The sequence below is a fragment of the Dermochelys coriacea genome, chromosome 7, assembly GCF_009764565.3.
Source record: "Dermochelys coriacea isolate rDerCor1 chromosome 7, rDerCor1.pri.v4, whole genome shotgun sequence".
NCBI lineage: Eukaryota > Metazoa > Chordata > Testudines > Dermochelyidae > Dermochelys > Dermochelys coriacea.
Genome location: NC_050074.1, coordinates 13,932,658 through 15,086,090, shown reverse-complemented (window position 1 = coordinate 15,086,090; position 1,153,433 = coordinate 13,932,658). Strand labels below are relative to the sequence as shown.

Below are 1,153,433 nucleotides of genomic sequence, written 5' to 3'. Positions count from 1 at the left end.
TAAGGTTTTCATTCCATTTCCTACAGTTATCAAAAAGTAATGTGTGCCCTAGCTTCAGCAAACTTGTGCTGTCATGCTAAACTTCAAAGAGTGTGTGAGATCACTGTTATCAATTATATCAACAGATCAGCACATCACTGCTACGCATTCAGGGAGTTATTCTGCCTTAACGCTGCTTAGTTCATTGCAATTTTACATTTGGGACTAATTTCTCAAAGGAGTTCTGAAATTATAGAGCTAATTGTGGGTGTAAATGTGACAGCCACCATCTTGTCTGACACACCAATGATTGAACTGGGGACTTCTAGAGCTAAAACCATGAGCTGCTGGAGCTTCAGATAAAGAGCCAGCTTTCTGTAGCTTGGGTCTAAGAGCTCATGTCCTTTGTGGATCAGCAGGAGACCTGTAATCCACACTCACCAGTGGGTTAAACAAACCCACATTTATACATGCAAACAGGCATTTGTATGCTCAGCAGATCAATATTTGTATATGTAACTACCAGACTGGTATATGCAAATGCCAGGCTGTATGAGGAAATGTGGATTTTGTGCACACAATTGGATGTACTTGCAAATTTTGCATATGCAGATTTCACAGACTCTGCAATTTTACAGTCAATGCATTGTACCTGCTGTGTGTGTGTGCACGCAATAATTTTGGTGAAGTAATAAGACTATAGAAAGTAATGTTCTACCTTTTTGTTTAAATATTCCAACATCTGACATAGCTGGAACACTCTATTTATTATTAATAGATCACTGAAGGCCAGATCTTTTAATCTAAGGGTTTTTTCCATTGCGGGGGGGGGGGAGACACCCTATAAAAGCAGCAGGCAAAGTGTACAGTATTATTTGCTTTCCCTTGTTGAAGGACAGATATTGATGGCCTCCTAAGATGTGAAAATGGAGACCCCGGGCAGTACTGCTCCACACAGAGCATCAGTGTTGCACAATCAGGGATCCCATGTAGTATCTGAAAAAGCTAGTGTTTCCCATACATCAGTAATGTGGACAAGAAAGCATTACCTCTTCAGTTTAAAAAGCTAGCGCTCTCTCTCTCTCTGTGTATAAATACATTTTTAGTCTACAGATGTTTAGGAAAAGTGTTTGTCTGATTTGAATTTAGAAAGCGCATAGGTATATTTAACTCACTTGAACTCTATTTGGGGAAAAAATGGCAAATGGCTTTGAGTAACCAAGAGACTTGTCAATTACACTAGATATTACAGTATGAGCGAGAGGATAGTCTTGTGGTTGACACATGGAACGGGACTCAGGAGAGCTTAGGACTTGATCCTGCAGGAGGAACTTCTATGCGATTAGAGGGCAGTCAGTACTTCATCGGATCAGGTCTGTAGTTTGTAACAAGGATGCTCTACAGCAACAAATATCTGCATAAAGTACAGAATTATTGCTGAGATTTAACTGGTGTTACATAAACACAAGCACTGACACACAATTGTCGGGGTGGAGACAATTGGTTGATTGCTCATCAATGATGGTGCCCCGATGCGGTTATGGGAGTGATGATGACATTGACATAAACAGCACCGTAACAGGTAAGGGACATCCTGTGAGGTTCCAGCCTCTATCATTCAGAGTCGCACCTTAGAGACTAACAAATTTATTTGAGCATAAGCTTTCGTGAGCTACAGCGCACTTCATTGTGCATCCGATGAAGTGAGCTGTAGCTCATGAAAGCTTATGCTCAAATAAATTTGTTAGTCTTTAAGGTGCCACAAGTACTCCTTTTCTTTTTTGCAAATACAGACTAACATGGCTGCTACTCTGAAACCATTCAGTGTCTGATCACTCAAGGTGCTGAGGACAGTGGCAGCAGAGGATACTTTGCAAATCATGCCCTCATCAGCTGTGACCCTGCTGTGACTCTTCAAGTCCCCCTGATTTAGCTGGGATTTGAGGGCTCTGGCATCTTGCAGGATTGGGTCCTACATCATTGGATTATTACTATTTTATATTTATATTATAGTAGGAACTAGAGGTGCCCCAACTGAGATCCATTGTGCTAGGCACTATACAAACATTTTGTAAGGAGTAGTACTTACCTCATAGAGCTTCCATTGTCTGTAGAATAAATTGTGTTGGAGAGGAAATGGAGGCACAGAGAGGTGAAGTGACTTGCCCAAGATCATGCAGCAGGGCAGTGTAGATGGGGGCATTGACCCCAGGTCTCTTCACTCTCAGTCCAGTGCTCCATTTGCTACCTCTCCAAAAGGCCAATGGTAACTTTCTGTTTCCTTAGGAATCATTTATCTGTGCATGTGAGTGCACCATAGAGTAACTTGTATCATGTATAATCATAATTTTATTATATATATAAATAAAAATTATGGGGGGTGTGTGTGTATGTATATATAAGTGGTGCACTATATATACACACACACACTCATGCAGATATGAAGTGATGTTACATTTTTAAAAAATTGCATTGTCCTTGAGAGTTCCAAGAATTCTCCCATATGGTAGATTCCAAGGCTCACCTCAGATCTTAAGCAGTAAATGCTAGTAGAATTAATGAACTGCTGATAACTGGTGGTTCTCTGGTGATGGGCAGTTCAGAGCTGCAATGAACGGTAGTGCTGGGGCTACCAGCTAAAATTCTAAACATCATTATGTAGGGCAGAATTGATTTTTTTTTCCTTGTCTAAATTATTTGCAAGCTTAGTCATTACTTTTGTAGTTGATAATTTCAGGGAGGCCTGAGACCTGCTATATTAAGATTTATAAAAGTTTAACTATCAGTGAATTCTTAGGCAATAAATCACTGCATTGTAAGTTTTTTCTCAAAAACTGGTTGAAGATGATTACATGGAGGAAGTAGCAGAAGAAACCTGAAGAGCTACAGCTCACAGTATCTAGTGCTGAAAAATTCCAGCAAGTCTCAAAATTCATGACGTGATCAAGCAAAGCATTTAAGCATGGACTTAACTTTAAGCTTGCCCCGACTGAAGTCACATGCTTCGGTACTTTCCCTGAAGCCTTAGTTTCCAAATGATCTAGCAGCTAGTTTGTGGCAAGTCTGCCTTCCTCAGATGCCAAGAGTTTACTGTAAGCATCATGTGTGTTTCTTTTTCCTTCTCTCTTTTTTTTAAGTGTGAATGTTTGATTCATTAGACTTTTTTGCTTGCTTGTTGCATGGCTTCACTCTGTTTTTCAAGCAACAACAGCTGCAACTATTGTTTCAACCCAAAGTGCAAATGTGTGTGGGTTCCACCCTCCCCCCTGCCCCATTATTGCTGTTCTGTCAGGAGAATTCTTCTCTTTTACAACCAGGTCATTGATTACGGTGGCCTGCTTACAGCAAGCAAAGTGCTCACTTATCAAAGTCACCACTTTGTTTTCTCTAGGTCACAAGGGCAACCTTTCCCACGGGAAGATGGAAAAGCTTCTTGTTCACTTTCTGTGGGTAAGGTAGCATCAATACTAATGGCCAAAAGGACGGTAGCAGCAAGGTGATGTTTATTGACTGACTGCTACAGGGTGCATTATCATAGTACAGCATTGCATTTGTTTTGCTACAGTTAAAGGATAACTCTTCTTTGTAGCAGAAATGTTTGTTTTCCCTTTATCGGGGCTTTGACAGAATGGTGATGTTAAATCACAGATGGTTGGCATGCAAGGTCCCAGTGGGGTGGTTGTATATCTATTAAAAATAGCTACATTGATTATGATGGATTTTTTTTTAGTTCCAGAGATGCCAAAAATAATTATATATTTGCTTTGGATATGAAAACTTACTTTTGATTTGTATTCTAACCAGGTATCAGCTTTGGGGTGAAGAGGTGGGGATACAGTACAGATACGGGCATGTATGAGGGCTATATTGCCCTGCTAGCATGTATTTTACAGTGTGAAGGACTAATTCTGCAGCTTCTCCATCTACTGACATCAAAGGGAGCTTGACAAGTGAAACATGCACAAAATTGAGCTCCTACAAGATGCACCAAAGTAGTTAAACAAATTAGACTGCATCAAAAGAGTAAGATTAATACTGTGCTCTGAAAGACAATGCTTTCACCCTCTTGGGAGTGATCCCTTTACTCAACAATAATCTGTCGGTAATCTTGCAAGGGGAAATGAGGTAGGCAGAAGCTCCAGATGCAGTTTCGCCAGGGTGCTGGAGCCTACGCCCCAGTGCTTAGGAAAAGAGCAGTTGGATCTTTGAATGTGGGCCCAGTACAAATTTAATTGAAGACAATGAAAATACTCTCACTGAGTTGAATGGGAATTGAATCAGGCTATATGTAGTCGAGACCTTGGTTTCCTGTCTCCTCCAAAAGACAGAAGAATGCCTCCTAATACCACACTGGAACCAGTTGTGTAGATACCAAATCACTGATGCTACTTTCTGCAGCACCCTTGGTTTTCCTTGGAGGTCTTCCATCCAAGAATTGGTCAGGCTTCTTTTGCTTAGGTGATGAGATCATGGCCCAAGGTGGCTCACCTACAGAATTTAGCGCTGCTTTTCATGGAGACATTATACAATTATTTCCGTAGTAACAGATGCATCTGTTTTCATTTGTGTGAACTCAGGAGGTAAAGTCAAAATCTGCATTTAAATGGAGGCACTTTGAAACTTTGTGGAATTTTGAAGCCTAAAGGTATTTTTCATAGCAGGCTGCCTGTTAAATGTTTGACGCTACATGGTATAGCAGGTAAATCTCGTTCTCACAGCAGATGCTTTAGATACAGCTTTGGTAAAGCTCTTATATTTGTTTGCATTGTTTACTGATGACATGAGTTTTGAAATGAGGAAAAACAAGCCTTTAATGCATGAAGGTATATTTCAACCAAACCCAGGGATTACGTTTTCTCTTAACATTAACAATACATCAGTGCCTTTTGCCAGAATGCAATGACATCATCTTGTAGTGAGTCTCTGCGTTTGGTATGATATGGTGAGGTTGCTGAAAGAGCAAAAGTGCATATCTGCCTCCTCTGTGATATGTGTGTAATAAACTATGAAAAAAGCAGCATAGTCAACAGAGGTGCGTTCAGGGAAGCTTATGTTTTTATGAAATCCATATTTGGTTTAATTTCTGCTTTGCAATTCTGAAAGCAATGTATTTCCTTGCGGGAAAGAACTCTGAAATGATCATAATGTTTGAGACAGCAGAGAAGCTTAGACTGGTCTATAAGTAATATATTGTTAAGGACCTTTTGATATGTAATGCCAGTGACTTAATTTTTTTAAATTGCTCACCCCATTCTAAAGCAAATAGTTCCTTTTAATTTTAGCAGTTGAAATAGGCTTTAAATAATGGTCACAATGGATAAGGTTCCATATCAGTTCTATTTTGAGTGAAAAACCATGTTCGTGATCAGAAGTCTCTGAAACAGTTTTTGTTTGGCACCACTGTAAGCTGGCTATATCGATTTTGACACTACGTTCTACAGATCTCACTTCAAATGTCATTATTCTAGTTGACAGCAAAATGGAAATGTAAAAATTCAGAGAACTAAATAGGTTTCTCTTGAATTTAGCAGAGGCAAAACCATAAATCTAGCATATAGGTTCACCACTAAATATGTATAACCCCCGCTGTCTTCAATGAAATTTGGGCTGGGCCCACATTCAACTGCTCTTTTCCTAATAGTTCCTTTAGTATCTAAATCTCAAAAGATGTTCCATATCTATCTTAGTAAATTAGATTTCTTTAGGGTATTTATTTCACTCATGAGGAAAGCTAGGATTATGAGCCTTGATTACACACGCTTTGCAATTTTCTATTAACCTACTTGTCCATGGTGAGTAGAAGGATTTTTTTTGTTTTGTTTTAGGAATTGGGAAAATCAGAGGAGTAAAATATATAATTAATCCACATTGCAAAGGTCTGGCAAATAGGTTTTAAGATTGGGCTAGTAAATGTTCTTGACAATTTTGCAAGCTGGAGTGTGTCAAAATTACTTTGGAAGCAGCAAAATTACTGTTTTATATCAAAAGACAGTTGATCTGAGATCAGTGCTGTGGAGAATGAACCTTGCTTGTATGTGATAAGAAATTATAAGAGGACATTGTTAAATTTCTTCAGGGGAAACTACAATACTGTGTGACAAAAATCACCCTGGTTGTTTTTTCATAATGCACGTGATACTTGCCTTCCTTTGTACTGTGATCCGTGGATGAAGAGTGCTATATCTGAGCTAACTATCCCTGTTACTATATAGGGGTCATGTGCTGCAGGATCTTATTCAGATAAAACTTCCCTTTACTTAAATGGCAGTTTTACCGGAGTAACCAATGCAGAATTCACCATATACAAAGGGGTGGGGGAGGGAAGTATTCATTTTTTCACTTTGAGTAATTGGCTCAATCTCTCCCTGAACTGCCCTCTGGATGCGGTTCCCATAGTTTAATTTTTCTTCTGGCTGTTATTGTTTGTTAGGCCTTTCAGGGTTTTCTTGTTCACCCATAGGTGCTCAGGGGCTGGAGCACCCATGGGGGAAAAATAGTGGGTGCTCAGCAGCCTCGTGGATCAGCACCTCCCAGGGTGGTCAGGTAGCAAGTGTGAATAATCGGGACAGGTGGTGGGGGGTAATAGGTGCTTATATAAGACAAAGCCCTGAATATTGGGACTGACCCTATAAAATCAGGACATCTGTTCACCCTAGTGCCTCCTGTCCATCACAATCAGCTGTTCAGCGGCATTCAGGAGGTGCTAGCGGGGTGGGAGAGAAGCAGGGGCAGGAAGAGGCGGCATGGGGGTGGGAAGAGGAGGGGCAGGGGTAGAGTAGGGGTGGGGCCTAGGGCGGAGTGGGGGGGTCAAGTACCCCCCAGGAACTGAGGAAGTTGGGACCTATGCGCTCACCCATATCTGCCTTCTGTCCCTGAAGGTGGCCTTGGTTACATCCGTAAGACCAATCTATAAAACTGCAAGTCTGCATTTAAACATCTTGATGATCATACCCTGCCAATACCTGCTGAAAGCTGCTAATGTTTCAAAACCTCCAGACTTTACTGAGCAATTTTCTTTGTGTAGTATGTTCTGTTGGATCCTTAAGGAGAGCATTGATTTATACTAGCATATGGCTATTTGGAAAGAAACATTTTAATCATCGGAGTCTTAAATTGGATACTGGTGGAGAAATTTCTACTGTACTAATACTGGCACACGTGCATAACTGCAAGCAGTTCCAAGTCTAGGGTGGGCTGAATAGAAAATATTGCACAAATACCATTTATAACATTAGCTGAATCAATCTTCATCTGAGCTATATATAAACTGTGTTCTGACTTTCACACACAGTTACATCTTAAAAGAGAATGAGACCAGGGCTAAGAAGGTGCTGAATAAGTGGGATGATAAACTGGCTGTTTGTTATATTTACACATAATAAACTTATACATAATACACTGTATGCATAATCAACTGTAGATGTTAAAATTTTTATCATTATGACCAAAGTAATCAAACAATGGAAAGTGCCATATGATATGATCTACATTAATGCGATATGACACAAAGTATCTAGAGGAAATGATGATGATGAAAAAATAATGATGCACTTGAATGGGATCATCTGAGTGCCAGTGGAGAGGAAAACATAGCAGCAGCTTATAACTACACATTAGGAAATTTCCATTAGTTACAAGATCCTCTTTGGAATTAGGTTTTCCCACCTTTTCTTCAGTCCATATTATGTCAGACAATTGTTGGGGTGGAGGAATCTACCACTACTCTTTTGCTGTGCCTGGCACAAAACCAAGAATATTATTGTGTGTAATAATATATGTCAAGGTCTGTTTAAAACCCCATCATCTCACAACAATAGCAAGAGTCAGCCATGTGTAGCAAGCTGATGAGGAGCACAATGAAATGTAACAGGCTAGGTGTCCCTAGCCTCTCTTTGCCAGAAGCTGGGATTAGGTGACAGGGCATGGATCACTTGATAAACTGTCTGTTCATTCCCTTTGGGGCACCTGCCATTGGCCACTGTCAGAGGACAGGATACTGGGCTTGATGGACCTTTGGTCTGACCCAGTATGGCCAGTCTTATGTAACAATGAATTCTACGCAGGCCTCTTGGTGGTATTGCTACCCTTACTTCTGTGCTACTGCCTGCAGAGTTGGGCCCTCAGACAGCAGCCACCATGCTCCATCCATTTTCCAAGAAGGTGCTTGGGGCGGCAATCTGCAAGGGGCGGCAGTCCATGTGCTGTTAAAGCATTTCCGCGGCAGCTTCTATCTTCAGTTGTCCGCGGCGGTAATTCGGTGGCAGCTTCTATCTTCAGCCGCTCGCGGCGGTGGCAGTTCAGCGCGCTGCTTAGGGCGGCAGAAACAGTAGAGCCGGCCCTGCCGTCCACCTAGCTCTGAAGACAGCTATGCAGAAGTAAGGTGGCATGGTATGGTATTGCCACCCTTCTGCACTGCTGCTGGTAGGGCGCTGCCATCAGACCTCGGCATCTAGCCGACAGCCGCCGCTCTCCAGCTGCCCAGCTCTGAAGGCAGCGAAGAAGTAAGGGGGGCAATACCGTGACCCCCTCTAAAATAGCCTTGTGACCCTTGCAACTCCCTTTTGGGCCATGACCCCCAATTTGAGAAACTCTGGTCTCCCCCATGAAATTGGTATAGTAGAAGGTAAAAGCACACAAGACCAGATTTCACAAGTGGAGAACCGATTTCATGGTTTTTGATGCATTTTTCACGGCTGTGAATTTGGGAGGGCCCTAGCTGTGATTTTACCCCATCCAGCTATGTGCCTTTTGGGTTATGGAGTGTCTCCTTCTGTATTCGCCTGCCCCCTTGCTCCAGGAGTGCAAGCACCTGCTTCTTGTCTGCTGTTTGTGGGGTGCCAGAGTATGATCCTGTGTTGTGATATTGTACAGTTAAGGATGGAGTGGCAGGTCTAATTAATATTTTCCTATTTTAACACATTGCTCTCCATTGTGAACCCTGTGCCAAATATTGAAATTTTTATGATTAAAACATGTCTGTCTCAGTTCTGGCACATGAACATTCTCTCGCTTGCTGACTATTGAAAAAGCAGAGAAAGAGACCCTTCCAGATTTGGGCCTGAACCCAAACTTTGTATCTGAACTCCTTCCAACTTCAGGAGTTTCCAAAATCTACACTCACATTTTTCAGCTTTAGCCCCTCTCTCTTTCTCTTTTATTTTCATGTTTTTAATACAGTGCCATTATACAGCATCCAAGATGCTAATGAACGAAGTGGGCAGATTTCAGAGTAGCAGCCGTGTTAGTCTGTATTTGCAAAAAGAAAAGGAGTACTTGTGGCACCTTAGAGACTAACAAATTTATTAGAGCATAAGCTTTCGTGAGCTACAGCTCACTTCATCGGATGCATTTGGTGGAAAAAACAGAGGAGAGATTTATATACACACACACAGAGAACATGAAACAATGGGTTTATCATACACACTGTAAGGAGAGTGATCACTTAAGATAAGTCATCACCAACAGCGGGGGGGGGGGGGAAGGAGGAAAACCTTTCATGGTGACAAGCAGGTAGGCTAATTCCAGCAGTTAACAAGAATATCAGAGGAACAGTGGGGGGTGGGGTGGGAGGGAGAAATACCATGGGGAAATAGTTTTACTTTGTGTAATGACTCATCCATTCCCAGTCTCTATTCAAGCCTAAGTTAATTGTATCCAGTTTGCAAATTAATTCCAATTCAGCAGTCTCTCGTTGGAGTCTGTTTTTGAAGCTTTTTTGTTGAAGTATAGCCACTCTTAGGTCTGTGATCGAGTGACCAGAGAGATTGAAGTGTTCTCCAACTGGTTTTTGAATGTTATAATTCTTGACGTCTGATTTGTGTCCATTCATTCTTTTACGTAGAGACTGTCCAGTTTGGCCAATGTACATGGCAGAGGGGCATTGCTGGCACATGATGGCATATATCACATTGGTAGATGCGCAGGTGAACGAGCCTCTGATAGTGTGGCTGATGTGATTAGGCCCTATGATGGTATCCCCTGAATAGATGTGTGGACAGAGTTGGCAACGGGCTTTGTTGCAAGGATAGGTTCCTGGGTTAGTGGTTCTGTTGTGTGGTGTGTGGTTGCTGGTGAGTATTTGCTTCAGATTGGGGGGCTGTCTGTAAGCAAGGACTGGTCTGTCTCCCAAGATCTGAGAGAGCGATGGCTCGTCCTTCAGGATAGGTTGTAGATCCTTGATGATGCGTTGGAGAGGTTTTAGTTGGGGGCTGAAGGTGATGGCTAGTGGCGTTCTGTTGTTTTCTTTGTTGGGCCTGTCCTGTAGTAGGTGACTTCTGGGTACTCTTCTGGCTCTGTCAATCTGTTTCTTCACTTCAGCAGGTGGGTATTGTAGTTGTAGGAATGCATGATAGAGATCTTGTAGGTGTTTGTCTCTGTCTGAGGGGTTGGAGCAAATGCGGTTATATCGTAGCGCTTGGCTGTAGACAATGGATCGAGTGGTATGATCTGGATGAAAGCTAGAGGCATGTAGGTAGGAATAGCGGTCAGTAGGTTTCCGATATAGGGTGGTGTTTATGTGACCATCGCTTATTAGCACTGTAGTGTCCAGGAAGTGGATCTCTTGTGTGGACTGGTCCAGGCTGAGGTTGATGGTGGGATGGAAATTGTTGAAATCATGGTGGAATTCCTCAAGAGCTTCTTTTCCATGGGTCCAGATGATGAAGATGTCATCAATGTAGCGCAAGTAGAGTAGGCAGAAGTAGAAGTGGGCAGAATGGCTCTTTGCATGTGTAACAGAAAGGGAGCATGTAACCATTTAAAACTGGCTTATGCTGGAGGCATTTAATGCTACTAGTGTTCTGTGCCTTATCTTGCAGTATCACAGTCATCATAAGATAATGCCTGAGGTTTATTTTATAGTTTAACAAGGAGGCATTGGTAGTGATAAGTTAAAGTGTACACTAAAATTAAATGGCACAGGAATAATCATGTGTGTTTCCAGACAGCTCCTTCCACTGAGGAGTTTTGAGAACAAAATTTCTGTTAACATTAAAGATGGCCAAGATTCTCTAATGAGGCTGTTAAGTATACTTGCTGCATGCTTGATTTAGCTCTGCTCATTAGGCTCAGTTGGACATGTCCTGTTACTGTGTTTCTTTTAAATCAGTCTGGGCTTCTAATCAATAGATGTATGGTCACCCAAGCTGTTTATGCCTCTGTTCTTTTAGAGCTGGGACATCATGAGATCAAGATGTGGGCAACTAAGCACACCTGGGAAATCTGGGTGAATTAATTGCCAACATTAGCAAACAGAGTTATGAAACTGTACTAATGAAACTCCTGGCTCAGGCCACAAGCTGATTGCCTAAGAAGGTCAGCAAGAAATGTGTTTACCCATATGTTGTATTGCTCAATTGACTGTCTCTAGTTGTGCTGCAAGGTGTGTAGATATATTTCAGACATTGGGCTGTAGAGGTTAAAATGCCACAATGGCATCTGAGGTTATTAGTGAATTTGTATGTAGTGTATATTAGATCTCCACATTCCCTCTTGCTTTTTCTTCCATTGTCATTTGAGAGCTCTGCAGCACATGGACGCTTCTCATCATGTTGGTTACTGTTCTCTGATGAATAGTGGATGTCTCTAATAACCTAAATGGATGGCATTAGAATCATGTAATCACGATGCATGCGACACATGACAGAACAGTCGTGTGTGTATGTGTAAAATATATATATAGGTATTTCTGGCAAAGATTCTGAATGAACATACTCAGATAAATCTGTTCTTTGTGTAACATACCTATCATTGGTATTCGTTTAAATATGAATGAAATGGGACTAAGTGCAATAAAAGGGAAACCTAATAGATAGCTGTAACCTCTCTATCAGGAAAAGATAGTCCTTTAGGTTTACAGATTCTATCACTGTTTGTGTTTTGCCCTGTAAATTATCCACTCGATCATCTTCATGTATTAGAACATAGTGGATTTGGTAAACGTTTAAAAAGAAAATTAACTGCTAAGGACATGGGCATCTCTAGGAGAGGAGTGGATCAGGAAAAAGCTACTACTACCCTTAGAGAACGACTGCAACTATCATTCCTGTGTGGATGTTCATCATTCACAAGACTGGCCTATGATTCCTATATCCATCCTCTGCTTTTTATGCCTGCCTCCTAATGGAGAATATATATATATCAGCTCAAATATAGAGTGTTCTACTCCCTTTACATTATAGTCAAAAATCTTATTTCCTTTGATGCCAGACCTATGTCGGAAAACAGAAACAAGCCTCAGTACTTCAGAAGAGAGAGACCTATTTCTCCTCATAACCCATGGATCCAGCTGTAGAAGCTGGAAGTGGGCAATGACTCTTCCATGGACTTACCCTGATTGTATATCTTTTGTAGCCTTTGTGCATGTTCAGTTTCTTTAAATCTGTACATTAAGCCAACTTGAGGAACGTTCATGGCAGAAACGCTACCAAACAACATCAGGGATAATTCAGTTTCCCTTTCGCTAATAAAGTTTCTTTTTCAGTCTAAGAGGAAAGTGGCTCTTTCTGTGCCTTTTTTTTTTCAACCCACTGTCTCCTATAACTGTGTGTCTCCATGTCGCATACCTCCTAGTCAGAGGTCACATTCTGTTAGCTTTGATCCCTGTCTTTTACTTAAGACAAATGCTAGAACAGACAGCCCCTCCCTTTTGGCTGACCTTTTTTGATTGCAAGCCAACCAATCTTTTATGGTTTCTCTTCCTGGCCTGAAGATAGGGGATGTTTCGTTCCCAGGAACGTGTGAGCAATAGCTGTCAAAATCCAATCATTCAAAACCAATCCTAACTAATGTTACAGTAAAATGTGTGGCTTATTTAAAAAAGAGGAAAGAGACGAGACAAAAATAAAAATAAAAAGCTTTTGCTCTTAATCTCATGTAGATGCAGCTAGAGGAAGCTGTGCTAGGTTGAGCAGGGAAACATAACTTACAAAGGTCAAAGGTTAACCTTACATGACAGTGTTAAAGTCTGCATAGTGCTCTCTTTCTTTCCATGATTTCTGGTCTCCCCAAATGCCTGTGTCTTCCCAGCAAAAGACTCGTGTATACTAGCCAAGCCCAGATCTTTTCCCTGGGAGCAGGTCAGGAAGAAGATGTTTCCCAGAGATTTTTATAAGGTTAAATGGCAGTGATCTAGGAGATTGTGGACCTTTTGAACTAAGAGCAGTTCTGGCACACCACTGAAGTTTCTTGTTCATATCAATGGCAGAGGAAAGATGGTCCAGTACATAGGGTGCTAGCTTGGATATCAGGAAACTCGGGTTCAATTTTCTGCTCTATGTAGCTATTTTATTTCTCTATTTTGTCCTGACGTTATGAGGGGATTTTCTTCTCCCAGCCCTCCAGTTCCTTTATATATCATCAAGATCTCTGTGGACAGTTGAGACCTTCTTCAATAACAGATATGAACTTGTGAAGTCTAGTTTAATATGCCAGCATGCCACAATACTGTTTGAGGAAGTCAATATTTAAAATCTTGTTTGCATGCTTAGTGTTTTTGGTAGACTTGGGTCTATGAAGTTGGGATCCAGATTTTGCACTTTCATAAAGTTCACTGTGCTTAGATCCAGCTGGGTAAGGGTGTGGTTTAGATTCTGAGTTTTGATTCTGGCCCATCTCTAAATTGTAGGTGGCTGAACTAAAGATCTGAATGTGCTAAACAAGGTTTTAAAGTGCCTAGCTGTGTGTGTGCCTTTATATATCTTTATTATATTTAATTTCAGCATGCAGGCCCTCCTGTTTATGGGGTTTTGAAACATTGCCAAAAAGTCATGGTTATGAGTACGTCTACAGTATGTATATCTGCACACATGTATATGTGCCTATGCAACTATGGTTTATTGCAGCTCCCCAGACCAGTTCCACATACAGAAGAATCTGCTACAAAAATACCCTAAGTACAAACAGGTGTCCCTTTTCAAACTGAAGTTTCCTATTACTCCTACCAGCACTAACAAAGTCTCTTTAAAAAAACAACAACAAAAACAAACAAAAAAAACAAAAAACCAAGATTCTGGACCATTTGCAGGAGGTTTACACAGATCCTCTAAGCCAACCTCCAGTATTGTTCTCCTCATCGCTCTTATTTATGAAAGTGTCCTTCATCTCAAGTTTGGAACCAACTTCCCTCAGCTAGATCAGTCTCTGGAAAGCTCAAAAGCCAGTTGAGGGTTTCTAAGGAAGCCCACCATTTCAAAAGCAGAAATCTAATGTTTTCCAGATGGGAAGAAAGCCTCAGCAGCCACCACTCCTCCACCATCTATATATTATCTTTCTGGAAGATTATTCTTGTACCAGTTTTCTCTTTCTCCCCTTTTCCTAGAAAAGGAAAAAACCCTAGCAACTGTTAGGCTGCCAGAACAATAGAGCTGGTCTGTTAGCTTTGTTCACCTATATTTACTCAACATCGCATCTGCAATCCTCACTAGATCAAACATCAAAACATTTTAGCGCACACATTATTTGATAGGACACAGTGCCTCATTGTATATCTTGGCCACAGTTGGGTATTCCTTCCATCATTTCATCTTCCACTTGAGAGAAGTCTTTTGAAATAGTCTTATACTGTTTTAAATCTTTGCAGCATGCAAACTTCAGTTATTGATCCCAATATCTTTATCTCCCCCCACCCTTACTGGATTAGGTAACAGCACTGAAAAATGTTAAACTGATGCAGTGCTTAAGGATGTATTGCAGAAGTAATCTGGTGTCTGCAGCTCTTGGAATTGTTCCAGGCTCCTTCCATGTGATTGAGAATATGCTGTTCTATATGGAGCAGCCTGGCTCATGCTGTCATTAGTGAAGGTGAGTCATCCTTCATTGTGGCCTGCCCAAATCTGAGGTGTACATTTGAGGCTTAAGAACACATAGGTGAAAGTTTTCAGCAATGTCAAAAGCAGAATGTACATATTGTGGCTGTTAATATACATGCTTTTAGTGCACAACCTGGCATTTGTAAAAAGGGAGTTGTGCCTGACAATTGATAGTTTCACAACAGCACATGGAACCATATATAGGCTTTAGCATGCTTAATTTGTATGCACTATTATGGCATTTGATAGTCTGCTGCCCATCTGGTATCTACCATAACTCACTGCAATGTGTAGAATGTACATTGGGTATGAAAAGGAGCATATCAAATTTTGTTTAAAATAATACTGATTTATTTTCTCAGAATGATTCTTTGTTTTCCTTCTGTTAGGCAGCGCTTTTGAGCTACAAGATAAGACTTGTGTCATTCACAGGTTTAGATATGTCTTTGTTGCAATTAATTATAGCAGAATTTTAATTGCCTTATTGGGGGAGGGGCTAATTGACAACATGTTCCTGCAGTACCATCTCCGTGAGGGAGATTTAGGTTTGAATTTGTCTTAGGTCAGAAGATGATCTCATTCCAGTCTCTAGGGAACATTTGTTAACTTCACAAAATGGCCACACCATTTGCAGTCTCTGCTCTATTCACAAAAGCAGCGGGACCAGAACATCAGGCTTGTTAACAGGTTAAGTCTGGATTGGTGGGTGTTTGTCAGAACTGTGGTGATAGGAAAGTTTCCAAAATGCCTATAAGCAGTAGAATCTGTCTCAAGCAGGTCCTCACTTTACAAAACACCGAACCCACACAATTGTTAAAAACAATTGTTGTATATGCATATAATTATAGACATATAACTGAAAACTGATTTCAATCATTCAGTTTGGTGAAATACAAAGGCAATGGTTTACAATATGGATGTATTTCTCATAATATTTAGATGGCAAAGGAATCTGAAATGTGTGTTTCCATACCTTTTCACAATATTTAGCTGCACACACCAAGTGGAAAGTCATTCCTTCGTTATAGTGGCATGCCTTTTGAACGTTAAAAAATCAACAACACTTGTGAAATGTTACTGAGCCAATAAATTACATCTATTTCTATCCAGGGTCACTAGGTAGGACATTTGTGCAAGTATGCTCTTTTTCTGATGTTTTCCTTTATCAGGAAAACACATATAGAATCATTGAAGTGCAAGGAGAAAATCCAGCAAAATTATGAGTGTGGCATTTTGCTACCAGTCAGAAAGGGCTGAAAAAGTAGGGTTATGAACTAGAAAATAAAAGATGGATAAACTTACCACACACAGAGGATGAAATACACAAATGACTGAAGTTTCAAGTCTGAGCACCACTGTTCAAAGGAGAAGCATATCATATTTTCAGAAAAGAAATGAAAATGTGAATGTATGTAATATTGTATTGTAATATTGTAATACTGATCAATCCCTAACAGCTAGCAGTAATATTCAGAATGGACATGTTGCAGCAAAGATCATTTTTATATCCCCCTCCCCCCCACCACCCCAGTTTTTGGGGGGGGCATGAATTCATACTGAGTTTAACAAAGGAGGGTTTCTGACATCTGTTTATGCTGCTTCCCAACAAGAATTGTCACTATGGTTATTATTCATAGAAGTCAAATAGTAGGAAGAAAAATGTGCGTAAAGTCCAATTTAATGCTACCTCTATCACTGAGGAGGAAAAAATAGAAACTTGTTGATAAATGAGTTAATACCATTTGCATAAACAATGCTGAATTAAATGCAGCTATTGCTTACAGATTTTAAGATTAGACAGACGATCAAAACATCTTTGAAGTTATTTAGAATCGCTGAAGGGAAAAAGAAAAGGAGGACTTGTGGCACCTTAGACTAACAAATTTACTTGAGCATAAATTTCGTGAGCTACAGCCCTCTTCATTGGATACATTCAGTGGAAAATACAGTGGGGAGATTTATATGCATAGAGAACATGAAACAATGGGTGTTACCATACACACTGTAACGAGAGTGATCACTTAAGATGAGCTATTACCAGCAGGAGAGCGGGGGCGAGGGGAGGGGAAGGGAATGGGAAAAAACCTTTTGTAGTGATAATCAAGGTGGGCCATTTCCAGCAGTTGACAAGAATGTCTGAGGAACGGTGGAGGGGCGGGAAATAAACATGGGGATATAGTTTTACTTTGTGTAATGACTCATCCACTCCCAGTCTTTATTCAAGCCTAAGTCAATTGTATCCAGTTTGCAAATTAATTCCAATTCAGCAGTCTCTCGTTGGAGTCTGTTTTTGAAGTTTTTTTGTTGAAGAATTGCAACTCTTAGTTCTGTAATCGAGTGACCAAAGAGATTGAAGTGTTCTCCGACTGTTTTTTAAATGTTATAATTCTTGACGTCTGATTTGTGTCCATTTATTCTTTTACGTAGAGACTATCCAGTTTGGTCAAAGTACATGGCAGAGGGGCATTGCTGGCACATGATGGCATATATCACATTGGTAGATGTGAAGATGAATGAGCCTCTGATAGTGTGGCTGATGTGATTAGGCCCTATGATGGTGTTCATCATCTTTCAAAGTGCACTGCACTTTATTCATAGATACTAAGGTCAGAAGGGACCATTCTGATCATCTAGTCCGACCTCCTGCACAGCGCAGGCCACAGAATCTCACCCACCCAATCCACTTGAATGGCCAAGTTCTAAAAATGGGGGAACAAAGGAATAAAACAAAAACCTCAAAACTTCTCCTCCCTCGCCTCCCCAAAATCTGACCACAACTGGAAAGAAGTGAATGCACTCACTTGTGTTACATGTTTAAATGGTAGGCTAGTCCTGCTCCTTGATGATGATATTGATTGATTATTTTTGCCATAGAATTCATGAGGAGCGAGAGCAGGCCGAGAGTTTTTTTTTGCATAGTCCCAAAAGAAACATAAGGCATAATTTCAGCATGTCATAGCAAGTCCTGCTCAACCAAGTGTGAGAAGGGAAAATAGCATGGTAGAAAATGTGCTAGTTATCACGTTTCACTTGTGACTAAATATATGATCAATGTGTCATCATTATTATGGGCTTGATATTTCAATATGAAGAGCCACCCTGGGAAGTGCTGAGTACCCCTCAAATCCTATTGAAATCATTGACGGCTGAATGTGCTCTGCACTTCCAGGAGTTGTGCAACTCTTGCACAATCAGGCCATATGATCCATGGCCTCCATCCTTATACTTTAATGGTCATTACTGCCTCTGAATGTTAAGACTTAGCAATGTATGTAATTGGTTTCAGTCATGGGAGGGAAAAACGAGTGCAGATTACACTTTACAATCTTTTTATTTTTAGAATGCCTTAAAGTAGTAATGTGTGGTTTATTTATCATCTCAATCTTTGTATCTGTCTTTTTACAATATACCTATGTGTACTTCCATAATGGAGGTTATGGATAAGCGAAATGTATTTCAAGTTTCTGCTGGGGCAGTCAAATCTTTTGAAGTTAAGATACAAGGTACTTTTTAGGAAGAAATTTTTTTTTAAATGCAGTGGAAAACCTATTACAAGCAATATTCTAGATCTAAAACTCTACTGGAGATGAATTTGTTTTATTTATTTATATTTAGAACGCATACTCACTACTGGTGCATTTGTTTTTCCTCTGTAGCTCTCATCTGGATGTTGGGGGTGGGAGAGATTATTTCCACATTTCTAACCTTGAATATGCCATGTAACAACTGTGAACATCTATACAACTATATCTAGGCTTCCAGCCATTTGGAGTCTCAGCAATCATTGCACTAGAAACATAGTTGCTATAAATAATCATTTCTCTCTTACTTACTGGCATTAAATTGGTTGCCATCCCAGAATAATAATTCAGAATAAATGATCTGTGTCACAATAAATCTTTTCCACAATAAAATTCCAAAGGGAAGGATTTTGATAGAATTTCCTTATCATAGAAAGAGGTAGAACAAAATACATTGTCTGTGTAATGTCAGGATCTATTCCCTACTTCTTACATTTTTCAAACATTCCCATTTGTGCTTTCTCCCATGCTTCCCACATGCCTGAAAGGAGCTTCTTGCAAACATCTGCAAAACTATTCTCCTTCAACCTCTCCCCGACCCCTCCCCTCCCCTCCCTCCGACGCTCCATGCATTAAAAATCTCCTTTTTCATGATTCCTACAAAAAACAGTTCAGCATTCGCAGTTTGGGAGTTCAGTTGAAATGGCATCATTGCCAGCACCAAATGTTCAAAAATCCTGAATCAGACCCTCCAAAATCATGGGATTTTTTAAAAATACTACTTTTGGGGAGGTTCAATGTAATAGCCTTCTGGTTGTCTTTAGGGGACATGTTTTCAAGCTTTTCTTCACAATCATGAGGGTGAGTTGTGGGGTGTGTTTTTTGTTTTGTTTAAAGGAAGGATAAAAATGAGACTCTGAGATAATCACATGAATCCAGGAACTGGGGCTTTAAGAAAACCACCTGAAATCATGAGACTCCACAATAAAATTGAGAGTGGGCAACATAGAAAGAGTTTCAGTTTCCATGTCCCCAGCTGCTTTTCCTCTGGTACTGCTGGATATATTCACAATGCTGTCCACAGTGGAAATATGCATTGTCAATTTTATTTTCATGTGGTTTGATTACTCCTCTCCCCTCCAAAAAACAACCTAAGGCGTTTGCAATGAATATTGTATATGCTGCCATGAAGGTGGTAGCCAATGTCTTGCTGACTTCTGTATTGCTGGAGATCTACCACTGATGGGCTGAGCCAGTAAGAATAGGCAAGCAGCAGGTAAATGGGCAAATGGCTGGCTGGTCAAAACTATGAGATGCCAATATTTATCTGTTTATTTAACACTTTAAAATGTGCTCATACATAGCTCTGGGAAACGTATACACACACAAAAATAAACTCCTCCTGCAATTGGTAGTATATTGTCAAACTACTATGCTTGCCCAGTGGCCTGCTGACCAGTACTACTTCAGAGGGGCACAGTAATTACCTCCCATACACTGACAGTTGCAGGATCAAGGCCAAAGTCTATAACAACCCAATTAAAAAAATGAACTTTCCTTAGTGCAACTCCCTATGAACCTAATAGATATTCACCCCCAGGGCTTAGATTGAACAACCTACAGCTGCACACTACAGCTGTAACAACCTTCATGTAATACTGACTTTTTTCTTTCTGGGGGCTTGGGACATACCCTGGTTCTGTTTTCCCACACTTCTTGCGCTTTCTTTCTGCCTTTTGTCTCATTTTCAAGAGTATACACTTTGGACCACTATGTCTACATTCTCGTTTGGTCTCTGTTCTGCTTCCTGCATTCCTTTTAGCTTGGCCTTGCATCCTTGTTCTGCACTAACAGCTGCTATTGTTATGATCCTTCATCTGGACAGTTCAGCCGCCCTTGCTATTTGGAGTCATTTCTCTAGGTTTAGAGCTGTTTTCTTTAAATCAGTTTCTCCTGTAAGTTGGAATCACATGCTCCACAAATGAACCTCTCTCTAATGAGGAAATCTCTAATGTCTCCAAAGTTGCATGTTTTCTGATCTGTACTGTATCTATTCCGTCTTCTGCTTTTGTTTTGGGTAACACAGTATCTTTTTACAGTCTCATTCTGCCTGGGGTCATGGTTCCTATCAAACATTTTTATCATGTCTTCCAGTGTTTCTGGCATCAACCTTGGCAACAGCATCTCACTTGCTTCTTGTCTTCCTCCCTTCCCCCCGCCATATGATGGTAAAATAGCTTTAATTTCATTTTCTCATCTTTCTCCCCCACCCCATCCTCTGCTCTGTATATAGACTCAATTCTTGCTTCCATGCTTGTGCAAAGTTTGTCTCAAAATCCAGCATTCCCAGTGGTCTGAGACAGTGTTTCCTCTAATATTTTATGTCCATGTTACGCTCACCAATATGGAAGTGATGTGGGGCAGGGGTGAGGCCTAAGGGCTTGGAGTGTGGGAAAGGGATCGGGGCTGGGGCAGAGAGTTGGGGTGAAGGCTCTGGGGTGGAGCCGTGGATGAGGAGTTTGGATGTGGGGTGTGTGTGAGGGCTCTGGTTGGAGGGTGAGGGCTCTGGGGTACAGGCTGCCCTGGGGCAGTGGCAAGGAGAGAGAACTCTTCCCCCCCCCCCCAGCCCTCTTAGGTCCGAGACCCTTCTTGCTTCCCATTTGCTCTATTTCTGGGTGCTGCTTTGTTTGTGTGTTTAGTCACATTCTCTTCTTTGCTGTAGACTGAGTGCCACCACCCCCTTGTTTCATGTACCATATGCTGGGAAATAACATCAGAGAACTCTGTTTCTAAAACTAAATGGACTCTTTTTATGAAGAGAATTATTTACAGGAATGATGCAGCTAGCATTCTAGCCATGTGCATGCGGACTGGCTTCCTGGTGCTTTTTCCATCCTGTTTCCTCCTGCAACCTGCTCCCTCTGAGTTCCATGTAGGGTGCTATAAATGCCATTATTTATTCCCACCATTCTGATCTCCGCCCCAAACACATGTACACCATCTCAAACCTAGCCTCTTCTCAAAAGGTTGGGGGAAAGGACAGACCTTGCAGCATGCCCAGATATGGAATCTAGCTGTACCCCTGCAAATATACTGAATGTGACTATAGCTATTTCAGCAGTACTTCTTGGTAATAACCTGCTATCTGGAAATGTACACAGGAAATCTAGTAGTCCATGAAGCTAGTCTGAACTTTCACTGTATGTCCAAATCCTATTCTTTAATCCTGTAAAGAGTTGCATACAAATGCAGGGATCTACTTTCATGAAGCTGCTTGAAAGTTTGGGGTCATGGTGAAGGTTTCTCTAGAGACTGACATGTGTTGTGTCATTTTGATATGAGAGTGGCTGAAGATTAGCAGCTTTTAGCTGGTTTTCATCTGCTTAATGTAACTTCCTACCTCTTTCCTCACCCTGCTTTCGGAGATTTACATAATGTTACAGATAGTCACATACTAAAAATAACTGTGGCAGAAATATTTCATTGTCGCAAGTTGACAAGCAGTTTCTTGTGTTTATGAATGAGTTGAGTTGATGCTTTAGTGAGAAAAATGGTCTGTTAAACAAACATATAAAATATTTTTTGTTTTGTTTTTTTTGACCTGTGGAATATCAATATAACTGCAATCTCATGTCAGAGTCATCCAGTTCCTCTTGCATGCCGTCCTAGTTATTCATCTTGTTTGTGTTTCTATTAATTCAGGTATTAGGAAAACAAGCCAACCAGAAATTCAGTATGTTTTCTTTCCTGAATGCAGATAATCTGCAGATGTCCAGAGTTAAAATGAGCATGGTTGCAGCCTAAGGTTCCTTAGTTGCTTCAGATATGAGTATCCCTGATTAGCTAGTCAGTGTAACTAGCCAACAACCCCAGCTCTAATTGTGATACTAACCTTTTCGCAGTGAATTCTTTACAGCAAGTGGACAGAGCTTCATGTGCCTCCTGGAACAACATTTTGATAGAATCCATTGAAATAAACTCGGAGCATTTCAAAGAGGCCTGCTTTTAAATTGTGGCTTGATGATATAATGTGATTTGTGTCAGCTAATTAAAAGAAGGATTTTTGTAAATTAAGTTTCCTCATATGCTGTGGCTGTAAGTCACAGGGCAATTAAGATAGTTAAAACAATATTACGAGAAATTGATATTTTCATTCCAGTGACAATCTTGTGAAATGAATCAACAAATTTAAAGCATAATTATGTCATTATTGCAGCTGAGTGTGCATGGTCAGCTTTCAGGCCATGTGGTGTGGTCCGAATGTGAAGTCCCTTAAACAGCAGTTGATTTTTACAACAATTCAGTCAAAAAGGTCAGTTATTTGCTATCACATTTCAACTGGAAATGAGTGCTCCTTCAACTGGAAGGGAGTGAATGACTCTCTCTCACCCTCCTCCCATACCCCTCTTCAAGAACTTCTATATAGAAAGCATAGGTGCAATTAACCATTGATTAAAAGTCATTTGAGAGGGGTTGGAAGAGACAGCAAAAGGACTGTTGGTTTTCCAGAGCAAATTTAAAAATTGTTCATGAAACAGACCAACGTTTCATGAAACAGTCCAACATAAAAACTTCCCAGTTCCTTTAATATGCCTCAGACTAGACTAAAAACCATTCCAGGACTTAGATGATGATATACAAAGTCATGAAAATTTTTTTGGCAAGTTAAAAGCAAATACATTAAAACCTTAATGGAACAGAGCCTAAGAAGGGAAGGAACATTCATGTCCATTTTAGCTACACATACATCAACCGTGGCTCACACAGGTCTTGTATGTGAAGCTGGGGTGGACCTTAACATTCCCTGATGTGAAGTGGTAGGGGTAGGGATATGACCCCTCATGCCACATGGAATGTTGAAGGGGAAGGCTGAAAGGAGTTTGTAAGTCAATAAAACTATTGCATAGAAAATAATTCATCTGCATTAGTTCTCAACTATATAATGCCTGGTAGCAGCAAAAGCACCCACTTGTTTGGTATTGCACTCTGTGATGCAGCTCGTAGGATCAGTGACGACACAGTGTAATAATCCTAAATATACAGCAAGCACCATAAAATTAATAGGTTGTCAGTGTTTTATATTCATGTGCACCAACCACTATAGAGTTCCTTACAGGCCTCCAAACTACAGGGCCAGGTAAAGCACAGTACACCACAGTTACTGTGGCTTGCTGTTAAAGTGCTCTTTGTAAAGCTTCCCTGAGCCGTATAGTTCCACACCGAGCTCTTCTGATAGACCTTGTGTCTGGCTGTTCAAACTCAGCAGACAGCTGCTCCACTTCAGTGGTAACTTTTCCACTATTCTTCACAGATGATGTTGTTCAGGACACAGCAAGCAGCTCTAACTATTGGGATATTTTTGTCATTGAGACCCAGTCTGGTACGAAAACAATGCCAGTGACCCTTCAATCTACCAAGCCCACTTTCAGCTGTCATTCTGTCCCCTGAGCCAGTCGTTGAATTTTCCCTTTGTGGTGTTGAGGTGGCTGGTGTACAGCTTTGTGAGTAAGAGTTAGGTTGGGTGCCCCAGGATCACTACTGGCATTTCAACATCACCAACCATAGTCTGCCTATCAGGAAAAAAATCCCTGCTTGTAGCTCTCTAGCCAGTCCTGTGTTCTTAAAGATGCGAGCATCTTACACCTTCCCTGGCCAGCCAACATTGATGTTGGTGAAGTGTCCCTGGTGATCCATTCGTGCCTGCATAACTGTAGAAAAGTAGCCCTTTCTGTTGATATAATCTCTGGCAAGGTGGCCTGGTGCCAAAATAGGGATATATGTTTATGCCATCTACTATTCTGCTGCAATTCAGGATTCCCATTGCTGAAAATCCATCCATTATGTCCTGCATGTTGCTAAGAGTCACAGTCTTGCATAGCAGGTCACCACTACTGGCCCTGCACACTGGCATGGCAATGGCCCTCACAGTAGATTTTTTTTTTCCAACTTCAAAATGATTTCCAACTGACTGGCAGCAATCTGGTGTCACAAGTAGGGTGATCAGCTGTCCCGATTTTATAGGGACAGTCCCGATTTTGGGGTCTTTTTCTTTTATATAGGCTCCTATTAACCCCCTGGCTGTCCCCACCCCTGTCCTGATTTTTCACATTTGCTGTCTGGTCACCCTAGTTGCAAGTTTCCATAGTGTGATCACTTCTTCACTGTCAGTGCAGCTTTTCTTTCGGTGTCCCTGTGCTGGAAGAGTGGGCCGAGCTCCGCACACAGATCCAGGAATGTGGCCTGGCACCTCTAAAAATTCTGCATCCCAAGCCTGCATTACGATGCAATCCAATCAGTTTTCCTCCTTTTAGTCCCAGAACTGTCTCCTCACCATTTACAGCTGCTCTGTGAACACCACCAGCAATCTTGAATTGGTTCTTGCTACGTCCCACAGCAATTTGCACTCCAGGAAATCATATTCCCCACAGCTCTTCTTGTAGCTCTGCAAATACCAGAGGATTAAGTGTCCTGTACTTACAAAACTCATGACAATAATGCAAAACTATGTATGCTCCATGCTTCTGTCAGAGATTGCAGAGAGCAACAAGCCCCATGTGGGTTCATCGGATTTTCAAAATAGACATGAAAATTATGGCATTATGTGATGGGAACTTGAGCTCACAGTCCCACTCACCCTGCACGACTCATTTCTGCCTCACCATGCATTGCCAAAACTTCCCAACAGACAGTGTGCTGGATGATGGTGAATTGCACTCTGGGATACCTACCCATGGAGCACCACACTGTGCATCAAAACAAGTATTCCTAGTGAGTATACACAGCGCTGATGTAAGGAGCCAAATATGAACACGTACTAACTTTGGCAGCTTTATGTTGCCACAACTTGCTTTGGCAAAAGTTTGTAGTATAGACATGCCCTTAGGCTCTGAAATTCTAACTAGATTTTTTTTCCCCCAAAAGCATCTCCCCATGAATCAATTGTTTACACAAGCTCCCTTGTCACTGAATGGTTCATCAATAAGGTGCAATAGATCTAAAAACCTGTGCAGATGCTCTTGTTCCACACACCTGCAGAGATGTGTTTTTTAACTCATACAGAGAAGAAAATGAATGACTTGGTTGACTGATCACAGCTGAAACTTCCATGGTCCTCTAAGGCACAAGTTTCTCACAGTGCGTTAAGCAGTGCACAAAAAGTTCAAGGGCTGGTTCCTGATAATCCATAGGTGGTTCTCTGTTGTTCAAGGTTTGCACCCCAAGCCCAGCCTGTTTCAAGACTTCTCCCTCAGGCACAGTTCACTTTAAGTTTTTAAAGGAAATTTCATTCCTTAGAAGACAGGATCAGCAGAAGGACTTTGGGAATCTCACTGAGCCACGCAGATCACATGGGGGGCCAAAAGTGCCTGAAGTCTCCGAGGGTCTTGTGTGTCTGAAGTGCCTTCCTCTGAGTCTGTTCTAGATTATGAGATCTTCATGGCAAGAATTATTTGTACACAGACACACAGAGGTAGTGCTCAATAAATAAATAGTTTTTCATTTTAGCTGGTGGATAACGAATGGCCACTTATGCAGAGTTGGAGACAAGTGCTTATGAACTACACTAGTCCCTTGTCTGGTGAGACATTGCATGCATAGGCTTGAATGAGATCTGTGACCTTGCCTGCCCTGTCATGCACAAGAGTTGGAGCACAGAAAACAGGACCTTTCTTGTTTAGAACAATCATAGTCATATGAGCACTTAAATGACAGTAAAAGGCTCCTGGGGTCTCTTTCTATCAATACTAGGATCTATTGTTCTATATTCTTATCTTGTCTAATTTTGATTGGGCAAAGCTGTAGCCTTTTGACCCCTTTCTAAAGCAATGTATTTCCATTCTTATGATTCCTGCTCTCAACCATCACAGTGTCAAATGAATGTTGATAATAGGTGAATTTTTTAAAAAATCCACAAACATTTGGTTGAATTTTTAAATGGCTTTGCTTTGCACAGTCTTGTATACCCATTCAAGCTTGTTTCCCCATGAGCAGGTAGGTGAGAGTTCTTCTGGCTGAAATATTTGTGGACAGATAGCTACAAATTAGCACACACAAGTAGATTGATCTAGAAGAGCTAGTGTGCCCCTCCAGTCAAGGAACAGATGAACTACCAGGTGATTTATCTGGCAAAACAAAACTCAGAAATACAGCTTTAATTCTGAATATTCACAATACATCTTGTATTTAAAAAGGAAAATATATTAACTGAATTAAGTCAAGTAACAAAAAAAAATCATAAGGAGATTGCAATTTCCTAGAACATTGTGTGAGCAGAAAAAGAAGCTATGTTTGTTTGAATTATTCGCTCAGCTGTTGATGGTAAAAATTTACAATTTCCTGCCTTCTTCTGTGTGTTTCTTTGCTTAGTAAGATAGCCACATAAGAAACTGCTATTGTAGTAAAATCTTCATATACAGTAAACATGGTTCCTTATTGCAGGCATCTATCTTAAAAGCGTAAGTTTTTAAAAAAGAAAATGCACTATGAAGAGTGATACTTTGTTTTATTGAGTTTATACTAGCAGACTTGAGAAGAATTGAAATGGGATCTCATTTATCATCTGACTTGGTCACATCTTTAAATAACATCTCCATTTTTACCAAAGTAATTCCCAACATAACTTACGTAAGCAGGAATTTAATTCATTGAACTAATTTTTTTGCATTGAATCTATCTTTTCTCTGATTTAATATTTTAATAACTAAACCATATCTGTTACTGAACTAGACATGTGACACCACCTCCATGCAATCTGCTTAGGGGGAAAAATTTCTGTGGGCAACTAGTATCTCAGTTTTCAAGGATATTTTTAAGCTGCCTTTTCATCTTTGAAATCACTATACAATAGTTGAAACAACCTTGAACTAACAAACGTAAATTAGTGTTTGAAATCACTCTTCCTATACATCTTATGAACTACTATAAAGAAAAACATTTTCAGAGGAAGACAAAGTTGTTAATTTTTTTAGCTTTGTGAAAGTTTTACCAAATGCTGTACTGTGATTTTGAAATCAAATATTAGCATTCAAAATGTAGCAAATGTAACATGGGTAAGGCCCAGAATCAGCAAGGTATGTAAGCATGTCTCTAACTTTAAACTTGTTAGTAGTACCATTGCCTTCAATGGAAGCAGTGATGTGTTTAAAGTTAGGCCCCTACTTAAGCCAAGAATGATCTTATTTTAGAGAGGACAATAAAAAAAAAATAAAGTTTCCAAGAGAGCAACCAGATTGCTATGTTGCCTATCTCTGCAGACTGAGAATCCTTGAAGATTTAATGGTGAAGAACTCAGGAAAAAAAAGAGCTACACCAGAGGATGAAACCACCTATAGCTAAAGTTTCAAAAAAACCCAAACAGAACTTTTTTGGAGGTTCTGTAGAATCTGAATAATTTTGTTTTCATAATTTATTTCTGCATGCCTCTGTACTTTCAAATTCCACTGGACATGCCTTCTAAATAGCACTTAATACTGTGCATAGATACCAGCCTCATGTTTTACAAATATCTAAGACATACAGACAGAATACAACTTGAGAGAGTTTTCTTGTGGTAATTTTGTCTGGCATGTGTTCGTGAGCCCTTTTATGGATGCTGTCTTAAATTGAATGTCCTTGAATTTTATAGTGACACAGGGGCATTGGGGTAAATTTCAACCTGGCTACTCTCTGATATCCACATATGTATGATGAAAATAACATGCACATACACGTGCATCTGCTCTTTGCAGATACAAATACTAATGAGTTCCCTATAAACAACCTGACATTTAAGTACATGTGTAACTATGTCAAGTGCATGTAATCATGTCTCCCTTTAGTGCTTGGCCCTGGAACAACCATACAGTGTGCCAGATAACTTGCAGCTAAAGCGGAGGCCTGTGCTTTAGCACTGACTGTCCAAGTTCTGATCCAGGATATGGGTGGGGGAATCGTTGCACATACAAGCATTAGGATTTGCATCCCTAAACGCATTTTATCATTGTTTTTTCTGATGCATATGTTAAAATTTGCATGCAAGCACTATACTATTTATAGATCATGTAAAAGCATTAGTGCATGGACAGGTGCTGGCACGTGCAAAGTGCAGGCATAAGTGTGCGCAATTTTGCATTCATAAGTGAAAGCCATCAGCTGAAAATCTGGCCTGTAAAGGATGAAAAATGCTGGACTTGCAGACAAAGTCTGTAGTTCTCAGCTTTTCATGTTAGTGCATATTATATTTTGTGAGAGCTGAAAATGCAAAGCAGTCTGCTTTATATCAGCTGAAACAATAATTCTATCCTTTACATGCATGAATGAACCTTTGAGCAACAGGAATCTATTAATGACTTTGTGCTGCTTCAGAAAGGTTTTGGGAGAGAATCAGTCTGCTTCAAACACTTGCTCACCTAGATCTTATGGCGCTTGTATCCTTTCCCCATGAAGCCAATATTAGTTAACCCATCCCTTTTATTTCCATATTTAAGAATAAAACATGACGTATGCAAGAGCACTATGAAGTCATCAGAAACAGGATGTTGAATTTGGCCATTAGCTTCTTTGTTAGATGCTATAACCAACACCCCCCCCCCACAAATCTAAATCACATTTTGAATACCACATGATTAATGTCCCCAGCTACTGCATTTGCTTTCCAGAATGATCTCCTCTCTGCTGGATGGTGTAAGTTCTTTGCAGAGATCGAAAGAAAGATATGGTAGTATACGATAAGAGAGATGCATGCTACTGCTGGGGCAGCTATGTAAGCTTCTTGTTCTTCTCTTACCAAGGAACGCGTGGGTTTTTGAATGGCATTTTAATTCCTTACCCTTCTAAAATATTTTTTAAACTCATTTTCTTTCATTCTTAAGATTTCCAACAACTTAAATTTCCCTCCTATGTCCAGATTGCTGGTGGGTCAACATTTTTCCCATCTGAGTTCCCAAATACCTACAAAGAGTTAACTGGACAGCTTTGGATGGTTTTGAATGGCAGTTTAATCCCAGACAGCTACCTTACAGATTTAGGGAGCTACCCAGAGATGATTATGGAAAAACAACTGGTTTAAGATTGGATGACCTGCCAGTTTCCAACACAGAGGATCTGGGCTTTGTTCAAAGAATTGTAGCCACATTTCCAAGTTGATCAGAAAACTGGAGCCTTGTTACCTACTCTATTCTTCTGCAAATTCTAGGTTCATCCAAAACCTTATGACTGTGTGCTTATTAATTATATTTGTTTAAGCTCTTTGGATGCTAATGCTGCTATGTTTGTACCTCCATTTTAAACATTGATTAAGTTGGCAAGAAAGTCAAATTTGCTGGTTTTGTGTAATATGTAGCTGTTCCCCCCCCCCACACCAATGCACACACAGTTCACCTTGAATGTACTCTGATAATGTTTAAACAACTTTATTCTTTCCCTTTATTGTTAGTGTACTCTCCTGGACAGTTTGCAGGTGGGTATAAATATTTGGATAGAGTCTGAATAAAGCAGTGGTCTGAAATGTCTGGGAATGACGAACCTTCAGCTAAAGGAAAATAAAATAAATTAAAATCCAGACAAACACCATGTTGGGCATTGATTTCTGTCAACAAGTGAATAGAGCATTGGTTTTGATTCCTTTAATTCCCTCTTCACTCCTCCATTTCATTGATTTCCCCTTCCTCTCTGCTGTTAGGCAGCATCTTCTTTCAGCCCTGAAAGGCAAGTGAATTGCTTCTACATTCTAGTTCCTGCTTGTCTGGAAGCAAATACCCTTGCCAGGGTGACAGATTCCATTATCTTCCAGTCGCTAAATGCATCACCTCTGAGACCTGCTCAGTTTCCTCTATTCAGTGACTAAGTAACAGGCACCCTTTCTCTTAGCATATGCCATGCATAGGTCAGCTGCAGAAATCCTATCATAATTTGCTTTCATAAATCAACTAAGGGGCCCCAAAAGGGGTGATAATTTCACAATTTAGTCTGATGACATACGAAGTATGCAGTTTGGTACTTGGATCAAGTCCTAATAGATGAGAGTAGTTCTGCTTAAACAATGGCAGAACTAGTGAGCTATTCCTTGAAAGAGCTGAAGAATAACTGGCAGTTAAATGCAAATGAAAAACAAATGCAAAGCTTTATGTTCCTGATGGTGAAAAGTCAATATAATTAGATTGGAGCCCTACAGACTCTGGGCAGATGCTCTGTAAACACTGGGGTGAAATTCTGAGCTGCGAAGTGATTAAACTTCCTTCTGAGTGAAGCAGTTATATGATGGCTTTATCAAGTGGACTAGTTTCCAGGTTAAGATCAGGTATATTTCTTTTTTACTTGTGACTTCAGTCCAGGTAAGGCCTCAGCACCTGAGTTTATCTCTCTTAGCACTGCAGAGCTGCTGGAGAGATTTCAAATGCAGCTGTCATTTCTTGCCACAAGGGTCAATGTTGTGTAGTAGTGAGGCAACCTGTTAGCACTGTGCCTCTTTTGTTTTTTTTTTCCTGTAAGCCAGGGGATGAAAAGTCCCAAAGCAAATAAGTCAGGGCTGAGTTAGATCCCTGAGCTGTCCTAGCAGGCTCTGGCCCCAAAGAACTTGCATCACTATCTGTCGTCCTTCTTATTGACCCAGCTGAGACTAGAGACGCTACTGCCTTTGCTGGGCCTAAAGCCATGTTATGTTAAGCAGACATTGTAAGTGTTAGAAAGAGGTGGTAGGTTATTACACTGAACTTTCCAGCACCGCCTAGCTCCTGTCAATACAGTAAACGTATTCAGGATACCTGTGGGTAATGGTGATGATTACTTCAGACTTGTGCTGTGTAGTTGTTTTTAAAAAATGATGCAGAAGAGGGGGGAAAAGTGTGCATGTTTTCATGACAAAGTGATTGGGGTATAGTGCTGATCCCAAGAAAGGAGAAAAAAAATAGTTATGCAATATTATTAAGCATTTTGATTTTTTCTCCAGCAGAGGATTAAAACCCATCATATATGGATACTGTCCATTAAAGTAATTGAATAGAATTCCTCTCTCTGATCTCTGGACATGATTATGTTCCCATGTACACTGGATTTATGTATCAGAGTAGCAGCCGTGTTAGTCTGTATTCGCAAAAAGAAAAGGAGTACTTGTGGCACCTTAGAGACTAACAAATTTATTAGAGCATAAGCTTTCGTGAGCTACAGCTCACTTCATCGGATGCATTTGGTGGAAAAAACAGAGGAGAGATTTATATACACACACACACAGAGAACATGAAACAATGGGTTTATCATACACACTGTAAGGAGAGTGATCACTTAAGATAAGCCATCACCAGCAGCAGGGGGGGGAAAGGAGGAAAACCTTTCATGGTGACAAACAAGGTAGCCTAATTCCAGCAGTTAACAAGAATATCAGAGGAACGTGGGGGGTGGGGTGGGAGGGAGAAATACCATGGGGAAATAGTTTTACTTTGTGTAATGACTCATCCATTCCCAGTCTCTATTCAAGCCTAAGTTAATTGTATCCAGTTTGCAAATTAATTCCAATTCAGCAGTCTCTCCTTGGAGTCTGTTTTTGAAGCTTTTTTGTTGAAGTATAGCCACTCTTAGGTCTGTGATCGAGTGACCAGAGAGATTGAAGTGTTCTCCAACTGGTTTTTGAATGTTATAATTCTTGACGTCTGATTTGTGTCCATTCATTCTTTTACGTAGAGACTGTCCAGTTTGGCCAATGTACACGGCAGAGGGGCATTGCTGGCACATGATGGCATATATCACATTGGTAGATGCGCAGGTGAACGAGCCTCTGATAGTGTGGCTGATGTGATTAGGCCCTATGATGGTGTCCCCTGAATAGATATGTGGACAGAGTTGGCAACGGATTTATGTAGTGAGATTCCATTAACTTCATTGGAATTATTTCTGATTTTAAGCATGTAAAAGAAAACAGAATCAGGCCCTCTCCCTGCTATATAGTCTCTGAGCAGTACCAGTGCCATTAATTACACCAATGCACTGTACATAACTTTGTTTTTTCATGTGGTTAAATTCTAGAAGTAGGGCTTTGCTTCATTACAATGGTGGGATTGTGCTCAGAGTACATGTCGGAGGGTTTTTTTAACTCCATGGTGATGTAACCTGTAATAACATGGCGGTAGGGGGGTGAGGTCGAGGATGGTACAAATGAAGGGATATCCAGGTAAATTGTCAGAGCTGCATGACTGTTAGATACTCGACCCCCCCCGTCCCCCACTCACACTGAATAGTACCTTCCTCCACTCTGAGGCCCACTGAGCCCAGAGGGGCTTATCACAGAGTAAGGTGAAGCAGAAGTAAGAGTGTCATCGTCGTCATCATCTGGCCCTCTATGAGAACATAAGAACGGCCATGGTGGGTCAGACCAAAGGTCCATCTAGCCCAGTATCCTGTCTTCCAACAGTGGCCAATGCCAGATGCCCAAGAGGGAATGATAATTACTTGTTTTGTTCAAGTGATCCATCCCCATCGCTCATTCCCAGGTTCTGGCAAACGGAGGCTAGGGACACCATCCTTGCCCATCCTGGCTAATAGCCATTGATGGACCTATCCTCCATGAATTTATCTAGTTTTTTGAACCCTGTTATGGTCTTGGCCTTCACAACATCCTCTGGCAAGGAGTTCCACAGGTTGACTGTGCATTGTGTGAAGAAATACTTCCTTTTTATTTGTTTTAAACCTGCTGCCTATTAATTTCATTTGGTGACTCCTAGTTCTTGTGTTATGAGAAGTAGTAAACAACACTTCCTTACCTACTTTCTCTACACCAGTCCTGATTTTATAGACCTTAATCACATCTCCCCTTATCTGTCTCTTTTCCAAGCTGAAAAGTCCCAATCTTATTAATCTGTCCTCAGAGGAAGACGTTCCATTCCCCTAATCATTTTTATTGCCCTTTTCTGACTCTTTTCCAGTTCAAATATATCTTTTTTTGAGATGGGGCGACCTGCATGAAGATGTGTATTCAAGATATGGGTGTACCATGGATTTATATAGAGGCAACAGGATATTTTCTCTCCTATTATCTATCCCTTTCTTAATGATTCCCAGCATTCTGTTCGCTTTTTTTTGACTGCGGCGGCACAGTGACTCCAAGATCTCTTTCTTGAGTGGTAATCACTAATTTAGACCCCATCATTTTATATGTATAGTTGGGATTATGTTTTCCAATGTGCATTACTTTGCATTTATCAACATTTGAATTTCATCTGCCATTTTGTTGCCCAGTCACCCAGTTTTGAGAAACCCTTTTATAGCTCTTCTCAGTCTATCTGGGACTTAAGTATCTTGAGTAGTTTTATATCATCTCCAAATTTTGCCTCCTCACTGTTTTGTCCTTTTCCAGATCATTTATGAATATATTGAATAGAACTGGTCCCAGAACAGACCGCTGGGGGACACCACCATGTACCTCTTTTCATTCTGAAAACTGACCATTTATTCCGACCCTTTGTTTCCTATCTTTTAACCAGTTACCAATGAGAGCACCTTCCCTCTTATCCTGTGGCAGTTTACTGTGCGTAAGAGCCTTTGGAGAGGGCCCTTGTCAAAGGCTTTCTGAAAATCTAAGTACACTATATCCACTGGATCCCCTTGATCCACATGCTTGTTGACCCCCTCAAAGAATTCTAGCAGATTGGTGAGGCATGATTTCCCTTTACTAAAACCATGCTGACGCTTCTTCAACAAATTATATTCATCTATATGTCTGACAATATTATTCATTATAGTTTCAACCAGTTTGCCCAGTGCTGAAATCAAGCTTAGAGGCCTGTAATTGCCAGGATCACCTCTGGAGCCCTTTTCAAAAATTGGCATCACATTAGCTATCCTCCAGTCATTTGGTACAGAAGCTGATTTAAATGATAGGTTACAGACTACAGTTAGTAGTTTGTGCAGTTTCACATTTGAGTTCCTTCAGAACTCTTGGGTGAATACCATTTGGTCCTGGTGACTTATTACTGTTTAGTTTATCAATTTGTTCCAAAACCTCCTCTAATGATACCTCAATCTGGGATAGTTCCTCAGATCTGTCACCTAAAAAGAATGGCTCAAGTTTGGGAATCTCCTTCACGTCCTCAGCCGTGAAGACTGATGCAAAGAATTCATTTAGTTTCTCTGCAATGGCCTTATCGTCCTAGAGTGCTCCTTTAGCCCCACTGGTTGTTTAGCAGGCTTCCTGCTTCTGATGTACTTAAAAAGATTCAGCCAAAGACTCAAAGTAATAGCAAACTGTTCCTCAAATTCTTTTTTGGCCTTCCTAATTGTATTTTTACACTTCATTTGCCAGTATTTATGCTCCTTTCTATTTTTCTCACTAGGATTTAACTTCCACTTTTTAAAGGATGCCTTTTCTCACTGATTTTTACTTTGTTGTTTAGCCATGGTGGCTCTTTTTTGGTTCTCTTACTATGCTTTTTATTTTGGGGTATACATTTACGTTGAGCCTTTATTATGGTGTCTTTAAAAAGTTTCCACACAGCTTGCAGAGATTTCATTTTTGGCACTGTACCCTTTAATTTCTGTTTAACTAACCTCCTCATTTTTGTGTAGTTCCCCTTTCTGAAATTAAATGCTACAGTGTTGGGCCACTGTGGTGTTCTTCCTGCCACAGGGATGTTAAATTTAATTATGTAATGGTCACTATTACCAAGCGGTCCACCTATAGTCACCTCTTGGACCAGATCCTGTGGTCCACTTAGGATTAAATCAAGAATTGCCTCTCCTCTGGTGGGTTCCAGGACCAGCTGCTCCAAGAAGCAGTCATTTAATGTGTCAAGAAACTTTATCTCAGCATCCCAGCCTGAGGTGACATGTACCCAGTCAATATGGGGCTAATTGAGTTTTTTTTATTTTAATCGCCTCTCTAACCTCCCTGAGCATTTCACAGTCACTATCACCATCCTGATCAGACTGTTGGTAAATATATCCCTACTGCTATATTCTTATTATGAGAGCATGGAACTTCCATCCATAGAGATTCTATGGTACAGTTTGATTCATTTACGATTTTTACTTCATTTGATTCTATGCTTTCTTTCACATATAATGCCATTCCCCACCAGCATGACCTGTTCTGTCCTTCTGATGTATTTTGTATCCTGGTATTACTGTATCCCATTGATTATCTTCATTCCACTAAGTTTCTGTGATGTCTATTATATCAATATCCTCATTTAATACTAGGCACTCTAGTTCACCCATTTTATTATTTAGACTTCTAGCACTGGTATATAAACACTTGTCTCCTTTTAGCTGTCTGCCATTACATGATGTAATTGAGTAGGACCCTTTTTTTTTTAATTTGACTGTTTCTGGTCAGACCCTGCCTGTATATTATCATTTTTCATCCTCTCATCCTCACTAGGACATAGAGACTCTCACTGAGGAGAATGAGGAGATTATAGTGCTTTGAATTGCTAATCACATACCTTCCTGAGCAGATTCTTCACTCTCACATGCTATCTCGCACCCACACTGGACACATTAAGGCTAAGACCAAATGGGAGGGAAAGACAGAAGTTAAAAAGTTGCATGTATCCTCTGAGCGCAGGTCACAAGGGGGTGGATAAGGAGATCCTGAGTTTGATTTCTTCACTTTTAATATTTTTCCTCTCCCCACTTTAATCTAATTTAGTTTAGTGTTAATTTTAATTTTGGAAAGCTATTTAGTGCATTGGTAACATTGACAGCCCTGGCGACTGACCTATCCACAGAACATCCACAGCAGTGCTACTTCCCCATAATACTTTGTGTCATAAATATAAAGGAAAAGGTAAACACCTTTAAAATCCCTCCTGACCAGAGGAAAAACCCTTTCACCTGTAAGGGGTTAAGAAGCTAGGTTAACCTCGCTGGCATCTGACCAAAATGACCAATGAGGAGACGAGATACTTTCAAAAGCTGGAGGGGGGGAGAAACAAAGTCTCTACTCTGTCTGTATGATGCTTTTGCTGGGGACAGAACAGGAATGGAGTCTTAGAATTTAGTAAGTAATCTAGCTACATATGCCTTAGATTCTGATTTCTTTAAATGGCTGAGAAAATAAGCTGTGCTGAATGGAATGTAGATTCCTGTTTTTGTGTCTTTTTGTAATGTAAGGTTTTTCTTAGAGGGATTCTCTGTGTTTTGAATCTAATTACCCTGTAAGGTATTTACCATCCTGATTTTACAGAGGTGATTCTTTTTACTTTTTCTTCTATTAAAATTCTTCTTTTAAGAATCTGATTGCTTTTTCATTGTTCTTAAGATCCAAGGGTTTGGGTCTCTGCTCACCTATGCAAATTGGTGAGGATTTTTATCAAGCCTTCCCCAGGAAAGGGGGTGTAAGGCTTGGGAGGATTTTGGGGGGGAAGACGTTTCCAAACGGACTCTTTCCCAGTAATATATCGGTTAGACGTTTGGTGGTGGCAGCAATAAAGTAGAAGGGCAAAAGGTAAAACAGTTTGTACCTTGGGGAAGTTTTAACCTAAACTGGTAAAAGTAAGCTTAGGAGGTTTTCATGCAGGTCCCCACATCTGTACCCTAGAATTCAGAGTGGGGCAGGAACCTTGACACCTTGCAATGCTGAACTGTTAGAGAGACGAATGCTCTAGACAGCCCAGATAGATGGACAGAGGGAGACCTGAATTCTGGTCTGAGGGGGCATTTCAACCAGTGCGAGGTAGTTCAGTCTGCATGTCCAGCCAGGTGTGGTCCTGCAGTATGCTGATAAATGTGTCTGGCAAAGAGTTTACTCAATTCCTGGGCTACCCTATTCTGATTTTACACTGGTGTAAAGTAGGAGTGAACACCAGTGAAATCAGTGGAGTTACTCTGATCTAAAATGAATAAAAGTGAGATAACAATCAGAACCAGCTGTGTTTATTCCATTTCCTTTGGGACTGATGCCGCTTCTGAGGTAGGACTAGAAAGGAACATCTACATATATGGAAAATAGACTAGCACACAAGTGAAATTAAACCTCCCAGGATCTTGCAGACTACTAGCAGCTGGCAGCACTGCATACTCTATTTTAGCATACTGAGGAACGCACGCTACTTTTCTTTAAAAAGAACTGGTCCAAGAATCCTAGGACAGGTGAATAATATTATTTATGAATTAAATAGCTAAATGAGATGTCTATTCATGGAAAGCTGAATATAAACTCTGAGTGAGGGGAAAAATGCAAGCTTAAAAATAGGGAAATCTAACACTCTCTATATTTATCAAGGCTAGCATTCCTTAAATGGATTCTAAATCCCATGATCTATGAAGTTCTTGGAGAAGTTATCAATAATCCATTACAATAGTGACACAGACTCTTAACCTAATTTCCAGCAACACAGTAGTGGAGTCTACCTAATGAGTTATAAGTATTATTTGGGCTTGGTGAAAGTATATGGAGTTAATATCCTCTTGTTTGCACGTGTGTGCGCACGCGCATGCGCTCTCTCTCTCTCTCTCTCTCTCTCTCTCTCTCTCTCTCCAGCCCACTCTTACTGTTGATTTCTCAACTCCTACAGAGCTCATGCTAGGAAGGATCCTAATTAGACCTCTTGTCTTTTTCCAACCTCTAACTGCGATTGCAGTTTCTATTGTTCAGATGCCTGAGTGAAAGTCCATTTTTCTGGAATGAAAAAAAAAAAAAGCACTTTCTTTAATGCCATGGTGAAATTTCCAAAACCTGCTTCTTTTTCATCTTTATTAAAGGGCTTACGTGTACTATATACTTTTTTTTTTTTATTAAAGAGCCCATTGCTGTAGTACCTTTTTGCTCTTGTATTAAAGCATGTATGTCTTAGCAGCTAGAATGCAGAAGTCTTATTTATGAGCCTGATCTAACGCCCACTGAAAACATGAACAGGCTCTTATTGGTTTTAGTGGAGTGGGCTTTGAGACTGGCCACTCCACTGTCTAAATTGGTGGGCAACCACGGGCCACACATGGCCGGTCAGGGTAATCCGCTGGCAGGCTGCAAGATGGTTTGTTTACATTGACTGTCTGCAGTGCCTAGTGACTGTGGTTTGTTGTTCCCGGCCAATGGGACCTGCAGGAACTGGCGTGGGCCGCAAGGGCATGCTGGCAGCTGCTTCCTGCAGCTCCCGTTGGCCAGGAACGGCAAACCGTGGCCACTGGGAGCTGCAGGCAGCTGTGCCTGCAGATGGTCAATGTAAACTAACTGTCTCTTGGCCTGCCAGCGGATTATCCTGGCGGGCTGCAGGTTGCCTATCACTGGAATAATTGATCTCCGCAATAGAAAAATATTCTTTTCATTTTGCTTATATTTTTCTTTCCTGTATTTCCTCCTCTTACTTACACTATCTCGTACTACTCTAAACAACTCTTTCCCCCCCATCCCCCTTTCCTTCCTAAGTAAGTTCTTGCTAAGCAAGAGCATAGATTTTGTGGATAGCCATCTCAACAGAGCTAACCACTAAGGGATACAAGCACAGACTTGCAAGAAAAACTATAAATGTAGATGTTCTAAGTGGCCCCAGCATTTCTATGTTGATAATTGGTGCGTGTGATGTCTACTTATATATGTGTTGACTTTTAATTATTTCAGACCATGTTGCCAGAGTTTGGTGCTCTCAAATGGATCAAAACCTTTTGCAGCAATCAGTGGTGAACAATTACTTATTTGCTTTTACCCAGGAACGCGGTGTAGAATTACAACTTTAAATCATCAGTGGCATTCTAACTATAAACAGCTCCTTCTCCAACATGAGTGCAAGAGGACTGGTTATATTAGGAAAGATGACAGTGTAATGACTGATAAGTACTAAATTTTCTGTTTCTTCTAGTAAGGAATTTCTCTGCACTAGTTATCTCAGTAACCAACTAACCATATGTGGACAAATGCTGATAAATGAATGTTTAGTAAAAAAATAAGTGTTGCAAATTAAAGATTTCAGCTAGGGCTGAATGACCCATAGCACTGGAATTCAGTGAGGAGGCGGCAATCCAGAGAAGAGTGGGAGAATGGTACAGAATGGGGGTAAGGGTTGTGCATTTACTACAGACAATACGTTTTCAATAAAAATGCTTTGTTATAGTTCTCTGAAAGCCAGCACGCAGTCTAAGAATGCTGTGTAATGACCAGACAGTTATAGCATAATGCCCTTTGGATGTGAGACTCCATCCCAGCTGACTGTCACCAGTCATAAGTGCATGGCAGAGAGGTGGGAGATGCTTGCTTTGGAAGTTTGTGTAATCACACCTTTGGGCTCTGGCACTAGGATCTGTTCTGCCAAGGCAAGGACCTCTAGGGAAAGGAAAGAAAGAGCAGATTCTAATGGTGGTCTGGTAAATAGTGCCCTGGTAAACAGTGCCCTGTACTATATCTCTCATCCATCGGTGATTTATAAGGATCAAGCGCAAGGAGATCCTCTCTTCTCCCTCTAGATGGCAACAATAGTACTGCCCCTTTGTGATGTAGTGCTCTGACTGGCCTTGCTTCCTGGCCTGCCGTGTGTGCTGCCAAGCTACCATTTGCTGGTGTTTGTGCTACTGCTAGGTCAGGCTCAGACTTCACTGCATGCCCCAACAGGTTGTTCAAACTGCAAGCATAAGAGGCAAAGGAGGGTAGTCAGTTGTGTATCCCCTGACTTTCCAAATCCTTCTCCTTCTGGTTCTACTGAGGTCAGCGTCATCCTTTTGGAAATGTGCACACCAGGACTGTATGTAGTATTCTAGTATCAGTCTCCCTGATGCCACATACAGAGGTAAAATCCCCTCCTCACTGCTATTCCCTGTCTATACATCCAGAGATTGCATTCACCCTTCTTGCTACAACATCTCACTGAGAGCTCAGGAGGAGCTGTTTGCCCATTATTACCCCTCAATCCCTTTCAAAGTCACTACTTTCCAGGGGACAGTCTCCTATTCAGCAGGGGTGGTTGGCATTCCTTGTTCCCATTCGTACAAATTTACATTTTGGCTGTATTTAAACCCATTTTGTTTGAATGGGTCCAGCTTACCGAGCAATCCATATTGCTCAGTCTGACTGTCCTGTCCTCATCATTACTTACCACTCCCCCAATCTTTTTCACCTGCAAATTTTGTCTGTAGTGAATTTATACTTCTAGATCCTTGATAAAAGTTCTGAATAGCATCCATGCAGACCCCACTAGAAACACCGCCATTTGATGATGATTCCCCATTGACAACCATTATTGAGATCTATCACTCGGACAGTTCTTCATCTATTTAATGTCTGCAGGAATAGATTGGGCGTAGGGCTGCAAACTGAAATCTTATGGGAAATTCCTTTGTAGAACAGTCTGATGTTAGTGCCTGGAACAATAAGCAAAGTATGTGAGCCTGTCATGCAAACTAACCCTATGCTGCATGGTGCTGACTTTCTGCTGTATTAAAACTCCTGAGCATCATTTGGCTACGAATGTAGTAAATACTGTTAAAGAAAAGAGAAACTACACGTTGTTTAAAAGTACAGTTTCCAGCTTGCTTTAAAATTCCGCTCCAGTTGCCCTGTTTCTGTCTTTGACATTGAGTTTGTTCTTGGTTTAATTTTTTAATTTAAGGCGGTTGCCTTTACTGATTGAGGGCAGAGCCTGTCACAGCCAGAGGAATATTCAAATATCAGTAGCTTTTTTGTTAGATAATATTTTATATTTAGCATTTTTTAAATAGTCTTTTTTTAGGAGACTCCTATGAAAGATTTAATGAGTCACTGAAGCTTTTCTGTAGAAGGTAACAGTGGTCCATATTCTCAATACAAGTTCTATCCCCTTGGTGCTGCCTGAATGGTGCAAAGAGGAAGGAATCTTGTTGCTGCTGAACCTCCATTTTCTACTGGTGCAGACTCCTATGCCATCTGGCTTCCCCTGAGGTAGGATAGAGGAGATAAGGAGTATTACATTCATAGGGGAGCTCTAGTAACCTAATTCTTATGTGGCACGTGACTGTAGCCAGCTGTCATAAATTAGAGCAGCCTCTAGGGTTCTGTAACTGTCATGCCTGGGACAGGTCAGCTGGAGACATAACTAATTCCCAGATTCTCCCCCTCCCCCAGCTTCCTCCCCGGGGTCCTGCACCAAATGTATATTAGCACAGGAAAGAATCTGGCCCAGAGTTTCTGTAGCGTATGTATTGCAGAAACAACTCCCAGTGGTTTCCCTTTGCCTTTCATTTTGTTTATCTGGTAACTAGTGGGCTATTGTGAGATGGAAACTGGCACTTGAGCACATAAGAATGGCCATATTGGGTCAGACCAATGGTCTACCTAGCCCACTATCCTGTCTTCTGACAGTGGCTGATGCCACTGAGAGAGAATGAACAGAACAGGGTAATTATGGAGTGATCCATCCACTGTTGTCCAGTCCCAGCTTCTGGCAGTCAGGGATTTAGGGGCACCCAGAGCATGGGATTGCATCCATGACCATCTTGGCTAATAGCCATTGATGGACCAAATCCTCCATAAACTTAGCTTATTATTTCTTGAATCCAGATATACTTTTGGTCTTCACATCATCGCCAGGCAATGAGTTCCACAGGTTGACTTGTGCCTTGTGTGAAGTTGTACGTTTTGTTAGTTTCAAACCTGCTGCCTGGAAAGTTCTTGTTATGCTAAGGGGTAAATAACACTTTCCTGTTTACTTTCTCTACACCATTCATAATTTTATAGGCCTCTCTCATATCTCCCCTTAGTCATCTCTTTTCTAAGATGAACAGTCCCAATCTTTTTAATCTCTGCATATATGGAGGTTGTTACATATCCCTGATCATTTTTGTTACACTTTTCTATATTGTTTCCAAATCTAATGCATCTTTTTTGAGATTGGGTGACCAGAACTGCATGTAGTATTCGAGGTGTGGCTGTACCATGGATGGAGTTAGAAAATATCATAATGCACTGTCTTATTTTTTATCCCTTTCATAATGGTTTGTAGCACTCTTAATTTTTTTTGACTGCTGTTGTACATTGAGCAGATGTTTTCAGAGAACTATCTGTGATGACTCTCTCTCTGCGATGAGATCTCTTTCTTGAGTAGGAACACCTAAATTGTACCCATTTTGTATGGCTAGTTGGGATTATTTCCCAGTATGCATGACTCTGCATTTACCAACATTGAATTTCATTGGCCTTCTTGTTGCCCAGTCACCCAGTTTTGTGAGACCCCTTTTATACTCTTCACAGTTAAGGTCAAAGCTGACTGTCTTGAGTCATTTTGTATCCGCCACAAACTTTGCCATCTCGCTGTTTACCCCTTTTTCAGATTATTTATGAATATGTGGAACAGCACAGGTCCCAGTACAGATCCTTAGGCAACCCCACTATTTACCTCTCTACATTTTAAAAACTGACCATTTATTCCTACCTTTTGTTTCCTATCTTTTAACAGTTTACTGATCCACGAGAGCCTTACCTCTTATCTCATGATTGATCGCTTTACTTTAGAGCCTTTGGTGAGGAACCTTGTCAAAGGCTTTCTGAAAATCTAAGTACACTGTATGCACTGGATCCCCCTTGTCCACATGCTTATTGACCCCCTCAGAGAATTCTGTTAGGTTGGTGAGGCATGATTTCCCTTTTCAAATGCCATGCTGACTCTTCCCCAAGGTATCATGTTCATCTATGTCTGATAATTCTGTTCTTTACTATAGTGTCAACCAATTTACCTAGTACTGAAGTCAGACTTACCAGCCAGCAATTGTCAGGACCTTTTTTAAAAAATTGGCAATAGCTTAACTATCCTCCAATCATCTGGTTTAACAGAGAGCATACCTACCACAGTTAGTTCTGAAAATTCTCAAAAAAACTCAAATATGAAATTCTAGAACTACTTTTAGGTGAATACCATCTGGTCCTGGTGACTTATTGCTGTTTAATTTATCAATTTGTTCCAAAACCACCTCTCCTGACATCTCAATCTGGGACAGTTCCTAAGATTTGTCACCTAAAAAGAATGGCTCAGGTCTGGGAATCTTCCTCACATCCTCTGCAGAGAAGACCAATGCAAAGTATTCATTTAGCTTCTCTGCAATGGCCTTGTCTTCCTGGAGTGCTTCTTTAGCACCCGAATCGTCCAGTGATTGTTTGGCAGGCTTCTTGCTTCTGATGTTATTTTTTAAAAGTAGTGTTAGTTTTTGTGTCTTCAAATTCTTTTTTGGCCTGCCCAATTATATGTTTACACTTGATTTGCCAGAGTTGATGTTTTTCCTCAATTGGATTTTACTTCCAATTTTTAAGGGATTTCTTTTTGCCTCTAACTGCCTCTTTTACTCTGTTTAGCCATGGTGGTATTTTTTTGGTCCTCTTACTGTTTTATTTTTTGTTTGGTGTATACATTTAGTTTGAGCCTCTATTATGGTGCTTTTAAATAGACTCAATGCAGCTTGCAGGCATTTTACTCTTGTAGCTGTTCATTTTAATTTCCATTTAACTAGCTTCCTCACTTTTGTCTAGTTCCCCTTTTTGAAATTAAATGTTACTGGGGTGGGTTGCTTTAGTATTTTCCTTCCTACAATTAAATTTTGGTCGTTATTACAGAGTGGTTCAGCTATATTCACCTCTTGGACCAGATTGTGTGTGCCACTTAAGACTAAATCAAGAATTGCTTCTCCCCTTGTGGGTTCCAGGACTAGCTGCTCCAAGAAGCAGTCATTAGCAGTGTATAGAAATTTTATGTCTGCATCCCATCCTGAGGTGACTTGTAGCCAGTCAATATGGATATTGAAATCCCCCATTATTATTGGTCTTTTAATTTCTATAGCCTCTCTATTCTCCCTCAGCATTTCACAATTGCTGTCACCATCCTGGTCAGCAGTGTGTTTCTGACTGTTGTACTTTTATTATTCAAGCATAAATATCTTATTTTTTTATTTTAAATACATTATTAGTTTTCCATCTAATTTATTTAGTGGCTTTATGTCTCAATAAAGAGTTTAAACTCTCCCACTCTCATACAGACGCACAAATACACAGGAAAGGCCATAATAGGGACAGTAAGGTGCAGTTTTTAAAAGTAGGATTTAACTGTATATTTGATTTCTGTAATGCTAGTTTGTTTCTCTTTAATAACTAGTCATCCCAATTTTTTTAGCCTTACTCACTATGAGTTTTTTAACAAGTGAGTAGTTCCAATGAAATCAGTGGGATCACTCACATAATAAGTAACTCTGCAGAGTGAGTTAACAGTGGCAGAATAGGATGCAAAATGACTTACAGCCCTGAGATTTAAGCAAGTGGATTAATTATAAAGCAAATGACTAACATTATTTTGATGGTGGAATTCTACACTGGAGTAGGTTACTGTTCTATTTAAGGCAGTATTCTCTATGAGACACTCAGTAATTGGCTTGAGGTGATCAGTAGGTAGAGAATATACACATACATATATACACACAGGCTTATTTATCTGCGTCATTGAAATGACAACTAATGAACTTTTAACAAAATAACTTCACAAATCATTATAGGAAAGCTTCTTCAATGTATCTATTTATACTGAGGAATTGCAGGGCATATATTTAAAAAACCAAAAACAATCCACCCAGTTTTAGCTAACAAAGCTGAATTTGGTTTCTAAGGTTCATTAATCAATACAATGGCTTAGTTAGAAAGAACGCTGCAGAAGGGAAATTTATCTTTGTCAGCTCCCCAGGGTTCAGTTCGTTTGAAGGTCAAAATAGGAGGTAAGAATAAAACTGTCTGCCTAATTTTGACCTATGATTTCTTTCAGACTTTATGGTTAGGGAATTTTCTAACGCTAACATCAGAAGACAGCCAGTGAAACCTAGCAAGTACCAGTGTTCACCATAATTTGTCAGAGGCTGGGAAATGCTGGGGTAGTTTACACATTTTAAACAAAAGACAAATGTGTGAGGAGAATTTTAAAGAAACAGGAGTTATATGCCACACTCCCATTGATAATCAATGGGAACTGGGTACTGAACTACAAATCTCCATGATCATAAGAGCACCATTGCATTTGGGCTATATTAGATGATTTGTTAGAAATGTGGGTTCATTCTGTTATAGTGGGGCATTTAGAAATATGGTCCTGACCCCAAGTCCACAAGAGTCAGTAGAAAAAGTCCCATTACCTTCAGTGGGCTTTGGATCTGGCCTTATTTAATAAAAGCTTCTGTAAGGACTGTTTGCATGTGCTTGGACTACTTTGTTGTGAGGACAGAGCACATTCTACTGGGAATGTAAAAGTTAGCCACGCTTCCATCATGAAGGCTGATTCTTAAGAAGCTATCCCAATGATGTTAATTTACCAGTAGTGCTTTTCATCCCAAAGGATCCCAAAACATATGGCAAATAATATGTTGGTCTACTGGGCGGAGGGATAGTTCAGTGGTTTGAGCATTGGCCTGCTCAACCCAGGTTTGTGAGTTCAATCCCTGAGGGGGCCATTTAGGGATCTGGGCCAAAAATTGGGGATTGGTCCTGCTTTGAGCAGGGGGTTGGACTAAATGACCCTCCTGAGGTCCCTTCCAACCCTGATATTCTATGATTATATTAAATGCAAAAACAGCAAAAACTAATGCAGTGTTAAGGTTGCCAAGGTAAAGTCACAAGGTCAGGGAATGCCTGAATTCAGGTTCCAGCAATAATGCTAACTTGGTCACATTGTGCTCCCTTTGTTTTATGGCACATTCTTGGGGTTAAATTGTCCTATTACTTGGGAGCCCTCAGTAGGTTATGATTGTTTTCTGGATCAAAACCTATCCATGTGAATTAAAACTAGTATCTGCATATGATCCCCGATTTGAAAAGGCCTATTTTCCCTTTAGATGCAGCTAAAATCTTGACAGACTAGGCATTTTTTGTGAGCTAGACGAAATCTCTTTACTCTACTCTAAGAAAAAGAATTCATGAGAAGGCTAGACCTTGCAAAGGTAAATAAGATCTTAGATGTTCTTATATATAATAATTTATCTCACCCCTATATATAGCCTCAACTTTATCTAGATATTGTTCTGGACACCATCTTCTATGCCCATTCCTGGCTCTCCTAATTTGTTTTAAAACATACATTTGAGTTGTTTCCTCTTTTGTAGTTTCTGCATGTACTGATTTCTGATCTGTGTATCTGGCATGTTGTGACCCTATTTAAACAAGGGCCTTTTGACCTTACCATTATAATGAGAAGGGTTACAAACAGAATTCTGTATATGGTATGTGGCGCTTGTTCGTATCATATTGTCAGCCTGAAATTTATGATTAATATTTATTTTTACATTGCTCATTAAAAATGAAATGTATCCATACTGTCAAGTATATAACGCACACAAATTTCCTGGTTAACAAGGTACTTTTTCTTTGTTTCATACAAATGCTCTCTTCTTTCTACTTTGAAGGCTAAAACTGTCAGCAAACAGCTGCAGTGACTGCAGCACGAAGTAGAGAAGAAACAAACCAATTTGCTAAGCTGCCCTAATTCTGAAAAGTGAGGTTGGTTGGAAGCCCTTGGGGAGACCAGGGACAGTAATTAAAACTGACTAACTGTCACAGTGGTGGCTGTTGCCATCTTGAATTATATTTGTTAGTCTCTTGAATTATTGTGTGTTACTGTCACAGAATTACTCACCAAAGTGGTGTTGCCAACTTTTGAGAGTGTTTTCTGTTTTTGTTTTTTTTAAATCACAAGTCTCAGGAAATTTGGTGTTTTCTCTTAAAGCCCCAGCTCCTGGGATCATGTGAATAAGTGAGAATCTCTTTTTTTCATTTTAAAAAAAGCAGCAGGTTTTTAGTCCCCATGGCTGCAGAGAGAGGCTAGAAAACATGACCTGAATGCATCCCAAAGGATTAAAAATGTAAATGGAAGTTGAATTATGGGCTGCAGAACTAGTGTCATAATTTTAACTACCTCGAATGTGTTAGAGATGAGAGAAACTATGAGCTAATTTTGGTTTAGTAAAATCTTGTGGACCAGGATTAGGTTTTATCTCTTTGGCTTCGCCAACTTGGCCAGTGTAGTTCTTGCTCTGAACCCTGGATCAGGCTTCCATTAAGTGCAGAGGCTGGGGGTCATTAAAGGGGAATAGTGTCATGGAGGCAGCTAAGCACACCCTCCTGGTGAAAATAGGGAGATACTCCTCCAAGCATAGATCTAAGGGACTAGATTTGGTCCAATGTGACTGAAGTTGCATTGAAGGATTTCAGAAGTGTCTGAGATAAATGAGGAAAAAGACCTAGACAGCTGGATTAAAAATAAGTGCCCAAGATACAGTTTTCCATGTTAACTGCCCTCTGGGTCACAATGACTCTGATAGGCTTTTGGGGGCAGAATGCCTGTAAGTGGTGGGTTTTTTCTTTCTTTTTCCTTTTTTTTCTGAAAATGAAAATGAAGTAAAAGGTATGACCTAGACTGTTAAAGATCAATAATGGTATTTTCAGATTCCTTACCAAATCCTCTCCATGGAAGAGAGAGACCCTGAGACACCTGTTTTTAAGAAAAGTATTTTTAAATGTCCAATACAATGTACATGGTTTTTAATAATCCAGAAAAAAGAAGGAACCCTTCCTTTGTTTCCCCAATGTGCTAGCTTTCACAAAGCAATAATTCATTATCTGGAATATAGCATTATTCTGTTTCTATCTTTTCGTTTTCTGAATTTCATTTGTTCTTATACATTAAAGAACAAGAATGTTAAGTGAGGGTTTCAACAAGTGTAGAAAATCCAGGGCAACTGAATAGTATCCGAGCAAAATAAGTAAATGAGAGACATAAAGGGAAAATGACATAGTTTAACAGATCAGTCCCCTCAACAAGCAGCCATTAAACTATTCCAGAAGCAAAGCTCTTTGTTCTAAAAACCAGCTAAGGTTGCTAAGTGAGAAAAGTATACTTGTCTATCACATTACTTATTAAAGCAAAGTACTTAAAAGCAAAGAAATGAATAGTTAAAGGCATCATAAAACTTCCGCTAACCGCATAAATGCATTATTGTTACCAAATATAAAGAGAGAGAGATTTATATTTCAACACACATAATGGGCCATATTTTCATCTGTGTCCAAGGAGCATCTGATGCAGTTGATGAGGTAGGGTATAATGGTTTGAGGCCTTAGATTCTGATACCCAGTCTGGAAAATGGACATGTTGAATATTTTCCTCCAGGCCAATGGAGCAGTTTGATGTGGAATGCCGAAAAATGACTCGGGACACCAGATCTTGGTGTTTCCCTTTTACTGTTGAAAAGTAACTGTCTGGTCTGGGAGAATAAAGTCCAGATCAGCTGGGAGGAAGATTTAATCAGAAAAACATGAAGGATAATTGGGTTTTTTTAAGGACAGCTAACTAGATGCATTAGAAGCCAGAATCGAGGGAGAAGGCTGTACTGGTTAAAAAAACAGACCTGGTTTAAAGAGAATTGAAGACCTGTGTGTGTGTATGCGTGCACGCACACACGTGTGTGTGTGTGTGTGTGTGTATATATATAATATATAAAATCTAGTAGAGAAAAGTATAATATAATATGGCTGGAAGTTGAAGAGGAATTCAAATGGGAAATAAGGTGTAAATGTTTAACTGTGAGAGTAATTAACCACTGGAAGAATTTACCAAGTGTCGTGGTGGATTCTCATCACTGACAATTTTTACCTCGATTGGATGTTTTTCTGAAAGATACCTGCCCTAGGAATTATTTTGGGAAAGTTCTTTGGCCTCTGTTATGCCAGAGGTCAGACTAGATGATCACAATGGTACCTTCTGGTCTTGGAATCTATAGTTCAGAGATTGATGACAAAAATATTCCCCAAAACCATGTTGTTTTTCCCCCCCATCAGTATGATTCACAGAGAATCATATATAGTTTATAAATAATGGCATTTCTTAAAGATTTTACTCTTTCTGCCTGTAAAGTGCTTCTTAAAATCTCAAACTCTAGCTATGTTCCAGCTTTTGTGGTATAATTTGATTATGGTTGGGAGGTAGGACACACTTTTCAGAAAGTGCAAACATTTCAAAAAAATTGAATTTGAAAGGCTTTAAACCTACAGCTGGTGCAAATCGAGCCTAGTCTGATTGGTTTAGAATCTGGCCAAAAAAAAAAAAATACTCAGTGATAAACTGTAGCCCAGGCCATGCTCCTGTGCCAGCTACTAACATCATAGGTAGCAGCATTAGGTTACAGGCTCCACAGAGCAGCTACGTCTCCTCCCGGCTCTATTGAGCAGGAGTGAGCGGAACCTTAGTTCTGGCCCCACAGTGTGCCCAGTAATGCAGATATGCCACGGCCTAGGGGAGTATACACTAAGCCAACTATAGACCCAGAATATTACCTCTCTGGAGGGAGATTGACTCCCCAAGTCACAATCTCTCTCTGGGGTGGCTCCAGCAGCACTCAGCAGGCTGCTGCCCTTAACACGGGCCTTGTGGCAAAGCCATGACTGAGGCCTCTATTTAGTTAAAACTTTTTAGAAAACATCCTACTTGTCAATAAGTTTTTAACCCTCATAACCTGAAAGCTTCTTTCTCTCTTTCTGGAATTATAAGAGACAGTAAAATCAACCTTAAAGGGGAATTTAGTTCACCCTTACTGTGCTCATCGTACATCATCCAAAACTGCCAGACCGATCCGAAATCACAGGCCTCTACCACTTGAGGTATAGCAAGACCACTGTTAGCAACCCTCCTGTTCTTCCTGTAGTGCAGCCAGCCACTGGACAGCAATATTTGCGCACGCACAAAAGTTAATGGAAAATTTCCTAAGGAAACCTATGAAAGCAGGATTGGGCCCAAAAATAGCCTTAGAAAGTCCTTAATAATGTTGCTTAATTACAAGCTTTAGTTGTTATATGAAGCAGGTACCTGAGATTTCAATGACCTGTGACAATATGGAAAATCTGAAAGGGGAATGTCAAGCCATTACTGAGGGGACAGAGACATTGAAGTAAAACATTCAAAAATAGGTTAATTTTTGTTAGACTGTAACTCAAAAACTGTTGGGCAAAATCTGGGCAAACTGTTTCCCTATGCCTTCAAAATAAATGCAGGGAAATCAATTTTAATGCTCCATATTTAATTTGCTTTATTCAGGTTTTAAGCCTCCTGTTACAGCTCTGTGATGGGTTGCACCCCCACACAAGGGCTGACTAGGTAACAAGGGCCAATTAACCTTGTGACCAGCTGCCCCTGGCAGAGAGTCAGGGCTGATGAGAAAGGAAGGAACTCTGCAGCCACCCCTACAGACAAGGGGGAGTAAGCCCTGAGATCCTGCCTTGGGATACAGACTCTAGCAAGAACCCGAGAATGGTGAGACAGCCATAGGGAGCACAGGAAGCTCTACTGGTAACACAGAGGTAGGCCAGAAGAGAGGGACAAAAGGTGGGAAGGACCCTAGGCAAACAGCAACAAGGTCAGAGCTTGAGCAGACTGTACTTGCTGGGCATAGCGACGCTGGGCTGGAGCCCAGAGTAGTGAGTGGGCCTGGATTCTCCTACCAGCCACTGGGGAAGTGGCACAGACTGGACAGTGGAGCAGAAGACTGCTTGAAACAATTTGTCAATTGGAGGGGAGAATTGTAATGACCTGACTGCAGGGCCAAGCCATGAAGAAGGAACACCCTGAATGATGAAGACCTGACTCCAGAGAGAGAGAGAGACCATGAAGGCAAGAAATCGAAGGAGGGGATGTCAGACTGGTCATGAGCAAATCCTCAGATGGGGCACAAGGAGGCATCAGGCCAGTCAGGAGTGAAGCCTGTGACTCACTCACATCAGGAGTATATTTTTACACTCTTCATTAGGTTCTCTGTCTCAGAAACATGCAAAATTGCATGGTCTTGGCAGCTTGGTAGCAGTTGGATTCTTCTGGGTCAGTTCCCTCAAGTTTAAAGAGTTTGTTGTTGGCACATAGTCCTGAAAGAATAGATAAAATGTTTGAAAGCTATGAAAGATATTTCCTGCTCATAAGTCTGCTCTTTAAATTGACATAGCTATTACAGAGGTCAAGTTTTGCATTAAAGAGTTTGAATTTGATTATGTGGGTTGTTATAACTAATTCTCTTTTAAAACAAACAAAAAAACCCCCAGAACCCCTTCTTTTATAACATACATGTATAGATCTGTTCATTGCAATTCAGCTGCCAAAACCTTGAGAGAAAAATACAGTCATATAAAGGATAACAAAAATGTTAACCTATGCTGAAAAGATAGCTGGAGCTGTAAGCGATTTTACTGCTTCAAATCCATATGCTAAAGACAATGGAAAGTTTCAAGATGTCCTGAGGCCTATTCAGAAACAATAGGAAGTGAATTATAACTTTAAATAATAAAGGTATTATAGTTATCATGTGTAATCTATTGTGCTGCACCTGATGTGGTAATGACTATCATTACAGAGCATTTTAGTTTCAATAATGAGTTAAATTTAGTACATCTATTGAAAGCTCCTGAATTAAGTGAAGCAATATTATATATGCACAGATACTCATTTTATTAGTGCTGTTCTGGCTTTGTGTTTAGCTGTCAATAGAAAACACTTGCTCTCAAAACTGTTACTTAGCCCCAAGATTTGTTTTAAAATATCAATTGAGATTATCCCAGAATTATGTTAAAATATGGTTGTTTTTTTACCGTAGGTTCTTCATTTTCCAGTTACAGAGGTTCTAGCACCAGAATTCTTTCATTTCAGGAAATTTCTCTCTAATAATAAGACAATGGGTCAGAGAAAATGTTTGATCTAATAATACTGGGAGTTGAGAATGACAACGCTGCAAATTTAAGCATGGAATAGTGGAAATATATTTTTAAGCATGTGAGATCAAAAATAACATGAGTCTTTAAAGGAGACGTTGAAGAACAGGAGTGTAAACAGTATTTCACAGGTTATGTAATTATGTAAGAATAGTCTTCTCCAGAAACTCTTGGCCCTTTTTGTTTTCCAGCCAAACAACGAAGTAGAAAATAAACCAAAATTAAATATTTTAGATCTTCTAGGAAAGACCCTGAAATATCTTTCCCCTCTAGCTTTGGATATTTAGGCTGAGCCTTGAGTTGGACCTTTTTTAAAATGTTCAACATAAGCATGAAATGCCAATTACGAGGTTAATTGTAAAGTTCTTTACAATCCCATGACTGGACCTAGTAATTTAGTCCTTGTTCTTCCCAGTTTAAGGATTCACAATGCAGAATCTTTATAAAATCTCAATTAATCAGGATTCTCTTTTTCAGATTCCTCTCTTTATTGCATGTATTGTAAAACAATGACATTATGTAAAATGCCTGTTTTATTGTTTGATCACTTTTGTCTTGGTCCTGGGCTATTGATCAACCTGTTGCAAGCTGCTTCAGTTTTTCATCCCACACACAGACCATTCTTGAAAATGAATCATCACAAAAAAATAAAGGACCTTGAAAGATGTAGCACATTGTTCCACAGGCTTAACTAATCAGCACGGAAAACTGCACTTGAAAGCAAATGTGTTTTGGAATCTAGATGAGAAACGGCCCACTGAACTTCAAATACAATCTGGGGATGTTCAGAGGCCCATGGGAAGTTGGACTATATGCCCACTCACTGCTGTCAGCTTCAGTTGTTCTCAGAAGATTTTAGCTTAATAACATTTATAGTGTTTTGTAGGTGTTAGTTTGAGAAACTTGACTGAGATGAGTGTCCCTTTGTGCCAACAGGCACATGCTGTTTCAAATCAGGACAATGTAATTAACAACAGAATCATGGCTAGGTGGTTGACAGCCTTTGGGAGACAAAACCATGGGGAAAAATGAGCTGCCTTTCTACTTCAAAGAATTTTAACAACTGGGATTCTCCCAACCTTCGACCTGTGGAGCAGCAATATGACATTCACCAATAAGCTCAAGAAATCTTTTGTTGTGGTTTGCTTCAAGATAACAAGTAAATGAAGTGGGAATAGTTTGGATGTGCCACTAAAAGAAGGGTGGGAATGGACATCAATACATAATAATGCAGATGCAGCAAGCACAGCTATTGGTGCAGATGGGAAGATGAACTAAAGCTAAAACTTTGGCACAGGCACGTCCAAGGTCATGCAATACATCATCAAGTTCACAGAAAGAATCAGTGATAGAGCTGGTAATAGAACTCAGTTCTCTTAATTTCCACTCCTTTGGTCTAATTTCTAGACTATGCTCCTCTCCTTATGAAATCCTATACAAAACGTGTAATCTTTGCCAATGCTGAGCTCTGTTATATATATGGTGGTGACACGTACATTGATCTAGCTTGTTGCCAAACTCAATGTCATGGAAACTTCCAGTGTGACAACTGCAGTTATAAGGTGTACTAGCATTGTAACCTGTATACTTCTAATTGAGCTGTTACAATGTGCGCAAATTATATATTCGTTGAACCTTCTGTAGGCTCTTAGACTTGGATATTAGGTTTCCATGGTTGTTTTAAGAGCATATCCATAGATATTGCCCCTGTTTCTTTAGTCTCTAAGATCAAATTCAGGCAAGTGGCTAGGAGCAGTCAGTCTTTCTTCTTTGAAATCAATATTTGGTCTTATAGAGGAAATACTGATATTTTTTAAAATCAGCTTTGTAGTTAAGGGCCAACTATTCAGCCATCCCAAATCAGCCTCTTCTGCATATTTACTGTTGCATATTAGAAAATTGTTCTGCAAAAATGGATATGCATCCATGGTACACAAGGAAATATACATTCGCACATGAAAAAGTCTGGTAGTTGGTCACCCGCCTGCCTGCCTGCCTGACTTGCACAGGGAAACAAACACTGTACTGGAGAGCACCAAAAAAGTGCATTACAATGAATTGTGTGCGCAAAGTGGAGACACAGAAATGGAGTTTGATTGAAAATGTGATTTTTTTTTTTAAATCATGATGAATAGCATCCTAATGTGGGTGGTAGGAATTTAGAGAACTCTATTTTCAAGAAATGTTTGAAAGAGGACATTCTCTGAGGAAGGAACAAAGCATGAATGTGGCACTGTCTTGGTTCTGTCTCCCTCTATGCTAACACACAGGATGTAATTTTTAGAAGTGAATAGTCTCCTGCAGGTACATGAAATTTAGAAATTAAGAATATTGCAAAAAAGAAACAGAGAAAACAATGACAGCATACCAGATTCCTGTCTCCAAGCTCATGGAGTTTAAAGAGGATGCATTTTGCAGTTTTTAGATCACAATGGGAAAACTACAGAATTATAATGGAGCTGAATAAAAAGGAAAACCTAATGAGAGAGCACTCTATTAGCTGTAATGGCCAAAGGCTGTCATATGCTCCAAGAGCATCTGGATAGGTCAGCAGCAGACCGGGAGATCCATGTAAAATACCAGAAGTGTTTCAACCCATGAAATATGTCATACACCCAAGGTAACTCTTCACAAGTGTAATACAAATGTGGAGGAACAATAGAACAGTATATTCTCAAACTGTGCAAAACAGCTGAGTCATGTGATTATCAAAAGATAAACTAGTTTGTGATAGATTAGTAACAGCGAAGCAAAAGTTCGAATGAGAATGCTGAGAGTCCACACTAACTCTGCCAGGAGTTATGGACAAGTGCACAGCGAGTGAACAAATCCACATCCAAATGCAGAGGATAAGTAGATTTATCATTGATACTTTGTTTTTGAAGGATGACGATGTGTTCCAGGCATGTTACACCTGGATAAAGACACAACAATTCAGCTGGTACAGCACCTGCCTCACAGCGCACCCATTACATTGAGAGGAAAAAACAATGGGAGCAGTAAAGCAAAAGGGAAAAGAAGGCATTGTTGTTAACGTCGCAGAAATCACAAATTGGTATCCGTTGAGAAGCCGGGCCAACTGCACATCTTCATAGACCCAAGCCACCTAAACAAATTCACTCAAAAGAGCTCATTACCAAAGGCCAACAATCGAAGAATAGTACTTGACTTGACAAAAGCAAAAAATATTCTCAGAACTTGAGGTCAAAGAAAAATACTGGCAAGTGCAACTGAATAACGAAAGCTGCTGCCTCCCCACATTCTGAACACGAGCAGATAGATACAGGAAGCTGAGGGTGTTGTTTGGGATCAAACCGACAGTAGAAGAATATCCGTGCCACCAGCAAGATGTACAATAGTACTTGCAGAGATCAATGTCATAGATTGACATTCTGGTGTCCAGACGTGGAAGCTGTGGCAGATCACAGCCACAACCTCATCTGTCTGCTAGAAGGAGCCAGAAAGTAAATCTAAAACTGAATAAAAGAACATAAGAGCGGCCATACTGGGTCAGACCAAAGATCCATCTAGCCCGGTATCCTGTCTTCTGACAGTGGCCAATGCCAGGTGCCCCAGAAGGAATGAACAGAACAGATAATGACCAAGTGATCCATCTCCTGTTGCCCATTTCCAGCTTCTGTCAAACAGAGGCTAGGGACAGCATCCCTGCCCATCCTGGCTAATAGCCATTGATGGACCTGTTCTCCATGAATTTATCTAGTTCTTTTTTAACCCTTTTGTAGTCTTAGCCTTCACAACATCCTCTGGCAAGGAGTTCCGCAAGTTGACTGTGTGTTGTGTGAAAAAATACGTTTGTTTGTTTTAAAGCTGCTGCCTATTAATTTCATTTGGTGTCCCCCATGTGATGCCGTGTAGTTCTTGTGCTATGAGGAGTAAATAACACTTCCTTATTCACTTTCTCCACACCAGTCATGATTTTATAGACCTCTCTCATATCCCCCCTTAGTTGTCTCTTTTCCAAACTGAAAATTCCCAGTCTTATTAATCTCTTCTTACATGGCAGCAATTCCATCCTAATCATTTTTGTTGCCCTTTTCTGAACTTTTTCCAATTCCAATATATCTTTTCTGAGACAGGGCGACCACATCTGTATGCAGTATTCAAGATGTGGGCATACCATGGATTTATACAGAGGCAATATATTTTCTGTCTTATTATCTATCTCTTTCTTAATGATTTCCAACATTGTTTGCTTTTTTGAGTACCGCTGCACATTGAGTGGATATTTTCAGAGAACTCTCCACAGTGACTCCAAGATCTCTTTCTTGACTGGTAATCGCTAATTTAGACGCCATCATTTTATATGTATAATTAGGATTATGTTTTCCAATGTGCATTACGTTGCATTTATCAACATTTGAATTTCATCTGCCATTTTGTTTTCCAGTCACCCAGTTTTGAGAGATCCTTTTGTAGCTCTTCACAGTCTGCCTGGGAGTTAACTATCTTGAGTAGTTTTTGTATCATCTGCAAATTTTGCTGCCTCACTGTTTATCCCCTTTTTTCCAGATCATTTATGAATTATGTTTAATAGGACTGGGCCCAGTACAGACCCCTGGGGGACACCACTATGTACCTCTTTTCATTCTGAAAACTGACCATTTATTCCGACCCTTTGTGTCCTATCTTTTAACCAGTTAACAATCCATGAGAGGACCTTCCGTCTTATCCTGTGACTGCTTACTTTGCTTAGGAGCCTTTGGTGAAGGACCTTGTCAAAGGCTTTTTGAAAATCGAAATATATTCTATCCACTGGATCACCCTTGGTCCACATGCTTGTTGACCACCTCAAAGAATTCTAGTAGATTGGCGAGGCATGATTTCCTTTTACAAAAACCATATTGACTCTTTCCTAACAAATTATGTTCATCTATGTGTCTGACAATTTTCTTCTTTACTGTAGTACCAACCAATTTGCCCGGTACTGAAGTCAGGCTTACTGGCCTATAATCGTCGGGGTCACCTCTGGAGCCCTTTTTAAAAATTGGCATCACATTAGCTATTTTCCAGTCATTTGGTACAGAAGCTGATTTAAATGATTAGGTTACAGACTATAGTTAGTAGTCTTGCATTTTTCACATTTGACTTCCTTCAGAGCTCTTGGGTGAATACCATTTGGTCCTGGTGACTTATTACTGTTTAGTTTATCAATTTGTTCCAAAACCTCCTCTAGTGGCACTTCAGTTTGGTACAGTTCCTCAGATTTTTCACCTAAAATGAATGACTCGAGTTTGGGAACCTCCCTCAAATCCTCAACCGTGAAGACTGATGCAAAGCATTAATTTAGTTTTTCCACATTGGCCTTATCGTCCTTGAGTGCTCCTTTAGCATCTCAATCATCCAGTGGCCCCACTGGTTGTTTAGCAGGTTTCCTGCTTCTGCTGTACTTAATTTTTTTTCTTTGCTATTACTTTTTGAACTAGCTGTTCTTAAAATTCTTTTTTGACCTTCCTAATTATATTTTTACACTTCATTTGCCAGAGTTTTTGCTCCTTTCTATTTTCCTCTCTTGGATATAACTTCCACTTTTTAAAGGACACCTTTTTGCCTCTCACTGCTACTCTTACTTTGTTGTTTAGTCACAGTGGCTCTTCTTTGATTCTCTTTCTTTTCTTTTTCATTTAAGTTGAGCCTCTATTATGATGTCTTTGAAAAGATTCCATGCAGCTTGTAGAGATTTTACTTTTGGCGCTGTACCTTTTTAATTTCTGTTTAACTAACCACCTCATTTTTATGTAGTTCCCCTTTCTGAAAAATACTATGGTATTGGGCTGCTGTGGTGTTTTCCCCACCATGAAATTGTGACTGACTGCAGTACACCATACATGGGACACCTGTTGATCTCTCAAGGACTATAACCTGACCCTGAAAAAACAAAAAGAATATAGCAGATGCCCACACCTAAAAATATTAAATCAGTTCCGATAGATACTAGTATTTGTAAACTAGCTAACTAAATTTCTTCCAAGCTTCTCAGATGTGTGTGAATCCCTGAAGCAACTGCTGGATAATGCCACAGTATTGACCTCAACCTGATGTAGCAATCGTATGTATTGTGATAGACCCGGCCAATTGGGTACAGCAGAGTAGTCAAAGGCAGATAAACTGGCCCCTGGATAAGCAGTTTTCTGTTCCTTGACTGACCAGAGCAGGGGCTGCCCAGGCTAGTGTGGACACATGACTCCAATTAGCCTGCAAAGAGTCAGTTGAAGCTGTTAAGCTTATGTGAACACCTGACTCTAATTAAGGCCCCTCTGATACTGTAAAAGGGCTAACTCCAGTCAGTCAGGGGAGAGCCAGGGAGCCAGAGGAGAGGAAGTGTGGCTGAAGGGCTGGGTAATGAAAACACCCTCAAGCCACTGGAAAGGGAGCCCCAAGGTAAGGGTGAAGGGGAGGGGGAGAGAGAGAGAGCGCGCAAGCGCACTGTGGGGAAGTGGCCCAGGGAAACGTGGCAACTCTGCCAGTGAAAGGTCGGTTGCCAACAGCTGCTGCCATTAGGGTCCCTGGGCTGGAACCCAGAGTAGAGAGCACGCCCGGGTTCCCCCCAACTTGCCATATAGAAACACCTCCTGGGAAGGGAAGACAGGCCCCTGTCAGGACAGGAGGCTAAACTGTTCTGGAATAAGCCCGTAGGGACCAAAAAAGACTGTGGGAGTTCTCTCACCAACCTCCTTGCTCACTTATGATGAAAATGGCTTAGTAGCTGTGACCCTTGTCTCTAGAGGGAGAAGGGCTATGTAGAAGGTCACAGTGAGCCTCTGAGGCTTCTTCCAGGAATCTTCCTGGAAATGCGGGACCCACTGAGACAAGGTCAGAGCTCTGCCACGGTATCAAAGAGCTGGTACTTGTTCTGAAATACTATGATGTGAATGAAGAGGCAACCATACAATGGGAAACCAGTGAGACAGGCCTTGGGGCATCACTCCTACAAAAGTGAAAGCCAGTAACTTTTGCATCAAGATTAATGTCACTAATGGAACAAAGATACACCCAAATTGAAAAGAAATGTCTTACAATAGTGTTAACAATTGTTGACACAACTGCTGCAAATCCTACCTGGATGCCTCAACGTGACACAGCGGTGACCCTGGCTGTTTGACAGCGATGGTAGCAGAGTGTATTCTCCGGCAGGTCTAACCATGCTATCAAGGTGACAGACTGTCAGCCCAGCAAGAGGGTTGCTTCCTCTGTGGAGGGATGTATAATCCCTCTTTCTGAGGCTGTAAACTAGCTAAGTTGATGAGGTAAACTCGCCACTGACAGCCCAGACAGCGGGTGGTAGAAAACAATGGCTAAAACAACATGGAAAACCAAGACTCGGTTCTCTGCACATTCCTCGATTTCCCCACTCTGGAGGTAGTGAGGCATTCAAATGACGAGAGGCTGCAAAGAATCTCAGATGCCAGGTCGCCAAAAGGAAACCAGACAACTTTCTCTCATTGTGCACTTATAACTGCAGAACACTGATGAGGGAGGCATCGATAAACCATCTCATGGATGGAAAAAGGCAAAAACAGCCTGTGCTGTGGCAGGTGTTCGTGTAACATGATGAAAGAAGGAGATGGAGGTCAGCTGGAGGGATGGAAACATGGTCATTCTAGGAAAAGAAGGCAGCACGAGGACAGTTGGAGGAGTCGGATTCATCATAAACAAGGAATGGTCTTTGAAAATTGTCTCATGCCATTTGAAGTCATCGTGCATGGGATGCTTTACCTCACATTGAACCGAAATAGTACCCTCCCACAAGTGCATGCAAAGATGAAGATGTTTAAGGATTCTATCAGGAACTGGAAGAAACCCTCGCTCAGAGTTCCACATATACAATTGTGATGGGAGATTTTAACGCCAAGGTTGGAAGAGGGAGAGAGCGCAAAAAGTTCATAGGAAGGTACAGTATAGGAGAACGACTAGTTATATTGGTAGAGACGAGGAGAATGTTCATTGTTAACACCTGGTTCCAAAAGCAGGCCAACAGAAGATGTACCTGGATTGCACCAAACGTGAAGACAAAAAATGAAATTGATTTACTTTCTGATCGATGACACATCGTGACATCATTCAATATCAATAGTGATCATCACCTACTGAGAGCCAGACTCACGTTCACTGTGAAGGTGGAGAAAAAGGTGTTGTATATGGCAAACAGAAGGCACCAACCGGTAGCTTTCGATGAGGCAATCTTGAAAGAAAACATTTCTAGGGAAGATTGGAGCCTCCTGGATGACTGCAACGATTATTATGAGAACTTCAGTAAGAGACTGAAACAGTGTGTGAAATCAGCTGAGTGTGAAAGACCAAGAAGAGCTAGTGGAAGAATCTTGGAGAATACAAAGACTTTATTGGAGAAAAGGAGGAAAATGAAAAGAAATGGCAGGGGCAGGCTTGAGTACTCCCTTTTCTACAAACTTGTATGAATTAATTTGAAAGAAGACTTCGAGAAATTTCGAACCGAAAAGCTCCGAAAGGCTGATGAAGATCGTAAAAGTCTCAAAAAATGCAAATGGGAACTGGCGTTGTACAGGTCATCATTATCGGCTTTGAAGAACAGGGACAGTGAATCAGTAACTGATCGAACAGAGAGGGAGGCAATCTCCAAATATGAGCCTCAGGAGGATACAGGATGGGTTGAAGAGGATTATAAGGGAAAATAGGAATGGAAAGAACTTGCAGCCAGAGGGAACAGGGGAGAGACTGGAGAATAGGACTGTCACCAAGAAAAGGCAGGTCTATGTGATAGGGGACTCTTTATTGAGAAGAATAGACAGGCCTGTAACTAGAGCTGATCCAGAGAATAGAAGGGTGTGCTGTCTTCCAGGTGCTAAGATACGGGATGTAGACCTGAGGTTGAAAAGGATCCTAAAGGGAGCGGGAAAGAATCCCCTGATTATCCTTCATGTGGGAACAAATGATACGGCTAGATTCTCACTGGAAAGTATTAAGGGAGACTATGCTAGGCTGGGGAAGACACTTAAGGAAATCGAGGCTCAGGTGATCTTTAGTGGGATCCTGCCTGTTCCTAGAGAAGGGCAACAAAGGTGTGACAAGATTATGACTGTCAACAGATGGCTTAGGCAGTGGTGCTATAAGGAGGGCTTTGGGATTTATGGCCACTGGGAGGCATTCATGGACAGAGGACAGATCTCTTGGGATGGACTTCATCTGAGTAGGGAGGGAAATAGACTCCTAGGATGGAGGCTGGTATAACTGATTAAGAGAGCTTTAAACTAGGAATTTGGGGGGGAGATGGTTGGGAGATGTCCAGGTAATCTCCATGCCAGATTTTAGCATTGAGAGGGAAGAAGATGAAGTAAGAAAGGATACAGCCGTGGGTAGGAGAATATATATAAGGAGCGAGGGCAGTGTGGATACCAGTCTAATAGGTTATGCTGGCTGTAGAATGACTGCGCCTAATAAGGTACAAAATGTGAGTGAGGCCAAACAGCAAAAATTAAGATGTTTGTACACCAATGCGAGGAGCCTAGATAACAAAATGAAGGAACTAGAGCTACTGGTGCAGGAAGTGAAACCAGATATTATAGGGATAACAGAAACATGGTGGAATAATGGTCATAACTGGACTACAGGTATTGAAGGGTATGTGCTGTTTAGGAAAGACAGAAATGAAGGCAAAGGTGGTGGAGTAGCATTGTATATCAATGATGAGGTAGAATGTAAAGAAATAAGAAGCGATGCAATGGATAAGACAGAGTCCGTCTGGGCAAAAATTACATTGGGGAAGATAACTAGTAGAGCCTCTCCTACAATAGTGCTTGGGGTGTGCTATAGACTGAGGGATCTAATTTGGATATGGATAGATCCCTTTTTAATGTTTTTAATAAAGTAAATATTAATGGAAACTGCGTGATCATGAGAGACTTTAACTTCCCAGATATAGGCTGGAGGACCAGTGCTAGTAATAATAATAGGGCTCAGATTTTCCTACATGCGATAGCTGATGGATTCCTTCATCAAGTAGTTGCTGAACCGACTAGAGGGGATGCCATTTTAGATTTAATTTTGGTGAGTAGCGAGGACCTCCTAGAAGAAATGGTTGTAGGGGATAATCTTGGTTCAAGTGATCATGAGCTAATTCAGTTCAAACTGAACGGAAGAATTAACAAAAATAAATCTGCAACTAGAGTTTTTGATTTCAAAAGGGCTGACTTTCAAAAATTAAGGAAATTAGTTAGGGAAGTGGATTGGACTGAAGAATTTATGGATCTAAAGGTAGAGGAGGCCTGGGATTACTTTAAATCAAAGCTGCAGAAGCTATCGGAAGCCTGTATCCCAAGAAAGGGGAAAAAATTCATAGACAGGAGTTGTAGACCAAGCTGAATGAGCAAGCATCTTAAAGAGGTGATTAAGAAGAAGCAGAAAGCATACAGGGAGTAGAAGATGGGAGGGATCAGCAAGGAAAGCTACCTAATTGAGGTCAGAACATGTAGGGATAAAGTGAGACAGGCTGAAAGTCGAGTAGAGTTGGACCTTGCAAAAGGAATTAAAACCAATAGTAAAATGTTCTATAGCCATATAAATAAGAAGAAAACTAAGAAAGAAGAAGTGGGGCCGCTAAAAACTGAGGATGGAGTGGAGGTTAAAGATAATCTAGTCATGGCCCAATATCTAAACAAATACTTTGCCTCAGTCTTTAATAAGGCTAAAGAGGATCTTAGGGATAATGGTAGCATGATAAATGGGAATGAGGATATGGAGGTAGATATTCCCATATATGAGGTAGAAGCAAAACTCAAACAGCTTAATGGGACTAAATCGGGGGGCCCAGATAATCTTCATCCAAGAATATTAAAGGAATTGGCACCTGAAATTGCAAGCCCATTAGCAAGAATTTTTAATGAATCTGTAAACTCAGGAGTAGTACCGAATGATTGGAGAATTGCTAATATAGTTCCTATTTTTAAGAAAGGAAAAAAAAGTGATCCGGGTAACTACAGGCCAGTTAGTTTGACATCTGTAGTATGCAAGGTCCTGGAAAAAATTTTGAAGGAGAAATTAGTTAAGGACATTGAAGTCAATGGGAAATGGGACAAAATACAACATGGTTTTACAAAAGGTAGATCGTGCCAACCAACCTGATCTCCTTCTTTGAGAAAGTAACAGATTTTTTCGATAAAGGAAACGCAGTGGATCTAATTTACCTAGATTTCAGTAAGGCGTTTGATACTATGCCACATGGGGAATTATTAGTTAAATTGGAGAAGATGGGGATCAATATGAACATCAAAAGGTGGATAAGGAATTGGTTAAAGGGGAGACTGCAACGAGTCCTACTGAAAGGCAAACTGTCAGGCTGGAGGGAGGTTACCAGTGGAGTTCCTCAGGGATCGGTTTTGGGACCAATCTTATTTAATCTTTTTATTACTGACCTTGGCACAAAAAGTGGGAGTGTGCTAATAAAGTCTGCAGATGATACAAAGCTGGGAGGTATTGCCAATTCAGAGAAGGATCGGGATATTATACAGGAGGATCTGGATGACCTTGTAAACTGGAGTAATAGTAATAGGATGAAATTTAATAGTGAGAAGTGTAAGGTTATGCATTTAGGGATTATAACAAGAATTTTAGTTATAAGCTGGGGACGCATCAATTAGAAGTAACGGAAGAGGAGAAGGACCTTGGAGTATTGGTTGATCATAGGATGACTATGAGCTGCCAATGTGATATGGCTGTGAAAAAAGCTAATGCAGTTTTGGGATGCATCAGGAGAGGTATTTCCAGTAGGAGGATAAGGAGGTTTTAGTACCATTATACAAGGCACTGATGAGACCTCACCTGGAATACTGTGTGAAGTTCTGGTCTCCCATGTTTAAAAAGGATGAATTCAAACTGGAGCAGGTACAGAGAAGGGCTACTAGGATGATCCGAGGAATGGAAAACTTGTCTTATGAAAGGAGACTTAAGGAGCTTGGCTTGTTTAACCTAACTAAAAGAAGGTTGAGGGGAGATATGATTGCTCTCTATAAATATATCAGAGGGATAAATACAGGAGAGGGAGAGGAATTATTTAAGCTCAGCACCAATGTGGACACAAGAACAAATGGGTATAAACTGGCCACTAGGAAGTTTAGACTTGAAATTAGATGAAGGTTTCTAACCATCAGAGGAGTGAAGTTTTGGAATAGCCTTTCAGGGGAAGAAGTGGGGGCAAAAGATCTATCTGGCTTTAAGATTCTACTCAATAAGTTTATGGAGGAGATGGTATGATGGGATAATGTGATTTTGGTAATTAATTGATCTTTAAATATTCAGGGTAAATAGGCCAAATCCCCTGAGATGGGATATTAGATGGATGGGATCTGAGTTACCCAGGAAAGAATTTTCTGTAGTATCTGGCTGGTGAATCTTGCCCATATGCTCAGGGTTTAGCTGATTGCCATATTTGGGGTCAGGAGGGAATTTCTTTCAGGGCAGATTGGAAGAGGCCCTGGAGGTTTTTCGCCTTCCTCTGTAGCTTGGGGCACAGGTCACTTGAGGGAGGATTCTCTGCTCCTTGAAGTCTTTAAACCACGATTTTAGGACTTCAATAGCTCAGACATAGGTGAGGTTTTTCGTAGGAGTGGGTGGGTGAGATTCTGTGGCCTGTGTTGTGCAGGAGGTCGGACTAGATGATTAGAGTGATCCCTTCTGACCTTAGTATCTATCTATGAATCTATGTAGGGATTTCTACACCCAGTTATTTGCAGCCTTATAGACATCCCAATGCCATCACTTCAACAAACCAATGGACACATACTCCCAGTTCTCATCAGCGTAGTCCATCAAATGAAAGAGGGGAAGGCTCCAGGCAAGGACGGTCTGACAGCAGAAGTGCTTAAGGCGGGTGGTCAGGAACTTTGGAAAACTCTTACCCAAAGGTTCAGCCGCTACCTGGAATTCCAGAAGATATCGTCCACTTGGAAAAAGTCTAATACCATCTTGCTGCATAAGAAAGGTGATCAAGAAAATCTAAAGAACTATCGCCTGATCTGCCTGCTTTTGCATATCCTATAAATTGTTCACTAAATAATAACAAATTGACCGTCACAAAATCTGGATGAACAGCAACCTAAAGAGCAAGCCAGCTTTCGAAGCAATTACAGCACAATAGACCACATCTTCACTCTAAACCAATTACTGGAGCGTTCAAGGGAATACAGGCTCCCTTTGTGCATTGCCTTTGTGGACTACGAGAAGGCATTCCACAGCATATAGACTAACGCCGTTCTTGAAGCTCTTCCAGAACAGGGTATCAGTGCGAAATATATCACATTACTAAAGGATGCGAACTCTGGCTGCAACACGGACATATCACTGTTTGATACTACCCTCCAAATCCCCACTGAGAAAGGTGTGAAACAAGGAGATACAGTTTCACCAAAATTATTTACAGCCTGTCTTGAATTGGTTTTGCGACGAGCAGACTTGAAAGGCAGGATTAATATCAATGGCGAGCAGCTAAACCATCTCAGGTTTGCAGACGATATAGTGCTGATAGCCGAAAATACAGCTTGAGAGAATGCTTAAAGAACTGAAAGCATAAAGTAGTCAAGTCAGAGTAAAAATGAACTGGTCAAAAAATGAAATACATGAGATCAGATGTTCTGCCAAGAACCCAAATAACTCTTGGAGGAGAGCAGATCTAAGAAGCTGATAAAGCCGTTTATTTGGGCCAGAAAGTCAACATGCGCCATGATCAGAAAGGTGAACTATCACGCAGAAAAAAAGCTGGATGGCACACATTCAGTGCCATCAAGGACATTCTCCAAGGAAAGATCAGCAAAACAACTTGGGTGAATCTTTTTAACTCGACCGTGTTTCCCGTGATGTTGTATGGCAATGAAACGTGGTCGCTGACAAAGATTGAAGAACATCAACTGTCTGTCACATGGAGGGCGATGGAATGAAGATTTTTGGGCATTTTGCTCCGCGATCACATCCCCAATGAAATAATTAGGCAGCAGTCTGGAGTGCGAGACATTGTTGAAAGCAAGCTCAGCAAAATGCCGTGGGTGGGACATGTGGCCTGACTCAGCAACAACAGATGGACCACAGCTATATCCGAATGCTAGCCGCAAGAACAGAAACGGCCACACAGTCAGCCTCCAAAGAGGTGGGATGATTTCCTAACAAGGAGATATGGACAAGCATGGCGAAGTATAGCCAGAGCAAGAGAAGACTGGAAGACGTGATTGGCCCAGTCTCAACTGATGAAGGACCGACAGTCTACGCAGTGTTAACATGGAAAATTTGATCAGTATGTTGTTCAAGGACAGGAAACCTCTTGAGCAGAAAGTGACCATAAGCCACTGGAGAGCATTTTTTTAAAAGCCATTGCTAGTTGGCCCAAAATGTGTTCAGCCCATGTTACTGAAACTGTAACTTTGAGTGAATTTTCCTTATTGCCCACAGCTTCTCCAAGAGCTAAGAAAAGCAGGGGTCGTTCTCCCCCCATGAAATTACATAATGATTAAGGCTGTGAGTGTTTCACAGAGCTCATGTAAGTCACGGATTCTGTGACTTTCCAGGACCTCCGTGGATTCCGCAGCTGCAGCGGATGGTGTGTCTGGCTTCAGGGCCACCCGAGCAGCTGGGGTGGACCTGGGGCCAGATGCACTGGTTGCTGCTCCAGCGGCCCCAGGCAACTACTCTTGGGAGCTGCACCGGAGCAGCAGTCTAGGAGCAGCAGTTTCACCCCAGGCCACGCTTCAGCTGAAGGAGCGGCGGCAGCCACCAGAACACCCCCCACCCTGGCTTTCCCCCTTGCCCTGCCCCCGCAGCACCTAAGATTTAGTTAGGGGTATTTTTAGTAAATGTCACGGACAGGTCACTGTCCATGACTTTTTGGTTATTGCCCATGACCTGTCCGTGACTTTTACTAAAAATAGCCATGACTAAATCGTAGCCTTAACAATTGTACATAAATGTAATACAGTAAGATGCCCCAGAGAGATTGCAGGAAATGGCCATATCAGTCACACCTACTCTGACAGTCAAGCTAAAGACCTCCCAGAACGACAATCCAGAGATCCTATCAGGATCAGATTATTTCCTCAGGATAAATCATCTACTTGGAAGCATGCTATGTGTGTCGAACAGATCTTCATTCATATAATGTAGAAGTTGATGGGCATATATTTCACTAAAACCACAAATAAATTTGCCCACTAACTACACAAAACAAAAACATGGATGTGGAGGACCATGAAATATGCACATTGCTCAGACTTAACTAGCAGGACATGGAAGGAACACAGGCCAACAAGTGACCAATAAATATAGAGCAGGCTCTCAGAACACTACCCCATGAGAAGTGTGTGGCAATGTCCTATCATCACAAGAAAGACTTGCTCTTGCTCCAACATGAAAAACCTGCAAAATGTACTCGGACTTTTCACAATAGTAAAATGTGAAAGAACAAGCCTCCCAAACACAGAGGAAAATACCTTAGTTGCCAAACAAGTTAAGTTCATTACCTTGAAAACAAAAGGACTTGATAAATTATATATCGACTTTATGATGTATAATAGAATAAGTGTGTAAGCAGGTTATGGTATTCACGTTTAATTTTGCTATCTCAAACAACTGTGACAAAGGGGATGTTAGAATAGTTTCCAAATAGGGGTTGTTCTAGTTTGATTGCGAACAGGAACTTAGACTATGGCTGGCTACAGTTGGAGCCAGGGGTGTAATTCCTAGCTCATGTGCACATACTCACACTAGCCCTCATTGAGCTAACTAGTTGTGCTAGCACAGATAGTGGCAAGTGGCAACATGGGTTAGCCACCCCCAAGTACGTACCCATGGGGTTCAGGTGGGTTTGGACATGGGAGCAGCTAGCTTTTCCATTGCTGCTGTTGCCTATGTTACCATAGCTACTAGTTGGAAGACATTTAGAGCAAGCTTGCCTAGGTGTAGATGCAGCAACAGAGAACTTGACTTTCACAAAATGCTCAGTGAGAGAGGACTCTTTGTGTGGAGGAAGGGATAAAGTCTGAGTGTTGCACTGTTTTGGTCCTCTCTCTTACTGCTCAAACAGAGAACAATGATGATAATTCTGACACACAATGCAGATAAGCAGTACTTTAGTCTACAGCATGTTATTTATTGGTGGCTCATTGCATGGACATGAGAAACAATTTTGCAGAGCAGATAATCCAGCTTTTGCACTTTCATTTTTGGCTACATGGAATTGCTACCTGGTCAGAAACTCACCAGGTACAATGCTGAAGAAGCCTTTAAAGTTCTTTTCTCTGATGTTCAGTTTGTGATTTGGAAACTGAAGAACAAAAATATACATGACTAGATTAAGAACCTGGCAATTAAACTACAAGTCCTCTCAGAAGCACTAAAACAAAATCAGTCCTTTAAAATGTTCCTGAAAACCATGAGTTTCTTTGCCAGGAAATTATCCTATAAGATGAGCAAAAGGATGTTATCTCTTCTTGTGAAATCTATGACTACATCCTGTGTCTCCATGTATTTATTATAGAGGAAAATATACGTAATTCAGGAGTAGCAATGGGTCCATTCTGTGAAATTCAAGTCCAAAACATTAGTGTCAGTTTGATTCAGGTCCATCTCTATTCAAGTAAAGTGTAGAGAGAGAATATTGAATGAATTCCTTTTTTCTTGTGCATCTTTCTCTGTTTCAGTATGAACAAAGGATTCTTTCATACTTTAATGAAGTATTGGTGTTTGTCTACTCTCTCCTTCACATTTCATAGTAGAATATGCCTGATGGATATTGTTTCTGTGAGTCTAAAGCTTTACATTGTTAGAAAGTTTAACTTTCACACTGAGTCGAACTTAAAAATGAAAAGTGAATAGTTAAAGCAGTTGATCAGTTCTGTTTTCTCACAACACTCCTCTGAGGTAGTAAAGTTTTTTAGATGGAGAATATGAGCCACAGAGGTTAAAGGACTTCATGTCAGAGAGACAATTAGCATTCAGGGGTATCTGGGTCTGAATCATGTGCTTAGACTACTAAGTCATTATTCTTGACCCTAATGTAAAGTAATAGGGCCAGATTCTCATTTAAGCTAAGGCTCCTTGGCAGTAAAGGGGCCTTAAAATGCATGCAACAGAGTGGTGTAAATGAGAACCAGGTCCAGGGTAGTGAAGCTGATTCTGGCATTAAACATGGGAATAACAATAACCTTTTTACTTTTGTAGAATAGCTTTTCTACATATATACAGATCACATCACCCACTGCTGAAAACAAATCAGCACCCCAATGAGTAACATGGCAGAGGTTCTGTACCTCAACATTTTACTGCAGGTTTCAGAGTAGCAGCCGTGTTAGTCTGTATTCGCAAAAAGAAAAGGAGTACTTTTCTTTTCAGAAAAGGAGTACATCGGATGCATCCGATGAAGTGAGCTGTAGCTCACGAAAGCTTATGCTCTAATAAATTTGTTAGTCTCTAAGGTGCCACAAGTACTCCTTTTCATTTTACTGCAGTTCCTAATAGGGGAAGGAATGCACATAGAGGGAACGAACTGTAATTACTCAACAAGGACTTTGGCCATGACATCGGCATTAATGTAATCTATAAAGGTCATTAGTTGTCAGGACCCTGATTTTTGCACCTCATCTGAAAAACAGCAACCCGAAAATTACCTACCGATCTAAAAGCTGTGGACAGTGCACTTCACACCATGAAAAGGTAACCATCGCCACACATTCCTAACCTGTCAGCTTGCAGGTAGTCGTGTCTTGTTTGAAATGCACTTGGATTTATCCTATCCTAACCATTCCAATCCCCAATCTATCCAATCATATATAGTGTCATCTAATCCATCCTACTCTATCTAGTCCTGTCCAGTTTAATGTTATGTAATCTAATCCACTAATTCAGAATGTGGCACATATCCTTTCTGTATTTAAATTAAGAGATTAAAAAAACCCTCTCCTATCCTTGTGCCCTAACCCTGTAGTGTCTACACTGCACAGGGTTGCAGTACAGAGTTCAAAATTGCCAGGGTCCGAGATACGGACCTAGCTTCATTGTGCCTTCATGTGGCAAATTGTTCTGTTGTTACAGCCTCTAATTTGCTTCCCAGACCCTCCATGTCAAACTATGCTGGTTTGTGGTATCTTGAGAAATGCTTTGAGGTGCTTTGAAGTGAACCAGACCTCTCAGTACTGCAATGCATTTTCAAAGCAATACACTGCTAATTAACACTTAGACATCTTGCAACCGTTAGTAAAACAAAGTGGTATTTTCTTCTCTTGATTCACAGGCATGGCTTATGCTAATTATGAGCCCTACAGTAGGGGCCTATTTCCATGAGCAAAAACAAAGCAAATTTTTATATGTACATTGGGGTATTTGCAAATGTGACTGGTTAAACCTATGGATCAAGGGAAAAAAATAAGATGGATTGTGTGAAATCCCAATGTAAAATCTTCAATGTGATTGAAGAAGCCATTATAATCAGACTATCTGGTGGTTATCTTTATTAGGAATTGGTGAAATGGTTCAGGCAAAATTAAAAACCAACCATGCTTTTGCCCTTGTCCAAACTCAAATATATTTGAGATTGGAAAAGATTTGCTAAAGTTATCCTTTCCTCCTTCCCACTCTAAACTAAGCAAAAGACTTGCACCAAGTACAAGGTCATTGGACACAATTAGGCCCCTCATTCTCCCTCACCCAGATGTTCATCATAGTTACAGTTGCTTGGAAGCCCACTTTTTCTCTCTTCCCTCTTCCAGGACGGATGGTGAGATCTATTAACTGTGCGGTGGATCTTATCATCGCGACCCCATTTGTACTCCTGTGCTCCTAGTTCTCCTGTTGTTTATGCCCAGCAAGCACCAGGCTTATTAAACACTAGTACTCGGGAGATTTTGTTTTGCAAGACACTTGTAGCAAACATGAACATTCCCACTTCTAGCAGCTACTTCCCTGTTTCAAGCTATAAATGAATGAGCCATGATTTCAGAGGGGGGAGTGATCACGGTTATGTTCTGATAGTGTCAGGGTTATCATTCTGTAGAATTATGAAGACTGTTTCTCCAACTAGGTGCACAGGGCTGCTTTGACCGATGTAGCTTGTGTGGCAGAGCTGTAATGCTATCTTCTAGTCTGAAAGCATATATAGGACTATAAGTTAATCAAACCTGCACCTGGTTACATAGGGATCTTCCAGGGCTTGCTAGCTTCAGCTGATCAGCCAACTATATCTGCCTGACAGTTAGCAGATTTTGGCTATGTACGAAGGTAAACTGAGGCGATATAAGGTACTTCACCCTGTTGTTAGGGCCCTATCCTAGGATGTGGCAGAGTCCCCTTGTTCCCAGGCAGTGATTGCTTCAATCTAGAGTCTACAATGGTACCAGCATCCTGGAGATAACCCTGCATATGGGGTTACACTCTTTCAAAGCATGTAGCTTCAGTGCTGTATAGTTACAATATCATTACATATGTTCTATATTCCAATCTGTATGAAAGGGAAAAGTTGCTGCCTGTGGGATGTAGCTACGAACAGAACATAGTATATAGCTTTGACATTTTGATTAAACTAATACCAATATGGCCTGTGCATAAGCAAAGGCTAGTTGAATGCAAAATTCTACTCAGTTTTCCTTTTAGCATTGGCTAGAATAAGGTATAACTGAAAGACACCGGAATCCCCTCACCTGAGTTTCCAATCACCACCCCAGAAAATCTTCTAGTTTTTAGTTTGCTGTCTTTTGATTTGGGCAAAATGGAATGACATTGCTTCCTGGCTGAGGGTTTTCAGGCACAGCTTCAACACAGAATGAATATTAACATCTGAGGAGCAGTATTAACCCCTCATCACAATAGGACTACTAACAGTGCCATAATCATAGTGGTGTTGTCATATAGAACTATAATTAAAGCCACATGGGGTTAGCCAACATCAGTTGACTACAGGCATGTACATTCTGTAAGGGCTTCTAATTCCTTCTTTCTTTTTTGTCACCCACACTAGCATTTAAAATGATTTTGCTTTTCTGCTTCCATCTCCATGGTCTAAATATTCCAAGAAACCCTCAAAAAAGCACCAAGGAAGTTGCAAATACACTTGTTTATGTGTAAAAATCTGCATTTGTTTATGGAATTAGATACTTGATGAAGGCCTAAAATGACCTACTTTACACTCCTACATACCTTTTAAAGAGATGAATTCACAAATGTTATAGTTGTAATACTAACAAGAGTAATAGGCTCTTGCACTAAGCTCCAGAAGCCCCAGGTTCAATTCCGCCTGCCAATGACCAGGATCTGTCAGTGTTACATTTCTGTTCCCCTTCTTTGTCTTGGCTATTTATCCTGTAACTTCTTCATAGAGGGATTGTCTCTTGCTGTGTATCTGAATAGTGCCCTGAACAACAAGGTCCATTTGGTTGGGGGTCTCTATGCACTACTAGAACTAAATAAAGATACATTCCTGAAGGCAAGTTATAGTAGAGGAGTTTATATGTTAGAGCTGGGTGGGGATATTTCTTGCATTGTCCACACTTAGTTTGCTTGAAGAATAAACAGGATGAATGGAAGTCATGCATGCTTAATTTATTTTAAATAGACCTTCTGTGTCCTTGAGGACACTAATCTTCTCTAATGCTACCGAGGGATAAGAGATCTCTGATCTGCTGTACCACAGGTTGAAGCTGCCTGGGGTCTTGTTTAACTTCATTTTTTCAAAATTTCAGAAAAATCTTGGAGTGGATAGCTGCTCCTGGGGCCACTTGTTTCTCTCTCCTATCTCCTCTTTCTTTTGGACAAGCACAGCTCCTCCTCTATGTGCTGAGTCCCTATGCTGCACACCAGAGTCCATGCAAACACCAACCTTGTGAATGTTGAATGAATGTGTCTTATAATCCCCAAAACTAAAGGGAAATCAGATGTAAGTGGAATACAAATCAGGGCATAACTTCAGCTTCTTTTAAATAGGACAGAGCAAGTTGTATTTATATTACACGATGTGTGCTTGACTAAAACATTTTAAAGCTACTGTACAGACCTGCTAAAATCTCTACTTAAACTTGATAAATTGTGCAGTATCATACTTGATCTTTTGATTGTCAGAAGGAGGAAAATTACATTTCCATAACAATAGCATTTAATGACCTGAGTGGATGAAAATTCAAGGTCTAATTTTACATCTGGAAATAAAGATACAACTTTTCTGCAGGAATATTTGAAACTTGTTTGAAGGAAGATGTTGGTAGTAAACAGATGGCCGACTACCGCCATACATATTCATGAGTGCATTTATTTCATTATGTCTTCCCCTGGGAAACTCGATGCTTCAGCTTTTATAAGTTTGTATGCTATCAATTGAGCAGTCAGAAGCCCTCTGTCAAAAGCTGTGTTGCTGAGAAATTGAAGGAAACAATGTGAAAAGCTTTCACACTTTTGTCTTGACTTTATCACAGAACACCTGTTATTTTGAGATCTAAGATGGGAATTTTATCAGGAATAATAAATGTTATGTTTTGATAGTTAAAGTGACATGTTCATTTTATCTAAATTACATTTACCTTAAATTTCTGACATCTCTAGCATCACTATTTAATAACTTCATAAAAGAATGAGAATAAATCTTGGTTGTTTTACATGGTTAAGAGCTTTTCAATGCAACCAAAGGTGTCAAAAATTGCATTTGTTTGTTTATTTTTTTAATCATGTGACTTTGATGTCAGTGATGCACTATAATTCTGGGATTAGTTATTTAAGATATTCCCTTCTCAGGATAGCAAGCAAGTTTTTATATATAACAGTAATTTAAAATAGTTATAAAGAAACCAAACTTAAAAATACAAAGCAAATCCAGCAGAAACTAAGTCTGATGTAACCTTTATCAGTTAGGAAGGCACATTGCTAAGAAATTGTAATCATGGTTAAAAATGCCATAACGATTATTTGTAAATATACTTTTTTAAAATATTCCAAGTAGAGCTGATCCAACAACTTCAAATTTTTAAAATTTTCACCAAGAAAGGACACATTTTTCATCTGACATTTTCATGAAAAAGGTGTCCCTTTTTTCAACTAGCTCTAATTTCAAGTTTGTTAGATGCCACATTTCTTAAAAAGGACATTGCAGTACAGATTCATTCATTCCTACAACCTATGACAGACACCCTGAACCTTATTGGAACACAGATACTGCCCATCAGGGCAAGATATGTCTGTTTTACCCAACCCCTATTTATCTATGGTTTTATGATTTGTTTGTTTGTTTGTTTTTCCTTAATGTCCACAAGGTTTGATCCTATAGAGATTACTTGAAGTCAGTGGGATTTAGGCTACTTTCATGAATACATTTTCCAGGCCTTTATTTTGTACTCAATGGGACATAACAATGCAGAATTTTAGATATTTTTTTGTTGTCAAACCTAACAGGCTAGGCTTGCCTTGCCTTGCCTTGCCTTGCCTTGCCTTAGCAGGCGGATTCCAGATGAATGCTTGCATCCAGCATTCAGTGGTGGTGCAGAGTAATATCTGTGGTGGAATGGTACGTAAAAGTCCAGTCCTTGAAGAAACATTAGTTATCCTTTAATATCTCTGAGAATATATCTCGCTGCTGCTTCAGGGCAAGACATAACCTCATAGAGCTTTGCTTTAGTAATGAGTCCAAGGGGTAGGCCCAAGTACTGGGTAGTATTTGCTCAATTACTAAAGAATTGCATAGTTCATTTCTTATGTAGGCTGATCTGACAGAGGCTGAGATGGAACAGACAGAGAAATACCATTGAGTTGAGTGTTAGGCCTCTCTTCATTAGACTAATAATAAGCTATTTTCTGGGCATGCACTATAAATTGAACTCCATGCAGACTAGTTAAATAGCAGTAAGCGAAGGATGATCTTGCAATGAACCTGTATGAAGTCCTGCTGAAGTCAATGGTATTACTTGGGATTTATACCAAGGTAACTGAGAGTAGAAATTGACCCAGATTTGATGGGGACCTACTCCTATGCGGGTTTGGGATTTAAGGTCTCTCAGTGCCTCATAGAACTGGTAGGAAGGCCACTGAATGCATCATTTTTTCTTAAGCTGTACTCACTGCCTCTCTTTCTTTTTAAGAGTTGTTGGCAGAATTCAAGCCAGCCCAAGGTTTAGTTCTAGTGGCTTGGCCAAGTCAGAGTAGAGTTTGTACCTTGATATTTCTTCGTTAGTTCTTCTGTTCATTTTTTATTATTTCTTCCTGGCAGTAAGGCTTTTTCTGTGTTTGCCAGAACAGCACGCTCATAGAGGCAGCAGACCCATTAAATTAAACATCCATTTTAAATTAAACCCACTACCAAAGCTGAATGAGGGACACTAGAAAAAACTGTTTGACTTTAAGAAATTTCTTGCTCAGAGGCTAATCTGACATGAACTGGAAAAAATATTGAAAATGTTCTTTTTGGAAAGCTTTACTTAAACTGGGTCTAATCACAGCCAACACAACATGATAATTAAATTTGTCAGCTGTTTGAAACTGGATGAAATTTTGCACTTGGCAGTAAACACTTGTCATAAAAAAGGTGTTTTATTATTCTATTCCATTTACTTTGTTTAAAATAAGATAAAATAAAATAAAATAAAAAGTTAATGTTCCACCATTTAGATTAATGGACAGAGTGCAATTTAATTAAATACAATGTGGACAGCTATGGTTTGTTTTTGTTTTTGTTTTTACAGCATTATGGAATGTCAACCAAGTGTGCATTTCCCAAAGCGTGCTCAAAGGTTCATTTAATTTTAAAATGATTGTAGCCTTGGAATAACTTTAAAAGGCAGTAATACATTTAATCAAAGGATGTAACTCCTAATATTAAAAATTAATCATTTGCACATGCAAATAGTAAAGTGTATAAAGCCTGCATCGAAAACATTTAGGGCTAAATTCTTTCCTCAAACACCTTTCTGTCAATTTCATTGAGGTGAATGGGAGTTATGCATATAGTCCAGGCCAGAATTTGTCTGCGTGTGAGCTTGTGCTTGACTTTGCAACCTGCATAATGTCTTCAGTGGAGTTTTTTAAATGTAATTTCCCAAGTGTATCTTAGAAGGAAAAATGTAAAAGCCAGTTTTATTTGCAACTGTCAAAATGCCCTAATTATGTATCAGCACCAGGGCTTGGATCCTGAATCTTACCTTACATTGCTACCACTTGTAGCTAATACTGTAGCTCATTAGCTAGCATCAGGAAAAGGTTGTTACCCCAAACTGGGGAGATATGCTGTCATGACCATGTCCTATGTGTCTGGATGGTGATCCTTATTGAAGGGTGAGGTCTATAATCAATATTTTACAATTTGATATTCAAATTGTTTGTTTGGTAATCTGTTTTATCCTTAATTTAAAGGAAGTCCTGGGCTCCCTGCTATGGTTGACGAGAAACTTCCTGGAGCTCTGATGGCTTTTTTTTCATGCTATAGTCTCTTCATCATTAAGAATGACTGATGGCCTAATTTGGTAACTCATTAGTTTTGAAGGTATGGATTTTTCCCCCCATCTATACTTCTCAGCTTTCTTTTGTTATTATTTCTGCCTTTCTGGTTAGTGCTCTCACTTGAAGAGCTGTATTTTGAACTAGAATGCTACTTGACTCAATTGTAAATTAAAGTTCTCCATAGGTGTGAAAGCACTCCAGTAATTTTTCCATTATTGTATTTTGTAGATGAGTTATAATTATAGCATCATTTCAAATTCCTATAAGAACTTGAATTTTGAAATGATTGGGGTGATGAGGTTCTGAGAAGGCAACATAGAATTCTTGGAGAAGTGCAGGTTTTCTTTTTTTAAAAAAAATTCAATACGTGTCATTGGAAATTATACACATTTACAGCAATTTCGCAAGAACAATTTTGGACTTTGAATATTCTGCTATTTAGAAGGGCCTCTATCTACTTATCTGAAGTGCAATTAGAAATGGGAAGCTTTCAAACAATTGTAAATCTCTTGACCAAGCAGGTGCCTTTTTGCTTTGGGTTATTTATATTTTCATTTCTAATCTGTGAAATCTTATTTGAAACATGTCAGTGTGAGAATATAAATCTCTACAAGAAGTCTTGGGGGACAAATACTACTTAGTCCATGCAGTACGCTTTTTATTATTGTGATTTTACAGTAGAGAAGAAATGGAGAGAGTTTATACTATCCGTATTATAATTATCATATGCAAGGTGCTGAGTGCCTTCAACTCCTGTAGACCTCAATGGGAATTGAGGGCTCCTATCACTTTGCAGGATGTGGCCAATGGCTTCCAGATATGCTTAACTTTACACATTTGAGTAGTCCCTTTGACTTCTATAGGATTATTCACAAGGGTAAGCATGTACCTAAATCTTCCCAGGATTGGCCCCTATGTTCTCACACACATTCAGAATGACAGTGTTTAGTATTAGTATATAGTATTCCTTGTGTTTAGTATATTTTACATTTGGCAACTGAAAATGATAGATAAAAGTATATGAATAGCACCATCATATTTCAGTCTTCATACTGTGTGTAATGGAAATGACTATGATCTTAAAATATTGCTTCAACCACCTTAAATCTTATGTTTTATCTATTTTTGAAAGAGACGTGAGGACTTAAAATAACATGGCACAATTTTTTATTCTTAAATCATTATTATAATCTTCCTTCTGAAGTCTGATATCTGGGTTCTTGAAGCTTCTTGACTGTTCCTTGGTTTTTCAGACAATTGAAATGATTGATAAATATGTGTTTCTCACAATTTTAAATGCTAAACAAAGTTTTTTTATTTTAATCTTTTCCCTCGCTATAGAAAGATAAATGATTTAGGACTGAAGACTTTACCACCATAAATCAAAATATGACTAACTTCCGGTAAGTTAATACACAGCGTTGGCTGTATAAAATAGAATTGCCAAGCCCCAAAAGAACATGACAACATTCATATCTCTTGCAGACAAAATTACAAGTACAAAAGCACCATGGCAATAGGTTTGGGGGTTAGTTAACTAATTACCCTGATTCTGTGAGGTTCTGACTACCTCCTACAAAAGCACCACATGACATCAATGTACATAGAGTACAATGAGAGTTGAGGGTGCTTGCTGCTTTCAGGGTTGTGTATCGTTGTAGGTGTCTGTATATTTACTGAGTTCATTGTTTCCGTCATTCAAGAAGCATATAGCTCATGGTAAATATGTGTAATTTTATGTAGGATTAAATTCACAGAGTTTAAGTGGTGCAGATCACTAGAGTGGTTGGGCAAAAAGTTGGACTGTGGGTGGAGCAGCCACGCAGTGAGACCTCTGCACCCTTGTGTCACAAAAAATGTGTGTGTGGGGTGGGAGGAGGGAAGGGATCCAGTGGCTATAAATCCCCAGAAAGGGAGAGCAGAGTGACTAAAGCCTAATACAGACTCCAGTGGGCAACTGTACCAAATTCCATTCCCACATCCCAGCTAAGGGTTTTATCCAAAGCCCATGGCATTCAATGGAAAGAGTCCAATCGACTTCAGTGAGGTTTAGACCATGGTGAAATCCTAGCCCACTGAAGTCAATGACAAAAGAGCCATTGATTTCAGTGGGGTCAGGATTTCACCCCAGGCCTCTAGTTCCCTTCATAGAACTCAATTACTCAAACTTAGCGTAGGAACAGTGAATTTCATCTATAGTCTGAAATCACATCCATTGGTAAGGAAAAAAATTCCTACTGTCTTGCCACTTTCACTGACGTACCTTTCTTTCTGACAGCCAGTTTCTGATGGCTTTTTTTTTTTTTTTAAACTGACAGTCAGGAAATGTAGTGATTGGCAGCTTGGTGAACACCTGTATTCCTATACTTTTCAAAATGATCATGTTAAGTATGTAGAAATAGAGATAAAGGAACTAATTTGATGACAAATGGTAATGAGACAGATGTACTAATTTGCCTTCTTGATTTTGATTCCTCTGGCTGTTGTATATTTATTAAATGGGGTGTCAGTTTTTTTTATTGGTTTAACTCGGAGTCAACCCTGTCATAACATTCTTACACATTATGTCATTATGTGGTACCTTCCCTTCTTTGAATGAAGTTATTACGTTAAGTCAAAGGTTCTGAGCGTGATTTAATGAAAAATGAATATCAAGGGAAAAATGCTGGTGGGTCATAAATATGAGAGAGTTTCCATCTGTTTGTGATACATGCCTCCGTGATCGATTCAGACACATGAGTAAAGGGTGGATAACTTAAAAATCATGACAGAAAGAGCCTTTTAGTTAGTTTTGGGAGTGGCAGTTCTGCAGCGAGGCCAAGGTCATTTAGAATTCCGTATAGTACCAATTTGCTAGAAGTGACATTTTAGTAACACAACTCTACCTTTGAGTATATTAATGGGGATGATTAAGACCTGAGGGAAAAACCCCCAGAGGCCTAAAATACATACTCCTCAAATAAAATGGAAACGAAAGATTTTGACATTCCATTAGTGCTGCTGCTGGGAAGTTGGTTTTAATTTATCTTGATGCGTATATACAGTACCTTTTTCCTCGGACTTTCATTTGTTAAGGTCGTTATGTGCAGGGGACTTGGAAATCTGCACCGAAACAAAGATTCCCACTCCTGCAATGTCTAGAATTGGGAAAAACAATTCAAATGCTTAGTCTTTATTTTTTTTTTTTAAGAAAATTCAGAGGAGGTTTTGTTTTGTTTGTTTTTCGGGGGGGGTTTTGCAGCTCAAAAGTCAGAAGCAAGATAAATCGGGAGTTTTCACTTGTAATTTTTTTGCCTGAGCTGCCTTGGAAAAAACATGGTGTCACTCATATTGATTTGAAATGTTCCTATAGAAACAAAATGGATACCAGTCTATATTTATTTCTATTGCATCTAATATCAAGTACACTTTTATTGGCTTGAGTCTGTGTATGGTGAGTTGTTTTGATTTATTAATGTACTTTCAACAGGGTTCCAGCAGTCATTTTGAGTACAAATTAAGATAGAAAACCTTTTCTGGTGTAATGTAGGATTAAAAATAAAACACATGTATATTCACTACAACTGCTGCATAGAATTCATTTTTGGTAAAAAAACCCCTCAAAGTGTGGGAGATGTTACTGATATTTTGAATCGGATGGTTTGAACTTCATTGGTCTCCAAAATAGAAATGTTGAATGACCAAGCTTGGTCTCTGGACCTGATCCTGTCATGCCTAGCAGGCAGAGACTGTGAGAACGCTGCTGAACCTGTGCATTTTGGCCCTAGGGGAGGTAAAGCTTTGTGTCATTCTTGTGAGCTTCCTTCCTGCCCCCGAGCCCAGGGAGTGATGGTGTTAGGCAGAGAAGAGAGGTAATTTCAGCTCTTCAGTTGTTGAAAAGGTTGTAATGAGTTGGGGCCTTTGAAGATAAGTTAGTGAGGGGTTCATCAGAGCTCTGAGACAGGCTCCAAAGGGCTCTTGAGGGGGAAAAACTGTAATTCTTCTCAGGCAGGAAATTAAACTTTTCCAGCAGAGATGCTGACCTGTAAAGTGATATCTACAAGGGTTTAGCTCTGAATGCCATTTCTTTGGTTAGGCAAATTTGACTGACACTGACCTTATTAGAGAGACTCAGAGAGAAAGGGAGGAGAGATTGGGAGTCTGGGGACTGAGACATTTTTAAAGTAGTATGCCAGAATAATAGTCTTTTAAAGAGAACTCTTTATTTGGGGCCTAACTTGTCATGACCTGTATCCAAAAGATGCTATTAAAATTATTTGTTCAGATAAGTTCTAGCAATAATGATGCAAGGATCCAACACTCTGGGTGAAATCTGGGCCCCATTGAAGTCACTGGGAGTTTTGTGATTTTGAAGTCATTTTGACTTCAGTGGGGCCAGGCTTTCAGCCTCTGGCTTTAGTGTATAATGTTGTACAGGTTTCAGAGTAGCAGCTGTGTTAGTCTGTATTCGCAAAAAAGAAAAGGAGTACTTGTGGCACCTTAGAGACTAAATACATTTGTTAGTCTCTAAGGTGCCACAAGTACTCCTTTTTTTAATGTGTACAGTGAATTAAGCCTTGTGAGGTGCAGTGCAATGTCTTAAAAATAAGGTTTGTTTCATATTTGTATGCAATTGCCCTTATTTCAGTAGATGGTCTCACTATTCCACAACCACAAATAATTGTACACGTCATATTTTTATTTGTTTTGTAATGTCCATAATACCACTAGGATATGAGTTAGTTATATTCATCACAGACTAGCCACCATGCTTAACTAAGGCCTGTTGCACTCATGATCACAGCCATCTTTAATATCATTTTCAAACATAGTTTTGTCTTCTGTGATTGTAACAGAATTTGCATCCATATTCAACATGCTTCTAAAAGCAGGGGCCCAGTTCGGTGAAGTGCTGAGTGTCCTCAACACCAATGAGTTGAGAATACAGAGCACCTTATCAGTTCCTATTGTATAATGTGCTAAAAAACCATGCTTTTATCTTTTAGTGGGTAGCCTAGAGTGTGATTTTGGCCAGTCTGTGACAGATTTATGTTACCAATCTGCCTGGGGCGTCAGGTGATCAGGCTGAGGTCGCAGGATCTTTAGAGAGGAGATGACGGAACACACCACGTAACTGAGTTTTAAAGCTTATTGATAAAATTAATAAATAACAGCAGAGAGTGATGGGTGCTGCCCATGTCACTCAGAGGAAGGAGGAAAGCCCCAAGCCCTAACCCACTTTCATACTCACACTCGCATTACCCGAGGCTGGCCAGGCCTGGGTGTAACGTAAGAAGAGGGGGAGGGGTGGACGTGAGTTCTGTCCTGTGCGCACAGGTCATCCAAGGTTTGCTGTAAACCTCCGAGTTGCTCCAGCTCTCAGGATGGTTTTAAATTCTGGGCTCCTCTGGGAGTATTCCATTCTGCGACCTCTGTTCATGGTGCTCTTTGTGTCAGTCCAAACCAGCTTTCTGTGGTTGTCTTCATTTTCCTAAAACACAGCAGCTCCAAGGACCTGTGTTTTGCATCTTGTCTGAAAGACAGCACCTCCAAGAGGAGTGTTGTACATACCAACATGCTGGACTATATTTCAGTATTACTCAGAAGTAAGCGAACGCATATGAGTAGAGCCCTACCAAATTCATGGTCTATTTTGCTCAATTTCATGGTCATTTAAAAATAATAAATTTCATGGTTTCAGGTATTTAAATCTCAAATTTCATGGTGTTGTAATTGTAGGGGTCCTAACCCAAAAAAAGGAGTTTGCAGGAAAGAGGGGGTCAGAAAGTTATTGTAGAGGGGGTGCGGTACTGCTGCCCTTACTTCTGAACTGCTGCTGGCGGTAGCGCTGCTTTCAGAGCTGGGCAACTGGAAAGTGGCGGCTGCTGGCTGGGATCCCAGCTCTGAAGGAAGAGCTGCCACCAGCAGCAGCACAGAATTAAGAATGGCATGGTATGGTATTGCCACCCTTACTTCTGCACTGCTGCCTGCAGAGCTGGGCCCTCAGTCAGCAGCCACCACTCTCCAGCTGCCCAGCTTGGAAGGCAGCAGCACAGAAGTAAGGATTGCATAGTATGGTATTGGCACCCTTCTGCACTGCTGCCTTCAGAGCTGGGTGCCCGGCCAGCAGCCGTCACTCTCTGGTCACCCAGCTCTGAAAGCAGCACAAAAATAAGGATGGCAATACTGCCATCCCCATAAAATAACCTTGTAACCTCCCAGCAATTCCCTTTTGGGTCAGGACCCCCAATTTGAGAAACGCTGCTCTCCCCCATTAAATTTGCATAATATAAGGTAAGAGCACACAAAAGACCAGATTTTACAGTCTGCGTGTTTTTTTTTTCATGCTGTGAATTTGGTAGGGCCCTACATATGAGAGAGGGGCCAGCATTACTACTTGGAGCACCTAGATGTTCCTTGGAGATTCTCATCCAAATATTATCTAGATTCAACCTGTTTAGCCTGTGAGACCTGAGGAGGAAAACAGCCCAAGATAATGTGTACAAGCTAATTGGTGAGCTGGGGAATTATACATGTAGCTTAAATACTATTTAATTTTTCTAACTTGTAATTATACAATTAGTTTAGCTTTTCTTAGTCTTTCTATTGAATATACTTTCCAATGAAAGATGAATTGTAATGTATCTATGTATACATGCATGAAAACAATATGTGAATATTTTATACGTACGTACGTACGTACATGTGTGTGTGTGTGTAATATGTATATATTTAAAGATTGTGAGGTGCTGAGATATTATGGTTATGGGGGCTATATAGGGTTGCCAGGCATCTGGTTATCGACCGGAAGACCCATTTGAAAAGGGACCCTGGCAGCTCTGGTCAGCACCGCTGACCAGGCTGTTAAGTCTGGTCGGTGGCACAGCAGGGCTAAGACAGGCTCTCAGCTTGCCCTGGCTCCACGCAACTCCCCAGAAGTGGCCAGCATGTTTGGTCCCTAGCCACAGGAGCAATCAGGGAAGCCCCGCTTGCTGACCCGGCACCGACTCTGCAGTGAGTGAGGGTGGGGGAGAGTGAGCGACAGAGGAAGTGGGGCTGGAGTGAGTGGGAGGCAGGGCCTCAGAAGGTGAGGGGTAGGGGCGTGGCTTCAGAGAAGGGGCAGGGCAAGGGTGTTTGGTTTGTGCAGTTAGAAAGTTGGCAACCCTAGGGCTATGTAAATACCTAAAATAGAAAATGTGGACCCACTGATGCTCTCTCCTTTCTCAGAAAGCAATTTAATATATATATGTTTAAAATAGAAAGTGATAGAACATCCTCAGAGGCAAGACACAGTTCGGTATCTCATGTTTTTAAGTACATAGCAGTTGGTTTAATCAGAAAGTAATTTCACAGGTAGAAATTGTGTAATTCAGCAGCAGAGCTTAATAAAGTTATCTCCTGTGTATCCAGGATCCTGCATCCCTTTCTCAGATGTTGTTATAAAATATTAAGGCAACTCTTTTTACTTCAAATCTGATCTAAGTAATGAGCCTAAAGTGCTGTTTTGGGTGAGCAGTTACCTTTTATAGCTTTTGCAATAAGTGAATGGTTTAAATTTGCAGTAAAAGGGACAAAAGCATGTTCCAAAAGAATAGACCAAACAGAATGCAAGACAGCAAGTCTTTTGCTCACTTTTATTATTTCATCTCCAGATTATTAGAAAATGAGCATTAAATGGAAGAGAACTGTTCTTAAAGTTAGCGGGTGCCACTAAAAACTCAACATTTGTCTCTCCTTAGCGATTGTAGCACTGTGGTGCCTCTTAAATATAGGAAGATATCACACTTCCAGGTCTGGGAAATGTACGCTGAGTGTCACAGCTAAATACAAGATGGAACAAATTGTTTAGCATAAGTGGTTTAACATGTTGTAAGAGGCAATTCAAGATGAAGTGGGCAGTTAACACTTCTTCAGTCACAGGATAAAGGAGGGTTAGTAGTTTACAGATTATTGTAATGAGCCATAAATCCAGTGTTTTAAGACCATGATTTTTAGTCTAAGAAAATTATGAATTTAAGCTCCCAGGCTCATCTTTTGAAGATATTGTGATAGTTTCCTTTGAGGAGGCGGACTGAGAGAGAAGATATGGAGAAATTATTTTGTGAAAAGTGTTCACCCATGGGTGATAGTTTTCAGAGTAGCAGCCGTGTTAGTCTGTATTCGCAAAAAGAAAAGGAGTACCTGTGGCACCTTAGAGGCTAACAAATTTATTAGAGCATAAGCTTTCGTGAGCTACAGCTCTCTTCATGAAGTGAGCTGTAGCTCACGAAAGCTTATGCTCTAATAAATTTGTTAGTCTCTAAGGTGCCACGGGTACTCCTTTTCTTTATGGGTGATAGTGTTTTTGTCTTTTATCATTTCCCTGTATGAGTTCATTCAAGAATGTAGTGATTGTGTGGTTTCACCTATGTAGTGGTTTTGGGGTATTTAGCACACTGGATGAGGTATACCACATATTGTGATAAGCATGTGTAAGACTCTTGGACCTTGAAAGGTGTGTTGGGGGAAGGGGGGGTTGATCATTGTAGCAGTGGAGATATGTCTGCAAATTTTGCATCTGTTACGATATGATCTGATGCTGCTTTGAGTTGGTGGGTCCTGGTCTGATGGGACCTTGCTTCTCATGATGAGCTTGATGAGGTAGGGACGGGGTATTTTTTGAAAGCCAAAACAAGGGGTTCAGGAAAGATGGGTTATGAGTTGTAATGTGTAGTGATAACCCTTATGGGTTCCAGTGTGGGGTGATAGGTGACTATTAGAGGTGTGTGATCAGAGGGGTTTTCCCCCCGTATTGAAGCAGGTTTTCTTGAGGTATTTGGGTGACCCGTTCGATGTGATCTACTTCTCTGGTGCAACAACAAGGAGTCCGGTGGCTCCTTGTTGTTTTTGTGAATACAGACTAACACACCTACTCCCTGATACTTCTCTGGTGAGTGGTCTTGTTTGGTGAAGGTAGTTTTGAGTGTGTTAAGGTGTGTATCCTGGACTTCCTTCTCGGTGCATATTCTGTGATATCTGAGTGACTGGCTGCAGATAAGATTTTCTTGGCGTGTTTGGGGTGATTACTGGACCCATGAAAGAAAGTGTGGCAATCCATGGGTTTCTTTATATATAGTTATCTGTAGAGTTCCATTGCTGAAGCTGATCACGGTGTCCAGGAAACTGCTGCTAGTGTGGTACTGTTCTAGAAAGAGTTTGATTGATAGGTGGTAGTTGAAGTTGTAGTGGAAATCTGAGGGAGTTTGTCTGATGTCCAGAGAATAAAAATGCCATTGTATCTCAGGAATATCGTTGATTTCATGGTGCATTTGTCCAGAAATTCTTCTTCAAGGTGGCCCCTGAAAAAGTTGGTATAATGAGGAGCCAGCATAATGGGGAAGAAGCCTAGTACCATGGTTGTTCCCATGGTTTGGACCAAATGCTTGTTGCTGAATGTAAAGTTGTTTATGGCTAAGGATGAAATGAATGCGTTTGGCGATGTTTGGAGTGGGTATCTTAGTGTTGTCCATTGTCCTGTAGATATCTGAGGCATTCAAATGTAAGAGCTAACCACTGCTACAGATCATGGGTCTCTCACCAGCATTAAAATACTCCTATAAATTAAAGTTTTTTTCTCAGTTAGGGACTGATCCCATATCACTAGAATCAAGTAAGACTTTCATTGACTTAAATGGGTGTTGCAGATGAGAACATAGAGCAGTGGTGGGCAACCTGCGGCCCATCAGGGTAATTAGTTGGCGGGGCACCAGACAGTTGGTTTTTGCATGGCCGCTCGCAGCTCCCAGTGGCTGTGATTCCCAGGGAGCTGCGGGTGGCCATGCAAATGTAAACAACTGTCTGGCGGCCCACTAGTGGATTACCCTGATGAGCTGCAGGATGCCCACCACTGCCCTAGAGGGAACTGGGTATTGGTGTAGAGATTCACTACATATCTGAGAAGTGTAGTTCTGTGCTTTGTTTGCCTGTCTTCCACTTTGTTGGTTTTGGCGTCCTTCCTGATACCTAGAAAGTAGGCTTATGCATTATTGGAAATGTTGTGAAGCTTAACTAATTCTTCATGAAGTTTCCTAGGGTCCTCAGAAGAGAAGTATAGAAATGCAAGAATTACAAATTTGAAATCAAGGATCTCCATGGATAAACTCAGCTTCTCCTCATTCTAGGAAGCAATCACAGTAAACTAGCAACTGATGAAGATCATCTTCAGGTCAGTAAAAGTTTTAAAGCAAAACTATTAATTGATGCTATACAGAGGGTGAGACACTGGGAATATCTTCCTGCTGGCTTCATTACCCAGTCATTGCAATTCTGGCACAATAAAGACAAAAGTACACTATCATTGTCAGAGCCTCATTTAAGGGATGATAAATTATAAGGAAAAAAAGCAATGACTCAGAAAGAATATAAAAGTACAAAGAAGCCAACTACCTTTTTTTAATGTGTGTCTATCAATCGGAGTTTATTGGAAAGGCAGTAAACAAAAATGCAGAGAAATTATGTTCTGGCAAATAAAATGAAAATAATGGACATAAAATGGGTTGATGTAGCTGAAATTTCTTAGTTGTGGCACTCGGCCTTCTGCAGGAACAACACCCTATCAGTAGAAAAAATTCTGAAGGAACTTGTTATCTCACCGTATTGCTTTTTTATTCTTCAAATTAATTGACTTTTGGTAATCCAACTGTGTTTAACTTTACCCACACATTTCATACCACAGCTGAAGGGGGATTTTTATGGAGCACTGTGAAACACATACATTTTTCATATCAGTTCAGTTTAATTTTCTAACTAGAGGTCTCTGCAGACTTACAAGCACTAGTGGAAACACTGTTGTTCCTGAAAGATCCTAGTGCTTCTGCTCGGGTGGGTAAACAGTTTATGAAAAATGAGGGAATTGCTGCTGGCAGATTTAAATTCTGCTTACACTAATGCTGCTATTGTATGTTGCCTTCATTTAGGATAGGAATGAAATAAAACCACCATTGGGCACTTTGTAGATGCTGCTGCTAATCACATAACAAAATCTGCATCTAGGAGGTATTCTAAGGCTGAGATATAAAGGTCTGCAGAATGTGGGTGCAGTCTTGCATTGATATATAGACACACTTCACTGATGGAGAAGTGGAAGGGACATCCAAAAAATGATTGAATGCGCTGGAAGGTGAAATTCTTGTTTCGGTGATCCTCTGACCATAGGGACAAACCTTGCCCCTTCCGTCATGTGTGTGGAAGGCTCCACATGCAGCAGATCTGGTGCAGTTCTGTTGCAATAGGAGGAGGTTGGCAGGAACTGCAGGAGTTCTTGGTGCTACCCTAGTGGAGAGGATATGGTGGACCAGAAACATAGGTACCAAGGAGTCTAGGCCTCAGTGTAGTGTAGTGGCCATGGAATGGCTTGGCTGCTGCTGCTCCATAGTCTAGAAAAGGAGGTTCTTTGCTTCACATGTCCTCATTTTCCAGTTACTTTGTTAGATGCTGATAAAAAGGGACCTGAATCAGTTTCTGTCAAATTCAATGGGATTTTTGCTAATGATATCAACTAGAGCAGGCTTAATAGCCTGATCTTAAAGTTCTGTGGAAAAAAAATTTTCTGGAAGAGAATCAGAGTGTACTGATACATGCATACCTTTGCTTTCAAATGATAAAAACCTGGTCTCTCAAATTAAACCCTGTTAACAGCAAGGCCAAATACAATTACAATTGATTATATTTTTGTATTGCAATAGTGCCTCAGAACCCCATTGCACTAGGTGCCATATGAATATAGAACAAACACTGGTGAAATAATAGCATGCATGTATGTTTGTGGGTTGTCTAATTAAATGATCCAGGAGTCAGAACCCTACATTATAATTCATTTCAGACCAGTATCAAATAACGGGACAATCCACATAATTTTTAAAGTATTTTGCTTCAAGTAGGAGTGGGAGAACATGTTAGAAAATAAATACTGAAATGGAAAGACTAATCTTCTTTTCATGAAAGGCCTATTTTAGAACTTATTTTAGACACTGGAGAGCTAGACTATATAAACGACTTGCAATCTTTTTTTCACTCCCCTTTGCTATACTTTCCATGACCTGATATGACATCTTGCATAAAGTGTGTGCAAGTGGGAGGAGGCAATAGAAACAACACTTTATAACCCTTTCAGAGATTTGACTAGAGCAGGTTGGGAATTTTCTGACAAAACATGTTTTCATTGACAAATGTGATTCATCGAAACTGAAACGGTTTGTGAGAGAGGCTTGGTTTCAACAACTCTGCCAATTCAACATTTCTTGGGGGGAAAAAAGTGTTTTGAAATTGTGACTTTGTGATATTTTTGAAACAAAATGTTTAGTTTTCCAATTCAAAAGAACTTTTGTTCCTAATTTTTATTTAATTTAGTTCTTTTTAAAAAAAAGTGAGACATTTCAAAATTATTGAAACAAATATTTCAACAGACCCTCTCTTTTTTTTTTTTTTTAAATCAGCAGTTTGGGAAAATGTTTAAGATTTTGACTTTGGGACAGGAAAAAAAATCAAAATCTTCAACTCTTATGGGCAAATTGTTTCGCGGTCAGCTCTGACCTCTGAATTTCAACAGCCCATTGTGTGTGGGGTTGTGGTCTGCTTGGTGTACAAAGCAATACCCAGCCAAGAGATGCAAACAAACATCCTATTACTGGGCTGGATTGCAGGAAGATTTTTCAGGCATAAAAAAAAACAACAAAAGCATGAAGGTTAGTGCTATGGTATCTTATATGAACTTTATCTTCTAGTTTTGACTTTAATGGCTCGGATGTACATTTCAAAATTAGGTATGCATGATTGGGCAGCTAATTTGTGCGTCCCATTTCTCTAATTGCCTATGTACATTTTAAAGAGAAAATGGTCAGCTATATATCTAACTAGCATTTAAACATGCAAATATCAAATTTGCGTACACCGTTGGAGGTATTATACAAGAAAATAAGGCATGCAATGGATTTTTGTTAAAGCGTTTGCCTGTCAGAATCAGGGTACCAGACTAGATGGACACTTGGCCTGTTCTAACATGACGAATCCTACATTCTTTCTTTCCTGTTTAAGCTTTCTTGATCTAAGCATCAAAGTGGTATCATGCAAAATACATTGTTGTATTTATAAATTATTTGCTTGTGTGATTCATTGTTGATAAGAGGTTATATTAAAACTGTGGAAAAGCTCTGTTTGTCTGAATCGTGCAGAATGGTTGTCTGAGCTGACTAATACTGCCTTAGTGGAAAAACTCTCATTTAATGGGAGATATAACAGGAAAATGCATGATTAAAATCTGAAGCTTTTTATGATAAGCTTATTGAAGGAATTATGCGAGCACTTACATTTTTAAACTCTCTCTCTCACTGATACTAGAACATTGACCTATTAAATTTATATTTGTACATATGAGTGACTTTTACAGTATTTTTTCCTCTTATTTGTGCTGTTATAAAGCAAATCCAAAGTATTTTGTTCTGTTATATATGGTCATTTTTCATTTATTCCAGTTTTTCTGTTCCATGGTATTTAAACAAAAAGTACTTTAAAAAGAAGATGAGATATTTTAACTCAGAAAGGATCTTGAAAAATCCTATTGGCCAAATCTTGGCAGAGCCCTGCAAGTAGATGCATGACTATATCCATTAGGGACAGTATGGTATGGAAGTTGTCTGCCCCAGTTTTGGATTACCTGCTTCCTAATACCAGATCTCTAGCCCCTGTGTATGGGCATTCTAGTTTGGCTCATAGGAGTGGGAAGAAAGGGCAGTAAGAAGGTGGGGAATGGAAGGACCATAACCCTATCCACTGATCCACTCAATGGGGCTGATACACCATAGTGGGAGCATTCTTCTGCATATATTCTCCTAATATATGGTGCATCCCTCTGGTCACATGAGTTCTTTATACTGGTATTCGTTAGAAACAGTACAGTACAGTCACAGATCTTCTGAAGTTTTCCCATTTCCCATAATCATTTATTTATTAATTTCACTTTGTAACTGGTGCTATGTTGCTGAAATTATCTTTTGCCTGCTTGCTGATAAAGAGACTAGCAATATATTGTGCTTCTTTGCTTTCTGTCTACCTTCTAGCAGTGTACAAGTGATCATTATTTTGTGCTTGCTCTCTGAATCTTCTTTATTCATCTTTGCCACTTTTGTCTGGCTTGTCCTTGTCCATCCCTCCACGAGCTCAAGTCGACGCCACACCATTCTATTTTGTTACTAGCATGTTCTTTCCATTTCTGACCAAAGAGTTTTGTCATGAGATCAGCCCAGCGTGTTTTCGGTCTGTCCAGTGATCACTTGTGGTCTCTGGGGATCCAGTCACTGATGCGGGTTGTCCACCTGTTGGCTTGCCTGCAGACTACATGACCCGCCCATCTTCGCTTTGCATTGTACATCGCCTGCACTATGTTGGTCATCTCTGTATGCCTCCTGATCTCCTCATTCGGTATATGATCACGGAGTGATGTCTTGCACATTCGCTTTTCCATTTTTCTCTGGGTGACAGTGAATTTTTCTTCCTCCACTTTTGTTGTTGACCAGCTTTCTGCTCTGTATATCATTACTGGCAGAACAGTGGAGTTCAACAGTTCTTTCCTTTTCTTCATGGGCAGCTCATCATCCATTAGAGACATCTTTATTTTGTTGAAACTTGCCCACCCTGCCTTTCGCCTCCTCCTGCATTCCTTTGAATGAGTTGTCTCTGCACAGCTGCTGACCCAGGTAAATATATTTGTTGACCTCCTTGTTCCTTCCCCATTTACAGTGATGATTTTTTCTGCACAATGCTCATTCTGCATCCATTTAGTCTTCGAAGTGTTCACTTCCAACCCAATACCATGCAAACCTGTTTGCCAGTTGCTGCAGATATAAACTAACACAACCTAAGCAATGATATTCAGTGTGACTTTGGATTCTAATCTTTTTGGAGTACTGAATTCAAATCCATTTAACATTCATCGATTCCTCTTTTTTTTTCTCCTATTTCTATACTATCGTGAAAACAAAATGTCATGGTTACCTTGGCCTTGGCTTCCATGTTGTTTTATCGCAGCACATCAGTGAGCAGATGCAGGGATGCTTCCCATGTAGGGGAATGGGTTTGAAGACTTCAGTTATGCCTGAGGCCTGAGGGCATCCCGTAGGGTTTTACAAATGAGCACAGAAGACACTTCAGAACTCTTTAGACACTCCAAGGAAAGTAATGTTAAGGAAGTCCAGAAGGAACGCTAAAGCTTGATCCAGAGCTCAGCTTGTCGTTGATAGGCTTTGCAGTCCTGACTCTCCAGTCCGCACCTGGGCAAAGTGCATGTTAAATGCTGCTATTTTTATATATTTGCATTTCCACTCAGTTTTGCATGGGTATAAATGACTATGCAAAGTAATAGCCAGTGGAGACACGGGCCTTTAAGATCACGTGATATGCTGAGAGTGATGGAAAATGCATCAACCACATACAACAAAGTCCAATAGGGGCAGTTGCTGCTTCCTACTGAACATCATATATATTGTGGCCTTATTCTGCCATCAGTGACATTCTTTGAAATTAGTAGACCTGGTCAAAACCTCGAAAACCAGCTTCATGGGAAATTTCTAACTGTTTCCACTTGCAGGATTCATCCTTGACCCATTTTCTGGGGGGAGATTGTGACCGTTTCTGTGATATTTTTATTGAAATTTTCATTGAAATCAGGTTCAAATAGCTATTGGTAAATAAAAAATGTGATAAAAGTTTCAAACATAATTTTGATTTAAAAATATTGATAATGGCTGGGGAAGTTTTTTTTGAAATAAATTGAATATTTCAAAGATGTTGGTAGTTATTTCAGGGGGAAAAAGTTCCACTGACCAGAAAATGGTGTGAAAATGTTTTACCAGCTCTAGAAATTAGTGTTAATAACTATGGCTTTATATGAGAAAATCATAAAAATTAGTACCTTATTACCTATAGGCCATTACTCTGTTCCCTGCTTATTTCTGGTTCACAATGAGGACCACATACTAATAGGTTCTTTTTGCTGCATACCTCTGTGCTCTTATCATGATCATGCTTTCTGTAGCAGTTGCTAGGAGAGTATAAAAAGTGTGACATGGATTGAAGGCCAGATTCTGATGTTTCTTATATGGATGTAAATTGGGATTAACTTCATTAAAGTCAACGGAGTTACACCAGTGCAAAACCAGTGTGAGATCAAAACCAGTCCCTGATATTGGGAGCCAGCCATTAGTAATTAATTCCTTAAAGTACTATAAAGTTATAAATGAGCAGAGAAGTGCACCCTGACAAGGATTTTAGATGTATATGTGGAGAATATCCTTTGATTATAGCAGGCAGCAAAGGGCCTGATTTTAGCCAACACATACACAGATAATTGGGGTACCTGTGCAATTATACAGCTACTCTTTTTACAAACTTCCCTTGGTGGGGGTGCCTGCAAATCAGGGGGTGCATGAGCACGTGGCTGGATAGGTGCTTAATTAATCATATGCCTGTCCTGCTCCGTCCCAAATTGTGCATGCATAATACTAGAGAGCTGTGAAAAGTAAGCATGCAGTTGCATGCCTGCAGATGCACACGGATTTCACTGTTTTTTTCTAAAGCCTGCAAGGCATATTAACCATGTACTTATTTTTCAAACAAACCAGGTTGCACAACCTACTGAGCTGCAGTTTTTCAGGAATATTTTGTCTCCATCATGCACATATCGGATTTGGAGCGTGAAATCTGAAACAAACCCCCTTTCTCAGGTTTGTGCAATTAAGGCAACAAAGGACTCATGAAATGACACGCACTTGAAGAAATATTGCGTGGAGTAATCTCTTTGTTTAAAATATTACAAGATGAAATGAAGTGAATTTTTGTTGTCCTCTGTAGCCTTTATTGAGACCTAGTTTTACATTAATCTACTGTAGTGTAATATTTCATATGGGTGACAAATGAATGTCTTGGTGGAGATGAACACAATGTATGTAATGACCTTGAATTTTCCTGGAGCATCTACCAGACAGAAAGGACTAATGGTATGATCCCGTATTGACAAAGCCTGTGCTCCTGTGACCTGTTCTTTGGATACCTGTCCAACTGAACTGCTCATGCAATAGCTCATGTCATTAATTAAAGTGACAGAGTGCTAAGTGCTTCTACAGTGATTTGGACAGATGATCCTCTATGCAGGTTAATCCATGGGCTCAGGAGTTCCACTTTGGACAAAAATTTTCATGTCTAGAGAAGATGACTTTACAAATTCTGGCTATATCAGGGGTGGGCAAACTTTTTGGCCTCTGGGCCACATTGAGGTATGGAAATTGTATGGCGGACATGAATGCTCATGAAATTGGGAGTAGGGGTGTGGGTGGGGGTAAGGGCTCGGCTGGGGGTGTGGGCTCTGGGGTGGGGCCAGGGATGAGGGATTTAGGGTACAAGAGGGGACTCTGGGCTCAGATCAAGGGGTTTGGAGGGTGGGAGGGAATCAGGGCTGTGGCAGGGGATTGGGGCTCGGGATACAGGCTCCGGAGTTTACCGCAAGCAGCTCCTGGAAGCTTGTCCCCCTTTCCAGTTCCTACATAGTACGCAGATGCGTGGCCAGACAGCTCTGCACACTGCCCTGTCCACAGGCGGCACCCCCGCAGCTCCTATTGGCCAGGAACCGCGGCCAATGGGAGCTGCGGCGGGCAGTGCCTGCAGATGGGGCAGTGCACAGAGCCACCTGGCCATGTCTCCGTGTACTACATAGGAGCTGGAGGGGGGGTCATGCCGGCTGCTTCTTGGGAGCTGCGCGGAGTGGGTCAAGCCCCCGACCCTGCTTCCCAGCTGGAGCGCTGGAGTGGGGTAAGCCCCCGACCCCACTCCCCGATGGGAGCTGAGGGCCGGATCAAAAGGTCTGATGGGCCGGATGTGGCCCACGGACTGTAGTTTGCCCACCCCTGGGCTACACAGTCCTGGTCATAGACACTGAGTGCACTCAGTAAGAACTGGTTTCAGAGCAGCAGCCATGTTAGTCTGTATCCGCAAAAAGAAAAGGAGGACTTGTAGCACCTTGGAGATTAATAAATTTGTTAGTCTCTAAAATGTAACAAGTACTCCTTTTCTTTTTTCAGTAAGAACTGTAATGATATGCCCCTTCATGCTGAACCAGGTCCTCATGCAGCTTTGATTCTGCTTGATCTATCAGCAGCACTATATTGCTTCAGCCACCATGTGATATGTCACCCTTATAGCATTCTGTGGGTCTTCTACGTTCCTTTGTAACTTAATCTTCTCAACACTAAAAATATTCTGTCTCCTTACCTGTTGTAAATACACAGATCAATCCTGGGCCTCTTGCATTAAGTACATATGTTTAATAGGTTATTGCTATTCTGTAGGTGATTTCCATGTTTTATCTGCTGCTCTCTTCTGCCTAATTTGATACCACCTCAGAGCCAATATGGGCTACCTATATGAAAATCCAGATTATGTTTTCTGAGTGTCCAAATGTAGCAAGAGATATTGCCAAACTATTTTTTTTCTCAGCTAGGTGCTGAGACTAGCTCAGAAACATGCCAAAAGCAGCAGTCAAGAAGAACAGCTGGCTCTGCACTTATTTCTCTGCGATTTATAAAATAATGTACTCTGTGAAACTGTGAATATTATCCTCTTGCCTACTCATCATTGTATCAGCATGCACACTGTAAACAGTAAATGCTATTGGTTCATTTCCAGTGCTCTTTCTTTTAAGGCTTGGATGATGATTACGAACATTTGTTTCAGTGTTTCTGTGTGGGTTTTTACTTCATTTATACAGAGAAGAATAACGATTTGTTATATACACTTACTGCAAAATGGCAGATTACAAAAACGATATGCAGTAATTTGTTATAGAATACATACATTGGATTTGAGTAAAATCCAGCACAATGATTAACTATTCTAATTTATGGCAGGCTTCAGAGTAGCAACCGTGTAGTCTGTATTCGCAAAAAGAAAAGGAGTACTTGTGGCACCTTAGAGACTAACAAATTTATTTGAGCATAAGCTTTTGTGAGCTACAGCTCACTTCATCGGATGCATTATGCTCAAATAAATTTGTTAGTCTCTAAGGTGCCACCAGTACTCATTTTCTTATTCTAACTTATGTGATGGCCATATTTCTTCATGCTTCCAGGCCCTGTATTGTTGCTACAAAAGTAATAAATTCTGCCTTGGGAATAGTGTGACGACTACTTTGTCATTCTAATTGTGACAATGTCACTTTCTTTTTTAAAAGAGACATGGTAAAGATACAAATTTAGATATATATTTTAATATCCTTATCCATGATAACATCTTATGCTATCAAAAATGAAATCTTTTTCTAAAAGCAAATTTTAATTCCATCATGTATGCTGGCTGTTTGTTTTTGTACCTTGCTCACAGACAGTGGATGTTTATAGTCAGTTTCACTTTCTGGTCTCATGCAGATTTAGCTTGAGTTTCCAGTACAGTAGAGGGAAATGTTGATTTTTCAAACAAAATACATATTTTAATTTAAATAAAACAATTCATGAGAAAGTTTCTATAATATTAGGGCTGGATTCTTCCAATCTGACTCTCACTGATTGTAATGGTATTCTGAGTTGCTCCACTGACTTTAATAAAACTTCAAATGAAGTAAGGTATTACTCAATGTGAGTAACGGGAGCAAAATCTGGCCAATAAAATGATGCTTAATCTTTTTTATTCACTGCCTGAAGCTAGGTTTTGTTTGTATTGCAATGCCATGTTGACTGTATGTGGAATGATTAAGAAACCAAAAGTAAAATATTAGTCCTAAACTTGGCAATGTCCCTTTGCTGTGTTGCCAACTCTCGCCATTTTATCTTGAATCTTGTGATATTTAATGTTTTTCTCAAGTCCCAGCTACTGAAATCAATTTACTTCATGAGAATCTCTGCTTCAAAAAAATTTAAAAAGTTGTTCTGGCCCTCATGGTTGCAGAGAAATGTGAGTGCACCCTGCAGGCTCAGAAGGCAAATACCTTCTCCCACCCCTTTTTTAAAAAAATTCTTATGTTGATTAAGGAAATCTCATGATTTTGGGTGAGGGAGCCTGACTCTTGATTTTTTGAATGCTTGGGGTTGGCAATACTGCTTTTGGGATTTATTTTTAAAAGAGGGGTCTGTGGACTATGTATATTTTTTTCAGTATACATTGTGGGTGTAATTGTTTGTAGCTATTTGGGCTCTCTTTTGTGGAAGTCCTATTATTTACTACTGTGTAAAGGGGATTGGCATACCAGTATCTATTTCTTTGTATTTATATGTTTTATTTTTGTCTTTATAAAAAAAAGTTTGACTCCACTTTTTGCGGCACTGACAAGTCTTTCAAATGGAATGTACACTGGTCACTATTAAAAGTCATCACTTACCATGTGTTTCTACACCGCAGTATTTTAGACTTTCATATTTCCTGGATATATTTTGATTAACAAGGTATCTGATGCATCTGTTTGAAAATGTTGGACATTTAAAAATCTTCCACTGTACTTACAACCTGAATGTTTTTTTCACTGCAAATGTAAAGTACAGATGAGAATTTGTAGCATGTCTTATGCGTTTGAACCCTGTCTTTGAATATACCTTTCCTTAGAAAACACAGGTTTGTGAACTGTTGTTAATTTCATTTCCAATCACAAGGAATGAATCAAGCTTACTTCAAGGTTATACTGAAGAGCCCACTTCATGTGCAAAAAACGTTGAATGTATTCTTGGGCTGAAACAAAGCCTTCTAAAACGCTTTGGGTTATCAAGGGGTACTTAGGGCTTTAGGTACTGAAAACCAGAAACAGAACTTGCCCACATCTGATAGTCACCAGGGCATGATGCAGGGCCTGTATATTATTCCTGTTTGGAGTGAGGGAGAATTCTGAGCGTTGTAATGGGAGGATCAATGTGTAATGTTGATGTGGTTTTTGCTTTGCCTGTTCAGGTTGCGGAAGGTGGTGGTGTGAATTGCATAAACAATATGTTTGTATATTCTTTGTATATTGTAAAAGTTGTCAAGGGCATTTACGTCAATGGGCAAGGAAATCTTTTATTCCTTTATCTGTGAATAGAAATAAATACATCTTACTCTTTCTATGCACTGGACCAAATTCTGTCCTTAAGCCTCATGGGCATAAATCCGTGAAGGCCAGTGAGTTACTCTGGAGTTTCACTGCTGAAGCTGAGATAAGACTCTAGCCCAGTAAGTACCTACTGTGTAATATGACTATTTGCACATCATGAACACACACAAGCATGGTGCTTGCCATGGATTTGATAGGACTGGAGCAGGATAGGATATATTTTGCTGCAATATTTGCTAGCTGATATATTAACTCTTCTCATTGTATTATGCTGCTGAGTTTAAGTGAGTATAAGTTTACTTGTTGCTAGGGTTGTGTATAGGCTTTTCAACATATGTTATACCTAATCAGTATTTTTTTTAAAATAAGCACTTTAAATCTTTGTAGACTTTGAAAAGATTTATCAATAATCCCCTATGAGCTAGGTGAGCAAATACCTCAATTTTTGCGGGATTGGGAAAATGATATACAGAGAGACTGAATGATTGGGAAAGGTCCTGTCATAAATATAAAGGGAAGGTTAAACACCTTTAAAATCGCTCCTGGCCAGAGGAAAAAGCCTTTCACCTGTAAAGGGTTAGAAGCTAGGATAACCTCACTGGCACCTGACCACAATGACCAATGAGGAGACAAGATACTTTCAAAGCTGGAGTGGGGGAGAAACAAAGGGTCTGGGTAAGCTGTGCTGAATGGAATGGATATTCCTGGTTTTGTCTTTTGTAACTTAAGGTTTTGCCTAGAGGGATTCTCTATGTTTTGAATCTAATTACCCTGTAAGGTATTACCATCCTGATTTTACAGAGGTGATTCTTTTTACTTTTCCTTCTATTAAAATTCTTCTTTTAAGAAACTGAATGCTTTTTCATTGTTCTTAAGATCCAAGGGTTTGGGTCTGTGGTCACCTTTGCAATTGGTGAGGATTTTTATCAAGCCTTCCCAGGAAAGGGGGTGCAAAGGTAAGGAGGATTTTGGGTGGAAAGACATTTCCAAATGGGCTCTTTCCTAATAATAATAAATACCGGTTAGACATTTGGTGGTGGCAGCGAAAGTCCAAGGGCAAAAGGTAAATAGTTTGCATCTTGGGGAAGTTTTAACCTAAACTGGTAAAAGTAAGCTTAGGAGGTTTCATGCAGGTCCCCACATCTGTATCCTAGCGTTCAGAGTGGGGAAGGAACCTTGACAGGTCCATACAAAGGCCTGTTAGAAAATGGAGTTTCCAGTCCCATGGTCACAACCCTAGACTCACTTCTCTTGTGGTTACAGCTTTGCAGTAAACTATCTTCCACACTTATCATAATCCTCCTCCAATAAAAAAGTCTTCCTTTTTCACGACAGTCCTCCTTACTGGCCTGCTCCAGATCCCTCTGAAGTCAGTGAAAAGGTTCCCACTGCCTTCAATCAGCTTTGGATCACTCCATAATAGGTAACAAATGTGGGTTGGTTTGCTTTGTTGAGGGGAAATAAAAACCCAAATTCTCTCTTTAAAGTTTGTCCCTGACATGTGTGATTTATTCAAGGTCTACCTAGTTCTGTTCCTCATGCCATGCAAAGATTAATTCCTACAGTCTCAGTGTTGGAATATTTTCCAGTGCTCATTTTTACTATATACTTTCACATCATGGAAGACCCAAACTGTTTTTTTAAATCTGGTGCAAAAAAAAAAGTTTCCAGCATTATTTTAGTGACATTGTTTGTTTTTAATCATACTGTGGGCCAGATCTTCAGCTGGTGTAAATTGGCATTGCTCCTTTGAAGTGAAAGATCTATGATGATTTACCCCAGCTGAGGATCTGGCTCATAGTTTTTTAATGTATATCTTTGTTTGAATGTAACTAGAAGGTTTACATAGCATGGGAAACCATCATAATCTTATCAATCATATACTGAGTTTCAGGTACAACTCAATTAATGCGCTGCTAATTTATCATCCAATCAGGGATTGCTGGAAAGGTTTGATAACCTAATTCTCATCATGCTTATTTTCTGTGTGATTCACACAAAAACACTTTAGAAAACCTGTGTGTCAATGAATATAGTTGCCTGTACAGGAATATTTAATTACCAAGAAAAAAAAATTGGAACAGGATACTTAATTAATCAAAACACATTCAGATTGAATGATTAGAAGTTCTCAGATAAGCACCAGAAAGAAAACTAATTAATTACAATTCAGCTTTTATGGGGGCTTTGGGGATAGTATGCTAAAATAGGTTCCTTCAATCATTTTCCCATAGATGGGGACAGGCATATTCAAGGTTAGCAATGATAAATGCAGTTTTCTTGCTCCCTTTCCCAATTATATGTAACGGATATCTTATGCTTTGTCACCTTACACCAATACCGATGGATGCTGGTAACAGGAAGCCATGGTGAAGAAAGCTCAGTAGGCAGATACACAAAGGAAAGACAAAAATTAGCATTAAATCAAGTTTTATAAGAATCCTCTTTTCATTGTTTAAATTTCGGACAGTATTTCCCCTTCACTCATAAGGTAAATCTTGGATATGAGAAGGTATGTAGGCAATTTCATTTAATACAGTCTTTATAACTGCCAAGATACAGCAGAATGGCTCTGTTCCAGAAAAAGCACTTACGCATATACTAAAGTTGTGAGTAATCCCACTGATTCCAGTGGAGCTACTTTCAAACTTAAAAGAGAAGCACTTGCTTAAATTCTTCACTGGATCAGGGCCTATATTATTTAAATTTAGTATGCAGACATAAAATTCGCTGTAAACAGAGAAAGTGGAAAAAACCGTCTGACTTTTTCCCCCGAATACATACAGAATCTCTGTAATGAGACAGCAAACCTTGTCTTTCAAGCTGCTAGCTTGAAAGTCTTTTTTATAAATCTTTTTTTTTTAAGAGGACATTTGTTTTGTTTTTTGGAGATGGAGAGCCTCGTTTAGATTGGTCAGGTCAGTGTGCACAAGAATCAACTCTTCTTCCCCAGTAAAACTGTCTGTCTTTAGATTATTAGCACACAGACCTTATCCATTTTTTTTAAAACCCTACACCCCTTCAGTTATTTTGATTTGAAAGGAAATGTTACCTACCTAGGGCACAGTTAAAAGGGTTGCCAGGTGTCTGGTTTTCGACCCAAACGCCCGGTCAAAAAGGGACCCTGGCGGCTCCGGTCTGCACCACTGACCGGGCCGTTAAAAGTCTGGTTGGCAGGGGGCTCCACATGCTATCCCCGCTGCAAGCGCTGGCTCTGCAGCTCCCATTGGCCAGGAACCAGGCCCAATGGGAGCTGGGGGGGGTCCTTTGGATTGGGCAGCATGCAGAGCTGTCTGGCTGTGTGTCCATGTAGGAGCCAGAGGGGGGACATGCCACTGCTTCTGAGAGCTGCTTGAGGTAAGGATCTCCTGGAACCTGCACTCCTGATGCCCTCCTACACCCTGAGGCTCTCCTGCACCCCTGCCCCAGCTCTGATCCCCCTCCCACCCTCCAAACCCCTTGGTCCCATCCCAGAGCACCCTCCTACACCCCTAACCCCTCATCCCCACCCCCAACTCAGTCTGTACCCCCCAACCAGAGTCCACAGCCTCCCAAGCCCCTACTCCTGCCCAGAGCCCCTTCCTGCACTCTGAATACCTCAGCCTAGAGGCCCCTTCTACTCCACAAATCCCTCATCCTCAGCCCCACACCAGAGCCCACACCCCTAGCCGGAGCCCTCATCCAGGCCCCTGCACTCCAACCCCCTGCCTCAACCCAGTGAAAATGAGGAGAGTGAGTGAGAGTGAGGAGAGCGAGTGACAGAAGGAGGGGGATGGAGTGAGTGGGGGCGGTGCCTCAGAGAAGGGGCATGGCAGGGGTGGGGCCTCGGAAGAGGGGCAGGGCAGGGCAAGGGTGTTCACTTTTGTGTGAGTAGAAAGCTGCCAACCCTAACGGTTAACCTTGGTGATAAAAGAACTATCCAAGTGACTATTGATGGAGTAATAAAGTTTTTAATTATGCAGTATAATTGGATCATCCCAATTAGCATATCACAATAGAAGCAAAAATGTGCCTATTAAGCAACCATCCCAATTTGAGAATGTGGTTGTGTATGTTCCTTTTTATTTCAATGAATAGCATTAAAACTAAGATGTATACAAAGCATTGAAACCTTTAATTTTCATATTTTTCAGTGCTTTGTATATATTAGTTTTAATGCAGTTCATTAAATTAAAAGGAACATCCAACATTGTTGTTCTTGTGAGCTACAGATAACCTCTTTAGCCATCATAATAATATTAAGCATATACTGTACAGTGTCCAAAAGTTTGGAAGGAATGTAAATCTTCATGCTTCATGGCATAAACCAACCTCTAACTACTGGGGGTAGAAGAAACTTTCTGGTTATTCAATAGTTGGTCATGTTAGGGTTTCTGGCACCTACCTCTGAACTTCTCGCTCTGGCCACTCTTGGAGACTAGATGGGTGTCTGGTGAGCTTGTTAATTCCTGGATTGCTAGTGTACAGAGCTTTATGTCATCTAAGCTTAATAAAAGCATTAATTCTCCTCACAATGTCTCTCTGCAGTAGCGTATTATTTCCATTTTACAGATAGAGAACTCAGACCATGACACGAGAACATTTCCCCCCAAACATAAAAGGAAATTCTGTAGTGCTTTAACAGGAAAAATTAAGGAAAGCGTTTTTCTGGTACTCTTATTGAAGTGTTGAGTTTTCTATTTCAAGCTGACTTGACTAGAAAGAAATGAAAACGGTGGAATTTTAGAAGTATGAAAATCCCTATGATGATTGGAAGACACAGGTGGGAGAAAGTTTGTATAGATTTGTTCTCCTGGGGGTCAGAGATAATACAGAGTTCATATAATTCCGCATTAGATGGCATCCTATTGATTGAGTAGAGAGTGATACATCTTAGCTTATTTTGGAAAGACGGTGCTTAATATTTTTGTGTTCTGAAAAAAACTATTATGTACTCACAAGTGTAACAAAAGATCCTGGTGATATGTCTTTTGTTCAGCAAAAAGAGGATTTTTCAAAAGAATAAAATCAATCAAATCCTTTTGCTTTCTTTCCTGGCTTTTTAATGTCTGCAGCTAAGGTCTTTGACATCTAGAACTTCCTTGAAAAGTTAAGAAAAAAAATGCAGCTGCAAGATTTCAAAGCAAGCCACAATCAATTCAAAATAATCTGACTTCAAAATCTCAGGTCTTTTCTTTTACTCTCAGTTGTTTCCCATGTATTTTCTGATAGCTGAGGACAATGTGTTTTAAAAAGACATAAAGCAATTCTGTCGTCTTGTGACGCTTGTGCAACCCCATTTAGAAGAAGAATTGGCACTTAAACAGGCCTTTTTATATGATCAATACACTGTAGAAACATTTGGTAATTAACCCTCAGAGCAGCTTTGCATGTGATTTGGTGGTTATCTTGAAGCCTCCAATTGCTGGGATTGTGTTATTACCAGAGCATCTCAGCTTTCACTTAAAATAAAACACTAAGTTTCTAGCTCTCTTGGATGCAAGAAAAGCACGAAAACAGGAGCCCTAAAATCTCTAACTGCAGAAGACCAACAAAAAGAATGCTGCTACTATTGTAATCTTACAATTTTAAGCCATTCTTGTGATTTTTTTTTTGAGTTTTCACTTGAATTTATGAATGCTTGGGGTTGGTAATACTGACCCTTGTGAGAAAGTAAATATGATCTCTTTTTCTTTAAATAAGGATACTTGAGTAGAGAGATTAAATGACTTCCTCAAAGACCACATGCAGCAAATCAATGGTAAAACTGGGATTAGAATTCAGGATTTCCTCATGCCTTGCACCTTGTGTAGTCATCTACACCTGTACAAAATGGGTGTCAAATGCTGCCATTTTGACTTGCTAACATTTAACACGCTCTTCGCATAGACATAAACAATGCCATAAAAGAGTGGAAAACCAGGTTCTCTGTGCTTGTTTCTCCAGGCTTTGGTGTCACTCTGTTCCTTGGACCTTGGCATAAGAAGGGTATGGTGTTCAGCAGCATATTTGTTTTTTGTCTCAGAAAAGTAGGTTAAGGAAATTGTTGTGACGATCAGTGAAGCCATTTTAAACACCTCTTATATCTCCTATAGCTGGGCCATAGAATCTACTCAATACACTTCTCTTTTGTTACCAAAACAAAGTTAATTGCCAAACTCTGCTCTCAGACCCTCTGCAATCTCATTGGCTGCAATGGGGTTTCACAGGGTATGAGTGCAAAATATATTCCACAGTTCTCATCTTCTCACTGTAATCTAATAATGGGGAGGGGGAATATAATCAATTCAATAACAATTCTGACTTTGGTCGGTGCTTTTGGCCTGTCTGTAGTTTGATGAGTACATCGCTGCTTGCAGTTGCATTCATATATCTCAAGGTGGAATTGGACTTGCATAGGAAGCTAAACTTCAGGGGTTACTTATTTTGCAAAGGATTTGAGGCCAGTCTTCTGTTGTACTGCTGCTGTTCTCTTAGCTATCCTCTCTCCGAGAGAGTAGCTGGCATTCCTCACCCCATGCTGCCATTACCCAAGTTTATTTGCAATGTGATCCCATTTCCAAACAGAGCCCTAGAATGATTCCGCACACAGAAATACCTCAAAGAAGGAAGGTCCCTCAGAGATTTCCCCTAAATTCTTCCATGGGGGCAGCTGTTGCTTCTCCTAAAGAAGCAGGCAGATACAGCCATCAAAGCTCCCAAGAGCTATGTGAATCTCAGGACTTATGGAAAGGACAGAATTATCATAATGCAGACCTTATACCTCTCTATTAGCTCCTGATGCTTTCCTTGGTTCTCTGTTAGGTTTCCACAGCCAGTAACTGCCCCCAAAGTCCCACTTAAAATGAAGTTATGCAACAATTAGGGGCTCTAATCAAAACTGTCTCCAGTCTAAGGCTGATCAACTTCTTAGCAGACTTGCCACAGGGCACTGGGGGATGAAGTTTATCAGTCTCTGGCCCCTGCCCAGGTCTTCCTCTTTCAATTGTGTGGATTCCTGGACCTCTGTGGATCTAGAGACTGTGTCCAGGAGTCAGCTCTATGGGGTTTGGGGGAGGGGGACACAAGACCTTGGCACAACCCGTGAGATCAGCAGGGACCTTGGCACAACCCATGAGATCTGGTGGTCCTTAGAACTGAAGCCTCTAGGATTGATGAGAAAGCCTCTTCATTTTGATCACAGTGGTAGCTGTGTTAATCTTTATCAGCAAAAATAATGAGATGTCCTTGCGGCACCTTAGAGACTAACACATTTATTTGGGCATAAGCTTCCCTGAGCTAGAACCCACTTCATTTGAAGGCCCTTGTCTCTGAAGCTCACTGGCCTCTGTGGTCCACTGTAGCCTGACTTTGCAGAGCTTTGCAGCATGGTGCAAGTTAGCATTTGGGTGATTTTTTTTTTTTAGGTGAACCTTTGAGGTTCAGTTTTGGTTTTCTTTTGTCAACACTTTTATATTTCATCTAGTTAGCAGTGGGGATTAAGCTACCTGTTTATGGGTTTTCTAGTTGACGTGTGTTGGAGGAGGTTTTTTGCCTTTATTATAAGGTGTTTAAATGGCTATTGGTTATTGATTATTTCTATTTGTGTTGTGGCATCACCTAGGAACCCCCAGTCATAGGCCAGGAGCCATTGTACGGAGACAGAATAAAATGGCAATCCCTGCCCCAAGCAGTTTAAATTAAATTAATAGCTGTTGGATTTTGTCATATTTCACATCTGATGGGGGGAAGAGGGGAAGAAAAGAAGAAGAAACCCAAAAGCATTTGAAAGGATAAAGCTAAATAATCCTGGAGACTGAAATCGTGGGGGCTGTAAAACAGACTCTCTCAAGTTAGCCTCCTATTTCATTTCTGTGTTCTGACTTTTATGTGTAATATTGGTCACTGCCAGGGATACTGGACCAATGCTTATATCCAAAATAACATGCTCGATGTTTGGTGTGTTCTTATTCCTTGATACCAATTTTAGAGTCAAATCAATAGCTGAATTGCAGTATGGCTAAATGTCTGCTGATTTTTACAGTTGCCTGCCATTGTAACTATGAAGGTGACATCTTGCATTTTGGGCTTTTGGTCATATATTAATTTGTTATGGTTTTTCAGAATCTGTTAATATCATTACAATCATGTCTGATTTGGAATAATGAACAATATGCAGTATTCGGAGCTAGCTGGTACAACTGTTGTCCCCAAAAAATTATAGTACAATCTAGTGATAGAGTATTGTTGTTAAAGATTGCACTGTTAATTATTTTCATTATGAGACATGCAGCCAAATTTTCCAAAGCCCACATGTGAGCTCAGTGCTTATGTAAACCCTGAGTTGTGTGAGTGCATTGGAGTATTTGTGTGGGCCCAAGCAGCTGTGTGTGCATGCACAGATAGGAAAACTTGGCCTTCAGTTAAATTTAAAAACTTAATTCAAGGTTTAAGTTATTTAGTAGTTGGTATGACAGACAGAAAAGATTCGATGCAAGCCATGACTGACAAAGCACTTTTTTCCATTTTCACCTAATTAGATCAGTTAGCACAGTTTATATATTTTAGCTCTGGGGTAGAAGGGGCAACCCCCAGGACTATTATTAATTATAGGGTTGCTGTTTCCTGGATTCTGCAGCCTCTTGCAGACAGAGGTACCAGCTCAGATTGAGCCAAGACAGTATCATTCTGATCTTTTCAAGGTGTCCACCAAACACAAGATTCTGTGTGTGCTTTAAATGGCAATTTAGGGTCTCCTGGTCTCCTTTCCAGTTGACCCTAAATTGCCAGTTAAGAACTAACAATCCTAGTTATTGCCCTAAGGAAATCACCCTATCTCGCTTAAAATTTTCAGAGTGAAGGAAACCCCCATTGAACTGCAGACTGTTTTAGAAGCACACTGAAGGAAGGTTTGATTGTTCAGGATTAACAAGGGAGTTTCCATGTTAATTAATTAGGAAAGTTATTAATAGTAAGTAATTGTACTCACCTTTCCTGAAATAATTTGAGCTGGTTAAATAAAATCCAGCTACAAGGAGATAAGGAGCAAAATTTTCAAAAATGCCTAAATTCCATCTTCAAAAATGACTGAGGCTCAGACACCCAAAGGTATTTAGGTGCCGAACTCCCATTGAAATCACCTTTGAGGATATGAGACTTAGCCGAAGTCTCATTGGAAGTCAATGGGAAGGCTCCTAAATCACTCAAATGCTTTTGGAATTTGTACCCCATATATGAGTGAAAGTTGTTAAAGTCCCAGGACTAGTTTAAGATACTCCTATTGTACTACATTCATTAATCCTGAGGGAGGGGGGAACCCCAAAGAGGTCAATATTTCTACTTCTTTAAAGGAATCTGATCATTTGGTTTTGCTGTAGAATAATTTTATGTAGAGAGCTGGATGATGAGATAATTTTGAGACATAAGAGTAGTTCATTAGAACAAGTATTGTAAACTGTAATACTTTTGCTAAAAGATACAAAAAAGCACGTTGTTACCTAACGTAAGTAACCACTCATAATTGTGCTTTGAACCTTCTGGAAGAAAGCCAAAGATTTTCTGTCTAGGTTCTGTCTAGGTTCTTTTAAGGAATATTCATATTCCTATCCTGGAAAGGGAACTAGTGGTGATCCAGACTTCACAGTTCTTTTGGGCCCAGATCGTCAAAGGTATTTAAGTGCCTAACTTCCATTTATTTCAATGGGAGTTAGGCACCTAAATACCTTTGACAATCTGGTATTGGCCTTAGTTGCTAAGAACTTTGGTGGTGGCTGTTGTTTTTATTTCAGTAGTGTGTAGATGCCCTAGCAGAGATCAGGATGGCAATGTGTTAGGCACTGTACAAATGTGGTAAGAGACTTTCCCTGCTCCAAAGCGTTTACAGTGTAAACTAGTGGTGGGCAATCTGCTGGCTGCATGCGGCCCATCAGGGTAATCTGATTGTGGGCTGCACAACATTTTGCTGACATTGACCATCCACAGGCACGGACCCCTCAGTTCCCAGTGGCCACGGTTCGCCGTTCCTGGCCAATGGGAGTTGCGGGAAGCGGCAGCCAGCACGTCCCTGTGGCTAGCCAGTTCATGCAGCTCCTGTTGTCTGGGAAAGGCAAACTGCAGCCACTGGGAGTTGCGGGGGGGCTATGCCTGCGGATGGTCAATGTCGGCAAAATATCTCGCAGCCTGCGATCAGATTACCCTGATGGGCCGCATGCAGGCCGCAGGTTGCCAATCACTGATATAAACAGACAGGACAAAGGGTGGGCGAGGGGAAGTATTATTATCCTCATTTTATATGTGAGAAATATCTGTCCAAAAGGATGTATTAATGAAAACACGCTTCTACAGATCTTACTATCACAGACTGGGTAATAATTATCTTCTGGATTTTGATCTAAACTAATGACTCTCTGCTGAATTTGTAGAGCTAACTTTAGTACACAGTAAGCAGCCAATACCAGGAGTCTAATGCAGTGGTTGTCTCTTCTTTAAAAATAAGATTAATTCCTAGACAGGTGTTTATAAAAAAACAGGAATTTTCAGGTTTTAGAGTAGCAGCAGTAGGATTTTCAATGTCTGTACCCAAATGAACAATTATAAAACTAAGTTAAATAAAGGTACAGGGATCTGTCAAAGGAATCACAATTCCTCAGATGCCTGAATCCTCACTATCCTTTGTGAATTTGTTCCTTGCCTTTGTATGGAGGCGATGCTGATACCAAATGGCTGTATCGTGTTGCAGAGGGTTATTATAATAAAAATATTTCCTCCTCTTCCTCCTTTTGCCTTTTTCCAGTAAAAATAAGAGATGATGCTGTGAATGCAGCTGTACAGTCTAATGATTTTGCTCCTTCTGCCTAGCAAATGCCCTTCTGGAGCAAGAGAAGGGGTAATAAAAGGCCCTTGACGAGTCATAAAAGGCTAACATCTAAAGTCTATAAAAATGATTCTTAGTGGGTACTATTATAAAACCAAATACGGGTCTTTGAAAGATCAATATGATCAATTGATGAAAGAAGCCAAAAACATTATGAAAGGGGCTTTTATGCCATTGAATTGGATAGAAATTCTAGGTGTGCTACAGAAAGAAAAGCCAAATCGGAAGTGTTAAAATATGAATATTCTCAGAAATGTTTTATATGTCTAGTCAATAGTGCATGAGCAATATGAGATTTCCAAAGCGAGAGCTATTTCAGACTTACATCAGAGACTTGCCCAGAATCTTTGAAGTAGCAAGTGAGGGCAGCATTAACTAAAATACTGAAAAGCTGCAGCCAAGTAATGTATTTGTGGCTTTATTATCTGGTCTTTTGAGCTTTCTTGGCTTTTCTTGCTGCATATCTGATTGAGCTGAATGTTGTGTGTGTACGTGATATAGAAAGTAACACCGCACAGCCATTGTCCCAGTCCTGCAGCCAAATGCCACAGATTATTAAACAGGTTTAATCTAAAATTGTGTCTCAAGCTGAAGGAAAGAGGAAACGTTACAAAAGAGTCTGCTGGCCACAGTCACTCCTGCGGGACCTTCGGTTCATCAGTCCAATCTGAAAGTTTCCATGGAAGAGTGTACCAAGCCTGATAACAAACTCCTGCTAAACAACAGGAGTGTGGGAGTACCAGCTGCCAACCTGATGAAATGAGTCATACTGCTGAACACCACTGAATGCAGTGGACTGCAGCCCCTCTTCTTCCACTGAAGAAGCTGTTAAAAGATAAGATGAGCGGCTGTAGAGATCAGAGCTTTGGAGTAAAAAAACAAGCAAGCATTATATGTGGTGCTGCCCAATATAGGCTGTCCTCAGGTTCAGGTTCTTAATAATGGAAGCACATAGAGTTTGGCCCTGCAACAGTAGCTATGGTGTATAAACCCATATACTGAGAGCTTACCACTGAGATAAACTTGATGTGCAAGTGATCTTTCAGGCACACCTCCTAGTAGTAACCTCCACACAAAAAATGTAATAGGATCTGAATTGTGGATTTTGGCTAAGGTTTTTCAACAGTGACTAGTGAATCTGGGTGCTCAGCATGAAACGTTAAGAAGACTAATTTATGGGGGGAGGGGTATGTGCTCTGCACTTAGGAATTTGGGGTTCTTTATAGGATGTCAAGTTGGGCACCCATGAAATTCACTGGTCATGCAGGTATGGTTAAAGCCTGCTTAGTATTTTGTAAAGCAACTTTCAGCAGTAATAAGATTGGAATTCTTACTGGCACATATACAAACTCAGTAATAACTACAAAGAGTGCACTCACTCATAACAGGGAATAGCTTCATAGCCAATCTATGGAAACTGAGATTCTAAAACTACCATTGTTCTGACTGTGGAGTAGAACTGGTCTAAAATTTTTGAACAAAAATTTGTTATTGAAAAATGGCATCTTCAAAATATGGAAAAAAATGAACACTTTTTTCTTTCAAATTTTTGTTTTTATTTTTTTAACCAAAATGGGAATTCTGTTTCCAATTTTTCCTTTTCCCCTGGTTTCAATGACAATTTTTTTAAAAGGGTGAAAATACGGGTACAAAAAGAAACCCCCAAAATTTAAATGTTCTCTGTACACTTTTTCTTGCATGTTTTGAATAAATGAAAAATCATTTTTCCCTAAAACTGCAGAATGAAAATTTAGAAACTTCCAGTTTTCTCACAAACAAGCCTTACCATTTTGTCATCTGCTCTGCTGAGGAAGCACTTGATAGAAGGCCAGGGATAGAGAATAAGAAGACACTAGATAGGTTAGGGAACAAGTAATGTAACTGGGAACAGAAAGCAGCTTTTTACCACCCGAACAGTGTTTCAAATTTAAAGCAGATGGGCAATGACAAAGAATTGTTACTGTCCTGTGACTGTTCAATGCCTTATGTGATGATGATGATGATGATATGTTGGTGCGATAAGTCTAGTTTCTAGTACACAAATGTTGGTATCCACCTCATTATCACAACTGATGAAATGGATGCTCCATTCTAGATTGACTCTATCTAGAGAGGCCAAGGATTGAGATTTCACAAAGAGCACCCAGCCAGAGTAGCCCTTGTAACTCAGGAGCAAGGCAATGTTCAAAAGCTTGCACCACTCTGCTGATGCTGCCTATACCATATGTGCCCTGTGAATACATCAGGGGCTTCAGTTTCCCCGGCAGTTAATCCCATGCCTTTCACAAACAGTAAATTGAAGTACAAAACGTGAAAAGAGAGCGTGGAGGATGGAAGCTGGGAAAGGAAAAAGAATATTGGCTCTAGTACAAGCACTAATCCTGTTGTGGAAAAAAAATATAGGTAAATCTAATGCCAATGGTCCCCTTGCTTTGTATGCAACAGCTGTGGGTGTTGGCTGTCTTGCTATACAAACTAAGACAGCTGTGTGCCGTTTTATCACAGCCGTAGTTATCCTACCATGTGCTCATCTATAGAATATGCTATGTTGTATGGCTGCTTTCAGTCACTCCCTTTTAGCTGTTGTTCTAATATTTCCTTTCAGCGGTGTGGAATGCTATCTCTTCCATTAACTTGTCTGGGGTGCTACTCCATTGTCTGAAATTCCTCAAGTTTTTCTCCAAGAAACATGTGACACAATTGTTTAGACACACTGAACAATTCAATTACTTTGCTATCCCAGTGTTGTATTTGCTACTAATTTTAAAGTAGGGTTAGTATTATTTTAAATGTCAAATAGAGTGATGGTCACACAGCAAGAGGTAGTAGCATCAGCAGCTTTTTGTTCATTGTGTTTGATGAGCAGTCTCAGAGTAGCTCTGCAATAAATTTCTTGTGTAACCTTGGACTAATACTTTAAGAGCTCTGTGACTAGTTTCCCCTCTGTAAAATGGGGATAATACTCTCTGTCTATGTTATCTTAGTTTCCCACCCTGCAAACATTTACACACTTGCTTACCTTTATACATTTGAGTAGTCCCATTGACTAGAATGGGTTTACTCACACATATAACATTAAACATATGTAAGTGTGTGTAGAATTGGGATTTTAGACTGTAAACTCTTTGTGGTAAGAGACTGTCTCTTGCTTTGTGATGCTATAGTGGTAGCATGATGACGCTCTAATGTCAACTGGGGCTATAGAAGTACATATAATTAAACAATCATTTTAAAACATGGTATGTTAACCCTGCAGATTTGGGGAGGTAGGGGTGAACAGACAAAGGGCTCGCCTTTACTACTGGGGAGATGGACACTGCTGCAGTCGATGCAGCGGGTGTCGATTTTAGCAGGTCTAGGGAAGAAAGACCCACTAAATCAATGGCAGAGTGCTCTGCGGTTCTCCTCTCCCCAAGAAGAGTAAGGTAAATTGACCAGAGAGCATCTCCTGTCTCCCCGGTGTCTTCACTGCACTGCGTCAAGTCAATCTAAGCTACATCGACTCCAGCTATGTTGTTCATGTAGCTGGAGTAGTGTACCTTAGGCCGACTTACCCTGGTAGTGAAAACAAGCCCAAAGTATGGACTTTCTTGAGGTAGCTGGAAAAAAAGGCAACGAATCCAAATTTTAGACCTCTAGTTCTGCTTGGGGCCTTGGAAGGCCCCAAATCCACTGGTGCCCTAGTATAGTGGAATGTGCCAGAGTATCCTTGCAGATTGTAGATGGTCTAAGACAGCATTGTAATGCATGGCATAAACCAGTGTCTATTGCATTCTTAGTAAGACTTTTGAAAATTGTGTTTAAATAAAGATAATTGAGGCTTCAGGCAGCCTGTGAGCTGAGATATATTCCAAGTGGGAAATATCATAAAATGCATTTTGTATTCTCTACATCTTTATTACTAAATGATCCAAAATATAGCTTTTCAGGATTAGCCAAATATATCTAAACACTAATTTGCTAATATATAAAATCCAATTGCACAGAACATTTAAAACATTGGTCTTTCTAAAAAATGGTTTTATGATTTGGACACAACACAGATGAACTATAGTCAAGGTTCATCCATTTTATGGAATAAATTATGTGTTAGGTTACACATTTCTTTTAAAATTAATCTTTCCCATATGAAAGATAATACAGCCTCATAAACTTTTATTTCCATTAGGTCTAAAAAAGTTTATCATATTTGCTAACAGTCTACTGGGTAATATTCTTTGCCTGAGGTTAAAAATCAGATGTGATAAAGAAACATCTATAGTGTATAAACAATACGCTGCTAGCACTTAGATTTTTCCATTCTGATATTGATAATGTACTAAAACACACCTGTGAACAAAGTGCCAATATTAGATCACGAGGTTAAAATTTACTGATATATTTCATTACTGTTTGTTTGCACAGTTGCATAGATATGTACATAGCTTAACAGATGGATGGAAGAGTGGAGTCCTGCTTCAAGGGCCTTACAGCCTAAACTGAGCATAAGCACATAAAGGATGACAAATAATACCTGAGATAAGGGTGATGTATAAAAGTTCCATGTAAAAAACTGCATGAGGAAGCCATTTGCTGTGCACAAGAAGAAGTTTTAGTGGTCCTACAAAACCTGGGGACTGTGCTACATACTCTTCAGTACCATCTATTAACTATTCACATATGTATAGATATCTCTCCTAATGGTAATGGCAATTTGAGAATTCAATGAGAGATGCTTTTGGTATTTACGATACATATCTGTTGTTGTTTTTATTTGGGTGTGGGTGGCTTGTGTGCGTGCATACAGGCCCTGATTCTAACCTCTTCTGCAACTTCAGCGACATAATTCCTGATTTACCGCTGTAAATATAATCAGAAGCAGGAGCATAGTTTTACACAAAGTAGGTTTTTTTTTAATTAACTTCCTTAGCCTGTATGATAAGAGGGTAGGTGTGGTGAAGTGGAGGGCTGCATGAGAAGAGGCATGCAATTATTGACGGAAGAAGATACGAGGGGAACAATATTGATTTGGCAGAGAGTGGGAGCACAAGCAAGGGAACAAGGAAGGAAAGAGATATAGAAGAGCTGTGAAGAGCCTTGAAGGTGAGGATGAGGAGTTGTCTTTATGTGCAAAAACATCAAAAGCTGATGCAAAGAATGAGAGTGATGTTACTGAAAGAAATGAGCTGGCTACAGCATATTGGCCAGATTTGAGAAGTAGGGAGGATCAGAGAACCTAGAGGACAAAGCAGTGGTGAATTTGAGATGACCCAAGTCCATTTTAGCTGTAGTTATGGAGAAAGTGTACAATTCATACTGTGTTCAGTTCAGTATTATTTATTTATAATATAATATGGTAGCACCTGTAGGGCCCAGTTGGGTTTAGGACCCTATTAAACAAGGCATGTTACAAATATAGTGTGTGACATTTTCCACCTCAAAGAGCTTACAGTCCATATTCAAAAAGAAAAGGAGTACTTGTTGCACCTTAGAGACTAACAAATTTATTAGAGCATAAGCTTTCGTGAGCTACAGCTCACTTCATCGGATGCATCTAATAAATTTGTTAGTCTCTAAGGTGCCACAAGTACTCCTTTTCTTTTTTGCAAATACAGACTAACACGGCTGCTACTCTGAAACCAGTCCATATGCAGTTATTGCAATCTACTTTTAGAGCCAAACTATATATGAGTGACTGAACAAATATTGATACTTGGTTGCACTCTTTGCAGATTGCGTCTAGACTGACACATTCTAATTTTCAGCCTGTTATTTAAAAATGATGATGAGTTGTCCCCTGAACGCTGGTGTTTTATTAAGAAAAAACCAGACAAACCTTCAACGATGACATAGTGGGAACCATTTCAATTGTTTCCTTATTCAGAGAATGGTATTTGTGAGGGACTAAAACTATTTTTAAAACAACTTCTACTTCACAAAAGCCAGTTCAAATCCCTCAAAACATGTATATTAAAACCTAGCCTGTTTTACCGGAGGAATGTAAATGCATAGAAGCAGTAAACAGGCGATCTGCTTCACTATCTTTCTGCACTATTAGAGTTGTCATGTTTTGCAATGAAAAATATTAGCAAGCTGTGAAATTGGAATTTAATTGTGTGAAGTCTTTCTCAACAAATGATTCACTTAAATGTGGATAACCTGAAAATTATTCTTCTTGCAATTGCTTTTATTTAGTTAAAAGCAATTACACACGTTCCCAAAGTGCAGTACAATAAGAACAAGTGAATTTGTTTAAAAGATGGTTGGTGGGTGGGTGGGGGTGGGGGTGGGGGGGTGTGCGCACACGCGCTCACCTGGAGGATGAGAGAAAAATTCCTTCCTATTGTCTCTCTGCTAACTAATGGCTGGATACCATTGTGGATTTCATCAGTCAGCAACATTTCCTGACATTGGGCAAGATTAAAACAGTTTAGTTGCACACTATTTCTAGTATGATGCCCTGGTACATTTCCCCTTAGCTCCTCTGGAAATCAGTTAAGACCTTCCCATTAACTTCAACGGGCTTTGAATCAGGCCCTTGGGCTCTAATTTGATTTATTATACATCTTCCAAATACACTGAAAAATGCTGTGTATTGCACTGATTCCCCCCCACCCCCGTAATATGTTCTAGATACATAAACTGAACAAGCAAACAACCAACCACACACACAAAAAAGACTTTCAGGTAGTCACCTGTGTGTTGTAATACAGAAACTGTCAGGAGTTGAGGTCAACAGAGAGTGATGGTAAAGTATAAAAGAATAGCGGAGGTGGTATCAGTGCTTTAGTTAGGATTTTTGGAAGAGCTGTTGCGGTCATTCTTTGTCCCTCCTCCCTCACCTGCTACAAATGTAACTGAACTGTAACATTTAAATAGGTGGTTCTCTCTCTCTGTTTTCCCCATTGGATACTCCCACCCAGAATCTCCTTCTCATCTAGCGGGGATCTAGCCAGGACTCCTCTCCTGCTCAGCACTGCGGGAAGAGCAGAGTAATTGTGTCCCCATGACACTTGTCCATAATCCCCAGATTGAGAACCTGTGTGTAATCTAGTTGTCTCCCCTTGTGAGGAGAACTGGAGAGCAAGAGGCAGCTGCAGGCCAGTCCCAGCGGAAAAGGGAGGTGGGCATCCAAATGCTGGGCATCCATCTTCAGCAAAATGGTGAATTCCATAGTATAATCGCTTGGTTCAGTGTAGGATGACCACCTGTTCCTTATTCTAAAGAACCATCCCTTATGACATTGATTTGTGCTTTAGAGTGCCCATCCTTTATTTTAAGATGATTGAAATGTTTTAAAACCGATAATAAGCTTCAATTTGATTTTAAAATGGTACTTATGATGATTGCATTGTATGCTTGAGGGCTGTAGAAATGGACATTTGAGAGGAAAAATATATTATATGCTAAGGGAACTTGTGTTTTCCCCCAAATGTCCCTTAGAATAAAGCATTGTTCCTTATTTTTCATGTGGCTTTTCCTTATTTCTATCCAACAAAGATAGTCACTCTAGTTCATCAGCATATTAGAAAAATACCAAATTTAATCAGTGGCCATAGGGCCCTGACTGAGATGAAGACAGAAATTTTCAAAGGCATGAATAGGAGTACATAGAATATGTCTGTCGATGTATCATTAGTACTAGTGACATGAATTATCAGTTTGTGAGGGGATATAAAACTAGTGCCCTTGCTTAGCTAAGCGAATGAGTACTGATTGTATGGTGTGTTTATGGGCCAGATACTCAGCAGGTGTAAATTAGCATAGCTCTACTGATGTCAGTAGGATCATGCCAATTTATATCTTCTGAGGATTTGGCCCTGTGCACTTTGCCTATTCTAAAGAGCTTAATTGAAATAGAAAAACATGGCACAGTTCAAATATGTAAATCATGAGTGAATCCAAGGATATAACTAAAAAAGTATCAGTCTAGAAATTCATAATAATTATAATTTAATTTCAGAAAGCCAGCTTGAGAGAAGACTTTCAACAAATTGCACATTTTGAATCTGTATATTCTACTTAAGAAAATCAATTTAGCTGTGATAGACATGTATAGTTTAAAGTAAAACTGTGTCTCTTCTGAACAGTGCAACTCTTTGAAAGTAAGAAGCCCATCAAATATATGAACTAGGGATTGTATTGGAAAGTCATATTCGGTATTTTTGAGCATCCTGCTGGAAGCAATCATCTTGCTGAAAAGTGGGGTCGTTTGCAATGGTGATAGTGTGGGGAGCCCAGTGCAAAGTGATGCTATAAAAGACTCCACATCCTGCAGTAGTAATATATGAGCATCTCCAAACGATTACAAGTGCTTAAAAATGGTGGTTCAGATTCTGGAATTACGTAAATGGCTGCTGAAAGCAGAAGCAGGAAGGAACATGAAGGTGTGGCTGTACTCTTCCTAACAACAGCCCCACACACCAGATTACTCCTTCCACAAACAGAAATAATTTGTTGTGGGACTATGAATGGAGGGCATTGCCATTCTGAAGGTCAGAGGTGGGGCAAAAGTACATGCCCCATCAATGCTTAGATGGTCTCTAAAATACATCTCTTCAACTCCGGGAGTTGTTTCAAGCCTTTGCAGGTGAGCCAATATAATGCCAACCAATTTCTGCCCCTGGTTCCTACCATGAGCATGGCTTTTCTGGTGAGAATCTATATAGAATGTCTGCTAGAACTAAGCCTTGCAGGTTTTATTTACATATTTCATTACAAAACCACCACTAAAAGGATGTTAAGATTCCCCAGTCAAGTACTCAGAATTTAGGAAATGCCAGAATTAATATTTCATTTTCAACCTTAATTTGGTCCCCTTGTGTGGTGCCACTTGGAATTGGGGTACCACTGAGCCCACCTGACGTACCAGCCTGGGCTCCCTTCACACTGTACTGCTGTGACAAGCAGCAGATCCGCTCCCACTCTCACACTTTCACCAGCACACATACAGGTAGGGACACACCCAGCTGTTGTAACATACAAACAGGCTTTCTGCCTAGCCCCTGCATGAGAAGGCATCAGCTAAGGAATTGCCCAGATACTCAAGTGAACACCCCACTTTGGAGTGCAAACCCAAAATTCTACCATCTTGCACTGCACAGAGAACTATACAGCATAAGCTTATGAAATTCACTCCCTTCCTCAATGTGGAGACACATATGCAACAGCTTTTTGCCCCCCAGTTATGAATTCCACACACTGGGTTTTAAATCAAACAAAAGCAAGTTTATTAATTACAAAACATAGATTATAGGGGATAACAAACAGAACAAAGCAGATTACCCAGAAAATTAAAAAAAAGACACAATCTAATCTTAAAATACTAAGGAAAATGATTACAAGTAGTAATTTCTTACCCTGAATGTTGTTTTAGGCAGATTGCAGAAATGCTTGAAGGGCAGCTGCACTTGCCTGCAGCTTCAGATCTTTCATTCATAGGCTAGACAACCTTCCAGGCTAGGCTCAGACCTTCTCCCCTCATTCAGTCTTTGTTTCTTAGATTTTTACAGCAGTCATCTTGGGCGGGGATGCAGTGAAGAATGAACCACGATGAACCCCTACCTTAAATAGTTTTTGCATGTGGTGGGAATCCTTTGTCTCCCAGTGTGGAAAAATACTACTATTATCATGGAGTTCGGTACCAGGTGACTTGGTCACATGACCCTGTAGCCATAACTCCGAGGCTGTTTGTAGCATCCCCAGGAAGACTTCTCAGTGGGTGATTAGCATCTTTAAAGACCTATTGTTTTCCCTACTGGCTCTTCCCAGTGAGACATCTAGATTGATTGCATTCTGTCTGGTGGGCATTCCCCAGGTGTAAACACACTTGTAATAGATACATATTCCTAATATTCCTAACTTCAGATACAGAAACGATACATGCATACAAATAGGATAATCATATTCAGTAAATCATAACCTTTCCAGTGATATCTCACATGTCTTATCTTGCACAAAATATACCATAATTATGCTATACTCATATAATATCTCTATGAAGAATATGGGGGCACAGTGTCACAACTTTCATTACATTTGCATTTGTGTCAGGTTATTTCATCTTTCTCCCCCTCACTACACTGGCATCGGCAGCAGGAACACTGAGAGCTCAAGAGAGACAGTATCTCTGCTCTCAGTTCTGATGCGTATCAGCCTGGCTGCTGGAAGGAATAATTTTAGGTACTGTACAATTCAGCCCTTGCAGCCCTGCAGTGGAGCATGCTCAGTCACTTTGGGGCTAGGTCTTTTTATAGGTCTATATGCTCCATTATGTCTTCCAGTGTTTGCCTTCACCAGACTTTGCAGGATATAATATAATATAATTATATAATGTTCTGTTTGCTGAAACAATTCCCCCCTCACCCAACCCCATTTTTTTCTGAAATGATGCCCCAGTTCAAAGGCGTATAGTTTGGCCAAATCTGGGCAGACTGGCACAAGGATAGCAAAAGGTATGTTTACACCAAGGTAACTGCCCTACCAAATTTTAAGTCACTGTTCCAGATCATGGATTCTTCTACTTTCATCATAAATATACAGGCACCAGAATTACCAGGCAGAATAAATTGTTCAGGTCAAATCATTCCCTTTGGTGGAAGAAAAGAATCTCTCCTACTGTCAAATAGTGCTGGGCTGTGAAGTTTAGATACAGTTTCAACTTCTCCAAAGTTCAGGATGTTTGGAATCAGAGTTTTGGTTTGTGCTCATCCCTCCTAATGATGATGACAAAGGTGGAAGGAAGCAAAGGAAGATGATTAAAACTCATTGTCTAAGGGGAGAGGTTTAACCACCTCCATCCTGGGTTTTATTATAAGGTAGAATAACAAGAAAAGCAAATTAAATTAACAGGATGAAATTACAGATTTCTTTTCCCTCCCATGCCCATGAGGGCAAACCTTATTGTCCACATGACTTTCTTTTTCTATTTCACTCCTCCTCGCTTCTCTGAATTTCTTCTAGTACCAAACTCTAGTTCTAATCTCTCTAGAGTCCCGATGTTCTTAATATTGATGAGTAACATCCATTTATTTCCCCTTAAACCTGCCGCAGGTGCAGACAAAAAAATCTCTCCCTTACCATATGTCTTGTCCATATGTTTATCCATTGACACTCCATCCGTCCTTCCACTAATGATTTCCTAAGATAATTTCACTCGGATAAAAGCTTACTGACCAGATCTATGGAGAACAATTTTTCGAAGTATCGCTTAGCTTCAAGCCGCCCCTGCTTCTGCAGCTGCTTTTTCCCTACGCCGCTCAACTGACTCCAGCTTCAGAGCTCTCATTGACTTGACGTAACAGTGGGAGGGAGGGTTTCCCAGGCAAGCAAGTAAATAGACAAAGGGGCAATCTATTCAGGGGACTGGCTGAAGAATATCTGGCCTGACCCATGGCAGCTCTTTGGATAGAGGATTTCACCACTAAATCCTGCTGATTTTCCTGTTCTGCTTACATTTCCTGAACTGAAGGGCCTTTTGCTGACAACATAAGAACCTCAAACCAAGGCCCACATTCAAAAGTGGAGGGACGATTTCCTTCTGCATTGGTATGAACATGCCATCTTCTGGAGAGTGATCTGAATTGTCCCCTCCAGATGCAAAAAGGGCTTGAACTAAAGTCCACTGTAGTCAGTGGGAGTTATTACACCTATTTCAGGGGACTTTGGATCCGACCTAGTTTAACCACAAGGGATCATGCTAAAAGTCTGCACATAGATAATACTAAATCCAGCTCAGGTCTTCTTTAGGAACAAACACTGTTAATTTAGGACCTGATCTGAGCCCATTTTAGTTAATGGAAAGTCTCCTATAAGCCTTTTGTTGATGCTCCTAGGATTCGGGGTCAGACCCTTAGCAACAGGTTCTGGGTTTGATTTTAAGATATTGGCTTTCATCTGCAAAGACGTGATCTGGAAGCTGCTTATTTATCAGACAACCTCTATCCCCATGCTATTTGCCACAGCTGTTGTCAGCAGAGATGCCTATGCTGGAGTTCTGTCTTTATAAAAAAGAAAGGACAGCTGGCAGGGAATTATCTGTTAGGACCCTGGGCCTTTGGAATTCACTTCCCCTGCATAGTGCATATCAGCATGAGCTTGTTAGCCTTTGGGGCATGTGGCATGACCCATTCTTTCTCACTTGTCTGGAAGGATATGGGTGTTGGAGAGGGCTGGGTAGTGGCAGGGTGGGACTCTGGTTGCAATTGTGTGGGTAAGTTTATTTTTTGTTATATTTATGTTGTCCCAAGTGTATTGGGTTTGATCTTGAGATAATTGGTGTGTTTTTAATAGAGTGTCAAGAGCATGTTCTGTGTGGGTATGGAGCATGCTCAGTGCAGATAGAATAGTTAGACAATGTAGCTTCTTGCCTCTAATAGACCTTTACAGAGCATGTGCAAAATGAGATTTTTCAGAGTATGTTGTATGAGTATGTTGGATAAATTTGGGCAGACTTTCACAGGGACAGTAAAAGGCACATCCTGGACAACGTGGTGACCCCTTTGCCAGATTCAAGTGTTCACGCCAAAACAGTTGTTAGAGCTTCTCACCAAAATGGCTGTACACGTTTTTTTAATGTGGGCAAAAGAAGATTTCTCAAGGCCTTCATAGTTAGAGAGGGATTTTAACTTGTGCACTTTGACACTGATGAACTGAAGAACTGTCTGCAGTTTTCCTGAATGCGAAGTCATCTGTAAGCAGTACTCCATCAATAGCAAACCAGATTTCAGTCTTCATTATGATTACAGATTTTGTAATGTACTATTCCTTCATAATTAGTTAATACATTCCAAAGATTGTTTGGTTAGGAAACATAGGTCCATTCTCCTTGAAAGCACTTAGCACATGCATAACTTTGCTCCCCTGAGCAGTCCCACTGGCTTCAATTAAAGTGCCCATGTGAGCATCAGTTTGGAAACTATACATATGGTAGCACATTCAATTTGCTCATTTGTACTTTTTTTGGATTTTTGATGATAGTAAATATCTCAGTAACTTCTCACTTATATTGACCTTTCCTTGGCTCCGTTTTCCTTGCTGCAGAATGTAATAATGCAGCGTACCACACTATAGCCCCAGAACATGTCATGGGAAAGCACTTTTGTCATGTAAAGGATGTGTTTAGGAAGCTGTGACAGATCTGCAGGCAGCTTTCAGATGAACAGAAGAGTACAGTAGTGTGTGTGTGTGTGTGTATATATATATATATATATATATATATATATATATATATATATATATATATATATTAGCTTTCAGAGTATGCAATTTGCTATTTATACCCTGCCACCTCCGGATCTCATTTTTGAATTCACTTTAGCTTAAATGGAATCTGCCATATGTAAATAAGTTCAGATACATGTGTTTGGATTCTTGGCCAATATTTAATTATAAGAAGTCATAAATTTGCAGATTAGGTTATCGAGATATATTTTTAAAAGAAGCAAAATCATGGAAATATGTTCTTTGAGACCGGTACTGAGAACAGCTTGTGGCTTCATAGGTAACAAGTGCATAATACATCCTGTATGCTGTCAGAATTTCCCTCTCAGTGTTCTAATGTTAGATGGTCTTTTGCAAGCACAAATGAGTGCCACGTGCATTCTGAGAGCACCTGTGGTAGCAGGTAATCTGTAAAGAACTGCAGCAACATCATCAGAAGCAGAGAGAGAAGGCTGCAGCTATTGTCTGCAGATACTAGGCACAGCAATTGCTGAAAATGTCAGTATAGTTGCAATAAGAAGCCTCAGTCATGGTAAATTCTATGACAAACACCCTCTCTTCCTTTAATGAGTACAATGCTGAATATTTGAGAATGCTTCCGTTCACATTCTGTAAAGAAAAATGCTAATTGAATTGTTGCCACCCTTATAAAGCAGAAGGGCTGGGTGTGACTATGTGAAACAGTGTTTGATAGATTTCAAGGTCAAAAATGTATGTCTTATATATTTATTTATTATTTATTAAATTATAAATAATTCCAAGGGCCTCTCAGTGGACCAGAAAGCCACAAACACACTGTCATGTTGTATGTGCTGTGAAACATCATTAGAAGTATATGAACATATTTATACCCTAAAGTGAATCTGGCAAAGTATTCGCCTATGGCGAGTTTTACTGTCATGCAATTTGTGACATTTCATTCAAGATTTTCACAGTATTGAAGGCAATTTCAGAAAAAATGCTTTTTGCTCTTGCCCTATAATATTGCACACACACATACCTTTAAAAGCACGACAGCATGTGAACCAGAAGACTTAGGTCCAAGTCTGAAAATAAATTCAAAATAAAACTTCTCTGGAGGATCTCATGCACCTCAATGGGTGTCATGTCACCCTAACACAGTTGATAACCAGATCTAACACAAGAGTAGACTGATGTGGCTTGTAGGCCATCAGCTGGTGGGATTGTCACATGTGAACCCCACTGTCTCACCAAAAGATTAGTCTTGCCAAATAGCTAAAATTGAAACTAGGATTAGAAGAGTACCCAGAAAAAGGACATTTTTTTAAGGTTTCTTTAGCCCAGATTTCTCACTTTTCTATTGGTCACAGAGAGGTGAGTGTGAGGAATGATGCTTTTCATAGTGAAACTGCATAGTGTTGCTATACTCTGATAGGATTAGCCACAATACGTTTTTATGAGTAATGACGCACAGCTTTAATAAAATAAGCAAAAATATCATGATGACTAAGCCCTAAGAAAATGATAACTTTACTCTTGTACACCTGAGATCACAGGAGGAAAACTAATTTCAGTTCTGCTATGGTTTAATGATATTTAAATGACTCAAATAGTTTCAGTAAATGAATACATTACAAGGTTCATGTTGAAGAAAGTGCAATAAACCATAATGGACTTCACAGTTTATTAGTTTAATAAATGTCACCTTGTTATTAACAATACAGGTAAAGGTAATTTTACTAGAGATTCCATTATCATATGGGCAACAAAATACTGCATTGTCTGAGTAGTATATTTAGAAATGCTCTTTTTAATCTGATGCACTCTTAAATTACTTCTACAGCATGAAGGCATGAGCCAAAATATTATTCCTGCAGTTCTCAAACTGTGGTGAGTGGAGTGCTTGCTGGTGGTACATGGATAGCTGGCTGGTCACTTGGTGCTGGTTTCCCCTCTATATTTTCAGCTGCCGTGTGACATTAAAGTGTAGCTGAAAACACATTACATATTCTTTTCCTTCTTGAAAGATAAAGGATTTCTGTAGTTAACACAGGGACATCACATAATTACAAGTTGGCAGAGAGGTGGTGGTCCAATTTCTGCATTCAGATGTTCACACTGTAGAAAAGTTTGAGGATTTTTGTACCGTTATGTTTTATATGCAGATGGAATTTGAATGTAGGGGATTGAAATACAACTGTATTATAAGGAATAGGTGAGCCTGGAACAATTAAATAGATTATTTGGAACACTGCGATGTTAGCAACAAAATATCAGTGATGTCAGAGGGTGAGGAACTAGTCTTGAAGGTTAGTCTGTGCATCCAGGGCTTGCTCTGGCTTCCATTAAAGTCAGTGGCAAAACTCATGTTGAATGCATTGGCAGGAGAATCAAGTCATTTGAGGCCCAGTTCACAGTACACGCCTAAACCAAAACTTAGGGAAATTCAATGGAAAGGCGTCCACATGGACTCCACTGGGGTTGGATCTGGCTCTAGGTGCAGTGCTGAGACACACCTCTGCACTGGGAGTCCTTGAGATCATTGTGTCTCCAGGGTCTGGTCTATGCCTGGGGGATGGGGGGGGATGAGCTAAGTCAGTCTAAGTTAGGCGACCTCAGCTACGAAAATAGCGTAGCTGAAGTCAACGTACTTAGAGCTACTTATCGCGGTGTCTTCACTGAGGTAGGTTGACTGCTGACACTCCCCCTTCAATTCCACCTGTGCCTCTCGCTCCAGTGGAGTACCAGAGTCGATGGGAGAGCTCTTGGCAGTCGGTTTATCACATCTTCATAGGCCTGATAAATCGACCCCGCTGGATTGATCGCTAGCAGAGGGAGCACAGCAGCTGCACCAGCCTTTGAAAGGGTATGACAGCTACTCCTCTCTGCTGCAGCTGAGGCAGATGAAGGGCTAAAGACATGACCCCAGTATTGCCTTGCGCCATTGAGGAGGCTATTGCTGCTGTAGGTGCTTGCGTGAAGCAATCCTTGTGCTCCAGGGACCGCACTTATGCCTGGCTCCTGTGCCAAGCACTTGTAGCTTCTCTCTTCCTTGCATCCTTACACTGGGTTAAGCTTTAGTTGGAGTATTGAACAGGAGACCCTTGAAATATCAGGAGTGGTTAAATGAATTAGTTAATGTATGCAAAGCACTCTGAAGAGGAAAAGCCCTAAACAAATACTTAGCATTAATCTAATTTTTCATAAATGTGAAAAGCATGATCCATAATAAAAGCCAACACAATGCAATTTGTTTCATTGTGAATTATTTCCCAAGTCTCTTAAAGAACAGACAGACTCCGTGAATTTAGCTTTCATTTCCAGATTAATTTTTGGGTACTGTCAGTAGTTCACATCTTTATCTCCCTGAAAAATTAGGTTAAAAAATCGTACACAACCATTTTTAAACCTTATTTTTCAGGAAGATGAGGAAGTCCAAGATGTCAATAATATCCATCATGTACCTTTGTCTTAGATATATGATGGGGCTGGAAGCACGTTCAAACAACTGCTCTGTCACTTTATTGAAATTCTGTCAGACTTCCTTAGAATAAGATACAAAAGTGGATAAAGAAATCTGGATCACAGAGATAAATCTGTGAAACAAAGACTGGTCACAAGAGAGTGAAAGTAGGTAAACGTTTAAATAATCCCAGCATGTTGTTTTAATTGAAAATTAAAATGTAGTTAAAGTCTAGATTGTGACCTGGACTTCATACCTGTGAGGGGAATAAGAGGGTGTCAGAAGCCCCCTCCCCCTCTACCATTGACCTCAGTGGAGCCAGCATTTCATCCCTTGGGTCTGGACATGTTGGAGTAATTGGGGGCAACATACCCACCTACTCCCTCCCTGAAGCAAGGGGGTGGGGAGTGGCTCCATTCTCCACAACTGAGCAAATGAGGGGTAAGGAGAGTAATCTATCAATGGCAGTGTTTTTGTCTTCAAGCAAGTGAGTGAGGTACACATCAGGAAGGAGACTTGTGAGTCTGAGTGACGGTGCCTCTCAGGGCTACTCCTGGGTGATGCAGCAGCATACTTCTTGCCCAAGGCACCGAATGAAGTCACAATGTAGCCATTAGATTAAAAAAAAAAGTTTTGTATGTATCTGCTGAAATGCAGCATCTCTGACAATGAATGCTGTAGCTTCTGATTGCAATCTGATCTTGCATGTGATTATTAGACATAATGAAGAATAAAGAATTCATGTGGCGCGTGTGTGTGTGTATGTGTGATCGTTAGAGCTGGCCTGCAAATGGGAAAGTGTTTCTGAGAATATGTTTGAAGGTATTGAACTAATTTTTGTTCTACAGATTTCAAAAAGGACACCTCTTTTTAGTTCAGATACTTTTTGTAAAAATGTTTATCAGAATTTTTTTGTTTTTTTCCATTTTGCCTTTTTCTTCCCTGGCTCTTCCTTTATTATATTTTCATTGTATTTATTAACCCTTTATATCACCAAAAATGGGGTGGGGCAGAGAAAAAAATTAGAAAAAAATCGGAAAACTTTTTGCTTTCAGGGTTCATGAAAAATTTTGAAAAAAAAAACCCCCACACACAAAAATCAGTTAAAAACTTTTGTGAACAAAAAATTGTTTGAAAAACTCTGGAAAGCTCTAGAATATATGTGGTTTGATATTGTTCTATTTTGTTGTATCACCATGTTGATGGCTGGTGGCTGGTTCAAGATATGTTCTGGTTAAACAATTTCATTGCTTTAACTGTCTTTACGTTTTGTCCTTTTGATACTTTTTTTTTTTACAGTGGTCTATTGCTTCTGCATCTGTCCAGATGACTGAAAAAGAACCACATTCAAAAAAAAATGGTGAGGGTAAATCAGGCCACTGGTACTTTTCTTAGTAGATGCCATAATGTTCTTTAAAAAGGAATTGGGGGAATGGCAGGTTCCCTTTGATCTTTCCTAGTAATTGTGCCTATGTGCTCTGGGACTATGTACAGTTCCAATAGAATTCAATTATTGCTGAATATAGTTCCCTGAGACAGGAAGTAACTGCTGCTTCATGATTCATTTGACATCCATTGTGAACAGTTGAATAACCTTGCACAGTGCTAATCCGAGAATCGTAGTTAAATCAGAGGTCATCCTTCTGAAAGTTGTGCACTTTAAGTAGCAGCAGATATGACTTGAAAAATCAAACAAATGGCTATTACTATCACATATAGCATCCAAAATTATAGTTGTTTAATATATTGTTGTATCATGCTCCATAAATTCAGTAAGGTGACCCATGAGTGTTCATTAGAATTGATTTTAGCCTCACTTATTATCACTTAACAGACTAAACAAGAACCGATGGCTCTTCAAGCAGTAATAGTAAATTATAGTTATGGTGAACACAAATGCCTCATTACATCTAGTCAAGGTCTATTTGCCTTTTATAGCAATAACTGTAGAAAAGCATTGTTTTTAATTTATGAATGGGGATGCACAGGAATCTTAGCTCTCCTATTTATATAAACATGATAGACCATTAATCTTAAAGTAAGTAGAATGGTATTTGGAAAATACTGACTCCTTCTGAAGCACATTCCAAAATGCCTATTGGGCTTTTACATCACAGTGTGTTTTTAACAGTCATCTATTACATAGATACAAATATAAACAGAAGGGAAATAGACAGTATTCTTTTTTTACCTAATTTTATGCTTTGTGATTTCTTCAACTAAAATTGAAGTGTGGAATTCTATAATGCCTACTGATTCTCAGAGTCCTTTATAAATATTAAGTCTCACACTATCCTCTGTTGTACTGCATCAGTGGGGTAGCCATGTTAGTCTGTATCTGTAAAAGCGGCAAACAGTCCTGTGGCACCTTATAGACAAACAGATGTCCATTAGGTGCCACAGGACTCTTTGCCTGTTGCACTGCAGTAAGTGTTCATTTTACAGATAGGCAAACTGAGAAACAAAGGTTAAGTAACTTGTCTGAGCTTGCATAGCATGATAGTGGCAGAACCAGGAATAGAATCCAACAGTTTTGACGTTATTCTCTTACTCTAATTACTTAACAAAAATTGCCTCCCTGATTTGGCTAATTTCCTTTTTCAGTAAATACCAATTACAAAATTCTACATAGAATTTCTACATAGCCTGCTGCACATTCTACAAATGGAACTCCCATTGATATTAGCCTTTATATTCCACTTACCTGGAATGAGTTTAGACTATGTAAAGAGATTCATAGTGCAGCTACTAAGTGAGAGAAGAAAAAGTCTCTTCCTTAAAGGAATGTCATCATGCCCATCCTATGCATATATTTATTTCTATAACAGTTAACTCCATAGTGCTCGAGGGCCAGATTATTAAAGGTATGTAGGCAGCTAAAAATGCGGGTAAGTGCATAGGTGGTTTTGAAAATCCCCCTGGTCCCTAACTCCTATGATCAGTGCTTTAAATTAGGTACATCTTTACATACCTCATATGTGTGTGTGTTTGTAACATACAGAGAGAGAAAGTGGAATGGCATTTTCTTTCATTCTTAAATTAGATTTCAAATTGAGGATGTTGCATATTACAGGCTCTTATTTCCAATGGAAATAAAATCTCACCTTAGCCAGTGTCACCACCCTTCATTTTCCTTGGGGATTTAATGCTTAGGAACAGCACAGAGCAAACAGAACTGTCACTGTATAGTGAAAGCTCACAGCAGCAATGTAGCCATACTGTATGCATCAGTCAAAGCAGCTGGTTTGTAACCTTTGTTGTAATAAAGCTTTATGCTTTAATCGAAAGGTACAAGTAGCAAATTCATCAGTAGGGTTTCCTGTGGTTCAGAACTCGACTGTTAAACTAAACTAAACTAAAAATTCCATCCCAAAAGACATGATTATAATTACCAATTCTAAATTTACTACATTGGATTCATGTCAAATACAAATCTTATTGCTCATATTGAAAGTGCTAGAAAATAGAGATGGAAAAATCTCAAAAGGTTTCCAGTCAAGCTAGAGAAGGCCTCCAAGTCTGATCTGAAGCCTATCTGATTTTTCTTAATTGTTTTAAGATTTTCTCCCTCTCTCTTCTTCTCTCTGCACCCTCTTTGTTCCTTTTCTTGCCTCTTTCCACATCAGTCACCAGATCCCTCTCCTTTCCCTTTCCCCCATGACTGACCAAGTAAAATCATCTGTCTAGCTTATTCCCTGTCCAGTAAGTAGTAGTTAATAAGGAACTCGGTGGAATTGCTTCACTCCAAATAAAAGAATTACATGCAATAACTTACTGAGCAAACCAACTGATGCAAAGAAAACCAACAAACATCTAAAATGGTGTTTAAAACAAATCTCTGCTTTCTTCTTTAGTGTTAAAACAAAACAGGAAGGTAGGATGACCATCACTGGAGTAGTATTAGTTTGGGGTTTGCAAACCTTGTTGATCTGATTTTTTTTTTTTTTGTTCTGCAAAACCAAAGTTAGCAGTTGTTTGGGTCTGGATCCTACTTTTAACTGAGTCAGCAAAATGTGTAGAAGTTCAGATAAATCACTCCCTTTTTGAGCATGCCTAGTTTAAAATGCAACAGAAAGGCCTTTTTCTTATTCCTAAATGTCTTAATTCTTAGTCACCAAACCACACATTAATTGTAGTTCCATGTCAGTTTACATCTATTCTGAACAGATTGTACATAATGTGCCAACCTCCTATGCAAAAAAATCAAGTAAATGATGCCCCATGTCCTTTGGTTACCAGCAAGTAATGCAAGGAACACTCATTCTGATAACTTCTGCTGAGATTCAACAATATTGTCTCCATTCTGCAAAGTACTTCAACTTGCTTATAATTATTCTAATCATCATGGCAGATCCCAAAGGGACACAGCTTTCTTGCAGCAGATTGAGCGCCACCTAGATCAGTCTCTAGCTAGGTCCTTAAAATAAACTGAATATCCAGCCAGACTATGTCAACCACTGGCTATCTTTATACCACTTGTTGGGGACACCGGGCATGGCCACTAGGTAACTCAAGGGGATGGAAGACCACGAGTGTCGATGAAGCCCCCTCGCTCTAGGCCCAGATGGCCCCCCCTTCCCTTTTCTGCCTGGAGATACTCACAGCAGTCACGCTGAGGAGTTTGCAACTGTTTGTTGCAGGCGCAGACTGGCTGAAGCAAGATTAGGACAAGCAGGACAGAACTGTTAGATAATGCTGAACAAACAACTCCATATATGGTGGAATAGATAAGAGGAAAAGGGGGAACTGGCTGGTATACCGGATTGGCTATATGGATACTCAGGGCAGCTTGCTATTGGATAAGTATGCTAAAGAAGGAATCTATAAAAATATGTGTAACTGCTTGCACTGGTTTCAGAGTAGCAGCTGTGTTAGTCTGTATTCGCAAAAAGAAAAGGAGTACTTGTGGCACCTTAGAGACTAACAAATTTATTTGAGCATAAGCTTTCGTGAGCTACAGTTCACTTCATCGGATGCATTTGGTGGAAAATACAGTGGGGAGATTTATATACACACACAGATTGTTGTCTCCCTGTACCGCTTGAAGCTTCAAATAAACTTTTCTACTTCTCCACCCCGTTGTGGTTATTGGGAAACGCACACCGGGCAACGAATCCATCTGTTGCTTGCCTCGGGCACTCTGTGCCGGCAATACACTGAAACTTTTGGTGACTGTGATTGACGACGTGTAGCAGCATCCCTTGATAAACGCATTTTGTAATTCTTTGGTGTTCTAGCCGAATACAACTGTACCAAGCCTGTGCCTAAGTTCCATTGAAAAATAGTGCTTAAAGTTAAGTGGCCTCTGGACCGGCCAATCAGGGCCCAGCTGGCCCAAATGAAAGGAAGCAGCAAACCAGAGCGACTGAGTCTGCTGCAGGGAGCCCTAGGGAGAAGACTGGCTTCCTCGAGGGCTACAGAGAGACCACCACTTGAGGAATGGCAGGTGCTAGCAGGGACTGGAGGAGCTAGGGTGAGCTCCTGACAGGCTGCCAGAACTTGCAGGCTCGAGACCCTGGAAGAGGGCAAAGGAGCTGGAGCCAGAGGCAGGAGCAGAAAGAACTGAGGCTGTGGGGAAGTGGCCCAGGGAATAGAAACAGTGAGCTGGAAGGAAGAGGCAGCAGGAAGCTGCTGTTTGCAGGGTCTCTGGGCCAGGGCCAGGAGTAGTGGGCGGGCCTGCCTCCCCACTAGCCGCTGAAGTAGCTGCCTGGCTGTGGACTGCCAAGCCACTGCGAGGAGAGGCTGGACTCTTGTTGGAGGAGTCCGCCAGAACGGGAGGAAACCTGATGGTGACATGGCCGGAGGGCTGTGCCATGAAGCAGACACTGAGAGAAAGGAGCCGTAATGGGTCTGCAGGTGGAGGCAAGGATAGGAGAACCACCACCACCCAAAGGCGCACCTGCTGGGACTGAGCTAATTCCTGAAACGCCCAGCAGGAGATGCCAGTGTGGTAAATGACTCTGTGACACTGGGTTTGAACAAATATTTTCTGTGGGTTTGATCCCATAAAGTTTGCACCCTTGAGTTTATTTTGACATTAGGTGGGCAAGTTCTGACAAGAAGAGAAAATAAATTCTTCCTTTCTCCTGACCCTTCATGAACATAAATAGTACCTTACTCCAAAATTAGTCCCATTAAAACAAGTAAAAACAACAAGGAGTCCTTGTGGCACCTTAAAGACAGAAACCTATTAAAATAAGTGTGACTGCTCATAGAATAAGGGACTCCATAATATGAAAAGGGGGTATCACAATCTGGCCTTAAATTCTAAATTTAGGACCAAATCCTGTCCTCACTGATACCTCAACAACCATAAAGAAGAAACTGAGAATTTGGCCTCCAAAATCTTTACTTATACTAATGCATAAGTAAGAGAGAACCTGGAGTGATTTTCAGCTCCTAGGGTAATAAAATATTTCAAGGCTGACCGGGAAAAAATGGATATATCCTTGTAAATTGAGTAAATTTGGACTGGAAATCATTGAAAAATAATAATAAACACAGAACCCCAAGATTTCATTATTATAGAACCATGTTGAAGAGCATGAATGCACTTTAAGAAGACAACATTTTTTCAAGACATTTCATTGTCTTGAAGTTGACTTTCTTCTAAAGCTCTCTGTTTTTGAGTAGTTATTTTCAGAGCTTTAGCTTGATCCTACCCTCCAACATTTCAAATTATTTTATTGTTGTGAAGAAAGTCAAAGTCTGAGTACTTCCGTTACAAAAAAAAATGTTTTTTTTTAATGACTTTGTTTATGGTGCACTTGATCTTTTCCCTTTCCAGGACTTTCAAGAGCAGTAACTTAATATTTCTGTCAGTACAAAGACATTTCTGTGGGATGTATTTACTTTCAAACATGTTGCTGAGCTACTCTTTTCACTGACATTATTCTATCTCCTTGCCTTTTACCTGATCCAAAAAAGTACTGGAATATTGGCTTTATGGATGTATTTATGGGTTGGCTCATCCCAATGTATGAGAAGCTACCTTGAGAGCTGCTTCTCTATGTTAACATGAACATGCCAGTGATTTGACATAGTGATCACCAATATAAGGTCAATATTTTTAAAATATTTAACAGCAGTAACCGAGATACTATAGTTCAGTCAAAATGTAGGATACCATTGTGTGATAGTTGCTGATAAATACAGAGTTTTTAATAGTAACCACTGTTTTCAAATGCCTACCAGAAGTGTAAACACCTATAACTTTACATAAATAAGCTAATTATTGAAGGACACAGCCAGTTATCCTAAAATTACAGTCAGTTATCAAATGTGGGATCAGCAACAAGAAGCACAAAACTTGCTTTGAGTTGCTCAAACTGTCCATTTCAAACCTATTTTCTGCTAGAGCTGAGATATTAATTAATAGGCATTTTTGAAAATTTTACCAAACTCCTATCTTCAAAGGTGAGATAGGCACTTTGAGAACCTACATCTCGTTGAAGTCAATAAGACTTTTATGCACTTTTGAAAATGGGACTTGGGCACTTTTGAAAATTGTACTCAATAGCTTTACAGCTTGATGGGATTATCACTGAAGTCAATAAGAGTTGTGCTATAGTTTTCCATTAGAGAAAACTGAGTCCTCAGAATGGAACAACTGATCTTGCCTGTTTTCCCCAAGATTTCTGCACATCAGGCCACTTCTATGACATAATTATTATTCAGTACTTTGCAGATTTAGTTGAGATGTACTTACTCTCACCAGTTGTAGCATGAATTAAAAGGACACTGCCAATCTGTTTTTATTTTAGTTATTGATTAATTTTTAAACATTCCCATTTATGATAAAATACTCTTTTAAACAGTATGTCCTAATTTAAAAAAAATCATTAAAACATCTGAGTGTTTTTTCTGTTGATCTTTACAAGGGGGTCTTTTTAATCAAAAGAGAAACTGAGGGTGTGGTTTTAAAATTTCTCAGCGTTAAACTAACTCAACTCCAGTTAAAATTAATAGTAAAACTCCGATTGATTCAGTGTGAGCAGAGTTAAGCAAATGCTGAGCACTTTTGAAAGTCTTACCCTAACGTGCTGTATAGAGGAAACAGTGAAACTAATGAAATATAAAGAGCTATTGAATGCACTACATACACAAAGCTTAAAACGTATAGATTTTTGGTGAACTTATTTTAGTTACTAGTCACCTTAGATGTTAGGTGTAGCCACAATAAACACGAAAGTGTCGGACAAAAGTCACTTTCATGCAAATAAAATGTTTGCCAAGAAGTAAATATTGAATATGGTAAATCTTTTGTATCCATGTCCTTGAAGAGGTTTTACAAAATCCATAAATATCCCAAGTTGCTGTATTTATTTAAAGCCAGACTGAGCTGCTATTTTTTCATCTTAAAAATTAAATTAATGTAAATGGTTGTAGTCTTCTTAATAACTGCAAATAATTCCAGTTAATTCGGAGTATCCTAATTCACCCTGCTTCATGCAGATCCCTACAGACTGTACAGAATTCATTACATGCCAGAGCTTTGACCCTCGTATTGATTGAGTCTTCACAATGGACCTTAAAACTCCATTACGGAAGAAGTTAGAAGATGTGAATTAATTTTAAATGCTTTGTTGGTATGTGCAGGCTGAAAAAAGTATTTGTAAATCCATTAATCATACCTCAAAATACATCACTAACTTTAAAATAAATTTTAAAGAAAACTAGAGAACAAATGCAAGTAGGGTATTTTTATTTGCTACTTCCTCAGTGCAAGGTGGACTTGGAAGTTTTATATAGTGTTATGGAGTATATCACCTAAATATTTCCATTTACATTATTCTGATGGAACTATCTTGTCACACAGCCATCTATGCCAAAATGAAAAAGTAGATGATTATTTAATTGATTAGATATCTCACTGGTTTATAGGATTACGAAAGGCAAAACCAATAAACCTTGAAATCTATTGCCAGGTGACACCATTAATCAGGCAAATTTTAATTTAGAACATACAAAAAACCCTCCCTCTGAAAACTTAACCCATTATTAATTATTAAAATTAATTTTGTTCTGAAAGGTTTATACACCCACTGCTCCCAAGAACATCTCCATCTTAAAAATTAAGTTACAGACACTTTAAATTAAAACTGAAATAGAATAGAAGTGATGCATGAAGAGCAAGATGATCTGAAGTAGAAAAGGAGAAAGCAGAAGGGTGAAAAACGGAATTGAGGGAATAACTGCAGATTTTATATATATACTTCATATTTATTATACCATACAACTAGATCTATGTATTTATGTATAATGCAGCTAGGGATTTGGATTTATATGGGGTATTAACTCAACAAAAATTGAACAGATAGTAGTAAAACATACTGCACCAAATCCTGTACTCACGCTAGCCATCCTGTTCGTTTACATATTGATGATCTGAATTATGCTTGCATTTTCTCTGATTCATTGTATTACCAAACACTGTATTTAAGCTTTATGGTGTGTTTTCTGCTTTATATGAATTTAAACCAGCTGCATTCTTCATTACTGACTTCAGTGGGGCTACCCACACGAGTAAGGCAAGCATGATTAGACTCATTCTATATAGATGATCTCTAAAAGCAACTACAAGAATATGGTGCCATGTAAAGTTTCTTGAAGCTTCATCTTAATGACACTTGCTATCTGCAATATTTGCAGATATCCGAATAGTTCATAGTAGATGATGTTAAATCTGCATTGAGAGAACTATTGGTAATTTGAATCCTTCCTGTCTATTTACGCGCAGGTGTGGCAGTGCTAGTACATCTGCTTTTTCTACGTATACTTTCTTTTTGTAAAAGAAGCCCAAGAGAGGTAGGGTGAAATACCAGCTCTGCTGAAGTCAATGGCAGAGCTCCCATTGACTTCAGTGGAGCCAGGATTTCATCCAAGATGCCCATTCTTATTTAGCTGGACACTGAACTCCTTTGAAATCCCAGTCTACTATTCCCAGCTGCTTCATTCCCATTTTATGCAGCTAACTAATGAGATGTTTGTGCCATACTAAACCAGAGAGGTGGCAGATTACCAATTGTATTTGTGGGTCACTGAAAGCCCTCTACTCATTGCTGCTTAATTTAATGGCCTGTAATTTGGCACTGTTTAAAGCTTGGCTACATTCTCTTGGTAACTTTTCATTGTGTTTCTCGTAATTCTCTCCCTTGTTTGCATTGTTCATGTAGCTGCTGCTGCTGCTGCTGCTTCTCTATGTATATAGCAAGATGATATTGCTAAAAGCAAGATCCTAGCATAGCTAGTAGAGTTTTATAAATCGCCTGAATTCAGGGGAGTGACTTACAGAAAAACAGGGCCTGTCAATCTCTTATTACAAGTAGCAATCTCTCCTTCTAATGTAGTCAGTCCATATGACCAAACTTTTGCTTCCAGAGACGTATGATGGGTCATTTTGAGCTGCCTTTGTCACTAGAGCTCTGGTTGGGATAGCAGAAAACTGAGTTGTGATTTACCATATGGAACAGAGGAGAGATAGTTGGTCCTAAATCTCAACAAGCAAAATCAGAAACTACAGGCTTATTTGTAAAACTAGATGCTGAACTTGGGGGGAAAAACTACAGAAAATATTTTGATCATTCCCCAGAGATCCCATGTATAGTAAATTGCTAAGTAATCAAAATGAAGCCAGTGAGCTGTGTAATAATTAATCCTAGTACAGCCTGAGAATTTATTATACCTGAGAACCATTCTTATTTGAAAAGTATAACACAGGGATGCAAATTCATTGTCATGTGGTTACTAAATTCCATTAATACTTTATCCAGGTCTGATTATGAAATTGTACATGAATTAAAAAGTGGTGCTTCATAAAATAGAGTGTAGTGTCCATTGCACGATAGGGGCTGGATTACTCAAAGTGCTGAGGAGTCTCATGTCTATGGGACATGAGAATGCTCAGCACTTACAGGATTGGGGCTTGTGGTAGAGGTGTTAAGGAGCCACTCAACCCTATTTACTTGAATGGTGTGATCCTACAGACATTGTGAGAACTTCTGAATAACATCTGAGAGTAGCATCACTTGCTCGGTCTGAGCATGATACTCAATTTGTTCTTGTGGTCCTTTCCATGCAACTCAAGCACTCATGCAACAAAACCAATACAGGAGACACCATTGGAAACTGTTATTAAAATATGCAATTTCTGCATTAAGAATGGTGCTAGCTAATGTGCCTTTGGAAACTGGGGCCTGATCCTTATTTCATTTACCCCACTTGTATGCTGATGTAACTCCACATAATTTAATGGAGTTACTCCTTATTTACTTTTGTTTGAATGACAAGAGAATTGGGTCATGATGTTGGTGTAAATTATATTTCTGTGAATGAGTGTAAACAGGGGTAACTCACAATCTGAAGGGGCAAAAGGGGAGGCGGGTGTATCAAGAAAAACTATTCTCTATACTATTCCATTCAGGTTCTTGTACCTCGCTTGTCACCATATTGTCTAAGTGCCTTCACTCAGCTACTACCAATAAAGTGTACGGGAATGCAGGTTCCTTCTCATACCAACTTGTTGGTACGTAACCTCCACCACCAGTACAGACTCTTCTGAATCAGGCTCCAAGTATCCATGATCAGACTGAAATAATGGATTTTTTTGCTTCAGTAGTTTGTGTTCTGTGGACTTCATCCAAAGGCTTCCATTGATTTGAATGGGCATTGGATCAGCCCCTGTAAGAACACATAGTTTACCATGACTAATAGAGTTCATAAAGTTTTATGTAGTGGTGACAGCTCAGAATTCCATTAGTTTCATTGCTTGGCATAGCATGTTGTATTTATTTATTGCAATCAATAAAACTAAGGAGAATGAAATATTTTAAATTACATTCTGTGTAACATCTCAAGTACTGGTTTTTCTATCTGTGACCTTTTTACTACCACATTTTGTTGTTTTGTTCTGGAAAATATTTAACAAATCTTAATGAAGATTGATCACCGTACTGGAGGGGATTGCAGAATAGTCCCACAGACAGGTGAATTCCAAAAATATGTAGGTGTTAAGTCATAATTTTTTTTCAAAGGGATAGGCTTCTCTTAGCTTGCATAACCAAAAATATTATTTGTTTAAAAAATTGTTCAACCCTTTCAGATATCCAGCTATAATATAGACATTTAATGACTTCCTGTAGCAGTCAGTTCCTCATAATGATAACCTATTTTATGCAGCTTGCTCTATTTATTTGTTCTAAATGTATTTATCTTATATTACTGCGTGGTCTTTCTTCTCTTTTCATAATCTTAACCTATTCAATTGAAAAACAATTATGTCTTGCTCTTTAATGTATGGTGTGGAATCTGGTATACATGTTGATCTCATAGCTGATAGACTAAATTTCCATAAGTAGAGATTTGATTTAAAACATGAAAATGAGTTGGATGACCAACTTCTTGCTCATTCATCCATATCATTAAACCATGACTCAGTTTTGCTTGTCTGCTCAGGAAGAGCTCAGGACTGAAATCTCAGAGGTGGTGAATAGATAGATTAGGATTATGATACAATGTACAGAGATTTTCACAGCACCCAGGCACACTGTATCTTTCTTTAAATTACAGTTGTTAATACTATCCTTTCATGAAATTCACAAAAGATATTAAAATGGAAAAAATATAAGGATTATTATAAATACCGTACAGGAGATGAATTTTACAGCTCTTTACCTACGCTGAGCAGAAAATGAAACTTGAAATGTGAAAGGTTGTCTTCTGCTCATTTCATAGACTACTATGCTACTTCAACTTTTCTTATTATACAGGTTGAACCTCTCCAATCCAGCACTCCCTGGTCCGGCAACATCCGTGGTCCGGCATAGGCATCGACTCTGTGGGTACTCTGGGGCTGGGTCACCCATGGGGAAAAATTAGTGGGCGCGGCACATCCACCAGCACCAACCTCCCCTCTCTTCCCTCTTTCCCCCCACTCCTCTTGTGCACCAGTGGCCCCATGCTTACCAACTCCTTCTCCACCCTCTCAGCACTTGCAGAGCTCTGTGAACAGCTAATTTGTGGCATTCAAGCTCTGGGAGGGAGCGGGAGGACCTGGCACCTGGGGCCAGCATTGGAGCCCCTCGGCGAGGGGCTGGTGCCCAGAACCCCAGGTGGCAGCAGGACCCCGGGTGGGAGGTCACACTGGGCATAAAGCTTGAGGGGCCCCCTGCAGCACTACTTCCTGCTCCTATGGAAACCCACTGGCACTCTGCATTAACCTCTCGTGGTTCGGCAAATTCTCTGGTTCAGCACAGGTCAGTCCCGAGAGTGCTGGACTAAAGAGGTTCAACCTGTACTAGTAAATATCTTAGAGATGATGTACAGACAATATAGTCCTCCAGTTAGTCACATGGTTGCTATTTACATTTGTTTTCAAACTATGTCCCTAAAGTGAAAAGGAATCTTTCCATTGACTGCAATTGGTTTAGGATGAGGCCCTGAAAACATAACATTCTTAGGCATTCTTTCATTAGCCATGTCAAAAAATGGTAGATTTGCCCTTTTCACGTGATTGTCATTGAAGTGCATTGGGGATAATGATGCTTACCTCCTTTGCAAAGAGCTTTGAGATCTTCTGCTGAAAAAGCACTATATAAGAGATAGATGGTATTACTATCATCACTGGTGTATACTGAGGCAAAGACCAAAACAGTTTGTCAGCACTGGGGAAAGTCTAAACATGAGTTGCAAGCTATAGCCTCCATCTGTTCCTCCTGTAGAGCTGTTGAGTGTAATAGGAGTTTGCAGCCACTGTTAGGTCTTGTCTACACTTGTGCTGGCATGCAGGGTACATATAGCTACATGCCACTGTGAAAAGCAGGCTACGTCCATATTAAGATCGACCTACAAGTGCCAGTGAAAGGCTCCGGCAGCGGGGTGGCGGCAGGGAAAGTCTCCAGCAAAGGGGGAATGCAAGAACCTTTCCCTGCTGCCTCCCCACTGCCTGAGTGTTTCCCCACTGTCAGAGCCTTTACTGTGGTGGGGACAGGCTGTAGCAATGGGGAAGCAGTGGGATATTACACTGCTAAAAATAGCAGTGTAAACAATGGAAGCATGGCTTGGGCAAGTAGAGAGCCGTGTAAGGTATAGATCCTAAGGTTCTGGTGTGTCTGTATTCTACTCACCTAAGCAGTGCCTCGCCATCTACACTGCTATTTATATCCACACTAGCTGGGCATGCAGTGTCTATTCTCTACATGTCCTGTAAGTGTAGACCGGGGTGGCCAACCTGTGGCTCTGGAGCCACACACATCTCTTTAAAAGTTAATATGCGGCTTCTTGTATAGGCCCCGATTCCAGGGCTGGAGTTACAGGTGCCAACTTTCCAATGTGCCGGGGGGTGCTCACTGCTCAACCCCAGCTCTGCCAGAGGCCCTGCCCCCACTCCACCCTTTCCCGCCCCCTCCCCTGAGCCTGCTATGCCCTCGCACCTCCCCCTCCAAGCCTCCTGCACACCACGAAACAGCTGATCAGGAGGTGCGGGGAGGAAGGAGGGGAAGGTGCTGATTGGCAAGGCTACCAGTAGGCGGGAGGCACTGGGAGCGGGGTGGAGCTGATGCAGGGTTCCTGATGTATTACTGGTTTCAGAGTAGCAGCCGTGTTAGTCTGTATTCACAAAAGAAAAGGAGTACTTGTGGCACCTTAGAGACTAACAAATTTATTAGAGCATAAGCTTTCGTGAGCTACAGCTCACTTCATCGGATGCATTCTTTGGCAATGTACATTGGTAAAATTCTGTCTCCTTCTCAGGTTCAGGTTGGCCACCCCTGGTGTAGATGTACCTTTAGTGAGGATAATGATTGAAGGAACTATGATCTGGAAACAATGGGCTATTAGACTTTTGAAATTACTGAAGACTTGAGTGGGGCAAATGGTTTTTAGAGTAATTAATTTGCTTGATAAATGTTGTTCCTTTTTGTGCATTGTGTTTCAGAAGATGTCGATTTTCTCCAGTGTATTTTTAATTTGACAATATTCCTAGACTATTGCCTGTGACTAATTCTTGGGCATTATATATCTGTCATATCAACCCACATGTGCAGATCCACTTGCAGACTAAGGGTCTAAATCTGTATATTGTCCCAAAGCAGGATTTTTGAACTTTTAGCTACATTATACATTGACTGGTCAGAAGTCAGCTGCCAATATCTGTTTTGGGCTGGCTATCTGGCAAAGTTATACTGCATTGGTTAGATCAAACTAACACCGTAGTAAGTAATGGCATTTGTCCTTATCAATATTTTGTGTGGTGTATTCATCCCTAGCAAGTGAGGACAGAGCAAATCCAGTGGCCAATATTATCAGCCATGCCTATCCAGAAGACAAGAAAGCTCTGTGAATGTATGTATGTGTTCTCATGCACACATGTCAGTATATATGCATGTGTAATATGTGTGTGTTTGTGTATTTTTTTTTCAGCTGTGAGAGTTTCTTACTCTTAAAAACCTGGTGGTTATACAACAGCTGCATTGCAGTATGCTGCAAAAGCTCCAGCAGGAGCACCTGCCAGCAATACCTTTGTAGTGTCCTCTAACAACATTCCAGTTACTTGAACAGTTGAATCTCAATGCACTAAATAAAATACCTGATAAGAGGTGGATACATCTTCTGTAACTTTTTTCAGCGGGTTAATACTATGTGTTTTACTTGGCTCTCAACAGTATCCTTAATTTTTAATACAAATGTTTTTAGATGTGATTTAAGACAGGAGTGACCTGATTTTTGTCTTTCCAGGGTACCTTTGATGCTTTGTGAATTCCTGCTGTGTATCCTTAGTGTGCCCAAATCCAAAAATTTCTTCCCCAGCATATGCTCTCAAGTGTTGCTGTCTACTTCCCTTTGTTAATGGCTGTGCAGTACTTCCCTCACCTTTTTTTGTTTACTAGTTCCAAATCAAAAGCTAGAGACACTTTATCAACATCGCAAAAAGAAAAGGAGTACCCGTGGCACCTTAGAGACTAACAAATTTATTAGAGCATAAGCTTTCGTGAGCTACAGCTCACTTCATCGGATGCATTTGGTGGAAAAAGCAGAGGAGAGATTTATATACACACACACACACAGAGAACATGAAACAATGGGTTTATCATACACACTGTAAGGAGAGTGATCACTTAAGATAAGCCATCACCCGCAGCGGGGGGGGGGGGGGGGGGGAGGAGGAAAACCTTTCATGGTGACAAGCAAGGTAGGCTAATTCCAGCAGTTAACAAGAATATCAGAGGAACAGTGGGGGGTGGGGTGGGAGGGAGAAATACCATGGGGAAATAGTTTTACTTTGTGTAATGACTCATCCATTCCCAGTCTCTATTCAAGCCTAAGTTAATTGTATCCAGTTTGTACAAAACACACTTTGCTTCTCTACAAAAGAAAAAGGACACTAAGCTATCTAAACTACTATATGCCACAAGGGGCCACAACAATGGTTCCCGTAACCCACCCAGCAATATTGTTAATCTATCCAACTATACTCTTAGCCCAGCAGAAGAATCTGTCCTATCTCGGGGCCTCTCCTTTTGCCCCTCCACCCCCACGAACATGATACAGTTCCGTGGTGACCTAGAATCCTATTTTCGACGTCTCCGACTCAAGGAATATTTCCAACACACCTCTGACCAACATATTAACCCACAGAGACCTTCCTGCCAACACTACAAAAAGAAGGATTCTGGGTGGACTCCTCCTGAAGGTCGAAACAGCAGCCTGGATTTCTACATAGAGTGCTTCCGCCGACGTGCACGAGCTGAAATTGTGGAAAAGCAGCATCGCTTACCCCATAACCTCAGCCATGCAGAACACAGTGCCATCCACAGCCTCAGAAACAACTCTGACATCATAATCAAAAAGGCTGACAAAGGAGGTGCTGTCGTCATCATGAATAGGTCGGAGTATGAACAAGAGGCTACTAGGCAGCTCTCCAATACCACTTTCTACAAGCCATTACCCTCTGATCCAACTGAGAGTTACCAAAAGAAACTACAGCATTTGCTCAAGAAACTCCCTGAAAAAGCACAAGAACAAATCCGCACAGACACACCCCTGGAGCCCCGACCTGGGGTATTCTATCTGCTACCCAAGATCCATAAACCTGGAAATCCTGGACGCCCCATCATCTCAGGCATTGGCACCCTGACAGCTGGATTGTCTGGCTATGTAGACTCACTCCTCAGGCCCTTCGTTACCAGCACTCCCAGCTATCTTCGAGACACCACTGACTTCCTGAGGAAACTACAGTCCATTGGTGATCTTCCTAAAAACACCATCCTAGCCACTATGGATGTAGAAGCCCTCTACACCAACATTCCACACAAAGATGGACTACAAGCCGTCAGGAACAGTATCCCCGATACTGTCACGGCTAACCTGGTGGCTGAACTTTGTGACTTTGTCCTGACCCATAACTATTTCACATTTGGTGACAATGTATACCTTCAAATCAGCGGCACTGCGATGGGTACCCGCATGGCCCCACAGTATGCCAACATTTTTATGGCTGACTTAGAACAACGCTTCCTCAGCTCTCGTCCCCTAATGCCCCTACTCTACTTGCGCTACATCGATGACATCTTCATCATCTGGAAAAGAAGCTCTTGAGGAATTCCACCATGATTTCAACAATTTCCATCCCACCATCAACCTCAGCTTGGACCAGTCCACACAAGAGATCCACTTCCTGGACACTACGGTGCTAATAAGCGATGGTCACATAAACACCACCCTATATCGGAAACCTACTGACCGCTATTCCTACCTACATGCCTCTAGCTTTCATCCAGATCATACCACTCGATCCATTGTCTACAGCCAAACGCTACGATATAACCGCATTTGCTCCAACCCCTCAGACAGAGACAAACACCTACAAGATCTCTATCATGCATTCCTACAACTACAATATCCACCTGCTGAAGTGAAGAAACAGATTGACAGAGCCAGAAGAGTACCCAGAAGTCACCTACTACAGAACAGGCCCAACAAAGAAAACAACAGAACGCCACTAGCCATCACCTTCAGCCCCCAACTAAAACCTCTCCAACGCATCATCAAGGATCTACAACCTATCCTGAAGGACGACCCATCACTCTCACAGATCTTGGGAGACAGACCAGTCCTTGCTTACAGACAGCCCCCCAATCTGAAGCAAATACTCACCAGCAACCATACACCACACAACAGAACCACTAATCCAGAAATCTATCCTTGCAACAAAGCCCGTTGCCAACTCTGTCCACATATCTATTCAGGGGATACCATCATAGGGCCTAATCACATCAGCCACACTATCAGAGGCTCGTTCACCTGTGCATCTACCAATGTGATATATGCCATCATGTGCCAGCAATGCCCCTCTGCCATGTACATTGGCCAAACTGGACAGTCTCTATGTAAAAGAATGAATGGACACAAATCAGACGTCAAGAATTATAACATTCAAAAACCAGTTGGAGAACACTTCAATCTCTCTGGTCACTCGATCACAGACCTAAGAGTGGCTATACTTCAACAAAAAAGCTTCAAAAACAGACTCCAACGAGAGACTGCTGAATTGGAATTAATTTGCAAACTGGATACAATTAACTTAGGCTTGAATAGAGACTGGGAATGGATGAGTCATTACACAAAGTAAAACTATTTCCCCATGGTATTTCTCCCTCCCACCCCACCCCCCACTGTTCCTCTGATATTCTTGTTAACTGCTGGAATTAGCCTACCTTGCTTGTCACCATGAAAGGTTTTCCTCCTTTCCCCCCCCTGCTGCTGGTGATGGCTTATCTTAAGTGATCACTCTCCTTACAGTGTGTATGATAAACCCATTGTTTCATGTTCTCTGTATGTGTGTGTGTGTGTATAAATCTCTCCTCTGCTTTTTCCACCAAATGCATCCGATGAAGTGAGCTGTAGCTCACGAAAGCTTATGCTCTAATAAATTTGTTAGTCTCTAAGGTGCCACGGGTACTCCTTTTCTTTTTGCGAATACAGACTAACATGGCTGCTACTCTGAAATTTATCAACATCCAAAGTGTACACAGACTATATAGATTTGGTAGTTTAAAATGTCTATGTTCAAACACTTCCACTGTGACTTTTAAAACTTCAGCCTTGCTACTCTGCCCATTCTCCTGGGAAACACTCTTCCATTAAACTACATAGCTGTTATTTATAGTGAGCTCTTTGTAGTCTTTTAATAAAATCTGCATGTCTTTAGTTCTGGGAGTATTTAAAAGCACCTACATGTGGAGCAAAATTTGCTTTCTGTTTTTAAATCTCACCCAGTTCTAATTAAGTCATTATGATCTAGATTTTCACAAGAGCTCAGCAGATCAGGCTGTGGAGTGTAAGCTACTGATGTGTGCTCACAAAGGGTATAAGCTTCTTGCAACCCCCAGTCAGCCACCCTGAACTTTTTAGCCCAAGATCATAGAATATCAGGGTTGGAAGGGACCTCAGGAGGTCATCTAGTCCAACCCCCTGCTCAAAGCAGGACCAATCCCCAATTTTTGCCCCAGATCCGTAAATGGCCCTTTCAAGGATTGAACTCACAACCCAGGGTTTTGCAGAACAATGCTCAAACCACTGAGCAATCCCCCCCCATGTGTTAACTCAGTTCAATTGCCAGTGTGTCAGCTAAAATAGTGGCCTCGCGTAAGCTCTTTTGAAAATCTGGCCTGTCTTTCAGTTGCTGATCACTTTCAATTCTGGCCCCAGTAAGTGCTTGAAATTCAATGATAGAGCAGCCTTTCAACTGTGAACGGATGGTCCCCTGTACTATTGAGGCCATGTAGAGCAAATGGCTCTTAACTAACATTCCCCATTAAAGCAACATAGACTTCTGCAGTTTGCTAGAAACCCGACTCCTGAAGAACATAAGAATGACCATACTGGGTCAGACCAAAGGTCCATCCAGCCCAGTATCCTGTCTACCGACAGTGGGCAATACCAGGTGCCCCATGGGGAGTGAACCTAACAGGTAATGATCTAGTGATCTCTCTCCTGCCATCCATCTCCACCCTCTGACAAACAGAGGCTAGGGACACCATTCCTTACCCATCCTGGCTAATAGCCATTAATGGACTTAACATCCATGAATTTATCCAGTTCTCTTTTAAACCCTGTTATAGTCCTAGCCTTCACAACCTCCTCAGGCAAGGAGTTCCACAAGTTGACTGTGCGCTGAGTGAAGAAGAACTTCCTTTTATTTATTTTAAACCTGCTACCCATTAATTTCATTTGGTGGACCCTATAAATAATATATTTATCTATCAAAAACAACAGCATTAGTGTCCTCTTGAATCATAGAAGATTAAGCTTGGAAGAGACCTCAGGAGACTCAGGAGAACAGCCTAGTTCCATCCTCTTTGGAACCTCCCTTCAGATAGTTCAAGGCTGCTATCAAATCCCACCTCATTCTTCTCTTCTGCAGACTAAATAAGCGCAGTTCCCTCAGCTTCTCCTCATAAGTCATGTGCCCCAGCCCCTTAATCATATTCGTTGCCCTCTGCTGGGCTCTCTCCAAATTGTTCACATCCTTTCTGTCGTGGGGGACCCAAAACTGGATGCAGTACTCCAGATCTGGCACCACCAGTGTTGAATAGAGGGGAATAATCACTTCCCTCGATCTGCTGGCAGTGCTCCTGTTAATGCAGCTCAATATACCATTAGCCTTCTTGGCAACAAGGGCACACTGTTGACTCATTTCAGCTTCTCGGATCCACAGGTCCTTTTCTAGTCCACTGTAATCCACAGGTCCTTTTCTGCATAACTGTCACTTAGTCAGTTGGTCCCCAGCCTGTAGCGGTGCATGGGATTCTTCCGTCCTAAGTGCAGGACTCTGCACTTGTCCTTGTTGAAGCTCATCAGATTTCTTGTGGCCCAATCCTCCAATTTGTCTAGGTCACTCTGGACCCTATCCCTACCCTTTAGCATATCTATCTCTGCTCCCAGTTTAGAGTCATCTGCAAACTTGCTGAGGGTTCAATCCATCCATCATCCAGATCATTAATGAAGATGTTGAACAAAACTGGCCGCAGGACCAACCCATGGGGAACTCCGCTTGATACTGGCTGCCAACTAGACATCGAGTTGTTGATCACTACCCGTTGAGCCTGATGATCTTGCGAGATTTCTAGCCACCTTATAGTCCATTCTTCCAATCCATACTTCTTTAACTTGCTGGCAAGAATACTATGGGAGACGGTATCAAAAGGTTTGCTAAAGTCAAGGTATATCATGTCCACCACTTTCCCCATATCCACAGAGCCAGTTTTCTCATCACAGAAGGCAATCAGGTTGGTCAGGCATGACTTGCCCTTGGTGAATCCATGTTGACTGTTCTTGATCACCTTCTTCTCCTCCAAGTGCTTCAAAATGGATTCCTTGAGGACCTGCTTCATGATTATGTTTTGAAAACCACTCCTCTCAAAAAACGGCTACAAGGAAGTATCTCGATAGAGTGTGTGTGTGCAAAACACAATCTTTAATAAACCTATTTGCTAATCCTAATCTACCTTGAGTAAAGCAACTAGGCTGTAGCATGTGCAGCAGGTTGTTCTGAGGTACCGTGCTCCAAGGTGCAGCTGCAGATATCTAGCACACTGCTTAACTTGCCAGCTAGCCAGGTATTGGGGGTGGAGATGTCACACACCATTGTCAACAAACTCAGAGTTGTCCTCAACAACAGGCACTAACTACCAATATAGTCATCTGGAGTAATGACTCGGTGGCAGAGCTAGAGCCAATGTTGTCGCTTCCCTCCCCTGACTTGGGGACAGTGAGATTCTTTCTTTTCAGTGCAGATCTTTGTCTCTTCTCATACTTTTTAGGTGCTGGTTACATCTCTTCACCACCCTATTTTTGGTATGGTCTAGAGGAGGGACCTACAATTACATAGTTGTGTTGGAACAGGCACAGACCATAGGCCCATCATGTCTATTATGTTTTAATGACAAAACAGTCTTCCTGATCTCTGGCTGACTATAGCAGGTGAAAGCAGAAACATTTCTTTACCAAGCCACAAACCCCTCCCCTCCACATCCAGTGTGAGATGATCCAATGTGAGCTACTCCATTTCCCCCTCCCTCTGTTGCTCGCTCTCCCCACTCTCCCTCGCTTGCTCGTTTTCACCAGGCTGGGGAAGGGGGTTGGAATGCTGGGGGGTGAGGGCTCTGGTTGGGGGGTGGGCTTTGATGTGGGGCCAAGGATGAGGGATTTGGGATACAGGGGGGGCTCCAGGCAATGGCTGAAGTTCGGCGTGTGTGGGGGGCTCTGGGCTGGGGCAGGGGGATTGGGGTACAAGGAGGTGTGAGGGCTCTGATTGAGGGTGCAGACTCTAGTGTGGGGCTGGGATGAGGGGTTCAGAGGGTGGGAGGGTGCTCTGGGCTGGGACGGAGGGGTTCGGAGAGTGGTGCTCTGGGATGGGATCGAGGGTTTGGGGCATGAGGGGGGATCAGGACTGGGGTAAGGGGTTGGGGTGTCAGGGCATGAGGGCTCTAACTGGGGGTGCAGGCTGTGGGGTGGGCTGGGGATAAGGGGTTTGGGGTGCAGGAGGGGGTTCCAGTTTGGGATTAAGGGGTTCAGAGGACAGGAAAGGGATCAGGGCTGGGGCAGGGGGTTGGGGCATGGGAAGGGGTGCAGGTTCCAGGAGGTGCTTACCTCAAGCAGCTCCCAGAAGAAGAAGCATGTCCCGCCTCTGGCTCCTATGCGAAGGTGCAGCCAGGCAGCTCCATGCGCTGCTTCATCCGTAGCTGCCGCCCCCACAACTCCCATTGGCCATGGTTCCTGGCCAATGGAAGCTGCAGAGCCGGCGCTTGGGGCGTGGGCAGCGTGCAGAGCCCTCTGGCTGCCCCTATGCTTAGGAGCCAGAGGGAGAACATGCTGCTGCTTCCAGGAGCTGCGTGGAGCTACAGCAGACAGAGAGCCTGCCTTAGCCCCACTGCACCACCGACCAGACTTGTAACGGCCTGGTCAGCAGTGCTGACTGGAGCTGCCAGGGTCCTTTTTGACCAGCCTTTCTGGTCGAAAACTGGACACCTGGCAATCCTAATAACAATAATAATCCCTAAGGGTATGAATGAGCAGTTTAGGAACACATTAGGAGTGCAAGACATCACAATCAGTGACTGCCTGAAGACAGCACTCTTAGGCATGAGAATTTTAGGGAAAGTCAAAGGAGAGTGAATGCATTTGAGCATCTAAAATGCAGAAATTCTGTGGAGGGTTTAACAAAACTCCTGACTATGACTACTAACCTTTTAATTTATTAAATTCCATCTAGTTATCCAAATTTTGCTTAAAAACATTGGCACACCTTGACCGCACAACCCTGATCCGAAACTCATTCCACCATGCTCTCACAACCACATAGAATTAATTCAAACCTGCATTCCCTCCCTCTGAAATGAAAACACTGTTTCTCAATCAGATGCTCAGTCAATTTGTTAATAAACAGATTGAGTTAAAACTGCTGCAAATGTACTGGCTGTTCACTCATTGTCTGACTGGCACAGTAATGAGACTATGTGTCCACTATTCTAAAAACCAGTGATCCCTGAGGAGGGAGTCCAACATTCAGCCTGCTGCTCTATGCTATTTTTATTTTTTGAAAGAAATGGTATTTTTTAGGTGTGCTCTAACACCCAGAATTGGGGAAGTTGGTAAATTAAGGGTTCCCTATTTATAAAGCTGCTTCCCCATCCTCAGAACCAAACAACTGGGCAAGTTAGAAATGCCTATAACTGGTGAGAAATAACAGTTAATTGCCATTACCGTTAACTCAACTTCAACCAACATATGGCTGCCACATGCTGTGAGCCACAAAACAAGGAGAAAGTAGAAGTGGAAAAACAAGTGCCAGAGCTTTTTTGTTGCCTGGAGAAGCTGGTAAGAGTAGATACACTGGCTGTGCTTCCAAACTAGGGACTATACCTCCTGAGTTTGATTCTCTCACATTTGTATTTAACCCAGGAACTGGATTTAGTGCTAAGTCAGGAACCTACAGATAGTTGAGGTTGCATATATGACTTAATGGTTTTTAAAAAGTCCATTTCCTTTTGGGTGCTCCCACAGTGAATGCAGGCTGCTAATCATCTGAACCAATTTCTGTTACAATAGCTCATTCTTCTAATATTGAGTAACAACTTGTTAGAAGCAACAGCCTCAGTGAATTCAGCTGTACGGTTTCCTAGAAGTAACCAAGGACTGGGGATCTGTCGTTCTCAATATACGAATGCTCCTGCTAGGGTGAATGGTTTAAGAGCCTGTCCTCCACTCTTTGTGTTATCTCTCACAGAGAAAGGTATAGGTGATTATTAGTAATCCAGAGAGACCCAAAGAAAAAAGGCTGTCCATTTGAGAAATAGATGTTTAAGGACAAGATGTAGATCCCCATTAATGATTTCATTGGGAAGAAGATAAGTTAGTGGACTGCTTCTAATGATGGTTTATGTCTGTCTGCTGTCACTGTCATTGAAACCACATGCATTCAAATGAGGAGATGTCTCCATCCCATCTCTGGTTAGTTCAGAATCAAATGAAGGTCCAAGGATTCCTACCTAATAATTCTATGAATAATAATTTTAGCTTCTCTTCACTCTTTCCTGTGCACTGCAGAACAACACTTTAGACTGATAGCTCTCTGTGTATTACATTAATTGGCAGGAGCAACAGTCATCACTGTCCCTGGACTCCTCCTATTACTTCCATTGTGCATCAGAAGTCCCACAGCTCGTGGACTGAGAAACTTGATGTTTCTTGTACAACATGCAGGAAACTGGTGTCTCCAAATTTTTATTCATATCTTTTCTTTAGATTTAAAAAAAGATAAAACAAGAGTTGTTATGGTTATTATGCTTGGTGGTTTGATGGTTTCCATTAAAAACCAGAATTCACTAAAAAGAAGGAAAAATGCATATGAAATTGAACAAAACAACTTGACTGACTGTACTGTGTGCATTACCAGTTTAGAATCCATTTCACATTGATTTTCTTGGGAATTCTCCAAGTATGATAGAGACACATGTACGTAAATGTCCAGACATAAAACACAGGGACACACACACACATATCAGTACTGTGCCCTTGCATGTATTATTCACTCAGTCTTACAACTGCCAGAAGGAACTATGAAATACTGGACAGAGAGCTGCTCCCTATGTAATCTGCTTTCAAGGAGTGGCGACACTCTGTGATGGGGGCTTGACACCCAGTGCAAGTCTTTGCCAACCATAAAAATCTTGCGTATTCCTTGAATGCTCAGACCCTGAACCAAACATGGCTCCAGTGGGCATTATTCTTCTTCTGATTTACCACCCTGGAACCACATTATCTGCAGAAGCCCTGTAACTCAGTTAATGCTGCAATCTGCCTTGACAACGCTCCTTCAGACAGCTGCTCAGGAAGACCCCTCTGCTAGGAAAGCTCCACCTGATGAAGGAATTCCATACAGGATGGGGTGACATATGTCAACTGGAGCTTATACATTCTGCCAAGGTGCTCCCTGTTAGAGGCACTACACTTATGCCACAACACCATGCTCATGGGCCACGTTGGTTGCCTCCAGACTTTTTGCACCTTCGCTCATTTCTTCTGCTCGTGGAAGTCTCAGCCTATGTAGTTTCCTGTACCACATGTGCTTGTACTAAGATGCCTTGCATGAGACCCTTTGCTACTCTAATGTCCTGGAGACTCCAACCAGGTCCTGGATCTCAATCACTCTGGACTTCATTGTGGAGCTCCCAAACTCTGAGGGCCACACCTTAATTCTAACTATCATAGACTGACTGACTAAAATGGCCTAATTCATTCCCTGTGACCACCTACCTTTAGCAGAAATGACAGCCCAGCTGCTGGTGATGCACATTGTCTGCCCCCATGCTCCCAGACCAAATAATCTGTGATTGAAGGCCTCAATTTGTCTCGCTTCTGGCAGGAGACACTCCACCAAATGGATGTTAGTGTATCCACTTCCACAGCATATCACCCCCAGACCCATGGGCAGCTGGAGAGGATTAATCAGGTATTGGAACTTATTTGCTGTGCTTTATTAACTTCCATCAGGGCAACTTGGTTTTCCTGTTACCATAGGCCGGATTATCTTCAATAATGCCAATCAAGTCTCTACTGGGCAGAGTCCCTTCTTTTCAAATTGTGGATATCATCCCCGTTTCCACCCTGTATTACCCACATACTTCCCAAACCTGGTGGCTGTTGACTGGGTCCAGTGAATTCACCATAGATCCAAGATCAGTTCTGAAGTCACGTGGAGAGTCTAAAAAAGCCTACACACAATTTGTGGACTGGCGATGGCAAGAATGTCGGGTATTTATGGTGGGCCAGAAGGTCTGACTCAACATAAAACATCTCAGTAGGAGCAGGGCTTCTCAAAAGTTAGACTGTCAGTTCCTTGGTCCCTTCCAAATCTGCAAACAGGCCAGCCCAGTTGCATTTAAGTTGCAAAATTTCCCCAATGACCTCCACATCCACCCTGAATTTCACACATCACTTTGCAAGCCCTACTTAGGGAATCTTTTTTCTGGGTCAGTCTAAACAACTCCCTCCACCAGCCTGAGATTCAGGAGCATAATTATATAGTGCACCAATTCCGTGACTCCGATATGTGGAAAGGTGGCCTCTAATACTTCATAGACTGGGAAGCTTACAGTCCCAAGAAATAATCCTGGGAACCTGTGGCCCATGTCCAAACCCTTGAGCGTGTTAAAAAATGTCACCTGGATCATTCTGATAAACCAGGCCCTGAATCTCCCTGGAGGGGAGCGCACCTGAAGGGAGTGGTGGTGTAAGGGTGCGCGTCCTCAGTTTTGGTGTGTCTAGAATCTGCAGCCATGGGGGCCCTGGGTCTCTGACACTCCCTTATTGCCACCAGAGGGGACAGACAAAATAGCATCTTACCAATTCTGGGAGGTCAGGCCCCACAGGCAGTCCCATCAGAATGCCCAAGGCTTGCGGACACTTGATTGGGTCGCACCCATTACTTAAGCCAGGAAGTGACCCAACTGGGATGTCTGAGCAACTGCACAGATTCTATTGCTGCCACATCGGACCCCACTCTTATCCGTCTCCTGCAATCTGCATCTAACTCCTGTTCCTAGCTCCTGCTCCACTCCTATGCTGTTCCTGGTCTTGCCTCTCTCCCTATCTTGCTCCTGCTCCATGCCTGATCTGTGCCTCATCTCTGGCTCCCACCCAATGCTCCACTCCTGACTATTGTCCTGGCTGCAACCCCTGTTCATCTTTTGGCTTTTAGCTCAATTGCTGGCTCTCGCCCTTGGCTTATGTCCAGACTCTGGCTCCTGATCATTAGGTCTGACTGTCTCCCCCAGATTCCTAACACTTGACATTGTGACAAATTGGAGAGGTTTCTTGGACATTTGTTTTGATTACTGGTGGAACTTCATCTTTTATATAGGTGAGTACTGTGAATATAATATTATTTCATTCTGCTGTGATAACATCTTCAAAGAAAAACTGTGAAATCAAAGTGTTAGAATTTGGACCTTATCATATGTACATCTTCACTTATCCCTGGGCATTGCCCATATGGCTAGAATACCACAGTTACTGTTGATTAAGGTGAGACATAATTTATTGTTTCACAACTCTGTAGCCAAATCTTTAAGCAATTAAGAGATGAAAATAACCTTCACTCTCCAGTGATGAAAAATTGAAGAAACAGCCAGTGGGCAGTCATTAATATTTCTTCAGAAAAGATAATCTTTCTTGGTAAATAGGCTAAATTCTGACTATCATTGTCTGAGCCTTTCATTTAGAAGAGGTCACTTTTATGTCACATAAATAAACTGGAATATGGAACATCTATGTACCTCAGAAGGTAAAGCAGTAACGTTACAGATGTATTTGACTTTTTTTTTTAAAAAGTTGAAAGGTTCTTTTTCTTGCTTTACTAAGAATAACTAAGCCTTAGTCATTCCATTTTCTCCATTACCATTATGGCCACTTTACGAAAGTGCCTTTTAATTTCTCATAACGCTCTTACAGTGCCTTGTATAAAATATAAGGTGACTGATACCTCTGTGCACTGTACATGTGTTATGCTTGGAGACACTCAGTTCTGGCATTTTGGAGTGGTGCTTTCTTCTAGTGCCACTGCTTACCCAGTTACAAAGTTGTGACTGAGTTAGTTAAACACCTGAGTCAGAGAAGTAATGACTATACCTCAGAGGCACTAAAAACTGAAGTACTTGTGGCTACTTGCTGTTCCCTTTGCACGGAGTAAGGAGCTCAAGACCCATAAATCTGTATGCTTTTGCTTCATCAGTTCATCTCTTTTAAGAGGGTCTATCATTTCACACACTGTTGTCTTGAAAATGCATTAGTGTTTGCAATGTATTTGGTTGGAAAATGCTCACACCTTATAAGTCTGTAATAGGGCCCTACATTAGTGTTTCCTTCACCGGTTCAGCTATTTTAGTCCAACTATCATTTTACACACTGTTGTGTTGAAAGTGCAATAGAGTTCGCAATAGTTGACTCTGTATGACATGTACTCCTGGCCTTACCATCTAGTAGGACACCAGCTGAGATTACTGTGTTCACTTTCTTTCTGTCTCTGGCGGACATGTAAAGCGATTTTAAAAAAATGTTTAATGCCTCATGGACAAAATCTAGTGTGTCTGCTACAATGATGACATCGTTTTCATCTTCTTTGAGACCGAGGGCAAGTGAACAATCACACAAAATCCCCCCAAAGTCACTCTGGATATTTGTCATTCTCTGTGAACTGGAAATGAAGGGAAGTTTAGCTTTTATGTCTTTTGTGTATAATCTGCTATTGATCCACAGTAAATGGCTGCCAACAGATGTAGGCACAGTGCTTCACTGTCCCCAACTTTCTAGTTCTTTACTGTTTTATACAGTCTGATCCAAAATAGTTCATATGTTCCAAATTAGGAAAAGATAATTTCAGCTTTATGAAAATGTAGGGTCAACCTTATCTCTGAAGCATGCGCAAATGTCACGGAAATCAATACACCTTTTATCCACTTAAACCAGATTTGAATTTAGCATGTGATGTTTAGAAAAGCAGCCATATTAGAAAATTGGTTAAATGGTCAAGTTAAAGAGTAGGAATGATCCCCCAAAAATAACTGGAAAAACTGACAGACTTTCGTTGTAAAGCCCTGATCTGGGTTCATCATGGCAAGAACATTCCATTGCACAACTACATTTGAGAGTGAATTTCTGAAGTTTGAGATCCTATTTCTTGACTTCTCCATCCTCTTCAGTTGCTATGAGGCAATAGGCAAATTTAGAGGTTCTTCTAGCCCCCTTAGTGCTCTGTTTCTTATACTATATACCCCCAAATTGGTCTGTTGCTAGAGAGGGTGGAGCCAGAAGGCGTTTCAAAGCATTTTTAGTATTTTAAAATCCATATCTTGATTCAGGCTCAGAGTTCTGCTTGAAGCTGCTTCATCCTCTGCTTGGAGCTGCTTTGAGTCATCTCCATAGTTTGGAAGAATATTGCCCAGGCAGTCAGTATTTGTAATGGGTCGAACCAACTCTACCTGGCCCTGCTGAGAAAAACCTGAATTTTGGGATCTGGATATTTTGACTTGAGGCAATCTCTATGTGGAATAAATGGGTGCTGGGGAAGGAAGGTGCATCAGAAGCCATTTGTAGGTGCTGTAGTTGCAGAGGAGTGAGCAGAAACATTCTGGGCTGTTATGGGTTATCTGCAGTAAGGGTGAGATCTGTGTCTGTGTAGTGGAGGGGCCTTCTCCCCTGCCAACACTTGCAAATTCACTTATGATTCAGGTAGAATTGTAATCCCTACTCTCTGGGAGCACAGGGACTTCCCCTTCTCTACTCCCCTGGGAATGCATGGTGCCCCAAAGAGGATAGGGAGGATGTAGGGCTCTGCCTCTGCCCTCTCTGTACTGCAGAATTCGACTAGCATAGTGATGGAGTAAGCTGTGCCCCCTCAAGGTAGTTGTATTAATGTGTTCTTGGACTTGAAGAGAAAGGACTTTAAGGGCATTCTGCTTTTCAGAGGCAGAATTCAGACCTGCTCCCAGTGCTTCCTCTGTGATGCTGCTGTTCTGCACTATCCGTTACCATGGCTGTTCCTTAAAGTCACGATCTAATCTTGAGAGAATTGAATCAAAACAACAACAAAAAAGTTTTTTTTCCTTCATTTTAATAGAATATCTGTGATGCGGCCTGGGAAGGTCAGGCCTATCTAACACTGCAAGAATGCTGGTATTCCTGGAACGAATGTCATAATGCAGTGACAAATTGTGTTTGTGAACATGCAAAGTCATTTTACCTCGTATCTTAGTACGTGGAATTACCTTTTGGAAAATTGGCTATTAAGCCTAGTGACTCTAGTTAGCTATCGTGATTTATAGATTCAGTTTAATATCACAGGCCAAAAGAAGGATATCAAGCCCTCAGGACTTCCATTGTATGATCAAAAAAGATCCTAGTCAATGGATCACTTATAATGAGATGCACAAGGACAGATGAGATGGAAGTGAGAGACTAATCATGAAAAACTGCTCTGACTGGCAGTGCTTGAAATGGAAAAATAAACCTGCTTGTATGCTCCACACCCACCTAAGGCTGTGATCAGCCCATAGATTCTCTCCTTTTCCACCCCAGTACATTAATGCATAAACTGAGCCTTTTCTTAGTCTCTTGCTTTTCATTCCATTATTCCCTTCCATTTCTTTCCTGTCAACTTTATCATCTCATCTTCTTTGTTTCTCTATTCTCTCTTTCTTTCTATTGTTTTTTCTTTCCCTCTCCTTCTTGATTACCAAACTGCCTTTTTCCTCCATTCATGCCCCATTTTCCAAGAATCTGATCCAAAGCTCACTGACATCAGTGAAACTCTTTCCATTGTCTGTGATGGGTTTTGTATCAGATCCTGTGCTTCTTTCTAGCATCTACCCTCTAAAAGTGTTTTGTTCTTTGTCACAGGTCCAGACGAGCACCACCTCTTGGCCACTCACCAGGCTGCTAAAAGGTGATCTAGCCACCGAATCCCATGTATTTTAAGCCTCTGGAGTTTGAAAAGAGCTGAGGCATTGTCCCTGTATTGGAGTTCTAGGCACACTCTCAAGGTGCAGATTCTCTAGCCAGAACCACCTCCTAAGCCTTGCAACCATGTGATTCGGCTGCCCAGCCCCTGGACTCTCTGACCCCTCAGACTCTCAATGTAGTCATGTGGTGTTCTGGTCCACAGTTTACTTTTTTCAAGGGGCAAATGAATAGTGTAACACAGAGACACTTTTTGCATAGGATTCTAAAATCATTGCTCTTTACTTAATCACACAAGAAATGCACAAATCTATGCAAAAATAATAAACCTTTACATGTATTTTCCTGCCTTGGTTTCCTCACTACTCCAGAACATTCTTTGGGCTGGGGTCAGAATTGTCTGGGGATATCTAGTTCTTCTGCAGTATGCATTGCTTATGTTCTGAAAAATTGAGTCTCCCTCCTGAGTTCACTTCTGATCTTGGCTAGCCTGTCCCCTTTCCTCCTTCTGCTTCAAACTTCCAGTATGGCTTCCTGGGTCTTCCCCTCTTAGTCCTCTAGAAAGGCTAGCATCATCACCGTAGTGTCTTTGATCTGCTGCTGGTAACTTTCTAATCTTCAAACTGAGGGAAGTTGGAGAGAACTGGTTTCCCTATGCACGCAAGTTCTTTTGCATCCCTATTGTCCATTAAAGTCTAACGACCCACTATTGTACCTGGTCTGGCAGAGATGTGGTGCAGACCTGCCATCCCATGGTGGCTTCTGCGGGATTCAGTGATACAAGTTTTTATAATAACAACTTCATCACTCACCATTTCATAAGCTGTATTGCTGGACACCTCCCAAGTCATCAAATCCCTGTTGTAGGCCTGGACATATTTGACTGACACTGCTTTCTTCTCCAGCTGCCGGCACTCCAGCACGTTCTGATTTTCTGTTTTGGAGCCATGTGTGTCCTCTCTCTTTATGTGGTAGCCCTTAGAATCATGGGGACAAGTTTGGGGGTGAAGCAAGAGATTTTTGAGGGAGTTCCAAGAGCAGGCATGTTAGGACTGTGGTAATGAGCACAGAGTGATCTATTGCATGTAGCCTAATTAGCTGAGGTAAAAATGCACTTGGGTGCCAAGGCAGTTAGCATTATTAAAGCTATAATAATAAAGAAGTGTAGTATTAAGTGCTCTGAGAAGGGAGAGAGCTATATATATGTGGAGCAGTTTTTGCCTCTAATTTCCTACCGACATTTTTTCACCTGCCTTCAAATATGGGTAGAAAAATTCAGCTCAAAATTACAACTCTCTCTTAATGATGTGGCTCAGCAAGTACTTAAATATTGTTACTATTAAAATCAATCTCTTTTATAGCATAGTACTTGCTCTCATTATGTAGTAAGCAGGTATGACCAAAATCTAATCTGATCACATAAATAGGGTCCCAGTCTGTGCGATGATAGGACTACAGAGATGTGATTTGGAATTTTTTTCTAAAGCATGGAATCAATCATTCCACTTTCCAAGTGGGATAACATACAACATGGCGTACAGCCATTAGAGAGACCTTCACTCCTAAACAGTTGGATCTAGTCCACCTTCACCTCAAGATTTACTACATTCCATAGGTATGAAGTTATCACAAATCTGAGCAACAATAGGGAGCTGTAGAAATAGGCCAGATTAGAAATTTGCTAATGATGAAAGTAGAGCTCTATACTTGGACATAAGAGAAAATTCCTAAGGGTTCAAATTTTATTTTTAAAAAGAAATCCATTGCAATAAAATAAAATTGAAATTTAATAATCTTGAAAAATATATGGCACACAGCTGGTTGCAGAAAATGCTTACAATTACTAAAAGGAAACTGTGGAAAGTTTCATTAAAAGTTACATCTCCAAATTCAGTCTAAACGTAATAAGAGATGTCTTCAGCTTCTTAAAATTTAATTTGGTAGTTTATGAAGGAAATAATGAGAACATTGTGGCATTGGTCACTTTTATTTTATAGAGTATATGTAAAAATGTATAATTCATAGAGCAGTAAGCGTTTTAATTGGCATGCAAGTTTCCTTGATGCTTTTCGACACAACACTCATTAATCTAAAGTAAATAGGGAGTGGGGAGAAATTGATTTTTTTTTAAATAAAGGTTAATCATGACGAGGGCCCTACCAAATTCACAGTCCATTTTGGTCAATTTCATGGTCATAGGATTTTAAAAATTGTAAATTTCATGATTTCAGCTATTTAAATCTATAATTTCATCTATTTAAATCTGTAATTGTAGGGGTCCTGACCCCAAAAGAAGATGTGGGGAGGTAGCACGGTTATTGGGGGCGGGGGTGTTTGCGGTACTGCTATCCTTACTTCTGCGCTGCTGCTGGCAGTGGCGCTGCCTTCAGAGCTGGGCAGCTCAAGAGTGGCGGCTGCTGTCTGGGAGCCCAGCTCTGAAGGCAGAGCCACTGCCAGCAGCAGCTCAAAAGTAAGGGTGGCATGGTATGGTATTGCCACCCTTACTTCTACACTGCTACTGGTGGGGTGCCACCTTCAGAACTGGGCACCCGGCCAACAGCCGCCACTCTCCAGCTACCCAGCCCTGAAGTAAGGGTGGCAATACTGCGACCCCCCTAAAATAACCTTGCAACCCCCCTGCAACTCCCTTTTGGGTCAGGACTCCAAATTGGATAAACGTTGGTCTTCTTGTGAAATCCTTATGGGGTAAAAGCGCACAAGAGACAAGATTTCACAGTCTATGATGCATTTTTCATGGCTGTGAATTTGGTAGGGTTCTAATCATGACCCTGTGGGCTATATAAAATGAGAGACTGCTCAAATCTCAGAAAAAATTCAGCCTCTTGGGGAAAGAGAATGTTTCCAGCATCTGATAATAGCCTTGGTGCTACCGTTCTCCTGATTAAGGCAATCAAAGATAACTTGTAAGGCTTCTAAGGACAGCTTGTGGTGCTCTTACTTTACTTTACTCCACAAATAGTCCCACTGAAGTCAATGGAACTATTAGTGGAGTAAGATACCACTCAGTGCAACTAAAGGCATCACGCTATGACCACTAGTTAATAGGACATTCTGCTCTCAGTAACAGCTGGCTTCAGTGAACTTGTATGGATGAAACTGAGAGCAAATTGTAGTCCAATATCCGTTCTTAAGAGATTTCAGTGCCTAATTCGGGATTATTAAAAGTTAGTCTCTGGGCCAAACTGTTTGCTGGTGCAACTCCATTAACTTGAGTAGAGTTACACCAGCAAAATATTTAGTCCTCAATAATTAGTAAGTCTATGAAATGGCTAGCGAGTCAGTGTGAGTACAGGTATCTGTTATAATGTACATGTCAGGAGTGGGTTGTTTTTTTAATGGTGTTTTTTGAAAGGGGGAGTTGATTTCAGGGAGGCTTCTGCATTTAATTTGGTTGTATTTGTTGCTGTATTTTTAATGTATGATAAAGGCACCTAGCACCCTGGAAAGGCACTTTTTTATGTTTCCGCAAATCTAACTGAATTTCAGTAATAATTTGGTAACAGTTTTTCTTACCTGAGATCCTGAAAGAGCTTTTGAGTCCAGCTATGAGACAATACAATAACTCACTGCAGTATGTCAATTTTCCCTGAAAACAATTACTTACTCTCTCTCCTAATAGAATTTCCTTCTTCAGAGTTTCCAGCAGCTTTCTCTCTCTTCATCCATTGGACAGGCCCAAATTGGTAAATCCGATTTGCTGGAGGAACCTGCGACAGTGTTTATGCAGCAGTGCCTGTCACAGCCTGCTCTGTCATTGCCTGTTACGTTCCCTCTGAACATCCCACACACCTTTTCCATGACACATTGGTCTTGACCAGTCTGTTTTTTGATGGAGTTTAGTTCCTGTACTAAGGTGCCCAGTGCCCCTACAACATATGGCAAAAAAAGACATACAGATCCCCTGAACATGTGCTTTTAATGCTTACATGTAAATTAAACTATCAAAGTTAGAGAGCTGAACCATGCTTCCTGCCAATTACATTTTAGGCTAAAGTCAGTCTCTGTCCTACTGTACAGTGGCTTTTGCTAACTTCATTTTATTTTGGGGGACAAGTGAGGAAAAAAACCCTTTCCTGTTGTTCCATTTTGTTTGGAACCTTTTTCCAAACGGGAACCTTTTTCTTCACATAAAGCTGATTCTAGCTCATCCCATGTCTGTTTCTATTTGACTGGACATGTGGGTATTCTAAACTGTTTATGCTCTGAGCTAAGATAATAGGGTTCAACAAGTTGTTGGCGGATTTTACTTGCCCCTTGAATGGTTTTAACCAAACTTGCTTTCTTCTATTCTGTCAATTGGTTGCAGCATCTGACCTCTGGAAAAACTACCAGTTAGCCTCTTTAGGGATAAAAGCATTTTTGGTCTAAAGCTGGGCAGAAAACTGTTCTGACTGGATAAAGCCATTCCACATACATACTATCCAAAAATGAAATGAAAACAAAGCTATTTTACATGCACTTCTAAATGTGCACTGGAAACCCCAGAAGAGGAGAAAACCCCTTGTTGGACATTTCATTCTGTCTTCTCAACTATTGCCTTGAACCAAGGAAGTAAGTATCGCTAACGTGCCTAAGGGCTTGCCTACACTAACTGGGGGAATCAGCAATCGATGCATCGGTGGTCGATTCAGCGGGTCCAGTGAAGATTCGCTAAATCAACCGCAGATTGCTCTTCTGTCGGCTCCTGAACTCTACCAGATTGAGAAGAGTAGGGGGAGTTGACGGGAGAGCATCTCCCATCAACATCACGTAGCGTGGACCCCACGGTAAGTAGATCTAAGCTACGTTGATTTGAGTTACGCTATTCACGTAGGTCAAATTGCATAGCTTGGATCGAATTTCCCCGTAGTGTAGACAAGGACTAAGACAGATAGGTCTCAAGACTCTAATACAAGCACCAATTTGGAATTCTGCCGCCCTTCCATCTGAGAACTTCAAACTGCTTTACAAACAATAATGATTAAGCCTCATGGCACCTCTTTGAGGTGGGTTATTATCCCCATTTTACTGACAAGGAAACTGAGAGCCTGAGAGGTCAGGTGTCTGCCTGCTCAGGTGCAGAGCTCCTGAAACCCCAGATGGTGTAAAGGGGAGCTGTGGGAGCTTACTACTTCTGAAAGTTAAGCACTTTTACAGAGTTGACCAAGGTCACACAATATATTGGTGGCAGAGCCAGAAAAAGAATCCATCTGACTGCCAGTGCTATGCTTTAGCTACTAGATAGGCATTGTCAGTTGGATGCTCTGCCATTCTCACTGTACATGCATTTTTTTTCTTTGGTGTCTGCATATTTGAAATCTTGATTTTGATCTTGAACTTAATGTCTTAAAGAAACGGGATTAAAAGCTGGCCTGTTCAGGTTTTTATAAACAACCCTGACTTTAATATTAAAAAAAAAAATCAGATGTATCATATCTATGCCCATTCACTGACACAAATTATGTTTAATCTCTATGTGGTGTGTGTCTCAATATTGAGCAGCAGCATAAGTATGAATTATGGCATAAGTATACTTAGTGAAATTATGTCTGGGTTCTCTTCCTTGTTAATACTAGTGTGGAATGAATCATGTGAAAGAGATAATCAACAAATTACCATGAAATCTCATAGTATTCTATAATGGGCATGAGTGTCTTTCATTAAAGAGTTCCTTAGCTCCATATTTTCATAATTACTTTTCAAAATGAATCCGCTCTGGAGTTGGGTATTAATTGTATTCGAGTTGAGGTATGTGAGAATCACTTCTGTGAAAAATCTAAGCTTCCCTTAACTTTGGAAATCTTTAAAACCAAGTAAATCAGAGCTTAGCAACGAAGCTCTGCTCAGTTCTGATGAGTTCAGTTGGGTATTGAAAACAGAATACCGAGGATTGCTTTCTCTCATTCCCCACATGCTGCAGTGCCTGCTGTGGCACCTGAAACTAAAAAAGACATTAATCTTTTTCTTTTTAGTAAGCCATACAACCAGAGGTGAAAGTAAGCCGGTACACCCCAGTACGGCGTACCAGTAAGAGCCGGTGCACTGTACCAGGACCGGCTTGCTGAGAGGGCAATTTAAAGCCCTGGAGTAGTGGCGGTGGCGGTAGCAGTAGCGGCAGCTAGAGCTCTGGGGCCCTTTAAATCTCCGCCAGAGCCCCACCACCGCTATCCCAGGGCTCGGGTAGCAGGGCTCAGGTTGGGATTTAAAGGGTTCGGGGCTCCAGCAGCTGCTACCACAGCGGAGACCCAGGTCCTTTAAAGCTCTGCCAGAGCCCAGAGTCCTGGGGTAGCGGTGGCAGCCAGGAGCCCCCAGGGCTCCTCAGTGATTTAAAGGGCCTGGGGATTTAAGGCCCTGCCTCTTCCGATTGAGGCCACGCCCCCTGCTCAGGACTCCGGCATACCGGTAAATCCTCTAACTTACTTTCACCCCTGCATACAACAAACTGACACCATGCAGCAGGCTGTGATCAAAGCGTGGCACAGTAATGAATGTGCCTAAAGGGAGAGGGATTGCTTAAGCTTTGGGAGAATTGTGCATGTGCTATGAATGAATTAATACTTCTGAGACTGAGGTTTGAATCAGGCAGAGTGGGCCAAATTCAAACAAACACAGAGCCTGTCATGGGGGCTTGGTGCGGCATGCTTTGAGGGCTGAACTAACTTGCACCTTTGCTAGCATGGCCCCTTTGCTTCACCCCTGTGCTATCATGTCAACCCCTTATGCTTAACAATGGACCCACCTTGTATTTAGCTTAGATGCTCTGGTTACCTTCTCCAGACCTGAGAAAGAACTCTGTGAACCTCAAAAGCTTGTCCCTTCCACCAACAGAAGTTGGATCAGTAAACGATATTACCTCACCTACCTTGTTCTTTCTTTCATATCTTGGGACCAACATGGCTACAACAACATTGCCTGGCTCCTATGGACATATGATAGCTGGGCAATAGCCGGCATTTAAGATTGCAGCAGATGTGACTCCTCCCTCCCAGGGCCTGCTCCCTCCCACCTTTGACACATGCCCTGCACCAAGGGTTCCTGCTATGGGAGGGAGTGCAGAGCTGAAATCTGCACCAAAGGATTCTTAACTACTTTGTGGTGCCATGAAGTGACCACTGCACACCAATGAATCAGGTCCAGTATAAGCGAACAAAGTATTTCCTGTCCACCATTAAGGTAGACAGGACCTGTAATGATCCCACTGCCACTGTGCCTTTGAGTAGATGTGGGCAGTTGTGCTGAATTATGTGGTGGTTATGCAGGGTGCTCTAGGGACTAGGGTGAGATCATTGAGCTTATTCTCACCTGTTTACCTAAGTTAGCTGATGACTCAAGTCAGCTGTCTTTGGTTTAAAAACACACTGAATTACCTCATTGTGCCACCTACTCTGGATTTTACACTGTTCAGTTTAATTAGAGATGAGGTAATTGTACTGGGAAAATTGCAATGCCAGCCTCATGATTAGGTTCGTGAGACGGGTTTAATTGGAAAAGCAAAAAAACGCAGAGAAGCACATAAAATACATAAAATAAGAATGAAACTGTAGTCCTCATTACTATCAGTGGAAATGTGAGTGTGTGCAGTGAAAGGGATGAAGGATCTGATCCGTCCTCATTACAGGTAAAATGTTAAAGCAACTCAGCAGTATGGTATGTGGTTCATGATTTTAAAAAATTGGATCGCATTAAATATTACAGAACAACAGTGACCTGATTGTTAGAAACAATATTTTTATTTTCTTCTGATTAGATCCAAGGGTGAGATTCTCATCCTTGCTCTGGCCCATTTGAGCCAGGATAAAGGCATCAGAGTGGTGAAAGAGGCCCTAAAAGCCCCAGTTCTAGGTGGAGAGAATTCCCCTGGCACAGTAATTTATCTATTACTTATTTTTAAATTGTATGATGCTGTTTATGTGCTTCCCACAACAGATACCTCTTTTCCTTTTTATAGATAGAACTCCCTATATTGGTCATGGCAACCTTTTAGATTTCTGTTAACATTTTCGCTTTCATTTGCTTAACTAGTTTTTCTTATGTTTAAATGGTATGTTTGGTATATAATGAAGCTCATCTGTAGTATTTAAACGTAGAAATCAGAACCTGCAACAGTGTTTAACTATGGCGTGCTTCCAATCCCTCTTCTTAGTCACACTTTAGGGGCTTGATCCTTCTCCCCATGAAGTAAATAGGGGGAGTGTCACTGACTTCAGTAGGAGTGAGACCAGGCTCTAGAGTTTGCTATTACGCGCCCTCTGTGGATTGGACACACAAAATACGTGGACCAGTGGTTTACACAACACTGAGACCCACGGGTGGGGGAGGCTGGGGCAGGCTGTGCCTCCCCAGACAGCCAGGCATGGTCCCACCCACACTCTGCCCCCAGGGCCCCACTTCAGCAGTGTCACTGGGCTCCAAGGGCTGGGGCTATGTGTGGGCTCCAGTGGCATCACGCGCTCTCCCTCCTGACGCTCTGGGGCTGGGAAGGCCACAGTGTCACTGCTGTGCACTCTCCCTTCTGGGGTTGGGAGGGCTGCGGCAGTGCCTTACGCTCTCCCTCCTGGTGCTCCAGGGCTAGTGGTTGGGGGGGCTACGGGCACAAGCCAGCCTGGGGCAGGGGCTGGCAGCTGCGGGGTGTGTATGTGTGGGGGGGACCTCTGGGTTTTGGGGTGCAGAAGGGGCAGGGCCTTGGGTGGAAGGGGCGAGGCTGGGGGCTAGCCTCCCTCAGCTAGCAGTTCACACACTACCCATGCTGAGGCCTATGAGTAAGTGACGTTGTCACTACTCATGGGCCCAACCAAAAGCTCATTGAAATCAATGGGACTCTTTCTTTTGACTTGAGTGAGTTTTGGATCAGGCCCCATGTTAGGAAATAGTTACAACCTGGGATATTTCTGTTTAGAATATTTATTTGGTGGTCATGCTGAGTTATACCATTAGTCTTCCATTTTTGCTCAGACAGTAGCAGTATAAAGCAACACAAATGTGAATAATCAAAGTGTTATGTGGAAGACTTACTTTCTTTCCTCCCATCCATAACCTTGGGGGCGTCTTAATTTCCTTCCATTTTTCTATAGTGTTTGATTAATGGAAAACGTGAGGAAGAAAATTAGCCACCCACATGCTGCTTCCAACACAATTGTATCTATTTGAAAAAATAAAGAATTAAATGGTATTAGACTGCATGCTTGACCAAGGTGTCTATAATAATAGCAGATTCTTACATTGCAACTATCATAGTGCAACTTGATAAAGTAATAAAAAGGAAAAGCCTGACTACTTGAATATAAGGAAATTGCCATTGAAAAGAAGTAAACACATCTTCCTCATATTCACTCTTTGGATTGTTACCTCCCAACCAGTACATTTATATACTGTTTAAACAGCTGAAATGTTATTAGTTTTCCATTAATTTAGTATTCTAATAAAAGTAATATTGTGTGTCATTCTTGCATCATTATGTTGAAAACCTGAAACAGTTATCTCCAGGGCTGTCAATTAATTGCCGTCAACTCACGCGATTAACTCAAAAAATTAACTGCGATTAAACAATAAAATACCAATTGAAATGTATTAAATATTTTTGGATGTTTCTCTACATTTTCAAATATATTGATTTCAATTACAAAACTGAATACAAAGTATACACTGCTCACTTTATATTATTTTTATTACAAATATTTGCTCTTTTAAAATAAGAGTTTTTCAATTCACCTCATACAAGTACTGTAGAGCAGTCTCTATCGTGAAAGTGTAACTTACAAATGTAGATTTTTTTGTTACATAACTTCACTGAAAAACAAAACAATGTAAAACTTTAGACTTCCAAGTCTACTCAGTCCTACTTCTTGTTCAGCCAATCGCTAAGACAAACACGTTCGTTTACATTTACGGGAACTACTGCTTCCTGCTTCTTATTTACAATGTCACCTGAAAGTGAGAACAGGCATTCACATGACACTTTTGTAGCCAGCATTGCAAGGTATTTATGTGCCAGATATGCTAAACATTTGTTTACCCCTTCATGCTTCCGCCACCATTCCAGAGGACGTGCTAATGACATTTGTTTAAAAAAAAGTGTTAATTAAATTTGTGACTGAACTCCTTGGGGGAGAATTTTATGTCCCCTGCTCTATTTTACCCACATTCTCCCATATATTTCATGTTATAGCGGTCTCAGATGAGCTAGCACATGTTGTTTGATTTACAAACACGGTCACTGCAGATTTGACAAAATGCATAGAAGCTACCAATGTGAAATTTCTAAAAATAGCTACAGCATTTGACCCAAGGTTTAAGAATCTGAAGTGCCCTCCAAAATCTGAGGGGGTGAGGTGTGGAGCATGCTTTCAGAAGTCTTTGAAGAGCAACACTCAAATATGGGAACGATCTGAACCACCAAAAAAGAATCAACCTTCTGCTGGTGGCATCTGACTCAGATGATGAAAATGAACATGTCAGTCCGCTATGCTTTAGAACATTATCGAGCAGAACCCATCATCAGCATGGATGCATATCCTCTGGAATGGTGGTTGAAGCATGAAGAGACATATTAATCTTTAGTGCATCTGGCATGTAAATATCTTGCGATGCCAGTTACAACAGTGCCATGAGAACACCTCTTCTCACTTTCAGGTGACATTGTAAACAAGAAGCGGGCAGCATTATCTCCTGCAAATGTAACCAAACTTGTTTGTCCGAGTGATTGGCTGAAGTAGGACTGAGTATACTTGTAGAAGCAAAAGTTTTACATTGTTTTATATTTGAATGTAGTTATTTTTGAACATAATTTGACATTTGTAAGTTCAACTTTCATGATAGAGATTGCACTACAGTACTTATATTCAATGAATTGAAAATACTATTTCTTTTGGTTTTTTACAGTGCTACTATTTGTAATCAAAAATAAAGTGGGCACTGTACACTTTGTATTCTGTGTTGAAATTGAAATCAATATATTTGAAAATGTAGAAAACACCCAAAATATTTAAATAAATGGTATTCTATTATTGTTTAACAGTGCGATTAATTGTGATTAACTTTTTTAATCGCTTGACAGCCCTAGTTATCTCCATTATCTCACTTAATAGAAGCGGTTGAGTCAGAAGCTCTAGAATTTGTTACAGTTTGCCATCCATTTGAGATGGTCTAGACAATCAGAGTACTGCACAAGTGCACCCATGCACACACAAAGGCTACAGGCTGAAGTAAATGACCACTAAATGCCCTACCACTTCTGTGATTAAATTGCACGATCAAATAAATTGTTTTATTTATTCATTATCTTATACTAACACTTGGTGTGTCATTGTGTTAGGCACAGTTGTATATTCACATTGTAAGAGACTAAAAGAAAAAGGAGTACTTGTGGCACCTTAGAGACTAACAAATTTATTTGAGCATAAGCTTTTGTGAGCTACAGCTCACTTCATCGGGTGCATGCAGTGGAAAATACAGTAGGGAGATTTATATGCACAGAGAACATGAAACAATAGGTGTTACCATGCACTCGGTAACAAGAATGATCAGGTAAGGTGAGCTATTAACAGCAGGAGAGTGGGGGGGACCTTTTGTAGTGTTAATCAAGGTGGGCCATTTCCAGCAGTTGACAAGAATGTGTGAGGAACAGGGGGGATAAACATGGGGAAATAGTTTTACTTTGTGTAATGACCATCCACTCCCAGTCTTTATTAATTGTATCCAATTTGCAAATTAATTCCAATTCAGCAGTCTCTTGTTGGAGTCTGTTTTTGAAGTTTTTTTGTTGAAGAATTGCCACTTTTAGGTCTGTAATCAAATGACCAAAGAGATTGAAGTGCTCTCCGACTGGTTTTTGAATGTTATAATTCTTGACATCTGATTTGTGTCCATTTATTCTTTTACGTAGAGACTGTCCAGTTTGGCCAATGTACATGGCAGAGGGGCATTGCTGGTACATGATGGCATATATCACATTGGTAGATATGCAGGCGAACGAGCCTCTGATAGTGTGGCTGATGTGATTAGGCCCTATGATGGTGTCCCCTGAATAGATATGTGGACAGAGTTGGCAACGGGCTTTGTTGCAAGGATAGGTTCCTGGATTAGTAGTTCTGTTGTGTGGTGTGTGGTTGCTGGTGAGTATTTGCTTCAGGTTGGGGGGCTGTCTGTAAGCAAGGACTGGCCTGTCTCCCAAGATCTGTTAGAGTGATGGGTCGTCCTTCAGGATAGGTTGTAGATCCTTGATGTTGCATTGGAGAGGTTTTAGTTGGGGGCTGAAGGTGATGGTTAGTGGCGTTCTATTATTTTCTTTGTTGGGCCTGTCCTGTAGTAGGTAACTTCTGAGAACTCTTCTGGCTCTGTCAATCTGTTTCTTCACTTCAGCAGGTGGGTATTGTAGTTGTAAGAATGCTTGATAGAGATCTTGTAGGTGTTTGTCTCTGTCTGAGGGTTTGGAGCAAATGCAGTTGTATTGAAGAGCTTGGCTGTAGACAATGGATCATGTGGTGTGGTCTGGATGAAATCTGGAGGCATGTAGCGGTCAGTAGGTTTCTGGTATAGGGTGGCGTTTATGTGACCATCACTTATTATCACCGTAGTGTCCATGAAGTGGATCTCTTGTGTGGACTGGTCCAGGCTGAGGTTGATGGTGGGATGGAAATTGTTGAAATCATGGTGGAATTCCTCAAGGGTTTCCCCCCAATCCTCCAAGGAGATGATGATGCAAAGAAATAAAACAAAGGGTGGGAGAAAGGAAATATCTCAATTTTATGGATAGGAATGGAGGTACAAAGAGATTAAGGGCCTGAGTCAAAGACTATTGAAGTCATTGTTCCTAGCCGACATGTCCTTGGACACATAACAAGGCTGTACTGAATGGGAACTGTACCGAGATTTTCCAAGACCCACTCCAGGGCCTCTACCACAATGCCACATCAGTATTCAGATGCGTTAAAAATAAAAGATTAGATAATTTAGTTGGTTTGCCTAGTTTTGCACTCACTTGAAAACGATGTGCACTAATGTGGGTCTGATCGTGCAAAAGTGCAGGTGCTTAATTTGTAAATGGAGGATATAGCTAGGGTTAGGTTCTGCTGGTATCTTCTTCCTTGGGTAATTGATGTATATTGCTGTGTGGATAAGTCAAAGAATATTTCATTTTGATGAACTTCTCCTCCCTTGTGTTTATGTCTGTACAGATAGTATGATTTTCTCAGATTTATTTGTTTTCAAATTATTTGCTGAATAATTCCTGTAAATAATACCTGCTCATAGTTCATTTTTAAGCAGCCAACATGAAAGGTTTTTGCTCCCTGATTGACTGAGCGTAATTCTAAGAATCAGATTTCTGATGTGAATACTCATGAATTCAAAATTCACTTCCCATGAATATTTTCTAACATCTACTATTATTGGATATGGTAATAGCTATATGAATAGCTAATATAAATGAATATACTTGCCTAAAACTTTGTTTTGATGAATGTTCCTGCCAGTGAAGTTCTTCTAGAATATTCATGGAAAGTAACCACACAGGGGATGCAAACAGTTAAAGTGTGTTAATTTGCAAATGTGAATTAATATTCAGGAAAATTCTTTATAATATTCACCCATAGCTACTTATGTGTATATAGCCATGTCAGTTTTAGGTTCGAGTATGGCTGTGGAAAACAGCAATTCATTTTATTATTATCACAAAACAGTATGTAGGAAAAACTATGAAACAAGTTTCTATATTGTTTTGTTTCACTTTGGCAAAGCAAAGTGCTATCTATGTCCTAAGCACTATATATCTTTTTGCTAATCCCTGCAACACCTCTCTCAGGTAAAGTAAGTGTTGTAATCCCCATTTTACTGATAGGGAAAATTGACACACCTAATAGATAAATTACTTACTCAAGAACACAGTGAGTCAGTGGTGGAGAAGAGATTATTTTAAAGTGTTCCTGGTGTCTGGATGTTTGCTCAGTTTGCTAAGGCACACTGCTTTCAGGTGTAGGCCAATAATTTGTAATTTAGCACAAGACAACATAAACCAAAATTTGGCATGTGGCAGCTATTCTAGTTCCCAAATCCCAATAACAATCTCCTAAACCAGCCAGTCACCTTGACATGAAAAATTGGATGGTATTTTGGATTATTAGAGAACTTTTCAAACAACGTATGGGACATGTTGGACATGTGGCACTGAACAGCTACCTGTTCTCAAAACATTTGATGTGCAGTGCATAGAATAAGAGATGTCACCCATTGGTCTGTTGTCTAATATGTGTATACACCATGCAAAGGATCCCTGCTATCTAAGAAAGGAAATATATGTATGTATTAAATAAAAGCAAATAATATTTAACAAATAACTTATTAAACACGTTTCAGAACTCTTTTGCTGCAAACCAAGAAGACTGAAATCCTCAGGTGAATTTATTTTGAAATTATTCATAAATGTATGATTTTTTTTATGTTTTTGCATGTATGAAGAGTTCATAAATAGTTTGTTGGGAATATTCAATATTTAAAATGTTTGCTTTCTTGGCATCAGTCCCATAATTGAATCCTCCAAGACTCACCTTTCCACCCATACAGCGATCCAGTGACTTGGGACAGCATATAGGTGCAAGACTTGGCCTGAGCAAACCCAATTGCAAGAACAGGACCTTGAGTAGTTATAAAGACAGTGCCAAGTGATTTATATAACTTGATTGAATGATTTGAGTAATTTACCAACAGAGCATTAATAATGAATATTAAAATAAATATACAAACCAAAATTCATTTTTGTGGGAGATTTTTCAAAGGCACAAAGGACAGTATAGATTCCTGACTTCTACTGAAACTCAGTGGGAGTTGGGCACCTATCCTATATTTTGTGCCTTTGAAAATCTCCCCACTGATGAAAAGTGAATTTTAAAGCTCAGCTAGTCAACAGTGTTTGCACTGGCAAAACTCAGCCCTTGTAACGTTAGAGGAAACAACTATGGGTTTGTCTACACTTACCAGGGGTTCGATGCGCAGTGATCGATGCATTGGCAGTCGATTTTAGCAGGTCTAGTGAAGACCCGCTAAATCGACCGCAGATCATTCTCCCATCAACTCCTGTACTCCACCTGAATGAGAAATGCAAGGAGAGTTGATGGGAGAGCATCTCCAGTTGACATTGCGTGGTGTGGACCCCGTGGTAAGTAGATCTAAGTACGTCAACTTCAGCTACCTAACTTAGATCGATCTCCACCTGTAGTGTAGACAAGGCCTTAAAGTCGCATTCTAATGCACACCTGTGTGTTGCACATTAACTGAGCCATGTGTATTCTTCTGTCACACACACTAAAAGTCCCCTAGTGCACATTCACATAGTACTCTTTGAAACAGGGCTAAATTAACATGTACTTGGGAACTTTTAGTCCACACAAGCTGGGTCCAAACAGACCAGTTAGTGCACAACACACTGGTGTACATTAGAATTTACATGCCAACTAGTCTGGACCAAGGTACTATATAGACAAGTCCAAGGGAAGAGTTGCAGATGCAGTCAAAATGAAATTCGTTTTCAAATTTAAACAAATACTTGTGAAAAATATTCACTCTGCTCAGTGAACAGCACTAACCAGTTTACTTTATTTGTAGTTTAACTCTCATTGGCTCTTCAAGTTGCCAAATCTTACTATTTATGTGGAAATTTCCTCCTACACTTTAAACATTTTCCCCTTACTGATATGTGATAATGCTTAATATCAGCAAAGATTACTTCATCTCAGGACTGGCAAACATTGTTTCTGACCTGACAGGTTATTTGGAATACATTTGAAAAAAATGTAAGACACATGCTGACAACATTTAAAACAAATCATGAGGGATTAAAGAAAAGGAAGAAATGTTTTTATCTCCCACATAGTAGCTGGGAAAAGAGAGAATTCCTACACTGATTATCTTTGGGTTGTGTAATTTTTCTCAGTATACCTGGTGATAAAGCAGTTATCTCAAAAGAGTGAATGTTACAGTCCAATGGATTCCCAAGGTCACTGTAATTGGCAGATGGAAGAAGTTCTATCCTATCAACTTTCAGAATGGCACAGACTGTCTGCTTGCTTGACAGAACAGTAGAATAGATGAATTCTGCTTATACTGAGAGTGGGCTGCATAGCAATCAGCCAAATCCGTCAAACTGTATTCTTTTTACACACAGTATGCTTTTCTTCCTGTAAAGCACAAGCTTGCCTTTGTTTTCTCATAGAAAAAGTATATGCATCTCTCCTCTCCTTTGAAATGTCCTCTCAGCTCTTTGCTGCAATTCCAGATTGCATGAGCACCTCCAACGCTAACTCATGTCTTTCTGCTCCTGCAGACTGTTTGAACTGGTGCAATAATCTGGCCACCATGGATGTAGAAGCTCTTTACACCAGTATTCCACATGAGGATGGACTACAAGTTGTCAAGAACTGTATCCCTGATGAGGCCACGGCACACCTGGTGGCTGAGCTTTGTGACTTTGTCCTCACTGACAACCATTTCAGATTTGGGGACAACTTATACCTTCAAATCAGCAGCACGGCTATGGGTACCCACAGGGCCCCACAGTAAGCCAATATTTTTATGGGTGACTTAGAACAACGCTTCCTCAGCTCTTGTCCCCCTAGTACCCCTCCTTTACTTGCGCTACATTGATGACATCATCATATGGACCCATGAGAAGGAAGCCCTTGAAGAATTCCACCTGGATTTCAACAATTTACACCCCACCATCAACCTCAACCTGGACTAGTCCACACAAGAGATCCATTTCCAGGACACTACAGTGCAAATAAGTAATGGTCACATAAACACCACCCTATACCAGAAACCGACTGACTGCTATACTTACCTACATGCCTCCAGCTTCCATCCAGGACACATCACATGATCCATTGTCTACAGCCAAGCTCTGAAATGCAACTGAATTTGCTCCAATCCTTCAGACAAACACCTACAAGATCTTTATCAAGTATTCTTAAAACTACAATACGCACCTGGGGAAGTGAGGAAACGGATTGACAGAGGGAGATGGGTACCCAGAAGTCGCCTACTACAGGACAGGCGCAAAAAGGAAAATAACAGAACACCACTGGCCATCACATACAGCCCCCAGCTAAAACCTCTCCAGCACATCATCACTGATCTATAACCTATCCTGGAAAATGATCCCTCCCTCTCCCAGTTCTCGCTTACAGACAGCCCCCCAACCTGAAGCAAATACTTACCAGCAACTATACACCACACCACACCACAGAAACACTAACCCAGGAACCAATCCCTATAACAAACCTTGTTGCCTACTCTGTCCCTATATCTACTCTAGCAACACCATCAGAGGACCCAACCACATCAGTCACACCATCAGGGACTCATTCTACTAATGTGATATATGCTATCATGTGCCAGCAATGCCCCTCTGCTATGTACATTGGCCAAACCGGACAGTCTCTACGTTAAAGAATAAATGAACACAAATCGGACATCAGGAATGGTAACATACAAAAGCCAGTAGGAGAACACTTCAATCTTTCTGGACATTCTATAACAGATTTAAAAGTAGCCATACCTGAACAAAAAAAAACTTCAGAAACAGACTTCGAAGAGAAACTGCAGAACTAAAATTCATTTGCAAATTTAACACCATTAATTTGGGCTTGAATAGGAATTGGGAGTGGTTGGCTCTTTACAAAAGCAACTTTCCCTCTCCTGGAATTGACACTTCCTCATCAATTATTGGGAGTGGACTACATCCACCCTGATTGAATTGGCCCTGTCAACACTGGTTCTCCACTTGTGAGGTAACTTCCTTCTCTTCATGTGTCAGTATGACAATGCCTGCATCTGTAATTTTCACTCCATGCATCTGAAGAAGTGGGGTTTTTACCCATGAAAGCTTATACTCAAATAAATCTGTTAAGTCTTTTTAAGGTGCCACTGGACTCCTTGTTGTTTTTGTGGATACAGACTAACATGGCTACCCCCTAATAATTTTTTGTATCTCAAAGACCTACAGTACGAATAGCTGACATCGGCCCTTTCAAACCTTATCTAGATCTGAACCTACTTACAGAAAATTCTTTTGTGGATGTTAAAAATAGTACTGGTAGAATAATGTGCATGTTTGCAATGGTTTACACAGGTCTCAATTAAAAAGCCTCTTCCTGTTTGAAAGATTTGATGCAACACTTCAGGGGCCTAATGCAACTCTCATTTGGGACAATGGAAAGAAGCTACCTCATTTACCTGAATGGGAGTTCAATTCAGACCCAAAATGGTAAATACCAGTATTAGCGGTAATAGCTTTCAAACCAGCAGAAAATTTTTAAATTAACCCACTTTAATCAAGTTCTTCTGTATTATAAGGGGAATAAAAGTGTATTTTTGTACAGTTAAGGAAATAACATTAAGGGTCACAATGCAAAATACATTTAGCAGAATCCTTTTGCTTTACTATTTATATATCCCTTATTTTGGTATTGAAGGATGGGAGAACATAAAATTAACTATCTTGATTCTGCTTTGAGGATATCACACCTTGAAACAACAACCTTCCTTTAAAAATGAGTAATTTATTAGCTGCTTCATCATCAGGAATCCTCAAGGAATCCTCAACAGTGTATTATTTTGTTTACTGCACAATTATGTCCATGGCCCCCAAATTCTATAAGTTCTAGCAGAACAGAAATCCAGTGGAATGTTTCACTATTAATTCATCTGCACTGAGAAAATAGAGCAAAAGGAGCAAAAAAGGTAGACTCCACAAATTTAGTATTGCAATTATGAGAAATAATAATGTTCTGTGCAAAACAGCAAATTATCCTTAAGTTGAAAAAAGAAGGGAGTGAAAAGCCAAGATTATTAAAATTGTTTAGTGATTTTTCAGTGCCCAACTTTGGATACCTTAAAAGAGGTCTAATTTTCAAACAGTGTAAGTACCTACCCTCTGAAATGAGGTCCTTTAAAGCCTTTCAAATTGGGCACCGAAAAATTGTTATCCCAATTGTTATCCCAACTCTAAACACTAATCACTAATCACATTTGAAAATCTTGGCCCAAATACTCTAAGCACTAGAGAGGAAGTGTGATTTAAGAATAAGGCTGACCAACTTGGTATCATTAAAATAAGAACCGACCCCAAACTGATGTTTAAAGAAGTTGACACAATTTTTCCCTCTTTCCCATTTTTGTACTGTCACAGACCAGAGTAGAATACCTTCTTGCAGTCTTAATCTGTACAAAAGATTTTGCAATAAAACCAGATTAAAAAACCAAATTCTCCATTGTTTAGGATTTTCTTACTAACCTATAACTGGTAAATGGACCAAAATGTTCACTGAAGTAATGTAAATGTCAATGAACCTAAGCAGCATTACAGCTGAAACTCAAATGAGTTTCCCCATATTGAATAATTCCCATTCCCATAACAGCCCCCCCCCCATAAACACCAATGTATATGTCCATATCTTCTAGTTGTTAGCCTCGGTGGCTTGTTACCAAGACCCTATATACTCAGGGGCAAGTTAGACCTAAACTCTGTAGTAAAATCCTTAGTTTTTCTAGCTTTCTAGTGCAGTGGTTCCCAAACTAGGGGTGTCGCTTGTTCAGGGAAAGCCCTGGCAGGCCAGGCTGGTTTGTTTACCTGCCGCGTCTGCAAGTTCGGCCCATTGCAACTCCCAGTGGCTGTGGTTCGCCGCTCTCAGCCAATGGGAGCTGCAGGAGGCAGCGCGGACTGAAGGACACCCGGGGCTTCCCCTGAACAAGTAGTGCCCATAGTTTGGGAACCACTGTTCTAGTGCAATAGAATGGAAATTCTGTGGCAGCATCATGTACATTTTAAAAATAGAGGAAGTTTTGTTTGTGTATGTGTGTGTGTGTGAGTGTGTACGTGGATTAATTATGAAAATTAACAATGCAGTCAGTATAGTCACCTCTGTTGTATACATTTTGTTAATCAATTCAATGTATTTGAGGCTGTCCTGCATTTTCATTTTCAGTGTGCTGCAGAAGATTGCATTGACCATGCATCACTGGCTCATGGAAGTTGTCAGGGGAGAAGCTGTAGGTTTTGGCACTTCTGGAGGCCTGGGAAGTGGTTTGAGATTGTGGGATTCTTGGCTAAAACTATCAGCAGTGAAGTAGTTTGTGTTATCTGCAAAACAGACATTGATTTCTACAGATTTATTCATTGTTTGCAATTTTTTAAGATAGTATATTTATGCTAAGATATGTTAGCTGATAGGTTGTTTGCAATCTATAAATTTTGAGCATATCTTTGCTGATTAATTATTTTTTATATGAGATTAGTTGGTTAAGGCACCTGGTATTGCTACTGCTGCTTTGAGTGACTCTAATGAGGCAAGCACTTGCAATGCAAGTAGGGTACATCCTTATACGTATGTGTGTGTGCGTGTGTGTGTGTGTGTGTGTGTGCGCGCATGCATAAAGGTGTTTGCATAAAGAACGGATCTTTTCCCAACACTCAGGTGAACAAACATCCATCCACACAAATGCTCATGACCTAATTACAAAATAATTCCAAATTAGAGTTAATGTTTGTGAAGGCTCTTAAGCAAAGAAAACAGTCATAGGATAAGACGGAAGGTCCTCTCATGGATCAGTTACTGGTTAAAGGGTAGGAATAAATGATCAGTTTTCAGAATGGAGAGAAGTGTCAGTTTCCCCCAGCGTTCTGTACTTGGACCAGTGCTGTTCAACATATTCATAAATGATCTGAAAAAAGGGGTAAACAGTGAGGTGGCAAAATTTGCAGATGATACAAAACTACTCAGGATGGGTAAGTCCAAAGCAGATTGTGAAGAGTTACAAAGGGATCTCACAAAACTGGGCAACAAAATGGCAGATGAAATTCAATGTTGATAAATGCAAAGTAATTCACATTGGGAAACATAATCCCCACTATACATATAAAATGATGGGGTCTAAATTAGCTGTTATCACTTAAGAAAGAGCTCTCTGAGTCATTGTGGATAGTTCTCTGAAAACATCCACTCAATGTGCAGCGGCAGTCAAAAAAGCTAAAGAATGTTGGAAATCATTATGAAAGGGATAGATAATAAGACAGAAAATATCATATTGCCTCTATATAAATCCATGGTACGCCCACATCTTGAATAGTGCATGCACATCTGGTCACCCCCATCTCAAAAAAGACATATTGGAATTGGAAAAGGTACAGAACAGGGCAAAAAAAATGCTTAGGGGTATGGAAGAGCTTCGATATGAAGAGAGATTACTAAAACTGAGACTGTTCAGATTGGAAAAGCGATGACTAAGAGGAGAGGTGAGATCTATAAAATCATGACTGGTATGCCGAAAGTAATTAAGGAATTATTTACTCCTTCTCATAACACACAGGGGTCATCAAATGAAATTAATAGGCAGCAGGTTTAAAACAAATAAAAAGAAGTATTTCTTCACACAATACACAGTCAACCTGTGGAATACTTTGTGAGAGTATGCTGTGTTCAAAAAAGACTATAACAGGGTTCAAAAAAGAGCTAAGTAAGTTCATGGAGGATAGGTCCATCAATAGCTATTAGCCAGGATGGGCAGGGATGCAAAACCATGCTCTGAAGTGTCCCTAGCCAGAAGCTGGGAATGGGTGACAGGACGGATCACTTTGGTTACCTGGTCTGTTCATTCCCTCTGAAGCATCGGGCATTGGCTGCTGTCAGAAGACAGGATACTGGGCTGGATGGACTGTTGGTCTGACCCAGTATGACCTTTATGTTCTTTTGATTTTGCCCTTCTAAATAGCAATGAATGACTAGGAAAATTTGAAATCGCTAGAGTAGATGAATTAGCAAATAAGAGGAAAAACCACAAAGAAGGAATAACAACGTCTTTTAATTTTAATGATTTATTATGATACTTAATAGTACAATAGTAAATAGTATTAAATGTTTTGTAAGACTTTTCTGAAAATAATGTAATCTTAGTAATATAAGACCACATTATAGCCTCTGATGGCACACTTTTTGACAAGAGGTGGGGAGATACCACTTTTTTTTTTAAATATAAAATGTGGAAAATAAATGAAGTTCTAAGGTAATATATCACCAGATCAACAGATTTCTGATTCGATATTGTATAGCTGAATTGTGGGATCAGTGCCATTTTCTGAAGTTGTTAATTACCAGACTAAAGGCCAGCACATAGTGCTACATAAAACTGGCAATAAATCACCACTAGAGGCTTGCTTTTTATATTTTATTACACAAAAAGCTATTGTTTTAAATTAAGAAATTAATTGAAGGAAAGAAATGGAAGTAAGATTTAAAAAATGGTGGTTCATATGCTAGGCAGCTCTGTATTTATAAGTCTCAAGAACTTTTAAAATATATATTAAAATGTACTTGAAGTTTTTTATTTTTAGCACATGCAATTATCTATATTTTAAGAATATTTATGAGAATTATTACATAGATAGTGACAATGTGCAATTATAGGAAGAATAAAGTGAGGGTCTTGTAGTCTGTGACAGTCTAGGCCCCTAGGGTCAGGGCACCGTGGCCTAGCGGCCAGAGTCTCTAGAGGTGGGGTGCCCACCAAGGGGTGTTGCAGCCCCTGTAGGGGGGCCTGGGCCCACCTGACTCCACTGGGCCCTGACCCAGGGACCTAACAGTGGCATAGCAACTTGCCACTGACTCAGTGCGGGGGTCCTACCAAAACACGCTGAGGTTTCCTGGCTGGGAGGTACCACTCCATCACCCTCCCTGGGTCACTTCCTACCAGTGTCTACATTAGGGTCTCCCATGAGACATCAGGTTCTCTGTGGTCAGCTGGGTCGGTCGACTCCAGTGGCTCCTCCAGTCGCCGGGGTGCAGGTGGGCCTAGGGAGGCTCTGATTCCGGGTGCAGTCAGGGGCTGTGGCTGGCCCTCCACAGGAGCTTGCCAGCCAGGTCCTTCCCCTGCGGCTTCCAGCCCAGAATGAGCTGGGCTTCCTCCCTTTATACTGCTAGAGCATTTGGATCATGTCCCATCCTGTTGGGGAGGCAGGACTTCCACTGTCAATAATATGGCCTTAACCCTGCCTGGGCTAGTGCGGCGTCAGCAGATCCCATCACATAGTCCTATATATATACAACTCTCAAACTAGATGTAAACCTGTGGATCCAGCTTACTGAAGATCCCATGGTACTTTTTGCAACACTATTGGTAACAGTTGTGGTGATCTGACCAAATCCTAAAATAGACAATTCTGTTATGTTTATCTGAAATCCACCAGAAGTTTCAATTGTATACAGCCTCCTTAACTCCTGCTGCTCAAGAGTCTGAACCAAAGCCCAATTGACTTCAGAGGTTGGGTCAGGTTCCTATTGTGTAATGTTTAAACAGTTCTGTTCCACCCGGAAAGTTGTTGCATTTCAGAGCTGGGTGAAGTGATTCCAGTAATAGTTCCTATGGTCCCATTCAGAGTAAAGAGGTTTGATCCAACACCCATTGAATTAAAGTGAGAGATTACCAATGTCTTCAATGGGCACTGGATCTAATGTTACCCTAATAAAAATGATACCAACAGGATCTTGTAAGAGGGACAAGGCAAACTGCCACGTCTATTGTAAATACAACCAAATATTCCTATATGTAATTTCTATATAGATCCATTCACACACACAGACATTCACACACAGGTTCTACATAAAGGTTGTTATAGTTACCAGCCAGATGTTGCTTGTGCCAAGTCACTGTCCAGGTGGCCTGGACACAAGAGTGGAGCTGAGTCATTGTCAGATGCACATCCGATGCTCCTGGAGGGTGGTCGTAGAACCAGACTCAAAGAACACAGTCCCTGGATCCACTTTTTATAGGTCTCTGGTTCATACAAGTCTATGGAAGTTGCTTATTCATGCTGAATTTACAATTGAGATGACCATCAATCAGCTCAGTCAACAGGTGGTACATCCATGACAGCTCCATGATGACTAGGTGTTATCTTCTTCTTCTTCCTTGATGCATTTTGGGTGGATTCTGGTTCACCCTCCGGGGGTCATCCGGTTATCTCCACTTTGCATATTCTTCAGCCCATGAATATCAAGGTTGAAATTCTTAGGATTAGGCTGGCACCATTTACTAACCAATTGTTTCCCTGCTTCAGGCTCTCAATTGCATGCACTCATCATTCATTCTTTTACTTAACAACGCAATCTTTGACTCTTGATTCATTTACCAAGTTTTATCCCACTGTCTATTTTTCCCTCTTTGGATACCAAGATTTACATAGGCATGACAAGGGGCCCCTGCGCGGGAAGAGCATCAGGGTGTTGTTTTAAAGAACTTGTGGCACCTTAGAGACTAACAAATTTATTAGAGCATAAGCTTTTGTGAGCTACAGCTCAATACAGACTAACACGGCTGCTACTCTGAAACCTGTTTTAAAGAACAGCATTGTTTCCTCAAAGTTCTTACCACTTTCCAGCACAGACTCTTTGTCCTGTACTGGCCTGAAATAATTAGCACTTTGGCCTTGCATTTGTTACAGAGTGAAATTCAACTGATGTTCATATCTTTTTACAATACCTATATACTCTTTTGTCTATCTTTACTTCTACTACTATATAATCATAATTCTATCATACTTGTATAACTTTGAGGGCGACCCAACACTAATCCAAAATGAATAGGCCAGGGGTATTTACTCCAAAACCTGGATAGTTTTGTGTCATCTCCACTATGTCATCTCATCTTCATGCAAGGCCTGCAGAAGGGCCTGAAAGTGGGGCCTAAACTGGCAGAGCAAACCAGTGAACTACGGAAAGCACTGCTAACAGTCTGCAGATCCCTGACTGGACACACAAATGGCATTTCTCTCCTTGATCCTTTCAGGCTTCCATCTTAAATGTGGCAGCAAAGCAGGCCTGGATGCCCCACTGCTCCTGGCTCCTGTGCCCTGTGTATAATGGGAGTAATGAAAGAAAAGTTAGCATGGCTGCTCGCAGCATTAACTAATCCTCTTTGGTGTAGAAAATGGATTATGTAGAAAAGGGAACAAGCCGTTGAAGGTCAGGGTAGGGTGGGGGGGAGGGGCAGTTCCCTAATTTCTCCTTTGTGTTGTCTGGCCAATAAGATTCTTTTTTCCTGTTCAGTTCGTTTCCTCTGTGGTTAATTGAGGCAGGAAGGTAGAGGTTGGCAGAGAAATTATTAGAGCCACATTTCCTTTCATATCAGCTCCAAGGCCTATTTCCATTGGATTTCCAAGATTTGTTTCCTCCTGTAATGTGACATTTGGTACAGGAACCTTTGTCTGCAAAGTGCTTTGGGATCCTTTGAGTGCAAGAGGATATGTAAATGCCAGATGTTAAATTAAGAAATGCACACCGAAGGCCTCATTCTCATCCCATTGATGTAACTGAGAACTTTGCCATTGACTTAAATAGGAATAGAGTCAGGTCCCAAGCTGACGGGCCTGATTCACCTCCAGCTTGCACGCTTCATAGTCATTTAGGCCCTGATTCAGCAAGGTATTTTTGCACATAGCTTTAAGTATGTGAGTAGTTTTGCTATCTTTAATTACATGTGGTTTGATATCCTCCTGAAATGAGGCCCTATGCCTGTGTAAGGGGAATGCAAAATGCTACTAAACTGGATTTTTCCATTCACACTAATAGCACCATCCCCCACCTCCATATCACGGCTTTAAACGACCACATAAGATGCAGAGAGTGGAAACTCTGGCCCATTGGTTTTTATTCTGAGATACCAGTGCAGTGGATGTAGTGGATATGAACAGCAATTTCTGAATCCAGATGGCTTATATTCCAATATTAGTAATGTAATATCGTAACCAATATTCAAGTTCAGCCCTTTTTATCCTTTAAGAAATGCTGTACCAAGGCTCATAGAACATAATTTGATATCCTCTGACTTAGTGCTAACATATTACAACCATCAGATCCCCTGAGTCCTGAAGTTTGCAAAGATCATTTCTTTTTTAGATTAGACCAAATTTCTGTAGAAGACATTCTATTGTTCAGAGTAATAATTGTTTCATATAAAATATAATAACACAAGGGTCCTAAATTAATAAGGAGGCTTACGGAATACTTGATGGTGTAATGTATCTCAGCACATCATATGATAAAAATTGTGGTTTTGCTAGAGACTTTGTAAGGCACCAATACACATCCTTTTTTACGTCAGTATCATTTAGAATTGTCATGGATTACACACACTTCTCACTTGGGGAAAAAGCATTTTTTCAGTCAACCAAGGTTTATGTATCAAGTTAATACATGATTTTTCTGAGAGTGCAAAGCTAACCTTCTATGTTTTGTTTCATGAAAATTCTCATGATGAAACTAGAAACAGTTATGACATACTTGTGAATTTTTCCAAATGCAGTAGTTTTTACCTAGCATTATTATTAGTATTTATTCATATGTATTAATGTAGCACCTAGAGATCCCAATCAGGAATCAGGACCCCACTGAATTCGGTGCTGTACAGCATGAAATCGAAAAGCCATCCCTACCCCACAGAACCACTTTTGCAAGTTTATCCTCACTTTAGACAACGTATTGTCATTGCTTAGGGATGATTATGTGTCTCCAACATGTTATGTATATTGCTTACTGTGATGGGTATACAAACCCCACACTGGACAATAAGAGGTAACGGAGCTGCTCTGGGCTCAGCAGACTCTGCCCCATCACACCTGCAAGGCATGCACAGGCTTGAGGAGGAGCTTAAAAGGAGACCAGAACAGCTCACTTATCAGCAGATTAGGAAGGAGAGCAGACATTTAACTTTCAGCTCCTGAGAAAAGGACAGAGGGAAGACTTCCCAGACAGCCACTGCCTGAAGGTCAATGAGTTGACCCCTCCACACTTGCATTTCATGAAACTCCTTCAGCACAATTTTTATACATTAAAAGCCATTCTACCATCAGATAGGCATGTGTCACTCCCACAGATTCCAATAGGGGATGCATAAACAGATCAAAGGGCTTAATTTGACCCTATTTGAACCTGAGGGTTGTAGGGGGGTTTTATGTGAGATAACAGAAGGAAAGAAGATACCTTTCTCTAATGATGTCAGTCATATTCCTATATAAGTCTACATTAGATTATTATGTGTTTGCTTTTCATGTTTAATCATTAGCAGTACAGCCAGGATAAGGAAAGAAAACATCTGTGTATCCTAAAGGAAAATTAACTTCTTTTGAAAGGTCAGCATAATTTAACTGCATAGTCCTCATTCCAACATCAGATATCTTAACCTTGATAAGAGACGTTTTCAGGATTGTGAGACGGTGTTTATATATATATATATATATATATATATATATATATATATATATATATAAATTTCTAATATGAAATTAGTTTTTAAATGATATAACTATAAAATTAGTTTTAGCATAGTGAGGAAACTGTTACAAAAGAAATAAGATGAGGATGACACCATTCCAGTGTAGCCCATAGCAACAAAATTAACAATTTCTTAACTGATGCGGTACAGCATATATAATATATGTGCTATCAATGGAGTCCACAGGAAGGTGGCACATTGTACCATATGTGGGAGTTAATGAATTTATTTTCAATATTTTGCAGAAGTGCCTTACAGATTGTGCACCATGAAAGAGAATGTAATAAATGTACAAAAGATGCATTATAATTACTGCACCTCTATTTCTGGGACAGAAAAAGATACACCATCAGTTGCTCTCTCATAATAGCCAGATCTGCACACCTAGTTCACCTGCCCAAATATTCTGTACAAGAAGCTAACTCCAGCCTAGAAGTTTAGGGGGCAAATTCAATACAGTATTTAAGCACATGCTTAAGTCTCATTGAAATGTAGGTGTGGTAATGGCATGATGACCATCAGAAGTTGCTGAAGAGGAATGAAAGTGCAATTTGATTGTAAATCAGAAGATAGGTGAAAGGAAATACATTCAGGACATAAGATGAAGCAGAGAGTAAAATTATATTTATTGCAAGTGGTTAAATGGTGAAGTTAGATTGTGTACCCCTGTTCCCCCCTGACTTTCCTTTGGATTTGTGTGCCTCATTCCCTAGTGTCTTTTGAGAAGGTTTTTTGGGCGGGGGGGGGGGATGAAGACTAAGAGCTTCCTAGAATTTATCTCCCCGACTTTGTCCAAGAGATTAGGATATATGCAATGTCCTTTTTCATTGTCAGACTTTTCTTGCTGTGAGTAATTCGGCTTGCTTGTCAGACAAGGTTATTATTTTATAATAATAATTTTATATAATTGTGACCAGGGTTGTAAGGGGGCCATTCTGAAATTGCTCAGTCAGGGCACACTGCAAAGAATGGGGCAGACAATTTCCAAAACTGGTGGTTATTTCTAATACTTAGAGTCAACAAACCAGCAACCAGACAGCTTTTACAATACTTTTACTGGTTACCCAGAAGCCAGAAATACAGTTCCATTAAAGCAACCCAGTCTTGGGCTCCCACCCAGACAGCCAAGTCAAATATGAGGAAGATTACTGAAAATCTTGTTCATCATATAAAAAGTTCTACCAATCTAGAAGGACTGGACACTTACCAACCAGATTAATGAATATCTCTGATGTTACCCAAATATACGCTTACAGCCAATTCTTATTAACTAAACTAAGATTTATTGCAAAAGAAGAGAGAGAGTATTGGTTAAAAGGTCATTATACATAAAGATATAAATAGAGTTCTTAGGTCAGTTTCATAGTAGAGATGGTGAGCTTTAGAGTTGCAAAGAGTTCTTTCAGAATTAGTTCATCAGGTTAGTCCAGTGTTCAATATCAGGGCGATCCAGAATGAAACTGGAGACCTCGGTCTTGCAACTCAGACTTCCCCTGATGAAGCTTAAGTAGATCTAAGATACAGGATCAGTGTCCTAGAGTTTTTTTTATAGATTCCTGACAGGCTGTTGACAACCTCTTGAGAACAGATGTTCCTTGGGTGAAACATTGTGGCTTTGAAATAAAAACCTTCTATTTCCTAAGCACTGGTAATTAGCTGCTAGGTAGTTTACTATAAACTTCAAAGAGAAATCAAACAATGATATTACTACATTCACAGTTCATCTAAATGTTAACATCTCCTTTTGATCTCTGAATTAACAGAATACAGTGACAGACAGGAACCATTCAGTTACACTGGCAACCTCTAGCAATATATATGTAAACACACTATAGAGAGGCGGTGTAGCATCCCTCCGAGCCAGAGAGGGAGGGACCACTCTCTGCCCAGCTGGGCAGAGTCTGGCCAGGTCCACCCCCCTCCATCGGAAGTTGAGAAGTGGGGCAGGAAGTACAAAAGGTGGAGCTCCTAGCCCAGTGGAGGCTGAGCCAGGAAAGGAGACAAGATGCACCCTGCTTGCTGCTGCCCACCGAACTTGCTGCTGAGCCAGGCGGCGGCCCAGACCTGGAGAAGCCCGAGGCTGAGGAGGAGCTGGTGGGATTTCTGGCGGCCAAATACTCTGACGAACCGGAGTCGGATGTGGAACTTTGGTAGGAAGTTTAGTTTGATGATGTTGTGGCTTAACAGCTGGTCAGCAAGTTACGGGAGGATCTCTGCTGACCCAGTGGTGGGACACCCGCTGCTGTTAGGCCCCTGGGCTGGAATGCAGTGTAGCCGGGTGGGCCTGTGTTCCCCTACCCCTGGCACCCACCTCTCGGGTGGCAGCCTCCCCACCATTGGCCACATGGCCACTGCTTGCCAGTGTCCCCTGCCTACGGGTTAGTGCTATAGACTGCTTAATTGCTCTACCCTGCCTAGGGGCCTCGGGCCTCTTGACCATTGGGAAGTAACCCTGGTACAAAGGCTGGGACGCTGCACCTACTCTGCTAATTCCCCCAATAGTAGGCCGCTATCCTGGTGATGTACTGAGGCGGGGTGGCGTCCCTCCAAGCCAGAGTAGGAGGGACAACTGCTTCCATACTACACACACACAAACCACAATTATCATCTACTAATATGTCCCTAAAAGCTGAATCTGGGTCAGTTAGCCTGCTAGTTGTATAACCCTTTCTGACCTTGTCATAAATATAAAGGGAAGGGTAAACACCTTTAAATCCCTCCTGGCCAGAGGAAAAACCCTTTCACCTGTAAAGGTTAAGAAGCTAGGATAACCTCGCTGGCACCTGACCAAAATGACCAATGAGGAGACAAGATACTTTCAAAGCTGGAGGCAGGGAGAGAAACAAAGGTTCTCTGTCTGTGTGAGGCTTTTGCCAGGAACAACAAAGGAATGGAGTCTTAGAACTTAGTAAGTAATCTAGCTAGATATGCCTTAGATTCTGTTTTGTTTAAATGGCTGATAAAAGAAGCTGTGCCGAATGGAATGGATATTCCTGTTTTTGTGTCTTTTTGTAACTTAAGGTTTTGCCTAGAGGGATTCTCTGTTTTGAATCTGATTACCTTGTAAGGTATTTACCATCCTGATTTTACAGAGGTGATTCTTTTACTTTTTCTTCAATTAAAATTCTTCTTTTAAGAACCTGATTGCTTTTTCATTGTTCTTAAGATCCAAGGGTTTAGGTCTGTGTTCACCGAGGTAAATTGGTGAGGATTTTTATCAAGCCTTCCCCAGGAAAGGGGGTGTAGGGTTTGGGAGGATTTTACGGGGAAAGACGTTTCCAAGCAGGCTCTTTCCCTGTTACATATTTGTTAGATGCTTGGTGGTGGCAGCAATAAAGTCCAAGGGCAAAAGGTAAAATAGTTTGTACCTTGGGGAAGTTTTAACCTAAGCTGCTAAAAATAAGCTTAGGGGGTTTTTCATGCAGGTCCTCACATCTGTACCCTAGAGTTCAGAGTGGGGAAGGAATCTTGACAGGCTCTGTGTCACAATAATAATATAACTTCTTTCTTTCAATGTATTTACTGTCCCGGTCCCCAACTCTAGATGCAATGGCATAATGGGGTGGCCTTGGGGAGCACAGCTAAGCTGACATACTATGATATTGATTTTCTAAGTGTTATATATTTTTTTTGCCACGTTCAGCCTTGGGATAAGTGATTTTTAAATAAATCTAAATAAAAGGTGGGAAGAAAAAGAACACTTCCCTTTCTAGCAAAGGGGAAACAAGTAGGAGGTGCTTTTTAATGTGCTCAGAGAGCAGCCTGTCCAGGAGGAAAGTAAAGGCAACTAAATTGAGAGAGACAACCTAGATTGCCTCAAGAGTCCTCAGTCCCTAAATATTACATAGTTGGGCAGAAAGATGGTATCTCGAAACATCTGGTACCATGAAGTAACCAGCTATTCAGATTAAGTACTGGAAACATATTTACTTCAGGAATATGAATTGAGAGGAAAAGGGAATCTAACCCCTCAAAGCGTAATCACAAATCACACACGTCTCTGAAACAATCACAAACTTCCTTCATTCTACTTCCCTGTAAAATGGAGTGTCACCATATGTAACATCAGGCTTGATGCAGCTCCCACTGCAGTCAATGACAGGTTTGGCATTGACTTAAAAATGAGGCGATCCTAACCCTGTCTGGTATATGTGTTCCACTGTATGCTGTAATGTATTCATTTTAGCAGAACTGGTGGAATGATTCTTAGCAGTGACTATCTATGTAAAAAGAAAAGGAGTACTTGTGGCACCTTAGAGACTAACAAATTTATTAGAGCATAAGCTTTCGTGAGCTACAGCTCACTTCATCGGATGCATTTGGTGGAAAAAACAGAGGAGAGATTTATATACACACACACAGAGAACATGAAACAATGGGTTTATCATACACACTGTAAGGAGAGTGATCACTTAAGATAAGCCATCACCCACAGCAGGGGGGGGAAAGGAGGAAAACCTTCCATGGTGACAAGCAGGTAGGCTAATTCCAGCAGTTAACAAGAATATCAGAGGAACAGTGGGGGGTGGGGTGGGGGGGAGAAATACCATGGGGAAATAGTTTTACTTTGTGTAATGACTCATCCATTCCCAGTCTCTATTCAAGCCTAAGTTAATTGTATCCAGTTTGCAAATTAATTCCAATTCAGCAGTCTCTCGTTGGAGTCTGTTTTTGAAGCTTTTTTGTTGAAGTATAGCCACTCTTAGGTCTGTGATCGAGTGACCAGAGAGATTGAAGTGTTCTCCAACTGGTTTTTGAATGTTATAATTCTTGACGTCTGATTTGTGTCCATTCATTCTTTTACGTAGAGACTGTCCAGTTTGGCCAATGTACATGGCAGAGGGGCATTGCTGGCACATGATGGCATATATCACATTGGTAGATGCGCAGGTGAACGAGCCTCTGATAGTGTGGCTGATGTGATTAGGCCCTATGATGGTATCCCCTGAATAGATATGTGGACAGAGTTGGCAACGGGCTTTGTTGCAAGGATAGGTTCCTGGGTTAGTGGTTCTGTTGTGTGGTGTGTGGCGTGTGGTTGCTGGTGAGTATTTGTTAGTCTCTAAGGTGCCACAAGTACTCCTTTTCTTTTTGCGAATACAGACTAACACGGCTGCTACTCTGAAACCTGTCATTATGCAAGGCACTGAATTTAGCCGTATAGAGTGGAAATCTGTCAACTTCATGAAAAAACTCGCACAGATACAGACAGACATCATCTTCCTCTCCAAATGCAAACAGATGGACATCACACCGAAAGGACTGAAGGTAAAAAATCCATTACAATCTACATACCACACAGACTATGCTGACAGCTTGTGCCACACACTCTCAAGGAAACTGCGGAACCACCTGATTAACATCCTCTACAGCAAACAGGGAAAGATTAAGAATGAGCTCTCAAAACTGGATACTCTCATAAAGAACCAACCTTCCACACAAACTTCCTTGTGGCTGGACTTTACAAAAACTAGACAAGCCATTTACAAAACACACTTTGATTCTCTACAAAAGAAAAAGGACACTAAGCTATCTAAACTACTATATGCCACAAGGGGCCACAACAATAGTTCCCGTAACCCACCGAGCAATATTGTTAATCTATCCAACTATACTCTTAGCCCAGCGGAAGAATCTGTCCTATCTCGGGGCCTCTCCTTTTGCCCCTCCACCCCCACGAACATGATACAGTTCTGTGGTGACCTAGAATCCTATTTTCGACGTCTCAGACTCAAGGAATATTTCCAACACACCTCTGACCAACATATTAACCCACAGAGACCTTCCTGCCAATACTACAAAAAGAAGGATTCTGGGTGGACTCCTCCTGAAGGTCGAAACAGCAGCCTGGATTTCTACATAGACTGCTTCCGCCGACGTGCACGAGCTGAAATTGTGGAAAAGCAGCATCGCTTACCCCATAACCTCAGCCATGCAGAACACAGTGCCATCCACAGCCTCAGAAACAACTCTGACATCATAATCAAAAAGGCTGACAAAGGAGGTGCTGTCGTCATCATGAATAGGTCGGAGTATGAACAAGAGGCTACTAGGCAGCTCTCCAACACCACTTTCTACAAGCCATTACCCTCTGATCCCACTGAGAGTTACCAAAAGAAACTACAGCATTTGCTCAAGAAACTCCCTGAAAAAGCACAAGAACAAATCCGCACAGACACAGCCCTGGAGCCCCGACCTGGGGTATTCTATCTGCTACCCAAGATCCATAAACCTGGAAATCCTGGACGCCCCATCATCTCAGGCATTGGCACCCTGACAGCAGGATTGTCTGGCTATGTAGACTCCCTCCTCAGGCCCTTCGTTACCAGCACTCCCAGCTATCTTCGAGACACCACCGATTTCCTGAGGAAACTACAGTCCATTGGTGATCTTCCTAAAAACACCATCCTAGCCACTATGGATGTAGAAGCCTCTACACCAACATTCCACACAAAGATGGACTACAAGCCGTCAGGAACAGTATCCCCGATACTGTCACGGCTAACCTGGTGGCAGAACTTTGTGACTTTGTCCTGACCCATAACTATTTCACATTTGGTGACAATGTATACCTTCAAATCAGCGGCACTGCGATGGGTACCCGCATGGCCCCACAGTATGCCAACATTTTTATGGCTGACTTAGAACAACGCTTCCTCAGCTCTCGTCCCCTAATGCCCCTACTCTACTTGCGCTACATTGATGACATCTTCATCATCTGGACCCATGGAAAAGAAGCTCTTGAGGAATTCCACCATGATTTCAACAATTTCCATCCCACCATCAACCTCAGCCTGGACCAGTCCACACAAGAGATCCACTTCCTGGACACTACGGTGCTAATAAGCGATGGTCACATAAACACCACCCTATATCGGAAACCTACTGACCGCTATTCCTACCTACATGCCTCTAGCTTTCATCCAGATCATACCACTCGATCCATTGTCTACAGCCAAGCGCTAAGATATAACCGCATTTGCTCCAACCCCTCAGACAGAGACAAACACCTACAAGATCTCTATCATGCATTACTACAACTACAATACCCACCTGCTGAAGTGAAGAAACAGATTGACAGAGCCAGAAGAGTACCCAGAAGTCACCTACTACAGGACAGGCCCAACAAAGAAAACAACAGAACGCCACTAGCCATCACCTTCAGCCCCCAACTAAAACCTCTCCAACGCATCATCAAGGATCTACAACCTATCCTGAAGGACGAGCCATCACTCTCTCAGATCTTGGGAGATAGACCAGTCCTTGCTTACAGACAGCCCCCCAATCTGAAGCAAATACTCACCAGCAACCACACACCACACAACAGAACCACTAACCCAGGAACCTATCCTTGCAACAAAGCCCGTTGCCAACTCTGTCCACATATCTATTCAGGGGATACCATCATAGGGCCTAATCACATCAGCCACACTATCAGAGGCTCGTTCACCTGCGCATCTACCAATGTGATATATGCCATCATGTGCCAGCAATGCCCCTCTGCCATGTACATTGGCCAAACTGGACAGTCTCTACGTAAAAGAATGAATGGACACAAATCAGACGTCAAGAATTATAACACACTTCAATCTCTCTGGTCACTCGATCACAGACCTAAGAGTGGCTATACTTCAACAAAAAAGCTTCAAAAACAGACTCCAACGAGAGACTGCTGAATTGGAATTAATTTGCAAACTGGATACAATTAACTTAGGCTTGAATAGAGACTGGGAATGGATGAGTCATTACACAAAGTAAAACTATTTCCCCATGGTATTTCTCCCCCCCACCCCACCCCCCACTGTTCCTCTGATATTCTTGTTAACTGCTGGAATTAGCCTACCTGCTTGTCACCATGGAAGGTTTTCCTCCTTTCCCCCCCCCTGCTGTGGGTGATGGCTTATCTTAAGTGATCACTCTCCTTACAGTGTGTATGATAAACCCATTGTTTCATGTTCTCTGTGTGTGTGTATATAAATCTCTCCTCTGTTTTTTCCACCAAATGCATCCGATGAAGTGAGCTGTAGCTCACGAAAGCTTATGCTCTAATAAATTTGTTAGTCTCTAAGGTGCCACAAGTACTCCTTTTCTTTTTGCGAATACAGACTAACACGGCTGCTACTCTGAAAACTATCTATGTAGACAGCGTGGATTAGCATACTGAAGGTAGCATATAAATAGAAATGAAGATTTTGTGGTTCATAAATATTTGCTGCTCCAAGATCAGGAATATACCAGTGGCTCTTATCCTGGAATCTTTCAAATACTTCACAATGATTCATTTGCTTTATATATGTGTGTGACACAGAGAGCTTCAGAGAGGCAATGAGAACAAATACTTGTTTTTTTTCACTATTTCAGTAATATTAAAAACCTGGAAACAAGCAGAGTTGTCACCAATAAAAAGTTGTCATTTACTAGCCATTACCACACCATGCAAGGGTATTTCCCTATAGAACAAACAGGAAATAACTTCTGCATTTTGGAGACTATGGTACAGTAACTGCTGGTAAAAGTTGATTTTATGACAACCACTGCACCTTAAATTTACAGCTGCTTCTACCTGCCTTTCCATTTTGAGGAGGCTAAGGGTTGATCCCTGCTTACCTGCTGAAGGTCAGCGCAGATGGATAATTTCATTTAGTTTTGGTCTCTTTATATTCAGGCAGTAAATCTTTCCTTTTCTAATGCTTCCCATATTCCTGGCTGCCCTTTGCTGTGACTACTGCATCTGTGTGAGACCTTATGTGCTACGTGATACTTACCTGGATGCTGAATTTTGTCATTTTTGTTTAGTCTCTGTGAACAACAGAGCTCAGCTGAAACTGTAGTTCAGCATCCTGACGTACCAGTTTAATTTTTACCAACATTTAAAAATAAAAAAAACCCTGACAAACTTACAGCTTTACATCTGCAATAATGATGGTGAGGAATCATTTCTCATGAGATAATCCTATCTTTGCAGTATTAGAGAGAGTTCCCCTCTGGCACTGTTAAACATGAGGCTCAAGAGCTATCTTGCTCTTATGAAAAAAGAAAAGGAGTACTTGTGGCACCTTAGAGACAAGTACTCCTTTTCTTTTTGCGAATACAGACTAACACGGCTGCTACTCTGAAATCTTGCTCTTATGAATTGAACTATATTTTAAAAATCCCCTCCCCCCAATAGATTATTAAAATAGAGTTCCATATTAGTTCTCCAGACTAACACTGTACAGTGGAACAGGCTTTCCTTCATGGACCTTGAGGATTGTTATTACCTTAGTTGAGCTAATTCAACAAAGATGGGCTCCTTGACTTAATTAAAAAGTGCAGCCTTGGTTCCTTTGTGTACACACACTTCATATTACTGTGCCTGAACTTGTCATGATCTAAGGGGATTTGATTATTAAGTAAGAAGGTGGAAAGGCAACCTGCAGGTTTGATTAAGGGACTTTTGTTTATCAAACCAGGAGAGGTAGGAGGAAAACACTAGGAAAGAACATAGGGGGAGATTTTCAAAGGGAAATAATCATTAGACACCTAATTCCCACTGACCTTCAATTCAAACTTGGTGCCTAACTGCCATCTGTGCCTCTAAAAATTTTCCCCAGGCTCACCACTTTAAAGGAATAGATTTCATCACTGTAGATGATCTTAATTCAATCTAGGCTGTTCTTCTCCCAAAGTAAAAGTCCTATGAATACTATGGGTGGTGAGAATTATAAATTCCAGTGCTGATTCTGCCTGACCCTCAAGACACAGTACCTAGTTCCTACGTACATGCATGCCAGTTAGCAGTTTTACCCTGGACAACCTTCAGGATTCCAAAGAATGACAGCTGGAGGCTGCACATGTCACTTCAGGGGGATGACCATCACAGCCTGATGTAATATGCATCTACTCCCAAGCTCTTACCTCCAGCCCACTCTCCTTCTCAGGCCAGACTGAAACTGATGGCCTCAGGATGGCAATGTGGCATATCTTAATCCATCATGTTTCTTCAGAAAGGGTAGCAGCTCTATTACTGTGGCCTGCCAATTGCCATGACCTTCTGTGCTATAATGTTTGTGCTGCCCTACGTCTCCATTTTGTCATTAAAATATCTCAAATTATTAACTTTCCAAAAATTGAATAAACATGCAGAGAACTGTCCAGTGACAAGCAATCAACTGGTCACAACCTATTTAATATTTCAAAACTACCATTTTCATTTGCACAGCAGTTACAACATTTAAATCAATACCCACAGAATAAAAATGCTTTGATTCATAAGCCTTTGTGCTGGGGTCATCAATAGTTCATTAGTCTTGCTTTGCATCTGTCAATAAATGGAGCAATTGAGAGAGAGAGAGCCCCAGGAAAGAAGTAAGCAAAATCCATATTGGGAAGCAGACATCTTCCAAACCATTGCTTTGCTTCTTATTCCTCCCCTTTCATTTTTAGAACCCATGATATGATTATAATACAGATGTTGGCTCTGATCCTGCAGAGAGTGTCTCATGGAGCCCTATTGAGGTCAGCGGGACTCTTCAAGGGCTCGGTGGGGCTTTACACAAGCACAGCTCTTGCATGATCGAGATCAGAAATATTTTTGAAATGCTGGCTTTTATAATCATCCTTGCCGAAGGAATGAGTTGCATATGAAGGATTTTTTTTATAAATATATCAGGGAGGAAAGTAGTACTAGAGAGAAAGCAGGCCTACTAATAAATAAGCAGGGGAATGAAACTGAATGATTAAAAACTACCGAGTTACTGATCTCACTTTCAAATTTGATATTTTTTAACAATTAAAATAAAGGAAAAGTTTAGACAACTGGGTAGTAATGAATATCTTGTTAAAATAGCAATTGTTTAAAGATCAAGTAAGGGAATCCATGGAAAATCTGAATATATGCAAATCAACTTGTCCAGTGAGATGCTAGTTTTCACAACAAAAGTGTAGTTCTACTCTTCATAAGTTACTAAAGTGGTGTCATATTTACTAACCCAACATCTTGTGTCTGTTCAGTTACATCTGCTTTCTTAGTACAGAATGAGACTCCAACCCCGCAAACATGTATGTGAGAAACTTTATGCACATGGCAGGAGAGGAAAAACAGAATCTTGCCTTCCATTTGATGGAGGGGCAAGGAGGTATGGGGCTATTGCCTTTCATAGTAACATGAGAGCCATTCTGCTGGCCTAGAGCCAGGATGGGTCCAGGAGGGCAAGAAGAAAGAGTTCTGCCCTGTGCATTTTACATTTCCTTTACAAAAGGAGTAGCATGCATCCCTAGCTTACGTGTGCTGCAAATGACAGCATATATTCTAGGTAGTAGGGTCCTGGTTCAGTACTTTCGTTGGATAAAAACATCCCTTTGAGACATGGCTAGGAATCCAGGCTCCATAGTTTTTCAGTTGACACCGGTGGGGTCAGAATTTCACTCCAGGTCCCCTCCAGCACTCTCCTGAGGGTTAAGTGGAGCTCCTGAACTGTTGCTTTGACAGAAAGAAGCTTCCTGTGTAACCTTGTAAGGCACTCATACAGCACAGGGCAGGGCAGGGGATTTGCTCCAAAATAATAACCATACTACTTTTTATAATGCTTTTATCTTAAGGTATAAGGTGGCTTACACTCACAAGGTGTTTTTCATCTCTGAGGATCCCAAAGTGCCTTAAATTCTTAGCTGTATATTGAGATCATTTCACACACCTATGAAATGCACACGTGTGAAAATAGTAGGTTGTGTGTTAAAAACAAAAAAAAACCCACAGCAACACTGTGCAACACTTTAAAGCAGGGTGTATAGAATTCTGTATTTAGTTGAAACAGCACTGTGGACTTAGGCAGGTATAGCGGCCTAGACTTTCAAACTCCATGCAATCTGTGCGTCTAAAATCCAGCCTGTGTCGTTAACCAGAGTTGTTGTTTTGGCCAGAAGATAAGGCATACCTCCTACTTTTGAGGGGGAAACATGCAATAGGACGTCTAATGATTATAGTTATGACTTTGATTTTTACCATTAATCTATAAGATAGCAGATCAAGCAAATCAATGCTCCCAGGTTGGGACATTGGCTTGCTATTGATTCTGAAGATAGTATTCTGCCTACTGAATAATGAGTAACACTTCCGGGAGCATCTAGGTGTTCCTTGAAGGCCTCCAATCCAAGTAATTACTCAATCTTGTGTAGCTTGATTTGTGAGATTTGATGTTATATCAGCATAAGGTGCTGGGGCTGCAGATCATGCTAACTAACTACTATAATGTAGCAAAAATTATATTAATAACAATTCATTACCTGGTCCCTATCAATCTGCACCACCAAATTTTACAGATAAACTGTTTCTTGTAGCAGGTTCAAATCAAAGTTGACTTACTGGTTCAACAAAATTTAAGAACATGTTTGGTAATTTCAGTTTTTATCAATTAATTAGAACTTTGCATAGTATGATTAGAAGGTCAAGAACTAAATTGTATCATTAATTAGATATTAAATCATTAGCCTGGTCGGCTTCTGGGAGTCTATATGACTGCTATCATCTTGATCTTGACATATTTGTACCAAGAGTTACTAAGCATCTGAATATAGTATATGCTCAAAACCCACCATACTACATAGATGCTGGAGTCAGAGTGTTGAAACAAAACATCCTATCATCAATAGCTGTTTGAAATTCTCAGCCTTCCCATAGTGAATTGAAAAAAATAACCAAACAACTAGCAGGCAGGAACTTGATTCTGTATTAATAAGAGCTCTGTGGTAGGGGCACCAAGATGTTCCTGGTCTAATAGTGGGAGGGACGTCGAAGAACGAAGTACCCCACTAAGATGATGCAACAACTTTGCACACTCTGCTGTGTAGCATTCGAAGACTTGCAGTTCAAGGCTAACGTGGGTTTCTACCAACCCACTGTGTTACAATTATTTTGCAAAGTTTGAGTGGTATATTGTGGACTGTGTTGGAATTGCAAGTGGGGGCAGAGGTGGTTCTGGGTCCTGCTTTAAACTGGGGTCTCTGTAATCGGTAGCGAACCATGTAATCTGGGAACAGCAGTCAGGAGTGCAACCAGCCATAGTTGCACTATAGTAAGGTGGGGTGAGTTTTAGGGAGCAGCCTGCTTTATCACTCTGTTTTTTTATTCTTGCGTGCACTGTTACATTGCAATCTTCCAGCACGATTATTTGTTTTTAATCTAACTTCTCTGTGTGTATGTCATGAACATAAGAGTTAGGGTCCATACTTCTATTCAGCACATTTAAGTGAAGAATAGTGTTGTTTAAATGGTCTAATAAAGAGATGGTAAAGACAAGAAATAATATGTGTAGTTTACTCTAAGAAAGCTACAAACTCTTGGGAGTTCTAACACTGGAAACAAGTTATTTGCCATAATGGTATTTATTAGGGCTATCAAGTGATTTAAAAAATTAATTGTGATTAATTGCACTGTTAAACAATAATAAATGGTATCAAATTAAATTTTTAGAATGTTTTCTACATTTTCAAATATATTTATTTCAATAACAACACAGAATACAAAGTGTACAGTGCTCACTTTATATTTATTTTGGATGACAAATATTTGCACTGTAAAAAAACAAAAGAAATAGAATTTTTCAGTTCACCCAATACAAGTACTGTAGTGCATTCTCTTTATCATGAAAGTTGAACTTAAAAATGTAGAATAATGTAAAAAAAAACCCCTGCATTCAAAAATAAAACAATGTAAAATTTTAGAGCCTGCAAGTCTACTCAGTCCTACTTCTTGTTCAGCCAATCACTCAGATAAACAAGTTTGTTTACATTTGCAGGAGATAATGCTGCCCACTTCTTGTTTACAATGTCACCTGAAAGTGAAAAGAGGAATTCTCATGGCATTGTTGTAGCCGGCGTCGCAAGATATTTACGTGTCAGATGCACTTAAGATTCATATGTCCCTTCATGCTTCAACCACTATTCAAGGGGACATGTGTCCATGCTGATGATGGGTTCTGGTCGATAACAATCCAAAGCAGTGCGGACCAATGCATGTTCATTTTCATTATCTGAGTCAGATGCCACCAGCAGAAGGTTGATTTTCTTTTTTGGTGGTTCAGGTTCCGTAGTTTCTGCATAAGAGTGTTGCTCTTTTAAGACTTCTGAAAGCATGCTACACATCTCGTCCCTCTCCGATTTTGGAAAGCATTTCAGATTCTTAAACCTTGGGTCGAGTGCTATAGCTATCTTTAGAAATCTCACATTGGTACCTTCTTTGCTTCTTCTAAAATCTGCAGTGAATGTGTTCTTAAAATGAATATGTGCTGGGTCATCATCCGAGACTGCTATAACATGAAATATATGGCAGAATGCGGGTAAAACAGAGCAGAGGACATACAATTCTCCCCCAAGGAGTTCAATCACAAATTTAATTAATGCACTATTTTTTTAACGAGCATCATCAGCATGGAAGCATGTCCTCTGGAATGGTGGCCGAAGCATTAAGGTACATATGAACGTTTAGCATATCTGGCACATAAATACTTTGCAATGCCAGCTACACAAGTGCCATGCAAATGCCTATTCTCACTTTATGATGACATTGTAAATAAGAAGAGGGCAGCATTATCTCCAGTAAATGTAAACAAACTTGTTTCTCTTAGCGATTGGCTGAACAAGAAGTAGGACTGAATGGACTTGTAGGCTCTGAAGTCTTACATTGTTTTGTTTTTGAGTGCAGTTATGTAACAAAAAAATCTACATTTGCAAGTTACACTTTCATGACAAAGAGATTGCACTACAGTACTTGTATCAGGTGAATTGAAAAATACTATTTTTGTGTATCATTTTTACAGTGCAAATATTTGTTGTTGAATTCAAAGTGTATATTATTTTTATTACAACACATAATACAATATATATGAAAATGTAAAAAAAATCCAAATATTTAATACATTTGAGTTGGTATTCTATGGTTTAACAGTGCAATTAGACTGCAATTAATCGCGATTGATTTTTTTTAATAGCAATTAATTTTCGAGCTAATCACATGAGTTAACTGCGATTAATCAACAACCCTAGTGTTTATATATGGTACTGCAGTGTTGTTGTAGCTGTGTTGGTCCCAGGATACTAGAAAGGTAAGGTGGGTGAGGTAATATATTTTATTTAACCAACTTCTGTTGGTGAAAGAGAGAAACTTTTGAACTTAGAGCTCTTACATAAGGACATAAGAATGGCCATACTGGGTCAGACCAATGATCCAGCTAGCCCAATATCCTGTCTTCTGACAGGGTCCAGTGCCAGATGTATCAGAGGGAGTGAACATAACAGGAGAATTATTGAGTGATCCATTCATCCTGTTATCTAGTCCCAACTTCTAGTAGTACATGGTGAAATATATTGTTATATCAAATTCTTGGTTAAAATCAATGAGATCTCTTGTACTGTTATTAGAAGTGTTAGAAGAAGCTTGGGTTACTACTACTCAGTTATCCGAATCAAACCAATTGGCAGAGCTCATATTTTCACTGTTATACTTACAGTAACTGGATCATTAGATCCTGGTGTGTAAATTGATTTGATTTTTGGTATTACGTTAGATTTTCTGATCCCCACTAGATTCTAAGAGTGATATCTTGGCAAAAATAGCACTGTATGCGATTATAAAGTAATATGTTATTGGTGAAAAGACCTTCAGTCTTTTCAGTTCACACATACTTTGGGTGACAAGTTAGTGCAGATGAAAACAGACTATATAGAACCAAGGAGAAGAACACAGCGTAAACTGCAGCAGAACCGGCAACACCCACAGCAGCAATAAAGAATGAGTGTGGTACAGCACCTGTGTAGAAAGCCTGAGGCCAGACTGGTAGGTGGCAGAAAGATTGCAATAGGAAATGGTCATGGGGAGTGCCATATGCACTGAACACTGAAAAGCTGAAAACAGCATTTTAATGCGGTGAAAAAACTTGTGACCTTGAATAAGGACAAGAATAGAGAGGAATAGATGAAGTTGTGAAGGTTGGCCCATGCAGTTTGCCGAATTTAAGCATATAAATATCCAATCGATACATGAAAGTCAGGTACTGTATTTGCATGTGGCCAGTTAGGCAATCAACTGTGTGTGTGTGTGTGTGTGTGTGTGTGTGTGTGTGTGTGTGCACATGTGTGTGCGCACACACGCTTGTACACATAAGTAGTGAGTTGTGTACATATATTAGGTATTTGGACCGTTTTTTAAAGGTTTCCTCCCACAGTAAGAAAATAAAATGGTGCCTTTCCATGTGCTTGGAGTTAAGCATGAGTTTAAGAGTTCTGCTGAAAAAAGGACTTACAAATAAGTCTTTAAAGATCTTTTTACTGACCATCGTGAAATATTTTGCATGGGGCTCCTTACCTGCTTGCTATGTATAATTACATGGAGTGCAGTTAACTAAGCTTTAGTTCAGAAGGATCCTGCTTAATATTTTTTGATGTACATGGCTTGCACACCAGGCAAGCCAATATCTGGAATGGAACTTATCATAGAGAAAAAGAAATACACGGGATTTTTTCCCACTAGAGTAAAATTTCTCATTTTCAAAACACAATACAAATAAATTGGATGTCCTCCTTACAAGTAGCTGCAATTTACTGCAATTTAGGTGTCCTACCGGTCACTATTCCATGGTGCTTAGAAAAAAAAGATCAATGTCAACAGCCAAGCTTTGTAAAGGTTATTCGTTCTATTAAAAGCAAGCATGTTTTATATTTTTTTAAAATATACACACCCATGTTTTGAAAGTACTTTACACATAGCTTTATCTAAATAAAGCATCAAAAAGTGGAAAATCTAATCTGACAGCATTCATTCTAGTGATCCCTAATTTCCAGTCACTCTGCCATTTCTTCCAGGTTTGTATTTAATTAATTAGTGTGGGAGGTAGTAGATTAAAGACCTGAGTGCCTTTGCACTGACTTCACATTATCTTGAGTTATTGTGATCGCTTTACTCCAAATTCTTTTTCAGTCTAATTTAGTTCCTGCAGCATAAATGTCATTATTAATATCACATTTAGAAGACCAACCTCCTTCAGCCTCCTGATAACTGCAGAATAACCACCTTTCTTTCTGGTTGATATTTGAAAAGTGTGGCCTGGAGTAAGAAGAATAGCTTTAGGCTTAGCATAGATGAAATACATTGGTGGAATTTGGTTTAAAAAAGAACTGCCCAATAGTTATACTATTACATTAGTTTAGAGAATAGCACTTCAAAACTAATTTTAGACTTTGCTTTTTATCTTGGGACTCTCTATGTAGATTGCAAGAATTGCAAGAATTCCAAGTTTTATACAGCAGAGATATTTTCCTCAAATCATTCATTGTTTATGCAAGAGGATGGGAACCTGATTGGAGGAATATGGTGATAATGGCAGAAAGGGAGCTGTGATCCTCATCCTTTTATTTGACCCCATGGAACCTCCTCTGTGGGTTTTCTTTAGGGAGTGCGGGACATGAAGTCGTATGGTGAAGGCTCGGGATAGGATTGCTGGGGGACTGCCCTGTCCTCCACATTGTTCCTTCACCCCGTATTGTGCAAATGTTCATAAACAAACATACAGTGCACTCCATTCCACCTCCATCCCAAAGGAGTTGACTGAAAGAGAAGCCATGGCCGCATGACTCGAGAACCATGCTTCCATGGAATATGGAGTGGTGGGCCACAAAGCAGTGTAGAGTCATAGGCCATTGACACATATAGCCATGTAGGTCTTGTGGAATGCATGGATTTTAAAGGTCTGAATACCCTAGCAGTCCTGTATTGCTGGAGAAACTTCAACCCTGAAGGAGCGATGAGACTGAAGGTTGGTGACTGGCACTTTATGGAGTGCCCTGTCTTGTGAGTTTGTCCCAGATAGGTAATGACTTGGCCCATCGTATTTATAATTATGGTCAAAGCACATACATATTCTTAGTATTAAAAATGAGTAATTATATTATGTACTCTATAGTAGATGTGTTTGGGTTTTTTTAAATCATTACAATGAAAAGAGGAAGTATTCAAAATTTGTGGTTCTTCAGATATCATTGCACACTCAGATTAAATTTTAGAACATATGGACCCATTTACCAGGGAGAACTGGCCACTTTTAGAACTTAAAGTGTCACTTTAAAAAAACAAACATAGCATTTATATCATAAACATGAAGCATCAAGGGGTTGCAAAACCATTCAAAAATGAAACATCAAACATTTCAAACAAAAAAGTGAATATTTCACAGCTCTACTGGGTAGGTCAAATGGAATTACCTTGATATTTCCTTATTGGTGGCTTTAGGAGTGATCCTCTATCTCTGTAGCCATGAATCAATGGTCTAAGGATTTTCTGGAGGATGCAGGCAACAGTGAAATAACCTCTCTTGGTAGGTCAGCTAAGGTTAAATAATCAAATTGATTCTTGGTCAAGAAAATGAATAAAGTTAGACAGAGCTGTGATCTTTTGTCAATATTGGTGGTATTAGGAAGCTGCATAGATGGGAAAGTACAGAACATCCAGCTAATTTTGTAAGGAAAGAGTCTGAGATCCATTAATACAGTCGTCTAAGGCTAAGATTTGTTTGTAGATATAATTAACTCAGGGCCAGATTCTGATACCCTTACACTACAAAAATGGCTTCATTGGCTTCAGTGGAACTACATGGTGGAGTAAGATGCTACTCAGGAGGAGTAAGGGTGTCTGAATCTGGCCCTGCTACAACAATCCCAAATTTTTGCATAGCCTTGCTGTATTTATTCATGCTTTAGGAAATCTCCTTGATGCTATCCATTGCATATCAGCTAATGTGGAAGTCATAATGCACTGTAATTCAATCTGATTTAGTTAGGATGCATAGATCAGCCAATAAAGAAGTCATAATGCACAGTAGCTTCACTGTCCTTGTTAGGATCACATACTTTTCAGTAGTGATGATTTCTATAATCTTGGAAGTGATGCACAGAGTAGAAATTTGGTGTCAGCTAAATACTGTTAGATTTCCTTTCAGACACTGGTAGTCACATTTGCAAATGTCCATTCATTGAGCAAACCTTTAAGCTTTTATGTATGGTGTCATCCTAAATCTGCTGGGTAGAGCCCTGCGTATGCATAAGCAGCCTGCATAATGGTCAACAGAAAAGCTCTTCAAAACAAAATTTATTAAATTGACAAATGTACTTTAGTAGCTAAATTAGTCAAATATCTGCTACACTATATAAACTTACTTTCTCTCATGTTCTTCCTCCCATTTTAGGCCATTCCTGAAGAAGGTCTCAAGGTCAAAACTTGCTTTGTATTTCATGAATTTATCATAAACCCGTTTGTTTCTCTGTAGCCATTACCATGAGATCAAATGAGAAAGGGAAGGAGGAGTGTTTCAAATACTCTTAGAAGTTTCAGTTCTGCCCATTAGAGTTTCTGAAGTAAAAAATATAGCAAAGTATTGCAGAGCATTCAGTGTGCTAAGAGATCTTCATTGCTGATTTCAAATTTAATGCATTACTTGGGCTGCTAAGCAAAATCTAAGTGATAAATGTTTATATTTTGATGAAATCTATATCTTGGGATTTTATATAAGAAAAGCCACTGTTGCCATTTTAATTTATTAGGGGACAGTTATGTGCAGATGGTATGTACAGAGTCATTTCCTGACTGTAGTCCAGAGTAAGTTGATTTGTGGTTTAATGATTTTTATCAAAATGAAATAAGCGTTTGATCTTTGGATTTGATCTGACTATATCTGCAGCTGCTACTCCACTACAGCAATTACTTCCAAACTGGGCGTTATGCCCAGGCAAATGGAGTTTGTCCTTGTTTCATGTCTCATTGACTGTCCTGATAATACACATAGTAACAGTCTAAGCTCTTCCTTCTTATAAATTTGTTAGCTGTGAAAACGAGTAATATGATTTTTCTCCCCTAATCAAAGACGAGTGCTGTGCTAGAATAAAGCATTTGATGGGACCGGTTAATTTTATTAATATAAAACTTGAAGACACTTCTAAATAAAATTTAGTATGAATGCATGTAATTTTCTCTACATAATCCTGCCATAACCCTTTTTATAGGAAAACAAGAAACTCATCTATACATTCTAAATCTAGACCCTTACTGGTAATCTTCACATCTATCTATTTTAAGAATTGTCCTGTGGAGATTTTTATATATATACTGGAGCAAATCTATTCTTTTTGTAACTCCCTTGAAGTCAATTGAGTTGTACCAGAGATGAATTTGGCCCATTATAACATCATATGAAATATGTGACTCTATATTTGCTAACCTTTGCTTAAAGCATGAACTAGGCTAATTTTAATGCTAGCTCATATATTCTAGGCATGAAATATCTTTCCTATCTTTCCAAAGCAATATTTTTTCTTTACTTACCCCTAAGGGTCAGCAAAAGTGTTCAGCATCCAGCAGCTAATAGTTAAGCTTCATCGTAGGGCAAACCCTGCAAACTGTTGTTCACGTGAATAGTCCTGACCCATGTCAGTTGCCCCATTGACTGCAGTGTACTAGACAGTAAAGTAGTGTGAAATAGTATGGGCTACTCATATGAGTAGTATCAACCCTCTAGTTAGTAGCATGCAGTTTGTTCTTTGAATGGAATGGTATTATTTTTTTCTACTGTTTAGTGCTAAACTATCTTTCATGCATCTAACAGAGCTCAAGTCTTCAGATTTGTAGCATTAAATAGGTTCAGTTGCACAAAATTACAAAACAGACCAAGGATCTATATTTCCCCCTATTTACAGTCACATGGAAAAATGCATGACACCTTAACTCTGTAGCACTTACATTTTAAATAGTCATTTTTGGCAGAATAGTGTGAGTACGGATCCATATTTGATAAAAATGGAAATAACTGGAGAGCAATGGGATTGAGCTGACTATGGATTTACATTCCTACCAGAAACTGACATAAAAGTCATGAGTATACCAAAAGGATTTCATATGCCAGAGTTGCTACTCTGTCTTTAGCAGATCAGACCACATGTACTCTGTTCACTTCTTAATCCAGGAAAATTAAAACCACCAGTGATAGCTTCATTGTCTTGCCATCTGCTGCTCCAGGTGCTCCCGTGCTTTATCAGAGATGGAGCAATTTGACCTAGAATTCTATTGCATAGTTGGGATTGTTCCCAGAAGTCCTGAGTTTCAATCTCATAACATTGAAATAAAGTAAACATTAAGAATTGATGCGAGAACATATGTCCGTTGTATACCTCATTGGAAGTCTATTGTGGAGCTATTTTTAGACATTTACCAACTTGCAGTCACCAGAATATCAAGCATAGTGTAATGTTCAGAAAAATGTACGGCTACCTCTCTAAAGATGCAAACAAATTTAGTTCAGTTGTGGGGGGATGGCTTATGATTGTGGAAGTGTTGGGACCCAATTCTGCAGCCCTGTAGGATGTCCTAAATTTGAATTAATTTATCTGAGATGGAAATGATTGAAAACTGCAAAACTGTGTTCCTTTTCCATATAATGCTGCTAATAAACAACCATAAGCTTGGAGGACATGATTCTTATCTTACATCTATTTCCCACTTGTGTAATTCCCTTGAATTAAATGGTTGAATCCTGATGTCCAAATATGGGGAAGTGATGAAAATGATTATCTTCTGTTTTCAAGTTATCCACTAAATATTCATACTACTCAACAGGCTGAGCAAACTATTAGCCTAGCCAGTCTGGGTAAAGTGTTACAACTCATTCTCTTGTGGCACCAAGAAGATTTAAAATGCATTCAGCTTGTAGAACACTTGGGACATTCATGTGTTTTCAGATGAAGCAGTCTCTATCACTCTTTTCTCTGCCTTGTTTCACCTGACAAACATGGTATGAGCAAAGCACTTGATGGTCATTTTGCTGTAAGAAATTAAAAACAATATATGAGAGGAAATGAAAAGAGGAGCTATTCTGAGAGCTTTTTCATCTCATTCATTGCTAGGAAATTGCTACCATGAGTGCACCACATTTCATGTTCTCAACAGCTGCCTAATTTGTACTGCAGAATTGAGGGCTATTTACAGAGGAAACTTTCACAAGAGAAGGGGAAAAATGTAAATGTGGTTATTTCTCCCTTTCATTGCTTTCATAGGACCTGATTAATTTTGGAACAAATCTAAAAATGTATGGAAACCAACTGTACTAATGACAGTAAGAGCCAAGGCCTCAAGGTTTAAGTGATTTCCCCATGGGCAGATACCAGTACTTGTGTGGTGCTACAGTGACTTCAGTGAGGCTCAGTGCAGATGTAGAAATCCACTTGCATGGATCTCATTGTAGGCTTGAGACTCTAAGGAATAGATCTACAAAAGGATTGAGGCACCTAACTCTCGTGGGGCCCCTAAGACAATATTTAGATCCTCAAAACCCCTGCTTGGCCGTCACCTAACCCTCTTTTTGCCTAAAGTCCCCATGTACCTATATTCCTGCTGCTAGGTAGGACTTAGGAGGCTTTGTGCATGATCCTGTCTTAGCTCCTGCATGATTATCAAACTAGACATTCCCTGCTTCTTGCTTATAAGGCAGGAGTGCACCTATTGGAATAGACAGCAGAGGAGCAGAGGATGGTGCTCACCTCTCGCTTTAGGCCCAAAGCACTCACCCGGAATGTAGAAGACCCGACTCTGCCTGATTTGGGGCAGCTCTTGAACCCAGCTCTCCCAGGAGAGTGCCCTAGCTATGAGACTATAGTGTAACCTAGATGGGTCTCTCAATCTCTCCTGTTGAATCTGTTTCACTTTCCATGAAATACTTAAATAGTCATTTGGCCTGAGAGAGAGAGAGTGACTCTACAGCCCAGTGGTTAGTGCACTCTCCTGCAAAACCCCAGTTCCAGTCCCTGCTGCAGTAGATAGTTAAATTTTTTTTATACAAAGTGGAACAGCTTTAACAGGAGAGATTGCAAAACCCACCCCAGAAGAGCCAATAGCGCAGTAGTTGTAGAATCATAGACTTTAAAATCAGAAGAGACCATTATGATCGTCTAGTCTGACCTCCTGCACAATGCAAGCCACAGAATCTCACCCACCCACTCCTGTAACAAACCCCTAACCTATGTCTGAGCTATTGAAGTCCTCGAATTGTGGTTTAAAGACTTCAAGGTGCAGAGAATCCTCCAGCAAATGATCCATGCCCCACACTGCAGAGGAAGGCGAAAAACCCCCAGGGCCTCTGCCAATCTGCCCGGGAGGAAAATTCCTTCCCGACTCCAAATATGGTGATCAGCTAAACCCTGAGCATGTGGGCAAGACTCACCAGCCAGACATCCAGAAAAGAATTCTCTGCAGTAACTCAAATCCCACTCCATCTAACATCCCATCACAGGCCATTGGGTATATTTGCCGCTAATAGTCAAAGTTCAATTAATTGCCAGAATTTGGCTATCCCATCATACCATCCCCTCCATAAACTTATCAAACCTAGTCTTGAAGCCAGATATGTCCCCCACTGCTCCCCTTGGAAGGCTGTTCCAGAACTTCACTCTACTGATGGTTAGAAACCTTCATCTAATTTCAAGTCTAAACTTCCTAATGGCCAGTTTATATCCATTTGTTCTAGTGTCTGCATTGGTCCTGAGCTTAAATAATTCCTTTCCCTCCTTGGTATTTATCCCTCTGATATATTTATAGAGAGCAATCACACTCATATGCAGTGTGGGAGGCCTGGGGTTTGAATGTGGGTCTCCATGTCTTGGGTGAGAGCTCTAACCACTGGTGTGTGGGATTGTGGCGGTGGGTGGTGCCACTATGACCTCCTCTGTTTTTGGTGAGAAAGGGCTTAAGCAGCTATCTCCAGAGGGGAATTCACAGCTGTGAATCCTGAGTGGAGGGAGGCGCTTCCTCCAGCCTGGAGTTAGTCACCTATGTCCCGCTGAGAGGCGGGGCTTAGGCCAAACCGCTCTCCCTCAGCATTTCCTACTGGCTCCCTCAGGTGGCTGCCTGTTCAGTGTGCTGGCTTCTGTAAATCCCATTCTTAGGCACCTAACTCTCCCACTGATTGTGTAAGGAGCCTGGGTGCCAAATTCAGGTTGGCAGGGTGCCTAGAGGTTAAGTCCTGCAACACTGAGCCTCAGTGCCTTTTGTGGATCTAGCCCAAAAGGCCTAATGCTTATCTACAATAACATCTCTTTGCCCTGTTCTTAGGGCTCCTTCATGTTGCCAAAGGGTGTAAGATGCCTTAGTGTAAATGAGAATTGGCCCTAAGAGTTTAAAGATGGTAGAAGTGTTGGAGTGAAAAACAACTTTTGAAACCAGCTAAATTCCCTGCCATGAACACAATATCAGATTGACTTCTGCTATCAGCTAGTCAGGGTTCAGAGAGATGAGTGCAGCTTTGCCATTTAACTCTCTGCGAATTAATCCCCACTGATACCAAAGCTATGTAGCATGGGTTTATGGAGGATTCTCCCTAGAGGGAATTAGTGTCTTCCTGTATAAAAAACAATGGGTGGAAAATGGGTAAATATGAATCCCTTTTTCCTTTTCTGTTTGTTGTTTTGTTATGCCTTCCTTATTTACTATGTACAATTACATATTTCTTTTCATGCATTATTCATTTTTCCGAAATTTCTTTCTCTACTTTTGTCTTCTTATAACCTCACTGTCTCACCTTGCCTCACTGGAGCTGGGGGCCTCGAACTGTTAACCCCACATTATTGCCATATTTCCTCCTGGCCGTTCCCTCAGAATTCCCCACTTGTGACTATGAGCAAAGTTTCAGGAGAGAAGCCAAATGTCAGGTCCCCTCAAATTACCATACCGTATAAATAGACTAACAGATGCAAACAGTATGTTAGAATAGCTCTGTTCAGCAAAAATGAATACTTACAGGAGCTGTCCTCAACTTGTCCCAAAGGCAGGCCAGATGGTCACTGTTAGCATGGCCCGCCAACTCTAAGGCGTGCAGCCAACTTGCTGTCTCCCACATGTGTCCCAGGCACCCCCACTTAATTTCTTTGCACCAATGTTGCACAGAGTGGTCTGCAATTCTGAAGTTCTTATTTTTAAAGGTCTGGGAGTTGTTTGCAAAGATTGACCCAGATTAAATGGCACTAAAGACTCAGTGCCTGGCTGTGTAATGAAACTGTCATTGTGGTTTGTTCAGAATAGAAGTGGTTGGTCGTCCTGCATGTCCTCTTTGCGTACGTCACCCATGAATGTCTATAGGCTCAGGATATTTCCTGTGCACTTTTCCATTATGATTCAGTGAAAAGTGATAACTCCAAGAGAAACTCAGCAGCTTTCCTGGGCTTCCAAGGGGCTTATTTGTATTGTCTGAGTGTATCCAGAAAAGCTCATTCTACACCAGCCAATAGGTTACAAAGCCTATGTAGAGTCTCGGAGCCCTTTTTCATCCTTTTTTAAATTATTATTATTATTAATTATTATTTTATTTATTATCCTGTGCATTATCAATCAAGGAGGTCTCAGACCCAACTGCTACACTGAAGCAAGAGGATAATGACAGGTTAGTTTATGTGAGCTGAACTATTTTGGGGAGAACACATTGTGGAATAGTATCTGTAGAATGGATGAGCACTTTGAAGAACAAAAAGCATTTAATGAAATAATGCTACTTCAGTTTCTCTGGCAGACTCTCTCAGCGTAATGCATGCCCAGAGAGCCTGATCCTGAAAGGTGCTGAGTACTTTCACTTCAAATTGTATTCTGGGGGCACACAGCACATCACAGGATGAGGCCCTACTAGAGTATTGGCTGGTTCACATGGCTTGCATGCGCTATGAAACATTAATTACTTTGCTGTGTTTGCTTTTCATTTTATACTGTCATATATTGCATCTTCCCACACAGGCAGTGTAACAAAGCAAATTGCTTCATTACAGATTGAAGAAAAGCACCAGATAAGAGCTGATGTGCAACTTAAAAATCTTGTTTGTGACAAACCGTGAGTAACCCATCAAGCAACACTAGGTTTGCAAGTAATCTGAAATCCTTGTGTGTGGGTTCTGCACGGAGCTGTACCATACTGTGGCTCAGTGCAGTCCAGTGATAAGGGGTGTTTCAGGAACAGGCTGGGAGAAGAAGAGGCAGGGCTCAGGAGAGCAGCTACTATACATATACACTGGCCCTTCCCCACAAGGAGAGGGGTTAGTGAAAGTCATAGACTGCTCCCAGCCAATGCTGGGTTAAGGCAATCTGGGGCCAAGGGCACATAAGGACACAGAGCTGCCTGTCTCTAACCCTACATGGAGCCGTGGTGGTATAGAGCCTTCCTCACTTCACAGCAAATCGGGGTCTGTGGCATATGATCCCCGTCTCCTCGGGAGCAACAAAGGCAGCTATGGGTATCCTCTGCGCCCCATAAAACGGGTGGCAACATTGAGTCCTCAGTATTTACCCCAGCAGCCAGATTATATATATATATATATATATATATATATATATATATAGGTGAATAGGCCAGACCCACCTGACTCTTCTCTTCCTGCCATACACCCAGGCCCCTGGAAGTGGAAGGACTTCCCAAGGCAAAGGGCCTGGTCTAAACACCCCATTTAGATGCATGAAGCCATCTACACCTCTGAGCTATTGTTCCAGGCACTCTGCAAACTCAGGCAGACATTGCTGCCTCTTACACTTCATTTGTTTTCAACTTTCTCTTCATGGTTATGGGGGGGCTAGAGGCTTCATAGATTCATAGATATTAAGGTCAGAAGGGACCATTATGATCATCTAGTCTGACCCCCCACACAACGCAGGCTACAGAATCTCACCCACCTACTCCTGCGAAAAACCTCTCACCTATGCCTGAGCTATTGAAGTCCTCAAATCGTGGTTTAAAGACTTCAAGGAGCAGAGAATCCTCCAGCAAGTGATCCGTGCCCCATGCTACAGAGGAAGGCGAAAAACCTCAGGTCCTCTTCCAATCTGCCCTGGAGGAAAATTCCTTCCCAACCCCAAATATGGCGATCAGCTAAACCTGAGCATATGGGCAAGATCTTTAAATGAAAGCTGAGATTCTAGCACATGATTCCAACAGCTACGGCCCTTGGCACACATCGTATGGTGCCTATGCCTTTATTCAGCATGCATCCCAACCCCGTGGACCCACCCAGAGCATAACTACTCAGGCTGTATGCTAGAGACAAGATTTAGCCCTTGGTGGCAAAGTTCTTCAGATACTATACTAAGCAGCATTAAACATCTGAGGAGAATATTCTTCCAATTTTAACCTCTTACATACAATGACAAAGTTATTATGGTGAGATGTTGGGGGGAAGAATTGCACTCAGGTCCCATCCTCTGCTTAGTCCAGAAAATAGAGAATGATGGCAAATATGCACACAGTAGTATCTGTAAAGTTGACATCATTTAAGTATCACTTCTACATGATTGCCTTTTCTGAGAAGAAATTAAGGTAAATAACTTTTCAAACCCTGTAATATGTCATTCCCATAAAAATTGTCTTTGGAAGTAGGTCCTTCTAGGAATGACATCCCATATATACTCAAGGCCTTGGGCAAGTCACGTCACCTCTCTGCCTCAGTTTCCCCATTTGTAAAAGGGGCTAATAATATGGACTTCCTTTTTGAAGCATTTTGATATCGGTTGATAAAGTGTTATGTAAGAGCTAGCTATTTTTGTTACCTGAACACCAGTAGGTAACTCCCCAAATGGGAATTATCAAAATTGCTATACATTTTAAAAAAAACAAACATCTGTATGACCTTTCTACGTTGATCTAAGTGAAGCATGTAGCAACATTCTTTAGAGAAAAGGAGTACTTGTGGAATCCACCCCCAACCCCCACTGTTCCTCAGACATTCTTGTCAACTGCTGGAAATGGCCCACCTTGATTATCACTACAAAAGGTACCCCCCCATTCTCCTGCTGGTAATCTCTCACCTTTAAGTGATCACTCTCGTTACAGTGTGTATGGTAACACCTATTGTTTCATGTTCTCTATGTATATAAATCTCCCCACTGTGTTTTCCACTGAATGCATCTGATGAAGTGAGCTGTAGCTCACGAAAGCTTATGCTCAAATAAATTTGTTAGTCTTTAAGGTGCCACAAGTCCTCCTTTTCTTTTTGCGAATACAGACTAACATGGCTGCTACTCTGAAACCATTCTTTAGAGAGTTCTACAGGGAATCCCAATGATGTATCCCTTTTTCACACAAGCATGACACACATTGATGTTACTAATAGCAGGCAAAGGCATCAACTTCCAAAAATTTCTAGCTGTTGCGCCTTGAATGACGAAGATGCCCTACTGACCACAGACTTCCAGAGTGGGGTTGGAGGGGCTATTTACAATAGATAGCTGATGGATCAAATAGAGCTACTTCCTGATTCCTGATTAGCTCAAGAAGGGGTGAATTCACTCTTCCATTCTAAGCAGAAAAGACATGGCAGTGCAGGGTCCTGAGAGTTAGAAGGTTAAAATCATGAGGTGACGGACAGAATGTCAGTAGTGATGACAAGAGAGCAGTACAGCCAATAGCGGTATATAAACTCTGCACCAGGCTGCCAGAAAGCACGAATTTCAAAGGCAGAAGATTGTGCATAAAGCAGTTCCCACAATTTAACAAACAGAAGATTATGATTATAATAGGCCCACAAGCAGCAATGTGAAGTATAATGCTTTAAATTCAAGTCACACTGGTAAGAATAACAAATAAAGAGATTAGAGAGGCTGTTGGGAGGAAGGGGGATATTTTAAAAGATGTTAAACAGAAGTTAATCTGCTTTTATATAATTTGTTTTCCTATTCTTCCTGAGCTGGCTTGCTTTGGAGACAGCTGCTTTCAGGGTTTACAACCATGCATATGGTTAGGAAGGATAGAATTGGCAGCCAATCAAGTGATAGAATAATGACTAACTAGTAAAACAGCTGAGTATATAGTTTACAGATGATTTGACCACATCAAATCAGTGAAATGTGAACTATTCATTTTTACTATCTCCAGCTTGCTGTCTGTTGTGAACTGTCCCATTTACAAGTCTGATTGCCGCCCAATAGATCTACTAGCCATGCATACGCTCCTGATAGTGGAAGGCTTTACTTTCTGCAGCCCTCAGCATGCTGGCATGACATAGGCTGGTGATTCCTACACCTTTACAGTGAGTTGGACACACAAAAGCCAATTTAAATTCCATACCAGGTACAAAATAGAGAGAGACCTGAATCAAAACCTGGTCACTGGATCAGCACATCTCCTGAACTGTGGGACATTCCAAGTATCTGTAACCCCACCTTCAAAATACAGGACATGCTCAGGATCCATATGCCACCTCTATTATAGAAAATTCAGATCTTATAGTTGTCCCATCTCTATGTCAGAGCCAGACCAGAAACCCTGGGTCTGCATATTCCCAGATTTGGGAGAAGTATGGCACTGGACCAAAACTTTGTGAACTAGATCAATCAGTAACATGGAAACAAAATTGGTAGTGGAGCAGTGAGAACAAAGACTAAAGTTACATTTTTCAGAGTAGCAGCCGTGTTAGTCTGTATTCGCAAAAAGAAAAGGAGTACTTGTGGCACCTTAGAGACTAACAAATTTATTTGAGCATAAGCTTTCGTGAGCTACAGCTCACTTCACATTAAAATTGTTTAACTCTTTTAAGCAGCACTCTCTCCTCCTCCTCCCCCAGCTCATCAAATTCTGTAGGAGAACTCCTCTTCTGAAAATTTTCAGCAGAAATTTTTTAGGGTTTCTAAAGGTATTTTTTCTTTTAATCTAAACATACATTTTCATTCACACTTTATTTTTTTATTACTTGGAAAAGGGGAAAGGGAGTAATGCAGGAAGTATATGTGTGTGTGTGGGGGGGGTGCACGGAACACAAAACTCTAAAAATGGAAAACTGAAGTTTTTCAGTTTTCAAGAAGCCCAACAACATTTGAAGGTGAAATAAAATTAAAAATTTTGTTTTGTTTCTAAATGTCAGTTTGAAATGAAATTTTTCATTTCAGGTTTTCTAATTGGAAAAGTAAAACATTGAGTCACAATCAACACTTTTGTACACACACACAATTCAATGATGACAAAACCAATGTGAATTTTTTTGTACAAAAAATTTTGACCATCTCTAACAAAGGTATTTGGCTGTTGTTCGTGGCACTAGGCGAACAATAATGTAAAGTTTTAGGTGACCTTGTATTGTCTATCTTCTATCACATCCTAGAGTATATTCAAATCATTGTTGTTTTACAGGAATTTATGAATAGAGCTATTTGTAATATGGGATATTTTTCTGCAGAAAATGATGAAATTGAAAAAGATACATTTTTATTGAAACCCCAGAAATGTTCAGTTTTACAACAGAAAGTTGCAACATTTCTACCTTTCCCCTTTGCCTTAGTGAAGCTTGCACTCCTTGGGGCACCAGAATAGAAATGTTCCTATGCCCTCCTGAATATCAGGGCTGTCACTGTACGTGCTGTTTCATGGAGGCACAAGGAGAGGTGTGCTTCTCCTCTTGTACACCCATGCAATGGCCAGCCCCAATCTAGCCCATAACGCCACACCCATTGGAGAATCAAATGTTTCTTTTAATCAGATGCCTGTATAAACTGTGTTCCTCCTCTGTGCTTATATTTTTTAATCACTCAGAACTCTTCAGCTCATCTTCACATTAGAATTCTGTTCATTATCCCCTGATTCAGGGAATTCAACTGGCCAGCATGAACCGTCTTGATTCCTTCATGTTGCAAATTTGTTGGTCTGCTAGGCAAGCAGTACATTTTGTTTGCAATGTATTTTACATATGTTTGAGAGGGTCAGGTCACCACTCAATGAAACTGTCGGAAGAGTCCAAACAGCCACAGTACTTCATGGAGTGCAGATAATATTGATTTTTCCAGCGTTATTGTATTACGGAGAGAAGTCGTTCATCAAAGGATATTATTCTAGCAGTTGTAGCAAATGTAATTTAACAGCTGAAGTACCAGAATTTTATATGGTGAAGTCCAACTCTTTCAAAATTCTACAGGAGGATACTTAAACTGACAATTTTGTTCACACCTCGTATGGAGAGAGTCTTCCCCATTAGGTTTATTGTAAGGCACCATTAAACCCAGGGGCTTAGTACAGACCAATTACTACTTTTGGCTCATGAACAAAGTGGGTTATTGTGAATTTACACAAGGCCACATATTTGTGTCTTCAAAATGAGTGATTTGCTGTCAGAGTTTCTTAAAAGTCCATGTGTGCCCATGATGAACAGCTTGAGACAACTGCGGCATCCCTATGTGATGAAATATGTCTGCAGTAGCAGATGATAATAGTGTAGAAGTTCCACAGAGTCTCTAAGCATCTTGAAGGTGGTCCAGAGGACATAGGATTATGAAACTCTGCAGCTATCATCATAGGAAAAGTCTTCATCTTTGTTAGTCTGTCTGTCATTCCTGCCAAAGCCCACCAGTATCCTTAAGACAAGGTCCGTGAACACTTGAGGGGTAAGAGGGGAGGAATGTTTGGTGCCATAGGCCAACTCATTTCTTTTTCCTAACTCACATTGTCTTCTGGCTGCAGTCTCAGCTTGACAGCTCTCATGAATTGGTATCTGCCCCCTGTTGTGCACTTCAGTTTGTTTGCTTTGCACCTCTTGAAAAAAACATGTGTAGAGATTATCAGGAAAGCATTGCTCTTCAGGACAGTAGTTAAGCATGTGCTTAAGTTCCACTTAATTAAAATATATGTTTAAATGCTTTCCTGAAGTGAGATCTAGAGGACTGATCCAAAATCAGTTGAGGTCAATGGGAGGTTTTTTTTTCCCCCCTTGCCTTCGGTTCAGGCTTGGAGTGGGGGGTCATACAGTGCGAGAGTCCTGGTATAGTTTATGCCTCCTTGGCCACTTATTAGTTCAGTGTATCCATTCTCCTGATCCTTCCAGGCAGTGGAATGGTTAGAGTGGTCTGCCCCCGGAGTTAAACCAGGAAGTCAGAAGAACTGACAGATATGGGGCATTCAGCTCAAAATTTTGTTCTCTGCATTGCATTTTCTGGGGTTCCACTGGGACATTGTGCAGAGTTGGTGAAATTGCTAAACTGAGTTCCTCAGTTTTGTGCAGGAACCAGGATGTGCATTCTGAAATGCCCATAATTTTGCCATACTCTTCAGCTGATGATGCCGTTCAGAGTAGCATACTTTAGCCGATATTTATGAGGCATGATTTATTTTTAAAAATTGCAGTGTTGCAACACAATATTCATTCATCCTACTTTCTTCTGAAAGGAAATATATTTTGCAGGCAATTTTTTAGGATTTGAAGAGGGAAATAAAATAATATTGTGGCCAGTATAGTAGAGTAGGCTTAGTGCACTTGGCTTCTCTCGGCTGGAGACACTTACAGTCAATGAGACCATAATGACTTCTCTACCATTGGTATCATCTTTTGAGTGATAAGTTGAGTAGGTAAACTTTTGTACTGGGTTGGCAACTGGGTTGACATAGAAGTCTATGGAAACTCCAGGCATATATTAGAGGATGGAATTTGGCCCATTTTTATTGTCATATATATTGGAAATAGGCATGATTCTGGTCCCAAACCCAGTTTCACCCTGGAGTAATTTCCTTGACTTTAATGGAATTACACCTATTTTCCACCAGAGGCAGCATTGGCTAGTGGATGGGGCACTGGACTGTGACCCAGGAGACCTGGCTTCTCATTCCCAGCCTGCAGCAACTGACCTTTTTTGTGACTTTGGACAAGCCATTCCACTTCTCTCTCTTTCTGTTTCCCTTCCCATCCTTTGTCTGTCTTGTCTATTTAAACTGTAAACTCTTTGAGGCACAAATTGTCTCGTACTCTGGTTTATACAGTGCCTATCAAAATGGAGTCCAAATCTCAGCTGGCCATTAAATGCTACGTTAATACAACTAATAATGCACTAGCATGAATCAGATCAGAATCAATCTCCATATATTGAAAGTTTAATAGTTTCCCAAAGCAGCACTACATCATGGGCCAATTATCTACTAAATCACACTTTTCTAAAAAATCAAAACCAATTTTGGGCACACAAGTTCCAAAGTGTGTTTTGAGAAGTTTCCTGCTAGGTTAATCATAACCTTTTTTTGCCAAGCTGCAGCACAACACACATTTTCAGGGCTGAGTTATAAACCCCCTGAACAAAATGGGATTTATAATGGAATGTTGATGCTTCACTATTGATTTTATACTTCACGGCTGTAGAATGGCACTAGTGGGAGCTGCCATAATAAAACTCTTCGAAACCTACAGATTATACAGGCCCCAAGGTTCCTACCTCTCCTTCCCCTCTCTAAATGGTGCCTTACCAAAACTGCACCTCAGTTTCTTCTAGGTCTGACATTGTTCCTCTTTGCGTTTTCAGAATATTTGTGTAAGTTATTTATCATTAATTTCTTAATTAATTAATTAATTAAGTTTTATCTCTACAGGTGATATTTTTTCCCAAAATAACTACTCACGTTCAGAATTAATCAGACTATACAAAACTCTTAAATCTACAGTCAACATTATCTCTGTGTAGTGGAGCAACCCATTAAAGGAATGGGTTTACTAAGAATACCCAAATCAACATATCAAGGCTGTAGTTCAAAGTCCAAATATTACCTTTTGAATGATACATACCCTGACCTCCCAGCCTTATATTCTGACACCACAATGAATAAAGAACCTTTCCTGGGGCCTGAGTCACAGTTGCCCAGTGGTGTCTTTGAACCATCACAGCCACCTGTTGTATTCATTTAGATGGAATAAACGGGTCAAAGACGTTAACATAAGTCAGTCACTGTCCAACATTTAATGGTGTTAAACAAGGCCTGGGGTTTGGTGTACAGAGACTGCAGCCTGCTCAGTAACATGGGAAACACCATTAAAAATCCCTTTTAACCTTTTATTAAAGATGCATAAAAGAAAGAAAAACAGTTGAAGTTTTTCGAATTTATTGAATAGGGCTTTCATTTTAACAACATCTCTAGTTCCCCTTTCCCTTTTGCTGAAGAAGTTTTTAGAAGGAAAAAACCCTTGTTTGACAGACTCTTAGATGGTATCAAAGATGGTAATAACTGTTCTTTAGGGGAAAAGACAAGAAATTGGTTGAGATGGTTGGAGCTGTTGTTGAAGTATGATCCTTTTTCATCTCTGGTGGTATCTGAAATTCAGCTAGAGCTGGTAAAAGTGATGATGTCATCTGGGTCCCTTTCTCTAACTCAATTTAGTCAGGACTGCTTCTCAAGATGAGGTTGAAGGTCTGGAGTCCCAGAAGTTGGTGGGGGTGGCAGACATGATGGTGTTGTTCACACAAATAGCCAGTTTCTCTCCCCAGAGTCTTTTTTCAAGGACCCAAAAGGCAGTGATGGGTAGACTAGCCCATCCCCTCATTACTTTGCCTACCAAACAGGCCTAATATCTAACATACAAATTTTGGTTCATTAATTTCTGGACACGGATTTTCTTGTTGGCCAAGAATGATTTTAACACTGTTCTTGAGTTATATGAGCAGGCGTTCTTGTTTAGACTAATTCAGTCCTTCTGTCTCCTCTAAATACTTTTTCCCATCAACATTTGTGGTTATAGGTTATTGTGATGGAGTGTTCCAGGCCCTTTTAGGCCCCCTGCTGGAGGCCTTGTGGTCCTACCATACCCCAGCCCAGGAAAAGGAGCAGTGAAGTTGAGTCCTCCAGGCCTGCCTAGAAAAGCTGAAGGGAAGCAGCCAAACAGAGCTCTGCAGGCTCAGTTAAAAGGCGCTATAGGGCCTAAGCAGGGTAGTTGCTGGCTAGAACCAGAAGGGTAAAGGAGTGGGAGGCTGTGAGACTCCCCAGGTAAAGAGACTGGGAAGAAGCCCTGTTCAAGCAGGATTAGGACGTAAAGCTTTCCAGATGTAGAGGCCTAGGAGGGTGAACCATGGCTAAAAGGGGGAAGAGACTGTTACAAGCTCTCCAGGCAAAGAGGCCTGAGATAACATCCTGAGAAACCAGGACAGAGACTGAGAAGCTCTCCAGGCAAGGAGAAGCCAAGAAGGTGGTGGGACAGAGTGTGAAGAAGCCCAAGGAATGCAGCAATAGCAGCTAGTAAAGAAAGCAGCATGTGACTGCTACTTGTAGGGTCCCTGAGTTGGGATCCGGAGTAGTGGGCAGGCGTGGGTCTCTCCACTGGTGGAGTGCCCAAAGCCCTGAAAAGAGAACAACTTCCATTTTGGAGCCCAAGAAAGGGGCTAGAGTTTAAACAGGCCCAGAGCAAGGGCTGAAGACCCTGGAGATAGCCAACCATTTGTTGGACTGTGTTACCCCGGAAGGGGTTCCTTCATGTGTTTTTAAACTATTTGTGACTTAGCCTGAGGGCTGAGCCATTGAAGACCTGCCTGATGATTACAATCACCAACAAGGGGTGCCAGGAACAGAAATAGGAAAGAGTGCATGATTTCACCCAGCTGACAGGAAATGCTCATGAGAGGCTAGTGTCTGCCCCCACTATAGTCATCTTGTGAATTTTCACACACTTTTCACAGTTGAGCTCACAATTACTATAAATTTATAGGCCCAATTATCATAACCCTCCCATCCCAGAGGATATCCTTAGAGCAGAAGGCCTGTCCCAACAAGTCTGCCACATCTCCACCACAAGAGCCTCAGCACTGGTATTTCTGGGTGTGTCAAGGATAAAGGGGAAAGGTGGGGAGTGGCTGGCTTGGTCCTGCATGCCTGTTTATTCCTTGGCTGCTGCATGCCCCATTGGAGCTTTGGGAAGGTGGTTAAAAGCCTGGTGGGCAGCCCCCAACAAGGCACTTCCTTCCTGTGACTTCACCAAGCTGTGTAGCATCTCAGGGACAAACTCTTTGTCTGCACTGGCTGAAGAGGGAACGCTCCCCCTCTGCTCCATTTCCCCTGGTTCTTTTGGTTATAGATATTATCTTCAGGTCACCAAATTGCTAATTTTCTTTTCATCCCTTCAGCAGCTGATTCTGGAGCACTTCTAGTTGGGCAGGATTTTACTGACAGCACCAAGCAACGTGCATCAGATATTTTGGCACATTCCCTTTGTGTTTCATGCTGAAAGGGTCAGGTTCAGATTTATATTGAGTTTAGCTCCTGTCATTGGGAGCACAAGCAGACCAGTTGGAACAGTGCTGCGTATGTGCTCAGCATGGGACATAAACACTTTCCTTGCCAAATATGCTGGCATGTCATTTGTATTTACCCTAATATTTATGCCAGTTTCTTGCAAATATGCTTTTATGATCTTTTCCAAACAGCCCCTTCTATGGGAGGTAGATGCATTTAAAGGGACTGAATTTTCATCTTTCAAGCTAAAACTAACCCTTTGCCTGCTCTGGCCGTATAAAGAGGTCTTAGTATAAGTAAGAATCTGAGCCAGCATTAGGAAATGCAGCTTCTTCTTCAGCTGTGAGTAGCTAAAAATGTAGGCTGTCAGCAGTTGAGTGGGAAAGCAAATGCTTGTTTAGATGTACTGTTGGATAAGGCACTTGCAAAACCAAAATGGAATGCTTTTTTCCCCTGCACAAACTTATTAATTGTCCTTTATTCATTATTCAATATTGTGGATCAAGACCCCATTCTGCAAGGTGCTGTACAAACAGAGATGTGTTGTTATTTACACCGCATATTCTTCATAGAAATATTGTTCTGATATGAATATGGCATAACTAAGATATTTTATGCAAAATGGGTCATGTGAGGTATCATTGGAAAGGTGATGATTTACTGAACATATTTATCCAATTTGTATGCATGTATCATTTCTGTATCTAAAGTGAGAAATATTGTCTATGTAACAATTACTACTGTGTTGGTATGTGCTTGGGGAAATTCCCACCACACAGTAAGCAATCAGCCTTAAAGACAATGAGTCTTCAAAAGGTGTGGATCCCCCATCTTCCCAGGAGTTCCTTCCTGTAGACCTTGCAAATAAACCTTGTCTCGTGGTTGCCCTGACACTGCAAGGTGATATGATGATGTCACCTTGTACAAAATACCACCTTGGACACTGCTGGTACTTTTCCACTGGAAATGAAGGCTTCCTGCCTTATGTAAATTCTATTTAAGGCTGGGAAGGAAGGCATTTAGGACTCTCCTCCATTGTCTGCCCAGGAAGGAAGATGACTAAAAACGCCTGAAGGAAAAGGCAGGGTTGAGTCCAAGCTGAGATAGGGCTCCAGTCTGTAAAGAGAAATAACTGGAATTGATGATACAGAAACTCTGCAACCTGCCTAAAACAACATTTAGGGTGATAAATTACATTTTTAACCTGTTTCTTGAGTGTATTAAACTTAGTTTGCGTGTTTTGGCTTTTTGCTCAGTAATCTGCTTTGTACTGTTTGCTATCCCTTATCACTTAAAATGTACCTTTTGTAGTTAATAAACTTATTTCTTGTTTATAACATAACCCAGTTAGTTCAATTCATATCCTGGGGAGGGGCAAGAAGCTGTGCATATCTCTCTCCACATTGAGGGAGAGGGTGATTTTTATGAGTTTGCGCTATGCAGATTTTTCTATATAGTACAAGACAATATTATTTTGGTTTACTCCCTAAAGGGGGTGTGCACATGTGTGCTGGGTGAATCTCCGAGCTGAATCCTCTCACAGAGCTGACTTCAGTCAGGGTCTGCAGCTGGGTGTGGCCTTACCTGTGTTTGTGTGCTAGAGAAGGCCCTGGTGGCCTGGCACAGCATAGGCATGGTTAGTAAGCCCAGGTTGGTGGAACGGACGGGCTCAGTGAGACCCCAGCACATCAGGTGACACCCCCAGATGGGGGTGGGGTCTAACCTGTCACTGCTATCATAAACGAAAGGAGATATTCCCATTGAATTCAGTGGGTATTGGATCAGGCTTGTACATTGTTGTCTTTTTAAACTGTAAGCTCTTTGGGGGCACGGCTTGTATATTCCTATAAACAGACCAAAGTCCTGGCTGTTTGGATGGGTGGGGTAATGGAAGGACTAGCAGCCCCTACACATGCATAAATTTCCTGTTGCCTCCTTCTGGCCTTTGGGGTGGGGACTTTAGTGAAGACATCTCACAGTGCAGGCCTCACACTAAGCTGCAGAGCAATGTGTCCTTGTTGTATTTATTGTCGTTTATGAACAGTAAGTAGCTCCAAATGCAGCCATTGCTTTTACTGTTTACCTAACAGTAGCTGCTGAATATCCCTTAGAAAGAATCATGCATCTTGTTAACTTGGCAGAATGGTAGCAAACCTTGATATCCTCTTGTTGTAATCTGGCTCATGGGCTTATAATGATTTACTTACTTCATTTACTGTAGGTTCTATAGTATGTTAAGCCTCTGCATTTCGCCATAAATAAGATAGTGTATGCCTGTTGTGATCTTATGTATCACAAACACAATACACACTGTCTCAAGAAAATAATAAAAAAGCAAACCTAATGTCACTGAACTGCATACATCTTTGGTATCTGACTGGTTCTCTTAGTTATCATATGCAAAATTAGCAGCAATAGGTTACATATCAGTTAACATCCTTATTAAATGTCAAGGAATATTGACTGATCATTTCCTGTGACTACCCCACTTAGTACCAGTTCCATCCTGAAACCTGTCTTTGCAAGCTTAATATATGGAAAATAATGCTTATGCATTACCAACTTATGTAACCTAAAATTAATTACATGGCAACTAGAGTTATCTGTTATGGTCAAAATTTCAGAAAATGGATGCCTAAAATATGGCTTCAAAACCCACAAGGGAGCTGTTGGGTACTCTGCATTTTTGAAAATCAAGTCACTTAAGTCTGTTCTAAATACCTTATTATGAACCTAACCTTCAGCACCTCTTGAAAACAAAATTTCCCTATATATTACTACTTAACCATAGCAGCTATTCTTTAATTATGAGCTCACTTGGGTGAGGGGAAATATCACCAAAAGACTTAACTTGCTCCTCATCCTATATATACTGCCAAAACACTTGTTGCTCACTGAGCGACCCTCCCCAGTCTTGTACTTAGGAATATGTGAATTGAGTATTTCTTATCCACAAAAAATCTCCCTGTAATCCTTCCCTCTATTAGTTCCAAAGGAAACTCATAAATGCCAAATCATTATTTCATGGCTATAACTCAAGTTCATTTGTTACAACTGTTCTTGTTATAAATGACCAGGCAGATCTCTCCAGGATTGCCCCATCTTTCTCATGGCAATTGTGTTGTAGGAAGAAAGTGACAGAAATCAGGAGGATAGCATCGCACCATTTTGTATCACAACTGAAGCCCCAAAACATTTGGGTGAGTGGGATGAGCTTATTTAAGAAAATCAGCATTTTGGTTGCTGAAAATATATGGTTGATTACTTTCTACTGCCAACACCACAGCTTCTATTTATTAAGGTTGCATTGAGGTTAATCTGGACCAAGGTCAACCAAAATATCTGCTTCCCTGTCCACTTCCTCTGCTGCACCACCAAAAGAAAACCTTGGCATCTCCCAAATAAGTCACCTTTTCTTCCTTCAATTTTAAGATGAATAAAACAAGAAGGGCTGAGAGGTTCTGAATATTACAATATGACTTGTTTGATGGCTCAATAAAACTCTGAACAAAGTTAAGAGGTTTTGGAAAGATAATTAAAAATCATTAATTGATTTTTCCTTTATTGTTGTAATATTTATTTTCCATCAACATCATCTGCTGCATGATGGTTTTGGAATATTCTCCAGAAACATTGGACATTAGGATATTCTTATGCATGAAAGATTCTTAAACTCTTTAAGGAACCTGAGGATTATTTAGACAACTCTTAGCTCAGCAATTTGATTCCATCCATATGTTAATTGTTTGAATTGGGTAGGGTGAATTGGAGTGGGGAGTGGAAGATAGTCACAAAGTACAATATGAAGAGATTGGATAAATTATCATTAGACGAGATTTACCAGTAAATTTAAGGTATTGAATGCTATGCAAAACTAGGGTTACTATAGTAACTACAAAAAGAAAAGGAGTACTTGTGGCACCTTAGAGACTAACAAATTTATTAGAGCATAAGCTTTCGTGAGCTACAGCTCACTTCATCGGATGCATTTGGTGGAAAATACAGAGGAGAGATTTATATACACACACACAGAGAACATGAAACAATGGGTTTATCATACACACTGTTCTCTGTGTGTGTGTATATAAATCTCTCCTCTGTTTTTTCCACCAAATGCATCCGATGAAGTGAGCTGTAGCTCACGAAAGCTTATGCTCTAATAAATTTGTTAGTCTCTAAGGTGCCACAAGTACTCCTTTTCTTTTTGCGAATACAGACTAACACGGCTGCTACTCTGAAACCTATAGTAACTACTTGTAGCAAACTCCTCTGTGCAGTAATTGCTCTATGTGTAAGGAAGACTTTCCCTGGAGCATTCTTCCTTTACTATATATGAAGCTTTTACCTAGGGTTTGTTTTCTCTTTAATAAATTCCTTCTTCCTTTCATATGTTTCACTCTTCCTTTTTAGATTTAGCTGCCATTTAGGCATATGGTTTAATCTCTCAGCCTGCCTCTATTCTGGAATTGCAAGTAAATACAGTGAAACCCAACCAGTTGGGATGTATCCCTCCATGTAACAGAATATGGAATAATAGAAACATAGGGTTAGAAGGGACCTCAAGGATCATCTAGTCTAACATTCTGCCAAGATGCAGGGTTTGTTGTGTTTAACCCATCCAAGACAAATGTCTATCCAGTCTCCTTTTTGAAAACCTCCAGCAAAGGAGCTTCCACAACCTCCAGAGGCAGTCTGTTCCATTGTCCTACTGTTCTTAGTAAGGAAGTTTTTCCTGAGATTTAAGCTAAATCTTCTGGGTTCTAGTTTGAACCCACTGCCTCTTGTCCTGCCCTCCCTGGCAAGAGAGAACAGCTTTTCTCCATCTTTTTTTTTTAATGTAGCCTTTCAAATATCTGAAGACCACTATCATGGTCTCCTCTCTTCCAAACTAAACCTACCCACTTCAGCCTTTGCTCATATGGCTTGCATTCCATCCCTTTAATCATCTTTGTTGCTCACCTCTGGATCCTTTCTATATGATGGTGACCAAAATTGGACACATTATTTAGTACCTAACCAGTGCCAAGTAAGTGGTACTATCAGTTCCCGGGACTTGATGCTATGCCTCTGTTAATGCAACCTAAAATTGTATTTGCTTTTTTTGCAACAGCATCACATTGCTGATTCATGCTGATGCTGTGATCCACCACAACTCCCAGATTCTTCTCTGCATTGCTGCTGCGAAGACAGTTATCCCCCATTCTGTATTTGTGCATTTGGTTCTTCTTCCCTCAGTGTAGCATATTACAGTTGTCTTTGTTGAATTTCAATTCTGTTGGCTAGAGCCCAATTCTCCAATTTATCAAGATCCCTCCAAACTTTAGCTCTATCCTCCAAAGTGTTGGCAACCCCTCTATCCCCCAGCTTTGTGTCATCTGCAAACTTGATCAGTGTGTTCTCTATTCCTGCATCTAGGTCATTAATAAACATGTTAAACAGTGGGTAATGGGCAGTGGGTAGTTCCACATTTTTCCGACTTACTTATCTGCTTATATATAACTGCTTCATCTTTATTTGGAGACCCACGTCAGTTACGTAACCAGTTTTGGTTGGTGCATTGAGGCAGTTACCTCAGACTGGTTTCGTAGTCCTGTGTGAATCGGTGGTTCTGACATTCCTGAGAGTACAAACTGGACTGAACGGGGGTGTCTCCTTAACTCTCTAACCTGGGGTGCCTTTTATACTGCTTTGCTATCAGAACAGTCACCCCTGGTCTGATCACACAGCCTTTGGCGTATAAATCCACTCCCAGCTAAATACATGAGCACTTTGACCATGAGCACTCTGAATTACATACAGGGCGACCCCTGCAAATTCTTAGTTCCTCCAGAAATGTGTGTCTCATACTGTCTAGCACACTACTGAACAATGCACCCTCATAGAAAGTCTGTCATTTCATCATGGGAAGATGATGTATGTACCAGTCTTGCTTAACCCAAATGGAGTTTCCCACACACTTTAGGCTGAACACACTGCTTAAGATAAAAAATAAGATAGATTTTAAGTGATTAGAAATATTGATGCGTAAAAGTCAGGATTGGTTGCAAAATAAAAGAAATACACAAGCTATTACCTAACTTAACAAGCTATGTAGCCTTGAAAGCAAAGATTTTTGTCTCACCATACTGCTGTAAATTTCACAGGCTGGGTCTTCTTCTAGCCTGGGACCCATTCCCCCATTAGTTTAGCTCTTTGAGAGTTATTGATGTCATAAGCAGAGAGACAGGAGGAGAAGAGGGTGAGTTGGAGGTTACTGTCTCTCATATTTATATCCCTCTCCCTTCTTTGAGGATCACCAGCTGGGGTGTAGGCAAAAAGCAGTCTCTTGAGGATGTGAGGTTTCAAACATTCCTGTGACGCAATGTAAAGTTCTTGTTTACAACTTCCCATTGCTGGAGAATGGCTGCTTACATAGGTGATGGCCATTTAACACCTGTCTGGTGTGTTAGTGTGTCGTGTCTGAGAAACTGGTTTGTAGGTGTTACCTAGAATTACAACATGTTTCAGTAACAGTCTTAAAGTTTCATAGTAGCAGCCGTGTTAGTCTGTATCTGCAAAAAGAATAGGAGTACTTGTGGCACCTTAGAGACTAACAAATAACCTTATAACTTTACATATAACGTTGATACACATATTTTACCAGGACAATGATATCCAGCAGATTTTGACTTTTAAAATACCACCTCACAAGGCATACTTTGTACAAAATTTATCAGAGTCTTGTAAAAGTGGTGACCATTATAGTATAGACTGTCACAGTGGTGTATCATCCCTCTTTTGTTATATAATAAAACAAGCCCTCCTGTGGCATCTCATGGCAACCAGGATCACCATAGCACATGATCACCACCAGCAGACAGTTGTGGTTTTCTTGTATGACTACGCAAGTAATTTAATGGCTAGGGAGGGAGTTGGTGGCTGATTATTTCTGCATTTTTTACCAAAGATAGCATGGAGAATGATGTGGGCTGAGCAGTCAGTTCTTGCATGTTAATTTCAGAGCGTGGAAGCTCATCACTCAGTATGTGCAGCCTGTTTCTGAATCTGGTTTTGGAATGTATGTGTCACTCCAATGGTTGGAGCTTGTGATGGTATAACGAAATGATGACCTGTGGCACAATTCTCTGCACAGTGTTAGGGGATTCCTGGGTGCATCCCAGTGCCCAGATATTTGCAAAGTTGGCTGAGGAAATGGACAAATGCAGGGCCAGCAAATCCACCTCCTAGCCATTGTTCACACATGGAGGGGGTACAAGACTGCTTCAGACCTGAGTCTGAATCTATTTATAATATGTATTACGGTAGTGTCTAGGGGCCCCAAATGAGACTGTACCCCACGGTGCTGTGCAGTGTACAGACATACAATAAGAGGTAGTGCCTATCCCAAAGAGCTTACTCTCTAAACAGAGAAGACAGAGAAAGGATGGAAAGGGAAACAGAAGCACTGAGAGGTGAAGTGACTTGTCTAAGGTCACACAGCAGGTGAGTAGAAGAAATGGAAATAGAAGTCCAGGTCACCTGGGTTCCAGTCCTGTGCCTTATCCCCTAGACCATACTGGTTCTCACTGATTTCCTTTTCTCTAGCTGGCCCTCTGCTCCTTCCTGACAGTTAGCTCAATGTAGTTTGCTGAAGAGACAATCCTCCCTCTGTAAACCATACCATCAAATCCGCTTCCCCTCCCCTGCCACTAGTTTACATTTTGTGATTTAAAAAAATTTTTTTTTACCATTTTAGCAAGATTGCAAATTTGGGACCATCTCTTCCCACCCAAATCTGGTGCCACAGCTGCTAAATGTCACTATCTCACTGTCAGAGGCAAACTGCAATGACTTGAGACAATCACAAAGAGATTCCATCAAAGTGAATGGTTTCTAAGGCTAAGGGAAGATTTCACTCCAGCTGAAATACCTCTAGGGCTTGTCAGGACAAATCAGACAGGAACCTGACCCACTGGCATGAAGATAAGGTACAAAATACATGCATATACACACAGCTACTCCTCATATACCTGAACTTTTCCCAACATAGTCATTTCCCCTCTTTACACTATAATAGCTTTTAATTTTATATACAATACCAGTAATCGTTTTGTCTCCTTTTGCCTGGCTCATCTAAATTGCTTTAAACCCATCTGCAAAGCAACTGCTTCAAATTAAATTTTGTGATAAAAACAAATGAAGCATAATTGAGAACAGACAAAAGACGCTTGCCTTGAGAAAAGAATGATAAGAAATGTATTGAGACAACGGTGTTCTTAGGTATATATTTTTACTCTACAGTAGGCCAAATGTTCCTGCAATCTGTGAGATGCTTACTACATTATAATTATGCCAGATTGGTGCTGTTATTGTAAACATTAAACGGTCTATTTTCCCCATCTATGTTGTACAACCCTCCACAAAATTTAACTATCATACTAATTGAAGAATAGGTCTAGATTAAACACAGATGCAAAAACACCTGTATTTTCAGAAGCCTTGTGTAAAGAAAGTATATTTATTCTATAAAGAATTACAAAGATGCTTTAAGAAAAGGAGTACTTGTGGCACCTTAGAGATTAATTTGTTAGTCTCTAAGGTGCCACAAGTACTCCTTTTCTTTTTGCGAATACAGACTAACACAGCTGCTACTCTGAAATCTGTCAAAGATGCTTTATACTTTTGTCCATGCTGCAGGCAGGAGCATTGGAAAACATGCAGCTTGTCTCTAGTGGGGTTGCTTTACCATGGAATTGTTCATGCAAATATGGAACTATTGTTTCTTGTGTTAATTAATAAGCCAGCAGCTAAGGTTGCTAGAGGAAATTGAGAGGTACAATAGGCTGTTAGCAGAGAACAATCAGAAACCAGCTTCTTGGAATGTGTGGTTTAATGTTCTTTGTGATAATTAAGCTGCTGCAGAAAAGACTCCAAGGTGTGTGTAAACTTAATAAGGGAGCTGCTCAAGTAACATCCTAGCTAGTATGTCTTGGGGCAGATCTGCATGGAGACTTCCAGGAAGATTGATCCAAAATAACTAACGGTGCAAATTTGAAGTCAGACAGTTAAATGACAGTAAGTCTTTGTGTGGACTCTTATTCAGAATTAAATGGGCCTTAATTTGATTTAGCTTAATTCTCATTGGAATTAAGTGGAGGGCTCAGAGGTTGGACTGTGCCCATCACTAACCTGCAGAGGGACAGTCGGGTCTGCATAGGCCTAGAGGGGAGTGCTGGTATTGCCCGTGGCTGGTGGTGTTGGGAGCTGACACCTGGCAGGCACAGCCAAAGCTTCATCACTCTAAGGGCAGATCGTAGCAAGGTGCCTCACAACCCTGGGGATCCCGGGAAGTGTCACAAAAGGCATCTTCTGCCCCCTCATCAGATATCTGAACCTCATAAACAAACATGTCTCTCACTTATCATTCTCAAGAGAGGATCTAACCAAAAGTGTCAAATGTATTTTCTAATGGCTGATTACCACAGGAAGCTGCTATGGCTTAAGTCAGACATTGCTGCAGTTTGCATTCATTGGAACAAGTGCCTAGAGAAATTCATAGCACTCCAATGATTAGCACAGAGCAGAAATGCCAAGAGAAGACATTGCTGGGAATGGAACATGGAACTGTATAATTGAGTAACATTACAGTGGCATTGCTCATTGTAAGTTCAGGCATGCACAGGATTAATTGCTAGCAGGTACCAAAGATAAGCAATTTCCCTTTGAGCTGGGGAGGGAGGTAGCTTTGTGCATTTCTTTTTATTGCTCCATTTTTACCAACATATATTTGAGCATAAAATGAGCCTTCATTTTAGGAAATGTGATAAATAATGTTGCTACCTTGGAGAAAAACACTTTAATACAAAAGCAATTTCCTTGTGTGAGCCTTCAAAGAGCAGAGTGTGTTAATTAGGAAATTACTACATGGGGGAAAAAAAATTTGGGGAGGGGGGCAGCCCTTCATTCTTATGGGTGAAGCCGTTACTTTATAACCTGCCCTGAGTGAGGGTGTAGCACCCACTGTCACAAGAGGAGACACAAGAATGAATTGGGACTCGGAGAGTCCAACATCCTCCTTCGTTGCTCTAAGGGGATTCTAGTTGGCACGTGGCAGGTGCGGAGCTAGGGAACTTCCCCCTCTTCACCCCTGCCCAGCCCCGATGCTCACTGGAGAGTGTATCAAGCAAATCGCCCTGTTCTCCCCATCCCGAGAGCCAGAGTCCCAATCTGAGCAATGGAGTAAGGCAATGACTACTGTGTGTCTTGAGTAAGGAATGTAACAATCTAGCCCTTATGTGAGAGAGGATTTGCTCACATGAGGTAAGATTTGCAGAATCAGGCTCAGTATCACAATAAAAAGGACTGAGGTTGAAGGGAATGACTTAAAATTCAGATGTTCTCTCAGCTTCTCAAAATACTTACTAAATACATCATTTTAATCAATATATATCAAAGAAAAGCCATGGGACCCATTAAAATCATGGGAATGCAAATAGAACAGTCAAAATAAGTAACCATATGATAATTCCCATCTTTGCCTGACTGGTCTGCTTCAACAGCAGTTCCTTTGTTTACTATAATATTGCCAATTAATTAGAATTGTGAAAGCTATGGAGAGTAGCCTATTCCTATTGCAGCCAATATGGGTTTTGCAATCTTCTTCAATGGAAGCCAAACCTGAGTCACACACGTTAGTAGGCAACTTTTATGCACCATTTTATATGGATGGAAAAAGAGAATTGTGCACTGAGCTCAAGAGTCGTTGGTTTATATGGGCTCTAGGAACATAAGGATTCCAATTCATGTGCGCACACAAAAACAAAAAATATCCTACCCAAATCTTTATTTTTAAATTGGCAAAAGAGCCATAGCCAATCACTAGTCAAAGGAAAAAATAAAAATATAGTGATCCAAGTTTCTCCTCCTCCCAGCTCTGAACAGACATTTTCCAGCTGCTTATCAGAAACAAATGCTTGTGAAGAAGGATATTCAGCCATTGCCGAAAAATGATTTGTCTCACAGGCATCTTCTAAAATATAAGTTTTGCCTAAGTATTCCATTTCTCAATGGAACTGAACATTCTTTCAAGATCTTTGTTAAAGGAGGAGGGCAGATCTTTGAGTGGCAAGTTTAGGAAATAGAAGAAATCTTACAACATTGTATTTTAAAGTGCTTCCTGGATTTTCTTTTTTTTTTCCTTCCATATTATCTTTTACAAGTATTTGAGATGCAACTTGCAATGAATTTTGCCTGCCCGAAAACACAAAAGGCCAGATTTTAATACCCTTCTTCACAATGGAATAGCACCTACCTCCATGAGGCGTCCCAGTGAAATCAGTTCATTCAAATGTCAATATTAGAGTGATCAAATATGAATTAAAAGCTCAGTTCAACAAGATTTTCTATTGACTAGTCATGCTCTAAAAGAGTGATATCTAGATGAGAGAGCCACTTCCTTTTAGGTATTTTGAATCATACTTCATTCCCATTAAACAGCACAAAGACCTTAAAACCTGTCTATGAAAAGTGCTAATAAATGCTAAACAAATTTCACCACTACACCCTATGGATACCTCTATCCACAGCAGAATGGTTCACTGCACTCATTAGGGCTTCTGGCTGTGAGACAATGATATACAGAATACAAAGAAAATCTGAATCACTGGTATGATATGGAAATGAATAATTAGAACGCAAATGAAACATTATCCTGTAGAGTGTCTGTTACACAAATATCATAAAGTTGCAATGGGAAAAATAAGTAATAAGTTAAAGGTTGACTAATGTAAGTCCTAGTGGGTAAATTTGTAGATATTTAACGGTATTACCAATTTCGGCAATTTTATTGAGCATTTTATGGTATCTGGTGTTTTTCTTAATGCCTTAGTTCCTGTAGTCATGGGATTAGGTGAGAATTTCAACCTTCATTTAAATTAAAACAAGTTTCTAGCTCTCATGGTTGCAGAGAAAAGTTTGAAAAGGTGACCCAAGGGCACCCCACAAGCTCAAAAACAAAAGACAAAAAAGAACCTGATGTATATTATTGTAAAATAATTACATGATTTTGAAGCCAATCTCATGATTTTTTGACAGGTTTCAGAGTAGCAGCCGTGTTAGTCTGTATTCGCAAAAAGAAAAGGAGTACTTGTGGCTAGAGACTAACAAATTTATTAGAGCATAAGCTTTCGTGAGCTACAGCTCACTTCATTGGATGCATTTTTTGAGAGGGTGATTTTTGAATCCTTGAGGTTGGCAGTATTGATTAAAGTCTGTTTTCAACAAAACAGACCAAACCATTTTCATAATTTGGCATGAAGATTGCAAAGCTACACATTACTTAGGAAGAAAAGACCCTTAAGTGAGAATTTTATTTCTTTCTAAAACATACTCAATTCACCTGATCACTGCTAGTTAAGATCACCCGAACAGCACGCTGCCTCAGCTCCTGATTTTCCACATTGCCACACCTGACAAGTAAAATGGAGACATTGAAGTGAAGGAGATTTTAATAAGGGTATCAAGAATTTCCCAGCCTATCTGGGAAATTCTGGAGTCTAGACTCAAGGTTTCCATCCATTCATCAACTTTCATTCTCAATTGCTTACTTGTCTGTCCCTTCCATTCTGATCAGCAGTTGTCTTTGAGCAAGGCAACTATAGTCATGCTGGGTGGGAGGCGGTTACAGAAACATTGCATGGCATCTGGAGTCCCCATGAGAAATTCTGGCTTCTGGGAGTAAGAGGTGCACATATGAGAGTGGTAGGTTTATCACATTTGCACAGAGTACACCATGTTCAGCCAGCTTTGTCTACTCATTTTCCCTTTCAAACAGCTACCAGCATGTGAACACTATGAGGCACTAGCGAACACTAGCAAGGAGCAACAATGGTGTTCCCCAACAGGATTTTGCACAGCCCCTGTGCGGGAGTATGGATCAGGGAGATGTACTGTACTTCTTGCACCCCGTCTTCCCTACCTCCTTGTGCACCAGTGCCAGAATGCAGCCCTCTATTTGTATTTATATCCACATTTGTCTTGTGAAATGTGCAAATGGATGCCTCAGATGGGCAATGTGGCCCGGTTAACTTTTCTGTTAGAACTTCATTTCCTAGCTTTGTGGGTGGCCAAAGATAGGCCACCCAACGTTGTGTGAATGTGTAGACATACTCCCATGCATTGGATTGCATTTATTGTTTGGCAATTTAGAGGCATGAGCGCTCAAGCAATTTTATCCGATATAAAAACAATCGTTCAGAGAATGAGAGAGAGAGACTGTGGAACTGGTTATTCTGACCACCAAACCAAATCAAATCATGAAATTAAACCATTTGCGCTTACGGGGAAAATGCAAAAGCCATCCTATATCTTGTTTCGATGGCTGGCTCAGCGCAGCACCCGACTGGCATTGTATGCAGTAATGGATGAGGAATGACAAAATACTGCAGCAGTATTGAGTGAACAATCTCTGTTGAGAGACACCCACCTTTATACCCTTATCTATGTTTAGGTAAACCTGGGAAATTAAAATGTTTTATCCTATTAGGGCTTTTGTATTTTGAGGGCGGTCTCATCATACTGCAAAATAATTTGTATGTGCCATACTAATTATGTATGTTGCTGTTCTCACAAGTGATAGTGTATAGGGATAGTTACAATTTCTTTTTGCCATTGCAGTGCCTACATCCAGCCTGAAGCATATCAGCTTATATGAGCAAAATGAGGTTAAAAACAAATATAAGTATCTGAAGCACAAAGTAAGATATACTGGGCAGATCTCACGTTTTGACAGCACTCTCCCAGCTGCCTTTGACATAACATGCTCATCAAGCATTTCCCAACGTATAAAGTGATTGTTCTCTCTCTCTCTCTGGTGAAAATTTTGCAGCGCTCATTTTCTTGAACGAAAAAAGAACTATGTTTGTGTCATGCACCAGCTGTTTTCCTTTCTGAAGGAAGATGTGCCGGGGCTAGAGTGAAAGCTGAAGTCAGTGACAGAAAATAAGGCAGCCAGATCAGATGAAACACACAGGAAGGAACCGTAGGAGACTTTGCAAGTAGAAACAATTAATGGAATAGTGGTAAAGGAACAAGTGAAGAGGTGGGAGGATGTGGAACTTGAAAGGCTAGTAAGATGAGTAGAGGATAAATGTCCAATGTGTCTCTCAACCTAGTCACCAACAATATGTTCTGATTGTGAGCGGGTAGCCTGAGAAAAGGCACGGACTGACAGTATCCTAACCACTGACCAGAATCAAAGACGTGTGAAGGGGTATACAGACTCCATACTGGTCAAGAAGGGATTAATGACAGCCTGTGGGCTCAATCAGCACTGCCCCACTACACCTGTGAGAGGTATGAAGCCTGGAGGGAGGGGTTAAAAGGGAGAAAGCCCACCTCAGTTGTGGCTGATTGGGAGAGGAAGTAGAATCTTTGTGCTGGTTCCTTGAAAGATGGTTTGGCTGGGCCAGGGCCTTTCTAGAAACTGCCTAAAGAAAGGCTAGGCTAGGGCCAGGGGATATTTAGAGACTCCTGAAAGAAGTCCAAAGACTGCTAGATGCCAGAGATTCCTTGGGGCAGGTAGGCCTGGTGCAGGACTTTTATCTTTGCTTTGTTTTCCACAGCTAATGTGCTGTCTTTTTGGTCCTGGGAGACTGAACCTTTACTGTAGCAAAGATACCACTTCTTTATAAAAAAAAGACTGTATCACAGCTGACAGCAAGCATTTCTCCAAGAGCTAACTGATATACAGTCAGATAAGCATAAATTACAAGACTCTGATGGTGCCAGCTGGTGACTACCAGGAAATCTAACTGTAATGGAGTATGCTGGCAAAAATATCTCTCCATCCATCTAGACATTTTTGCACAACAATCACTGAAATATTTGAATACATCTCGTACCCAGAAAAAGTAAACTGGATGGTATGCTACCATCCAGCACGTGGATCAGCCATATCAAAGTAACCTAAAATGTACTGGGGTTTCCTAATGATGATAATCCATGTGAAATAAATGATGCCAACTAAGAAGGAGTCAATATAGCCATGAATAGCTTTATTGATCTGGGAAGATAAATAAACATGGTAGTGATGCAGGTAATCTCTCAATGGCCCTTCCAATGCAGAGTACAAGGGAAGAAAGAGAGAGAGTAATACTGGAGACCCATTGATAGAGGCAATGTAGGTGATGTAGGAAGGTGTGGTGTGTGAGGTTCCAGGACCATTTGAATGCCTTTAGTAATGGTGACCTATTTCAATAAGAAGGTCCTCAGTTAAAAAGAAAAACCAAGTTCCTAGAGAAGCTTTCATTTAACTCAGATGACTGAGTTTGTGCTTTTGGCGTACAAAGGAGAAGATAGAAGGATTCAAAGAAGAATAGAACATAAATGGAGCAATGTTTGTACAATTGAAAGAAGCTTGGGGAAAAGCCAGAAGAATTAGGTGTAATACTATATTCTGGAGATTTTGATCTCCTGGAGATAGTGAAATCTGGGGGGACAATTTTCATAAGAGTAAGTCAGAAAATGGCAATACTTTGTTTTTGTAGGCTATCTGAATTGCTTAGTGTCAGATACTCACTTACGTAGTGTCTTAGGGCCACTTTAAGTGCCTAAAGTTGCAGATAGGAGCCTCAGGGGATTTTCAGGAGTGCAGAGGCACCTAACACCCATTGAAATCAATAGGCTGGATTAAAATCCCATTGAAATCAATAGAAGTTAAGCACCTAGACATTTCTGAAAATCTCACTAGGTGCCTAAATATCTTTAAAAATCTGGCCCTTATTCCTCAAGTAGTCACACACTGACCTGGGACTTGAGAGACTGAGTTCTTTTCCTAGCTCTGCCACTGGACTGCTGGATCACCTTGGGCAAGTCACTTCCCCTCTTTGTGCCTCAGTCTCCTCACCTGTAAAATGGGGATAATAATACTGAGCTCTTACGTACAGGGCTTTGCAATCTGCTAGATATTTTTAAGATTATTATTATTATTTAATGGAATATGCATGGAATAAGATAGTTCTCAGGTGATTAAGCATATTACAATCTGCCCTATAATGAAATGATATAATGTAATGAACCATTGGTGGACTTTGGAAAGGCCATTTAAGTAAAATGAAAGACTAGTTAGATAAATGTCACTCACCAGAATTACACTGGGAAACACCCGAGCGGGTTCTGACACTTCCAAAATCTCTTTTGGGACAGTAGTCAGCTGTGTACCTATTGATGGTAATAATTTAAATGCCATCTCTATTCTTTCTTGCAGTATATTTAAATGGAGCTTCCTTTTCCTTCCCCAGTCCAGATACTTTTGACTAGAATTGAAATATCACAGAAGGCTAACTGAAATCCTGTCTCTACCTTCTTGCTTATAAATTAAAGGTGTAGGGTCAAGATTTCAATTCAGATTGTCAAAGCAGCTTCAGCCTGGCCTCTAACTTGCAAGCTAAATCAACTGCAGGTGCAAAAGTAGAGAGTGTTTGAAAATATGGTCTGTAGGGTTACATTTGCTTTGTGTTTGCTGACCTTCCGAAGTGTATTGTTAGCTTTTTAATCTACACTAAAGCCCATGGAGTGCATAATTGTTGTAGGCAGTTAGGAGATGTGCTTAGATACAGTCCTTATGGGCACTTTAAAAACATCTAAGATCGGCAGATAGATGTTTGAAGACATGATTTCCAGCCCCAAATAATTTTCAGCCTGTTTTCCTATTCCCTACGTCTCGGAGGTGTATGAGGATTATTCCTATTTTACAGGGCAGAAAGATAAGGTGACTTGCTCAAGACCACACAGCAAGTAAGTAGCAGAGACGAGGATAGACCCTGGCAGTCTTGACATCCAGCCTCCTGCTCTAACCAGAAGTAATGCTTCTTCTTGGGCCAGTTTTCTATTACTAGTATTGTTTTTATTGTTTGTTATGGTAGTGCACAATGAACCAAATCGGGATTATTTATTTTTCAAAGCACCAAAATGTGCTGGGCACCTTATGGGAAGGCAAGAGGAGAAAGGAGGCTGCAGAGCCCAGTTTACTTGTTGGGTTGCTCTAATAGGGTGGGGAAAGGGGCTTGTGAGACTTGACTTACCCCTTGTGTCCTCATCATAGCTAGTCCTGACTGCTTCGGGGAAAGAATTTGAGGGGCAGGGGGTGATCTGATGGTGAATTGCTGCTGTGGTGATTGAGTTGTGATTAACACTTTTCTTTATGTCCTTAAACTTTTCTCATTAACCTTTTTGTCTGTGTCTCTGTGTGTGTGTTAATTTAAAAAATGGTCAGAGAGTATGGCCATGCACAGTGCATAAATTAGAGCAATTACCACTCATTTCATTTTTTTCAAAGCAGAGCATTGAGTGTGACATACTCTGTGTCCTGTGGGACCCATTCTAATACCCAGCTTCATGTTGAATAGCTCTGCAGTCCCTGGGCATTTCCAGTGAAATCCACAAGACTCCCTGAAGAGCAAAGTGCTCTTCAATGCGACTAAGAGTATCAGATTCTGGCACTATAATTACTTCATTTTTTCATCTTAATGTCATTGCATTTAATTGCTGTAAGAAGACATTAATAGAAAGTACAGTACAATATACATCAGATAGAAGTACTGTCATTTAAACCAATGGGATCATATTTTGGTTTATTCTTAGCATGTTCTCAACATAGTCTCAATTAAGTGTGTGTGTGTGTGTGTGTGTGTGTGTGTGTGTGTATTTTATTTTTCCCTCCTAAAGTTTGTAATCCGTGTTTACCAGAAATTATAGGCAGGTTGATTTTCCAACACCGCTGTACTCCAGGTCAGTTTGATAATATGGGAAATGGCAGTTTAACACCAATTAACATGGTCCACCTTATAATGGATTAGCATTCTGTTCAATTGATAATTTCAGTAATTAACTCTGAGTTTGCATGCACTTTTGAACAGAAATTAGGTACTTTTATCAGTGCTGAAAAAGGAAATGCACAGAACGGACATGGCTCATTGAAAATATTATAATCGGTAATGATCATGGGTTTATTAAACTTGAGCTTGCTTGTGAAAACAGAACTAGCTGTATAGATCACTATGTGTGTGTAAGCTAAGGACAGCTGCAGGTGGAGATGGAGTGCTTGTTCTGAAAAACGAATGTGTTCATCCTGCCTTCAGGATCCCCAGGCTTCCAAATTGCTGACTTGCCATATGCTTGGGCCAGATGGTCAAGTGCTCAGCACCCACATTCAGAGCCAAATTTTCAAAACAGCTGAGTTCCCATTTAGACAATTAAATAAGGGCCAGATTTTCAGATTTTGCTTATCTGCATTTGTCCAATTTGTCCATTTTATGATCCCTTACAAATCATTGTCAAAAATCAATGATGTGATATACCTGGTTCTACCAATGGGATAGCAATGGTCTTAAATCATTCTTAATCTTTAATCAACAGCATAGTGTCACGAAGAATTTGATTCTGCCAATGGGAGTTTTATTATTGATTTTTGAGGTAGAAGGAGCCAGATATAAATTGAAAATCTGCTTCTCCTACGCCTAGAGAAGGGGTTTTGTTTGTTTTGTCATGCCAGGCTGTCAGCAATAGAATAATTGGATGTGTGCATTGTGTAGCAACCAGTCTCCCATCTGACTGGGTAACAGCATTTATAAGGGTTTGTCATGCAGCTAAGCAAGAAGCTTTAAAACTTTGGCTCTAGTTAAAAATTAAAATATTCATTTACCCCAGCAGAACTCATGTCACCATTCTTGACATTTCATGAAATTGCCACATACTCAGTGAAGACATAGATGGAATATTCTTGGTTTATTTGAGAACCATTTAACTCAACAATAATGGAGTTAATTCAGAAACCTAAGTAATGTTAACAATACCATGGCGTTCATATAAAAGCCTTGACTCTTTACATTAGTTGCTCACTGGAATTTAAGAGTTACATGGGAGAGTGCCCACTGGATGCCTCTTGTACTGGTTCTGCATGTGGGGAATTCCCTGTGATATCAATACACTGAAAAGATCAAGTAGTCCTAAATGCTGCCATCAGACATACATGTGCAACCAATTTGGTGGGGTGCTCTGTTATCCTCTAGTGGTGGGTGGGCTACAAACAGACGTGATGAACCTGCTTCATCCTTGCTTTAAGATGGGGTACTATCTGGTGTCTGCTACAGATCATCAAATCACACTAGATAACAGGATGACTGGTTCCTTAAGCACGTGCCTATAATGTGCAGGTGTGGGGGAACCATGTTATCATGGAGGACCTCAAACTGAGGCCTGGTCTACACTACTCAGGTCACTATAAGGCAGCTAATTATGTCAGTGTCTACCCTATAGCCTCATGCTGCCAATGTAAGTACCCTACTATACTGACATAATAACTCCACATCCACGAGAGGTATAGGGCTTATGTCACGTAGTTAGGGTAACACAGTGTCTGTATAGACACTGTGTTACTTACATTGGCGGCTAGCTCTCTTGTCAGTTTCACTGCCCTCAGCACCCTTGGAGGGCTGGGCAGCTGGACCCCGTTCTCGGTGAGGAGCTGGTGCGAAAATGAACCCCACTCCCAGCAGGGAGCCTGGGCAAGAAGCTTGGCCACTCCCAGTGGGGAGCATTGGCTCTCTTGTCAATTTCACAGCTCCATGCTAGAGCCTTGAAATTGACAAGGCTGCCTGGCTCCTGGTGATGACCAGGCATGGGGGGAAGGAATGAAAAGCTGGGACAGCTGGACCCCCCTCCCAACGGGGAAGCAAGAAGCTGGGGCAGCTGGATCCCAGCCCTGATGGGGAATGGTGAGGTAAGAAGCCAAGTGCAGCTTTCCCCCCACTTCTGGTGGGGAATGAGAAGTGGGGGGCAGCTCGCTGGAAGCCTATGAGGCAGCCGGGCTCCCGGCAGGGAGCTCCCAGTGGAGCTGAGAGAGCAGGTTCTCAGCTCCCCACACTGCCCCTCTTAAGTTTATAGAAGCGCTCTTGGTGAGGACATGCACCACCAATCCCAAGAGGGTAGCCCGGACATGTACCACCGCAGTAATTACTGCAGTGGTACAAGTCAAACTAGTATAGGTTTACTTAGGTTTTTATTGTAGACATACCCTGAATGACATGCTGGAGTCTCGTGCTGTCAGTCCTAAAACATCCTCTGAATTTCTAAAAGTTATAGTTTACAATTTCTTAATTCAAAAAGTGTTTGTTTAATCCAACATGGGGTGATTCTATATTAGATCTCATATTGACAAATAAAGAGGAATTGATCTCAGAACTGAAAATGACTGGTTGCTTAGGTGCAAATGATTGTGGCTTGATTACATTTGTTGTGTACAAACAGAATAAAGTCCAAACCACTGTTATATATACTTGGTACTTTTAAAAGGGCCAAATTCACAAAGCTAAAAACAATTATCCAAATCAGCTGAGAGTAAAATGTGAAAGATAATTGGGAACTGCTAAAGAATATTTTACTAAATGTTCCCAAATCCACAATCTCATAACTGAGAAAAGACTGTTCTGATTTTAAAAACAACCTGTCTTAAAGGGGTAGCGAAAGTAGCTATAATTTTTTAAAAATTCTATGGGAAAAGTGGAAGTTGATAGTAATGAATATAAATTAGAAGCTAGGAATTATAGAATATTGATAAGAGAAGCAAAATCACACAAGGAGAACCAAATGGCTAGCAGAGTTAAGGACAATAAGAATGAGTTATTTTAAAGTATATTAAGAACAAAAAGGATGCTAACATCGGTATTAGACTATTACTATGTGTAATGGTAGAATAGTCAATAATAATTAGGCTTGGTAGAATTTGTAATTTCGACAAATAATATTGGTGTTTGTTTTTAAGCATTTTTTTCCATTTTTAGCATTTCAAATTTTCAGAGTTGCAAGAAATTATGAGGGTAGTTAATCACTATTTAATGACAGGAGATGTGGAGCTTCAAAGTGTTAGAGCTTTGTACTGTTAAAACACAAACTGTCAACATCACATGTCAAAATAAACAAATTAAATATCCTTAAATCAAACTCTATTAAGTCCTAAAGCAACATTTTTCTTATTTTGCCAATCTGTACATTTAGATTATTGTCAATGGAAATATTTCTTTGTCAGTTTGTGTGTGTATGGTGAAACCAACGTATACTGACATTTACTGATGAAAATCTAATCTTTCCGAGCCTAATAATAATGAAGAAAAGGCTAAAGTGTTCATTATGTAGTTTTGTTCTGTATTTGGGGGGAAAATCAATGACTATTGATATCATATGATGCTGTTGGAATGGAAATTATTTCACCGGTAACTCAGGAGGATATTAAATAGCAGCTACTAAAGTTAGACTTTTTAAAATTAGTATGCTTTGATAACTTGCATCTGAGAGAGTTAAAAGAAATGGCCAAGTAGCTCTCTGGAGCATTAATGTTGATTTTCAATAAGTGTTGGAATACTGGGAAATTTCCAGAGGACTATGAAAAACTCTTGGGAGCCATTGTGAATAATCAGCTGAAGATGAGCTCCCAGTCAAAGGGCTCATGCTATCCTTGAACATCTCAACAGTGGAATACAAAGTAGGAGTAGGGAGATTACCTTTGTATTTGGCACCTACATGTCCACTACTGTATACTGTATCCAGTTCTGGTGTCCACAATTCAAGAAGGATGTCAGAAAAATTGGATGGGGTTTAGAGAAGAGCCATGTAAATGACAAAAGATTTGAAAAACAGGCCTTCCAGTGATAGACTCAAGGAACTCAATCTATTTAGGGATTAAAAAAAAGGATAAGATGTGGCTTGATCGTAGTCTAAGTACCTACATGGGCAGCAGAAATTTGATGATGGAGGGCTTTTCAATTTAGCAGATGAAGCATAACAAAGTCCATATCTGGAAGCTGATGCTATACAAATTCAGATGTAAAACATAGTGAAAATTACAGGGTAATTAACCAGTAGAATAATTTATCAAGACTTGGGGTGAAGTCTCCATCACAGGAAATTTCTAAATATAGAGTGGCTGTTTTGCTAAAAGATATGCTCTAGTTCAAACAGGAATTAATTCAGGGATGTCTTATGGCCTGTGTTGGGGAGAAAGTGGTCACAATGCTGCCTTCTGGCTTTATAAGTGAAGATGATCTAGAAGGTCACAGGTTTGCTTCTCAGTGCTGACAACTCACACATGCTCTCCCTCTTAACTTTAGTGGGGAAAGCTTTGAAGCTGTAGGGGGGAGACATTTGTGTTTAAGACACAGATTATTCTAAGAAGAAATGGTCAAATAGAGAAATAATGGGAAGAAGTTGGATATCTGATCTTTTATAGAATTAGAAATTTGTTTCTGTTTTAAATTGTTAAGGAGAAGTTGATTCAAATTTTCTGCATATGGGCAGGATATTTACTTTCTATGCTTGCTGTTCAACCTAAGGTAAACACTCAGCTGATCCACATAAGATATAAATAAGTAGTTTAATGCACTGTGTGGTGCATAAAACAGATGTTGAAAGCACATCTGTTAGATCAGGTTTTTTTAGTCACCTTCAGTTTTTTATAATCTGATCTCCTTCTACAGTTGTATTAAAGACTATTTTCAGCTGTAAATGTGCACCGGGCCATCTTAAGGATGGAGTGTTTAGGAATCTGCAGTCAATCTAGGTCTGATTCCTAGCCCTGGCGTTCATGCCACCGGGCCAGAAGAGGCTGAGACCACTCCAGAGAAAGTGTACACAGCCCCTGGGGCGAGGGAGCACCTTGTATTCTTTGGCTTTGTCTGTCTAGCTGCTTAAGGAGTCAGGTTGATGGACTGTAAAGGGAGCCACATTCTGTCATCTTCAGCTAGAAGGATGTGGCAGCTGCAGTGCAGGGGATAAAACTGTTAATGAAATGACGGGATCTTCCAAGAAAAGCAGAGATCCTTCTCCTACCAGAGAAAACTATCAGTTGATGTAAATCGAAGACAATGGAGCTATGCTGATTTGGCCTAATACCTCTCTAACACACTGCTGCAAGAACCCTACTGGCCTGCTTTCATACTTCAGCAATGTGTTCTTTGTTACCTTGTGCATGGTTTATTTCAAACATTGCAATTGATTTAAGATTTTGTGTATTAAGTACAAAAAGAAGCCTAGCTTTCAGACCACTTGTGGAAGGAATCCCTTCACTGATTCAAAGCCTGGAGATAGGCCTGCATTTCCAACAAATGTCTTCATAATACTTAATATTCAATAGAATAAGAGGAGAATAATGAGCACTGCCGTATCCCAGGTTAGTAATTACCTCTGTCATTATTAATTTTCTAAAGCAATCCAGTCAAATGAGTCATTATTATTTCAATTCCTTAGCTAGGACTGATTTGATTCTTACTCCCTATTGTGCCTAATTTCATGTAATGTCTGACTACAATACAGAGCTAAGAATCCTGTGCAATTCTAATATAGAATCATTGTAAATAGCCTGATTCTTTGATTATAGCCTGAATGGATCTGATGCTTTATATTACTTTATTGAAATAAATTAATCACTTTTGAATGAAATGGCAACATTTTCTAAATGTGGCTACAACTATATCATAAGCAAAAAATAACACACTTATCTGAGCAGATTTATTTGAACATGCATTACATAAATATATTTATGGCTTGCCTTCATTTAAATCTTCTAAATAAAATTATCTATTCAGTGCAATGTATGTTGAATCAAATTAGTCCCAACAATTGTGTTATTTTTCACAGATGACACATTCAGTGTGAAAGTAAATGTTTCTATTCATTTTGGACGTGACATAATACGCTACCCAGGCTATTCTGCTGATTGATGAGTTCATCCCAATTGTATCCAATCGGCAGGCTGACCACTAAGAAATGCAGGTGGAACTATTACCTCACCTGATTAAGATGAAACCTCTGGGACTCATTGCTAGGGGATGTTGTGAAGGCCAAAACTATAACGGGTTACAAAAAAGAATTCGAGAAGTTCATGGAGGATAGGTCCATCAATGGCTATTAGCCAAGATGGTCAGGCATACAATCCCATGCTCTGGGTGTCTCTGGCCTTTGCCTGCTAAAAGCTGGGAGTGGACGAGAGAGGATGGATCACTCGATGATTGCCTGTTCTGTTCATTCCCACTGAAGCCTCTGGCGTCGGCCACTGTCAGAAGACAGGATACTGGGCTGGATGGACCGTTGGTCTGACCCAGCATGGCTGTTCTTATGTTCTTAACTCCCATGGATTTCACTGAGAACAGAGTTAGACAAATAATTAGCATTAAAATCCCACCCTAAACTCTTTGTGGCAAGGACTGTCTTTATTTTTGTGTATTGTACAGCATGAAGCACATTGGTGCCAAAGAAACAATCATTATAGTTAAGAATCCAACACTGTACATTTCCGGGGGGGTTTATTTTAAAATGTTGCCTCCTGTAGTTTATGCTCCTATTTATATTTTCATTTCTGTAACCTGGAAGAATGCTTGATGGCTTAGTTTAGGACGGGGTGGCCAACCTGTGGCTCAGGAGCCACATGCGGCTCTTCAGAAGTTAATATGCAGCTCCTTGTATAGGCACCGACTCCGGGGCTGGAGCTATAGGTGCCAACTTCCCACTGTGCTGGGGGGTGCTCGCTGCTCAACCCCTGGCTCTGCCAGAGCCCCTGCCCCCCTACACCCTCTCTCCTGAACCTGCCTTGCCCTCGCTCCTCCCTCCTACCCCCCAGAACCTCCTACATGCCACAAAACAGCTGATTGGGAGATGCGGGGAGAGAGGGGGAGGCACTGATTGTTGGGGCTGCTGGTGGGCGGGAGGCGCTGGGAAGCTGATGGCGGGGATGTGGGGGCTGCTGTTGTATTCCTGGGGCTCTTTGGCAATGTACATTGGTAAATTCTGGCTCCTTCTCAGGCTCAGGTTGGCTACTCCTGGTGTAGGATATTTAACCTATTCATCCAGCAGTATAATAAAAATGCATTAGTGAGCTAAGCCAAAGCCTATTGAAGTCAATGGGAATCTTTCCACTGACTGACTTTAATGGACTTTTGAATCAGGCCTTAAGTGTATTTAATAATTACATTATAATAATCAAGCATGAACATGTATAATCCATATTGATTTTGGGGGCCAAGTAGCCACTGATTTATGATAGTTTCTATCACAAATAGTGGTAGAGGAGCCTGGAGCAGAAATTTGGAGAAGCCCCAGTTTGCTTTGCACTACCCAGTTCAATTAATATGATCTCCTCTAACAAGACTGTAGAGGATACAGAGCTATCTCTGCTTCCTCTCCTCACATAATTACAGTGTATATCATGTCATAGTCCTCAAGACATACAGTGTAAAAGCTATAAAATTTATATTCAAGTTTTATGATTTCCAGATTTTACTAGGAATACTTCATAATATAGTGCCTTCTTCTTGGAAAGATTTCACTCCTGCAAATCTTTGCTTTTTCTGATGTTTCTCTCCCAGCCATATGATGGGTTTAATCAGTGAATAAAAGTTAAAAATGGTATTGGCTTTAAATCCTGTTTCCCTTTAGTTATGATAAATATTCAACTTTGAAATCAGGTCTGAGATGCTGAAGCTACAGCAAAGGTCTGATCCTGAAAAACTTCACTCAGTTGAACAGTCCTTACTTGCATACAGACTTCTTGAAGACAATGGGACTACTTCATATAGTGTGAAATTTGCCCCTTTGCAGATGATCCACGCATAGGGTGACCAGATGTCCTGATTTTATAGGGACAGTCCCGATATTTGGAGCTTTTTCCTATATAGGTTCCTATTACCCCCTATCCCCATCCCGATTTTTCACACATGCTATCTGGTCACCCTATCCACACAAGGCCTGTGTCAGTCAAGTATGCAAAATAAGCCTTAAATTGTGTCTATGTCATGTGCCATAAGGACCATGTGTCTGAGTAAGTGTTGCCTGGCTAGCCCTTGAACTTGGATATTTTGGTAAAAGCAAATACTGGAGGAAAAGAAGTGCCATAGCTGACAAAGAAGAGTCAATGCTTATTCTAAATTGGCAAAATGGAGAGCTGCCAAATGTCTGTCTATTCTCCACCCCCACCCCCAAAAAGCCATCTAACGAACGAGGAACACGGTGGCAAAGTTCCTCTCACATCTGGAAATTTGGCAGGAATATAAATGTTAATGGAAGTTACATGTGAGAACAATAGAGTCCTCCAAGTAAAAACAGAAAACACCTATTAGGTCATACACCCATCCCCCTTCTAGGGAGAATTATTCTTACAGTACATCTTCTAATGCTTCAATCTAGTATTACATGTCTCCTGTGATGGCCAATCTGGTGAGATCCGTACCCTTCAGACTCTGTCTCTTTACATTTTCATCCTCATTTAGTGATGCATAATAATGAGATAATAGGCCTGACCCTACTCCATGGTAGCAGTCCCATTAATTACAATGAGAGCACCATGAGGCCAAAAAAAGTATAGGATAAAATACTGCTTTTACTTAAGCAAAACTCCCACTGCCATTCAATCGGCCTGTTGCCTGAGTATGGTCTGCAAGATTTGGGACCTGTTCCAGCCAAGCACTTAAGCGTGTGTGTGAATTTAAACACACGAGTAATCCAATTACACACCTGCTTAAAATGAAGCAACTGCTTAGGTGCTCAGCTGGGTCAGGGCCTGGCCCATAGAAATGGACAAAATTTTGGTACTATAGCAAAAAGCTGAATGAGTGAAAGTAAATGAAACTTCTTACATATAACAACTTAGCTGAGCTTTGCCATGAATCTCCGTGTTTTTCATAGTAAATGTTACTTTATGACAGTTGCCATGTTACTTCAATCCTCTTTTGAGTATAAATTAGAAGCGTGTATATCCTAAAATGGTTTGTTCTTTATGTCACGTAATGCTACCTTTCCTTCCATTCATGATTAATTTTTTTAATGGTTCCCTTTAGAACTTAAAAAAAAAAATGAATGAATCCTCTGCAGTGGCAGTAAAGCAGTGAGCATATTGCATCCTAGCTCTGCTCCCAAGTCTGATCAAAGGAAAGTGTGGTGCTGGGAAGTTATAATGTTTTGTATTTAGCATTCTGACCACCAATGGAGACCAAATGTTGACTTGGGGGATAGTAATGAATTAGAGTTTTCACTATTTCACAAGAACTATACAGAGATGGTAGAATTAACATGAGTAAACGTGGAGTTTATTTCCTACTGGAGTCATCTTTGATGCTTATTCCCTACTGGAAGATAACATTATGCAGAAGATTTTACAATGGTCACAGGTATCTTTCCTCTGCTATCTTCCTTTCTCAATATTTCACATTAGACCTGGCTAACCTATTTCAAACAATAGTTGTGAAGACTCTACCCCTCTTTTATTTAAATGTATGCTTTACTTACCATCCTAAAGCTTTATTTTTTTCATATTTTGCTAATGCACTCAGTCTTCTAAGCCTATGCATGTGTTTCTGTCAGTTTTTAGAATTTCTTTTAAACCATTCTGGTTCACTGTTAAATATTAATATTTATCTGAAAATAATGTAAACAAGTGGATTTGCAGCCCATTATATCTGCCATTCCTCAGATTGTCTACAAAGGCTTTGAAATGAGCTTGAGGTGGGTAATTGACAACTGAGTGCCTGGTGGGGGTGAAAGTGTCATTACTGCAAGAAGCAACCTTCAAAGCTCCAATTCAGTCGGGGACCAGCGAGGGCTGGCTCAAGTAATACAGTCCTTTGGGACTGGTGAAAAACAAGCTCTCTAAGCAGGCTCATGGGGCTTTGCAAGCTGTCAGCTACTTTTTTATTTTTTTTTAAACAAAGAAGATTTGCTTGAATTCAATGGGTGTTTAACATGTGCAGACTGCAAGTTTAAACCCTATGTGGGCTTCCCAAATTGAGCACAATCCCATGGGAGTGCTTGCTGGAACATTTATAAGTTCTAGACAGAAGGAACGTTGGGTTTATGGTTCATATTAGGAGGATACTGAAAATGCAAACCATAACACGGGTAAAAATTGATAGCTGTTGCAATAGCCCTGAGGAGATGTACTTTAGGTCCGATTCTGCCACCTTTACTCACACTTAGTAGCACCTTACTCTGTGAGCAATCATGTTGAAATCAGTAGGACTACTCCTGTTGCCAAGTACTGTTTTTAAATGAGTACGATGGCACTATCAGGCCCTTAGAGTATATCGCCACTACAAATATCATAACAAAATTTCACCAGGTGTAGCTCCACCAGTGGTAGCAACTGTGAAAACTGTAGTGTAGATAGGCCTCAGTTGCTTTTACCCCCATCAGGTTGTCTATGGGCAACAGTGCTGATAAAAACACCTGACTGCTGTCTGCACTCAGCTTCCTCTGTTGTACCTCTGGTGGAGATGCAGCCACGAAGCATTCAGTGTAGCACATTGTTGAGCTATAAAGAAGCCACTAGTGCTATCTCGTTTGCCCATGGAGCACTAGACTATTCACCGGTTTAGATTCAAGCAGCCTAAAGGCTGTGCAAACTGTGCTGGTGGCCAAAAAGGGGCCATTCCAGCAGCCAGGGATGCTTGTCATGGGTCAGACTAAAAGTTCATTCACCTGAAACACATTTCCTGACATTTTGAGATTTTGCCCTTTTTTTTAAAAAATGGCCATTTTCTAAATGAAAACATTTTGAAATAAGTCAAAACATGTTGAGATAATTCTGATCTTTTTCACCTATTTATTTTTAGCCAAAACTATACTCTGAATTTGACCCAAATTCGCAAATAGATTCAGTGGCCCCCAAACGGCACTTTTTGGTGAATGTATTAATTTATTTTTTAAAATCCTTGGCTCTATTTGCTAGATCACTAGGATGTCACAGCCATGCTGCCTGTGTTAGGAACTGGAAGGACACACTAGGAATTGCTAGGGTGGTTCTATCATGCCTGGGGGGCTGGGTGAACTAGCTTTAGAAGAGCTGAGTGCTGCTAGAATAAGGCACAGCTGTCATAACAGGGCTCAGTGCATGCAGTGCTCTCCCTTTGAGAACTAATTTGCAGCTTCTCAAAATGGAGTTTTGCAGCAAGCCTAGGAGAGCAAAAAAGTTTGTAGTTATGAGGGAGTTTGCTCTAAATACTTCTGAGATTTCTCCTTCAAGATATTTGTTGGGGGTGGGGATGTATACATGCACATATATACATATTAGATTTCAGAGTAACAGCTGTGTTAGTTGGTATTCGCAAAAAGAAAAGGAGTACTTGTGGCACCTTAGAGACTAACAAATTTATTAGAGCATAAGCTTTCGTGAGCTACAGCTCACTTCATCGGATGCATTTGGTGGAAAATACAGAGGGGAGATTGATATACACACAGAGAACATGAAACAATGGGTTTATCATACACACTGTAAGGAGAGTGATCACTTAAGATAAGCCATCACCAGCAGCAGGGGGCGGAAAGGAGGAAAACCTTTCATGGTGACAAGCAAGGTAGGCTATTTCCAGCAGTTAACAAGAATATCTGAGGAACAGTGGGGGGTGGGGTGGGGTGGGGGGAGAAATAACATGGGGAAATAGTTTTACTTTGTGTAATGACTCATCCATTCCCAGTCTCTATTCAAGCCTAAGTTAATTGTATCCAGTTTGCAAATTAATTCCAATTCAGCAGTCTCTCATTGGAGTCTGTTTTTGAAGCTTTTTTGTTGAAGTATAGCCACTCTTAGGTCTGTGATCGAGTGACCAGAGAGATTGAAGTGTTCTCCAACTGGTTTTTGAATGTTATAATTCTTGACGTCTGATTTGTGTCCATTCATTCTTTTACGTAGAGACTGTCCAGTTTGGCCAATGTACATGGCAGGGGGGCATTGCTGGCACATGATGGCATATATCACATTGGTAGATGCACAGGTGAACGAGCCTCTGATAGTGTGGCTGATGTGATTAGGCCCTATGATGGTGTCCCCTGAATAGATATGTGGACAGAGTTGGCAACGGGCTTTGTTGCAAGGATAGGTTCCTGGGTTAGTGGTTCTGTTGTGTGGTATGTGGTTGCTGGTGAGTATTTGCTTCAGATTGGGTTCTGTCTGTAAGCAAGCACTGGCCTGTCTCCCAAGATCTGTGAGAGTGATGGGTCGTCCTTCAGGATAGATTGTAGATCCTTGATGATGCGTTGGAGAGGTTTTAGTTGGGGGCTGAAGGTGATGGCTAGTGACATTCTGTTATTTTCTTTGTTGGGCCTGTCCTGTAGTAGGTGACTTCTGGGTACTCTTCTGGCTCTGTCAATCTGTTTCTTCATTTCAGCAAGTGGGTATTGTAGTTGTAGGAATGCATGATAGAGATCTTGTAGGTGTTTGTCTCTGTCTGAGGGGTTGGAGCAAATGCGGTTATATCGTAGAGCTTGGCTGTAGACAATGGATCGTGTCGTATGATCTGGATGAAAGCTAGAGGCATGTAGGTAGGAATAGCGGTCAGTAGGTTTCCGATATAGGGTGGTGTTTATGTGACCATCGCTTATTAGCACCGTAGTGTCCAGGAAATGGATCTCTTGTGTGGACTGGTCCAGGCTGAGGTTGATGGTGGGATGGAAACTGTTGAAATCCTGGTGGAATTCCTCAAGGGCTTCTTTTCCATGGGTCCAGATGATGAAGATGTCATCAATGTAGCGCAAGTAGAGTAGGGGCATTAGGAGACGAGAGCTGAGGAAGCGTTGTTCTAAGTCAGCCATAAAAATGTTGGCATACTGTGGGGCCATGCGGGTACCCATCGCAGTGCCGCTGATTTGAAGGTATACATTGTCCCCCAATGTGAAATAGTTATGGGTGAGGACAAAGTCATAAAGTTCAGCCACCAGGTTAGCCGTGACATTATCAGGGATACTATTCCTGACGGTTTCTAGTCCATCTTTGTGTGGAATGTTGGTGTAGAGGGCTTCTACATCCATAGTGGCTAGGATGGTGTTTTTAGGAAGATCACCAATGGACTGTAGTTTCCTCAGGAAGTCAGTGGTGTCTCGAAGATAGCTGGGAGTGCTGGTAACGAAGGGCCTGAGGAGGGAGTCTACATAGCCAGACAATCCTGCTGTCAGGGTGCCAATGCCTGAGATGATGGGGCGTCCAGGATTTCCAGGTTTATGGATCTTGGGTAGCAGATAGAATACCCCAGGTCGGGGCTCCAGGGGTGTGTCTGTGCGGATTTGTTCTTGTGCTTTTTCAGGGAGTTTCTTGAGCAAATGCTGTAGTTTCTTTTGGTAACTCTCAGTGGGATCAGAGGGTAATGGCTTGTAGAAAGTGGTGTTGGAGAGCTGCCTAGTAGCCTCTTGTTCATACTCCGACCTATTCATGATGACGACAGCACCTCCTTTGTCAGCCTTTTTGATTATGATGTCAGAGTTGTTTCTGAGGCTGTGGATGGCACTGTGTTCTGCATGGCTGAGGTTATGGGGCAAGTGATGCTGCTTTTCCACAATTTCAGCTTGTGCACTTCGGCAGAAGCACTCTATGTAGAAGTCCAGGCTGCTGTTTCGACCTTCAGGAGGAGTCCACCCAGAATCCTTCTTTTTGTAGTGTTGGTAGGATGGTCTCTGTGGGTTAATATGTTGGTCAGAGGTGTGTTGGAAATATTCCTTGAGTCGGAGACGTCGAAAATAGGATTCTAGGTCACCACAGAACTGTATCATGTTCGTGGGGGTGGAGGGGCAAAAGGAGAGGCCTCGAGATAGGGCAGATTCTTCTGCTGGGCTAAGAGTATAGTTGGATAGATTAACAATATTGCTGGGTGGGTTACGGGAATCACTGTTGTGGCCCCCGGTGGCATCTTAGAGGTTGGGCTCCCTGTGTGTGTGTGTACTGTACTGTACTAAGGGTATTTTGGTAGTTTCCTATTATACATTGCATTATTCTAGTCAGTGGACTTTACCGGGAGCCCTGTTCATGGATCTGAGGCCAAAATTTGGTCCTTTGTTTGGATGTTTTGTTTATTTCTATGTTTCTTGTTGATTTCATTAAGAGCTCATCTCTTTGAAAATCAGGCAGGTGCCTTCAGATGGATTCAGAAGACTCATTTTAAGCTCCTGTTTTAATAAAATCTTAAAGCAGTATCTTGCTCTGCAAATAGCCCCACTGATTTCCATGGGAATCCAAGCAGTAAGGTATTTCTCAAAATGAGTAAGGATGACAGAATCTGAACCTTTATTGTTGGTTTATCTGGACTGTGATTTCAGTTACTATTTGTTAGAAAATATGTCTGCATGTCGGCTATTGCTTCTTTTTTTTCTCCCCTTGGAACCAATTAATAAACCATTTCAAAATGAAAAAGTATGTTTTTTCCCAAAGCTGCACTACTCTACTTTTATCTGGCTTGTACAGCAAGTCAGTTTAAACATTAAAAACTTGTCTGAACAGAAATGAACCAAATTAAGGCCCAAAAGAGGAAGGATGTTGCTGTGGTTGAGACCTCAAGAGGGGTTTAAATTCTTGGCTCTGACATGGACTTCCTGTGTGATCTTGGACAGTCAGTTAGGCGGACCTGTTACCTATCTCCCACCCTTTGTCTATCTTGTGTAATTAAATTGTAAGCTCTTCAGAGCAGGAACTGTAACTTAGAAGTTGGGTATTATATATGTACCTGGTAAGTGCTAATACAAATAAATAATAAAAAATATCTTAAAGGAAAAAAATCTCAGAACTATTTAGTGCAAAGTCTCTCATAACTGTAAACTTTTCTCCATCTTGTACAGTTGTACAGTATCATGAGTTAAAGTGAACCAAATCTAAACTGCTGTGGCATATAAAAACTGCAAACAAAGGAAGGCAGTTTTTTTCCCTAATGCCCTGAGATTTATTCTGATAGTTTGCAACAAGATGAAATGGATAATGGAAGTCCCTTGTCACAATAACTCAGTTTAAATGTATTGTCAGATTAATAGACTTGGTTATCCACTCTTCCAGGGAGAAAAATGACTCATAGTTTCAAATCATCCCTCACTCATAATATCCAATCAAATTAACTGAACATTCCAAATTTAGATTACCAGCAGCAACCAGACATTTTATGCTTTTTGTAATAATCCTTTTTTAAAAATATATTTTTAGTGCTAGCCAAATGATTTCCAATTGCCACAGCAACATCTGTTGGTGACTGAGCAGCTGATCATTAGAATGAAATTCTATCACTAAACTCTCTGTAAACTCCCATTGGTTTGTACTGTGCTTAGAGTATGTATCAAAAGATTATTGTGCTGTTCTGGTGATAGGTAACTCAACTGCCCAGGTACAGATGGCAGAGCATTGGTAATATCCTTGTTTAAGGAAATCTATCTTCACACCCATCTGGAATGGACATTTAGACCCAAATCTGCAAGCAAGATGCTTATTTGAGTGCCTAACATGAGCCTGTGAGTTGTCTTGTTGAATGCCACACTGAACTGGGGACAAAATAGGGTGCTAGACATCACTGTAAAAGCCTGTCAGGCCAAATTCTCCGCTGATGTAAAGTGACACAGCTCCACTGAAATCAATAGAGTTGTGTTAATTTACACCAGTAGAGAAGTTGGTCCACTGAATGTAGATCCTTCTATAGAATTTTTAACCCATCCTACAGGATTTCATAGGTCGATTTAAAAATTCTATAGAAAGGATTTCACTGTTAAATTCAATAGAAAAGGCATATTCGCTTCTTTTTCTTTTTCTTTTTCTTTTATTATTTATTATCACATATAAAGGTAGTTGAGGGTAATTAGTGTGCTCAGGGTTATACAAAATAGGCATAACAGGACTATATATTTGTCAAAGCAGGATTTATTAAATGCAGAGATTATGGTAAATTATTTATGGAAAGGCAAACAAGTTGAGTAAAAACCAGACAAATCTTTTCCCATCCCTTGAACTGAATGAAAAGCAGTCATTTTTCAGTAGTTTGGGGTAGTTCAGTTATGGCCTGATCCAGCATATTGACTTCCATGGGACCACTCACATGCTTAAAGTTAAGCATGTGCTTAAGTGGATCAGGGCCTTAATCTTATACCCCTGGCTCTCATTACTAGTCTGTCATTTTGTGGCAGTGGGAATTTGGGCAGCATTGCAACTGGTTTCTAGGATTTCTTCAGCAGTGATGTCCCCAAGGTCATGATGTAAGTTCATTAGTTCACTTGATGACACAGAATTTGGCTATTAACTAGCTGATGTAGGGCTGCTGGGACCTTTTTATAATTGTTAGGCAGAATACTTTATGTAATTCTGAAAGTCTTTTCATATGCTGTTTTGTATGTAATTACAAAGAAAAAAATTCTGAATTTCCATGCCATCACATGTGGTGTAGCCTTCAAAGAGCAGCTTCATTCATGAATGCATGGGGAGTGAGTTATCCTGGTTTGCATCTGGATAGTGGCAAATTGCTAGCTTTAATAGTTCTGAGCATCTCTGATCTGCAGTCACTGTCTAGCAGATTTTTTGATCTGACACTGTATTGTGGGGAGTATTGCAAGGATCGTTCTTCGACCTCTCTCGGGGAATCCTGCTGTCAGGCAGCAAACCTATGAAACGTGAGATGTGTCGTTTTAGTCTAAACTTCTTCTAATTCAAGATGCTTATAGGCACCACTTTTAAAGTTCTCCTCCTGTGTGTGCTCGTCCATCTCTTTTGATGTGTACTTCATGCCTATCTCTCTCTCTCCTTTGCATCACTAGGATTTTTTTAGCAGTGAGTGTCATAAGGTTTACTTTCAAAAATGTCATCTTCTCTCTTAATTAGGCATTTTCCTACAATGAACCATATGAGAATCAATTAGGAAGATGATTTTTTGTCTTTCCAGGATGAACACATGCAGCAGACTAGCTAAGTGTTTAATGATTGATAAAATTGGCAGAAGGGTAGATGATTGGCTTTGAAGATTGGGCTTTTCACAGGGGAAGGTTTTTTTAAAACTCACCAGACAAATAAGGAAAGGAACCCAATAGGAAAATCGAAGTGCAGCATGTCTCTTCTCTACATAGCCAAAGGCTGCTTCTGTCACTGGGGACTCCACTTCAGTGTTTCCCTCTCTCTCTCTCTGATTCTCCAAGCCTGTTTTTGCTATCACCAGCTGCCACTTTACACCCACAAAGTGGCTGCATTTCAATTGCAACTCCTGCTGTGGCAGAACAATTCCTGGATGGTTCCCTGACATGGCTTCAAAATCAATTCATCACCATTGTTTTATTTTAAAAAATCTGTTTCCTCTGGGAATGCTATAAAATATGAGACCATGAATCATATGAAATGAACTCACTTGACATTTTTGTCTTAGATCACAACCTATCCTATTTCCCATCCCTAATTGCTTTGTTGAGCCCTGTCCCCTATACTCTTGCTTTCCTCCTGTCTGGGATAGTTATCAATGCCTATTAGCCAGGATGAGCAGGAATTGTGTTCCTTGCTTCTATTTGCCAGAAGCTGGGAATGGGTGACAGTGGATGGGTCACCTGATTATTTGTTCTATTCATTCCCTCTGAAGTACCTGGCATTGACCACTGTCGGAAGACAGGATACTGGGCTAGATGGACTTTTGGTCTGACCCAGTATGGTCGTTCTTATGGGATCCATTTGCACTTGTTGTTTCCCTTTTCTGTTCTTTTTCCTTTTACCCATTCCTCTCTCACCCATATATTTTCCATCTCCTACTCATCCTCTTCATATCCCTTCTCCTCCCTTCCCATTCCTGTCCTCTGTCAAGCTCCCATTCCCTTTTTTCATGTTTTTCTTTCTCCCCATCTTCCCTACATTTTCTTGTAGAAAATAACTGTTGCATAGATATTTTGGATCTTTCCACAGAATTGAATAGAGAATTACAGCCTTGCATAGAATCCCATAGAATGGGTTAAAAAAGCTTTAGGCATTGATTCAGAAAATCACTTAAGCATATGCTTGACTTTTGAGCATGTGCTTAAGTGCTGTCCTGAACAGGACTAGAGCACAGATCCCATCTTCTATTAAAAGGCATAGGTTTTTTAACTCATTTCCATAGAACCCTATTAAATGTTTCTGCTTCTCTAGGTCTTTGCCATAAGTGAAACTCCACTTGATGGGATGGAAGTCCAAACTAGTGGGGGGTAAACACTGAAGAAAATGTTTGTATGTCCTGAGTAGCAAATTTGCTGTACAACGCACAGCCCCATCACACATTGGAACACGTCTTCTTTAAACTATAAACGCAAAGTGGAAAAAACAGCCCAGACGAAGAAGATTCCCATGCCCTTTTCTTGTTGCTGTTAAAGTGCAAAAATGGAAACGCCTACTGCTTGGTGCCTTACTAAATAAGTCTCTTTTATTTTTATAAATCACCAGAGTAGAATTTGAATAATTTAGTTTATAAACCTGGGGCAATGTTAATTTCCATTCTCCAGGTTTTTGTAACTTGTGCATTAACTCTCGAGACTCTGGCCACCCTTTCCTGAGTAGGGTGTCACCACCTCGGAACTGCAGGGGCTTCATGAATTACAAAAGCAAACTGAAATGTCAGCTACATGCAGCCTTTCTGCAACAGCTAAATTATGGATCCAATGTACTACAGCAAACATTTTAGAAATTATTCAGTCAAAATAGTTGTGGGACTCTGGGTTTGTAAAAACACTAGCAAAACCCGAAACTTGTGCTTTTGTAATCTATGGGGTGGTTGTTGTACATGCTTATGAGTAATATTATCTGGGGAGTGTATGTGTGTGTGTATGTGTGTGTATATAACTCATTTTTTAAAAAATTAGGCACTTCAATCAGAGTTTCATTCTACTGTAAACCCAATTAGCTTCAGTCTGCCAAGTCAGCTTGGCTGTTCACAGGAGTGTGTGTAAGGCTATGAATAATTCCTAAACTCGGTTTTCCCTCTAAGAAATGTCATGTGGCTTTTGTTGCTGCTAGATAACCTTCTGCACTTGTCTCTGAGGTCCCACATCCTAATAAACTGAAGATATCTGTTTAAAAATCATAAATATGTATTTAAATGCCGGGGCAGCTTTAGCCAGGATACATGGGTGCAACTGCACATACAGAAATCAGGCTGGATTAACCAGTGGGTACTGGGTGCACTTGAACAGGGCCCCTATCTCAGGTCTGTCAGGGGTAGTCAAGGTTTACTTGGTCCTGCCTCAGTGCTGGGGGCTGCACTTGATGACTTCTCAAGGTCCCTTCCAGCCCTACATTTCTATAATTCTGTGATGGTGGGATGGCTGGACCAAATTTGAGTGAGTGGCATTGTGATGCCATGTGTCAGGTCACAATTCCTAGAGTGGGCAGCTGGGCCCAACCCCATGGGAGAGGAGCTGCCATTGTGGTGTGAGTGCAGGGCAGGCTGAGGGAGAGGGGGGATTAGGGCTGTAGTGCCAAGGCAGAGTGTGCTGCTGTGGATAGTCGATGCCCCCTCAGCAGTTTTGTGTAGTGCAATCCAGTGAATGAGGAGGCCACATCTGTCTAGTATGAGCATTAATATTAGTATTCAGCGCATGAGGACATTCAATAAAAACATATGCCTGGCTTCTTTTCCTGGTCTCATCAAAATGAATGAGGGTTTTGCCATTAAGTTTCAGTGGGAGCAGGATTGAGATACTACTATTCTTAACCAAGACCTCAAGACGTTGTTACCCATAAAAACTTTATAGATTATAAACTCTGAAAGAGACCATCTTTCAGTTGAGTGTTTGTAGAATGCTTAGCATAATGGGGTCCTGATCTCGAGGCACTTCTGCAATTTAAATTAATAATAATAATATAGCTGCCACTGACAAGTAGATAACATTGCCACACTATTCCCTATACACCTAGACTATAGAGTGTCTAGATGGACAAAGCTGTTCAGTTCCAAAAACAACTGAAAAGTTCTGAAGGTGTATAATGAAGCTCCAGCAAATACAAATGAAAGCAGTTGAAAGTTGAAAGATTCTCATTAACTTCAGTGGGAATTGGACTGGGTCCTCTTTCATCACCAATCTGTGCTTGCCATATCCAAATGCCAGTCTTGTAGCTACTCACATGTTTTCCTTCAATCACTTTTATTTTGTTCACATAAGCTGATACAGTGTATTTATTTCAGTCTTACTTACTATAGACCAAGGTTCAGAAAGAGCTAACGTACTTGAGCCAGACTGTCTGATGTTGAATGTAGAGCTATTTTGGAAAATTTCAAATTTTGAAATTTTAGAAAAAGGGCCACTTTTTTTCAAATTTTGTTAAAAGAAAAATTAAATTCCAAATCTTGAATTTGTAAAATGTGGAACTTGCACAAAAAAGTGCTCCTTTTTTCAGCCAGCTCTAATCAATACAAAGTTTGTGGTGTTAGCTAGCTATGCCACTTTTAAATATCTTAATACATTTGTCCTGGGTGATATCTGCAGTATATTTTATTATTGCTTCACCAGTGCAAATTTTACATTTGAAAATATTGCTGACGCTACAGTGGGAGGTCAGTTTTAACATCATCCTGACTGATTTTAATATGAGGTACAAAACTGAGTCTCTTTTAACAACTGTGAACTAAGTTGCATACAATAGAAATGACAATGATTATAGCATAAGTCCATCTATTGTACTGGTATGTCAAAGCTCCTTTGTTGATTCAGCACATGAATGACAATCAGTGCCGAACTTTTTTGAACATACTGATATATCAAAAACTGTTTTCTCAGTTACTTAGAAGTAGGGTTGGGGGAAGGAAGTGGAACAGGTAACATGATGGATAAATTCTCAACAGAAGGATAATTTATTTTTTCTTTTCATCAATTTCCATATATTTGTAAGGCACTGTGGCACCTTCATGTAAAACTTCATCTCAGTTCTTTGTGTGAGATTATTTAAATCCACATGTATGTCTCACTTCTAATCCATCACTATGAATAATGTATTGACAAAATGATGACTAGTGCACCTGTACTAGTAGAAAGGACAATGCAGAGAACCCAGCAAGTATATGTGGTGTTCTCTGAAGATTTTCACTGCAGTGAAAAGCATTCCATTGTGTATAAATAGTTGTGAGCCCTCTAATGGCACCCAACATCTTCTCTTTTAGCAGATGCCAGGAACTGATCAGAGCAGCAGTATGTGTATAGCTTGGCCTTGCATGTTTGTATGCAAATACAATTATCTGGCAACCAGCTCTGACCATGTGGCTTCTTCACTTTCTTGTTTTTGTGTAAAGACTAAGAGCAAAAGACACAACACATCCAGCCTGCAGAGAAGGGGGCACTGCCTCTTCCCTGAAGTTCCTGTGGACTCTAAGGTAAGGCTGATAACCTTAATGTGCATATAGTTACGTTCTCTAATATAACAGTGATGCAGTATTGCTAAGGATGTCCACACCCTTATCTCCCCACTGCGCCATATCTTGGAATATTTTCTTAATTCTTACTCAGGCAAAACTCCCATTGAGTTTTGGGATCTTGATTTGATCCTCTAAGTGTGCCTGCAGTATAAATAATACATCATAATAATTAGAGCAGTTTCTGTGCATTGAGGAGTGCCCACAGATATACAGGTGTTTCATAGAAATTATGTGGTGAAAGAGGATATTTTACATCTAAAGGGCAAAGGTATTGTCCAACTGGCAAAGCTAAAGCTTTAAGAATTATAGGCTAGCGGGTCTTGAATCGTGTTCATGTTTCCCCCTTCCCATTACATTTGTAACCCTTTTCGTGCATTTATTACCTAAGGACATTCTTACAAATTGTTTTTGTACTATATTACTCATTGTCTAAAATGTTATAGATAATAGGTAAAGCAGCTGGGAAATTAAGGAGTTATTTCAATTTCTGTTAATGAACTACAGCTTGCATAGCTGATAGTCTTCAGGGAAAGGAGAGAGAAAAAGTTCTTGGAAATCCACAGACTCTGTGCTTGCACTGAGTTGTGTTGTTGTACGTTTCAAGGGACAAACTTGAGAACATACAAGACTGTTATGAGTTCTGGGCAGAGAGTTACACAGGAAGGTTTTTGCAGTTCACAATACCAAGTTTTATGGCACCTATCAAATCCATGAACAATGCTACATATTCTTGAGCTCCATCTATTGCCACTTCATCTATTAACTATTTGCATAAATATAGAAATAAAGTATTCTTGTAACATAGTTTTTATAAATCCCACATAGGATTTCTAACAGATGAAGAGCCAAATTCTGTCCTCAGATACTTGTGCACAAAGACCACTGAAGTCAGCAGGACTGACACACAAGTTTTTGAAAGCAGAATTTAGCCCATATCAGCATTTTCTAAATTTAAAGGACTATTGGAAAGGCAGAACATGTGGCGGTTATTTTAGAAGATGGAATATATGGGAGCAACTTGGAAGAAGCTTGAAATCCAATTAGGGAAACTCAGTTAAAGATTTTACATTAGTTCATTAAAGGATGGCAGATGTAGGAGGTCTTCAAAGCAAAGAAATGTCTGTTAAATGAGGAAAGGCTGCATAGCTGTGTTTTTTGTGGTCATGTCTAAGAATCGGAATATTCTGGGACACAGTTAAAGATAGACAGGCTCCTGAAATGAATCCCAGAAATTTGTTTTGGGGGATTAGATAGCCTCATATTTAATACAGCTGTCTTGAGCATCCGGTTATTTGTAGCTCAAGAAACAATTCTGATTTACTGGTCGCACAATGTGCCCGTAATTTGGGCCCATCTACAGGAGTTTTGGTGAGAATGCTGCCAATGTGACAGTGGCAGGCTGGGATTGAAAGTGAGGATATTTCACTGCATTTTAACATTCAAAGGTTCCTTTTAATTTGGGGGCTTATATAAACAGGCTATAGAGGGAGACAGAGGCATTGCAAACTCTTCTGCACGCCTCTCAAGTCTGATCTGCAATGTCTATGCTGTTCCTGCAGGGCTGAACCCACACACTTTGCAATCACATCAATGGTCATACAGCCCAGTAAGCCAAATTCAGGGCTGCTACTATGAGATCAATGGGGTTAAATCTAATCTGGCCCCTCACATTTCTTCACTGAGCTCAGCTTGGCCTCTGCCCACAATGTTTATTGAATGTTATGAATCCTACCTATAGCTTATATTGCCCTTGCATGACTCCCATTTGTTTCAAATGAGGGGAGAAAGTATCCCTTAGATTCTATACGTGCCCTTTTATTAGAGGTTGATCAGGAATTATTACCTTAAAAAAAAAAAGCTATTTTTAGCACTGATGTGTGCATTTAGACAAATACAGTCCTTTTAAATCTCCTTGCTATAGTGAACAATAGATTGTCTTAAAGGGAAAAATGGAGAGTGTGTATCATTAGAAGCGTCATTAATGATCTTTTGTGTTTATTTTGCCAATAAGCAGAAGTAGATTGAAAAATGAAATGCACAAATTAACTGGATGACTGTGCCATAATTGTCATCTGCCTCTATCTCTCTCTCTCTCTCAAGTTAGGGGAAGCAGTCACGCTGTCAATGTGACAGGCATAAGTAATAGCATGCAGCTCTGCCACCAAGTTTCTTATTGCCCACGCCAACCAGAGGATGAGAGAATTCCGACTAGGCCTTGCACTTTTCAAAAACTGTGAAGGGAATAAGCAAGACAATTAAACTAGTGTCAGAATGAAACCTGGCCCAACTGAAGTCAGTGGGAGTGTTTTTCCATTGACTTCAATGGGGCAGGTATTTCATCCCTGGGACCTTTCTGAGAAGGAGCACTATTTCCATTTCAGTCTTGGGAGCCCAGTCTCACAATTCTTCCACGGGAGTTTTGCCTGAGTAAGGATGGCAGAATCAGATCTTTTTACCTCTGTGCTAAACTCCAACTGACCTCAGCAGGAGTTTTGAATGTGGATCAAGCGTGGTTTATGGCACTTCATCTACAAAGCTTATAAATGCAACTGAAGATCATTTGTCATTTAATGAGCATGGAGCTCCAATTTAAAACAATGGGAGCTCACACATGGAATGAGTATGGCATCAGGAGACAAACAGGTAATCCATATGTTTGCTGATATGGCCCCTGACCTGCCAGTGACTCTTGTGCACAGCCTCAGAGAGAATTTATTCAGGCATCTGGCAAGAGTAATCTGCCCTGAGATGTTGGAGGGAAGAAAGGAGGAAATATAAAGAGGGAGTGCAGGATGTGGAACTGGTGTCTATAAAGAGGGAGTGCAGGATGTGGAACTGGTGTCAGCCAAAATCTGAACACATGTTACTGCAGCTTTTGCAGCATGAATGTTTGCTCCTATGGGTAGTGGGGATGCCACTGTCTCAGGGCCAGTGTTAGGGAAAATAGCACCCTGAGACAGTGGCAAACTTGTATTTTGGCACCCCTGTTGCTGCTCCCTTCCGCGACCTCGCACCCCGGGCCCGCCCCGCTCCTTGCCTCTCAATTATAGTGCCCCCGTGACCACGACACCCTGAATGGTCACCCATGTCGACCACTCATAAGGCCAGCCCTGCACTTTCTCCTGCCCAAAGTTGGCCCCATGCTATTAAGACTACTTAAATGAGTTACTCTGCTGAAGCTGCTTAAATCTAGAATATTGGTTAAATCCACAAGCTCTGTGATTCCTTTGACAGATTTGTGATTCATCTTTAAAAGATATTCCCATGGAACCTCAAACGGCATTGAGACAAGAATGTTTATCTAATTAAAGAGTTTAATGAACAAAAATGAAAAGTGTTCTGCTTTGCTAATGGATTTTTCATTTGAAGAATGCAGTGATATGGAGAGGTGGTAGCCACTCCAGAGTTAAGGTTACAGCTGACTTTTCATTATAAGTCCAACTGCAGCATCCCCTTCTGAAATCAGTGGTCTCCAAAGTGATATATTACTTCTGGGGTCTAGGTAGAATTTGTCTAAAAAATTTGATGTGACTTGGACAAGGGCTTTACAAATTATGATGCCCTAAGTATCCACACACATTTAATTTTTCAATAGAAAATAGAAAAAAGACAGACAAAACCTTGTTTCCAGGATGCCCTAACTGAGATTTAGAGCCCAAATGGGGTTAGGGCTGTAGCTTAGCGGATAGTGATCTGGGAGGCCTCTTAGACCGTCCAAAGGCTCTGGATTTGGTCCACTACATTGCTAAAGCCGAAAGAGGAGAAGCGGGGAGGTCTGTGGACCAAAAAGGTTTGCCAATTGGATTGCTGGATTTACCCACACAGAACTCTATTCCTGTGTACATCTGGTTTCCACAGAAAACAGGCTGTCCTTCTAAGGATCTTAAGAGATGTTCGTTAGTGAGGTACCTCTCCCACATTCATCAGGAATACCCCCTCCTCCAGCCTCCTTCAAATTCCAGTCCAATTTGGGACAATTTAAAAGCAAATAAGGAAATCCTCACACAAAGTTGTTTTATTTTAAAGTGAAATAAAGTTGCAGAAATATATTGGAGAACTCGGAGTGTACTTTTAAAAAATAACATTAGACTTAAAAAAAATTAGAAATGTAGGAAATTCAGACTTCCGGCTAAAGCTTAAAAACCCCAGACTGTTGAAAGCAAGGAAATTCACACTTCAGGTAGCTCAACTACCTTAACTCGGCTCCCTGCAGATCCCAGCATACCATCTGTTGTTCTTTGTGTGCAGAGTATTGAAAATGTGCACCACAGAACATTAATTTTATAATTTGCTTCCTACATCTCTGGGCTTATTAGGTTTGTACATGGAGTAATATTAGTTCTGTGTCTAATGACACTATAATAATTGGCAGCCATAGAGAATCAGATGATCTGATAGTATACTGTTTAATCAGAGGGTTGTAAAATTCTTGAATGTGTATTGTATATAACCATAAAACAGGTCATAAGGCAAGGTAGTGTGACTTTCCAGTGGTTTCAGGGCATTGCTGGGGGGGAGGGGCAATGTGAATTCCCATACTTTCAAAGGTTTGGCTTTCTTGTTACCTTAACTCTGAATTTCCTAGGGTTCTAACATACATTTTTAAAAGGAACTCTACTATTCTTGCAAACTAACACACACACAATTATGTGCCTGCAACCTTCAATTCACCTTCAGTTTCATGTGGAAATTCCATACACTTATTAAGACATCCAGCAGGAAAAATACCATTAAACGCAGTCTTTTTAGCCCCTCTTAGTTTGCCTTTAATATATTAAATAGCTGTCTTTGAATTTGGTAATGTGTGGTATCCACTATTAGCACAACGGATAAATTCTCCTCTTTTCCCTAGTAATGTGTTTTAGGCTCTTTGCAAATAGTTTATAGCAAAAGGGTGGATGCATCTGTGGTACATCTTTAAGTGAAAGGCAGAACTTGCATTTCATCCTCTTGTGTCCATAAAATGATTTAGTGTTAACGTAATTATTAGCATTCTCATTAAAAACAGTTTAGCTAAAAACCAAGACACATAAAGACACAGTGACTTCATCAAAGCAACTCAAATCCAGATAAAGCTAGCTTTCGAATTTGACTTCTGTGCTTTGAAATAAATCCTCAGAGCATCTATTATGGTATCGCCTGTAAAGCAATTACTATCAGCCTCCATTGCTTTCCTTTACACATTTTAATTGAATTATTATTTCTACTTTAAAATGTAGGGTAAGGAGTTTTACAGTCCAAAAAAAGAACTAAAGCAGGCAACAAAGAAATTCAATATAAAAACAGAAATTGCTTTCTTTCAGAACCAGGTTGATTAGACTTGTGTATAACCACACACACACACAGCAGGTGGAAGGAAGATTAACATTTCACTAATTCCTAGTGATCATTACAGCAAGGAAATTTAATCCAGAGTTCACAAGAACTGCAATTGCATGCTGGTATGTCTGATTTAAGAGAACGCAAAAATCACACAATTTTTATATTTCGATATCTGGTTTCATTTGAATCTTTTCTGGCCTGGAGGCAGTACCTGTACACCCAGCATCCTCTATTTAAATGAAAAATTCATTTTACTTATCATGGACATTTAACAAACACATTCACAATCTGCTTCTGCTTCCAGTGGTAGTGGAATCAGACCCTCAGCTAATGAAGCCTGTCAATAGGAAAAGTGTTTGTAGAGCAAGGATATTATTAATCCACCAGGAAGTCACTGATTCAGATCTCTGCTATATCAGATTTCAGAGTAGCAGCCATGTTAGTCTGTATTCGCAAAAAGAAAAGGAGTACTTGTGGCAACTTAGAGACTAACAAATTTATTAGAGCATAAGCTTTCGTGAGCTACAGCTCACTTCATCGGATGCCTCCGATGAAGTGAGCTGTAGCTCACGAAAGCTTATGCTCTAATAAATTTGTTAGTCTCTAAGTTGCCACAAGTACTCCTTTTCTTTTTGCTATATCAGAGTAAATTCAGAGGAACTCCATTGATTTACATGGGTCCAAATGAGATCAGATTCTGGCCCACTGCTTCATAATCTGGCAAATAAATGAATAAATCCAACAACTAAAATCAAACACAAAAGGCATGAGAGTTCAGCTGGGGTCATCCACTGTCTCTACCAGAATTTCTAAACTCTGTGCCTCCTATCTCCACTTTTTATGAGCTACAGGCCGCACACCAATGAATCACTGGCTCTAAGTTGGTCCCAGGGTCCCTTGACAGCCAGGACTCAGACACATAGATCAATGGGATCAGTGCCTAAGCTGCAAATGGTTGCTAGGGTGTTGAATGCTCCCAGAAATTTTCCTTGTAGTTCTTTGGGCCAGCCTGAGCCTAGTTTTCCATTTCCCAGAGGCAAGACAAGAGGGAAGTGAAAGAATAGGAAGAAAAACATTGCTATCTCTAGAACTTACTGCGGAATGCTACTGAAGATGAGATGGGGGTATAGCCAGCAGCACTCTGCAAAATAAATTGCATACTGTTCACTTCACCTAGAACCAGATGTCCTGCTGCTGCATCTGCCTTAGAGACCTTTGGTATAGACGCATCAAAAAGATGAGCTACAAGGAGCTGTGTTGGCAGGAAACATTAGTTAAGACATTATAAGAAAGCCATTGCTCTTGGCTATGCACACGGTATCATATTTACAAAAAGAAAAGGAGTACTTGTGGCACCTTAGAGACTAACAAATTTATTAGAGCATAAGCTTTCGTGAGCTACAGCTAATGCATCCCATGAAGTGAGCTGTAGCTCACGAAAGCTTATGCTCTAATTAATTTGTTACTCTCTAAGGTGCCACAAGTACTCCTTTTCTTTTTGCGAATACAGACTAACACGGCTGCTACTCTGAAACCTGGTATCATATTTGTAACTAGTATGATGTGATCTTATAATGCAGCAGTGACCCTTCCTGTGTCAGTTTCATGGTTCTTCTGAAGAAAAAAAACAGAAGCTAAGGACCAAATCCATCATCTTTCACACCAGTTGCAGAAAGAAGGCCCCTGTACAGCAGGACTATCTGCAAAGAAGGGTTTCTGCCCCCTTCTCCAGCATCTAATCCACTTACTCAGCCAGGTGCTGAGACCTACATGGTACCTCCCTCTGAGGTATGATTTGGGAACAGTGAGGTTTCCATTAAAATACCTTGGCATTTTGCTTTGCTTGGTGTTGGTGTTGGGTTTTTTAATTAATACTTTTAAAACATTTAAAATAGAAAACAAAATGTGGGTAAAGATATTATGACTGGTATGTCATGGGGAAATTATGTTACAATAGCACGACAATAAGCCCAATTCTCTCCCTCCTGAAATCAGCAGGAGTTTGTCACTAAGCTCAGTGGGAACAGAATTGGGCTCAATACTAGTGTAGCCCATGTTACAACATCAGTGTAAGTCTACAGAAATGTTGTTACAATACTAAGATGAAAGCACAACAAAGAAATCAAAATCCACTACTCAGGTGTATACATTAAAAAGTTAAATATGCTTTTACATGGATTATCTTCTCTCAGAAGGTCATGAATTAAAGAAAGTCTCATCCCAACCACTAACTGAAGGGGTCAGGAAGACATTTCCCCTAGGAACACATTATTCCAGAACTGTCCATTTCAAAAGTTTCTTGCATCGTCCTCTGAAGCATCTGAGGTATTGTCCACATATGGAGAAGGGACTACTTGGACCACCACTCTAATCCAATTTGGCAATTCCTGTCTTCCTAGATTCCAGTGAGCTCTTAGACATGAGAGTCAGGGTGCTACACAGGTGTTTTCATCCCTTCCTTTCCATACCATGATAAATAAACTTTAAGATGTCTTAGGCATCATCTTTCCAAAATAAGCATACCATTAGATGGCTGTTCCATAGATGCAGCTGTCCATTGGGCTGTTCATACTCTGCAGAATGGTTTCAGAATTATGGCTTTTTGTCTATTGCTGGAGCCTGCTACAGTGTCCAAAATCCAAACATGTTGCCTCATAACACTCCTCTCTCGATTTTGTCACCCCGAGGTTGGAGCTGCTGCAGCCACTTATTCTTCTTTGAACTGGAACCAAAGTGCACCAAGACACGAATGGGTGATTTGCTTTGGTCTTGGTCCAAGTATTAGGCCGGATCCTGTTTCCATTGATGTGAAATGGCATTAACTTTAATAGGTTTAGAATTGAGACCATTAGTTGATTTTCTTTTTTAATACTCTTAAGGCCAATAATTCGTTCCTCTGGGCTATAAAATACATACACACAAAAATTGTTTTAAAAATAAACAGAAGCAACTAAATTGCAACTAAATTATGTTTGTATTAGAATAATTGAAGAACAAATATATCCCTGCAAAGAAAACAACTGACTATCAGACATATGTTTTACCTGTGTTTTATTAAGCAACAGGGGTTATTTACTAGAATAATTATTATAGTAATGACAGTGATATATGCTGTCTGTATTCAGACAAATACTCTCACTGGGACTGATCCTCAGCTGGTGTAAATTGGCATAGCTTTCTCAAAATCAATGGAGCTAAGCAGCTTTGTGCCCTTTGACTTGCATGAGTCGAGACTGGAAAATTGCTCCTGAAATGTGAGAGTCAGACCCCAGGGGAAAATTGTGCAGATCCCATCGCTTTCTGTTTTCCTAGGCTGCCTGTGCCATAAAGAAGCTATTTTACCCCACTAATGGTCGATAAAATTGGTGGCTGAGATGAAATTATGGCTCCTGCCTGCCCGACTAATGAGGATGGAATAGAAGACTTGTGGCGTTCCATGAAGGAACTTGTGAGAAACTACAGAGCAAGATATCAGAGCCTGTCACTAGCTAAGATAAATACACAAAGAAAATTAAACAATAAACAAAGAGGTAAGTTGTTGGATTTTTTTAAAATGTGTAGGAGTAAATGACAACAAATCACTGGAGAACTGGTGCTTTAACGATTATATTTTCAGAAATGTGGCCTCGAGCTATTTCAGACCACCAATACTGACTTTTGGCTGACGATAACTGTTTAAATTCAAGAAACAAAATTTATAGCATGCAAACTAAATGAAACAGTCCTTAGGACAAGAAAAAATGGATTGCAGGTGCAAATAAGCATGAAATGAAATTCTGCTAATGAGTTTCTATTAGTAGCTAAATACATAATCAAATCATTTTTTACCCAACATACAACAGTGAGAAAATCAATTTATTCATCATAAGCATTATTGTGTGTATTGACACTTTCAATATGGGTCTATAACTAGCTATGCTGAGCGAACACTTCAATTTCAGTTAGGGTGCAGCTGGCATCAGCATATAAACCTTTCTCAGTGCAGAGACTGTAGGGTTCTGTGATTGGTCATCAGCTGAAAACTAACAAAATGGTTTATTTTAAAACCACAAACAATTAAAGTTAAGATTACAAAATACATGGTATGTTTCAGGATAATTGTATGTGAAATCAAAAGAAATAAAAAGGGTGGTTTTGGCCTCATTAAATCTAGATTCTACTTACAAATGTCTCCGTGTGGTAAGTGGGTTAGTTTTTATTTTTATTTTTCTCTCCTATAATTTATTTAGTCCTTTTGTTAAATGTCTTCCTTGATTTCCTCTCTCCTGCCTTGATGAAAAACTTTGGACCGGACTTACCTGACTTCTTGGGACTTTATTTATCTGTGGCTTGTATTTCTGTTACAGATATCAACATTTTGGGATTAGAGGAGAGTGTCCTGGGGTTAAGGTACTAATCTGGGATTTAGGATACTCAGATTTGATTCGTTTTTCTATCACTGACTTCCTGTGCAAGCTTGGGTAAGTCTGAGTCTCTGTCTCTTAGTTCCCCATTTGTAAAAGAAAGATAATAGCACTTTCACATCACATAGGGTTGCTGTGAGGATAAATACATTAAAGAATGTGAGGCACTCCAATTCTAAGTTTATTGGGGGCCACAGAAGTACCTAAGATTGATAACTAGGAATAAATGTCGGGTAGGAAATGTCCATGGTGAACTATATTCAGTAATGATTAAATAACAGAAGGCATATTTTAGAGTTAAAGGGCCAAATGTTTAGTATGGTGCATGTAGCTAGCACAGTTAGATGCACAGTTGCAGTAAATGTACAACACAGCTGGGCAAAAAAAAAAAATTGCCCAAAATGCAGTTTCCAGGTGACCAATTTGGTTTGAATTCAGCAAGTTGTTTGGTTGAATAAAAAATAAAAAATAAATAAATAAATAAATAAAAGTCGAAACCATGTGTTTTGAAATTTTCAGCACTCAACATTTCAATTTTTCATTTTGAAACTATATTTTGTTTAGAAATTTAGCTAGACTTTTTTTTATTAAAAAATGTAAATGATAAAAAAATAAAACAAGCAAAAACCTAAAAAAATGAAACAAACTGGGGGGAAAAATGTTTCAGGTCATTGAAAATGTTTCATTGATTTTCAATGGGGCTGTTTGTGGAGTAAAATACTATTCAATGGAAGCAAAATTGGCAGAATCTGGTTCTAATTCAGTGTTATTTTAAAATACAGTAAATGAGCTGGATCACTGCATTATCCCATTAAAGAAAACAGCACTAACAGCTGGTGACTTTTAGTTACCAAAAAGCCCAAGACAGCTCTTCTTTTGATGCTGACACTCAATACCTTTGAGGACCAGGAGCTTTGAAGTCAGTGGGAGTTTTGCCTGGGTAAGGACTTTAGGAATAGCCAATAATCAGTCCATTACAGTCCACTGTATTATGTGCATTAGCATCTAGAAAGGCACATGTTTTTCAACCTCATAGAAATCCAAAGTAGAATAAATCTTGGGGCGGGGGAGGGGAGGCTCATATTGACCTTTCTTTCAAGTAAGAACTCATTTTGACAGCTGAATGCAGTTATTAAATTTTCAAAACTCTCTCACTGACTGATGACATTGGGACAGTATACCAGCCATGCCTAGCTGATAAAAAGAGGATTTAGTGGACATTATTTCTCAGTGGATCTTATAGATGGAAGTTGAAGTGTGTATTAAGTGCACCACTGAAAAGCAAATGAGATTGCTTGGACACATAATACTTCTAGAGAAGCTTTGAACAAATGTATGGTTGGGTGTAAACCTTCTATTGTGGCATGAAAAAATGCCTTTTTTGCTCATAGTAGAAATTTCAGCAAACTTGGAAATGAAATTTTCTTCCTGTCTCATGTCCAAAATCATGAAGAGGCAGGAGCTCAATTATACTAATTGTCATTGATAAATGTTTATAGTTATAGATTTTGATTCCTATTCACATGATGAGAAGCATCTTACTTCATGAGTGGCTGTGTTGATTTCTGTGGGATAATATTTTGCAATTACATGGTGTTTTTCATTCCATAGGATCCCAAAAGTATTTACAAATTTGGTAAACTGGAATACAGCCTCCTCTTGTGTGAAAAGCATATGGTTCTGCTAGACAACTATTTAAGCTTGGAAATAATGAAATACCTTACAGTTAAAACTACAATGGGCAATTTAGCCAGGCACAATGTAAGGACCTGACTTGGCAATTGCTGTGTTCCAGAGGGCAAGGTCTGAATTTCATACTGGGTGTGGTGATTCCTGTATGTGCATTATAGAAGCAAAATACTAAACACATTCCAAAATGCTTTGTTTTTCAAGTTCATAATTTTTTTTTGCATCAGTGAAATTTTCATCTAAAGGGGACATAAAATATTGTGTGCTGTTTGTACTTCCACTATGCTTCTGAGGCAGCTGTCCACAGAGTATTCTCAAAGCATGTGGACAGTGTTTCTTTGAATTTCCAGTGGAGATTGGTTACTACTTGGTAGAAGTGGAATAGGTGAAGTCACAAGGCATTTCTTCTCGTCTCTTGATTGGCCCAGCCTACCTCAGGAGAAGCAATTTGACTTGTTTTCTCAGAGCGAATGCCAGCATTTGGTGCCTGATGTAAAATAATTGACTCCATTGGGCATTGGATCAGACTCTTTGTGTGCTCTTTTCAGGTAAATCAAAAAACAAAGTAATTACTTTTCCAGGGGCCTGAACCCTGGAATTTCTTTGAGCTATTCACAAGGGTTCAAGAGTTCTCTGTGTGCCTGTAGCAGCTGGAAGCATCTGTTTATTGCTCCCAGCAGCAGTGAAGGAAGAGGGGACTGCTTTTGTCCATCATCATCCTGGACTGAGGAGGAGGACTTCTATCCACCAATGTCACCACCAATGTCACCAGAGGAGCTGAAAGCCCTTCGCCTCAGAAGACCAAGTAGTACTGGTGAGGTTTGTCAGGACTTGTCTTCCATGGAGGGAAAAGAAAATGTGTGGGACAGAAAGAAATGAAAATATTTGCACAACTTATTGTAATATAGTTCAGCAAGTGCATTAGGCTTCTCAGACACTCTAGAAATGCACAGCATTCTTGTTGTTTATTATTTTTCAATAGTGTCTCAGAGCCTCAGGCATGGCTCAGGATCCCATTGTGGTGTACAAACAACAACAAAAAATCCCGGCCGCAAAGAGCTTACAGTCTAAGGCCTTGTATTCACTATACAATTAAGTCAACCTATGTTAGGTCAATATACAGCCATTGCAGTAATTACTGTGGTTTTTCATATCCACACTACCCTCCCCATACCGGTGGTGCGTGTCCTCACCAAGAGCGCTTAGAATAGAATCATAGAATATCAGGGTTGGAAGGGACCTCAGGAGGTCATCTAGCGAGTCCAACCCCCTGCTCAAAGCAGGACCAATCCTCAACTAAATCATCCCAGCCAGGGCTTTGTCAAGCCTGACCTTAAAAACCTCTAAGGAAGATGTTTCAGAGTAGCAGCCGTGTTAATCTGTATTCGCAAAAAGAAAAGGAGTACTTGTGGCACCTTAGAGACTAACAAATTTATTTGAGCATAAGTTTTCGTGAGCTACAGCTCACTTCATTGGATGCATTCCGATGAAGTGAGCTGTAGCTCACGAAAGGTTATGCTCAGATAAATTTGTTAGTCTCTAAGGTGCCACAAGTATTCCTTTTCTTTTTAAGGAAGGAGATTCCACCACCTCCCTTGGTAACCCATTCCAGTGCTTCACCACCCTCCTAGTGAAAAAGCTTTTCCTACTATCCAACCTAAACTCCCCCACTGCAACTTGAGACCATTACTCCTCCTTCTGTCATCTGCTACCACTGAGAACAGTCTAGATCCATCTTCTTTGGAACCCCCTTTCAAATAGTTGAAAGCAGCTATCAAATCCCCCCTCATTCTTCTCTTCCGCAGACTAAATAATCCAAATTCCCTCAGCCTCTCCTCATAAATCATGTACTCCAGCACCCTAATCATTTTTGTTGACCTCTGCTGGACTCTTTCCAATTTTTCCACATCCTTCTTGTAGTGTGGGGCCCAACTTAAGTGGAGCAGTGTGGGGGGCTGACAGCAGCCTCTCAGAGAAATGCAGTGCTGACAGGCTATGTAAGTAATGCAGTGTTGAAGCAGGGTGGTCACCCGCTCCTGCCTGGAAGGGCTTAAAACAGCCCTCGGAGATGGCTGGGGAAGGGGAAAAGTGGGGCTGATTGGGGTGTGCCACAGCTGAGGCTGCCTCCCAAACAGACCAGCTGGCCTTATAAAAGCCAATGAAGCCAGGAGCAGAAGAACTCTCTCTCTAGCCTGTTGAGAGGGAGGGACCTGGTTGCTGGAAGCATACTAAAGTACCTGAAGTGGAGCAGGGCTGGGAGAAGGCCAGAGGTGCTGGGGAGCTCTGGCCTGGAAACCCCCCAGACTGCAGGCCTAGTGGAAGGGCAAATAGGTACTGGGGTTGCAGAGGGCAGCCCAAGGGTTAGGCAGAGGCAGCAGGTCCAACCCCCCTTGCCTATGATGAGTGGCACTTACATTGCAGTTGGCCCCAGAGAACGGGGGCTAGGTGATGACTGGCAGTGGCCAATAGACTGAGGCGAGGTGGGGGTAAAAGGTTGGGGGTTCCCTGGGGAGGGGAGACCCAGATCTATGCAAGATACTGCAGGTGGCAGTACCCTGGCATGAAAGGGGACACTGGGGGCCAGAAGAGACTCGGGGCCCAGCAGCAAGCGGGACACTCGCCTGTAGAGGGCACTCTGGAAGCTGGAATGCTAATTCCCTGGACAACCAGCAGGAGGCGCCGCAGAGGTGAGTCTCACTCCGCTACAAGTATCTACACGGACACTGTGCCACCCTAACTACATCGACCTAAGCACTATGCCTCTCATGGAGTGGAGTTATTAGGTCAGTGTAGTGGGGGACTTATATCGGTGGGAGCAGTGTATGTAGACATCTACAAAGTTAGGTCAACATAAGCTGCCTTACGTCAACCTAACTCTGTAGTGTAGACCTGGTCTAAGTATAAGACAAGAGACAACAGTAGGAAACAGACAGACAGGGGAACACCAGGAAACAATATCAGTCTGCTCACCAGCTGTGTAAGCATTAGAACTTTCTACATATTCTCTGGGAGAGCTGACTCAAGGATGTCCTGCTTCCTCACCTTCCCTTGGACTTGTAAATGAGAAACAAATAAAATGTATGTAGATACTACTTCTACTCTACGCATCAGGAAACACCCTTTATCTCACACCAGCTGGATATCTTCATTGCCCTTCATCACCAGACACATTCATCAAACATGACAAATGCCTCCAAAATGCTAAATCACTCCTCTCCATCTCAATGGCAGCATGATAGTTATCATACCCCCGTCAGTTTTAAAATATGTACATGCCAAACTGAAATACCTACAGCTCTTACCAGGGATACGAGAACAGGGGAAGAAAACTATGAGTTCCAAATGAATTTTAATTTTTTTCACTTGCTCAAAAAATAAAGTTGAGATAAACTCATGAATTGTTCTGGGACTTCCAGACATTTTCCTGCTAATTAAGCTAGACCTGTGCAGTGTGAAATGAAAATGCCAATTCTTACAAATGCAGTTTCATTGATCTAGTGGAATGCTCAGTTCCATGGCCTTTGCTACATAGTTAGCTTGGACAGCTTCAATTATCCGGTTATGTGAAAACTACAGGGTTTGGATTACAAGGGGTTGTAAGTGAACAAATGCCTTCATGCTTCCTTGGAGGAGAGAAGCGTACAAAGCATGGCCTCTGGCGCTGGGCGGTGGGGGCTGGGTCCGCGCACACACATGTGCAGAGGAGGGGCTGCCTGGGGCCCTGCCGCCGAATGCATTTTTTCAGTATTTTGTCTTAGTCTAGAATTCTTTCAATTTCTGTAATCTGGCGCTATGCAAAGTTTTTTTTTGTTTGGTTGGTTGGTTGGTTTTTTTTGGAGGGATAGCTCAGAGGTTTGAGCATTGGTCTGCTAAACCCAGGGTTGTGAGTTCAATCCCTGAAGGGGCCATTTAGGGATCTGGGGCAAAAATTGGGGATTGGGCCTGCTTTGAGCAGGCGGTTGGACTAGATGACCTCCTGAGGTCCCTTCCAACCCTGATAGTCTATGATTCTATGAAAAACGTTGAGAGGTTTTTTGGGGGGAGGGATAGCTCAGTGGTTTGAGCATTGGCTTGCTAAATTCAAGGTTGTGAGTTCAATCCTTGAGGGGGCCATTTAGGTATTTGGGGCAAAAATTGGGGATTGATCCTGTTTGGAGCAGGGGGCTGGACTAGATGACCTCCTGAGGTCCCTTCCAACCCTGATATTCTATGAAAGCCTCCAAAGAAGCACCCAACTGCTTCCTTACTTTTCTCTCCCCAAGCTGTTCTCTATCTTACTTCCCGCAGGGACCCATGCCACTCTTCCTGTCTCTGGGAAAACTGGTGACCATCTGGTACTTTGTGATGCTTCTTGAGCTGGGATGGGCCACTTCCTGGGTCTTTTGGGAGTAGCCAGGTGGTTGGTGTCGTACAGTTTCTTGCAATATCCTGGACAAAGCTTATTGAATTAAGTTCCTGTATCATTGTGGGCCATGGGGGCGGAGGACCATAGCCCTCTAGGAACTAAGAATAGTAGTGGGTAGTTAGGCAAATTCACTCAGGTTATAACACCTACAGAGAGCTAACACCACTTGGAGAGAGGCTCCCATGTACTGGTTCAAACTGGACTCTCCAGTGACCAATAGACAAAGAAAGGACTTTTGGTTAAATAGCCTGAGTTAAAACAGACTCAGAGCCTTCTTTCTGATCCAGCAGCAATCAGGACCTTCTATCCAAGGATGGCCTCAGGCCTTCCTAGTAAGGGTTGGATGGACATGACCCAGTCCATGTGCTTGTTCTGAACTAACAGCTATTATGAACTTATGACCACAGGAAAAAAATGGTTGGTAGGATTTGAAGGATAGTTGACTGGCCAGAGTGATCTCTAGGACGCTTATTAGCATGTGTGTAGGTTCTTTTATCGTTTGAATATGTTGTTGCTGTAATGCTTTTACCTTAAGAATAAATGCACTTTCTTAGAACTTAGTGGTAACTTAACTGTGGCAATTACATTGTTCAGTTCTCTGAGAAAAAAAGTGAACAAGCCTGCTGAGGCAATCTGACTTTGCTGGGGAATACACAGTTTAGCTAGGGAGCTGTGCAGCCTGGAAATACTCCTGTTGGGAGGTAGAGAAAGATGCATGTCTCTGTCTGAGAGAGGTGATGGCTGGGGATCCAGGAACCTAAGATTAGGTGCCCTTGCTAGACCACACAGAGGCAATACAGGTGCAGTTGTCCTGAACTGTCACATTCACCATAAGGCTTAGTAAGGCAAAGTAACTTAGGAATCCAAAGGCATCTCTAGCAGCTACATTCCAGAAAGAGAAGCCCCAAAATCTTCAATTTCCAGTAAGCACACTAGGATGCTCCCTGGTTTTAATTTAGCAGTCACTGCATTGGAAGAGGATGTTTCCCTCTCGTTCTGCTCTCTGTATTTGTGGAAGGGAAGGAGGTTAAGTAGAAGAAAGGAGCTTGAGACTACATCCAGGCCTCCTCCTAGAAAATCCAGCAAATTTGGAGTGGGTAGTGGTCCCAACTGGCTGGCTCCCCAAAATACACAAGTAAGAACACACGAATGGTCATTCAGAAGCTCACTGGATTTACTGAGAAAGGGGGAGGTGGGAAGGGACTCTGGCTAGCAGGGGGATGTTTTCAGAGGGGTTTTAGCTGTTTTCCATCATATAAACATTCTCTACACATTTGTAAAAATGTATCAAAATCAGGCTGAGTTGTGAAGGCTTCAATGAGTATCGCTCAGAGCTCTACCTATAATAACTGCTCCCAGGGAATTGAGTTCTATTCCCATCTGTGTCACTATAGAAAAGTCCCATAAATTGGGTGAGCTTCCCTTTGGAAAGGAGCTTTTATGAGGCTTAAATGAGGTTTGTAAAACACTTTGATGTCCTTAGATGAAAGGTACCGTGGAAATGCTAAACGATATTAAAAACAAAATACTAAAACATCACATTTACTGTTGCAGCTAATATCCTTTGTGCTTAATGGGTTTGAAGGTGTTGCACTGTATATTCCATTGTTGTTTTACAATCAGGTTAGTGTGTAAATCTGCCTCTTTTTATTACGTAACAGGTTACTTGTTTTCTGCTGAATTGCCAAGGAAATATGCTGGGTTCATCTTGTGGAGTGTTTTCATGTTGTTTTCCCTTAATGTTGGTAAGTGAAGTTTCCTGTTTCTTATTATATATATATTCCTTTATTCTCATCCTCTTCAGTGTATTGGATGTGTCTATAGGCATTAAAATTCTATTCTTTCTGTATGGGGGATTTAATGTTTGAAAGACACTGAAAGGAAGCTTTGAGATCATCATGGCCCAAAACATTGGAGTTATTTTAAAGAAGAAAACTTACAAAAATCTAAAATTGAAACCAGTGCTTTATGAATTTTAAAGGGTTTTAACAACTGAAAGACACTGAAAAGGAAACTATCAAGATATCTAGGCCCCAAAATTAGGTTTTATTACAATATATATTTTTGCAAAATCCGGAATTTAAAATCAGTGTTTGCAGATTTTTCTAAAACAACCTCAGTGACAACTGTATAATTGTTTTGTAAATTTAAGCATTCCTTCTTTGGTGTTCTGCAACCCAAATACAAGAACCTTGTGTTCATACATAAAAACCAGAAACTGACAAGGAGAGAAGAGGGGAATTTTTTATTTATATTCAGTTGATACGTGATTCCAGAATCCTGAAAGCATTGAAATACATTCTCCTATGGAGCAAAATACTGATTGATGCATTTGCTTAGATCTATGTGGAGCAGTTAGTATTTGTTCCATTTTGTAGCTGTGCAAAGGAGAGTTTTTAGTTTTCGTTTTTAACATTTTTTGCAACACAATTTTCATTAAAGCTGAATGCTGAATTTGTGCTGCACAAAAAAGTGCTAATGTTGCAAATGTCATAGAATGCAAAACCCACCTTGAAGTCGATGGGAATTCTGCATCTGGAGTGCTTAAAGAGTATGGCCACAAATGGAAGGATGATCCAGTGATTAGGGTGCTAGCTTGGAATTTGGGAAATCTGTGTTTAATTCCTTGCTGTTCTACAGACTTCCTGTGTAACCCTGGGGAAGTCATTTCGTCTTGCTGTGCCTCAGTTCCCCATCTGTTTAAATGGGGCAGGAAAAGGGATATTGTAGGGCACTCAGATACTAAACTAATGGGGCCCATATAACTCATGATTTCAAAAATTTCCATCCCATCATCAACCTCAGCCTGGACCAGTCCACACAAGAGATCCACTTCCTGGACACTATGGTGTTAATAAGGGATGGTCACATAAACACCACCCTATTCCGGAAATCTACTGACTGCTATGCCTACCTACATGCCTCCAGCTTTCATCGAGACCACACCACACGATCCATTGTCTACAGCCAAGCTCTACGATACAACTGCATTTGCTCCAACCCCTCAGACAGAGACAAACACCTACAAGATCTCTATCATGCATTCTTACAACTACAATACCCACCTGCTGAAGTGAAGAAACAGATTGACAGAGCCAGAAGAGTACCCAGAAGTTACCTACTACAGGACAGGCCCAACAAAGAAAATAACAGAATGCTACCACCTTCAGCCCCCAACTAAAACCTCTCCAACGCATCATCAAGGATCTAAAGCCTATCCTGAAGGATGACCTATCACTCTCACAGATCTTGGGAGACAGGCCAGTCCTTGCTTACAGACAGCCCCCCAACCTGAGGCAAATACTCACCAGCAACCACACAACAGAACCACTAACCCCGGAACCTATCCTTGCAACAAAGCCCATTGCCAACAGTGTCCACATATCTATTTGGGGACACCATCAGAGGGCCTAATCACATCAGCCACACTATCAGAAGTTCGTTCACCTGCACATCTACTAATGTGATATATGCCATCATGTGCCAGCAATGCCCCTCTGCCATGTACATTGGCCAAACTGGACAGTCTCTACGTAAAAGAATAAATGGACACAAATCAGATGTCAAGTTATAACATTCAAAAACCAGTTGGAGAACACTTCAATCTCTTTGGTCACTTGATTATAGACCTAAAAGTGGCAATTCTTCAACAAAAAATCTTCAAAAACAGACTCCAACGAGAGACTGCTGAATTGGAATTAATTTGCAAACTGGATACAATTAACTTAGGCTTGAATAAAGACTGGGAGTGGATGTGTCATTACACAAAGTAAAACTATTTCCCCATGTTTATTCCTCCCCCTCCCCCGGCATTGTTCCTCAGTTGGAACTGGCCCCCCTTGATTATCACTACAAAAGGTTTTCCCGCCCCGTCCTGCTCTCCTGCTGGTAATAACTCACCTTACCTGATCACTCTCGTTACAGTGTGTATGGTAACACCCATTGTTTCATGTTCTCTGTGTATATAAATCTCCCCACTGTATTTTCCACTGAATGCATCCAATGAAGTGAGCTGTAGCTCACGAAAGCTTATGCTCAAATAAATTTTTTAGTCTCTAAGATGCCACAAGTCCTCCTTTTCTTTTTTCATGGATATAGATAGTTCTCACAAATTATTATTCTGTTCCAAACAGAAACCTTTAACCAAAAATTAATGTTAAAAGTGTATTTCAGTGGAGTCCCACTACCATACAAAAAGCATTTACAAAATAAAAAAGCAAATGTTAGGAAGTCTGGATATGAACAGTTAAGGTATTTGGCTAGTTTCCCCATTCCTCCTTCGCTCCCATTCCCACCAGATAGGTTTAGGCACCCAAATGCCATTGAAATTCAATGGGAGTAGGGCATCTAACTTTGCCTTCCCTTATTTGTCTCCATGGGTATGTCTGCACAAGGATAAACAACCTGCAGCTGGCTCGGGTCAGCTTACTGAGGGAAGCTGGGGTTGGGCTCCAGAGTTGAAAATCGCCATGTAGATGTTCAGGCTTGGTCTCGAGCCCAAACTCTGGGATTCTGTGAGGGTTTTCAGACCAAGCCTGAACAGTGATTTTTCAACCCTGGAGCCCACGCTCCGCACATCTGAGTGGGCTGACCCGGGCCAGCCATGGCAGTGCCCCAGGTCTTTTATCCCTGTGTAGATATCCTATCTCCCTCCCTGGCCCTGCACCCATTACAAGGTCGTGCACATTATTTTAATCTCTTAGGATAAAATTTCAAAAGGGCCTAAGGGTAATGGTTCTAAAAGGGCCTAAATCATTCAGGAGCCTAAATACCTTTGAAAGCCAATGCAAGTTAAGTCACTTAGGAGTCTAAGTCCCTTTGGGACTTTTTGAAACTTTCCCTCCGGTATTAATTCACAGGCTGCCCTTTATAGAGTGGCTGAATTAATTCAAGTGTTTTCAATGGTGAAAGGCTGCAGTTTCTCAGGTATCATCCTTTCCTTCCTTACTGCCAGGGAGGAGGTTGCTGCCAAGTTCAGTCTGTGGTAGCCATTTATTGGAACTGCCGAGGCAGCTTATAAGCAGGGCTGGTTGGGGGGAAAAATGTGGGAAATCTTGACCAAAAAATTTTAAAAATATATTTTTAATCAAAAACATCCTGGGAAAATTTTGACTTTTCATTAAAAAACTGAAAAAATTCCAAAACTTTGGTTGGAAGGTTTTTGATGAACATGTGGCATTTCTTATGTAAAGCACACTTTAAAACGTTAGTGTTTTGAAAATCTAATATTCCAGCAAAAAACAGCTAGAGACCTAGTGGGGATTACAGATTATTCACATGCATGGTCCCACGTTCAGCCATTGTAAACTGCTACTGTTTGACCTACACCCAAATGGTGAAGAAAGGACATTTGTCACATGCCTGCTGACAAGAACAAAGTGGTCTCATGATGCTGCCCAAGCTCAATGAGATTCATATAGCACAAATGGTTGCATGGAAGCGACATTCTCTTAAATTCAATTTAATAATCCAAGGTGTTAACACAGTTGAGGGGAAAATATTTGAAGATTGATTTTTTTTTCCCTATAGTAAAGATTCTCTAAGTGGTGACTCTTAGAAGCTAAATACCTTATGAAATATATCTATTTTCTACCTAGCATTTGATACAAGTTTATCTGTCAAAATGAGGAGGGATGTCAAAAAGTTGAAACCTGTTTGCAAGGAACCTATTTGGTGTGAAAACCTGTTGGGCTCCCGGCAGGAGAGGATTTCCCTAGCTGAGAATTACAAAAGAATATCTTCATTTAAAAGATGAGTTTAAAAGTAAGCAAGTAAAGTCAACTTAGGGTATTATTGGTATTAGCAAAAAGCCTCACCCAGAGTTAGAAAGCCTGCTGCTAGCATCCTTAACTAGTAACGGCTTTATTACCTGAAAGGTGAGATCAGATGGAAAGTCAGCATTGTTGGGGGCAGGGTGGGAATGAGCTAGTAGGTTTGGGAAGAAATCTTGCACAGCTGTTCATCTTGCTGCTGCCCTTGAACTGTACCCCGGGTGAAATTTCGTTTATTGCAGGGGGACTGAGCATGTGATAATGCAGATGTCATTGGCATTTTCGTACTTAATGGTTCCCTGTAGCTACAATGCCATCAGAAGTAGCCATGTCTCAGTCCTGATTCATTTCACTTGCAGAACATCCACTGGGTCAAAGGAAGGAGGAACACCATCCAGTGTGCGCCTCACTCTTTTCTGGCTCTCACAGAGGAAGGAATTAACCTTCTGTGGAGAGAGATCACTTCACCCGCCACTGAAATGCAGCCACCGTTGGGGTGGAATGTAGTTATTATTTAACAGTGGCCAGGCACCACATGATCATTTTGGGAGCGAGGGAAATGGAAGACTTTAGACCAACATTCTGTAAGTCTAATGACCTCAACTCCATTTGACTTCTGGCCCTATAATTGTAAGTCCAAATCCCTATGTGTTGTCAAGACCTCCAATGTACCCATCTGAAAGATGGTATTTTTAAGAAAACACTGCCCCTTTAACACGATGTTAGGAATTGGCTCAGTACACAGCTCAGAAGGAAGAGGGCCATATCCTGAATTATCAAACCCTGTTGGAAGTTCACGCTGGATGTTATACATATATATACACATAAACATGTTCTGGACAGGCCCTCACACAGCTTAGCTTGTCAGAAATGCTGAAACTGCAAGCCAAGTTGGTATAATTGCAGCCTATAATGAATCCTATGTGTTTCCTGTTAAAACCCCACCAAACAGCTCTCTTGTTCTTGTCTGAAATATGAACCTTTTTTTTTTTTGGTAATTTAATATGTAATTTCCATCCATAAACAGGTTAACCTCATTGAAGAAAGCTGCTTCCCACACTGGCTGCCAGCCAATCCAGATGCAGTTTGCAAGTGAAAAACTGTCATTTATGTGATATTACATATGAACTATAGTTTTGTATCGAGATAGGTAGCAAGAGTACCTTCCGTTGGCAGGTGTCAGATAATATATTTTGGATGTGTTTGCTCCATAATTTACTTTGATTGTGGCAGTATAAGATACTGTAATTGTGTAAAAAAGTTGCTTTATTCCATTATTTTTCTAAAAAATCTAATGTGGACTTTAATAAATCACAGCTTTATTTTAGCATCTGCCTAGTTTTAATAAAATTCTGTTTTAGCAATAATTTTACTGTGTGAAAGTCTAATAGTTTTAGCTTCATTTTGTCCAGGGGAATATCTCTTGGTGAGAAAATTTTATATCAATGTTTAATGCACGTTCCAAGTCCACTTTTGGAAGATCTGTATTTGATCAGCAGTTGATGCAATGCACTTTTCACCAAAGCAAAATGGGTTATATCTTCCATGCAATAGCTGCAAGATTAGATTTTATTCCCTTAAGTAAAATGATTGTGGAATCAAAAGTTTCAGTTTCAGCACCAGTTAAAGTTATAGTTTAATTCCTGCAACTATTTAAACTCTCTCTGCCTTTCTATCAAAAATATTTATTTGAGCACAACGCCCCACCCCCATTTAAAATGACTGATCAGAATTTTTCATCATCCATCTTTCTATTGTTGTCAGCAGCAATCTGATCATCTGACACCCCCTCAGTCTCACCCTGGTTAAGAAGAAAGGTGGAAGACGAGAGCATTCAGTGAACATACAATTTTCCCAATTGCTTGAAGGCTTACACTTGGTGATATACAATGGTATGAAAGGTTTTGGAGAAATGTGCATTCAGTGTAATCCTCTAAATCCATTGTGCAATGTACTCTTCCAGAATGCCCACTTATCTGAATGATTTGAGAAAAGTTAAACATTAGAATGGCACCCAATTAGTCTTTAAGATCAATATATGTGATTCCCTTTATACTAAAAAGAAAAGGAGTACCTGTGGCACCTTAGAGACTAACAAATTTATTTGAGCATAAGCTTTCGTGAGCTACAGCTCACTTCATCGGATGCATTTCGTGAGCTGTAGCTCACGAAAGCTTATGCTCAAATAAATTTGTTAGTCTCTAAGGTGCCACAAGTACTCCTTTTCTTTTTGCAAATACAGACTAACACGGCTGCTACTCTGAAACCTCCCTTTATACTGTAAAGTCTCAGGGCTTGCCCTACAAGGTGCTGGCCACTCTGGCCATAATCCAGAAAAGCACTTAAGTACATGCTTAACTTTAAGCATAGGACTTGAAAGCCATGAGTGCTACTGGATGTTGAGCACTTTTGTAAAACTGGGTCCCCAGAAATAGTGATACTCAGCACTTTTCATCCACAGGTGGGTAAGCATTCTTATCCCCATTTTATAGATGGGGAAACTGAGGTCCAGGGAGGTGAAGTGACTTGCCCAAATTAACACAGCCAGTCAGGGAAATTTTAGGAATTGCAACTCAGGTCTCCTAATTCCCAACTTTATGCTCGATCCACTAGACAACAGCTGATCAGGAATGGTCTAGATAATACTTAGTCCTGGCATGGGTTCAGGAGACTGGACTAGATGACCTCTTGTGGTCCTTTCCAGTCCTATGATTCTATGATGCAGCCATTGTAATGTGTATGCAGTAATGTTATAACCGTGTTGGTCCCAGGATACTACAGAGAGAGGTGAGGTAATATCTTTTATTGGACCAGCTTTTGTTAGTAAGAGAGACAAGCTTTCATTGTAATGCATAATTTGTTATATCTGCCCCATGAACTAAAGCACTATTCACATGTGCACAACAGGGTGATTTTACTGAGTTACTGTATGGTATTGATGTACAAAAATCTACAGTGTCATAGTTCAATTCAGAGGCTGGGTCTTCAGATTTGCCCAGCTGATCATATTAGAATAGACTTTCTCACAATATTTTGGGGCTTTTTTCATCTTATTTGGAATCTGGAAATGTCAAACTACACAAAAATGAGAAGTAATAGAAGGTACAAATATGAATGGACATTTTCAAACATCCAAGTAAGAATCAGTTGTATCTAAAAATGGGCAAAGGTGCAGGAATTGATGGAGGAGTTCTTGAATTTTCTAAGCCATTTCAATCCTTAGTGTACATACTAATTTCTGAGATAATTGTTACACAATTTGCTGAACATAATCAAGTGTTATCTGTTCCCTGTAAAATGAAGCCACGGCTAACATTTCGACTAAACGCAGGGATGATTTAACAGTTACATTGAAATGAGAATAAAGACTTGTTAATGATCTTTAAAGATCACGTCATGTACTTCTGTGCTGTTTGTAGTTAAGCCAAACCAGCCACAAAGGGGTACATGTTCCTTTCAGTGCATGCATGCATGCAACTTCTGTTAATACTAATGATAGATGCATACCCATTGAGAAACGTCAATCCCCCTAAACCAGACTTATTACCCTGGTGTGACAGCATCAGGAAGCACTATGATGGAGGAGGAGAGAATTTTCTATTTTAATTGCACAACTCTAAAATTCAATGTGATGAAAATAGTTTAAGGGCCCGATCCTGCAGGCTGTTGAGCATTTCCTGAATGGTGCTAAGAAACCTTGCCGCCCATTTAGCTTTCCTAAACAAAGAACATATTAATATGTTCTAAAGAATAAAAACATTACAGGCCAGATTTTCAAAGTGCTCAGCACTTGCAACTGGGTCTGATTTTTCAAAAGAGCTCTGTTCTCATTTAGATACCTAAATTCAGTGGTCAGATTTTCAAAAGTGCTCAGCAACTAGCAGCTCCCATGAAGAACAATGGGAAATGCTGAGTGCTTTGATGCATTTTGGAAATCTGGCCTTGCAAAGTCATTATGGCAACATAGGAAGAACCCAGGAGACACTGTCCAAGGTATTTCCCATTGGCTCCAGTTCTCTTGTTTACAGCAACATTCCAATCAACTCCTACAACAGCTCATACTTATGCACAACTAATGGTATCAGTGGGCAATTCGCATAAAAGTAATGGTGAGTGATGATAGAATCAATTCATAGATTATATATGATGGCACTGGGTATTCACTGCATACCACTAGTACAATACAGAACATCTAAATTTTCACATGAACGATAGTGACTCAGAATTTACTTCCAACTTAATTTGCTGTATAAAGAGCTTAAACTGCCAACAAACAAGTAATTACTATTTTATCTCACACTTTTTTTCTTATCTTAAAAGGCAGATAAAGGCAATTCTCAGCAAAGGGCCAGTAATTGGGAGAAAATGGTCCATATTTTTTCTAACAAATTTATTAAAGCATAAGCTTTCGTGAGCTACAGCTCACTGCATCCGATGAAGTGAGCTGTAGCTCACGAAAGCTTATGCTCTAATAAATTTGTTAGTCTCTAAGGTGCCACAAGTACTCCTTTTCTTTTTGCGAATACAGACTAACACGGCTGCTACTCTGAAACCTGTCATATTTTTTCTGTGACGTTCGTATTAATTAAAGTTGCAGAGACTATTTTTCCAATCCATAACTCTCAAGCATGAAAAGTGTGTCAAATTATTCCCTTTGTATATCTACTGCAACTCTGGATGAAATGGAAGCTTAGGTCCCAATTTTCCACCTTGTTATACCTGTTTTACACTGGAGTGGCCATGGCATAAAACTGGTTTTAAAGGGTGGAGGATTAGGACCTCAGTTTTAGTGTTTTCTTGAATACAAATTCTCCCAGTGTCATTAACCAAAATTGTAAGGGCTTGATGACTTACAGATACATATATATTTCTTGTTTTGTAAGTCTGAAATTTGGGTAACTTTGAGCTTATATAACATAGTTTATTAAAGGCTTTACAGTGCTTTACAAAGTATCATTTATTAAATCTCATACTAAGACTGTTAAATGTAAGAATTATATGTATGTGTTTAGTTAGTACAAGGAATGGGTTATATAGTAAATCCTATGTTAGAAATGTACACTGATTTTTATCAGTGAGACAAAGGATGGTCCAGTAATTTCAGTGATAGCCTGTGGCTTGAAAAACCTGTGTTCAAATCCCTGCTCTGTTGTAGACTTCTATATGACCTTGAGAAGTCACAAAGCAACTTTGGCACCTAACTGACACTTCAGGTACCTCAGTCCCAGATTCAGGTGCCACCTGTATTCATCCCATGAATTGTGTTCAGCTGCCACCAAACCCTGTAGGCACCTAAAATCACTTGGCACCTAAATTTGTGCTGTGAAAGTTCCCAAGGCACTTGTGTGTCTGGCTCTGGGCATGCACACTGCTGTCTCACACTAGGTGTTTGGATGCCTAAGCCCCAGTATGATGCAAGAACTCTTGCCTAATTCACCTGCAGGACCCAATACAATAAGCATTCTCTGAGTAGCCTACCTCCTCACATAACAGCTGAGTGGGAGGGAGGTTAGAGTCAGAGAAAGCATGAAAATGACTTGATAGCCTTGTGGTTAGAATACTTACCCAGGCTATGGGAGACCCAAGATCCAGGCCCCTTCCTTCACTTACGTTCATCCATAGTGTAACAGCACCAACAAGAGAGAATGAGGGAGCCGCACATCAGAATATCTGACCCCAGTGGTTAAGACGCACAGGTGGCAGATCCCTGTTCAAATCCTTTCTCCTCATCAGGGAGGAGGACTTGAACCAGGGATCTGTTACATCTCACCACAGGGCTAGAAGTTTTGAAGGACTCCTTCCTCCTCTGCTTAATGCAAGAAACACCTTAGACGTCTACCTCCAGGAGAGGGTTCACAGCTGAGAATCTCAAACAGGGATAGGCATCTCCCTCTAGCCTGGACTTAAGCATGAAACTCCCTGACAGAGGTGGGACTTAGGACACATCCCTTTCCTTGGCATTTCCCACTGGCTAATGTAGGTGGCTCTCCACTCAGCATGCTGGCTTTTGTGACTCCCATTTTTAGGCACCTGTCTTCCTCCAAATTGCTGTGTACACATTTGTGCTCAGGCTGGAGCCCGAGCTCTGAAACCCTCCACCAAATGTCTACACAGCAATTTTTCAGCCCTGGAGCCTGAGCCTAAGTCAGCTGACCAAGGCTAGCAGTGCTATTTTTATCCCTGTGTAGACATAGTCTAAGTGCCTGTCACTTTTGGAAATGGTACTTAGTTACTTAGCTACTTCTGAAAATTTTACCCCTGCACTAGTCCAACCAGAAATTGTGAGTTTGATGCAGGAGTTACTGGGTGAAAGTCTCTGGCCTGTCTTATGCAGAAAGTCACCTTAGATGACCATAATGAGACCTTCTGGATTTAAAAAACATTAATCTTTTCCAATGTGTGATAGGGTGTTCACTCCACACCAAAAAGGAAGGGGTTGAATGTAGCCTAGGGAGGCTGTGCAGAAAGCAGCCAATTGGAGAGCGGCTGCACGGAGCATCCAATCAGGGCCCAGCAGATTAACATTAAAGGGAGCTAAAGGGCCACAGATAGTCAGTGGCTGCAGGGACCCAAGGAGAGAGGACTGTGTTCTTAGCGGGAAGGTAGCACCTTGGACAGAGCAGTTGCTGGCAGGGACCAGAGGTGCAAGAGGGAGCTCCTGACTGGCTGCTGGGACTTGTGGGCTGGAGGCTCTGAGAAGAGGGTGAAGAAGGTGCTGGGGCATTGGGGAAAGTGAAGCAGTATTGGCGGAGAAGTTAAGGAGAGGCAGCAGGAGGCTTCTATCTACAGCGTCCCTGGGCCAAGACCCAGAGTAGTGGGTGGGCCCGGATCCCCTCCACTCACACTGGGGAGATTCTTAACCTCCCCGGAAAGGGGGAAGACACAGATGGTGACATGGCCAGAGGACTGAGTCATGAAAAGGACACTGCAGTTCCTGGACTGAGATGGGTCTACAGGCATAGAAAGTGGATAGAGAGCCACCACAAGGAGAGGACATGCCAGTTGAGAGCTAATCCCTGAGACAACCAGCAGGTGGAGCTGCTCAGGTGAGTGAAGCCCATCACACAGTGTCACAGTAGCTCACTATGATATTGCTTACACTGGTCTACAAACGATTCTGAATAGATCTAGATTGTATGGTATTATTAAGGTACGCATTTTGCCATGGAATGAAATCCTGGCCCATTAAACTCAATGGCAAAATTCTTATTGCCTTTAATAGGGCCAGAATTTCACCCCAGTTTCACCCTAGAAGTTTCAAAGATGTTATGTTATTAGTATGTGTATTTCTTTCACTGAAATATACATCCCAGAATTTGTGGTTCAGTTTTACTCTCTGCCAGGTGCCAAAATATTAAGTCTAGTTGCATTTTCCCCTACCTTATTTTATTTGACCTTCAGGTGTTACCTAGAGTCCCATAAGTATTCATGGCACCTTGCAAAACACACAAAAAGACAAAGTCCATGAGGACATTACAGTATAATACAACTACGAGGCATAGGGCATTGGTTTAGATGCAAGAGGTGGAAAGGAGAGACAAGTCCTGATACTGCACTGCCTTGTGCCAGGTGTAACACCACCAGATCAGAATTTATCACTCTTCAGTCAGATTGCATAGGTGTGAATGACATCATGAGGTACCAAGGGGAAGAGAGTCAAACTCATAACTAACAAGAGCAGAACAAGAAAACTCTGCAAGAGAAATGGGTTTGAAGGTGGGGTTTGATGGAGACAGAGTTGACAGGGTGCATGGGAGGTTGTTCTAAGCATCATGGAGGCAAAGGGAGCATTTATGAGAGAGGATACATAGGAACAAGAAAGCTATAGGATGAAATGAGAGCGGAGGTGCAGGTGAGGGTGGAGTTGTTCAGGGTCTTTGACACCTGAAGGGCCCTAAGGGGAGAAGTCTGAAACTTATATGTTTTCTCTATTATCAGTGACATAAAGGGAAACCTGACATTGTGTGTCATAGGGGGTCTGCACTCTTCTGTGAAACCTTTTCAGGACTGCCTATAATTTAGGAAGGCCTGTTCTGACGTTCTGAAGTTAAGTTCAGGAATGGGTTGTGTCGACTGGCAATGAGCTTCATGAAACTGCTGAGCTGTACTGAGTTGAGTGCTACCAAACTATACAGTAGAAATCTTTTTTTTAAAGTCTCACATGCCTCAAGTTTCTGTCCTAATCGACCCCTGTTTTTAACATTCCCCTGCGCCAGACAACTGGAGCATTTCTAGTTTGGTTTGATTGACACTTCTTTCAAAATACCCTTTGGAATGTGCTTTGGGTCTGGATTACCCACAGAAACCTCAATACATCCAAACATTATAATAACCTCTGTCTTGGAACTGTTTCTCTGCAGTGTGGCACCTCGGGGACAAGCCTGCAGTCAACAGTCAAAGTACAAAGTACATTGCAGATTGAAATGTAGCTAAAATAGCAAAATGTATAGGTCAAACAGGTATTTAGATGTCTAGATTTGTTAACGATTCATTTAAGGCTCTGAGCTAAAATAAATATTTTTCATCCATTTTTAAATGAATGTTTGTTTCTGATTTCTACATAGTCTTTTACGTCAATCCTTTGGATATTTTTATCCACTACACTGTATCCCGTAGATATGGCTATATGAGTATGCATACACCTGTCATGCCACCATAAACTAGAATTTGCACAAACATATTTGGCAAATGCATGGCCACAAAGGCTAAGCATGCAGATATGTAGTTTGCGCATGTAAATTGCACTTTGCATGTTCAACTGCAGAACCCTCTTTTGAAAATCTGGCTTTTTACATCTGGTAGCAATTGACATTATACAAAGTTGGCATGGAATATCAGACCTACTCATGTAAATGTGTACCATTGCTTTCTAGTGGCTGGATTCTAATATGTATGCACTCATACTACTGCAGCTAATGGAGGATTCTTCTCTTGTTCAAATGGTAGGTGCTGGTCTCATGAGGCAGAACATTCTAGTTCTGTCCCTCTTGACATAAATAGTTCTTGCAGCCACATTTGTAACTGCCCTAGGGGCTTTTTATCAGCAGGACAGTTTACAGCATCTGACACTAGAGAAAAACCTAGTGCTGAGCCACCCAAAGGTGGCCAAAAACTTGCTTTGCTCCCACCTCCTGACCTTGTGTTGATGACTACAGATCCAGAGAATGTGGATGCAGCTGTAGAAACATCAGAGAAAAAATGAGTTATACCTGATAAATACTCTTGGTATTTGTGGTGGAATATGCTCCTACACACTACTGTAATAATCTTTGTAAGAAGTATGCCTAGTTAAGATATCATTTGAAAACTCATAAATTGCTGGTCAGTATTGTCCTGGTAAAATGTGTGGCAGCATTGTATGTGAAGTTATAAGATTCCCCTTTATGATGTTATTAATGCATGTTCCAAACCACACAGCTTGGGCCAGACAGAAGTCAGGTCTGTCTTAAACAAAGGAAGGAATGTGTGCTTGCCTTGATTTGCATTTAAGCCATAAACGGAGTCATCAACCAGGAAGGGAAAACAAAGGAAGTTCAAACAGGTGAAAAAACCCAGCAGGGAATATCCTTCCACATAGACTCTTTGTCTCCTGGGTCTCAGCTGGAAATGTTTTTCAAGAGGGGGACTGAAACTATAAAAAGGAAGGACAAACATCCCTAGGCATTCCCCTCCTGTCCTTCCCACTTCATTCTCCACACCTGAGAAGACAAAAGGAAACAGCCATTGGACGCTGGGGGAAGGACCTGACCTGAAGAGTTTGGTCAGTAACCTTGCTGGAAACGTGGTGAGAAAATTTCCTTTGCGACTAAGTTAGCTTCTTAAGTAGATGCTAGTAAGCATTCTATATTATTTTTCTTGGTAACCATTTCTGACTTTTATGGCTCCTTACTTATACTCATTTACAATCTATCTCTTTGTAGTTAATAAACTTGTTTTACTGTTTTACCTAATCCAGTGTGTTTAAATTGAAGTGTCTGGATAACTGTTTAAGGTAATAAGCTGTCATATTATTTCCTGAAATAAATAATGAATTTAATATATTTGTACTGGCCAGGAGAGGGCTGGGAATTACAGGACATAAATTTCTTGGAGAAGATTCCAGGACTGGTGTCACCCTGAAGTATAACCAAAGCTGGTGAAAGCCACAGTGCAGCTGGCCAGCTGCAGTTACACACACATACGCAGGGTGCGGCTTGCATGCTGGAATGCTGTTTGTGAACATCCCAGTGGGAGTTACAATAGCAAGGCATTGTAAGGCACCCGAGGTTGCAGGGCAGGGGTGACACAGCCTCTCCCCTTCCCCCAGTCTGGATTGTGCCCTGGTATGTCACAATAGTGCAGACTTTTTTCACATGGGCCTTGCAGTCAAAGAAGACATCAACAAAGAAGGTACATTTGTATAAGTGTCAGGGATATTTTGCAATCTCAAAGCACAGAAGCAGTGGATTCACTGTAAATATTGAAACAGAGTCCTGACCTGCTCTGTGCTGAGTTGGATAACAATAAAGGTTGTCAGCTATTTTCTCATTTAAATAGCCCTAATTCTGAAAAAAGCAGCTGAAATGACTTCTCATATGTAGTTGTGTTTTTAATAACCTGTGCGTGACATACAACTGCTACCTGCCTCATTAAGATGCTAGTTCACTGCATTAGTATAAACTATTTTGATTTTAAAATTGAATAGGGATGGTGAGATGGTATCAACAGAGAGTACTGAATCATTAACATATTTATAATTGTGTTCCTCCTCCCATATTTTTGACCCCTCTTTGAAGTCTGTTCTGTAGTAACAGAGTCAGAACCTTTACATGGCTTTGGTGGACAATGACAGAGTTTTGCTTTCTGGCTGGAAATGTCCCACAGAATTGAATTGAAACTGGGATTTTTTTTTTATAGTTTTGGGGGGAGAAGGGGTTGGACCATCTTATAGAATTTGATAGAGAATGGTATCCCTGCTCTGGGATGGTGCAAAACATCTACTGAAGGGTTATAATTCTTCATAAAAGGCTTTGTTTTTTTTACAATAAGTTCTGAATTGCCCTATTGACATTGTCCCTATTCTATTTATTCTGACTTTTCTACAAACTTTATTTTCATTTATTTTCTGTATTACTATAGCACTTGGGAGTCCTAGTTATGGACCAGGACCCCATTGTGGTAGGTAACTTTTTGGTTTTCTTTTACTCACTCAAGAACAGTCATTGGCTCTTCATAAAAAAAAAAAAGAGAGCGAGAGACTCTTTTATTGAATATTTTTGAGTAGCTGAATCAGAGAAGTAAAGAGGCCTTTGAGCTGAGGTGGAACTTTGCAGAGTCAGATACATGCCCCGTTCTGGCTCTTGTTCTTGTCTGCCGTGCTGCACAGCCCACAGTGAAAGAGCTGTCTTGCTGTACGTAAGCATGAGAATCCTAAAGCTGTGAAGCTTCATGTTTCTGGTTTCAGGGCTGGTCGTGCTGTGTCTGATTACACAAAAACTGATGGTTTTGTTATGGTTTTTGTTTCCCCCTAGGGACTGTACCTGAAAGAACAACCAGCCACCTGCATTGTTTCAAATGACAGCAGACAGGCTGAGAACCTGTGTGTCCCAGGGACCATCCCCCCACCTGGCCTGACACATGCATACACTCTGCCTTTCCCCTATAGGTCCCCCAGTGAGCCTACTCTGCATGAGTCCTTGAGCTAGTCTTACCCTCCACGTAGTCACATGGAGTTAGTTACTCCAGGCAATGCTATAAGTGGCAAGGTAACAGTCAGCTGAGCTGCACATCCAACAGATACAGGGGCTACTCATCTATACTGAGCTGGCATCCATGATTCTCCTCACTTCTAGGTTGTGGCAGAGTATTGGAGGGCAAAAGAGAGCCTGCCTCTAGGAAATAGATTGTGGGGACGTGAGACAAAGGAAGATTGAGAGTGAACGGAGTGTCAGAAAGAGAAGAGAGAGATCAGTTGACAAATGTGGGTGATGGTTTTGTCTCTAGGTTAACATGCCAATTGTTTGTGTTCAAAGGGGTCCTAACTGTATTTGAAGTTAAATGAGGACACAGTGCCTACTACCTTCTGGAGGTTAGATGAGGATATCATGGCTTACTATCCTGTTTCCCTTCACAATGTCTCCATCTGCTGTCACATAGGAACTACATACAAACATCTGAATGTGGTAGAGGAGAGACTTACACTGTATAGCCTAATTCGGGAGACACGTATTCACAATTTATTATGAGTACATATTGACTGGGACCACTCTGTCATTTTGCTTTTATGCTGAACAATCCAACTTGGACAATTGAGAGCTGTCACGAGCAGAATCATTTAGCAGAGCAAATTGAAAAGAAAAGAGCTATAAATTGCAAGGAACTTACTTCATGGATAACAGCCATCATACTTTTCCATGCTGTGAGAAACAAGATTATACAGCAACTGTCCTTTCATACAAAGCAAAATGTGTTGAGTGACAAACTATCCTGCAAGATCCTAATTTCCCATTTAGTATTTCTTAAAACTGGCATGATTTAACAGGCAAATACATATTTGCCCTAAGCGGTGTACTGATAAAATGTATTACAGGATTAATTAGAAGTATAGAGATGGGTTTGTAGTGCCTTACTGCTTTTTATTTTCTATATAGTGCTATATTTTAGGATAGAAAAACTGCACTTATTGAAAACATGGTATTTTGTATACGCATTCTTATTTCCTTTCTTGAATATGTAGAGTGCCTGAAAAGCAAGTAAAACTGTTCTTCCAAGGCACAAATACAGGGGTTGTCAACATTTAGTTCATGTTAAATAACACTTTCTTCTTCTTATTTCCTTATTTTATAAAACAAATGACTAATGTAACTATTGAGAGACATATATTGTGGGTTAGTTGATCAGCAGCTAAGCTTCCCAATATCAGTAAAATGAGGGGCCCAAAGCAGGTTCTAACATGTATGCTATTGGAGGTAAATAAGAAGGGAATAGATTTAGTCCATCTCGAAGCTTGTACAGTGACTATTCCAGATGACAACTCTGTCACAGTGACAGGGCTGACTGCAACTCTGACCCTTCTAGGTCTTTTTCAATGCACTCCCCTCATGTGTTGAGCCTCAAGCCATCCTTCCTTTCTTGAGGTGTAATCGCACAGTTCTGCCACTTTCAGACTGAGCCTTGGTCTACAATGCCCAGGTACTAACTATGATTGTCTCAATAGGTCAGACTTAGGCTCAGACTCTGCAGTTCTGTTCCCTATGGGGGCAGTAACCAGTGGTCAGTACAGTTACCAAATAGCTTAAAGCAAAGTATTATTTCTTTAGAACAGAAGCATTTAAGAGAAAACAGGTCTTAAAATAATAAAACAGCCTATATACATGTCTAGCTTACCATGTTACCCATCTTCCACACAGCAATCCTGGTAGGTCTACACTTCCCATATATCCCCCATCAAGACCGCCAAGGTGTAGACAATACAATCTGGCCTCATAACTCAGTTCATTCTTCTCTGCTTCAGAGAGCGTTCTTTAAAGCTGCTTAGTCCTTCTGATCACCCACCTTCTGTTTTTAACTGTTTGTAGCCTTTTGTTCTGTTGTTTGCCAGTACTGGCAAACAAGTCTTTTGACTTGATGGAGACAGCATATAGGATTATCGAAGTTAAAAGGTTTCCCCATTGTCTTTCAAGCGTGTGCCTTGGTATTCTTATCAAGAGCCAATGTGTTGCCTTCCGGATTTGTTTTTCCAACAGTACCCTTCCTAGATCAATACATTCATAAAGGAAAGGCTAATATACCATAACTACCTCACTGATCTTCTTACATACAGGATTCATGAAAATTATTACATAGCAGCTCTGCATCTGCCACAAGCTCCAGGAGGTGGAATTGGGGAGTTTATAGCCAAACAGAAACCCCTATGTACACTACCTCCACACAGATAACCACTGTTTCTGTTTGAATGTCTTACACAGGACTGGCAACAAGTTACTCTTTAGCTCTCTCTAGTGGATTATTATCCTACAAAGTTCCGTGAAGTGTTTCCTTTAGCGTCTTGCATTCAGATTCCAATTACCAGCTATCATTCGCATTAGTGCACACATTTTGGTTGCCTTATAGTAACAGTTTGAAGAGAAATTAAGGATTTTAAAGGCAGTGGCTGAGGATTCTTAGATCTTGCTATATACTTTCAGGGCAGCTAAAGGAGGCAGATTGGCAAGCATTTTTGTAGGTAAAATGATGCCCGTAAGAAGGATGGAATGTATGGAGGTTATTTATAATTCCTCAGCTATTGACTGAGAACAAGTATTCAAATAGTTATGAGGGGATGTTTACAGTAACAAGGCCACCTTTCACTGTGTGTGTTTATTAACACATTTAGCATAGTTATAAGCTATTTCAAATTTCCTGCTTGGCAGTGAACCAACCATAAATAAATAAGCTTACAGTGTCATTAAACCTGCAGTGCTAATGGGAGTGAGTGCTAGACAAAAGCTCACAAATACTAACTTTAGTGAATGGAGTTTAAATGCTTTAGATATTATTTCAAGAGTCCTCCAGATCCCAGTAGAACCTTTACTTCCTTTTTACTTCCTCCCAATCTTTGAGTTCCTATACTTTACACCCATCATTTTTACTAGAGAGGACGTGAATCCATATAAGACTCTCCTTGATCAGCTGGGACACAGTACAGTTCAATGAAATTCTTTCCAGTGTCTTTAATGAGAGTTGGACTGAGCACTTGCAGGGGATACTTAAATAATTCAGTGTGATAATTTCTCTTTCTTTCAGTGGCTGCGGGCATTGGCACTACACCAGATTAAGCCACTTGCAAACCCTAGTAACCAAAAACAACTGGCTGAACCAGTCTCTTGCACACTGTAAATGCATTACCAGTATAGGTGGTAGAAATTTGAGGGTACAGTGTGGTGTCTTGAAAAATTTGAGCAGGTGAGATCATGAATAATTTCAAAAGAAAACAAACAATTTTGCTTCCTTTGAAATTTTTCACTTTTTGTTTTTCCAGTGAAAAATTTATAAATGAATTTTTAATGAAAAGACCATTTTTCAAACTTCCTGTTTTTTCCCCCTTCCTCTTATTAAATAAAAAAAGAGAAAGTGTTACTTCTCTCACTTTTAACATTCTTTTAAACTTGTTTCATGAGAAATATGCAGTTAAGTGTGAGAAAATGCTTTTTCACTCTCTTTTTTTCATGCTTTCCACTGTGGGGGAAAAAAGAGGAAAAGGAAATAAAAATGGAGAGAGGATTTGGACTTTTACAACAATTTAAACCAAAACATTTCAAAAATACAGAAAAAAAGTCAGGCTTTTTATTTTTAATTTCAAATTTTAAACCCCAAACCATTACAATTGAAATTTTTCATGATTTTTTTTCTTTCAAAATACCCAATTTTTCACTGAAAAAAAATTATAAAAAAATTTTGAGGACTCTAATTTCTAGTAGTTTAGCTGGCTAGTGCTGCTCTAAAAGTGCATCCACCTCTCAGAACTTCACAGTCAGAACTTAGATATCCATGGACATCAGTGGAAGCGCCACACTTGTAAGGAAAGTAGAATGCTGGAATTGAGAGACTTTTTGCCCTTAATTATTTCTACTGGAATTTTATACTATGTGGAAGATCAACTGGGGAATACAGGAAAAGGGGGGGGGGTTAACTCAAATGGATGGAACGGCTTCAATGGAACTTCATCCTGGTCCATTTTTCACCAAGAAAGGGCAACAGAAGCAATATGTTTAAACTGGACTATAAAGGTAGGGTGACCAGATGTCCCAGTTTTATAGGGACAGTCCCGATATTTGGGGCTTTTTCTTATATAGGCTCCTAATACCCCCCCATCCCGATTTTTCACACTTGCTATCTGGTCACCCTATATAAAGGAGAACAAGCAAAAGGTAAGAGGCATTTAGGAAAACAATAAACAGTCTTCTGGGGAGAATGATTAAAAGATCGGTGAGTGAGAAGGAGAATGAAGATGAGAAAAAAAAGGAGCAGAAAATAAAATAATGACAGGGTCAGGTCCTCAGCTAGTATAAATCAGCTTTGCTTCCTTGAAGTCAGTTTACACCAGCTGAGAATCTGTCCCTGAATGGCAAATTGCAGAGAGTATTTACAAAAAGAACAGGAGTACTTGTGGCACCTTAGAGACTAACAAATTTATTAGAGCATAAGCTTTCGTGGGCTACAATCCACTTCATCGGATGCAAGTATTTACGTACCATCAAAGAATTTTCAAAACTAGTTGCAGAAAACGGAAGTAAAAGTGAAAATAAGTCCATTGACTCATGCTGGTGGGGAGAAGGAGATGAAGAAATGGCAGGATTTTTTGTCTGTTACCAGCCAGCTACCTCCTGCCTTTAGAGAGGAGGATAAGGATGGAAAACTGCTGAGGACAAAAGATTATATTTCCTGGTGTGATGCAACGGGGGAATCGGATAGACTCTAGATAACAACAAAAATGAGATTAGATGCTTTCACAGTAAATGAAGTCAAGAGAATTTAGCCCCACACTAAAATGTAATGTAGTCTTTGGAAGAGAGTTCAGATTCCTGATGGCTGCAAAGTACAGTAGTTAGCACCATTGTTTTAAAATACATAGCTACTAAGACATATCATAAGCAATGGCACTGAATGCATCCGATGAAGTGAGCTGTAACTCACGAAAGCTTATGCTCAATTAAATTCGTTAGTCTCTAAGGTGCCACAAGTACTCCTTTTCTTTTTGCGAATACAGACTAACACGGCTGCTACTCTGGAAAATGGCAGAGCAGTGATTCTACAGCAACACTATTTTATTTTTTTGCTTTTTTTATTATTCTTACTCTCCACTGTTTGAAATACTCTTAGGATATTGAAAATAAATAACATTTCTTCCCCTAACAGCTTTCATTTCTCCTCTCCTGTTTACCATTCTAATTTACTTAACTTTTCTAAAAGAAAGCCAAACATCTATCCATATCAGTACAGAGGCTCCCACCAACCAGGCCAAGTGCCATCTGCACCATCTGGTGGCTGAGTGCTTTACGTGCATTGGATTTGTATTTCTCAGGCTTTGCAGCCTTGCTGAATATTAAGATTGAAAACAATGCATCCTTCTCCCATTGACTTTAGTCTTTATTTTTAATGGCACAAATTTTGCTCTCAGTTATTTACAATGTAACTCAATCTTAAGCTTTGCATTGTGTTCATTGGAGTCCACTAGCTTCAATGGAGTTACTCACGTCACTCAGAGAATTTGGATCCCTTTCTGTTACTTGTATGTATTTTAGGGTACAAGTATGCAGACAGTTTTTCAATATGCTTCTATAACAAAAAATTTGACTGCACTAATGATTTAAAAAGAAATACATTCTAAGAATGTCATGCTGATTCTCTGAAATAATGGTGTTGACGTTTCCTATGTAAATCATCATAATTACTATACATGTTTCAAAAAGTAAAGGTTGGACTCTTAGCTAGGTATGACACTGACAAATGGATGTAAATGTGTACAAAGGACAAAAGGGCTAGGCTGGCTTTAAGCTAGGACCTGCATTGTGGGTATGACTGAAAATGCAGCAAAATTCCCAGGAGCAATTCTGGCTGACTCAATTCTTTCTGTGGATTTGGGGAGAGTTTTCTAGCGAGGCAACTCCATCATACTTTGGAAGGGCACAGTGTGTACTCCTGCCTTACAATCTCTCCTGATTCTTGCGCACCCACGTAATTCAAGCTGTGCTCTGGCCCTAAGTACTAGGGGTCCAATTCTGCCTCCCTTACTCATGCAGAGTTGTGCTTTCCTCAGATGGTACCATTTAAAGCAGGGAGATGCCCAAGGGAGGCAGAATCAGACACAGAAAATTGCAGTGATGTATCTGATTGCCCACTTTTGACACTTCTCAACAAGTAGGTAGTGGTAACAGCCAGACCTAACTTAGTAAAGGGCTTTTCAGTGCACAGGAGTTCCTTCCTAAATGTTCTGAGAGGGCCAGGTTTTCCCCCCAAACACTGGCAAAACTGGCAGTTGGTTAAGTCCCGTAAACCTGCAATGACTGCCTTCATCACTCCCTGAATGATCTCACTCTGACATTCTGGACTGTATCAACTGGCTTCAGGCCCGCCCAGCAGTGCAGAGGTTATGTGGCTTGTACCACTCTTATCCCCTCCTGAAGGAGTTTCCGCTATGGTGAAAATCAGTGGAACCCAGGCACTGACTCAGATACTTTTTCTTTTATCCGCCCCATTTGGTTTGCTGGTTAGAATTGCTACAATATAAACTCCTACACAACAGGGGCAAATCCTGCATTCCTTATCATCCAAGCAAAGTTCCCACTGAAGTTTGTTATGTAAGTTTTTCTGATGTAAGAACTGCAGGATTTAGTTTCATGTAGGATGCACAGATAGAGTCTTCTGAGGCCAATATCAATGCCATCTCTGAGACTAGATTCTCCCACCTCCATCCTCCTCATCTTCATATTATCCAATAGTATGACTTTGAGTATCTCCTGGTATCTCCTGCCTGGGACATAAAAGTCCTCAAAGCTATTCCAGTTTCTACTTCCATGTATTGATTTAGAAATGTTCAAACACAACTCAGTATATTATTATGAATGTGATTTGGTCACCTTATTTAAAATATCCTTAGATGACATTTAAATATGTAAGACTCAGCAAAGTGAGTTGTGATCAACCTCTTTCAATGAGCCAAAAGCAAACTCATTTACAAAAGTACTTTAAGAATTAAAATAGAATGTAACTGTGGAAAATGGAAATTTTGATTCTAGTTGTCATTAATTTACTTGGAAACACATTTGGTATTTCAAACTTTAGTAAATCATTGTGTCTTCCAATTAATTCTCACACCCCAGACAATATAATATGACTAATTTAATTTAACTCTAAAAAGAAAAGGAGTACTTGTGGCACTGTATTGTGACTGCTGAATTGGAATTAATTGCATACTGGTTACAATTAACTTAGACTTGAATAGAAACTGGGAGTGGATGGGTGACTTTTACACAAAGTAAAACTATTTCCCCATGTTATTTCTTCCCCCCCCCCCCCAACCTCCCACTGTTCCTCAAACGTTCTTGTTAACTGCTGGAACTGGCCCACCTTGATTATCATCATAAAAGGTTTTCCTCCTTCCCCCCACCCTCCCCTCCTGCTGGTAATAGCTCATCTTAAGTGATCACTCTCCTTACAGCGTGTATGATAAAATCCATTGTTTCATGTTCTCTGTGTGTGTATATAAATCTCCCCTCGGTATTTTCCACCGAATGCATCCGATGAAGTGAGCTGTAGCTCACGAAACCTTATGCTCAAATAAATTTGTTAGTCTCTAAGGTGCCTCCTTTTCTTTTTGCGAATACAGACTAACACAGCTGCTACTCTGAAACCAGACAATACTATGTGACTTACCTGACTAATCACAGGTGAGCAGCGCCGCTTGAAATTTGAATATCTGTGATCCTGCCATAGAGTAGAGAATTTGAAAAGATGATTGCTGAATAAATTCACATGATGAAGAAATCTGAGGACAGTGTGATTCGCTTGCAGTTATTTCATGAGCAGAAAATCAAAAATACTAGATTCCCTGAATAAATTTTCCATTGCAAATTATTTGCTCAGCTCTAATTGTGGTCACATGCATCCAAAACATGCTTGCTAAAATGCCACTCCTTTTTTTTCCCCCCACAAAAATCTATATTTGAGCTTCACAAGCAAGTCTCTTTACACCCAATTTGTGGGTATAAATGTGAGTTTTAGCACATGGAACAGCACAGCTGAAAATGTATAGGCCACTTTTGAAAATGTGGCCCATATTATACAGTGCTTTTATTACTCTAGTGTTATTTTCAAATATATATGTTTGCAGATCCATTAAAAGCCAATGTTTTAAGCACTATTCCTTTTGTGCTCTATTCTGCAAAGAGGTGGCTACCCTGACAACTTCTTAGAAAAGCAGTTTATAGCATTTGGGCCACTTTCTCTCCTGGCTTTTAGTGACTGACCAGCAGTGATCTCCACAATGATTCTGGAGCTTCCAAGAAAGAGATGTTAATCTGAACAATGTTGAGTACCAAGGGCAATGTGATGGTATATGTTTGTGTGCATCAAATTCATATAGCATCATCTGTGACTAGAATGAAAACTTCCCAGTTAATGATGGCTAAAAATCTTTACTACATAATAGACTCAAGCATGGCCAAGATTTTCGGAAATGACTAGTGACTTTAGGTGCCTTGAGACAGCCTAACTTTCAGAGGGCAGGAGCTCAGCACTTTCTGAAAATCAGGCCCCGGAAGGTGTCTCAAGTTGAGCATCTCAAATTGGGCACCCAGAATCCCTGAACCATTTTGAAAATCTTGGTCATGGGGGTCTGATTCTCCTTTTAACTTCATTGGGGTTATTTCTTCTTTTGTTGCATCTTCAGGTACTAGAATACAAGTAGTAGTAATAATAATACCAGCAAGAGGGGAAGTCAGGATTACAGGAAAAATGGAAACCCATGCAGATTTTGGATAATGCAAAAATACATTCTGTTTTCTTCTTTTCTTTTCTTGGCTTTATGGGGGGGAAAACCCCAGTGGATAGCCTAGTCAAAGTAAGAATAGCTGAACCAGGGCTGGTTCATTATACTTCATCCAACCATTGGATGGCGTATAATGAAAACATTATGGGCCAGATACACATGTGGAACCTTCAGGCCTTTGGCAGCAGAAAGTGGACCAAAAATGGAGTCAGAAGGGTGTGCATTTCCCACAATCACCATTCCAGCTGCTGACCCAGAATTGGCTGATGTAGCCCACAAAATGCTGGCCTATCCTGGGTCCAACTGAGTGTGAGAGTTACTGACTCACTACCTCACCTGAGCAGCCTCCAAAGATAGATCTCTAATCCTGCTTTTAGAGGGGCACATTCTGATATCTTTTCTCTGAATAGCATGTTACTGCACAAGTAGTCCCATTGAATCTGGCTAAGAGGGTAGACCTTGTGGAGGATGCAGTGTTCTCTGCTTTTATTTCATGGAAGACAAACAAGCCTTAATGCTTGATACTTTCATGTTTGGGCTAGTACTAACCAGTGAAGCATTGCAGATACATTTCAATGTTTTAAAAATATAAGCAATCTCTAAAGATCTGTGACTAATGTGATTAGATTGACTGAAAACATTTTGCTGCAATGGATCTTAAGAAATTCACAGTTCATTTCCAGTGATTAAAAAAAAATAATTAAATGCTATGTTGTAAGTTTACCACGAAGTGATTAAAGCCAAGCTTTACATTAACTATTCTACTAAGGTCTAAGTCCTGCAAAATCCCAGTTTTACTCATGTGGTCCCATTGCCTTAATGGGGCTTCTCATACAAATAAAATTACTTTCGTGAATAAATGTCTGTAGGTTTGGGTCATAAGTCATTATAACAAAGGTAGATATTATTCAGGTAATCAAGAATAGTCCTAAGAGTTACTGGAGTAAAGAGCAATTTAAGTATAGATGATCTTTTTTTTTAATTTATATTATACCCTTCTATATCAGCCTTACAATTTAAAGGGACTTTTTGTAAATGTAATTTACGCTCACTTTGAGATCCCTTTACATTGCCAAAGGGATGTAAAAGAATCTTTGTGTAAATCAGTCTGGCCCATATAGATATAATATTTCAATTATTTCCTCTTAATCAATTAAAAAATCTCAACTGATTTTCTCTTATTACATTTTTAAAACAACCCCTGCCTCCCCCTCCCTCCCACCCCCCAAAAAACAACAACCCTATTCTCATAATTCTGGTGTTAGGTGGCAACGTCTTGTGATGAGGTTGGCATTTGTCGAACGTGGCTCTGAAAGGGATTGTATGGTTCAGGGGAGTTCTGATGGCATGCAGAACCTGTTATGTCTGTGTTAGGAGATTGAATTCAGGCCAGGCGGGAGGTGCTGAAAGGTCTAGACAACACACAATTTTTCTATAAATGGTAGGGGTGTGATATTTTACAGAAATGCTTAAATCAATATAATCTCTATTGTGGATGTAGTTATAAAAGTGCCTTATAGTGGTATAACTTATTCCCTTTCCCATAAAAAACCCACTGCGAGGGGCAGGGCCTGTACCACTTTAATTATAGTGGTACAATTCAGTGGTATACTGAAAGTGGTACAATTCGTGTGCAGACAAACTCCAAGTCATTGCTAGCTCATGGCTGTTCTGTGACTTGTGTAAAATGAGTTATGGGCTCAAGCCAATTCACAGTGGATGCCCTTGCACTTGGGCCTTGTGTTGAAGGTCTTAGTGCAGGGACCAAGAGTTAACAGGGCACCAAAACTGATTCTCTGATCTCTTGTGTTTTTCTCTGTACAGAAAGACTGAAGTGGGTGGAGAGCTAAGGCTAGAACTTATTATGCCAAACCTTACTTGTATTGTTAGCACATTTTTCCAACCCTTCCACCCCATTCCTCTTCTCTGATTGATCCAAGTGTTTGTGTTTAGTCACAAAGCTGACTGTGAACTATTTGTTAGCTGATTGTGCTAGGCATTGTACAATGGGGCCCTAATCTTTGGTTGGAGCCTCTCAACATTAATAGTGTAAGACTGGATAAGAAAACTTCAGATAGCCTCTGCTATGATGTGCCAGTGCAGAAGACAGAAGGCATACGTCTCTGTGGCTGCTGTTCTGAAACCTGTAACAAAACTACATTCCCTTAATTAAAAATGGTATTTGGATCGGCTTAGAATGCAACATAGTGCCAGTGACATCAGACTTTCTGAGCAGATTACATTTTTGTTTTGCCTGATATCCTCAAAGCTAACTATCCAATTATTTATTAGTTGCAGGGCAGCCAGGAAAATCTCCTTCTTTACATTGCTTCCATCTCTAAACATGCAATCATTTCTCTGCCAATAATTAATCTATCCACTTCTGTTCAATATATTTTCTGTGGTTTGTACTATCATTTCATAAATGTACAATTACCACAGCTGGTTGAAAAATTGTCATCTAAATACTTTTGATGGAAAGTTAGGTTTTTTTATTCAACTGACATTTTTGAGAAAAAAATCCATTTTCATCAATTAGGGGTTTTCACTGAAAAATCAAAAATCCCCCAAATGACATTTTGAGCGGGAAGGTTGTTTTTTAAAAGGGAAACCCTAAAAATTTCAAAGAAAATATCATTTCCCAGTGTGCTTTAATAATTATTTATTCTTTACCTGGGTCTGCAGCTTTGAGAACCTTGGGGTGGGTTTCCTTTCACTACCCTTTTGACTGTAGTTTTCTGATCAATATCTGGTTATTGGAGTATTGCAGGTGTTTAGAGACCATGCTATCTGGGTGTGATGGACAAGACATTTAGGGGCAATCAGCCATGACTATCAACAAGACCTTTGGACTCTGAATATGTTATAATGAGGACACTGTCAATAATTATTACTGAACTAAAGTTTCCACTGAAAATAACTTTAACAGATTATGCAATGAATAATAATAAATAATAATAATAGTAATAATAATAATAATAATTATAAAATACTATTTAAAAAGCACATGCTTATAGAACTAAATAAATCCATAAACTGAATGCAAGGCTTATCCATTTCTAAATAGCTCTAAAACCAATAAAGATGCACCTTTTGAATTATGATTGCTCTTACCTCTGCTTAACAAAGCTGTGATCAAGTATAACACCAGCTGCAGATTCAAATAAGTATGTGATATACTTCAACTCTAAGACCCTTAACAGAAAATACACCTGGATTTACTGTAAAATTCCATGGAGCAGTAGAGCAAATGGTAGGTAAGTACTAAGTCAACAGGTATTGGGTTACTTGGAGCTTTTAAAGTAATCAATACTTTCCAGTCATATTAGCTCATAAGAAGATGGAAGATGACATTAATATCTGTCTCTTTTTCCTCTCTATACTTACTCATACTCTTGTTTTAATTAATTATGCTGGAATAAATAATATAGAAAACAACACTGTTGTTTAAAAATAACACATTTGATCCGTATTGACTGGTTTGTTGTAGCTAATTTATATGGTGTTTGATTGGAGTAAATAATTATTTTCTTTTTTTATCTCTAAATGGAAAATTCATACCCCTGAAAACTCTGGGGTAGCATGTGCTATTCCCCATCGTGGTATTTGTTCTGAATAAACAGTACAATAATACTACAATATCCATTTTAGTAAAATCTTGTAGGGTAGTTTCAAATAATAATATTTAGCATTTATGTACTATATTATGATTTAAAAGCAGGGTACAGACATTAACTAAAGTTAATTAACATTAACTGTTCAATGAATCAGCTCTGCACTAGTATACATTCAGAGTTACCTGAAATAATTTCACTCTCTGATTGAAGGAACTGATTCTTTGCCTTTGATTCTGTATCAGAGAAATGGAGCAATGCTTCCAATATATTGTCATTGGGTCCAATACTGCATTCCTTACCCAGGCAAGTCAAGATTAGAGTTGGTCAGAAAACAGACATTCCACAGGAAATTCTGACATTTCGAAGTTTGTTTTTGTTCCAAATTGGAATTAAAAGTTTTGAAATTTCTCACAAAACAGTTCTTCATTGACGATCAAATAAGTACAACAATCCCTTTTGACGTCATGTCATGATACCTAAGTGAATTTACATGAGCCTGATCTCAATAGACCTTTGTGGATCCAATACTCACTGATAAAGTGTTCTTGGAGTTGTAAGGAAGTAACTTTTGATTTGCAGTGTGCCCATCCATCTGTTCTTCAATATAGACACTATAAAGTCCAAATATACCCCCTTCCTGGGAGTCTGGTATTATTACACAAATTGAGAATAATATTGCATAAAGTTCAGCTCATACCTTCTTGGTTGGACCTAGGGTTCCTATATCAGGACCACTCCTGATCATCTCACCGCCACCACCAATCCCACCTCCTTCACAGCTGAGTGATTTAATGAGACACCTGTCTCTTAAAAAAAGCTGCTGAAGTGAAGAAACAGATTGACAGAGCCAGAAGAGTACCCAGAAGTCACCTACTACAGGACAGGCCCAACAAAGAAAATAATAGAACGCCACTAGCCATCACCTTCAGCCCCCAACTAAAACCTCTCCAACGCATCATCAAGGATCTACAACCTATCCTGAAGGACGACCCATCACTCTCACAGATCTTGGGAGACAGGCCAGTCCTTGCTTACAGACAGACCCCCAATCTGAAGCAAATTCTCACCAGCAACCACACACCACACAACAGAACCACCAACCCAGGAACCTATCCTTGCAACAAAGCCCGTTGCCAACTCTGTCCACATATCTATTCAGGGGACACCATCATAGGGCCTAATCACATCAGCCACTCTATCAGAGGCTCGTTCACCTGCGCATCTACCAATGTGATATATGCCATCATGTGCCAGCAATGCCCCTCTGCCATGTACATTGGTCAAACTGGACAGTCTCTACGTAAAAGAATGAATGGACACAAATCAGACGTCAAGAATTATAACATTCAAAAACCAGTTGGAGAACACTTCAATCTCTCTGGTCACTCGATTACAGACCTAAGAGTGGCTATCCTTCAACAAAAAAGCTTCAAAAACAGACTCCAACGAGAGACTGCTGAATTGGAATTAATTTGCAAACTGGATAAAATTAACTTAGGCTTGAATAGAGACTGGAAATGGATGAGTCATTACACAAAGTAAAACTATTTCCCCATGTTATTTCTCCACCCCACCCCACCCCACCCCCCACTGTTCCTCAGATATTCTTGTTAACTGCTGGAAATAACCTACCTTGCTTGTCACCATGAAAGGTTTTCCTCCTTCACCCCCCCCCCCCCCGCTGCTGGTGATGGCTTATCTTAAGTGATCACTCTCCTTACAGTGTGTATGATAAACCCATTGTTTCATGTTCTCTGTGTGTGTATATCAATCTCCCCTCTGTTTTTTCCACCAAATGCATCCGATGAAGTAAGCTGTAGCTCACGAAAGCTTATGCTCTAATAAATTTGTTAGTCTCTAAGGTGCCACAAGTACTCCTTTTCTTTTTGCGAATACAGACTAACATGGTTGCTACTCTGAAACCTGTCTCTTAGTCAGCAGAACTCACTTTGCTCATTCTCAGTATGACTACCGCCTGCTGACAAGGTGGGTTGTTTTTTTTTTCAGGAAAACATTACCAGATGGGTATATACCTCTACCCAGAGCCATGCCCAGGGCATGCTGTCTGGCTTCCTATCCCATGCATAACCCCTTTAGGCTGCAGCTGAGTGGCACACAGTGCATCTCAAGAGAAGGAGGTGTAAAGGTGGCATTCAGTCCTTTCTAGTCCTCAGCCCTAGGTTTGGAGGTTGCTTTAATTTGTAGAGGGTGCCATTTGGTCCAAGGGCCCGTTACAACAGCCAAGAATCATAAGGGCATAGGGAAGCTTAGGCCACATCTCCTTCCTCCAGCCACACTCCCTCTCCTGGCAGCCAGGAGAGGAATGGCATAGGAGCAGCTACAATGACTCTCCACCACTGGGAAGATGCTTTCAGGACTGGCTACACTAGCTGAGAAGCTCTTTTGCATTAGCAGCACAACACATCCCTCATGCAGAATAGAATGTGATCCTATGTGTCCATCTCTATTACTGTTACTGGGATGAAGATCATAATGGTGAATTATAGAACATGGGTTAATCTTCAGAAGCATATGAACACTTTTGCTTTAATCTGTATTCTATCAAAACACAGACACTTTTGGAATTTTTTTGTGGGGAGGGGAAAGCATTTGATATTGTGTTTCAATTGGTTTCCCATTTATGCCAGCTGTTTTTGATCTCTCACGTTCCTATTTTGTACATTCTTTCCATTGGCTGGGCTGTTGAATGAACAAATATCACTCTCAGAGTGACGTTAAATGCCAGGATGATGGCGTATGTAATGTAGTTGTAGTTGAGTCGGTACCAGGATAATAGAGAGATAAGGTGGTTGAGGTAATATCTTTTATTGGACCATGTCATGGGGCGGGACTCACCCCTGCAGCACCTCCTGCTGGTCTCTCAGGGAATTAGCTCTTCCAGCCTCCAGAGCGCCCTCTGCCGGCTGGTGTCCCACTTGCCACTGGCCCCATGTCTCTTCCGGACCCCGGTGCCCCTTTTACTCAGGGTGCTCCCCCTGGCAGTACCCCTACAGCCTCTGGGTCTCCCCACCCTGGGGAACCTCCACCCACTATCCCCACCTCACCTCAGTCTTTAGCTACTGCCAGTCACCATTGTGCCCCCACACTGGGGCAGACTGCAGTGTATAAACCAATCATCACAGGCAAGGGGGGTTTGGACCTGCTGCCTCTGGCGACCAGTGGGCTGCCCCTGCAACTCCAGTACCCCTTTTAGCCTTACACTAGGCCTGCAGCCTGGGGGCGTTTCCAGCTCCTCTGGCCTTCCCCCAGCCCTGCTCCACCTTGGTATCCAGGTATACTCCCCTGCAGCCAGGCCCTTCTCCCTATAAAGGCAGAGAGAGGGTGTCTGCTCCTGGCCCACTTCCCTCTTATAAGGGCCAGCTAGGCCTGAATGGGGCATGGCCACAGCTGAGTCTGCTTCTCCCAATCAGCCTGGGAACTGCTTGCTCCCAGCCATAACCCTCTCCTGGGCTAATGTCAAGCCCTTCAGGGCAGGAGCGGGTGACCACCCCGCTACAGACCAATTTCTGTTGGTGAGAGAAACAAGCTTTCAAGCCACAGAGAGCTCTTCTTCAGGTCTGGGAAAGCTACTCTGAGCATCCAAATGCTCAAATAAATTTGTTAGTCTCTAAGGTGCCACAAGTACTCCTTTTCTTATTGGTATAATGTTCATCTTTGGATATCAGGGAATTTATCATTGAACTGGGGCAGGGGGAGCAGTTCTCACTTCACTGGTCTTGCAGGCCTCAAAACTGTTGATTTTGTACAGATCTAAGAGCTTCAATGAATCCAACAAAACAATCACTAACCTAGAGCAAAAAGAAAAGGAGTACTTGTTGCACCTTAGAGACTAACAAATTTATTTGAGCATAAGCTTTTGTGAGCTACAGCTCACTTCATCGGATGCATTTGGTGGAAAATACAGAGGGGAGATTTATATACACACACAGAGAACATGAAACAATGGGTTTTATCATACAAACCGTAAGGAGAGTGATCACTTAAGATGAGCTTCCGGCTTCCAAATGTTACAATTCCCGACGTCTGACCCGTGTCCATTCATTCCCCTACGTAGAGACTGTCCAGCCCGACCAACGCCTCCAATCAGGCGACCAATGAGCCTCTCCGGCGCATCATCGGGGATCTGCGGCCTGTCCTGGGGGGCGGCCCATCGCTCTCGCAGAACTTGGGGAGCAGGCCGGTCCTTGCTTGCAGACGGCCCCCAGTCTGAAGCAAATGCTCGCCGGTGGCCACGCACCGCGCTGTGGGGCCACTGGCCCAGGAGCCTATCCTTGCGGCGGGGCCCATTGCCAACTCTGTCCACGTGTCTGATCGGGGGACGCCATCATAGGACCTGGTCACATCGGCCGCGCTGTCGGGGGCTCGTTCACCTGCGCATCTACCAATGTGATGTGTGCCGTCGTGTGCCGGCGATGCCCCTCTGCCACGTGCGTTGGTCGGGCTGGACAGTCTCTACGTAGGGGAATGAATGGACACGGGTCAGACGTCGGGAATTGTAACATTCGGAAGCCAGTTGGAGGGCGCTTCGGTCTCTCCGGTCGCTCGATTGCAGGCCTGGGGGTGGCTGTCCTTCAACGGAAGGGCTTCAGGAACGGACTCCAACGAGAGACTGCTGAATTGGAATTAATTTGCAAACTGGATGCAATTAACTTAGGCTTGAGTGGAGACTAGGAATGAATGAGTCATTACACAAAGTAAAACTATTTCCCCATGTTATTTCTCCCCCCCACCCCACCCCCCACTGTTCCTCAGATGTTCTTGTTAACTGCTGGAAATAGCCTACCTTGCTTGTCACCATGAAAGGTTTTCCTCCTTTCCCCCCCCTGCTGCTGGTGATGGCTCATCTTAAGTGATCACTCTCCTTACAGTGTGTATGATAAAACCCATTGTTTCGTGTTCTCTGTGTGTGTATATAAATCTCCCCACTGTATTTTCCACCAAATGCATCCGATGAAGTGAGCTGTAGCTCACGAAAGCTTATGCTCAAATAAATTTGTTAGTCTCTAAGGTGCCACAAGTACTCCTTTTCTTTTTGCGAATACAGACTAACACGGCTGCTACTATGTAACCTAGAGCAATCATGCATGGGCTGTGATCTTGCCAAGTCTCACAAATTAAGCAAGGTGGACCTAGTAAGTACTTAAAATGGAAATTTACAAGGTAAAAAGGAATTTGTGTATCATTAGGGCACCAGACTGCACCTGCTGTTCCATCATCTGACAAATTATACCACATTAACTAATGGAAAATAACTGATATTTCTATAACCTTTACTGCCTAGATGCAGCATTCTGAATTGTGTTGAATGATCATATAGTTAAAGACCCTTTTGTAATACGGAAGCAGAAGAGGACTGTGTTGACATTGATATGGGAAGTTATATGCTATTAAAACTTCTGGACCACATTTTCAGCCAGTCTGAAAGTTGGTCTCTGTAATTGCTCCCTCAAGTTTTGTGCACAGCAAGAGTTGTGTGTAATGTGTACAAAAGCGTACTTGTGTGTTGTGTGTTGGGGGGAGGGGACGGACTGAATAATGAGAAATCTAATTGCCAAGGATGACTGAAATGCATCTCTCCATGAACATTGTCTTCTTTATGGAAAGTAAAGTTTGCCTAACAGCTTGGAAGAACTTGACTGTGGAAATGCATTGCAATAATTTAAATTAATGTCTCTGTTGAATGATGTTCTTTTATAATTAACTAAATCATAAACATGGCCATCTAATCTACTCAAGAAAAGAATGGCTTGCAAATCAGTTATGTAGTTATGGACAATAAGCATCAGGGATTCCTTATGTCTGAAAATACAATCTGCTAGCATCAGGTCTGTTTAACATAGCAAATTTTTTTTCTTGTTTGAACAAACATGACTTGTGCAAACTATTGTTTCTAAGTACAGAGTTAATTTGCAAGCAGTGATTGCTAGATTTCTAAGTAAATGAAAATGAATGATGAAAGAATGTGTTTAGCTATTTGTTGAATTCGCTCATTTATTAGTGTTAGATTCAAAAGATACTGGGCCAGATTCTCTGGCTTGTTTCCATCCCTTTTGCACCATCTGAGATGTATAGAGGACCAGAATATGGCTGTAGCTACCTAGCTGAAAATTGTCTTGGTGGAAGGCGGGATAGCTCTCAGCTGCTGTAAAGCCAGCAGAGCTTGTATCTATGACAATGGCCCTCAGCCTAAGACAGTTTTTAGGGGTTGGGAAGCATGGGGTAGGACACAGCTTTGCTTCGTCAGTTCACAGTTGGTATTGGCCCTTAGGAACTGTAATAAGCTGTTGTAAGTTTAAAGCAATCCCCTCTAGCTACCCTTAGCTTCCTGGGTGCCTAACTCTAGTTGTGCCTTTGAAAAATCTGCCCCAATTTATAACCTTTATATATGCTTGCTATAACAGAGGGTGGTTGTAACAACAATACTAAGTTTGAGGATGCAGTATCCTTATAAAGACAGTAAATAGGATTTTCTATTCTGCTTTGATTTTCTAAGAGTACATTTTTATACTTAACTATCTTTCTTGTAAGATTAATTGAATAATTCAATTTATAGAACTTTAGGTCAAGCTTTTCAGAACTGACCTCCATTTCTGTGGATGCCTAAAAAAATGATGGCACCCATAAAACAGGATCTTTGCAAATGTTAGTAGTTCGACATTTGAATACCTGTTTGTATTAGCAGCTCAGGTACTTAGATGCATAGCTATTATAGGCACATGCAATTTACTACATCTGTGAAAAGAGAGGTACAATTATTTGTGAGCAGAAATTTGCACAGACAGAGAGTAGGTATATCTACAGTGCAATTAAAAACACACAGCTGGCCCATGTCAGCAGACTTGGGCTTGCAGGGCTCAGGTTAAGGGGCTGTTTAATTGCGGTGCAGTCGTTAAGGCTCGCACCAGAGCCCAGGCTCTAGGACCCTGCGAGGTGGGAGGGTCCCAGAGCTCAGGCTGCAGCTCAAGCTCCAATGTCTCTATACAATAGCTGAATAGCCCGTTAGCCCAAGCCCTGAGAATCTGAATTCGCTGTCTCAGCCAAGCCCTTGGTGTCTAATTGCAGTTTAGACATACCCATAGAGACACCTGACGATCTGGCCTAGGGACTTTACTAGTCTGTGTTTTGGCATTGTGTTGTTATGCTATTCAAATTATCCTTTCAGAACATTATATCATTAAATGAAGGTCAATTCATTGTGGAAGAATTTTTGTTGACTTTTCCATGGCCTTAAAACTTGTGAACCATAAAATTCTTCTTCATGAATCTGGCGGATTTTTGGATTGGTTCCATTGGTTAGAATTTGTTCAGGGATCATATGAGCAATTGAGCAGAGCCAGTTGCAAACCATTGTAGGATTCTGTTTCACTACCAATTAAACTAAAGGTTCCACTGGGATACATCACAGCTCCTCAGCTGTTTTTCTTATGTCTGTGTGAAAGTCTTTATGTCTCTTTGTAGAAGATCTCTGTTTCCTTTCACTGCAGTGATGCTTATTTTCAAGTGCCCTTTAACAGGCTTTTAATAACATCTTTTCAAATACTGGTGAAGGGGAATAAAATCATCCAAAATGCAATATAAAATCAATGCCAAATTTCAAGATGATCTAGGAGTTTCTCAGATTTACCATTTTAGAAAGTTGTCGTTTGAAACATGGAATGAAATTCACCCCTGTGCAGACAGACAGCACAACACTGCCTGTGTATCATTTCAAATCCACTTTGCCCTCAAAGCAGTTGAAGAAAATAGAGCTAAAGAGTCTGAAGTGATGCATAGGCCTTTAACTGTGGTCAATTTTTCATTCCTGCTACATAGTGGTATTAAATCCTATTAACCTTAGTATTTACAGGTAATTATCTCCATGAATTAGCTATGATTATGTCAAAACATCTGTTTCCTTTGAGCATCAGCCTATATTTACTCTTTGCCAAGGTGAAAGGTGTTGGCTTGGTACCCCTGAAGAACTGAATTTGTTTTTCTGCAGAACATGTACAGCCCAAAAAGTGATCGTATAAACTTGACTACACTGACCTGAACATCTGTTCAAGAGTATTTTAAAATATATAATTAATGTGTTTTTATATTTAATTGTGTCCTTTTTTAGAATATCTTATTTTCTGGTACAAAGGACCTCGTCAGACTGGAAATTTAGGGATTGAACAAATCAGATGGTTAACATATATAACACTTTTAGACATATTGCATCATTATTTCAACAATGAAATATTTCAACTCAGAAATCCATTTAATGAGATTTTCCTTATCTGCTTCCTTGTTTGGGAATCTATCTGTATCTGACTAAATTTTCAACCACAGCCTCAGTTTTTGCATCCACAAAAAAAGTCTGAATTATGCTTAGATTGTAAGCCCCTGGGGCAGGGATTGCCTTTTTATTTCCTTATTATTCATGCATTTGTACAGCACCCAGCACAATGGGGTCTTGGTATGTGACGGGGGCTCCTAGGCATTACGATAATAAAAATATAATAACAAGCTAACTGAGTTGAATACACAAATGTCAAGGCACAAATGATTTTTCATGCCTACTCTTGGGAGTTTAAAACTGAAGAATGAATAATTAATAAAGTCTGGGTACCTGGGTTAATGATAGTCAAATGCTCACTATTTCTAAATCAAGCCATGCAATTTGCAGATTTAAAAAAAATCTCCATTTACTGAAAACGCTTAGAACATACCCTCTTTTAATCAACACACTTGCAGAGATTTTCACATCATTTTGTTTCAAGTTCCTTTAAAGGCTGTTAAGTTAGGATTTCATTTGGAGGCTATTAAATATAGTGGAATTTTCTTTATGTGAAGGATATTTTAGTAAAGGAAAAATATTGAGGAGTTTCCAATATAAGAGTTTTTCTGACAAAAGATCCTTTTCTTTTCACCCTAGCAGTTGTTGGTAGGGTCTTTCTTCACCTTCTGCAGTGGCAACTGGATAGGATGTGTGTGTGTGTGTGTGTGTATAAATATAAAAAAATCTAAAAACATATACTAGGCCAGAGTTTCCCGAACTTGGGACGTTGCTTGTTCAGGTAAAGCCCCTGGTGGGCCGGGCCGGTTTGTTTACCTGCCATGTCTGCAGGTTTGGCCAATCACGGCTCCCACTGGCTGTGGTTTGCCGCTGCAGGCCAATGGGGGCTGCGGGAAGCGGCACGGGCCGAGGGACGTACTTTAAATATACTAGCCTTTTATCCAGAGTACTCTGTTTTTCATCTAATAGTTATGGACCTGATTCTGATCTCCCTTATACCTGTGGAGTTAGTTCAGATATACACTGGTGTAACCAAGAGCAAAATTAGCCCAATATCCAATTTATTTTATTAGAAAACTTTATGATGAGTCTGCCTGCTGTAGCCCATAGGGCTAGCTTGCCTTTACTATATTCACTTCCTTGCCTTGTTATATTTAGCTGCTTTCATTATAATCAGCTGAAATAGAAGAAACCTACAGTATCCTGTATCCTCAAAGACATTAGCTGAAGCATAAGTTAGCATAAGCGTGGTTAAGTAGGCTGTAACCCTTGATATAGATCAATGGTTGGTTACCTTTAGATTTGAGGAACTAAGGTGAGCTTGCTTAATGGTAGGAGTCAGAATGTTCCTGTAAGAGCTACCGCAAGAAAAATAAATTTATTAGAGCATAAGCTTTCGTGAGCTACAGCTCACTTCATCGGATGCATTTGGTGGAAAAAACAGAGGAGAGATTTATATACACACACACAGAGAACATGAAACAATGGGTTTATCGTACACACTGTAAGGAGAGTGATCAGTTAAGATAAGCCATCACCAACAGCAGGGGGGGGGAAGGAGGAAAACCTTTCATGGTGACAAGCAGGTAGGCTAATTCCAGCAGTTAACAAGAATATCAGAGGAACAGTGGGGGGTGGGGTGGGAGGGAGAAATACCATGGGGAAATAGTTTTACTTTGTGTAATGACTCATCCATTTCCAGTCTCTATTCAAGCCTAAGTTAATTGTATCCAGTTTGCAAATTAATTCCAATTCAGCAGTCTCTCGTTGGAGTCTGTTTTTGAAGCTTTTTTGTTGAAGTATAGCCACTCTTAGGTCTGTGATCGAGTGACCAGAGAGATTGAAGTGTTCTCCAACTGGTTTTTGAATGTTATAATTCTTGACGTCTGATTTGTGTCCATTCATTCTTTTACGTAGAGACTGTCCAGTTTGGCCAATGTACATGGCAGAGGGGCATTGCTGGCACATGATGGCATATATCACATTGGTAGATGCACAGGTGAACGAGCCTCTGATGGTGTGGCTGATGTGATTAGGCCCTATGATGGTATCCCCTGAATAGATATGTGGACAGAGTTGGCAACGGGCTTTGTTGCAAGGATAGGTTCCTGGGTTAGTGGTTCTGTTGTGTGGTGTGTGGTTGCTGGTGAGTATTTGCTTCAGATTGGGGGGCTGTCTGTAAGCAAGGACTGGTCTGTCTCCCAAGATCTGAGAGAGCGATGGCTCGTCCTTCAGGATAGGTTGTAGATCCTTGATGATGCGTTGGAGGGGTTTTAGTTGGGGACTGAAGGTGATGGCTAGTGGCGTTCTGTTGTTTTCTTTGTTGGGCCTGTCCTGTAGTAGGTGACTTCTGGGTACTCTTCTGGCTCTGTCAATCTGTTTCTTCACTTCAGCAGGTGGGTACTGTAGTTGTAGGAATGCATGATAGAGATCTTGTAGGTGTTTGTCTCTGTCTGAGGGGTTGGAGCAAATGCGGTTATATCGTAGCGCTTGGCTGTAGACAATGGATCGAGTGGTATGATCTGGATGAAAGCTAGAGGCATGTAGGTAGGAATAGCGGTCAGTAGGTTTCCGATATAGGGTGGTGTTTATGTGACCATCGCTTATTAGCACTGTAGTGTCCAGGAAGTGGATCTCTTGTGTGGACTGGTCCAGGCTGAGGTTGATGGTGGGATGGAAATTGTTGAAATCATGGTGGAATTCCTCAAGAGCTTCTTTTCCATGGGTCCAGATGATGAAGATGTCATCAATGTAGCGCAAGTAGAGTAGGGGCATTAGGGAACGAGAGCTGAGGAAGCGTTGTTCTAAGTCAGCCATAAAAATGTTGGCATACTGTGGGGCCATGCGGGTACCCATCGCAGTGCCGCTGATTTGAAGGTATACATTGTCACCAAATGTGAAATAGTTATGGGTCAGGACAAAGTCACAAAGTTCTGCCACCAGGTTAGCCGTGACAGTATCGGGGATACTGTTCCTGACGGCTTGTAGTCCATCTTTGTGTGGAATGTTGGTGTAGAGGGCTTCTACATCCATAGTGGCTAGGATGGTGTTTTTAGGAAGATCACCAATGGACTGTAGTTTCCTCAGGAAATCGGTGGTGTCTCGAAGATAGCTGGGAGTGCTGGTAACGAAGGGCCTGAGGAGGGAGTCTACATAGCCAGACAATCCTGCTGTAGACTCCCTCCTCAGGCCCTTCGTTACCAGCACTCCCAGCTATCTTCGAGACACCACCGATTTCCTGAGGAAACTACAGTCCATTGGTGATCTTCCTAAAAACACCATCCTAGCCACTATGGATGTAGAAGCCCTCTACACCAACATTCCACACAAAGATGGACTACAAGCCGTCAGGAACAGTATCCCCGATACTGTCACGGCTAACCTGGTGGCAGAACTTTGTGACTTTGTCCTGACCCATAACTATTTCACATTTGGTGACAATGTATACCTTCAAATCAGCGGCACTGCGATGGGTACCCGCATGGCCCCACAGTATGCCAACATTTTTATGGCTGACTTAGAACAACGCTTCCTCAGCTCTCGTTCCCTAATGCCCCTACTCTACTTGCGCTACATTGATGACATCTTCATCATCTGGACCCATGGAAAAGAAGCTCTTGAGGAATTCCACCATGATTTCAACAATTTCCATCCCACCATCAACCTCAGCCTGGACCAGTCCACACAAGAGATCCACTTCCTGGACACTACGGTGCTAATAAGCGATGGTCACATAAACACCACCCTATATCGGAAACCTACTGACCGCTATTCCTACCTACATGCCTCTAGCTTTCATCCAGATCATACCACTCGATCCATTGTCTACAGCCAAGCGCTACGATATAACCGCATTTGCTCCAACCCCTCAGACAGAGACAAACACCTACAAGATCTCTATCATGCATTCCTACAACTACAGTACCCACCTGCTGAAGTGAAGAAACAGATTGACAGAGCCAGAAGAGTACCCAGAAGTCACCTACTACAGGACAGGCCCAACAAAGAAAACAACAGAACGCCACTAGCCATCACCTTCAGTCCCCAACTAAAACCCCTCCAACGCATCATCAAGGATCTACAACCTATCCTGAAGGACGAGCCATCGCTCTCTCAGATCTTGGGAGACAGACCAGTCCTTGCTTACAGACAGCCCCCCAATCTGAAGCAAATACTCACCAGCAACCACACACCACACAACAGAACCACTAACCCAGGAACCTATCCTTGCAACAAAGCCCGTTGCCAACTCTGTCCACATATCTATTCAGGGGATACCATCATAGGGCCTAATCACATCAGCCACACCATCAGAGGCTCGTTCACCTGTGCATCTACCAATGTGATATATGCCATCATGTGCCAGCAATGCCCCTCTGCCATGTACATTGGCCAAACTGGACAGTCTCTACGTAAAAGAATGAATGGACACAAATCAGACGTCAAGAATTATAACATTCAAAAACCAGTTGGAGAACACTTCAATCTCTCTGGTCACTCGATCACAGACCTAAGAGTGGCTATACTTCAACAAAAAAGCTTCAGAAACAGACTCCAACGAGAGACTGCTGAATTGGAATTAATTTGCAAACTGGATACAATTAACTTAGGCTTGAATAGAGACTGGGAATGGATGAGTCATTACACAAAGTAAAACTATTTCCCCATGGTATTTCTCCCTCCCACCCCACCCCCCACTGTTCCTCTGATATTCTTGTTAACTGCTGGAATTAGCCTACCTGCTTGTCACCATGAAAGGTTTTCCTCCTTCCCCCCCCCTGCTGTTGGTGATGGCTTATCTTAACTGATCACTCTCCTTACAGTGTGTACGATAAACCCATTGTTTCATGTTCTCTGTGTGTGTGTATATAAATCTCTCCTCTGTTTTTTCCACCAAATGCATCCGATGAAGTAAGCTGTAGCTCACGAAAGCTTATGCTCTAATAAATTTGTTAGTCTCTAAGGTGCCACAAGTACTCCTTTTCTTTTTGCGAATACAGACTAACACGGCTGCTACTCTAAAACGCAAGAAAAATGGAAGCAATAACCACAAATCCACTTAAGCAAGGGGTGATGGGTATGATCATGAGCTGAAATGTATTAGTATACTAACCTATAGAAGAAGGACACTTCAACTTTAATCAGATGAGGAAATACAAATAAGGAAAAGGGGGGAAACCCCTACTGAATATGCATTAGATATATTGGTGTCAGTGTAACATATTATAAAAGTTGCACCCCAGCCTGTGGGCAGTAGGGGAGAGATACGTAGCCCTTGGAAGGGGCCAGAATGATGGCCACTGGTGATGGTGATGTGGAAGATACTGGCTAACAGTTCAGGTCATCCCGCAAGGGACAGTGTGAGTGTGCAGATGTACATTTTGTAGTCTCTCTATCTTCCTTATTGAGTTACAGTGTTTGACTTTGCTAGATGTATTAATAAACTATTTGGGAATATAGAAGAGTTCCTATAGTGTGAGTTTCAGAGTAGCAGCCGTGTTAGTCTGTATTCGCAAAAAGAAAAGGAGTACTTGTGGCACCTTAGAGACTAACAAATTTATTAGAGCATAAGCTTTCGTGAGCTACAGCTCACTTCAATGCATCCGATGAAGTGAGCTGAAGCTCACGAAAGCTTATGCTCTAACAAATTTGTTAGTCTCTAAGGTGCCACAAGTACTCCTTTTCTTATTGTGTGAGTGTTGCACTTGTGCATACTGGGGTTTCTTGCTGTATAGTTATTTTTATAATACTGGGCCTGATCTTGGAACAAGAACCTATCTACCTTCAAAGTGATAACTGGAAATTCTTAAGAAATCTATATAATTATTACATAATCTACAGATTGGGCTACACTGCTGGCCCAGTGATAGGGCTGTGGATGGTTATCCAGGAGCACTGAGTTCATTTTCCAGTTTTTCACTCCCTGGGCTGTCAAGTGCAAGGAATGTTGTGTACATGGTATGTCCAAATCCAGAGGGACTGATTGCCTTATACTATCCATAATATAAGAACAAAAGAACGGCCATACTGGGTCAGATCAAAGATCCATCTAGCCCAGTACCCTGTCTTCCGACAATGGCCAATGCTAGGTGCCCCAGAGGGCACGAACAGAACAGATAATCATCAAGTGATCCATCCCCTGTCACCCATTCCCAGCTTCTGGCAAACAGTCACTAGGGACACCATCCCTGCCCATCCTGGCTAATAGCCCTTGGCGGATCTATCCTTCATGAATTTATCTAGCTCTTTTTTAATATAATATACCTCCGGACACTGAAGAAGCAGTGTACATGAATTCTATGTAGTGAATGGGACATAGGCAGTCGTGCATAATGGTTAGAGTCAGAAGCCTGGAACTGGAGCCAGGGTCAGAGTCAGAGATCGGGTGTAGGAGCAGGGACCTGGTCTGAGGCAGTAAAGCAGGAATCAGGAGCAGACAAGGGTCTAGGATGAGAAGGGCAGGAACCAGGAGTCAGGCAAGTAGGCTGGGTCCATAGTAGCAGCCAACCAGGTATTCACCTAATTGCTCAGATGGGGATTGGCCTGTGCCTCTTCTGGCTTAAGAAGTGCATCCCAGCCAAACAGTAGGGCTAGACATCTCTCCCAATCAGGAGCTTCATAGGCAAGACGCTTTTTGAGCTAGTTGTGCCCCAGGGGAGAGCAGGAGGAAGAATAATCTTATCACAAATCTCCTAAATCTAGAACATAAGAAAGATTAAAATATAGAACTGTCTTGTCTTGCACAGAACAGAAATTCTGCTATCAGCAACATAGCTCAATCTCACAATAAAGATAATAAAAGTTGCACTCATGAAACTAGAAAAGGAGTACTTGTGGCACCTTAGAGACTAACAAATTTATTAGAGCATAAGCTTTCGTGAGCTACAGCTCACTTCATCGGATGCATTTGGTGGAAAAAACAGAGGGGAGATTGATATACACACACAGAGAACATGAAACAATGGGTTTATCATACACACTGTAAGGAGAGGTTTCAGAGTAGCAGCCGTGTTAGTCTGTATTCACCAAAAGAAAAGGAGTACTTGTGGCACCTTAGAGACTAACAAATTTATTAGAGCATAAGCTTTCGTGAGCTACAGCTCACTTCATTGGATGCATCCGATGAAGTGAGCTATAGCTCACGAAAGCTTATGCTTTAATAAATTTGTTAGTCTCTAAGGTGCCACAAGTACTGTAAGGAGAGTGATCACTTAAGATAAGCCATTACCAGCAGCGGGGGGGGGGGGAGAAGGAGGAAAACCTTTCATGGTGACAAGGAAGGTAGCTATTTCCAGCAGTTAACAAGAATATCTGAGGAACAGTGGGGGGTGGGGTGGGGGGGAGAAATACGATGGGGAAATAGTTTTACTTTGTGTAATGACTCATCCATTTCCAGTCTCTATTCAAGCCTAAGTTAATTTTATCCAGTTTGCAAATTAATTCCAATTCAGCAGTCTCTCGTTGGAGTCTGTTTTTGAAGCTTTTTTGTTGAAGGATAGCCACTCTTAGGTCTGTAATCGAGTGACCAGAGAGATTGAAGTGTTCTCCAACTGGTTTTTGAATGTTATAATTCTTGACGTCTGATTTGTGTCCATTCATTCTTTTACGTAGAGACTGTCCAGTTTGACCAATGTACATGGCAGAGGGGCATTGCTGGCACATGATGGCATATATCATATTGGTAGATGCGCAGGTGAACGAGCCTCTGATAGAGTGGCTGATGTGATTAGGCCCTATGATGGTGTCCCCTGAATAGATATGTGGACAGAGTTGGCAACGGGCTTTGTTGCAAGGATAGGTTTCTGGGTTGGTGGTTCTGTTGTGTGGTGTGATAACATGCAGATAACATGCATTTGCATGCTGTGCTCCACAGACTCAGGGAGAAAAGTATGTAAAGTGTATTCTCATGTCCCAGTGTTCTAAAACACAGTACTCCTGAAATAATAAAATGCAAATTAACTGCAGCTGTCTCTGTATGTCTCCAATAGACAGATGCAAAGGAAAAATGAAGAAAGAGAGATAAGGGCCCCTTCAAATGCATTGACTTAGTTTAAAATTACAGGTTTCAGAGTAGCAGCCGTGTTAGTCTGTATTCGCAAAAAGAAAAGGAGTACTTGTTTTTTTGTTAGTCTCTAAGGTGCCACAAGTACTCCTTTTTTTTTAAAAATTACAATAATTTAAACTGTTCACAGACAGACTGGCACTAACCAGATTAACTAAAATAGCCTGGGATATACATTCACACTCACTGGCTCAGACCAGATTAACTAAAATAGTTTGAGTTTTTTATAGTACCTTTCTGGTCTCTGATAACCCATCCTCTTGTTGCTGCTTGCCCTCCTCTATCAGAATCCAGGTTAGTACAACAGTAAGTGTACAAATTAAATTGACTTCTGTTAACTCTGATATGAACTCTGGAGCAGCCTAATCTCTGCTGGGATGGATTAAAGAATGATATCACAAGGTTTCAGACCTTTCAGCCTAGTGATTGCCTGATGTGGTACAAAAGCCGATATTAATCTATCAATTTAAAACCCTGTTAGAAATTATATTTAACAATGTTCAAAAATTGAATAAAAATATAACTTAGCAAAAATAAGAACAAAATAAATAACAATGCTCCTTAACATAATATAACTGCAGACAGAGCCACTGTGCAGAAGGCTGGTAGAAATTATCATCCATATTTTACAAAGCGAGAAACTGAGTCAGAGGTTAAGGCCTAAATTTTAAATGGTCTAATTCTGGGTTTCTAATCTTAGACACCAACTGGAGTTATGGATGCTCAGCACCTTCGTAAATAGGTCTTAGGAGCGTCTAATGACTTATCCAAGCCACAGGAGGAGTCCGTATCAAAGGCAGGATTAGAACTCAAGAGTTCTTGTCTCCCAGTCTGTGTTCTCAGCGCTCACAATTTTATCATGAGCCAAACAATATTTAGTGATTTTCTTAATATCCCAGCTCCTTGAGTTGAGATCTCAGCTTTCATTTAAAAATAATATTTCTAGTTTTGTCTTTGCTTTCTATACAATATTAATTTTTTTTGGAAAACTACAATAGCATGGTTGGATTTCAAAAAACTATGTTTATTAATTAAATACAAATATACAAGCCATAGCTACTTATGTGCACTGCTGCTCCATCAGGATTCTGAATGGCTTCTAAACAAAAGACATAGAGGTCAACTAAAAGGCTCCCAAATGGTTTAAATGGTTCCTGTACACTAGCCCTAATGACTGAGGAGAAAAACTGAACATGTGACCCAAGCATGCATGTACCCAAGATGCAAAAACCGAAATGCAAAAAAACAAACAAACTCAGCATGCATTTTTTTTAAATATCTTGAGTTTTTAAGCCAAACTTATGATTTTTGTGGGTGCTAAGTCATGACTTTTGAATGCTTGACGTTGGCAATACCAGTACACTCACGTTGATTTGATTTTTTTTTTTTTGTAGTATGTAACAAACATATATCTGGGTCCAAAATGCAGACTGTTCCACATTATGGATCACTGGAAAGGTATTTGATGATACCAACAGATGCCCATTAAAATAAACTGCCTTTTTGTTATTATTGATTCTGAAAAATCTTTTAGCAGTACTGGGAAACACTTTGGGCTACATCATACTCTTTTGTCAGTGAATTGAATTGTAAGTGAATTTAAAAGTGAATTGAAAATATCTATTCTGTGAGGGCTGCCAAACTTCGTTTCAGATTCTACTACTTCAAAAACACATATCCTGGGATGAGGATCTAGGTTTTGAACAAGTTTGAAGAATGTTATTTCTAAAGTATTTGTCAGTGTTCATACAGCAATGAGCATCATATCTGGAGCTGCATTAAGAGTGCTGAGTGGAGATCCTTATATTGAAAAATTTGGATTAAAAAAACAGATTTCAAATGAGGTGTTAAGATCTGCATTTTGGAGTTGGCCCATTATAAAGTATGGGCCATTTGTAGGACCAGATATTCGACTTGTGTAAATCAATATAGATACACTAAAGCCAATATGTTTAGACCATCTGAGAATTTGGCCCACAAAATACTAATCTGGGTTCACTTTTCAAACATCCCCAACCTCAGGTAGGGTTAGCATGTTCATGTCTGGGGTTTCAGTTTAGTTCCATCTCTAGTTTTTTAAGATCTGGCCTCAAAGCACAGTGGGCTCCCTAATAAGTTTCTCCCTTGAAAGTACATGAATCCTGTTACTAATGACAAATATCATTATCCAAAGCACAGTTTTTTGTATAAAAGACCAGAGTTTTGTTTTGTTCCATGATGGATTAACTTAGTCATGCATTTGACCAAAAGGTCCCGTATTACAAATATGAGCCAACAGTATTTCTTGAGAGCACAGTTTTGTGTACATAGGCCATTAGATACTGTAATCCCATCTCATATTTTGGAAGATAATTCTCACTGGTGTTTTCTCACAGAGTGTTTTTTAAAAAATTAAAGCATTGTATTGTAAATAAATATGTTCTTGACGGGAAGGGAAGGCACATTAAACATAAGGGTCAGCATGGAATAAAGTGCAAATGTACTTGTGGAAGTAGACAAATGGGTGATCAAGGCTGATATCCTTGGTTAAGTGTGTGTGTAGAGGAGCAACATGATTAAACACCAGAGCAAGTAAGGAGGAAGGGGTTAGGGCCTTAAAGAAAAGAACAAGATATTTGTATTTGATGCAGTAAGGGAAAGTCAGGGGAAGAAACCAAAGCAGCAGTGATATGGTAGCCTGAAGGGTCAGGAAGATTTAATAGCAGCATTCGGATGAACCCAAAGTGGGAAGCCTGACACATATTGCAACCATGTGCGGTATTATTGGAGACCATATTGTGTTTTATGTTGAAAGCATGAAAAGCTCAAAAAGCCACTATACTGACTGGGCCAGACAGTATGAGCTATAGAGTATTCATAGCTCTTGCTAGAATGCAAGTGATGTTTATCTGTGTGTTCTGGCAATCACTAGGGGGTGACTAATGCAAAATCACAAGGCTGGCTTTGAAGCTTGACCACCTGGGGCTATGGGACTAGGGCTATCTGTTTTCAAGAGGCTGGGAGACAAAGCAAGACTTTTTGTATAAAAGGGTGAGTTTAACAACTCAGGTTTCAGAGTAGCAGCCGTGTTATTCGCAAAAAGAAAAGGAGTACTTGTGGCACCTTATTTGTTAGTCTCTAAGGTGCCACAAGTACTCCTTTTCTTTTAACAACTCAGGGTCTTCTTTTTGAGTCAGCAAATAGGCCCTTTTTTTGGTCCTAAGGTGACCTCAACCCTGGATGGTATAAGGACTTTGGCCTGTGAGGGCCCCATAAGACCAGTGGGCAATTTCTGATACATTTAATGAGCATATAGGACTTTTGTTTTCTCTGTATGGTTTTCTCTCCTGGATAAATTACTCTGCTGAGAAAGAAAGAGCTCTGTGGTAATTTATAACTGCTGGCATTTGCTGGTCATAGTCCTGGGACAGGAAGTACAGCACATCACAAATTGGCTTGTGGGAGATATTTCAGTGTATGGCAGGGAACTATGGAGCCTTAAAACCCCTGCTCAGAAGGGAGTGGGACACAGGTCCCTGAACAGAGACAGTTGACAGCTAGAGGCCTGAGACTTGACTGGGGACTCCAGGAGTGGACTGCAAAGGGATGATACAAGTTCAGTTACCCATCTCCCTGCCACAATTTCAGGGTATCCAAAGGACTAAAAGAAGGAGGTGATGGAAATCAAGATCGGAGATGAGAGTTTTAGCTGTGGAGAGACAAAGGGGCTTATTTTGGAACATTACAAAGAATTAGCAGGCCAGCATGGCTTCCCCCACTTTCACTTTTCTCCCCGCAGTTTGTTTGCTTCAGGCCTTGTGCTCAGCTAGAACAGTAATTTGTATTACTACAATGCCTGGAGGCCAGCTAGGACTGGGGCTCCAGAGTGCAAAATAACAAACAGTCCCTGCCCTGAGGAATTTACAATCAAAAGCGCCAGGAGTGAGGAAGGGTAGGAGAGGGGGATCTACGGTGACCAGATGTCCCAATTTTATAGGGACACTCCCAATTTGTGGGTCTTTTTCTTATAGAGGCTCTTATTATCCCCTACCCCCGTCCTGATTTTTCACATTTGCTGTGTGGTCACCCTAGAGGGATCTAACATACAGAGATGGGTTGCCCAACTCTTATTATTCTCCCCATGGGGTTGGTGGTGGATGGTGTTTTTGCAAAGAGTGGATTAGCTAAGTGGAAAGCCAAAGCAAGGAAGAGGGACACTGAAGGGAGGGAAGTAAGGGGGCGAGGGAAGGCAGCAGACAGAGTGAAGCCACGATAACGAGACTGAGGGGAAGGGCTGGCTGGGGTTGAAGCAAATAACCCCTCAGCGCCGAGGAGAGACTCTCCATCGTGGAAGCTCCAGCAACCAGTTGCTGCCAAAAGCAGCGGTGCTCGCTGCAGCTGCCTTTGACTGGCTCCGTCCGTCTCCGCTCCCAAGTCCAGGCTGCTGGGGGGTGGGGGGGGGCGACGAGGGGCGGGTCACAGGGAACCTGCAGCCCTGGCGGGAGCGATCAGCTTCCCCCCTGCGCGGTGCTGCCGCTGTTTGCTGCCTGCAGCGCGCCCGGCCAGGCGGCATGGACCTCCCCGGCCCGGCTGCCGGGACGTGGCGCCGGCGGCCACGCGCTCTGAACGGGATCCTCGCGCCGGACCCATTTTAACCCCGCCGCTGCCGGCCGCGCGAGGAAGGGCCCCGGCGCGGGGCGGCCCGGCCCCGCTGAGCGCTAGGGGTCGCTGCGCCGCGGCGGGTCGGAGAGATCCTGCGGCGGCGGCTTCCCAGGCTGCTCTGCGGGTAAACAGCGATGGCCGCCGAGGAAGGAGGCGGAGAGCCCGACAACAACATGGGGAATCACCTGCAGCTCCTACCCGGTAGTGGCCGCTGCCGCCGCCGCCCCGGGCCGGCTCCCTGCGCGGGGGGGGAGAGAGAGAGCGAGGGACGGGCTGGGAGAGGGGGGGGAGAAGAGCAGCTGGGCTGGAGGGGGGCGCGAGGGGCAGGGGACTGCGGGGCGGGGCAGGGCCCCGTGGGATGGGGGGCGCGAGGGGTTGCGCGGGGGGGGGCAGGGCCCCGTGGGATTGGGAGGGCGAGGGGCTGCGGGGGGGGGCAGGGCCCCGTGGGATGGGGGAGCGAGGGGTTGCGCGGGGGGGGGGCAGGGCCCCGTGGGATTGGGAGGGCGAGGGGCTGCGGGGGGGGGGCAGGGCCCCGTGGGATGGGGGGAGCGAGGGGTTGCGCGGGGGGGGGGCAGGGCCCCGTGGGATTGGGAGGGTGAGGGGCTGCGGGGGGGGGGCAGGGCCCCGTGGGATGGGGGGAGCGAGGGGCTGCGGGGGGGGGCAGGGCCCCGTGGGATGGGGGGAGCGAGGGGTTGCGCGGGGGGGGGCAGGGCCCCGTGGGATTGGGAGGGTGAGGGGCTGCGGGGTGGGGCAGGGCCCCGTGGGATGGGGGGAGCGAGGGGTGGCGCGGGGGGGGGGCAGGGCCCCGTGGGATTGGGAGGGTGAGGGGCTGCGGGGTGGGGCAGGGCCCCGTGGGATGGGGGGAGCGAGGGGCTGCGGGGGGGGGCAGGGCCCCGTGGGATGGGGGGAGCGAGGGGTTGCGCGGGGGGGGGGCAGGGCCCCGTGGGATTGGGAGGGTGAGGGGCTGCGGGGTGGGGCAGGGCCCCGTGGGATGGGGGGAGCGAGGGGTGGCGCGGGGGGGGGGCAGGGCCCCGTGGGATTGGGAGGGTGAGGGGCTGCGGGGTGGGGCAGGGCCCCGTGGGATGGGGGGAGCGAGGGGCTGCGGGGGGGGGCAGGGCCCCGTGGGATGGGGGGAGCGAGGGGTTGCGCGGGGGGGGGCAGGGCCCCGTGGGATTGGGAGGGTGAGGGGCTGCGGGGTGGGGCAGGGCCCCGTGGGATGGGGGGAGCGAGGGGCTGCGGGGGGGGGCAGGGCCCCGTGGGATGGGGCGCGAGGGGTTGCGCGGGGGGGGGCAGGGCCCCGTGGGATTGGGAGGGTGAGGGGCTGCGCGGTGGGGCAGGGCCCCGTGGGATGGGGGGAGCGAGGGGCAGGGCCCCGTGGGATGGGGGGCAGGGAACTGTGGCATGAGGCTGTGGCGGGGGGTAGGGGCCTGTGGCATGAGGGACCCCAGGGGCTTGCAATGGGGGGCAGGGGCCTGTGGGAGGTTTCAGGAGCCTGTGGTACAGGGGGAAAGGGGGGCATGGTGGGGGGGGCAGGAGTCTATGGCATGGTGGGATATGGAGCTGCAATGAGGAGCAGGGGGCAGGAGCGCAGGGAGGGGAAGAATAAAGGGGGGTACCGTTTGTTTTGGGCCTCTGAAAACGTCACCGAGGTCCAGAAGCCTGGGACAACATTGGGGAATAGAGAGCGGGGCTGGGTAGTGGAATACTACAGCACTGGTATGGTGGGGAAACAAGTGAGAGATCTAGGGAAGGGTCTTGGACTCCTGGAGCAGAGGAGGGAGAACTGGGAAGGGAACCTGAGGACTTAGGCAGTGGAGGAGGGATTGCTGTGTATTGGACTTAGGATAGTATACAAATAATAATAATTAATAATTAATAGAGGGACATGATATTAAAAAAGGTATTTTTCAGTGGGGGACCAGGCATGATCAGATTAGGGGGAAAGTAGGAGAGAACAGGTCCTTTGGTGGAGGGTGAGGTGTGGAGGCAGGGAAGGAAGAAGGCTGTGTTAGGATGTGGTGTTATGAATGGTTATGTACTGCCATCCCTCCTGCTTTCAGGGGTGCTCTGAATCTGCCTCCAGGAGAATAGCCCCAGCAGCGGGCTGCTCTTGGGCAGAAGAAGGAGCAGCAGCAGCATCTACTACTGTTTTCACTTTTACTTTTGTGTGTGTGTATTGAGGAAGCTTAGACAGAAATGGGAGGCATTCTCTGATTTTTTTTTTTTAATTGCTGCTCATGTAGTTGCAATCAGTATTTAAGCAGGGAGTAAGATAGCAGAGGAAACAATGTTTTACAAATGAAGCTGCAATTTTTAAGCCTTCATATATCATGTACTTGTCTAGTATTGGCTTGCTGCTTGCTTACAGCAGGGACTGTGCAGAAGGTAAACATCAGCTGGGCAGCACAGAAGGGCAAAATAATTAAATATTGAATGTGTGTTAGAAGTTAGGAATGGAAACTTTATCTTTTAGATCAAGTCCATACCCATGTAAAAGGAGAATCAGATATTCAATGTATGATTTATGTAAATCATAAATATGATTTACAGGGGTGCTGAGCACTGATTCAAGGAGAACTGCAAGTACCTTTATCAGTAGCTCAAGAGTTACTGTATTAGTTTGAAGGCCAAGAAGAAACTTTCAGTTTGAACACTGTAAATCCCACTAATAAGTAGGGAAGCTGGGATGGTCTGTGGTTAAAGCACTGAACTCAAGAGATCTAGAGTCAATTCCTCCTCCTGCCACAGACTTTCTGTGTGACCTTGACCCACTCAAGATAGGAATTTTAAAGCAGCCTAAGGGCTTGTCTACATGGGGTAATTTGCGAACATAAGGAAACCATTATAATTATACTGCTATAATTCCCCATGTGGGAAGAAAAGGAGTACTTGTGGCACCATGTGGGGACACACATTTTGGAATGTATGCCTTTCACCATGTTAAAAGGAAAGGAGTACTTGTGGCACCTCAGAGACTAACAAATTTATTTGAGCATAAGCTTTTGTGAGCTACAGCTCACTTCATCGGATGCATTCAGTGGAAAATACAGTGGGGAGATTTATATACACAGAGAACATGAAACAATGGGTGTTACCGTACATACTTCAGGTAAGAGTGATCACTTCAGGTGAGCTATTACCAGCAGGAGAGCGGGGAGCGGTAGGGGGGAGGAACCTTTTGTAGTGATAATCAAGGTGGACCATTTCCAGCAGTTGACAAGAATATCTGAGGAACAGTGGAGAGTGAGGGGGGCAATAAACATGTGGAAATAGTTTTTGTGTAATGACCCATCCACTCCCAGTCTCTATTCAAGCCTAAGTTAATTGTATCCAGTTTGCAAATTAATTCCAATTCATCAGTCTCTCGTTGGAGTCTGGTTTTGAAGTTTTTTTTGTTGAAGAATTGCAACTTTTAGGTCTGTAATCGAGTGACCAAAGAGATTGAAGTGTTCTCCAACTGGTTTTTGAATGTTATAATTCTTGACGTCTGATCTGTGTCCATTTATTCTTGTTTCATATTCTCTGTGTATATAAATCTCCCCACTGTATTTTCCACTGCATGCATCCGATGAAGTGAGCTGTAGCTCACGAAAGCTTATGCTCAAATAAATTTGTTAGTCTCTATGGTGCCACGAGTACTCCTTTTCTTTTTGTGGATACATACTAACGTGGCTGCTACTTTGAAACCTTTCTCTATTAGTTTATGTTGGTTTGGAAGTGGTATAAATTAATCTAGAGAAAGGCATTCCATATGGGGAGCCAGACTGATATAGTTATAATAGTAAATTTCCTATTGTGGATAAGCCCAGAGAATTAGGTGCTTAATTGCCATTTAAATTCAGTGAGTGGGGTGCCTTACTCCTCCTAAGACGCCTGCCTTAATCTTTTCCCTGCACCTCCTTTTCCCAACTATAAAGTGAGGTACTTTCTTACCTCACAAAGGCATTGAGAGTAAATTCATTAAGATTTGTGATTGATGAGCTACGTTTGAGTACCTAGGCTGGTGATCTGCCTTCTACCAAGTAACTGTAAGCTCTGTCATATGGTTTGAATGTTATCTTGGGTGCTTGCCCTGACTTTTAGTGTATTAAAACTATGCCAAGGTCACATTTTACTTTCAACTGAAAAATTAAATAGTTTCTTTTAGGTAAGAGAAGGCAAGATGTGCTCTTTCTGCCTTCCCTCTCATTTTTTTTTGTGATAAAATTTTTTAGAAAAGTAAAGACACTGATGCTCTTTCAATGTTCACATTGTGCTACTGCAGTAAAATGAGTCATCATTCCTCACAGGCTTCCAGGCTCGTTCGGCCAGCACACCGCAGCTAATACATATTTTGGCAATGCTATGCAAAACTTTGCAGGGCACAACTGATTTTTAATCTACAAATGTTGCTTTCTACTTCTGTTTCAAACAAACAAAGCATCTCCTCCTTTTCTCCCTGCCTCTTTTATAATAAAAAACAAAACAAAACACAAAAACCCATTACTTAGTTATATAACTGAATGAGAGTTCATTTAAACCAGAATATCATTTTTAGATGGAAGGCATCTACTAGCAAAAATCTTTCGGGTATGAAGTTTAAAAAAAGGTGGGCCTAATGCTGACTTGAATACAATTGATTTTATAACATATACAAGACTTCTCCCTGGAGACAGTGGGAGACAACTTTAAGTAGAAATTAAATGTGGTAGACATCTTCCCAGTTATTGTTCAAAGTGTTTAGAGCTCCAAAATATAGTTAAAACAATATAGGAAATGAGATTAGGGGGTTGTCAGAACTGGTCATTTCCTATTAGTATGCATTCTGCACCTAGAATTGAGCCAGCATGTTAAAATATTCATATGAGAGGAAGAAATGTGATATGTGCAAGGTTCATAACACAGACAAATCAGATCATGTCCTCCTATGTGGAAAGTTATGTAAAATATATTTAGCACAACGTTTTCAAATGTAATTTACTCCTGGGGGAATTCTGCACCAAAAAAATGAAAATTCTGCCCGTCTCCTGACCTGGCCTGACCAGTGCTGTAAAGAAGGCAGGCTCTTTCTCTTCTCTAGCTGGCCGGGAGCTGCTGCTGTGATCTATCGCCACAGCACCCTCAGGTGGGCAAAAGGCAGAACTGTGGAAGTTATTTTCTGCTGGGAGCTGCTGCTGTTCTAGTGCCCCGTGGTAAGCAACAGGAGGAACTGCAGCAAAATTTCAGCAGAAGCTTTTTCTCTGTATAAAAAAATAAAAGTATATGTGGTTCATTAATTATGCGCACACATAGTAGCGTAGATTTCCCCCAGGAGTAGTAATTGTCCAGTGGAACATATAGAAAACTATCAACCAAGCACTTGGAAAAGCTTGCATCTGTGGTATTCACTTGTAATGGGTGAAGAGGAGAATTAGAGAAATGCCATGTTCAGTGTTTTGCAATCTGTTCAGTATTTACCTTATGTTAAGATCATTTACAGACACATATCTTAAAAGACATAAGGGTGTCATGCATCATCAGAGTCCTGGAAAGGCTGTTGGTTTCTTTCCAATTGTGCCCCTTTACCTCTACTTTTGAAAACAATAGGGTCTTTGGTAAGGGAAGGTTTATGTAGCCTGCACTTCCATTGCTGAGAATATAATTGTTCATCCTGAGATACCTTACTTTTATAAGTCTGACCTCTTATTGCGATTTCGAAATAAGATGCAGTTGCTGATCTTTGTCAATATTTGTGGTTTGTATTTGTTACTTGGTTTTGTTTTCTTTGTTTATTTTAAAGAAAATATCAATTATAAAGAAGAAAGATGAGCAAGAAAAATCTGTCATAATCCTTATTTAGGTCCTTTGTGTTATACAGTGTTGCGTTTCAAGATCTAAGTGATGAATTTCAGCACCATTGCAATAGATTCACTACTCAGCATTTATTGCTAGAATCTTGCAAATCTGTTTTAGAAAGCTTACATGAAAGCTAGGCATGACTGTATCATGTAAAGGTCATTTTCATTTTCATTTCTGAAGAAAAAGTCTGAGTGTCATGCAAATAAAAGAGAAGTGTTGTGTAATTAGCTCATTGCACTATATGGATATAAACTAACAGTAGCCATTATGTAGTCAGTGGTCATGCCTAGAATGATCACTAGTTGGCAGTTTATAGAGACATTTATTACTTTGATTTTCTCCACTGTAATCTCTTACATTTAATACAGTAGAAAAATATTTAAATTTTTAAACACGTTTTCTATGTAAGTGAAGTAGCTATTCTGAGCATTGAATCACTAAATACTTTTCTTATAAAGGAGATGTATTCACTGCATATAAATTATGGAAGTGAAGGATTAAAAAGGACATTGCAAACTTAAAAGTCACACTTTTGTCTGAAAATATTTTTAGAAGTAACATCTTATAATTACTGTAATGCAAGAGATTACTATTTTCCTCCAGTTTTACATGTTTACTGTTGTATGTGACAGCAATTTCTAAAGAATCAGGTTAATTGCTTCCCTTCATAGTAACTTAGTTTTGCTTGCTGATTTGTGTGGGTGTTTCACACAATGATGAGAGAGGTTAACAACAACAAAAAAACTTGGCCAGAAATATTGTCTGAGGGCTTCAAATGGGTGTAGTACTTGGTATTTCTTTTAACTCATTTTGTGTAGATACTACTACTAACTTTTATTGTGCAATTGTCTAAATTTCAAAGTACTATAAATGTAATAAAATATTTAACATCTTGCCAGATAGCCTAGTTTTGTAGGTCTATTTCAATTAATTTCCTTACATAATGTGAGTAAAAATTTGGAATTAAAGTGAAGTACTACTTTGTATTATAGTTGGACATCTTTGATGACAATATTGGTTCATAAAAAGAAAAGGAGTACTTGTGGCACCTTAGAAACTAACAAATTTATTAGAGCATAAGCTTTCGTGAGCTACAGCTCACTTCATCGAAAGCTTATGCTCTAATAAATTTTAGTCTCTAAGGTGCCACAAGTACTCCTTTTCTTTTTGCGAATACAGACTAACACGGCTGCTACTCTGAAACCTGAATATTGGTTCATGTAATAATTGCTGTGCCTTTTTCTATTTGGCACCTTAAAAACATATTACCAGCACTTGACTGTTTCTGTGAAAATGTGATTCTGTGCAACAGCAGGAAAATAGTTTTCCATAAAAGTAAAATACATTTGTTTTTCACCAATTTATAAATATGAAGACTATTTGCCTACGGAAGGATATATTCGAGGGATGTTATGTATCCTCTTTTTCCTAATGCTTTGAGTTTTTGAGGCAGCTTAACACTTGTTGGATGATATTTCTTCTTGACATTCTGTTTCCTGCTTGCTAGCAGAGAGTGAGGAAGATGATGACCTTGAAATGGAAGTTGAAGATCAAGATAGTAAAGAAGCTGAAAAGCCAAATATTAATTTTGACACCAGTCTGCCAACATCACATATGGTATGTGGTTTTTCTATGTGCCTTCCACAGCATCTTAAGCATCCTTGTGAAGAGGTTTTGATCCAGTTGTATGTAAATGTATGGGCTTGGATTTAAATAAAGGCTCTGAATAGATGCAGTGGCATTCCTAGTGTTGTCAGGATACATAGATTATTCTTTCAAATATTGTCCTAGAAATCCCTCCTTTTAGTTATAGTAGTAATGGAATAGAAGCTGGAGGTACATATGACGAACTTGAACTTCTAGAAGAAACAAATGGTGGGTATTCAATTTACTGCAGTTCCAGTCGGTGATCTCCATCATATACTTAGTGGATCAGGGATTATATCCTAAGAATGGCCGCAGTTGTCGCCCTTATTTTCAGCATAGAATCGAATGTATACTTGAAGCCACCACCTTCTCATGTATAAGTGGGTCTTCCAGAGTAAGGTTGAGGCATTTTGACAAACCGGTAAGAGTAAGTGTTTATAGCTGTAGCTTCTGGTGTGCCAGTTCTGTCTGAAAATAACAGACTTAACACATCTAGCAAAAGTATATCAGAGTCTTAGAACTAATTGAAAAATCTTCAGTTTAAATATAGTTCAAAGTTTTTACATGCTAAAAAAGGGCCAGTCGTTTTAAAAAAAAAAAAAATCAAACATAGTAAAAACTCAAGTTTTCATAAACTTGAACAGGCACCATCTCTAGATAGCAAAATGCAAAATTATGTTTATTGTAAGGCCAGCAGAACAACCTGTAAAATATTCCTTTGATGTTAAAATGTTACAGGATTCCTGCACTGTTGTCCTTTATAGGTGCTTGATCATGTAAATGTTAATTACTGAGTATAGGGCTTTAATACCATGGATAGTCCCTAAGTACCCTTTAGGCCTTGTCTAGACTAAGGAAAAAGGTGCTTTTAAAAAAGAAACGTGTTAGTCAACTGATTTTAAATGTTACTTAGCATCTTGGTGCTGACTGTGTTTAATACTTTTAAAACGTATTAACTGATTGTAAAAAGAAAAGGAGTACTTGTGGCACCTTAGAGACTAACACATTTATTTGAGCATAAGCTTTCTTGAGCTACAGCTCAAGATCATCGGATGAAGTGAGCTGTAGCTCACGAAAGCTTATGCTCAAATAAATGTGTTAGTCTCTAAGGTGCCACTAGTACTCCTTTTCTTTTTGCGAATACAGACTACTCTGTACGGCTGTTACTCTGAAACCTATCATTAACTGATTGTGGATGTCAATAGTCTGGGGTTGACAAAACCAGTGAAGTTTTTAAAGGTATTAAACCAGTCTACACTAAGTGCTAAGTGAAGTTTAAAATCATAGCAGCTAACATGGTTTACATATATTATTCCTATCCCTTCCACTTGTCTTAGCATGTTACTAAATCCATGGGCATTTTTGTAATTTAAATTTAGTTTACAAGTCAGAAGTTCCTTATGGAGTGCTTGCTGATGAGCTGCAAGGAACTGACTGATCATTTGGCAGTGGTTCTCTTGCTCATTTCTAGCTGGTAAACATTATATATTTTCCTAATATTACTTTTCCATTTAAGCAATTGGTATAGTTACCACAGGAATGTTCCATGATCTCAAATGTAAGATAGGTATACATGATTGTGAGTGTGAGGGAAGGTGCCCTATTAATATTAAGATGCAGTCCACGAAGACCCCCTGTATTAGTATATTAGAACCAGTTTTTTCATAATCTTTATTCCTTCATTGTTCAATATTTTTAGAAACTTTTCAAATACTATTATGTTTTCATCTCCTCAGGCTAGACATTTAGTCTTGCTTTATACCTACTAAGTGCCATAACTTCTTGTAGCTCTCAGAAGTAATATGCTGTGATATTTATTTTTTGCTTTACAGTATTTGGGTTCTGATATGGAAGAGTTTCACGGGAGAACGGTGCATGATGATGACAGCTGTCAAGTGATTCCAGTGTTGCCCCATGTGGTGGTGATGTTGATTCCTGGACAAACATTGCCTCTTCAGCTTTTTCGCCCTCAAGAGGTTAGCATGGTGCGGAATTTAATTCAGAAAGACAGAACCTTTGCTGTTCTTGCATACAGGTAAAATACTCAGTAGTTACTCATGCTGTGAAGCTTATGTTTTATCACTGATTTCTTTGGGCAGAATAGTAAAAACAGATGGCTGAAACACTTCTGCAATATATTACATGCTTTAATGGCTTATAAAGTTGTGTGTTAGAAAACCAAGTTTGCCTAATTATGTAAAAATTGAATTGGTTTGTTTCATGACATCATCACAAACATAATCCCCTTTAAATAGGGGGGAAATACATTTTGGGGGTTTTTTATGTGAATATTTTATTGATTTCATTAGATGTTTGAATGCAGTGCCCCTCTTTGCTTAAAATAAAAAGTCTCAGGGTCTGGAACATAAGGACACATACCAGAGATGAGCTTCTTATTTTCTAGAACTTTATTTATTTAAAAGTGTGTTTTGCCTGTGTAATCGAAAGAATGTATTTGATTCTCTTTTCCTCCAAACTAAGTATTGCATAACTTATATGTAACATATTTAGACATATGATTCAAATAAAGCTACGGCAAATGAGGAGATATTGGAGCTACTATGTGGGTGGGTGGGTGGGTGTGGGTGTGTAAAAGAGAGAAAGAAGCTTACTGTGACTGCTAAGATGTCAGGCTTTTCTCACTGCTTTGGTTCTTAGCTGTCTCTTGTCTTTTTCCCTCCCTTACTTCTAACTGGCTCCTCATCAGTTTCTCCCTTGTTTCCCCTTCCCTTGTCATAGGCAGTGTTCCCTAAAGAGATGCTCTCCTTGCCACATGCCCCACCTCCATTTAAAAGCTGAGGGAGTCCCCATGAGTCCTAGTTAAAACAGTCAAATTGCAATCACTCCTCCTTCCTTTCCTCTTTCACCCCCACCTGCACCAGCCAAAGAGATGTTCCACAAGGGAGTAGAAAGGATTAGAAGTATGGTTTGCTTTCTGTACAGTAGCTGATGTGGGGAGAAGCCACTGCAGCCCCTCAGTATCTAAAGGTCTTCTCCAACTCCAGCCATCTTGGTTAGATCTTGGTAGTGTTAACCAAGGTTCCTCACTTCAGAATCAAGTCCTTCTTTCTCTTTCACCATGTGGTATCCCTTCCTAGGGATTGTCCAGACTGGTTAAGAATGTGCAGGTTTTCCGCCCCCCCCATCCACTAGAGATGTTACTAGATCATACTGTGGGCAAGAGAAGCTATTTTCAGAACCATACAGTCTTAAGAATTTGTTAGTATGTTCATTAGCAAAAATTTAAACACAGAATTGTTTTTGTTTTCTTACAATTATGTGATGGAGGAATCATTCTCGTAGATCAGCTGTGTGCGGAGTCTGAAGGGGTTTTTGCTAAGTAATTTTTGAATCATTGGTAAACTCACAATAAACAAAAACAGACTTTATTTTTTCAAATGAAAACAAATATTGCTTCCCCTTTGTAATAATTCAGATAGTTGAAAAGATTTTCCTCCTCAAAGTTAAGAACAAACAAAACAATTTTAGGTTTCAGAGTAGCAGCCGTGTTATGAAGTGAGCTGTAGCTCACAAAAGCTTATGCTCAAATAAATTTGTTAGTCTCTAAGGTGCCACGAAAACAATTTTAGGCTAAGACGAAGCATGGATAATTTCAACCCTAAAGGAGACTTTTTCAGAAAGTGATGAATGAGTGAAAAATGGAAGTGGGAGGGTTAAGTTGAGTGAACACTGTAATTTGTATGGTAGGTATCTTATATAGTATCTTATACTATTTTTTTAGCAATATACGTGAAAGAGAAGCACATTTTGGAACAACAGCTGAAATATATGCCTACCGAGAAGAACACGAGTTTGGAATTGAAACAGTCAAAGTGAAAGCAGTAGGAAGACAGAGGTTCAAGGTGCTTGAAATAAGAACTCAGTCAGATGGGTAAGAAAATAGATAATGTATACATCTCTGTGTTCAGCAGAACTAGTGACTTCCAGCACTTTTTGTACTTGGTTGGTAAAATATGACTCTGAAGAAATTTTCCCTCTGAAGAAAATTTGCTCTTCCCAATGCAACACTTTAACTGTAGTGCGGGGAAATCATGCCTCTCAGGGCCACTGAACTGATCAGTCATTATGGATCAGGCTGTATTTTTAAGGTTGTCTGACGCTGCCTGTTATAAGACCCTGTTTTCAGTAGACTAGAACTCTACAAAATGTTTACCACAAAATGATTCATCCATTTCTGAAATGAGGCTAAGGAAAAATATATTGATTTGCTGTGTTAACATTTTTTGGCAACTTCTTCTTTTAAAAGATTTACCCGCCACTGCTTTGGAACAGGGACTTGAAATTTGGCCAAGGACATGGCCTTTGTGTCAGGAATGTGCTTTTTGCCATCCCCATGAAAACACACCCAGATTTGGTCAAGTTATGAGCCCCTGAAAAATCTCAGTTCTCACTTATTCAGTAGCGATTTCTTAGATTTTAGCAGCTAAATTCCATCTCTGCACATATCCCCATATGTTATAAAATAGTATGTGATAATGTAATTATAGAGTATTTTTTCCAGAGGACCCCTGCCTCTTTCAGTGCAGAGAATGGGACTGCGTTGAGGGTGAATCAAGGTTGTATAGTGAAGGACACTATTGCCTGTAGGACCTCTGCTTTGTTGCAGATGTTTGAAGATTTATAGTGAATGAGGCAGGGCATTGCAAGAAGAAAAAGAATACCATGATTAAGTCAGCTGAGTGTTGCCCTGGAGAATTGGTTTCTATCCCTGCCTCTGACAGAGTTTGTGTGATGCTACTCAAGTCACTTAAACCAAACTTGGTTACTAATTGTGAGTTCCTCATTGTCCTCCTGACTAAGTCTCTGGGGTCTGATTTGCAGAAGGTGCTGAGGACTCTTAGCTACAACTGATGTTAATGGGGGCCCATGTTTTGAACATATGAAGTGCTATATAATGGTAAATACTCTGGAAAAAAAATCAGGTCTGAGGCGTCTCAAATGGGGCACCCAAAAATTAGTGGATACTATTGATCTTAATCTCTGTGTCTGTTTCTCCATTTGTAAAATGTTGATGATGATATGCCTTCATCTCACACAGGTATTGAGGAAATAGATTCATTAATGTTTATGAAGCACTTACACACTATAATGATGAGCTCCATAGAAAAGCCATTGAGGAAGTTAATTCTGTCTTCAGAGCAGGGAGGAATTAGTGTGCAATAAATAAGGCCTGGGGCTACTCGTTGAACAGTGAGGAGAAAATAAAATGTTGAATAGCTGCTCAATAAGTGAGCACATCCATCCTGTGCACTGAATTAGGCAGAGGTTCTGTGGAAAAAGTACTACAGGAGAGTTGCATCATACATGCATTTAACTTATGCAAATTTAACTATACGCACTTGGCAAAAAAAAAAAAAAAAAAAACAAGATACCTGTAAATAGTGTGGGCAATTCCGCCCACCATTCCACTCAATGAGCTTATGCCCCGGAGTGAGCGTGAGATGGGAGACGTGAATCTATTGTTCCCTCAGTCAGTCTCAGTTCCTGCGTGCCTCTCATAGTGTGAGCATCTCGCCGTGCTGAGTGTGATTCTCATGTTTAAAGATACTGTATGTATTTTTTGTACAACATGGCCTCTCAGTGCAAGCCAACTACTTCATCTGGTGCTCAACTGAAGAAACAGTGATCTGTTCCAACACTGGAGGAAAAACTGGCTGTGTTGGACTTATTGAGAGACGGTACGTCGGTCTCCAACGTGGCGCGTAAATATGGCCGCAACAAATCTAGCATCTTTGCCATCAAGATTTGAGAGAGAGAAATTTGTCAAGCCATGGCATCAAGTACCCCAATAACTGCTAAGGTGACAAGCCAGGTGCGTGATAAGACTTTAGTGAAGACTGAAAAGGCATTAAACTTATGGCTGGAGGACATGAACCGTAAATATGTGCCTATCGATGGCAACACGTTGTGAGAAAAGGCTCTTAGCCTCTACACGCTGTTCAAACTTCCCGCTGAAGAGGGACTGCGTTCTGGTGAGAAGGAATTCAAAGCCAGCCAAGGTTGGCTTAACAGTTTTAGGAACCGCTTCAACCTCAAAAATGTGCAGACTACTGGTGAAGCTGCATCTGCCAACGAAGAGGCAGCAAAAGCCTACCCCGCACAATTAAAGAAAATCATAGAAGAGAAGGGCTATCTTCTGGATCAAGTGTTTAATGCTGACGAGACTGGGCTCTTCTGGAAAAAAAAATGCCCAACCGCACTTAGATTTCGAAATCAAAAAGACAAACCCCTGTCTTCAAAGCAGCTAAAGACCATGTGACTGTGTTGTTTTGTGGCAATGCGGCTGGGCATTTAATAAAGCGGGGCTTGCTCTACAGGGCTGCAAATCCCCATGCTCTAAAAGGCAAGACCAAAAATCTCCTGCCTGTGTTCTGGCAATCAAATAAAAAGGCTTGGGTGATGGCAGCATCATTTCTGGATTGATTCCACAAGTGTTTCATTCCAGAGCTCAAGCGGTACCTCGAAGAGAAAGGACTTGACTTTAAATTGTTGCTGATCGTAGACAATGCTCCTGGCCACCCTGCGGCACTCCGGTTTGCGCATAATGACATTGAAGTAGTCTTTCTCCTGCCCAATACTACCTCCAACCTCTCGACCAAGACGTGATTTGCTGTTTCAAGGCCACGTACATGAGGCTTACGGTCTCACGGATACGTAGCGCAATGGATGCTGAGCCCAATCTTAATGTGATGGAGTGTTGGAAGTCCTTCAACATTGCCGATTGCATCACTTATATTAAACAGGCAATGGATGCAATCAAGCCTGAAACAGTCAATGCATGTTGGCAAAATCTATGGAAAGAATGTGTGAATGATTTTAAGGGTTTCCCAACCATTGACAAAGAAGTGAAACGCATTGTTCGGGTGGCCAGGCAAGTTGGTGGTGATGGCTTCGTCGACATCCTTGAGGAAGAAATTGAAGAATTAATTGAGAGCCATAGAGAAACATTGACTAACGAAGAGTTAAAGGAACTGATAAAATCGTCTACAGAAGATGATGAACAAGAAGAGCCAGCAAGTTGGAATCTTCAAAAATTTGCTGAAGTGTTCCAAGCAGTGAAACATTTGAATGATTTAATTTCTGAATACGATCCGTCTATGGAACGAAGCCTCAAAATCACACGTAGTATTACGGACAATTTGAGATCTTATCAAGAAATGTTTGAGCAGCTCAAGAGACAACAGCAACAGCTGCCGATCACCATGTTTTTCAAGGAAAAACAACCGGCAGCAGATGAGCCTACGCAATCAACTTCTCGAGCTGAACCAGAGCCAACCACTTCATCTACAACATGCTCTCCATCACCCAAGCCCTCCGTCACCTCCGTCTCCTGGATTGACATCAAGCCCTGACAACCCCCCTGTAATTACCCCTTGTAATTAAAAATACAGAATTGTAAAATTATATTTTGCATATGTACTCTTTATTATATACGGTACCTTACTGTATACATTTATACATGTTTACTGTACAGGTTGTATACACAAAACCATATACAGTGTACTGTACTTTATGGGCGATTTAAGAGATTTTTAATGGTAATTTTGACTATACGCGATTTTTGCCTTACACGCTGACTTTAGAACCTAACCCCCGCTTAAGATGCTACTCTACTGTATGTGATAATGTAATTAAAGATTGTATCTCATACTCTCAAGAAAAATTAAAATTGCACAGGCGACCTTCATTCTGTCATTTCCTAACTTTTGAGTGCTTGACTTTGCAACCTTAATGTTGATTTAATGTTGTTTTTTATGTATCTACATAATTTTTCTAATAATTTTTGTTTTTTCTCATTTGCGTTTTAAATGTTTTTAAAATTTTGTGCTAACGTATGATTTTTGAAATGGTGGGGTTATTTTTCTGACCAGTAACTCTGCAAAATCACATCTCTGGCACGTTGGCTAATATCAAAAACAAACATTCTCCATTCAGAATTTACTGATCGGTTTTGTTTCACTCCGATAGCAGTCCAGAGCCAATACAGCCAACAGGAGTGAAAAGTAGTAAAAAAGTTGTTTTTAGCATTAAAGTAAGCCCATATTATTTGGCATATTCACAGGCTCAGATTGGTTGAGTAAGAAGGTGAAATATTTATAGTGATCTTTTTTTAAACCATAGCTACAATTTTTAAGTTAGGGACACATGGCCTAAATTCCTGCATAGATTTCCACCACAACTTTAACAACCACTACTGTCCATTAAATTCTCTCTGGAACACTCCCACACTAGCATCAACTTCCTGGACACCACAGTCAGCTTTAACAATGGAGCCCTACAACCAACCAGATACAAGAAACCCATGGATCACCACACCTATCATCATAGATCCACCCCAAACACGCCAGGATATCTGTTATCTACAGCCAGGCACTCGGATACCACAGATTATGCTCAGAGGAGAAAGTCCGGGACATGCACCTTAACACACTAAAACCGCCTTCACCAAACAAGGACACTCCACCAGAGAAGTAGATTGCGTCACAGAACAGCCCACCCAAATACCCTGAGAGAACCTGCTTCAATACAGAAATAAAACCCTCTCTGATCGCACACCCCTAGGTGTCACCTACCACCAGACACTGGAACCCATACCATTCAGGGTATCATCAAACAGTTACAACCCATACTTGATGGAGACCTCATCCTGAAAGGAATCCTTCCTGAACTTCCATTTCTGGCCTTCAAACAATCCTCAGCTTCTGTAAGCTCATCAACAGAAGCAAGCTCCCCACAGAGCAGGACACAATAACTCGAAGCGGCATCAGACCCTGCCAGAACAACAGATGCAAAATCTGCAGACATATCTCCACTGCTCAATGATCAATATCCCGGTTGACTCCGGTTCTGGCCTCCAGGTGTCCATTGAGTCCAGTGCTGATGAGGGAGATGTTAGTATCAGCTGTTCCACATTGGTGGTGAATCCAGCAGGTACATACCTCCTCTGCCTTTTGGTCCAGGACTCTGTCAGGGCCGTGTCAACAATAGCCCTGGAGATTGAATGAGCCGCTGTATGTTAGCGCTGCACCCCAGTGTTCCCCTTCCACAGGTTCTGGAAGCAGGGCCAGTACAGGTATCGGTACAAGGGGCCTTGGTACCGCTTAAGTTGGCACCACAAATGCTATCATGGTGACTTTCACCATCCTCCGTGTCGGTACTGTCAGACAGTACAGTACCATTGTTCACTTCGGGACCAACACCGGTATGCTTGATACTAATAGTACCACTTGCATTGGCAGCATCGCTTTGTTCTGGGTGATGGATGAGTCAGACAGCCTACTCGCTCCCTCTGGTCTCCGTTCGTCCTTATCTCTGGGGTCTGCAGGCTCCTCTGCATCTGAGTCGGGGTCATCATCCTCCCTCTCTCCAGTGTCTGACCTGCATCGAGGGCAGTTGATGGACCATTATGGGTACTAGGATTGGTGCCCATCTTGCAATCGGGATGGAGGTGCCTGGCCCAGCACCTACTGGCCACCAATGCCTTATCCATGTCAGTGACCTCTGTGGAATCCATGGGATGCTCGGTTGTGGAGGTCTCATTTTTCATCCTGCTTAAAGGGGAGATTATCTGACAGATCTGTGGTGGTGATCATCAGTCCGCCACAGGCAAAGGCACTGACAGTCCTTCTCCATGTAGAACCAAGTCGTCCTGTTTGGGTCCATCACCCCGTAACGGGATTTGGCATTGGCTTGTCTGTCTCTGCATGATGCTGTGCCACCTGACTTATCCTTACCTTCAGTACCAGAGGATTTTAAGGAGTACCAAGACCCTTTGTGGCAAGGAGCTGCTTCCCTTAGTATACAGGCAGAGTTCTTGCAAGAAAAAAAACACAAATTGGTGGACATCCTATAGTTGTCTGCCTCTGGGAGAGTCCCTATCAACAATGTGATCTTTGAACAGGCTACGTCCCTCTGGAAACGCTGGCTTCATTATCATCTGAAGCTAAGTGCATGGACAAGCACTGATTCATTTCCATGCAGGGATTTGAGGGTTTTACTCCCATCTGACCCCAAATTCCCTAGCTGTAACTGGGGTGAATGACAGAGCCTGACAGGGCAGGTATAAGTCCACCTCCAAGGCTAAGGACTCTAAACAATTGGATCTCTTAGGCAGGAAGATTTACACTTCCTCTGAAAACATCCAGTCAGTGTGCAGCGGCAGTCAAAAAAGTGAACAGAATGTTGGGAATCCTTAAGAAAGGGATAGATAATAAGACAGAAAATATCATATCTCCTCTATATAAAACCATGAGATGCCCTCATCTTGAATACCGTGTGAAGATATGGTCGCCCCATCTCAAAAAAGATGTATTGGAATTGGAGAAGGTTCAGAAAAGGTTAACAAAAATGATTACGGGTATGGAATTACTTCCATATAAGGAGAGATTAATAAAACTGAGACCTTTCAGCTTAGAAAAGAGACAAATAAGAGGGGATATGATAGAGGTCTATAAAATCATGGTGTGGAGAAAGTAAATAAGGAAATGTTATTTACTCCTCCTCATAACACAAGAACTAGGGGTTACCAAATGAAATTAATAGGCAGCAGGTAAAAACAAAATAAAATTTTTCACAAAATGCACAGTCAACCTGTGGAACTCTTTGCCAGAGGATGTTGTGAAGGCCAAGACTATAACAGAAGAGAACTAATAGGTTCATGAAGGATAGAAGTTAGAAGTTTTTAAGGTCAGGCTTGACAAAGCCCTGGCTGGGATGATTCAGTTGGGGATTGGTCCTGCTTTGAGCAGGGGGTTGGACTAGCTGACCTCCTGAGATCCCTTCCAACCCTGATATTCTATGATAGGTTCATCAATAGCTATTAGCCTGGATGGACAGGGATGATGTCCCTAACCTCTGTTTGCCAGAGGCTGGGAATGGGCGACAGGGGATGGATCACTTGATGATTACCTGTTCTGTTCATTCCCTCTGGGGCACCTGGCATTGGCCATTGTCAGAAGACAGGATACTGGGCTAGATGAACCTTTGGTCTGACCAAGTATGACCATTCTTATGTTCAACACTGGCTTCTATCCAGAACATCTTGGAGTACCTGCTATGCCTTCAGTCGTTAGGGCTTGCACTTAGTTTGCTGAAAGTGCATCAGGCAGTGATTATTGGCATTTCATCTCCCTGTTCAGGGAAGATCAGTCTTCTCCAGTGCCATGGGAACAAGATTCTTAAAAGGGATCCTTTGTCTACAACCTCTCATCCAAGAGCGTGTTCTCCTGACTCCTTAACACAGTCCTAACAACTCTGATGGGTCCTTCTTTCGAGCCCCTAGCATCTTGTCCCTTTCCACTCTTGTGTTAGAAAACTACTTTTCTGGTAGCAATTAAATCCACAAAGGAGATTGTGTGAGTAGCAGGCTCAAATGGAAGATCCTTTTTATGCACAGTTCTCCAAAGACAAGGTGACTTTATGACCACACCCAATTTTTTTTGTCTAAAGTGGTTTCTCAGTTTCATTTGAGCTAGTCAGTATACTTACCTGTTTTTGTTTTGTTTTTGATTTTTTTCCTAAACTGCATTCAGCTCCAGAGGAGCAGTGTCTCCATACCTTAGATGTCAGGCAATGTTTATAGCCTTTTATCTTGACAGGACTAAACCATTTAGTGCTTTGCATCATTAATATGTGTCATATGCAGACCACATGAGGGTTCAAGCAGTATCTTCGCAGACCATCTCCAAATGGATAACATCCTGCATCAAGATGGCATACGTTTCCTCAGTGGGTGCGAGCTCATTCTAGGAGGACTCAAGTAATGTCCATAGCGTTCCTCAGTGACATTTCCATATTGGACATATGCAAGGGTACTATATGATCATTGATACATTCGTTCATGAACCATTACCCCATAACCTCATATTTCTCAGCGGATGCAAGCTTTGGTAGTGAAGTCCTGCAATCTGAATTTAGGTAGACTCTGAGCCCTGCCTGCTGCAGCTGGGGGGCATGGCACTTCTGCTTGTGTCACCTAATTGGAATACACAGCTGCATCTACTCAAAGAAGAAACGGGTATTTGTTGTAACTGTGGATCTTACAGATGTGATGCAGACTGTATTTCATGACCCACCCTGCATCCCCTCTGCATCGGAGTCTCATTTCTCGGCATTCAGTGTGAAATTACTCCGTTGGCGCCTCCTTCTCCATTGCATCAAACACTAACTTCTGTTCCTTTACTTCACCAGTTCACAGTTTAGCTTTCCCAGAACTTAATCCATTTCTTATCTTATCTCACTGCTTTGTGATCCATCTCCTTCACTCCACCAATCATGTCAGCCTTTTACCAGCTTGTCATTTCTCCCATAATCACTTCTCACCTTTTTCCATGCTGCCCATTATGCATTAAATACTATTCCCTAATTAATTTGCAAAGAAGTTCTCTGTCCTCTATTATGATGCCTATGGTAAACTACATAATGATATTGGCTAGATTGGTGGCCTATAGGTGATTCATTAAGACCTCTTGTCTGCTTATTTAAAAAAAAAATTAGACACTTCTAAATTGTACACTCAATTGAGAATATATGCAACCTCGTATTCCACCTACTGTAACCCATGTATTTCTCCTCCTATCAGGGATGCTGGAACAATTTGTATAGTGGGGGTGCTGAGAGCCATTGAACCAAACTATAAACCCTGTGTACAGTGGAAACCACTTCAAGCCAGAGGGTGCAGCAGCACCCCCACACCACTAGTTCCAGCACTTATGTCTCCTGTTATGTTCTACACCTTGTTGGAGCTTGTCTCTATTTAAAATGTAACCACTCTGGGTTAGAGACTGTATTTTGCTATATATTTGTACAGAGTGCTGCACAGTCCCTACTGAGGACTGTGCCTGGTAGCAAAATACAAATAATATTTTCATTAAAAAATTTACATTTAGAGATGAGATTTCCTGTCCACCCACTTAAAAGGAACAACATAAATTTATGCATTCATTGTTCAGCACAGCAACATTCTTTTTAAAAAGAGGCATTAGAATATCAGCTAATTGAGCAATCTGATTAACTAATCATTCTGTTACTTTACAGTAACCTTAAGTAAAAGATTAAATAATGTGTTGCCGATTACAAAGGCCAGTACTGCTCTGCTGTTCCTAACCATCTAATTTTTTTGCTTCTGTCACTGATCATTTCAGTTTTGAAACAAAGTTATTGTTTGAACACAAGATGGCAGTACATAGTTTATAAAGGTAGCAATCGCATCTGTTATGAAAATAGAATATCTGGAGATGGCAAAGATACAGCTGTTTTGTTCTGCTGCTAGAATATTTTACTATGGCAATTAAATTCTACATGTGATTTAGAAAGTTCATTATCGCACAGCAAAATATTAATCAAGAAAATGTGAAATCTTAAGGAACTTGTTTTTTAGGTTTTTAGAACTAACTCAAGGTAGGGTTGAAAAATTATTTAAAAACAAGATATTGTTTAACTTTTTAAAGATTAAATGTATTGGAGTGTTTCAGATCTTGTAATATCGTCTCCAACATATGTTCAGCTTTATTACATGGTTCGGGAGGCATTCTCATATTTGAAACTGTTGCCTGCATTTACAGCTTGTACAACATAGTTAATAACTCCAGTGTGCTGTATTAAACTTCCCTAGTGTGACCTTTGAACCACAGTTAAAAATCAACGGTTACCTATGTATATTTATGTTGAACCTTTTTAAACCTTTCTATTACTGTATTTAAGTCACATGAAGTGACTATCATAAACTAAAGGGTGCCATTCTTTTTTTATTTTTTATTGCTCACTTTCATCCTATTATTTATCTTCGGTAAATATTAAAATATCACTTTACAATGTGATCTGCATTTGTGGGTCAGGGCAGCACTTACTCCTAAAAATATGCGATGAGAAAGTACTCATTAAATATACCAGAAAAAGAAGCAGAAATCTAAGTCTGATGCTTTTTTTTGTTGAATTAAAACAACATGTGGAATCACACACTTTCAAGCTGACATTCATTTTAGTATTTTAGCATTCTTGGTGCGTTATACTGTTAAGAGAACGGAACATATAAAATACTTTCCTACTAAACAGTACTCCTGGTAGGTGGGTTTTTTTTAATACAGCGGCCTTTTTGGGGAGTAGGTGACCTGGTGTATAAGTGGGGTACTAAAAGATGATTACCGTCTGTATCCTATTTCTGCTGATTTTGAACTCTAGCTAATCACGTAACGTTTAGGGTTTAAAGAAAGCAAACTGCTTTTCAGCTAAACTTCCTTTCTGAGAGTTTGATATGTATTATCTGACAGTTATTTTAATACCAAAAATAACTTGAGGAGACAAAAATCTAAAAATATAATGCTGAGATGGTAGAATGTTCTGCTGTGACTCTACTTCCAACCTGACTTCAGTTCTGATAACAATTCTGATACATAAACTATACCCTTAAAAAAGTAGATGACACTTATTTTCTATCCCATGGTAAAGGAAGCTAACTCGGAAAGGAAGAAAGTAACCATGCTGACAGTTTTAGGTGGTAGTTTCCACATTCCTGCATAAAAAGATGTGTTAAAGGAATATTCATTAAGTTTAAAGAAAAATAAAAAATAGAGATTAAGAAATCTAACTATTCTTAAACAGTAATACTTTATTCAGGATGTTTTGAAAATGTCAGATGCACTCAGCACCTGAAAGCGCTTCTGGTGGTTTGTTTTATAACTGGAATAAGTTTCAGTGGACCACACTTCTTGAAAATAGCAAAGATGTAAGATACCCTAATCTGTGTTCTGTTTGCTTTCAAATACAGTAACTCCTCTCTTAATGTCCTCCCACTTAATGTTATTTCGAAGTTACGTCGCTGCTCCATTAGGGAACATGCTCATTTAAAGTTGTTGCAATGCTCCCTTATAACGTCGTTTGGCTGCCTGCTCTGTCCACTGCTTGTAAGATTCTGTGGAAGAGCAGTGACTTTACAAGGGAGCATTGCACAAGTTCCTCTTCGCCGCCGCCTCCTCTCCCTCCCTCCCAGAGCTTTCCCCGCCACCAAACAGCTGTTTGACCGCGCTTAGGACTTTCTGGGAGGGAGGGGGAGGAGCGGGAAAGTGCCACATCTCCTTTTCTCCCTCTCCCTCCCAGAATGTCCTAAGCACCGCCAAACAGCTGTTTGGTGGCAGGGAAGCGCTGAGAGGGAGGGGGAGAAGCGGGGATGCAGCGTGCTCCGGAGAGGAGGTAGAGTGGAGGTGGGAAGAAGTGGGCCTGGAGTGGAGCGGGGACAGAAAGAGGTGGGCCTGGAGCATCCCCTGGCAAAGTTGGCACCTGTTCTTCAGGGGGGAAGCTGCTGCTGCTGTACAAAGTGCTTCCTAGCGTCCTTGCCTGCAGTGGGGTAAGCCAGGGGCACCTCCCAACCACAGTACAGTACTGTACTGTACAGTGTATATAATATATATATGTATATAATGCCTTTTTGTCTGCCGCCAAAAAATTTCCTTGGAACCTAACCCTCCCCCCCCCCCCGCATTTACATTAAATCTTATGGGAAAATTGGATTCGTTTAATATCGTTTCACTTAAAGTTGCTTTTTTCAGGAACATAACTACAGTGTTAAGTGAGGAGTTACTGTACATAAGTTCTATCCTATGTAGTCACAATAGTTCAATTTGTACAAGTGAGACTTAAGTAACTTTAAAAATCTAATGAGATGGCTTCATGTTTGAAGTTTTACATTGCTGCATCGAGGTTGGTTCTTCTGCACATATTTACATAGGCGGTGGAATCCAAACTGTTGCTCTTCTAAATTTTTTATATATATATATATATATATTTTTTTTTTCTTTATCAGAATCCAGCAGGCTAAAGTACAAATCCTTCCTGAGCGAGTGCTGCCTTCAACTATGTCAGCAGTACAGCTGGAATCCCTCAACAGATGCCACATATTTCCTTCTTCCAAACCCACAGTGTGGCAGGACCAACATATACATCAGTGGTGGCAGAAATATCAAAAGGTCAGAAGCTAATTGTTTTTTTTATTTTATTTTTGATGGCATTTCAAAAATCAATAAGTTCTATCTGTGTGTCTTTAAAGAAAAATGCACAAACTGGGACCCTATATGTCAACCTTCTGCTGTTGCTTCAGATTGTGTGGGTTATCAGCAAACAGCAGTGGGCAGATACATATTTTGTATTAGACTAGTTATGTCTTATTTTAATTACCATGTCATTGCTTTGGGGGAAGTAATGTTGTATGTGTATATCTTGCTAAATTGCTGGGAAGGTATAATGATTGCCTACACCTGGATATTCACCAGCAAAACTATACTATTACAGTTATTCTGCTATAATTCTACTGCATAACTCTCCATATGGACACTCTTATTTAGGCATAAGAGTGGGGTTTTTTTTTTTTGCATAGCTTATGTGGCTAAGTCCATATGAAATCTATTAATGTTTATAGTGGTACAAACATTTTTTTTAAAAGGTTTAAGCTAAGAATCCCTGGCTCCCAAGACATATTTACAAATGCATTCTATTTATTGGGATGGTCAGTGTTAGGAGATTGTGGTGATTGCTACATAATGAGAATTAAATATAAGGGCTTGATTTCTATTTCCCCTCTCTAACATTTTACTTTTTTTTTTTCTCATGTCAGTTCCTTTCATCCATCAGTTTCTTTCCTCTTTCATTATGACCCTGACTTCCAGTACTTCAGGTGAATTCTAGACCAGTCAGCCTAACTTAGATACCTGGAAAGGTACTGAAACAAATTATTGAACAATCAGTTTGTAAGCACCTAGAGCATAATAGGGCTAAACAAAATAGCCAGTATGGATTTGTCAAGAAAAACCATGTCAAACCAACCTAGTTTCCTTCTTTGACAGGATTACTAGCCTACTGGTTGGGGGGAAGCAGTACCTATGATGTATCTTGATTTTAGTAACGCTTTAGAAACGATCCCACATGAAATTAACATAAGCAAACTAGCAAATGTTTATGTTCTGCATTGTTTTTCTGGCCATTTCTGTAAGTGTACCTGGTTGGTTTTTTTTAAACTGGACTTCTTTATCATTTACGTAATTGAACCTCACTAATCTAACACTGATTAGTGAGGTTTGTAGAATACTGAGAGCTGGGGATAGGACCAGCAAGTTGATATGATGTTCTTTGTGGGCACATAGAAGGGCTTCTTGACATGCCCTGGGTTTAGCTTTGACTTGAAAACTATTGGCCATCAGTGCTGCTACTACTGCCTCTGCTTCTGTTCCTGTCTTGGCTGCTGCCATGGCTTTGGTTTGGCTGTAGGAGAGAAGAGGTAGCTGATTTGTAGTGGAAAATTTTAGAGTGCCATCATTTCCTGTCTTTTCTCTGTGGCTGGGTAAATTTAGTTGAAGGGCAGAGATGGCTTTTTTTGATGGCTTTATTGATCTATGGGAGCACTGAGAACGTGCACCAATGGAAGAGCAGGAGGAGCATCTGCTCGTGGTCTAATCTTCTTCCAGGCATTTGATATGTGGGTGAGAGGTAATCCATGGGTGACACTGTGTTCCTGTAGTTATCCACAGGGAGACGACTTCCCCAACATCAGAACCTCTGTGTTTGTTTCCTCACTGAACAGCAAATTTAGAAGTCTACTTTCCCTTTGCAGCTGTGCAGTTTAACAAAGTGCAAATCAGTGAGATTCCATTGTGCTTAATTTTTTGTACTTAAATACATAGTTGTTCAGCTCATGTTAGGAGTGGTGATCCTAGACCAGGGATCGGCAACCTTTGGCATGCAGTCCGCCAGGGTAAGCCCCCTGGTGGGCCGGGCCAGTTTTTTACCTGCTGTATCCGCAGATTCAGCTGATCGCAGCGCCCACTGGCCACGGTTTGCCATTCCAGGCCAGTGGGGGCTGCGGGAAGCAGCGGCCAGCAGGTCCCTCGGTGTGCACCACTTCCCGCAGCCCCCTGTGGCCTGGAGTGGCAAACCATGGCCAGTGGTAGCTGCAATGGGCCGAACCTGCGGACACTACAGGTAAACAACCTGGCCCGGCCTGCCAGGGGGCTTATCCTGGCGGACTGCGTGCCGAAGGTTGCCAATCCCTGTCATAGACCATAGATGACAATCTCATAGGCTAGATGCATTTTACTGGCTTCTACTAAATACTGTAAAGGAAATTTTATAAATGAGGTTAATTCACAGGCTGAATATATAATACAAGAAATAAAAGTTTCTTGGTCTTTTTAAATAAATTGAGAGTGTCATGTTTTAAGATCAGAGACCTCTAAGTGTTAATCCAATACAAATGATGATAATATGCCCCTTGCTGAATAACTCAAGAATCCTGACAGGTTTCTGAGTACCAGCCGTGTTAATCTCTATTCGCAAAAAGAAAAGGAGTACTTGTGGCACCTTGGAGACTAACAAATTTACTTGAGCATAAGCTTTCGTGAGCATGCATCCGATGAAGTGAGCTGTAGCTCACGAAAGCTTATGCTCAAATAAATTTTAGTCTCTAAGGTGCCACAAGTCCTCCTTTTCTTTTTTCAAGAATCCTGAATATCCCAAACTGATATTTGCTTAACGCCTTTTAGCGTAAATATAATCCTGTTTCGCTTTCGGTATTGAAATGAATCAGAAAGAAGGCAGGGCATAGCTGATTGCAAGTCCCACCCTCCCTCCCTCCATATGCTAATCAGGTTGCCCCACACTTTTACAGTGAAAAAATGTGCTTTATGGCCAGAGTTCATCACCTGGAGAAAGTAACTCATCAACAGAAAATGCAAATCCAGACTTTCTGATGACCAAACCTCTGCAGGAATCAAAAGAAATCAGGTGTGTAGTGCTCCTAAGATTCCTTGCATCTCAATTCTCCCACTTGAGAAGTTGGTAGTTAAACCTAAGAAGCTGAAATATAGCATGTTCATGTTGTAATTACATATCTCTTCATATGTTCTCAATATGATACCCATGTCTGTAATTATATACAAAATATTTCCGCATACTTCAGTGCCTAATAACCTGCCCAGTAAGTTATGTCTACCAGAGAACTGTATTTAACCCATTTGTTTTGGAGAAACTGTATATATTTTTAATGCGACTTCATTATTTCTGGCATATGTTCAACACAAATATTTCATTTTCAGAAGAGCTAGTATATAATTTTTGATTACGTATTTTGAAATTTAAATTTAGAAAATTAATTTGATTTAATGCAACATTAAGGTTACATATTTAAAAGTCAGGAGATGCAAAACGTAAAGTTAACAGGCAAATAAAGGTTTCTGTGTTGCATATGCTCTATTTGTAAGTTCTAATAACTAGTGAAAGAAAGCATAATATATATGAATTAGTGTTTTTATGAGAATCTTAACTATTTTATTTCCTTCTCTTCTTTTTAAAGATACACCTTTATGCTGCTGTAATGTAGCTTTTAGAATTTAATTCACTTTTTTAAAAAAAGAGGAGAGGAGAAACTGCTATTGCACTTTAATAAAGTGTTGGTCTTGACTGACAGGAATTTAACTTCAATTTCACTCATTTCCCCAGAGTATGCTCCACTGGGGAAAATCCTGTCTCCTGCCCTGTGCTGCATAGTTGCACCATTGCAGTTTTGCCAGTGGCTGAAATTGGGGATAATCTACAATGTAAACATTTCAAAAGAACCTAACATTTCAGTTTGTGACTCAAGTATTGCCACTAACTCGTTTCCCATCCACCTACAAAAACCTCTACCTTAAATTAAGAGGTGTTTTAAGATCAACCTAGCTGGCCTATCAGGGAAGTGAGCTGAAGCTTGAGTGATGCTGGTGCTCAAGCTAATAATGCAAGAGCTCAAGTTACAGTAGCTAATCCAATCACTTTGCTAATCCAATCAGTCTGTGCTGTTGCTGCATGTTTGAATTTAATAACCATTTGAGATTGTCAAATAACATGCTCAAATGGAATTATTTGATTAAAGATTTAATCAGAGATTAGTTCAACACCATCCAAAAAGAAAAGATATATTACCACCCTTGGTGTAAGTTAAAGAGCTGGCCCTTGTGTCTCTCCCCGGTGTAACTGGTGTGTTGATGGCAGATTTCATTTCCCTACCTAATTCCCAATATGTCTGTCTTTTCTATGGGGTACGAAACAAAGAGAAACCCCTTTTGTGGATGGAAAAAATATTTTCCTATGATTGATTTTTTGCCATATGTTATGTTTTTTAATGTTTTTGTTTACCTCGTTACTTATGGAATTTCCTTTATGGCATCTGTAGGCTACATGATGGATAAGCAAAAAGGGAATTCTAACCAAATCACTATTCCTAACAACTGGCAATCCCCAAGACCTCTTTTAATGGATCCCCATTTCATCATTGCAGAAAGTATCTGCAATAATAATTGTTCTTTACCAAACAGTCCTGCTTATATCTCTGTAGACTCTATTGGTAGTTTGAGGGGGTCTTTTTCCTGGACATCTGTTTTCTCACAGAGTTGGATGGCTTATAGTCTAAGGGTATGGCTACACTTGCAGATGTAGAGCGCTTTGAGTTAACCAGCCTTCATAGAACGCAGTAGGGAAAGCACAGCAGTGTGTCCACTTTGACAGCTTCAAGCGCACTGTCATGGGCACATTAGCAGCTCTTGCAATGGCCACAGAGAGCAGTGCATTGTGGTAGCTATCCCAGCATGCAAGGGCTGCAATGTGCTTTTCAAATGGGGAGGGTGGGGTGGAGTGTGACAGGGAGTATGTTGTATGTATGTGGGGGGTGAGAGAGTGGGTTTTGGGGGGGCTGAGAGCATGTCAGCATGCTGTCTTGTAAGTTCACACAGCAACAGACTCCCACTCCCCCCCGCGCCTCTCTCTCTCTCACACAGCATTCCACGGTAACGGCTTGCTTTCTCTCGGAGCAGATAAGCAGCCGGCTGTCAGAAAGAAACGGAACTTTCAAAGGGCATATCCGCATTCCTACAGCGAGTTAAAAACAATGAGAAGAGTGGCCACTTGACGTAAGGGGATTATGGGATGTTTCCAGAGGCTGATCAGAGCACAGTAATGCAACACCTCATTCACACTGGCGCCGCGGCACTCCAGCGGGGGGCAGCAAATATTATTCTACTCGCCGAGGTGGAGTACCAGCAGCGCTGTAGCCGCGGAGTCAGAGCGCTCTACGTGCCTTGTCAGTGTGGACGGGTCATGAGCTAGTGCGCTTTGGGGCTCCTTTATTGCGCTGTAACTCGCAAGTGTAGCCAAGCCCTAACTCAATCATAAGAAATTCCTGCATATAAGTCACTCACAGATTATGGACCAATACTCTGGCCTTACTAGTCACATGCACTTTGCTAACACTATAAAAAAATGTGGGAGAATATATAAATTTAATATACGGTAGAACTTCAGACACCTCAGGAAAGGAGTTTGTTCATAACTGTGAATAAAACATTGTGGTTGTTCTTTCAAAAGTTTACAACTGAACATTGACTTAGTAAACTTTCAAAGCTGTATTATGGAGAAGAAAAATGCTGCTTATAACCATCTTAATTTAAATGAAACAAGCACAGAAACAGTTTCCTTACCTTGTCAAATCTTTTTTTAATTTTCCCTTTATTCTTTTTAGTAGTTTACGTTTAACACAGCACTGTACTGAATTTTCTTTGTGTCTGCTACTGCCTGACTGCATATGTCCAGTTCCAAAAGAGGCATGTGGCTGACCAGTCAGTTTGTAACTCTGAAGTTCTACTGTACATTCTTATAAAAATAATATGTATTTTGAGCAAAAATAACACATTGGTGACCTGGTCTGGTCCCCAGCTGCGAGGCTGTCAGTTCTTAGCTAATGCCTGCAGCCTAGGCAAGAACTAGTGTCTGGCCTGCTAGCATCATGCGTACATCTCAGTATTAGCACTTTACAATATTGGCTGTCAAACAATTACAGACAAGGTATGGACACGGTGAATCAAAAGCTTTCCATTCTAAAGAAAATGCTAATATCTTTAAATTGGTGAACTCAGTCTTGCAACATCCTTGCTGTTCAGGCTTCCTGTTCCATTTATAACAAGTGCTACAGATGCATGTAACATAAAATGGGGTGTTCACTGCAGGTTCACAGTGTGGAGATGTTGCAGTTCTCCTTAGATAGAATTACATATATACCTTCTAAAGCTCAGCACCATTCATTGGACATTACGAGCATCTTTTATTCATCTCCAGCACAAAGTTGTCCATGTAATTATGGAAACATCACTGCAATGCTTTATATAAACAAGCAGAGCTTTTCCGTTTTACTCATCTTTGCAGGGAAGCAATGGCTTTGTGGGAATGGTGCATTCTCTCTTATAGACGTCCAGTTATGCATCTATCAGGGAAGAACAAGAATCTGATGGACTAGCTATGCAAATCACAGTAGATATCAATGAGTGGTTACTGAAAACATCAGTGATACTGGAAATCTCCACACCCTAGGGACACCCCCACCTTTTTACAGCCAAATAGAATGCAAAATGTCAAAAGCTTTGTTTGAAAGCAGTGAGACATATTTTAGATGCATTCCTCATGTCCTGGAGCCAGTGTCTCTTCTGTACCTTTTCTCCTATAAACCTAATATGCTGGATTCAAAGGGGGGGGGGGAAAAACAGGACAAGGCAAAGATCATTTTTAATGGCTCCCACATGTCCCATACAGCAATGGCTCACAGACCTTCTGTGCTTTTCAGCAGGGATCTATGAGAGACTACCTCTTGTTCCAGATTTGCTGACTCTAAAAGATGATCGAGTCTGTCATCCAGATCTGAGCTCTCACCACCAGAGCGTTAGAACAATGGGTTTTTAACTGACCTCGAACTATCTTGTTCCACTGCTGTTCAGAGTGTGTTAGAGAGCTCTAGGAAAGGATCTACTAGAAAATGTTATAATTAAAAATGGAAAAGGTTCACAATGTGCACAGATAATACTGTAATAATAACAATGTCCCCTACAATGGCCTCAATCCATTGTATACTCGCTTACTCCGGCTCAAAATGTCATACCTATCACTTTTTTTAAATTATGGTCCATTTATCAGTCAGATTAATGAAAACTCTATTGATGGGGGCACCATCACTGTAATAGGAAATAAATTTACATAATTACCGGAGATTCCTTCCACTACCTTAGGCTCTCCCATGCCTGACTACCGTAACTAACTGGATGTCGGTAGAATCTCAGAGGCTTGCGGCATAGCTCGACTCCACCCTCCCACCCGCAGTTGCAAGTCCCCCATCTTTATTCTTGCTGTTCATGTCAGGGGACTGTGATTTGGGCTCCTAAAAGGTATCCACAGTGGTGTGCGGGGTGGTGGTGGGGTCTCCGCCAATATGGTATACAGTTCTTTGTAAAAGCAGCAGGTCTGTAGCTCATACTGGATTGACTGTTGGCCTCTTCTGATATGCCTGCCACAGTTTCTTTGTTTTTCATGCGGCACTGGTACTGATCTCAGTTGTACTCCTTCTCCCGCATCCCCCTGCAATCTGCTTGAAGATGTCCATGTTACTATAGCTGTGTTTGCACAGCCTCTTTGCCCAGGAGGCCCATATGTCGTGTCTACTCCAAGCTGGAGAATGTCTGGAACATGTCGCTGGCATGGTCATCCGGGCAGCTGCACGGAACAACAGGTAGCTGCTAGATGTGCTCGCCACGATGGACAATCAGGAAAAGGCATTTCAAAAATTTGTGTAGTTTTAAAGGGGGTTTTGTCTGCTGTTCTTCATGACCCCTAGACAGTGAAGTTCACAGTTGTGACCAGAGTGGTTAGTGTCTGGGATTGTGGGACAGCTGCTGGAAGGACTGTCAGGGTCAGCGTGGGCAACGCAGTGTCTACACTCATGCTGCATCGACCTCAGTACGTTGACCATGGCTCAATACTGCTCGGGCAGGTGGTGTTACTGTGTTGGCTTAATGGAGAGCATATGTTAATGGGAGACAAATTGAAATGTAAACATGCAGAGCGAGGTAGATGCAAAGTGGCTTATGTAGACGAGGCCAAAGGTACTAGTTAGGACTGGTTGTGGTGTTTGTTTTTTGGAGTGTAAACCTCTGTCTGTTAGCAAATGGACAGAGACCCACTGTCCTCATTTCTCATATGCTAGTGAACAATATAAAGTTTTCAAATTATTAGAATAAAAACGAACAAGGAATTCTTGCGTTGATACCTTCATATGCAAAGATTTCTGAAGGAAGATTATTTGACCTAGTAATATCCGGGAAAATAAGGGCTTATAATTAAATGCTGACAGATTTTTAGCTAGACCATTGCAGTATGTGCAACTGTTAAGACACCCACACTAGTTTCTTTAAATAAAGAAATAAAATAAAATGCCAATCTTGTGTACTTGAGTTCAGTATCTCAATAAAAGATCCCTAAGTGTGTAATGACCAAAGCATTTTCCCTGCAGAAATCAGTCATAATAGATGTCCTTGTTTTGTGTTGGGGCATCAGCCTTCATAGAGAATCATTAATTCCCAGGAAGTAGCCTGTGTCTTCCTCATTATTGCTAATATCTTAATCGCTCTCATTCTCTTGTTAATTCTTTGAAACAAGCGTTCACTGCAGAGATTTGATTTTTTGAACAACTGAAAAAACAGTGTGTTACTGTTGGACAGGTTGAACATAGAGAGATGATGTTGCTGAGCCTTTTCCCTTTCAATCTGTTTCTCTGAATCCACTCTGTATGTCATGTCATAGTGCTGTTTCTTTAGAGCAGAAATCAAGTGATCATGTTACTCGTTTTCATATTTGAGGACAATTCAGCTAACTGAGGTCACTCTTGACAGCTCTAATAAATTTGTTAGTCGCTAAGGTGTCACAAGTACTCCTTTTCTTTTTGTAGAATTTTACTGTAATCATTATGGTTAGGATTTGTTCTACATCTCAAACTGTGTGTGTGTGTGTGTGTGTGTGTGTGTGTGTGTAGACACATACATCTATTAAATAGAGTAAATTCTGTTCTATTTCTCCTGCTGATAATAGCCCACCTTAATTAATTGATCTCGTTACAGTTGGTATGGCAACACCCATTTTTTCATTGTGTGTGTGTGTCTTCCTACAGCAGTGGTTCCCAAACTTGTTCTGCCGTTTGTGCGGGGAAAGCCCCTGGCGGGCCGGGCTGGTTTGTTTACTTGCAGCGTCCGCAGGTTCGGCCAATCGCGGCTCCCAGTGGCTGCGGTTCGCTGCTCCAGGCCAATGGGAGCCGCTGGAAGCAGCGGCCAGTACGTCCCTCAGCCCGCGCCACTTCCAGCAGCTCCCATTGGCCTGGAGCAGCGAACCGCGGCCACTGGGAGCCGCGATCGGCCGAACCTGCGGACGCAGCAGGTAAACAAACTGGCCCGGCTCGCCAGGGGCTTTCCCCATACAAGCGGAGGCACAAGTTTGGGAACCACTGTCCTACTGTATTTTCTACTGCACGCATCCGATGAAGTGGGTTTTAGCCCACCAAAGCTTATGCCCAAATAAATTTGTTAGTCTTTAAGGTGCCACTCTTCGGTACTCTTCGGTTTTTTTTGCTGATACCACTCTGAAACCTGTATTCTATTTGTTTTTTAGGGTCTTGTACCACACTCATGGTATCAATAATGCAACTATTACTTGATTTTAAAAAAGGCACTTCAGTAATGTTACTCATTATACCTTCAGTGAATACATTCCCAGTGCTTTTATTTTAAGTTTTCCTCATCTTCTTTTGACACATCTTTCTCATTCCACTCCATTTGAACCTGAATTGTCATTTACAGGACACTGTTAAGCAGATGTGGTATAAGTATTTTTATGCCATACTTAATATATCTAAATTGAAACAATAAGTGCCTATGTTGTTTAAGTAGGCTTCTGATAGATTGGGAAAAAGCACTGATATTTGGTAAGCATTCTTGAAAACGTTTAGCACTGACAATCGCCACATCACAATATTTTTACCTTTCAATTAGTGTTTAGATAGCAATGGACTTGTGACTTGACCACAGTTTTGTATTTAATATGAAATGTCCTTACTCAACAACTGTTTTACTCTGAGGAAGCACTCTTTGGATCTACTTACTAGACTACTACAGGGCCGAGACTCAGGTGATCTGGATTCTGTTTCTGGCTTGTCCATAGATATTTTTTGTGTGTGTTTTAACTTGTCATTTGGGGACACTGGCAACTTAAAAATCAAACATCTGTGTGAGTACTTTTACCTGCCGTTTTTACAAGCAACACTTACCATTGCTAATTCTTTAAAAAGTATTCTTTTGAAGTAAGGGAGACCGTTTACACCAGCTAATTATCTGGTCCATTGTTCTCAATTTTTTTTAGTTTGCATGTGCATTTGGTTATAATAATTTCATTGTTTACCCTGTGTAGTCAGTCAGTTTCCCCTCCTACCCCGCATTGCTGGAGGGGATCATTCATATACAACAGGAGAGGGATAAATATGTTTAAACTACAAAAAAGTGATTGTAAACCCACAAAAATTAACAGTGCGCTAATGGACAGGCAAACTACCTGAAACTACTGATAACTTTTTATAAAACTGACTAGATTTGAAGGTGATTATGTACCTTTAAAGACCACGTCTGCTTGTTGATTATTTGTCATTAAATGAGATTTAATCTGTTTGTTTGTAAATCTACAACGTGGGTACTGTGTATCGTAATGCATTTGCAAAATATTTTGAGATTTTTTAGATTGAATGTGCTAACAAGTCCCCAATGGTGTTATGTTGATTGACAATTCATGGCATTTTTAAATAAGTAGATGTCTTTCCAGATAATTTTCTCCTCTCCCTCCCCCATATCTGTTTGAACAAGATCTACAGAAATGTTATGATTCAAAAGTAAATGATATGTTTTCTGTTTCAGCGGAAGTTTCACTGTGCTAGTTTGACTTCTTGGCCTCCGTGGCTCTACTCCTTATATGATGCTGTAAGTATAAACCAGATCTTACCCAGGTATCTGTAGTCAATTTTATGTGTTTGAGTATTTCATTATTAAGTAACACAAAACCATATAATCTATTTTTTATTTTGTGTTTTTAAGTACTGACTGTGGCATTATCAAAACATTAGCCAAAATGACCCACATTTTAAAATATTTTCAACAAACTTACACTTATTTGCTGCAAAAATATTCAACACAATAACAATTTTTGTTTTTATTTCCAAATCAGTAGCTTGGATTTTTATTTGCTACCTTATAGTCTGTGCACATGACTTTAGTAGAAACCATGAATCCCCACCAAATATGACCTACCCTAATAGTTGATCCAGTACTGAAAGGTTCAGCGTAGTTTAAAAAAAAATACACATTTAGAATCGTTAATCAGCACTAAATTAATCAGATGTTCCCCTCCCTCCCAATAAAGGCTGCTCAATCTTTACCACAATCATTATAAACAAACCAGAATATGCATCCTGTGAAGAACTTTAGCAGTACCAGCCCTGGCTGTTAGTGTATTACCTCATCTGTGAAATCTTGTGGTCCCACTGAAGTCAGTAGAAGTTTTGAAACTGACTCCAGTGAGGCCAGGATTTCACTCCTTGTGTCTTGTGGAGGGAAAGTGGACTATGCGTCTGGTCACAAGGGGAGCGAGGGGGGCAGTTCTGCTACCAACCACCCTGATACTACCATAATCCTGTAAAAAGGATCCTTTAAAGTAAGAAATCCCATAAGGCGTTTGATACCGTGCCACATGGGGAATTATTAGTTAAATTGGAGAAGATGGGGATCAGTATGAAAATCAAAAGGTGGATAAGGAATTGGTTAAAGGGGAGACTGCAACGGGTCCTACTGAAAGGCGAACTGTCAGGCTGGAGGGAGGTTACCAGTGGAGTTCCTCAGGGATCGGTTTTGGGACCAATCTTATTTAATCTTTTTATTACTGACCTTGGCACAAAAAGTGGGAGTGTGCTAATAAAGTTTGCAGATGATACAAAACTGGGAGATATTGCCAATTCAGAGATGGATTGGGATATTATACAGGAGGATCTGGATGACCTTGTAAACTGGAGTAATAGTAATAGGATGAAATTTAATAGTGAGAAGTGTAAGGTTATGCATTTAGGAATTAATAACAAGAATTTTAGTTATAAGTTGGGGATGCATCAATTAGAAGTAATGGAAGAGGAGAAGGACCTTGGAGTATTGGTTGATCATAGGATGACTATGAGCTCCAATGTGATATGGCTGTGAAAAAAGCTAATGTGGTTTTGGGATGCATCAGGAGAGGCATTTCCAGTAGGGATAAGGAGGTTTTAGTACCATTATACAAGGCACTGGTGAGACCTGACCTAGAATACTGTGTGCAGTTCTGGTCTCCCATGTTTAAAAAGGATGAATTCAAACTGGAGCAGGTACAGAGAAGGGCTACTAGGATGATCCAAGGAATGGAAAACTTGTCTTATGAAAGGAGACTTAAGGAGCTTGGCTTGTTTAGCCTAATTAAAAGAAGGTTGAGGGGAGATATGATTGCTCTCTATAAATATATCAGAGGGATAAATACAGGAGAGGGAGAGGAATTATTTAAGCTCAGCACCAATGTGGACACAAGAACAAATGGGTATAAACTGGCCTTCAGGAAGTTTAGACTTGAAATTAGACGAAGGTTTCTAACCATCAGAGGAGTGAAGTTTTGGAATAGCCTTCCAAGGGAAGCAGTGGGGGCAAAAGATCTATCTGGCTTTAAGATTCTACTCAATAAGTTTATGGAGGAGATGGTATGATGGGATAATGTGATTTTTGGTAATTAATTGATCTTTAAATATTCAGGGTAAATAGGCCTAATCCCCGAGATGGGATATTGGATTGATGGGATCTGAGTTACCCAGGAAAGAATTTTCTGTAGTATCTGGCTGGTGAATCTTGCCCATATGCTCAGGGTTTAGCTGATCGCCATATTTGGGGTCGGGAAGGAATTTTCCTCCAGGGCAGATTGGAGAGGCCCTGGAGGTTTTTCGCCTTCCTTTGTAGCATGGGGCACAGGTCACTTGAGGGAGGATTCTCTGCTCCTTGAAGTCTTTAAACCACGATTTGAGGACTTCAATAGCTCAGACATAGGTGAGTTTTTTCGTAGGAGTGGGTGGGTGAGATTCTGTGGCCTGCGTTGTGCAGGAGGTCGGACTAGATGATCAGAATGGTCCCTTCTGACCTTAGTATCTATGAAAGGTAGTTAATTTATTTTCCAAAACTGATCAGATCTCTTGTTTCTGAGAAGTATCCCCACCTTGCCTGAGGGGAAACCTAGGCTGATTTTTAATTTTATTAGCTTAAAATATGTAGACGTGTAGATAAACTGTCTTTGTGCTAAGCTTTTTAAAAGCTAATGTCCACTAGAGGCCAATAGCTCACTCCCCATTTTGCTTTTATTTTAAAGGGGAAAAAATGTGTATTTAAATTACGCTTTTCTTCTAATGAAAGGAAACCTTAATGGAAAGAGTCAAGAGGCAACTACATGAGTGGGATGAAAATCTTAAAGATGAATCTCTTCCATCAAATCCAATAGGTATTGTAAAATTATGTTGCTTGGTTTTCAGCAAATTTGTATTTTCACCTCTCGTATTTTGTTAAAGGTAATGATCAATTTTTTTTTCTTGCTGGCTAGCCCACAACTACTACTGGGAAGAGATTATGTGTACTGAAAGCACATACTGGTCCATTAACAAAGCACCTTTACCAAAAATTTTCCAACACACTTTTAGCACTTGATTCCTGACCTGCTAGAAATTATTGTTTTAAAGCTGGAAGGTCCAGCTTTTGAATTTTCTGACTGATCATGAAATGGGACTGTAGTAGTATAACAGGCCTGTGCTTGTCCTGTGGTCTAACGGTGCTTTAGATGACATAAGGACAAGAATGAATACAGTAAAGTCCATTACCTTATGACAGCATAAATTCCAAGGTCAGGTTAAAGGAAGTTGTTTTTTATATAATTTTTTAAAAATAAAACTCAATTGAGTATATCAAAACTGAAACGTGTGACTGTTGTTGAGTATGTTTTTGTTCTGTTTACAAATCTGGTGGGGGGGGACCTACGGAAATGAATGCACACAGAAAATGCTTATCCTTCCCATGATATAACACTTAAGCAAATGTTGGTATTAGAGCCAACATTGCCACTTGGATACAGTGTGTGAAAAGTATATATTTTTGCTAGTACAATCTTGTTTAGAAAAGCATTGTGCAGATATAGAGAACTGAATAAAAGGCATCTGTATTTTATTTTTTTATTTCTTACATTGTAACAGGCATGGTGCTTTTCTCCAGATTTTTCTTACAGAGTTGCTGCTTGCCTGCCAATTGATGATTCATTACGTATTCAGCTGCTTAAAATAGGGAGCGCTATTCAGCGACTGCGGTGTGAATTAGATATTATGAACAAAGTAAGTATCTTATTTATGTTTAATTTATGGTACTTTGATTTAGTGTCACCAGGCAATAAGAGTAGAGTTTGTATAATCTATAACAAAATATAACTTGGAAATGGCAGAATTTTTTTTTAAGAGGTGGTATTTTTTAGAACTTTTTTTATTTTTCCTATTTATTTTTAACTTTGATAGAGTATGTGCTCCATTGATAGTGGCTGGCCCATTATATTTAGCAGCAGACTCACAGTGCATTTTATCCTTTTTTTCGCTAGCGCTAAAGTACTTGCTGGCTTTTTTTCATCTTGAAAGAATGACAATCATATTTTTAAAATGATGTTCCAACACTTCATTGTACTGTGTCAGCCAAGAGATGGTGCTAGAAGCCTGATGCAGTTAGTACCATTCTTTCAAAAATCAGAACGCAATTACAGTAAAACATACGTTAATGAAATATTGCTGTGCCATGATAAGTGGATTTTGGTGCTTTTTAAAGTGTGATATATCCCTACAATGATAAAACTATATAAATATTGGACTAAAAGGATTTTTACATTCAAACATCTACTACCCTGATAAGCAGCAGGATTCCAAGATGATTTAAAACTTGTCTTTTGTTGCCCTTTTACATGGGTTTTCTGGAACTAAAAATTAACCAAGACTATCTAATGCAGGAATTACAATAGCTGTGTGTTCAGATGGGCTGTCAATTGAGTGTACATGCACTAACTTCACATGAAAGAGCTATGAGAAATGCACAGAGAGGAGCATTTGAGAGTTAATAACAGATGACAGAAAGCGAGGTATTTTAAGGCCTATTTTGTTTCAGTCTTCACTAAAGAGGTTAATGAGATCAGATGCTTAACACAGTCAATATTAACAAGGGGGAAGGAACACAAACCAGAATAGGGAAAGAATTAGTTAAAGAATGTTTAGATGTTAGAGATATTCAATGCAGCAGGCTAGGATACTTAATTCACGCTAGGGTACTTAAGGAACTAACTGAAGCAATTTCGGAGCCATTAGTAATTATCTTTGAGAACTCATGGAAGATGGGTGAGGTCCGAGAGGACTGCAGAAAGGCGCACACAGTACCTATCTTTTAAAATGGCAACAAAAAGGACCTGGAAAATTATACACCAACCAGCCTAACTTAGAAAGTGTAACAAATTACTAAACAATCAAATTGTAAGCAACTAGGGAAAATAGGGTAATAAGTAATAGCTAACATGGATTTGTCACGAACAAATCATGCCAGACCAACCTAATTTTCTTCTTTGACAGGGTTACTGGTGGGGAAGCAGTAGCTGTAGTATATCTTGATTTTCAGTAAGACTCTTGACATGGTTCAACATGGCATTCTCATAAGCAAACTAGGGAAATATGATATAGATGAAATTACTATAAGGTGAGTGCACAACTGGTTGAAGGACCATACTCAAAGGGTAGTTATCAGTAGTTCTCTGTGAAACTGGGGGGCCGCGCCTAGTGGAGTCCCACAGGGCTCTGTCCTGGGGCCAGTATTATTCAATATTTTTATTAATGACTTGGATGATGGGGTGGAAAGTAGGCTTATAAATTTGGGGCTGACGCTAAATTCGGAGGTGGTTGAAAGCACTTTGGAGAAGACCATTAGAATTTGAAATGACCTTGACAAATTGGTTTGAAATCAAGATGAATCAGTAAAGACAAGTGCAAAGTATTTCCCTTGTGAGGGAAAAATCACAACTACAATATGGGGAATAACTGGCTATGCAGTAATACTTCAGAAAAAGGATCTGAGGGTTATAGTGGATCACAAACTGAATATGTGCCAATAATGTGCTGCAGTTGCGTAAACTGCCAATATCATTCTGGGGCATATTAAGAGTAGTATCATATGTAAGACAAGTGAGGTAATTTTTCTCTCTACCTGGCACTGGTGAGGCCTCAGGTGAAGTATTGTGACCAATTCTGGGTGCCACAGTTTAGGAAAGATGTGGACAAATTGGAGACGGCAACAAAAATGATAAAAGCTTTAAAAAACTGACTTATGAGGAAAGATTAACAAAAAACTGGGTATGTTTAATCTTGAGGAGGAAGACTGAGAGGGACCTGATAAGTTTTCAAATATGTTAAGTCAACGTTCCCTTGAGCCCATGGCTCATCGGGGTGTCATAAAGAGGACGGTGATCAATTGTTCTCCATGACCACTAAAGATAGGACAAGAAGTAATGGGCTTAATCTGCAGCGAGGCAGATTTAGGTTAAATATTAGGAAAAACTTTTTAACTATAATAATAGTTAAATACTGGAATAGGTTATGTTCTTAAAAAAACCTCCAGTGATGGGGATTCCACAAACAGGGATGGTCTAGGCATTCTTGGTCTGCCACAACATGGGAGGATTGACTAGATCATCTCCCATGATTCCTTCCAGCCCTACATTTCTGTGATTTTAGGGCTGCATTGGGAACATTTTCAGATGGGATTTCTCTAATCATTTAGGAGATTAGCCACCCCTTTCCTGTTGCTGAAATTATAAAATGTTCTAATGTTAACACTCATCCAATTCCAAGAACTGCTCATCTACAGCATTAGGTACATCTTTTTATAAATCCTGAAAGAGACTAGGAGACCTGAACTGCCCTTATGAAATATATAGCATTGACTTTAGTCTATAGTCTTTCCTTGCCCAACAATATAGGACACAAGTGTACTTGTGAAGATCCAGCTGTAAAAATATATTATATAAATCTCTCTAACTGTTGGAGTAATATATAATATAAGGCCACTAAATTGATTACATACAGAATCGGCCAAATTCTGATTTATTTTTGACTTAGAGTTGTAACTGAGGTCAGAATCTGGCCTGTTGCCTTAATGCATGTGAAATATATAGCATTAGTAATGCGTTTTGTGCATAAAATTTGCACGGCTCTTGCAATAAACAGTTTATTAATATTTAATATTTATATAGAGCTAAAAATGTGCATAGCACTATACAGAAATAATACATACATGATTCCTTCCCCAGAGAGTTTACATTATAAATCAGACAGTCCTAGTGATTGAAACACCAGATAAAGAAGGGAAGGATGGACAAAGGATAAAATAAAATGGAGAATATGGGTGATGTTTGATGCTTAAATTCTGATAATTTTAAATTAAGTGCAGTAGAATGAAAGAACAATAGAAGATGGCACACAGGAATGGGTCAGTGGTGGGGAAGTAAGGCAAAAAGAAGTGAGTATTGAGGGACAGGAAGGAAAGTAATGACAGTTGGCACATTATTAGAGGGAAGTCATTCAGGGTATAGTGTGCATCACCAAAAAGTCCCCAAAAGGCATAAGTAAGAGGAAACAAAAGGAGCAACATGCTGAAGTGAGCAGGACATGAGGAATAGGAGTCAGAACTTAGCTGGAACCAAAAGTACAAACTGTGATTTACATAAATTGGTTTCAGTGAATATTGTTAAAACAACATTTTGTTTCATAAACTTCTTAAATTGTTTCACTGACAATTTCAAAAGTATTATTCTTTTTTTAAAAAAGGTAGGAAATATTTTACATCCCAAAAATTTATACTGGAATAAAGTATTATTATGAACTGGTTTTTACAGGTTTAGTTTCTGGGAAAGGTCAGTAATTTGTTCTGTTCCAGCTTACTTCCTAGTAATTTTAAGTGGTAGATTAATCTGTTATAGTACTTTAGAGGGGGTAATAAGAAGAAGGGTGGTGAGGGAATCAATCCATTTAATTTTAAAAATATTTTTTCTTGAAGAAGTTAAAAGCACTCTCTCCCAGTATTTCAGAACTTAATACATTTTGCCGAAATTAAAAGCTCATGTTTATACGTGTCCTCCTTTTCTGTTATATATTAAATAGCAACATCTTTTTATTTCTCTAGAAGTATTAGTTTTTCAAAAGCTCTTGAAAGAATAGACCTTTTCCTAATTTATTACATAGTCAGAGACCTTTTCTTTTCAAAAACAAAAACAAAAAACTTGATTGTTACTTTGATGACAAATATGCAGAAGTGAGTAAAGTTGTCCTAATGATAGTGTATTTGTTTTTCTTTTGAAGTGTACATCTCTTTGTTGTAAGCAATGTCAAGACACAGAAATAACAACTAAGAATGAAATATTCAGGTGAGTTTTTAATTAGATTAGTCTCTTCTTTGGAAGACATGCAATTCCTGTGTTTTGTCAACATTACAATAAATGAAAATTGGATATGTATTAATAGTCTTGCTCTTCCTACAACTCTCATTTTCTCTTTGCATTTTATTCTTCTGAGATTGTTCTGAGCTGATCAATAAATATTCACAGGAAATTCTCTGTGTAAAACGAAATAGATAAAATAAACTCAAGACATCATCCAGTCCGCAGACATCTAACAAAAGGGTTATTTATGATGACTTTAGAATAATAGAAGTTGGAGTTTGAAAGTCCATGTTATATTATCTGGCCCAGCACCCAGCCACTATAGGGTTGTACTCCTTTGGTGAATTTTGGAGTCTAAATTTTTGTATATCACTGTAATATTTTGGATCTGATTAACCTAATTCAGAAGTAATAGGGGAAAAAAATCTCAGTTGTGCATAATACTTCCACATTTTAACAAGCACTGATTTCAGATTACTGTATGTGATTTGAGTATCATAGATGTGCTATTACTATGTTGTGATGCAAGGAAGACATGTATCATTGGATATGACGTGATGTCAAACAGTCTAAAAATCATTCTAAGAGTTGTAGTAGGCAATTCATTCTTATATGCATGGCCTATCCATTGTCCTTATTAATAGGTATGTCAGTATAGTATTTCTTGAAAACAGTTACCATTGCTGGTGGCCTTGTCTCCAGCTTCACCCAGGATAACTAATATCTGTCTATCACCTATGATAATTTGAAGATTAAAAGATTGCTTGGCTTAACAAAAGTTCTTCGTAGTGGTTTTTTTGTTTTGTTTTGTCCGTGTGATAAGCAACTGTAGTAATTATCTAAATGATAGATTGTGGAACTCTTAGTTGCTACTGTGTTCATTTGTGGGATGTCTTTTTTTAACTACTTTTTTGAAATTGAGATATTAGTATGGTAAATGCTCATTTTTGCTGACTGCTCAATTTTAAAGGCAGAATTAAGAGGATGAGTAGTGTTGCTATTTGTTTTTATTGTAAGTTTTTACTCAGTGGAGGCAAGTAAAGTTCTCTCATGTAATAAAGGTGCACATACCTATTTTTATTCCATCTTTTAATACTGTAACTCAATTAATTTTGTTTACAAGCATATTAGACTGCTTTTTATGCAAAATATTTTTAAGCATTTGGCAATTTCCTTCCTCTATTCATTTTCTAATTTGAGTTGTTTTAATTTTATGAACACTTTTCAGCCCTGTTTTCCTTTTTGATATATGTCTTGGGAAACTATCAAAGTACATAACTGGCTCTTATTTATTCATTGTAGTTTATCCCTGTGTGGACCCATGGCAGCATATGTGAATCCTCATGGATATGTCCATGAGACCCTTACAGTGTACAAAGCCTGCAACTTGAGTCTGAATGGCCGACCTTCTACAGAGCACAGTTGGTTTCCTGGGTAAAACAGTATTTCTTTCTACTAATAATGTACTCCAGTATTACAAAATACAGTTCAGAAATCTTATTAGCAAATAATAGAAATTTATAATTCTGATTTAAATGCATTCTGGCCTACAAACACTGAGAAGCAGACATTACATTATTTTCTAAATTCTTAAAAATGATCATTTAACTACTGTAAATGAAGAAAAAAGTAAATTTAGTATTCCTTCTTAATCTAAAATAAATTGGACAAGTTAGACAAAACGTATCGAAAATTCTCTTATACCTTTAAAATTGTGCCTACATTTTGCCACATTTTAAAAGTTGTTTTTGAATAATTCTCTTTTAGTTACCCAACCAGCATCTTGATAAATAACTACATATAATAGGGAGTGTTATAATTTTATTGTAGTAGTACCAAATGACCCCAGTCAGGTATCAGGGCCTCATTGTAAAATAGACACTCTGTCCCCAAAGGGCTTACAGTCTTTCACGCAGATGGTGAAAGAACCAGCAGCTAAAGTGTCAGGTGTCATTAACTATCATCTTAAAATCTGTTAGCTATAGGACCATGTCTTTCATTCTTTTTTAAAAACATTTCAGTCTCCAGAATAATACTACTGTTACTTCCCTCCCTCACTCCCTCCATCTTCAGTATGTAATCTCCAACCCTAGAACTTTCCACATAGTAAACTGTGAATGTCTCTCATTATGACTAGAGATTTACAAATCTGAGGAACTTGTTTTTTAAACTATTTTGGTTGTTTATACTGCTTATGGTTGGGAATTCTGTCTTTCATGGACTAAAACTGTATAGATTTGTATTTATTTTATTCATATTAGAAACTTTAAGTAGTGCACACTTTAATCCTGACTACTGATTCCTCACTATCAAATATATGATAGATCACTGAAAAGGATTAAGTGTAATTTACTTCTGTTCTCCCTCAATCTCCTCCGTTTATCTTTGATGCTCCACCACCACCCTTCCTACAAGTGTAGTTGATGCAAAATGCCAAGCAGAATATTTAGCGTATTGATAATTTCAGACCATGTCATGTTACTCATTTTGTCTAAAAAAAAAAAAAAAAATTATGAGGAAAATCTCATATATAAACCATATAACTGGATTAGTAGCTTCTTAAGTAGGTTGGAGATTTTGAATACCTAGCTTTTAAAATAAAATAGAAAACTTTAAATAATATATTTAAACACAATCCAGCTTCTGGAGCAGATAAGTGGGATATTTATTTTTTAAGAGTTTCTCTGTCTATGACATAGACAAGTTTATGGAAAACATATTATAATTATTTCTGTAGCGACCAGTCTTGTCCCTACAAAAAACATAGAAACAGAAGATTGTAATTTTAAACGGGGAATTGTACAGCATAAACAGATGAATTCTGAAAAAAGCTATATTGTTTCTCTGCAGATATCTTTGGTGACAAAAAATTTAGAGGCAAATACAGAAAACGTGATGCATAAGTGGAATTGTTCCTATATAGAATATTTAGAAAAATCCACGAACTGTCAGCTATGCTTTAATAATAATCGAAAAATAGAAATATTACCTTATCTGATTTAAATGTGCAGTGATATAATTCTGCTGTTTGAGGAAGTAAGGTACTTACTTTTCAAAATAACAAAGGTGTTTTTTCCTGAACCCTTTTTTAAATAAACTCTCTAGCACCTGTAGCACTGCTGGAATAATAACCTAATTTTGAAGCTATTTGAGTTATGAACATTTAAAAAGTGTGTACGCTTCAGCAGGTGAAAGATGAGAATAAATCCTGTTTTTCTAACTTGAAGGAGATAGAGGGTAAGGAGAACAAAATGTACAGGTGCAGGAACTATCTCAGATCCTGCCAGGAATCAAAGGGGAAACTGAACAAATTTAGAGCAGTCAGAGTTGTTCATGGTTTATCCATGGACTTTTATTTTCAAAAGGTTATTCCACAGAGCAAGTCTTGGTAAGGTAAAGTGATACAGATCAATTTCTCAAATAAAATTACAGTAATGAATTCTTTTAGATAGTGCACATGTTTGAAAGGTTGATCTCAGCTTCTGCAACCAATAAGAGTTGCATCTGAGTAATTGGATTCCTACATCAAAGGATTCCCCACATTACCCGCAGTTTTGTCCTGAGCTCTCCCCTATAAAACCTCGGGATTTTGGGTGTGGTGCGATTTTTGGGTTTTTTTTCTGTCCTTTATCTGTTATTTTCTTAAGCAACCACTATGATCCTTTCTTCCAACGGAAGTTTAGGTTCCCTTAAAGTTGCCGCCCATCCCTCCCAGAACAATTTAAGGTTTTGGTTTGAATAGACAAGCATATTTTAGAATAATTTAAAAAAAACAAAACAACAACTTGCACTTGTAAGCTTGTCATAATTCACATATGATATGAAATGTAGGTTGTGTTCTACAACTCTGTCCTTAATTTTAATTCATAAATCGTTTTCTGCCTCTTCCTTTCTGTACCATACTATCAGAAATAATTTGCTCATCAAATTTAACTCACCTTAAACCAGTCTGTCTCTCTATGGTAATCTGTTGTCTCCTAAAGGAATTGGATCCTGTTTTTGCATTCACTTGTTGACTTAAACAAATGCATAGCTACCACAATAGCCATTCTAGGGTACTTGACTAATTTGCACACATTTAAATTTGCCATTTCTCACCTTGTTGCCTGCTTCTCCTTTGAACACAAGTCCACCTGTCAGCGGTGAGTGATGTAGATGGGCGGTCATCAGGAGATATGGAAAAACCAGTTCACTGACTGATCTGTCAGACCAGTGGTTCTCAACCAGGGGTCAAGGTCTCCCTGGGGGGCCATGAGCAGGTTTCAGGGGTCCTCCAAGCATGATCAGCATTAGACTTGCTGGGGCCCAGGGCAGAAAGCCAAAGCCCCACAGCATAGGGCTGAAGCCCAGGGCCCTGAGCCCCATCACCCGGGGCTGAAGCCTGAGCAATGTAGCTTTGCGGGGGGCCTTGTGGCATGGAGCCCTAGGCAGTTGTCCTGCTTGCTACCCCCTAACACTGGCCCTGGCTTTTATATGCAGAAAACCAGTTATTATGGCATAGGTGGGCCGGGGAGTTTTTATAGCATGTTGGGGAGGCCTCAGAAAGAAAGAAAAGGAGTACTTGTGGCACCTTAGAGACTAACAAATTTATTAGAGCATAAGCTTTCGTGAGCTACAGCTCACTTCATCGGATGCATTTGGTGGAAAAAACAGAGGAGAGATTTATATACACACACACAGAGAACATGAAACAATGGGTTTATCATACACACTGTAAGGAGAGTGATCACTTAAAATAAGCCATCACCAACAGCAGGGGGGGGAAGGAGGAAAACCTTTCATGGTGACAAGCAGGTAGGCTAATTCCAGCAGTTAACAAGAATATCAGAGGAACAGTGGGGGGTGGGGTGGGAGGGAGAAATACCATGGGGAAATAGTTTTACTTTGTGTAATGACTCATCCATTCCCAGTCTCTATTCAAGCCTAAGTTAATTGTATCCAGTTTGCAAATTAATTCCAATTCAGCAGTCTCTCGTTGGAGTCTGTTTTTGAAGCTTTTTTGTTGAAGGATAGCCACTCTTAGGTCTGTAATCGAGTGACCAGAGAGATTGAAGTGTTCTCCAACTGGTTTTTGAATGTTATAATTCTTGACGTCTGATTTGTGTCCATTCATTCTTTTACGTAGAGACTGTCCAGTTTGGCCAATGTACATAGCAGAGGGGCATTGCTGGCACATGATGGCATATATCACATTGGTAGATGCGCAGGTGAACGAGCCTCTGATAGTGTGGCTGATGTGATTAGGCCCTATGATGGTATCCCCTGAATAGATATGTGGACAGAGTTGACAACGGGCTTTGTTGCAAGGATAGGTTCCTGGGTTAGTGGTTCTGTTGTGTGGTGTGTGGTTGCTGGTGAGTATTTGCTTCAGATTGGGGGGCTGTCTGTAAGCAAGGACTGGTCTGTCTCCCAACATCTGAGAGAGCGATGGCTCGTCCTTCAGGATAGGTTGTAGATCCTTGATGATGCGTTGGAGGGGTTTTAGTTGGGGGCTGAAGGTGATGGCTAGTGGCGTTCTGTTGTTTTCTTTGTTGGACCTGTCCTGTAGTAGGTGACTTCTGGGTACTCTTCTGGCTCTGTCAATCTGTTTCTTCACTTCAGCAGGTGGGTACTGTAGTTGTAGGAATGCATGATAGAGATCTTGTAGGTGTTTGTCTCTGTCTGAGGGGTTGGAGCAAATGCGGTTATATCGTAGCGCTTGGCTGTAGACAATGGATCGAGTGGTATGATCTGGATGAAAGCTAGAGGCATGTAGGTAGGAATAGCGGTCAGTAGGTTTCCGATATAGGGTGGTGGTTATGTGACCATCGCTTATTAGCACCGTAGTGTCCAGGAAGTGGATCTCTTGTGTGGACTGGTCCAGGCTGAGGTTGATGGTGGGATGGAAATTGTTGAAATCATGGTGGAATTCCTCAAGAGCTTCTTTTCCATGGGTCCAGATGATGAAGATGTCATCAATGTAGCGCAAGTAGAGTAGGGGCATTAGGGGACGAGAGCTGAGGAAGCGTTGTTCTAAGACACCACCGATTTCCTGAGGAAACTACAGTCCATTGGTGATCTTCCTAAAAACACCATCCTAGCCACTATGGATGTAGAAGCCCTCTACACCAACATTCCACACAAAGATGGACTACAAGCCGTCAGGAACAGTATCCCCGATACTGTCACGGCTAACCTGGTGGCTGAACTTTGTGACTTTGTCCTGACCCATAACTATTTCACATTGGGGGACAATGTATACCTTCAAATCAGCGGCACTGCGATGGGTACCCGCATGGCCCCACAGTATGCCAACATTTTTATGGCTGACTTAGAACAACGCTTCCTCAGCTCTCGTCCCCTAATGCCCCTACTCTACTTGCGCTACATTGATGACATCTTCATCATCTGGACCCATGGAAAAGAAGCTCTTGAGGAATTCCACCATGATTTCAACAATTTCCATCCCACCATCAACCTCAGCCTGGACCAGTCCACACAAGAGATCCACTTCCTGGACACTACGGTGCTAATAAGCGATGGTCACATAAACACCACCCTATATCGGAAACCTACTGACCGCTATTCCTACCTACATGCCTCTAGCTTTCATCCAGATCATACCACTCGATCCATTGTCTACAGCCAAGCGCTACGATATAACCGCATTTGCTCCAACCCCTCAGACAGAGACAAACACCTACAAGATCTCTATCATGCATTCCTACAACTACAGTACCCACCTGCTGAAGTGAAGAAACAGATTGACAGAGCCAGAAGAGTACCCAGAAGTCACCTACTACAGGACAGGCCCAACAAAGAAAACAACAGAACGCCACTAGCCATCACCTTCAGCCCCCAACTAAAACCCCTCCAACGCATCATCAAGGATCTACAACCTATCCTGAAGGACGAGCCATCGCTCTCTCAGATGTTGGGAGACAGACCAGTCCTTGCTTACAGACAGCCCCCCAATCTGAAGCAAATACTCACCAGCAACCACACACCACACAACAGAACCACTAACCCAGGAACCTATCCTTGCAACAAAGCCCGTTGTCAACTCTGTCCACATATCTATTCAGGGGATACCATCATAGGGCCTAATCACATCAGCCACACTATCAGAGGCTCGTTCACCTGCGCATCTACCAATGTGATATATGCCATCATGTGCCAGCAATGCCCCTCTGCTATGTACATTGGCCAAACTGGACAGTCTCTACGTAAAAGAATGAATGGACACAAATCAGACGTCAAGAATTATAACATTCAAAAACCAGTTGGAGAACACTTCAATCTCTCTGGTCACTCGATTACAGACCTAAGAGTGGCTATCCTTCAACAAAAAAGCTTCAAAAACAGACTCCAACGAGAGACTGCTGAATTGGAATTAATTTGCAAACTGGATACAATTAACTTAGGCTTGAATAGAGACTGGGAATGGATGAGTCATTACACAAAGTAAAACTATTTCCCCATGGTATTTCTCCCTCCCACCCCACCCCCCACTGTTCCTCTGATATTCTTGTTAACTGCTGGAATTAGCCTACCTTGCTTGTCACCATGAAAGGTTTTCCTCCTTCCCCCCCCTGCTGTTGGTGATGGCTTATTTTAAGTGATCACTCTCCTTACAGTGTGTATGATAAACCCATTGTTTCATGTTCTCTGTGTGTGTGTGTATATAAATCTCTCCTCTGTTTTTTCCACCAAATGCATCCGATGAAGTGAGCTGTAGCTCACGAAAGCTTATGCTCTAATAAATTTGTTAGTCTCTAAGGTGCCACAAGTACTCCTTTTCTTTTTGCGAATACAGACTAACACGGCTGCTACTCTGAAACCTCAGAAAGAAAGAGGTTGAGAACCCCTATCTCAGAGGATCTTTTTTCTTTCATGCATTCATCACAGAAGGCATCTGGTGACTCACATTATCTGTTCTGAAGTTAGTCCTTACTTCTCACTCTCAGATGTTTCCTCTGTCCCTTTCTCCTCTGGAGGCAGCGGAATTTTGGTTTTCTTCCTTTTGAAGCTATTAAAAAGAGAGATTCCATTGCTCTATCAAGCTAGATGCCTCATTCTTTATTAAATCCATCAGCAACCCAAAAAAAGTTCTCCTTTTAAATATATCCTTAAAACCATCCCTTATGTCTTAAGTTTATTATGATAAGCATTTTGATACTCCTGTATTGGCACACAATAATTAATCATATTACTGAAATAAAATGCTTTTATTATTGTACTTTTGTGGACAATGTAATAATCTTAAAGGCTGAGATTTTCAACGAGACCTAGGGAGTTTGGTGCCCAAGTCCTATTGAAAAATCAATGAGAATTGGGTGCCTGAATCCCTTAAAACCATTTGAAAATCCCAAACTAAAACTGATATTTTCTTCTTACTGAGTTATTTAACTGTGTTCCAGTTCCATTAAAATGTTCTCATGAACGATGTGACTCTTGCCAAAACGCTTTCTTTTTTTTTTTTTTTTTTAGGTATGCATGGACTATAGCCCAGTGCAGAATTTGTGGGAATCACATGGGGTGGAAGTTCACAGCTGCTAAAAAAGATCTGTCTCCTCAAAAATTCTGGGGATTGACCCGATCTGCTCTCCTGCCTAGAATTCCAGAAGATGGATCAGGCCACGATAGAACACCATTACTTTGCCTGTAATCTAGTAAACCTGTTTTTGGAATGAATAAGCAGCCGCCAGTATCTCTCAATTGAACATGGTCGTGCTGCTTCTGATGCTTGCTTAAATTCGTTTTTTTTTTTTTTTTTTTTTTAATGAAAGCAAAGAAAAAGACAAGCATCATTACATTTTGGGTTTGGTGCACAGACAAGGTACTGTTGTTTCCAGATATACTGGGAATTGAAGGTTGTCTTAAAATTTGACAACTGGGAAGAGAAGTACAGTGAGAGACCAGAAAATGCATCTGATTCTAGGAACGTCAGATAAATGCTGAAACAGATTACTCAAATTTGCCACTGTATAATTTAAGAAGATGTTTACTGCTATTGAAGTACGGTAAAAGATATGCAAAAAAAAATACTATTAAACAGTATTTGATTCATACAATTTATGTATGATGGTAAATATCAAATTTTGTTTGTGGGATATTGACTACTAGTATACTTCAAGTATATTTTGCTGAGAAATCCTTGTTTCCAATTATATGAAATACTCCACGTTCACACAGGTTTTTTTCAAATGTTTGCCTAAACAAGTATCAAAGAGTGTGTCAGGTCCAAATCTCTGTACTGATTGATGTTGCATTGGTTAATGTCATCCTTGTAGCGATGCTGTAAATGGTAGAAGCCAAGCACTTACTGATATCTGCTGCTAAAGCAACTACTGTATAAAATTCCTTTTTAAAGGAATCCTGTATTAATTGTTTTGTCCTTATCAGTTATTTCATATACTTAGCATGTTTGACCTGTTGATTAGCAATAGTTTAAAAACTAAATTATGAATATAAAATGTACAAGTTGATTCCAGTGCATAAAATACATTGTCATTTGTTTCCATAATACATTAGTAAATTTCAGTCAATAAAATTAAATAGTTTTACATTTTTTTAAACAATTTCCCTCTGAAATTTAATTTACCTTGTATATATGCCTAAAGTTTGGTGAAGTAATCTGTGAAATACTTCACACTGGAAATTGCTCACATCCTTATTTTGACTAGGGAGAGGCAGCATACCTCTATTGCTTTTTATGTTTGCATATCATAAGTGAAAGGCTGTGCATTTATCATCATTCTTTCTTGATAAAGGAGTAATGTTTCTAAATAAAGCAGAAATCAAAGGCAGGTTTGTTTTTATGAGACACCATGCTACAGAAAAGGATGCCAAAAAGGGTGCAGCTTTTGCTGTTTTTTCAGAATGCACTTTGATGGTTGAATCTGAAGTTGACAGATTTCTCCTATAAATATATATATATTTTTCCCCTCTTCTGTTCACTCTTTATTTGTTCAAAGTAAATCTTAGAGATCCTGTATATGTGGTTACTTGTATTGTTAAAGAAAAATTATACTAAAATGTTTAAGATTATATTTATAAAATGCTTCATCCATCCCCACATACCATGTTTGTTCATTGTATGTAGCATTAATATGTTACTCCAGTAAAGGAATAAGGACAAATATCTTTAGGAGATAAGCCACTGACTTTACTGATGATGCCATGGTGTGTGTTGTACTGAAGCCAAAACAAGATTTTCAAGTAATACAAGATGTTATATGCTGAAAGGGTATTAGAAAAGTTTGTTAGGATATCTAGAGAGTAATGATGGTGTAACTCAGGTTTAATTCCTTGAAGCCTTCTACCTCTGTGCTTCTATCATGTTTTTTGTTATCCCATATACATCTGTAAAATCAAATTTCACTTTATTCTGCAACATTCTTAACTTATCAGTGAGCGGTGAAAAGCAATATTAGTTTAAACATAATTCTGAACAAATAGAGGGTGAAAGATGATTCATTTTCTTAAAGCATTCTCGTGTGAAAGGAGCAAGAGTCTGTGAATTATCTGTACTATAGTCATTCAAATTATATTGAGGGTGTTTTTTCTAACTTAGTTTGATTTTTTTTTTTCCTAAGGTACTAAGCACCTGAAGTTCCTATTGACATTACTGAGCTTTGTGGATGCCTAGCACTTTTGAAAATCATGTCATTCACTGTTAATATTCACTGAATTGTGGTGAGTGATTTTTTCAAAAAGGATGTTGTCTTCGGCTATCATCAAACCTAATAGTGTGCTTTTATTTTTGGCTAGGTCTGTATAAGTTTGCCTCAACTAAAAAGATCAGAATAACACAGTGAGACAATATTTTAGCATGAAATAGGCATATTTTTGGTATTGTGCATATATAAAAATGTAAAACTAATATAATCGAGTGAGTTCACTAAGAAGTTAATTTAGCAGTAACTTAATGTTTTTGTTTTTCACTCTGCCTAAAATTCTGTGTGATGTTTGCCATTACAAAATTCATGACATTTTCTAAGTTGAAAACGTGTGATTCAGGTTAATTGCAAAGAAGATAAACTCTGTTGTGGGACACCTAGCCATTAAAAAACTACAGCTGTAGGAATCGTTAATATGTACAGTAGGCCTTTTATAATATGGATATAGAATTGTAAAAGGTTCTGTACATTAGTTAGAATTTTCTATGCTTAGAAAAATGGGTTTTCTTTTCTGAGGAAAAACTACAACAATGTTAGGATTGTCAGCTGTTATCAGTAAGTTATTCAAATACAGAGATTACATACTTCTGAGAACCAAGTACTAAACAAATCAGTAAACATCATGAAAACAGTTGTTTCAGCTTCATTCAGTTGCGTCTTTTAAAGTCATTATTGCGGTATCACTAAGACACCACATTGATCTGAAAGTCCATTTCACTAACAAATATCAAGATTTCAAAATAATTTCTGTTAAATTTAGATGCATAAACAGAACCATAATATGTTTTCTGTTGCATGTAGCTATTTCTGTTCTAGAGTGTTTTGGAGTTCTATATCTTTTTATTTTATTTTATTTTATAATGCTATTTTTGTACATGAAACATTTTGTTCATCCACCTGTTTTCCACCTGACTCTTAAAACTTCTTTGTAAAGTTGCAGGTAGGGTAACACGCTCTGCTTTAACTGTTCCTTTGTCTGCCTTTTTAAACAAGTTTTCAGAAAATCTCATTGCTTGCAAACATTTGAGAAAAATAAAACTCTTTCAAATATATTTCAAAACAAATGCCTAGGATCATGTTTTTGGGTGGTGCTTGGCAGCAAAGGAAAGATAGTATTTGGTTTTGTATTATTGTTTAGATTGTGGTGTTATCCAAAATGCCCTAGGTGTGTTTCAAAATACGGAAGACACTGTTTCCACTTCAAAGAGAATGCAGACTGGAAAGGCAAAGAAGGACAAAAGGTGTAAGATAGTCACACAATATATAAGCAAAATGGTACACACATGGCTCAGTAATTCTACTGGGGTTTGTTTTGTTTGGTTGGTTTTGTTTTTGAAGAGAGGGCTAAATGAAACACCAAAGTCCCTCCTCCCTTCCCCTCCCCCATCAGCCCTTTTAGGGTGATCTCCCATCCTGAATTGGGTGGGACAGTTATGAAATGCAGAGTTCAAGTCCTGGTCCTGGGCTGAATGACTCCAGACAGCATTTGGCCCAGATTCCCTCCAGTGCCTGCCTGAGGCTCAGGGGTGGCACCAGCCTCTTCCCCGCGGCCTTAACCCCTCTCGAGATGAGGCCCTGCCCTTGCTCCTCCACCCCTGACAAAGGCAAAAGCCGGAGCTGGGCAGTAGCAAGAGCCTTCCAGGTCACTTTGGGGAGCCCCGGACCCTCTACCTGCCCTGGGCGGTGCTCTCTAAGGGGCAGGGACACAGGCATCTCGAGCATGCCAGAGCTCTGCCCAGGGGAGATGGAGGGTCCAGGGCTTTCCACAGTGGCCCAGGTTCCTGGGCAGCTCTTACCATTGCCTGGTTCTGGCTTCTGGCCTGGTCAGGGGGCAGGGCCTCAAGAGGAAAGGAGAGGCAGGAGATTGGGGGAAGAGGTGGGGCCTTGGGGGCAGACCACAGTGGGTGCAAGGCTCCTACATGTGTCCCACTTTTGCCTTTTTGAAAAGATGGTCCCTCTAAACCCTTTACATCCACCCACCCAAGCAATCCTAGCTTCAATTCCAATCTTTATCTCCCTCTCTTCTAGCATTCCACTGTTTATCTTCATTTAAATGAGTAAATCCTTCATTAACAGAGGTTTAGATAAATAAGTAGATAACTTAGGCAGCTAGTTTTTGAAAGGCATCATGGAAGAAGTGAGTTTTGAGGAGAGGGTAGCTATGAGAAGTTCAGGAAAAGTGTGCCATCCTCGGGGAGTTGTGTGGAAAAAGGCTCAGAGACAAATACGGGAGAGGCAGACAAATGGTATGTTGAGCCTGGCAGAATTAGCAGAGAGGAGGGGAATGAGGATGTGATAAGACCAGAGAAGATGAGGCAAAATTATGTTGGGCATAGTGGTTCTCAAACTGTGGGTCGAGACCCTGTTTAATGACGTCATCAGGGCTGGCTTAGACTTTCTGGGGCCAAAGCCTGAGCCCCACTGCCTAGGGCCAAAGCTGAAACCTGAGCCCAACTTCCCTGGCGCCAGAGACGAAACCCAACAGCTTCAGTCCTGGGCATCAGGGCTCAGGTTACAAGCTGAAGCCCTTGGGTTTTGGCTTTGCGTCCCTCCCCTGCCTGGGACGGTAGAGCTCGGGCTTTGGGCCTCCCCAGCCCCGACCCCAGCGCAGCAGGGCTTGGGCAAGCTCAGTTCCCCCTCCTGGGGCTGTGTAGTAATTTTTGTTGTCAGAGTGGGGGTCTCAGTGCAATAAAGTTTGATAAATCCCAACGTAGAGCCTTAAAAACTGTTACAAGCATCTTGAATGTCTAAGATAAGCACAGGGACTAGCCAGCTCCAGGATGGGGAGAAATATAAAAATGATGGGTTTCAGAGTAGCAGCCGTGTTAGTCTGTATTCGCAAAAAGAAAAGGAGTACTTGTGGCACCTTAGAGACTAACAAATTTATTAGAGCATAAGCTTTCGTGAGCTACAGCTCACTTCATCGGATGCATTCGATGAAGTGAGCTGTAGCTCACGAAAGCTTATGCTCTAATAAATTTGTTAGTCTCTAAGGTGCCACAAGTACTCCTTTTCTTTTTATAAAAATGATGTAAAGCCACCATCGCTCCACCTCTTGCTCAAGTCCTGCATCAAGTGCAATTGAGCCAGAGCAAAGACTCAGCTTAGATATGAACCCACCAATATGCTCATAAACGTGTGCTATCACATGAACCAGGAGCATTTGGACCTTGTCTAATCTGAGCTTTTTCACCTCTAATGTTCTATCCTCTGGGCTGGGTTACCTAAAGAAATAGAGTAACTTGGTTTAGCTGTTGACATTTTTGTTCTAAGTACAGCCCAGGAACTAATTTTCTGTCAGACTCCCAAGCCCCACTGCTGAACCAACTGTGCAGTAATGAAGGTGGGAGGGGAGACAGGAAATGTTTGGGCACCACTGAGCTAAGGGCTTAAGTCGCTTGAAAATGACTCTTAGGCATGTATCTTGCTTAGGCACTTCTGAAAATTTTATCCCTAGACTTGATGTAAAGTGGGAAGAGTTTTCTCCAGTTACCTGGCAAGAATTATAATGGAGGGTAGTTAGTATTACTGCCAAATACCAGTAAGTCTGAAATGTAAATCTTGCCCTGTTCCTGTTTGTTAATGTTTTACCAATGCTGGTGTATGACTAAGTTTCTGCAGAGGCTTTTCAGGTCATACTTTGAATGTAGACTGAAAGCGTTTGCTATTTTTAGTATATTCCAGCAGTTTAAAATCTGCTGGAATATACATAGACATGGCTGAAAAGCTATTCAGTGCTACATATTATTTGCATTTCTAACTTCTCCCTTCCCACACAAGATCTAGCAAGCAAGAAAACCCATACATGCATTTCCTCATAAACAAGCTGCCGTTGATTGGCTTACCAGATGCTTGACTCCATACAAATGTAAGATGTCTGCCCCTCTTCCTTGGGAGAGCCCACGGTTTTCAGCATTGTGCAAATCCGCTAGGGGCTAGTGACAAATGCATAGCTATTATGTTGGGCATGGGTTGATAGATTCTGCATAGAAATGTAAGCATGTACTATATGAAGAGGACAGATCCTGAGCTTGTTGTCTAAAGATATTATGACTAAATGAGGCTGTACAATTTGTACTTAAGGTTATATGCAGGTAGAGGAGCATGTTGAATTGAATTTCAGACTTTCAAAGAGCTATTGTGTTATGAAGAAATTACCTAAAATGTCAAGACTTTTAAATCCTTGTTCTTTTACATTGATAATGAAGGGCACTGATAGCTCCTTTAGCACTAACATTCTGTTAAAGCAACAATCTTTACTACCCCATTGAAATTCAAAGAGGATTTTGTGGGGAGGGGGAGGAAGAGAGGGAAGAATTATTAGACTATAACCAGTCATGCTTCACTGTATTCTATAGGATTTGCTGATTTATTGAAGCTCATAAGAAAGGTCAACTACCTGAATAAAATCAGTGATAAAATACTAGATAAGGATAAAGATATTATCACAGGCTTTACTTAATCCACAGAGAAATTACAAAGGGTTTGGAACGGCAGCATGTTATATAACTTCTTTAAAGTTTGTGTGAATTTTTAAAAAAATAAATATGACTTTTAGAGGACTAAGAGGACAAACTGATTGAAAAGCTTCATCTATGTCTGAATACGGTAGCACTTGTCTATAAAGGGCTGCAATCTGTATTTTATTCTCTGTGCACATTTTCTTCACCTATTAGTAATTCCATTTGTAATATATATACGAACAAAAAGGTTAGTATTGTCATAAAAACTATCAACTGAGACTGTGAGAGTCCCCAGAAGTTAATGAGCCTTCATGTCTATACCAGATGGGCAAGTAAAATAAGGATAATGTTCTGCCTTCACATTCAGCCAAATGGATCCCAATGCACAAACATTGGTTGTGCAAGCTATAGAGGAATCACTCTTGCTCCAAATTGAAGTACAACAGCGTATGAGGTGAAACACAACAAACTCTAACAGAGCACAGCAGGACTTCACAAAAGTTTAGGAAGTAAAGAATAATTTGCAGAAATGAAAGCATGTGGGAGATTTTAATACTCAGTGATGTAGTGTTTATTCAGGTGTAGACCTCTATCTGCTTTTAAAACACGGCTAATGTATCATTATTTCCTTTTGATGGATGGGGAAATGGGAAGTGACTTACATAAAGTAGTCGAATGATTCAGTAAGAAACTAGGATTAGCACTCAGGGCCCAGGACAGAATCAAGAGACCTGTCTATGAGCTATTTGGCATACCTAAATAGGAAAAGTATAATTACCCAAGATAAAAAGAGGGATTAGCCCTTCTGTGAAAATGTTCATGGCATCTGCACTGACCATAAATAATGAGGGCCATGTTCTATATTTCATCCAAAAGACAATGGGTAAAATTTTCCAAAAGTGCTCAAGTTATTGAGGAGCCAAATCCCATAGACTTTCAATTAAAAAAAAAATACAAAAAGTAAATAAAAGAATACAACTAAGTGGACAAATAGGGCCAGAGCCTGAGATCCTGTAAATTGATAAATCTCCGCTGAAATTGATGGAGCTACAGCAATGTATACCAGCTGAAGATCTGACCGATAGCATTTAAAAATACAGTTCAAAAATCTGAGCTCTGAGGCAAACGTAAGTGTTGTGCATTCATTATATTGTTTGTTTGCAGTGGAATGCAGCCATAGGTAAGAAAAACCCCATAGAAACTACCTTGCAGTGAGGGAGGCTGTCTGTCACACAATGAGCAATAATCAATACCAAATTTGCAAACTGCGTCTTTATTTTCATTCACTGAGCGTAACAATCAGTACCATGACCTTGATTCTCCAGCTGTGCTTGGGATGCAGAGGAGAGTGGCCGTTGCAGAGAGTCGTTTGTAGCCTTCTCATTCTTTGACACCTGGCTCTGGTGGATGTTAGAACAAGAAGGTGGGCCTACTGTAGCTGAGTCAGTGGCGTAAGGTCCATAATGGACCACCACAGTCCACTGTTCTCCCTCCTGCCCTTGCGAATACCTGACAATCCACACACCCCATATTAGCTCTGGTTACCCTACAGAAGGGAAATTCTCTACTAGCCATTTTAAAACCATCTTGTGCAAAATGGCTTCAGCAGACCAGCAAATCCAACTATACTCATCTCGCTAAGAACAAATACTGGGAGAAAAGTGAGTAACCATCACATGCCTGCCAATTGTAACTTGCCTTCATCGGATACTTTGTATTCATGTATTGAGCTGTAATGCACTGGGGCCATATTGGCACAGTCTCAGGAAGTTTGAATATGTACGCTGTGGTCCTTTTGATAAAATAAACTACAATTGCATTAGCAATGTATTTGTTGTAAAATGATTCTGCCCAATACCTGGGGAATACTATTCGCTTTCAGTGAGCATGAAGTTTGAATAAAACTTTTGTCATAAAATAAAATGAAGTTTAAATAATCATTTTCTCATGTAGGAGCAACAGATTTGTCTTTGTCTTTAAAAAGAAACCATCATCTTATTGCAAATGCAGCATAAGTCCCTTCATAAATCAAATTGTGTCTGTTCATTGCTGAAGTCTATGCTTGGAATAGAGATAAGACTTTGAAGAGTAGGGGGAAAATTAAAATGCTGCTTTTGTCACTAGCCTGCAGTCTGGGTAGCTGCAAACATACCTTATTAATCCAAAATCATAATGATTTAACCCTTGATGACGTAGAGTACGTTTTTCTTCAAAAGAACATTTGCAATTTAGGAAGCCAAACAATACAGTCATAATATTATTCTTATTTGTCTTACAATAGCACCTGGGATCTGTAGTAATGGACCAGGACCCTATTGTGCTAGGTCTTGTACAAACATACTACAACAAAAGATGGTTGCTACCCTAAAAGACTTTACCTTGCACTTCTATTGCACCATATGCCATAGAATCTCAAGATATTCAAAGCAATAAAGCTACAACACTCCTGAAAGCAAGATAGGTATTATGTGATGTGAGTCAGGTGAACTGAGGCAAAGCAATGTGACATGATTTGAGGAAGGTCACGGAGTGAGTCAATGGCAGAGTCAGGAATAGTACGCAGGAGGCTTTCCCCTTTCGTCATCCACATGCTGAGAGGAATAAGTTTCTAACCCCAGTCTGTTAGATACCCTGAGACAATGACAGATGTGTGAACTCACCCCAACTCATTGGAATGTCAACCCTGGAGCCCAATGATGTTATTATCTGCACTATATATATGTATACATTTGCATTAAGCACCAATAACATTAAGCCCAAATAATGTAATGGTGATACAGCCTAAACTGGTCTATATCATAATCCTGTTCACTCATGCTAAGTATCCCATAACACCTTGTATTTGCTGAAGTAAGCACATGACACAGGCAGATAGGAAACCTGTCAAAATCAAGATACATTCATTCTATGTCTTAGTACAAGCTAGGGAAGGATCCTCACAGATGGAATGCTAGTATCCAAAACAAAAATAAGGAAGGAACAGAACAACAGATTACAGAACTGGAACAAACTGATTGGTTGGATTTTAGTGACGTGTAAAGAAATGTGTAACTTGTAAAACCATATAATACCAGCTGAAAGGTGTAACTTGGGGAGCACACCTTCTGCGTAGGGGGAATGTAACATTGCTGCACGAGTCTGCTCTTCAGAGAATGGTATTATAGAACCATTTTCCTGTACCATATTAATAAATCAGACTGGCTTTGGTTATTTGGTCTCTTACATATATTTCATAACGAACTAACAAACCAAGCTCTGGTCAAGCAATTGACTCTACAGTTTATCAACAATACCAGCACTAACTATTTAATTGCTTAGTATTTTAGCGGATAGCCTGGGGCAAGGGGAATTGCTGCAGTGAAAGCAGTGCAACAGTGAAAAAGGTTGAGAGAAAGAGAGCAAGGGAGAAGAGCAGAGAACAGAAGATGGTGGGGAAAGAGAAATAGCAATGGTCCTAAAGTGGAATAGATTTTCTCTCTGGTAAGTGATACTGTAACTATAGGGTACTGAACACACAAATAATGGTAGTAACTAAAGTCAATTCACCACACACGTTCTATCCTTGATCTTTGCACTAACTTCCCATTGCCAGCGGCAGGAGATGTTTTGTGGGCTGAGGGCAATCTGAAGTCCTAAATTTATATCCCAGCCTGTAAACTATATTAAAAATGGAATTCAGTCTCCTCAACGAATGAGTTTAACATCTTATTCTAGGTACATGTTAGGCCATCCCATTGCCATGGTGTCAGTGAGTGTGAAAGGCATTTATTTTCCCAACTCCTCTGCATGGTAGGGAAGTGTAGGGGCAAGGTTGCTGAAGATTGGTGAGGAGCTAAGTGGTGGACTGAGTATGTGACTGGATGTAAGCGAAGGATGCAGGCAGTTTCAATTAACTTTGTCCGACAGATCCTGCCAAAAGACGTAGCATAGCTCAGCATATTTTTGCCTGTAAATGAGTCAGTTTATGTAATAAGCATAAATCAAGCATATAAGAATGTAGCCAGCTGTTGACCCCATGTAACCCTGAGATAAGTGTGGAGAATATAGTGCTGCGGAGGACTCCCCACCGTCGGAGTCCTGCCTGGTCAGCTGTCCCGATCGGCCAGAGTCCCCTGCAGCCCCTCCACGCATCCTAGGGGCTCCCTGCACAGATTGGAGCATAAGTTCTTCCGTCCTTCAATAAAGCATAGTTTACTATTCTTAGGCCTGAGTGTCCACCTAGTGATGACATCACATGACTCAATAGCGTTCTTTGGTCCCGGCATATCAAGATGGGCAGAAAATTTTCTTTCCCATTAACTACACAGAATAAAGGATTGGATGACGTTGGCTGAGATTGTCTACCCGAAATACTTGGGCCGTAGTGCCAGGTGGCATTTATCACCACGTGGGAGTCTTCATGACTATGGCCCCTCTCTTGGAGTCAATCACCCATTCCTTGCAAGAAACGGGGCTGCGTACAGCTACCTCCTTACAAAGTGGGGTGATCTTCCTGAGAACCCCACCATTCGGTAGTGTACACACAGAACATGGGTGAGCCTGCTTTAAATTTGCCCTCTGCCTGACGTAAGAAGGGCTTTGAATATAGGTCTCTCACTATGCCAGTGAGTGCCAAACCACTGGCCTATTCTGAGGTGGGTCACTGGTACTGAAGTTGTTGTACAAATAATTATTTGGGCTGGAGAGTTCCTGAGAATGCAGCTGTATTCATGTGAGACGTGGGCAACCCAATTTCAAATCCCTTCTCACTAGGCAAAGGGAGAATTGAACGGGCAGGAGCCCCCATCCCACTTAAGTGCCCTAATTACTGGGCCAAACAGTTATAAGAGGAAACCATTCTGCCCCAGGCTGTTTTGTGTGACATTAGGCATGCTCTGTGCACACCTACCAGTAGAGATGATGTGTTTGGGGGGGGGGCGGCAGTGGGGCGCCCACGCTGAGATGTGGCCCCTCCTCCCCCAATTTTTGCCAGGGTTTACACCGGATCATCAGACCCATCTAGTGAGAGCTGCTGCCCTTGTTCCCTTTGTCCTGCCCTGAAGCTGCCCCTGGCCTGTGTCTTTGCAGCCTTCATCCCTTCCCTGCTTCTTCTCCATGCTGCAGCTGGAAGCAGCTCCTGCCCCTTCCCATGCCTCACAGTACCAAAAGGCAGCTACCACCTCCAGGTTGTTGCTGGCCATGGATATAGCCCAGCTGCCTGCAGCATGGCCAAGAAGGGGTTAAGCCATAATGAGGCATTGTGCACCAGGGACCTGGCTGCACAGCCAAGCAAAAGGTGACTCAGTGGGGAAGGCACCACCTGCAGGAGGAGCCACACCTTACATGGCTTCGGGTGCAAAGCCTAGGGGCTGGAGCAGCCCCTCTGGGCCTGGGGGGGGGGAGGGGAGGCTCAACCTCCCCACCCCACCACTTCTCCCAAGTGGCCGCCCCACCCCCCCCGAGTGTGCCCTGTCCTTGTTCCTCCCCACGCCTCTAAGAGCCTCCTGCATGCTGCGAAACAGCTGATTGTAGTGAGCAGTACTGCTGGGGGGGTGGGAGCTGGCTGCCAGTGGGCATCGATGCCTATGCTCAGGCTGAGCAGGGCGGCAGAGGGGTGAAGCCCCTGCCTGGGGCACTGCCACACAGCCTGAAAAATTCGGGGTGGCTCTGGACTGGAAATGACATCTCTCTCTCACTGGGAGAGGGGTGTGCCCCGCTGAAGGTTTATGGAGCAGCAGCAGGGCTGGGTATGTGTGTGTGTGGAGGGGCAAAGCAGGGAGGGGCCAGAGAGAGGAGGCACTGAGGGAGGAGGCAGCAAGGCTGGCCGATGAGTGGGCAGCAGAGATGACACATGAGGCAGTCACGTACCCCCCCCCTTTATATTGTGGGCCCCCCCCCCCATCGACAGTTATGCGTTGCCTCTGCATACCAGATCACACTCATATAAGAATCCTGTTGGGGCTTAGGCAGAAACATAGGCATAAAGGACTTTTAGTGCCAAAAGTTGGGAGCTTTGGGAAGGCAGGCACCACCAGCGTTTGGAAGCAGCTGTGTAGGAAGGCTGGGGGTGCCTAAATGTTGGATTTAGGCATCTAGAGAGGGAGTCAGTCACCTTGTTGTAGCTCATTAGCACTGGCAGAGAAGAATACCAGATTAGATGGCTCGTGAGTGCATTCCTGCTTGGCAATTCCTGTGCTATAGTCTTTTGCACATTGGGTAACCGGTGTATACTGCAAATTACCCAAGCTGATATTGTCAGCATTATATGGTCAAGCTCTGCATAATGCTATCCATTTGGGGCTGTTATAAGAGGAACAAGCATTCCTTCAACAGCAGGAAGGCAGGCAGGTGCAATGACAATGAAGAACACATTTATTGTGGCACATTCAAGGGAAATCCTGCTGGTTATTGTAAATTTGAAGTCCTTGCCATAAATGCCAAGTTTATTTTAGAGCTTCCCCGATGAAACACAACCTTAACTCCAGGTCTAACAGTCACCACTGTTATCTTGCTAGATGCACACTCTCATAGAATTTGCTTTTGACTGAGAATTTAGTGTTTGAGAACGTTGCAATCCAATCCAATTTCCTCTGTTACCCACATCACGGGCAATGGCATTTTGAGGCCCACTTAAATGTATCCATCTTATTGCTAAATGATAAACACTTGTAACTACGCTATAGCAGACAATAGTTATTTTATCAATACCCTTCCAGTGTTTCTTAAACATTTATATGTGAAAGACAAAATTCTTAATTGTCCAAACCATTACTTGTCAGCTAGCTGAGGTGGTGGGAATAATTCCCAAATGTAAGCATAGCACAACCACAGCAGATGTGCCTAACTTACAAACTATTGCCCTGACCTTGCTGTAGGAACCATGAAAGTAGCTTTCTATGCCTGTTCCAAGCACCAATGAAATCCATATCCGGCGCTAAACCGATGTGGAGAAATGGTGTCTGTGAATACCCAATGGTAGCACTGGACCCTATAATGCTAATAACTTGCATGTAAGGCTCTGCGAGTAGGTTTTCAAAAGCAAAACCAGCACCCAACTCCGACTGACTTTAAGTGGCAGTTTGGCATTTGTGCCTTTGAAATATATCCCCTAGTTTAATGAAGCCTATTTTAGCACTAGACCAGGGATCAGCAACTTTTGGCAAATGGCCCACCAGGGTAGAGGCCCCTGGACAGTTGGGCTGGTTTGTTTACCCTGCCACGATAGCTCAGTGGTTTGAGCATTAGCTTGCTAAACCCAGGGTTGTGAGTTCAATCCCTGAGGGGGCCATTTGGGGCAAAAATTGGGGATTGGCCCTGCTTTGAGCAGGGGGTTGGACTAGATGATCTCCTGAGGTCCCTTCCAACCCTGATATTCTATGATTCTATCGCGGCTCCCACGGTTCGCCGTTCCAGGCCAATGGGGGGCTGCAGGAAGCAGCGGCCTGCACATCCCTTGGCCCACACCGCTTCCTGCAGCCCCCATTGGCCTGGAGCAGCAAACCGCGGCCAGTAGGAGCCGCGATCGGCCAAACCTGCAGATGGGGCAGGTAAACAAACCCAGGCTTTCCCTAGCGGGCCATGGGCCAAAGGTGGCTGATCCCCCCACTAGACTTTAAGAACAACATGGGCTGTTTGAACTAAAATGAAACTTGGTAAGGGGAAAAAAAAGTATCTGAGTTTTTTTCAAATGCCACAGCTCTAAAACTCAAACACGATTTGAACAATATGTTCTTGATTTTAAAAAAAAAAATCTGGCCTCAGATTACAAATATTAAGGTGAAAGTTTGGAAAACTGGTTTTATGGGCTGATGTTAGCCTTATGTGTAAAACTTCAGCTCCAATTGGAAGCTCCCAGAGTTGAGCAGGTCATTTTGATGTCAGGATTTAGAGGTGTGAATTACATGGGTTGTTAACAGGCAATTTAGCAAGTCTGAAATGTTTAGCTAATGTCTGTACAGCACTTTGAAATGTAAAACCCTATATAAGTGAGCTGTAGCTCATGAAAGCTTATGCTCAAATAAATTTGTTAGTCTCTAAGGTGCCACAAGTACTCCTTTTCTTTTTGTGAATACAGACTAACATGGCCGCTACTCTGAAACCTATATAAGTGGTAAGTATTGCTATAAAGTGAACAAGAAACAGGGGGGAAGACAACACAAGAATGCCCTGGAAGTGGGGGTTGCCAAGCCTCCAGGACTGTCCTGGAGTCAGCAGGAATTAAAGATGAATCTTTAATTAAAGATTATGTCATGTGATGAAATCTCTAGGAATACTGCCAACCAAACTTGGCAACGCTACCTGGAAGCCACTCATGCATACTTGTGAACACTCCCACTCAAGCCAGGCCTCAGCTGCCCTGCTCATCACTGATGTCAAAGTGGCTTGAGTGCTGGACTCAACCAATGATACCTGGCTCTCAACGTGCTATGTGTTTTCTAAAGACATCAAACCCTACATTCTATGTACTCCAAGAGGCCTCAGGCCCTTACAGTTATTTTCCTACTAACCTCCCTCCAGTAAGCCTTTACATTTAGAGTTCTCAGGGGGCATAAAAAGCCCCAATGTAGTGATAATACTGCTCCCAGCCTGCTGGCTCTGCCCTTTCCTTTTGAGATGCATTCAGGCCCATTTGGGACATTAATGATATTGACACAAAGCACAGTAAATACATTCATTAAACCTCACAACTCACCTTGGTGGTACGAAATTAGTATTATTCTCCATTTTGCCCTCCTCAGGCGGTTCCTTATCTGAGGTGGTGGCATATAGGTAGTCTTTTCTTGTCCCTTGGGGGTGTTGGGAGAACAGGTATCTGGAGAAGATGGGGGGCAAATGAGCTGCTTGCTGAAGGCAGGAGCCCCCTTGAAGTTCTGCACCAAGCGAGGCTGAATCCATCTTGTTGTACTGTGCTATGGATCCTGACTGAAAGAACTCCCTTCTCCCTGGGATGATGGTTGCTACCTCAGCATGGTATCCTTAGTAACACATTCTAAATATTAGTCCTTTTCTAAGCATCCCATTAATGGACATCCCGGGATGGTTAGTCTGGAAGACTACAGAAGCAGAGTGGCATTGCCTTGTTTATAGCTACTCCCACCCCTGTTTAAGCCTGGCAGCACTGACTCTTTGCAAGAAAAAACAGAAGGGACAGAAAGCAGAAAGAGACAGGGGAAGGGCACTTTCAACTCTTCCTCCTGGTTTTCTCCATGAGGAATCTTCCTCTGCTGCTTGGTGGTTGGGAGCTCTTTTGAAGGATAAAAGAAATATGGTGTATCAGAATAGAATCATCAGTCGCTTTCAGTGACACAGGACAACAAATGAGGAAGCCTGTCTGCACACCATGGGGGGGACGGGTATGAAAAATCTGAGGACGTCTACACTACAAAATTACCTTGCCTTAACTTGCATTGGCAGACGGCCCCTGCAGTTATTAAATTGCTTGTGTGTATGCACACTTGGCTCCTTATGAAAGCAGTGTGTCCCCTCACCAGGAGCACTTGTATCATCAGAGTGGGGAATTGTGGGATGGCTTCTGAAGGCCAGTAACAGTCAACATAATTAACAGTGTGTACACTGACAGCGTGTTGACCAAATTAGATAGACTGACTCTAGGCTGCTCAGAGAGGTGGTGTTACAATAGGCTTAGAGAGGCACTTACGTCGGTAGGAGCCAAATGTAAGTGAAGACACTGCCTCAACTAGATTGACACAAGGCCGTTTGTCACGCTAACCATGTAGCATAGACCAGGCCTGAATTTGCTTAGTTACTCCAACTTTACAGAAACACGAGAAATAATCCATTCAACCATCATGCTGGCAGCCACCTCAGAGAAAGGGGCACAGTATTTAGAAACAGGGATGTCCTACAGCCCACCAAACCCAATTTAATGCAACTTATATGGAACTTTACAAATTAATACAAATTATGAATACAATAATATATAACTTAATTAAGCCACTATTATAGAATGCACTACTTAAAGTAAATTTGATCATCATCTCTGCAACAGCTTTGTTGCTTAATTATGAAATTGAAAAAATTAAATTTCATACTGAATTAGAAAAGAGCTATTAACAGCAGCTTTTAATGTTTTTTAGAATTTAATAGAATACAGTTTGTTTAAAATGTTAGTCATTTACAGATATGAAAATTGATGTCTCACATCTTTTAATTTCTTCCAAATTCTGTGAAACAGTAATGTTGAGTATTCAATGAACCTGAGGTAGGGACCATGAATTTAAGAAGAATTTTAATTGGGCTATTTGATCTGAGATGCTAATCAGGTTGCAATAAAAACAGAGTGATTGTATTTAATCACACTACTTTCAAAGCAACTTGCTTCTCCATCTGCTGACAGTGTGAAGTTTAAGGATGGAAAAGTCAAAGATGCCAAACCCGCCCTCAGAGTTTCACCCTGAAAAGAGAATTTTCAAAGCTGCCGCATTGAGTTGCTACCTCAAGGGGCTGCTTTAAGGATTAATTTTAAGTTTGTAAAGTGTTATAAGTTCCTTAGAAGGAAGAATCTACTTCAGTGCTAAATTGTATCCTGTTTTCCCAGGCAAAATTAAAAAAAAAATACTTTAACAAATTGTAAAAGGTAGAATGCTGTGACAAGAATATCAACAGACTAACAAAATACAACCATGCTCTTATTAGTATGAAAATACAGTACTCAAGGATTTATGTTTTCTCCTCAGTTTCTGATCATTGGCCCTAAATATCTACAGAACAATATATCATGCCTTGACTGTGTAAGTAACTGGAATTCCAACCCGCCCCGTAATTAGCTACATGAAAGCACACAAATACACGTCCTGCTGTAAAACTGCTCTGATTTTACTACTATCTAATGTTAGAGTCATTGTCTTTTTTCCTGAACTAATCCCACTAATTTAAATTCAACTATTCATTGAATGACACTAAACATAAGTAAGGGTAGCAGGAACTAGACCCTAAGTCAGTTATTTTGAGAGGTGTGGGGGGGATTATGGTAGTAAATATATTTTTACAATTAGTTTCTTATCCCCTCAAATGCTAGACATTTTTTTACATATACACCCCTGTACATGATTCAGGTTCACTTTGCCTTCAAGCAAACACACCCTAACCCTTTTACTCCCTTTGATATCTGTGACTGTAGGGAAAGGTAAGAAGGGAATTACTTCTAGTCAGTAAGGAGAATAGGAAGTGGTTCTCTTTTACTATGACAAAATGTGATTACCTGACACTAGGAGGAGAAATCTGGACTAGCTGCTCTGGATCTTCTTTAGTTTTCAGTGGTTACATGTTACACTTTAATATTCCTCATTTCATGTATAAAAATTAAAATATACTTTAAGAAAAAAGACAGAGGGACTCCAAAAATTTGTATACTTGTAAAATGAGAAACAAATGGTTGAAAAATCATAAGACATAAAAAGTACTTATACCCAAGTAGATATTTATGGTATCGATTTAGACTAGTCATCCGTTTAATCTAAAGTTGATTTTGGAATTAAGATAAAAACTAAAACCTTTAGGAAAACAGGGTTGTTTCACATGATAAGATATCATTTGTTTGGGAACTGCTGAAGTGAACCTTTCAAGCTGATACTCAGCTTTGACTATAAAAAAATATTTAGATCTCATTAGTCTAGGAGCATTAGACTCCCCCAGGCAAAAATAATGCATTAAAGAGGTTTTTATCTGGAGCACAGAAGTCATCCACCTTGTCTGTAGCTAAATCAGAATATCAAAAATCCTTATGTCACCTCTACTTGCCATTAGGAACACTGGAGATAAAAACCCCCCAGGTATTCTTTATGTACCATTTAAACATAAACAGAGGTAGAGTTTTCAGTCAGATTGGCAGAAATAAAGCCCCATGTTACTGCAGAGCTGAACTCCTGCATTCAAAGCATAGTATGAATTTTGAACATGAAACAATTCTGCGCCTAAAAGTCTTGAACTCAAATGCAATATTGGCTGGTAGTAGCATTATATTTACAAATATTTTGATTCTTCCTGTAACAAGGTAAATACAATTATGTGTATTACTAAATCATCATCAAACCCTACTACTCGTACATTTTACACCTTCTTTACACAACTTAAGAGTTCTTCTTTATCCATTTGGTAACCACTCTTCTTCCACTGATCCCTTAACTGCTGTAACATTGTTCCAATTTCCTTTCCAGAAGAAATTCCCATTTTTCTTAAATCATGGCCACTGACAGGAAAAGAAGGGACAGACCACTCTTGCATTTCCTTTAGAAGATGCTCCTCTCCTTGGTATTTTAGAAGCTCACAGATCCTGGAGTTCATATCAGGTTCCCTAGACTTAAAAACAAAAACACACAACAACTATTAAGTGTCAGAAAACAGCTTAGTCTCAGATCAGCTGATGTTGTTCCTCCTCAACATCACAAACACACACCACAACTGGCACTCTTGACAGCCTGTAAGGCCCGAATGGGCAAGTTAATATATACATAACATCTCCATTTTGACTGTGCAGTTGATTAGGTTTCCCTAACATCTAACCAAGATTGGCACTTGCAAGAGAGCCACTGTAGCTACCAGACTGACTCAGATAAGTAGTTGGATTTAGCATTTTGGGGAAGGTGGAACAAAATCGGAAGATATTTTTCATCCCAAGTGAGTGAGCCTGTCTTTTATTACTTAGGTTTGCAACTCGGGGATTTTGGCAGATCCTTGGAGGCTTCTGGAAACCCAGATAGTAGTAGCAGTAGTGGCCATTATTTCTGGTATTATAATTGGCAAAGAGGTTATTACCAGAGTAATCCATGCCTTGCTCACCTCCAGCTTAGAGTACTGAGTGTACTCAACATGGGGCTACATTTGAAAATTATTCAAGCTTCAGCTGGTGCAGAATGGGACTGGCTGCCTACTTAATAGTACTTCTCATAAGGAACATATTATACCTGTGTTTCAGAGACTACACTAGCTTCCAGTTCATTTTATGCACAATTCAAATGGTAGAATTTGATCTATAAAGCTCTTTATGGTTATGGTCCCTTGAGATCAACCTTTTTTCTTCTGTGTTAATACAGCAGAAGAGATCAGCTGGGACAGCCAGAGCCAAACTAACAAACCATTCCCCAGATATGTTTACAAGGAATTGTGTAGCACTGACTCAAACTTTTGTTTCAGATGTTTAACTCCAACATTTCAAACCTAGCTGCCTTAAAATTAGACCGATAGACCCATGCAAAAGCTGCCACCTTACGGAGTTGGGGCAGCTCAGCACTGCTAAAAATGATATTACTTCTAAGAAGGTGCATACATATGGATTTTAGGAGCCTAACACAAACCATCAAATTTGAAAATTTTGGCTTTTTTAGGTATCAAAGTGTGATACAGGTGCCCATGCGAATGGCAGCTTTGAAGGGGGCCTCAAAATATCAAACCTTGGTGTTTTATGTTGCAAGTGATAGATTTATTATAGTAATTAACTTCCTGACAACCCCTCCTCTGACCCCCAAACCTCCCCACCTCAGTTCCATACTTCTCCCACCCACACGCAACAACCCTCTAGGTTCACTCCCAGGCTCCTTCCCTCTCCTTCAGCTCCTCCGTTGCCCTGACTCCCCCAAGCCGTTGCACGGCTTCTGAGGGGTATGAGAAATATGTTTCTGAATTGTAGTTTAAATGAATTACTCAAAGTTCTGTATTAATTTGTCTAGTAAGGAATCTTTTTATCAAAAAACATTTCCTGAATTATTATTTTTTTGGCTGTATTATTACTGTCATACTTGCTGACAGGTATTTTGAAACAAATTACCAAAATAACTGAAACTGGTGTAATTGTAATGGTGTTATTTTGACAAATAAAATATGCAGAATTTTAAAATATTATGTGCAGAATTTTTAGATACAGAATTCCCCCATGAGTAAACTATAGTTAACTCTGTATAGCACTTTTCATCCACAAACCTCAAAGTACTTTTGAAAGGAAGGAAAGTATCATGATCCCTATATTACAGGTGGGGAAACTTTGGTGTATAGAGGTGAAGTAACTAACCCAAAATTACAAAGCAGGTCAGTAAAATGTCTGGGAATAGAACGCAAGAGTCCTGATACCCTGTCCAGGGTCCTCTGCGTTGGACGATGCTGCCTCTTTTCCTGTCTGTCTTAAGTGAGAGCTTTGAGTTTAATATAAGAAATAAAACAGACAGTGATGTGAAATGCACTTACATCTATAATGAAGTCTTGGTATGGTTTAAGTGGTTCTGGATTATCTGTAGCTTTGATTAAGTCTCTTCTATGCTTCACTATAAAAAGGCCAAGGTTTTTCTCTTCTTTTGAGATTTTCAGCCTCAGATCGAGTTTTATGACATCATCCTGCACCTTGAACAGTGATGTTAGAACGGTCATTGGTTTTGGAAACAGATTCTGAACATTTTTACTGACTTTGTCAAATTCCTCTAAACTCCCATTAACAGGTAATCCTGAGGGGGAACACACAAAAAGCATCATGAAATAGTGTTACAAAAGAACTAGCAAATCAGGAGAAGAAATGCTCTAATCAAGTACTGCACAATAACACAAATGACTATGGAGACTACTGCCATCTTAATATGCTGATCTGCAGTTATTTGTGTTATACAGTTCTTACGTAACCCTCGTACTTTACCTATATAATGGGCAACATCAAGCTCATACATAAGCCGAACCAAATGATTTATGTGGTTTCCAACGAGAATTTTTTTCAGTTCCACCCAAATCCTCTCTCCTGATATTCCAGCCAAACCTTTGGCATTTTTCTTAATTGCTTCCAGAGTATTAGGTTCATGGTCACCAGGCTTTTCTGCTACTCTTCCATAAAACCTACAAAATAAGAATTCTAAATCTTATTACTTCTCTTAAGAAAATTACCTCAGGGCAATATTAACTGTCCTAATCTTAAAGTATTCATGGAGTATTAAAGTACAACTGAACTTACATAATTAGAACTTCTAGAGTGCTTTATATATCCACAGATGTCAAAGCACACCATCCTTTCAAAGGCATCATCACTTCATTCTACAGATGAAACTGAGGTGCAGTTTCAAAAGGTCTTACAGAAAGTTGGTGGCAGATCTTGGGACAGAACTGAAGTCTCTTAGGGTCAGATTTTCAAAGATATTTAGGTGTCTAGTGGGTTTTTCAAAAGCACCTAAACAGATTAGGTACCTAACAAGAGTCAGGCACCTAATCTGTTTAGGCACTTTTGAAATTCCACTAGGTGCCTGTTTGCATCTTTACATGGCTAAATAAATACCTTTGAAAAGCTGGCTGTTGACTGCTATGACCTACTCCCAATGAACCAAGCAGTTTCTAAAACTTGTAATGATTATCCAATTTTTGTGACTTCAGAATGCCTCTTTCCTTTTCTCTCTGCGTGTTCTCAGATAACGTGTCATTCATAAACCATTCCTGAGAGCGTAATGCTATGTTGGCTCTATTCTTACTTCCCCTGTAACAGATGGCAACACTCCCCATTCCTCAACAGAAGAATCATATTACACACCCACTAACCTTCCCAGCCACTGTAGTGAACTTGGTAGCAGATGTCCAGACTCAGAGGCGATCACAAAAAAAAAGCTGATTGATCACTGAAAATTTCTAGGCATGGTAACGTTAGATCCATTGAGGGTCAGAGTAACCAGTAAATTGAGCTTCATGTTATCAATTAACTCCACAGTTCTAAAGCTGACTTAGTCTTGTTTCTCCATCTCCATGTTTTGTTAATAACTGGGACATGAGGTTGCAGAAACAAGTGTGGTAAGACCCATCACCCTATTTATCACTGCAGAAGGAAAATCATTACCAAAATTACATTTGAGTCCTTATTTTCAGCATCTTACTGAGGACAAGGCACTATATGAGTTTGGCTTGTGTGTTTTTCATGACACACTAAGCTTCCATTTATCCAACTGGCTGTGGAATATAACACTCTTGTGAAGATTTTGTTTGAAAATAACTATAATGTAATTCATTTCTTTATTTAGAAAAGCAAAATATTACCTGAAATATCTCAGTATTCGTAAATAATCCTCTTGTATTCTCTGGCTTGCATGTCCTACAAATCTTACTTTCTTGTTTTTTAAGTCTTCGTAACCCCTGAAATAATCAAAAAGCGTGCCATCTAAACCTAGTAAAGAAAAAATGTTTTTAAAAGGTGTACTTAAGTAAATGTAAAAGCAGTCTATAATTTAGTTGATTTAAAGCTGCAGAGATTATACACTTAGTTTTAACCCAATACTCTATTACTGGGTAAATGATTAAATTGCAGCAAGAGAGGTTAAGGTTGGACTTTAGGAAAAACTTCCTAACTGTCAGGGTGGTTAAGCACTGGAATAAATTGCACAAGGAGGTTGTGGAATCTCCATCATTGGAGATTTTTAAGAGCAGGTTAGACAAACACCTGTCAGGAATGGTCTAGATAATACTGAGTCCTACCATGAGTGCAGGGGACTGGACTAGATGACCTCAAGGTCCCTTCCTGTCCTATGATTCTATGAAGAAAACGTTCACGTCAGAAGACACGAAAGCCAAGATATCCTCTGATCTGTCAGACCTTCCCCATTTGTGCAGCCCTCAATTTAGCTATGGAGGCAAATTCTGGCTTTGGGCAAAGGCCTAGATGAAACATTGCCTTCAACATGAAGACAGAAACTGTATTTTATTTTTGGAAGAAGTTACCTAAAAACATAGAGTTGATTGTAAGATCTCTTCTTTCAGCATCTTTTTCCCAGTCAGTTGTGAATTCCACCTCTGCATGTCGTCCATCAGTGACAACATCAATTCTAAGTGTGGTAATTTCAAAGTTCTGTTCGTGGAGCTGCAATTCACACAATATTGTTGTTTTATCTTCAAACACAATAGGGAAAAGGAATCAATGTACAAGAGTTAAACTTTCTTTGTGCATATAGTTTCTATACAAACGTACAATGAACAGAAAAATCAGAATACGTTCATTGCCATTAGGTAAGGTTTCATTTTTAATTTTCTCATGCTACTTGGGGTGCTATATTTTTGTTCAGAAAACGGAAGCCAAATAATTATACAAATCTTGGAGGAAATAATCGCAATGATACTTTGGCTAAGATCAAGCATAGTATCAGTTTACTATTGGATAAGCCCTGTATTGGGGAAAATATATCCTGCTTTTATATGGGGATGGACTATCTAACAGATTTTTTCTAACTACTAAGAGCCTACATGATTCATAAACTTAGCTTGTGATTACCCTGGCAGTAATGGTTCCATGTTTTTCTCCTTTGTTATTGATCATACGAACACCAGCAGACTGGAACATTTCCTTCATCTGAGTAGGTGTAGCAATGGTGGCAAAGTCCACATCTTGTGGTTTCATTCCATTTAATAAATCTCTGACAGCACCTCCAGCTATTCTTAATTCATACTTTTCCTTTTCAAATAACTCTGGGAGGGGAAAAAATCATGGTAAGAATATTTTCTTTTAAAAATGTAATATCCATCTTTAACCAGCTGTAGATTAGGCTCATGCATATTGGGGCAGATTTTCAAAGATGTTGCAAATGTTAAATACACACAAATACCAGGATTGCATATAAAAAACAAACAAAAAAAAACCCCCAAAACCACTAGTCATGTGCACATACAACCAAGCCAGCTGATTGCCTAACTGGCCATGTATGGATGCCAATATGTTTGCATTCATGACATTGCATGCACACATTTGAAAAATCTAGCCCAGAACATCACGTTAACAGAGGCTTGTTTTGCATAAAAGACAAAGACAGACAATATAGGCCTTGTGCATTCAACAAATAAATATTTAGCTTACTGAAATTTGCATAAGGTTATACTTGCTATAAAGTTTGAATAGCACCACAAGAGGACCTAAACAAGAATCATTGTGCAAAGGCCTGAACATGCACACTTCTACCATTGGGTCCAAGTGAAATTAAAACATGCGAACAACAGTTTAAAGCAGCGATACTCAGATCTCAGTGGTTCAGAACCCAAATTAGCAATCAACATTACCCAAAAGAGCTACAGTAGTATGAATTCATTGTCTCACAGCAAAATGAGAGCTGCAGGAGACACATTAAAGAGCCACTTCTGACTTGCGAGACTCAGTCAGTATCACTGGTTTAAAGATTACTGCTAGTAATGGTTCAGTAGTGACTTCTGTTGTCACTGGACACAGAAATGTCTCTATGATCTTGAAGAACTAAAAAAGTTAATCTGATGCCTTCAGCAGCTTCTTGACAAATTATGAGGAGCACTGTCTTCTTTGGAATTTATACAAACGACTGTCATATTTGAAATTGGTAAAAAGAATATACGGCAAAGTACAGATCTCCCTACGGTCTTAATATTTTACCAAAAAGGGGGCAACTCTTCAATTAATTTAGAAAAGTGGTTCCTGCAAGCCTTGCAATACACTGAAATAAAAGTATCTGCAAGATTTGTCAGTTAGAAACCAAATATTTATTTTCTTTCAGGCAATATGTTAATTTTACTAGAATTGAAAATATTTTTTGAAGTAATGTTTCAAAAGACACCCTCTTTAAAGTTGAGAGGCATGGTCAGTACATTACTACCACACTCCAGCAAATGACACATTAAAATTTATGTAAGTAGTATTACAGTGCAGTTTTCCCAATCTCCCATGTTTTCTTGACAGATTTACTGATGCAGTAACCTCAAAATGTGATACATCGCAATTCAAGGTCAGAGGTGTAACTGCAATACCATATTTATTCAGTGGTGCCAAAATCAGTTGTTCCACCCCAAGTTTAAAAGAAAGTCAGACTCAAGAAGTGAGATTTGTTTTCAACTAAAAAGAAAAGAGACACACACAAAGAGCATATTATACATAAAAATGTGTTCAAAATGTCCAAGTTTGCTAAAGTGAGGCAGGGTTTTTTTTAGATCTCTTCATTGTAAAATGAAGACAGAAGAAACAAGAATACATACTAATTTAGGAACAAAATTGTTGATTTTTTCATTGTTTATAAACCTACTGTGAATAAAAACGTTTTCATTTATTATTTCAATTAAAAGAGTTTTGAGGATAAACATTCCCTTGTAGTGTTGAAATCCTTAACAATACCCGCACATGAGAACCAAAAAGTCAAATAGACTAAAAACTGACTGAAATGGCTTTGACCAATGTGCCAATTATACTGTCCTAGCTAAATGAAATGCAAACAAGGAAACAACATACAGTAACTCCTCACTTAAAGTTATCCTGGTTAACACTGTTTTGTTGCTGATCAATTAGAGAACATGCACGTTTAAAGTTGCACAATGCTCCCTTATCAAGTTGTTTGGCAGCTGTCTGCTTTGTCCACTGCTTGCAGGAAGAGTAGCCCGTTGGGAACTAGCTGGTGGGGGCTTGGAACCAGGGCAGACCAGCAGCCCCCCATGCAGCTCCCCGCTCCCCTAAGTGCCCTATGCTGCAGCCACCCAGCAGGCTACCAATTGCCAGAAGTTCAGGTGTCCCTCCCTCCACGGCCGTGTGCTGCTCCTGCCCTCTGCCTGGGAGCTGCTCCCGGGAGCCTCCTGATTGCTGTGGAAGGGGAGGGCGGGGGGGGCTAATGTCAGGGTGTCTCCCTCCCCCCTGCTCCTGCCCCCCGCTTACCCCATCTCCATGGCGGGGAGCAAGGGGGGATGTGACATGACAGGGCTCAGGATGGGGGGAGCTTGCTAGCAGCAGCTGTTGTCTCAACTTGCTGATCTACTTAAAAAGACAATGTACTTAGAGTGAGGTCAGTGTACTTAAAGGGGCAATGCACATCTCTCTCTCACACACACACACACACACACACACACACACACACACACAGGGTCTCTGTCTCTCATGCTGTCTCCCCACCCCCCATTTGTGCTGCCTTGTAGAGTGTGAGGCTACATTAATAACAATGAATTAACCCTTGAGGGCTCAGCTGAGTGCTAGTTCATCATTTAGCAGTAAGGCATTCCCTGGGAAATATTCCACCCTCTGACTTCATCACCTCAACCAAGCTTCACAATCATCATTGCTGCGTGCAGTATTAAATTGTTTGTTTAAAACATATACTGCTTATGTGTGAGTATATATATATATATACACATATACATATATATATATTAGCCTTTTGTCTAGTGAAAAAAAATTTCCCTGGAACCTAACTCCCCCTATTTACATTAATTCTTATGGAGAAAATGGATTCGCTTAACATCATTTCGCTTAAAGTCGCATTTTTCAGGAATGTACAACGTTAAGCGATGAGTTACTGTACATGGGAAAAAACAGCTGTTTAAAACTTTCAGTTTCAATAATGTTCAAAAAATTTTCGGCATTTTAGTATCAGCCATATTAAAATGTTCTTTTTTTCTTGGAAGTGTCCCCTTAAAAAGTTAGAATAAAATGTTATATGAAGCCACTTTAATGTATTCATTCATTCATTTTACAAAGTGATTTAATAATATTTGAAACTTATATAGTACTATCCTGAAAGATCCCAAACACTTCACACATTACACAAAACAACCCAACTTTTGGAAGGGACAGCAAACAAATGGCACACAAAGTCACTGAGATTTTGTCTAAGACACTACTGCAAATCCAAATTCAATATATGTACCATCGTATCTTTAATAGCTAACAGGATCTCTGAGTTTAGAATGCAGTTCTACCCTCAGGAAATGAATCTCTAAAAATGTCACAGTGGGACTCCATATACACTGTCTCACTGATTTGCATTTCAAATTTGCTCACTTTGGAAGTGAAAAGATTTGTTTTCTAAATGCCATCACCTACAAACTCACCCTGAATGAAACTTTTCCACTGAATGCATCTGATGAAGTGAGCTGTAGCTCACGAAAGCTTATGCTCAAATAAATTTGTTAGTCTCTAAGGTGCCACAAGTACTCCTTTTCTTTTTGCGAATACAGACTAACACGGCTGCTACTCTGAAACTCAACCTGGACTCCTACTTCTCTCCATTTCATAAATCACCACCAGTAACAGAGGTTCTCTGAGTGAAATGTAACTTCATGCCTGCGGCCCCATAAACTTCAGATTTTGTGACACTATCAGCCTGAGGTAACTTTGCACAGGTGTTACCTATAATCTGAAGACAGAGGGGTTGCCAAGGTGCAATTTGGCAGATACCTATGAGCAAAATAAAAGAATCCAGCTTGACTGCAAGAGCACCAGGGTTTGCGCAGACGACACGTGAAAAAAATACATTTTTTTTTTTTTACTTGCAAACTGGGCGTATCTGAAATGTGAATCATAGAAACACAGGACTGGAAGGAAGCTCAAGAGATCATCTAATCCAGTCCCCTGCACTGAGGCAGGACTAAGTATTATCTAGATCATTTCTGACAGGTGTCTAACTTTTTCTTAAAAACCTCCCATGACAGAGATCCCGCAACCTCCCTAGATAATTTGTTCCAGTGCTTAACTACCCTGACAATTAGCAAGTTTTTTCTAATGTCTAACTAATTCTCCCTTGCTACAATTTAAGCCCATTTATCACTCTCCTCTTTATTACAACCTTTTATGCACTTGAAGACTGGTACGTCCCCCCTCAGTCTTCTTTTCTCCAGACTGAACAAACCCAGATTTTTCTATCTTTCCTTACAGGTCATGTTTTCTAGACCTTTAATCATTTTAGTTGCTCTCTTCTGGACTCTCCCAAATATGTCCACTCCTTTTCCCAACTTCCAAGTGTGGTGCCCAGAACTGGACGCAATACTCCAGTTAAGGCTTCCACAGTGTTGAAGAGAGTGGAAGAATTACTGGTCATTTCATGATAAATCCAACAATAGAACTCACAACCAATTTGGGGCTTGTGCCCTGCGTTTTGACAGTGTGCCCTGAGGTTGGTACTCACACTCTTGTGGTTCTGCAAGACAACTTGACTCAGAGAACAATATCTGCACATTGGATGATACGGTTTCACATTTTATTTTCTCAGTTCATAAGTGGAGTAAGAGTCAATGAATATGGAAACATTTACACAAAATCACGTTTGCAGGAAGAATTGAATTTTACAGTTAAACAAAAGCATACATGTTCTAGCCTGCACCACTACCTAGCCCCTCCTACATACAGGCCTAGATAAAGGCCATGTGTACATCTGATGGAGATATCCTTTCACTGGTGAGAAATGCACTTGTGTCCACACTCAAATTTGTTCCAATATATATTTCTCTAACCATTAATCAATGCATGCTGTGCCAACACAAAGTTGAAGTAAACTTCCCTCTATTAGCTTCATCAATTGAGTGGCAGCCTGGACCCCTTCAAATTCCAATCAGTGCTAACAGTGGTCTGAGCTACTATAATCTGGTCACTTTTCTGAACTCCACTGCCAGGGGTTTGCTTGACCAGAAGTCACCTCTGAGGATGGAAGTATAAGCTGGTTTCAGAGTAGCAACTGTGTTAGTCTATATTCGCAAAAAGAACAGGAGGACTTGTGGCACCTTAGAGACTAACACATTTATTTGAGCATAAGCTTTCGTGAGCTACAGCTCACTTCATCGGATGAAGTGAGCTGTAGCTCACGAAAGCTTATGCTCAAATAAATGTGTTAGTCTCTACGGTGCCACAAGTCCTCCTGTTCTTTTTGGAAGCATAAGCATCTCTCACCTGCCACACTCTTCAGCCCTGGGGTGAAGAGAGACTGGAATTCCGGAGACTCCAGCTTCATGGTGACCAAGTGCCGTCCCTGGACCCGGACCCCTCTCTGGGTGAGGGGGAAGAGGTGGAGACCCGCCCTGCAGCGCTGCAGGAACAGCTGGCACCACATCTAAAGAGAAGGAACGGACCCAGTGTAAGTTGGGACGGAGTCCATAGCCGAGGGGGGGAAAAGCCAAGTTCCCTTTCTCTGCAGCTTCTCCACAAGGTGGGAAGGGGCAAAGGACTGATCTTGACATGAATACGCCCCTCAATCGCCACAGCGCCGGAGCACCTCCAGAGCTTCAAGGCATGTCTGCTCAGGGGGAGATCAGGAAGCATCACCCCCTTTGTTTTACCAATGGGAAACTCAGTGACGCTCAGGCCAGACGAACCTCGCTCCGGGTTAGCTCAACCAAAGGGTGTTTCCAGAACTAGAGCGTCCACACACATACACACACCCAGAGCGACTCCGGACTCCGGCCCGGCGCGCAGTGCGGGCGGGCGCTCTCCTTGCACCCCAAGACCCCCCTGAGCCCGGCGTTCCGGACCCCCCCCCACCCCGGCGCAGCCCCCCGGCCCGGCCCGGCCCGCCCCAGGCAGGACTCCGAGGGGGCCGGCTGCCCACAGGCCGCACTGGCTGCCCCAGCTCGGGTCTGCGACCCCCGCGCGGGGCCGGCCCTGCAGCGGGGCAGCAGCGAGCGAAAGGCTCGGCCCGGTGCAAACGGCGCCGGGATCTGCCTCCCCAGGCCGAGGCGCGGCAGGAGCCCGGGCAGCCGCTGCCCGCCCCCCCCCCCGCGGGGCCCATCGCCCCGCCCCTGCCCGGTGCCCGCCGCAAGGTGGGGGGGTGTCGTTGGGCCCGGGGCAGGCGCCGCGGGGTCCGGCCTGAAGGGAGCGGCCCCAACACGGCGAGCGCTCGGATCGCGGGGGCGGGGGCGGCCCTACCCAGCCTGCGGCCTCCGTGCCGAGCTCCCAGCCAAGGCCGCCTCTTCCGGGAAAGGCGCGTGAGCGGGGAGCAGCCAGTCGCGAGGCGGGAGGATGGCAGGCCCTGCGCCCCCTGCCGGCCCCTGGGGGGAGGTGCGGGGCCCTGCGCCCCCTGCCGGCCCCTGGGGGGAGGTGCGGGGCCCTGCGCCTCCTGCCGGCCCCTGGGGGAGGTGCGGGGCCCTGCGCCCCCTGCCGGCCCCTGGGGGAGGTGCGGGGCCCTGCGTCCCCTGCCGGCCCCTGGGGGAGGTGCGGGGCCCTGCGCCCCCTGCCGGCCCCTGGGAGAGGTGCGGGGCCCTGCGCCCCCTGCCGGCCCCTGGGGGAGGTGCGGGGCCCTGCGCCCCCTGCAGGCCCCTGGGAGAGGTGCGGGGCCCTGCGCCCCCTGCCGGCCCCTGGGGGAGGTGCGGGGCCCTGCGCCCCCTGCCGGCCCCTGGGGGAGGTGCGGGGCCCAGCGCCCCCTGCCGGCCCCTGGGGGGAGGTGCGGGGCCCTGCGTCCCCTGCCGGCCCCTGGGGGAGGTGCGGGCTGCGGGGCCCTGCGCCCCCTGCCGGCCCCTCGGGGAGGTGCGGGGCCCTGCGCCCCCTGCCGGCCCCTGGGGGGAGGTGCGGGGCCCTGCGCCCCCTGCCGGCCCCTGGGGGAGGTGCGGGGCCCTGCGCCCCCTGCCGGCGCCTGGGGGGAGGTGCGGGGACCTGCGCCCCCTGCCGGCCCCTGGGGGAGGTGCGGGGCCCTGCGCCTCCTGCCGGCCCCTGGGGGAGGTGCGGGGCCCTGCGCCCCCTGCCGGCCCCTGGGGGAGGTGCGGGGCCCTGCGTCCCCTGCCGGCCCCTGGGGGAGGTGCGGGGCCCTGCGCCCCCTGCCGGCCCCTGGGAGAGGTGCGGGGCCCTGCGCCCCCTGCCGGCCCCTGGGGGAGGTGCGGGGCCCTGCGCCCCCTGCAGGCCCCTGGGAGAGGTGCGGGGCCCTGCGCCCCCTGCCGGCCCCTGGGGGAGGTGCGGGGCCCTGCGCCCCCTGCCGGCCCCTGGGGGAGGTGCGGGGCCCAGCGCCCCCTGCCGGCCCCTGGGGGGAGGTGCGGGGCCCTGCGTCCCCTGCCGGCCCCTGGGGGAGGTGCGGGCTGCGGGGCCCTGCGCCCCCTGCCGGCCCCTCGGGGAGGTGCGGGGCCCTGCGCCCCCTGCCGGCCCCTGGGGGGAGGTGTGGGGACCTGCGCCCCCTGCCGGCCCCTCGGGGAGGTGCGGGGCCCTGCGCCCCCTGCCGGCCCCTGGGGGAGGTGCGGGGCCCTGCGCCCCCTGCCGGCCCCTGGGGGAGGTGCGGGCTGCGGGGCCCTGCGTCCCCTGCCGGCCCCTGGGGGAGGTGCGGGGCCCTGCGTCCCCTGCCGGCCCCTGGGGGAGGTGCGGGGCCCTGCGCCCCCTGCCGGCCCCTGGGGGGAGGTGCGGGGACCTGCGCCCCCTGCCGGCCCCTGGGGAGAGGTGCGGGGCCCTGCGCCCCCTGCCGGCCCCTGGGGGAGGTGCGGGGCCCTGCGCCCCCTGCCGGCCCCTGGGGGAGGATCCCTGTTGTGGGTGAAACAAATCCCCATGCAAAAGTGCCCCCGGGCGAGTCTGAGGGGCCCCACAGCTGGTCACGTGCCCTATTCACCCCTTGTAGGGCACCTTGACTGATCCTGTCACTAACCCACAGACAGTGCTTCTGTTTTTTGGCATTTATTAATTTCATTTGGGGGTGGGGTTATTTTCAGCAGTGTTTGAGTTTTATGTAGCTGTCCAACACGGGGGAGGGGAGGTTGTGGCTTTCTCATTAGACATTCACTGATTTCATTTTTTTTAATTAGGGTATTCATCAGTTGCACTAGAAAATCAGAGTAGCATGAGAACCTCCATACACACTTGGGTAAGGTGGGCAGAAGAAACATACAGTGTGGTGCTCTGCTCTATCCAATGTTGATAACAGTTGGCTGCATGCGTGTGTGTTCTCCCTGGGTGCTGTCCCGGCTCTTCGCAGATAGCGGGCACAACAGATCTCGAGAAGAACCGCCCAGTGACCACAGACTCAGACTCAGATAAGGTACGAAGGCTCCCAGCCAAGTTTATTGCCAAACAAAACACAGTCTCTAGCTCCCCGGATCAGATGTCTATAGTTCTGCTAGTACATATGTGCTCCCTGACATGCCTGGGAATGTTAGGCCCGGGACCATGACTGAGACATGTAGTATTATGATTGAGTGTTAGAGGCACTCCCAAATAATTAATATATGTGAATAATATGGATATGGTGTATATATTTGTAGTTTCAGAGTAGCAGCCGTGTTAGTCTGTATTCGCAAAAAGAAAAGGAGTACTTGTGGCACCTTAGAGACTAACAAATTTATTAGAGCATAAGCTTTCGTGAGCTACAGCTCACTTCATCGGATGCATTTGGTGGTGGTTTTTTCCACCAAATGCATCCGATGAAGTGAGCTGTAGCTCACGAAAGCTTATGCTCTAATAAATTTGTTAGTCTCCAAGGTGCCACAAGTACTCCTTTTATATTTGTAGTGTATATGGGCATATATGTATGTATATGTACATATAACAGCAGTTTATATCCAAGCATAACAATTCTTTTCCAATCTGGTGTTGTAATTTGGCCCTTGTGGTACTGCAAATAGCAACCCACTTTTATATTGGCAATTACAGTTACCATTTGTATCATTATCGGTAGTTGGCTGAGTGTTTTGAAATACTGGGATAGGGATTGTGATGTGTCCCACAGTCCCTCATGTATATGAGAAGTAAAACTGAAATTTGGAGTAGTGACACTACCACTGAGGCCTTTCTATATAAATATGTTGTAATTAGTTACTACACCGTAGTAGTAACTGTAGCTCACGAAAGCTTATGCTCAAATAAATTTGTTAGTCTCTAAGGTGCCACAAGTCCTCCTTTTCTTTTTGCAGATACAGACTAACACAACTGCCTCTCTGAAACCTGTACACAGTATTGTCCATCCTTGTTATAGATTACCCTTACTACTGGTTGTCACCCTTTGGTAAGCTTCACTGGGCAGGAAACAGAAGTGGCCAACTTCTCTGTTCCATTGGTTGAACTGCTCTGTGATACACCAGTACTTGACATAGATCCACTTGTTTCTTGTGGATGCTGTCTTCCAGATAAGCTACTGAAGTGACAGTAACCAATTTATCAAATATTGCTGTGTCGGGATGTAATATTGATATCCAAACACTGAATAAGATTGTTTTGAATAACATGTGCCTTAGGATGCAGTGTCAGTAACCCAAATTATGACTGGTACTAACAGGGAATTTGTTTACCCAATTTGTAGTTACTGTGTAACTTAATTTCTTTACCAATTTGTTTTTTCCTTGCCTTCATGTTGTTTGCTGCCATTCATTTGATGATTTTTACCTGTGTGTTGGGTTAAGCAGTTTAGCAAGGTTATGCACATTGTAAATGTTGTACAGCAATAATACAACAGTACAACGATAATACAGTAGTACAGCAATAATACAGTTGTTTTTACACAGTAACCAAGTTGAAATTAAATGACAGTTTATCCTGGTCCAGCTAGTGCTTTTTAGCTGATTGTTAACTTGATTGTCCATATATGGTAGATAGAGGTGAATTTGACCAGTCTCTTATTTATAAAGCACTTCATTTTTCTTTTCTTGATGCTTGGGGGTTTCTTCACTGTATACTGATATTTTCTGGTATCTTCAGGGTGTGATATTTTCTGGTTTCTTTGGTCTGTGGGATGCAACTTAAACAACTTTTGTTAGTTAACATAGTAAAGATTTTTGTTTGTTTTCAGTAACTCAAACTTAGTTAAATTTTGTATTAAGTTTGTTTACAATGTAATAGTAAGGTGCCTCCTCTCACCTTGTATGTGTTGGTTCGAACAAAACAACGAACTCTATCCATCATATTACCCTTTTGCCCATCTTTAGGATGGGTCAGCCTGTTCCTTGTTATCTGTGTGGAATGTGCAAGTATTGAAGTATTCTGGTACCTTTTAGGTATGTGTATTTTTGCAATATCAGCCCTTTTCTTGCCAGCGTCTGTGAGCAGGGTCTGCCTCTGGCTCACAGTTTAGCTTTCAATCACTTCAATCTCTCTGGTAACTCGCTTACAGACCTGAGAGTGGCTATTCTTCAACAAAAAAACTTCAGAAACAGACTCCAACGAGAGACTGCTGAATTGGAAATAATTTGCAAACTGGATACAATTAAATTAGGCTTGAATAGAGACTGGGAGTGGATGGGTCATTACACAAAGTAAAACTATTTCCCCATGTTATTTCCCCCTCCCCATCCCCCACTGTTCCTCAGACGTTCTTATCAACTGCTGGAAATGGCCCACCTCGATTATCACCACAAAAAGTTTTCTTGCTCCCTCCCTCCCCCCATTCCTGCTGGTGATGGCTTATCTGAAGTGATCACTCTCCTTACAGTGTGTATGGTAACACCCATTGTTTCATGTTCTCTGTGTATATAAATCTCCCCACTGTATTTTCCACTGAATGCATCCGATGAAGTGAGCTGTAGCTCACGAAAGCTTATGCTCAAATAAATTTGTTAGTCTCTAAGGTGCCACAAGTCCTCCTTTAGTTTAGCTTTGCTTTATGTTAACAAAGTCTTGATCATTACTTGAGTTCAGGCCTTCGGCCTCATACTGTGCCTCTGATACAAGGGTTTATGTTTCAGAGCCTCACCTTACTAAGTATGTTGCCAAACAGAGAAATGTAGTGGCTGGAGGGGACTTCATGAGGTCTAGTCCATCATCCTGCCTCATCGTCCTGGGCCATCCCTGGCTCTGACAGATGCTTGTCCAACCCATTCTTAAAAACTTCCCGTGAGGGACTCCAAACCGTCTTTTCATTCATACAGATGCACTGTTGCCCACCCCTAGAGTTCAAAGATCATGACTTAGGCCCAGCAAACTCATGACTGGCTGTCTTAGAAATAATGAGATTAAAAAAAAATGTGTTTATTTGCCTTGGACTTTCTGAACCTTTAGGGTGCTTTACTATGCAACTATGAGGGCTAGAAATTTACATTTAAAAAAAATCTCAAAGCTGAGATTCACATACAATCCCCTGATTCCAGCAGCCTGAACTTTAAGAAAAAGTACTGCAAGTCTCACAATAATATCACCAGAGCTGGCCACGCTGCTGATGAGCTGTAAACATGAGGAGTATTCTGTGGTAAAGTTTTAGGATTAGAATCCCAGCTAGATTGGCCTGGTTACAGCTGCTTACCTTTGGCAGAGCCCTGCCTGGATGTAGAGATGTATGCAGATGGATCAAATTTCCGATGTCTTTAGTCCTTAGATTTCATTATAGAGAGCCCAAGCAGAACAGAGGTCCTGTGTGCAGCATGCATGGATGCATTATGGATAGAAATAATGCAGAACATAGTTTACCTGTTAATTGTAAGCTCTTTGGGACAAGGACTATCTCCTACTATATGTGCGTAGCAAAATGGAACTTCAATCTCATTTGGAGCCTCTAGGTACTGAACATATTTTTTATGTGACATATAGAAGTTATATAAAAACATAAAGTACTATTGCTGGAAAGTTGCAGCGTAACACTACTTTATTTCTTAGAATTCAGAACAATATACACAAAAACTTAAAAACAGAGAGACACAAAATGGGTGATTCCCTAAAACAGAGAGACACAACTCACTTAAAGCTGGCTTTCTGCAGACTGTCTTCTGAGAAAGACCCGGATCACATGCTTCCCTATAGAGCCCTCAAACCTGCAAGCAGAACCAGTAAACCCCTTACAAATTACAATGATAGTATCTTAGTTTAATACAGCTTTCAATTCACCACAAATACAAATAATAAAATAGCACATTCCCATTTGGAATATTGTTTTCAGTTTTGGTATCTCAATTTGAAGATATAGCTGAGATTCAAAAGGTTCAGTGAAGGACAGTAAAGATGGTTAGAAGTCTTTTATGAGGATATGTGAATAGAAAGAGACTGAAAAGTGATAGAACAGTAAACTACAAAACATAACAAGCTAGTACTCTGAACACAGGATGGGAAGCCAGGAGCTCCCCGAGTTCTAATCTCAGCTCTGTTTGTAACTCATTGTTTGCCTTGGCAAGTCGCCTAACCTTGCTGCCTCAGTTTCTTCATCTGCATATTACCTACCAAATGATATAGTTTTGATGATTAATTACTATTTGAACAAAACTTTGAAAATGTAAACACTGTAACAGCTTTGAGTGTCATATCATAGCCTAGACTGTGGGGACGGGTACATTAAAAATACTGTGAAAGATATATACGCATTTAATTGAGGTATTTAAAATTAAAAATCAGTCCTGTTTTTTTTAATGTGGTCCCTTATAAAAGAACATAAGGCATCTGGCCCTGTCAGTTCAGAGTCCACAAATTCATGGATTCATTTCCTGTTGTTAGCTAAGCAGCTTTCCAGTGTACTCCTTACCTTTGATCTCGAGAGCAAGGGGTCACTTGAAATTAACGGCTGGTACTTTTAATATAAAACAAAATAATTCTTCACAGTGTGTTTAGTTAGTGAGCTGAATTCACTAATACAGGAGGTCAGAACATTATATGCTGTAACTGGCTTTAATAATGGCTTGGATAATTCTGTGACCAGAAAAACAAATTTATAGCTACAAAGGCAGTGTTAGAGCACATTGAATTTGATACTCCAGGTATTAAATGCTAGACCCAGGGTCAGAATAATCTCTTTCCCATGAAAAGCATTTCACAATTTCTGAGGTGCATTAGGTGGTGGACATTCTGCTTTCTTGTGAAATAATGACAGTAGTTAGGATACTGGTCCTAGTATTGCAAACCTGATGGTCCTATGTTTTCCAGTGCAGAAGGCATTATACCTCACTTAAACCTTTAAGGTTTTAAGATGGAATATACTGGTGTAGTGGGACCTTGTTTGGTCCATTGACAAATTTTGTCGTTAAGCCATAATCAACTTGGGAAGATGCTGGTGTTGGTCCATCCTTTGGTGCATTTAAGACAATCACAAAGAAAAGTACCGCAGAGGTTTGCTTCCTACCTACCCTGGCCCTGCCTGTTTCTTATTCACTGAACCATCATAATGCAAATGTTCTGATTTCTGGCAAATGTAGCATGTGACGTCCCTCTTAAAGTTACAAAAGAATAAATTTATAATTGTGTTCAGAAAAATTTCCTCATTAAATACAAGTTCATACTAATCTTCAGGCCGCTTTAATATTAATAGAACTCTATCTGAAATGTAACTAATGTTTACTATTCTGAAATATTTTACAAACATAGGCCCCAATTCTGCAAAATGTGTCCACCCACACAGAACCTTGTGGGGTCTATATAGACCTTAATGGGTTTATAACTGATACATCAACTACAGAGATCACTTCAAGTACGGAACTGGAGCCACTTCTGGTGTTAAACTTGAGAGCTGTTCAACAATGATCTGTGACATTGCATAATAGTTTGGGTATTTGATATACCTTTATTGAGAGGGAATGGTTCAAAAATGGCTAAATTTCCTCTTAGAAAGTTAGAAGGACACTACTGACTGAGGTAAAGGGACAAATTTGGCTCATTAGAACATGAAGGCAGGCTGGGGTTTTCAAGGAGCCTGAAGGAGTTACACACCCAAATTTCATTGAAAGTCATTGGGAGATGGGTGCCTGACTTCCTTTGCCTCCTTGGAAACTCCAAGCCTGAATAAAGCTCAGTCTCAGCAACAAGTGTATTGAAATGTTCATTGCAAATGGGAGGCAATGTTATACATAAATGGAATCTTTTGTCTCACATTTTAAGCAAAGTAAGCTGACACATTAGCATTTTGCTGTGGAAATATTTTCCTGGCATTGAACACTTAAAAGACATTGCAAGAGTGAATGCCTGCAAGTATAAATGAACTCTTCAAAAAAATCTGATATATATAATGGCCTTCAGTCAAACTTGTGTAAGATGGTAAGAATACTAAGCATCTGTCCCTGAGTGGCGATAGCTAGGTTGATGAAAGGATTCTGTCATCGACCTATCCAATCCACGTTTACACCTGGGATAGGTTAGCATAATTACAGGCTACAGCTCTCGGGCATGAATTTGTCACACCCCTGAGTGCCATAGTTATACCAACCTAACTTTTAAGTGTAGACCAGGCTGATGTGGCAAGCTATGAAGAAGTTTTTTCTGCCAATGCACGAACACCACCTGCTCAAATAATTTTCCACCAAATTTTCCACCAAATGCATCCGATGAAGTGAGCTGTAGCTCACGAAAGCTTATGCTCTAATAAATTTGTTAGTCTCTAAGGTGCCACAAGTACTTCTTTTCTTTTTGCGAATACAGACTAACACGGCTGCTACTCTGAAACCTGCTCAAATAATATTAGCTTTGGCAACAGAAGGACTCTACTGTTGGTGTAGCTGCATCTATACTGGGTGGGTTTGTCAACATAGCTATTCCAGTATAAGTTTTAAGTGTAGACCAAGCCTAAAACTAGCTTCCTTTTTACTCCTTTACAGAAACTTTCCATTGATAATGACAGAGTTGCCTTCCCTATAAATCAGTTCTTTACATGTTTTTTCCTTTGCTTCTTAATTTCTCATTTCCTCTGCTATCACTTTTAATTGTAACTTTGTGCCAGAATTCTTTAACCCCACAGAACATTTGGGGATGCAGTTTGTATGAAAGACAAAAATCATTGTGGTATGTTATATCATATTGCTATATGCCAAATTATTTATAGACCCACTATATTATGGTATATGATTAAGCCAACACAGGTAGAAGTAAAGCCATTTCATTGCTTAAGAAAGCTCTTCATTCTGTGGTTATATGCACAGTTCCCTTTTTTTCTGCACGGTCTCCTAATTAATCATCCGTCATCATTTCTAACGTACGTCTCAGAGTTGCATTTAAACACAGAGCAGAGTTATAAAAGAAACACGGAGAGAGCTGCCCAGAGGCCAGTTTTCAGAAACAGAGCAAAGAATCTGAAAGGAACCCTTAGGATTCTGCTGGGAACCTCAAGGAACATTTTTTGGAGGAGCGAATGGGTATCCCTTTTACAGATTGCCTTGTCTTTTGTGCACTGGGAAATGAAAGTCTGGAACCTGCTCCCAGTCAGTAAACTCTTGGCAGTGGATTAGACTGCACCTGTGCTAATAAGTAAGAAAAACCTTAACTTCTAGCAGATGTTTTCTACAACCGTGGCTTTTTGCTGTCTTTTAAGATGGAAGATATTATTTCTCATTTTGTACAGTATTTATTTTATACCATTCATAATCAAAATTTGCTTGCCTCTTATTTCAGTGTGAATATTTATGCTTATTAGTGAATAGGCTGTTAATGCTATTGTGGATATCTAATCACCTTGTCTAATTATTTAAAATGTCACTTTTGTTTGATCAGAGAGACAAGGTGGGTGAGGTAATATCTTTTATTGGACCAACTTCTGCTGGTGAGCGAGAAAAGCTTTGGAGGCACACAGAGCTCTTCTTCAGGTCTGGGAAAGGTACTTCCAATATCATAGCAAAATGCAATGTGGAATGGATTGCTTAGCATAAATAGAAAAGGAGTACTTGTGGCACCTTAGAGACTAACAAATTTATTTAAGCATAAGCTTTCATGAGCTATAGCTCACTTCATCGGATGCATGCGGTGGAAAATACAGTGAGGAGATTTATATACATAAATGAAACAATGGGTGTTACCATACACATTGTACCAAGAGAGTGATCACTTAAGGTGAGCTATTACCAGCAGCAGAGCGGGGTGGGGGAGGAAGGGAACCTTTTGCAGTGATAATCAAGGTGGGCCATTTCCAGCAGTTGACAAGAACATCTGAGGAACAGTGGGGGTGTTGAGGGGAGAATAAACATGGGGAAATAGTTTATAGCTCACCTTAAATGATCACTCTCTTGTTACAGTGTGTATGGTAACACCCATTGTTTCATGTTCTCTATGTTTATAAATCTCCCTACTGTATTTTCCACTGAATGCATCTGATAAATAAATTTGTTAGTCTCTAAGGTGCCACAAGTACTCCTTTTCTTTTTGCGAATACAAACTAACAGGGCTGCTACTCTGAAACTTAGCATAAATAGTTAGCACATAGTATAAGGGACCATTCATGGTAGAGTGGCTTGTTAACACCAATAGAAGATTTTACCTCACTTACCCTGTCTGAAATGTCCTGGGACCAACAGGGCTACAACTACACTGCATACATTTTCGTTTGATTACATTTTCAGTAATTTCACATACATACCCACCAGTAAATGATGAAGTACAATGGTGAATATATCTGAAAAGTTTGTAGTATCACGTGAGTATGGAAATGCCTCTTTAAAGAGTTAATTTTTATGTACTGGGGTGATGGAAAAAAGAAGTATAAAATAAAAAGAAATGAGGAAGGAAAAGATTTGGAGTTAAAATAACAAGGATTCAAGAATAAAACAACATAAGATTCAGTCAAAGTAAACTGATCTGCATTAGTATAATATTTTTCTCCCATTTTTCAAATGGGGAAATTGAGGGTCCAGGAATCTTAGGGCAGGTCTACACTTAAAACGCTGCTTGGCACAGCTGCACCAATGCAACTGCACCGCTGAAGCCCTTTTAATGAAAACACTCTAAACCGATGGGAGAAAACTCCCGTCGGCTTAGTTAATCCACCTCTGGGAGAGGCGGTAGCTATGTTGGTGGGAGAAGCTCTCCAGCTGACATAGTGCTGTCTAACCAGTGCTTAGGTCAGTATAACTACATTGTTCAGGGTGTGGATTATGCATACTCCTGAGTGATGTACTTATACTGAAGTAATTCTGTATTGTAGACCAGGACCTAGTGTCCTTCCACGGTCCCAGGGAAAGTATGTGTTGGAAGAAGAATTAGAAATCAGATCTCTTGACTCCAAAGTAAAAATTTACAAACTTGGATGTTAGGCACCCAAATCCATCTTTCAGCTACTAAATAGATGGCTTGATTTGCAGGCGTGCTAAGTACCAGCAGCCTCCGTCCAAGTCAATGTTCTGAAATTATTGAAGTCAGTACAAGAGGTGGGTCTTCAGCACATCTGAAAAGCTGGGCATTTTAGAAACCTAGAGGTGAACTCAGGTGCCTAACTTTAGGCACCTACGGTTGAAAAATTTGATCGCCAGTGTTGTGCTCCCCATTTACTCAGAGAAATATAAAGCTCTCTTTAAAACATTACATAAGGTACTGCTGCAGCTATGAAGGAATAATAAAGCACCTCCCATAGCTAAAAAGTTTAATCATAAGTGAAATCCAGTTCAATACTCTGATTACATCGGCTTTAATAATACCAGAACTAAACGGTAAGTACTGTTGCATTGCCTCTGGGAGGCTCAGACCTCCCTATTAGGATTTGTATGTGTTTAGTCCAATTTTTCAGTAATTTGAATGCGTTTGAGCAGAAATATGATCTAGCCATTTTCTGTAGATTTTTGTATCTTTAGTAATGTTTATGGAAGAAGAAAAACTGAAAATCTGTATGAGGCTTGCCAATGGAATTTTAAAGAAATGCTATATTTCATATTTTTGCAAGACCCACTGGGTCTTTTCTTACATAAAGACTTTTTTATTGGTATGATTTCTGTGTCTTTACATACAGATTAGGCAACAATTAAATAGCCCATTTTAGGGCATGTCTACACTATAGCCCTAAGTCAACCTATGTTAGGTTGACTTACAGCCACCACAGTAATTACAGCCAAGGGTGAAATCCACAGGCGCATGGCTTTTCAGGAGCTATACTGCCATCAAGGGCAAGTGGTCGTGGAGATATTGTGCAGGCATGTGGATGGCCATGGCATGATTCTTTGAAATTCCCATGGATCTCAGAAGGGCATCAAGTATCAGGCCAAATCTGCTTTCAACTCCATAGTAGCAGATGGAGGCCAAGCTTGGCTCCCCTGAGACTGATCAGTTTGAAATGTCACAGGTCCAACCAGACTCATTAACTTTTCTGACCAGCAAATAACTAGCTCCCCACAGGATATAAACATAGAGAATGGAATGGGACTTGGATGTTACACAACACCTTGTTTTCATGAACTCAACATTAAAAATAGCTACTCTGCAGCAGAAGTTTCCAAACCTGCACTTGCTGGATCACTGGGGATCTGCAGAGTACTTGCTGATGGGTCATGGAAAACTGATAGGTCACAGGATGCTAGCTCTTTTCATTTCCAGCTGCTAAATCACTTTACAGAAGCTAAAATACACTGAATACTTTCACAGTGTTATTTTTCCATGTAAGGAATTGCTGTAGTTGCCATAGACAAATTATGTGAGTCGGACTGGGAGGGAATGCAATCATGCCTGAGGATGTTCTTAGTGAGATAGTCTCTCTCTTAAGATGCAGTCCATCATATGAAAGTTTGGGAACCTGCTCGTCAGTACTGCCTTGTTGTTTACTGGGTTATATGTGAATGATCAGTAGAACAGATTTTCTGTACTTCACACACAAAAAACCTAGTTTAACCTCAGTACACTATGCTGTTTATTAAACATTAAAAGTAATCACTCTTTCAGTCTAATACAAACAAAAATGGCTTCTCTTACACCCAGTAATAAACACAGACATGTAGGTCCCTGGAGAATGGAACCTTTAGGGCTAGCCTGGTAGCTTGTTTTATTATAAACCGCAAGAACATGGAAAAAAGAAAAGGAGGACTTGTGGCACCTTAGAGACTAACAAATTTATTTGAGCATAAGCTTTCGTGAGCTACAGCTCACTTTATCGGATGCATCATGGAAGTAATGGTTCAGGCACATTTAGCAATAACAGTGTTGATGGGTAAGTTAGTAAAATAGTGTACGTGGAAGGGAAGGAGGGTAGAATGAAGGTTGTGGTGTGTGCAGAGAAAACCTTTACCCTCAGTCTCCCACTCCGGAAAGCAGCAGCCCCTCCCTAAGCTTCCAGATTTTGCCCCTGCCTCTCCCCGTGGGGTGCAGCTCGCAGCACACTGACGCCGGCAGCTGCTGTACAGGGAAGGGGGACAGAAATTTAGTAATGGCAAGATGTGTACCTGCAGGCAGGGCCATCCCTAGCCATTTTGGTGCCCTACGCAGCCCCCCTGCAGGGGGGGGCCTGTGTGGGGCCCCAGGCCTCCTTGGGGGGGCAGGAGCAGGTTTGGGGGCAGGGGGGAACCTTCCCCCCAGCACAAGCCAGCGGAATGGAGCGGTTGGGGCTGGGTCGCTAAACTTTCTGCCACCCGGGGAGTGCAGGGCGTGCCTGACCCCTGCTGCAGTCCTCAGGAGAAGGGGTGGCATGGGGGTGGGGTTGGGGAAGAGCAGGGGGCGGGAAGATGCAGGGCGGGGCCTTTGGGGAAGGCATGGAGTGGGGGCAGAGCAGGGGGGCATGGGGAAGAGGCGGAGCAGGGGCTGGAGCAGCCCGCAGCTGCGTATTTTGTATATGGGTAGGGACGGCCCTGCCTGCAGGGGAAGGAGTGGAGGATAGGCATTGTAAAGTGACAACTTAATTTCCTTAATTTTGTTTATTTGCATGTAGCCACCTCAGATGTTACACTACAAACTTCGTGTGTATTAATTTGTAGGTAAGGGGCTACATCTTGTATGATAACTAACCATTATCACTTATTACCAAAAAGATATGGCCATCCTGGTGAGCATTTTTCCAGTTCTCCTTTGGACAATGATGGCATTTCAGGCAGACTTATTGCAAGCTAAAGGAAGTAAGTAATTTTCTCCTAGTGATACCTGAAGCTTTTGTTCTTTTGCCATTTATATGCTTACATTTTTCTCCCATCATGATTTGTTCTTTCGGGGTCTCTGTCACCTTGTCCTTCTAAATTGTCAGTCCCATCTTTCTTCTATCTCTGCTAATATTTATGCCTTATTTCCTTGTTCAGCATAAATATGTTCCCCCCATATATGTAGGCTTGGCAGAATTCAATTTTTTTTATTTCTTCAGTGGATAATACCAATCTTTATTTTAAGCCTTTTTCCAATTTTTATTGATTCTAATTTTCACAGTTGGGCAAAATTATGGATGTGTGTATCAGACAATTATTTAATGACAGCAGGTATTGTTATTAAAGTTAAAGCTTTATACCATTAAAACACTAACTGTCAACATCACATGTCAAAATATACAAAGTAAATATCCTTAAACCAAACAAGAATAAGTTCTCAAGCAGCATTTCTCTTACTTTGCCTATTTGTAAATTTTGATTACCGATGGAAATATTTTTCATCGGTTTGCGTTTGTGCGTACGGTGAAAGCGGAGTATACGGACATTTATCAATAAAAATCTACTCCTGGAAAGCCTATACATATAAATTCTTGTGTTTTAAATTAAATCTCTCTGTATGCTTTAATATACATTTTTCCCAGGGACAAAACTCAATTCTATCTTGTTTGTAAGGCCCTGATTGTGCAAACTGATCTGTGGGTGATAGCCCTGGACCAACACAAATGGACCTCAGAGATCCATCCATGTAAATCAACCCGAAGGATCCCAAACTATTTTTTTAAACAAACTAGCTGTGATAGTAGGTTACTCAACTTTCTGAATTTAAAGTAATCTGGTTTTCATAATAACTTTAGCTTGGTTAGGTTTTAATTAAATTCCTATTCAATAATCTATTTGCTCCTAACTCTCAGCCTTTTGCCCATGTATAAGAAACATGTTTTATAAGAAGCTATTGAATGAATAAAGTCTAACATTTAAGTGAAGTCTGTAACCATTTTCCTGTATTGATAGTTATTTGTAAGTAGCTATTGCTCTGAACTATTCACTATTCACTATTTTTAGTTTATTCATTAGTATATCATTAATTATTTTGTTTTTTCCCTTAATCAACAGTTCAGGTTCTCTCACCTGTTAACTTCACTCTCACAGTCTCTGCACTAGCAGAAGTACTTTTGCAATGGAAACCAAACCCTGATCAAGAAGAAAAGAACTACACTGTTAGATATGATGTGGAAATTATGACTCCTGAGTGGGAAGTGGTAAGTGTAAAGTATTGCTAATACATGTTGGATTAAATGTGCTATATTAAATTAAAACCCAAGATTTACTGATTAAGATATGACTTTCAGATACATTGGCTCATCAGATTTACTTTTGGTTTTGTGTCATAAACAAATATATTAACTGTTGACCAGATCCATCTCTCTCTCTGTCTAAGGGAACAACTCTGTTGCAAGGGAGATTAACCCCAGGAAATAGCAGGTGTCAGTACTGCTGTCACGATTCCCAAGGAATTCTACAAAGTGAGGGTAGTTTTAATTTTTGGCTCACTGGAGGCTGTCCGGGAGAGGTGTTGAATCAGCACTTCTCCTGGATGGTATAGTCCACCACTGATGTTACTGCATTTATTGCAGATTGACGCCAGTATATAGATAGTATTTGGATCCATGTTTCACCAAAATTCTGTACCTGGAAACCTTCATTTAACCCATTTCCAGTAGGCAATCCCCCATCTTAAGCAACACATTTGAAGTACCTTCAAATACCATATGATTTGAACTTTAGTAAAAGATCAGCTTTGTTAGGAGATCTACCTTTGCTGGTCCCCTGAGTGAGAACCTAGGTCAGGTTTCATTGCACTTGATACTAATAAATTGTTTATTTTTCAAGTATGATACGAAGAAAACTTGCAGTACCCGTATGGCTGTGCTTCATAATGGTTTTTCTGCACGTATTCGGACATTGCTTCTCTATAACAACTCGCAAATAAAAAGTAACTGGGCTACAGCTAAACTCCAAGCCCCACCAGGTAAGATGTGTTATGAACATAATTTTATGTTATGTTGTAGTCTGTAGACAAGAAAGCATGAAAAGGATGATAGGTTTAAAACCTTAGAAGGAAGACACATCTCCTGCTCTACATGGCATTGTTCTTATACAATAGTTTTGGTCCAGATTCCAGTATCATTTTTCACACTGAATAGCATCTTACTCCTGATTATAACTCCATGACTTCATTTTGTCAGCGGCACTTCTTGTGGAGCAAGATGCTATTCGATCTGAGAATGGGTATCAGAATTTGGTCCTCAGGAGGGACAACACATAAATTCCCAAGGAGCAGAAGATGGCTGAGATTTAGGGTATCAGTTAAGATAGGTCTGGTTTGGCCAATATAATTGATAAAGAGGAGGTGGAGTAGTGGTTTTGTTAGAGCAGGGAGTGGGCAGAGATATCATGAGAATGTGTAAGATCCTGAAATGAAAAGAACAGAAAGATGCCTATCCTGGAAGACTCATTGGCTCAGGGGACTGGTAACAGAATAACAGCCTTTTTCACCTGGAGGTTACTGGTTGACTTTAAACTACTACTTAAAAACTGCGTGAAATAAGTTGGGGAACCCTGTTTGGTTTCTAGTAGAGTTAATTCCTCATCACAGTTTTAACTAATTGTCTATCTATGCTGACAGGACTGAATGGAGATGGGCACTATTTCTCAGCCTTAGAAATGATCCCTATGGGTCAAGGTAGAGGCACTTTAGGTGGTAGGGATGCATGTAGAAGGTTACACTGCTGTTGTAAGATTTGATCCTGTAAATGGACTCGCATTCTTCTAAATCAAATCTAACCATCCACCCTTTGTTTTAGAAAACATACTCCTGTTTTAGGATTTTGAATTCTCCATTAGACAAGTCTGTAGTACTCATCTCCTACAGGTTTTTCATTTTCCCAATTGTCCTCATCTCTATCCTGCATTGTTTTCATTGTTGGCCTGGTATCTAGCAATATCAGCAATCAGAGCCTTGTGTTACAAAAAAGCTAAGCAAACAGGCCCCAGAGAATCATAGTTATCTCCATTGCTTCTTTCATCTCCTTTCAAATCTGTATCTGATTTCAATCTCTCTGAAGCTCTTGTCATCTCCGTGCTAGCCAGACTCACTCTTGGAAGCCCCCAAGCCTGGAATATGTTCTGCAGCTATATAACTTTGATAATCCTTACAACAGAGTTCTTGAAAGACAGTAGCTGACATCATCTAATCCCCTCTTATTTAATAATTTAGTTCACTTCTGCTCTAGAGACAGTTTAGGACAGCTCAAGTCTAAATGTGCCGATTACATCATAAAGCCTAAAGGGCAGTGTTGTGTCTGTTCTAGTCTCACTTTCTTTATGCAAACAGGTTCAACCAATTCTGGGAAAGAATAAAATGGAAGTGATTTTAAGAAGCTTTTGATTTTTGAAATGTTTATTTAGAGAGAGATAGGTCTGTTTACATATGTATGTATTGTCAGACATCATGCAAACTGCCTGAGAAAGCCTTATACTATTGGGGCCTGATTCAAAGCCCTTACAAGTCAATGGGACTACTGAGAGGCTTAAAATTATGCATGTGTGTAGTAATAATTGGGCCTACAAATTTACCCTAATTGTGAGCTCAATTGTAAGAAGTGAGTGAAAGTTCAGAAAATGTCACAGTAGCCTATAACAATAAATGTTGATGGGGAAAGGTATAAAAGGGGGACAGAATTAGTTAAAAAGCCTACTGTTATAACTCAAGCACTATGTTAAGATCATGCCTGGTAAAGTCAGGGACCAGAACTCAGTGTACCAAAATTGGTGTTTTGGAAATTAGGCCTAATTGGCAAACAAAATAATGAGAAAATGGGCTATTCTGCCCATCATTCCCTTTTGGGCGCCTTAAAAGAAAAGACTTTAGGAGGAAAAAAAATCAAGCAACAGCTGTTTGCCAACAACCGGTGACTGAAAGATGGGAGAACAGGAACAAGCAAACTTCACTACCATGGCTTTCCTCCCTCCCCCGCTACTGGAACTCTGGGATCCAGCATAGGTCTTCGTCATCCTACTACCAAGAGATGTTCTGAACAGACTTGGCCAAAGGGAAGGACCCAGATAATATCACTACCCCCACTGGCTCTGGCTAAATCCTGGACACCGTCTGGAGTCTGAGACTGTGTTGTTTTCTTCCCCACCTGTGTATCTTTTCCCCACCTTATTTCTTCCCTTTCCTATCCCTCTCTGTTTGCCTTCTGTTTAATAGACGTCAGGCTTAGCCAGCCAACACTTCATATTTTTTCAATATGTCTGTGAGCCTGTGCCCAGAAAGGCAGATAAAAGCAATGCCTAAATAGTCCAACTCTGGTACACGTTTGTCAAGTCTTGGAGTGGCTGATAAGACTGCTATGCCTGTGTTTCTCCAGCAGTAATGTTGCAAATGAGAGTTAACACCAGAGACAAAAGCTGCATTTTCTCTCTTTCCTGTTCTTTTCTCTCCCCTTATGTGTATATGTCTTGTTTTGCCTTCTAGGAAATGGGATCAGACTTTAAAAAGAACAGCAACAGCAGCTCCAGCCCTTCTCAACTAACTTTTTCTCTTTTCCCCCAAAAGGACCATTTAAGAGACTATCAAACAAAGATTGTTTTCTTTCTAAAAAGAAAAGGAGTACTTGTGGCACCCTAGAAACTAACAAATTTATTTGAGCATAAGCTTTTGTGAGCTACATTTGGTGGAATGCATCCAATGAAGTGAGCTGTAGCTCACGAAAGCTTATGCTCAAATAAATTTGTTAGTCTCTAAGGTGCCACAAGTACTCCTTTTCTTTTTGCGAATACAGACTAACACAGTTGCTACTCTGAAACCTTTCCTTCTAAAGACTCTCTATAGGTAAACGAAAAGGGAACAAGGGATGCTGTTAAAATGAAAGTCTTGCTTAATACCTTACATTTTAAATGCTTTAACTGTTTTCCCTTTTTTCTATCTTTAATAACAGGTTAAAAGGTTTTTTTAATGATGTATTTGCCATGGTACTAAGCAGGCTGAACTCTTTGTTTACCAAATGTTAAAGGTTGTTTAAAACTGTTTCATGTTGGAAAGTTACAGGGTCATGTTAACACCTTTAACTCTTTAGGCTGGTATATAAGGCCCTTCTTGAATTGTGGGACGAACTTTAAATAATTGTGGCTGAGTTGCGAACAAGAAATGGAAAATCGTGGAAAAGTAATAATGGACCTTTATTAATAGCAGTAATTTGGAAAAGCCAGAGTAGACCTATTTGTTTATGAAAAAATTACTGGACCGATATAAACATTGAAGTATTATGTTATGCCTGCTAATTGTTTTGATAACAACCATTTTTGCTGCAACTATATGACATTCATTTTAAAACAGTGACATGTACAATATAAAATTCAGAAGACTAAAAGTCTTAACACAACTGCTGTAGAAATTGAGTGCAGTCACTTTAGCCTTTTACAGGCATTGAATGTTAATGCAGTACTAATTGCATAATCAAAATGTATGCAAAATTGTGGACTGTGCAAAGTAAGCCAATTAAAATAAAAATTGTAGTGGAAGCTGCAAGATCTACAATTTCTGTAATATCACAAATGAAGTAGGGCTGTACTCACAGAGACCATTAAATGTAGTATAACATGTGCTTAAGTGTTTTGCTGAAATGGGGTTTAAAGAAATTGCTTCAAGTGAATGGGACTAAGAGAAAATATTTTAAAACTTTCTAAAACTTTTCTAAACATTGTTTCCTGTAATTGAGGGGCATACACAGAATACGTGGTGATATCCTGTGGTATAAAAATAACATTTGTAATGTTTGGGATGAACTGCTTCACCACTCATGAAAGAGATTCGATATATAGACAGAGAAATATTTGATATATAGACAGATTAGATAGAATATATACATATACAAGAAACCAAAGACTGTAATCAATTGTATTTTATGTTATTTTATAATCATGAGTAATAAGAACATGCTAGTAAATATTTAGCACTTATTACCTTACAAATGCAACGTTGTATGTATTGCTGGTGCTATAGGTGCTGTTGAGACATCAGTCACTAACTTGTCCTGTGTGATTTACACTGCCATTAATAATACTGCATCTCTTCACTGCACCTGGTTTGCTGGCAAAGCGGCGCCAGAAGATACAAAATACTTTCTATTTTACAGGTAAGTGCCTGCTTCTATTTCTTCTTGTAGGTTTCTTTAAGATAATAATGTCTTACAAACTAATCTAATTTAGGTATAACAACTACACTGAAGAATGCCAAGAATATAGTAAAGACAAATGGGAGAGAAATATTGGTTGCCGATTTTCAAACACTTACATAAAGACTAGTGAAACTGACAAACGCATCGTAATACACATTAATGGGTCAAGCAATGGCACTGCAATCAAACCTTTTGAACAGATATTTAATCAAAATGCCATTCGTGAGTAAATATTTTTATTTTTTACACATTAAAATATCAGTATAGCTTCTTAGATCATGGTGAAATGTTTGCAGTGAAATCTTAAAAAAAATCTGGTGTAAAACTCAAACGTGCTCTGCATTTTGGTTTAAAGATTTGCTGAAGTTCATTGGTGGTTTGAATGATACATGGTCCAGTTTAAGATATGGGCTAGTTTAAGGTTTCGCATGGATATTTTCTGAAACTGGAGGTGTTAGTGTGGAACTAGGGGAAATATGATGATTTTAACAGTGTGATTTTAACAGTTAGGTTTAAATTTAAGGACAATAAAAAATAAAAGATAGAAATAACCTATTAGTTCCCCTAATTTATCTGTCTGCCAAATCTCTCATCCCCCAACGCCCCTACTCTACTTGCACTACATTGATGACATCTTTATCATCTGGACCATGGAAAAGAAGCCCTTGAGGAATTCCATCATGATTTCAACAATTTCCATCCCACCTTCAACCTGAGCCTAGACCAATCCACACAAGCGGTCCATTTCCTGGACCCTACTGTGCTAATAAGCAATGGTCACATAAACACCACCCTATATCGGAAACCTACTGACCACTATACTTGCCTACATGCCTCCAGCTTCCATTCAGGACACACCACAGGATCCGTTGACTACAGCCAAGCTCTAAGATACAACCGCATTTGCTCCAATCCCTCAGATGGAGACAAACATCTACAAGTTCTCTATCAAGCATTCTTAAAACTAGAATACTCACCTGCTGAAGTGAAAAAACAGAGTGACAGAGCCAGAAGAGTACCCAGAAGTCACCTACTACAAGACAGGCCCAACAAAGAAAATAACAGAACGCCACTAACTGTCACCTTCAGCCCCCCACTAAAACCTTTCCAGCGCATCATCAAAGATCTACAACCTATCCTGAAAAATGATCCCTCACTCTCACAGATCTTGGGAGACAGACCAGTCCTCGCTTACAGACAGCCCCCCAACCTGAAGCAAATACTCTTCAGCAACCACACACCACACAACAAAAACACTACCCCAAGAACCTATCCTTGCAACAAAGCCCGATGCCAACTGTGTCCACATATTTATTCAAGTGACACCATCATAGAACAGGTTTCAGAGTAGCAGCCGTGTTAGTCTGTATTCGCAAAAAGAAAAGGAGTACTTGTGGCACCTTAGAGACTAACAAATTTATTAGAGCATAAGCTTTCGTGAGCTACAGCTCACTTCATCGGATGCATTTGGTGGAAAAAAAAAAAAACTCATCATCATAGAACATAATCACATTAGCCACACGGTCAGAGGTTCGTTCACCTACTCATCTACCAATGTGATATATGCCATCATGTGCCAACAATGCCCCTCTGCCATGTACATTGGCCAAACCGGACAGTCTCTACACAAAAGAATAAATGGACACAAATCTGACATCAGGAATCATAACATTCAAAAACTGGTAGGAGAACACTTCAACCTCTCTGGCCACTCAGTAAAAGATTTAAGGGTGGCAATTTTGCAATAGAAAAGCTTCAAAAATACAGCGTGTATGATAAAACCCATTGTTTCATGTTCTCTGTGTGTGTTTATAAATCTCCCCACTGTATTTTCCACCAAATGCATCCGATGAAGTGAGCTGTAGCTCACAAAACCTTATGCTCAAATAAATTTGTTAGTCTCTAAGGTGCCACAAGTACTCCTTCTCTTTTTGCAAATACAGACTAACACAGCTGCTACTCTGAAACCTTTCAAAAATAGACTCCACCAAGAAACTGCTGAGCTTGAATTAATATGCAAACTAGATACCATTAACTTGGGTTTGAATAGAGACTGGGAGTGGCTGGGTCATTACACATGTTGAATCTATTTCCCTAAGTTAAGTATCCTCACTCCTTCTTGTCAACTGTCTAAATGGGCCATCTTGAGTATCACTATAAAAGTTTTTTTTCTCTTGATGATAATAGCTCATCTTAATTAATTAGCCTCTTACAGCTTGTATGGCAACTTCCACCTTCTCTGTATGTATATATATTTATCTTCTTACAATGTGTTCCATTCTATTCACCCGACGAAAGCTTATGCTCTAATAAATTTGTTAGTCTCTAAGGTGCCACAAGTACTCCTGTTCTTTTTGCTGATACAGACTAACATGGCTGCTACTCTGAAACCTGCCAAAGTACGGTTTCCCACAGTATTTTTTTATTGCTTTATCCAGTCTAGCTTTAAATGTCCCAAGCAATGCAGCTTTTACCAGTTTTTATTATACAGTTTAACACATTTCATTGGAAGGAAGCTTTTCCTGATAGGTTATTTTTCCTTTTCTTAATGTCATCCCTTTACTCTAGTTTATACTTCCCTGGATCCTCTTATATAATTCCCTTCCCATCTTAGTTTGTACAACCTTCACTTATTTATAGACTTATCACATCTCCTTTCATATGTTGCTTAACTAAGAGAAACATATTGAACTTTTTAAACTTACTTCTTAGAGGTATCCACATACCTCTTCTCTGAACTTCTTGCAATTTTTCTGAAACTTTATGTCAGCATGGTGCCTGGAATACACTGAAGTATTGTATTCCAGTCACCATATTATCAAAAGGTTGTTGAAAAACAGGAAGGTCTTACAACGTAGATGGACTCAACAGGACATATAGAAACACCTTTGGCACAGTAGAGGCAAGATTTGCGTGTGGAGGGCAGCCTCCATATACACAATTCTAGGGGGCATCATCCAACCCCTAAAATAAGGCAACATGAAATTATGTATGGTGACAAAAGCTGATGGAGGCTAAGGAGAAGAGGGGGAAAAGGTTATAGCAACAAGACCTATTTTGCATGAAAAAAATCTCCTTACCTTCTCTTTGTCAATAATAAAAGGAGTACTTGTGGCACCTTAGAGACTAACAAATTTATTAGAGCATAAGCTTTCGTGAGCTACAGCTCACTTCATCGGATGCATTTGGTGGAAAAAACAGAGGAGAGATTTATACACACACACACAGAGAACATGAAACAATGGGTTTATCATACACACTGTAAGGAGAGTGATCACATAAGATAAGCCATCACTAGCAGCAGGGGGGGTGGAAAGGAGGAAAACCTTTCATGGTGACAAGCAAGGTAGGCTAATTCCAGCAGTTAACAAGAATATCAGAGGAACAGTGGGGGGTGGGGTGGGAGGGAGAAATACCATGGGGAAATAGTTTTACTTTGTGTAATGACTCATCCATTCCCAGTCTCTACTCTCATTCTAGAAGTCACCTACTACAGGACAGGCCCAACAAAGAAAACAACAGAACGCCACTAGCCATCACCTTCAGCCCCCAACTAAAACCTCTCCAACCATCATCAAGGATCTACAACCTATCCTGAAGGACGACCCAGCACTCTCACAGATCTTGGGAGACAGACCAGTCCTTGCTTACAGACAGCCCCCAAATCTGAAGCAAATATTCACCAGCAACCACACACCACACAACAGAACCACTAACCCAGGAACCTATCCTTGCAACAAAGCCCGTTGCCAACTCTGTCCACATATCTATTCAGGGGATACCATCATAGGGCCTAATCACATCAGCCACACTATCAGAGGCTCGTTCACCTGCGCATCTACCAATGTGATATATGCCATCATGTGCCAGCAATGCCCCTCTGCCATGTACATTGGCCAAACTGGACAGTCTCTACGTAAAAGAATGAATGGACACAAATCAGACGTCAAGAATTATAACATTCAAAAACCAGTTGGAGAACACTTCAATCTCTCTGGTCACTCGATCACAGACCTAAGAGTGGCTATACTTCAACAAAAAAGCTTCAAAAACAGACTCCAACGAGAGACTGCTGAATTGGAATTAATTTGCAAACTGGATACAATTAACTTAGGCTTGAATAGAGACTGGGAATGGATGAGTCATTACACAAAGTAAAACTATTTCCCCATGGTATTTCTCCCTCCCACCCCACCCCCCACTGTTCCTCTGATATTCTTGTTAACTGCTGGAATTAGCCTACCTTGCTTGTCACCATGAAAGGTTTTCCTCCTTTCCCCCACCTGCTGCTGGTGATGGCTTATCTTAAGTGATCACTCTCCTTACAGTGTGTATGATAAACCCATTGTTTCATGTTCTCTGTGTGTGTGTATATAAATCTCTCCTCTGTTTTTTCCACCAAATGCATCCGATGAAGTGAGCTGTAGCTCACGAAAGCTTATGCTCTAATAAATTTGTTAGTCTCTAAGGTGCCACAAGTACTCCTTTTCTTTTTGCGAATACAGACTAACACGGCTGCTACTCTGAAACCTTTGTCAATAATGAATCTTACAAGGTATGAAATAATTGAAAGTTGTTGTTTTTTAAAATCTTGTAAAGGATTTTAATAAAGGAGGTCAGTTACTCAGTAATAGTTAATATATCAGTGGCTTTACCAACTTTTCAGTGTTTGTTTTTCCACTGATATATTCAGTTCTCTTAAACCCCTTCTTATCATACAATAAACTCAAAGTGAAATTCATGGGCTGTAAATTCAACCAGATCCAAATCATACCCAACTTTTGAAAAACCTCCTTCCAAGAGAATTGCTTTATGGGTAATACATTGGTATCTTATTCATTTTCTAGAGAAAGTGAATCCTCCTAGAAATGTCACCGTGTCTTTAAAACAAAACAACCTTCTGGTCAAGTGGGAAATGCCAGCTTCTTCTTTCCTAAAGGAATGTTTTAAATATGAACTTAACATCTACAACTGGAAGATGGGTTACAAACAGGTAACTGCTTGTTAAAAGTTGAGGTATTCTATATAGAACTTACCTATGAATTGTCTTTCTTATATGTCTGGAATATGTGTCATATGTAATCTAGCGAAAAAGTCTTCTGGTTCATGGACATCTTTTGAGTTTCAAATTATGCATGTAACCAGAACTCCAACTACCATCCTCTAAAATCTACAGATCTAGCGTCAAATCTTAGTCCCACTGAAATCAATGGCAAAACTCCCACTGACTTTAATGGGGCTAGGATTTCACCCCTAATTTTTAAATCAGCTTTCTTTTACAGAGCACTTTTTTTTTTTTTTTTTGCCTATAATGAATTATACCAACATTTTAGCTTGGAAAACACCAATGGAACAATTTAAAATGTACATCAGTTTTAGATGTTCATCTTGACGCAGCCAGGTCCATTCTGTCAAAGCTGCAGGTGCTCAGCAACTCTGAAAATCCAAGAGTAAGAGTCTTAAACTGGACCCCCCAAAACCAGTGACTACTTTTGAAAATTTTGGCCTGAATGAATTGCAGGGGGAAAATGGTGGATGTAATTAATTGTGGGTGCAAAATTGTGCCCACAAATATGGAGGTTTTGTGTGAAAATCATGTCTTTGGCATCAACCTCTAGGCTATTAAAACTAATTTAAAAGAAGAACAAACACAATAATCAATTTGTAACAATGCTTATATCTATGCCTAAAGCAAATATTGTAAATTTATTTCCGAAGTTTAGTAACTGGAGCAATTTAAGTGTTGCTGTCTTGACCTTATTAGTTTTAAGAAATCTATGACAGAGTTATGTTGTTTTTAACAGATATTGGAAACCGAGTTAAATAGTTTCAGTTTAAGGATTGATGACACCTGCAGATACTCCATACAGATTAGAGCTAATCATCAATCATGGTGTAGGGAAGGATTTTGGAGTGATTGGACCGAACCTCTTTATATTGGTAAGAATCAAAATGTCTTTGTTGTCTAATAGTTACTTTAATACATATGTTATTGAAGGCCAAATTCTGTTTAATTATGCGCATGTAAGCTACCATTAACTTTAATGGAAGCCATGCAAGTGTATCTGAGGACGTACATTGACCCTTTAATTGTTGCTACTACTTGCTACCTCTGGATAGTCCAGAATATGGGTTCCATTCATAAAGAAATTTATGGATAAATGAAAAATTTGTTTGAAAGAACACTTGAAAATAGTTTAGATCCCAAATTCAGGTTTTAATTAAAAGAATCAATAAAAACAGCTTACTAAAAATAAACATGATGCAGTGAACACAAATGCAACTGTAGTGAAACTGACTGGTTCAAATTTTAGAGCTGGTTGAAAAGGATTCATTGAACTACACCCACAACTCTCTTTGAAGTCAATGAGGGCTATGTATGCTTGGCACCTCTGAAATCATGGTCCCAGGGGAGTGTATAGTGCTCCTTCCTGCTTACTGATACAATGTTGGAGCATTGGTTATGCCTACACTTGCAGAGTTTTTGCACTGTCAGTTTCAATGGTGATAGTGAACCAGTGAAAGAAAAGCACTGGTTTGTGTACTCACTTACTTCCACAGGTGTCAGAGAGTTTTTATATTTGCAGCACTTCCATCACAGATCAGGGCAGTTATCCCACAGTGCAGCTCTCTCCATTTTGATGATGGGACTTGTGGGAAGGGTGGGGGGTGATCACGGGCATTCTGGGTCCCTGCACAGCCTCCTCTCCCCAAATACTGATCAGCTCCAGTAGCTCAGCATTGCTTCAAGCAGGGGATCGTTTGCTCAGTGGAGCAGGCATTGTCACCTGTCCAGAAGATAAGTGAGCACTTGCAATAAACAGGAAGGGGAGTTTCAAAGTTCCCGGGGCTTTATAGGGGAAGGGGTGGATGTATGTTTACTTGGCATCACAGCAGCAGAGCTGCTGCCACAGTGGTCACCTAGCATTGTGGGATATCCTGCGGAGGCTAAAAGCTCTGTAAACAGGAAGAAGGTGTCTTCACTTGCACATCACTGCAAAAGCATCACCAGTAAGAGCTGTATGCCTCTCTTGGAGATGGTTTTCTCTTTGCGGTGAAATTTCTGATTTTTACTGCAAAAAATCATTGGCAAGTATAGATGCTCCCATGGTTTTTGCACAAAAAAGGGACTTTTTCTGCTTTAAATGGCAAGTGTAGACATGATTGGTGCAATACTATTTCAGAGAAATGAATGCCACCTCCTGAATCTACCTGTTGTAGTAACCTGCAGTTTCCTTAGGTGTCTCCATATAATTACTAGCCTGGGGCAATTTTGCTCTCCATGTGAAATATGACAATATCGTAGCCTGAGCTGGCACAGCTGGGTCTGACATGCATCACACGTGACGAAATCAGCATGTCCTGCTAGCTGTTTACTTCTTTAAATTTGACACATACCTGCCTTCTCCTCCTCCCCCCGCCCCCGCCCAGTGATGTGGGTGCTGGTGTGCTAATGCCAAAAGTCAAAGCGAATGGTGAGGTCAGGTACTCCTTATTAGAAGTTACCTGAACTCCCATGGGGGTCTGTGAAGGTTAGTATCTTTGGAAGGCATTAATTTGCCTAGATCTGATCCACTTGATACTGCATTTCCTGATTGCTGAACATGTTCTCATAGAAGTAGCAGTTATCATATCATAACACATTATTGACTGTTTGTTCTCAGCCATCCTTTCTCTCTCTCTCTCTCTCTCTCTCTTATCTTTGGAGTTATATTTCTTTACTTCCTGATTTTCTTTTTTAAAAAATGTTCTTCACTTTGCTCTCTCCTGTTTACCAAACTCTTCAATGCCCTTACACCTATTATCTAATGAACATTAATGTGTTAATCTGCCTACTTGACTCTAATGAATTCGCTGGGTACCTTCACCCAGCTCCTGATAACAGAGCTCTATGTATATAAATCTCCCCACTGTATTTTCCACTGAATGCATCTGATGAAGTGAGCTGTAGCTCACGAAAGCTTATGCTCAAATAAATTTGTTAGTCTCTAAGGTGCCACAAGTCCTCCTTTTCTTTTTGCGAATACAGACTAACACGGCAGCTACTCTGAAACCTGATAACAGAGTGTCCTTCAGAAATGGGGCCACAGCAGTGCTATGCAACTACAATTCATGCTCTGGTGCTGACCAAGCTGTGCTCACAAAATGAAGGAAGTCAGTATAGGGAAGCTTACATCAGCCCTAATCTGTTTTCATTCTGGGGCCCAGCCCTTTGTGACTCATTTATCGGTCCTATAAGCCAATGGTTCTTAAACTTATTTGATTGCACCCCCTATTCTTTGTGTCTGTAGTAGTTTACAAACCCCCTACCCACACCCTGTTCCTGGCCCACAAATACATATATGGCCACCCTAGCTCTTAAGACAGAGCGGGGAGCAGTGGCTGCTGGTGGGGCATCCAGCTATGAAGGCAGCACCACCACCAGCAGCAGAGCAGAAGTAAGGATGGCAATACTACACCATGTTACCCTTATTTCTGCACTGCTTTCAGAGCTGGATGCCCAGCCGCTGCTCTCCTAAAACTGCTCCCTGCCCCCACCGAATACATTCCACACCCTCCCAGTTTGAGAGCCTACCGGAGCAAGGGTCAAAATTGGCCCTACTATTTGCCACATGCACAGTATCTGCCACGGTTAAGGCCCTGTGTTAAGTTCTTTCAGCTGCCATTAGCTGGGCCCTTACTTCTTATCTGAAGTATGAGGAAATACTGCCTTGTCTCAGGTAGCACACTGGTAACTTTGGCAAATGTTGGATCTGCAGAGAATAACTGGGTAAATTTTAGTCTGCTTGTCTGTGGAGAACTTATTAGACATGATCTAGCTTACGACAATGAACTATTTATGCGCCAAGTGAGTCAGCGGAGAACTGGTTTCACATGTTTTTTGCAGAACTTGAACTTGCAACCTCATGTGTTGCATCACTAATTAATTGCAAACATGAAACATATTCAAACTGATGAAAAAACTAAAAATGTACCTAGATGTCTCACCAGGATTATTCATTTGAAACCTAAAAAAAAACAAGGAAATTCCCCAAAACAAACTTAATTCAGTTTCTGTTAAGGTTGCTAGGTTTCTCTTTTCAGAGTAGCAGCCGTGTTAGTCTGTATTCGCAAAAAGAAAAGGAGTACTTGTGGCACCTTAGAGACTAATAGTCTCTAAGGTGCCACAAGTACTCCTTTTCTTTTTAGGTTTCTCTTGTTTACAAACAGAAATTTGTATTCCTGATTCCTGCTTTATCTTATGAATCTTTAGGATCATAGGCAGCCAAAAAAAAAAAGACACAGAAGCTTCAGGACTACTCTACTTTGTGCCGGGAACCAGGAGTAGCTCACTCCAGTTTTAGGACTAAGAAAATGTAAATGCATCTTAGTGCCACTTTCCACCTCACCCTCCCAGACTTGCACCGAGCAAGTGCAAGCTTGGCCTTAGACCTCATTTTCTTGGGAGTATAATTGTATAATTGTATAATTATAATTACAATTTTAAAAAAACCTATTTAAATCAATGGCAGTAATTAATATGCACAATGTTTGCCCAGGTCGCCAAGCTGCAATGGCACAGGACCCAATCCTGCAATCGTTTCTCATGCGAGCACTCCATACCCACAAAAGTAGTCCCAATGACTACAGGGTGACTACTCCCATAAAATCTGCAGGCTTAGACACTTAGGCCTTCATTGCACAGAAAAGAATCTGTTCCAAAGGTGAATATTATTTCTTCTTGAAACCTGAGTGCTGTTGACCAATTTATATCCTTTCAATTATTCAGTGACAGTCATTCTGTCACCTTGATATAGGCTGCGTGCAGTTCTCATAGACATACTGGGAGTGGACAGACTTTAAAATCTAAATGTTCAAATGTAAATGTTTTCTTTATATAGCTCAGAGTGGTGAAATGTGACATTAGGAACACCTTTGTCAAATAGGAACATTGTCCTTAATACAATAGGTGTTTCTGCCCCCAGGTAGTTGGAGCAGTGACATTCTTCCTGAGGGAGGATAAACAACAGACTTCAAAGAAAGATTGGTGGTCTCTCTGCATGTTTTATTGGCCACGGCTATTAAGCCAGGAAAATCCAACTCCTGGCTTGAAAGGATTAATATAAATAACTGAAGGGTGGTTTAACGGAAAACAAGTTCTTTGTGACCACGATTATAAGCAAACTGTCTCTTTAGTGCAGACTCAGACATATTTGCCTGTTGTGTGGAATTGCACAACTCAGTATGTTAACCAAGCAGGCTGCACTGCACTGATAATGATTGTGGCCCTGATTCATGCCAGTTCTTAGCTTGCTTGCTTTCTTCTATGCATAAATTGAAACCTAGCTATGTGGAAGAAGTTCTTATTGCTTAATTTGCAACAGATTGTTCCCCAGTCATAGGGGATAAAAGATTTTATATGGAGAGATATAAATTGTGATCTCAGATACATCCATGTAAACCCACTGAATGAAAGAAAAGGAGTACTTGTGGCACCTTAGAGACTAACAAATTTATTAGAGCATAAGCTTTCGTGAGCTACAGCTCACTTCATCGGATGGTTCCAAGGGCTTATCTACTGGAAGAATTTTTCCCAATGTGTTTTCTTCAAAGGGAAAAAATCTCATCCTTCTTTTTTCTTTTTTTTTTTTTTAAATCTAGGAAAAAACCAGCCAAGGACTCCTGTAGACTCCAAGACCTACGCGGTTCTCATTGCGCTTATAGTATCCATATGTTCCATGGCATTGCTTATTGCTATAATATGCAGAAAGTAAGTATTTTTGCTTAGGCAATAACTAATTCGCCTAGATTACATTTGTACGAGGAATCATTAAATGCATTATTTGGTACTCAAAGGGCTTTTATTTTGGTATTAAACATGATTAATACATATCAAGAATATTGATTAAATAATAACAGTTGTTCAGTGAATTTGAGGAAGTTTAGGAGAATGATCAATTTAATCTCAAATTCCAAAGCCCTGTGTTGAAAGAGGGACTGAAACTGTCTCAGTGTGAGATGGACTTTCAGGAAGCTACCTTATCTACTTTGCTCAGTCCTCACTAAGATGGACCCTGGTGGCCATTTATCTCCATAGAAGAATGCCACCTTGAGACCCAACAAAAGCTGCTCAGAGAAACCATCTTTCATGGTAAAAGACAAAGGCCAGTATTTTCAAACTTGTGGTCAAAAACCAGGCACCTGAAATCCATATTTAGGCACCTGTACATGTGGCCTGATTTTCACTGACTTTGCTGGGAGGCAAAGGTGCTCAGCACCACCAGAAAACCAAGCCAGTATTGACTTACACCCATTGGCATTTACCTACTCTCTAGGACTGGTTTGGCAAGTATTTTATAGCAGCTTCTTTTTAATATTAGGGCCCATGGATGCCCTTGTAGTCAACCTTCCAAAGACATTGTGTGAACAAAGCCAGAAATAGTTTGGATTTCAGTGGCAGTATCCAGAAATCAAGGAGGAGAATCATAAATCAATGATGAAGTCAGTTCATCAATGATAATTCAAAGAATCAATAATGTAATTACAAACTCTTCTCCCTAAGAGATATATCAAGCAGCAACCATTAGGTTCACAATAAAAATGCTCCTAGTAATTCAAGTACTGTCCTTGAATCCACTAACTGCCTGTTAATTTCTTTAATGGCTCCTAAATTAGTTGCTCACCTGATGAGTCTTCAGCTGATTTCCTTCCCCCAAAGTTTCTTTTGTCAAACTAAAAGCATAGGTTGTAAAAAGAATCACTTTGGGTATGTCTACACAGCCGATGTTAAAGCGCTGCCATAGCAGCTCCAGTGCTGGGAAAGAGCCCAGTGCTGTAAAAAAGCCACTTCCATGAGGGGAATAGCTCCCAACACTGGGAGCGCGGGTCCAGCTCTGTAGCACTGTCTACTCTGCCACTTTATAGTGCTGAAACTTGGACCGCTCAGGGGGATGTTTTTTCATCGTGTATATTCCCAGTACAGAGTTAACTTGGGAGTTGGCCCTAATTGCCCTCCCATCCACACACAAAACCCTCCAATCCAAATTTCATGGGGACTTAAACCTGGGCTAGCTGGTATGGTTAGAGGTGTGGGTTAGAATTCCAGTTCCACTTTCACCCAGGCTGGTAATCCACCCACTCTCCAATATGGACACAGGCTCACTCATTTGAATGCTGATAGTCCTCCACTACCTTCCCACAATTCCCCTTTTGTGTCCAGGACAAACATGTTCTCTCATAATTCACTGGGGAGGAATTATAGAGCAGGTCAGCTTACTTCAGCTCAGTGAACATGAGATAGATCTCTGAAGTCCTAACCACATACATGCATGAGTGCAGCACCAGTGAGGTATGTCTACGCTGTGATAAAAAAAACCCATGGTGCCGAGTGTCAGAGTCCAGGTCAGTTGAAAAATAGCATGTTTGAGCTTGGGCTGGAGCCCAGGTTCTGAGACCCCCCCATGAGGTGGGAGGGTTAAGCCTGAGCCCCAACATCTACACTGCAAATTTTATAGCCTGCAGCCTAAGTCAAACCATCCAGGCCAGCTGTGGCTGTGCTACGGGTCTTTTATTGCAATGTAGACATACCCAGGAACTAGGGTGGGGGCTTTGCAGCATGGCTACTCACACCTGGACTGGGACAACATAAGTGCTCAGGCCTGCTGCCAATCTCCCGAGTTAACTGTGCTGTAACGATATTCCCTTTGTGGTACAAGTGACTCACCCGCCAAGAGCTGAAATGATAGCAGCATGTATAGCAGTACTATCTCCAGTCAGCTGTATCCCATTCCTTAGCTGGATCCCCAGCTGCAGCTGCCCCCCTGCCCCCAAGTGACTCCAGCTGAGCCACACTTCAGGGGTTGACATGCACATTCCAAATCATTTTGTGACGCCGTGTTCAAAATTCGTTGCAGAATGTTCCATCTTTTCTCCTTGGTAAGGAAGAGGAAGTGCCTAGGTCCCCTTAGAAATCTCTTAGGAAACCCTCTTTCTCCCACATTCCCAGTGATTCCTTGGCCACACATCTCAGGAATAAAGTTAGAGCCTGTAGAACAGTGAAAAGACTTCATTGTGTTTTCAATATTCCAACTCTTCCCTTTTGTGACTTGTAATTTTCATCATCACATCACAAAATAATTAGCTAAGCACAAATATGTGTTGTAACATTTACCTACTGAGGCAGTAGCCGTTTTAGCCAAGGCATGTCTACCAACTACAATACTGCATGATAGTCATGCAAGACTTTGAAGGAGCTATCTGTGGGGTATAACTAAGTGCCCAAGTGGGCGACATGAAAGGGAATAAGTTAATAGCAGGAATTTACTGTAGATAATGTGCTCAGAAGGAATAATGGGATAATAAGAGCTTGGCAGGAACCAAAGAGGCTTTTGAAAAGGGCAAAGTGATGGTCATAGAAGAGTTCAACCAACCAGATGAATTGAGACAGTGGTGATAAAATAAAACGATCAGTAGCTTAGTGGGAATGGTACAGGACTGCCTCTTCCTTAAGCAGCACATAACAGAGTGAAACAGAAACAGATAGTTCACACCTTGACCCCAGTCAACACAGATGAAAGTGGTGCAGATGTAATGCTAACTGAGCATCTACTCAACAGAGACTACACTAATTGTTGCACTGGTTTTAAACCAATGTCATTTCACTTAAATCATATCAGCATGTGATGGAACGGATAATTAGATCATGTATATTAAGGATATAATTTTGTCACGGAGATCACAGGATCATGTCTGTCCTGGGCAGAAAAGGGTAATTGTGGGAAGGTAGTAGAGGACTATCAGCACTCAAATGAGTGAACCTGTGTCCATATTGCAGAGTGGGTGGATTACCAGCCTGGGTGAAAGTGGAACTCTGAGCCTCAGCATCAAAGTTGGGTGTAAGGATCTTGATATTGTTCCATAGTGGGTTGCGGGATTTTAATCTCATCTTTGGCGGGCTCTGCAAGTCATAGTGCAGTGGGATCCTCTTATTTGATTAGGAAAGCAAGATAGTGCTTTTTTCTCAGCAGACACTATAGATTTTCATTTTGGTGATCAAAGACTGTAACAGAGTCTCTGATAAACTCAACCTAAGCTTTTGAGTTACTGCTCACTGTGTTTCTGTGGGGACTGACCTGTTTAGCCTTACTTTGTTTTATTTATGTTTGTGTATAACTGTGAAGATTAAAGTAGCCTTGTTATAATGCAGAAATTGTTCTTCATATGTTGCTTTATCAATAAGATTATATAAAGTTAGTACTTGAGAATTAAGTTCATTCCTTTTAGACTTGGTTTGGGGAGGTTGACCCTGTGCAAGCCTTGCTGAAAATCTTCAGCAACTGAATTCTAGGTCTCCATAAGCTTTCCTAGGGGAGATGGGTTTTTTAAGGCACTGGAGAAGGGAAGTGAAGTCCACCCAAAGGGTACACGGCATACAGGCCACATGGGCTTTTGCAAAGCAGAAGCCCTGACTACTTACCCGCAATGGAGTCCAGCTATAAGGAACCTACTGAGCATGCCCCAAACTACACCCAATTCCAGGAACTTCTGGGTATGGCTTGCTAATTTTGCATTTACCAAGCACCAATGACCCAGTTATTCCTAAACCCCCACCCCATCCCCCCTCCTCTATAGATCTCTTAAAGAGATCTCTGTCTATTAGGCACATGAGTTACTGTGGCACCATCCCAGCAACACCTCAGAGAACAGATTATGGCACCGAGTCACATTCCCTCCCCTTTGCCCTGGGGAAAACGTAAGTTATTGCATTCTTTCCACTGCGTGGCACTTCACTACCCACGGCGTGCTAGGCCAGCTGCTCTGGCCAGTCGTTAGGGGTGAGTGGAGTCTCCTCCCTCAGTGATCTGGCCTCAGCCATTTACTAGCAGGTGAGTAGCCCCCCTGCTCTCCTCCCTGGGGCAGGAGTCACAATCTGAGTAGGAGTTGGGGCAGGCGAGTTGAATGTATGTGGCAATAGAGTCCCTGGGAATCAAACCATTGTTAATCATGCTAGAATGAAGAAACCAACTGATTTCTTTCATAAACCTGCTTTACTGTTTCCACAGGTATCATGTATGGAGCAGACTATTTCCACCAATTCCAACACCCCAAAACAGTTTAAAAAATCTGTTTTTAACTAAAAGCTATCAGGTAAAAGAAATGTATTTATGTTATTTGCACAGAGGAGACAATTAACAGTCTTTGGCTGCTGCCCCTTTCCTAGACATATGTTAAGTATGTCTTTCTTTTGTATTGTCCTCCTGGAGAGCAACTAACATTGCTCTGATTAAGAACTCCCTTCCTGCTGTTCATAACTTCCCATGTAAATATTACTTGTGAGCCACATTTCCAGACTAGTGCATGCAGAAGTGTGTTCACATAATTTGTGTGTGCAATTAATGCAATAACTCAGACAATCCTAACTGCAAGCCCAAAAAGCCGAGCTAGAAACTGAACGAGCCATTTGCACCTGCAGTTGGGTGTGCCATTATGGCAACTGTGGCCAGACTCTCAAACTGGTTTAAATTAGCAAAGATCTGTTGACTTTAGAGAAGACTTTGGACCGAGCCCTGTTTGTGCATTGTATATTTGTGTGAAATCCTAAAGGGTGGCCCTATGTATTACCTAGCTCTACTATATTAAATACACACTAAAAATAAGCCACAAAGTTAAAGGTATAAGGCCAAATCCTGGTAAAAGAACCATGCCTGGGTAGAAGACTTTGCTTGAAGAAATATCTGTAGCTAGACTAAGGCTGGCTGCAGTTGTGTATGTGTGTGTGTGTGAGGGGAAGAGTATGGGGGGGGTGAAGAGCAGTGGATGTAGCCTGCTACTACCTTCTAATGTGAGGCATGATAATGTCCTGCCATGCCTGTAGCTTGCCCACTGTGCTGCAGCATGGAAATCTGCTGCAGTGTCTCCTTCTGGGTAGCACAGGGGAAGCCATATACATTCCTTCCGGATTTGGGAGAAATAGCCAGATTTTCAAGGGTGACCAGATAAATGTGCACCCAAATCACACATTTGCTCAGGCAAACAGGCACTTAGATGCCTAGCAAGCTACCCATTGGAAGGCCAGAGCGCCAGCTTTCCTAGTCAGCTATAGGATTTGCACTTACGATTTAGAATTCGCTTTTGGAAGCTGTGCCCACAAAGTCCATTTACTGTGTTCCAAAGTGAGCCCAGATTGCTACAGATAATGCCATGGCTTCAGTGGGGGAAAGGAGCTGTCTCCTAAACAGTGAAATGGAGTTTGAGTCCAGAGGTATTTAATGGCAGATTTGTTCAGGATAGTACAAGTGATGTAACTAGGACACTGATGAAATGAAGAAAGGGAAAACCTAGGTAGATTTATCTGGAAACATTTGCCGACAGCAAGATGTATGTGGTGGAGGAATGGTGTGAAGTGCTGGAAAAGTCCATCCCATAGGAAACTTAAAACCTGAATGGACAAAGCACTAAAGAATGTATTCTAGGTAACATTCTCGGGAGGAAGGATGATCCAGTGGTTATGGTACTAGCTGGGAACTCTAGGTTCAATTGACTGCTCTGCCACTGACTTCTTGGACAAGTCAAACAGAGCACTGCAATCGGAGGTGTGAGCTTAGTACGTTACATGCCTGAATAGCTTTAATCTAGCCAGCGTGGGTATTAATGGCAGTGAACCATTAGTACTAGTGGCAGCGTGGACTGCAAGTAGGTACCCAGGGTTCTGGGCCTGGGCTGCAACCTGCCGTTGGTACCCAAGCTAGCCAGAGTAAAGCTAGTTCAGATACGTCTCTTCCAGCTGCAGTCAAACCCCTGATTGCAATGAACATACCCTTAGTCTCTCTGCGTTTCAGTTCCCCACCTGTAAAATAGGGCGAATGGCCTCTCAAGGATGTTGTGAGAATAAGTACATTATAGATTGTGAGCACTCAGATATTACACTAATGTGGGATATGGAAGTACCATAGGTAGATAGCCCTGTGTTGGCATGGTTGCAAACACCATGTAACTTCTGTCTTCTGACCTGATTTACTTTGTGAAAACTGATGAGAGATCTTTTGGACTTAATATTAAGAGGTTTTATGCCTTCTTATGTTTGCTATTTCTGAAAAAATATAATTGCCTTATAGATAAGATGTAACTTGGCCTTGGCTTTTCATGGAGAATTCTGTATAGTAACTTGCTTCTGATTTCCCCCCACCCTCTGAAAAGTTTTCCTTTGTTATTCCACAGTCTGATCAAGGAAACAGGCTTAAGAGATTATTGTATAAGCTTTCAGTTCATTTTTAATTAAAGTAAAGTCAACTGTGGAAAATAACATGACTGGGTATGACAAACTGATTTTAGAATAAGAGAAATAGCAAATATTAACATAGCAGCTAAGCAATCTTTAGAAAAAGTGTACTGAGACAAAGAGCATTTTACATTACTGAGAGCAGCATTGGGTTTTATTTAGCAATCTTTTTATTTAAAGTACTTTTAATGCAGGTGAACGAAACCAGATTGACAGCCCTAGAGGCAGAAGGCCTGTGTTTAGCAATAGACTACAATACAACCTGAGCAGCTAGCAGTGCAAATTTCCCCCACTCCACTGATATTCCTTAGTTTGTTCTGATGGGACCACTTCTGTGCCAGATCAATTTTGGTGTCTCTGCTGAGATTGCCAGAATGGGTGCAATTATAATGTTGCCCCTCAGTTCTTAAGTATTTAACATTAGGGTGTGGTTCAACTCAGAAAGGGGTCTGTGTAAAAATGGCAATTCACAGTTTCCATATTTATTGTTTCAATGACTCCAAGGCAACTTTGTTCAACTTACAAATAAACAGATATTTTATCTCTCTGCCAGCCCTATAAACTTAGCTTGGGATCATGAAGGTCCAACTGTGTTCTTTCTGGTTCATGTATCAAGGTTCTGAAGGCCACATTCTATCCATAATTACACCAGTGAAAGCCGATTTGGGGTTCAGAGGTCAGAATTTGGCACCACCATTCTTATATAGAGAATTCTTAAATAATGGATAGCTCGCTCACTCTCTCCTAATACTATTCATCATGCTTTTACTCCATAGATCTCAATGCATTTTACCAAGGAGGGAAAGTATCGTCACTTTACAAAAGGGTGAAAATCTGGTCCCACTGAAGTTATGGCAAAATCCCCACTGAAGTCAGTGAGACCAGGATTGTACAGGACTTGTCCAAGGTTACGGCAGGCCAGTGGCCAAGCCAGGAATAGAACCCCAAGTCTTTTGTATGTTGGTACGGTGCACCACACTGCTCCTCTCGGAGCCTTATTAGCTCTGCAGTGCTAACAGGACAGAGTTAAAAAAGGTAATCAAGCATTGATTTTGCAACGAAAATAATTAGGTAGGACACCAAATACACCTGGGGCAGATCTGTGGAGTAAGATAGTGCCATTTTCTCCACAGCCAGTGCTTTAGCATTTTTCTTCTGCCAGTTAAGGCAATATTATACAAAGCTGGATTTGTGACCTTTGTCAATGGATCTCACATTGCCAGTGACAAAAGTGACATGCGTCAGCAAAATGGCCACAACCAGCAACGGGGTTAATTGTAATATAAACTTTTGCACAATTTATCCCCTGCTGAGCCATACTTTGCACCCTGCAAAATTTCATACTGCTTGGATGAGTTAATGGGTGCACTGCTCCTGGAATACACCAGTTTCAGAGGTTAAATCTCAAGCAAAAATATATATTTTTGAATTGTGTGTTTTTAATCATAGTGAACTTTGAACTGTCATGTACTGGAGCTCAAAAGCATTTTCACCTACCATTTGGTAACTAAAAGCAGTGTTTGTGTTTCAGAGAGCACGTACCTATACCAGTGAAACGGAAACAGAAGTCGGAAGTTGCTTTGAAGATCTTGGAAGTTATATTGAAGACCTTTATTCCGATGTCCTCGAAGATTCATAATCTGAAATATTACTCCATTCATGATCTTGAAATTAACAGGAGTGTTACTGCACGTGACAACAGCTTAGTTGGATAAACCTTCAGGTCATACCATCATCAGTGCTTCAAAGACAGAAAAATGTGTTGCTTCCAAGAGGTTAAATTGCTTAATTACAAACTAACACATATGAATGTCACTTTTTAAGAAAAAAGTGAGTACATTCTGTGATGCTCTGTGCCTCGGGTGGACACCCTACACCCACATGTTCATCTTTATAAAACAATTGTGTGGTATCCAGTGCAAAGTTTGTCATGTTGGGTATCTTCAGAAGCCTCCTAATGCACTGAAGATGGTTGTTATAGTGATGTTATAGGTTATAATTTTATGTATATAGTTATGAGGCTGAAAATGTATCCTTATGGCTTAAAGCAAGCCCGCGTAAAATCTCTCCAAGAACAGGGAGGCAGTTCACACCGCATCAGGGCATGGATGGGACAGCCCAGCCTCACAGGAATAATGGACACTGGCTCAAGCAGCAACAAAAGAATCTGTTAGACCCTTGAGGGAGTCAACCCCTTCTTTGGGCAGTTTGGGACTGCAATGAGATAATGATCACCTGACTCTGAAGGGGGGATGGGCAGGCAAAGCCAAGAGGAAAGAAAGGACACGATAAAAGGGAGAGATTTTGTGCCACGTTTTCTCTCTTCCACCTACATCTACAGACACCAACATCACCAACCGACTGAAACGCTGATCAAAGGGGAGAGCCTGACTGAAAAGCCAGCCTGTGGTGAGAAGCATCTAAGTTTTTAAGGACACTGAAAGTGTTAAGATCAGCTTAGAATGTGTTGCTTTTATTTCATTTGACCAAATCTGACTTGTTATGCTTTGACTTATAATCACTTAAATCTAACTTTATAGTTAATAAATCTGTTTGTTTATTCTACCTGAAGCAGTGCATTTGGTTTGCAGTGTGTCAGAGACTCTCCTTGGCCAAATGGAACTACTCCTGTAAGAGTGGGCTGAAGAACTCGTCTCTATTGCTGCTTTTGTTCTCCGATAACTGGCATATTTTTGTTCCTAGGACCATATGTTCTGAGGAAGGGGTTAGGGAGCTATCACACTGATACAAATCACATTTGAGACTTTGCTCTTTATGAGCTCAGGTGGGACAGGAGCAGAAAGACTCAACAATCAAAATACAGTGAAAGAACTTTTTCAAGAGGTGATGGCTCGATCTGTGTTTTGTTATGCAAGTCCCTTGCCCTCCACTCCCTTTTTAGAAACTCACCTTTTCCCAGACAAACAACCCCCCACATGGAACTAAATGATGATACATCCTTTGTTGCCGTAGCTGTTCCAATATCTGGTACTATGAACTCCTCCCTCCAGCCTTCCCTTTTTTAATATTAATTCCCTTAGCATCCTATGTTTGTTGAACTCATCTTCAGTTGTAAGCTTCTAAGTTTGCAAGACCTGTGTCTTAATATCTGTAAAGTGTAATTGATATCAGTGGAAGTATAAACAAATACTAACAAGTTATGGATAAGGGAGCATCCGAACTACCTAATTAGGCAAACTACCCAGAGATTTAATTTAAAATGTGGATTTTCTTCCTTTGGGGGGGGGGATTAGAACTGCTTTAATGGTGTGTGAGATTTGATGTGCAGAACTCTGTTTCATAGTATTTAACCAGAGGTCAAACATGAGGGCCTGATTCTCCATTACCTTGTGCAGTTAGTTACAGTACTGCAAAATGGCTGTAAAACTTTGTATTTGCATTCTTTTTGCACTGCTGTAATTGATTAAACAGGTGCAGAATAATGGCAGCTCAGGCTGAGACTGAACAAGGTGCAGGATATGGCAGCTCAGGCTCATCTGGTCTTCTTAAATTACAATTGCAAGAGTTTGTAAACTGGGAGGTCACGAGAGACTGATTTTGAAGAGGTTAGTTACCTTCTGTGGCATCCAAAATAGGCTGCTTACTTTGCATATGCAATTGATAACTGCACGTGCAAATTAGCTTTTTGCATGCACAACTAGTCAGACTTATAAGCGATCATTAGCATTCAGATAATTCATTGCTTCTGCAATCAATGCGACCTCGGATGTTATGCATCAGGATTATAGCTTTGTGCTCTGCAATGCTATCAGTGTGCCAAATTCAAACACTGAGTGAATTCAAGCATTTAGGGCAACATCTATAAAGTTCAACAGAAAACTAACAAAAGTCACACATTCACACGTAAACAGGAAGCCAACAAATTCTTGGTAGCCTTTCAAACATTATGAAATGATTAGTCTATCAGCATCAAGCCCATCTGTACTACGTGCCGTCTACAGACAGGGCCGAGCGCATTGTCAGCACTTAAATCGTCAGAATTACTTTGAAAATCCTGCTTGTGAAAATATGGGAGTTGCATAGAAATTCCAGCGCAGAGAAATATTATTGCTCTTGGCTGGGATTTCTGAACAAGCCAAAAGGAGTTAGGCCCCCAACTCCCCATTAATTTCAGCTCCCTTAGGATCCTTGAGAATTCCAGCCTTAATCAATTGGATGTTCTGGTATTGCCTACATTGTACACTACACATTTCAGCTCTCAGTTGCACCAGTCCAACCCCAATGAAGCAGAGTTTAAACCAGTGTTTCTTCTTTTAGTTTACTCTTGTTGCCTCCCTTGCAATCTGTATGCTTGCCTTGTGTAATCCACAGCGCACACTGTAAAATAAACCTGCATCTCAGAACCATGCAGGCAATTTTGTCTTGAAAGGGAACTTGTTTTGCTGATGCTCATGAGATGCGGTGACTTGTGCAGAGTTTCTCCTAATATTGTCAGGAAGTTAGTGCCACGACTGTCTAGTCCTGTTGTTAAAAGGTGCCTGGTAAGGCAACTCCCATATTTTCATATGCTGTGTATTTATACCTCTCTACTGTATTTTCCTCTCCATGCATCTGATGAAGTGGATTGTAGCCCACAAAAGCTTATGCCCAAATAAATTTGTTAGTCTCTAAGGTGCCACAAGGATTCCTCATTTTTTTTACTTTAATTAGCCAGTTCCCAAACTGGTGTAAATTGGTATGACTCCTTTGAATTTTTGTGCCTAAAAATCTCCCTTCGGGTGATTTTAGTGGATCTGAGGAGCCAAGATATAACAGCTTAAAAGCAGAGTGTATTAGATCAACAGAAGCTTAAAATGGAAACAGAGGAGAATACATTTGCTATTGACGTATTTTATTTGTTTTATGCCATCAACTATCCTAATATATAAGAATGCTAAATCTAGTTCTCTCTCATTTATTAAGCCCTTTCTAACAGCAGGCTACAGCAGGGATTATGCACTATATTTAAATAATTTTTGCATTGTATTACTATAGGTTCAGTGATTAGAAACTGTCTGGAATGCTCAGAATTTACCAGCCAAGCTAATGATGTAGCCACAAATTGTGATCAAACATAAAAGACAGGTATATTTGGCTGGCGTACTTGGACAAATATTTGTGTTTCTGATTAATGTCTCAAATAAAAATGAAAGACAATCTTTCAAGTTTTAGTATTATTGACAAGAGCCAGATGGATGGTGCATGAGGAAATTACACAAACATTTGGAAAGATTTGATGAAAACATATGAGAATGTGTACAGATTTTCATAAAGCCAGAAAGAATGCTCCAGATGCTTAGTACTTCTAGAAATGACTCACTTGCTCAAGAGGGGCCAGACTGCAAAAACCTTACTCACAACACTAGTTGTGGTGCAAGGTATTATGCAGTGTGAGTAAGGGTATCATAATCTATCCCATAGAATACAAATGCTGTGTGGGGACAACAGCCATTGCCTTGCTCTTGGAAAAATGCACTTAAATAAAATATAGCATGAAAGATATATGTCCAGCAACAAACTGTTAGGGTCTGGCATCTAGATTTGTTCGTTCTGCCCATAGGTGAGCAATACTGCATATCCATGTATCTACACTGGTATGCGCTCTTCTGAAATCCAGGTACCCCATCTCTAGAGAAAGAACGAGGAGTACTTGTGGCACCTTAGAGACTAACAAATTTATTTGAGCATAAGCTTTTGTGGGCTAAAACCCGCTTCATTGGATGCATGCAGTGGAAAATACAGCAGGAAGATATATACACACAGAGAACATGAAACAATGGGTGTTTTGATCACTGTTATTATAGTGTGTATGGCAACACCCATTGTTTCATGTTCTCTGTGTATATATATATATCTTCCTCCTGTATTTTCCATGCATGCATCCAATGAAGTGGGTTTTAGCTCATGAAAGCTTATGCTCAAATAAATTTGTTAGTCTCTAAGGTGCCACAAGTTGTCCTTGTTCTTTCTCTAGAGATGGGGTACCTGGATTTCAGAAGAGCGCATACCAGTGTAGATACATGGATATGCAGTATTGCTCACCAGTATTTACCAGCTGAGGATCTAGCCCATTGTATTTGCCGTGGTTGACATTACAGTACTGCCTATCTCATGCAGATGTAAATTGGGAAGCTTTGCTTATGGCTTAAAGGGACTAGCTATTTATTTAAAAAGAACAATAAAACAACTCTCTAGCAAGTCATTCCTTACTGTCTTTTAGCAATTTAAGCCACAGGACAGTAATCTGAGTCACTGAAAAATTTCTAATACACTCACAACACTCATGGTTAATTGAACTATCATCATTTAGTGATTATTGCCTCGTTACAGTGTAATGTGGCAGAGATGATGGGCCAAATTTACCAGTGGCATGGTGGCTGCAACTGTGCTGAAGCAAAAAGAAAAGGAGTACTTGTGGCACCTTAGAGACTAACAAATTTATTAGAGCATAAGCTTTCGTGAGCTACAGCTCACTTCATCGGATGCATTTGGAAAAAACAGAGGAGAGATTTATATACACACACACAGAGTTCTCTGTGTGTGTGTATATAAATCTCTCCTCTGTTTTTTCCACCAAATGCATCCGATGAAGTGAGCTGTAGCTCACGAAAGCTTATGCTCTAATAAATTTGTTAGTCTCTAAGGTGCCACAAGTACTCCTTTTCTTTTTGCGAATACAGACTAACACGGCTGCTACTCTGAAACCTGTGCTGAAGCAAATATTGGGCCTGTTTATACCAGTGTTTTTAGATCTGAATTACAAATAGGTTCAGTACATTTGTGCTAGACACCCAAGTGAATACTTCACACAGATTTTGCCTTCAGTTAGGATACACAAACCCAATACATCAACACAAAAATATCTGAGATAACATCAGGTGGAGAGTCAGCATAGGGAATGCCTACCACTAAATACTGACCTTGACTGAATATTGCAAATTTAAAATTGAGTTACCAGGCCATTTGATTTTTAAGCTCCCTTGATCACAAAGTGAAGTCTGGCTCCTTTGAAAATATACAGCGTCATTGGACTGCTATAATTATATTGCCTTCACACACTGGTGCACCCGAAATTCAATGTTAGAAATGTAATACAGCAGGATATTCATACCCCACACCATTCTGCTGGAAATATGTGATGGTGGGAAGCTTGTGCATATCGATTTCTCCTTGCTTGCTTGTTCACTGAGCACTGGAAAGTCGGAGTCTGTAAGAAGAGCTATGTTAGACTGAGTGGCAAACCAGCTAGCACCAAACTGGAAAGATCTGCCTGGAAATCTTGCACCTTTGCTTACATAGCCTGCTGCTCTGCCACTTGCTTGGTCCGTTCAATAGCGACTCCTCTTTAAATCCACATAAGGGCTGAAATTAACTCCCCTCCACACCCTTTGGAGGAGCATCTGTTTACTAGTAAATTTAGCACACAGCATCCGGTGAGAGCACATATCCAGATCCAGAGATCATGTTCACAAGCAGAACACTGAGTTTATGAAACCGCAGTATGGACCATATAAAAGCCAACTCATGACTTTAATGCCATTTTCAATTTACCATGACCATAAATCCAGCAGCACTGACAAACTGAGGATACTACTGATATCAAAGAAACTGTTAGTTTCTCTAGTGTTGAATCGAAGAGAACACTACCTCACAGTACAAATGATGATATATACATTCTAGACACTCTGCGCATCAAATTCAGGGGTAGTCAATTATTTTTTGTCAAGGTACAAATTTCTCGGGAAAGGTACAGTCAAGGTCCAGGGGAAAAAAAGAATAATGATAATAATAAGTAAATAAAAAGATTTTAGGGTCTGTTCAAAAGCAGATTTGGCCCGCAGTCCGCCTATTGACTACCCTGATGTACATTATAAACCACAAGCAACAGCCTTCCTGGTGAAGGTTCACTGGAATTGTGTATAACTTACAACTGGATGAACGTTTAGAAGAAAATTTCATCAGTAATACCAAGAGTCAGCAGGAATCTTGATCAAGGTTATATATCCGTATGTGCAGAATTAATATTCCCACAGGCACCAGAAGAAAGGTCCTCTCATCCTCTGGACTGTATTTGTGCTATCTGCAAACGTTATCAGCAAATTGGGCACCTGTACTTGTTCTGACTGCAGTTCCTTCCTACCTGCTGAACTTTTGTAGCTTGTGTCCTTCCTCCAAAACTGTCAGAAGTGTTAAATGGGTTTGTGAAGATAAACATTTCATCTGTTTCTTTTCTCCATATCTAAATGAGATGCTAACTGAGGTTCTCCATCAGTAAAGACTCTATGATATTAGTTCACATAAGCTTTGAAAGGTCACAGAGCAACACAAGAGTTTGGAATCATCCAAAATTCATCAGATACTCTTTTTTATAGAGTAGGAAGCAGAATAAGCCTAGAGACTTCATGTAATTTGATTTCTCTGCCTCCCCTTAGTTCTGGGTTGGACTGCTTCCCACTTTTAAATCAGTGGCAATCCGAGATAACCAGTGCTGAAGTTTGTCTCAAATTATTAACAGGTATTTAGGAAAAATGCTCCTGAAAGACCAGTATCTTTACAAATGACAGAATATTTATTACCAATACCTTTAAAAAAAGATTACATCTGCTAGATCACTGATAAATATCATTTACACTGGGGAGAAAACTACACAGGCTTTTTTTTTGTTTCATTTTCTTGTTTTTGTGGGTTTTTTTGTTTTTGTGTTTACATAGAAGTAACCATATCAAACTAAGAAAGGAACACAGCTTGAAATATTGACAATATTTCTCTGGTTAACACCCCTGACTTTTACACAAGTGGAATCCCAATTATGAGTTACTGAATAAATATATTTAGAAGGTTTAAAAGTTAACTTGTAGTATTTTGTAAGCAAAAAAGACAAGTTACAGGCAAATTTAAGCTATCAGGAAAAAAATAAAGCACTGCAGCGCATTTAAACTTGAAAATTTTTATAGAAAATTCCATTGCCTTTTTACCAGCATTGATCCATCTGAGTGGACTTACAAAATTCTCCCATAGTAACAAACAGTCCTTTTCTCAAGAAGAGTTATTTTTCTGTTGATATTGTCATTTTACAATATGATTCTACTTAGACTTTATATTTGTATGACGAGTTTGTAAAGAAACAAAGACTTCCTAGCACAGAACTGTTGAGGGACCATACACACAAAGATTCTTTGCAAATTAATATGAAAATTATACTTTAGAGAGTTATTCACAAGAAACATGATACATCTGTTAGATTCAGTTTATGATCTACACTCAAAAGAGATTATAAAAACAAACATAACTTTGTTATTAAATTATGAAGATTTATGAATTACATTTAAAATGTATGCTGAAAAGAAATGCATATTCAGACAGTGGAACCCAGAATTAGTTTTAAATCTTAAATACATGCATATTATGATTATAATTTCCTTGGTGTAAATCCAGAGTAAAATAATTGATTTAAACTGGCATTACTTTGGATTTACACCAAGATAACTAAGGTCAGAATCTGATCCTTCTTTTGCTGCAGCAACTTTTGGTCTATGTTACTATAGGAAGAGATTACGACTAAGTAATATCAACTTTAATGTTCAATTTAATGTTAATTATGATCAAGACAGAGCTACTTAAATACAATAAAATGAAAGCTAATATATGATGTTAAATTATTGGCTAGGAACAAAAATCTGTATACTTATTTTGAAGATCGTAGCTGTTCTTGAAGGTTAGCTCAGGTTTATCTTGTTTACTCATCTGATCCAAAATGAATAAATATCATAAGCACTTGATTTAACATAGGAACCATCATAACTGTCGTTTAAATACAGCTGCCTTGAGTTACGAACCAAGTCCTAAACAGTTCTCCCAATGTGTACCCTTGTAAAACTGTACAATCAATTTGTAACCAATTTACTAAGAACAACTTTGAACTCTCAGTTCTAAAGGAAAAAATTCCAAACAATATTTTTTATGATAGTGTTATCTGTAGCACTTTATAGCAGAGGAAAAATTAATATCTACATCATATGTTAACTTTAAAAAATTCTATAAAACACTAAATATATAATAAAAATATGCATATAAGGACATATGTAAACTGCTTTGGTAACATCATATTACAGATGTTTTCAGTGCATTGCAGAGTTTCCAAGGAAACTTCAAACAAAGCTATATTTGCTTTGAGGAAGTACTGTATAATGCCATTTCTAAAGAAGCATAAAACATTTTTTTTCCAGTAGTAAGATGTACTTGAACAACAATATTACTTAGTACTGGGTGTCTTCAAAACAACTAGCTAAATGTTGCTTATATTATAAACAGGAAGTCCTTTATGTAATTTTTGTCATAAACTTGATCTAGCTGTGAGGGATATCATTATTGTGCTGATGGCTGACAACGTACATGCATTTGAAGTAGAAGTACCAGATCCTCTCGCATATGCATCTGAGAAAAGGAGAGAGAAAAGTAACAATAAGGAGAGCAGGATTCACCCCACAGCCATTAAATCCTGCCATGATGAGCCCAAAATGCATTTGACAGCAAAATGGGTAACAAACCACAAACGAGGAGGTGATGACCCAAGGAGGTCCAGAGTTCAAAGTAAATTGGGCTACGGACCCAAGAGTTCCTTCAAAGTTTAGCCAAACCGTATGTTTGCAGCTTGGGCGAGGAATCTTACTACAACAGCCTTCTGATGAGACATCATAGGCATAGGCACAGGGCTGGGCAAACTCCCAAAGAAATCAATCCAAGCACATTGAATGCCCAAGATTTGTAAATCTCACAGTCCCAGTCTGAGAACACAGGGGGAAGACGGTATGGAATTTCTCTTTCTTGGACCTAACCAACCTCTTCTCCCTTTCTAGCTTCTGTTTGTTTAGTGGGACCTACTCCTTGCATTATGGAGTGTACTTGAATTCCCCCAGCCTTTTGTATTCCAGGTACATTCAAAATTCTATTACTTTAGGGAATATATCTCTTGAGAATAGAACAAAGTTCAAGTTACCAAACACTATACCAACACGGCATGATGGCCAGATCCTCATGTAACTATCTGATTTATACCAGCTTGGAATCTGGTCTAATATATTTTGTGACTCCATGTTTGATCAGAGAAAAATAGCATGCATGTTACTGGCTTTTGATCTTATGATTTTCTGTGACCGACACTTAGATTCCCGACTTGTTTGTATGAGTAAGGTACATAGCTACATAGGTAAGATCGGAATCATAGCCTATTACCTTTTACACTGCTGTAACTCTACTGACTGCAGTGGAATTACTCTGTAAGTAAGGGCAAAATCAGGCCCTTAGAATGGCTTAGAATGAGTATAGTATAGCATCCAGAACTCTGAGAAATATTAAAGATTCCCAGTAAAACCACCAATCTGGATTTAAATTAAAACCTAGTCAAACACCGCAGGCAAAAGTGACACAGCCTTCAAAATTCCCTTCAGAACATCCATAAACACACTCCCCTCTGACAAATTTATGCCAGGGTCAGGCTTGAAGAACCTGCAAAACAGTCAGTCTAGCAACACCTCCCTAAACTTTCAGCTTGATGTCTTGCCCTATCAGCTCTGATCCTGCTTGGAGAATTTCAGCCATCTCAGGTGGATTGGAGCTTTTTTCCTGACTTTCCCATGGTATGTGTCAAATCCTGCCATCCCTATTTCAGTGGGGGTTTTGACTGAGTAATGATGTCAGGATTTGGCCCATGGCCGTAAACTCCTCCAGCCACCTGATTAAATCAGTTTGCCAACTGCAGCATCACTCATGGAAATCACTTGGTAAGGCAGAACATAGTTATTTTATGAGACCAGTGCAATGTAATAACTACTCCTTTCTCTACTTAAAATGAAAATATCAGCTTCTGCATGGAGATAAAGCCTCATTTCCCTAAATAAGTAAATATGCACACAACATACAGTGAAATACTGAAATAAGGTGACAGTATAAATTAATACATTTTTGCACATCATACTGGACACTTTCTGATCATAAATTGCAGTGAAACAACAGATTCAATATATTGATATTGAAGAGACTATCAAAACCTGTAATAACAAATGAAAAAAACATGAGCGTATCAGTCTAGAAACACTCAGTAAAATATAACCCTTTTTACTATGCTGTTGCATATAGTTTATTCTTGAGTGGGAGCCAAATCTTGGGTTTGAATGCCCCCAAATTCTGGGAAAGTTCAGGTTTGAATATGAGTGCTGTAGCTCAGTCTCCTCTCTGGTTTATTGTTTCTCAGCATACCTATCTGCGTACGTGTAGAATTGGGCAAATTTGAAGCCTGCCTTCATTATGATTGAACGCTCCAGTTTGCTTGCACAAAACCTTTCTTTGTGGCTGCAGCTGATAATCTGCATATGCAAAGTGGGCCACAGTGCCCGCAAGAACTCAATTTTAGCGTGCAAACAACGGGATGCCATCTGAAAATCTGGGCCCTTGATCCATTAAGAATCCATGCTCCATGGTCAGGAAACACAAGCACAAACCCCAAAACGACAACATTCTTACTTGATATCTTTGGAATTCGGATTTGTTCGCTGCTGCTACCATCACCTCCATCACTAAATGGCTTTATTTCTATGATGTAGTCTTCATTAAAAGGCAAAGAAAGCTCAACAGATGTTTTATTAGTTTCGATAACAGATGTGCTACTCTGTCTGTTCCATCTGTATAAAACCTGCAAAACATTGGAGCGGAAAATGGGGGCGGGAGAGGGAAAGAGAAATAGCAGAACTGATCATCTCCATAACAACCTGAAGATTTACTATTGCTCTTTCCCTTCCTAGAGTAACACAGAACTGTCTCTATTATCACCAGAAGCATGGCAGATTTCACAGATGTGTTGATCTGAACCTGATGGGTGCTTTAGGAAGCAACGTTTGTGAATGCTTGACTTCATGCTGATGTGAAGCCACTGGGCACTGAGGGCTAACTACGGAGGGAGCTTGCAGAACGCGGTTCTTGCTGGAATTCTGATGTGTAGCCCTGTCATAATGCCACATGACATGCAGCAGAGGCCCTTGTCACTGGCAGAGCACCTCTGCCTCTCAGCTTGATTAAACTTCATTTTCCCATCAGCTGGAGCAATTTCAGAAGCTCTCCAGCACAACCAGCTTTAGCCAGGTGGGTGTGCTTCAAAAGCGCAATCTAATTTATGGGTCAGCCATCAGAAATTGTTCTGAACAGGTGCTGCTGGGCTCTTTATTCACTAGGTTGTTGGGAAGAACACTTCAACTGGAAAATAAAAAACAAAAGCGATTCTGCTGTGGCTCGTGATCAGATAAGCCTGGTATAAATCACCCTTCCATTCAAAGAGCTAACCAGGCACATATCAACTTTATTCAGAATCACTGAGTTCCTCTGCAGATACTTCCTTCCCTCTCCTCTAATGTAGCATTTGGACACCTTAATTTATACTTTGTAAATGCAAGGAGCTGAATATGATTTTCCTTAAATTAGAAAGATCCCTAAGCCTCCTTTCTAAATTCTGGGCATCAGAGACATCAAATTCAGTATCACCTTAGTCCTTACTAAGGATCAAACTAAAATAAATCCTTTGGCTTATTTAGAGATGTCATAACATCTTATTATAGCGCTTCAGAAAACTGGACTGGCGTATTTGATGTAATGTCACAAGCCGCTTCACAGAATAAATTGCTTCTTTGATTTACCTTCTGTCTTTTCCTAAGATCTGGAAATTCTACTTATTTAGAATATAAACCCTGCCACAAAATAGCATATTTCCAGAAAAAAAGAAGTGTTTTTGCTCTCTGCACATAAGTGCAATAATGTGGCTGTACAACTGTAACACAAAAGAAAAAGAGGAGCTACAAAAAAGACACTACTAGATGACAGGTTTCAGAGTAGCAGCCATGTTGTTTTTGAATGTTATAATTCTTGATGTCTGATTTGTGTCCATTTATTCTTTTACGTAGAGACTGTCCAGTTTGACCAATATACATGGCAGAGGGGCATTGCTGGCACATGATGGCATATATCACATTGGTAGATGCACAGGTGAATGAGCCTCTGATAGTGTGGCTGATGTGATTAGGCCCTATGATTGTGTCTCTTGAATAGATATGTGGACAGAGTTGGCAACGGGCTTTGTTGCAAGGATAGGTTCCTGGGTTAGTGGTTCTGTTGTGTGGTGTGTGGTTGCTGGTGAGTATTTGCTTCAGATTGGGGGGCTGTCTGGAAGCAAGGACTGGCCTGTCTCCCAAGATCTGTGAGAGTGATGGGTCGTCCTTCAGGATAGGTTGTAGATCCTTGATGATGCGTCGGAGAGGTTTTAGTTGGGGGCTGAAGGTGATGGCTAGTGGCATTCTGTTATTTTCTTTGTTGGGCCTGTCCTGTAGTAGGTGACTTCTGGGTACTCTTCTGGCTTCTCCCCCTCCTTTCTGCTAGTAATAGCTCATCTTAAGTGGATCACTCTCTTTATAGTGTGTATGATAAAACCCATTGTTTCATGTTCTCTGTGTGTGTATATAAATCTCCCCACTGTATTTTCCACTGAATGCGATGAAGTGAACTGTAGCTCACGAAAGCTTATGCTCAAATAAGTGTTAGTCTCTAAGGTGCCACAAGTACTCCTTTTCTTTTTTACTACTAGATGAGACGGCTTTGGAAAGGTCACGAGGGCCTCTCTTCCACCATTTCAGGCTGCCTTTTGAACTCAAAAATGTGGCCAAAACTGCTGAGATTTGCCTGGGTTTGGATGGAAATGAGTTTTGCCCATATAAAAATGTGGGTAGATTGGGTCAAATATCAGCACAGACATGCATGAAACTTGGCGCAGGTTCATGAAGGTAAGTGAATCTGTCTTGAGTTTCATGTTCCTAAAAAAACCTGAAACTTTGTAAAATTTTCCGTAGTTTCAGGTTCCATTGCAAAAGGTTTGCAGAGCTTGAAACTCAATGTAACTTGCTGCTTTCCTTAGGCCAAAGTAAGGTCTCGTGTAGCATGGCATATTTCCAGTACTGAATTCTACCCAAGATTTTTCTCCTTATAATTTGTACCGGACCAAAATTGCTACTAACTCGTATATCATGCCCTCCTTCCTTCTGCTTTATGAACAAAGCTGAACCAAGCAAACAAGCACTTTAATTTTGTCTGCTGCAATTAGTGGGCTTATTTCAGCCACCGGTAGGGCCCAGTAAACAAGTCTGTCAAGGGCAGAGGTACAGTGGTGCAAGCTACCTACAATCCCTGATTGGTATGTCGGCTTTGGCCAGTACAGCCCAGAAAATTCACCACTTCTGCCAGAGTGGCTCCCATAGAGCCTTGGCTAGAGTTTAAATCACTTTCCTTCTGGCACAGATAGGAATCTCTGGAGGTGAATGCCCTTTACTAATTACAGAACAAGCCCACTACGTGTTGATTTCGTATCTATTTCTGAATGTCCCTACATAGTTATAATGGGCTATGTAACTGTGTACAGCGTTGTTCCTGCTTGGGTCAGGATAGCTGTGTAAATAACACAAAAGTCTCTTGGCTAGGGTGACCATATTTCCCAAAAGCGAAAAAGGGACACTGCCTGGGGCTAGCCCAAAGTGCTCTCCCCATCCCGATGGGGCTGGCCTGATCCCTGCCCCCACCTCTATGTGGGGCTGGCATCAGGCACTTGGCCCAACTCCCCACACGGGCCATGAGCCGCCAACTCACGCTGCTCACCCCTCAGCCTGCGCCGTTGACTCCCCCAGCCCTGCCGAGCCTGTCACCCCCCTCCTCCAGCTCATGCAGGGCCAACCTGAGCTGCTTGCCCACTCAGGGCTGGCCTGCACTGCTCACCCCCCTCAGCCCTCATCTGAGCCACTCCCCGCCTGTGTGGGGCTGGCCTGGCTGGAGCCGCTCACCCAGGACATCAGAGCTGGATGTTCCTCCGTGCCTCACTAGTAGTCATACCCCACCTTTTTTTTTTTTTGCAAAACTGGGTATTTGTCTCCTTTGCTCTTGCCAACTGATGATCAGGACAGGGTTTAAAAAAGGGACTGTTCCGGTCAAACTGGGACATATGTTCACCCTACTCTTGAGTTCTGATTTTATTCCAAACTCTAAATTTAGCTCCGGATTCATGGATAGGTTCACTTTAACCCAAAAGTCAATGTGAAAATCCCAGGGGAGTTGAATCTGATGAGTTCTTCACAGGCCTACTGTCAAGAGGCAGTTAATACTGATAAATAACCAGTCTTATGTACCCATGCCCAGGAGTTACCCACTTTGTATCCTTTCACTTCTGATTCATTATCCAGTGCTTTAACTTGATCCCAGTTCAGTATAATCTTGGAGTCAGATGAATTCCATATGATGTTTCCAGGGGGTTGACTCGGTGCTATATTAAAATATAAAAAGTATTATATGGTTATGTAGCAATGTTTTCTGGCTTAATCCATCTAAATACTTCTATGGCTTCCATCACCACAATAGCTGAAATCCACAAAACCCTAGTGCTCTGGTAAGTTAATGTGCTGTTGCAGCAAGGTATGTGTTCTAGGTCAGAGCAGATCTTACACAACACAGTGGTATAAATGAAAAGGGATCAGTTGCTTGCTCGACATGAGTATGACCAGAAGAGAGAGCACCACCTTGAGTGATGATATAAGTTTAGCTTTCTTGCACAGCAATGATTTCAGAAGCATTGTTTAAAAAAAACCCAAACCACCACCTCAACCCCACAAAGCTCTTGTAGGAAGAAGATAGCTACAGAAAAAAATCTCACAGCACCTTCAAACTAGAGAGAGTCCTGGAAAATGCCAACAAGAAAAGTGCTTGTTGGCATCCTAGTGTTAGATCATGATCTATCACAATGAATACTCACGGGGCTTTTTGGTAGTGACATTGACTGGAGCACTGGAGGGTCCTGTCCCTGCAGTGTTGTATGCCTTGACGGCTAAGTGATATAATGCATTGCCTTTCAAATTAGTGATTTTTGTAGATGTTCGATTACCAAGAGTCCTGATTTTTCTAGCATTTTCTTCCTTATCTTCATGTCTCCAACATCTAACCTGAAAAAACAGAACAAGTACATTTACCTAATTAAGTCAGCATAATTGAGCCTATCCATGTCTTAATTCTCCATAGCCATGGTACTGCAGTAAGTGAAATCCCAAAATTAATAATGTAAAATTTATCTCTATGGTTAACATGCCCTTAACTACTGTCCAATGGAACAGGGCCATTCACCATCCTGAAAGTGAGAATCATATTAAGACAGTGTTCCAGCTCCACTCTGTAAATCTTGCCATTCTCTCCATCTTAGAGAAGACCACAACTGGAAATGTTCATAAACCAAGAGGTCAGTGCTTCTGACCTGCTGTGGACTCTGAGATGGAGAAAATGAAACAATTTATAGATCTCAGTTTTCAACTGAACAGCACTTACTGCGGGCTTTTGTAGTCTCCACAAGTTCCTAGAAAAGACAGGTCCCTGCCCCCCACCCTGCAACAGACTGCTACTCATTTTCATCATGGATTACATATATATTTTTCTTTGTACCTTAAAAGGAGACATCCCAGTGTACAGGGGGAAAACAGTGAGCAAGCACTGCTTTGGGTCATCATCAGCCAGCAGATGCCCATGTAAGAAGCAGTGTTTAGGTGACCTTCAATTATATATTGTTATGATCTCCTCATTGAACAGTATTAAGTCTGTTCCAGCTTGATATCATATTTTATTCTCATACCTCATAACCCTGTATCCTTCCTTTACTCTGATTCTCACGTGGAGAGGCCCAATAAATTTCAATGTCTGAAGCAGAAAGGCTTTTGGCAAAGACGCTGGCTGGAGCTCTGGTGGGTTCTATATGTATAGATGGGGGAAAAAACAAAGATCTCAATGTAGGTTCTATCCTTAACTTTGCTACAAATTTCAGGATTTACTCCACTAACTAGAAGAGAGTGGGGTTAAGCAGCCGAAAAGAATGTTTCAAATTCAAAATGGTGACCCATCAGACCTAGGAATGAATTCATTATGCCAATGTATGGGATAATGTCATTGGGGCACTTAAACCAGGACACGACATATTGGTATTAGGACAAGAGAAGCATTTTCTAACCAGTGGATATTAATTCCTGTTAAATCTCAGTTGAATTCTTTCAAGATTACATATTACATTCCCATTAATATCAAAAGATTTCACTGTGACTAATGTTATTTTAATGACTATCAAAAGAATTAGTTGTCACTCACCATTTATAATAAATCAGAGCAAGGATTTGAAATCAATGGATGTGTCCACTTGGGATACTAAACCCTTTCAAAAACAGTTAGCAGCATGCCTCATGCATTGGATTTCAAGACAGTGCAAGGAAAGGAAGTGCAGTGCGCAACATACTGTACCTTCTTCTGCAGAATATACAACTGTCACAGGGCTAAAAGAACCTTCCCCTTTATTGTTGTACACTCCCACTTTAACTTCATAGGGAGTGAACGGCGGCAAGCTCTCATTTCGAAACACGTATCTGGAGGCATCAGAAGAAGCTACTACAGTCTGCATCCAGCTTACTGTGCCCAAGGGTCGGAATGCCACCACGTAACCAAAGCCACCTCCATTCTGTAATTCTTCAGGCACTGTCTATAGGAGGGCAGATCATACACAGAATAATCAGTAGTGTCAGGTATTGCCTGGATTTATTTCTCCTTCTCGCATGCTTTCCATTCTCAGTTTGCTCCCTTTAAGAAACCCTCTCATAAATGGCATATTCAGAACAGGAAACAATTGTAGTTCTACAGTAGGTGCAGCAAATAATTACACCAGAGCATCTTTTTGCCAAAGATCTGCAAGGCAGCTCCTCAAATTCATATAGAAATTCCTGTATAAAACATTCTGAGACACATCATACCTGCAGACACAACTGTCTACCCATCTTAGGACTGTCTACAGTCCGGTGATAGCACCTATTTCTGTAGCATATCCCAGGTAAATTAAATCTGCAGATCAGCTCCCGTTTGTTTCCAGTGAGTTTCTCATCTGCATATCTAAGTTAACATGTGGCTCCATTGTTTATACAAACTGACATCAACCATGTATATTTATTATTCAGTTCTCTGACTTTATAATCATCAAAGCCTTTAGCTTGTATGCTCTTCTGGCTACTCTGTGTGCAGTTTCCAAATCCCTGGTCATGGTATGTAGCTTGTTTTCAGGCAAAGAACATCACGTGAAGTATCCTAATAGCTGTAAGATAGCAGTGAGTGACATGTCACAAAAGTGATGAAGACTGGCAGGCAAATGATGTATCACATAAGAAGAAGAGATTTGTCCCCTTCAGGTCACTTTTGTACGTGCTGCAATTGCCTAGCTTCATATTTTTAGACTTAGAAAAGGAACATAAGCAATAAAAGCCCCAAGTCAGTAAAAGCATTCCGATACAGGACAGTACTCAATTACGTGCTTTAGTCTCACTAAAGTCAATGGATCTTAAGTGTGCGTTTATGTGATTTTTCTGAGTATCAGAGTAAAAATAAAACAACTTGAAGTGAGTGTTCCATAATCAGTGTTACATGGATTTTTAAAAAAAGAAAAGAAAATGACTGTGTGTTGATCATTTTAGAGGAGCCTAAACTAAGATACTTTCAAAGCATGATTCAAAGTCATGGATGATGGTTTTGATATCTCTCTAATATTTTTTTAAAAAAAACGTATATTGAGTGTCTTTAAGGGATTCAGTGAAACTAATTAGTCCAAGAGAAGATAAGGTTCAACACACTGAGCCATGCAGTGAGGATAAAAACACATTTGCAGATTTTTTATAATCTTCAAAAATACTTCTGGTGACTCTCAGCTGCCAGGTTGCTCAAAAGAAGTGCTGAGTGTGGGCAGTATCAAATCTAGTGACATTAATGGCTAGTTTAACTCACTCCATCACATCCCAATATGAAAATAAGAGCAGTCAAAACAATGAATATTTCACCCTCAATTGCCTTCAACAATTTTTCATCTGTGCTTTCTTCTTCTCTAGGCTTTGTGATAGACTGAAATCAACCGCTAATGCAAGTTTTGTATGATGCACTATCATTAGAGCCACCTTCAGAACATTTACTGTTATACAACAAAAATAGCCTGGCACTAATCACCTACAACTCATCAAGCAAATCAGCACCTCTCAGGATTTGGCCTCTTGAAACTTATTTTATACACCAAGGTTAATCCTCTGTGCAGTGGCTGGCCTGAGTAACCAGATCAGATGATGGGCAGGTGTGCAGAGGAACAAGAGTGGAGGAATCCTGCCCCCCCTTCCCAGGCCACGGAGCTGCTTCCTGGGATGGGGGACAAAAGGATTCTTTCACTCTCTCCACCCCTAGCCCAGCCCATCTATGTTCTGCCATTGTCTGTGCTGATATGCAGGGATCATCGTGGAGCTCACTGACAGACTGTAGTGCACACATCCTGCACCGCCGACCCACAGCCAGCTCCACCCCCCTTGCACAAAAAATATGCATTAGTTCCATTGCTTGGAGAGCCTCCATGGGCATGGAAGAACAGGCTGGATTTTAGTTTAATTGAATCAAAGGCAGGAACCTTTTCAATAAATGTGGTCTTGTGCTCACATACACAGGTGTAAATCAGCAGTATCTCCACTGGAGAATGGAAATACAATTGGATAAAATCGGTGTGAGCAGATCATCATCAGTCATGTGCTGCACACTATATAAGAATGGCCCTACTGGGTCAGACCAAGGGTCCATCTAGCCCAGTATCCTGTCTTCTGATAGTGGCCAGTGCCCGGTGCCCCAGAGGGAATGAACAGAATAGGTAATCATCATCAAGTGATCCATCCTCTGTCGCTCATTCCCAGCTTCTGGCATTCCCACCATTCTTGCCCATCCTGGCTAATAGCCATTGATGGACCTATCCTCCATGAATTTATCTAATTCTTTTTGAACCCTGTTATAGTCTTGGCCTTCACAACATCCGCTGGTAAGGAGTTCCACAGGTTGACTGTGCGTTGTGTGAAGAAATACTTCCTTTTATTTGTTTTAAACCTGCTGCCTATTAATTTAATTTGGTGACCCATAGTTCTTGTGTTATGAGAAGTAGTAAGCAACACTTCCTTATCTACTTTCTCTATACCAATCATGATTTTATAGACCTCAATCATATCTCTCCTTAGCCTGTCTCTTTTCCAAGCTGAAAAGTCCCAGCCTTATTAATCTCTCCTCATAAGGAAGCCGTTCCATACTCCTAATAATTTTGTTGCCCTGTTCTGAACCTTTTCCAATTCCAATATATCTTTTTTGAGATGGGGCGACCACATCGGCACACAGTATTCCAGATGTGGGCATACCATGGATTTATATAGAGGCAACATGATATTTTCGGTCCTATTATCTATCCCTTTCTAAATTATTCCCAGCATTCTGTTTGCTTTTTTGACTGCCGCTGCACATTGAGTGGATGTTTTCAGAGAACTATCCACAATGACTCCAAGATCTCTTTCTTGAGTGGTAACAGCCAATTTAGAGCCCATCATTTTATATGTATAATTGGAATTATGTTTTCCAATTACTTTTCATTTATCAACATTAAACTTCATCTGCCGTTTTGTTGCCCAGTCACCCAGTTTTGAGAGATCCTTTTGTAGCTCTTTGCAGTCTGTCTGGGTTTTAACGATCTTTAGTAATTTTGTATCATCTGCAAATTTTGCCACCTCACCCCTTTTTCCAGATAATTTATGAACACGTTGAATAGGACTTGTCCCAGAACAGACCACTGGGGGACACCACTATTTATCTCTCTCCATTTTGCAAACTGACCATTTATACCTACCCTTTTGTTTCCTATCTTTAAACCAGTTACCAATCCATGAAAGCACCTGCCCTCTTATCCTGTGGCAGTTTACTTTGCATAAGAGCCTTTGGTGAAGGACCTTGTCAAAGGCTTTCTTAAAATCTAAGTACACTATATCCACTAGATCTCCTTGGTCCACATGATTGTTGACCTCCTCAAAGAATTCTAGTAGATTGTTGAGGCATGATTTCCCTTTACTAAAACTGTGTTGACTCTTTCTCAACAAATTATGTTCATCTATATGTCTGACAATATTGTTCTTTATTATAGTTTCAACCAGTTTGCCTGGTACTGAAGTCAGGTTTACAGGCCTGTAATTGCCGGGATCACCTCTGGAACCCTTTTTAAAAATTGGCATCACATTAGCTATCCTTCAGTCATCTGGTACAGAAGCTGATTTAAATGACAGGTTACAGACTACAGTTAGTGGTTCTGCAATTTCACATTTGAGTTCCTTCAGCACTCTTGGGTGAATACCATCTGATCCTGGTGACTTATTGCTGTTTAATTTATTAATTTGTTCCAAAACCTCCTCTAATGATACCTCAATCTGGGACAGTTCCTCAGATCTGTCACCTAAAAGGAATGGCTCAGGTTTGGGAATCTCCCTCATATCCTCAGCCGTGAAGACTGATGCAAAGAATTCGTTTAGTTTCTCCGCAATGGCCTTATTGTCCTTGAGTGCTCCTTTAGCAACTCGATCGTCCAGCCTTATAAAACAGATGCATTAATTCTCCCATTGATTTATACTTCATTTACCTCCCAGGTAATGACCAGCTCCGACTTGCTCCCTCCACCTCCACTGACGTTAGCCGGGGTGATCTCAGGAACTGTGTAAAAGAAATGTTACAGGAGGTGGCACGGAAAGCACAAAAGATTTATTTTGAAGCTAGAAGTTTGATTCATTTTAAACAGAGAAAGAAAGAGGCACATGTAGTACTGGCATCTTGTGACTTTTCCCTTTTGGGACCATGAGCCTGACTATCGAAAGGAGCACAGGGAACAGATACTTTTAGCTTTTTGGACTATTATCCATGTATCTAGTTGCTAATTACTTGTTTTAAATATTTATTTTCCATATAACAAGGTCCATTTATTTTCACAATATTGATTCCTGCTTTTCAATTTAGAGCCAAATCCTGCAGTCAGTAGGAATTTTTCCTGAGTTAAGACAGAGCAAGAACTACAAGATTGGATGCATAATGAACAGGCCTGGTGATAATTGCCTGGGGTGATATCTCCAACCCTGCTCCAAGACCTTTAGGGCAGGTCAAAGGGCCAGAGCGGCATAAACAGGCTCTGGAAGCCCCTTGGCGCAGACACTGCAGAAGACGGCTATAAGGCTGCCTTTTAAGGCTCTCCTCATGAGCACTAGTTTTAAAGGTGTCAGGGAGTGTGGCTTGTCAGGAACAAGGTCATAGCACATAGTGCTGCAGAGATTATGGGCAGTGTTGTGGCACAGAGGACAATCCAGAAAGTCTGCAATAACTAAGACCGGTTGAAATTTTTTTGACAAAAATTATTTCTGTTGGAAATGCCATATGGTCTAACCCAGAATGTTTCATGGAAATATATTGGTTTCAGTGAGAATTTCAAGACAGATCCACCCCAGAGTAGCCAAAAGCCTAGTGGTGAAAGTTGTCTCCTAAGATGAGGGAGACTCAGGTTTAAGTCTTTGTTCTACCATATCCCAGGTGAGTGCCCTAACCACCAGCCCATTGGCTATTCTGACATGCATGGACAGCTCTCTGTCTCTTGTGTTTTTTTGTGAAAAACATTTCAAAAGGTCTAATTTTTGTTCCACATCAAAATGAACACAAACCTTGAAATTTTTTGCAAAACGGAATTGATTTTTTCTGGCCAGCCCTCACTATAACTCTCACAGATGCCCCAGAGCTGTCTGAACATGGAGTGGCCCAGGACCAAGAAGGCCTCAGGATGACTTAAAGCTACCTTAGTCTCTCCTCTGTCTCTGCACTGTAAATTCTGTGCTCTGCCTCTTAAACTACATCTACACTGCATACCACTAGTGACAGTGTGTAGAGTTAGCGTAGCTACACAGCACAGTAAAAACCAAGCTGCCTCCACATTCCAGTGGGGAAAAGCTCCAGCAGTGGGGAGCTGTCAGAGCCTTTCCTGGCTGCCTTCCCCCCACTGCCAGAGCCTTTCCATGTTGCTAGAGCCTTTCCCTATGACAGGGAAAGACTCTGGCAGTGGGACACGACACTGCTGGGAGAGGCATTGCTTGGATGTGTACAGTGCTGTATAGATTACATACCCTAATGTAAGAGTTCAGGGTGCCTCAGTATATACTGCCATTTATACCCATGCTGGAAGGGTGTGAAATGTATGTCTTCTACACTCCACCATAAGGAGTGTGAAGTGTAGATGTACCTGAGAGGAGTAGACCAGAAACTCACCTCTGATCTGTAGAAAAAAGTAATCATACTATACTCTACTAGAGTTTCCTCAGCACAAATGTGGGACAACGCAGGAATTACTAGACTGGTTCACATCATTGATCCGTCGTATCTTCAGAGGAAGCTGAATTCACCTCTCTTCAAATGCCCTTTGTCAGCTGGGCTATACAGGATATGGGGGGAATTGGGTGAAGTCTTCCCAGTCATGTACTTCTAGAAGGCATGGAATAAAGCCCATCTTGGGCCTCATTTTTTCTATTATTTCTATTCTACTCTATTTATGTGTGCTCTTTGTGAATGTTATACCATGAGGCAGAGGAGAAACTAGATAATATAGCTTATAGAAACTGTCATATAGAAAATACTTCTTAACCTTGTTCCAGGTAACCTACTGCTTATGACAAGGTGCTTTTTAAAAAAGACTTTATTGGGCTTCCTTTCTACTACTTACGAGCTTCTTCAGTTCTTCTTTTTTCTGAGGGTCTGCTTGGTTCCCCAATCCCAATGAGGTTGGCTGCAACTGCTCGGAATTCATACTCAACCCAAGGGTTTAAACCCACCACGGTTGCAGTGAATGTCTTGCCATCAATGATATCTGGAACTGAAATATACCTCCAGGTTAGGATAGAGAGAGTTGGATATTAAGAGCAATTACACTTATTCAGTCATTGAATAACAGTATCCTCTTGATCTATAGGCGCAGTCTTGAAACTATTAAACAATGGAAGATCACCTTGAGAGCAGAACAGTTAAGGACTATGAATATGGGCCCTTAGTGTGTTTTCCCATTTTATTCTTTTGTCAATGCTTAGTATGGGGAAGCAAAGCAGGATGTATACAAACAATATGCAGGCATTAAGGAAATCTATGCTTTAGAAATTGACTTTTCATCCTCACAGAAATACCACCGTATCCTTATATAGTCTCACTAAAAGGTAACACAACTTAGTCCTGATCTACACACAGTTTTTGTACCATATGATTATTTTGTTTAGGTGTCAGAACAGCAGCCATGTTAGTCTGTATTCGCAACAAAGAAAAGGAGTACTTGTGGCACCTTAGAGACTAACAAATTTATTTGAGCATAAGCTTTCGTGAGCTACAGCTCACTTCATCGGAATGCATCCGATGAAGTGAGCTGTAGCTCACGAAAGCTTATGCTCAAATAAATTTATTAGTCTCTAAGGTGCCACAAGTACTTCTTTTCTTTTTTGTTTAGGTGGTTATTCGTTTAACTAATAGAGATATATGGATACAAACCCTAGTGTGGATGCAGTTCCACAGGTAAGAAGGTGCCTTATAGCATTATAGCTTATTTCCCTTCCCATGCAGGAATAGGTATACTGGTATAAGCATATTTATATCAGTGTAACTATGTTCATTCTGTGTTCACTCTATATGGGATTGGTTAAAACAGTACAACTTTCATGTGTAGAGAAGGCTTTCCATACATACTGTAGCATTCTGAACTTTTTGCTTACAACAGTTGAAACAATTATTATAAATTGTGTCTTTCACAAGAATTTGCTGAATCAAATAAACATATTTAAGAATGAGCAAATATACAGTGGAAGTTTGTTCTTCCTCTGCTGGGAAAGTGATTCTGCCAAAAGAGACGGTACTCTGGATGACACCTGAAAGATGTCTGTCACCTGAAAGATGTCTTTAGAGTAGCATTGTTGTCGTCATGATTATACATCACCAGCGTAGCACTGTGTAATATATGAAATAATGGAAAGAAATCTTTCCCTGAAAATACAATACATAAAAACTGATGAGAAAAACTGGTTGAATAATACCACTGCAAGGTTGGCAAATCATGGAAAGGATTAAGAAAGACCGAATGTATTGCTATTAGAGCTGGACAGGAAGTGGTTTTCCCATTCCTTGAAACTTTTTGAGATTTCAGCCATTTTTCCCATTCCACCTTGAGACAAACCCGAGATCTTCTGAAGTTTTTCTGTGAAAAATGAGAGAGACACTACCTCATAATAGCCAGGTGGTCAGGGTACTCACCTAGGATGTGGGAGACCCAGGTTAGAATTCCTGATTCAGGCCAGGAACTTGAACTTGTATCTTCCATATCTCAGGCAAGTGCCCTAACCATCAGGCTATTGGCTATCCTGGAGCAGGTAGGTGGGTCTGTATCTGTCTGTTTCTCTCTGCCTCCCAGACTTGAGGAACCTTTCCTGACAAAAGTTTTATCTAAACGGATAGGTTCCTGGAAAAAGTTTCAGTTTCACTGAATTGGCGTTTTCAGACAAAAACAGTTTTGGTGAAAAATTCCCAAATAGTTGTAATCACTGTGCTGGAGGCATGAGTTATTCTGGCTGCATAGCTAACTTTACTCATCCTGTATGTTTGTGTAATGATGGATCAGTTTTTACATGTACAGAATTCTTTCGTGGCCAACTTTAGTTACTACTGAGTGCTGCATTTACCTGTGTTCACTCCTTGCCATCCCACAGAAAATGGGGTCCTTGCTTGAATGACATACATAGTAATGGGGCTGTGATTATCTGCTCCTGGCCTCCAGGATAATTGAGCTGTAGTGTCAGTGATTTCATCTATTGTCACGGCTTCAGGTGGGCCTGGTGGACCTGTTATAAAATACATACAAAACAGTTCAGCTGAAATCATTGAGATGACATAATATAGGATGTGAAAGAAGGAATGTTCTATTCTTCATTTAAGATTCAGAAACAGAAAGCTCAGCCTTAGAATGGAATGGCTCTGTGGTTTTTGCCTCTAGCACATAGATCTAGGAGCAGCCCTAGCTGTTTTGCCACCCAGGGTGAAAAATGTGTTTGGCACATACCCATTTGCAGAGGTATAGCAAAAAAACTCCCACAACAGCAAAACAACTGTCCAATCAGCAGAGCAAAACAAAGGCTGGCCAATCAGAGCAGAGCAAAAACAGCTGGCTAATCAGAGTGGAGCAAAAACAGTCTGTCAGAGCAGAGGGGAAAAGAAGCACCCAGTGGCATGGTGGAGCCCCAAGGAAGTTGGTGCCCAGGGCTACCACCCAGTTTGTCCAGCCCGAGAACCAGCCCCACCCAGACCTGCCAATGACCTTAGTGGCAGACCAGTAGTGCAGCCCATATAGAAGAGAATTGCTACAGTTGAAGTAGACTTTACAGCAGAGAATTTAATTAGAAAAACACATAAGAATGTGCTTAAGTGCTTTCTAGACAACTTAAACTCATGCTTAAATGATTTGCAGAATCAGGGTTTTAAAGCGATGGTATATCTAGTTCAGTCACTACACTGTAGTAATAATCCAATGCAATTAGTTTAGAATTTGTACAGCGCTCTGTGTGAAACAGCTATTATCACAAAGTATTCAATAGCAATGGCCTGAAAAGAATTAACCTATAGAACCAAATGTCCAAAAGAAGAAATACAAAAGTTTGGTCTCCTAATTCCAAGAAGTCAGACTCCTCCTCTCTACTAACTACTGAAGTTGAAAAATCTTTGCTTGATAACCATTTGGGTTTCCTCTGGTAATAAAACAGACAGCTTTCCTGCAAACTCAAGCCATGATTTGGATAGGCCGAGAGTGTATGTGCACAGGAAAGGACAAAGACCCCAAACTTCTGATTTCCTTCTATAAAGAAGGAATGTATGATTCAGATAAAGACCTATTTAAAACCTGGTTAAGAGAAGACTTTACTAGAGCTGGTTTAAATTTTTAAAAATTCAATGACATTTCAAAATTCTAAAATAAAAAAAAATACTACATTTTCACAATCCTCTTCCCTCTCTCCCACCTCATTTTTGCCGACTTGTAAGATTGGTGAATGTGTTTCAAATTTCAAAATTCCAAAGGAAAAAAAATTCAAAAGTATTTTTGCAAAATTTAGCAGAAATCAAATTACAAGATAATCCAGATTTTAAATCTAGATGATTTAGACCAACACTGCACAGATTCAGGCCTCTCACCTCGTACCTTACTCAAATACCCAATATAATATCACTTTCGATTACCTGCTGTAAGACTTGCTTCTTTTGCAACCAGCCTGGTCAAGTGTCTTACAAATTAGACAACAAACCCTCCCCAATAACACAAACTTTAAAGCAACTGCTGTGGTACTTTTTACTTCCAAGACTCTGGGAAAATACAGTTCTCCTTACACAAGATAGTTTGATAACATTGTAGAAGTTCTTCTATGTTATACTAATTAAATCTATTGAAAACTAGAGACACAGCTGGGAGAGAAGGGAGAGAAGAGAAAATGAAATGAAGATATTGATCCACCATCACTTCAGCAATGTATGCCTGTTTTAGCTGCCAGCATGCACAGACAAGAGACACTATCATTACATGGCTTCAGAATAAATGGAACTCTAAGCCTGTGATGGGTGGCTTATTTGTTATTTATACAATGCCATGGGTATGCTTGTTCAGTATTATCTTGTCAGTTTTTCTTGTTTTGTATCCTCTGACATAAGGTACCTAATTTATTTGAATTCTAGATGTGAATAACACACCATATCTAATCTGTGTTATTAATATAACCTAATTTGAACAGCTATATTGTACATTTATTAAAACTTTATTTCTTTGCATTTATTAACACACTGTTATGGGATGTATTCTCTTTCTCCATGCCTATCCCCACAGTATCTTAGTGGTTTTCTCCACAGGGAAAATTTTTGTATGCCCCAGCAAAGGGGGAGAGGGAAGAACAGAAAAATTTATCTTATGTTTTTATACTCTCACCCACGATCATAGTATCTGAGTGTCTTGCTTGAAAATTGGTAGCTCTAAGTCCTTAGTAGGCTTCATGAAGTCTCTGGCTCACCTCCTTTTTGGGGCTCTAACTATGGTTTGGTGTTTTTTGTTTTATTTGTTTGTTATAGGTTTTTATATTTTATTTTTATTTTTGGGAGGTATAGGGCGGCGTCTGTGTGGTAAGTGTCATTCTACCTATTATGTAAAGGAAAAAAATATCAACAAAATGTCAGTGTAGTGAGAAGGAAACTCATCTAGACAAAGCACAGACCATGTGAGCATTGAAGGAGGTTTTGAAAGAGCCAGCATTCTTGCCCATGCAGGGCTGCGGTCGTTTTGGGAGGTAGCCTCTCCAGCATAAGTATGGAAGGGTGGAAAGTAACAGAGCCATGACCCTCCTGCTGTTACGAGAGCATAGACCATAACCTTCCAAAGGATGACTCCCCTCTTCTGAAAGATATATAGATCTTTAACAGCATGAGGGCTTGAACATGGGCCTACAGGTCCCCACGTAGTGCCCAGACTGCAGTGGCCTTCTGGCAGCTTACTGAAACCAGTGTAGAAGAGGACTAGCGGAGCTTTAGCTCACTCAGGGTCATGCCCACAAAATCTACTGATCGGGCGAGATGTCTGGCCCCACAGATTAGCTCAGATGCACAATTTAAGCCATCAGGAGGCCCCGGAAGTTATCTGAGCAACTAGGTGAATCCCTGGCTGGCTGCCACTTTGGACCCTGCCTAATTCCTGGTTCCCTGTCCTCCTTATCCCAGATCTTCCTCTGCTCTCAATTTCTGTTTTCCTACCTTGCTCCAGCTTCCTGCTCTTTTGCTCTACCTACTGTAGTAAGATGAGGCCCTGAAACCTAAACCCCTGGTATCAGAGGCTTGGTATGAGAACTGAGGCCTGAAGTAAAGTAATGGTCAAGACTTTGCTAACATAAAGCAAAGTTAAGCTGTGAGCCAAAGGCAGGCTCTGCTCACAAAAGTTGGCAAGAAGAAGGCAGTTAATTGGACGTATACACATATCTAAAGGGTATCAAGTACTAATAGGATAAACAGGTGCCAGGATGGCGCCAGAACAGTCTGGTATGAACATATTCCACAGAGATAATAAGGAACAGACTGACCCATCCTAAAAGACAGGGTCAAAAGGGTAATATGATGGATAGAATTGCTTGTTTGAACCAACATGTACCAGGAGAGAGGCAGCACCCCAATATGTAGAGGGGTTGTACCTTGATGTGTCAGGAGTGATGTGTAACTTGTTTGTACCTGTGTATAAGAATGCATCCCTGAGTGGATGTCTTTGTCTGGCCTAGGGGGCTGTGGACAGTTCTCTCAGGATCTGCTGTGTCAACTATCTGCGCAGAGCCGGGCCAGTACACAGAGGGAACACGCACACAGCCAACTGTTATCATCATTGAACAGAGCAGAACACCATACCGGTGTTGTCTGACAACACCTATGATTCTGATCCTGGCTTTGAATCAGGCAGTTTGACCACCTATGCCCCAGTCATCACAAACAGCTTCCTCTGTGGTGGTGTGACTCCACATAAACCTCTAGTAAGTAGAGATTGGCAAATAACTGATTCGTCAGTTTGGTGGCAGTTCAAGAAAAAAAAACCCAAAATATTTTTCGTTTGGGTTGAACTGAATCAGAAATATTTTAGTGAATAAAAAGAAAGTCTATTTCAGGCCAGGGATTTGAACCCAAATCCCAGGTGTGTGCCCTAACCACTGGGCTAATGGTTGTCAGGAGGGGAATAGCATCACCTCCACCTCCTCCTCCTTCTCTGTCTGTTTGGGAATAGCCAAAACTATGCCAATAGTTTATGAATAGTTACAGGTCAAGCTGAAACAGTTTTTTTTTTGTGGTCTAATAAACTATTAGTCTGAGAAAGTTTCGCCAGATCTACTAGTAAGGACGGCCCTCAGTATGGCCTCACAATGGTGCAATAGATATTTTTCAGCCTAATAATGGATATGGAAGCTGAGGACATAAATGACTACTCATACGGGTCAGTGGCAGAATCAAAAGTGAAGCTCGGGAGCTATGGCTCCTAGTCGCACACCCTAATGTTTCGTCAATACATTTATCTGCCTTTGTGGTATGCATAAACCCTTATCAATAAGTTACCTGCTTTCTGTTTCCTCACCAATCCTGACACAGAATGTTCCCATAGTTTCCCTGGCCTTTTTTCCCCCTTCAGTTACGTTTGAATGATTTTTTTATTTTGGTAAGATCAGTACAATTAGCAACAAAAATAGCACTACTTTTCAACTGAGGAGGCAGAATCAACAAGAGTGTGTGTAGTTGTCATGGGACAACAATCTTTTAGGGAAAGGTTCAGACTAGGCTGACCAGATAGCAAGTGTCAAAAATTGGGACAGGAGGTGGGGGGTAATAGATGCCTATGTGAGAAAAAGACCCCAAAATCAGGACTGTCCCTATAAAATCAGGACATCTGGTCACCCTAGTTCAGACTGGTGTTTTTTGTAGTGGCAAGGTCACTATTTCTGCTATCATTGTGGTCATTTTGTTGTAAGAATCATGTTCTTGTTGACTGCTTACAGAGCTGGTTTACGGGAAGTTACCTAACTCATGTTCCCATCAGACTGTTTTGAAATGTTTATGCAAAAATATTTATCTGAAACAATAAAGACAAAAAATATGAAACAGCAATGTAACTGTAGTACCTGAGCTCTCTGGGGATACGGGGTAGAAGCTTTCCTTATGGGACAGGGGATGTTGGGTATAGCAATTAATGAGTTTTTGCTTCACACATGCCCTCACAAACAATGATTTGATGATCTGGCACATGCCATTTCATCAACAGCATTCATCAGCATGTGTTGATAGATTCATGAGGAGAAAATATGAATGTTAGAGTCATTCCTCCCATAGGTGTAGCTTTTCTCAACTATTTTGCTAATCGAATAAAGAGAAATTCAGAGTTAGGAATAAAAGACCTAAATCATTCATTGTGTTCACTGGGCTTTTTAGAATACGTTTTCTTCTAAGAATGGTGTTGACAAATTCCTAGCAGAATTTAATGTTATTTCCTGTAAAATGAAGTATGCAATATCACTTAAGAATTTCACATACTACTAATCTAAATACTTAGTAGTTTAATTTATTGGCATTTAAGTGCTGATCTGAGCACCATCCTCATTAAATGGAGAAAACATTCAGAACAGCAACAGTGTCTTTTATCCTACCAGGGAAGGACTGAAAAACCATGGTTGTCTTCTTAAATGGACAGTAATAACTTCTCCTCTGCTAGACTCTGACAGCTTGCCTGTAGTTAAGAACTTCAGCATTCACCTCCTAAAGTAGTAAACATATTTAAACTCATAAAATAGGATGTTGATTTCAGGAATTCCCATCTATACACAGGGGTGCATTTGTGATGGTTGGTTTATGGCCTAATCTTGTATGTTTTACTCTGACAAAACTGCCACTGCGGATAGATGAGGGGTGCAGGATTTAGCCCTTGCTACATAGTTTTCTCTTTTTCCTTTTGGAGTGAAATGAAAGCTTGTGAAGTACATTGGGTAGACAGCAATAAAAACTGAAGTCTTCCATTGGCAGATAAGAATGCAAGCTTCTCCTCAGACTGCCCAAAATGTATGTGCCTTTATCTTGACCCAGAGGGACATCTTCAGTGGGATGAGAGTCCAATTTGATCTCAATTCCAATCCCATTCATAACTGCTTTGCTGAGGCAACCTAACAAAGTCAACTAGAGCAAGTTGCAGGTCTGGGTTTTGGGACAGTGTCCTTTCCTATGAGGAACTGAGCATCCTCAACTTCCGCTGAAATTGGTAGGAACTGAGATTGCTCAGCACCTTGCAGGAGCAGAATGGGCATTTTAGGGACTGGTTTGGTTGAAACTAACAATTATTTTTCCCCACACACAACTGTACACTGAATCCAGGCTATATTCATGCCAATGACCCAGAATGGAAATTTAATACATTCAAATTAAAGGCCAGATTCACAGATCATCTAAGCACACTAAGGATTTGATCTCAAAGTTAACCATGATGGTGGTTTTACTAGATCACGATTAATCTGGAGAAGCAATGCAGTATTGCTAGCAACAAATTTAGTGAATTAACATTACAGTATTTCAGCTGCAGAAGTAACTCAATACAAAATCTTGTTTCTGCAAGTTATGAAAGTTTTGTGATGGTTTTATACACACACATAGAAGGATTTTTGTGTGCAGTATTTGGAAAATGTACTGTGTGGTACCTCGTAGCTTATTTCTTACAATAATGATAAGGTGTTGGGAATTTCTCTGAGACCATGCATTGTATTACTAAGAACAGCAGACAGTGTAAAAAGTAGTTTTACAACAACAACAAAATTCAAATACCTCTTACAATCAGGTCTGCAGTAGCCAATAGCTTGTCCACAGTTGTTTGCACCATGCAGACGTATTTCCCAGCATGCTTCAGCTGGATGCTTCTGATCATCAAATCACCAGCTGAATCCTGCTGATAAAGTAGGGAAAAGTGGTTACAATTACTTTTTAATGAGCTCTAAACATCATTACCACATGAAGGACACTGTGACTAATGGATTTATTTTACACCGGCTGATGAAAACATTAGTAATGGAAGCTGTGTGGCCTATTACAAATATGTGAACCTGCCTTAAAGATAAGAGCAGTAGCATTTCTAAAATTATAGTTTCTATAAAGGATGGGGGAGTCTGGTTTGGGTCAGGTAGACAGTTTACCATTAAAATGATATGACAAAACTTATGTGAGGCAGGTTCTCTATGATTCCTTATTTATCTCTCCAGCCATCCAATTTATAGACTTAATTGGTATTCAGATACCTATGTTCTGCCCACAGCCATTTCATAGGTGAAAACCAGCCCAAATTAGGAGGCATATAGTTTGACAACCTTGTCTTAGAGCCAGCATTTTGATTGTCCACCACTTATATATTAAAGATCATGAGAACAGCACTATCTAAAGAAATCTTGCTTCACCTAGTGTGGAACAACACTAATGCATGTCTGATTAACAGTTGAATAGAACTAATTATGTTTATGTATGTATACGTATCTCAATATTTCTATACTCTTCACCAGACACAATGCTTTCAGTACATTAGAAATCTCAATTTAAGATTGTGATTATGGCATCTTCAGTGAAGAATATTAATAAAAAGTTTGCAATTTTGTAGCCCTATCAAGTGTAATCACTAGAAACAGCTGTCTCTGTTGCTGTGCACCCTAGAATGCAGATCTTTGAGTGATATGTTGCATCTTCAAATTCATTTTGTTCACCCCCCTTCAAAATGATAACAACGAGGCTCATAAATTGCATTTGCTTTTCCCTGCAGCTCTAAATTTCACACCTGACAAATGTAAATGGAGACCATTACTCTGTTTAAAGTCTAGAAGAGGCTCTAACTTTGTGAAATGTCCATGAAAGCCACATGTGGAAACCTTTTTCTTTCCCTCCACTATTTCTAGTGAATACATATTTGGTTTCTTCCATCTTTTCTGTTAGCTACATTGAATGCAAGCAGACCAGGGGAAAAAATGAAATTAAATATTTTTTTCTGTTGCAACTAGGTTAGATTAAACCCTCAACAGACCCACATAAAATGGAGTGGGTACAACTAGATGAAATAGGAAATGTAAAAAATAGCATAGAATTTCCAAACAAAAGCAAACTTTCCATCGATGCTATGAGCATAACCTATATGACAGCTAATGCTTTTTTTTTAAAACATTGTTCTTTTTAATCACACATCATATTTCATCTTTTCTGCCACAGTTGGGTATATAAGCATGTACTATGATAAAATACATGGATTTCATCTCTGTATGAAATACTGCACTGTACCTTCACACAACCTAGTTCTCAAATTTTTTATTCAAATGAAACATGAGTGAACCTAAACCTTATATTTTCAGTGAACTGCGAGAGATTTTGGTCCTGTGGGCCCAAGTGACCTCAAAAGAAGTCACACAGAACAACTCAACCCATGCTCTACCCCTCTGAAAATTTAAGAGGTGAAAACTTTTCATCTGTGTTATCAATTCTTTTCAATAAGAATAACAACATCCAAAAGTTTGGTTGGTTGTGGGGAGAGACTCATGGATCTGTTATTCCTATTTTAAACCTCCTTTATAATGACTTAATCCAGGGCTGTCCCTAGGATATGGTGAATCGGAGCGACCATTCCGGGCACCATGCTTTGGTGGGGCCCCGTGGGCTGGTGTGATTGGCCAGTGCGGTCAGTCCTGGAAATGATGTGTCAGTCCCGGAAGTGATGGGTCAGTCCCGAAAGTGATGGATTTGTCACTTCCGCCCCAGGCCCCGCTCCTCCCTAGGGACGGCACTGACTTAATCACATACATTTTATAGCACCCAATCTGTAAGACTACCAGAGATGGTTGGTATTACAAAAAAGTGTGAAAATTAAAACAATTACAGGTGAAAACACATTAAACCAGCGAGTGTATTATTCATATTTCAAACTACTGACAATAGTGCCTTAGATTGCCTCAAATGACTGTTAAGAACTTAGATGTTAAGGTGCATTGGATGACTCAGGGGCTCTTTTCACCTCTAGGTCAACAGGTTTGATCCTCACTAGTGACTGAAAGTTATTACCTCAGGATGGCTGTTCATGAGTCCACGTATAATGAGATCTCATTCTAATTGGGTGTGGTTTCACATTACTAAATCCCCTTCCAAATGAGATATTTATGTCAATAATCTCAGTAGAGAGGCCAAGTACTGATGTGATTAATGAAATGGACTCTGTTCCTGCCTTACTCCCTTGTTTTCTTTTCAAAGGCATCTCTAGGACTTTGTACTGAAGTAGTAAGCACTTTTCTTTCCTACATGAGGAAACCTGCTTGTGACCACTGCAGGAACACCAAAAGCACCATGAGGTTGTCATCTTCATACAGAGGACCTTGACTGCAAAGGTATATTTACAGCTTTAGCCTTTGAGAAATGACTTCAACTTAGTGGCTTTGACAATTATTATATTCACTGCAGATGGGATCTTCAAAAGGATCCATCCCTAAACAGCACCCGACTTCCATTGAATGGATGCATTAACTCCTTTAGGTTCCTTTGAAAATACCAACCTACATCTATTAAGTTAAACCTCAAACATACTGACAGAGACAAGGTACCATGCAGAAAGATTGGCTGCCTCATGGTGTTCTTCCTGCTGCACTGTCTGCTATGCAGTGGATCCTTGAAAAGAAAAGACAATATGACCCGTTAATACTATAAAAATGGCCAAATCTTGATTCCATTCAACTAAATGTGAAAATTCCCATTGATTTCAATGGGAGCAGAAATGGGCCCAACGTCTTTTGTTTTAAAAACAAAAGAAAATGATAAGGTTAAGGCATGGAGGTCTTTTCAGTGAGTTTAATGGCCACAAGGGTACTAGATTCACAGCCATGGAGACAGAAGCCTTCTACTGACAGACAGAAGAGGTTTGGCACAGGTAGCAGTTGGGCAAACTTCCCCACACTGTCACACCAATTTACCACACCTCAGCAGACGGGAGAGGGTGGTTCATGCCCATTTAGCTTGAAGACTCTCCATGGAGGCTGCTAACAAAAGTGTTAATTAGTGCAGATTACAGCAGTTGTTTTCTGATGTCCTTCAAACAACTCTGTGCTAGGCAGTGATCAGAGAGTAACAATTTTGGGAGCTGCATTTGACTACTGACCTAGAGGTGAAAGGTGTGGAGTCACTAGTTAAGTGAATCTGAAATGAAATAATGTAACTCACAAGGCAGAGAGAATTTTTATGGATGCTTTCCTAATCCCATAGTCTATTCTGTAATGAGATACTTTACATTTTTAATGTGAACAAATGGTTAAAAAACTCTTATCAAACCTGCTCTTTTACTCAATACCATGTTTTCATGGACACAATCTTTCTAACCTACGAGTATCATATTCTTTGGTCACTGAAAATATTTGCATTATCTGGTGTCATAGTTTAGATTTCAGATAAACAAAGTAGTATTAAGTGGTGCTAATACCAGCCAGCCATATCACACAAACAGAAAAATCAGATGGTAAAACATTGAAGGAAAACCTGATCCCAGAGGCAACACTGTTATAGTTTGCAGAAGAGGGGGATACTTATTTTGCAGATGTAAACTGGCACAAGGGTGAGTAAACATTGATTTATGAGGGCACAGAAATATACTGACAATGACAAAGACTAATCAAACAGGTTACAGAGCTCCAGAAAAGTGCGTTCCCCAAATTCTTTCTACTTTTCATGTGAATACAGAGTTTTACAATTCCATTCAATTTATACTTTGCTGCTTCAGCAAGGAGGAGAACATTAAGGAATTTATTCACTTTGGGGCAAATTAAGAAATCTATTCTACGCAAAGGGAATTGCCAACGTATTGTAGGGCTCTTTAGCATTAGTGGGATTTATTGGCATAAAATATGTCCCTCAAGAATCCACAGAAAAATAGACCTTGAGAAATACCAGTCATATTGGGCTATATATGAATTACTACAAACTGGGATACAGTACCTATTTAATGCTTTGCTTAGTAGTCAGTAAAACACAAGATACAGTTCTCACTATTAGCAGGGATATATCACTATTTTATCTTTCCCTTTAAATTTAATTCTGTGTAGACAGTCCTTTTCTTAGTTATCCATGGTCATTACTGAGTCTCAGTATAACATATGAATGGCTTTTGGGGGTAGTTAATATTAATACTTACCCCTCCAACTCTTTCAAAGTGATCCCCGTCTTTCTCAAAGTCTATCAGGTGTCCATTAAATGACCAAGTAAACATAATATCTAGCGAGTGATCATGAGATACCTGGCAAGGCAGGACAATACTTTCTCCAACAGTGACATCTGTGCTGGAAGGTGGTACCACAACCCGCGTTGGATCTGTACACAACAAATAGAGAATACACAAAAGAAGAATGACTCCCTTCTCCTTTAGAAATACACAGATTTCAAGAGCTGATTACAACACTAGGCAGCTTGTTGCAACCTCTTTATTGGTGACTGAACTTTTAAAAAGTTAAGAGGTTCAATTAGGAGAAGAACTTAAGAGTTAGGAGGATGCTTAAAGGAACAATTGAACTATTAAGTTTGTAAAAGTGGGCTGGGAATTTTGTAAGAACAAGCCCTTGAGCCCTCTAATTTCAGATGAGTTGAAAATACCACCTGCAAATCTTTCAGGATGTCTGCTTCCATCTGCAGCCTGGAAGTGTAGGGAGAGGTGTATGAAAATAAAAAGGTAATGACCAGATGTGGAGAGAGGGTGGGGAGAAGGGGTATCAAATATGAAAGGCTTGATTCAAATTTAGGGGAGGGGCCAAAGATCAGAGAATATTTCATCAGAACCCGTTTATCTTCCCTTTATTATAACCGTTGTCAGTTGATCACTTTCTTTTTATCTGGGAATACATGCTGCAAGGTTTATCAGCCAATGTATTGGTTCACTAGTGTTATCAAAAAAAGTTGTGAGTATTGCCCAGACTGAGCACTACCTCGCTACCATTCATTCATGGACTAACGTGCACTTCTTGTCTGAATCATACAGAGTGCTAAAGCAGCAGCAATCAAAGTGAAGCAAGAACATACTAAAATTAAACTAAATACATTCAGAATCTCCTTTATTCGTGGCTCTTATTGCAAACTGTGTATTTGTTTGGTACACCTGTTTACCATCTTCCAAATTCTGATGCTTTTAAGTCCATTCATTTTGGGTGAAATTCCCTGTTTTGAAGAGGACCCACACAAGTTCTATGCACCACATTCCTCTTAAATGGGAGAGTTTAAGTGATGCATAAGCCATATGCTGGCTCCTTGCACAAGGATGAATTTTACCATTATTAAAATTTCAAAGCTTATACTGTAGCTCTCAACAGATACTTCCTCTCAACCCGCCCTTGATTTACATGCCTTTGAAGCTAAAAAAATTATTTTGGCTTTAAAATAGCAGTGACTCTTCCTCCCAAACCGCTCTTTATGAAGGATTTCTCATTCTGTCTTGAGATATCAGATGTTTCAATACTCAGGCAACAGAATCCAAGAGGTATTCCTAGAGATACAACAAAGCAAATATTCCACCATCTACCTAATTGCCAAAGACTAAATAATCACTAATGTAATGATATTAAGGAATATTTCTCATCATGGCATTGACGCAAACATTATGCATAAACACTGCTGAACATTTTACAACTTGTTAAAAGACAAGGCCAGGGACAAGGGCCTGAATGTACAAAAGAAGTTATGCATCTGTCTGTTTTAGGCATCTAAGTCCCAGTTTCAGGGATTGCTGGGATGCAAAAAACTTCCACTGAAACCCTGTAGATGCCTAAACTTACTCGGCACCTAAGTTTTTGCAGTAAATGTTCGCAAGTTGCTTTTGCTTCTGTCTTTGAGCATGCACACTGCTGGCCTACTGTGGGCGTCTGGGTGCTCATCTGCTTATGCCCCAAAGTGATTCACAAGCTAGGGAAAATAGGCATCTGGCCACCTAACTCACCTGAGGAGCCCAGTCTAATAGGGTCTGAGAGCACTGTAGCTTGGCAGATTGCTGGGATAACTGGGTTGGCCTCCCGCAGTAGGATGATAAAATTATTGTTTAGGCATCTCCTACATGATGCATCTAATCCAAAGGTAAATGTTTAAAACCTGGGCATTTAGGGCTTGATTCAAACCCCACTGATGTCAAGAGAAAAAGAGTCCCACTGACTTTGTTAGGGTTTGGATCATGTTTTCAAACCATATGGACTTTAGAATGAAGTTGGACTCTTGTTGGTTCACTAACTACATAAATACAAAGAATAGAAGACTTGGGTAATACAGATTTCCACAATGTGTAGCAGGAAAATTAGCAGAACAGGTAAGGAAATACAGTACGGTGCCTCCCAACTCAGGTATAGTATTACCATAAGTAGGCCTACAACATCTGTACCGACTATTGTGTTTCATTATAAATGTTATATATTAGCTAGAAGTTCAGAGTCTAAAGGATTGAGTACATTGGTTTCCACCCAACCCCCTGGAATGGATTAAGACACACTTGATTCAAGCTACTCTTTACAGCAGTCAAGCATGTTACTCTAAGGTTTGTACCAATGAGGGTTACATTGGTGTTGTTACGCTCATGCAAAATTCCCTGTGGGCCTGATCCTATGAAATAAAGTTAATGGAAATTGAGGGCACTTAGCATTTCAAAGGAAATCTTAATTTACCATTTCTGTCCACCCATCCCCCGAATAATTTCAAATAATAATAAATAATAATAATAATAATAAAACCACCTATCAAAGGCTCTACATGTCCTAATCATTATTGCATCATTAATGCTACAATAAAATCCTAGCAGAATTACAATAATCATTTAGAGAGGAACTCCCTCAGCCCTCTCCAAAAATCCTATAAAATGTTTAAGGGTGTGATCCTGAGAAGAAATGAGTGTCTCCTACAGGTTTATGAGCAGAGTTGGGCAAATTTTTTTTGCACTAACCTTTTTACTTAGTTTAAAAAATGCAGTTTTGGTGACACCAAACTATGTCTTGAATTCGTGTTGATTTTGCTGAATTTTCTTATTTTGGAAAAAAGTCAATAAAATTTTCCAAAAATGTTGAAATGGCCAGTTTCAACATTTTCAAGATAAAATGATTAGTTTTTCAGTTAGAAACATATTTTCATTTCAAAGTTTCCAGTAATTTTATTTTAAAAAATCTAAAAGGTTTAAAATGCTCAAAATCAAAATAAAATGTTTGCTTTGTCAAAACAAAATATTTCAGTGGACCTGAACTGTTTTTGTTTTGTTTTTTTAACTTTTTGGAATTGCTAACATCCGATGAAGTGGGCTGTAGCCCACGAAAGCTTATGCTCTAATAAATTTGTTAGTCTCTAATGTGCCACAAGTACTCCTGTTCTTTTAACAAACTGAAAAATCTCTTTTGTCCACCCAGCTTTTGTCCTGATCACCTTCAGCTTCTACTAGAGTCCTAAAATTTATCTTGCAGGATTGGGCCCTACACAAGTATTAGTGGCTAGTTTTTGCTGAGTCTAGTCTGCACTTCCCTGTGACATCCTGCAAAAATGCAAGAGGTCATCACTACAAAAGGGAAGGGAAGGGCACTGACTCGTTGCTGATACACACACACACACACACACACGCTTTCAGAGATGCTAAGCATAATCCCAGTGGAAATCGATAAGAGCTACAGGTGCTCTTGCCTCAGGTTCCTAATCCCTTAGTCTCGAGAAGCACAGTGATGTTATATTTTAACATACTGTTTTTCACTGAACGGCTGATACAGCCTGATGACAAATGACACCTGAATGGAATACAGGCAAGACTTTGACCCTAGTCATATTTAGCATGAATGTGAGCCCTCTGTGATGCAATTTACAAATCACTCTGGGGAGAATGCTTACCAATCTGTGTTCAAGGACTGGAGAAGTAAAAAAAATTCCATTTAATAGTCCTAGTTGCAGCAGCAAATGGAAAGTGTTATGCACAAGCCAGTTGAGGACAGTCAAGTGGCAGACCTTGGCAATATGAGGCCAAATGGTAATCAAAGTTATTTGATTTACATTGTTAAAAGTCATAGTTTGAAGCAGCTATTTAATCAAAGAGAGTGCTTCAACGACACCAAACTTGTTCTGGGAAGCCTCCATATTTCAAAGTTAGCTACAACAAGGATTTTTATGAGCTAGTCAAAATTTGCTATGAAATAACTATTTATTTATTCATTCTCTATTGCTCTTAGTTACTATTCAAGAAAGACGAATGAACCATTTTCCTATATACTACAGCAGAGTGGGGTTTTTTGGTTCTTCCACCATGATGTTCTCCTAAATACAGATTATTTTTCTCAGCTATCTTTTTAAGTAACCTTTACACAGAGGAAGATTTCCAAGGGCAGCTAATTGTTTTTAAAAAGTGGTCAAACTGAAAGGTTTTTTTATATGCAATTCAAGTGAACATTTGCTTTTGGAAGCCTTCTTGTGCACTTTGGTATGGCTTTAAAAATAAGAGCAATTAAAATTGTTGAATGGGAGTTCTGAGAAAGTTCAGCTAGCATTACTGCATGGATACCATTGGAAATACAGCCGCATATTAAATTGAAAAAGGTAATGTTCAGTTTCTCTAGAGGTTTTTATTTGCTTCAAACACCAAATGGCTAAAAAAAATCCCCACTTTCCAGTTTTGAAAAGGAACTAATGACAGATTAAGAAAAAAGGGAAACTGAGTGAAATAGCATGTTTTGTAAGTATATATCATAGATTAATATACATAGGGCCAAATGCAGCCTTGGCATACAATGAAAGAGTTCAATTCCCATTGCAGAGGGATGGAGTTCAACCATAATTAATAAAAAGGCTTTCCTAGATAAGTATTGAGAGGACAGGCAGAAAATGATGAGATTTACAGTTTGATCTGACTCACTGCTACAAATACTGTCAATGAGTAGTTAACACTCTTGTCTGTAGGTGTCACTGAAAGCTCAGTAGAATAGGAAAGCTGCTTTTTTCTTTTCTTCAAGTCAGCAATTTTCAGGACCACAGTTTTAGTGCTTATCATGTAAAGGAAACTTCATTTTCTTATTTTACATACAATATTTCTTTGCATGCCAACTATATCTGAGAGATCATTTATGTTTCCAGTGTGTTTTGAAAGCTTAGGTCATTTGAGAAGAGAATATGCTTACAGGGTCAGATCCTTAACTAGTGTAAATCAGCACGATTCCACTGATTTCAGTGAAGCTATGACAATTGACACCAGCTAAGGATCTGGCCCATAATATGTACAAAAGAACCCTCAGAGAGTATTCAAGCTTTCCTGACCTATCTTTTGATCTGCATTGTTTCTCTTAGTTTTACTGTTGATTGCAGGCTACCAGAATCTGCTGTATTTCTCATTAGTTTAGTTTGCTTATGTTGGACTATAGTTTTAGCAAGAATTTACCTGTTAACCTTCAAAGTGAGAAGATGTGGGTAGCATTTGTCATCAATGTGCCTGCTGTAACTGTTGCTTTTGTCATTTGTATTCTACCAGAAGAAAATCTTCTCTGGCTGTTTGCATTATTTGGTTTTCATGTCTCATTTCGGGAAGTTGCTACACATTTTATAGTTACAAACTGCCTAGCTGTATGTATCACTGATATTTGAGGGGGACAAATTATCCAATTTGAAAAGAAATCAGCTTGCCCTGATTTTTTTTAATGATTCTGTGTCCATTAGGAGGGATTGTTTGTTTAGAATAAACAGCTCCATATTGCCATATTTGCTTGTTGTAGATCACGCAGTGCTGTGTCGTGTCATGTTGATCTAGAATACATAACACAGTGAGACACAATCTGCTGTGGCACAAAATAAGCAACATAAATAAATCAGAGGCAGACAGTCAGAGACGGATGCATTTTTTTTAAAGGCAGTGCCCGATGTGAGAATGTCAGCTGCTGAATGAAACGAGTGAGCAACAACAGAGTACTGAATGACACCACAGTGGATAACAGTTTATCCCTAGTGACCAAAAAGACTTCAAATGAATTGGGGATTTCTAACTAGAGCTAGGCTGGTTTGCTGGTCCATTGCATTGCACTGCCACACAGGGTCCGATTTCAAGTGTGTTCACTTCCAACCTGGCAATGTTGTGTGCTCAGACTGTGAAGGGATGGGAATGCTATAATGTTAATAACCATAATGCCTTTCATTCAAGGACATCAAAGTGCTTAGCAAACAAAGGATGAAGCATCCTAAGTCCTGAATGAGGTGGGAAGATAGAGTATTTTAAACCCCAAAAGGCTGAATACTGTTTGCAATGTGCTCAGGACTTGAGACGAACAAAAAGAGTTGTGATTCAGTGGTAGTTGAGCATCTCAAATGATTGGTCCCAAAGAGACGTAAGGCCAATGTTTTCATATGTGGATCTCTAAAGTTAGGGACCGAAATATGTATTTAGTCATCTAAACAAGTGATCTGATTTTCAGAGGTACTGGGCTGAAGAAGACAAGCCTTGTGATATTGACACAGGACTGGGGCCTGTGAGCTGTGGGTTCAGTTCCTGGCTTTGTTACAAACTCCCTGCAACACCTTGGACAAATCAGTCTCTGTGTGCCTCAGTTCCACATCTGTAAAATGGGGATAATAGCACTTCCCTTTCCCTACCCTTGTCTATTTGGATTGTAAACTCTTCAGGGTGGGAACTCTCACTCTCTCCTCTGTATGTTGTGTGCATTATACGAACGTCCCCCATCATAACGACAGGCACCTACCATTTCCATTGCTTTAGCACCTCGAGCACCAGACAGCTTATTTAGGTGCCTGTACAAATACAGATGTAAATGCTTAGCTTTAAGTTCCTACATTTACATTTTTTGCCAAAAATTTCTCAAGGTTACACAAGTCACTGGAAGTGCTCAACAGAAAAACAACCCAGGATCCATGGCCCCCCTTCCTATATTGTAATCACTAGATCAGGGGTTCTCAAACTTCATTGTACCGCGACCCCCTTTGGACAACAAAAATCACTACATGACCCCAGGAGTGGGGAACAGAAGCCTGAGCCCACCTGAGTCCTCACTGCACTGGGTGGGTGGGGGGCAAAAGCAAAGCCCAAGCCCCACTGTCCTGGGTGGGGCGGGGGGAAAAGGGAATGGGCAAAGCCAAAGCCCAGCAGCTTCAGCCCCAGGAAGGGGACCTATAACATGAGCCCCACTGCCCAGGGCTGAAGCCCTCGGGCTTTGGCCCTGGGAAGCGGGGCTTGGGCTTCAGCCCTAGATGGTGGGTTTCGGGCTTCGGCCCCGGGCCACAGCAAGTCTAAGCCAGTCCTGGCAACCCCATTAAAACAGGTCCTGACCCACAGTTTGAGAACAACGCTGCACTTGATCACAGGCTCTCATCATACAGCCCCGTTGGACTGATATAAAGAATGGCACAGACAGAGTTCATAAGGAGCCTGGTCTCTGTCTGCTCCCCACTATTATTAAACATCTCCAGAAGAATAGCATTATGCTTAGCACTGTATAAGCATATTTGAAGACCCAGATCCCCAAAATGCTTCATAGAGTCAGAGTTTAGACCAGAAAGGACCACCAGATCATCTAGCCTGACCTTCTACATATCACATGCCATCAACACCACCCAGCATCCATACACTAAACCCAATACCCAAACTTAGATCAAAGTATTACAGCCTTCAGGATACTAGACTATTATCACAGAATGAAAGGCCAGAAAGGACCTTGAGAGGTCTTCAAGTCCATCCCCCTGTGCTGAGGCAGGACCAAGTATACCTAGACCTTCCCTGACAGGTGTTCGTTTAAGCTGTTCTTTAAAACCTGCAGTGTTGGGGATTCCACAGCTTTCCTTGGAAGCCTATTGCTGTGCTTAATTACCCTTACAGTTAGAGAGCTTGTATTTTGCCTCTTAAAACTCTCCAGTTTGTACCCGTGTTTCTTAGAGTGGACTGGACACAGTACTGCAGCTGAGGCCTCACCAGGGCCAAACAGAGTGGGACAGTTAACTCCTGTGTTTTACATACATAAGAACTGAAGCTAGCTCATGGAGGGAGAACAAACCTGGTCTGGCTCTTTACCTGGAAGAAAGAAAGTGAGTCTTTGCTCAGGTAACTCATGCACATTTTCTTCAAGCTCCTTGGTACCATTTGGTACCCACATATTAGCAATAGACTTGGAGGCAATGCCTGAGTTAGAGAGCCTGAGCAGCTCTGGTAGAGAATGGCCAAAGTGGCTGCAGGAGAATGCAATGAAGAAGATTTTGCAATGAAGAAGAGCTGGAAAGAAGGATGCCGTATAGGCCAAGGCCATTTCAGCACCCAAGGTGCTGACTTCCGATACTGTGTTTAATGAAAGCCAATGTGGATGACAAGGTAATTTCAGGTTCAAGTACAAATGCTTAAGTGCAGGGGTTTATGTTCAATTACCAGATGCTTCAAACAAGCTGCTAAGACAAAGGAAAGCAATGCCAAGCACAAAGGATCAAGTCCAACACTATTGAAAATGGACAGAATGTTGCCTTTGCTGTTGATGTACAGTAATCAGATAAGACACAACAGGGTTAGGTAAAAGGTTCACTAAAGTTTTAACATCCTTTGTGTGTGTCAGGGGATTCATGCCGTAGCTATAAATTTGAGGTCAGCCATTCTATGGCCTCAGGTATTTAACAATGTTAGGAACACCTCCCCTCCCTTCCCCCGTGCAAATAGGAAGAATAATAGACCACAGTTTTTACTAAAAGCCACCCAAATGCATAAAGTTATCACTTTTGATTGTGCATTCATGGTTGATTCTGGAGGAATTTACTTTGATTAACAATACTGAAAGGCTGGTTCAGGAAATTATACTGAGTCATTTTTGTGCCCCAATTGACCCTGATGTGCATACAAGATGCCCCCATAGAAAAAGCAGATATAGGGCTATATTATTTCTGTGGCCTCCATTCCGCATCCATTTTTGTAGATACAAATGATTGTGCTAGCAATTGTGGACCTGGAATGATTTTCAAGTGCAAATATTAGTCCCCACTCATTTAATTACCTGATTTTGTGATGCAAACATCAGAGTTAACTTTCAAAGTTTTGGCCATATATCTTTTATTTTATGCATAGGCACTCATACAACTTTACAAGGATTTAGATTTAAATTCAATTTTTAAAAGATAAATTATAACCCCAGAATTTTGGGGATAATTTTTGAAATATTTTTGTTTGATTTATTTATTTTTGCCGTAAGTAGCTGTTCAAAGATCTCCATTACTTAGTTTCAATTTTATCTGAGCATAAGCTTTCGTGAGCTTATGCTCAAATAAATTTGTTAGTCTCTAAGGTGCCACAAGTACTCCTTTTCTTTTTTGCGAATACAGACTAACACGGCTGCTACTCTGAAACCTGTTATTAGTTTCAATTGGCAAGGACCAGTGATTAGATGGATATAGCAGAAACTGCTCCCAGGCAATTCATTTTGGCCTTGGATGTGTGTGACTTTGGAAATCCATTATGAAAGGAGATAATGGGCAGCATACCAAAGCAGTATGCCCTAGATTTTGCCCTGCATTGTAGAGCATTATGTTGGTTTCAAGTAAGACTGAGTCTTATCTTCCATTGTGTAAGCCGCAGAATTTTAAAGTGTTCCTAGCATTTGTATCTCACCTGAGTGAGTAGATGTTCTCACCTTCAGATTTAGGTCATTCTGGCATTGTTGTTGAAATTTTGCTTGCTGACTTTTGGCTTCAACATCAGGGGTTAAGAAGTTAGGTTGTCTTGTAAGGGTAACAAAATACCAGTAAGATAAGAGATGATCTCACCATTTTCCAGGAATATTTTAATGGCATAATATTGGTACTAAACCACACTTGGTGCCTGAATGTAAGTTTAACAGAAAACCTAACATGAAGGGTGTGGTGTGATTTCAAAACATATTATCAAGGTTTGTTCTAGGCAAAAAAGGAAGTCAGAATTTTTCAAAAAAGGACAAGAGGATTACAAAACTGTAACAGCTTGGGTACACCTCTACCTGAGTTCTGGATTGTAGAATAAAGGAGGAAAAGAGAGAAAATGAAAATATTTGGAGTCAGTGATGACCTATTTTATAGTGGTGTTTATGGTCATTCTTGGTTTGTGACTAAATTATTGCATATGTAAATAATTCAGTGGCCTTTTCCCTTGCCATGTTAGGGCTGACTAATTCTCTTGAAAAGGATTATTTGGGTGTCTGCCAGTGTTTAGATATAAATTAGCTAGGATATAAATTAAATAATGTCTTCTGCTGTTTCTATAGATGATAATGTGATGGAACCAGAAGTACTTGCAGTTGTAGTTTGGTCAAGAAGCAGGATGCTGGTGACAAAAGGGCATATTGACAAACAAGGAGAGAGATTAAGCAGATGGGGAACCACATGAAGTGGTTGGAAAAGCCTCCAGAAGCAGACCGATAACAGTCAGCACCATGACAGCAAAGAGAGAGTAAAAAGACACACTGATTTGTTTTTTTAAACATGCACAAGTAGGTGACATTTTTGCCTGTGCAGACAGTGAAGATCGAATGCCACACTGTTGTTTTTGATCAGGAAGAAAAAAAGCTTGGGTTATCATGGAAATATGCTCAACAATAGTCTTGGTGTCATCATAAAATTTGACAGATTTCAGAATAGCAGCTGCGTTAGTCTGTATTCACAAAAAGAAAAGGAGGACTTGTGGCACCTTAGAGACTAACAAATTTATTTGAGCATAAGCTTTCGTGAGCTACAGCTCACTTCATCAGATGCATTTGGTGGAAAATACAGAGGGGCTCTGTATTTTCCACCAAATACATCTGATGAAGTGAGCTGTGAGCTGTAGCTCACAAAAGCTTATGCTCAAATAAATTTGTTAGTCTCTAAGGTGCCACAAGTCCTCCTTTTCTTTTTATCATAAAATTTGTCAGACTTTTAAAGAAAATAATGACTGCCTTAAGAGTGGCAATGTGAGACAGTAGATACAGATTAAACTGAAGTATTAAAAGCCTAAGGCATCCATGTAATGCAGGCAGAATACCTACCCATTCAGGTAAATAGGACCAGGATAATGACACAATGAAAACACAATGAAAGTGTAAATTCCAATGATTGAACAAATTCACCCATTTACAACGAAGAGGTGACATGTAAACTTATGCTGTCATTTATTTTACCTCTGAATTTGGCCCTAAATATCTATAAGCATCATCCAGTCTCCTAGCATATGCCTGCATCCCACAAAGACATAACTAAATGCAAATTCTCAACAGCTCGGATAATTAACCATTGGAACAGTTTAGCAAGGGATGTGGTATGTGCTCCATTATTTAGAGTCTTTAAATCAAGATTGGATGATTTTCTACAATAGAATGTTCTAGCTCAACCAAGAATTACTGGACATAATGCAGGTCTCTTAATGGGCGACATTTTATCGTCTGTGTTATGTATGAGGTCAGACTAGATGGTCATAATGGTCTCTTCTAGCCCTACAATCTATGAAAGACCTTGCAGGACAAGATCTATATTATATTAGAGACAATATAAATCAACAGTAGCATTTAAATCACTCTGCTTTTGATATTTGATCAAAGATTAGAAATCACCCATAGGATTACACTAAATATTCAGACAAGCTGCAACATTTCCCCCCTTTTTGTATTTGCTAATGCAACATTTATACAAGAACTGAAAATTGACTTGAAGTCAAAAGCATCTGAAGCTTAGTGACTATCAAACTTCTGGGACCTCTTAACATTCTAGACATCTTCAGACACTGTGAAAAATGCTGAAGACAGGATAATGTGACCCTGAACTTAGAAGATTAATAACCGATGAATAGTTAAACTAACATGTGGTAGTTTGCTATGCTAATTTCTACAGCTATGCTAATGGATTATTTGAGTAGTTTATGGGGCATGGCCAAAATTAATTTTAGTAAGGAACAGGGAAAGGTCAGAGCAAAGGTGAGTGGTTAAACAAAATCTTCCGCTTTACAATATCACAGCATCCACCTGCATTGCTTTCACTTATATGCTGTCAATCATACAGGAAGGCAACAGCACATAATGGTCCACATATAATCAGTAAGACTCAGGCCGGCTCTTTTCATATACCAGTATATGTTTACATGTGTTCTGTACAATGAACCACTGTACGTGTGTATTCACAAGCAAAGGAATTGATTTGTAAGGCATGTCCGTATAAGAAAAGTATAGCATTTTACTGTATTGATTATTTTCTGCAGTAGTATGATATTGCTAGATATAGAGTAAAATTTCTCATGACAAGTCAGTGGGACTTAACCTCCTAAGTGCCTGAGTCACTTTTGAAAATAGGACTTAGGTGCTTTTGAAAAGTTAACCCATAGTGTTGCTATATACTCCTGCCATACTTTTCAGTAATAAGGGATGTCAGTGATTTATAGCTATGTACATAATTGGGAGTGAGGCTTGGAGGCGGAGAAATGCGGTCTTTCCTGAAGGAGCAAAGGTCCTAATTCAGCAATTCATCTCCAATTCAGCAATTAAACACATGGTTAAATGCTTTCCTGAGAGGGGTCCTCATGATTACAACCCTGGCAACTTAACATGTTTAGTCTTTGCTACATTAGAACCACATTTTATAAAGGGAGAGCTTGTATACTTTTTAGGTATATGTTACAGTGTCTCCTGAGCCATTTTTTGTTAGGAAGCATCCATTTTAATGTGGGCAATTTTTCCTTTTTAAGTAAAATGTGAGCAAAATACTGTTCCATTGCTTTTCCTACTAAGCTGTCCATCTGTTCACTTTTAAAAGTGGCAGTTTTCTTCTTAGCTCCATTCATACCTGAACGGCAGTTTTGGTACAACATATTAACGCATTTCTTAAAATGACATTGAGAAAAAGTTTCCCATAGATTGAAAACTGTCTAAACATGATGTCAGAGTCCCCCTCCTAGGAATTAACAACTCCCATCCCAGGAAAGGAACAAGGCAGTCAATCAGCAGACAAGCATTTCTGCATACTGAAATACACACTCTTTGTGTGGCTGAATAGTAAATGAAGGTTAATTTAAATTTGAAAACAAATTAAAAATGGAATTGGATCAAAGAATACCGGGAAGGGGTGCACCATTATAGCACTATGAAGACAAAATAAATGAAAATATATCAGGTCCAGAAAGAGAGCACAAAGTAAGAACAGGGAACAATACTTCATTTTAACCTCCATTTTATCCTGTGCAATGCTATCTTATTAAATCAAGCTCTCTCCGTACAAATGTGACAAAGAAAATCTTATGTAATGGGGTCTGGAAATGACAATCAAATCTGTCACTCAGAGAAATTTTTACTTGCTTTTTTATAGCAGTCAGCATTGGTGCCTGATTACAATAGGAAAACAAAGCATACATTTTGCTATACATGTATCGCTTTGTATTTTGTACTAAAATAAAAGGCACTTCACTTCAGAAGTACCTTATATGAAATCGCTTTATTTGACAAATGATTGTACCATTTGTGACAGACTTTATAGATAATCCAGTGAATTCAAAGTGTCACCTTTTGTGGGCTATTGATTAATACTAGCTGATATCCATCTTTGCAAGTATGGAATAATCTACTGTCATTAAAAAAATGATGGCCATCTTACAAGGAAGGTTAATCAGATACAGGCGCAATCATATCTGGTCTTTGATAAATTACAAGTCACTCAAAGATCAATCATCGGTCCCCCCTGCAACAAGCCATTGTTACTGCAGAAATGTGATGACATGCAGTATGTTCTACTGTCATATGCACAGCATCCAAAAGAATTTTGCCATTTTGAACAATGTAGCCTGCTGAGATTGTTGATTTGTGGCGTTTTAAAATATGTTTCGAATGATAATGATCATAAATGTAGAAAAGTGCTGGCTTAAATTTTCAAGGCGCTACAGGCGAGCAATAAAAAATAACTAATATGTCTGCACTCAAACACATCAGCTATAAGGTGATATAGTTTGTGCATTTGTATGGAGCTGTATGTATTCTTACATTTCTCTACATGCCCATCACGCCCCAACATTTATCTCTGCTCCGCTACCTCCATACCCAGGATGCAGGCCAAGAAGTTATTCTAAAACTCAGGATTTAGTGAACATGCAACAGTAACATCAAAATAAACCATTTTTAAAGTCTAATAACTCCAGGGTCACCAAAGCTAGAAAATACCATTAGACAACAATGGAAAACCAGGATTTCCAATGAACATGGTATAGCATCAGTTTCTAATCCTTAGTATCATGGATGCCATACCATGAATTGGTCATTGGTCCAAAGGGATAGGCAAATATCTAGGCCTTCCAGGACATTTACTGTACAGACTATGGTACTTTTAGCCACTTATGACCACTATCCTTTTGTCTGATGACCACTCCCCAGAAAGCTGAAGTTGCTGGAATCAATCACTATATATATTGCTATACCAATAATCTCAAAAGAAGTTGGCGAATTTATTATTACTTATTATTTGTATTGTGGTAGCCACAGAGGGCCCCAGTCATAGACTGGAGCCCCACTCTGCTTGGCGCTGTAAAAACAGAACAGACATCCATGGCCTCATGGAGCTTACAGTCTAAGGATTAGGGCAGCTAGATACTTTAAATGCTGCAGCTGCACCCCTGTAGTGCTTCAGTGAAGACAGTACCTATGCCGACAGAAAGGCTTCTCCTGTTGGTCTAGGCACTCCACCTCCCCGAGAGGAGGTAGCTGTGTCAATGGAGACTTCTCCTAGCGCTGTTTGCATCAGGTCAGTTTAACTGTGTCACTCAGGGGTTGGGTGTGTGTGGATTTTTCACAATCCCGAGCAACGTAGCTATATCGACCTAATTTCCGAGTGCAGACCTGGTCTTAGACAAGATGTAGATATGACTGGGGAGGGGGAGAGGGCACAAGATAATAATGAGACAAAACAGGATGCCCCTCTCTTCTGCTTTTTCCCTATTCAGTTCTTTTGTATCTCCCTTTCCCCATCTTCTCTCACTCATTTCCTTCTCTACCTGCTCAGATGTTGTGCTATGTTAATCTGATGTAAAATATTAACCGTTGTACCTGGCTCCTTGAAATGGATAAAAACCTCGACCTGTGCTTTGTGTCAGTTTTATTCATTAAGACAAAACTCTTAGGTATTATATTTTGTAATGAAGTTTCTTTATAAATCTGTACTTTGTATTATTTTGTAAGACATGATATAATTACTAATGTAATTTTTAGTATAGGGGTAGGCAAACATTTTGGCCCAAGGGCCGCATCGGGGTATGAATCTGTATGGAGGGCCAGGTAGGGAAGGCTGTGCCCCCCCAAACAATCTGGCCCCCGCCCCCATCTGCCCCTCCCACTTCCCACCCCCTGACTGCCCCCTCATAACCCCCAACCCATCCAACCCCCCCTGCTCCTTGTCCCCTGACCCCCCCAACCTCCCCTGGAATCCCACCCCCTATCCACCGCCCCATCCCCTGACAGGTCCCCCAAGACTCCCATCCAATCCCCCTGTTCCCCGTCCCCAACCGTCCCAGAACCTCTGCCCCATCCAACCATTTCCTGTTCCCTGACTGCTCCCCCAGAACCCCCTACCCAACCCCCCCACTGCTGCATGCCGCTACCACCCCCTTACCATGTTGCTCAGAGCGGCAGGAGCTTGCAGTCCTGCTGCCCATGTGGCAGCGTACCTGCAGAGGAGGGGGGACAGCAGGGGAGGGGTTGGGGGCAAGCTGGATGTGGCCCGCAGGCCGTAGTTTGCCCACCTCTGTTTTAGTAGATGGGGAGCGGGTGGGGAGCATTATCCCAGTTTTTAGCTGCCCAAATCCGGGTACCATTATTTTGATTGTACATGTCTTAGGGGGTGACAACAGGGGATTATACTCAATGGACAAGTATTTTGTCTCTCAGATGTTATAGTAAAAAATATAAAGGCCACACACCTGCCTTTTAGATCTTAATTCATGTTGCAAATAAAGCCACAGGAAAACATCTCCTTTTTCTTCCATTTGGCTAAGAGTCAAGTCCTAATGTTTATTTCACAAAAATTCATGTTTTGCCCCAGAATAACACAATTACTGGTCATAACATTTCATTTGAATTTTACTGGGTTACTGAAGGACACCTGTAGCACATTTAAAAAAAAATTCCTGATTTCATGCAATTTGTTGCAAGTTTTACAAACTTTTTCAAGGTGTGAAAGACAAAATTCTATCTATTGTCCTCTGTTGGGCAGAAGCAGATATCAGGGACTTGAAGTTTGGTTTCCTGGTGGAGGAGAAATCAATGATGTGGAGTCTAGATATAGTCTTAGTGCAATTTTTTAATTTTACACTAGATACATCAGTCCTTGAACAGTCATGGTCACAAACAGCACACAAGCAATCCACTTTCAGGCATCTCACTCTGAACACCAATGTCTAGCTCCCAAGGAGCAACTCTGCCACAAGAATTGACCCTAACTAGCAAGATTAAGGGAGAGAGCAGCTCTATCTTATTGCTTGCCGTAGGTCCCACAAGAAGAAACTACATAACAATAATACAATCATTTTTTCCAAGACTGAATAGTGCTTGCACACTAAGAAAAAGAACATCCAGGACTATGTAACAGTGCCACCTGCTGACATACCTAAATACAGTTACATATTGTCTTTCATTTACAGGGGTGATTAGTAATTCTTAATGCCTCACTTTTTTGGGTACCCCACTGGAAGTACCAATGAGGGACCTGATTTTCAAAGGGTGTCTTATCATCCCTTTCTAAAATCTAGACCCCTAGGCAATGTCACAAGCTAGGCACCCAAGATCACCAGGCACTTTTGAAAGTCTTGGCCATAGTATATGCATCAAGGGAATATGCTGAAAATGTCCAGCAGAAATTCAGTGTCGTAAATGTCTGAGGGTAAAATTAGCTAATGCTGCCCTCAATTCAGCAACCTGAGGATGAAGGGGATGAAGAAAAACTTTCCAAAAATAAAGAACAGTAAGTGTTTTCATACTAGTTAAACAATTTTAATTTATTTTCTCTATCTGTGATTCCCTCAGTGATGCAGAGTACTGAATGACACAAAGCATTAATTTTTTTAAACAGAACTATCACTGGGGTGGACTCCCAGTCTTAATTTATTCTATTTAGCAAGTTGAACAAAACTAATAGCCCTACACTGAAACTAAAAACACAGACAGGCAGATTTTCAGCTGGTGTAAATTGACTTAGCTTCTTCGACTTCAACAGAGCTACACTGCTTAGCTCTAGCTGAAAATCAAAGATTTTATCTCTCCGTTGATGCGCAATTTCCCTCTCCTTCCCTCATCCTCATCTTTGTGTATGAAAAGCCCTGTTCCCACCTTAAAATGGTTTTGGACAGGAAGTGGACCATCAGAGCTTATTGATGTTACTGGAAACCAAATTCTCTCTATTATCATATATTGGAATCTGTGAAGGAACACAAAGGACAGTGTAAAAGAAGAACAAAGCAAAGAGTTTCACACTGGGACCTACAGTTATTTCTCCGGAAAAATGACCACCTCAGTTTTCAGCAATGAGTGGCAACAGCTTGTAGTTATTGCAATGGTTTCTCTACAGGTTGGGTTGTTGAGTCAATCCCGCAGATGACTTCAACCAAAGTATTCCTCTAAACAGCATCTGCTGCCATTATTTTATAATTAGAAGAAAATTAGTAGAAGTGTTAGCAAATAGCTTCCTGAGAGAAATGATTCTTCAACACAAGTGTCAAGTCTAAGACCCTTAAGCTTTTTAGAAACCACACTAAAAAGAGAAAATAACTAGGCTGTGCTTTTGCAGTAAAATAAAGAGACAAACTAGACTGCAGGATATATTAACTTACTGTTATATATGCAGAAGTGTAGGTCATAACACAACCTGTGGCTGTTACAACTCACTTTGTTTAGTTCCAACCCAATATATTTTGGACTTGCACAAAAAGATAAGAAGTGTGGGATCAGGCCTTCCATGTAAAGTTAAATTCTGCCTGTATATGGACCAAGCAGAGAATGGCAAGCAGGCCCTGAGACATGACTGCGTAATAGAGGGAAATACCATCATATAAATGTAGATAATTCTTATTTTGAAATACATCTTTATCCTATATCCTGTTGATTCTTTGCCCTATTACTGCACCCAACACAGAAGACAAAACACATCTTTCTGAAAGAACCAAATGCCAAGAATTGAAAGACGCCCAACCAAACAAAATCCTCCAAAACAAACCTCTTTTAAAAAAATTCCATACTCAGAAGAGACTAATTTCTTTTCTGGTGAAGACGATAACCTCTTCTCAATTTACTTGGGAATCCTGCAAGGTACTGATTCATGTTTCCTTGTCCCATTGACAGATCTTGAGACAGCAAACTTTTATTTTGATAGCTGAGCTTTTCTTCTATTACTGATAACTTCCTGGCATTGATACGAGAGAAAAGTGGAAGGATCAATGAAGAATCATGTGTAGAATAAAAAACTCTCAAGATCATCCCTTCTTCAGAGGTTGCAGAAAATCTCTGGTTCCCACTCCTGACTAATAGTACAATATGAAGCATTATTAGAAAGCATCTCTAATGTTGCTCCCCTTTCACAGATTTTTTACGCCAAATCAATCACAGGTTTCCTTATGTAGATCACTTCATAATGTGACTCAAGAGCTAACTTATAAAGATATACAAAGAGAGAGAAACATATAGTGTGCCAACATGTAAAATAATTTTCGTATTTCAAACTTTATTTTCAAGATTTTTTTAAATGATTAAATTTAAGAGTGGGTTTAGTGTTCATAAAAGTGAGAAACTAAAGGCACTAGGTTTGGCTGAAACTACTTATTATTTGCATTGGGTATATATAATAATAAGGGATCTGAGCTCAGCCGTGCTAGGCACTGTATAAATATATAAAGAGAAGATGGCACCTGCTCCAAGACATACTGGGGCATTCATCTCGACTTCAATGCAGTTAAACCATGGATGAATTTGGCCCAGTGCTGATAGCTACCATAGTAGCTATCCTACCTAACCCTGCTGATGTCCTTTAATCATTATCTGCAGCACCACTCCTTGCTATTCACATTCATGGTGTTCTTGAGAGGAGAAGATCAGTCATCTTGAAATATATCAGACAGTTTGGTTATCCAGACAACTTATGTCTAGCCTTAAATCATTAAGATCACTTTCTATTGTAACCTAAGCCAGGATATTAATTCAGGCCTCCAGTGTTGAGATGTGAGTGAATCACTATATCACATCTCTCTCTCTATTTTTTACTAGTAAATACAATAATAATAATAATACCCAGTTCTTACATAATGCTTCTCATTAGATCGGTAACGTAGATGTTGGAAAGAAACTTCCTGCTACTCTGATTTCAGAGTCACTGTTTTCAAATTTCACTGTGTACAATTTTCAGCACTGAAAAATTCTTGCCACTGCTGTCCGTTTCATTCCCCCACTCCACCCCCATATTGCTCCCTTTGGCTTATTACCAGGCACTGAGACAATCAGTCACAATTTCAATGTGTGTAATATCTAGGTTTAGGTCTCCATTCTCCTTCAATAACATGAATGGATGGGAGTCAGATTGCTCCCCACACTTTGACAGCCATTGACTCTATGACAAGCTTTCCCTTTCCTCCAAGACAGGGTTGCATATTCCGGGAGAGATTGTGCTGTTTTCTGTGGTGTCCTTTCCCATTAGAATATCAGGGAAATAGCAGCATAAGATAATGGTGACCCTGTCTGTAATTTCTCCCTCCTGTGAAAGTTACGGTGCCTTGGCAAAGGAGATACGAGGCAATACTGCAGAATCCCTGCCTTCTCTCTCCCGCCCCCTCCCCAGATCTGTGGGATTCCTGTAGAGGTGATGCATTTGGAGGTCCATTCCCTGCCTGCTCTGGAAAGAGACAAACCACACCCCTCAGAGTGGATGAGTAGGAAGACACGCTAAGAATTGAAATTCACATAGTTTGACTCGCCTCTATGATGAGGGTTTTTCCTGCACTGGGGTATTCTGGGACAGTAGGAATTTTAAGCCATCGCAGCACAACTATCATATTTAACTTTATAAGAATCAAAACAGTCAAAGGAACAAACAAACATACAAACTCACTGAGCCAGATCTTCAACAGGTGTAAATTGATGTAGCTCCATTAAGTCCATGAAGCTACTCAAATTTACACTACTAAGAATCTAGCCTACTGCATCCAATTAGAAATGGACTCTTTTTTTTATTCTTATGTTGCAGACACTGGCGTTAGCAGTACAAATCATTAACTGTCAGAGCTTAGTGATGCAGGAAAGGTTAGTCAGCTCATCACTCCTGTTCTAACCCTGCAGCTACCTCCAACTGACTAAATCTGTCAAACGCATCTGTGGCCTTCTTCCCACGATGTCGCTGCCTGACTTACTGGATTCGAAGATTCTCTCATATGCTACAAGTTACAAACATTCTCATTTCCCTAAGTCAGAATCAAAAGTTGAGCTACTTTCTATTACTGATAGCTGAGGGAAGTGGGTAGGATGATAAACCAAATGTGTCCGCTTTACTGTAAACACCCTCACCATGTTGATAATTTTCAGTTAACTGGCCCTTGCTGATCTTTACATGTCTTCCCTAGCTATGAAATTAAAACAGCTTCCATCTGGCCCGGTTCAAAGTAACTTATTCTTGATATTTTGTGCTCATACACATACACGCTCAGATGCAGACGTAAGTAGGCATCAGATATATATCAATAAACCACTATGTGTGCTTTGAGAATGCTTTCATTTTAACAACATTGAACTTTCATTTGTATTCAGAAAACTGCAAAATATTGTAACCTTTCTGAAATGGATCATGTTAAACTAAATTGGAACAAGTTGATGAAAAAGTGTTAATTAACCTTCTTTCATCTCATTGAGCATTTGTGTTTAACCTACAGGTCATCTCCTTTTAGAACTGCTGTATGGATTTGATCTTCAACGACAGGCAAATCAACTGAATCATCTATTGACAGTGAAATTAAGTGAGAACTCTTGAACCTCTTCCTTTCTCTGCAAGGGTAAGTAAATTCCTAAAATGAACCTTTTCATGAATTATTTTAACAGGTTTTTTTTATGTTAGAAGAGGTTGTAATAATTCTTAGTCTTAACATGTGAGCTTGTTTAAATTTGTTAACTATGCCTTGTGGGCTTAAGCTGAAAGTACAGGGTGACAAATGGAAAAACCTCTCCTTTTCTACAGGCAAATGGCCGACCTCTTTAAAGTCATTTCCCCACAAGTTTTTACATACTGACATAGAAATATTTAGAAACACAAGACACTTGCTCCTGTCTTGACATGCTTATTTATCTGTGCAATTATCTCATTTAAGACCACTAATTGACTAAAAGAGTAAATGGGGGAGGAAAATCCTTCTGAATTTAACATTTAATAGAACAGACATTTCACAGCACCCAGCTTTCTCTAAATCAGAGTTGGATAGGCAAAATAAAAAACTGAACTGAAAAAAGAAGCTCAGAAGGAGTCAATATATTTTTATTTCTGCTGTTAAAAATATAACTTTAATAATGCTAGAGATAAGTCCAAAACTGGCAAGTGAGGTAGGTCAGAGATCTATGCTTTTTAATATCTAGCTTTTCTCTAGTAAGACTTTTATCACATTAATGGCTAAATCATACTGATTGTAAAACAGCCAAAATGAAGCAATTAGTAAGGCCTGTGACAGCCATGGAGAATTAAATGCACAAGGTTTTCAATGCAAGCCAGATGGATATCTTCAATATATTTCTTATTATCTGCTTGTGGTAATATGTTCAATTAAACTGAATCAGTACTATGGAAGACCATTTGAATTGCCTGAAAAAAATAAGTGTCTGCTACAAGTTTAATGAGGCTAAACAGTCATATTATGTTGACAAGTTTTATTTGTTATGATCAGTAAGTGTTTACAAGAAAAAAAGGAATCTATTTCATGTGAGCAGCCTTTCCTGAGTGAAAAGTATTATACTTTACACTTCAATTTAGCTGCCTGAGTGTGTTCTATTCACTTTTTAAATCCTTAAGGTATCGGAGTTGAACTTAAATGTAAAAAGGGCAAGAAACAAGCATTTTTTTCACAAAGCACTTTCTGTTCAGCAATGATCATAAATTAAAGGAATGCAGTTTTATAACAATATGCAGTTATCCAATTATGGGACTGAAGCAGCTCCCAGTGAGGTCAATGGAAAAGCCAGTGGTGAGCTGGAGCCGGTTCTCACCGGTTCGCACAAACTGGTTGTTAAATTTTGAACCAGTTTTAGAACCGGTTGTTAACCTGCTTCCCCGCAGGGGCGCTGAGGCTTGGATGGGTTCCGGCCGGGAAGTGATGTAATTCCTCCTCTGGCCACCGGGGGCGCTGTGCTGCGGGAGCCACGTGGGCTTCCCCTGGCCCTGGGCACGAGCCCTGGTGCTGCTGCTGCTCCCCCGACCCCTGGCCCTGGGGCTCCCGATGCTGCCTGGTGGGTCCCTGGCTGCTCTGCTGGCCCGGGGCTGTGTCCTGCTGCTCTCCCCATAAGCACCCACCACCCTGCCCGCAGCCAGCCCCTGCCTCCAGCCACCCCCGCACCCCCTGCCTGCAGCCAGACCCCATCTCCAGCCATCCCCACACCCCCTGCCCGCAGCCAGCCCTGCCTCCAGCCACCTTTGCACCCCCTGCCCGCAGCCAGCCCCTGCCTCCAGCCACCCCCGCGCCCCCTGCCTGCAGCCAGACCCCATCTCCAGCCATCCCCACACCCCCTGCCCGCAGCCAGCCCTGCCTCCAGCCACCTTTGCACCCCCTGCCCGCAGCCAGCCCCTGCCTCCAGCCACCCCCGCACCCCCTGCCTGCAGCCAGACCCCATCTCCAGCCATCCCCACACCCCCTGCCCGCAGCCAGCCCTGCCTCCAGCCACCTTTGCACCCCCTGCCTGCATCCAGCCCCTGCCTCCAGCCACCCCCGCACTCCCTGCCTGCAGCCAGCCCCTGCCGCACTCCCTGCTGCAGCCACCCCTGCACCCTCTGCCCACAGCCAGCCCCTGCCACACTCCCTGCCCTGCCCACAGCCAGCCCGTCTCCAGCCATCCCTGCACCCCCTGCCTGCAGCCAGCCCCTGCCGCACCCCCTGCTCTGCCCGCAGCCAGCCCGTCTCCAGCCACCCTCTTCCCTGCCTGCAGCCAGCCTCTGCCGCACCCCCGGCACCCACTGCTCGCACCAGCCCCTGTCTCCAGCCACCCCTGCACTTCCTGCCCGCAACCAGCCCTAGCCGCATGCACCCCCTGCCCTGCCTGCAGCCAGCCCCTGCCTCCAGCCACCCCTGCACCCCCTGCCCTGCCCACAGCAGCCCATCTCCAGCCACCCCCACATCCCCTGCCTGCAGCCAGCCCCTGTCTCCAGCCACCCCCGCACCCCCTGCCCTGCCCACAGCAGCCCGTCTCCAGCCACCCCCGCACCGCTGCCCACAGCCAGCCCCTGCCTCCAGCCACCCCCGCACCCCCTGCCTGCAGCCAGCCCCTGCCGCACTCCCTGCCTGCAGCCACCCCTGCACCCTCTGCCCACAGCCAGCCCCTGCCACACTCCCTGCCCTGCCCACAGCCAGCCCGTCTCCAGCCACCCCTGCACTTCCTGCCCGCAACCAGCCCTAGCCGCATGCACCCCCTGCCCTGCCTGCAGCCAGCCCCTGTCTCCAGCCACCCCTGCACACCCTGCCCGCAGCCAGCCCATCTCCTGCCACCCCTGCTTCACGCACCCACTGCCCTGCCCGCAGCCAGCCCCTGTCTCCAGCCACCCCCAGCCCCTGCCTCACACACCCCCTGCCCTGCCCGCAACCAGTCCATCTCCAGCCACCCCTGCCCTGCCCGCAGCCAGCCCCTGCTGCTCGCACCCCCTGCCCTGCCCACAGCCAGCCCCTGCCGCACATACCCCCCTGCCCTGTCTCCAGCCTGCTCTGCACCCCCGCCTGCAGCCAGCCCCTGCTGTACCCCCTGCCCTGTATCCAGCCAACCCCTGCTGCACGCCCCCCCTGCCCTGCCCGCAGCCTGCCCCGTCTCCAGCCAGCCCCACACCCCTTTGCCTCCAGCCAACCCCGTACCCTCCTGTCTCCAGCCAGCTCAATACCCCTGCCCTGCCCGCAGCCAGCCCTGCACCCCCTGCCTCCAGCTAGCCCGGCCCCACGCCCCTGTCTGCAGCTGGCCCCACGTCCACTGGTGCCCTGCAGTTCCCAGGGCAGTAACCCTGCACACCTGCTTCAATGAGGGGGGCAGGGAGCAGCTGGGACCCACACATGTGCACACCCTAGGGTGACCAGACAGCAAGTGTGAAAAATCAGAACGGGGTTGGGGGGTAATAGGAGCCTATATAAGAAAAAGACCCCAAAATCGGGACTGTCCCTATAAAATCGGGACATCTGGTCACCCTAGCACACCCCCAGGAAGTGGCAGGGACCCACACATGTGAAACGGAGCTCATCTCTAGTTCAAGCCCATCTTTTTAAAAAAGAACTTTAGACAGGGTTAACATACATCTGTATTTTCCTGAACAGGTCAGGCTTTTTGGTTCTTAAATTGCCATCCGGGAGAAATTTTAAAAATTCCTCCTGGAAAAATACGGACATATGGTACCCTGTTGATACAAAAAATACATACTGGGGCACATTCCTTAAATCAGAACTTTTTATAGGGAACCGGTTGTTAAGATTTTGGCAGCTCATCACTGGGAAAAGCTTGGTGGTAGTTGATGGGGCTCTAAAAGAGGGCAATGTTCAGTAAGCCATTATGCTTGCTATAATCTTTATCAAATGTTATGGAAAGTTACTGACCTTTCTCTACTACAATACAGTGCTAATGGTCCATGGCTGTACTGCTTGTCAAGTTGGCATTAAGAAAACCAAAAGTAAAAGACATTCTCACAAGAACTATGAGGATGGTAAAGATCACACATTCCATGGCACGCACACATATTATACTCCCTGGGCCACATTTTCAGCAGTCCTCCTTAACAGTGTTTGCAAAATTTGAGGGGGGAAGGGAATACGTTTCAAAGGTTATAGCATGGATCCTGGGTTCTATCCTGGCTCTGCTGTGTGACCTTGGTCAATTTGCAATCTCTGTGCTTTAATTTACTCATCTGAAAAATGGAGATACTGAAACAATGCAATTTATTTTACCTCAAAAGGGTGTTCTCTGAACCATAGTCAATGTTTTCAAAGTACTTTTTTAGATCCTCAGGTGAAAGGAGATATCTAAGTTCTAAGTATTATTAAATTCAAGTTTTGCATGCATAAAATGCATACCCCCAAAATTTTGATTTCTGAAGATGATTTCTGAATATTTGACCCTACATATGTGATTTGGAATGGAAATGACTTCTGTCTCACAATGATGATCCCAAAGTGGTCTACAATGAGACTATTCAACCTACTGTATTTAGGAGAAGATGTGAAGAATAACTTACCTCGATTTAAACTATGTGGGAAATGCAGTTAGGCAACACACTGGAATTCTGCTTGAAATTGTAATACTGCTCTTGCAAAATGACACCTACTGGACATCAACAACACATTTTTCACTTCTATCCAACTACTGACCAGGCTTAGCTTAGAACAGTGATTTTCAACCAGTGGTCCGCAGACCCCTGGAGGGCTGCAGACTATGTCTGGGGTCCACGAAAGGTTGTTGTTACCACAGACAGGGATCCCTGGGGGTCTACAAATTATGTCAAGATTTCCAAAGGGGTCCACACCGCCATTCAAAAATTTGTAGGGGTCCGCAATTGAAAAATGGTTGAAAACCACTGGCTTAGAAGATCCACTACCAGCACGACAGCCCCAAGGGGTATGGCTAACAATTTGGGAAGTGACAAAGAAGGATCAGTGAAATGAATAACTTTCTCATTTAAAAATTTTTCTTTCATACAGTGTATGCATTGGATCATATTTAATCCTACTAGAAGACACTTAATTGTATCCTAGAAAATAATTGGTGCCATTGGAAACAGTCCAATTAGGGAGAATATACTCAGTTGCAGTTTTATGGCCAAACATTATTGTTTTTGTTAATTGCTAAAATTTAATGTTCATTACTGATTTCTAACTGTTTGTGAGTCAGAAGACAGGACACATTTTTCAATACTTACACATATTGGTTAGTTTCAACAGACTATGTGAACACTATCACAGTTTTCTTTAGAAAGAAATGCACAGAGATGGTCTCTCTACTGAAAACCAAAGTTGGAATCAATTTTATTTTTCTACTCCAAAACTAAAGAAGAAAAACACACACGAAACCCCCCAGGAATAAATCAGGGGTCAAATGTCTCTATATCCCCTGTATTTTTCCCCATAGAATTTTAAAAATCTGGATTTGCTGAAACATGAGATCAATTGTGGGTTTTTTTAAAAAACCACTATTAAGCCAAAATTGGGATTTCTCTCCCCAAAATTATTTCTTTAAACTAGTATTAATTTTTATGGAATACTCAGATCTTACATATATACGATGAGTCCCCATAAAAATGGTCCTCCATTACTTAACAAAATATTTTAAAATTGTCTTCCCCCCCCTGTCTCTTGAGCTTTTCAAAGTTCTTGATGATGGGTAACTGAATAGTTTTGGCTCTGATACTAGTTGACAACACACAGTGTGCCATCAAATATAATTACCAAAAACCAAGCCACAGGCAGTCCAAATTGCCTCTCTTTGATTGCTGGTCTATGGAAGCTGTGCCTTTTTCTGAATGGGTATTGTGACACTGGCAAACCAGCTAACCTGTGTATGACCCTTATAGGCATTGTAATCAGGATAATTCACTTGTGTGTGGGTATCAAAGAAATGTTAATTAGACTAGCAATCACTAACTTGTTCATTTGTAGTGATAAGAATCAAGAGCAAATGCTAAATGTATTTGTCCGTGTTTACCTATATCCTGTTAGAACTTTACCAATGTCACCAAATCAGCTTGTAGATGCTAAATCATTTTCATGTCTCTTTAGATGATGTATGTGATTGTACTCAATGAGCCTTAAAACCAAAGATGTGTATATAATGCATGAGACTAATGATAATAACTGATGGTCGTCAATTATCCATGCCTGTTATAACGAATGGCCAGCAATTACCTTATGTAAATCAATGTACAGTAATTGGTTTCATGAAGTGAGCTGTAGCTCACGAAAGCTTATGCTCTAATAAATTTGTTAGTCTCTAAGGTGCCACAAGTACTCTTTTTCTTTTTAGTAATTGGTTTGTTTGTTTATGCATGGGAAGCAGAAGGTTAACTTAGATTCATAGATTCATAGATACTAAGGTCAGAAGGGACCATTCTGATCATCTAGTCCGACCTCCTGCACAACGCAGGCCACAGAATCTCACCCACCCACTCCTACGAAAAACCTCACCTACATCTGAGCTATTGAAGTCCTTAAATCATGGTTTAAAGACTTCAAGGAGCAGAGAAGCCTCCCTCAAGTGACCCATGCCCCATGCTACAGAGGAAGGCAAAAAACCTCCAGGGCCTCTCCAATCTGCCCTGGAGGAAAATTCCTTCCCGACCCCAAATATGGCAATCAGCTAAACCCTGAGCATATGGGCAAGATTCACCAGCCAGATACTACAGAAAATTCTTTCCTGGGTAACTCAGATCCCATCCATCTAATATCCCATCTCAGGGGATTAGGCCTATTTTCCCTGAATATTTAAAGATCAATTAATTACCAAAATCCCATTATCCCATCATACCATCTCCTCCATAAACTTATCCAGTAGAATCTCAAAGCCAAACAGATCTTTTGCCCCCACTGCTTCCCTTGGAAGTCCCTAGCCATACTAGGGACTCCACTGGCAAGTTGCCAGGAGCTCACAGCCCCTACTGAAGTTGCATAAAATGGAAACATATATAAACAGGGATACAGTGACCAAGGAAACTACAGTTCCCAGCACCCATGAAGAGCGAACTCTGCATGATGAGACTTGCAGTCTCTCATCCTGCCAAGCAAAGTGGATAAAAATCAATTTAAAAAAAAAATCTGACTTTTTGAGGAAAAAATCCTATCTAAAGATAGTTTTAATTAAGATACATAATAGTTCAAAAAGATATCTCATCATGGAATAGGGATTATAAATTCTAATTGTATAGTATGAGACAATATATTCATGTAATGTTTAAGAAAACTTTTGTAAATAAGTTCCAATAGTTCATGGATTAGGGACCCAATCTTATGGGGTTCCAGGGGCTTCTGTACAGATTATTTAGGGTAATCTTTCTATCTACCCAATGGGATTCAATGCTCAGTGGAGAAGATACCATCAGAGATGCTTAGTTTAGCAGTTCTCAAACTGGATTTGTGTCTCCAGGGATAACATGCTTGTTAACAGCAAAAATGTTTTAAAATAAATAAATAAATAAAATATAGAGGTAGGATGGATTTGATTTAAATCAAATTTATTTAAATCAGGATTTAATAGAAGGGTTCTAGTTTAACAATGAAGATCCAACTTGCTGTGACAATTTCTGTTAGAAGGCTTGTCAGCCTGCCGGAGAGCTATAAATACTGGACCTTGGGCAAGATCCTGCCATCTCTAGTCTGTTGAACTTTAAACAGGGAAAGTTTAGGCCATTGGACAGAGATGTCCAAGTAACTTCTTGGATTGCCCTGGATAATTCATGCAAGGACTATAACAGACTACAGCTAAAATGTCATTTGGACTCTAATCTTTTGGATGATCTAAAGAAATTTATTTGCAACCTACCAGATTTAACATCACTGGTATTATCCAGATCTACAAACTCTGAAATCAACTGTAATGTACATGATTCATTTACCCTCTTAATAATTATCTTTCCTTTTCTTTTATATTATTAAACCTTTAGTTTTTAGTTCCTAAAAGATTGGCTATCAGTGTGATTTTTGGGTAAGATCTGAAGTATATTTTGACCTGAGGCGCATGTCTGATCCTTTGGGATTGGAAGAACTTTATATGTGATTTCTGGTTTTAATAATCGCAGAAGTCCAGTTGTCTGGGTGGTAAGCTAGGGACTAGGATGCCTAAGGGGACTGTGTTTTTAGCTTCTTGTTAACCAGTATGGTGATACAAGAGTTCAGTTTTTTTACCGTCTTGGTGAACTCTAATGTTGGAATAACACCAGTTTTGGGGTGTGTCTGCCCTGAATGTGGCATTCTCAGTGGTGAGCCAAACCAGGCAGGATGACAGGCCTATCCCCCTCTATTGCAACATAAAGTTGCCATTGAATCTTGCTCTCTTCTCAATGGCAGAGTCAGAGATAACTATCAGGGCTCCTGGAAATGACAGCCTGTGAACTTTCACAGTTCAAAGCAGACTTCCTGGCTGGTGCTAGGATGAACTTTTTTAGGAGTTTAAAATTGAATGATGTACATCAGTCAGCTGGGAAAGAAATGTAAAGTAACTGCATGTCACAAAGCACCACCACCTCAAAACAAATCTCGGAGAAAAGAAAAAAGCAGCAATTTATTATACTGATATGGTGAAAAACTGGGTCATAACTCACAGAGCATGTGTGAAGCGAATGCTAAGGTTTTAAAATCTTATTCTGGTAAATATGAAATATACCTTATGTCTTTAGACAAATACTTTATGGGGAATAATGCAAAGAGACATTTGACCAGTGATTAAGAATTCTTAAGTCAAACGTTGTAGCTAATACTATGCAGACAGCAATGAAATGGTTAGAGGTAGTAAAGTATTCAATGCAAATTCTCTCCTGGGGAATATCTTCTTGATCAAGGACTCAAGCTCCCCCTAAATGAAAAACAATTGAAATAGATGTGTCCCTGGAAGTACCTTAATCATAACTGGAAACAATAGCTGGTGAAATGCATAGTGATAAAATGCATGTGCAGTCAGTAATGAAAAAAGAAAAAGAAAAAGAAAAAAAAAGGGCTACAGAAAGACAGCCCAAACATTTGCAGAAAATCTGCACTTCGTATATCCATAAGGCAAAGAAATGGTGTAGTTAAAGCCCCGCCAATGAAATAATATACCCAGAAAATGGTGGTCACTGTTCTAAACATAATAAATTGAAAAACTTGGGAGAGGCATGTAGATACGACTCAAACCAAGCCACGTATATTTTTGACCAATACATGATAAAGGATGGTTAATTAACACATCACATTTGTATTGATATAGTCAGCATTAATGTTTGAGAAATAGATCAGTCATGCACAGGCCAAGCATTTGCTGATCTCTTACTGTAAGATTTAAACTTGATGCTGGAGAGCCCAAAGAAACGTTATATCAAAGTACATGATATATTCGGCAAATTCAGCCTTCTGGTTCCATTGCATTGTACAAGTAAGAGTTTCTATGGCTATAGAACTAAATGACAAAGTATAAGGCACAAATATAAGCAGAAATGCAGACATGCTGAGGACTGAGATTTTTGTTATGAACACTCAAGCATCTTCAATTATTGACCTGGAATCATAGAAGATTAGGGTTGGAAGAGACCTAGGAGATCATCTAATCCAACCCCCTGTTCAAAGCAGGACCAACCCCAAATAAATCATCCCAGCCAGAGCTTTGTCAAGCTGGGCCTAAGGATGGAGATTCCACCACCTCCCTAGGTAACCCATTCCAGTGCTGTACCACCCTCCTAGTGAAATAGTTTTTCCTAATATTCAACCTAGACCTCCCCCACTGCAACTTGAGACCATTGCTTCATGTTTAAATCTTGCAGTTATTAAACTGGGGATATCTGTAGATCCAGTTGACAACATGAACTCTGACACTCTAAGCATCATCCCACCATGAGAAGAATTACAATGCAAGAGTGATGAGACCTATGAAGGAGTTGCAAGGGTCTAAAAACTCTACTGCAGTGCAATGCAAAAGAGGTTTCAGAGTAGCAGCTGTGTTAGTCTGTATTCGCAAAAAGAAAAGGAGTACTTGTGGCACCTTAGAGACTCACGAAAGCTTATGCTCAAATAAATTTGTTAGTCTCTAAGGTGCCACAAGTACTCCTTTTCTTTATGCAAAAGAGGCTCCTTCTTTTAAGCAGCCTTGGTGGTATGGCTGAACCCAGGAAAAAAGATTGCTGTGTGTACTGAAGGTAAACTAGCTGGAACATTGTTTGATGGAAATGGGATCAAACCAATCTAGTTTAAATCATTCCAATAAAGAACATGAAACAACCACATAAAGGAGCAGAGTTACATCACCTTCTTGTAGTTAATTACTATAGCTGGCAAAGTTTGCACCAGACTGTTTGAAATAATGCACCCCCATGGCCATATTAAAATAAGTTAATGAATTCCATTTAAGATAAAGAACATGACACTGTTTTCCATAATACGATGGACCTTTTCGCAATCCAACCCGGTTCAGTGTTTTCCTGAATTTTTATTTGAAAAGTTGACCTTGCCATAGAGATGCTTCTATGAACGGCCTTGGTCCAGTAGAGCCTCAGAAAAGCGGACTACTACTGAATGTAACAAAGTCACTCAGACCAATCTGAAGAGCATTATGCACATGCAGAAAAGCAATTCCATCTGATTGCAAGTGTGATCATTAGTATTGGCCCAATCACCCTATTATAGAAAAATTAAATCACTTGAAGAAACACTAAATTCTCCAGCACCAATCACTTTCAGAACAAAATTTCTGAAACATGCAATATTGGATAGATGGCCAGACATTAGAAAACAATATTTTTCTAGTGTAGCAAAGTTTTGGAACAAGACAGTTAAATTCTTTTCAGCTCTGTCTTGGATGGCATAATCTTAATTTTTGAAGGTGAGAAAATAGTTATTTCACATCCACTAAAACAAGATACAATAGTGCAATCCATGCTGGTCCTATGGGTATAATACAAAACATGAGGCAGAGACATATTCTCTCGGCCTGGCACATGGCAGCAAGTTGACCACTTATTTCAAAGTGTTCAAACAAAAGGTGTATGTGAAATACAAAAGAGTCATAGGTTTCAGAGTAGCAGCCGTATTAGTCTGTATTTGCAAAAAGAAAAGGAGGACTTGTGGCACCTTAGAGACTAACCAATTTATTAGAGCATAAGCTTTCGTGAGCTACAGCTCACTTCATCGGATGCATTTTGAGTCATAGATTGCAAGTTAATGTCTGTAAGACCATTCCAGACCAGGGATGTGGTTTATGTGGGATAATAAAGTCTGTATCAATACTGATTAATACAATACTCTTTGAACTACAAGCCTGAACATTATTAAAGGTATTACAATAATCCATGAATTGTCAGATACGGAATCCCTGAAAAGCTCTCAGACAATGGAGGTAAATATTCCTCAGAGGAATTTGCTGAATTTTGCCAAACCACATGATTTTAAAAATAGGTCATTAAATCAGTGTATCCGCAAAGTAATGTTCTTGCTGCAGGTGGAAGAAAAGAATCCAAACCCAAGCTGCTGGAGAAAGCTGAGGTTGTTAACAAAGACCTCTATTTCAGTCTATTCCAGGGTGGGAATACACCTATTGGCAATATCTTTGCTCACTACTCCTGTGCGGAGGTAAACAGCTGAAAACCAAAGCAGCCAATATGAGATGGATGCAAGCTAGTCTGAGACACAAACAAAAATAAACAACGGTTTAAATCTGTTAAGCCATTCACTGCTTTGAGTGCTGGCATGCTGGTAGCTGGAAACCTACTCCCAAAATGAAACAGGTAAATAACGTAATTAGAACTTGCCCTTGCCCTAGTTGCATGTAAGTACCAGAACCATTGTTATAATCTGCTCTGGATTTTCAGTCTACAAAACATACTGACTTTATCCCTACCTACTGTGATATAGGACATCAGAAAATGATAAAGCCACTCCCATCAGACTGTTACTTACAAATCCCACAGATTCTCCCCTGTCCTGAACTTTATCTAGCTATTTACATTAGGGAAAAGTGGATGCAAATCATTACCATTGGGAATGTGTAGTGTTTTACATACACTGAGTAGTACAAGGTGCAGTACAGTGAGGAACCTGACTCTATCTCTCCAACGTAATCACAGTTTATGAACCATTACAGCAATAATACTTGCAGCATCACTATTTCCGGTTAGAACAGTGCAAAGGCCTCTGCTGTGAAGCAATAGACTACCAAACTTGGCCAAACAATTAAACCAATATTGTTTCAGACTCAGAAGCTATTTTATATGATACAGAGGGCTATACCAAAACAGGTAAACACTGCACGTGTTTACATAGTTTGATTGTTAAGAACTGATATGATCATTCCATTTCTCCAGAGCTACAAGACTAAATCATATTAAGAGGATCATGTACGTCAAAGTAATTTTGCCACAAACTCACGTAAGTATTTAGTGTAACTCATAAGAACCAAGCAGTATTGGAAGGATTGTCTTATTTTGGGAAGGGAGCAGTAGCAATATCATTTGCATTTATGTCATTATTAGCTTGTTTACACGGCTCCCTCCTGAACCCCTGCCTGCCAGAGAAACTTCATTTGTGTATTAGTTATTGCTATCCGAGTGAGAAGGGAACTGTTGGTAATTAAGCCATTCTGCATGCAAATGGTATCCGACTTATGCACATAAACAAGACACAAAATAACATCAGGGAAGATGAAGGAAGCTGGTCCTCCCTTAGCCATTGACAATGCAAGGCTCAGGGGAACCATTCCAGCAGGCTGCTTGCACCCACTCTAATAATGTGAAGTTGAAAGAGGCAGAAGACAGGAGTCAGGATTGGTAGTTGTGGTGCGCATGGGAGCTACCTCGTTGGAAATAAGTTACTACTGTAGTAGTTAGAGAAGCTCCCTTTCCCAGAGTCTCTCTATAGTTAATGTATTCAGCTTTGCCATTAAAATCTGAATTAGTCCTCCAGCGGCTCAGAGCTGCCTCTGTAAAAAGCCACTTATGTGACTGCATTAAAGTACAAATAAGCCAGCATTCGACAGTATATGCCTAACACTGTTTACTCTATTTGTCATGTAAACACTCTACTACTAAGTCTTTTTATATCATGGAAGAATTGGAACATTTAGCCTCAGGTACAGCAAAAATGGAAAAATGATTGAAAATTAATATGTATATGCTGCATGTAAACACAACCGGTGTTCTACACATCTCCTAATAATATCTGCTGAATTGTTCCCTATCCATATAGATGCAATCCCTGGTTTTTAATGTAAAGGTCAAACCATACATGCAAGGTTTGCAAGAATTTCAGTCTCAAAAGCCAGGACAGTTTTCACTTAGAACTAAGAACAAACCAAAAATGTATTCTGATTGGTCTGGGAAACCACTGAAGTTCAGAATTTCTGACAATGGCATGTTAATAAACCGCCCTATGGGCACCTGTCAGAATGTTATATTTTTAAGACATCTACTGATGCATAATACAAATATTTATTCATCTCTCTGGTTGTTTACCAGAGATTATTTTAAGCCTCCATGTATCTGGTGTAACAGATATTATCCTTCCTCCCCTTTCCCTCCAAATCTTCCGTCCTTGTTCACCCTATATGTGACACTATTGGCATTTCTCTTCAAATTTGGTGGGGGAGGAGGAAAGAAGGAAATACGATTTAAAAAAGAAAAATGCTTATTGTTAATGGAAGAAACCAGAAAGGTTAGAAAAGATGTCTTCTGATGTATGACCTTCACGGTTTTTTAATGAATGATATATGATGAGATCAAAAAGAATAAAAACATATCTTAAGGTCAGAGAACACATCAGCTGACAAATTAGTCCTTTTGTAGATCACAAAATTGAATTAAAATATGGCATTCAGAAATATTTTCCCAAACTATTACATATGTGTAGGTCCTATTAATGTTAATGGGATCGAGTTCCTAATGAGCACTGAAGATGAATAAATAATACTTGCTAATCTCTTATAACCTTAACACAATGTGAAACCAACTTAAACCAATAAACAATGACCAGATGCAATATATACACTTGCACTAAGTAGCAAACAGGCTGTCTCTAATAATAATAAGAAGGAAGAATTAAATAATTCTTAAATTACAAAATTACTACTTTTCAGCAGCATCTGCTAAACTAAGTAATATTTTTAAATATTAACCTTTTATGGATGTACAGTCAGAGCCTGATTTGTGGAGGTGCACCTGATTTCAGTTGGAGATATAGGTCTTAGCATTTCTGAAAATCAGACCCTGTATCAATTATATTTAAACTAAAGACCCAGGGTATAGTTCTCATCTTACTTATGCTGGTTTTACATCTGTGTAACCCTCTTGACTTCAATAGAGTTAGTTCTGATTTACATCACGTAAGATCAGAATCAGTCCCTAAGGGTATGTCTGGACACCAGCTGGGAGCATGCTTCCCAGCACAGGCAGGCAGACAGACATGTGCTAGCTCTGCTAGCTTATGCTAAAAATAGCAGTATGGCCATGGCAGGTGGCTTGGGCTATCCACCAAGTATGCATCCAGAGGGCTGGGCGGGTTTGAACTTGGGTGGCTAGCCCAAACAATAGCACATGCCGCTGTGGCCACACTGTTAGTTTTAGCAAGCTAGCTCATGTCTGTCTATCCATGCTGAGAAGTATGTGCACAGCTGCAGTGTAGACATAACTTAAGGGCAAATTCTGCCTCCATTTACACCTATGTAACCCCTCATTAGGGCTGACTAGAGTCAAATTGGTCTTCAAACACAGAGCTCTTATTATTATTATTATTTAAAACAGTATGTTACAATTCACACAGAGGTGAGGAAAGTGTGCTTCTATATCTCTGGAGGGAGGAGTGCAGGAACAATTTCTATAGTCAGGGTGCTGAGAGCCATTGAACCAAACTGGAAACCCTGTATATCATGAAAACCCCACTTCAAGCCAGGGAGTATGGTAGTGCGCCCAGCAGTGCTGGTTCCAGCACCTATGTATATAGGTTCTAATACCACTCTCATTACCGTAGTATCTGGGCACCTTTTAGTAGTGCATTGAGCAACATGACTGACATCTGTCATGGATTGTACTCTCATCTGCTCCCCGGGGATAAAGCACATACAGTGGAGTGTCTTGTTTTGATAGGGGGGTTGGTTGTTTTTGATAAATATACATATTGCCCTGTTTATTGTTTATTGGGTCGAATTAAAACCCCACCGAGACAGATAGGTGTAAAACCACCCTTGAATTAACATAACTATTACCATAAGCCCCTGTGTCAGACAAAAGATGTGTGTGAACCCACCCAAGAGCTTATGGCTGAGTATTGTTTTGGGTGGGGATGTCTGGGGGGACGGGAAGGGGGAAAACATACCACACAGAAACTGAGACCAGACAAGAACAGAGACAGAAGAGGCAAGAAAGCCAAGCAGGAGCCTGTACGCACAGTGTGACCATGGACAAAGCTAAGATCTACTGTTGGCACTGTAAACTAAGAAACTGCTCCTTTTGTTCTTGGTTCCTTCTGCATTCAGAGACACAGGACTTTGTACCTTCCTTATAAATAACCAAAGCTGCATCAAAGAAAATATCAGACTCCATCAATTTCTACTTGCAACTGAAATATCTTTAAGGCCCTGAACTTTGACCAGCTGCTTTGGTCAAAAAGGGGCAACGTTATTTTAGAGACGGCAAAGGCAAAGAAATGAACCTTGCACTTGGAGCAGAAATGGTGAGGTTTATGATGGTCCTTTGTTCCTGGGAGAGTTCATTCCTCAGTCTTGGACTGGCTCCCAAGAAAATTCTGTGTCCCACTTAACCTGGCTATGCTTTGGGTAAGCGTTGTTCTCACATATAGCCAGCACAATGCCTTACAAATGTCTCAAGTCTAGCCCTGGCCCTCTCCTGACCTGAGATTGATGCCAGGGTTAGTTGTGTCAAGTTGTATGGTGGTTTTGAGATGTGCACAAATGAGGGTTTACACACTGGGATTCACACTCATTTGATGCTACCATCTTCAAGATCTGAGCCCAGGGTCAATTTCACCGCTGATATAAGTGAGTGCAACTTCATCATAGTCCATGGAAGGGCCATTGCACCACCCAGTCATATTCCTAGCCTACCTGCTTTCTTGTACTAACATAATGGACTTAAGAACTGTATCCTTTTGTGTCAATAAGGTCGGTTGTTATATTCTGTTGTTTATGTTTTCCATGCAATAATAATGTATTTAAATTAGTACATTAGTTTACAAAGGATTCACAATTAGACTTTTCCTTAAGGAGAAGCTATTGGGATCCAAATCTGCAAGGGACTGAGCACCCTCAGCTTCTACTAAAATCAATAGGAGCAGAGGTCACTCAGGGCTATCTCCTGTGCCTGCTGAAGCGTTAAGCTCCCGCTGACTTCAGTGGTGGGGCACAAAGCCTTCTGCCCCTTACAGGAGGTGCTCAGCACCTTGGGCAAGACTATTCCTGCTGTCCTGTTCTCGGGAACTTCCAGAATTTCAATCACACTTATTTGTTATGCCTCTGATTGAGGAAAACAGGGATTAATGTTTAAAATGACTGCGACAGCCAGAGTCATCTTAAACACAGACCTACGGCTAACCTTAGGGACTTCCTGTTAAAAGAGACTAATATCTGCTGAGGCACATGCTGTACAAGCTGCACAAGCTGGAATTGACTATGTTACGTCCAATTTATTTCTAAGACATAATTTTGACCCCCTAGAGCCTTCATTTTAAAATAAAAATTGCACAAAGGTACATGTGCGAAAAAGAAGAAATATGCATTATGCAGGTGAGTTTGCCCAGTGCTGTCCTACTGTAGGGCCTGATCCTTTAATTCCTACATATGTTCCAGCCTCATCAATGGGAGTTCTACCTGGGAAAGGACTGCTGAATTTTGAGATTGTATCGCAGAAGTGACAGAATGTTACACTGCACATCCAGAGGTCCCAAGGGGAAAAAGTGAGGGGTATCAAGCACAAAACACAAAGGGACAGTTTTCAGCTGGTGTTATTCCATGAAGCCCATTGACTTCACTGGAGCTATGTCAATTTACACCAGCTGATGATCACCCCAATATACTTAAAAACTTTTCTAATATAAAGAGAAGCATGTAAAATTAAAGATAGAGAGAAAATCTAATAATATAATTGGGACAGTTCCTATTCTCACACACAGGTGTACACTCAGCATTTTAGGGACGATTTTGCTCCATAGAATCATAGAATCATAGAATATCAGGGTTGGAAGGGACCCCAGAAGGTCATCTAGTCCAACCCCCTGCTCAAAGCAGGACCAAGTCCCAGTTAAATCATCCTAGCCAGGGCTTTGTCAAGCCTGACCTTAAAAACCTCTAAGGAAGGAGATTCTACCACCTCCCTAGGTAACGCATTCCAGTGTTTCACCACCCTCTTAGTGAAAAAGTTTTTCCTAATATCCAATCTAAACCTCCCCCATTGCAACTTGAGACCATTACTCCTCGTTCTGTCATCTGCTACCATTGAGAACAGTCTAGAGCCATCCTCTTTGAAACCCCCTTTCAGGTAGTTGAAAGCAGCTATCAAATCCCCCCTCATTCTTCTCTTCTGCAGACTAAACAATCCCAGCTCCCTCAGCCTCTCCTCATAAGTCATGTGCTCTAGACCCCTAATCATTTTTGTTGCCCTTCGCTGTACTCTTTCCAATTTATCCACATCCTTCTTGTAGTGTGGGGCCCAAAACTGGACACAGTACTCCAGATGAGGCCTCACCAGTGTTGAATAGAGGGGAACGATCACGTCCCTCGATCTGCTCGCTATGCCCCTACTTATACATCCCAAAATGCCATTGGCCTTCTTGGCAACAAGGGCACACTGCTGACTCATATCCAGCTTCTCGTCCACTGTCACCCCTAGGTCCTTTTCCGCAGAACTGCTGCCGAGCCATTCGGTCCCTAGTCTGTAGCGGTGCATTGGATTCTTCCATCCTAAGTGCAGGACCCTGCACTTATCCTTATTGAACCTCATTAGATTTCTTTTGGCCCAATCTTCCAATTTGTCTAGGTCCTTCTGTATCCTATCCCTCCCCTCCAGCGTATCTACCACTCCTCCCAGTTTAGTATCATCCGCAAATTTGCTGAGAGTGCAATCCACACCATCCTCCAGATCGTTTATGAAGATATTGAACAAAACGGGCCCCAGGACCGACCCCTGGGGCACTCCACTTGACACCGGCTGCCAACTAGACATGGAGCCATTGATCACTACCCGTTGAGCCCGACAATCTAGCCAGCTTTCTACCCACCTTATAGTGCATTCATCCAGCCCATACTTCCTTAACTTGCTGACAAGAATGCTGTGGGAGACCGTGTCAAAAGCTTTGCTAAAGTCAAGAAACAATACATCCACTGCTTTCCCTTCATCCACAGAACCAGTAATCTCATCATAAAAGGCGATTAGATTAGTCAGGCATGACCTTCCCTTGGTGAATCCATGCTGACTGTTCCTGATCACTTTCCTCTCCTCTAAGTGCTTCAGGATTGATTCTTTGAGGACCTGCTCCATGATTTTTCCAGGGACTGAGGTGAGGCTGACCGGCCTGTAGTTCCCAGGATCCTCCTTCTTCCCTTTTTTAAAGATGGGCACTACATTAGCCTTTTTCCAGTCATCCGGGACTTCCCCCGTTCGCCACGAGTTTTCAAAGATAATGGCCAAGGGCTCTGCAATCACAGCCGCCAATTCCCTCAGCACTCTCGGATGCAATTCGTCCGGCCCCATGGACTTGTGCACGTCCAGCTTTTCTAAATAGTCCCTAACCACCTCTATCTCTACAGAGGGCTGGCCATCTCTTCCCCATTTTGTGATGCCCAGCACAGCAGTCTGGGAGCTGACCTTGTTAGTGAAAACAGAGGCAAAAAAAGCATTGAGTACATTAGCTTTTTCCACATCCTCTGTCACTAGCTTGCCTCCCTCATTCAGTAAGGGGCCCACACTTTCCTTGGCTTTCTTCTTGTTGCCAACATACCTGAAGAAACCCTTCTTGTTACTCTTGACATCTCTTGCTAGCTGCAGCTCCAGGTGCGATTTGGCCCTCCTGATATCTTTCCTACATGCCCGAGCAATATTTTTATACTCTTCCCTGGTCATATGTCCAACCTTCCACTTCTTGTAAGCTTCTTTTTTATGTTTAAGATCCGCTAGGATTTCACCATTAAGCCAAGCTGGTCGCCTGCCATATTTACTATTCTTTCGACTCATCGGGATGGTTTGTCCCTGTAACCTCAACAGGGATTCCTTGAAATACAGCCAGCTCTCCTGGACTCCCTTCCCTTTCATGTTAGTCCCCCAGGGGATCCTGGCCATCTGTTCCCTGAGGGAGTCAAAGTCTGCTTTCCTGAAGTCCAGGGTCCGTATCCTGCTGCTTACCTTTCTTCCCTGCGTCAGGATCCTGAACTCAACCAACCATGAGCATGCTGGTGCTGCATCACAAACACACACATAGGTTTGTAGCAGGTGAAACATCATGGGGGATCACTGTGCTTCTCAGGGCCAGCTGTCCTGAGATTCATTGCTTAAACCCACTCTGATTATAAAAAGCACCCGTTTAAACCTGCATTAAAAGCATTTTTAAGAAGTCTCTGTATACTATAGAAATAATTGATAGGGAGAGCCTCTAAACCAATACTGTCCATCAATGCCAATATATGGGAGAATTAAAATTGACAGCATTAGAGCTCTGTGATTGATTACAAAATAATAAATCAATCTCTCCTGATCTGTTATCCAACATAGCATTTTCCACAAATAAGAGAGAGATGGAGAGTGTTTATCAGTGTAATAATCTATATACCTGTTGCCTATAATAATTCATCAGACATGCAGCTTCTCATAACAGTGCATAACTTTAAAATATTTGTCAGTGTCACTGCATTTAACAGATTTGAACTTTAAATCCTTTGATAAACATTTTATGTTTACTTTTTTAAAAAATTTGTTGAGAGAGCATTTCTGGGCATACACTTGGGATTCATGGGATGTATAAAGAATATCACCCAGTGGCAAGAATTAATAAATAGTGTTAAATCACACTGATTATATTTTGGAAAATAAAAAGCTGTATTGCACGGGCAAAAGTTACATATTATTTTGTAAACCTGCATGTATTAAGAGTTTACCAGGACTTTTAAAAGGATTAGACATCTGCAGTTGCATTAGATTAGATAAACATTTTTAAAGGATATCAACTAGCCATTAACTGCTTAGGGTAAAAGAACTTCCTCCATGGATATTCTGACTTTAATGCAGAGGTGGGCAAACTATGGCCCGCAGGACCCTCCTGCCTGGCCCCTGAGCACCTGGCCCGGGAGGCTTGCCCCCAGCCCCTCCCCTGCTGTTCCCCCTCCGCCTCCACTTCAGTGTGCCGCGCCACGCTCTGGACAGCTGGGTAGCGCAGTTGCAGAGCCGTGACCTGATCCAGTGCTCTGGGCAGTACGGCTATAGTGCCGCCAGCCACTGGTGCTTCAGGCAGCGCAGTAAGGTGGTGGTGGTGGTGGGGTGTGTGTGGATAGAGGGCAGGGGAGTTTGGGGTGGTGGTCGGGGGTGGGGGGGTGTGGATAGGTGTCGGGGGGCTCAGGGATCAGGGGGTGGTGGATGGGGCAGGAGTCCCAGGGGGCTGTCAGGGGACAGGGAACAGGGGGGTTGGATGAGGTAGGAGTCCTGGGGGAGCCATCAGGGGGCAAGAAGCGGAGAGGTCGGATAGGAGCCAGGGGCCGGGACACATCTGGTTGTTTGGGGAGACACAGCCTCCCCTAACTGGCCCTCCATACAATTTGGAAACCCGATGCGGCCTCAGGCCAAAAAGTTTGCCCGCTCCTGCTTTAATGGGTTTCAAGTTAAGCATGTAGTTCAAAAACTTTGCTGGATCAGGGCGATAGTGCATAACTGTTCTTAATTAGTCATTAGGGAGGCAACTTCTTCTGAAGGGTCTAGTGCTGGTGACTGTCAGAGACAGGACAGTAGACTTAATGGACCATTCGTCCGATACAGTACAGCAATTCTTATGTTCCTATATTTCATTCAGTTTAATCTTATATATATTACAAAACATAGTACCAACTTGCAATAAATATTATTCAAGACATCAAACAGATTTTACTGTTAACATATCTTTGGCCTCAGTGATACTGAATGGAATTAGGTAAGCTTTAATATTTGAAAATCAGCAATCTCTGTATACTCCACAGAGCCATACAGCAGAAGGGAATGTGTAGCAACTGCTCCCATTGACTCGTGGGAGCTGCTGGGAGTCAGTACCACACAGGATCGGAGACATTAAGAAGCGTGGAACATGTGTGGCTTCTTCTTTCTCTATTAGAGATGAAGGAGGAGGTATCAGTATTGTGCAATAAGGGCTGTTACCTTTCACCACCAAACTTCCAGTGCTGCTAGCCGTACCAAAGTGGTTTGTTGCTATACAGGAATAACTTCCAGCATCTGCCTTAGTGACATTGACAATTCGGAGGCTTCCATCATCCATAATATTGATTCTGGAAAGACAGTCAGGTATGAAGGGTTTTTTTTAAGATAGCATAATATTCTTTTGAGTCTGTATCAATTATTTGCATTTTGAACAGTACACAGTCCATTGCCAGTTACAGAGGGTGTTCAATTGACAGAAATCTCTTAGGGCCCAATTCATAAATACTGCATGCATCATTTACTTGAGTTTTCTGTGTTTTTACCTGAGGGTAACTTTAATTTACACACTAGGAGCACGTGTAGGTTTTATGTGAATCTGCCCTTTGATAGGCTTGATAGTCAGTGCTCACCGGAACAACTCTTGCAACATGTGGTTCACATGCTACACCCAAAAATCTAGAGTCAATTACTTAATACTGCAAAACAGTGTTATTACAAAATTTGACTTACTTTCTTTGATTTTTCTGTAAGACACTTTGTGGCTTCTAAAATAAGGGTACAAAATTTACCAAAATCAGGATGAATTTTCTGCTTATTGAAAACCTACCACCTGGATGTTTTAATTGCACTCTCATTTCATGGCATGTCCAGCAGCACTGGCCTGTACAATCATGGTTTGAAAAGTCCTGTAAACTTTCTCTCCTTTGCAAAAGAATTCCTGCACCATGCGGTGTTATACCTTGCTTGCACATCAGGGGGCAGCTGGAGAACTGAATGTTAACAGGTCAGCTTTTCTCTGGACTCTCCAGAGAAGAGTTGCTTTTTTTGTTGCTTTTCTCTGGACTCTCCAATTTGTCCACATCTTTCTTAAAGTGTGGCAACCCAAATTAGATATAATACTCCAGCTGAGGCCTCACCAGTGTTGAGTAGAGTGGGGCAATAACCTCCCATGTCCTACATATGATACTCCTGTTAATACACTCCAGAATGACATTAGCCTTTGCAGTGACTTCATCACACTTTTGACTCATGTTCAATTTGTGATCCACTATAACCCCCAGTGCATGTCTTTATCCGTATACTGCCACATATCAATGTACGTGTGACATGAACTGTATATTGGAACATAGAGATTGCCATACTGGATCGGACCAATGGTCCATCTTGTACAGTATCCTAAATCCAGCAGAGGCCAGCACCAGCTGTTTCAAAGGAAGCACTTGGTGCTATTATTCACTTCAAGTCTTAAGAACAGACCTAGAAGTGTTTTTCTGAAAGCTGAAGATGCCCTGGACATGCATTAAAAATTCAAATAGACATAAAGAAACAAATGCAAGAACAAAAAATATTCTCCAACCCTGAAAAGAGAATCCCACCCACTCACTCCAGCCACAGCATTCAACCCTCCCTCCACCTAACCCAACCCTCAGCACCCCTGCTCTACACAAAAGCCCAAAAAAAGGTGATAATCTCATATTTTACTTTTGGTTTTCAGAACTTAAAGAAAGGGACGAAAGGAACATTATTAAAAATATCACTTTTTTGAAACCAAAAAAGGGAAAGTGATTGTGTATTTCAATTTATTTTTTTAGAATTAAAAAAAATATGTTGGGGAAAAAAACCCCTTGTGTGTCAGTGTTTATTTTGTTTCACTTTTTCAACAGAAGCCAAAGCTGTACAGACAGGAGAATGAAGCTCTTGGGTCTGCTGGAAAAGGTGTCCGGGGGCAAAATGAGCTGAGACCGTGGCTGAAAAGAGCCAAGTGTGGCTCAGGGGGCAGAACAGATGGAGCAAATTTATTTAAAAAGTGATTATTTGATTTAAAAAAGGCATGAGGTAAGTTCAAGGGTGAACAAGAGAGTCTGTTGGGACTCCTTTATGTGCAGAATAGGACTGAATTCAGGAGGCAGTGCTGCCTAGTCCATAGGGCACAAACAGTATGTTAGGAAACCTGGGTTTTCCTCCAAGCTTTGCCACTGACCTGGTTTGTTACAGTTGGTAAGTCAATTACCCTCTCAGTATCTGTTTCCCCATATGTATGCTAGAAAACCCTTTGAGGTCTGTGGATGAAAAGTGCTAGATAAGTGCTATTAAGTAAAAAGAAAAGGAGTACTTGTGGCACCTTAGAGACTAACAAATTTATTAGAGCATAAGCTTTCGTGAGCTACAGCTCACTTCATCGGATGCATTTGGTGGAAAAAACAGAGGAGAGATTTATATACACACACACAGAGAACATGAAACAATGGGTTTATCATACACACTGTAAGGAGAGTGATCACTTAAGATAAGCCATCACCAGCAGCAGGGGGGGGAAAGGAGGAAAACCTTTCATGGTGACAAGCAAGGTAGGCTAATTCCAGCAGTTAACAAGAATATCAGAGGAACAGTGGGGGTGGGGTGGGGGGGAGAAAAACCATGGGGAAATAGTTTTACTTTGTGTAATGACTCATCCATTCCCAGTCTCTATTCAAGCCTAAGTTAATTGTATCCAGTTTGCAAATTAATTCCAATTCAGCAGTCTCTCGTTGGAGTCTGTTTTTGCAACAAAAAAGCTTCAGAAACAGACTCCAACGAGAGACTGCTGAATTGGAATTAATTTGCAAACTGGATACAATTAACTTAGGCTTGAATAGAGACTGGGAATGGATGAGTCATTACACAAAGTAAAACTATTTCCCCATGGTATTTCTCCCTCCCACCCCACCCCCCACTGTTCCTCTGATATTCTTGTTAACTGCTGGAATTAGCCTACCTTGCTTGTCACCATGAAAGGTTTTCCTCCTTTCCCCCCCCTGCTGCTGGTGATGGCTTATCTTAAGTGATCACTCTCCTTACAGTGTGTATGATAAACCCATTGTTTCATGTTCTCTGTGTGTGTATATAAATCTCTCCTCTGTTTTTTCCACCAAATGCATCCGATGAAGTGAGCTGTAGCTCACGAAAGCTTATGCTCTAATAAATTTGTTAGTCTCTAAGGTGCCACAAGTACTCCTTTTCTTTTTGCGAATACAGACTAACACGGCTGCTACTCTGAAACCTGCTATTAAGTACTGGCACAATGCTCCTAAGGGGATGGATCATAGATCTTTATTTCACATAGAGATAGTTGGAAGCTATTTATCAGATAATGTATTTCATGAATAATGCATTTTAATTTTATCCAGTGTTCAAATGGCTCTAATTTTGAATTTTGTCTAATTCTCTCTCTCTGGCTTCCAAATGCTACCCTTTCTCTTTTTGTATGAGCTTCCTTCACAGCATAAATTTAGTTTGCTGATCACTTGAAAAGAATTTTGGATTTCAGCTTCCAAAGAAGTGACCTTTGGATGATGCCAGTGAATCTAATATCAGCTTTGTGCACACTTGGGAGGAGGGGAGTGTTAATGCGGCTTTACTGAATGAGGATCTATGTCACTTCTGTTTCCAATTTTGAGGTTCATGTGGGTGGCTCTCAAAACTGACAGTGTCTCTTAATGATGATATGAGATTGCCAACTGTCCCCTAAGTACCTACATAAACCTCTCCACCTGCATTTTAATAGCTGTGAATATACCCTTCTTAATTCTGAAACCACACTCCAGTAAGTAATCCCTTTTACTTTCATGCTAAGGATTTACATTAAAACAGACAAATACCTATGTAAGACAAATGTATTTTAAATAAATCAGATCCTTAAGCTTACTGTTTAAACTGTGACTCATTGATTAAATGGGCCTCATGGTCCATTTTGCTGAAAGTACTCGTCTCTAAGGTGCCAGGAGTATTCCTTTTCTTTTTGCGAATATAGACTAACACGGCTGCTCTTCTAACCTGTACATTTTGCCCCTTAACATGAAGCTTACGTAGTAGAAGTTAACAGGAACAATTATTTCAGCACTTTGAAATTTTTTAGAGAGAGTTCAAAAAGTAGGAATGACTTCCATTGCTTCACAAGTTTTCTTTGTAGATGTAGTCACATTAAAACAAGGGAAAAAGCTCATTGTAGGCCATTGAAGGCTCTCTAACTGCTAACTGGGTTGAAAGAAAACATGTCTTCATCAACCACTTTCAGCAGTTTGGTTAAAAATGTTCTTTCAAGATGAGAAGTTCAAATTAAATGAAGCTTTGCTCAGCATACTTTTTATTCTAAAATATACCCACCAACACATTTGCTAATTAGTTGCAAGGAACAATGTTAACTAAAGCAACATTTTCCATAAATGCATGTATTACTTTAGCGGAGAATCAAATGTCAACTGCTGAGTGCATTTTTTTTCCAAATTAAATAGTCCTTTAAAACTGCTTCAAACTTGAAAATAAGAATAAAACAGTAGTTTTCCCTGGAGAGTGTGTTAACAGTACTACCATTTGCAATTAATTTACAGTTATAGGTGTCTAGCAACATGGTCAGAAAATGTAAAAAGTTTCCACAAAGTTTGCCTTGTTTATTGCAACTCAATGCACATGATTTTTCAGTCTCTGTCAATCATTATTTATGCAGAGCCATATAAGCACAGTATTATCTAAATATTATTCTGTAATAGACTTCCATTGACTCTGGATTAGGCCCCTAAGAGTTACTCTTATCCTAAAGATCCACAAGGGACAGATTAGGGCTGTAGAAATATCTATCCAGACTCAACAGGCAATAATCACTTTGCTGACATCAAGCAAGTATAATGCTACTGAAACCGCCAGGCTCCTCATACTTCACCTCTTGGAAAGGCCTTCCAGACTTATCTTATTCATCATTCTTCATTTCCCTCTCTTCTCCTATTCTTTTCTCCCATCATCTCCAAAGTGCTAAGCAGGTATTTATGAAACATGTAATTCCCACAGCATCTAAAGTCAGCAGAAGCCAGATATTTAAGAAGAATGAATTTAAGAAGAATACTTCAGCAGCAGCATGGCAACCTGGCAGCAGTGATACTGGACAGCTGAGTGGCAAAAGCTGAAGTTTTATTTGTATAGTGATCACAAATTATTAGGCAAAGCCAATACATACATTAAGATGCTACTTAGGCTTAGAATAATCTTCAATCTTTAAAATTGATCCAAAACCCTTCAAATCAAAGAGATTCTTTTTATTGACGTCAATGGGCTTTGGATCGGGCACATAGCTCTTAAATACAGATATTACTACATGTTGAAGGATTAGACATCGGACTTGCCTCTTGCATGGCTAGTTATTTATATGTTTGGAGAGGCACAGCCTTCCCCTGCCTATGCTACCCGCTGCCCATGACTGCAAAATTAAAGACAAAAATTGGTAACTTTGGGCCTGATTCAACCAAAAATAGTTTGGGCTTGTCAGAGTTGAAGCTGATTTTCTGGTTTTTCTGCAACAAAGAATTCAGCACCCTTTAAAAGTCAGGTCTTGCCCATTGAGATAAGCATTTCAATTATTAACTTTTTTCAAATGCTCCATATTTGTGAAAACTGTATTTCTAACTCCTCTGGTAGAAGGCACTCATACTGTCAGTGAAAGCAGGCCCCATGCAGAGAGTTTTGTGTAGGTAACCATCACAGGAAGCAGGCTGCAGAGCACTTTCATCCTAACAATGAATAATTCATATCTGAAATACCCATATTTAGTGGCTTAAGTGTCCTCTTAAAAAGGATTGGACATAGTAATTTTTTTAACTAATGGCTTAAGCCACTATTACAGAATACGTTAGCATGGTTTGTAACTTGAACCTGAGAAAAGTTACTTGTGAATACTCCCAAAGATTTCACAGAGTATTCTCATTAATCTAACATGTTTTCAGAATTGGACCCTTAGAATCTACTTCAATCATGCCTTTACCCAATATTTAGGATTGCAAGATGCTTACTATCTGTGTAAATAATATAATATTATTTGATTAAAGGATAACGACTATATGCAAATAATTGGTTAGGCAGACTAACCACATTTACTTGCTCTTTCCATGAGTATCAGGGAGATTGAAAGATTCCACTGAGGCTAGCTAAACTGTCCTTGTTCATGCTCATATAATTTTTAATTTTGAAGTCAGTTTGTTGTCCAGGTTGGATTTTTCAGGTACTTCAAGTTGATATATTCAAGGCCTCCAAATTTTAAACAAGTGACTGACTTGCAACTATTAATCTGATACTGAGCATCGGGTTCCCTACTAATTCCCATGAATCCTGATAACATTAGATAAGAACTGAAAATGTATATCTGCTTCTACTCTTGCATAGGCTAGTGAAACTGACTGACCTGTAGGCTGCCTTTTAATCACTGATAGTATCATAGAAAACTCAAAGAAGATAAAAGTATCAAGGTGGAAAAATAAAGAAGAGACAAGTACTTCAGCACCCCTTTATAAAGATAGGTCATCTTAATTGCAACATATTACATTATCTGTAATGTACAGAAGCTGCTGGTCTTGGCTGTCAACTAGAGATTCAGATCCATCGAGAGTAGGAACATATCTGGACTTATGAGATAAATTGAATCTCTATTTCTTAAAATGAGGCTTTGGTTTCTAACCATTCAAGAGTTGACCTTGTTCTTCTTGTAAATCAAAACCACCCTGGGGAAATGGTAAAAATGCAGATTTTTATTCCCCTACAGCAGCTTCCTGTCACCCTAAGGAAGAAGTCTATCCCGAAACTGAGACATACACAGTTTTCATGACAGCTCCTCATTGATGCTGTATAGCCCATGTGAGAGCAAACGCCCTTTACTGTCTTTGAAGCAAGAGAAGAAAGTGTCTTAGGCATTTGTTCATTTGGCTGGCATGGACCTTGGAAAGGAGAACACACAAAGGAGAATTACAGGCCAAAGCCTCTCTTATGAAAGAAAAATGTAAATATTGAAAGCAGAATTTTCAGTAGGAGTTATGTTTTTCAATGAGTAACAAATTTAGACCAGATTCTGCCCCACTGAAGTCCATGAGAGTTTTTATCATTGACTTTATGGAAACAGGATCAGGCTATATAAATGGGCAGCCTGCTTTCTAAGCCATACCTCATGGCCAGGGGTGGCTCTCTGGCATCATTTGTCCGATGACCCAAAGTTACACAGGAAAAGGACCTCCTAAACTCATCACAAACCTGGAAATCAATGCTAACCCCTTACCAAACCACAGAAGAAATCTGTCAGATATTTTATGTTTTGAAGATATGCATTTCGACCAAAACATGCCATTGATCTGTTCTTCAGTTTCAAACTCCTGTTTCAATTTGGTATTCACTTAGAAATCCCAACCTTGCATTATTTACTGTAAAAACCTGTTCCAAGCTGCCTGTTTAATTAAAAAAAAATCTATAAGTGATCCAAGCACTAAATCTAACACCTTCCCTGGCCAGGGATTGACAGCATCGTCCCTACCTTGCAACGATCAAGGAGAAGGATGCCCTTATACATGTGCATGTAGGTACTCTGCTGGCATGCAAAATGCTAACACAGTTCATTTTGATTTATTTACTAACCTGCAAAGTACATGCAACGATATTTGAAAAATTAGATTTGACCCAGAGTGATGATATTGCAGGTATTTATGTTTATACGATTCTCAACATTCCTCTTTTTACTGCTCTGTGAGATGAATGGGGGTGGGATGGGGGCAGTGCATATGGTGGGCTAAGTGTGCAACATTAACATTTTTACCTTCTATATAGAAGTGATAGGGACACAGGCTACAGGACTTCTGGGCTATCATTATTGACTTGTAGGATGGTTTCTATCAAGCAGACTACTCACAATTATATGGTGGCTTTTGTCCACATTGGGCATATTCGTTCTTCTGCAATGAAATCAGTTATGTTGCTGCTTATGTGATAATATTAGTATTGCAATTTATGAATTACAAGCAGATCTTTACTTGCTTTGGTTGTTGATTAAACATATACATCAGAAATATTTCCTGCTTAGCCAAGTGAATGTTTTAAATTTTAGTTCCCCAAGAAACAATTTTTAGAATGTCTGATTTTTTTTCTATTATGGGGAGAAAAGATGTCTTAGAACAAGAATTTAAATGAATGTCAGTTAGAAGAAACACACACTGAGTGCAATTTCAGATAAAACTACCATTGATCCCTTCATGTACAGCCTTTGTGGAAGTGGTTGACATGGCTATTGAAAAGAGATTGTGGTGACAGAATTCTTCTAAAAGGTAATCTGTCTTCTCTGGGAAGATTTAGGTTCAATGCACCTGTGTTTCAGCCTGTATGATAAATGGCTCACTGGCCATCCTCTGAACCTTATGGGAGAAAAAAAGAAGTGCTGATCAGATAGACCAGACTGTATTCCTAGCAATTTATCTGTTCAGTCTCTAGCCATAATTCTACAGACAGAATCAGGCCCTAAAGCATTTTAAGAGCTTATTTAACCTAACTCATGACCCAATTCTGCCATTAATTCAATGGAAGGGTGAGGGTGTTGAGCACCTCTTTGGAGGTGCTCAGCATCTGGTATGATTCTGGTGCATTTTATTATTTACCATATTATCTCTCTTAATTTATTTCTATCTAATAGCCTTGTCAAAGTTTGTTACCCTTTTCTATTTCTTTCCATTGAACTCAGCAGGAGGTTGAGATTATTAAAGTGATCCCATAACACAAGTATTAGCCATTAATCTATTTCAGTAAAATAAGCAGAGATTGCAAAATGCTTACAGGGCAGATTGTGAATCCCTTACTCGCAATGATGAGTAATGACTCACAGATGTATTGCTACTGAACTCCGTGAGACTGTGAGTGACTGCTCAACATATTGTGAAAGGGGTTGGTTCAGAATATGACTCACATACTGTAAATGCTTTGGAACAGGGACCTTGTCTTCATACTTGAGTGTAAAGTTCCTAGTACCCTGCATTCTATATAAATAAATAAACAACAATGATCAAATATTGCATTTATGCCCATTCTTTACCACGGTTGTGAAATTAATCACTAACGAAGCGAAGGCAGAAGGCAAAATTCTGCACCATTAATTGTACAAAACTGGTAGCAGAGTTTTGCCCTAATGGCCCAATCTAGATCCCATTTACCTCAGTTCCATTTACTTTTATGGAAAATGGATCACACCCTAAATCAATGGAAGTTTAAAGTGCTCACCATCTCACACACATTGATGACCATCTCCCAGATCAGATCCTAACAAGTGGCAAATAAGACATTGATACAAAACTGTATATTGCAGAACAGGGATCAAAAATTATTACCACAGTATAGTTCTCCACCCAAAACAAACAAACAAATACCCCAAGCAAGGTTTTTACCCCATAAAGGGACAAATGCCAGAGACTTCATGAATTCCACTAGAAACTTCACTATTGCTTCTGATTTTACATGGAAGATGGCTCAGACACTGATGGCAGTATAAAAGCCTAAGATAGGGAATGCATGGGAAGAAAATAGTCTTATAGACTGGTCTGATCAAATCATTCTGACAGGATGATTGGATACCGTATGATATTTCTGCCCATTTTAAAATCTGTGGTATGGAAAAAATCCATGCTACTACAGTTGTGGGAGTCACTGAGCACTGCTTGAAGATCATATTAATTATTAACTGAGAAATAGAAATGAGGCACCAGAACAATATTCACAGTTATGTAATCCAGTCATTACATTAGATAGGACCACAGGGAAGACAGGCAGTTTTTGTTAGCACTGCGTTAGAATGTATTTCAATTTCATTATCAAACTAAACTCAGAATTGAATGAAAAACTAGGCAATAGATGGCTAAGTCCTGCATTGTGCACACACAATTGCCTCTCTGAAACCTGTCTTAAAGACTTGTTAGTTTTGCTTTAGTTAAGCAGATAGTTACCTCAGCACATACTTCCCTATACATAGTATGGGAAATAGTCAGGGATTATTGCAAATATTAAGGTAATGTTATTTACCTTACTGATTACTGATTACTGATCGAAAGCCATTTAAATCACTGGGAATTTTTCCATTGATTTCAATGGGTACTGGAAGTTGCACTTACTTGTCTATGACAATTGACATGTCTTTTAATAGTGACCACTATAACTAAATCTCAGAAAGTTTACATTTGCTAAAAAAAAAAACCCCTCAGGTAAAATGCTGACCTTATCGAGGTCAACAGAAAAACGGCCATTGACTTCAGCGGGGTCAGGATTTCACTTCTCATTGAGTCTGATAGATGCAAAGAAAGTATGTGCTTTTCTCTTAGGGCATTACCTGTATAGTTGTTCACAGTGAAATGGATATCTGCTATTTTGTAAACAGAAGACAAACCAACCATCATGTGAAAAATCCCAGGTTTAATTGGTCATCTCTTATCATCTCATTCCCAGGTGACAGTTATTTTTGTACTGTAGAACCTCAGACCCTGACGGGCAACCAATCTGGAAAGAACTGTAAAATCACCCAAATAATTGGCTATAATGACTAATTAAATCTGTTGACCGGACATTTTGCTAAAGAGTTGCATTTTCTGGAAAATTTAAATATTCCAGAATGACAAAGGCCTTTCCATAATTCTAAGGAGATGATGATAACAAAGAGCTTTTTGTATTCCGAATAACCGAAATACTTATGAAATCAGTGAGTGTATTCTGTGAAACCAGACAGCTGCAGTGGCACAGGAGCTAGCAAACAGAGCTGTAAACAGGGGAGTTTGTATTGTGGTGCTTGTTTGGGGTTTGTTTTTGCTGTGGGGGGTGGTCTTTTTGGTGTGGCTTGTGTTTTCCAGATTAACAGGATTTAGGTGGGAAGGCTATGACAGATACGGAGGCAGCTGTGGGAGTGACTCCTGTAGTGGAAGACACAATGAGGACGACTGGATGTGGAAGCTGTGGTATGTACATGATCCTGGAGGGGGGAACTGGTAAGAGTTTTTTCTGCATGAAATGCCATATGATAGAGCTGATGGAGGAAAAGATCCGAGGTCTGGAGATGCAGGTGGAAAGTCTGGTTGAGTTTAGGAAGGGGTTTGAGCAGATGATGGAGCAAAGATATGAGGTATCTGAAGGGAAAAGCTCAGATTTACAGATGGAAGCAGGGCTGGGGAATTTTGAGGGGAGACTGGGTGAGGAAAGTGGTCAGTGGAAGCATGTGACTAAAAGAACCAGGCAGAGGAAAAGATGGGCTAGTGAAGGAGAAATAGAACTTACGAACAGGTTTTCAGAGTTGGAAAATGAAGAAGGGGCTCAGCAGGTAGTTGCTGAAGGTGGAAGAGCAAGGAAGAAGAGAAGAGAGGCTAGTCCTATAGGAAAAGGGGAAGAGTCAAGGGAGACTACACCAAATATGAGCCCCAGGAGGATACAGGATGGGTTGAAGAAGATTATAAGGGAAAATAGGAATGGAAAGAACTTGCAGCCAGAGGGAATAGGAGAGAGACTGGAGAATAGCACCGTCACCAGGAAAAGGCAGGTCTATGTGATCGGGGACTCTTTATTGAGAAGAATAGACAGGCCAGTAACTAGAGCTGATCCGGAGAATAGAAGGGTGTGCTGTCTTCCGGGTGCTAAGATACGGGATATAGACCTGAGGTTGAAAAGGATCCTAAAAGGAGAGGGAAAGAATCCCCTAATTATCCTTCATGTGGGAACAAATAATACTGCTAGATTCTTGCTGGAAAGTATTAAGGGAGACTATGCTAGGCTAGGGAAGACGCTTAAGGAAATTGAGGCTCAGGTGATCTTTAGTGGGATCCTGCCTGTTCCTAGAGAAGGGCAACAAAGGTGTGACAAGATTATGACTGTCAACAGATGGCTTAGGCAGTGGTGCTATAAGGAGGGCTTTGAGATGTATGGCCACTGGGAGGCATTCATGGACAGAGGACAGTTCTCTCGGGATGGACTTCATCTGAGTAGGGAAGGAAATAGACTTCTAGGATGGAGGCTGGCACAACTGATAAAGAGAGCTTTAAACTAGGAATTTGGGGGAGATAGTTAGGAGATGTCCAGGTAATCTCCACGCCAGATTTTAGCACTGAGAGGGAAGAAGATGAAGTAAGAAAGGATACAGCTATGGGTAGGAGAATGTATATAAGGAGCGAGGGCAGTGTGGATACTAGTCTAATAGGTTATACTGGCAGTAGAATGACTGTGCCTAATAGGGTACAAAATGTGAGCGAGGACAAACAGCAAAAATTAAGATATTTGTACACCAATGCGAGGAGCTTAGGTAACAAAATGGAGGAACTAGAGCTACTGGCGCAGGAAGTGAAACCAGATATTATAGGGATAACAGAAACATGGTGGAATAGTAGTCATGACTGGACTACAGGTATTGAAGGGTATGTGCTGTTTAGGAAAGACAGAAATAAAGGTAAAGGTGGTGGAGTAGCATTGTATATCAATGATGAGGTAGAATGTAAAGAAATAAGCGATGCAATGGATAAGACAGAGACCATCTGGGCAAAGATTACATTGGGGAAGATACCTAGTAGAGCCTCTTCTATGATAGTGCTTGGGATGTGCTATAGACCTCCGGGATCTAATTTGGATATGGATAGAGCCCTTTTTAATGTTTTTAATAAAGTAAATACTAATGGAAACTGCGTGATCATGGGAGACTTTAACTTCCCCGATATAGACTGGAGAACCAGTGCTAGTAATAATAATAGGGCTCAGATTTTCCTACATGCGATAGCTGATGGATTCCTTCATCAAGTAGTTGCTGAACCGACTAGAGGGGATGCCATTTTAGTTTTAATTTTGGAGAGTAGCGAGGACCTCAGAGAAGAAATGGTTGTAGGGGATAATCTTGGCTCAAGTGATCATGAGCTAATTCAGTTCAAACTGAATGGAAGGATTAACAAAAATAAATCTTCAACTAGAGTTTTTGATTTCAAAAGGGCTGACTTTCAAAAATTAAGGAAATTAGTTTGGGAAGTGGATTGGACTGAAGAATTTATGGATCTAAAGGTAGAGGAGGCCTGGGATTACTTTAAATCAAAGCTGCAGAAGCTATTGGAAGCCTGTATCCCAAGAAAGGGGAAAAAATTCATAGGCAGGAATTGTAGACTGGATGAGCAAGCATCTTAGAGAGATGATTAAGAAGAAGCAGAAAGCATACAGGGAGTGGAAGATGGGATGGATCAGCAAGGAAAGCTACCTTATTGAGGTCAGAACATGTAGGGATAAAGTGAGACAGGCTAAAAGTCAGGTAGAGTTGGACCTTGCAAAGAGAATTAAAACCAATAGTAAAAGGTTCTATAGCCATATAAATAAGAAGAAAACTAAGAAAGAAGAAGTGGGGCCGCTAAACACGGAGGATGGAGTGGAGGTTAAAGATAATCTAGGCATGGCCCAATATCTAAACAAATACTATGCCTCAGTCTTTAATAAGGCTAAATAGGATCTTGGGGATAATGGTAGCATGACAAATGGGAATGAGGATATGGAGGTAGATATTACCATATCTGAGGTAGAAGCAAAACTCAAACAGCTTAATGGGACTAAATCAGGGGGCCCAGATAACCTTCATCCAAGAATATTAAAGGAATTGGCACCTGAAATTACAAGCCCATTAGCAAGAATTTTTAATGAATCTGTAAACTCAGGAGTTGTACTGAATGATTGGAGAATTGCTAATATAGTTCCTATTTTTAAGAAAGGAAAAAAAAGTGATCCGGGTAACTACAGGCCAGTTAGTTTGACATCAGTAGTATGCAAGGTCCTGGAAAAAATTTTGAAGGAGAAATTAGTTAAGGACATTGAAGTCAATGGTAAATGGGACAAAATACAACATGGTTTTACAAAAGGTAGATCGTGCCAAACCAACCTGATCTCCTTTTTCGAAAAAGTAACAGATTTTTTAGATAAAGGAAACACAGTGGATCTAATTTACCTAGATTTCAGTAAGGCGTTTGATACCGTGCCACATAGGGAATTATTGGTTAAATTGGAAAAGATGTGTATCAATATGAACATCAAAAGGTGGATAAGGAATTGGTTAAAGGGGAGACTGCAACGGGTCCTACTGAAAGGCGAACTGTCAGGCTGGAGGGAGGTAAATTGGAAAAGATGTGTATCAATATGAACATCAAAAGGTGGATAAGGAATTGGTTAAAGGGGAGACTGCAACGGGTCCTACTGAAAGGCGAACTGTCAGGCTGGAGGGAGGTAACCAGTGGAGTTCCTCAGGGATCAGTTTTGGGACCAATCTTATTTAATCTTTTTATTACTGACCTTGGCACAAAATGTGGGAGTGTGCTCATAAAGTTTGCAGATGATACAAAGCTGGGAGGTATTGCCAATTCAGAGAAGGATCGGGATATTATACAGGAGGATCTGGATGACCTTGTAAACTGGAGTAATAGTAATAGGATGAAATTTAATAGTGAGAAGTGTAAGGTTATGCATTTAGGGATTAATAACAAGAATTTTAGTTATAAGTTGGGGACGTATCAATTAGAAGTAACGGAAGAGGAGAAGGACCTTGGAGTATTGGTTGATCATAGGATGACTATGAGCTGCCAATGTGATATGGCTGTGAAAAAAGCTAATGCAGTTTTGGGATGCATCAGGAGAGGTATTTCCAGTAGGGATAAGGTTTTAGTACCATTATACAAGGCACTGGTGAGACCTCACCTAGAATACTGTGTGCAGTTCTGGTCTCCCATGTTTAAAAAGGATGAATTCAAACTGGAGTAGGCACAGAGAAGGGCTACTAGGATGATCCGAGGAATGGAAAACTTGTCTTATGAAAGGAGACTTAAGGAGCTTGGCTTGTTTAGCCTAACTAAAAGAAGGTTGAGGGGAGATATGATTGCTCTCTATAAATATATCAGAGGGATAAATACAGGAGAGGGAGAAGAATTATTTAAGCTCAGCACCAATGTGGACACAAGAACAAATGGGTATAAACTGGCCACCAGGAAGTTTAGACTTGAAATTAGACGAAGGTTTCTAACCATCAGAGGAGTGAAGTTTTGGAATAGCCTTCCAAGGGAAGCAGTGGGGGCAAAAGATCTATCTGGCTTTAAGATTCTACTCAATAAGTTTATGGAGGAGATGGTATGATGGGATAATGTGATTTTGGTAATTAATTGATCTTTAAATATTCAGGGTAAATAGGCTGAATCCCCTGCGATGGGATATTAGATGGATGGGATCTGAGTTACCCAGGAAAGAATTTTCTGTAGTATCTGGCTGGTGAATCTTGCCCATATGCTCAGGGTTTAGCTAATCATCATATTTGGGGTCGGGAAGGAATTTTCCTCCAGGGCAGATTGGAGAGGCCCTGGAGGTTTTTCGCCTTCCTTTGTAGCATGGGGCACAGGTCACTTGAGGGAGGATTCTCTGCTCCTTGAAGTCTTTAAACCATGATTTGAGGACTTCAATAGCTCAGACATAGGTGAGTTTTTTCGTAGGAGTGGGTGGGTGAGATTCTGTGGCCTGCGTTGTGCAGGAGGTCGGACTAGATGATCAGAATGGTCCCTTCTGACCTTAGTATCTATGAATCTATGAATATAAATCACTGGGAATAATCACATGTAACTTTTCTCAGGTTCAAGTTACAAACCATGCTAATGTATTCTATAATAGTGGCTTAAACCATGAGTTATTCTCATTATAAAAAAAAAGGAAGAGGCCAGATTCTTAGCAGGTGTAAATTGATGTAGTTTGCCTGTGATGCTATGCTGATTTATGCCATCTGAGGATCTGCTGCAGATCCTCCTTCTCAGTAAAAATATTTTCTTTTCCTTTTAGAATAATATTTGCAATTCTTCTTAACAATAATCTGGAAAAATTATAGCTTATATCTTCCTCAGTCTTAACTATACTATCTCTACTGACAATAGTATAATTAAAGTGGAAATGAGTTCCTAAATCACAATTCACTTCATTGAAGGAAGTCCATTTTGTGTTCTGCAGGAGATAAGTATCAGGAATTAGCTCTGGAATGGTTATATTAAAAAAGTCTGATTGCCTGTTTTTTCAATGCAATAGGGTAAATGCAGCCCTATGTGATTGTTAATTAGAAAGACCCCCTGGAAGTTTCATTTTATTTTAACTTTCGTTTCCTTCTGTGGTCTCAGAGCACTCCCGAAACCAGCTACATTGAATCATGCAGGGTTCAGTTTACCTCAGAGTTTTCTAACCAATTTACCACCTACATAACTGAATCGATGTTTCAGGTGATTGTACTTCACAAGTACAAATTGTACAAGACACTCTTCCTCAATATGTTGCCAAATGCAGCTTCCCCCATGAAGCATGACATTTCTCATGTTTTGCTGCGAAAGCTAATATTAGTCAAAATAAAATTTCAAATTTAGATTCCCCTCCCCACTGAAAATGCCTTTGGTTCAGAGTGAAAGACATCCCTCATTGTCACTCAGATGCATTACGGAATTGGTTTAATTTTACAAAATATTTTAAAAAAAGTCCTTTGCCTCAAAGAAGTTTTTCCATTGGGCGGGAGGCATTTTCCCCACAGAGAAGTCAAATGCTAAGCCACCAGGCCAGAAGCCACAGATCCCCAGAGAACCGCACAAGTCTCAGAGGATCCACTAGAGCAGGGGTGGGCAAAATTTTTGGGTCGAGGGCCACATCTGGGTGGGGAAATTGTATGCAGGGCTGGGGCAGAGGGTTGGGGTGTGGGAGAGAGTGCGGGGTGTGAGAGGGTGTGCGGTGTGCAGGAACAGGCTCAGGGCAAGGGATTGGGGCAGAGGAGGGGTGTGGGGTGTATGGGGGACTCAGGGCAGGAGGTTGGGGTGCAGGAGGGGTGCAGGGTGCAACGGGGGGGCTCAGGGCAAGGAGCTGGGGTGCAAGATGCAGGCAGGGGGCTTAGAGCAGGGAGTTGGGGGCAGGGGTGCAGGGGTGCAGGAGGGGTTCGGGCTCTGGCCTGGCGCTGCTTACCTAAATCAGTTCCAGGGTGGCAGCGGTGCACACCGGGACCAGGGCAGGCTTCCTGCCTGCCTGCCCTTGCCCCACGCACCACCCCTCTGGGAAGCAGCCGGCACCACGTCCCTGCGCGGCCCCTGGGGAACGGGGGCACAGGGCTCCACACGCTGCCCTTGCCACACTTCCAGGTACCTTCCCCAAAGCTCCCATTGGCCGCAGTTCCCCGTTCCCGGCCAATGGGAGCTGAGGGGGTGGGGGGCGGTGCCTGGAGGCAAGGGCAATGCATGGAGCCCTCTGCCCCTCACCCCCAAACCCCAGGAACGTGGTGCCAGCTGCTTCTGATAGTGGTGTGGGGCCCGCAGAACCATGGGGGGGAATCCCACGGGCCAGATCCAAAGCCTTGAGGGGCCGGATCTGGCCCACAGGCCGTAGTTTCCCCACCCCTGCACTAGAGGTACAAGCCGCACAAATTCACACACACCCCGGAGACTCAGCCACCCATTGGAGACCCTGTGACACTACACCATCTCTGGAGTGCCAAGACTTTTCTCGTCAGCAGTGTAACCCCCTCAGAATCTCTCTACCTGCCAGTTGCCATCAGCATCTGCCCCAGGAATGATCCACCCCCATCTCCCAGTGGAAATTCCACAGTGCTAAGCAGCCACACGTAAATACAGCTTGGAGTCGTATTAACATCCTCTGTTTGTCTCTCAGCTGTCCGGCCTGACCTTTCCAACCCCACCAGTTCCACAGATAGCCTAAGAAGGGGCTTCCCTCAGATTGCGGTGAACAGGAAAATGCCTCACAGGTGAGATTCTCTCCTCCACCCTCCCCCACTTTCAGGCACAAGCTCCATTCTGCGATTGGATGGGAAAGGAGTCACAAAGCTCTCATAACTGTATACACAGCTGTTAGCCCTTCTCCTGTCTTCTGGGACCTCTCCTATCCTCCATGAGTTTGTAAATATTATTACCAATGGCTCCGAGCTTTCTTCAGCACTCTCTGACCCCGCTGATTTGAATTCATTCAAATTGGTCAGAAGATCTCTGATGTGTTCTTTACTTATCCTGATGGGCATCCCTTCCCCTTTATTGTCTATGGCAACTTCGCTAGTTGTCCAGAAACATTATTTTTTATGAGAAGACTTAAGAGTCCATTGAGCAGCTCTGCCTTCCTATAATCAGCTCACCTGCTCCATTGAGCAGCGGACCCACATTGTCCTTGATCTTTTTTTTTTTTGTCTGACATATTTGAAGAACCCCTTCCTGTTGTCTTTAACATTTCTTGCCAACTGTAACTCATTCTTTGCCTTGGCTTTCCTGATTTTATCCCTACATGCTCATACTATTCCCATGTATATTTCCTTGGTGACATGCTCCTCCTTCCATTTCCCGTATGTGTCCCTTTTAGTTTTTAGATAGGTAAAAAGCTCCTTGTGTAGCCACATTAACCTCCTGTGGCTCTTCCTATCTTTCCTCTGCATCAGAATAGTTTGATGTTGAGCCTCTAGTATTACATCTTTTAAGAATTGCCAGCCCCCTTGACTCCTTCTCTTCCTAATTGGTCCTTCCATGGCACCTTGCCTACTATTTCTCTGAGTCAGTTGAAATCTGCCTTTCTGAAGTCTAGCGTCCTTGTTTTGCTGTTCTCATGTACTCCTTTCCATAGGAGAACGTGAGAACAGCCAAACCCTGGGCACTGGACTGGACCTTTGACACATTGTTTAAAGATGCCCAGGGTCACAATTCCAGCATAAAAATATCTCTAAGTTATTTAGGAGGAACAGCTCACTACAAAAATATATTCCTTAAAGGCTACTGATAACAGGAAAAATAAATAAATACATAAACCAAATGGCTCTAGGAAAACCAAAAGAAATGAGAATGCTGTGAATATTAAATAATAGAAACCTTTTTGTTTCATCTCTCTCTATCTCTACTGATTTATCAGGATTCAAATAATTAAAAAAATAAATTTGGGGAGACCAATTCATGAAAATAAGTGTTTTGGTAGCCAATGTGCATTCAAAGCTATGGAACACTAATTTTTCATAGCTTCCCCTGTTCATAATATAAGCACGTTTGGTGTTAAATGGGGCCCTTTGTGTTGAATTGGGAGGATTATGTAAGGTTGGAAGGGACTAATGCTGCAAGGTGCTGAGTTCACCCAGTTTCTGTTGAACCCAGTGAGAGATGAGGGCATGACAAACACATAAGAATTCTCAGTCCCTGCTGAAATCGAGCTCTTATGGCAAAATTCTCCAGCTCCTCATTTTATTTTACAGTAGAAAGTGGGTTAAAAACAGCTACATGTCCCCAGACTGGTCCTGAGGTGTCATTGTGGCACTTTGGGGATAGGGAGTGGTATACAGCCTGCATTGGGATGGGGGATGTAAGCATGAACCAAGGCAGGACTGTTTATGGCACTAACTGTATCATCAATACCACTCCCCATTTTCCCTTCACTGGCCTGTTGAGTTTTTCTGTTCTTAAAACTGGGCTCGTGTTTGGGAGCCATCCATTTAAAAGTATACCTTCTGATTATGTTTCTGACACTAGAGTTTAATATACAACAGCAATGGTTTATATTTAAATTGGCAAAATTTACCCACATGTGGAGGGCCAGTGCAGAGTCATTGGCACAGCTAAGGCTGAGTGCTGGGGGCTGTGAGCAGAGAAGCGGCACAGGATTGCTTCATACTCTTCCTATTCATTAGAAGAGATCTCCGTGCTGGCTTCACATAGACTGGTGAGAGCTGGGCAGCAGGTGGAGGAAAGGGGCTTGGAAACTAGCCAGCGGAAGGTCTACAAGATCCACATTTATGTAGATATAGTCACCACAAAACACATTTTAAATGGGGAGGAGGAGCTACAGTTACTACTCTAGCTTTTAGCAGGAGCAGCGGACAGGCCATGGTTTGAGGAGAAGACTTCACACTTATCACATTGTTACTATATAAGCCCAATAAACTCAGGATTTATGTAGGTGAAGTGAATTCCACACAAGTATCTCAAGGTGTTTTACAAAAACTAATTCATTCAGTCTATCCAAAGTCCAGTTGAGGTACTTTAGGAAGCCCATTCTTTCACAAGAGTAATTGTAACCCGAGTCAGTGTGGTTAAATGACTTTCCCAAGGTGACTCAGATTCAGTGGAAGCACTAAAGAGAACCCAAGAATTGTGACTTCCAGCCTCCTGCTCTAACAGCTCTACCAATTGGCATGACAAGCTCTAGTCCTCTCTATTTACATTAGGCACTTGGGTGTGTTGAAGGACAGAAGCATTAAACTAAAACGCTTCAGATTCTTGTAAAAAAACTACTTATTTTCTAATGTGGAAAAATATGTACATTCATACAGATTTTCTATGTGAACCAGCTGCTGATACAACCCATTTTTGTAACCATTCATGAGATTAGAAAAGAAGCAGTAAATGCATTCTCAGCTTACTGTTCTAGCTGATACCATCTGAACAGAAGCCCAAAGGCATAGTCTTTCAAATACAAGACATTCTTTTTGTTAGTTTCAATGAAAAATGTCCACGGTACAAAGATAGATTACCCACTTCACTTATAATTGACATTAACATGGATTTTAAAGTTCCAAAGACACATTTTAAACTACATAAACATAATATTTAATTACTCATCAAAAATACTATGATAACAGATTAGAGTATCTGAGAAAAGTATTTTAGAAATCCTTTCCCCCCTCCCCAGACATATAGTTATTTCCTCAGATTTTAAACTCATTACATGAATTTCTTAAAGCTGAACCTTGAATGTAGAATCAGTATCTTGGTTTTTTTAATTATGAAAAGATTGTAGAAAAGAAACACTTGACAATAAATAATGTTTTCCTTAAAAATGCATAAAAGTTACTGAAATCAGTTTCTTTGGATTAGGGAAATACTGTGTGTATGTGAATGAATGAATGAATCCACACTTGCATTTAGGAATCTACTTTTAGAATTTTTGAAAATTTTGAGGTGTGTGTGTGGGTGGGTGTGGGGGTGTTAAGCCCTCCCCTAAGAAAAGTTCCCTGCTACTTGGAGACAGGTTACACCCGTCTCCTGCGTAGTTTCACTGTAGGGGATAACTCTATCTTTCGCTATAGTGCACTCACAGGGTGAGAGGAATAATTTAGCCTTATGTACAATACACTGGGATAACTTTAACAGTCACTGAAATGTAGCGATTGCCAATGTGGAAAGCAACAGCAATTTAACAGCCCAGAGAAAATGACACTATTTCTTAGGAAGGTGTAAGCACATAGTGCCTCTCACTGCATCCAGGAGGCATGCTGCCCGTCAGAGGCAATGTTGTCTGTAGGCCCCAGTTCCTCTCTCTGCCCTTCATCCCCTTGTGACCCACCAACCACCACCTGAGAAATGTCACAACTGAGCCCAATGTTAAGAAGTCTGTTGACAGCTTTGGGTTCTTTAGGTGAAACTGCCGCTAGAAGGTTAGTCATTACTTTGACTAGCAGACTTAACTAGCATCCAACTTTTGTGTGTGTGTGTGTGTGTGTGTATGTATGTGTGGATAATGATGAGGAGGAGGAGAACAGAACACTCAACACTTGCATGATGAGCAAATATTTTAGTACAGTGGTCACCAACCCGTCGATCGCATTCTCCGGGCTGCTAAAAGTCTGGTAATGCAGCGGGGCTCTGGCAGGCTGCCTGCCTGCCCTGGCCCCGTGCCGCTCCTGGAAGCGGCTAGCTGCTGGCACATCTCTGCGACTGCTGGGGGAGGAGGTGGTGCCACACACTGCCCCGCCTCCAGAACCGGCCAATGGGAGCAGCGGGGGCAGCCCTTGTGGGCATGGGCAGCGCAGGGATACCTGTTGCCCCCCTCCCACCGGGGGCTGCGGAGACGTGCCAGCAGCCGGCCATTTCCAGGAGTGATGTGGAGCCTGCCTGAGACCTGCTGCGCTGCCGGCTGGGAGCCGCCTGTGGTCAGTGCCTCCCAGCCCAGAGCCTGCACCCATACCCCTCCTGTACCCCAACCCCCTGCCCCAGCCTGGAGCCCCTTCGGGCACCCAAACTCCCTCCCAGACCCTTCACCCCCTCCTACACCCCAACACTCTGCTCCAGCCTGCAGCCCCCTCCTGCACCCAAACTCCCTCCCAGAGCTTGCACTCCTCACTCCTGCACCCCAAACCCCCGCCCCAGGTTCAGCCAATGCACATCCCACAGCTGAGAATGTTACACTGATTTGTGACAGTCCCTGAAGTATTTTGGATCTATAAACCACAAATGACACTAATAAAAAGTAAAATTAATGAAATGTCCAGTGGATTCTATGAGATTAGGTGCAATGTGACCATATGACCTCTGCACCCAAACTCCCTCCCAGAGCTTGCACCCCTTATGCCTACACCCCAACTCCCTGCCCCAGGCTCAGCCTGGAGACCCCTTCCACACTCCGAACCTCTTGGACCCACCCCCAGCCCAGAGCCTGCACATCCTCCTGCACCCCGACCCCTTGCCCCAGCCCGGTGAAAGTGAATGAGGGTGGGGGAAAGCGAGCAACGGAGGGACGGGGGAATGGAGTGAGTGGGGCAGGGCCATGGGGAAGGGGTGGGATAGATCCTGGGTTGAGCTTAAATTCAAAAAGTAATCTTGTGTGTAAAAAGGTTGGAGACCACTGTTTTAGTACTTTTTCCTCTCATTCCATGAGAATAATATGCATGAAACGCTCAATACTAAAACATCTCTGACAATACAGAGCACTGCATAGGTCAAGTGGCTATGGAGCTTGTCAGCTCCAGGTCACTGGTTGAAATATGGCTTAGGTTGGTATAACAAATTCATTATCATCTGAATGTGCTAGGTGACCTCTGTAAAATGAACTGAGGAGTGCCATTCCTAGTCAATAAGTGATCGTACTCAGGACAAGAATAAGAGAGTAGAAGATACCTGCTTACTCCAGTAGGTGGGATATCCAAAGGAAAGCACCTCCTTGCACCTGCCACTCTTCCTCTCACACAGAAGGCACAGGCAGGAGTGGGAAGTGTGCAAATCTTGATTCAGCTGGCATTCACCTGGCAAAGACTGGGGTAGATTACTTTCTCCATGGAGCAAGGTGGAGCCAAAGACTGAACTGTGACTCAGACTTATTTGTGTGGAACCACGCACTGCCCATTACTCAGGGTAAATTGTATAATTACAATCTGTCCCTAAAAGCATTAGTTGGAAACCAGAGAGTCCATCAATGGCTATTAGCCAAGATGGTTAAGGATGGAACTCATGCTCTAGGTATCCCTAAACTTCAACTGCCTGTCTCCAACTGGACGACAGAGGATGGATCACTCGATAACTGCCCTATTCTAGTAATTCCTTCTGAAGCATCTGGCACTGGCCACTGTCAGAAGACAGGATACTGGGCTAGATGGACCATTGGTCTGATCCAGTATGACTGTTCTTATGTTCTCACTAGACTTTAGAGGCCTGGAATTGAACTTTTCCATGACACTTACAGATGGGCCTTCCAGTTGAGCAGTCAAGGAGCACTTGTTGGTGAAGGTTGCACTGCTATTGCTAGTGTTATAACTCTTCTGGGGATAAAGTGAGGACCTCATTCTCCAAGGCTATCAATCCAGCCCCTTTTTAAAACACTAAATTCTCCAATTAAAAAGAAAGTTAAGTTTTGAACACACAACTTTAGGGCATTTAAGCATTAATAATAAATAATAATAATAAAAGCAGAAAGCATCTTTGCTTCCAACGAGCAGTTTTCTGATTTTTAGTTTTCTTTCTTTTTTATTTTTGGTAGGGCAAGTATCCATTTTTTGCACTTTTTAATAGACATGTTTCTAAAATCCAGTGTTGATGACAATGACTTGACACAAAATGACTGTTCGATATAATGAACAAGAAAGAGGCAAGCAGGTCTTTATGGATACACGTGGTGTCTGTAAAACTGCAGAGATGTTGATTAACAATATATTCAAATTATTTTTAGAATGTCTTTTCTTTTACTTAAAAAATTTCAAAAGGAAATTGTATTGTTCTAGTAACATATGCACACAACTCCCATTAGCTTTCATTGAACTTGTATGTGTTCATAAAAGCTAAGTATATTTATTGTATTTTCTTACTTTCCAACTAACTCTAGCAAGTTTGGCATAAAAATATTGAAAATTACATATGGATCAGAATTTCAAAGAATGGAAAAATGACCACAAAAGGATACACACAAAATGCTACATCAAAAAAGTTCATATAATATAAGATTCAAATATCCATATCCATAAAGTTATGAAATTTGAGGAAATAATTAATTGTATAATTTGTGGGATGGTTAAGTTATAATGAAAACAAACCACTGTCCTATGCAAAGAACATTTTGGGCTTGTCCACATGGGGACACTCAGAAAAATTAATCCAATTTAGCTAAGGGTGGATATTTAAAGTGGATTTGTTAAAACGCATTAAATTCCTGTGTGGACACACTCATTCATAATTATAATGGCCTTAATTTAGCTTAGTTTAATTTACTTTACACCTCTGGAAGTGATTTAAACTCAACTAAATTAAGGCCACTTTAATTCTGGGTGGTCGTCTACTCTAGGAATTTATGTCATCTTAGCTTCATCTCTTAGAGGTGTGAAAACCCCCTGAGAGACATAGCTATGCCAACCTAATCTCTGGTCTATGCTAGGTCAATGGAATAATTTTTCTGTTGACCTTGCGCTGTCTATACCAGGAGTTAGGTTAGCTAAATAATGTCATTCAGGGGTGTGAATTTTTCACCCCCTGAGCGACGAAGGTATGCTGAGGTAAATTCCCAGTGTAGTCCAGCCCTGGGTTAGTTAGGATTAACTTTTCTGAGGGTCCCCCTGTACATAAGCCCTTATTATGAGGGTATGAAGTAAGCCTACTTCAGTCTGATTGATTTTGATAGCATGTTCTGAAATTCTACCATGGGGATGGAGAAGTGAATTCAAGGGTCAATGAAAAAAACTGATAAATATAATTACAATTTCTTTGCAATATCCTTTTTGATGATCGGAATTCTGACATTGTGACAATTTAATAAGGGAAGGTCTAGACCTCAGTCCCCTCATAGAAATTGATCGTGTTCATAATTCTCTATGGAATTTGTGGATGATTACGATAAACCATTTCCTAGTGCTAGGTGAGATGAGATGACAGACCTAGCTCATTTTTGTGACCACTGCAACTATTTTACAAAGGGAGGAGGGAGGAGAGAATGGCACTAAATGAAGAGTTCAGATAATGTTATAGCAATTCTAGGAAGAGGCTTCACTGGGAAATTAGCTTTGTTAAGAGTAGAAGGAGACCTTCATTGTAGCAAGTGCTATGGCAAGCTTAAATAACAGATAGGAGGGAGCCACACCCTGTTTCACAGGAAGTTTAAAACCCTACCTATGATGAAACACAAATCTTGATGACTTTTAATGCAGTGAATTTTTATCTGCTTTTCAAATTCTTGTCTTTGTGGAGATGACCTTCACAGGGGAAAAGTGAAATTGGTATTGTAATAATTTAAGGTTCCAGTGGACGCAGCACCAACTGGTGTTGGTTGGTTATAGGACACACTCATAATTTCAAAACAGGATTCCATGTTTCTATGATCCTCCAAGTGCTAGTCATTAGGTGCCTGACACTGTGAGCTCCTCTGGAGAGGCGCTAAGCACCTTCAATTCTCATTGCCTTGGGCCCCAAATTAACAAGGTATTGAAGCAAAAACACATGTTTAAAGTTAGGCATGTTCTTAGTAACTTGCTGAACTGGGGCATTAATCAAGAGTGAAGGATGCTGAACAACCCCTTAGGAAGTGCTCAAGATATCACTAAATCAAATCCTAGAACAAAATGGTAACTTTTTTTTTTTAATACTTGCAATACAGAAGACTAAAGCAAAGAGAAATGTGTCTCACACACAAGTGGTCAATGGAAGTGTAAGAGAGAGATAAGATAAACCCAACACCTCATTTTCTGCCTCATTCTCTGCACACCATCCAACCTGTCCACTGAGGGCTCAATGTAATGAAGATTTATACTGTGATAATTGAAAACAATTGCATAAATAAAGCACCGATTTGTAGCCTCTCTGTCCTAAACTCAGAGTAATAATCATGTGCTGCTTCAGGTGAGTGAAATGGATTGAATCTGAGGATTAAAACTGAATCTTTAAAACCAATAAAACATACATTTTTCTGTAAGTGGGAGTGATTCCTGCCCATTTCCTGAGCCCTGGAGTGTTATAAGATAGCTGTCAACCAAAAAAAGAACAATACATATAGAGCCAAATTCTTAGCTGATGTAACCAGCATAGCTCCACTGACTTCAATGGAGCTATGCTGATTTACACCAGCAGAGAGTCTGGCCTTTAGACTCCAACCTCTTTAAAGTAATTCCATAAACCAGTGATCTTCAATCAGCTTGCGAAGCAAAACCTGATTCCATGTTAGGAAATCTTGGAACTCATTCAATTCACTAATAAAGTGAGCTCAGATTCTTGTAGAGCTGATGCATGCAAAAAACTTTATTTTGCTGAAAAATGCAGATACAGGTCCACTGAAACAATTTGCAAGTTCAGGTTGGTTTGGGTGAATTGTTTTGGTAAAAAAAATAAGAAATTTGGAAATGTCAGAACAGTTTGTTTCCACATTTCTGAAGCATTTTGTTTTGGCTTTCCCCCAATTTTATTTCATAAACATTTTGAATGTTTTTAAAACCCCAACATCAACACAATTTTTTAGATGTGGTTCACCAAAATTTTGAAACATTTTCATTTTGGGTTGACCCAAAACATTTTTCCTCAGACCTATGCTGGACCCAAATAAATTAGTTATTTACAGCCATTGCCTTTTGATAGCCTTTACAATGGTTCAATTGTCACAATTATGATAAGGCAAAGTAGAATGAGAGGTTTGAATACTGCCCTTAAGTTAAATGCACAGAGTTCCATTTGACTCCGTACAGTTGCACGGCTGTAACTGATGGCAGAATTTGGCCCATGGAATCTAACCCTAAGAATGGACAGCTACAGTGACACAAATGTCTCGTGTGGACATCAGAGCAGGGGTTCAGAGTCACCTCCAAATGCCAACTGAGCTAAACCAGTACAAAAGGCAGCCAAAGGTGTTTTACCAAAGAAACTCCACAAAGCCACAAATTACATTGAAAGTGTTGAACACATATCCCTGAGCTTGTGTGACATCACACTTTGATCCTTCCCTGAACAAAATACAAAGAAGCACAGGTTCTGCTGAGAAATTATCAATTAAAATGATTCCTTTTAAGAACAGGATACCCAGTAATTTCGAACCTCTCTCTGTCCAATCAAGTAGTTAAATCCTTCATTTTATCTCTCTTTTGCAGTAAATGGGTTAAAATAAGTTGACAGGCCAGTTATTTCACATGTTCAAACAAGGTAAAGCCACCTCTTTGAGAACTAAGATAAATGCTGTAATGTCAATTCAAAGCTCAGAAAGCTATTTACACAGTGTCATTTTTCACTCTACCAAGGCAGAATGTAATGAAAAACCGACAAGTTATTGATGATTTGGCTACCTGCCTGCCTAAAAGAAATTGCATAGGTGCTTTATTAAAAAAAATAGCCAATGCAATCAATGCAAGACAATGGTTGGAAGCTTCCTTTAGGGTTTTGGTCTTCTCTGGAATGCCAATGGACTACATGTCCAAAACAAATTCTTACACTACATCTGTCAAGTTATCAATATGAAACTAATATCATCTCTGTTAGTCTCTAAGGTGCCACAGGTACTCCTTTTCTTTTTTGTGAATATCATCTCTGTTTGCATACAGGCACTGTGTGGCTAATATGTATTTTCTATCCTATTGTCATTTTCTTTTTGATGTTCAGAGCAGTTAAGAAATAATTAAATAGGTTCAAGGCAACCAACCCCTGTACCCCGAATCTCAATTAATACTCTTTAACTCAAGAAACATCTAAACTGCTAGGGAAAACCAATTTGCATTCTCTTTCTTATCTGGCTTTGCATTTTTTCCTTACTAAAATGGTACAGTTATATAGAACTCAGAGTAGCAGCCGTGTTAGTCTGTATTCGCAAAAAGAAAAGGAGTACTTGTGGCACCTTAGAGACTAACAAATTTATTTGAGCATAAGCTTTCGTGAGCTACAGCTCACTTCATTGGATGCATTCGGTGGAAAATACAGCGGGGAGATTTATATAGACACACAGAGAACATGAAACAATGGGTTTTATCAAACACACTTTAAGGAGTGAGCTGTAGCTCACGAAAGCTTATGCTCTAATAAATTTGTTAGTCTCTAAGGTGCCACGGGTACTCCTTTTCTTTTCACTTTAAGGAGAGTGATCACTTAAGATGAGCTATTACCAGCAGGAAGGAGGGGGAAGGAGGAAACCTTTTGTGGTGATAATCAAGTTGGGCCATTTCCAGCAGTTAACAAGAACATCTGAGGAACAGTAGGGGGGTGGGGTGGGGGTAGAAATAACATGGGGAAATAGTTTTACTTTATGTAAAAAGAAAAGGAGTACCTGTGGCACCTTAGAGACTAACAAATTTATTAGAGCATAAGCTTTCGTGAGCTACAGCTCACTTCATCGGACGCATCCAACGAAGTGAGCTGTAGCTCACGAAAGCTTATGCTCTAATAAATTTGTTAGTCTCTAAGGTGCCACAAGTACTCCTTTTCTTTTTGCGAATACAGACTAACACGGCTGCTACTCTGAAACCTTACTTTATGTAATGACCCATCCATTCCCAGTCTCTATTCAAGCCTAAGTTAATTGTATCCAGTTTGCAAATTAATTCCAATTCAGCAGTCTCTCGTTGAAGTCTGTTTTTGAAGTTTTTTTGTTGAAGGATAGCCACTCTCAGGTCTGTAATCGAGTGACCGCAGAGATTGCGCATCTACCAATGTGATATATGCCATCATGTGCCAGCAATGCCCCTCTGCCATGTATATTGGTCAAACTGGACAGTCTCTACGTAAAAGAATAAATGGACACAAATCAGACTTCAAGAATTATAACATTCAAAAACCTGTCGGAGAACACTTCAATCTCTCCGGTTTTCCTCCTTCTCCTGCCCCTTCCTGCTGGTAATAGCTCATTTTAAGTGATCACTCTCCTTACACTAAAAAGAAAAGGAGTACTTGTGGCACCTTAAAGACTAACAAATTTATTAGAGCATAAGCTTTCGTGAGCTACAGCTCACTTCATCGGATGCTCACGAAAGCTTATGCTCTAATAAATTTGTTAGTCTTTAAGGTGCCACAAGTACTCCTTTTCTTTTTGCGAATACAGACTAACACGGCTGCTACTCTGAAACCTCTCCTTACACTGTGTATGATAAAACCCATTGTTTCATGTTCTCTGTGTGTATATAAATCTCTCCACTGTATTTTCCACCGAATGCATCCGATGAAGTGAGCTGTAGCTCACGAAAGCTTATGCTCAAATAAATTTGTTAGTCTCTAAGGTGCCACAAGTACTCCTTTTCTATTTTGAAGTAGTGCTACTAGTTAGTTGGGAGTTTTTAGATGCTCTAGTTTTTTTTTAAAGGGGGTTGTATACATTACACAGTCAAAATAAAAATAAGTTAGATTTCAAATAACAGGCCAAATTCTTCTAATATAAGTAGTCAATATGGCCATTATTGTGAATAAGGTGAATTGCAGTAGGATAAAACTAATGAAGTAGCACAATGGGGATGAATTAAGTCCATCAAATCCAGGCTATTCCGAGACAATTCTAAAATTCCAATTTGACGGTTAAGTAATGCTAGTGAGCCCAAGAACTGCTATCATTTAAAAATCACAAACATACCTTACGGCTAATTCTCCAAAAACTAACTTTAGTTAGAAGAGTGACAACTGAGCATGTAGGTTGACATTTTCAAAGCAGAGTAGGGGAGTCTGATTCACATTATATCATTTTTGCAGCAAAACGTGTGCCTGAACTGCACACGCTACTTTGAAATTCTCAGTTTGAACACTTGGCTTCTGGAGGACACCTCCTGGGTTGTAGTGGTGCCGAGATGAATAGACTCTTCTGGAGCTTTTGCGTTAAGAGCCGTGCAGACAGCTGTTGGGAGCCATGAACGCTCCACCTGCCCTAGGCGGGGGGCCTGCAGGGTGGGGACACAGTCCAGGGCTGCTGTGTGCCCCCCCATCCCAGGCAGGTGGAGGGTCTGTGGCTCACAGCCTGCTCCAGCTTCTGGCTTGGCCAAGGGCAGAAGGGGAGGGGTAGGGCATGGAGGGGGCAGAGCCCCTGGCCCCACATTTTTGGGAAGGCTCTGCTGGGGCTGACTCCAACTGAGGCCTCACTATTGCAGAGTACAGTGGAACAGTCACCACTCATGTCTTACATATGGCACTCCTGTTAATATATCCCACAGTGACATTTCCCTTTTTTGCCACTGCATCACAGTGTTGACTCATATACAATTTGTGGTCTTCTGTGTTAAGTAAAGATGGTCTGTGACACAAAGGCATCAAGGCAAAGAAATCCAAACGTCAGGGCTGACACTATGAGTAAAATTTCAAAAAGCCAAGCTAAGCGAGTCAGGAGCCTAAGTGACTTTCAGTGAGATGTAGCCTCCTTAGTTACTTTTGAAAATTGGACTTAGGGATAGATTCCTAATTCCCAATATCTTTAAAAATCTGGCCCTCAGGCATATTTGAAAATACTACCATATCACCTTAGCTTGTCCCCTCAAGGCTTCATATGGCAGAAGTATAAATTTAAGGAGCCATGCGCCAGACCTCCAAGCACTGCATTACCTATGCTCAGAAGAAGATCAGTTTGAATGTTGCATTTCTTTGTTTTTACTAGATTTCATAAAAAAGAAAACCTTCTGGACTTAAACAATACGGTTTTGTGTCTGTGCGCTCATATATCACAAAGCTTGTCAAGGCTGCAACATAAATGGAACCAACTGGGAAAATTCCCATGAAGATAACAAGCACGCCTAGAGTATCTAGGTCAGATCGTACTGTAACAAAGCGCACCATAAAGGCCCCTTTATAAAGAAACTTGTTTAATTAAGATAACAGATGTTGCTATTATACAAGTCCTTGTGAGCAGCTATTTAATTGGACACTTTCACATTCTTTGCTAGCAATCCTGAACATCATTTACTTTTTTCCCCCTTACAAACAAACCGAATAAACAATTCACACACTGTATGTTCATACAAAGGAGAGTATTCTAATGGTAAAGGAGCTTAACATGAGCCAGAATGGGAGGAGAGTAATCTTTTTTGGCATAAAAGTAAAGTTAGTTTTCTGTGCCACTGTGCGTGTGTGTCTGGTAGCAGCATCAGTTTAATATTCAGTGTCTTTCAGGAAAACATTAGGAACACGAGCCCCCAATTTGTGGATTTTGAATATTAATTATTTTAACAGAATATTAACTGGTTTGGAAACGCTCAAGCTCTGGTTTTGATATGAGCTGGCAAACTGGATAACTGACAATAGGCCATGTGTGATGGAAAGGGAAAAGGATGAATGAGTGAATCTGAAGGCAAGACATAGCATAGGGTCTCTTGTCATCTTTGCATATTGCACAGCTCTGAGTCTGAAAAGGGAAGACAAGATTTCTCACTTACCTACACCTGGAGAAAGAGAGCACATCCAAATCCTAGCCTGCGTAAGGGCCAAATGCGGTCATCTCCTTCATGGGGATGGAAGGTGTTAAATCACAACTGATTCACTATGGTTCTGCAGCGCGGGCGGGGGTGGGGACTACTAGCTGTGAGCTGCCATGAAAGCAGATCGAGTACACCCTTTGTGCTGTGGAGATTTGCTTAACAGTGCCTATCTTCAGAAGCAGTACACAGCAGGAGTTAGGGGGTGGAGAGCAGTGAGCGGATTCATCATTATGCAGTTCCATAATGCTAAATTCTTTCAGATAGGGGGGTGTACAGGACTCTCATGTGCCATTGTTGTCCTTAGGCTATAGAAACATCTGTGGAATGGCTGCACAGCACCCCCACAACAAGCTCTGGGGCTTTTGGGAAGATTTCCTTCAACTAAACCCTTCTTGGATTATCCCTACAAAGGCTACTTACTGGAGCTATGCAGAAATGTGTGGGGAGTAGCATTTGGCATTTGGACAGTTACTAAAAATTCTTTTTTTTTGTGACTGGTCATGGAAAAGTAATAAGCTTTGATGTGTGTACAGAGAGACCGATATTTTAAAATGAATACCTACCACTTAAAACAGTGCCTTTCATCTGAAGATTGCAAACATTCATTTAGCCTCATAAACCCCTGCCCCCATGTGAAGTACATAAGTGTACTTAAGGATGCATCCGATGAAGTGAGCTGTAGCTCACGAAAGCTTATGCTCTAATAAATTTGTTAGTCTCTAAGGTGCCACAAGTACTCCTTTTCTTTTTGCGAAGACCTATGTTCTAATCCTTGCCCAACACTCCTCAACAGTGACATGATTTCACATCAACAGTGAGGTACATGCTGGGGAATAAGATAAGTTCAGACAAATATTCTTTTCATATATTATAAACACACACAAATGCAATAAGGTATTTAAAGAAAACCTAACTGAGGCTTCAGAGAGTTTGGTAATGCAGATTAATAAATCATATTGTACTAATGTTCCTTTGTATGAAGGTGCCAAACTTTATCCATTTAGTGTATATGGTACTGCTTGCAAGCTCTTTGGACTGTGCAATATTATAATTATTTGGACTATGGAGGATTATACTACAATGAAGGGGATATATATTTACAAATATTTAAAAATATGCTTTCTGATATAATTACATAGCTCAGGTGGATAGTTAACTAAATTATAGGGTATTTCTTACTGAATTTGAAATATGGGCATGGTTGTGCCTGAACATCATAGCTTTAGTTGACAGTGCTCTGTGTACCACCTGCATTTATCTGTAGTCACCCAGGGCCTGATTCTCTCTCTTTTATATTGTAAACCAAGAGTAACCACTATAGTCACTGACTTTAGTGGAGTTACTTCTGATTTACACCTATGTACGCTAGAGCCGAAACAGGCATTCTATCTATAACAGAGTAAGTTCCCTGCAGGAACCATACTGTAATTATAAATAAATGTAAATCTTTCCATAATAAGAACACCTGAAAAATAAAGGTTTTAAAACACAAGTTTAGGTAACAAATCTATCTAACATTATAACTGAATTATTATAAGAGGATTCAGAAAACCCTGTAGGAACAAGTCTGTCATGACTACCCCAACCCATTCTTTCTGTATGTTAGGGGGCTTATTCCTTCACCCACTTACTTCCCTAGTCCTTCTCGCATGAACAGAGAGCAACAATACCCAAAGTCCAAAGGTGCAAACAGTTTGATGTTTATTGGGGTGAACTTCCAGCAAGCATGATTCCAGTGTCCCTCTTAGTGTCCCCCTTCCCAGCTGTGACAACACAGAGCCTTACACCTGTGTCCCTGTTCCCATTCCTCCCCCTTAGCAAAACATGATTCCAATTTCCCCACCCCCATTCCATTCCCATTTCCTCCCTTAGCAAAACATGATTCCAATTCCCTACCCCCATTCCCTGTTCCCATTTCCCCACCCCACCCCCACACTTCCTGATTGACTGCAGACTATATAGTAAAACTTGAGTTCTGCTTAGCTATACCTTAACCAATCATTTTCCTGAAATTTAACTAACCAATCCTGACATATTGTAACATGCTTATATAACCAACTATATTCCACCACCTTAATTAGTTTATCCCCAGCAAAATTAATTATACAGCAGACAGAAACAATCACAGAACCTGACAGGTTTCAGAGTAGCAGCCGTGTTAGTCTGTATTCGCAAAAAGAAAAGGAGGACTTGTGGCACCTTAGAGACTAACAAATTTATTTGAGCATAAGCTTTCATGAGCTACAGCTCACTTCGATTATGCAGACAAACAATAGGAAAATGAGGACTACAGTGATAGAACAGGTTTCAGAGTAGCAGCCGTGTTAGTCTGTATTCGCAAAAAGAAAAGGAGTACTTGTGGCACCTTAGAGACTAACAAATTTATTAGAGCATAAGCTTTCGTGAGCTACAGCTCACTTCATCGGATGCATTTGGTGGAAAAAACAGAGGGGAGATTGATATACACACACAGAGAACATGAAACAATGGGTTTATCATACACACTATAAGGAGAGTGATCACTTAAGATAAGCCATCACCAGCAACAAATAGGGAATATGGTGAAACATATCAAAAACTTGCATGAAAGGTGCAAGAGTTTAAGAGAAGAGTTTTCCCTAAGAATCAAAAAGAAAAGGAGTACTTGTGGCACCTTAGAGACTAACAATGCATCCGATGAAGTGAGCTGTAGCTCACGAAAGCTTATGCTCAAATAAATTTGTTAGTCTCTAAGGTGCCACAAGTACCCCTTTTCTTTTTGCAAATACAGACTAACACGGCTGCTACTCTGTTCCCTAAGAATATGAATCTCCTCTCATTTATACCAGCCTCCCACTGGGGTAACTATTCAGTCCAGTGAAGTTGTTCCTGATTTACACTGGTGTAACTGAGAGCAGTATCAGGCCCTGTGACTGAACATGGCTCAGTTTCCATAGTTACCATGATTCATTTAGCATTTTTTTCTGACCAAAGTGCTCATTAACTGTTCAATGTTTAGAGCCCCGGCTCTGTTTCCAAAAGGATAGGGAAGGGAGAAGAAAGGTAGGGCCCACGTCTGCTCTCTCCCCTGCATGGTGTTGTGATCTGTCGATCTGGTTCAGACCATGCTGCTAGTCTACTAGTACTTTTGAAAAATTATGGGGCCAAATTGCTTGGCAGAGCTCAGGAAGGTGGTGGTGCAAAAGTTTGCAACCTCCTCTTCCCGATCCACAGACCTATCTAGCATAAGGTAGAGCAACAAGTCTACTCTACATTTTGCCAGGTGCTCAGAGTCTCCAGGGTCTACTCTGAGAACCACAAATTGCCAGAATCTAGGATGTCTGGCCATAACCCTTACGCCGAAGGCTTGGAGGATGGGAGCTGCTGTGGTAGCACTGAATTATTAAGAGTTACCCCAGGTTAGGGTAATCCTCTACTGGGCTGCTTCAGCCATATGTAATGTGGTTATGCACAAGGATTATGTTATGTGTTGCCCATAGAACATAATAGGCTCTGGGCTGTGAATAATGTGTTTGGATGTTCATGTAGCACCACGAACGGGTAATGAACTCTGGATCCATAGCTATGTAGGAGCAGTCTTTACTTCCAGAGCTGATTTTGCAACATTTCTATATCTATGCTATAGCTATATATAATTTAGGTTCTGGAGCCAAGATGCTAACATAACTTTGATGTAGTTATGCCTCCAAGGCAGGATTTCCATTATTATGGAGATGAACTGCCTTTAATGATTGCAATAATATAATTGTACCCCAGGGCAGAATTCCTAATAACACAGTGGTAGAGCTCTCAAACACCACTCAGAGATACCTCCAGGGCAGGTTGTTCATTAAGGCACAGAACACAGTAGTTCTGCCTCCAGAGAAGAATACAAAACCTAAAGCAATAAAGCTCTCTTTTCCAAGATAGGCTGTGCCTTCTGGGCAAACACTAAGCATCACATTTAGCTCTTCCTCCTGGACAGCAGTAGCCCCCAGAGCAGGATTCCTAGCAGCATGTGATGCATGTTATTTCTGCCTCTGGACGTTATTCCCTAATATTACACTCTGTCTACAAAGACACAAGAGCCCCAAGGTAGGAACTTGAACAATTGCCATGATATGGCAGAATTCAAAGCATCCCAGCGAACTGGCACATTAACATTGTTTTTAATTCCTCTTGGAATTGGAAGGACTATCCACACCAATGAACCTCCACAGCATCAGAGCTGAGGTTCAACTAGGAGAAGTATCCAGAAGTTTAGATGCTCGTCCAAAGTTCACAAATCTTCATTGTTGACTAGGCTGGAAATTTTGTGGGAACAGCTTTTCTCACGTGCTACCCAAAACTTCTGCTTCCAGCCCAGATGAAAATATCTCAGCAACAGCTATTCTTTATGCTTTTTCCATAGATTTCAACATATTTAAGACCAGAAGGGACCGTCATGATCAACTACTTTGACCTGCATAACACAAGTCAGAGAATTTCACCCAATGGAAGTCCAATAAATTGTGGTTGAACAGGAACATATCTTTGAGAAAGACATCCATCCCTGATTTAAAGGCTCCAGTTGATGGAAGATTTACCACAAGACTTTGGACCTTTAGTATTTTCAGTTTCAGTCTGAACCCAGCACTCACTCCTGCTCTGGCCCCTGTGGGCCTGATAAGAGAGCTGCAGTGACATAAAGGGGTTTACGATGCCCTGGCTCCTGCCAAAGGATTCTCTTGGCACAGGCACTGCAGGAGATATGCATAAGATGGTGCTATTACGATCCCCTTGCAAACCCTCGCATAGGGATGAGCTGAGGCAGGATGGGCATGGCAGGGCTGTACAGATTCTGAGCACTGCTGCTGTAACTTAGGCCCCTAAAGCTGTCTAAATTACATAGGGGGGAAGAGGTGATACAGCAACTGGATTGTGAAGATGCAAAGGTGGCTTAAAGCCACGTTAGCCTTCCCCTCCTCTGGGGCTTTGAGTTCTGTGCTGAGTATTTTAGGGGCAAAGCAAACAATCTCACCCTTGGCGTGCCCTGGTGTAATCAAATATGACCATAAGGCTTCTGTATTAAATTGCCTATTTTGATCTGTATCTAAAATACGGTCTGTGTGCTTGACTTCTAAGATGGAATGTTAGACTAAGCCGGAATCAGGCAGTTTCAACACCCTCCCGCAAGGGGGAGACAGCAATCAGGCCTCTGATTATAACCCATTGAGAATGAATGGGTTTAATTTCCCAAACAATGGAGCAGAAACCACTGCAGGGGCATTCTCCTGGATAGGCCCTGCTGAAAGATCCAAATCAGAAGTCAAATTTCCCCTGAGCCAATGGCTCATCAAGCTGACAGAGTTAAGGCACATCAGTTTCACAGCCAATAGCACACAAGGGAGTGATGTGGCCAGCATCTCATCCAACTGTCTTTGACTGCCGTAACCTGATACATAAGGTACCCATTTTGCAGCTGGGTGAACTGGAGGTGGCCTTTCAGTGTGAGATCCCGCTGACTGGAAAAACCCAGGTTGAAACACCAGAAGATACCACATCTTGGCTTGTAAGCAGAAAAGCTATTGACCAATATGGTAAGTGGGCTCAGAACCCTACACAGAAAGGGGATGGAGCTTTCTTGAACCAGTCAAAGAGAGACTAAGACTGGGAGACCCACAGACACACTGGAGGATCTGAGCTTTGCTAGAAGAATGAAAGATGGATTGTCTCTGTTCCTGTAAATTACAGGGAAAGCCTATCTAACATAGTTTAAGGGGAAGCATAAGGTTAGATAAGACTAAATACGCATGCAGGCTGTTGGTTGTATTAAGATCTATTTTTCTCTGACACTCTGTTCCAGCTGCTAAATAAGAGTACTTTGTGTGAAGAAGGCTGTTGTTCAATATCACTGGCCATGGGTTCCTGAAGGGAGGATCAAGCAGATGTCCACAAATCTATTTGGACCTGCAGAGTGATAAATGGTTAGTATATATGGGGTAGTGAACTCAGGACCTGGTCTAAGGGCTTGTCTACATGGCTAGTATGTCAAAGCATACTACAAGTTTCAGAGTAGCAGCCGTGTTATCTGAATCAGCAAAAAGAATGAAGAGTACTTTTGGCACCTTAGAGACTAACAGTAGGAAGATATAGTATGTATGGCAACACCCACTTTTTCATGTTCTCTGTGTGTGTATATATCTATATCTATATATCTATATCTTCCTACGCTATTTTCCACTGCATGCATCTGATGAAGTGGGTTTTAGCCCAAGAAAGCTTATGCTCAAATAAATTTGTTAGTCTCTGAGGTGCCACAAGTACTCCTCATTCTTAAAGAATACTACAGAACTTTTAGTGCACAGTAGCAGGGTCCATGTGGTCAGTTAGCATGCAGCAGATAGTGCACTGTAGATTCACACCCTGGCTTGCTGCACACTTATTCACTGTGTAGAGAACTGCATATTTCCACCCCAAAGCAAGCAATTGCAAGACTCGAGATCTGATCTGTTTCTGCATTCAGAAACACCAGGAAGGGGACAGGACCATGGCCCATGGTATGGAAAAATGAAAAGTGGGTGCAGGGGAAAAAAACCCTCTCAACATTTCAATAGAATCCTAGAATATCAGGGTTATAAGGGACCTCAGGAGGTCATCTAGTCTAACCCCCTGCTCAAAGCAGGACCAATCCCAAATTTTTGTCCCAGATCCCTAAATGGCCTCCTCAAGGATTGAGCTCACAACCCTGGGTTTAGCATTGCTCAAACCACTGAGCTATCCCTCTGCCCAAAAGTTTTTAAGTGCCTTTAAAAAGTTTGAGTTTGAATTTCATTCTAACAATAAATGAAATGTAGCAGATGAGAGACTTTTTTATATTTCCAAGCAGCCAGCATCCCCAATGGTACCCAGTTTTACATCTGGACAGGTAGGCTATCATGTATTTGTAATAATAAATACAGTATGGGAAACTTAGAAGGAAAAATGTCTTATTAAGGCATTAGGGCTGGGAGAAATAATTGGAAGAACAATAATTCTATTTGGGTCCATATGAAAGAATGTAGTGATATCATGCTTCAGATCTTGCATTAGTCATCATTATCTTCTTTGCTATTTTTTCCACAATTGCATCTGGCTCTCACCTGGCTCTCTCCAGTTAATATGAGTTAGTTACATGGAACAGATGTGATATTGTGATTTGCTAAGGCTTTTACACATGCGTAGTTAATATACTATAGTTAATGTGTCCTGTTGAACTATTCATGTATTTGATTATTGTTTTCCCATTAGAAGCCAAAATGATCTCACCTCATGAAATATTTTGGTGAATCACTCTCCTTAAATTCAGATGGTATCTATTACCTTCCAACTCCAACTGTTCTGTATCTAAACTTTTTCTAATAGTAACTATAGGAGTTAAAGTATAGTTTTCATGTTTTAGTTCATATTTTCTTCTGTGAGGAAAGGTTAAAGTCCAAAGAATTGTGCTTGGTCAGTATTGTATCACAGTGAGAGTACATATTTAGATGAGAAATATATATTCATATATTTTTCCTTCTAGATAGTAGCCCTTTGTCCAAATAAACCAACCCTCAATCACCCCAGCATCAGCGCACATGAAAAAATGTGCACAGGTGATTCTTATACAAACTTCAGATACAGAGTTTGGCAAGTGCAGAATGCAGGGAGAACAGTGAGCCCACAATTCTGAGATAGTAAAGGCTTAATTGTTCAACATTTTCTAATCTCTATAAAGTCTTTTGTCTGAAGAACAAGATATCTCAATTTTAAAACCCAATACATTCTGAGTCCTAAACACTTTTTTATAACTTTAATCTAGACTTGCCTCAGATTCTAGTTGGTGGAGGTAGCTCTATACTTTATTCACAGGATAAGACTGAATGAAATTCTGCAGGGCTCATCCAGGAACAACTTGCACTTACTTCAATGGGTTAAATGTGCAGTCTAGCCCACTTTAAAGAGGGAATGGGGCAAAATGACTGGTCTATTGAAAATGGCATCTTGAGAGTTCAAAGCAAACAGCACATAATGCAATAGCTTAATAAATAAATGTCAGATATTGCAACGCAATGAACACCCTTGTTTTATTGCAAGGCAATGAGCACCCTTGTTTTAGCATCTGGCCATAAATGAGCCTAAATTTTGACATACCATTCTAATGTTTGCAACGAGAATGGGGTTATTACAGGTAAGCAGTTCAGATAAAACAAAGCATGAGGCTAGACTTTCAGGTGAACCAAACCTGAGCCAGTCTAAGCCGTGAAAAAAGTTGGTACATATTTTAAAAGTAATATTTGGGCACTTCCGCATTTGCTGATTTGTCCATGACTAATTGAAGGATGAAGGATAAAGTCATCCTTGTGGGCAGGTGAAATGCCAACAGTACCAGAAGTCTTGAATGTAAGTATATTTTCACTGACAATATTTTAATAAACACATAGAATATGTGCACTAATTTTAAGAGCTATAAAATTCAGCTATCTGCTAGCAGTACAGGAATCTGCTCATTGATCTAATGTCACCAAAATTGGCATGTAACACTATCTCATAAATTCCTTGAGACAAATTTTCAAAGAATGGTTTCAATTTTTTTCCTGTGCATAATTGCAAGCACAACTGTTTCACAAATTGGGTAGATAAAGCCACCAGATATAAAAACATTCAGTACCAACACCTGACTGCATGTGCAAAAAATGTGCATGTGCAATCTTAGAGGCCATGTTGAGGCCAGTTGCAAATATCATCCTTGGTATAAAATAAATGTGACTTGGCCACTCAGAAAGTACTGTCTCCAAGTCAGACATTATAATTGCCAAACTAGTTACTTACCCCAAATAATTGCTGTTTGCTGGGAGACTGAATAATTTACAAGGGGATAATAATTTGCAGTTGAGAGTTTCAGGGAGAGGATCTCCTGGGAAATCTTTTTGAAGAACTATGGCTATTTGGAGCGATCCAAAGACAAAATATTTGCTCTTTAGACTATATCTTTAGTGGATAAGCTTCTTGGCAGGGCTTTTTTTTTTTTTTTTTTAAACACTATACAGAGCTTGGGATGAACACAAGAGGAGCAGCTCTTCAACCCCAAATACCACAGATTGAACGCTAGGTGTTTTTACATTTATTTGCAATTCATTTACAGGAAGCTATTAATGACCATTTTAGCTTTCATTGCTGAAAGCCCTTGGGTTGGAGCAAGCTAACAAAAGTAATGGATACTTTAAGAGTTTACCTCTCGTTTTCTTTTAGGATCTCTTTTCCTTTCTTCCAAGTATAAGTAGGTCTGGGGGAAGCTTTTGGCTTACACTCTATGATTACTTCACCGCCCACTTTAACAAGAGTTAATCTTTTCAAGAGGGTTTTGGAAAAATCTGGACCCAAAGCTGAAAAAGAAAAGTAAAAGCAGCTTAGAATTCACTCTGGAAAGAACCAATCGGGTTTCTTTTAACATTAGAATATTCTGGTGTATCCTCTCACCAATTTACATTTGTAACTTCCATAATTATCAACATCAGGAGCTACATATGCAGATTGCTTAGGAAAATAGATACTTTTGTGCTTAAAAGCTTAATTTATTTGGAAAGATATATTTAATAGCAAAACTTATTGGTAATGAAACCTAAAGATCACGGGCCAAATATTCAACTGGTGTAAATCAGTGTAGCCCTAATAAAGTCAATGGAACCTTGCTGATTTACACCAGCTAGGAATCAGGCTCCATTTATATAGTGCAATTTGGAGAAGCTCACATCAGAAATACTTATATGTTCAGTGGGTGTCATTCTTCTATGTTCATAACATAACAGTGTGTGGTGATGATGAAAGTATGCTAAGATGCCTAACAGTACACAGGAGATTACAGATCTCTTCCCCAGTACTGCGTGTGCATAACACAACAGTATGCAGGGAGGTGACTGTTGCCATAATTATGGAATGGAACACATAATATAAGACAATAAATGCTGTGATTTGAAGATGGGTTGAGTGACTCAGGGAATTTAGTGGGACATTTATGTTAGGTTCTCAGATTTTTTTTTTTACATAAATGTTTCTTGTTCTAACACTTTTTATTGTAGGTACAGTAACCAGCATTAAACTGTCAGCATTTGCAAACAATTACTCCACAGCGGCTTCTGAGATAGCACAATTTATTTTATACTTAGAATACCAAATAAAAGTGATATCTCGGTTTCCATCATGTTGGAGCTCTTGACAGATGTTGACATGCTAATAGTATCTATAATTTAAAGAGTCAGAAAAAGTAACATTTATATTCAAATAAGGTGCATAGTTTTGTATAGATACAAGAACTGATTCTCCTTTTACACTAAATAAGCTATAAGTACTATGAAGTCAGAGGAATTACATTTGTATAAAGCCAATTTTAGGTCAAAATAAGCTCCATAGTATACAAATATGTTCATTGTGTTCAGAATCAAACTTAACACCCATAGTGACAGTTAAAGGGTTTGATAAATATTTTTCAGCTGACCAAATACATCAAATGGAGCTGCCCCCTCCTCCCCAAATATAGAAGTTGAACTAGGCCTATGTCTACAATGCTCCTGAAGCAACAGGGTGGCACCAAACTGGATAGTGGAACCCAGGAGAAATTCAGTTTTCTTGAAGTGTCTACTCTCTACTCAATTTTCTGCCATCCACTCTGCCTCCAGTGCAAAAAGAATACAGGATAAGGAATAACTTCATGCTGACTAGGGGATGGACTATATGGTCTAAGACAACTCTTCTATCTCCAATTTCTGTGAATCAGTGAGTCAACTAACGTCTGAGCTGTCTTGCCTTTTCTGTGTGATCATAGATGGATCATTTCATTTTGGCATAGAGGAAAGTACAATATGTTATATAGGAGATGATCAAAGAACCAGAAAAACAATACTGGTGCTAAAAAACCTTTCAAAATAGAAGACACACAGTAAGGACCTCTACATATTAATATACTATATATATCAGAGTTGGTCACATTGCTCTTTGAGAACAATATTAATTACCGATTTTAAAATGAAACGTGCCACTTTTTTTTCTATTGAAAAATAATTTGGAAATCAATCCTTGAATAGATCAGTTACTTATAAATGTTTACTGAACAGTTTAGACAACTAATTTTCAGAATATGGTTTGCTTGCAAAGTATTTGCATTGACCATTCACTTTTGTTACTCGCATACATGTGTTCTATGTATAGTAGCCTGAGACACAAAGTACTAGCTCCCGGATGGTATGAGATGGCTTAACTTTCTAAACTGGAAAATAATGAACACCACATTAATTGCCGAATCATCATTCTTGTCATTTTGTGGGGGGGCCGGGGGGGGGGGGGAGAGAGACAACCACACAGGAACTACTATGATTTACATATAAGATACTGAATATTGAGCAACAGCCTAAATATTTGTGAAGAGATAATATAATCCTAGGAATCACAGAAAATTGAACTCAGGTCTTGGAGTTACCAATATATTTGTAAAGCAGGTTTTTCAGTATTCTACTAGTCCTTCTATTTCAAGCATTTATCTGGAACAAAGAACTGGTCTTAATATAGAAGGAGGATCAGTTCCTTAACAGCACAGAGTCATTGCAACCTTAATGTGAACAAAGCAAATCTAGAATTAACCATATCTTTCTCTCAATCTGCAGGTTTTTAAGGCTAACTCTTTAAGGTCTTTGCTAGTTATGCATGAGCAGCTCTCTTAGACTTGTTCTACATTTGAGCTTGATGAAGATGTAAAACACTGTATGTAAAGACCCCGGGCGCTCCTTGCTTACCCATTACATTTGCACAGGCCCTGATGAAATGAGGTATAATACAGAATAGGACTGCTATCAGACAGGCAGAGTGTCGTACCAGCACAGGGATTTATTGAAGAGGCAGACAGAATAGAGAAACGGGGATTTTGTTTGCTGCTTTAAGAGATGCTGACCTTGAAGAGTTGGATTTTCTTGGAGGTGAAGTATCAGGGTAAAAACCATCTAAAATCCATCCCTGTTTCCTGTGTGGATAATGGAAGCTATTGCTCTGGCCCATTTCCTCATGTTTCCTGTGTCGATATGGGAAGCCATTGCACTATACTCTTTCCTCTCTGGAGGCTATTGTTAGGATCACCCACCAACTCCACAATATACTGGCCTAGAGCCTCAGCTGCAGCCAAACACTGGAAAAGTAAAAGTGGCTTTCAGCCATGTTTTTGTACTCCTGATCTTGGGGCTGTTGTGAATTTGTCCAGTCCACAGGAATGAGAGAGCAGTCTCAGGGCTACTCTAAATGACATCAGCTGCCAACAGCCCCAGGAGGCTATTCTATCATCCAGAGATTATTGGGGCACAGGTAAGCCCTAGACATGCCCCCTGTACCAAGGGCAGCCTGCATGCAGGGAAGAATCTGGGTCTTTATCTTATGCTAGGTTCTGCCTACCTTACAAGTTCTGTAGCAGTTCTGAATAGACTGGAAAAAGCATCAGTAGGTTTATCTGGATTTCTTTTTACAGTAGGCAACATGCCCAATAAATCTTATCACTGTGAAGCCTAATTTGTTGAACATGATTGTACTTTCCTCGAGCAGCAAACTTCCAGATGAAAATGTTTTTTTCTATGTAGGCATCTCTCAGGTTGATAAAAGGATGACCTACACTGAAATGTGATGTGCAGAACATACCTCATGCCTTGTTCCTAAGGACAAAGCAAATCAAACAATGGTACTGAACATTCTCTTTGAAAACTCCTAAGACTAGATTGTTTAATCAGAAACTCTAGTTTCTCCTTGGAAATGCTGCATGTAATTTGACCTCTTTACTGGTTCCCTCTTTTCTCTCTGATGGAAAGAATTTTCCCAGCATTGTAAGAGAGCAAATTAGCTACTCAAAAGCTTATGCTGAAGAAAGGAAGGAAGGAAGGGCAGCTTTCTAATTCAGTGCAGAACTAGGAGTCTGGAGACATGAGTTCTATCCCTGACTCTGACATACACCTCCTGGAAGTCCCTTTAGGTGTGATTCTGATCTCCCACCAGTTTTATGCTGCCAATGAATACTATGGGGCTACTCCTGATTATCAAGAGGATAAGTGAGAGGAGAATCAGAATTAGTCTCTCTGTGCTCCAGCTTCCCCCTCCGCAGATAAGATAAGGAGACAAGATTTCTAGCTCAAAGGGATGGTTTGAGGCTCAGTCCATGGATCCTTGTAAAACTGACTGGTTGGCTCCTCATTATTTGAAACTCTTTTTATCATATGGTATGAAGGGATAGCCAAAACCCCTGGTTAAATGGAATTGTATAATATGCAAGACCAACAACCAGCCTGTCTCTCTATTCTGGACTTGCTCTAGTGTAACACAAAATGACCCTTATTTTCCTCTTGCTTACATCAGTTTTACCAGGCATAACTCCACTTCAGTGAGTTACTCTTAATGTACTCCAGTGCAACAGAGGCCAATATATCAGGCCCAATGGGTTTACTTGCTGAATGGACCTCAGAGTGCATAACACTTTTTATGACAGATTTCAGAGTAGCAGCCGTGTTAGTCTGTATCCACAAAAAGGAGTACTTGTGGCACCTTAGAGACTAACAAATTTATTTGAGCAGAAACTTTTGTGAGCTACAGCTTACTTCATCACACTTTTTATGTGTGGATTGACAATCATTTGGCAAATGAGCTGCTCAGCGCGTACTCATAGCAGACTGTCGCAAAACAAAAATGCATACAGTGGAACCCTCTTGTAGTATAGTCATAGAACAATTTGACTGTAAGCAGATACACAAGAAGAAGTGCAGTTTCACTATTGCAATACATTGACACAATTTATAGCTGTCATTATGCTCACTGAAATGGATATATAACATGGGCATGACCCAATGAAATCAGTCTGTCTCGTTGATGTTACGGAGTCTCTGGCACTTCCCTTTTTGTGGTGTCAAAACTCTGTGTAAGGTAGAGGTCTTTTAGGGATTTAGGGGTTGAAAAGGGTGTCAGCATTGTGAGTGTCATTCTCAGGGTGAAAAGGCTATTAAAAAAGGAAAGTTTTGCAAAGTTTCCTAAAGAGGATTCAGTTCAGATTCTGTATTCAATAGACAGACTTATTGAGTTCAACATGCATCAGTTCCCAACTGCACTATCACTGGTTTCCACTGTCTTATTAAAAGGCTGATATAGGGGCTTCTAAACACCAAGAGGGTGTAGTAGGTCACCAATTTTCCATGCTCAGGTCCTTGTATTAACAACAAGATGGAGTGATGTGAGGAATTCTTTGTTTCGTGTATAACCATCTGCCTCAATAATTGTTATTACACTTGTTTCCTTGGTGCCAGAGGTATATTGATGTACTCTTGCTGAGACATTTAAGCTTAGCAACATTGGTATAGGTAACAAGAGATTTTCAGTTTTTAGGAAAGGAAACTCACCAATTACACTCAACTCCGCACTGGTGAAAATGACTCCATGTCTGTTTTCTGCTACACACTGATACATGCCTGCATCTGACAGATTCACATTTGTTATTGTAAGTGCTCCATGTTCTATCTGAATTCTGTCCTGTAGAACAACAAAATAAATAAGGAAACCCCACCTCAGAATTTATGTTACAGCAGCTGTGTCATCTCTTATATCACAGGGGACAAGAAAAAATATTAATATGAACAATTTACATGCTACAATCTATTTGTCTGTCAACTAAATTTATATCAGGTTAGACGTTAAATGGAAAAACCAATACCGTAGTTGGTAAATGCAATTTAAATTGGAGGACTCTCCCTTGAGTTCTCATTGATTTAATACCTAAACCATTCAGATTAATATCCCCTTCAAAGAGATAAACTTGAATCTAAAAATGCACTTCTGTTTTAAGGTAGTGTATCATGGTCAAATACATTCTTGAGAACATTTAAAACAGTTGAGTTATTAGCCTGTAGCCCTCTGAAGGTTAATAGGAATAGTAATCATCTTAGGTAGTGCAGAGAGAAACATTTAAAATCAGCTGCAGTTTACTGGAAAAAAATGTAGATGTTAATAATTTAATGATCCTTTACTTTATTTCTGCCACTAACGTGATTTAAGAACAAGACCATCTGCTAGTGACCAGCATGAAGTAAAATTAGCATGTGGAACAAAAGACCATGGTATCATTTGTCAGCCTAAGGATATGGAACTCATATTATCAATTTTAATAAGTACAGCAAATGTTCCCTCCCCCCTGGGAGTTCTGCCATTTTTAAAAAATAAGTAATATAAAGAGCTATTGACTTTCTACTTGGCTGCAGGGTGGCAATTTAATGTTTGTGCAATCTTTATTAGGACTTGATCAAATCTAGGCAGCCATGTCCTTTCACATTAAGCGGAGGGAGAAAAATGCAGATAACCCTTTAGTAATTTGCTTTAGTTTTGCCGTATAATTGAGACAATAATGGGACTCAAAGTTGCCCTCTAGTGAGAGAAGGAGTGGGGCGGGAGGAGAGTGAGCTTTATCCCCTACTTCTATGGATTGCTAATCTGTAGGAGGTTCTTCATGGCACTGCTAATGGCAGGTCAAGTCTCTGGTCACCTATACAGGAACAACTCTAAACAAGAGAAATTGGATTATTGTTTAGAGACTGGAGGAAATGCCAAAATTTCATTAACATTTGAAGTTCAGCTGAAAAGTATCAAATGAAAATCATTTTATGTCCTAAAACCCCATGGTACCTGATTTTACTGGGCCCCCTCGACCATCAGGTTAGTATTATGAATTAATCGTTCCACAGAGCTATAAATAGTTGAAAAAGTATAATTGCTTCATATACCCTGTTTTCCCTAATATAAATCTTTTCTGAACCTGTCCTGAAGCCTTCCCCATCATCCTACAGAAAGTAAGGGACTATTTTTCTTTGATACAGGAACTCAATGTCATATAATGGCATTGACCCATGAAGGTAGAAAATATGCTCTAACTTGAATTTTAAGGCTCAATCACTGTTTGCACTTCTATTTCAAAGGCAGTGAACTATGCAGACATGAGAAAGCTGCCAAATCAGCAGAATCCTTATAGAACATTCTGCAAAAGGCCACCTCGTTCAAAGAACAAAGTCATTAGACTTCAGCAATGTTCTTACCCGAGGCATCAATGGCTCACCATCCTTTAGCCAGCTGTATGAAGGCTTTGGTCTCCCATTTGCTTTACACTCCCAAAAGATGCTTTCTTCTATAGCATTGTGAGCATCACTTATTTTCTGAATCCAGTTAGGTGGTGCTGCAGTGCAGAAAGTAATGATAAAACCACATGTTTGTAAACAAGAGTCTATTTTCTAGATGCCAGCAAACTCCCCAAATAGCTTTCCTCAAAGAATCACATATTTAATACCATTGGATTCGCTTTGGGGATTTTTTCCCTAGGGGTCCAATTCTGCTCCTTTTGAAGTTAATGGGAACAGTATCAGGACCTCGTTTCCCAACTTTTATTTTTAATATAAGTATTAAATAAAAAAAAATTGCATCTTCAGAAATGAAGTACTTCAGCACATGAGAAGTGCCATTGAAATAAATGGGACTGCTGGCATGCTTGAAGTTAGTGCTTTCCTGATGTTTTCATGAACTGGGCCTCAGTGGCCTGCGGGATCGCAGCTCTCGATCAAAACCCTTTGAGCTTTGGGAGTGTTAGGAACCAAATTCAAGCACTATTCAGATCTAAGTTCAGATCCTAATACCACATCTTGGCCCCTTGCTAATTTAGGGACAGATCCTGCAAAACCCGAGCTACTCGTGAATAAAGGATACATGTGTAGAAAAAAGCATTTCATGTCAATAAGAGTTCAGAGGATTGGGACCTTAATACAGTAGCGTTTAAAGTACTGACTTCACATACTTAATCTTCTAAATAGATCTCTGTGAAAACTGGCATTTGTTGTTTGCAGGTGTCTGAAAACCTTTTTCTAGTTTTGTGTTAGGTAGGTTTCCACACCCTTATATTATCCTTACTCAAAACTGAGAGCAAATTTCTGCTGTAACTCTCAAGTTTTCCTGGAAACCACTGAGTTTATGCTATCTCCATAAAACGACATTGACATAGGTTTGTCTCTAGTCCACTGCACAAAACCCCATTGAACGTTTCAAAAAACTCAGTCTGAGCTTCAGGACTGTACTAAAGTCAGATGTGTTTCAGGTTTTTCTTAAAGGTAGATTTGCCCTACTTTAAAATAACAAACACAACCTGAAAAGATTTAAAAAAATATTACCAGCAGAGGTCTCCAAGAACCTGAATAATATTTTTCAATACTTTCCCTCGATAATCAGATAAAACAATTAGGATTTCTCAAACAAAAGACAACAGCTTTATAAATCCCGTTTAGCCTGAGATGAGGGATCAGAGAAAGGTTTGAAAGAATAGATGAACAAAACAAACTTGATAACAAACACCAAATGTTAAATTGAATGGAAACGTGACATCACTACGCTTTAAATACTGAGGTGTCCATCTTTATATGTTCCTGCTGATAGACCCAAGAAACCTCAAAGAGCTGGGATGCTTTTTTAGTATTCTGCCTGGGGAATTAGTTTCAGCTGATGTTGCTGTTCATGACAGATATGCACCTAATTCCACATGTGCCACATTGAATATTTCCCCTCCCACTGTGTCTATAAACAACAAATCAAAGGGAAAAAAACACAGAAATTTGCATAGAATTTTAAATACACCACAGAAATACTCAGTGGGGATTACAAAAGCAGAAAGGCAAACTTAATATGGTGAAACAATGTTAATGTAGAACTTAAACAGACCTCACAACCAAAAATGGAGAGGTGGACATGGCTTAAGCCTTCCTACCTTTCCTACTGTTATACTTTAGGCTTGTTCATTACATGCATCCCAAGAGTCATAAAAAGGGGAGGTCATGAAACATAGCAAGATGGGTGGCAATTGCTAGCACTGTATTGAATAAGACATGAAGTAATGAGTTCCGGCACACATTCCTTCTCTCAGTGCAACAAGTTCCAAGATTTAATGCTATCTGCAAGTTAGAGCTGACTGCACAATTTGTCCACATGGCTACTATTACTATTAGCATCTAACTCATAACTTTGAAGAAAGCCTTAGGATACCCTTTGTTACGAAAGGAGCTCTATAAAACCTCCTTTTTGTTTTGTTCATTTCCCATAAAACCCCCAAGTTGCTCTTTTTAAAAAAATAGACAAAATAATCAAATGAAGAAAATCTACATAATCTGGACAGTGTGTTCTGTGGCATAGTTATATTGGAATGGCATATATAAATTGGTTCAGGTGAAATTATAAGAACTCAAATTCTATAATAGATGAGATTTTAGATCTTTCTTTTTCCTTTTGTGGCTATCAATCTAACATTCCTTGCATAAGCAAAGATTTCACCCATGCAAATGGCAACTTTTTGCCTGTCCAATTCTGGACTGAAGGACTGAGCCAGTGTTTATGAACTGGAAGGAGCAATCAGATCCCTATGTTTAGAACATTCCAGTCTTTATTTTATTCAGCTTACAAAATCTTAAATCCTAATGCAAATAATTGCATCGAGACTCAAACTTCTGATGCTGGAAATGATCCAAGCAGCTACAGAAGCTATTCATTTCAACCTCTTGTACAGCACCTGTGAGCCACAGACTTAAACGTATCCCAGTGTTCATCCATTCTAGTTATGTGAACTGGTTAAACTTTTTAACCTAATGCTATTTACGATGCAGACAGCTATCATGAAAGCTTAGTAGGTCAATAATAAATCTCAGTGACAACAGCAGGGCCCATTGTATCACAGGAATGCAGTTCTGTGGTTCTCTTTGGGAGACATTCCTAATTAGCAAAAAGAAAAGGAGTACTTGTGGCACCTTAGAGACTAACAAATTTATTAGAGCATAAGCTTTCGTGAGCTACAGCTCACTTCATCGGATGCATTTGGAAGCTGTAGCTCACGAAAGCTTATGCTCTAATAAATTTGTTAGTCTCTAAGGTGCCACAAGTACTCCTTTTCTTTTTGCGAATACAGACTAACACGGCTGCTACTCTGAAACCTGATTCCTAATTAGGTCAAACTCTCCATTGAACCACTTATTCTAGAGAACACAAGACATTCTCCTAATTTAGTTTTATGTAAAACACCAGGGCTGGTTTATGAAGTAGGTGTGTTTGAGCCATCAGCACCAGCTACCATAATATAATGAAATTTTGACATCCTCCCATTGGGGATCATACAAAGAAGCAGTAAAGTGATACAAAGCTTCAAGCAGGCTAATAATAAAAAAAAAGGTGTAAGGCCAGGTGTGCATTACACACTTTTAACATCATAGCTATGTAGGTCTGGGGTGTGATGAGGTGTGATTTATGACTGACACGGCTGTGCTGGCAACAGCTGCTAGTTTAAAGGCAGCTATATTGAAAAAGCTGCTTCTTTGTTGGTAGAGCTCTTCCAGACCCCTGAAAACTCCCGAAGGAAAAAGCTAGGTCATTAGACATCATAAAAGCAGCATGGAAGCTAATTTAAGAATAATATTAACATCACAAGAAACTGGCATATGTCACATCTATGAGAGAAAGGAAAAAAAGGCAAGAAAAAATACAAAAACGGTTGAATGGATACGAGTATTCTTTAAAGAAAAGAAATCCATCTCAAGTGATGAAATCAGGGCCTGGAGCTCAGTCTCTGGCAGCTACAATGTAAAGTAGAGATTAAGGGACACATTTCCAAAAGCCCTGCTTACCTTTTACCACTTTCAAAGGTTTAAAGATTTAGTTTAGGTCATTTAGACAGCTAAGTGAGTAACTATACTCAGATTAGGGCTGCCAACTTGGTAATATTTAAAAACCAGACACTCCAGCAGCAGTGCTGGACCCTCCCTTGTCCCGCCTCTTCCTCCCGAGGCCTGACCCCTGCCCTGCCTCTTCTCCGAAGACCCCACCCTTGCCCCGCCTCTTCTCCCAAGGCCCCACTTTTATCCATGCATCTTCCCCCCTCTTTCCCCTCACTTGCTGCTTTTCCCTGCCCAACTCAGGAGGGACTCGCCTGCTTTGCCGGGGTTGGGAGCTACAGCTGCCTGACACAGGTAGGAGGTGGCCTTAGCTGAGTAGGGGCTGGAGTGGGTGATGGAGTGGCCACCTTGCCTCCCCCATCCATGGTAACTGGACTCTGGGTGTTCTGGCAGTAGAGTTGACTGGACACTGTCCGGTCCCTTTTTGACCAGACTTTCCGGTCAAAAGCTAGGTACCTGGTCACCTTAATCCAAATAAGTGCAAATATAGTCTGGCACTTATATATCTAAATAGCCTAAGCTGTTTTTGCAATTATTGCACAAATTGCAAGTGCCAAAAAGGAGACCCAGCTAAGGCTGGACCTGCACTAAAAGGGTTAAAAACAAGTTTGAAGATGAAATAGACAAAACTAGCAAAGATGTGTCTGGAGCAAAAGAGGAACTAATACACATATTGTTAGATTCACAATTGCTATATATAGACTTCAGTGGAGCTAAGCCAATTTATAGCAGCAGAGGACCTGGCCTAGGCTGTGTAATTCATCATGAACAGCAGATACTCTACTGAAGGGCTAGAAGACTATTGTTGTATCTATTCTTTATGAAGACGCTGAAAGTGAACCTGGGAATCAGAGCACAGAGCCGAACACTAGTACTAACTAAAACAATTGAAAAAAATAATTAACAATAAAGCATTTTTTTGTTCTGAAGCACTACATAGTGAATGATGTTTGTCCCCTATGAGGGACAATTAAGCACACGTTATATGGGACAAAGAAGAACGTAGTCTCACTAATTCATACATCCCTAATCTGTTAGAATTCTTAGTGGCCATGTGAAGGCAGATGACAAGCTGTTTCCTTTTCTCTACCCTCAATAAAAAACAAATGATAATCCATTTATCTAACAAAGCTGTGCAACTTCAGGAGGTTCATGGGCTTGAATGCTGTATCCTCATCACCTACCCTTCAGCTGTTTGTGTCTGGAGAAAGTAACCCATTCTGGAAAGGGATTGTCTTTTCTCTGTTTGTACAGCACCAGCACAATCCTGACTGGGGCCTTTTGGTCAATACTATAATATCACAGAAGTAGAAGTAGTAGTTTACCGCTGGGGGCTGCAGGAAGCGGTGCGGGCCGAGGGATGTGCTGGCCGCTGCTTCCCGCAGCCCCCATCGGCCTGGAGCGGTGAACCACAGCCAGTGGGAGCTGTGATTGGCCAAACATGTGGACGTGGCAGGTAAACAAACCAGCCCAGCCTGCCGGGGGCTTACCGATCCCTGCATTTGACATTATGTTGTCTAGTTATACCAGCCTATTTCCTGTTTCATAAAACATTTTGTACAATTTCATATTTTCTTTTTTTGCCTTTTGTAATGGCACTGATAGTCATGTGTTACAGACTCAGTATACCTTTATAAAGGGAAGCATTATGCTTGAAGTTTTTGCTATTTACTCACTTATGCACCAGACTGCAGATACTGCAAGAATCTGTGGGAATTTGGAATGTCTTATGATTATCATTCAAACTCTTATTTTTAACTAATAAACTATACTAAATATCATACTGATTTTATTGTATTTTAGACAAACAGTATTTTATTTCACCTCAAGTCTTTTTGGACTTTAAAAAAATAGCCTATGATTTCAAGCCCCAGCCCTACAAAGACTTACTGCACCTGGTTCTTGGTACACCTCTCTGGCAGTGTAAAAGGGACTTAGAAGCAGGTATAATATAATTTACATTTAAGGCTGCTTTACATTGCCAGAGTGGTATAAAGTGGCCTTAGCATAAGTGAGACTCAGGTCTTTGGATTACAGTAGGAATACTCATGTGTGTAAAGGATTAAGGAACTATACTGGCAATCAGGAGAGTTGGGGTCACTGCCCAGCTTTGCCACCAACTTTCTGAATGACATTGGGCAAGTCAATTAATCTCTCTGTTCCTCAGGTTCCCATCTGTATAATTAGGAGAGTAAGGCTATGTCTACACTAGCACTTTTGTCGGTATAACTTATGTCCCTTAGGGTTGTGAAAAAACACCTCTCTGAGCGACATAAGTTACACCGACAGAAGCGCTGGTGTGGACAGCCTTATGTTGGCAGGAGATGCTCTCCCACTAGCATAGCCACAGTTCTTCATTGGGTATGGTTTAATTATGTTGATGGGTGAGCTCTCTCCTGTCGGCATAAAGTGGCTAAAATGGAGATCTTACAGTAGCGCAGTGGCATAAGTACAGCTATGCCACTGTGAAGTCTCTACTGTAGACATAACTTAACACTCCCTTTGTCTGTCATGCACATTCAGGCCCCCAGACTTGCAAGCATTTACTTAAATTAACTTAACTTTATTCACATTGAAGCTAATAGGCCTACACATGTGCTTAAGTTAAGGATATGCATAAGGGTCTGCAGGATTATGGCTTTCATTTGTAAGTTCTCTGAGAAAGGGGCAGTCTATAAAGAACAGTATTACCCTACAATTGTATTGTATTACCCTACAATAACTGTTGTTATTCCTCATGTCATCAGTGTGGATTCCATTATAGGAGTGCATGTACCTTATGCTCACAAAATTGGAGTCTTTTTACCACCAGGGTCACATATATGCCCCAAGCCTCCCAGTGCTCCCATATGAGGGCATAAAGGATGATGCAGGGCCCTCAGATCCCTCACAATCCAAAGACCATGTCACTGAGAGCACTGAAAAGTGGGGATGGAGGATGATCATGGAATCTGCATTAACAACAATCTCTGTAACCCAAGCACACCCCAGTGGCCAGAGGTCACTCTACAGCACCCTGCCTCAACTACCTACACTCTTCAGGATCCTTTAAAAAACTCAGTTTAAAGGTAGTTCAAACAATCCCCTCCTAAGATCCTATTTATTGAGTTCTCAGGCACATATGGGCCCTCTGGGCCTCAAACCCACTTCAGTATCAAAATAACGCTTTCAAACATAGAACACAAACTCACACATAGTCTTCATCCCACTTTCAATTAGGCACAAACCCAGCTCCCTGAGGGACTGCCTTTCTGCTTCTCCCGCAGCATCTCCTGCCTAGAAATCATCCTCCTTCACAGGTCTTCCCAGCTGACCCTTTGGAGTCTCTCCCCAGCTTGGGAAGGATCTCTCTCATTGCCTCAAGAGCTTTCTGCACTCTTTCCTGCTTCTTGAGCTTTCCCCTGCTGACTCAGAGACTTTCTGTTCCCTGCAGTGTGTAAAATATAGCCAGAGTTTCCTGGGGCTCCCACCTTCACTGCAACCTCCTGCTCCTTTTTGTACTGGAATTACCTGATTCCTCTCAGGTGGAGATCAACCTGTAATGGAGGTTGGCTTATCCCCAGCCTCTCCAGCCCATGAGGCAAGCCACCCTGTTTCAATCTCAAAGAACCACAGTTACTGTAGGGCGGAGGTGGGCAAACTACGGCCCGCGGGCCACATCCTGTCCGTGGGACCCTCCTGCCCGGTCCCTGAGTTCCTGGCCTGGGAGGCTAGTCCCCAGCTGCTCCCATGATGCTCCCCCTCCCCCGCTGCCAGCGCAATGCTCCGGGTGGCGGGGCTCTGAAATGCCTAACTCACTTTTGAAAATGATTTAGGCTCTTAAGTCACTTTTGGGTAAATTTTTAAAAAGCACGTAGTCTCACTGAATGTCAATAGGGTTTAGGTGCTCAAGTGCTAACATCACTTTTTAAAAATGGGAGTTGGCACTTTTGAAAATTGATTTCACTTGGAAAAGGCCTTTTAAAGACATCATGTAGCCATTTGTTTTCTATAGTTTACATTATTTGCTATCCATGAAAACTTGTTTTACATGGAACTTGTAAAAGAGGTGCATGGCAAAGCTGAGAGCATTTGCTCAGCTGCCATGGGGCCAGTTCATACTGGAACAGCTTACTGGGATGTTTGCCATGTGGAGGATGACATTTTGTTCTCAAAATGGCGTCCTCCACACAGCGTGACCTCAAACTACACGGAGGATCCAGAGCAAAATGGTGTCTACCGCTCAACATGTGTGTGAGGTCAGAGTGGCGGGGGCATCCTGGTAGTTGTCCATTCAAGACTACACCACAGAGTGGAAGTAAAAATCAGAGCTGAAAACATGTTTTGCACCTTGAATAGTCATAGCTTCATAGATTCCAAGGCCAGAAGTGACCCTGTGATATCTAGTCTGACCTCTGGCAAAACACAGGCCATATAACTTCCCCCAAATACTTCCTTTTGAACTAGAGCATCCGATTTAAAAAAAACATTCAGTCTTCATTTTAAGATTGCCAGTGATAAAGCATCCACCATGACTCTTACTAAACTGTTCCAATGGTTAATTACCTTCACTGTTAAAATATTACACCTTATTACTAGTCAAAAATTGTCTAGCTTCAACTTCCAGACATCGGATTGTGTAATACCTTTGTCTGATAGATTGAAGAACCTATTATCAAATACTTGTAGATACTTACAGACTGGTACTCACCCCCTAACCTTATCTTTGTTAAGCTAAATAGATTCAGCTCCTTGAGTCAAAGATTTAAAGAGTAGTTACCAAGAGTTTACTGTCAAACTAGGAAGATGTATCTAATAGGTTCCCTCGAGGTTGTGTCCAGGGTGCTGTACTAATCAATATATTCATTAATGACTTGGGTAATAGGGTATGCTTACAAAATTTGTGGATGGCACCAAGCGGGTGGGATTGCATACACTTTGGAGGACAGGATTAGAATTCAAAATGACCTTGATAACATGGAGAGTTGGTCAGAAATACAAAATGGGGAATAATTTGCTAAGTGGTAGTACTGTAGAAAAAGATCTGGGGGTTACAGTGGATCACAATTTGAATATGAGCCAACAATGTGATGCAGTTGCAAAAAAGAGAAATATCAAGCGTAAGTGTATTAATAGGACTGTCATATCAAAAACATGGGAAGTTATTGTTCTTCTCTACTAAGCATTGGTTAAGCCTCAACTGGATCATCACACTTTAAGAAAGATGAGGACATATTGGAGAGGGTCCAGTGGAGAGCAAGAACAATGATAAAAGGTTTAGGAAACATGACCTATGAGGAAAGGTTAAAAGAATTAGGTATGTTTAATTTTAAGAAAAGAAGATTGAGGGGGGCTGTTATAAAGAAGATGGTGATCAATTGTTCTCCATGTCCACTGACCAGAGGAAAAGACCTTAATCTGCAGCAATAGAGATTTAGGTTAGATATTAGGAAAACTTTCTAATTATAAGGATATATACGTACTAGAATAGGTCACTAAGGGAGGTTGTGGAAATGGAATCCTTGTCACTGGGGGGTTTTAAGAACAGATTAGAAAAACACCTGTCAGGGATAGTCTAGATTTACTTGTTCCTGCCTCAGTATTGGGGACTAGAGCAGATGACCTCTCCAGGTCAACTTCCAGTCTTATGATTCTATGATAAGCCCTTTTGGGTTATTAAAACACATTTTGTTTGCTTGTGTTCCACTTACCAGGCGATCCAAATCGTTGTGGCAATCCAAATCACTGTGTATCAGTGACCTGTCCTCTTCATTATTAACCACTCTCCCAATGTTTGTGTAATCTGAAAAGTTTATCTGTGATGATTTTATGTTTTCTTTTAGGTCACTGATAAAAATGTTAACTAGCAGAGGGCCAAGAACCAACCCCTGCAGGACTCCATCAGACACATTCCTACTCAATGATGATTCCTTGTTTACATAAACTTTGAGACCTATCAGTTAGCCAGCTTTTAATCCCTTTAATTGTAGCATGTTAATTTTGTAGTGTTCTTGTTTTTTAATCAAAATGTCATGCGATATGGAAGTCTAAGTATATTACGCCAGCACTATTATCTGTATCCACCAAAGGTAATAGCATTGGTGTAATATACTTAGACTTCTGCCATTTATAGAGCTTGCTAATAACTGATTTTTAAGTTTGCTGGCAATTCTAAAAATAAAAAAAATTGTTTCAGATCAACGCAAAACTGAAATCTTTACAAATAGAAAAACAGAAAAAATATTGTTTTATTTTTTAAGCAGTTTTTAACTTTTAAAAAAATAATATTGAAGTAAATTCTAAAACAAAAAGCCATTCTGAATCAAAAATTCAAAAATTTCTTTTAAGAAATGTTAAAAAACAAAACACTGACTTTTTCATTTTTTTTTTTTTTGGTTTTTTCGACCCAATTCGTCAAAACTGGCACAAACTTAGGGCACATTTCAATGTCACTGAATAGCGTTTTTTGTTGAAAACAGTTTCAGCTAAAAAATTATGCCCAGCTCTAGTCATTTACATTTCTACAAAAGGAATGTAACGTGAGTATAAAATGCTACGATGTGGTAGCATTTTGCTCCCAGTATGTGCAAGACAGGGGAGAATCAGGCTCACTGATTTCAGTAGAATTATAGCAGGGATGTAGTTGGCCCATTTTTCCTAGGAATGTTTTTAATCACAGTAGTTGAAAAGGCATCACCATTTTTTTTTGTGTTCTCCCATCAGTCTGTGTCCATTAGTTGTCTCCTGTTTTATATTTAGACTATAAGCTCTTTGGGACAGAGACTGCTTTTTGTTCTGTGTTTGTACAATGCAGTTCTGGCTCATGACTGTGCATCCCAGGAGCCATGGCAAATAATAAAAAAATAATAATAAATAAAAAAGTTTTCTTGATGCCGGTTTTGTGAAAGGAAAAGCAGCTCTCTCTTAGAATTAGCGCAGAAGAGTCTCCTTGGAAAACCCTAGAAGTGTTGGGTTTTTACCTCTGCATAAGATATAAATCTTTGCTTCATATAAGGTTATCAAGTTTAAAATTTCTGAGCCATCAGATTAAAAATGGAATTCAGGTTAAAGTGAATACTTCATAAATGTTTTTGGATCAAAACATATTGCTCTGACTTCTGAGGAATCTTACTTCCAAGTTCAATCAGTTCAATGAGAAAGCAGAAGCTAGAAGCCAATCCAAATGATATGGAAATAATGCATTCCTACCATTTGGGAGCCCTGGATCTGGTAATAGGCTCAAGTTTAAAGGCTCACTGCATTGCAGAGGGAATTTGCACACCTTCTTCAGCAGCAGAAGTTCAAACTAGATCTTGTTATGAAAGCTCATTTTTTCAGCTCAATAGGGAGCAGATTGCAAAGCCAGGTATACCATACATACCTGTGACTGCTACTGTGGTGTTGTATGGATAAGCAACACATAAGGGCTAAAAAAAAAAAAAAAAGAGAGGTACATCTCCAAACTTAATTCACTTGTATTCAAGAGTTAATCTCAAACACAAAACGCCTGGTTAGGTATTGTGTGTGTGTGTTATGATAGCCTCTTATGGTAAAAAAACAAGGAAAGCAATGTTTAAGTCAGGGTTTGTCATATACTTTTGGTCGAGAAATACAAGTACTTATAATAATATTAATCTGGTACATTTTCTAATAATGAAGTAGGACAGCTGGATAACAGGAATGCATGCCTTTGGAAAACAACAACACAACATATTTTAGTGTCTCAAAACAGAGAAATCTATGGAAGAATACATCTGTCATGTTTAATTATTCTTTCCTTCAGCAATGAGAATGCCAAACAACTTTGGTGTCACTGATATGCTAACAAAGGGAAAAGTCACACAAAAGAATAAACACTAATACAAGAGTGAAACACAATAAAGGTCAGCCTTTCCTGACAACTTTCTGAAGCACCAAAAGTGGTTGACAAAGGAGGTATGCCTGGGTTATCTACAGCAAGCAGGCAAATTTGAATTTCATTTTCTTTTTTTCCACCTGTTCACAGATGTAGATAACTCAGTTTAAAAGAGTAACACTGTTAGAGCCAGATTTTAATCTCTGAGGGCATGCATTGCGATAGAACATTTCCCTGAGCAATGCGGCAAGTAAGTGACAAGTCTGATTCTCCATATCAAATACTCCGGAGCGTTCCTCTTTTTAGGCTGCGAACGTTTGTCCCACTAGAAACAACTTGAAAAGCTGTAACAACCTTAGTTATATTTCCATAAAGATATAACATTTCCCATCTTTAAAAAGAAAAAGGATTAAAGGAATATGCTTTCATTCATTCATGCACCACTTATATGAGGTATTTACATGAAGTTGCTTTCAGGATGAAATTTTTAGCCTTTGTATGAAACTCAGGGTCAAGTTTCAGGGCCTATGTTGTGAAAACCGCCTACATTTTCAACATTAAATGGGTGCCAACAAAAAAAGGTATCCTTGAAAATTGGAAAGATTATGCCAGCCTCAAAATGACACTACTGAGGATATATATATATATATATATATATATATATATATATATATATATAAATTGAATATCTTCCAAATAAAAAGTGGAATTTGCACTGGTCACTGGTAACAGAGAAACAGTTCTGGAGACTGAATTCCTCTATTTGCCCAGAGAAATGGTAGGAGCAATGGCAGCAGTAGAACAAGCTTCCCAGCATTGCACTGCAATGTGCTTCAACCCTGACCTGGAGGAACAGGGTTTTAGGGATAAGCGGGTAGCTCAGTCTCCATCATCCCATAAAATCCTCACCTTCTCTGCCAAGACTGCTGATAAGTATGACAATTGACAGCAATTGTGGTTGTGGCTTTTGTGATGTGGACAATTGTCCACTGGGAATTGGATTGAGGTCACCAAATTCATGATGCTTACTTCTTATAATCTAACAAAGGTTGTGCCAGCAATGCAGTGGAGACATGCTGTACTGTCTTGGTGGGGAACATACATTTGGTCTTGAGTTCAATCCAGTCTCCCAGGCTGATAGAGCTCTGCACTCTAAAGAATAACTGTGCTCAGTACCAGTGCAGAGAGAGAATATTGGGTCATGCTTGAACAACTGTTCCCTCAGTGGAGGACACCAATGTTCTCCAGAAGAAGCTGTGTCTGGAAATAGAGTGGTAACTATGACACAGGGATTTTTTAAGCTTGTTGGGAGTAAAGCAAGGACAACTCTCTGTGTATGTGTGCTGGTGTGTGTGTGTGTGTGCGCACACTTGCATATTCTGCAGGTTCCAAAAAAATAACCAAAATGAAAATAAACCCAAAACCATGAACATTTTTAGCCAGTGCTTTCTTACCTTTAAAAAACACATCATGATTTGCCCTTGTATCCAAAATGAGCAAATCCAATGTAACTTAGACCAGCTCAAACTTTGCAATTGCAAGCTCAGTTCATTTCCTAAAGGCTGACACAATTTGGGGCTGAGTTTCCAATAGATGATCATGTATCTGCAGACACTTCTATTAGGATTAGAGGCACCAATACAAGCTTAATCGGAGGCCCATGTAGGGTGACCAGACAGCAAGTGTGAAAAATCGGGATGGTGGTGGGGGGTATTAGGAGCCTATGTAAGAAAAAGACCCAAAAATCGGGACTGTCCCTATAAAATCGGAACATCTGGTCACCTTAGGCGCATGCATTTGAAATTTTACCTTGATATCATGCTCAGATCAATACTCATGATTTGACTCTAACAAGAGTAGATACAGACAGTCTTTGGAGTGGAAAGGATTAGTCAAGCACTGACTTGGTTAATCACCAACAGTTTTCAGTCTTCGTAGTGTTACCACCAAAACTCCTTCTAAAAACAGCCCTTAACTAGTTAAGAGCAATTACCAATGATTAATGAAGGGCAGCACACTGCTCTCATAATAAATCACAAATCATAACCACCAGAATGCCTCACAGGAGTGTTAGGTTTGCAGCTATTTGTAGGGAAAGTCAAATAATTGCTTTACAATCACTTTCTGTGTGTTACCATGCCAGTCTGCTTTCCACAATGCATGTTTTCATTTCCCCTCACTTCTTAGTCACAATCAATATGCTCTACTCATAAAGATTTTATTTTATTTCAAATTGTACGTGTAGAGCGCTACTGCTGGCAAAATAAAATAATAAAAAAAACCATAAAAAAACCCCAATGACATCCTGACAAAATGTTTACAACACATTGCTTGTGCTGCAATAAAAAAACAGGAAAGTTGTCATGCTGCTTACCATAAAATGTAAGCTGCCCTCGTGCCATGTTCTTTCCTCTCACATTTTCAGCCACACACTCATACAGACCAGAATCTTCCTGCTGAAAGTTTGGGATTTCGAGAACTCCACTCGATTTTTGTCTCCTGGCTTTCCTGGGTATTTGTTTACCATCTGATCTTCTCCAACTAATAGTAGGAACTGGGCTGATAATAAGAATAAAGCAAAAGAGCCTCATAGTAAAAGCTACATCCCGTTACTGGGTTATTAATTCATATTTTAAAAAGTAGAACCAGTAGAAGTTCTGTTTCCCTAAAAGCAATAGTTTTGTTCATATACTAAGTATAGTGTGCAATGAATCCAAACTGCAAGCAACAGACACAATCCCTAGATAAACCTCTCCCCACCTTCCCTTCTGACTTTGGGAATCAGGTCTTGAACTTTGATCCATTGACTCCAAAAACACAGGTGTGTATCACTTGAGGTGAAGAGCATGTTCAATTGCTGGTTACAATAATAGGTCCTTTATTCTCTCTGTGGATCAGTCACTAGAGGGTGATTACACACACACATCCACCCATCTTGATATATTATGCATGTTGCTAAGTGAGAGCTGTTTACCCACTTGAAACAAGCACTTTTAACAAGCACTTCACAGGCTTAATTTTAATTATTTGATTTGATCACCAAAATCTCAATTGTGTATTCCTGATACTTCTCTTGGAAAGTGAACAATGCTATTCTTTTGATTTTATGTTTTCCTGGGCCTAAGCTTAACTCCCACTGAAATTCAGAGAGAGCAGGTTTGGGCCCCATATTGGTACAGTATTGGCCTGATTAAGATAACTGTTTCTCTGATCGGTTCCCTCTGTTTCATATATGATGACCTCTCTTTCCACAGTGTGAATACTCTGCCCAGGAACTGGAGTAGTTTGGTCACTGATTGCATAATTTATTTTTTAATCAGTTTACCAGCTAGCCCATCATTCACATTGTCTGCACTGGACTGGTGAGCAGGAGTCCATGAATGAGAGCCAACAACTCCATTTTCCCATCTTCCCCATATATTAATTGTATATGTGCTGAAAATGTATGTTAATTGCAACATGTGACACTTTTCAGAGCCTCTCAGGTGCCAAAAGAACCATAGTAACAGATGCAACTTTACAAAATAAATTGTCTCTTTTCTTTTCCTTACCAATCACATTTTTCATGGCAGGTTAAGCTAAGACAAATTTCTTGCATGTAAAGGAAATCAGCAAATATCGATACTACAAATAAAGCAAGTGATTTAAAAAAGCATACTCTAATATACTGTACTATTATACCTGGGTAAGCTAAAGTAATAATAATGAACCAAAACTTACTTTCCCAAGGCAAAGCATTCCAGTTTCACAGTTGTTCCTTTTGCAGATGGAACATTTTCTGGGAACTGCACTTCTATTTTTGGCTCATATTCACCCATCACCCCTGTGAACACATCATAGATGCTAAAGTGTGGCTGAATTTTTGTAATACATTCTCAAGTGTTCCTGCATTATCACAGAGCTGTTCTATACATCATTACTTGCCCCGTTAATCTGCTCATTTAAAACAGGGCCTGTCTCTAACAGCCGGGTACTGTGGGCTCTCTTCCCATTTACTGCCAGAGGAAAATCTGCATCACAGCTCCCCTCCATCTGTTTAAGATTAAATTTCTTCATGGTTTCATTACTTTTTTGCTTTTGAATATTTAGTTCTTTTTCAGGTATCTTGTAAAATACGGAAAGAGATAATAAAGTAGGATCACCATCTTTTGAATAATGTAATGTAGAACAAATAGCCACTAGAAAAAGTTTTAAAAGCATTGGGGGCTAATCAGGGCTCCTATTAACATCAAGGATTTAGATGCTCAGAGATCGTATACTGTACTAGTAATTTCTTGATCTTTAACTGCCTTATTAAATAAGTAACATGGCAGGATTTTTATGAAATTGTGTTTAAAAATTTGTGCACATAAAAAGCCATTAAATTTATGATAAATTGCCAGATTTCTATTGACTGCAGAGTCTTAAAACTGGTACATATAATTTCACCGATAGTGATTATAAACGAATTGATAATCGTAGTTTAAATCTTAACTGTTTCTCTCTGGGAGGCCACCATGCAGGACTGGGGTTTAAGAATGGGGGCAGTCCTGCAGTTTTGGAGATAGGGAACAGCACACCTGATGAAGAAAAATGACTGCTATCAATACACACTGATTCAGAATTTGGGCAACATAGGTTCCCACAGAGTTAATTCTGATGAGTAAATCAAATGTATTGAAGTAGTTCTGGTGGTCTTTTTTTCTTATTTGCTGTATTGCCATGTGTGTCATTGCTTTATAAAAAGTACTGCATGGTGCAAGTTTAATGACAGCAAGAAGAAGCCAGAGAGGCTATTTGCTTTACATTTTCACAGTGGGATTGTTTTATATCAAAAATGCCCAGGATAAGTGTGTGTGTGGGCTAAGACTTGCATCAAATCCATTTTTACTTCTTGACCTATATATTATCTGTTCTGATACAACAACAGGTTACATCACCTTCCTTCAATCCATTTGCTTAAATGAGCATTGTCTCTACATTATATAAGAAACAGGGGCCACATAAAATCAGTCATCTGAACAAAGTATGTTTGTTAACAATACAAATACACAACACTTACTACCAAAACAACAAGACACATAAAACTATCAGGGAACTCACAAGTGAATGTCACTAAACTAGGCATTTCAGTTTGAATTATTAGGCCCAACAGTTTTGAGCCTTTGGAGATTATAATATGGATGGAGCTGATAGTGCTGTCCATTTTAAGGCTGCCTGACAGTTTCCAATATAAGACCCTGTTTTCAGTTGCTTAAAACTTGGCAAAACTTCAACTGTTTGGACTGAAATTTTCTATTCTGGGTGTCTGCCTCAGGATGGTTTTGTTGTGTTTGTTGAAAATATCTGCCAAAGGAGACTGGACCTGGGAACTAGGGAGGAGAGGTTCGGGCTGGTTGGGCAAGGAAACTGGGATTGGAAGCCGGAGATAGAAATGAGCAGGACTGGGAGCCAGTTGGCTTTGAGGAAAAACACTGAGATTGGACAAGGAGCTGGAGGGAGAAAGGGAGGCTGGGAATGGCTGGACAAGGTGACTGGGACTAAGATCCAGAGTAGGGGGGAATGGGAGCCACTGCACAGAACTGGTAGTCCTGGGGCAGAAGGGGCTAAGGTGTTTTTAGGCCACATTTGTGTCCCGAGATCCTGGGCTGCTCCAGGAGTTGGTGAGACCCTTGGTATAAATTAGACAGCCCCAAAGGGCTGCACTGTTGTCCCAGGATGCAGCGCTACCTGGAGTCTCTGCTGTAAAGTGTGCTGTAGCCCTGTCCCAGACACACTCTCCCAACCTCCACTCCTGACACACACCCTAAACCAGGGTTTGCAAGGGGATCCTCAGGAGACAATCTTACGGCTGTCTTCAACAACGCCTGTGCCGGGGGAATCCTCCCTAGGCAGAACTGGGGTTTTTAAGGCCCCCTTTATGCTGCTAAGGCCCTTCAACCCAGTGTAAAAGAGCCAAAGTAGTGGAAAGGATCTCAACCTCAGATTTTCTACAGGTGGAGAGCATTTCATCCCTAGTCTAGCTTATATTTTTTGGGGGAAAAAAACCCCAAACCTTCCTTTTTGGGTGTGTGTGGGGAGGGGAGGCTTCCTATTCCACCTCACCATAGACAGGAATTCTGCTACATGGTTGCATGTTTAATCATATACGCTGAACAGTAGATAGATTAATAACAGTTTAGTATATTTTAAGTAAAGTGGGAGAGGTACATTGTGAAATTTTCCCATGTAATTCTAATTGAAATTAGATGTAACTGGGACATTAATTGTTGATGAATAGGCCTCTTAGTCTGCTAACTTAATGATACAGCAGTCTAATGAGAATAATAAGTCCTATATTAAGATGTGCTGGACATGTCGGCATAAATCCAAAAGACAAGCAAGACATATTTACCAGTTTAAATACAATGTGGCTATTCTGTGGTTTCCATTTCATTCATTTGTGCTCTTTATATTTCTGAAATGTGCTGTGTTCTTTCTTTTGATTCATCATAGCATGTTAAGTCCAGATTTTATTGCATCACTAACTGTTATATTAGAAACCAAGTTGGAATTGATTTAGGTGTTGCACACAATGTTAGTGACAAGCTTAGTTTCAAAATACAAAATTTAGCATATCTTAAAGATACTAACTTTTGAGGCTGGGGAAATCTGACCATATTTTGCTAAATGGACATTATAGCACCTTTCCTGTTTAATGCAATGTTTTCCAGGGCTCCTCAGCAGTTCAATTAAAATTTCCAGTCCATAATAAACTCTAGAGTACACCTCAAAGGAGTTGGAGTATGTTTAGGAAGGCAATTGAACCCTGTAAATATGATAGTGTGAGTGTGCAGAGGAACGATTTGCTAAGGTAAAGCCCTTGGCGATGTGCTTCATAGTGAGTACCACTAGTAAGCATCATAACATTATGCTCCATTTCAAGAACAGCAGCATATATAGGGCCCAATCTTACTTCCGCTGGAGTCAGTGTATGATCTGTGTAAAATATTGTTACTGAAGATCTTAAATAACATACAAGCTATTTTTATTCCTCATATGGAGCAGATGCTAATGGAAAACTTGACAACTTTTAGCTTTCATCTTTTTCTTTCATGCACTGTGGTAACCTATATGGGAGTTAAGGGCCAAATTCTGCTATCCATTACTTCATTGATTCCCTAAGGCTAACTTGATCATTTTAACACTGCAAGCAATCATGAAAATATGATTTATGTATCTACTCAAAAACTTAAAGTGATACAGATCTATTTGCGGTATAAAATTAGAAATCTTTACTTATTTTCCCCTTCTTGTACCACTCCTGTGACTACTAAAAATAGCATTCATTCTACTGGGAACTATTGCCTAAGCTAATAGCTTCCAAAACAGCAAAGTGTTTGTGTGATCATTTTTGGCCTGTATAAAATGAGCAAAACTGCAGCATATCCACTAAAATCTGTTTTCTTCCCTGTCCTTGCTCAAGTGTCTCCAAGTTTGTATTTTATTTTACAACAATTCCCTGCTATTGTGGCATCTTCAAGTGACAAAGTATCTTTCACAACAACAGCTTTAAAAAATACTGATTTCTATGACATAGAACTGCAAACTGAGTCTGTGCATTCTTCAAATTCTCAGTGAAACTTTAGAAAGTTGAGACTAATTATTTATCTTTACTCTGAATAAAAATTCAGGCCATTTCTTAATATTTGCACAATGATTGCTTCAAAAAAACAAACAACAAAAAAAACCAAACCAGATATCTTACCATCATTTCTCAGTATCAGAGGAGTTGGGGGGCCCAGCACTTTATTATTTGTTACAGTGTTTGTCACCACGCATGTGTAGTTGCCCACATCAGATGTTTCCACCTTTGCTATGTACAAATTCCCAGTCTCTTGAGAAACAAAGCGACGATTATCCTGGTGCACAAATGATGGATATTCATTGAAGATCCATGCATAAGTCAGTTCTAGAAATAAAAGGTATTATTAGTATTATTAACATAATGCTTTTTTAATTTTAAAATACGGTTCCATCGCAGGGCAGAACTGAAACTCTGAAAATGAATTTCTCCGTCTCTTATACTTACAGTAGGGGACAGTAACTCATAATGAAATGAAAATGTCTTCTTTGTACAATTATGAATATAATCTTCCATATGTGTACTGGTGCAGTGCTGTCTTTCTGAGTCTTCAGCCACACAGCTTATAGCTCCAATGCCTCTGTTGCCCCTCAACTTTTCCAAACCAGAACAAAATGGAATTAACGAGAATTTCACTAATTCTATTCTGAAACTGTCAAGAATCATGTCAATTTCACATGGCTTAGAAAAGTGATGAGCTGTAGCAGAGGCAGGCACTGGAGCTATTTATGGCAAAGATGACTCAAGAGCAGCCTTGCATAAACTAGGAGAGCTCTGTAAAGAAGCAGAAATGCCGATAGACAGTACCGTATAGAAAAAAGGTTTCTCTGTATCTCACTTCTTTTTTCTGGACTAGTCATTAATTTGGGAAAAAGTAGTAAGAAAACCTGTTACATTTGGGTATAGATAATGTTGGTCTTGTTTAGTGGACTTTTACATCAATTGCAATGTTGATTTTGGTGGTAATTCTTTGATTTATACCCAAAAGTTCAGTTTTTAAAGAATTTCATCAAAAAATATCAGCTTTGTATGTCAAAGCATCAATTAAAAGCAATCTGAATTTTTTTTTACAAATTTAATAACCATGATATCCTGTACCTACAATAAAATATGTATGTAGTCTTAAAAATTTACACATTAACACATTTAAAAAGAAACTGGTTAAAACTGAATATATTTTCCTCCTATACTGACCTATGTCCAGGCTTCTATTTTTCTCTTGCAAGTGTTGAAAACTTTAGACACAAAGTATAACAGGGAATAATGCAGCTGCTGCCATAGCATTTGGTCCCAATCTTGCAAAGTTACCATGCTGGCTGACTTTTATGCTCATGTAGAATTCCCAAGTCAAGGCTCCACAAGTGTCTTTCTGCATTGATCACTTACCAGGATCAGGCCTTCCACCATTATGCAAATGAAATAGAGAACTATCATGAACCATTGTCTTTGGCAGGGAAACTTACTTTTTAGTTCACCTTTAAGAACTGTTGTGGACCAGCTTTCACAAGCAAATTCTACATCTTCGCTTCCAAAACTGCGCATCAAAATTGTGGGTAATTATGTTTGTATGTGCACATAACTCATTTGGATCCACCTCCACTTATTTGAATTTATCATCCACCATATCGCAGAGAATTCAGACTTAATGGTTTGACAGGTCAGGAAGTTTTATCACATAGAAACTAAGTGTGGAACAATTGTTATGCCTTTGTCACCAAGAACATATCTTTAACAGGGTGTGCTGACTCAGGAACTAACTCAGCACTCTGTCACTCAAATCTGTTTTTTTCCCACCAAATGCATCCGATGAAGTGAGCTGTAGCTCACGAAAGCTTATGCTCTAATAAATTTGTTAGTCTCTAAGGTGCCACAAGTTCTCCTTTTCTTTTTGCGAATACAGACTAACACGGCTGCTACTCTGAAACCTGAGTTCTGATTGAAAGACAGGCAGTTGACAGAAGAGGATAATCAACTGAATGGGGATACAGCTGAGTGGCTAAGTGAGTAGAAGCAGGCCCAACAACTAGGCCCATATAAGTAGACAGGAAGGTAGGGTAACAGGGAAGAGTTGGTAGCCTGAAGGAGGGCAGAAGTAGGCAGGACTAACTGCTGCTGCTAGTAGTAGTGTTCCCTTTGCTAGAAGCAAGTGGGGAAGCTGGCTATGAACAGTAAATATATGTGAACAACACTATATGCTGTGGCCTGCTGGAAGAATACAATAAATAAAGGTGGTGGTGAAGGAGACCTGGAGAAGTTGTGATCTGTAATAAAGGCCTAAAAGGACTCACAAGGGACCACCCCGTGACAATCTCATTTTTCCAGAGTCATGAAGAATATCTTTAACTTTATTTATTCTTTCCTTTCAAGATAAATTATGGTGGAATCTGCCTTACTCAGTTCTTGTGAACTGTATGGTTTTATACTTTGGAATTTTTTAATACACTAAATAAAGTAGCTATAATCTTCAGTGTGACTAATTAGATAATACTTTAATTTATAACATGTCTTTGGAAGTTATTTGCAAAAGAAAAAAACAGTGAGACACATACCGCAAGTGATTGCAGAGTTATAAGTAATATAACCCCATTATATTTGTCTAAGACTAATACCTAAACATTGAAAATGTTTGAGAAATTACAGTAAGGAAAGATCACTGTAGCTTTGTAAAGGGAACATTAATTATAGTAAACAGCATATTCTTAGTTTAATACTCTAATGAGCCATAATTGTAATTGACCTCAAGTACTGTTATGTACTTTAGGAAATACATTCTGTCCTAATGTTCCAGTGTTTACACACATAGGAGGGGGTATACAGTTTGTTGTGGTTTTCATTTTAGTTATTTATTTATTTATTTAATGACTGGATTATAAAATATCTGCTTAGACCTCTTGGAAGATATAATTACGTTTATGTGGGAATATCTAATCATTGTATTTACACATGTGCATCTAATTATAAGTAACCCCATGCTGATGTCAAGAGGATACTTCGAGTAAACAAGGTAGCACTTCTCAGCAGGCTTATTATTTCCTGCAAGTATTTAGATTTTTTTTTTAATTTACTCATGGTGAACAATTAACTTGTTTTCCCCAGAAGCATCCAACAATAGACAAACATTTCTGCTCTAGAATGCAAAGAGCAGCTTTTAGGTTTGAGTGAATCTCCACAGACCATGGTCCCCCTAGCAAAATAAGGAAAAGCCTAAGACAAAAATGTTATGTAGTAACTACAGCACAGTCAATGAATAAGATACTCAGCAATTTGTTTGACTCCAATTCAGTGTGAGTTTAGAAACCCTAGGCAAGCAGATACAAGAATGAAGAAGACTGTGTGGATGTTGTATGCAATGGGGAAGACTGATTTAAAAACCAACTAGTGATTTTGAGTACTTCAATTATTGGGAGCTCATCTTGAGGCAATTTAAAGTGGACACATTTTCAGAGGCTGGATGCTCAGCACTTTCTGAAAATCAGGTTCCTTTAAGTTGTCTCAAGTTGGGTTTCCCTGCCCCACCCTCAAAAAACAAAAAGAGAAACCCCAAATCACTAGCCACCTTTGAAAATCTCAGCCTTATTAAAGATCTAATGATTTAGTATCTCAGACTTATGCTGATTCTAACACAGTTACACTGCACGGTACTACAGCTGTATAACTAATAACTGCTGTAGTTATAAGGCATGAGGCAGCATTATCAAGTCAGATGTGCTGTGTAGTATTGAAAATAACTGGGTGATACTATTAAGAGTTCTAATTTTATTGTTCTAAAATAACTGGGGACTTTTTATTATTGTAGAATTACAGTGAGTTTGAATCAAGTGATATAATAAAAAGGATGGGAAATAAAGCAGACTGGAGAAGCCTTAAGTACATTTCCTTCTGTAGCAATACATAAACACATACTGTACAATATTCAATTTGATTTCCTTAGAGATCCCTGTGCAATATTTATGTCTTTTCAAACTTGACAGATTTTTTTTGATAAGGTTTCACATACTAATTGCTCTGGAAGTGACAGACAGTTCCTGTCCCGTAGGCAATTTGTAACATCTGAGTAAACAGACACTTAAAATACAGTATGAGATAGCATTTGGTGTTTCTGGTGGGTGATTGAAACACTTATGTGGGTTATAACAAGATGCCTTAAGTGTAAAGGTTGTACCCAGAGTAGTTCATGGTTTCTCACAGACTATACCAGGTATCCTTTCAGGACTGAATGTGATGTGCTGTTTTCTAACTTGGGTCCCTTCTTATGTAATTTTGGGTAACAGACAATGTTTTACTACACTGCATACAACGTTTTATTTGCCTTTTTAAAATTCATTAAACTAGATCTCTTAAATGTGGTGCACTATTTTATACATTTTGACCCAGATTTGCAACTGGTGAAAATGTGTGAAGCTTGATTGTTTTTTAGTTGATTGATACCAGACAAGAAGCTGGCCCTTCATACATAATATATCTTTCTTTTCCTAGGGAGATGCACTTTCCATGCGGGGAGTGCTTTGACTGCACGCATTTCCAAAAGAGATAAAGGTGAGTCAAAAAAATTTAACACTGCTAGCAAATTCACACTTTGGCAAGGATTTCAAGACTGGACAGAGGAAAACTGCTATTTTTGAACTTTTAAGGCATGATCACAGGCTTCTACAACTTTTTAAAATTCACTGGATTCAGGACATTAATAAGAAACTTTTTTCACTATACTGTCCATGTTAAGAACTTTTCCTTATATATACACATGTATGCTGCTGATTTAGGAAAACTGGTGACTTCAGCTTACTCTGCTGTTTGTGCTTCTGTACATACTTGGGATGCTCAGTGAAATAGCAGTAAGTTTATTGCACTCCAAGAGAAGAAAAGCAGATTTCCTTTTGTCAAAGAATGAACCTGTCATGAAGGTCACAAGATATTAGGATCTGCTTTAAGGCTCTGGAGCAATGAAGCAAAGATAATACAGATATGGAACAGCATGTTAAAACTCTATAATATCCCTCAGAATTCAAGGGAGCCCTTGGTAAATTCAAGCACAAGTAAAGACTGGTGAAGCGAAAGGTGGGGAATACATTAGGTTGTTGAGAGGAGTTTGGTCTCACTCTGGCTAAAATAAATGGTGGAAGAGAAGTGCAGAGACATATAGTCACAGAAATGGAAGTCACAAACATATGACAGAGAAATGTATCACACAGTAGTACCTAAGAATCTACTTCATTTAGTTAGCCATCAAAATTCACCAAAAACTGGAAATACCATAAGCTTTTAGGGAAAGCTTGGACACACAGCAATAACAGAGAATGTATTAACATTATTAGTATTAACATATTTAATTTTATGTTATGGATTAGTGATCAGCACTGGAATGTGATAGACTGCATGCTACATGTGGAATATACATTTTAAACACATCTATCTAGGCAGTGGTTCTCAAACTTTTGAACTGGTGACCCTTTTCACATAGCTAGCCTCTGAGTGTGACCCCCCTCTTATAAATTAAAAACACTTTTTTATATATTTAACACCATTATAAATGCTTTAGGAAATCAGGGTTTGGGGTGGAGGCTGACAGCTTGCAGCTCCCTATGTAATAACCTTGTGAAACCCTGAGGGGTCCCGATCCCCAGGTTGACAACCTCTGATCGAAGGGACATTAACCTTTATCTCAGTTCAAAGCCCTGTAAACATTCTTGACTTCTACTCAGTGCAATATCAAAAGATAGGAACCCTTTACTTCAATTCTTTCATCACCTTCATAGATTCTCCCTCACTACCTGCCTGAGCGTAACAATTTCGCTCCACATCAGCTTGGACTATGTCTGCATTTCAGAATCGAGTATATTGATCACAAATCCATATTATACACTATAAGAAACAAACAAAAATAACCCATTAACAAATATCAGCCAGGATTTAAAAACAAAAAAGTTTAGGCTCTTGCATCCATTCCTAGATGGCTAAATAAATGGCCTGATTTTCGAAATTTTGGAACATCCAATAACTCCCATTGACTTCACTTAACACTTTTGTAAACTGACCACTTATTTAAGCTACTTAAATAAAGATTTTGGAACCCAATGTAAGACACTCATTTTTGAAAATCTTGTCCCAGATACTGTCTCTTCTGGCCTGTTATATACCTGTAGTTTTGCTGAAGAACCCTCTCACACAAGTTGCCACTAGAGAATCTACAGAGACAAGCAGACAAAGGCAATCACTCTGCACCAGAAACAGTATCACTAGACAGGTTTCAGAGTAGCAGCGATGAAGTGAGCTGTAGCTCACAAAAGCTTATGCTCAAATAAATTTGTTAGTCTCTAAGGTGCCACAAGTACTCCTTTAGTATCACTAGACATGGCCTGACTGTGATCTCCATGGAATTATGGGAGATGGAAGTGTAGAGATGCAGAATTACAGAAAGATGTGTAAAGCATGATACAGACACAGTGCAAAATGGCATCTTTTAGCACAGCAATGGGCAACAGTAGAATACCGTTGAAGAAATCAGCAGCCTCATCAATCTGTCTGCCCGTATATTCTTTCTGCTAGGAGCACCAATTGCTCTCTCATACTGGGATGTCTGTGCCTTCTATTTGATTTATCAATTGTGTCATTACTTCCTGTCTGGCTACTCTAGAGTACCTTACATTCAGATGCTTACATGCTTAGTTTGCTACTAGTATCATCTCGTTCAACTCACAGAGGTTTTATAATATAAGTAGAAAGTGCAGTTTCTTTAGAACATTTGTATATGTGAGAGAACAGTTTTGCTGCGGGTGTGCTCAGTCTTCATTCTCTGACAGAGCTAAATCTGATGAAAAATGGATTACCCCATTCTTGCTCTTTTATACAGTTTGGATGTTACTGTGAACACCTGATGCTCTTTCCACAGTGCAAGCTAAAGAACTGTAGTGCTCTTCAGGCTGGCGGTTCTCTTGATCACTGGTCTGGTTCTCTGTGACTCTTGTTATATCTGTCTGAGAACTGAGACTGGCCAATTTCCTCTTTAAATGTAATCCTTGAATTATAACCATATGACTTGTGAATACGTAATTTAACATTCCTCATACTCTCTTAAATGTCTTGCATCTTGTTGCATGCTAGATTGACTTAAATAACCATCTTAAGTCCATGGCTCCGGATTTCAGAAGCCAGCTGAGCCAGGATGACCTGAAAATATACGCATTGTAGCCAAGACTAGTTACTTTGCTAGGACGTTCATAATACCCTGGACAACAAAAACCTTCTGTACATGCAAATAATAAATAAATAATAATGGCTCGTTTTTATAGAACACTCTTCATCAGTCGATCTCAAGATGCTTTACAAAGGTGGTCATTATTATTCATCCCGTTTTACAGATGGGGAAACTGAGGCACAATGACTTGACTTGCCCAAAGTCACACAGCAAAGCAGTGGCAGAGCCAGGAACTGAACCAAGATCTTCTGAGTCCCAGTCCAGTGCCTCTATATTTGTATATATGTCTTCTATTAGATATTCTTGTTATCTATAGGTGCAACTAGGTGCCTGGGATGCCAGTGGACAAATGGTCCTGGCATTAAAACAATGAGGAGTCCGGTGGCACCTTAAATAAATCTGTTAGTCTTTAAGGTGCCACTGGACTCCTCATTGTTTTTGTGGATACAGATTAACATGGCTACCCCTCTGATACTTGGGTCCTGTCATTGTGCATGAGAACTTAGGGATGGAGTCACCCAATTATTTTTTCTATTTGGTTCAAGGGTGTGCTACTACGTAAGTAAACATGGATTCTCTTTACTCTGTGACAAGTACTGTTCTCATGAGTATCATCATGCACTTCTCCATAGTATTCAGTTCTCCTGAAATAATAATCAAGCATAATCTACCTGAGGAATACTTCAGGCTCCACATTCCTCTCCAGAAACTCAAATCTCTGCCCAAACTGAGAATTATTTTCAGTCATACTAGAAATATAGCAAATCCCTATTTATGAATCAGGCAGAGAGAAGAGCTGAATCCACATATCCTACTTCCCAGGTGAGTGCTTTTAATCACCAGGCTATAGAGTTGTTCTTACTTGCGCTCTCTGGCCTAATGTATATATAAGTATGAATACAAAGTAGAACAGCTTCAATAGGAGAGACTATTGCCCATTGGTTAGAATGTTCACCAGGAGGGAGAAGATCTGAGCTCTAGGATGGGGATTCAAACCTAGGGCTTCCACATGACATCTCAGGCAAGTGCCCTAACCACTGGGCTAAAGGTTATGGGGGAGGAAAGGAATGGACACATAGACACACTGTCTCTCTCTCATTTCTGAAGCTGACCCTGAAAAACCTTTTTCCAACTGAAACTAAGTGGGTCACTCTATCAGTCGTCATCCTCAAAGGAAACATGCACAACACTTTCAAAAGACAAGCCTGGGAGCTTAAATTCATTACTCTGCTAGACACCAAAGATCACCTGGACTGAACAGAGACACAGGATTTATGATTTATTACCATTAACCCTCTCTTTTTGTCCTTTGACTGCGGAGGTGTTAACAGGCCAATCTATCTTGAATGGTCCCTTACAATCTGAGCTAACTACTTATGCTAAACAATCTGTTCCACCTTGCATTTTGCTGTGAGGCTGGGAGTTCCTTTCCCAGACCTGAAGAAGAGCTCTGTATGGCTCGAAAGCTTATCTCTCTCACCAACAGAAGTTGGTCTAATAAATTATATTACCTCACCCACCTGGGTCAAATTCAGAGATAGTTTTGGGTTGACTGAAACTGAACTTTTAGAGAATAAACTATGGATCCAAAAATTTGTGCCTGGCTCTGCCAAAGTGGCTCTCAGTTACACCATGAAATATGGATTATCTCTATGGTTTTCAGTGTCTATTCTGCATTTACTTTGGTGTGAATGAGAGCAGAATTTGGCCCACAATATTTCCAAAGAGCATCTGGGAATTGTATTCTTTGCATTGCACTTTCCCATCGTGTAGTGCTTGGCAATTTTTGGCTTAGAGCACATCACTGAATATATATATAAACCTTGAACAGTTAAAAAGGTGTCTCCCCATTTTTGTATATATTCTTCCCCTTTCACATTTCTATTACTCCCTCTTTATGTGGCATGGCCAAGCATATGGGGCATGGCCCAAAGCTCTGGCAGATTTGCATTTAGCTGATGAGAGTCACATTTCATTACATTTCTAATTAATTGATGAGAATCTATATGAAACAGAGCGTAATTCCCAGTACATCCCCAGGACAACACTGCAGCATACATTCTACTTTAGGAAAAGATACACACTTAAAGGAAGTTAATGTTAATTGCAAAACATTTTCAAATAATAACTTTTACAAAGTTGTCAAAAATGTTACTGAAAGCTGAATAGGAACTTACGTTTTGAATTACAATTTTAATTAGACAGATGATTTCCCAGAATAATGTTCTCTCAAGCTCCCATGTAATTTAAACCTTTTTTTTTCTCTTAGTGAATACAAAATGCACATTTCATGTCTCATACATTAACAGCTTTCTTTCTGGTATTGCTTTTAGACAAAATATACATTTTCCATAAAGAGAGGTCTGCCACTGAGCAAATTTAAAAGGTCTATATAGTGATTATGAAAAAAGCTATTAAAACATCAAGATTTCATTTACCATAAAGCTAAATGGAAGAGTAAAAAATGTAAATGAATATTAACAACAAAATGGGGAACGTTTATTATTTTTAATACGAACAGTGTGCTATATAGAAATATGCAATGTTAGATTTTACAGGCTTTACTGAAAGTTACAAAGATATATCAGATCATTAATAATTCCTCTAATTTATATTGTATCACCCAATATTTCATCCTCAACAAGTGGGTAAAAATTGGGACTCCCTTTTAATCACAGAGCTTGCAACATTTGCTGTAAAATCTAATATAGACGAAGAATGTATACAGATTTTAAAAGATATATATGCTACAAATTCACTGTATGATCTTGGGGAAATCATTTAGGCAGTTTGTGATTAGTTTATCATTGATAGAATGGGGATATTTATACCTTAACCACTTTTTAAAAACTATGTTTAACCTGGGATAAGAATGGTATGGGAAGGCTTATCCAGCTACCAGTGGAGTCAATGAAGGACTCCCATTAATTTCCACAGGGGTCAGGCCTCAGTATGAAGTATCTTTATTTATTTTTATCTTCAGATAGTATATGGCTCTACCTATGAACTTTAAATGGAAAATATCTACCTTATTATTATTGCTAGTATAGCAAACAAACAAGCAAAAACTCCTGAAATAAATCAAACTTAAAATTAATATAATTAAAAACATAAAACAAAACAAAAAAGCCCACCCTAAAAAGACTTTTTACCCCACTAGGGACTTCACTTAAGCTTAGAGATTGTTATGAAATATTCATATTATGGCAGTACCCAAAAGCTCTATCTCCATGTATCTTATCTGTGCATTTCTAATGCTCCCATCCACACAGCGTCTGGACACTGATCGCACTGTAGGGCATACCATTGTAACAGAGTCTGCAAAATATGTAATCTCTCCCTGCTGAATTCTGCAGAAAGAGACAATTCTTTTGGCTGTCTTCATTGTACACAAAAATATCTTTACTCTTTGGAAAGTAGGCTAAGTCTCCAAGCTGCTGCAATAGTGAGCATGTGATCAAATTGAGGGGAAAAAATGTCAATTAATGTATTTCTCTCTCCTTAAAGTGTCTTAGATTAAAGCTGTTGTATGACAGACCAAAAAAGGCTTCCAACCTGAATAATTGTCTCCGGCACCTGTCACGACTGCATAGCCTCTTCACCAATCAGATTAGCAAACCACTCCACCCACCCTTCAGTTAGAGATGGTGTGTCATATAAATACAAATTATTTTACAATGCTGAAAACAAATTAACAATTATTGGCTTTGAAGCCTCCCCATGAAGAGGGATGCAGATACATACTCCCCTCTACCCTTGCAACAGGAACTCAGACTTCTTCCACTGTAGAGATGGTTGAAGCTTCCTTTCCCACAACACAGTCAAGTTTTGTTAGGCTATGGCTGCCCTACAGAGCTTACAGCGGTGCCACTGTAGCGCTGCTAATGCAGATACTCTAAGCCAATGGGAGAGAGCTCTCCTGCCAACTTAATTACTCCAGCTCCTTTGAGTGCTGGTAGCTATGTGGGTGAGAGAAGCTCTCCCACCAACATAGCGCTGTCCACATCGGCACTTAGGTCAGTGTAACTTACATTCCTCAGTGGGGTGGCTCATTCACACACACACACACACACTGAGTGATGTAATTTATACCAACCTAAACTGTAGTGTGCAAATAGCCTTACACACTCTGCAACCTTCCTGAAAGTGCCCTAACTGGGTGCCTGTGTTCCCTTTCTCCCTCATCTGCCTGCTTCCGTTCTGGGTCTCTGTACAGGAACACATGGCCAGGGGGGAAGGGGGATGTCACTCTCACTCCCCATTGCCAGTTCAAACCTAATGGCAGGTTCAGGAACTGGAAGAGGAGAAGCAGATTAGCTGGAGAAAAGGGGCATGAGTGGAACTCTCCTGCAGAAAACCTTTTTTCAACCCAAACATGTTCACATTACATGAACACTCAAACCCCTTAAATGCAGTCATTCCCTGTGGAGAAGAAGTTCCAACCCCAGTTGGCAGGGACTTCAATAGCAGAACTCCAAGCATCACGATGCTGCAAAACTGGGCTCTTAAACAAAGTGTGGGCTGGGAGGAGGAGGAAGTGAAGGCTTTTTTAATGTCTTCATTGAATATGAAGGGATCATCTCTCAATATGAAGGGATCATCTCTTCTGTCCCCCTCCACTGTAAATCCTGAAGCTCGATGCTGTGCAAGGTTCTCAGTTCCCTTCATTCCCACTGGCTTCCTAAGACCAGCAGCACACCCGCTGCTTTAGGACTGCACTCCTGATCTTCCAGGAGAGAGAACAGCTCATGTTGCGCTGAGACTAGTGATCCTAAGAACAACTCCCTTTGCTCATGTGAAGTATTGAACTCTAAATCACAGATCACATTTGTTTTTCACACACACACACACACACACACACACACACACACACGCACACTAGTGATATATCAAGCATGTGAATGTAACCATATACATAGGAATCATATTTGATATTAGGTGGGTGGTATTGGGGCTAGAAAACAGATTTGCATTTGCCTTCATAAATGATGATTATTGCTAAGCTATAGGTAATGGATAAAAATATGTTATTGCCATTCATACAATACAGCAGCTTGTGACAGAAGACCATATATTGTGCTGTAAGCTATCATGGCAAAGCCTCAAGGATACCAAGCAAAAGGGCCCATGGCAGATTTATCTGAAAATTTCTTGGCTATGGAGGGTTGAAAGCAGACTCTTAACATTATATTTAATATGCTTGCTTGAATTTCCATAGTAATTTCCATGGAGACTTACCTAACAAAGTAACAGGAGCCAATATTTTGCTGCATTTCCCCTAGCAGCAACAAACCGAGGTAACAGGAATACAGAATTGACACATCACATACATCCCAGCTGTCTCTGGTATCTACCATTCCATTCCCTCTCCCAAATGTTGCTATTCTTCACTTTTATTTCTTTACACTATCATCTATTTTGTAACATAAAAAGTGTAGAGGCTCTGGGAGGGAGGGGACAGAAGATCATTGGAATATAGCTGTTTACTGCCAGATATTACCCTGAACAAATACTGCATACCAAGTCACACAACACAGTCTCACAAAGCTCGTACCCAAAGACACAAATATGGCAGCTGTCAATATTCACTTGTTATTACAACCAGACAAACTCCAAAGCATATGATGTGGGGACGAATGTGACCTATTCTTAGGTTGTTTCAATCCACACTTTAAAGCACTAACACCTTCTCTCTCTCTCTCTCTCTCTCTCTCTCTCTCTCTTAACTGGCCTTCACTGTTGATGTTCATTCAATTTTAAAATAAAAGAGGAGATCCTGCAAAAAGCTGGGCTTCCATTAACTTCAGCACAAATTGAGGAGGCTTAGCATCTCGCAGGATCAGACCCTTAATAATAGGACAATCTCTTACTTTATTATCACTGAATTTTCAAAGAATCTGCTACAACTTGCATTCACAGGTTAAAAAAAAAAGATACACTGCTGGTCTAGTACCAGTATGCTCCTCAGAGAAGAGAGACATGAGTAGTGAAGTTGTCAGAGAAACCACAAAAGGAGCAGGAGAGGAAAGCAGTGATGTTTCCCTTCATTTGGTCCTACTCAGGGAGCCTAAAGAAATCCTTCTGTTTTCCACTGTACAGATGGGGCTCTGTAGCTCTAGGGCAGAAGGAGGGGGAGCGAAGTCTGGGAGCATTGTCCATGGAATACTCTCTTCTCAGACAGGCAAATGAATTAGTACTTCTCTAGATAAAGAAAGGGTTGACCCAAGGGCAGTATGGCGACTGCTGGCACAATGTAACTAAAGGGGAAGAGAAGACAAGAGTTCATCATGGGGTTAGAGCTAACAATCTGTGAGGTTTGGAGAACACACTTCTGCCCTGTCTCCAGCCTCCCAAGTTCCTTCTCACTTGAGTGGAGTGTTTGTCTGGAATTCTGCAAGGGCTGTGGTAGGGTAGTGATTCTCAAACCTTTGTACTGGTGACCCCTTTCACATAGCAAGCCTCTGTGTGACCCCCCCCACTTATTAATTAAAAACACTTTTAAATATATTTAATACCATTATAAATGCTGATGCAAAGCAGGGTTTGGGGTGGAGGCTGACAACTCACGATCCCCTCATGTAATAACCTCGCTCCCCCTGAGGGGTCCCGACCCCCAGTTTGAGAACTGCTGTTGTAGAGTCTTCTGGCTTCTCTGCCTCTCTCCGATGAACTGTTCTGTGGCAGTAAAGCTAGCTATATTATTAGTTGCGAATAATATTTGTTGTGAGCTTAGCCCATTTTTCTTTTCACAGATTATTCATTAGTTGATTCCCCCAATTTCTATCCATGTATTAACTTTTAAAAATATCTGCTTAATAATTTAATTGTCAGTGGTGCTTGAACCCACAACTCTCTCTTGACAACTCAAAAGATTGCTCTAGAGGAGATAGAATAAAATGAAGAATAGTAAAGTAGATGGTGAAAGTGAGATAACTGTTGATATGATCAAGGCAACTGGAGATACTGGAGTAGAGTGTCTTCATAGATTATTAGGTGTTTACTGTGATCAACCCTGATGACTGGAGAATGGGGTTGATGGTGCCTCTCTTGAAGAGTACGTGTGATGCAAATGATTTTAACACCTATTGGGGCATCACCCTGTTAAGTCAGCCTCTCAAAGTCCTTGAGAGAGTTTTGGAGGCAAGATTGAGGTGCAAGATGGAGGCAAATTTAGGAGACGAGCAACATAGCTTTAGGAAGGGAAAGAGTACTATATATACAATATATGCAATGAGACAGAAGTTTGAAAGAATGATAAATGGATAAAACGTCAGAAGATTTTTGGTGACCGATACAAGGTATATTCTAAAGTGAATGTAGCACTTATGCAACATATTTAAAAAATAATTGCTACCTCTTTAAGGACCTGCCTCATACCTGATGGTTTCAGGAGGCAAAACAGGGAATTAAATAATTAGGAAATTTGGAATGTACTTTAAAGGAATTAAAATTGCAAGCTGAAGGCCTATGTGATGGGAAACATTTATAATGAAGATCTGTAAAATATCATAGGCCCAAGTCCTGCAAACACTTATGCACATGCTTAAATTTACCCTGAGTAGGCCCTTTGACTTCAGCGGGACTAATCATGTGTGTATCATAAGTTCACAGTAATAAGTGATAGAAGAGATGATATTCATAATATATGCATATTATATATATATATATATATATAGACATATTATGCACACACAAATGCACACACACATTTTCCTTACAATGTGTTCCTGCATTTAAACCTATCTTTTCCCACTTGCAATAATTTGAATACACAGATTAATTATATTTTCATTAAGGAACTAAAACTGTGTAAGAACTTCGGTATTACATGAATTCTGGTCAATAATCAGTTTGACCCATTCCTTATCTCTGCTTTTCTATATCTCTAAAATGGTTAAATATTTGACAGCTGTTCAATAATTGACCTAGCTTATCTCCTACAAACAGGTTGCTATCCTAGTTGCTATAGCAACTATAAACATTAACGATTATTACCCCAACATCCCATTGGGGATTTTGACACAGTCTTAACTTAAAAGTTCCCTCAGGGAGAAAAATCATCAGTCGCCTCCATCTATGACAGAATGGAAAATATTACAAGACTGAAAGACCTCTGTATTGTATTTGCAAAAAGAAAAGGAGTACTTGTGGCACCTTTAGAGACTAACAAATTTGGTAGTCTCTAAGGTGCCACAAGTACTCCTTTTCTTTTTGCGAATACAGATTAACATGGCTGCTACTCTGAAACCTGTATTGTATTTATTACTGCTAAATACACAAACCTATTTCAGAAACTTCTCATGGGTAGCAGATTTTTTTCCCTGCCAGCCAAGCATGCAGGCAGATAGGTCTTGGGAGTAAACTGTATGGATAAGAACTTCATGGGTACTATCACAGTTCAGGGCAACTGCACTCTTCAGTGGCCCAACAAGGGAACCTACCCTCAGGCTTCCAGGTCCCCATCTGTTGCCTCTCTTGGGTGGAGACCTGCATCCCTCTCTCTTCTGACTGGGGTATTCCCAAGCTGCACAGGTCCCTGACTTCTCTGTGTATTTCCCATCACAGCCGGGTTGCCCAAGGGCAATGGCTTGCTTTTTATTTAGAGACAGATACTAAATGTAAAGGCTACAGATATGTACCCACACAGGCTTCCTATGCAAGCATACTTTATTCTTAATGTAAAAGCATCACAGAGAAAATGTATTAAAACAATAAAAGAACCTGCAGGCATGCTAATAAGCTTACCAGAGTTAACCCAAACTCTAACATGGATTCTGACAGGATAAGTCCTCCTGCATCTTAGGAGTGTCCTTGCGGTTACCAGTTCATCACAGCTTCAGCTCAGAACAAGCACACTCATAACTAAGGCTGAGATTTTTTCATGGTTATTTTTAGTAAAAGTTACAAACAGGTCACGGGCAATAAACAAAAATTCATGGAGCATGTGACTTGTCTGTTACTTTACTAAAAATAACCAGGGGCAGGGCTAGGTAGGGGGAGGAATGGAGTCCCATGAGGGGGTGGGGGGGATTGACAGGCTGAGCCCCTTGCCATGGCAGAGGGCAAAGCTCCAACTCCAGTGGCCGCAGCAGGGGTTACAGCCATGGGTGACACACAGCTCTTGCTCCAGAGCTGGTCCTGCTACAGGACAGAGGTACACGCCCGACTGCAGCCCCAGCCACAGTGTGGGAAGAGGGGAGGCACATGGCCCTGGGAAGCTGCATGGGGGGCATGTGACCCCAGCTGCAGCCTCTGGTGAAAGCCATGGGGCTGGGGCGCATGGACCCTGCCAAGCTCAGGAAGCTGCATTCCTGATTCCAGCCAGCCCCAGTTGCAGAGCAGGGGCGCACAGTCCCGCCTCCTCCTCCTGAAGCCCTAGAAGTCACGGAGCTCCGGCAAAGTCATGGAATCTGTGACTGCCATGACCTCTGTGACTAAATCATGGCCTTATTCATAACCTGTTCACTTCATTCTTTATACCGTTCAGGGGTCTTTAATCTGGAATTTTCAGAAGAGGTAATTAGTACACAATGGGTCTCTCTCTTCCAAAAGTTGGTTTCTGGGGGGAGAACTTGCATTTCCCTCCCCCCAAAATACTTCCTTAGAAATCCACCTCAAACATATTGTTTCAAAAAAGACTTCTGAAGTTCCTACTACCAGCCAGAGATAGAATTAATCTTGTCTTCCTGCTAAAGCAATTTTATACAATCTCACAGTAGTACATAAACATTTGCATTTCTAATACAATGAACTCCAAAGATGTTAAATTTAATTTACCAAAGTTTAACTTAATTCCATAAGGTTTATTCAGGATAAAACAGGATATTGGCAGTCTGTCACAGGTACGCTGACCTAACAAACCAGAAATTGTCTCCAGAACCTGTATCTTCTGGGAACATTGTCTCAGCCCCAATTAATCTAACTCTCTGGTTTTCAACTTAATTTCTTTACTTAATTTCTGGGGCCAACTGGAGGGGAGAGGAAGGTCAGTGGCCCAGAAGATAAGTAATTCTATAGCTGTGAAAACCCTAGTTGGTAATTTCAATTAGCAAACGTTTTTTCCAGTGTCAATTCACACCGAAGTTGACACCACTACATTTTTTGGTCTGACTCTGGTCATAACCATGAATTGTCTCAGATTCACTCAGAATTTGTTTGCTTGAAGTTTGTTTGAAAAATCAACCCAATTTTGTAAAAAAAAAAAAAAGATTTCGGAAACATTTGATGATCCAGTCCCAATGTTTGGATTGTAATAAACTTTTTTAAAAAAATGAATTTTCCCTGGTTGCCGGTTTCATTACACACATATTTTGCAGGTCTAGTTTAAGCTCGGCTCAGTTTGCTCCTGGCACTAGACCAATGAGTCTCCCCTAGAGTAGTGATATAACTATCAATACTGTCCAAAACCCTACTCTGTTGAGGAGGGGACTCTATCTGGGTGGAACAGAGACCCCAAAGTTGGGAGAGGATGGGACAGGCCCAGTCAGCAGATATACTCTGTAGAGAGGTCTGTGGAATTTAAAGCTGATCTCCTTTAACAGAACTTTTGGGGGTAGGTATCCCTCGAACCAAACCCCACATAGCACGGCTGCTACCATGGGCACAAGTGTTGCAAATTGCACTCCTTGTGTCTTTCGATGTGAAGCTGTCTCTTAATGTTAAAATAATGATTTCAGGCAAACTTTACTGCATGGGGACTGTACAGTGTCATACAGCTTCATCCAGTCATGGCAACAAAACAGCACAGGGCATTCATGAGCGGGTCAAAACCCCTATATTAGCAATTACATTCTATGTGAAAATACTTGCTCTTCTATTCAAGCCAAGATGGTTTCACAGCACTTCCTATTGAACTATACATGGGGCCATATGGTTCTCTCTGTTATTGATCTGCACTTCCTCATTGATTTTAGTCAGGAAATTTTCCTTAAAAGAATAATAGCATGATATGGTCCACAGAGTGGCATAAAAAGAAACCACTCATCCCATTCTGCCAAGCAGAGATAAGGTGTCTCAATGGTAGATCTTGTCAGTAGTAAATAGGAAGAGGAGAGAACAAGAATAAAGATAGGACAGACTAAATGATTAGGAGGACCAGACCATGGCTGCTAATTACCTGTGGTTTTAAGTCAAAAGAGAGTCCGGATGCCTCAGGTTAGTTATGTACTTAAATGATACTAAAATTGATTTTTAACTCTAGAATATATTTGTCCTTTACATAATTCAACCATTACTTATATTTCCCAAGCTTATTATGTGTACTATATAAACTATAAATAATATCACTTTAAAGAGTGATTCACAGATTTAATCAGTTAGTTTGTTTTCTATTTAAAGTCATGGAGAGTTAGCTTAAAGGCCTACTTTTGTATGCTCGCTCGAGCTGAGCCTGATCTAAAGGCCCCGTGCTTGTTTTAAAACATATTTCAATGTGACCTAGCTAATCCTTTAATACCACGCTTTCACTACTTTTGATCAGCCTCTTATTGTAGCTATAAGAGATTAGATCAAACCTTTTAAAGAAAGTTGCTTGTGGAGAATTTTCTTACTGAAGTGTATTAATATCAACTCTAAGGCTGAAATATTTAGCAAAACAGTATGGGAGAGATGTCCTTTTTAGGAAATATCAGACTACCAAAAATATTTGATATCTGTGTAGATATTATTATTGCATTACATTTTTGATGCTACTGTAATGTGCATGGTAAAATAACATTATATAGATGAGCTGTATTTAATTGCTGTAAGTAAAGTTATATTTAGACTTTATTAAGACACATTGTTTTCTGAAAAAACTCTGCATTTGGGGGTTAAAACTTTATTTTTAAGCTTGGCAGTTTCTCTGTTTTCTTTTTAAAAAATCATGGAAATTATCCCATGTTCATACAATATTAAGGTTACATATTTACACACAGAGGAAATGTAAAAGTTAGGATTTTCACAGTACCATGACCTTGCTCATGATTTTTTTTTAAATTGAGGTCAGATTTTGCCTTTGTCTTATTCCACATGGGTTAATATGCTACCTCTATGTGAATAAACGACTGTGCTGTCAGATTTGCAGCTCCTAAGTGACTGAAGGGTAAAAATCTACAAGAATCGTGCATAAATTATACATAGCGGGGTTACACTACCAAAATATCATATATATTAAACCTGCAGAGGTATAGGGCAGCTGTAAGAGGAAACTGTAAGCACATTTATTCCCTCCTTTCATAAATAGAAATTTTTAAATCCTCAGATGGTATAAATCTGTGTAGCTTCATTGAAGTCAAAGGTGGTAATCAATTACACCAAATGGCTCCAAACATCTAAGCTAAATTCTACTCTCAGTTATGGCTCACTTCTGCAACTCCAGCTCACAAAAGTAGACCCAACTGAAATCAGAATTACTTACTTTGGTAAGGGTTGTAAGATCAAATAGTTAAAGAAGTATAAATCCCAAAGTAAACTGTATTTACACCAATGTAAACAAGAGTAGAGTTTTGCAATTTCTTAGAATTCCCAATTAAAATAAAACAACAACAAAACAATCTTAACTGTAATGTTGTTAGAATTGAACAGGTAATAGACCAGTAAAATGCTAAAGGACACATATGTGATGGGACATTTAAAAAAGAAGTTTGAAAAAAAAATCTATTTCCCTCCCACCTTTAAATAAATTGATAAACATGTACACACACTGAATGAGCAGTTTTAAAACAGGGATTATGGAGGATTAATTTTAATCTCATCCATGTCTATCTCCTGAGAAGCTTTTTACTTCTTGATCTTAATAATTTAAACAGGCTGCATATAAAACATAAATGATGAACCATATACTTTAAATGGAAGTTACAACTTTCAACCCGTCTAATTTAAATTAGAGTAGAGTTTTTTATGAGTGATTTTAAGTTTCAAGAAACCTGTTTGGCAGATCAGGACACTTCTTCAACATGCTGAATCAGAGAGAATATAGAATTATGATCAATGGTAAGGTTTCCTAACCCTGTAATGTCATATTTCATTCAGCAATGGCCTTCTTTTTCTGTATTTTTTTTAAAACTGATTTTCATAAAGGAACAGACAATGAAAAGTACAAAAAGGTAAATGATTTATAGCTTAAAGAAAAGGAGTAGTTGTGGCACCTTAGAGACTAACAAATTTATTTGAGCATAAGCTTTTGTGAGCTACAGCTCACTTCATTGGATGCCTATTCCACTCCATACGGCTAAATTCAGTGGCTTGCATAATGACAGGTTTCAGAGTAGAGCCGTGTTAGTCTGTATTCGCAAAAAGAAAAGGAGTACTTGTGGCACTTTAGAGACTAAAAAATTTATTTGAGCGTAAGCTTTCGTGAGCTACAGCTCCAATGAAGTAAGCTGTAGCTCACGAAAGCTTATGCTCAAATAAATTTGTTAGTCTCTAAGGTGCCACAAGTACACCTTTTCTTTTTGCGAATACAGACTAACACGGCTGCTACTCTGAAACCTGATTTATAGCTTGTATTTGTTTCCAAATACTGCCCTGAAGCATATGCTGCAGGACTGTCCAGAAATGGATTCTTGATTCTGACTCATTGTTTACAGGCTAATCTGTAATACTAGTATCTAATGAGATAATTTACATTAATTTTGTTCTGTTGATAAATGATTGCACCTGGTACACAGGATTTCAACCATTGATTTCAATGCAGCTACATTAATTCACAGCAGCTGAGGATTTGACCCAAAAATTCATACTGAAGCATGCAGGATTTGGTTCTCTGCCTGCAATATGTCACTTGATGGCTTTCATAGCCAAATATGTATTCCCCAGACTAGAGAGCACTTTTTTGTATTAGTTATTTGTATTGTCATAGCATCTAGGAATCTCAGTCATGGGCCAGGACTCTATTGTGTTGGGTGCAGTCTCTAATATTGTAACTATTTTTGATCCATGCAGTTGAACAAAATGTAGGATCCTGTGGGTTGTTTCCGTTAGGGGGGGAAATCCATGATGGATCAAATCATGTTTCATTACAAAGAATGAACACAAAATCCTGTTTCCCTAAATACAGTTGGAACATGAGGAGCCAGGTTTTTTGCTCACAGTTCCAAGCCCTTTCCAGCCTGCATTTAGCCCAAAGTTCTTTCTCTTAGCTTTTTCTCAGGGTCATGGTACCAATTCTTCTGCATCTGTGTCTGATGCTTCCTTGGTGCCGTTTCGGTCTCCTTCAGTGGTGTTTCTGGTTGCATCTTCTCTCTCTCTCTCTCTCTCTCTCTCTTTCACACACCCCTACCTCCAACAAATGATTACCAGCAAAAAGCCTCTACCAACATAGCTCTGCCTCTGACCAGCTCAGCATGACTTGATTTGGGCAGTGTCTTCTACTGTTTTGGCTATCTATTGTATAAAAGAGCCTGACTGTTTTCTTACATTTATTCTGAATAAAGGTTAGGGTTTTGCCCACCAGCTTCCAGGAAGAGTAACCCAGAATGACAATAATAAACATGTGGGTGTGGGAGTGCTAGTTCAATGTGGAGTGTGTGTGTGTGAAATGGTCCTCTTGTCACAAGATAGCTCATTTGTCCCCATGTAGATCTCTGAAATGGGCCACACTGTCATTTGGCTAGAATTTGTTTAGCTATTTCATCTCCAGTTGTGTTCTGTCTTCCCTCACTGCATCTTTCATGCATCTCAGTAAACACGTGTCTTAGTGGCACAGATGAAAGTTCACCTTTTGAGATCCTCAATGTTTCAAGGCAGCAGCTCTCTCATTAGTGCTAATTCAAGCAGTTTTGGTGATAGCTGCTTTTCCCCCCAGGCACCAAGGAATGATCACATTTTCATTCCAACCTCCTCCACAGTCAACAATGGATTTTTCACAGATTCAGCAGTTAAACCAGCTAATCAAGTCTCTCCATTATTTTGTCCGAATGGAACACTGTGATTTTTTAGCATAACTTTTAATATTAAACTCAGGTAATTGATGCAGGCTGCTTTGGTTTTGTCTGTTCTAAATCGGCCCATTCTAATGACTTTGCTCATTGCAAAGTCCCTTTTGGACATATACAGATTTTTTCCTGCAGAAAAAATTCCTTTTCAAAAACTTTTGTTAGGGGAGATGAGAGCCACAAAAATAGAAAATGTATGGACATCCTGTGATCCTCTCTATGTAAACAAATGAAATAAGCAGAATTCTGATCCCAACTGACATAAAAAAATAGCACTTTTCCTAATACAGCATCCCACTCCTTCATGGCAGCCAGAAATAACGTGGTAGGAATCCTAGGTCAGGTCACAGCGAACCATGGCTGGACCTATTCTTCCAAGCTCTTCTCCATGTTCCCAGCATGAGGGTTTCAGAGAAAGGAGGATAAATTAATGCCACTCTTGTACACTTAAACAATCTCTCATTTCCCCGTGGACACTGACTGGCATGTTTGATCTTCCATATTGACTAGAGGGGCTGTTTCCTCACTCTACTTCTTACTTTCTTGGCCCATTCTCTTTGACTACCTTGGGTTTTTTGGACCACACATTATATTAAGATTCCATTTATAAATGGTTAACAAAGGATTAACAATGATGACGAGATGTTACAGACATCAGCAGCATATGAACAGATGGTTATAAAAGTTATCAGAACAAGGTGTTACAAATGGTTATTAGACATTGTTATAAGCAACTTTTTGATCTGTTGGACTCTAACATTTGTTGAGACGACTATTAATAATTTATTAACCCTTTATAAATGGCACCTTGTGTGACTATTATTTTTGGTGGATGGGAGAGCGGTAATGAATGGTAGGCAAATATTTGGTGTCAGAGTGTGATACCCAGGATTTGCCCCAGGGCCAAAGGGCTAGATTGTGTTACCCTTTCTTATTTTGAGTGGTACCTTACTCTTGTCTGCAGGGAGTCCAACTGAACAATCCTGCTCAACTTTCCTGCTTTCCCCCTTGCCCTACTTCCTCCTCAGCAGAGTTGGGTAAGCGAGGGAGAACTTTGGGACATGATCCATGCAGAGATGATTGCACAGGCAAAAAATAATTCATTTCACACAACAGTTCATTGTCCTCATGATTACAACCAAAAACATTGTACTGGTTTCAACCCGTGAAATGCCTGTCATTGTTTTCCAAAAAATTCAGGTGAGGACAAATGTGTTTTCAGGCCTGGCCTTAGGGAAAATGGTGCCCTGGGTGAACTTGTATTTTGGCACCCTTTCTTTGAGTCATGTACAGATACACAGTATGGTCACACACCTGAGTTTACCTGAGAAGCTTTAAGTTACAGTTGGGACTGTGCGTACCCTTCAGCAGAGACTATTGCACTGGCACCCCTGGCAAGAACATCAGACTGGCGACCGTGTGAAGTGCCGGGGGAATGGCAGGGCTGCGAGGTACAAACTGAAGCCAACACAGCACGCACCTGGCACAGGGTCTGTTTCCCTAAGCTGCCATAAACCTGCCCAGGGAGCCCTGCTGCCTCTGTTCCTCAGTGCTGCCCAACTTCAGACACTGCTGCGTGCCCCCAGGAGCACTTACACAAGCCTGGGCACACCTCATCCTCCCCTGATCCACGGGCATTTGGGGGCAGGTGAGCAGCTACCCTAGCAGGCAGGCTGTGTCTAGGGTGACCAGATGTCCCGATTTAATAGAGACAGTCCCGATATTCGGGGGGATTTCTTATATAGGCACCTATTATATCCCACCTCTGTCCCAATTTTTCACACTTGCTATCTGGTCACCCTAGCTGTGCCAGGCAGCCTGGGGTGAGTGCAGGAGACACAGGGTGGAAGCAGCTCTCCCCCGGGTGCTCTCCTCACCCCCCAGTCCAGTGCAGACTGGCACATGGCCAGTCCTGGCCCCATCCTGCCCTGCAAGGTGCTCCCCCAGGCCTGCTGGGGCTCCCACAGCTCAACCCTGGGACAGACCGTTCCCAACCACAAGTTGTAACAACACCTCTCACAACTTCAGCTCCTCCCCTATTTGACAGCTGTCCCAGCCTACTCACTCCCTCTGCCAAGCAGGACCTTGTGTGGGCCAACAAAGCCATCCACAAGTGGGGAGTGCAACCTGGCCAGTGGGCACTTGCCTCATGCCCTGCTCATGTGCCAGCATCCTCTTGACCACGGCTCCCCCCTGACCATGGTGCCCTGGGCAGTCACGCACGTCACCCACTTGTAAGACCGGCTCTGTATGTTTCCCCAACCAATGATACCCAGTGCTGAGGACTTTTCTGCAGAGCTTTGTTGCGGTAATTCGCAGTGTATTTTGAAAACTGGGCTGGCAGCTGCATTTCACTATCTACCACATAGCATGAAAGGCTGAGATTGAGATGAAATCAAAATTGCCATCTCTTCTGTCAAATGCTAACATTTAGTTAGTTCTACTTGATTAAGCTGTGCAACAGAACCAAAAGTTCTCTCAGCTATTGAAAAAGTCAGGAGAGAACAAAAAAAGAAAGAACCTTTAGCAGCTCATCCATTATGTGAAAAAGATGTGAAAATAATTCCCTGTCACCATATGAGCTCAAAGGCACAGAGCTTACAAATGCAATTCCATCAAAAGTAATGTTCTGAGATAGTTAAGAGTTCTTTGAACAGGTTGATCTTTTATAACTCCCTTCCCCTTGGGAAGATGAAAATATGCAAGTGGATCTTCGTAACATGTATGCATACAATAATTACGAAGAAGAAGGTGCCACCTCACTTTCCTTTAAATCTTGTTTTTCCAAATAAATCCCTACTAATCAACGCCAACGTTTTAAAATTGGGTACCTAAAGCTAGGCTCCTAAATGGAAAATAAGTGACTAGATACGAATGTATGAGCCTCATTTCAAGCATCTGGAACTGAACACGAGTGCATATTTCTATTTTAATTAGTAAAACGTACCTCTTTTATAGTTCTAATAGAACAGGGTGGAAGAAAAATAGCTGAATTCTGTCAATGTTCAGACAACACCGATCAATCTATGAAATGATCAGGTCTAGCTCAGGGTTGTGTTGCACTGAAATTCCTGTGAGATTCTGGATACAAATTTAGAATGATCTTTTTAAAGTCTCTTTGATGGGTAAATACTATAGCATTTAACTGAAAATACTACGCCAGATCCTCTCATTGGTGTAAATCTGCACAACTCCACTGAAGCGGTTTGATAATCTGGTATAATTTCTAAAGAAATGATGGGAGGGGAAGGATAGTTCAGTGCTTAGGGTGCACCGAACCTGGGTTCAATTCCCAGCTTGGCCACAGACTTCCTGTGTGATGCTGCCAAGTCACTTAATTGCTCTGTGCCTCAGTTCTCCATGTATAAAATGGGCATAACAACACTCCTGTATCTAACCTGGGTGTTCTGAGGCTAAATCCCTTAACTATTGTGAGGTGCTATGGCTATGGGAAACCACATAAATAAAACAGAGAGAGAACATATAAACCAATCAATGGAATTTGCTATTTAATTCTACAGCTGGATTAAGGTAATATTTATAACATCTTAGAAGTCTCATCTTTATTATTTTATAGGATGTTCCCACAAGGTTGGGAATAGGCCTGTGTAGCTCCTCTTATTAAGAGGCATGGAGGTAAGCAAATGAAACAAAAATGGGGAAGAAAAGCCCTAAAGGCAAAAGAGGGGGAGAATGACTCATTGTGGCTGAGCCACAGTCTCCTCAAAAGCCTGTAGTGGGAGCTCCCTACACACTGTTGGAGGTAGGGACTCTGTTTGTTCTGTGTTTGTACAGCGCCTAGCACAATGAGATGCCGATCTGCAACTGGGTCTATGAGGTGCTACCGCAATACAAATAATTATAGGTGGGGTTCTACTTTCAATTATAAACTCCTGTTTTCAGTTGCTTATAATTTTACCAGACTTAAATTATTTGGGCTGAAACTTTCCATGCCAATTGTGTGCCTTGGGCTGACTCTTTCTGGAAAATTTCAGCCCAAAGAGTACTGCTGTTTATGAGAATGAGGCTAGGGAAAATAATGTTTTCAATATTAAAAATAAAAAAACCCTGCTTCCTTTCTTTGGAAAGCTCTAGTACCCCCATACTTTGCAGCAGTGAAATGAAATCTGTCATGTGGGTGGCCTTTGTGCCACAGATGTGCTGCTTGCCATCCCCATAAAAATCTGTCCAGACCTGGTAAAGTTATAAGCCTTTGAAAAAAAATCACAATTCGCACATGATCAGTAGAGACTTTCTAGAGCCTAACATCTAAAAGCTTTGTAGCTGCAATCCTCACTGAGCCTGCTCCATCCCCTCACAGCTCCTGTGTGTGACCAGACTGTGTACACACCATCCTCAGAGAGTGACCGATCATGCTGTATCCCCTCAGGTTTCCTGCACATGACTGGACAGCACATGCACCATATTCACGTAACGACTGAGGTGTGCTCCAGCCCAGGGATCTGGGGAGGGAGCCAGCCTTCCCCCGTAACAGCTGTTCTGGGCCGGGATGTGGCTGGGCACAAGGACTGAGAGCAGGAAGCCTGTCTCTCCTGTGTCTTCAGTAAACTCCTTCTGGTACCTAGGTAGCATGGAGAAAGAAACCATCTGCTTCAAATTCAGAGGGAGGCAAGAGACAGATCTAGGTTGTTGTGGGGGAGGACTGGGATAGTGGATTGGGACAAGGAGCCTGGGACTGGAGGGTTGCATGGTGTAGAGACTGAGAAACCAGGAAATGCAATGGGATAGGGGAGAAACTGAGATCAGATGAAAAAACAGGTGGGGGATGGGTCTGGGAGCCAGTGGGGTGTGGAGAAGGAGGGAAAATAGATCTGCCAAGGAGCCAGGAGATACGAGGGGAGAACAGGCACTGGCTGGGCATAGCCTGGGATAAGGAACTGAGGGTGGCAAGGACACATATTGGATGAGAAACCTGGGGAGGGAGACGGACTGGGAACTAGTGGGCATGGGGAATGTGGGGCGGGGGGGATGGGAAATTGGAGGGAAACAGAGACACATCAGGGAGTAGGGAAGAGAAATGGGACTGGCTGGGCAAGGATACATGGAGTGGGTGTTTGGGGAAGAGAGGGATGGGAGGTGTGCAGGGGTAAGACTAGGATTTTCTGGGTAAGGAGACAGGGACTGGGATTGGAAGCCTGAGGAGTGAAGACTGGACTTGGGTAGGCAAGGAGAATAGGAATGTGATGAAGAGCTAGTGGTAGGGTAGAGACAAGACTGGGATATGGAAATGTTAGGGGGAATAGGGCAGAAGGGCCAAGCTTGTGCGCAATGGTCAGAAGCATAGGTGCTGATCCCGGGGTGCTCCAGGGCTCAACCACCCAGAGAAAAAAAATAGGGGTGGGGCCACCGATCAACTGTTTGGCGTGCCACGGATCAGCTGTTGGGCGACTCGTGGAAGGATGAAGAGCAGCGAGGGGCCTCGGGGTAGGTGGGAAGAGGCAGAGCAAGGGTGGGGTCTCTGGGGAGGGACCAGAGTGGGAGCAGGAAGAGGCGGAGGAAGGATGGGGCCTCAGGGCGGAGTGGGGGTGGAGCACTCACAGGGAAAAATAAAAGTCAATGCCTGTGGTCAGAAGAGTCTGTGCCCTCTAGAATGCACACACTTCCAGAGTCTTGAATTGCACCCTCCTCTGTCAACAGATATTTGTGAAACCCACTGGCAAAATGTCCCATCCATCTCCCTCTAGAGCTGGCCTACATGGAAAATAACTACCTACTACTGCTATCAGTTATTCCATTAGTTTAAGTGGCAGAGGTCAGTGTGGCAGATCTAAAGACTTCACCCCTGCTAATGATCTACATGGGTATCAATATGATGCCACACGATATAATTTCTGGTTTTTCAGTTTGCTTTTTTTAAGAGGCATGAAATCACACACAAAACCCCATTTTAAAAGATTATTAGGGTTGCAAAGTCAAGCACTCCAAACTTAGGAATTGCCAGAATTAAAGTTGGCTGTGCAACCTTACTTTGGCCCCTTTATGGGTATAGATTAATTTGATCTCAGACTATGTTTTTGCACAGCAACACTTTCTCATTCAGTGCACAGAACTCTCCATATTGCTCAATGCGTGGCCTCATGCCTTATTTACGTCACATTATTCAAGCCCGGCGCTGAAGACAGAACTATTAATTTCCTCATGGGCTTTCCTGTGTGCTCATCACTATAGAATATGCGTGCTTCACACACAATAATGAAAATTATTTTCATACTCCCATTGTACAGATTAGGGATGTAAATATTGGTTAAAAATGTTAACCAATTAAATGATTTAAATTACATCATTTAACCAGTTAACCATTAACCGAGGTCACTCAGGTGGGGTGGCGCGGGGTGGGAGAGGCTGGAGTCCCACTGGCCTGGCTGGGGCTGGGGCCCCACTGGCCCGGCTGGGGTCCTGCTATGGGCTGCGATGGTCCCACGCAGCTGGGGATGGGGTCCCGCCTGCCCGACCCGCTATGGCTGGGGCCACTCCAGCATGGCCTGGTGCGGCTGGAGCTGGGGCCGCCCCAGCCTGCCCAGCCCACTGAGGCTGAGATCCTGCAAGACCTCACCTGGTCCACCGCAGCTGGGGTCTCACCCCAGCTCACCTCCGGCAGCCGGGGCTGCCCCAGCCTACTGCAGCCGGGGTCCCACTGCGCAGCCCGTCCGGCCCACCAGCCCGCCCGCAACAGCCAGGGCTGGGGTCCTGTTGAGGCTGGGGTTCCTCTGGTCCGCTGGCCCAACACAGTTCTGGCTGGCCTCCAGGGTAAACGGTTAAGATCCGGTTAATGGTAAATCTAATGTTTATTGGTTAACTGGTTAACCGATTAACCTTTTACATCCTTAGTACAGATGGGGAATGGAGACACAGAGAGAGAAAGGTAAAAAGTATTCACTAATTTTGGGTGCCCAATTTGATACATGTAGACCTGATTTTGCAGAGTATTTCGGATTATATAGCACTGTTTACACTCACAGCCTAAAAGAAAAGGAGTACTTGTGGCACCTTAGAGACTAACAAATTTATTAGAGCATAAGCTTTCGTGAGCTACAGCTCACTTCATCCGATGAAGTGAGCTGTAGCTCACGAAAGCTTATGCTCTAATAAATTTGTTAGTCTCTAAGGTGCCACAAGTACTCCTTTTCTTTTTGCGAATACAGACTAACACGGCTGCTACTCTGAAACTCACAGCCTAGTTTCTGCTGAGTTCAGTTGCAGTTGTCAGCACTACTGCAAATCATACCCAGGTGTCTGAAGTCAGGCATTCAGAATATGAGGAACATACAACTAGTGATCACCCCTAAAAAGACCAGTTTAAGTAACCTGACTGGTATCTCACAGGAACTCTATGGAAAAGGCAGGGACAGAACCCAGTTCTCCAGGGCTTCATTCAACTGCCTCAACCATGCAACTGTCTTTTCTCTTTCTGCAGTAAGTACCCTGCCTCATTCACTACACACCTTCCAACTTCTAAACAAATAATGTAGGGGTCCTCCAGACAACAGCCCCCTTCTCTACACAGCATTCAGCAATTCTGTATAGGAAATGAGGCTGGGAAAAAAATTGTATATGATCGTGTAATTAAAGACAGTATCATAATGCATGCAGATAAGGGGGTGAATTAAAGTTGCACAGGCAACCTTAATTCTGGCATTTCCTAATTTTTGAGTGCTTGACTTTGCAACCTTCATAATTTTTAATATAGTTCTTTTGCATGTAATAAATAACAACAACAACAACAGCAGCAGCAGCTAACTCTTCTCTGCCAGGACTCGATGATGGGAGGAACATATCAAGGGCACACCATAATTACTTTCTCTGACAGGATTTGCAGATGGCAGGAACACTGATGGCAAAATCAACCAGAACTGATGCTTTGATATGTATTTAAATTCCACACTGTCCTCTCCTCATGGAGACGAAGAATAGCACAGATACAGGTGGGCAGGCAATGCAGATCTGATTCTTGCAGTGCTTTGATTCCAGAAGGAAGGGAATCACCCCAAAACAGAACAGGTCAGAGAAGCAGGTGGCAGAATTTACACTCCCCCATTGGTCATTGATGTTGGCAAGCTGCCTGTTCCATCTTCCTATGTACACTGCCCCTGAAAGGAGATCATACATCAGGAACACCAAAAGGACAACCTCATGAACTTTCCTGGGCCCTCCATCCCACTCCTGTGGATTTTACTACAAGAGTGTGTCCTGTGTCCCTGCAGTTATTACATTCTATAGGCTGCAAGAGTTACAAAAAGAGGCTGTTAGTGTTCAGTGCAATTGAAGCCAGCTCAAATTTAAACAGTTCAATGTCACCGTTTAATCTATAGACTCATAATGAAATAGCAGAGATATTGTTAGCAAGTATTCAAAAATTAAATTACTATTTGTATATTAGGTAATGCAGCACTCAGCAACAACATACATCTGGTAAATGTGACAGTTAAATGTCCCAATTTCCATAAATGCACATAATAAAGTACCAGTGTATTAGCACTGATTCGACATGAATTAGTGAAAAGATATTAAATATGGAGATTTGTGCTGGAATTCATTTAAAGGGAAAGAATCCCTCAAATATTTCCAAGGGGGTCTCATCCCCTATGGAGTGTACTCATCTTCAGATGGTATTGATCTAGCAGTACTTTGAAAATGTAAAGCACTATAAGTACTATTTTTGCTACCTCCAAATTATAGGGCTGATCCCAAGAAACACTGAACACCCACAACCTGTCTCATCAAAAAAGCCACCCAAACATTTCCTAAAACTGCCATTGGTTTTTAATGTACTTAGTAGGAGATACTAGGATTTATTATTATTGACTAGTTAATTTTATGGTAGCACACAGAGGTTGCAATCAGAACTCAATGTTGTAAGGTGCTGTGAAAACAGGTAGATGTAGTCTTTTGTCTGAAGTGTTTACCATGTAAAATGATTGAAGTAGTTACTACAATCCTGCTCTTTCCTAGAGTGTATTCAACACTGTGATTCCCCTCCGGAGAATGGAAGTTACTGACGCCGTTGCCATTGTTAATGTCCATCTTTATCAAGCACTTTGTCAGCAATAACCAGTGGATCTAGGTGTGGTGGTATGAATGAAGGAATTATTAGAAATGGACTTATTAATGATGAGAGAACTGAGAAGTATTGGGAAGAAATACATGAATGTGAGAGGATAAATGGCTAAGGAACAAAGATGATGACTTGGGTAGCTTTTTATTATTCTTAGTTTTACTACTTCCCTATTTTATACTTGCTTAATAGGTATGAGTGAATAAATGGGGAAAGGGAAAAAAAGGGAACTTCTAAAAGACAGGGTCCTATAAATACAGCAAGCCAATCTTCTGTGCCCGTCTATGTAATGTTTCAAGAGCTGAACATCTGACAGTGGCAAATGTTTGATTTACATCAATTCCTGCCCTTATTCCTCAGCTCCAAATAGGTGTCTATTTCCAAATTTCCAGCACTCAGCCAGCATTTTAGCATTTCAGCATGTCGCATCATTATGCTGCTTAACACAATGTAACACTATGATACACTGACCTGACAAAATGTTGACTCCCTGCTGAAAATGTATCCCAAGAAATACACATTTCTTTTTCAGCTGGAGGAGAAAAAAGGACTAGATTCATACAGTGAATTTCCAGCTTGTATTAAAATAAGAATTGTTGCAATGCATCTTGCACTGGAAAGTCCAAATGATTATGTATGCACTGTATTTGGTCCCCTTTAAGAAGCTGAAAATACTTGTTAATCGTTTGCCTCACATTAAGATAAATTACTGCTAGCATTTTAATCTGAGACAGCTGACTTTTTTTTTAGCATCTCTAAGGTAGAAAATGGCTCAAAGTTCAACTAGCACATGGAATCCAACATAATTTTGCTCTCAGCTGCAATCCCTTTAAAAAACAGATATATCCCAAAGACAGAACTTCTGTTTACATACATGTAGCAAACTACAGCTGAAAGGAATAAGGGTAGGGGAGAAAGCAAAGAAGTAGACCCATTCGGGGTTTGGTTTTTTTTAAAAAGGATGAACCATTAATAGTTTTTCTTAATGATAAAACAAAGGGGAAAAAATTGTCCCGGTGCCATAGATCTACTGCATTTACTCTGTCAGATCTCCCAAGTGAAGGAGGGTTGGGCTGGGCCACTACATGGCTGAGTTTTCTCCAAGGAATAGTGTGCTAGTGGTAATGATTCACTAGATGGTGCTATTCCATCTAAGTCACAGTGCTAAGGGGCACTGTGGTCTTTTTTATGATATGTAAAACCATTGTCCTCAGTAGAGGTAGTTGGGATTTTTTGGACAAAATGTTTTTTTGTCATAAAATGCCAATCTGTCAAAACCAAAGCTTTTTGGAGAGAGACTCACCTCAAAATAGGCAATAGGCCAGTGATTAAGGCACTTACCTTAGGAAGTCCAGATGCAACTCTCTATTTTGAATTGGGCAGAACAAGCACTTGAACCTGGGTCTCCCACTTCCTAACTACCGCACCATTGGCTATTCCTGGGTGTGTCTCTCTTGTGGGGTTTTTTTTTTGAGAAAAAATACAAAATGTCTAGAGTTAGATGTGAAAGGAAAACGAATGTTGACATCTCAAGATTTTTCATGAAATAGATTTCTTGTTTTCTGGCCAGCCCTAGTCCTCAGCAGGTAAATTAAAGGTCCATGGCACTATTTGCCAGGCTATGGCATTAAGCACAGTGTCCTAATCAAATTCCAAATCAGATAATTGTATTTTCTCTCTCTAAATTGCACTTGTATTTTCAATTACATATAGGATTCTTCACATCTAGCCTAAAACTGCTATGTATTGCTGTAGTAAAGCATTAAACAATTGCTGTGTTACATCCTAGAGATGGCAGAACTACAGTATTGGATGAAGTGATCTCTATAGTTTTAGTTTGTAAAAACTACCTTGGGATCCCTTGGGATGGAAGCTGCTATAGTTTTTCACTAATAAAACATCCCTAGAAAGTGTATCTGCCAGGAACATCAGATATTCTCATACTCACTTCTATCTCCCCACAGTTGGAAAAAGAGATATCTGCAGTAATTGTGCAGTAATCATTAGTAGGTTTCCAATGTATATTGTGAGCAAGCTAGTTGGCTAACTAAAGTGCAATTGGGAAACAAAGTGCAATTGGCAGCCTAAAAATTCTGCCATTCCTTCAGGTTATTTCCTGCTGATCAGGGTGAATTATATTAAATACAAATTATGTCCTGTTAAAAAAAAAAAGAAGATGACATTTTCTTCATGCAGGGCAAGTGAAATTATCAGGATCCAGATCAGAAGAGACTGGAATTACTTTGCCTTTCATAACATTTCTTCTTATTGAAAGCGGTTTAGAACATCAGTTTCTGTAGGCTGGCACAGGCCAATTGATGACAACGGAGCTGTGCCAATTTAAACTAACTGTGGCTCTAGTAATAATACCCTCAGGCTTCTGCCTTGCTGGGCACCAGAAGCGAGTGTCCTTATCTCACAGGCACCAAAACATGCCTTTCCTTACATGCTGTATATATTCAGACCCGAGTAATGGGAAATAATTTTATCAGCTCTTTAGAGTGTTACTGTCATCACTGAATACATTTACATTAGAAGGTCTTTGAGTCACTTACACACAACACATCCATCTGACAGTTCAATCTGGATCTCAGCCATTTTCTCTGCAAAATAGCAACAAAATTCCTCACAGCAAAAAAAATAAAATAAAATAAAAAATAAAATAAAAAACCACCTCATTCCCTCCACCCTCCCATTGCTCGCGCTAAATTAATTTACACATTTAATCTTCGTGGCGGAGGAGTTTTTGGTATGTAGACCAATTCTCTGTAAGGGTGAGATGGGACTCATCGGGGTGGTATGGAAGGAGCGTGGTTTGATTTTAAGGCAGCTGAATTAATTGATGGGTTGGAGAGAGTAATTGGGAAAAGCATTATTTGTGTCTTATCTCTTGTTTACAAGTTTCCCCATTACCTGCCCCTAATGGGAAATGGCAGCCCCTTTATTTGGTGATGATATTGTCAAGGTAGGGGTGGGTGATAATTTGTGAGGGCTCATGATGTGAGGAGAGAGACTGGATGGTAGCGTTGGTTTTATGGGAGAGTGTGTATTGGGTGTATGCAGGGAGAGTGGGCCAAATTCATCAATGTATTTACACCATGGATGGATTTGGCGCCAGTGCTTAACATTATTTTATGTTACAAATAATAATAAAATTGTCAAGATTTTACATGCACTCATGCATCACTTGAAACACAGGCCACAATTCTGACACTCAGTCCAGTAGCATTTTCAATCAAATTCCAGCCTATAGCAGTTTCCTAGGTAACCAATATACAGCCACAGAAACTAACTGCATAGAGCACACAGAAAGCAGGGGGAGAGGAAAGAGGGAGGAGAGAATGGGGTGTAGTGGGGGAAGATGGTGCCTTCAGACAATAATATGCTGTTTTTATTTTTGGTCTTCAGTGCCTCTCTCTATGATGATGAACTCATTATAAATAAATTGATAGACGCATTTGCATACATACGTCTTGAAACTATCTGAAACTATTATATCTTTAAGAAGCCAATTTTAAGTATTAGAGTAATGTTTGTTCAGGATTTTTACAAAGCAATGGGTTCAAAGACTGACCAGTTACTGGTGCGGTTATAATAGATGCGTAATTCTTATGAGTATCTCAGGAGATCTGTTTAAATCCCATTTCTCTAGACAAAAGCAGAGATTTGAATGCAGATCAAGTATCAGCCTCCTGCAAAGTTCAGCGCATCTTTGATTTCAGCAGGGCAATAAACATGATCATAACACTAAAACGGTCCAGAAGAGAAAGAAACCCCATCAAAATAAACAAAACAAAAAACTCCTCCCAAGACTACAGCACCAAAATTGGGATGAAGGGGTTTCTGAGCACCTGGGAGGCTAGGACTAAATAACAGTGACCAAAAGAGGAGCAAAACAATTTATGTCACATTGTCAAGAGCTAAATTCAAAGTAAACATAAGAACAGAAGAACGACTCTACTGGGTCAGACCAAAGGTCCATTTAGCCCAGTATCTTGTCTTTTGACAATGGCCAATGCCAGGTGCCTCATAAGGAATGAACAGAACAGGTAATCATCAAGTGATCCATCCCCTGTTGTCCATTCCCTGCTTCTGGCAAACAGAGGCCAGGGATACCATACCTGTCCATCTTGGATAATAGCCATTGATGAACCTATCCTCCATGAACTTATCTAATTCTTTTTTAACCCTGTTATAGTCTTGGCCTTCACAACATCCTCTGACAAGGAGTTCCACAGGTTGACTGTGTGTTGTGTGAAAAAATAATTCTTTTTGTTTGTTTTAAATTAAAGGGGACTCATCATAGGGGTAGCAGAGGTGTAACCTGCAGTTGGGGAAATCAAGTCAGGAAACTTGTCACAGGGAGGGAGGCAAGGTTTTTGTAGCTGCGGGGAGAGAAAAGTTGAAGCAGTTGGTAGTGGGTGGCAGGTGATGGAGGCTTTGTGCACCTCAGGATATAAGTTGGGTAACAGGCTTGTAATATAGAAGTCAGCTCAGGGTACATTATACTGAAAAGTTCCTACCGGACCTTTCAATCTCTTACACTTAGTTCTGACCTTTCAAATGCCAACCACTACAACCTCAGGGTCTTTTTCCTTGCAGAACCCTCCAGTAACAGCCCCTCTACCTTAAAATTGCAGGTTTCATTGCATCTGTGTTGGACCCCACATCTCTACTGAAAAGTTGGGTAAGCTGATATGCGTTGGGATCTGAGATCGCTATAAAACCTTAGGCACACCAGATTACATGAGCTGATAATAGCCAATCCTTCCATTATATATTTGAGTACTTAGCAGTTAATAAATGCGGATGCCCCAATGGGGCACAGTCCAGGTTCAGGTAGGTCCCAAATTTAACTTTTAAGGTAGGAACAAAGTGCCTTAGATTGCAGATGTAACAACCATGTCCCTGTAATGGGTACTTCCAGGGAGAGTCCAGAAGTTGTAATTCTGATGGTAATATTATACACCGAAGGAAAGGCATAATGCCTAAAAATATGAAGGCCAAAGGTGTCCTAGTTACAGAAACTAGGTAGGTGGTTATCCTTGTCATGGCATTCCCCCTCTCCCATACAGTGACAGCACTGAAGGTACCTTTGGTGAAGAAAATCTTCAGAGTGCCCCACAAGTTAAAATGCAGAACAATGTCATTGGTGCAAAAAATATTTACTCTTCTCAATAGAGGTCAGTGGGATTTCTGCCTGGGGTTTATCCTGATTCAAAAGGTTTGGTCAATGCTTACGGTGATATTCAGAATTAAAATCTCTCTTGATTTGTAAGCAGTAGCAGATCACACAGGTCATTAAAGTATCAGACCCAGGGGCCTTCCAAACCATTTTTTAAAAAATTTTGTTTCTTTCAAGTGTCAGTCTAGGTGGGGATTGTGAAGTCCAGGGGCCAAGAGAGGCTGGCAGACTTGTCAAGCTTCCCTGACAGCTGGGCAAAAGCAAATGGGCTTAGTAAATACTTGCCTCATTGTGTCTGAGCAGTAAAAACACCACAGTTGCAAATGGTTTGCTAGGCAATTGTTAGCTGATGAATGAGGAATCAAATGGCACATAGATTTAAAAACATGATTACAATTAAAAGAAAAAGAGAGAGAGAAATTACCTGAAAATTTATATGTGGATTACTGGAAATATCACTTGGGTGTATACCCAGCCAAAATAGATGGTTGTTGATCATAGTGATTAGTGACAATACACTGAAGTTGTATGACACACTTCATTGACTATTGGGCACACAATGCATTGCCTGCAATCAAGTCCAATATCAATCAATTGATATAATAGACAACTAACTAATTATCTTTCCAATGCTTGATTTGTGAGAATCACAACACAGAAACACACATGTATAAACACCCAGCCAACCAAGATAGTTTTGGCACCACTCGTTACATATCTATTTAGGATATAACAAGAGATCTTTATACAATTTTAGTTGAAAATGATTGCTTTGAATTTTCTAAACTTTTTTTATCATCCCCTTTTAAAGCAACGTTGTAGTAAAGTAATTGCTATAGTCTTCATAGTTTATAAAATCCATTTAGAAACTTGATTTTTTTGGGTCCATCTACCACTTTCTTGGCCACTGAGAAAACACTGAGTTTTTATTGAAACTTCCCTGTTAACTTGTCTGAACAGCAGCATCGATGATGCTGATTCCCATCATGGACAAGGATTTGATAGCTATCACACACTGTCAGAAGAGAACGAATCACTTGTGCTATTGTAGTGTGTTCTTTTTCATTTCCCTGTTAAAGACTGTTGAATATTTCTTTATAAAAGGAATATATTTAGAATATAGGGGATGTTATGTACCACGTTTTAAGGTAATTCATATTTGGAAGCTACATTAACTTGATAAGATCCTTTCATGTCTCCCAACATTATTTAAGGACTTAGAACCACATCATGCAGGGTCAAATTTAGCTTTGGAATAGGTGGGTGCAAATCTCATTGACTTCAATGGGATTTGCACCTCAGGGCTAAACTTGGTGCAAAGGATATACATTCTCTTGCACTGAGGGTGAAATTCATTATTGTGAATGAAATAATAATCAATGGAAAGAGGCTCAACATGTGATCCACCCTCTTTCTACCTGGTTACCCTCTCTGCCTACTGAAAACTTGCAGAAGACCAAACGTACAGAGCATAAACAGATGGGCTTCTATGGGCTCCATGTAATCTAGGTTCATCTGCTCCACTTTGGCACACATTGGCACTTGCATTAGTTTCTTTCCCACCATGCATGCATTTAGATGATAAAACTTTTTCCTTTGTCTGGGTTTATCACACCAAGTTCTTAGCAGATTTACCCAGGTGTCTGTATGCCCAGCAAGAACCATTCAGGATGGATCATTCTCTCAGTCCAACACTATTACCTGCTTCTTCCCTGGATGGAAACTGTAAGAACTCTTGAAACCCTATTCTGGAGCAAGAGACAGAGAAACTTGCAAATTGCCATTGAATATTGAAAATAGTATTATTAATATGATTTACCTCCAGAATGCGGTGGTGGTCCACACAGCAGTACCATTCCCTGACCCTGTCGGACTGACACTGTACTTCTTGTTCTTGTCTTGAAGTTTTCAAGGTCTGTTAGCAAGAAAGAGTGCATGAAATGGCATTAGTATTCTCTCCTGGAAGGACTGCATATGTTAGGGCTGTTTATTTTATTTTCTGAGGGAGATACAAAATGAACATCAGTTTGGAAAAGATATTTGTAGAAGTCTGCTCCTAAGACACAGGCAGAACAGGGCTGTTACCTAGCGTAGCAAAACACTGGAGGAAGCAAAAGGTTCAATAAATATTTGGGTAATTGTGGACTGATACTGGTGGACATTCATCTCGGACAAAGTAAACTCTTAGAGATAACACTGACAATGTATTATGCTTTGCAGTTAATGTTATAACACACAATGAAAGAAATTATTGCCATAAATTGCCATTTATCCTCAGTTATTTTATAACCCATGTCTGTTTCCCCACAGATTATGATTCTTTCCCTTTTGGATGAGTCTTTGTTATCCATGTCCCATGCAACCCACATGTGGATGCAAATCTGCAATTCGGAACATGGAAAGATTCCCCATGGTGAAGCTCCCTGCTAACACTGACATTAATCCACCAACGTATGTTAGCTGCACAGTGCTTTATTGCATTAAATTCCTCACTTCATTTCTCTCCTGTCCTTTCCTGGAGGTATTAGACACTGTGAAAATGTGCCCCCCTCTCTCCCTGTCTTGCACTGTGAGCTTGAGAAAGTTACTATTAATTGTTGAGGTTACAATTTGTGATCGAACTAGCAGCACCAAATATTGATCAGCAGCATCAGCTGCCATGGGAATTCAATGCAAGAGCTCTAGTATATTGGGTCACCCCAGTAGCCTTTTTATCTTATACAGTGGCTTGCTTTTAAATTTCCATTCTGTTTTTCCTTTCAGTGCAGCTGAGCCATTGTTTGCTGATCTCAATATTGCTGTTTGGTGCAGCAGAAAAAGAGAAAATACACCTGAGATAAGTGAACAACAGGAATGTCATTATACTGTTACAAAGTGAAAACAATTATACTTAATTTTTATCCCCTTTAGATCTTTTTGCTACGAAGAGTTAACACAGGTCCATAGGTAGTGCTCTTTGAATTAAGACGACTCCATTTTTCATTTTAGCCACAGTGCCATTCAGGTATTAATCTCACAGTACTGTCATAGATTCTGAACCTGCAAAACAGTTACGGATGCACATACCTTTACCCTCCGGTGTAAAGCTACACAATGTGCAAACTGTTTGCAGGGTTGGGGCCTCATTCTCTCTTACGCCTTGGGATGAGTGCTATGCCCGATCACAAAGAGACTTTTTGGGGACAAGGCAAGGGTTTATTATTATTTGTATTGTGGTAGCACCTAGGAGCCCAGCCATGTTCCTAACTGTCAGGGTGGTTAAGCACTGGAATAAATTGCCTAGGGAGGTTGTGAAATCTCAATCATTGGAGGTTTTTAAGAGCAGGTTAGACAAACACTTGTCAGGAATGGTCTAGATAATACTTAGTCCTGCCACGAGTGCAGGGGACTGGACTAGATGACCTCTCGAGGTCCCTTCCAGTTCTATGATTGTATGGTCCAGGACGCCATTGCGCTAGGTGCTGTACAAATTCAGAACAAAAAGACAGCCCCGACACCAAAGAGTTTACAACCTAAGTAAAAACAGTAAGTAATCAGAAGGCAAATAATGGGCAACAATTAATTATTAGGTTTATACAGATTTTAGCACAGTTCTGCTGTGTCCTTATGCTAAACATTTTACTATTTTTAAATGACTGAATAACATTGCACAATATTCAGAAGGTGTATGGCTTGTGAAGGGAGATAAAGTAAATTTGTGCACTGCTGTGGGTTAGTATATAAACTTGTTTGTTAGCCTGAGAGAGAATTTTGGGTTTGACTTTTAATACTCTTACATCCTTACTAATATATCTGAAGAACAAAGGACAATGATGCTGTGTGTTGCATTTCCCACAACCAGATGGGGCTTTTAATACAATGAGACAGATAAGGGATGGAGCTGAAAGTGTTACAGGGTATGGTGGGAGTGTAGTATATGAGCGCACACTTGACAACTGCCTCAACTATCTCAAAGCAAGGTCAGGCAACCAGTCGGGTGGGGTAAGGGGAGATTGGGGCGGGAGGTAAAACACTGAAAGACCAGAGTAATGCCTGCCCCTAAACGGAGCACAACCTCACTCCTTACCCCTTCCATGGGGTACAAAAGGGATGGGATGAAGACCCCGACTCATGACCCTCCAGAATGGAAAATGACCATAAGTTATAAGAGGTGTGACTAGGGTCGTGTGTTGCAGGTATATTTGGGCCTGCTAAGAAGAAGTAGTGGGAATGGGGAGTGGGAAGGGGAATGAGAATGGTAATGGGAGAATGGGGGACTGGTAATAGGGCAATGAGGAACAGGGACATAGGCAGGGCTCTGCAGCATCAGAGCTGGGAAGGGGGACACGAGGTAAATGCTCTGTGGCATCAGAGCTGGAAACAGAACACTGGGTTGAGGGAGCTCCATCGGTGTGCATAGCTGGGGTTAGAAGAAGGGGTTCTATTGGCATACAGAACTGTAGTTGTGGGAGGGAAGGGAAAACTCTATCGGCGTATAGCGATAAGGCCGACTGGTGTGAAGGGCTTCAAAATATGTTTGCTTGGAACTAAACCCCAATAAACATCACATTGCCTGCATTTTGCACTTCTGGTCTTCTGCTTTCCATCTGCATAACAAGAACCAGTGAAGGGAAAGCCCTCTAACACTGTGAATGAGTTGTGAAAATTATAACAGTCCAAAATATCAACAAAAAGAAAAGGAGGACTTGTGGCACCTTAGAGACTAACAAATTTATTTGAGCATAAGCTTTCGTGAGCTACAGCTCACTTCATCAGATGCATTCGGTGGAAAATACAGTGGGGAGATTTATCCGAATGCATCCGATGAAGTGAGCTGTAGCTCACGAAAACTTATGCTCAAATAAATTTGTTAGTCTCTAAGGTGCCACAAGTAGTCCTTTTCTTTTTGCGAATACAGACTAACACGGCTGCTACTCTGAAACCTGTCAAATATCAACACATCTCAGTTCCTTTTGGAGTCAGTAGACTGAGGCAATGATAATTGAGGCCAGTCAGCAATTGGCTAAGCCCTTTACATGATCAGACCTTTAGGGAAGATCAAAGTAACACATAAATCTCAAAGTTATGATCCAAATTAAATAACGTGTCATCATAATTTGGGCCTCAATTCTGCATTGGATCAACTGCTGTGGGCCATTGCAGTAGAACTTCACAGGGAGAAAGAGGTTCATACTGGCAACCCTGATTAAAGATTGGGAACATATGTAGCAAAAACAATGCAGAATACAAAACTATGCATAAATAAGGAAGAAAAAACAGAGTCATATTCCTTAGCTGGGAAGTTACTGAATGCTGAGAATCAAGCAACAGACAGTTGTGGGTGAAGAGAATTCCCTTGCCTTCACACCCCATTACTTAGGTTGTAGCCTAGAGAAAAAACAATGGTGATGTCTTTTCAAGCAGGCAAAAATATACCTTTAAAATTAATAATACACAAATGGGAAAGTGGTGCTTTTAAAGGCCAAGTCCTGCATTCCTCATCCTCCCAGAAACTTCCTCTGACTAGTTATGACTGTGCAAAGAATGTATGATTGAACTTCATTCTTGCTGAGGATGGTAACATTAGAACTAATGGCCTGAAACCAAAGTAGGGAGAAAATAAATTAAATATTAGGATTTTTTTAAACTGTAGAACCAGTCTGACAATGGAATAATCTGCCAAGGGAGGTTTGCATACATAATAACAAAAGCACTAGTGATTTTCAAACAGACTCAAGAGATTGTTGCAAGGCAATTCTGCCCCAGGGGATTAAACTGCAGGTTTAAACATGTGAGGTAGTCCACTAGGGCTCCTCATGTGGGTATGGGTTGCAGGATCAGTTCCCCAGAGCAGGGGACTAACTAGATCAGTGGTTCTCAATCAGTGGTATGCTTACCCCTTGGGGGTACTCCGAGGTCTTCTGGGGATACAGCTATTTGCCTAGTTTTACAACAGGCTACATGGAAAGCAATAGCGAAGTCAGTACAAGCTAACATTTCATACAGACAATGACTTATTTATACTGCTCTATATACTGAAATGCAAGTACAATATTTATATTCCAATTGATTTATTTTATATTATATAGTAAAAATAAGAAAGGAAGCAATTTTTCAGTAATAGTGTGCTGTGACCCTTTTGTATTTTTATGTCTGATTTTGTAAGCAAGTAGTTTTTAAGTGAGGTGAAACTTGGGGGTACGCGAGACAAATCAGACTCCTGAAAGGGATACAGTAGTCTGGAAAGGTTGAGAGTCATTGGACTAGATGACTGAGGAGATCTTTTTCAGTCAGTTCAGCTGTGATTTAATTCATCCACACAGACATCTTTGCTCAGGTATAAGACTTCACCAACATCACTTCTCTTCAAGTCAACAAGTAAAGTTTTAACATTATCTTATTTTTATTTTATTTTAAAGCAAGTTTCTAGCCATTGTGGTTGTGGAGAAAAGTTTGAAAACATGAAGCAAGGCCACACCAGAGGCTCAGAAACCAGAAGGCAAAAAAAATAACTCCTTTGAAAAAATCTCATGATTTTTAAGCCAATATCAGGTTTGGGTTTTTTTGCCAGGCTTCAACATTTGCGGTTACCAATACTGTACAGCCGGGCTAGCTCTTCAACCTTTACTCATATCGATGAGAACTTAATCATTGATATAGTCCTATTGGCCTCAGTGGGACTATTCGCATGAGTAATGGTCAACAACATGTGTAAGGGTTGTACAACGGGGCATTTAATAAGCAAAAACTGTGTGTGTGCATCTGTATACATACACATGTATTTAACAAATAATAATGACACTACCACAACCACTATTACTACCACGTAATATCATCATCTGGGAAATACAAAGTTAAAACTGCACAAATGAAACCATTTGGAGAAAAATGTAATGATTAGTATTGATGATAAAAAATCCAAGGAAAGGCATCATGGTTCCACTCATCAAGGGAGATGTATGTATTTAAAATGTGTCCATCTATCTGGAAAGAAAATTTTAAAAGTATTATAATGTCAAAGTCCTGCAGACATGTAGTAATAGACTTTTTAAGCTGTGACTCAGCTATTCAATTATTCCTCCACCATAGATTGACTTATTTAATTTTGCATTATATAAAAAGGCACAGTAAAGACTGTACATAATACAGTTTTCAGGTCCCGATCCTGCAAACACTTCTGTGGGTGTTTAATTTTAAAACTGGCTGCAAAGGGAGAATTTTTTTAATATTCTGATTTACTGCTCTTGGGGATTTTGCTGGTAAGGATGGTTTTAAAAATAGTTCTTAGGTCATTTGTCATGACACCAGTAACTCTAGTTCTTTCAGTATGGGGAAAAAGTAAACAACATAATGGTAAGTTTAAACCCAGAGCTGGTCTTGAGCTTCTTTGTGGGTGTGAGAAAATCACTCAGAGGACACCAGTTTGTTGGCAAAACAGCCAGTAATCTATTTATGACAAGAAAATGATTATAACCAGGGGAAAAAAAGTCTCCACTTGAGTGACCTGCGGAGAGATGACAGAATAATGGCCAGAGCTCATTTCCGGGTAAGTTTCAGGTTATGAATATAGACGATCATTAACGGAAGAGGAGAAGGACCTTGGAGTATTGGTTGATCATAGGATGACTATGAGCTGCCAATGTGATATGGCTGTGAAAAAAGCTAATGCGGTTTTGGGATGCATCAGGAGAGGCATTTCCAGTAGGGATAAGGAGGTTTTATTACCATTATACAAGGCACTGGTGAAACCTCACCTAGAATACTGTGTGCAGTTCTGGTCTCCCATGTTTAAAAAGGATGAATTCAAACTGGAGCAGGTACAGAGAAGGGCTACTAGGATGATCCGAGGAATGGAAAACTTGTCTTATGAAAGGAGACTTAAGGAGCTTGGCTTGTTTAGCCTAACTAAAAGAAGGTTGAGGGGAGATATGATTGCTCTCTATAAATATATCAGAGGGATAAATACAGGAGAGGGAGAGGAATTATTTCAGCTCAGCACCAATGTGGACACAAGAACAAATGGGTATAAACTGGCCACCAGGAAGTTTAGACTTGAAATCAGACGAAGGTTTTTAACCATCAGAGGAGTGAAGTTTTGGAATAGCCTTCCAAGGGAAGCAGTGGGGGCAAAAGATCTATCTGGTTTTAAGATTCTACTTGATAAATTTATGGAGGAGATGGTGTGATGGGATAATGGGATTTTGGTAAGTAATTGATCTTTAAATATTCAGGGTAAATAGGCCAAATCCCCTGAGATGGGATATTAGATGGATAGGATCTGAGTTACCCAGGAAAGAATTTTCTGTGGCTGGTCAATCTTGCCCATATGCTCAGGGTTTAGCTGATTGCCATATTTGGGGTCGGGAAGGAATTTTCCTCCAGGGCAGATTGGAGAGGCCCTGGAGGTTTTTCGCCTTCCTCTGTAGCATGGGGCATGGTTGACTTGAGGGAGGCTTCTCTGCTCCTTGAAGTCTTTAAACCATGATTTAAGGACTTCAATAGCTCAGACATGGGTGAGGTTTTTCATAGGAGTGGGTGGGTGAGATTCTGTGGCCTGCGCTGTGCAGGAGGTCCGACTAGATGATCAGAATGGTCCCTTCTGACCTTAGTATCTATGAATCTATGAATTACTGAATTTTGTAAATTAGGCCTGTGTCCTGCAAATGCTCATGCATTACTCAGCCTTACACTGTAAATAAGGGCCCTACTGTGAATCTGTTACTCACATGAGTAGTCCAATTGGCTTCAGTTGTGAGTAACTTTTCACTAATGTGTGTAAGAAGGATTTTCAATCTAGTCCTAAGTGAACAAACATGAATAAAATTTAAAGGCTGATGCATCACAAAACATATTTCATTCCCTTATTTTGAAGTGCATAGTTTTGTTTTATTTATGCATCTCCACAGTGTACAAATGAATTTACTGTGGTACATAGTATCTTGCTATTACATATTTTGTGAGAAGTGAGGATAAATTATGGCTTTTTTTGATTTATTTATACAAATATATGGATTAGTGAAGTGCCAATTAAAGACGTTCTGCTTTACTCTTGGATGCTGTGCAATGTGGAGACATTGCCTAGAAACTTGTATTCAAATAGGTACAAAATGTTCCATTTCAGAATTAAATTCTGCACAATTGAACAATCAATACATGGAAGCAAGACCACTTGCCATACAAAAGTTAAATGAACTTGCTGAAAATTTCCCCAGAAGCAGCTTTATTGCATAAGTGGCACTCATACATTTTATTCCTTTGATTTATGCTATCTTCAATCAGTGGCAACACACCTTTCTAGTGCCTCTCCACCCCTGCATGAAGAGTAGGTGGGAAACTGTTCTCCATACTTTTTACCATAAAGATCAATGGGATAGCATCAGAGAAGAAATGAAAATAAGCCTTTGCAACTTCAGATTACTGTGAATTACAGTGCAAATGGTGCAGCTATGTATATTTCCCTTTGTGACGATCACTCCTAACCTGTCACATATTCGTGACAGTCTGGCTTGCCCACAAATTCTCAGATTCTAGATAACATAAGGAAGATTTTATCTTTCTTTTAGTTAATTAAAAAAATAATTACATAAATCTAAAAGAGCTCTTGCTACAGTATTCTGACTTTCTAGTTTGTGCTTTGTAAGCTAGATGAGCCCTTAAAAGTCATGAGACTCAGAACATGAACTTTTTTAGCCAATTTTTAATTAGTTAAAACTAGGAAAGTAATTAACAGATGTACTTGAAACTCCTTAGAAAATTCAAGCTTCACTCTGAGATTACGTGCTGAAAATTTGAGGTGGTTATGCTGTGGTTTTCAAACAAAAACAGAGGGTGAAGTCCTGCATCAAGTGCAAAACCGAACCGTTGCTTAACTATGGAGTTGCAACGGCTCTGCTACAATGCATAGTAACATAAAAATGGCCATACTGGGTCAGGTCAATGGTCCATCTAGCCCAATATTGTATCTTCCAACTGTAACCAGTGCCAGATACTTCACAGGGAATGAACAGAATACAGCAATTTTCAGGAGATCCATCCCTTATCACTCAGTCCCAGCTTCCAGCAGTCAGAGATTTAGGAATACCCAGAGTAGGGGGTTGTGTCCTTCACTCAATGGATATATCCTCCATGAACTTATCTAGTTCTTTTTTGAACCCAGCTATACTTTCGGCCTTCACAATCCCCTGGCAATGAGCTCCACAGATTAACAGTGCATTCTCTGAAGAAGTACTTCCAGATGTTTGTTTTAAACTTGATGTCTATTAATTTCATTGGCTGACCCAATTCTAATCTTATGTAAAGAGGGTAAATAACACTTCCCTATTCACTTTCTTTACATTATTCATGGTTTTATAGACCTCAATCAGATCTGCCGTTTGTCGTCTCTTTTCAGAGCTGAATATTCCCAGTCTTTTTAATCTCTTTTTCATATGGCAGCTGTTCCATACCCCGAATCATTTTTTGTTGCCCTTCTCTGTACCAATTTCTAATATGTCTTTTTTGAGATAGGGCAACCAGAACTGCATGATTCATGAGAGCTTGTTCTTAGCTCTACACTGAGGTGATAGTATATATATTGCATAGTGGGGCATTTTCTGAATTAGGAGCAAGTGGGGTGTACATGATCCACAGCAGTTTGCCATGCCAAATATAATTCACTTTCTTCTCCTGTCTCGCTCCTTATGTTGCTCGTTCAGCCCCTGTTGCTCCACTCTTTCTCAATCTATTTCTCTCTCTCTCTTACATCTCTTCACTCTTGCGGCCCATTCTGTTGTCCGGTTCCTGTCCACACCTTTCTGTTGCTGACGCTCTCCATATGCTTCACTCTCCTATTGCCAAGATCTGCCTGTGCTCTGCCTTTCTGTCTGCCATTGACCCAAGTTTCCCATCTCTCATCTCTTCAACTTTTTCTTTTCCACCATCTTCTTTCTTTCCTATTGCTCCTAAAATTTAAATTAATTTCAAAAATCTCATTTCTTTTCCTTCCCCGTCACAGATCCTAGCAAGTGCCTCCTGCCAGCCACACACTAGACAGCTGTGAGGGGAAGCCAGGCCTCTGTGCTCTGGATCCCCTGAGGTGTGTTTGTGAAGGCCTTGGCTGGCCTCTCTGGCACATTTTCTGGGCATTGACTCCCAGTCTGCTACTCCTTCTTGGAAATGAGGATCCTCAGTCCACCTGCTTCGGGCCTCCAGGACTAGCACCGACACCCAAGATCCCCAGCTACATAAGCACACCCCTTTCCCAGAACTCCACCCCAAAGGTGTGAAGATTTTGTTTACAGTTTAATTCTCTCAGGGGCATGCAGAAGCAGTCCACACACAGAGAGAGTACAGTCTAATACTACTATCCTCTTTTATACTTAATGATGCAAAGCACAGGAGACTACAGATCATACAAAACAATAAAGATCTAAAACCACAAATATTCTTCATTTTCTACATGCTACAGGCGCTGTCAGCAATGGTGGACCCACATACATATAGGCACTCATAATAAAGCACTTTTTCATAGTACAACTCCACAATATTAATTAGTGTTCATAAGTTGTACAGACTTCACCAATTCATAGCACCCCCTTCCCATGATGACATCATCTCCCTTTCTTTGAAACCCACACTGAAGGAAGGGGACATCAGTTGACTCATTTTTGGACCGTGCATCATAGGTTCTTCGACTTTGCACAGCAAGACGTACACTCAGAGTACAGGGGCCAGAAGGTGGCAAGCAAAGAAAAGGATTCAGCCAGCAGCCCCACAGCAACACAAGATAACTCCTTCCCCTTTTAAGTAAGCAGGCTACCAAACCGAATATAATGCCCAGGTTCCTACAGCACTTAGATAGCAGGTAACAGTAGAGGTTGGTAATAGGGGCATGAAGACGTACACAAGTTGGATGGGCTTAGATCAACTGTGTTGATAGAGAAAAGGCATGGTCCTAACTTATTGTAAATATTCTTTATAAAAAGACTTTGGATAATTAACTCTGCTTAAAATGAAAATTTTGAGATACAAGAAATGTTAATGCTCCCAATGTCTTAAACAAATGAACTTCCCAGTGAGAAGAACTCAAATTATGTGAAGTGACTGAGATGAATAAAACATTAAGCATCATGAAAATATACAGATATGGTTACCAGTGGTGTAGTACTTTCACCACGCTGTCAGTGATGTATCATACAATTATTTGGTCTTCATTTACCATGGGAGTGTTATAACTTAATAGGCTACCAAGCATGACATTGAGAATTAAACTCTATATCACAACCGCAAAGGGTTATGTGAGCTTTATATAAGAAACAGGCTTCAATCATTATACGGTATAAATCTCCAATGAATTCTTGATTATATTGGTTTCTAAACAATTTTCTTTGTTTAAACAAATAAAAGATGTCTTCCCATAACAGAAATCAACAATAGTGTAGGTGAAATTAAATAAATTTAAATGAGGCTTTGCAAACAACTGAACAGAAAAAAATGCTTTATTTGAAGACTGGGGGAAAAACATTCAGGCTATAAGAAAAGGTTTACGGATTGATTCTGACCTCAATGACATTGATCACACAGATTTAAATCCACAGACTTCATAGTGTGATTACCCTTGATTTACATTGGTTTGCGATCAGAATCAGGACCACAATCTAATTCAAATTTGTAAGTTATAGTATCAAAAGGAGACATATATATTAGTGACTCATATTGTTCTGTGATGCCCTTGTCTGCCCATGGATAGGCACCCTCTTTAGCTCATCTGCTTACAAACCCACCTAGGTACTATTGTACTATATGAAAGTAATATCTCTACAAGACTGCACCTTCTCCATGTAATGTATTGGTAGTACTGGATATTGAGATTCACAGATAATAAAAAGCCACTTCCTATACAGTACAATCCTTCCACACCCAATAAGATATTGGTAACATAATAAGAGATCAGCTCAGTGCAAGGTATGCTATGTCATCCTTCATTACACGCAAGTACATGTGGTTCCCCCAATCCACTAATCAGAAGTCAGTAGACACACATATTTTTGGGAATACAACCAGCCCCTACGATTTGCCGAAACATCTTCAACAATAAGACTATGATGCCACCGAGGTACTTGCCACTTCATCACAAAAGTGCATTTTAATAAAGCCAAATGCAAAGTTACATATCTAGAAACAAAGAATGCAAGCCATAATGACAGAATAGGAGATGGTATCCTGGAAAGCAGTGAATCTGAAAAGGATTTAGGGGTCATAGTGGTGAAACAACTGACCCAGAGCTCCAAGTGCAATACTGTGGCAAAAAAAGGCTAATGTGATCCTTGGATGTAAACCCAGGGCAGAAGTGACCAGGAAAGTGATATTAAGTTTGTGAGACCAATACTGGAATGCTGCAGCTTGGGGATTTAACTAAAAGGGTTGAGTATATTTTTGTTTCATTTATTTATTTACAATTATTGTGGAAGAAGGGAGTCAACTTTATATTTGTACGTCAAGTCAATAAGAGTATTTATATGTAAGACAAATACGATGTGACTAAAATTGGGGACCCCTGAGATGATTAAAAAAATCATACCATATTAGACTGTGTGTGTGTTCAAGCACTTCATTAGATCAGGCCCTCAATCAAGGTATCCCAGGATAATCCAGATTTTTTTGTGGCAGCAAGGTCATGTGTGAGGAGTAGGAAATACCCTTTCTAGTCACATGATCAAGAGAGAAGCTTTATACCCTGACACTGCATTTCATGGTTGGTTTAGCAGATGATAAAAAATAAGTGGGAATTCATTCTGAATATAATACTTATTCTCAGATACCGACCACTGTCAAAAGCAGGATATTTAACTTGATGGACTGATGGTCTGAATGTGTATACAAAATCCCATGGCCCACTCATCACAGATTGCTTGCATGATCAGTAACTACAATTTATGCTATATTTTGTTCAAATGAGTATTAATTATCATATATTTTTGTTTTCATCAAATCAAATATCAGCAAAAAAATCAACTACTGTATTGGGTTAAAAAACAATCCAAAAACGAGCCCTCACATATACAACAACTGTTGTGTGTCTGCACAATTCCACTAAGAGGACATTTTAATGAAATAAAAAGAACTGGTAATTAAAAATTACTCCTGAGAATAAAATTTTTATGTTAGCATTAAAATGTAGGGAATAAAGAAATACAAATCAAGTAGGTACATAAAATCTGCATAAATTACACTGTATGTAAATTTCTATGGCCCTTGAGCATCAGTAACTTATGCACTGTCTTGTTCCATAATTTGTGATTATTTAATGATTTAAAAAAATGAAGAAGATGAAGAAGAAAGGGTTGAATCAGGGACCTACTTTCAAATCAGGTTTTTATTTTAGAGCCTTGATAACAAACTAAATAAGACAGAGTTTCTTTTTTATAATTTGCTTAAAAAAACAAATTAACATCAATATACATATATGAGTTTTGGTTCTATTCTATCTGAGCATTCCAAAATAGGACAAATTTGTTGTTAAGAAATGATAATATTGGTGAGTGAAAGTTATACTACAGGGAAATTATTATGAGTTTACATTAATTTCATAACAACCAAAAGGGCTATACAAACCAGACAGAGGATCCCTTCATCAGCTATTGGAAGGTACCAAATATTTAACAGGGCACAGAGATATCGCATTCCTATTAAGAAGCAAACAGTAAATTCCAACTGACACTGCAGAGGGGAGATTATTAGGCAGTAAATAACCAGAATATTGGTATGCCACCAGGATTAACATAGTCAATCTTAGCAAAAGTGCCACAGGATCTGCAATGACCATGATTGTCCAAGACCTGTTTTTGTCTCTCTCCAGAACATATGTCCAGAAGCACAGCAGCTTTGACCCAGTGCTGATTCAAAATATTGTACCACGTGCTGAAAGCACCACTTTCTGCTTTTCCATAAAGGTTTCCCCTTTCATGTATTGTTTCAGCCTGTTCTTGCTTAGGATGGGAGTATGCTGACAGGGCCATATCTAGTGGTATAGCTGGTTGAAAGAATAATGGTAAAGTAGAATGGTTGAAAGAAAGATGACTTGATCATTAGAAAATTATTGTGTTATGAATCTTGATTCTGTCTACAAATTGCATCTTTTGGCATTCTTTGGCTTTGCTGTTCATTTGGAGATATATATTTGCTGATTATGTTGCATTTTTGTGTTACATAGTAGAGATCAAAACTTATCTGTAATTATACCTATAAATAAGGCATGCCCTGACTTTGCATCTCAAATTCCTAAGGAAATAGTGGAGGAAAAGATGAACCATGTATTTTAAGAGTGGTAGCCAGGCTAGTCTGTATCAGCAAAAAGAAAGAGGAGTACTTGTGGCACCTTAGAGAGGAACAAATTTATTTGAGCATAAGCTTTCGTGGGCTAAAACCCACTTCATCGGATGCATGCAGTGGAAAATATAGTTTATTTTTTAAAAATAAACTTATTTGCCTTTAGTGAGGAGCTTTCATTCATTATGTGATGTAAATTACAAAAATGAGGAACACAGATTAAAATAAAATCAAGCAACACCGATTAAAATAGCATTTCTTGATTGTGCCAAATTGCGTTTCAAGTTAAATGGGTGCATACCAAGAGTAACCAAGAGCAGAATTTGATCTAACAATTCAAAAACTTTGATGTTATTAAATATCAGCAAGAGGAAAGCTGGAGAATACTGTAGGTCTTCCATGATGTAGACATTGAACTCACAAAAGTTACAAATTCAGATTTGAATCATAACCCTAAGAAACCCTAAAGGGAGTCTAATTAAGTTCCCCTCAATGTGTATGTTATGCCAATGTAGATTCCATCAAGAATTAACTATTCAGGCCTTGGTTATTCGTTCATAGGGCCAGATTCAGGGGTGAAGTGTAATTTAAATTCCCTAACAATAACTATGATCCCATTAGACTGACTTCAACTCCTTTAGAACTACTTTCTCTCACTCCACTGATGTCTAAGGGAGGGTCACTGATTGTTGCACATACATCTACGGCCCAATTGAGGGGGTAAAGAGGTATAAGTTAAAGTAGCCACCATACTACTTTAATTATACCTTCTTGCAGTTCTTTGGTGTGTAATTTACACTGACTTAGACTCCCTTAGATATCAGTAAAATGGATTTAATCAGTTCTAACGCTAACTAAGTGAGCATAAGGGAATCTAAGTTAGTGTAAGGTGGTCTGATACATCTCCTTCAAATTTGGTCCATTGCCTTACATAATATATATTAAGAAGAATTACATTATGCAGACCTAAGACTACAACTAAGACAGCAAGAGGTGCTGTTCAAAATGTATTGGATGCCACAGAGGCTGTGCATGATGGGGGCCTTCTCCTCCGACATCTGCGGGCACCGTAAGAGAGAAAAAGGAACCGTGAGGCATATACTGTGGGACTGTTCAATGGTCAGGCAGCTATGGAAAGAGGTGAACACAAGGGTGAAAATAGAGCATGGCTTTCAGCAACCAAATCTCATCTGAAAATTATATCCTAGATTATGTACCGATCTACTAAACTGGGTTTAATTCCACCACAAAGATTCTTGGAGGGCATAATGATTACAAAAGGCATGATTTTACAAAAATGGACTAGACATATGCCCAGACGAGAGCAGTTGTATTCAGTCCTGTCTGAGTTAGCAGCAATATAATAACTTATTGACGTAAAGAGCAATGATATAAATCTGAAAAGAAATTGGATCCTGTTTCTTTATATATTTTGATAAAGAATCCTGAGATAGCTCAAACAAAACCGACGTCCATTCCACCTGACCTCAGCCTTTTTCCTTCCTCTTCCTGCCCCTTCAGTCTCCCTGGTCCCCTCCTTCTCTTTTTTGCCTGTTTGTGTATGTCGTGTGTGTGTACATATATACAGTGGTGAGCTGGAGCCGGTTCGCACCGGTTCGCTAGAACCGGTTGTTAAATTTAGAAGCCCTTTTAGAACTGGATGTTCCGCGAGGGAGAACCAGTTCTAAAAGGGCTTCTAAATTTAACCGGCCAAAAGTGGCACCTTAGGCGCCGACTCCATGGGTGCTCTGGGGCTGGAGCACCCAAGGGGAAAATTTGGTGGGTGCAGCTCTCTGCCTCACCCCACCCCCAGCCCACCTCCGCTCCTCCTCTGCTTCCTCCCCTGAACGCGCCGCCCCGCCCTGCTTCTCCGCCCCCCCCAGGCTTCCCGCGAATCAGCTATTTGCGCAGGAAGCCGGGGCAGGCTGAGAAGCAGGCAGCAGCTTCCCGCTCAGACCCAGGGAGGTGGAGCTGAGCTGGGGCGGGGGCGGGCGCGAGGAGGGCCGCCCATGCTGCAGCAGTTAACCCGGGGAGGGGGCGTGCAGGGGAACTGCTCCCTGCCCCAGCTCACCTCTGCCACTCTTGGCCTGAGCGGGAAGCCACCACTGGCTTCTCAGCCCTCCCCGGCTTTCCGCCGAACAGCTGATTTGCGCGAAGCCAGGGCGGGGGTGGCGGAGAAGCAGAGGGGGGCAGCGTGTTCAGTGGAGGAGGCAGAGTGGAGGTGAGGTGATATGGGATGGGACAGGGAGCTGCCAGTGGGTGCTTTGTACCCACCAAATTTTCCCTGTGGGTGCTCCAGCCCCGGAGCATCCAGGGAGTCGGCGCCTAAGGCACCACTTTTGATCTGATCAGTGCAGGAGCGACTGCTCCCCCCCAGCTATGCTCCTCCACCCCTAGGAGCCAGAGGGACCTGCCGGATGCTTCCTGGGAGCTGCTCCAAGTAAGCACCTCTGGGACTCCCCAGCTCTCCCCCCGGCAGGTGCCTCTGGCTCTTAGGGGTGGGCACCCAATATGGTGGCCCATGAGACCCTCCTGTCCAGTTCTGGGGGCAGTCAGGGGACAAGGGGGGGGGTGGATGGGGCTGCGGTCCTGGGTAGGCGTCAAGGAATGCGGGGGGTTGGATGGGGCAGGAGTCCCGGGGCGCAGGGGTGGGCAACAACCCCCTTGTGGGGTGAGAAAGGAACCCGTTGTTAACCTCTGACCCATAACCTCTGGCTGAGTTACTGAAGTCCTCAAATCATGCTTTAAAGACTTCAAGTTACAGAGAATTCACCATTTACACTAGTTTAAACCTGCAAGTGACCTGTGCCCCATATACTGCAGATGGTGAAAAATACCCAGGGTCTCTGCCAATCTCCTAAGGGAAAATTCCTTCTGAATCCCTAATGTGGCAATCAGTTAGACCCTGAACATGTGATCAAGATAAATCAGGTGGATACCTGGGAAAGAATTCTCTGTAATAACTCAGAGTCCTCCCCCATCTAGTGTCCCATCTCTGGTCATTGGGAATTTTTGCTATTGGCAGTCAAGGATGGGCCACATGCCATTTTAGGTAGTCTCATCAGACCATTCTCTCCATAAATTTATCAAGCTGAGCCTTGAAGTCAGTTAGGTTTTCCCCCCCCCCCTCAGTGCTCCCCTTGGAAGGCTATTCCAAAACTTCACTACTCTGATGGTTACAAACCTTCACCTAAATTCGAGCCTAAACTTGTTGATGGCCAATTTATAGCCATTTGTTCTTCTGTCCACATTGGAACTTAAATAACTCTTCTCCTTTCCTGGTATTTATCCTTCTGATGTATTTATAGAGAGCAATCATATCTTCCCTCAGCCTTCTTTTGGTTAGGCTCAACGAGCCAAGTTCTTTGAGTTTCCTCTTATAAGGATTCCTTGGATCATCCTAGTAGCCCTTCTCTGCATCTGTTCCAGTTAGACTCTTAACCTGTTATGTCTGTGTCATACTGTTTGATTTTGTGTGGTCTGGTCTTGTGGTTTTGACAAGTTGTAAAATTGCATAATTGCATAATTTTATTGGCTATCCTGTGAAAATGCGGTATTTGATAACATACATGCTGTAGGTCATTTACCTCTTGTACTTTTTACTGTTGGTTTCTTTACAAAAATTAATAAAAATTAGTCACAGGCACACCACAATTACTTTGGATAAGTCTCAAAAAGTGAAGAAACAACCAATAAAAACTGAGGAACACTGCTTAGACTACATCATCTCTATAGTACTGTCACCCTTAATCAACCATCATTGAACCCATGTGACTGTAAGAAAATTTGTGATATATTTAGTCTGTGAAGAAAATGTTGATTTGTGTCGCTGGCTCACTGTGAGACCTTCGGTAAGTCACTTAACTTCTCAGTGTCAAAGTTTATTCATCTGTAAAGATGGTTATAATAAAACTTGAACTATATACCTCAAAAGAGGCTTAATTAATTAATATATGCAAAGAGATTTGACATCCTAGGATGAAACATACCAGATATGTGCAAGATATTATTAGCATGCATGCATTAACAACCTTCCTTTAGTACAAACGTGAATTTCTTTTTAGTGCAATACTAGCTTTTTCTGTGACCTTTATTAACATGCCATATTGAAACTCCTTACTTTTATGAATGCACCTTATTTTGGTAGAATGAAGTGATGACAGTCTGGAGTAGATTATTAGACCATACTAACTCTCTGAAAAATGTCCAAGGTCAGTCAAACTTGCCAGCTGCAGCTAGTATGATATCGCAACACATTTAACTTTTCCTTCTAGTTTATCATTTAATATAGGGTACTGCATGACTCACTTCTGAAACATCATATGTGATGGAATAAAAGTCCCCTCGCTCCAAACAAAATACCCCTAAAAAACCTCACAAGCCTCTGTAGTTTATCTCAGTAAACTTCATAAAGAAATTTTAACTTGGAACATATGGCATTTGATGGTTATAATTATCCAACTTTGGCCAGGGCAGATAATATTTTCTCCATATTTTAACATTCACAGAAAGCACAATCATCAATATTTATAGGCTAAGAAGATTAAATGATAAGCAAACCAGGGCTGCTGTATTTGTCCTTAGGGTTCACATGGCCAGGGATTAAAGCAATATAAAATCTGGAAACTCTAGCTATAACTTTTACCTCGAGAGAGGTCTTGAAAATCACAATTTGATCTTTTATGCCAAGGTCACATCAGTTAATAGCAGAGATCAGAAATGCACCAAATAGCAAGAAAAAGGCAAGATGATCTCTCTTTACTAAGAATTCATGGGTAGAATGAGACACAGATAATGTAATGTTTGATCTCTATTGTTAGTATTTAAACGCATTTTCATCTACTGCTCACCTAATTGCTTAATTTTGAAAATCTGAAGTCAGGTATGTTAACAGCATTTGTATACTAGGTCCACTTGCTTCCTGTTGTTGGCTACAATGTAGAAATAATTCAGCTACTGAACTCCGGACACCCTGGAAACAAGAATGAAAACAGTAAGACTTCCCTAAGGAGGCTGCATGTCTCAGGTCATTGGTGATATGACAAAGAGCTTCCTATCTTTTATGAAAGCTAAGCTCTGTTTTGCATTTCTTTGTTTGCCAGAGGAGTGTTTCCATGGTTGTTTCTCTTTAAGCTTGTATAAAAAAATGCTTAGCATATCTTTAGAATCCAGAATGCTTTTTGTAATTATTCCACTTCTGAAACTAAAAGAGTGTTACACACATATGAGGAATATTTCATAACTACTAAACAAAATCAAAAATATAGTAGAAAAATGATTCAAATTGGTTGTGACAGGTGTCTACATGTCTTTTAGAAAGCCAATTTATGTGACTGTATCTTGCAGAAATAAGCACAGTTGTGCATTTGGTTGAATAATGCACTGTCAAAACATCATACTCCATTGGTTAATCCTTTTTTATTAAGTTTAAAGCATTTTATAATGATTGGGACATGAAGTATCAATGTTATTTCTTATCTACTTTTACTTCTACTTATCTTCTTTTTTTAAATTTACAGCTTATATGAAAAATAATTATTCATTTTGATATATCGTAACAGCAGCAGATGCTTAAATCAATCATAGAACTGGAAGGGACCCCGAGAGGTCATCTAGCCCAGTCCCTGCACTCATGACAGGACTAATTATCTAGACCAGTTGTGGGCAACCTACAGCCCATTAGGGTAATCTGATTGCGGGCCACAAGATATTTTGCTGACGTTGACCATCCACAGGCACGGCCCCCTGCAGCTCCCAGTGGCCGCAGTGGGAAGCGGTGGCCAGTACATCCCTGCAGCCTGCCACTTCCTGCAGCTCCCATTGGCCAGGAATGGCGAACTGCGGCCACTGGGAGCTGTGGAGGGCTGTTCCTGCGGATGGTCGACACCAGCAAAATGTCTCATGACCCGCAATCAGATTACCTTGATGGGCTGCATGTGGCCCGTGGGCCGCAGGTTGCCCACCACTGATCTAGACCATTCCTGACAGGTGTTTGTCTAATCTGCTCTTAAAAATCTCCAATGATGGAAATTCCACAACCTCCCTAGGTAATTTGTTCCAGTGCTTAACTACCATGACAGGAAATTTTTCCTAATGTCCAACCTAAACCTTCCTTGCAGCAATTTAAGCCCATTACTTCTTGTCCTATCCTCAGAGGTTAAGAAAAGCAATTTTTCTTCCTCCTCCTTGTAAAACCTTTTACATACTTGAAAACTATTATTATGGCCCCTCTCATTCTTTCTTCCAAACTAAGCAAACACAATTTTTTCAATCTTCTCTCATAGGTGATATGTTTTCTAGACCTTTAATAATTTTTGTTGCTCTTCCGTGGACTCTCCAATTTGTCCACATGCTTCCTGAAATGTGGTGTCCAGAACTGGATAAAGTTCTCCAGTTGAGGCCTAATCAGAGCAGAGTAGAGCAGAAGAATTACTTCTTGTTTACAACACTCCTGCTAATACATCCCAGAATGATGTTAGCTTTTTTTGCAACAGCGTTACACCTTTGACTCATATTTAGCTTGTGGCCCACTATGACTCCCAGGTCCCTTTCTGCAGTACTCCTTCCTAGGCAGTCATTTCCCATTTTGTATGTGTGCAATTGATTGTTTCTTTCTAAATGGAGTACTTTGAATTTGTCCTTATTGAATTTCATCCTATTTACTTCAGACCATTTCTCCAGTTTGTCCAGATCCTTTTGAATTTTAATCCTATCCTCCAAAGCACTTGCAACCCATCAAACTTTATAAGTATACTCTGTATGCCATTATCTAAATAATTGATGAAGATATTGAACAGAATCGGACATAGATTTGATCCCTGCAGGATCCCACTCATTATGCCCTTCCAGCATGACTGTGAACCTGATAACTACTCTTTGGGAATGGTTTTCTAACCAGTTTTGCACCCACCTTATCGTAGCTCCATCTAGGTTGCATTTCCCTAGTTTGTTTATGAGAAGGTCATGCGAGACAGTATCAAAAGCTTTACTAAAGTCAAGATATACCATGTCTACCGCTTCCCCACTATCTACAAAGCTTGTTACCCTATTAAAGGTTTCAGAGTAGCAGCCGTGTTAGTCTGTATTCGCAAAAAGAAAAGGAGTACCGGTGGCACCTTAGAGACTAACAAATTTATTAGAGCATAAGCTTTCGTGAGCTACAGCTCACTTCATCGGATGCATGCATCCGATGAAGTGAGCTGTAGCTCACGAAAGCTTATGCTCTAATAAATTTGTTAGTCTCTAAGGTGCCACCGGTACTCCTTTTCTTTTTACCCTATCAAAGAAAGCTATCAGGTTGATTTGACATGATTTGTTTTTGACAAGTCCATGCTGACTGTTACTTATCACCTTATTATCTTCTAGATGTTTGCAAATTGATTGCTTAATTATTTGCTTCATTATCTTTCCAGGTACAGAAGTTAAGCTGACTGGTCTGTAATTCCCTGGGTTGTACTTATTTCCCTTTTTATAGATGGGCACTATATTTGCTGTTTTCCAGGCTTCTGGAATCTCTCCCATCTTTCATGACTTCTCAAAGATAATCACTAATGGCTCAGATATCTCCTCAGTCAGCTCCTTGAGAATTCTAGGATGCATTTCATCAGGACCTGGTGACTTGAAGACATCTAATTTGTCTAAGTAATTTTTAACTTGTTCTTTCCCTGTTTTAGCCTCCTCTGATCTTATCTCATTTTCACTAGCATTCAGTACGTTAGATGTCCAATCACCATGAACCTTCTTGGTGAAAACTGAAACAAAGAAATCATTAAGCACCGCTGCCATTTCCACATTATTTGTTATTATCCCCCCCCCCCCCGCTTTGAGTAATGGGTGTATCCTGTCCTTGGTCTTCCTCCTGGTTCTAACGTATTTGTAGAATATTTTCTTGTTACCCTTTATGTCTCTGGCTAGTTTGATCAAAATTTGATCAATAAATAAATTCTTTATACATTGTTAAATCCCGATTTAACATGATTCAGGGCTTATAGCAAAATATTGGATGCTATTATTCTGCTATACTTGGCTCAAAGGGTATGTCTACACAGTATCTGGGAGGCTGGTTCCCAGCAGGGGTAGACAGACACATGCTAGTTCTGCTCCAGCTACATGCTAAAAATAGCAGTATGGTTATGATCTCATGGACAACGTCTCAGTCTAGCTGCCCAAGTACAATTGTTCCTGACTTCCTGGGAATGTAGCCTTAATTAATATGGTAATTTACTAAACTAGGCAAAGGCTAAATTATAGTACCGTACCTAGCTACATTTTCAGGTGTATAATAGCCAAGAAACACAAGGGGATTTTGAAAATTGCCTAAGATTTAGAAGCACAAGTCCCATTGATATTCAATGATTTGTGTTTGTATACGCGCTATTTTTTTAAACGTTTCCAATAGTGTATAACCTTTTCAGATGTAAAGTATCTTGGATCTATGATGTAGTATACATTTTAAGGCAAAATTCAGGTGTCCTTAACAAAATCAATGGACATTTTGCTTGATTAAGGACCACAGAATTCAGCCCCAAGTGATTATAAGTCAGAAATGACATATTATTGAAAGCACAGACCAAAGAGGTTGGCATATCTGCTCATTTTAGATTGGATAAAGATGTTCTATCAAGAGATTGCTCATACACAGTCTTCCAAATTGCTTTCACCAGATTTGCATAGCTCTAATACACACAACAGACCTATGCTTTCATATCCTGGACACAAATACACAAACAGATGGAGAAAGAAGCCATGTGCATTGGTGCATATGGAGTAATGTGACTTCACTAGATGTAGACTATAAAATCTTCTAATTTGGCCCATAACACAGCCTTTAAATAGCAGGTTTCAGAATAGCAGCCGTATTAGTCTGTATTTGCAAAAAATACAAAAAATAGCATACTCCAGGCCATCTTAATATTCTATAGAGTTTAGAGAACATAGCTTAAAGGAAATCATAGCCTGTCTATAAGAAAGAGGGCTGAAAGCACTTTAACTGATGACTAGCACCCAAAAACATTAAAGCTTTTTGCTCTCAAAACACTAGACAAGACTTGCCTCTCGATATTTATGGGTCTAATATTGCTAAACACTGTCTCTACAAAACCTGTGAGTGACTTTTTAAAAGCAGGGTTTTATGTCATCCCTTTCACAAATACATAAAGATTAAGTTCTTCTGCCTGTGTCCTTGTTGTGGTGTCAGGACTGTACAGCTGCCTGTGTAGTTCAGAAAAAAAGCTCTGTTGATACAGGGCTTAATACTGTTTTAGTTTAAAAGCTTGTATTTTAATGAATAATTTTTGGAGTCACTGATTTGAGAAATAGTTTACAAGTCTTAGGATGGATGCTTTCTAATTTGACCTTTGGAATAGAAATTTCACTGGGATTTGAATTTAATTGGGGGTGTGTGTGTGTGGGGGGGGAGAAGTTTCAGGAGAGTAGGCCTCCAACTCCCCTACCCCCTGTGAAAATACTGTTGTTATGAGATTTTTACTGTGTGCATTAAACAAGAAGCAGTATAGGATGGGAGGCATAACTCAGTGGTTTGAGCATTGGCCTGCTAAACCCAGGGTTGTGAGTTCAATCCTTGAGGGGGCCATTTAGGGATCCATTTAAAGTTAAGCACATGCTTATGACTTTTCAGGATCAGGTCCTAAGAAGCAAGCAATATATGAAGGGTTAGTGAGAGGGATATAATCAAAATGTCTATATAATTTAAACAGAGATCTTAATCTTTCCTCCCAAGCCTTCCCCGCTACCTCTCCTTTCTCGATCACTGTGGACAACATCAGCGACCTATTCCTGAGGCCTGTAACTGTGTGTCAACTTCTACTCAAATCTCTCTCTTGATTCTCACATCCAGGCTATGTCTCAATTTTGCAGAGTCTTTCTGCATAATATCTGTAAGATATAACCTTTCTTATCCACATAGCTAAAACTCTTGTTCAGCTCACATCTCAATTACTACAATATCCTTTTCTCTAGTCTTGATAAAAGCAATTGTGCTCATACCCCTTCAGAATACTGCTATAAAGACCATTCTCCTAGCCCATTGTTTTGACTATGTCATCCCTCTCTTTGCATCCCTCCTTTGGCTCCCTATTCTCTATCCCATCAGTCATAAGTTGCTGGTCAACATTTTTAAGGCCCTTCCTGGTCTTTCCCCACCCTGTCTTTCAGTGAGCTGTCGATGGTCACCTTCAATCATCCCATGATGTCAGCCTCCACCACCCACTTGTTAAGTTTTCAGACGGGCACTTTTCTGCTTTCTACCATCCTTCCTCTACATCCTTCCCTTCTGGGAGGAGATCCTCACAAACAACCACAGAACTACCCCATTATCTTCCTTAAAATCCCTCTAGAAAATTCTCCTTTGCCTTGATGCCTCCAAAAAAATATTTAACAATAGTATAACTTGACAATAGTATAACTGTCTATCATCAGTATTGTCTCATTGTTCCCAGGTACATCTGAATCCATCTCTTGTTTTATATTTAGATTATAATCTCCTTGGGGACCATCTTTTTGTTCCGTATTTATACAGCACCTAGCACAGTGAGGTCCTGGTCCATGACTAGTGCTACTAGGCCCTACGGTAATCCAAATACAAATAAATAATAACAATAATAATATACTGTACATAAACGCTTGTACTATAACACTCTCTTGCACTGAGGATGGGACAAGGGCATCTAACAAAATTCCTGACACCCTCTTCCCCATGACAAGGAGTAAGTATGTTTGCAAAGGGCAAGGTTGAAGGCCTTGCAAATTTATTCATTCATTTGCTTACTCATGGAAGCAAAATGCTTTATTATAACCAGGATACCAGGAGGCACAAGCTGACAAATACACATACAGATGCATACTAAATGTATCTGCTGGAAATGATTCTCCTTTGTTTCTGTTAAAGTATAGTGTAGTGTTCAACATGTGTAATCTGAATTATGGCTCTCATTCAGCAAAGCAGTTATGCATATTCTTTAATTTTGAGCACATGAATAATCCTGTCAGAAAAACTTTTAAGCATGTGCTTAACTCCCATAGACTTCAATGAGATTTAAGCATGGGTTTAATTGCTTTGCTTCATTGGGGTATAAGGGATGTTGAGTGAGGACCATGCATGTTTGTGGAGTACTGGACATTACGGTCCCTAAGTTTTTGTTTTAGTACAATTTAATGCATTTAAAAATCAAACTATTCTTCAGAGGTATCTTCATGACCTTCATTGAAAGATCTTTTTTAGCAAAGATTATTTAGCAGAATCTAAAGAGAGAAGAGTTCCATCAGAGGCAGGGAAAAGCACTCTAACCCTCTCTTCTGCTTGATTACACCACATTATTAAGGGTCCTCTGAGAACTCCTTCAGCACACCAAACCTGTTGGATTGTGTTGTACCACACCTTGTTACTTTGGGCTGCTGCTGGCCCAACCCAAGACCAGATTTCAATAGCAGACATTTCATTCTTTCTGCTCATATTTCTATTCTGGTGAATTATAAAGTAGTAGTCATGTTTTGTTGCAGATGGGCAAAAGGAACTGGCAAGAGATATCCTGACAAACATGTTTAGAGTCCCACTGTCCCTAACTTACAATTTATGTCATTGTTTTATATTTTCCCCTCCCAGAAAATAAAATGGGAAAGGAAGGAAAGAAAGTTCATGCACTGAAATTACATTGTTTGTTTTCAATTCATTAGAATGTTCTAATAAAACCTGCAATCCACAAGGCACCATCCTACAAGGTGCTGAGGGTCCTCAGCTCTCACTAATATCAAAGGGAGCTGAGAACTTTCAAAATCACCACTCAACTATCTGGCAAGATATAGCCCTAAATGCTCATGGAGGCACTTAGATACTATGTTGGTGGGCACGGTCTAAAATCCTGGAGAGACAGATTCAAAAGATGCAGGTGGGTTCTATACTTCAGAGATAGCCTAGTCCAACACAAGCTATCTTTTAACTAATGCAAATACAATTGGAAAGTACTTTTAAAAGATGGACAAGTAGTATTAGCCTCATTTGAAAAATGGGAAAACTGAGGCTCCAAGAGGTGATACGACCTAACAAAGGTGTCACAGCAAGTCATCTTAAGAGTTGAATCCTGGCTTCCTGTCCTGTGCTCGATTCACTAGACAGAGCTGAATAAAAATTAAATAGCTGAATGCAATATACACACATTTAACATTGTGTATTCCATCACAACAGTTTTAAAGTTATATACGTTGCCCACTTGATCTCTGTGAAAGATGGTGACTGCTTTTCACCAGGGGTTTGTGTAAGTTTTGGTTCAGGTGAGTTCACAGGCCTGAATTTTAATTTTAAGATCTGAAAGAAATTGAACCAATCCAAACCACAACTGAAACCACAGAAATTTGTGTAGCTTTAGATAAAAAACATGTTAAAACCAAAAAGTTCACAAATCTGACCAAAGCTTTAGTTTTGTAATGAAAAGACCTGACAAATTTTGTTTACTTAAGGTTTCATTATGAAAATTGTATATAGTTCTATTATTTTTCCCATGTTGGAAAAATAAGAACATAAGAATGGCCACACAGTGTCAGACCAAAGGTCCACCTAGCCCAGTATCCTGTCTTCCCACAGTGGCCAATGCCAGGTGCCCCAGAGGAAACGAACAGAACAGGTAATCACCAAGTGATCCATCCTCTGTTGCCCATTCAAGCTTCTGGCGAAAAGAGGCTAGGGACATCATCCCTGTCCATCCTCGCTAATAGCCACTGATGGACCTATCCTCCACAAATGTATCTAGTTCTTTTTTGAACTCTGTTACAGTCTTAGCCTTCCAATATATATTTCCATCAGTACCAAACTTCATTCTATTCATGTTAAAGAAGCTTGCAGGCATTTTAAACAACAGCTATTTATATAAAAAACAGTTATACTTAGTAAAATTCTGTAGGATGGAAGGAAGACAGGGCTTTTCTAAGGTCATTATGTTCTCTTTTGAGAGACCTATTATAACCCAAACTATTTTTTTCCTGATGAAATTACTTACACCAACTGTTCTGATTGCTGACTTTCGTGTACCTTTCTGAATACTCATTCTGTTTAAAGACATTCCAAGAATTAAAAGAATTACCGGTATATTCATTTAGCAACAATGTTTCTGAGCCATATCATTTTGGTCTTATATTTGACACACAATAGCTAAGATGGTTTTCCAGCATCACTAGTCTCCATTTCCTTGAAAAGTCAGTACCCTTCAGTTTTCTCCTTTTGAATAATCAGGATCCCTGAATAGTTACAGTAGTCTTGGGACACTGTATTTTACAGTATCATCTGCATTTCTCGACTATTCTATTTATTGTTGAAAAAAATAACTTCATTTGATGGTATATATATTTGCTACTTCTGTTTAGTTATCCCTGCTATTTTACTGCAAAAATAAATAAACCGAGTATGTACTGTAGTCAATAAATATAGCACAAATTTTTCCATTTATACAAAGATAAGCAATCTAATAAAAGTAACTTACCAATCTATATTACTCAATTACTCCTGTCCTGTATTTTGATTTATAAACAAACAAATAAAAAGGCTAAAAAAATATTCGGTAAATATATTCATGCTCAGAGGATTAACACCACAGCTAAGGAGACATTAATATTCACAACAGGCTACTTATCTTTAAGGGACCCATTTTTTATTTCTTTATTTTTTCCTTCAAAGACTGGGCTAGATTTCAGACAAACGTCACTGAGTCTCTAATTAATCTAGGAGTAAACAGCCAAATGGGCCATGAACTGGAACTAACTTGGTGGTAATATAGATAGGCTTTTGGGAATGAGACAGAAGAGAACAGGAAATTTCACTGATAATAGTACAATATGAGATTCTCTGCAAGGTTGTGGTAAACAGGCAAAAGGTAAAAATCACCTTGACCTTCCTCAGTCTTACTATTGAAGTTTTATACTGGCATCTTTATGAATAGCATATTTTTACATATAATTGTGTGTGTGTGTGTGTGTTTGTGTAATGTATACACATACAACTGGAGCAGGGAGTCATTAGTTAATGTTAGTGAATTTGTAACTGGTTGATAAAGGCTGTGGTGACCAAATGACCTTTAAAAACACAGACAGCTGGTTTATTTTAAAGTGAAAACTGTCCTGAATATCCTGGATCAAATCTGTGCTTCAGAAATAACAGGAAAAAATGGCAGGTTTCAGAGTAGCAGCCGTGTTAGTCTGTATTTGCAAAAAGAAAAGGAGTACTTGTGGCACCTTAGAGACTAACAAATTTATTAGAGCATAAGCTTTCGTGAGCTACAGCTCACAAAAAATGGGAAGTTTTATATTCACTTCAATCTAGCAGCAATCTGAGTAAATCATAATACTTTGCCACAATGTACAGTGTGGCTAGCAACTGAAAATAGCAACAGGCTTTGCAACTCATAAAGTCTATTAGCAGAGCTTTGCACATTTTTTTTTTCACATTTCCAGCCCTAGCTATGCTGTGCTCAAATGAGTGCTATTTTACCGTCAGTTTAATAAGCAACACAAGCCCAATCCACAGCTCTCTGAAGTCGCTGGCAGCCTTTCTATGTATTTCATTGGGCAGAAAAAATGTTTGAGGCCTTAACTTCATTAACAATTACTAATATATAAATATGGAAGTAACTGACAAATCTATGTTCTCAAAGAACAGAATTTTGGAAACCCTTCCAAATTGTATCCTGATTCATATACCCTGTGCAATCCAATTAATTTCATTAATTAAAGGGATTGACACTGACTAAAGATCTAAACATAAGTTGATTTCTTTGTTTTATTTTCTACTTAGAAATGGCAGCTTCAGTTGTTTTAATAAAAAGAATAAACAACCAGGAAAAAGAAAGTGATATCAGTTCTGGCGATTACATTTATTCAAGTAAGTATGGCAGATGAATGAGGTTGGAAAAAAGCTTCTGATTTTTTTCCCCTTGCACATGTAAAAACTGAGATTTTTTGCAATTTAGAACTGGGTCTAATGCATGTGAAAACAATCACCACAAAATGTAACCAGGTCAGATTCCACCTTCGTATGCCATTGACATGTTCAAGTCTTTTACTGAGGCTTCTAGTATATCTAAATTTCAATGGTATGCCAGGTTTTAAAGTAAACTTTAGAAGAGCCAGAGAGCTAAATTCATAACTTTGCTAGACGCTAAAAATCATGGACTGAATAGAGACACTGGAGTTACGTCTTATTACAGTGATCTATAACTCATTAACAACTCCCCAGTTGGTCCTCCCAGGCCCTGCCCCAACCTTTCCCCCCTATGACTGGACAGATGTTAACAAGCCACTTCACCTTGAATGGTCCCTTGAAATATGTGTTAACTACTTATGCTAAATAATCTGTTCCATCTTGTATTTAGCTATGACGAAGGCTGCGAGTTTGTCATGGAGGTCTGGAAATCATGGATTTTGTGACTTTCCGTCACCTCTGCAGTGGCCACTGCCCCCGCCAGCAGCAGCAGGAGTTTGGGTTGGGGGCTTAGGGCTGGGGCATGGGAGGGGGTGAGAGCTCTGAGTAGCGCTTTGGAAGTGGTGACTTCCCTCAGCTCTTAGGGGGAGCTGCGGTCAGGGGGCTCTGCATGCTGCCACCGCCTGCACGCACCACCTCCGCAGCTCCCATTGTCCGCGGTTCCCGGCCAATGAGAGCTGCGGAGCCAGCAATAAGGGAGAAGGCAGCATGCAAAGCTGTGTGGCTGCATCTCCGTCTAGGAGCTGAGGGATGTCGCCCCTTCCAGGAAGGCACAGAGCCAGGTAGGGAGCCAGCCAGCCTTGCCAATGTGCCCCCCTCACTTCCCCAGTACCAATGCGGGTCCAGGGCCACCCACACTGTCTATCCCCCCCAGCACCAGCAGGGGTCCCAGCCCTCCTCAGCACCCCCGGGACAGTCCCCTCCCCATACTTACTCAGGGGATATAAAGGCCACAGGCTGAGATTTTTGTTTACTGCCTGTAACCTGTCCATGACTTTTACTAAAAATACCCATGACTAAAACATAGCCTCTGAGTAGAAGAGCTCTGTGTAAGCTTATAAACTTGTCTCTTTCACCAACAGAAGATGGTCCAATAAAAAATATTACTTCACCCCACCTCACCTTGTCTTCAGAAGAGCCAGTCATTTTAGATATTAAGAATGAGTACAGTTTTTTTAAAAGAAAGTGCTCCAATAGCAATAGTTCTCTCCGTTACAGGCGCTTTCAAGAGACAATGTGCTTAAAGCTCAGGTAGGGGAACTCACTTCACAGTCCATTATCTCTCAGTATACTGTAAAATCTCAGCTAACTATAATATTTGTCCTTAACCATCAATGCAATCTCCCTCAATCCTATTTTACTTGTCTTTCAATTCTAACTTCAGACAGGTCATGGATTTTTTTATTTATTTTTGGACTTGCTATTGCATTTGGCTATTTTTCACTAAAGGAAAGATTAACAGAATTTTTGAGTAACAAGTATGACAGGATAAAGCTGGCCCCTCATAGGTTTGAGATCATCTGCTCTGTGCTGTCTATAAAACAATCTAATGCAGAGGTGGGCAAACTACGGCCTGTGGGCCACATCCGGCCCATGGGACTGTCCTACCCAGCCCTTGAGCTCCTGGCCAGGGAGGCTAGCCCCCAGCCTCTCCCCTCTCCCCCACAGCCTCAGCTCACTGCGCCGCCAGCGCTCTGGGCAGCGGGGCTGCGAGCTCCTGCCAGGCAGCATGGCTGCAAGGGCTGCTGGCCTGCCCCAGTGCTCTAGACTGCGTGGCGGCATGGCTGGCTCCAGCCAGGCGGCTCAGCTGCCAGTCCTGGTGCTCTGAGCAGTATGGTAAGGGGGCGGGGAGTGTGTGTGTGGGGGTGGGATAAGGGGCAGGGGAACCCTGGGGGCAATCAGGGGATGGGGAATGGGGGGGGTTGGATAGGCGTGGGAGTCCCAGGGGGGGCTGTCACGGGGTGTGGATAGGGGTGGGGGCAGTCAGGGGACAGGGAGCAGGGGGGATTGGATAGGGGTGCGGTCCTGGTGGGGCAGTTAGGGGCAGGGGTTCCCGGGAGGGGGCAGTCAGGGGACAAGGGGGGGTTGGATGGGTCGAGGATTCTGAGTGGAGCAGTCAGGGGGTGGGAAGTGGGATGGGGTGGATAGGGGGCAGGAGCCAGGCTGTTTGGGGAGGCACAGCCTTCCCTACCCAGCCCTCCATACAGTTTTGGAATGCTGATGTGGCTCGCAGGCCAAAATGTTTGCCCACCCCCGATCTAATGCATATTTCAAGTGCTATGTTGGGAACCAACAGGATAAGCATTTAGGTCCAAATTTTCAAAACTTGCCTTCAGTTTTGGGTGCTTCCACCTTTGGATGCCCACTTGGGGCCTAAATCCTCAAATGGTGTAAATCAGGGCAGCTAACTTGTCTTTATTGACTTCCGTGGAGCTACCTCAATTTACAGCAGTTGAGAGTCTGGCAGTCAGAGACGGAGGCCTCTAGAATTTGAGGCCACTTTTGAAATATGGGCACTACAGCATTCACAGATTATAGATTTATAAACACCAAGATAGCTAGGATGGACGAATGTTATAGATATTCCACTTTGCAGCATCTCCGGCTATACTTCTAAAGCACATTTTTTAACAAACTGGTTAGCTTACATTGGCCCATGGTTACTTAACATATTGCTATGTCAAGTACAAGAAGGACATTAATGGCAGTTATCCAATACATTTTGAGTAGCTACTTCTGTGATTGTCCTTTTAGACTGCATCTATATTAGGATATAACACTCCCTTGTGCGTTGTTTTCTTGTTTCAATAGTAGCCTCTCTGTGTGATATAAATTGAAAACCATTTCCTGAATATCAAAGGGGGCCTACAAAATTACTAGCTTTGAGATAGGGTGAGCCAATTATTTACCAACACCCTGCCACTGTTTTAAGTAATAACACAGTTATCTTATTTATAATCCTCAAGTAGAAACAAACTGGATATTAATCCTTACACCTCTATTTCTTGTTCATTAAGGTTATAAACAATCCTCTGTAATGCACTGCATATTAGTTCTATTCATCCAAAAAAGCTTAGAATGTCTTCCTACTCATCAGAGTATGTGCTTGAAAAGGTGTAGAGTTTGTACAGTCAATACCAGAAAGACTAGTAATGTGCCTATTACAGCTGTGTGAGAAATGATGATGTAAGCAAAGAAGAAAATGTGTATTTGGAAGCATTTGCATGAGCAGAAATTCAGGGGAGGAGTTTGCAAGTCATCTTTTACAGAACATACTCTCCTGCATCATAGCAAACATGATCACATGGGACCTAGCAAAATGGGACTCCAATTCTGGATGAACATCAAAGTCCTAACGTAATATAAACAATAGCATTTAAAAAAAATTGGGGACTGTAGGGGACTGCGGAAGACTTTGTTATGGCCTAGCTAGGGAACTTCCGCTTTCTCGTGCTGATAGGTTATTGTAAAACATAGAAACCCAGCTAGAACCGGCCGTTGGCCGGTTACAACTGCTTCGCATGGCCCTTTGCCAGGTAGCAGAAAACCCTTTTAAAAAGTACCTAATTCATGAGCTGTTTCTGTGTCGTGCTTATTAATGCTGGCCATCTGCCCCTTCGTCTGACTCCGTCCCAGGCAGAGCTCCGGTGTGCTGGGTTCCCCGCCTCCGTGACTGCAACGCTTGGAGTCCCCGTTGCGGGTGGGTCACTAACCTTCAATAAAGCCAATAACTCACAGCTGTGTGTAAGCCTCGTTTTTTCAGAGTACTCCTGCCAGGCCTGTGGTGCTTCGAACACCTTGGCCCAGAACAGGGACCTACTCTGTTAAGTGTTGAGTACACCCAGAGATAGGAAGACACAGCTCCCTGCTCCACAGAGCTTACAATGCAAGGAGGAGATCTGCTCTTTCAAAATTGTGTCAGATGCTACAGTTTCCCTCTCTCTTCCCCCTGGCCCGGCTTAGGTCCTTCACGTACCATGGTGGAGAGCTGTAAACTAGGCCCCAGACCCATCTTCACAACACTGATGCTTTCTTATTGATTAAGGAACCAGTAAAGACCCTAACATGCTCCACTGCATTCGACAGACTGGCCCTACATCCCAATGGCATGTACTGGGGCGGTAGATGTCAGCTTTGTGGAAGTGAATGTTGGGTTCCTGAGTTATAGCTAGGCTGCATAAACCTGTGCTTGGCTTAGAGATACTGCTGAGAGAGGGGAGTTGTTTCTTCATATGATGCTGCTGCTGCTCAAGAATGCATTGATGCTGCAATAATGCAATTCTTCGGCCATGTGCAGGGACACCAGGGTTTGCTGTCTCTAACCTTCTGGTCTTTATTCTTAATTCATCTGAAGCCTAGTTCATGAAATTACCCTGTGAACAGTTTAGGCACTGAGTAATCAGGAAGAACATGGAAATGCTGAGGCCATTCAAATTGGATAATCTAAACTGTGCTCAGCTGTGAGATTGCCATGGTCAGGCAGTCAGCAATGTGAACAATGTAAGCGTCCATCTGGGTTTTCAAACAACTAAAGGACAAACTGTACAAAATATGAAGTTTATTTATAAGGGGCCTCACCTCACAGTGTTTTATTGATGGTACAAAATGTGTATCACAGTGACCGATTGCCTGATTATTGCTTGGAAACAGGCGTGACAATGTTTATAAGCAGCTTTTTATTGGCTATGGGTTAAAGACATTAGTGACCAAGGAAGGGATGTCTCTTGAGCTATAAGATGGGTGGATCAGCCTTCTGTTGGGCAATGGCTAGTGAAAGAAAGAAAACAGCTTCTGCAGTTCAGAAAATGCATGTGATGTTTTATTTCCTGGAGAAGTCTGCAGCTCAAAGAACATGTTTTGATTTTGTGAAAAAGTGGAGACTATGATCAGGGGGCAGAGGTGCATTGGTTATGTGCATTGGTGTAGTGGTTATATGCACGGTCTAAATGCTGGTGCAGGAAATCAAAAATATAATACCCCGACATTTTCATAGAACTGCAAAGCTTTTAGCCCCACAATCCCATGAAAGTCAATGTAAATGGGGGTAGGGGGCTAAAAGCCAACCCATGACTGAAAAAAAAATAGCACTATGTGTTGTATCAGCTGTTCATCCTGATGAACTAGATCTTGAATTGAGTTCATGACTAGATCACTATGTGGGCTAGCTATGTATGTTGAGGGTCATACAGCTAGCTCTCCAAAGATTCTGTTTCTTTCACAAACCTTCCAAAGAAACCATGATGTACATCTTAATGAGACAAACTAAATTGTGTTACTCCTTAACACCTCCCTATTCACTCCACTCAGCTCTTTGCCCTTCCTCCTGACTGATCCCTACTGATCCCTACAGGATTAGGCTCCACTGGCCATCTATCTGGGAGTTGCATATGAACTGCATTCTCTCAGTCAGCATTCAGCATAGCCAGGTCTCTAAAATGACTTGCTTCCCTCACCATCTGATTGCTGTGGTGATCTGGGCAACTGTCTGCCAAACTTCCTGGGCCAGTAAATCCATCAGTTCATATTTGGTGGTGGGGTGGGATCTCAATGCCTGGGTGAAAAACACGGAGACAGAAGAACAGTCACAGAAAACAACTGAACAAAGGAAAAGAGATAGGGAGGAACCTGGAGAACTAGATTTCTACCCCTTGCTGGCAGATCTGAAAAAAAAAAAAGTTCAATGTTGAGATCAACTCAGGCAATCATTTGCCAAACCTTTCTGGGCCAGTGAGAGAACCACCAGCTCACAAGGTCTTAATTTCCAGATTTTATTTTTTCATCCCATATAACGACTTCCAAGAGGTTTGATAATTAAATTACTGCTTATTAAAGGCACCATCTTTTCTCAGCAGCCAGAAATTACAGTTACCACCTTGGAATGGATTTCATTCAGATGTGCCAAAAGCTTCGTTCAGTTTCATATGGTAATGTCAATAAATTAATTAGGGAGTTTTGTTGTTGTGCTTTTTATTTATATATTTATTTATTTTTGTCCTGAAAAATGCAGAGGCATTGGTGGCTTTCTGCAAATGTTTTCATTATTAATTGTTCTTGAAAGAATTACTTCATTGATCATTTAATCTTCAGAAAGAAAATGAATCCACTTCAGGGCAATAAGAGGCTTCAACAATAAAAAATTTGAGCAGCAATTATAATTTGTTTCTTAGCAACTAATAGCAAAAATTATGGGATTTGCTCTACCACCAAATATTACAGGAATCATTACAGCTTTGGGAATATTGCAAAAATCCTTTATTGTATAATGCTGGGAGTAATTTTCATTTTCAACTATCATAGTGAAATTATTTTGGGACTGGTAGGTCAAACCCCAAAAGTAGTCTCATTACAAGTGTATTATTATTGTTTTTACTACTGCCATTGCATTGTGCTGTATGGCACACTATCTGTTAAGTCACACATAGTAATAATTTTCAAAGTAGCATTTCTATAAAACAAATTCCTTTAATAAACTCTGTGTGTGTGTGTGTGTGTGTGTGTGTGTGTGTGTGTGTGTGTGTGTGTGTGGCGGGGGGAGGGGAGAAATAAGTTTCCAGCTATTTCCTGCACTTAAAAAAAATCCTGTTGGTTAAAGCAAATTAAAATTTCTATAATGGATCTGAATGAAATCAAAAAGGATTTTAAAGAAAGGAGCCACACTAGAGAATAGAGAAAATGCCCACAAAATTTAAGTGGATCCGTTAGATTAAATTGTCCAGGGAATTTACAGTTCAGCAGTTTCCATAAAGATATCAGACTTGTGGCCCACATTTTCATCAAAACAAAAATCACACCAAAATATAGATTTTTCAAGAAACCCCTCCATCCCCCATAAAATGTTACTAATTTTTTTTTAGAAAATATATATGCTGTGTAGCAAATATTTAGCCAGCCCTAGGAACAAGCTCTGTTTGGTGGATGCGAGGATCAATATTTTGGCTCCATCAGAAATGAAGTGCAGGTGCAAGTTTGAATACTTGCATCTCTAACTTCCTAGTTTGTGCTCATAATCAAGTGGTACAAAGTGCAAATACTCCTGTTGGTGCACACTGTTCAGTTCCTGGCAGAAGTGTTGCTGGCACAAATTGCATCCACCACAGAGAGGCTGTGTGGTTGAACACATACCTTTAAATATCAAAATCAGTTCTGAGAGTTAAATATGAATAATAAGAATACAAACCAAGCAACAGAAGCATATACATTTCTGTATTAAAGTTGTATCTAATTAGAGAATACACCCAAGAGATGTTAAAATGGAGGGTTAAAACTTCCATTATTTGGTTCATAGATATCAAAGATGGACCCTATTAGGTAATTTACTTCATCACCATGCCAGTGAAGAATTATTCTTTCAGTGCTTTGTCCATTTTAGTTTTAAACGTTTCAAATGGGAGGGCTTCAACAGCTTTTCTGCAGTCTAAACAATCTCACCCTTAAGAAGTATACGGTGTATAAATCTCAGATTTTTTCAGAAACAATGAAGAAAAATAAATGTGATACAACATATTTTAATAGACTAAATATGTGGCTGGTAACCAGAAACTCCTGGGTTCTAATATCAAACTGTGGCCCTGATTCACTACCTCTGACAATAGGAGGTCACTTAGGTTGAGGTTTTCAAAAACGTCCACTGCTTTTAGATACCCAATTTGGAAAACTGTAAGCCTGTCTTTTAAATGTGCTGAGTTCCCCTTTAAATGAGAGCTGCTTGCATTTTTGAAAATCGGGCGCTAGGTATCTCATGCTGGCTCCCAAACAATTGAGGGATCCAAATATAGTGGACATTTAAAAATATTTTAGCTTTGAACCAGTTTTGTTCCTGGTTCTCACTTACATCAGGCTCACACTGGTAATTCTATTAGCTGCAATGAAGTTGCTCTTGATTTACACCAAAGTGAATCAGAAACAGACGTGCTGCAGAGCTACAAAACTTTGGGAAATAATAAAGCTGATGTTTTCAAAATGTTGAAAAGTTAATGGAAATAATAAAGTTGATGTTTTCAAAATAGCTTCTCCTGAAAAAATGAAAAATTACCCTTACTGAAAATAGCTACCATCTCCCATTATTTTCAGACTGACAGAAGCCAAGAGGGTGAGTCTAAAATCTGTGAATGGAAAGTTTATCCCCAGTAAAGAACCACCTTTCTCCTATTATTTCCAATGGGACTGCAGAGATGATGCCCTCAGACAAGATGGCTTCCCTTAATTCTCCATGACCCGGGCTGGGGATAGCTAGGAGAGAGACAAATGTGTGTGGGAGATGGCTTGGAGGAAGATGAAGAATGATAGCATGGTAGATCCTCAAACCCAAAACATTAGAAGTGTGTAAGTGGAATCTCCCTCCTCTAAATAACAAGGGTGACACCTACATTTTTGGTGCATCCACAACTAAATTTTCAAAATGAAATTATTACATACTAATTGGGACTGAAGGGTTTCCTTAGGCTCAAAAATCAGAAAGCAGACCAAAGAATCACTGTATTTGACTTTTTTAAAAAAATCTCATGATTTTTAACCCAATCTAATTATTTGGGGGGGGGGAGCCTAAACCTGTGTTGCAGTGTCCCCAATTGTAAAATGGGGCTAATAATATCACTTGCCCCATGGATAAATTCTGATGATTAATTAACTCATGTTTATGCAGTCCTTTGCAAAATATAAGTACTAAGGGGTAAATGCTGCCACAGGCAAACAACTCAAATAACTGGGCTGAGATCTATGAGGGAGGGAAACCTCCCCTCCAGGTGCTCCACAACCATTAAGGTAACCCTAAATCAGTAATGTAGCTTCATTGGCTGTTGTCCCCAGCCCTTGCTGTGCAACTAACTTGGGGATCTATACAGGTTCCACCCTGGCTTCCTCCCCAGCCTGTCTCTCTTCACCTACAACCTTAACTTTCTGGAGTGGCATGGAAGGAGCCACTGCAGCGATGGGCTCTGCCAAAATAGTTCCAGAAGCCATGATCCTGGCTTCTAAGCCGACCTTGCTTGGCTCTTCTGCAGGTAGAGTCCATCATACCAGTCCAGGAAGGGACAGGCTTTGACTCAATACTATATTTATTAATAAGTAAAGTCCCCAAACTTCCTACATTTTAGTGGTCAGACGTCCTGAGCGAATGCAGTGGGTGGACCACTGTTACACAGTATGTGATTTATATCTTTAGGAACGGAAACAAACCACTGTCTGTGTCTATGGAAGAGCCCTTATGGGCCTGCAGTGAAGCAGTATATGATGAGTGAGCAATAAAGACCGGATGCTGAGCTTAGCATTACCTCGTGTCAAAAAAGTTATAATGAAAAGTAGAAAAAAAATCTGAAGAGGGTAAGGAAAAGGAGCAGACAATGAGTTCTTTACTAAATATTTAGAAGATGAGAACTATTTCAGCTTAGAAAAGAGAACAATAAGAGATAGCCTACCATAACGTTATCAAACAATGAATGCTATTGAGACAATGAGCAAGACATTACTGTTTTTACTTTCTCATAATACTAGAAAAAGGGGATGCCCCAAATAAATTAAAGACAACAGATTTAAAACTGTGGAAAACCTGTGGCATTCACTGCCGGGAGACTGAGGCAATTAACTTGGTAGTGTTTTTAAAAGGATTAAACTTTTATAGGAAAAATAGGTCTGATTCTGACCTCATTTAACCCTGCTGATTTACACCAGTATAAATGAAGTCAGAATCAATTCCAGAAAGAGCATCCATATTTACAACAGACAGTATAAAAATGCACTCAGGAGATAAGCCCTCTTGATCCAGGGAACATTTCTCAGTTAACTGACAGGGATTATGAAGAAATATCCCCAGTGTGCAAAATGGACACCTTCTCCTGTGAACTGTGGGGGCTCCAAAGATCTGTGGGGAATCCTAGCCTCAAGTCAGTATATCTCAGGTCAGCTGCCTGGGGAACACGTTCCTCTGTATGCTGTCCTGGCCCTGTCACTCCCTGAGCTGCACATCTCACTTCCTAGCAGTGTTCCATTCACTCTGTTCCTCAGTTTCTACACATCAGGGTGGGAGAAGCATTACAGTCTGACAGGAAATCTGTGCTTTTCCTAAGAAATCAAACTGCCTAGGATGGCTGTACGTGGCTCATAGTACAACAGAAATTAGAGAAAAGACTCATTAGATCCAAAGACCCATCCCGTCCATCACCTAGAGGCCAATACAAGATTGTTCCCTGCTGTACAACTAGGATTTTGTCCAGTCTTGTTTCAGCTATCCACAGCAAGGAAGCCTCCTGACTTCTCCTTGAGGGACTATTTCACAGCCTAACATGTTGCACTTCTAATATTCTTTGTGTTTTTCAATCCTGTTATTCCTATTTATGCTTTCCTCCTTCTGCCATCCATACTCCCCAAACTCATAGGGGACCCAGTCACGCAGGGGGCACTTTACAATGATGCTGGCAGTTCAAAGAGAGCGCATCTATCAGCTCCACTGCTGTTCTCACAATTTTCATCTCCCTTCCATTTCTTTCTCCTTCTCTTTCCTGAACTATGCAGTGGAGGGGAGCATAGTGGAGGGCCCAATATGTGATTTCCCCTCCACCCCCTTTGTTAAATAAACCTCTTCTGAATTTGCCTGTTACCGACGGCTCAGCAGCAGAATAAAACTTGGCTTTACCTGTCTGTCTGCATCTAGTATATTTGTGACTATGCGTGTTCAATGTTGCCAAGCACAGCTGGCAATGTAGGTCTCTTTTGGTATTGTGCTATTAACTAAGTGTTACTTTTGGACTCTTGCTATTCCCAATACACCAGGTTTTCCAAATGCAATTCATTCTCACATAACACTGTACTTGCTCTTAACAACTCCTTTGCTGTGCACATTTCACCTGTACCATCTGCAGTATCATGAGCTTTGCTTTCTCTCTCTTGTCCCGCCCCGCCCATTCTCATCTTTAAGGTACTTGGCGTGACGATACATAAATAATGAATGAACACATCTTGGAAAGTTTATACTAAAATATTTACCATAAACATCTGCAAATCATTTTACATTTGTTAACTTCAGCTGGTAGGCAATTTTTTGAGGATTATTTCCCTTTAAGGGCCCAATTCTGCTCCCTTTGATGTCAATTGGAGTTTTGCTATTGATTTTAAGGAGAGCAGGATTGAGTCTTAGATTGGTGGAAGCTATTCTATTCTATCCAGGTTCAGATACCGCATTCATCATAGTACTAATCTGAATGCTTTCAAGTAATGCATTACGCAACATGACTACACATCTGGGCCTATCCTGCTCCCACTGAGATCAATGAGAATTAGAATACAAGCGCTCTGAAGAGCTGACTGACTTGGCCATGGCTGGTGATGGGGTGTGTGTCGAATTGCACAATCTCATGAGGCATCCACCAACCTGTCTCTCCACATTCTTCAATCAGAACTAGCCAAACGTTATTTTGAGGAGCTCTCTTGTCCTGCTTGAGGTAGGTTGTTTATGTGGAAAACAACTGCTTGAGAGAGAGGAGACGGTCATTGGATATAGGAGCTGGTGAAAAAGATGTGCTGAGAACTATATTTAAAACATCAGGTAAAGATTACAGTGTATCTGATGCAGAACTAGGTAGGTAAAGTGCACCCAGAAAAGACTTCATTGGTTGGAGAATACCTCCTCCCCACAATGAAGGACATGTATAATTTGAGTGAAAAATGTACTATGCAACAAATTAGCATACATTTTCCTGTTTTACACTGCAACAAAGGTAAAATGTAATATACAATGGAATTCATTAGAGGCTTGAAATCAATAGCATAACTCCCACTGACATCAATGAGAGCAGAGATTGGGCTCTAAGAGAAAGTAATAATCCCTCACTGATTCCAAGAGGAGTCAGTCTGGTCCCTGACTATGGGCTCCTTGTAGGCACAGCCCTGCCGTGCTGTGCTGCACTACCCCAGGGAGAGCACTGGGAGACGTTCTGGTTCAAGGAGGAGCTTCCAGATATGCAGAGTCAGAGTGCTTGCTGCTACCCTGACTGATTTCCAATGGCTGGTGTGTAGTACAGGGCAGACACAACCTCACTTCCTTCCAGTCCCTTCTGGGGTGCCAGGCATCTTTGAAGAAACAGAGAGTGAGCAATCCCAGTTATCCTGAAGACAGGGACTGAAAAGTCTTGATATAGGGACTGCCAAGGGGTAAGCGAGACTCCTCTTACCCTCCCAACCCTCCATACTTCCCTGCACTGCAAACCTGGGTAAGCGACAGCCAGAATCTTAATGACAAACAAGCATAAAGAATGACATAGGTTTAATATCCTGAGTCTTTTAGTAGTTCTACCAAAAGAAGGGAGGCAAGGATGCAAAGCCTTAGATTTCAGTCCCAGAAATATTATGGACTGACATTTAAAGGGATGCATCAACATGAAATCTAGTCAGTTTAACAAAAAGTGAGTTCAGAGGCACTACACCCATCCGAGTTCTCCTGCTAATGTAGGTGTTTTTGCAATTACATCTTCTTTGCTTTTATTTTCTTTTTCAAAGTGTTTTTCCCCCTGCCCTGCTGCCATGTGGAAGACTCCCAGAAACAAAAGGGAAAATGACTAAGTAAGACTCAGATTAAATAAATCGTGTTGATTTCAGAGGGACTCAATTGGGGCTTTAATGATAGTGCAGCAGGACCAGTGGCACTGGCTGTTTACATAGAGTGGGATATATTAATATTCCAAAGCTAAAACAAACAGGACAAAAATAGTGAAACATGCATTTAAATACAATCTCATCTTTCAGTCACATCAACCTTAAAAGTATTACTCATAACTAAAGGAAGCAAAACTATTACACGATTAATGAACTATATGCTGTTTTTTGTCCCTCTAGATTTTTATTGCATAATCATCATCATGTGATGAGAACTTGTAGTTTGTAATAAATATATTCATCTCACTTTATGGCCAGTTTATAATAAATCCCAATTTGTGGGTAGTCTATTTATTTATTTTTAAATCAAAGCTATTGCATGTAGCTACTGCCTTTGTATCTTTCCATGTCTAGCTGTACATCTTGTTGAAGAGCTCAGGTACTTCAGGCCAAATTTTACGCTGGCTACCATAGCAACATCAGGGCCCCCTTCCTCCCTTGCATCCTGCTACTGGCTACTAGCATCCTGGGTAGCAGTGAGGGAGTAGGCTAAATCTTGCACAGGCAGGTGGGAGGCAGCAGAACTGGGCAGAGCCTTGGCTGCGCATCCTCAATGTGCCAGGCAACATACGCTGGTTTGGGTATAGACTGGTTGCAGTTTACTGACTTCCCAGAGTAGCAGCTCAAGCAGGAGGGAGACTATGAGAGTGAGTCAGAATCTCCTTCCTGGGTTGCTCCTGAGACAGTGCTAAGATGCACTGCACCTTACTCGGGCCTGGTGGTAAAATCACGGTTGAGCATTTAATGAAATAAAATATGATATTAAGTTTATCATATTAGGAGAGTGTGTGCTTCACAGAAAATAAAGTGAGCTATCTGAAATATAAGATTATATTATATTATATATGCCAGAGTGTGTGTGTCAGTGTGTGTTTGAGACAGAGATATTACTGTCATCCTTCACCTCCGTTTCACTAACTCAAATGGATTTTAAAACAACAGATTTAATTTAAAAAAAAAGTCATTTAACAAAGGTTTGTGAACAAAAGCAAAGGAACTGAAATAATATCACAGCTTTTTACCAACGCTTCTAAGCTATCCTCTTTATTTGGGACTGATTCTGCAATCCTTTTACTCATTTTGAGTCGTATCTTATTCCGCAAGTCATCCCAGACTCTACTCAGTGTGAATAAAGGCAACTGAATTTGTTTCATCGTCATTTTTTGGTTAGTGATGGCTGCATCAAAAGAGACTAGACAAAACATTTGTGATAGTTGGGATTCTTCCAGGGGATAAATATGGGGTTTATCCCTAAGTTTTCAGCTCTGTCGTGAAGGTTTCTCTCTACAACAATATGGTTTCTGCTAGGAAGGGGTCACAAAGCGTGAGTTGTTGGAGATTTCTGGGACCCCAACAGGTCAATAAACCAAGAGTAGGTTTAGCCTCTCATATGAGCAGGGCTCCAATTAACTGAAACATACAACAGAGCTGTTGTTTTTTTCAGTTTTGCAAATCAATCACAATATGGCAACTCAATAATATTACAGTGAAGAATCGTCACTCTACTGCATATCCATCTGATGTAATGATAAAACTGATGTCAATCATTTGATACAATAATGAAGTCATTGTTAAAGAATCTTTCCACGGAAATATCACCTTCTTACAAAGCAAATGTCTCCTCTTTGTCTTCACGTTTATAGTAGTTTGAACACGTGCCCCAGAATGTTCCTTCAGTGTTTATGTAGCAGTAGTAGACCTGCATCCTGAAACAATTGTCTCTTTATAACTGGTATTGGGGCCTACATTCTTCTCTCAGTCACACAGGTGCTACCCCATTCAAGGGCCATTGAGAGGAGTGGCTTGCTGAGCACCTAATTTTTATGCTGAGAACAGCAATTAAGTGCTCAGACTAGTCCAAGTATTTTGTACCCCACGCTCTTGAGAATAAGGGAGCGTGCATGCTAAGGGGCTTGAGACTTACTTCTAGAAAAGTTGTGGACAACATTTAAGCCTTGATCTTGCAAGTCAAAGCACACAGCACAAGGCTGGTGCACTCCAGGACAAGTCTGAGTAGGGGTAACTATGTACAGGTAAAGTTAGAAACTAGCAGAGTCCCCAGACAAGTGGAAATAAATCTTAAGCACACATGTCACCTTGCTGTTATTACTGTTAATAGCATACACACAACCTGAGGTGAGGATAAAAAATGGCCATGTCTGACAGGACAATCCTCAGCATGGAAATGAGACGTTTTGTTACATACTTCCCTCTTCCATCTTACTTTTGCTAGTATCTAGGAATTATCTGGCAGCCATGCAGCAATGCTAGGATCACACTCCCTGTGTAGCCCATTACCTTTTACTTTCCTGTCCAAGCCATTACCTATTACTTTACACTTATATGTACAGCACTCTGTACCTGTGCTATGCAGGATCAAGCCCCCTGCATTCAATGTTACTTGTGCCCATGTGTAACTTCTGCTCCCATGTGCACCAGCGTACAGCCTTGTGCTCCTTATTACCCATCAAAAAAGGGTTTGCAGTGTCAAGGCATAGGTATAACTGTGTTTCTTTAAGTGGAATTTCTTTGGTGTATGTGGTGATGGGCCACACCCCCTTTTCACCATAGGCTTTATATGGGGGAGGCAAGCTTCAAAGTTCCCTGTACTTTTTCCCCAAGCGGAGCTTTCCTGAAAGAAGCCTTAGTTTAAATGAGTACTTGTGGCACCTTAGAGACTAACAAATTTATTAGAGCATAAGCTTTCGTGAGCTACAGCTCACTTCATCGGATGCATTTGGTGGAAAAAACAGAGGAGAGATTTATATACACACACATCATACCACTCGATCTATTGTCTACAGCCAAGCGCTACGATATAACCGCATTTGCTCCAACCCCTCAGACAGAGACAAACACCTACAAGATCTTATCATGCATTCCTACAACTACAATACCCACCTGCTGAAGTGAAGAAACAGATTGACAGAGCCAGAAGAGTGCCCAGAAGTCACCTACTACAGGACAGGCCCAACAAAGAAAACAACAGAACGCCACTAGCCATCACCTTCAGCCCCCAACTAAAACCTCTCCAACGCATCATCAAGGATCTACAACCTATCCTGAAGGACGAGCCATCACTCTCACAGATCTTGGGAGACAGGCCAGTCCTTGCTTACAGACAGCCCCCCAATCTGAAGCAAATACTCACCAGCAACCACACACCACACAACAGAACCACTAACCCAGGAACCTATCCTTGCAACAAAGCCCGTTGCCAACTCTGTCCACATATCTATTCAGGGGATACCATCATAGGGCCTAATCACATCAGCCACACTATCAGAGGCTCGTTCACCTGCGCATCTACCAATGTGATATATGCCATCATGTGCCAGCAATGCCCCTCTGCCATGTACATTGGCCAAACTGGACAGTCTCTACGTAAAAGAATGAATGGACACAAATCAGACGTCAAGAATTATAACATTCAAAAACCAGTTGGAGAACACTTCAATCTCTCTGGTCACTCGATCACAGACCTAAGAGTGGCTATACTTCAACAAAAAAGCTTCAAAAACAGACTCCAACGAGAGACTGCTGAATTGGAATTAATTTGCAAACTGGATACAATTAACTTAGGCTTGAATAGAGACTGGGAATGGATGAGTCATTACACAAAGTAAAACTATTTCCCCATGGTATTTCTCCCTCCCACCCCACCCCCCACTGTTCCTCTGATATTCTTGTTAACTGCTGGAATTAGCCTACCTTGCCTGTTACCATGAAAGGTTTTCCTCCTTTCCCCCCCCCCCCGCTGCTGGTGATGGCTTATCTTAAGTGATCACTCTCCTTACAGTGTGTATGATAAACCCATTGTTTCATGTTCTCTGTGTGTGTGTATATAAATCTCTCCTCTGTTTTTTCCACCAAATGCATCCGATGAAGTGAGCTGTAGCTCACGAAAGCTTATGCTCTAATAAATTTGTTAGTCTCTAAGGTGCCACAAGTTCTCCTTTTCTTTTTGCGAATACAGACTAACACGGCTGCTACTCTGAAACCTTAGTTTAAATGAAAATTCATACACACACATACATTATGGCACTCTAAAGCAGAAAGTAGATGATCAGTTTACAAATACACTTCTGAATGTTGCTGGATTTAAAAATTAATAGAAATATCTTGTGATGTATACATGGAGGAAGCACATCGTTGCCAAGGACTTCCTCAAGCTCCTGTCTTGAGACACCCACTCTCCCTCCAAATATCTGCTCAACCATAGGTTGGTCCTACTGATTCCTAAACCCAGGGACAGTCTGAACAGTGTTCCCCCTTCACACATACTTCTCAAAGGGCTCACTCCTAAACTCAGCCATATGGCCTTGATCCAACTTTCCATAAAATCAGTGGCGAGACTTCTATTGCCGTCAGTGGGAGTTGGATCAGGCACAATACTTGTGGAGTTAAGAATTTCAGGTGTAATCCATGCTCAATACCTTGAAGGATAAGGACTTTGTGATACAGTCATGTGCTAGCAGGGCCTGATCTAACGCCACTGAAGTCAATAGCAGTTTTACCATGGACTTCAATGGAAGCACGACTGAGGCCATAGTTAGAATTTTTAATGTTATCTTTGAATAGATGAATACATTTAAAACACAGCACAGGGGCTGCATTTCTTACCTAGGCAAGACTCCCTATCGATTTCAGGCCCTTTATTTCTGAACACAAGCTACCGTACAGCAAATAAAATTGTCAAACTATCCCTCCTCCACAAAAGAGAAAACACACAATTTAATTTAGTTTAAGTGTGTTTTCATATATCATTTTGAAAAGCAATTTTGGGTCTCATATTAAGAGTTTAAGGCTTCTCCCCCACCCCCCTGTGAATCTGTACTGCTACAAGCACAGGGTTTAAAGAATCATTAATCCATATTCCATTAGTGTGGTGTAGCAGACTCCTTACTTTTTGAAAATGTGTTCAATTTAAGAGACAACTAGCATGTCAAGAAAAAAAGGAACAAATTTGAAATGTTAATGATGTATAACAAAGCAAGTATTTGGGGGCATATATTAGCACTTTCATCATAATTAGTTTGTAACCAAAATACATAGGTCAGGAATAAATTGCTGATCCTCTCTGACCTCCACAGGAGGCTGAATAGCTATTTCAGAGTTTAATCTGCAGTGAAAAGGCTAGAGAAGAATAATTTAGCCCTTGAAATAAGAATGAACATCTTTTAATGATGCCCCTGGATTCAGAATTTAACCCTTGCACTTAAAAGCGAGCATTAGTCTCAAAAGGGTTGGCAATAACTTAGCTCTCAAATAAGAACGAGATAACAAACTGCATAAATACAGAGCAGCCCAGAGAAAAATGGATTGTTCATTTTAAAGACAAAGCAGTGAAAGGCGCTGGCTGGTAAAACAATTGAGTCTTGGACAAAATGGTATTCCACAGCTAAGAATGTCATAATATGTAACGGTAACAATGCTTGAGAGACCACAGTTGAATTGCTGGAGCTGCAGGTAGGTCAGAGATTGCAAGTGCAATAATAGCAAGTTTCTAGGTCTCCAAATGCCATACAAAGGGGTTATATTCAGGGTAAATAACCCTGGTAAAAGGAAAAAATCCAGAGAGAGGGATTGAGGGCAAATGGACTATACTGAGACACTTGAGACTGCTAGAATGGATTCTTGCTAGGAAATAATTTTAGATTATTCCATAAAAAACCTACAGAGGGCAGTTCAAAAATGATAATGTCAGAAAAAAGTATAAGGGAAAGAGGTTACGTGCTCTGAATTAGCTAGGACTTCCAGTTCCTGCAACAAGTGCCTCCTATTGTTCATTTCATTGTATTAAATAGCACTGGCACATCCACATATCTTGGAATGTCAGTGTTAAAAAACATGCATTATTAAAACAGATTCACATTTCTCAAAGGCAGAGCTTGTGTAATAAAATTAAAACTACAGTGGGTATTTCAGAATTCAGCCAGTTCTGGTTGAAATCTCTTTGCTCATATAACTCGGAATGACTTACTGTTTTGTTGAAGAGCGGAGTCTGACTTAACAAATGCTTGTTTTTCTCCCCATCTCCAATACAAATGTTCCTAACATGATTAAAATCTAATTGATCTAAATTTGAGCAATTTATTTATCCAAACACTCATCCATCACCATTTTAAGGGCTAAGAAACAACCTCTTAAAGCAACCTTCTTAATTAAGAATCAGTCAAGCCTATCTTATGCTTGGTCATCTATCAAAACTCCAAGTACAGTCCAGATTTATTATTGTCAAGAAAGATAAATCAATTAATTATAAATATAATAGACATTAAGGTTCCATGTTTGAAAATAAATATGCAATGTTATGATTGGTTGGTTTTTTTAAATACAGATTGTTTTTGTGATTACCAGCTAATGGTCATTTGATACAAAATGGCTTAATGAATATAGTGCTCCCATTCATGTAGTCAGTGGGAATCTGACAATTGATTTTGATGAGAGCAGGACCTTGCTTTACATCACTGAACTCTTAACTTACTACACCTGCTCTCACCCTCTAGGTAGCTAGAAGCTGAGATCATTATTGACTTTCATAAATGATACTATTATAGCACAAACTGTTTTCAAGTGCTTACCTATGAATAATGACATTGCAAAGGCTTAGCCTGATGGATATTGGAAGTCCTTGATTTGTAAGATTTGGGCTGCTGTGAAGCAAGTGATATGCAGAGAAGCAGGCCCAAAACAATATTTATGAAACAATCCCCTTGACATACTGAAATCTAACGTTATTAGATGAGTTTTGAGGAAGCAGTTCATTAGCGCTCTACAGTGAAAGAGCATCTTTAGTCATGGGAAAACACAAGCAGATCGTAAGAAAAACTGATAATATATTGTTAACTACTCTGGGAGAGGGAAGACTTTAGCTTCCCACAGCTCTGTTTCTCATTGCAAATCACCTTTTTGTGTGCAGCAAATCTGGTACAAATTTGGCATCTTACCCCTTTTACTTGTAGAATAGTATCACATTAATTGTACATATTAGACAGTCCATTAAACATATTGCATTATATTAAAAGTCTAGCTTTCCCTTACCAGGTAAATTATGCTTAAGAAATACTAAGATCTGACCAAAAAAGCACATGAAGAAAATTATTGTTAAGGTATAGCTTGCACCTTTCACAGCACAAAGCCTCTCAGGGTATGTCTACACAGCAAGTAGCAAGGCCCCTCTGCTGGCCTGTGACAGCTGACTTGGACTCGCGAGACTTGGGCTCCAGGACTGTTTCATTGCTGTGTAGACTTTTGGGCTGGAGCTCAAGCTCTGGTAGCCTCCCACTTTGCAGAGTCCTAGAGTCTGGGCCTAAGCCCAAGCCAGGAAGCCTACCCACCAATAAATCAAGTTTGCTGGCCTGGGCCAGCTGCGGGTATCTAGCTGCTGTGTAGACATACCCTCAGAGCTTACAGGTATGAAGGAGGAGGGACTTGCCCTTAGTGCTATTATGCCTGCTAGCCAAGGAGGTTGGCCATGGCTCTTTATTATCCATGGTCTTCCTTTCAAAGGACTCTCATACTGCACTCTATGAAGTCAAATGCAGAATTCTTACTGGCTTCAAACAATGAAGGTTCAAGCCCATAAACACTTATTTAGCTCTCCTTATTTATGAAGGTGTGTCAAAAGTGCTGAATAGGCCTTAAATAAATATTATAAAGCAGCCTTTAAAAAAAAAACAAAAGCAACTTTGGTGGTTCTAAAATGATCAGATAAATCAATGTACATGATACATAAATAACACATATAAAGAACTTAGCATTGCACATCACCTTTACATTAATTTCAATATTGTGTATATATACACCCGTACACTGTGTCAGTATAACCCACACATTTCCTGGGTGTAGTGTTCCGTCCCATGTAGTGGCACCGAGACCACTTAGAGATTAATGAGTCTGCTCTACAGCTTTAGCTAAGGGCCAAATGGCTTTTAGCTCATGCAGTAGAGCCTCATGCATTTAGCTCCAGAGGTCCGGGGTCCATCGGTGTTACAAGTGGGACAGAACACCACACCCAGGAGGTATGTTACATCAGCACTTAAAAACTGTCTGATATGTACCTCCCACTGGATCTTCTATCACAGGAGTGATAAAAATTGCCATTATGGAACTGCTGCTTCTGAAAGGCATGTCCCTTTGGGCACTTTTGAAGCTTTAAAATCTTTGTTTTCCATTGGAGGGAAAAATCATTTTTGAACATTTCTATTATTCACTTGTAAAAAGTGTTAGTAGCATGTTTCCTACTGCCATGTACTCACACAGACACTGTCTCTTATCGCTAGGCAAATATACACATTATGTGCTGTATGCCCATTTAGTTAACTAGTCACAAAATAGAACATTTCCAATCCTCACTCAGATTTAGTCAAGTTATGTTCTGAACAAAACAAGCAGCATAGCAAAGAATAATGAATAACAAATTAGATGAGGTTAAAAAAAAAGCCATCATCTTACCATTTTTCCAGCATTATATTGCAAGAATTCAGTATTTGCCATGGGTTGTAATCGCTACTTACAAGCAAACTGAAGTTTTGCCTCTCTGCTAACAATGGTTCCAAATGAGTTTGTTGCTATGCACTGGTACATTCCAATATCTTGGGTTTTATTGGGGTTATTGATCAACAAGCTGCCTCCCACCACAGTGTAGCGGTAATCCATACTGACATCAACACTGGTTCCATTTAACTTCCACCTATAGTATAAAAATTCTAGGAGTTGAATTCTGCTAACATTAACCAATATTTCTGTATGTTTCTAAAGCAACATGAAAAGTAAATACAGAAAACATTACAACACATGATTTCTTATTTTTAAACCCAGCATGAAAATGCATGTTTCCTGCACCACATTGAAATGTTCTAATATTTCACTTATAGAGCAACATCCTTAACATATATTTCAGTCACTGATTTGATTAATGTTCTTATTGTTTTGGCTGTTGTTATTGATGTTGTTAGTCTTTGGAATTAATCATTTTGCAAGGGGAAGCCCCAGAAACAGAATTTTTGAACCACTCAACTTCTTTTCTTTTTCTGCCTTAGTTGTTTGTTTGCTTTTAATTTTAAGAAAACTCACTCACAGCAGATGTTTTAACAAACTGGGGCATCAAGATTTCCTAACAAAATCTCTCCCCAGTTACAACTGCCATCTCTAGCAGCCTATGATGGAACATATAAAGGATTAGATCCTCAAAGCAGTTCCCTGTATTGGAACCTACGGGGAAGGAATTTGAATATATTTGCATGAGTGAATCAACATAATCTACTGTATTAAATGCTAAGTATTGCCAGAAAACAGCAACAGGATTGGGGTCTTATGAGTTTAATCAGTTTCAAAGTGGGCATTTACACTAGAGAGCAAAATGGGGGGTGGAGGGTGGCGGGGAGGGAGACACCAGGTTAAATTGGTTAAAACAACCAGATTAATTCTATGTAATAACAACAGTACCACCAGAACAGCATATTTTCATACATATATAGCTTCTTTCATCCAAGGTTCTCAAAGCACATTATAAAGCTAGGAATTGTAAGTACCATTATTGAAATTTTACAGATTTTTAATATAGTTAAGCACATAGATCTTAAGGGACAGATTTTCAGTTCTGCATGCAGATAATTTACTGTGAAATTATCATGATTGTGCACAGAAAGTTAGAACTCACACTGCTCATTTGCACACAGCATTAATGTGCAATTTTTGTGGCAAAAAAGAGGGCGTAAGGACCAGATTTTTAAACACTTTAAAATTCAGGGGATTTTAGGTAGATTCAATGTATTGCATAAAGATTTTAATCCCAAATATCTCATTTAATGTGTCAAAGCAAGTCTTAAGAAGCTTTAGCAATAAATGAATAGGATTCAAATTAACTACATTATTGTTTCGGTGTGTTTCATGAATTTTAAAAGTGATACGAAAGGGTAATCTATTGCATCAATTCAAAATCGAAACCCACCAGCAGATAAAGATACATCACATCCCAAATTCTGAAAGAGCTTCTCTGTGTGGGATGCATGCAGACATATGTCTTGGAGAGACACGATCATGGAGAAGGCATGCTAAAGAATGGCAAAATATGTAACAAACCTGATAGTTGGTTTAGGATTTCCCTTTACGTCACAGCTCAACTTCACTTTCTTTTCCTCGGAATCCAGTGGAAAAATCACATTGTTTGGTTCCTGAATGAAAACTGGCCCATGCAGTGTGCTGCCATCTGTGTTACATGGAACAAAAATGTGACAGGTATTGTACGGTATCTTAATATAACAAATATAAAGAAAAGTATTAGAGAGAGGTGCATCTGGTATATCATTCACCCTAGAAATGACCATGCAACAACACTTTTACTGAGAAAAGAAGTCAAAAGATTTATTCTACAATCATACAATCTCTTATACTGCTGTCTTTTCATGGACTGTTGGACTTTCACGAAAGGGAACACAAACATAACCAGCAGAAAGATTTGAATTTCACATAGGCCCCAGTTCTGCAACTGACTGTGAGCAGGCTCATCCCCCAAGGCCCACACAGACTTCTATTAAAATTAGAATGTATTATTCTTGTGTGTGTGGTTTACATGTTTTGATGTAGACATTATCTTTAAGAGACGTTTTATTTTGAAACCATTTTTAAATGCAATATTTAAAATAATGTGAGTTGTAGGTTCATTGGTATTTACAGGGTCTGATAAAATCCCTGCATGATAATTGGGTACTGTTAACCCAGTTGGTACTGAAACCCCTTTGTACTGAAAGAGTTCACTGAAATACTGGCATTTTGGCCACACAGTATTGTAAAATACTTTTCATATTATCAGATCCTTGACATAGACACTGTCTTTATTTTTTTTTCCAAGCACACAGTTGCCATTTGATTTAGCCTTATTTATGTTATTATCATCAACTGTTATATTTTCATCATTATTATCATAAGCATTCAACAATTACCATAAGAGTATTTTGTATCATGTACCTGGTATACAACACAGCAGTGAAAGAGCTAAGTAGAAGATCCATATATTGCTTCTTTCTATGGTCCTGATCGTGCAATGAACTCCACATGACAGACCTCTTCACCCATGGTAAGGGCATCTCTACACTTAAAATGCTGAAGCAGCACAGCTGCACCACTTAAGTGTAGACACTACCTATGCTGATGGGAGGGATTCTCCCATAGGTATAGGTAATCCACCTCCCTGAAAGATGATAGCTCGTTCAACAGGAGAATTCTTCCATTGACCTAGCGTTCTCTACACCAGGGATTAGATTGGTTTAACTATGCTGCTCGGGGTGCGTGTGGATTTTTTCATTTTAAGTCAGAGAGACTTTTCATTGACCTTAAAAGGAGTTTGATCTCTCCCTCTAAGTCAATAGGGATCTTCACAGGCCACTACTCTTGCACAAGAACCTGGAGAGCTCCTGTTGCATCGGGGAATAAGAAGAAAAGAAAAGAAAAGAAAAGAAAAGAAAAGAAGATAACCTAACCTAACTTCCGCATTCCACAAATGAGAAGTGAGGTAGACTCTGTTTACATACGTTTACTCTCAACTACACTACTGATTGTGACCTAAGTATGGATTTAACTTGAAGCCTCCTAAGAGGCACTAAACCCCTAATTAAGGATAAGGATTCTCAACTCAATTAACAATTTAAACTAATTTTTTCATGAGGTTAGGTGACCAGTCTTTCTGATATTACCCCTCCACCTTGTTCTGGCTCCCTACTGCCTCCTCAATGAACTCTCAGGAGAATTGGAGAGAGTGGGAGAAAGGGAGTCACATGGAGGAGTGACAACAAGGCTGGAAATGAGCAGAGGAACTATAATACTATAATATAATATTCTGAAGCAATTATATGTGAGGAAGATGTGTCTCAGTAGATGCATGGCACTCATGGCCAGGCAGCTGGGAAAGTGGAGAGCTGGTGGGGGTAACCTATGATTCCAGCATATATTCAGGAACTCTACTGAATTGTTTTGAGGGGTGTCAGAAGATCCATATAGCAAGTACCTCAGAAAGAAAACTCTGCCTCTGTTATGTAATGATTTGAGAGAGACTGTGCAAAGATTATCAAGGAGCTACATTTCCCAAATCTCCTCTCCTCAACACAAAAGGGGATGTTCTAAGCAAATACCCGTTGTATTTATCTTTATTTTTAAATACATATTAAATATGTCCGACTGATTCATATATTATTCAAAACACATTTCACATAATCTCTACCTTCAATTATAGCTGAGTGCAGCTCACTGTTGCTGGCAGAAAAAGAAAGATAATAACAACAACTAATAATAACCACCACCACCTCAGGATGAGATTGGGATATCCTTACTCATTTCTGATATGCATAGGTACTTTACTCCTGGAGTAGTTGTATAGGCTTCAAAGGGACTACTTAAGGGGTAAATTATGCAGCATGAGACAGGGAATTGCAATCTGGCCCATAGGGATTACAGCTTCAACTTTTATACTGATTGGATTTACAACAAAAATTAAAGGACATTTTAATTTCTCCAATGTCCCAAATCATCAAAAACAGAAATGAGCATTAATAAGCATCTAATTTTAATAGATTGTTGTCTTGATGCTCAGATAGTATAGTGATGGGTGCTTAGAAATATCATAGACAGACTGATCGATCATGCTAGAATAGGGAAAAGACAAACTATCACCTCATAATACTATTAGTCAGTGAACCATGCTGATGCAGATATCTACTGTATCGACTACATTATCTATGTTACACCACATCGAGGTACTTGAGTCACATTGTCTTGTTGTTTCACATTATTTCAAGTGTGGTGTGTCAGTTTACATTGCATCACATCATACTAAAGGTCACAAGATCACAAGAAAATATACCTCATGTTTAAAAGGGGATTGTTGCCATTAAGCTCAGATACTCAAACTAATAAAAAAGGCACACAGCAAACTTGTTTCTTTATTGCTGGTCTTTGTCAGACCCCCATGGACATATGATGGCTGACACCAAAGTGTAATTTTTAAGGCTGTTTTAAGTGGCTTATTCCTACAGAGGAACTGATGTGGTTCTGGTATGAAAGGTGGGGCAAGTAACCACAGTGTGCCAGAGGGTCATAAATACCTCACTGTGCAAACGTTCAACCAGCAAAGCAGCACGGCTGGAGAGAGACCATAGAAGAGGATGTTACTGCACGGACCTGATTGCAGGACTGGTGCCTAAATAATTTGCTCTTTTATCCTCTGCCAGTGAACCAATTTTGAAAAGCAGACGAGACAACAGTTTTCAAGCTTCAATCATACTGGTTCATAAAATGTCTAGAGACATTTGATTTGGCACTGTATTGCTAAGAAATAAGTGCAGCCTATTTACATCATTTGCAAGCACTGTACTGGGTAGTTAGAAAACTAGTCACAACACACAAAAGATACAGAATTCAAAAGTAGAAATGGCCTCAGTTAGTAAAATAATTTTGTTAATTGATGTAATTAATTTGTATCAAACCCATGGGAGCTGAGAACAAAATGACATCAAGTGTAAGTTGATGACAGATCATTAGATCAAGTTGCTTTCCACATACCAAAATACATGCACTTGACACCTTTTAACATTTGTCTTTTACCCCTACCCCCCACTCCACCCCACCAACAACAACTTTTCTGCTACCTAACAACATCAGCAGACACAGCTAAAAATACTACTTGGCTTTCAAAAGAGAAAATTGCATTGGTTAAGGAAAATAAATGAGAAACTCTGGGAGCAGCTGTCAGCATAAAAGTAGAACAAAAGGGGGAGAGAAAAATTACAACAATGCACAATTAAATTTATTTCTCAAATTTATTTCTGAGTGGCTATTCTTCCTTCTTCTTTCTCTTCCCAGTTACTGCCTGTGCATAGCCAAGATAAGCAAGTCCAAACTATTTAGTCCATAGCCCACACAGTCTTGTTGCCATGATCCAATATATTATTGAAACCAGGACATGATCCTCTGATTGTATCTGATAACAAATGAGCTATGCTGATTTATACCAGATGAGGATCTGGGCCAAAGAACTCTAAATACTCAGCAATTAATAAACAGAACAAAATTGCTGTCTTATCTCTTGTATGTGGAAAACTACTATTTGCACCATAAATATGATAGTCTTGATTAAATTACAATATTGCTGGATAAAAAACAAATTTAATATATACAGTATCTAATATATCATGAAGCAAATATATTTTATTTTACTATACTATATCATTTTGCTGGAAGAGGTTTGTTACACGATGCTTGTTATTGTAAAATAGTCAATGGCATTTAAATTCACCACAAAAATGATGATTATTTATATTGCTGTAATGGTAAGAGATCTCAATCACAGATTCGAGCCCCATTGGGCTAGTCACTGTACAAACATACACCAATAAGGCTTACTTATCTAAGTATATGTTTACTAGATGCAATTGTTAAAATAAAGATAATGATAAAGATAGTATTAGTTTTTATAGATCTCTCTATATATATTGATAGAGGCCATGGCTGAAAGATTGATAGATGGGTAGATCTGTAAAGACTATCAGACCATGCGGTGGGTATCATTAAAATAATATTAAATATCAGTAGTGGCCATGGGACATGATTTACCAGCTGAGAGCCTTGACATCAATGGAAGTCCTTATATTGAGTTCAGTGAGCTTTACATCTGGCCCTAAGTGGGAAGAACATTTGTAAGATTATTTTAATTATACTTTCTTTTAGGCTTTTACACCTATAAAATGATGATTCAAAGTACGTAAGTTTACAAAGATCTACTACCATATGATTCATGGTGCTCTCTTTGATCCTTTACTTTCCAGCATCTACTGTCTGGTCTGTGTTAGTCTTTACAGATCTATTACTTTTCTGTGAAAATACAAGAAATACCCTTCATGTGTAAGCTATGCTTTCTGTTTATGTATTTTCACAATAATAGATTCCTTTTGAGTTGCTTCTGTTACTCAAGACAGAGACAGCTGACCCAAAATGAACATGGAGCAAGCTTAAGCTTAAGGCCAGTTGCAAAAAGTGATTCACCTCCAAAAGGCATCTCTTCTTCTATCAGCAAAAATAGACAGAAGCAAAGATCAAGGTTTTGACTCCTCTGAAAGGAGCATGCTTTTCTATGCTTGTGAGGCTTTTGTCCAACACACACAAAATTACATTGAATTTTAGGAGAAAAACTATCTTTTAAACACAGTAGTACAGGAACTGCCAGTATCCTGTATCTTGAGTCCAGTATCCTACCTTTGACAGTGTACAGAAATAAATACAGCAGAGGAAAGTCCCTTGCTGTTCTATTTCTATTGGGGATGGAAAACTGTGGATCAGTGAGCAGCAATTTGCCCCCTGTAGCTACATTGTCTACTAAGTCCAAGTACAGCTCAGAAATAGTTGAGAATCAGGTCCCAGGTACACAGAGGACATAGGAAAGTATCTACATTTTCACCCTTTAACACACTCTCTGGGCACTGCAGGAGAGCCCAGTCCTGAGCCAGTGTCTATATTATGTATGTTCCATAGATACCCAGAAGCCATGGTTTTCTTGGGCTGTCAACCTATCAACTTTCAGAAACACTAAATTCACTATAAAAAAGTAAATGAAGTAATTGGAAAACCCATCTGGAAATTACTTTACTAACTGCAGTTTATTCTATCAAAGAGAATTTCTTTATCTGAATTTAAAAAAAATCTTGTCCCAAGCTGCCTAGTTTCAGTTTTTTGAATGTACAAAGTTTTACCCATGTCACTGATGTCTAGAGTTGGGCAGGAACTAGGTTTTCCGTTTCAGGGAAATTTCACAATTTTTGGAAACCAATTCTGTTCCAAAATGGGACCAAAAAAAACCCTTTTATACCATGCATATTAAGTCCTTACCTTTTTGTAATCAGAATTTTTCATCTCATTGTTTCATGGATTTATTACAACTTGATGTTTCACCCCAGTAATCTTTTAGCCTAATTTTATTCACACTATCTTTGAAATATAACTCAATCTTATGTAGAGAAATGCCTTTAATGTTCCCTTAGCATTATAACATCTTCAATGTACTGTACTCAAACTATCTTCCCCTCTTATGTACCTAAGTCTTCCATTGCAAAGCCCTTTCCCATCAAAAACAAAAAAATCCTCTTGGATCAATCATTTTGAGGTGAAAAATTGAAATGTTCCATTTTGAAAATGTCAAAACAGAAAGTTCCAACCCTATCACAATTTTTTTTCATTTTGTCCTCAAAATGAAATTTTGTTGATATTGACATGTTTCTGCAAAATGTTTCACTTTTGACATATCAGCATTTTTGGATGGAAAACGGTTCCATCGGAAAAATTCCAACCAGCTCTAGAGGAGTCCCAAAAAAGGGATTACTTCTCTGCAGGGGAGTTGAATTTATGTTTACAAGTCTGGCCCAGAAAAATCACTTAGCTTACAACTACAGGGGACCCAAGCCAGAAGTCTTCTGTCACCATCAGGAGCAAGATTCACTTGTGTGATAATTCTAGTGCCACATGACTTGACTCACAAACTGCTACCTGATGGCTGAGTGCTCTGTGGAAGAATAGCTAAACTGCCTGGAAAATGAGGATAGCTCCACCCCATCTCAACATTTGTTGGAGCGCATCATAGGTTTTGCCCTCTTGTTTAATAGAAAACTGACATCTGTTATTCCCTCCCTAAAAAACACTGGTTTCTGGATGCTTTGCTCACAGATCTGTCTTTTGCATGACTGAAAGCCCCCAGCTACTGTGGCAGGGCTGTTTGTGGAAAGTAGCATTTTGAGGGACTGAAAAAGCACAGACGAATTAAGTGCTACTAAGAATCAAACCTCTTCTGAGCTTTAAGACACTTTATAACCATTTGATCTTCCCTTTTGATTAGCTGACATCTGAATGCTGCCCCACATTGACTGAAAAATAAACTTTTATACCATGCATATTAAGTCCTTACCTTTTTGTAATCAGAATTTTTCATCTCATTGTTTCATGGATTTATTACAACTTGATGTTTCACCCCAGTGATCTTCTAGCCTAACTTTATTCACACTATCTTTGAGATGTAACTTAATCTTATGTAGAGAAATGCCTTTAATGTTCCCTTAGCATTATAACATCTTCAATGTACTGTACTCAAACTATCCTCCCCTTTTATGTACCTAAGTCTTCCATTTATGCAAAGCCCTTTCCCTGTTTTCTTCCACCCATCTTCACCACTCTATATTTAATTCACCTCAGCTACTTTTACTGAAGCTTCATTACCACTTGTTATGGAAGAAACCTGAGTTAATATTGTATAATTTTCTGAAAAAATGCACAGAATAAGCACAGAAAGCACAAAAAGACTCGGATATTTTACTCAGACAGGGATCTGCCCAAGGATATATATATTTGAGTCCTGTTGACATTATCAGCATCAGGGCAACCTTCCAAGTGCTGGACTTGGCTTTCTCTGATTATGCCATAAATGTATCACATAGATCAAAAAAATTGAATTTAGGGGGATCTAAGTGTTATCCCCATCAGGCCATGCCCCGAAAAAGTTGGGTCTGATGCCAAGTCACAAGAAGTTCAGTAACGAGTTTAAAGCATAGATACTAGTTTAATGGCATCATAATAAGCTTGTTTTGTTTTGGTTTAAGTCACCCATTATAGGCTGGCTATTTGTCAGTTTGTAAGATCTAATAAGAATATTGAAGTCAGCTGTGATATCCCTACAGCTTCACTTCTCCTCCAACCTTTATTTATTTATTTAAACTTTCAGGTCAATTTTATCTGACCCTCCCTCTACTTGCTTTGCCATAAACAGTGTACAAATAGCAGGAAATATGGTAGAAACAAACCTGTTTGGGGCAAATTTTCTATATCCTCCTAATATGTACTTGTAAAATTGCAAGTGCACTTATTTGCCTGTGCAAAATCTTACATTTATGAATACGATTACCCATTTCATGAGAGTAAGCATAGAAATTTACAGACTCAAATGGATATGCACATATATTTTAAAGATACACTTTAGGAGGCTCTTTAGAATATTTTCCATGTGGAAATACCATGTGGTATTTAAATTATATGCAAATGCTATAATGGAACTTATATTTGACATCTTCATTTTATGTTCAATCATAAATAAATCATATTCAGATATTTTAAGTTATAGGAAAGTGTACTATTTCATATGTTACTGAGTCAGTAATGCATCGTATGGAAAGATATTATATACTCTTTAGATATATGAAACTCATATTTCCTTTACACATGGGGTGGTCCACTCCAATTTTAAAGCTAGAGGTTTCCTCAATTTCACAAAAATCTAATACAAAATTTGGTTAAAAGCAACCATGAAGATCCTGCAAACTTTTTATTTTTTTTATCTACAGTACATTTTCTGTATCCAGCAATCAAAACCCAAGACAAAATAAGAAAGCATTCAGGAGGCTGCTAAGCACTAAGCACTTGTCTGTCTGTCTGTACATTTATTAAAATGAAACTTGAAGGGAGTTTAAAGTAAACTGAGGTTAAACATTTTATTTCAGATGAACAGATGGAAGCCATTCTTATTCTCTCTGAACATTATACTCAGTGATTGATATTGTTAGCTAAGTGGAACTTTTAAAATTTCCATTGAAAATTATGGCCAATTTGAGAGACAGTTTAATTGAATATTTCATACTGTAGGGAAAGCTAATAAAACTGAAGAGAGAATTCTTGGAATATATCCAGTTTAAATGATAAAAACCCTCTCCTTATTTTCTTCCTAGGGAATTGGTTTTAAACTACCTATGCCAGTGTATTTTCATACAGAGTTACAAATCGGTATTTCTGCAAGACAAAATTGTGCCTTGGGAATAGTAACTCTTTTCAGGAAAATAAAAAGCCAGATAGATTGGACAGTTGAAGGGCATCACTGATTAACACAACATAATGCTCTTCAAGGTGAATCAGTTGTACTAAGACTTCCAGAGCAGAAAAGATCTAAAACTCACTCTCAATTTCTATTTTTTTTTTGCCTATCACTTCAATTACCTTCATTACATCAAATGCACAAACATATCTTGCTAATAATATTTAACTGATAAGAATGAGATTTCACATAGGACATTTCTAATACAATAAATTAATAATAAATAATAATAATAATGTGGGTGTTTTTTATAAACAAGATGCACCAGGCATTTTTTGGGTGATGCAGTGCAGTAAAAAAAATGAAACTATATTTGAAAATGGATGTAAACACTCCTGCATAAAGAGCTGTTTTATGGAGGAGGCTTTCCAACCTTTGCATGCTTATGGATGCTTGGCACCTTACCTTGCTAATGGAACTGCGGATAGTAGTTGCACCATAGCCACACCACTTGCTTTTAAGAAACCAAGTTGGTCAAGATCAGACATGCAACCATGAGCATTCTCATCAAAAACCAATTTGAATCCTTTGATATTTGATCAATATCATCATACCCCACAGATCTCAAAGACAAAGGTCTGGCGACACCAACCCACAGCTGATATATCTTAGCCATGTAGAACAGAATAAATTAATCACAGATAATTGAAGGGAGTATTACCAAGCTGAGACACTCGGCTTAGTAAAATGGCAAACAGTTGGACGGGTGGTTGCTGGTGGTTTCTGTAGGTTAGGACAAGCAATTCCTCTTGACCTCAGTCACATCACTTCTGCAACTCTGAACAAAGGCCTACAGAAGACTATACTCCAAGCAGCTCCCCCAGCTATCTCCTCTCTTGTCTCTCCTTCACTTTCCACAGATCACGGTTATGCTGAGTGCAAACAGCTGTGGAGTGGCGAGAACTGTCTAACAAGTATGTACATCATTGAGCCAGTTGACACTTTGTCAGATATACCTTGCCACCAGTAACAGGACCACAAAAAATCCATAGTTTTCCTTAGCCTCTGAGGATGCGAGCAAATAAAGCTATTCCAGTGTTAATTTAGCTGTGGAAGAGTTCCAGCACTGAAATGGATGTGGGAATGGATAGACCACTGTATGAGAGTAAATTAAGTGTCTGAAATATTTGAATCAAAGTCAAAGACAAGGCAAAACATACATCCAGCCCAACAGAAGTGGGCTTTACTCAAAGGTCACGGAGTGGAGTCCATCATTCACTGAGCCAGGGAGAATGAGTATGACTCTATAGCCTTGGAGTTCGGCACTCACCTGGGGGTGGCAATGATGGTCCTTACTCCAATTAATCTTTAACTATTTATACAAAGTGGAATGTCTACCACAGGCACTGAGAGCGCCCCACTCCAGAAAAGCCAGTAGCCTGGGAAAAGGAACACCTGACTTCAAGTCCCTTTTTCAGTTGTGGGTCTGCCACATCCCAGGTGAGTGCCCTAACCACTGGGCTATTGGTTATAGAGGGTCACCACTACTGCCACCACCACCTGCTCCTCCTTCTTCTCCTTCGTTTTGAGATTGGTGCCTCAGTCTCCCTGGGAATCTAGCCTGAGAAATTAAAATGTTTCATTTTTAAAATGTCAAATGAACCATATCAACATTTTCTACCCCCAACACACACTTTTTTATTAGACTGTAACATGTCATCCTTATAGTTCCACACTATGATCATGATCACAGATGCTTTCTCTTCAGTACAGGACAAAAGCACAGAGTTTATGGATTATTGACACAAATGTTCTGACACCAAACATCCATATAGTCAGCACACCACAGCTAATAAGCAGATACATGCATCCGATGAAGTGAGCTGTAGCTCACGAAAGCTTATGCTCTAATAAATTTGTTAGTCTCTAAGGTGCCACAAGTACTCCTTTTCTTTAAGCAGATATAGTCACACTACTCTGTTAGGATTACTTATATTAGCCTAATACAATGCATGATACAATGATACAATGTATAATTACAATGCATATTAAAATACATAAAACACAAGGAGACATCTCTAAGTCCCTTAACATGAGATAAGTTATCAAGAAGAGACAGACCCCATAGCATATTTATTAATGACAAAGTCATTTGTTGTTTTCAATTTCTGAAAGTTAGGAATTGCTCAAGGGACATTTCTGAAAAGTAGTTTAAAAAACAAAATCAGTCCTGTGCTGATGTCTTATTAGTTAAGTTTGAGCCTAAAGGAAATCATTAGAGTAAAGCTGCACATCCATGGAAATACAGGAGTATAATGGGGACTTCCAAATACCAACCCTTAACTATAGCAATACCTGTAGCGGTACTAAAGGATGAAGAAAAAATACAAAGAACTTCAGGAAGAGAAACAGAAATAAATATGGATTATGTTTATAGAAGCAAAATTATACAGCAGTTTCTGCAGCATCTTCCAAAGCAGCTGGAGAATGAATGTATCTATTATTCAGCCGAGCTGTATGAGTTTTACAGCTAGCAATAGGTGAATTAAGTCAAAGTCAAAAACTCCACTGAAGCTTTTCCTTATTTCACAAATTAAAGACTTTGGATCTAGAAGTTTTAAAAGTTTTTTTAATCTATTATTTTCTTTTACATGTGCCTCTTCTTATGAGTTTGGGTTGTTCCAATAACTGTCATAACATCATTGGAGTTTGCACATTACATCCACACTTTTGGGGCTTATCGAACCAAGCCAAACCCATACTCTGAAACTTGGTTCTTCAATTGCTGGTTATTTCTTCCCTTTTGACCTTCTTCACGCTCCCAAACATACATACAGTAAACACTGAGGATATTATGCTATCTACCTAATTAATTCAAAGCTTATTGCCTATATACAGTATTAAGTGTCTCATGAGCTTCTCCTCCACTAGCATATACAGAACCAAATGAAACAGATACGGTACAGTATTATAGCAATTTTATGCCTAGGCTTATTTAAACTCCATCATATTTGCGGGGAGGAGGAAGAGAAGGTCAAGTTTGAAGTTGTTCCGAAGTATATGTGCCCATTCATGGACTACTCTTCGCTGTAAATTTTACCAGTTCTAGTCAGACTTCATCAAATTGATATCTTTGCCTAACACATTAAAACCAAAATGGGGTCAGTTGTTTCATTTGGTTTTGAATAATATTGTATATTTATTTTAGCATCAGAGTTCAGGCACATCTCTAGTGAAAATACAGTTTCAAGTAAATTACTGCACATTTTATAGTTAATTCTTCCAGGTCAGGGCTTTTTATAATTCAAGTTGGGGAGGTCAGTCAATGGACAGTGGGATCCAGTTGGGATTCATTATTTTTTTAATGGAGATTTTTCTGCTGCTAGTAGCCTGCTCCAAGACTGTCATTATTCTCAACCATTTACACAATGGCTTCTAACCATCTTCTGTCTATTCTTCATCCTCACGGGTCACACGGATGGTCTGTAGATACTACACTGAGGTGCAAGTCATGTTCCATATCTGATGAATTGTGGCTTTGAGTTTTTGTCACTCAAAGCTTATTGCTTGTATACACCAGAAATTATTCTATTAACAAGTTTCTCATGAGCTCCTCCTCTATTAGGGGATTAAAACTTCGATTGGGGCAAACTGGCTGTGGTTCAGTTTTGACAAGAGTGATTGGATGCTTGTGGGCTGACAAATAGCTCCTGCCTCTATTTTTGAGAAAGTATGTTCGTTCTTTGTCAAAGAGTATTGATTTTGTGGGCACCCTTGGAGACTTCTGTTACTAAAGTATCATTTGGAACTGATAACCAAGAACATCTTTTTCATTGGCAAGTGGCCTTTCTTATCTGATCTGGCTCTCTCCACAGCAATCCATGTAATTTCCATGCTGCATTATTGCACTTAACTTTACTTGGAGATACTCTAGAAGATCACTCAGGAGCTTCCTCCAGTGCAGAATGTTAGATAAATTATCAATTTTCTCCAGGGACTGTCCTTGTTTGCTATTCATTTTTGGGTACAATTCAAAGTGTTAACTTTGATGTAACAGCTTCCTGTCTAGCTGAGAGTCTTCATCTCTCTTTATGTGCTTTCACGACAATTTAGGTCATCTGAGCTCCTTAATCTCAAAATCACTAGATAATAAACAGGAGGGTTCTTAAGGAAAGGAAAGTATTCTCTTGACAGATGAAACAAAAGCCAGACTACAGATACTATTTTTCCACTAAAGAAAACATTAGTCAATAAAAGTTATGGAATAACCACCTTACACAAGACTGTAAAATACTGGAGACTGGAGTAACCATTAATCCCTGTATCATCTAATGGTTAGAAAGCTAAATTGAATTCTTAAAATATATGCACAAGTTCTAAACTAATTGAAGAGAACAACTTTTTGCAGAAATCCTCAAGGCGAAAGAAATTCTCTTTCAATCACAATTTCAGTGGAGAGCCTGATGCTTTTATTTTCAGATCGAAGTACATCAGGCACCATCAGAAATAAAGCTGATTCCTGCCATCTTTTTATCCTGTTATTTACAGAAAGGTTTAGGCAAGGGATTCAGTTCTCAAATATTTGTGAATAAGCAGATAAAATTACCAATGAGTAATTTAATACTTCTCCTGGGTAGGAGCAAGTACTAGATAATCTGTCTGGCATGTTTCTTTAACGCAGAAGGATGTGGAACCTAATTTGCACTCACTGGATTGCAATTGTGCTGTATTCTGTTACCTAACAGAGCAGCCAAAATATATTTTTCTATGTTATAGTTGCATATTTTGTAAATATAGCAGGAAAATATGGCACAATACTGCAGAGTTACAGCATTACTGGTCTTGCTTCAATGAAGGCAACAGGATACACCAGGAGTGCTTTAGGTCCTGGATGTTTATAGTTGTAAAATATTAAGAAGACTAGTGTTTACATATAAGAATTGTGAGTTGGTGACTGGTATAAAAATATACTTGGCTGTATCCAATATAAGCAAGGCTGCTGCACAATTATGAAAATCTCGGGAATATTTTTTTAAAAGGAGAGTACTGTTAAGCAGGTTTTTAAATTTATACAGAGTGAAGAGTAAAATGGTAGTTAACCAATTCAATAAAAATCCATGTATTTCTACCTACATGTTTTGCCTTGACAACAATAGGAGCACTTAATACAGTGCTCTTGGGAGGACATCATAACAGGATACCAGTGAGTGAGTGTGATGAAATTTCATCATACTCACCTGTCAAAAAGGAAGTGTTTTCTTTGGCTGTATTTCATTTTATGATTAAACAAGCATGCAGTGTCTGATTAATTGATTGATTGATTTGGGTTCTTCGTCTTCATCTTCTCTCTTGCTCTCTCTCTCTTTTCCAGATTTGGTTAAAAGTACTTGATGGTAATTCTATGCTAACATTCCCACAGATCTACCAATTAACTGTAATTTGACTTCTGGTAACCCTGATTCCCTCCCCTCCCCACCAAAAAAAAAAGAGAGACTTTAAGACACATGGCTGCTTTGTGATGGGCATAAATACTTTGCCTCTCTCATTCTGGGCCCCTGGGGGCGGAACCAAGTTCTATAACTCCCTGCCTTTTCCACTCTGTTTTGACTGCATCTTTCATGGCACAAGACTGACCAAAGTAACTGTTCCAGGGATTGTCTATTGGTTTTCCTCTCCAAAACTGAGTGGTGCTTCAATTATTGATAGGTAATTATAGCCATATATGAATTAAATGTATATTATTAAAGTTAAATGTATAACTATTTTATACTGAAAAAAGAAAAGGAGTACTTGTGGCACCTTAGAGACTAACAAATTTATTAGAGCATAAGCTTTCGTGAGCTGTAGCTTATGAAAGCTCACGAAAGCTTATGCTCTAATAAATTTGTTAGTCTCTAAGGTGTCACAAGTACTCCTTTTCTTTTTGCAAATACAGACTAAAACAGCTGCTACTCTGAAACCTATTTTATACTGAGTTTGTAAACTCTTTGGGACAGAGATCATTTTTGTACTAGCACCTGGCACAATACACTCCAGAGCCATAATGGGCTCCTAGGTGCTATTGTTTTACAAATAATAAATAATTATAATAAGATAATAACTGTACTGAAATTTCTCCTTTTCAGCAGGGAGAGTGTTATTTTTTTTAAAGGAACTCAGGTTAATTTAGTTAAATTGATTCTGCAGGAATGATCATCGGAAAATAGGGGTAATAGGCAACTTGTATCCTGTGGTGGGAGAATCAGGCCTGGGTGATATTTTTCAAAAGAGTCTGGGTGATTTAGGCACCTACACATCATTGAAAATTCAAAGAGAGGCAGGTGCCTAACTCGCTTAGGCTCTTTTGAAAATCTCACCCTTTGGCTGTTGTATGTCTGTTCTTATATAGTTGCTTTGATATTTACATGTTAGTATTATAGTCACATCCTCGAAAATGTAATGGAATGGAAAGATGATTTATTTATTTTTTTACAGAAAAATGTAATGTTTAATTTTAAAAAGCGGGGGGGAAGGAGGTCAGGCTAGTAAGCAATGTAGCACTAGCAGTTAAATAGATCAGCCGACTAAACTGGAGACACGTCTGAAGAGGAAGCATGCCAAATTTAAATGGGTTGACTGGCCAAGCTTGGGTCACAGGTGGCCACCTACTGTGTTGTATAAAGAAGCTCTTTTAAGGACAGGTAGGTTGGTTGAGGAGTGAGAGTTGCAGAGAGGGGTAAGACTGTTAAAGTCCAAAGAGGAAGCAAAGTCGGACAGGTCCTGTTGAGATGATAGGGAGGAATACAGATTCAAATGATTTCAGGGGCTCACCATTTAGATTAGATTCTTTTCTCCTTATTTCACACAGATTAATCTCTCCATTTAATACTGGGGTTTAATCACTCAAGTAAATGCTATATTAAATGGACTGTTTCTAATTATTGGAGCCACAATCACAGTTTTGGAATAATACGTGGCAATACCTGGAAAGTAAGGTCGTCTTCACTGATTTCACCTGACCTGTCTTAAACCCACTATTTTCATGTTGGCTGTCCTAGATCATGCTTAAAACACCAGTTTTAATATGCTGAGAAAGCCAGCAACAATCTGATCTAGCAAAGCAAAGATTAAAAGAAGTAGGTTGAAGAGAAAGCACTTTGCTGTTCTCTGTATAAATCCATTTACCTCATGTTTTAATCCTTTAAAACTATACAGATCATTGTAAAACCAGTCACACTTTTAACAGACCCCTTTTATTGACATTACAGTTGCTTTTATAGAAAGACTGCAATTGAATTAAATTGTAAACAGATTCCCCAAAAATAGAGTTTGGGATTTGCATTTTTCCTACTGAATTTCAATAAAGGGAAGAATAAGGAAGGTTCACAAGGGAGATAAGCACAGCCTTTCCCAAGATTTATTTGAATCTACAATTACTTTGGATAATATTAATATATTTTTATATACTTAAGTTACCAGTGGGACCAATATGCTTATGCTTTGGAGGGAGAGGCCTGTCAATAGCTTGATTATAACTCCCTCACTTGGGATGTATGTAATTCAGCGTATGCCTGTACTACAAATTAAACATGATGTTCCAGGTCTCAGCCCAGGAGTAAATTTTTTTCAGATTGGAAAAGCTTCTGTAGTAAGCTGTTGGGAAAACCATCAGAGGAGTGGGAGATACCCACCAGAGAACTTGGAAGGTGAAGTGTATCTATTTATTAGAGCGGACTGGGAATTTTTTTTCAAAACTTTTATTCATTAAAAAATGCCAATTCACCAAGTAGTATTGGTTTGACAAAAATTTCATTGAGAAGTTTCCCCAGGTCCAGGATGGAATCTCTCTCTCTCATTCACTCTAGAACAGTCCAATGGTTAAGGCACTGACTTGGGAGGTGAGAGACTGAGGTTAAAGTCTCTACTCTGCCTGATTCTTGTTTTCCAGCCAGCTCTACTGTTTATGTCCATTCTATTATATTCTAATGCTAGAGAAATTCAGCTTCTAAACGCTTGCTTCATAACACAAATCAGGCTGATATATTACACCCTAAAGTAAACCATGCATCCTGCCTTCTATTATTATTTACAACATTTATAGTCTACCGCCCAACAAATGCAGGCACAATAAAGAAATATTTTTATGCACAGATTTCAACACATTTGGAAGAATTGCCAGGGAAGAGCAACCTCTTCATCTTCATTCATTCATTCATTGGTGCAAAGCTAGGCATCAGCAGTTTTCAATTATCTCTTTGATTTTTCATTGATTAGAATGTCTGCCTACCACCACAAAGACCCCAGCCGTCTGCTTGGAATTTAAAGAGAACTGATTTGGAAAGACAAAAAACATCTCTTATGCCAAGTGCCATATCAAAGCAAAGTTTGTGTGATTTTGTTCTTCACTATATCAAGTTCCCTCTTCAGATGCTCTGGCCAACATATATCACAGCATAGCTTTCAAAACTGATGGCATGTGGTTGTGGGTGGTTGTGAAAGTTTCACTAGCTTTTCCCACTTCTCCCGAATGTTCAATCCTCTAAACAGGATCCAGTGTTATAATCTCCAAGTTGCTACCATGTATAAATGGATTTATGTTATTTGATACATGTTGTTTGGACATGGGGCCAGATTCTCAGCTGAGGTAAATCTGCTTACCTTCACTGAAGTAACTGGAGTTACACAAATGTAAACCGTCTGAGGAGCACGGCCTCAATCTTAAGAAAGTTACTGTGACCTAAAACTGAAGCAGCTATAAGGCACTTCAGTTTTCCTCAGATGCACAATAATTAATGCATATTGCCAGGACAACCTTTGGAATGGTTACAAACAATGTTGAATCATTTGTGGTCAGCCTATGAACACTAGATCTTAAGAGGACTTTCTTTAGCACTTTCTCTGGATTTTTCACTTTACAATACTCTATTTGGGATTGGGGGCATATGCACACACTCTTTCTTTATGTCTGCTTAGTATGAGCAAAGTAGCTTTAAGCACAGGAAAGTTTTCACAACACTGTCCAGTAATATTCCATCAACCATTTCTTTCTTTTATGGACTCCAATCTTGCAGACCCTTTCACATGCCCACTTACTTTAATCGGTGTTCCATTGTAGAGGGACTGGAGAACCTAGACCCACTAAATGTAAACACACGCACACAAAATCCCACACAAACACAACGTTTAATTTAATGTTCTGAGTTACACCAGTGTAAATTCAGAATATTCAGTTTTCCATGGAGTTACTGGTATAAATTTAAAATGTATCTGAGTGCTTAGGATCCCTTCTGCATATATAATATAAATATTTTAATCTTCAAAAGGGTTTATAAACTGTAATTAATCTTCACAACACCTCTGTGTAATATAGAAACGTGATCACTATTACCACCCTTTTCAGTATAATGTAGCTCATAAAAGCAGTCAAGATGTATGATACGGAAAGTGATGTCATCCATACAACTGGTATAGCATTGGCAATTTAAACTTCCTAATGCTGTCTTGCTAATGTGCTTCAACTCTAACCTGGTGGTATCCCTGTAGAGGTGAAAGAGTTGTTCATTTTCAGTGGTCCATTCAAACCTTGACCTCTCTGTTCAGGTAGCCAACAAGATGGATCCCATTCATGGTTGTTCTTGTCACAGGGGACACACATCCATTGGAAAAACTATTAATGTTAATGTTGATACTTCAAATACATACTTCAAGTTACACTTCAAACTTAATCCAGCAGTACCTGAACAATTGCTTTAGATACATAAAGCCAGGAAAGATAAAAGGTGTCTTTCTATCTAAACTATTTACAAACAAGCATGAGAGTAACAGATGTACAGTTGTCTATCATATCTACAAAAATCTTTGAACCAGGTTAATCACAAAGTAGAACTTTTGCACAGTACAATTAATAACTGATACCTAGGTATGATGCAAGACTATTTTCAGCACTAACAAATAAGAAGATTCTTTTGTATGCTGCATAGAGGATTTCCTACATCATCATACCCGCAAGGCATTAAGGAAAAACACAAAATAATTGTATCTCAAGAGATGAAACACAGCTAGTTGCCCCCTATGGTAGCTCTTGTTTTGATGTTGTAATGAAGGAAAATCTCTGAAGAAATGTATCACAATAAAATTGATACACAGATAAAAATCAGACCAAATATTAATGAAGGCAGCACACTAACAAATGAAATGCAAGGGAGAAGATATGTATATCTTCAGAAGAAAAGTTTCAGTCAGAAATTTCTATTACCTTACAACAAACATATTTGTTTTATTGTATAATAAGGAATGCTATTTCTGTTGGGTTGGTTATTTGTGGTAATTTGGCAGATCTTAGGAAATCAGCAAAGTCATGGACTAGAATTTCAATGGAAAGTAACAAATGTTAGCCTTTGACATATTTTATTGGGATTAACACAAGAAACAAAACATTCATGAGGCACTAAAGCTGAAGAATCTTAATACACCTACGCTACTAGTCAGGGAGTGTATGACTACCTGCAGTATTTTATCAGGTGGTCACATGCCAATTGGAGAGTGGTGTATCTCAGGTATTTTTCTTTTTAAATTACAAGTCACAGAAACTAAAAGAAAGACTATTAAAGAAAAATATAATTTCCTATTCAGTGGGAGAAGTGTTCAGTGGGTAATCAAAATGTATGCACTGCTTCAGCAATTTTTTTTCATTACAATTTAAATAATAGGTTTCTCTATATTAAATTAAAGGATTATACTGGATTGAGAATTGCACTACACAGAGTCTATAGATTATTTTTTTAAAATGCCTTGAAGACAATAAGAATTTTTCTAAGTAGTTTTTTATTTAGTCTGAGTGCTTTAGTTTTAACTTTATACTGTACTTTTTAAAAAAGTAAGCCATTCCATGTCATAATGAGGAATATGCAGACAAAGTAATAACTATTTATAGATTGCTTTGGTTGCACTCTGTTTTCTCATTAGAACAATGTTCAGAAAAGAGCAGAAAATTAAAAATGTTCAGAAGGGTTTTTCTTGACCTGTTGGTTTCACAACCTGCTGTATAAGAAATAGAATTTATAATGAAAGGTATCAGAGCCATTAATATTTTGGTTGTTAGCAGAAGAAAAGTCTGTAACGCACTGAGAGGACTGTCAACAACTAGTTCAAAGTCAAGAGAATTAATACATTTTTAATTATTTTAAAAAAATCATTTAACTTGTGAAAGCTGAATGGCTGTATGATGATATCTCATTAAATGTTAATGAAAATAATACTATAGTACTTGTGACCCACATCATCATCAGCATTATCACATAAACACATGGTGTCATTAACACCTTAACGCTCATTAATTTTGCTACAGCCACTGTTTCTAGAATACATCTTCATACAGAGATCTCTAAGATTTCTCAGTAAAAAGGCAATGAACACAGAGCAAACATATGGCATCAATACTATATCTGAAAAAGTTCATAAGCATATTCTAAATAGAATGGAGGGCTAGTTGGACATGACTGTGGTGCACATGGGTGGGTTAGCGGTCTAAACATCAGGTTTGACATAAACAGACTTCTTACAACCACAAAATGCAATGAGGATAGTGACACACCTCTGTGCTTCATTCACAAGTGATCTTTCAGATAAAATATTTAAAAACAGCAAGATTCTCATCGAAAATGGAAATGATCGTTGAGACTATCCAGTCCTGTCTTTTCTATTGTCATAAATGATGTCCCTTTTATGAAATAGGGGCTTTTACTAGTATCCCTGCCAAAAAATGCCTCCACCTTCAGCTCCACTCCTTCTCCCACATACATGCACATTGTTCTGCAGTATGCTGAACACTAATTACCTACTTTACTATCAGGTTCCATCAAAAAAGGAGCTGCATTTCAGTGCTTTATGAACTGATTTCTGTATTGTAGAGGCAAACCTAAGTTTTGGACTCATGCTTCCCATGTAAACTTGTAGCCCATTCCAGGCATAACTTGTTTATACATGCATATACCCTGCATATTTGCTAATGTTGCTGAGACTGTAATTAAGATTTGTATTATACTGAGAGAGAGAGATTATGTTGTGGGTAGCATGTTTCCTTATCAGTTGCAGACACTCTCTTGTGACAATGTGAAGTCTTGTTACTGTCAGTGCAACTGTGCTATGGGTATAAATATATGGCTTAATGATGGCCTACCTATGATTTGTTATATCTTTGCTTTTGGGGGTTTGCGCTGTGGTAGTGGGGACATCCACTTGAAAGACAGTATACAAATGCATATGAGTAAATAGAAGAAAGTACTGACATTCCAAACAGTATGAAAATGTGATGGCCACCATTCTGGCCAACACAGAAGATTGAACTGGGGATCTCCAGAGCTGAAAGCCATGAGTCTCTACAGCCTGAACTAAAGAGCCATGCCCCTTAGTAGGGGGCTGTGATGGACTCACATCACTAAAAGAAGGATGTGGAAAAATTGGAAAGAGTCCAGCGAAGGGCAACAAAAATGATTAGAGGACTGGAACACATGGCTTATGAGGAGAGGCTGAGGGAACTGGGATTATTTAGTCTGCGGAAGAGAAGAATGAGGGGGGGATTTGATAGCTGCTTTCAACTACCTGAAAGGGGGTTCCAAAGAAGATGGACCTAGACTGTTCTCAGTGGTAGCAGATGACAGAATGAGGAGTAATGGTCTCAAGTTGCAGTGGGGGACGTTTAGGTTGGATAGTAGGAAAAACTTTTTCACTAGGAGGGTGCTGAAGCACTGGAATGGGTTACCTAGGGAGGTGGTGGAATCTCCTTCCTTTGAGGTTTTTAAGGCTTGACAAAGCCCTGGCGGGGATGATTTAGTTGGGGATTGGTCCTGCTTTGAGCGGGGGATGGGACTAGATGGCCTCCTGAGGTCCCTTCCAACCCTGATATTCTAGGATTCTGTGATCTTATGTGGATCAGTCATTGAGGGGAATGTGTAGCGCGCACACACACACACACACCAAAAGTCAGAGAAAGCTCATCCTGAGGCACTGAGGCCAAAGAAGCTTGGATATTGAACAAGCCCCAATTTGTGTGACCGCTGCCATTTTGGCTTATACACTGGGGATTGAACTAAAAGTGTGAACCACTACAGCTTCAGCATAGGTGTAATTTGACATCTATATTGGGGGGGGAGCTCCAGTCCTGCCAATGGGGGGCCACATGTGGGGATGAGGCAAGTTCCACCCCTATGCGAGGTTTGCATAATGGAGGGGCAACACTCTTCACGCCCCCCAAGAACTTCAACTAAGGCCAGAGTGTAGCATTCAGCCATTGCCCTAATGTGGGAATAGCAATCAGCTACTTTTCCCTCAAAAGGAGCTCTTGGGAGGGGTTGTGGGAAGTCTGTATATAGAACAATATTAATGCTAAGTGGTTATTAAGAAGCTTACATCTTCTGCTGACTACAAATGAAAACTAGATCTGAGAAACTTCAGTTCTGTAGATAAGACAAATATAAAGAAGGACTTCAAACAGCATTCGGAAAACATGATGAATGAAGAAGGTTGCAGGGCACATGTGACATCATGCTAAGTGCAGAATATTCAAGTATATTCCAATAAAAATAAAAACAAAACAAATATTTACCAAGTTTTTGCAGACTACGTGCATTATAGCATTACCCTATATTAGGAATTAACTGCAATAGCCAAGTTGCCACAATGTGGTAAGTGTTAACTTTATTTATCATGTCTCTTGACCCTTTAACAATTAACATCCCACAGTTAAGCAGTTTTGTCCACAGACTAAATTAACTGCAAATAAATTGATTCATCCTCTAATAAAATGACTTAAATTTTGTGGAGACACAATTTCGGTTTAGTGTTTTTGATTAATTTTAATTTGCTTCTCTCTCTTTTTTTGTTCTTTACACATCTACATAAACTTTCAGAGGAAATTTGTAAGGTTTTAGTCAACCCTTTTATTATATCAATATACACATAATATCATCTCAGAGGAATTTCATATATATACTAAAATGCAAATATACGTCCAATAGTTACAATTTAAATAAAATGAGCATTTACTAATAGATACTTCATTGTGATTTCTGAGAAATAACATAGGAAAATAACCTAGAAGAAGAAATAACTGATGCCTCTCAGATACTAACATGTTGTAAATGTTGCTTTTCTTAATGGCTACCAGAGCAGTACATGTAGCATACACAAAAGATGTATATCTTCAGCTGATGTAAATCTATTAAGCTCTGTTCACTTCAGCACAGGATATGGGTTCTACGTGACAATAAAGTGAAATAAAAACCAAATCCTGAGAGCTGCCCAGCATCTTTCTGGTAATTTTAATTCCTAGACCAGTATCTTAATAACAATGCCATATTTTCTCTTTCTGCAACGAACGAGGCAGAGGTCCTAAGGCCTCATAAATTACACAACCTTGTTTCATTCCCCATCCATCCTGTACACTCAATGAGGCAAAGTTCTCAAGGAAAAAAGTAGTATGTGATGACATAATTAATAACTATGATCTACAGAAAGGAATAAAATCAAGGTTGCATGGCAACCTTACTTCTGGCACATCCTTACGTTAAAGTGCTTGAGTGTTCATTTAATGGAATGTTTGTATAGAATTTCATAGGGGCCTTTAATAAGCAAATAAATAAATAAATAAATCTGAAAAAAATCATTGCAATAACACTGGTTATCAGCAGAGCGTGAATCCAGGATCTTTATTTCACACAGCAGGTCTTTACCACTTGAACTAAAAGGTTAATTGATATCAGTTAGCCGGTATCACTAGAAAACTGTCATCCTTATTGTGCACCAGTCACCGAAAGTGGAATTTGACACCTAATTTTCCAGTCAGATACACAACTACTTGCTAGAAATTAGGATTCCAGTATTCTGTTCCTGCTAAGGAGGCTGTATATTCTAGTGGTAAGAGCAAGGAACCAGGAATTAAAGCACTTGGGTGCTATTAGTTTATTACTAATGCTTTGCATTTACATGATGCCTGTTCGTGCATAGTTCTTAATGGTTGCTAGGCAAGAGTATCCTATTTTACAGACATTATTGCCCAAGAAATAGATTTGAAATATTAATTATGAAAGGTAGTTTGAGACTTGGGTCTACCATGCTAAGGTGCTGGGTTCTATTGTCAGTTCTGTCAGAAGTGAACTTGTACAATCTCTCAGACCTTAGCCAAAATTTTGAAAGGCGACTAGTAATTGCTAGCTTTAACAAACTATAATAATTCAAGCTAGAAATTATCATGTTTATTTATTTATTTATCTATCATATAAAGCTCCTCAATATGTGAGTGTCCAAATAGAGGCATCTTAAAGGGGCCTGCCTCTTTAGACAGTGGATACTCGGTGCTTTCTGAAAACCACCCCTTTAAAATGCTTGAAGTTGGCCACCCAAGAACAGAATCACCTAAAATCACTAGTCACTTTTGAAAATCTTCAACTCATCTGTAAAAGGGAGGAAATTATGCCTGCCAGCTTGCCGAAGTAGGGCGTGAAGATTTGTTCAATAATAAGGACTATGGCATGCATAGAATTATTAACACCAGTCACCGGAGAGTCAAGACTAAAATTAGAATAATGGAATCATAGGGTCTGAAGAGACCTCAAGGGTCATCCAGTCTAACCCCCAATTCATGGTTTCTTGGCTCCCAGACCAGTACATCTCCCCCATATTCTGATGGAGAAAAAACAGGAGAGGCTCTTTTGAGCTTTAGCTCTGTAGGTATCATTTAGCTATTATGTAGGTTGTAGGAGACACTTGGAGCTCAGGGAGCATGTTCAGTACAGTTAGAATGTTCAGCAAAAATAAGGAACAGCAAAAATAAGGAATGAAAAAAATAAGGAACTATAGAGATTTTGACTGTGCATGTGCAAATGGCAATTTTCTGTGGCTTATAACTCAAACTCATCATGTTTTCATAGGGACAAAGAAAGATACTGATTTGACCTCAGAAATATCTCCCTACCAAATTACAGTTTCCTACTTCAAACTACGGATGTGCTAGAACTCTTTAAATGGTTAGGCTTCTTTAATGTTTGAAAAAACTATCCATTTTTCACTTGTGATTCTTGGAAATGACATTTGACATTTTTGACAAACTTTCAAAAGCAAGAATCTGAGACTGTACATCTCAGCCCCTCTTATCCTGTCTGTGGCAAACAATAGCTCAGGCTGTGATACTTTGGTCTAATTTTGGCTGTTGGGTCTAGTGTGCAGATGGCATTCGTGGCCCGTCATACACAGAAGGTCAGACTAGATGAAAAATATGATTCTTTGAGTCCAACCAGGAAAATTTCAACTTGAATGATTATAGCTTGTTAAAGCTAGCAGCAGCTGAAATATTTTCCATTAAAACTTTAACTAAAAATATTTGGCAATTGTCACTATAAGCATCATGGCTGCTCCATTTATAACAGTATAGATGTATGGACACACACACAGTTCTACTCTTTAAAATTTTTCCAATCCCACATGTAATTTTCTCACCTTCTGGGTGAATTCCATTGAAAAGCATTGAGTTCCTAAAGAACAAAAATAACAATAAAATACTTTCTCTCTGCAGAACTGGAAGAATATTAAAAAGTGAGGCTGCATACACAACCACACAAATGCTGCATATATACACCAACACCCTGTGTGCAATCGTGGTTTACAGAACACTTAGAAAACTATTTTACTTTCTGCATTCCCTGTAGTTCTATCTTCCTTTCATGTAGTTGTTCCAACTTTCAATTCACAAAAACAAAACCTCTTTAGAACCAAAATAAATACTAATCTTAAATTCAATGTACCCTGACAGCAAATAAGTTTGCTGTGCTTACTTCAGCATGAATAAAAAGCCCGCAAGGAGACTCCTACATAACAGTATATTTACAAGTTCCATTACCCACTGGAGAGATTGATGTAATAAACCTATAATAAAAAGCCTCATGTTATGGATTTCTCTAATGTTTCTTATCAAATAGCCTGTATTATGTTGGCTTGTGTATTCAATTTAAAATAGGTTTTCAATAAGTGTCTCAGAACTAGAGGTCATTTTTGCTTAGTTTTCTGACACGTAGAAATGTTTACAGTCTTTTCTATTCTTTAGACTTTGAAAGCTGTTTTTGTAGTTTGGTCAAGTACTTTACAACATTTATCTATATCCATTCTTTTCTTGTATCTACCTCCAAAGCTAATACAGTTGCTGGTCCCATTATGTAATTTATTTTTTATTACTAAGTAGGAATAGGTGAAGTGTTTCACATCAAGTAAGACTAGCATACAGAAATTGTTTTGTACTATTCATAGCTGTCACTGATTTCCTGTTGTCTTGCTGGAACACAAATAAGGTATTCCTTGTTCCCCGCAAGGCAGGAACACTCCAGCAGTTACTTCACCTTTTATGTTAGTGGAAACAGTACAATATCATAGAATGGATGCAGTGGTAGGAGATGCAGGCAATAGTAAAACACATAGTCATCTTTAGCAGTTTTTATTTCTGTGCACTGGATGTAGCTAACTGCATGTGATATCTTTGCCATTATGATTTAATTGCTAATTGATATCCATTGCAATTTACCTTAGGAAATATTTGGAATCAATTAAATATTACTATGCTACCTTTTTTCTTGGATTGTTATTTAAGATGCTTTATTATTTTTTTCCAATCGGTGCAAACCGTTACAATCTTAAACTCTGATCCTGCAATCAGAATAATGTGGGAGACCTTCTTATCTTCCAGGGGTTCCCGGGGGGCTAAAGGCTTGTCTACACTGTGCAGCAGTACGCTTCAGTGGGGTGTGAATTTTAATGCGCACCAATATGTCACTAACCTGCCCCTATACACCCTGCTGGTGCTCATTAAAAGTTCTCTAGTGCACAATAACCTAGTCGCGTTTCTAACAGTGCTATGTTAACAAACAGTAGGGAACTTTTAATGTATTCCACCAGTATGTTCACAGCCCAATTCGTGTGTGACACATTAGTGTGCATTAGTATTGAGACTCCGTTGATGTGAACTTCCCCACCATATAGACAAACCCGAAGAATCTGTGTCTGAGTATCTGCTTTCAGGATCAGTGCCCTAAAGCTTATTCTCCCTTCAATGGGTACAAAGTTAGTACCATTGGGAGTTACATGTATTAAAATGAGCTTTCTCTTCATGGGCCTGATCCAAAGCCCACTGAAGTCAATGGGTGTCTTTCCATTCATTTCAGTGGGCATTCAATCAGGGGCCCATATGCAGGCAAAACTGGAAGTCAAGAGTTGGTAAAATACCCCCGAAACTTACAGAGGCGTTTTTTCTCCTTTAGAACAGTTAATATTTTGTATTCTACATGCTAGAAGCAAATAAAAAGGGAGAGAGAATGTCAGACAAATGTGAGAATACTGTAGTGCATTAAATGGAAATTAAGACTCAATTCAACTTCTATGAGAACAGTAGTGATACTTTTCCCCATCAATCTCAGTCTAACAAAGGTGAAGAGCATTTAGAGGCGAGGAATGAACTTGCCATTAAAAAAAGTTAAAAATAGAAAGCTTCCTTAGAGCACATCAGGTGAGCACTAGTCATCCAACACCCCAAATACTGGGGGATTCTTTCAGATCCAACAGCTGCAGTTACACATCCAAACTTCCCTTTAAAAACCGAGGGGGATTTTGAAATGAAAAGTGGTGCTTTTTTTTTCTTTAAGCTACATTTCAGTACTCCTGTCATAAGAAATCTGGAATACAAGATGCATTTTTGCACACATTCAATATAATTTAGCCTACTATTTAACCTCCAAGCATTTTCCAGCCTAGTAATTAACAGTACTGGTGGGACTACATTCTTGTTCTTGAGACATATGCTGTAGCAGGGCCATAAACAGGATCTACATGAGGTGTAACATAGCAGCAGAAGCATAGCATACAACCCCCAGAAGTATCATCCTGTGAAGTATAATCATGTGAAGCCCGGCTTACCCTCAAGAGGACGCATTCCCTCCCAGTGTCTGTGCCCCCTCAACACATTCCCTTCCCTTTTCTATTTCCTTTCCCCACTGTGTCTGGCTTCTTCTTTCACTCTCAGCCACTGTACCTATCCATTTTGTGCCTTGAGTTCGGTTCCATCCCTCCCCTTCATCTCTCCCTCACTTTTTCTTCTTTTCCTTTCCTCTCCCCTGCATTTACATTTTCCCAATTGCTAAGTGTTGCCCCTCCCTATTCTTTCCCCACTTCCCCCATCTCACCCTTATTTGTGTAAGTTCATTATTTTTAAATAACACATTTACAGCAACTCAGAGAAGCAAGAAAGTTGTAACATTTGCGATCCCACTAACCTATGCATGGTAAGAGTTCAGTGGTGACAGCGCTCAATCCACAATATCAGTGTAGCTCACTCACCTCTCAGACAAAAGGTCAGAGGCTCAAGTTGCACACCAAAGTTTAGACTGTATATAACATTGACATGCTATTACTACAGCATGGTACAGGTGTTTTTCTTCAGATAAGATGCTCAGTGATATCCCTTTTGCCCATGTAGATGTTAAACGCATCAACTCACTTTTGAAATAACTAGGTTACATTGTCGTGACCATCATTCCCAATCTCAGTACAATAGGTTCAAACATCCTAGTCTGGACGAGAATTTAGACACGACTTTAATTACCTATGCTTTCACTGTACTACAAGTATCCCATTAATTTGAGATACTCTGTGTATGAAAAGTACTATGAAATAAACATCTGTTCTATAACAAAACTCAATCCATTCAGCTCTCATGGTAGTCAAGTCACAGAAAATAGAATTGGTTTTTATTTATAGGCCCATTAGGTCCATGTTCCCCAACCTAAATAAATGAGCTACTAAGAGTAACTTGGAAGCAGAACTTCATATCCACACATTGAAAACATGATGTGCTGATGCATCTTCAGATAAAGAGGGCACTGGCTTCTGGAAAGCACTCACCCTCCCTCCCTACTTTTGCTCTGGCCCCTACACACAAACAGCCCAAGATTCTCCTGCAGCATTCCACTCAGCTGGGGGGGATTAGAACCTGCGGCAAGGAGGAAACAGAATAGTAAGCAACAAATGCTGACTGCCAGAAGTCTCACAAGTAAAGACTATCATGACATTTCAGGTATTTCCTGACTCCGTCCATTGTGTTAAGAATGTTTCTTGGAGTATTTCAGTACTCTGTCTTTCACCAGTATAAGCAAGTATAAAAATCATACACTTCCTACAATACCCAGAAGCCATCAAGACACTGCATGAAGTGTATTTATTGTCAGTGTAAGAGACGAATGAAAAAGGTGAACACCTTTTCATTCTTTACAATATTCTCTGATTTGGGAGGAAGCAATGGTTGGTACCTACAGAAGAATAATACCCTTGCTACTTTCATTCAGGGTTGAACAATATTTCCATTAAAAATCTTGAACTATAAAAATCAGATAATGTTTTCTAAAACAAAACTCTCCTTACAGCTATTTCCAATAACCTGGGTAGCTTGATACTTATTTCATTGACATTATAATATAAAAAAGTATTGTTTTTTAAAATTGATCTTAAATAAAAGCACAAAACCAGCCTTAAAACTCGGATTGTTTCATGTGCTTTTAATGCAAATATGATAGAGTTCTAAAATGCTTTAAACTAGACTAATATATTTGGTTACAAAACAACATTATTTACTAAGGAATATCACAACGTTAGGCTGATATCACAGTCACTTGAATTATAAGGTTTCCAGTCTTAATAAATGACCTACCAATCCAAAGCAATTCAGAAGAAGATACTTTTCTTTTTCACAATGTTTCAATACTGTAATAAGGATGTGGGGAACAAATCTTCGGCCAGTATTTTCAAACAGGGTCCTAAGGTTTGGCACCTAAAATATATATATAGGCACCTAAGCAAAAGTTGCATAATTTTCACAGGTAATGAGCATTTTCATGTCTTGTTGAAGCCAGGGGAATCTCTGGATGCTCAGAACCCCTGCAAATAAGGACATTTTATTTAGATTTCTAAGTACAGATTTAGAAATTCATGATTTGAAAAGACTGCTTTAGAAAAAGATGCTTGGGCCCCCTCTGAAATCACTGGGAGTTTTATCATTAATTTCAAAGGTGAAGGCTCAGATCCATAGCTATTATACCTACAAGCTAGGTGGGGTTGTTTAAATAACCTCAACTCAAAATGTATTTGCTTTGGTCAGCATAAAAGAGAACTTTAATGTTTTTATAACATAGGGTTGGTTTTTTGTTTTTGTTTGCTTGGATTTTTTTAAATTTTATTTTATTTAATAGCCTCTAAAAAGAAAAAGGCTGCTCGGGACTAACTTTTAATGAAACATCTTGAACAAATTATTGCAAAGGAAAATTTGAGTCCTTGATAATTTAAGGGTTATTTTTACTACTAATGTGAATTCAACCCTAGCAAATTTAAACAGAAAGAATTAATTGGATATGCAAATGAGATTATTCAGTATATAAATCTAATTACATACCAATTTGCATTAACAGCATGAAAAAAGAATAAATTGTTCTTTATAAATTGATTGTCTTAGATAACCACCTGTAGCACAACAAAGTGCCATGCAAAAGCTATATTTTATAGGCAGTCATTGTCAGCATTAATAATACAATGCTCTTCAAAGATCTTGTCAAGAGTACCTTCTAAAGCAGAATCCTGCTTACACTTCTGATTTACAATATTGCATTATTAGTCTCCTAGTATATACTAAAACACTGTCACAACTTCTCCAGTTTTTTATGTCAGCTATAGACAATATGTAAACAAAACACACTGATCTTTAAAACATTCTGTGCTTTGAGAGACAAAACCAGACTTTCAGCAGAAAACTGTTTTTTCTTATCTGACTTTAGAAAATCCAGGAACATAAAAAAGAACACATTTGAATGAGACAGGAGACATTGCACACATCCTTAGTAATCTGACATTTACAGTATGCTCAGTGATCCTGAAACAGCTACCAGTACAGTATATTAGATGATCCCTTTAGGAAAATCAGTTTACGTTTTAATTTTTATTATTGCACAGCTGATAAAACAAAAGGGTGCAGGACAATTTTAATAGAATGCAAAGAAAAAATGAGAAAACACTTCCTTAGAGAGAGACACTTCTGATAACTTTGGGCCAGCTTATAACTCTCCTATTCCAACTGTGGAACTGGTACTGGCACAAGTAGCCTCTTGAAATCAATAGGACTTCTTGTTCAACTTACTGTTCATTAATGGGAGTAAGTAGTTTAAAATCTGGCATTTAAATAACTTCACATATATGATGATGGTCAACAAAATATACTGTCCACATTCAGAAGAATGGAAATGGCCTTCTCACTGGTAACAGAGGAGATAATGGGAGAGAGCAGGGCTGCTAATTATAGAAAATTAAAATATAACAATCTAAAATAAGTTTTACCCATTTAGTAAAAGTAACAGTCAGAGATGGGTGAATACTACTGAAAGGTTTCATCAGTATTTCTAAACCAATCTGATTTGACTGTATATGTGCATTCTTTTCACCAATACTTTAGCAAATGAGTTTCTCTGCATGAAAGGCCAAGGAAACCACATCTAAAGAGAATATTCCAGATTAATGAATTTGAACTCAAACTTTACTGTTCAAAGCAGAAACCTGTTACTAAGTGTTCTACTGATCCTACCAGAAACATACCACATCATCTCTGTTTCCAATCAACTCTACGCAATAAAGCTCAACTACCCAATATTTAATATTTACAATAAACAGCTCATGAACAAACTTCAGAAATTATTGGGAAAACAATTAACAAAAACAAATAACTAAACAATTGAGAATGTCCCAATCTGTTTCAGACAATTCATGAACAGAAACAGGGTGAAATCCATCAAATAAATTATTTGCTACAAATTGTTCTTTTCTAATAAAAATACAATAAAATAGAGTAAAATACAGTAGAGAAACAATCCACTAACATACATTTCACCTATTTTTAAAAAATTAAAACAGTAAATGTATGAGAAAAATAAATCAAGAAATCAACAAGATAAAAAAATAATTGCTCCAGGGCCAGTATGTGATCAGAGGATGGAGTGCAAAGAGAGTGAGGGAAACACAGAGAACTCCCCCTGAAGCCCCTCGCTTCCCTCCCTTTGAAATACAGAAACTGCTGCTCTTTGTAGGTAAAACCTACCCCTCAAATAGGCTTTAAGTGGGTCTTCCTGGCTGACAGCTGTTGGATAAAGCTAGCTTGCCTGAAGAGAAGAGAAAGGTCCTTCTGGCACAAAGATTTCTCTAACTCCAGTGAGTACTGGGACAAGGAAGTGAGACTTCTTTCATAGCAAAGCTGACTATAACTGCACTCTGAGGAGGACAGCTCTATAGCGACAGGCAGGAGATTAAGGACAGAAACACAACCATGCTTCCACCCAGAAGTTGGGATGGGATAGAGACCTCCAGCTATGCCAGTTGAGAGAAATTTGGTGCTGGTGTACATCGTGTTCACTGGGCCCCCCACCTCTCCTATTTCACTTTATTTACATGGATATTACAGACATTTTACTCCCTACCTCCAAGCTTGGGACCCCAGTACAATGGACCCCCTTTCGTCACCCCCTTGTCAGACTTACCTCCAGTCCTGTGAGCTCCTCCCCATTACAAAGCAAGAGATGTTCCTTCAATGGCCTCAAATTAACATTTTGGAGTTCAATAGGTCCCATTCTACTCTGCCGCTGGCATGCTCTCTTCATTAAACAGAATGGAAATACCCACAGCAAGGGGTTTTCTTCTTCGTCCCACCTTGAGACCCCACTACCCCTGGAGCAGCTCCCTTGGATGGGCCCAATTGGACGGAGAAAAGGGAAATGGGAATAGTGAGTAGGGCTGCTGTTGTTTAGGGAAGGAGGAGGGAAAACATTTATTATTCTTCCATGTCAGATCTGATCAACTTCAGTTAATTAACAAGGGGGGATGCTGCATTTTGCTCTAGCTTCCGATCCCAAATGGACAAGGCAAAGAGCCACATAGAGCTCTTTGCAGTGGTCTAGTGTTGAGGTGACAAGGCACAGATCAAGGTAGTGAGGGTCAGATCTACACCCTTTGTTATAAACCACTGAGCATGAATAAAAAACCTCTCTTGGTCATACCTGCTATCTGATAACCTGAAAGCAGATGGGAATCAGGCCCTAAAATGAGAACTCAAGTGACAACTGGTGAGCAAATTCCCTCTAAGTCACCACCTGAAGTGAAAGGCCTATTTTCAATTCTCCTAAAACATCCAGCCCATTTTATCCAGATGCCTTTCCCCCTGAACTCCTTCCCCACCCCACACAACATTCTGCATGGTAACAAGAAGTGAACTGTAAAAGGAACTGTGAATTTACAGATTGTTTTGTAATGGAATAACTTTTGAATTTAAATTGTGTAAGGAACAGAGGACTACAAGGGACCTCTGGGGCATCCAGTCCAGTCCCCTGCTATCACAGGCCACCCTGTCATATAATCCCATTCACAAATGTATCAATCTCCATTTTAAAACTAGTTTGCCTCCACTACTCCTCTGGGAAAGATGCTCCTCTACACAGAGTTTCACTGTATCCAACTTGACTAAGAAGAGGTTCCACTGTACGCGTATCAGTGGGAAAGGCAATCTAGTGTCATCTTGCACATCTGGAGATTGAAAGCAGCAGTTGTACCCAAACACATTACAGTCACTTTACAGGCATTTCTTGTTTCATCTCTGTAGGTAACATGTCACTGTTCATTGCTGAAAAGTTAAATAATCACTGCATCATTACTTTGAGGAAGATCTAACATGATCTTTGATACTGATGATCTGCCAACGAAAAGAGGAGCATTACAATGCATTAGGTTGTTATGACTAAAGCATCACTTCTTTAATGAAAGATGACAGCATCCTAATTAGCCAGCCCACACATCTGCACTCCTGCTTTGAATGTATGTGTTGAATGTAAACATTTAACCCTGAGTCACATTAGCAGCCAGGCAGATTATGGTTCTAGTTGATCTTTCTCATGAATATTCTTGTCAGTTTTCCAATGTGATAAAGTGTTAGTTTATTGAAACAGTCATAATTCTTCACCTCTTTATTGCCTGCCTTGCTTTCAGTTAAGGAAAGATTCCCAAACACTAGTTCTTTTCTGCTAAGGTTACAGAGATTTAAAGGATTTTTTTGGAGGTAAAAAAAAAAAAAGAGAGAGAGAAATGGTCAAACTGTTCCCTTACTCATTTGCAAACCCTTGTCTCTGGCTGGATTTTCTTCACCCTATAGAAAAACAGATTTAATTTCATGCTGGGATTTATGATAAACATTTTTGCTCCAATGGACACAGTTAACTATCCTTGAAAAGCTAACTGCCTCCAGGTTCCCTCATTTGATTACATGTAGAGGACAGATTGAATAGAGAAGGGTTCTGTCCCAGGAACAGCTCACTCCATTCTCCTCAACCTACATAAGCACCAAGAACTGAAGGGGGCAGGGCACTGGATCTTCTCCTCTTCAACACACAGGCCTATGGCCTGTATATTAACTTTTGCTGCTTCCCTTCCAAGCCATGGAGAAACTTCTGGGCCAGACAGGGCAAGAAAGGTTGCTGGAAGTACAGCTTGTAGGTTAAGGGCAGATCCCCTGTTGTGTGCGTGCAGAGAGAATCATACTACCCGAATATAAAAATTCAAAGCAAATACCATGACTTGAAACTCACAAAGTGCCCTCTCACATATGAGGGCAATTCCTGCATGAGGAAAAATGGTGCCCCAGTCTTGCAGTTCACAGCTGCAACACACCTACCTCTACCAAAGAAGAGGGAGTTTCTTTTATTTGACATGAAACTACACAAAAAAAATAATCTGTGACATGCTGCATAAGAACATCCTTCAGTTTTATTTTTCTGTGTCAGAACCATTTATTAGCTGATTCCCATTAACTAAAAGAGCATGAATCACTGCAGGACATGATGCAGCACCTTTGGACAGATGGGCTAATGAATGCATAAACAACATCTTTGCTTGTTGATCAGCTCTTTTTAAGCATTTATTTTCAATATTTATATGCGAGTTTCCTCTAAAGAAGATGAATTTTCTTCACAATAGGCATTTCCAAAGCCCTCCCATCTTCTTCCCTGCATAGCTGCCTTCACTGTTCAGGGTAGGATGCTGGTGCTAAACCTAGTTCTCATTCCACAGGTGTTCTTAGAAATCATTCAATACTTGACCCATATTTCCTGTATCCTGGGTTGCTATCGAAGTATAGAAAAAATAAAAATCAGTTTTGCTAAATTAAGGAGCAGGTGTTGTCTGAGATGTGTGATACTGAGTGCTTCATTTTCTCCCTCCTCCCCATACCACTTTCAGTACTGTAATGACAATGGCCCAGATAAACTCAGCTACATGCCAAGGAAAGTCAGGGCAGAAAGAAGTGAGGATTAATTGGGGAACAGTTGGAGAAGTAAGAGGAAATTGAGCCCTAGATTCTCCAAGTTGCAACCAATTGTAACTCCTTTTAGAAACCACAGAAATTAACAAACAAAACACAACTCCCAAGCCCCCCAATCCTCCTACACTTCTGCGACATGTCACTACAAAGTGGATGCAGTGAAGCTTCATTTATAGTCTGAGTGACCTTTGGAGTCCTTGAATGAAATGTTCTACACCAATGTTTCCCAACCTTTCCTCCTTTTAGGAGGCTGATTTGTCTTGCATACCACAAGTTTCATACCTCACTCAAAAACTACTAGCTTACAAAATTAGACATAAGAATATAAAATTGTTACACCACACTGTTACTGAAAAATTGCTTACTTTCTCATTTTTACCATGTAATTATAAAATAAATCATGACCCCCTGGTTGAGAAACACTGATATAGTATATAGAGCAGTATAAACAAGCCATTGTCTGTGTAAAATTTTAGTTTGAACTGACTTCACTTGTGCTTTTCTTATAGCCTGTTTTAAAACTAGGCAAATATCTAGATGAGTTGATGTACCCCCTCGAAAGGCCTCTGTGTACCGCCAGGGGTATGTCTATCCCTGGTTGAGAACCACTGTTCTACATAATTATACAGATACACTAGTATTCTCAGGATCTATGTCAGTGCTACATACCACAAAGGCGTGTTTACACGGGCCAATTAGCTCTGGGTTTAAGGCTTTCATTTAAGTTTGGCTTGTAATAACGAAGATTATACCACATTGTACAGTGATCATCTCAATGCATCTTACTGCAGAAGTAAAACTCAGACACAGTATAGTGTAACTATGCACCTTGGTTGTCAGAGTAATAGGGCTCATATCCGCAGTAACATTCCTCAGTGACTTTTACAGTTTAGTCACCTTCAGCTTCATAATACACAAAAGTTGCACAAGGCAGAAATTCAGGATATGTGCACTTTCACATCCATCAATGCAAGTTTCTCACACAAAGGCTGCATCCCGGGAGGCTGTTGTTCCATAGATCACATTTATCTGAACCACTATTTTAGCAAGGCAATTTAACTCGCGTAGGGCCAAATCCTGCTCAGTTGACACATGCAGATGATCCTGCTGAAGCTACTACCCAAGTTTCCTGGGAATTAAATTTTGGACCGCACACCAAAAGGTATCATCTCCACATTCCTCACCATAGATGCAACTCTACTAATCCCAAGTTTACTTTATCAGTGGCCTTTGCTGGTTCAGAAAGTAAACTAGCCAATTTTTTGTAATGCTGTCACTACAAGAGACTCATATCAAGCAGGTAAAACCATATAGACTGACAAGGGCAGAAAACTACCCATTGAGCAGGGAGTAAATTCCCTTGGAGGAATGTTTACATGAAAGGCAGGCTACTGTTAAAAAATTCTCAGGACAGTAAGGAAATGTGTGCTGTTAAGCTGAAATGACCACATTGATTAGAACTATTAGGGCCACATGACAACCCATTGAACCAATGTAAACACAGTGAAGTTACCATAAGATATCAGGGCTTGATCTTTCCAGCTGACAAAGGGAAGTGAAGCATGCTGCGTTCCCTGAGCCAGGCAGTGTCAGTGTGTCCTTGGGGGATTCCCCACCTCCACCACTCCCATAGAAAAAAAGCTGGCATTTTCACATTGCCCTCTCCCAGGAATTGCACAGGTGAAGAACATCTTCATATTGTGGAAACTCAGGACTCCACAGCAGCATTGCTTGGAGAAGCTGTTCCAAATCAGCACTCCAATGGACTGATTTGGCCAATCCTCCTTCTCCACCAGCAACACCCACTTTTGGGGCGGCCCTAGCTGACTGCAAGCTCCCTAGCAGAGTGGGCCTTATGGAAAAAGTCCTGAAAATTTTTAATTGGGATGAAACCAATAGGAAACTATAAAGTCTTTGTCCTGCATGGTGTTGAACACTCCTGAAAGGTTGTTCAGTATCTTCAGCTCCTGCCTACTTCAATGGGAGTTGAGAGTGTTCAGCATCTCTCAGAAGGCCTCAGAACCTGACAGGACAGAATCCTTAATAGGGTTTTATAGAAATTATTCATAAAAACTATACAATTTATTAGAGAGTGACATCTTCTCTATATGTTTTTCAATGTGTAGCAAGGATATAATTATTCATTAAAATATATAGGATAGTCCAAAATACCAAGAAAAAGTTTTCATATTCTATTAAATTATACACGATTTTCATCTCATAAGGGAGGAGAGGGTAGTTTGTGGGTGCATTGTATTGAAAACTCCCTTCACCCATACTCTGCACCTGCTAGGTTTCCCCACCTTGAATCTGGACTAATCTAAAATCTCTGCAGATTGGACCTTATGTAAAAATGAAAATCCACTTTTTGACATATACTGTATAGAATTTAGATGTGACGTATTCAACAAATAATTTTAAGCCTAGGAGATGTCCACAAACTGTTAACTTGAGCTATTTGTTATTGTTCACCTAACTCACATGGTGTTGTTCCTGCTCACTGACTGGATAAGTGAAACGGAAAAATAATTTATGAAGAATGAATAAACGTCTAATTCAAATGTTCAAACAAACATTTGCAACTAATTCATGAAACTTCTGGGATTCACAAGCATTTTCAGGACTTTGGGACAGTCCTCTGAATACTCACAAATGCCTCTCCTCTACCATAAAAAAAGACCTCATCAGTCATATCAAAGTAAACTGTACTTTTGCTCACAAGAATATTAACAAATCAGAGACTGTTTGTTTTTTGGGGAGGTTTGCTATTCAACCATCTTTAAGATGGGATATGACTATATATCATATGCAAATATTCTATGAACAAATAGTTTCTGCCATTTAAAAGAAACCAAAGGAAGCAGTTTATAATCCAGTATTTATTGTATATTTTAAATAATATTTATACTTGAAGGACTAGCTGAAGTTAAGTATCATATATCAATCTAAAGAGAGGCTGGTAATAACACTTGTATAGTTCAGCTAATACATTTTTCATTTAACTACACAGTGGATGCCAATACATTTGTATAGTGAAACTAATACATTTTTCATTACTTTAAATGCAACGTGGGCAACTACAGAGTTACTAATGAATTTACATGAGATCCTCCAAAGACCTCAGAAACAATTTAAATCATTTTTAAACCACTGTATTCTCTTGTTCACAAAAAGCAATGATGGTAATGAGTAGGATATCATCTGTAAAGAGTGTGTCAGCATATTTATTTCTACTATCAACCAAGACTAAAGAATCATAGAATATCAGGGTTGGAAGGGACCTCAGGAGGTCATCTAGTCCAACCCTCTGCTCAAAGCAGGACCAATCCCCAATTTTTGCCCCAGATCCCTAAATGGCCCCCTCAAGAATTGAACTCACAACCCTGGGTTTAGCAGGCCAATGCTCAAACCACTGAGCTATCCCTCCCCCATAGTAACCAAAAGCCCATAGTAACCAAAAATGCACGTTTTCTCCATGTTTCTTCACGATATCTGCCTCCCACTAAGCCCTGGTCTACACTAGGCATTGAGGTCGAATTTAGCAGCATTAAATCGATGTAACCCTGCACCCGTCCACATGACGAAGCCCTTTTTTTTTACTTAAAGGGCTCTTAAAATCGATTTCCTTACTCCATCCCCAACAAGGGGATTAGCACTGAAATCGGTTTTGCTGGGTTGAATTTGGGGGTACTGTGGACGCAATTAGATGATATTGGCCTCCGGGAGCTATCGCAGAGTGCTCCATTGTGACTGCTCTGGACAGCACTCTCAACTCAGATGCACTGACCAGGGAGACAGGAAAAGGCCCGCGAACTTTTGAATTTCAATTTCCTGTTTGGCCAGTGTGGCAAGCTGCAGGTGACCATGCAGAGCTCATCAGCAGAGGTGACCATGCAGAGCTCATCAGCAGAGGTGACCATGATGGAGTCCCAGAATTGCAAAAGAGTTCCGGCATGGACTGAACAGGAGGTACGGGATCTGATCGCTGTATGGGGAGAGGAATCCATGCTATCAGAACTACGTTCCAGTTTTCAAAATGCCAAAACATTTGTGAAAATCTTCCAGGGCATGAAGGACAGAGACTATAACAGGGACCCGAAGCAGTGCCGCGTGAAACTTAAGGAGCTGAGGCAAGCCTACCAGAAAACCAGAGAGGCGAACGGCCACTCCGGGTCAGAGCCCCAAACATGCCGCTTCTATGATGAGCTGCATGCCATTTTAGGGGGTTCAGCCACCACTACCCCAGCAGTGTTGTTTGACTCCTTCAATGGAGATGGAGGCAACACGGAAGCAGGTTTTGGGGATGAGGAAGATGATGAGGAGGAGGTTGTAGATAGCTCACAGCAAACAAGCGGAGAAACTGGTTTTCCCAACAGCCAGGAGCTGTTTCTCACCCTGGACTTGGAGCAGTACCCCCTGAACCCACCCAAGGCTGCCTCCTGGACCCCCCAGGCGGAGAAGGGACCTCTGGTGAGTGTACCTTTTAAAATACTATACAAGGTTTAAAAGCCAGCATGTTTAATGATTAATTTGCCCTGGCATTCATGGATCTCCTGGATTTACTCCCAAAGCCTTTGCAAAAGGTTTCTGGGGAGGGCAGCCTTATTCCATCCACCATGGTAGGACACTTTACCACTCCAGGCCAGTAGCAAGTACTTGGGAATCATTGTAGAACAAAGCATTGCAGTGTATGTTTGCTGGCGTTCAAACAACATCCGTTCTTTATCTGTCTGTGTTATCCTCTGGAGAGTGATATTATTCATGGTCACCTGGTTGAAATAGGGTGCTTTTCTTAAGGGGACATTCAGAGGTGCCCATTCCTGCTGGGCTGTTTGCCTATGGCTGAACAGAAATGTTCCCCGCTGTTAGCCACGCGGTGGGGGGAGGCAAAATGCGACCTTGTAACGAAAGCACATGTGCTATGTATGTAATGTTAACAGCAAGGTTTACCGTGAAAGAGTGTACCCATTGTTCTATAAAATGTGTCTTTTTAAATACCACTGTCCCTTTTTTTCTCCACCAGCTGCATGTGTTTCAAGGATCATAGGATCTTCTCCTTCCTAGAGGCTAACGAAGATTAGAAGGTGAAAAAAATGCACTCGCGATGAAATGTTCTCTGAGCTTATGCTGTCCTCCCACACTGACAGAGCACAGATGAATGCATGGAGGCAGACAATGTCAGAGTGCAGGAAAGCACAAAATAACCAGGAGGAGAGGTGGCGGGCTGAAGAAATTAAGTGGTGGGCTGAAGAGAGGGCTGAAGCTGAAAGGTGGCAGCAGCGTGATGAGAGGAGGCAGGATTCAATGCTGAGGCTGCTGGAGGATGAAACTAATATGCTCCAGCGTATGGTTGAGCTGCAGGAAAGGCAGCAGGAGCACAGACTGCTGCTATAGCCCCTGTGTAACCAACCGCCCTCCTCCCCAACTTCCATAGCCTCCTCACCCAGATGCCCAAGAAGACGGTGGGGAGGCCTCCGGCCACCCAGCCACTCCACCCAGAGGACTGCCCAAGTAACAGAAGGCTGGCATCCAATAAGTTTTAAACTTTTAAAGTGCTGTGTGACCTTGTCCTTCCCTCCTCCACCACCCCTCCTGGGCTACCTTGGTAATTATACCCCTATTTGTGTGATGAATTAATAAAGAATGCATGAATGTGAAGCAACAATGACTTTATTGCCTCTGCAAGAGGTGATCGAAGGGAGGTGGGGAGGGTGGTTAGCTTACAGGGAAGTAGAGTGAACCAAGGGGTGGGGGGTTTCATCAAGGAGAAACAAACAGAACTTTCACACTGTAGCCTGGCCAGTCATGAAACTGGTTTTCAAAGCTTCTCTGATGCGCACCGCACCTTCCTGTCCTCTTCTAACCACCCTGGTGTCTGGCTGTGCGTAACCAGCAGCCAGGCGATTTGCCTCAACCTCCCACCCTGCCATAAACGACTCCCCCTTACTCTCACAGATATTGTGGAGCGCACAGCAAGCAGTAATAACAGTGGGAATATTGGTTTCGCTGAGGTCTAAGCAAGTCAGTAAACTGCGCCAGCGTGCTTTTAAATGTCCAAATGCACATTCTACCACCATTCTGCACTTGCTCAGCCTGTAGTTGAACAGCTCCTGACTACTCTCCAGGCTGCCTATGTATGGCTTCATGAACCATGGCATTAAGGGTAGGCTGGATCCCCAAGGATAACTATAGGCATTTCAACATCCCCAACGGTTATTTTCTGGTCTGGGAAGAAAGTCCCTTCCTGCAGCTTTTGAAACAGACCAGAGTTCCTGAAGATGCATCAGATACATGAGCATCATATACCTTTCCCGGCCATCCCACGCTGATGTTGGTGAAACATCCATTGTGATCCACCAATGCTTGCAGCACTATTGAAAAGTACCCCTTGAGGTTTATGTACTCGCTGGCTTGGTGCTCCGGTGCCAAGATAGGGATATGGGTTCCGTTTATGGACCCACCACAGTTAGGGAATCCCATTGCAGCAAAGCCATCCACTATGACCTGCACATTTCCCAGGGTCACTACACTTGATATCAGCAGATTCATAGATTCATAGATACTAAGGTCAGAAGGGACCATTCTGATCATCTAGTCCGACCTCCTGCACAGCGCAGGCCACAGAATCTCACCCACCCACTCCTATGAAAAACCTCACCCATGTCTGAGCTATTGAAGTCCTTAAATCATGGTTCAAAGACTTCAAGGAGCAGAGAAGCCTCTCTCAAGTCAACCATGCCCCATGCTACAGAGGAAGGCAAAAAACCTCCAGGGCCTCTCCAATCTGCCCTGGAGGAAAATTCCTTCCCGACCCCAAATATGGCCATCAGCTAAACCCTGAGCATATGGGCAAGATTCACCAGCCAGATACCCAGGAAAGAATTTTCTATAGTAACTCAGATCCCATCCATCTAATATCCCATCTCAGGGGATTTGGCCTATTTACCCTGAATATTTAAAGATCAATTTATTTTTTTTTTAAGAAATTTATGGAGGAAGGGCACTGAGGGGTTGGGGTTGAGGGCAGGCCAGGGGCCAGCGATAGGATAACTGCGGGGGCAGCCAACATCTCTGCCCCAGTCCTGTTAATCCGGATAGCAGGGGCTAAGAGGATTCCCCAGGAGGCACCTCCAGCTCCTTCCACCGTAACCCTCCACACACACCAGGTAACAGCACCATAGTCATGGGTCCCGCTAGTAGCACGCCAGCCTCTGTTACAGCTCTGCGTTGTACCGTGGCAAAGGGAAGAGGGGGCATGGCTGGCATCGCAGTGCCAGAGACATGATGCTGTGGCAGGGGCAGGAGAGGGTTTCTCAAGAGGAACCCATCTGAGAGGAGGTCTGGGTCCAACACGTGGGAGCAGCTGTGGCAGGCTGCAGGGAGCCCATGTGCGTGAAGGTGCCGCAAAATAGGACACTTAAAAAAAAGAAGAAAAAAAGATACAAGAGTAAAAAAATCCCTTCCCCTGCCTCTGGAGCTGCAGGCCCACCCAGCGCTCTGCCCAAAGAGAAGTACCGTCAATTGCAGGCTCAGAAACTGCTGGCTTTCCAATGCCATTTCACTCTACAATATGCAGAAGTCTAAACTCTTGAACCAAGTACTTGCAGACTGGAATTTCCCCTCGTCCGCAGTTAAAAAGAGTTACAAGTACAAATCAGGGACCAATAAAAACACAAGAGGGAAAATATATATTACTAAGGGCACTGGGGCTGTAAGCCTTGTCCTTGTAACTTGACTCTGTATTGCTTGATGTGGGCAGTAGATCAAGTTAATATCCAAAGTCCAATGAAAATGAAAAGTATGTTTCCCCCTTGCAGTACACACTAGAGTTTTCTTCTGGGAAAGGAATTGTCTCCAGACTGGCTAGTGGGCTCTTCCCCTCTCCCGACTGCTGTTCTTCCCCGGCTCGCAGAGATCGACAGCTTTACAGGAAGAGGTTGTTCGACGTAATACTATGACTTTAAACCCAAGTTTCTCCCTCTCCCACAGTGACCTCAAAATAGCAAAAACTAACCTCAACATCATCTATCTTCCTGTTTCACAGGTTCACCCAGTCCCTGGAGTGATGTCAAAGAGGAGCTGAGGGGAATCTGGCCACAGCCCGGGGGGGAAGGGGAAAGGATTTAAGAGTTAAGTGTCTCCCGGTGCCATTTCTTCTGACATTGTCAGTTTCAGGTTATCCCTTCTTGTGCCCAAGCTTCCGCAAGTTACCAGACCCGTCGGATCAGCCACCTTCCAACACTCGGATCTCGTCGTCCTCCTCATCCACGAAGGAGAACTCTTTGTCATGCTGTTTGGGGGGGCCGTGCCGGGCGCCATCCGGGATCCCGTAGCTCTGTCTTTCGGGAGATGGGTGGCGCTCCTCCTGCCCCTGTGCCGTGCAGCTAGAAACCGAACTGCTGTCCCTGCGGCCCTGGCTCTGGGCAGAGTCCAGGCTGTAGGCCACGGCCCTGCTCTCATCCTGGCAGGCTGGTGCCATCAGTAGGGAATCTGGCAGGGGCTTCCCTTCCTGGTTGAGCCGGTGAGCTGCAGGTACCCGGGTAGGGCCTCCATCCCGTTGGGGATCCTCAGGTACCATGGCGCTCAAGTCTTTGTCCTGGTCCCATTGGTCTTTATCAATGATGCTCAGGACGTCCCCCAGCACGGAGGGCCCCAGGTCGAAGTGGAAGGACATGATGGACTCGGCGTGCTTCATGCCATAGCTGCTCTTTGGCACCACGACGGGCAAATCCATCAGGTCCCCAAAATCGTGCTCGTCCAGGCCGGGGCTCTGAGGGCAGGTGGCTGCACCGTTGGGGCGCGGCTTCTCCTCCGGGGCAGCTGCTTCCTCCGGGGCCTTCTTGACAGGGCTCGAGGAAAGGCTCTTGGGCAGCTTCCCGGAGCTTTTGTTGGCCTCCTTCTCGGTGAGCTGAGGCAGGGAGACAGCATTCTTCACGAAGATGGCCGAGTCTCGCAGGGAGCCCAGCATGTCCCGCCGGTCGCTGCGCGTCACCGACTGCGACTGCTTGCTGCTACGGAACTTGCGGGACAGCAGGCTGGGCTTGGAGGAGCCCAGCTCCTCAGGGGACTCCGGCTCGCCGGCCTTGCTGTTGAGGAAGGAGGTGTCCCGGAAGGCGTCCCCTGCTCTGCCCACGTGCATGGTGTGGCGGAAGTCACCCAGCGGGGCGCTGATCATCTCAGCCGTCAGATCCGCCCGCGAGCGCCGCTTAAATTTCGATCTTTGATTGCGTTGGCTACTTGCGTCACAGCAGCCCCCACAGTAGATTTGCCCACTCCAAATTGATACCTGACTGACCTGTAGCTGTCTGGCATTGCAAACTTCCAGAGGGCTATTGCCACTCGCTTCTCAACTGCGAGGGCTGCTCTCATCTTGTATTCTTGGACCTCTTGGCAGAGGAAAGCAAGTCACAAAGTTCCATGAATGTGCACTTACGAATGCGAAAGTTTCACAGCCACTGGGAATCATCCCAGACCTGAAACACTGTGCGGTCCCACCAGTCTGTACTTGTTTCCCGAGCCCAGAATCAGCGTTCCACCGCATGAACCTGCCCCATTAGCACCATGATGCCCACATTGGCAGGGCCCGTGCTTTGAGAGAAGTCTGTGTCCATGTCCTCATCACTCTCGTCACCGCGCTGACGTCGCCTACTCGCCCAGTTTCACTTTGCCAGGTTCTGGTGCTGCATATACTGCTGGATAATGCGTGTGGTGTTTAATGTGCTCTTAATTGCCAAAGTGATCTGAGCGGGCTCCATGCTTACCGTGGTATGGCGTCTGCACAGAAAAAAAGTGCAAAACGATTGTCTGCTATTGCCCTGAAGGAGGGAGGGGTGATTGACAACATGGCTTACAGGGTTGGCTTACAGGGAATTAAAATCAACACAGGGGGTGGCTTTGCGAGAAACTGAATGGCTGCCTCAAGGATAGAACTCAAAACCTCCAGGACAGAACTCAAAACTGGGTTTAGCAGGCCGTTGATTTCACAGAGGAAGGGAGGGAGGGAGGGAGGGAGGAGAAAATGAATACAAAACAAATCTGGTCTATTTCTTGTTTTGAGCCACTTCATCTATCTTTATACATCATGCTGACAGCAGACTGTGCAGTACGACCGCTAGACATTGTCACCTCCTGGGTGCTCGGCAGAAGACGGTGCAGTATGACTACTGGCCATTGTCTTCTGCTAGCTGCAGATTAAAAGACAGTGCACTGCCGGTAGGACTCAATCGCCATGAGACAAAACAAGGGAAATGACCTGGCTGAGTCACTCCCATGTTTGCCCAGGCGCCCGGTTAAAAGAGCACCCAGGACTACATCGACGATGGCTACCAGTCATACTGCACTGTCTGCTGCCAAAAGGCAATAAATTGCTGCTGTGTAGCAATGCAGTACCACGTTCGCCAACACTCAGTAGACATACGGTGACCGTTAGCTGAGCGGGCTCCATGCTTGCCGTGGTATGGCGTCTGCACAGGTAACTCAAGAAAAAAGGCGCAAAACGATTGTCTGCCCTTGCTTTTACGGAAGGAGGGAAGGAACGGGGGCCTGACGATATGTACCCAGAACCACCCGCGACAATGTTTTAGCCCCATCAGGCACTGGGATTTCTACACAGAATTCAAATGAGCGGTGGAGACTGCGGGAACTGTGGGATAGCTACCCACAGTGCAAAGCTCCAGAAGTCGACGGTTGCCTCGGTACTGTGGACACAGTCCGCCGACTACATGCACTTAGAACATTTGTGTGGGGACATACACACTTGACTGTATAAAAACGCTTTCTACAAAACCGACTTCTATAAATTCGACCTAATTTCGTAGTGTAGACATACCCTGAGAGCTGTTAATATAGTGACTTACTCCTGGGGGAATTCTGTGTCATTGTGTGTGTGCAGAATTCATGCCCCCTGTAGATTTCTTTGCTTCCCTGCAGAAAAATGACTTCTGTGGTGTAGACAAGTCTTATTGTAAAGACAGTATGGGTTATAAGGGATTATGGTGCTTTAGTGATTAGAAGTGGTCTAAATTTTTGGACTGAAAACATTTCCTATCAAAATATGCTCCATGAACTGTTTGCTACTGACTTTTCTGGAGATGGTCAGTAGCCAATATAAATTGTGAGTTTGATTCACCAGCCCTCACATGCTTTTCACTTGCCTATGGTGTAACACTGAACATATGGCTGCATAAATTTGTTGACTAATAACTAGAAATAAATGGTCAAACCTAGCTACATTACTATTAGACCAAAGAGGTTTGGAGTTTTCCTCTAATGCTCCCCACTCCCATTCCCCATCCATTGTATTGTACAGACGCTCCCCCACTCACGCAATCATTCCGTTCTGGAACACCTTGTGTAACTCGAATTTTGCATAAGTCAGAAACATATACCTGACCATTCGCAAAAAACAACAACAACCCAAGCCAAACCAAAACAACAATTAAAAAAATCCTCCTATTTCTAGTTTATGGAACTTTTTCTGTAATTGCGGATTTGAGTAATTTGGGACTTGCGTAACCTGGGAAGCATTTGTAGTTTAAAAAAATTACCAAAATAATTGAAACCAGTGTGATTATATTGTACTATTTTGACAAATAAAATATACAGAATTTTAAAATATTGTGAGCAGAATTTTTAATTTTTTGGAGCAGAATTCCTCCAGGAGTAGTGACTAAGGGAAAGTTAGAGGTCAGAAGAAAATGTTAATGCCTCCAAGGATGCTAGTACCAGGACTTCTAGGTGAGGGCTACACAGTTGGACTGGGATATTTCCCAGGGCTCTTTGCCCTATAGAACAATTTGAGAAAATATTCTGTTGTGAAGTTTCTGATACTATTATCATTAAATATCATCTCAAATTATTTTAGAATACAAAAACAATTAGAATCAGCATCAAACACATATTAAATGTTTGAAATCTTCAATTTAAAATAAAATTGTTCCAGATTTCTGATTATTATTATTATTATTTATAACACAGTAGCATCTAGGGGCCTTGATGGAGACAGGAGCGCCATTGTGGTAGGTGCTGTACAAATACAAAATGAGATAACCTGTGCCTCACAGATTTGACAATCTAAAGAGGACACACAGAGAAGTGGGAGGAAAGGAAACAGTCACAGGTGGGTGAAGTTAATTGCCCAACATCCTAGTACACATATAGTACAGCAAGGGATAGAACTCAGGGCTTCTGATGGCCAGTATATGAATCTATCCACTAAGCCACAGTTCAGGATCCTCTCTGAATACAAGCAGGAAACAAATTCCGTAATCATCAGACAGACCACTCAAGCAAAGAGAAGGTAGTTAGGTCCCAAATCTCTCTATACTAACTGCAGTCCTGGAAGAGCTGTCAGGCAAATCCTTGTCTCCATTCTATTGTCTCCAGAGTAGAACATGGATAAAATACATCCCTTGAGGAGAAGCCTCATGGTGCCATTGGAGAACTCACCAATAGCTCTCCAATCACCATATCGTGTTTCACTGACAACACTTGACTCATGCAGTGAATCAGCGATAACACGTTGGACCAAAAAACCCAAATCTGAGCAACACCAAGAGCAGAGACCATAGCCCCAGACCAAGCTTTCTGGGGGTTAATTCAGCAGGAAAGATATGCTCTATCTCAACCAGGAAGTTAAGGTCTTGATGCACATGTTATTGATTGAAATTACATGGCCTGTTTTATCTGGGAGATCAGATGAGATGATCATATTCGTCCCTTCTGGCCTTAAGATATATGAAACTTAAAGATCTGTTTGACTTTAACCAGATTACACTCTGATCAACTAGGGAAGCCAGATGTGTGAGGTTCTTAACCCTGAACAAAAACAGCCACATTCAGCCACAAAGTAAGTGATGAATGAAAACAAATGAAACCCATGGGAGCCACACTCGCTTCACTCATTGTTGGATTTCACCAGAGACGGCTGGGGCTGAAGACACCTTATGAAGACATTCTCCAAATGATTTGAATGAGCCATATTTCATTTAGTGTGGGAGTCAAATAGTCTGAGGCCAGAAGGCACCAGCAGATCATCTAGTCATACTTCCTGTATATCACAGGTCACCAATCCTACCCAGCACCCACACACTATAGCCAAGAACTGAAATGAGACCAAAGTATTACAGCCCCAGGAGACTAAATTAATATGTGCGACAGGAAGAGAATAGGGAGGACATGGTGCACCAGTGTCTGAGGTTCTCACAATAGCAAAGAAATGATTAAGTGGGAAATTCCCAGACAATCCCGGGAATTTCTCACTCACTACACTCACACTCTGCAGAGGAAGGTGCCCTCCCCCCAGTCACTGCCAATTTAACCTGGAGGAAAATTCCTTCCCAACCCCACATATGGTGATCAGTTAGACCCTGAGCATATGAGCAAGAACCAGCCAGCCAAGCATCTCAGAGAATGCTCAGTCCCACCTCAGAGTCCTGGACCTCCCTGTCTAATGTCCCATTTATATCCTGGCTATCATTGGAGTACCTCTAACACCATAGGTAATACATCCAATTACATAAGAATGCAAAAATATTCATTTCCAAAGTATTCACTGTTATATTTTAAAGTTTAAAACCCAAGATGAACAATCTGAAATGTGTTCACCACAGTCCCAGTCCTCCAAACCTCTAAGCATGTGTGGATCTTTATTTATGTTTCATAGATTCATAGATACTAAGATCAGAAGGGACCATTCTGATCATCTAGTCTGACCTCCTGCACAATGCAGGCCACAGAATCTCACCCACCCACTCCTATGAAAAACCTCACCAATGTCTGAGCTATTGAAGTCCTCAAGTTTAAAGACTTCAAGGAGCAGAGAATCCTCCCTCAAGTGACCCATGCCCCATGCTACAGAGGAAGGCGAAAAACCTCCAGGGCCTCTTCCAATCTGCCCTGGAGGAAAATTCCTTCCCGACCCCAAATATGGAGATCAGCTAAACCCTGAGCATATGGGCAAGATTCACCAGCCAGATACTACTGAAAATTCTTTCCTGGGTAACTCAGATCCCATCCATCTAATATCCCATCTCAGGGGATTAGGTCTATTTACCCTGAATATTTAAAGTTCAATTAATTACCAAAATCACATTATCCCATCATACCATCTCCTCCATAAACTTATCGAGTAGAATCTTAAAACCAGATAGATCTTTTGCTCCCACTGCTTCCCTTGGAAGGCTATTCCAAAACTTCACTCCTCTGATGGTTAGAAACCTTCGTCTAATTTCAAGTCTAAACTTCCTGGTGGCCAGTTTATACCCATTTGTTCTTGTGTCCACATTGGTGCTGAGCTGAAATAATTCCTCTCCCTCTCCTGTATTTATCCCTCTGATATATTTATGGAGAGCAATCATATCTCCCCTCAACCTTCTTTTAGTTAGGCTAAACAAGCCAAGCTCCTTAAGTCTCCTTTCATAAGACAAGTTTTCCATTCCTCGGATCATCCTAGTAGCCCTTCTCTGTACCTGCTCCAGTTTGAATTCATCCTTTTTAAACAGTTCTGGGAGACCAGAACTGCACACAGTAATCCAGGTGATGTCTCTCTAGTGCCTTGTATAATGGTATTAAAACCTCCTTATCCCTACTGGAAATACTTCTCCTGATGCATCCCAAACCGATTAGCTTTTTTCACAGCCATATCACATTGGCAGCTCATAGTCATCCTATGATCAACCAATACTCCAAGGTCCTTCTTCTCCTCCATTACTTTTAATTGATGCGTCCCCAGCTTATAACTCAAATTCTTGTTATTAATCCCTAAATGTATAATCTTACACTTCTCACTATTAAATTTCATCCTATTACTATTATTCCAGTTTACAGGGTCACCCAGATCCTCCTGTATAATATCCCGATCCTTCTCTGAATTGGCAATACCTCCCAGCTTTGTATCATCTGCAAACTTTATTAGCACACTCCCACTTTTTGTGCCAAGGTCAGTAATAAAAAGATTAAATAAGATTGGTCCCAAAACTGATCCCTGAGGAACTCCACTGGTAACCTCCCTCCAGCCTGACAGTTCGCCTTTCAGTAGGACTTGTTGTAGTCTCCTCTTTAACCAGTTCCTTATCCACCCTTTGATGTTCATATTGATCCCCAGCTTTTCCAATTTAACTAATAATTCCTCATGTGGCACAGTATCAAACACCTTACTGAAATCTAGGTAAATTAGATCCACTGTGTTTCCTTTGTCTAAAAAATCTGTTACTTTCTCAAAGAAGGAGATCAGTTTGGTTTGGCACGATCTACCTTTTGTAAAACCATGTTGTATTTTGTCCCATTTACCATTGACTTCAATGTCCTTAACTAATTTCTCCTTCAAAACTTTTTCCAGGATCTTGCATACTACAGTTGTCAAACTAACTGGCCTGTAGTTACACGGATCCCTTTTTTTCCCCTTTCTTAAAAATAGGAACCATATTAGCAATTCTCCAATCATTTGGTACAATTCCTGAGTTTACAGATTCATTAAAAATTCTTGCTAATGGGCTTGCAATTTCAGGTGCCAATTCCTTTAATATTCTTGGATGAAGATTATCGGGGCTCCCCGATTAAGTCCCATTAAGCTGTTTGAGTTTCGCTTCTACCTCAGATATGGGAATATCTACCTCCATATCCTCATTCCCATTTGTCATGCTACCATTATCCCCAAGATCCTCTTTAGCCTTATTAAAGACTGAGGCAAAGTATTTGTTTAGATATTGGGCCATGCCTAGATTATCTTTAACCTCCACTCCATCCTCAGTGTTTAGCGGCCCCACTTCTTCTTTCTTAGTTTTCTTCTTATTTATAGGTTTCAGAGTAGCAGCTGTGTTAGTCTGTATTTGCAAAAAGAAAAGGAGTACTTGTGGCACCTTAGAGACTAACAAATTTATTAGAGCATTAGCTTTCGTGAGCTACAGCTCACTTCATCGGATGCATTTGGTCTGTTTTTTCCACCAAATGCATCCGATGAAGGGAGCTGTAGCTCACGAAAGCTTATGCTCTAATAAATTTGTTAGTCTCTAAGGTGCCACAAGTACTCCTTTTCTTCTTATTTATATGGCTATAGAACCTTTTACTATTGGGTTTAATTCCCTTTGCAAGGTCCAACTCTACCTGACTTTTAGCCTGTCTCACTTTATCCCTTCATGTTCTGACCTCAATAAGGTAGCTTTCCTTGCTGATCCCTCCCATCTTCCACTCCCTGTATGCTTTCTGCTTCTTCTTAATCACCTCTCTAAGATGCTTGCTCATCCAGCTTGGTCTACAACTCCTGCCTATGAATTTTTTCCCCTTTCTTGGGATACAGGCTTCCAATAGCTTCTGCAGCTTTGATTTAAAGTAATCCCAGGCCTCTTCTACCTTTAGATTCATAAGTTCTTCAGTCCAATCCACTTCCCTAACTAATTTCCTTAATTTGTGAAAGTCAGCCCTTTTGAAATCAAAAACCCTAGTTGCAGATTTATTTTTGTTAATCCTTCCATTCAGTTTGAACTGAATTAGCTCATGATCACTTGAACCAAGATTATCCCCTACAACCATTTCTTCTATGAGGTCCTCATTACTCACCAAAACCAAATCTAAAATGGCATCCCCCTAGTCAGTTCAGCAACTACTTGATGAAGGAATCCATCAGCTATCGCATGTAGGAAAATCTGAGCCCTATTATTATTACTAGCACTGGTCCTCCAGTCTATATCTGGGAAGTTAAAGTCTCCCATGATCATGCAGTTTCCATTAGTATTTACTTTATTAAAAAGATTAAAAAGGGCTCTATCCATATCCAAATTACATCCTGGTGGTCTATAGCACACCCCAAGCACTATTGTAGGAGAGGCTCTACTAGGTGTCTTCCCCAATGTAATTTTTGCCCAGATGGACTCTGTCTTATCCATTGCATCGCTTCTTATTTCTTTACATTCTACCTCATCATTGATATACAATGCTACTCCACCACCTTTACCTTTATTTCTGTCTTTCCTAAACAGCACATACCCTTCAATACCTGTAGTCCAGTCATGACTACTATTCCACCATGTTTCTGTTATCCCTAGAACATCTGGATTCACTTCCTGCACCAGTAGCTCTAGTTCCTCCATTTTGTTACCTACGCTCCTCGCATTGGTGTACAAACATCTTAATTTTTGCTGTTTGGCCTCGCTCACATTTTGTATCCTATTAGGCACAGTCATTCTACTGCCAGTATAACCTATTAGACTGGTATCCACACTGCCCTCGCTCCTTATATACATTCTCTTCCCACGGCTGTATCCTTTCTTACTTCATCTTCTTCCCTCTCAATGCTAAAATCTGGCGTGGAGATTACCTGGACATCTCCCAACCATCTCTCCCAAATTCCTAGTTTAAAGCTCTCTTTATCAGTTGTGCCAGCCTCCATCCTAGAAGTCTATTTCCTTCCCTACTCAGATGAAGTCCATCCCGAGAGAACTGTCCTCTGTCCATGAATGCCTCCCAGTGGCCATACATCTCAAAGCCCTCCTGATAGCACCACTGCCTAAGCCATCTGTTGACAGTCATAATCTTGTCACACCTTTGTTGCCCTTCTCTAGGAACAGGCAGGATCCCACTAAAGATCACCTGAGCCTCGATTTCCTTAAACTTCTTCCCCAGCCTAGCATAGTCTCCCTTAATACTTTCCAGTGAGAATCTAGCCGTATCATTTGTTCCCACATGAAGGATAATTAGGGGATTCTTTCCCGCTCCCTTTAGGATCCTTTTCAACCTCAGGTCTACATCCTGTATCTTAGCACCTGGAAGACAGCACACCCTTCTATTCTCTGGATCAGCTCTAGTTACAGGCCTGTCTATTCTTCTCAATAAAGAGTCCCCGATCACATAGATCTGCCTTTTCCTGGTGACAGTGCTATTCTCCAGTCTCGCCCCTGTTCCCTCTGGCTGCAAGTTCTTTCCATTCCTATTTTCCCTTATAATCCTCTTCAACCCATCCTGTATCCTCCTGGGGCTCATATTTGGTGTAGTCTCCCTTGACGCTTCCCCTTTTCCTATAGGACTAGCCTCTCTTCTCTTCTTCCTTGCCCTTCCACCTTCAGCAACTACCTGCTGAGCCCCTTCTTCATTTTCCAACTCTGAAAACCTGTTCCTAAGTTCTACTTCTCCTTCACTGGCCCGTCTTTTCCTCTGCCTGGTTCTTTTAGTCACATGTTTCCACTGACCACTTTCCTCACCCAGTCTCCCCTCAAAATTCCCCAGGCCTGCTTCCATCTGTAAGTCTGAGCTTTTCCCTTCAGATACCTCATGTCTTTGCTCCATCATCTGCTCAAACCCCTTCCTAAACTCAACCAGACTTTCCACCTGCATCTCCAAACTCGGATCTTTTCCTCCATCAGCTCTATCAGATGGCATTTCATGCAGAAAAAACTCTTACCAGGTCCCCCCTCCAGGATCATGTACATACCACACTTCCACATCCAGTCATCCTCAATGTGTCTTCCACTACACGAGTCACTCCCACAGCTGCCTCCGTATCTGTCATAGCCTTCCCACCTAAATCCTGTTAATCTGGGAAACACCAAAAGACCACCTCCCACAGCAAAAACAAACCCCAAACAAGCACCACAATACAAACTCCCCATTACAAACTCCCACTCAAACTCCCCTCTTTACAGCTCTGTTTGCTAGCTCCTGTGCCACTGCCTGACTGGCTGGCTACCTTTATAGGACCCCTAGTCAGAGAAGCCCCGCCCCTAATCAGGGCTCAGTTTATTCAGATTATGTGAATAATCCCATCAATTGTAGGGCCACATTTTATCAGTTGATAAATGTTAAAAATGTTCTTTATTTTGTTTCTTACAGGAATGTTGCAGCTTCTATCAATTTTTGCAAAATACTCATTAATTGCTATGTTTGTTCATGTGTATCTCTCCCTCTCTTTTATATTCAAAAAGCAATAATTTTAAAAACAAGCAGTTAAAGATTCCAAATAATCCCAAATTCCACTGTGACAGGGGCTTGAGGTAGTTTTTACCAGTAATTGGGCGCCGCATTAAGGAATGCTAAAAAAAAAAATTGTGTTGAAAAGCTGTGTGATAGTTTTTAACTATAGCACCTTACACATGAACTGCAAATTCTGTTGCTGACTCAAATGTGTAAGACTAACAGAAGGTTAATAACCTTTCACACATCAATCTGCAAACATCTGATAGACAGATTTTAATGTTCCATCTCTATGAAAAAGTGAAGCTATAAGTATATTTTATGCAAAGCAAGGTTATTTCAAAAGAAGCACACGCACGCACACATACGCACGCTGATTTTGATGGTTCTCAGAATAAACTAAAACAGAGAGCTTCCAACTAAGTTTAAAAAATGTAATTTAAGGTACATTTGGTTCCACAGGATTCAGAAAAATTTAAATGAGAAAACAGTAATACACTTATGAAAAATTAAGCAAACTTTATTATTGGTTGTAATGATCATTTCAGCAAGACCATCTTTGTCATAGAAGTGCCATGATTTCTTTCTAGGTCAGCATAAATATTAAAATAGGAGTTTTCGTGTGTGTGTGTGTAAAATGTTAGCAGTCATTAAAAGGTTGAAAGAATTAAACATGAAAGATTGACATCCCTGAAGAATAAAATTTATTCTTTGTCCCAGAGCTCTGTGGCAAAATACTGGACCTGATTGTGGTCCTTTTATTCCACTTCTGTAAAGGGGGCATAACATCAAGCGTTGGGCCCTCAGAGGCAGATCCCCCGTACAGGGCCATACTGGAGATAGGAAGGGGAGGATTGTGGGCGGGGAGGGGAAGTGGCTCAAGGGTTATGTGCTCCAGTTCACAGATGCTCTAACTTATTCCAATGGCTGCACTGGCCTCTGAATCAGACCAGAATATGGGAAATACAAACATGGTCAGAAGCCACCTTTGCTCTGTGACTGTGGGGCCTACTTCTGCTTCTTCCTGGTCTCATGCATTCGGGCAGAGTTCCTCTGAGCGGCATCCGCTGGCTCCCTTGACTCCTTCAAGGAGCAGTGGGTGCTGTCTGGGGTTTTCTGCGCAGTGTCCCCGTCCAGTTCCCTTAGTTTAGTCCTGTGACCTCACTCCCATCCCTATTCTATCTTTAGTTGTGCCCTGTATTTAATTGAGATCCTGGACCTTGTGGATTCTCCCCTTAGGCTCCGCCCGCCCATCTCCAGGATCCCAACAGACTGACTTGTGTTTTCTGTGCTTTGATTCCTGAGACACATAGCATAGATTTTGGCACCTTGTATTCTACCTGTCCTGCAGGAAGGGAATATTTTGTTTTGATTTTAAACAAGAACTCAGTCTTATTAAACGATATTCCTCCTGCAGAGCAGGATTTACTACTTCCAGAGGAGAAAAGTACAGTCTCTTGTCTCATTCATTTCTTGGGCTCAGTGCCAAGATTACTAATAAAATGAATTACTTGCATCAGCGATAGATGACAGTGTATTTTTGCAATGTGGATATATTCTTTTCTATTCTATATGGGTTCTTATACCTCCCTCTTCACTGTAGAATCTGACCAAATCCCAATAGTGCACTAATTGATGTGACTGGCATGTGTCATGTGGTTCATTCTCTCTGTCATCCTCTCCCCAAGTGGAAAATTGTGTACCTAGTGAAGTGTTTTGGTAGAGACTTTTTTAAAAAAAGTGTACATACCACTAGAGAGAATGCAATGAAAAAAACGTACCTTGCACTTAAAGCAGAATGTGGTCAGGTTTCCAGTGTTGTAGCAGCGAAGAGCTCAGAATGCTTCTATCTATGCCTGTTTCAGTCATCGTGATTGAAGTCTTAAAAGCTTCCTTACTGGTTTATAACATACTGTTGTCATGTTCTGCATATTCTTATTCAACTCTGCTCCTAGTGCAATTTGTTTTTTGGTCAGTTGCTGGGTGCAGTAATTTCATGTTTCATCAGTGCTGATACTGTATTATTGCATTTTGTTCTCTACTCCCAGTTCCCATGATGTAACCCAAAGACCTTGTTATTGTTGCTGTTTCTATTGTTGCCATTTCACCAGGGAAAGCTTCTGTGATTTATCATTCATACCCCCGTCTTGCTAATAAAGTAGAAGTTGACAAAATAAAGTACACTTTTGGAAACTAACATCCAGCATGCTTGTTTGCACACATCAGTGTTTACTTTCCCTTTGACCTTTCTCCCCCATTTACATTTTGATAACTACCACAGCAGATGGGTGACCTGCATCACCCTGCAGTTTATTACACCTAAAACAGAAAGGTAGTGGTAACTAACTAATAGAGATTATGTATCCAGTAATCTGTAAAATATAGAAAAGACTGGGGCATTTCAGGCTGTGAGGTGAATACAATAGATAGATGTACAATATGATCCATCTATTGCATAAGTAAACTAAGGGTCTGTCTTCACTACCTGCTGGATCGGCGGGTAATGATCGATCTATCGGGGATCGATTTATCAATCCCCGAACTGATGCCTGAGTGGGGCCTACACTGAGTCGACGGGGGAGCCACCGCGGTTGACTCGCTGCCGTACGGATGGCCAGGTAAGTCGAACTAAGATACTAAGTTGTGTATCTTAGTTCGAAAACCCGCCCCCCGCCCAGCGTAGCCCAGGCCTAAGGCATAGAAAACTGATAAGAAGCATGACAATAGAAAGTAGAAATGTAAGGTGATGTCATTATAAAAGTATGGGCCAGATCCTCAGCCAGTATAAATTGGCAAAACTTGATAGAAGTCAATGCCCTAATTTGAAGATCCAAGCGCATATTGTCATTCTAAGTTTAGAGTTTTCTGATCAACCCAATGATTTTGTTTCTTTAGCTTTCCATATCACATGTGATCATTATAGAGGTGTTTGTGTGCATGCTCATTTATTTTTCCTTCCACTTGCAACAAACTGGGTGGGTTTTTTTTCAGAAGGGAAAGTTTGCTAAGTCAAGTTTTCCGATTTTACCCATTCACATATTTTCAAAAAATAAAATCTTGCTTATTCCAAGTGCTTGCTTATACAGATCCCTAGATAAATAGGTTATATTGCACACAGATCTGTTTTCTTTTAAATTTATTTCCAATTGTATTTTTTTCCAAATATAACAAATATTCCAAAACACCAGATTCATCATAATACACAAAATAAATAAATAGAGTTTGAATATAGGGAAGGGAGAGAAAGCGGCATATCTATCTTCAGAGTCTATGTTATTATATACTTCTAAAAGGTCAGATCAAATTGTTTTACGTTTTTCAGGCATTTCTTTTCTGTGCACGGCCAGTCATTTGTTAGCTGCGAGGTCAGCCATATCATGGAGCCAGGCATCCATAATTGGTGGAGATTGACTTCTCCATTTTTTAGAGACCAAAGCTGCACATTGGAACCTTGCCACCTTGTTACCAGGAATATATACGAGAATGAAACTTAAGGGGAAGGCTCCAACTTAGCAGTCAATATCGACTCAATCCTTTGACCCACCGCATATCAGAAATTCTTGATACAAGGGCACTTCCAAAGCATAATAGCTAACATAGCACCAAGGGAGTTACATGTCCAAGAGTGGTTAGCATTTATGAGGCCCATTACCGTTAGCAGATGTGGGGCCATTATAGTCAAACAAGTGTCTTTTGATGAATAAACTGTAGTCTCAGGTCTATAAATGTTTTTTTAAAACATTAGATACAATTGTATTTCAATGGGTTGGCTATAAACTGTGTATCCAAATCTCTATTCCAAGCAATTTTCAAATGATCAGTCTTTGGGACAGGTTTTTGGGCCATAAAAGTGTAAAAGGATACTGATGGTCAAGAAAATACAAGTTTCCTCAAAATAAAATAAAAGTTCTGGAGGTTCTGGAGTTCCAATGCATCCAGTCCAAATACATTTGTAAGTAAATACTTTAGCTGAAGATATGTCCCTACTCCAGAGCAGGCCAAGATAAATTGTTGCTGAAGATCTACAAATTGTTTACAAGTTATTATAGTCAATTAGCTGTGACAGTCATAATTCCTCTATCCATCCACACCTCTCCACATCCTCATCCCTGCCACTTATTTCCAGGATAGGATTGCACCATGGGACCACCTTAACTTGGAAAAATGGATGGGAGCAGAACTTTCTAGCCAAGTTTGACAAAGCTTGCCTCACAGTCATTATTGTGGGAGCTCTGGAGCCATCACAGCTATAATAATTTGACTTTACAATGCCTGAAAGGAGACAGAGTCTACCAATTCTTGTTGAATCTGAACCCAATGTGGGGTCTGTATGGTCATATCTAACAGCCACTTAGATGCCTGGTTTAATAAAAAGGAGATGATATTTTCCAAGTTGTGAAAACAAAATCCTCCCAGAGACAGGGGGAGCTGTAGTTTGCTCAGATCCAGGCTATGTTTCTTACCTGTACCCCCCAAAATGTTCTGAAACTAATATTGAATTTCTTAAAATAAGTTTGAGGAATAGAAATAGAGAGATCCCAGACATTCAACATTCTGGGAAGGACATTCATTTTCAGCATATTCTTTTTACCCCACAAATTGAGGGTTGAACAAACTCCATCTCCCCAGATTATTAGCTGCATGCACAATAATTTGTTCCATATTTATCTTAGGGATGTTCTGAATATTTTTGGTACTCAGTATTCCTAAGTATTTCATATAAGAGGATTGCCATTGAAAGTCCCAATTTGAGAAAAGGTGTTTTGTGGGCATATTTGTTAATGCCTAAGATTTCTGATTTACCCCAATTAATTTGATATCCTGAGAGGAGTCCACACCTCTGTTTTCTTGTAGTATAGTGCCAAAGAATTGACACTATGAAAAAGGCTCAACGTCTACTTTTTACAAATTATACATGACAACTCTTATTACAAAGCCACTGCCAAGTTTCCAAAAGTTTGTGAGAGAGACATATTAGATGAGCAATAAAATACAACTTAAAGTAATTGTCATTGACCCTATTAAGTTATCGAACCCCATTCCAACCACATGAATGCCTGGCTCACATCCAAAATTCACAGAATTTTGATGGGGAAAATGATATATTGTGTCTCTCCAAGCAAGCTGATGACACATCACTATTTAGTCACTCATAAGAAGGTAACACACATATGCTATGCTGTCAATTTAGGATTAAAGAGACAGAAAAGAAAACATGCAACTCTAACTGAGCATGCAGTAGGAATCTACAAATACAAATGGAGAGAAGGGAATTTTCAAAAGCTCTCAGCATTGGCCTAACTTTGCTTACACCAAAGTCACTGGTAAAACTCCCATTGACCTGTGTGAGACTAGAGGTAAATCAACAAGTAGTTGAATGTTCATCCATTCTGCTCCACTTTACAAAAAACATTTGAGCCCTGGCTACGCTAGAGAACTGAACTATTGCTGATAATGGCTCTCAGCAATGGATCCACAAAGTTTCAGTCAGTCTTTCTGAAGGAGAACAGAATTCTCTACATTAACACTGCAAGCATTTTCAATACCAATTTAGGCGCACACATTGCGAAAGCCATTGTCAACACAGTTCAGTTTTCTCCTCCACCATGTATTAGACTTGCTATTTCTCCACAAGCACTTGGATGTACCTAACCTTCATGGTCTGGAGTCAGCCACTCTGCATAAATTTATGCATGGTTCTGCTAATAATTCTCTACTCTCTCTTGGTTTCCAGGGCCCCAGCTATCCTGTTTATCCTCAAACCTATCCAGCTGCTCTTTAACTATCTCCTCTCATGGCTCCCTATCTATTGGTGTCCATCTGGATTTTGTCTTTGGTCATCTTCACTGTTCCTTCATATTTTAGGCTTTAAGAAGCTCACCTATTGATATGGTAATGCTAATGCCTCTATATGAACATCTGATAAATCTCTCTTTTCATCCCCAATCTTTCCCCTACCATCCTGTCTCACATCTCTGACTCATTTTCTAATGTATTATCCCAGATCTACCATTGCTAGTGAAAGCTTCACATGGCAAGAACCGAGCCCCTCATATCTTAAACCCCTGTTCCTTCCTCTCCATTTCCACTGACAATCCAGCATCCTCCCTTTTAAATCAAGATTGGATGTTTTTTTTTATAAAAGATTGGTTAAAGGGGACACTGCAACAGGTCCTACTGAAAGGCGAACTGTCAGGCTGGAGGGAGATTACCAGTGGAGTTCCTCAGGGACAGTTTTGGGACCAATCTTTTTATTACTGACCTTGGCACAAAAAGTGGGAGTGTGCTAATAAAGTTTGCAGATGATACAAAGCTGGGAGGTATTGCCAATTCAGAGAAGGATCGGGATATTATACAGGAGGATCTGGATGACCTTGTAAACTGGAGTAATAGTAATAGGATGAAATTTAATAGTGAGAAGCGTAAGGTTATGCATTTAGGGATTAATAACAAGAATTTGAGTTATGAGTTGGGGACGCAACAATTAGAAGTAATGGAAGAGGAGAAGGACCTTGGAGTATTGGTTGATCATAGGATGACTATGAGCTGCCAATGTGATATGGCTGTGAAAAAAGCTAATGCGGTTTTGGGATGCATCAGGAGAGGCATTTCCAGTAGGGATAAGGAGGTTTTAATACCATTATACAAGGCACTGGTGAGACCTCACCTAGAATACTGTGTGCAGTTCTGGTCTCCCATGTTTAAAAAGGATGAATTCAAACTGGAGCAGGTACAGAGAAGGGCTGCTAGGATGATCCGAGGAATGGAAAACTTGTCTTATGAATGGAGACTTAAGGAGCTTGGCTTGTTTAGTCTAACTAAAAGAAGGTTGAGGGGAGATATGATTGCTCTCTATAAATATATCAGAGGGATAAATACAGGAGAGGAATTATTTCAGCTTAGCACCAATGTGGACACAAGAACAAATGGGTATAAACTGGCCACCAGGAAGTTTAGACTTGAAATCGGACGAAGGTTTTTAACCATCAGAGGAGTGAAGTTTTGGAATAGCCTTCCAAGGGAAGCAGTGGGGGCAAAAGATCTATCTGGTTTTAAGATTCTACTTGATAAGTTTATGGAGGAGATGGTATTATGGGATAACGGGATTTTGGTAAGTAATTGATTTTTAAATATTCAGGGTAAATAGGACTAATCCCCTGAGATGGGATATTAGATGGATGGGATCTGAGTTACCCAGGAAAGAATTTTCTGTAGTATCTGGCTGGTGAATCTTGCCCATATGCTCAGGGTTTAGCTGATTGCCATATTTGGGGTCAGGAAGGAATTTTCCTCCAGGGCAGATTGGAGAGGCCCTGGAGGTTTTTCGCCTTCCTCTGTAGCATGGGGCATGGTTGACTTGAGGGAGGCTTCTCTGCTCCTTGAAGTCTTTGAACCATGATTTAAGGACTTCAATAGCTCAGACGTAGGTGAGGTTTTTCATAGGAGTGGGTGGGTGAGATTCTGTGGCTTGTGCTGTGCAGGAGGTCGGACTAGATGATCAGAATGGTCCCTTCTGACCTTAGTATCTATGAATCTATGAATCTATATGTAGGAATTATTTTGCGGAAGTGCAACAGCCTATGTAATACATGAAGCCAGATTAGAGGATCACAATGGTCCCCTCTAGTCTTGGAATCTATGAACCTTCCCATGAGTCTTCAATTACAGAGAGAACTATTTTTATTTGCTCTCTCTGGCAACGGGCATGTTGTGTGTGCCAATCAAAAATGAAGCTGGAGACAGTCTCACTGGTAAACTATAGGCCTTGGATCTGCATTACATGCTCAAGAAGATCACAAATCCATAAAAATTGAGACATCAAGCTAACATTATAGTATCACTATGACCAACTGAACTCAGAAACAGAATGATCATCTTCCTATATGTTTGCTTTTTAATCCCAGTAACAAGAACATAAGACTGGCCATACTGGGTCAGACCAAAGGTCCATCCAGCCCAGTATCCTGTCTACTGACAGTGGCCAATGCCAGGTGTCCAGAGGGAGTGAACCTAACAGGTAATGATCAAGTGATCTCTCTCCTCCATCCATCTCCAACCTCTGACAAACAGAGGCTCGGGACATTATTCCTTATCCATCCTGGCTAATAGCCATTAATAGACTTAACCCCCATGAATTTATCCAGTTCTTTTTTAAACCCTGTTATAATCCTAGCCTTCACAACCTCCTCAGGCAAGGAGTTCCACAGGTTGACTGTGTGTGAGTGAAGAAGAACTTCCTTTTATTTGTTTTAAACCTGCTGCCCATTAATTTCATTTGGTGGACCCTAGTTCTTATATTATGGGAACAAGTAACTAATTTTTCCTTATTCACTTTCTCCACACCACTCATGATTTTATATACCTCTATCATATCCCCTATTAGACTCCCTTTTCCAAGCTGAAAAGTACTAGCCTCTTTAATCTCATTGGGACCCATTCCACCCAGCACCTGAAAAGTTTAATTAAGTTGAAAGTCACCAACTTCTGCTCAAGATGCTGACTGCCGCCTTGTTAATTAGCCACTTGTGTAGTTCTCGATTATAAATGGTTGTAATGCTTGCCTTGTTTCAGTGCCTAATTAATATGATATAGACTATTTAACAGTTGTGTCTTAGTTTGATTTATGATGCTAAATCTGTATATTTTATTGCTAAATAAAAATAATGCACAAGAAAAAATAAAGAAACAAACTGAAGCACTGAGGTGATAACTTACAAGTTTTGTTTCTTCATCATAATTTATAAGAAAACTTCTCTAAAATTTGCAATAATGACTCAGTGCAGCCTGTCATGGGTAAATAAATTTCAGTGTGGAAGTTGTCGCAATACTTGACAAATGCTTCAATAAACCAGCATTAAACAATGTTCAAATGACTGAGTTACACTATATCATTTTGTGGTGTATTCATTAAAAATAATATTTATTGTGAACAACCTTGTATCTGCCATTTTGGGAGATAACATTCCTTTGCAGGAATACATAAGGATCTCATTTCATGTTAAGGGCTTAATCCTGATAGATGCTAAAAACCCTCAACAGCTAGTGAGGGCACCCAAGCACCCTCTCAGATTCAGGCTTTTGGGTGAAATCTATACATGGGGCTGGATTCACAAAGGAACTTGGCTGTGGTGATGCTGAGTGTTGCCATGACTAATTTTAGGTACTTAGAAAAACCACTGAGATTCACAAAGCCTGAGTTCAGTGCCTTGACTCCCTATACAATGAATGTGGATAGGTGCTTTAGAATGGGATTCATTAAAGCCAGCACACTGTGAAGTTCTTTGACTAAACTAGCCAATGGGACATTTCAAGCTGAGGGGTGTGCACAAAACCCCACCCCTCTCAGAGATAGGCCCCCAAGCCTGGGCTACAGGGAGTTGCCTACCTCTGCTTGGGATTCTCAGCTGCCAATCTTCTCTTGGCATTAAGGCATCTACACTATTTTAACAAGAAGCTGGGAATGGGGAAAAAGAGGAGGCGGGACCTCCCTCATCACTTTTAAACCAGTGGTTAGGGTACTCCTCTGGAATGTGGGAAATCCAAGGTTCAAGCCCCACCTGAGAGGGAGAAGGGACTTGAAGGGGGTTCTGCTACCTTGCAGGCGAGCGTTCTAACTATTAGGTATGGATTAGTCTTATGCGGGCTCCCTCAGTTTCTCCTGCTGAAGCTGTTCAACTGTGGATAATAAATCAAAAAAACTGGGACAGAGGGACTTAATCCTTGGTCTCCTGCTTCCCAGGGGAGTGCTCTAGCCATCAGGTTTCAGTGTCATTCTCTTGCTCTCCTCTCTTTTCCACTCCCCCATGATTCTTTCCTTATGTATTCACAGCTTCAACAGGAGAGACTGAGAGGGTGCCACATTTGCATATCCCATAGTCCAGTGGCTAAGGCACTCAGTGAAAGGAGGTAGATCCCCATTCAAATATCTTCTCCTCCTCAGATGAGGGGGAGATTTGAATTGGGGGTCTCCCACATCAGATGAGTACCCTAACTACTGAGCTAAAGGGTCTGAGGGAGGTCCTCCCTTCACCCCTAAGCCTCTGTGTTTAGGTTCACCTATAGGGGCCTGATCTGGTAGGTGAAGTCAGAACATGCTTACTGGACAGGGAACCCTTGGTGAGTTAGGCAAAGGAACGCCTATTTTCCTCAGTATGTGAATCACTCTAGGGCAGGGGTTGGCAACCTGTCAGAAGTGGTGTACCAGGTCTTCATTTATTCACTCTAATTTAAGGTTTTGCGTGCCAATAATACATTTTAATGTTTTTAGAAGGTTTCTTTCTATAAGTCTATAATATATAACTAAACTATTGTTGTATGTAAAGTAAATCAGGTTTTTAAAATGTTTAAGAAGCTTCATTTAAAATTAAATTAAAATGCAGAGCCCCCCAGACCGGTGGCCAGGACCCGGGCAGTGTGAGTGCCACTGAAAATCAGCTTGTGTGCTGTCTTTGGCTTGCATGTCATAGGTTGCCTACTCCTGATCTAGGGCTTAGGCCTCCAGATGCTGGTGTGGGCTGCAGTGTACATGTTCAGAGGCCGAAATATAGACAAGGAAATTCTACTGCACAAATTTAGGTGCAGAGTGATTTTAGGCACCTACAGAGTCCAGGGACAGCAGAGTGGGGGGTTTTGTGAATCCCAATGGGGTCTGATTCTGAGATTTAAGCACTGAAAGTGGCAGTGAATCCAGCCCATGATGCAGAGTGCCAGCAAACTCTCATAGCAGGTTACATGCCATAAATATGAGCGGAACAGTCATACAGCAGTGGACCCACTTAGGTTGGCGTGAAAGATAACAATGAGGGTAGGCCAGGAGAGAGACCACAGAATCTATGATTTTGCAGACTTGGTAACCCCAGACTCCAGCACAACTCGTGCAGAGTGGCTGTGGCTGTTCTTCCAGCTGATAGGATGGAACGGCATGTACTGTGAGGAACTGTACAGCAATCCTGCTCACTGGCTCCAAGATTATCCAGCCTCCTCCAGCCACAAACAGGGCCAATGAAGGTGGAACTGATTTTCTCTTTCTTTCTTTCTTTCTTTCTTTCTTTCTTTCTTTCTTTCTTTCTTTCTTCAGACAAACAGCAAAAATCATGCAATCTCGACTAATGTAAAACTCCTAGTCAGTGTAGTCAGTGTAAGGTCTAAGTAATAACTTCAGGGTTTGCCCCATAACAACTAAATAAAGAATATGAGGAACCGCTTGCTTTTCCCATGAGATAATATTAGCCAGCCATATTCTGCTGCTATAAAATTTACACTTTATATTGTCAGAAAAAGGACAATTCTATCATTCCCCACACTTACAGTATCATTAATTATCAGGGTTTGAAATGCCCCTTTTTCCATTTCGTTCCATCCTCCTTGGAAGTGACACATCCATTGACTGCATGGCTGAAAGATCTTTATTTAAGCTATAATGACCAATGGCAATTGCATTCCTTGGCAGTTAATGATAAGATGGAGGAGACCAGTGCATGAGGCTAAGTCAAGGGACCTGAACCCAAATAGTTATTAACTGAAATTAAGTGTCCTTGGTGATTATTGTTACTATTATAAATGGTGCACTTAAAAAAAATGGAAAGAACAAGTAAAGTAATTCCCTTTATGTGTGAGGAAAAGTCAGACAAAGTTAAAGTGGCCATGACACAGCCATAGATACTCTGATTAGGAGTATTGTTTTTTTGCCTAGCAGTTCAAGATGGGGGTAGGGACCAAAAGGGGCACAAAGCTTAATTATCCACATTAAATAAACCGGCAATAGAGCTGGCAACACTTTGCATTATAATATGCAATTAATTTAAATGGTACTTTTTCTAGAGAGACCAAATTATGGATCCAATCCTGCAGTCCTTAATCTGTATTTAGACAACAGCCCTGCCCCAAAGAGCTAATAATATAAATCAATAAGAAATAACGTATTCTCCAGGGTCACACAGATGCTCAGTGTTGGAGCCAGGAATTAACCAGATTTCCTGATTCTCAGTCCTGCATCTTCTGGACCATGTTCTCTCTCAGCACTACCTTACTTCAATGACTGGGTAAGGATTACAGGATGGTTTCCTATCCCATCACACAATTCAGATTTTCCAGGGAACACCGAACTTTTAAACTACCTAAGAGTATAGCAATCAACAATGCCTATGCCATGACACTTGGTACTTACTAGCAGTAGAGTTATACTTTGCATCTTCATTCTCACCTAATTTGAGAGGAGGCTATGTTATGGCTCCCTAACAGATTTAATTTCAATCTCCACACAACTAATTTTCAAAGCAAGGAAACTAAAATGAAAAGAGGCATCATATATAATACACAAGGGATCAATATGCAACCAAATAGTGGGAACATTTTCTTACAAAAGATCTTCTGTATATTTTTATCATGATCAATACTTTTTTCTTAGAAGATGTCATTAATCACATCCAGATAGATTTGGGACTGATAGGAGAGAACCGCAAAATACCTAGCAATTTGTGTGGAAAACAAAGCTGGGCAAATTATAATGCTGTTGCCTCTCTCTATAGGTACTTTCATACGTGTTGCATTAACCACAAGATGGAAATTATGGGTCAGAGACTTTGTGCTACACTACTGGAGGATTTTGGTCATTGAAGTTGTATGAATGATCACTTTAATGCAATGGAGTTAGTTGATGTAGGCCACACACCCACATTGTTGCTGGCTTAATGGAAAAGGGGGTGTCACCATCTGAAAGAGGGTGTGGCTGGGATGACACTCCTCTACACCAATCCTGGGTTACGTATTCTGCCCTGTGTGGCTGTTACAAACCAGCATAGTTTAGTGAAGCCCTGATGCTGTGTTAGTAAATAGCCTGGTTAGGACATGCATTAAATGATATGTGATCAAATGGGTGCTTCATGCTAGCATTGCATATCATCTTTCCCCTCTCTGTGTATCAGGAATACCAGAGGATGCGGCACAATGACTCATAATATTTATTATTAGCGGTGATACCTTCACAGGACCTTACATCCAAACCAATGCACTTTACAAACATTAATTAATTATGACTCTCAGTACTCTTGTAAAGTGGATAGCACTTGTTCAAGGTCATACAGCAAGCTGCTGATAGAGCAGGACCAGAGAACCCTGAAACAGAGCTGTCAAGAGATGGACTAACAGAGTTGAGTATAGTTCCTGAATTTTAGCCCCAAATTGAAATGGAAATTGTACAAAATCTATGAAGGCTAAATAACGCCATATTACATGTGTGTACTTCCTGGTTTCTGAACAGCACTAGAAAATGAAGTATTTGGGTCCTGATCAGAAGCAGAATGTAAAGCAAATTAGATTTAAAATAAAAAGTCTGTCTGTTCTCATGAGATTACTAGCCCAGTTTTGAGGATTCAAGAGGCCAAACAGATAAGCATATAGATTCAGGATAATTTTCTGAACTGAACTGCCAGAACCTTTTGAGATATGTCTATCTGTTCTTGTAACTGACCTAGTTATTAGAGTACCCCCTATAAAATGGATAGGACTTGCTCAAGTTCACATAGGAAGCCATGTATCTTTTTTTCATGATGGGCCTGATACTGCTCTCTTTCCTCATTGAAGGGGGAAAAAAGACTGCAGGGTTGGGCATGTTTTTTTCCCACTGGAATTTTCTGTATAGAAAATAAAATTTCTGGCCCCGTTTTAAAAGGAATTAAAAGAAAGACAAATCTGTTATGACTGTAAATTTAGAAGCACATTTGGTATGAAAATGTTTAATGTGTGTTTTATCTAAGAAGGCTGACACTTCTTAAAATTATAATTACCAAGTTTACCGTTGTAATTTAGAAAACTCTTTGTGAAAAAGAAACAAATGCCTTTCCACAGCAATAAGGAATGGTGAGCACTATTAATAAGCATTTATCATCATTTTTAGGGAATATTTAATGTTTATGTTCATTCTCACTTTCCCCTTATTTGTTTTATTCAGACAATTAGCAGCAGCATGCAGGCGTAGCTTTCCTTAGGCAGTTGTCTCTGCATAGTATTTTGTACTGCATTTGTACTGAAAACCCCTCAAAACATTTAAAGCTTTCTATACTAAGAAGGGGAGTAACTCTAATCCTGGGAGGTCTTTAAATCTTATAAAATGCTTCACATTGGTGGAGCCACTATGTGATTTGATCTCAAATTGCTACACGTTGTCAGCTGCAAATTGCGATGTTTGGCCTCCTTTGTTTGATCACCCATAGTTCTTCTTGCCACAAGCAATTACTTTTACAGTAGCAAGTCTTATCATCACTACAACCTCCCCTGTTTGTAACAGAATTGTCCCCAGACATAGTGAAAGCAAACTTAAAATGTTGATGGGATCTACCCAGGTTTAACAGGCTGTAACATAGTTTGGGACACAGGTTGAGTCTATGCTAAAAGTCAGACCCATGTCTTAACTGCGTTGGGGGTAACAGAACTGGTATCGTAATCCCCCAACACTCTTTTGTGGTATACTCAGGCTCTTTATACTCTTGGGGTCTACTGGGAGAGGGCTGAGAGATGAAGCACGATTGAAAGTTAAAAGATGACCAGATTTTGCCAACGAGACAAAAAATAAAGCATGTTAACCAATGAAAACCCCCACCAACAAACAGGGAATACTACTATGATAAACTTATCTGTTACCTGGTCACATGCCGATTGATATATTTTATTATTCTGGGAAGTGATATTTTACCTCTTTTCCAACTCCTGACTTTAAATTTTTTCCATGCTCCTCTTTATGCTTGAAATTATCTCTGACCCCTTGTGTGGGAATCAGCCACACTTTCTTCTTTCCTCTCCACAATTTCCTCTTTAGCTCACTCCTTCCACAACACCTTTCAACAGTGTCCACTGGATAGATAATGATCTTTCATTTAACAAAGCTTACTTTTGCCCAGACTCAGCAGTTTTCAAACTTTTTGAGCTAAGCCCGCTCTTTGAGTTACAATTTTTGGTTGTGCCTCCCCCCAACCCAGACAAAAAGAGGCAAGTCAGGGGGTGGAGGTGGCACTCCCTCTCCAAGCCCTTGCAGGCTGAAGCGTGAGCCCCACTAGAATAGACTGAAGCTCGAGCCACCTGGCGTCACCTCTCCTCTCCCCCCCGAATATTCCTTGGTGTTTCCCACAGTTTGAAAATCTGTGCCCTAACTTATGTGAGGTTTTTGCCTGACCACTGTATTAATTGTGGCTGATTTGACTGGAAGCTCCTTTGGGGCAGGGATTTCTACATTTGTATAGTGTCACCCACATGTATGGTGCTCAAGTGAACAATACATAGCAATAGTAAGTCTTATATTCATTGTGTGCCATGTTCAACTGTAAGTTTGTGATGATAAAAGCTCTGAGGTACACGCGACACAACAGCAATTTCCATTGAAAAGAAAGTGTTTGTAAACTAACACAAGGAATTAAGGAATATCATATTCTGGGGGGGAAATACCTAAAATATCTTACATGAACAAACTCAGGGTGAAATTACTTTACCCACATCAATAACAAATAACCAGGCTTTTTACAAGTGGGCTGGGAAGTTAAATATACTCATCCAACCCTGGGCAGCACACAGCTGCCATTGTAGCCTATGAGCTACAGTAAAGGTTGCTTTCTCTCCTTATCACTTGTGCAGTGTGTTGGGGCCAATCCACATTAATATAAATTCCATGAATCATCCCCTGGCCTGCCCAGTTGCTGACCTCCATATGGCTGATAGTGGGCCAGCATGTGAATTTCACCTTAAAGTATTTATTACTGCTGCCTTGAAATCCTAGAGTATGTTAACTATGCAACCCAATGACATAGAAAAACATGCACATTCTTTTTAATCATCTAGATAAGTGGCTCTCAACCTTTACAAACTACTGTACCTTTTTCAGGAATATGATATGTCTTGCATATCCCCAAGTTTTACCTTACCTAAAAAACTATTTGCTTACAGGTTTCAGAGTAGCAGCCGTGTTAGTCTGTATTCGCAAAAAGAAAAGGAGTACAAGTACTCCTTTTCTTTTTGCGAATACAGACTAACACGGCTGCTACTCTGAAACCTGTGATTATGCAAGGCACTGAATTTAGCCGTATAGAGTGGAAATCTGTCAACTTCATGAAAAAACTCGCACAGATACAGACAGACATCATCTTCCTTTCCAAATGCAAACAGATGGACATCATACCGAAAGGACTGAAGGTAAAAAATCCATTACAATCTACATACCACACAGACTATGCTGACAGCTTGTGCCACACACTCTCAAGGAAACTGCGGAACCACCTGATCAACATCCTCTACAGCAAACAGGGAAAGATTAAGAATGAGCTCTCAAAACTGGATACTCTCATAAAGAACCAACCTTCCACACAAACTTCCTCGTGGCTGGACTTTACAAAAACTAGACAAGCCATTTACAAAACACACTTTGATTCTCTACAAAAGAAAAAGGACACTAAGCTATCTAAACTACTACATGCCACAAGGGGCCACAACAATGGTTCCCGTAACCCACTCAGCAATATTGTTAATCTATCCAACTATACTCTTAGCCCAGCGGAAGAATCTGTCCTATCTCGGGGCCTCTCCTTTTGCCCCTCCACCCCCACGAACATGATACAGTTCTGTGGTGACCTAGAATCCTATTTTCGACGTCTCAGACTCAAGGAATATTTCCAACACACCTCTGACCAACATATTAACCCACAGAGACCTTCCTGCCAACACTACAAAAAGAAGGATTCTGGGTGGACTCCTCCTGAAGGTCGAAACAGCAGCCTGGATTTCTACATTTGTTAGTCTCTAAGGTGCCACAAGTACTCCTTTTCTATTTGCTTACAAAATCAGACATAAAAATACAAAGTGTCACAGTACCCTACTACTGAAAAATTGCTTACTTTCTCATTTTCACCATATAATTATAAAATATGTCAACATGGAATATAAATTTTGTACAGTAAAAGCTGATTTTTCCGGCACTTCACCACCTGGAAAGCTCTATAAATTGGCATTTCTTATCTTCATTGAAATTCCGGTTTATAGTCCAGTTGGCACGCTGCCTCCACCAGCAGGTGCCACCCCCGCAGCTCCCATTGGACGCAGTTCCCAACCAATGGGAACTGCGGAGCTAGCACTCGGGGCGGGATGGGGGCAGTGTGCGGAGCTGCCTGCCGTGCCTGCGCCTAGGAGCCAGGACAGGTCACGCTTGTGAGGAGCTGCCTGAGGTGAGTGCCCTCCAGATCTGGCATCCCATGCCGCCAACCCGAGCCCCCTTCTACACCCAAACTCCCTCTCAGGGCCTGCGACCCACATCTCCTCCTACATCCAAATTCCCTCCTTAATTAACCAGTATTTTTCACTTACCGCCCTACCCCACATTTCCTCAACATGCCAGATAGAACAGCTTTTACTGTACTTATGTTACAGCTTTTACTGTACTTACATTTCATTTGACTGTACTTACATTATACAGTGCAGTATAAACAAGTTATTGTCTGCATGAAATTTTAGTTTGTACTGACTTTGCTAATACTTTTTATGTAGGCCTTTGTAAAACTAGGCAAATATCTAGATGAGTTGATGTAGCCCCTGGAATACCTCTGCATATCCCCAGGGGCACACGTATCCTTGGTTGAGAACCACTGAATATCCTTTGTGCATATGTTAGGGGAATGTTTGTACAAATTTCAAATCACTACATGCATAAATATATGAACTAATTGAACTAATATACATTACAGTAGCTGCTAGCAACCTTTCTATTCAGCTTCCAAGTCTAGTTACATTGAATTCCCATTCAAGTCTCTTTGGTTTATTTGAACCATGGAAAAAAAAGGAGTACTTGTGGCACCTTAGAGACTAACAAATTTATTTGAGCATAAGCTTTCGTAAGCTACAACTCACTTCATCAGATAATAATTATACTCAGGTTATGCACTCTGGCTTTATTGCAACCCAAAATATTACACACATTTTCACCTTCCGACTTTAATTTAAAATAGAGATGTGCCAAATAGTGAGATTACAATTGGTCCCTGAAAAGTCAACGCCACTGTGATTAGAATATTAAAAAGCATCAGAGAAATACTTTGATTCCCCCCCCCATTAGTTATACACCACAGGACATGTTTTATCAGAACAAGGTGTTCCAGAATGTGTGATCATACTTTTTAATAATATCGCTATTTATGATATGATGTACATGCACACACACATAGCCCGTTTGGTGATATTAACGTAAAAATACATGACAATCTGGGTTAAAACTGGGAGTCAATGGAGACCTGATCAAAGAGAGGCAAATATATTGCCTGCTACCCCAAAAGGGGCAGAACAGAAGTTGCCGGACTGTGGACGCATTGCAACCTAGAAATAGCCGCGTGAGAAAGGCCATAAAAAGTGAAAAGAAAAGGAGTACTTGTGGCACCTTAGAGACTAACAAATTTGAATTACCAAAATCAATTCCTGAGGTAACCAAGACATGAATAATATTTTAGCAGCCTGCCTGTTAAAATACGTACAGCTGCAAGAAATGTTTGTGAGGGAAAAAATAGAACCTTCTAAGTAGGAGATGTAAAAGTAATAAAGCCTACCTTCCGTTTCCAAGATGAAACAAATAATTAAAGTGATGGTACTTATTTGAGTAAGACATAATGGTTCATTTCTGAAGTCTTTTAAAAAAAATTATATTGATTGTACCTAAAAAGTCAAAATTTTCCGAAAAAAGTTAGGCTCCTCAGTCCTTATTTAATTACTTAAATAACTAGCCTAATTTTCAAAAGTGCTAAGCACTTAGCATCTTCCATTGGAGGCAACTTTAGGCATATTTTTAGGCACCAATTTTTATACCTTACCCAAAGCAGAGCATGCTGTACTTGTGACAATATTCTTTAACTTCTATGGTTTCTCCAGATAGTGCTGGGTGGTACATATGGGTATTTTTTTTATTAGTTTTTGTGGCAAAACTGTAATCACATATTAAATATGCCATTGTTTCTGTAGGTGTTCATGCATTATTTTGCTTCACTTTTACTTTTAAAAATACATTGGTTTATGGAAGTCACCCTTTGCTGTTGAGTAGAAATGACAAATCACTTCAGGAAAACATTGACTATTAAGGGCCATATCATGATCTCAACTCATAAAAGCAGCTCTCATTATTTGTGAGAGCTGATTATGCATCACAAAGCCATTGGTGTTTTGATACATTGGTGCTGTTATGCTAAACAACTAATGACGATAAAAACAGTTATACAGTGCTTTATCTGTTCAAAGTGCTATACAAATATTAGCTAGGCAGTCAGGTACTGGAGTTACTGGAAATACATAAATTAAAATAATTATATAATTAAAACTGATCGTTTCCTATTTATTGTCAGCACTGAAGTAGGACGTGTGGAAACTACGTAGCACTAGTACAACAGTACTTCATGGGTTAGTGGTTCATACTTATCTAAAGGCACAAGCAGAATTTCTCTTATATTTGTAGTCTCTATTTGTACTGAAACATGAATTCCATTAGGTTCCGTAAGCATTCATCTGGATTTTCAAAGGCATTTGAGGGAGTTAGGCACCCAGATTTTATTAAAATTTAATGGGAGTTGGGCACTTAACTTCCATTTGTGCCTTTTAAAATCTCCTTATATTTTATTTGGTATATTAGGGTACACCGAAAATACTGAATACACATTTTATCTGATTCCTCCTCATGTAATTTGTGCTTAAATTAGTTTAAATATTGCACTTTTCTGAAACATTTGGCTTATGTACCTAAGCAACATATTTTTATATTTTGTTATGCACATACTGCATCATGGACTTTGTACCCATCTAAAATCATTGCCTTACATTAAATTACTTGCTTTGGAAACTTTTCCGATACAATCATGTGCATTTGCTCACATACAATGTTCTCAGTAGGGGCATGGTCATATGTCTAAAGGCAGAATCAATCCCTTTACATGTTGAATTCATTAATCTGGTTACACTGATTTTTGGTATGAAAATACAGGATTCTAGAAAATACACTTGAGTTTTTCTGTGAAGGAGAGAAGTATGTTTGAAAAATATTGGTCTGCGTCATTTTTTATTGTTGGATTGAGAAATATATGGTTGAGGTCTTTGGTTATGTTGTACCATCATGTCAGAGAGAATGTCCAGAGATGATGTTGACAGAATATTTTCATGTTTGAAAAACAGTATTGAAAATTATATTGAAAATATACCTCTTAAAAATCTGTCTCCAGTTTCAAAATCTCTGTTCTCACGTACATGTTTTAATGTTAAAAAATCCAGTTTGGGTGGGATAAATGATTATGCAGAGCTGCATATTTTTAACTTTGTGAAAAATATCATCTTACTGAATGTCTGAAGCTGGATTTATTAAATCTGGACAGGTGCTGATGGTACATTATTTCCTAATGCTGACATTCTCCCATGTCTAGAAGACCAGCACAAGGACTGCAGTGCTTAAGTCCCACTTAAACCCTATTTTGATTGCCTGAGTGGTGTCTAAGGCCTTGCACTGGTGCTCTGTGAATTTCACTACAATTTCAGATGAGAGAAGGTATCGTGCCCATTATGCTCATGAACAAATGCACATGCAGGGAAAGGGTCACAAACCCAGGAAGCGACAGTCAGACATCTTGAAGAAACTCAGAGTCAGGACACAGTGCAGTGATCAGCAATCACTAACGGTTATGTTTCAAACGGTAAACAAAAATCCTTGGTATAAAAGAGTGTACACTTCATAAAGTAGCAGAACTACAGATGGTACCGGAAGCGGAAGAGCACTTGATGGGAGAGCACTGTCTGGAAAACATCTAAAGTCAGCATATAAAGGAGAGAGGGACTGTTTCAAGCAGCCATTACACTAAAGAACAGATCAGAGGAACTCCCCTTCCTGCTCCAGAAACCCATCTCCTCTGGAACACAGACGGAAAAAAAAAATTGATAGCCTAAAGCCACCGCTGGAACATGGAGGAATCTTGAAAGAGGCTTAAACAGTGGGGTTTTTTTGCTGTATATGACAGCAATAGATGAACCTGGAAAGTAGCCTTACTGCTAACCATAGCTGGTGTGGGAAGCTCTAGATATTTTTACAGCTTCCAGCTCTCCCCAGAAGACAGTGCAAATTTTGATAAGGTCTGAGGACAATTTGAGACACGCTGCACACCTAGAAAGACTGAAATTCATGGAAGACTCCTTTTTCCCCACACAAAAGTAGAAAAGGAAAACAAAAAGGCACTGACGATTACATCACAGACTTGAAGCATAAGAGCCAATCTTGCAATTTTGGGCCCCTAAGCAATTGCTTGATTAGAGATAGGCTGGTGGGAGTCTACAATGATACAATGCTGCAGGAGCATCTACTGAGAGACTGAGATTTGACTTTGGAAGAACAAACATCAGCAAAGCAGCAGAGCAGACAAAACTGCAAATGCAGGCTTTAAGCAAAGATAATAACAGGGAGACTGCGCAAGAAGTCACTCTGCAGGAGAACAAGAAGGAAACACACAAAAAAGTGGTACACTGACAATAGTCAATATAAGAAAGGGCAAAATACCCAACTGCAGCAGCAACACATTTTATGGCAGGGCTAGCCCAGTGTGTGGAACCAAACAAGTGTACAGGCAATGCCCAGCATTTGGACAAAAGTGCAGAGTGCATCACAAGTACAACCATTTTGCTCACCAATGCAGCCCACAGAAAACCAGGGCTGCAATAGGCGGGAATGGGTGATAGCTCCAGTGAGGAGGCAGAATATGTTGATGCCATGCGACAAGAACTGGCTCATTACTCTTAATAGTAATGATTCACAAATCACATATAAAGTAGATACAGGGGCTGACACTGTGGAAAACTTTAAAATACAAGCCCCCGCTGGAGAATGAGGCAAACATCCTGACAGCGTACAATGGACTCCCTATTCCAGTGATGGGCAGATGCCGGCTCAATCTGATACACAAGAAAGAAAAGACTAGGCACACCTTTGTTATTGTTACAGGAGACAAAACATCTATATTGGGCCTGGAATCATCTCAACAGTGGGGACTGATATGTCAGCTGTTTAATATAGAACATAACTTGTCTCAAGGCATCAAAACCTTAGTAGAGAAATATATGGATGTGTTCAAAGACTTGGGAAAACTGCCAGTCATACCTAAAATTACTTTGAAGAAGGATACAAACCTTGTTATACACGCAGCCAGGAGCGGCAGATTCCAGCAAGAACTGCAATGTCTCCTACCCATGGAAGTAATAGAAAGAGTTGAGGAACCTACAGCTTGGGTGCCCTCGCTGGTGATTGTACAATAGAGATCTGGATCTTCGTGCTTGTGTCTCCATCCCAAGGAATGAAACACTAACATAATAAGGGAGCATTATCACTTATCCACCAAACATTAAAAAGAAAAGGAGTACTTGTGGCACCCACCTTAGAGACTAACAAATTTAGTTGAGCATAAGCTTTTGTGAGCTACAGCTCACTTCATCTGTAGCTCACAAAAGCTTATGCTCAAATAAATTTGTTAGTCTCTAAGGTGCCACAAGTCCTCCTTTTCTTTTTGCGGATACAGACTAACACGGCTGCTACTCTGAAACCCACCAAACATTAAATCTTAGGAGAGATAGCAGGCACCAAACTTTTCACGATTCTAGATGCATCTAATGGGTTTTAGCAAATGTCCTTGACCTCTGAGATCTCACAGCTGTGTACTTTTAACACTCCTTTCAACAGATACAGCTTCAAATCTTGTGGCATTTGCTCTGCACCTGAAGTATTTCATACAACAATGCAACATTTACTGGATGACATTGAAAGTGTTGAAGTGTACATAGATGATATCCTCATCCGGGGCACTAGAGAACAGGAACACAATACATGGCTGGCAAAAGTTCTGCAGATTGCCAGAGAGGAAAGATTGAAGTTGAGCACAAAGAAGTGCCAGTTCATGAAGACAGAACTTCTCTATTTAGGGTAAATCCTATCAGAAAGTGATGTCAGTCCAGATCCAGCAAAAGTACAAGCCATCCATAGGATGCCAAGCCCAAAGCAAAAAGACTGACAAGTTTTGACAAGTATGTAAGTATTGTGATTGACTCAGCAAATTCATAGATAACCTGGCTGATAAAACAGAAAATGTGAGAAAATTATGACTTAATGGTGTGTATAGGAACTGGACTATAGAGCGTGAAAATGAATACAACACACTGAAAAGATTACTTGCAGGTGCTCCCACGCAACAATATTTTGGCATCTCATGCCTTGCAAAGTTATCCACAGATTCTCCTAAGGATGGATTAGGTGCAGTGCTACTTCAGAAGAAAGGCTGTGCTGTAGTCCTACAGCGTATGCATTGAGAGCTTTCACAAATTTAGAGCACAGACTGAAAAGGGAATACTAGGAAATACTAGGGAATACTCGGAATGGTATTTGGCTGTAATATTTTTTACAACTACATTTATAGAATAGCTTTTGTAATTGAAACAGATCATAAACTACTGATAACCATTTCAAGAAGGAACTGCCTAGAATTCAGAGACTTCTAATGAAGCTTCTAAAATATGACTCTGTCATTGAATTAACTCTGGGAAACCGTTTAATCATGGTAGATATGGTATCCAGGATCTGAGATGAATCTCAGAGAGCTGTGGATCCAGAAACTGAAACAGAGAGATATTCCCATCAACATGACAAAATATTCAGAAGCCGTTTTACCTCACACATGGGCACAGCTAAAAAGTGCTACAGTGAAGGATGAGATGCTGCAGTTCATGATTCATGCTCTACACTTTGGAGGGAAAACACAATTCATGCCTAAACAGTATGTTCTTTCACGCACAAGCTGTCTATGGTTGAAAATGTTTTTGTCGTAAGTAAGAGCATTGTGATTCCATTTGAACTCAGAAAAAATGCACTAAAGACCATTCAAGAAGGGCATTTGGGTATAGAGAAGTGCAAAAGAAAGTCACGGGTAGCACTCTGTTGTCCAGGCATGAATGATGACATCACTGACATAGTAAATAGTTGTGCCACATGGGTAATGAGCTTGCAAAATTTGGCATAAAAATCATTAGGTGGCTGTTTAAAAATGCAACACGTGATGGAAGACCCTCCTCTTGCCTTGCTGAATCACAGAGCTGTACCATTACAGTGTGGTAAGTCACCTGCAGAGCTTTTGCTAGGACATCAGATAAGAACTAAACTTCCTCATCTGAAGATGAAACAAGGTGCAGTTAAGGAACAGATGCACAAATGAGTGCACAAGGACGGGAAAGATGTAAAGATATTAAAAAGTTCCACTGTGGCAAAACATCCATGTGCCTGAGGTAACTACACTCTGGAGAAGCTGTTAAAATTTAGAATAATGGTTCTCAGGGAGATAAGGCTGAGGTGATTAAGCTGGTTGCTCCAAGATCATATGAGATCAAAACAAAATAGGAATTTTTGTTGAGATGGAACTGTAAGCATCTTTTACCAGTACAAGTGATAAGCATCCCAGATGAGCTACCTCCACACACAGTGCAGGACTTACCAGCAAAACCACCTACACATCAAACTGGGCACATCCCAGTAGTCATACCAAGACATACCAAAATGATACAGTCTGCTGAGACGACTAAGGATGTGGACTTATCAGACACAAGATCATTAGATAACCAGGCCGATTACCCGCCAAACACACCACCATAGTCACAGGAAACCGATGCTGTCCCAAGACTTCCAACGGAGACGAGGACACATTGTGGAAGAACTGAAACCCAAAGAGACTAACTGAAAGCTCCTGACCAGCAGGGAAATCACATCTCACCATTTTATGAAGAATTGCAATATTGTTTTGTTCATTTGGTGTTAATAAAAAGGGTGTGCTGTGTTTGCTAATGAACTAATGCATAAGCAGAGAAAGGGACACAAACTCAAGAAGTTGTAGTCAGACATCTTGCAGAAACTCAGGTCAATACAGAGACAGGACACAGTGCGGTGATAAGCAACAAAGTCACCATTAACAGTTTTGTTTCAAATGTTAAATAAACACCCTTTGTACAAAATAGCATATGCTTCATAAAGTAGCAGAACAACATAGGCATGAGATACTGTAGGCCACATTTTCAAGAGCTCACATTTAGGCACCAGAAGAGGGATCTAGATTTCTGAAAGAGCTTTCACTTAGAGTGCTGATCCGTTTTTAAAATCTGGCCCTAAGTGTCATAATAGGAACTCATGGGAGCTGAGCACTTCGGAAAATCTGTCCTCCCCCACCCAAATGGTACTGCACATTTGAAAAATCTGGTGATGAGGCTTTTTGAAAATCTGGCCATATGTGACTTATTGTGTATAGGCCTCTGATTTTTTTTTCCATGGTGGAGAATAATTGATATGTGTTCTCAGACTGCTATGAACCAGTGTGAAAGAATGCACATGTTATGATAAAATGAAAAGTTGTAGGTATTTAGGTTGCTTGTGTTTTGGGCACTGGCGGATTAGGGTTTTGTGGGACCCTGGGCCAGAGCAAGTGGGGCCCCTCCCATTGCTTCTGCCTGCAGTCCCTCCCAGTTCCCTCCCCGGAACTCCTGCCTGGGGGGAACAGGGTTGGAGGCTCTGCCTGCCTGGTGCTCCTGCTGTGGGGGGAGTGGGGTCAGGTCATGGGGGCACCCATTTTTCTGGGGTCCCCCAATTGGCTGGGGCCCTTGGACAAAGTGGTTAATCTGCCACTGGTTTGGGGTGGGGGTTGGGTTGTTTTGTTCTGTTTCTGAGGATGGAGTTCTGAAGAGAGGTTAGATCTGAGAGTGATGAGTCAGGATTCCTGGATTCAATTCCTGGCTCTGCCATTGAGGGTGAGTCTAGTGTAGGTGTGGTTGCAGCAGAGGTAGGCATATCTATATTAGCTTTAATCTAGCTAGCACAAATAACAATAATAGTGAAGATAAAGTAGATCAGGTTTCAGTGTGGGCTAGACCCCCAAGTACAAACCCACTGGGGACCCTGGGTACGTACATGGGTTGCTAGCCCATGCTAAAGCCTGTGCCAGCACATCTTCCCTACTTTTTTTTTTACCAGTGTTAGATAGATTAAAGCTAGCATGCTACAATCACACCTTCACTTTGCTGAGTGTGAATTGCTGTGTGATCAGGGGCAAAATACTAAATGTGCACATGTCTGCACACACCTTTTTGAAAATACAGGCCACACCTTATCCATCTGTATATGGGTAGTCTCCTTCTAGTACAACAGTTTTAACAGGAGTGTTGTGAGGACACATTCATTTTACGTCTGAGAGATACCTGGAGATCTATGTATCAAAGTGTCCCCAGAGTTGGGAGATGGGTTATCTTCAGAAACCCAAGTTTACAGAAGACAATTTTAGTAGATGTACAGGTAGAAGAAAGGAAATCACTACCTAAATTAGAATTGGAGGAACAGAACATTAGCTGGTGCCAATGAGCATAACTCCACTGACTTTACTACTGAGAATGTGACCCTGAAAATGGTCTGGAGTGCTGCAAAAATACTAGCTATGTTCTGGGTGACAGGCAAAGATTTTTAACTGAAAAAACTGAATAGCGCAAAAGGATTTTTAATCTCAAGTATTGCATAAGAGTAAAGGTGCCACTTCATGCCTTGAAAGAAAATACGTGCATCAACAGAAAGGAAAATGCACTGCAAGGAATGTGTGCATAATGCTTCACACAAGCACAGTGTGAGAACACACAGCACAACCCAGCAGACACCCACTAAAAACTGCCAAGGTGGAGTTAGGGTGTGACAGGAGGAAGAGGTTTTCATTTTGTAGTAAAAGTTCACTACAAACCTCTTATTTTGTTTTATGTTGGTATCATTTTCTACTTTTCTGCAGTAGCCTTGTTTTAACTATGTATCCCCCTCATCTTCTCTAGTTTTCATAATTATTACATCTATTCAATTTAATCCCTGCCCTCTACAATCTGTAGGGCAGGCAGTGACACTGCTCAGCCGGACAGTATTCCTTCCAGGGCTCTCATGTTGTATTAATGGGGAAGTAATTTGTGACAACCCTTTATGGGGTATAAAATACTCTCTTCCATGCATCTAACCAGCTCCACTCACCAGTGCATATAGAGGGCTGGGTGCCATGGTTCTGCCTTCCGACCACACACTTTCTCAAGGAAGGAGCACCTCTGGAACAACCCCTCTGCTCCTCAGCGCCAGGAGCTAGGATCTGGGAAGCTCTAACACAAGCTCAAAAAGGGTGGGGGCATCCTAACTCTCCTTTACTCCCCTATACGGCCACCTTCATGTTAGGCACAATTCTTAGCAGAGTTCCAACATAATTTCCCTATCCCTGCCATTCTCCCCGCAAGTTTCAGCTATTCTTTTCCTTTTATATATACAAACTATTCTGGGAGCTAGCAGCAGTGCTCAGCACCTATCAGGATCGGGCCCTATCATATAACAAACCAATGACAACAAACTCATCTTTATACATATCACTTCATTGATTATAAACCAAAGACTTACACAGACAATCCAATAGGTTTCATTACCAAGCTATGTTGTTGGAGAGTAAAAATAAAATTCTGTGTGCATTTTAATCAATAGAGCAAATATAAATCTCATGATGCAACACATCAAGTCTTTGTATTTTGGCCTGCACACTTTGAAGTCTGTTAAATGGCCACTTTAATTTTAAAACCGATCACTCAGAAAAACTAAATGGATAAACTCTTTATAACATTTTTCCTATGACAAAACACACTTAGTAAAAACAAAAGCATTATCATAAAACTGCATAATAAGTTGTCACTTATGGATTCTTTTATTTGGGTATGAGTTTATGAACTTTATTCTAAAAAAGGAAGAAAGGCAAATAATTTTAGCTGACAAGTTTTGCTTTGCAAAGAGCTCTGAGTAAATGTTATGAACAAGACTAGAAACCCAAATGTCCCAGAAGAACTAGAGAGGGAGAAATTACAGGAGCAAACAGATTCTGCTTAGAAGTTATTGGTTTCCTTATTCTCTTTCTCCATGTAGTCTAACATCCTCACTGCCAAACACACAATGTCTGTGTATTTTATAAAATGGAGGGTGGAGGGGTGGGGAGGGGAGAGGGAGCTCAATCGCAAAACTTTCAGATGAATATGCTTGGTCACATGTAGAATACTCATATTTGCACACAAAAAAGGTCCTATTCCAAATGTATGAATAAAGACCTGACTTCCTTAAACAGGATATCAATAAGCAGCAACATGATAAAAGCATATAAATAATAACTAGTACAGAGGAAGTAGATCATGAATTTCTGTTCTCTCTGGCTGCCTAATAACACAAGAGCACAGGGACACTTTTCACACAGTGTGTAATTAGACTGTGGAACTCTTTGCTACTGTAGGTCAATGATGACAAGAATTTAGCAATATTCAGGAAGGGATTGGACATTTATATGAACAACAAGAATATCCAGAATTACAATTAATGGTAATAATTTAGCAATTGATATTAATCCTCATGCTTAAGGCAGTCTGGAATTATTAGAGTCCAGGATGAGACTTAATATGGGGGGCAGATTATCCCACATCTGCTTGTGGAGGGGTTCTTATACCTTCTTCTGAACATCTGGTACCAGCCACTGTCAGAGACAGGATAGAGAACTAGATGGACCTCATAGCTGATCTAGTATGGCAATACCTATGTTTCTTTTGTGAAACAGAAAAGAAAAGAAAAGTGCATGTACAAAATTGTACTGCAATTGGCAAGGATGTTTGCAAATACATTTCCCCTAGTTTCTCCTTTGCCGTAATCCATGACAATACTCTCCTGGAAAGGAAGACAGACTTAAAGCTTCTACTGTCTGTTGGTTCCTTGGTGGCCTATGTTAAATGAACTGGTGGACAACGTCACACAATCCACTGTCTCAAGAAGCACCTTTGTTGAGAACTCGAGGACAAGTATACATTACGCATGGGAAGAATTACCATCTGTAGTACTAGCCTCTTCTAGTCAGATTTTAGGCAGGTTGCACCAGATCCTCAGATGGTGTAAATTGTCATCGCTCTATAGAAGATAGTGAATCTGTGCCTTTGCTTCTAGAGAAGGCAATCAAGCAATTTACACCACCTGAGGATACAGTCCATTACTGGGACAGGGAGGGGAAGTTTGCCCTGTATTATTTCTTTTATGGATAAATTAGATGGCCTCTGTATTCAATGCTGTCAATCCAGCATCCTTCATGAGCACACAAATTCATCTCAAGTTAAAAAAAAGTCTCTGGTGAAATCCCAGCCCCAATATAATCAATGGGAGTTTTGCTTTGCTCTACATGCTGCATGAGTCATAGCAACCATCTGAGAGGTAAATGACCTTTTAGGAAAGTCTCTTGCTGGTGGCAACCAAGAATTTTCAAAACATTAAATTATAGAAGCTAACAAAATAGATAAAACTGCATTAAAAGGATTCAACTTTAGACAATATGCCACCCAGTAAGCAAAAGTACCATTCCTAGAAAAGCTGATTTCAGAGTAGCAGCCGTGTTAGTCTGTATTCGCAAAAAGAAAAGGAGTACTTGTGGCACCCTAGAGACTAACAAATTTATTAGAGCATAAGCTTTCGTGAGCTACAGCTCACTTCATCGGATGCATTTGGTGGAAAAAACAGAGGGGAGATTTATATACACACACAGAGAACATGAAACAATGGGTTTATCATACACACTGTAAGGAGAGTGATCACTTAAGATAAGCCATCACCAGAAGTGGGGGGGGGGAAGGAGGAAAACCTTTCATGGTGACAAGCAAGGTAGGCTAATTCCAGCAGTTAACAAGAATATCTGAGGAACAGTGGGGGGTGGGGTGGGGGGGAGAAATAACATGGGGAAATAGTTTAACTTTGTGTAATGACTCATCCATTCCCAGTCTCTATTCAAGCCCAAGTTAATTGTATCCAGTTTGCAAATTAATTCCAATTCAGCAGTCTCTTTATGAGAGTATCCAGTTCTGAGAGCTCATTCTTAATCTTTCCCTGTTTGCTGTAGAGGATGTTGATTGTTAATCTATCCAACTATACTCTTAGCCCAGCAGAAGAATCTGTCCTATCTCGGGGCCTCTCCTTTTGCCCCTCCACCTCCACGAACATGATACAGTTCTGTGGTGACCTAGAATCCTATTTTCGACATCTCAGACTCAAGGAATATTTCCAACACACCTCTGACCAACATATTAACCCACAGAGACCTTCCTACCAACACTACAAAAAGAAGGATTCTGGGTGGACTCCTCCTGAAGGTCGAAACAGCAGCCTGGATTTCTCCATAGAGTGCTTCCGCCGATGTGCACGAGCTGAAATTGTGGAAAAGCAGCATCGCTTACCCCATAACCTCAGCCATGCAGAACACAGTGCCATCCACAGCCTCAGAAACAACTCTGACATCATAATCAAAAAGGCTGACAAAGGAGGTGCTGTCGTCATCATGAGTAGGTCGGAGTATGAACAAGAGGCTACTAGGCAGCTCTCCAACACCACTTTCTACAAGCCATTACCCTCTGATCCCACTGAGAGTTACCAAAAGAAACTACAGCATTTGCTCAAGAAACTCCCTGAAAAAGCACAAGAACAAATCCGCACAGACACAGCCCTGGAGCCCCGACCTGGGGTATTCTATCTGCTACCCAAGATCCATAAACCTGAAAATCCTGGACGCCCCATCATCTCAGGCATTAGCACCCTGACAGCAGGATTGTCTGGCTATGTAGACTCCCTCCTCAGGCCCTTCGTTACCAGCACTCCCAGCTATCTTCGAGACACCACTGACTTCCTGAGGAAACTACAGTCCATTGGTGATCTTCCTAAAAACACCATCCTAGCCACTATGGATGTAGAAGCCCTCTACACCAACATTCCACACAAAGATGGACTACAAGCCGTCAGGAACAGTATCCCCGATACTGTCACGGCTAACCTGGTGGCTGAACTTTGTGACTTTGTCCTCACCCATAACTATTTCACATTGGGGGACAATGTATACCTTCAAATCAGCGGCACTGCGATGGGTACTCGCATGGCCCCACAGTATGCCAACATTTTTATGGCTGACTTAGAACAACACTTCCTCAGCTCTCGTCCCCTAATGCCCCACTCTACTTGCGCTACATTGATGACATCTTCATCATCTGGACCCATGGAAAAGAAGCCCTTGAGGAATTCCACCATAATTTCAACAATTTCCATCCCACCATCAACCTCAGCCTGGACCAGTCCACACAAGAGATCCACTTCCTGGACACTACGGTGCTAGTAAGCGATGGTCACATAAACACCACCCTATATCGGAAACCTACTGACCGCTATTCCTACCTACATGCCTCTAGCTTTCATCCAGATCATACCACTCGATCCATTGTCTACAGCCAAGCTCTGCGATATAACCACATTTGCTCCAACCCCTCAGACAGAGACAAACACCTACAAGATCTCTATCATGCATTCCTACAACTACAATACCCACCTGCTGAAGTGAAGAAACAGATTGACAGAGCCAGAAGAGTACCCAGAAGTCACCTACTACAGGACAGGCCCAACAAAGAAAATAACAGAACGCCACTAGCCATCACCTTCAGCCCCCAACTAAAACCTCTCCAACGCATCATCAAGGAGCTACAACCTATCCTGAAGGACGACCCATCACTCTCACAGATCTTGGGAAACAGGCCAGTACTTGCTTACAGACAGCCCCCCAATCTGAAGCAAATACTCACCAGCAACCACACACCACACAACAGAACCACTAACCCAGGAACCTATCCTTGTAACAAAGCCCGTTGCCAACTCTGTCCACATATCTATTCAGGGGATACCATCATTGGGTCTAATCACATCAGCCACACTATCAGAGGCTCGTTCACCTGCGCATCTACCAATGTGATATATGCCATCATGTGCCAGCAATGCCCCTCTGCCATGTACACTGGCCAAACTGGACAGTCTCTATGTAAAAGAATGAATGGACACAAATCAGACGTCAAGAATTATAACATTCAAAAACCAGTTGGAGAACACTTCAATCTCTCTGGTCACTCGATTACAGACCTAAGAGTGGCTATCCTTCAACAAAAAAGCTTCAAAAACAGACTCCAACGAGAGACTGCTGAATTGGAATTAATTTGCAAACTGGATACAATTAACTTGGGCTTGAATAGAGACTGGGAATGGATGAGTCATTACACAAAGTAAAACTATTTCCCCATGTTATTTCTCCCCCCCACCCCACCCCCCACTGTTCCTCAGATATTAGCTTATCTTAAGTGATCACTCTCCTTACAGTGTGTATGATAAACCCATTGTTTCATGTTCTCTGTGTGTGTATATAAATCTCCCCTCTGTTTTTTCCACCAAATGCATTCGATGAAGTGAGCTGTAGCTCACGAAAGCTTATGCTCTAATAAATTTGTTAGTCTCTAAGGTGCCACAAGTACTCCTTTTCTTTTTTAGAAAAGCTGAGTGAATCAACTAAAGTAACACAGACCCCACCACTCCACTAGTAGAGCTATCAACTCTCATTCTCCTTACTCTTCATATTAATCTGAATACTAAAGATCCAAATGATTGATGAACTTGATTTTATACCCCTATGAATTGTAGGGCTTCACCTAAGGTCAGAATCGCCTGGTACCATATGTAAAAATTAATCTGATTATTTCACTCAAATCAGAACCTATTTGATGTAACAGATTTTTTTTCTGTAAAGTTTAATCTTCATGCTCCCTGAAAATTATTACAGTGCTTTGTTCCTGAATCACAAGTTTATGCTTAGTTGGTTGTCGAACGTTCATTTCTTTTGTAGCAATGGGAGTGCTTTTCTGGTGTGTTAATTTATTTCTGGTGTTGGTGTCATTTACATTGGAGTATTACACTTTAATCAGTTTTCAGAATAGCAGCCATGTTAGTCTGTATTTGCAAAAAGAAAAGGAGTACTTGTGGCACCTTTGAGACTAACAAATTTATTTGAGCATAGGCTTTCGTGAGCTACAGCTCACTTCATTGGATGCATTCAGTGGAAAATAGAGTGGGGAGATTTATATACACAGAGAACATGAAACAATGGGTGTTACCATACACACTGTAAGGAGAGTGATCACTTAAGATGAGCTATTACCAGCAGGAGAGCCGGGGTGGGGGGTGGGGGGGAGGGGAGAAAACCTTTTGTAGTGGTAATCAAGGTGGGCCATTTCTAGCAGTTGACAAGAACATCTGAGGAACAGTAGGGGGTGGTGGGGGGGAATAAACATGGGGAAATGCATCGGATGAAGTGAGCTGTAGCTCACGAAAGCTTATGCTCAAATAAATTTATTAGTCTCAAAGGTGTCACAAGTATTCCTTTTCTTTTTACTTTAATCAGTGGCTTTGCATTTTGATTATTCATCTTGCTAACTCAGCTTTATATGTTACGTCTGTGAGATCTTGATGTATTTTGTTTATCACCACAACACTTTCCTAGATTTTCTTATGGTTCATATTAGTCGTTCTTTATTACTACTGTTTTGGTTGACTTGGGTTCAGTTTAGTCTCATGAGTGGAATTTATCATTTGTTTATGCTTTGATCATTTTAATTAAATTGCAGTGGGGTTTGGAAGATTTTGCTTTGTGGGCTGGTTTTAGTTCTTCAAGGTCACATGTCATCTGAATATCATCTCCAAGCAGAATAAGTCATTTTTATATGCAGGATTTACAGCCATATATTACTACAAAGTTTCAGTCAACACACAATCAATTTTTTCCTCAGTTCATTCTTCTGCTTTAGTTTTGTGTATTAATGCTTAGAAAATTCTGGGGGATGTCCGGGAGAATTTTCTGCATGGAGAATTGCCATACATGGCAGATATACTGGACCATATACATGCCTGGTATCATCTCTTTGACTTCACATGGCCCACTCTATACCATACCTTCAGTTTCATATCCCTATCCACATATATTTTATTCTGTGACATATGGCTATATCATATTTTTCAAGAAAGAGATTGCTGGATCTTTGCTAAAGCCCGATAAATGTTTTTTTATGGGCCATTCCCCCTTGGGTTACAATTATTAGCATCAGGATTTTTACAGCCCTAACAAATAAGGATTGTTTGGCATTATAGTATTAATGTAATTGTGGGGAGTGCAGTTCTGCATAGTTGGCAATTCAAGGAAAGATTCTAGAAAATATAGCAGAGTCTTTAAGAATACTGGTGTGGCAGAATACACCCTTGTATTCACATCCTACACACTGTTAAAAAAATCTTTGTACAAAATATGCCTTGTAAGGTCTCATTTTAAAACTCATAATTTCCTGGTCAGGACTGTCCTTATAAAATATCTGTGGCAACATTATATGTGAAGTTATAAGATTCCTTTGTATGGTTCCTAACCTCACAGCCCTGCCCAAAGATAAGCTGGCAACAGGGTCTCTCCTAAACAAAGGAATGCGTGGTTGCCTTAATTTGCATTTAAGCAGTAAACAGAGTCATCCAGCAGAAAAGGAAAGCAAAGGAAGTTCAAACAGGTGAAAAAAACAGTAGGGAATATTCTTCCACATAAACTGGTTCTCACCTGGAAATGTTTTTCCTGAGGGGGGATAAAACGATAAAAAGAGGGACATATATCCTAAGACAACTCTTTCTCTGGCTATCTCATTCACTATACCTGCAGAGGCAAAGGAAGCAGGTGTTCAACTCTGGGGAAGGGATCCTGATATGAGAGTTTGGTCAGTAATTTGCTGCAGCATGAGGTAAGAAACTTTGCTTGAATCGAATATAGTTTATTAAGTTAGCCATTAGTAAACATCTTATCTTTATTTTTCTTGTAACCATTTCTGACTTTTATGCCTCATTACTTGTACTCGCTTAAAATCTCTGTGTGTAGTTAATAAATTAGTTTTGCTGTTTTATCTAATACAGTGTATTTAAACTGAGGTGTCTGAATAACTATTTGAAAAAAATAAACTGGCACATTATTCCCTGAAAGGAATAACAGACTTAAAATATTTGTATTGTCCAGAAGAGGGCTGGGCAGAACGTTACATATGTTTCTTGGGGAAATTCTGACACTCGGTGGGGATTGCGGGTCACCTGGCAGCATAACCAAGGCTGGTAAAAGCCAAGGTGTGGCTGGCTGGTTGCAGCACACACAGAGACCTAACTGGGAGTGATTTACATGCTGGAGGCTGTTTGTGAGCAGTCCAGGCTGGAAGCTACAGCAGCAAAGCATTGTAAAGGGCACCTCAGGTTAGAGGTCACAATTGGGATTAGTTATGATGTCCAGGGAAAATGCTGTCAGTGATCATGAACAAGATCTTGGAATGATCAAAGTAAAAATGAACTTTGAAGACTGATCCAAGGTTATATTGTATATATAGAACAGGATATGTTGGGAGTTTTATTTCGTTCTAGGTGGACCTTCAGCAATGCATGATATGAAGGGAGACTAGATAGCTCAAGGAATTATGAATAGACTTTCACCTGTAGGTAACATTTAAATACAGTCCAGGATTGGTTTATATATAATTTTTTTCCCCCAGCACTCCTCATTGCATCATTAGAGTTAATATTAAAGTAGACTGTGAGCCTCTTACACTGATGACTACTCACACAAATAGTCCCACTGACTTCAGTGACACTGCTCATGTGAGCAACTGCTCCACAGTGTGAGAAAAGAGCTAAGAATTTTGACCTTTATAGCTCATAGTAATGACCAGAAAGGCAGGTAATAGCTGATTTCCTAACAGGATAGCTAAAATGACAATTGGCAATGTGCTAAAAAGGTGGTTTCTGGAAATTGGAATGAATGAATTAATTACTTTTAGAGATGGGAAAAGGCTTCAAAATTTAGCTCCAAAGTTGTATTCTGAACAGTAAGGTTCAGGAGTGTTCAGATTTAGAGTTTGAGGTTGTATTAACCTCAGACTACTACAGTACTAAACCATAATTTTTATGAAAACTAAAAATTACCTGGTTATATTTTTTTGATTTGATTGAACTTTTTTTTTTTAAGAGATGGAGTCAACAAAGCTTTCTAGCTAACATCATGGGACTTTTTAAAAATACTTTCTTCTGAACCCAAGAAAACGATACACAATCTTTGAAACTTTAAAGAAACTCAAAAAGTCTGATTTGATTCATGGTGCTAGTTCCATAGTGGGATTCCCTGACACCCCTCTTTCTTCCTCTATGTCTTTCTATGCAGAGTCTTACAAGTTTTCACAGGTAAAAACAATGTTCTGAGATCACAAGGAGTTCATTTAGGAGTTCCAGAAAAGGAGAGTAATGATGTTTGGTCCAGGCCATATTTGGAAGGTAAGTTTTCCTTCTCCCTCTGTAGTGTTGAAGAAGGCTTATCCATAAAACCAAGGGACTAAATCCCATGCAATCAATTCAAGGAATTAGGAACTGGGGAGCCTTATTAGTTTCTAATTAGGGCATATTTTTGGGAAAATCTCAGTTTTACTGAGATATACTTTGAAGGGAACCTGAATCATGTATACCTTTCCCTAGGAACAGGAGAGTACAGTACTCTTATATTTTAACTACTTTATTTTGGTGCCTAGACATGGTTGGTACTCTAAAAATACATCAAATAAAATAAAGACTGCAAGCTCTTTGAGATAGGTGGTGGGTTTTTTAGTGTATTTTATATTTTATGTATTGTAATGTACATCATACAATAAAGCAGCTATAGAACTAGTAATTAACCACTGTTATACTAATTAACAATTTTTAATTAACCATGTCATATTTTACATTTTTGTCATATTTCCCCCATTAGTGGGGTCATGGCCTGAGCAAACCAGGCTGTGGCCATTCTCCATTGCAGAATGGCCCACAGGGGGCCATTACAGCTGAGATTAAGTTAGAACAGTTCCAGGACAGTACAATTTTATTTATTTTCAATTTCACTCTAAGGGGAAATTCCACATCAAAGGATGACCCTATCCAAAGCTTTGGCCATCTTTGGCAAACAATTAAAACACAATAATGCAGGAGTTATAAATATTCTCTCAAAGAAGCAGCACTTCTCTGTCTTGCCATAAAACCAAGCCTCATATATTCGTCACCTGAAATAAAAAGTGCCCAAAACTTGATATCATCCACTCCATTCCTGGGGTGAGTGCAACTTAACTGGAACACAGAATGTGACACCATGTCATTGGGAAATTCATTGCAAAGCACAGAAGAGGGGAAAATTGCTGCTGCAGAACAATCTGTGTTAAGGCCAGTTTTCATTTAAATTAAATATTAAATGGGAAACGTAGGAATGTAAAAAACCATCAGGCCTAAAAATCCAAACACAATCCTCTGAAATATTCTTTTACTGAATTGCTTTATATTTCATGGAGAAACAGATTCTTTATTTACGAGTTTTTGGGATGGAAATGATAGCAAATAAACATGCATTCTTGTGGTTTGTGAGATTGGGTGAATTTATTATTATTATTTATAAACAACATAGATTGCATTAAGGGAGGAGGGAGGACTGAAATACCGACAACTCTGCAGTTCACTCACAACAGTGCTGTAGCAGTTAAATTATACTAGATCTATACCTAAGACACACTGTTAGAGTTAGAATTTCTAGCACCATGTATGGAATAGTATAACACTTTGTAACTAGTTTTCATCCAGCTCTGAAATTGTCATAGTACATTTAAGAGACTTGGGCCAAAATTTTCAAATGTGGGTACATAAAGTTAGGTACCTAAATCAATATTTAGGCACCTAGACAAAGTGGCCTAATGTTCAGTGGTCCTGAGTATAAGAGAATAAACATATTTCCAACTAGCTTTTAGAGAATACTCAAAAGTAACACAGAAACATAAAAATATAAAAGGGAGGAAAACACAAGTTAATGAAGAAAACACTTAAGAATTCTGAATATTAAGCAGTGAATAAATTAGAGCAATCAAGATGAACAACAAGATGACAAAAACATTAATTAAAACCTAACTACCCTCATTCAGAACAAAGCACGTGTTTAAGAATATTAATACTGTGTAATGAGAAAGCTATCAATGAAGACTTAATGAGGGAGGAGAAAAATTCAAAATGACCTTACTGTATTTCTTTATCATTCATGAGCAATCCTTTGTTCTACCTCTAAATGTGTTTTTCATCACAATTTTGGGTCTGATTCTGATTTCACTCACACTGCTTTTAGTCATATAATGCAAATGTAGCTATTCCTGTTTTACACCTGTGTAAACAAGATCAGAATCAGATCCATTATTTGCAAAGTAGTGGCTTGTTTGATTGAATTAGGGTGCGTGCTTGGCTGTATTGCCTTAGTGCTTTTGCTTCTCAGGCAAGTTACATATCTCTGGAGGGAGGGGGGGAAGCAGGCCTCCATTCTAGAAAAAATATATGAAATTATTTAGTAGGGCTTGTGTTTTGCAAAAATACAGTGTACAAAGTGATTTTGAAGATTAATGTTTAAGAAATTGGATATGTCCCAAGTGGATAATACCTAGGAGACTATCTGTTTTAAAGGTTTGGAGGGGAGAATTATAGATCATAGTGTGGGATTTGGAGATTTTGACACTGAAGGGGTTTGGGGTGTATAGCACTCTTGCTGGGAAGAAGTCATACCCCAGAAACTCTCACTTAGTTGACGCCTACACTCCCACAGCACTCATTTCCCAGTTACATATTGTTGAGCAGACAATCAAACTAGAAAACAGCACTGGGTCAGAAGGTCAGCTGAGAACAGACTGCACAGATGCAGGCAGGAAAAAAATTGAAACAAGGCAGAGAAGGTTGGGAGACAGGAAAGGGAAATCAATTTATCCCTCTTTGCTGGGAAGGATTATAGTTCTAAGTAGGTGGATGAATGAGACAAAGTCAGAATTTTAATTGCAGAACTCATAACTAGAGAGACATCCTTTTCCATAGACATTTTTGGCATTTGTGAGACACACTGGACTGGAAGTGGTGAACTTTCCATAAAGCACCATAAAACCATCTACTGTGGAAGCGCAGACAATGCCCAGAATGAAGGAGATGCCTTCATACTATCAGAAAATATTTTTTAGTGTATTTTATATTTTATGTATTGTAATGTACATCATATAGTAAGGCAGCTATAGAACTAGTAATTAACCATTGTCATACTAATTAACAATTTTTAATTAACCATGTCATATTTTACATTTTTGTCATATTTCCCCCATTAGTGGGGTCATGGCCTGAGCAAACCAGGCTGTGGCCTTCTCCATTGCAGAATGGCCCACAGGGGGCCATTACAGCTGAGATTAAGTTAGAACAGTTCCAGGACAGTACAATTTTATTTATTTTCGATTTCTCTCTAAGGGGAAATTCCACATCAAAGGATATCCCTATCCAAAGCTTTGGCCATCTTTGGCAAACAATTAAAGACACAATAATGCAGGAGTTACAAATATTCTCTCAAAGAAGCAGCACTTCTCTGTATATTCATCACCTGAAATAAAAGGTGCCCAAAACTTCATATCACCTACTCCATTCCTGGGGTGAATGCAACTTAACTGGAACACAGAATGTGACACCATGTCATTGGGAAATTCACTGCAAAGCATAGAAGAGGGAAAAACTGCTGCTGCAGAACAATCTGTGTTAAGGCCAGTTTTCATTTAAATTAGATCTTAAATGGGAAAAGTAGGAATGTAAAAAACCATCAGGCCTAAAAACCCAAACACAATCCTCTGAAATATTCTTTTACTGAATTGCTTTATATTTCATGGAGAAACAGATTCTTTATTTATGAGTTTGAAAGCTCTTTGAAAATCTTTAGATGTGTCTCATCACGCATAATGAGCATTAAAATACAAGGGAAACACGACCCTGCTACCATAATACAATGTAAACCATTGGTGGGCAACCTACGGCCCGTCAGGGTAATCTGCTGGTGGGCCGCGAGACAGTTTGTTTACATTGACCATCCATAGGCACGGCTGCCCGCAGCTCCCAGTGGCTGTACTTTGCTGTTCCTGGACAATGGGAGCTGCAGGAAGTGGCAGGCCACAGGGCCATACTGGCCACCGCTTCCTGCAGCTCCCATTAGCTGGGAACGACGAACCACGGCCACTGGTAGCTATGGGCGGCTGTGTCTGTGGACTGTCAATGTAAACAAACTGTCTCACGGCCCACCGGCGGATTACCATGACAGGCTGCAGGTTGCCCACCATTGCTGTAGAGTGATTCTTGACCAAATGAAAAAAAGAGCAGAGAAAATCCTTTGAGTCATAAGATGGCTTTTGATCTGGATGTTCTATGACATACCAGATACTTGTTTTCATCAAATGTTGGAGTTACACAGAGTTCAACGAACGCTTAAGTATTCAAGTTTTAACAGAGAGGCTCTGTGGCAAGTAATCTACTGGTATGGTTTTAGCAGCAAGTTGATTTAAATATTGCAGAGTCTGTATAACATAGCTTGGCATACAGTATGAGTCAGCGGCAAGCTGACAGAGTGGTTTGAAGTGAAAACTGGAGTCAAACAGGGATGCATACAAAGTCCAATACTTTTACTATACACTTAGAAAACATCTTGTTCAACTCCCTCAGCAACACTCGTTGAGCCTGCAGTGGGGAAAATTATCAATCACCTTGACTTTGCAGAAGATATCATAGTTATTGTGTTTATAGAGGAATACAACCAAGAAGCAGCAAGTAACCTGTCCTCAGAACAGCCATAAAATGGGGCTTAGAAATGAAGGAACAAAAGTCAAAACCAATGATAACATCAAGAAACAGGCTAAACTAGTCATTAAAATGGTGTAGACATTGAACAAGTAGAAAGAAAAGGAGTACTTGTGGCACTTTAGAGACAACAAATTTATTTGATCATAAGCTTTCATGAGCTGTAGCGCACGAAAGCTTATGCTCAAATAAATTTGTTAGTCTCTAAGGTGCCACAAGTACTCCTTTTCTTTTTGCGAATACAGACTAACATGGCTGCTACTCTGAAACCTGAACAAGTAGAGTTTCTGCTAGTTGGGCTTCATTGTACGATAACTGCTATGAAGATGACATCAACAGCAGGTAGCTATTACCAACACAATGTTTGCATGCCTGAATAAAAGTGTGTGGATCTTAAAATCAGTGTCCATACGAACTAAAACCCGACTACATACAACACTCGTACCCACATTACTTTTTGTTTGTGAAACACGGATACTGAAAAAATACCTGGAGCAAAATTTGCAAACAATTGAGATGAAGTGCCTGTGCCATGTCTTAAGTGTCACAGGCTAGACAGACCAAGAAATGATGACATCTGTGGAAGACTAAAAGTGCAGTGCATGACTATAATCATCAAAAGGTGCCAACTACAACGGATTGGCCATGTTGGTAAAACAACCCATTACCCACTGCCTAAAATTGTTCTTTCAGGATGAGTCAATGGAAAGAGAAAGGCTGAGAATGTCCAAGGAGACAGTGATATAACATAAAACCATCCAGGCAACACCAAACAGGCTCAAATTGTGCCTCAAAACAGATGTGGATGGAGTCTGTTCATAACCTCAGGCCTACCCAACCTTGGTGTTGGAAAAACAAGATGATGACAATATAGGTGGGAGAGGATCTGGACTATGGTGGGCAGGGATCAAGCATTTGAAGGAGTGTTAGATTGCATTAAGGGAGGAGGGAGGACTGAAATACCAACAACTCTGCAGTTCACTCACAACAGTGCTGTAGCAGTTAAAAAGATGAGTACAGTGTTGCATCATATTATTTAAATTATTTGTATCATTCCTCTCAATATTGTTCTCAAAGGATTAATGTTATACTATACCAGTGTTTAATTGAGCACTGAACTGCTTAGCATGGAACATGGGCAAAATGATAGCTTTCGTCAACAGCAACTCAATTAAAAATGGGTAGAACTGGTATCTGAAATAGCAGAGTCTAGCTTTGGAGATACTAATCAACATTAAAGGAGTAGGTTGAGAATGTTGCTTTGGTCTGTTCAGCAGCCTTTGTTAATGCAGTTCACAGAGTGGAGTCTTACTTTGCTGTTTTATCATTGACATATAAAACTTGGTGTACTTTTGAATTAGTGTGAAATACAGTGGCATTTTTAAATCAAAAAGTTTTAAAGTGACACTTTACCTGCAAGGCACAACATGAATGATTGCAGCACGAGCAGTTCCCATAGCAACCTCATTTTCAGTTTCCGAGGTCAAAGGAGGATCGAGTCCAATAACTAGTGAATAAAATGCTGCTTCTTTTAAGTTTTACAGAACCTTTAATCTGTGGGGGGGAAAAAGAGAGACACATTACAATGAGATTTAGGATTACAGCTCTTCATGCTATGAGAGTATCTTTCCATGTGAGCTAAATGAAGTTAACACCTGGAGGGAAACAGAAATTGTTGTTTTATAAAGTCAGTCCAGATGGGTTGGGGCAGGAATTAGAAATTATGGATCTGAAGAAAAAGAAGAGGATTTACAGAGTGTGTTTCCGTATTTGCAGAGGAGCACTATATCTGTGAGATGTGTGGTCTAAGTGATCTGAGCATAGGACTGGAAGGCAGATTCCTGACACATAATCTTGGTTCTGCGTCCTCCACTTTCTCTGTTACCTTGGGCAAGTCATTTGAACTTCTCTACCTCACTCTTCCCATCTGTAAATTCATCTGTTTGCCTCATGGGGGTGCTGTTATTATTTAGTTAATTGTGTAAAACACTTTGAAGATGAAAGTATTACTATTATCCCTCTTTACTGTCTGACAACTTTAAAGTACTTCAGCAACTGAACTGAACGAAGCAAAATGTAGCTACCTCCAGAAATCATAAATATCACTCTGTACAAAGGAGACTGTCTCCAGAGGTAGTGAGGCCTTCTCTCTACCTATTGAGCCAGGACACTCCCTCTCATTCTCATGACCCTGCAGTGACATGGTCAGCTCTGGACTAATTTCTACACTGTAACTCAGATTTCCTGCATGGTAGCATGTCGTGTTGCCACTAGATCGGGGTGGACAAACTTTTTGGCCCGAGGGCCACATCTGGGTATGGAAATTGTATGGAGAGCCATGAATGCTAACAAAATTGGGGGTTGGGGTGCGGGAGGGAGAGAAGGCTCCGGCTGGGGGTGTGGGCTCTGGGGTGGGGCCAGAAATGAGGAGTTCAGGATGCGGGAGAGGGCTCTGGGCTGGGGCAGGGTGTTGGAGTGCAGGGGGGTGAGGGCTCCAGCTGACTGTACAGGCTTTGGGGTAGGGCTGGAGATGAGGGGTTGGGGGTGCAGGAGGGTGCTCTGGGCTAGGACCAAGAGGTTCGAAGGGCAGGAGGGGAATCAGGACTGGGGCAGGGGGTTAGGGCACAGGAGAAGGTCGGGGTGCAGGCTCCAGGTGGTGCTTTCCTCAAGCAGCTCCCAGAAGCAGCGGCATGTCCCCACTCCAGCTCCTACGCAGAGGCGCAGCCAGGTGGCTCAGTGCGCTGCCCCGTCCATAGATGCTGCCCCTGCAGCTCCCATTGGCTGTGGTTCCAATGAGAACTGCAGGGGCAGTGCTTGGGGTGGGGGCAGTATGCAGAGCCCCTTGGTTGCCCCTACTCGTAGGAGATGGAGGGAGACACGACACTGTTTCTGGGAGCCATGCGGAGCCCCGGCACACACGGAGCGGGATAAGCCCCCAGCTGAAGCACTGGAGCGGGGCAAGCCCTGGACCCCACTCCCTGATGGGAATTGAGGGTCAGATTAAAACATCTGAAGGGCCAGATATGGCCCCTGGGCTATAGTTTGCCCACCCCTGCACTAGACCATCAGGCCAGCCAAGGATTACAGTGCTGTAAAACATTTGAGAGTCACATCAATTTGTCTCAAGGCAATATATTTTCAGTAGAGCATGACTTTGTTCTTCCCGCCCCTTCTCTGGGAAGTTTTTCTGAAGCATCCGCACAGTTATCGATGCTCAGATAAGGAACCTGAAACACACTGGTAACCTTCAATGGAATTATCACCTAAGCATTTCCAAATGAAACCTGATCTTTTCCTGGCACTCTAATCTCCATTACAAATTAGGAGGAGAAAATACCCCATTTCTACAAAGGGCTCCTCTCCAGAAATAACCACAGGAGGCATTTAAATACTAAAAATAAATATATAATTCCACCCAATCATACATTCTTATCATTTATTCATATCACTGATGTCTGGAAGTTAAGGGGCCTTCATGTTTACAAGACAAACTGCATGACTAATAGAAAGTGAAGTGGTATCATTAGAGCTCTCTGGTTGCTTTTGTGAGTTAAAATTGATAAGATTCTTCTAATAAAGTCAGGTTCAATGTGCTGAGAAGACTAAGAATCCTTATCTTCTGCTCTGAAGTTGTAATTCGAAGAGGGTGAAGACTAACTGAATATATTCAGATATTCTGATATGCACGGTGATTAGACTGGTTGTAGATAAGCAGGAAGGGCTGATCAATGAAACTAATAACATCTTAAGTGAATTATTAGAGTATTAATAATTAATTTTATTTAAAAAAATGTCGTGACTGACCTCTGAATTGATCTACAATGTTAAGCCATTTCTCTCTTGCAGCAATTAATGAGGAAAAGTATCCAATTTCATAATACAGATTTAATACTAGGTAAAAAAGCTAGTTATGCTCTATGTGCCAAATTGTGCTCTCAGTTACAGTAATAGAAGTACAGGGTAACTCCACAGAACTCAAGGCAGTTATTTTCAATTTACATCAGTGCAACTGAGAGTAGAATTTTGCCCTATGCTCAACATCATGTTGTGAATTTCTTCTTAGCATTCTGGCTTTCCAACAATGTATTCTCACCAATAAGCAGAGATCCTTATGTATAAGGTATTATTTGTAAAACTTGTACTATACTGGGGCCATTCAATGGTTTAGAATTATTCTTTTCACTTCATGGAATAAGCTGAGGGGAACTTGAGCAGAATAGTAATTTACATGTAGTATTTCCTTTGATACCTAATTAAGAACACAAGAAGTAGGATAACACTTATAATTAACTTAATATACTGCCAGAAAATATCTCCAATGCCCACAGACACATGCCACAAAAAAACCCCACAGCTACTAGCATATAGAAAGACTAACTATGATGATCCCCAGGGGTACTAGATTTGTGAGACACCTCACCAACACCTGGCTTTAGCATAAGGAAGTCTTGTCTGTGCCTGCTGTGGATTTTCTCCCTGAAACCACCAGCCCCTGGTGACATAAGCACCTCACTCTCTCAGCACAGGTAGCAATAGGCACACACCAACTCCCAAATCCTGGGGCTGTTCCCTGTAGCGTCCCACCCTTTGTCCACTGAACACTCTCAGAATTTCCAGGCCCGCTGTTCCCAAAGGATCAGTACACACCAGCGTGTAAGATTTAACTCAGGATCATCACTTTGCTTAAGTCCACACCACTTAGATATATTTACAGTAAAAACAAGAGTACATTCATTGTCAAAGAACAGAGAATCTAGTGAAAGGGAGTAAGAATATTGGAAACAAATGGTTACAGGCAAAACAAAATCACAACATGCCTTCTAGAGACTAAATTTAACCAATAAGTTATCCACTCAGCTAGAGACGCTTATCTCACCGAAAGTTCTCTCCAGCCATTTCAACCAAGCCTGGTTGTAATCCATTTCCATGCAGTAAACTCATTGTTTGTTTATTACCTTGGTGAAGGTTGAAAATGTCCCCCAAATACAGTAGAGCAACCCTTGATGAGCAGCTCAAGATACATCCTCCCTTCCCGCTGCTTGCTTTCCTGTTCATAGAATCATAGACTTTAAGGTCAGACGGGACCGTTATGATCATCTAGTCCAGTGGTTCTCAAACTAGGGCCACTGCTTCTTCAGGGAAAGCCCCTGGCGGGCCGGGCTGGTTTGTTTACCTGCCGCATCTGCAGGTTCAGCTGATCGCGGCTCCCACTGCCTGCAGTTTGCTGCTCCAGGCCAATGGGCCTGCAGGAAGCAGTGTGGGCTGAAGGATGTGCTGGCTGCGCTTCCTGCAGCCCCCAGTGACCTGGAGCGGCAAACCGCAGCCAGTGGGAGCCGCGATCGGCCGAACCTGCGGACATGGCACGTAAACTAACCGGCCTGACCCGCTAGGGGCTTTCTCTGAACAAGTGGCAGCCCTAGTTTGAGAACCACTGGTCTTGTCTGACCTCCTGCACATCGCAGGCCACAGAATCTCACCCACCCACTCTTTTGTCTGAGCTATTGAATCATTCATTGTTTAAAGACTTTATGGTGCAGAGAATCCTCCAGCAAGTGACCTATGCCCCACGCTGCAGAGGAAGGTGAAAACCACCCAGGGCCTCTGCCAATCTGCCCTAGAGGAAAATTCCTTCCTGACCCCAAATATGGTGATCAGCTAAACCCTGAGCATGTGGGCAAGACTCACCAGCCAGATACTCAGGAAAGAATTCTCTGTAGTAACTCAGCTCCCACCCCATCTAACATCCCATCACAGGCCACTGGGCATATTTACTGCTAATAGTCAAAGATCAATTAATTGCCAAAATTAGGCTATCCCATCATACCATCCCCTCCATAAACTTATCAAGCTTAGTCTTGAAGCCAGATATATCTTTTGCCCCCACTGCTCCCCTTGGAAGGCTGTTCCAGAACTTTACTCATCTGGTGGTGAGAAACCTTTGTTAATTTTCTTCTTCGAAATTCCCACAATCCTTCATTAATCTTCAGTTCAGACTGGTGAGAAGATACTCCAGGTAAACTACACAATACTTAATTTACATGTAAAAAGCTCCCTAGATTAAAATATATATATATATATGACAGAAAACTTGTTCATCTTTGCTGGTGACCATTCCCTAGACACCGAGTCTTTAGAACACGATTTTCACTGTATATACATAACTCCTTACACAACATCTGTACATGCATTTCGAAATGACAACCAGTGTGACAATGGCTTTTATTTGAGACCTCACATGACATTCTTTGGTGAACTAGAATGGACATACCAGACCCAGGAGATCCGTGTACCCTATACACCCACTTCCATGCCCCATGCCAATTGGCACGAAGTGGTTCCTGGATCACATTCACCAGTCACATTTTATTATAAAGGTTAACAACAGTACCAATTTCAAGCCAAAAAAACTCTAAGTGGTTTGCATACATCCCTGTGAGGTAAGGAAGTATTATAGCATCCATTTTACAGATGAAGAATTGAGAATACAGAGGCTAGAGGTGTCATCCAAAAAGCCTACTGAAGGATTTCCATTGATTCAATGGACTTTGAGGATCTGTTTGTAGGTAACTCGATGAAATTGATGGCTAAGCAAGTCACTGACAGAATTGGAACTAGATGCCTGAAGATCTGGCTTGCTTTCTTCCCTATTTTTCCATAGGCATCAGAAAGCAGCCAAATGGCACTCTGTCATTCATGTGGCTCATATTGCAATTTCTAACTCCTCCTCTTGAGGTGCTTATCTTTTGGTAGAAACCGCAGAATGTGCCATGGCAGTCACAAGTATTGCCATCCTACTTCCAGAAATTGCGGTGCTCACACACAGGGGAGTAATTGGGACCTTTCATATTTGTGCTGTGTCTGGTCTTAACGGGATGAAGTATTGAGGTGGCTTCCAAGTATACATGATACCACAACATGCAGATATATCTCTGTTCACATTTTCAAAACTTGCATAGAAACTTTCAGTATACAGGAAAAAGAAAGAGAAAAGTAGATCATTGACTGACACGATGTTATCACCATAAGTTTCTTCTAAACATTTAAGAAGGGCAGTCAAGATGGCAGCTTCTTTCCCTTCTATAAAATCATTTTAATACCACAACTACTTGTCCTGGTTTTAGCTGAAAACAAAATAATGAGGCAGATATTTATTAGTATTCTGCACAGTTATTTATCAAATACAATGGAAAATCTCCCTAAAATTCTGCTTATTTCAACATTTTCAATGTAATCAGAAGACTTGAAAGGGAGATCATCTGCTTTAAAGAAGAGGGATTTTGAAGTAATCTCTGATGATGGTAGACCAGGTGCAGCTCTTGCCAAGGCTGTAGGCTTCAGCTGAGCACTGACTAATTCATAGCTGGAAACCAGCCCAGCTCATCTGTGTGTTCAAGATACGTATTGCAAAGATGTATTTAATGTTTAGTGTAGTGTTTAAACTATAAAATACTTGTACGTTGCTGCTCTGAATTTGTGAGCCCAGGCAGAAGGAGGAAGATTATCAATACTAAGTGGGCGGTAGTAACACATCATAATATAAAGACTGGGTTAATGGCCTTCTCACACCGATGAAGGTGCTATGTGCAAGGAAGCTTGTCCCATTATTTTGAATTCTGGAAATAAAGATACCTGGCATGAAAATTCTTCTCTCTTTGTTGTTTGCTGCAGCTAGGAAACAGAAGCAGAGATCCCAAATGTCAACCTGGGTTAACCGTAAAGACATGGAGTGTTGACGGATTACTACGTCTGTCACCTTTTGGAACCATATCTGCAACTGATTTGTTGATATATGTTGTCTGTTTTAACCTGTAAATAACTCTTTCATTTGCTACAACCATTGTCTTTGGTGTGAGATCAGAGGTACAAATTGACTTGGGGTAAGTGACTGGGCTTTTGGGACTGGATATAACCTGAATCTTTATTGATCTTTAGTGTATGGCAATCAACTATCACTAGTTCAGTATACCTGGGTGGCATGACAGACTGGAATACCCAAGGGGACTGTCTACGACTCTGTGGTAAGACTGTTATAGTGGTTCAGAGTTCACATTTGTTACTGGGTTGGTGACATCTAATTATAGAATATACAAGCAGTGTGGTGTGTCTGCCCTGAGTTTGGCACTCACTGTCGTGAACCACTCCAGCCAGCATGACATAATGAAAGTTGAAATTCTCATCATTTGTGAGTTAAGGACCAGACTACATATGGCACTTGTCTCCTTCAGGACTTCCTCGAACCTCAAAGAAAATTTTATGCATGTACAGGGAGCGGGGAGGTACATCAGGTTTAGTAATTACTTTAGAATACATTCCTTGAGGATGTGCTAGCAGATATTGAATTTTTATTGGACCAGTACCGTGTTTTGATGTCATTCCCAGAAATACCATTGCTGAAAGCAATTATTTCCTGGAATGATATTACAGTTTTAGAAGCATTATCTTCCTGCTACTATATAACAGCTTTCCCAGAAGTCCCATTGCAAACAGGCACTTGGATTATTGGCATGCCAGCCCAACATTGGCATTGCATGATAAAGTACCTATCCTAGTCCCTAAATGTGACATCTAATGGGCTATGGGAAAATCTTCCAATAGAAATAATGCAAGCCCCATCATGAGAGGAAGTAAAAAGTAAATGGGGAGGGGAGGAGCGAGCACACCATTAGAATTAATATTCTTCGATATTTACAATATGGTGGTATCTTAGATACTGCTTTATTTTCCTATATGTAGAGTCCCAGATTCTTCTTCCATTTCACATATCAATGAGCCTGAGCCTGAAAACCTTTTCTCACATGTGTAGTTATTATTTATGCCAGTAGGTCCATTGCCAACAGCTGTATTTGTGCTGAAAGTGTTGGTTCAAGTTTTATGACTACCACCTTAGAACAGGAAACAACCAAGCCTGGGCAACGAATTTGATAATTGAAAAGATCCTTCCCATCTCTAATTTCTATGTTTTCTCGTTGAATAAAAGCCCTTGGTATCACTTTTGGAAAGGAATGCAACAAACCTGAACACTCATAAAAGGAATTCTTATTCTTAAGAGGAAATATCAATGGAGTCGAAGTATCATGCAATTTTTTTAAAGATATAAAAATGAGAGCCTCATGATTTAAACTCTAATTATATCCCCTCTGAAACACCCCACCTCAAAACACTTGTGCAGATGCTTTTCTATCCTTATTTTTGGTAATGTCACCATCAGTAGCAATTTGTTTTGAAAGGCACCTTTTTCGTAATTGGATTTTGACAGAGAAAGTTGACTGTACAAGCGTTGAGCACAAGGTATTAGAAGAAACAGGATGTGCATAGTTGTTGAGGCATTTAGGAGTTGGTTTTCCAGAGATGCTGAGCACACATTGCTCTCATTAATTTCAATTGTAGTTGTAAGTGCTTAATGCTTCTGAAAACAAAACAAAACAAGACTTTAGCCTTCAGGGCACTTGGGCTGGTGAGTTCACATTGTACCGAAAGAGAACACCAATAGATGGAACTCCCTTTTTCCCTCCAGTGTAAAGGAAAGCATTGTAATCTTTGATGAAAATGTTAGTGCCCAGAGTCCAGCATACAGACCCTCCACTTTTGCAGACATTCAGAAATAAAATTTGCAAAATGCCTCAGGCTCTCAGCTGAAGTAGTAGTAGCAAGAAAGGTTTCTTAGCAATCACCTCACATTTGTTTTTCTTCTACCCATTGGTGTGCTACAGAGTGCCAATTCCTCTAAACTCCAAAATAAATCACTGGTAATGAAGCATGTTGCACCTACAGACAGCAACAGGCATTTTTTAATCACCTAAACAAAAGAAGAGCTAAAGGTAAGTACAAAACACTCCACAACCTAATATATGAGTTGTCAGATTTAAAGTGGCAAGTACCCTATGATTTTCACAGCTCTCAACTGCGTGCAGTTAGGAGCACAAAGATCTGCTTGTCACCATGGAAGGTTTTCCTCCTTTCCCCCCCCTGCTGTGGGTGATGGCTTATTTTAAGTGATCACTCTCCTTACAGTGTGTATGATAAACCCATTGTTTCATGTTCTCTGTGTGTGTGTATATAAATCTCTCCTCTGTTTTTTCCACCAAATGCATCCGATGAAGTGAGCTGTAGCTCACGAAAGCTTATGCTCTAATAAATTTGTTAGTCTCTAAGGTGCCACAAGTACTCCTTTTCTTTTTGCGAATACAGACTAACACGGCTGCTACTCTGAAAGATTGAAGTGTCATTTTCTATACTAGCTTTCAAGCCACATACCAGTAACCCCTTAAAGCCAGGAGTCTTTCTGGTCAGAAATACAGTCATTTTCAAACTCAGAAATTCAGGATGCAACATGGAACACGAGTCAAATACTAGTCCCCACCAAACAGGAATACAAAGGCTTGGTACAGCAATGCTCTATTAGGAGTGAAGATTCCTCCCATACAAACTGAGGAGAAGAAAGAGACCCTCTCAATAGCGACTACTGCAGCCTCAGTATTGCATTACTACTGTGGACTGTTCACACACACAGGTAAACGGCTAGCATCTGTGCAGTCACAGAGCGACCTGGTCTGGTCCCATTCTTCCTTCAAACATAATCACCCTAAAAGTATGGAAAGGGTCCTGTAGAGCACAACTCCAAGGAGCACAGGGATGTGAAGGCACCTTGTGCAGATTCTTGGCATGTCAATCCTTCTATCCTATAGAATTGCATTAGTTATGCTGCCTTCAGAGCTCTCCATGACAAAAGGATGAAGCATTTGGATTCAGTCTTTTGAGCATTATGTTGCAAGACATGTAAATAGTGCATTTCACCATGATACTTACCAACAGCTTTTAAAAACGGTTTATGTTCCTTTTTATAATGCTGTACTAATAAATGAGAAAGTAGTTATTACAATTTGTACTTGCATCCAAGGAACTAAAGATTCTTTACAACGGTGATTTAATATTAGCATTTTAAAGATAAAGAAACTGAGGCACAGAGAGTTTAACAGACTTGCCCAAGATCGCACACCAAAGCAGCACCCAGGAAAGCTGGCTCCCAATCCCTTTCTCTAGCTGATAGATCAGAGTGCCTCCTTTGGTACTTTGCTTAGCTTGTACAGTCTTCCTGTCTTTATAGGTATTGGCTATATGCCTTTAGTGCAGAGGTGGGCAAACTACGGCCCGCGGAATCTTCCTGCCTGGCCCCTGAGCTCCTGGCCCAGAAGGCTAGCCCCTGGCCCCTCTCCCGCAGCCTCAGCTCACTGCGTCGCCGGCCCAATGCTATGGGCGGTGGGGCTGCAGAGCCTTGGCTGCCTGTCCTGGTGCTCTGGGCAGTGCAGTTGTAACACCGCCAGCCATCGGTGCTCCAGGCAGTGCGGTAAGGGCAGGGAGCAGGGCAGGTTGCATCGAGGGCAGGGGAGTTTGGGGAGAGTGTTCAGGGGGCGGGGGTGTGGATAGGGGTTGGGGCGGTCAGAGTGCGGGGAACAGGGGGGTTGAATGGGGGCAGGGGCAGTCAGGAAGGGGTGGGGTTGGATGAGACGGCTGGGGGCAGTGAGGGGCAGTGAGGGGCAGGGGTTCCGGGGGCCATCAGTGGATGGGGAGGAAGGGGTGGTTGGATGGGGAAGGGGTCCTGGGGGGGGCAGTCAGGAATGAGAGAAGGGGTTGAATGAGGTGGCAGGGGGCAGTCAGGGGACAGGGAGCAAGGCGGGGTGGATGGAGCAGGAGTCTGGTGGGGGGCATCAGGAAACAGGGGGGGTGCATAGGGAAGGAGTCCTGGGGGGCTGTCGGGGGAGAGAAGCGGGGGGGGGGGTCAGATGGGGGCGGGGCCTGGCCACGCCTGGCTGTTTGGGGAGGCTCAGCCTTCCCTAACTGGCCCTCCATACAATTTCGGAAACCCAATGCGGCCCTCAGGCCAAAAAGTTTGCCCACCCCTGGTTTAGTGGCAAGGACCTTTCCAAGAGCAGACTCCATGCCTCCTTCTTCCTCTCTTTGACACAAACTTAAAACAAACATTAATATGACAGACAGCTTAGAATTTGTGGGATAAATTTAATATTTACCCTCCTGATTCTATCAGCTTCAATAGATTATTCAATAGCTACTTGCTGCCAAAACGGGTAGAGAAAAAAATAGTGAAATATTCACATGATACAATCAATATTGTCAAATGTTGTAGCTGGTTGGCAATTAAATTAAAAATATTGCTGACTGTTCAGATTAGACCATGAACAGATACAAATTCATCCTGTTTTCATAAAAAAAGGCTGGAAATAAAGGTAGGATTTCTGAGATTAAAAAAAAACCTTGTCTTTGGAAACGTGTGATCATTCCAAAGACACAATATTACACAGAGCATGATACAATCATCATTATAAAAATGTAGGAACAATAAGCACAATTGCAATGTCGCAGTTTCAGTTTGTATCATGACATAAACCTAGCTCCTTAAATTAGCATTATAGACATGTTGTATGGGCAAGAAATGTCAGTAGTTCTGGTTACCTGCTGAGAATAACAAATGGCTGAATTATGCAAAAAACCCAACCAATCACTTTTGAGAATAAAGACCTCATAAGTTTGAGTTGTTTCTAAGTTCTGTAATCAAATGTCCTGTGCTGTTTTAATTTTGTATTTATTTTTGCTAATTTGCTGAGAAAAGAAATGAGGGAGAATGGAACAAATAAGCTAAGTTATTTCAGAAGCATTCAGTTGCTGTGATAATTATTGAGGGTCTCAGCCTACAAATTCTTACTCCAATTAGTAGTTCTTACTTACCCAATTTGTCCCACTGCTGCTTGTGTGTATAAAGACTGCTCATATAAGATCAGACCTTAAGAGAGAGTATGTTACTTCCTATAGACACTTTATCTGATCCTTCCTGGTTTAATATTTCAGAATATTAGTCAGAACTGAATCTGAAAGACATTGTTTTACATAAACCTTCTACTTGGCTTGTAGGGTGCAGGCACTCTCTCCTCATTTGTACACATAATAGCATTTATTCCCAACTAAAGAAGTGTGGACTATGCCTGTTAGTTCTGTAGAATCACTACAAACGTTCAAAAATTCAGCAAAGTCCCCACAAATCATTATTTTTCTTTCCCTTGCCTCCTTGAACTCCATGCATATCCCTGGAAAACCCTGGGGGAAATAGATAATCTTTTCAGAGTTTCCTGAAGGTCACAAATCCAGGCTCTGTCAAACCAAGGGAAGTAATTGAATTCCAGAGTCAAGGGCTCCTTTCTGGGCATACCCTGTCACCCCAAACCTAACCTTTCATTTAAATTGGTGTCACCACAAGCACTTTAGTTGCCCACAATTGCCACATTCCCCCATCAGAGTCTGAATCCAAAAAATCATGAGTTTGTTTCAAAATCATGAGATTTTTTAAAAAATTGTTTTTAAAAATTTATCTTCTGATTTTTGAATTCACTCTGTCCACCCTGAAAGTATGTGACAATTACAGTGTTGCCAAATTGCAAATTTAGCATTAGGCAGTTTTGGCCTGCAGGAGCTCTTCTAGAAGACCCAACCAAGATCGTGGCCCCATTTTGTCAGGTATTGTACAAACACATAGTGAGAGAGGGCTTTGCCCTGAAGAGCTTGCAGTCTAGTGCAAAATACAGTGGTGAATTTGTGATGAGAGAGCTGGAACTAGGAACTACAAAACTGATCTAATTTTGGACCACCAAAGACCTATTAGTTGGAAACAACTTTGCATTCCTGCTTAATTAAGCAGAATACAAACTAGTGAACTTCAGGTGAAAGGTTCTAGAGTGTCTTGCATAATGACAGGTTTCAGAGTAGCAGCCGTGTTAGTCTGTATTCACAAAAACAAAAGGAGTACTTGTGGCACCTTAGAGACTAACACATTTATTTGAGCATAAGCTTTTCACGAAAGCTTATGCTCAAATAAATTTGTTAGTCTCTAAGGTGCCACAAGTACTCCTTTTGTTCTAGAGTGTGTTATTAGCATACTGAGGCATTCAGTCCCCCGGAAGTATTAATGTCACACCTTTGAGAATGTGGCTTGCTTTCTGGAAAGAAAGTTACATTTACATTTACTAAATCAAGTTCTGACATTAATGTATACTGCATAGATTGGGTTTTCCAGTCTCTGGACACACAGAGATAATCTCCTACACACTGTTCTCAATCTCAAATACAGGATCTTAAATGGACAGCTTCCATTAATCAAAAGACAAACAATAAAATTGCAAGAACAAAACAAATATTAACACAACGTTCAAAATCATTTCTTAAGTCAATGTTTGGCAGACATAATAATCTCAGCTATTACTCTGTGGTCCTTGTACTAACATTTAAATTTATGAGTATAATTTTTTAAGTCCACGTAGGTTCTCCATAAGGCTTAAGCTCACAACCTTCAGATCCACAGCACATACCTCATCTACTTTCACTAGAGGCATAAGTGGTGGGATAAAAACATGCTGATTTCTTATATGTGGATCACCAGTACAAGGAAACACAACATATACTTTGCCAGTAGAATACACTACTATTTGCAAGACAGCAGAAAAATTCTGGGCATCAGTGTTCCTGTTCCTGGCTCTGGAAGCAGAGTGTGATTTAGTGGTTATAGACAGAATATCATAACCAAATATAACACTACCTCAGTTTCGGTTGTGAACAGAAAATGAACTTGGGACCTTTGGATATAAAAAGAATGAGCCTCTGCCACTTAGTCATATCTGCTAGCATCAGAGATAGCAGCCCAACATCTATACATCGTATAGTCAATAGAAGGTCAGTACTGTGTTGTTCTCAATTACCGAAGCACCTAATTTGACACATTCCTTCTGAAAGGCTGTATGCCAAAGCAAATGAGACTTAGCTCTCTTATATAGACACGTGGGTCCTACTCCTAACTATGTATCCTGAAGTATCCTTGTGGGAGCACTCTGATCTATGAAATGGGTGGAAGATGGTTACCTTCAAAGTAGCATGAGGCTTTGATTCATAATAAAGTTATGAAGATCACAGAAATATTAACAATTATTAGTGGAAAAGATGTGTCCAGAAGTCAGGTTAGTGTACATTCCCCTAGACTACAGGTTATTGTGTGAGGGAGAGTCAGTCTGTCTCATTTTTCTTCATCAAGATTGTGTGAAGGCTAGACAACTTTGTGAGCACGTTGGCAACAGAGGCCAAAATAATGTCACTCAGGAATAATTAGTAAGAATTGGTAACAATGGAAGAGGTGGTTTTGGTGGCTTCAAAACTGTCCACGATTTAAACAATGCAAGGCTTTTCAGGGCCTGTGTTTCATTCAGGTATCGACTGGCATTCTGTGCAGTTCACAGAGCATTAACGTGATCATCTCTTCATGAAACACACTGTAAGTAGGCAGCCACAATTTCTCAATAGTTTCAAGGAGTAGGCCACAAATGTAGACTGTGTGTCACTATATGGTACATAGTCATTTTCACAGGTGGAATCACTGATCCACACAAAACCTGATGTACCAAAATAGAAGCTGCCTACAATGTATGTCCCACAAAGTCCAAGCCTTTACTGAAATCTATGTTCTTAATATACAGTGCCTAAATCTTTTTTTAAAACCTAGGACTTGATTTTAACCCTCTCACTGTTGTAGGTGTTGCTGTGAATCTCGATTAAAAAAGTTATCCAAAATTTGCTTTTTCAGAGACAGCCCTTTCACATCACAAAAATAAATAAATAAATAAATAAATAAAAGAGATAGTTAGGAGAGAAGAAGGTAATGGGAGAGTACCAATGACATCTCTCACTGTATTCTACGCACTCTTGTTATTCTCATGGCATGTTTGTCAGATACCGAAATATCTCAAGTTCATTTGCTGAAATTATCCTCTTCAAACTGCATTATGAAATGCATTTTAATATCTGGTGGTTGATAAAGCAAACGATATACAACTTTATATGTAACACATTTACAGAATGTGTTCATCATAAATGGAAGAGAGATGCTCTTTTTAACATAAATTTGAATATCTTAAAAAAAAACCCTCATCAAATTTGCTGTCTAGTTTTCTCCTCTGGGCATTTATTTTTAGTGTCTAGATAGAGACTTCATTTCATTGCATCTCAAGAAGTTTTAACACCTCAACAAACGAGTTTCCAACTCACCCTAATCATTTATATTTGTCAGACCTTTTTGGTCTTTGGCATGCGTTGCATATGAAGTCTCATCTCTCAGTTGCACATCTGCCGTAGGCTGTCACAAAGCTCAGTCAGCATAATCTGAAGAAAATGAAAAGGTGCGCAACTGCCAGAGAGTAAGCTGGCTCCTGTTCAACTGCACCACCTCAAACAAATCCAAGCAAGAGATACTTAGTATCATTTCTACTATTCTGTACCATGGGGATACAGCCCAGGAAAAGAATATTCCCAGAAGAACAGCACAATGGATCCAAATCCTTTGAGGTTCTGATTGCCATCAAATCCTACTGAGTTTACTGAGTCGCACAGTATCTCTCAGGATTGAACTAAGTAGCAGTACCATAAACTCAGTCATATTACTGAAGAGTAATAGACCATCACTTCCTACAACTCTTCTTCATTCACTAATTGAACTATTAGAAGACCAAGGAAAGCGAGTGAACATATAAAAAAGAAACAGTTTTGTGGTACATTCAGCTCCATCTGCATGCAATGCTCTCCATATGTCAGGATGAATTTATTCATTTTAAATTTATGGTGGTTTACAAAGAAACCAGATGATGATGTCAACATATTGTGGGGAATTCTGCATGGTGGCACCAGTTATAGAAACGAATCATGCTTAAACTTGCTCCTCAATGGCTAAATAAACAACTAGACTATTCAAAATAGATTAAGAGAATAAACATGCTTCCAACTAACAGCAGCATAGCTCACCGAAAGAATGGTCTGGTAACCAAGATGATGTCCAGTCCGGTGCATTGCAATCCGCAGAATTTGAGCATAATTTGTTCTTGCTGGCTTCTGTGGAACACAGAGGCCTCATATTACATACTCCTCTTGTATAATGGTTTGATGGAGAGGCAGTTAAGAAAACTCTTTTAAGCCATGTAACTACCAACTTTTAAAAGAGGGGGAAATATGTGTATATATTCTACGGCCTCCTGCCTGCATCACTTTGTATGTATCTTCTTTGATTATAAACAATCTGATCTTTGCAGTGATAGAGTCTGTCTCTGTTGCTGTACAGCACCTATCTTAAAAGGGTTCAAATCCTGATCTGAGCCCCGGCCACTGCTGTAACAAAAATACCAAATCATCATCATCATTATCTGCTAACAGTTCTGCTTGGTATAGTATTCCCTATTGTCATGGCCTGCAAAGGAAAACATAATACAAAGCAGCAGTATGCCTCAGAGAAGCTGAATATTCCCAGCTATATAACTTTTCCTTTTACACACTTCAGATCAGAGTACAGGTACCACTGAAAAAATCCCACTAATTAAAGCCTTTTAAGGGACCCCCACACCTCCGCAGATCCCTCCATTTTCACTGCTCCTGCTTGCTTACTTTCAGTGGTAAGGTCCAACATTGTAGCCAGAATCCTCCCAAGGCAAGAACAATTGGGTGACTAATGTAGTTGCCTCTGGATCCATCAGTGGGACTTAATCAAGGTTCAACTTTGAAACATGCCCTCATGCGGATAGAGATGGAGCGCTCTGCCAAGGCTACACCATCAGTTAACATGCCACTCTTCTTACACTGAAAAACAGTGTTTCCTCCTATGTAAGACAGCCATTTCTGCACACCACCTGCACGTAAGCATCCACTACAACTCCTTGCTGAATACAAAAGCATCCCGCTGCGCAGGAGTGGAATTTCATAGCCTAGCGTTTTCTATAAATTACATTGTAGTCCCTGGAAAAAACAGTGTTCTTATGGAATGACAGTCCAACCTTCTCCTTAGCCTCCAAACAATTCCCAGCTGCATGCATAATAAGATTATCCCTTTAGTTGTTTGGTAAATTTAAAATAAATAAATATTTTGTATACCCAAGGAATTAACAGTAAAACCCGCTAAAGAAGATGATTTTAGAGACAGCAAGCTTTATTCCTTATAACCTTGGAGCACAGTACCACATGGAAGATGTTACGCTCTATATTCAAGAAATAAAATGGACCTCTTCTTGCCATACAGCGGATGTTGTATGCACAAAGGAGTTAACTGAGGCATATTCTCAGGTAGCATTCTCATGGATGCCAACAGGAGTTCTGCATATGAAACAGTGCAGGGTGTGCAGCAGAAATCAGGAGATGTTTGTCCCAAAGTCACCTCAACACAAGCAGGTATATTCCAAACTGTTTTGTCTCCCCTCCATCAATAATTCAAAATAGTCCATCAGGTGCTGTACAATATAGTAGATGAGAGTTTTTTGGAGGTCTTTCCATAGAAGTGCTGTTCTGTGTCAAGATCTGGTGTTTAATGTTTAATGAAAGATACAACTCGGCAGTGGGAGTAGAGTTTAGCTTTGCCTATTGCCCTACTTTTCCCAAGGATTTTTTTTTTAAGTAGTGGGAGTTAAATTACCAGTATCTCAGTGGCTAATTCCACTGAACTCTTTCCCTAGGAAAGATGGCTCAAGGGACTGACAGTGACAAAGATATTTATACATCTGCGATATTGGACCAAGAGAGGTAAGTCGTATACAAAGTTATTATGCAGTGGGTGTTCAACAGCCTGTAGGAAATAAGTTTCTAATAAGTCCACACCACAAAATACGCCATCACCAAAAACAGCAATCTTGTCAGTGAAGAAATTGAATGATCATGAATGCTGAGCTAGACCATCTCTGGCAGTCAGAGGTGATGCGTGGCAGGGGCACGCGGGGTCACTTGGTCCCCCAGATTTCTGCAGGGTGGGAGTCAGGCTGCATGTGGCTACGGGGGAGTGGAGGGGTGACATGCCTGGGAAAGGCTCCATCAGCTAGTCCTGCTGAGCTCTGCTAGGACAGGGCTGGCAGCACAGCTCCGCCAAAGGGGGCATGGGGAAGCCCTCCAAATCCTGTCCCTTCCTCGCCCACCGCCATAGTTACCTGCTTGGTAGTAGGTGTCCGGAGCCTGTTCCAGGCTGCACTGTGCCCGCAGCAGGGAGACTATGGGAGAAGTAAGTGTGGAAGGAGCTGTGAGGAAAGTGGAAGCAAGGTGATGCCGGCTTGGAGTGGATGTGGGAAGTGCAGGGGGAGTGAGAAAGGAGCCAGAGGCAACTTGTGGGGCAGTCACGTGCCCCCCCACCTTTAAATTCTGCACCCTTACCATCAAGAGTTACAGGTTGTCTCTGCTGGCAGTGGCTCCTTCTCACTAGGAATGTGACATATTAAGGTGATGGCACATGAAGCACGCATTGCCTATTTTGTACCCTCAGTGTTATAATCCTGGCACCTCTGGTGAGTATAAAATTCACTTAATTTTACTGATGATTTTTCTCTCTTTAAACTTTTCTAAGAGGTTCAAGTCTTGCAGCTTACATTATATTCTATATTCCTTGTCAAGGTAGTCTATTTACACAAGATCATGCGTAGCCAGCAAAGGTCCTCAAACATAAAAATTAAGTTTTGTGGGTCAAAATATTTTATACTATTTTGTTAAAAGTACCTGTTCCCATGGAGGGGGAGTAGTGAGACAATGACTCACTGGTGCAGTGCCTCCTGCTGGTAGTCTTGGGAATTAGTTCTTCCAGTTTGGAGCGCCCTCTGCAGGCCGGTGTCTCGCCTGCTGCTGGCCCCGTGTCCCTCCTGGGCTCTGATGCCCCTTTCCCTAAGGGTTCTGCCCAGCAGTACCCCCAACCCTCTAACCCTATCTTGCCTCAGCGGCTACTGCCAGTCGCCATCTAGCCCTCACTCACTGGGGCAGACTGCAGTCTGTAATGGCCACTCATCATTGGCAAGGCATAGGACCAGCTGCCTCTGCCTGAATTCAGGCTGCCCCTCTGCAGTCCCAGTACCTTTTGTAGACCTTCACCAAGGCCTGCAGCCTGGGGGTTTTACCAGGCTGGAGCTCCCCAGCTCCCTTTGCCCTTCCCCAGCACTGCTCCACCTCAAGTACCTTGCTCCCTGGCAGCTAGCCTTTCCCTCTCCAGGGCTAGACTGAGACTCCCCCAGCTTCTGGCCCTCAGTCCTCTTGTAAGGGCCATCTGGGCCCGGATTGAGCTGGCACAGCTTTGGTCAGCTCCTCACTCAGCTTTTCCCAGCCGCAGCCCTCTCAAGGGCTGCTTTTAACCCTGCTAATGGGGGCGGGGGGGGGGGGGGGACGACAAAATCTCACTTCCAGGTAACTCTTACTATTTCCTTCTGAAATGTTTTTTTTTTCCCTCTGAGTTTACTTTAAAAGGTTGTTTCTGAATCTGAATGGCTGTAAGTGAATAGCAGTGTCTTCATCCTAAGACAGGTTTCAGAGCAGCAGCCATGTTAGTCTGTATTTGCAAAAAAGAAAAGGAGTACTTGTGGCACCTTAGAGACTAACAAATTTATTTGAGCATAAGCTTTCGTGAGCTACAGCTCACTTCATCGGATGCATTTGGTGGAAAATACAGTGGGGAGATTTTTATACACACACAGAGAACATGAAACAATGGGTTTATCATACACACTGTAAGGAGAGTGATCACTTAAGATGAGCCATCACCAGCAGCGGGGGGGGGGGGGGAAGTAGGAAAACCTTTCATGGTGACAAGCAAGGTAGGCTATTTCCAGCAGTTAACAAGAACATCTGAGGGACAGTGGGGGGTGGGGTGAGGGGGGGGGAGAAATAACATGGGAAAATAGTTTTACTTTGTGTAATGACTCATCCATTCCCAGTCTCTATTCAAGCCTAAATTAAATTGTATCCAGTTTGCAAATTAATTCCAATTCAGCAGTCTCTTGTTGGAGTCTGTTTTTGAACTTTTTTGTTGAAGGATAGCCACCCTCAGGTCTGTAATCGAGTGTAATCGAGACACGATCCATTGTCTACAGCCAAGCTCTACGATATAACCGCATTTGCTCCAACCCCTCAGACAGAGACAAACACCTACAAGATCTCTATCATGCATTCTTACAATTCTTGCAACTACAATACCCACCTCCTGAAGTGAAGAAACAGATTGACAGAGCCAGAAGAAAAGGAGTACTTGTGGCACCTTAGAGACTAACAAATTTATTTGAGCATAAGCTTTCGTGAGCTACAGCTCACTTCATCAGATGCCAGAAGAGTACCCAGAAGTCACCTACTACAGGACAGGCCCAATAAAGAAAATAACAGAACGCCACTAGCCATCACCTTCAGCTCCCAACTAAAACCTCTCCAACGCATCATCAAGGATCTACAACCTATCCTGAAGGACGACCCATCACTCTCACAGATCTTGGGAGACTGGCCAGTCCTTGCTTACAGACAGCCCCCCACCTGAAGCAAATACTCACCAGCAACCACACACCACACAACAGAACCACTAACACAGGAACCTATCCTTGCAAGAAAGCCCATTGCCAACTCTGTCCACATATCTATTCAGGGGACACCATCATAGGGCCTAATCACATCAGCCACACTATCAGAGGCTCGTTCACCTGCACATCTACCAATGTGATATGTGCCAGCAATGCCCCTCTGCCATGTACATTGGTCAAACTGGACAGTCCCTACGTAAAAAAATAAATGGACACAAATCAGATGTCAAGAATTATAACATTCAAAAACCAGTCGGAGAACACTTCAATCTCTCCGGTCACTCGATTACAGACCTGAGGGTGGCTATCCTTCAACAAAAAAACTTCACAAACAGACTCCAACGAGAGACTGCTGAATTGGAATTAATTTGCAAACTGGATACAATTAATTTAGGCTTGAATAGAGACTGGGAATGGATGAGTCATTGCACAAAGTAAAACTATTTCCCCATATTATTTCTCCCCCCACCCCACCCCACCCCCCACTGTTCCTCAGATATTCTTGTTAACTGCTGGAAATAGTCTACCTTGCTTGTCACCATGAAAGGTTTTCTTCCTTTCCCCCCCCTGCTGCTGGTGATGGCTCATCTTAAGTGATCACTCTCCTTACAGTGTGTATGATAAAACCCATTGTTTCATGTTCTCTGTGTGTGTATATAAATCTCCCCACTGTATTTTCCACCAAATGCATCCGATGAAGTGAGCTGTAGCTCACAAAATCTTATGCTCAAATAAATTTGTTAGTCTCTAAGGTGCCACAAGTACTCCTTTCTTTTTTCATCCTAAGACTTTTTCAAAGATAAAGTTAGCAGCTTAGCTCTTCATTACTGCTGTGATGCTATTAAAGTTCTACTCCTTTCAGACAAAAAGACATCCTCCTTATTTTTCAAACTAATGGCATCAGGTGAGCCATATATTTTCTCTGACTGACAAAAATAGGTTTCCCAGAGCAATTGGAAGCAGAAGTAAATAGTGAGGGATTTATCTCTCAGCATCCTCTGACACAGCCATGCCCAAAATTTTAGCTGTGTGTGACCTTTCATAAAATTAACATTGTTTGAGTTCAGAGTTGGGTGAACACTGAAAAAAAAATTGATTTTGTTCAAAGTATTAAACAAATTCAACTCTTCTGTGATTACATTTTAGGAAAATTCTAATGGATGAGTTTACTGGCAGGAACGTCCTTCGAATCAATTAGTTTTAAGGAGACCTGGCAGAATATTTGCAGAAATCATATCTCCAAATCAGAATCCTCTAGGCTTCTCTCCCCTCGCCCACCCACCAAAAATGTGATTCTGACACTTACATTTATTCAGTCAGAGAACAGAAATATACCAGGTGACCTATACATCTAATCAAAACAACCTAAATACTCACAACAGCAACAAAACAGGCTTAAAATGATTTGAAGTAATTATCCAACAAATAATTATGGATAATTAATACATGCATGAAAATAAGTTGTTTGGGCACAATTTATAACAGGAAAAGGTGCAAAATGTGTCATAACTAGTTGGTGCTTCTCCTCTTCCCTTACAACAGACAATACACCTACACAGGATTTGCCTCAAACTCTGCAGTAATCAAGCTGGAAGTGCAGGAAAATGTTCTCCTTCAAGAGGTACGCCAACTCTGCAGTACATCTACCACCAATGGGAAGTCAAAGCACAAAGCACCATCACTCCTTTCATGATAAAATTGATATTCCTGAAGTCAGGAACAAAAGCTAGTGCTGTAATTGCTGTGCCTGGTTCAGAACGCAGGTGTCTCCACACGACAGCTTGCTCTGCTTCCAATCTGCCAATGAGTCACCAAGCTCTGTTTTTCCAATTTATCTAATAACGCAGAACTTCCACACTATTCTAGCAATATTTACAACAAAATCCATCCAAACCACCTAAAAGCAAATCAGGCACAATAGGTTTCTCATACCGTGAAATTATTTCACTGTCCTAGAACTAATCTGTAACTATTTGTGCCTCAATCTTCACAATGAACAGCATGCTCGGCGACATCCAAATTTCCATTCTGAGAAAGGGAGTTTTGTTTCAAGTCACACATGGTTTGCAGTCAAATCAGCAAGTGACTGAAAAAGAACTATACCCTAAGACGTTGGGTTCTTCAAAGAGACCACTCCTTGAATAGCAATATAAAAAATTAGTCTGCACAAAGTACTGTAGCGCACATCCTGCAGTGGCAGAGTGATGGACATGAACTAATGGTTCAAAATAATCAGTCAAATTCAAACTGGCCTTCATTGCTGTTTTTCTACATAGAGTAAATTGCAATCTCAAAAGCAGGCACATCTGTTTCATCTACTGATATAGTACACAGCATTGGATCACCTTGCAATATTAAATTTATTTATCCTCACCATACCCCTGTGACCTAAGGAACCATTATCCCCATTATACAGATGGGGCACTGAGGCATAGAGAGACTAAGTGATCTGCCCAGGGTCATCCAGGAAGCCTATGGTAGAGAAAGGAGTTGAGCCACAGCCAAGGCAAGCACCCTAACGCCCTAGCCCTTGGCCCACTCTTACTGCCACATACATAAAATCATCATTTCCTAAATTATGCACACAGAGAGCTGTTTCCAGGCAAAAATTGGGAATATGTTCAATGTTGCAGATGTGGTGAGCTGCATCTGTTAAAATTGGCACTTGAAAATAGAGGGGCTGAAAATCTGGCTCCATACATTTGTTGTTTCTTCCATCTATAATTTCTATGATTTTTATGACCATTAGTGTTAGCATTTTACATAACTGTTCAGGTTACCTTAAAACATCAAACTTTAACTTTGCTCTGGTAAAGGATTTTAGTATAGTATCATAATTAACATACATTAATTTTCCATACAAGAATTAAAACATCTTATTCCTACTCTGTAGTTACCTTTAAAAGACCCATTCGTGTTTGGTCAACCTCTTATCATGGCCTGTGTACTTATTTTGTTCAAATTCCAAAAAAGGTAACTGTACTTTTTTGTTTTAAATACATTTTGGATATTCTCAGAACCTTATAACCAATTTATTGCAGCTCCAGAGGACAGCATAGAGAGAGACATCACGACTATTGTTCCAGTTCTTTACAGCTTTAACATTCACCTCAACTTAGCATGGCAGGGGTAATTTTATCAATCTAAACTCTGCACCAAATATTTTCTTCAGCCATGATTAAGATTAAAATAAAAATCTAAAATCATACACTGTAACTAGCTCATTTATGGTCTCAACATTTTATTTAAACATAGTGAAGAATTGCATTGCCAGATCTCTGATGCATAATGTAGCTAGCGTATATTTCACATGGGCACAAATCTCAAGTAAAAGCTGCTCCTTCTCATTCCAAGTTAATTAGCAGATTAAAGGAGTCCTTTAACTCTACATGGCATCAATTCAGAATCCCTTAGTGCATAGTTCTATTTACAGTGAATTTTTCTGTGCTTGTTTGAAACATCTTGGCTACTACATCCTCTGTCATTGGCTGTCAATTAATTTATAACAAATGTCTTTAAGACATTTTTTAAAAAAGTATTCCAAACAGGTTATTACTGACAAAGTTTGACAACAGGTGTCAAAAAGGTTAAGTCCCACAAGTTCAAAGTTTTCAAAATGTACATCTTTTTTTCCTGAAGAGTTGTCAGTATTATCTGTGATCCTTATAATTTTGACATTTACAGTAAATTTCCTAATATTAGTAGACAACACTTTACATTACAATCATGTCTTTTAACTTTGTTTTTTTTTTAATTTTGTCAAAAATGAGGCCAATTGTATTGTAAAAGGGCATAGCCAACTCTGAAATTAGTCACATAAAAAAAAAGTGAGAAATTGAGTTCCAGCTGCTACAGCAGACCCTCAATCCCCCAGCCAAGTTTTGTGATTTAACAATCCCATTATATTTTTATGTTAAAAATATTTTTCTCATCTCAGTGTTGTGTGAAAAAGCCACACAGCAGAGGGAACTGACTAACGCCTGACCCTACAAACACACATTCATAGAAGTCATTTTACTCATGTCAGTAGTTCCACTGGCTTCAGCTAATGGAACCAATCAAATTCAATTGATTGCCATGTAAATTAAATAAAGAATTCTTAAAGTCATGTGTCAGGCCTGAGCAGGAGACAAAATGGTACATTCATTTTCACCTCAGCATCTGTCAAATCTTGCAGAGCGAAATTGTTCCATGTAGTGGGCACACAAGTTAAACCAGTCTCACTCCCATCAGACATGGGTGGGTCTCACTGAGGAATTTTATCCATTTCACTGTGACTACTCAAGTGAGTCACCTTCTTTGTATGTGTATGAGTTTGCATAGAATTACTACACAAGGGAAATGGTGAAACAGACTACATAAGAACTGCCATCAACTGCATATAAATAAACTGAGAAAAAAGTTTTTTTTTCCCCTCTCTAATCTCTTTTGTGGTAGTAGGCTTATATGGTGCTTGTTGTTATAACAATAGCAGGTACAAAATTCAGGTAGCAGAGGGATACTTGTGTCCGTTGTGTCCCTTTAACTCATATGTTACCACCCACTGTAAATATAAATACTCCTGGTAGGAAAGATACAGATTTCTCTCCCCCCGCCCCCGCAAATTGTATCTAGCTGATGTACTAAAGAATGAAAAACGTCAAAGTATGAACCTTCTTCTATTGAATTTTGTTTTGTAGCAAGGGCTTATATACCTTATTACTGGCTTTTTTTCTATTGCATTCTCTAATACTTTTCATCCCCCAAATATTTTAATGTTATATACATATCAATGACTTAAGACATATCAGTCAGAGGAGTGTTCCTATACATTCTGTACTTGTGTACAGTAGAACCTCGATTTAATGAATGCCAATCTTAGACCCAACCAGTTATACGAACCATTTTTCCTGACAATTAAAAAAAAAAAGATCGTGCAATGGAAGTGATGAAGAACAAGTCGACATCCCTTCACATTCTGATGCCTTCGGCGCACTGGAAATCACTTTGCAGTGATTTGAAGAAATAGATGCAGTGTGCCATACTGCAACTTATGCACCCAACCTGCTATAACTTTGAGATGTTCAATTTTATGAACTACTCAATCTTCAATTAGTTCAAAAAATTAATTTCTGTATAGAAATGCACAATATATTGTGGGATACTGCTGTAGATCCAAGAAGCAACAATGGAATTTCTAATACAAAAATTAAAATTAACTTGTGAACTAACATTGCAAATCTCATTAAGACTTATGAAAGCAGACAAGTTTAAAGACTATTTCTTGGACTGAAACTAACAGTTTGAGACTGCAAAAGAAATTCCAATTTGTATTATTGGCTGCATTTCTTGTCAGTGGTTACATAAAATATTTATTAATATAAAATTGAAGTCTAATATAATACAATTATTTGTACTTTTATTAAACCTAACATTATATTCAACTCATTTTATGCTATTAAAATATTATGTTTATGCATGAGGGCAAAATAAACACTGAAGCTGTTATTTAAACTCACCATTTTCCGACTACTGATTTCTCAATTATAAATTGTCCTAATGGAATTCTGAGTTTCTTTTAATATGGAATAAAATAACATTAACAGAGATGATGGTATGGCAAAGTAATAGAATGACAGGGTTAAATCTCGGCCCACTGAAACCAATGGGAATATTGCCATTGAGTTTAATGGGGCCAGGATTCACACATAGAATTCAAAGCATAGCCATCATATCCCTGTTCACAATAAATGTGAATATATGCCATTTCATATACTCCAGAGATTGTGTGATACTTACTTGCCTAGGAAATCTAAAACAATTAAGTAGCAAATGTGTCAAAATCCTACCGGGAAAGGCATATTTTTTTCTCTCAATGTGTTTGGTTGACCTCTAGGTAAACAATTGTGTGAAGATCCAGTCCTGAACGTTGTCGGCACAGAAAGGACTAGCTCACTGTCTTAGAAATCATTAGATTGGTAGGACTCAAATCCCCTGGGGCAGATCAAGGACAAATCTCCCACATTTACAACATGGCTTAAAGAACTTTCAGTATCTTTGAACTGAAGAGCATAAAGGACCTTCATCCTTTTCCAATAGGAATTGCTTAGCCATGCTCTGTGTTTTTAGCTGATTTAACCTTGCTTAAGAAGCAAATCCCTTGTGGCTCAATATGTAGAGGGAAGAGCGCCCTGCTTCTCAGGTGGCAACCATAGGAGTCATGTTACTGTTGGAGGTTTGTGGGTAGAATTGGGCAGTAGTAACAACAGCATACTGGTCTGTCTAGACACAGAAGTAACATTAGCGTTTCAAATCTATACACATTTTTAAAATACCTATTTGAAAGTAACTGCCATTCCCTATAGCAATAGGTACCCAGCCACCTCTGAGGAATGGGACCACCAATATCTTATTTCCCCACTAGCTTCAGTAGTTGGCCAACCATAAAGGAGAGGCCAGCAGCCCTTTTAGGGATGGAGGCTCCTGTGTGCACCTTGAGTTCCAGGAAATGTTTTCCTCCTGTAACATGCATCCCACTGGGACAACAAACCTCTGCACACACCTTAATGAAGGCCCGTGACTTCAAAAGCACAACTGAGTCTTGACTAGCCAGTCAATAGTTCTTTTGGCACCAAGCCCCTTGAATGAGTTGGGAGGGCAACCATACCAAACTGTTTCTGACTGGATGGCCCTGTCTCAGCTATGTGAATCTTGCTTGGCAGTCCAAAGATGCAATCTACACAGTGTCCAGAGCAAAAGGAGGTCACTCCTATGGTATCCTCGTGCAATCATGGCTATGCTTTGGTACATTCCACAATGCAGTATTTCCCCCCTGATTTAATTACTAACATAAAAGGAAATAAACTTCAGAATGCAAACAAAGAAATTGCATTTCATCTAATTTATGTAAGCTATTCTTTAGCTGAATGCCATAAAATCCTGCATGTTTATGATGGCCTATTAGAGGGCTGAAAACATGCTTGCAGTTGCACATATTGACTATGCAGATTATGTGATATTATTGCTTTTTTCTGCCTCTTTCATTTTTCACAGAAGAAATTTATTTGTTTAAAGACACCCTTGCACAAAGCGCTGGCTCCTGCTAGGAAAAAAAAATAAGACTGTCTGCATGCTCCCTCATAGCCACAGGCTGTCAAGCTGGTAAGTGCGCTGCAGCCAGCTGTGGTATGCTAAAGCGGGGGGCATCGAAGACTGTTTTGTTTCCCATTCTGGAGTATCAATTATTGGAGGAAGCAACCCTGTGGCCAGATAAATATTTCTGCAGTGGAGAACTTAATGTCAAATGATCTGAACGGCATGGAATTTCAGGAATGGCTGGATGGCAGTGTGAGGATTTGTAGAGATGTCACATTAATCCCTTGGTTTTCTTGTCATATGCAGCAGATGAAAGGAAATAAAGGAAAGCAAACCTGAATGCATCACTGATTTATGTATAATAGCTTCTGGGTGCAGGAAGAGAAATATACACTTCTGTTATCCCTAGCTTCGGGCTCCATGTTCCCTTCTCTCCTTGAACCACAATGTGTGGCTCCTGGCTGGAGGAAGTCCTACATCTTTGACATGCTCCAGAGCTCTCCTGAACCCTGCCTCCCCCCACCCCCCAGTCACTCACAGGGTGTCTCTTCATAGCACAGTTAGCTCAAAGTTATAACTTGGGTGTTACCCCTACCTTGACTCCTGTCCACACACAAAAAATCTCTAGCTTGAGTTAAGTGGGGCTTTAAGCTTGAGCCAGCTGGCCCATTGGGAAGAGTGGGTTGAAGCTCCAGGGATGTTGATGATCAAGCTAGGGATCATAGAATCATAGAATATCAGAGTTGGAAGGGACCTCAGGAGGTCATCTAGGCCAACCCCTTGCTCAAAGCAGGACCAATCCCCAACTAAATCATCCCAGCCAGGGCTTTGTCAAGCCTGACTTTAAAAACTTTTAAGGAAGGAGATTCGATCACCTCCCTAGGTAACGCATTCCAGTATTTCACTACCCTCCTAGTGAAAAAGTTTTTCCTAATATCCAACCTAAACCTCCCCCACTGCAACTTGAAACCAATACTCCTTGTTCTGTCATCTGCTACCACTGAGAACAGTCTAGATCCATCCTCTTTGGAACCCCCTTTTAGGTAGTTGAAAGCAGCTATCAAATCCCCCCTCATTCTTCTCTTCCACAGACTAAATAATCCCAGTTCCCTCAGCCTCTCCTCATAAGTTATGTGTTCCAGTCCCCTAATCATTTTTATTGCCCTCTGCTGGACTTTTTCCAATTTTTTCACATCCTTCTTGTAGTGTGGGGCCCAAAACTGGACATAGTACTCCAGATGAGGCCTCACCAACGTCGAATAGAAGGGATTGATCACGTCCCTCGGTCTGCTGGCAATGCCCCTACTTATACATCCCAAAATGCCATTGGCCTTCTTGGCAACAATGGCACACTGTTGACTCATATCCAGCTTCTCATCCACTGTAACCCCTAGATCCTTTTCTTCAGAACTGCTGCCTAGCCCTTCAGTCCCTAGTCTGTAGTGGTGTATGGGATTCTTCCGTCCTAAATGCAGGACTCTGCACTTGTCCTTGTTGAACCTCATCAGATTTCTTTTGGCCCAATCCTCTAATTTGTCTAGGGCCCTCTGTATCCTATCCCTACCCTCCAGAGTATCTACCTCTCCTTCCAGTTTAGTGTCATCTGCAAACTGACAGACTGGATGTAACAGCAACAGTTCATTAAGAGCTAATCCAATCATTCTGCTAACCCAGTGACTCTGTGCTGCTAATCAAATAACTCTGTATAACTCCAGCTGTTGCCCAACGTGATCGCTCTCCCTTGAGCTCAGTGTTGCAGTGAAGACAAGCTCATAGTGGCTGGAGGAGTTGGGTTCCAGCTGTTCAGGTGGGGGAGACAGCAAAGTGATGGTGGGGAAGACACAGGAGGAAAGGGGCAGAGCTGACAGGCATAAGGGCTTAGTATGGAGGCAAGAGGGAAGTCCCCTTGAATTTCAATGGATTCCCAAGTTTGGCGGTTTAAACACACTGTGGAGTGGCAAACCCTTTCCCCATCTTCCATAGGTGAAATACTTATGAGTGAAGGTCTGTAACAGCCTTCCAAGGAGAGTAGTGGAGGCAAAAACCTAACTTGTTTCAAGATTGAGTTTGCTAAATTTATGGAAGGGATGGTATGATGAGATTGCCTACAGTGGCATATGATGCATCTGCGGCTGCTATGAGCAAGTATCTCCAACAGCCACAGATGGGGAGGCCTTTGAGTTACTACAGAAAATTTGTCCTGGGTATCTTGGCTGGTGGGTCTCGTCTACATGCTCAGGGTCTAACTGATTGCCATATCTGCAGTTAGGAAGGTATTTTCCCCCAAGTTAGATTGGCAGAGACCCTGGGTTTATTTGATCTTCTTTTGCAGCATGAGGCACAAGTTACTCGCTGGTTGTAATTAGTGGATTCTCTGTAACTTGAAGCTTTTAGAATAAAATATGAGGACTTCAGTGACTCAGCCACAGGTTATGGACCTATTACAAAATGGATCGGTGAGCTTGTGTAGCCTGTGATGTGCAGGAGGTCATGAGTTGATCATGATGGTCCCTTCTGGCCTTAAAGTCTACGAGGAAATTTGGTGGGTGCAAACTCATGGGGTTTCCATTTTAAAACATAGGCTACTCCCCTATAGAGTGTCCATTGTTTGCAAACACAAAGTGCTCCAACAATCTATCAGATTATGTTTGTAATGATTTAGTAGAAATGCTCCTCTCTATTGCCCATCAAAGTTCTGGTTTAATATAATCTATGAGTGCTAATTTTTAACATTTCAGCATTCATCTGTTCTTTATCTACAGGCCTTAAGTACCAATTCAATTCCTGACATGGTCAATAGTTTGTATGGCTCATCCTGTGTAGATTTGTCAACACAGATTGAATATTTTCAACATTTGACAGATCTCCGTAGTGGTTTAATGAGCAAATATTTTAAAACTACTTAAAACTTTTTTTTTAAAAAAAATGTAAGGGTCCAAATACCAACTCATCAGGGAAGTATAATAATGATTTTAGACATGGGATTCAAACCTCAAACTTGGAGCCAGATAATTAAGAATTAAAAAAGGGGATGAAAAGATACATTTGTTTAATCATTTCACCCACTTGATCTTTATAGGTTTGAAACTCATTGACCTGAAACTTCCCTGAATCACCTTAAATTCTCAGGGCCAGATGCCGCCCTCGTGTAAATCAGCATAGCTCAACTCACATCAGTTGAAGATCTGGCTTTAACCTTTCCAAAAATTATCACAATAGCAAGAGTAAAGGCAAGCTATAAAGTAAGACTATTTAGAAGCTCATGGTTCTGTTCTTGGTTTTGCAGCATGAAAGAGAGAGAATGTTCTTAATGCCTTACCTCGGTAGTGTCACTTCATGCCTCAAGTAAGTTTTTACTTTGGTTATATAATCCCTTCTAAAACAGTCTCTGAGAGGTGAATAATTCCTTGAGCCCACTGGAGGAAAAGTCTTCAGCTGGAAAGGTCAAATGTTTCAATATATTCAAATGGGGAGATTTTTCAATGCATTCATTAAGGAAATTCTTCATACAGAATCCTCTTAGTAGGGCACATCAGTTATGAAACCAGAGATGGATCAGGTTAAATGCAAAAGGACTCTTCAGGTGGGCCCCTCGCAGGATACAGCTATAACTCATTGACTGTGATGGGAGTTACTTGTATCCTGCCAGGGGAGAATCAGAGTAGACTGCACAAGGAAGCACTCCTCCTTTAAATATGTCAAAAATCATTAAGAGTGACTGGGCAGCATGGACAAGAATCAATATTTGGGAAGACAGGAATAAGCACATAAAGCAGGAAGTGCAGACACAGAGAGAAACCTAGAAGCAAAACAGAAATCTGTGGGACACAGAAGGAGACCTTGGACCCGAGATAAAAATACCCACTTGGTGGGAGAGGGAGGAAGGGAATGAATGAGAGAGTGTGGGTGTTGGAAGCCATGACCCAAGAAACAAAGTGACCTTTACAATTGAAAGAAGAGGCTCTAAAATGAAAGAGAGCCAAGGCTAAAGGGGAAGGCTTGGGACTCCAGCATAGGGGAATTCATTTCACTATGGGGGTTGTGATTCTGATTATCTTTATTTCTTTGTATTTCTTGCTTTTTCATTCTATAACATTAAAGTGATCTTTTAGTAGCCAGATAAGAATTTACTGCATATAGTAAACCACAATCCAGCTATTTAAAATCACAGTGATAGTATTTTAATTTCTCTCCTCTTAAAATAGTTACAACCACCATAAATAGCTATATCGTGCAGTAGGAATGGGGGTAGGAGTAACCAATTTTAAAGCTCGATCCAAAGACCAATGTTAATGGAAAACCATTTACTACAATCAGACCCACAGTGCAAACAGTTATATTATCTGCATTTAGTGGGAAAAAATATTGCCATGAGATAAATAACAGTCTCTCCGCTAAACTGGTGCTGTGTGTACAGATACTATACAGAGAGGAAATGGACCAAACACAGAGAGATGGTAAACTCTACAATTAAATTAAATAAGCACCTTTATTATCCACTTTTTTAATTAAATTAAGGCAGCATCCAAAGGAATTCCCAGAACAACCCCCCACCCAATATTTCATGGCTATACTATTTCTTCAGAGGGAACTTAAAGTATTACTAGAAGAGAACCAGAAAACTCACAAATAATCTAGGAGTAAGATAAATATTTCAATAAAAATTATGCTTGTAACATAGCCAGATCAGTTGTGTTACATGAGCCAGGCACTCGGCAGCAGGAAGTAAGTTGGGATAAGATTCAGGGTTTTCAGAGAACGCATGCGCGAGAGATGCTATATGTATTGCAGATATGCTGTGTTCAATTTCTGCAGTGGAAGAATGAGGGGGGATACGACAGCCCTGAGAAGAATTCACAGACAGATGGCAAAGGAACAGAACTAGCATAAGGCTACAAAGGTATAAGGAAAAATCCTATTTCTTTTTTTAAAGTCACTGCACACGAGAATGAAAATAACAGCGAACTCACAGCAGGCAACTCTGTTCAGTGATAATCATATGGGCTGAAGTGTGTCAGTGTTAGAGATGGGCAGATGCTTGCTTTCAAAATGCTTACCAGATTTTTCTGGTTTCTTTTGCAGGAGCTCTCAATCTGAGTCGCACTCTGACTTTTACAATTGAAAGACCCTGAAATTCACCGAAAAGGTCTCAGCTTCCAATCAATGCAACAGTGTCACAGGGTGACTGGCCTCTTTACGGGGAGATGGGGCCAGCCACAGCTGTGACTTCAGCAGCTGCTTCCAGCCTAAGAGGGAAGGACTAAGGGGAGGCAGATGGTAGCTTAATGGATACCTGGGCCTTGTGAAAGGACTGACAGTGAGATCTGTTTGGGAGTTGGAACCACAGAGAGCAGGCAGGTATGCTTTTGTGGAAGGCACTGAGCCAGGATTCGGAGGGGAAAGGTTACTCCAGGGGAACCAGCCTGGGGCCAGCACTTTAGCCCAGACCAGAGAAAAACTCTCAAAAGTAGCACAAAAAGGGGCTAGGAATAGGGCCCAGAGCATAGCCTGAAGATAAGCCCCAAAGGGCAGAAGAACGTTTCTGTTTGTTAGATCTTTTTAGTTTAGACTTGTTTTGTGAGTTGGCTGGAGGGTTAAGACACCTCTCTAGAACTGACTGGTGTGTGGAGAGCAAACCCACCTCAGGAAGGAAAACTGATGCATGGATCCCTTGCAGTGCAACACTTGTCCAGCAGGGGCATTATGGGAGCCCACACCCACTTACAAGCAGAAATATTTTAAATTTATTGGAGAAGCAAACACAGAAATGGCTACACTCACAGCAAGTAATAAATGCTGAGCCAGATCATCTCCCAAACCAGCATATATAGGCACTATTATGAAAGTATCATTAATGTGTGCTTGCACTTTGGCAAACCAAGCCCCCCTGCATAGTCTGCCAGTACTGCTACCTGCCAAAAGATGAAATACATGCTGAAGACCCATCGCTGAGTCTGTGGTTATATTCCCTGAAAGATGCAAGCCATCACCATGAGAATGCCCGTCTGGTAGCAGAGGGCCTGGAGAGTAAAATCTGTGAATCTGAAGGACCAAAGGGCCCAGTCAGTCAGAATTTTGCTCCGAAGGAACAATTTATCACTTTTTCGTAAGAGAAGTGTCATGAAAGACTGTGGATGAAACTGGAGGTAGTTCTTCTGCAATACATTATTATGTTTTGAAGCTCACTTGATGAGCCTTGCTACATATGAACTGAGCAAATATTAATCAAACTGCTGGAATTTAAAATGAAATTACCCCAGTACAGATATACAGTAGTGGGAATTATTTCACGGTACAGAAATAACACAGATTGGCAAAATATTTTCTCATCTCATCCAACATTTTTAAAAAATATAGACCAAAACACCCTCAAATTAATTTACTATGGTATTTTGAGTACCAAATCATTGAATCTTTAACAATTCTTGTTTTCAATAGTCCTTCAAACGCCATAGACAGAAAGGCAGTTCTTCCAATTCCATTTTCAGATCATAAAAAATAGTGACAAATCTTTAAGAAAAATATCTCCTAGCAACCTGAGGAAAAAGAAAGTGCACATATATACCCAAAGGGATAAATGCTTAGAAGCATCAATATATAGAGACAGACCGACAGATATAGATATAGATATAGGTATATATTTGTATTGAATAACCACATAGTGTGTTGTACAGTTGAAAAGTCATGTGAAATCTAACATCTTTTAACTTCACTAGTGTTTTTCTCTTTTGTTTTATTGGCAAATGTGTATTCAGTGCTTTGGGCTCATGTATGGTCGATGTCAAAATAATAGTTAGGGTCAACAAATGGCCTCTCACCAAAAGCCCTCTTAACTCTTAACAAAGCTCCTCTTGACATCCAAACCATCAACTTGTTTTCTTCTGGAAGAACAGTCTGGAAGAACAAATGACTGCCCTGCACCTTTAAGCAGGGAGGTAATTAGCTGGCTGGCCAAATGAAGGGAACAGTGCTTTATGGCTGGGGGGTGAGGGAATGAAAACTGCTGCAAAAGGGTCACCCTGCTACAGTGGGGTTCCCCTGTAAAGCCTCGGAGCCCATTTGTTTGGCCAATATAAAAGGGGGTAGTAAGAGACGTCTGGAAACCCAACTGGGTTTGGGGAAGGGGTGTCAGCCAAGCTAACTGCTGGTGCCTCTTTGTGGTGGATGTCCATTGCAGGTACTCCATAGGAAAGGTATACAGTGACTGGATAAATGGCTTGGAAAAGGACTTAAAAGAGGTGTTCATTAAAGGAACGAATGAGGGGCAGTTGGGGATTCCTATGATTGGTACATCAGGGAGCCAACCCCCCATTACTATAGCCAACCTTAACCCTCCTACTAGGGGGGTGGATGGTAAGGTCCCGGCAATCCATTTGTTGGAGGGCACTGGAGGGAAAAAGAGGGGGAAATGGTAAGAACTCCCAGGTAATTCAGTAATAAACATGGGGTTACTTACACTGTACTCTTTTATCTGCTGGGTAGTCCAAGACATCTAATAATAAAGTTGCGTCCTGATTAAACCCATGTCAAATGTCTCCTGTCCTTCTTTTGGGGCAGCCAGACAATGGCCTTGCAGTGTTACCTGAAAGAACAGGATCTGGCCTTTGGTGAACAGAAGAGAGTTTCATGGTCAAGAACCTCTCACTGAAATGTCCTGCCTCCAGTCCCATCACAATTAAACTAGTAACTGTTAGCTCATAGTTATAACGCAATCATGAGGGGAATTATAAACAAAGTAGAAAGCCATTTTTGTGATTGAGACCATACAATAGAAAGTTACTTTTTAATCAGAACTTCTTAATATCCAGGGTATCCCTGCCTTCATAAAGTTAACCATTTTGTATTCTCACAATAGCATGTCTGGACCACGTCAAAACCAAGTTGTTAAAGAAAATACATTCAAGTCTTAAAATCTGGTTTGAATTTAGGGTGAAGTTTTATGCCGTTCTTATTTAAGCCTTGTTTGAGCAGTTCCATTCTTATACTGTTCTCTAGATAAATACATGGATCACACACTCTTTTTCTCACTGTTGTTTTATGCAGCAGCACAGATGCATTCACTATATGATTTTCAAGAACCGCCTCTGGAAACAGTTTTTCTAAGGAGCTTAATTCCTATTTAGGTGCCTACACAAAGTGACCAGCTGAGCACCCAATGGCTCCCATTTTACTAAGTGCTCTACTGAAAAACACAAATTGGTACCATTGCATTGGACACTGGTAATAACTGGAGCAGAATTTTACAGAACTTTTCTTTCTGGAGAGCTCTCCCAAGATTTTGAGTTCTTCCTGCCTCACTTGCTCTTATTAGTTTTGTCCTAATTGGGGAAAGTGGTGTTGAGGGAAAAGCTAATATGTGCAGAGCTGGCACCTTTTGGCGCCAGCCACTGTCTGTGCAGCACAGACCGCAGCATATTTGGGGAATCGTTTCGGGCCTTGAAACTTTTGTCCTTCCTGTCTTTGTGGTATGCGAGGCACGTTGTGTAACTGCATGTTCCGTTTTAATGATAAAGTTGTTATCATTCTCAGAACACGAGAAAGCACTCACCAGAGAGTGGCTGAGGATGGGGTGAGGATGGAATTCATTGGTTAAGGGTGCCGATGCACGAGGGCAGCACGTGATGTCAGATGGTATATAAGCTTTGCATAAACTGTATACGGGGTCCCCTCCTGACTAGCGGGGGGGGGCACCACGCTCGAGCGTAATACATTAAACACAGACTGGAAACTCTGCAGATCTGGACCTGGTTTTTGGTGCCTCAGCCTAAAAACTTGAACCGTGCGTGACCGATCAGGTATAATTCGCAACAGTTTTGGTGACCCAGATGGGACTTTAGGCTCGTCACAAAAGGCGTACTGAGGTCGCGTTCCTCCTCATGGACAGCTCTAGCCGGCAAAAGGTGAATTTACCTTGGAGAATTCCGACGGGGGGAAACACGAACAGTCGCTCGGACGATAAGGTGGCACATTAGGTGTCCCCTCGGTTGCCCAATTATGGGCTCTGGGCAGAGTATCAAGAAGGGGACCCCTTTGGCGGAAATTCTAGAGAATTGGAAGAATATTTCAGGCACCCATGGGTTAAAGAAGAAGAAAACTATTGTTTTATGTAAAGTAGAATGGCCAGTAATTCAGGCCCTTCCTCAGGTATCTATGCAATGGCCACCTGACGGGTCACTTGCAGGGGAAATATTGACTGCATTGAGAAAGAGGCTGGAAGATAAGGCTCCAGCCCAGATGGATTACTGGTATGTATGGGACAATTGGGCTTATGCGCATGCGAAAGGACGTCCTCTTACTTCTTCTTTTTCTTATCTGTCCCAGGGGTCTTCGGCCCCACCCTATCCTCTGCCTACTTCCTCTCCCTTTCCTCCAGCTTATTCTCAGCCTTCTGATTCATGCCCGCAATCCTCCCGGTCGCAGCCTCCCTGTTTATGTGGACCCATTCTGGATCCACCGATTGCTTTGCAAGCCCCTCTTATTCAGCAACCTCTTGTCTCCCATACGGTGGACGGAGGTGAACAAGTTGTTTTCTCCTATGTGCACCGCCCCTTTGGCCCAGGCGACTTGATAACATGGCAACAGCAGATGCCTCGCCTGCGTGATGATCCAGAACAGGTATTACAAATGATTCGATCTGTGTTTACTGCTTTTAATCCTGCCTGGGGGGATGTTCAGGTAATTTTGGACACACTTTTTACTCCCAATGAGAAGTATTCCATCTTGGATGCCAATAGGCGCTGGGCAGGAGAGGATAATGTCCGTACTGCCTGGCCCCTTGTTGATCCTGGTTGGAACCCTAATGTTTCTGCCCAAATGGACCTCCTTAAAGCAGGCAGGGACGGTCTCTTAGAGGCGGTGCGTAAAGCAGGTAATAAGTCAGCTAATTGGTCTAAAATTCGTGAATGTCAGCAGGAGGTCACTGAGCATCCCTCTGCCTTCCTAGCCCGCTTGTCGAAACGAGTCCGCATATATGGCGGTGGCGTCGACCCAGAAGCAGAGACAAACCGTCCAATGATGGTTTCCTTTTATGTTGATCAAGCAGCCCCAGACATTAGAAAATATTTCTCTAAACGTGCCTGATTGGCCAGGGAAACCTCTCCAGGAAGTAGTCCGCTTGGCCACTTTCGTGTTTAATGGCAGGGACGAGGAGAAAGCTAAGGAAAAGCGTAAACAAAAGAAGGAAGAAGTAAGTATGTTGGCAGCCACGTTGCAGGTCCCAGTTGGGAGTCAGAATTGGCGGGAGCATGGCGGGGCGAGAGGCAGGGGACGGGGATGAACAGAGCCAAGAGGAAATTGGGTAAATACGAAATTTGGCACTTGTAACTACTGCAAACAACCAGGACACTGGAAAAGGGAATGTCCCCTCCGCCCAAAGGGGGCCCCTTGGCAGGAGCCAGTGCACAATGGCCTGTCCGGTTTTTCCCAGACTTCTCAAGGGTATCCTCCCACCAACCCTTTGAATCAAATTGACCCCCAGTGACTGGAGGCAGAGATTTTGGGAACTTTGGGAGAGTTGGAGTGGGACCTGGGAATGCAGTCACAAATTTACCTGCAAATTGGGGAACGTTTAGTGCCTTTCTTGGTAGATACAGGAGCCACCCTTTCCACTATAATGTTTGTGCCAGGGCCTGTGTCTAATACTAAGGTGTGGGTGCAAGGTATAGAAGGAAACCCCTGCCCGGCTCGGTTATCTTACCCTATCCCCATTAAGCTTGGTTCTCTAAAGCTATCCCATAGGTTTGTTATAATGCCGGAGGGCCCAGCAAACCTTCTGGGACGAGATGTGCTGGGCAAATTAGGAGCACATATATATTGTGCCCCTGAGGGGCTTCGTCTGATTGTTCCAGATTCGACAGTTGCCTCTCTTATGACATTGACTACGTCTGTTCCCAGTGTACCCTTTGAATTGTCTAGTGTTCCCCATTTTTTATGGAGTACAAATTCCACTGATGTGGGTCTCCTTAAATCTGCGGTTCCGGTGAGTCTAACAACTAAAGATGGGCCGCCCCCTTCCGTGAAGCAGTATCCCTTGCCAAGGGAAGCGGAGGAGAGTATCTCACGTGTTATTGACAGCTACTTGGCACAAGGAATTCTGGTTCCTTGTAGTTCACCCTGTAATACGCCCATCCTTCCGGTAAGAAAACCTAAACCAGGAACTGACGGGCACCCGGTTTATCGGTTTGTTCAGGATTTACGCGCTATTAATGACTACGTTATAGCCCCGCATCCAGTTGTTCCTGACCCGAGTACTATTTTGACATTAATTCCTCACTTGGCCACTTGTTTTACTGTAGTCGATTTGTGTGCCGCGTTTTTTAGTATCCCTTTGCACCCGGATTCCCAATATCTATTTGCCTTTACCTGGAAAGGTCAGCAATTAACATGGACGCAGCTCCCCCAGGGATTCTCTGGATCCCCTACTATCTTTTCTCGCATTCTCACAGCAGATTTGAAGGACATTGTTTTGCCCGGTTCTTCGGTTTTGGTTCAGTATGTAGATGATTTGTTGATTGCCTCTTTGGACTATAGCACATGTTTAACTGATTCTGTCGTTTTACTTACTGCATTAGCGAATAAAGGTCATTGTGCGTCCCCATCCAAGTTACAGCTGTGCCTAAATCAGGTAATTTATCTGGGTTTTGTAATTCGGCCTGCGGAGCGTTTATTATCTCCCGATAGAGTGCGGGCAATCCAGGATTACCCGCGCCCGACAACAAAAAGACAGTTACGGGCTTTCTTAGGGGCTGCCGGCTTTTGTCGACCTTGGATTGTGGGGTTTGGAGAACTGGTAAAACCCCTGGTCCAAGCTACCACGTCATCAACCCTCGACCCGATTTCCTGGACTATGGAGAGGGAGACTGCCTTTACAGCGGTTAAAAAGGCTTTGGTTACGGCGTCCGCCTTGGGATTCCCGGACTACGGTAAACCATTTTTTCTTTTTAGTCATGAACAACAGGGAGTGGCTAATGGAGTCCTCCTACAATATCTTGGAGACCGCCCACGCCCCATAGCTTATTATTCAGTACAACTGGATCCTGTTGTCCGGGGCTCTGTTTCCTGTGTGTGGTCGATTGCCGCAGTGGCAATCATGGTTGAGCGTTCGCGACCCATAGTTCTGGGACATCCCCTGACTGTTTGGGTCCCCCACGAGGTTGAAATTCTTTTAAAACAGCATACTACCCAGGTGTTGTCTCCACAACGAGCTCATAAATATGAACTAATTTTGTTGGCCGCTGATAACATCACTCTACGCCGCTGCAACACTCTTAATCCAGCGACTTTGTTACCCCTCCCAGAGGATGGCACCCCTCATCATGTGTGTATGGACGTCGTCACCCAGAATGGTAAGCCCTGCCCGGATCTAACAGATTCTCCTTTAATGGAGTCCGATCTGCTTCTCTTCACAGATGGGTCCTCATATTATTTAGATGGCTATCAGGTTTCGGGGTATTCAGTGACTTCCCAGACCGATGTTATAGAAGCTGCTCCTTTACCACCATCATTTAGTGCCCAGGGTGCAGAGTTGTATGCGCTCACAAGAGCTTGCTTATTGTCCGCGGGAAAAACTGCTACCATTTACACAGACTCGAGATATGCTTTCGGAGTTTGTCATGCTACAGGCCAGCTTTGGAAACAGCGTGGATTTCTAACTTCATCAGGTGCAAAAATAGCTAATGGTCCCTTGATTGCCGCGTTGCTAGAAGCTATTTTAGTTCCACGCCAGGTGGCAGTGGTACATTGCTATGCACACAAGGACTCCGATAGTGCTGTTTCTCAAGGTAACGCGTTAGCTGATTCAGCCGCAAAAGTGGCAGCTCTACAACCTCTTTCTGTGTCGGTTACCCTCCCCTTGGATGGGTCTTTCCCACCTGCGGATTGGACATTAATGTACACTGATGTATCCTTGGAAGAATTGGGCGAGTGGAAACGTTGGGAGGGTGTGGAGGGCGCGGACAAAATTTGGCGAATCGGGGGCAAACCTATTCTTCCCCGTCGTTATTTACTGGCAGCTGCTCATTATTTTCATTCCCTGGGCCATGCTGGTATTCAAGGCACAGTGGCTGCCATACTCCAATCCTGGGCGGCACCACACATTTATCCTGCGGTGAAGCGTATTCTTGGATCCTGTTCAACTTGTTTGGCATTCTCTGCTATGACTCGGTCTGATGCCAGTTCGCGGGGGGTGGAGACCTTGGGTGAATTTTCTGTTTCAGCGTCTGCAAATGGATTATGCAGACATGCCCAAGTGTTCAGGATTCCATCACCTTCTCGTTATAGTGGACCAGATATCTGGGTGGCCTGAAGCGGTACCGACGAGGAAAGCAGATGCGAGGTCTGTAGTTAAGTTTCTAATGAAGGATATTGTACCTAGGTTTGGTGTTCCTGAAGTTATCAGATCGAGGCTCGCACTTTACTGCGAAAATTTTGGAGGAACTGTATAAATGTTTGGGAATCACTCGACAATTACATACTCCGTATCAACCTCAGTCTGCTGGTCAGGTGGAACGCATGAACCGAACAGTAAAGACAATGATAGCAAAGTTCTGTAAGGAAACTGGACTTAAATGGCCGGAAATCCTGCCAATTGTCTTATGGCATATAAGGCGGACACCGCGCATGCTCCTGGGCCTGTCCCCATTTGAGGTGTTATTTGGTAGACCCGCTTTAATTCCAGGAACCTACGTTCCAGCACATGCTAGTCTCTTGGATGGTGACGAAACTCTGGCCAAATATGTTGCTAGGTTACAAAAGGAGCTGATTGATAATCAATTTAAAGCTCAATTGTGTCAAACTGCACCGTTGGGATTGCAAATTCACTCATTTAAGCCAGGGGATTGGGTATTGGTAAAAAGGATTCCCCGCACAGACCCCTTGGAACCTAGGTAGGAGGGGCCGTATCAAGTTCTGTTATGTACTTATTCTGCTTTAAAGGTTGCAGGAAAGAGCTCGTGGATCCACCACAACTACGTTAAAGCAGCGACAGCACCTCCCCAGGACCCGAGTGATCCAGCGTACGAGCCATTCCACGGATGAATATTACAACCAACCCATGGACCGAACCCTCCAATTACTGGAATCTTCACAGCCCACCAGGACTTCTTGTATTTCTCTTTTGGACTTGTATATTGGGAATAGGGGTTTTTGTATGGTACCGGGGCGGATGTTATTATTGGTATGGTTGGCCCGGGGGCTTTTCCCCCTACTCCCAAGTCCAGTACAACGGTGGGCAGGTAATAGTTTTTTGAATTTGACTCGGGCTATTACGCAGAATATAAATCAAACACAATGTTGGATATGTATCCATACCCCCACATATATTAGTCAGGGAATTCCATTGGTGGGGGTCCCTATCCCTACTAATGAAACGCGGTTGTCTACATTATGGGCTAATACTACCTTTCATTGGAATATCACTATTCAAACATGGTCTATTGACATGGTGGCCCAGGGCAATTATGCAATCTGTGTTAGAAGAAATTGGAATCCTGAAAATGGGAATTTTGTAGGAACTTTTATGGGGTGCAATCGTACTATCAAAATTAGTTCGGGGATGGCAACCGTTTCAAATTATTCAAGGGCCCCTTGGCCCATCCCTGAAGGATCAGGGTGGTATTGGTTGTGTAACCACACAGCCTATAAAGTTCTTCCAGTAGGATGGTATGGTACCTGCACCCTAGGAGCAATAATCCCTGCTGTAACAGTTTATCAGAGTCTAACACGAAAAGAAATTCGCAATATAGTATGGAGGGATCGGCGAAGTACCCCTTTTAATTCCCTTATCGAGCGGCCCACGGGTTTTCATTCCTTTGCGCGCTGGTTTCTGCCATGGTTAGCAGTAAGTGAGCTAGAAAAAGCTATAGTTAATATTTCTGCTGCCTTAGAGCAGATGGCCAATGCCACTGCAGATGCTTTATCTGCCCTCCAAACTGAAGTCACACAATTATCTCAAACAACCCTGCAAAATCGCTTAGCATTAGATTACCTCCTCGCTAATCAGGGTGGGGTATGCACTTTAGTTAACTCCAGCTGTTGTGTTTTTATAAATCAACACCATAGGGTAGAGACTGATATCCATATCCTCAAGCAACAGGCGACTTTATTTCATCACATCAGTCTTGATAATACCAGTACTGGATTGCAGGAAGTATGGAATTGGCTCACATCATGGATGCCGGATCTCGGGGTCTGGGGAAGACGTGCTCTGTACATGTTCATATTGATTGCTGTTTTCTTTGCCGTGTTATTTGTATGCCTTCAATGTTGTAAAATGTGTTATTCGCAGTTATTAGTCCTTCATCGTGGTTACTCAGCTCCTATATAGTATTAACTGACGTACAAAAAAAAAAGGGAGGACTGTTGAGGGAAAAGCTAATATGTGCAGAGCTGGCACCTTTTGGCGCCAGCCACTGTCTGTGCAGCACAGACCGCAGCACATTTGGGGAATCGTTTCGGGCCTTGAAACTGTTGTCCTTCCTGTCTTTGTGGTATGCGAGGCACGTTGTGTAACTGCATGTTCCGTTTTAATGATAAAGTTGTTGACATTCTCAGAACACGAGAAAGCACTCACCAGAGAGTGGCTGAGGATGGGGTGAGGATGGAATTCATTGGTTGAGGGTGCCGATGCACGAGGGCAGCACGCGATGTCAGATGGTATTATTACCATATCAGAGGTAGAAGCGAAACTGAAACAGTTTAATGGGACTAAATCGGGGGGCCCAGATAATCTTCATCCAAGAATATTAAAGGAATTGGCACCTGAAATTGCAAGCCCATTAGCAAGAATTTTTAATGAATCTGTAAACTCAGGAAAGTACCGAATGATTGGAGAATTGCTAATATAGTTCCTATTTTTAAGAAAGGAAAAAAAAGTGATCCGGGTAACTACAGGCCAGTTAGTTTGACATCTATAGTATGCAAGGTCCTGGAAAAAATTTTGAAGGAGAAATTAGTTAAGGACATTGAAGTCAATGGTAAATGGGACAAAATACAACATGGTTTTACAAAAGGTAGATCGTGCCAAACCAACCTAATCTCCTTTTTTGAAAAAGTAACAGATTTTTTAGATAAAGGAAATGCAGTGGATCTAATTTACCTAGATTTCAGTAAGGCATTTGATACCGTGCCACATGGAGAATTATTAGTTAAATTGGAGAAGATGGGGATCAATATGAACATCAAAAGGTGGATAAGGAATTGGTTAAAGGGGAGACTGCAACGGGTCCTACTGAAAGGCGAACTGTCAGGTTGGAGGGAGGTTACCAGTGGAGTTCCTCAGGGATCGGTTTTGGGACCAAACTTATTTAATCTTTTTATTACTGACCTTGGCACAAAAAGTGGGAGTGTGCTAATAAAGTTTGCAGATGATACAAAGCTGGGAGGTATTGCCAATTCGGAGAAGGATCGGGATATTATACAGGAGGATCTGGATTACCTTGTAAACTGGAGTAATAGTAATAGGATGAAATTTAATAGTGAGAAGTGTAAGGTTATGCATTTAGGGATTAATAACAAGAATTTTAGCTATAAATTGGGGACGCATCAATTAGAAGTAACGGAAGAGGAGAAGGACCTTGGAGTATTGGTTGATCATAGGATGACTATGAGCTGCCAATGTGATATGGCTGTGAAAAAAGCTAATGCGGTTTTGGGATGCATCAGGAGAGGCATTTCCAGTAGGGATAAGGAGGTTTTAGTACCGTTATACAAGGCACTGGTGAGACCTCACCTAGAATACTGTGTGCAGTTCTGGTCTCCCATGTTTAAAAAGGATGAATTCAAACTGGAGCAGGTACAGAGAAGGGCTACTAGGATGATCCGAGGAATGGAAAACTTGTCTTATGAAAGGAGACTTAAGGAGCTTGGCTTGTTTAGCCTAACTAAAAGAAGGTTGAGGGGAGATATGATTGCTCTCTATAAATATATCAGAGGGATAAATATAGGAGAGGGAGAGGAATTATTTAAGCTCAGCACCAATGTGGACACAAGAACAAATGGGTATAAACTGGCCACCAGGAAGTTTAGACTTGAAATCAGACGAAGGTTTTTAACCATCAGAGGAGTGAAGTTTTGGAATAGCCTTCCAAGGGAAGCAGTGGGGGCAAAAGATTTATCTGGCTTTAAGATTCTACTCGATAAGTTTATGGAGGAGATGGTATGATGGGATAATGGGATTTTGGTAAGTAATTGATCTTTAAATATTCAGGGTAAATAGGCCAAATCCCCTGAGATGGGATATTAGATGGATGGGGTCTGAGTTACTATAGAAAATTCTTTCCTGGGTATCTGGCTGGTGAATCTTGCCCATATGCTCAGGGTTTAGCTGATTGCCATATTTGGGGTCGGGAAGGAATTTTCCTCCAGGGCAGATTGGAGAGGCCCTGGAGGTTTTTCGCCTTCCTCTGTAGCATGGGGCATGGTTGACTTGAGGGAGGCTTCTCTGCTCCTTGAAGTCTTTGAACCATGATTTAAGGACTTCAATAGCTCAGACATGGGTGAGGTTTTTCATAGGAGTGGGTGGGTGAGATTCTGTGGCCTGCGCTGTGCAGGAGGTCGGAGTAGATGATCAGAATGGTCCCTTCTGACCTTAGTATCTATGAATCTATGAATCTATAAGCTTTGCATAAATTGTATACGGGGTCCCCTCCTGACTAGCGGGGGGGGGGCACCACGCTCGAGCGTAATACATTAAACACAGACTGGAAACTCTGCAGATCTTGACCTGGTTTTTGGTGCCTCAGCCTAAAAACTTGAACTGTGCGTGACCGATCAAGTATAATTCGCAACAGTGGAGAGACTCGGTGGAAATCGGAAGAGGAATCTTCTTACACTCACCACAATGAAAACATTTCCCTGTAGAAAAGGAAACACAAGTTCCTGGTACTAAAAATATTTGGTGTTCAATATTGCTCTTCGGAAACCTTTACAAAGAACCGTTCATCTTAAAGACACCCCATTAATTCTGCCACGATTTGTGACATCCTGTGTTGTGCTCTGCATAAATTAAGGCTGACTTAGGACTGCTCCTCCATTTTTTGCACATTCTCTCTCTCATACACACACTTCTGGACTCATACAAGCCCCTTTCAGATGAGTGTTTTATTGCAACAGGAACCATCGAAGGTAGCAAAAAATGACCTTTAATACATTAGATGAGAAAGTCACATTCCGTAGCCCTCTGTGTGGTCCAAAAAAGGACCCTTCATCTTCACACCACTAAGGGTATGGCTACCCTGCAAGGAGACACCCACAGTTGGCCTGTGTCAGCAGACTCGGGCTTGTGAGGCTCGGGTTATGGGGCTGTTTAATTGTGGTGTAAACATTTGGATTTGGGCTGCAGTCTGAGCTCTGGGACTCTCTCACCTCGCAGGATCCTAAAGCCTGGGCTTTGGACTGTGCCCAAATGTCTACACTGCAATTAAACAGCCCCCTAGCCTGAGTAAGTAGGCACAGGCCAGCCAGGGGTTTTTAATTGCTGTGTAGATATGCCCTAAGAGCTCCAAAATCTGTCACCTGAAGCAACTTTCATTAAACTATCGCATTGAATATACCTTCATCTGAAGAACTTTGAAAAATCACTTTATTTTTACCCCTTCCCATGGCAGCTGTCATCATGTCACTATTGCAGGGAGAAGTAAGTGTCTCTCTATCCCTAGAGTTGTTACTAGCAGCAATGAGTTATGTAATATGCCGAAGAAAAATAAACATTTTTATTGGGAGCCACAGGATGTAAAACTCCTAGCAGACCCTGGTCAGCTCACACAATGTACTGTGTAGGGGAAAATAAAGTTTCCCGTAGGAAACATACTCCAGACCAAGAGCATACATAATACATTCCAAAGTCAGAGCATGTTGTTTCCGTCTCTAAGAGAGAGAAGTTTGTTCTCCCCCTACAGTAAGTCTAAAGAAATATTCCAGCAAATTTGATGGCAGCCTGAAGCTGCCTAAAAGCCATGAGATCTCATTAACTGAGCTTTTTATGAACAATCATAATTCACGATAGGAGATCCAGCGACTTTAAAACAGCTCCAACTTGCTTGGGTTTGCACACCTTTTTCTCTGGTAGTTTAAATCTGTGGATGGGTCAACTGAAGAAGCAACTCAGTTTTCAAGTGAAAAGGAAATCTATGCTATATATTAAGCTATTTTGGCCCTCCATATATAGCAAAATATGTTACTGTGGGGTGGGAGGTAGCAGTTTGAAATGGAAGGGTTACACACAAGTGATGAAGCTTTGAGTGAGTTATTTGGGAAGTGCCTGCGTGATTGCCAGTAAAATCTGTCACACCATCCTGACTTCTGTACGTGCCACATATTTTACAGGAAAAAAATTAGAGAGTTAGTAAATTTGTAGCGGTACGATTTGTCAGATTCCTCCACGTTCAAAGTGCTTTGGTTATTATAGGGTTCAACTGTACAGGACTTTGCAGGAGAGGAAAATGTGGTATAGAAAATGTCTTGTGTATATATTAATTATTAATTATTATTATTATAAGTTTAAGGTTTGATATTTTGGGAACTCACACCTGAGAATCAAGTGCCATACAACTCAAGGGAAAGCTGGAAACATCCTCATTCTCATGGTAAAAACCTCCTGTTTCTATTCCTGATACAATGTGAGAAATCGGATTTTAACCCTGACACTGGTCCAGGACATTATCTGAATTGGCCCTCAGACCAGTGTAATTCTTTTTTAAAGGGGTATGATGGACTTGCACATTTTGGGGAAAGGAAACATTTCTCTACTACATGAAAAGAAGAAGTTGTTGTTGTTTCAGGCTTTGCATAGGTTTGGAATGTTGGAAGTACCCTGTAGGTTGCATCTGAAGAAGTGGTGTTTTACCCATGAAAGCTTATGCCCAAATAAATCTATTAGTCTTTAAGCTGCCACCAGACTCCTTGTTGTTTTTGTAGTAGCAAAAGAGATGGATTAGTGAGAACATGCAGGTGAAGTGGTCAAAGGTGAATGTTAAAAACAATTTAGCACACAGCTTTCACTGCCACATACTATATATGAGATGTTTACTGTATTTGTTTTTTCATTACATTTCTTCTCCCCATTCAATCTCCTCCTCTTTTTTAAAGAAAAAAGTCACTCTCTCTCAATTTTCCCCTAAGAGTCTTCTCTGCTCTTTCAATCCCCACCAGTCTTTGATAAGTGGACTATAAGCTACAAACAATCAAGTAAGACCTTCAAACCTATAAGGTTTGAAATTCAGCATGAGTTTAGCCATCCCTAGGCACAATGGATTTTTCATAATACATGTGTCCTCCAAGAATGTGCAGGCCCAGTATAAAAGTAGAACCTAACAACTGGGACAAGATTTCAGATGTGACTAAGCTATTCTTGGTGTCTAACAAGACACACCTTCCAAGATCCTAATTTTCAGAGGATAGATTCTCAGCACTTTCTGAAAATCAGACCCATTTAAGGTATGCCAAATTGGGGACCCAAAATCACTAATCTAATTTGAAAATCTTGATCTGCGTATGGAAACTGGTATAGGTTGGTGAGAATTGAGAAGAACATAGTTCTTTACAGATAGCATAGGAGGCATGGCTGGTGGCAATATTGAAAAACACAATACAAAAGCAAGTTTCTAAAGTCCTGGCTGCTTGACTATTTGGTTACCAATGCTACAAATACATGTTTCTGACTAGAAAAATCTCAACAACAATACAATCAAATGGATAAAAAATTCTGATCATTTATGAAAGATTATATTTAACATAACATAGGATGTATGTAAGATGCACTCTAACATGAAGTACAAAGATCACATGCATCCAATGAAGTGAGCTGTAGCTCATGAAAGCTTATGCTCTAATAAATTTGTTAGTCTCTAAGGTGCCACAAGTACTCCTTTTCTTTTTACGGATACAGACTAACACAGCTGCTACTCTGAAAGATCACACCGTAGATTTCTTGTGGAAGAGTTATACTAAGCCCTAATATTGATGTAAGGTTAAAAGATATTCTAAATCAATTGATATTTAAGACTGCATCATTTGTTAGTGTCTCTGTGGAAAATGCAACAACCTTGTTAACACTCTGTGTATAGATCTTTACCTTTAAAATACTACATCAATTTGATACCAGGCAATCTGCCACTTAGCATAAAAGGAGTTTCCAGGCTATTAAGAAACAGTTATATGGTATGTTTTTGTTTTAAGGAATATGGGTCAGATCCTCAGCTGGTGTAAAATGACATAGCTCATTTGATTTAAATGGACTATCCCATTTGATACCAGCTGAGGATATGACCCATGGAGATAAAAAACAATTTTGGAAACATTATAAACGTCGTAATTTTACCTGTCACATAAGGTTTTGTCTTGTCAGTTGAATTTTTTCAAAATGGCTCATTAAGTGTATTCTATTTATGCTTAAAATCTGTAATCACAACCGCATATGCCCACAAAAGCCAGAATGTGTCAGGAAACGGAGACTCCGATCAGGTAGGCACAAATGATAGAGAAAATTTAGTCCTTGATTTCTATAGCTGAGGGCAAAATTAGGCCTGAATACTTGAGAGACCACAGGTGATCAAGAACACAAAATAGCAGGTGCACATTTAGGGGTAGATTCTGATAGCCTTGCTCTCATATAATAGCACCTTACCCCATGAGTTATCCCACTGATTTCAATGGGACTGTGGAATGCAGTGTTTCTTTTTACTGTGAGTTAGGGAATCAGAATCTACCATCCCTTTGTCCCTTAAGACCACAATATTAGATACATAATATGTAATAAATATATATTTTACAGTGACTTAGTCTTTTAATATCAGGGACCATTCTGTCACTCATGTCCTTTCTGTGTTAAAGCTGTCAGTTTCAACAGATTATTTACTGGGAACTGCTAAAAATAGCCTTGACAGTGAAAATTTGGGGTTTTTAGTGAGAATTCAGATGTGCATTCTATATAAAGATACCAAACCCCACTTTTCTACCATTGGAAGAAACAATGTCAGCACCTTCCATCACTATTAATCTTACATGAATCTTCGATTTCTGGGCATTGCAAAAAGAAAGCTGTCAGCTATAAATCATTTTCAATGGCTAGCTCAAATCTCATGCAGGACTTCAAGCTACTCAGTTAAAATAATTCAGGAAGTGGTGAAACAAAAGAGTTGTGGAATAAAATATGCATCAAGGTGGTTATAGTGTATAGTATCAATTCTGCTTTTGTTGGAAATAGTATAGTTTGTATCCGTTAGTGCTTATCAGCCTTGCCATTTTTAACCAGCATACCACCTGGGCAGCGGAGACCCACTGATCAGGGGGCCAGTGCCTTTGTCCGCCGGGGGCAGCAAAGCTGTCACATAAGTATGACAACAGCAGCTTGTCTTCTGTAAAATGATAGCTACAATCACAAGATGAAGAATAATATAACCGCAAGACCACAGATTGTTACTTACAGCATCCCTACCTTGCCACCTCCCTGCAAGCACAACTCCCACTAGTGGTTAGCAGACCCCCACGAGAAGGAACTAGAGAATTACTGGAGAAACTAATGCATTTCCTGCCCAGTGTGGTGCTGGGAACCTCAGAGCCGCTGTGATTGGCAAATGCAACAATCACAAAGGCAATACCAATAATACTGTAGCCTTTGAACTCTTTTTCTGCGCAGAAACAAAGTTCATGCCAACAATCTCCACAAGTTTAGCTAGAGACACAGTGGACCTAATCTTCAGCCTAGGAGTAGAACAAGGGACATCATAAATGAAAGAAATTGACTCATAAGACTCACTGAAACACTTTAACACTTCTCTCTGTCAGGCCAATAAATATAAAATAAAAGATTCTGGGTAACACTTCTAAAAGTACCTAAGTGATGTAGGCTCCCAAGTCCCATTTTCAAAAGTCTTACTGTCAGATTAGTAAAGATATTTAGATACCTAAAGATGTACTTGAACATCTAGTGTGGTTTTCAAAAGCAAACAGGTACATTACACAAATTGAAATCAATGGGAGTTAGGCACCTAAATGATTTTGGAAAGCCCACTAATGCCTATCTGCATCTTTTTGCACCTAACTACCTTTAAAAATCTGGCCATTAGGCAGGTAGTAGTTTATATGTCATTGAAAGTGCATGGGAATAAGGCTTCTAAGTGCTGAAGTCACTTTTGAAAATGGGACTTAGGTCTAACATTTGATTAAACCTTGAGTTTTCACAAACTCTTTTCCTCAAATTTCCCACCTAGTTCATTTTTGCAACAAATCCAAAATGCATAAACTGTCTAGATGTCTCAGCTGAAATCCTGGATCCAAAAACCTTTGAACCTTGGGGAAGCATGGACCCAGCGCTGAACTTTACAGTTTAGGCCCATCTATAATAAAACTCAGCTTTGTAAAACTATCTTGAAAATTTAGTAAATCAGCCACAAACCCAGCTAGCCCAGACTTTACAATCATGTTGAAGGAGAAGGAGGTTTTGTTTGGTCATCAGAAAATGCACTTGACTTTAATGAATGTACAAATATATTCTCCTAAATTTATTATGCCAACACATTACACCAGTATTTGCTAATTCCCACATTTAGGTTCATAATTTTCAACCTCACATAAGAAAAATTTAGTGTAGCCCAATATATGATTATGAGACAAGTTACCTGGTTTTATTCTATGTTGCTTTTCTTTCTAAAACTATACATCTTTCACAGATTAAAATTGTTGCAGTATTTCTATAATTAGTGCAGTGCAATGCTGCTTATTCTGCTCAATTTAGCAACTATCCTAATCTTTAACGTCATTTCTTCACTCTGTGGGGTGAATCCTCCCTGACAGTTGTGGGATAATCTACTAGTTCTTCATTATCCATAGCTGCTTAGTTTTACTTGAAAAAAGAATTCAGGGAACTGTCTGTAGTCTTTGTGGATACAAAGTAAAGTAAAGTAATGTAATGCACATTGGAAAAAATAACCCCAATTATACATACAATATGAAGAGGGCTAATTTAACTACAACTAATCAGGAGAAAGATCTTGGAGTCATCAGGGATAGTTCTCTGAAGATGTCCACACAGTGTGCAGCGGTAGTCAAAAAAAGCAAATGGGATGTTAGGAATCATTAAAAAAGGGATAGAGAATAAGATGGAGAATATCATATTGACCTTATATAAATCCATGGTACGCCCACATCTTGAATACTGCATACAGATGTGGTCCCCTCATCTCAAAAAAGATATACTGGCATTGGAAAAAGTCCAGAAAAGGGCAACTAAATGATTAGGGGTTTGGAACTGGTCCCATATGAGGAGAGATGAAAGAGGCTAGGACTTTTCAGCTTGGAAAAGAGGAGACTAAGGGGAGATATGATAGAAGTATATAAAATCATGAGTGGTGTGGAGAAAGTGAATAAGGAAAAGTTAGTTACTTGTTCCCATAATGTAAGAACTAGGAGCCACCAAATGAAATTAATGGGTAGCAGGTTTAAAACAAATAAAAGGAAGTTCTTCTTCACTCATGCACAGTCAACCTGTGGAACTCCTTGCCTGAGGAGGTTGTGAAAGCTAGGACTATAACGGGGTTTAAAAGAGAACTGGATAAATTCATGGAGGTTAAGTCCATTAATAGTTATTAGCCAGGATGGATAAAGAATGTTGTCCCTAGCCTCTGTTTGTCAGTGGGTGGAGACGGATGGCAGGAGAGAGATACTTGATCATTACCTGTTAGGTTCACTCCCTCTGGACACCTGGCATTGGCCACTGTCAGTAGACAGGATACTGGGCTGGATGGACCTTTGGTCTGACCCAGTATGGCCATTCTTATGTTCTTATGTTTATCTAGTCCTTCAGATAGGATACCAATTTCATCTTATGAAGCATATAAAGAAGATATTGTGAGATACGTTGAAGTCAATCTACTTGGTGAAAAATCTAGATTTGTACACCACTTTTATTACACATTTAACATATTACTCCATCTATAGAGTAACTTCCCAAGATAAAAAAATACTTCATTTGTATTTTTACACAGGTTTTCTAATTTGCAGGGAAGCATTAACCTTCAAAATAGGACATTTTATTAAATATTATCCTCAATAGTTTGGCTACATTTACTGTAAAATGGTGACATAGCATTTTCTCTCATATAAGTGTAGTTATAGAGTTATCTAGCATATGCAATTTTTAAGTGTACTGTATTCTACATAGTTTCAATAAGAAACACAATAATCTAAGAGAGGTTAACAACAGTAGTAAAGTGGTTTTCCAAAAATGGGTACTGCCAGGGAAGGGACTGTGTGGGACCCCGGAGTATCTCTTAGCCATTGCATCTTCCCACTCCATACACATATCAATAGTTGAAGACGACAAACAGAACACTTCGAATTACAGAATCTGCTTTTGCACGATACATCACTTACGCTCCCTTGAAACCATATTCGATCACAATATTTACTCTGTTCTGAGAGCCGCCCCAAGGATTTCTTTTAGTGTCATGAAATTCTTTCTGTGCAAGCAGCTCTTTTATTCTAAAAGGTGCCTGAACATACAAAAATCCAAAGAAGCAGAACAAGAAAACCACTTCCAAATTACTGTGCCTAATGACTGACCTTGCTCATAATAATATGTCCAGAAGGCAAACAACATTTTACTACATGTCTATAGCATCCAGATATGGTTTTGATTCTCAGACTCAGAGAAGGTTTAGACAAATGGTTTAGAAATTGTCTTTTTGCTAACTAAACACATTTTCCATATTTGTGGTATAATTACACCTACACACACACTTCAGTTTGAATCACTCATTCACAATAAAATGCTCCAAGTGTACTTTATATATACAAATTTCCTATTATTTAGTGAGACAAGGTAGATGAGGTAATACTTATTATTGGACCAACTTCTGTTGGTGAGAGAGACAAGCTTTCGAGCTTACACAGAGCTCTTCCTCATGTCTGGGAAATGTACAGAAGCTGGTCCAATAAAAGATATTACCCTACCTTGTCTCCCTAATATACTGGAACTGACATGGCTACAGCATTGCAACATTGAAAACTGTTATTTAGTAACGCCTATCTGGCAACCACATTCACACAACCTTGCAGGGAAATTCCGTGTTTCTAAAGCAGAATCCTAGAGCACTTATAGTATCACTCTAACTACTTCCTACAGAATAGTAGTTTTTATTTTTTTTAAATTCTTTTTAAAAGCATATCACAGTAATTTTATTAACACATTTAGGCATCAAAAAGCAGCTAGTGGCAACAACATTTTTTAACATCTCACTATGTGCTATTCAAATTTTATAATCATTTACACAGTAACTTACCAATTTGTCCGAGTGGTCTTATATTTGATATTTTTCCACATACACCATATCTTCCCTCCTCAGCTTGAAGCTGTTTCTGTGCATTTCATTTGACAACAGAACTCTCAGATTCTACTGCCTTATTTACATTTCCTTTGCAGGGCACTTGAATCTACCCACCGATATAGGGTTTCCTTCTGGCAAGTCTTAACTCTGTCTTCTTTAGTCCTTCTGCCAACTGCCTGGGATAGTCAGCTTCTGTAAATGCTGCCATCGCCTCTAAAATCTACAGCACTGCATTCTATATCTTGCCATAAGATATATTTTATTTCTTTGCAGTTCTTCTGATGCTTTCCTCTTCACATTAAATCACTGGATTTCCCTTGCTGAAAAACAAGCTAGTCTATTTTATTTTATAAACAAAACTACTACTTTATTCATTCCTTGAGAATATGTACTTTTTAATTATAGAAAAAAAGGACTCTAACAGAAGGGTCCTTGTGTAAATACAGCCATGTCTTATCTATGATTTATAGCTTTCTCATACAATACAATAAAACTGTCTGGTACACCATTGGAACTATTAACTAACCAATATTGAACTGCACTTTCAAAATCTTCTCATTCATTGGTTTAAACCCAAATGCATGATGCCATTGAAGAAAATATATAAGACTGCAGCTAAGGAATTAACAGTGTAAAGAAATCCTGCCTGTCACCATTCTATTCTGCATAAGAGAGAGACTTTGTGGATAAGAATATATTATATTTTAATATGGAAATTCATTGCCTGGATGGAGAGGAAGAATACAATGACAAAAATTGTATAGATAATCTTGCATTGCTGCTTTCACTTAATTGGCTCTGTGCTGTCCAGCAAACATACTGATACTTGGGAAACCAAAAGCAAATGATTTTCACAAACTACATTGATCTCATAAAAAATTAACTATTTCCTGCTTCAATATGTTACACTATATAAGTTTAATCAGGGGTGAAATTAGAATTCCTAAAGTACAGCACAGCAAACCTGAAATAATGCCAATCTCTCTCAAGAAGTTTGTGCACATTTACATACAATTGTATGCATAGCATCCAGAAAATACTGCATTGTCCTGTTTTATATTACATATATTCTCCACATCATTAATTGATCTTTAAATATTCATGGCAAATAGGCCTAATCCCCTGAGATGGGATATTAGATGGGTGGGATCTGAGTTACCCAGGAAAGAATTTTCTGTAGTATCTGGCTGGTGACTCTTGCCCATATGCTCAGGGTTTAGCAGATATTTGGGGTTGGGATATTTGGGATCGGGAAGGAATTTTCCTCCAGGGCAGATTGGAAGAGGCCCTGGAGGTTTTCACCTTCCTCTGTAGCATGGGGCACGGGTCACTTGAGGGAGGATTGTCTGCTCCTTGAAGTCTTTAAACCATGATTTGAGGACTTCAATAGCTCAGACATAGGTGAGGTTTTTCATAGGAGTGGGTGGGTGAGATTCTGTGGCCTGCATTGTGCAGGAGGTTAGACTGGATGATCAGAATGGGTCCTTCTGACCTTAGTATCTATGAACTATGAAACATACAAGCATTGAATGTTAGTGAGAATCAGTGTCCATTAAATAAGTGCTCATTAAATAATTTAAAGAAGCACTCGTTAAATTATTTCTTATGGTCTCCATTTATGTGTAAAGTACATGAACAAATGTACACTCTCCACTAGCTAGCTTTCTTTCTTTCTTTCTTTCTTTCTTTCAACAAATTAGCCTGTGGAAAACTAAATCACAGTAAACTGATCCTCTTGTAGTTACTTAACAAATGCTCATTTTAAAATATCTTCATGTGATGAAGCAACAATTGGAGGTCAGTAACTATATGTTTAAAGTAGGGTCCTATAAGAACCACAGGTTTGAAAGTACATACTATAAATCCATAATCAATGCATCATAAGTATTTTCCAGGGTTATTATTTTCCAGGGTGGCTGTAATGGGTGTCGGAAGGAAGTAATATTAGCCCATCTGAGTTGCTTCAGAGTTAAAACTTCTACAGGATTAGAGATTGTAATATGCAACAAATCATGTGTTACATTCACATTTTTAGCAAATAATTTGCATTGACCTAATTTTGTCATGTCAATAGCTTAAAATTAGAGAAATAAAAGTCCCCATGTACAACTCCACTTCTGAGAAACAAATGGGTAATAACTCATTTGGCATTCAGCAAGTTCTGTATCTCTGAAAAAGATGAATGCTATTATTGTTCTGGCAATTTTATGCCAGATCTTTAAATTGCAATAATCAGTACAGTTTTTTTTTAAGTTTCTTTTGTCTTATATGGAAATTAATTAATTAATACTGTGGAGAGACACTAACAATATAGGTGATCAAAGTAACAAGCACTGTTCCTAATCTTACAACAAGTGGTTTTGTTTTGTTTTTGTTCATCAGAAGTGACCAGTAGTTAGAACAGGAGACTAGAAACTGGATGCAAAGGTTTACACTTCTGGTTGCATCACAGACTTGCTGTATTGTGACCCTGAGCAAGTCTCTGCCAAGTGAGTCTGTGCCTCAGTTTTGACTTCTGTAGAAGAGGGATAATAATGCTGAGCCATGGCACAGGTGCCTTGTGAGGCTTATTTCATCCGTTTGTGAAGGACTTTGAGAATTGCATATGGAAAGTGCTATATAAGGCCCTGATTCAACAAAGTGCTTAGGCATGAACTTAACATTAAGCACACAAGGCGTCTCATTGACTTCAACCCATGTGCTTAAAAATCATCCACATGTTTAAAAGTATCTTGCTGACCCAAGGGCTGTAAGCTTAAGCATTATTATTTACAAGACCAATAAAACCACTTCCCACTTGATTACTCAGTATGGATAATAATAATTGCTGTGTTGTTGTTCTGCACCGTTGCTGGCATTGCAGTTTTCTTTTAATTCCCTCTTCTCCCTGGTATATATTTTTAAGGAAATTTGGACCAAAATCAAAATCCTTTGTTTCAAATTCACACCTGCCTGCAAGGTGTGCTAGCAATATGTATTGTTAGTTGCCTCATATGCCACATACTGCACAATGTACCGTAATTCAACTTTTGCTTTCCATGGGTGTATTTCAGCTCCTTTTGGGGATATTTTGCAAGCTGCTTCTGACTACTCCATCACAATTGTAGTCAGATGCTTAAATTTTCAAATCTCCCAAAATGATAAGGAACATTACAAAAATCAGTAATGGCAAACACTGCTCATTAATATTCAAAATATCTGTGTCTTGAGGCTAAATAATAATAGTGAACATTCCCACATAGCTCACACTCTCCTAAAAATCTCTTAGTTCTAAGTTTAAACTAAACTGAAAACTAAACAACAGCTACAAATTTATTTTTTTAAAAAAATCTTTGGAGAAATCATGGTGTATAGTCGCAAAACAGTAAATTTTAAATGTGCTAGCGAAGTTTGGCTAGGAAGTCAAGTTTGAGCCAACAAATCTCCCAGTATAAAAACCTGAGATGAATGAAAATGATAGCTCTCATTTTTATGAAAACATACATATTTGCAAAAGGCTGACTGATAACTAAGTACATTGGTTTAGCTAACGCATATCAGAGCAATATCACATTTCATGCTGCATGTGCTCAGAATCATTACAGAAATGCTGAAACAACACCATTAGTAAAGAAACAAACTATCATAATACCCATGTAGCGTTTTTTAAAGCGGGGCTCAGTGGAGATGCCTTCTATTTTGAAATGAGGACAAATTCTTCTTTCAATTATGAGGAAAAAATGCTTAGGAGGCAGTTGCTGAGAACAATTAACCTTAAATATGTTTTCTGCAATGCTTAATTCAGACTTACCCTTTTCCATGGAAGCAGAAACCTCCACACTAAAATCCCAGCATATGGAAGGCACATGGAAATACTGTATTCATTCTCTAGCATCTCCTCTTACTAAATGTTATTTTTTCCTTATTTTCTCCCTGGATCCCTAGGATCTGAGAATATCTGTACTACCGCAGGTAGCCATATATTGTGACTCTACTCTTTCTTGTGCTGTTCCCCTCAACCAAGTCTAATGAGAACATACTCTATCCTTACCAGCAAGACACTTTCATACTTCACAGCTTATGGTTTTCTCAGTTTTGAGACATACTGCCTATACAGGAAAAAAATATTCGCACGCCTTATGTACCTTCTGCATCACAGGATTTCATTCAACTTGTCTGACTATTCTACTATTCTATTCAAATCAGAACAATTTTGAATTACTTTAATCTGTTCCAGGGCTTGCCCTATAGCACAAGAAGTCCAAGGGCACTGTATGTAAAGCCACATGTTATATAAACGTATAGAATTGGAAGACAAAGCCCATGAAAGCCAGAAAAAATAATATTAATACTGATATTAATTTTAATGCCACTACTGTCACTTATAATTTGCAAGTCACTGCAAAAACTTATTTGTTCTGCAAGTACAGTACTAGATTAATGCACCTTTGTAAATGACAAATATTAACATGATGGATGCTCAGATATTACAGTAATCAGGGCTATATAAAGCATGTTGATATATTGCATCTTTTCCTAAAAGTAAATAAAACACGTACTCCAAATTTCAGTTAGTCAGATCTGTGTTCACAATATGCCTTGCAAACAAAATGAGATTCTTACTGTATATAGCACATGCTTGTCTTATATTTTAACTCAATCCCCAACATTTAAGTGAAATTAATCAATACCACAGACATTCCATTATACATATGCATATACATTTTAAAAAGAAAGTTTTAAAGCACTTTGCAACTCACTGAACACTTCACTTCCCCTCTTTCCCCATACTGTGTTTATGGAGAAGACTGAAAGCTGGTAGCTTGAATGAACTATTTTGTCAACAATTATTTTCTACATTATAATATAGAATACAAGCATCTGTTTAGCTAAATAATCTTTGATCATACTTTTATCATTGATATGCAAAGAAAACCTGTAAAAGACTCAAATGCCTGCTTTAAGAGGTCTCACATGAGTCTTTGAAACAACACAATACCACCTATGTAACAAGATTTTTAATGTTCATAAAAAGCATTTTGGAAAAAAAGATAATTAATTTGCCTAAGTGAATCAATTACATGCCTGTATAAAGGAACCAAAGAAAACTGCAAGCTCTAAACAGATTATACCGTCTCACCGGTTAGATTCAACAAAGAGCAGTGGAATAGAAAATCAAATGCATTGGGCAAAGTCACATTCACATGCAGCTATGGAGGAAAAATTGGTACTTACAGAACTGTAAAGTAAAATGTCCCAGTTTCTCTTTACATTTTACAGCAAATCAAACAAAGATTTCAGCTCTCAGCAAGTCACTCCTTTCACTACGCTGATCAGCCAGGCAGAACAGGCCCTTATAGATTGTCTATGCAGCTGGGAGATAATGGAACCATATTCTCAGCTGGGACTAGAGATGCTTAACTGCTATCCACTGAGCACTGCATGTCTCTTCCCCAGCATTAATCAGGAAGTACACTGCTTCGCTGCTGTATTCCCCCAAAGGACCTACACAATTAGCACATGAATCAAAGATGCATACTGAGAGAGAGCTGCACACATCTTTAACTGGATATCCTAACACAGATTCTGATTAGGGAATCAATTTTATTCACTGATCAAGTGTGTCAAACCTTTAAAAAAATAGATAAATATATATATACTTGTTCACCAGTTTCAATGAGGGCTTTATGTCTGCTATGACCACATGAAAATGATTACACAAATCCCTATAATTAAACTGGATGCTTTACATATACAGTAAACTATGCTGTTATAATCCAACAAGTCTATGTCAGGTCTTCTCTGCAGCCCTATTTAACTAATATATGGTGCCATACACACTGCAATATCATTTTCACCCCTTCTCTGTATAATATTTATATCCTTTTCAGGTTTAATCTTTGGGGAACAGAGATTTGGTGAATTCTGACCCTAGTGGGGAAGAGCCTTTTCACTGAAGATAACAGTCCTGCAGCAAGAATCAGAAGCAGACCTAGTTTTCTTTAAAATGCGAGAGCATTATTGTACTTGTATTTTTCTTGTTTATATACTGTGGTTTTATTTTGGGGGGCATGTTTTATTTAAGTTTCAAATCTACTAGATCATAAGAAGGCTGTGTAGGAAAGGGGTAGCATATCCAGTTGGCACATTTCGTGAAAGTGAGCCATTCTAGCCATTTAAAGACTGTGCTCAAAGTTGGTGTAAAATTCATCTCTTGGAAAGTGTTTTCTCCATCATCACACACCAATATGTAAGGTATGCTGTCATGAGAGTGGTTTTGGTTACTAAACACTAGTTTTAAAAAAAATAACCCTTTTCTATTTGTTTAGAAAAACAGCTAGGACTAGGCAGAGTGATAGCAGACACTCTATTATAAATTATTTGTACTACCTCAGTGCCTCAGAGACCTGATCATGGACCAGGACCTCATTGTGGAAGAAACACAAGAACAAAGAGATGGTCCTCTGCCTCAAAGAATTTACAATCTACGAATAAGACAGAAGACAAGAGATGGATTCAGACGGGGAGCACAAGTAAACAGAAAACATTGGTCAGCACACAGCAATTTACACCAGCCAAGAACTGAGCCCACCACATGAAAACTTCTTCACAGAACTCCCAGGACACCTTATTCATTGTCATGCTGCTATCCAACGGCACAATCTCTTGAGACTCTGAGTCCTACCAACTTCAACTGAAGGCTCTTAGTGTTTTGTGGGATCAGTGATTTGGCCTCGGAAAGAGTCTTCGATGAGCCAAGATAAAGTAAAACATTCACTTGTGACCCAAGTCAGGATTTTGACCAAGGTTTTCTGCAGTGACAGGCAAATGACCCCCAGTTCCCAGACAGGCTAAAAATATCACTGTGTTGTATGGGAGTATACGTACTCCTATTAATATGAAGAGTAGAATACACAACTCAGCTTTATGAAATAGCCTTCACTTGCATGTCAAGTAGTGAATAATTCTTCATTCGCTCAATGTGAAACAATGAAAATGACACTGGTCCAATTTACATGCAATAATCTGAATCCACACCTTTGGTGAAAATTGTTTTGGCCATATTCTCAGTACATGTAAACTAGCATAGCTCCTCAGAATTCAGTGAAATGAACTGAATTCTGATTTACAGAGACAGAGGGTCTGGCCCAAAATTTCAGATATTGGGCTTGATGGGAATTTACTTGCTAAATGATTGATGCTTAGAAGTCCCTTATTTTTGTTCTTGGCATTATGGGAACTTCAGCCTATGTGTTTCACAGAGAGTATGCGAGATGCAGACCATAAAAAAGGTTAATTAAATAGCAATTGTGCATCTCAGTGATATTAGTAAGCAGACCACAGGAGCAAATAAAAAGAGAAGCAAATTAATATATACTGAAGTATTTATTCAGTAATAAAGTTGAAAATAAATGGTTTTATTGATTTTAAGTTCTATTCAATTCTTATTTGCTGGGTAGTTATTTAGATTCATTTTTGATTATTGTTTGGGTTGGATACACTGTAGTGCCCAGTGATTTGCACTTGTTTCAAAATATAAGTGATAATTAGTAACCACAATTTTCTTAAACTCCATCAATCGCTAGTGCAATCCCCTGGCAGGAAAATTATTAGAATAATAGAGCAGAATCATACAAAGCCTTCAATTGTGTGATGTAATAATTATTTCTTTATTGAAAATAGAATACCAACATTGATGAGAAAATAAATGATAAATATAAAATCTAGAATCTTTATAATTTATTTATGAAAAGGTTGAAAAAAAACCAGACAGACCTCCAATCAAAAGCTGTCAAACAAGAAGTATATAGGTATTGTTAAAGGAGATGGGTTGAAATAAATAAAAATAATAAAAAGAGCTAGCTGAATTGGTAATGTTTTACATTCTTTGCTTTGTAGGAAGTTAGAAAGTGATATGGTTGATATTGTGGTAATGCTTAGGAGCTCCAATAAGAGACCAGGATGCCACTTTGCCAGATGCTGTATAAATAAAGAACAAAAAAATGGATCTTTCCCAAGTAGCTTAGTACAAGGACTTACATGGATTGGGACCTTCCTACCTGACTCTTCCCTATTTGAGATGTAGTGCTACACTTGTGATCAGCGGAGGTATTCAATCTGTTTAATAAAGCGGGTAGTGGGGGTGGTAAAGCCTTCTCAGGGATGAACATTCAACTCCGAGTTAAGCTTAGGCCCCTGCTCTGAAAAAGCCCAAGTCTGTTGATCTTCAAATATGTCTATTTGTGCAGCACGCTGCAGAAAGTGAGGTTCGATTTCCATAAGGAAAAGAGTTCTGTGTTTTTGATAGGGGTTGAGCTCTGCTGGCTGCCAAGAATAAAGCAGCTATTCAATTTTATTATTGTTCTTGTAATTTGTCATGGGCTAGGGTTGCCAATTTTGGTTGGTCATATTCCTGGAGGGGTCATCGCATGACATAATCTTTAATTAAAGATTAATCTTTAATTCCTGGGAGGGTTGGCAACCCTATCACCGGCACACCTTGAACCTTGGATAGTGATCTCTTTTTCTTATTGTATAAATCAGTCAGTTGTCTAGAATGTTGTCTAATGAGTAGACAACTAAAAACCAGAACCAGGACTCCCGTTCCTGATCCTCTTCCATTGACTTATTACGTGGCCTTGCAAATCACTTCAAGTCTGATATTCCAAAAGTCAGGCACAGTACTGCACATCAGAAGCCTGCACACATCAGGTATCTGCATGTACAAATGGACAGACAGATGCATGACTTGCCATTAATACACATAAATATGCAATTTTCAAAGGCAACTATGGCAATTGCATAAGAAAAATATTAAGCATCCTGTAATGTGTCTAATTTTGGTAAAATAAAGGTTTGTGGAATATAAGGCCATTAATCTCTCTGTCTTATATGTAAAATGGTTACACCAATGATAACTACCTACTCCACAGAGGTGTTCTGATGCTTAATTGATATTTATAAAGCAGTTTGATATGCTTGGACAAAAGGCGCCACATATAGATGCACATCATTATTGTTTTTACTCCCAGTCTATGTAATTCAGAAACAAGATTCTACATTAAATTTCTCCTCATGGTTGATTCCTAATGTAATAGCATATGCCACTCACCTCAGACCAACTGCTCTACCCTTATTGTCAACAGAGCAGTGTTCAAATCCAATAGATTGCCTTACTGAGTGGAAGTGTATATTCAAAGTCTGGCACTAATGCAAAGTCCACTAAAGTCAATAGGAGTCCTTCTCCTGACCTCAGTGGGCTTTGCAGCAGGTTCTACATGCAAGGAAGCATTTGAATTATCTTTGAATCCTATGTATATTCAGTGTCTTTGAGCTTCTTATTGACAATTAGGGAACCTAATGGAACAGAGAGGCCCAAGGTGTGCCAGGTGGAACAAAATGGATTAAAAGAAAAAGAAGGGACATGCTCCTGCAGAAATAACAAAACAAAAAAAAGAAAAAGAGAAAAAGAAAACTCTCAGCTAATACTCTCAAACCAGGGGAGCTGCAAGACATCTATCTATCCCTGTGTTGTAGGCATAAGAAGTAGGATTTTAAATGTATTATGCCGCATCAAACCCTCCAACCAGAGAAGGCAGGCAACTATCATAGCACTGCTCCTCCAATTGCCAACTCAGAGCTGCCAGCTCTGAAGAATGTACTGGGCAGAATTCCTTCCTCCAGATATTCTTGATAAAAGAAAGGTCAGTTGGGTGCTGGTGGTAACCCCGTGTTTGGCAACAAGTGTTACCTCTAACTGCTGAAAAGAGCCACATACAAAATGAATACACTGTAAACCATTCTTCCAGAATCTTCTTGGAATGCTTATAACTGGTCTAGCTACAATGGTTCTGAGATTCTACTGCTGAAAATAAGTAGAAGGATGAAGTTGTTTTGTTGCAAATTTACACCGATATGTCTGTTCCCAAAGATGCAAGGGCAAATTGGTAGAGGTCCACTGAAGTTCATAGTTCAAGTTCATATGTTCATTTTAAAATAGTAGATTATTTCGCCCAATTTTTCCCTGATGTTAAGTGGAGGCAATTTCATTGGCCAGCACTTACATTCACCCAGAGTGAATATGGCCAATTCTGTATGTAGAAGCCCATATTTTGAAACAAAAATCTCAGTAATTACTAGGCTTCAATCTTTTGATTGAGTGAAGAGCTCTAAAATTATCTGACCAGAGACATAAACTCATCTATTCCTTAAACATTCATTCCATAGAACCGATGCTTCATATTGCTAGTTTTGCTACTAAAAAAGATGCAAAGTGACTTTTAAACTAAAGAAAAACACTTGTATGTAGCCACAAAGGTGGAAGGAAACCCCATTTCAGGATGTTAACAGATATTGTCAACAATGCTCAGTCTATATCTCAAATACTAGAGGGTTACCATACTTCAACGCCATACAGAAATAAAAGTGCTTTGAAGGATGTTCTTGTGAACAAAATGCTGGAGGCTATATCTTCAACATCCTCCATATCCATCTCCCTAGATCCCATGTGGCAGGTATATATCTTAAAACACATCATTTTTTTAGAATGTTGGACAAGACAAAAGAAATTGGAGAAACAGGCACATCGATTCCACCTGCTGAACTAGCAACAGCAGTTGGGCAAGGGAAAAAGCAGGCATGTCTGAAAGTGAAGACTATGTGCTGTTAACATTACTTGATCCATCTCTCCTGGGAAGAATTGAAAAAAAATCCCTCTCCAGGCAGATTTTGATTTTTGGAAAGATGCTCTCATAAGTAAATTGCCAGAAGACATAGCATTCACCCCCTTCCATCTCCTGAAGTCCCATGTGGATGTCAGGTATATCAGATAAAACAGAATATCTTCCTGGATGTCTGGGAGTGCCAAAGAAGCTAATGAAATAATAACAGGCACACAGATACTACAAGCACCTCTAGCAAAAATTATAACCACCAACATGTACTCAAAGTATATCTTAAGTGATGCTGGGGGCATTTCATAGACCCAGTTGAATGCAGTCGAGGATGAAAGCCTCCCATTTTAAAAGAAAACTGGAAAAGTTATTTCCAGGTGCCTTCTCTCTTACAAGTGCTCACGCACTACAGTGATGATGGCCAAATAAATATCAGGGTAGTCAGATTACACTTCAGCAGATGTGCCTAGAGAGGCAGCAAACATTTATTTATAACTGGTTGGGCATGTTTACCTCTGTGTTTGAACAGCTCCTGGAACAATGGGATCTCAATCCTGACTATGGTCTGTGTGTGTGTTACCATAATATCAGTATTAAATAAAGAAGAAGAGAGGTAAACTGCCTTCCCCCTTTTGCTGTCAAATATGCTGTCGATGATCTCCCTGAAAATTTGTCTGCTGTTTCTGATCACTTTTGCCACTTTTAATGCAGCTAAAGAACATGGGACTTGCCAACTGCTTTGTTTAAGATGAGTTTGGCTTGGGATCTCCTCCACTCACACCTGACCCTTATTTGTTTTTATTGTATCAGTATAATTCAGAAAGGTCACCTTTCTTCTCTTCAAGTTGATGATTGGAATTTTATTTGGCTCCCCTCATCAATGGCCAAAGAATACAAAATTTCAGGGGGGCCTGAACTGCAAATGTGGCATCCTTCATCAAAGCTGACAATGCAGTACGCATAATGGAGTAGGCTGCTTTGCAAACCATTGTCACCAATGCTGTCATGTAACTCTAGCTTCTGATGTTGCATTGCCAAGACTTTCAACAAAATTGTAGAATGCTGATGTTCTCCATCACAAAACTCAAATCATGCCATCGCTACTTCAGAAGAATTAAAATCAGTCCAAGAAGATGTTTCATTTACTTTCCTGGTTCTTGATGTCTTCACTACTTTGCAATATTTCATAGCTTTGTGGGAAGGGTATTATGGGGGATGCAGATGGAGATCAATAGCTCATCATATCTTATATTTGATTTATATTCCCCAGTGAATACACCTTCTCTGCATCAGCTTGTTTCCTATTTTTTTTGAGCAAAATATCTTCCCCCCCTCCTTCAGTTCTATACCTCTGCAGAAGATTGCATTCCAAATAAATTAAAGAAAATGCCACCATTTTAATTAATTCTCACACTTGATGACTCTGAGAAAGGCCATAATTATCACAGACGATAACCAGTTATGCCTACAATTAAAAGACTTTAAAATATTAAAAGCAAGATAGACACTTGTTTACAAGAATTAGCATTTATGCACAGAAAATATTTCCAATTCATAAAAAATAGTTTATAATGCTCCAGGGTAATCAATTTTTATGTTCATACAATTAAAACTGGACAGCTCAACATGCCCAAACACTGTATTTTGCAATGTTTTCCTGTAAAATTATTGACTTAACAATAAAATATAAATAAACTTAAACTAGTCTATCAATACTATAGTCATTAATTACTGTCAACATCCAAAGGCTTTTTAGGCACCTCCCAAAATAAGGTGGTGGTATAATCTCTTCCCAAACTATATACTATATGACATATGAGGGGACTAATGATATAGCGGGAAGGAAGATGGGATAACAACTGTAAGATCACATGATTATTCTGCACAGGCTACACATGGCTGGAGATAGTAAAAAGGATGTTTTCCGCTGTCGTGTTTTAAACATTGTTACTGAATATCACAACATATCAATCTACATGGATAGAAAGCTGTTTTGTATAAAAGACCTGGCCACTTCTTGGACCTTGTGATGCCATATGCTGGGTGTGACTAGCAGGCTTATCAAAGCATCTCTTGGGGAGGTGGGGAGAGCATTCAGGAAGTCTCCAAAAGGCTAAAACTTCTATTGGCCCAGTCATCTAGATTCTAATGTGGCCTGGACCACTGTATTTTGAGCACTGCCAAGGAGTTAAAAGATGGTAATGCACTCTCTCTCTCCTCTCTGCCTCCAGGAACCAGGCTTTTTGGGGGGGGGGAGTGAAAATAAAAAGGAATCTTGCTCTAATTCTTTTATTCTTGTTAGGGTAAATCATATCCTCTCTTCTACATAGGAAAGCTAGAAGGGACTGGCTTGCCCTTACCAGAAAGTATTTCACACTAGGAGACCTCTCATGCTATCTTCCACCTTCTCTAATATAGGAATCAGGGTGAATGAGTCTTAGTCTAACAAGGAGAAGAGTCACCATCACAATTTCCAGTAGATCCAGAAGTAATCATTGACTGGCTAGTAAATGGGGGAAAAGAGGTCAGGGATTACATCTCGGAGGAGAGCGGCCCCGTGACACCACTGTCTACTAATATGGGATTAGGGTTGTGAAAGTGCCAACTTTCATTCCAGCATTCTACTTTGACTGCGGGATGTAGCAATTGAATCTGCATGGTGTCTGGTGCACTGTATGCTAGGCCACTGGGGAGCTGGGGGTCTTGTACACCACAAAGGCAAATGGGTTTAATTATAGTGAGTTGAAGATCACTATTTCACTGCTGCATTTGTCTACTTAAGTCATGAAACATTCTGTAAAGGAAACAAGGGCAATGGAGGTCCAGAAGGAACAACTGGAACTGTCTCTTTATGGTAGAATGAGATTAGGAAAAGAAGCAGAGGGGCACTAAAAGTTTTGGTCACAAGGACTTCCTGCTGCTGTACATCATCTAACAGACAGATCTTCCAGTCTGGATTAGTGGAGCTGAGGGTGCTGAAAAAGTATCATTTAAACTTTGCTTACTGTTAGATTCCAGTTATTTTTTTGTTGTGTATGTCATTGTAGCATTACTCATCAGGAACAATATATATAGGAAACCATTCAAACAAAGCACTCTGCTTATTTATGATCTTTTATGATCCTGCTGAGTTGCCTACAGTAAATATGAGAGGTCAAGAATGACATTAATTACTGAGCTTCAGCAAATGCTTCCACAAAACATCATAACTACCTATTGAAAGGATATTCTGCATAAGTGGAAAATCATACTGGAGGACTCACAAAATGGAACTTAGTTTGGCAATAAAATAGGGGGGAAAATCATCCTATGCAGTTTTAAACTAGAAAGAATCAGCCTGTGGAGGGGAACATTTTCTCTCTTACATCTTTGATGACTTCCTAAACGAATCACAATTGTCAAAGAATAAAATAAAATAAAAATCCTTTTATTTCAAATTAACAGTTTCCAGGTAGACTATCCGCAAACCTTGAACAGCTGATGTAGGTGAAGAGTTTCTTCATTTTATCAATAAATAAATAAAAATCAGGAAACAACTACATTTCATTGCATAACCAAAGACAAAAAAATAATTTGCAAAACCAAAACAAGGCTGTATGCCAAATGAAAGCTAATGCAAGTCAGCAAGTCTCTATAGGGCAATGCTAAGATGAATGATTCGGCCTCTTTTGTATTATTTATCATGCCTTTTTATCTATGAATTCTAAACTATCCATTACCAGAAATGGTACCTACACTCAATTTAAATAATATTATGACAGTCAGTTCTTTCTCTCTTTCCTAAAAGCCACTTCAACTGAGGCTGATGTTAATGCACTAATACCAAAGTTAGGATTTGTGCTAGCTCCCAGCTATTGTTTCATTGTTTATGGTATGGAATTTCTTTGCTAGCTTTTGCCAGCAAACAAGAACTTGAATTGTTAATTGTTAAGCCTATGCATTTTAGAGAATTACTGATTGCTGTATTTGAAGTGTAAGTGATTGTAAAATGTGCTGTGGCTAATGCCCAGAAAGCCAACTTGGTATCAGGGATAATTATAGACAGTTTAATTGCTTTTGGTGTTTTAATTGGCAAAGTACACTGACAACAGGAGGCAGAATTAAACTGAAAGGGTCGGCTAGCCCATGTAGGTGTCCAAATTTGCTAGTGGTGAGCTGATCTTATGCATTGTGGGTACAGCCTTCAAGGATCCAAGCATTCCTAGGACAAAGGAGACCTAATTATTTTTCAGATAAAACGATTACTGCCCCGTGTATGTATTTAGCTCTTGCTTTCGAAAAATAATTTTGCTTGCCTGCCACAAGGGTCTTATAAATACTATGTTTATTTCAGTTATATATATTATGCAGAGACAGACTCAGCCCATCTCCTGCAAGCCTACCTTTCTTTTGGAGAGTTTCTTTTTGCCTCAGCCTGGAATGATGCTCAAACCATGAGTTTGAGCCTCAGCTGAGCTAAGATGCAGAAAAGCCAAAAGCAGCAGTCTTTATGCTTGCTAAATTTCCATTGACTAAGGATTACAGGATTTGACCAACAAAGCAAGCCCAGCCAGCAGATGCGGTGAAGTAGTCTTCACTACTTGTGTAAATCTGCTCCAGTGTTTGCAACAACTCAGTAAACCCCACTTCACAAATATTATTAGTGACATTTCATGCTTGTTAAATGTGTCAGATTGACAGATATGAAAACTTAAATCCTCTATTTACCCCCAGAGCAGGAGGCTACTGGGCAAGCTTCCTTCATTCTATCCTGTAAATCTGCCTTAATCCTGCCTGCTGAATTCCCCTCCAGTGGCTCTAGGGTAGTTCTCCTTTTTAATGCACAAAAAAATTGAACCATTTTCCTCTCTGCAGTTCCTCATTGCAGTTCCTCTCTGCAGTTACCTCCTTATTCTGTAACTCATTCACCACACTGACTGGCTGGCTGTCTGCCCGTCATCTACCATAGACCCATTATACATGTTATTTAGTCTCTTATGTTATAATTTACCACATTGTGATAGGCATGTGTAGGATCCACAGATCTTGAAAGGTGTGTTGTGAGGGGTGTTGATCGCTGTAGCACTGCGGATATCATAGAATCAAAAGGGCAGGACTGGAAGGGACTTCAATAGATCATCTAGTCCAGGGGTTCTCAGACTTTTGTACTGTGACCCCTTTCACATGGTAAGCCTCTGAGTGTGACTCACCCTTATACATTAAAAACTCTTTTTTATATATTTAACACCATTATACATGCTGGAGGCAAAGCGAGGTTTGGGGTGGAGCCTGACAGCTCACGACTCCCCATGTAATAACCTCACGACCCCCTGAGGGGACCTCAACCCCAATTTGAGAACCCTCGATCTAGTCCATTCCCTGCACTCAAGGCAGGAATAAGGGCATATCTATAAGTACAGTGCATTTATCAACATCTGCTGTTTGTTGCCCAGTCACCCAGTTTTTTGGGTGCTTCCGAAGATAGAGTCCCTTATCCTGCAAATATCACCTACTTTCTTTATTCCTAGATACACACATTTACATTTAGACATATTAAAATGCATATTGTTTGCTAAGTGATCTAGATCAGTAGTTCTCAACCTGGGGTATGCATACTCCTGGGTGTACCCAGAGGTCTTCTAGGGGGTACATCAACTTATCTAGATATTTGCCTAGTTTTACATCAGGCTATGTGAAAAGTGAAGTCAGTACAAACTAAAATGTCATACAATGACTTGTTTATGCTGCTCTACATATTACACACTGAAATGTAAGTACAATATTTATATTCCAATTGATTTATTTTATAATGTTATGATAAAAATGACAATGTAAGTCATTTTTCAGTAATAGTGTGCTTTGACACTTGTATTTTTATGTCTGATTTTGTGAGCAAATAGTTTTAAATGTCATTAAACTTGGGGTATGCAAGACAAATCAGACTCCTGAAAGGGGTACAGTAGTCTGGAAAGGTTCAGAGCCACTGATCTAGATCAATTTGAAACAGTGACCTGTCCTCTTCATTATTTACCACTCCCCCAATCTTTGTGTCATCTGCAAAATTTATCAATGATGATTTTATTGGTAAAAATGTTAAATAATATAGGGCCAAGAACCAATCCCTGAAGGACACCACTGGAAACAGTCCCACTTGATGATTCCCCATTTACAATTACATTCTGAGACCTATCAGTTAGCCAGTTTATAATCAATGTAATTTGTGCCATGTTAATTTTATATCATTCTGTTTATTAATCAAAATGTTGTGTGATACTAAGTCAAACACCCTATAGAAGTGTAAGTATATTATGTCAATACTATCACCTTTATCAATCAAACTTCTAATCTCATCAAAAAAAGATATCAGGTTAGTTTGACAGGATCTATTTTCCACAAAGCCATGTTGATTTGCATTAATTACATTACTGTCCTCTAGTTCTTTATTTATCAAGTCCCATATTAGCTGTTCCATTATCTTGCCTGGGATCAATGTCAGGCTAATAGGCCTATAATCATTTAACCTTTTAAAATATGCACATTTGCTTTCTTCCAGTCTTCTGAAACTTCTCCAGTGCTCCAAGACTTATTGAAAATCAACATTAATGGTCCAGAAAGCCAACTCTTTTAAAACTCTTGGATGCAAGTTATCTGGCCATGCTGATTTAAAAATCTCTGACATTAGTAGTTTCTGTTTAACATCCTCCAGAGATACTAGTGAAATGGAAAGAGTGTTACACCATATGGTGAGACTGCATCATCTGTTGTGTAATCTATAGAAACCTATTCAAATTAATTAAATTGTGACTATCTTAAAGGCTATTCAATTCTATATTAATTTCTGTAACTGCTTTTGAGCTCATTTAATCTGTTATGGGTAGTGTGTTTGTTTTAAGGATGTCTGGTTCATAGGCATATTTCCCTTATTTTTGGCAATTTGTTTTTAAGAATGCCTCCATTCTTCTTGGCATGTTTTTTAAAGTATTTCTTATGAAAGGGAACCATAGGGCAAAAAGGGGGGGAGGGAAGAGAGGGAGATTCAAAGAAGAGAGCAATGGTGGCTGGGAGCCAGATAATTTGATGTGGCAGCTGTCTTCAATTCACCATTTTGTTTGTCCTGTGAGAGGGAATCAAAACAGTGCAGCAAATGGCATTTTCATAAATTCTTTCTCTTGCTCTCACACTCACACCCCACTACAGTAAGCAAATATTGTATTATACTTGTGAGTTGTGAAAGGAGAAGAATAAAAGCCTAGATACGGGCAAGCCTCCAACACCGAGGCACACAAAAGTGCATTAAGGAAATAATTAAAGGGGCCTGTGATGGTGCTGGTGTTCCACCCCACTAACAGTGGATAAAATTCCACAGTGAATGTATTTGCTTTCATTTTGGCACAGTAAAAGCCCATTTATATGTAGCTGGAATGTTAGTTTTGCATGTGCCTGTGTGGCAAAAGTGATTTTCCTTCTGTTCAATTTCTCCATTAAGGAAACCCAACTCATAGAATCATAGAATATTAGGGTTAGAAGAGACTTCAGGAGGTCATCTAGTTCAATCTCCTGCTCAAAGCCGGGCCACCACCACCTAAATCACAACTGGTCACATAGACATGAATATGTGATGAACTGAACCCTTAATTTAAAATTTGGTACAAATTTAAGTCTTTTTTTCTACAAGGAAAAAAAAAACCAAGCAAAATCCTTTCGTGCATATTTTCATTGGCTCAACATTTCTAATGTTAAAAGCTCTACCATTTTGAAAAGTTTATGGTTAAGTTTGTGTTTATTTTTGCATGAGTTAATGGCTGGGGTGCATGTGGTTTCACAATGATGAATTGCTCATGGAAATTAATCTGAATATTAAAAACATGAATGCTTTACAGAGATTGTTAAAAGTAAATAAGACTGATATGGGCAAAATGAGCCGTTATCATCATCCTTTTTAATATGCGTATATATAAATATAGCTATGAAATAACTAGTTCAAACCTCAGTAAATCTCTTGGAAACAATCTCCTGAGCACAGTAACTATTTCAAAATGTTTAGTATTGCAGAACAGTACTTCCTAGGGACAAATACCCTGAGTCGTAAGAATGTTAATATGAAAATATGGTTACCATTTCTTTTTACCTGCTTATTGTTAATAGTAGCCCTCACATAAAGGCTGGGGCCTTCCATCTTTTTTAAATCCACGGGATGAGGTAAAAATGAGTTTTGTGGTCCGGGAGATTGCTATATCTTTGTATTCTCAACAGTCTGATGAGAATAAGAGGGTGTAATGAATTAAATGCTTCCATATTGATGTCCCATGATGGTTTGGTTAAAGGCAATTTTTCTCTTTAAACCCAAACATTGTTTTGTCTGACATCCAGCCCTCTATTCCTAAGAATCAGACAAATCTCAACCTTCCATGCTTATTATCTCCTCGATGCTAGGATAATCTTTATAGTCAACTTCTCAGAAAATAGAATTATTCTCCCTTTTTATAAAGAAAAAACATGTGATAATAGCCATTACCCAGAGATGTGGGTATGTTAGTGGGAGACGATAGTGCCCAGGAGATATGCCTGGTTTGACAGCCTTGTATGTTGCAATGCGTAGTCAGAGAGAATGGGATCTATCGAAGAGTACAGGCCTCACCATTCTGTCCCATCCACATCCTTTAACCTCTGGAAAGCACATATCCAGTGGCACATGGTCCTCTATCCCATTATCAGTCACCTCTCAGTCACATATCAGTCATTCAGTCCCTCAGCTTGATTCAGGACTCTTACATTCAAATGACTTCTGTTAATCATGGAATCATAGAAGTTAGAGATGGAGACAGCATGTTAGGTGGACTACATCAAATGCCTAGAGATGAGTTGGTTGAATTAGATGGTCTTATGCATCTCTTACTTTGAAAAGCCTATGAATTTTGGAATATTGTGTTCTGAGAAAAAAATCCTGTGATAAACACACTGAGTGCGAGCGGCTACTTTTGCTGTTTTTAAATCCTAGGAGTTAGTGAACATATTAGTCAGTAAAACATCCAGCTAAGTATATCGTTTACCTTCTCCCCTTTAGCGTGTGTTGGGGCATCTCTGCCAATGCAGGATTGTTCCCTACAGTATGTCTTTTAGTGTTTAGCCAATTTCATTTAAAATGTTCAAGTAAAGAGCCTTCCACTACTTCCCTACGAGAATATTCTACAGTCCAATATATCTCATGCTCAATACATTTCTTTAGCTTAAATGTTATCTTGATTATTTTCTCACCTTTCACTTCTAGTTACACACCTTTTTGTACAACTTTAATTAGATCCTTTCCCTCATTGGAGCATTTCCCTTCAGCTATTCTTGTTCTTTACACTCTTGATTTTCAGAGGAACTGCAGAGCCAACTCTATTGTCAGTTATACCTGTGAAATCCTGGAAAACCATGGGGCTCCACAGGTGTAGTTAAGGGCAGAATTTGTCCCGCAGATTCTTCATTGATGATGGAGATGTACAAGTCAGAAAGAGCACAGCGTGACTTTCAGATCTCATACAGAGCCAGCAGTTGGAGAAAAGAAAAACATCTTTTTACTTGTAAACTGAACTTACTGAGATGCAATAAGCCTGGAACTCCACATTGTCCGTTTTGCAATCTCTTTTTAGAGCAGAACCATACTCTGATATTACATTTTAAAAAGTGTAGCTATTTGAAGAGCTTACAAAGCTGCTTTGCAACCTCCTTAGTTTGGAAAGACCTTTTACTTATCATTAAAGACTGCAAAGGAAAGAATTTCATTTCTCCCCACTTTGACCTTCTTGTGCTTACTGAATTCAGTGGCATTCCCCAGTGATGGAAAGGATCTTTGTGTGTACTACAGACATCTTGAAGCTATCACATCTCTGATGCAAATGTTGATGCTTTAAGGATGATGGTAGCAAAACAGGCTAAACATGGACAGTAACTGGAGATGGAGTGGAAGGCTGAATTCTTAACTGTGCCCAGCTCACATTTGGAGCATCTGAGGAATGGGGAAAGTGGCTGTTCATCACCTTTCTGCCTTCCACGATCCACGGGTTGTTGGGGGCCAAGTTGTCTATCAGCATAACTTAGAGCAGCCAAAGGGTTTCTCCAAGATACACCAGAGGCATTGGTCCCATAGCTATAATCAAGGACTGGGAGCAGTGTTGTTCATTTTAGTCCTACGTATCCCTCCCCCAACCATGCCTCCTAGCCTACCTCTCTCTGTCCCATACACACAAAGATCTTACCTTTCTTTGGAAGCTGTTCATTAAGTATGCTTGAATTTTTGTTGTTGTTTTAGTTACCTAGTGCCCGGGCAACTGACACATCTTTTGACCTATCATGACAGGCATGATAAGGAAATAATAACCATTAATTTGCAATAGCTAAATTCTGCCTATAAGAGAACAAATTGGTAATGATTCACTGTACATTCTTAAAACTGACTGAGGACAACTACAGGATGGAACGTGTGATATTACTAGAATGTCAAACTTACAAGACAGCTCAAATACATGAGTTGTGGTTTGAGGTGAGAGCTTCCATCCTGAAGGTATTGGATATCAGATTAAAAAGTGGTGTTACTTCAGAAACAAAATGCAATGTGATGTACAATGGAGACAGCTGAAGAGTACAAGGCTTCCTGCCAGGTCCCTCAGAACAGGAAACATCTGTAAGTAATAGAGATGTCTCTTGCTTCCCAGGAAGATTTCACAGACCCACTGAGTCCTTTACTGTGGGCCCATACTTTTCTATTAGTTTAAAAATAACCCATCAAAATGACAACATTTTGCACTTCTAAAGCACCTTTCATCAAAGATTCTCAAAGTGGTTTCTGCTCATTAAGTCACAGACTACTCTGTAAATATCAGTGTCCCTGCTAGCTGGGGAAACAGAGCCTCAGAAAAGTTGCGCTTGTGACACAGTGAGTCAGTGATATGGTCAGGAACATACCCCAGAACTCCCGATTCATATTCTTTGCTTTAACCACTGAGACATGTTTTCTCATGATCTATCCAGTACCACTGGTATGTATCACGCTTTACCATCAAGTATGAAGACAAGGTCTCTGACCCCATGTAAACCTGTCCACCACTTAAGTCCTATTTTCAGGTCTTTAGAGGGACACAGGCATCAGGCTCTCTGTACAGGCATCAATTTCACTCCGTTCAAACACTGCTAGGGAAGTAATATTCTAATACAGAGAGCTACTGATGTCAATTGGGTTTTAGAACCATTGTGGGGACAGAAACAATTTGTATTGTGTTAGGAATATACTAATGGCTACTTGAAGGACGTGTAGGAAGGATTAAAAATGATAGACTACAGAGAGAGAGAGAGATATTACAGAAAGTGAGATATACTTAAGGAGTACAAAAAGTTTGGAAGGTGTGTAGTAGGACCTGTGACATCAAAGGACACTGAAGATTGTGGAGAGACATTGAGAAAAGGAAGAAATACTAGCAATTTTCTATTGATGAAAGTAGGCATTGGTCTAAAAAAAAGAATAATAAAGAATATATATAAAAAATAGGATTGGAGTACAGATGAAGTATTAGTTGTGGTGAAGAGTATTTAAAATCAGAATGACATGTTGAGAATGCACAAAGCCAAGCACAAAAACCTTGAGCAAAAGCTGATGGGGCTGATGAAATGAAACAAGCAGAAACACATTGGTGCACTTTCTTTTCTACAGCATAAATCCAGCACAGCCGGAAAAGCAGCAGGAAGGGTCTGTATTATTTCACTGTATGAAAGCCACCCAAACAATCGCTGCTGTATGGTCAGACAGTCACAACATAATTGGCATAGCAGGTAACAAAAGTACTATGAGTAGAGAGATGTATAATGGCACCCCAATTAATACATTACCTAAAAATGTAGAATGTTATCAAAATGTTTATACATCAGCACTGGTAGCCATGCTCAAGTAACCTTATCAAAGGGCATTTTATCAGGAAAAATGTGTTAAGGAGGAGGATAGGGATGAATGAAGAGTATAAGACTGGCTTTGCATTTTTGTTTAAGCTGAAAAAGTGCACATGTTCCTAATGTTGCACAACCCAGGCACTCTAATTCATATTAAATTGTCAAATTTGCCTAATGAATCAATTCCTACTTAATTACATTTAAAGTGTGTGTCCTTTTAAAAATTGCATACCACTTTCCCACCCTGTTTGTCCTGTTACACGGCTTATCAGTTTAGGCCCCAGTGGGACTAACCATGTGCTTAAAGTTAAGCAAATGGATACAAACTGGCAGGGTGAAGGCCTTAGATTGTAACTTCTTTAGGTTTGGTTTTTTCCCACCTAGCACAGTGGAACCCCTTCTTGATTATGGTCTTTAATAGCAACAATACAAATAAATACTAATATAAGAAAAAATGCAGAGACTATAAACCACCTGTAGTGGAACCATCCACAGTTAAATCCTGGTCCACAAAAATTGAATTTAAGTGAGGGAAAATGACCTAGGTGGAAGTTTATGCTGCAAATAAATACAGATGGGATAAAGACCAAAAAGACAATATCCATCTGTTATCCGATCCAAACTCCTGACCTTTGTAATTTGGCATTATTTGTATATTTAAGGACATGGCAATGGCCTCTGTAGTAAATTTAGTTTCGTGTGATATGATGTCTGCCCACAAAAAAGGGGAGTTTCCAAGAATGACACATATATATATTTGTCTTGGTCAATTTTCATAAAAGCGGAGAATGGCCATATGAACGAGTAGGTGAAGTTAAATTGTTTGGGTAAGAGAACACAACAGAAACAAATGCCTATCTAAAATGTGATATGTTATTACAATACTGTGCCGCACATCATACATGGCATGAATAATTCTCTCTTCTTATATAACGCTGTGTCTTAAATTAATAGTGCCATTGCACAGCTTAGGTAACTTGCAAAAACCAACACTCATGCACATGTTATGCATATGCCACATCACAAAATTCTGCAACCCCTGCTTCATGAAGTGGTCATATATGCCAGAAAGGTATCTTGATTTGCCAGACTATAACATTCAATGTCTGACAGTATTCCAGTAGACTAAAACTGAAATACTGGTAGGACACTATAGTGCTGCTGTGACAAGTACCCTGTAAAGTTTTTACAGTCCTAGGTACACAATAATTTTGTGCCTAGAATATTATGCAACTCCACATACCACACTATTTGTGACATTTTTGCTAAATGTCTTGGATCGTGGAACAAGTTTTCAGATTTAAAAAAAAAAGGAAAAAATCATAGTTTTAATCTGTAATTTTTGTACCTATTGTTATAAGCAACCTGCTAAATTTACTATAACTGAACAAGATCAGAGAGGGAAACATTGTTATCTCCATCCCCCACCCCCACTCAAGTTTGCTTACTTTGTGCATTTGGACAGTAAAAAGTCCATTCCATTGTTCTGAGTATGATCAGTTACACTTCCTGTCTCATGTACTAGCATGATATCACTCACTATTCTGGTGCAGTCTCATGCACTGCTTATTTGTACAGGCCCTGCAAGAAGATGTTTTAGTAGTTACAGCAGGAGCAACAATAAAACTGAAATAAGAGTGTACAACGAGGACAAGATAGGGAGTCTGGTAGGTCTTCATGTGTTTTGTTCTAGGGCCCACCCAAAACCTTTATAAAAATAATGAAACACTATTTAGAGGATGTCCTCTCAGAAATAAGATCTTTTTATTTAAAAAAAAAGTTTAAAAATAATCCAGTTGGCAGTGTCCCTTCATATATTAAGACTCTGGTCTTTCAACACATACAGAAATGTGCTTTAGATAGCAATGGTCCAGTTAGAAAGATGATTGGATTACTTTCAAGCAAGAAAATTATTAAGAAAGGCCTATTGTGTTCTTTGTGGCCAGAAAGAGGAAGCTTGAATGAAAACAGCCAGCACAAAGAACAGACAAATGGAAGCAAGGAAGTGATTGATAAGAATATGAAGACTGGGAAGAAAAAATATATACAAGAAAGGATAGACAACAGAAAAAGTATATATTAAAAACAGATTTTAAAAAAAGCATAGCAGAAAGGATAACAAAAGAAAGAAAAGTTCCCCAAAACAAAGAGAAAAGAACAGAGAATAAAAGAACACAGGAAAAAGGCAACTGACAAAAAAATCCGAAAAAGCAAGACATAGTAAAAAGAGACTATTTATGCTTATGAATGCAGATGAAACTAAGACCTGTTCAAGTCAGAACAGATGTGTCTGGTGTGACTATCAGAAGGGTGACCAGATGTCCCTATTTTATAGGGACAGTCCTGATTTTTGGGTCTTTTTCTTATATAGGCTCCTATTACCCCCCACCCCATCCCGATTTTTCACATTTGCTGTCTAGTCACCCTATTCTGTCAGTAGAACCTCTACTTTATTGACTCTCTACACTACATCTTGATTACAGTTCTCAGGAGGAAGCGTGGTTGGCTATGGGCTACAGTAGGGTAGATGGAAATGAGGAAAATGAAAATCCCGTTTGTTGTGAGGAGAATATATCGAAGTGCAGCATTTGACAAAATAGTAAATCTGCCTACACAGATTAATGGATTACACATCCATTAAGCTTTGTAGACAGATTTCTGTTTTTTAAAAATTTGTTATAAGGTTAATTTTCAAAGTGTAGTGTTGACTTCTTTTTGCAGAAATTTCTTTGTTATTAATTGGAGTTATACGGCTAACAACATATGATGCTTTGATAGGGTGACCAGATGTCCCGTTTTTAAAGGGACAGCCCCGTTTTTTTGGACTTTTTCTTATATAGGCGCCTGTTACCCCCTACCCCCGTCCCGTTTTTTCACAGTTGCTATTTGGTCACTCTATGCTTTGATAATTTATTGCTATGTTTAGAAATAAAGATATGGAGGACATGTCATCTCAGCTTCAAATGCTCTTGAATACAGAGGTGGGTTTACTTTTTCTGATAGACTTCACAAAACAATAAGGGCATTTTCAGGTTCACAGGAGTTTTCAAAATCTGTACTCCTACCATATTTTATGGCCTGATCCTATTCTCATTGAGGTCAATGAGAATTTTGCCAATGCATTTCATTGGAAAAGTCCCATTTACTAAAACGGGAGCTGGATCAGGCTGTAGGAGACTAGATGAAGATTAAATCACTGGACATGTCATAGGTAACAAAATGACCCTTGATCTAGTGGATTATCTTGTCTACATGATAACCAAAATACATGACAGCTTTCAACATATCCAAATGACTTGATTAACTATATCACTGAAAAAGGTTTGTAGGGAATTGAGCATTTAAAAATCATAACATTGTCACCAGAAAGTTTTGGTTCAGAAAAAATGTAAAGGGGAAATGTACAACAGATGGATCATCAGTGTTTCTCATTGTAATGGGGCTCACACTGGCCCCTCCAGATTTGGCTCCTGGGCCCCTCTCCTCCGTGAATCAGGGACCTTTCAGTCTGGTGCAAAACCTGTGTTCTTTATCCATGATCAGTTTCCCACCACCAGTTTCCAACTATATACAGGCTTTACAACTGCTTGGCCTACCACAGGCCTGGCCAGCAACAGACTAGGAGGCTTCTACTCCCTCTGACCTGGCCTCCCACGCTTAGTCTCCACCCCTCTTTCCCTCACTTGCTTCCAGCCTTATAGCTCCTGCTAATGAGGCTGGCAGGTGTGGTCAGCTACCAGGTAAACATATGGCAGTTCACCCAGCCCCAATCCATTCTCCCTGATTGGGGCTGGAGTGGCAGGAGCTGATTAAGGGCTTCTGTAGCAGCACCCTGCCACACTCATATAATATATATATATATATGAGTTTTTGTTGTTGCAATTACCTAATACAGTGAACTTTTTGGTATTTTTAATATACATGTAATTAATGATACAGAACAAAATATATAGATCACCAGTGATTTGAGTATTAAAACAGAAAAGACTGGCATTTAGTCCAAATGTCAAGGTTAAAATTAGACAGTGACTAAGTACTTTGGCACCTTTAAATGAGGTGTCAGATGATTTAGTGATTGGTAATGGGATATGGATGTTTTAATTTTAGGAAAATCTGCAACAGCTGAGTAACACAATAGATTTTTTATGGAATGTTGAACTAATAACCTGTAAACAATGGAATATGTATAATATATGATAATTCTGCTGACACTATAGTTCATGACATAAATAATTATTGATATAGCTGAAGCATGATAATCAGTTTAAAATATTAGATTTAAATAATATTCATTTAAAATAAACATGTCAAAATCATGTATTGCTAATTGAAATATGTATACAAACAAGAAGTTAGTTGTGGCATAAAACAACATACATTAGAATTAGTTTATGTACCAGGTATTTAAAAATACTACAACTAGATAAGAGAGAAATGCAATGTCCACGGTAGTTACCATTTAGTATTATTGTTATTAATTATTTGTACTGCGGTAATAAGTAGAAGCCCCAGTTTTGGTCCATGGCACTGTTCAAATTCATTGCAAAAAAAGACTGTCCCAGCCCCCAAAGAAATTACAATCTAAAAGTAAGACATGAGACAAGAAGCAAGTACAGAAAGATGAACGAGGGAGCACAAGGAAACAATGAGACAATAGTCCGATGTTTCAAACAAGGGGAAAAAAAAAATCAAACTGAAGGCTGTCAATCATTCTTTAGACCATAATTTTGTGCTTTTTGCCCGTCCCACACCCTTAACCTCTTAAGAACAGTGTCAGTCTTAACTTTGAATTCCCTATTTTTTGTTATTTTGTGTAAAATGATCTTAACATTTTAAATATACAGTACATTGGGCTTGATCCTACATTCCTTGTGCACCCAAAATTTCCACTGACTTGAAAAGGTGGTTTGAAACAGGGTCAGAGATGTCTCTTTTTTTATCCTTGCACATGTACCTTCCATGAATATCAACTGGAGTTATAATAGTGCTTGTGAAAAAAATCAACTCCATGATCTTTGTCTGCAGTAATTTTTTATGGTCCAGAGAAACATTACTATTGATCAGAATTTCCACTTTAGAGATTTTTCTTCTTTAAATTTATTTTCCTTAATGTCTGATGAGGGTTCAAGATGTGTTTGATTATTGAATGCTTTTAATGATTTTTTTAAAAGTCCATCATATGATGAATGTCCATTTTACATGAGCAGGATCACCTGCATTAATTACTATGAGAGATTAGCAAACCTATTCTATGCTCTGATGGCTTCATGTAGTGTTGGTTTAGTGCACTGAAGTGTATGGAATAGATTGAGTCCCCTGGTGTTTACAACAGACAGCCAATTACAAAGTACTTGCACACTTGATGTTTTTGACCTTGTCCATAACAAAATGTGAATTGATGTACTGAGTCACTTTCAAATGATAAAACTTTTGAGCAATAAGTTGAACACAATTCCTTCCAACAAAAGTTTTTAAACTATAAAATGGAAAATGTATTCCAGATTTATAGGAGGATTATTGTAATTTATTTCTCAAATCGACAAAGTTTACTACACATCTTATTGTTCCATCTCTCCCTACTTTATTGGAAATCAGAAGAAAAAACTGTATCACCATTGTTTCTTCAAAATTGAAGGCCAAACTGAGAACCCAAATTTTGAGGAAAGTGAAGTTTTATAAGCATCCCACCTACCAAAAATTTAGGATTTTCAAACTGCTACACTCATAGTATTCTTTACACTGTGCTGTACTATATATATAGCTACATTCCTGATTTGAGTGTAACGTGGTATTTCACCAACCAAGCAGCTACTCTAGAAGGAACAATGTCACTTATAGAGCCATTGGGTAGCACAGCCTTTCGATGCTGGTCAGTGGAGAAGTGTTTCAAGGGCAAGAATAGTAAATTATTTAAGAAATTGCAATGACTTGAAAACTAGACAGGATTCTCTGTCAACAGAAGCATTGATATTAAAAACCCTCAGAATATGGACAATGTTATCATCAGTCTCTCAATCAGACAGGGCTCCTATTCAAAAGTGAAACCATGTGAACTGGTAAAATTATTCCTTCTATTACATTTCTCAGAAAAGGCCCCCCAGTAGCCTAGAGGGAGAGTGTACAAGTTCAACTTTCAAATGTGGAAAAAACCCTCAAGATAGGTTACGCAGGACGTTGATGTTAGAACAGGAAACCCAATAGGTGATGTCATAGCATTTAAGAACAGGGAAACTAAGGCATAGTGCATAGTGTGTCTAAGTGATTTGCCCATGATCTTATAGTGAATCAATGGCAAAGATGGGAATTGACCAATATTAAAATTATAAAGGCTGAACTTAAATGTTTATTTGTGAACTATTTTCTTAGTTTCCTTTCCCTTCCTATTACAAATTTATTAATAGAATTAATTCCATGTGTATCAATTTATAATTCCCAAAATCGTTGAGATGAAAAGCGAGAGTTTATTTTGAGTACTTTGGGATGAAACTCAGGTGTATTATATGCCTTGGTTGAAAGTGTCTTTTGAGAACAACTTATTCTTAAGAAGGTCTGTTCTTCTGTAGATACACTGACTATTTACACAGGTAAAATACTCACTCTGTGAGATCTATAGGGCAGGGTTTACCTTTGTTTTAGTAATTTGTAGGTTGCCTAATAAAAATGAGGCCATGATCCCTGCTTGGGTTCTTTATGTTAGACCTGGAAGAATTCAATTTATTTGATTTTATTTTATAGTTTCAACAGACAATATCAATATTTAAGAACTTTTTCCATTTTTATCTATTTCAATTTTCACAGTTGCACAAAATTATGAGTTTTAAGCTTTTTTTTTTTAGTTTTTATCAATTTCAATTCTCACACCTGTGGGAAATCAGACAATAATTATTTAATGACAATAGACATTAAGATTCAAATAGGGAAAGGCTGATCACCCTTAAAACACAACTTGTCAGTGTCACATGAAAAAATACACAAAATAAATAACCCTTACATCTGACTCTAATACCCTCTGAAGCAGCGTTTTCCTTACTTTTCCTATCTGTACATTTCAATGATCTTTGATGGAAATATTTTTCATCAGCTTGTGTGTGTACAGTGAAATCAATGTTTACCCACATTTACCAATAAAAATCTAATGATTCCAAGCCTACTTACGTGCTACCACAATAGAAAAAATAAATACTATATAAGGGAGTTGCATTTTCAAATCTCTTATATGTGGACTGGAGAGTCAATACTGAAGACTTTGAAGTTAACATGTTATGATACATCTGTTGTCCAAAAAACATTTGTGATACCCTATATCCTTGCTACAATTTTCATCTTTAATATCAAGTCTGGTCATAAGCAGAACAAAAGGAATTAATACTTTTGTTGAAGTACTCACCAGATGGCACTCTTGTGCATGGTCTTCCAAGTTTTGGTGAGTGTGTGCACATGTGTTTTGTTTTGTTTTGCTTGCAAGCCACAATGTACTGTTAATTTTGTTGTTGCCAGTTCTTTGGGGTAGGGAAAGCTGTGATGAGCAGCAGAGGAATATACTCTTGGCTCAATCTGTCTAAAGCTTTGTCTATACTACAAAGGTAGGTCGACGTAAGGCAGCTTACGCTGACCTAACTCTGTAAGTGTCTACATTAGAAGGTTGCTCCCGCCGATATAAATTGCCCACTACACTGACCTAATAACCACCTCCGTGAGAGGCATAGCGCTTTGATCAATGTAGTTAGGGTGATACTGTGTCTGTGTAGACACTGCATTACTTACATTGGTTGTTGGCTGTCAGTCCCACATGGGGCTCACAGCTGGAGCCCCACCATCGCAGGGCTGACAGCCCGCCCCACATAGGGCTCATAGCTCCAGCTGTCAGCCCTGGAGAAGTGGGGATCCACTGAGAGCCCTGTGAGGGACTGATACCTTGGGCTGTGGCCAAAGGGCTGGGGGGGCTCCAGTTGTTAGTGCCGCACAATGCCCCACACAGTTAAGTTGGTGGAAGGGCTCCTGGTGAAGATGCACACCACTATAGAGGGGGCATAGTGTGGACATGAACCACCACAGTAATTACTTTGGTGGTGTCAACCTAACTTAAGTCAACTTAATTTTGTAGTGTACACAAGACCTGAGTAGAGTTAATTCTTGAGACAGAGTTTCTCCCTCAGAACTGGGCATTGTTGTTGGGCTGCAATTTTGAAAAGAAGAGATTTCCATGGTGTTTGACCACCTCTGCTACAGGGATAGGCAATTTGTAAGTAAAGCAAACTAATAATATACTCTGCATCACTGATTTTCCTACAACAGGGTGCTGACCTGCAAGACTCTGGATGTCTATCATCACTCAGTACAGAGCTTCCTCTATATTATGAATATATACCTCAGCCTCTCAGAGTTGCCTGTAATAGGAGAAAAGAAGTTTAGACAGCCAACTGAAATGCTAAATATTGAAAAAGATCATAGTAGCATGTTCCACTACAGTAATTCCTATGATATAGGAGAGACATTCTGCATTCTTGAGGTGTGCACTGAACAGGAAATACGTTAACATTAATTTATTCTTCTGACAAAGACGTTAGTGTGAATAGGAAACAACTTGATCTTCACCCAGTCTCTGTTCATTCTTTCTTAAAAATGTGTCTATTCTTCTCTGGATGTTATATCCTAAATTAATTCAGTTTTCAATTGGCATTCCTTTGCATATCTGTGAATGGGCCTTTGCACAGATCCTCATCCCAGCCGCATGCAAATTATGTGCCTGAATGTTGCTTTTCTAATTGTATGTGTCTACTTCACAGCCCATGAGACTTCATCACACAAAAAATTGTTAAAATAAAGTATTTATTAACATTGCCAGTTTAATTTCGGCCACTGTATTTTCCGGGGTTTACTAAATAGTGTTTAGAAAATACGACAGTTTTCCCCTATGCTTAGATTAGAAAAAATATCTATGAAGACTGCTGACAGATATTGACTTTTTATTGTCTTCTACTGTAGGCTGCCATTTAAAATGAGACTTTCTTTTTCATAGATTCATAGATACTAAGGTCAGAAGGGACCATTCTGATCATCTAGTCCGACCTCCTGCACAGCGCAGGCCACAGAATCTCACCCACCCACTCCTGTGAAAAACCTCACCCATGTCTGAGCTATTGAAGTCCTTAAATCATGGTTCAAAGACTTCAAGGAGCAGAGGAGCCTTCCTCAGGTCAACCATGCCCCATGCTACAGAGGAAGGCGAAAAACCTCCAGGGCCTCTCCAATCTGCCCTGGAGGAAATTTCCTTCCCGACCCCAAATATGGCAATCAGCTAAACCCTGAGCATATGGGCAAGATTCACCAGCCAGATACCCAGGAAAGAATTTTTTATAGTAACTCAGATCCCATCCATCTAATATCCCATCTCAGGGGATTTGGCTTATTTACCCTGAATATTTAAAGATCAATTACTTACCAAAATCCCATTATCCCATCATACCATCTCCTCCATAAACTTATTGAGTAGAATCTTAAAACCAGATAGATCTTTTGCCCCCACTGCTTCCCTTGGAAGGTTATTCCAAAACTTCACTCCCCTGATGGTTAAAAACCTTCGTCTGATTTCAAGTCTAAACTTCCTGGTGGCCAGTTTATACCCATTTGTTCTTGTGTCCACATTGGTGCTGAGCTTAAATAATTCCTCTCCCTCTCCTATATTTATCCCTCTGATATATTTATAGAGAGCAATCATATCTCCCCTCAACCTTCTTTTAGTTAAGCTAAACAAGCCAAGCTCCTTAAGTCTCCTTTCATAAGACAAGTTTTCCATTCCTCGGATCATCCTAGTAGCCCTTCTCTGTACCTGCTCCAGTTTGAATTCATCCTTTTTAAAAATGGGAGACCAGAACTGCACACAGTATTCTAGGTGAGGTCTCACCAGTGCCTTTATTCCCTTTTTCCCCCCTTTATGATCAAGCTCTTAATTAAAACAACATTTATTTAGAGTCTCAGGGCATAGGATAGTAAAGTCTTTACAAACTACAATGGACTCCCACTCACCATTAAAATGTCACAAGCTCTGGGGTGGTATTTGACAGTTTTAACAGCACACAGAAACATTACTCAAGGGTTTAGAACGATAAGTGAACAATATCATATCTGAATCACAGAGGGAATTTAGTAAGTACCATGTAGTTACTGAAACTGAATTTTGCCTAGGAGATTGAGGTTAGTTTGGGCCCCAATCCTGCAATGGCTAACACACATTTAACTTTATGTACTATGACTAGTCAGATTGAGGCCAACGTAATTAGTTGCAGCCTGTACAGGTAAGAACATGTGCTAGTCTTTGCAGGATCACAACCATACTTACTAGTACTAAAAGTGTCACAAGAACTTTAATGACCACAGGTGATTATAAACTCACTTTTATGCCTCATTTGAAAGAGGATAACTCTAATAGCACCATGGCCCCCAACACCAGATCAGACATTTTTGCATGGTCCTAACCCAGAGAAAAGAGTAGCAGCAGAATCACCAACAGCAGTTCATAGAGAATCTCAGGAGTTCCACAGAGATCTCCCATCCAACTACTGAACAGGCTTCGCTTATAAGATCTTACATGTTCCCATTGTGGGCATGTAGAGCTTCAGGCATAATACAACCTTACTATTGTGTAAAACCTTTACACAGCAGTTCAAATAAAGGTGTCAGTGGAAATGCCATAGCCATTCCTTTGAAAGATGTGATCTGCCTCGGATATGGCATTCTGAAGCCAGTATTAATGCAACTAGAGTAACATATTATGTATGTGTGGGGGTAAGGTATACAACTAATTAATGTAATCAAAAACCTCTAAAACTTGAGCAATTCCAATTTTCAAGTTCTCTGTGCATATGTACAGGGATTAATAAGATTATAGCTACATTATTTATTTAAAATATATATTCCTGTAACATTCTGTTAAAAGTCACCAGCCCTGTTTTTTTTGTTTTTGTTTTTTGTTGTAAATTCCCCATGAATATACAAAGGAGATGATGATAATTCCTTACCATGAATGCTGCTAGGAAAGTGTTTATGCTCCCTTTTGCATCTACAAGAAGCAGGGTTATCATTTAAGCTTTTGCTGAGATTGCAACTCCCTTACCTCAGGTATTAAGTGTATGTAATTTTCCTAACCATGGGATATCCATTTTTCAGATTTGATACTTAAAGGAAAAAATCTATTGCTGACACCTCCTAGTTGCTTTATCTGCAAGAAAGTGTGTTACTATAAAAAAATGTTATTCAAATCAAATATGGCTAAGAATAAAAATCAGAAGCAACCTTAATATACTAACCAGGTCCAATTTCACTGGAAATTGGCAGTATGTTGGGGGAATTTAATATAGCAAAACAATAAGTTATAATCCTTCACCCAGCAATTTATTCTAATAGTCACTGTTTCATTTGGATTAATGTATAAAAGGTACTAATGAAAAAGACCAGCCAAGAAATACCTTTGACTATGCAAAATCATGTAAGGATCTTCATTATCACAAGAAAGTCATTAAAAGTCCTGTTGTCCCTGACCACCATAAAAGAAATCACTAATATTTATGGGTGTTGTCTTAGCAGAGAAAATTGATTCTTTAAAAATTAATCTGCAAATTGCATGCAAATTTCACTAGCACGTCCACTCCAAATGACCCCTATATACAGCTCATATGAGACAGAGAAAAGATAATGGCCAATTAATATCTTTACACTTAATGAAGCCATGAAACTTTAAGTCCATATATAGTTTTTTTCATTCTATTTCATTAATGCATTTCTTTTAAAAGAAATAACTTCCACATAATGAAAAGCATGCACACAATCCTTGGGCCAAATTCAGCCTTGCTGTAACTCCACTGCCTATGAGCTGAACTTTTAATTTAACAAATATATGCATACAATAGTATATACCATATCATTAAATTATTTGTTAGAACACTGCACATTTCAATGCACCTGCCACCGAGGTGGACTTAGCTTATTAGCAACTTGTATGGTTAGATTTTCGTCAATTGGGTAAGAGCTATCTATTCCCAGAACAACATGTCTGTGTAGTTTGATTTCAGTCAGAGCATCCTGGGACTTCATGAATTCCAGTAAAGGGAAAAATAAATAGGGAAAATGAGTACATCACATTAAAAAAAAAAGTCTGATACATGTCCTACCCACTCAGATTTTGAAACTTTGACATATATTTCCAAACCCTTTCAGAATGTTGTTTTGTAAGTAAGATCACAATGAATTTTGGTGGTATCCATGAGGACATGAACTCCAGCAGTATTTTATATTAGCTATGAATTTTGGATGCAAATTCTAAATTTCTAGATATTCTAATATTATGGCTTGCTTCCACCTCTGCCTCAAATCATCCATATACTACCCCGGCTCCAAATTCTGTTCCTCTTCAGCATGTGTGAAAGGGCAGTGGGACCACCGAAGTTCTGCTTCACTGAGAGGAGTAGGAGTTCAAGAGCCCACCTCTGTGCAGCACAGATCCGAGCTTTACAGGCGATTTCTGCATGCCCATATGCAGCAGGGTTTGGAGTGGAGTTGGGCAGGTGGCTCTGATACTATGCTGATCCTTACATGGAGATGATGTCACAGAAACTATGATGGCTCCTCTAACCCTCCACTACTACCTCCATCATAAATTCGGAGAGGATCCTTCCAAATTACACCTACAGAATTCTTCAGAGGCCAGTCCAACCGCTTGGGTTAGGCACCTGGAACCAGATTTTTCTTTTAAAGTACAAGGAAATGGAGGTCACTTTCTCTCCCTGTATCCCTGTATGTATAGCTATTACTTAGCAACAGAGATGGTGTGTGATGTTGCTGTTGTGATGACAACAAAGTGTGCTGAATCTTGTAACATCAAGATATCAACAGGTTTGGTATACTTGGTATTGACAGAGATGGCAGTAGCTTTTCTATGTCAGCTGGTAGTGATCAATGTTTGAGTGTTCTGCAACTACTGCCATTGTCCGTGTGCATGCAGCACGGCTAGTCTTAACCTCTGATTTGTGGAAAAAGGTACTTGTGTGAGTGAGTGAGTGAGTGAGTGAGCGATTTGTATTTAACCCTTAGCCCATGCTTCCTGTATCTACATTGTAAATACATATCAGAATAAATGATTTCTAAAATCTAAAAATAACTCATTTCTAAAATTCCAAAAGGGCTATGTGAGTTAAAAGACACAATTAATCATTACAAAAGAATTATCATATGTGAATGTGCCCTCAAAGTGTGAGTGGTGGCATGGAAAAAGTTAGGGTTGTGCTGAGAGACGGAGTGTTAAATGGCACAAGGGAACATGGTAATCAGGAAGAAGAATGGTGATGGCAGAGGGTAAAGAAAGCGTCGGTTGCTGGTAGGTGGCCTAGGAATCACCAAACTTGATTTCAGGTCACAATGAAAGTTCAAAACGTGTGGGCAAAAAACTGTTTGTTTTTTTTAAAACAACTAGTTTAATAAAAAAGGTTCCACAAAACAGATAAGAACAAAAACAATACATGACCAGTATTGCATGGTTCCAGAACATTAAAATGATAACTATAGATATTTTGTTTTACTTTGAACACTTTGGGAACTCTCCCAGAGGAAAAATATTTGAGATAGTGAGGTAAATGTGCTTGCTTTCTGATGCAAACACAAGAACAGTTGGAAAGTTTTCAGTATCGTACACTCCTCCAAACTCGTGATAGGACACAGATTACGTATTAAATATGATTAGTCTTTTAACATTTGAATATAGCACAGTAGACGAGCCTAGACCAGCTTCCTGCCCCAACAGTTTACAATCCAAGCATGATAAGACACAGACAGCGATGGAGCTAAGAGGGAAGGGCAATGGAGGGAAGAAGATAAAAATGAACAAATAAAAAAACCCCAAGGCTATGGTGCTGCTTAGGTATACAGTAAGCATCATTTCAGTTCCTAGCTTTTAAAAAAAATATGTTTAACTGATATAAATCTCCTCTGTTGGCAGGATGAAAATATATCAAAGGCATGAATGAAAAGGGGACAAAGGGTCTTTCCAAGAAAACAGAGGGGCTTCACTAGATTATTTGAGAGTTATGATCATAGAACTAGTTGTTAATATGTAGTCTATAACTGTCACAATCCAGCAGCTGTTTACCCAGGAAACCTGGTGTCAGAGAGACCATGTAAAGCTCCTGTTTGCAACTGGAAAAGAGCCCCTCCCTACAGTGTTTTTCTTCTCCAGTTCAGAAAGTCAAAGAACTCCATGACCAGTATGTACAGCAAGATCTTCTTTTCTTAATATTTTGAGTGTTACTGGGGTTCTCTGGTCTTGGTTTCACTTAAATAATACAGATGTGTCAATAGCATACATTTGCTGCAATATTTATCTGAATGTTTAAACAAAACCCACCTCAGCAGTGTCTGCACCCTTTTTCCATACATGTTGTGTGCAATTGATATTACTAACAAGAATGCTCACAGAAAGTGCATGCTAAACTTATACACTTAAAATATTAATCAGAAGCAAATTTTAAATTCAGTTTCTGCAAACCTTCACAAGAAAAACTTTATTGCTGTAGTTACGCTCACCCAATCAGGGAATAGAGGCACAATTAATACAAAGAAATACAGCTGAAAAAGCAAGCCATGATATTCACAAAAGAAAAACATCATTGAATAAATTCAGACAACAAATACATTAGAGATAATTGTTAGATCCTTTGAGAACATTCCAGGAAAAAGAGGCAAAATTAATAAAATACATTATGAAATTATGAATTATTAACTCAGCTCTATTAAATATCAACTAGAAAAGCCCTTTTGCATCAACCATGGTTTTAAAAGGACTGCAAACTACAGATTAGATATCTTTGAATTTAAAGTAATTTTGATTTAGATCTCACACCTATAACAAAGTCTCTGAAGGGAAGCTTTCCTAAAAAGTGTATCAGATTCATTGCAAGAGTATCTTATTCTAAAGCAACATAGACAGTAAAGTTAAGCTGCTTTCATAGAACTTTCAGAGAGTGAAAACGATGAGGAAGGAAGACACACACTTTCTATCTTACAGTATTGTATTACAAAATTTATAATTATTTGAAAATTAAAGAAATCTTCTTACCGACTCTTGTAAGTGCATAGTAGCCTTATTTCTATTTTGAATAATGAGGCTGTCTACTGTTGCATCATTTAATTCCTAAATGAATAATGGCTGGTCACATACTGCTGTAACAATTTCAAAGCAATCTCAGGATTTTGTTTCACTTCTCCGATAGCACTTTGGCCATTTAATAAAGTTCTTTCTTAATCACACAATCATAGAAATGAGGGTTAGAAGGAACCTCAAGAGGTCATTAAGATCCATCCTCTGTGCTGACCACGGTGTTTGTCCAACTTATTTTTAAAAACCTCTAATGATAAGGATTCCACAACCCCCCTTGGAAGCCTATTCTGGTGCTTCACTATCCTTATCATTGGAAAGTTTTTCCTAATATCTAAACTAAATCTGTTTTACTGCAGATTAAGCCTGTCACTTCTTGTCCTGCTGTCAGTGAAAATGCAGAACATTTAATCACTATTCTTTTTATGTCCGTCCTTAGCATATGAAGTGAGCTGTAGCTCACGAAAGCTTATGCTCAAATAAATTTGTTAGTCTCTAAGGTCCTTTTCTTTTTTGAGAAAACAAACTAACACGGCTGCTACTCTGAAACTTAACATATTGGAAGACTGTTATCAGGTCCCCACCTCGGTCTTCTTTTCTCAAGACTAAACATGCCCAGTTTTTTTAACCTTTCCTCATAGATCAGGTTTTGCTAAACCTTTTATCATTTTTATTGCTCTCCTCTGGACTCTTTCCAATTTGACCAGATCTCTCCTAAAGTGTGGTGCCCAGAATTGAGCACAGTACTCCAGATGGGGTCTTACCAGTGCCAAGTAGAGTAGGACAATTACTTCTGGTGACTTAAATACAACAGTCCTGGTAATACACCCCAGAATGATATTAATCTTTTTTGCAGAGGCATCATATTTTGACTCATATTCGTAATCCCAGATCCTTTTAAGTATTACTACCCAGCTAGCCAATGATGCTATAGTTTGTAATTATGCATTTGATTTTTCCTTCCTAAGTGAAGTACTTTACACTTGTCTTTACTGAATTTCATCTTGTTGAATTCAGACCAATTCTCCAAGCTTATTTTGAATTTTATCCTGTCCTACACAAGTGCTCCCACGCTAGTGTCATCTACACATTTTATAAGCATTCTCTCCACTGCGTTAGCCAAGTCGTTAATGAAAATATTGAATAGTACCGGACTCAGGACTCACTCCTGTGGAACCCCATTAGATATGCCCTCCCAGTTGGATAGCGAACCATTGATAACTGCTCTTTGAGTACAATCTTTCAATCAGTTGTATACCCACTTTATTGTAAATAAATAACCACATTTCCCTTGTTTACTTCGGAGAACATCACGGGGGACTGTACCAAAATCCTTACTAAAATCAAGATATATCACCTCTATTACATTCCCCCATCCACTAGGCCAGTAAACTATGTCAAACAAGGAAATTAAGTTGGTTTGGCATGATTTGTTCTGGAGAAATTTATGTTGGATATTCCTTATAATCCTATTATCCTCTGGGTGTTTACAAACTGATTTTTAAAATCATTTTTTCCAGTATCTTTCCAGATATCCAAGTTAGGCAGAGTGGTCTGTAATTCCCTGGGTACTCTTTGTTTCCCTCTTCAAAGATAGATACTTTTATGTTCACCCTTTTCCAGTCCTCTGGGACTTCACCCGCCCTCTATGCGTTCTCAAATATAATTGCTAACAGCACCAAGATTGTTTCAGCTAGTTCCTTAAGTACCCTAGGATGAACTTCATCAAGCCCTGCCAACTTGAATACAGATAATTTATCTAAACAATCTTTAACCTGTTCTTGCCCTATTTTGGCTTTCATTCCTTCCCCCTTGTTGATAATATTAATTGTGTTGAGTATTTGGTGATAATTAACCTTTTTAGTGCAGACTGAAGCAAATACGATTAAACACCTCAACCTTTTTGATCTCATCACTTATTAGCTGTCCCTGCTAAATAGAGGGCCAAAAAACACTTTCTTTCATCTTTCTCTCTTGCTGCTAATGTATTTAAAGAACCTGTTCTTATTGCCTTGTATTTCCCTTGCTTAGGTGTAACTGATTTTGTGTCTTAGCCTTTCTGACTAAGAACTTCTTGACAGGAGACATTTGGTATGGGTTTAATCAAGCCACAACATTATTATTAGATGTCTGGGACTACCTGGCAGATAAAAGTGTACAGTGCAGACAACCCTATGTTCATTCCATAATTACCTGGGGGGCTTCTGTCAACTCTCCCTTTCTTTCCATCTGTGTCCCCCCAGCCAATTCATTGCTGGGATGTTATCATCCATCCGCACCCCCGCCTCATGGGCTGCTGGGCTATAAGCAGGGGGGGTTGGCTCCCTGCAGTACCAATCATAGGAGTCCCTGACGTCACTCCCATTCTGTCTCTTTAATGAACACCTCCTTTTTAAGTCCTTTTCCAAGCCATTTATCTAGTCACTGGTTTCAGAGTAGCAGCCGTGTTAGTCTGTATTCGCAAAAAGAAAAGGAGTACTTGTGGCACCTTAGAGACTAACAAATTTATTAGAGCATAAGCTTTCGTGAGCTACAGCTCACTTCATCGGATGCATTTGGTGGAAAAAAAAAAATCTCTCCTCTGTTTTTTCCACCAAATGCATCCGATGAAGTGAGCTGTAGCTCACGAAAGCTTATGCTCTAATAAATTTGTTAGTCTCTAAGGTGCCACAAGTACTCCTTTTCTTTTTATCTAGTCACTGTGTACCTTTCCTTTGGAGGACCTGCACTGGACATCTGCCACATACTTATATGACTTGCAACATATAGCCTACCGCCCTTTATGCCATGCATGAACAGAGCCCTTCCTGAAACTCGCTGTGGGGAAGGCAAAAAAAACCCCAACTCCACCTGTGCCAATCTACTGGTAAGGGAAAAATTCCTTCCCAGCCTTCCTAAAAAGGGGCACCTAGCGCAATGCCCACAGCAGGTCTCGACCAAACCTGGTATTTCACCACCTAAAGGGGAAGGCAGGCAGGTGCTTCCTCACCCTGCTCCGTGTAAAAGGGGGCATCATGCACAGAGCTGCCCCTTTTAAACCTTTCCACCCATCCAGTTCTCAGGGGCTGAGTTAGCATTGCCACGCCGGCCCCTTCTCCCCTTTTGCAGCAGTTTTCCTCTCTTTCCTCCACCCAGCTATAAACCACTGTTCCCTTCATTCGGCCAGCCAACCAAATTCCCCCCTCCCATGCTTAAAGGTGTGGTATGGTCATTAGCATGTTGTTTCCTAAACAATTTGTCTAGCACAGTCCATTGTTCACTGTATTCAGCACGATGAAACTACATACTTTTTCCTTGAGTAGAAGATTACGAACCCACAAGCTTTACAGTCTGCTAAATATACTTAATTGTACAATGATGTTGTTTCCATGCTGTATTTATAGGTTTTATTTTTGTCTCTGCACTTGCCAACCGATAAAATGCATCTAGCATTTAATGATTTAGCCCTGCTCCTTGATATTTATGGTGAAGTGCACTTGAATCTGTCTGGCTTTCTATTTCTAAATGGCTTACAGTATGTCTAATTACAGTATTATAGCAATAACAGTAATATTCTGACTCAAGTGAAATCCAGTTTTGGGGGGCGGGGGTTTAGTTCTTTAAAGGTTGTATTTCTACAGGGAAAGAAGTTTCTAATTAGCTCAAGATTTCTGCAAAGCACTACTCCAAACACGACAACTATTAGCTCTTTTTTACATTGTGCTCCGATTGTTGTGTGTGTTTATCTTCTAGGAGGGCAGAACAACAGTAAGGGAACCACATAGCTTCTTGACTCAGTAGGAAGAATTTCAGTCCCATTCTTGTCTCCTTCTCAGCTTCCCTTCAGGGTTCTGAGTCCTATTACCCTTATCCTTGCATTTGTAATATGACCAGCTGCAACTCCTGTGTTTACAGCCAACTCTGGTTCACCTGCCTTTCGAATTGTAAAAAGAACAGGAGGACTTGTGGCACCTTAGAGACTAACAAATTTATTTGAGCATTAGCTTTCGTGAGCTACAGCTCACTTCATTGGATGCATTCAGTGGAAAATACAGTGGCAAGATTTATATACGCAGAGAACATGAAACAATCGGTGTTACCATAAACAGTGCAAGGAGAGTGATCAGGTAAGGTGAGCTATTACCAGCAGGAGACCGGGGGGGTGGGGGGAAAACCTTTTGTAATCATAATCAAGGTGGGCCATTTCCAGCAGTTGACAAGAACAACTGAGGAACAGCGGGGGTGGGGGGGGGAAGGGAACGACGACATGGGGAAATAGTTTTACTTTGTGTAATGACCCATCCACTCCCAGTCTTTATTCAAGCCTAAACTAATTGTATCCAGTTTGCAAATTAATTCCAATTCAGCAGTCTCTCGTTGGAGTCTGGTTTTGAAGTTTTTTTGTTAAAGAATTGCCACTTTTAGGTCTGTAATTGAGTGACCAAAGAGATTGAAGTGTTCTCTGACTGATTTTTGAATGTGATAATTCTTGACATCTGATTTGTGTCCACTTATTCTTTTATGTAGAGACTGTCCAGTTTGGCCAATGTACATGGCAGAGGGGCATTGCTGGCACATGATGGCATATATCACATTGGTAGATGTGCAGGTGAACGAGCCTCTGATAGTGTGGCTGATGTGATTAGGCCCTATGATGGTGTCCCCTCAATAGATATGTGGACACATTGGCAACGGGTTTTGTTGCAAGGATAGGTTCCTGGGTTAGTGGTTCTATTGTGTCGTGTGTGGTTGCTGGTGAGTATTTGCTTCAGTCCTTGTCTGTAAGCAAGGACTGGCCTGTCTCCCAAAATCTGTGAGAGTGATGGGTCGTCCTTCAGGATAGGTTGTAGATCCTTGATGATGCATTAGAGAGGTTTTAGTTGGGGTTGAAGGCGATGGCTAGTGGTGTTCTGTTATTTTCTTTGTTGGGCCTGTCCTGTAGTAGGTAACTTCTGAGTACTCTTCTGGCTCTATCAATCTGTTTCTTCACTTCAGCAGGTGGGTATTGTAGTTGTAAGAACGCTTGATAGAGATCTTGTAGGTGTTTGTCTCTGTCTGAGGGGTTGGAGCAAATGTGGTTGTATCATAGAGCTTGGCTGTAGACAATGGATCGTGTGGTGTGGTTTGGATGAAAGCTGGAGGCATGTAGGTAGGAATAGCGGTCAGTAGGTTTCCGGTATAGGGTGGTGGTTATCTGACCATCGCTTATTAGCACCGTAGTGTCCAGGAAGTGGATCTCTTGTGTGGACTGGTCCAGGCTGAGGTTGATGGTGGGATGGAAATTGTTGAAATCATGGTGGAATATTCTTCTTTTAGCTCCAAACTGCACCCACAGTACATGGGTACCCTTCACCAAACATGCCCTTAATCTTTCTCTTTCAAAGTTTAGAAATTATTTTGTCCATGATGGTGCATTTGTCCTTGCCCCTTTTCTGTTTGGTTCTAATGTCAAACAATTGAGCTGCTGCCCTCCGAATTTACATCTTAATCTTCAGCACTGAATTCAAAAGGAGAATTCAAGGGAAGCAACAGAGGAGGTTCCACAGCACTCGAGGCACTGTGGAAAAACTTGTAGCGAGTTGATACATTATTTGATGATTTTGATATGATAGATTTTGTTCTTGGTAAATTAATCATATAATTACAAATTAGTAGATTATTTTATACTGGGAAATTGTTCCAGGAATTAGGTCACTGTCACTTATCATTATAATTTCTTTACCTAACACAGCCACTCTTTTGATCTGTTAACATTCATTTTTACTCTGCCACATTTTTTTCCAGTTAATATCTACTCTTGATAATTACTGTGACACAATGAAGAAGAACTAAGCTGAAAAGATCTTACAAAGCCTGAAAAATGCCCTCCTTCCCTCTCTGTTTAATTTTCCTCATTAGAAGGTGCATAACAGCAGCTAATGGCCAGCTCTATACATCTTCCAATATATTGTTCTAATACCAATGAAGTTCTAAGCATTTCTGCAGCACTGACACTGTCTAAAGTCACCTTGGGTGGGTGATATTACTGTTGTCTAGGCTGTCTTTAAGTAAAGATGCGAAGTAGTAATAACTCTATATCTTTCCTCATCATGTATTTTTAACAGCTTATGATAGTGTAACGCTGACAGATCCCAGTCGTCTGCTAGTGGGATCAAACCTGGGACCTCTGGAGCTTGGTACATGAGCGTCTACTGCATGAGCTAAAAGCCAACTCCCTGTTAGCTAAGGCTGTAGAGCAGACTCATTTTATCTCTCTCTTTAAGTGGTCTCGGTTCCACTAAATGGGACAGGATATGAGATGTGTGGGTTACAATACTACAAACGGCAGCTCTGGATAACTGTTCAAGTTCATACATAGGGGCTCCAAGCAGGTTTGTGCTTGGGCTAGCCACCCGAGTACCTGCCTGGACTCCTAGGTACACATTTGGGCTGTTAGCCCGAACTGCTGCCAATGCTACCCCAGCTACACCGCTATTTTTAGCACACTAATTTGAGTGGAACTAGTTCAGTCTGTCTACCTGTGCTAGGAAGTACTTGACATCTGCAGTGTAAACATATCCTATGTACATTTATGTCACCATTCAGCAATTTTGAAAAAAAGAAAGATTTTTGTAATCACTGAAAATAAATTAATAAATATAGATCCCATGCCTTTTTTTCCATTTTCAGAAGAAAATATGCTCTTTCTGCAGTTAGAACAAATTTAAAAAAAATTAAATAATTGCAGAAAACTGCTGGTAAAATTTGAAATAACTTAAATACCTGCAAAAAAGGCACAGTAAGTGAAGAATATATGGGAAGAATATATTTCATTTGATTTTCCTCATTCCTTCTCATACTATTCGTACAATTCTATATTTTTGCTGTATATGTGTAACACTAACAGACCCCGAACTTTGGCATGATGGGATCAAACTAAGTACTTCTGAAGCTTAGTGTTTGAGCCTCTACTGCATGAGCCATATGCCTCTTAGCTAAGGCTGCAGCAGACTCTTTAATCTCTAGATGTTCTATGTGCCACTAGAGGGGGACAGAGCACCACATCAAGCAGGCATGGGTTACATATGGACTGCAATACAAGGTCAACTGAAGTCAATTGGTGTGTTTCCATTGATTTCAATGGACTTTGGATCAGGCCCTAAAATGTGAACTTAAAAGAAAGGGCGGGGGGCAAATTCTAATTCTGAAAACATTCTTTAAAATATTTTCTTTTAATAAGGCCTTTTGCCTTTCATGCTTTACACACCACATTCAAACTGTGTCACAAGGATAACAAGCAATCACTGTGATCATATTTATTTACTTACTTTACAAGAAAGGCTCTTTAATAGTATTGCAGACAAAGTACATCATTTCTGCTTCTTTTCAGAGCACAATGAAATGAAATGGATGAAGATTGCTGATATTGCCACTGAATTATATAATCCTAGAGAAGACATTAACGGCTGCTCTAAAAATCTAATTAAATTTTAGAGCGCTAGTAATGCAGACATAAGGCCTCTGTAAGCCATTATCTACATTAATAAAAATTAAAGTCAGACAATACCTATACAGTAATAATGTACCTGGACTCAAGGTCACTTTAATTCCCTTACTCCAATATTTTTCTTTATTGTTTCTATAAATATTATTGATTATTTAATCAAATTCCAAATGTATGTTCATTTGTTTCCCTACGCTGTTTTCCTAATGAACAGCAGTGAGAGAGAAATTATGAAGTCAATTATTTCTTTTTTCGTACTTAATTATTTTCATGTTTTGACCATAATATTATGGTTATTACTAGCGTATCAAAGAACAAGAAGCCAGGACAGGCTATAGGTATTTTTAGAGAGAATTTCTAAATATACCTCTAGCGTCCATCTTCATTTTTAAGTGTATCGCTTTTATTCTAGAACAAATGACTATTACTTCATACTTGACTTTGCTGCAAGTCTAGTGCCTGTTTCTCTCTTTCTTCTGCTCCCCACGCTTAAGATTTTAAACCTCTCTCTACTTTATGCCTCCTGTCTCTTTCCATAAACTCCCTGTGTTTCATAAACACTTTCCCTGTTTTGTATTGTTTGTTTCACAATATGCAAAGCTTTATTGAAGTGGAATGACAGTGCTAATATAGTGTTCATTATTAACATGTGGTGCACAAGAAAAATAGATAAATAAGTAGTGCTTTAGTATTTGGTAAAAGCTCAATCTAAACAATATTATAATGGACTTGTGTCAGTTTCACAGTAACTAGTAATGCTTAACCTTGTTGCAGAGGAAGAGTCTCGGTGAATCATGGTCAGTCTTGGATTTTACTCCTTCACTGAGCATGACCAAGGGCACCTGCTCCCTGGCCATATCCAGATCCTTTGGGGCCAAAGTTCTTTCTGAGGCTGGTATCCTGAGGCTGGTATTCTGCAGTATTTCTCCCCTTCCCCCACTCAGTACTGTAGTTTCTTCCTTTAATCTCCAGATAACAGGATCTACTGGTAGTAAACTGAGCTCTCTTTCAGATGATGATCCTAGCAGTGTCACTATAATTTCTTACTCATTCTCTTCCCTTACCTAAACTTAACCCCCATATTATACTTGTTTTAACATAATTCAACTCCCCCCTCCCATAAACTTACATTCATACATTTTGAATAGAGATGAGAGAATTAGTCATAGTACACTTTTTATTACTCCATTATTATTTTGTTTTTCTTTTTTCCGATATGTGTTCAACCTTGTCTCTCTGCCAACAAGGATATTGATTAGTGGCAGTTGTGAAGAAGCGGACATTTATTCAGTACAGCTGAGTGAAAAATCAGAATTTCAATCCTTTGGGAAATTCAGGTATTTAAACTTTGTGCGTGTGTGTCCACATGTGTCTGTGTGCTGATTCAAGATGAAAAATCAAAATATTAATTTTTTGATGGAATGAAAAGTTACAAAAAAAATTCAATTTGGAAATGTCAAAATGTTTTGTTTTGACATTTCAATTTGAACAAAATGTTATAACATTGCTGAATTGAAATGTTTCATTTCATTACATTGAATAGAAACAAAATGTTTAATTGGTAGAATGATCAATAATAATGCTTTATTAAAAAGCAGAAGAAGTCCAATAAGTATTTCTGGTCTGTATTTGGAGGGAAAAAATCAGATTACATAGTCTCATCATATGGTGATGATAAAATTCTTTCTATTCCTCTGGTATCACAGGAAGATGTTAAACAGTGGCTATTAAAGTTAGATATTTTTAAATCAGTAGGTCCAGATAACTTGCATCCAACAGTTTTAAAAGATTTGGTTCAGGAACTCATGGCACCATTAATAAGTATTGAAAAACCAGGAAAGTTCCAGAAGACGGAAAAAAAGCTAATGTTGTGCCGATATTTAAAAAGTATTAACAGGCCAAACCAGATAATTATGTGCTTGCCAGTTTGACATCAGTCAAGGAATGGAGTGGCCGATATGGGACTTGATTAATAAAGAATTAAAGGAGAGTAATAAAATTACTTACAATGTGAGTTTTTGAAAAATATATCCTGTCAAACTAACTTGATATCTTCTATTGATAAGATTATAAATTTGGCTGATAAAGGTAATAGTGTTGATGTAACAGACTTTTAGAAGGCAGTTGACTAGGTACTGCCTGACATTTTGATTAAAAAATTAGAACAGTATACAATTAACATGCTACACATTACATAGATTAAAAGCTGCCTAACTGATAGATCTCAAATCATAACTGTAAACCAAGAATCATCATCAAATGGGTATGTTTTTTAGTGGGGTTTTGCAGAGATCAGTTCTTGGCTGCATGTTATTTAACATTTTTGGAATGATCTGGAAGAAAATATTAAATCATCACTGATAAAGTTTGCCTATAACAATAAAATGGGGCAGACGTAACTAATGAAGAGGTCAGGTCACTGACAAAGAGTAGTCTGGCTCACTTGGTAAGATGGACAGAAGCAAACAATACACTTTTAATATGGCTATATTGTAAATGTATACATCTAGGAAAAAAGAATGTAGGCCACACTTACAGGATAGGGGACCATATCATGTAACAGTAACTCTGAAAAGATATGAGGGTTGTGGTGGATAATCAGCTGAATGTGACCTCCCAGTGTGACTCTGTGGCCCAAAGGGCTAATGCAATACTCAGATGCATAAACAGGGGAATCTTGAGTAAGAGTAGAGAGATTATTTTTCTTCTGTATTTGGCACTGACATGACTGCTGCCGGAATACTGTGTACAGTTCTAGTGTATACAATTCTAGAATTCTATGTTGATAAATTGGAGACAGTCCAATTGATAAATTGGAGAGGGTTCAGAGAAGAACCATGATAATGATTAAGGGATTAGGAAACCTGTTTTATAGTCATAGACTCAAGGAGCTCAATCTATTCAGCTTAACAAAGAGAAGGTTAAGGGGTGATTTGATCACAATCTATAATTACGTACTTGGGAAACAAATAGTTGATAACAGGCTCTTCAATCTAAAACAGAAAGGTGTGACTTGATCCCATGGTTGGAAGCTGAGGCTAGACAAATTCAGTCTGGAAAAAAAGTATACATTTTTAACAGTGAGAGTAATTAAATGTTGGAACAATTTACAAAGGGTTATGGACTCTTCATCGTTGGCAAATTTTTAATGATGATTGGATTTTTTTTCTAAAATAGGTGCTCTATTAACTATTTGTGGGGAGTTATATGGCCTTTGTAATACAAGAGGTCAGAATAGATTATTACAGTTATCCCTTCTGGCTTTGCAGTTTATAGATCCATATGCCTCAGGTGCCATGGTACCTTATGGGAGTTGTAGTTTGGGTGACTAATGTTCTAATTCTTCCCTATAGGCTAGGATTCCTGATTGCACTACATGTCCCATCATATACTTCAGTAATAATGGTTTAGTCAGAGGTGAGACCATAATGCATTATGGGAAATGTAGTCTTAGGAAGAATGTTGGGCATGATCATCTCATGATTCACTGCAGCACCGTTGGCAGATACATTTTAATGTTCAAATGACAAAATGTTTTGGTTCATTTCAAGAAACCAAATGTCTTGATTCAGATTAAACTGATTCAGAAAAAAAGATTTCACTTAAATTTTCCATGGAAAATTTTGATTTTGCAGAAGCTGCATTTTCTGTCAAAACAAACAAACAAAAAAATTAAATAGAAAATTCCTGACCAGCTCTATCCACTTAAAACTGGACTGAGACCATCAATTTATTTCACATTTGATTAAAAAAAGCCCCAGCAGTTACTGCTCACCTGGGGTGGATCTCAAGTTGCAATGTTTCATATCTCATTACCAACCTATTAGTCAACCGAGGGATCTTAAAAGTACAATTACCTTTTGGTCATTTTCTTCTGTGATGCACTTCCATTTGAGAAAGCTAATGGATATTTCTTCCTCCGCTTGGACCAAGTTCTGCTGGTTCAAGAAAGAAGTTTTCAAGCTCCACAGAGCTCATCTTCAGGTCTGGAAAAAGTTATCAGTAATCTTCTGCTCATCAGGTAGACAGGTGACAACCAAATGTGAGTTAGAGGACAATAGAGATTTTGGTGCCTAAGAAAGGGCCAGTTCTTCGTATGTACTCCAACAGATCCAGATGATCCAGAGCTGTAATAATTTCAGGCCATGATCCAAAACTTCACTGAAATCAATGGGAATCTTTCTATTGAGTCAAATGGGCTTTGGATCAGGCTCTTAGGATAGGCCACAACACAAATTAACTGAGGATGCTTCACCATTACCAAAGGGCAAGGGCATCAGTAAAACCTAGTCATAGCAAGGAATGATCTCCTCCCTGTGAATGGAAACGATCAGGGGTTGGTGAGTGATGTATTTCTTTGTCGGGGTTCCATATCTGGCTGCTATTGTGATATAAAGTAGGCTCATCAGAGCTTTCATACCTATCCCTCTCCCGCCCCAACACACTCTAGGAAGTGAATGGTTGTTGACATAAGGGTAGTGTATCTGAGCACTGACAAAAGCACAGATGAGTGGGAGACTCACCTAAATGCATGGAAGAAGAAAGTACCTCAGCACTGGGCAGAAAGACCTAGCCATGGACCTAGCTCTTCCATGCCACACTGCAAGTGGAACAGTACTGGCTTTTCCTTGTTTGCTCCAGGTCTGAATAAGTATTGGTAAAAGAGCTGAAAATAAAGGACTGCTAACAAAGAATATACAATCCTAGCAGCACACAAAGCAGTGAGCCATCTTTCAGTACACATTCTGAACCTGGTCAGAAGAGGGAGGGGTTGACCTTCAGGGGAGGGAAAGAGGGCTACACAGTTCACTCCCATTAGGTGGGACCTCTCTCACTAACAAACAGAGGAGGGACTAGCTGTGTCAGCCTGCACTGATGCCAAATGCATCACAGCAAGGGAATGAATAAGTAAGGAGCCATCACCTGAAAATTAGTATCTACTACACATTTCTGATTGGCAATGTTGCATTTCTAATGAGATAATTCTTCCTAGAGCTAAGGATGCGTACAGTTGATGGAAAAATAATCAGTAAAGTGCATTTGGTACTTACAGGTACATTATAATGCACCAGTTGTTCTGAGATATGGAATAACAAAGAAGTTGGTTTTGCAGTGCCAGGCTTCTATAAAGTACAGTTTTGCAAACAGCATTGTGCTTTCTATTATTGCAGTAAATGCAGTCTTGGCTGAATTTATCTCACAATAACTGGCAATCGCTATGGCAAACAAAAGCCAAACAATTACCTGATAACAACTGCCTAACACGCCAATGGTGAATATTAGTGTTCTTATAGTATGTCTCTTGCCACTGTCAGTAAAATGAAGTGCACTCCTAAATTTGCTCTTTCATGGGGATAGCATCACAGCCACAAACAATGTGAGTGAGTTACATACAGTGTTTTAATCTGCATCAGAACTGCCCCAAAGTTCTGGAGTGGTTTTTGGGTTTGTTTGTTTGTTTTTGTATTGGTATTCTAGTTTAGTCAACCACTGAGGTGGTTCCAAGCTCTTAGACTCAGTGGTAGATTTAAGCCATTGAGATGAAAGCCAGAGAAAAACCTGTAAACAAACAGAGGAGAGATCGCCAGTTGCTAGAGTTGATCAGGAATTTTTCATTGGAATGATTTTCTGAGGTAAATCTCACTTTCCACGAAATCAAAATTTTCCATGTGAAAATTTTAAATATTGCTAGGAAATTTTAATTTTCTGTTAGAAAATCATTCCCGGCTCTGTGGCTCTCCTGCTATTTGGCAGCCTGCCTGGTGATCTCCTGGGCAGCCAACTATTCCAGGCTCCAAAGCTGCCCAGCCATCTGCCATGCCTCCAGATAGCTTGAGAAGCCTCAGAACCTTTTTGAAAAGGTCAAAAGTGAAACAAAGCATTATTATAACTAGGCTTGGCAGAACTCAGTTTTTATTTTTTATAATTTCAACAGATAATATCAATGTTTATTTTAAGCATTTTTCATTTTTTAACAATATAAAATCACAGTTGCACAAAATTATGAGTTTTATGCTTTTTGATTTTTATCAATTTAAATTTACATGGCCATGAGATAATTATTTAATGACAGATGCTGAGATTCAAAAAGTTAAAAGTTTATAAGTGTTAAAACATACATTTTCATGATCACATGTCAAAATGTACAAAATAAATATCCCTAAATCAAGAACTCTAAGAACTTCTCAAATAGCATTTGCCTATATTGCCTGTTTGTAAATTTCAATGACCATCAATGGGAATATTTTTGTCAGTTTGTGTGGGTTGGAGAAATCGACATCTAGTGACATTTACAGATAAAGAATTCTAATTCTTCCAAGCCTAATTATAACTTTTTCTAGACTAAGAACCTTGTTAAAAAAGGTCAAAAGTTAAACAAAGGACCATTATAACCTTTTCTAAATAACTTTTTTGAATTCCTGTTCCACGGGAAATTGCAAAATTTCAATTTTTCATTTCATTTGGGAACCTTTTTTTTTTTAATTTCCCATTGAAAAAAAATTCTGGTTTCCAGTCAATTCTACCAATTATAGATGAATTCCAAGGTGGATTCAAAAACACACCTCTGATTCAGCTGGGGAAGTCTCTGGCTCTTGCTTGTTGTGGTAATAAACTTGAAAGGGTAAACTGGTCTTTAGGGATGAGAGTTTCTCACAGATTTTTCCTGACATTCATGTTATTCATAATCTAGTAAGACATCCATGGATGGCTTTTCTGACTGACGGAAACCCATGGCTGTGGCTCTCTTGTGTTTTGGGGTTCCTTGGAGTAAGTTTAACTATGGGGGCTAGAAGTTGCCAGAAATGCTGTTAGGCTAAGGCTACCCCATTTTCTTTCAGCTACAAAGCAACTACTTTATCTAGAGAGCAACAAAAAGGGTGATCAGTGCCAGTAGCATGGGGCACGGGTCACTTGAGGGAGGATTCTCTGCTCCTTGAAGTCTTTAAACCACGATTTGAGGACTTCAATAGCTCAGACATAGGTGAGGTTTTTCGTAGGAGTGGGTGGGTGAGATTCTGTGGCCTGCGTTGTGCAGGAGGTTGTACTAGATGATCAGAATGGTCCCTTCTGACCTTAGTATCTATGAATCTATGAATATGAAATGTAAAAATCTTTAAAGGAAAAAAAGCTGATATCACACAGGCCTCTGAACACTCTTTAGGTAGTGACAGGTTTTTGTGCTAACCCCTCAGCTGGATTCAAATCAGTAATCTAAAAGGGAGGTATTGTGTAGCTGAAGGGGAACAAACAGAGCACAGAGATTTTATAAGACATTTGAGAGAACTTTCTGCTTGTTTAGGAAAAAGATTTTTTTTTAAAAAACATGTTAACTACTTGGATTGGGATTTTGCTGATAGGACTGTCGAATGATATTTGCAGTTTATTTCTGTCTCTAACGTGCTCTCCCTGCAGATGTGAACAAATGGTTTTATTTAGTTTTCTTAGTTTGAACAGTAAACATTATTGTGCATTTAAATAACATCTCTCCCCCACTAGGGTTTATTTGAAATGACAAAACAAATTACAAAGATTATTTTAGAATAGCTTCCAGGAGATGGAAGATTTAATTTATGACTATTTTTATTGCAATTTCTTTGGAAGCCAGAAAGGACCAAAAAGTAGTTTGAAAACCAAAGATTATTGTAGATCATATACAGATTCTCTACCTTATTTCTAAATCTCTGAACCTTTTCCTTTCATTCTGTACTAGGGCTAGAACTGTGCTAACTATGATTGTATTCAAACAAAATTGTAGCTTGCCTGATTCTAGCTTCGTTTCTCTGATTAGTATTGACAGGGATTGTATTCAGAGATCGAAGCTATAGCCAACCCATGCCGGAGGTTACTCCAACCACAGGTCTATATGCAGCTCCACCCTTTATTCCTTTGAACGATCTTCCTTCCCCTCAAACAGCACCGGCAAGAATCTATACACATATACAATCCACCAGCATGGTGGCATTCCTAGTCTGAAAATAATGGAAAAAATACAAACATTTGATGTGAAAATTTTAATAATTTTTCTACTTCCAATAATTAATATGCACAAATTATTTCCATAGAGATGTAAGTGGGGTGAGTAATAAAAAAGTGAAATATATTTATTTAAAATATTTAACTTAGGTGAATGAATTATTCGGTGGCTATTGTTTAAACCAACTCTACCCACAGTAACTTCTTTATTACTTAGGAAGCAGAACAAAAGGTCATATCGGTAGTTGCTCCATCAGTCCCTCAGATACAACAGATACCTAATTAGCTATATTAAACTAAGTGCCCATCTTTGAGACCATAAAAATAAATAAATGCTGTTGCACATACAAAATTGCAGTGTAGGTACTCTGGCTGACTGTAGCATGTGTTTTAGACAGTGTCAGATGCATCTCCACCCTCTATCCCTTTGAATGACTTTCCATCCCCCAAGACATCATTTGCACATATACAATCCACCAGTATGATGGCTAGGCTGCTCATTTAGTCTCCTGCTTGCTTTAAACCATTCATCAGTGTCTCAAACTAAAGAGGCTCATAAGCCTGCTTTATTTATTTTATTTATTTCTGTTAACACTCCTAATACCCATATATCTGGTGCCTCCGATGGTATAAGCTAAGAAGCTCTCCAAGGATAACTCTGCCCTATTTATTTATAGCAGAGGATGTTTCACATTCAGAGAAAAGTTCAACATCAGATACTGAATCTATTTGAAGAAACTGAGGATGAAGGTATGAACTATAAGAATAATGTGCTGGAAGATGTTTATTTGCTGAATCCTAGTGAAGGGAAGCAGAAAGAGAATAAAAGAATAATTGGCATGAAGAACAAACAGACTTTTAAGAGAAGTGTCAGTTTACATAGATACATAGATACTAAGGTCAGAAGGGACCATTCTGATCATCTAGTCTGACCTCCTGCACAACGTAGGCCACAGAATCTCACCCACCCACTCCTGCAATAAACCTCTCATCTATGTCTGAGCTATTGAAGTCCTCAAATCGTGGTTTAAAGACTTCAAGGAGCAGAGAATCCTCCCTCAAGTGACCCGTGCTCCATGCTACAGAGGAAGGCGAAAAACCTCCAAGGCCTCTTCCAATCTGTCCTGGAGGAAAATTCCTTCCCGACCCCAAATATGGTGATCAGCTAAACCCTGAGCATATGGGTTTAGCCACGTTCTAAAAATAATAAAATAAAATCCAGAGAACACTGTACATGAGCAAAATAAAATAAAATAAAATAAAATAAAATAAAATAAAATCTGCAACAGATCATATTATTATGTTTTCTGCCTGAGTCAGCAAGGGAAAAAAATCTAATTTTTACACGTTATGTGTATTACACTATATTTTAGAACCAAAGACAAGGTTGAACTACACAGAAGAAAGGGTGAGATGATTTCTGGTTCAAAAGCCATAGATAGATTCTGTTTGTAGCTAAAGTGAAGTGTGAACATGAAAGGAATTTTTATGGAAAGCACATTTGCTGCTATGAAATCAGATGTTAAAATAAAATTCTAGTTCAAACTGAGTGTTCAAATGTTTGACTCAAGTGTCTCTGCTTTTCTGAGTTATGATTAGAGCTATGAGAAATATATTCTCAGTGAAAGCTGCAAACATTCACATGCTTTTGGGTTTGACTGCAAATCATGAAATCTGAATCATGCTGGATGAAAGGTTCGATAGATGTCACAAGCCTGGATCAAGCACTGATGAACCTTGGCCAAGAGATGCCTCTGCATCAAAACCATGCTATTTGCACTTTCATGGTGCAAGGGACAACTTTGGGAATGAATTGAGGCCATACTGTCTTTAAATCCAGTAATCCTTAAATGCAGCCAGAGCCCTCACCCAAATACCTGCCTCCTCTACAGCTTGGAGTATGCAGCACCACTCCCATATTCCATGGTGTCAGCTACTTATATTAAACCTTCAGTTCCAGTGTGACACTCTGAGTACATTTCCCAGACCTGAAGAAGAGCCCCATGTAAGCTCAAAAGCATGTCTCTTTCACCAACAGAACTTAATCCAATAACAAAATATAATTTCGTCTACTTTGTCTCTTTAATATATAGTTTATGTATGACCGATGATAATTAACCAATGAAACAATTAATGTCTAAGTTTGTGTACATTCCTGATATTAATTGGAAGATATATAATGCTTAATGCCAATTGGAAGAAAGCTAATGAATATGTAATTTGGATATACACATATATACCAGAATGAATGTGGGTAGGTGAAGTATTGTAGGAGAAATCATGAACCTCTGAAGCCCCAGGAGAAGTTAATTGATCATTCTCTTTTGTTCTGTGTATCTGTTACTGCTATAATAGTAGTTAATTGCAAAAACACTTTTGGTTCAAATAAAGTTTTGAATTAATAAACATGACTATATTGGCCTGAGTGTGTCAAACTACACCCAGCAGGATGAATCGAGGTGTGGGACGCTGAGCTCAGCTATGTGGATTGAGACTTAAATGAATGTTTGCACAGATCCTTGTAAAGCAAAAGAACCAAGTAGTGCAGCTCTAATGATTACCAGTTACAGTTTGTGACTGAGTGTGAATTTTTGTGCAGATATTATGTGTGACTGGGTAAAGTATGTTTATTCAACTGTATGCATCAGATACAGATTACATGGGGCATGTCCACAATACAAGCAGCCATAGCTCCAACGTCAACGGATTGCCCTTACTTGCATCAGCAGCATATTTGGCCCAACATACATAACTGGTACTGTGCACGTACCAGAAGCCTCTCAGAATAGCAACATAGGGCCACATTCTGCCCATAGTCTAAAGTTCTTCCTTTGATTTAAGAGGGCAAAATTTGGCACAACTGAAGATAAAACTGTCACCTGCACCACAAGTCCTTTGCTGAAGGTGTTATCAAATACACATCACAGTCCTGGATAAAATATCGGGAAAAAGCTTCCCATGTTATTTCATCACTTCTGGTTTTAATTCAGGCTGGAACCCTGAAGTGGGGAGAAAAGAAAAAGCCAAACATCTGAGAACTTTGACTCAAGTTTGGTTCCAGAATTGGGGAAAAAATCCCAGGAATTTATAGGGTGGAGGGAGAAGAGGTAGGGGACAGCTACATTTTTCAGGATTGGTTCAGTCATCTCTAGTGAAATTGCAGAATTTTGGTTAGTTGGGTTTTGGAAAAATACTGTTTTAAGCATTCAGTTTGTATGTTCAAGAATATGTACTAATTCTTAGTTTACGTATTTTCCCCTGAGTTCCTTTTCAAAAGGTGACCAAGCAAAAGACAGCGCACAACAGGAATCATAGAATCATAGAATATCAGGGTTGGAAGGGACCTCAGGAGGTCATCTAGTCCAACCCCCTGCTCAAAGCAGGACCAATCCCCAACTAAATCATCCCTGCCAGGGCTTTGTCAAGCCTGACCTTAAAAACTTCTAAGGAAGGCGATTCCACCACCTCCCTAGGTAACCCATTCCAGTGCTTCACCACCCTCCTAGTGAAAAAGTTTTTCCTAATAATCAACTCAAACTTCCCCCACTGCAACTTGAGACCATTACTCCTTGTTCTGTCATCTGCTGAGAACAGTCTAGATCCATCCTCTTTGGAACCCCCTTTCAGGTAGTAGAAAGCGACTCTCAAATCCCCCCTCATTCTTCTCTTCTGCAGACTAAACAATCCCAGTTCCCTCAGCCTCTCCTCATAAATCTTCTGTTCCAGTCCCCTATTCATTTTTGTTGCCCTCTGCTGGACATTTTCCAATTTTTCCACATCCTTCTTGTAGTGTGGGGCCCAAAACTGGACATAGTACTCCAGATGAGGCCTCACCAATGTCGAATAGAGGGGAACGATCACGTCCCTTGATCTGCTGGCAATGCCCCTACTTATACATCCCAAAATGCCACTGGTCTTCTTGGCAACAAGGGCACACTGTTGACTCATATCCAGCTTCTCATCCACTGTAACCCCTAGGTCCTTTTCTGTAGAACTGCTGCCTAGCCATTCGGTCCCTAGCCTGTAGCGGTGCATGGGATACTTCCGTCCCAAGTGTAGGACTCTGCCCTTGTCCTTGTTGAACCTCATCAGATTTCTTTTGGCCCAATCCCCTAATTTGTCTAGGTCCCTCTGTATCCTATCCCTACCCTCCAGCGTATCTACCTCTCCTCCCAGTTTAGTGTCATCTGCAAACTTGTTGAGGGTGCAATCCACACCATCCTCCAGATCATTTATGAAGATATTGAACAAAACCAGCCCGAGGACCGACCCTTGGGGCACTCCACTTGATACCGGCTGCCAACTAGACATGGAGCCATTGATCACTACCCGTTGAGCCCGACAATCTAGCCAACTTTCTATCCATGTTATAGTCCATTCATCCAGCTCATACTTCTTTAACTTGCTGGCAAGAATACTGTGGGAGACCATGCCAAAAGCTTTGCTAAAGTCAAGGAACAACACATCCACTGCTTTCCCCTCATCCACAGAGCCAGTTATCTTGTCATAGAAGGCAATTAAATTAGTCAGGCATGACTTGCCCTTGGTGAATCCATGCTGACTGTTCCTGATCACTTTCCTCTCCTCTAAGTGCTTCAGAATTGATTCCTTGAGGACCTGCTCCATGATTTTTCCAGGGACTGAGGTGAGGCTGACTGGCCTGTAGTTCCCAGGATCCTCCTTCTTCCCTTTTTTAAAGATGGGCACTACTTTAGCCTTTTTCCAGTCATCCGGGACTTCCTCCAATCACCATGAGTTTTCAAAGATAATGGCCAATGGCTCTGCAATCACATCCGCCAACTCCTTTAGCACTCTCAGATACAGCGCATCCGGCCCCATGGACTTGTGCTCGTCCAGCTTTTCTAAATAGTCCCGAACCACTTCTTTCTCCACAGAGGGCTGGTCACCTCCTCCCCATGCTGTGCTGCCCAGTTCAGTAGTCTGGGAGCTGACCTTGTTCGGAAAGACAGAGGCAAAAAAAACATTGAGTACATTAGCTTTTTCCACATCCTCTGTAACTAGGTTGCCTCCCTCAATCAGTAAGGGGCCCACACTTTCCTTGATTTTCTTCTTGTTGCTAACATACCTGAAGAAACCCTTCTTGTTACTCTTAATATCTCTTGCTAGCTGCAACTCCAGGTGTGATTTGGCCTTCCTGATTTCACTCCTGCATGCCTGAGCAATATTTTTATACTCTTCCCTGGTCATTTGTCCAATCTTCCGCTTCTTGTAAGATTCTTTTTTGTGTTAAGATCAGCAAGGATTTCACTGTTAAGCCAAGCAGGTCGCCTGCCATATTTGCTATTCTTCCTACACATCGGGATGTCTTGTCCCTGTAACCTCAATAAGGATTCTTTAAAATACAGCCAGTTCTCCTGGACTCCTTTCCCCCTCATGTTATTCTTCCGGGGATCCTGCCCATCAGTTCCTTGAGGGAGTCAAAGTCTGCTTTTCTGAAGTCCAGGGTCCATATTCTGCTGCTCTCCTTTCTTCCCCGTGTCAGAATCCTGAACTCAACCATCTCATGGTTAATGCCCATCCACTTTTGCTTCCCCTACTAATTCCTCCCACTTTGTGAGCAGCAGGTCAAGAAGAGCTCTGACCCTAGCTGGTTCCTCCAGCACTTGCACCAGGAAATTGTCCCCTACACTTTCCAAAAACTTCCTGGATTGTCTGTGCACCACTGTATTGCTCTCCCAGCAGATATCAGGGTGATTGAAGTCTCCCATGAGAACCAGGAAATCAACTCAGGAAGGGAAACATTCTATACTCTGTTTTTCTACATTGTTTTAGAGAAAGTACCTAAGAACATAAGAGCGGCCACAGTGGGTCAGACCAATGGTCCATATAGGTCAGTATCCTCTCTTTGGACAGTGACTGGTGTCAGTAGATAGCTGCATGACAGCTTTTTCATTTTTAAACAAAAAACCCTAAATACTTTTTTTCCAGCTAAAGAGAAATATTCAGGCAGTGTTATTTTCTCCAAGCAATCCATTTTGCTGACAGGCATACTACAAAGGAAAAGCTCCATTAGCAAACGGATTTTTTGTTTGTTTTTCAACACTGATTCTTACAAAGGATGGTAAGAACTTGCTGTGGGGAATTTAAAAACCACTTCAATATTGTTGGTTCAAAATTTCTCAACAGAACTGAATATTATGAAGTTCAGGTTCTATTTATAACATTTTCCTTTTAAGGCTGGTTGGCAAGGGAAAGTGAGAGTTTGAGTGATAGTTCCACTAGCTCCCTGTACCTACTCAGCCAGCCAAAGTTTTGTAGGCTGGTTAAATGGTGTCACAGGGAAAAGGAGGGGTGGAAGCAGTGAAAGAAGTATGAGAAGTGTTTCTAGCAGCCAGTTCCAGAAGTGATGGGAACAGAAACACTGAAATAGCAGAGGCATCTTAGGGTAGAGTGCATAAGAGGGTGTCAGAAAAAGATCTGTCAGATGAAACACTGTGTGTGTGGTAAGAGTGGAGAGAAGAAAGAAAAGAGTATGGGGTTTAGGGAGTCCCTGGAAGTTGAAAGAGGAAACTCCAAAGAGAGAAAGCCCAGACTAAAGGACCCCACAAGCCTAGAATATAATGACCAAAAAGAAGTCTTCAACCTGATTGTTTGCATTTATATTTTAAGATATAAACTTCTCAGTTCAGTGAGAAAAAGCCTTTTTGGGCAAGATTCTAGTCTTAACTGCTCGGGATTTACACCAGAGACTTCAAGGCAATTATTCCAGACTTACACATGTAACTAAGATCAGAATCTGGGATCCTCTGTACGTGCCTCTGCTAAACAAAACTTTAAAAAAAAAGTCGATCTAGGTCAGGGGTGGGCAAACGTTTTGGCCCGAGGGCCACATTGGGGTTGCAAAACTGTATGGAGGGCCGGGTAGGGAAGGCTGTGCCTCCCCAAACAGCCTAGCCCCCACCCCCTATCCACCCCTCCCATTTCCCGTCCCCTGACTGCCTCCTCAGAACCCCTGAACCATCCAACCTCCCCCTGCTCCTTGTCCCCTGACTGCCCCAATCCCTGTCCACACCCCACCCCCTGACAGGCCCCCCTGAGACCTCACCCCCTGCTCCCTATCTCCTGATTGCCCCCTGGGATACCCTGCTCCTTATCCAACCACCCCCCACTCCCTGCCCCCTTACCATGCTGCTCAGGGCAGCAGGCGTTCGCAGCCCCGCTGCATGGCTGCGTGGGAGGGGAGACAGCCGGGGAGGAGCCAGAGGTAAGCCTCCCTGGCCGGGAGCTCAGGGGCTGGACAGGACAGTTCCACGGGCTGGATGTGGCCCATGGGCCATAGTTTGCCCACCTCTGATCTAGGTATTTAAAGGGAAAGCATCCAAAATATTTTGTGCTACATCTAGAACTTTCCAAAGAGCTCAGTGAGGATTCTTACCCTCTCTAATTCTATTGCTGAGCTTGCTTGGTTATTGCATTCTCTGCTTCAAGAGCTTTGGTTGAGACTTAGAAAGAGATTGAGGGACCCTGAAGGAAGTTAGTGTCACCACACTATTGAGAGGGCAGCTACACTACTGTGGTTAATGGGGGGAAGACAATCAAAGAGACGAGGATGGATGACCATGAGTGTGTGGAAGAGGCAAGAAACACAAGAGCCTGAATATACCGAGAGATACTGTAGACTTTGGGTGACAAATTAGACTATAATATCCATTTCTTGCACCATTTCCTACTCTCTTTAGGATGGGTCACTGGTAACTGGGAGGGAGCTAGTGTACCAATTACAGTAAATGGACAAATCCCCCAAACAATGTTTTCTTTGCTCTGCAGCAGCAGGGACTGGCTGTATGTTTTTACAGTTAGTCTTTCCAGATGTATTTCATACATTTGTTAAATAAATTGCTTCAATAACTGAGTGCCAGAAAATGTTAAAACAAAATCATTACTGAAGCCTTGCACTTTAGATGCCCGTTTCAACTTTTGCTGAGATTTAGTTTTTGAAGACAGTTTTGGGGTAAAAAAATATGAACTGTCTTATGAGATTCAGAAATTCACATCTAAATGTGGGTATCTGAGGGGGAGCAGAGGGAATGTACGTGTAATACGTTGTGCTATTCTGGACCACTGTGACTCACTAAACACAGACTGACTGAAAACAGCAAGTATTCTAAGAAAGTCGCCTTCTTGCTGGCCTTTAGGAAATTGGCACATTTCAGATTCATTATGGGACTAATACCGCACATTTACTGTATGTAATGCCTTTGATTCAGAGTACCCCAGGGTGTTGCAAAACTTTCAAATTGATTTACCTATGGTGGACAAGTTCAGCTCTCACTTAAATGGTCTCAACCCTACTGAAGTGATCAAAGCAGTACATCTGAGGGCCTAATCTGATTCTATGTTTACAAGAATCACCAGTGACCAAATCTTACCAGCAAAGTTTGTTGTGAGGGAGAAGAGAGAGGGGAATACAGACTCAGTGATTCAAGTCTATCACAGACAGCTCCAGCAGTACATGTTCCCTCCCCACCACTAACCTAACGCTGCTAACCAAACATTGCTCACCTTGCTTCTCCTTCCAAATTCCAACTTTCTCCTCCCTTTTCCCCACACATCCTCATTTTCCCAGATTCCCCCCATAGCCTGTGCTCCCTGCAACATCCTTCCTCCCCAGGGTTTCTCTCTCAATCCTTCCCCCTTGTCTACATCCTTGAGTCTGTGGCTATCTGTGCCTCTCCTCAGCCTGTGCCTGAATCCTCATTTTCCCCCCAGAGCCTGTGCCCATCCTTCAGCTCTAATCCTGAACCTCCTTCAGAAGGTGGAAAGGAGGAGAAGAAGCTGGAGCTGCTGGGAAGGGTTGGTCTCTCCTCCGAGTCTAAATCAGCCTTCTACCTGCCCCAGCTGCACTCACAACCAGCAGAAGGAAGAATTAAGGAAGGGAGCTGTTGCTCCAGAGAGCAGCCACCTGCCTATCCAGCACAATGACATTTCTGCAGTATCAGCTGCTCCCTCCTGCTCAGTCCATCATCTCGGCAGTAGATCAATGGGGAAGACAGGAAAGTGTTGAGCTGCATTGAACAGCCTGAAACCTTTCTCCCCCAGCACCCTCACAACTTTCCTCCCTCCGTCCCATTCCAAGGTTGGAGAAAAGAGGGTGAAAGTTGGGAAGGAGAAAGTGTTGTTTCCCCCTCAACCATACTGGACATTGTGTGGGAGGGAACTCTCCTTATATCACTCCTTTGAGGGGACACCCAAGTGTAGCCATCTCTCAGGTGGAATCCAGCAACTGATTAACAGCAGAGCGCAATATTATGCAAGTACAAGGCAGTAGACGAATAGTATTTTACTTGCATGAAATTAATGGGGGAAGAAGGGAGGGAGATTCTATGCAGTTAACAAAAACTGAAATTTGTCAAGACCGGATCCTGGAATGAACCCATATAAAATAAGGCTCCAATCCTGCAATTGGACCCATGCAAGATGACATGTGGGTGCAGACACAGATTAAGGCCATTGTGTCTGACTCATGTGAATGAGTTGGTGTCAGGGTGGGAAGTAAATAGATAGTTGCAGCATATACACACATATCTGACTGCTTCTATTTGAAGAAAAAAAGTTTTGAAAAAAGCTGGACCAATGTTTTGCTTGGGGGAGGGAAGGATCCACAACCTTTTCCCAGTTTGACAGCTTATCTGATCCAGAAGTTGGCACCCCAGGCAACATTGTGCCGACTAACACCTTTCTGCGTCAATGGTACATTGCTGACTCAAAGGGAAGAGTGCCACCTACTGAGTCACTGCTAAGTTTAAAAGCTATTATTATTGATAGTTCCTTTCATGTGTGGAACAAGATTATTTTGTACATATGGGGACATGGATCAACACAAAAGCAGCATCTTGGAAAGTCTCTAGTGAAAAGTTGTCAGGAGTTTCCCTTCTTGGCTCTAATATATTGTCAGAACCATAATATGAAACTGCATAAGGTAACACAAAGTTGGTCTCTCTGGTATTCTTTCGAGTGCAAAAAGAAAGCTATTGCTATAGTCTGACCTGCAAAACAAATTCAGAATTACCTCTAGATGAAATGTTAAAGATAAATTGATTGAAAGGTTAAAGTCATACTTTATAAGAAAAGCAATATAGCTTCTAAATGAAAATATATCTTGGAACCTATTATGACTTCAATGGTGCCTTGTGGACACTAAAGCTAATTCTCTGATCATAACTATCACCTGCTTATTTTATTTACTTTTTAAAAAATAATTTCTAACTTTACCTCTGGTGAAATGGCTGTAATATTGTCTAGTAAAAAAAAAAAAGAGAGAGACAACAATACAATACAAATTGGATTCTCTTTCTCCTCTTTGGACTAAACATGCCCAGTTCTTTCAAACCTTTCCTCATGTGTCATTCTTCTGAACTTCTTTAAAAAAACCACAACCCCCTCCCTTTTATTAAAACATAGCTACAATAAAAACCTAACTACATCATACATTACTTATTCAGGATCAGGTTAATATTCTAAACACCTTTCTAAAGATTCTGGCTTGTTGGATGGAGCATTCTCTTCCTCTGAGTATGCTAAAGAGAGTGATGAAGTTTTTAAACACCTATCCTTTTTTTGTCCGTGTGTGTACACATACTTCATATGAAAGCTTTTCCATTACAAGGACAGTCCCTATTTTATTATACCAGAGTTCCATAGGAGGAGAAGTCACATTTTTCCAATCATATGAAATACAAAATCTTGCTGTTAACAATAAAAAAAAGGAATTAATTTGTCCTATTAAAATGTTGATCCTTTACTGGAGCAATAAGTAAGTAGGTTGGGGACCCTCTTTGTTATAAAATGATCTTTTTAATAATATCTGCCCAAAATAGTCTAATTCCTGGACACAGCCACCACATATGCAAGTGGCTCCAACAGAGTGCATCCCTAGTAGCAAAAATATGACGGCTGTTAACTTGAGTCAAATGCCATCTACACAGTAATTTATAAACATTTTCTTTGTGAACTACACAATTTATTTTTCCCATTTTGAGATCCACTCAACTTCAATTTCTTTGTCCAAACTCCTCTCCCATATTTTCATGTGGGTTGTTTTCCTATCAATATCTTTTTTCCGTCAAAATTGTATATTATCTTACAAATTAAACCTTTTGTTCCAGCTTGCCTAAGGTCAACTCCTCAGATGTAATTAAAGGTGTAGGCAGAGTCAACTTGTATTCAGATTTCACAATAAAATGTTTGACTTATAAATATTGAAAATATGGGATCTTTATATTATGTACATTATTATAGATATCTTGGTATGATTTCAAATCAGGACCCAGGAACAGCTGTCCAAATTGAATAATCTCAGATCTTACCAAAAACTAATAGTCGCTTGGCTATTCTCTAGAGCTAAATTCCTGATTATGAATGAAAGTAGTTAAGGGAGAGTGCCTCAGTGACAGGAATTTTAAAAATTACCCCAAAGCTGCTAAGGTGGTGTGGATGAACAGGTGATTTTTTTAATTTCATTTTCAGTGACCTAAATTTCTTTTTAACCTAACAATTGCTATAAATAGCTATATTTGGGATCCAGTCTTTGAGTTTTATCCAATGTTTGGATGGTTTATTGTTAACCCAATTGATCACATAATTTAATTGTGATACATAATAAGAAGTCAAATTAGGAAAAGCTAGTCCACTGCTACTTCGTAGGTTTATATAGAACCTTTAGAAGTCACCCTTTGTCTTTTCTGTTTCTATATGAATTTTAATGTCATGTCAGGGATACCAATAGGGATGCACTGAAACAAAACCAACAACTTTGGGAGAACATTCATCTTTCCCAAGGCTACCCTACCTAGCCAAGAAATTTCATATTTGGTTGTTAGTCCCCTCTGGATTCTGTCCAATTTGTTCACATTCTTCTTAAAGCATGGTGCCCAGAATTGGAGACTGTATTACAGCCGAGGTCCCGCCAATGCCTGATAAAGCAGAACAACTACCTTTCATGTCTGACATATGACATTCCTGTTAATACACCCCAGGATGACATATGCCTTTTTTGCAATTTCACTGCACTGTTGACTCATTCATTTTGTGATCCGCTATAACCCCCAGATCATTTTCTCAAGTATTACTGCCTAGCCGGTTATTCCCTATTTTGTAGTTGTGCATTTGATTCTTTCCTTCTTTGCACTTTGCATTTGTCTTTATAGAATTTCATCTTACTGATTTCAGACCAATTCTATGATTTATCAAAATCATTTGAATTCTAATACTGTCCTTCATAATGCTTGCAAGTCTTTCTAGTGTGTTATCATCTGCAAATTTTGTAACGATATTATTGAATATTACTGGACCAAGGAAAGACCCCTGCGGAAGCCCACTTGGTATGTCCTCCTGGTCGTCTCACATTAGGAGCTAAATTCCAGGAGTCTGAATCCTGCAAGATAATTTCAGAGAAGGTAAACCTTCCCATTTTTCTTGAACTCTCCCTACAAGCAACAGTGTCTCTCTAAGGGGCATGTGATAGGATACTAAAAATAAGACACAACTGTCCTCCAGAGAAGAGCTCTATAAGTATGCCTCATTCTACCAAATTCATGTCTTTGGTGATGATTTATTTTTTATTTTGGTTATGATTTATTTTTCACACACTCAGAGCGTTACTTGGTTTTGAGGATCTCTTCATAGCTTATTAGTCACTAAGAGACAGAACTTTAAAATGTTATATATTTCTCCTTAGTTGGCTTTTCAGTCTCTCCATGTGACTCTTTCAAAGCCACACAGAGGAAAAAAAGTGCACAAGTTCTCTTTTCCCCACACTGGCTGTAAATGCTATTGAATGTTGGATGAGCAAATTTGTGTGTCCTGAAACATTTCCATCTTAACGGCTGACCAGAACCTTATTAACTGAATACCAATAGCACCTTCATTATTATTGTATATTATTTTAATTTTCAATATAGTTTTAGTTGATTTGAGAAGTTACTTGATTTGAAGCTTTTGTTGTCATTCTTTCCCCCTTCCCCTCTGTAGTCATAAAAGATTTGAAAGGTTTAACATACACTCTATGTAAGTTCTTGGGAAAGGGTATATTGTATTTAAGATTGAGTATCGGCAGGGTCTCAGAGTCTTCTCTTTAGCCTATAGATTAGGTGGAAGCCTCAGCCAGCAGAAACTAAAGATTAGAAGTAGAACCCACTAAAATCAAAATATTTTAATATTTTTGTGTGCTTTATTGCTTTCTTACTCGACTTGACAGTCTCATCAACCTACTGCCATAGGCTTTCTTTATCACTAACTGATCTCTCTCTCCTCCAACTACATAGGGAAATTTGAGAAGCAGGATAGAATATATACCTTTATTTCATATAATAACAAGCGGACTATAAAAGGGACTGCCATGTGTTGATCGCTCTGTGACTTAACTTCCATTTATCTACGTTTAATATTCCTTGCTGTCTCTCACTATAACAGTTGGAACAATTCGAAACTGCAGAGAAACAGAATACAGAACAACACAGCTACAGTCAATCCAAGCCCTATGGGGTCTTCCACTATGACAAAAAACGTTAATCAGTTCCATTAGTACTGAATACAAAGAGCATCCATCTTCTACTGCCTCTCCTGTTGGTATGATGTTACTATAAATAATAGCTTTCATACCCCATTAAATAAATTTCTGAAAAAAAACCAGCTCTTAATTTTGAAGAACTACAATAGGAAAGAGAAAAATGGGCATGAAAGGTGTTTAGACTTGTCATTGTTTGCAAAGGAATAAAGTGCTCGTGGAAGCAATTCATAGAAGTTGTGCATAAAGTTCTACCAGAGGCCATATATTGCACTTATTTCAATTGAAAGGGGAATATATTAAGTCATTAAAACAAGACTGAAGTGTTTGGAAGAGAGAACTTGTTAAAATAAAATACCACCATCAGGAAAATGACATTGAGGCAGCTATAAATTCTCTGAAAGACCCCATATATGGTGGCTGGGCCTCCTTTATAGATACAGGATACAGCACAGTTACTTTGAAGTGTTTTCCTTCATTTAAAAACTCTGCATTTCAACCTACTACAGAAGTCAGCACTAGAAATGCATTTTGCCTGATGTATTGAGTAGGTCAGAATACCTTGTACAGATTAACGACACCAGCTACACAAAGAAAGAAAGAAAGAGCCATTGCTATGTCCAATGTTGATAAGCTCTGAAGGCTACCCACGTGTCCATGACATTAGAAGAGTCCATCAACTGACAAGATCCCTGTATTACATACTAAAATATTTCCAAATTATATACTAAAATGACGGCAGCCACAGGAACATGCCATGCTACTAACAACCACTATCTGAGGGATAGCCAACATACACAGTGTTAGGAGCAGTGCATGAAATGTTGGCTTACTTTAAGCAAATTGCCTCAACTCAAGGGTGGAGACTAAAGCTGTTCCAAACTACTGTGTTGTTTTAAAGTTGTTCACTTGAAAAAAAACCCTCCGAACATTTTGAGAAAATCCTGTTCCTGCAAATATTTATGCATTGAACCAGGATGAAATGTTGGCAATCTCAAATCTATCTTTTCATGATGAAATTCCAAAATTCTGCCAAGAGGACAAAATCTTGAAATTTTAATGATATTTACACCCCGAAAAAAATCCCATGCTCACTGCAAATTTTGCCAATTTTTTTTTAAACAAAGTTCCTCTAACAAAACAAAATGAAAAACCCCAAACAAACAAACAACAATAAAACACAACTTTTCTGCCTGTAGAAATTACCTTTTGTTTCAACAAAATGTGTTAGGCACACACAAACCAACTGCACTGCCAAAAATAATCCTTTGGCTTTTTCACAAAACTGTGAAAATCTGATTCTTTTTCACAAGTACGGAGACATTAGATTGCAGGGCTCTCTCACAGCCATCACTGAGCTCCCACCTCTGGACACTCACCAGACTACAGTGTCCAGGTCCCAAGATTGGAGCCATGTGCTTTAAGCTTCCTAAGACAGAGCAGAGTCCAGACACTACCGCTCCATCTATAGGAATGCTCCTGCACTCCAACTAGCTATGCCAGGGGTTCTCAAACTGGGGGTCAGGACCCCTCAGGGTTCACAAGGTTATTATATGGGGGGGGTCACAAGCTGTCAGCCTCCACCCCAAACCTGGCTTTGCATCCAGCATGTATAATGGTGTTAAATATATTAAAAAGTGTTTTAAATTTATAAGGGTGGGGTCACACTCAGAGGCTTGCTATGTGAAAGGGGTCAGTAGTACAAAACTTTGAGAACCACTGAGCTATGCTTTGTGAGTAGTGCAGATTCCTCCAGATGCTCTGGTTGCTTTAGTCCGAGTTTTTAAATGCTAGCATTAACACTTACACATACGCACACACACACACACAAGTTGGAGAAAACTGGTTTTATCTAGGATTCAGTTACTCCCTTAGGGCAGGTCTACACTACATCTGGGAATGATGTTCTGAGATCGATCCCCCGGCAGTCGATTTAGCAGGTCTACTAAAGATCCGCCAAATCCACTGCAGATTGCTCTCCAGTCAACTCCAATACTCTACCCCGACAAGAAGAGTAAGGTAAGTTGACGGCAAAAATCTCCCGTCGACTCCCTGTGGTGTAGACCCCGCGGTAACTCGACCTAAGGTACGTCGTTCGATTCCAGCTATGCTGTTCACATAACTGAAGTTGTGTAGCGTAGGTTGATTTACTGCAGTAGTGTAGACATAGCCCTGGCTATTTTTTATTTTTCCTGGCCAGAAACTATTCAGGTGCTGATAGTCTTTAAGGACAGACCTATTCATAGTCAGACATGCAGGCACCACTTTCCTGTCTCCAAAGCACAAGCAGCATGAGGCAGAGCACAGCACATTACAGTTGTAACACAGAAGGATACAGGGAATTCATAACATCAAACTGGAATTCACAAGTTGTACATAGACAGATTCCCCAAATTATAACACACATTTATGGAGGCACTATCTACTATGCAAAAAGCAGGAATATGAGTTTCCACAATATTTCGTGAAACAGTGGGATTCATTTCATTTGAAATCTACTTGTGCTATGCTCAAATGGCTCCTGGAATGAATAAACATGTGGCTGGCCAATTAAGCATCCTTATTCTGAGAAGCAGTTTAGTTACTCCGTTTTTCCTATTAGAGATGACAAGCCAGAAAGTCAGTGTCCTGACAGTATATCTGAGCATGAATATTAGGTATCAGTAGAAAGTACAATACATGAGGATTAAGGGGAAAAGCTATTTAAATTAAAAGGAATTCTTCTGACAAATCACTTGGAAAAAAATATTGTCTATCAAATTTTAAATCAGTGTGCTGGCCTCTGGAAGAATGTTAAAAATATTTATTCTCATAAAAAGTATTGAAAAAATTGACAGGGATTTTCATTGAATAAATTATTTGCTGGTCGAGTCTCTACAGCACAGATTGAAATAATGAAAAAAAAGCAGTGTCAAATAATTTCTTCAAACAAAAATGCCAAAATCATCAGATCAATTACTTACAGTGAATAATTTGATTTGTTCTATCAGGCTAAAAATTCAGCTATCAGCAAGAGGTTAGCTAATTAGGAGGATCATCTGACTTTTCCACTGTGAAAATGTCTATATTCCAACAAATCCCAGCCAATTTTTATTTATTTTAAATAGTTTAACATTTGCTTTTATTCCTCACACACTTGTCCATATCCTGGTTTCATTTTGGAACAGAAACAGAACCTGTAAATGAAAAAAGTACTTTCAAATTGGCCAGAATCTAAAATTATTAGAAATCTCAAAACAGCTTATTTTTGTGAGCTTTCTATACCAATTCTAGACCTAAGAGCTGCACATACATTTTAACATGCTTTGTGTAAAAATCCAAACTCCTAGATTCATATCAAATTGATCATTAAAACCTTTTGTTGTTCACTTTTTCCACCAATTCTGATGCATTCTTACGCAGTCATTTGGAGAATTAATATTTATGTACCTTTCATTCAGAACCCCAAAAGTGTGATATGTAACTGCAAAAAAGATAGTATGGACTTAGACTTATGGCAATTTTGGGGGGACTGTTCACCAAGTTTGACCTGACCCAAAATGAAATATTTTGTTACATTTTTCCCAAAGGTAAAATAAATAAAAAAATCAATTTTGATTTTGCAGCAACTGCATTTTCTGCTAAAAAAAATTAAATGGAAAATTCTGCATTAGCTGTAGTTAAAACAGAAGCCATTGTAGGGTAGACTGTGATCAATCAATCTTCAAGATCTATAGAAATAGGGAGTTCAACTGTGTAGTTTCAGAAATATTGTTTCAACATTTCTTTGAATGCAAGAAATTCAAAGGTTATACTTTGAAAAAAAAAACAAAAAGGGTGAAAGCATTGTAAACAAGGGCAATGCAGAGTTTCTTACTCTGTCAGTCTCGGGGTACCCAATTATACAAGTAAGAAAGGGTAGTTATCTACATCAAAGGGTTGCTGTGAATTCTAAGAGCCCAGTCCTGCTCAGGAACTCACAGGATCAGCCCCTAAATAATATTTAAAGGTAGGTTTTTGAAAAGCTCTCACTGCTGACCTGCCTCTGCCATCCTCAGTCCTGTACTCATTCCTCCAGTCCATGTGGTCTCCACTGAAGTGGCTCATCTTCTGGGCAGGTGTGGTTTAGAAAACTTCTGTTTGCTAATTACAGGCTTCCTAAAGTACAGTACATATCTACATTACAGGTCCTTAACAATTTTACCTCCTAAATCCTATTTTGGAGCAACCACACTATGCAGCATTCCTAAGGCATGCATGGTACTTCTGTGCAACCTGCTCCTCATTAAATAATTACATAAAGAAACCCACTACAGCTAGACAAAGGCAGCAGTCTTTGCCAAGCAAAATAGATTAAAATACTATTGGCACTCCCGGGCCATTTGGAGATCTGTCAAGTAAAATAAGAATATTTAGGAGAATGTATAGCAAGATATGTTAGGCTGAAGTCCAATATCTCCCGAATACCTCATCCAATTTACCTTAAACTTTCCAGAAAAAAAGTGTGGTCGGGGCTGGTTTACTTCTGGTCATCTCAGAGGAGGGGGTTCAACTCTGTGTTTGTAATGGAAGACCAACCTTAAATTTAAATGTCAGCAAAACTTATTGAACTATCACAATAGTTCAACAGCAATGTTCAACACACCTACCCTCTGAATTTTTATCTAAGGCATTTCAGCTAAGGTTTTATGGATCAATTGCAGAAGAAAGATGCATGCTTATTTTCATGCAAGGGCTACTAATCAAACCTGCCAATAAAAGTTTATTGTTTTCTTTATCCCTCTTTCTTCTTTTAAACATGTCATTTCTGTCCTTTATCCTGGAATACCAGCAAACAAAGCTGATACTCAGAAGATGCTGTTTCTTTGCTTATAGTGGGCCAGAGAGATTGAACAGTTGACTGGATTACTGACTGATTTCCAGCTATTGACCACTGGAAGAGAAATCTTTTTAGGTAGTAATTTGGAGTTATCAGCAAGCACCTGCTCTAATATAAGTCACTTTGCTAGGTTTGTCTGCAAATAATTTTATTGGGTAGTTATACATTTCCACATCTGTCTCCAAGTTTTTGGGCCCCAGAGCACAGACAATCTATAGATCCACAAATCCCAGTACAAATGTAGTAGCAAAACACCTGCATCTTCAGCATCTTGAGATAAACTATGATTGTCTAATGCTGAAGAGTGGAATTCCTGTGTGACAAAACATTATATGAAATAAGCAAACAGGTAGAAATTTTTGCCTAAAATTACAGAACCCTCACATATATGAACACTGCTAAGGAGTGCTTCCTGTAAGTGGAACCAAAAAGAAAGGAATTACCAATACGAAGTTCAGATTCTCAAATTCAAGCAAAATAATAATAATTCAAGGGAATATTATGTAATGTTTGCACCAATGTGGATTTATAAGGGTAGTTCTAGGTTTTTGTTTTAACTTATTTGTTTCCCAGCAAGCAACTCTATAAAGTGACTCCATGGGGATTAAACCCATCCTCATCGTGTACAAGTGAATCACAAATAAACTGTTGATGAATTTTAGCAAGAAGACTGAAGTGAATCTGTGCTAACCTATTTCTCATTCTGTAAAGGATTATTTATTTATATGTATTTGTTTATTTAAGAGGGAAGCATGTTACTGGGATTTATATTTGCCTATACTTTATTGAAAAAAAAAAGAGAAAATCTTTCCAGGTACTTCTTGAGGGCTCTCTAAAATATTATGCAAAAAGAAAAGTTCATGCAGTGTTTTCAGAAACTGCTGCCTATTTGCTTTATTCAAATATATGTCTGGATGAACATAATCAATATTCATTAAAAGTACTAAAGTTACAGGTACACAAAACAGCACTGGATGTTTGCGCATCTAAGCTTTCACAGCTATAATGAATAAATGGAGCGTGTGCTTCCAAATGCAGCTGGCACCATCCATAACTTTGCATTTGACACTTGACTGCCCTTAGGAGGAATCAGTTTTTCAAAACTAGCATATCTAGAGAAAAAAACCTCATCAAAATAACCTTTTAAAAAAAAAGGCTTTAAAATTCAGTTACAAATGAGATGCCAGGAAGAAACGCCCCTGCAAATAGTAATCTTTATCTTGGCTGAATCAATTATTTATTATACATGGTGGAGTTTATTACCAAAAACGTTCAAAGTTTATTTTAAGTATAGTAGGAGCATATACTTACGTACTTCCCCAAGTAAGTTTTAGATCGAGTATATTTCTGCAGGTAAATTTAGGTAGGCTATCCAAATCATTCACATTTCTGAGCAGCTATGTGGACTAACCTCAGATGTCTACAGCAGGTGTTTTGACCTTTCACCGCTTATACTAAAGCCGTCATTGTGGATGATGGACACAGAGAAGAGTGCTCAACCAAATGGCAAACAGTCACATTATACTGATGTTGTCTTCTGCTGCAGAATGGCTTTCAACATAGAGCCAGCTTCTGCCCCGACTTATCCTCCAGTGAAGCCCTATTATTTCAATGAGGTCACATGAAGTTTAAAGTGAGGACTGATTTTGACTTATAGCTGGAAAGGTCTAGAGCAACTGGTACTTTGGCAATGACACAATTAGAAGATGAGTAAATCCTAGCTGCATAGTCTTCCTTTCTTATTACTAGACAGCAAATTACTTTGGAACTCTAACACAGCGCACAGGCATAGACATCTCCCAGCAGGAGATGCATCTGATCCTCCACTGGGTGCTGTGGCTACAAATACTCCTGTGAAGTGGTAGGCATAGATAACCTAAAGCAACTGCTACAGCTGTGTCTGTTCCTCTCAGTTTTTTTTTTTATCTCCCTCTGTCAGTAGCCCTGCCAGACTCAATGCCTTTAGGCTGAGTGCCTGCTGTTTAAGAAGCCTCTTGCAGCTTTTTGGTTAGAGGAGTCTGAGGAAATGAATGATTTGAGGGCTTGCTTCCAAGCTGCTGTTTCCTTCCCTTCCCCATGTCAACACTAATTATTAGAGATGTACGTGTTAGCATGTTTGGATAATAAAGGAACCATCCTCACAGCTAGAACTGAATGATGTCAAACTTATAAGGTTCACAAATGTCTCGTTAACTTTTTTGGTCAGTTTCTATTTCCCTTTCTCATGCTGAGTCGTATCTGAATTCATAACAACAACAACAAGGGTGTTGCACATTTTGTAGCTTCTGTGAGGCGAGCAGATTACAGGCCCCAGAGATTCCTTGCATCTTTCCATTCTCCCCAACAAGGTCCCTGTGTGCCATGCTCCCATCTCCCCATCAGAGTTCCCAGCAATGCCTCACCTTCCATCCTTAATGCCAGGGGTTGTGTGTATGTCCTCCCGCCCGCTCCATGCCCATCCCTCATTCTTTCCCCTTCCCCATAAGGTTTTATGTGTGCCACATTCTCTTCCTCAGCATTCTGCCCCCTTCTAACAAGGGGTTCTGTGTGCCCCCCCATTTCCCCCATCAGGTATTTCTGTGTCTCCCATTCTCCCTTAATACCAGGGGCTGTGTGTGCCCCCATGCCTCCCTTCCCTATTCTACCCTCTGTTGGGAGTTCTGAGTGCCCCCCCCATCCTAAAGGTTCTGTATGTCCCTTATTCACCCCTTCCCTCCATTATCCCCCCTATTCCAGGGATTCTGGGTGCACTCCCAGTTTGTCTCCTTCCTCATCCCATGCCTCTCTATTTCCCCCACTGTTCTTATTCTTCTCTCTTTCAAGATGTCAGCATTTTTACATTATATTGGGAGGTAGGAAAGAGCTAAAATGAGGATTATTGTTTTGCTAGAATGTGTTAATGGCTGCTATCGTTTCCGAGGTGGTTGAAGCTGGTAGCTTTGCTAACCAGATGCTCTCTGAAATATGTACGTATATTCTTGCTCTGTTGAAGACCTTTGAAGCCAGATCCAATGAGCCTGACAAATAAAGAAATAGTCTAAATGCCCAGTATATATGCGCATAAGTTGATTAAATTGTGTAATACTGCATGCTAGTGCAAAACTAAAGTATAAATTGCAATCATATATAACAGAGGCACAAACTATGCTGCTCGTTTCATTCAAAGAATTCTATTTTGCTTTGGGTAGAACATTAAGGACCCTTTACAAAGCAACACAATCAATATCAGTACAAATATATTTGCTCCTGGCAAACCTGAGAAGGTTAGAGATCAGAAACCAGAAGAAAGAGTCAACACTCTAGCATGAAATGTGCTAAGGCAAAGTACATTTGACAACATGATGTATGATTAAATGGCTATTCTAGTGATTCCCCTCTCCTCCAAATGGCTGATCATGATCTCTATTCACATTTCATAAATTCTCCTTTAGGAACTGGTCCTACAAGGTGTTGAGCATCCTCCAATACCCAATAAAATCAAAGGGAGTTCAGGACTCTCAGAGCTCTCAAATCAAGGAGCTAGGTTTTCAATAATTGAAAAATACCAGCGTTAAGGGCTGGCTTAGGGCTGCCTGCTATTCCACTCTACTGATCTCCAGAGTGTGGAATGGCCTTTTGCTTTGGAGGGACATGCAAAAATATGTTAAACTGCTGATCCCTCAAGTAGTCTGCTAAGCTCACAAAAGCAGAGAACTCTCACTCCACATCTCATACACGTCTACAACAGCAGATCTCAAAAAAAGGGATACACCTACATTCTAAAACTTGTGGGCAAGATCCCCAGCTAGCGTAAATCAGTGTAGCTCCATTGATATGATAATCAATGGAACTATGCCAATTTACACTGTCTGAGGCCCCTTATGTTAGGATTATGGAGCCAATGTATTGACTATGATTTATTCCTGATTTTTGTTGGAACAACATAATGCTCTTGCTTAAGTAAGAAAGTAATCAATATAGCTATCTATCTAAATTATATTTTAGGCATCTTTCAACAAAAATCTGACATCCAATTTTTGGCCAGATATAGAATAATCCTCATGTATTGTGCAAATTATTCATAGTGAATAATTTATTAGCTAAATTTCATAATTTTGTTTGTAAATTGTCCACAAACATCTTATGATTTTCTCAGATTTCTTTAATATTTAAATCATTTGGCAAATATTCTCTGTGGTATACAGACTATTCATGAGCTGTATGCATGACTGTGAGTATTCACTATTTGAATTACAATGTGTTGGTTAGTTTTGATTAGACCCTTAGGTAAGGTGCAATATTGCTGTTCCCTGATTGGATGTGTAAAACTCTCAGTATAAGATTACCTGGATAAATACTCAGGATCCTTAATTTTTGTGTTGCTTTCCAGGAATATTCTTCAATGTTCACTTCATAGTCACTGAACGTTTGCAGAACATTCTTGTCATTAACCCGATGCATAAGAATATTTTCAGAAAGCAAATATGAAATGGACACAAATACAACTAAAATTTATTTATTTAAGAATTAAAATGAAGGTCAGGGACACTTCTTGCAGGAGCTGCCCAGTTCTGCTCAGGACAGTTGTTGTATAGATTTGAAACACTGACTAGAGAATTTTAGAGACAGAATAATAAGTGAATTTCATGTATTGAACATGCCATTTTTCCCTCTGGGACAGATCAAATGTGGTTGAAGTGTATTCTGGACTGCATTTGTCCAATCTGCCTTTAGAGAAAGGGGATGAAAATCCAGTAGATTTCTGGCTAGGAGGCAGAAGGTGGGTGTGCACTGGGAGGGGAGGTGGAAGTCAGCTTCCTCTGAACAATCATACTCTTCATCCTGCACCCCCATGGAGAGGCCTCCATAGGGTCATGGGTCTATGTGGAGGAGGAGCTTGCCATGGGGCTATGGTAATAAAGTTTGCAATGCATGTCATTTGTCACCCCAGAAACCAGCAGGAAATTCACAGAAGTGCAGATACAACCCAAGTCAATAAACTAATCCAGCCCTCTGTGTGTTGGCAGGGGGCCAGGGTGGTAGTGGAAGAAATGGAGGCAGCTTTGAGGGGCATTCCCTCTGTCAGGGGGTAAAAGAGCTGCAGATTACCATGACATCGTACACAGGCAGCTCTGGCCTCTTTGGGTTCATTGGGTCCAAACTCTGCCCACTTCATGGAGAACAGACAGGGAGATAAAAACACATGGACAACTGTCAGATCCGGTGGAAACTCTTTGAGGAGAATTTCACAGAATTTCTTTTCCGTTAATAGAGTTTTTCCCCCACACAGAGGAAAAATCTGCACTTATGTTCTTAAGTTAAATATGATCCCCATTTAGGAAAAGTGCAGAATGAAAGTAAATTGATGGCCAATTCCATGAACACAGATCCAGGAAAATCAGAGATCAGAATGTTGTTTACCTTTTGATTGACTTGGTGTCGCTCTCTCTCTCTCTCTCTCTCTCTCTCACACACACACGTCTGCCAAAATGTGTGGTGAAACTCATCCTGATTATGCCACTTATGCTGTCTGGGGCAAAAAGGAGCCTTGCATTCCACTTCATTGGATTTCAATAAATACTAAGACAGTTTATTCATTCTAAATCATAATGCAAGCACATACTGAAATGTTTCCTATCATCGACGAACTATGAATAACTGACAAAGGGGTCTCCAAATAAAACATACAAAATTAATTATGCCATGCACAGGAAATAAAGGAAACCACAATCCCCATTGCCAACATGAGAGTTGGTAATAAATAATAATATGGAAACACTTTACTGTATTTATTTTGGTAAAATTAAAATCAGTGTTCATGCAGCAATACATATTAAATAATACTGAACAAGTCTGAGAATCCTAAAGTGCAACAAAATGTGTGTCAAGAAACAAACCACACAATATGAACAAATGGAATAGATCAGCTGCACCATTCTGAAGTCTTTGGGACAAAAGTAGCAAGCAAATTAGCCACAGATGTGTGAAGTCAATTGAACATCTTAAAGTGATAATAGCACATGTTGGGGTGACCATAATTCTCAGTGACTGATTATCATAGAATCATAGAATATCAGAGTTGGAAGGGACCTCAGGAGATCATCTAGTCCAACCTCCTGCTCAAAACAGGACCAATCCCCAATTTTTGCCTAGATTCCTGAATGGCCCCCTCAAGGATTGAATTCACAACCCTGGCTTTAGCAGGCCAATGCTCAAACCACTGAGCTATCTATCCCTCCCCCCTTATGATCCCATCTATGCAATTGCAAATCAATCAAAGCTCCACTGATTCATCACTGTGTTATTCTAATTTTACACTGGCATAATTCCACCCAAATCAATGGAATAACACTGATAGAACGTGCCACTCAATTAAACAGACTATGTTAAAAAATAAACTATTAGCCTTCTAATGTAAATACCCCTACAACTAATTATAATAAATCTCTAATACACATCCACATTCACAAACACTGTTCATCAGGTTCTCAGAGGGGAAAATATTTGCCATTTGAAAATTTGATATGAATCACTTTTCACTCCAAAAATTAAGAAGAGAGGCTAACCTCAAGAAAACCAGTCCACTAATTTCCCCGATAACAACATCTTCATCACAGAATGGATTGGATGAATCATTCTTGTTTTAACCTCCACGGAAAATCATCTTTGAAATCAGTTATACTGTTCACAATAGGATAAGAGAGAGGATTTGAAAAATAGCAGAATTAAAGACGTACACTTTCAGACTTGGTTTGAGAGGATGAATATAGAGGATTACAATCTCAAAACTGGTAAGAAGAAAGAATTAATTTGTTATAATTTTCTGTTTTCATTCCCTGATGTGAAAGGGTTACATGAATTTCATTGTCTTTACTCACATGGTGTAATTTAAAGATTTTTATAAGAAGAAAATAGTTTTGCACCATAGTGCAATTATTCCAATTTTTGTCTTGCGAATGTTTAACATTCTGTTCTCCTCATAATGTAAAGACAGCTATTAGTCTGGTTTAATTATGGACCTCTTATGTTTTCAATATAGTTGTAGTAAAAAAAAAAAGACACACAAGAGATTTATCAGAGCTATTCAATCTTCTTATTCTTCCCTGGACAACATCTGTGGAAGATAACTTGATTTGGTTAAATCTACCTTGTTAATCCTCCTTATTGCAATTCTTTTTGCTTTGAATGGATTAATGTTATGGTAATGGTCTGCGCTCATAAGAATGTAGTACCTATTATATTATGTGAATTATGGCACTATGCTGTTTCACTTTGACCTTTTTGATATTTTGCATCTTGATTAGCTAACCAACCTATTGTTTTCATCACAGGGTAGTATAGCTGTAAATATGCCAAATGAATGGGATGAACCAGTTAAGATATAAATGATCAAAGTGGTCAAAGTAGTATATCACATGATTGGAGCTCCCACATTTTAGTACAATACTTTATAACATTGAGAAGCATCTTGTATCAAACAGAGAGTAAATGTATAGTGATGCCTGACCAAAAATATTCAATTAATAGAAAAGAACAAACCAATATAAAGCTCTCTGGAAATGCCTTTAAATGACATAGTAAATGGACAATACCTCTTTAAATTTTCTAATAGCAGACTCTCAATGTCATTAATATATTACCTCTAAGGGGACAGAGTAGATTGAACTGATTTCATCCCCTTGCAAAAGCACTAAAAATCAAGGGAGAAATGGAAGGAATCGGAGGGAGTTTAGAGGTGAAGGAAGGAATAAAAGCCTGAATATTGCACTGTCTTGGCTCACTCTGTCTTATTGTGATTGAACACTGAGCATACATGCATATTAAACCCAACTGCCAGGTAATGGAAGGTACCTCAGAAGATGTCTCTGCAATCTAGAATAGTTGGAGACTGACAAGGCAGACGGCTAGGACTTATACTGTCCAGAGCAGAGGATAGTAGGTGACCTGGAATGCTGTTTGTCCTGCTGCCCTCTAGTGAATTCTGTCAGTCACGTGCTAAGGCACTAAGAGTCAGCTGTGAGAATCCTGCACAGGTGGACTCTTTGGAGAACAACAACGCTGCCACGCAACATTGTTTAAGAAGGTTAATTAATGACAAATTTTCAAACTTGGGGGCCACCTACATCCATGTTTAGGCATCTAACTAAATATGTGGTCTGATCTTCAGAGGTAATGAAGACTCACAACTCCCATTAGTGGGAGTAGGTGGAGCTGAGGGGCCTCAACATTGTAAATATCAGGGCACCTGTTTAGCTGCTAACTTTTAGGACTCCAAGGAAAAGGTTAACTTAAGTTTCTCAGAAAATGGAGATGATGTACTTGCAAAGTATCATACTGTTACTCTAAATTCAGATAGGAGACACTGTAAATGTCTCTGAGGGGTGTGTGTGTGTGTGTGTGTGTTTTATGCTAGTTTCATTCCTAATTATCCATGGGGCGCTCTAAAGAAAAATTAGCTCTCATATCCACATTCTATTAAAATGAACCACAGATCCAAATACATACACTAAAAGTCGTCTCCGCCTATTAGCTCTATTTACTATATAAAATCATGACAGTCCTTTAACAGTGACTTTCTCTGCACTTCCATTAGTAAACTGCTGGCATGATTCCCCCCATATGAGAATTATAAGTTATACCTCCATACTACTACTATTTTTTTAAAATACATTTTCCTAATATTTAATTTATAAATCATTTCCCAGATGTATTAGTAATAAATGTTTGAAGGCGGCAGACAGGAATACAACAGGAAAGCATAATGTGTACTGTTTACTAGGAGGCCTCATTAAAAAGGCATCAAGGAAAATAAAAACAACCTTGTGAACCTTTGTAATGGGTCTCAAGGGAAATGTAACTCTAAGGACATCAATGCAGAGATGTCCCAGGCCAATCTAGTGCTTAACATTACAGAAAATATTAACTTCAGACTCCATTTCATACTCTTCTGTTCTTAGAATGGATGTTATTTGTGATTAGAAAAGCATTTAGTATTGCATCAAGGGCGACAGTTATATACCACACTTTATATACCATACTCAACATTTAGAAGTATGACTTTGCATAGCATAAAGTACCTGTTATTACATCTCTTTCCTTAGAAGTTATTTTGTTGGCAGGACAATTATATACCACTTTCATTGCAGTTCGTCTTGATCACGTTTCACTGTGCCCTCCTGGATGATCTCTGATAATTTGGCCAATGTCCAATGCATTCGATTGTATATTTTAACGGTTTCTATCACAGTAGCTTCACTTAAGCAATCTACAGTGGGTGTGAAGTTAAGTACTTATACTTAACTTATTGTTTTTAGAATGGATTGGGCCAAGGATAAAATTTAGTCTGAACTCTGGGCAACAGAAAGGGTTAATACATCACTAAAGTAAACAATTAATTTGGCACATTCCTTCCCCTCATCCCCCCCTCCCAAAGTGCTTCCTGTATATTCATTTAAACACAGATGTCATTTGCTAAGATTCATTTTGAGACCAAATGTAGCATACCGCTTATTACTGAACAGACTTCAAAATCCATATTTAAACCCAGCAGGTCCCAGAGGCTCTTTTCAGATACTTTTGGGCTTCCCAGAAGACTCATGAAAGTAGATTAAACTAAAAATTGCATTTCATTTTCCTGTTTTGTTTGCATTTAAATAGTGGAAGTTACAGCTGGATAATAGCCATCCATTTTCTTATATACTTCCATTCCAGCAAAATGCATTTCCATAAGGTTCTTAGGCCTATAAAGTACATATTTCTTTCTACTTCTTGGAACATGGAATAAGACAGTTTTCTGCTGTGTAATTTTGTATGGGGAAAAGCTAAGACATTCTAAATGGATTTAATTTGTGAGATCTAAAAGCTATCAAAGCAAAATTATTTTTAATGTCTTCATTTAGAGATGTATTTCACTGCGCAATAATCAGGTGGTGGTGGGGGAATCTACTTCAGATGCCTACCTCTATGGGTTTGTATTCCTCTCATCTTCTTCAAATCCTAACACTTAGTCGGATGTCTAGGATCTTATTTATGGCCTGGAATTATTACCAAGGGCACCCTGTTAGGAATGCTACGTATCTGTCAGATTACCTGTTCATGGTATTAGTATTTCTACCATTTTAAATCCTGAAATACGTTGGTTGTTATTACCACTTACTATTATTTCATATTTAAATTAAAATTGTGACCCAGAGGCCCCACTGAAACATATAGAATGGTGCAGGTCACTCCACCACACTTAGAACAACTCTGCCTTGATAGAAGAGGGGAGTTTCTGCTGCTGTCTATAGTGAGGCAGGTAAGAGTGTTCTCTTTCACTCTGGACCAAATCACTTTCAACAGAGGTTAGGAAGAAGTGAGCAAGGGCAACTGTTGCTCTGGGATCCTGGGAGCGCAAGATCTTAAAAATATGTCTATTCTTAAGACCTGCTGAATGAGTGCTTCCAGTCCCTGTCAGCTGGGGAGGCAGTAACGATCAACGGGGAACTTGTCAAAACAGCCATTTTCACAAGCTGTTCTGCCCTTTGGAAAAACTTGGGTCTGAACTTCTGGATGCATGTTCAAGCCAAGCTTGCAAACCTTTAAACATTTGCACATTGCCGTTTCAATGTTTTGTTGTGCAGTATTTCATGGTTTAGGTTGCTGTATGCTAAAGCAATGTCTCAGGAGAATAAAAACAGTCACAATCAGCAAGGTCTCTTCTTCAAGTGTAATATTTACAACCAGCAAGGCAAATAATTTAACATAGTAGAAAAGTAAACAGAAACATCCCCCAGTTTGAAATTCAACCCTGTTTCATGAAGTGCAGAGTGCAGAGTCCAGCTGCACTCGCTCCTCTGTTGCCACTATTATAGCCCTGCCTTTGAGCACCTGGGGTGAAGGAAAGCTGAAATGAAGTGGCATCCAACAGCTGAGAACTGGGTGTATGACATGCCAAAACTGCACAAAGCTTCAATTACCTCCTTTTATGTGGGGACAATCTCTGCCTTCTCTCTTACACATGGGCTTATGAAACACTAAATTCATTAAAAAGAAAAGGAGTACTTGTGGCACCTTAGAGACTAACAAATTTATTTGAGCATAACTCAAATAAATTTGTTAGTCTCTAAGGTGCCACAAGTACTCCTTTTCTTTTTGCGAATACAGACTAACACGGCTGCTACTCTGAAAACTAAATTCATTCTCAGTGTTATAATTTTTACTAATAAAGATAGCTCCATTCCTGGATGAACATGATCCAACCCTTGGTCTTCTGCACCCAAATCCTCCAGACTACGTTCTAAATCTACTCAATGTTTCTGAATGCTCGAATTTGCATTCAGATGTCTTGTTCAAATCAAAGATGCATAAACACTGCTTTAGTTCGCTATTGGTTATGTATCTAAAAAGGCCTGATAGCATAAATTATTCTTTCCAAAGTCAATTTTTAAATTTTTCAGGCCCACCTTTCCAAAGCAGAATCATAGGAACAGTTTAGTAATTGAAGAAAATCCAACTCTCCAATACAGAAAGATGATACCCTTTGATACAGTTGTCATCACAGACAAGGAAATTATTTCTCTCTGAGGAGTAACGTATTTAGGAGGATACCTGAAAACTAGTACTAGCAAGATCAACAAGTAGAATTAGAGAAAAGTATAGAAACACTCAGGAGACTAAACTATTGTATACCACAGGCAGAGTACAACAAAGACCAAGGTAAACCAATGTCTGAGGTCCCTGCAATGTCAGGGAAATGATTTAGTGAGATATGCCTAGGTGAGGCTGCCATTAGTTCCTCTGAAGTACAACTAACTCCAAATTTCAGGGATCTGCAGTATAAATCTGAGAAGAGAATTTGGCACTCCAACTTTGAAATACATATGTGTGATGGGATCCCACCCCAGAGAAAGCCCCATCTGCACAGAAGCAACACCCTGGCTGGTGCCTCGTTGTGGCTGACTGTGGGTTTGCTGTATTTAACCTTGGTCACCTCCTGTTGGCTGCCTGTGTCTGAGTCTTCTGTGGTCTAGCCCTCCAGCCAGGTTACTCAGACATTCATTTTCCCTTTCTCAGGTATCCAAGTCCAGCTGTAACTGGCCAGGCCCCAAGTTGGCTTTCCCCCAGCAGTCCATTCACCCAGCTTCTCCTGGGCTGGCAGCAAAGTCCTTACAAGTCAAACAGAATCACACTCTTCTTTTACTTCTCCCTAGCCCCTTACTAGAAGTCAAAAACTACAAACAAAGCTAAATGCTACCAAAACATTTTTTATCCCTCTCTGGACCTCCCCTGCCTTTGAGGAGCTGGCTTGTGCTCCAAATGGTCTCTCCTTAAACAGGAATCCCTAGCTCACTGGGTTGTGATTTAGCCAACTGCAGGGCCTTACCCAGTTTATCCCTCAACTGTCCCCTGCTGGTGTCTACACCCTGCAAAGAGGGAGGAGTCAGCATTTATGCCGATCCCCTTCTCCCAGCTCATCCTTAATTGTCTGGGTGATAGCTGAGCCTGGCCCTGCCTCCTCTACAAGGCTGCTGGCTTTGAGCCCTTAAAGATACAATGATGGGATTATCTCCCAAACACCGCTTATTCCCAGGATCACTTCCTCTCTGTCAATATCCCCTAGATCCTTTTACAGACAAACACACACACACATACATACATATTGCACCTCTCAAAACCTTAAAGGGCAATGCCACATGACAGGGGTGGGCTAACCACTAAGCACCACGATAGTTAAGGGCAGGACAATACAAGAGGCTATAAATCACATTAGCTTTGAACACCATACCTGCAATTCACTAGGGATTCAGTTCAGACAGAATAGTGGTGGAAAGATGTTTGTCCCTCCTGCTATTCTGGCAGCCATATGTGCCTGTCCCTTTTAACAATATGTATAAAAAAATGCAGGGGTTGCTCAGGTGCAGTTACAAGCAGTGCACATGTCAAAGACCTCATCTTCAGCTGATTCTGTTTTATTAGATTACAGCCTAGCAGCTGTTCTTTGTCCTGAGGAGTTCCTACATATTTTACATTCAAAGTCTGTCTTCTCTGAGAAAACGTGAAAATCTAGCTACCATTTTGCAGCCCTACAAAATTGCTTTTGAAGGATTAAAATATTAAAACTCCCAAGCTTTCTGTGGCAGTGGGGCTAGTTCTGGATATAGGTAAAGGAATGATCCAGGCATGTCCAATTTACCTTTAAGAGGACTGAGGGAAAACTAGGGAAAATCTGTTTTGGACCTAACTAAAAAATATTTTAAAAAATATACAGATTTAAATGATATTCAAGAAGAGGAGTTTAGTCCATCAAGCATTAATGCCTAGCTGCTGAAAGGGGAAGTTATGTACAATGATGTACATTTTCAAAGGCACATTTAGGGAAACTGTGTGAGTGCTTCTATGTGTGCCCAAAAAGAACATGCACACTCCTTTCTGAAAACTGATAATTTATTCCTACCCTTTGTTTCCTGTATTTTAAGCAGATCCATGAGAGGATTTTTCTTCCTGACATCAATCCTGGGTGAGATAATGGAACTCGATAGATAAAGAATTCAGTATCTCTTTTGATGAGATTATAAAGGTTGGTTGATAAAGGTAGTAGTGTAGATGTAATGTACTTAAGGCTTCAGTGAGGCATTTAACTTGGTACTACGTGACATTTTTATTAAAAACTAGAATGATATACAATTAACATGGCACACACTATGTGGTTTAAAAACTGTCTAACTGATAAGTCTCCGAATGTAATTGTAAATAGGAAATCATCATTGCATGGGTGTGTTACCAGTGGGGTCCCACAAGGATCAGTTCTTGGCCCTACACAGTTTAACAATTTTATTCATAACCTGGAAGAAAACATAAAATCATCACTGATAAAGATTGTAGATGATACAAGAAGAGGAGAAGTGGTAAATAATGATGAGGACAGGCCACTGATTCAGAGCGAAGTAGTTTACTTGGTAAACTGGGCACAAACAATATGCATTTTAATATGGCTAAATGTAAATGTATACGACTTGGAACAAAGAATGTATGTCATACTTACAGAATGGGTGAATCTGTCCTGGGAAGTGGTGGCTCTGAAAAAGATTTGGGGTCATGGTGGATAATCAGCTGAACAGGAGCTCTCAATGTGATGCTGTAGCCAAATAAATTAATGCGATCTTAGGATGCGTAAACAGGGGAATCTAGAGTAGGGGCAGAGGTCTACCAAAAGTACCAGGAGTACCAGTAAACAAGGGAATCTTGAGTAGGAGTGGAGTACCTCTGTATTTGGCACTGGTGTGACAGCTGCTGGAATATAGTGTCCAATTCTAGTACACACAATTCAAGAAGGATGCTGATAAACTGGAAATGGTTCAGAGAAGGGCTACGAGAATGATTAAAAGATTAGAAAACATGCCTTACAGTGATAGAGTCAAATAGCTCAATCTATTTAGCTTAACAAAGAGAAGGTTAAGGGGTGACTTGATTACAGTCTATAAAGTATGTACATGGGGAACTATTTAATAATAGGTTCTTCAATCTAGCAGAAGAAGGTATAACATGATCCAAAGTCTGGAAGTCAAAGCAAGACAAATTCAGACTGGGAATGAGGTGTACATTTTTGCCAGTGAGAATTATTAACCATTGGAACAATTTACCAAGGGCCATGGTGGATTCTCCATAACTGACAATTTTGAAATCAAGATTGGATGTTTGTCTAAAAGATATGCACTAGGAATATTTTGGGGGAAAACTCTATGGCCTGTATTAAACAGGAGGTCAGACTAGATTATCACAATGGTCCCTTTCTGGCCTTGGAATCTATTACTCTAAATGATTACTTCTGTTTTGAAAATGGGATTTAAACTGGATTTAAAATATCCTGAAGTATCTAAATGTTAAAAAGGATTATTTGCGGAGAACTTATCCTTTAAAATACAGCAATTTATTTGCTTCTTTCATTTGTAACACACTCTGGAACTCTAACTTAGCCCACATGAGAGCTAAATATATTATGTGAACCACTAACCCAGGTAAAAAAGAAAAGGAGTACTTGTGGCACCTTAGAGACTAACAAATTTATTTGAGCATAAGCTTTCATAAGCTACAAGTTGCATCCGATGAAGTGAGCTGTAGCTCATGAAAGCTTATGCTCAAATAAATTTGTTAGTCTCTAAGGTGCCACAAGTACTCCTTTTCTTTTTTGCGAATACAGACTAACACAGCTGCTTCTCTGTAACCCAGGTAACTAAAGCAGGAAGAAGAGATTGAAATGCTCCTCTAGTCTTACTGCCAAATTTGGCCTTAGCTTTCTCCCGGTGTGAGTATACTCAATGCAGCAGGGTTACTCAGGTGGGTAGTAAGGGCAGGATTTTCCCCACAATAAAGAACTGCCTGACAGAAGGAACCTTCTATTATTCTGAGTAAGAGTGAATGAGACACAATGGTAGTGACACTCTGGCCTTTCTTTTCATCTGCAGGGTTGCTGGAGATACTGCAAATACACAAGGAGAATATGGCAGTTGAATGCATACAGGCATGAAGGAGGACTTGTTCAGCTACAGTCGCAGGCCAGTTTCATCTTTTCATAGGCAGAGGAGTATGATGGCTGCAGACATATGTCAGGCATGAAACAGACCCTCTTCAAGTGCTCTGGTCAGCCTGCTTCACGCCTGCACAAGCATTATGCAATGGCTGTAGGCATACAATAGTGCTTCTGCATTTGTACAGCAGCTGAACACGACTGTTTTGCCATTAGAGATATAAAACAGTGGAAATATAGGTACATAGTAGGTATTTTGGTTTGACCAGGAATATAGTCAAAGACGGGAAATAAAGGTATACAACACAAAAAAGAAGTGACCCATTCCTTTAACATTTTGATTTCCTTGATCTGACTTTGATGTAAATATGAAGGTGTTCTTAATGGCTTATAGAAAAGGAGTACTTGTGGCACTTTAGAGACTAACAAATGTATTAAATAAATTTGTTAGTCTCAATTTGTTAGTCTCTAAGGTGCCACAAGTACTCCTTTTCTTTTTGTGACTACAGACTAACACGGCTGCTACTCTGAAACCTGTCATTATAAATGGCTTATGGGAGATGTAAGCTGCAGCTGAACAAGTAAGACCAACTAATTTGGAAGTAGCTCAAGTACTGGTCTGCTATTTAGGCCCCAATATTCAGATCACACACTGTATGCTCAAGACTTTTTAACATAGTGGAAATTGATATAATAAAAAAGTTTAACTTCATGAAGAAATCATTCCCAATTACCTTTGCCACATTAAATTATTCAACACACTGCATACAAATGCACCTTGCCTTGAAAGATTTTATAATTAATGAAATGCCCTCTTCCACTGCCTATAGCAGAAATAAAATGCAGAAGTTATTTTAACAGGTTGTGCCTCACCACAGCACAATTATGTGGTGAGTTAGTAATGAAAGAAAAACTGTCTGCCCCACAGCCTGAGCAAAGCAAACTTTAGAACTTCTCCTTCCACAATTCTGCAAGCAGCATTTCATACTATAGATAGACAAAGAACTAATTTAATCTCCTTCTAACCAGAATGGTGCATTGAGGTTCAATGTCAGCCCTGACATAAGCGAATGCAGCTCCTATTGAAGTAAATGGGACAGATTTGATTTCAATTAGAATAGGTTGCATACGAATTAACACTAAGGGCAGAATATGCCCCACAGTAGCAAAAGTGCAAGGATCACACAGGGGTTGTGCAGGGCATGCCAAGATCAATTATTCAAGAACTCATGCAGTCATTCTTAACCTGGGTGTTGGAAACATGAACTGAACATAAACCAATTTGGTGATGTCTGCCTGAATCTTCAGACAGCTTGCAACAAAAGTTCTGAAAACGGGGATCCTCAGTTTGGACGTTGTGATCTCCCAGCTGGTCATGTATGGATGTCACGAGTCACAACTATCCTGCCCTTCCAATGTTGCTAAATTTGAGAGGGGTCTCATCTAAATCCAGGCTAAATGGGAGCTGATGTCTTTTTAAGATAAAAGGGGCTCTCAGCACTGAAAAGTTGAGAACTGCTGCTTTAATGCAATGATCATGTCTGATTTAAGACATTCACTCTTCTATCTTGTAGATTTCATGCATAATCTCTGCAGCATGTGTTTGTGATCCATGTATTTTTGCCTGCATGTGGTCCTAATATGGATACTTACAGAACAGCTTTAATTAATATAGATGCAGAGTTATAAAAAACTAGCTACCTATACTTGCACAGTTCCTCTCCCCCTAGCCCCCCACTTTTTAAATTATTATTATTTGACATGATGAAACAATGGCAGTAGTTCCAGGTATAATGTCACAGAATGGTTGATTTAACTTTTCCAGCAGGAAAATGGAACACCAGAAAGAAGTGCTTTCTGAAGGGGGTACTTCCAAGATGATACTAAATAGCAGCAAGGCACTTGACAGGGCCTTAGGGACTGCAGATGGTGAATCAAAATCTGTGTTACCAAGTTTGCTTATGTTGAAAATTATCTTTTTTTTAATAGAGATATTTTAGAAATATGGATGTTAATGATGTTCATATATTTCCCAGCAGGAAATTAGCTTTTTTTTCACACTCAGAGGCAGTTGGGGGATAACAGTAAGTCCGAAAAAATTAACAAGATTAAAATATTTTCAACTTTTTCTCCCAATACGGTATCACATACCAAATGACTCACTATTCTATGTAATCATGAAAAAATCCATAATTAGTGTAGGCGCATGCATACTTCCTTTGAAATCTTGTATGGAGTAATTAATTTTCTGAGAACCAATTTTATATGCACTTTCTTCACCACCCTGAACTACTCCTTTAATAATGTTGTCTGAATTGCTTGAATCAACAGATGGAAGCATTTTTTTTAAAATAAGGTACAAATGGTACTAACTATGCAATGTGCTATACTCTTTTAGCTGTCCCTGTTAAAATTTCACATTCGAATTTCATTATAATATCACCATATGTACATTTTATACTGTTATGTTGATTAAAGATTTGTAATTTTTAAAAAAATGTTGACCCAATTTCTCATTCATTTCATGTCTATATTCTATTAAAATTAAAACAAAACATTTTAAACAAGGGGCAATACTATAATATTTTACACATAAGCCTCTTTCTTTAATTTATTACAAATTACCTTCATATGTGAAGAAAAAAATATTTCCTTTTTTTTAAATTGCAGTTCTCAACTGACAATATAAAAACTGGAGTATTGAAATTTTTACCCAGATCCACATTAAATGCTGAAGCTGAGAGTTTATGAATAGCTATTTCACTCAGATTTGATACTGTCAAAGGTAGGTTATGTTTGAGAAGGACAAGATTTTGATACTTTTGTAAGTGTCCTATGCAAATATAATTTTGTGATAAGAAAAAGAATGAAGAATTTTAAGTTCTAATTTCTTTTCAGACTGTTTAAATATTACATGGGCAATATGTACTAGAGTGAAACAACATTTTAAGCCTCTATTAAATAACACTGAACAAAATTAATACACACCACACTCTTCTAATATTGTATGTTAAAAATGAAGAGAACTACATTTCTTATAGAGAAAAATTGTACTTACAGTATCAGATATCTTTGTACTCTCATTTGCATTCGCCTAATTTCAAGACTTAGAGTATTTCTTCTTTTCATCTCACATACAAGTGGATACAAGTAGCTTCAACCCTTTATTTTCAGACAGTTTCCTTCAACCAGACTGTCTCACAAATGAAAGAGCTTCATCACTTGAACAAGTCCAAAAACCTTGAGAAATTCACGCACATTCATCTCTTTTTACAGTATTTCACAGAGGTAAGAAAAAATACTTCCTTACTTTGTGTTACATTTCAGAAACTTTAAATGGTCTAATATCCTATTCCTTTTCAACATACCACGAAGTGCTAAATGGTAAGAATTACATTACTGCCGCTCCTTAGATTATGACTGATAAGGTGAGCCTTTTACATTTATATTGAGTTCTGAAGAGCTGATGCTATACTGGTCTAATAATTAATAATTAATGGAGCCAAATTACAGCCCCAGAAGGATACAGTCACTTTTACTTGTTCTTTCATATTCCACTGATTTATGTATGACAGTGGAGGAGCCTGAGCAAAGGAAAAAGTTAAAACTTCTACTTTAGGCTTAAAATTAATTCCTTTTTCTGTCCTTGCAAAAGAGGTACTGTATACAACCCCATTTCTGTCAAAATAAATATAAGTGCCATTAATGAAATCTCAGAACATAAATAAAATTTATAAAAAATTAACTTTCTCAGAAATTTGGATATTAAGGCTGATGATAATTCTCAACACAAATATCTCTCTTTTTTATCCCAGAAATGCTGTATGGCCATTCAACGATCCATTAGTCTTCATAACCTCTTCTCAAGGCTCCCTTTTTCCTGTTGTCTTACATGCATCCCTTCATGGACTGATTTTCCAATCCAGTCTCTCTGGCCCCCATCCTCTTCTTGTTTTTCTTCATGACTTCTGATGTGAAGCCCAAACATGGAAACAATGAAAAATGACAGACTAAGAGGTTTGTAGGCTAACCACTTCATATTGGTTTCTCAAGCACACCTTAGTTGGGATTTTCAAAAGCGCATAATTCCCATTTTCAAAAGTGACAGTTAGGCCAGATTTTTAAAAGTATTTAGGTGTCTGAAGACACAGATAGTGGCCTTTTTAAAAGCACACAGCCTTACTCTCGGAAACCACTGAACTGTTTTGGCTGAAATGTTCCAAAACAATTCACCCTGAGGCAGATGTCCACCATGATAAGGTTCAGCCCAAATTGTTTGGCTAAATCAGGTAAGCCCTCTAGTGGGCCGGGCCAGTTTGTTTACCCGCTGCATCCACAGGTTCGGCCGATTGCAGCTGCCACTGGCTGCAGTTCACAGCTCCAGGCCAGTGGGGGCTGCAGGAAGTGGTGTGTGCTGAGGGATGTGCTGGCTGCTGCTTTCCACAGCCCCCATTGGCCTGGAGCAGTGAACCACGCCCAGTAGGAGCTGTGATTGGCCGAACCTGTGGACGTGGGAGGTAAACAAACCGGCCCGGCCCGCCAGGGGGCTTACCCTGGCGGATGGCGTGCCAAAGGTTGCCGATCCCTGGGCTAAGTTATAAGCAATTGAAAACTGGATTTTATAATAGGAAATATCAGGCAACCTTAATAATAGGCCCACCAGCCTTATAACCTGCTTGAATGAGGCATGCTCAGAGTCTCTAAACCAGTGGTGGGCAACCTGCGGCCCATCAGTGTAATCCTCTGGTGGGCCGCCAGATCGTTTGTTTATATTTGCACGGCTGCCCGCAGCTCCCAGTGGCCGCAGTTCGCCGTTCCCGACCAATGGAAGCTCTGGATGACCCTGACGGGCCGTCTATTTCTTTTTAAAAGCCATTTTAATTTTCAGTGTTTACAGGGACTAATGAATAATAATTAATGTTTTGATAACGGACACTAGAATTGTATGAATAAATGGTTATAGAGGGGGTTATCATGTAGATTTAATCTGGGAGAAAAATAAAATAGGGTTTGAGATAAGACTGTATTAAACCACTCTATACCCTCTTATCGTGTCTTCTAGTTCATTCTCTTATCTGCTTAGTATGTTTGGACTGGATACCTGCTATTTTATTTGAATAGGCGACAGATATCCAATTACCCAAATAAGGATAGTCTCTCTATTTTGTAACTATTGTATAATGCTAGTATGATGTCCACTGCTACTTTACCATGAAAGCCAAAATTAAATCCTTAAAAAGATAAAGCTGCCATCTATATCAGAGACTAGCTATTGAAAGTCTGCAAGAAACACCTGTTATTAAAGTTTTAGGCCAGATAACAGCCATTAAGTCTTCTGATTGGCACTTCATATTTTACAAAGCCACAAAATATGCTTGAACAACACTATATTTTCCATAAAACATAATGGAACTCATGCTATTTAAAAAGGATTCATTTGAAATCTGAGTTTTGGCAAGACTTCGAGCAAAATCTCCCACTCTAAGCAATATACGAGGAACCATTATTTAGAACAGGGGCGGGCAAACATTTTGGCCTGCCCCATTTGGCAGGGTTGCGAAATGGTATGGAGGGCCGGGTAGGGAAGGCTCTGCCTCCGCAAACAGCCTGGCCCCTGCCCCCGTCCGCCCCTTCCCACTTCCTGCCACCCTCAGAACCCCCAACCCATCCGACCCCCCCTGCTCCTTGTCCCCTGACTGCCCCCTCCCGGAACCCAATCCCCTATCCAACCCCCCCCCGCTCCCTGTCCTCTGACTGCCCCAACCCCTATCCACACCCCTGCCCCCTGACAGGCCCCCCAGGATCCCTAACCCATCCAACCCCCCCACTCCTTGTCCCCTGACCTCCTCCTCCCAGGTCCCCGTCCCTAACTACCCCCCCAGGACCCCACCCCCATCCACTCTCCCTGCTCCCTGTCCCCCCCCAGGATCCCCCGACCCATCCAACCCCTCACTCCTTGTCCCCTGACCGCCCCCTCCCAGGACCCCCGTCCCTAACTACCCCTCCAGACCCCACTCCATCCAACCCCCCCCGCTCCCTGTCTCCTGACCACCCCCATCCCCAAACCACCACCTTTCCCCTGACTTCCCCCTGGGACCTCCTGCCCCTTATCCACCCCCCCTCCCCCTTACCATGCCGCTCAGAGCGGCAGCACAGGCTTATTGGAAAGCCTAGGAGGTGGGTGGGCGCAAGCAGCGCTGTCCGCACAGTGCTGTACCTACAGGGGAGGGGGACAGCAGGGTGGTGGAGGGGACGGGGACTAGCCTCCCCGGCCAGGAGCTCAGAGGCCGGCCATAGTTTGCCCCCCTCTGATTTGGAAATTAAAATGGCCGGCTGAATTCCAGGTTATTTATTCGGAGTTAATTTTGCACTGTAGAAATCTCACAAAAGCACTCTCAAGCAGTTTGATTCATTTTTAAAAACAAATTGAAACTGCTGTTGGGAAGAAAACTCTTCTTGTTTGAATTTTGAGAATGTTGTGTAGGGGTAAAATTTTCAAAAGTGCCTTAAGTCTTAACATTGGGCTAAGTCATTTTTGAAAATGTGACTTAGGCTCCTAAGCCAATCAGGAGCTTTTGAAAAGTTTATCCTAATTCTGTTTATATTTATTTATTTAGTCTGTTTTGAAAAGATTATGTTGGATTTTGTAGACTCAAAATGTAAAGTCCTGCAGGGTGCCATATATATATATATATATATATATATATATATATATATATATATATATATATATATCTATATCTATATCTTAAAGTATGCACACAAGTGTTTACACATTTCAGATTCAAGTGAACAGCCAAATTGGCTGAGGCAATAGTGTTTGTGGTGGGCACTCGGATTGAAAAATTTAAGAAGTCTCCAGCCCTTTCTAAATTAACCAAATTTAAACCAGTCGTATCTGCCTGAGCTATTGACAGCCTAGATTAACAGGGACAATCCGCAGTTTAATGATGATAATTTAAATGTTAACACTCCATACTATTTCACTGCAGAGCAAAGTACACAAGTACACAATCATATAATGAAGGTCTGCACAATTCACTGTGAATGGCATTTGTTCTGGCATTTCAGACAGGCAGAGTTTAGGAGAGTAACTTTACAGGGAATGATCTGGGGGGGGAAGTGGAAATATATGTGCAATTCTGCATGTTTGTAAGTGGAGGCCTGAAACATTTTTCAATCTTGAGAGTTTCATTCAATTGAAAGCATGTGTTGACTATTAACAGGCAACTGATACCTAATTATCTGTATCTGCTTTTTAAATGTAAGGTAATTAGGCCAATAGAGTTGAACTGTTATTAATAAGTATCCTGTGCTAAACATGTTCTTGAGCATGATCTGAAAATGGTTCCATGAAATAGGTTATTTTATATATGTAACCCCCAAGGGGATTACCTAGCTTCCTGGGGCTCGGTCTGCTGGCAGCTCAGGGAGAGACACACTGTCCCGGCAAGGCAGACTCAGAGTCTGCCAGGCAATCAACAGGGAGTGAGAGGCCCTTCTCAGGGAGTCAAGGAAAGGGGAGAAGCCATTTTTGAGTCAGTCTGGAGCCAGCCAGAGCAAAAGCAGGACTGGCTGTGTGGGGAGCTGGTGAATCCCAGGCCTGCATGCAGAGTTCCCTCTGAGAACTGGCCTGTAGGGACCTGAAAGCAAGATCCCTCCACTGGGCTTTTCCTTCTCCACTGATGACTCCCAGTTTGTAGAGTTTTGCTGGGAAGCTTCCCCAGCGAGGCTGAGTTAGCCCTCCAGCTCCCTAGGTGAGACCACTCGCCACATGGTCAGCTCTGCTCAGTCTGCTAGTCCAGGGCGGCTGCCTGCTCTCTGTGTGTGTGTGTGTGTGTGTGTGGACACTGGGCTAGGAGACTAGAGTTTGGATTTTAGTACAGTTGTGTAATCTGCACCTGGAACCCTGCACCCCTTTGTGGTGAGGGGAAATCCTGAGACTGAAGCCACCTTATTCCTGCCTGACGAGGATCCCTGCCAGCAGAGATCAGCCCCCTGCAGTGTCTGGAGTTCAGAGTCATCTCTGAACCTGAGGATCATTCATGGAGTTTGTGAATGCACCATCTTAGTCAGTCAGTCACGGAATTTGTTTTGGGGACCCCCCCACTCCCTGAACTGTGTCCTTAAACCAGGGAGTGAGGGTTTGGTGATTTTATAACCTGCTGCATATTAAACCGGTGGAGGGATTTACCACTTTCTCCCACTTGTGAGTCCTTTGGGCTGTACTGAACCCAGTCAGCCACATTGCTAAACCACTGCAGAGAAGAATTTTGTGGTCATGGGGTGGGACTGGCCATTTGGAAGAGGGACTTCTAAGAAAGACCCTGGTATAAGCTTTATAAATCAAATCACTGTATGTGAACTAAGAATTTCTAAATGGCATTCTAATCTCATCATTTTGAACAAGATTATGTAGGTTTAAAACATGGGTACTAATCTAGCACAGTCCAGTTTTAAAACCAATTCAGTTCGCATTATGTTCTTGAGAAACATTGTTTTCTGCCTTCTAAAGAGGCTCGCAGAGCAGGTACAATATAATGGGAGAGGCATCAAGAACAATAGAGACCAACAGCAAAGGAGACCTCAGCAGAAGCATTGCATCTTTTTGGAAGACAGAAACATAACATAAAACCTCCTGTGAGAAATAGCAATCTCATCCTCAAAAAAACAAATTTAAGGTAAATTTAGAAGTGTATGTTTATCAAAGACTATTTATCTTCACTGGCAATTCTATTTATGCTACATTTTTTTTCCTGTGGATTTAATAATGTTCCTCTCTAAACAAAATGCATCCGATGAAGTGAGCTTATGCTTAAGAAAGCTTATGCTCAAATAAATTTGTTAGTCTCTAAGGTGCCACAAGTCCTCCTTTTCTTTTTGCGGGTACAGACTAACCCAGCTGCGACTCTGAAACCTGAGGTCAATTTGTAGCTTTTGAATTCACACAGTCATTAGTAGCTGCGCATCTGTACTTCCTGTCACTCGATATGATAAAAGATACGGATGCCATTTGCAAAGATTCTGGTAGGAATTCAATCTGACTGTCATGTGCACACATCCTGCCATTTTATGTACAATTTCTTAGCCCTTCATTCAAATGAAAGCTTGTGTTGCCTGAATTCAGACTTTAAAGCTGAGATTTTTTGAAACCATTTACAGGACTTGGACATCTAGTGTAAAATTTTCAAAAGTGATTTAGGATCAGATTTTCAAAGGTATTTAGCCTAAAGATATGGATAGGTACTTGGTGAAATTCTCAAAAGCAGGTTAGCTGCTTCAATACCATTGAAGTGAATTGCAGTCAATGGGAATTAGGTAACTAACCTGCTTAAGCACATTTGAAAAAGTCTATTAGGTATCTATCTCCACCTCTAGGAGCCTAAATGCCTTTGAAAACTTGGCCATTAGTGACTTAGGAGTCTTAGCCTCATTTTAAAAAGTGATTTAGGTGCTGCGGGAGCCTAAGTATCATTGAAAGTCAATTGGAATTAGGCTCCTGAGTGCCTAAATCTCTTTTGAAAATGGGGTTTAGATGCTTTTGAAGATATTACCCACAAATCCCATTATGTTTAATGGGAATTGGACTTTCAAACCCCACCCCTCCCAGCAGCATTGAAAATCCCACACTCAAATGTTACATTTGCACAACTAAAATAGGTATTTAAATAAATGAATAAATAATACAACACTTGCTTAATGTATTGCTAAATTGGCACAGTAAATGAATAAAGCAATAATATACATTTTCAGTCAGAAGGTAAAAGCAAAGCCACAATAGAGAACATAGAACATATGCAAGGATTTGAGCTTGAAAACACAGTTAGTGGTTCTTTAGTAGACAGACTCTATTCATGTAAAGTCTAAACCAATTAAATATAATTTAATCTTTTCTCTCATCTGACAAAATCACCCTTCCCCACTGACAGATTAGTTTTAAACTGCTGCCTTATTTTTCTCACATCTAGTTGCGAAACTGCCATCCTACAGAAACCATTAAAAAATCCTATGAGTTGTTTTCTCCCCTCATTGTGAATGTGATGCAACTACACATGCATATAAAAAGAAGCGCAAGTACTGTATCTCTACACATATACACAACTTACATATATGCATCCCTATTCCTATCACCTAACAGATGGTCAAGTTTAACAGTCCTAATATGGGTAGAATTCTTGTTGATTTAAAAGGGCAGTAGCCTCCATGAAAACTGAAGGATGAGGTTCATGTGCAGCAGAGTGTGCATGTGCACATCAAATATACAAGTTTGTTGCTAAAGGGGATTTAAATTAATCAAAAGGGTTCAGTGTGTCACCAGTGTGGATTTTTTCTTGGAAAATATAAATGATTTTCATGATAGGCTTCCACTGCTGTGTCATTTAAACTTCAGACTAAAAAAATGGACACACATACTGAGCTGAGCAAAGTTCATCCATTCTTAGGAACAGACAATGTGTGCTCCATGAATAAAGCTGCAAATGCAATGTCTCCAATTAAAGAACATCTATACTGCTTCATGTGCTCAGCTGACTTTTTCTTTTTTTTTTTACTGTATTATCTATGAAAATTGCTGGTAATTACTACATCTGCATTGTCTTTGCTGCCAGGTTTTAAAAAAAAGTATAATGAAGCACAGCTGTATCTCCAGAGTTAACTTCAAATTATACTCAACTCTAGTGAGAGCGATGTGTCAACTGAACCTCACATTGCTAAGAGAGCATTAGATAGATTGGCAAAATGCCAGGCTAAATTTGAAATTAACCCTGGAAATTTTCTCTGTCAGCTAAATATTTAATCTGTTTATAATCTACATTTCCTCTAAACAGCATCATATTTCTTACCTTATATCATTTACTATTTCCATGCCATGCTGCTGAGCTGAAATGTATGTTCAAATAGAAAAGCGGATTTTTCTGAACTGAGATGTTTAAGAGACTGACCTTATTATACTTCAGTCTTCATTCATTATTACCAGAACAATTTAAAATCAGTTTGTCGTATCTGCACGGTGTTCTGGAAACTAGGACCTCTGAACCAAGAAATCAGCTCTCTGCTCTTTCCAAGTCTTTCAATGAGACAAAACTGAAATACTGACCAAATGTCATTATTAAATATCTCCGGCCCTTTTCCCAAGAGTAGAGGTCTTAGCCCCATTGTTCTAGTCAAATTTCTATTTCAGTAATTACAGTCTGCTATCCTAAATTCCTTATGTAATATCAGTTGAATAAGCTGTAGCTCACAAAAGCTTATGCTCAAATAAATTTGTTAGTCTCTAAAGTGCCACAAGTACTCCTTTTCTATTCTTCCCTGTCTCTCCTAAAGCATTATGGAGAGTCATCATGTGCTGTTCAACAGATGTCACTTTTCACCCTAGAGGTAGCTGCATTTCTGTACTGGGTAAAGTGATTCCTGCAATGCTGTATAGTTTACAATCTATGTATAATAATATAATGTTGTTAGGGATCATTTGGGAGAAACATGGTAGCAGATGCAATAAATGTAAATTGCCATTCCTTTCTCGTGTGTCTTGTTGATACCCACTAGGAAATAAGATATGCAGAAATAAGTTTTTCCTTCAGATGTCTTCATCATGTCTGTCTGAGCATATAATTAAATTAGCAACAAGCATCTTAGCAATTGTAAAGACATTTACCCTGATAGTAGTCTTATCCTGTAATACAAAATATGTTTTATTTACATTCTTTCAAAAGCTAGAAAAAATTGGCTTGTATCATAGTTACCTATGACATATTTTAAATATCTGATTATAGAAGTGTAGGACTGGTGCTTCAGAGGGAATGAACAGATGGACCATTGGTCTGACGCAGTATAGCTGTTCTTATGATCTTAACAACCTTTCACGTACTTGAAAACTATAATGTTCCTCTTTGTCTTCTCTTCTTGAGACTAAACAAACCCATTTTTTTTAATCTTTCTTCATAGATCATGTTTACTTTAAATCATTTTTGTTGTTCTCCGCTGGACTTGCTCCAATTTGCCCACATCTTTCCTGAAATGCGGCACCCAGAACTGGACACAGTACTCCGGTAGAGGCCTAATCAGTGTGAAGTAGAGTAGAAGAATTACTTCTTGTGTCTTTGCTTACAATACTCCTGCTAACACATCCCTGGATGATTTTTTTGCAACGGTTTTACACTGTTGACTTATATTTAGCTTGTGATCCCCCAGATATTAGCTCCATCTAGGCTGTATTTCTCTAGTTTGTTTATGAGAAGGTCATGAGAGACAATATCAAAAGCCTTCCTAAATTAAAAATTTACCACATCTACAATTTCCCCCATAACCACAATCCTTATTACCCTGTTAAAGACAGATAATAGGTTGATTTGACATGATTTATTCTTATACAACATGCACTATAGTCATGGATACAGTAAAAGACAGATTTAAGTTCAGCTGCACAGAATGCACATTACTTGGGGAAAGGAATGTCTTTTTATCCCTTGGTTGCCTGAAGTGTATATACCAAGTTATCAATATTCTCAGGTTGTCTTATGGGAGTGCCTAGAAGTCTAACCAAGATTGCAGCCCTATTATGGTAGGCATTGTGTATAACATAGAAGAGTTAGTCTCTTCCCCAAATAGTTTACAGTGTAAATAGAGAAGACAGGGAAAGGAAGTATTATCATTTTCAATTTGCAACTGGGTTATTGTCATACGGAGAAATTAAGTCATTTGGCCAAGGTCACATAGGTAGTCTTTGGTAGAACTAAGAATTGAATCAGATCTTTTGAGTCTTAGTCCAGTGCTTTAACCACAAGACCAGCTTTTCCTGCCTAAGTACTGTTAATAAGTAATCATTTTGCCATGTTAAGCAATAAATGTTGTGGAAGGGCAGAGAATATACTGGATGGAAGAGTGTAAACAGAGACACACACAAACATTAGGGCCTGGTTCTCAGAAGTGGATCCAGGCCCAAATAGGTCCTGTGTATGCTCAGCACTTCTGAAAATCTGGCTCCTGTACTATATTTGATTGTGCTTCAGTCTTGTCTATATTCGATTCCATGGGAGTTCTAAGTTCGTATTTGAAATTAGTAAGCCTCCAAGATAGATATGTCCGCACATCAGAACTGCGCCACACACTGTAATTAAAGAACATTTTCATTTCCGACACTAGAAAACTTTCCCAGTATGAGACTGTTCATTTAATCCCTGAATAAAAGCACTTCAATATGGCAAAACCTCACAGAGATCCCCTGCACATGCAGCAAAAAATACACCTGGGTAAAATTAACCTAGCCACTGAATATTATTGTATATTCTAGAAATAATATATTTTTACATTTGTATAAGGCCTTTCATCTCAAAAGGATCCCAAAGTACCTTACAGTTACACACACACACGCACACACCTGTGGACCTTAAAATTGATCTGTCTCCAGGGTAGATGGCACCAACCGATGCACAGCATGCTGCACAAAAGGGGAGAGAAAAATAACCTGCACCTAACGGCAACAGGGCAAAGTGCTACTCTTACCAGAAGTGCCATAAGATTTTTAAGGCTTATGCGTAACAGACAGATTCTTGGTTCTTAATACCCTGCTACAGTATATTGCATGGAAGTCAATTTTTTTATTATTGAAGGATGAAGACCATATTCCACCCAGAGGGTATACAAACCTCTGGATCCATCAAGGCTAGCTATTTGAAACCCGATACTACAGGCATAGCTATTCTGCCCCTCCAGCGGCAATGAAAATATTTCATTTACTAGGAAAAATAATGTACAGACAAACTGGTATCCTAATATATCCGCCACAAAGCACCCCTCCAACTTTACTTGCACACTGAAATAAAAAAAAGGGCTTTGCAAAGGAAGATAAACATCATTATCCCTACTTCGCAGGTGGGGACACTAAGGCACAAGGCAGTGAATTAGATGCCAAGATGTCACTAACACAGTCAGGGATAGAACCTAGATGACCTGACTTCCACTCCAATGCCCTATATACTGTACCACACTGCCACTCCAACAGGTTCTGCTAAATCATAGGTCCATACTTAGCAGCTCATGATATACTAATTTTGATTAAATACAATTTTACACCAGCCTGCCATTTGTAAAAAACACAAAACAAAACAATAAACAAAGTATTACAAGATTTTTTTGCCATATAGAGAGTAATTTCTTTGTTTGCTGTAACTCGTGTTTCTGCTGCGCTTTTCAGCACAATACTAATCTTGCTTTCTCTTCTGAAAATAAAAAAGAAAGTCACTGTGAACAACAAGGACACCAACCTGACCTTTCCCAGGCAGACATCACATCGCTGAAGAAAAAAGCTGTAACGCTGCACAGCAAAAACACAGCCACGCTGCCACCACAGGGCATGTGTGTGGGTAAGAGGGAGACAGAGAGAGGTTGAGACAGGCAGGCACTGCTGAACATCCAATTAATGTACTCTACATAAGGCACAATTTGGTATATATATTACAGGTGCTTAGATAGTGAACAAGCCACTCTATTTGGTACCTATCAGATAGCAAGGTTATCAGGGTAAAAATCTTAATCTGCTGCATGTAAAACCACTGGATAGTGTATCAGGAATTCAAGTATTACAGTGATACATTTTTCTATTTTAGTTACACTAGTAATGTAACTCTACATCTGCATTTCACAAGGATGGACAGGCAAAAGGAGGGTGCGATAATAAAAGACATCAACTCAGTAGTCAAGTAGGATAAAGGTGCAATGACACAACTTAGCAGCATGCTGAAGGACAGACCTGGCAGCAACAGCTGGACAGAATCTCAATGCAACAAGGAGACAGGAACAAAATTTATGAATTGGTTGAATCATTTTTTTTTAAAGAGTAAAAATTAACCTTCAATCATATCATGTATAGGAATGATGAGATACTGTAGCTATGTATCAAAGGTTTCCATCACAATATAGTCTGAGCTTCATATACAGTCATTAAGATTCATATAGAGTGGCCCATATTGTTTGCACAACTCTTCAAGACAGCCAATTCCTTTACTTTAATTCTTCCTCTCCAGTTTTAGTAGGAATGTATTTGCAAAAAAATGAGGACAGTATCATTTACAGAGCTGCTGAGCACTCACTGCTCCTAGTAATTTTGATTAAAATCTGCACACCTGAAAATCAAGCCCCGATAACAATCACGCTTGAGCTCTTATCTCCTCCAATAGGTTGTTCCATAGTCAAGCACACTTGGACAAGAACACCTTATCTCCAGTTCTCAAGAGTTATACCCTTATCTGCATTTTCCCAGAAAAGTACAGCTGTCTCGATGACCCTGATGCAGCCAAGCTCCAAACTACTGCAGCATTTAAGATTAAGGGGTTTGATTTGATGCCAGAAGTAACCAGGAACCAGTAAAAGATGTGGAGTACCAGTGAGATATGTTCTCCAAGTGCTCCTGAGGAGGGGAACAGGACAAACTGGCTGGGGTTTCTCTATTGTACCCACCTTCAGCCATAGATACTGTGCTGTAATTTATTGTTGTTGACATTCAGCTGTTCTTGACATCTCAGCTATTGTATTTCTAATTGTGTTTGTTTAGTAACCGGTTTGCATGTGTTCTATATCCATTGATATGGAGGGATGCTTTGCCCTGAAAAATATGGGATGAGAGGTTTTTATTGTAAGGTTGTACAAATGTTTTGGGATCAATTTTGCCTAGCACAAAAATAGGTTAGCCAAAGAAGGAAAATTATTGAACAGTATGTTGAAAGAGTGGCGTTCCGGCAATGCAGGAACAGCTGTTCTTTTCCAATTGATATATTTAGGACAGACATAACTAGAGCTAGGAGAACATCTGGACAAAACCCGAAGTATTTAATATTTCCAAGAAACTCAGTGAAATGGATGATTTATAGTTTTTACATTTTATAGTGCCATCTCGCTTTATGGAATTTAGATAACAAAAAATCCTTACAGTTTCGTATCATAAAAATAGTGTAAAGGTGGTGATAAAAAAGTCAACCCAGCTTAGAGCTGCTCTGCAAGCAATCCAAGTCTGGGTCAGGAGTACTCTGTATATTGCTTAGCGGCTGCTACTGATTCCTTCCTGGCTAAGCATCTTTTAGACTCTGCCCTCAAGCATGAAATCAGAGCCAGGTCATTACAAAGAAAACAATCAGAAAATTAAATTGCTAAGCTGAATTATTTAATATCTTTTAAAATTAAGAAAGCTGAAAATAATATTTTAAGATCCCATCTCAGGGGGGCTGAATGATGGTCCTGGTTGATGCCTTATTTGCCATGGAAGTGCTATTTTAGTCCTCTATGGGCAGAGACCACACAAGTGGGCCTTCTGCATTGCTGGCATACTGCAGGGTAGAAGAGGGCTCTGAATAGGCTGGCAGAATCAAGCTGAAGCATGACTGGGAGAGCCATAATTGTTTAGATATAGAGGCTCAAAGCCCACATGGTTTGGAAACAGCATGGTAGCAGCCACTGTTCCAATTTGTAGGCTGGAACTGAGTCACAGCTCAGCCTGCTCTTCAACCTCATGGTCTGCTCAGATAGATCTCATTCCTTCCATCCTCTACACAAAGCCTAATTAGTCTGGTTTTGTTTGCAGGGAGGGATAGATGCAAACCCACTTTCTAAAAAAACCAAACAGAAAACAAAAACGCAAACTATGGGCTTGATCTAAAGCCTACTGAAGTGAGAGAAAGACTCCCCCTTGCCATCAATGGCCTTTGGTTCCAACCCTATCCGAACATTATTTCTTCCTTTGCTTATCTGCCAAGCCCAGACATCACAATTCTTTATTGTCTCTGCAGCAAAGCAGGAAGCATTTTCCTGTACGCCTTTTATTGTATAATTGTGATTGTACCATTAGTTTGGGGAAGACACAGTAGCTATCAGGTAAGCGAAGGAGGAACTGATGTACAAATATATAGACTTGTCATTTGGACAGTGTCATGAATTTGCAGGTCTTCATTGTGTTGTCGTTCTGACAAGAGCTACAGAGCTCACATATCTTCATACCAAGTGTCATGAAATTTTAAAAAATATAAAAAAGAAATATTGCTATTAGGGAGTACTCTGAACTATGAGATGTTATACATACACAGAGAAAGTAAATACAGCTGTTGACAATAGTTGATTCAAAATTTCCATTGCTTCCAATATAATGGAGCCCCAGTCTATGTATGTCCACTCCCCATTTTCAAGAGTATGTATATAGTTGCTTAATTATTGCATTCTGTTATACATCAGGAACAGCTCAACTTGTTTCAACCGTAACAAAAAAAATCATGATAATAGATAAAAATGTCATTTTAAGGAAGACATCAGGGAACCAAAAGGATCATTTCTGCTTTTTCCAAATTAAGCTTGCAAAACTTTAAGCTGTAAGTGAAAATGCCATATATTGCATTGCAATGAATTTCCAATAATAGTATCTACTTTATATTGGTACAAACAAACTTAGTCTTAATTAGGTTGACCTTTAAAGAGCTTTTCAGGAACTGGAGAACTTTAAATTCTTTAAAATACGATGCATTCACATTCCAGTCTGCTCAAACAAAATTATAAAAGCTTTGAACACACACATCTTGGGCCAATGCAATCCCTTGTGTAATTCAGCTGAAGTCAACTGAGTCAGGCCTGGGATCAATTTTGGTTCCCTTATATTAGAATTTCAACTCTCATGTACTTGGGAATACTTGCAGCAAATTCTGTATGCACATGTTTATATGGGATACAGTAAAATATTTCATTTGTGATATGTATGTGGTGCGACATGTACTTCTTTTGTAAGGTACGTCATGAACATGTCTGTCTCACCTCATTAAGTTGGAAATATAGTTGTAAATTGGAAAATGTGGAATGGAGTAGTGCTGGATTGGGGTCCAGATGCAATGCAACCAGAGGCTCTTTCACAATCCCTCAGCTAAAGTGGCTGTGGGATTCCTGGCTCCCTGCTCTTGCTCCTCAGTCCCTCTGGCAGTGTTCCCTTCCAAGCCTCCCTGAATCCAAAGTTTGATCCCTCACAGCACCAAGAACAGATCCATATATCCATGGATCCCACCTTTATCCACCTCCTGAGATTTGGAAATCACAACAGCCGGCATCTATAATCAACTGAATGGATGAAAATTGATTCCAGGTCTCTGTCAGATGTCTGTGCCCGATGTAACATATCTGTTGACACACAGTAAATGTACCATAGCATGTGGGTTGAATATGAACATACTCTATAAGAGCCTACAGAGATTTGCCTATCAAATTCCAGTTTAGAGTTTAAAGAGAGAGTGTATCTCTTCCGCTGTGTGTATATTTGTAATGCAATTTGTTTACTTTAATTGAATTGTTTTAAGCTGCCCAGACTCTGGTTTTAGTGTCATTTCATCCAGCAAAACATTACAGCTATTGCTGTTAACAGCTAGTGCTGCTACAGGAAAACACATTTCAATAAAAGGAAAGGAGTACTTGTGGCACCTTAGAGACTAACAAATTTATTTGAGCATAAGCTTTCGTGAGCTAGTGGGCTTTAGCTCACGAAAGCTTATGCTCAAATAAATTTGTTAGTCTCTAAGGTGCCACAAGTACTCCTTTTCTTTTTGCGAATACAGACTAACACAGCTGCTACTCTGAAACACATTTCCATATGACTGGACTTTTTTAAAATGTCTGTTTCTGGCACAAGATTAGTTGCACTGCCAAGCTGGAGCAGTAAGTTTGCTAAGGCAGGGCATCAGCTGTTTTCAGATATTGGTTTCAGATCAGCTGGAGGGTAGCTGTGAAGTTTTAACTGATGTGGATAAAAGGCCACAACTAAAGAGAAAATTAAAGGCACCTTTGAGGCTGCAACTTCATCAACTAATGAACTTTATCTATTTATCCTCATAGACTGGCTGATTTCCTATGGCACTTACAGGACCAGTGAAGTCAAGAGGAGCTGCTGGGTGCTAAACACTTTTGAAAATCAGGCAACTAAGGTTCCAATCCTGCAAAGCTGTTCACATGTGCTTACCGTTACCTACGTATGTCATTCATGTGCTAACTGCAGATTGTATGACCAGGATTGCTTGTGATGGTAGGGGGTTGGACTCAACAGCCTTGGGACTCATGTCCAGTTTATGTTTTATGTTCCTAAAAGCTCATGCTTCAGGGTATCAGCACCTTTATCCCTGCCCCTCCCCAACTATGCATAAAGTATTCTGTTTTTGTTGTTGTTATTTTTAAATTTCCTTCCTCGGAAGAATCAGGAATGGCCATGGCTGGAGATGGGACACTGGATGGGGTGAGCCAATCCTCATAGGTGTTTTTTTGTTTGGTTGGTTTTTTGCCTTCCTCTGCAGTATGTGGGTGCAGGTCACTTGTCAGGATTATCTGGATGTCTCTCACTTAATTATTTCCCTGTCATTGTGGGGGCCTCAGGCACTTGTGCATGATGGCCCTTCCTATTTTCTGCCTGTGGGTACACAATCAGCTTCTCTCCTGTAGGCTGTAATACTTTGGTCTCACATTTTGGTTGTTTGATTTAGTGCTGGGTGGCATTGATGGCCTGTGATATATAGGAGATCAGACTATATGATCTGGTGGTCTCTTCTTCCCTTGAACTCTATTAATATATTTACTATTAATATATTTATGTAGGCTTCACGGGCCACTCAGAAAGGCTGAGATTTAGAGATGCGGAACAGCTACAACTCAGTTGTAGTTGTGTCATAGTTCTTTGAAAATTAGGCCTGTCGTACACATATTAGAGAGCTAGCTTATGCCCACCCCTGTGTGAGTGAGGACAGACGGCATGGAGCTTTCTCTCCTTATGCCCCTGTACATGGGCCAAGGCAGTGCACTAAACAGCAAAGTGTATACCACTCATGCTACATGACCCAGTTATTCTCCCAGGCATTTCCGGGAGGTGGAGGGATGAGTAGGTGGGTGGGAGTGGTAGGAAAGGATGAAGGTTTTTGGTGGATTCAGCTTGTTGGTCTCAGTTGCTGCTGTGCTCTAATAATAAACATGCATGTGCCTAGAGCACTGGATGGTGGGTTCTGGGTGCACTTTTTAAATACATTGAAATAAATCAATATAAGAAATTCTAGAAGGCAAGCCCTTTACCTATTTAGTATATTTCAATCCTTGTAATGCTGAAGTGACTTTTATTGTTTTCAGTATGCATAAAAATCAGTTGTCTCATGATGTTTCAGCCTTTGAGGTTTAAACTCCTATAGTGTCTGTCCTTGATGTGAAAGGGAAACGAACAGGATGCCATCATTCTCATGAGGGGTATTGAGACACTGATCACATTTATACAATTCTCCTAGCTTGCGTGGGGACAAATACTCGGTGACCTTAATATCCATAACTATCACCACTTGTACACAGATATGCAAAGTGTTCATTTAACATGGACTGAAATTGTTTTTGTCAGCCAGAAAAATACAAGATATTCAAGCTTTAAATTGTCCCTCTGAAAACATTTCTAATATCTAGAGAACCTGACAAATTGGTATCTCATAAAGATGCTGCCTGTTTCATAACACAGCCTGGATCCTAACCTCTCCAACTCATGGCAAATCACTTAAATAGCAAAGCACAGCTTCCACTCGACATCCATGCAAAGAGATTCTAATGCTTTCTCCTCACTAAAATACCTACTGAACAAGTGAGTGAGGGAAAGTTCAACTTACAACTTACTTTGGTCTACTGTCTACAGATATATAGCCATCACAGACTCCTAAGGTAAAAAACATGAATTAACTATTATCTGGGCTTTGTACGTATAGTATGTCAAAGCCAATAAACTGCAAACTAAGGACTAGATTCAGACACAGCCTTGTGTTTAGGGCAGGGTGGTACCACAGCATGGCCAGGGCATTCTGTCCCAGGGAAAACGGCTGCCTTTTGGAGCTCTCAGTTATGTGGGGAAACATAGAGACTACTACAGCATACTCCCCCCGTGCAGAGGCAGCTCAGTGAATGCATCGTGTCTTAATTTAACTCCTGGATTTGTAAATTATTCAATGTGGGCAGACTACTGCATTTGTACAGAGAATCTTGCAGGCTCAGTGCCACAGATTTTAAATTCTCTGGAGCAGGGACTGGGCCTTCCTATGTGTGTTTGTAGAGCACTTAACAAAATGGTGCTACAATCCCGACTGGAACACGTAGGAGCTATCATAATATTGGGATTGGAACTGAGGTCTCATTAAATAATGATAAAATACAGGGCTTTGGAGCGGAGCAAGGAGCCGGAGCCCGGAGCAGCTCTGGAGCAGTGGAGCTGCAGGTTTTTGCCTGGAGCTGGAGCGGAGATGGAGCACAGCTCCAAAGCTCTGATAAAATACCACTCATCCCTCACAATCTCTTATAGAGAACAAGGCAAGAAAACTGTAAATCAACACTTTATCTCATACATTTTCAACATTGCTGAAAGATTTTTTAAGAAAGTTTATTCCTATGCTATATCATCATCTTGCTGCTGTTAGAAGATGAAGTTCAATTAGAGGCTTCCAGCAGATTGGTGCTGCCTTCCAACATCCATTTTAAATTACACTCAAATTATATTCAACATTCTTATTTTTTTATTGTTCCTAAAGCTATATTAAGGGTCTGCTCCTTTACTCTGAATTGTAACTTTCAGGCACTAATTTAGTATTTATTTGGAGTGTAACAAACTAGAACCAGGAACTGAATTTGAAATAATAAGGGTATTTATTTTGCTGGTCATGGCGACCTTTAACAGTGTGTGGACCTCAAACAGTTGAGCATAGGAAAGCTTATGTTTTAATTCCTGCACTTGTCATCTTTTTCTACAATCCTTTTCCTAAAACGCCATTGCAGCAACTTTGAGACAATTGTAATAATAAATAATAGTGGGACAAATTCTGCAAACTCCTGTTTATTAAAGGTTTGTATGATTTTGCACTATACTAACAAAAAACTAACACTCAGATGAAGAATAACAAGATTATCCTTGAATCAGAAAAAATTGTTGAATAGGGCTAGGTAGTTGGTGGCCACACCCTTACCCAGTTGGAAATGAAGGGCCTGATCCTTCAATTCCTGGGTTTACAGGATCACATCTCAGGCCAGTCATCTCTTTAAGATTTCTGTTTCCCACTGCCCAGGCAGCTAAAATTTGGGATCCCCAACAAATATAAAAATGGAAATGAGAGTCCAAAATGTACATAAATCCTGGTAACTTCCCCCTTGGCAGCAGCATGTAATGCAACAGCATCACCACGCCAGTCAAGATGACTTGCTTTTACTTAGTTCCCATAAAAATTCCTCTTCTTTTTCTTTTGCATGTGAGTATGGCTGATTGTTCATTTCACACTGTCAGTTTAAGGGATTCCTTTTATGAACTTCAGCTCTGACTAGATTACAGAGACTGCTTATGTTACTGGAAATGAAGAGAACAAGAAATTAAGGCTAGTAAAGCTGGGCAAGAATCATAAAAATAACTGCATATAATTGGCTAGCCTGAAACACAAGTACAAGGAAATGAACAGGGCAGGCAATAAAGAACTGAGGAAATGACCTTAAAATTTCTGCCTTGGGATGGACTGACTACCGTCTAATCAGCATCTAGTGCTATTGCCACAGAGTGAAAGAGGAAATATAATGCGGAAACATGAGAAAGAGGGGAGATAAAAGAAAAGCAGTGAGCGAACAACATGTTTCTTAAATCAGTCAGGGAGTGGAAGGAAAAAGGTATAGCCTATTTATTAGACCTCTGGGTCTATGGCAAACTCACTAATATATTTTTCAGTATCATGCTTAGAATCTTTAAGAAGCAAAGTTAAGCAGCTTACAAAGAAAGGTGTGTGTATATGTGTTAGACTAGAGTCTTATTATGCAAGTGTGCAGTAAAATAATCATTGTGATGATGTGTTGGAGGGGATTTTCAAAAGTATTTAAGAGACTAGTATGCCCAATTATCAGTGGTTTTGAATTGGAGTTGGGCACCTAACTGCCCTTTGGGCCTTTGAAAATCTTCTCCTTTCCCCTTTAAAATGCAAGCTTTTAGAGGCAGAAACTGTGACTTTCTATGTGTTTGTACAGCACCTGGCATATTTGTGTGCTACTGCAATACAAAAGGATAATTACAATGTGTGTCTGTGTATGTACACACTTACATACAGTACTTATCCATCTATAGTCAAACCACACAATATTTTATTTTTATTAGGGCTGTCAAACGATTAAAAAATTAATCATGATTAATCGCACAAATAAAAAAATTAATAGTTATTAATCGCGCTGTTAAACAACAATAGAATACCATTTATTTTGAATATTTGTGGATGTTTTCTACATTTTCAAATATATTAATTTCAATTACAACAAAGAATACAAAGTGTACATTGCTCACTTTATTTTTATTACAAATATTTGCACTGTAAAAAACAAAAAAAATTGTATTTTTCAATTCACTGAATACAAGAACTGTAGTGCAATCTCTTTATCATGAAAAGAAAAGGAGTACTTGTGGCACCTTAGAGACTAACAAATTTATTAGAGCATAAGCTTTCGTGAGCTACAGCTCACTTCATCGGATGCATTTGGTGGAAAAAGCAGAGGAGAGATTTATATACACACACACACACACACACACACACACACACACACACACACACACACACAGAACATGAAACAATGGGTTTATCATACACACTGTAAGGAGAGTGATCACTTAAGATAAGCCATCACCAGCGGGGGGGGGGGGGGGAGGAGGAAAACCTTTCATGGTGACAAGCAAGGTAGGCTAATTCCAGCAGTTAACAAGAATATCAGAGGAACAGTGGGGGGTGGGGTGGGAGGGAGAAATACCATGGGGAAATAGTTTTACTTTGTGTAATGACTCATCCATTCCCAGTCTCTATTCAAGCCTAAGTTTCCAATTCAGCAGTCTCTCGTTGGAGTCTGTTTTTGAAGCTTTTTTGTTGAAGTATAGCCACTCTTAGGTCTGTGATCGAGTGACCAGAGAGATTGAAGTGTTCTCCAACTGGTTTTTGAATGTTATAATTCTTGACGTCTGATTTGTGTCCATTCATTCTTTTACGTAGAGACTGTCCAGTTTGGCCAATGTACATGGCAGAGGGGCATTGCTGGCACATGATGGCATATATCACATTGGTAGATGCACAGGTGAACGAGCCTCTGATAGTGTGGCTGATGTGATTAGGCCCTATGATGGTATCCCCTGAATAGATATGTGGACAGAGTTGGCAACGGGCTTTGTTGCAAGGATAGGTTCCTGGGTTAGTGGTTCTGTTGTGTGGTGTGTGGTTGCTGGTGAGTATTTGCTTCAGATTGGGGGGCTGTCTGTAAGCAAGGACTGGTCTGTTTCCCAAGATCTGTGAGAGTGATGGCTCGTCCTTCAGGATAGGTTGTAGATCCTTGATGATGCGTTGGAGAGGTTTTAGTTGGGGGCTGAAGGTGATGGCTAGTGGCGTTCTGTTGTTTTCTTTGTTGGGCCTGTCCTGTAGTAGGTGACTTCTGGGTACTCTTCTGGCTCTGAAATCCTGGACGCCCCATCATCTCAGGCATTGGCACCCTGACAGCAGGATTGTCTGGCTATGTAGACTCCCTCCTCAGGCCCTTCGTTACCAGCACTCCCAGCTATCTTCGAGACACCACTGACTTCCTGAGGAAACTACAGTCCATTGGTGATCTTCCTAAAAACACCATCCTAGCCACTATGGATGTAGAAGCCCTCTACACCAACATTCCACACAAAGATGGACTACAAGCCGTCAGGAACAGTATCCCCGATACTGTCACGGCTAACCTGGTGGCTGAACTTTGTGACTTTGTCCTGACCCATAACTATTTCACATTTGGTGACAATGTATACCTTCAAATCAGCGGCACTGCGATGGGTACCCGCATGGCCCCACAGTATGCCAACATTTTTATGGCTGACTTAGAACAACGCTTCCTCAGCTCTCGTCCCCTAATGCCCCTACTCTACTTGCGCTACATTGATGACATCTTCATCATCTGGACCCATGGAAAAGAAGCTCTTGAGGAATTCCACCATGATTTCAACAATTTCCATCCCACCATCAACCTCAGCCTGGACCAGTCCACACAAGAGATCCACTTCCTGGACACTACTATGCTAATAAGCGATGGTCACATAAACACCACCCTACATCGGAAACCTACTGACCGCTATTCCTACCTACATGCCTCTAGCTTTCATCCAGATCATACCACTCGATCCATTGTCTACAGCCAAGCGCTGCGATATAACCGCATTTGCTCCAACCCCTCAGACAGAGACAAACACCTACAAGATCTCTATCATGCATTCCTACAACTACAATACCCACCTGCTGAAGTGAAGAAACAGATTGACAGAGCCAGAAGAGTACCCAGAATTCACCTACTACAGGACAGCCCCCCAATCTGAAGCAAATACTCACCAGCAACCACACACCACACAACAGAACCACTAACCCAGGAAACTATCCTTGCAACAAAGCCCGTTGCCAACTCTGTCCACATATCTATTCAGGGGACACCATCATAGGGCCTAATCACATCAGCCACACTATCAGAGGCTCGTTCACCTGCGCATCTACCAATGTGATATATGCCATCATGTGCCAGCAATGCCCCTCTGCCATGTACATTGGCCAAACTGGACAGTCTCTACGTAAAAGAATGAATGGCCACAAATTAGACGTCAAGAATTATAACATTCAAAAACCAGTTGGAGAACACTTCAATCTCTCTGGTCACTCGATCACAGACCTAAGAGTGGCTATACTTCAACAAAAAAGCTTCAAAAACAGACTCCAAGGAGAGACTGCTGAATTGGAATTAATTTGCAAACTGGATACAATTAACTTAGGCTTGAATAGAGACTGGGAATGGATGAGTCATTACACAAAGTAAAACTATTTCCCCATGGTATTTCTCCCCCCCACCCCACCCCCCACTGTTCCTCTGATATTCTTGTTAACTGCTGGAATTAGCCTACCTTGCTTGTCACCATGAAAGGTTTTCCTCCTTTCCCCCCCCCCGCTGCTGGTGATGGCTTATCTTAAGTGATCACTCTCCTTACAGTGTGTATGATAAACCCATTGTTTCATTTTCTCTGTGTGTGTGTATATATAAATCTCTCCTCTGCTTTTTCCACCAAATGCATCCGATGAAGTGAGCTGTAGCTCACGAAAGCTTACGCTCTAATAAATTTGTTAGTCTCTAAGGTGCCACGGGTACTCCTTTTCTTTTTGCGAATACAGACTAACACGGCTGCTACTCTGAATCTTGGAACACTGGCATGCTTTTTTATTTAAACTGTCAAGTCAGTAGGGTGCAGAGTACACACCTATGTGCTACAGATGCATATAACTATTTGCACGTTAATGTATTTTCAAAACACCTACTTCTCACTGAACTCATAAAGTGATAGATACCAATTTTCAGCTGGGAGAACCACTCACTGCTCAAGAGAAGGTCTCTCCCGGATGAAATAAAGATGCAAAATAAGCTGGAATAAAATATTCTCATTAGGCAGATTTCCTTCTATACTTCTTAGATCGAACATGAATACAAGCAGTAGGAGGTAAGCCCATATCTACTTTGCCATATGTCACCCTATCATACTTATCCTCAGTCCAGTTAGCTCTTTCAAATGTCATTAAACTTGACTATACTGGAAAATATCATAAGATCACTGCATCTGTGCTTTTCCTGACCCATGGTATTTATGTCTATAAAAAGATCTCACAAAGATTATAAAAAAAGCATTGACATACACTCAATCTGTGGAAAGCATACAGGGCTCAATCCTGTGAGGTGCTGGCAGCCCTCAATTCTCATCAACTTTAGAGAGCTGATTTTGCTCAGCAGCACCTCACAGAATCAGGCCAATATTAAATACAAAGGAGATTTATAAAGTTAGATCTGGATGCTGCAATTTTATACATTAACACAAAACTCACATTGACTCCCCCACTGGGGCCAGTAGAAGTCTGGCCTGAATAAAGAACCATGGATCAGGCCCATATTTTCCATATTATTAATTAATAATAAAAGGAGTAATAACCAACAATTAACATTCATATGTAATAGGTACACGGAGAGATCTATTTTCATACACCGCACAGGTCATAGACTAAAAACTGTGGTAGCTCCTGAAGAAAAATTGCTGCACTATTACTCCAGTGAAGGTTTTGCATAATCTGTATTGATTTTGATTTACAAAGCCCCAACGCTCCATTGGCCTGGAGCAGCGAACCGTGGCCAGTGGGAGCTGCAATCAGCCGAACCTGTGGACGCGGCAGGTAAACAAACCAGTCCAGCGCGCCAGAAGCTTTCCTTGAACAAGCGGCGGACCGGCTTGGAGAACTACTGGTCTAGATGAAATTACTCTAAGGTGGGTGTACAACTGTTTGAAGGACCATACTCAAACATCAGTGATCAGTGTCAAACTGTGACTGTGTATGTAATGGGGTCCTGCAGGAGTGAGTCATAGGTCTGGTACTATTCCATATTCTCATTAGTGACTGGCATATTACAATGGCGAATATGCTTATAACATTTGCAGATGACACCAAGCTGGGAGGGGTTGAAAGCACTTTGGAGAACAGGTTTAACATTCAAAATGACCTTGACAAATTACAGAATTGGTCTGAAATCAATAAGATGAAATTTGATAAAGACAAGTGCAGAGTGGAACTCCACTTATGAAGAAAAAATAAATTGCACAACTACAAAATGGGGAGTAACTGTCTAGGCGGAAGTACTACTGAACAGGATCTGGAGGTTATAGTGGAGTATAAACTGAATATGAGTCAACAGTGTGATGCAGTTGTGTGAAAGGCTAATAGCATTCTGGGATGTATTAACAGGAGTGACATATGTAAGGCACAGGAGGTAACTCTACTCTACTCAGCACAGGTGAGGCCTCAGCTGGAGTACTGTGTCCCAGTCTGGGTGCTTTAGGAAGACTTTAGGAAAGATGGGGACAAATTGGAAAGAGTCCAGAGGAGAGCAACAAATATGATAAAAAGTTTAGAAAACCTGACCTATGAGGAAAGGTTAAAAAAACCTGGTCATGAGAAAAAAAGACGGAGGAGGAACCTGATGATCGTGTTCAAATATGTTAAAGGCTGTTGTAAAGAGGACGATGATCAGTTGTTCTCTATGTCCATCTAAGGTAGGAAAAGAAGTAATGGGCTTAATCTGCAGCAAGGAGATTTAGGTTAGCTATTAGGAAAAATCTTTCTAACTATAAGAATAATTAAACTCTGCAATAGGCTTCCAAGGAAGGCTTCCAACCTCCCATTATTGGAGGTTTTTAAGAACAGGTTGGACAAACACCTGTCAGGAATAGTTTAAGTCAGGGGTCGGCAACTTTTGAAAAGTGGCGTGCCAGGCCTTCATTAATTTAAGGTTTTGCGTGCCAGTAATAAATTTTACATTGACCGGGGCCCCCCGATGGAACTCCAGACTGGCAGCGGGATGAGTGGGGCCGGAGGCTGGGACCTCGGCTGGCAGGTGCCAGGGGATGGAACCCCAGACTGGCAGAGCGCTGAGCCGCTCATCCCACTGCCAGTCTGGGGTTCCATCCTCTGGGCCCGCTCAGCCCACTGCCGGCCCTGGGTTCCGTCCATCCAAGCCAGCAGCGGGCTGAGCGGGGCCGGTGGCTGGGACCCTGGCTGGCAGCAGAGTGCCACTAAAAATCAGCTTGTGTGTCGCCTTTGGCATGCGTGCTGCAGGTTGCCGACCCCTGGTCTAGGTTTACTTGGTCCTATCACAGTGCAGGAGGTGGACTTGATGACTTCTCGAGGTGCCTTCGAGACCTACATTTCTGATTAAACTAGTAATGAGTGACTGTTTAGTGAGTATTATTTTCTTTAATAAAAGCCAGTTGTTTATGAATGTCTGTGGCTGTACAGAAGATGACACCCCATGTATTGGCTCTCATTTCTTTTAATTTTCATTTCAAAGAGGCAGTGCATTACTGTACTGTATCACAGCTTCCCAAATCTTAGAGCTTTTCTCTCAAAGGGTGTTATAGTCAGGGGTAGAGCATAAGCAAATAATTGTTTTTCCATTTTTTAAACCTTCCAGCAGTTTCCTGAATCCCAGCAGGGTAGGAAACATGCTCCTTTCACCTTGTGTTGATTTAATCAGAGCCCAAGTATCTCACTTTTTCTCATTCCTATTTCAGAACAGAACTCAGGATAAATTAACTTGACCATGGGAATTTATATGTGGATTATCTGCACATGCATGCCAATAAATCCTGTCAGTTCTTCGTGATGTAGCACCATGAAACGAGTGGAGTGTTCTTGAAATTGGAGCACATTTCAATCCATTCTGAATAGACAACAAAGTATTCATTGAAGATGCAGCATACATTCATACAGTTCTCATTAGTGTCCACCCTGCATCTGACCCTGCAAAGAAATGTTTTCAGGTTTAAAGTCAAATTAAAGGGGAAAAATCCTAGTGTAATTATTGATAGATACAGTAAATGGAGTATTTGGAAAATGAATGGTGTTTGAAGTAGGAAGATATTGGATTAAAAATCTTAAAACGTGTTCCAAACCAGTCATGTCAGAAAAAGAAAATGTTGATTGTATGAAGAGGTGATGTTTTTAAAGTTAATATTCAAGAACCAAGTTGGAAAGCGACACCTAATATATATGATAAATGGTTCTCTATCACACATCAATATGAGAAAAGCCAAAAGGAAAGCAATTAATCAAAAGGAACGAAATGTTAAGAAAATATCATGTTGATCTCACGTTACTAGTACTGTATTACTGTTTTTTGTGTTTCAAATTCTTTATATGTTTTCTCCATTTCATGTGTGTTTATATTTTGATATCCAGCAGATTATGTTTGGTCACACATTTAATAAGGCCAAAATGTTTTGAAAATGCCCAAATTTAACATGATAGAATTAGGTCATAACTAGAGCTAGCCAAAAAAATATTTTTTTTTCCCTAGGGACTTTTCAACACATGACTCATGAGAGTTGTATGGATGGGTGCCTCCTTCTCCCATTTTTCTCTTTGGGGTGGGCTCCATGGTTGGATTACATTTTCAATGATGCTCCAAGGCAGTGGTGGGCAACCTGCAGCCCACAGGCCACTCGCAGCCCATCAGGGTAATCCACTGGTGGGCTGCCAGACAGTTCATTTACATTTGCACGGCCGCCCACAGCTCCCAGTGGTTGTGATACATGGCCAATGGGAGCTGAGGGAAGTAGCGCGGGCCACAGGGATATGCTGGCTGCTGCTTCCTGCACTCCCATTCGCCGGGAATGGTGAACCGCAGCCACTGGGAGCTCCGGGCGGCTGTGTAAATGTAAATGGACTGTCTGGCAGCCCACCAGTGGATTACCCTGATGGGCCGCAAGTTGCCCACCACTGCTCCAAGGTCTATTCCTAGTTTTAGGCATTTGCATTAAAAAAAAATCAAAGATTTCTGTGAAAAGCAAATGTTTTTAGCAAAAAAAAATAATGTATCCAAAAACCCAATTTCCTACTGAAAAATTAGCTTTGTTTGCAACACCGATAAAAACATAATTCGCAACAATATCTTAATTAGCAATCTTTGAAGTGAGAAAGCCCCTCTAACTAGTTGAGATATAACACACACAAATCATAGAATGATAGGTCTGAAAGGGACCTCAAGAGGTCATCTGGTACAGTCCACTGCATTCATGGCAGGACTAAGTATTATCTAGACCATTCCTGATAGGTGTTTGTCTAACTTGCTCTTAAAAATCTCTAATGATGGAGATTCCACAACCTCCCTAGGCAATTTATTCAAGTGCTTAACCACCCTGACAGTTAGGACATTTTTCCTAATGTCCAACCTAAACCATTCTTGCTGCAATGTAAGCCCATTGCTTCTTGTCCTATCCTCAAAGGTTAAGAAGAACAATTCTTCTCCCTCCTCCTTGTAACAACCTTCTATGTACTTAAAAACTGATATCATGTCTCCCCCTCAATCTTCTCTTTTCCAGATGAAACAAACCCACTTTTTTTCAATCTTCCCTCATAGGTCATGTTTTCTAGACCTTTCATAATTTTTGTTGCTCCTCTCTGGACTTTCTCCAATTGTCCACAACTTTCCTGAAATGTGGTGCCCAGAACTGGACACAATTCTCCAGTTGAGGCCTAATCAGCATGGAGTACAGCAGATATCTGATGAGAACATGATATCTGGCTATTACTAACAGGGAGAAAGAATTATTTCAATTCCTACCATTTTGTCACAGCCAGGGATGGGATTGGCCCCCTCCAAACATGCAGGTCTCTCTATGGAGTCACAGTGCCTTCACAGGTTTCAGAGTAGCAGCCGTGTTAGTCTGTATTCGCAGAAAGAAAAGGAGTACTTGTGGCACATTAGAGACTAACAAATTTATTTGAGCATAAGCTTTCGTGAGCTACAGCTCACTTCATCAGATGCATCCAATGAAGTGAGCTGTAGCTCATGAAAGCTTATGCTCAAATAAATTTGTTAGTCTCTAAGGTGCCACAAGTACTCCTTTTCTTTTTGTGAGTGCCTTCACAATGCTTCCCAGCCATGGCAATAAGTTTTCAGTAGAAGACTCCTGGCTTTTTTTGCTGAGCACCTGTCCCTGTCCCACTCTTGGAAGTGTATGCGTGTGTTTGGAGGAGTGAGTGTGGTCACATCAGTTAGGATGAAGATCTAGGGCTTTTTTATTTTATTTTTTAGTCTATTTAGTCTCAAGGTGTGTTTATCACCAAGGCTTCTGTGCATAGCATCAAGATCCTCAGCATAATCCTGCTTGCTCCTTCCTTATGATTTCTGGCAAGATGGGGCTGCATAAGGAGCCCAATTTACCTATCTCCTCATCCTCCCCATCTGTACAGAGCACCCGGAGTGTATTCCATAGGGAAATTGGATGGAAGGAAGTGATGCCATAAAGCCATCACCCCGTTAGATGAGGCAGATCTGAATCCTCTCTAATCATATGGATCAATGGTTCTCAAACTTTTTTCTCATGGGCCACTTGAAAATTGCTGAGGGTCTCGGCAGATCACTTAATGATCTTTCCAAATGTTGTTTGCACAGTTAGCTAACTATTGTAAAGCGCTTTGGATAAAAATGCCATATAAAAAACCCCAAACTTAATAATAATAAACAATATTTTGTTCTACAAATAAAAGCACACAACTCATATTTTAATATCAGTAGTCTTACCTTTCTAATGCAATGGATGTGCCCTCTCCCCCCTGCCATGGCAGCCCCCAAGCTGGGGCTGGGAAGTAGGGGAGGTCTCTCCCTCTCTCCCCCACTGCAGCAGCTCCTGACCTGGGACTGGGAAGGGGGCAGTCTCTCCCCCTACCACAGCAGCCACATAATTGAGGCTGGGAAGGAGGGCCATCTCTCCCTAGCAGCCACAGCCCTGGAGCTGGGGAAAGTTGCCTCTTTCTCTGGCCGCCACAGCCCTGCATGTCCCAAATTTCCCCCACCCCCTTTTCTCACCCCACTGCCCCCTCCCCTACTCCCTATTCCCCCCAAGGCCACCACCTCACCTTACATGTGCATCTTCTCCAGTGTCCAGACACCTAATTAATGGAGCCACGCCTGCATGGCTCCACTAATTAGGTGGGTGGCCCTTCATTCTCTCATGTGCAGCTGAAAGGGATAGATGGAACTATCCACAGACTACCTGAATGGAGCTCGCGGAGCACAGTTTGAGAACCTATGATATGGATGGTGGGGGATGATCTAGCCCATTGGGACTAACCATATCTACTGTCATGTCATCTAACTTGTTTCAATGACAGCACAGACACACAGTCGTGCCCAGCAGCAGAAGAGTTAAGCCGTATATATAGCAATTACAGAGCTCAAAATACCAAGAATTTGTAGACATGTGAGTACTTACATGCACACATTAATTTAATGAAAAATCAGACAATGTACTGTTTATTTTTCTTCTTCAACCAAAAAGGAACTACTGAAGTGTTTTAAGGAAATGAAGCATATTTGAGGAAGCTAAAGGCAATTGGGAGTCAGAAGTTAGTTAAAAAGATGTGTTTAAAAAAAAAACAACCAAAAAACAAACCATAATCCCAACGGGATTTAAATTCACAAAATCTTAACATATGGCAGACATTTTCTCAATCAAGTATCTTCCTTCAACTTTTACCAGAGCAAACTTATACACAGCATACAAAATGAACACAATACATCACCCTCCACATATTGCAGTTGTAACAAATCCTACATAAACATACTGAAGAGAAAATCCCAGCATCCTGACATATTGCTAGCTTCCTGAATAATACTATATTGTGTTAGTTCCACTCAAGAATGCACAGTGCATCTATTTAATCTTTCATGTTTTCCAGGCATCACAGATGTGCTAACCTCAACACTTTATGATCTAAGTCAGGGGTTCTCAAACTTTTTATTATATTAATTATTATAGTGTGAACAACATCCCACTAGAGAATGTCCTGTTTACCACCTCCACTCTCATTCATGATGATATAATACCTGTATGGCAACTACAGCAACTCTGTACGTGGAAACTAAATTTAGGAAAGTATGTAATGCATTTTTATTTCTTTTGATGTAATTTAGCAGCTAGAAATAAGGAAGACATGCCTACTTTTCAGGTGACTAGCCTACTCTTAATAGACACCACTAAATTGTCTGTGGACCAGAACTGGGGAATCTCTCAATTAAGGTAACTCAGTCTTTGGTTCTGGGAGCTGGGATTGGAAAGTGCTAATTTCACCAACAAAATGGAACTTATATTGTTTCATTAATGTAACAGAAACAATGAGTATTGCAAAGCAAATTAATACAAAATTGTATCGGAAAGCAACAGAATTTGTTCAATCTCTGGTTTGACAAAATAAGTGCATTCAAGAAAAAAAAAATTAATCGCCATACTTCATTCATTGTCTGTTTGGTCTAACGGGGAAGAGAGTTTGGTTTAGTGATTAGAACACAGCACTTTGAGTCAACATGGCTGTACTCTACTCTCAGCTCTAGCTTGGACTTGCTGTTTTAATTTAGGTAGCTTACTCAAACTTCTCTGTGTCTCTTATGCATCTGCAAAATAAGTAAAGTATTAGTATTTATTATTTATATTACATTAACACCTAATACTACAGTCCAGGATTTGGTACCCATTATGCTAGGCTTGGTACACATAATGACAAGATGGTCCGTGCTCCAGAGATTTATTATGATTATTTATAATTTGTGCTGTGGCAGTGCCTCAGAGCCCCAGTCGGAAACCAGGATCCCATTGATCTAGGGCGTTGTACAAACACAGAACAAAAAGATGGTCCCTGTTCCAAAGAGCTTACAGTCAAAGTACAGGACTAACCGTTCGTACCTCATGGACCTACAACAAGTCATAAGCAATGTTTGTAATGTGTTTTAAGATTCTCATGTAAAAGGAAGTGCAAAGTGTTTTTGGTTATTACTTCCAAAAGGAAAGAAGAAAAGAAAAATAAATGGAGGGTTATGGCACATTTTAGTTATTATTTGTCTTATTAGCTTGTACACCTAAAAATAAACCAGTTCCCCCTGTTTGCGATGTTACAACAAGGAGGGAGGTCTGAACAAAATTATATAAAAGAATGAGGTTCCAGTGCTTTATATTGTCATGGCAATGCCCTGGATTTGCTAGTCTGGTTCTGGACAAATTGTAGGGGATAATATATAGTGGCTAGAACCACTAACATGAGTTTCATTTAGCAGAAAACAATGATGTACTATTGTATTGTTGCCTTACTTGCAACTTACACAACACATTGCACTACACATCTACTTTGTCCATATACATAAGAGTTACATAAGCAAATTGAAATAATTGAGATGTAAGAGTCAATTGAGAGTAAAGGCTGAGTGAATATTACATCTCAAAGGACCATGTAGCTCTTTTCAAGTAACTCAAGTAGGCTTTGCAGCTTGAGGTGAATCCACAACCCATCAGCTACCCAAGAATGTGGCAAAATTTACTTCACTAACTACAGACCTTCTGGGTTATTATTACTCTTATAAATGATCATTTCTATACACAGTAACCTTTTAAAAGATATCCAGAACAAAGAAACAAAATGCCATAGCAACTAGGACTGTCTATTAATCGCAGTTAACTCAGAGGGTTAACTAAAAAAAATTAATCACAATTAATTAATTGCAGTTTTAATTGCACAGTTAAACAACAGAATACCAATTGAAATGTATTAAATATTGTTGATGTTTTTCTACATTTTCATATATATTGTATTCTGTATCATAATTGGAATCAAAGTATATATTATTTTTATTACAAACATTTGCACTGTAAAAACGATAAAGAAATAGTATTTTTCAATTAACCTCATACAAGTACTGTAGTGTAACTTATAAATCTAGATTTTTTTTGTTATATAACTGTTCTCAAAAACAAAACAATGTAAAACTTCAGAAGCTACAAGTCCATTCAGTCCTACTTCTTGTTCAGCCAATCGCTAAGACAAACATGTTTGTTTACTTTTGCTGCCCTCTTCTTATTTACAATGTCACCAGAAAGTGAGAACAGGCATTTACATGGTATTTTTGTAGCCAGCATCGCAAAGTACTTACATGCCAGAAATGCTAAACATTCATATGCCTCTTCACGCTTCGGCCATCATTCCAGAGGACATGCTTCCATGCTGATGACATTCATAATGCATTAATTAAATTTGTGTCTGAACTCCTTGGGGGAGAATTGTATGTCCCTTGCTCTGTTTTACCCGCATTCTGCCATATATTTCATGTTATGGTACTCTTGGATGATGACCCAGCACAGGTTGTTCATTTTAAGAACAGTTTCCATGCTGATTTAATGAAACGCAAAGAAGGTACCAATGTGAGATTTCTCAAGATAGCTACAGCACTCGACCCAATGTTTAAGAATCTGAAGTGCTGTCCAAATACTGAGAAGGATGAGGTGTGGAGCATGCTTTCAGAAGTCTTAAAAGATCAACACTCCAATGTGGAAACTACTAAATCCGAACCACCAAAAAAGAAAATCAACTTTGTGCCGATGGCATCTGACTCAGATAATGAAAATGAGCATGCATCAGTCCACACTGCTTTGGATTCTTATCGAGCACAACCATCATCAGCATGGGCACATGTCCCCTGGAATGGTGGTTGAAGCAGGAAGGGATATATGAATCTTTAGTGCATCTGACACATAAATATCTTGCGATTCTGGCTACAACAGTGACATGAAAATGCCTGTTCTCACTGTCAGGTGACATTGTAAACAAGAACCAGGCAGTACTATCTCCTGCAAATGTAAACAAACTTGTTTGTCTGAATGATTGGCTGAACAAGAAGTAGGACTGAGTGGACTTGCAGGCTCTAAAGTTTTACATCCTTTTATTTTTGAATGCAGGATTATTTGTGTATAATTCTACATTTGTAAATTCAATTTTCATGATAAAGAGATTGCACTACAGTACTTATATTAGGTGAATTGAAAAATACTATTTCTGTTGTTTTTTACAGTGCAAATTCTTTTAATAAAAATAAATATAATGTGAATACTGTACACTTCGTATTCTGTGTTGTAATTGAAATCAATATATTTGAAAATGTAGAAAATATCCAAAATATTTAAATAAATGTTCTATTATTCAATATTCTATGATTGTTTCATAGTGTGATTAATGGCAATTAATTTTTTTAATCACTTGACAGCCCTAACAGCAACATACAATGCCCTTTATCCTCCCATTTGTGGAGAATTACTATCACTGGAGAATGGCCTAGTGATCACCTTTTTCGTACTCTCGCTATTTAACTCTTCACTCTTCCTCACTTCTGTTAGCAAGAACAATTGCACAACTCTCTTCCTTCATCTAGTAGACCGCCTCTGAAGTTACCACCAATACCATCCTATGAACCAGCTGCTGAGTGAGGTCTAAAAGCAATCCAATTGACTCATATCCCTCACTTGGTCCCTGATGGCCAATCCAGCAAACGCCTATGCATGTGCTTAACTTTGACCATGTCAGCACCTTTCTAGGTCAATGGGATTACTCACATGCTTGAAGTGTTAGACTGTGCCCCAAAAGAGCAAAACTCTTGGAATAAAGACTTTCACAACAGTATATAATTAGAACTTCAGTTTGCTGGGAAACCTCTCTCTCTCTATCCCGTGGTACATTCTGTTAAGCTGTTTCTGATATCCAATTGCTGGGTGATTAGAAGGGTGTAGACAGAACATCTTCACAACTCCCTAGCACTAGAAGAACATCTTGCTCTTTCTTAGCTTCTGTTAAAGGCACCACCAGAGCACTTCAATCATTATCACTTCCACAAGAACACCTGAGCTCAAATAGTTGAGGAAACAACAAGGCTGCTAGAATTTAACCAAGTCTGAATAAAATAAGAGCTGGCCTGAACCTTTACTGCAAACTCAAAATGAGCTAAATCTGGACCCTTACTGAAGTTCAAAATAAGAAAAGTAAGTTTTCATAAGATTTTGAAAGTAAATTTCACATTTCTATAGGTCCTGGTTTCAGGCTGCACCAGAAGCAGTAATGTGGACTAGAGTAACAGATGGTGTAACTGGATTACTTTCACAACAACAGATTAGATTCTCAGATGGTGTAAAGTGAAATCTAGGGACCCTCTATTATTAATAATAGTTTAGATTTACGTGTCACTTTTCATCCTGAAGGGTTCTAAAGATCTTTACAAGCTTACAGCAATTTACAAAATATAGAAGATATTCATGTATGTATGTTGATATTTAGCTATTAATAATATTGACCAATAACAAAACAATTAATTTTATGTATTAGCACTTTTTCCCACACTAACAATACATTCCAGGCCCTACCCAACACAAAAAAACTAATTAAAACTCAATAAAAGAACCATTACCAGTGACCTTGCTAAATTTGAACAGATAGAAGCCACTAGATTTCATTAGTATTCCTGTTTGTTAAAACAATACAGCCTCACTGTAAATTACTGGCTATTACTGAATTAAATGGTACAGAACTGATTGCTTTTGTGTGTGGCATCATACTTTACATTGACAGTCACCCTCACTTTTCCGGTTGTCATTAAGGGCTACAATAGATTGATCATGCAATCCTGGAAATAATAAAATTCTGTTCTACTAGGCATATTAGACCTATTTATCTTACAAGTAATTGCAAGGGCAGTTACCACTTTTGGAAGGTGTGGGTCTTCTGGCATATAGCAGTGTTCACTACTAATAGTGTTGTCTTGCACAAGGGAGCTGAGAGGACCATACAGCATTGCAGTGATTATTTACTGAGGCTATTAGACACAGACTGATCCACAGCTATTGGGTCTCTACCTAGCAGACTAATAAGCCTGGCAAGTCCCAAGTCACCCACACGAGGTCTCCTTACATCCTTGACTGAACGAAGGAATGGAATACTAACTACACCAAGCAAATACTGCTATTCTGTATGGAAGGAAGGAACGTGCTCAGAAAATTCAAGGGATCTGAATTTGCAGAGTTTCCAAGGAATGCATCCCTCAGGTAGAGACTGAAGCCTTGCAGAGGGGGATTGGACCCAACCATTAGTTCCTGTCCAACTGACATGTTTCCATTTAGCAACATGCCACACATAGCAATTGTTCTCCACCTCAGCTCTCAAAACCCAATAACACCTCACTAAACCCACAAAACCCCAAACAAATGCTGTAATAAAGTGGAGGAGCATGGAACACAACCACTTTCCTCATTCCATGACTTGAGTCGGCATTGGTGGACTTTCTATTCCCTGGCTTCTGTTGACAGCCCAGGATGGATGGTACCCAGTGGCCCCTTGAGTACTGAAAGATTTGCTTCATTGACATAATTTTAACATCCATAGATAACTTCTGCTTCCTGACATTTACTGCAAAGGACTTGACTGGGGGAGAAAAATAAAAAATTCCACACTCCTAAGTCGCTGATTGCTTCTTTTAGTGTCTGCACCACTGTGACCCCAGTAGAGTGAATGAAGTTACTCCTCTTTTACACCAAGAAGATGACAAGCAGGCCCAGGGTGGACATACTTCATTTATATAGTTTTACTGCCTTACCATACTTGAGAATCATAGGATGATTATGAAGAAAATCCCAGTACTGTTCATTGTTTTGTCCCAGTCCAAATCTTAGCGTGGGTTGAGTTCTGTGTTCTGATTATGGAGGTCCTGATCTACTTTAACCTCAATGCTTCAATGACAAACCACGGCATCCAGTTATTCTGTTCTCTTCTCACATACTGATTTACTAGTCAAGTCTTGAATGAGAATAAAATATAAAGAAATGTTATTTTCATTCAATTTCTTATGTATTATGTAGGAATACAGTGTAGTGTCTTACTTAATGCTTTGTCTAAGGGCCAGGGAACAGGAAAGAGACCTGACTGCTGTGCTGGAAAGCCAAAACGAGCCCTTGTCACGGCACCAACGAAGAGAGGCAAGCCCTTACTAGTGACCCACGAAGCAGGGACAAGACCCTGTTCTGCTTGTGGAGAGGGCTGGCAAACTGCAAGTCGGCTCGATTTGCAGGTTGGAGAGCTGTGACTGAGGAATGCTGAGATGAAAATCAGAGATGTGTGTTCTGTTACTGCATTTTTCTTTACCATATTCTGTTATTTACCTGAGGATTGTTTTCTGGACCTTCTCCAGGACCGCATGTTAACATATTCCCAGATGTCCTAGCTCTGGACACTTCCTGATCATGCTGCTGTTGCATACTGCCAGGCCTTTCAGTTTTTATTTATCCCTGAATAGGTTATGGCCATTTGTCTGGGGTGTGGGGCAAGAGAGGTATCTCACCTTGTTTGGAGCTCCTGACGTGTTTAAGCAGCACAAGCATGCTAGGGTGGTTGACATGACAAAGAAATCTGTGTACACAATCAATGGTTTATGCCCAACCAGGTGGTGGTGTCTGCACTACAAAATGAAAAAAACAAAACCCTGCTTTAAAATCATAATATAAATTCTCTAAGTACTGAATCACTATCATCATAATTTATGGTTTTGCTTTTGAAAATAAATTAGACTCATAGGGCCTAATTCAAAGCCCACTGAAGTTAACAAGAAGGCTCTCGCTGACTTCAACGGGCTTCAGATCAGGTCTTTGGAGTCAGAGAATGGGTTGGCTTGCTCTGACTTGTATAAGAGGTGTTTTTAAATCTCTCTTTTGGTACAGCCTCTGATCATCGGGGTAAAGAGAGGAGAGCCTATTTCATTAGGGGCTATAGAATTACAAGGTATTTTTGTAGGATATTATTTTTTCTTTGCCTAACTTTTTTTCCTTTAGGTTCTTCTTTTCTTTTGTTCTATCTTGGGCTTTTATCATACACCAAAGATTAATTTTGAATTTTCTGCTGATTGTATGAACATGGACTTCAGGCACAAAAGCTCTTTTATGGGAGACATTAATATTCACGTTGATGTTCCTGAACATCAATTTTCTGAAAGACCTAATAATTTTTTTAAACCTCATGATTTTGTCACAGTGAATTGTATTCACAAAAGAGCTTGTACTTGTCTTGGGCGCTGGCATTTACCTTGAGGTTTGCCTGCATAATTAGCACTGGTTAGGTCCCTTATTCATCATCTTAGTAATTGTGATTTCTTTTCCTATCTAGTTTTTAAAATAGAGAACTTCAACCTGGGCAGAAACAGGAGCTACGGCCATGGGAGGAAGGAAGAGGTGATTTGAAAGTAGACAGTTGCCTATGTCTCCTCAGTCATTCTCTCCCCAACCTCAACCATCATTTAAATGGGACCTTTTAAAGTCAAGATAGTGAATTAGGAGCCTCTTAGTTCAGCTTCCTGCAGTCAAAGTCCACTCTGAAGATGAGAGGCTATTTCTGGGTAGCTGAGCTCTGAGCCTGGGCTGCTCAGAGAATCAATAGTTTCCCTTTGAAGCACTGCTGCTTGAGTAAAACCAGCCAATGCTTCAAGGGTGCCTTTTCCTCCTGCAGCCTACCTGCTGTGAACACCACCACTGAAGTGGACCCGGCTCTGGAAGAAGCTAAGCTACGAGCTGGACTGAGGCGTTTCTTGACTTAAAATATCATGTATAAGAAGGTGGAGGTCCTGGAGGAATTTCCTATATTGGTATAAATTATAAAAAATGGGCTGGGGAAAAGTGGAAATTGTAGAAATATAGCTTTCAATATTTGTTTAAAAACATTTTAAAATAACTTGTTTGTTTGTTTTGCTGGTACAATTCTAACTGTGCATGATTTGTATTCAGGCCCGGGTCCGTCATGCCCCAAAAGGCCCACAAGATGAACAAGAAAGAATATGACAACAAAGTGAGAGTTTCTGTAGGATTGGGGCCACAGTGAACAACATATGTTACAGCAAAGACCTGTGTGTAGAGTTTGTTGCTGTTTTTTGGTTGATCAGTCAGGTCTCTCTGAAGATAACTTAACCACGGACAAAGATAGGGATCTATAGTATCTTCGCTGACCTCGTTTTTATTGTGACTCTGCCTTTCTTCCCTACATTGAGAGCTGACAGAAAATTTAACTCAACTATTATTGAACTGATGAGATAGCATTTTGGGAACCAAACAGCTGAGAGCTAGCCACTACTGCTCATGGTGTTTTACGGAGTAGAAGGAAAGGAGGAGAGTTACTTGGAGCTCTCGGATATTATGGAGTGATTGAATGCTTTTAAGCAAATATGGTCCCAGTATTTTACTCCTCAAAATATTCATGCAAAATCTCTTTCTTATTTCATTATTCTATACTATAAATAAATAAAGAGAATCACAGTATGATGTAAGTTTCTGTTACAAAATTACTAGAATCAGGGCACAATTACTTTTAAGTGGTGTCCCTCTTGGTAGCTTTCATATTTTTTTTCTTTCACTGCCATTGGCAACTTGTGTTTTTTCCCCACTCTTATTTCCCTCCCCGTTAAGTATTGATGAGATTAAGAAGATTATTCAGCAGCTTCATCCTTCCACCACTCTTCTGAGCCTTGGCTTTCATGGCTCTTGATACATTGTATACATACCTTGGGTTCAGTTCTTACCAACACCGTTAATCTTTCCCTTCCTTAAGGCTCCTTTCCGTCTTGTTTGAAGATGACTGCAATTACGGATCTTATAAGGCCTCAGTTCTTTTTAGCAAGTAACTAGCTAACTTTCATCTAATTACTAATCTGCCTTTTTATTTCAAAGGCAGCTCTAAAGTAAAATAGGAAGTGATGAAATCTCTGCAATATATTTGAGAGCTTGACCTTTTATGGTAAGTTTTAGCCCAACTTCTGAACAGGCCACAGCACGGCTGAGACACAAGGGTTTGGCAGCCCTGATGTATCTGTGCCAAGCAGGCACTTACAATATACCACTGAAGGATTTTTCTTATGCTTTTTATAATATTGGCTATTACCTGCTTTTATCTCACGTGGATGTTTTTGTATTGGTTTCCCAGGTACTGTTCTAGATTGATGATGATTCTATTTGCTTCATTCTCCACAATGTGCTGCACTGGGGCACCAGAGCTCCAGTTGAGATCATATTTAATTCTGCATTTGTATGTTTCCACAGGGTGCCATTCAGTCTTCAGTATTTGCAGTAGAAAATCCATGCCAATAATACTCATTGATTCCATTCAGTTCTTGCAGAATTTAGGAAGCAACTTGATGTTTAGCATAATTGTAAGACATCCAGTCATAGATGCAGCAATTTTTACATTTTAATACAATCTAAATTAACCCAGTATTGATTAGTGCACCTATTCAGAGGTCTCAGGTATTATCTGTTATGGTTTCCTCCAATGATCATGCCCTCTGTCTTTCCCACAATTCATGGGGCTTTGGGAATTAAGAGAGATTATTAAGAACACTATATCAATTGGAAATCTAGCAAGACAGACCTACACTTTCCTAATCTGATCTCTGAAATCTTAATTCATCCTATTCATTTACTGCACTTGTGTCTTTATGAGATTCTGCTCTCCACTGGGCTAGATACTCAGCTTGTGCAAGTCAGTATAACTCTATCGAAGTCAATAGACTTATGCCAATTTACAGTTGCTGAGGATTTGATCAGCAGGTAGTATAGATTCCAGAAAAGGAAGCATTTTACCAGGTCTGTTACTTTACCCCATGTTTGGAGAATTTAAATAGAGTAGGATGAACTGAAGCTTTTTTATTTTTCTGTTCCCTTTCAAGGCTTTAGTATAAAAGCATCAAGTCCATCCAATTTATCCAATCCTTTGGCACTTCACTCAGCCTCCAGATGGCTTCCATGTGTACAGACTGCATCACATTTGCAGGTTATGCTCCTTCCTTAGCTAGAATAGATAATGTATTCATTCAAACTTCAGGGAAACCGATCGATTTTCAGGCTATATCCATCTGTTTGATTTTGCTGTTTCACCTGGTATTGGTAATAGTTAAAGTTGTGTGAACAGAATAACAGATTCTCAACTAGCCCAAATATTGACTCGGTCTAGGAGAAAATCATTTTCAAATAGTAATTGGAAACCATTCAGCTCGGTGTATGCAACTGTATTTCCTCCCCTAGCTCCCTCCTGTAGAGCCTCCAAGATTTCTTGACACACAGTTTGCCATTCCCTGGAACATTGGTTTAGGCAATGCTTCCAGATCTGCTATTACAATGTGCCCCATCCCCACAGGGCAAAGTTGCCAATGGGATATGTATTGTTCTTGTTTCAGTACCATGTGGTGTTGAGTAAGAATTGCTACTTTCTGACTGGGAAACCTACAGTTATAACTTGAATCTCTAGGGAAAACAGAATGCCTTTTCTGACTCCAGGCAGGAGAATATGACAGGCTCCTCGGGTCCTTTAAACAGGGAACCATCATCCATATTTTCTCTTAACTTTCTTAAGAACATACTACGTAGTTCTTGATACAATATCTATTCTCCTCTTCACAACCAGTTAGTGTAACTGCAGTTATTGTATACGTCTTTCCCACTATCTAGCAGACTATACAATTAATACCGATTGGTGGGAAAGGAATATTAGAACAACTGAATCACTTAGCAAAGGGGCCCAGTTTATCTTGAACTGGTCCTAATCCCTAAACTCAATCTCTCCATTTTAAGGGATATGCCTCCTTGTTCAGTGGATCCGAGTCTCTATTGCTCTGTATGTTTACACCAGACCAAACAGGTACAACATGTTACCATATCAGAATGGTAACAGATTACACATAGGTTGCACTCACTTGGCACTACTGCAGATGACTACACAAAGCATGAAGCAACATAGAATCAGGCCCCGTGCATTAAACCCTTATCTCAATCCTGTGAGGACAAAGGGAAGGCATCAGAGAGGGTATGAGGATAGGCAAGCCCTCCATCTTGAATCAGTGTTGTGGGGCTAGCCAGGTAAAGTTTTGGAAGGCGGGGTTGGAGACAAGAGACCCATCTGTTTCCTTGCACCCAGCTGCTGTAGAAAAAACAGCTTTCCCTGCTGCTAAAGGGAAAGAACCTTTCAAGCCATAATCAGGGCAACTCACGTTTATAAGGTCAGAAAGCTATCGGATATAAACTCCTTGGCTCTGATGTACACCTCTCTGCTATTCTATTGGTCTCAGTAGGATTGAGTAGGTACCAACAAGAGAAAATCTTGACCCTGTGCATAAATTGTGCCCAGAGAGGTTTGCATTTAAATTTGCGGTAAGATCAGAGATTTCTGATCCAATATTTTCATTGATTATAGTTCACTGGCTATCTACTAAAATGTTGGCATTTTAATTATCAAAATTAACTAAAATGCACATGACAACAATTCCTAATTTCATACAGTTGTATGATTGCAAATGAAAACGTAAACATAAAAAAGAATCCACAGAAAGCATGTAAAAATATAGCAAATTTATCTGTCAAATTTGATCAGGTACATTTCTGTTTCATGTTTCCTTGAAATAATTATCTTAATTTTTTCATACAGTATTTAAATAGAAGAAATACAGAAGGAAGCTAATCTGCTGAAGAGAAAAATCAAATTCTTAAGTCTCAAGAGAGAAAAGAAAAGGAGCGTGGGGAAAAAAATCATTGATTAGGCTTTATAGCTCTGTTTCTGTGCCTATAACATTATTTGCCAATCCCAAATAGAATCATAAAGGTATTGAATCATTTACAGATTTGAATTAGAACCTGATAATAAAAATTAAAGTTTTTTTTTAGTCCTAAGATGCTCAGAAAAGGCCTTATTTTCATCTGTGAACTGACTATACCAAACTATGCCAAAATGAGGTAAGGAGCATAGATTCCATCAGTTCAGCCATTGCCCTTATGACATTTTAATGCTGTTCTTGCAAGGCAGCTAATATTGTGTCAATGGGGGAAAGTCACTCTACTATCAGGAGAAATATATGAAAAACTAAAAACATGAGTTTAAAAAAAATAGAGTTCTCTGCTATATCAAAGGCCCCATGGGAACTTATTAAGCTCATTAAGAGCAAGTACAAAAATCCAATAGCACATTCATTTTTGCCATGTCTCAGAGAGTAAAACACGTCAGGTTATAGATGTCTAAGCTGTCAAAAGCCCAAAGCAGGGGTATAAGGTAATCTCAGGAACCAGCATTATTATCTATCTCTTCGTTTGCCTCAAAACGTTTTATTTTGCCCTCTGAATACATTATTAGTTATTTGAACATTTTTAGAACATCAAGCACACAACCACAGGGGGAAAGGCAGAGCTAGAAAAATGTAATTCAGGAATACTGATATTCCTCATGAAGAGTGCTGTAATTATAAGGTATATGGTCTTAAACTGGGTTGATCTTTGGAGGCTACCAATGTCAATCGAAGGAAACTACTGGCAAAATAGGGCCTTACAAGGATGACCTCACCTTGGTGACAGTGTGCCCTGCTGTGGATGAAAGGACTCAGCCACAGATTGCTTAGAACCCATTGTCCTGATGCTTTGCTCTCTGCACTGGCTCTCTTTCAAAAACAAAGGTGATGGATTTGGGTCTTTATCTTCACAGCCTTCCTTTGTTTGAGCCGAGCCATCTGAGTTCTCGTTATCAAGGTCCCATGTATGTTTCAATGGAACAAATCAGTCACAAGAATAAATGGGATTCTCATGGGACTCAGCTTCCTGGGGAGCTTGCCTGGCAATGCAGAAGCCACACCATCGTCAGAGTGAACTATGAAGCCCACCTTTTTGACTCCCTTCCCCACGCCCACGAAGATAAATGGATATCACATACCAGCCAAGGAGAGGAAAGAAAGATATGGTGGATCCTTAATGGGTTTGCAAAAAGAAAAGGAGGAACTTGTGGCACCTTAGAGACTAACAAATTTATTTGAGCATAAGCTTTCGTGGTCTACAGCTCACTGCATCGGATGGGTTTGGTTTCAGAATTTGTAAGGTTCTTAGAAATCCCGGTGATTATCAGTACATAAACAGTGTTACAGACAGACATGACCACACCTTATTGGGGGGCAGCATGAGCTACTTTCTTATAGAATTAATGAGGGATGAAACTAGTTGGGTTTTATAGAAATTATGCTAAAAAATCCTGTAGGATTGAACAAGGAATGAAATCACCTCTGTAGGTTTCTGGAACCTTCTTTAGAGTTCTATACCAGGGATATAATTCCCTAATGGATTGTCTATCAAGTAGTAATAGGAAATAAACTCCACCAGCGAAATAAAAGTTTATTATTTTCTATTGAATTCTACAGGAGTTTTACATCAGAGCTACAGACTGGTGCAGAGGGGGAAATGAAGCATGGCCTGGTCCCCTTCCCAGATCCCTTTGAGAGAGTTAGTGCTGATAGTTTGTTATTTCTCCCTCCACCCCACCCCCCACTGTTCCTCAGACATTCTTGTTAACTGCTGGAAATGGACCACCTTGATTATCACTACAAAAGGTTTTCCTCCTTCCCCCCTCTTTCCTTCTGGTAATAGTTCATCTTAAGTGATCACTCTCCTTACAGTGTGTACGATAAAACCCATTGTTTCATGTTCTCTGTGTGTGTGTATAAATCTCCCCACTGTATTTTCCACCGAATGCATCCGATGAAGTGAGCTGTAGCTCACGAAAGCTTATGCTCAAATAAATTTGTTAGTCTCTAAGGTGCCACAAGTACTCCTTTTCTTTTTTGCGGATACAGACTAACACGGCTGCTGCTCTGAAAGCTGATAGTTCAATTCTGGTAGATGCTGAGCACTCTGGTCTCAAGATAACAAAGCCAGTTTAAGCACGTGTTTAAGTTCCTGAAGTCAGTGGGATTACATGTATGCCTAAAATTAAACCCACACTTTTGTGTTGCACATAATCAGGGCTGGAGTACTCAGCACCTTGCAGGACTGGACCCACAATCTTTTTGCTTACCTGAATGCAGGGACTGTAATGATGCCGAGTTCCTCTGTGTGTGCAGGAGGGGATACAAGTAACAAGTCTCATGTGCAAGGGGCTGGGTAAAGTCTATTACAGATTTTTATTTTTGGAAGTTTGCCATGTTTATTTTAGATGAAACTTCTGTGAGGTTTCCCTAAATGTAATGAAGTAAAACAATTCTCCTAACAGTAGCTAGGAAATGTACAGAAGACAACTCCTGAGTGATGGTTTAATTCCTCCCTCTTCACAAGTTTTTGAATAAAGAAATGCAATGGTTTAATCAGACATTGACTGGGTGGCTGAGACAAATATGGCTTTTGGGAGGGGTTAACTGAAAATGAGAGCTGATTGAAAACATTTTCCGGAGAATAGTTTTCTATCAAAACCTCAGTTTAACCAAAATTTAAACATTTTGTTGGACTTTGACTTTCTCCTTTCGTTTCAAAAAGGAAGAACATTTCATTTGGCCTTTACCATTCTAATATATGTAGTTTTGACTATTATATTAATATTGTATTATATGTAGATTACATATTATGTTTAATATTTTTCAATACTGCAATGTCTGAAATCAAAATAAACATATTTTATGTTTTATTTAATTTAATTAATTATTATTATTTTGTGTGGATTTTTTTATTCATGGTAAATTTCTGTTTTTTATTCTCATTTGGAAAGAAAAATTTTCAAAATGTTGGAATTTCCTGCAGAATGAAAATTTTCTGACCTCTGTATTTAAAACATATTTAGCCTGTAAATTCTTTCAGGCAGTGAGTGTATTTTATTTTTTTGTATTGTCTTTCCATTGATTTCAGCGAACATTGGACCAGATCCTTTTACTCTCAAACTTATTGGTAAAGTTGAACTGAATAAAGGCAGTGCTGGCAACCTAAATCATACCACTATGATGAGATTTACATAGGCAGAATATGAATTAATAAGGTATATAATGTAAGCCCTGAATTGATGTTTTGCAATCGTAACAAAAACACTGGAAGTCTGGGAAGTGTACAGGTTTATTGTGGGATAGGGTTAGAAAAGAAGGAATAGATACAAAGTATTTCCAAATGCAAAAGAGGAAATATAAATTGAGGAAATAAGAGGCCTTTGAGACCTTATATTGTAATATATATATATATTCTGAAAGTAATATATCTGAGCCTGTAGATTTGAGCTTCTTCCTCATGGGATTTCAGGTCCCCATGCTAAATAACAAACAGAGAGATGGATTACAGGAAGCTGTATCAGCAGGGGAGATAAAGGGGGCCATAAAATCCATGCAGTCTTTTAGGAGTTCAGAGTTGGATGGCTTTCCTGCTGAATTTTATACGTAATGTATGGATCAGATCACATCATCCCTGCTAAACACCTTTAAATCGGCTTGTAATATTAGTGTCTTCCCCTTTAGTTTAAGAACTGCTCTCAACACTTTGAGTGTCCACCCAGGTAAAGATGGGGAATAACACATACATTATCATGCAATCTTCGTAATCAATGCTAATTGTAAAAGTTCTCACTCAGGCCCTTGAGCACAGAGTTAAGCATGCCTTGCCTGAACAGATTTATCCACATTAATTGGGATTCATCATCAATGGACTCTCCCATGACAGCATCATATAATTTTTGAATGTAATATATTTATTTAAGAACAAACAAAATTGAGTTGGAGCAACTTCTTTAGAGTTAGAGGGAGCATTTAGTCAAGTGGGATAGGCCCTTGTTTCTGCATGAATTCAACTGCTATATATTAATCTGGAAATCTGTGTTATAATTAAAGGTGTAGCATAGGTTGTCTTTTCTTTATATTGTCATCTGTTTCTAAAAACGCTTTCAATAACTATTATGACAGGTTTCAGAGTAGCAGCAACTTTATTTTTGGATTAACAAATGAAGAAAGCTGTGAACAAAAACAACAATAAACAGTGTTGATACCCCTTTTGAATCAAAAGTGAAAACAAGTCATCATCTATCTAATCAGTCAAGTGCCCTAGGACTGTTCTACATAGTGCATTAGTCACATGCTCATTGACCCATGTGAATACTGCTGGGGTGCACTCCAAGTTCCCTAGTGAGCACTAACAGTAATATTTGAACCAGGACTACATGAATATGCACTAGGGAACTTTTACTGTGCACCAGCAAAGTTCACATGGGCCAGTTAGCACATACTAAATGGTACACCCTTCTGGTATGGATTAAAGCACTGTGTAGACAATCCCTTAGAGTTTTGTACTGCTGTCCATCACCACAGTATCTCAGCTCTCTGTGGAACTGGAAGTAGGGAAGCTCCAGTACATTTTAGTCTCTGACGTGTCTCCCTTTTTAGGTTATAGAAAGCTTTACTTTGTGTTTATTTATTTATGTTTTCCTGGTTTATTTTAAGGGGGATGGTGTAGGAGTGATTGATGTTGTGAATGCCATTCTGGTCATGGTGGAAAGGCTTTATCAAATAGGAAGCTTTTGCATCTTTTGTTAATATGGTGATCATTGTCAGGATTTCTCTTATGGAAGCTTGTTCTTCACCTGTATCCCTGAAATTCTTTGCCTCATTAACTAATAGCTATCTTGAACTGGGAGAAATTGGAGGCATTGTCACTTCACAAAGTATGCCTAATACATATTGAATAATATTTTATGTGGATTCTCAGTGGTTTAAAATACTCTATCTTAGCAAAACCAAGCAACCCCAATGTCATTGTAAGGATACATCTCAACACCATCATGAAGAAATATAAAATTGGTTTAGAAAAGATGAGAAGACCATAACTCCATGTTTGGAATAAAAGATTAAAATTATTCATATCAATTCATTTCTTAGATTAGATTACACACACACACACATATATGTATATAAATATATACATGGCCAAGATCTTCTAAAACAACTAATGAGTTTGGGTGGCCAACTAGAAATTCCTAAGGTTTTCAGAAGTAGATGAATAGCACTTCCTGAAAATCAGGCCTCTTTAACGTGTCAAGTTGGGCATCCAAAGATTGAGACACCCAAAATCACTATTAACTTTTTAAAATCTTGGCCATGCATATTTGTGAGTGGAGTCTATGTGACTAAACTCCCCCAAAAACCCAACCTAAAAAATTCATTTAAATGATTCCCAGCTTGTACCCCAAACTACAGGGTTATGATTTTCCCTATTTTCTTAAACTGTGCATGCGTGTCATATGTATGTATTAGCCATAAAATACCTCTAGCATTTTTTCAGTTAATAGTTTTCAGTTTATATTTTTTCTGATTTTCATTAAGTGATGGGGAGGGGAAACTATATTGGCCACAAGGAATATTTGGATACATTAAAAGATTAATCACATACTCTAATATAGGTCTTATTCAAGATGCATAGACAAATAACCAAGCTGTTCAGAGAATAAGGCAAGGTATAAAATTTATCTTTTTTATTCAAGTGTTTGACTGGGGAACATAATTGGGAAAAAAATTGTTATGAGAGATAGGGGAAGTATACATTGGGAAATTGTGGCAGATTAATTGACTCCATTGTTTAAAAATATCTATAATGAGTCCCAATGCCATAAGAATGGAAATAGAAATAATTACATAATGAAATTTTGACTTGGATTTCTATATAACAGGAGTGTAGACAAGGGACATATTTTAAGGCACCAGAAAAACATCAAACTATGTTGACAACTGGAAAATGCACATTCATCCAACACCTGATATGCCAAACTTACAATTGAATTACTTGGACAATTATGAATAAGTGGCTATTATCTGAGGAACAATATCCTTTTAACATTCATTAAAAGATGCATGCCACACAGAAATTATAGTACAAAAGGAATCTGCAGTCTTTGAAATTTAAATACAGGCTTTTACCTGATTTATTATAAGGATGTTACAATCAATAATGGAATTGAGGCTTAAAATAATAAGGTCTCATTTACTCGTAACATAAATCCTATCAATGACTGTATAGTATCTTCTTTATCTGCTGTAACTGCAACAGATGACTTCTGATGCATTGCATATTAAGTACTAAGACTCACTTTCTGCCAATGAAAGGGCATGTCTTTCCATCGAGTAATATTTTTTTTCCTAAATGTCTAGGCAGATTTAATACTGCTTTTTCATGCCATCTGTCTCTTTCACGTGCGTCTAGAATCTAATCTCACTTTCTACATCTTTTATCAAGAGAAAAATGGTTTTGAGCTGACACCCAGAAATCAGGAGCACAAGCATTATCTTCAAAGCTTGTCTTCATGAATTTCTTTGCTTAATGAACCAAGTCATATTTTTTCTTTATTCCTGACAAAGCCTTAAAACTTTAATCTTTTATGACTCAGTTAAATGGATGTCAGTCTGGTTTTGTTGCTAAGACCTCCTACTCTCTAAAGTCCTGTGTAGGGCATTTGAGTCTTCTTCATGTTGAAACCACCTTTTTTTACAGGGTACCAATTTGCTTTTGTTTCACACAATTACCAGGTTTTGCTGCCATCCTCTCTAGAAACAAGTTAGTACAGATGCTGCATTTCAAGTACAGTACAAACATGCTCAGTATGGTACTTTGTGTCAGTGAGTCTATTTTTCACCTTATGATCCCTGTCATATCACCACCTAGTACAATAATGTTATCAGAGATGCAGAGTCTCATAGGAAACAAATTCTGTCGTACTCTGTGTAAAGGCCCAAAGAGAAAGTGGATGACATTTTCCTATCTGATAACCAAGCATGTTATCTGTATAATTTGAACATTTTCCACTTGTGGGCCTGCCTCTGCACTAAGGTTCTACTGTTGGTTGTGTACGATGGAGTTACAGTCATGAACTCTGAGTCATGAACACAATATATATTCTAAGATAGACATCTGGATACAGATGTAGACTGATAGACTGTCTTCAACAGAAGTTTAGCATGAGTAAGAGCAGCAGAATTTGGCCCTTAATGTGAACCTGTATAGGTTATATTATCTACAATTAACCCTTGTTTACCACACAGGGAGTCCTTCAAGGTGGGCCCCCTGGCAAATGATGAATGAATGATTAACTTCAAGCTAGCCATATTTAACTTAGGAAACACAACACAACTGAAACATATCCATGTGCCATCACAAAGGCATATTTACTGGACATTGGAGGTCCCTTCTGTTTCACAAGCATGCAAGTGCATGGGCACTGTTCAGAGGAATGAAAACATCGGCTCTCTGAGCTCACTGATCTTGCATGATTCTATTACTGATGTGCACAAGTCTATGTCTGCAACTGAGATTGGCCACAGCCAAAACTCCATATATCTGGACACCTGAAAGCTTAAGGGAAAATATGATTTTGGATCTAGATCAAAACAGTGTGGAGCAGATTTATATTGGATTAAAACTATGTCATGTAGTGGGAGTAAGGAGGATTGACAGCCCATGCTGATCCATCTACCTATATTACTAATGTTAATACCCAGTAATTTCTTTTTCTTTTAAAATGCATGTCTAATTCCTGTTTTAAATATCTTCACGGTTGCATTTTTGTTGTGCCTTTGCTAATCCATGGTAATTAGCCTATGTGTAAAGATATTTTCCCTCTACTACTTTAGAGCTTCATTTTTTCTTGGCTGTAGCTGAATTTTACACACAATTACATTTATGTAATCTGTGAAAATTTGTACATCCAATCTAGTCCCATATATATGAAATATATTGTGCTATATACATTGCACATGATAAACAGGCCAGAGTAAAGGTACTGGGTGAAATTCTGCTCTCATTTGCATTGATGCACTAAATCTGAAGTAATTCCAGGTTTCAGTGAAGTTCCACCAGATTTACACCAGAGAAACCAAAAACAGAATTTGGCCCCCAAGTGGCTTATTTATTTGTTTAGCATTTGCATATTCACTGAGCCAAACAATAGCATTCTTAGTGACCAAGTGGAGCTCTCGGAGCCCACTGCCGAATTTGGTTAGCAGGCACTCCTCAGGAACGTGGTTAAAAGTGCCCCACTAAATATAATGGTTGCAAAAGTGGTTCTAAGCAGGTGATGTACATGCTTTTTGAAGAAGATAAAAAGGAATATACAAGATAAACAGATTTTTTAAACACTGAAAAAACAACAAGAAAACATAGTAACATTTATACACTCAATTCAGTAATTTGATTAAAAGTAATGAATCAGCATTTTTCATCAGGCATTAGCTAAAGGATCGGCACTAATCGCAGTCTTCCGGTGACATCTAGTCTTTTTGTTTCCCAAAGATATTTGAAAATGTAATTTGTTAGCTACTCAAGTGTTACAGGCTTTCTGCTGTTAAGAATCTGTTAAGCTTTGCATTATAATGACAGAATAAAAAAATTTCACACAAAACCTCATTCTGCAAACACTTAAGTGAAATTCAAATGGCATTTTAGTCATGCAAAACAAATAAAATAAACTGTGGGATTTAGAAACTTAAGCATCAGTTCTGAAATCCTGACATCAGAAGAGCTCTCTTTAGATCTGGTTGAAAATTTCTGACCAAAATATTTTCCTTTCAAAAAAATGGGGGAAATATTGGTGGGGGGACATTAAGGGAGGATATTTTGAAGATTTTTTTCCCCAGGAAATTTGAAGATGAAACCAAAAAATGATCTTTCCAGCTGAAATTTGTTTCATTTCATTTTACTAAAACCAAATTTTAAAAAATTTCTAATTTTTTGCCAATTAATGTAATAGAATGAATGAGGTGTAGGTTTTTCCCCACTTTTTTCCCTTGTGTTTTTCTTTTTATTTAGTAAGAACATTGTAGATAAAACTGCAGCAAGTGCTGCACATTGAAATAACCCAAAAGATGACAGTCTTTCAGAATATGACTTCATTCAGAGCATAACTTGTGCTTATGGACTAAACCTCTGCTCTTTCCAAACACATTCACCTTCACCCCCATGCATGCAGAACAGCGCAGGATCCATCTCTAGTGCTTGAAGGAGGCATGACAAGCAGATGTTGTGTGCTGTTTAGGTGAGAAGAGGCTCTCCAGGCTTTGGCTGATTAATACATATACTCATATTAACAGCAAGGACTAGTTAAGGATACAGGCTGCTTGTGTTCAAAGTAGCATAAAAACGTGCCCTGCTGTATAATCCCCAACACTGCCCTGTGGGATCCTCCCTGGCTGGCAAGATGTCTATGGCAGAGAGTGTACTATGAAGCATCTCTGCTAATCTTTGCTGCAGGATTTACCCCTAAGTGCACCCATTAAGAATTCCCAAAGGGTACATATTTTCTGCTTCAAGTAGCAATTTTTTTTTCACGTGATGTCCCTAACAAACGTAGTGAATGATCGTTAGTACCGGAAAATCCCTGAAGGGGTAGAATGGTAGAGTATTTCTTTCCTTTTTAAAAAAAAGAAAAGAGAGGGGGAAGGACTGAAGGGAAAGCAGCAGGGATCTCCAAAAGAGGAGAGGAACATGGGTGATGAAAAGCAGAAAATTCCTGTAAGAATTTAATAGAAAATGATAACCTTTCTATAGATTTTAAACCCTACAGTATAACATAATAGTCAATTACATCCTGCTATAGAATTCTATAGGTAGTCTTTAAAAAGTATGGAAGTATCGAGTTCTCCATTATATTCTATAATGCTGCTAGGTAGCACCTCTATTGCTTTTCCCCTGATTAGGGAAATATCCTGTTGTGCTTAAGTATCAGAGGTTATTTAGACTAGAGTTTGATAGCAACCTCAAATATTAGCCCAGGTTTACAAGCAGACAATAAGAAAAGGAGTACTTGTGGCACCTTAGAGACTAACAAATTTATTAGAGCATCAATGAATCTCAGCTAGTGCTGTTTGCACAGCCCACCCCTCTTCCTCCACTTTATTCCTTTTCTGAAAGCCCCAAGACCTTAACTTCGTTGCCTGTGGGCAGCCTCTGGCCTGAACTGACTCCTTGCTCCAACTTGAGGCTGGTGGGATGAAGCTACTTGAGGTCTTCAGGCAGAGCCAGTCAGTTGCCTCGATAAATTTTTCAGGGGGAGGGGGGAAGGAAAGAGAAGGGAAAAATAAGTTCCACTGAGCCCCAATCCTTAGATATTCTTCAAGGGACAGGATGCACAGGGATTACCCTTCACAGCAGCAGAAAGACTCTTGCTCATGCTGCCTGTGACTGCTGCAGTGAGCACAGGCATATATATGGGAAATAGGGAGTCCCAGGAACCAGGTAGTCAAATTTATGTGGCATCCAATCCACTGCCTGGAAGCTAGGAAACACCCATGGATTTCTTAGCTGCTGCGCAAGAGGGGATGAATCAGAGCTCACGGCTGCAACTGGCTGTGAATTTCCATATGATCAAACTGTGCAGGATTATCAGAGCCTCAATTATAATAATCTCTTTGGGTGTGGAAATAATTTGAAAACAAACACAGGCTACGTGTCTGCTGCCTAAAAATATACAGCTGGTCTCCAGTCTTAAATATAATGTTTACGTACAAACAGTAAATGATTGCTAACAATTATCAAGTATATACTGTATTACTTTTTGTCATAGACCTGCACAAAGTTGGCTTAGTATCGTTATTATTCCCATTTAACAGATGGAAAAACTAAGGCAGAGAGAAGTAAAGTGATTTCCCCAAGGTCACAAAAATTCAGCAGTGACAGAGGCTGGAATAAAATTCTGGTCTCCCCACTTTCAGTCCAGTAACCTATCCACTCCCAGTCCATGTTGCCTTTCAGAAAGACACCAATATAGTTTCAAAATGGCTTTCTCCCTCTCTTATTGAAATCCAGTATGTTATTTTGGGTATACTTAATCCTAAAACACTCTATTAGCACCCGATAAATTGCGGGAAGCCTCAGAAATTTCAATTGCTTGCTATATAGGTATTTGAGAACCAATCTGAATTTGCTGTGGGAAGAAAAGGTCATACAGATATTAAAATATCTATTTGTTTCCAGAATTCCTGTTAATTTTGCTTGGTTAAAACCATATGAACACCGAGAGTTATTGAAATAAGACCAGGACAGAGATTATATTTAAATGAATTTATTTTTCTGCAATAATAAATGTAATATGATTGGGCTTCTAATCACAAAGCCTGACACTAACAAGTAAATGGTCACTTTATTCCTTTATCATTATCACAATGAATAATATGAACTACATACAAAGATTACAGATACTTTCTCCATTGTAAGTAAACAACAAAGCATAACAGGCTACATAGTTATCAGGAGATAATCACATCCTTGGGACATCTACTGGGTATGATAAGTGCCACTGCCAGAATATGATTATCTCTTGATAACAAGAGTCCCTGGAGTTTTCACACTGTTGCATCCAAACTCATTACAGGAAGAAAATGGGTATTTGTTTGTGAACATGAAGTTGCCAGTTTAGACTATTGAGCAGCAGTTTTACCTGCGATACTAACTTCACATAATGACAGGTTTCAGAGTAGCAGCCGTGTTAGTCTGTATTTGCAAAAAGAAAAGGAGTACTTGTGGCACCTTAGAGACTAACAAATTTATTTGAGCATAAGCTCTTGTGAGCTACAGCTCACTTCATCGGATGCATTCAGTGGAAAATACAGTGGGGAGATTTATATACACGGAGACCATGAAACAATGGGTGTTACCAAACACACTGTAAGGAGAGTTTCATAGTAGCAGCCGTGTTAGTCTGTATTCGCAAAAAGAAAAGGAGTACTTGTGGCACCGTAGAGACTAATAAATTTGTTAGTCTCTACGGTGCGACAAGTACTCCTTTTCTTTTTGTAAGGAGAGTGATCACTTAAGATGAGCTATTACCAGCAGGAGAGCGCAAATACATATCAGGGCATGTGTTATTTGCATAATACCTTCTCTTCTCAAGAGCAGAAGGCACTTGGCTTCAGGCCTCACTGTGCACCAAAGGCATGAATTCCTCTCTCTCTAAATGCATCTCTTGGAATGTGTTATCCCTTATCTAGACCCCCTCCCGCTCCAAACATCCTGAACTGGTCTGATTACAATGTCATGCAAGCAATTTGTCTAAGAACAACAACAAAAACAAACCAAAAACAAACAAAAAAACCCCCTGAATGTTAAAGACTTAGGTTTCTTCATTTTATATGCATCTATCTCCAGCTGGCTTCTCATGCAAATTAATGCCAAATGGAAATAAAACAGAACTAGAGACTTCCACAGACCATTCCAAGCAATGAAGGAGTGTAATGGGTTTCTCTTCCCCCATTAGGGGACATGATAAAAGTTTTCAAGTTCAACGTAAAAGGTTGTTACAAGGAGGAGGGAGAAGAATTGTTCTTTTTAACCTCTGGGGATAGGAAAAGAAGCAATGGGCTTAAATTGCAGCAATGGAAGTTTAGGTTGGACATTAGGAAAAACTTCCTCGCTGTCAGGGTGGTTAAGCACTGGAATAAATTGCACAGGGAGGTTGTGGAATCTCAATCATTGGTGATTGGAGACAAATACCTGTCAGGAATGGTCTAGATAATACTGAGTCCTGCCATGAGTGCAGGGGATTGGACTAGATGACCTCTTAAGGTCCCTTCCAGTCCTATAATTCTATGATTAGCTGAGTTGCAGGCAGGTGCTACAGTCTTCTGAGGCACAAGCAAGAAGTTTGTATCAGCAGAACTAACTATCCCAAACAGTACTAATGAACGGGAGGAGGGGTTGTCTATAAATATTTTTCCGTCAAAATATTTTTATTTACTTAGACTCTGGCCAAGCGACCATTTAAGCCATTTAGAGCCATCCCTAGGGTATGGCAAATTAGGGTGACCACTCCAGACCTCGCACTTCGTGAGGAGACGGGCAGGGAGGTGAGATGGCGGATGGGCGGGTGGGGTGGGGCAAGGTGGAGCTACCAACCTCCCCTTCCCCTCAGCGCCTCCTGCCTTTCGGCGGGCACCGCCGATCAGCACCTCCCCCTCCCTCCCAGCGCCTACCCTCTATCAGCTGTTTCGCTATGTCTGGAGGCCCTGGAGGGTTAGAGTAAAGGAGAGAGGATGCAGCACACTCAGGGGAAGGGGTGGGACTGGGCAGGGAAGAGGTGGGGTGGGGCCGGGCCTTGGGGGAAGGGGTGCAGTGGGGGAGGACCTGAGGGGGAGACACCCCCCCCGACAGATAGAAACTTGGCACCTACCTCCCGGGCCCCGCATCGCCTGAGGGACAGCCCTGAAGCCATTAACTCTCTTATGATATAGAAGGGACTGTAGATTACCAGTAATTAGTAGTAAATTAATTACACCGGACCCTCGCTAGAACGTGCGTCTATATAGCGCGAATTCGTATTTAACACGGTCACGGCCATGAATCCCAAATTTAATTACTTTAATTGCATTTCATTTTAACGTGGTCCCCACTATAATGCAGTCCCCACGGTACCGCGCATGGATCCCAAATCCCGCACTCTAGCGAGGGCCCAGTGTTTATGGCAATGAACTAAGAATCACCTCAGAATTATCTTGCATGGCAGACAGAAGTGTTGTTTGTGGTTGCTGTTTATTTTGCAATATATTCTGGGTTTTCTTTTCCTTTGTTGCCCGTGAGAGGGAAGGACTTAACTTGCTTCATTCCACCATAGGCCTAAGAGGTGCTTTGTGAAATCTTAAAGCTTCTCTTAGGAGAGTCATCCAGGTAGAGAATCCCTCCCCCACTCCCTTTTAGAAGTCTGTTCAGAGTACAAGATAAGGAGCTTCATCCACCTGCGGCTCCGCTCTAGACTTATTCGGAATTGAGGAGGTAGGTCTATCAAACCTTCTTTCTGAGTCTACCCAAGGACTGTGGTTAGTTTATGGATAATCCATTCACTCTACAAGGAGTCAAAGTCTTCGTAATAACTCATTTGGGCCTGGCTGTGCAAGGGTGCACACGGAAGGAGAGAGCGACAGCGTGAAAAGAGCCATCCCTCATCCTGCACACCCACATACTCTCAGACCTTCTGTTCCCTTAGTGCAAGTAGCTGAAGTCTCTATTATTAGCTGTGAGACACAATGCCTACAGGAACTCCCGGTTCATCTCTGCACCATCCCTAACACAAGTTGTGCCTTCAAGGCACAGCTTAGCCCCAAAGCAGGAAACTCTAGAGGTGTTAGTGGAGAGAGAATGATAATTCTTAGGAAAAGGTGCTTCATTTTATTTAGCCCAGGTTATCAGCTGGCTACTCCAACAACAAGAAAGACAAGCTTTGTACCTGCAAAGAACAGCTTTCCCCATAGGGAAAGATGGGGGGAATTGCCAAGCGTTTGGTTTTTCACAAATCCAGTGAAGAAAATGAATTTCTACCCATTTCACCAATAGTGCAGAACCCTTGGCACAGCTCTAATGGAAACCTGTCACTCTGCATTTTCTAGTTCTATCATGCCAATTTGTGTCACATCACAGCTGATTAATATGTCACTTTATGAGATGTGATATAATAATATATTGGAAATTCGAAACATAGTACTTCCTGCAGGTACATGCCCTCTATCTCATGTAGGAAGTAGCTAACTTGAATATTTGCATAGGTAATAAAGCACACAGACTAAATTACTCACATTGGCCACTATTCTGTACTGGATGATTCAATACTTCTCTTATTTGAATGATGTTTCTGCTATATATGAAGGTCATTTCAAGGCATGTCTGAACTTGATCAAAATCGGAGTTTTTTCAGAGCCAACACATAGTACATTATCTAGATTTAGAAATGACATAAAACAGAACAGGCTATTTCAGTGAACTAAGGGCTATTACAATGAATTCTCTGCATCTAGCAACATGATTCTTTGTATTCCTAGAAGTTAAAACACTTCTCATCTTGCAGAAAAAAGGCTTTATTTTTTTTTTAACTGGAACTCAATGTTGTTCAGTGGACTTCACCTTGAAGAGTAAAGAATCCACGAAAGGCAGATTTTTTTTTAAAATAAACTATTATTTCAGAATAATTATAACATTAATAAAGAGAAATGATGGTCTTGTGGTAAAAACCCTGGATTAGGACCCAGAAGATTGGGGATTAAATCCTAGTTCTTCTATAGACTTCTTGGGTGACCTTGAGCAAGTCACTTAATCTCTTTGTGCTTTAGTTCACTAGCAGCAAAATAGTAATGATAATGATTCCTATCTCACACCTTTTGTCTGACGTGTCTTAATTATAGACTCATAGAGATGTAGGTCTGGAAGGGATCTTGAGAGATCATCTAGTTCCCTGCACTGATGCAGGAACGAGCATACCTAGACCATCCTTGAGAGGTGTTTTTCCAACTTGTTCTTAAAAACTTCCAATGACAGGATTCCACAACTTTTCTTGAAAGCTTTATTCTGGAACTTAACTACCCTTACAGTTAGAAAGTTTTTTCCTAGCATCTAGCCTAAATCTTCCTTCCTGCAGATGAAGCCCTTTACTTCTTGTCCTACCTTTAGTGGATACAGAGAACAATTGGTCACTGTGCTCTTTGTAACAGTTCTTAACATATTTGAAACGATTATCAGTCTTCTTTTCTCAAGACTAAGCATGCCCAGTTTTTTAACCTTTCCTCATAGGTCATGCTCTCCTCTGTACCCTCTCCCATTTGTCCACATCTCTCATAAAGTGTGGAACCCAGAGTTGGACACAGTACTCCTGCTGAGGCCCCACCGGTGCTAAGTAAAATGGGACAGTTACCTCCGATGTCTTACATACAACGTTACTGTTAATATACCCCACAATGATATCACCCTTTTCACAATTGCATAACACTGTTAACTCTTATTCAGTTTTAATCCACTATAACACCCAGATCCTTTTCAGCAGTACTACTGTCTAGCCAGTTATTGTCCATTTTGTAGTTATGCATTTGATTTTTTCCCCCTAAGTGTATTACTTTGCACTTGTCTTTATTGTATTGCATCTTGTTGATTTCAGCCCAATTCTCCAATTTGTCAAGGTAGTTTTGAGTTCTAATCCTGTCCAGCAAAGTGCTAGCAACCCCTCCTAGCTTGGTGTAATCTGCAAATTTTATAAGCAGACTCTCCACTCCATATCTTTGCTGCACTTTCCATGCTACCATGGCTACACTGCTATTTATACTCCTCCTAGTTCAGTGGTTCTCAACCTATCTACCATTGTGGGCCACATCCAATATTATCTGTATAGCCCTGAGGACGTCACATGGGCTGCAGCAGTGTGGTGATTGTGCTGCAAACGGCCCATGGGCCGCAGGTTGAGAACCACTGCCCTAGTTCTATGAGAGCTAAAGTGAGTACATGTACAGAAGCATGGGAATCACACCCCTAGCTTGTAGCATAGATGTAAGCCTATGTGTTCATATGGTATGCAGCACAAGGCCCTAATATTACTTGAAGATTCTTCATGCTACTGTAATACCATTACTACTTCTAATAATGATTTAGTTCATAACCAAAGATAAGAAAAGAACCTCCTACTTCTCAGGGTCTTACAGCCCAGGCTTCAGCCTGAGTCCAAAATGTCTACACAATTATTAAACAGCCCCTTCTCCCAAGCCCTACAAGCCCAAGTTAGCTGGCATGGGCCAGCCACAGCTTTTTAATTGCAGTGTGGATATATCCTTAGGTAACTAAAGGGGAAAATAACATACTTGCAAAGAATATAAGCAGAAGCAATTCAGAATTAGGGGCAAGCCTTGCAAATAGATTAACATGTCCAAGCCTCCACATGGCAACACATTCACTTTAATGGAGTGCTGCTCTGATGCAGTGATGCACCAATAACTTAAAAGATCCTTCCTCTGGACATTGAAGGTATACATTATATGTAGATGTTGGAGACTTTCCTAACATTTTCTAAAGTCTCTCTTTTCTGATATAACAAGGCATTATCCTTAATTAAGATACTTGTTTACTGCTTTGGTACATTCACTCTCTCTTTCCAAATGTGAAAACTTTTTTCGACATACATGCACGGTACTTCTCTGGACAATGGTGTTATACCTTACCAACATCTATATGAGACCGGCCCAATGTACCTCTCCCAAATGGCTTTGTTAGTTTCCAGCTGCATTGTTCCAATAAGACAGGTAAAGAAAGGACAAAGATCTGTAGAGCCACATCCTCTATAGTCTTCCTATGGCAAGTTTTTGACCCACCAAGCAGAATTTCATCAAGCCATGTTTAAGGATTAAACAGATTAAGGAGGGAGATTGCAAGGGGAACAAGTTGGGTGCCTTGATATGTATCTTTCTGTGCTAAATCAGATGGCACCTTATCTGTTCTCTTAAAAGGTCCCTTGATGTCACATTAGCACACAGAACTACAATATGAGGAATAAGTGGCTAGGTGGCAGTGCTAGGAGAAGAAAAGGAGGTGGTGGTTATAGTGGATCACAAACTGAATACGAGTCAACAGTGTGCTGCAGCTTCAAAAAAAAAAGCTAATATCATTATGGGGTGTATTTACAGGGGTGTCTTATGCATAACATGGCCGTAATTGTCCAGCTCTACTCAGCACTGGTGAGGCCCCAGTTGGAGCACTGTGTCGAAGTCTGGGCACCAAAATTTAGGAAAGATGTGGTCAAACTGGGAAGAGTCCAGAGCATAGCAACAAATATGATAAAAGGTTTAGAAAATCTGACTATGAGGAAAGGTTAAAAAAAACTGGGCATATTGAGGGTATGTCTACACTACGAAATTAGGTCGAATTTATAGAAGTCAGTTTTTTAGAAATCATTTTTATATAGTTGATTGTGTGTGTCCCCACACAAAATGCTCTAAGTGCATTAAGTACATTGACTCGGTGGAGTGCTTCCACAATACTGAGGCTAGCGTCGACTTCCGGAGCGTTGCACTGTAGGTAGCTATCCCACAGTTCCCGCAGTCTCTGACGCCCATTTGAATTCTGGGTTGAGATCCCAGTGCCTAAAGGGGCAAAAACATTGTCACGGGTGGTTCTGAGTACATGTCATCAGGCTCTCCCTCCCCCCCATGAAAGCAATGGCAGACAATCGTTTCGCCCTTTTTTTCCTGGGTTACCTGTGCAAACGCCATACCAGGGCAAGCATGGAGCCTGCTCAGCTCACTGTCACTGTACGTCTCCTGGGTGCTGGCAGACGTGGTACTGCATTGCTACACAGCAGCAGCTCATTACCTTGTGGCAGCAGACGGTGCAATAGGCCTGATAACCATCGTCATCATGTCCTAAGTGCTCTTGGCCGCCTCAGTAAGGTCAGTCAGGAGCGCCTTGGAAGACATGGGTTCAGGGACTGAAATAGTTCTGAATAGATTCGACCAGGTCATTCTCTTTAGTCCTGCTGCCAATCGTATTGCACCGTCTTCTGCTGAGCTGCCAGGAGATGAGGATGGCTAGTAGTTCTATTGCACGGTCTTCTGCCAAGCAGCCAGGAGATGAGGATGGCTAGCAGTCCTACTGCACCGTTTGCTGCCAGCAAACGATGTAAAAGATAGATGGAGTGGATCAAAACAAGAAATAGACCAGATTTGTTTTGTGTTCATTTGCTCCCCCCCACCCCCTCCATGATATCAATGGCTGACAGTCATTTCAGTGAGGTCTGTCGGGGGCATCTTGAAAAGTTTAATGGAGATTCAGTCCTGCCTGGACTAGCAGGGGGAGGGATAGCTCAGTGGGTTGAGCATTGGCCTACTAAACCCAGGGTTTTGAATTCAATCCTTGGGGGAGGGGGCATTCTGCTTGACAGTTGTTTTTCTCTCTCTTTGATGTAAAGCCACACCCCCTTTGTTGATTTTAATTCCCTGTAAGCCAACCTTGTAAGCCATGTTGTCAGTCACCCCTCTCTCCGTTAAAACAATGGAAGACAATCGTTCTGCGCCTTTTTTCTGTGCAGATGCCATACCACGGCAAGCATGGAGCCCGCTCAGATGACTTTGGCAATTAGGAGCACATTAAACACCACGCACATTATCCAGCAGTATATACAGCACCAGAACCTGCCAAAGTGAAACCGGGTGAGTAGGCGACATCAGCACAGTGACGAGAGTGTTGAAGACATGGACACAGACTTCTCTCAAAGCATAGGCCCTGGCAATGTGGACATCATGGTGCTAATGGGGCAGATTCATGCAGTGGAATGCCAATTCTGGTCCCGGAACAAACAAGCACAGACTGGTGGGACTGCAAGTTGCCGGTCTGGGACAATTCCCAGTGGCTGCGAAACTTTTGCATGCGTAAGGGCACTTTCATGGAACTTTGTGACTTGCTTTCCCCTGCCCTGAAGTGCAAGAATACCAAGATGAGAGCAGCCCTCACAGTTCACAAGTGAGTGGCAATAGCCCTCTGGAAGCTTGCAACGCCAGACAGCTACCGGTCGGTTGGGAATCAATTTGGAGTGGGCAAATCTACTGTGGGGGCTGCTGTGATGCAATTAGCCAACACAATCAAAGCTCTGCTGATATCACGGATAGTGACCCTGGGAAATGTGCAGGTCATAGTGGATGGCATTGCTGCAATGGGATTCCCTAACTGTGGTGGGGCCATAGACGGAATCCATATCCCTATTTTGGCACCGGAGCACCAAGCCAGCGAGTAATAAACTGCAAGGGGTACTTTTCAATAATGCTGCAATCACTGGTGGATCTCAAGGGACGTTTCACCAGCATCAACACGGGATGGCCGGGAAAGGTACATGATGCTCGCATCTTCAGGAACTCTGGTCTGTTTCAAAAGCTGCAGGAAGGGACTTTCTTCCAGACTAGAAAATAACCGTTGGGGATGTTGAAATGCCTATAGTTATCCTTGGGGACCCAGCCTACCCCTTAATGCCAGGGCTCATGAAGCCATACACAGGCACCCTGAACAGTAGTAAGGAGCCATTCAACTACAGGCCGAGCAAGTGCAGAATGGTGGTAGAATGTGCCTTTGGATGTTTAAAAGCACGCTGGTGCAGTTTACTGACTCGCTTAGACCTCAGCGAAACCAATATTCCCATTGTTATTACTGCTTGCTCTGCGCTCCACAATATCTGTGAGAGTAAGGGGGAGACATTTATGGTGGGGTGGGAGGTTGAGGTAAATCGCATGGCCCCTGGTTTTGCGCAGCCAGACACCAGGGCAGTTAGAAGAGCACAGGAGGGCGCAGTGCGCATCAGAGAAACTTTGAAAACCAGTTTCATGACTGGCCAGGCTACGGTGTGAAAGTTCTGTTTGTTTCTCCGTGATGAAACCCCCCGCCCCTTGGTTCACTCTACTTCCCTGTAAGCTAACCACCCTCCCCTCCCCACTTCAATCACTGCTTGCAGAGGCAATAAAGTCATTGTTGCTTCACATTCATGCATTCTTTATTAATTCATCACACAAATATGGGGATAACTATCAAGGTAGCCCGGGAGAGGTGGTGGAGGAGGGAGGCACTGGGAGGGGTGGTGGAGGAGGGAAGAACAAGGCCACACAGCACTTTAAAACTTATTGAATGCTAGCCTTCTGTTGCTTGGGCAATCCTCTGGGGTAGAGTGGCTGGGTGGCCGGAGGCTCGCACACTGCGTTCTTAGGTGTCTGGGTGAGGAGGCTATGGAACTTGAGGAAGAGGGTGGTTGGTTACAGAGGGGCTGTAGCGGCGGTCTGTTCTCCAGCTGCCTTTCCTGTAGCTCAACCATACGCTGGAGCAAATTGGTTTGATCCTCCAGCAGCCTCAGCATTGAATCCTGCCTCCTCTCATCACACTGCTGCCACCTATCATCTTCAGCTCTCTCTTCAGCCCATAAGTGAGGATGGTTACAACAAACTTAGAGAAAATTTACCATTTTCTATTAAATCCTGGATTACGATACAGAATACAGGACACCTTTAGACTAATCGACAATGTTGGTGGAAGTTCCTCATAGTAAACTATAAACTAGCATAAGAGAAATGTGCAAATTTTGTACTTCTTTTTTACAACATAAGGAGAGAAGCAGAAATGAATGAAGAAAGCAGAAGAGTAACTAAACAAGTGGATGTGATGGGGTGTTCCAACCCCACACTGGGCCAACGGGGACAGATCAATCATTGTGGGCCCAGGAGACCATGCCCCCTTTCTCCTGCTGCGCATGCTCCAAGGGGAAGAGCCAGATAAAAGGAGGCAGCCCAGCTCAGTAAGGGCTGGCTGCGGAGGAGGAAGGACATGTCCTGGGGGCTCCTCCAAAGGTATCAGCGATGCTCCAAGCAGCAGGCCCGTGGACCCGGAGTACACTGTGGATAACTTGCTGACTACAGAGACTGATGGGGATGCTGGATCACCGTCAGCTGAGGAGACATCTGAGATACAGCTTGTAGGAAGTGACCCAGGGGATATAGTGGAGGCTGCTGCTTAAACCCTTAACTAGTCCCTGGCTTCACAGTCCCTGGCTTCACAGGGCCCTGGGTCGGAACTCGGTGGAGCAGGAGGGGTTGGGTTCCCCTACTACACCCCCAAGGACTATCGCTTGCCGCAGCCAGGTTGCAGGGCTTCGGACTGTTTGTTTGCTTTGCCCTGCCCAGGGGCTGCAGCCTGATTGCTGCTAAGTACTATTGTTTGCCCCAGCCAGGAAGCTGAAGGGCTCCAGTTTGTTTGTTTTGCCCACCCAGAGACTCACGGACTGTTCGTTTAAGTGACCGCATCAGGGGGCCAGGACCCACTTGACTGAAATCATCTGCTTAACAGGGAATCCCAACAAACTGGGTGATGGGGTGTATCAACCCCGCATTTGGCTGACAGGGGTGCCCCAGATCAACATGCAGGGCCCCTGTCACAGTGGAATTAAAGAGGAAATAGTGCAATCATCCATGTTCCACAAGCTGGTACATTAGGTAGCAGGTGTGCCACAGAATCAGCAACAGCAGCACTTCCTAACAAGCAGCAGTATGAAAATACAATCTGATTTGGCTCTAATATAATATGTCTCCACATGAGTCCACGTTGGAAATGGTTTCTAGAAGACTATCAGACTGTACTTTCTAGTCACTCTGGAATACAGCAATATTAGTAATAGAAGATTTATAATCACACATGATGTGGTGAACAGATTTCTTCCCCCGTTCCTTTATCTACGCAGAGACAGAGAATTTGAGAATGGAGACAACCAAACCCATATAGCAAAGGCCTAAGAAACTGTATTTTAACATAATAACTAGAGCTAATTGAACATCCGTTTCTTTAGTGCTGTAACATTTCAAGTTCAACTACCATTTCTCTGGAATTCTATGTATTTCCTCTCTCTGAATTCTGAAGGATGGTCTGATAAGGAAAATCTCCATAGCTCTTGATCTGACCCATGGAAGTCATACTTCACTTTTCTTTCAACAGTGTGCATTCTACATGCTCTCTTTCTGTATTATTCAAATCCACACTATAGAGTTTTGAAAGCATGGCTGCCAAATACATCACGGCTTGTTATTTTTACGCTATGGGTTGTAGTAGAATTTCTTAATCAAAGATCCACTCTCAAAGACCAAACTAAGTATCCAGTCTGAAATACTGTAGATATTAAAGATGACTTTCAATGCTCATCAATATTACACAGTATATTTTCTAGTTAACTTGACAAATTTGCTGTAAAAGATCCTTGTCTGGGGAAAGGAAGACAGAGAAATGGAGGCCCAAGTCGTGTTTGTTTTCACCTGAGTCGATTTATCACTCCAGCCGCCTGGAACTCCTCAGTTCTCCAATGCCAGGAATAATCTTCCCACACCCCAAAGACAGCTGAGTCAACAGGTAGTACAATAGGGCACCTGACTCTGGAGTTTACCCATAGATTCTTAGGGGCAGATCCTCAGCTCATATAAGTAGTTGTAGCTCCACTGACTCCCATAGAGCTATGACAATTTGATGAAGGAATCTCATGTCAATGTCAACATATGAGGATTCAGCAAATCTGAATGGTTTGGAATGGAGGGATGCTGAGATAAAGTTTCTTGACACCTTAAATGATTGCTTCTTGGAGCAGCTAGTTCCGGAACCCACCAGAGGAGTGGTAATTCTTGATTTAGTTCTAACTGGAGCACAGGATCTGGTCCAAGAGGTGAATATAGCTGGACTGCTTGGTAATAGGGACCATAATATAATTAAATTTAACATCCATATGGGCGGGGAAAACAGGCCAGCACTGTAGCATTTAATTTCAGAAAGGGGAACCACACAAAAATGAGGAGGTTAGTGAAATAGAAATTAAAAGGTACAGCACCAAAAATAAAATGCCTGTAAGCTCTGTGGAAACTTTTTAAAGGCACCATAATAGAGGCTCAACTTAAACGTATGCCCCAATTTTTAAAAAAAACATAATAAGAGAACCAAAAAAGAGCCACCATGGGTAAACAACAAAGTAAAAGAAGAAGTGAGAGGCAAAAAGGCATCCTTTAAAAACGGCAAAGAGTCCTGTGGCACCTTATAGACTAACGTCCAAACTAACACAGCTACCCCTCTGATACTTGCCATCCTTTAAAAAGTGGAAGATAAATCCTAATGAGGAAAATAAAAAAAGAGCATAAATGCTGGCAAATGAAATGTACAAATATAATTAGAAAGAAGAACAGCTAGCCAAAGACTCCAAAAGTAATAGCAAACATTTTTTTAAATACATCAGAAGCAGAAAGCCTGCTAAACAACCCGTGGGGCCACTGGACGATCAAGATGCTAAAGGAGCACTCAGACGATAAGGCCATTGAGGAGAAACTAAATGAATTTTTTGCATTCATCTTCATGGATGAGGATTATGAGGAAGATTCCCAAACCTGAGCCATTGTTTTTGGGTGACAGATCTGAGGAACTGTCCCAAATTGAGGTATCATTAGAGAAAGTTTTGGAACAAACTGATAAACTAAACAGTAATAAGTTTTCAGGACCTGATGGTATTCACCCAAGATTTCTGAAGGAACTCAAATGTGAAATTGCAGGACTACCAACTGTCATCTGTAACCTATCATTTAAATCAGCTTCTGTACCAAATTACTGGAGGATAGCTAATGTGACACCAATTTTTATAAAGGGCTCCAGAGATGACCCTGGCAACTATGAGCCAGTAAGCCTCACTTCAGTACCGGGCAAATTGGTTGAAATTACCATAAAGAACAAAATTGTCAGACACATAGATGAACATAATTTGTTGGGAAATAGTCAACATGGCTTTTGTAAAGGGAAATCATGTCTCACCAATCTACTAGAATTATTTGAGGGGGTCAACAAGCTTGCGGACTAAGAAGATCCAGTGGATATAGTGTATTTAGATTTTCAGAAAGCCTTTGACAAGGTCCCTCACCAAAGGCTCTTAACCAAAATAAGCAGTCATGGGAAAAGAGGGAAGGTTCTCTCATGGATTGGTAACTGGTTAAAAGATAGGAAACAAAGGATAGGAATAAATGGTCAGTTTTCAGAATGGAGAGAGGTAAATGGTAATGTCCCCCAGGGATCTGTACTGGGCCCAGTCCTATTTAACATATTTATAAACATTCTGGAAAAAGGGGTAAACAATTAGGTGGCAAAATTTGCAGATGATACAAAACTACTCAAAAAAGAAAAGGAGTACTTGTGGCACCTTAGAGAGTCTCTAAGGTGCCACAAGTACTCCTTTTCTTTTTTGCGAATACAGACTCACACGGCTGTTACTCTGAAAACTACTCAAGATAGTTAAGTCCCAGGCAGACTGCGAAGAGCTACAAAAAGATCTCACAAAACTGAGTGACTGGGCAACAAAATGGCAGATGAAATTTAATGTTGATAAATGCAAAATAATGCACATTGGAAAACATTATCCTAACTATACATATACAATGATGGGGTCTAAATTAGCTGTTACCACTCAAGAAAGAGATCTTGGAGTCATTGTGGATAGTTCTCTGACAACATCCACTCAGTGTGCAGTGGCAGTCAAAAAACGAACAGAATGTTGGGAATCATCAAAAAAGGGATACGTAATAAGACAGAAAACATCATATTGCCTCTATATTAATCCATGGTATGCCCACACCTTGAATACTGTGGGCAGATGTGGTTGCCCCATCTCAAAAAAAGATATATTGGAATTGGAAAAGGTTCAGAAAATGGCAACAAAAATTATTAGGGGTATAGAATGTCTTCCGTATGAGGAGAGATTAATAAGACTGGGACTTTTCAGCTTGGAAAAGAGGTGACTAAGGGGGGATGTGATAGAGGTCTATAAAATCATGAGTGGTATAGAGAAAGTAAATAAGGAAGTGTTATTTACTCCTTCTCATAATACAAGAACAAGGGGCTACCAAATGAAATGAATAGGTAGCAGGTTTAAAACAAACACAAGACAGTATTTTTTCACGCAATGCACTGTCAACCTCTTTAACTCCTTGCCAGAGGGTGTTGTGAAGGCCAATACTATAATGGGGTTCAAAATGGAGCTAGAAAGATACATGGAAGACAGATCTATCAATGGCTATTAGCCAGGATGGGCAGGAATGGTGTCCCTAGCCTCTTTTGCCAGAAGCTGGGATTGGGTGACAGGGCATGGATCACTTGATGATAACCTGGCTGTTCATTCCCTTTGGGACACCTGCCATTGGCCACTGTCAGAGGGCAGGATACTGGGCTTGATGGACCTTTGGTCTGATCCAGTATGGCTGTTGGTATGTTCTAAATACTATAGGTAAATATGTATGTGTTACGTCAGACCAACCCAAGAACCACAAACATGGTTACCTGTGGGACATATAAGATTGTCAATGATCATTGCAGACTACTGTATCCTTGCTTTGCACTGTTCACATTTTTCACATAAGGTGTTAATGTACCTTGCTTCAAAATGCTAAATGGCAATATGACAAATCTGCCACCACCTTGCTCTGTCAGGGACTGTTTGACCCCAGCAACTGGGAAACATCTGACATGCTATTAAGCTTGACATCCAGTGTCTTTTTATCATTTGTACTGCCCACAATGAACATTTAAACCAGTTGTGGATCTGTTGCCTGTTGTTACTACCATAAATTAAAGTTTTCTGTCTGAAAAAAAGAAGAGAATTCCCACTCTATGCTTTGAAAATTCTAAAGAGCTTGGAATTAGCCATCCCTTTGCTGTAGAGCATTTTCCTGTTTATGTAGAAGTGTCACAACTACTAGGCATTAGAGCATAAGCTTTCGTGAGCTACAGCTCACTTCATCGGATGCATCCGATGAAGTGAGCTGTAGCTCACGAAAGCTTATGCTCTAATAAATTTGTTAGTCTCTAAGGTGCCACAAGTACTCCTTTTCTTTTTGCGAATACAGACTAACACGGCTGCTACTCTGAAACTACTAGGCATGTTCATAAAATACAGGAAAGATCATTTATTTAGTTATTTCCAAGGATAAACATTCTTCATTCAGATAAATTGGGATTTGACTTGTATTATCACATACAAAAGAGTCTTGTCTCATTAGAGACAAGAAATTGTGTGAAACCTCCCAACCACAGCCCAGGATTTCATTTAATATACAGTACCACAATGTCAATGCAAATGAAAAGGAAACATTTAAACAATGCTATCCTTTTTGGGGGGAAGCAGTGACAGCTTACTAGGATATGGAATCACACTGCTGGAACATCAGCAATTTTAAAGAAATTACTGCCATGCTGTGTTTGGTTTACTGTCTCCCACCTTGCATTTTACAATGTGTATCAAAGCACACAGTGTAACAGCTCCAATTTCTTTCACAGCAGCTACACTGTCTGAGAAAAATTGACAAATTAAATAGAATGCAGCCTTGAAAGCAACTGTAAACTATGGCTGCCCAATAGAACAGAATTACACTCCTCAGAATAACCTGTTAAGGAATGCTTTGGCGCTCAAATGTAACATGAGCTGGTGGCACTATAATGCTTCTGGAGAAAGACACACACACACACACCCTGACCCAGCAATTGGAACCTCTGGTGTTCTGCTTGACTGTATTTTCAGGTGAGGAGCACTACCTGGAGCAGAAATGTACCTATTGATTTTTTCTTAGTATATGTAGTTTTAATTTGATGAATCCTCAAGCTGCCCTTCAAGTAAAAAAAAAAATTTAAATATCTGATCTTAACAGAAATTGGTGATGCTAAGCTAAATGAAATCCCTACTACTTCACTGGAGGCATTAGTGTTAATTCAGTCAAAACACTGGAAGTTCGCTACTTTAGCGAGTGTGAAATGCACAGGACTAACTGCTCGTGACATGTGCCTACATGTGTTATTTATCTTGATCTAAATATATTAAATGGATAAATTAGTACCACAAACACTTTAAATTCATGTTGTCTTTCCAAAGAATTATAAACATTGTGAAATGAGTCTTTTCAACTTCAAAGGCCAGTTATGATGTTAACCTTATTGGATAGACAAGATATGAAACACACTTTATTATATTGTTTATTACTTGAACTGACATCACATTATACTTTGGATAGAGCAATGTCTCACAGCATAGCTTTAGTCAGAAGTCTATCACAGATTCCATTAAAAATCTCATTTTTGAATAGTTCATAATTCCGCCATTCAAATCAGCATGTAAGCAGAGGCTTGAAACAGCATGTTCCCAAACTTGCACATATATACATATGTGTGTGCGTGTTCCTTTTAGATACACAACACTTCAGTGCAATTTGTGCAGTCGCACTTTTTTTAAAGAACAACAAATAAAACAATTTAGATGGTTTCAAGTGTCATTTTGGGAGCTCTCTAGCATGAGAAAGCGCTTGCTCCTTCCACAGATTTACAAAAGGACCAGGTTTATCCTTAATCTAATCTTTTATACCTCTCTGAGCCATTCCACAAGCTTGGCCAGGCAGCTGAACTATTCTTCTGTATGTTCCACCCTTTTTAAAGGAAGAAGGAACTGGATAGTCTAATGAGGCATCCACCACCTGTAGAGCTTCAAAGTGAAAAATTAAATCTATACCCTGTCGGTGAACACTCTTTGATGTCCAGATAGGCTGCATTATTTAGCTGGTGAAACAAAGAAAGCAACGGGCTCAATCCCCCAGTTCTCTAAACCCCCTTTACACTCCTCATCCCCTGCTTGGGAAGTCTAGAACCCAAATCAGCCCCTATACAAGTTAGAGGAATCATAGGTATGTTCTGTTCTAGCATGTACCCTAGTTACCATTCCACCAATGAGAAATCAACACTCCCCCTCTGACCTGTCAGACCCACTTTCCACCCTAGACAATCCCCCCCAGGCTCACTTTGCCATCAGAGGATTCCCCTCTGCCGGACAGCTTTAAAGTCATATTGGGCCATTGGGGCAGAGGCTCAGACCTCTTGTTTGCTATCCAAATATTAAAGGCATCTAAATCGCTGCACTCACTTCCTCTGACTCTCCATCTCATTCCCTATGCTCTTCTTGTCTCACTCTTGTAATTCCTCTTTTTGCCTCGGTGATCTCCTCTGGCTAACCAACCAACCCTTATTGTGTTTGTTATACAAGTTGCAATGAGTTTAATAGTGTGTATATGAAAAATTGTGCTGACTGCCAAAACAGGGAGCCCTTCCAGAATGAAGGGGCAATAAACATAAGAATGGACCTTAAAGAAGGGTATCCCAATAGTGAAGTAACTGGAGTCACTGGGAACACTCATATATATAAAGTTAAGCATGTCTTAAATGTTTTGCAGGCTCACTGTGCTGGGTGAGGGGATAAGAACGGTGAAAATGGCAACACAAGGCACTACCAAATACTAAACCAAAACAAACTGAGAAATAAGCTTAGAGTAGGTTTCAAAGTAGCAGCCATATTAGTCTGTATCCGCAAAAAGAACAGGAGTACTTGTGGCACCTTAGAGACTAAAAAATTTATTTGAGCATAAGCTTTTGTGGCTACAGCCCACTTCATCGGATGCATGCAGTGGAAAATACAGTAGGATGATTTTATATACACAGAGAACATGAAACAATGGATGTTACCATGCAGAGTATAACAAGAGTGATCAGTTAAGGTGAGCTGTTACCAGCAGGAGAGAAAAACAAACAAACACCTTTTGTAGTAATAATCAAGGTGGGCCATTTCCAGCAGTTGAGAAGAACTTGTGAGGAACAGTATGGGGGGAAAAATAAACATGGGGATATAGTTTTCCTTTGTGTAATGACCCATCCACTCCCAGTCTTTATTCAAGCCTAATTTAATGGCATCCATTTTGCAAATTAAGCTTAGAGTTTTGCAAACAACTGATTTTTTGGGTCTCTGGTTAAACCAAAAAACTGGGTTTTTTGAGGGAAAGAGGTTGTGTCAGGTTCACCCAAACAAAAACAAATAAATAGTTGACACGTTTAGGCAAACTAAAAAGTCAAAAACAAAGTAGTTTGGGATAGAACAAAATGTTCAACTAAAAAATAAAATGCTTTGAGTTTTTTAAACTCTTTCAAAATAAAATTCAAAACAAAGTAATTTTAAATTGAAAAATCGAAACATATAAATTTTTCAGATTATTTTTTAACCAAAACTCTTCAGCAAATTCGACAGAGGTTCATGACACTGAATCTCCATTTTCCCATGAAAAAAATTTGGCCCAACATGTTTTGCCCACTCTAGTTTACAGGAACACTTGGACATTGAACATTCAGTCACATGTCAACTACGGATTTGGTCCACCTGTATACATGAGTATGGGGGGATATTCTACAGCCCCAACTGACACATATTCCTGACTCCTAAGTCAAGTTTAAGGTCTGTGAGTACCAATCTGTAGACATTAGGGGAATTCTTGTGTGCTGCATATCAAGATCGATATCAACTTGTACTTCCTTTTTAGAACTTACATGTATAGTCTCATATTTCACCATGTGGTGATCTCAGTTCTTTCAGCATTTGAAACCAAATGAGACTATAACTAAGCTTATTTATATTTGGAAAGTAGCATTGCATGCATTTAGCAACTTTCATAACAGATGATAATACACATACACATTCCATTCCATACTATGAATTACTTCATGGGTATTCTGAAAACATCACATTAAATTTGGTTTGAATTGGAGTACAAAGATTTACATAACAATTCACTTCCAAGCATTTATGATGTCTCGGTCTTGCCAGGATTTTGTGCAATATTCTCACTAAGTGATGAGGTTTTCCATTGTCAGAATAAGATGCAACCTGCAGGGTTCTCATTACACAAAATGCCATTAACAGGTACTATGATGTTAAGGAAATTGCTAACACTTTAATAAAAACAACCCCTAGCAATTCTAGTGTAAGCAGAATTTAATGCACTTTCTTTCTTATGTTTTATTTCAGTTATACAATTAAAATAATGCAGCAAATTAACCAATACAAAACGGATATCAAAAATAATATTAAGAAGCTGATTTCAGAAGATACGAGCAACATATTTCAAATCAAAGCAGACAATTCATTATTAACTAAATCAATTGTAGCTAAATCTTAAAACGGTTTCTGATTCATGCATGCTGGAATAGCCAGGCAGGACAGGGTGAGTAAAGAACAGAATGGCAGCAATTAGAACTCCCTTTCTTTCATCAGTTCCAATCAGCCCTTAATACTATTTTAATGGAGATGAGTTTTTTAGGGTGTTTGTTTTTTTTTTAAATTCCTGCCATTTCTCTCTTTCTCTGTTTAGGGCCTGCTGCACTGCAGGGTAAGCCATTATAAACTAAAGGTTTGCCACTCTGCAGTGATTGCAGACCACAGTGTCTCATATCCCAAGCATAGGAAGACTCTGCAGCTACCACAGGCTCCTGGGTGGTGAACATTGAGATAATGTCTATATATTGTTAGATGATAACAACAAAGCTATGGTCTTCCATAGGATTTAAAAAAAAAATTGAAAGTCTGGCTCTGTTTTAGCTTATTCACAATGGAACTTATTTACAAAAACCATGCAAACAGAGAAGATGATGATTTTTGTTTATAAATCAAGTATGGCCATTGCAAAGCAGCCTTATTGCTTGTGAAAGGATTGGCCATGTGGTTAACAACTAATATTTACCTAAGGCTTTATTCATGTAACACGTTTTTTTCCTTGTTCCTTTCAGCTTTCTAATGAGGTAGCAACATAAATAAAAGAAAGAACATTACCACATGTCATGCAGTGGGCCAGATTCTGATCTCATCTACACTGCTGTAAATCCAGACCAGCCAATCACTTACTGCAATACAATTAATTCAGTAGAGTTACACTGCATTTAAACAGCATTAAGTGAACTTATAATATATTTATATTACTACCAATTTTTGATTCATAGTTTTCTCATATACTTGTTTTGAAACTGGAAAATGAAACTACAAGGAAAAAAATGAAACAATGTTCACAGAAGGAAAAAAAGGAGACAATTATTTCTATGAGAATAAGCACGAAGCTTAAAAAACCCTTTTCAAACAGTAATAATCTGCCATTAGTCCACCTTAACTGACAAGACTGTACTCTGCACTAGCCTGCAGAAGTCCACTTTAACTCACAAGGTTGCTGCAGTAGCATCTTTCCCTATAAGTTCTGCTTTCAGGATGCGATCTAACATCAACCACTATGGTATAGTTAGGTAAAGAGTCAGAGAGTAGAGATGGTCAGAAAATGTACCCCCCAGTGCACAAAGTTTCAATTTTTCAGTGACTTGAGGACAAACTAAATATTGTCCAAAACTAGGCTGACCAGATAACAACTTTGAAAAAATGGGACAGGGGGTGGGGGATAATAGGCTCCTATATAAGAAAAAGTCCCCAAAAATGGGACTGTTCCTCTCAAAATGGGACATCTGGTCACCCTATCCAAAACTAAAATTGTTTGATTTGCAAATGCCACAGTGCTTTATGGGAATTGTAGTTCAGATGCTTCCTGCTTCCATTCCTGTCTCACTACTTCTGCCACCCACGATGCACTGTGGTCTCTCCTCTTTGTAAGGAGACATGATGCATCATGGGAGATGTAGTCCAGCTGGAGAGCCCGACCCATAACAAATGGGGATATGAGGACACCAAACTACCTCTCCCATGAAACACTACAGCAGAATATCCAAATCAAAATATTTTACATTTGCAGATAGTTTTTTCAAAGAATATTTACACAAAGTTTTCACCCAGCCCTGTATGACAAGTATTTTAAATACAGTGGCACAATTCTGAGCATACCTATGCACACATTCAAGAGAATTTGGAAAGATTTCTGGTTTCACGTGGCTTAGCTGTGAAATAAGTCAGTTTGCTCTGAGTTTTTCTTTCAGTTTGTGAGCTTGGAGGCAGGAATGTCCCTTTAAACTTGTATTTGAGAGTGAAACCATGCAATAGTAATGGTTGGGGAGCCTACATATATTGGTTGAAACTAAAGGAAGTTTGCACAACCCTTCTGAAACAAAATTACAAACTTTCACCTCTAATGGAAAGATGAGTAAATTCTTGAGGCAGGGTTATCCCTGGGAACTGGGCATTTGTGTTGGGCTCAGATTCCTGGAAGAAGGGGTTGTCTTGCATGCTGTTTAATCATCATTAGGACCGATGTTTGTTTGCAAATAAAGATAGTTCCACTTAGAATATACCCAGGCCACACTCCACCGATTTGTTCTTCAACAGGAAGCTAACTTGTATGGTCCTGAACATGTACTGCTGTATCCCACACACCTTCTGGGTGTGGTATTCTGTCCCCTCTAATAGCACCAAGACCACTTAGAGATTAATGAGTTTGCTACAGCCTTAGCTAAGAGCCATGTGGCTTTGGATTCATGCAGTAGGGGCTCATGTATTTAACTCTAAAGGTCCCAGGTTTGATCCCAGATGAACCCCCACTTGTAACACTGACAGACCCCGCTTGTCGGTGGGCAGGATCAAACCTGGGACCTCTGGAGCTAAATGCATGAGCATCCACTGCATGAGTCCAAAGCCACATGGCTCTAAGCTAAGGCTGTAGCAGACTCATTAATCTCTAAGTGGTCTCAGTGCCACTAGAGGGGACAGAATACCACACCCAGGAGGTGTGTGGGTTACATTGCCACTCAGTAGAAGGGTAATAGTGGGGTTAAAACAGGAAACTTATGTCAGAAGAAAGCGCAACATAATTTACAGTGATAACACTGATAGGTCTTGCCATTGTGTAAGTTGAAAATTACACGATCAAAATGAAAATGACAGGAAAATGCAGCATGCGTGCTGATTTCAGGTGCAGGGCAGCGAATAGGTGGTCATGCTGATTGTTCCTCTAGGATACACGTCTACACAGCAGCTTCCTAAATCATGGAGGATATTACTTATACTAACAGTGAGTGACAGGCATTTTACATTATGTGAGAAACGAAGGCTATTCCTTTGTTGAACATGCTCTATTGAAAAGCGGAAGGGCTGAAAAGAATATGCCAATCACATCTACGGTATTTGCAAGGAGAAGCTTTCAATGAACAGAACAGTATAAAAAAGTATTGTTAGGCTTAGGGCTTAGACACACTCATGTGATCACCACCATCCCAGAAGAAGCTAGAAATATACTTTATTCTCCTCCCCCCCGTTGCCCAAGACAAAGACACCAGAAAAAACAAGTTTCAGAAAACCCACTTGTACTCCCATTTTCATTTTCTAAGAGGGGGGGAATGACAAGGAATTAATACCAGAATTGTTTTCTCCTCATCCCTTAACAGTTACCTCCTTGGGAAAATATTCTAGGTCAATTGACTCACTGAAAAGCTTAAACACAATGCTCCTCCACACGACTAAACCAGAGCATTCTCTTGCTTTTGAAACTTCACAACACCATTTTATTAATTCTCGATAACAAACCCTTGAATCTTGGCACATAAACAAAACAACAAATGGCAGCAAACAAAAAAGAAATACCAAACCAAGCAGATAATGAACCTGTGGTAGACATTGCTGTTGAAAATATGCTGCCTAGAGCTTTGACAAACACTTATCCAGCTGGAATCTGTAGGTCTTCCCAGTTCAATCAGGGCCTAAGCTGACGGGGAAATCTACCTCTTGCTATCACTTGCTTGTCCCTAATGTACAATAAGGAAGCCTGGCTTATAGTCTCATCTTTACTTGAACATGTTGAAAATATAACTAGAGATTCCACTTTATCAGTGGAGACCTTTGCTTTGACAGCCCATTCACCCTATTCTGTGCCTATACCAATATCTTAAATTTACTGTGAGAACTTATAATAAATCATAATATATTTTGTTTGTACAGTTCCTATCTGTGTGCATGGCCAATAAGAATCACTTCACCCCTACCTCCCCGCCAAAGATGTAGCTGATCCTTAGATTAAATTTGGCAAGTACTTGACAGCACAGGGCAGCAATACGCTATAACAGTGGCTCTTAACTTTTCCAGATTACTGTACCCCTTTCAGGAGTCTGATTTGTCTTGCATACCCCAAGTTTCATCTCATTTAAAAACTGCTTGGTTACAAAATCAGACATAAAAATACAAAAAAGTGTCATAGCAGACTATTACTGAAAAAATACTTACTTTCTCATTTTTTACCATATAATTATAAAATAAATCATTTGGAATATAAATATAGCACTTATGTTTCAGTCTATAGTATATAGAGCAGTAAAATAAGTCATTGTCTGTATGAAATTTTAGTTTGTACTGATTTTGTTAGTGCTTTTCACGTAGCCTCTTAAAACTAGGCAAATATCTAGATGAGTTGATGTACACCCTGGAAGACCTCTGGATACCCCCAGGGTTACAGGTACCCCAGGATGAGAACCACTGCTCTACAATGTTTTAATGGCAGATGTAAAGAATTATCCCACATGCTAGTGAAACCACCTATCTGAGATTTATGTAGGTAGAGCTTAATTATGTAAAATGTAAGAAGGTTGAGATACCTCTTTTCTTGGAAACAAATGTCATGGGATATTGAATGATCAAGTATTCAGGGCCATTGTTTTAGGACTCATTTGAAAGACAGCATCTCCAGCAGCACAGTGCCCCCATAAAATCATATTGGGAGCAGTGGGAAAGTATCAAGAGAGAAGACAGCTATGTTCTGAATCACCATCATTACGTCATACAGCAGCCTGTGTGTTCCTCAAGGGTTTTACGTTAAAGATTAACTAGAATTGGCTCGTTTTAGCTTAGGTTTGATATGTTCACAGCCTGAGGTGATATGGCTACTAGCCAATAAAAATGAGGGTAGTATCAGATGAATCATTTCACAGCTAAAGCAAACAATAATGAGATTCTGTTGAAGTGATAGCTAAAGGGTCAATGGATTAAAAAACTTTTATGTAATAACCACAAATAAAAAACAAATCTTATACTTAGCATTCTACCCTATCCAGAATATATCTGCCCCATGCAACCAAAGAAGGACTTTGCATTTGTCATCTTCATGGCTCATTGTCACCTTGATGCTTTCAGTTTTAAAGATATTGGAGGAATGAGGAAGATTGTGGAGGAATGAGAGGAACCTGATGCCCCTGTGCCAGGACAGTACCCTATGTTTAAGAAAATCTGCCAGAATCAGATCTCAGACAGCATTATGAGTCAGATCACCCATAAAATAATGAAGTGAGAACTGTTTTTGTGTATGTCTACACAACCCCCACAGCATTGGTTCTTAGAGCCCGGGGCAACCGACTTGGGCTTGTGGGGCTTGCATTATGGCACTAAAAATAATAGTGTAGCAGTTTGGGCTGAGGCAGCAGCCCGGGCTCCAAGATCCTCACTAGGTTTCAGAGCCCAGCCCCAGCCCCCAAGTCTACACTGCAGTTTTCAGCCTGGCAGCACAAGCCCCACAAAGCCGAGTCAGTTGATCTGGGCTCTGACACTCACAGCTGCATAAGGGTTTTTTTTGCTGTGATTTTTTTTTATAAAGCCCCATGGAAACAGGAAGTAACCATAAATTTAATGTGCACGTGGAGTGCAATTGTATCTCATCAAAAGGAAAATTCTCCTATTCAGTAGGATAATTGTAGAGTTCCCACCTCCACCACTTCCACACTGATGTATACAATGAAAATATACACTTGTGAAAAAATGAGTTCTCTCTCTGAGGATGAAAACCTATATGGTTTACATGTATATAAGAAAAACTACAAACTCGGTGTTTGTTGGAAGGCATAAGGAAGGAGAGGGTACATTTTTACGTACCCGGAAACTGATAAGCCAAACAGGATATCAACTTTCTGCAGGAAAAATGATTATGGCAACAGGTTTAAAACAATAAGTATATTACAAATTGTTTACTTTGTTTTGCAGTAATACAGAAACTTGTGGGCTGGCACCAAAAGAACGACACCTCATGGAGGTAATTACATCATTTCATTGACACTTCTTTTGTGGGCGTGTGGGGGGGGGGGACCCAGAACAGGTTCAGAGCTCTTGATATTAGTGGCTTGAAGGACATTGGGAAAGGATTGCATATGTTTAGAGAAACACTTACATTTTGAAAGATGTTTATGGCATCACAACTGATTTAGAGTTTTGTTCAGATTCCTCCAAACTCTCACTCTATCAGTATTTGAAGACATTTTGTATTATCCCCTAAATGGCTTACCTCTTTGTTGCTGTGATTATGACTGCTGCTCAGGGCAGATAATCAAATTTCTTGTGAATCAAAAGGAATAAAACTATAAGGTGAAGCTGTTAAAAACTAGCCATCAACAAAAAGGTCAAGCCTCTGGCAATGAAAGAAGAAAAAAATACTCCCCAGGCTTCAAGCAGATTTATTCTTGATATAAAGCTGGTCTATTTACAGCTAGGCAAAATTTCAAAACTGATAGTAAAGCATGTTACAAGCTTTCGTAATTCAATTTTCTTTGGTATTTATCATGTTTAATAAAATACCTAAATGTCAACTAGATTTATAAAAATGTATTTATAGTTTAATACATGCGGAAACTGGATTATTCATGAACACAACTTACATGGAGCATAATATCTTAAATTGATATAGATTTTTGTTTACTTCTCCATCACAGAGGTAATTAGTGTTTGTTTACAGAGATTTCATTTTACAGTAACAGGTACTAAAAAAGCATCCAGTTGCTTTCATGGCTCCATGTCACATACTCAGTGGTCAACTTCATGGTGTTTATTTTGCTTTTTCTTCTTGACTATGAACTTTTATTGACTGACACAGAGATAAAGGTGCAAGGATGCCTTCGCACAAGCCCAATCCACTCATAAATCTGACCAACATCTGTACTATTCACAAAAACAGCCTCATACAACTATTCAGTTTGTTAGAAGTCAGGTAGAATGGAATACTGTACCTGACTTGGTGAACACCCCTGACTTGATATAAACTTCATTTGTGCACTAGTTTTATAATTAAGCTCATCTGGACGGACAAAAAGGAATCTAAGAAAAAACCATGAGTTCATGGATGGAACTGTGCCAGAACTGAGACCTCTGGATAAAACTTACAATGCACTGAAATTGCCTCTTTATACTGTAATTTACTGTTAAGTAATAATAATAAAAACACTGTTAGAGATATTCATAATCTATTTTGCTCTTTTCCATTTATACATGCAAGTATAGAATGAAATAGGATGACATGAAAATAATGACATCTTAGTGCTATTTCAAGGTCACTGTGTAGTGCAATGAATGGCCAAATATCTTCAGAGAGTGGTTTTAGTTAGAAGTAGTGCTACTGGATCAGCTCAGCTGATTCAACTGCATCATAGCACGGCAGGTTTAATTGTTTCCGTAACTAACCTTTTTTGATGGATGTCTAGTCTAGCCTTGAATATAGTCAGTGTTGGAGATTCCATCACCTTCCATAAGTAGTTTTATGTATAAGTAATATTGCTGTGTAACCCACTGACCAGTAGCTCACAACTTTATAGGGTCTAATGTTTCTGAGGGCCACACATGGACTTGGTAACTGATGAGCTCAATCTCCTTCTCTGGCAATGCTGGAGAAGACAACATTCAGCTAGAAATGCCTCTGTACCACTAGAGAGTAAGGCTGGAGAGCCAAACACTATCCAAGCCCATTTTGGAGCTTGGGGGTCCATTCTTCTTTGGCATCCTGCAAATCATAAAGCCATTTCTGAGCAGCTTGATTTCATTGACAAGTATTTTTTAATTGTTATAACAAATTCCCTGCAGTGCTTAATCCAGGGTTTACATGCTGTAACTTAAGCCCTAAGCCACGGATGCTGTTCTTGCTTAAAGACAGAATGAGCCATATCCTGAAAATGGAGCCAAGACAAATAAAAGGATTTAGTTCTGAGGGAACTGCTTGGAGCACATCAGGGTTAAAGGAAGAAATCCTCTGAATCAGAATGTCCATCAGACCCATCTAAGACATGGCTGGGAAGCTACCCTGCTGTTCTACTAGCCTTTCATACTACACATGAATCTACTCAACAAGCTTCTCAGCATGGCCAATTCTCCCTCTCCCTATAGAGGAGGAGGAGGAGGAGGAGAAGATCCATTATGGATGTCTTCTGCACCCTCACTGGAGCACATTTAGAATCCCCCTAGCTGGGCTCTGCACTGACTTGCCCTCCATTGCAGGTGAACCGTGGCATCCCTTGCTGTATTTGGATCATATCAATTTGGGGGACCCAGCATAGGATGTAGGCTATGTGAAGAGTTAAATATTTGATGACTTTGGGAAGGCAAAAAAGCCTGATTTCAAATAGCAAATATTTTAAAGCTATTGTAATTATTTTAGGGGCCTCAAACTAGTATTTTAGGTTCCAGAATACTTTTCTAAAATGGATCTAAGCAATAGAAGTGCAAAAAGAAAAGGAGTACTTGTGGCACCTTAGAGACTAACACATTTATTAGAGCATAAGCTTTCGTGAGCTACAGCTCACTTCATCGGATGCATCCGATGAAGTGAGCTGTAGCTCACGAAAGCTTATGCTCTAATAAATGTGTTAGTCTCTAAGGTGCCACAAGTACTCCTTTTCTTTTTGCGAATACAGACTAACACAGCTGCTACTCTGAAAGAAGTGCAAAAGAAATCTATGCTTCTACATAGGGTTTATTTTAAACCTAAGTGTTCCCTATACCCATTTGGCAATTCTTATGGAGACCACCTGATTTGGGAACTGTTTACTGGCTTGCTATGGTTACGTCAAACCCAGCAAAATATTACAGGCAATTCAGAATATTCAACCTATCTGATATTTATAATGACAAAACTGGTATTGAAATTAACTGGTATAAAAAAGGACTTGCAAGAGGAGGGAGGGATGATTATAACACAATTGCAAGCATTTTGAACATCTTCAGGCCAAAATTTTCCTTTCAGATTTCCTAAGTTCCAGGAATATAGGGAACGAAGAAGAAGATCAGAGTACACTGTGCATATCTCAGAAAAGAATTGTGTCCTTAATGTCCAATTTTCTAGTTCAGTGACATTTTCTTTCTGAAAAATGATAGCATGTATTAACCAAAAGCAGTTCTGCTTACAACATCTGTCACTTAGGATAGCTAAATAGTCCTCTCCTTTTTAAACTCCCCTACTAAACCTTAAAGCTAGTTTTGCCATTTCAATTTGACTGAACTTTGTCATAAGAATTTGCTGACCACCCAAAAGCTTTTTGAGCTCAGCCTTCCTACTTTCATCTTCAGATAACTATTATACGTCTAATAGTACATCTAGTCAGTGTCAGCACTTCTTTCTGATAAACTTTAATGTTCTTTAATGACATCCATGGTAAAGATGATGGAGAATAGTATATTCTAAACAAGTACTTGAACATTTAGCGTAACCAAAGCTTTTATGTCTAATTAGTGCTCTGAGCTGAATTCTGGTACAGTACCATTTATATCTGAAATACATTTAATGAACATTTAGATACACCAGACTAAAGGACTACACGTTTCTAATACTATTAATTAATATTTTATTTTAAAACTGTCTAAAATACATTTCAGTAAGCACTACAAACAAAAATTAAAATAATCGGTGTTCCAATTTACTTTTACAAGACATTTGTTCAAATTTCACCAGCATTATGAAAGTTTCATGTCTTTTAGTGCAAAAATTTAAAAACGTATATGAAGTGCAAATAGATTAACTTTAGAAAGAAGTGTGTGTGTGTGTGTGTGTGTGTGTGTGTGTATACACACGTATAAGAAGAGGACCATAAAATCTCTCTCTCGCTAATATATATGGATGGACGGATATATTATGCCATATGGTACTCGTGTGTGTGTGTGTGTGTGTGTGTGTGTGTGTGAGAGAGAGTGTGAGAGAGAGAGAGACACACACGCATACACTTTTCTTTCTAAACTCAATCTATTAGTACTTTTTTTTAATTTGCTCAAAAAGCAAGAAACTTTGTGTACACACACACACACATACACACACACACAGAGCCATTTTGACAGTTTCAGATGAACAGCCCCTAGACATTTTTATGCAAAATGAATAATCTAAAATACAATAAAAACATTTATGATCAAGTTGCCCAGAAAGTTAATATATGTATGTTCCCTATCTTCCCTAAATACTTTCTGAGCCCTAGCTAATATGGAAGGCCATATGACTCTTTTGCAATTCATTCCATGTACTGGTAGCTGCAATTTTGAAATGATAAAAGCTTTTATTACTTCTGAAAGTAGAACTTAGGGAGGGTTCTCAGACTTTTGACTAGAGGGTCTTTGTTTTTTATGTCTTTGATTTCCTTTGAAAGCTGCCATTGGATTACACACTGTATGCCAAGGTCTTCGTGCGACAAAGTCAGTGACAAAAGAAGAGTGCTTTGAAAAAATTGCTGCTCTGCTATACAGAGCACAGTTCAAACCTTGTCTTCAGAATTGGGTTGTGGGGCTGCACAACCTTTGAGTTTCACTCTGAATTTTGGGTTTGAATGAGTTCCAAAAAAAGTTAAAAGTGAGATGAAACTGGTGAAAATTCAGTTTTATTGCAAGTTTCAAGGCAAAACCCACAAAGCAGGGCAGGTTCACTCAAAAGGCTGAACTATTTCATGAGCTTAGCATGAGTGTCTAGTTTATAACCCAGACAAGTCCCAGATGGTATTTTACCATGACTGGTTTGCACAGCCCTAAGGAGCCCAGTACTCTTTTCTGGTGGCTGGAGGTGGAGCTCGCTCACTATGAAAAAAAAATAAAATAAATGCTGGATGATGCAAAAGTTTCCTGGGAAGTTTTTTCAATATTTAACAACCCTCAAATATTTTTACAGAGATTTAATACTGTTTAATCAATATTTAATTACAATTTTTAGTTCAGAACATCTCTAAACGATTACATAAATATTGAAGAAATTTATTAGACCTTGGTTTTTTATAAAGCATATGACTAATACAACTTTTGAGCAGATGCATTATAAAAAAAGAAATCTTTAGCATCTAAGTGAAGCAATAAAGTTAAACTGAATAAGAACTTTAAAAACAGCAACTAGGAAAATGGAAGATTTACAGTTAATTTCACTATCAGATCAATTGCAAAAAGGTATAAATAAATATGTACCTTCCTACTAGGAAAATAATTTAGACCAGCATTATTCTAGTGCTAAAACCACATTTTCACATGTGAGAGCCTAATATTAGGCACCTACGTCCATATGTAAACACAAACAATGGTCGGGAATTCAAACCCCACTGGGAGTATTTCCATAGACTTCAGTGAGCTTTGGATCAGTTCCAAAATAGCCTAGGCTGCCCTCACCATTCCCGTTCACTTCATCTAGACTTGTGCCTCTGAGAAACTCAGGCTACTTAAATAAATACATAAATATGGATTCAGGTGCCTATTTGTAGGCACCCAGGCTTAAATGTTTTGCCCCTATTGTAAACACGTGAACACAGATTTAAATGATTAAATGTAAGCATCCAAATTTGGTCTTCAATATGTGACATTGTGCAAGGATGATGTTTATCTGTTATAGACTTTCAAAAACAAATGCTAATTTTCAACTTGTATAATTTTTCTTCAGAGAAAACTTTTTAACAGATGGTTATTAGCTGTATCCTTTGCTGTTTGACCTCAATATTTATGGGTCTCATTCACTGACCTTTCATGGCTTGGCACAATTTTCTCTTTAATGAATTCATGTCAAGCCAATTAAAGTCCATTACTGTTCACAGACCAGTTACTGCAAAGTCTACTGCCACACTTAAATTGCGCCTAGTTTCAAAGTTACAGGATAATGGCCTATTAGTTGCAGTGCAAGAAGTGCCTCATAATGGGAAAGCACAATCCTGTTGCTTTACAAGCGAGTTTTGTCATCTTGACCAGATGAAAGATCTGGCTCCAAAGTTGTTGCAGTTACCTATTCCATTTAAACATTGGTTGCATGGTTTCTAGTATCAGTGTCTATAGTTTTTTTTTAAACTTTCCAATAAAATTTGTATGCATAATTGTACTTCATAAAATTAATTTCTCTTTTATAAAAGTGTATAAAACTCAGGACATGACACAAAGATCCAAACTTCATTCAGGGACTAAACCTGCAAGATGCTGTGCACCTCTTGTGCTAAGTGCCTTCATCTCACACTAAATGGCCACCGAGGGGTAGAAGACACATTGCAGGAGATACCATGAAAATTTAGTTCCAAGCAAAAGAACAAAGCTTGAGGCTAGCCAGTTTCAATACCAACAGGTGAATCTATTGTTACTCAGGGCTTTTGGACAGCACAATTTTCCCCCCATAGGTTGGAAGGAACTGAGAGAGATACACAAAAGCAGAATGTTCAGCCACTGAGGAAGGGTTGTGCTTTAGTGCAGCACTGATCAACACCTGTTACTCAATTTTCCACACCTCTTTTCGAAATTTACATCAGGGCAAAATGGATGGCAAAATGCTAGCATGTCAGAATGGTGGTGGTTTACACTCATTTTGCAAAGGAGAAAGTGACTGCACAGCAAAAGTGGTCAAGAGAACAGCAACCAGGTTTAAACAGAAAAGGGAGTTGGTGGTGACTCATTTTATTTTATTTTAAATACGTTTCCACAACACTCAGCTATTGAGGCCTTCTGCCTAGGAGATGATTTAAGTGGGTCAGTCTTTAAATAGGTCTGGGCAAAGACGAAGGCCTGATCTATACTTAAAACTGAAGTCAACACAGCTACAGCACTCAGAGGTGTGAAAAATCCTCTCCCACCCCAAGTGACATAGCTATGCTAACCTAACACCTAATGTAAACACAGCTAGGTTAAAGAAAGAATGCTTCCATCAACCTAGCTTCCGTCGCTCAGGCAGGTGTAGCTCTTACAGGGATGGAAAAATGCCTACTCTACCAGTATAGCTATGGTGCCATAGCTCTGCCACTATAGTCCCTGGCGATTTGAGGGAGAAGTCCTCCTTTGTGGCCTCTTCTCATAATCTGAGATCCTTTCCTCTGAATCTGTTCCTTCTATTTCCAATAGTTGGCATCTAGTTTCCCTCATTCTAACCAATGTGAGATTCATATTTTTTTTGTAATTAGGCTGAAGTTGAACAGTTAGGTGTTTGGAGGAGTTAAAAGAAACAATAAATGGATCCAAGAATATTCCACACTGAAGAAATAAAGAGGGATGCCTCAGAAAATTCTCACCTACATTAAAACAAAGACTAAAACTGGATGTTTATATCACATGTCTGAGAAAATAATTTTCTGTAGTTCTACAGACAAGGGCTATAGGGAATAACTTGTCTAGACTGATTATAATAGTTCTTCCATGAAAATTACAGTCCTTGCTCTGTGAGGAGAGCAGTATTTCAGAGCTTTCTGAAGTGATGCCACTACCACTCTAGAAATGAGATAGCTGTTGATACCAATAGCATGCCTTCCCTAGACAGCTGTCAAATGAGGCAACCCCCACATTATATCCAACCCCTGTAAGCCAGGAGCTCAAATTCTTCCCTGAACTTTACTCTATTAGTCTGTAGAGCAAGATGCAATGGCTGGAACTTGGACTGTTGACTTCAACCATAATTCATTTTTTTCTTATTTCTTTTCTCAGCTTTAAAGCAAAGTGCATTTGGTTCCATTTTGATAATAACAAAACAAAAAACACAACCAAACAACAAACCTTATATTTTTTTCTGTAACATGATGTTCTCACTTGTATAGTTTAATTACTGCCCTTCGCAAGATAACATAGATTCAGTGTTTAAGAGCAGAAGGGATCATTATAATCATCTCATAATGCAAGCCATACAATGTCTCCTTGTCATTCCTCCATAAAGACCTTTTGATTGCATTAGAGCATGAAGTATGATGTAAATACTTTTAGTTATGTCAGACCAAAATTCTCTACTGTCATTTTATTTTCTTATTCCCAATGAAAACTGGTATTTTCACAAACCTGTGTGTATTTGTGATGGAGAACATGAGAACAGTTTTCAACTACATAAAATGTTGCTACAAGGAGAAGGGTAAAAAATGGTGCTGCTTAACTTCTGAGGATAAGGCAAGAAGCAACGTGCATAAATGGCAGAAAGGGAGGTCTAGACTGGACATTCGGAGAAAACTTCCTGTCAGGGTGGTTACGCACTGGAACAAATTACCTAGGGAGCCTGTGGAATCTCCGTCATTGGAGGCTTTTAAGAACAGGTTAGACAAACACCTTTCAGGAATATTCTAGTATTATTTACAGTAGAGCCTCAGGGGTACAAATACCAGAGTTACACACTGACCGATCAATAACAAACCTCATTTGGAACTGGAAGTACACAATCAGGCAGTAGCAGAGACAAAAAACAAAAAAAAACAACCCCCCCCCCCCCAAAAAGCCCAAACAAACAAAAAAACACCCCCCCCAGCAAATATAGTACAGTATGTGTTAAATATAAACTACTAAGAAAATAAAGGGAAAGCAGATTTTTCTTCTGCATAGTAAAGTTTCAAAGCTGTATTAAATCAATGTTCAGTTGTAAACTTTTGAAAGAACAATCATAATGTTTTGTTCGGAGTCATGAACATGTCAGACAATCTCCATTCCCGAGATGTTCCTAACTCTGAGATTCTACTGTAATCCTGCCTTGAGTGCAGGGGACTGAACTAGATGACCTACTGTGGGCCCTTTCAGTCCTACATTTCTATGATTTTGATCAAAAATTTGCTGGTTACACTGGTGTATTTAATGCTTTGCATTTACTTCATTAGGGCTCTGCATGGCTGTGTTGCTGCTCTCAAATGCAATAATTTGCAAGATCAAGGCCCTAGGGACTACTCTTGAAATTTTGCTGAGTGTCTGAGACGAACAAAGACACAATTACAGCCATCCCTATTCCTTACAGCCTCCCTATTCCCAGAAGCCAACCATGGTTCCTGCATCTGATTCAACAAGTTGTAATGTGCTGCTCATTTAAAGTGACATAAAATAATTAAAACCTTGGAGAAAATGGAAATAACTTTATGAAAGACCGGCAGAGTTCACAGACACTCTTCAGACGCCATCTGCATGTTTTCCAACAAGTCTGCAAACTGGGAAACTTATATTAAGCTCTGCATAAGATACATACCACAGAGCGCAACCTTGATATAACTTTGAAAAACTTCCTCATTTGCTTTTAACATAATTAATTCCCTTAATATTCATAAATGTCTCTCTGTTCGCTATTGACCCGAATGACATACTGTAATGAATAGTGATGAATGAAACCCTAAAGATTTGGAATTCAGGATTCAGTCCAGCTGAACACCCAGAAAATTCAGAGACTTATTCTCAATCTATGGGAATTTATTCAACACCTTACGGTTATAAAAAATTGGGCTGGAAATCTCAAGGACATGTTTTCTTGTGAGATTTGTGGTCCTTCCAGTTTGCAGCCAGTTTGTAAGTCATAAAATAAAGTTGTCTTTTATGCTCTCTTGCTCTCTGGAAAGCAGAGGTAAAAATAATGCAAAGGAAGAAGAAAACCAAATCAATCAAACTATTTCCAAACTTCATACAATGCTCATTTCAAGGTTTCAAAAAATTGTGTTAGTTTTAATTTTATCTAATCCAATTCACTCATTAATAATGTTTATCTCTTTTAACAAAAAAAGAAATAAGAAGCAATGTTATCAAGTATATGTTTGATACAACTCACATTCTCCATGATATATATTGCATGTCATGACAGTACACCTCCCTTTTATATTTAAGCAACTTATAACCACATCAGCTTTCACAACTTCATCTCTTTACCTCAGTACAAAAGAAAAACAGAGCTAAATCTTCAAATATACATGAACAAAAGTGTGCATCTACTTGTGTCCAAATTAGACACGTGCAATGCATGTACCCAATTTATGCATCTGGACTAGACAGGCGCACTTTTGAAGAATCGGATCGAAATTCTAGAAGATTTCACTTTTTAGAAATGTTTACAAAACAAAGATTTTAAGGACACGATCCGTAGCCCATTGAAGCCAATGAAAAGATACAACTGATTTCAATGGACTTTGAATCAGGCCCTAAATACAATTTGCACAGTGCTCAGGGAAAATTATCTTGGAGGAAAGATTGACAAATACACTTAAGAAGCCCAAAGTACCATATTGAAATCCAGTCACAATTTTTTTTTTAATAAAGACCGAAGTTCCATTACAAACAGCAGGACATTTGCTTTCATAAGAATTTTGCTTTTCATAAGATTGGAGTGTTCAAATTTTATGGTGGCTGGTGCAGAAGACATGCTGGACAGTTCATATTTTCCTCTGTAAAGCTCCATAATATACAGTCTTGAGTTGACAGAAATGTCTGATTTTGTTGGGAGTAAAGAAGGTTTTTTCCTTGAACGTGGACAGAAATCAGCTCTCAGAGTCAATGCTGACAGTGATACTTAATGGAAATTTTGAACATGGTCAGTTGAATGATTTGACTGTTCCAATTCCATGAATACTAGAGTCAAGTCTGAATTCATACCATCTCATGCATATAAATTAAACTCAAAATTGTCTTTATAGGAATTTTCATACCTCTTCAGGACTACCTTAATTCATGGGATGCTGAAGAAGTGCAGTGTACCATCCTGTCAATATACAGAACAGTAGAAGAAGGAACTTGAGTTATATTCTACATTAATTTCATTCCCCACTGAAAGTACTTTCAGTTCATTTAGAGCTTAGTGGATCATGACATATATTTCATCTACTTATTTTTTTAAGAAACAGAATAAGAATTTCAAGCAGGAGCAAATTTCAACTGTCCAATAAAAAAATCAAAAAGTGTACTACATATTTGGCATTTGCCATCTAAGAACTTAAAAGTACATTCTAGTTCCATGAAACACTAATTTTGTGTGTAAGATTTATTGCACGTGTAAGCACTTGAGAAGTCCCATTGACTCATTTTACAGCACTGTAAGTCCATTGACTTTCATGGAGTTACACCAGTGTAAGGAAAATACGAATCAGGCCTTTAGAACATAAAAAGACCTCCCAAACTACCAGATGATTAGATAGATTGAATGACAGATAGCATGTACAATCGATTGATCTAATCTGTCTAACTGGCAATAGCAGTTGTATGCCACTGCGTTCTGCTGGATGGAATCAGAGCGGCTCCAAGTGTCTGAGACTGTGCTACTCTGAAGGGGTGGCCTCCACAGAGGATAAGTTTGAAGTTAATATCACCACCCAATGGAGGCTCTCCATTCATACAACTGGTAAAGGCTTGTTTTTAAACTGCAGTAGGTCCTGAATTCTATTACCAGTTTGTATGTATTTGGAATCGTGACCCGCACCCACTCAGCGTGTGGCATTCTATCTACTTCTGGTGGTGACTAGACCATATTAGAGAGGTTGATGAGTCTATTACAACCTTAGCTAACAGATCTGGTCTCTTAGCTCAGGCAGTAGAGGCTCATGCTTTTAGAACCAGAGGTCCCAGGTCTCATCCCCACTGCAGACAACCAACTCAGGGGGCATGGCATGATAGATAAGAGCTTCTCCAATGCTCAGATTGGCCATGCTTTAAATTTAAAATACCTCTGGCAATACAAATAACAATCCCATAGAAAGGACTGAAATACCGTTTTGAAATCATACGCATCTTGACAGATTCATTGACAAACTCCAAATTGCTAAACTACTACAGAGAAGCATATTAAGAAGATCCAAATAATAGCAGGATTTCCCCCAAAATACTTTACGAATCATTTATTTTTCTATGAAAAAAAACATGAGGACAACAAATAAATGTCCTAACTGCCTGTGTTAGACTTATTTTCCAGGTCAGTACTTTTACCACTTGGAACTAAAGGTAGCTGCCCTCCTTCATCTTTAACGCCTATTAGATACAACTCCACTTTTAATCCAACAACTCTTATAGCTCCGTGAGAGACTGGGATAATACAGCGAATGTTGAAGGATGAGGACATTTATAGAGAGGCTAATATGATAGAATTAAAAATTCTGGCATTTGACTATCTTTTAATATTCTGCAAAGAATAATAAAGTGGATGAAAATTTCAAAACATCATTCAGAGGCATAAAAAAAGAGCCATATACCAGACCAGAAATAATATGGACTTATCCTGTGACTTCAAAAAATTTGTAGGAACACAGGAATTACCAAACTGGGCCACAACAGTGGTCCATCCAGTCCAGTATCATGTCTCTCCAGTACTGGATGCTACAGAGGAAGGTGCAGGATACTGTGCAGAGTACAGTTATGGAGTTATGTTGTTACCAGCCCATAGAGATTTTCTTCAATTAGAAGTAGTTAGTTTGTATTCGGAGTTTCTCTTTTTTTAAGTGCTATTATCTAATGTGATTGCAGTAGTCTCATTGTCCATAAAACTTCTGCACCCTTTTTTTCTGAATCCTAGGCAGTTCTTCATCCCAGTGCTATCTTGTGATATAATAATGCTTCAGACACATGCTAGAGGGAGTACATTCATGTCTGATGGAATTGCCCTAAGCCCCAGTATTCTGAGGACAAATAGAGACAATTATAGGAAGTACATGGCCAGTAGATCCTTAGAGAGACAAGGTGGGTGAGGTAATATCTATTATTGTACCAACCTCTTTTGTTGAGAGAGACACATGCTCCACTCTAGACATCCCTACATGGTTTTATACATTTAGGAATCCACTGGTGATCGAAATGATCAGACAGCCAGAAAACAGGACCTGTGCACTTCCACCTTGAGATGTTGTAGACATTCTTTCCCAGGACTGAACTCATGAACTATCCCATTCAGGCCCACCTAGGTTCTTAAATCAAACCTATCATCTCAGCACCTGAGAAGGATTGGAACCTGAGATGTCAGTAGGGCTACACTGATTTACACCAGCTGAAGATCTGGTCCATTATATTTACATGCGTGAGGCATGTTAGCCTTTAGGCACATCAAGACAAAATCCATTAGACAATTTGGAAAAAACAGCTAAGCCAGAAACATTGTCCTGTCCAACCTATGTAGTAAATTTTGTCTCTGATGCTCTCTTCTGTTTATCTGCATAGAAAACTCCTTAACAACAAATGGAATTCCATTTATTTAGGAAGGGCAGAATATTGGAGCAAGGTATATTATACAAATCAGAAAGGAAAGATGTGTATCCTAAGCTAGCACTAAACTGAAAAACTATTTAAAAAATATGTTCCCAGCCAGAAAATAACCCCCCAATCTCCCATAGCACCTTTCAAGAAAGTACTGTTATATTCTCATTTCTTTTCCTCTTCATCACATACATGCACTTAAATTGTGCCACTTCCTGTTTTGGACTAGCCCTCTTTGTTAATCAGCTGCAGCAGTAGCTATGTTTTTGTCTTGGGTCTGATAACAAACTAAGGGGCCACTTACATTCTTACTGCATATTGCACTGTCACCAAACTGTTCAGATTTGCTCTGCTGGGAGGCTGTCTCATTCCAGGAATAGAAATTACTTAATCAGTATACTTGCCGCCCACATGCCAGGAAAAACCTCTCTGATTAAATTAATGTAGTAAAGTTTTGCAATCACCGTTGACATAACTACTGATTAAATGGAAGCTTTGTAAGCACGTACTCATTTTATGGGATTATTTATTTATTTCACTTCCTCTCATGCTTTTGTTTTAATTACAAGGGTGTAATTCTGAACGCTTTGCTGAATAATATGGCTCAAAAAGAAATCTAGATTAAATTCCTAAAACAAGTTATGGTCTTGTGGTGAAGGCATTAGATTGGGACACAGGAGCTGAGGATTCATGGCTATGCCACAGAATTCTCAAGTGAACCTGAGAATCTCTCTCTGACTAAATTTACCATCTGTAAAATGGAGATAGTGATACTTCCCTAATGGATAACTTCAATAACCAATAATGGAGGCTATATAAATACCTAGAGGAAAAACAATATAATTTAACTTATTATAGTAGAGAAGGGCAGCTAATGTGTCCAAAATGTTGGCAGCGGTCGGTGTAGCTAAACTTGCTATAGCTCTCCTGAAACTCTGAGGTGATAGTTTCTATTTACCTTTAGATATTAGATACATATCATCTCTGAGAAGGAAGGGGGGGTCCCTGCAAGTCTGTTTGATTTAGAGTCAGTGAGATAGGGCCCGACCCAACTCCCATTAATATCAAAAAGTTTTTCTGTTAACTTAATGGCAGCTGGATGAGGCCAATAATCCCTGAGGCACTGATTCTACATTTCAATCTGCATGGACGAATTGGGTGCCCCCATAGAACTCCACTCAGGTCAAACAAATCACATGGTATTATTTTTGTTCTTTGATTGGATGAACGGTAAGAATTTACAATTTGAATACTTGCATGTGTTCATCCTGCAACTGGCTCTGTTCAGGTGGATAAACTGTCTTCAGTGGGGCTCCATGCAGGTGCAGTCAGCTCCAGGGCTTAGGGCTAAATATGCCCTGTGTGCAAATATTGCAGAAAATGAATTTTAGATTTGCAAATGCAGGGATTCAAACTAGAAGTGTTCCTGGATTGGATGCACTGCAAACAATAGTGTGACTTATCTCATCACCACAGCTAAGCAACACAGCTGAAATTTCAGATATTCATGATCAATGCAGAGTTTATAAAAAAGACTCACCATATTAACTGGGGCATGTAATTTGTGGACCTGGAGCAGTGGGAACGTAAGTGCCACCCTGTCCTTCTCTCCCACTCTTTGGGTGTGTGGGAGAACTCTGGTTCCTGCCAGGGTCCCCAGGCGGGCTTGGGGATGTTGAGGGAGTATTGCCCTCATACCTCTCCACAGATGTATGGAATCCAGGGTCATTGGTGACCAGTTAAAATCTGCATTGTTACTGCCCTGTCAGATAATTTGGGGACCGGTTCCTCATTGGTTGATTGTTTAATAAAGTTGCAGCCTCAACATACACCAGAGAAAGGTTAATGTCTCATTGCTTCCTTCTCCACATCAATACTGAAAAGATGTTCATGGAATAATTTTGGACAAATTAATTAGCGGGATGAATCCTCACATACATTTTGCTGGAAACACATGGATGCTGCATTCATGCAATGAATTTCAGGTGATGAATTTTCAGTCAGCTTTAGTAATAGGCAAAAAGCAATGAAGGCCTCATTCTCCTAATTGTTTCCACTATGCATTTCGACCACGTGATCGCTTTATTAATTATCCTTGATCCTTTCCTAGCTGGCATTCTACTACTCCTCCCTTGAACGTAAGCGTGTATTATGTTCACAGCATGCATGTAGAGAAGTTACATAAATACCTAAATATTCTTGCTGGAAGGTTGCAATGTAGCACTTCTTTATTTCTTAGAATTCACAATAACATACAAACACTCCAGAGAGAGAGACAGCAGGCTGCTCCCTAAAACAGAGAGGCACAACACACACAACTTTACTACAAGAAGGCTGTCTGCAGACTGACCGTTCCAAGGCCCAGTTTATACACACCCATAGAGAGCCCCTTAACCTGCAAGCGAGATCAGGAAAACCCCTTAATTTTAAAGTGACAGCCTACAATTTTAACAGAGTTTTCAATAAACTACAGCATGTGTCTGATGGAGGAGCTGGCAGAATCGGGTAAAGAGTTGTGTTAACTTATCAAAGTTGCAAATTTTCTCTTCTGAAGAATTCTATAACATTTTCAAAACTTGATGTGCATAAATTAACAGTACCATATAAGGCAGCAATAATTTATGCACTTGCTATGGACCCAATTAGGTGCTCCATAACACAGAGTGCCAAACAGATTTTTTTTTAAAAAAAGCAGAACATAATATTGCATCTAATATTTATATATTACACATGCATCCCAGTTTTAGTGCTGTCATCTCATTGTACTCCCTTCAGTTAGACATAAAAAAGAGCTTAGAAATTGGCTTGCTTTTCATATGGAGTCATTGAAGGAACATGGGACAGATCTTCAGGTGGGATAAATCAATATAAAGCAATAGCTGAAGGAGCTTCATTGATTTATACTGGCTGAGGGCCTGGCTCTGTAAGTGTCTGGATATTGTACATGTGGGTTTCTACAAAGTTTCATATTATTGAACAAGGGAGAAATGTGTATAAGGTCATTAGGATGCGTAGGGGCTTATACAGTGGGAATCTTCCCATTCACTTCAATAGGCATGAGATCATGAAGTGAAGAAGAGGGGCTGTGGTGCATTCAGTACGTTGACGACACTTGTTTTAGCATGTCTTTTCTCTTCCAGCCTAAATGGTGCAGATTAGTGCCTGGGTCCAGTATCTTGCTGAGATTGAAGTACAACCGAGAGCTAACAAACTGAGGTTCAGCCAAGATAAAAAAAAGAGTTGGTCTGGTGGAATGAGGAAAGCAAATCCAAGGTGCAAATAGATTATTTTATCTGTCTCTCTGATTGTACGTGTTTGCCTGACATTTTTCATCCGAGTTTGCAACCTGGAAGTCTCAGTAGATTTCTAGTTATTGCTGTATAGCTACATATCAGCACAATTCTCCTTTGTATCTGTGACCTTTATTTCAGATATGGTCCTCAGTACAGTGATTCATAAGTCTGTCACCTCTAGGTTAGGCTCTACTTGGGGGCTACATCTTAAATCAATTTAGCAAACCTGATGCAGAATTCAACAGCCTGCTGACAAACAGGATCTCTCATTGCAAGTATATTACATTGCTGTTCTGAGGTCTTCAACGGTTGCTTGTGGGTTTCTATAGCTCAAGGTGTTAGTTTTGACCTTAAGTGGCTTGGGATCTTGTTACTTCAGAGATCACATATTTCCCTGTGCCACATTGCCACAGCTGAGGTTCACAAAGATGCCCAAGATGGAGCTCCTTAAGTTTGAAAGGAAAGGTGCTACTGGTGAAACTATGTCTATAAAGGACCCTGGACTTTGTACTCCCTTGGTCCAAAACAACCTCTATCTGCTGACCTTCAGGGCACAAGCAAAGATCACCTTTTTATCAGGCCTTGTGTGGAGGAGGCTGATGCCTGACTGTGGCTATCTTGGAATGGTGTATTATCTCCAATATATGTAGGGCCCTACCAAGTTCATGGCCATGAAAAACACACCATGGACCGTGATATCTGGTCTCCTGCCGTGAAACCTAGTCTTTTGTGTGCTTTTTACCCTATACTATACAGTATACTTTCCCGGAGACCAGCGTTTCTCAAATTGGGGATCCTGACCCAAAAGGGAGTTGCAGAGATGTTGCAAGGTTATTTAAGGGGGGGTTGTGGTATTGCCACCCTTACTTCTTTGCTGCCTTCAGAGCTATGTGGCCAGAGAGCAGCGGCTCTTGGCCAGGCACCTAGCTTTGAAGGTAGTACCCTGCTAGCAGCAGCCCGGAAGTAAGGGAGGAAATACCATACCATGCCACTTTTACTTCTGTGCTGCTGCTTTCAGAGCTGGGCAGCCGGAGAGTGCTGTCTGCTGTCTGAGGGCCCCACTCTGTAGGCAGCAGCGCAGAAGTAAGGGTGGCAACACCATACCATGCCATCCTTACTTCTGCACTGCTGCTGGTGGTGACTCTGCCCCCTATAATAACCTTGTGACACCCCTACAACTCCTTTTTGGGTCAGGGCCCCTACAATTACAACACCATGACATTTTAGATTTAAATACCTGAAATCATGAAATTTCTGATTTTTAAAATCTTATGACCATGAAATTAAGCAAAATGGACTGTGACTTTGGTAGGGCCCTAAATATATAGTAGCAGGATAGATCTTTGGTTTCCCACAATAATATCATGGGTGCCTAGAGCCTAGGATTGGTGCCTTTTTAGTTCCTTCTAAATTAAAATAATGACAGGGATACACCAGTATATGTAAATGAGGTCAGTGCAGAAGTACCAGCAATAATGATGTGCAAGTCACATTCAAAGAAGATAAAAGGTCAAATGGAGTTTACATATTTAAATATGATTAAATTTCTCCTTGTGTAAATGGTGTTAACATAATCAGTGTGACTGGATCATATGTACTTTCTGTGCTCTTGGAACTAACTTTTAGAAATGGCTTCTGGTTTTGCACCTTCAGCTGTAATTGAGAAAAATATTTACAGCATATAGGGGTTAATCTGGCTTGCAGGATCTAGCAACCTGCTTATCAACCACAGTACCTATCATCATTTGTCTGCAGAGTTGCACAGTAAACAAATTGGAGATGCCATTGAAAAGTTGACGTGAATACATAAAATTCTCTCAGTTTATGGAGGATCTTCCATTCCTTCCAACCCCCATCTTCACTCCCAACCCTGTTGATCTTTGGTGTATTCTCCTTCCTTCCACTAAGGAAAGAAAAAAAGGAGGTTCCTTCAGAACCTGTTACTTTAATTAGCCAGAGTGGGATCATTGTTGAGTGAACTTCCTTTCCAGTGACTCAGTAACAACTACAGTCCAGTGATCTCTAAAAATGAGACTTCAGGATATTATCATGGGCCATTTTAAAACTATATTAATATCATTATATTATTATGCCTTCAGTGGTTAAAAGGGAAAAATATTTATGTACATTATTCTGAAATGGCCATTTTACTCGGTTTCAGAATGAGGCAGAACCAAGAAGTTCATTAGGTCATCCCAGATGAGTAGCAAAAAAATTATTTGTCTCTTTGGTATTTATTTCAACAACATTAATCACAATGAATCCTTCTGATATTCATGCAGAAGTAAGTTACCTGCTTTCTTATACAGAATGACATTTCCCAATCAAGAAGCCCCTAATGGACTCATAATTATGTTATTTATTCTGGCATAAAGCCTCTGTAAAACACAAATTTAATACTTTTATAGTCATGCAAAAGAACATGACACAATATAGTAATAGGATCCAATTGTAATATATTAGATTCCGACAGTAATGCTATTTATGACTTTGTTTTGTGTTGCAGACCTGGATTCCAGAATCCAAACTCCACATCTGGGCCTGGGTCAAATTTCCAGATAAAAATGCCCATCTCTAAACATTTCACTTTTTGCTTACAGATATTTTCTTTCCTTAAAAAAAAAACAGGCTTATAACTGTTCAATGAAGTTTGGCATTTCTTAAGCAGAGGGCAGTATTACATCAGTAAACGATTATTGAAGTTACCTAATCTACAGTATGTGAAATTGCATTTCTACAGAACAAGGACACATAACACAGTTTACTGGCTTAAGGCACAGATATAAAACATTAGTGAAGCGGAGCTGTTTTCAAGCCTCTTATGGGAAATGATAGTGAAAACATTTGATTATTAAAGCCTCCTTTTTCCCAAGTGCTTTACCATTGAATTGTGCCTTGCAACTCACTTTGTAGCTTGACTTTGACCAAGTACCATTACGAGATCATTCCACCAGCCCAGTTTTTCTTAATATTTTCTCCCTATCCTTTGCATGGTGCAGGGTCAGGATCATTAAATATTCTCCATGCAGTTAGATGCTTTTAGTTCACTTAAAGTTCTCTATTAATGAACAGTGCCTCATTCATTTATGTCTCCGCATCCAAAGCCAAGAACAAGAACAACTATCACAAGTTTCCCTTTGACTCTATGACATTGGTCCTTCTGGTGTCAGTAATCTCAAGCAGAAAACTTGTCAGTCTGCTGATGCTGCCATACTTAATTGAAAAATTGAAAATGATAACTCTGCTAAGAGATAACATTCAAAAGTAAAAGACCAAACGCTAAAACTGTGCCCAATACTTTGACATTTCAGTATCATTCAGAAATCACTTGCTCACACGGAGGTGGTGTTCTTTACTCATGAAGCAGTTCAGATGGAAGGTATTATCAATTCCTAACTGACATCTTTCACTCAATGAAACAGTTAATTAACTTGGTTCTAGGCTAGTTCTCATCCTTTTCACACATGAATACATGAAAATGAATATGCTTTGTACCTCTTTGGTGCTATGTTCACTGCCTCTTCTCTCCCTTTAACAGGAACTTTACTTGGTTGCAATGTACAAGAAATTCCAAGCTGGTACTAGCCACACCTCATTAGTCAAAATACTACACAAGATAGGAATGCTTTAGTACAGAGATGGCTTTGAAATTCAAAATTATATGCGGAAGCTGGAATAGAAGTTAAAGTGAAAAACATATCTGGCTGGCTGTAGCAGCAGAAGAGAAATATAATGCACCCCTTTTTTAGCAACCACTAGGTGTATTACTTTAGTTTAGTGTGTGAATTTTGTACAAACAATTTCATGGAATATGCTGTATCTGAGGGTTATAAAAATACATGAAACCGGTATATAAAAAAATGCATGGAGTAAACTCAGCACATGATGAAGAAAAAGGGCCTGAAAATAGCAGAGCAGAAACTGAATTTCACCAGCTGGAGATGGGCTTGGGTAATAAGCAAAGACAATATGATTTGTGAGTTACAGTAACTTGCAGAAAGCACTAAGGAGAAGGGAATGAAAATAAAATGAAGACGACAGCATGTTGGAGACTCGTTCAAATAATAAAATCACTTTTAGCATGCATCTCACACATACAGTGAGGCAGATTTAGATGATCAGTTCTGACAATAATAAAAAACTGTACAAACAGAGAATACCCAGACATCTTCAAGGTAAACAATTTTGTCTGGAAATTAAACCACTAACTTCCGACTCACAACTGTCCATTGCAAGGAGAGAGCTAGAATACCACCTGTCTCATGTTACGTGCAACACACTGCACAGTTATTTCCAGCTCTTGCAAACTGTATCTGAGCGGCTTGGAAGAGCTGGCTGATGTACACACTTCTGGGTCAGAAGGTAAATAAGATCAGAGACCTTTATAGACATGACACTCCGATCCCAGTTTAAAACACATTCTAACCACATTAACACAGGGGTTGTATCGAGTACCAAATGGAAACTGGTAGGTGATTATCAGGAAGATGGGGCAAAGTCAACATGACCCATCTACCGAAAATTTGCAGCTTTTCATATTTTCAATGTCCAACTAAAAGTACAGTCTAGGGCTCAGATACTGCAATTGTTTGCAGTGCTACATCCGTGTGGAGGCTTATCTTTAAACTGGGTTCTTGATACAGCTGTGCAAATAACTGATATTTTGGTTTGGTGGTTCCCCTTCCCCATATAATAATATGTTTTGAGATTTTTAACCTTTTACATTTTTTAAATAAAAACTGTGACATTTTGAAATGACATCTCTTTCTGAAACAAAAAAGTCAAAACATTTCTCTTCAGAAATGCCCAAACGAACCTTTTCAATATTTCTGAATGTATCGTTCTTTATTCAACTGAAACAATTTACCATCTGAAACAACTAACACCAACCCACATTCATGAATTATTACAGTCTCCCTGAATTTGCATTTTTAGTGGGGAACAATGAAATTCTATTGTAGGATTGGACCCTTGGTATAGACTCTTCTAGAATAATTTATTCCTTGCTGACATTTTTTCTTCTGAACACAGAAAGAAAGAAAATAATTGAGTAATGCAATTAGAGGACATGTCAAACATGAGACATGAGGCTGGGAGCCTTAGCAATGCCACATGCCCTTTCTGCCCAGCTGGGTGAATGTTGCTGAATAATTAAATCAGGCATCACCCTCCTGAATGGGCCCATGGCATTTTGGGTTCCAAGATTGCATATAACGAAGTTCATCCTTGGCTCAGACGTCCTCCCCTGTCACAGGGGTCTCGTGATGCAGAAGTCAGACGTTCCCTCTTTTCTTACTTTTCAAGTGGGTTCGGATTAACTGCTCTCCCAATTTTAAAGTCTATCTCGGAGATTTAGAGTATGAACTGACGAGGAAAGTGGGACTACACAATGAAACAAAGTAAAACAGGAATGAGTAGCAAACAAAGACAAAATAAAGGTCGACCCAGGTACCCATCGGTGCCAACTAGCAGAGGGCATAATGGATGCATGGTGGTTTATAGGGGTCTTCTGGGTCAAATGTCTATATAACAGTACACCAAATGGCTACATGAGGTCTCTACCAACAGCCAATAATGCACCAGTCATCCTAATCATTGTGAGATGTATGTACAGATGGTATTTAAGGAGTTATGTATGAAAACTGTATACTTAAGATCTGAGAGTTATGACAGGTCATAAGGTGATAAACAGGTTTTGTGTAGGCAGGGGACAGTAGACTCTCTCTCTGGCTGATCATTGTGTATCTCACAGTGTAAGACTATTTGCATTGCTAAACCTGAGGCTATTGAAGAGATTGTGAATTCACATGAGAGAAGATATGCAGCCAAAAAAACAAAAAACAGCAGGGAGCATTCCATTTATAGGTAAAGACAATGGAATTGGGGGGTATAACTGGGAGTACAATGAGGAGGTGCCACAAGTACTCCTTTTCTTTTTTGCAAGTGTATTCTGTCTTAAGACAGCTGGGTCAAACTAACATCCTAACTGTAAGAACAGCAGGACAACGGAACAGACTGCCTTGGGAGGTCGTGCTCTCTCCTTCACTGGAGGTCTTCAAAAGGAGGCTGGATAGCCATCTGTCTTGGATGGTTTAGACACAAAAAATCCTGCATCTTGGCGGGGGGGTGGGGGTAGACTAGATGACCCTTGCAGTCCCTCCTAAGCCTACGGTTCCATGATTCTAACCAACCTGCCTTGAAAATGCTGCAAAGACTTTGGGTGAGCTCAGCTTCTTTAAGACAAGGCAATATTTTGTTAATCAAGTCTATGCTGTAGAATGCATGTTGCATTTCATTTTACACATTACCATTTGTTTCCACTATTTGACTTGTAACTTTTCATATCTCTATACATTGTTAAATAAACTTTTACTTGTTTTCACCATCAACATTGTGATGCTGGCTGACTCAGGTCATGTTAGACTGTATTGCAAACTGGATACAATTAACTTAGGCTTGAATAAAGACTGGGAGTGGATGGGTCACTACACAAAGTAAAACTATTTCCCCATGTTTATTCCTCCCAACCCCCGCTGTTCCTCAGACATTTTTGTCAACTGCTGGAAATGGCCCACCTTGATTATCACTATAAAAGGGCTCCCTCCCCCCACCGCTCTCCTGCTGGTAATAGCTCACCTTACGGTAACACACATTGTTTCATGTTCTCTGTGTATATAAATCTCCCCACTGTATTTTCCACTGAATGCATCCGATGAAGTGAGCTGTAACTCACGAAAGCTTATGCTCAAATAAATTTGTTAGTCTCTAAGATGCCACAAGTCCTCCTTTTCTTTTTGCGGATACAGACTAACACAGCTGATACTCTGAAACCTGTATTCAGGTCAATTCACTTGTCTATTAGTATAGATCAAAGCGATTAGTGTTTTGGGTATTTAGACTTCACAAAACTAATGAGATGTTACATCCATTGTTTTCACATATCTGTTCCCTCAGAATGTAATATCAAACATTTACATTGTAAATCCCCCTGTAACTAAAGAACTCAGATTTCAGAGTAGCAGCCGTGTTAGTCTGTATTCGCAAAAAGAAAAGGAGTACTTGTGGCACCTTAGAGACTAAAAATTTATTAGAGCATAAGCTTTCGTGAGCTACAGCTCACTTCATTGGATGCATTTGATGAATGCATCCGATGAAGTGAGCTGTAGCTCACGAAAGCTTATGCTCTAATAAATTTGTTAGTCTCTAAGGTGCTAAAGAACTCAGACATCAAGAAAAGCCTGGGAGAATGCTAATGAAGGACTTTGTCAGGCAAGGTGTTAATTCCAAAGTAAATGGCCATTGTGATGATGACCTGAGGTCAGAGGCTCAAAGTGCACTCCTCACTCCCTGTCATCAGAGGAAAAGCCCACATGGGTAGAGAGACTGTCAATTTGTCTTCAGTAAGAAGATATAAATATGGATTCAAAGAAAGATCTTTATCTCTGACTGTCTGGACTCTTACAGTGGAGTGTGCCAGATGCACAGTCGAGATCCCTAGAGACAATCTGAGTACCCTGAAAGACTTTTGGGAAACTCACAGTTACCCCTGCAATGAGCGTGTGCTGCGGACCTGCAGGATCGGTAGATGGTACGCACGGCTCATGCGGCGCCTCATGGTCTCGGACACAATCTGATGGTCCAGGGACATCTACATCGAACGCATCACTGGCCACCGACAATACCAGGAGGTGTGAGCCGGTACGACATCGTGCATCAACTATGGGAAAGGGACTGAGAAACTTTTTCCATTGGACTATATGAACTGGAACCATAAACTCACTGAACATTAAATCCCACCAAATGAGGGTAGATCCATCCTCATCATCGTATCCGCTCGTTATACTCCACAATGAACATAGCCATTATATGGACAACATACCCCCATATCTCAATGTCTGTACTTTGACCCGTTAAACTTTTACCCCCAATCGGGGAGATTGCAGATTATGTATTCCTTACGCCACCCGCTCCTAAACTGAATTTCGCACCCCTTGATAATCTGTACCTTATTCCCTGATAACCAGAAACTTCTATGCCTAAACTCTGTACTGTTTTCTTTTTACTTCAACATTATCTTAATAAAATTATCATCTCTGCCACCATTTGGAGTACAAACTGATTCACCTGTACATATATTTTACCAGCTTTAACCTTTCAATAACCCTCATTCTTTTTTCTTAGCTAATACTCATTCAGTTAGTTTCTTATAGAATTGGCTACTGGCACTGTCTTGTAAGATCCAGAGGACCAATTGATCTGGGGTAAGTGACTGATCTCCTGGGACTGGGAAAAAACTGGATGTGGTGTGATTTGGAGTTTAAGTCCCGTTGGTCTGGATGGCAAGATAGGCTGGAGAGTCTAAGGGGATTGTGACACCATGGTAAAATTGGTATAGTGATCCAGGACATCACATTTGTTACTAGCTTGGTGAAACCTAATTATGGAACATACCAACAGTTTGGGGTGTCTGCCCATGTTTTCCAACAGTCTGCTCTGAGGTAGGCACTCATAGTTGTGAGCCACTCCAGACAGCATGACAAACATATCTAAGTTCTGCATGTATGACATAGAGCAGTGATCTGAAGGGAAACTGGTAAGCTGGGTTGTACTGCCTCTTTGGGAGCTGCAGATCTTTGAGTGTGTCTAGTGGATCAGGGGCTGATCACTTCAGGAGCACCATCGGAAGGCTCAAGGGTTAGAGTGTGCCTATCACTAACCTATAGAGAATGAGCAGGGCCTGCATTGGCCTAGAGGGGAGTACTTTTGTTGCCCATGGTTGGTGGGGTTGGGGAGCTGACCACTGGCAGGTATAGACAGGCTTCCTCACAACCCTAAGTAACCCAGGAAACATCACAATGGAAAGCCAACTGGGGGGCGGAGGCGGAGACAAGCCATAAATCCAGAGTGACTCCATTGGCTTCAGAGCAGTTAACTCCAGTGTAAATTTAAGTTATCAAGAGTTGAAACTGGTCAAAAATGCATACAAACTAAGCAATGAACCTTCTAGGATGCTAGTATATTAGGAGACAATTAGGAAAAGGTTATAAGAGGTACAGGAGAAGAATTATGACCCTTGTATCCTGTAATGTTATCACAAAAAGAGGGGGTAATAAACCAGATCACTGGATTGTCAATATTGCAGGGTACAATTTATTTTGAATGGACAAGGGTGTGTGCAAGGAGCTTACGTACTGCAGCAAGAGTATTTATACTATCTACAAAATACAGACAGATAATGAAATAAGTGGCAAGAGTGACATTTTAGAAGACAGAAGAAGAGACAAAGATGAGGGATACAAATTTTCAGTAAATATCTCATATTCCTAAATCATGACAGAAATGATGATTTAATTCTATAACACACATAGAAAATCACACACACACACACACACACACACACACAATACACAGGCCACTATTACTCATGAATGATTTTAACTCAAACTTTTGTTAAGAGTGAAGTCATCAAGAAAGTTATTGGACTGTACAGAAGATAACTTCATGTGTCAATGAGTGAAGAGATAAAATGGAATTTTAGATTACATACTAAAGGGGAAATAAGTGAGATCCTTGAGCGGCTGGTGAAGAGGAACTTATGAGCTGAACACCATGAGTGCGATCTTGTACTACTGAAATCAATGGGGTTTTGCAATATACTTCACTGGCTGCATGATCAGACCTTGCATTAAGATATTCAAATTGGGGAGTTTACATATTGCACTTGATTTCAGCAAGTTTAGAAGAACTAGCGTGCATCATTCTATGGGTGGAAATAATAAGAAGTAAAAAGATAGAGAAGGCCTGGAATACAGTCAAGATGCTACAGCAAAGGCAATCAGTGGAAAGCAATTCTTTTATGAGATAAAATTGAAGGAAAATGGAAAGGTCAATGTGACTGTACTGATAACTTCTGAAAGATTTGAAGGGTGACAGGGAGTTGTACATTAAATGAAAAAGGGAGGGAGTAACAAGACAGGAGTATAAGGTAGCAATTACTAATAAATATTGCAGGCAAAACAAGGGCCTGATTCTGATGTCCTTTCTTAGGCTGTGTGGCACCTTGATATCAATATGGCTACTCCTAATCAGTGAAAATTGGGTCATTGTTAGTGAAAGACATAAATAGAACTTCAGAAGATAAAGTAATTATATACTTTTATCAGAGGCAAAAGGAAAAGTAGGGCAATGAAAAATTACTTGAAAGCAAATAGTATAAGAAATGAAGGGTGTTTGTTTACGGAACTTACTATGGCAGAACTAGATCAATGATCTGTTCATGAAAAAGGAAAAAAAATTAAACATGATCTAAAGGATCAAATCCTCGAGTTCTTTCCCAAGCAAAACTCCCGTCAGCTGCAATGGTAACTTTGCCTTCAAAAAGAACACTGAGAACAGACTCCAAGATTTGACTAAGGATTTTTGTATGTTGTTTTAAACTGATGGATTGATGGATTGTTCCCTTGTTTTAATTAAAGAGGATGGTATAGGAGTCAGCACTAGAAATGTTTAAGAACATACTAGTTGAAATGTACGGGGACCAGATTTTGCCCTTGTAAACCAAAGTGAAGTCATTTACTCAAGCATTGTTATTGTTGCTATTCTTAATAGCAAAGACTCCAACTGTGCAACCCTTATTCTTCCTGTTGAATAGTACCTTATTCCAAAATCAGATTTACTTCAGAGTAAGGTACTCTGGAGTAACCTGGAAAACACAATGTCAATGCATTTTACCAGCATTCCTAGAGCAAATGTTAAACTGTTTAATGTTTATTAGCATTCCTGGAGCAAATAGGTGACTGGGCTGAATTTTCTAAATGTTAATTGACGCTATTACACACTGCCAGTGGCATTGTCAAAGTGTACAAGGCAATTAACAACAGGAGAATTAATAGCAAAAGGAAACTACTTTAATAACTGGTCAGAATGACAGATAAGGTGGTGGTTTACTATCTGTGGCAAAAAACATTCATTCTTATTTAGCTTGTTGAAAAGCTGATCTAATTTATAGTGACAGAAAACACTATTAATCTCAGAAACCTGATTTCCCTTTTTCATTTCAAGGTAGGGCTACTTTTAATTTGGCTCTGGGCCTGAATCTGGGAGGTGACAAGCGTCTCATTAACTAAGGAGTTGAGGATGCTGATCACCTTGCCACAGTTAATTGGCACTCCTAGTATGACTCTGCCTTTATATCCTCTCCATCTATGAATAAGCAATATCTTCATACTGCAATATGTAATCACACACAAAAGAAAGCAGGCTACCTAGTGAACAGGATTTTTAATCTAGACAGTATTGTCTACTTAGGCTGTAAGCTCTTTGTGGCAGGGACAGTCTTTTGGTTCTCTGTTTGTATAGTGCCCAGAGCAGTAGGATCCTGGTCAAATACAAATAATACATACAATTGCTGGGAGTGGACAACAGGGGATGGATCACTCAATAATTGCCCTGTTCTGTTCATTCCCTCTGAAGCATCTGACATTGGCCACTGTCGGAAGACAGGATACTGGACTAGATGGTGTAGTAGGAAGAGAGCCTGAGACATAAGCCACTGTATCAGGGGCCTGGTATGAGGCAGGACCTGCTCACAGAATCTGGCAAGAACAGGGTTGATATTGCAGAAGTACACATTCCTAAGAAGTGCTAGTCACAGAGTACTCATGCAAATACATCCCGATATGGTACCAGAACACCCCGATATCAAGGATGGTACAAAAGCATTCCCCAAGGATAAGAGGAACACACTGACCCCTCCTAAAAGATCAGATCAGGATGACAGTACGTAATAGAGTTGTTTTGATCGAACCAAAATGTACAAGGTGATGGGTGATAACTAGCCACATCAGGGGGCAGTAACTAACTTTGTTAGAGGGGAAGTACTAACTTGTTTGTAACCAGGGGATAAAGATGCATCTCAGAGGGAGTATCTCTGTCTAGCCTAAGGAGGAACAGAAAGGGCCCATTTTTTCGGGCATACGTGTATTAGTGGTTCGGTAGAGACTGCGGGATACTAGAACCATGCTTCGTTGACAATAAACCTGGCAGGGTGGCTTCATCCATTAACAGATATTGTGGCCATTGGGCAGTTCGCTCAAGGTCTGCTGTGTCAGCTGTCTGCGTAGGGATGGGGCGGCAAACAGGGAACACACACACACAGCTGAACATCTTATTAACATCTAACCACAGATGGACCATTTATCTGATCCAGCCTGGGTCATTCTTATAATAGATATTGGGAACATTTGAATTTATTTGGTCAATAGTTTGAAGAGCCAATAAATCTTAATAAATCTTTGGCTTACCTCTTTAGTACTTCATTTCTTTGTACTCCGTACCTTCTTCAATTAGTTTGCCTACAACCTTTCTCTCCTGTACTGAAGCTTGAGAGAATTATTTCTTTTAATATTTAAAATTGTGACAGCCATTGCTTCAGCCAAAGAAGAGATTCCTCTTTCAACTCTGCAGCACCAAGCAAGGTTTTTGCATTCAAATTTGCTATGGTTCAATTCCAACTTCCTTGCCTTTCACACCCAAGAAAGCTCTTTCATGTTCATTTTAATGCAGGATTCTGATCAAGCTGCTGCTGCCTCGAAATTCTCTTTCATTCTAAAAAGGGCTTTGTAGATTACTAATGCTTTTTGCCCTGGTTAACTCTGAGAATATTTAAATTATGGAAATGTGGAAGGTCTGAAATACAGACGTTACCTTTACTCATTCTTATTAAGATGGGAATAGTGGGTGAATTTATCATTCTGACTCACAAAGTTTAGTGACTCTTCTTACCTATAACAAGCACTCACACTGGTAGTAGTTTGAATAATATTAAATTAAAATGAGCAGTGGGACTAGTTGGTTTAGCAGATGAATAGTAAGACATGGAACCTTTCTTATGAATGTCACTAATTCAAATCCAGCACAGGCTGGTAGAGGCTAGAGATGAGTGAACTTGTTTTGCCCACTTTCCAATCTGTTTGATCCAGGAGACTCTGGGTTCTATTCCTGGCTCTAACATCGACTATGTGACCTGGGGCAAGTCATTTCATCTCTCTGTGTCTCTGTTTTATTTATCTGTACAGTCTAACAACACTTACCTTTGTGAAATTTAAGTATTGTTTATCATCATCCTCACCCCCGGCCTGAAGATAGGAGAGAAAACCAAAAGAAATGCAAGGAGGCGGAATAGGGAGCAGAAAGCTGGCTGAGTTACAAATCAAATGTGGAAAGAACAGCAGAAAGGGTTTGTGTGGTGGGGGGTACCGAGGGAAACAGTCTACACCAGGGATCGGCAACCTTTGGCATGCGGCCCATCAGGGAAATCCGCTGGCGGGCCAGGACGGTTTGTTTACCTGCCGCGTCCGCAGGTTCGGCTGATCACGGCTCCCACTGGCCGCGGTTCGCCGCTCCAGGCCAATGGGGGCTGCGGGAAGTGGTGGTCAGCACATCCCTTGGCCTGCGCTGCTTTCTGCAGCCCCCATTGGCCTGGAGCCGTGAACCACGGCGAATGGGAGCCGCGATCGGCCGAACCTGCGGAAGCAGCCGGTAAACAAACTGGCACACGGCCCATCAGGGAAATCTGCTGGTGGGCCGGGCCAAAGGTTGCCCATCCCTGGTCTACGCCAAATATCAACCAGCCACTGAGTCTGATTTTTGGGAAGAGGTATTTTCTCCCCCTAATACATAGGGATCATCATAATAATCTATTCTGACCTCCTACACATTGCAGGCCACAGAACCTCACCCACCTACCCCTGTAATAGACCCCAACCTCTGCTAGCTACAAAAGTGCATCTTCTCTTTTAAAAAAATAATAATGGATTTAAATTACAAGGGGAAAAGAGCAATTGAAATTAATTTGTGAGATATGCAAAACCTTAAATCTCTCTGTATCTAGCTATGTGCCTATGGTATGATATAGTATGGTATGGTACTTATAATACTGTTTGGTATCTAAGTTCTTAGGGTTCATTCATCCCAAGTCATACATCATTAAAAGTTGTTGATTACTTAGTAGGCTTCAGAAAATAAGATAGCGGTCTCATTTCAGTTCCTAAGGCACCCCAAACTACTATGGCAATTGATTAAGTTAGCAATCTGCTTGAAAGTCTTAAAAGATACACAAAGACTGCACTTTCCTCAGTCCTAAAAGTGTATCCATTCTGGTCAGGTATAAGTTAGCATGGCAAAACCTTGTATCTGTGCTGCATGTGCTATACCTGTCCTGTGAGTAAACAGAGAACCTCACTTCCAGGACTGTCAATCTGGCATTTTTCATGAGCACTAAATTCACTTAACTGTCCCTTGAGTCATCTCCAGTCCTGAGACATAGGATGATGGATGCAATATCTGAAATAACAGCTCCTGTAGCAATTTTAAACTTTCTTATTGCACCAGATATATTGTTTTGCCATGCCCTTTAGAACCAATACCACATGCTTGCTTACAGTGATGCAACATTTCATTTTTCAGTACAGTAATTCTTTCCATGAAGCAGTTTTTCATTCCCTTTAAATAGTGCCCATGACAGCAGCTACCTATATCATTGTTGTTTAAGGCTCTCTCCCTCTTTCATTTAATAAATGTAGTTTATCTCAGACAGACCTCTTTGCTTTCAGCCCCAACCACCTTTACACCCATTAGAAGATTCTCTACTTATAGGCTTTTAGTAGGTGATAGTAGACATGATGTACATTTCTTCAAAATCCCAAACAAGACCTGACTTCTGTATTACAAAAGGGTACTTTCCAAAAGATCAGTCAGAGATTGCAGTGGGAGCACTCTACCAACCTTAAAACACAAACAAGCTCCGAGAGGCTCTTCCTCATGTCAGAACAACACATTTATTCTGCCAATTTTCAAGTGCTCACTCAACAAAACTGCAGACAGGCTATTTTTATTGTTAGCCTGAGAGAGTGCTCAAGCTCATCATCTAAACTCCCAGATTTGATAAATAGTCCTAGCATACATGTATTTGTTAAGGAAACAGCCGTATAAAGCTGGGAGAACTTTGATTGATAATGTTTACTGAATGGATACAAACATTATTGGCCTTTTCTTTAAAACTGTTTTTATTCATTCTCCCTTTTATTCAAGCATTGGAATTAAAATTCAACCAGGGCTTAGCACACATAGTAACGACACTGGGAAAATGACTGCTAGTGTCACATGAAGAGAAGGTTTGAGTGTGCTAGCACCAGGATCCTGTGATGGTATAGAAATAAAGTTGGAAGGACTAGACCACCTTTAACAATTACTTAAACCTTATTATGCACTTCAAGGGCTTATCTATCACAGTAATGAGTTTTTTAAAAAAGAAAGTATAACAATATGCCTCCACCATTATCATATCAGAACCACAAGCTGTTTGTCACAGAAAAGCAATCCTTATAGGGATGACCCCCTATTGTCCAAAATATAACACTGTCACTCATGTAATAAGTGGGCAATAAATCACCACAACCTATCCTATAGCACCAGTGTTAGTGCTATTTCAGCATGGCGGTTACTTTCCCCTTAAACAGAAGGGATGTCTAATGCAACTAGAAACCCAGATTACATCATAATCTAAGGAAGGAACCTTGAAATGTCTGGCAAATGGGCAATTTGTGTGCATCTGCACACACACAAAAACACACGCGCACACACACACAAGATTTAAAACTACCATCCGTCATCAGTATCAATCACAAGTGGCAGCAGCTTTAGCAGCATTATTTATTTTCAGTACATATTTAACTAGATGACAGCTTAACCTTCTCAGAAGACCATGATAATCTCTCGGTACATCAACCAAGTGAAGAAAAGTGGATTTGCTCTGATGTAGAAACTGTTTTTCTATCTGATTTCATAAACATATAAGTACACCTGCTAATTTAATAGATATTTGGTGTTATTTTGAGCATTGAGCACTCTTATCAGGAGAGTAAATACCATATAACTCAAGTGCAGTCATTTTGAAAGCCAGGCTTGCAGCGATCAATGCAAAAGCCTGCATGCACAGCAAAAGAAATAATCAGCCCCAAAATCAGTTAAACAGTTAAAGAAATATAAGAACTTCCAAGATGCACTGTTTTGGATAGCTGCCCACATCTTTCAATTTAAACTAGTCACAGAGCTCTTTCAAATATCTCACCCTGTGACTATGGTGGGTATAAAACTACTGAATTAACACCAAACAATGAACATTTCCCCCGATAGATTTCCTCCTTCCCTCATTCTCCAAGTCATAATAACCCCAATGCTAAACACTGTTGTACTGTGACCAAGTGTGGTCCAAAGCATATTTGTCAAGAGGAATGCAATCTGGGTAAGCTGTGGACACACAGAAAGCTTCCTCTGGGTCTCTTCTGAAATGCAACTTCATGAGAAGTAAAGAAAACTCATTGTCTTGCAAGAGAAACTTAGCACATTGCAGTAATGGGTCATCTTTGGGCCTCATTTAATGGTACCTGATTTTGAAAGATTTAAAATTACACAGTGCTTAAAGTAGTGCATAACCTTTTATTTAACATCTAGAAGAAATACTATAGAACCCACTTCCTCTGATAGAAGAACTTCCACAGCTATAAGATCAGATAATAGTTTTACTGATTTTTGACATTACTTCAAAACAATTGGTTTAAAAATTGTTTGCCTAACCAGGCCAAAGAAATGCCTCGTGTGTTTATTTATTGACAAGTTTAAGACCTTGAAAGTTGCATTTTTAACAGCAGCATATTGAGAACCTCACACAAACCCTCCATGAACAGCCCGAGTATGAGAATGCCATGCGAGTGAGTAATGGTAGCAGCAGAAATCCAAAAAATATTTTCAAGAAGAATAGTGAGGAGAAAAAACGTACCTAAAGATAACATTAGAGAGAGCTGGCCAGAGAAATGAAAACAACTAGGAGGGAATGGAAGTAGGGGAGAGAGAAAAGACCCTAAATAAGAGGAGATGGGGGAGAGAGAGAGAGAGAGAGAGAGCCTAGTAATGATCAAGGAAGTCCTAGGAGGAGAAATAATTCTCTTCAGTGGGGTTGAGAAGACTACAGGAACAGCAAAAGCTCCCAGTGCTTTTGAAGAAGACACACAGAGATAGGAGATCTAGATCTTAAATAGTCCATTTAAGGACATTGACTAATTGAACTAATAGAGAAATGTCTCCAAACTGAATGAAATATCAGTCAGTCTGTGACAATTATTAATAGTCAACTGCCACAATTACTCCTTCACCCCAGAATTATCACTTTGCCAATAAATATGGAGGGGAAAAAATAGTCTCAGATCTTTTCAATAACTGTATGCTATATAACTGAATATGCATCCATTACAGTTTCCTACCCTAGAGCTATTGTCCTGCATTTCCAAGCAGGAAATGATGGCACTGAAGCTCGTGTACAACAGTACAGTATGTTTGCTAATAATATTTCTAATTAAATTACATTGACAACTTAGTTGTTGAATACAAAGTATTGCAGCTAAAAGCTTTTGAAGATTAATGTTTGCAAGCAGATGTTCCATTGACCTCAACAGGTAATAAAAGAACAGATTCCACATTATTTTAATTGTATGTTTATAAATATTTGCCTACAAATCTTTACTTATTGGGCCCTTTTTGGAAAATGAAAACCTGATACTGAACATCTTGCTTACGTACTGAACCACAGAAAGACACACTTCTATCACAAACCAGCTATAATGTCACATTAAGGGAATACATCAAGTATGTGTGCATATAAGTGTTAGACTACAAATATTCAGCAGTTGCCAAATGATCTTGGAGACTAAATGTTTGTTTTTAAACTACATTACTAGGTACATATATTAAATTTGGAAAAAAATATGTTGGTTAAGGAGGCATTTAATACAAATGGAACACATTTTATATACAAATTGAAACCGACGGCATTCGTGTAAAAATATCTAGTTTAGCACTGCTAAACAGAAGATAAGTAAATAGGGTGGTTGTTTTATTGATGTTTGTGGGTCATTAGTAGCACAGCTATTACTGTTCCAGAACTTTTCTTTGTATCAAATTGATGTTTTGAAAATTCAGAGTGCAAAACACAGACCTAGCAAAGTTAGGATATCTTTTTCATAAAGTAAATCTTGATCCTACTGTTCGTATTCAGGCAAAATTTAATAGTTCCTTCAGATTAATTTCCTTTATCTCTTTCATTTGGACAATTAGAAACTGACATGTCACAGGAGCAAAATTTATCAAACAATATTTAAAAAGAAAAAAAATAACTTTGCAAGTTTAAGAAAGATAATCCAATTTCCAACAGGACCACATTGTTTAGACAAAGTCACTTGAATTCTCTTTTAATTCAAATAAATACTCAAAATTCTTCAATTGGCATTCTACACAACATGCAAGCTGCCCAGGAGAAACATTTTAAATTATTCAAATCTAGAAAAGGAGAACAACTGAGAAAATAAATATTTTAATGATGTGCGGTCTGCAACTACCCAGTAGAGATGGAGTAATCAAATCTCAGATTAGAAGAACACCACAAGCAAATTCATACCCATCTCCTACAATATGACTCAAAGAACAACTTTTGAAGAGGCTTATATAGATCCAACAAAATTACTGAATGCAATACTTAATAACATGAGTACTCCTAGTACGTAGCTATTTAACAGTGGAAATTGACTTCTTCAATATTAGAGAAGATGAAAAATAGATTATAGAATAGGATACAGTATCTGACCCCAAATGAGCTCATTTCTGCCAATCTTGATTTGAATAGGAGCAGACTTGGGCCCCAAACTTCTTTCACAATGAAATTTAGATTTAAATCCTTACTCAGCACCATTGAAATCCATGGGAGGTCTGGCGTGCCAGACCTAACTCAAAACACAGAGACCAAAATCTCATCTCAAACTAGTAAATTTTCAAACCTAGGTGATGTAATTTTGCTGAGCACTCAGCATTTTACACTCAAATGACCTATTTAAAAGTAAGTTGATTAAAATAAACACACTCTTAATTTACGTTGTCAATGATTTACTAACCATCTGGTTTAGAAATGTTACGATAGAACCACAGGAAGGGACAGAAAATACAGCCTGAACATAAAACACAATTTCTGTGAGAAAGCCATTCTATCAGATATACACACGGAATCTCAAACGAGGTTACTTTTGGAAAAATGAGGGGGGAAGGAGGCAATTAAAATGAAAATAGTTACATGAGTGCTCTATGTTTTGTCTAATCCTAATTTATGCAATATAAACTATAACTCAAAAATTATACCTATGTTACTGATCCTGTGTCATTTAACTAGGTAAACAGTAAGCAAACTTCTCCACTCAGTTTTCAGAAGTTAAAGAGGGCCTTTGCTACCAATTAAACTATCATTCAATAAATGAATATAGTTCGAAAGCTGAGAATCTATGGTGAAACGCATGGGTATAAGAGGAATTATAAGAGATGACACAACAGTAAATATTAAAATATAAATGCTCTACCTACTCCAGTGCATGGCATGTAGTCTTGATTCAATTCACCATAACCTGAAAAAAATAAATACATAAAGAAAATAAGACATACTGATTTTTATCAGTAAACTGATTAATTGTGTGTGTTACATCATTTTTACCTGAGGGGAAGGATGGGTAGAGCTATTTGCAAGTACAAAACAGAATATAATCTACAGTTATTACAACAACATGAAACAGTTAGGGTACCTACAGGTTAGCAATTCAAACTGTACCAGAAGATAAGACGACAAGTGGACAGTTAAATGAACACACTTGTGCTGTGCTGCTAATGAAACAGGATGAGACTATGCCATACAGGACTTATTGCATGCAGGTGCCCAAATGTCTCTCTATGCAGCTGAGACAAAGTATTACAAGGGCCAGATCCCTATGTCCTTAAGTTTTACTCAGGGCTAAACTCTTTGTTGTCAATAGTAATTTGCCTTGAGTCAGGACTAAGTACAGACTTCAGGATTTGGTACTAAATAGCTTTTCTGTTTTTAGAGAAAATAAAACTGAATAAAAAAAATAATATAAAACTGAAATGCCGGAAAATAAGTTTACAAAGGTATGATGGGCAGCAAAGTTATTCAATCTGCAAAAAGTATTCTGTGAAAGTGTAATTGTAAGTAGTCATACACACCAAATAAATATATACAGTGATGAACAATAGTCAAGCATAAACAACTGAATGCAGTCATCCCCTTCCCCATTCCAAAAACTAACCTCTCTCTTTCTGCATTTCTCCTAATACATATATGTTCTTGGAGTATGAAAGTTAAAATTTAAAAAAAAAACAATTTGAAAACCAAAGGGTTAATTGAACAAAGTAACAAAGTGAGTTAAAAAAGTAGGTTAGGCCAAGTACCCACTGGATTTTTCCACCATATGATTCACAGTTCCCTTCTACTTGAGTTAATTCTCTGTTGAACAGCTCTCGGCGGTGGCATATGACTCTCAGACCTAGCACTCACTGCACTCAGTAGCTTACATTCAAGTTCAAGAATTCTACTTGTGGCTATTTGAACTTAAGCTTTGGACTTAACTGTCGACTGAACTCACTCTTATAGCCTGCCAAGTCCTCCCAGTAAAACCCAGCTTCCTTTGCTGCACAAATGTTCTCAGTCTGCCAAAACTGGCAGACTTTCACTGCTTGTATGGATAGGATTTACAGTTCCTCAAGATCACAGCTCACGCTTATAGCTCACTAAAATGGGTAAGCTCAACGCCCTAAAGTTTAGGTGTCAGATCACTCTAACTTACAGCCCATGCAGGTCCCAGAAGTTCTAACTCTGCAGGTAGCCAGTTAACCCAAATGACCATCTGCTCAAATTTTGGTTTAGGGTAAATGTGATGGAGTGCCCACCCCACACAAGACAGGAAGGGTTAAAGTTGCTAGGCAGGCCAATTAATTGCCCAGGCTGCACCTGAAGAAGGAGACAGGGAAAAGGGCAAGAACTGGAAATGGGCAGGAACAGGAGGGGCTTGTATAAAGTGCAGGAGCTGCAAGCAGCAGGGGGCTTTATGAAATATCTATACTCACTCCCTGGGGAGAGGGAGTTTGAGCTCGCAAACCCAGGAAGAGGGGGAAGCCAGATAGGTAGGAAGAAGCCCAGGAAAACAACAGCAAGGTGTAGGATTGTATAGACCTTGGCTGCTTGTTATAGGGTTCCCGGGATGGAACCCAGTGTAAAGGGTGGGGCTGGGTAATCCTACCAGCAACTGGAAAGTGTCACAGAACTTTGGAGACACTAGCCAGACAGCTGGCATGGAAGGATTTTGAATTCCCCAGAAGAGGCGAAATTTAGTGACCTGGCCGGAGGGCCAAGCCACAAACAGGAACGTGAGCAGGGTGAAAGAGATGGGTAGAGACACCATCAGAGGAGGACAGTGCCTGGCAAGAGCTAATCCCCAGAATCACCTGGAGGAGGCACCACATGCGGTGAGTGGACCCCATAACAGGAAATAATTGGAACATTTGAAAATATGGAAACCATTTTGAAAAGTAGAAAGTAGAAGATGCAGAAACAATTTCAATATAAGGATTTAGAATACGTTTCTAATATACTTAGTATAGCACCCAGCCCTGAGACATGCAAATATCAGTTGCTTAATAAAAGTCAGCTTTTGTACAACTTCAGTTGCCTGCTTCTAAAAAGAAGTGTTGAAAACAGTGTTGCAGAACAACGCTGCATCTACTGACAGTCATGCCACCAATATCAAGTTTCACACATAATTAATGGAACAGAACAGCAGACCTCAACTACAGAACAATGGGCTCCCACAGGGATCCATGTTTTCAGCATTGCTTTTTAATATTTATATCAGTGACACATCATTGACCCAGTTACGGAAATTTGGATACATGGAGGATTCAAGCAAGCATTTTCACCCAAGTGGTACACATCTTCACAGAAGACCTACAAAAAACTGGAGTACTATTGGTCATGGCAGCTCTGATCTGAACCCTAACCCCTCCCCCCACCCCCCAGTGTCTCAATTTTCTACCAGAGCAACCAACATGCAAAGAGGTGTCTGTTAAGGTGCCTTCCTTAACATTACACTCAAGCACAAGGACTTCCTGAAATAGCTGAGTAATTCCAGATCATAGCCTCACATACTGACAGCATCTGATGAGGACAGCTGCCAAGATAAAGACTAGAAACAATGTAATCCACAAACTAGCCAGGATCAGTTGGGAAGCAGAGCTCACACCTTGTGGACAGCCACTTTTGGCCTTCATCTTCTCAACAGCTGAATATTGCATGCCAGGATGGGCAGGTAGCAAACATATGAAATTTGTCGATGTGCAACTGAACACTGCTATGAGAATTATCAGATTGCTGAAGTCACAGGCTGGTTTCCTGTCCTCATGCATATCTTACCACCATCCCTCCGAAGAGAAGTAGCAATAATATGAGAATATGTCTCTGTGATAATGAACTCAGACTTGCCCATTTATGAAGATCTCAAAGAAACCCTGAGATGCCACCTTATGTCCAGGATCCTACTTCTGGTTAACAGCTAAAACTCTCATTGCTTTGGGACTGTCACCAAAAGACAAGTGTCGGAAGCTGTGAGAAAACAGTGATGTCAAAAATCAAGACTTTATTACAGGTCCTACAGTCCACCACCTAGTTTCACCATGCCACATACAATATGGATCACAGCAACCTGCATTTGAACCTCACATGGGTGTTGCAATTACTTACTACACAAATGAAGAACAGGCCAGTATGCACATATGGAGAAGACATCCAAACCATGGAACATCTAGTGAACTTCTACCTTCTCCAGAGAAATAGCCTTGATTCATTCTATTTCATTAAAAGCCATAGAGTGGATTGCAAACTTTGATGTTAACCTTTAATGTTGCTTATCAAATTGTCATATGAAATAGAATGTTTATGCAACATTTGGATGGGTATTTCTTTAGAAATAAGTGCAGATCCCTTTTTACTGTCAACTCTGACTCTTCAAGATAGTCGAAAACTAAGAGTCATTGGCCAAATTCAGCCCTAGTATAAGTCCATTGATATCAACGGAGTTGGAGCTACTGATATCACCACCTTCACTCTATGCACTGTGCCACACTGAGTTTCAAACCAAGTCTGCCATTTTTGCTTTGAATATGGAAAATGTTACTTTATTTTGTAAAATGAAAGTTTGGTACATAGAGGCTAGTAGGTATCATTGGTTGCATTATTTAATGTCATGACGTAATACTGAAGGGGAAGGAAATAAGGAATTTTGTATCTTTCCACAATATAGTGCCCAGAATGTGTGCCCATTCCTGCTTCTATTGAAGTCTCTGGTAGAACTCTTCCATTTAATTCACTGGAAATAACATCAAGCTCTAAATTCCTAGATTATTAAACAATTTTGCTGGCTGTAATTTCATGCGGGGGAATTATACACTGCTACTGTCTATTGAAATGTAATAGGCACATTTTACAAATATCTACCACAGCACATGCAATTTGACTTTTTCTTGAGGACTGACTGAGAGTTTCGCAGCCAGTGTTTGAGTCAGTATAACTCCACTGAAGTCAATGGAGCTATGGAGATATATAGCATTTTGGAATCTATCCCTTGACATTGAGAAGAATGCATATAACCAAAGGTGAAAGAAACCATGTATATGGTACAATTTATTCACTGTGACTGTCATTTATTTAAAGAATCTGCAGTTAAAAATAAATTTCTTTTAGAATTCATGGCTTGAGTAGAATTCCAAATATTCCCATACCCAAGAGGGGGAAATTCTGATCTTGCTTACACTGTCTTAAATCTAGATCAGTGGTTCTCAACCGGGGTACACATAGCCCTGGGGGTACACAGAGGTCTTCCAGGGGATACATCAACTCATCTAGATATTTGCCTAGTTTTACAACAGGCTACATAAAAAGCTCTAGTGAAGTCAATACAAACTTAAATTCCATACAGACAATGACATGTTTATACTGCTCTATAAACTATACACTTCAATGTAAGTACAATATTTATATTACAATTGATTTTATAATTATATGCTAAAAATGAGAAATTAAGCATTTTTTCAGTAATAGTGTGCTGTGACACACTAGTTCATTCAAAGTTAAGAAACCAAGGAAGACAAAAGCAGGAAAATTTGTTTTCCTCTTCTAATCTATGAGCTAAAAACTAAGTGTGAGAGAATGAGATCTACTAGTTCTAAAAACTTAAGGACATGGTTACCAGAAACAATCAATTCATTGCACTAACCACAAGTAATACTTCCTTTGTCTGATAAATCAGTTTTAAATGCAAAACTTTAATAAACTTTTTTCTTATGTATCCAAGACATTTTAGATAATTATTTAATACTAGTTCTAAAAATAAATGTTTTTGTGCATTTTAATTGGATTTGCATTTCCAACCAATTAGACACATCAGAAGTAAAAAAAAAATAATTTAGTAAACAAATACATCATTCACCATTTTCTAACATAATAAACATGTAAACATTAAGAATCTGAATAAATGTAACTTAAGTTATAAAACTGCTTAAATAAATGTAAATATAAATAAATATATCCTCCTGGTTAACAAAAGGAAGCACCAAATGTGTAAAGGCTATATTTAGACACAAATCAATATGTTTTGATTGTTAGCCACCAGTCAGAATCAACCTTTCTTTAGGAAAATAACTAAAAAGTACAAATGAAAAAAACATGATTTAAATCAGGAAGCAGTAAACACTGATTTTAATCGTAATTAACATTGCTTTGATTGAAATCAATCTATCTACCTTAAGGGTTGAATAAAATGGCAAGTTATGGGAGTACTTTAGTGCATGAGCAAACTTATATTTAAGATATTATCTAAAAATTATTTAAAATTAATCAAAACAAACTGCAAATCTAGTAGCCTTCTTCAGCTAGATTCTGCAAGATTTGTATATTTACCGACATGCTAAATGACAGCTTGTATTTCAAGTAGTGTCCTATAAGGGACAGCCAAGCCTGGACTTGGATAGGAATTTTCCTGCATAAAAACTGCCAGATTAAGTTCACAAATCAGTTCTGATGTTCTATCTTTTACACCTTTTGATTCCCAGACATTACATGTTTTCGTTTTGTAGTTACATTTTCTACTGTGCACTTGGTTTTGCTCTTGGTTTCCTTAAGACTTCTTTTTGGTTTCACATAAATCAGTTTACTCTAGTGTGATCTTAGTCCACTCCTCATTTCACGGTTTTGGGATACTTCTGAAACTGATCTGCAGTAGCAGCCTGAAACATTTCTTAGAAGGATTTCTCCTGGGATCCAGGCAATAACAGTGTCACTATTCTATGTTCATTGTTCAACACTTACACTAGAGTCAAAGTATACAAGTGAGAATTAGCTTTCATTCCTTAGGATCCACTATAAACTGGTACTCCTTAAGAGAGTTTTGTGACCTCAGAATAACTTTTGAAAGGATATTCTTTATTTGCTTATCTCTAAATGAAAAAGGAGGGCAAAATTTTTCCATGGTACATGGTCTAAAGTTTCCATTGACATGAATTTAGAATGAATGCATTACTCACTGGTGGTAAAGCCCAGGGCATCCCACACTCGTGCCAATGGAAACTTTAAATTGTACAACTACGTCACAGTCAGAAGAAAATTATTCCAGAGCATCAGAGTGTTTGTCAGAGCCAGATCCAATATGGCTATGTGAACGAGTTGCTATAACCAGAGGTGCAGATATTCATTATTGGAATTTGAAGAGTAGATTCTTGTGTGTTTAAATAACCTTGGGTTCACAGGAATCTGCCAGCATTTCACCCTAAGGTACACAGATCGCCTAATGAGACATTGATGCTGAAAGTTAATGTGAGCTGAAAGCCCGAGTTCCCTTTGTGTCTTTAAAAATCTCCCCTAAGCTTGTGCCCTTTAAAACACAAATAAGTTCCAAAATAACCACACAATCTTTTGAAGTAGCTCTGAACGATGAGAGCTGAGGTCTTGCATTCATATGGGTCCTGATTTTTTCTAGTGTTCCTGCAACTAATTTTGCTTTATATGAACTCTTCATTAACTACTACTTAAACTTAAAAAATAAAAACACTCTCAAGGAACTTCTCATTTCACTCTAGAGACACACTGTTGACTAATATGTTTCACAAACTTCAAATATTAACAGTTGAAATCATCTTATTGTTTCATTAATTGGTGTCATGTTTATTTCGTTTCTGCCACAGATACACTTCTCCATAGCACAACCCTAGAGGGCAAAGATGAATGATTGCCTGACAAACAGATAACTTGCTGGCCAGGTGCAAGCATAAATTTACATTTAGCAGACAGGAGAAGAGATGAATGACAAAACACTACATCAGATACAAAAACTAATGGAATTAGAAAACATCACACAAACTTAACTCTGGCCCTAGGTTGCTTGCTGCCCAGGATGGAAAACTTTATCTGCATCATCCTTTCCCCAAGCAGCCTGGCTAAGGTGGACTGGTTGAATGACTGATGAACATGTTACCTTCCCTCCCCGCAGATGCTGAGTTGATGGTGTTGGAGATGGGTGCCTAGAACAATTGCCTTGATTGCCCACACCCTAAGACTGGCCCCACTTCTCCTATAGCAGCAGTCTTTAACTATCTGATCTCATTACTTATTAGTTAATATGAGCAACGGGTGACAGAGGTGAAATGTAGCTAAGGGAGATTTCCATAGAAGATTAAGGCTCCTCCTTGGCCTCCCTCCAACACAGGACGGTGCTGCTGTGGATACAGACATGTCATCCTCTATTACCCATCTTCCTCTCAAACCCGTCTGTTCTGGGCTTAGGGTCATTATCCTCCCTCACCATTCCAGGCCATATTGATGCTTTAGATGTACAAGGAGGAGATGAAAAGCATATAGATCCACTTGCTCCTTAGAAGGAGCTTGTTAAAGTGGGGTGAGGTTCACTCCTGAGCATTGTGATTTTGCTCATTGCCAAGAAAAAAAGCATTTGGCCATAACGGTGTCCATTTAATGAAATATTTTTCAAGGTGACAGATTTGAGCCCCGGATAATTTTTTAAGTTTCAAGGTTATACTTGGAAATGAAAACATTTACATGAAGGAAAAATTATTAGATCGAAGTGTTATAATTCCTTAAATATCTATTCCCAGGAGCTGCTCTAGCTTTTGGCAAATTAGGTAATTTGGCAGAGGTGGTTGGGCTACCTAGCCAGGCAGGTGAGGGAGTGGTGCTGCAAGCTGGTGCTGCAAGGTGCATCTCCCCCGGGGCCACTTGCACCATAACCACTAAACCATCAAAAAGGCTGACTGTGCCCCCACAGAAATTCTGATGCAGTTCAGAATCTCAATAAAAGGGTGGCAGCACCCGGAAATTTTGCCTAGCGCAAAATTATCTTGAGTGGTCTCTGTCCATTTCTCCTTTTTCCCTCCGTTCTCCTATTCTTTTTTTAAATCTTTTTCCTCACTCTCTTCCTGGATTAAACTGTTAATTTCATATTATTTATGAAACAATACACAGAGGTCAGAGGAAAAGCTTAGAACCTACATGTTTTAATGTACCTGTGTTTGTATGTGTCTGTCTATAAACACAACAATAGACACTTTCAAGCATGTAAGTTCTCAGGCATTCCATTGACCTTTGTGTATTTTATACAGTTTTCTGTTCCGCTACCTGCATGTTTTATCTGTATTAGAGCCAATTCCCTTTGCTCAATGAACTCCCCCCTCACAAACAAGCTGAGGCAATGAACGGACAAAAACTGCCACCACACACTGTCTTCTTATTGAATTTGCCATTGTAGCTAGGCCACAAAATACAAGGTGGAGCAAGAGAAGGGAACTAGTCATTCTTCCCGTCATGATGGCCTGTGTGTTACCAATAGATTATTAGCAGTGTGAAATAGTCAAAGCCAAAGAACTTTTAGCTTCAAAACAGAAGCATTGCTTCTATGGATGATTTCATACAAAGCACGCCATTTACATGGAAACGGCAACTCGAAAACTGGGAAGAGGGGCAAGTTTATAATGCTTTAATTTCACTGCAAATATTTCATCCTGCCCTAATCCAAATAGTATAGTGCTCTGGTAGGCCTGGTCTACACTAGGACGGGGGGGGAGGGGGAAATTGATCTAAGATACGCAATGTCAGCTACGAGAATAGCGTAGTGAAATCGACGTATCTTAGATCGACTTATAATCACTTACTTTGTGTCCTCGCAGCGCAGGATCGATGGCCGCTGCTCCCCCGTCGACTCCGCTTCCACCTCTCACCCTGGTGGAGTTCCGGAGTGACGGCAGAGCGATCGGGGATCAATTTATCGCGTCTACACTAGATGCAATAAATCGATTCCCAATAGATCGATCAATACCCGCCAATCTGGTGGGTAGTGTAGACATGGCCGTAGACACATGTTTGAGATGGTGATTAAAGTAATTGTACTTGTATCCTCACAACCACATTGAACGCAGATTTCCACACTTGAAAACCTAATGCATTTAAACGACATTACCATTAACAACCAGCAATCCCTAAGTAATTTTGCTTTAGAATAAATATCAGTCATAGTTTCCAATCAGCTCGAACACTCATGTCATACCCAGGTGGCGAACACACTGGAATTCATAACTATGAAATTACCGTGAAACAAACATAACACTCTCCTAGATGCCACTATATAATGCGCAAAACATATCCTGGAGTTCTTAAGCTGCTCAGAATTTTCTGCCTTTATCTCAAAATCACTGGAAGGAGCTGCAGAATGCAGATATAAAGTTGTTCCAAAAGCTAAAGGGAATGACAGTTCTTTAACATGGCTCCCCAGTCACCACCTGTAAGCTTTGTTTTCTCAGTTGTCTCTTCCAAGGAATGAAAAAGATTCATTTTTAAGTGATCCTCATTTTATATAAAAGAGTAACACAGGCTCCAAAGGAACAATTACTTCAGGAGGAAAAATTAAAAGGAAGACACTGCTTCATTTCACAGAACCCCTGCTTAATTGCACAAAAAATAAAATCTATTTTTCAGGTGAAGGCAGCTTTTTGGTGGCTGGTTACTGGGAGCTACTGATGACAGCCTAAAGACCATTTGATGTTGTCAGTTGGCAATAGAAATTTTTACGCTGCACTCTGCATCTGCTCAGTTCTGGTAGACTGCAATTTGTGTTTATATTGACATTATTCAGACTGCAGTTTTTCAACAGCAAGAAGCCATACCACAAAAGATGCACATTCACATCTCAGGCTCCTGTGTGTCTCCAGTCACCATCCAATCCCCAGTCTTTTCTGCATTTATCTTCATACCACCCCTGTGAGGTAGAGAACTGCTATTTTTCCCATTATGCAGATGAGGAACTGAGGCACAGAGAAAGGAAGAGAATTACCTCAGTTCATATCAGAAGTCTGTGGTAGAGCAAGGAATTGAACCCAGGTCTTTGGCAGGCACCATATTCACTAGCTTATCCTTCTTTATCCCTCTTCTTTTGTGATTCCTCACTGTACAGTACTTAGTTGGAGGTAATCGGCATCAGAAAATTTATATAATCTTTTTGCCTATGCTGTGATTATGCTGTGAATGCAGTAGGCTCTGGCCCAGGGAGAGAGACCAATTCTTTGGCCAACTTAAGAATGGCTTAAGAATGACTGACTCCTGAGGGAGTTGCTCATACATGGATTGTGAGTGATGGGATGAGTAGAGAAAGTTTCTTAGGCTGTAGGAGGGGCTCATAGTACAATGAAAAGAATATAGTCCCCCTGGCATTTCTGAAGTTTTGAATCCAGCAGTTCAGATTATCACATACAACATGCACTGTTAGGGATTATACTAGTATGTGTACTGTCATGGCTAATTACATACTAGATTGTTAATGCTATTGTTATAGGATGTTAAGTTATAAAAATCATTGCCCCAGCAATTTGTTGTATCTTTACTATGCTGATGTCACTCGGCTATAGGGACTGAATCCTCAAGTGTGCTGGAATAGCCCTCTGTACCTATGGGAGGGATGCCGGGGCTGACTCAGTTTCTGGCATAATTTAGAGCAGTCTCAGGTCTGTTCTAAATTCCTCTGGCTTGTGAGAGGAATCTGATGAATCCCTAGATTGATCAGAGCAGGAATAACTAGCTTGAAGACACTCCTTCTAGCTCACCCCTTTCGACACAATTACTTTAAGTCCCCATTGTGTTGTTTAAGAAAATGGGCCACAGCAAGGCCAAGAATTTGACCCTATACATCCTTCTCATAAAAACTGTAAGAACTGTAGTTTTCAATTCCGTGAAGGAAGCCTGGAACAGGTTGTGTTTGTTTGTTTCACTTTATTTATAAAAACCAAACATAATAAAAATAAATAAGTTATGAGACAAATGCCAACAAGTTCACAAAGTGTATGCAACACTTAGGGGTAGACAGAGCCTTTGTTCTGTGCAGTGGTGGAATACAGCTCCACAGTCTCACAAGATGCACTAGATAGGAATTGTGACTCAGTGGGATTAAAACGTGGATCTCCCACCATCCAAGTGAGCGCCTTAACGAGTGGGTATTGGGCATAAAGGGGCTGCCAGTGCTACCTCCATCTCCTTTTGTGACTGGTATTTAAGTTCCCTTGTGAAATTCAAGAAATTGGTGGAACAATTTGGCAAATTTGTTTCAGTTGACTCTAAACTGCATTTTGGGAGGAATAAGCCATTCTTCCAAAAGATTTAATTCAGCTCTATTCATTAGTGATTCTTTGCCTTCTAATCCACAGTATGCATCCACTAGCTTATATTTTTCTTTTCTTAGATTCGGTAGAATTGATTTATGGCAGTAAGGGACTCATTTTTATAACCATTCGTTTGTCGATTATTTCCCTAATAAACGGCTAGATTGTGATTTTTTTCCCCGCCCTGAATAAAACGAACTATGTAGCTGCACTACCCCCAGAGCAGACCAAGGAATGAATTTTGATGCAATCACTATTTGTTTCCTGGTTGCCTTTTTGCTCCAGGAGAAAGCCATCTGTTACCGTTACCGAGCAGTAGGAGATCACTTCCTCTTGGTGCTGCATCAGCTGTGCTACTTGGACAGCTCCATTCAGCCCCTATCCTTACCTGATTACCTACAACCATTGCCTAACCCTTGCCCTTCGAGCCACCAAAGGGGAACAATGACATGGTTAACTTCCCTATGCAGGTGCACACAGCAACCAATCATCTTGCCTAAAAGGAATACCGTGTTTTACTCACCTACCAGCTGCAGCTGATAAATTACCAACACTTTTCTCAGATATTTGAATCCCTGGCTTTCCTCCTACCCCTGAATTCATACATAGTCATTAACACAATAGATTGATGATGACAACTAAACTGAAGAGATATGATTTCAGAGGTGAAATATAAATCCTGTATGTATTTGTCGTAAGCACATTTCTTGTTCATCTAAAACATTCGGTAAAAGCCTCTAAGTGAAATCTATCTCATGGAAAGAGGACTCCAAGTCCAATCGCCACAGTAGCTCTCCCAGCGTTCATCTGTTTAACTTCAAAGAAAAATGTTGTCAAAACAAAGATCTGATGGTTTGTTACTCCTTAAACGTGAAAATGAGATAGTTGAAAAAAATTTTTTTTAAAGGTAGCAGAACACACATCATCAGTTTGAGAACTGTATTATAAATCTCTATTGATTTTCAGGTTTTAAAATGAAATTTTCTCGATGTCATTTGCTTCACAAATGAAATGAACATTGAGCTGCTTGACTCCATGTTGACAAAGTCATCTTTAGAAAGTGTCAAAAGAAATGTAGACATCTTTTACAGACTGATTCATAAACTGAAGATATTAGCCACATAATCTTAAACTTGTAACTCCTTTATTGTTTACAGTGGGCTTTCACTCTCCATTGAGCTAAGCTCAATACACACCAATATACTGAAAATAAGAGAGAGGCATGAACCTGAAAAACATTTCTTAGGGAAACATTTTGTTGTGTGGGTGTAAACAGGTTAAAGTATATCTGTCAGTAAAAATGAATGATTGCTAACGAATGCAGTTTGGATTAGAACAAATTAGGTTCATCTCCTTTCTACTTTAAATGCAATTAAATGCATTACATCATTTTGTATTTCCTCAAAGTGATACACTAGTCTCTGAACTGCTGAGTAAGTGATTCTTGACTTATTTGCATACAGTACATCAACCCAGTCACTTATCATAAAAGATTATTTAACAGTATGCCAGACTCCAATGGTAAAAATGGAGATTTGTTGCTGATTTAGTTAGTTCTGCTTTGCTTGTTTTAACTTTTTCTTGTCACTTTAGCAGCATCTTCCAATAGTCAGGGGTTTTCTGAGAAACAGAGGATTATGCGTTGCATCAGGTGGTAGCCAGTTTTCAGTGAACAGTCAGAATTCATACACTATCATTTTAACCTGCAGATGTATTATTTTCTTCTTTAATGAGATGTCTAATAAGTAGCAGCCAACCTGGTGGCAAGTGGTAGAGCTCTGCTCTCTAGGAGGATCAGTGTTCAGTTCCTGATCCTAGTCTTTCACTCTCTAGAGCATCAAAGCAGTCATTGTCATCTCCATAACATGGTCGGCCTATAAGGAAGGGGAGAGAGAACAATGCTGACCAATTCTCTGAAGTGCCCCATTTTCTCCTGCAAGAAAAATTCCAGCCAACCCACTGGTGGTTAAAGGAGGGAAAAAATCCACAACTTCCAAAAGTCCAAAATGTCTACAGCTTTTCATGAACAAATGCGGGTTTCTCGTGATTCTGTATTTCTATTTCCAAACTGTTGTATTTCTACATCTTTTGCCCAAGAAACATATCATACTAAGACAAAGATGCAATGCAAAGAAGATTTTTCCTGGCAAGTCAGTACGTCATCTTTGGAAAACACATCAGAAAGAAAGATTTACAGTAGGCAAAAATCTTGATATAGCAGGGTAATTGGCTAGATGGCCATCAGATCTTTTCCATTTCTAACATCTATAATTTTCTGATTTTCAAATTTGTTTTTAGGGGAAAAAAGTGGTTAAGAATCTTTTAGCGTTTTCCTGATCATGGCTACGTGTGTGTATTTGATTTTGATTCTTAGTAAGATCAGTATAACAGGACACTGGATGTCAAGAGCTCAGGAGAATGCCTAAACAATCTATGTTTTATGACAGCGTCTGTAGTAATTATTGACATCACTGTATCATCCACTTTGCATTTCTTTAGAGTTCAACTTCTGCTTATTTGAAATGATGATTTTGTGGTTCTTTGCCAGCTAATATATTCATCCACCTAGTCCTTTGATTACTCTGAATGAAGGCCTTGAATATTTAATGCTAGTTAAACATTTTATCAAGGTTCTACTGTCACTAATAGAAAAGGAGTACTTGTGGCACCTTAGAGACTAACAAATTTATTAGAGCATAAGCTTTCGTGAGCTACAGCTCACGAAAGCTTATGCTCTAATAAATTTGTTAGTCTCTAAGGTGCCACAAGTACTCCTTTTCTTTTTGAGAATACAGACTAACACGGCTGCTACTCTGAAAACTGTCACTAATGACTAGCTTGGTAACTGTGATTTTAGCATGGCTCTCTCACTTTTCTGTGATAAGATGATCAGATGGATACACACCCACATTCTGGCTTGCCTGGCACAAAAGCTCCATCTCTCTCAATTTGTCTAGGGTTGTTTTTTTGTTTGTTTTTTTAAAAAAATACTGTTTCTATTCTTCTTAAGACTTCTTTAATTTGTTCTCAACTATGCTTCAAAGCTACAAAGTAGGAGCTGCAATCTCAGATCACTCACATTCTCCCACCCACCTGCCTTCTCTTCCACAAAACAAAGAACAGTTTGCTTTCTACACCAATTTACCAAATAATTTTGCAAGCTCATATATCTGGGTCACGGGACATAGACATGTAAAATCATCATCGAATCTCACAAAATTTGAAAAGTTCACTCCAATAAAATAAATAAGTGTCCCTCCCATCACTGTACAAGAAAAGCCCACAGGAGTGTGGGCGAGGGACTTAACCACTGATCAGCTGTTTGGTGTCTAAAAAGGCGCTTTGGGGAGGGTGGAGAGCAGCAGGCGTGAACCTCTGGGAAAGAGGCAGAGCATCCTTGGAGAAAAATAAAAGTCAGTGCCTAAATGTGCAACCCTCTAATTTATAGCTCAACTTTATTTAATGCTTCCTTTAGGCAAACGTTCTTTCATTTGACTCACTTGATATTAAAGGAAGTCATTAAAGGAGTACAGTCCTTCAGTGGCAGTTTTTGGCTTTGGGTGAAACAAACACCTTTTAGTTTGCACCAAAATCTCCATGCCTCTACTCCATTTCTGAAGCATCCTCGCACACCAGTCAGCAGAGTGTGAGATGTCATGTTTCATGACATTGAGAGAGCTAGTTGATTTTTACTGCAATCTGACCCATAATATTATTGCACAAACAAATCAAGTCTATGTGCTCCAAAATGCCCTCACGGAATTGCACCTGCAGTTAATTCCAGGTCTATAATTACAGAAAGAAAAATCTATGGCTAAATTGAGACCCTTGTGAAAATCAGAGCGGCAGAGTCGATCTTTGGGTCTGATTTGTTTGTTTAGGATAAGCCTCCATCTAGATAGAGTATTCTTTTGTTTTTTTAAGTTACAGTTTGTATGAATCTACTGTAGCAGCTCCTAAACAACCAAACAAAAAATAGGACAATAGACTCCAGCAATCCATAGGCAGTAACATTTACTACTTTCAGTAGTTTCTTTCTTTATTAATGCCCCTACGAACTATCAAAGAAAGACATTTTTATGCTGTAGGCTAATTACAGCACTTAGACATTTTGTGGAAGCATTTCCACATCTCTTGGCCAAGAGACGTATGACCTAAGAGCCCAGGCTTTTTTCTTGGAGTGCAATAGTGATTCAGCTTCCATGCTAATTTCTGTGTTCTCAACAAAAGCTGTCTTCTGGGTTGAATTTAGCCCACGTAGCCTTTGGCTCTAATATTGGAACAGCCATGAAATGACAGAAAACAAAAAACTTGTATCTTTGGTAATCTGCATAATTTAAAAAAATTTGGGCACCTTGACAACAATGCCTGAAATGATCAGACTGCTTTTCATATGCATGTGGTGAAAATAAGCCCTACAAATTTCAACCTAAGTATCACATTTGTCCTAGAGATAAACCTCCATCAAAATGCTGTTTCCCTTAACTCTGCTTTCTGACAAAATTCAGATGCAACTCCAAATTTCAATGCCCTCGCTCATCTCTCTAACAGGCCAAGGCAAAACCTGGGACCAAATACTTCAAAACTTTGGAAAGACTTAAGAAAGTCACCCTCTAATGAATTATTTTCTGAACAACCTTTTATGTTCAATATTATAGGGGCCAAGTTACCAATTTAACTTCATTTTTGGATTTTTAATTTATATCACCCAAAAATATTATTTGTTCAAAGATTATGATTGGAACCAAATTCTGTCTCTGGTACCCATGGCCAATTTCCATATATGTCACTGGGAGCTGCATGTATGTATGGGAAGCATGCCAACCATCAAACCTACCAATGTGTGATATAAGTAATTCAAATATGAGAAATTAAACATGGAATGCCTGGATTTTGTTGCATGACATCCCATAATTGACATATTACAATTTTTTTTAAACTGTGAAGCCCATTTCAAAGGAGGTTAATTAACTACACTTTAAAAAACAAACAAACAAACCCAAGATAACATCTATCATTTGATCAAAAAGAGTGTTTTTTTCCCCTCTATATGGACCAGACACTAAAAGTGATATACCACACTTTGCCAGTGGCTTACACAACGCTTACTAGAGAATAGAACATTGAGGATCAAGAATTCTAGTTTCTATTCCTGGCTCTGACAGAGGATCATGGTCCAGGAGCTAGAGCACCAGCCAGGCACATAAATTGACACATTGATTCTGAAAGGATAAGAGGAGAACACTTTCATTTTCCACATTGGGTATTGAGTTATATTCCCAGTTCCACTTGGAATGACTGCAATTTCTCAGTTGGCTTGTTCTCAAATGGCAGACAATACTGGACTACCATCTAAGACAAGGGTATATAGCCTAGCTCAGTAAGAGCTATGAACTGTACAGTAATGTGAACAGCAGTTAGTAGATGTGAGATTGGAACTCATATCTTGACTCCTAGCTCAGTGGATTTTCTCATTTCCTACAGGGTATTTGGGAAGTGGAGTTTCTCTGCCCTGTCCACTCCATGTGGAACCTGTGATGCCCGATTCAATATATATATATGAAACAATCAGCAACTAGAGAGCTCCAATTAAAGACACAGAACATAATCCCAGGGGGAAAAATGTCTTGTCTTGGTTTTGCATTACTAGAATTGTGCTGTCTGCCAGCTTTGAGAGCACAATGCAAACCCTGTTATAGATTTTAATGCTGGAAGGTGTAAATGGCTGCCATCAATCACAGACCTGCCTAAAGCTGATTAGTGTGCTAACCACTCTTTTCAAGCTAAATGGAAAGAGCAATTAAATGCTTCTTTCTGTAGTGATAACCAAAAACAAGAAAAAGGTATTGCCTAAGGCACTAGGCTACATAGCCAAGTGTGAACAGAGTTATACTGAGTGTATGGCTACATTCACATTAAAAACTCATGTCTGGCCTGTGCCATGTGGCTTGGGCTCACAGGTCTTAGGCTAAGAGGCTGTTTAATTGCAGTGTAGACATTCAGGCTCGGGCTAGAGTCCAGGATCTAGGACCCTGTGAGGTGGGAGGGCCCCAAAGCTCAGGCATCACTTAGCTTAAATGTCTACACCAAGATAAAACCTGAGTCCTGACAGCCAAAAAGTCAGCTGATCCAGACCAGCAATGAATGTCTAATAGCAGTGTAGACATACCCTGAAAGATTTCCCTGGGACTGATTGTAAACAGAAGTGCTGGAACAATATTTATAGTGGGGGTGCTGGGAGCCATTGAAACTGTAAACCTTGTATATAACGGAAACCACTTCAAGTCAGGGGCTGTGGTAGCACCCCCATTACTCTTAGTTCCAGTGAACACAGGGGCTTGATTGTAGCTATGTTTGTGAGAGGCAGAAAGCATGAAGAAAGCCAATAGAAACTGAGGGAAGCAGTCATGAGCATGGCTCTGGAAGGAAGCAGAGAGACAGATTTTTTGGCCACAGTAGTTGCTGGAAAGGCAGACTTGGATTTCTGAGCAAGGAAACTGCCTGCTGTTAGTTTCTACTTTGTTCAGGGAAACATGACTATGTGTATACTCTTTGCAAACACAAAAACAGAACTGGAAAAAAAAAGAAAGAAAAAGAAAAAGCCCACCACACCAATTGCACCAAGGAGATACCTAGCTCGTGTCATTAATTTCTCCTCTTAAAGGAAACAACAGGGAAGGCCCCAAATATTGGGCAACAGCTTGGGCCAGAAGAGTAATAATACTTAGCAAAAGTTATCATGACTAAAAGAGTTCATATGCTGTATTTGGAAAACAGCAAACACCCATTCTAACCATCAGTCAAATCTTACATTAATTTTCACTCTGAGCTAATATTTAATATAGTTCTATCTGAATACTTTTTATTTTTCCTAAATTCAGTCTCAGTTAACAGTGCACTGGAAGCAAGAAAGGAAATAAGACTCATCCTGAATGATCATAAAATTGATAGTGCACAAAGCAACAGTAAAGGCCTCATGAAAATTTCCAAAGCAAGGGAGAATGTCATTAGCAACTAATGTACAATAAATCTTACTCCCTATGAAACAGCATTTGGGATTTATTGCTCAATGCAATTCTGCTACTAATCTGAAACCTCAAGTTATGAAATTACAACTTCAGTCATACTGTTCCTTCAGGAGGATTCATGCAATACTGGAAAGTAATCGAGAAGAGATAGCTCAGGTAAATAGATAGTGGGATAATAGCTTTCACATACATGGATTGAGCTTGTAGTTTCTGTGCACAGATCCTGCTGTATATGAGTTCAACATGTAGAAGACAAAACATGTATTACGTCACTTTCCATTCTAAACTCCTGTTTTCAGTTGCTTATAATTTTGCTAAACTTTAACCATTCAGGCTAAAATTTCCATGTTTCCTCTCTGCCGCTGGCTGAACGTTTTTGGCAAGTTTCACTAAAAGTGGTCCAGCGTTTTCTGAGAACCATTTTTTTTGAAGAGCTGCAACACCTCCATCTTGGTGTCAAAGAGATACCTTTTGTTTTTTCCATCGAAATCCACTCAGAAGTCATAAGCCTCTGAGAGCCACCTTTTGTTAGAAGCTTACTACTAAAATCTCCAACATCCCTCTGCACTGGCATGCTCCAAACTCACAGCACTCCACACATACCAGCTGCACTGATCACAATCCAGCCAGGTAAGAAATGCCAGAATTAAGGTTGCCCTGTGTCTAACTTTTGAATGCTTGTCCTGATAAACAATGTTTTAAAAAGTGTACTACTAAGGTTTTATAAAACATGATTTGGGGATAAAACCTGTACCTCATTTTTTGCCTTTGTGCATTCTGTACATGCCAGAAAAACTATTTCAGGAATCTTTTAGACACTTTTTTGGTTCTCTCTTCTGTAAAGCAGGTGCCTTGGTTACCATATGTAACCATCTGTAGAGAGCTAAGATGAAGCCATAAAAAAAACTTTCATAAAACTCTTAAAACCTTTAGCTTTCCACTACTTAAAATCACAATTTTTAATGTTTCATATATCAAGACATTCATGGTCTTTTAGCAAGTGCTCACAGAGAAGTTGGAAGTCTCCCATTTCCAGTGAGACTATGTATTATATTCACACTCATTCTTTATGTAAGTTATATATGCTCCAATATCAATAGGGTAGGATGAGTGTTATAGGGGATGTGTCACTGGTCTGAAATTCAGGAGACAGGTCAATTCTTGGTTCAATCACGATTTTCTTGTGCCATCATCAGCAAGTTGCTTAATCCTCCCCGAGACTCAATTTCCCATCTGTAAATTGGGAAAGCAGTTCCCATCACAGGGTTGTTGTCAGGATAGGACAGTAAGGCACTCCGATATTACAGTGGTGAGGGCCATATCAGAAGATAACAGTCCTAACTTTGCTGCTCTTATTCAGGTCAATTCTAGTTCCCAATATCTCTTCCACATGCTGAAAGAGAACTAATAAAGAAATTTAGCAGGCATAGTTGTTTATTCACATCAGCGTTGCATCCTTGAAACTGACATCATTTAAACAAGCACATGTGTGTTTCATTCACAAAGAGTGATGCTAAATACAGATTAAGCAAAATAAGTGGAACTTCATTAAACCCGACAGACTAGTCTGTCCATGTGGCTGAGTTGCTCCCAGCCTAACTCCCCCATGATCCTGATTTCCTGGTATCCTGTCAATAACAATCCCTCCAGGGAACATGGTCCCCTCTACTCCACTTCCACTGGTCATGATACATCTTCCCCATTTCACAAATATTTTATTATAAACATTAAAAAAAAAAAGATTGACTCCCAGACCTCCACCCCATATCCCTTTAGCCAGAACTTGCTAGCCTAAAGCTGAATTAGAATCTTGTTTTTAAAACATTATCTCAAAAAATAGCTGAATCTGTTTGGTTTCCTCAACAGGTGACCACATCAGGAATGACCTCTCTCTGACTCCCTGTCACCTGTCTCCAAGTCTAACAAAACTATCTGTGGAGTCTCCTCCCTCCATGTGGAGTTGGCCTCCGAATGGTTCTCTCTGTCCTCAAAATAGGATTTAATCCTGCACTCTGCCCTCATCTTTTATTTGAAAATATGGACATATTTTCTGGCCACCCTGCTAGTATTGCTCTCTTGACGCCTGTAGCTGGACATCCTTTTCCCATAGGCTCTTTGATTATGAGCTTCACTGTTGAAACTGGGAGATTAAATCCATTAACATGCTGCACCTGATTACCTCCTCCCAACTCGCTGATGCTGAGTATATGTGCCCTGCTCAGGGTGTCAACACACACCAGTAAACATCCTGGACAATCTCCAATTTCTACCGGGTTGCCCTGGATGAGCATCAGCTCTTTGGTGCACTAAGCAGGAGCTTTGCTGCAATTGTCTGTACTGGTTTTTGGTCTGATTGCACTATTACTGGGTGGCCATAGTATTTGGGTGTACCTGTGTTCAGTCTGACAGGCTTCTGCTGGCATAAGCAACTGACAGCTGCTCCTGAAAAAATGCTCTACCCAACTGCATCAAAACAGGAGCTCTCCTGGTTGCTAGTACTTCAGGACAGGGCACTCATCATTTGCTTCAGGATGTCAAATGCTTGTTGATGGGGACTTGCCCAATCCCACTCAGAATCCCATCTCGTGAGCTGCCATACCAGTTGCTTTTGAAAATATATTCAGAATATTTTAAATTGTCTGTTGTGCATGGGACTGCCCTTCCCCGTTGTTTCTTGCACTGCAGCTATACAATTCTGATGCTATGCCCTGATCAGATCCATGGCTTGCATGGCTGTATTCCCCAAAAGGGGGCTCTGTGCTTACCACCAACCACCACAAACATCAGTTGGTACCATCTGCTATTTTTTGGGTTAGTTATTATGAGATCACATTTTCCTATGGATGCATTATACTCCTATTGTACATTTTTCGATTGTGACTGCTCTTTGTAATGGGTGCGTTCAAGCCAATTTCACCCAAGGAATCACATTGAAGGAAGCCCCACTATCCAAGTGAAATTGCAAGGGCAGTTCCTGATTAAACACTGTTGCATGCACAAAGATTGGTGTCGTCCCTTGTTGCTTTCCTATCCCAACAACCTGAACCTGATATACTCTCAGACTCCAGGAGAGAGTTGTGTCATCATTACCTATGTCTGATGTGCCATCCCCCTTGTGCACAAGTCTAAACAATCTTTCTGAGACCTTCACTGCTCTTGAACGTACTGCTAAACTGGTTCAGCTTGCCACATTCCTTGCAATGCTGTCCTAGTGTGGGGCACTTTTTCTTTACCTGCTCATGCTGTCTGTTGCAGTACATGCATCTCACTATGGGTATGGAAACCTGGCCCCCCTGTTCTTCTTTACTGTGGCTTCACTGCATGGACTACTGGGGGCCTGAGGCCTCCTGGGGCTTTCAGTTTCTCTCTTCTGGTTTCCACAGCAAGCCCTACATCTAAGCACCTGTCTAATGTAAGATCACCTTCCTGGAGCAACTACTCCTGCAGCTGGTGATCCCAAGTGCTGCAGACTATCCTGTCCCAAATTAGGGAGTTCTGTCAATTCCCCAAAATTGCATGTAGCAGCCAGTGTGCATAAGGCAGTAAAAGAGGGGTCTAATCCCTTCCCTTTTGGACTCATCTCTAGTGAAAAACATGTGATGCTCCAGTTTTATTCTGCTTTGCGAAAGAATAGGTCCCAGGGCTCCTATAACTGCAGTGAGACTTCAGGCAGTGGTGTGCTTCAGGAGATGCATACCACTCGGACTTGTTCCCCAATAGTTTTACTTTCCTGCTGTTGTTTTTCTACTGCACTGTCACTTCTGCATACAAATCAAACTCTACCTTCCAAAAGGTACATCAGTGGGCTAGGTCTGTGTCTGCAAAATCCAGGGTTCTGCAGGGCTTCTGACCAAGTTCCATGGCTCATACTGCCAGCTGCTGCACTGCAGAAAACTGATCGTTCTAATGTTGCCACAATGTTTCATTTGCAAAGAATTTGCTGAAGTCAGGTTAAACTGAACAAGTGGAACTTCATTAAACCCTGTGGACTGCTCTATCCATTTGGCTAAATTGTTTCTGGCCTCACTCCCTGCATTCCCTGTCTCTCCAGGGAACATGGCCCCTCTGACTCTCTGATCATGATAGGTTTCCTGAATATATTCTAAAGTATTATCACAGCCTGGTAGGAAGGCTGGACATATGGTAGCCAGACAAATTTTAGATCTCAGCTATTTTTATATTTGGATTATTTCAGAGAAATATCAGAAACTATGATGAATGAATTTTGTAATTCTTTGTGAGCTTCATAAATCACCATAGGCACCTACTCCTGTAGGAAATGATCTTTCTGCTTTTACTCCCTCTCCCACCCCTCCCCCGGAAACTTCCAGAAGAGAAACTGCTGTGTTAACAAGACATGTAAAGTACCTGGGAATATTCTACCAATTTATTCACCAACTTCAAACTGCATGGTTATGACTAGGAAAAAAGAAAGGTGGTTGGGGGACAGGAACCCTGCTGCAATGTAATCTATCCACATGCAGAGGTGCAGAAAGCTATTAATCTGTGTCCCAGTGATACCATGCCATTTCAAACATTAGAACAAGCTAAGCTATCCAGCTATGACACCTGTCAATATAAAGTAGGTCTTGGGTAGTAATTTGTAAATTGGATTTTTTCTGTTTCCAAGACTGGTTCAATTATTGTAACAGCATCATGAATAAATGGTATGGGTTTTTAGGGGAAATTAGAGGGGGGGGGAGAAAAGAAAAATATTAAATTCATAGTTATGTTGGGGACACCGGGCATGACCACTAGGTAACTCAAGGGGAGGGAAGACCACGAGTGTCGATGAAGCCCCCTCACTCTAGGCCCAGATGGCCCCCCCTTCCCTTTTCTGCCCAGAGATACTCACAGCAGCCATGCTGAGAAGTTTGCAACAGTGTATTGCAGGCGCAGACTGACTGGAGCAAGATTAGGTCAAGCAGGACAGGAATGTTAGATAGTGCTGAACAAACAACTCCATATATGGGGGAATAGATGCCAAGAGGAAAAAGGGGAACTAGGTGGTATACCAGATTGGCTATATGGATATTCAGGGCAGCTTGCTATTGGATAAGTATGCTAAAGAATGAATGTATAAAATATGTGCAACTGCTTGCACTGGTGTGCAGGATTTGAGATTGTTGTCTCCCTGTACCACTTGAAGTTTCAAATAAACTTTTCTACTTCTCCACCCTGTTGTGATTATTGGGTGACGCACACTGAGCAATGAATCCAGCTTTTGCTTGCCTTGGGCATTTTGTGCCTGCATAGTTTTTGGCGTCCCTGGGTGGGCTAGAGGCTACAACACAAGCCTTGCCCCGATCCCTTGCGGGGACTGGGACTCCGACCAACGCCCAGTGCACACCGGTGTGATTCCCGGGGGCTTCGGAGGGGCATAGCCCAACCGGCCCCGTAGGGCACAATGGTGCAACGTGCCTGATAAGTGGAGAAGTGCCGCGGGCGACGGTGGGGAACTGGTCCTTCGGATAAGGTAGGAACCTTTTGAAATCCGGATTGTCTGCTCTGTTTTGAACCTGGGGATGCCCAGAGTTACCCTGTAGGCATGGGACAGGGACAGAGCTCAGGAGGGAGGGCACAGTGTATGCCCCTAGAGTGTATCCTAGCAAACTGGAAGGTATTTGGATCGGATCCGATGACTAAGAATAAATTAAAATGATACTGTACAGTTGACTGGCCTCAATATCAACTAGAGGACCAGGAGCGGTGGCCACCAGGAGGGTCAATTAATTACAATATGATCCTCCACTTACTTTTGTTCTGTCAGCAAACGGGGAAATGGAATGAACATCTGTATGCGCACTTGTTTTTGGCTTTGTGTAATCGAGCAGATGTCTGACAGCGATGTAATTGGACTCCGACTGGTTAGGTAGTGGCTATTGTTAGTCCCCAGATTCCCACCCCAACTGTGATGGCAGGTCCGGTGTCCCCTTCGGCCCCCATGCCCCCACCTGATAGGGCCCCTACAGTGGGCTTATATCCTTTACTTACTGAAACTAAGATCTCCTGTACTGGCACGGGTGAGCGTCCGGCCACGACTATGCAGGTCTATACCCATGTGCCCTTTAACCCTATGGATTTGGCCGCTTTCGAAGTACAGGCAAGGGAGTTTTCCACCAACCCAAGTAGGTTTATTTCAGTTTTTGAGGGCTGCCTTAGGAGCTATAAGCCAGATTGGGATGATTGCAACATCCTCCTGCGCACCTTATTGTGTGAGGTCGAACGACAACAGGTCGTGTCCAAGGCAAGGGAGGAGGCACAGAGACGGTATGACCAGGATCGTAATAATGTCCCTGACCAGGATGAGCAGGTCCCCCAAGTAGACCCCAGGTGGAACCCAAATGATCCTGCAGGTATGACCCGGCTTACCACCTATAAGCAGTTGCTTTTGCATGGACTCCGTCACTCGGCTGTCCGACATAATAATTGGGCAAAACTGTATGAGGTAATGCAGGATCTAAAGGAAAGCCCAGGGGCCTTCCTACAGCATATTCGGGACGCTATTCGACAGAACAGCGATGCAGACCCCGATGATCGGGAAACTGAGGCAATCATTAAGGGAATTTTCACAAGCAGAGCAGCCCCTGATATTAAGAGAAAGTTACAGAAAAAAGAGGATCTAATAGGCATGACCATGGCACAAATCTTACAGACTGAAAACCGAGCTTATAGTTTAAGGGAGGCAGAAAAGGAGAAAAAGCAAGTTAGAATGATGGTAGCGGCAGTACAGGCCGGCACTACAGGAAGTGGCTGGGGAGGAAGGGGCTGTGGACGTCCGGGCCTGCAGGAGAGACGACTGGGTCGCAACCAGTGTGCCTTGTGTAGACAAGAGGGACACTGGAAGAATGAGCGCCCAGAGAAGAATGGAAAGAGGGGCGCCCCTATGATGGCAGTGGAGGAACAGGAATAGGGGTGTTAGGGGGGATGGACCGCCCTGCCCCCGGAACCCCAAGTAAAGATGCGTGTGGGAAGTTCGGAAATAGACTTTTTAGTGGACTCTGGAGCGGCACGAACTGCCATGAATCAACCCCTTCAGTTGCCGGTAGCAGACTCCCTTACCATGGTGGGTGCCACAGGCAGAGGCACCAAGTGCCCAGTGTATGCCCCAGAGGATGCGCTTTGGGAAACAGGACTATATCTCACAAGCTGGTCTATCTCCCCGAGTGCCCAACACCTCTGCTGGGACGGGATCTGCTTTGTCGCCTAGGCGCCACCTTGCAGTTTACTCAAGACGAAATAACCCTTACCCTACCCCCCGAGAATGCATGGATCATGACCCTTACAGTTGAGCCCTCAGCTATGCAAGCCCCAGCATGGAGCCTGTGGGAAGACCGGGTGTACCCTCTAGTGTGGGCAGCGGGGGTCCCAGGAAAAGCTACCCATCAAGCCCCTGTTAAGGTTCAGCTCATGCCAGGAAAAGGCCCGGTGAGAGTTAAACAGTATCCAATTGCGAGGGAAGCCAGAGAAGGTTTACAGGACACTATAGATCGGTTCCTAACATATGGAATCCTCCGGGAATGCCGGTCAGCCTGGAACACTCCCATCCTGCCCGTACGAAAACCTGATGGCACGTATCGCTTGGTACAGGACCTGAGGGCGGTTAATGAACGGGTTAAAACTCTGCACCCCCTGGTTCCGAATCCATATACCTTACTGGCTTCTGTAGGAGGCCAGTATACCCATTTTTCGGTCCTCGATTTGAAAGATGCGTTCTTCGCTATTCCCGTAGATACCTCGTCCCAAGAAATCTTTCCTTTCGAGTGGGAGGATACAAAAAGGGTTAAAAAGCAACTATGCTGGACAGTATTGGCCCAGGGATTTAAAAATTCCCCCACCCTTTTTGGCCAGGCTTTGGCCAGGGATCTGGAAGAGTGGAACAACAAGGAGGGGGCTCTTCTTCTTCAATATGTAGATGATTTGTTAATTGCTACAGTGGGCCTAACCCCATGCCTCAAAGCCACTGTGGGTCTCCTGAATTTTATCGGCCTCCGAGGATATCGGGTATCGAGAAGCAAGGCTCAAATTGCCCTCCCGATAGTACAATTCCTGGGGTTCCACATAAGGCAGGGGGAGCGTCAGCTTTCCAATGAGAGGAAGGAGGCTGTCTGCCAGGTTCCTGTTCCCATTAATTGTAAACGCCTCAGAGCCTTCCTGGGCATGGCGGGGTTCTGTCAGATATGGATCCCGGAATTTGGACTGTGGGCTAGACCCCTGTATGATTGTGTAAAAGGAGCAGATCATGACCCCTTCTATTGGACCCCAGAGGCCGAAAGGACATTTAAAATCTTGAAAAGGAAGTTGATGGAAGCTCCGACTCTGGGCCTCCCGGATCTCACTAAGCTGTTTCAGTTGTATGTACATGAACGAAAGGGGGTGGCCCTAGGAGTGCTCACACAGTTGTTGGGAGCATGGAAACGTCCCGTGGCCTATTTCTCTAAGCAGCTGGACCAAGTGGCAAAGGGATGGCCAGCATGCCTGCGGGCAGTTGCAGCCACAGCCCTGAACCTGGCTGAAGCTGAGAAACTAACTTTGGGAGGGACAATACAGATATATACCCCTCATATGGTCCAAGCCTTATTGGATGTAAAGGGAGACCTTTGGCTCACCCAGGCTTGGGTGGCTAAGTACCAGGCTAAACTTCTAGAGAACTCTGAAGTCACCTTACAGTCTTGCCTCTCCCTTAACCCTGTCACCCTCTTACCGGAGACTGAGGAACAGGAACATGATTGTTTAGAGATCATAGATGCCCAATACTCTAGCCGTCCGGACTTAAAAGATATATCCCTCCTAAATGCAGATCATGAGTGGTATACTGATGGTAGCAGCACTGTGATAGATGGGCAAAGGAGGGCGGGCTATGCTGTCGTAACCCTCCATGACACTGTAGAAGCCAAGGGTTTGCACACTGGGACCTCTGCCCAGCTGGCTGAACTAGTTGCCCTGACCCGTGCGAACTGTCAAAAGGAAAGCGGGTCAATGTTTTTACCGATTCAGAATATGCCTTTGGAGTGCTACATGCTCATGCTAGCTTATGGAAGCAAAGGGGAATGCTGACAGCTCAAGGCTCCCCAGTCAAGTACAGGTCCCAAATCCTCCGGCTCCTAGAAACTGTACAACTCCCCTCAAAAGTGGTGGTGGTACACTGTAAAGCCCATCAAAGGGAAAATCAAGATGTGGCCCGGGGTAATGCCCGGGCAGATAGAGAGGCTAAGCATGCTGCCACCCTGATATCCCCTCAGACTGAGAATGCCCATATGCATGCCCTTATCCCATCTCAGTACTCTGGAGAGGAGAGACAGCTAACTGACAAACTCGGTCTCCAGGAAAAGGAGGATGGCTCCATTCCCCGGAAGGGAAGGTCCTTCTACCGAAGGGCCTGATTTAGCCAGTGTTACAGAAATTACATCAAACCATTCATGCTGGCAGGAAAGCACTTATCCAACTGATGGAAAAATACTTTATAACTTCTGGACTCCGACCCCTGGCTACCTAGGTACAGGCGGACTGCTTAGTCTGCCAAAAGAATAACCCCCGACCAGGACATCCTGGGTCACCCGCTGCTCTGGAACCCACTCCGGGCCCCGGATGGGTGAGGCAAATAGATTTTACTGAGTATCCTCGGACCCAAGGGTACAAATATCTCCTTGTCTTAGTGGACCAATTCAGTGGATGGCCAGAAGCCTTCCCGTGCCGCAATTGCACTGCCAGGACGGTGGCCCTTAAGTTTGTTAAGGAGGTCATTACTCGCTTCGGACTTCCCCAGTGGATGAAATCTGACAACGGGACACACTTCACATCAAAGATCGTCCAAAGCATCTCAAATGCCTTGCAGATCCCCTGGAAACTCCATACACCCTGGAGACCACAAGCCAGCGGCGTAGTAGAGCGTACCAATCAGACCCTTAAACGACATCTTTCAAAAGTGTGCCAAGAAGCCTCCCTGCGATGGCCTGATGCCTTACTCCTCGTCCTGCTCCGCATCCGCGCTCTCCCAAAGGGTAGATTAGGGCTTAGTCCCTTTGAAATTATGTTTGGGATGGTATGGCCTATGAATGGCACACCGGTTCTGTCAGGGGAGTGGGAGCTGGGTAATGGTTTTTTGTCTCAGTATATGTGTTCCCTGTCTGCTGTTCTCTTGTCTCTTCACAGGTATACTAAAGACTCCCAGCCTCTTCCCTTGGACTCTCCCATCCTCTCCTTACAGCCCAGCGACTCTGTGCTTGTTTGCACCTGGAAAGACGAGCCTCTCCAGGAAAAGTGGAAAGGACCTTACATCGTCCTGCTGATCTCCCATACGGCAGCAAAGGTCGAGGGACACAAGAACTGGATCCATCACTCGCGTCTGAAGGCAGTACCCACCCCTTCATCAGCAGAGCAGTGGACCGTCCACCCCGTTGACTCCTCATCTAGTGATGACCTCGGGCTAAAGTTACTGTTTAAGAGAGACAAACAGCGGGCACCTTAGCGCCAAAATGGGCCCACTCAAAAACTGGAAACCCTGGACGGGGAGGACCCCGGTAATAATTAATCGTGTAACCCTGTTATTTTCTATGCTGTTCTAAACTGTGCATATCGGGAACATAATTCCTTTGTTTTACTTGCGCACCATGTTGCTACTTTAACAAACCAAACTGATTGCTGGGTGTGTGCTCTGACTCCACTTTCCCCCAGAACAGGAGTGCCCCTTGTCATGCTGCCCTTAACCCTAGCAGAATTAGCCGCCACCAAAGAGCAGAAAAGTAGAAATCAAATGGACTCACCGTTCTGGGATAAGATCTCTTTGCAGCAAGCTACCTACCAGGATCAGGAGTATTCAGTTGCAGGGCTCACTGAGGGAGTGTTTTGTTTTACCCGAAACCAATCTGATCACTATAGGCGTCCTGTGGGAAGGAGCTCCTGTGTTATTACACAGTGGGCCGATGGATATTGGATAAAAACCGAGAGGGGAGGTCAACAGTGTGGATGTAATGGTTCCTCCCCTTTTGGGGAAACTCTTACAAATGATCCTTCCACAAAAGGAGGGTCAGGAAATATAAATTGCCGTTCAGTTAATATTTCCACTATAGCAGGCCAATGGTGGGTTTGCAATGGTCCTTATGGTGACTGCAATTTGAACGGCACAATTAGGAATACCCCCCTTGTACCCACTCAGGAGGATGGGAAGCCCCCCTGGGGGCATATGAATTGTTTGGAAAAGCGGCCTTAAATATCCCAGGAATCCCTCTAAGAAACAGTCCTTACTGGGCCCTATAGGGTCACTATTTTGTATGTGGCCGAAAGGCTTACAAGGTATTGCCAGCCAATTGGACAGGTAGCTGTTATAGAGTTTATGGAGTTCCTCATCTTTCAATAACCACCACACTGCCCAAAGGAAAGATTAGGAATGCCCGAGATACCTCTGAGTCATGAGAAGAGACCCTGCGATGACTAAATGTGGCCTTGAGGGCAATGCTAAGAATCCCCTCACAACTGAAAAGCTTACAGGGTACTCCATACTGGGAATTGTGCCACTGATTACCGGGCCAGCCATAGCATGCATAGGCCGCTATATTGTAAGGCTTCAAATGGTGCTTGAAAAAGTAGCCTTAGATTTAGAGGACTCGATTCGTGATCTAGGGTCAGCAGTAGTAACATTAAATAAGGAGGCACAGCAGCTCAGAACATATTCCCTCCAAAACAGACTGGCCTTGGACTACCTTTTGGCATCCCAAGGGGGTGTTTGTGCCCTTGTCGGGTCCCGATGTTGTGTATATGTAAATGACAGCAGTTATGAGATTTATGATAAGGTGGTACAGGCTGAGGCCCATGCCCAAGCCGGAGCACAGGCTACTTACACTACCCCCGAGAGTGATTGGTTGCAAACCTTGTTTTCAGGCTGAGGTTTGCCATCTTGGCTTGGTGGTTTATTTAGTCTGTTGTTGAAAAGTTTTCTTCCTGTCTTGATTGTACTGATGGTGTTATGTTGTGCAATATCATGTGTCAGAGCCCTTGTAAAAAACATGGTAATGCACTCCCTTCAGGGCTAACACAAAGTGCTTATGCAAAGTCCCCTTATAAAAAGATAAGAGCCCAAGTGAGAAAACTCGAAGAAAAGGCTGTTGAGTATTCTCAAAGGAGGGAGTTGTTGGGGACACCGGGCATGACCACTAGGTAACTCAAGGGGATGGAAGACCACGAGTGTCGATGAAGCCCCCTCGCTCTAGGCCCAGATGCCCCCCCTTCCCTTTTCTGCCCAGAGATACTCACAGCGGTCATGCTGAGAAGTTTGCAACAGTGTATTGCAAGCGTAGACTGGCTGGAGCAAGATTAGGTCAAGCAGGACAGGAATGTTAGATAGTGCTGAACAAACAACTCCATATATGGGGGAATAGATGCCAAGAGGAAAAAGGGGAACTAGGTGGTATACCGGATTGGCTATATGGATACTCAGGGCAGCTTGCTATTGGATAAGTATGCTAAAGAATGAATGTATAAAATATGTGTAACTGCTTGCATTGGTGTGCAAGACTTGATATTGTTGTCTCACTTGAAGCTTCAAATAAACTTTTCTACTTCTCCACCCTGTTGTGATTATTGGGCGACGCACACCGAGCAACGAATCCAGCTGTTGCTTGCCTCGGGCATTTTGTGCCTGCAACAGTTAGCTAAAATCTCTTCCTGGATTTCTGTATAATTGCCCACTCTCCATGGATTGGAAGATCTATTCCTAATGAAGAACTGGTTTAATGGTTACAATTGCAAGATTACTACTCAGATTCACCTGTTTTGCCCCGATGTCCTCTTCACCATTTACCACTAAGTCTTGCACTGCTTACACAGACAATTAGCATAACTGAAATCAATGGATTGCCTGTATGAATAGGGAAAGCAGCATTTAGCCTTTAATCTGCATTGGATAATCTAGAAGGCATTAATAGGGTCAACCACGCATTCAGCATTGTATTGGAGCAAGATCCTACTGCCATTGATCTAGTGACAGCATATTCAAGCCCTTCATTCTGTGCTTTGTATATAAAAGTAATTCATGTCATTAGATGATGTGAGCCAAATTTTTATTCTTGCTTGTGCAGTAGGGCTTACAATACCTGGGCACATGGAGTCTGCTTCTGTGCAAAATGGGAAAGATTGCATGCTAAAGTTGGCATGCAGAAAGAGAGGCTGTGGCTGAGAAGTTAGTGCTAAAATTTCAAAAGTACTAATGATGTTTTAAACTAACAACATTTCTTATTAACACAATACTTTTCAACCATGAGATAATAATAGGCTCTCAGATACCAACTATAGGGGCCATGTAAATACCTAGAATGATTTAGGTCACAAAGATTACAGATTGCTTCACAAACTATATACATCATTACCAAGCTACTTCTGAAGACCCAGACAATCACCCAAGAGTACACAGTACATTGTACAACAATTGAGAGGAGGAGAAGAGGAATGGTTTGGTTAGGACTGTAAGGCAAACCCAACAAGAAGTGCCCTGGGAGCTTTAATATCTCTGCACATCAGACATGACCTAATTCTTTAAGGTCTAATCTGATAATTACCCACAGGGTAAATTCCTTGCTAGTAATTTCATCTTCTTTGGAAGGAAGAAGGGCTGAGCCAACCCTGTTAGGATTCTAAACCATGTGTCCAGAATATCTATCTACCTAGAATATCTATCCTAATGTGTACTCCATATATTAGAACGCTTTGCTACACTAGGTTTTGATCCCATTGACACTAATCATGAAATTCCATTTCAGGTGTTCATAGAAGAATTTCACATTCAATGCCTCACAGGTGTATAGCCCAGGGGCAAGTGTACAGTAAATAGTTTTAAATAAGTCTGGTCTTTTTGTTTTATTGAAGTAACAAAAAAATGTATCATTTGCAGCTTCAGAAGTGTTTCTCCCCCCGCCCCCGTGGAAAAACTCTCAATTATTTCCTAAAGTGTGAGGGGACCCATAGGAGATTAGAGAAAGAGGTGAGATGCAGCTTTACAAGTAGACATTTTACCTCTTCAGTAGAGTACTGTAACATGCTCCACAGCATAATCATGAGGGGTTTGGGGGCATAATCACAGTTTAAAGCTACAGAAAGGAAGAACTTATATTTATTGTGGCTATCTCCTACTCAGCTACAAACCGATTGTCAACATTTGTGTTTTATTTAGTGAGTGAGTTACATTTCCGAACCTATTAGAATAAAATAACATGTTTATGTTACCAATAGTGTATTGCAATGAAGCTCTGGGACTTTGATCTCCAAAAAAGGATATACATGAAAAGCAGGAAGGTTATGGGCGATGTGGTAAACATCACAGGCTTCATTTAGAATGATACCTATTGCTTTTATTACTTGTTGTAGCAGGTTCCTCCTAGTGAGATTAGAAAGAGCATCATAGTTGGCTGTTGCCTGAATAAACATATGCTTGAGGAGGTCTGACAGTTTGGTGTAATATTTGATATGCTAACTGCAATGCTAGTCACTCGATTGCAGCCTTGAATGGCAAAATAGCCAGTTGGTTAATTACATTGTTTCTCCAAGCATTTATTATTACTAGAACAGATTTGTTGTGGCTACGGTGCAATGATTGGCTATGTGAAAATATGTTCTATTCTCACAGAACAAGTTATGCCATAGATTCTATTTCAAATATAGACATTTTGGGGGCAAGCATAAAAAATAATCTGCCTACAGTGTTCCTAGGCTCTACGTTTATATGTGCATAGGGTATAAAGTATATAAAATAAAATATCAGTCTTTGTCTAGTAATATATCAAGATGTTATTGTGTATGTTATAGATATAGTCAGTTGAGTGTATGCAAGTATGTTTATGAAGGTATATTGCACAATGTTATCTTCAGTCTGTATTTGTATCTATATTCTACATATATAAAATATGTTAAAGATTAATTTTGCTAAATCAAGTACTGAAAAGTTAGAAGGTGACAAAATTAAGAATACCTGTGAAACCTTAATTCTGCTGCTTTGCATGTATGCATTATGACAATCTTTAATAACATGATTGCATACTAATTAAAGTCAAATTCAGCTTGGGAGTAAACTAGTACAGCTTAATAAATAGAGCTAAGTTTTGCTCATTAATTTTTATAATTAAAAATCAAACCCTCCTTTTTGTGAAGTCCTTATTTCACTGCAGTGAAAATAAGTGACCTTTATGTTTGGGAAAGATTAAAATTAAGGCTGTTTAAAAAAAATGTACGGAAAATTTTCAACAGACAGCTGTTTTCTGTGAAACTTTTCATTTTGTCAAGTCTGCTTTCCTTGAAAAAAATTTGGGTTGTTTTTTTTTAAATGAAAAACCAAAAATATCTAAAGTGTAAAAATAGATGAAAAGTCAAAGATTTCTGCAGGAAAAAAAATTCCAATAATTCCAGCTCTAATAAAAATGCATTACATTGTTTAAAAACAGGCAGGTATAACTCTGCTGCTCTTACATTTAATTGGGGGGAAAAATCAGGTAGAATCAGAGATGGGACCTGTCATTATTGTTTCAATCTGGACTTGTTGAAATCAATTGCAGTTGTGTAATTGACTTCTATGAAAATGGGAATGAGCCCAATATCTGAATCTTCAAGAGTTTTACTCCATAATATACTAACTGATTAGCAGATAGTGGTTTGAATAAACATTTTATATAGATCACAAATCTACAATTTAACTATGTATGTAGTAAAATTGTTCAGTGATCAAACGGCAAATATGACATTTCATGTTATATGTGACAACTGTAGTATTACCATGAATTTACCTGGTTCTCCAGCCATTTATCCATGGTTCAATGATTAAGGCTGTACTTTTGACTCAACTGTTACAGAATCCATTGATTTTATCTATGTTTTTAAAGCAACATCCATGACTTTTGACATTTTTAAATTTTTGCATGTAGGCAGACAGATGCAGTAGCAAATAGTTGTGCTAGGAACATTGACAGCTGCCAAGTTAACACCTGGACTATGAAACCCATCACAAGGAAATGCGACATGCTTCTCAAGATACATGAACAAAGGAACCCAGGCAGACCCATCATACCTGGCCACAGCTCTATTACTGAAGGATCATCAGAACTCATAGAAATCATCCTCAAACCCATTCACTGCACACACTGTCAGCTTCCTTCAGGACACAGCCAACTTTCTCCAACTCTGCAACATTAACAACCTCCCTCAGAATGCCATCCTTGCCACCATGGATGTCTCTTCCCTATACGCCAACATCCCTCACAATGATGGAATAGCTGCCTGCCTCAAATATTTACAAGACAATGGATAACTCTCAGCCACCCCAAACACATTTCCAAGGTCATCAATTTCATCCTCATCCATAGCAATTTTACATTCAGCAATAAACATTTTGTCCAAACCATGGGAACTTGGATGGCTCCCCAGTATTCCAATCTCTTTATGTACTGCCTTGAAGAGGAATTTCTGGACAAGTGCATGAAAAAACCAATATCTGAGATACATTCATTGTATTTTCACCCTCTGGACAGATGGCTTAATCTCTCTCCTAGATTTCCATCACCCATCAATCAAATTCTCTCTGGAACACTCCCACACTAACATCAACTTCCTGGACATCACAATCAGCTTCAACAATGGAACCCTACAGACAACTATATATGAAACTAGGGATCACCACACCTACCATCATAGGTCCAATAACCATCCCAAACACATCAAGAAATCTGTTATCTACAGCCAGGCACTCAGCTACCACAGAATATGCTTCAAGGAGAAAGTCTGGAAAATACACCTTACACTCAAACTGCCTTCACCAAACCAGGATACTCCACCAGAGAAGCAGATGGCATTATGGATCGGGCCACCCAAATACCCCAAGAGAACTAGCTTCAGTACAGGAATAAAAACCCCTTGAACCACACACCCCAATTGTCACCTACCACACCATACTGGGTATCAACAACTACAATCCATACTCGATGGGGAACCCATCCTGAAAGAAATCTTTCCTGAACCCCCTCTTTTGGCCTTCAAAAATCCCTTCAATCTCATCATCAGAAGCAGGCTTCCCACAGATCGGGACACACCAACTAGATGTGGGTCAGGCAGAGTCTGTTGTTCTGGCAGGGTCAGAGGCACCAGAACCTGCCAGAACAACAGATGCAAAACTTGCAGACATATCTCCACTGATACAATGATAAACATGCACCATAACACACCTTTCAAGATCCATGGGTCCTACACTTGCCTGTCACAGATTGTGGTGTTCCACGTCCAGTGCACTAAATGCCCCAGCAACAACTATGTGGGTGCAACCAGACATTCACTACGCTCTCAAATGAACTCGCACAGCAAAATGATAAAAAGACAAAACCCACAATATTACCTGAGGGTGAACACTTTTCTCAAAGAGATCACTTGTACCTGACCTATCAGTCCTCATCCTCAAAGGTAACCTCAACAACAATACTTTCAAAAGACGAGCCTGGAAGCTTAAATTCAGATACTAAAAAGACACTCAAATGGTTTTTAAAAGACACTGGATTTATGGTTTATTACAATAATCTGGAATCCACTAGCTCCTATTTTAGTCCTATGAATACAGGGGTGTTAATCTGTCACTTCACATTTGAATGGTCCCTTAGAACAGTGGCTCTCAACCTTTCTAGACTACTGTACCCCTTTCAGGAGATTGATTTGTCCTGCATGGGCCCAAGTTTCAGCTCACTTAAAATCTACTTGCTCACAAAATCAGACATAAAAATACAAAAGTTTCACAGCACACTATTACTGAAAAATTGCTTCCTCTCTCATTTTTACCATATTATAAAATAAATCAATTGGAATATAAATATTGTACTTACATTTCAGTATATTGTATATAGAACAGTATAAACAACGTATTCTCTGTACGAAATTTTAGTTTGTACTGACTTCGCCAGTGCTTTTTACGTAGCCTGTTGTAAAACCAGGCAAATATCTACATTAGCTGACATACCCCTTGGAAGACCTCTGTGTATCCCCAGTGGTACATGTACTCCTGGTTGAGAACCACTGCCTTAGAATATGCGCTAACTATTTAACGCAAAATTATCTGTTTGATCTTTTAGTTAGCTGCAACACTCTCGGTATCTTTCCCAGACCTGAAGAAGAGCTGCGTGTATCTCTCTCACCAACAGTATTTGGCCCGATAAAAGATATTACCTCACCCACCTTGTCTCTGTATACTTTATGTATACTAAAGTAGCTGCCTGCTACAAGTGGTGTTTAAGAGTGTATGAAAGAGAGAGGAGAGAGAATGTGTAAGAATACATATGGAAAAGCTATTTGAAATAGGGCAGGACAATGTGTTATGTCCAATTTTGGATTCACTTAAGCCTCCCATTAAAAATGGAGAGTTCCATTTGGCCTGAATAAATGTAAATTTGCTTTCTAGTCAAACTCATGTTTGATATTGCCAGTCCCAATTGCTCAAAAATCATAGCTAGGTCCCCAGTGATTATGAGATTGGCTTAAAAATAAGATAAAAAATAAACACATACATTTTGAGCTCTTTTCATTTGTCTTCTGGTTCCTGAGCCTTTAGGCTATACTCACTTCACATTTTCATTCTTTTTTGATGCAAATACGAGGGCTAGTAACTTACTTTTTTAAAAAAATGAAAGCAGATTGTCATGCAGTTTCTTGCTTCCATCAGTTGAAGCTTTAGGGAAAGACAATTATTTCAAGATTTGCAATAAAATTGCAAGAGTTGGCAACAATGGATTTATTTCCATAGCAAGAATTACAAGTGATGGGAACTGCTGGATGGGCAGATGATTTGAGTTTTAAATTTGGCTGGTTATCAGTGGTAGGTTATCTATAAATCTACTGCTGCATTTAATATGTATTTTTAAATTGCATCTAAGACACCTAGAGCATATGGATTAATGCCCTCATAGCATTTCTATAAATAATAAGACAATTACTATATCCCTAGATTTCCAGACAATGAAAATCTGTCATGGTCGAGTAAAATCCTTTTGCTGGGATAAAAGGGACAGGAAGAGGTTGACAAAGATTTTCTTTCATACAGATGATCTTTAAGGAGTAGAGAGCAAATTCTTCATTAAATACATGGGGTTTTTATGCAACAGAGCAGAGAAAAATCATTCATTACAAAACTCCAGCCTGGTAGGAGACCTGGTTGTACCAATGATAATATTGTCGTACAGCTTCCATGCCACTCAAACTCATTCTGTGAATCCCAAGTATTCTCTCAATACCTCAAACTTTATTGTGTTTGCCTATTTCTAATCTGAATTGGCCTTTAGGTAGGAGCATAGTCAGAATTTGATCTCCAAGGTACCAGACACTCTTAATTCTCCATGAAGTCAATGGAAACGGAAGGTACTCAGCACTCCCACCAGGGGACAGTCAGCAACTTGAAGAAGCCACAGTGAGGGAAACCTTGCCCAGAAGTTATTATAAAGCCAGTATACACCAGCTGTTACCACAGATCCTTCCTATTCTAAGCATAAGAAAAAATTAAGTTGATCTCAGATGTAGTGTTACGATAATTGTTGGTAAATGCTAATTTTACAAGAGCACTGTCACCGGGGTGTGGGAGAGTAGGAAGAGGGGCAGCATTTGCTAGCAAGCTAAGGGAGCAGTTGCCTCCCCTGACTTCAGTTTAACCCCCCCCCATTTTTCATAGACCTATATGCCCCACTCATTGCCCCTGCAATCTTCACAGGATATAATATAAATTACATAGAATGCTCTTTATGCTGACAGAACTTTCTCTCTCCCGCTCCCCATTTTTCTGAAATGACACCCCTGGGTAGGGAGCAGTGCACCTGTAGAAAGTCTTGCCATCAGAATAATTGTAGACTGAATAAAAAGTGTGTGTGTGGGGAATAAAATTCCCATTAGAAATATTGGACATGAAAGCCACCATTGCCCTTGATGACAGTCATAGAGTGTACCCTTAGTTGATATTATCTTAATGGCGTAATATTTTTTGTTATAGATGCTAAATGGAAAGCGTTCTTCCATGCCAAGAGTAGAGGTTATTGCCTCCAGGCTTCCTCGTGGGTTACACTGGGAATTCTATTAAACAGATCTAGCAGTCTCACCTCTCTTCTTAGGCAGGAGGTGGGTGCCATGAGGGATGGCAATTATTTTAAAATGGCATGTAGGTTCAGGCCAATATTTTCATACATGACCAGTGATTTTGGGTGCCTTAATGTTTGGCTGCCTTGAGACAGTCTGAGGGGCCCTGATTTTAAGGTGTACTCAAGCTGGGCCCCACCCAAAACATCAGCCACAACAATCTTTCTATAGTCGTCGTTTGACAGAGCGTGGTGAGGAAGAAGAAGGGTGAAAGATTTGTGGACAACTCCCTTAAATTCAAATATTTAGTGATGTCTAAATACACCATTCCCTTTACAAGGTGCAAATAAGTATGTGTAATTACATGCTAATTACTTACAGTTTAATTACTGTGTAAATACAGTTATGTAAAAAGATAATCAGATGGTTACTTGTGCAGTGTAAATTAACTGATAGGAGATTAACAATTGCAAATTAGGGTGATTACACTTTGAATACTCTGTTAGATGTCAAGTGTAATGCATAGTTAATCACTTATCTTTATTTCAATACATCACTGCATTACGCATTAAACATGATGGCTTGTGCCCTGTATTGGGGTGATATGGAGGGGAAGAATGACAATATTTTCCAAGTTCACACATTCACATTGTGATATTATTTCCACCATAATTTTCCTGCATAATTTCTGTCATTATCTGTTACGTTCGCAGTGCTGCTGACAACAGGCGACTGTTGCAATTTCATTTGGAGAGAGAAATTTCTGCAACCTTATCTTTAACTTTCATTTCAGATTCCTTCATCTGGTACTCAATTTCATTTCACTTGTGTGGCCGTCTATAGCTATCAACCAATGGTCTGCAACGGCATGCCTCCAAAAATGCTGCTTTGACTTGTATTTCTTTCATTGTTTCACCAGTTTACAGGGGGAAAAAAAGTGCAATTTATGCATAAAAATATGGATGGTTGTTTTTGCTGCTTACTAGAAGTTGTTTGTCCTCTTTTTAAAGATTTCTTTGTGTCTGTGTTATTCTTGAATCTCTGCATGTTGTGGCAGATCCTTGCTAGATAAAGGATGCCTGCAGTAGCTGTTTGTTGATGTTCTATTGACTTCTGTTTGAGGCTGAAGGTGTTTCTCATTACTTTCTTATAATACAGTGAGGATTCCAATTTAGCTACATTGACCTTGTAATGATGTTTATTTCTTCTTTTATTAGTGCCTATGTTGAGCATAGTTCTTATTACTCAATCCATGCCTGGGTTTTGTTGCTGTTTGGATTACATGAAACAGCTAGTACGTGCTGGATACCAGTCTGCATTTGTTCAGTTTCTGACATCTGAACATGTTTTTTTTATAGCAAGGAACTCCTGGCATAGTCATCACTAGGAGTTTAAGATATAGTTTATTTGGGGGATTCAATTTGCCTTAAACATTTGTCTGGATTAAAAAATAATAATGCAGTGAGTGGGCATTTATGTATGATTTCTTGCATCTATGTGGTAAAGTAATATATTGAGTGATTTATGTAGTAAGAACTGTATTGCAAACCCTGTGAGTTCAAAAGTCATGAGTCAGGTTCCCCCAAAATCATGAGATTGGTTCAAAAATCATGAGCATTTTAAAAGAAGAGTAAATTTGGAGTTCTTTTTATTTGCCTTCTGGTTTGTCAGCCTTTAGGGTTCACTCAATTCATATTATTCAGGTTCTTTCTGCAACTAAGAGGGCTAGAAATCTACTTAAGTAAACAATGTGAGATTCTTACCTAATCACATGCCTTCAGGAGCCGGGGCTTTAAATATATCACAAAATACTGGAGATAATGAGATTAGTAATAAAATCACGAGAGTAAAATCAGTTTCCCATTACCATATAAAGTGTTGGTAATCCTCAATCAAATCATTTGGTCTTTAAGCATTATTACTTTTTATTATTTGTATTACCATAGCACCTAAGATCCCTAGTTACGGACCAGGCCCTCATTGTGCTAGGCACTGCACAGACACAGAACAAAAACTGCACTTTTACGCATTTATATATGGCAGGTGGTGAAGAATTGCCCAATTAGTGGTTGTTTGATCATTTATTACGCAATGAATATTTAAGAGTTTATCATAACAGAAGCTAGAATGTTATGTTCCAAGCTGTGTTATTCATTATCCACAATGAATAACATTTAAAAATATATTTCTGGTACCATAGGTATCCCCAGCTATTAGAAATAAAGGCCTGATTCTTCAAACAGACCCTCATAAAGATACATTGACTTCACCTCTAATTGTGCTGTGGGGTGGGGCTACATTTTAAACATAAATAGTTAAGTTTTCAAAAGCATTCAGCATTGGTTTAACTCATCTTCCACTGAATTCAGTGGTAAAATTCCCTTTTAGGCTAAAGTTGAGTGCTTTTGTAATTTGATCCTTAGGATTTTTGGGGTGGTCACCTTAGACTTAAGAAGTATAGTTCTTGGTGTATGCATCTTCTTTTCCTTAAAAATAGGCACAAATTATGTACAATCACTACAGGTTAAATGACACAGTATGTCATATCAGCTTTGGAAAGACAATTGGTATAAAAACAAAAACCAAAGGTCTCCAGACCCTCTGGAAATACTTTCCACCACATGAACTTTCGCCCCCAGCGTTTATTAGATAGTTTCTTCCTAAGTCAAAACTTTCATATCAAGTTGAAGCATTCAAGAAGCTTTGTACCTGGGGTGATCATTCTATTAAACTGCATGGAGTTTATATAATAATGGAATGCTTCACAGATCTTTAACTGCCTCACACTGAAGTAAAGATCTATCATATGGAATCCACTGCATATTAATACATGTTTTCGTGTTTCGTTATTGGATGCTTATAAAACAGAAACCAAAACACTAATTATTTTAGACCCTCAGTGCATACTGAATGAATGAGACTAGTATAGCTAATTATTAGTGCTTCTTGGATTATGTTTCTAGCTTCTTTATTCCCCTACCAACTACACAGTTTTATTTATGCATCTTTTTTGCTAAAACTTAACGCCCGCATCAACAAGGACAGCAGGTAGCACTCAAGACTTTATATCTGAGAACTCTTTTTTGGCCGCCTAACTCTTCAAAAATTGTTTGCCAGTGAGTATGAACATTTTTCAGTTATCACAAGTGGATTTCATCATCTTTGTAAAGCCATATCTTTCATTAACTGTATTTCATTTCCCTGTCACCAAAAAATCTATTTATTCAACATATTGAATGAATGTGCCTGATCGTATAATATTCCACTGGTACCAAGTGACAACAGCTTGCAACTTGCCTGCCAAAACCCAAACATAACAAGAATGAAAATAGAAGGCCACCATAAAATCTTCCAAAGTTAAGTTACAGTTCAAAAAGACATTCTATACAAACAGCATAGTGGAGGCACATGTGCATTATCCGTCAGTGAGTTTTAGAACAAATCTGATAAAGCAGCAAGCAACAGGATATTTTTCAAGTTGCCAACTCTGCAAACTTAGCCTATGTTCCTGAAGTCAAGAGAAGAGTTTGTTTGGGCTCTATCAATCCTAAACTAAAATTTAGCTAACAATTCCACTGATATGCAAGACAAAAATAATCCAGTTCACTGTCCTATAAGGGTGCTGGCTCTGTAAGGCTGCTCTGCAACACTAACACTTACTTATGCAACTGTTATATAGTTCATTTATGATCAGAACCCACTTTAAATGATACAGGATTGATTTTTATTGCTTGCACAACTTTATACATAACCTCAGTTTAATGATTCAGCAATTACAATTATTACAGACTAGAGTGCATTCAGCCTGGCGTGCCTTGGCATGGAGAATGTAGGCCACAAGCAACCCTCTGCCCCGTGTGTTTATGAATGTGGGGCAAAAGTCATAACCAATGTGCCCCCTGCATGCAGGGAGCAGGGTACTTTAAACCGACAACAGGATTAGAAATCCCCTAACAGGTAGACGGTATTAATATTTATAGGTCTTTTGAAGGGGGTGTTTTAAGCAGAAACAAGGGAGAGGACAACAGAGCCATGGTGGACCAAATCGAGGGGCCAGCTTGGGAGAGGGACTGCATGTGCGAGTGAGAAGAAGGTGGAGGGGAGAGGGAGACTGAGAAATCTGATGGCGACATGGAGTTCAATCATAAAGAAGGAAATGGCAGCACCCTGATTTGTAGGTCATTTAACTAGCAAATACATGTAACCCAGAGGTTGAACATGTATGACTGTAAGGCTTGTTAGAAGTCTGACTAAACTAATTGATGGAACCATCATGCTGCACCAAACTGACCTTATTATTGTCCAGATTAAAAAAGGTCAACACTGAGCTATGACAGTCACAGCTTTGAAGAGAGCTTTCACCAATAATGTAACATTTTACCAACATGCAGAGATATTTCACACTGCAGGCACTCCTAATGGCACCCATCACGGGAAGGCTGTACAATAATCCTCTGAGAGATGGTATACAGGCAGGATCATTAAAATGCATGCCATTCTCTGCTTGCTATCAGATCAGTAGGGCATAGGAATATGATGTCTCTAATAGTGAAGGCACTGGCTCCCACCTTCTTCTTCATTTGAGATACCTTTACTACATCAGAACTGAACTGACTTATTTCATAAAAAGCCACGTGTACATGTCTCCAGCTGGCAAGCTTTACCAGGAAATGAAACACAGGAAAGCATACAAGTAGCTTTTTTACTTAATCTCAACTGAACTCACTGTAGGATTATTCAGGTTGCAATTTATTTGTGTATGGGGAGGCTAAAGTTTCTTTTTAAAAATGTATATCTTAATCATTCTTCATCTATGGAGTCTATTATTTTCATGGGAGACAAAAATATCAAATAAAAAAACAGGAATTGATCTCTCTCCTGGGGAGATATGAAAATATCTGAAATCATTCAGCAAAAGAAATCAAAACAAAAGGGTCTAAATGTGTTTGGCTGTTTTCCTAGCTATTCACCTGACTAGCGATATTAAACAGAAAAGAGCACCTGAGAAAGGAGATTACAGTCAATTTCAAAGGGAAACTCGATACTTTTGGGGATATTTTTTTCCATTCTACTTGAAGGTATTGCACAACCAAACGAAAAGGCTGAATGATGATGACAGACTAACTGCAGTCTGCATATCAAACAAACATTTTGAGGGGAAAAAAAGCACAAAACTATGCTGAACAGGATCCACATGAATCCTGAATACACTAAGGTCCTTGGAAATAAAATGGAGACTTTTCACAGTTAGTTAGCAGATAGACCTTATGAATCCTAATAACAGTATTTATTGTACTTGTATTTTAACAGGTGTTTGTAAAAGAGAGGAAGAAAGTTCACTAGGCATGACTAATTAATGCATATTAATGCACAGAGTAGATGAATTTGCTGCATTTTATATATATCAAGTAGCCACATGAGAATTTCAAGCCCTAGGGAGCCTGTAAAGGTGTGGGCAGTCCTTATGAACCCCCTTGTGATTTGGTGTTGCACTGTGAGGGAGCGCCACTTGAATTTTCCTCAGGTGGGGCAGCAACAGGTTCAGTTTATGAGCCCAGGACATGGAGAAGCCAAACACACATTAACAAAGTAATAAGCCCCCTTTTTCATAAGAGTCCAGTACAGGAGCAATTACAGCAAATGATTGATAAGGTTCTCACTTCAGGACCCTGGTTCAGAGCCTCCAGACTTAACATCCATAACACCAAGTCTCTGAGTCTGATTAGGTTAGTCTCTTGGAGCACGGGAGAAACCACTGCAGCTTGAAAGGCTTCTACTCCTCCCTCCCTTAGCTTCCTCTTCCTGTTTATATATCCCAGCCCTGATACAGGGCTTCCTTGATTACATCCCATGCTGTCCTAACCATAGGTTCCAGCCTGTCCCTTAAAGGGATAGTACAGTTCTTCACAGAGCCCACAAAAAGACTGTCCCCCCCCACACCCCTGCCACCCCCAGGAATTATTTATAGACATTCAGGGTCATGTAGCTAGCTAAGGCCACAACTTGAAAACATGGGAAGGATTTACAGAAAATATCTGTTCCGTATATAATTGCAGAAATAAATTTGAGTCTAGCAGTCGGACACTCCAAGGTGCACTGTTGTCAACCTTAGCTGAACCTAAAACCAATCTCCAGAATTAACCATTTATTTTTTGTAGTATGGGTATCTTCCACAGGCCCCAATGTAGATCAGTTGCCCATTAGATTAGGTGCTATACAGAGAAAGACAGTCCTTTCCCCCAAAGAGTTTAGAATCTAAATAGACAAGAAACAAAGCATGTTGGAAAAAAACCAGAGACGTGAAGTGATTTGCTCATGATCACAAAGCAGGTCAATTGTAAAGCCAGGAATAACACCTAGGCCTCCTGAAGCCTTAGTCCAGAAGTCTGTCCATTAGACCACATTGCTTCCTAAGCAAATGAGTTGGCGTCGCCTCATGGTGACAAACCAAGCTTGCTAGGTAGTTATTACAGGGAAAGACACCTATAAGAGCAACTTCTTTTTAAGAAGTCATTCTGGAGATTGCCAGCTATCAGGAAATCATGCTAAAATCTTTGGAAAGTCTACTGTAATGGAAAATACAGAAGCTCATCGCTGACAAGCATCACTTTTGTGAAAGAGCAGTATGCTTTTTGTGTGAAGGTTAGAGCATTACAGGCCTGATTTTATCTTTAAAGCAGGTCCTTGAAAACAACTGGGAGCATGCCGAAAAGGTACACATGCTCTTCATGGATTTTGAAAAGATATAAAGGCAGATAGCAAGAGACAAATTATGAGTGATGCTTCAGTAGGATAGGCTGCAGTAGCTTGTCCTGCAATCCAGCAAATCCCTTTTTTACAAGGGTGAAAGCTTTGTATAGGTATGTCTCTATGGCTTCTGTTTCTCAACTTGCTCTATTCTATTGCCTATATGGACAGTGACCTGAGGAAAAAACTACTTGGTTTATATACGGTTGCTAAACTTGTCTTGATTATATTTATTTCAATGAAACAGAAACAACAACAAAAATAGGCCATATAATTTACAAAATATATTACCAGTAATTAGGAGGAGTTATGTGAAAAGACCAAGAATATAGTCCTCTAGGGAAATCACCAGGTACTGGCATTTCGCATTAAAAATATCAGCAGTACACCAAGGGTACTGCCAGAATGGAAAGAATAAGAAAGGTTAACATTTCTGTCTTAATGATAGTCTGGCACAGGGATAAATGCTAATGCAAGTAAACTAAACAAACAACAATTTTTGAGGGTATACAATTGACTGTATTCCTGGAATTAAACTGTGCATGTCATTAAGATGCAAATGGCTGGGGTTTCCAATAACAAAATGTGAGGTAATGTGGCTTTGATGGAGATGCTGCATTAATACCCCAGCCTCATGAATAAAACTTCCACAATGCCAGATATTTTGTCAGTTGGGGATTATGATGCAATATACTATATTGCTTGGGTATGATACTGCTAGGACTCCAAAAGGAATCCAGAATTATGTTTGATTGAAAAACATGCAACGAAATACAATATAGTGAATTATTAAATGTTAGAAGCTAGTTTGGAGGAGTATTCACAATGACATTGGATCAGACTCTAGTTATTGTCTGGCTATTCTGGAAGAAGGACAGGAGACGCTGGATATGGTTTAATCAGCCTGCAACTTTATTATGAGATGTCTGGGACTACTCAGCAGATAGAAGCGTACAGTGCAAGTAACTCCATGATCATTTCAATATTTTCCCAGGGGCTTCCACCCCTTTTCCATCCTGGTCCCCAGCCAACCCATTGCTCGGACCTTATCATCCCCCACCCTCAAACAAAGATTAAAGTGTGCTATAAAGGAAGGGGATGGTGGGTTGGCTCCCTGCTGTGCCAGTCATAGGTGCTCCAAACCCTCCTGCCCCCCACGATTTTGCTCCTTTAAGTCCTTTTCCAAGCCATTTATCTGATCACTGTATCCCTTCTCTATGCAGTACCGTCACTGGAAAACCGCCCCACATTTACATAATGAGTTGCAACATCATAGCCTAGCTCCTTTCCCTACTCACTGTAACAAAATCTCCTCCACCCCCCCGAACCCGCTACGGGGCAAATGAACACCCTCTCCCCACCCCACCCCGCACACACACTCTACCTTGGCCAATCTGGTGGTGACAGGAAAAATTCCTTCCCAGCCCCCCCTAGAAAGGAGCAGCTAGCGTGATGACCACAAAGGGTCCTGACTATGTTTTACTTTGCCACTTCCAAGAGTGGGAGGGTGGGTGCTGCTCCATTTGGTTCAGGGAAAAGGGGCTTCTCCCACCTGGCTTACACTTTATCAACTTCTCAGTCATTCCAGTCCCTGGGGGATGTGTCAGTGTCACCAAGCTGACCCACTCTGCTCTCACTCCCCACCCTTAAAGTGATATGCCCCTTTCCCTGGCAAGCCAGACAATGCTCTCCAACCACCGCTTAAGATGTGGTGTGATCATTAACATCAATGCAAACCCTGAGTAACTCCTTTGACTTCTGTGGAGCTACACCAGATTCACACCCCAGCATTAAAACAGAATCTCTTCCACAATGGCTGCATCTACACTAGCTTTTTCCTCTGAAAAATCCCATACCATTGTTAAAATTGATGCAGCTTCACCCCTGATAGCAATCATAGGGTGGTGCCCATGTACATGTAACGACCCCAGCCCAGGTTACCAGATTGAAGCTGCTCAGAGCAGGACCTAACCATGCTTTCTGACCTTGTGCTAAATATAGTTTGTCCTTGTCTGCACTTAAAACATAATCAACTGCACTTGTAGCCAACCCCCACTGTCAGCAACTGGCAATTTCCAAGCATAGTCAAGATTCATGAGGTAAGACAACAGGAGAAGCTGAGCAAAATAATTAGGCATTTTCCAACCTATCTGCCCCCTTTCGGATGGAAATTCCCAAGGCAATGGTAGAGGATCAGTGAGGGGACTATCAAATCCAAGGTTATGAGATCTTTACAGTAACAGTTTAATTAACATTGCATAAATATTCTTATTTAGCCTTGTCAGAAACATAAGTTGTTAAAAACAATGATTTAATGTGATCAGAAAGATCATCCCCCTGCTTCCTGATTTAAAGGAATAGGTCACAGCCTAGTGTCACGGAGTGTGGGGGAGTCCGGGGCCTGCACCCCTCTTCCTGGGATTCACTGTGACTCTCAGCCAGCCAGTAAAATGGAAGGTTTATTGGACACTAGGAACAGTGTCTAAAACAGAGCTTGGGGGTACAACCAGGACCCCTCAGTCAAGTCCTTCTGGGGGAGCAAGGAGCTTAGACCCCAGCCCTGGGGTTCCCTGTGTTCCACCACCCAGCACCAAACTGAAACTAAACTCCCCCTAGCAGGCTTTCTCCTGCACATTCCCAGGGCAGAGGTGTTACCTCCCCCTCCTGGGTCAGGTTACAGGCTCTCAGGTATCCCATCCACAGGGAGTGAAACTCCCCTGCCACATTCCCAGGTCAACACTCCCCCCTCCCTGCTGCGTCACACCTTGTCAGATGCTTTTGCATGCAAGCGAGCAGTTTATAGGAGACTATTATCATTATTGCTATTTGTTTTCTGTGTCATGACAACAGTGTGATCCAATTTACGCAGATATAAAGACCAGGTCTCTGCCCTGAGAGCTTATAAAGTCATCCAAACCCCATAGAAGTCAACAAGAATCTTTCTGTTGACATAAGTGGATATTGGATCAAATCCCTAAAATCTAAATAGAGAATTAGAGGACTATTATGCCATTTGAAATCATCTAACTTGTGTTAAAATATATTGATGAGTTTGTGACTCTTTGAAAAGCAGGAATCACTTTCCATTTTCATTCTTCCTTCCCTTTATCATAAATGATCTGGAAAGGGGGATAAACAGTGAAGGTACAAAATTTGCAGAAGATACAAAATTACTCAAACACACTTAAGTCCAAAGCTGTTTGTGAAGAGTTACAAAGAGATCTCACAAGACTGGGTGACAGAACAACAATATGGCAGATGAAATTCAATGCTGATAAGTGCAAAGTTACACACATTGGAAAAACAGAATCCCAAATATACATACAAAATGATGAGGTCTAAATTAGCTGTTACCACTCAAGAAAGAGATCATGAATAGTTATCTGAAAAGATCTGCTCAGTGTGCAGCAGCAATCAAAGAAACTAACAGAATGTTAGGAAACATTAGGAAAAGGATGATGATAAGATAGAAAATATCATAATGCCATTATAAAAATCCATGGTATGCCCACATCTTGAACACTGCATACAGTTATGGTTACCCCATCTGCAAAAAAGATATATTAGAACTGGAAAAAAGTACAGAGACGTGCACCAAAAATTATTACAGATATGGAACAGCCTCAATTTGAGGAGACATTAAAAAGATAAGGACTCTTCACTTTAGAAAATAGATGACTAAGTGAGGCTGTGAGGATTATAAAATCATAAATGGTGTGGAGAAAAAGTTCGTTATTTACCCCTTCACATAACACAAGAATCTGGAGTTACCCAATGAATTAATAGGCAGAAAGCTTTAAAACAAATATAAGGAAGTACTTTGTTACACAATGCACAGTCAGCCTTTGGTACTCATTTTCCAGGTCAAAAGTACAACTGGATTCAAAAATAATTAGATATGTTCATGGAGGATAAGTCCATCAATGGCTATTAGCCAAGACGATCAGGGATTCAACTCCATGTTCTATGTGTCTATAAACCTCTGTCTTGCAGAAGCTGGGACTAGATGACAGGGGATGGTTCACTCAATAAATTGCCCTGTTCTGTTAATTCCCTCTGAAGCATCTGGCACCAGCCACTGCTGGAAGATAGGATACTGGGTTAGAGGGACCATTCGTCTTACCCAGTACTGCCCTTCTTATGTTTTTACAATGCCCCTTTTAAAAATCATGGGCATACAATGCTCTTGAGTGATGGTTCCAAGTCACATTCATACCAATGGGAACAGCAAGCAGGGATGACATCCTATGTCCATTATGATGGGAAAATTCAGATTTGGTGGTTCAGCATAGTTAGGATAAAACTTAAACAAGGCTCTCTAACAGGAAAATTCACAGAAAAAAAGCTCATGAGATTTCCTGTGTTTCGTGGTACAGATGAATCAGAAGTACCAGGGTATTTCTAGTTGTAACTCAAACCAGAAATGGCCTAAACATGCTAAGACTTTTTTTAAAGTAGTGAATATTAATTTTGGTTTAAATTTGAATGCTTCTCATTTTGGCCTAACTCATAGCCCTGATTGAGAAAATTCAGGAGACCGATACCTGTTAACAGTGTTAATTTGTAATAACGTGGCTTCTCAATGGCAGAATGCTTTTTTCTCCCCTTCCTGTTCTGTAGGATGGAATCCGACCTTACCTAATATGTTGCATTATGTTATAAGTCCTTATTAAAATAAGCAGTAGGCCAAGTTTTCTTAAGATTCCATGACTTAACAATTTACTGCAAGTTGTTACATTTGTATTCAATAGCTATTTGTTCAGTTTATTATTTTGGCATTTCATTATGGAACAGGATGCTGTGGTCTCATGAGATTCCACACTCTTATTACTCCTTTCTACAAATTGATTTTTTAAAGCAGTCACAGAAGAGCCCAATCCAATGAGATGATGCAAACACTCTCCCCCTCATCACCTAACCTTCCACAGTAGGATTTGTGCAGGACTAGAACCATAGCTCAGGGGAAGGAAGAAGAGAAGTGCTATTATTGATTCATTGAAACTGGGAGGTGCCCAGCTCAAGATATGGGTAACCTGAATAAGCATATATGCTGCTGAATGATTCCAAGCACCACTGTTGTTCCAAAGTGGAATTCAGTAATCTGGCACACCTTTCAACTTTATGGGTCAGGTTCTTTATTGGTATAAATCAGCAGAGCTCTATTTAAGTCACTGTAGCTATCTGATTTACACCAAATGAGGATCTAATCCTATATGCCTACTTACAGGTGGCAATTCTCTATAATCGTATTGTTGTTTTCTCTTCTCAGGATGATTGTTAAGAATATCTGGATCAATAAGTCAATTATATGGGACCTATTAATAGGCAGATCACAAACTCAGCTAAATCTCCATCTGTCTCCAATCAGTGATAAACCAAATATCATTATACCCCACAAGTACAGTACTGGATCACACACTGTTTAGCTGTACTTTTAAATTAATGTTATTGGAGTCTGACAGAATCCCAAACACTGTCTTGCTATACTTATACCAATATTGCCTCATTAATATACATGTTTATAGGATTAGACAAAGGGATTCTTCAGTTTAAAGTGGAAGACAAGCTAAATGAGTCAGTAAATGTTAATGTGTCCATGTTCCTTCCAGATAACTAGTTGCCCCTAGGACAATATCAATAAGTGGCATTTATGTGGTATTATGAATGTGTTAATTATGTGAGACAAAATAATGAATAAGCAAAGGTCAAGGACTAATGCAATTTTCCCAGAAATACACATCAAGGCACTTCCAATATTGAGGTCATTACCATTACTGAATATTCATCACTACTTAAATTATGTACATTCTATTCACTGTGCTTATATTTTTTGTTTGGGAGTTATTGTGTAATTTACAAACATTTCAGACAAACTTTTAATAAAACCAGGCAAAACTCACTTATCTACCTCTTCAGCAAAGCTAGTCCAGATTTTGGACAAGCCTGGGTTGATTTTCAAATTGAACTTGGACTAATTTATGGTTTGAGAGGGAATTCTTTTCGGTATGGTTTTGAAACAGCGCTGGGTTAAATTTGACCATTTTGGCTATGTTTAACTTTTGAACCTCAAAACTCAGTTGACTGCACACGTATGCTAATCAAACTGAAAAAGGTCTCATGGACCCTTGAGAACTAAAGCCGCTAGTTTTGCCCTGGTCTGTTCATTTGTCAATGTATATCTTTTTTTAAAAAAAGAATGCCTTTAGTCTGTAGGGGATTTTTTTAAAGTATATTGCTACTCTTCTGTTTCATTACATAACAATAAACTTGTTAGTTGTAGGAGATTGTTTTGGAACTTGAAATATTTAAAGCACAGTGTATATTTGGGGGGGGGGGGAGGGAACCCTACCTGTTTAATATTAATGTTTATTTTTAAAGAAGAGAAGCTTGAATCATGAGTTTTCCTTATGAGCAGACATGATTACTATTTGAGTGTTTCAGAGTAGCAGCCGTGTTAATCTGCATCCACAAAAAGAAAAGGAGTACTTGTGGCACCTTAGAGGCTAACAAGTTTATCAGACCATAAGCTTTCGTGAGCTACAGCTCACTTCATCGGATGCATTGATATTTTAGATATTTTAATGGTGCAAGCTATTTTTCTCAATTAGGATTTCTAAATCAGTTTGTCTGTGTTGTCTCGAGACAACATTGTTTTCTGAAAATTTACCATGCTGTATTTTAAATTTAATTAATTAATTAATTATTTTTAAAAAATAAAAAGAGACACATTGCCTCTGCATTTAAGGTTGGAGCTCAGGAAGTTTTTCTTCTTTTCTTTCTCTCCACAAGCATTTGCCACCAAACTAACCTTCTATTGAGAGCCCAGGAGTGGCTTTATCAGGGTGACAAAAACTAGACAAAAATATTGGATGTGCTTTAATTCTTTCTTCCGTCCTAGTACAAATGACACCAACATAATGCATTATTACTTTTATACTTACAATGTATATAATAAAGTAATTGTAAATATGGGAGGAAAAAGGAGAACATAACATAAGAAAGTCCATCCTGGGTCAGACCAATGTTCAACCTAGCTCTATATCCTATCTTTCCATAGTGGCAGGTGCCAGGTGTTTCAGATGGAATGAACAGAACAGGGTAATTTATTGAGTGATCCATCCCGTCATTCTCCATACCATTTATGATTTATAATCCTCCATCGTATCCCCCTTAGTCATCTCTTTTCTAAGCTGACGAGTTCCAGCCTTTTCAATCTTTCCTCAGATGGAAGATGTTCCATACTCCAAATCATGTTTATGAACCCATTTCTAGACATTTTCCCCCAATTCTCATATTTTTTTTGAGATGGGATGACCAAATGTATACACAGTATTCAAGGCATGGGTGTACCATGGGTTTGTATAGTGCCATTATAATATTTTTGTTTTATTATCTATCACTTTCTTAATGATTCCCAACACTGTCACTATTTTTGACATCCACAGCATATTGAGCAGATGTTTTCAGAGAACTATCCATGATGATGCCAAGATCTCATTCTTGAGTAGTAACAACTAATTTAGACTAATTTGTATAGATAGAGTTCTGTTTTCCAATGTGCATTGTTTTGCAATTATCAACATTGAATTTCATCTGCCATTTTGTTGCTCTGTCACCCAATTTTGTGAGATCCCCTTGTAACTCTTCACAGTCAGCTTTGGACTTAACTAATTAATTTTCCATCATTGCAAACTTTGCCTCACTGTTTACCCCCTCTTCTAGATCATTTATGAATATATTGAACTGCACTGATCCCAGTCAGATCCTTGTGAGACCCTGCTATTTACCTTACTCCACTGGGAAAACAGATTATGTACAGGAATAAACAGTTTCCTGTCTTTTAAAGAGTTACTGATCCATGAAAAGACTCTTATCTCATGACAGACTAGTTTGCTTAAGAGCCTTTAGTATGGGACCTTGTCAAAGGCTTTCTGAAAGTCCAAATAGATTATATCAGCTGGATCACTCTTTTCTACATGCTTCTTGACACCATCAAAGAATTGTAACAGATTGGTGAGACACGATTTCTCTTTACAAAAGCAGTGCTGACTCTTCCTCAACATATAATGTTCATCTATGCATCTGATAATTCTGTTTTTTAGTATAGTTTCAGCCAATTTGCCTGATACTGAAGTTAGACTTATGGTGTGTAATTGGTAGAATCACCCCTGGAGCGTTTAAAAAAAAATCAGCATTACATTAGCTATCCTCCAGTCAAGTGGTACTTGAGATTTAAGTGATAGATTACATACCAAAATTAGTATTTTGCAATACCATATTTGAATTCCTTTAGAACTCTTGGGTGAATACCATCTAGTCCTTGTGACTTCCTACTGTTTAATTTACCAATTTGTTCCAAAACCTTCTCTATTAACACTTCAATCTGGGATAGTCCCTCAGATTTGTCACCTAAAAGTATGTGCTAGTATGAGGCTATACACACTGGCATGCATCCAGGACATCTATCACTCAACAATTTATCATGACTTAATAATTTGGAAGATAAAATGCAAAAATCCAATTCCTTTTGCCAAACTGTTTTCTGCATATGATAAAAGCCTTTTCTACACACCCATTAATGACAATGCCTTCCCTGCCATTATTAAATCCTTCCCACCAACATCATAACTACCAGTGCTCCTGCCCCAAAGGAGCTATGCAGGTTACAGAAGTCTACCTGCATCCCTAGATCTATGGGCCTGGGATTGATTATGGTTCTTTCCTTTAAAATATTTATCCAGTTATTGCTTCTGCCCTCAATTAAGAAAGAACGTAAGAAAGGCCATACTGGGTCAGACCAAAGGTCCATCTAGCCCATTTATTAGACCTGGTCAGGAATTTTTAAACTAAACTTTTTTTTTTTGTTGGAAAATGCTGATTCACAGTGACACTGAAATTCTTCTCAGAAAAGAGTCAGCTTTCATGAAGTTCTCAACTTGAAAACATTTTGAAATTAATTTTGAAATTGTCAAACTTTTTTTTGACATTTTCAAAAGAAAAAAATTCTGGTTTTCATGTTTCAAAATGTACACTAGTTCCAGTATTTTTTAAATGGTTGAATTGAAAGAAAATGTTTCAGCTGACCTGAACTAATTTTTATTTTTAAATTTTGGTTCATGAAAATTTGAGATTTTGACATTGTCCAGTTCAGAACAGGAAATTTCAAAGAAAAGAAAATGGTTTCCCATGCAGCTCTATTTTTTTAATCAAGAAAGACCAAATGGAGTAAAGGTCTAGAAAAGAATTTGTTATGTAATGAAGGAATATAGTATGTTTGAATCTAAGTGATAGAAACAAAACATGGGATGTAATGGCTACTATGGTTTGCTGTTGCCCATTTATTATGCAGAAGAGCTTGGAGATAAAATACAACTTGAATCACTAAGTAAAGTAAAAAAGAACGAAGAGGACTTGTGGCACCTTAAAGACTAACACATTTATTTGAACATAAGCTTTCATGGGCTAAAACCCACTTCATCAGATGCATGCAGTGGAAAATACAGTAGGAAGACACACACACACACAGACACACACCATGAAAAAAATGGATGTTGCCATACACACTATAATGAGAGTGATCAATGAAGGTGAGCTACTATCAGGAGGAGGAAAAAACCTTTTGTCATGGTAATCAGGATGGCCCATTTCCAACAGTTGACAAGAAGGTGAGAGTAACAGTAAGGGGGAAAATAAGCATGGGGAAATAGTTTTACTTTGTGTAATGACCCATCCACTCCCAGTCTTTATTAAAGCCTAAGTAATTGTATCCAGTTTGCAAATTAATTCCAATTCAGGAGTCTCTGGTTGGAGTCTGTTTTTGAAGTTTTTTTTGTTGAAGAATTGCAACTTTTAGGTCTGTAATTGAGTGACCGGGGAGATTGAAGTGTTCTCCAACTGGTTTTTGAATGTTTTAATTCTTGACGTCTGATTTCTGTCCATTTATTCTTTTACGTAGAAACTGTCTGGTTTGGCCAATGTACATGACAGGGGCATTGCTGGCACAGAAACAAATGAAGTCAACAGAATGCCACAGTTAACAAAAATCAAAAAGGCATTTACACCTATGTAACTGAGGAAAAGAATTTCCTCTTATGTCTCTTATCAAAATAAGATATTTTAAATACCTGTTCACAAATGAACTATGGGCCAAGAATTATTCATTGAAAAATTTCAAACAAACCCATTTGAAAAACTCCAATTTTTGCAAACAACTCAAAATAGAAAGAACAGAGTCGTATCAAATCAATGATTTGCCAAGTTCTAACAGTGAGATTCTCATATCATTGCATGACCTGCTGTCATAAATATAAAGGGAAGGGTAAACACCTTTAAATCCCCCCCGGTGAGAGGAAAAACCTTTTCACCTGTAAAGGGTTAAGAAGCTAAGACAACCTTGCTGGCACCTGACCAAAATGACCAATGAGGAGACAAGATACTTTCAAAGCTGGAGGGGGCGGGGGAAACAAAGGGTTCTCTCTGTCTGTGTTGTTTTTGCTGGGACCAAAGCAGGAATGCCGGTCAGAACTCCTGTAAACAGTCAGTGAGCAATCTAGTTAGATTCTGTTTTGTTTAAGTGGCTGATAAAATAAGTTGTGCTGAATGGAATGCATATTCCTGTTTTTGTGTCTTTTTGTAACTTAAGGTTTAGCCTAGAGGGATTCTCTGTGTTTTGAATCTGACTACCCTGTAAGGTATTTACCATCCTGATTTTACAGAGGTGATTCTTTTACTTTTTCTTTAATTAAAATTCTTCTTTTAAGAACCTGATTGCTTTTTCATTATTCTTAAGATCCAAGGATTTGGGTCTATGTTCGCCTATGCAAATTGGTGAGGATTTTTAATCAAGCCTTCCCCAGGAAAGGGGTGTAGGGCTTGGGAGGAGAGGCGTTTCCAAGTGGGCTCTTTCCCTGTTACATTTGTTAGACGCTTGGTAGTGGCAGCAATAAAGTCCAGGGACAAAAGGTAAAATAGTTTATACTTTGGGGAAGTTTTAACCTAAGCTGGTAAAAATAAGCTTAGTGTTTTTTTTCATGCAGGTCCCCACATTTGTACCCTAGAGTTCAGAGTGGGGAAAGAACCTTGACAGCTGCAAAGAATATATATCGGGAAATGTTTAGAGTATCGGCCAGGTTAGCGACAGTTGAAGGATGGATCAAACCTGATACCTGGAATACTAAATGATAAGGTTTGAAAATGAAGGGAAAGAGTGACAGTAGGTTTGGGGGGATGGAGGAAATTTAACAGAACAAGGTCATATATTCAATACATTCTTTCCCTTCATTAATCATTACCATAATGAAGAATGGGTTGATTCCAGTGTGAATGCATGTCTCAGTACCAAGAGATGGCACTAAGAAACTTCCATTTTACTGTTATGTCTGTTAATGATGTTGCTAACATCTGAAAGTATCTTAAGACCACCAGTAATGGTAACCATTAGGTAATACCAACTTGCAGTCACAATGCTCACCTTTGCTTTTGGTTTGACTTTGTCTTTTTTTTTTTTTTTTTAATTAATGTATGCCAATGGGTGCATGCTTCAAATCCGGTACTTCTACCCTGAATCTGATGGGAGATAAGGCTAGAGCTGTAAAAGCAGTAGAAAATATTTTATGACTTGATATAGCTTATGTTATCAATTCACTCCTACTTGTAAAACCAGAGAGTTATATAATATGCACTGTAACTATTTGAAAAGTTGTACAGTCCAAGCTCAGTTTCAACTTTGAATTAATTGTATATTTGTTTGCTTTAGAAGCAGGAATTTGCTGTCAGATTATTACACTCAGTGTGTAATCTGAGGCTATGTCGACACTACAGTTTAGGTTGGTATAAGTTAAGTCACTCAGGGATCTGAATAAGCCACGCCACAGCGATGTAAGTTATAGTGACCTAAGCGCCAACTGGACAGTGCTATGTCAGTGGGAGAGCTTCTCCCGCCAGTGCTCTCCCTGGGGGAGTGGGGGGGTGCAGAGCCTGGGACAAATCAGCCCCCGCCAGCTTGGGGCCCCTGCTCTGCATCAGTGGCTGGGCTGGAGGGATGGATGCTGCAGCATCCCCCGCGCCCCTAGTTCCTAGGCCTATGTCTTCTGGGACTGAGCATGCCAGCCAATTGCACCAGCCCATGGGCCCCCCCCCAAAGCACAGGATCCAGAGCGGTTGCCCCACCCAAGGGACAGCTCTGCTCCTGCCCACATAGCTACCACCGCTCATGGGGACTGGAGTAATAAAGTTGACAGGAGAGCTCTCTCCCATCAACGTAGACCGTCTTCACTAACAGCGCTACAGCTGCATCAGTGCAGCTGTAAGCACTGTAGTGTAGTTGTAGTCCAAGAGTCATAATGACAACTGGTCAGAAAAAGGGATTTTTTTTTTATTGCCAGAAACTGGGATTAGAAGACAGGGGATTGATCACTTGCTAACTGCCCTGTTCGGTTCATTCCCTCTGAAGCCCCTTGCACTGGTCGCTGTCGGAAGACAGGATACTGGACTAGATGGACCACTGGTCTAACCCAGTAGAGTTATTTTTATCTCCTTATTTTACTAGACAATCCAACATTTCAAAATGTGTTTTCTTTTCATTGTGCATGAGAAAGTCAGAAGTTTCCCATGGAATGGAAATTTTTTTTAAAAAAAATTGGAAACATTTTGATAAAGTCATTATAATATAAAGTATTTCTCTCTCTCTTTAAAATTTAATTATATAATATAATCGTAAAATATTTTAATATAAAAGCATAAACAAAATTATAAGGTCAAAACAAAATGTGTTCATCTTCTTGAAATGAAACATTTTGAGTAGAGCTAGAAAATTCCCTGATGAAATATTTTAGAAAATGCTGATTTAAAAAAAAATCAAAAAATGTTCCATAGAAATGGATTACCAGGGAATTATGAAATTGTTTTGACCTTATTGAAAGGTAACAATTCATTTTGATATAGATTCTGAACTATCAATAAGGATGATAGAAGGAATGTTTAAACAGTTTTAATCCTTTCCTCTACAGTTGTGTGTTGGAACACAAAGAGATTACTTCTTGTGATTTTTTTTTAAAAGGATGTTTTCCCCCCTTCCTCAGTCTTCATAAAACTCACGCATCCTTTTCAGTCCATACAAAACAGTCGCTATGATTAAATTCCATGTAGAGCTGTGTGGGATCTGGATTTTGTTTTGTGGGTAAATTATGTAATTTCAGAATTTATTCTGTTGCAGAATGGCTGAAAAACTTGGAATTTCCCATGCACAGAAATTAATAAATTATGGATATTTTGGGTTGAACATTTCAGTTTTGCTTCATTCTAATTTTAATTCTTCATTCTAATTCTAACAAAAAAAATGTTGTAGTATAACAATAAAAAAAAGACAGGCATTTTGAAATGGAAAATTGAAATGTGCCATTCAAAATAGTTGTAACATTTCAAGCTTATCAAAACCCTAATATTTCAATTTGTCTTCCAAAATGAATTTTTGTCAAAGGCAAAATGTTTTGATTTTGACAAATTGGCATTTTCTGACAGAAAAAAATATTAGATTGGAAATTATCCAACCAATTCTTCTTCCATATCTGTTACTCCTCTTCTTCCACTACATTTTCAAGCTTCTTATCTTTGTTTTATAGCCTCCCTCCTGTCTCTTTTTTCAAATGGTCCCTCCAGGCCCCTCTTCTTTGCCAGTGATGTGGACATGGGTATACTGTTTGTTCTTTTTACATCATGCTTACACAAAGAACATCTTAGCTGTGAGCTAGGAGTAAGTGGGGGGAAAACCACCAAACTAATTTTAAAATGGAGCTTGATATATTTGTGAACAGGATTATACGATACTGTTGTGTGTGATAGCAGGGGACTGAACTTGATGACCCAAGAGTTCCCTTCCAGGTTTATGTCTTATGTTCCTATGTCGTCCACAAGACCACAAAACAAGCCATTGTATTAATCAAGACATGGCCTTATATCATTGACTCCTCCTCTTATATATTATATCCCTATCTGTCCACCCTTTGACTCTTTTTGGACTATATGGTCTGTGGGACAGTGACCATCTTCTTACATTTTCTGTACAGTGCCGAATGCATTGGTGAGTATACTGGAAACCATGATAAAGTTCATAGAAAGCCTGCATAAGTGGTGCCAATCATTTATTACACATTGTTTACATAACTAATACACAAAATATACTTTGCAGTAATAGAGACCTTGGGAGACTTGTGCAAATCCCTGAGAAGGAAAATTTGCCAAGCTTTTCTCTCCCCAAGTTTAAATTATATGATTTCAGCCACCACGTTTTTCCTCCCCTTGAAAATGAACCCAAAAACTCAAAGAAAAGAAACTGGCAGAAACAGGTGTTTTCTATATGACTAAAGAAATCTGTACACAAAGGCTTGCCACCTTATATAAAGTTACCCCAACAATTCACAATGCTAGATTAATTTTCACTAAAGAACAAAACAAGTGTATTTATCTACAAAGAGATAGATTTAAAATTAGTCCAAGTAATGAGCCATTAAATCAGAAATGGTTACGGGAAAAAAAGATAAACACTTTCTAAACTTAAACTAGACTTGGTTCAAAGTGAAGTACTTACCACATGTTTTCAGTACATTACTAACCAAACTTTCAGACAGGATCTGTTCCCAAAGTGCAATGGCTAGGATTTGTATGTGTGTGTGTGTGTGTGTGTGTGTGTGTGTGTGTGTGTGTGTGTTTTGTTTTCTTAGGTGAAAAGAAAGAGATGGATAGGAGGAGATAACTTGGGTTTTTCTTGTCACTTATTTTTATATGTTAGCCACCCTTTACAAGCATTTTCCTGAGCAGGACCTCTAGCTGAAGTTCTTTCCGGTTGAGGGCAAGGAGACATGGAGTCCAGTAGAGGAAGGAGGCTTCATGCTGTTTCTTTTCACCTGTGTATAATGAAATGCAGATTTTCTTTGTCTTGCTGTCTGAAGAGTCTTTTTAAAGCTTATAACTAAATTGAAGTTAATACACATCCCTTTGTTTAAAATAGGTCTGCTTGACAGAGGACACTTTATAACTTCGATACATAAATTTTACCACAGTATTATTGACCAGCAAGTTATTAGTTTTCAAATGATACCTTACAAAGCATATTTTGTTCAAATCTTATTACAATAGCGTGTAGGATTTGAATACAGGGGTACATTCTGTTACAATATGGAAAGTGTTTAGCTTTAACTGTAATCATAGACTTATGGTTCACTTTAAGTGACTTTAAAAATACAGGTTTCAGAGTAGCAGCCATGTTAGTCTGTATTCACAAAAAGAAAAAGGGAGTCTCTAAGGTGCCACAAGTACTAAAAAATTTATTTGAGCATTAGCTTTCGTGAACTACAGCTCACTGCATCGGATGCAAAAGGTTTATGCAAAACCTTAAGTAGTTTGCAGATTTATACCACTGTAATGTAAGAGTTTGTGATGTTAGTGTCTAGTTATTATAGTATATTAGGTTTTCCTATGGTGTTTATTCCTCCTCATGTGTATGTAATTTAAGTCCACTTTTGAAAAATAAAATACATTTTGAAACCCAAGTATTTGATTAGGTACTCAATTCTTAAATTCTGAAGTTTTAATTTAGTCTTTCAAATATAGGAAGATTAATTAATTTTAAAAGACTTAAAAGATTAGAGATGGAATATGTAGGATAGACTAATGGCTAAAATTGAAAATTTGAGGAATAGACTAACTGAAGTTGTGTCCAAAGCAAAAAATAAAATAAAATAAATAAAATTAAAAAAATGCAAAGACACTAAAACTTTGCAACTCAAGACCATTTCTTATTTTAATTAGGCAGGATATAGATTTATAATGCTATCCATGGCCGATATAAAAAGTTATTAGGTGCCTTTCTGACCATTTTGAAAGGTTAAGTCAGGGGCGGCCAAACTGTGGCTCTTCAGAAGTTAATATGTGTATATTGTATAGGCACCGACTCCGGTGCTGGAACTTTCACCACCAACTTTCCAATGTGCTGGGGGATGCTCACTGCTCAACCCCTGGTTCTGCCACAGGCCCTGCCCCAACTCCACCCCTTCCCGCTCCCTCCCTTGAGCCTGCAGTGCCCTTGCTCTCCCCCCCATGAAACATCCACGCCATGAAACAGCTGATTGGGAGGGGAGGGAGTGGAAGGCACCGATTGGCAGGGCTGCCATTACGTGAGAGGCACTGAGAGCGGGGTGGGGGAGCTGATGAGGGACTGCTGACGTATTACTGTGGCTCTTTGGCAATGTACATTGGTAAACTCTGACTTCTTCTCAGGCTCAGGTTGGAGACAGATAATACAGACACAAGCCATTTCTTGATCACTTCAGAACTATGAACTTCCATCTTTTAACATAATAAATGACCTAGTCTAATTTTGATAGTCTTTTTTAGAGAGTCACTTTTGGACTAAGACAGTGTCTGCCATTTCAGACTGAGGGCAAATTGTAACAGCTTAACTATTTTATAAATCCTTGAAGGTGTGGGGTTTTGTTTTTTGATTTTGGGGACTGGGGGGTTGGTGGGAAGACCAATACAACCTTAAGTAGTTTGCATATATTTTTATCACTGTAATGCAAGGACCTAACATCTTATGACTGTTACAGACAAAAGATGGATAATCCAGGAATAGAAGTACCATTTTGAAATGTGACCCTGAAGTTGACAGATTGATTTTATAGACATAGAAAAGTGTTTTTTCTGTACTATCTGAACTCAGTTTAAGTTTGATCTATGAGATTATTTTCATTCCTCCTCTTTGGATAATTGCAACAATGATGTCTTACTTCTCCCTGCCCTGATCTCATTTTGTCTTGCACTGCAACTTTGCTTAGAAAGTTGTTTGGCAGCAGCATTTCAGAAATATGAATCAAATTTTGCTGAATGAAATGAAATTAACTATCCAGGAAAATAGTCTACTTTTCTAGTGGTAGCAATTCCATATTTCATGCAATAGTACTGAAATACACTAATAAATAATATTAAATGGTTTTTATTCTCTACTGATAGCAAACAAACAGGCTATCAGAACTAGCCGTCCTTTCTCCGACTACTGTGAAAATTGTCTGGGGATGTTGTTGGTCCACAAAACAGCCAGAAAACTATGTGTTCACAACAAAAATTCTAGTGGAGCCACCAAGAACTTCCCTGAACTTGGAGAGAAATAGAAGGACCTGGCCAAGCATTTGGTCCTCAGTACATTTTGGATTCTGAATACACTCAGGGGGTTTCTACACAGCAACTAGACACCCAGGGCTGGCCCCTACCAGCTGACTCAGGATTGCAGGGCTTCGGCTCCGGGACTGTTTAATTGCAGTGTAGACTTCCAGGCTTGGGCTAGAGCCCAGGCTCTAGGACTCTGTGAGGTGGGAGGGTTTTGGTTTGTAGCGTAGACGTACCCTCAGATTCCACATTAGAAATGCAGTTGAACAGGATTTGAAGGAGTTTCCCTCTTTTTATGTTTTAAATGTACAGAATATAGTTTTAAATTATAGTTGAGCAATATCATATTGGTGTGTTCCCCCGCCCCAATGGACACACAATAATAGCCTCATCTTGTAAGATGGCATGAGTTCCCAATCCAGTAAAGTACTTAACATCAATGGACGACTCACATGCTTAAAGTTAAGCAGATATTTTAAGTGCTTTGTTGTTTTGGGGTTCATGAGCATTTGCTGATATTCTTTAGCACAGGGGTTCTCAAACTGGGGGTCAGGACCCCTCAGGGGGTTGTGAGGTTATTATATGTGGGGTCATGAGCTGTCAGCCTCTACCCCAAACCCCACTTTGCCTCCAGCATTTATAATGGTGTTAATTAAAAAGTGGTTTTAATTTATAAAAGTGGGGTGGGGGAGTCACACTCAGAGGCTTGCTATGTGAAAGGGGTCACCAGTACAAAAGTTTGGGAACCACTGCTTTAGCTTATGTAAGGGAAGAGGATGTCTCTGCCACACAAACCCCTCTTCCCTGTGGAAGCCCATCAGAAGAGCTCAATAAGGGTGAATCTGTGCTGTGTGAGGGAGTGGGCTTGGGCTGAGATGAGACTATCACCATCATTCTCCCCTCCCGATGTAGTGCATCCATCGTAGATCCAATGTAGATTTCTAAGACTACATTAATGCTGCTTGAAGTAGCAATCCCCTCTTTGGCATTGAGACTCTCATGGAGAGGTTTTCAGCAGGAGTCTCCCCCAAGAGCTATGATGCCAGATGGCAAGCATCCAAGGTTCAATTCTCTGTGGGACTGGGGCTTCCCTTCCAACCAGATCTCTTCATACTCCATTTAAAAGTAGTGGCAGAGCTATCAGAACAATAAAAGGATTTAGCAGAAGGAGGAGACAGGTGTCAGTGATGGCCGAACAACTGAATGTAGGGATTTTCTCAGTCCACTGACCAATCCCCAATCACTCCTTTGCATTCCTCCCCCTGCCTCTTGCTCTTCCCATGTTCATCATCCCTTCTCCATCTCCTTCTCCTGGAGCACTATCAGGAGGGTCTCTAGTTTTCTTTTCACATACCCTCCATGCTCCTTTACTTCTCTCATTGCAGACAGCTCTACAGGGAACCAGAGGCCTCAGAGACTTGCTTATTCTGGCAAGTGTTTACAAAAGGAGGATATCTAAATATAATAATTATAAATCTACTCCAAGTACTCTGTTTACACTATTCCAGATTCCCCTGAGGTGTGCAATTCAGCTACATGGTAACCTCTTATGTTGGACTGAACAAATCAGAGTATATATTCCTTAACTATCAGCAGCTGGTTTTGGCACACACTGTCAGTTTCTGCCTCACATGGTATAGTCAGACTTTATACTTTTATATACTAGCAAAATACAGATTGACCTTGAAACTCACTTTTCAAAGGGAAGCACTGCGAATTAAAAAAGGTGGGGGAGGGACATAACATTAAGCCAGAGGATCAAAGAGGCCAAAGCCACTTATTCTATATCAAGTCAATTTACAAAATGGTATAGTTGCTAACATTATGTATCAGTGTGATTCTGATTAGATCACAAATTAGGGTACAAGTTTTACATATGAAATCATGCATAAAGACCTAGGATTTCGGACTTTTAGAAGGTATTGTGCTTTTTAACTGAACAGTATATTACCTCTTTTTCTTGCATTTCATGAGCACACACAAGATCTATGGACCTGTGAAGTTGCTGTAAAAGCTGGTTGTATGATTTTTAGCATCTTTCCAGGATGAATTTATGGTATCTTCCTTGATTTTCACGCACATTAGAGAAAGAGGGCCAAGTTCCCAAGAGCAGAAAGAGATGCATATCTGAAGCCAGCTGGTATAGCTTACTAGAACAGGTGGAGCTGGCCAGGAATGGGCAGAACCACAGCATTTTGGAGATGCATTGACCGTGCACACTGTAAGAAGAGCTTTAACTGGCTGATCTCTCATGGTGCCTCAGCCAGAGTTTAAAGATGCTTCTCTCTATCCCACATTGACTTGCCCTTCCACCAGTGAGAATGCTTTCTTGGACATAGCTGCATCTGTGGATGGAAGGTGCTACAAGTTTCACTGCTGCATCTCAGAGGGTGAATCAAGCTTCTTACTAAGTATGTAGATAATTATATGCCTAATTCCGTGGAATATGAAATTTCTCCTGTGTGGTGCTGAACTCCTATTGAAGTTACTGGAGGTGCTGAGTATGTCATAGGATTGGGACCTATATATCTACCTTGAAGAAAATTTTAAAGTCACATGGTATAGTTTAAACAGCAATCCTCTTTTTAAAAAGGTCAGTGAACACATACCTTCACACACAAAGCTACAGCATCAACTTTTGATCAGAGATGATTAAACTCCACTTTTAAAAGTCATATATAGCAAGATGCCTTTAAAATATTAAAAATACATAGCTCAAAAGTTGCCATAATCACCTGTAGAGCCACATTTGCAACATATGCCACATTCTCCTATTTTGTAAGTATAGGGCAGGAAAACCCTGCGCTTAATACAGCTTGTTAAGTATTTTCAGTCTTTAGTACAAATACCACATGGCTCCAAGCTCCCTTTTAGATGGAAAAAAAATGAAACTTGGGATCCATTAATTCACTGCATGAGTTATAGTTCCCTTCAGCACCTTTTGTTCACTGTCAGAGTTCTGCAACAACGATGAATGCAGCTACATTTAGCCCAAACTCTAGAAATTTATATACTAAATCATTAAATGGCTAACTATAAACCTAGCAAATGATTTCCTACATAGCCTAGAAGTTTTACTACATATGCCGCAGAAGAGTCTAGTGATAGCATCCCACTAATGAAAAGTTGAACTGTGTGTGATGATGCACCATGATTACCTTTTTCTGGGAGAAATCAGAGCGTTCGCAATCAGGCAGTGATATCAGAGACCCGGCGAGGGGAAAGAGGGAGGTATCGTGGATGAACATGGCTAATTAAGTCAGCTGTGGAGCTGGATACCTTTTCCTGCTTCAACAGTACACGTGTATATGATTAGCTATTTATACTATGCACCCCACAAGAAAGGCTGCATCAAAAGGATGAAACAGAAAAAACCATTCAAAATTGAAAACAACAAGTTATGGTCAAGTTTGCTGTTCTGTTTTGAAGAACGGGGGAAAAAAAAAGGAGAGAGTTAGAGAGAAGTCTTTGCAGCCCCTTGCTTTATCTTACTGACCTTCCAGCCAGTACTGAGGGAGGGGAAGAGGCTCTGAAGCCTCCACCACAAACTGCCCAATAGACCTTGCACATATGTGTTGTTCTAGTCCATAGACCTTTCTCCCAGTATATTGAGGGAGATTCATGTCTTGGACACTGGGTGCCACTTTAACTCCTGTGGAGAGCTGTTGTGACCTGCCTCCTGTGAATTGAGCAGTGTATTCCCATGCCCACGTTGATTTCTGAAATACCTGGCTGGCCCTTACATACACTACAGGTGTATTTGTGAGGAGGAGATGCCACTACAACTAGTTAGCTAGTGAGTAAGGTAGGTTTCAGACCTTGGGTATTAGCACTATGCTCTATCCAGGACTCAGTACTAAGCATTTCAGCACAAGATCTATGGACAAGATCCCTGTGTAGGAATGTGCACTCATAACAAGCACCCAGCTTGCTATCACTATTTCATATGGGTTCCAACATTTGGTCTAGAAAACACAAGTTCTGGGAACTGTTAGCAGTTCATTCATGTTCTAGCAAGACTGCTAGGGTGACCTTGACAGCAGGCCTGCTCAACTTCCAGCCTTCCGGCTCCATCTGACTCATTGAGCCTTCCATTTTTGTTTGTTTGTTTGTTTTATTTTGCCAGCTACGAGAGTGGGCTGGGCTAGTATCCAATACTTCCTCTTTGCCTGCTCCGAGTTCTCCCCCATTTCCCTCTCAATGAAAGCCAAAAGAAGTTACGGAGGAGCAAACAGCCAGCAAAGGCAGGGGCAGTGTGAGGAAATTAAGGCCATCAGTCATATCACTACAGAAGCTTCTGCTGTTGGGAAGACTAGCTCAACACCCAGGAGGTCAAGAGTAACGGAGGATAATGGTGAGGGGCAACCAGGGGCAGAGAACTGAAGGGTAATGAAGGAGAGTGGATTTGTGGGTTGACAGAGAATTGATAGGGAAATTGATAGAATGTGAACAAGGGAAAGGATGTGCGTGTGTGTAGCTGATAGATATTGGGGAAAGTTAAGGATTCTGGTGGAGGAGTTGGGTAGTGACATACACCGTTACGGATTAAATGCAAATTTGCAGACAGTTTGTATGTCTATGCAAATTAGCCATGAGCTTTTGACTGAGCCCATGCAGACAAGTCTGCTTCCAAGGCATCAAGAATATGGGGGAAACAGTCAGCCAGGGTGTAGGACAAGCTGAATTGTCTGTGTTATTTGCTGGTCAACAGGATGATGCTGTTTGTTTTACATGGTATTACTTTCCCCTCAGGTCCTTTTTCTCAAAAAGTGTTTCTCCACGTAGCACCTTGCCCTAAAGAGAAACTTGTGTGTGTATCCAGTGGCTCATGGATTCCTTGGAGCACTGAGCATGCTATATTAGATGCTAAATTTGGTATCCAAGTCTAGGCACTGCCCACTATGTGCACAATCCCACGAAAGCTGGAGGATTTGTAAAATAACCACACTAATGATGGCCTCAAATCAGTTGCCAATGCCTAGATGATGCCATAATTATGCAGTGGCTGCCACCATCTAGTGGAATAGGGGTAACTGTGTGTGTGCAAACAGAGATTATATGCAAAAGTAACTGCCCACTGAATCGGACACGTTTTGAAAATGAAGGTAGTGACATGATTCAAGGAAAAAAAAACCTGACAAGCTGCTTCCAGTTAATTGCAAACACTGAACAATATTGCAAAGGTTCTTTTGGATTAAAAACATATTTATATAATGATTTGGAAGAAATGGTCACTCAAATATGCTCAGAATAATGAAAAATATTGTAATTCAAAATCATTTACATGCACAAATTACCAATCTGCTGTATCTACAAAAATCCTATTGACGTGCATATATCAAGGGCTGGTTTGAAATCCTCTTTCATATGTGCCAAGAGTTGATGCTATTTGAAATATTTTTTCCTCCTGCAGTGCATGATGATTTCTACTTCTAGCCATACATGCACAGCAGAGGGCATTAGATATCTCCTAGCTGAACAATACAAGTACAATTAAATAGGAGAAGTCATTCACAAGACTAAAACCATCTTAGGCAAGTGTTCTGCTCTGATGCTAAACAAGCAACTCTTTTATAAACTAGGAGGTCTGTGTTGTTCAGGAGTTCATTTCAAAAAGACTGGAATAAAGCACTTTCATCCCCATTCACCAGAACAGTCTAGTCGTGATAAAACATCATTATTTGATGACAGGGGTTCAGTGGTGGTCTCACTCCAGCGTCGAGTGGACAAGTTCCCATCCTAGCAAAATTTATATGCTTGATTGTCCCACAAAAAAGCCAAGGTTTTAAGAGGCTTGACAACTGAAATAACTTCTTAACCCTACTGATATTCACTCCAGGACAGCGATGAAGCAACATGGCTTTTCCCAAAGACTCTGTTATGCCTTTCCTGTGGCTAGATAGAAGATTTCATTTCAGAGATATTAGACTGTCACTTTTCATGAGGAGTAAATTCACCTTAAAAATAATAGAAATTTAAGACGCCACATCTTGCCCTGATTTACAGTATTATGTCCAGAGAAGTTGTAACTAAATGGAGTGGGAGTGCATTAGGTTTAAATCAGCTCAGAATTTGGCCTAAGTATTTAATCACATTAATCAAATGCAGAGATACATTGCAGACAATAACCCTCTTGGCATCATTTGCAAGTTTTGTTGACTCACTGAGAGCAGCGAGTCATCATCTAACCTGGGTATAATGGAGGTGGGAGGGAGTATCTGGAGAATGAAGATCAAGGCAATGGGCTGAGCACATTTGAAGAGCAACAGCTAAACACAGCTTGAACTGAACTTTATCATACTGTTGATTATTAATAAAAGCCAAACTCAAGGAGGAGAGTTTGGACTCTAAAGCGAGGGCTGCACTCGCAGAGCAGGTTGGTCAAACTTTTTTTTCAAGCTATAGATAATAAAAGACAAAGGCTGGAGAACAGAACAATGAACTAACTATATCATGAAAAAAATGCATGCAACATACACTCAGAAACTCTGTGGACTTTCACAGATAGCTATTTAAGTCTTTACACCCATATATTACTAGAAGCATATATATGGAAATGTGAATAACTGTCTAGTTTTGATGTTATTTGTAAGTATTGGCAATAATACCCTGTGATCACCTTCATAAGTAGTGTTTAATAAGATGGATATTAAAGTTTGGTTTAAAAAATCCTTGTATATTACTGCCACTCAGTACATGAAGGTTTAATTACCATTTGTAATGCAAATTTTTTTGATTAGAAACAAAATAAACTTTACTGTTTGCTCATTATCTTAGTTCTCTAATTTAAGACAAAAATTACTTGTTAAGCCTTATTCATATCAGGTTTAAATGGGAAATATATAATTCCAGTTAAATATTTTATATAAATAAATGCCATGGCATATATTGTCTCAAGCCTACAATTACCTTGTACTGTATATGATTTAGGGGCGGTGTCATCAAATCTCTCACCTCCCTAGTGCCTGGATGAGGCTCCAGGATCCCATGAGGTGGGGAAGAGGATCCAGCCCAAGCCTGAGTATCTAAACTGCAAACTTTACAGTTCCACAGACTGAGCCCCAGATTCAGCTGATATAAACCAGCTGTGGGCATTTAATTGCAGTGTAGACATACTCTGTGGTTTCTCACAGTTTCTCTTGGGACTAACTCAGGAGGTGTCACCTACAAGCCAGTCTCCATTTCTCTCTTCAGTGGATGGACTGTACTACTAGCAGTTTTGTGCCTTGCCTTAAAGCAGTCAGTAGCTCTCGCCTTTGAATAGAAGTTCCTCTCAGCCATCTCCCTGGAGCTGGGAGTATGCCTCTCAGTCCTCTTGCCTTCGGTTAATCAGTTGCAAGGCCTAGTGCCAGCTCCCCTCCACTGAATGCCCTGCCTAATTAGCCTTCCACTCTGGAGGGTACAGCAAGCCAGCCTTCTGTTGTCACATCACCCTTCTGTGGGGGAGGAGGCAGCCTTTATATGGCTCCTCTTCTCCCCCCAACCTCTTCCCAGGTGGTTGGGTTAGAAGGGAGCCTTTCCCTTTCCTGCATGCTCTGCAGGATTTAAGTCCCTTTAAGGCACAGTAGCCCAATTCCTTCTCTAAGCACCATTCATTCCCAGGACTCAGTCTCTACATGGCTCTTTTGGACACTTCTCAAGCCTTAAAGGTTCAAGTCAGGTGGTGGAGTGGGCTGACCACTAGAAGCTACTGCCCTCTATGGTGGACTACCCTATCACAGATGAGCAAATGAGCTTTGAGTTACTAATAAAGTAGAATTGGCCTAAACCTTCTAGACCAGCCATCAAACTCAAATGAAGGTTTGAATCAATTTTTATAAGAACACCTCTTCTCCAGCATAACATCTATTCTGCCCATCAGAAGCCTTGCTAGCTTGACTTGGCCCCTTGTAGAATCACATAGGACAATCTCTACTTTCCTAGGTACTGTCCTCAAATCTTGGGTGCTCTGGCTTCAATCATATGATACATTCTAGAACTCCTGGAGTAGAATGTGGAAAAAGGCCAATTCTCTGAGGTGGGCAGGGGGTCAGGTCAGAAGGGGAACAGATCTGGTTAGTGAGAGGAAGGGGAAAGGGTGAATAGGGAAAAACATGGTACAGTGTAGTAGTGTATTAAGTAATAGTCATCTTTTGGTCCTTAATATACACCTGTTTGATGTGGATTCGTAATGTATCATTCTATTTATTGAGCTCTACTACATAAGGTTCATTTCAACTGAGTGTATTCATGGTAACTATGAAGTCATTACTGAAGAGTGTTTATGGTTCTAAACTCTTGTGTTAACCTTTAATTAAACTAAAAATTACATTTGAATGGATTATCGCTGAATATTTGCTTTGCTTGCTTGTTAAATATCACTGTTTGTTTTTGACAATATAAATATGGAGATATAGAATCCACTGTATTCATTAAAAAAAAGAATGAAACAAAACTGTGTTTTACCCCCAAACTTGTGCCCTTAATGAAATTTTATCTAGTACTAGTCTCAGCTTGTGGCTCACTGGGACTTTATGGAAGAATTAACAGAACAATGAATTTTGTAAGACCAAGTTCTTACCGCTTCAAGCTATTTAATGCAATCATTTGCTTTACCTTTGAGACATTGATCTTAAAAAGATTAGGTATTCAAGAAAATAGGCCATAATTGGCTAATTTATTCTTAGCTATTTTTCTTTAAATGGAGTAGCAATGTGATGATCTTATGCTACTTAAATTCTTCAAGTAGTTATACCTACACTGTGATGTTGGGGGGGGGGGGGAGGGGAAGGGAGGGGAGGGATGTTAGGCTCCTTACAAAATCCCCATCTATATTATTAGGGCCAGAGCCTTCTCATTTTGGCCATGTAGGTAGTACACTACTTATCCATCATGCACCTAATTATGAAATCATTAGATTAAATGTTTAACAGGTTTAGAATCGGTTGATAACAAAGGCCACCCTTTCAGTAATGTGACTCAACAATTCTAAAATCCCTGCCTTTATTTTGTTGGTATCAGATTAAAATAGGTTTTTGTTCTTCAGTTTAAGATTAAAAAAATAGTGCTTAGATCAAGGGAGTAGCAAAGAACAAAATTACTTCCTCAGTATAGCATAGACAGTCTTGCAACCATTGCCTCATGGTGTGAAATATTGTTGCCCAGGTTCTGCAAGGAAACATGAAACTTGTATATCCTAACATTGGCATCTGAGGTTTTTATATCCTTGTAAACAAGGTTTGCTACTCACCACAGATGCACCTCCTTGTGGTGCATCTGGGGATTAGCTTGCCAAAGGTTGGACGCCTCTTCCAGCAGTCACTCAGCCTGTTATCTCAATCTCGCCCTCCAGGACTCTCTGTGACTTGACCCTCTGGCCAGCTCCCTCCAGTCCCCATATTCTGGGGTCTGCAAATACCTCTCTGAACAAGCTGTCCCTCTACCATTCCAGGTAGTCTTCTCTCCTACATCTGAGCTTCCTCCACTCCCTGTAGCTTCTTGCCAGACCCTGTAATCACCAACAAACCTCTCTCTCCTCTCAGGGAGTGGCTGCAGACTACTCTCCCCAGCAACTCCCCTTCTGTTCTCAGCTTCTTAGCTTTATTGAAGCCCCACCTGCTCCTGCCAGCTTAGCTTCATCCTTAATTAAGCATTACTGAGCCCTGGCTTCCCTCCAGGTGCAGCCTATGCTGTTAATTGGCCCATCTAGCCTACCTTAACCTTTTCAAGACAGGTGTGGGATGAACAACTTATCACAATCCCCAATTATTTTTTTTTAGAGGGTGCAGGGGGTGTATTATTAAGGGAATGGAAAGTGATTATATACTGCCATGTAACTCATTAGATCTGTTAGGAGTCATGATTAGGTATTTATCTAATGAATAATCAAAAGAATGAATCACTAACATCACAACATTCATATTTATGTTTATATCTGAGTAACTATGGTAACAGATGATAAGAATGTGTACAACTCATATTTTGGCTGGTTTAGAGTTTTAAAGCTGACATCTGTGTATTTCCCATGATTCATGTTACTTTTCTGTGTTTGTGATTACCTTTGCACCAGAGCTGGACACCACTCAGGCAGCAACAAACAGTATACAATTCCTGTGTTTGAAGGAAAATTCCCATCTGGTTCCTCATACACTTCTCAAAATTACCGCCACCCTAGTGTATAGCTGTAAGTAGCAGATCACAGCTAACATGAAAATTAGTTATAAACAATATTTAAAGGGACACTATCAGGTCAATAGAGGTATGGTAAAAAAAGCCAGACTTTACAAAATCCATAATCATCAGAAACAGGACTGTAATTATTCTTAATTTCAATTAGTTTTACTTGTTCTTGCCTCAGCACAGGGGGCTGATCTAGATCACCTCCTAAGATTCCTTCCAGCCCTACATTTCCTTGATTCTATTATTCTAATTAAAATATTTTATTTTTAAAGAAATAATATTCTCCAGCAATGTCTGAAACCCAAACTTTGCAGCATGATGCTAGTGTAGGGATATGCCTATATGTACTTACATTGAGATATATCTCAATAGATGCTCCTACATGGCACAGATAGTTCCCCCCTCCCCCATATAGCTAGTAGATGTGAACTCCAGCAGGGTGGGGGCATAGTCTTGACTTCAACTAGTTACACTGAGGTGAAAACTACCTGTGCCATGTCTTCCACTAGGAGTTTACATCAAGATCAAGATAGCTAAATGGACCCAGAACATGAACGCAGCTACAATAGCATGTGAAACTGATGCAGCTGAAAATAATGAAAAAAACATTAACAGCATTATGTTTATGATAGAAACAAGGTTTTTTTTTTAATACCACAGGTGTTATTAATAACACAGATAAGGAAATCTGTCTGCTTTTTAAAAAATAAAATATAGGAATTTTAACCCAACAGTGTCATAAGTATAAAAAAAAGACTGAAAAGTAATCCTGAAGATCAACAGCAAACATTTGTATCCATCTAGGAGACTTAGGTTCAGGAACTAATAGAGGTTCTTGCTTCCAGGTGACTGAGAGGCGTATGTGTCATGGAGGTCACTCACTCACTCTGCGAGTTGTTTGAACTCAGCAACACCACTTTTCTTGTGGCTTGCAGTGCTATTATTTCTGACTCCAGCACAAGTGATTCTCAGCTGACAGTAAAACATCAGCATTCAGAAAACCAACAATAGAGGGACTACAAATATAAATAAGCCAGTCACAACAAAGGATGATGGAAATTTCAAAGACTACCCATCGTAAAGAGTGCTGTCCTGAGTTATTACTAAAAGATACGAGTCGAACACCCTTCCTTCAATTCATGGGAAAGAGGACTAGAGGCCACCAGTTGTAACTGGTATCACATCACAACATATCTAGGCACCGAATGGCTGCACACAATTCCAGTAGAGAATTCCAAATATCAATAGCACATGACTGGATATTTCATGCAAGTTCATGGTTAAAGGAACTCAGTGTCATTTTACCATTAAATTTCCCTATGCTAAAGCAAAGCTCCCTGGACTTCCTCTAGTTAAGGGAAAGCTCTTTCACCGCTACAATTCACATCTAAACGGATACATTCAGCGATCCAAGAAAAGCTTAAACATCAGGAAAATGAAAGAGGCTAGAACAGAGCTCTGAAGTTAAACTGCAAGAGATTTCCAAATTCTTCACTTCTAATCATCCCAGCTTGTCTGAATACATTCAAATCAAACTGTTCTTCAAGAAATCTAGGCATTTTGTATATGATTTCACTATGCAATACTTAAGCATGATCTTCAAACAACCTAAGCACACGCACAATTATTTACAAATTCCCACAAATTTAGAATTCATCTTGCCAACAGTTCACTTAGGACCTCATCCAAAACCTATTGAAGTCAATGGAAGTCTTTCCCATTGACTTCAGTGGTGTTTGGATCGTGCCCTTAGTTTGCTTTTGGTGTGCACACAGTAGCTGTGAAGATGAAACCAATATACTAGTGCATTCGCTACTGAAAGCCTAAAAGGAATCGGGAGTTTTGGGGAAATTAGCTGCCTACATACCTTTAAATGAGGAAGTACAGAAGTGGGGGGTTATCCACATAAAATAAGTAGTTATGGTAGACACTTAAGGGGTGAGGGACTTTAAGGAATTATTTAGAAGCTATTTAGGCAGATTCAGTAACTGCCAAATGCAAAGTAAGGACACAAAAGCTCTGATGAGCCCAGAAAGACGACAAAAAGTTGCCTGCAGAGGGAAGTAGCAGAAGCACCAGGAATTTTTCTCCCCTGCACCCCTCTTCCCCCTGAATCCACCACCAGATTTTACTGTTGAGTTAGACATCTAAACATAGAAAGATATGCTGGAAAGATTTACTGATAGCTAGAGAAATTAGTGGATTATTTCAGATGGCAAACTAGCCTTGTTAAACATGCTCTGATCTTATGCCCTGTGGCATCCCCAGTAGGGGAAACAGGTTTTGTTTGTTCTTTAAGAGAAAACCCCCAATAACTATTTAATAAAGGATTTCAAAAATAACGTGAGAGTGTTAATATGAAGCCTGCATCAACTTCTACTGCATACAATTCCAGTAATTTATCTGGTAGCATAAAGATCATGAACCAAATCAAGGACAGATATTTTTAAAATGAGCACAGAGCACACAAAAAAAAAAGATTAAGAGAAGAAATAATTTTATATGAATACTTGTGGCATCTAGCTCTTTAATATTTTACCCTCTTTTAGTCACTAAGAAAAAAAAACCCAATACATTGCCGCAGACAAAAGCCTCCCTTTATCTCTTCCTGCAGAAATCAGCTTTCACTTATTCTAAGTGAATACAATACAACACAATTAGTATGTAAGATACCAACTAATTCCACTTGTTATGCAAGCAACGTCGTTTAATTTGTAGGTTACAGAGCAAGTCACTCTTGTCTGGGATAAATAAAACAACATGCTGCATTATGTAGCTCATAACATCAGCTCTTGGAAAGCAAGAGCAGCCCAAACCCCTAAACAGCAAGAAACACTCGTTTGCAACGAGCAAAAGTTATGCATACGTTTCCACTAGACAGAGAAATAGCAGGTCCCTCCACCCCCTCGTACGCATCCTATTGCTCGGATAGCTGCCCTCTGTATCTAAACATCTCCTAAGGACACCGGCTTGATCGATCTTTGTCATGCATTTCGTTTCGCACTTGCGAAGAAGAGAGCCTGGCTTTCTGCGAAACATTAACTTGCCCCCGGCTCCTGTTCCTAAGCGGGTTTGCTCAGCGCTGCTGCGGCATGTCAGGGATCTAGCGCATCCTTCTTTTCTTTTCTTTTTTTCTTTTCTTGTTTTGTTGCTCCAAGGGAGATAAATTAACAGCGAAAAAAGAAGAGGCGTACTTGTGGCACCTTAGAGACTAACGAAGGGCTGTCCCACGCCCTGAAGCGTTGGGAAGAACTAAGGCAATTCCCTTCAGGGTTGATCATCCGAGCGTCTGTTTCGCCGCGACCCACCACGCTGCTCTGCTGTCTCTTATCACATTGATTGAGGGACAACGGGGACCTGCCGTCTTGGCTTTATTGCAAAGGTAGCCGCTACCTAGCAAAGTTGATCGGAAAATCTTGACTTCTCCAGGTAAGCCGTCCGCGCAGGATCGGGCTGGGGAGATGGATGATACACTAGACAACCGGGAAGGGGGCCCTTAGTCTAGTTCACAAGTCCCTTTGCAAACACACAACTTCAGAACCTGGCATGATTTTCCACTGAAAGCGTCCGATGAAGTGAGCTGTAGCTCAGGAAAGCTTATGCTCAAATAAATGCGTTAGTCTCGAAGGTGCCACAAGTCCGCCTGTTCTTTTGGCGGATACAGACTAACCCGGCCGCTACTCGGGAACCTCGCATGGCGTTGCCTCCCTGCCCTGAAACCGCAGGATCAAACCCTGGCAGGTCCCCTCGCTGCCCTCCCATGACAAACCTGTTCGGGGGCAAAAATAATAATTAAAAAAAAAGAAGAGTCTCCTAGCGGGGATAGAGGGAAATCGCCCTGAGTGTTAGCGTCCAGCACAGCTGCTCGGGGAGCGGGCTGCTGCGGGCACGACTACCCTCCACGGCTTGGCCTGGGGCCGTTTTCACCCGGGCGAGCCCCGGCCGGGCGCAAGGAAGCCGCGCGTCCCACAACAAACCAACTTATTCCCCGCTTGCAACGAGCGCGGGCTAGAGCCGCCTGGGGAAACCGGGCGCGCAGAGAGCCCCGCGTCTGCAGAGCGCGCCCGGCCCCGGGAGCGCCGACCCGCGCGCCGCTCCCTCGGCACGCGCCTGCCGGCCGGCCGCCTTTGCCCCCGCGCCCGTCCCGGGCTCACCTGCGCGCGGGCTCTGGCAGGCGGCGAGCCGCGCTCGGCTTCCCGGAGACGCCTCGCCTCTGTGCCGCGGAAGAGCCGAGCGTCCTCTGCCCGAGCGCTGCCTCCCCGGAGGTCTGTGGTTAAACCGAGCCGCCTTTGGCCGTAACATTGAACGTCAGAGATTTGGGAGCGCGGAGCAAACCCCACCCTCCCAAACCCGAGCCTGGGCAGGCCGCCCGCGGGGGGGGGGGGGGGATTAAAGAGCAGGCGTGTGCGCTCACTGCAAGCGGCTCCTCCATCAACCCCTTTCCTCCTCTTCCTCCACCCCAGTGCCTCGGGGGACGGTGCAAGGGCTCGTGGCGGGCATTCCTCCCTGGGCACGTTAACAGGCACCTGATGGGAGGGAGGCGCATTTGCTCGGCTCCCTCGCCCTTTCTGGCCCTGTTTCCATTACAGCTGCTTGCAGGGGTTTACAACTTTGTGGCAGAAGGAGGCATTCCGCTCTCTGCTTGCAGAGGAAAGGGGTTTCAAGGCTTCCCTGGTCACGATTGACGCCACAGTAGCGTCTGAGGGCGCAAGCCAGCTCCGGACCCGGGGCTGCCCCAAAGAGCTTACCGTCTAAACACGGCAGACAAAGGGGACTAGAGAGGGGTAGTGACCCGGGTGCGTCTCCGCAGCAACCAACCAACCCCCCCCCCCCAACAAGACTTGGAGGCCTGGGTCTACAGACTCTGGCTCACTCTAAAACGAGCCATATGGCTGCATGTGCTCGGGCTGGAACCCTCAACCCCCTCCCTGGCCCGGTTTAGGAGCCAGAGCATGGACAGGGCTATATTTGCAAAAAGAAAAGCAGGACTTGGGGCACCTTAGAGACTGACATTTATTTGAGCATAAGCTTTCGTGAGCTACAGCTCGCTCCATCAGATGCATCCGATGAAGCGAGCTGCAGCTCACGAAAGCTTAGGCTCTAATAAATGTGTTAGTCTCTAAGGTGCCACAAGTCCTCCTTTTCTTTTTGCGAATCCCGACTAACACGGCTGCTGCTCTGAGGGTTATATTTAGCACGATAGCCCCAAGTTCTGAGACTGGCTGTGGCAGGGTCTGTTTTTTGCGGCGCAGCCATTACAGCCAAAGTCACAGCCGCTCAGCGGCAGAGCTAGGGCTAGACACACCTGTGCGCCGGGCCCCAGGCTGCTGTCCAGTCCCCTAGACTAAATTTAGGGTCGGATGGTTCAGATTTTTATCAGTCAATGTCAATTGCACCATACACCCAGGGACAAAAAATATTCCCATGGCTAACAGGTGCTATTTACAGATAGGCAAAATAAGAAAAATGCTGCTTCAGAACTTATGGGAGTTTGACTTAAAATATTCACTTTGTATATTTTGAGGTGTGATGTTGATGATTTGTGTTAGAATGAGTATAAAGCTTTGAATGCGTGTTGAATGTTTATTGCTCTTAAAATAATGAGGGCCGGGCACGCACACCCTTAATTTCCCACAACTGTGAACATTTACATCAATTAAAATTTTAAAAATACTTAAAACCCACAATTTTGCACCACTGTGAACATTTAAATAGATAAAAATCTTTTCAAACTGCTTAAAATGAACATACAGTATCCTGAGAAATTTAAAAAAAATAAAAATCAAGTTCTTCCAAGTCTATGTTCCCACCCTCTTTAAAAACAAAACAAAGCTTTATTTCTCTATTTACTTTTACTCAGAGGCTTCATTTCGGAACATGAATATTTTTTTTTCTTTTGATGTTGGGGAAAAAGAAAAAGGCCTGGATTCTATTCAGATAAGATATACCTTGGAAAACCCTAAAGTTTATCCAAAAGGAAATCCAAAACCCCAGCAGCACTCTGGTTGGGGGAAGGAGGCAAGGGGTGAGACTAACTGGCTCTCCTTCCCCACCTGCGCTCCCTCCCCAAGACCTAATGACCATGAGAGCACATGCCTGGGCACCTAGCCTTAGGCATAGGTGAGGCCAGAAAACAACAATTCCATTTTGAAAATTGTTCTTTTTTCCTACATAGGAACAAAAATGAGACACTTCAAAAATTTTAATGGGAAAACAAGAGAAAGTGAGAGACAGCAACAGGCACCAGAATAACCAATAGCCTGGTGATTAGGGCATTTGGCTGGGAAGTGGGAGACTCAGGTTGAAGTCCCTTTTGTGCTTGATTCAGTGCCCAAACTGCCAGGCTATGGATTCTTCCTCTTCTCTGTGTGTGTCTGTCTTGAGAAATTGCAACCTGGATGGGAGAAGCCTTCCCAATGAATTTTTTTGTTGGAACAGATACATTTCCATGAAACACTCAAAATGGCCGTTTTGATAGAAAAAGTGTCAAAATGTTTTCAACCAGCTCTGCCCATGCAGCCCACATTCCCCCCCCCCGTTCAGTGGAAGTATAAGCTGCAGCTCTTGCAGTCTAAGCAAGCCTCAGGAGCCAGAAGCAATTCCCTTCAGAAGGAGAAGAGAATGAACCCCCAAAAGCATCCTGCTGCTATACACCTGTGAACATTAGTGATGTCATCGGACTGACTTCATAAATTACAACTCTGGATGTGGTTTTCTATTTTACCTGCTGGCTGTTTGCTCTGCTCCCAGCCTCGCTTTCTTTGCCTGCCATGCTTCTCACCAGCCTTTCTTCCACGTTACTTCCAGTCGCCTTCAATCTCCCTTGTCCTCTTCTTTTGTCCTTCCCATTCCCTTACTCCCATGAATCCATCCCTACCTGCATTCCTTCTTTGTCACCCCAACCTGACCCCTCGTCACATGCTTAAAAAGAATCCTGAGAAAAATCAACTCAGACAAGAAGAGTGGAACATACACGGTGTTTCCACCACTGTGATTGTTTTGCAGATATGGTATATCCCTCTACATTGCCTTTTGTCCCTCTTTTTTATGTAGATTTAGCTCTTTGGAGCAAGACCGTCTCTCCCTGTGTGTAGGTCCCATCATCTGATACCATAAAGATATCAATCCTGATTAGAGCCTCTAGCTGTTACTGCAATGCAAATAAGTAAGCCAACAGCTACTTGGAGATTCAAAATTATTTCAAGACATAAAAAGGAAGAAAATTTGTGTTTAAAGCTGTAGGTGAGACCTGCCTTTACACCTGAGTTGCAATCTAAGTTCAGTGCATGTTCTTAATGACTGTGCAAGCAGTATCATTAGTGCAAACAGGGTGTTTAACCTTAACTGTGCATCTCCTGGGTTTTGGTGGATTAACTGAAACCCTGATTATATTTAATTATCTCCATAATTAATTATGCAGCTCTCTGTGATCATTACCTTGCTTTATGGCTTAATAATATGCACATTGATATAAACCAAATGACAATTAACATTAGTGCAGGTTGGGTTTGCATTTATTGCTGTTCCTAGGTCTGCACGCCACATGCTTCTGCTCTGCAGTTGCATTGCCATTTATCAGCACCTCCTTATTGGAACAGCTCCTGACTTTAAAAACAAATCAATTGACTTTTCCCAAACAGCTAGGAGAGTGAGGATCCTAACAACTTGACCAGTTTTCTGTCAGAAAGCAAGGAAGCTCTTTCAGACAAATTGCAGTCCTCAGACTTCACAGCCTGGGATATCACAAAAGGCAGCGTGGGAGGGAAAACATTAGCACGTGTGAGTTCCCCAGTACCTGAGAAAGAATCACACAGTATCAGGGTTCACCCCCACCCCCAAATGTCTGCTATGGGCCCAATCCTGAGAGCTGCTGAATAGCAGCATCCGCCATGGTCTTTGATGGGAGTGGCCATTGCTCAGCATCTATGAGGATAATCTAAATCGACAGACTCCAAACCCGATAATCAAATTAATCAGCCTCCCACAGTGGATTTAAAAGGGACACAATCCTGCTTCCACTGAAATCAACTCCAGATTTGAGATTGGATGAAAGCCAGATCTGGTAGATGCATTTGACCAGTACATGATTGAATTCTAGTACTGTATTTCATGAGATGTTCCATAAATGTTATTTATTATTTGCATAATCTCATTCTGATTTATACAATGGTAATGTGTGCTCAGTAATCCAATATATAGAGATTATATATTTCAGGTTTAGCTCCGAGTACTTTCAGTGTGGGAGTGCCTGTGTCTCCAAGGTCGCCTCATAAATCCAGGTATTGTGGCACTGCACTGCCAATCTGTGTGGGGTATAATAACTCTTAAGGGAAATCAATGCTGAAAATGCTTCCGAATTTTTCAGAAAGGACATGTGTAGAATACATCACCATAGCCCAGCTGAGCATGCAACATCTTTGCAAACACCGGTGAAATACATTACATCCCCTCAGTTGGGTGGTGAGCAAAAGCAAATAATGTGCAATAGGTAAATCATGGGACATCTGTGCAAAGAGATTACTTGCTTAAACAGCATTTCACCCATGCACATTTTCTGTGCATATTTTATAACCCATCACTGAACAAGCCCACTGGCTTTGTTCTAAATAAACTCATGAAAAAGTTAAAGGTGGACAAAAGTCGTCACAAATCAAAGGCCCTAGCTCAAAATTCAGATGCATTCTGTTTAGACAATAGTCTAAAATATTTCATAGACAGGATGACAAATTCAGCTACAAAACTGTTTTAAGATCAGTTGTAATAATAAGGCTGACATTTTGGCCAGTGCCTTACAGACCGACCTTCAGAAGCTATGTAATTGTACTAGATGATTGACAATCAGAATACCAGTTTCAGAGCATCATAACAAGAACAGTACATAGTGTGATAATAGTAATTAAACACACAAAACCTATGTTTAGTTACCGTGAAGGTTGCAACACAGGCTGGCAAGCCAATCCAAATAAAATGTAAAAGCTGGAATAATCCTTAACCATTCTATCATGTCCAGATATAGAATGATAAACGAGGACCTACGGAGTCTGGCAAACATATGGACCATGTTGCATATCCGGTTCCCTCCTCTTGGCAGTTTCATCATGCATCCTGTTGTGACAGTGCATATGGAGATGTACATCTCCTGCATTGCATGGCTCTGGAGAGGTTTATTCTATGACAGAATGTCAGGATAAGATATCTGAGGGCTGGGGTGAAGCCGCAGGATTAAGGACGCAGAACCCACCACCCAACTTCACTTGCCAGTGGCTTCTTTATCCTGTCACTTGTGACACTCTTGAAAATGATTTTTACTTGTACATTGAAGCCTTCCCTTAGGTAACCCTGTCTTAAGTAACTACTTCAAAGTATCCCCAAGGTTTGCAGTATAATTCTGTTTGACCTTTAATTAAATACCAAGGCTCTCTTTAGTAGGGAAAGGGTATTTGCTAGTTGCTCAGGGGATTTTTAATTTTAGCACTTCTTGTAGCTCAGTGGTTGTAGTGAAAAGGGATTTGTGCAGATATATTCTTCTGTTTTGATCTGTGTGGGCTTCTACCCCATGAGTTTCACTTTAAGTCACAGGTTCAAATGATCCCAAAAAACTCAAAGCAAAACTCAGATAAAACAGCATTTTCACACACAAACCCATGGTTTTACCTCATTTCTTGTTTGAAACAAAGCCCTGATTTGCTTGAAACCAATTCTGGGTTCAGAAACCTTACAATGAACTAGGGGTGAATTCTTCATTTGTAACAAAGCCTGAAACCCAGTCAAGATTTAGCTCATTTGCAGTTTCTTAAAGCAAGTTTTGTACAACTCTGCTTACCTAGTACAATGTAGGTTAATATCCTGTGTGTGGGTTTTCTTAACAGTGCTCTAAAAAAAGGAAATGTATTTTCAATTCTCATATACTGGCCATAGCAGCTCCTTTCATGTAAATAATTATTCACACTCATTTAGAGATTACACTCCAAATATGCATTTCAAAGGAGATTTAAAAAGCAATAGACTGTAATAAACTTCTGCAGGAGCATTATCTGCAGCATAATGTGTAAATATTCTAGAGGTCACAGATAAGTGACAACATAAATGGTAATGTTTTCAAAGACTGTGATACTAATACACTGAATCCTGGGAGTATAAATCTTTTAGACAATTTTTAAGTGATTTTAGGGCTGATGAAGAGGTGCTGGATTGAAAGTCCTGGAGGCTGAAGTTCCATAAATGAAAAGGGATGGAATGGAAGAAACACCTCGGTGTTCTGCCAATGTGCTTTGACCATTATTTCAGAAACCATCTCTAGAAGCTAAGGAGTTTTCTTTTCTCCAAATTGATTCAATCCCTGGCCTCTGGCCAAAAAAAATATGCCAATTATGGTGGAGGGTTTATGTAATGTGGACATTTATATATGAGGAGATGGATGGTTTCACAGTTCAGGGCAACAGCACATGTATTTCCCCTCCATGGTCCCATGAGGGAACCCTTTTTAGGTTCCCAGCTCCTCAGCCATCACCTGTCTTGATCTCTCTCCCTCCAGACTGGGCATTTTCTAGGCTGCACAGTTCTTTGCCTACACTGTGATATCCCCAGCAAACCAGACCATCTGAAAGGCCAGCATCTACACTTTCATTTTTTATGAACCTTTTAATTGCCCACAGTTACAAGTTACCACACTGAGCTTAATAAGCAAGTATATTTATTCTTAAGGTGAAAGCATTACAAGGAAAACATATTAAAAGCCAATAAAACACCTACACACATGCTATAAAGCTTACTAGAGATCACCCCCAACTCTTAGCTCAAGTTCCGGTAGTTGTCAGTCCTTCAAAACTCACAACTGGGTTTTCCCCATGTTTATGTGTTCATAACTTTCTCCAGATCAGAATCAGAACCACCATGAATATTTCAATCTTTCCTTTACACGGTTTCGGCCTTTGATCTTGGCCTCAGGTAATGATGATCAGCAGACAATGCTTCATTCCTCAGGATGTAGCTTCAAAGGGCTAGGGGTTTTTTGCCTAGCCCAAGGTAGGGAATTTGCATTCACCTCCCCTAATATATTCTCCAAGAAAAGCACTTAAACGTTTTGTTTCAAAAGTCCATTATTGTTGAGCATGTTGTTCACTATAGTCCATTGAATACCGAGGTCTCACATTTGTCAGATCTGCCATTAATACAATGGATCCCAAAAAATATTTAAACTTAATTCAGTCAAGTCTCCCAAGGATATGGCAGGAAATGGCCATATCTGTCACAGATGGAAACCAAACAATTCATTTAATATCCTTAGAATCTCCATACGGCCTTGAGTTGTTCATATTTATGTTCCCACTGTTCATGGATAAAAGTGTAGTATGTAGCTTGTACTCACTTTTCAAGATCCAATTTTCTGGAAGACACCTAAATCCACTACTGATTCTTCATTCTTTACCTCAGCAAAACTTCCAGGGAAGTCAGTGGCAATTTTGCCTGAATTAAGAAGTTCAGGATTTTACTCAACTAGAGTTGTAAAATCAAAAGACTGTTTTTAATCTTAAAATGTGCAACACAGCATCTCAATCCAGTCCTGTTTTATTTATTTATTTATTTTTTTGCATTCATTCAAGACATCCAAATGTCCTCCCAGCCCTTTGGACAAAAATGCCTGTATATCATGTCTGAGTCCAAAGCTAAGTTTTATGACTGAATTTCCAAATTCTGAAATTAGGGTTTTTATAATAGAAATTAGGTAATTTGCAAATAAATGGTACCATTATAATTGTAATTTGTAAATTAACACATTAAAAAAAACAGCACACGAAAACCATGCAGCTTCTCAGTTCAAGTGCCGTAAATTATTTTTAATCATGTTTAAGATTCTAAGATGACACCTACCTCTAGATCTTAGTACTTAAAGAACCACATTTATATAGAAAACTATTATCTGCTGTGAACTTTTCAGATTACATTTTAACACTATCCACCTCATTATTTCAGTTAATAAAAGAAAGGTTCAACAGTCATTTGAGTTCAGCACAATAGGGAAGTTTTGAATTATAAAACATGTATGGAAAAATGTAAATCAGAAGCAAATACGTTTAAACACAGGCACACACAACATTCAGACTGTGTTGGCATGATAAGGTGCTGACATTTCTAAATGTCATGTGAAGAAGAGATACAAAATCATTGCATAATAAAACCTATTAGTCAGCTATTGACTAATAAATATACAGTCTAGTGCCAGTGGAATACTTTACTACTTGTAAACATTTTAAATGGAAAATAAAATATTTTGTTAATATATTTAAAGAAACACTTATCACAGGTGACTGTGGTCATGGATTATCCAAAGATTGGTTAGTGGGGCCTATTAATGGAAATCAACTTCATGCACTAACTTTGCACATCCAGGACCTCACTGGAAAACAAAACATTGTCTGTGGCCATTGTGTTAAATTCAGAAAGCATGTTCGTACAGTTGGTTTAGACTGTGATCAAGTTCAAAAGACAGTGAGGGTGGGTAATAAAAATGGGCAAATGGGGTGAGGGGGGAACAGTGTAGATACTGGGGAAGGAAAGAAAAAAATGGTTGTTTAACCATCCATCAAAAATGCCATGCTGCCTTTTCAGCAAAAGTTTAAAATGTCCAGGCACTTGAAGTCACTTTCCATCATACGTGCTGCACCAGAAATTCATTAGTATTCCATGTCTAGGCTGTAAGTCTGCAATCTGATCCACATGCCTCTAGCCTTTTGGTGTTCCATTGACTTCAATCAATCTCTGTGTGGTCTCATGTGGATCCAGTTGCAGGAGTATGGCTGAGGGATGGCTTTTCTTCCCAAGGGAGATTGGCCATGGAGATGTGATCTTCTGGCCAATGGAGTGCTGGATGACTGGTTAGGGAGAACTGATGTCAGGATACAGGGGAGTTGATAATCATAGGACATAGGATTTGCCATACTGGATCATACTTGTGGTCCACCTAATCCTTTATCTAACTTCTTACAGTGGCCAGCACTGCATGTTCCAGAGGAAAATGCAAAAAACTTCTTAACCCTTACTAGTTATGGATAGGTTGAAGTCCTAAACCATTGGGATTAATATAACTATAACATTTATTTTAACACTATTATAATGCTGGATATTGTTATCATCCATTTAAGGGTCCAATCCCTTTTTTGTATCTTGCTAAGTTCCTGGCCTCAATGTCATTTTGTGGCAATTAGATTATGGAACTTATTACATATTGTGTGAAAAAGTATTGCCTTGTATCAGTTAATTTGCCATATTTTAAATTTCATTGAATTTCACCTAGTTCTTCTGTATGAAACAAGGACAAAATTTCCTCATCTTCTTTTTCTAGACTATTCATTATTTTATAGACTCTTATCATCTCCTTTCTAAGATTACAAAATCTTGATCTTTTCAATCTGTCTTCATATAAGTTTTTTTCCCCCCACAGCCCCTAATCATTAGTTCCCCTTCATAGATTCCAAGGCCAGAAGGAAACATTCTGAATATCTAGTCTGACCTCCTATTAAAAAAAAAAGGCCATAGAACTCTGCCAACATAATTCCTTTTGAACTAGAACATTTCTTTACAAAAAATCCAATCTTGATTTAAAAATCGCCAATGATGGAGAATCCACCACAACCCTTAGTGAATTGTTCCAATGATTACTCACCCTCACTGTTAAAAAATGACCTCTTATTTCCAGTATGAATTTGTCTAGCTTCACCTTCCAGCCACTGGACCTTGTTATACCTTTGTCTACTAGATAGAAGAGAGCATTATCAAATATTTGTTCACCGAGTAGGTTCTTTTAGACTGTGATCAAGTCACCTCTTAACTTTCTGTTTATTAAGCTAAATAGATTAATCTCCTTGAGTCTATCACTGTACAGGACTCTTCTCTAAACCATTGTTAACTCTACAATACCCTTTTTAAGATCAGGTGACAAGTATTGCACACTGTATTCCAGGAGAGGCTATATTGATTTACATAATTGCATTACAATATTTTCTATATTACTCCATCTCCTCCCTTCTACTTTCTTACATTTTGCTTCCATTTTTGACCACAACTGCAAATAGAGCTGTCCACAATGACAATCAGGTCCCATACCTGAGTTGATACAAAGAGTCTGAACCCTGTAAGGTGCAAGAAAATTATAAAGGTTTCCTTTCAACATGAACTGCTTTGCATTTATTAATTGAACTTCCATTTACCAGAGTGTTGCCCATTGACCCATTCTGGCTAAAACCCTCTGAATTTTCATCATGGTTCTCCCTAGACTTGAATAACCTGCATAGCTGTGTGTTATCCTCAAATTTCACTACCTCACTGCTCATTCCCTTTGCAGATCATTAATAGAGGCATTAAGCACTGGCCCTACCATGGAATCTTGAGGTACCCGACTATTCACATCTTGAAATGATAATGTTGTGTCCCTTCAATATTATTCCAATGAAAATAATTGCCATTAGCATGGCAATTGGACTGGGCCTTGTTCAGACCTGATGTAAAAAGCTGCACAGAGGAAGTCAAAAACTATGCTACTTGTTCTTGAGCACCATCTGCTGGCACCGTAACTATTTACATACCTTACAACACACACACACACACACACACACACACACACACACACACACACACACAGATATAGATCACTGTCACAGGTAGACCCTGTGATTTTACAGGTGAGTAGCCAACATTTGCATTGTGGGCTTGATTTTGCTCCCACTGAAGTCAACTGCAAAATTCCCATTGACTTAGCCCTGGTCTACACTAGGCATTGAGGTCGAATTTAGCAGCCCCCACAGTAGATTTGCCCACTCCAAATTGATTCCCGACAGACCGGTAGCTGTCTGGCATTGCAAGCTTCCACAGGGTTATTGCCACTTGCTTCTCAACTGTGAGGGCTACTCTCATCTTGGTATTCTTGCACCTCAGGGCAGGGGAAAGCAAGTCACAAAGTTCCATGAAAGTGCCTTACGCATGCAAAAGTTTCGCAACCATTGGGAATCATCCCAGACCTGCAACACTATGCGGTCCCACCAGTCTGTGCTTGTTTCCCAAGCCCAGAATCGGCGTTCCACCGCATTAACCTGCCCCATTAGCACCATGATGCCCACATTGGCAGGGACCGTGCTTTGAGGGAAGTCTGTGTCCATGTCCTCATCACTCTCGTCACCGCGCTGACATCGCCTACTCACCCAGTTTGCTTTGCCAGGTTCTGGTGCTGCATATACTGCTGGATAATGCGTGTGGTGTTTAATGTGCTCCCAATTGCCAAAGTGATCTGAGCGGGCTCCATGCTTGCCATGGTACGGTGTCTGCACAGAAAAAAGGTGCGGAACGATTGTCTGCTGTTGCCCTGACAGAGGGAGGGGCGACTGACGACATGGCTTACAGGGAATTAAAATCAACAAAGGGGGTGGCTTTGCGAGAAACTGAATGGCCGCCTCAAAGATAGAACTCAAAACCTCAAGGATAGAACTCAAAACTGGGTTTAGCAGGCTGTTGATTTCACAGAGGGAGGGAGGGAGGAGAAAATGAATACAAAACAAATCTGGTCTATTTCTTTTGAGCCACTTCATCTATCGTTATACATCTTGCTGGCAGCAGACTGTGTAGTACGACCGCTAGCCATCGTCACCTCCTGGGTGCTCGGCAGAAGATGGTGCGGTATGACTACTGGCCATCATCTTCTGCTAGCTGCAGATTAAAAGACAGTGCACTGCCAGTAGGACTCAATCGCCATGAGACAAAACAAGGGAAATGACCGGGCTGAGTCACTCCCATGTTTGCCCAGGCGCCGGGTTAAAAGAGCACCCAGGACTACGTCGACGACGGCTACCAGTCATACTGCACTGTCTGCTGCCAAAAGGTAATAAACTGCTGCTGTGTAGCAATGCAGTACCACACCCGCCAGCACCCAGGAGACATACGGTGACCGTTAGCTGAGAGGGCTCCGTGCTTGCCGTGGTCTGCACAGGTAACTCAAGAAAAAAGGCGCAAAACGATTCATAGATTCATAGATACTAAGGTCAGAAGGGACCATTCTGATCATCTAGTCCGACCTCCTGCACAGCGCAGGCCACAGAATCTCACCCACCCTGTCTGCCCTTGCTTTTATGGAGGGAGGGAGGGAACGGCAGCCTGACGATATGTACCCAGAACCACCCGTGACAATGTTTTAGCCCCATCAGGCACTGGGATTTCTACCCAGAATTCAAATGGGTGGTGGAGACTTCAGGAACTGTGGGATAGCTACCCACAGTGCAAAGCTCCAGAAGTCGACGGTTGCCTCGGTACTGTGGACACAGTTCGCCGACTACATGCACTTAGAGCATTTGTGTGGGGACACACACACTCAACTGTATAAAAACGCTTTCTACAAAATCAACTTCTATAAATTCGACCTAATTTCGTAGTGTAGACATACCCTCAGTGACGTAAAACCACATCCTATGTGGCTGCTAGGAAGAGTGATGTATCCCTACAGAATTGGGAACAGTCTTGAACTGTAAGACCTCTTGGACTTTCCCTAGGGCCAGCAGCCAGAGAGGCATTTTTGAGCAAGAAAGTCTATTGTCAATATAGAGACAAAAAAAGGACAGAAATAGAGTCATGTTTATTTCAGCTCAAAAACATAGGGAAAAATACATTTGTGTTAAGCAAAAAATGAAAGAAATGTTATTTCAAAGCTTTCTCTGGAGGCCATTACAAACCACAGAGAGGGAAAAAATGAAAATTATAAAAATTATAAAAAATGAAAATTATAGTAGGTGAAAACATCCTTCTACAGGTTATGAATAACCGATAAGCCTTATTCAGGTAATGGTAGGTTACAGTTAGATGATGAAGTGTAGTAGTATGTCAATATTAAAGGTAAAGACAAATCCATTTGTAGCTGTTAGAAGACAAACTCAGAGATGCATTTTCCTCCCATCAGTCTTCCGAGGGATATAGGGGACATTTAATAAGCAAGATATTAACAATCATCTTTAAAAATATGCTGCAGAGTTACGTAGCAGTAACACCATTCAAATAATAAATTGCAGATGTGCTGGTATGGTTTGCTAACAAAGACATATTTTATTTGGCAATTAGCAATAAGTGAACATAAACATTCCTATTTAAGGCTATTTTCTGAAAATAATGTCTGATTGTATTCATTCTAAGAAAAAAAATTTTTTGAACACCTTGGGTCAAATTTGTTAATGGTAAAAAATTAAGCCTAAAGTATATACTGTATGTGCCAAAACTACTAAAAACAAACTAGCATAGAAGTACAAAAATATTTCTCAATGATAGTCCAATATCTCAATGATAGATATTGCAGTATCAATACTATGAAACACATAGTGGTTGCCATTAAAATCTACACAATTTCACCTTTTATTTAATTAATGTTACTACTAGTTAGTATAAGGAATAACATGGTAATGTGAGTTACTGTAATTTTTATTAAAAAGGTTAATGGAGCTATTATGCAATGTCTGGAAAATTATATTCAAATTTGTGTTTAAATATTTGCATCTTTTCCGCATCCTTATGAAACACAGTACACAATACCTGAGATATTGAAATTATATGGGGACTTATAGGGAGGGACAGATTTATTTATTTTTTAAATTATTTATTATTTGAATTACTAGAGTCCTAAATCAGAATCGGGGCCCAATTGTTCAAACACATAGCAAGAGATGGTCCCTGCCGCAAAGAGCTTACGATTCAAATAGACATAGCCCACAAAGGATGGGACGAAAAACACAGACACCGAGAGGTTAAGTGTCTTGTCCCAGTTATAAAGCAGCAGATCACTGGAGGAGCCAGGAATAGAACCCAGTACTTCCAGTGCATTACCCTAGCAATGAGAACATGCTAGCTTGCATTCTATGTGGTATATATGCCACTAACATCTACACAAAGTCCCATCTTATTGACTTATCTGCCACCTTGAAACAATATTTCAGAGATGCAATTACTTCACCATGTCACCACCAGCAACTGAGAATTACAGCTGCTGAAAGACTTTTCCCCAGAAGTTCTGGCAGTAGAGCAGGCCACACATTTTGAAATTCCTAACCCAAGCATTCATTTTGCAAATCAGATCCATGCAGGCAGATCAAGAAAGAAAAGTAGTCTCCTTGCAGCATTAGTATTAGTAGGGAGTATAATTAATATAATAGATGCACACATCTTGCTCCTGAGCTCTACTTCTGTGTAATCTACTATGATACTCACTACATCAGTGTGGGAGTCAGCTGATATTTCATTATTACAAAAGGGTACAGAAAAGTGCAGTTGGGATCTTTCAGAAGCTAAGAACCTTTGATAAACAGATGTAGCCCAGTCAAAAGAAGGGAGTGTGCATTGTTGAAACTTTAAGGAAGTGCATTGCTTCCTTAGCAATGCTGAGCTGTTCCACTAAAGCTTATATTGATTTGTGAGCATTTATGACAGTCTTAACAATGCTGCTTTTCATGAAGAGAATTAAACTATGGGGAATAATTCAAGGTGTGCCAAAATACTTATATGGAAAAATAAAGAATACCTTATAGCAAGCTACTTTAGAGATAAAGATGGTGTCCCAAAAACGTATTCCAGCCATATATTAAGTCTAAGAAATGTAGCACAAAGATGGTGGTATATTGGACAGCAGCATAAAATCACGAAGCACCATGTAGGAGTTACCAAACATGCAATATAAATTGTTATCAATAATGGATGTGTACAACATGAGATTGATGGCACCATCCATGAAAGGCATAGTATTGGACCACCAGTAAGATCCTTTTGTGCTTCATATTGACAGATTTAGAGCTGCTACTCATCAGATGTTGAGGAAATTAGAGTTAGAGCCAGGGCAGTGAATCAGCTACCAGAGAAGAAAGAAAAGGAGTACTTGTGGCACCTTAGAGACTAACAAATTTATTAGAGCATAAGCTTTCGTGAGCTACAGCTCACTTCATCAGATGCATCCGATGAAGTGAGCTGTAGCTCACGAAAGCTCATGCTCTAATAAATTTGTTAGTCTCTAAGGTGCCACAAGTACTCCTTTCCTTTTTCGAATACAGACTAACACGGCTGCTACTCTGAAACCTACCAGAGAAGGTTATCTTAGTTTAGTTGCAAGGGGAGAAGGGAACAGCAGCTGGAAGCTGCCTCTTTAGATGGCCATATGAGCCATATTTTGCACCTACTACCCATTTAACAGTAGTTTTTTTCCATGTTTTCTTGTCAGTGAAGAATCTACTTCTATTACAACTATTCAGGGGACAGAGGCGGCTTACTAAATATCAGGGAAGAAGGCTCACTAAGTATCAGGGAAAGCAATTGTACTGATCTTTTTAGGCTTGAGTACAGAGCACTTGGTTAGGATAAGAGCATGCTAAAATGGGAATGTTTTGGATTCAGATTGTTTTTGTTTATGGCATTTTATGAAATTAGGGGATCTGGACCCTGTCACAAGTAAAAAAAAACCTTACATCTTTCAGAGGTAGCCAAGATCCAAGTCCTACAGCCAAATCAATCCCTACCAGCTGACTATCTGAGAAATCAAGATACGCACTAAGCCTGGATGGCCAAGAAAACTCAAGTTTCTCAGTCCAGTGTGGGTATCTACTTCCAGCTAATACCTCCTCCCTCCATGAGAATGCTCTGTCACCAGCCCTTTCATGTTTCAGTCTTAGGACTGTTAGCTGACCTCATTCATATTAGAGACAAGATGGGTGAGGTAATATCTTTTATTGGATCAGTGTCTGTTGGTGAGAGAAACAAGCTTACCAGCTACGCAGAGTTCAAAAAAAGAACTAGATAAGTTCATGGAGGATGGCTCCATCAATGGCTATTAGCCAGAATGGGCAGTGATGGTGTCCCTAGCCTCTGTTTGCCAGAAGCTGGGAATAGGTGACAGGGGATGGATCACTTGATGATTACCTGTTCTGTTCATTCCCTCTGAAGCACCTGGTGTTGGCCACTGCCAGAAGACAGGATACTGGGCTAGATGGATCTTTGGTCTGACCCAGTATGACCATTCTTATACAAGCTCTTCTTCAGCTTTTTGTAGCTCAAAAGTTTTTCTTGCTTACCAAACAAAAGTTGGTGCATTAAAAGTATTACTTCATCCACCTTATCTTGCTAATATTCTGGGACCAACATGGCTACAGCAACACTCATTCACATCAGCACTCCACAGGCAGAGAGGCTAGTTCTCAGATAGCCAAAGTTGAAGCCATGCTGGGCATAAGAGACCAAAATAAACACATTGAATCGCACGCAGATGAGAAGGAAGTCAGAACATTTGCTGACAATCTCATGAATAGTATGCATTAGCTATTAGTGGAACAACTGGAGAAGAGATCTTAGAAATGCTACAGGTGTCCTGAGCTAGCAAATGAGAATCTGCAAAAAAGCATAGGAAAAAGTTGAATATCTAACTGTTAGGAGAGGGCTGGAATTGATTTATCCACCTGTTCCCTGTTAACATTCCTTGTTCCCATGGAAGCCAATTTCTCAGAGATACTGATGCAGGAGTAGCATTTTTCCTCTGTGCCATTCATCACATCTGTTTTTAAATGCTCGCGTGTGCACTCAACTTAGTTTTGTGTGAATAAATTTAGGGCCCAATCCTGTGAGAGGCCAAGGACCAGCTGGGAAATACTGCCAATGAAAACTGAGTTTACTCACTGTCCCCCAGAATTGCAGCCCTGCACTAGATACTCTCCTGGACCCGATCTCACCTGGGCCCAAGAGGGAGGGGATGGGATGTTAGGGTGTTAGTGGAAAGCTCCCTGATTCTGGCCACAGCGTGATGCAGGGTACATCTACATTTGAGGTGAGATGCGTGATTCCCAGCTCACATATAGGCACCTGCATTAAGCTCTGCTTGAGTTAGCCCCTAGAAATAGCAGGGTGAGCATGACAGCGGCTTGGGCTAGCCGCCCAAGGAATGCACAGGATTGTACTCTGGGCAGCTAGCATGAGCAGCTGCCTATGCTACTGAAGACAGCTGGCTCTTTTTAGGCACTAGCTCAAGCTGAGCTAGTACAGCTACATCAATGTAAGCTGGAAATCACACCTCCTATCTCAAATGTAGACATGTCCTTAGAGCAGCTCCCAGGCTGCTCTAAATCATTCCAGTGGTTTAGGGTCCTTAATAACCTATTCCAGTGGAGGACTGGCAAAGTGAAATTGAGCTCTACCACATAGTTGTGCCCCCAGCGTACCTCCTACTCCATTGGGCAGGGTGTGGGTGCAGGGGAGACTGCAGGGTCAGGGCCCAGATCCTACACACTCATACTAGCAGGGAGTTTTTCTCTTCTTCCAACAGGAGAATCTCCAGCATACACCCATAGCCTGATGATGATCCCCATAGCATCTACTTAGTGGCAGAGAAGAGTGATAACTGTAGCGAATCTGCCCCTTGTCACTTTTGGACCATCTTCGTTTTGGTCTTTATTTTAAAATACAGACTATAGATAATGGCTTTTTGAAAGGGGAGAGAGAGGCACTATGGGGCTGGTACAATAGATAAAAAGGAATATCGTCTTTTCTGGGGTGGAGCAAGCCAGCTAATTTAATTTATTTTTTAAATGTTCTGCATTTGTTGCAAGTGTCACTACTGTGTGCTCTGTATAGCCGCATGCAGACTGTCTCATTATTGTCTTGCCTTCCGATTTATTTTTAGTTCTATGGAAAGTAAAGCAATTAGCTGCCTTCATACTGTGGTTGTTTCTTCCCAGGCATTTGCCAATCATTTTTTAAACCCTGTATTAGCCATCTACATGTCATATGTTATACCATTCAGGCTACAGTTTGAGGCCATAATGCCTAATTAGTGACTTTTTTTTTTGCCTGTGCCAGCCTTTATTTTATGTGTGTGTGTGTGTGTGTGTGTGTGTGTGTAAGTCTAAGTGCAATTGAAAACATGCATACTCCAAAAGAAACTCCACAAAACAAAAACCCACTAAACCTCTACCCCAGATAAATATCATAGTTATCTTTAAAAAGTTACCATTTATTGAGGGTTACCCCATTATTATATTCAAGTAAAGCCAAGTGGATAATCTGCAATAATAATATCTTTGAACAATTATTTTATTCTTTGTAAGTCTAACTAAAAAGGTGGTAGAGGGAGGGGAAGAGTGCGTTCATTACGATTTGAGGTCTGTAGAACCTATACCTCTAAGCAATAAAATCTATTTTCTCAAAATTCATGTCTAACCTATTCCTGAGTGCCTGCAGCAATGCCTCAACCACCACCTTGGCTCCAATAGGATAGCTCACAGGAGTGACTGCTCACCAGTGAGAGTAAGGTAGACCCAGTCTGCTAAAAGAGGATCCAAACAGGTTTAGCTTTACAGATGCTCCCAACTGATCCACAGATTTCCAATTGTTCTGAATAGTTGAATACATCCAGAAAAGGTTGAGCTGCATCAAAATATATTACAGAAATGATATTTTTATAGAAATAAGTGACTGTATTATGCTAAATGTGTTCCTTTCAAAAGGATGTTCATTGGAACAAATCACTGCAGCCTGAAATGTTAGGTTTTCTTCTAAAAGGAAGATTACATGTGGATAAGGAAAGTATGCAGTTTATAAACATGTTTCTACAACATGCTCACAAAGACCTAAAGAAAGTCATTGCACATTTGTGCATCAAGATATTTTAAGACCCCAAATACAGTCTTCCGCAGTTTTAGTACAAGTTTAGCACAAGTTTTAGGATAATATCGAATCACAGGCAGACATATATACCATTAATTCACATGGAATCTTTAAATGGTAATGTATTTTAAACAATTCTGTAATTAAAACTTCACAGAGATATTTAACTTCAGCTTTAGAGTTTTGAATCACCATCAGCTCATTCAGGAATACCACATGGCTATTTGCCTCTGCTCTGTTTTGTCAGTGTCTGAGTTAGTTTGCATAAGCTTCTTGGAGTAGGAATGTTGTTTCCTTATTTGTTTATAAAGTGCTAATTACACAGTTGGAACATGATGAAATAGTAAATTTAAAAAAAAACCTGAAGCAAAGGGGGCTGGGGGAGAGATGCACTATAATTTCCTTTCAGTATAGGAGATCATTTGTATATCTTGTATTAATTTCAGTCATCAATATTTCCAGTCAACCATTGCCTGCTTTCTAATTAGGGAAAAGCAGCTCCACACACAGTTATACTTGTCTTTTTCAGCTGCATGATTAAAAAGAAATGGGATAGGGTTTGTGTGGTGGAGGCTGAACAAAAACAAAAACAAAAAAATGAGACAGCCTGCTAGTAACACGTTGTACATTTTCACTTCCACCCACAGGTTTTGAGACTGTGGAGGTTTTCTTATCATAGTAATACTTATTCTTACATAATCACACTTGCCAGGAAACACTCCCACTGTACTGTGGCTGGGAGAGAGATGCACTATAATCTCTTGTGAAACCCCCAGAGGGGCATACTAGCAGCCACTTGCTGGAGATTAGATGACATTGTTGTCATTGAATTCATGAACAAGGCTGGCAAGATTTTCTCAGCAGTGTAGGTGCTTTCTACAATGCACTTCAGAATATCTTCAAAATATGATCTTAGCTAGGATGGGGTCCCTAGCCTCTGTTTGCCAGAAGCTGGGAATGGGCAACAGGATGGATCATTTGATGATTACCTGTTCTGTTTATTCTCTCTGGGGCACCTGGCATTGGCCACTGTCGGAAGACAGGATACTGGGCTCAATGGACCTTTGGTCGACCCAGTATGGCCACTCTTATGTTATGTTCTCCAGATTGGGGGCTTATACTTTATGGTCCCCTGAGTGCTTGTTATGGGGAGCTGTTTGCTTCTCTTCTCAAAAGTAGAAAAGAAAATGGTGGGAGGAGGGGAAGATGTCAAGCTATCACTGTTCCTTTAAGTTCTCCAAGTCCTTACAAAGGAAAAGAGGACATTAGTTTAAAGAGGCAGCTGGTGCGGGGAAGGGGAAGGGAGCATTTATAATGATTTGAGTTCTGTAGAATCTATGCTCCTAAGAAATAAAATCCATCTGTTCAAAATTCATATCTAACCTATTCTGGAGTGCCTGCAACGAGGCCTCAGCCACCACCTTGATTTCAATGGGATAGATCACAAGAGCAACTGCTCGACAGTGAGAGTAAGGGCGTTGCAGTTGACCTACAGCCAAATCAAAAGGAGTCAAATTTTTGTGTCCACCAACTTTTACTGTGTGTCTGATAGAGCTTTGCTTATGCTGTTTGCTCTAAACGGGAATGGCAATGGAATTTGAATGATCAACAGCAAATATTCATTGAAATGTCTACATAAGAGAGAAATACTTGTTAGCTTTTAGACCAGGGGTGGGCAAACTTTTTGGCCTGAGGACCACATTGGGTTTCCAAAATTGTATGGAGGGCCTGTTAGGGGAAGCTGTGCCTCCCCAGACAGCCAGGTGTAGTCCGGCCCCGAACCCCATCTGACCCCTGCCCCCACTTCTTGCCCCCTGACAGTCCCCCCTGGGATCCTGCCCCATCCACCACCCCCTGCTTCCTGTCCCCTGACTGCCCCGGACTCCCTCCCGCTGCCCCATCTAACCTCCCTCTCCTTCTGGACTATTCTGTTTTCTGCCACTGATGCACTGTATGATCAGAGGTTTCAAAAATATAACCAATGAGGAAAGGTCAAAAGAATTGGGCATGTTAGCCTAGAGAAGAGAAGGCTGAACAGGGAGATAACAGTCTTCAAATAAGTAAACTGTTGTTTTGAAGATGGCGATCAATTGTTCTCCATGTCCACTGAGGGTAGGACAAGTAGTAATTAGCTTAGTTTGCAGCAATGGAGATTCTGGTTAGATATTAGGGGAAAAAAACCCTTTCTAACCTTCAAGATAAATAAGCACTGGAACATGTTGCCTAAGGAGACGGGGGAATCCCTGACCTTGGAGGTTTTTAAGAACAGGTTATACAAACATCGATCAGGAATAGTTTGGTATACTTAATCCTGTCTCAGTGGAGGGGGTTTGACTAGATGACCTCTTAAGCTTTACACTTCTATGATTTTATGGGTGCCTTCATTTCAGAAGTAGTGGCAGATTCACATGGCTATGATGTTGCCATGGTGGTACATAGAATGGATTTCCATATGAACAGTTCTTCGGAAGTCTTCTTAGAATCATAGAATATTAGGGTTGGAAGAGACCTCAGGAGGCCATCTAGTCCTATCCCCTGCTCAAAGCAGGACCAACACCAACTAAATCATCCCAGCCAGGGCTTTGTCAAGCCGGCCTTAAAAACCTCTAAGGATGGAGATTCCACCACCTCCCTAGGTAACAGTGCTTCACCACCCTCCTAGTGAAATAGTGTTTCCTAGTATCCAACCTAGACCTCCCCCACTGTAACTTGAGACCATTGCTCCTTGTTCTCATCTGCCACCATTGAGAACAGCCTAGCTCCATCCTCTTTGGAACCCTCCTTCAGGTAGTTGAAGGCTCCTATCAAATCCCCCTAACTCTTCTCTTCTGCAGATTAAATAACCCCAGTTTCCCCAGCCTCTCCTCGTAAGTCATGTACTCCAGCCCCTAACCATTTTTGTTGCACTCCACTGGACTTTCTCCAATTTGTCCACATCCCTTCTGTAGTGGGGGGACCAAAACTGGACACAATACTCCAGATGTGGCCTCACCAATGCCAAATAAAGGAAAATAATCACTTCCCTCGATCTACTGGCAATGGTCCTACTAATACAGCCCAATATGCCATTGGGCCTCTTGGCAGCAAGGGCACACCGTTGACTCATATCCAGCTTCTTGTCCACTGTAATCCCCAGGTCCTTTTTTGCAGAACTGCTGCTTAGTCAGTCAGTCGCCAGCCTGTAGGGTGCATCAGATTTTTCCTTCCTAAGTGAAGGACTCTGCACTTGTCCTTGTTGAACCTCATCAGATTTCTTTTGGCCCAATCCTCCAATTTGTCTAGGTCACTCTGGACCCTATCCCTACCTGCCAGCTTATCTACCTCTCCCCTACATCTTAGTGTCATCTGCGAACTTGCTGAGGGTGCAATTCATCCCATCATCCAGATCATTAATAAAGATGTTGAACAAAACCGGCCCCAGGACCAACCCCTGGGGCACTCTGCTTGATACCAGCTGCCAACTAGACGTCAAGCCATTGATCACTACCTATTGAGCCTGACAATCTAGCCAGCTTTCTATCCACCTTTGGCAAGAGCCATTATGGGATGGTTTAAGCTTTTTATATTCCTCAAAATTGCATCTTCCAATCTCATTCATGGTCAGTTGCCTGATCTACTTCCTTCTACTTCAGCTGTACAGACCTTAGGAAAAAGCATACCTTCTTCTGAATGTTGGACATTACCCCACCATTGCATTTGTCTTGTTCTCAGCTGGTGCAAGGCTGCATCTTGCTGGGATCATCTAAGTATCTTCTTGTTTGACCAAAAAAAAATAATCAAACCAATGGATGTTAAGAGTACCTTCATTTGCCTATCTGTAAAGTGGATGTAATAACACTTGCCTTCTTCATAGAGATATTGAAAATCTATTTAAATCTAATATTAGCACAGCACTTTGATACTTTAGATGGCATAATGGTGCTTGAAACAGTTTTTAACTAGTATTAGTATTGTCAAGTGGCAAAATGTTTGCATGACAATGAATGTTCAACGTACTGTAAATATGTTGTGAAAACAGAAGCCATTATACTGTTCAAAAAACCATTTACCAGTTTCTAGTAATATGCTTGTTTACAGTGTAGCATGTTGAAAAGCTGCTGTGTATCAGGTGTGTCTAGTTTTAGTTATCAATGGTTTGTTGTCAAATTGGAAAGGTGTATCTAGTGGATTCCCCCTAGGTCTGGTACTATTCAATATTTTCATTAATGACTTGGATAATGGTGTGGAGAGCATGCTTATAAAATTTGCAGATGATACCAAACAAGGAGCGGTTGCAAGCACTTGGAGGACAGGTTTAAAACTCAAAATTTCATTGAGTCAAAAATATTCCAAGCAGCTCAAATTATTATAGCATGTGGGGAGACATTATGACACAGAGGCTCAAGCATTCAACTCAAAGTCACACTAGAATTCTAATGCTGGCTCTATCATAAATTCACAATGTGACACTGGGGTTACAGACATCATCTTGTCGTGCCCCAGTTTCCTTATCTGTAAAATATGGATGTACCTATAGCATCTTGAGAGTTATTGATTTCACAGCAAAACCATGAGTTCACAAACCTTTTGGGGGCACATTAGACACATCTTTCTAGGAACCAGGACAAACTGGAGTTTACAACCAATTAAAACCAGACAAATGTTTAATTCGTTTCAGGTTTCATTATGAATATTTCACATATCTAATTAAGAGTGCAGTTTAGAAGATTCATTGCTAAATCTGAAGTTTCTTTCATTAATCCATTGCAAACTGCCTAGGGGTTGCAGGGAACAGGGCTACAGAAGAGATTAGAAAGATTTATCATTATATTGAGATAAGGACCAGGAGATTGAATTTTACCTGGGGTAGAATTGACATTGTCTTTTGCATTTTGTATTAATTTAATTTATGGATGGCCTTCTGGGTCAGGTCAATGTAGAATAAATTTAAATAATCTAGCCTTAAAGTGACAAAAGCACAGATCACCTAAAGGAATGGGTATAGCTTCCTGACTAGTCAAAATGTGGAAGAAAGTATCTATGGTTGTTTCTGCAATATATAGGTGTTGAGTTGGGACTGGTGTAGTAGGACCCAAAGATTTTTAACCAATATAAGGAGAGATATTATTAATAGAAGGAGAACTGAAGTTTCCTGCTAGTTACTCCAGGGTAGTTCTCTCTTCCAGTCAGCACTACTTTAGCCTATGTGAATATGAACTAGCTTTTTCCCCAGATCTTTATTTCCTTCAAATTTTGCAACAACCGAACTACCACACTGTGTAGATTTAAGGAATAGGAGATGGACTTGGGAATTAATAGCACCAGAATCCACACTGTCTTCCCCAGCAGCTTCACGTATGCCATAAATTGCATGAGAGAGAAAATAAGATTGAGATATGTAGTACTCCACAACAGAGGGCCCACAGTGAGGTTGTATACCATTTGATCTCTGCAATAAAAAGGAGCAGAGCAATACCAACAAGGCTCCATCTACCCTTGTTAGGTCATGAGTGAATCAGCTAGATCTCACAATTAACTTTGTGAAAGGCTACCAGTAGGACTTCAGTACTAGCATGGCTATTTTGGCCTTTTACCATAGATTTGAGGAAATGGTCCATCAGCTCTGAAGACTATGTGGCCTGCAATATCTAGGGCAATAGAAGATGGAAGTTCAGTTGTAACTCTGATTTGTTACAAGTTTAAAGCAGATAGGTCATCATAATATTTACACAGCTTTGGCATAAATCATTTTAAAAAGAAGAAAATTTAAAAGTTTTTATAACAAAAAAGTGTGTATATACCTGATAAATTCCAAAGGCAACCCCTGACAGCCTTGTGCACATTTGCAACTGTTACCCAACCACCTATCTGTGTTAAGAAGAGATTTTGATCTTGACACGTACCCAATGAGGTACTCAGCTTATTCATGTTTATAAAATAATGTGCAAGTGTAGCTATGCTGCTTTGGCTGCATAATAACTGTTAAAAATAATAATAGTAGGAACTCTCTGTTTTGGAAAAGACCTTGTAAAGGTAAAGTTTCAGTCAGACCAATACTGGATCAATAGAAAACATGACATTGTTCCAAATCAGGTACAAATTCCTCAGTCTTGGCTCAAGCGTTACAGTTTATTACTCATCATGCAATCTGGACTGTTGAAAAATTAAATTTTGCAGGCCTTCCAACCTCAATTGCTGGATGTGCTGAGAACATATTCATTTGTGTATATATTTTTGGAGTTTTTTAAAGTGGTGAATCATTTTTAGCCTCAAGTGTTGTGATCATGAACTACAGAATATCAAAATATCAGTACAAATACTTCCAATGAAGTCACATACGCTACCAAATGATACACTGGTTGGAGACAAGTGGTCAACAGATCTCTCATCCATTACCTGTCTGACCATCATTGGAAATAGGAACAGTATGTCTCAATTGATTTTTACAGTATGGCTTAGTATAGAATATAAACACTTAATTTTGAAATCATACTTCCTTCAGAAATATGCATCACACCAAACACTGAATTTGCATATATATGTGAGAACTGAATATTTGCAATTGTTGCTGAGGCTGTACTTAGAGTTGTGTGTAATATTGTGAAGTGGTTGGGTACAGTGCATTTCCTTCTCTGCTAGAGACTGAAGAAATTCCCTTATCATAGTCAGTAGAACTGTATTAGGTTAAGAGGTATCCCATAATTTCACATTTCCTTCTTTTTAACGGTCTGTATTGGCGATGGTGGAAAGGAAATGTCACAATTAACCAACCTGAATTCACTTTTAAAAGAATTTTTGTTTACATATACAAATATTCAATGCTTTCTCATAATTTCCAAGAAACTCCAGATGCTGAGGCATTAAAGAATCCCACAATTTGTCATAAATGAACTTCTATGACATGAACTTACTCAGCTATATTTTGATTTCTTTTTATTCATGCATGCCCTGTCTTTCTCTGTAGCTATTCTATAGTTTGAGGCTCTTTTGTCTGCCTGGAATACAAAGAGGGAGACCCAGAGATTTCCCTTTTATGTTATGACATAGCCATCAGGTATTGCTTCCTGACTATCTGGCCTGCACACATCTTACCAGCATGAAAATAATTTTCTCTTAGGAATCTTTACCACGTAGTCCTAAAAGGCTTTGGAAATTCAGTGGAGGTAAGCAAAGGGAAATGGATTTTGATTATAGAGAAAGTACCTCCTTCACCCAAATGTACCCAGTGGGTTTGAATGGTGGAAATTTTTTGTTTTCTGCAAGATCCATGTGAAAGAGTGGCCTCACCACTGGAGCACCTTGTAGATAAGTGTGGGGTAGTGGCTGTCTCCCTCCTGACAATTGCCCTGGTCTTCTGGTGGTACACCGCTCCCTACGGTCAGCCCTCTGGCCAGGTCATGATTGAGGTCGGCGCCTTCCAAGTATTAAAGCTTCCCCCTTTTCCCCCCCCAAAAAAGAAACTATAAATTCAAAACCAGGGTTATCTGAGAAGTCTTTTGGCAGGAGCCTATTCTTCTTGTCTTCATGGAACCAGTGCTTTTAGTCAGTCTTCCTAGCCCTGGTCATCCACGTGATGGGGGCTCCGTGTGCCAAGCCAGGCTGCCTCATTGGCCCAGTATGGGGCTGGTATATCACATCTCCCAGTTGTCAGGATTTCCTGCTAATTTGGGAAGTTGCAGCAAAGTGGGTTCTGGTCCCCTGAGCCTCCAGGCTGGGGCCGACAACCAAAACTGGAATTCTGGCCCCCTGGATGGGGCAGAACAACAATCAGTTGGTAGTCCCTGGGCAGGGCAAAACAAACAAACAGTCTAAGGCCTCTAACCTCTGGACTGGGTTGTAGAGTAGACAGCAGCCACGCCTGGTGGCCTGTCGTAGGGGAACCCGGCCCCACCCTCCACACCAGGTTCTGATCCAGGGCCCTATGAAGTCGGGAGCTCCCAGTTAGGGGTTCAGGCATCGGCTTCTACCACAAATTGCATTCTGGGCATCTCCTCAGCTGGCGGCAGTTTGGCTTCCCCGAAAGTGTCCGCAGTTAGCGAGTCATCCACAGTGTAGTCCAGGTCCTTGGGCTCTACCGCCTGGAGCATCGCAAGCACCTCTACAGGAACTTGAGGTACACATCTTTCCTCCTTTGCAGCCAGCTCTGATTGAGCTGGGATGCCTCCTTTTATCTGGCTCTTCCACCTAGAGCATGCAAAGCAGGAGAAAGGGGGCGTGACCTCCCAGGCCCACAGTGATTGGTCTGTCCCGGTTGGCCCAGTGCACAGTTGGTGCACCCTGTCACAATCCCATGCTATGGGAGACTCATTTAGGTGGAAAGCTGTCTCAGACTCTTGGCTGAAACCACACTTCCTTCAGCAAGAGAAAATGCGGAGCTCTGCTCCCCTTCCTGGCGAAGAAGAGCTGTGTCTCCTCCTTTTAACTCTTCTCTCCACTCCTGAAATCTCCTACTGGTGACAAGGTCCACCGGCCTTCATTAATCCCTCTTTCTCAGTATGGAGCCTATATACCACATCACAATCCACTTATTCTTAAAGATAAAAAGGCCCTTCCTGACCACAGCCAGTAGCCGACCATGAGAAATTTTAATATCCCATATGTCTGTTGCATCCTGTGAAATATCTTCTCATTAAAGATATGCATGGCTAGAGAGAGATAATTTAGACCTGTTCAGCATCTATTTAATTTATGGCAATTTAGAAGAAGGCTTTAAAAACAAATAAAAACAACCTTAAGCTTATTTCCTATTTTATGCCTGCTAAAAAGATTGCATGATCCAGCTATTTCCAATGTTTGTCCCTCCTGTGGGTGAAATAGTTTGTGTACGTTTAAAGCAACTGCAAGGAATTGGAGCCAACACAAGAGGTTAGGTCAGAGCACAATGGATATTGCTGTTTGCAAATTAAAAAAACAAAAAACAAAACAAAAACGGCACAGAACAAAACATGATGCTTAGCATTACCCAAGGTTGTTAAGTCCAATTTGGTGCAAAATATCAAATATTTTTGCAGATACTGTGTATTTTTTTTTCAAACAGCAGCAGAAATTTGGATAAAAGCAGCCAGGAGGAGTTAGGTGCAACTCCCAAGGAAGTCAGAGGAGCCCATCCACTTGCAATTAATAGAGTGGTTTAGAATACATGTAAGTAATAAATAGAGCTGAGCGAAAAATAGATTTTTCTTTTTGCTGGCAATTGTGACAAACAGAAAAAAATTGATCAGAATTTTCCCCCCAGATTTTGCTGTTGTATTGACCAAAACAATTTGGCAAAATGACATGAAATCACAAAAGTTTTGGTGTCACTGAATCTTTTTTTTTTTTTTTGAGAAATGCAAAGTTTTGTGCAAAAATATTTGCCCAGCTCTAGTTATAAATTAGTCAGAAAACAGACCTATGTGACATGTAGTGTAACTTGCAGCACTGTGGCATTCAAGGACTATATTCAGATACCCTTACTCATGCTGAAATACTACTTTACTCAACAAAGAGCCAATGAGATCATCATGAAATAAAGTGCCCATGGGTAAAGGTATCGGAACCTGGTCCTAAATGAGTGTAATTTAAACAAAGAGCCAGTGAAGTAGGTAAAACAGCTAACGGGAATTTATGAAATAAAGCAACCCTGCTTCCCTGCTCCTCTCCCCACCCCACCCCACTTTCAGACTTAATGTTGCGTGACCCAGCAGTCATTCAATAAGATTTGTGTTCACTTACACCAGGGATGAATTTTTTTTTAGAATATGCCAAATCTGTACTTATTGCTCTTGTTTTGAAGAGCCACAAATGACATATTTGTACAAATTACACTGTTTTGCTTCTTATATCTTTGCCAGCAACATGCACTCAAAGTGTAAATTATTCAATTTATGTCCCTGCAAATCTCTAGCATCCACTGATATAAAAGGATGATAACGTGAACTATGGGAAATTGGATAGGTGACTTTTCAGGGATATGTGGCAAACATTTGCTTTGGTTCTAACCCCACTCCATCCCCACCAATCCCCCCAAAAATTGAGTTCTGGATCAAACACACCTAAAAAATTCTCAAAGAAAATCTAAACCTCTGAGTTTTACCGGGTTTCCATAAATCCTTAGCAAACAAAACTTGAGCCAAACTCAGTAGAAATTCAGCTGTCATCCACTAAAGCTACTGGTACTAGACCCAAAATTAGAGGAATTCAGGTTTCAGGATGCAAGTTTTACATAACTGTAGGAACAACCATGTCCTTTCAGTTCTTATCCTTGATACCACTCTTATTAACTGGATTCTGGACTGAGTTCTGGGTAGTACTTTGCTGGGGTGAAGCAAAAATTAGTGGTCCAGGCACTTAGCTGGTGTAAACTGGTGCAGCTTCACTGAAGGCTATACTACAAGCTGAGGATCTGTTCTATTGTACTGCAGCTCTTGGGGGTTACAATCCTGTGTGTAGTGTCACAGGCATTATATTCAATAACCCAGGTAGTTCACTGAACCATGACATTTATGGTAGGGCTTTGAAGAGCATTTACTTTCAGAGCATCCCTTCCATAGAGTTTCAGATGGATTTAAAACAAACCAAAGGATCTGCCTGCTTTTCAGAAACAGGTGATAAAATTAGCATCAACTCCTTTCTTAATGGTAAGTGGAGCAAGTACAATTTTACCTACCAGGGCCAAATTTGGTAAGGACTCATTACTGGCAGTGTTATAGCCATAGTTATCAGGAAGGCAAATGGACTGCTAATTTTGTCTGTAACCTGAGTCTTTGTGTCTCCTTTGCTAGAAGGAGATTATCAAATTTCTATTTACTTAGGTCACTGAATTCACAACATTCAAAATGTATCTTGTGCTGCTACTGCAATGCATTCCCTTGGCTTCTCACTAGCTTTGCCCCCAAATATGTGTGGGCTCTCTCATTCCACACATACTAGTAAGAATCCTTCTTGAACTTTTTCTGGAAAGTTGCCAGAGGGGGCTACGTAGCTAAACTTGGAAAGAGAACAGAAATCTAAGATAAATTTGGTATACATGGAAAAGCCACCCCAGGCAACTTTAATTTGCTTGACCAGCATTTACTTAGCAAATGATCAAAGGTCTCCTTGGCCTTGTCAGAATAGTGGGTGTTATAACATCACATGGATAGCCAATTTGAAACAGTTTGTCCAGTGCATGAGAAACAAACAGGCTCTTTTTCAACAAAAAGAAAAGGAGTACTTGTGGCAACTTAGAGACTAACAAATTTATTTGAGCATAAGGTTTCGTGAGCTACAGTTCACTTCATTGGATGCTCACGAAAGCTTATGCTCAAATAAATGTTAGTCTCTAAGGTGCCACAAGTACTCCTTTTCTTTTTGCGAATACAGACTAACATGGCTGCTACTCTGAAACCTGTCTTTTTCAACAGCAGCCTTTCGCAACTTCACTTTCTGCAACTCTCCTCATCCCACCAAGGATGTAAAGGAAAAGCAACTGGAAGAGTTTGCCACTTATTTGGTCAGCCCTAGATCCATTCTTTTAAGAGGACAGACCTTCCTTTCAACACAAATATGAGCACACTATACCCCTTCTCTCCTCTTCCAACAGCATGTTGGCACTGGCAACAAGGGACATGAGATGGCAGCTGTTTGAATATCAGCCTGACAGCCTGTATATATTGATAATGTTGAGGCAATAGTTCTACTACCCATTTCCCATGGACACAAGCGGTTCCAGTGTGCTGCTGTGTTCTGGCCTCTTTGTGGAACTGAAATCATGTGTCAATTGTACATTATGAAACCCAAAAACTGTAATAATCTGTTTACCTGCACCCTGTAATATAAATGTTGATGCATTCACACTTGCACTTTCAGAAAGAATGGCTGTGGTAATCTGGAAAGCTAAAATGACAAGTGAGTTCAAATGACAATTTTCTCCACTGACCTTTCTTGTTTCTGAAATTAATGGAAGCTGATCTTTTCACTGCCTGCCCTAATTAGACTAATGAAAATATTTCTGGGGAAAGCATTGAATAGTAGGGACAGTGATTGTTAAAAGACTAAACCTGAAAAATATCCCAACTATAAGCACAGCCAGTCATTATTCTAATGTACTTTTTTATAATTACTTGTGTCCTTTTAATATTACAAGAGGGACAGCCCTGAACCTCAATATTTTAAAATAAAAATATTGAACACTATTTTACCAGCTCTATTTGGCAATTAGAACTCCAAGTTGAGTTAAAAAGCCCTTGTTTAAAGAGGGGTGTGGCGGTAGAAAGCCTACCCCATGAACAAACGTTTAGGGATGTACTTTAAAACTCTTTTCACCATGGCTTCCAGTTACTGTGGCAGATTCCCTGGCCTGTTCAACTGCCATATAGCAAGGGGAACAAAAGGTACAAACATCTCCTCAAACAGATTTCTCTTGCAGGTGTACAGGCAGTATAACCAGGTCCTACACTATGGTCCCCATAGCCCCAAGAAGGAGGGTTAAGGGAGGAGGCATGATCAGAACATGCCGCTCTCCAGCTATCCCCAGCTGGTGGAGAGTTGCTTATCAGCTCACCTTAGAGCAGCCCCATAGCTGCTCTAACCTGCTCTGGTGATAGGCAAAGGTGATAGGCAGAGCTGTAACAAGTTCCCTGACAGCCCAGCTCTACTTTGACCTGCAACCAAAAGTGAAACAGCAGAACCTGGCCATGTATGTACAGTGGGCCACTGACCTCACTTCAAAATTCACCCAGGTCAAATTGCTGTTCTCAGAATGTAGGCCTATATTTATACTATGCATCTTTGTATATAGAGTACAGAGGGACACAATACATGTGTGGGGGGTGTGGAGGGAGGGGGACAGATGTATACATTTTCAGATCCTCACAAAATATTGTGTTTCAGTACACTTGGTTTTTTGAGCTTGACTTTTCAGATAACAGTGTTTCTTCCCCTCTAATTGTGACTTATAAATTTCAGGGTTTTTTAAAACTCATTCTGTTCTATATTTGTTGCACAAGACCCTTTTGCTGTCCTGTGAGGTGTTTTTTTGGGGGTGGAGGGTGGAGGAAAGAAGGAGACAGAGAAGAGTAGAGATTTGTAACAACCTTTTTGGGATCTAGCAGACTTTCTCCTCACCCCTTGCAGCTAGCCAGCTCCACTGACTAACATATATGTGTGTGTGTGTGTGTGTGTGTGCGCGTGTGCGTGTGTGTATGTAGGATAGAGGGAGATGGCAAAGAAGAGGAGTAAGTGATCTGTGGCTCTGCCTGTTCTTCACCCACTCACCCCTTGGGGGAAGCATCTGGCCTACCTCCCTACAGCATCCAGAGCTGAGGTTGGAATAACCTTAGGCCTGGTGTACACTACATGGTTAGTTTGACATAAGCTGCTTTGAGTTAACCCCTGCTGTGGAAGTGTCTTCACTTATATTTGGCCCCGCCAATGTAAGTGCCTCTATATGCCAATTTAGTAACACCTCTTCCCTGAGCGGCGTAGAGATACAGTTGATGTAATTAGGTCAGTGCAGCATTAGGGTAGACACTGGGTTGCTTACATCAACTGTTACTGGCCTTCAGAAGCCATCCCACAATGCTGACAATACAATCAATACAACCGCTCCTGGTGAGGATGCTGTGCCAAGTGTGCACAGACACAAGTGTCTTAATAACCGTGGTCGCTATGTACCTATGTAAATTGGGTTACCATAATTTTGTACTATAGACATGGCCTTAGTTCAGTCATGCAAAGGAGTTGGGGGGGAAAAGGACAGGATTAATACTCTCTCCCCATGCCCTTACTTGGAGGCATTAGGGCTACCTAGATGTGATCTCTAGGTGCTGAAAGAAGTTCATTCAAATGTTCCCTCCTGGACAGAATTGGCTAGTTGCATGGAGAAGGAGGGGACATGCATGTCACAAATTACTCCAGTGCAACAGGGGAATCCTGGAAATAATTGTGTTTGAGGGATGCTTCTCAGTTTCTTCCAGTGTTCCACCCATTACCCAGGGATGTGCCTAAAGATAATTTAGCCGTACTGTCAAGGCTCCTTCCCCACTCTGAATTCTAGGGTACAGATGTGGGGACTGCATGAAAGACCCCCTAAGCTTATTCTTACCAGCTTAGATTAAAAACTTCCTCAAGGTACAAACTTTGCCTTGTCCTTGAACCCTATGCTGCCACCACCAAGCATGTTAAACAAAGAACAGGGAAAGAGCCCACTTGGAGACGTCTTCCCCCAAAATATCCCCCCAAACCCTACACACCCCCTTTCCTGGGGAAGGCTTGATAAAAATCCTCACCAATTTGCATAGGTGAACACAGACCCAAACCTTTGGATCTTAAGAACAATGAAAAAGCAATCGGGTTCTTAAAAGAAGAATTTTAATTAAAGAAAAAGTAAAAATCACCTCTAAAATCAGGATGGTAAATACCTTACAGGGTAATCAGATTCAAAACATAGAGAATCCCTCTAGGCAAAACCTTAAGTTACAAAAAGACACAAAAACAGGAATATACATCCCATTCAGCACAACCTATTTTACCAGCCATTTAACAAAAGGAAATCTAACACATTTCTAGCTAGATTACTTACTAACTTAACAGGAGTTGTGAGGAGTTATGAAGAGCATTCTTGATCTGTTCCTGGCAAAAGCATCTACAGACAGATAAACCCTTTGTCCCCCCCCCCCCCCCACAGCTTTGAAAGTATCTTGTCTCCTCATTGGTCATTTTGGTCAGGTGCCAGCGAGGTTATCTTAGCTTCTTAACCCTTTACAGGTGAAAGGTTTTGCCTCTGGCCAGGAGGGATTTTATAGTTCTGTATACAGAAAGGTGGTTACCCTTCTCTTTATATTTATGACACCTACATGTTCAGCTGTATTAAATACAGTACAAAATCCCCAAATGACTAATTTTCTTTACTTTTCATTAAGAATTCTCCAGCAGTTGCTTTCACATGATCTGTCAGTTTCTAATGAAATATCACACAGGTGTAGTAATATATGAAATATTATTTATCACTCTCTTATGTATTCCACATAGGAGATGCATGGACAATGGAATAGATTGTATCAACTTGATTTACTCCTTGTGCATATGCTATATTTACAAGAAGGGATTTCACATGTGATTTATATTTAACTGTAAAAAAAAATCCACAGGAGATCTATCAAAAGTAATAGAAGACATAACATTTCCTATTTGCATCAGTGAATGGATCTTTAACAGGATAGCTCAAAATACTGCCATACAGCAGCTGTTGTTCAGTAGAGCAAAAATAATGGTTTGGGAAACAATGAATATTGCAGCTTCAGTGCTTCTGAACTAAATTCATGCACGGATTGTATCACTATTATACCAAATAGTCTCAGAAACCCTTAAATCTGTTAATTTACAATTAATTAGAACACTTCTTCATACCATAGATTTTCCTTTGGTGTGTCACAAACACTTGATGTGAAGTTTTGCTAGGATTTTAGGTAGTATGATTGTAAAATTCAAACTTACGGATAGATTTTTTTTTCTGAGAATATATATTAGAACTGAACCCAAATTAAATTTGAATATTTGCTAATCTGTGTATTTAAGATCTTTTTTGGGTTCAGACAGAACAATTTACATGTTAATCAAAAACTAGAGATAGACCCATATCCAGTCTCAGATCAGAACAAATCTAATTTTAAGGGAAATTTTGACCCAGATCAAAATTGCATGGCTGTTCCCTACCCTGGTGCCCATAGTATAAAAGAGTCTATTGAAGTCCACATTAGGAGTGGTCAAAAGTTTTCCACTGAAACTGTTTTTTGATGGAATATTAGATTTTTGGCAAAATATTTTCTGCAGAAAATTTCATTTTTTTTTGTTGAAAAAACAAATGCCCCAAAACTGAAGTAATTCAGCTGAAAGGCAAAATATATGAGTTTAGAAATGCTGCCACAGTGGCTCATGTCCTCATCTGTTCTCTTGGGTAGGCTCACCATCTGGGAAATATCTCCCATTATGCGCCATGACCAGGTACTCCCTCTTCTCGCTGAGAGGGGAGAACAGGATGCATCATTGGCTATGTAGTCTAACAAAGAAAACCTGAATAAAGGGGAGAATGGGAGCTTGAGTCACCTAAACTACAAGTCCCATGTGGCTCAATGACAGCATTTCCAAATGGAAATATTTTGGGATGTGGTTTTTGAATTTCTGCTGGAAATCAAAGTTTTCCATGGCAGATAGAGATAAAAATAAAATGGTTTTTATAGAAATTTTTAATGGGGAGGAGAAAACCCTCTTTTTAACCAGCTCCAGTCCATGTTACTACACAGATTGGTCAGGTGCTACTACTCACAGTTAGTAAGGGTGGCAGAACTGGACCTTGTCACGCTCAAATTTTCAAGTTTGCTCCCTTTGTTTCCAGAAATGAAACATTCAGTACAATCCAGCTGTGGTCTTCAGGTACAATCAATCAATCAATCAGTCAATAATGGAAAACTAGATTCTGAATCTGAACAGGGAAGATAAAGTAGAAGAGTTACATGTAAATTCTGGAGTCTGTACCCCCAGAAATATCATAGACTACTGAAGACTTGCAAGCATTATTGGTGGTCATCATTATCAGTGGTCTTTGAACATGATCCTGTAAACATTTACTACTCACAGTAGTTAGCGTATGCAGGAGGCTCCCTTTTGGGTCAGTAGGTATCTTACTATATGGAAAATGTTGTAAATTTATTACTGTATTCTACCTAAAAATTCAACAAAAATATAAAAATAAAATAACAGTACCAAATAGAGACTGGGGCATGTATAAATAATCTCTCAGACATACTTACACAGATTCATGTACATACATTTGTGTATATACACATCATGACCTTCCTGTGTCCTACATCTCAACCTGGATTTGGATCTGCATTTTATCACTGTCTCTTATCTCTATGGCATACTGAACTAAGACCTCAGGTTCAAATGCTCTGATACTTTTTGATTTTCACTCATCTCAATTAAGAACATTAGTTTAGCATGCTGGTGATTTGTCTTCTGAACATACACTGGCCAGGGGATTTTTGCATGCAGCTGTCTCTGCCACATTGTAGCTAGTTTGCAGGTGGCATATTAGAGCAGACGTTCCCAATCTTATCTTTCCTGGCACTCTTTCTACACAAACAGCAGATTGCATTGCAGCTGCCCTCTTGACCTAAAGAGAAAAAAAGTTGCACACTCGTGATGTTGGTTTTTCCTTGAAGGCTCCATAATGATTCAAACTGGCAAGTGAATCCTTCCTCATCAGCAGCATCATACCACTCAGCCCCATATCATCTTAACTCTCAGCCAGATCCTCTTACTCTCTTCAGTTTAAACCTTGCGGTCTACTCTCTTGCTTCATTAGTTCCACAAGGAGTCCTGCATTTGTCTTCTCCTGGCTGCTACTATTTCTTATATAGAGACTGAGGGAGGGGAGAAAGGCATTGATTCTGACAGGCTCTTGCATGAGCGCACAGGTATGGGGGGAGTGCTTGAGAACCCGCTCTCCCTTTTGTGCATGCCCCTTGCAAGAGTCTGTGAAAACTGCAGTCCCTGTCGGCAGCCACTACTCCTCTTGCTCATCTCTGTAGGCAGTGCCATGGATCTGCTACCTTGTCAGCACCAACCTGCAAGCAAAACCATGTATAGTGTGAAATATGGTGCAGCCCATAGAGCAACTGGGCTTTCTCGCAGCGCCTCTTGGCACTGTGCATCACTTCATTGCTTCCTTAATGCGGGCCAGTGTCCAAGAGACCTAATATAGACCAAAGAACGTAATAAGCTTTAACATCAGTGATTGGTGATGCTTATATAGGTGTCATGTTTCACGCCCCCAAAACCCATGATCATGTTCATTTGGTCTCTTTCCCTATGCCAGGTTAAATGCGTGCTTGGTGTCTCCTTTTTACCATTTTGATTAAAAACAGTAGTAGTTCTAAAACTCTTCCATGGAGTGGACCATTTCTTAACCTAGAGACACGTTTCTAGAACATTCTGTTCACCCAATCCCACCCAACCACATCATCCCTGAAGCAAATAGAGACCATAATTATATGAAACAGTAATGTTAGAACAGCACCAAGATATATATACACTTGCTTTCATTTGAGGACATATGACTGCTTGGTTAGTTCCCACATTTTTATCTGTGTTGTTTAATTCCTTCCCTTGGGTGTAGGGCTTGACATTTTAGTTCTGGATCACTTCATTGCCTACAGCACCCATATTTGTAATCTCAACAGCTATCCTTGTGCTTTGGTTCAATCCCTCTGTATGATTGCTACTGTACTCTTCCAATTTCAGTGTCACCACAGAGATCGATCATGGCTTAATTATGCCAAAGGATGACATGAAGCTGTCACACGGAATGCTGACTGCTTGATGACTAATGCATGCTTTACCATTGCATTAACTGAGGACCACATAAAATTGCTTCACTAATTCAGAGCAGGTAAAAGAAGTTTACTTCAAGAGGAATGTAAGGAGTATAAAATAGGAGCTGATTCTGTGGCCTCATTGTTATGCTGTGCCCGTTGGTGGATTCTTGACAGTGATGATTGAACCTAGAAACTCTGGTTCTAAAAGCTAATGAGGTGTAACCATCATATCTGCCTTCCATTCATGTAGATTGTCAGCTCCCTGGGGAAGGGAACATGGCTTGTTTCTCACTGATGTTTCATTAGCAAACAGAGATTGCTGGCGAGCTGGCAAGTTGTAATAAAGAGAGCTTTATTAAATGTGTTGAGAGACCAGTATTACATACTAAAGCTCTAGAGTTTGTCTGTTAGCAACCTCACCCAAGCATGTGGTCTGGAGTCCTGGTGTTACTCCAGAGTAGGTCCCTCCTGAAATCAAACCCTCTTTCTCCGCTTGTCATGCTACATTTGTAAAGTACCTTGCATGTATATGGTCCTACATATAAATGTTATATCACCACCATTGAAGGAAAGTTGGGGAACTTTAGTACTTCTCTCCTTAAATTTCACTTCCTGAAACATTCATAGCTCTCATATATACTCCGCGTCTTTCCACTCTCTCAAAGATGTCCTCCTGGTCACATGACTGAGGTTCATATCTCAAGATAAAGCAATATAATGTCTAGATTATCAATTTGATCTTCAGTTCTATCTCAGCTATTTATCATGCATCTGCAACAGTGGTATCAGGCATGCACTGAAGCTTCCACCTCCATCAATTTGACAGAAACTATTCTTTTATTTCAAATAAGAAGCACATTGTGTTGGTGAAACTGCTTTAGTTAGGGTGAGATTAGTGCCCCAGGGTCAAAATCCACCCTATGCACAGACCCAACACCATGATTATGCACTTCTTTAGTCCTACTTAGAGGTTTTAAGTGGGACTTAAGAACTTTGTTGTTCTGGAAGCTCTGTTTGGCTTCCTTGACATTATATTGGCTTGATTGACTCAGAGAATGATGAGAAATGCAATTATTCTCAATTATGAGAAACACAAGGATACTTTGGTATGTGAAATTTAAACATTAAGGAACAAATTCATTCACAGGAGGCCAGCACAAGGCCCAAAGCACCACAAAAGCTGCACATAAAGAATGATGCATATGCATTGTGTGGACTCTATGAAAAGGGGCAAGATTCACCTTTAATACACTGAAAAGCCATAGTTTACAGCCCCACTTCAGGCCTCACAAAAACAAGCGTTGCTTCATTGAACTCAATGGAATTACACCTTCTTGCACCAGAGATGAACTTGGCCTTGAATGAATTGTTAAGCTCAAACACTCATTTGCTATTTCTGTCTCTGAATTCCAGGCCCCGGACAAAGATGGGATTTACCTACCTACTGGAATAATCATATCATAGCTAATATTATTTCTCCTGTATCCTTTCCCCGCCATCACAGCTAAGTAGTTATTCAGAATAAACTGTAAAAATGACACCACCAAATAAAAAAACAAAAACACTCTAAAAATCCACCACACAGTATTCTTTTCTACGTCTGGTTTGTTTGATTTTTACATCCTACTTTTTGGTCTAAATATGAGATGTCAGTCTCTAAATAATCACAATTTTACTTCTCTCTTTTCTTTCCCCTATGTAAATTAGTTAATAAAAATAGGTAAAGACTGACAAGAGAAGAATCTTCTCTAAAGGTCACTAGTAAGGTCACCTCTGATGCAGAAGCAGTAAACAATGCCAGAGACAGAGGAAGAGCATTCTTCCCTCAGACAATATACTGATGTATCATGGGAGCATAGGGGGAAAAACAGGTTAAGCTAGGCTTTCTTTAAATGGAAGTCAACACATAAAGGGCATGCACATGCTGGACAATATAAGCCATTCCAGGGCATAATTTATCTTTGTCATGTATCAATGGAACTGGCCTTTTTTTGAAAAGCAATTTAATTAATGAGATCACCACAATGAAAAACTTAGTAAAATGAATATATACAGTCTACTGCTTTAGAAGATTTTCACCCATTTTAATATAGGTTTCAAATACCAATATTGATCATGCAATTATCCGATTTAAAAAAAAAAACTAAAGAAAACAGAATTCCTCTTTCTCTAAAACGAGCTAGAACTCTTTTTTAATATGGTTAAAAATTAAAGCTTGTATATTATGTTTCAGCAGGTGTGTAGGTTCCCCCACCCCACCCCTCCTTCTTGAAAAACACTCTTATGCTGTTCAAAAGGCCTGAGGCAGTTTCTACCCCATTTATTTTTTTGGATTTTTCTCAGCCCCATCTGTTTATTTTCTATGGAGCAATCATAGTAAAGCAGATAGCCAAGCTATAAAGAGCTGAGAGCAGGTGGGACTGGGAGATAATTTGTGAGGCACAATGTTATGTTCTGAGAATATAACATCTCTGATTTGATGACTTGACTGGTAATCTAATTTGCCTGGTATTATTTATTTAATTAAAAACAAATATATGTTGTGTGTCAGAGAAACATTTATTTGAGGCCAAATACTGAATGCCAACCTGAGGGGAGTCCACACACAGTATATCTAGGAAACTTACTTTCTACAAAGGAATTGCCAACTTATCTATTTTTTAAAATAGATTAAAAATGCAGTTTCCTGAAATTTTATAGTCTGTGGGCCTGATCATCTAAGATATTGAGCCCCCTCAAATTCCATCATCTCCTTTAAATGCAGTGGGCTGAGAGGGAGATCTTTAGTTTTCAGGACTGAACTCATTTGTAGGCCCCAAAATACTAGTCAGAAGACCAAAGCAATCCTAAATATTTTGTTGCATAAAGGTTTATGAAGCAATTTGTACATTAAATCTCATTAGATTGGATAACAAAACATTACAGATGTTATTTTAACTTCCCTTGCAGTGGAATACCAGAGGAGATTCAGGAGACCATGTGGTTATGCATACAGATATATATCTGTCTGTGCTACTTTACAGCTAGAATTAAGTTGGATAATTTGCTACCTTAGGGTTTTCTATGGCAAAATGTGTAATGTAAGCCATTTCAGCTATGAAGACTGAAGAGACTTCTATGCTTTGCTGGCTCAGAGCCAAAGTGTGATTCAATAAATATCTTCTCACCACACCTGCAGAACTGTGACCATATGACTGGCTTTGCCGATGCCCTCCAGCCTACACAAAAAGCCAATATGTGGCAGATGGCCATACTCCTAATGATAATAATGTGCTGCTGACTAAACAGGACACGAACCAATTAAGTAATGACTTACACACTGCGAGGGTTCTCTGGGGTACGGTAATAACAGCCTTGCATTTGATCACACATAAAGAAAAACCCACACTTCATGATTATACCTGCCAAGACTTTGCTAGTGAGAATGTGCAGACTCCAACTGCTGATAAAAATAACCAGTTGAGTCAGTTTGAATTCTACTGATTCACAGTGTGTAGGTGGACAAGGACCAGCTGATCTATAACCGTGTCATTGCCTTCACCAAAGCTAGTAAAGCGTGTATCAAGGTTTATTTTCTTTCATAACCTGAATAAAGAAACACTAAGGCCTCGTCTACCCTACAGGGAAAAGTCGATCTAAGCTACAAAATTTGAGTTATGTGAGTAGCCTAACTCAAGTTGAGGTAGGTTAGATCTGCTTAACGCAGGGTCCATACTACGCGATATCGACTGGAGATGCTCTCCCATCGACTCCCCTTACTCTTCTCGATCCAGTGGAGTATAGGAGTTGACAGGCAAGTGATCTGCCGTGTGTCGATCCGCCGGTAAGTGTAGACAAGCACTAATAGTAGTGACCAGTTAACACATACCTCACTTCTCAGGGTGATCAAGACATATCCAGTATTGCCAACCCCAAATGTTCAAAAATCCTGAGTCAGGCTCACCAAAAATCATGAGAGTGGCTTTAAAAAATGAGATTATGTAAAAATAATAGATTGTGTTCTTTTTATTTGCCTTCTGTTTTTTGAGCCTTTAGGATGCACTGGGGTCTCATTTTAAAGCTTCCTCCTCAGCCACGAGGGCTAGAAACTTACTTTTTTTCTAAGAATGAAGGCTGAAATTATCACATCTCCACTTGACTCCAGGAGCTGGGGCTTTAAGGAAAACAATCATGGGAGTCATGACAAAATCATGAGAGTTGGCAACACTACATATTTTGAACTCCATCAGCTTCAGTCATTTGTAGCTTGGCTTATTCCCTGCTGCCATCTCTCTCCATTTCATATGAGATGTGGAATTCTTTTTTAATGACAGAGTTTGTGACTTGACAGGTGTCTGCTTGGTGTACTCATACACATAGAATTTTAACATCTCAGGCAATATAGATTTCCAGAAATCTCTTTCCAGAAGCACAACCTGACCTCTTGGCTGCTAAAATGCCTGCAAACTCCATGCCTTTATTTCAAGCATATTTCAAACATATTTCTTTTTTTTGATGGGGGTCGGAGAAGAAGTATATTTAAAAGCATTGGCTTCAGTTCCATGGTGGTGCAAGATGGCATCCAAGGGCCAAAGAAGAATACAATTTTGATATAAAGGTCTTTTTTTATCATCCCGAAATTATCAAACAGTAGAGCAAGAAGTGTTTCTGTTCAGATAGAATGGAGCCTGATTTCCACCCTGTGCAAGTCCTCTGAACTCCTCTGAAGTCCTCCTTGAAGGGACTCCAGGTCCCCCTCACAGTACTGGCTTCTCAAATGTAGGGTTGGGCAGGCAGACACTTGTGGGGTGACAGAATCTACAATTATAATAGTAGCTTTGCCCTGTCTCCTCATCCCTTGTGAGGAGGGGTATATCATGGCAACATCGTGATGCAGGATACACTCAGCCAATCTGGCTGTGGGACATTTCTGTTGAACGGGCCTTCTGTGTTACCAAAAAATCAGACTGGTTTTGTCCTAGTTCTGCCCTTAGATGGATGCAATGTCAATTGAGTTGAATTCTGGGCTGATTTGCATCCCTCCAACCCTATTATGCGGTTTATTTTTTCTAGAGTTACTAAGTTTTTCATGAAAGATGCCAAAATCAACCCATATCAGCTGCAACATTCTCAAACGCAGCATCTCCGTTATGTTAAACACCAACTGATCAATGTACTAATTGAGGGACCGCATTGCTTTTGCCTTTAGTAGAGCTATCTAGCTGACAGCACACCATGAAAATTTAATACCCCAGTTTCTTCTATCTTAATTATTTCTAATGAGCTACTTGCTTAAAAAACAAGCAAATTCCAATATCCTGTCCATACGTTTCACAGCAATATCATGTTAACTGAAATTGTGTTTCTCAATAATTGGATGAATTTAAGAGAGATAGTAGATTATAAGGTCTATAAAGAGGCCCATGTGGTATGAGCCAGTTCCCCTCATGGTTACTGACAGGGAGGTTTAATTTATTCATTTATTTAATAAACATATCTTCCTCTCTGGGGCATAGCTGGCTTCAGTTAAAATGGTATTTCCAAAAGATAAAAATAAGTATCCTAATAAAGATACTAATTGGCAAATATGTTCTTTAGAGACAGCCATAAATTAGAATATTCCATAGCGACTAACACTACTTGTATTAACAGCTACACAATGCAAGACACAATTTCCCCATCAACTAATTTTGTATTTTACAATGTTCAGAATTCCAGACAAATTTTCTTTCTAATGTCAGTTAACACTGCTTTGATTATGAACAGAAAGGTGTTGAGAGAGGTTAGCTGCAGACCGAGAGAGCAAACGTAATAATTAGATACAAGTTCCAAATGACAAACAAACAGCTGTTAGAACATTGGAGAACTCATTTAAACAAAAAGAAAAAAAAACACAAATATTGAGAATTGAGCAAAGGCCAAAAATGCCAGGAAACAGACTGGTAGAAAGGCCAGGTTTGAAACTGATGAAAATCATGAGCATCTACAGAACGTGAGAGGTCTGAAATAAACTTTCTAGAATAAGAAGGATGTTAAAAAAGTGAACAATCACTTCCAGCCAAAGACAAAGTGTTTCATGCACAAGCATGATGGCTGGAAACCATAAAAAAGTAACACTGATGTCAATGGAGATATGCTGATTTACACTAGCTGAGGACTTGGCCCAGAGAGTTTTAGGGCTCAATCCTGTATGGTGCCAAGAACTCTAAGCCTGATCCAACAAAGCACTTACTCACACATTTAAATCCTTAAATTCTGATTCAAAAAAGCATTTAGGCACATGCTTAAGTCCTTTGAAGTCAAACCTCAAATGTTTCAGCTTAGAGTTACCCCAAGTCATCATGGATTTTGGCAATATTGTCATCAAGTTATTTATGAATAACCTTTTAAATTATTTGAGCAGATGTAAATATGGTTGAATAAAAATAAATAAATAGAAAACCTGTAGCACCTTTCTCTATAGGATCTAGAGTTCTCATCCTAAAAGTTGATTCATGTGGGCAAACTGCTGCAGCCATTGACCTCCATGAATCTGCATGGGCACCAGGGTCTAATGTTATAGAGAGAGAAATAGATACAACTGTGTGGATCAATTTTCGAGATCAGGGCCCAATCACTGTTTGTAATGGCTATTCTGTAATATTATTCAGTGTGAATTTTGGCATTTTCTACATTGATTTGCAAACACAAATAATCCCACCAGCTCTAGTTTAGCTTCATTTTAGTTTAGCATACAATAGTTTGATAATAATCCAAACCTCTTCACTACTATACTTTTGCAGCTGCCAAACTAAGCAGCAAGTCTCATGGGGATAGGGCTCACATTATTTCTTGTTATGTCTCTCTCATTCTCTTCATCAACTTCTCCTTTTATTTGCTCACTTAAGAGTCTCCAGAGATACTAATAGGTTGTATTAAGGATGGTAGGATAGTGGTGAATAGGGGTTGGGGAGGAGGGGAGAGAGTCTAGGATAGCACATGCACTAGTAACATCTAGCATAACAAAACTGACTTAAAAAAGTCAAAGCTTTAGGCAAGACATTGCATCCTACTCCTTGCTCCCTCATCTCCTCTTCAGGATAGCCACAGTTTCAGGAGAATTGGTAAAGCCTCTATGCGATTGCCAGGTCTTCTCTAGTGGTGTTACTGTTAATTTCTGAGGATCTCTCTGGTCTGCACAGTAACCCTAATTTCTTCCTCTCCTGTATATATGAATATTTCCCTTTAACAATCCCTTTCCAGACCTGGGACCTCTGTCTCAAACTATCAGCAATACATATCATTTATATAATTCTCTATTCCCCTTTTCTTTCTTCTGAAAGAAATTGTGCTGTTCTCTTAACCCATCCCTAAAGCAGGGAGAATTTGTCCCTTTTCTTTACTTTCTCCTTTAACCTGAAACACTGAGAAATTGGTATTTAGGTGTACCTGGACAAAAGCTCTTTCCTCAGGAGCTGAGCTGAGCCCCAAACAAAACTTTCAAGCTAATGAACTTGCTTCAATTAACAAGTAACTGTAATACTGCTAGGTTTCAGAGTAGCAGCCGTGTTAGTCTGTATCCACAAAAAGAAAAGGAGGACTTGTGGCACCTTAGAGATTAACACATTTATTTGAGCATAGGCTTTCATGAGCTACAGCTCACTTCATCGGATGCATTCAGTGGAAAATACACTGGCCGCTGTATTTTCCACTGAATGCATTGGATGAAGTGAGCTATAGCTCACGAAAGCTTATGCTCAAATACATTTGTTAGTCTCTAAGATGCCACAATTACTCCTTTTCTTTTTGTAATACTGCTGTAACTGAGTTAAGATTAAAAGGCTTAAATTTATTTTGATTATCCCACATACA

The 1,153,433-nt window shown here is 40.4% G+C and overlaps 4 protein-coding genes across 22 annotated transcripts; 2 read left to right on the top strand and 2 right to left on the bottom strand.

The window, feature by feature from the left end:
* Nucleotides 1–325,074: 325,074 nt before the first annotated feature.
* On the top strand, nt 325,075–378,685 carry CRBN (cereblon). 4 transcript variants are annotated; one of them, XM_038410663.2, is made up of 11 exons: nt 325,075–325,258; nt 332,382–332,491; nt 334,354–334,556; nt 336,264–336,413; nt 348,339–348,501; nt 359,326–359,388; nt 361,879–361,963; nt 362,725–362,840; nt 366,885–366,949; nt 368,267–368,398; nt 375,434–378,685. In XM_038410663.2, exons 1-11 carry the CDS (start codon nt 325,192–325,194, stop codon nt 375,609–375,611), a joined length of 1,332 nt encoding a protein of 443 aa, XP_038266591.1. In that variant the 5' UTR covers nt 325,075–325,191; the 3' UTR covers nt 375,612–378,685. The 4 variants fall into 4 exon arrangements, with proteins under 4 accessions (XP_038266591.1, XP_038266592.1, XP_043374378.1 ...); XM_038410664.2 differs by having other exon boundaries at nt 325,077–325,258; nt 332,385–332,491; XM_043518443.1 differs by lacking the exon at nt 368,267–368,398 and having other exon boundaries at nt 325,077–325,258; nt 332,385–332,491.
* A 13,446-nt stretch (nt 378,686–392,131) lies between these two features.
* Nucleotides 392,132–405,790, bottom strand: TRNT1 (tRNA nucleotidyl transferase 1). Of its 4 annotated transcripts, none has more exons than XM_038411101.2 (8): nt 405,658–405,790; nt 404,686–404,845; nt 399,301–399,494; nt 398,754–398,892; nt 398,076–398,202; nt 396,703–396,896; nt 396,264–396,517; nt 392,132–394,385 (listed from the first exon to the last, which is right to left on the bottom strand). In XM_038411101.2, exons 2-8 carry the CDS (start codon nt 404,843–404,845, stop codon nt 394,137–394,139), a joined length of 1,317 nt encoding a protein of 438 aa, XP_038267029.1. In that variant the 5' UTR covers nt 405,658–405,790; the 3' UTR covers nt 392,132–394,136. The 4 variants fall into 4 exon arrangements, with proteins under 4 accessions (XP_038267029.1, XP_038267030.1, XP_043374683.1 ...); XM_038411102.2 differs by lacking the exon at nt 405,658–405,790 and adding an exon at nt 405,108–405,131; XM_043518748.1 differs by lacking the exon at nt 405,658–405,790 and adding an exon at nt 401,686–401,781 and having other exon boundaries at nt 404,686–404,822.
* Nucleotides 405,791–407,500: 1,710 nt separating this feature from the next.
* Nucleotides 407,501–448,023, top strand: IL5RA (interleukin 5 receptor subunit alpha). 6 transcript variants are annotated; one of them, XM_043518491.1, is made up of 11 exons: nt 407,501–407,740; nt 419,307–419,390; nt 420,525–420,670; nt 421,302–421,440; nt 425,479–425,611; nt 425,685–425,875; nt 430,501–430,646; nt 431,458–431,593; nt 436,295–436,403; nt 440,695–440,779; nt 444,442–448,023. In XM_043518491.1, exons 2-11 carry the CDS (start codon nt 419,309–419,311, stop codon nt 444,547–444,549), a joined length of 1,275 nt encoding a protein of 424 aa, XP_043374426.1. In that variant the 5' UTR covers nt 407,501–407,740; nt 419,307–419,308; the 3' UTR covers nt 444,550–448,023. The 6 variants fall into 6 exon arrangements, 5 of the variants coding, with proteins under 5 accessions (XP_043374426.1, XP_043374425.1, XP_043374423.1 ...); XM_043518490.1 differs by having other exon boundaries at nt 419,253–419,390; XM_043518488.1 differs by lacking the exon at nt 407,501–407,740 and adding an exon at nt 414,588–414,840 and having other exon boundaries at nt 419,306–419,390.
* A 3,374-nt stretch (nt 448,024–451,397) lies between these two features.
* Nucleotides 451,398–1,109,091, bottom strand: CNTN4 (contactin 4). Of its 8 annotated transcripts, none has more exons than XM_038410564.2 (24): nt 1,108,782–1,109,091; nt 1,032,281–1,032,321; nt 774,710–774,850; nt 678,593–678,719; nt 677,026–677,201; nt 627,419–627,514; nt 589,358–589,561; nt 585,352–585,454; nt 584,006–584,190; nt 570,141–570,277; nt 568,458–568,587; nt 563,282–563,432; nt 522,669–522,796; nt 480,619–480,794; nt 476,247–476,364; nt 469,571–469,729; nt 467,581–467,730; nt 465,469–465,539; nt 461,259–461,493; nt 460,603–460,718; nt 459,739–459,925; nt 459,140–459,252; nt 455,430–455,598; nt 451,398–453,344 (listed from the first exon to the last, which is right to left on the bottom strand). In XM_038410564.2, the coding sequence occupies exons 3-24, from the start codon at nt 774,762–774,764 to the stop codon at nt 453,244–453,246; spliced, it is 3,087 nt and encodes a 1,028-aa protein (XP_038266492.1). In that variant the 5' UTR covers nt 774,765–774,850; nt 1,032,281–1,032,321; nt 1,108,782–1,109,091; the 3' UTR covers nt 451,398–453,243. The 8 variants fall into 8 exon arrangements, with proteins under 8 accessions (XP_038266492.1, XP_038266491.1, XP_038266489.2 ...); XM_038410563.2 differs by having other exon boundaries at nt 476,247–476,367; nt 1,108,782–1,109,067; XM_038410561.2 differs by having other exon boundaries at nt 476,247–476,367; nt 1,032,277–1,032,321; nt 1,108,782–1,109,004.
* Between the last annotated feature and the right edge of the window lie 44,342 nt (nt 1,109,092–1,153,433).

Coding starts and splice junctions, on each gene's coding strand:
- TRNT1 (XM_038411101.2), bottom strand. CDS start 404,845: ATGTGGTGCCAGCTGTTCCTGCAGCGCTGCAGGGCGGGTCTCCACCTC. Junction 399,495..404,685: donor AGGGCTGAAGAGTGTGGCAG/GTGAGAGATGCT, acceptor TTCCCCTCCCAG/AGTTATTTGAAAAGGAAAAG. Junction 398,893..399,300: donor ATGGAACCATTACTGCCAGG/GTAATCACAAGC, acceptor TGTGAATTGCAG/CTCCACGAACAGAACTTTGA.
- IL5RA (XM_043518491.1), top strand. CDS start 419,309: ATGGCCATCCTGGTGAGCATTTTTCCAGTTCTCCTTTGGACAATGATG. Junction 419,391..420,524: donor CTTATTGCAAGCTAAAGGAA/GTAAGTAATTTT, acceptor CTTAATCAACAG/TTCAGGTTCTCTCACCTGTT. Junction 421,441..425,478: donor TAAACTCCAAGCCCCACCAG/GTAAGATGTGTT, acceptor CTGGTGCTATAG/GTGCTGTTGAGACATCAGTC.
- CRBN (XM_038410663.2), top strand. CDS start 325,192: ATGGCCGCCGAGGAAGGAGGCGGAGAGCCCGACAACAACATGGGGAAT. Junction 332,492..334,353: donor GTCTGCCAACATCACATATG/GTATGTGGTTTT, acceptor TTTGCTTTACAG/TATTTGGGTTCTGATATGGA. Junction 362,841..366,884: donor AATTAGATATTATGAACAAA/GTAAGTATCTTA, acceptor TTTCTTTTGAAG/TGTACATCTCTTTGTTGTAA.
- CNTN4 (XM_038410563.2), bottom strand. CDS start 774,764: ATGAGGTTGCTATGGGAACTGCTCGTGCTGCAATCATTCATGTTGTGC. Junction 460,719..461,258: donor TGTATATTCTGCAGAAGAAG/GTACAGTATGTT, acceptor CTATACATATAG/AACCCACCAGAGCTCCAGCC. Junction 459,253..459,738: donor TGTCACTACCAAAAAGCCCC/GTGAGTATTCAT, acceptor ATTTTAATATAG/CACCGAGTCAACCCCCTGGA.